The sequence below is a fragment of the Ochlerotatus camptorhynchus genome, unplaced genomic scaffold (assembly GCF_037179485.1).
Source record: "Ochlerotatus camptorhynchus isolate MF236.1 unplaced genomic scaffold, CSIRO-AGI_Acam_v1.1 ptg000503l, whole genome shotgun sequence".
In the NCBI taxonomy this organism is placed as follows: Eukaryota; Metazoa; Arthropoda; class Insecta; order Diptera; family Culicidae; genus Ochlerotatus; species Ochlerotatus camptorhynchus.
Window position 1 is genome coordinate 2,396,389 of NW_027040988.1, and position 1,007,427 is coordinate 3,403,815.

The 1,007,427-nt window shown below is 38.9% G+C and overlaps 8 protein-coding genes and 1 long non-coding RNA gene across 15 annotated transcripts in view; 3 read left to right on the forward strand and 6 right to left on the reverse strand.

The window, feature by feature from the left end:
* Positions 1-899, forward strand: part of LOC135712758 (zinc finger CCHC domain-containing protein 24-like) — a 17,708-nt gene extending 16,809 nt beyond the window's left edge. The window contains exons 4-5 of one of the 2 annotated variants that reach the window (XM_065235814.1): positions 1-157; positions 201-899. The exon at positions 1-157 is cut by the window's left edge and continues 8 nt beyond it. In XM_065235814.1, the coding sequence (XP_065091886.1) occupies positions 1-157; positions 201-332 (289 nt within the window). In that variant the 3' untranslated portion in view covers positions 333-899. The remainder of the gene's footprint in view (positions 158-200) is intronic. The other variant, XM_065235815.1, reaches the window with a different exon arrangement.
* Positions 900-7,950: 7,051 nt separating this feature from the next.
* Treh (Trehalase) lies at positions 7,951-93,205 on the reverse strand. Of its 3 annotated transcripts, XM_065235767.1 has the most exons (8): positions 68,187-68,601; positions 28,374-28,740; positions 17,157-17,508; positions 16,947-17,078; positions 15,911-16,882; positions 9,755-9,878; positions 8,210-8,308; positions 7,951-8,142 (listed from the first exon to the last, which is right to left on the reverse strand). In XM_065235767.1, exons 2-8 carry the CDS (start codon positions 28,532-28,534, stop codon positions 8,129-8,131), a joined length of 1,854 nt encoding a protein of 617 aa, XP_065091839.1. In that variant the 5' UTR covers positions 28,535-28,740; positions 68,187-68,601; the 3' UTR covers positions 7,951-8,128. The 3 variants fall into 3 exon arrangements, with proteins under 3 accessions (XP_065091839.1, XP_065091841.1, XP_065091840.1); XM_065235769.1 differs by lacking the exons at positions 28,374-28,740; positions 68,187-68,601 and adding an exon at positions 93,038-93,205; XM_065235768.1 differs by lacking the exons at positions 28,374-28,740; positions 68,187-68,601 and adding an exon at positions 53,751-53,996.
* Positions 93,206-143,897: 50,692 nt separating this feature from the next.
* LOC135712737 (heterogeneous nuclear ribonucleoprotein L-like) lies at positions 143,898-793,684 on the reverse strand. Of its 2 annotated transcripts, XM_065235779.1 has the most exons (15): positions 792,296-793,684; positions 564,037-564,153; positions 400,674-400,759; positions 373,778-373,874; positions 373,026-373,083; positions 335,080-335,166; positions 293,794-293,850; positions 259,679-259,696; positions 233,825-233,839; positions 207,136-207,314; positions 198,369-198,461; positions 169,324-169,451; positions 169,095-169,245; positions 168,801-169,005; positions 143,898-153,414 (listed from the first exon to the last, which is right to left on the reverse strand). In XM_065235779.1, exons 1-15 carry the CDS (start codon positions 792,404-792,406, stop codon positions 153,182-153,184), a joined length of 1,635 nt encoding a protein of 544 aa, XP_065091851.1. In that variant the 5' UTR covers positions 792,407-793,684; the 3' UTR covers positions 143,898-153,181. The 2 variants fall into 2 exon arrangements, with proteins under 2 accessions (XP_065091851.1, XP_065091852.1); XM_065235780.1 differs by lacking the exons at positions 373,026-373,083; positions 373,778-373,874; positions 400,674-400,759; positions 564,037-564,153; positions 792,296-793,684 and adding an exon at positions 335,986-336,089.
* Positions 793,685-806,172: 12,488 nt separating this feature from the next.
* LOC135712772 (uncharacterized) lies at positions 806,173-807,739 on the reverse strand. The gene is made up of 4 exons (XR_010518680.1): positions 807,254-807,739; positions 806,916-806,971; positions 806,668-806,721; positions 806,173-806,215 (listed from the first exon to the last, which is right to left on the reverse strand). It is a non-coding gene; the product is annotated as an uncharacterized LOC135712772 (long non-coding RNA).
* Positions 807,740-822,220: 14,481 nt separating this feature from the next.
* tsr (Cofilin/actin-depolymerizing factor homolog tsr) lies at positions 822,221-867,206 on the reverse strand. Of its 2 annotated transcripts, none has more exons than XM_065235826.1 (5): positions 867,188-867,206; positions 866,409-866,455; positions 828,687-828,877; positions 828,513-828,618; positions 822,221-822,577 (listed from the first exon to the last, which is right to left on the reverse strand). In XM_065235826.1, exons 2-5 carry the CDS (start codon positions 866,409-866,411, stop codon positions 822,431-822,433), a joined length of 447 nt encoding a protein of 148 aa, XP_065091898.1. In that variant the 5' UTR covers positions 866,412-866,455; positions 867,188-867,206; the 3' UTR covers positions 822,221-822,430. The 2 variants fall into 2 exon arrangements, with proteins under 2 accessions (XP_065091898.1, XP_065091897.1); XM_065235825.1 differs by lacking the exon at positions 867,188-867,206 and adding an exon at positions 866,735-866,816.
* An 8,065-nt stretch (positions 867,207-875,271) lies between these two features.
* Positions 875,272-900,452, reverse strand: LOC135712763 (deubiquitinase DESI2). Its single transcript, XM_065235820.1, has 6 exons — positions 900,056-900,452; positions 899,346-899,812; positions 877,186-877,352; positions 876,989-877,130; positions 876,829-876,917; positions 875,272-876,764 (listed from the first exon to the last, which is right to left on the reverse strand). The coding sequence occupies exons 2-6, from the start codon at positions 899,478-899,480 to the stop codon at positions 876,686-876,688; spliced, it is 612 nt and encodes a 203-aa protein (XP_065091892.1). The 5' UTR covers positions 899,481-899,812; positions 900,056-900,452; the 3' UTR covers positions 875,272-876,685.
* A 10,928-nt stretch (positions 900,453-911,380) lies between these two features.
* Positions 911,381-915,055, forward strand: Rtf1. Its single transcript, XM_065235866.1, has 5 exons — positions 911,381-911,572; positions 911,765-911,938; positions 912,005-913,750; positions 913,818-914,244; positions 914,312-915,055. The coding sequence occupies exons 2-5, from the start codon at positions 911,861-911,863 to the stop codon at positions 914,419-914,421; spliced, it is 2,361 nt and encodes a 786-aa protein (XP_065091938.1). The 5' UTR covers positions 911,381-911,572; positions 911,765-911,860; the 3' UTR covers positions 914,422-915,055.
* A 9,566-nt stretch (positions 915,056-924,621) lies between these two features.
* On the forward strand, positions 924,622-944,972 carry LOC135712796 (ell-associated factor Eaf-like). 2 transcript variants are annotated; one of them, XM_065235853.1, is made up of 6 exons: positions 924,622-925,418; positions 925,488-925,629; positions 942,620-942,817; positions 942,881-943,397; positions 943,464-943,575; positions 943,953-944,972. In XM_065235853.1, the coding sequence occupies exons 1-6, from the start codon at positions 925,217-925,219 to the stop codon at positions 944,048-944,050; spliced, it is 1,269 nt and encodes a 422-aa protein (XP_065091925.1). In that variant the 5' UTR covers positions 924,622-925,216; the 3' UTR covers positions 944,051-944,972. The 2 variants fall into 2 exon arrangements, with proteins under 2 accessions (XP_065091925.1, XP_065091924.1); XM_065235852.1 differs by having other exon boundaries at positions 924,623-925,418; positions 943,935-944,972.
* An 8,419-nt stretch (positions 944,973-953,391) lies between these two features.
* On the reverse strand, positions 953,392-975,347 carry wrapper. The gene is made up of 7 exons (XM_065235784.1): positions 974,674-975,347; positions 961,038-961,241; positions 954,772-954,981; positions 954,581-954,699; positions 954,378-954,522; positions 953,675-954,316; positions 953,392-953,616 (listed from the first exon to the last, which is right to left on the reverse strand). The coding sequence occupies exons 2-7, from the start codon at positions 961,210-961,212 to the stop codon at positions 953,399-953,401; spliced, it is 1,509 nt and encodes a 502-aa protein (XP_065091856.1). The 5' UTR covers positions 961,213-961,241; positions 974,674-975,347; the 3' UTR covers positions 953,392-953,398.
* Between the last annotated feature and the right edge of the window lie 32,080 nt (positions 975,348-1,007,427).

Sequence of the window (1,007,427 nt, forward strand, 5' to 3'; positions counted from 1 at the left end):
AAAAGCTGAGGGGAAGACACCGTACCAAGGAAAGAAGCGCTGCTTCGGCGAGTACAAATGTCCAAAGTGCAAACGAAAGTGGATGTCCGGTAATTCGTGGGCTAATCATGGTCAGGAGTGCATCAAATGCCACATCAACGTCTATCCACACAAGCAGGTTTGTAATTGCGGATTTATGCACAGCTTTTAATAGTCATTAGAATTCCCATTCTTTGCAGCGACCTCTCGAGAAACCCGACGGTCTGGACGTGTCCGACCAGTCCAAGGTCCATCCGCAGCTGTTGTGTGAAAAATGCAAGACACTTGGTTATTACTGCAGACGAATCCAATAGCACCAGGCAAATGTCATTGAAATATGCTTTCGTGTGAGAGAATGGGCCATTTTAGCAATGCCCGATATGCCAGTTTTGAAAGTGCCTAAGTGTTGTGTTACCCCTAGTCCTATTTGAAGCATCATTCTCATATCTTCCAACAAATTTAAACGAATCTAGTTTTATATTATTTTGTTTTGTTTGTGAACATTTCTTCATCACAATTTAGTGTGAGTCATTTACCGAAAGTAGTAGGGAGAAATATGTGCCATTTATTTTAATTTTTATATAACGATCGAATATATTTGAACTAAAAAAAAAACGCTCAGCTGCCAGTTGAAAGGAACTAATCTGTATATAGTACTGATCTATCATGTTTACTTTTTCGTACCGATCCAGTGATTCTATCGAAGCATTATATAAATATATTGGTAGAATGTGAATTTTATTGCAATACTGAGCGAAACGAGATTATAATGCCAAAAAATTGTTACCGTACTAAAAACATTAAAACCACAAAATCATGTGCCAAAAACCGAAACTGCGAACCAATAAAATGCGAATGTTTTTACCGAGTTTTTACTTAAATCCAGCGTGTACCTGTGTAAATTTCAACAACAAGAAGAATCCGAATTGAGTGACGGTGTCTTGAGCCTTAAGCTTTTGTTGGTTTTAGTATCAACTCATGTGAACTCGAACATACATTACACGAAGGCCTATATATCTGAGCTGACATGTCCTGTCCTAGGTTTTACCGTGACGCTGAAGCAGACAACAGCCGCTCAAAAGTCTCTCAAAGTCTCTTTCTTTCTTCATTCTTCATTCCTTTATTTAACGTCGGTCTCTGTTCCGCAATCTAGTGCCAATCACCGACGGACATCGATTGCCGTCAATAGAATGTGCAGGAAGGCAGCTTCTACACCTGCGTAGGATATCGCACCCATTCAACACACATGGGCCGGGACCAACGGCTTTACTTCCCTTCCGAAGGAAGACGTGACGAGAGATTTTTATGCCTCAGAAAAATCCCACCGACCTCGGCTGGGATGAACCCAGACCCATTGGGGTGTTAGAAAGCAGTCACGTTTACCACTACACCACCGGCGCCGGTTCTCAAAGTCTCAATGTCTCAAAGAAAACATAAAATTGCGTATTGCCAAATCTTGCAAATTAACTTATACCATGGAGGTAACTCTACACTGAGATTATTAATCAAACGAATTTCATAGAAATATCGTATGATTTTTTGCGACAAGATTTTATGTTGAATTTCATACGACCGAACTATGAAGAACTGTCAGTTTTTTGTCAATCAGCCATCGTATGATTTTTCATGCATATAACTATGAATCTCAATTTAAACGAACGATAGCTATCATAGGATATTACGAAAAATTTCATTTGTCATTTCGTATGAAACTCATAAAGGATATGAATGAAAAATATAGTTTGAGTTGATTAATTACTTTATTAGTGATGATGACGACTAGTACTTGAGTGATTTGCTTAGTTTAACGGCTTTCTAAGTCTTAATCTCACTCTAACGACAACGATTTAATCTGTCCGACGTTTCGGCCATAGAACATGAACTAAAACCTATGACTGAAACGTCGGGCAGATTAAATCGTAGTCTTTAGAGTGATATTAAGACTGAGAAAGCCGTTGAACCAAGCAATTATTTATTATATTTATTATATTATATATATTAAATTGAGACTCCGAGGCAGCTCGTGTTTTCTGTAACTGTAGTAACTGTCGTCGACCCTGATGCTATTGGGAAAGGTGGAGCTGCAGCAATAGATACAGTTTTGCTAGCTGGAGTAGAAGCTTTAAACGGTTTACCAGTTCGTCAATTTGTGGTAGCTGAGGATTGAAAATGAAACCGATTAGTTTTAATTTTTTAAGAAATTTTGTTGTTTGTTTTGCCCTACATTTTCTAAGGACTTCAGTGTCTTTCTTTTCTGCAGCACTTTAGCGTAATTTTCTGTCAACCCTGTTGCCTTGAACACAGCTGGAATAGAAGATCCCAGTTGAATTATTGAAGCTGTGGCAGGAAGAAAAGCTGATTTGGATATTGATGGTGGTTCCAATTTCTTTAAACAAAAATTGTAAAGTTAGGTTAGGTTTTCTTTATTAGGGAGGCTTTAAGCTCGGGGCTGGATTACCTTCGGTACTGTAAAAAATAACGAGCCAACTGAGAACTTTATACTTACGATTTTGCGAGTAGTTTTGTTTGTACTCGTGTCCGATTCCTGTTCAAAAAAATTTACTGTTGTATTAAATTATCAACACAAAAACAAAACATATATCTGACACTTACCCGTCCGCAGCAGCTTGCTTAACTGTCTACAAATGTAAATAAAGTTGTAAACTACAATGAAACAATACGAACTAAATTTACTTACAGGTTTACGGAGCCTTGCGCCACGTCTTGAAGCTGGATCCGCCATCTTGTGTTTTGTTGTTGTTTTGATTTGCACTGTTTAAATAAATTTCATACGATCATCGTATGATTTTTTGCCGTAAGCTGAACCAAAATAATTCATACGATGTGTTTATGAAATTTTAATGTTTTTCGTATACCTTTTGTTGTATCAAATTATGAATACTATAGATGGAGTATGAAAACATAAGATAATTATGAAATTTATTCAGGCTCGTATTTGCATACGTTCATACGATGTAGTTTATGAAATTTGTAGGAATAATTATCTCAGTGTAAGACCAGAAGGTCCCGAACTAACGTGCTCAACTTTTTGGCTCAGCTCTGGTACTATCTTCGGTCCCAAGCTAGTCGAATCACCCCTCGAAACATAGGAAAAACCAATAACCCCTCATTTTATCTGTCAAACTTTCATAGCGAATCAAAACAAACATTGCATAGTACTAGAATTTCGACTAGAATAGGGTACGTTAATCGTTTGCTTGGGACCAATAGCAACAATCAATACGAAACTAACGATTTTAAATTGGCTCACCACTTTAGTAGCCTATTGGTCCCAAGCAAACGATTAACGTACCCTATTCTAGTTGAAATTCTATTACTACACTATGTTTATTTTGATTCGCTATGAAAGTTTGACAGATAACATCAGGGGTGTGTGGATTCATGCAGAACATGCAGGGGTGAGTGAAATAGCTTGGGACTGCTTGGGACCGTTGTTCTGGTACTGAGTGAGCCAAAAATAATAATGATTTTCTTCGGGACCCAGTGGTCTTAGAGTTACCTCTGTGGTATTAGCACAAACGAAGTTACAGACGACATACTGGCGAAGAAATCCATTAAAATAATGTGGTTCACTGTAATAGAATTTTCTTGGAAGCTTGTGCCATCATCCACCAGATGGGTTAGTTTTTTTGTTTTGATTTGAACAAAGTTGATTTTGTGTACAATGATTCTTTGACAGTGTACAAAGAGTGCGTATCATTTTGTCATTTTTTTATGCATTTCAGTTTTGAGTAGAGTGAATGAGATAGAACCAAAACATTCTAGTACATTTGGTGAAAATGCTAGTTCAATCTAATAGTAGTGTTGCCATGTGGTACAATCCAGTAGTAGTGGTGTTGCCATGTGGTACACTGAAAAATTGAAATAGCAGGTTAGTCACCAAAGTTTTCGAGCCGCTCCGTCTGTCACTTCGTTTGTGGTATTAGCATAGAGGTAACTCTAAGACAAGTAGGTCCCGAAGAAACGTGCTCAACTTCTTGGCTCACCTCTGGTACTATCTTCGGTCCCAAGCTTGTCGAATCACCCCTCGAAACATATAGGTAAAACCAATAACCCCTCATTTTATATGTCAAACTTTCATAGCGAATCAAAACAAACAATGCGTAGTACTAGAATTTCGACTAGAATAGGGGACGTTAATCGTTTGCTTGGGACCAATAGGCTACTAAAGTGGTGAGCCAATTTAAAATCGTTAGTTTCGTATTGATTGTTGGTATTAGGCTGTGAACCATTTGCTGAGTCGAATTTAACTCGAGATTTAAAGTGACATTTCGAATGTTATTTTCTATGTTCGAAAATCCTCGTGCTGTCGATCGACCGGTTTTCAAGCCACCGCCAATCAGGCTAAGGCCTTGTTGTCCTCTGCTGTCCGAAGAAGTCGTCTCCACTCTACTCGATCAATGGCCACAGTTCGCCAGCCTCGTAGCCTGCGAAGGGTCCGCAGGTCACCTTCTACTTGGTCGATCCACCTTGACCGCTGCGCGCCTCTTCTTCTTGTTCCTGGTGGGTCGCTTTCTAGAACAATTTTCACTGGGTCGTCGTGCGGCATTCTTACGACGCGCCCAGCCCACCGTAGTCGCCCAATTTTTGCAATGTGTACGATGGATGGTTCTCCCAGCAGCTGGTGCAATTCGTGGTTCATTCGCCTCCTCCACGTTCCGTCATCCATCTGCACTCCACCGTAGATGGTACGCAACACCTTCCGTTCGAAAACACCAAGGGCGCGTTGGTCCTCCACGAGCATAGTCCAGGTCTCGTGGTCGTAAAGGACCACCGGTCTAATCAGCGTCTTGTAGACAGTCAACTTCGTGCGGCGGCGAATTTTATTCGACCGGAGCGAACTCCGGAGTCCAAAGTAGGCACGATTCCCTGCCATAATGCATCTTTGAATTTCTCTGCTGGTATCATTTTCGGCGGTCACCAGTGAGCCCAAATACACGAACTCATCGACCACCTCGATTTCGTCACCGTCAATCTGAACTCGGGGTGGGAGGCTAACATTGTCTTCCCTAGAACCTCTTCCTTTCATGTATTTTGTCTTTGATGCGTTGATGGCAAGTCCAATCCGTCTAGCTTCAGCCTTCAGTCTGATGTACGTTTCCGCCATCATCTCAAAGTTCCGTGTCATAATGTCAATGTCAGCGGCCAAGCCAAGGAGCTGGATGGACTTCCTGAATATCGTGCCACTCGTGTCTATCCCAGCTCTTCTGATCATACCTTCTAACGCGATGTTGAACAGCAGACACGAAAGTCCATCACCCTGCCGTAACCCCCTTCGAGATTCAAAGGGACTCGAGAGTGTCCCCGATACTCGAATAACGCACATCACTCGATCCATCGTCGCCTTGACCAATCGCGTCAGTTTATCCGGAAGTCCGTACTCGTGCATAATCTGCCATAGCTGATCTCGATCGATTGTGTCGTATGCGGATTTGAAATCGATGAACAAATGATGTGTGGGCACGTTGTATTCGCGGCATTTCTGCAGAACCTGCCGAATCGCGAAAATTTGGTCCGTGGTAGCGCGGGCACCCATGAATCCCGCCTGGTATTGCCCCACGAACTCTCTTGCATATGGTGACAGACGGCGGCGTAGAATTTGGGAGAGTACCTTGTAGGCGGCGCTCAGCAGTGTGATCGCGCGGTAGTTGCAGCAATCCAACTTGTCGCCCTTTTTGTAGATTGGGCATACTACACCTTCCATCCACTCCTCCGGTAATATTTCCCCCTCCCAAATCTTGGCAATTACCCAGTGCTGCGCTCTAGCCAGTGCTTCACCACTGTATTTTAATAGCTCACTTGGTAGTTGATCTACACCAGTTGCTTTGTTGTTCTTCAGCCGACCGATCTCCTCCTCAACTTCTTGAAGATCAGGGGCCGGTAGCCTGTCGTCTTCTGCGCGTGCTCCAAGGTCTATTGCCGTGCCACCTTCGTTTTCTGCTGCTTCACCGTTGAGGTGCTCGTCATATTACTGCTTCCACCTCTCAATCACCTCACACTCGTTCGTGAGAAGGTTACCGTCCAAGTCCTTGCACATATCGGCTTGCGGCACGTAGCCTTTGCGTGAACTATTTAGCTTCTCGTAGAACTTCCGTGTGTCGTTTACGCGGTACAGATTTTCCATCGCCTCGCGATCTCGGTCTTCCTGCTGACGCTTCTTCCTTCGAAAAACCGAGTTTTGTCTGTTCCGCGCTTGTCTGTATCGCTCCACATTCAATCTCGTGTGGTGTTGCAGCATTCTCGCCCGTGCTGCATTCTTCTCCTCTACTAACAGTTTGCATTCGCCGTCAAACCAGTCATTTCTTCGGTCCGGGATTGCAGTACCTAGTGCCGCTGCAGCAGTACTACCTATGGCTGAACGGATGTCCCTCCAGCCATCTTCAAGAGAAGCTGCGCCAAGCTGCTCTTCCGTGGGTAGTGCAACTTCCAGCTGCTGCGCGTAGTCCTGGACAACTCCGGCGTCCCGTAGTTGCTGAATGTTGGGTCGCGGCGTTCGACTTCGACGGGTGTTATGAACCGTCGAGAGTTTTGAGCGCATGCATACTGCAACTAGGTAGTGGTCCGAATCTATGTTCGCACTGCGGTACGTGCGGACGTTGATAATGTCGGAGAAGAATTTCCCGTCGATTAGAGCGTGATCGATTTGGTTTTCTGTGTGTCCTTGCGGGGGAAAAAGGTACTTCGAACTACCATACCCCGGGAGGCTGCAAAGTTCACGCATCGTTGGCCGTTGTCGTTCGATACGGCATGCAGGCTGTTTGGCCCGATTGCCGGTCTATACATTGCCTCTCGTCCTACCTGAGCGTTCATGTCGGCGATGACGATTTTGACGTCCCGCTGCGAACAGCCGTCGTACACCTGCTCCAGCTGCGCATAGAACGCTTCTTTCTCGTCGTCGGGTCTCCCTTCGTGTGGGCAGTGCACGTTGATGATGCTGTAGTTGAAGAAACGGCCCTTAATCCCCAACTTGCACATCCTCGCGTTGATCGGCTGCCAACCAATCACGCGTTGCCGCATCTTACCCAGCACTACAAAGCCGGTTCCCAGCTCGTTGGTGGTGCCACAGCTCTGGTAGAAAGTAGCCGCTCTATGCCCACTTTTCCATACCTTTTGTCCCGTCCAGCAAAGTTCCTGCAGTGCTACGACTTCGAAGTTGCGGTTTTCAAGCCACGATTGTTAAAATTTAACTTCTTGTCTGTCAGAAATAACCACGCTCGGATGGCAGCGATACCTTTTCATCCGTCAAATTTTAACCAGAAGTTTAAATAATCCACCATTTCAAAGCCTAAAAAATCCACCAAGTGGTTCACACGCTATTTCAAAACTACCCAAATTTGGGTAGAATCTACCCAGATCGGTCAAAACTGAATAATGGGTAAACTATGTTTGGATTGACAAGTTGACAAATGGTCAACATTGACATGAATCAGATCGACTTTGGGTAGTTTTGAAATAGCGTGCAGAGCCTTAGTCGTGCCACCAGATTTATTTTTATTCCCTCCGCGCGTCTCTGAAACGAAATTTTACCACCTCTTCAAAGAGCAAAGTTTACGAATCAAGGCTAGCTTCCGCGATTCTTACTGACATTTTCCCATGGTGGAAAACTATGAATAGGGCTTTTGAAATCAAGAATAAATCACTAATTTTTTTTTTCATACGAATTTATTATAAAAATAGTCTTTTGTTTGCGGAGATATACACTAAATGTGGTGTTATCAACCGAAAAATCGCCGGAATATGCTGTTTTCAGAGAATAAATAAAAAGGAAAGCAATTATTTTAGGAAATACTGACGATACAATTATGACGATATTTTGCAACGACACAAAATATTGATTATTGCTTGCGTTATCTCTTCTCAATTGTTAGAACATTGTGTGTATGTATGTACGTGCGATTTGGTGAATCCAAACTTGTTTCAACGATGAAACGAGGAATGTTCAACAGTTGGTGTTATCACGGATCTATCATGCTAGATAAAACATTTAGGTTTTAATATCACGCTTTCTTCTGGACACAAAAAGAATGCTTGCGAGTTACAGCTCATCGCTCTTAGTGGCACACTTATGTTTAGATTACGGAACAAATTTCTATCGAGTTGTTTCTGGAAAAGAAAAGGACGCAGCTACAGTATATCATCGGCAATTTGAAAATGTTGCGTTAATAGTTACCTAACCCAAATATTCCAACAACGAAAGCGACTATCGTTGCTATGATACCTGTGTTTACCGAATACGACACCAGAGCACCTCCATTGTTCTTGCTGTCATCTGTTGTTGTAGTAGGAAAAGGACAATTGTGATAAGTAAAAAGTTATTTCAATGCAAGTTTAGACTAAATGAACTGGAAAGCAGGAATTGATGATGATATTCTGAACACTTGACAGAGAAACATTTCCACAAGATTTGACAGAACACCCAGCGCCAAAGCAATTTTGTTCAGATAATCAAATATACTCCAAGCTGTAAGAAACTCATTTTCACACAAAAGTAGGAGATGTTCGAATTTTTAAGCGATCAGAATGAGAAATGACACCCGTCACCATAGAATGGAAAGTACACACGCAAATTCAATCGGTTTCATTTTTAATGGGATGCTGTTACGCATATTTATTGATTCATGCTTTGCTTGATACCCTAAACTGTAGGTTTAAAACTCTTACAGTAAACCTATGACACTATCCTACCGAGTAGAGAAATTGGTTCCTAAAAATACTTAGTCAATTCTGATCTATCACATGCTGGCTGATTTCACCGAATAACCACAATCATCTGTATTGTATAGCATTCAATGGTTGTTGCATTGTCCCTAACCTAAAACAAGACTAAACCCAAATTTAAAATGCAGAAAACAGAAGCTCTAATTTCACTTTTGCACTGAAAACCTGAACATCCTAAACCTAATAAAAAAAATCTACAAGATCTCATCGTTGATAAAAGCTGTTTAAAAGACATATGTTCACCTACTGCCAAGTTTGAATGCAGGGATGCAAAATGAGTTGGTAAGATGGAACACTTCCTGAGTGATGTCTTTTCAACAGTTGTGTATTTTTTGTTTGTTTATATCTTCGCCATTAGTTAAAACTTGGTAAAACAATCATTTCTGCGAAAGTTGACTACCGTTTCGATAAAATAATAGTGAAATAAATATACAGTATTAAAACAAGAGCTAAACAGAACTCTTTCCTTTTAAAATCCTCCCTTCCATTCCAAACGATCGTGCCTCCTTTAACTGTCATTTGTGTGATCGTTCTTGTGAAAGTCTCATGATTTATTTGTGTATGTGTGTGTGTGCCTCTTTCGAACTGTTGTATGTGGTAATTTTTACAGTTTAACTTCACGCTTTATCTATGTTAAATGCTTTCTTCTCTTATGATTACACATTTTAGCATACTGTCATGAGAAGGGAGCTCAATTGTAGGGAAATACATTTTCAGAATGGAGGAGGTGATTTCTGCCCGAACAATCAACAAAACAAACACAAACACGTAGAGGTATGATGAGCCACTGCAATGGTTTCCTGATTTTAAAACATCGGATTAAACTGCTGTATCTTCGTATAGAGCGAAGATTAAAAAACAATGTTGCTGAATGTTGAAGGATGCGGTGAGCAGACAGTTTGATGTTGTAGTAGCAGTATTGAAATATTCTTGCAGCACACCACGCGCTATACGTATTGACACCCATCTACAGAGGAGGTGGTTTATTCGATCGCACCTGTTGTTAGCTGGTCGCCATATTTGTTCATCAGATCCATGACTGCACCGTTGGACCAGCCAAATCCGGTTTGGACCTCGTACTCGCCACCACCTCCGTGGCCACCTAGCTCGGTTGCACTGTACTGTAAGTGGAAGAAAGGAAGGCGATTAGGTTGGGCTACGTTGGCAAGTAAGGAGAATTATGGGTATACAACTTATAAACAACAAAATATCGTTACCTTCGTGATGATAATATAAATGTACGGAAACGTTGGAAAATAAGGACAAATTCCTTTTCGTCGGTATTGAACAGACTATTCGCATGATAAATGACAGAGTGCAGATCAAGGTTAAGAATTTTAAAGCACTTTATATTTGCTAAATGTTGAACAACTAGTACTTCAGAAGAATATCTGAGAACAATTACAATTACAATACAATTCTATGAACTACTGTAAGGAACAGTTTGAATATATTCTGTTAGCTGTTTTGCTGAGTGTATTCACCTTTATACAGCAATATTGTAAAGCAATGCAATGACATCTAATAATGGAGTTAGAAAACATTTATAAGACGTTTAATAAAGCATTTTATTCAATAAATTGAAAACAGTCGAATTAAAGCGACAATGTATCTGCAAATTACACTTATTCAGTTTGTTATTAGATCAAACTTCTGGTTCTGAATAAGGAAGACAGTCAACGTTTATAAAGCTTTTAGTAAGGAAATTAATCATATCAGACCAAACGGTGGAATAAAGGCGCATCTATCTATCTCAATGACCTTTTTTCAGCACATAATTCGACATCCTGTTTTATTCAACATTGTACACTGTTATACAGCATTTATTCAATGTGTATGCTTATTTGTGACTTTGATTTGTTTGTTGGGTAGTGCCGAAATTGGCACCACAAAGCATCTCGGCATTTTATTTAGCTGGATATCAGTGAAAAACTTGCCAAGATCTCTGGATCTCAGCAATGATATCATTCTTGTCTAATTTTATTCTTCATTATGAATTTTAGCCCAGAATGATTGAGAAATAAACAAAATGGACGATCGAAGTAGGCCGCGCTGCTAAAAGGACGTGTTTTTGTTTTGCTGCGTCGTTTTCGTTCTAGTTATAATGTTATAAATTTACAGAAGTGATGTTGAGAAGTGCATTAAGTGAAATTTTTTAAATTCTTGTCCGTTGCATGTGGTAGCGACTGTTCTAACCTACGCTCAGCTAAGTTTATTTACTCTTTCGTTCCTCTGTCCTCGATAGGAAATATCAATGGTGTATATTTGCATCGATAATGTATTGGAGCAGGGCTTATCATGTGTGAAAATAGCTTCGAAATGCTTGCGTTCTTGAAATGGGCAATTGTAGCTGCGGTAGAGCTGTCACCTTCTAATTCCCGGGTTCAAGCTTCTTGTATTCATAAGAAATAATTGCAGGCAGATTTTATCCATAATGCCACTGCCAGACAGTGAGAGTTAGGCCAAGGGCGAACCGTCATTCTAATCTACGATTTCACATACTATTAATAACCTTTTACATATGAGAACCTCCTATCGATCAGAATGAATTGTGCATATGTTTAGGATCAACAAACATTTTCAGGTGCAAAGGAGCAAGAGGATCTAGCTGATAACGTTTCTTAATTCCAAAATCGGAAGACTGTTTTGAATAATATGTTTAGGTAATGGGCAGCAACACCGGACAGATAAACTACTTACAGCTTCTATTTATTAAATGCTTGATATAACGATTTCCAGCAACGCCGGCTGGGCGTATCCTATGGCTTACCCTCCCTACTAACAAAAATCCACCCTACCCGTGACACTTATGAGGGGTCGTAGAGCTCTCTGCATCTCTCTTAAGTAAGTGTCGGACTAACATTCCTCCTCTTTCCCCACCAGATGTAAGCACGTGGTCAGGACAGCTCTGGTCTGTTGGAAGGAGACACATCCTTTATATAAGAGGTAGTAATTAATCACAAATTACTATCTAACAGCAACGGATGAAGGTGGGTCTCTTTTTTAACAACAGTTTGGAGCTCGTACCACCTACGACACTGTGCAACCTGGTTTATGCTATGCTATGCTAGAATGACTGAGAAATAAACAAAATGTAGCTCGAAACATGTTCGTCGAACAAAGATACAACCATTTCAAAAAGCAAGTGTAGTGGTTGGGCAGGTCTGATATATCTTCTTCTTCTTATTCGCATTTCAAGCTTATTGCTTAGCGCATATTAGCTAATTGCGTGCTCTCAACTTAGTGTTATTAATGCACTTTCACAGTTATTAATTGTGAGCTTTCGATGCCAATACCTATGCATGAAATTCGTACATTGTGTGGCAAGCACAATGATACTCTATGCCCAGTGAAGTCGAGTAAATTTCCAACCCGAAAAATTCCCTCGAACTAAAGGGCGAACACGAAATTATTGCGACACATTCAACAGGGCATAACTTTTTTACCATTGGGTAAAAATCAACCGAATATTGCACACTTTCTCATTGATGTGTATTGTGTACATGCTGTCAAACTCGAAGTCGTGTTTTCCGATTCAACGAAAATGGAGGTGAACCAACGCGAGTTGAGAGAACAAATTCTTTCCAAACACCTGGAATTTCCTGACCTGTCGCACCGGCAGTTGGGAAAAATGTTGAACATTCACCATTCAACCGTCTCCAGAGTGTTGAAGCCGTTTTAAGGAGCGGTTGACGTTGGACCACGGCAAAGGAGCTGGAAGAAAACCGGGACCGGAGAACAAAAAGACGGAGGGAAAGGTGAAGCGGATGATTAAAGCAAATCCCAACGTCTCAAGCCGTGATTTGGCTAAAAAGATCGGCATGTCACAGAGCTACGTCCAGAATGCAAAGAAGAGAGCTGGACTACATACATACAAGGTACAGAACTTCCCAAACCGCGATGAGCGGCAACAATCGACGGCTAAAACTCGGGCACGGAAGCTCTACGAGAAGATGCTGACAAAATATGGCTGCTGTGTGATGGACGACGAAACGTATATAAAAGCCGATTTTAAGCAAATTCCGGGGTTGGAGTTTTTCACCGGCAAGAGCAAGTTCGATGTGGACGACAAATTTAAGAAGATAAAAATGTCGAAGTTCGCCTCCAAATATCTCATTTGGCAGGCCATCTGCTCTTGCGGACTGAGGAGTGAGCCTTTCGTGACAAAGGGCACAGTAAATGGCGAGATCTACAAATCTGAGTGCCTCGAGAAGCGCCTTTTGCCGTTCTTGCAGCAGCACGACGAAGCTCCGCTATTTTGGCCAGATTTGGCATCATGCCACTATTCTAAAAGTGTCCTGGAGTGGTATGAGGCCAATTCTGTCCATTTTGTTCCAAAGGACATGAATCCGCCAAACTGTCCGGAGCTGCGCCTGGTGGAGCAGTACTGGGCAATAATGAAGCGGGAACTTCGGAAGAGCAAGAAGACAGTCAAAGACGAGAAGGACATGTTATAAAAATGGAAAAAAAAAACTGAGAAACTGGTACCGGATGACACTGTAAAGACTTTGATGGAGGGCATCAAGCGAAAATGCGTTCAATTTTACACTCAAGGCTCCATTGATTAACTTTTCTTTTGATTTTTGAAGTAAATATATGTATAAAACTACCCTAAAATTTTGGTTTGATTCTAAACATTATAAGAAAATTGGCATGACATTTTCGGTGTCGCAATAATTTCGTGTTCGCCCTTTATAACTATAAATCCACCACATAACTTTGTTTCAAAAAATTATAACTGTGCTTGTTGTAAATTTCAGCTCCACTTCAGCTACAACTTTGTTGAAGACCACTTTTCGATAAAATGTAAAGAACAAGAGTTATGTATGGTTCAAGTATGATATGTATATTAGTTTTCTTCCGGGACGCGTATATAGAATTTTATAAAATACTATAAGGTACAAGTCAATTTAATACGCAACTTGCACCGAGTTCATTAAGAACTATCAGAAACAACTGCTTTTACCTTTCACTATACTGTCGCTCATCGCAAGTCGGTCCCATTTGCGTTTTTGTCAAAACTGAGTTTTTCTATGACAGTGTTAAGGAAAAGTTTGGAAAACCAGTCAAACGGGTACAACACAAACTTAAAACGCGTTTTTTCTCGGCTTGCTAATTGGTGCTATGGGACGGACTTGCCATGTGCGACAGTATACTAGATAAGCGTTGAGCAATTTACCCAGTGAAGCTTATCCAAAAGAATCTTAACTTTCAAGAATCTTTTATTTTAATTTTAAATTTGATTTAAATTAACTTCACAATTCAACAAGTATTGCGACTATTTTTCCGAGTGTTGTCATAATTAACAAGGCATAAAAAGTAACAAGAACTAAAATGTGTTCAATTAATTACTGAAAAATCTTGTTCCCCTGCCCATCAAAGCACACGTCCATCAAAATAGGTTGCTGCATCTTGATTATGACTGAAATAAGTTACATACAAGTAACCGAAACTGTTTAGTGACAAGTGTGTTGCTAGGGTAGTTTGAAGTTGTCAGGACTAAGGGTTCGGAGGAAGATCTTATACCAGTAATGCATAACGAAAAGGTGATCTACCAGCGTTACTGGTTTGTAGCTGAAATTTTTTTCCATAAGAATAGATTTAGAACTTTTAATCAATGCAATATGGAAAAAGGCAAGAAGATAATGAACAAAGAGTTTAGTTTTCCTAATTAAACTTCAAATCAAGAGCCCATTAGACTGGTGCTTAATTTGAAATCTTCGCTCCACGGTGCTCAAACGATTCCAAATTGCGTCCTGATTAGCCTCCCAAAATTTGAACTCATTTGGTAACAAACTGACTTGGCACAAACCATTTCAAGAACAAAATGTGAAAAGAGCATACAAGCTTTTTGTAAACAAACCTTTGTAGGCCTTTTTCTCGCCAACCGAGGGTCGCCCACGCAAACCAACAACATCATCGGGAAGGGAAAAGTTATCCCTACCGGATGATGTTGATGGTTTGCGTGGGTGTCATATGGGTAGCGAGAAAAGGGCATAAGAAGGTTTGTTTATAAAAAGCCTTTATGCCCTTTTCACATTTTGTTCTTGAAATGGTTTGTGCCAAGTCAGTTTGTTACCAAATGAGTTCAAATTTTGGGAGGCTAATCAAGACGCGATTTGGAATCGTTTGAGCACCGTGGAGCGAAGATTTCAAATTAAGCACCAGTCTAATGTGCAGTGTCTTGTACTAATACTCGACTATTAGTACAAGACGACTATTAGTACTATACGACTATTAGTACAAGACGACTATTAGTACTATACGACTATTAGTACAAGACGACTATTAGTACAAGACACTGAAGAATTCTGCACATTGTAGACGAAATACGCGTATCTGTCAAGGATAAGCCAAAAAGATAGTGGAATTAAATGGAAATTACTAATCCTTCTCTCCTTTCTTTACACAGGTATTCCTTTAAGACGCCCAGATTCATCATATTAATCACAAAAAGGGTTTTGAAATCCCTAAATGATAATGCAACGCCAAAATATATCAGAAAGTGTGATTCCGTTAAGTGATTTTAATTAGTAGATGAAAATTTTGAATTCATCGATCGATTTAGTTCAAAATGTCTTTAAATTATTGCAAATTTTTAATGTTTAAAAATGCAGCTAGCAAAACTAAACCTAAAGGTTGATTTAGTAGATCAATTTAAATGGTTGAATAAAGTAAAATTGAGATATTTTTTTCAGGAATTTTATGAACATTAATCACTCAATTTCTGCAACCCACCACTGAGAAATGCTGGTCTATAGGTATATGTTAAATGTTTTGCTCAGAAAATATCTTGAAAAATACCAAAATTAGCTTGTCCCATCCATAAGTGCCTACGGACGAGTAAATGTCCGGTGTTTTTCCAGATGGTACAGATATGTTTTTATGTGCAGTTCAGGTTACAGTCTCCCCAGTATTATGGGCCAGCTTGTCACTATTATAGGTCAGTCAGTTCTGCGTGTTAATCAAATGGAAGGGGACCTTAATTGTGGGTGACCCATAGTACTGGGGTGAATGTGCATAAATATTCACAAACCGCCTGCGATTCCTTGAATCATGTCTGGGAATTCTTCTGAAATTTTATCATGTGAAGGTCCATTTCTATATCACCTATTTTTGATCTTACTAGCCAATAATGTCAGCCTCCACTTACCTTCTCAAACATGGCGCGCGTATCCTTGTACGCCAGGTAGTTGCCACGCACCCACCGCTGGGCCCACTTGAATGCCAGCGCCTTCGTTTCGGCACTGTCCATTCCGTCGAGGCCCACGATCAGCATGTGCTGCATCGGTGGCCACACGTTCGGGAAGTCCCACTGTTCGTTCGTATCGGCCAGCGTGTTTGGAACACCTCCCGGGTACGTGTCCAGCTCCATCTTTTCAATGTACGCCAGGACCTTTTTCGGTAGGCTAGTGTCATTCTTATCATAACATCCCGTCCAGAGCGGCGACAGATTTGTCGGAACGAAGTAGTGCCGGTGTTTCTTGTTGATCAGATCGTAATCCAACCAGGCACCCTCTTCCTCGTTCCATAATACTGCATCAACGGCTTTCTTGATTTCATCCGCTTTCGCTTCGTACATCTGTGCCTTCCGGATGTCATTCTTGAGTGCATAGAACTCCGAGATGATTTTCGCATTCCAGTAAAGGATCGCATTTAATTCGACGGCAATGATCGATCGGCACTTCAGATCTGTTAGATTACCCTTGTTCGTTCCGTCCTTGATGAACCATCGGCTGGAGAAGTCCATACCACTTTCAGCCGCTGCTTTCAATTCGCAATAGTAATCCTGCTTGTCGTCTTCCTTATCGAATACACGAGCACTGATCACATCCTCGCGATAGGACTCGGGCCGTGGCCCGTTCGATTTGTATCCATAGGCCGCTAGTTGGTGTCCGTTCACTTCCACAATATAGTTGTTCATGAAAAACTCAAACTCTCGCTCCAGTGTCTCCACGGAATCCATGGCAAATTGAGTATCGTTGGTAGCATCCACGTAGGACTTGACCATTCCGCACAGTAGAGGAGGCTGCGATCGCATGCTGTAGTAGATGCGACCACCATTCGGGATGAAACCGTATCGCCGGACAATGGAAAGGAAATTTTCCAACATTCCACGGGTCGTCTGCAATCAAAGAGGAACACGCTAGAACCGTGCTATGAAGATTTTGTATCAATTTGGCAGTTACCTTATTCATTTCCGAATGGAGCAGTCCCAGTACAATCCAGTATGAATCCCAGTAATAGAATTCCCTAAATCTACCTCCTGGTACAATCACTGGATGGTCAACGGGAATAATGGAATACTGTTCGGGATTGATCTGTGGGAACACAGAAACGAAAAAAATATTTGTCAGTTAATCAAACCTGAATGGAAGCCCAACCAAGTTCCAACTTACACCAACATCCGCAATCATTTTGCGGCCCAGCTCGTGCCAGATGCCGTTCAGCTTCTTGGCAAAGCCCCGCAGATCGGAATCCTTGACGTTCTCCAGAAAACGCGGGCTCTCGATCCAGTCATCCGGGATCCAGTCCTCGAATTCGGCACCCGGCTTTTCGAACATCGACTCGACCCACTCCTGCAGTTCCTGCTTGTTGGGCTGTTCCTTCTTCTGCTCCATGAAATCGTTGAACGCGGCCAACGTTTCATTGGGCGTCTTCTTCATCTTCATGTCGACGAAGGTCTTCGAGTCCTCGTAGATGCTCGCCATCTGTACCGTATCGAGCAGCTTGCCATGGCAGTAGATTTCGCTGCAAATGAGATGAGACAAAGAGAAGTGATTAATATACTATTTTTCCGTGGAAAACGATGAACACTTTGCGATCAATCTGAGGTCACCTTTGAAGAACGGTGAAAGTCGTTCGACACATTTCTCTACGCTTACGGCTAAGTTCTAGTTGAAGGCATGCAACTTTACAGCACTTTCACTGCCCGTTGATAACTGAAAACTGAAGCGACGTCGACAAAAACTGACTGCGGTCATTTAAAAATTCATAGAACAAACAGTCACACATGTGCTTATGTTTTTAAACCACCCGTTGTAAATGTACACATACAAGTGTTAGATATATAATCGTGCGGATTAAAGTGGTCAAGTATTAAGTCTGGCACATTCACCCGAGAAAGACGAACTTGTCGAAAACTGCACGCATCAGCGGGTTTACCTGCCTATTTACGTTGACGACTGTGGTACGAAGTCTCGGTAATTATAGTATTCAAGTTTCGCACACGACCAATTCGCAGAACACATTCCTACTCAAGTCGGATACTCCAAGAAAACCTGCTGATTGTCAGACACGTGCTGATGGTTGTTGTTGTTTTTTTTTGCAAGTCAGTATAAGAGGTGATTTATTGTTTGTATCTATGTTCGTACATTTTGGGCAAGTACATACCGACGAAAGGAGGTGTGTTGATAATTCAGATCTATTTTTAGAAGTGGACGAGAATGGCACGAATGAATACAGATTGCTGGATGAAAAGTTTTCGAGGCCTTTTTGGTGCGGAAGAAAATGCGTCCATTGACCTGACGAAGGAATCATTACTGGCGGTTTATGAAATGAAAATGATTGGCCTGACTCTGAAAACTGACACGTAGTTAAATAGAGTCTCTAGATTTATTGAGTTTCTTGGTATTTTTTTCCTGGAAGTTCTTCCCAACTTTTCTGCCTAATAATTACGATGAACTGATTTAGAAAACCACTCACTAGCATCGAAGCATTGAAAAAACGATTGAACATCAAAACCATTAATGTCCAAACGGAATGTGGGCGGAAACGGAACGGAAACGGAAAGCTTCACAGTTGTCACAAATGACATCAAGTAGCCTTACAGACGTCGATTTGGTTCTAACTAGTTTTCAATTCGACAAGTAGGCTTACTCAGCTCGGGCAGATGACATATCTCAGTAAAGGTCAAGGCGCAATGACAGCGAAAGCGGAACGGAAGTGGCGCTTCCGCTGTCATTGCGCTTGGGTCTTTACTAAGATATGTCACAATCTAATTAGAGCAGTTCCACGCGAAATCTTCCTGAACAGTCTTAAATCTGACGCGAAGGTTTCCGATTCAAATGAAACTATGACTATGTTTGCGACAGTAAGGAATATAATCTAAATATTAATATATTTATGGCGGTAAGCTCCAACTCGGAAAAACTTTTAATACCGTCCCTGATTGGATGATCTGCAAAGTGTTTACTAAGAGTCATGTTGATTAACTCCGATGTCGACATCGAAGTAGCCAGAAATTCTTGATCGGGATCAGGGTTGCTTCCACTCACTTGCTATAAAAAAAATATTTCCTGAATTTTAAAATCATTAGATGTAATAATGTTGTTTTGTACTTGTTAGATACAAGAACAGGTTAAAAGGCAAGTGTTTGACTCATAAAACCTGTCAATTTCACTACCAGAGTGTAACAATCAGCGATCTTATGATTCGTGAGCGTTCACTCAGAGTGAGCGCTCGCGAGTCGTAAAATCGCTGATTATGACTATCTGAAAGCAAATTTGACAGGTTTCATGTGTCAAAAACTTGCCTTTCAACCTCTTCTTGTGTTTAACAAGTACAAAATATAATTAGAACATCTAATGATTTCAAAATTCAGAAAATCATGTTTTTATAGCAAGTGAGTGGAAGCAAGCCTGATCGGGATTCAATCCGAGGATAACACCGGTTGAAGCTTACCACCATTAGAGTATTTTAGCACAAGCGTCATATTTTAAATGGGCGATGTTTTGAAAATAGGTAAGAGCGCTACTTCGTAATCGCCCATTTCCGTTCTATCGAGCAGAAATCATCAATAATATCAATGATTTCACCATGCACAAACCAATAATATGTTTGTTCCGATCCGTTAATTCATAAGCCAAAACATGAAGCCTATTACAGCGTATTGTATGAATATTTACACTCATTGTTCTCAAAACAAAAGAAGCGCTCCTAGCACATCCCCTTTTTCTACCTTTATCCGTAGGACGAAGAAGGTCTAATGGCGTTTCATTGCGTTAGGACGGAATTGAAACTCTTAGGACGAATTTAGAATCAATAATCAGTGTTAAATTTTTAATAATATCTCAACATTGTTTGACTCTTTATCAAATCCAACGGTACGTACGGAAAGGTGAATACATTTAGAAGTTATCTTTGATGAAAACATTCCATGTTTTGTTCAAACCCTTTCAAAAAAGAGAGGTAAAGTGCAGGATGTGCTTAGTAGGACGGGAATTAGATCAAAAACCTTACGTACCTAAAAAACTATTTATTGTACCGAAATGTGATAAAGAATTCATTTTAAAACGTGAAAAAAATCTACACTGAAAAAACCAGTTGACCTATTTAAAAATTCATTACAAAAATTTCAATCCAAATTATTGAGAACATTTTTTTTCAGTTTTCTTGGAAAAATGGAAGTAGGTAAATTAGAGACTTCTAAAAATAATTATGAGATGGTGCAAAATGTATGAACAGATTTCACAGAAGACCGATCTTTCATGATTTTTTTAGAGCCCATGTTTTCAAATGTAAAGTATGAATTTTAAACACTTATAACGATTTATGATGTCAGATGTGGACTCAGCAGCCCTTGTTTCTCTCGGTGTCGATCGCCCTATCGACAGTTGTTTCCTCGATCACGGTATTTTTGGTGCGCTTTGTTCATTGCCTGCCGCTCGGTCTTTGCCGTCGCAGTTGGAAGCAAAAATTTCTACAATAATCGACCATATTCGAAATAATGCTGACTTTGTGTTTTGCTTATCCAAATGGAAGTGTGTAACCCATCATGAATGAGATTAAAAATTTCGTGAAATCATTGGACGCGAATCCTGTTGACATGGACGCCACATATCGGATTGCCGAGGAGAAGGCGATCTTGATCTAATTAAAATCTGAAGCAAGTTATGCCCTGATGCATAACCCGGAAGAATTAGTTTTCTATTATGCTGACTTTCGAATGTCGCTTGCAATACGTACGAGTGTACGATTTACCACCAGAAATAGATATTGGTGCTGGAAAAATACGAGATAATGAAACGTTACATCCCGGAGATATTCCTTGCGGAGTTGAGCCTCGACATGTACACGCTTAATTTTATCGATCGAAAGAGGAAAATATTCTATTCTGAGAATAAGAAGGACAAATTCTTCTTATGTAAGGCGGAGGGGTACCGGATGCATTGCTGTCCAAAGGGGTAGGCTCGAAAACATCAGCAGAAGCTTGAAAAATAATCGTATCAAAAAGCAGGACGATAAAAAGCAAGACAAGGACGAAAACCAGAGCGATGGCAGTAGTACAATCAACAATCAATACGAAACTAACGATTTTAAATTGGCTCACCACTTTAGTAGCCTATTGGTCCCAAGCAAAAGATTAACGTACCCTATTCTAGTTGAAATTCTATTACTACACTATGTTTGTTTTGATTCGCTATGAAAGTTTGACAGATAACATCAGGGGTGTGTGGATTCATGCAGAACATGCAGGGGTGAGTGAAATAGCTTGGGACTGCTTGGGACCGTTGTTCTGGTACTGAGTGAGCCAAAAATAATAATGATTTTCTTCGGGACCCAGTAGTCTTAGAGTTACCTCTATGGTACAATCGCTGATGTACAAGGTTTTTTCATATGTTTGTCATGTTATACCATCGGCAGCTTATGTTTATGAACAACGCCTAACCGGAGGATGTAAGATTTGCTTCCGAAACCGCATGAACGAAGGATGCGATATACCGAGATGCAATAAAATGGAGACCGAACAATGTGGAAAGTATTAGTGAGTGAAATGAATTAAGGAAAAAATTGGCTTCGGCAATACCTTAACCTATTATCGTCAGGGGAACAACGTCCTTGAGGGCTCAATTTTGGCATGTGGATACATTGTGTTTCAGAGCAACTATTGGCCAAATTTGAGTGCTCTAAGACTTTGTTTACCCCCCTGACGATAATAAGTTAAGGTATTGCCGAAGCCAACTTTTCCCTTATGTCGAAAAAAAAGAACGTTGCGATTATCAGACCTGTGCTTTCTCCACTTTTCTTTCTATGCTTTGGAACATGGATAGGCTAAAAGCGAATAAGAAGTGCTCATAGTACGATAACTGGAACTGCTGAACGGGAATTGGAGAGAATCGTGGCAAGTGTTTGTATTGTTCTACAATGTTTTAAATAAAATGCTTGCTTCAACTATACAATTGAAAGCGTAAACAGAACACAAAATAAAAAAGACATACATCGTCTGACATAAATGATATGAGAAATGCTCGCTGCATATCTCGGAATTTTAGTGTTAAAATTCATTGGTATTGATTCAAATGTTAAAATTTAGCGATTAGCGACTCTTTGCATATCTACAGTAAACTATGATCCTAATCTATCAATTACTTTAAAGAAAAATAAATTTCAACACCTGAGTGAAAAGTTATTAACAAATGAGCAGTTGGTGTGTACAACTGTGCATGCCAAGCATGCGTACAGCTGTCCGTACATTTTAGAATAAAAAAAACAGCTGTACAAGCACAACTTAAAAATATAGATTTCTTAATTTTTGGCTGCTGGCTCATCAACCATTCATTGGTTATCGGTATATTATTGGGCGTATTTGGAAGAGTGTGTAAGAAGTTTGAGATATTTAAAAAAACGCCATTTCTTTATTAAAAAACACATTGTCTTGAAATACAGTATGCCAAACATATTGAAATTTTGCTCATTTGTAGTCACAATAAAGATTTTTCAAATACCGCTAATTTTACTAAACAATGTCTACTATTAAAAATGTAGAAAATCGAACATTTTACTGAAATTACTCAAACTTCATACAGACTCTGCCAATAAAGTTCAAAACCAGTGTTGGCAAAATCATCAATAAAATGATATTTTTCCGCTCTCATACGCTCTCAATATCACGCGTGACATTGGAACCAAATATCATGCTTGATATTGATTTTACAAGCTCCTTTGATATTGCGAGACTGTTCACAACGTGCAAAAATCAAGCTGAGAGTTGACTCGACACAATCATGATTCCGTTGCACATTGTTTTCTTAGAAAGAGAAAGTATAGTTTGCTATCTCTTTTCACTCTTCACCGATGGCAGTAACAGAAGTGACTGCTGCCAGCCGTTATGAAAGTTTCGGTTGCGCTCGGGTGTAAAGCACAAATCGTGAAAGTCAATCTCACCACAGCTTGTTGAGATTTGCAGGTGGTGAGTTTTGTTAACTTGCTATTCCGAGCTGCAATATCACAGCTTGCAAAATCAGCCGCTGTTGTTTGCTTGTTGATTTTCGTCTACGAAAATTAAGCTTGATCTTGGGCATTGGTGAGATTTGATTTTTTGATATTTTCCCAACACAGTCCAAAACTAAAAACTAAATCAATAAATAGTTGTTCATCCACTAGTCGAAATTTCAAAAAATCTATCTTATCACAGTGTTTAGAAAAAGTTGTCCATTCAGGTGTACGCTCAATTTTGCGATGCACTGTACATAGCATTATGTTTAGGTTAAATCGTATAGAATGAACATTTCCGCCTTATATGCGATGAATAATTTCTTTCCATCGTTCTGTATCACAAATTTAAATCGGATTACATAGTAAAACTTTTCAAATTGAATTTTTTATTACAGATTAAATCGTTTATGATGTTAAATCAACCCGTTTAAAAATAAATTTAAATTTGCACGTGCATTCCAGCTAGTTATTCAATTCACAAAAATTAAATGACAATCGTGATTACTACCTATTACCTGCACCCTTAGAAAAAATCATGTGCTTTAGGTGCACTGAGAGTGACATATACGAGCGTCAATTTTGACATAAATTTGAGTCATAACAGACGCGAAATATAGCTCATTCAAACGTACTTTTCGCCGAGCAACGATCTTTTCAGTCTCGGAGCAATTAATATTACATGACATGTTTGTTTACGGCTCGTCACGTGTTAAATTAGTGATTTCTATGTGTGTGAGTATTATACCAAATATACAAAGCTGTTGAGATACAATTCTAGAAGTAACACGAGAAGAGCCTAATATATATTTCATGATGTGCATATCAGCATTTGAGCTTTACAGACTTATAAATTTTTTCAGAGGATTGTTCAAGGTATTAAAGAGTCTGTAGAACTATAAGATCTTACCTCCGGAATAGTTTGGAAATCATAACATATCTTCACTGACTCATAAAGGTTTGTAGAACACTATTCAACATTTCATTGAGCATGCAGAACTTCAAGGTCTTTTCCCCAGAGTAGTTCGTGAACCAATCTGTATTGAGGTTATCTTTGCAAGGGGATTTGGAAGCTAGTAATATTTACTGGTTAAAATTAAAAAAAAATGTCCATTTTTACAAAACATGGGACTTAGATCGGAAAGACTAATTGGGAAACAACGTAAATTGATTCGATTTCAGTGCAAAGTTGTTAACTTTTTACTTTAGGCTAAAATTAAAAACTTAGATTGAGAAGACTATGCAGAACAAGTTTGTCGAAAACTGCAAATCGATTCGACTTGCGTGAAAAAAGTTGCTATGTTTTTATTTGAGGCCTATTGCTTCGGACGTACCTACATGTCCGAAGCAATAGGCCTCAAATAAAAATATACCAACTTTTTCAGAGAGGTCGAATCGATTTTCAGTCTTAGATAAACTTGTTCTGCAGAGTCTTCTTAATCTAAGTGTTGAATTTTCGACTAGCTAATCGATAGTTTCTATCTGATTCCCATACATTTTTTTTAGACAAATTTTAAAGTTCTTTCGCAAATTTAGATCATTATAAAAATTTGTTAAAATTTGGCACACTTGTTGGGGACCTCAATACAGATCGAAAGAGCAGCGAGGAGCAGGGGTTGTGACCCACCATACAAACTTTACCCACCCTATTGTACATGTTATCAAGAGGCTCTCTTGAGTTTCACGGACACGTAAAAATTTTCAAGACATCATACAGATTGTACAGGGTAGCTGAATAAAACGGTCCCCTTGGTTTGAACTGTCAAAAATTGGTAAACAAACCCGAGCCCGTATCTGATTCTCAACGTTAGTGTAAATAGGTACGTTCCCCTGGGAAGTAATCAGCGTGATAACAGTGATATTACAGAAATATGGACTGGGAATCGAAGCGTCTCGCAGTTTTCAAGCTGCTGGAGACACAGAAGTCGGTCGGTGAGGGTGAGATAACCAAGCTGCTTGGTGTGAATCGAAAGTTTGTCTGGCGATGCAAAAAACGATAGGAGTGGAGCTTCAAGAAGACCTAGGACAGGGAGACCCCGTTCTGTTCGGAGTCGGGCGTTTATAAAGGCGGTGGCCACAAAATTCGTCGGAATCCGGTAAGGTCTATGAATCAAATGGCCAAGGACTATCAAGTGTGACGATGCAAACCGTGGTTAAAAAGGATCTTGGAAAACGTCAACTTCTCTCAGAAGCAGCAAAAAAGAAGCGGCTGGAAAGAAGCGTCTGGAAAGAAGCAAAATCCTGAAGAAGTGACTCGCGGATACCCCTGACGTTGCGACGTGGTGATTTTTTCGGATGAGATGCTATTTGACGTCGGCCGCAAATTTAACCGTCAAAAGGACAGGCATCGGAGTTCGGCTGATCCCAACAACAAATTCGTCTACAGAGCGCAAAAAACCAGATTCGGTGATTATTTGGGCAGCAGTTGCATCGAATGGGAAGAAATCTCCTGTTTTTCTCATTCCGGATGGGGTAAAAATAAACCAGGAGGTATATCTGGAATTTTTACAACAAAAAATTTTTCCCTAAGTCCAGTCGGAGTTTACAGGCACAGAAATTTGCTTCACTCAAGATTCTGCACCTGCTCACGCAGCCAAACGAGTTCAAGCGTGCTGTCAACAGAACTTCAATCATTTTTGGTCGAAGGAACTGTGGCCTCCTTTGTCTCTGAATAATAACCCGCTAGATTTCGCGATGTGGGGGCATCGTAGAAAGGGCGACTAATGCTAAACCAAGAAGCAATAAGGACGTTCTTATGGTAGCTATACAAAGAGCCTGCGACGATATTTCAGAAGAAATCATGCGAGCCAGATGCTCCAGTGTTTGACGAAGATTATTGGAGCAAAAGGCTCTCATTTTGAATAAGCTGATGCTGAATAAATCTACACTGACTCTCGAACATTTTGATCAATTTTCGTAAAACTTACTTTTGGAATAAATGAAATAGTGGGACTTTTAATGGGGACCGTTTTATTCAGTCACCCTGTATAACTTCATGATATTAACTCCAGCATAGGTTGGAAAGTATTAAATATCTTATAGATAACACTCCATGAGGCTCTCTTGAGTTTCGTGGAATCAAAGATTTTCAATATTGCCTTAAGACATATTTGAGTCTATAGAACTTACAGATTTTTGCACCAGAATAGTTTGGGGGAGCATTACATATCTTATTGATACCATGAGCATGTTTTCTAGAGGTTTTTGTTTCAGAACATTGCTTAAGACTTTATTGAGCCTTAATATCTTATTGCTACCATTCAATATGTGCATGTTGTCACTAGGCTCTCTTGAGCTTGACGGACTCAAAATATATAGTTCAAGTCATAATTTGAGCCTGTATATTTTCATGATAATAGCTCCAGTATAGTTTGGGGAACATTCAATATATTACTGATACTTTTCCATGATGTGTATTTTGCCAAGTGTCTCTCTTGAGTTTCACTGACTCATATACATTTCCTGGACATTGTTCAATACTTTATTGAGTATTTAGAAATTCAAGACCTTAGTTCCAGTATAGTTTGGGTTGATTTAACATCTTATTGATACCATTATATGATGTGTATTTTGGCTCTCTTGGGCATCACGGACAGATTTTCAGGATATTGCTCAAGACATCATTGAGCCTGTATAACTTCTAGCTCTTAGTTCCAGAATAGCTTGAAGAGCATTAAATATCTTATTGATACCATTCAATGATGTGCATGTTGTCATGAGTCTGTATTGAGCATATCGGACTCGTTAATATATTCAGGACATTGTTCAATACTTTTTTGAGCCAGTAGAACATCAAAATGTTAGCTCCAGAATATTTCGAAGAGCATAACATATCTTATTGATACCATATGCATGTTATCAAGAGGTTCATTCAAACAGTAGAACTTTTAGATCTTACTCCAGAATAATGTTGAAAGCAAAAAAAATCTTATATGATGTGCTTGTTTTCAAAAGGCTATCTTAAGTTTCGCGGATATTGTTCAAGACATCATATGGCCTATTCAAGATCTAAACTACAGAGGAGCATTTAATATATTATTGATACCAAAATGGGTTTTTTTTCTCAAGAGGCGTGAACCTCAACACGGACTTATTAAAATATTCACGGCAATATTCAAGACTTCATTGAGCCTAGAACTTCAAGATCTTAGCTCAAGAACAGTCCGTTGAGCATTAAACATCTTGTTGATTCCATGATATACATATGCACCTTGTAAAATTGCTCTCTTGAGCTACACTGACTCATAAAGATCATGAGGACATAGTTCAAGACTTCATTGAAACTGTAGAATTTCAAGATCTTAATTCCATATAACATTATATATTTAACTGAAATGTGTGTATCAAAACACTTCGAGCCAAAACATCGAGGCCTTCACTCTAGGATAATTTGGAGACACAAAAAATCAGCTGATTTAAATGGCACTACATCGCCGTATCTTCTGTCTTCCCTTCAATATCGAACATGAAGGGCTGACGGTAATTGTAAAATCAAAATAAAACTATGTAATTTCAATAAATTGTTGGTACTGATGTCAATGTTGGCTCCTTTTAGTGCTAAACGAAAATATTTAATATTTATATATTTTATAATATTTTGTTTCAAAGAACGACAAAGTGCAAATTTTATTTTCATAAACTCGTGCAATGAGCACGCCAAAGTAATTGTAAGCCAAAAATATACAACTCTACACGATACACCACGTAAATCCCACTAGAAGATCAAGGTTATAGAGATTTTAAAAAGTACCTACCATACTCTTCATAAATCTCTGCTAAATTATATGATATGAGACAGGGGGATGTAACCTACGAATACGATCAGTAACTAACTACCGTAACTGTTTTATACAGAAGAACAAATCGTAACCTTGTGATCTCGTGAATAGATCTAGAAAAACCACCTGCAACGAGAGGCCTGGCACCTGAGCAATCAAGTATAAATCTACACCTGTGAATACCCATCGTTGTCATTTGCTGCTCAATCCGGTACGTAGGTAACTGGAATGCAAATCCCGGAACATCCAACCATTTGCGGTTGCTCACAGCACAGCATAGAGAACAGTCTCGTGAGACTGGGATCTGTTGCTATCTATTTCTATTTCCAGAGTCACGATCTTGGTCTTCTCTCAAATCCCATCGCCCAACAGTCAACCACAAATGACGCAGTTTAACATTCATCCGCTTACAGCTTAAAAAATCCCACTCTCCAACTCAAGGAGAAAAAAGCCATTTCATTTCACTTGATTCATCGTCCCTCATCAATACACCTGTGCGCGTGTTTAACTGTGGTGGATTCGGTTTTTTGGGGGCTTGGCACTTTTCAATTCGAATGCGCATAAGAGCTGGTTGCACACATCAACAGCAATATTGGCGGCGGCGGTGGTGGAAAACTCGCTTACCTTGGACAGCTTGGTGGAAGTTCAGATTGCAGTCGGTTGTCTGCGGCGAACGGATACTTCTGTATTATGACGGCACCGTGCACCACGTGCGCCAAAGCACTCAGCACAAGGAAGACGCGCCAAAGCGCACCGTTCCGAACCGGTTCATTGACGGTAAGCATCGCGAATTCACGTTTTTTTTCTGTTTGTTGTGGTTTTGGTTTCGTTTTCGGTTACTTCTGATTTTAAGTCGCACTATTTTGGATGTGGCCTTATCACACAAACACCCACTGCCTGTTTGCACTAGTTTGATGACTATTTAAGTATTGTGTTTCTTATTCTAACACTTGCCCTATTATGATTGCTATAGAACAACGAATGGTTTCTGCTATATTTAAAGTTGAGAAATAATTAATAATAAAAAAAAAACACTCACAAGTATGACTAGACCGTTTTGTACTGTATGTTGTGGCGATGTAATGGATTGTACGTTTCGTCATGAGAGAGTGGTAGCTCTCACTACCGGACAGTGATTTCAGTCGTGGATTTCATCGGTGACTGCCGTGCTGAGTCGCACGGTAGAAGTTTATATTTATAATTGCAAGCCCCGTTTTGGTCGTCGCGGCTCTCCGCTTAAAGGGGGAAAAGTTTTCAATCAAACAGCAGTGGGCAAATCTTTCGGGAATTTCCGCCGAGACCTGATCTGCTATGCCTGCTCGGTTGCCGTTGTGATGACGCGTGCCAAAGTATTCCATAACGCAAGCTCCACGCCGGGACCAAAATCAAGTAAAAGCAATTTTAAAGGGAACTTGATCGTACTTTTACTGTGATATAAGGAGCTCGATGGCTTTGTGGCGACCAACTTTGCTTGCGAGCTGAGTTCAATCCCAAGCGCCTTTAAATTAAATTTTACTTTAAATCGGCTTTCTTTCATAATACGATGTAAAGCAGCATTTCTCAATCTATGGGTCGTGACCCACCGGTGGGTCACAGTCTGCCCTCAGGTGGGTCGTAGAAATTCAGATCGATGATAACTGGATTTTTTTTTTTAATTGCATGCAGAATGAACCTGATTATAAAACTATGCAGGGATAATCAATTTCAAGGCCATTTTGGCATTATACAGCCAGTTTGGAAAGTCTGGGCCATTTTGACTTATTTGGACTATTTTTGGGTATTTTAGGCCCATTTTAACGTGTCATGATTATTATAAGAGGTGTAATTTTCAGGGTGTTGATAAGATTTGTAGACCAATTTAGCATTTATAATGCAATTCTAGGCTGTTTTAATCTTGTTTAGCGATTTTTAATGGTCATTCTGGTGTTAAAAGAAGGTCTTGACTCGGTTTTTTAACAACGTTATGAGGTCGTTTTCAAATTACAGTGAACTCTCTGCAACTCGATATTCAAGGTACCATCGAGCTATAGAATAAAAATTCCATACAAAATCGCTATCAAAGTAGCCATGAAATTAATTTTTACTATGGTTCTATAACTTGATACCGAGTTAGTCAACATCGAGATGTGGAGAGATTGACTGTAGTTTTAATAGTAGATTTTTTATACCTTTCATGCGTTTAGATAGCTCTTGCAGAGTCTTCAGATAATTCTTAGACGGTTTTTTCGATTTATCACAATTTCGATTCTTGCTATTTTATCTTTCTACACACTTAATTTTTTTCACCGAGATTCCAACAGCCGAGTAGTTCTGTAATTTATTTTGCTGAGATTCAGTTAACACAATTGCCGAGACTCAGCTCACAAATAAAATTTTGCTGAGATATCAGCTATTAAATAGATATTTAGCAGAGATATCAGCAAAAGTAAATGCCGAGGTTATTGGCTGTAGGAGATTTTACTAAGCTAGATTAAGTGTGTATGCAGTATTTGGGTGTTTTGGTGTTTCAATCCGTTAAAATATCATTTTGGCTTAATAACATCTGCATTTAATATTCGCGAGCTTATACAATTCCTAAAAAAGGGTCGCAATCGAAAAAAGTTGGAGAACCGCTGATGTAAAGGGTAAAGAAATTCGGTTACGTAAAAAAAGTAATATTTGAGTTTTAGGAAAGACTTGTCAAATCCTCTTCCTTCTCAAGAGCAGTTGATGTCGTCGTCGTTGGTGAGGTCACCGCCGGGATAACAACAAGTTGAACGGAAACTTGATCGTAATTGTTTTGTGATATAAGGAGCTCGGTGGCCTAGTGGTGACCGATTTTGCTCACTGAACAGAAGACCGTGGGTTCAATCCCACGCTCTTTCGCGCTATTGAATCGTTAGGACAGAAATTTAGCAAATCGTTTACCAAAAGAAACCCTGCTGCAAGCACATCCCTTTTATCCAACATCCCAGTGATTTCTCGTGGAAGTGCAGAGGTGTTCTCGGCTTTCATTAAAGCGAGTATTGTGTTAACATATTCCTACGTATTCATTTCTTGATCAGCATTCGGACGTGGCCGGCGCTGATATTGCCTAGTTTTAGATCACCAGCATTTACACATTGAGAATGATTCCTTACAGCTGGCAATAACGGAGTTGCATCCATGGGCGGTCAATCATGCTCATGCTCATGCTCAAAAGGCTTGCTTATTCGCTTAAAGTTTTCAGCAAGTTTATGATCAGTTTCTTACCTCAATTTACTTCAAGATACGAAAAGAGGTCGTTGGAATGACCATTTTCTTACCCTTAGAAGTTCTTTTCTGACGTCTTGCATAAAAAAACACTTGTCCCATTAAATTTTAAATTAAACATTGTGCAAATTTTGAGACCCAGCTCCGCAAGAAAATTATTCCGGATCATACGCTAATCACGGTGGGAAATCTTAAAAACAGTGTCTTCACCTTTTTTCCAGTTTTTTTTTATTCTGAAAAAACAATCCACTTTTCTACGACTTTGTCTTAGGCGATATTTCGATTAGACGAACCATTTTCGTGCTATGGTTTATTGAAAATGTTCGAAAAAAACCATTTTGAAAAATTAGGCGCATGTAAAAATGACCAATTTTCAGCGCAAACTTGGTATATTACCTCTAGCGAACAATTATGCGAATTTTCATGGAATTTTGAGAGGTGAAATCTAAAATTTGTTGTTTTTTTTCGCTTTTGCCTGGCATTACTCAGATGTTAGCATTTGATAATAAGCTTTTAAAAATATTAAAAATAGCCAATTTTTGTGATTCAGATTTTAAACACTTTTTTTTATTTTGAACCCAACATTACTTGTATTTTTTTCAGTGTATATTTTTTTATGAAAAGAGATTATTGTTTCCTGCATCTTTGTCTCAGACGTCACTTCGATTGGAAATTACGTTTTCAAGTAACGATTTTTTTTAAATATGGGATTCATTACTTCGAATTTTTATTTGCAAGATTCAAAATGACCAAATCAGGCATAACATTTGATAACGGCACAAAAGCATTTGTAAACAAACTTTCTAAGGCCCTTTACGCGCGAACCAAAGTACTCCCACGCAAACCAACAACATCATCGAATAGGGGCAACTATCACCTTTCCGAAAGTAGTATCGGTTTGCGTGGGCGTACTTTGGTTCGCGTGTAAAGGGCCTTAGAAAGTTTGTTTACAAATGCTTTTGTGCCGTTATCAAATGTTATACCTGAAATGATGACAAATCTGAATGATTAAGCATAACAAACAATTATGCAAATTTTCACGCAAATCGGAGAAGGTTGAGTCTGTAATTAATTTGTTTTTGCTATTTTGTCTTTCTTAAATTCACTTTGAATGTTATAGATTTATTTAACCTGCCAGTGCCTGTCAATATCAAGGACAAGTTATTAAAAAAATATGTGTGGAGATTTGAATATAATTGCAAAAACATGTATTTTAGAAGCGAAACAGAAAAAAATTGTATTGGAGAAATGGATGTAATGTTGGCCTAAATGCTCCTAATTTGGCCCCATACATAAATTCAGCAATCGACTAAATTTTCAAAAGCGACCAAAACTATCCATTAGTACCGTCCCAATGACGCGTTAATCTAGATAAAATTGATAAATAGCAGATTTTTAGCGATGGGCCCAATCTTAGATCCATAGGCCAACATTAGAGCCATTTCCCCTATATAAATCTATCAGTTCGTTAAAAGTTAAAGCTACCACTTGACCAAATATTTTTTTTAAGAAGCTTCTAATTTCGTAATTTTTTTTTTTTAGATTTCTGCATTCAAATTAAATCACCGTACGTTTTTTCTACAAGCGATACCTTCCAAGCAACATTGCAAGTTTTATCGTGGTTTTATAGCAGTCTACAAGTTCAAATCATGGCTTACAGAACCTTCATTAAACAAAAATTGTTACTTGGGCTGTTGCGAAAATCAACCATACTATGTATCTATTGTTATAATTGTTGGATTACTGATCATTCTATTTGAAAATATTGGCAATACTATCAGCCCTTCTTGCATCATGAACCACGATGGTTACTCTTGGTTACTCCTTCTTATACTTCCTCGCATTTCAAGCTAATTACTTATCGCATATTAGCATATTGCGTGCTCTCAACTGCCCACGGAAGTCGAGAAATTTTCCAACCACTTCCTTACTTTGAAGCTGCGCCTTTACCGAATGAGCTAAGGGAGACTAAACTTCACGAGCAATCAATTCTGAAAATCGACTTGTTTTTACTTTATCAAAACTAACTGGGCGCAGAAATCCAGAGTGATTTGATATTAGGGCGTAATTGCTTTTGTAAACAAACACGTCAGTCGCGAATTTCTCGCGATTTAAAGCTAAATCTCGTAAACAAACTATACCAAATGATAGAGAAATCATTCCTCTACGTGATAGTGTTATTAGTTTTCGAGATTGCGCTTTTATTCACGATAAATCGGCGATTCACGTGTTTGTTTACAAATGCAATTACGCCCAAATCTCACATCACTCCGGAAATATCCATCTAGGGCGAACTTTAGAGATTATCCAAAATATTCAGAGAAGTTTCAAGGACTACAAGAGAATGTCAGGGCAGTTCTATAAACTTCAAGAATATTTCGTGAACTTGATGCAGATTGGAGAACTTCATGACAATTCCATTAACTTCAATAAAATTTCTGGAACTTTGAAAGATCTATACAAATGGTCAGAGACCTTCGGAAAATTTCTGAGTACTTAAGGGATGTTCCATGAACATACCAAAAATTGTGGAAACTTAAGATCGTAAAACTTCAAGATTTAAATTTAGAATTTTAGAGCATTCGATGTATTTAAAAAAAATGCAGGAGCTTAACAGATGTTCCGAGAAAATGCCCAGAAAACTTCAAGGAAGTTGGGAGTGCCATCAGGAAAATTTTGAATTAGTTCCATTGACAACAGAAAAATGCGGGAGCCCTCAAGAAGTTTGTTTTATATTCAAGAAGCATGAACAATGCGCATGATTGGTTTGTGAGTTTGTAAAATTTCTCGAAGTTGCAATCGCAATCAACGGAAGATTGGAACCATATTTTTCCGTTCAATAAATGTCACTATTGGTAACTTTTTTTTATTTTTTGAAAGTAACTGTTTTCGTTACTTTAGTCACTTAAGTCACTTCACAGCTTTATCCAAGAGGATGCACTTCAATCATTTCGAAAATCTCATGCAATTTTTATGGCCACAAAAATAAACAAATGCAGTAAAAGCAGCGTAATGTCAGTTCATGCACTGTACTAATGATAATTTTGTTCTCTTTGGCAAGTGATATTACACCATATTTTTGACACGATTGAAGTGCGTCCACTTTGATGTGATATCAAAATTAATTTTTTGCTGTGTTCTATTATATTGCATACCCACTACCAGCCCTGTTTTAGTGAAACAAAATAAACAGAATTCGAATTTGAGTGTGGTTCTACGGCCGTGAATCGTCACACTGGTCTCGCATTTCGCAAACTGCACGGAAATCCCCAGCCTCGTTGGACGGGTAGCTGTTTTGAACAACGCCGCACTACGGTGATGGATTTTATATTCTGCCAATTCAGGCAACGGGGCGCGGAATGGTCATTATCCAGTTTATACTTTAAGTACGTGATTTTGGGGTTTCCCTTCCATTCACTTACCAACTGGTGACTTTTGGTGGAGCATCGCTGGGAAGGCTGCTGTTATGATAAATACATTTTAAGAAGAAACAAGAGAAAGATGGAATCAATATGATTTTTTCACAGTCTTTCGAAGCCTCAAAAGGTTAGTTACATTTTCTGATTGCATTAGGATTGACGATGCAAAGTTCGATGAGATTATGAATGCTGAAAATTATATCCCTAAGTGGTCTTTCGATGGACGATGAATCATTGGTGAAGACTAAGAGAGGTTAGATTAGGAGATCTGTGTTCTCTATACATAGGGGAAACGTTTTTTTTTTGTCTTGTGTACTTATTATCGTCAGGGGGAAAATCGAGCATCGATCATAATCGACAAGCCAAATTGAAGAGTCATACAAGTTTAACGGAATTTGAGAGATAGTTATTAAGTAACAATGATAAGCAGATAAGGCTGACACTGAAATCGTGAATTAAGCGTTCAAAACCTTATCTTATCTTTAAATTTATACCGTAATAGATTATAGGTACTATGCTGGATTGCCTTGGTTTTGGATTGGATTGTCAGTTCTGTCGGTGATCTTTTATATTAATTGGAGCTTTTCTTGACCTATTTTAGTAATAGGTATCAATGTATTTTTACACAGAAGTAGGATTGAAAAGCCTATTGGGCCTCAGAGAGCCTGGTTAGTTAAGGCACGGTATTGCAAAGTCGGAAGTGGTGGGTTCGATTCCCGTTTCAGGTCTAGTAAACTTTTCGGGTTGGAAATTTTTTCATGTTGCCAGCAGTGCTTTTTTATGATGACTCCTATTTTTTATGTTACCACACAACATAAACATTCATGCAGCACTAGTGGGCAATCGAGCTAAAATACGGAACATATTTTTTCCACTGTCTGAGATCCTTTAAAACTAGCTATTCTTATGTAAAAAATCACGAAAAATCGATTGGAGTTGGTTTCATCGACGGCAGGATTACTTTCACTCACTTGGAATGGAAACTTGTTTTTCGGAGTTTTGAAATCATTGGAAGTTTTATAACTGCCAAGCGTCTTCGCGTTATGTGATCAATTCAACTTATCGTTTACCAAAATGAACCCTGCTGCAAACCCAACCCTCTTACCCAAGATCCCAGTGATTCCTCGTGGAAATGCAGAGGTGTTATCGACTTCCATCAAAGCGAGTGTCACGTCAACACATTCCTACCCATTTCTTTCTTGACGTGCGTTCGGTCGTGGCAAGCGCTGGTATTGCCTAGTTTGAGATTGCCATTTTTTACACATTGAGGATGATTTTTAGTCCCAAGCACCATCTAAAAGCTCAATCTCGTAAACAAACTATATCAAATGATAGAGGAATCGTTCCTCTACCTGATTATGTTATTAGCTTTTGAGATTGAGCTTTTATTTGCGAGAAATCAGCGATTGACGTGTTTGTTTACAAAAGCAGTTACGCCCAAATCTTACATCACTTCGGATGTATGGCCTTCACTTTTGTAGGTATAAGGCATTTTTTGCAATATGCTCTACTGGGTTGGCATGTACAATTTATCGCACAATTCGCTTATTTGCAAATAACTTTGCACTCATTTGACGAAACATGGTTTTTCTTGAAGCAGCCTTAAAAAACAAGTTTCATGAACTGAGTGAAAGTTATTAACAAATGAGGAATTGGTGTAAAAAATGAGCATACCAACCCTGATATACGATTTTTTTTATAGATCTATGTGCTTGTACATCATAATAAAAGGTTTGATATCCATACATTGTGGTTGTCTAGAACGAGATCGAGTGAAAAGAGATTGATCGATCGGAAAATTCTCTCAAAGCAGCATAAAAAACTCAAATTACATATTTTTTCCCCTCATGATTTTAAAACATTGAAGGGGGATGACAAAAGTAAAATTTATCAATTGTTTCAGCTAACACATAGACTATTTCCAACGTTATGAGACTTGTGGTTTTCATGTCTCCTCTTATTTCATTATTTACATACTAAATCTTTTCCTCCTTAAAAAATGAGTACTGTTAGATAAGTTAATATAGTTTTAATAACGTTAGATTGAGGTAAATTCTTTTAAAACGTAACATTGTCCATAATTCAAACAATGCCAACCCCATTTATTAAAGAACATACTAGTTGAAAATGTTTAGAATATTTGCAATACAAAAATCAAAATCGAATTCAAAACTGCTATTATTTCGAACAATTCAAACTAGTATCTGATTTTCCAGCAAGTGTTTCAAAAAATTTGGGAATTGATTATCGCAAAATGGCACATATTAATCTTGAAGGGCTTTGAGTGTGTTGGTTTATTTCCTTTAAATTCCATATTTATCGCTCTGTTGCGAAGATTTTAGCTCAATTGATCACAGGAGAACACAGTTTCAACATGTCAAAGTTGACCATTTTGTATTAAAATTGGCCTGCGATGCTATTATATCGATCAGCACTGTATATAGCTCCCAATTAGACACTTCCTTACCGATTACGATAAAATAGTTTTCAATCGATCAGGAATTGATTTCAGTAGTTGATCTTGTACAAATCCAGCACAATCCCGGTCTTATTTAAAAATAAAATCAAGAAAATCTAAGGTCATAAAGGATATTTAAAAAATGTGATGACTTTCCGTGTTCAACATTTTAAAATTTACACCAAATTAGAGCTAAACCAAATTAGGGTCAACACAAGATGAAATTCCTAAACAGGTTTTCCAGCATTATAAGGGGGAATTCGGACAAAATTGACGTTTTTCAGGAGTCTGGGAAAATGGATCAAAATAGGCCACTTCCCGTCATCTGCCATCGATGAAACAACCCACAATCAATGTTACGTGATTTTTTGCATAAGAATAGCTAGTTTTAAAGACCTCAGACAGCGGAAAAAATAATTTTAGTTTATTTTAATTTTAATTTTTGTTTCGATTTTTTCAACTGAGAATTGAGCTGGTTAGCATAGGAAGATTTCAATTATAATTCTGAAAATGCTTCAAAGAACACTCACTTTTCATCATTCAAGATGTAGCAACTTGATCACTGGCGTGCACAGGGTGGGGCAATTGCCCCACCTTTTATATATAAGATTTTTATTTCCACATTTACAAAATTATGATGTAAAATAACTTGATTTCTTGACAACTTGATTTGAATGGAAAAATAACTTCATTTCATAATATAAGGGCACTGAAAACCTTTTATTGTGTCAATTCCTTTGAGATGGTGCCTGAAAATTGCATCACAAAGGTGCTTGAAGGGACAAACTTCAATGGAATTTGTTGGTCTAAAAATTGCACCACAGTGGGGAGTGGTGAATACAAAAAAATTCTGGTGCAATTTTATTTTTCAAGGTGGTTCATGGAGGGTTAAAAGAAGAGATTAAATTTAAGATTGAAAAAATTCACCTTCGTGGTGGTAAATAAAAGAAATAGCTTATTATTGAATATTTCTGGTGTAAAAATATCATCAAGGTGGTACATGAAGGAACTAATCAAAATGAATAACTCTGGTGGAAAAATTGAATCACGCCAAAAATTTTGAGGTGCAAATTTAACTTAAAATTTCTGGTGGAAAGTTTGCATAACTGTGGTGAATGTAAAAGCAAGGTTTATTCATTTTTCTGGTGCATAATTTGCATCGTTCTGATGAATGCAAGCTTCATCGTTCTGATGAATGCAAGCTTCAATTTATGGTGGAAAATTTGCACCATTCTGGTGCATGAAGAGACAAAGCCTGAAAATTACTCCACAAAGAAGCATGGTAAGCAAACTTCACTGACAATCTTTGGTGCACCGTTCTGGTGAATGGAGGAGCATGCTTTTCTGAAAATTTATGATGGAAAATCTGAAAATAGGGGCAAGCTTTATTCAAGGGCATTGAATTCTGACAACAGTTCCAAAAGAAAAAAATCTGTGATTGATTTCATGAAAATTCTGCGAATAATTGCTAGTGAATCCTGCAGATAATTTCGAAAAGAATACCGTGAGAATCAAATTTTGAATGAAATTCCAAAGGGATGTTGAGGAAAATGTCAAGGGAATTCTGAGGATAATTTCAAGCTCATTCTGGGAAGAACTTCTGAAGAATACAGAAAAAAATCTTCTGAAACTTTAGGGGAATTTCAGTTTCAAGGTGTTCTGAGAAAAAAAAAGTCCAAAAATATTCCGAGAAGAACCTCAAGGATATTGAATTTTTAGGACAGTTCCAAAATATTTCTGGGGAGAATTCAAGATAAGTTCCAAGATAATTTCGAAAAATTTCTGAAACTCTAAAGGAATTTCAATTCCAAGGTGTTCTGAGAAAAAATCATGAAGAGCTCTAAGAATACTTCCAGTGGACTTCTGAGAAGAATTTCAAAAGAGTTCTAAAAAAAATCCGAGAAGAATCTCAAGGGTATTGAATTCTGAGGACAGTTCCAAAGGATTTCTGGGGAGTATTCCAAGAAAATTCTGCGAATAATTTCTAGTGAACCGGCAAATAGTTCCACGATAATTCCGAAAAAAATACCGAAAAAATTAAATATTGATTGAAATTCAAGGGAGTACCGATAGTTTCTAGCACATTCCGGGAATATCAAGGCCGGGATTGTCCTTTATATCATCTTTAAAACATGTTGAATGTTCGGCATCATTTCCTGTCCCCCTGACTGGTGGTACTTTGGGACGTCATTCCGTTAACAATCCTGTACTCGCTTGTCATAATAGTTTTGTGCGCTTTTGTTCCAATCGTTACATATTTTTTAAACCTTTTTAATGATCATATTAGCCTTGGCATTAAGGTCAAAATTCAAAAAAAAAAAATTAGAACCACAATTTTCGCTGAAACTGACCAAATTCAACGTACTCGCAACGGTAATTGTAAAGATACGACGACCATCTTCAATACCATTGCTGAGGTCCTGATAGCGATGCAGATTTCTTGGGAGCAGTTAAGGCTCAAGTGCAATTTGAGCGGAAGCGGAACGGCAACGGCAACGGCAGCGGAAAAACCCGATCTGAGTATGTCTACTTGTCGGATTGAAAACTAGTTAGAACCGAATCGACTTCGGTTACGCATCTTGATGTCATTTGTGACAACTGTCAAACTTTCCGTTTCCGTTCCGCTGCCGCCCACATTGCGTTTGGGCCTTTAATGGCAGTATGTTTTGACAGTGCCAGCACAATGGCTGGCAGCACTGCTGGAGTACAAACCAAGTGCAAGGATAAAACCAGCAATATACTTTTATGAAGAGCTTTGAGTGTGTTGGTTTATTTCCTTTTAATTCCGTTATAACTGTTTATCTTTTGACAGATACGCGTATTTCGTCTACTACTTGCAGACTTCATCAGTGTCAAGTACTCAACTATACTGATCAAGATTGGATTGATCAAGAGCAATATACTGTTTGTTCACTGCTATGCGCACTGTTTGAACCTTGTACTTGTCGACGCAGTGTGCATGCGAAAGGATAATGCGATTCTTATTGGTCATTCATGTCGGTTTGTCGGTGCTATCACCACCATCTGACGTGACTTCAGTAGAATCCAACCACCAAGGCAACAACATTGCAGCAAATGTATCATTTCGTTTGAAGCCCTACTATTGCAACCATTTGACGAACCGATCATCATTGACATCGTCGATGGGGTTAAATTGCCAGTTCCATTGGCTGTCTGAAAGCAGTTTGCATTGCATAAGATGAACCACCACCGGAGCAAAAAATAAATAAAATTAACTAAACTGAACAGTAGGGAAACAGTGGTGGGTGGACAGCAGTATCCACCACGCACTTTGGAATACTCCCCATACCCAGATTAAATGCACCATAGAAAAAACAATTGCCCCTCCTTAACAAGATCCCTGTGCACGCTAGTGAACTTGATTGCTTCAGTAAACATGTGCGCTATCAAAACTTCTAAATGTGTCTAGAATAAATCATTTGCAAAGAATCAATGTATAAAAAATTTGTTTAAAAAAGCTGGTTTTTAGAGTTCATCCTAAGCTACTTATTAAATCCAGTGTAAAACGTTCTGCAGCAAATTTTCTCCATATAAATAGTTCTACAACTTTTTTAAACATTGTGCTGATGAATCTGTACATTGATATTTTGTACTCAATAAGCATAGAGACCAATAAAATAACAAAAAATTGACCAAAACATAGGGGAAATGGCTCATGGATCTAAAATTGGGCCCATCGCTAAAAATATGCTGTTTTCAATTTTATCTCGATGAACGCGTCATTTTGACGGTACTAATGGATATTTTTGGTCGCTATTGAAAATTTAGTCGATTGCTGAAGTTATTTGTGGGCCCAAATTAGAGGCATTTAGGCCGGCATTATATCCATTTCCCCTATGTAAAAACATTCCCGAAGACACCATTTACCTAAAACTAACGATTTTAGCGCCAACATTTGTATCTCCCTATACACGACTTTGGGACCATTGTGCATTGAGCTTGGGTTTGAAAGTTGGGCGCTTCAAATATTCTGCAAAAATGTTGCACAGAATCCGATTTAATCGTGCGAAGCAGGAATTTCGCTAAACTAGCTAAATACATGACATTTTTGGACAAATGATCAGGTCTAGAGCATAAGTTAGAAGGAAAGGGCTGTAAATGACTTTGATCGATTCTCTTCATCGATTTTCTCTTTCGTTAATAATACAGCTGCAAACACATTCCTTGATTCGTGTGCCATTCTGGATGCTAGTTGAGAACCTCCTTTATCAAACTATGTGGCAGAAATAGCGCAAAATCTGTTTATAAAGCTGTGGCTATCAAAAGAGAAAGTCGATAAAGAGAATCGATCAAAGTCACTTACACGCCTTTCCTTCTAACCCCCTCAAATAAGATAGGTTATGTTAATAATCCTAGGAAACCACTGCACTCTCATTTGTTTATTTTTTAAATCTAAGTATTGCTTATTAAACATGCTGAAATGCTCAACCGCAAATGAGAATGCATTCTATAATGAGACTGTAAATGTTAGTTTGTTAGGAAATTTTTCTACAAAATACATTTCCGATACTTTCCATTTCATTCAGATTCCAGAAAAAACAACTCAGAAAAGGCAATTCCGTTGAACGGATCGGTAAATTAAATCAAACATCGTTCCACATCTAGCACTTCTTTCTGAATTACTCTGCCACGTATTAAAACACATAATTTCAACTGATGAAATCCTCGACTACGTATATCCATCTCACTACAACACCACATCATCAGCCGCCGAATCTTGTTGCGAATATTCGCCACTTCGTCAACAATTGCTTCAATTTAGTTCACAATAATCCCCAACAATCCAGTCGGTCGCGTAATGATACCCAGCCGTCCCAGTTAAGGCTATTCAAATGGCAAGCTCTGGTATCACAAAATCCGTAATGATAACACTGGTACTTCACACCAGAGCGTAAAAATAAAACACCCAAGTCATCTTCCAACAGGTTCAACTCACTATTGATACGTACGCAAAATATCAGTATTGCGTAAAAAACACCAACTGTTACAATATAATTGCAGATATCGAGCGAACGCGACGTCGCGACGGAATTACACGGTACACGGAACACGGGAAGACGACGACGTGCGCGATCCCACGACGATCCTTTCTGCCATACGTTTGGCAGGTGAATGATTTGGGCAAAAATTATACGCTCATCTTTTATAAACAGTACTGACTACTGACTATCCGAGAGCCCGGCGATCGGTGCTCAGCCCTTCCTGTTGACAGAAATTACGTTCGTCAGATAACGCACCGCTCGAGCGCAGATGATAACATCGTTCGAACTATTCTAACGGGCAGGAAAAAAGGGGGTGATTGTGTTTTTTGTCACAAGATGAGTGATATATGTACGAGAGTGAGCGCCACACCCCTATAATTTTGGCGAGCGTAAGGTTAGTCACCCGATGAGCTGCACATTTCGAGGTCATTTCATGCAACGGAATTAACGACTTCTGAAACGAAAACAGATCGCGTGTAGGATTCCGTTGATTAGTTGATTAATCCAGAGAAGTAGCTAATTATTGGCAAATTGGTTGATTGCGAAATCGATACCGAAAGATATTCGTGACATTAATCAATGGATTGCCAACATATACGATTGTATAGGTTCAAGCCCATGGAAAAATTTGATTGCGCTATCACTTGTGCCGCTTTATTTGTGTTACTAATTCAAGAATGCCTCAAGTACGTGATAGTACCGTTTATCGATGGGGGGCTTCGACAAAGTCGGTATGATTTACGATACATCAGTATCTGCCAATGAAAAACACACGTCTATTGCAATTGAGCACGTTGCCGTGTGAAAATTGATGAATTGCTTGTTGTTTTTAGATAGCCGGACGGCTATTGTTATCGTCTGGTCAATTATTTACGGTATTTTAACACTTGAAGGAGAGAAAATAATCGCTGAATTCAGAAATCGATAATAATTTTGGAGTTTGTTCGAAACACTCCACAGTTTATCCCAGATGGGAGCAATTTTATTACAATTCAAAGCTTAAGCTTAACAGTTGTTTACATCCATCGTGAGAAAATTTGTCACACACATTAGAAGAGCTGTGACATTTGCTTCCGCCTCTGGATTTTTAGTTCCGAGCAATTATTCTCATATCTCCTTTAATAACATTCGCAAAGCTACATTGCTTGAAAGACGATAAACTGCTATGTGACATTGAAAATTCATTCCACCTTGGACTTGAAACGTCCGCGATCGTGCATTATTTTATGATCCTGAGTGACATTGACTCTGTGACACCGAAAATGTTTTCTTATCAGCAGAGCTATTTAACAGCGACATGAGTACTTTCCTATTCTGTACGAACCGACTTACCGACAGTATTTAAAGCGCATCGTTTGATGCAGTGTGCTTTCAAATATTCAGATATGATACAGCAGTATTCATATTGTCATTGGAGGTATCTTTGTGAGGCATAGGACCAAATTTGTTCAAACTTGAATAAAAATATATAAGCCATGTTTGTCGTTATCCAGGTTATCAGTAAGCCATAGATAGCATATTTTATTGCATAATGCTGATCAAAAGCAAAAACACCCATGAAAAACCAATACCATAAATGAACGGTAACCTGGATTGTAGAACTATTCCACAAATGGTTTGGATGATACCCCGAACACGTCGTTAAGCTCTTTCTTAAAGTTATTTTTATTAGGGAGCTTGTCAGCTTTATCTTCGCCGTTTATGTCGATTGTTGGCAAATGTAACCAGCAAAGATAGATTTTACGCAAAATCCGTACATTTCCTCTAATGCCCATTTAGCTTACATTTAGAAGGCTTTGAACCATAGTGTGAACTTATATGTGTTCACTTAGTGTTAAAAGCTGATAAATTGTGCCACCTGTTTTTCGTTGATTACAAAATGCTGTAAATTTACCCCCACTTACAGTGAGTGTATATTGGGTTAATACTTTATGAATACGTTTATGGGATGTAATAACTACCCAATTTTAAGGTCAATAATAAAAAATACCTGCCAAAAGCACTTTAGCAGCTTTATCTGACGACGCTACATTGTACAATGGCACAAATTCAGATATATTCAAGAGTGAATTTTCAAATTATCGTAAATGATTTTGTAAACAATGATTCAAACGTCAATGTGTTGAAACTTTTAGCTCGTCCACACAAACTATCATCACCATCAGCCATCAGGTAGGGTAACGTTTCTCCAACATTATGGTGGTGTTAGTTTGCGTGGGCGAGCTAAAATATTCGGCAAATTGACGATTGAATCTTTGTTTACAAAAGCAAATACGGCTATTTGAAAATTCACTCTAGTATTTATGGTGATCATTAAAAGAGAGAATAAAATGCTGCCATAAAATTGCAGGTGATATCGACATAAAGCAATTTATGCTGTGTTCCATTTGGTGAGTTTTCCTCGGAGTTTTCAAATAAACCTGCTATTCAAGCAAACTTATTTCTGATCGACAAGGAATCAAATTTGACAAACACCTTCTCGAAAATCGATCCATCAACAACAGAGGGATTTTCGAACATGTTAATTTATTTTCGAAGTTTCAAATATAAGGGGAAATTCACCTAATGGAACATAGCCTTAGTGTGGCGAAATGCTTCCTGCATGAGCCTGAGCATGAATATTAGGGTGGCCCAAAATAATACTTTGGCTGGAAACCTTGCTTTCAGAAGGTCACAACTAGCGATTTTATGATCGCTGATTGCTCGCTCATCGCGTTGCTCATCGTTACAGCTAATCGCTATTGTGACCCTTTGAAAGCAAAATTGACATGTTTTATGTGTCATACGCAGACTTTACCATCTCTTCTTGCATCTTGTTAATAAGAATTATCATTAAAATATCTCATAGTTTCATAAATCCGAAAAATAGCATTTTAGCTGTAATTGTGGTGAGAAAGCAGTTACGCTTACCACTACACTACCGGCACCGGCATGTTCAAAATGATATCCCGCATCTTTTGGAATACAAAACCTGAATAATAATTAGGCTAGTATCGCACATCCACATTCTATCTTTTTGCAGTTAGGGGAAATGTTGGCTTCGGCAATACCTTAACCTATTATCGTCAGGGGATAAACAAATTCCTAGAGCACTAAAATTTGGCCAATAGATGCTCACAAACACAATGTATCCACATACCAGAATTGAGCTCTCAAGGACGTTGTTTACCCTCCTGACGATAATAGGTTAAGGTATTGCCGAAGCTGTGATAACGAGTCCATATTGTTAACAAAGTTGCAGAACTGTGAATTTTATGAATATTTGCCCTTAAATCTTATTCAAGCACATCACGCGTTTTTGCGACGACATTGGACACCGGTTGAACATGATAAAAATCGTATTTTTTTTTCAAAATTACACTGAATGAAGCTAAGAGTGTACACACTAATCCAGCATTTAGTTGTTCGGTATTTTTTTTTGTACTGGGCTTGCACGGTAAAACGAAAGATTTACTGAAAATTCAGTGTAAATCTGATGAATAACCGACGTTCTGTAAAACACAAACTAAACTTCGTTATCGTGTGATGCAAAATACTGTCCACAGAATATATATTTACTAAGAAAGTCGTTAATTTCCAAATTTTCTAGATTTCACGAAAAGTCAGTAAAAATAATTACTGTGCAAAAAGTAGTCAATTTTATTCCCGCCGCCATTTAGCTTCAGTAAAATCCGGGAGCAAGTGTTTTATCGGGCAGTTTTGTGAAAATTTGTAAGAAACCATGAATTATATCATGACGGAATTGTTGAATGGATTCAAGTACGTATAGTGCATGATTTGGCTATGGCTTATGACCAAATTATTTTCGATTCTATTAGATGACCCAATATTAAACCATGAAACTCGTACACTTTACGTCCGTGGAAAATTCCCTGAAGACAACACCGATGGAATTATCTCCTGGAAGAACGACATTATTCCTTTGAAAATGAATTTTAATGTAGATTGTCGATCGAGCGATTAGCAATTCTTTGTAATCTTTAAGTCAGTTTTTATGGAGGTTTGAAACAAAAAAAACTTCGGGCGCTAAGTTTCTCCGTAGTTTGTATTGATTTTATGGTTGTTGTTGTTTCCTATCAGTATCCTGAAAAATGAGAAACATAAAATGCATTTAACATTGAAATACATGATTTTCTTCCCGGACATCTTATTATTATTAAAATTAAATAGTTTTTTTTCTCCTGACAAATCTTTTAATATAAATGGGTAGCACGGTACAAGAATTAACAAAATAACTGTCTTGTCAGTTAAATTGCAGCAAAATGAACAAAAAAAAAATACTGGGCTTTCCAGTAAACGCAACTCGAACCAATAACTGAATGAACAGTTATTTTTGACAGACTGACTTTACGGACAGTTCGATAATGCAAAGTTTTGCTGTGATGATTACTGGGGGATCCGCAATTCAAAAACCCAGTAAAATTTTACTGACTCCAGCAATCTAAAGTTCGTGTGTATAGAATCACAGTAGGCATTGGTTGTTAGGATAAGTTCATTAGTTTACAGCATGGCTTCACCGGAGCAAGCACGTCGCCATTCGATCCTGCACGCTCGAAACGAAAATCCAGGTCCATCCGCTCCTGACAGTTTTCAATCAAATTCCTGGGCAGGCCAATTGAGGAACACTGGTCATTTGCACACACTGAAGAAGAAGGGTTTAACTGCAATTGACCTGAAGAATTTCAAGTGGAAATGGAATTTGGCTGCCAAACAAGGGGGAACAGGGCTCGTGCAAAAGATGATGAGCTGTGCACGAATAAAATTTTGAAAAATGCGCTATAGTATGAAGGAAGACTGAAGCAATGGTCTCACAATAAGCATAATACCTACTAATGTATAGCTGTTACGTTGAAATATAATAAATAAAACGCATTTTTAAAGCCCAACAAGAAATAGTTTGATAAACCCGAGCATGTTATTTGCTTTGCTATTGTAGTGAAGAGCAAATAACAACTTACAATCGAGAAAAACACCTAAGTATCTAACTTGATAACATATTTGATAACGTCAACTTCATGTTGGTTGCGGAATAGAGACCGACAAAAGAACTTCATGTTGGAATGTTTGAATGTCAGATACTTTGTTTATATCCATGAAAATTTTCATGTTGTCTGCATATATTGAAATATGAAGGAATTTCAAAATGTGTTTTACAGTGTATCTAAAAATTGAGCGTACAGATGTCATTAAATTTAATTTTAGAAAAACAGCTGTAAAAGCCAAATTGAAAGAGATACGTTTCTGAATTTTTGGCTGCTGAATCGTCATATATTTATCATTTGTTGGTACAATATTGCGCTTATTTCGTTGTGTTTATTAAAAGTAAGAGCTATTTGAGAAAAAACGCTTTTTTATTGAAATACCTTTATATCTTGAATGCAATAAACTAAACTATTTGAAATTTTGCTTTTTTTGTGGAATATGAATGATCTTTATTATGGCTTATAACCATAATAAAGATCATTCATATTCCACTATTTTTTTTTAAATTCGTCCACTAGGTAAAAAGTTTAAAATAGAGCGTTTTACTAAAATAAATCTTACTTCATACAGGTTCTTCCAATAAAGTCCAAAACTATAGCGAAAAATTAATAAATATCTGCTTAACCACCAAGATTTAAAAAAAATATTTCTATTTACAATGTTTCATTAAAAAAATCCATTTGGGTGTACGCTCAATGTTGCGATACACTGTATATCGTTGAAAAATAAAATAAACAGTAATGAATCAAGGTCGTAGCCAAATTTCCTTCAAATCTAACTCTGTGATAAATATGGCTCGATCCATTTCAGTCGCCTGAGGTTGAAGCCCAACTTGGATAAGTTAAAAAGCAAGAGCAGCTTGTCAACTCTGTCAAATGCTTTACTAAAGTCAGTATATAACGTTTGAACAAAGTTCCTTTATCCATTACGTTTAGAGAATAAGTTTCAAAATGTATCCAGTTAGTAGCTGTAGATCTTGCCCCATGTTGTTTGCTAGTAATTAAAAATTTAGTCTGTGAGAACACATTATCGTTAATGATGGATTCAAATAGTTTAGGAATGCATATTATCAGACCTTCTCCCACTTTTAAAAATTGGGATTCAAAATTAATCCTTCCAATTTGAAGAAAGAACACTGAGCTCCAGTGGGAATTAAATAGCCAAAAATAAGGTAAAACTTGCTCCTTTGAAAGTAATTTAAGAAAATTTATAGGTGGTAAACCATCTGGTACAGCACTCTTTGAAACATCCAAGGTTTTAAGAGCACGAATGATTTTATCGACGGATAAATTATCAACTGTAATGTCAATCATTGCCTCTAGGAGATATCATTAATATTGATAATCTTGCTCGTTCTCATCATGAGTTGCATAAAAGTTGTCTTGAAAAAATTCCGCAAATAAGTTAATGATCTCAACACAGCCATTAACACTGCATATGAAGAATATAATCGTAAAGTCGAAAATGAAGTCAAATCATGTGCTAAGAACTTTTTCAATTATGTAAAAACGAAAATTAAAAGTAATAATTTTTCGCCACGAATGCATTTTGATGGAAATGCAGGTGAAAATCCTTCTGAAATCTGCAATCTCTTTACAAATATCTTCCAGAAAGTATACACCACATTTTCTGAAAAAGTCCGCGACCGCGACTGCTTTGCATTCATTCTCTAACAACATATCTGTCAATCAAATATGTCAACATGAAGTCCTCAATGCACTAAAAAATGTGGATGCATCTAAAGGACCAGGACCTGACAGAATTGCACCTGTATTTTTGAAGAATCTTTCAGAACAACTCACCCTTCCTTTAGAACATTTGGAAATCGTCCATTTGGTGCCTATTTTCAAATCAGACAAGAAATCCGACATCCGTAATTATCGTGGAATTGCCATTATCTCTTGCATGCCAAAACTTTTTGAATTAATCGTAAACGACAAAATTTTTCAGGAAGTAAAAAATCAAATTACAAACAAACAGCACGACTTTTTTAAAGGTCGTTCAGCTACCTCTAATCTTCTTGAATTTGTAACCTTCATTCTTAACGCAATGGACAATGGCAAGCACGTGGAAGTTCTTTATACTGATTTCAGTAAAGCATTTGACCGAATCGACATACCATTATTACTCTTTAAATTGCAAAAAATAGGAATGGAATCTAAACTTCTGAATTGCCTCCAACGCATCGCAAACAAATAGTTCGTTTTCAGAATAAACTTTCAGAACCTATTTCGGTCACCTCTGGGGAGCCCCAGGGTTCTCATTTAGGCCCAATTCTTTTAATTTTGTACGTAAGCTACATTTCCTACATACTTAAAAAAATAAAAGTTCTTATAAATGCAAACGACATGAAGCTCTTCATGGAAATAAGTAATTCTAGCGACACAGAAGAATTCCAGAATGAAACCAACACTTGGTGTAGTAAAAGTCTTCTCCAACTCAATGTATAAAATACAACGCAATTGTTTTCTGCAGAAAAATAGAAACACCTCTTTTTGACATATTTTAAGGCAACCAAAAAGTAGACAAATATAAAATTGTAAGGGACCTAGGTGTGATCCTAGACTTCAAAGTCACTTTTGTAGAACATTATAATACAATCATAACGAAAGCAAATATTATGTTAGGCTTCATTAAGAGATTCAGCTATAATTTTCAAGACCCATACACTATTAAATTATTATATATTACATACGTAAGACATTGCCAAGGAACGCATAGAATCCGTCCAAAAACAATTCCTTTTATATGTCCTTCGCAAATTGAATTGGACCGCATTTTCACTTCCATTAGATGAAGCACGCTGCATGCTCATCAACTTACACTCAAAGAACGCCGCGAATTTGCAATGATTTTCTTCAATCGCATCATCAGAATTACTCTCCCAATTGAACTTTTACACACCCTGTCGGCATCTAAGAACACGAAAATTATTCTCAAAAAATCACACAGAACAAATTACGCAAAAAATGGCCCCTTCAATCGAATGATGCGACAGTATAATCTACACTGTGAAGTCATTAGCATCACTATGTCAAAAGAAGAAATTAAAACCCAACTGAAACATAATAGAAATAATGCATAGTAGGGTATACGTCCCTAACCTCGGTCTAATATGCAGCCATAGATTACGTTTTTAATCATAACTCATCAATTAATTTACCTGCAAACGATATTCTACTGCTAAATGGTATGCTTAGATATGCTTATCATGTCGTTTGCTATCAGGAACCGCAAAAAGTTGAAAAACTTACTTTTTTTAAGACAAAAACTCACCAGGGAAATGTATGTAATATCGGTCTATTGTCCCCAAATTGGGTCTATTTATGGATGCAACTTCGTCCTATCCTGTTTGATTCTCAAAAAAAACGCTCTTGGTAACGTTTTCTTATGTATTTTTTTTATCACTATCACTGTTAACTTAATACTCTTCATTCCTCAAAACATTTCTTAGAGAAAATTTTACGAAAACTACATTAAATCACTCAAGTTAAAAATTAAAAATTAAAAATTTCGCTTATCGTCTTTCGACCGCAGAATATCTAAATCAAAACATTGTGATGTTCATTATACAGATTTGGCAGAAAAAATCTCCCTTCCTGTTCGTTCCTTATCATCCAAATGCAAACCACATTGTTGACGTTACTCTTATTGCTATATGCTGTCAAATGAATTTCATGGGCCAAAGTTAGGAACATAGAAAAGAAATGTGTCCCTAAAGTTGGGTCCATGATTTACTTGTGAAAACGTTGTTAAACAATTAAAATAAACATAAAATATTCAAACAGTAACTGTGAGTTTTACGTCTAGTGTGTATTATCAGGTAATTCCATTCAATAAATGCCATAATCAGGCCATTTGATGATCGTCAGTGCAACCTTCCCATCTTAACCTTTGAAGTCATGGCGGCTAAAAACTCCGAACAGAGTGATATTCTCAACCAGTTTTATTACTTACGAGAGCTGAAAATGTATTGAAATGTTGTGATATAAATTGATTTGTGTGTGGTACACATTTATCAATCATCAGTGATCAATATTTTCCTTATTTTTTGTGTAATATTCCTTAATTAATTATTTATTTGCGTGATAGGCCGAATGAAAGGACTAGACCCACATTACATACCGTAACCCTATGTAAGTAAAACATTGTAACCATTGTATGTAGTCTACTTTGCTTGACGAAATAAATAAATAAATAAACTAGGCGTTTTGCTGTTGTTGAATTGCGTTTTTGATGGATAGCTCCTTGATTTCTGTTTCTCTTCAACAAACTTAAAAAGGATTTTAGGTCTGTTTTAATATTATTTTCTGTTCTTCATATGCAGCTTTCGTCTCTAGATTCAGCTGGTCACATATGGTCGTATAATATGTAGCATTTTCATGGATATTATTTCTGCTTTCTGCTTTCTATTTCTAAGTTTGAAAAGTTTATAGTCTTATTAAATACTTTCATGTAAAATTACTGTTTTATTACTGTATAAACATCAACAACGGCCAGAAAATGCATCAGTGTTTCGCAGGTAAATTTACAAAGTTTTCGGTGTATCGGATGAATTTATAATCAAGAAGCAGTGTTATATTTTTAACATAAAATAAGCAATTTGAGATTCTTTATCAAATATAACGGAACATATACAAATATTTTGAAATTTTCAACTACAATTGAATGGTGCAATATAAAATTACACGTTTTACGATCAGTAATTCAATTAATTTAAACTGAAATTTTCACGTTCATGTAAATTAACTTGTTAGATGAAAATTCAATTAATTTCCATTGAACTATTAACTGTTATGTAAAAACACAGATGCAAATTCAATGCAATTGATGCAATGTTAACGCATTATTAAATATTTTCACGTAAAATTAAAATTGAATTGCTGTATGTTTCAACTAAGGCCAGAAAAAACATCAATGTACCATATGTAAATTTACAAAAAAAAAAATGTCGGGGGGAAATAAATTTAGAAGTAATTTTTAGTGAAAACATTCAATTGTTCTGTTCAAATCCCTTCGAAAAATCACGGGCTGTTCTTAGTAGGGCGGGAGTTAGATCAAAAACCCTAAATTATATTTTGGTTTACTTTTGACTCCTAGGAAAATGGCGCCATGCTATCAGAAGTTGAGGGTTAAAGCATTGCTGAAACCAACGAAGTTCATTCCATAGCCTGGGCTGCTGATAATCTTATAAAGTGTGCCAGGAGAAAAGTTGATAATCTTCTTCTCATGAATCTTTTATGTTATGATCCCGAAGATTATGCAAAGTTTTAAATAATTAATAACTTATTATCTAGGCGTTCAATTAAAATGTGGTCGTCATCAAAGTTGTAGCTAAGAAAATTTCACAGATAGCAAACATTTCCATAACTCATTATGGTGAAGGCCTAGGACGATGAGGACAAAAAGTTGATTTTTTTTTCTCTAGTAATTCCCATAGAACCTTCAGAGGGCCAGTGCAGTATGAGACCGCATCCCAATGAGCTCAAATTTTGGGAAAATGATCAGCACCTGACATGAAATCGAAAGATCTTGGTGGAGCAAAATCTAAATTTTGTACGAGCCGTGTTGTGCACTTATCTTCACATAAATAAAGTAAGATACACAGCTAAACATTAAAGCGTAATATTTCCAGGACAGATCTGAGCCCCAATTGTACGGAACGATCAGCTAAACGAGTGCAATGAAACCTACCCTAACAGCTTTAGTAAACAAACGCGATCTACCTTCTTCAACGAGTTCGCAGTCTCTGACACGTTTTCGCGTTGTTCCACCCCCGACCCAATCCCCTCTTATCATTTACCTTAGCAAATTCAACTTTAGCGACTGCCCGTACAGCGTCCTTCGCTGCGGTTGTTGCAGAGGCGAACAGCCATCGACGACATTTCCATGCAAAACGTCGCCATTTCTGATGCTGGCGGAAGTGGAAGACCCATTGCTGTAGTAGCTACTACTAGTACAACAGGGGCGACATACCACGCGGATGCCTTCTGTTATCGATGACACATTGCCGACGCTGTTGCAAGCAATGCTCGTGGTTCCATTGAACTTGACCGCAAACTGACAAAACGTGTTCACCGCGACGACGATCGCCATCACCAGATTTATTGCCGTAGCGAAGCGAGTAAGGCATCACAAGGTGTGAACAGAACCATAGGTGATTTAGGGGAATGAGGAAAACACGCGGAAGCGCAAAATCTACAAATAATCGGAATCGCACGGAAGGCAGACTCGGACTGCCGATCTTTGAATTGATCCAACTGGTTTGATAAAGCCCGCGACGACAATTGCGACGCACCGATCGAAAACAAGTTCCGCAACGCTTGCTACCGGTTGGCGGGCTCCAAGCAAACTGGTGACCGGCGATCCCGAATCCCAAGACGGAGGCACGGGGTTGAGTTTTGTTGTTTTAGACAAGTGAAGCGGCGAAGGCAGCGTGAGCCAAGCTGATAGCAGCGCGTGAAAAAGTGACGTATATTTTGCGCTTTAGCAGCAGGACGACTGCTGATCGGTGGAATTAGAGTGATAATCATAAATCCAATCTTTGGTTGGCAGGAGATCACGTTTCGTTCACATACCGGACGGGACAGATGAGGGCCCATTCATGACATAGGCAAACGATAAGACTTTGTTTGCACGGTGCGAAAGCAACGTGAGATGCAGTAGTGCTTGGGGTCATTCAATAATTACGTAGGCACTTAGAGGGGAGGAGGGGTGTTAGAAATTTTCTTACGTTTTCTCACATGGGAGGACGGGGGTCTCAGAAAAATCTTACGCACGCATGAAAAAGTCATATACAGAGCATTCAAGGTCTTACAAAGGGGGATGGTTTTTTTTCGTAACCCCTTAACAATAAATCTTAATTGCTATATCTTTTAAACGAGTAAAAAATCTGAAGAATATTCACCGTAGTGGTTGAACGCAGACCATTCTGTTCTGTCCTGATGGCTGGGAAGCGTTGTCTTTGTGAAGGTTATCCTCGCTAGCCGCTCTGCAGCCAAAATGTGAACAAAATATCTCCGAAATAGAACGATTGGTTCTACAGCTATTCACCACATCACCGCGAAATCACCGCACTATTCTTTGGATTGGGTAAAAAATTATATCCAACCGAAAGTGTAACGGAACTAATAGCTGTTGTGGAGTGACAATCACGGCAAAGTTCTAACTATCCACTTTTCGTCACTTTTTTCCCTACCGATTCCATGAAAAAAAGGTTACTTCTATTGTCCTACGAACAAAAAGATTCACTGGAACGGGAACAATTCCATTATCTTGACTGTGGGTATTTTAACTCTTTTTGCTGGAAGGATCTCAGAGTCAGAGTTTTTCGTGTTAACCACGGCACGGGAACAAATTACTCAACGGTCAAAAAACCCAGTGCAAAATAATTTGCAAAATCGGGCTTTCATTTGTGAGACATCACGTTTTTGCACATCCGACCAATTGATGAGACTTAATTGGGACTGACAATGGGGTTATATCTATATTTACCGATCGGTAGTTACAGCGAGCAATTATGATTAGCACTCTTGAAATTAAATTACATTGCAAATAAGGATTTTTTTCTATCACCAAATAATGGGGGATTTTCTCTGTTACGCAAATGTGATTTGCAAATTGCAGGCGGAATATGCGTGGAGTAGTGAAAAACGTTTGATACATGTATTTGCCATCTAATGGGCAATTTTGTTTTTTATTTTGTGTTAAATTTATCTGAATCTAATATTACATTGGGATAATCCATATTGACCATCAATAATCAACTATTGGTTACATGTTTTTGCTACTTCAAATGGCTTGAATATCACATTATTATTTTTTTTTTGGAAATAAAAACAAACTATCAACTAAATTGGAAAAATATTTATATGTAATTTATTAAACCTCCTAACGAAAATTTACTCAGACATCGCGTCAATAAAATGCTAATAACTTTTCACGATCAACTCGGATCGTCTTCCGGTTTCTTGAACAAAGTTGTTGAGCATATAATTCCCTATTATGGTATTGAGTTTGGTGATGTTTAGGACGTATGAAACGCCACCTGGCGACAAAACTTCGAAAATGGTGTTTCTATGTACATTTAAAATTCAACTCGGAAAAAAAATGCTCCAAATATGTTGACCGATTTGGCTCAAAACTTGAACAAAGCTCCAGGATGGCAAAGAAAACAATTTCCAAATGTGATTCATGGTGTACTCGACTAGACTAACAACCTACAATAAGTCACTTGAAAATTTCATTCTATTTTTAATTTGTAACACTGTGTAATTGGCGCCCTTCAATCAGAGGTTGTAAAGACTGAATACTTAACACTAGACAATGGATAACAAATACCACCCATCGTTTTACATCGTTTTCGAGGATATGTTAAGGGACATTGCTAGTTCAATGTCTGACCTAGCAATGCTGGTAAATCTACAAAAATATATTGAAAATGTATTCAAAATTTATAAAAAAAAGTCATCTTCCTCGGGGCAGGAACGTATTTACCACCCTTGAGGCCCGTGGTCTATTTTTTTTTTATTGCGGGGCCCAATATCATTTGATATCAATTTTCAAATTCTAGCACACATGAAATAACAATGTGTCACTACCAGTCATAAGTAAGGAATCGCTTGGAAAAATAATGCAACAACTCACTCCGCACAGTGTGCCGAAAGTAGATCGCACAACTTCGGTACCATTTCGTAGCCATTGCCCACTGGGCCAGGAATGCAATCTAGCGGAGCAAAATTAATAACTCCGAAACGAAGCATTTCCGCGACTTGGTGTTTTGGGTAAAGTGTCTCATCACAATAAGGACCATCTATTGACATAAACAAAACTCTTCCGCAAAGATGGCGCCACAATCTTACTTCTTCCTCTGACGTTTTGGAGACTTGATGTCTTGAGCAAAGTTGTTTATACTGACAAAATACACAAATCTTTTGAAGACGTAAAATTTTCGCAGCCTACTGGTTCCGAGATATATGGAATTAAAGACAAAAATGTCGAAAATATGGTTTTTTCTTTCTGTTTCGGTTTTTTCAACAATATCTTTAAGATTTGAAGTTTAAACCAGTCTGTTTATTCACAAAAGTTATTTGTTTAATACATTTGCATAAGAGAAAAATATAACATTATATGGCTGTAAGCAAAAAATCGAAACAGAAGGAAAAAAATTAAGTCTCCAAAACGTCAGAGAAAGAAGTTATATTGTAGTGCCATCTTTGCGGAAGAGTTTTGAACTATTTGTTTATGTCAATAGATGGTCCTTATTATGATGAGAAACTTTGCGTAAGACACCAAGTCGCGGAAATGCTTCGTTTCGGAGTTATTAATTTTGCTCCGCTAGATTGCATTCCTGACCCAGTGTGCATTGTTCAAGCGTTACTATTCAAATCGACGTAACTGCTTTTGTTAACAATCACTTCGATCGACGATTTGTGACAACTGCTAGCTCTCTCACAGAAACTAACAACACCAGCTAGTAGGGGAAAGATTCCCCTACCTGATAATGGTGTTTGTTTTAAAGGGTGAGTTAGCTGTTAAGACAAATCGTCGATTGAAGTCATTGTTTACCAAAGCAGATACGTCGATTTGAATAGTTGCGCTTGTGTTCATTAAATAAAATGGAAGCACTACAGCTGACATTGAAGTTGTCCACAAAATGTATACTGTATATTTGAGGAACATCCTCTAATTGAATATACCAGAGCAATTCACTCCTCGGTTCTCATTTGAATCCGAAATGAAGGCTCTAGCGAGGGCACTAGAGTAAGTGACAGTTAATCAGACCCCACTAGTACCCGTAATTCAAATAATGGTGCAACTTACACAAAACAAAGTACAGAAGCCATACTCATCATCCTTTATATTCAGTCTGCAACAATGTTCCCCACCGGTTCCAACACTTTCCGGCCGCTGATAGACCCTTGCGTTTCACATCTCGAAAGGCTGGGTATCAAATCTGCCTTTGAGTTGATTAAAAAGTCATAATACACACGACTTTTACTATCTTATAAGCACAAGACATATTGCCCACACCAACCACTTTCCGCGTCATCCTCAAGGGGCTGGCGAACAAATATTACGAATTGAGAACTAGAATCAGGTCCGATCAGTTCCCATGAAGTAGTAACAACATTTATGAGAGAATTTTTCTTCTCTTACGTCCAACGGCGGTTGCTTCTTCTTCTTCTTCGCATTTCAAGCTTATTGCATATCGCATATTAGCTTATTGCGTGCTCTCAACTTAGTGTTCTAGATGCACTTTCACAGTTATTAATTGAGAGCTTTCGATGCCTGTACCATTTTTGCAGTGGTATAATTGTGTGGCAACCCGAGCAAAGTCGGTTAACAAAATGAAAGCAAATCGATATTAAAGTGTGCAGTTCCTATCATAATAAAAACTCATTTTGATTTCAAATGTTGCGACATAAGTCTGATATCATATCGTGCTTTCATTATGCAGTCAAGACGTTTTAAATGAAAGCAACTTAACTTGAAGTTCTGCTGTTTACGTCTTGTTTAAAATTTAATTGAAATTCATCTGTCGTAGAACTAATGATTATCGTTTATCTGATTTGTTAAACACATTTTAGTTTGTTTTTTTTTTTTTTTTTTTTAGAGAGATTTTTGGCCTAAGGCTAGTTCATCTCTTAAAAACACATTTTAGGTCATTCGTGACTTGTCCGCGGTGAGATTGGAGCCTAAGTCTTTCAGCTTGAGAAACATGAATGGTAACCATTTACTCTAGGCCCGTATTCAGTTAAACATTATGAATGCAAAATCAGTAATCAAATTGATTTCATTGAAAGCAGGATTAGTTTTCCGTTTGATTCAACAATATAAAATTTTGCTCTCATTTTTGCTGTGTTAACCGTTAAGTCAACCAAAATGAGATCAACTGGAGTATTCAAAATAAGTTACATCATAACAGCAAATTTTGATTTCAATTTGATCTTCAGCTTTGCTCGGGAAGTCCAATCATACTTCTATGCCCAGGGAAGTCGAGAAATCTGCCTACCCGGAAAATTCCTAGACCGGACCGGGAATCGAACCCAGCCACCTCCAGCATGGTCTTGCTTAGTAGCTACGCCTTTACCGACTGAGCTAATGAGGCCGGCGGTTGCTGCTTCCTAGTATTTTTCGATGTATTTTTCTGAGACCGCTCAAGGTCCATCTCGCCAGTATTCCTCCTTGGTTGTCGCTACACAGATGTTATCCTTGTGATTGCAAACCAAAACATCAAAGCTGTCAGAAATACCAGATTGCCAAATAAACCATAATATTCGTATTTAACAAAAATCGCAGCTTGCTCTATGACCGGCACTGACGGCACAATCGGCACACTTGCTGTTCACTGAGAAATAAGTTGATCCAGTATTGGTGTGCGGATTGCAACACACATTTGAATATTGCATCACCTTGTAAAAAGTTTAGCATCACCTATATCTCGAAATTCTGATTATCTGCAAAGGTGCTGCCATCAGCAAAGTTGTTCAGAAGGCCAAGGGCGTCCGGAAGGTAGATATTTTGGTTCGGAATTATGACAATTCTGGCACTAGACGAATTATGACACCACGTGGCGCTAGGCGCTATGATGTATGTAATATTGAGCATTTTTGGATTTATTTTATCTCGTAATCGCGACGACCTAGAAAGTTTGAGTCTTCAGCAAAGTTGTTCAGAAAATCAACGGCGTCTGGAAGATGGTAGGTATAGTTCGGAATAATCTCACTATGAGCATTTTTTAAATTGTTTTAGCTCGTGATCCGGACTACCTAGAAAGTTCCAGTCTTCAGCAAAGTCGTTTGCAAGACAGACAGCTTGATTCGGAATTCTATGACTACGTAGTGCTAGTGTGCATGGAAAATTGAGCATTTTTGTAATTATTTTATCTCGTGATTCCGATCTGATAGAAAGTTCGAGTCTTGAGCAAAGTTGTTCAGAAGGTCATGGCTGAGCGGATAGTGCTTAGTTAGTTTCGGACTTATGTCACTACATGGCGCTAGTGTGCATGCAAAAATGTGAAATGTATCGGATCTGAGAGGTTTTAAATCGCTTGTAAATCAGTCCTGAACATTTTGGAATCACTCGAATATTAAGTGAATCACAACAAAAAAGCTTAAAATCACTTGAATATGAAGTGGATCACACCTGAAAAGCTTGGAATCACTTGAATATGAAGTGAACCAGACTTGAAAACATAGCAAACATATAAGTATGGAATCACTTAGAAAAGTACTGCTACACACAGTAGCATGACCCTATTCAATACAGTTCAAAATCACTTTGGAAAGTATCAGAAAAGTTCTGAATCACTTCGGAATATATCTTCCGAAGTGTTCAGGACCATTTAAAATATACTGAATAACTCCAGGACAGTACTGAACTACTAAAGAAAAGTTCGGAACACTTAAGAAAGTACTGAATCACTTCTGGATAGTTTGGAATAACTTCATTAAGTACTGAATCACTTTAGAAAAGATTTCAATCATTTCGGAATGCACTGATTCATTTCAGAAAAGCTTTGAATCACTTGGGAAAATTGAATCGATTCAGCAAAGTTTAGAATCACTTTTGAAAATACTCAATAGCGGAAATGGCTCTAATGTTGGCCTATGGATCTAAGGTTGGGCCCACCGCTAAAAATCTGCTACTTATCAATTGTATCTTGATGAACGCGTCATTGGGACGGTACTAATGGATATTTTTGGTTGCTATTGAAAATGTAGTCGATTGCTGAATTTATGTATGGGCCCAAATTAAGGACACTTAGGCCGACATTACAAACAGTTCCCCTATATTTAGAAATGTTTGGAATCACTTTGGAAAGTATTGAATTTAAAAAAATATAAAAGGGTTGTGTCCTAGACACGACCGCAGTATGACGTAGAACCAGCTTTTCTATCTATTTTGCACCATATATGCATTTAGGTTAACATCCGACGTCCCTCCTTTTTACATATTCTGCACAATACATACTTTATAAGCCTCGCAACTGACAGGATTTCCCGCCGTTTTTTTTTGTGAATGCGCGGGACAGAAAGTTTATTTCGTGCAGAATATGTAAAAAAGGATGGACTTTGGATGTTAATCTAATTGCATATATAGAGGTACCAGATATGTTTTACAGTTAGTTGTGGTAATTTACCAACAGAATATCTGTCTTCTCTTAAGAAATTGTTTTGAAAATTTTAGCTTTTGTTTTTTACTTATAGTTTGCTTAAAATTTATTTCCCGGAAAAATAAGAGATCGTCGAATCCATGTATTTTTAAAGCTGCTTGCTGCAGGACCAAGTGCCACGACATCCGAAGCGGTAATGAGTAGAAGAACGACAGCAGCGCTGTTTTATATCTTTTCGGGTTCAAGCAGAATGATGTGCAACCAATTGGTATTCGTTTATGATGACTGAGTTTGGGGAAAACGTTTAGTTCATAAAAACAGTGATAAAATTAGCATTTGTACATTTTTGAAAAGTTTTTTGATTATTTGGATTTTAATTTCGTCTATAAATGACAAAGTTACAAGCGTTCAAAACCTAACACTACTTCACCACACATATTTTTTTGATTTGCACCCCAGTATAGTCGACAAAGACGTAGTTCTACGTCAAAAGTTTGTTGTCACTTCCGTCATTTAAGAAGAGTTTGGAATCACTTCAGAAAGAACTGAATAACTTCAGAAAAGTTTGGAATCACTTCGGATGGTACTGAATCACTTCATACAATCTCGTAATTACTCCGGAAAGTAAGTAATCAATTCATATAAGTTTGAAATCACTTTTGCAAGTACTGAATCACTTAAGAATTTTGGAATCATTTCTGAAAGGCCTGAATCTCTTCAGAAAAAACGGAAACAATTCGAAGTACTGAATCGTTTCAGAAAAGTACTGAATCACTTCGGAAAACACAGAATTGCTTTAGAAATTTTGGAATCACTTCGGAAAGCAGTGAATCAAAAGTGTGTTATTACTTTCGCAAGAACTGAATCATTGAAAAAAAAAGTTTGGAATCACTTCAGATAATATTGAATAATGAATAATTTTAGAAAAGATCGGAATCACTTCGGAAAATACTGAATCACTTCAGTCAAGTTTAGAACTGCTCTGTAAAGTGCTGATTCAGTCAATAAAACAGTGAAATCACTTTCGCAAGTACTGAATCACTTGTGAAAATACTAAATCACTTCAGACAGAAATCCGAACCAATGTCCACCTTCCGAACGCCTTTGGTTTTTTGAACTACTTTGGTGAAGACTCGAACTTCCTAGGTGGTCGGGGTCATGAAATAAAACAAATCCAAAAATGCTAAATTTTACATGTACACTAGCGCCATGCAGCGACTGAATTCGGAAATAAATTGTCTCCATTTCTGACGCCCTTGGCCTTTGATGGTTGGTGGTCATAATTGAAAGAAATATCCTGATGGTAAATAAATGTTACACAGTAGTCACATCGACTTGCGGTCTTCGATAAAGTTATTCCTTTTGGTTTGTCCAACTAAACAAACGTGAGATATGTACACAATGGAGCAATGTGTGAGTTTTTGGTAAGCAAATATTCTTTTTTTCGGTTTTCAATACATCTTCCTTATAGTTTCAAAATAAGCATATCGGTGGAGAAAACTATTGGACACTAATAATTGTATATGGCTTGAACAGCACAGTTTTTCTTTCGAATGCAATTAATTTGGTTTGCTCAATTTTGCCCGACTTTGGATTGTTGGTCTTAGAAAAAGTGCTCTTTTTGGGTCAAAACCACTTCTGCACAAGCAAATTGAGGAGTGTGTCGCTAGTTAGTAAAACAAAAAGGTTACTAAGAAGAGGATTGTAAAACAAATTCACGTTCCTACTTAAACGTATATTTAACTATCGTTCGCAGCATATTCACACTAATCTAGTTGAGAATAGAATTGCAACGAAAACAACAATTAATTTCTCATTACACTAGCGCGTACCTATGAATGAATCTATTTGCACCTGCTTGTGGGGTTTATACCCGTGCTTACGTTCTTCAAATTAGTTTACCACGCAAGCTGTCATGCTGATAATCACGTGGGAAAGCTTCAATTGGTATGTGACGGTAATCGGTGGTTAATTAAGATGAAATCATGTATGATTAGCAGAACACTGTTTGCCGCTCTTGGTGCGGTGCTTGATAATTGAAAATTTTGCAGAAATCCATTATCTTCCCGCCACAATCACAACAATATCACTTCGAAGCTTAACATGAAGTCGAATGATTTTCCGCTTAGCCAAGCAGTTTGCAATAATCAATGTAAACAACGGATGATCAACGTAGGCGGCGGCGTCGACGGGACTAGCGCGTGGACGCCATGTGGAGGCTTCCACATTCGTCTGACGTCCACATTCGTCTGACGTCTAGAGCTAAATTAATAAGTAGGCACGGGTACGAGATTTTGTAAGCTCGTGCCCTTTCTCTCCACCTCCAGTTCAGTCAGCAGTTGGGTAGATACAAATGAAATGCATCTGTAGCAGCTCAGTGCATTCTTCCGGCGATTCATCAGAATCGTCGGGTGCACGGTGCTAAACAATGGAGATTCGCACTAATAATTGGAGGCGTTTGTCGGACAAAGTGCTACAGAATGTAGTTGCATAAATGATGGTTATGATATGCTTAATACTAGGTTGTTGTTTTTCTAACAATGTATGTAGCGTGTGATGTGATGATGGATGCTTTGACGGTTTCCAAAGATTCAGACAAGAAGTATGACTGTGCTAGATGCAATAGATACTTTCGGATTTGCAAACTCTGATGTTGAGAATGATTATAATAATTACCTTTGTAGACACTAGATAATATATAAGGCCAAACGGGCATGAATATGCAATACACTGTTCTTGCAACACAGCTTATTAGCTATGTTAAGTAAATAGATTCCTAGCGTTGCATTCCTGCCATTCTATCCTCTTGTTGATAGGGAAAAGTACAACAATTACACGGCAATATTTGAATAGAACTTTCATCAATTTTGTAAAACTATGACTTCTGATTTAATATTACATAATACCAATACCAATTATACCCTTAAAGCTTTCTCGATTTAATCATTTCTATTATCCAAATGCCCTTTGTTAGTTGGTACTTTTTACCCACTATTAGACTTGAGTAGGTTCACCGTTAGGTGAATTGATCTTAGTGCCTAACTGACACCCAACCATTCACTTTCGTGGTCAACCGCAGAATTTCTATTATGCAGATTGCGGTTCGCTTTACAATCAGCACTAATTGACCGGCTTCCGTCACCACAATCGTTCGATAAGGCATTGTATCCAACTGAACGGCTTTAGTCAAAGTCAAGGGCAAAAGGCAGTCGTGACTGCATTTAGACGGTGTAAAAGTGCACACCCTTACGCCATCTGGGTAGCTATTTGGTTATGTTATTATCTATCGCGGATGTAACTCTATCGCGAAAAAAATGTCACTTGAAAAACTGAGCTGCTGCCGCCATTCTCGATGATGACGATGAGGGTTGGTGTTGGATTGCATAGGTGCCTGTGTGATTCCTAATTGAGATTTGATAGATCCGGTAACGGAAACCGCTAATTACTACTCGTACTCGCGTGTGGCAAGCTACTGCAAATCTATCGGCTATGATGTGCAGGAAATGATACTATTGTTTCCCTTTTTACACAGGTCTCGTGGTGAGGATCTAATGAACTATTCACGCACTTGATTTTAGTCTCACTGAAACTTACAGTCATACTAAGCACAACGCTCCTACCTCCTCTTTTTCGAACGGGTTTGAACAAAACATGGATTGTTTCTGTCGAAGATGAGTTCTTAATTTATTTTCCTTTCCATACGTACCGTTAGACTTGATAAAGAGTCCCAAATTGTTATTATTGTTAGATATTTAACGCAATTTTGCCCTTTTGAAATTTCGATGAAGATGCGTCTAATAACTTTTCTATGTCGTATGTCTGACAAGCGTGAAACCACGTGCGGTATTGTGACAATGACAAGCTCCAGCTGTATCACCTCGTGATTTGATTGCTGATGCACTTATGTCCTTCAAGTCTTTCAAGTCGCTCTTACGTGGAATAGTTATGATTAAAAACTGGCAAAATCGTGCAGTTGGGCACGTTGCGTCCGGGAATAATTTCCAGGGAGCCAAGAATGACGACTGAGAAAAGGATTATCGTAACTTCTTACACTTGCATCGTGGAGAATAAGTGCTGATTCATAATTGTTACCTTAATTGACAGACTATAGGTACATATCATATGTGGAACTTCGAACTAGATGCCTTTCAAAAAGTGAAGTCTATCACACTCCTTACTCTGTTGTAACTGAAATAACTGCACAAGGAAATTTCAAATTTGAAATAAAACAACTGTCCTAAAATCGAATTCCTTGAACTGAAATTTGAACACAGTTTGGTTGTCTGTCAGATCTTTATGCATAAAAGATCTTTATAAATAAAACAGCCAGTTAATAGTAGTTGTAGATTTGAAGTTTTTCACCCAATCACATCAGATGAACTTAGAATTATTTGTTTTTCATTAGGAAAATCGGCTGGAGTAGATAATGTTAATGCTAGAGTTATTCAAGATTGCTTTCATGTCATTGGCCACATCTTGCTGGACCTTATTAATGAATCATTACAAACTGGACATGTGCCACAAATTTGGAAGGAATCCTTAGTGGTCCCTATTGAAAAAGTTGCTGGAACGATTAAAGCCGAAGAGTTTCGTCCTATCAACATGTTGCACACAAGAGAGAAAATTTTAGAACTTGTTGTTAAAGGCCAGCTGTTGGAGTATTTAAATAGTAATAGTTTGCTGATAGCAGAACAATCGGGATATCGGGAAGGTCATTCTTGTGAAACCACGTTGAATTTGGTATTAGCGAAGTGGAAAAATAACTTGGAGTGTAAAGATACGATTGTTGCTGTTTTTTTGGATCTTAAACGCACTTTTGAAACAATTTCTAGGCCCTTTTTGTTAAGATCAATCAAGCGCTTTGGAATTACAAGTACTGCATATAAATGGTTTGAAAGCTATTTGTCTGACAGAACTCAACGGACTGTTTTTAATGATTCTTTTTCCAGTCCCGTGGGGAATAACCTTGGAGTGCCCCAGGGAAGTGTATTAGGGCCCCTGTTATTTATTATGTATATTAATGACGTGCGATGTGTTTTACGATTTTGTGACATTAATCTTTTTGCAGATGATACTGTGTTATTCATTGCAGCTAAGGATTTAGATGATGCCGTTTTACACTTGAATGAAGATTTGCGTTCTCTAAGTAGATGGTTGAAGTATAAGCAGTTAAAATTGAATACAAGTAAAACTAAATTTATGGTAATTTCGCGGAATCGAGTAAATGAGAACGTCTCTGTTGTAATTGATGATGAGACTATTGATCGCGTTCGGGAGATTAAATATCTTGGCGTGATTATTGATGACACACTTAAGTTCAACTCTCACATTGACAATGTCATCAAGAAAATTTCCAAGAAGTATGGAATTCTATGTCGACTGAAAAACGATTTAACTATTGCCAGTAAAATACAGCTGTACAAATCATTCATCTCTCCTCATCTTGACTTTTGCCCTTGCATTTTATTTCTGGCCAATGCAACACAAATATCGAGATTACAGCGCTTGCAGAATAAAATAATGCGTTTGATTTTGAGATGTAATAGATTCACTTCCTCAACTTTGATGTTAGACGCCTTACAATGGTTGTCGGTGAAGCAAAGAATTGTATATTTGACTATGGTGTTCATTTTTGAAGTAGTTAACGGTTTGCTGCCTCGATATTTGTGTGATCGAATTGAAAGAGGAAGTGACTTTCATAGATATAATACTAGAAACGCGGTTGAAATAAGAACACCACATTTCTTGACTTGTGCTTCACAAAATTCATTATATTATAAAGAAATAAATGTTTTCAATTCGATGCCTAGACATATCAAACGTTTAGCAACACTCACAGAATTTAAAAGACACTGCATTTCACACGTTAAAACTGTCTTTTGAACAGTTATCCAGTGATTTTTTTTATGAATTGACAAATTATGTATCTTGACGAAGTTATCTCTAACGGATTATTTTCTATGGATAGCTGTCATAACGACTTTTTTTTTAATAATTATTGTAGCACTGCAAAAACTATTTCTGTTCGTCACGAGGGTGATGATGGATTTTTAATATTTGATTTAATAGTAGATTAATTTAAAAAAAAAAGTAGTCTACAAAGGTTTGAGCCTCGCACGCGTATTACGGATATAGAGGACTGAATTTAACATTTGAAAAAAAAATGCAATTTTGAAGCTTATTTGAAAGATACCTTGAGTTAGTAGTAAGTTTTCTGGCAAATGTTAGGGGTTCGTGAGCATTCCTGACATGGGACATGAACCTTAATCTTAACTCTTGATCGAGAATCCATAACGGCGGATTAAAATGTGCAGCGATCCCATCTGTCAAACCCATAGATTTTTTTTTTATCTAGATAAAAATAATTAGACCGGAATAGATTAGACACGAACCAACTCATACATTTTGCATGCGTGTTCGTGGCTAGGATACACATTTTTCATGAACACAGCGGCAGATGTTAGTTTTGTGCTTTGATAAGAAATTTAAGGGTATGGTCATTCATGTCGGTTTGTCGGTGGTTTAAACACATAACTTAGATGAGTGGATGTTGAAATCTATCGCAGCAGTCTGAAAGTGATATAATTTTGTTTTTCCTTTATTAGAGAGACTTTCAGATGTGGGCTGCCGGGACATCAATTTGTCTTCGCCAGACGTAGGTTATACGTATTCATTACTATTCTAGATGTTTCTATATGTTCTGTGCCCATTCAGTATTTAGAGTTCAATAATGGTTGCCAAGTGTATTCTATTGAGTGCCCTTTTGACATTCTGGATGTTGAAAATATTTACATGTTTGTGTCTATGTAGGTTGATTTTCATAAAAAAGGTTAATTGTCAAATATTATTAAATCTACCTTGACTGAAACTAAAGCCCTAAAGTAAAAGTATGGACGCTTGTCAAAAGTTGTTCCAATCGAACCGTCGAAATGCACCGCTTTGCTCGATTGGAACAGCTTTTTTCCAATTTTGTACTTTAACTAGAGGGCTTTAACTGAAACATGTAAATAGTTTCTTCTTCTGAACGTCACATTCATGGACACTCACGGCGGACATTAACGATCGCAAAATACTGGATAGCAAAGACGTCAGTGAGTTGTTTTGATATGACAATCATCCTGTTGTCGTTCTAAATTAAAGCCGATTTCCGCCCTGACTCAGATTTGCATCCATCAAGCACTTGCGGCCATCCACAATTCTCACCAATCAGTGCCAACAAGCTGCTTTCTTGCGGTTTAGTCGGAATAACTAAATTGCTTCCAATTTGCGCGCCAAAAATAGCAACGAAACCGCTCATTACTGCGACACACTGACTGCTTCGGGTGGAGAATTGCCAGATTGAAACTGTTCTCCGGTTCTGTCACACTCTACTCAACATCGGCCGGTATATCCTACTAGCCATATAGCAATGCCGTACTATGTATCTATCCATGATACAGTAATGACTCGATTTTGTCAGCTCCCTTTTTGAAATTTTTTCGTAATGTTCTACGAAAATCAGTCGCTTTTTCAAAGTATACCAACATTCATTTCCAAGAAGAATGAGGAATTACGGTTATGAGAAATTCTTGAAAGATAAAAGTCTGATGGGCAAAGGGGCTGACAAAATCGGGTCATTGCTGTAGTACCTACTTCACCATGACACGAGCGTCCAAATGACCGTCGTTAAATAAATAAATATAATAAAAATGAAGCCATGAACCTCTACCGAGTTTACTTTTACCTGTTTCATCCCCTATGTATTTCAGGAGGAAAGCAAATGGGTTTTTCCTAATGCCTCGCAACTTGAAATTTATCGGGGATTGCAAATTTTGTATGTACATATGATCCAGTAAATAATTTGACGACTTCATTCCTACTTTCGAACAGCTGGACCTGAATGGGTCGAACAACGACAACTGCATCATATCGTGTTAATACAAGTTTGCAAGCTTGTTTGAAGGAGATGGCGAGAAGATTTATAAAACACAGTAATTACCGATTGCTTCATTGACCTTCAGGGTAGGCCAGGGAGGCTCGACAATCGGCAACTTGTCTGCCCTCCGTAAACGTGTATATGCTCTGTAACCTGATGGTAACTAATTACCCACTTTTGCGACAAAATATCGAGCCCAAGTTGAGCACGTTGCTAATCTTGTTGTTGTTGACAAACAGCTGATCACTCAGCAACTATGCACTTTCACGACAATTATCCACGACTGAAATCATTGCTTCTGCATACCGCACCTTCTTATTGAAAAAGAAATTATCTTCTGGTATGATCGAATTTCCTCATACACCTTCCTCTTTTCACTCAGAATTACACAGTACTTTGATCACAAGACTCTGTGTATTTTTTCTCTGTTTACATCACTGGTACAACTATATCTCTTCTATAGTTAGTTGCATAATTTCACCTCTCTTTTGCAAACGGGTAAACTCCGAAGGTATCAATCAGTTGAAGCGCAACTCAGTCACTGAAATCACCGAGTTGCACTTATATGATCCGTGCACCAAAGTCGATCCGTCGCAGAACACAACACTATATCTCCCTCTTATCAATCCTAGTTCCAACTAATAGCATAAAAACACACTGATAACAGCAATATACCGATTAGAAAGAACACTAAACGAAACAAACGCCCTCGTGAGTGACCCGAACATATATACAAAAGATGATGATAACCACTCTCTTTATCCGACACAGGACAGTTTCTGGTGGATGAGAGTATCTGTGCGAAGGAAACTCGACGCGGCGCCGCGATTGACGACGGATTTAAGACTGCAACTGTGTGTCTAGCTGATGCAGCGTCCGCGTCCACCGCCGACAACCAGTGGAGAGAATGAACCAAAACCCCTCCTTTCACACGAGTAGCAGCGCACGGATTTCTGACGCTGCTAAAGTTAGTGTAAACAAGACATGGAAGTAGCCGCACTACCTGCCTAGTGTACTAAAGTCAGTTCGGGGCTGCTCTCATACTATGATATCAGTTAGACGCTTCATAACTCGACGGTCAGTGGATTAAATCAATTGCACGAGCGCAATTTTGCTTTGTCCGACTAGACGTCGGTTGAGGCAGGCAGCGCCGTCAAGCAGCACTGAATTTGAGTGGGGTGGTGTGGTATTATCAAGCCGTGATCAGAAGGGAAGTGTGAGAACCGGGAGCTAAGTTTATTGTGTTGATATGGATCGGGGGACTGATGCTATGAAGCCCTGGTAAAAAGTGCTTTCAACGAACTCGCTGCTCGATCAACCAAAATATATAAATGTTGTACATTGGCCTATTTCGTTCAGAGAGGTTGTTTAGTAATTGAGATTCAACTTATGAGGTGGTTGCTGAACTGAACGATTTTTTATCAAAAATAAAAATAAAATAGCTATATATATATATATGTATAGGGGAAATGGATGTAATGTCGGCATAAATGCTCCTAATTTGGACCCATACATAAATTCAGCAATCGACTAAATTTGCAATGACGACCAAAAATATCGCCGGCGCCGGTGGTGTAGTGGTAAGCGTGACTGCTTTCTAACACCCCAATGGGTCTGGGTTCAATCCCCAGCCGAGGTCGGTGGGATTTTCTGAGGCATAAAAATCTCTGGTCACGTTTTCCTTCGGAAGGGAAGTAAAGCCGTTGGTCCCGGCCCATGTGTGTTGAATGGGTGCGATATCCTACGCAGGTGTGGAAGCTGCCTTCCTGCACATTCGGTTGCCGTCAATGGATGGCAATCGATGTCCGTCGGTGATTGGCACTAGATTGCGGAACAGAGACCGACGTTAAATAAAGGAAAATAAGAAGAAGAAGAAGAAGAAGAAGACCAAACATATCCATTAGGGCTGAATCGAGGAGGAATTTACCCCCCCTCCATTCGTGACGTTTTTTCTATACCTAATGCATTGCTTGTCACAAAAGCTAAGACCCTTGCTACTTCAAGAAATCAAAAATTCGTCCATCCAAGCAGGATTATAATTTTAAACTTTCATTGGATAGCTTAATGTCCGAATTTATCCGGCACTTTAGCATACAATGAAGAACTAGAACTACAAGTATTCAGAAATATATCTCTTAACCTTTTGCCATTCTTGCATTTACACAACGACGCTCCAACCCATTGTCAGAGGTTTAATTTTTGTTGGACCGAACTAAACACAGCGCCACCCAGAAACGCGCTAATCCACTTGGAGCATGAGTATTGTCACAACCAACAATGTATAGCCCTACGCAAAGATGTAAATGGATTTTTACCGTCCCTCTGGATCCCACTTCAACTCAGGGACGGTTCAAAATCATCAAAATTCAGTTCGCCAAACAGAATCTCATCTGTATATTCATAAGATTTTGACAGTTCTTACAGTGACGCATCTGTAATTTTTAAACTAGAGAAGACTATGTTCTTTGTTTAAGCAATTAAAATAGCGCACAATTATATTGAAGATTTTATTAATTTACAAACATTCTAAAAATACACCGAGTAATTAAATTGTATAAGACTAGCGAGATTAATATTACTTTTAAGAGAAGATTAAGAAATTTGTTCCTTGATTTTTAAAGAAATTCTGTCGAAACGTAGGATGAAAAGGTACCTAGCAGTTGTTCCGTTTCACTCCAAGACAGGGAAGGCCGATAAACCTAACCTAAATTACTAAACCGGTCAACCGACACATCAAATTAAAGGAAGATATGATTCTAGGGATTTTTTTTTCTTGTACATTTTGAGAAATTCTATGGCAAATAGACAATCCCCCAACTATATATTTTACACAGATCAAGAGACCATTTCGGCTCAAGATGATTTTTTTCACATAAAGGGTGTTACGACGCATTTCTTTTAATTGAGCATTTGAAAAATCTGAACACCTCTCATTTTGTAGGTGCAGAATGATGCCTCTATTTTGATTTTGACATTTGCTTTTCAGTTATCAAAATGGCGTCCAAGCAAGAGGAGCAACGCATCAAAATTTTGCACGCGCATCGCGAATCCGAACTACTTGCACGCCGAGTTAGCGAAATTGTTAAAAGTGGCCAAATCAACGGTCACCAACGTAATAAAAGTGTTCGGGGAAGGTTTGTTGACAGTCAGGAAACCTGAACTGGGGGGAAATCAATATCCGGAACGACGACAAAAAGAGTGGCCAGCGGTTTCAAGCGGAATCCCAACCTCTACGTCCGAGTTATCGCAAACAAGCTGGGAGTGTCGTCTACAATTGTGCATCGAGCTAAAAAAACGAGCTGGACTGTCGATTTATAACAAGATAGTGACTTTAAATCGCGACGATAAACAAAACAAGACGGCCAAAATACGATCCCGGAAGCTGTACATGACGATGCTGACGAAATTCGTTTGCATGGTAATGGACGGCGAAACCTACGTCAAGGCAGATTTCAAACAGCTTCCTGGGCAGGAGTTTTATACGGCAACCCGAAGGGGAAAGGCGCAGACATTTTCAAGCATATGGAACTGTCGAAGTTCACTAAGAAATATATGTGGCTTGAAAAGCGAGATTTTCATTGCAACCGGGACCTTCAACCAGGAAATTTAAGTGAACAAGTGTCTGAAAAAACGTCTGCTGCCTTTCCTGAAGCAACACGACTGTTCCGTGCTGTTGTGGCCGGATTACGGGAAAAGGCCATGAAGTGGTATGCCGTCAATAACATGCAGGTGGTGCTCAAGAACAAGAACCCTTTCAGCACGCCAGAGCTTTGGCCAATCGACAAATATTGGGCCATTATTGTCAAGCGGAACCTGAAGAAGACACAAACAACTGTTGGAAGTGTGAAGCAGTTTAAGACAAACTGGCGTTCTGCGGCGTACAAAGTGGACGAGGTGGCTGTACAGCATATGATGGCATCAGTTTAACGAAGGTTTGGAAATTCGAATTCAGTCAACTTAGCTGAATATTTTTTTTCTGTATTTTATACTAATTGAACTTAAAAAAGAAAAATAACTTAATTTTTGAAATAAATCAAATTTTGATCGTAACACCTTTTATGCTGTTTTTTTTTTAAATAACAACTCAAAAACTGTTGATTGTATAGAAATTGTAGTTAAAGAGACTAAATTGGGAATTGTAGAAAAGTATTTTGGTCAAAAAAATCTATAGATTCAAATTTTAATTTTAAAATTAGCTGAAAGTATTTATACAGTCTAATATAATCTTTAAAAAATTCACGTTCATATAAAGATAATAAGGCCCTGTAACATGGGTAGATCACCTTTTCGTGGTACGTTACGGGTATAAGATCTACCACCGATTTCTAGTCTTGACTACTTCAAACTAGGGGAACAGGATTTTTCAGTAATCAAAGGAACACATCTTAGTCCTTGTAACTTTTTATGCCTTGTTGATAGTGATAAGTCCTCGGGTTGCCTGGATCGAGGATGATCTTGAAACAAGGAGAAAATTAGTTAGTTAGTCTTTATCTACGGGAAATGACGGCTTCGGCATGACAGACTATTTTCGGCAACACAAATTGAAACACTATTTTCACTGGATTTTCTTACGAAAACACTTCGCTGAATGCATGCAAACGATTCTGTATGCTTTCAGCTTCAATTTGACTATATTTTTACCACTGAGAAAAAGCAATCTAGTAAGGTTTTCTTGAAATGCAACACACGCTCTACAAATTGTAGCTGATTTCGAGTTGCCGATAATAGAACAGCAGATTTACATGCAGTTCAAATGGAACGGTTGCCGAAGAAAAACTGGTTGCCGACAATACTCGCTCTCACTAGAGAAGATTAGAGCTTTGTAAAAGCGTTTCAAAACAGTTTTTGACAATTCTTTCGACTGAAATTGTTAGAGCAGCTGGCAGCAAAAGATTGTAAACAAACCAATACTGCATATGTGTGCGTTCCTTAGAGAAAAAGGCTATAGAAAGAAGGTCGCTGCTTAGGTTGCCGAGAATATGTAAATTCCCCTATGTGATTCCTAATCTTCTATTCGTTGTTCCATAGTTTGAAGTGGCTAGGGTTCTGATGCATGGTCACTATCGGTGTCATTGCTTTATTTTGTTATTAAGCAATCCAATTTTGACTGACAAAGGGGCGTGCCTTTGGAGGGTGTAAATAGCGGGACCTTTCAATTAGAATCGATTCCTTGCGATGAAGGCAAGTATGACAACTGTATCAAAACCGGATACTTCATCATTTTTCAATAGTGATGAAGTAATACGACATGCACTAAACTAAAGACACGGGATGTACTACAATAGATCAAATTACTGGTAGCAGTAGTTTTATGTCACGAACAGAGGAGAAAAAAAGATAATTAAGGAACCCTGGTATGTATCCTTATTCGATCACGGCAGTACCCCAGAGAGTGTTGAATTATCCCCGGATAGGTAACAGATATCGTGTTAACCACCTGCTGTAATTGTACTTTGCATTAATTAATGATCGTTTGGAGGTTGTTTCGCGACATTTAGTTCTACAGTGATGAAATGGATACATTTTGATTTAAGGCTCTCGTAGACGGGCTCCTAAAGGTTCAGAAAAAATAAATCCCGCGTGTGTCACCCCTCTGACCCCCATCAGGTAACGCCACTGGTGGTAACATCTGTGATAAGCTCAAAATTAAGTGGGTTTTCATTGAAAACCTCAAAAACGTAGGTTACTGGACTGAGTACAATGTGTCTTGATTTTCATCAAAAATCTGCTCGAATAAGAGGAAAATCGACGAAAAAAGTACTCAGTCTAAGAACATACTAGGGTAAACGCACCAATAGTGATAGTATGTTAGTGCAAACTAGTGAAGGATTGAATATTAATCCATCTAAAACAACTATTGTACCATTCACACGAAGAAAAAAATGTCCATAAATAGTATTAAACTCAAAGGAATAATTTTTAGAACTTTCAAACACAGTCAAGTATCTGGGAGTTACTCTTGACAGCAAACTAAATTGGAATTCACATCTAGAGCAAGTCATTAGTAAGGCAACAAATGCTCTTTGGAAAAGTAAAAAAAACTTTTGGTAGGAAATGGGGACATCCTAAAAATGTTCAATATTGATTCTATTGTGTTACAAAATGAAGATTTAATGAAGAAAAATATCCGAGGGGTGCGCCTTTCCAGATATAAGTGCGTGATAGTTAAAATACACCGTAGTAATTTAAATTCTTTGAAGACAGTATTAATTTGAATTTAAATACTTTAACCGGTATTTACAGTAATTAACAAATAATTAACGCTTATTTATGTAATGAAAATTATTTTAACTATATTGAAAATTATTTAAATAAAACAAAAAATGTGAGTAATTAAAGTATTTATGGAAATTAAGAGTGTCTTCTTTTTCTTATTCGCATTTCAAGATTATTGCTTAGCGCATACTAGCTTATAGCGTGCTCTCAACTTAGTGTTCTAAATGCACTTCCACAGTTATTAATTGAGAGCTTTCGATGCCAATACCAATGGATGAATTTGCATATTCATGGCAAGTACAATGATACTCTATGCCCAGGGAAGTCGTGAAAATTTCCAACCCGCCGCCTATGGCTTGGTAATACCGTGTCTTTACTGACTAGGCTATGAGGCCCCCTCGAGAGTTTATTTAAAGTATTTAATGCAGTTGATGGCAAGATTTTAAATATTTGTTCAGCAGGCTGTGTAGTATTGGAAGACTAGTGCATGCCCCTCGAAAATATCACTTCGATCGTCTTTGAAATGTAGGAGATGCGTATCGCGATTTGTGGGACAATGGGGGACCAAACATTCGTCCAGAATCAATTGACTTTTATACAGACGGCTCTAGATTGGATAATCGTGTAGGAGCAGGGGTAACAGGTCCAGGTATAAATATCTCAATATCTATGGGCTACTGCCCTTCCGTGTTCCAAGCAGAAGTCCAAGCAATTCTTGAATGTTCTAAAATTTGCTTGCGTAGAAATTATAGACATTCAAATATCTGCATTATGGTTGATAGACAAGCAGCACTAAATGCTTTGAAATCAGCAACATGTAATTCTAAACTTTTATGGGAATGTGAAATGTCACTTCAAACATTGGCCTGCCAAAACAAGTGAACCTATTTTGGGTTCCTGGTCACTGTGGAATTCAAGGGAATGAGAAAGCCGACACACTAGCTAGGCTTGGATCATCTCAACAATTTATAGGGCCAGAACCATTCTGTGGAGTTTCTGCTTGCTCTCTTAGAATGGAGTTCAAAAAAAAAAATGAAAGTGGAGACCAATTGGAACAAGTCTCTCATTGCTAGGCAGTTGAAACGGTTTATTAATCCGAGCATTTCAATGACTAGCAAAATTCTTGAACTATCAAAGAAAGATCTCAGTATGTACACTGGTTTAACAGGGCACTGTCCAAGTAAATATCACTTGAAGCTAATGGAAAACTACAAGATGACATGTGTAGATTATGTGGCATAGAAAAGGAAGACTTTGAACACCTCCTATGCTCTTGTACAGAAATCTTCAATAAGAGGCGTATTTTTCTGGATAAGGGGCTGACAGAACCCTTTGATATTTGGAATTCAGTTCCCAGCCAAGTAGTGCAATTCATTCGAAATGTAATACCTGACTGGGAAAATGCTCTCGATCAGTCTATGTCGGTCGCTCCATAAAATGGTGATACGACATGCTGATAAAGCAATATTAAAACGGGGAATATATCACAATAGATCTAAGTACTGGTCGCAGTGATCAAAATACCCAACACGGAAAAAAAATTGTTAGTGCAATGTGTTCCTATAGTGGCTTATGGAGACTCCATAAGCCACTATAGCAAAATATTGCTCTAACGTTCCTCCACTATTGGTGCGTTTACCCTAAAAGACTGAGTGAAACCTCGATTTGCCTCATATTCAAAAAGTTTATCCTTGAAAAACGTAATTCAGCAACCTACACGGTAAGAAAAAGTTTACTTGTTTGTCTCCTTTTCTCCTTCTAATGTTGTCAAAAACGGAGTACCAGGATAGTAAAGTGTATGAACCCAACGTTGAGTTTCATCATATTTACCTACTTTTGGGTACAACTAACCTACTTTTGGGTAGAAAGCGATTGGACAGTTCCATACTAATTGAACACAAATAAATAAAAACACTTACACCCGCTGCACCTAATTTTGGCTTCCTACACTATAGTGACGAGATGAGTGAAAAGAACTTACTTTTGTGAACTTTTTTCTTACCGTGTGCATTTTTGCGGATTTAAGTGAACTGATCTCAAATATGAGTTAGATTCAACGGCCGTGTGTAATTTTCCAATCCAATGACAAGACTCGCATATTTGAATAAGGATGTCATGGTGGCGCCACTGAAGCATTAAGCAAGCCACCACATTTAGAACTTATGAGTGATGCCAGTTCTTTTTCACGTCTAGTTAGTAGATGTCAGTTCTTGAAAATGATAAGTAATCAAGGCATCCCACTGGAGACACATACCACATCTGACGAATACAAAACAAAGTTGTTGAATATTACATCAAAACTGCTGCACAATAGTCATTCCGTTCCTAACATTACGCTGTACGATGTACACAAAATCGAGAACAAATCATGTTGATGACTGTAATATTCTATCAGCTTTTACCAGTTATTGATGTTCAATACTTCACCATGAATATCATTGATTGATACATATTACATTCACACATCTACATTTAGAAAAGGCACCAATAAGTGATGCATTACCTCGTATGAAAACTTGTTTCCAGCATTAGAAAAAGCACAATAAACAAACAAAAAAAATTTCCTACGGATCCGTACTTCTGCAGAATTCAATCAATTGATCTACGAAAAATTTCGTAGAACCGACATCATCGACTGCCATCGGTTTTCTTTTTATTCAATACAGCTGACGCGTTGACAGAACGAGGGAAGAGCAACTAGTGAAAAAATTGCATGAACGAGGGATGGTCCGGTTGCAAAACAATGCTTGGGAATGTGGATGATAGATGGTGCTAGTACGCATACAAAATACGCTTGACGATATTTTTTGAAGAATTTTCTTCTAAATGTTATGTCTGTTTGTCTGTAGTGAAAGTATCACCGAAAGTTCAGCTGTTCAAATTTCGGTAATAACCTGTCAACAACATATGTTCATGTTCAACCATTCTCTCAACTCGCTTCATGATTCCACTTCCTTGTGAGCATGCGCATCGCAACGGAATGACTGTTTCAAATGAACCGCAAAGTGAACAAATGCATCATCATTTGTTTATGTATTGGTTCAACGCAGAGTGCATAATCATACGGGATACCCAACGAATGAACAACCAGCACAACACCGTCAAATCTACCAGCTGTTCACCAACGGTAACAGGCGGTTGTGATTATTGTGTGCATCGGATACATTTCATGAGGGCACGATCGATACGCTTTGCCGGTGGTGGAATGGTATAGGTACAGCACCCAATCCAACCACGACGACGAATGGCGAATATAAAGGAAGTAGATACGACCATCTCAAGGGCGATTTTTGACACCAGACGTGCTGAAATTCGTAGTTTTGTTTTGGCTTTGACGTCTTTGGTAGGCGTGATTATGATGCGATGCGATGATGTTAAATAGTGTGGGTCAGCGGTAAACAAATCGCGGTGGATAACAAGATCCAGTTAGTCATTATTAGGCTGTTTTGGCGGCGCTATAGAAGCAAAATATTCGATAAATAGGCTCCACAAACAAGTGATAAACATATCATTATTGTTGAATTAGGATTCGTCAGTAAATATCATTCTACTTAAGAGCATTTCCACGCCAAATAGAGAATTGGTTAGACATGACTATTTTCTATTTGAATGAAACTTTGCAGATATGTTGGTTGTTACCCAAGATGGCATTTTCCATTAATTGTAATTTTTTCATTAGAGCCATTTCCCCTATGTAAAAAGTTAGAAAACATAACATATAAACTTTTAAACTTGATTTTACAGTGATTTTTCTCTCAGTGCATTTTTTTTCGGTAGACCATACGATAGATAGACATCATTTAAATGAATTATAGCGTTTTCAAGTTAATGAACTTTTGTAAATAAATAAAACCAATTTTGTACATAAGTCATTATACAATATTAGCTCGGAAAAGCTTACATTTTTTTATTGAAAATGTCACCTTGGGTAGCAACCTCAGAGGAAGAGGAGACACAATAGGGGGACTTTTATGAACCAATTTTCTGCCAAACGCGAACCAGCACCTTATTGGTCGGGCGAAAAACGTGAGCATTTTCACAACAGGGAACCTTTTTTTTGTATTTTGACATTTGACTGCGTCGCCCATAATGACATAGTTATTGCACGGTCGTTTCTACGAGAAAAAAAGAACACGTGTGTCACAAAACAAAAATAATCCAGTTGTCTCCTCTTCCTCTTAGGTAGCAACCAACATATCTGCCAAGTTTCATTCAAATCTGAAAGGGTTTTTGTAGTGGTAAGCGCTATTACCTCTCACCCCAGCAGGCCTGGGTTGAATCCCAGTCGGCGCCGCCGGGATGTTCTAAGGTATAACATCTCTGATCAACATTCCTTCGGAAGGGAAGTAAAGCCGTTGGTCCCCGGTTCATGAGTTGATGGGTCGATAGGTTGGGTGCAGGTGTGGGAGCCGCCTCCCTGGCATCGGTAGCATTGGTGTTCACCACGGAAAACAAATAAAGGAAAAATAAAAGAAAGGGTTTGTGACGTATTGGGGTGGAAATGCTCTCTTGGTATCAAGTTGATCGAAGAAATAAATGCGATGAAGAATCATCAACGGAAACAGTAATGCATTTTTCTCAAAACGTTCCATTGTCGGCAAGCAAGCATCGCTCATCGCATCACATTGACTCGCAGAAAAGTATGCAACACGCAAAGCACTAGCCGGCATGCTACAGATGCGATGTATCATTTCGAATGTTGCGTCACATCTTGAGGGTGATGAAGCATCTCCAATGCGTCGTACACTGTCGATCAGACAAAATCAACATTTAGTCGAGTTGACTCAATTTTGTCATGAGTGAATTTACTCAAATGTGAGTTTAATTTTCCGGGCTTTTCCTGGAAAAACTTCTCGAATACGAGGAAAATCGATAGAACTTCAACTCAACCGATTAGTATACTGCTAGACTGAGTAAATTTTTCATTGATTTTCCTCATATTCGAGATTTTTTTCCTGGGTTTCCATGACTTTTTCCGGAGATAACGGTATCAATTGAGAAAATGCTTAAAAGAATTAAATGGAAATTTTATGGAACTAGTATCACTTAACGACGCCATTCTAGAATGCTCATATGCTCAAGGGCCGTGAATTTTTGTTCTACGATGGAGGCAAAGACGACGAATCGCAACGTTTAGATCTTTGATAAGTCATGGCTGGTTGGTTGCCTTTTTTGCTATAGATTGGGGGCTTGTTCGTACCTGCTTATAATTATGAAAATACCGGTTTATTGACAACAAGTACCAACTACCGTGTTGCAATCTAGTAGCTACCCCCGTCATGCTGGATTTTCCATTTACTGAGCGTGATTCGTAAATGCCACGCCATCAACCGCTCGCTCACGACCAATGCAACAACGTAGGTGCTGTGTGCTTGCTGTTCGATGGTAACAGGTTTTGTTGATTTCGCGATGCTTTTTTTTTGCTCATATGCCGTTTGCTCACTCTGAGACGGCGAAACTCTCGGTGGTCAAGGGCATTGGAGGCCGAGCCTCAGGCTTGGTAATGTTCTAGACGGCGATACACGAGAACTGTATACGGATGTTTACGTTTAGAGATGCGAACCATTCCGACTAAATTGTACGTCACTCGTGTCATGTTTTGTAATTAATCTTACTAACCCCTCAATAAGAACTCGTGCCAAAAGATTGCCAACTGTGAATGGTCGTTTGTTATTTCCGCTTCGGCGTCGTAGGGTACTCGAAGCGTCACTATCATCGTCGCGATGTCGCTGCACATGTTAGTATCGATAGTATCGTAATGACGACGGTAGTTACACATATCTCTCACTGCGAGGTTGAGGTCGGTTGAATTCGTTGAACTTGTGTTGTAATTTGGTTGTTTTGATGTTGATGTAGGTACTTACATTCGAATGTGCGACTGCCTACGTAACGAATTCAGTTAAAAAATGCGCGCGCATTCTTCTGGAGTAAATGTGTGATCAAGCCTAAATTGTACTTCACGTGATGGCTTCCAGTCGGCCACTGGAACAACCGTTGGAAGTGGTACACAACTTAAGGGCAATATTTCAATTAGATTACATTAGATGATTGTTTTATGCAAAGACGGCGACAATTTATTATAATGTATTTCAATGAGACCATATTGAGGTAGTCTAAAAGGTTTGTTTACATTTCGTGGCTTATCTTTACAATTTAATGCAGTGCTTCTTGACCATTTCGTTATGTTTCGTTTACTGCTTGTCACTCAAATAAGATAGAATAATTACATTTACGATGATGTTTCTTGTTGGTGGAAAAGAGATTCACCTGGACAAAATTACGCGTTATTATGTTTTAAATTATTAACTCTCGGACGATTTCCGGTATATTACTTGTAAATTGTAGCAGTTAAATAAAGAAATATATATCAAAATAGTAATATCTAATTCCCACCCAAGATGTATTCTGATAGAGCTCGATACTTAATTACAGTACTGGCCTTAAAAGAATAATAAACCGTGATTATTTGTCTCTGCATGAAAGATCAAAAAGCTGATACTTTTCAGTAAGAGCATCAACATTTCCGAAGTTTCGGATGCTGGATGGCTAAGTATTAATTAACAGAAAAAAATTTGAAGGTCAATTTAAGTAAATGCATTTTAGCAAATTTGGATCATTGTACTTCAATTAATAACAGATTGAGAAATGATAGTCGAATAAGAAGTAAATTAATAAAATTTCTCTTTTAAAATGTGCACATTTTTTTAACATTTTTTGAGTTATTATTTTCAAAATTTTACTGAATCAAGCTAAGAGTGTATATAATCACAGTAGGCATTGGTTGTCAGGATAAGTTCATTTGTTTACATCGTGGCTTCACCGGTGTGATTTGATCCTGTGCGGTCGAAACGAAAGTCCCGGTCTATCCGCTTCTGGAAGTTTTCGATCAATACATACGGCAGGTAAGAATATAAAATAAAAAAAAAAATCGAAATTCCCCACAAAGTTCCTTGTCTGGCAAGCAATTTGCAGTTGTAGGCTAAAAAGCGAAACTTTCGTAGCTTCTGGGTAAATTTGCCGGGAGGATAGCCTACGGAGGAGACTACGGCCTTTTCTGGAGCAGCATGAGGACGAAAAAGTTCAGAAGAAGACTGAAACAATGGTCTTACAATAAGCATACTACCCACTAATGTATAGCTGTTACATTGAACTATGCAAAATAAAACGCAATTTTAAACCCCAAAATTTCAAAATTTAGTTGTCATACTGAAAAGTATCTGCTATTTGAACTTTAATGGAGGGACGAAAAAATCACGGTGTATTATTTGTTACGTCCAGTACTGTAAGTTATGTGAATAATATAAACCTTATATCCTATCTTGTTGTAGGCATCCATTTTTAGAAAGAATGACGACCATTTTCAATGAAATTGCTTGTTGGTTCTCCCGAATAGAATCAATTGAATACACACAACTAAAAGACGTGCCTCTCAATCTTCCGAACACATACTGCATCGATTCGATCAATATTGACATTTATCTCAATGGAATTACCCTTGCCGAAAAATTTCTAAAATAAATATTATGTCATCAGCAATTAGCCTTTTGAGACAACGCAATCAACTACAATTAGTCGATAACACATGCTTTCACCCACTTCTATTAGTCTAATAAAAATAACCTTCATATATGACCGCCAAAACCGAAAAGTCAAACGGTATTTCGCAAGAATACGAAAAACAAAACCAAATTCATCAAAACTGTTTACTCTTCTATTCCATCGATCGTCTGGGTGATATGGGCTGCCTTTTCTAGCCGTATTTATCGTCTTTCTTTAATAAATGTATGTACAACATTGTCGCGACAGTCCGACGCAGACGGCGGCATGGTACGTCATGCCGTACTCTCACTATATAACTTCAACAGATAGGATCAATGATTCAGCAGAACCCGCTTGGACGACGATGACGTCGTCGGAGCGGTGAAATGTAATAGCTCACTGAAGTGGTGAAACACGTGCGTTTCACCGGCCGATGGGTTGGGTTGTGAGAGCTGGAGAGAATTGACAGTACTATTCCGCCCTATGGATTATTCAACGAGTTTATATAAGGGTAAAAGCGTCGAGTTTCGTCTAATTAACCTTTATGGGAGACAAACCCGTATCGGACAATCAAACAAAAGGTTAATCAAAATGATCAAAATGTAAGAAGATTGATTAGAACATCAACGTTCCTTATTTCCGGCGAGAAATTGGCGTTTTTCCAAGCATGTTTCATTTATAGAAATTGCCGTGCATTGCTGTTATTAAATCACGCGATGACTATCACGTTTCCATCGTTTTCTTCGGTGCGAAAGTAAGGGAGGTGTAGTCAGTCAACAAACTGTGCAAATACTTTTAGCACACATGAGTGGTTGTATAGATAAGTATGGAGGTATAAATGTAATAGCTGTACAATGTGCTATCGTCAACGATAAACATACGGATGTTCTTGCGTATGTTATTTAGGTATTGAAAACATTGGGGTCCACTATGGAAGAACTCAATTTTAGGATTGCTTCCACTCACTTCGCTATAAAAAAATTGAATCATTGGATGATATCAAGAGCAAAGTTTAATTACGTTTAAAGTAACAAATGTAACCAAAATCGAGCTATCAGTGTCAATTGATGCTCCTAGAATAGGACGTGTTAGCTCAGAGATAGAGGCCTTCCTGTAAATTATGTTTGAGCTTACACTATCCAGCATTTTACGAGCGCTAATGGCAGCCACAATCTGGTTGAGTTTTTGGTAAGGAACATATCTCGATGAACATTTCAAATGGTCCTATCTGCTTTGATCGATTCTCTTCATCGACTTTCTCTTTTCATAACCACTGCTATGCAAACAAATTTCGCGCTAATTCTACTACATAGTTTGATTAAGGAGGTTCTTATCTAGCGTCCAAAACGTCAAATACAACAGGGAAAGATTTTGCAGCTGAGTTATTAACGAAAGAGAAAGTCAATGAAGAGAATCGATCAAAGCAGATACGACCATTTGAAATGTTCATCGAGATATGATTTGACGTTTGGGTTGTGTCGTTTTGTTACCCCATAAAAATACTCACACTTTTGCAGAACGTTTTCGTTTTACGAAACATAAACATGTTTTATCTGTGCAGTATCAATATCAATGTTCCCGTCATTGTCTCCGCCAGACTATGAATATAGTGACTATAGTTTACACTGGGGTCACTCCAGTGTTGCTAAATCTGTTGATAAAAATCTTCAAATCTTCACATCAATTTATTTCACTAATCGTTCAACGGAGCGACGTCAAGTGGAATGTTCCAGGTTCCATTACCATTATCAGTCAACCCAGTTGATACAGTCAACTATCCATATCTCGATATCGAAGGGACCATCGAGATATGGAGGAAAAGAGATATAGAGTATAAATAGCCTACTAGACCGTTTGAAGGAACCGGAAAAACCACCGACATATAGGAAAAAAAGTGGTCACATATCGAGATATACATCGAGATACGGAGAGTTTACTGTAACTGGAAGCTCCGTTAATTTCATTTACACAGCAAAAGTTTGTTTGAGTTCGAGAATAAAAATATCATAAATATGCAATAAAAATTAACGCTTCTCGCGGTGCCGGTGGTGCAGTGATAAGCGTGACAGCCTTTCATTCCAAAAGGTCCCAGTCGGCACCGCCTGGATTTTCTGAAGCATAAAATCCCTTCGGAAGGGAAGTAAATCCGTTGGTCCCCGGTCTATGAGTTGATTGGTCGATAGGTAGGGTCCAGGTGGTGGGAGCTGCCTTCCTGGCGTCGGAGGCATTGGTACTCAGTACGGAAAACGAGATCAACGGAAATCAAATCATGGAAAAACAAAAAAAACTTAACGTAGCGTTAAGCACTAACACTTTATTTTTTAAATAAACTTTGCAACAAACAACAACGCAGGTGACCAATCAAAAGTGACATTTTCAAACTTTTTGGCGTAGGATAACGTCTTTCGTCAACATATTGGGGGTGCAATTTCAAAAATTCAAAATCGACCGCGTTACGAAAAGTGGTCAGCGGATGGATTTTAATTCTTAACAAACCAATCGATTGGAAATTTTTCTAAAAATCTGCAAAAATGAACACTTTATCAATTTTCAATAGGCCACTATTGAAAATTACACAAATTTCCAACTGTTGCAATGGTGATCAAAATTATCACCGATTGCCTGCAAAATGCGCTTTCCCTAACACAAATTTCAAAATCGATATTCCATCCGGTCTCGCCGAACGTCATCATCATCAGCAGCAACAGTGCTTTCGGCGCGTGACGTTCAACATTTGTCTCCAGCACACAACGAAAGGCTGCCCGCAAGCAGCGAGCTACAGCCCACATGAGCATCCATTCACCGAAGAAGGAGGAAGAAACCACACCGGTACTGATCGGATTCAGTAGCTCTTGGTGAGTCGCTGTGTGCCATCTATGCCAAGCGCGTCACCCTCGTTCCAAAACATACAGCTCGTCAGCCTCGTCTGTGTTGTACACCCTTATAGCTCAGCATTACTCAACCATCACGACAAAACGGCCCTTTTAAATGTTTTACAGAGTATTTTCTGGACATTTGACAAGGTCATCAATTGGGTGTCTTTTTCCATAAGTTTAAATCTAACAAACCATGTATTTTTAAGGCATTATTGGGGGTGCAATTTCAAAAACCAAAGTCAGTCGCGGCCTCTCGCTGTAATTAAAGTTTGTGGAAAAGTTTGCTATCTGTAGTAATATAAAATCAGCTGCAACTTTGCTGAAGACCACATTTGGATTGAACGTCAGGATAATTTGTTATTTATTAATTAGGAAGATGATATTGTTCTGACATGCTCCATAAACCAATTAGTAGGCAACTTTGGTGTGCTTGGCGCGAAGAAAAGGGCAACAAAATCCAGTCTACTATGTCACAGTGTAAGATACAGTGTTGCTCTGTAGGCAGTCGATTAATCATATCAGAAATTTATTGGTTTCGAAATAAATTAATAATTAATTATCTTGAAGTTTATTAAAAAAATGATGATCAACAAAGCTGATAAAATTTTCACATACCAGAAAATAGCAATCTTTCCCGCAAATTATTATGACGAAGTGCTAGGAAGTTGAGAACATAAAGTTCACTTTTCCCATAGTTTTTCCCATATAAACTTCAAAGGGCAAGTGCAGTATGAGATCGCATCCAAATAAACTCAAATTTTGGGAGAATGATCAGGTCCTGGTAACCCAAGTAAAAGTGTAATATAATGCTGATATAAAGTTAATATAAAAATGTAAAGCCGAATATCAGCCTTATATCTAGATAGAGCTGGAATTACGGCGTAACAGCTTTTGTAAACAATGACTTCTTTCGATGATTTCTAGGTATTCAAGACACGCCCACGCAAACCAACATAACCATCGGGTAGGGGAAGTCTTCCCATATCCGACGGTAAAGTTGATTTGCGTGGGCGAGCCATAATTTTTTGACGTTGGATAACGTCTTTCGGCAACATACGGGGGTACAAAATTGAAAACAGTCATTTTGGATGCGTTACGAAAAATTAAAAGATTTTGAACGATAATAACTCAACCGTCTCTCGATAGATTTACGAGATAATGGCATCAATCGATTGGAAATATTTCTAGCAATTTCTGAATGTTTCAAAACTATTGATTTCATTCTTTAACTATTGAAAAATGGTTAAAAGTAAACCATTGTCTAAAGATGGTGAAAATCGATTGATTTTTTTATATTCTTATACTTTCTCCAACCGAGACATCAGATGCGAGTATCTGACACCTCTGATATTTTCTGTTCTACTATATAAGCGTCCAACAAGGTCGCCCGTTCCATCATTGTCTATCCGATCGTCGACCCAGCAGCAGAGCAGCAGAGCAGCAGTGCCAGAGCAGCGGAAGCAGAGCAACGGCAGCAGAGCAGCGGCAGCAGAGCCTGGGGGCGAAAGGGCAACTACGCCGAGTGCGTTGGTGCCAGTGCTCCGGTATACTGGGCCGCCGTCATGGAATGCCCAGCTGCTGCAGTTCTCAGTCGGGCGTATTCACCGTCTGCTCCGCAAGGGCAACTACGCCGAGCGTGTTGGAAAAATGGCCCTTTTCAGGGCCACAACATTATCAAGAAAGAGTTTAACGTACGTATGCGAGTATCTGACACCTCTGATATTTTCTGTTCTACTATATAAGCGTCCAACAAGATCGTCCGTTCCATCATTGTCAACAACATCAGCCCAACAAAACGGCCCTTTTCAGGGCCACCAAACTTTCGCAAAAGAGTTATTAAGGAATATTCCTAAAATATAATATACACAATTAAGTACAACACATAACAGACGTTATCCAACGCCAACCCTGCGGTCGTATCTAGTATACAACCCTCCCAACTTTTTTAAATAATCGGGAGAAGTCATTGTTTACAAAAATTGTTACGCCCTAATTCCAGCTCTATCGAGATATTGCAAAAAGGGCCCGCAGGGTATTCGCAGAAATAATAAACGCACCGAGCGAGGTACTCGTACCATGAATCTTGTGAACATCAGTCCTAGTCCTGCGTCTTGACCACTCGTCTTTTGTATTGCGCGGTTATGAAAAGGTTAAAGACATATGATAAGTGCTCGTAGTAGGTAAGGGAACTAATTTGGCTGCCTTTTATCAGAGAACAGAAGTGGAAGTGTGAACGAATCAGTGTATCATAATTTTTGTTCACCAAGCGATGCTTGTTGATGCGCTTCACACAAGTTTTCTATGGACACTAGACTCACAGACAAACAGACGTAAATTTTTGAATAAGTTTTTCTTGAAAACATTGTACCTCAATGAATAGGACATCAGTAACGACACCTATCGGGATTCCCCTAATTTTTTGCCATTAGGTGATCAGCATCACGATACAAGTTAGTATTATGGAGATATTTCTTAATTATGTGCATTCTGCTCGCATATTGCAACAAAGTACAGGCAGCTTATGCGACGTATCAACTAGATTACCACTAAAAGTTCATATTTTCCACAGGTTAACATCCAGGCTCGTGTCTTTTGGTGCGATAACCACTTTCGCGAATATCTCAATAAAATTAACTGATTTCATGATGCAATTTTCAGCAAAAATGTTACTCATTAATTAAACTACAAGTTTTGAAAATCTGAATCAAATCGAGAATAAGGGAACTTTGTTATGACCGATAGAATGTAAAATTCAAACTAAAAGCGCCAACTCATCTTAGAACCAAATGAGCTGAAAAATTCAGAGAATGGTTTTCGGTTGGCCCGTGAAAAAATAGAACTTTTATTTTTGTGGGCCAGTTTAATGGACACTAGAGTGATGCAAAATTAGAAATTTCGCCCCACAATACTTAAACGATTCCAAATCGGATCCTGACCAACCTCTCAAAATTTGAACCCATTTGGTGAGAAACTGAGATGGCACAAACCATTTGAAGTTTGTATGGGAATTACTATGGTAAAACCAAGATTTTTGTTCATGTCTATCTAATAATTCACAATATCGGTCTGCTTCAAAAACTTTCAATTGTACTTGTAGAAAATTTTCCCAGCTACAACTTTGCTGAAGGTCACTTTTTGATTCAATGCAAGGATCGAAAGTTATCAATGGTTCAATGCGCTGATGTCTTATGATCATGCTCAATCAACTGCTCAGCAGGCAACATTGGTGTTTCTGTGGCGTTGAATAGGACACAAAAATTATGGCTACTATGTCACACTGCAAAATACAGTGTTGCCTACAGAGCAGCTGCTTGATCATGTCATAAGTTTACCAATCTCTTAAATAATCAATAACTTTTTCCTGTCTCATTTTACATAGAAACGTTGTAGCTGTGAGCAAAGTTGTAGCTGAGAAAATTTTCTATAAGAATGGTTATCGAACTGTTTCGCAGCTCAATATGGAAAAAAGACTAGAAGGCAATGAACAAAAAGTTAAGATTCCCCATAGTAATTTACATGTAAACTTCAAATGGCTTGTGCGAAGTCTGTTTCTAACCAAATGAGTTGTAACTTTGGGAAGCTAATCAGGACCCGATTTGAAACCATTTGAGCACTGTGGAGCGAAAAAGTCAAATTTTGCATCAGTCTAATGGACACTCATGCCATCAAAGCATGCTGCCCATATAAACTGCAGGCAAACCTTGCCTTCTACCGCTAGGTGCGCTAGTGTTCACAACAATAATATGGAGCCACTTTTGGATCCGAAGTTCCACTTCTTTTCTGTGCCTTAATGCAAGCCGTCTCCCATAGACTTTTCTGACGTTTGTGAAATGCACAAGAATTAGTGCAGAACTTTGGGTAAATTATAAGTTTTAGTGCTAGAAAACCTTTGAATTTACCCAAAGTTTTGCACTAATACTTGTACAATTCACAAACGTCAGAGAAGTCTACATGAGTACAAGCGCATGAGTTTGTACATGGGTGTAAACTTGTTCACTGTACTTGAGTACAAACTTGTGTACAAATGGGCTTGTACATATTCAAACATAGCGAGCAGAGAACAAGTGAGTGCAAAACATTACGCACATGTTGTACCGTGAAGACTGCTTGGGATGAAACCAGAATAAATTTGGGAATTTCAGAATGAGTAAAGAAACTATTAAATTCGAGGGGCACGCACTAGTCTTTCAATACTACGCATCCTGCTGACCAAATATTTAAAATCTTGGCATTACTGCATTCATTACTTTAAATACACTCTTAATTTCATTAAATATTTTAATTACTAACAAAATGAGATATTTTAAATTTTTTTTCAAATCATTTTAATTATTTTGTATATCATTAGTTATTATCTTTAATTGTTTGTTGATTACTCTCCTTGCCGCTGAAATTATATAAATTCAAATTATTACTGTCTTCAAAGTATTTAAATGACTATGATGTATTTTAAATATCACGCACGGATACCTGGAAGTGCACGCCCTTCGATTAAATTAATTTAAAGTCGTCAAAAAAGCACAGACACATTTAAAAAGTCCCGCAAAGGTTGTTACAACCTTACACTGGAAACATCAATAAACCTCAGATAATTCGGCAAACATAGAATTAATGGATTTTCAAAAACATTCAAAGAACTTTAAGGTCGTTGAAGATGCATCGTGCAAGTTCAGAAAATTCCGGAGATGATCAAACAATAATCCAGAGAGGCATACAAGTATTTTAAAGAATTTATGAAATATTCAGGCAACATATGTAGATACAATTCAGTTGCATCTCTTTAATAATTTCTTGAAGGGGCTTATTAAGGATGTCACATCACGGTGAAAACTTGTCACCTGTCGTCACGGTGAAGTGATTCCCATTTGATTTGTACGGTAATCACGGCTCTTATTCGGAGTATCACTTGCTTATCACCGTGTAGTGACACCTGTAATAAGGCCCGAAATCTCTGCAAAGGTCATCCTTGTAGAGTATTTATTACAGAAAGAAAATTGCTACTGATGTATTTCAATGCACACATGCACAATCAGGTAGCATGTAGCATCATCGAAACTAGAGTATTGTTTATCCAGGATATGTATAAATTAGGATCCAAACAAAAATATGCATTTCTTGAATTAATTATAATCAAACGCATAACTTCAGAATGAACCATCAAAGCAAGTATTCTCAAAAAATGCATTAACAAAATACAATTTTTTTTTTTAATTTTTATCTTTTTGTCTTCTTGCGTAAAAACACAAGGGTTTTCTGTTAATTTGACGATGGAATCCTCTTCATACACTTAGGGGCTATTTATTAACTACGTAGACAGTTTTTGGGATTCTTCAACCCCTCCCCCCTCCCCCTGCGTAGACAATTGTCCATACAAAAAAAATTAAATTTGTATGAGCCGTGGATGATTGCCAACCCCCCCCTCTAATCTGTCTACGTAGTTTATGAACAGCCCCTTATATAGGAGCCCTTTAGTAAAAAATCTGATCCTTTAAGTTTTTCCGACCATTAAGTAAGAACAAAATCTGATAAAAAGTGTGACATAGTTTTTTGTAGATTAATTTATGAGTACAGGCTCAATAAAACAAACTTTACAGAGCCAAGTTATCATTTGCGTTACACATAATTAATGCCTTTGATATTTTTTATATATATTTATTAAACTTTAGCGAGATTTTTAACTCGTTGACTAGTTCATCTCGTAATAACTTTGTAGTTTTATCTGTAATTATTTTTTTTTATAAGTAATTGTATCTGATCGACATGACGTCTGGAACAAAGTTCTCAAGAAAGGTAAGGTATTTTTGAGAAAAATATGAACGGTTATTATTATTTTTTTTTTGTAATTTTGAATTAACATTCAAAAAAGTGTTAAAAACTGAAATATCGCAAAATATACATAATTATATTTTAGTTATAAACTAATAAAATTTCATCTTCGATCTCTAATTCAATTGGTTTAAAACATTTAATTGAGGAGCTCGGCTAGATTGATGGATGCTGCTTTTGCTTACTGATTAGAAGATCGTGGGTTTACTCCCAAGCTCCTCCTAAATAGAATCATTACAATGGTCGCATTGTCTGCTTAAGCGAATCCTGACTCATATCCAACTCCGTAGTGGGAGGCGTTGGTAAGTCGCTGGCCTCCCATTAAGTAGATGTCACATAAACAATATCCTTTCTTTCCCCGTAGCGGAGAAGATGGACGTGGTCGGCAATGACAATTGTCATGCTTTTCCTGTTCTGAACTCTGATTGGAAAGCTATTTACTCCCAAAAAGTTTTCCTTGAGCAATCAGAATAAGAGCGTTGAAATATAAACACCCAACCGGGGCATGTAAGATTCGGTTACAATTATGTGGGATTCATCATCAGAGGATGTTAGTGGAGACCGCATGAACCGAGAATGCGATATACCTAGCTGCGGTCCAATGCAAGAAAATTGGAGACCGAAAACTGTAGAGTGTATTAGTGAGTGAAATTAATTATGTCGAAAAAAATAGGAAACTGGTTGCCGACTGGACTCGAACCACTAACGTTACGATTATCAGACCTGTGCTTTCTCCACTGCTCTCTCCATGCTTCTGAATATGGATAGCCTAAAAGCAAACACGAAGCGCTCATTTTCTCGCATACTCGACTTCGTATGCTTTTTCTGCTGGAGAGATTCGAGGCAAGTGTGTGCGTCATTCTATAATATTCTACAATGTGCGTCGTTCTACAAGCTTACTGGTATAGTCGAAAGCGTAGGTAGAACACAAAATAAAAAAAGACAAAAAATCATTACATCGCCTGCAAGGTCAATTTCTAACATTGGTTGCAATGTTCATGAACAGAGAATGATAGGAAACGGAACTAACATTCATTGTAATAGATTTTTGGTTTGCGTGTAAAGTTGTGTTCCATATAATAGCAGCGCATGCCGATTTTCATACTAAATGGTCAACTTTGACATGATGAAACTTTGTTAACTTATAATGAATTGAAACATTCGCCACAGAACTACAAATATGTTCAATTTTACGATTACAAAATACCAAATTTTTGGAAGCACATGTTGGAAAATGAGATACTAGGTAAAATTACAAATGTAAATGCACACTTTATTACTATTTAAAACCATCGTCACTTGGAAATTGACAAAAATCATAGAACATTAACTTATATTCACATTTTAAAACTTCTTGTTGGCTAGCGATTTTAAGCTTTAAGCTTTAAGCTTGCCGAAGAAAGCATTAAGCAAAGTAGTAAAATAAAAAAAAAATTGGTACTGAAAGTGTGTGTCCGTTTTAAAACATGAACAGTCCTTAGTAAAGTCACTACCCAAGTAACACACTTCCATCATAATAAGTTGCTGCAACTTTTTTGTGATTGCAACAAGTTACATACAAGCAACGCCGCGGAGAATAGGCCTAAATAATGACGCCTATTCTGCACCCCGAGTGAGGTGATGTGACTCATTGACCTAATTCACGGCGCAGAATAATTCATTTTTTAACGGCAATGTACAACGACATGCTGAAGCAATGACATTTTAATTCCAAAGGAATTTATAGTTATTTATAAACCAAGTGCAATTATTGATTTAAAAAAAAATAATTTAGCGATAGTTTTGCCCAAAAGAACGGATTTTAAATATGGAATCTTCAATTGAAGTGAAGCATGCTAGATATAGCATCGTAATCAATTCTAATTCTGGTAGTTACTAAATCCAGTAATCCTGGTTAGCAGTACCAATTTAATATAATTTTCTTCAAACAATTCTGCCATTCAATTGAGTAATTTTATTTTTCAATCTTAATTTGTACTACCTCCGACATACCATAAATGGTTCTGACCTTTTCATGACTCCTTCACCCACGCAATATGTGACAACATCCTCTGAGAGTTGACCGTAACACCACGACGTAATTTTTATACTTCTAATAGTTTCTAAACAAAACCTTCATAACACAAAAATCCTTCAAGTGTTTTGGCAAGACGCAGTATTACACGATTTCGCATTTTGCTTCACACAATTTGCTGGTTTATCTCAAGTCTTCAAACAAAATACCCAGATTTCAGAAAGAGAGAGAAAAATCGCCAACGGTGTCGAACACATGCTAGATACATATATTTAGACGTAAACTAATTTGACATTCATCGTAGAATTGGAGGTCAACGGGCGTAGACGGTACCGACCGAGATGACTGATCTACAATACCTGGTCGGTTGTGCTATTTTTTTAAACTGGTCTCTCGTAATTGCGATATGAAATTACTACCCTAGAGTTGAACCATTTAATATCAAAATGCACGACCGCGATTGAAACTGCAATTGTCCGTCACGCTTGTCTCATGCGACATTCAAACGTGATCCGTCCGAGAAATATAGTGGTGCACAGTCTGGAGCCGCTTGGTCTGTTTAACCAATTCGCAAGATTTTTTCGTCAACGGTGATGTAATGCTTGGTGGGATTTTGGTGACTTTCGTAAAAGTTCTCTTCGGAATGTTATGTTTTTAGGATGCACATATAAATAATGAAACGGATTCCTACCTGGCGGAAGACATCCTGAAGTGGCGGATAGCACCGGATAATTGTTTGAATCGTCGCAGCAGCGTAGAGCTTTTCCTGATTATGACACTTGTTGGACTTTTTTTTCAAATTGAACAACTCACTTGTCGTACCTTGCACACTTAAATTCAAAAAGCAAACACTTCACTTTATGCTTTCTCTAGTAACCGGTTGGTTTATTTGGCACAGATACTGAATTACTTTTTCCAGTAATCTCACTCTTGAAGAAAGAAATTTCCTTCTTCCTGAGACTAACGTCCGAATGGTAAAAGATGTAAGGCACGACTATCTTGATAGCTAATTTTTATGTTAGTAGCTGCTCCACGAACGGACTACTTCAACGTTGCACGCTTGTAGTGGACGGTATGACGTATAACGTCTGCGATACACGCCACCTCCTCCACTGTCAAGACGGTTCTCGGGGGATACTTGCAACGTTTTTTTTTCGCGAACTGCTTCCTAATTGAAGTTTGTGATCAACTTTGATTGTGTCTGTGGTAGTTTCTACTGAGGTGCCGCCGACTTAAGTTGAGTTGAGTCACGTTATTTCTGATGGTGGCCTTCGCAAGCGACGTTCTTTCGTTATCGTACGTACGTTACACTGGGTGTTAAAAATGGCTCCTTCGCACTGACTCGTGGAAATTTCGCACTAGCTACACCACTTCGCTGGCCAACGGCAGCTATCAAACTGGGCTAGACGCGACTTACCAACGGTTGGGAACGATGATCCTTCAGTGCACACTTCGATCGAGAGCCACTTCGTACGGTTTATACGATATGACGTCGAAGATATACCTCGCTAATAGCGAGTCGCTATTGCCGAAAGGTGACCACCATAGACGTGAAGACTGTTGCAACTGAGTTGGAGAGTTCATCCGCCATTCAGAGGGAATGGGTAAATTTTTAGCTGAACAAAATTTCCTCATTCATGCGCGGTACACACACACATTGAAGCCAACGCAATAAAATTTATCACGCGCCGCGTGTTCATCAATTGGTAAACATATCGTATGTCAAAGCCATGCTGCTTCGATGTAAATCATACATCGATGCTGCTTGGGAGACGCGGTAGCGCTTGTATGGGTGATGGTGGTTTGGAGGCCAATTTTTCTCATACTGCCACGCTGGCGCTGGTAGAGTGTTTGAAAATACGATGACGCACATCAACCAACACCATCAAGAAACGCGTTTTCATCCAATCGGAGTCGTGCAGCAAGAAGGCTCGTCTTGATCGTTGAACACAGCATGCAACAGCACAGGTGAATGGCGATCTAATTTAAAGTTCAAAGCTTGGGTGTGTTCGTAAATTCATTCGATAAACAGATATTTGTTTTGCGTTCTACGCACTTGAGATTTGATTCATGCCCGAGTGTCGAGAACTATTTCACAACATGCAGTGACGATTGAATCAACCAATCGTAATATCGTAAATGAAGGTGTGTCTCGTCGGCTGTACGATGCCGTTTGCAGAAAATATACCAATAAAAAGTAACTGTTGTGCAAATTATAAGGTTATTACGACTACAAGTTGCACCACTGTGTCAATTTAGCACAAGACGATTACAGGGTACAATATAAGTATTATATAGTTCAGCTTGATTGAATAAAGTCGCGTATTGGGATAATTACAAAGCAACAATTGTTTGCCATCAGCTTAATTGAATAATCATTCGTTCCTTTACTTTTGAAATAATTCGAGAGCTCAACTGTTGTCTTTCCCCCAATATGTTTGTTTGAATGAACCAATGAATGAACTCAAAGAACATGAGATTCTTGTTTACCGAAAATGTAAGGAAAAAGGCAAAAAGGAACGCGACTTGTTGCACGTACCTACATATTTGTAGGAATTGGATGTAGTCATGAGGTACTCGAAAATCCTGTGCAAGAGGTTGCCCCAACAAACAATTTAGTGCCACAAATAAGCATATAAGTATATTCAATAATTGCTTTATTACAGTGTACAATGGTGAATAAAACGGGTTGTCGAATTATGTGCTGAAAAAGTTCGTTAAGATCGATAGATGCACCTTTATTCCGCTGTTTGCTATGATATGATTTTTTTTTTTTTATCTTTTTATTTGTTCCAAATTCAAAATAAATTACATTTCATTTTTAACCTAGGTGCTCCAGTTACTACAGTAACTTACCAGCCTTAATTGTTATGATATATATCTAAGTGTTTTTACATTGTTCCTGTCTTGGCAATTCAGTATTTTAAACAGGTTTTTTTAAACCTGCATGTCAGTATAACAATTGATAGCTTAAAACTAAAAAAAACTAAAAAAAAATCTTATCTAAGTATAAAGGGAATTAATCGTTGCAATTGAGGATTGTAACGATTTTTGCCGGAAATTATTAATTATTTTGTTGGACATTTGTGCTAAAGTCTCAACATTCGAAATTCTATGTACTTCGGTATTACTGTACCAGGGAGGCAACTTCAAAATCATCTTCAGAATTTTGTTCTGAATCCTTTGAAGTGCTTTTTTCCTGGTATTGCAACAGCTAGACCATATTGGCACAGCGTAAAGCATGGCCGGTCTAAAAACTTGTTTATATATTAGAAGTTTATTCGTCAGGCAAAGTGTGGATTTCCTGTTTATAAGAGGATACAAACATTTTATATATTTGTTACATTTGGCTTGAATGCCCTCAATGTGATCTTTAAAAGTTAATTTTTGGTCAAGTATTAATCCAAGATATTTCACTTGGTTTGACCAGGAAATTGGAACTCCGTTCATAGTGACTATGTGACTACTACTAGGTTTCAAAAAGGAAGCTCTGGGCTTATGTGGAAATATTATAAGTTGAGTTTTGGAAGCGTTGGGAGAAATCTTCCATTTTTGTAAATAAGAAGAGAAAATATCTAAACTTTTCTGCAGTCTGCTGCAAATAACACGAAGACTTCTTCCTTTAGCGGAAATGCCTGTGTCATCAGCGAACAAAGATTTGTGGCAACCCTGAGGCAAATCAGGGAGGTCCGAAGTGAAAATGTTATACAACATAGGCCAAAGAATGCTACCCTGAGGAACTCCTGCTCTAACAGGTAGTCGATTAGATTTGGAAGTTTGATAATTTACCTGTAGAGTTCTGTCAGTTAAATAATTTTGAACTAATTTCATAATATAAAGTGGAAAATTAAACTTTTTCAATTTAGCAATCAAACCTTCATGCCAAACACTGTCGAATGCTTTTTCTATGTCTAGAAGAGCAACTCCAGTTGAGTGGCCTTCCGATTTGTTTGAACGAATTAAATTGGTAACTCTTAAGAGTTGATGAGTAGTTGAATGCCCATGGCGAAATCCAAACTGCTAATCTGCAAAAATTGAGTTCGTATTGATGTGAAGCATCATTCTATTTAAAATTATCTTTTCAAAAAGTTTACTTATTGAAGAAAGCAAACTTATTGGACGGTAGCTAAAAGCTTCAGCTGGATTTTTATCCGGCTTCAAAATTGGAACAACTTTTGCATTTTTCCATTTATCAGGAAAGTATGCCAAATGGAAACATCTGTTAAATAATTTTATCAAGAAAGACAAGGTACTCTCTGGGAGTTTTTTGATGAGGATATAGAAAATTCCATCATCACCTGGAGCTTTCATATTTTGAATTTTTTTAGTTATAGACCTTACTTCGTCCAAATCAGTCCCCCAGGAATCATCAAAAATATTTTCCCGAGAGAGAATATTCAGAAAATCCCGAGCAACCTGATTCTCAATAGTAATACCCAAACTGAAATTATGGGAGCTCTCGAATTGCTTAGCAAGTTTCTGAGCTTTTTCCAAATTTGTGATCAAAATTTTACCACCTTCTTTAAGCGCTGGAATTGGCTTTTAAGGTTTTTTCAAAATTTTTGAGAGTTTCCAAAAGGGTTTGGAACTCGGGTCTAATTTAGAAACATTATTTTCAAAAGTTTTGTTCCTCAGGGCAGAGAATCGCTTTTTAATTTGTTTTTGCAAATCCCGCCAGATAACTTTCATGGCAGGATCGCGTGTTCTTTGAAATTGTCTCCTACGGACATTTTTAAGACGGATCAAGAGCTGAAGATCATCGTCTATTATAATTGAATCGAATTTAACCTCGCATTTTGGTACTGAGGCAGCTCTTGCTTCAACTATAGAAGTAGTCAGAGATTCAAGAGCATAATTAATTTCATCTTTGGTTTGCAAAGGAATGTTTGGATCGAAGTTATATTCCATAAATGTTCGATATTGCTCCCAATCAGCTCTATGGTAATTGAAAGTAGAGATTATTTCTTGGGATATTTCAAAAGTTACTGGAAGGTGATCAGAACCGAAGTCAGCATGGGTAACCAATTGGCTACAAAGTTGACATGAATCAGTTAAGACCAAATCAATAGTTGAGGGATTTCTTGCAGAAGAAAAGCATGTTGGGCTTTGGATATTGAATAGTGTAATAACCTGCAGAACAATCATCAAACAGAATATTACCATTGGAATTGCTTTGAGCATTATTCCATGAGCGGTGTTTTGCATTAAAATCACCAATAATGAAGAATTTAGACCTATGACGGGTAAGTTTCTGGAGGTCACCCTTGAGAAAATTCTTTTGCTGGCCTACGCATTGGAATGGCAAATAGGCAGCTATAAACGTAAGTTGTCCAAATTTTGTTTCAACAGAAACTCCCAAAATTTCGAAAACTTTGGTTTCAAATGAAGAAATAATGTTCAAGGGTCCATCAAGACGATCATTTCTATAAACCAAATAATTTGCGTCCTTCTTAACCTTATGGTCAGGTTTAAGGAACGTTTCAGTTATAATGGCAATATGCACGTTATGAACTCTCAAAAAGTTAAATAGCTCGTCTTCATTATCTTTAAGAGATCGAGCATTCCAATTTAAAATGTTTAATGCTTTAAAATCCATTACTGAATTTTAAAGTCATGACAATATTATTAGTAAATTTTACTCCAGTTTGAATAGAATCAAACATGGAGTTAGATTTAAACATATCAGAAATCATGTCAATTAATGAATTCTGTAAAAATTCCATTTTAGGAGCAGTAATGCTTCCTAAGTCAAAATTGTCAAAATTTCCGTTAGAACGTTGGTTAGTATTTTGATTTCTACCCGCTGCAATAGCAGCATAGGTAGCTCCATTAACTCGCTGAACATTGTTAGCAGCGAGGGGAGTAGGTAAAGATGAAAAATTTGAAGCAGGGGTGATATTTGTACCTTCGGGTACGAATGTAGAATTTGTTCCTCGCTGACCGTTGTTAACAGCAGAGGAATTTGTACCTGGTCGGAAACGTGGAGCGTTTCCTACCTGTCGGTTAGAACGAGATTGTAGGATCGCTTTGCGAGTCTTACATTCCCAAAAATCGGATTTGTGGTTTTCACCACAATTTGAACATTTAAATTTCTTAGGATCTTCCTTCACAGGACAGTCGTCCTTTGCGTGAGAGGAATCACCACAATTCATGCATTTAGCTGGCATGTAGCAATTTTTAGTTCCGTGACCCCATCCCTGGCACTTACGGCACTGAGTGAGGTTTTGGAAATTTCCTCCAGTCTTCCTGAAGTGTTCCCACTTCACTCGGACATGGAGCATAAGGCTAGCTTTTTCTAAGGCCTTAAGGTTGTTTAGTTCACTAGACTTGAAGTGAACTAAATAAAAATCATTAGAAATCCCGTTGCGCGAATCGCCAGGACGGGATTTCATTTTCATTTTGATTACTTGGAGTGGCACAACTCCAAGTAATTTTGCCAGTTCATCTTTGATCTGATCCAGAGATTCACCACTGGGCAGTCCTTTCATGACAACCTTGAACACACGTTCAGTTTTGGTGTCGTAAGTAAAAAATTTGTGCTTCTTCTCAGTAAGATACTTGAGAAGACATTTAAATCCGTCCAAGGTTTCAGCCAATACACGGCATTCACCCCGACGTCCAATTTGTAGTGAAAACTTAACTTTCACGAAATTCAAAAGTTCCATGCAAAGAGCATGGAAATCGGAAGTGGTTATCACAATAGGAGGAATCTTTTCCTTCTTGGCATTAAGCCGGGAAAGTTTACTAGAATTTTTCTTGGATGATAGATCATTCTCATCATCCGTGAGCAAATCAAATTGATTACTCAAATTAATTTCATCAGAAGGGGGGTCAAGAGTTTGTCCCTTTCTTTTGCGTTTAAAGGGTGATACGGTCAAAATTTGGTCAAGGGAAAACGCGTGTAAATCGGTGAAATCGTTTATTTAAAAAATCAAATTAAATTTCTTTTTCAAGTTCAATTAGTATAAAATTCAGGAAAAATATTCAGTTAGGCTTCCGCTTTTCCAAATCCGAATTGCCGGGCCTTACGCTTGACCCCTGCCATCAGATTTTGTACAGCCACCTTGTCCACCTTCTTCGCCGCAGAAAGCCAGTTTGCCTTGAACTGCTGCTCGCCCTTAGCAGTTTTTTTGGTCTTCTTTAGGTTCCGCTTGACAATAGCCCAGTATTTCTCAATTGGGCGGAGCTCTGGCGTGTTGGGAGGGTTCTTGTCCTTGGGTACCACCTGCACGTTGTTGGCGGCGTACCACTCCATGGCCTTTTTACCGTAATGGCAAGATGCCAAATCCGGCCAAAACAGTACGGAACAACCGTGTTTCTTCAGGAAAGGCAGCAGACGTTTATTCAAACACTCTTTCACGTAAATTTCTTGGTTGACAGTCCCGGAAGCTATGAAAATGCTGCTTTTCAAGCCACAGGTACAGATGGCTTGCCAAACCAGATATTTCTTTGCGAACTTTGACAGTTTCATGTGCTTGAAAACATCTGCTACCTTTCCCCTTCCTTTTGCCGTATAAAACTCCTGTCCCGGAAGCTGCTTGTAGTCGGCTTTGACGTAGGTTTCGTCGTCCATTACCACGCAGTCAAACTTCGTCAGCATCGTCGTGTACAGCCTCCGGGATCGCGCTTTGGCCGTCGTATTTTGTTTATCATCGCGATTTGGAGTCACTACCTTCTTGTAAGTCGATAGTCCGGCTCGTTTTTTGGCTCGATGCACGGTTGTAGACGATACACCCAGCTTATTTGCGGCATCTCGGAGAGAGAGGTTAGGGTTTCGCTTGAAACTACCGGCAACTCTCTTTGTCGTCTCAGCGGCTTCCGGTTTTCGATTTCCCCCAGATCCAGACTTCCTGGCTGTCGACAAACGTTCCCCAAACACTTTAATTACATTTGTAACGGTTGATTTGGCAACTTTTAGCGATTTTGCCAACTTTGCGTGCGAGTAGCTCGGATTTTCGCGATGCGCGAGCAAAATTTTGATACGCTGCTCTTCTTGATTGGACGGCATTTTGACAACTGAAGAGTGAATTCCAAAATCAAAATAGGAGCAACATTCTACACACACACACACCTTCAAAATGAGGGGTGTTCAGGTTTTTTAAATGCAAAATTGAAAGAAATACGTCAAGTTGATATTGACCAAATTTTGACCGTATCACCCTTTAGGTGCCATGGCGGCAGTAAATTTTTATCCAAATCGACTTCCAAGCAGATTACTATAAGAATCTAAAGGATCGAAGAGGAATTTTCCAAATCGATATCCAAGAAGGATTACCTCGGGTAGGGTCCAAACAAGGATCGAAGAGGAACAAGAGGAGTTGAACAAGGTAGAAAATTTTTTACAGGTTGAGCACTGAAAAGTGCTGTTTAAATTTGTTGTAGCTTTAGGTAGTAGTAACACTTCCTTCAGCAAAAAGCAAATAGATCCGCACGGCAAGAGAGCGATGCGGACTCGCTATGATATGATTAATTTACTTATTCAAAGCTTTATAACCGTTGACTGTCTTCCCGATTCAACACCATTAGTTTGATCTAATAAAAAACTGAATAAGTGTAATTTGCACATACCTACATTGATTTTTTTTCATTCGACTGTTTTCAATTGAATTGAAAACATGCTTTATTAAACAACTTATAAATGTTTCTAGTAATATTATTAGATTTCATTGCAATGCCTTACAATATTTCTGAATAAAGGTGAATACAGTCAGCATAAAAGAGCAAAATAAAGGTTTATGTAATATGTTTTTATGTATTTATTTATTTATTTATTTCATCAGCCTATGTAGACTTGTACAAATACATATATCAATTTGTTTTTCTTAAGAATATTTAAAAAAATTGTCTGCTCATCTATTTTTACTTCTTACGATGATTCCGTATGAAGTTAAAACATTGTTTAAGTTTATGCCGAGACATTGAAAAGTCAATAGTTTCGCAGTATTGATTGTAAGACGCCATCATGCGATTCAATGGCCCAAATTTTGATAAAAATTCTGCTGAATTAATGCGCTGCGAAAGGATAGAATTTACAAACAAAACCATTGAATATTCACGTCGCTCTTTTTATGTTTGTATGTTTATAAGCATGCAGCGTGCTTCATATGATGGAAGAGGAAATGATGTCCACCCTAATTTACGAAGGGCATATCATAGAAATTACATTTGTACTGATTCTAATCTTTCTTCGTGCGTGATTGAACATGGAGACCATACAATGCTGAAATATTTCAGTATTGACCTCACATAGGCAATATATAGTGTTTTAATTGTGTATGGGACCTGAAAGCTATTGCAAAAGCGCCTGATAAAGCCTAGCATGTTATTTTCCTTGTGAATAATTGTATTGTAATGGTCTATGAAAGTTAGTCTGGAGTCTAAGATAATCCCTAAATCCCTAACTATGTCACATTTTTCTAAATTCTAATTTCCTAATGCAGTTGAAATTTTTGATGGTGTTCTTTTTCTGCTAAATTATATTAAGTAGCATTCTTTTACATTCAGTTCTAATAGGCTTTTTTACACCATGTGTAGAATATGTGTATTTCACTCTGGAATATATTGATGTCTTCATCATTTTTTACTTCCAAAAAGAGCTTCATGTCGTCGGCATAGATTAGCAATTTTATTTTTTGAGAATGAAGGAAATGTTGTTTACATACAGAATAAAAAGAAGAGGTCCCAAATGAGAATCTTTGGGGACACCTGAGGTGACTTGAATTGGGGTCGATTTCTTTCCATTGAATTTAATTATTTGTTGGCGGTTAGTTAAATATGATTCAAGCCATTTCAGGAGTCCTGGTACAATTCCAATTTTTTTTTCAATTTGAAGAGTATGTCTATTCGGTCGAATGCCTTGCTAAAGTCCGTATAGAGGGCTTCTACGTGGTTTCCATTATCCATTGCATTTAATGTATAGTCTATAAATTCAAGTAAATTTGTCGAGGTTGAACGTCCTTTAAAGAAGCCGTGTTGTATGTCAGTAATTCTATTTTTTGTTTTGAAAACATTATATTTCAATTTTGTGACTATTGCATGACCAAACACTCCCGGGTAACTAGCTCAGTAGCATGAGACCTCTGAACTGTGTCGTAGGGCCGGCATGTTACTGGGTATGCGGAGGGGCTACGCGGACAAAGTATGAAAACAGGAATATTCACATTTTCTATAACATTTATTGCCCTATTCTGTGTCGTGTGGGTGTGGGTTTTCACAAATATGTGGCGTGTATGCGAGGGTTTAGAAAATTTAGTACTGTACTCACTGCTGCAGCGGGATCTCCTACGACGTCGCGACTCTGGCGTTGAACCACACGGCTGCTCCTACACTACCGTGTGGCCGGAAACTTGCGGCGCGGGCTGCAGACAGTGTTGTTGCAGCTTTGAGAGAATGGCGTTTCTGATGGCGTTCATCAGCCACATACGGCTCAGCAGGCGTTGCTGGCTCGTTTGGCTGGCAAGCATCTTCCGTCGTTGATGGCATCGGCTGCCATCTTGACTTCCGAGCCGAGCCGTGTAAGACCGTTTTATTTACAGTACGAGGTTTACAAGATGTACAAAAGCACAAGAAGTCCTGAACGGAAGCAGTCCAATATCCCAGAAACCCCACAAGGGGGGGGGGGGGGGGAGGTGAAGAGTTTCACTAAATGGCGCTGCACTTTAAAATACCGGTCTTTTGCACACGGACGCCTGATTGTTTTTGGTCAATCTTCCACTGGACGATGGCCTCTCCAATATTTGCCAATAATTATCATTATCCCTTTTTTCGCCCAACCATTTTTGTGCGAGATGTTGTACACAGCAAAAAAATAATTTTAATATCACATCAAAGTGGATGCACTTCGATCGTGTTGAAAATATGGTGTAATATTACTTGCGAAAAAAGGCAAAATTATCACGAATACAGTGCATGAACTGACATTACGTTGCTTTTACTGCATTTGTTTATTTGTGTGGCCATAAAAATTACATGAGATTTTCGACATGACTGAAGTGCATCCTCTTGGATGTAATATTAAAATTTATTTTTTGGTGTGTATAATAGTGTTGTGATTCACAACACGTTTGTTCTCGATTCCATGGAAATGTCATATGAAGGGCAAATCCTATGAAGCATCAAAATAGCCATGACGAAATGTAGCAGTGAAATATTTCACCACTTTGTTCCACTGAAAAGAATTGAATCTGTATTTTGTTTCCACTTTGTTTCAAATCACAAATGACGATGGTTTAATTATTATCTATTATATGAAACTGTATAAAAGGTCAAAGATTTTAAATAAAATATTCAGTAAATCAAAATACTCCGAGTAGGCACGCTGCCTCTCGGAGGCAAAAAAAATCATTAGTTTTGATTGGATTTGCAATTCGAGTTCACTGTACCACCGCCGAGCAATTGGAGTCATCCTCGTTAACCGAAATAAACACAACGTAGGGCCTCATCAATGGATGAATCAAATAGTTTTTTCCCTTCAGTAACGTTCTTGTTTTTGTTGCAGCACAAACACTCTCGCTCTTGTGTGTGTCTACTGTTTTAGGTTTAACAATACGTGAATTTTCCCAACCAACAATAACTCATACAGAAGAAAATCCACGAATTGTAACCAACTGGTTACAATTTCGTGCCTCGAAAAGCTTTGGAATTCAAGAGATAATGTCTATTCCACGATAATTACGTACGTCAGTTTTCCGGCCAGATTTTAAAATAGGCAGGTTTTAGGGAAGGTTCCGGATTCCAGTCACATATTAAAACACCAAAACAATGGAGCAGTAAGTTCCATTGCTAGATTTTTTAAATACTGATTCCGTCAGGCCCAGGACCTTTTGAGGCATCTAAATTCTTTAAAGCCTGCAAAATATCCTGAAGTTGGTTGGCGCCAATCCCAACTGACAATTTTAGCTGCAGATTAGCTTATACAGCCAAAAATTGGCTTATACAGCTAATATTTGCCTGTATAAGCTAGTCTGCAGCTAAAATTGTTTGTTGGGATGTCCCTTAAAAATTCTGGATAAAATGCAAAATAATCGCGGTTGCGATCTTCTTTGGAAAATGTCGTAAAGATGTCTTGAAAAAAAATTGCAAAAAGATTACATTTTTTCCGAGCTATCCCCGACACGTTCGTCAAGATGTATTATTGATGGAAAATTGTCAGATTTTAATTTGGTTTGTACGTAATTGAAGAAGTTCTTTGGTCCAGTTTTTGAATTAAATTCTTCAAATGCATTACTGATGGCTAAATTCAGTTGATCACATATGTCCAAATAGATAGCTAAATTTTAACTATTATTGTGTTTTTTGCAATGCTTATGTGCTTTCTGTTTCCTATTTTTCAAATTTTTTATTTGTCTGTTTTACCAGACTGAATTTTTAGTGCTTCCGAAGCGTCTGTATTTCTTCAAAGGTAGGAGAAATGGCTCTAATGTTGGCTTATGGATCTAACATTGGGCCCATCGTTAAAAATCTGTTATTTATCAATTTAATCTAGATGAACGCGTCATTGGGACGATACTTATGAATGTTTTTGGTCGTTATTGAAAATTTAGTCGATTACTGAATTTATGTATGGGCCCAAATTAGGAGCATTTAGGCCGATATTACATCCATTTTCCCTATATCTATATAGGAAAAATTATTATTATTATTTTATATAATTTCAACTGTACAATTATGTGATTCCTTTTTTTTTATTTATTTAACGTCGGTCTCTGTTCCGCAATCTTCTAGTGCCAATCACCGAGGGACATCGATTACCATCCATTGACGGCAATCTAATGTGCAGGAAGGAAGCTTTCACATCTGCGTTGGATATCGCACCCATTCAACACACATATGCAAGGACTAACGACTTTACTTCCCTTACGAAGGAAGAAGTGATCAGAGATTTGTATTCCTCAGAAAAATCCCACCGACCTCAGCTGGGATTGAACCCAGACCCATTGGGGTGAGAAAGCAGTCACACTTACCACTACATCACCGGTGCCGGAATTTATGTGATTCGTAATTAACTATTTTAATTTTCAACAAACATGGTTCCCAGAGATGAGTAAAAATTCCGGTTTGATTGGTGTTTTCGAACAAAAAATGTAAAGCCATGCTACAATGCAGTCATAGCCATGAAACATGTTAAAAGGTTATTTAAAACCGTTTCGGTTTAGCTCAAATAATAACTGTTATTGAAGAACGGTTAGGAATATTTTAGCATGCAAAAATGAATGTCGATTTTGAAGAATTTTTCATTAGGTTAGGTTTGCTGGAAAATATTAACACACAGTTAATACAACTCCCATATTGTTAATAATTGGTCAAATACCTTCAGAAGGTTGATGAAGGTTGACGATCTGACCTGATTGTTTGTTTGCTGCGTTGTTGTTTCGGACTAGTGGTAATAATTCGAGCTCAGAAAAATGTCGAGTGGTATTCCGGTTACAAACACGCTTGGTTTCCTTTTTCCGGACAATGTTGTGCAGCCAAAACTAGCTGAGAGGACTTGCGGGTAACCAGGGAACGATACAGCCTACAAAAATGCAGAGGAGAGGATGGTTTATATAAAATACAACTCTGAGGAGGGAAAAAATTTGATGTTTACATGTCGGTAGCCGGTAGTAACATTCAATATGTACGAGTGTTTGACCTACCGCCGGAGCTATCTGATTCAATCACGATTTGTCGCTGGTGCTTATCAAGTACGGAAAAATCAAACGATGTGTTCGAGAGAAGTATCCCACAGAATACCAGCTTGATTTATTTACTGGTGTCCGTGGAATCTACATGGATGTAGAAAATGAAATCCCATCGATGTTGTACTTCCACAATAGACCGAAGTACTTCTGACAAGCAGTTCGTAAGTAAGACACTGATCAAAGAACAACAAAAACTACAGAAGCACGAAAGTGAAAATTTTTCACCAATAAAAACTTTACGCCCAACTCTCCACGCTCCGTCCCTGAATCCGAATAGCTTTTAATTCTAATGAATTGTAAACTTATTCCCTAGACTATTGGCTCCGTAGAGTTCATTTCGACAGTTGAGACTTACAAATAAATGAAATGAATAAAAAAAAGGTTATTGATTAAAGGTCATATCAGGAAGCTCATCAAGTGTAGGCAAATCATCCACAGGATTGTTGAAACTAACTATCAAGTTGGAATCTGGCAGTGCTTGAGGTGAAAAATCGAGATTTTCCTTTTCTGTATGCATCGTCCATTTTTTTTTTGTTATGCTTTTACAGCAATCAGCTGTATTCTCCACTTTTTCGAATACGTGTCAGTTTATTTATCATCACAAAAGCTGTTACTTTTTTACGTAGACTACGTCTTACAAGAAGGTACTGGGGATAAATCTAAAATCTAAAATTGCGTCCGTCACGAAAAGGTGTAAAGTTTTGAACGCTTATAACTTTGTCATTTATAGATGAAATTAAAATCCAAATACACCAATCGATAGGAAATAACTCTCACAGTGTGTTATAATGAATGTTTTTCCAATTTTCTAAAAAAAATCATTGAAAAATGTGCAATTAAGAAGTGATAATTTTAACACTGTTTCAATGAAATAAACGTTCTCCCCAAAACAAGTCGTCATAATCGAGTACCATTTGCGCATCGTTTTGTTTGAACCTGGTAAACTATATAAGCGCTCTGCTGTCGTTCCTCCGCTAATTAAAGCTTCGGACGGCATGGCAAGCAGCAACAGGAGCAAATCGGGAAAAGGGGGAATTTTTCCCTCTCCCTAGAGCGCTGCTGTTGTGAAACCACTCATTTTTGCATCGGACGGACGGTGTGGTAAAATAGCAGTAGTCAGCGTGATCACCTCTTGATGACAACCAACGATGGGGTGGAGAGGATGTGGAAGACCATACATATTTTACAGAGAGAGTTATTGAGACTGTATTTTTTCACGTTCAAATAATATGAAACGCGACAGAGTCGCGCACGGAACCCCTTTGGATACGGTTGTGTTTGTTCTCTGTTTTGTGCGTGCGTTCGCTTTCATAGTTTTCGGCTGCATTTGCCGGATTAGCGTTGGCACTCTGCCTCCCGGACGGTTATACGTGTGTGAGTGGTGGTTTTCTCGCTTTCCGAGAAGTTTTAGAATCGAGAAAGAAACATGATTCATCATGTTTGCAAAATTGCAAGCATCAGAAGATTTGGCGCTGCGTGGTTTGATTGTTTCTCCCGGACCAGAAATTTGTGGCATCGCGAGTGTACCAAAAGTGCTTCTGAACGTGTTTCGCAGTTGGGTGTGGTGAAATTCGTGGTTGTTTTCAGTGAAAACTCCATATCACAAATTTGCTCACCGAGTTCCCTTTTTTTTGCCGTTCGACGACATCGGGAATGCGCTCCCGGATATATTGATTTGGTGAGTACGTTCCAGTTGAGGATTGTTCTTGTACATTTCTCGATTGCATTTTCGAGGGGACGTGTCTGCTTTTGTGGGCAGTGCGTTTGATGGTCGGTTTGGTAGTATCCTTTTAATGTCTCATGTCCAAATAACCTCGATTTTCGGTCTATTGATTCAATACTTAGTATTATATTTTCAAAACATACAATGATGAATTATGTCATTTCATGGCTCATAAAACAAAAAGTGTGTATATAGGACCCAACAATCTAGGTTATTTATATTTTGTAAAACATCTTTTTTTTATTATATTTTTCATTTTACTACATATTTTATATACATTATATATCACATGATTATATATAAATTCATAATGTAAATTACAATAAATACTGGGAGGGGAGGGAGCATCAGGGCATCATTGAAGTTGTAACTGGACAATGGAGTGGAGTGCCAACCGGAGTCTAGGAGGGAATGTGTACTGTCATTTTAGATAGTTACATTTCACTCCAACAGTTACAATGAATTTGACGCGCTCTTCTTAAACAAATCATCCCGTGGAAAGCTTAACATGTATTGCGAACTTCGTTATTCATTTTGTTGGATCATATTGTTGGAAGGAGATTCTCTTATTCCCGCGGGTTTCGCGTAAGTGCCTCTGCTTACGGGCCCGTCCAACCCTTTTTGGCCCTTCATACAGCAGTATGTTGAATTCAGAATGATAATGGAATTTGATCTTGCTGTTGAGTGGAGCCGCATGCAGGGCAAGACCCAAGCTAGGATGGTGGCTACTTACATACATACATACACAAATAATATGAAACGCGACAAATGTTATTTTTATATAACAAACCCCCCCCCCCCCATCCTTCTATAGCGACAACCTAAAAAGAATTGACCTGTACCTCTCACAGCTACAAATTAGTGTAAAACATGTCTGGTACCTCTTTATATGCAATAAGATTAACATCTGAAGACCATCCTTTTTTACATATTTTGTACAAAAGATACTTTCTGTCACGCCCCATTAATGAAAACGGCGGGAAATCTTGTCAGGGTCGGGCTTTGAAAGTAGTTTTTGTGCAGAATATGTAAAAAAGGAGAGACTTCGATGTTTTTTTTTTCTACAGAATATGTAAAAAAGGAGGGACTTCGGAAGTTGTACACAAATTACAGATGCATTACTGTAAGAACTGTCAAAATCCTATGAATTTAAACGCTAGTGTTCGTGAGATTCTGCTTGGCAAACTGAATTTTGATGATGTTGGGTCGTCCCTGTGTTGAAGTGGGATCCAGAGAAATGAAAAAAAAAATAATTTACATCTTTAAGTAGATTTTTACGTTGTTGTTTGTTACAAAATTTATGCACCAAGTATATTAGCGAGTTTCTGGGTGGTGCTGTGTTTAGTTCGGTTCAACAAAAATTAAACCTCTGAAAATGGGTAAATGCAAGAATGGTTAAGAGTTTTTTTTTGTATTAATTTATTTGTACAGGCTCTATCGAATAAACTTTACAGAGCCAAGTTATCATTTGCATTATACATAATTAATGTCTTCAATCTAGAGTTAAAGGAATCGGTTCATACTCGCGGTCGTCTCGAGGTTAGTAGAGATTTACAGTTTTATGGATGGGGAGAAGGAGAAGGAAGTTTGAGTTATGATTTACGATACAAATATTTCATTATTCCTAAAACATGAACTTATTCCTATTCAATTTGGTCTCGGCAGTGTAATTATATAATTATTACAGAAACAAACATTAAAAAAAACCCACATGAACATAACAAAAATTAAACACAAGGTTTTCAAAAGAGTTAAGAGATATATTTCTGAATACTTGTAATTCTAGTTCCTCATTATGTGCTTAAGAGGCGGATAAATTCGTATGTTAAGCAATTCAATGAACATTTAGAATTATGATCCTACTTGGATGGACGAATTCTTTATTGCTTGAAGTTGCAAATTATGATTAAATATTGAACATGAACCAAACTTTCTAATTTTGTGAAAGCACAACTCTGAATATCAAATTTTCGATTATGCTGATGGAAAGAGGAACGTGAGGGGAAATCCCAAGTAACCAACAAGTCTGGTCAGTAATAATCCGACTAATAATGCGCCAAAGCCCTGTATTACTCGTATGTAAGCTTTATATAACAAAATCAATCCAAATTTGCGGGTTTATTGGCTACCTCCCAAGTCAAAATTTGGGTTTTATGAGCGTAGTGTAGATCATGATTTAGACTTGTAGAGTGTTTTAAAACCTCAATAAAACTTACAATACTACTTTGGCTGGGATGTGCAATACATGCTTGTGAACAATTTCCCACCGGAGGTATCCCACTGCGATCAAGTGTTTGGTTAAACGTGTTATCCAAATGTTCAACGGAGATGGGATGGGCATTGAAGTGTGCACGGGGAATATATTTTTAAACGGAGGATTAAACACAAGTGTTTCATATGCGAAAATATCCCTAACGAAAAGTCCAGAAACAGTCAGAAAAATAACTAATAAGGGTGAGGAAATGGAGTAAATTGACGAAATAATTTACTTCTACTGTATATATCAATATAAAAAAAAAATGCACGAGAAGTTCACTAAACATCTCAATATTGTCAACGTCAACCATGCGGTCGTGTCTTGTACACAATCCCACCAATTTTTTTTTGTCCAATATATTGTTTTGACAACTAACTTTTATTTATTTATTCATTTATTTATTTCATTTCGTCAAGCCAGTGTAGACTACATACAATGATTATTACAATGTTTACTTACATACTATGCATTAATTCTATTCTGTTTTAGCTTAGTTTGTATTTGCTGCTTGGACATAGTGATGTCAATAGTTCCGCAATGCAAATTATATAGGCGCATCATTCGATTGATTGGGCTATTTTTTGCATAGTTTGTTCTGTACGATGTTTCTGAAAATAAATTCCGTGTTCTAAGATATCGACAAGGTGTGTAAAAATTTAATTGTGCGAGAATTTCTGCCGAATCTATGCGCATTGAAATAATGTCGTTGATGAAGAAAAGCATTGCAAATTGGCGGCGCTCCTTAAGTGTTTGTATATTGATGAGCATGCAGCGCGCTTCATAAGATGGTAATGGAAATGCAGTCCAATTCAATTTACGTAAAGCATATTAAAGGAATTGTTTTTGGACAGATTCTATGCGTTCTTCGTGTATGGAAATGTATGGATTCCATACTAGGTGGCAGTATTCCAGAATTGGCCTTACATATGTGGTATATAAAAGCTTAATAGTGTATGGGTCTTCGAAATTATGACTGAACCTTTTGATGAAGCCTAGCATTCTGTTTGCTTTACTAATTATAGTATTATAATGTTCTATAAAAGTTAGTTTGGAGTCTAGGATTACACCTAGATCTCTTACAATTTTGCTTTTTTCTACTATTTGGTTGCCTAATGATATTTCAATATGCGGTGTTTCAATTTTTCTGCTAAATGCTATTGCAGTACATTTTTTTACGTTCAGTTTAAGTAGACTTTTACTACACCAGGTGTGGAATATATTGATTTCATTCTGGAATTCTTCTGCATCGCTAGAATTACTTATTTCCATAAAGAGCTTCATGTCGTCTGCATATACAAGCAATTTTATTTTTTTAAGTATGTAGGAAATGTCGTTTATGTACAAAATAAAAAGAAGTGGGCCTAAATGAGAACCCTGGGGTACCCCAGAGGTGACTGAAATTGGTTCTGAAAGTTTATTTTGAAAGCGAACTATTCTAAAGTCCAGGCTCCATTCCTATTTTCTGCAATTTGAGGATTAATAATGGTATGTCGATGCGGTCAAATGCTTTACTGAAGTCGGTGTATAGCGCTTCAACGTGCTTGCCACTGTCCAACGCTTTAATAATGAAAGATACATATTCTAGAAGATTAGAGGTAGTTGAGCGACCTTTAAAAAAGCCGTGCTGTTTACTTGTAATTAGATTTTTCACCTGCTGAAAAATATTGCCGTTTACGATTGATTCAAAAAGTTTTGGAATGCAAGAAATAATAGCAATTCCACGATAATTTCGAATGTCTGATTTTGCACCTGATTTGAAAATAGGTACCAAATAAGATGATTTCCAAATTTCAGGGAATTTTCCATTTTTCAGAGACATGTTGAAAAGACGCTCTAGAGGAAATGCGAGTTCTTCAGAAAGGTTTTTCAAAAATATGGGTGCGATGCCGTCAGGTCCAGACCCTTTCGACGCGTTTAAGTTTTTTAGTGCATTGAGGACTTCATGTTGAGAAAGTTGGTTGACAGAGATGTTTTTAGAAATTTCAGGAATGAATGCAAAGAAATCGCGGTCACGATCTTCTTCGGAAAATGTGGTGTATACTTCTTGGAAGAAATTTGCAAAGAGACTGCAACGATATGACTGAAACTGATCTTATGTACATATATATATATATATATATATATATACAGCCATTTTAAAAATAGAACGTGTTAAATAATTCCTTATTGACATCAAACGAACTCATATATAATCTCGCAAAGAGGATTATAATTGAATCATAATTTTTCATCGTTAACAATTTCAACCAATTTGGAAATGCATCTCATGCAACTTCAACTTGATTTGGATATTTATACGATTTTAAACGAACATCCTTATACGATTTGTGGTTTGCTGGGATAAGGTAAGAAACAGGGATCAACTGTAGTGTATCTTTGCATACAATGAAGACCCAAACGTGGTTTCCCGTTCATGTTCATGTTATGTAAATAATTCACTTTTGGCACATGCGTACTTCTGCATACCCACACACACACACGCATATCCCAAAAATAACATCCACTCATGAACTTGCCGCCCGGCACTATTTGTCAACTCGTTCAATTCACAACGGAAGCATTTTTCCCTTTGTCGGTACCAACTGCAGCGTCAACATTCATAATCGTATGTAAATTCTCTCACATCAGAGTCGATAAGACTGTGCCCTGGCCGGATTGTATCATTCGCATCACAGTGTAGAAAAATCACGTCGCGTTGGTGGAATTTTCCGTTCCTGCATCTGCCCACCCCTCCAGAGAGCTTTTGTTTCTCTCCCATCGGGCTTCATGAAGCTATTTTTGCAATATAATTGGATCGCCACGACGACGCCAACATCGAGTGCTAATCAAGGAAGCCGCAAAACAGGTTCATTTTCCATGCTTCAACACCCGATTAACAGCTCAACATTGCCGATCGTTTAGATGAAGTGTGGCAATTTTCGCGCCGCTCGGACGATAAGTTGGGAAAAATGACTAATGCAAATATTTAGGTACATATGTTTCCTGTTGTTTTCTACTTTATAGCCGATAAATGTAAATCTGTATTCATTACAATACGGAATATTACTTATTGACAACGATTTCCTTTAATTGATTGATTTATTGATACCTTGTTCAATCGTAAATGTGTGCGGTTAATACACCATACAAGGGAGTGATAGATTAAAGTTGCCAACTATTTATAAATTCTAGTAAGACGTATATTTCAAACATTAGTGGTGTTCGCGCTAGTTTAAGGGGATACATATAAGTAAGTCGGTAAACAAATAATGGGTTGGTATAAGCACACATTTAAATTTGTTCCTGAACTTGTTTTCAGGGCATCAAAATATACATTTTCAACTGTAAACAAAATAAATATGAGATATTTTTTTTAAAGTAAGTGGTTTGAAAAAACGGGTCCCTCGATATCTCATCACTGATTGACCAAATAGGCTTATTTTTTAGGTGAAGGCTCGTTAAACAGATCCTGTGTGAAAAGTGGATTTAAAAAAATGAAAATATTCATATGTTTTTTCATATTAAAAATCGACAGTTTTTTATTTTTGTATTTACAAAAAATGAAATTTCAAAATCCGGCACGGGATACAACCAGAGTTGCGACCTATCACAATCACCATCATCAAACAGCTGATGGTAGTAACGCTTTGTACATTCCTATCAATGTGCTCGTCGAAGCTCTCTCCATGACCATCCATCAAGTTGACGAAAGAAGTAAAAAGCAACTGATGAATGTCGTCTTCTGTTGTGATCCATCGCCGATCTGGTCATTCCTGACAATCACGACACTCATCTGTGCTCGTTTTGAAACAGTCGCTGTGCTTATGTGAGTGTGTTGGTGAGTGAGCCCAACAGCTTCCGTTTAATGTTGCCTGCTTTGTTTGTAACTCACACACTCGCACCTGCCGGGACGAACTTGGAATGCGTTAGCATTGTTTTCATTTTCTTCTGTCGTTTCGCTTTTTCTCATGATCGTACTGCAGAAGTCTTCACTGTTTTCGTTGTGATTTTCATCATCAGCAGCGAGTGTAACGTTTTGCTTGTGAGCAGCGACCTTTACTGCTGATTGTTGTTTGCCATGGCTCTAACTCTCACTGCTTGACAAAACGTTCTGTCAGCGATAGTCGGTTGATGCGAAGGCGAGTGTCACGTGAATGTCATGATTTTTTGCATCACTGGATACATCTTGTGAGCCTTCACCCCAAATTTCAGCCAATTTGGTCCATCCAAGATTGTGTGTCGAGAAAAACGCTTTGCCAGTTTTCGAACATCAGTTACGAATACGTGTTTACTAATAGGGTTAAATACCCCATTTCCGGCCTATTAAGCACAACCCGCACTTTATCTTTCTTAATCTAGCGCAGTTTAGCACCAAACGGAATGTTTTTATTACTGATGGCTACCAAATTTATTTACCTTTCCGTATGTACCGTAATATTTGATAAAGATAAACCAATCGTTGAAATATTGTCAAAAGCCTAACACTGTTTCTTGACGGAAAACTCGGCCTAACGCATTGAAACGTCAATGAATTTACTTCGGCCTATCGGATGAAGATAAAAATTGATTCGGTCGGAGCGCTTCTTTTGTTTTTGGGAATAATGAGTGCAAACCATCATATCATACGTTCTCATTGACTTCGTTCCGTAGCTTTTTAACTAAAGTATCGTACCAAACGCATAATTGACTTGTTAACTCTGAAATCATGGATTTATTTGAAGTTTTCTGCTCGATAGGCCCAAAATGGGCGATTAGGTCGAAGTAGTTCTCTACCCTACTAATACTAACGCGTGTTTATTAATACGAATCGAATTCGACCATATGCAACCCTTAAATGATTTTTACTGGGGTGCAGGCTTCTTTGCGCAATTATGAAACTATGAGATATTATAATAATAATTTTTATATGTAAGATGCAATAAGAGAAGGTAACATACAGGACTGGTGGTCACCAACAGTAATATAGCGATCGGTGAGGTACGACAAAAACCATTGCAAAAGGCAGCCGTCGATACCAAGCCAGTTTTGCGATTGATATGCGGTGATTCAATTTATCGAAGGCAGCAGATAAGTCAGTATAAATGACATCCGTCTGAGCACGATCCGACATACTGTTTGAGATGTAGGAAGTAAGGCACTGCAAGTTAGCGGCAGTGGAGTGACTAGCCATGAAACCATGCTGGTTGATAATAAGGCCCATGCATTAATTATGTCACGCTAAATCGAGCAAAAAATTACAACGTTTTTCCTATACCTAATGCATTGCTTGTCACAAAATCTTAGACCCCCCCTCCCCCCTTAGAGCGTGACATAATATATGCATTAACCCTAATATACGGCTTACAGTGAGCGAGTAACGGTTCCATAACAACGAGTTCGTACCATTTAGCAACAGTGCTAAGCGAAGTGATGCCACAGTAGTTGCCAACAGTGATGCAAAATATCATGACTCTCACGTGACACTCGTCTACGCATCAACCGACTATCACTGACAGAACGTTTTGTCACGCAGTGAAAGGTAGAGCCATGGTAAACAGCAATCACCAGTAATGGTCGCCGCTCACAAGTGAAACGTTACACTCGCTGCTGATGATGAAAAGCACAACGAAAACAGTGAAGACTTCTGCAGTACGATCATGAGAAAAAGCGAAACGACAGAAGAAAATGAAAACAATGCCTACGCATTCCAAGTTCGTCTCGACGAGCACGACTGTGTGAGTTACAAACAAAGCAGGCAACATGAAACGGAAGCTGTTGGGCACACTCACCAACACACTCACATTAGCAAGCAAAGCAGCAACTGCTCCAAAACGAGCACAGATGAGTGTCGTGATTGTCGGGAATGACCAGATCGGTGATGGATCACAACCGAAGACGACATTCACCAGTTGCTTTTTACTTCTTTCGTCAACTTGTTGGATGGTCATGGAGAGAGCTTCGACGAGCACATCGATAGAAATATACAAAGCGTTACTACCATCAGCTGTTTGACGATCGTGATTGTGATAGGTCGCAACTCTGGTTGCCAACTTTCTTGTTCGTTGCCCTTCTTGTGTACTGGAAACATGTGCGCTAGTTTCCAACAGGATGGGAAAACGCCAACGTCCACGGACCGTTGAAAAACGGGCAGCAGTGGAGACAACAAACTGTCCAAGTGCGTTTTGAGGAACGCCGATGGAATTCCGTCATGACCTGGATTGTACGACGAATTGAGTTTCAAGGAAGCCCTGGAAAACATCTCGGGATTGATGTCAATTCTGCTCATTGTTTGGCCAGAGAGTGGTACGTAACTGGCAGCCAGTCGGGCATGGTCGTCACTCAGTCTCTCATCCGTGAAGACACTAGCAAATTTTTCAGAGAACAGCTGACAGATATCCTGCGTAGGTGAGGCCACGTTACCATTATGTATCATAGATGACGGCAGACCATCTTCATGACGTTGTTCGTTGACAAACTTCCAAAACTGCTTGGGTAAGCTTTCTCTGCAATCCACGTCGATACTGAAGAAAGCAGCGTTTCGCAACTCGTTTGTATTCGTGATTGATTCTGACAAAGTGACGTTGAAGGGATAGTGTGCGGTGCTTGGTGGATTTCTTAAAACTGGGTTTTGACAGGGCAAGTCAATTGATCAAGTCAGTTGAATTCAACTGACTTGAACGCGAATTGAACGTGTAAACCATGCCATTCAACTGACTTGATCAACTCACTTGAATTGAAAAAAGTTGAACCTGGCTTAACTTTTCAAGCCAATTGAATAACTGAGTTGATCGTTTGACTTGGCTAGTCTAAACCCAGCTTAAGAGCGGCTCTCTTCCTCGATTTAAGTCGACTAAATTCACTCGTATGCCGAGGTGGATGGGTCGTATGATGATGAATCTTTTTCGGAACGTGTCTGTCAATGACATATGTCAGGACATTTTTTTTCCCTGGATTTGTTTTCCGTCGATCTTATTTTCCGTGCTGAGCACCAATGCTACCGACGCCAGGACGGCAGCTCCCACACCTGGACCTACATATCGACCCATCAACTCATGAACCGGGGACCAACGGCAGAGATGTTATGCTTCAGAACATCCCGGCGGCGCCGACTGGGATTGAACCCAAGCCTGCTGGGGTGAGCGGTAATTACGCTTACCACTACACCACCGGCGACGCTATGCCAAGACATTGGAAATAGTTTGAGCGGCGGACTCAATGTCAACGGTGTCCAATAAGTCGTCCCAATCAAAACTGGAGAGTAACTCGGCGATACTACCATAGAGGTAACTCTATGGCCAGAAGGTTCCAAAAGAAACCAGCTCAACTTTTTGGCTCAGCTCTGGTACTATCTTCGGTCCCAAGCTAATTGATGCACCCCTCGAAACATAGGAAAATCCACGAACCCCTCCCCGCATAAACGCGAACCATAAATTGACCTTACCGATAATGGTTATAAATTGTTTATAATCCCTCCTTAACTTTAACTGAAATGGTTTTGGAACCTTACATGAACGTTTGTGTGATAAAGTTTTAACCTTATGTATTATGGTTTTTAGGAAGCGGACCCTACAAACAATGGGTTGTTAAGAACCATTACCATTTCAAATTCTTGTTTTCTCCATACATTTTCGGAAAGAGAACTATATTAGAACGTTTTTACTTATGGTTTGAGAACATTAATGGTTATGGTTATGGTAGTCAGTAAGGCCCATGAATGGTTTTGTAACATCGATCAACTTTATGTGGAATATATCGCGAATTGGTTGCCTGTAATTTACTGATTACCAATTCACGATATATTCCACGTAAAGTTGAGCGATAATACAAAACGATTAATGGACCTTACTGACTACCATAACCATAATCATTAATGTTCTCAAACCATAAGTAAAAACGTTCTAATATAGTTCTCTTTCCGAAAATGTATGGAGAAAACAAGAATTTGGAATGGTAATGGTTCTTAACGACCCATTATTTGTAAGGTCCGCTTCCTAAAAACCATAATACATAAGGTTAAAACATTATCACACAAACGTTCATGTAAGGTTCCAAAACCATTTCAGTTAAAGTTTAGGAGGGATTATAAACAATTTAAAACCATTATCGGTAAGGTCAAGTGATGGTTTGTGTTTATGCGGGTCATTCTATCTGTCAAACTTTCATAGCGAATCAATACAAACATTGTGTAGTACTAGAATTTCGACTACAATGGGGGACGTTAATCGATTTGCTTGGGACGAATAGGCTAGTCAAGTAGTGAGCCAATTTAAAATCGTTAGTTTCGAATTGATTGTTGATACTACCATGGTCGGCGTAGCGAAAATCGTAGGAAACGGTTACAGGTGAAATATTAAAATCATGCATCAGCTTAGTACTTAACGTAACCAGTAGCGGCGGGTGGTGCCGATCCAGTCTTATCAAAGGAGTGAACACCACACATAAGAAAGGAGCTATGTCCTGTGCGGTTACAAAACAAAGATTCAAACTGCGGTTGTTCTGGTTAATAACATGATTGATTTGAGAAAGAGTGGCTGAGCTGTAGTTGTTCAGAAGGAGCGAAGCGTTGGAATGGATGACAGAGTGATCCAAATCAGGATAGAGGAATCTGTTGCGATTTTTTTTTTCCATGAAATCCCCGGGAGATTGAAGTCACCAAACACAATAACTTCATCGGTTGCTTTAGCGGTATCCAGAACAGAGAAAACCGATTGGCAATGGGTTTCGATGAGGTCACGCTCGCGCATACGGTCGGGAGGAAAGTACATCGCACAGAGAAATAAGGTACGATCGCCCAGTTTGATCGACGTCCACACCTAAGCATATCAATACATTATTTTCGAGTAACCTAGAATTTACAGCCACTAAAACACCTCCACCTTTAACTCTCCGGCTATTAGCAGCATTCCTATCGCGACGGAAAACTTCGTAATCGTCGCCGAACACGTGACGAGAGAGCGTGCGTGAATCCAACAAGTGGTATAAGGATAATGATATATTGCTTGCCTGCTTTGTTGCAATAAACACGGAAATGGAAATAGCTTGATCTGAATCGAGCAAAGTCATAACAAACAAATTCCCATTGACTCACGTGTATCATCTTCGGCTTTACTTCGTGAAGCAGCTTGTTGAAAATTTGCTCGTTTCCCCGAGTGAGCTGTGTCGCACGGACACAAGAAGAAGATTATATCATTATTGCTTTCCACTTCTAACATAGCGTTATCATTTGGTTCGTTGATCGCTTGTCATTTTGTTTTTGACGTAGGACTTTTTTTTTTTGGCTTTAAATGATCTTTATTTCTTGTGTTTGTGTGGTTTACATGTATGAATTTTCAAGTGACACAGATGCGTCTTTTCAACTTTAGTACGTTTGAGATTTTAATTATTATTTACAGTTCCTAGTCCTATCAGGCCTGTTTTTAAAGTATGACCAACAATCAATACGAAACTAACGATTTTAAATTGGCTCACCACTGTAGTAGCCTATTGGTCCCAAGCAAACGATTAACGTACCCTATTCTAGTCGAAATTCTAGTACTACGCAATGATTGTTTTGATTCGGTATGAAAGTTTGACAGATAACATGAGGGGTTATTGGTTTTTCCTATGTTTCGAGGGGTGGATCGATTAGCTTGGGACCGAAGAGAGTACCAGAGCTGAGCCAAAAAGTTGAGCACGTTATTTCGGGACCTTCTAGTCTTAGAGTTACCTCTATGGTATGACCACCTTGGTGGGATTGGTTTGATTTGAATTGGAAAAAGGAGACTACTTATAACTACTATTTACAACTACAACTAACCTACAACTACTATATACACCTAATCTACTATATGCAAATTGCTTATCAAAGCATGTTCTGATAAATTACATTTTTGGGCAAATTTTAGCAATGCCTGCCTCTTCGTGTAAATTTGTTATTCTAGTGTCGAAAGGACGATCAAGAACCATCCTCAGCACTCTATTCTGAGCGACCTGAATTTTGTTCCTGTTAGTCTGTGTACATGATTCCCACACCGGAGCTGCGTAGTGGGACGCAGGTGCTATGATTTGTTTGTAGATAGCCAGTTTGTTCACCTTTGAGAGGCGGGATCTGCGGCAGATCAGCGGATACAGACACCTTCCCAAGGCGGAACACTTGATTACGGTTTTCTCCACATGCGAGCGGAATAGGAGCTTTTCGTCAAACAACATCCCGAGATAGGTTACTTCGGTGGACCACTCAACCCTTGTGCCATCCATGATTACAGTACAGGAGGGAGGCGGTTTTAGTTTGGGTGATTGTCGATGGAGGAACATGATTGTTTGTGTTTTGGAAACATTGATTTTGATTTTCCAAGTGGTGGCATAATCAGCAAAGGCGTCAAGACATCGTTGTAGCTTGTTTGTTATTTCGCGAGGCATCCTATCCTTGACGGTTATTGCGATATCATCTGCGAACAGGAAGAACACGCAACCGTCTCCGAGGGGAGGAATGTCGGAAGTGTAGATGCTGTAAAGCAAAGGGCCCAACAGACTGCCTTGCGGAACTCCTGCTGGGATCGAGAACGTGTTTGAAAGGCAGCCATTCAACGATACCTTAAACGACCTTTGCTGAAGGTAGTTACGGGTGATTTGAACAAGATGCAAAGGAAAGTTGAAGTTACAAAGCTTGTATACAAGCCCATTGTGCCAGACATTGTCAAACGCTTTCTCAACGTCTAACAATGCCATGGCTGTGAACTTGGATACAGCCTTGTTACTTCGGATGTTATTCATCACCCGTACTAGCTGATGATTTGTGGAGTGCCCCTTCCTGAATCCAAACTGTGCCGGTAGGAGAATGTTTTGCTCCTCGACAAACTTGAGCAAACGATTGAGAATAAGTTTCTCGAACAATTTGCTCAGCGCTGAAAGGAGGCTGATTGGTCTATAGCTTGAAGCTAGCGTTGGATCCTTCCCGTGTTTGCGGATAGGTATGATTTTCGCTGTCTTCCAGATACTTGGAAAGTAGTGCAGTTCCAAGCATCTGTTGAAGACAGTAGCCAGCAGAGAGTGAGCCTTCATGCTGAGATTTTTCAACACTAGGTTGAATATTCCGTCAAACCCGGAGGCCTTCATGTTTTTGGTGCATTTCAGCGCTGAGCAAATCTGTTCCACTGTGATTCTATCCTCCGGAGGGATGGCACAAGTGGAGGAATCAAGGTTGAGTACGCATTGCTCAACCTGAACTTCGAGCAAACTTTGGATGTTGGAGCAAGTGCGATTTGGCAATATGCTCACCAATCGCATTTGCTTTCTCATGAGGGGTGATTATGAGCCGATCGTCATCATTTTCATCTTTGAGTGGTGGAATCGGTTTAGGGTGCGTCTTTAAGACCTAGGCAACTTTCTAGAATGGTCTGGAGCGGTCGTCCAGATTCTGGACAAGCCGCCCGAAATTTTCGTTCCGGAGTAAGACCATTCTGGAAGCAATCTCCTTGTTCAGATCGGCCATTTCACGTTTCCTCGCTAGATTTCCAGTCCTCTGAAACTGGCGTCTACGAACATTTCTCAGGCGAATCAAAAGTTGGGTGTGGGAATCAATGGCAATAAACTAACCCCTCACAGGAACTCGTCGGACGCACGCCTCGTCAGCCACGGTTATGGCTTGGTGGAGTCCTTCCAACGCTCGGTCGATGTCCTCCACGTTGTCAAGCGGCGGGTTGTCGATGATGTGCCTGTCTACCACGCGTCCAAACTGGGCCCAGTTTACGCGATGGTAGTCCTTGCGCAGGCCAAATAATGTTGTGGTCAGGCAACCAGAACCTGTTGCCGGACTTTAGATGGGTCTCGGTTAGAAGGCCTACGTCGATGCTGTGCTTGCGGAGGAAGTCGGCAAGCTCAATCTATTTTGCTCTTACAGAGCAAGCATTCCAGGTGAGGATAGTTAGCGGTTTAGACGCCATACTGGATGATGAACTTACCGAGCACTTGGATCTGTTCGGGCTTATTGCGGCACTTACGAAGAGTTGTGCGCTATTGGTTGTCTCCAGAATCCAGGGGAGATGGAGAGCTTTGGCCAGCAGAATCACCGGAAGCTTCTTGAGGGGGGTGGGCGCGGGTTTGCACCCGCGAATTCACTTGCCTTTTCTGGGGAGCACGAAGAGGCAGGAAATCCTCCATCTTGAATGCTGGGGTTTTGTCCTTCTTGCGTCCTGGTTGATTGTTACTTGACGCCTGCTTTTGGATGCGTTTGAAGTCCTCGCGTTTGGAGCACTGTCTGTCGGAACCTTGATGTGCACCACCACAGTTAGCGCATTTTATCGCCACGGCTCCATCCGCAGGGCAGTTGGAAGTGGCGTGTTCTTGAGCGCAGTTGCTGCAGCGTGGCTTGATGTTGCAGTTGCGGGTACCGTGTCCAAAATTGAGGCACCTCTGACACTGCGTTACGTCACGATGGCCGCCACGGTATGGCTCCCACCGTACGATGATGGAGTAGATCGATCGGATGGCTTGTAGCGCATTGAGTGTCACCGTTTCTTTCTGGAAGTGCACCAGGAAAAGACAATCCGGGTACGTCTTCACGTTTTCGTCTCTCCTTGTCATTCGGAAGACAGCGATTGGGGCTAGCTTGTACCGGTTGATTTCAGCTTCGACCATCTTGGGGTCGAAGTTTGGTAGACCCCTGATGACTACCTTGAAGGGCTTCTCACCGGGGATGTCGTGCGTGAAGAATTCCGCCTTGGTATCCTTCAGATATTTCACGGCCACCTCGTACTCCGCTTTCGTACGGAGCATCACCTTGGTGCCGATCCTGCCGAGCTTAAACTCAGGTGCAACGCCCAGCGATGAGAGATCGCCAATCAGCGTGTTGAGTGGGACTTGCTTCACCACCAGTGGAGGAAGCTTCATTTTTGCTGCACTCGGGCTGGCAGCAGTTTCGTTGTCGACGGCGTCGCCGAAATCACCAATGACGCTGACGTTTGTTGCGGTGGCATCGTCCCGTCCACTCGCACCATCGGACTGGCCTTGATTTTTCTTCTTCTTCTTAGACCGCTTCACCGTGGCTGAGGTGGGATTCCCCACATCGGTGGGAAGAGTAGCGTACCTATTCGAAATAGGTACACTCAAGCTACCCTCACCCTGTTCTTCTTCTTCGTTTTCTCTCGGAGCCTGCTCCGGGAGCGCTGTCTTCCCATCACATGAAGCGACCGACACTACTGACGACGTGATTAAACTGCGAATGTTTGGAACAAACTAGAAACTTTAGAACAACTCTACAGAGCAAGCAAAGACCGAACTGTACTGCTTGACGTTCAAGCAGAGAATCATGACATCAATTTTTTGACGTAGGACTACGTCTATAATTTTTATACTGGGGGTCACATTAAAAAAAAATCAAAATTCAGACATGTAACGGAAAACCCCAAACACGGACGCAACGATAGAGCGCAAATCGAAAAAACGACACATTGCGCATGCTCTCATGAGCGAGCTCAATGCTCGGTTGATCTCTCACCATTTCACCAATGAAAGGAAGGGAGGAGAAAAGCAGCGATAATAAAAACGCTTGCCAAATTGTTTTCTTCGTCATTCGTTGCTAGACCGTCTAGCAGTTTAGTTCGTTCGTTCGTTCGTTCGTTCGCTTCGCTATCGAGTTTTTTCTAGTTCTTTTTATTGCTACGTTCGCGTCGTGGAAGTGCCGTCATCGACAGGCGCATTGGCAAGTCTATTTGCACTTGCCAATACACAAAGCATGGTACGCAAGCGTACTACCATAGAGGTAACTCTAAGACTAAAAGGTCCCGAAAAAACGTGCTCAACTTTTTGGCTCAGCTCTGGTACCCTCTTCGGTCCCAAGCTAATCAACTAGAATGGGGTACGTTAATCGTTTGCTTGGGACCAATAGGCTAGTCAAGTAGTGAGCCAATTTAAAATCGTTAGTTCCGTATTGATTGTTGGTACTACTGCTCCTGCATCGGAGGGCCCTAGCAAGAAGGCCCAATCGGATCCAAGTGCTGCTTCGGATGACGCAGCAAATCGGCTGCTACAGAGCAACCAATTCTCGGTGCTCAGAGCAGAAAATGGCGGTGGTGACGCCGCTGAAATTGTGAAAAAGGAGCGGATTCCCCCGCTGATTACCCCGATGAAGGACGTCGCCCAGCTTACGGATGAGCTGGCAAAACGCAAATTGTTCCCGCGATTCAAAATATGTAGCGTTGGAACAAAGATCATGTGCTCCAGTCTACAGCAGTACAAGTTGGTCGGTGACCTACTGAAGAACAGCACAGTGGAGTTTTACACTCACGATTTGCCTTCGATGAAACCATTAAAGGTTGTTTTACGAGGTCTGCCGTCGTACGAAGCGGCTACCGTAAAAGATGAACTGGAGAGGCTCAGATTGAAACCAGAGGCAATCCACCCAATGAATCGACGGCCTATGCCCAATACCAACTATCGTGACCAACTGTTTCTGGTCCACCTCACGAAGGGCTCCACCACCCTTGCTGCGCTCAAGAGCAACAAACGTGACCTGTTTCAGGTCATTATCGACTGGGAATACTACAAGCCGCAACACCGTGATGTGACCCAATGCACAAGTTGCCTCTCCTTCGGGCATGGCACGAAGAACTGTCATATGAAACCACGCTGCGACAAGTGTGCTATGGCCTACTCGACGGCGACCTGTGCTCAAGCTGATGACACCGACCCGAAGTGCGTGAATTGCGGCGGAACTCACCGTGCCACTACTTGGGACTGCCCCAAGCGAACGGAATTCATCACCATGAGGAAGAAGGTGGCTACTAGCAACCAGCCAGGCCGGCATCGAAATAAACGTGCACCACCAGCCATAACGGACGAACAATACCCGGAAATCCATCCTCGTCGTCTGGTCCCAAATCTTCCACCGCTACCTCTCAACAACAGTCAACAAGCCGCCCCCTCAGCTCAGCATCGCCTCACTGCTACTGCAGCTCTGCCAAATCAAGCTTCTGCTTCGACGCCTGGACTATCGTATGCCCGTGTTGCCTCAGTTGCCGAATCTCCGTTAACATCAGAGGAACTAGTAACGCTGGTTGCAGAGGTGATCGACATTCTGCGCACCTGCAAGACTCGATCTGAACAGCTTCATGCTGCCTTGTCACTCGTCACCAAGTATGGACCGAGAAGCTATAAAAATTGCAAATTGGAACGCTTGCTCACTGACGAACAAGCATAGAGAGCTACTCGATTTCCTCAACACCAAGAAGGTCGACATTGCTATCATCACCGAGACGCACTCGAAGTCCGAACTTAACGTATTCCTTCCGGACTTCCAGCTCGTCAGACTTGATCGCACCTGCTCTGGAGGTGGAGGAGTGGCCATCGCTGTCGGTCGGAGCAATCGAAACGGCACCATCCTGAATGAAGACCTGCAAGAGGGCCACTATACCATCTTGGCCCCGGATTCTTCCACCCGGTTGAGTCGGTCTGGGGTCCATGCGACCATCGACATCTTCGTAAGCAACATGGGACACAACATCTCGCAACCTGTGGCATTCCAGGAGCTGAGCTCGGACCACTACCCGGTGGTGGCCGAAGTTGGATCCTCGGTAAACCGATTCGGAGCTTCACGGCGCAACAAAAATCATTCAGGTCAGGATGGTGGATTTCAGAAATAACGATTTTGCTAGTAAGATCCGCTCTCTCCCAGATTGTGCTAAGCCCTTCTGAAAACTTACAAAAATTCTTAAAAACAAGCCTAGGCCCATTCCACCACTGACCCCACTGAATCGTTCCGGAGACCCAGTGGTTCATCTGATAACTCCTGAAGAGAAGGCTGCCGCGATAGGTCAACACTTCGTCAGCTCCCATAATCTCGGACAAAACATCGTCAGCCCTCATGAATCTGAGGTTGCAGAAAATGCAACCAATCTTCTAACATTTTTCCAGAGGAATCCGAGATTACGGCTGACGAACTGTTGGCCTATATCAAATCATCTAAAAACATGAAGGCCCCAGGTTTTGACAACATCCTGAATCTGGAACTCAAACACTTGAGTTCCAGATTCTAGGCACTGATTTTTAATCAGTGCCTCAAACTTGGCTACTTCCCCTCGTGTTGGAAGTCAGCTAAAGTCATACCCATCCGGAAACCTGGGAAGGATTCGTCCTCTCCTTCAAGTTATCGACCAATCAGCCTTCTCTCAGGGTTATCAAAACTGTTCGAAAGAGCAATATACCACCGGCTCCTAACATCTGCCGATGAAAACAACTTGTTACTCGAGGAACAGTTTGGTTTTCGGAAAGGTCGTTCGACCGTCCACCAGCTTACTCGAGTAACAAGAATTCTCAGACGGAACAAGTCTGTTTCGAAAACATCTGCCATGGCGTTGTTGGACGTTGAAAAAGCGTTCGACAATGTCTGGCATGATGGCCTGGTGTTCAAATTGCAGCAGTACGGTTTTCCAATCTTCCTAGTGAAGATAATAAACAACTATCTATCAGACAGGACGTTCCGAGTCTCTCTGAATGGTTCCACAAGGAAGCATCCTTGGCCCCATCCTATTCAACCTGTTCACCTCCGATATGCCGGCTCTCCCTGATGGTGAATCGTTGACTCTGTTCGCAGATGACACATCCATCGTCTACAAGGGTAGGGTCATCGGAGCTCTGACTGCCAAACTTCAGAGAGGCCTGGACGTCATGTCTGAATATTTCAACAGCTGGAAGATCCGTATCAACGCGGCAAAGACCCACACTCTAAATCTCGCGAACTAGAAATTCTGAGATCCACCTCCTGGCTTGAATTCAAACATTAGAAGAACGGAGAGTTTTCATCCTGGAAAGGTTAAGAGACACCTGTTTGAGATCAAGTCACCCGGTCATACGTGATCTAGCACGTTAGGTTAAGTTATGCTTGTAGTTAGGTAGGTTATCACTTTTTTTCCAATTCAAATAAAACACACCCCTTAAGGGGTATGCTGTAAACTAGTTGCAAAACAAAAATATTAAATTGGGATAACAAATTAAACAAAGATGAAGAGCCGGGTAGGCTTATCAATTAAAATGTAAAATCTAAGTCCAATCATAACCAAACAGAAATAAACATAATTTTAGTAGTAGTTTTCTTCGTCATTTGCTTTCGAGCAACGGACGGATAAGCGTCGGACACGACGTATGAGTGGAACAGCACGCATCGCACCAATACGAAGACGAACCCGACGACAACAGCACCCACATCGACCGGAGTAAAGGCTTCTCGCAATAGGCAGCATGACTAGGCCGCCGTCATCCGGTCGGCATCGACTTGCACTGGTGTGACCACCATTTGAAAAACAACCGGCCCTTTTCAGTGCCACCAATTTAAAAACGGAATGAGTTAGGAACTAAATGATCAACATATTTGTTCCGTCCACTAGCGCACCAAAGTTAAGCTTCCGTTTGTGCCCCTAGGCATAAAACCTTCTACTTTTTTGACGTAGGACTACGTCTTTGATTTCTATATGGGGGTACACTTTGTGAAAACCAAAAATGGAACATGTAACAAATTAAGAAAGATTTTGAACGTTAATAACTCTGCTTCCCCTGGTCCAATTTCAATAATTTCATCACCAATCGATCAGAAACAATGCTTCCAAATGATAACAATGCTTCCAAATGTTGATTTTCAACAAAAAACTATTAAAAAACTGGTAAATGTCCAGCATTGTCCAAAAGCGTCGAATTAACTAACAAATCCACCAATTACCTACATGCACATGCTGCTTCCCCAGCACATTCGTCAGAGAGTAGTAAGTAGACGAAACAAGTCGAAGTGGCATTCGCCTCCGATCCTCGGGCGCGTGCGAATAGGGAGGATGGAATTGCGTAATATTTTGCACACTCATCGCCATATTCAGAACCAAACGCAAATTCTTCGAGATAACCACCATCCGTCGTTCGGCTCGCCGTGGCAGTGTCTGACGTATCTCCGGTCTGATTTACGAGGTGTGCTGAAGGTGTTCCTGAAAAATGAGATCCGTGATGCTGTCACCTACACTAAACACGCCAAGCGTAAGCGGCCATGGATGTCATCTACGTTTTGAAGTGACAGAGACGCACGCTGTTAGGTTTCGGAGGTTAAATCATCACCAACTTTGGCAACAAAACGGCTCTTTTCAGGGCCACCCAGCTTATTACAGTAAAGAGTAGGAATAGAATTCATCTGCCTGTTTGTCCATATTCAGAACCAACGATCACACAAAATGCTCATGTCTTCAAACTGGAAGCAGGGGTACAAATTGTTTTGATCAACCTTGATCAACTTAGAATCGCCACGAATCGATGGAAGAAGCAACAATCTAGCATATAATTCGACGAAGACGGCAGGAAACATTTGTGAAGCCGAGTTATTTACGAAGGAGAGTGTCGACGAAGAGAATTGATCAATGAAGATAGGACCAAGCCACTTCACCACCGCCGCCGCTAACGTTCAAAGTGTTGCCATTGGCAAACCTACGCAAAATGAAAGGAACCAGTGTCGCTACTTGATAGCAAACTACTCATCATGGGAGGAGTCTTTGTAGCTTTTATACCACTTGGTTACACATCATTCTGCTTTAACCTGAAAAGTTATAAAACAACAATGTTGTCTAGTCTCAACTCATGGCTCATCATTCTCGGCTTGATCGTCAAGCAGTACAGTTCGGTCTTTGCTCGCTCTGTCGAGTTGTTCTAAAGTTTCTAGTTTGTTCCAAACATTCGCAGTTTAAGCACGTCGTCAGTAGTGTCGGTCGCTTCATGTGATGGGAAGACAGCGCTCCTGGAGCAGGCTCCGAGAGAAAACGGAGAAGAAGAACAGCGGTGAGGGTAGCTTGAGTGTACCTATTTCGAATAGGTACGCTACTCTTCCCACCGATGTAGGGAATCCTACCTCAGCCACGGTGAAGCGGTCTAAGAAGAGGAAGAAAAATCAAGGCCAGTCCGATGGTGCGAGTGGACAGGACGATGCCACCGCGACGAACGTCAGCGTCATTGGTGATTTCGGCGACGCCGTCGACAACGAAACTGCTGCCTGCCCGAGTGCAGCAAAAATCAAGCTTCCACCACTGGTGGTGAAGCAAGTACCACTCAACACGCTGATTGACGATCTCTCATCGCTGGGCGTTGCACCTGAGTTTAAGCTCGGCAGGATCGGCACCAAGGTGATGCTCCAAACGAAAGCGGAGTACGAAGTGGCCGTGAAATATCTGAATGATACCAAGGCGGAATTCTTCACGCACGACATCCCCGGTGAGAAGCCCTTCAAGGTAGTCATCAGGGGTCTACCAAACTTCAACCCCAAGATGGTCGAAGCTGAAATCAACCGGTACAAGCTAGCCCCAATCGCTGTCTTCCGAATGACAAGGAGAGACGAAAACGTGAAGACGTACCCGGATTGTCTTTTCCTGGTGCACTTCCAGAAAGGGACGGTGACTCTCAATGTGCTGCAAGCCATCCGATCGATCTACTCCATCATCGTACGTTGGGAGCCATACCGTGGCGGCCATCGTGACGTAACGCAATGCCAGCGGTGCCTCAATTTTGGACACGGTACCCGCAACTGCAACATCAAGCCACGCTGTAGTAACTGCGCTCAAGAACACGCCACTTCCAACTGCCCTGCGGATGGAGCCGTGGCGTTAAAATGCGCCAACTGTGGTGGTGCTCATCACAGTTTCGACAGACAGTGCTCCAAACGCGAGGACTTCAAACGCATCCGAAAACAAGTGGCAACTAACAATCAACCAGGACGCAAGAAGGACAAAGTCCCGGCATTTCGGACGGAGGATTTCCCGCCTGTTCGTGCTCCTCAGCAAAGGCAATCAAATTCGCGGGTGCATCCCACTCAAGCAACTTCTGGTGATTCTGCTGGCCAAAGCTCTCCATCTCCCCCTGGATTCTGGAGACAACCAATAGCGCAAAACAACAACCCCGATCTGTTCTCAGCGGATGAACTGATGGAAATTTTCGTCAACATGTCCGGTGCTCTTCGTAAGTGCCGCAATAAGCCAGAACAGATCCAAGTGCTCGGTAAGTTCATCATCCAGTATGGCGTCTAAACCGCTAACTATCCTCACCTGGAATACTTGCTCTGTAAGAGCAAAAGAGATTGAGCTTGCCGACTTCCTCCGCAAGCACAACATCGACGTGGGTCTTCTAACCGAGACCCATCTAAAGTCCGGCGACAGCTTCTGGTTGCCTGACCACAACATTATCCGGCTTGATCGCACCAGCTCCAGGGGGGGGTGGTGTTGCGGTCGTCGTCAAGAAAGGAATAAAATACCACTCTCTGTCCCATATCCGCACCTCTATCATCGAGGCCCTTGGTGTGGAGGTGGAGTCATCGACTGGATACGTCCAGTTCATCGCCGTCTACTGCCCTCGACAGTGTGCCACCAGCAGTGGACTAGCGGCTAAATTCAAGAAAGACCTGTCCATCATCACCCGTACCGGTTCCCGCTTCGTAGTTGGAGGAGATCTGAATGCTCGCCATGAGGCCTGGCGAAACTACCAGCAGAACCAGAACGGTCGTATCCTGTTCGACCACTCACAGCATGGGCTGTACTCCGTTTGGTTTTCGGATGAACCAACATTCATCTCACCGGCGGGCAACCCATCGACGCTAGACCTGTTCCTGACAGGTCCTCCTGCTTCAAGCCTGCGCAAGGACTACCATCGCGTAAACTGGGCCCAGTTTGGACGCGTGGTAGACAGGCACATCATCGACAACCCGCCGCTTGACACCGTGGAGGACATCGACCGAGCGTTGGAGGGACTCCACCAAGCCATAACCGTGGCTGACGAGGCGTGCGTCCGACGAGTTCCTGTGAGGGGTAAGTTTATTGTCATTGATTCCCACACCCAACTTTTGATTCGCCTGAGAAATGTTCGTAGACGCCAGTTTCAGAGGACTGGAGATCTGGGCAAAAAACGTGAAATGGCCGATCTGAACAGACAGATTGCTTCCAGAATGGACTAACTCCGAAATGAAAGTTTCAAGCGTGTTGTCCAGAATCTGGACGACCGCTCCAGACCATTCTGGAAGGTAGCCAAGCTCTTGAAAACTCATCCCAAACCCGTTCCACATCTCAGAGTCGAAAATGATGACGATCGGAGAAAGCAAATGCGATCGGCAAGCATGTCGCTTCATCGCATTTGCTTGGCTCAACTATTCAAAGTCCGGTCGATGATCAGGTTGCGCAATGCGTTCAAAACCTAGATACCACCCCTTGTGTCGTGCCTCCGGAGGATATGATTACAGTACAACAGATTTGATCAGCGCTGAAATGCACCAAGAACATGAAGGCTCCCGGGTTTGACAGCATGAAAGTGCAGTCTCTTCTACCCGCTATCTTCAACAGATGCTTGGAACTGCACTACTTTCCAAGCATCTGGAAAGTAGCAAAAATCATACCAATCCGCAAACCCGGTAAGGATCCAACATTGCCTTCAAGCTACAGACCAATCAGCCTCCTTTCAACGCTGAGCAAATTGTTCGAGAAACTCATTCTCAATCGTTTGCACAAGTTTGTCGATGAGCAAAACATTCTCCTTCCGGAACAGTTTGGATTCAGAAAGAGGCACTCCACCAATCATCAGCTAGTACGGGTGATGAATAACATCCGAAGTAACAAAGCTGTATCCAAGTCCACAGCCATGGCATTGTTAGACGTTGAAAAAGCGTTTGACAATGTCTGGCACAATGGGCTTGTATACAAGCTTTGGAACTTCAACTTTCCTTTGCATCTTGTTCAAATCACCCGTAACTACCTTCAGCAAAGGTCGTTTAAGGTATCGTTGAATGGCTGCCTTTCAAACACGTTCTCGATCCCAGCAGGAGTTCCGCAAGGAAGTCTGTTGGGCCCTTTGCTTTACAGCATCTACACTTCCGACATTCCTCCCCTCGGAGACGGTTGCGTGTTCTTCCTGTTCGCAGATGATATCGCAATAACCGTCAAGGATAGGATGCCTCGCGAAATAAAAAAAAAAGCTCCAACGATGTCTTGACGGCTTGCTGATTATGCCACCACTTGGAAAATCAAAATCAATGCTTCCAAAACACAAACAATCATGTTCCTCCATCGGCAATCACCCAAACTAAAACCGCCTCCCTCCTGTACTGTAATCATGGATGGCACAAGGGTTGAGTGGTCCACCGAAGTAACATATCTCGGGATGTTGTTTGACGAAAAGCTCCTATTCCGCTCGCATGTGGAGAAAACCGTAATCAAGTGTTCCGCCTTGGTTAGGTGTCTGTATCCGCTGATCTGCCGCAGATCCCGCCTCTCAAGGGTGAACAAACTGACTGTCTACAAACAAATAATAGCACCTGCGATCCTCTACGCAGCTCCGGTGTGGGAATCATGTGCACAGACTCACAGGAACAAAATTCAGGTCGCTCAGAATAAAGTGCTGAGGATGGTTCTTGATCGTCCTTTCGACACTAGAATAACAAATTTACACGAAGAGGCAGGAGTTGCCAAAATAGATTCCAGAATTAACGAAATTAAGACTAAATTTGTAGAAAAATGTAATTTATCAGAACATGCTTTGATAAGCAATTTGTATATCGTAGATTAGGTGTATATAGTAGTTGTAGGTTAGTTGTAGTTGTAAATAGTTATAAATAGTCTCCTTTTTTCCAATTCAAATCAAACCAATCCCACCAAGGTGGTCATTCTTAAAACAGGCCTGATAGGACTAGGAACTGTAATTAATAATAATTGAAATTTCAAAGGAACTAAAGTTGAAAACACGCGTCTGTTTCACTTGATAAGTAATACATGTAAACCACACAAATTCAAGAAATATAGAACATTTCTAGATAGAGCAGGAATTAGGGCGTAACAGCTTTTGTAAACAATGACTTCTATCGATGATTTTTAGGAACTCAAGGCACGCCCACGCAAACCAACACAACCGTCAGGTAGGGGAATTGTTGATTTGCATTGGCGAGCCTTAACTTTATAGAAATCATCGAAAGAAGTCATTGTTTACAAAAGCTGTTACGCCCTTATTCCAGCTCTATCTAGATTTAAAGTCAAAAAAAAATCTAGCCTCAACTCATTTTTGCTTTGAACGCCGTGGTGAGCAGACAGCAGAAGCAGCAACAGCAGTGGTCTGGCTCGCCGTGGCGGTGTCAAACGTGTCTCCGGTCTGATCAACGAGGTGTGCTGAAAGTGTTATTGGAAAATGAGATCCATGATGCTGCCACCTACACTGAACACGCCAAGCGTAAGCGGCCATGGATGTGTCGTCTACGCTTTGAAGCGCCAGACGCACTCTGTACGATTTCGGAGGTTAAATCATCGCCAACTTTGGCAACAAAACGGCCACCAAGCTTATTACAGTAAAGAGTAGAAATAGAATTTATCTGCCATATTCAACACCACACGCCCCCAACGACCGCACAAAATGCTCTTGTAACCAAATTTGAATGCAGGGGTGCAAATGATTTTGATCGATTCTCATCAACTTTTAATCGCCACGGCCGGATATTTTCTACACACAGTTCGATGGCAGAAGCAACAATCTAGCATCTAATTCGACCGGCTGGGGTGAGAGGTATCCACGCTTACCACTACACCACCGGCGCCGCTTACTTTCCAGGTGTTGACATTGGCAAACTGCGCAAAAAGAAAGGGGCCAGTGTCGCTACTTGATAGCAAACTACTCATGATGGGAGGAGTCTTTGTAGCCAGTGCCGTTTGTGAACTTTTTTTTCCTTGATTTGTTTTCCGTCGATCTTGTTTTCCGTGCTGAGCACCAATGCTACCGACGTCAGGGAGGTAGCTCCCACACCTGGACCATACCTATCGACCCATCAACTCATGAACCGGGGACCAACGGGTTTACTTCCCTAGGCGTGATCAGAGATGTTATACCTCAATACAGCCCAGCAGCGCCGACTGGGATTGAACCCAGGCCTGGCTGGGGTGAAAGGTAATCACGCTTAGCACTACACCACCGGCGCCGCTAACGTTATTGAACTTGAAAGCAATGATTTATCGGATTTTGCACACTGAGAATGGAGTGCTAATCCCAAGCTCCATTTACATTGGTTCTTTGTGCAAATTTCGTTTGATCTGGTCAATCGCGGAGTAGCAATTGTATGGTCGTCAATACTCATGATCATGCTCATGCGAAAAGTAAAATATTTGTCATCGGTTATGTCATAAGCATTAACTTCTCCAGAGGATCATCACCCATTGCTTCAAACATGTTCTGCACTCTAATTGGTGGAAAAATTACAGCACAGCAAACAAATAGCGAATTCGTTTATTATTCAGTTCCAACCTGGATTGGGTATCAAGATTGGGTCTGCTTGTTTTCTGACTAACGTCAGTTTGCTCGTTTGTTTTTAAAACCTAGCTCAGGTTGAGGTTCGCACTGACAAAAAGTGCGGTTTTGCGTTTCGCGGTTTTCTTACACTCATGAGCTATCCTTCAATCCTGTTCAATCCATCTTTTATAATCAATACATTGTTTTGAACAGATAAATCAATCCTAAATACGTTTCCTAAATTCACACTGTCGACCCAAAGACAACATGAAAAGTTTCTGAATTAAAATTTACAATTGCACCTTAAATAACTGAACTTCTACAGCAAAATCTTACCTGAACGTCCACGATCTCTTTAGCAGTGTACCCACCATGTTGTTAAATAAAACTTCATGCCTTTCGTATTGGATTACTTTATTTCCTATAATGTCATCATAAAAAAACAATGCAAACTAACGGCATCCAAGAAGGCGTTTTTGCGTTTTCAACCAAGTACCTACCATGCGTTTCCATCGAAAGAGGTAACAACGAAGGAGGAGATCGCTGCTTTGACTCATCAAAAAGTTTCCGAACCCTCAGAAACAAGCCTCCGACCAACGAATTCTGATTTTTGTACAAGATAAAATGTGTGACCCCTTGTTTATTTTGATACCGTAAGGATTTTCGCAACTAATTTTTTAGCTAACAAACTTACAGGGGGGTCCCAACTTATTTCGTGTACAAAAATCAGAATACATGCAGTCCCATTCTTCGTTGCACACAGTGTAGATATTTACGTTTTCTGACAAAACTCGGGTGTCTTTTTTCATTCGCGTTACTTTCGAAGAAGTATTGCTGATTGCAGCTGAAACTGGACTGCCCCAAAACAGCAAAAAGTGTGATAAAAGTGCACGTTTCCTTCAAATCGTGTTGGTGTCTTCGGAGCACTTATTGCTTGCATCATAATGAATAAGTGCCACGGATAACACCAAGAAAATTAGACGGAAACTGTCGATTTTATCACACTTTTTAATAAGTGGTTATTAGTCCAGCTTGGTGTGAAATGCGCAATAAATATTTACACCTCGTGTGTCGAGGAATTCTGCGAACTCTGCATTTAATTTGCACGCAGTGCTAGTGACAGAGAGTCGCACGACTCGCAAAATAGGCCGGAACCTGTTCGACGGTTGCTGTGATTTCCCTGACGCGGACCTTCTTCTGGTACACATTGGGAACCCTATTAAAGTAGATAGTGACTGATGATGACTTTCTCGTTGTGTATGCTCCTGTTGATGTTGATATTGTTGTTGCTGTTGTTGTTGGTGTTGTTGCTTGTATTGCGTATTCGTCGTGTAGTAGCAGATCGTGTTGTTAGAATGTAGCCGTATTATGGATTTGCGAGGAACAGTGGAGGGGGCGGTTTTTTTTTTATCCAAAACAGTAATATGTAGTTGTGGGGTGGGGGTGGCGAGGGTTGTTTAGGCTATAGCTCGCAGTTCAGCCGAGTGAACGACGAACAGAGATGAAGTGTGCTGAAGAATAATAATTTCGGGGGACCTGGTTGATTGATTTGGCGTGGTTTTTTTTTTTTGTTTGGGCTGACGTGTTGCAGAAACATGAAGACAGGCGAATGTGATTTAATTATTTTTTTCAAAATGGTCTTGGCTGGAAGATTGGTTGTTGGCAGTAGAGTTGTAGGTCATGAGAGGCGTTTTTTGAGGGTGATGAAAACAAGTTTTTTTTTGTGTTTTTCTTGTGTCTAAATGTATATATGTGTATTAATGTATTGTTTACATGTAGTAATTAATCCATATCTAGAATAGGTTGTATTTCTTCATTTGTTTCATCCATGTAGGTATTATATAGTTGTTTTCATAATTTAGTTCTGTATTTTGCTATATTTCGCGCCATTTAAAGAGAGAGAGATGTGATCATTTTTCATTTGCTTTCGTTTCTTTCTTTCTTTCTTTCTGTTGTTGATGTTGTTGTAGCTGCTGTTGTTGTTGCTGCTGTTGATGCTAAATGTTGATTTTTGCTTGATATTTGTTTACTGTTTTTTTTTTTCGTTTTAATTGATTTGATGCTAGGTGGAGGAGAAAAACTATTTTCACGAGTTGCTATGGATCGCTTCGCCAGAGCTTGCTCTGTTTTCTCGTGTTTCAAGTTGGTTGTGTTTGTGTATTTGTGTTTTGTGTAATGTAGAAGTGTCAATTGTTTAGTTTTTAATATGTTTTGTTTGTGTATATGTTGGTTGATACAGCTTACAAGTGTAGTTATTCATGTATTTAGTATTAATTTTTCTCAGTATATAGTGTATTGTGACATTTAATCTTACAACTGATAAGCATTTTTGCTTTGATTTTTTTTTTTGTTCTGACATATCCGTTTTACAAGTACGTTTTCTAGATGTATAGCAGTTGCTTATTACTGGGTAAGTATTGGATTTGCTCTAGTAGCAATGTTCCATAGCATCGTCCACAAAATTTGCCTACGCTTACTTTTCTCACACAAAGATGTATTGATTTTTATTTGTATTTGTGTGGCTTGCACGTTTTTCGTTTTCCTTTCTCTACTAATTATCAAGTTGTTTCATTTGTTGTTTATTTGTTTCAAACGATATGTTCTGGTTCTAATTACCTTACCTCTGATCTTTTTCTTATCCTTCTCACATTGTATGCAATTCAATGTCACGTAAGTGTTGTAGTGGTATGAGTGTGTTGTTCTGTAGTTTTGTATGCTTGTGTGAGTGTCCAGTGTCAATGTGTTTACGTTTCATATGTGTCTCAACTCTGATGTCGCCCTCGTTTATCTTTTCTGTTTTCGCTCATCCTGGGCTTCTGTTGTTGTTGTTGTTGTTATTGTAGTGTATATTGTTTTCCTCCATTTGTGTTGTGTGTGTGTTTGTCAGATCTTAGGACGTATCACTCGATAACAAAGAGCTTAAATCTCGAAACAAAACCGAAAACAACAACTTTGGTATCTGTTTCTTGCGACAGAAAATAGCATCCATTCATGTTCATCTAATAAAACAAGCAAAAAATTCGTTGTCGAATGCGTTTTTTTCTTTTAATTATTTTGATTTGTTCTTGTAGGCGTGTTTGTGACTTTGTTTGCGTTGGTTGGGTGGCGGGGAAGTGTGTTGGAAGCGGTTTTGAAATGTTTTGTAAATATTTTCGCTCTGGAATTTGATACGCACGCACACACAGACACACTAATCACCATGGAAACACGATTTGTTGTATGAGTGTGTGCGTGCGTGCGTGCGAAATGCGCATCAACGCCTACTTCGGTACTTCTCGGTAGGGAGTCAACAACAATGCGCTTGTGTTTTTTATTAGGTATTATTTTGTATTCTATTCAACCGGCGGCGGGGGAAACAGCAACTAACAAGCAAGATTTTGTTTTGAATTTTAAAAAAGCTTTTATTCAATACTTTGGTCGCTAGTAATTGTTTGTTAAAATTGTCTTGTTCTTTTGTCACTAGTTGTTGCATTATTCTTGGTTTCTTTCTTTTTTGTTAAGTTGTTCGTTCGGTTTTCTTTGTTTGTTTTTGGCACATAACCTCGAAAAAGGAACAACGGAAAATGCGCTGGCGAACAAACCAGCTTTCTTCACTTCTCTTCTTGGAAGGATGACGGTGGTACGCAAATAAGAGCAGATTTCAAGCGAAAGTAGAGATCGGGGGAAGTGATAGAGTTTTCTTTCTTTGTTTGCTTTTTTTAAAGGATATCCGGGAGAAAAGCGCAACATGGTTGGATGGAAAGCGTGATGGGGGGGAGCAAACGTAAAACATTTGGCGGGCATTTTGCTTGGATTCTCCCTTATCTTCTCTTTTATGGTTTGTGTTTGTGTGTTTGTTCTGGACTGACGTTTTGGCTTTTTGCTGGGCTTTTTCCACTTTGCTAACTTTTTTTTCTTGTTTCTTAAAATTTCACGGTTATCGTAAGTTGTTTTTGTGTTCTTCTCTATAGGCACATATTTATATAAATAATTGACACTTGCCTCTCTTTCTCTATACCATTGTTTTATTTTTTAATTTTCTCTGTTTGTTTTACACTTTAGTTTCGATCTCTTGTCCGCTCGGTTCGGCGAATTCGGTTGGTGGTTTCCGTCAAAATAGTTGGTTGCATACGTTTGTTTTGTTCTGTACTGTATTTTTATTTCGCGTTCGTCTAATGTCTTCAAAATTCCCATCATTCTCCGGTGTGTGTGGTTCAGTAAATCTGAGAAAACTGTAGTAAACTACGATGATTAAATTTTTCTTGTGGTTGCTGCTGTTGTTTTCGTTATTTGCCTTTCTAATACATTAAATATACTTTTGAAACATTTAGAATGAATACTTTTTTCATTATTTTCATGTTGATCTTTCTTGTTAAATTTCATTTAAGGGGGGGGGGGATTAGGATATAATTTGACTTTGCTCTAAAAAGATGCCTTCTTTGCCTCATGGAGATCTGTTCGTACTTGCATCGAAGCAGGCGCTGTTCCGCTTCCGACGGAAGACGAACCGCAAACAGATTTCAAACACGTCGCATCTTAGCTTGCTTAGATTATGTCATTCTTCTTGTTTGTTTGTTTGTTTTTTTCTGTGTCTGATTTCTTCGATATCAATCGCCTGACGCGATCCAATTTAGCTAAAATATCAACTACGCACTACTCACTTGTTTAAAGTACTATGTTCACTTTACCTTTCATTTATATTTACGATACTGCTAAATTTACGCTAGGGTTGTTCATCATTTCAGTAAATATTTTTTTGTATTTTTTTCACATTTTCAAAATTTAAAGTTCACAAGAAAGATTCTCTCGCTCCTGCCTTGTCAGACTATAACGCTAAACTCAGGACTAATGTGATTATCTTATACAACTGATCAATTACGATAAAGAGCACCTCTTGCCGGGTGTGCCGTTTTGTCATGTGTGTCACACAAATACAACCGAAAAACGTCCAAAAACAGATATGTTTGCATAACCTCAATATTGTCGTTTATTCCACGGTTCTTTCTGGTTCCTTTCGTTTAATTTTTTTTTGTCACTTGTTCGACAGAATCCATCTAATAATTTTTTGCTTGTTTAATCTAAATTTTGAAAAAAAATAAGTTTGAAACGTGGGAAAAATCAAGCACTAAATCTAAATAGCCTTCTTTGATCAAAAATGTCGATTCCTTCTTCTTCCTATTTGCTAGAATAATTTAATCCTTCTTAATAGTACTGTGATCATTTTCTGATTTTGTTTTGTTTTTATACACTTTTGTTTTCTTTTTATTTTATTTCAATATGGTTCTCTCCTTTAAGTAGAGTGTATAGTTAGGTGGGAAGTACAGTAGATTTTCTTGTTCATTTTTTTTTCTTGTTTCCGTTTTCGTTTAGGTGTTTGCTCTTGGGAGTTTTAGAGATTTAGTTTTGTTTCTTTGGGTCGTGGGGAAGAGGAAAGGGGGGCTATGTCTAACAATCATCACACTGCGTGGTTCATGAAAAACCGATTAAAATCGAACCGAAATTATCGTCCTTGAGCAAATGGGGGGGACTTTATTGCACTATATCCGCATTGGAACCGATTGTAGATGGGCGGGTTTTGATTTTACTTTACCTACTAATTATAATGAGGAAAAATAACGATTGTAAGCGTTGCTTTAGCGATTGGATAAGTACGTCTGTCTGCTGCCATGAAGCGATGTTTTTTTCTAAATTAATCAAAGGAAATTACTACTGACATTTACCATTTTAGGAGTTGCAAAATACTGGAGATTTTATTCTGGACAATTTACGCAACGCCAGGTAGATTCCGAAACATACTTTCACAAAGTCTCACGAATGGAAAGACTATCTTAGATAATTTTCAAAATGCAGTGATCATTCACTGGATGGGACGCAACCTAATTCCATCTACCGAATGCCATCCGATAATTTTATACGCTTTCGAAGCTGTCAAAGTGTAGTTGTTCATACAGAAAAGCTCTCTAGACAATTTCAAACTTTCAACAATGAAATGTCAAGGCTACATTAAAACAATTTTCTGACCAAGGGGTACTCAACTCTGCACTTATCAAACTGTGCCGAGTATTTTATCTGTGTCGAAAGCTGTTCCCAGCGTTGTACCGAATGTGCCGAAATGTGGCAATCAAGCTGTCGGTCTTAGTACCCCGGCTACCCGGCAGTTATGACTTTTGAGATTATTTGTTTACCTTTTGATTTGAATTCCTGAAATTGTGAACTTGGATCACATGCAAAGCTGCAGTTGCCATTTTCAAGTTATTGTCAAACTTATCCCTACTGAGTGCTCAGATTTATCGAGAATAGTGTATTGCTTATTAGTGCATTCAGTTGAGGCATATCATCAGATTGGTTGGTGGAGTTCATCAAGCTGGCCGAAATCCTTGAAGGAAAAGGTGAACCAGTGAACGTCCTGTTTCAAAGCAATAAAACGGTGCCAGTTGTGGAGACAATTTTGAAGATTTCCCCACCACGGGTATGTTTTCCGCTAGTTTGGACCCTTGAAATAGTATGAGACGGAAGGTATGCAAGCGTCTTCAGTCGTTTTCAGTTTCCTTCCACTTCCATGGACGAGTGCACCGATGACTTTGAGTTCATGCACTGACGAAAATTTGTCAGGAGAGCGGGGAAATGTTAACTAAAAATGAACACTAAATGTTCATTATACATTAACATTGCCCCGCGATCCTGTCAAATTTCCATCAGTGCATGAACTCAAATTCATCGGTGCAGTCGTCTATCCTGTACAATCATATCAAAACACTGAACATTATTTTAATGTTGACACATTATTTTAATGTTGACGTTTTATAGTCCATGAACCATGCTCCCATTTTCGACAACAGGTTCACGATACTAAGCATGAACTTTAAACACGTTTACCAGAACAAGATCATGATTTTCAGAACAGAGTTCACGTTTCTATGACTGTTTTGCCTTTGCTGGTGCCCGGTGCAACGCAGCGCAGGCGTTACGTTTATTTTGTGGAACAATATTCACGATTTCATGCTGTTTATTCATGATGTAGGCGAAATGACGGCTTTGGCATGACAGACTATTTTCGGTAATCCAAATTGAAATGCTAATTTCACTGGATTTTCTTAAGAAAACACTTCGCTGAATGCATTCAAACTATTCTTTAGGCTTTCAGCTTCAATTTGATTATATTTTTACCACTGAGAAAAAGCAATCTAGCAGGGTTTTCTTGAAATGAAACACACGCACTACAAAATGCTGTTTATTTCGAGTTGCCGATGAAAGCACAGCTGTTTAACACGCAGCTCAAATGGGAAGGTTGCCGAATAAAAAGATGTTGCCCACAATAGTCGCTCTCACTAGAGAAGATTGGAGCATTGCAAAAGCGTTTCAAAACAGATGTTGACAGTTTTTTCGACTGAAATCGTTAGATTGTGAACAAACCTATATTGCATATGTGTGCGTTCCTTAGAGAACAAGGCTATAGAAAGATGGTCGCTGCTTAGGTTGTCGAGAATACGTAAGTTTCTCGTACTTTCGTAAACGAAAAATGGACTTATTCCGAAAATCGTGACTTGAGGTTGACGAACTCCGGAACGGATTTTTTCCCGTGTGGTTATTCTGTTTATAAGTAAAACGAGCATCAAATAACACGCATGAGAGTCTTGTAAAACATTCATTCCTCTTGAAGAGAATGAGAAGATTGACAAGCGCTAGATCGTCGGCCACTGCTGGAACTGTTAGCCAGTATGCGCTGACTGTTGCCAACCTCAATGTTCTACTCCTCCTCGAGAAGGAGAATGGTGACTGATGGCAGAAGTCGTCCACCCATAAGAGTACCGGGTGTCATTCTGGTAGACGTTCGCCGAATCCTGTATCATAAATATTCAACCGGCAAGCGCAAGATGTACCTGTAGATCATCATCATGCTACTCGGGTAATCAGGAAGGATTTGACCTAAAATTCCCGTCGGCAATAGTAGAAACAGCAATAGACCTTCAGTAGCTTCCTGTTGGGTACTGCACTCGTCTAACTGAGCTATACAATTTTTGGAGAGATAGTTAAACGATTTTCCATGACTTTGAACTTTTGAACACCCTAATAAATAAATAGGAGGCCCAAACCGCTGAGATTGTTCAGTAACGAATTTAAAATTTACTAGTGTTGCTCTTCTTCGTCTTTCTCATGGCGCTCAACTTCTTACTTTCAATCTGTTCATCCACATCTTCATCGACTAATATCCAACAGCATCCAATTGCTGGTCCAGGATCTTGATACCGGTTGCCAACGTTTGATCCGCTTTGTCTCTGCTTGTGATTCATTCATATTTTTCATCCGTGCTTGGTCATGCCGAAATTGCATATTTATAGCCCTGAAACTACTGGCGGTTCCACTTGCGTTTATTAATACCGCGGTTCAGATTGGCTTCATTACCTCCGGTGTGGTTACCTTTTCAATTCTACAAGCAGAATACTTCTTAATGTTGCTAAAGATTCTGCTAGAAAAAAATACAACACTTTCTTTTGTGTATAACTGTTTATTGCCATACCATTTTTTATAGTTGATAAGGTTAACATCATTGGGGCTTCATCCAGCCTGTTGATGTAAAACAACACTAAAACAACAATTGCATGGGTAAAAATTGATGAAATTTTGAGTAAAACTAGTTTAGAGTGTAGTATTTACATGTGCCAAATCTCGTCCCAATCTGTCAAGTGGTTATCGAGATGGCGTCCAAGTAAGAAGTGCTTCGCCAAAAAATTATGAGAGCGGTCATCGAAAATCCAGACCAGCCCCATGGTGGATCGCGAAACAGTTTGAAATCGACGATTCCCACCGTGTCCCGTGTGGTAATATCGTTCAGACGACCCAGCGGCGACCTGGCAGCGGAGGAAAAGCGAAGACGACCGACCCCGTGAACGTAAGGAAGGTGAGGGATTACTTCAAGCGCAATCCGAACCTTTCGATTCGGGACGTTTGGTTCGTCCAGCAGACAATGAAACGCATAACCAAAACCGATAAACAGAATACGGTGGTCAAATCCCGCGCCAAGAAGCTGTACCGCAAGTGGTTGGTGCAGCCAAAATGTATCGTAATGGACGACGAGACGTACATTAAAGCGGCTGCCAAGCAGATCCCCGGCCTCAAGTTGTTTGTCGGCAAGTCCCGCCTGGATGTTCCAGAGAAGTTCTGGAAGAAGAAAGTCGATAAATTTTCCAAGATGTACTTAGTGTGGCAGGCGATCTGTGGGTGTGGTAAATTCAGCAGAAGAATACCTCCAGAAGCATCTGTCTTCATCCGATCCCACGAAGGTGACACTTTGTTTTGGCCAGATCTGGCATCGTGCCATTGCGCGAAATCGGTCATGGAGATATTGTTTTTGTGCCGAAGGAGGCAAATCCGCCAAACTCGCCAGAACTTCACCCAATAGAAAAATTGTGGGCGATTATGAAGGGCAAGCTCCGGAAAACAGGGAAGGTCTTCAAAAACGACAAGGTTTTGAAGAAAGAGTGTATGAAAGTGTGTAAGAAAGATGGCGGAAGCGTTGCACAGGATTTGATGGGTAGCGTTAAGTCGAATATGCGGGCATTAGCCTATGAGAGGAGCTTGAATAAACCAACTTTGCAAGAACATAGCTAATATGTGTTTATTTATTTCCTGAGAGTTTCAAAAATACTCGATCTAAAATCAATTTTTGGTGATCATTTTTGTCTGTTGCATTTTTTCATGTACAGTCATTAATACGGGATCCACAAACTCCACCAGCCTCCACAGTCGATCGAAACTCCGAGAGAATGAGAATGAGCTGTACGGCTGACTGATTGGTGGACCATCAATCGTGCCGAGTGGTTCTCGGGGAGAAACTGTGATTGCAGACGCATCTACAGTGCGGCAGGACAGTTCTGCGCAGTATGGGCTACTAGAGTGATGCAAAATTTGAAATTTTCGCTCCACAATACTTAAACGATTCCAAATCGGATCCTGACAAACCTCTCAAAATTTGAACCCATTTGGTGAGAAACTGAGATGGCACAAACCATTTGAAGTTTGTATGGGAATTACTATGGTAAACCAAGATTTTTGTTCATTTCTATCTAACAATTCACCATATCGGTCTGCTTCAAAAGCTTTCAACTTTGCTTATAGGAAATTTTCCCAGCTACAACTTTGCTGAAGACCATTTTTTGATTAAATGTAAGAATCAAAAGTTATCTATGGTTCAATGCGCTGATGTCTTATGATCATGCTCAATAAACTGCTCAGCAGGCAACATTGGTGTTTCTGGGGCGTTGAATAGGACACAAAAATCTTGGCTACTATGTCACACTGGGACGGGACTTGACAATCGGGTAGCGATTTCGAGCCAATTTTCTGTCAAATCCGAGCCAGTTTCTGATTGGTCGATTTGACAGTAGCAATCGTGGAATAAAAAGGATAGAGGGATCGCATCAATCTGGCTGGCAGTGATGCCGGAATCAATGTTGACGTCAATGGCGTTGTTATTTGTTTATATTTGCGAAAGGAGAGTTGAAAAATTGAGTGCACTGCGTGTTTTAAGCGATGGATATTGTTGTTTGTTTATGGTTATTTTTATTGTGTTGAGCAAAAATGATGTTCAAGCTGCTAGACTGCGGTAGAAACTCCGGATAAAATCCAAATTTAAAATAGAAAAATATTTTACATTCCTGGCATCATTGGTCTACTCCTTCAAACACCACGTGCAACTTTCCGAAGGGCATTCTTCAAAAACATTAAGAAGAGTGAGAAGCTCGATTGTCACGTCCCGTCCCGGATGTCACACTGCAAAATACAGTGTTGCCTACAGAGCAGCTGCTTGATCATGTCATAAGTTTACCAATCTCTTAAATAATTAATAACTTTTTCCTGTCTCGTTTTACATAGAAACGATCTTCAGCAAAGTTGTAGCTGAGAAAATTTTCTATAAGAATGGCTATCGAACTGTTTCGCAGCTCAATATGGAAAAAAAAACTAGAAGGCAATGAACAAAAAGTTGAGATTTCCCATAGTAATTTACATGTAAACTTCAAATGGCTTGTGCGAAGTCTGTTTCCAACCAAATGAGTTGTAACTTTGGGAGGCTACTCAGGACCCGATTTGAAACCATTTAAGCACTGTGGAGCAAAAAAGTCGAATTTTGCATCAGTCTAATGGGCTACTATCTATCGCACGGACTAGCGAAAGCACGCGAGCTTGTCGAAGCACAAAAACGGTCTGCTCCTTTGGCGTTGATGGCACCGTCGAAAAATTGTCTCTTCTAGAAAAGATTGACAGGATACTACAAAGTCCGCCAAAGTCTGACGTTTGCTTATGGATTTTACCATAGGAGTAAAGAGCTACAGAGTCGCCGTCAACGCCATTTGAGATTTTTTTTTCCTTTGTTTACTTTGTCGGTTTCAGCGGATAGATAATTCGCTCTATCGAGTCCTTCTTCAAGCGACGCACCCATGCAGCATATCATTTTTCGTTTGACACGGAAACTTTTCTATTTTGCCTACATGTACTATTCTTAACCATGAATATGTTTCATTCTAAAATAGACTAAACGTAACAAGGTTTGTTAGAAAAATAGTAGTTATTTTCAACAATACTCATTGTCTGGCTACTGCGAAGCCAATCGATTTTAATTTGCGAGCCAATGAAAACTGCTTGAAAATTTTCTTAAGTATAAAATGGCTTTGCTCTTAATCAGTTGATTCCTGACAAAAGCTTCAAGTCAGGAGTGCTCGAGCCCCCATGACTCTAATAATGTTTGTTTACATACTTATATGAGAAGTGTTAGGAAAAAGTATGAGATGACAATGCTTGACTATCGATAAGAAGAGTAACCACATTTGTGGCTTCTGAATGTTTGGCTTCCATTTGACAGTTCACACTAGCTCTCAGTTGACATGCATATTAAGTGAGTCCGCAGTACCAAGCTGTTTGTTACTCTAATGGTGTTAAACTCCAACCGGTATCATCCTCGGATTAAATCCTGATCAAAATTGTCCGACTGCTTTGATGTCGACATCAGAGTAAATCAACACGACTCTAAGTAAAAAAATTGCAGAACATCCAAACAGGCACGGTATTAAAAGTTAATCCGAGTTGGAGCATACCGCCCATAAGTGGAACATAATGCGCCCGTGAATTTTAGTGTGGAAAGCATATCCATCAGGCGTGAGCCACATGCTTGGCATGCTCGGTTGTACACACCAACCGCTCATTTGTTAATCACCCATGTTCTTGTTTTCGTTCGAACCATATTTTCCACACAAAAAAACTTTTTTTTTTTGTATGGAAAATACGGTTCGAACGAAAACAAGAATATGAGTGAATAAATTTTCACTCAGTTGATAAAATATGTTTTTCTTTAAAGTAATTGATAGATTAGGATCATAGTTTCCTATAATTTTCCTTACAATTGAATCAACACCAATGAATTTTTACACTTACAATCCGAGATGTGCAGCGAGCATTTCTCACTTCATTTTTGCAACGCAAAAACAAATACAGTTTATTACTTGAATTAAAATCTACTTTTTACGTATCTATAAAACGCTTTAACTGCTTAAAAAAGAACTATGTTTCGTCAACTGTGTGCACAGTTATTAAAAAATGAGCAGTTCGTTACTAAACCTTACTGATTGAGGCAGGGCCGATGATTTGCTTTGAATTTATTTGACGTTGCGAAAAGGCTTAGCAAAGGTCGTACTATTTCTTATTACAAGCACTACGGCTTAACAAAAACGCCTATCCATTGAAAGATTCACAAAAAGGCTTATTAATTTATGAAATTAAATTGTTACCAAATTATTAAATTGAAAGCTTTTCGCATATTTAGGATGTTGCATACTGAGATACAGTTACAATTGTTATTGTGAACAATATAAATGCCTTAAATACTTCAATTTTCTTAAATATGAAATGAATAGTGGCGGAAAAATTTAAAATTTATTTTCTGATATATTTACGTTTTGGACATAGGCCCCTTTCAAATGTTACTCTAGAAGTCTGCTCGGAAATAATGAGACTTATTCTGCGTCGCAAGTGAGGTAAGGTGACTCGCTGTCACTAGTGAGGTGATAACAGTCACCGTCTATTCGCTTTTTCGTTCGAAGCCGAGTTCCCACGCTTCCCATACTAAAGAAAAAAAAACTGTTTCGAACGAAATATAGAACAGGGATGAATATCTGCAAAGCAATTTCCCATTTAAGACGTTAACGCATAAGTAGTGGAATTTGGTCTAATGACCCATCACCAACAAACATCCTGTTCTGTTTCCAATCCTGGCTACGTCTTTGAGAAAGAACGTCTCACAACAAATTTAAATGGCTGAAACTCACCAGAATTTTGCTGATTTTAAACTTGATGAAAGATCAGCAAACTTTCTAGCAAAATAATGCTGCTGAATTTTCCAGTAAATCCAACTTCTGTCAAAATGTGAACATTTTACTGATAATCAGCAAAATTTTCAGCAATATTTCTTCACTGATTTTTCAGCATTAAAAAATTCTGACAGCTCACAGCATTTTGCTGAATAAACTCAGTAAATCGAATTTATTTTCACTTGGGGCTGGCAGCTTCTATTGAAGATTTTTGATACAAATACACAAATAATAAAGACAAAATCGCCAAGGTCTTTTCCATGCATAATTTATTAACATATATTATAAGCAGTGCTCTTACCAACATAAATTTATATATTTGTAGTTATGTTTATCTCCTCCTCCTCGGTGGTTTGTACGAATCGTACGAATTCAAATACTTGCGACTGTGACGCTAACTGATTGACAACTTTGCTGGGTGTCCAGCAAACCGTTTATGTTAGCTGAATTTTTCGGTAAAAATATCGTTTGCTGTTTTTCAGTAAAGCTTTTTTGTTGCCGATCATGATCCAGCAAACCGTTTTACTGATAATGAAAACTAAAATTTGGTGTGCTCCGAAAGTTCGCAAAAGCTCCTTTGTCTACCAAAGTAGCAAAGTACCATCAGGAAACTAACTCGTCTAACATAATGCAGCTTTCATACATGCATGCATATAGCAAGACAAACGGAAAATGTTGCCTTCAATTGCAGATAGCATATCAGCAGACTAGAATCCAAGGGACAACTGCTATAATGCTTGAGCAAAGTCGAAACTATCGGATCGAAAAAATTTGCTCGGAGCTTTAACCGTTCAGCGATAGATGGCGGGATTGTATGCGTCTTTTTTAGCTTTTATGTAAGAAAACCTTACACGGAATTGAAAAATTACCCAAAATTAAGTTCTTTTCACTCATCTTCCGTTCAATAAGCTAATGTTCAGTAAAGCGCTTGTAGTAGTTTACATTTGACTACGGCAAAGAAATTACTTACTCGTGAGTATTTTCTACCCAAAATTAAGTTCAATTGACTCAAATTTGAGAATGTCTTAAATACTCACTAGTAGCTAGTAGCTTATTGAACGATAGTCATGAGAAAATCGAATCTCTCGTTCCGTTTTTGACAACAGTAAGTTTGATGCAAAACTCAAAATTACGCAAAATTAAGTAAAAAGAACTTAAATTTAGGGTATTTTTTTTCTCTGTTTAGACATGCCAGTCTCAATTTCAAAGAGAAATGATTTTTAAATTCAATGATTTCAAATGATTTTTAAATTCAAATGGATATATTTTTGGTTTGGTATTGATTCAAATATATTACTCGGTTAGATCAAAGAAAAATATTTTTGAATCAACAAACCGGTTGTAGAGGCAATAATCTGTTATATTGTTGATTCTAAAAACCATTTTGTTGATTCAAAAATATGTTTCGTTGAAAAAGTGATACAATACAATATGTTTGAATCAATAACAAAATACATTAGGCCCTCAAACATAAATCCATTTTTCTGCGTGTAAGGTTAGTGATGTGACGATGTCGTATTTATCCGCTATCCGATATTGAATGGAAAATCGCACACTGATACGTTATACAGCCGACTACTTCCGAAACTACGTACTAGCGCAAAATCGATTGTCGCTAGAGGGTTATTCCGGATGGAAATTTACGCTTCTTACTTGTCCTCCAAGTACCAAAAAATAACATCTCTCGTATAAATAAATGTCCTTCCGTTCGGAGTTAGACGCTCACTTGGTTGTCCTTAGGCTATTCTGGCATTCAACCATTCCCTCGTGTTAATTGAATACCAAGTTAGAATTTCGATTATCTTTGATATCGGATTTTTAAATATCGGTTATCGTATCGATAATTTAGACCCGATATTTATCGATATCGTCACAGGACTACTTAAGGTTAGAATCCTTCTTCACATGCGTGTACAGAAGATTTGCATCTCACGAATATCACGAGACCCGTGCTTTCAAATTCGACAAATGAAGCCGAGGCTTAAGGATTCTCTCCAAGTACACCTTGATACGCGTATTGAATATTTTACAAACTCCCAAAACAGTATCGGTCGACTCATTTTAGTTGCTTCCATGGTAATTTTTTAAATAATTTTTCAAGCCAACAAGAAAACGATCTAACTCGTGCAAAAATTGCAAACAAAAACAAATTACACACACACATCAATATTACGACTTTGATTGAGCAACATGTTTCAAGATATTCGTGTTGGTTTTCTAATGTTACCTACTACCTTTTTTTCTGTGTCTCTTTACGTGTGTGCTCAGTTTTAATACTAGAATGTTGATTTCATGACATTTTTTCTCGATTTTTTTTTTGGTTTTCTTGTCAACTGATTGCTTTTCCGGTGTTTGATATTGTATTTGTAGTAGTTTTAGTAGTAGTAGTAGTAGTAGTTGCAGTAAGTAATAGTAGTGGTAGTTTTATCCAGCAGTACACAACACATACTAGTCGTAGTTTCCTCTTCTATATCGTCTAATTAGCGCCCTTATTTTTTTTGTTTTCACATATTGATTTGTGTTCATCAAATTTAATTACCTTAAACGTCTTACACAACACTGCGAATAAAACTAACAAAGAGAGTTTGCTTGCATTGGCTTGCCTTTTTTTTTTTTGACTAATATAAATACAAAGTGGCAATTTAAGAAACAAACGAAATCGATTAGGATAGATTTGCTTCGTCTTCTTTTTGCTAGTTTATGTTTTTTTTTTGTTTTCTCTCTTAAAACCTTACGCACATACATAACAAAACATTTACACATCCACAGCCTTTCGTTAATTGGTAATAGATAACGGAAAATAATTGCCTATCGGAGAGTTTGCGATATGATGTTCCTCTGATGTCCTACAATTGTATAACTTCTTTCACTAGACGGAGATGCGGTCTGTCGTTAATTCTGAATGTGTAGGTCGTGTGGGGGGGGACCCTTGGGGAGGTGGAAAGTGTCGGAGGATAACGGGGGATTCTGGCAGGAGAAGTAACAAACATCGACGACGACGGTTTGTTCTTCTACGATGCGCAGGGGTTTTGTTCTGATAAGAGTTCTGATTGCCGTTCTTTAAACTAATAATTGATTCGTTCGCCCTTTCCAACAAAGAGCCGCATTTGAGTTTGCTTTTAGTAGATGGATAAAATGATATTCTGCTTTTCCTTTGCTTCTACGATATTTTATCTCACTTGGTCGACGCGTGAAGTTGTATAGAACTTCCCGGCGACCTGAATGGAGTTTGTTTGTGTGTTTTTTTTTGCAATGCATTTACTAGAACTTTTCTTTAGTTATTATTGGTTATTTTTGTTTTGTGTTTATCGCAATATTTTTGTTTAATAATAATAATAAAATGATATTATTTCAACATTGGACCACCATACATTATTGATTATTTTTCTTCTCTTCTTTATACAATATGTTTTAAGACTTGTTCAATCTGACAAATTTGTTGTAAATATAAATATGCATCATCTTTTCCTCTTGGTAATATGCTTCTTAAGAATTAGAGTTCTTTTTCTTTCTCCTTACTCTGGTATGCATTTGAGTTATTCCTCGAAATATGTGTGTTCTTTTCTGTTGCTGTATCTGTATGTGTTTTTTTTTGTGTGGGATATGTTGCTTCTTAACTGAAAAAAATGTTAACCAATGAAAATCAAGGGAAGAATCGAACCAAAACACGGGAAAAGGGAATCAACTCAAGGGACCGCAAGTTTCACAATCAATTGGACAACATTCGGTATTTTACTGCTCGTGTGGCTTCTTTATTTTTACCTCTCAACAACAAATAGTAGTCTCTTTTTTTCATTTGTCCACTGCACCATGGCAGTCATCAGTATTGGCTTCTTTTTGGCTTTCGTTTCAGAAAAATTGATTGTGAAGTAAGAATCTCGCTTCGTATAGTCTTCCTAAAAGTAACTGAAAGTAGTAGATGGTAGAAGGGTTGAAACTTAATCGCTAGTAAATGAACAAATCGGTTATGGAAGGAAAACAAACTAACATTCTAAAAGGTGGAAGATTTGCAGTGTAACAAAAAAAGAAAACAAGTTTAAAAAAATCATAAAAAATATCCTAAAAAAAAATAACAATTTGTTTTCTTTGTCATACGCTGTAGCTTCTCGGGTAGCGTCTCATTCTCTCACTCTCGGTGTTCTATCGTCTAGCCTTAAAAATGAAAGTTTTTTTTTAATAATTTTATTTTGTATAAAAATGTACAAAAAATGAACTAACTTTCCTAACAACTAACATATCTGACGAAAGAAGTAGCATGGTTTCGCTTGGAAATTTTCCATTCTTGCAGTTTGAATTGTCATTTCGTTTCATTTCACTAACAAAACATTGTTTGTAATACCTAAGAGAAGAGCAACCAAAATGATAACCATAGTCGTTCCCCTCGCATACTTTTTTCTTATCGAAGACTTCCGATTCCGAGGGGAAACTACACTCTTTCTCATTTGATGCATTTGCTGTTTTGTTTCAGTGTAGTAGTAGTAGTAGTAGTAGAGTATAGATGTGGTGTCGCACAGTCGCGTGCCTTTGTTTTCGCTATACACGTGTGGTTGTTTACCATATGTTCATGTTTTGTATATGTATGTGTGTAAAGAGTGTTTGCTGTGTTAATTTAATTGTGATGATTGTTGTTGTTGTTTCTGTTGTTTTTTGGGACAGAAAATAGTAGAAATAAAAACGATTCTATACAGTTGTTTTTTGTTTGTTTACTACTAACTTAATCACTAGAACATAATTTTGCCAATTCACTTATTTGACGCTTTTTGTTTCTTCTTCGTTTTTATCCTCTTCACATCGCGATGTACAATTTGAAACTAATTAATTTCACTACGCAGATTGTTTGTTTTCTTTTGTTTTGTATATTATCTCAAATAGTTCAACAAATTATTTTTTACTCTCCTGCCTTTTTGCACTTCCAACTAACACAATAAGAAATTATAATTACGAATCATTACATTATCTATACAGAAAAAGGAAAATCCTTTCTCTTATCTCAGAAAAAGAAGTTTCCGCTCTTTCCAAGCTTACGTAAACTGTGAAAACAAAGGAGAATGAATCCTAACCTCTAAAGAGTGCCTTATCGAACTATGCAATAAATAATGTCTTTTTCTTTCAGTGTTCCTCACTGCTGTTCTCCCTTCTTCTCTAATGACGATTTCATTGCTCTCAGTTGTGTGAACGAAAAATTAACAAATGAATAATCCGGAAAAAATAGGAGCTTTTAGGATGTTGAGAATTGTGTTTTTTGGTTAAAAATTGATGACCTTGCCCTAAAATTCCGCCAATGTTTGTGGCGCGAAAAAGGTATCCTCTGTACATTTTGACGATGTCGAATTATGCTCTTCTTAAAGTTCCTCTAGCAATACACTATTTAGGTTATGTCTTGACGGACGTTGGACTGTGCCTTAAATTTAGCTTTGATATTGTTTCAATGTTTTCTCCCTTCAATAAGTGGATGTTATCAAGATAGATCTTCCGCCGTGTAGTCTCGAATCGAATTGGAAAGGACATTACATGGGGGGTGTGTATGTGTGGTCTTGGATGGTGCTGACGATGGCGATGATGATCGTTGATGGTGGGGTGAGAGCTGACGAACGAGTTACGTCGTTGCTTTTGCTTTCCTTCTAACGACATGGACTCCATCTTACATTGGTTCATCGTGTTCGGATTTGAGATGGCTGCCCGTCACCGAAATGGGCGTCACACCACCGGACGCTGCTGCCACGGCGGAGGCTGTCGCGACCGCTGCCGACATCGGGTTGCCAGGTGCCGGTGCCATGCCCATGCCCATGTTTTCGATGTTCTCGTTACTCCACGCACCGTTCATCGTCTTGGACGAGGAGAAGCACAGCTTCATAATAAACGGGAATTTTGTGCCTGCGGGATGAAAAGAAAACATGGAAAATTGTTGAATCATGAACTAGGTACGCCAAGGCAGCGATGGTTGCGACCGTCTTTGAGAAATTCTACTATAACTCCGAAATCCACCAATATTGTAGACAGACATTGTAAGGCCAACTGGGCGTTATAACCGGTTTGAAAACAACCCGAAATGATCTAAAAAACATTAGAATGCCCCTAACGCACGACGAATATGGCCTAACTAGAATCGTCAAACTAAATATAAAACTCAGTCAGAATAAGTCAATCCAAGTTTTCAGAATTCCTGCAATTCGCAACCTATAGATTGAGAAAATCTGCTGTACACTAAGGCAAATAATCCTAAGAATTCCATAAGGCATGACTTATGAACCTCGAAAATTTTGGTTTTATAAGACACTTATGAATTCCATAAACACAACTTATTATCGTAGCCAGTGGTGGAAAATATCATTGAAAATGAAAAATTCCACGCGATATTTACAGAGCAGACTCTGTCACTATCATAAGACGAAAATACAGTGACAGAGATTTTCGCTAAATTTTCATCGATTGTTTTGTCATGACGGCACGTGACAGTGTTGTAAAAAGTGTAATAACGAGCTCATTTATTAATAAATTGTAATTTTATTTTATTTTTTAATATTTTTACTCTCACGATAACATGCTATTGATTGTGGCAATTTATCTAATTTTACTAGTAATTTGGTTTCCAAAAAAATTAAAGGGTTGTTTCCTAGACACGACCGCAGTATGACGTAGAACTACGCAAATTTGATGTATGCCATGCATTACTATTATACTTTATCTTAACTTTTTTAAGTATTTCAATGTTTCGGTTATGGTTTAATGTTGGTTCAAGTATTTTTCCTGGAATGTTATAATCTATTAAAATTTAAATGTGGGGTCCTAAACAAGCCGTTATATATATATATTGGAGTAGCACCCCAGTAAAGTTCAAAAAGACGTAGTAATTAGATGTTTAGTAGGTGTTTAGTACAACATTAATTGAAATTAGGGGGAATCAGTTCTTGAATTTCAAAGTCAGAGCAAAAGCTTGTATACAGGTTCTCCACCTGTTCAATGTTTTGATAGTAAGCATCATAGTTAAGGTACACCGGGGTAAGTTGAAAGGTTACGTGCATCTCTTAAAAAACTGAATATTCACTGTTATTATTTTTGAGAGGCATTATGTGCTACCGCAAACTACTATATTAGAAATAATATCAGTGTTTACTCACTTCCGCTAAGAGATACATCTACCGTTTCAACTTCCCCACGCGTTTCAACTTGCCCTAGTGTAGGGTAATGGATTTTTCCTATGCATATATGGGCATGAAAATCGTGTGTTTGGTGAAAAAGTCTACCATTCTAGTTTCTTATAATTATCCATTATGTTCTCTAATAGGATTTTATTGAACGTTTTTATTCAGCAATGGTTGGACCTAAAAATGCATAATGATTGGACCTATTATACAAAGTACCATTTGTATGCTTAAGGGCCCGCAGGACCGAGTATCATAAACCAATCAACAGCCGCTAAATGAAAGGTATTATGGTCACATAGAGCACATATTTTTTTGGAATCGGTCAACCGGTGCCGGAAATTTGACCGGAACATGCTGCGGTTTATGTGAGGCATGAGGCTAATTGCGACCTCAAACGAATAAAACTTATCATGTGACACCATTACACCAATCACATTAGAATTCAAAAACTAGTTGAATGGTAGTCGGGGGCATCATTTGCACATTTTTCAAAAGTTTTTTATGGAAAATTTGAAAACTATTTATTTTAGCAGATCCGTAAAGTAATATCCTATCGATTGGTGTATTTGGATTTTAATTTCATCTATAAACGACACAGTTATAATCGTTCAAAACCTAACACTATTTCACCATACACTATAGTATAGTCGACAAAGACGTAGTTCTACGTCAAAATATGAGAATTAATCACATGAGAGCTTCGTTATTTGAAAATGACAGGAATGCTTCGTCTCTTGATAGTAAGTTGTTTAATTATTTATTTGATAAAGCTCAATCGAATTAACTTCACAGAGCCGAGGATTCTTGTTCTAGATAGTGAACATCTTAAAATTATAGTCAAAAGGTACAACACAATAAACCCTTTATCTTCCGCTATAAAATAAGCCTCCTTCATCAGAACGGGAGCCGCTTCCAGTGAATCCAGTCAATACTCACACACTCATCACGAAACGGTTGCTTTCCAAAGTCGACGACGCATCGACCGAAAGAACTGCTGATGGAGGACCACACAACGGTTGCTGCCGAGTAAACAGACGATCGCGTGACACACATCGAGAGTGGCCTGCTTCTGTCGACAGCCAAGTGAACACTTCTTGATAGTGAGGTTTCATAATACTTTTGGAATTGTGGATCTTATGGAATTCTTACGTTCATTTGCCTCAGTGTATGATATGAATAAAGCTGCACTCAAAAAATTCCACACGTCATCATCATGTGTCTCACACTTAATTTTGCGCTTATTGTGAAACACATCCATTTCATGTGTGAATCTTATGCTATGAATCATGCCTGAACATTATGGATTTGAATTGTGACACACTCGGATTCTATGTGCCTCATTTGGTGATATCAATAGCTTTGCACATCATAGTTCAATATTCTACAATATTCTACTTTATCGACTTCTACTTTACCGACTCTAAAATGAATCGACAAATATATAAACAAAACTGCCAGAGGCCAGAGCTTTCACATATCTTTTTAATGGATCTGATTTGGGATTCGATCATGGACTGTTGGGGTGTGCTACTGCCGGAGTCTTCGTTCGATCTCACTGTGCCACGGTTGTTCTCATATATGAGGCGGGTTGATACACTCAAAATAATCTACACGTTGAAGCTACGTGAAAAATCACGTAAGTTCTCACTTTTTCCTCTCCTCTCAGTTTTACGTGGCTCACGTAGAATGTACGTGATGTCCCTTGAATTTCACACCTTGTTTAACACCCCTACATAATCAATAAAAATGTACGTGATTTTCACATAGCACTGAGTCTATGTGCGTTTCACGTAAAGCTTATGAGATGTCCACATGTAAAAAAAAGAGTGGTACGTACACTCAGAGCGGTGCAAATCATGGCAGCATAATAATGGGCTTCGGTATTTTTTAAAGAATGTGGCAAGATGTAAGTAAATTATGGATTATTTGTTTCTCTTTGACAAAAACAAACAGACTGTTTCATCGTACTCAACAGAATGATGTCAAGCTGTCCAGCAGTTTCTTCATCAAGGGCAAAAAGCATTTAATCCCATCTTCATGATCGTCCAGATTTGTGCTGCGTTTCGAATATAAAAAATGCTTATGTGGTTTACTTAGTAAATTTTAATAAATTAAAGGAATATTAGGAACAGTGTCAAATATTGATACTAGAATCCTCCAATGAATGTCACCGACCAAATCACGTAACTTCTATGTGATTAGCCTATGGCGGTTAAGTTTCATAAAATGAGTGCCCCTACATGAGAATCACATAGCTCTTATGTGAAAAGTACGATGGAAAAAATCTACGTATGTTTTCACGTAGCATTGACGTGAAAATTATTCTGAGTGTAGGATAAAGTCACAACTCTTGTTTTCGATGTTTACCTTTCTGAGCAAGCAATTCACATCGCATGCAAAACACTTTAAATCCATCTGTTTTGAACAGTAGTGTGATTCAATGTGCAACTTGAATTTCAACATTTCAAAATTTGAAATACTATAAATTAACGTGTATAACACATTGAACCATGGTAAAATACACTTAAAGTAAATGTGATTGTGCATTTAAAAAATCAAGTATTTAAACACTTCGATCTTGTGGAATTTTTTGAGTGTAACTTACCACCTCCTGTTTGTAGCCATCACTGAAGCAAAAAAAAAACTTAAGAATTCCATAAGGCATGACTTATGAATCTGCACAATTTTGGTTTTATACACAGAAATTCATAAGACTCGATTTATGAACAACAAATATGAATTTCATAAGCGTGATTTTTGAATGATTTTCAGGTAACATGAAGTAGCTCTTATGTATGTGTGTATGTAAAGGAAACCACTCATTGTTGCAGGCACAACCATTAGACAGTGGACTGTCCACCTCGTACGACTTGATCAAGTACAACGCCTGATTGTATTCAATTTACCATTGTATGAAGGGCCAAAAACGGAGGGCGAAACTGTAAGCAGAGACACTCCGCTGGATCAAAGAGAATCTCCTTCCAACAATAAAATCCTACAACCCCCGGTAATGTACAAGCTATCGCACTAGGGGATGTCCCAAGGAGTGGGGACGAAGAGCCAGCCTTCAATTCACGATCTGTTAACGACAGGAAGTTGGCAATTCCACTCTCCCCATCCAAATTGCTTCAATTGGGTGCCCTGGTTGGACCGTCATCTGTGTCATATAATAATGGAATGAATGTTAAAAGAACAATAAACAAAAGATCTCATCCGATATGTTGCAAAGGAATCCATGAGTTCACGGCGATTTCGAAGAGCTCCCATAGATTAGAGGACAATTTATAACCTTCTGCAGTTAAACAAAAACTATCGTCTTTGAAAGACTCTCGATCAATTGACTTATTTTTTATATCTGAGTTCTAATGACTGACATCTAATGTCTGATGTATGGCTAATGACTGATTTTTTATGTTGATTTCGAATTTCGAATGTCTAGGCCCTACTTTCTGCTTTCTGTATTCTGCATTCTGCATTCTGCATTCTACATTCTGCAATCTACTTTACGCCATCTACTTTCTAAATTTCTGATATTTAGATGATATGATTTCGGTTCAAAAATATCTCCAATCAAAAATATCTCCAAATGACAAAATGACAAGCGATCAACGAACCGAATAATAACGCTATGTCAGAAGTGCAAAGCAATAGTGCAAAGCAATAGTGCAAAGCAATAGTGCAAAGCAATAATGATATAGAGCATTTCCAGCCCAAAACGCAAACCGGTTGGTCATGAGTGTTTCCGATTTGAATGAAACATTTCTCACGTGTTCGCTGCTACTAATGGTTGCATTTTTCATTTAAATATGATTTTTTCCTCCAGAGTAACTTTTGAAAAGGGCGTATAAGAAAATGGATTATTTTTTTTTCAAAAAATCATAACTTGAAAACTATTGATCTGATCAAAATAGCATATGAGAAGAAGTTTTAAGTAGTTAAATTATCTTTGCGGAAAAAAATACACTGAAAGAAAAACTTAGTAAATTAGTATTTAAAAAACGTAAAACGATGATTATCTCAAAACACCCCCCCTTCGATCTTTATAATTTTTTTTTTCAAGAAAATTGATGGAATACCCTTGAATTTCGTGAAAAGTGTATGCTGGTAACTTCCTTAAAAAGAAATCTATAATTTTTTAAATTTTTGTTGATTTTTACAAGTTGATGAAAATGCATATTTTCTTGAAAAATAACAATTTATTTGGATTCTACGCATAATTTTCGATAACATTGCATATGGAAACTTTTTTCCTAAGTCCAGCCGTTCTCAAGTTAATGCAATTTAAAAAAAATTATTATAATAATTTTCTACATTTTGGGCCATTTTCAAATGTTAGTCGTGATGTCCAGCAACGAGATGTTTTTCCATGAATATATATTAAAAAACAGACAATTCATTCTCAAATATGGTAGCTGTCAGACTTACCCGTTTCTATTTAGACGCAGCGGAAAAGAAACAAGTTTATAAGTAAATACTCTCAAATATACCCAAATAATCAACAAACCCACTCATGTGCCTTTTTTCTGTCCTCTATTAGTTGTATACCTGGATAGAATTGTGTATGTCATGACAGAGGCTCAAAACATAAACAGGTAAACAAATATGTTATTAAACCTGTAATTGAGATAAATTCTCTAGGTACTTCTCTGACGTATACCATATTGTGCCTTAAGAGCTCATCCCGCGATATCACAACTACATAAAAAGGCACCCCGTGGAGGCTTCTTACACTCACACTTAAAAAAGTTTGCTATAATCAATTGTACCTAATGAAGATATATATATATATATATATATATATATACATATATATATATATATATATATATATATATATATATATATATATTGGGACGATCTTCACCTGTTCCATTCAGTTCATCTCTCTTAGCGTTTCAAGTTAAAAAGCAAGTAGTTTTTTACGATGGATAACAATTTCAAGTGTTGTAAACCTCCACCTAAATCAATTTCAAAGCATGACACAGTAGCAGTTCAGTTGTTTATCTCAAAATTATTAGAATTTTCAAAGTTGCAAATAACAGTCCAAAAGTGTATTTTTATGTCAGATGGAGCAGCATCACAATACAAAAACATAAAAATTTTTGCTAGCATTTGTGGATTTAAAGATAAGCATAATGTAGAAATTGAATGGCATTTTTTTGCAACTTCACACGGCAAAGGTCATTGTGATGCGATTGGCGGTACCCTTAAGAGAATGGCAACCAGAGCAAGTTTAGCTAAGCAACACGAGCACCCTATAACGAACCCTTAACAACTGTACGACTGGGCAAATAGTCGTAAAGAAGATCTTCAAACAAAAATTTCATTTTGTTATGTTTCTACGGAAGAATACAAAAAGGCTGACACGGAATTTGATCCAATTTTTAAGAAAGTGAAACCAATTCCTGGAACTCGAAAATATCATTGCTATATTCCAGTTTCAAACAACCAAAAATATTCTCTAATTCAAACGATACACCCAAATTATTCAATGTATTCAAATAATATGAGTTGTCAAATAATATGAGTTGTAAAATAAAATAATAAATAGGGGAATTTACGTATTCTCGGCAACCTAAGCAGCGACCTTCTTTCTTTAGCTCTTTTCTCTAAGGAACGCACACATATGCAGTATTGGTTTGTTTACAATCTTTTGCTACCAGCTGCTCTAACACTTTCAGTCGAAAGAATTGTCAAACACTGTTTTGAAACGCTTTTACAAAGCTCCAATCTTCTCTAGTGAGAGCGAGTATTGTCGGCAACCAGTTTTTCTTCGGCAACCGTTCCATTTGAACTGCATGTAAATCTGCTGTTCTATTATCGGCAACTCGAAATCAGCTACAATTTGTAGTGCGTGTGTTGCATTTCAAGAAAACCTTGCTAGATTGCTTTTTCTAAGTGGTAAAAGTATAGTCAAATTGAAGCTGAAAGCATAAAGAATCGTTTGCATGCATTCAGCGAAGTTTTTTCGTAAGAAAATCCAGTGAAAATAGTGTTTCAATTTGTATTGCCGAAAATAGTCTGTCATGCCGAAGCCGTCATTTCCCCTATATACTGTTTTTAATCTCAACAAATCTTTCATTTGACCACATCAACGTGCTTCTCTTCCGCTGCCTCTAGATAGAAACGGGTAAGTCTGACAGCTACCATATCTGAGAATGAATTGTTTGTTTTTTAATATACAATCATGAAATAAAATCTCGTTGCTGGACATCTCGACGAACATTTTAAAATGGCCTAAAATGTTGAAAATTGTTATAATTATATTTTTTTAATTTGCATTAACTTGAGAACGGCTGGACTTAGGAAAAAAGTTTCCATATGCAATGTTATCGAAAATTATGCGCAGAATCCAAATAAATTGTTATTTTTCAAGAAAATATGCATTTTCATCAACTTGTAAAAATCAACAAAAATTTAAAAAATTATAGATTTCTTTTTAAGGAAGTTACCAGCATACACTTTTCACGAAATTCAAGGGTATTCCATCAATTTTCTTGAAAAAAAAAATTATAAAGATCGAAGGGGGGGTGTTTTGAGATAATCATCGTTTTACGTTTTTTAAATACTAATTTACGAAGTTTTTTCTTTCAGTGTATTTTTTCCGTAAAGATAATTTAATTACCTAAAACTTTTTTTCATATACCGTTTTGATCAGATCAATAGTTTTCAAGTTATGTTTTTTTTAATAAAAAATAATCAATTTTTTTATACGCCCTTTTCAAAAGTTACTCTGGAGGAAAAAATCATATTTAAATGAAAAATGCAACCATTAGTAGCAGCGAACACGTGAGCAATGTTTCATTCAAATCAGAAGGGGTCGAGACAAAATTGACATTTTTTTTAACGATTTGAGCTAGAAATGCTCTATAATCTTCTTCCTTCTTTTTCATGACAAGCAGCCCGTGCGACACAACTCACTCGGGGCGGTAGAAGAAGCAAATCGTTGGCAAGCTGCTTCACGAAGCAAAGCCGAAGATGATACACGTGTATTAATGGGAATTTTTTTGTTATGTCTTTTCACGATTCATATCAAGCTATGTCCTCATCCGTGCATATTGCAACAAAGCAGACAAGCAATATATCATTATCCTTCTACCACTCGGATCGTTCTATGTTACAGAGCGAGTTTGTCATGGTATTATTATTATTATTTATCTTTATTAGGGAGGCTTTCAGCCTTGGGCTGGTTCGCCTCCATACTTTGTCATGGTAGTCGTAGCAACCGTTTTGTCTGTATCGTTGGTTGCTTTATGTGTTTGGATTCGCTGCTCTCGATAGAACTACACGATGAAAGCGTGACATCCGAACACAGTGAACCGGCCTCCCAGGAGGCAAGCTGTTTCCGTGCTATGATTTAAAAAAAAAATATCGAAAACACATCGCGCCCGAAACCGGTCGACAGAAAGGTAATTTTTAATCCGTTTTAAATGTTGTAAGAACGATAAGTGTTGTGTCTTGTCTCGCGTCGCGTGTTATGTGTATCGAAAACACCATTTTGAAAAATTGGGCTCGGGTTGAAATGGCCGAATTGTTGCACAAACCACTCACAAAAGTATGATGAGAGGTAAAATCTGAATTTATTTTTTTTTTAATTCGCTATTTGGCGTGGATTTGCTCAGGAGAATTTCAATAAGATTAAAAAAATGAGATACCAAAACAAAATCGAACCCCAAGGAGAATTCTAAAAGATTTATGAGAGGAGAATTTCAACTAATTTCAAGGGCCATTCTTAGGGAATTCTGAGGAGAATATCAAGGTAAAATCTGAAAACAGTTCGAAAGAAATCCAGACAATATTTACAAAGCAACTCAGAGGACAAATTCAACAGAATTCCAAATATCCAAAGGAAAGGAGAACTCAAAAATAATTCTGAGCTAAGTTCTGTTAATTCTGAGGATACATGGAAGGCAATTACATTTTTTGTTTCTTTCTGATTTCTGATTTCTGAACGCTGCAATCTGCTTTCTACTTTATGAGTTATGATTTCTGTTCTCTGGATTTTGATGTTTGATTCCTGATGCCTGATGTCAGTTGTCTGATGTCTGATGACCAATTTCTGATTTCTGCTTTCACTAACTACTTTTAGCTTACTGCTTTCTGCTTCCGGATTTATGATTTCTGATTTCTGGGTTCTGCTATTTGATATCTGATTTCTATTTTCTGCTTTCTGCATTCTATTTTATGATTTGCCATTCTGATGTATTCTTTCTGTTTTCTGGATTCAGATCTCAGTTGTCTGATCACTAATTTCTAACTTTTGATTTTTTATTTATGATTTATGCTTTCAACTTTTTGCTTTCTGCTTCCTGATTTAGGATTTCTGTTTTTCGATTTCTGATTTGTTTTCTACTTTCTGCTATCTGCTTTATGATTTCTCCTTCTTATTTAATATTTCTGTTTTCTGGATTCAGAATTCTTTTTCCAGAACCTGATTTTTTTTACATCTGAGTTCTGATGACTGACATCTAACGTCTGATGTATGGCTAATGACTGATTTTTGTTTTGATCTCGAATTTCGAATTTCTACTCCCTACTTTAAGCTTTCTGTTTTCTGCATTCTGTAATCTGCTTTACGCTGTCTACTTTCTAAATTTATGATCTATGATTTCGGTTTTCTGGATTTAGTATTTTTTTTTCAGGATCTGATTATTTATATCTGATCTCTGATGCCATATATATTATGTGTGATGTTTGCCTGATGCATGTCAGATGACTGATTTGTGATTTTTTAGTTCTTATTTCTAATTTCAATTCTGCATTCTGCTTTTTGCTTTAAATCATGCTTTTAATTTTTGTATTCTGCTTTCTGCTTTATGATTTTTAATTTCTGATTTCTGTTTTTTGGATTCAGATATCTTTTTCCACAACCTGATTTTTGATACTTAATATTTGATGCCTGATATTTGATTTTTGAATTTTTATTTCTAATGTATAAGTTTTACCTGTTTTTTGCATTCTGCATTCTGCATCCCGATTTCTGCTTTCTGCGGTCTGCTTAATGATTTCTTTCTGATTTAAGATTTATGACTTCTGGATTCAGATTCCTATTTCCAGATTCTGATTTTTATAACTGATTTCTGATTACTGATGCCTGATACCTAATGTCAGTTGTCTGATGACGATTTTTGATTTCTCTTTTCTACTTTCTGCTTTCATTTTCTCATTCTGATTTACTATTTCTGTTTTTTTATTTAGATTCATTTTTTCAGAATCTGATTTTTATATCTGAATTCTGATGACTTACATCTGATGCCTGATGACTGATTTTTAATTTTAAATTCGAATTTCTAATTTCTAATCCCTGTTTCTGCTTTCCCCTATCTACTTTGTAAATTTTTGATGTATGATTTTAGTTTTCTGGATTAAGTATTTTTGTCTCCAGAATCTGATTTTTTAAAATCTGAATTCTGGTGCCTGATATATGATGTTAGATGTATGCCTGATGTATGTCAGATGACTGATTTTTGATTTTTTAGTTATAATTTCTAATTTCAACTCTGCATTCTGCTATATGGTTTCTGATTTCTGATTTCTGTTTTCTTGATTCAGCTTTCTTTTTCCAGAATTTGATTTCTGATTCCTGATATTTGATGTCTGATGATTGATTTTTGATTTTTCATTTCTAATTTCTACACCCTATTTTCTGCTTTCTGCATTCCCCTTTCTACTTTCTGCAGTCTGCTTATGATTTCTTTCTGATTTATGGTAAATGATTTCTGGATTCAGATTCCTATTTCCAGATTCTTATGTTTTGTATATGATTTCTGATGCCTGATATTTGATGTCTGATAACTGATGGCTGTTTTTTAATTTATAATTTCTACTTCCTGCTTTCTGCTTTCTGCTTTTTCCTTTATGATTCCTGCTTTCTGCTGTCTGCTTTTTGTTTTCAGCTTTATGATTTCTCATTTCAAATTTCAGATTTCTGTTTTCTAGATTCAGATTTCATTTTCCAGAATCTGATTTTTTATATCTGATTTCTGATGCCTGACATGTGAAGTGTCTGATGAGTGATGACTGATTTTAATTTTTTTGTTCTAATTTCGAAACTTCTGCTCCCTTTTTTCTGCATTCTGCTTTCTGCTTTAAGATATGCTTGCTGCTTTCAGCTATCTGATCCTACTTTTTACATTATAATTTTTGATTTCTGATTTCTGATTTCTGTTTTCTGGATTCAGATTTCTTTTTCCAGAATCTGATTTCTAATGCCTGATTTGATATTTTATTTCTAATTTATAATTTCTACTCCATGCTTTCTGCTTTATACATTCTGCATTTATTTATATATGTATTACGTCAACCGACGTAGACTAGCACCAATACTTTTACAGATTTTTTTTATCTTAAATAAATTAACATAAATTTATTTGAAAAAAAAGAGAAAAAAGTACAATTTTGTCTTAATAGTATGCGAAATAAAGAATAAAATAAAAATTAACCAGTGTCTGCTGTTCTATCATTCTTCTGCCTTTCGCTTTCTTCTGTCTGCTGTATATTTCTTTCTGATTTTGATTTCTTGATTCAGATTTCTATTTCTAGATTCTGATTTTTTTATATCTAATTTCTGATGCCTGACATCTGCTGTCTGCTGTCTGATTTTCTACTATTGAATTCTAATTTCTAATTTCCATTCCCTGCTTTCTGCATTTTGCTTTCTGCTTTCTGTTTTCTGCTATCAGCTTTCTGCTTTATGATTTTTCAATTCTGATTTATGATATCTGTTTTCTGGATTCAAATTGTTTTTTTTCACAGATTCTGATTGTTTTTTCCAAATTCCGATTTTTTATTCATAATTTCTGATGTCTGATATTTCATATTTCTAATGACTGATTTTTGGTTTAATATGTTTGCTTTCTAATTTGTAAACACTGCTTTCTGCTACCTGCATTCTGCATTCCGCATTCTCCTTTTTCTTTATGATTTCTGTTTTCTGGATTCAGATTTCTTTTTGCAAAATTGGATTTTTTATATTTAATTTCTGAAGTCTGATATTTGTTGTCTGATGATGTTAACTAGCTTTCGATTTTTTTATTTCAAATTTCTAACGTCTATTTCCTGCTTTTTGCTTTTTGCACTCTGGAATGTACTTTCTGCTTTATGATTTCTGCATTCCGCTTTCTGCTATCTGCTATTTATTTTATGATTTATGATTTCTGTTTTATGGCTTCAGACTTCTTTTTCCATAATCTGATGTTCTATGTCTGGTTTCTGATTTGATGTCTGATGTATGTTATTGCTGCTGACTGATTTTTTATTTTTTATTTCAAATTTCTAACGTCTACTCCCTGCTTTCTGCTTTCTGCACTCTGGATTCTGCTTTCTGCTTTCTCTTTTATACTGAATGATTTCTGCTTTTTGCTTTATGATTTCTCATTTCTGATATATGATTTCTGTTTTATGGATTCAGATTTCTATTTCTGGATTCTGATTTCTGATACCTGATGTCTGATATATGTCTGAAAACTGATTTCTGATTTCTGAGCAGAGTTGGTAACGGTCAGTTTGGTCAGTGACGTTTGACGAAAACCAAAAATAAATTGTCGTAGTACAAAAACCATCATTTCCATACATCCTTCGTCATTGACGAAGAGAAGCCGACAGTAATCCCTTTGAACAAATCCTATCGCATCTTTTACCTTCACTTCTCTTTTTTGTATCATGCATGGACAAAAAAAAGCAAATACCGTCGAACGTGCATGTGAGCAGACTAGTAACCACACTATGAGCGCTTCTTGTTTTCCTTTAGCCATTCCTTCCCCTAAGCGTTGATAGACCAGTGGTAAAGACACAAGCCTTTTGATCTCAACGTTGGTGGTTCGAATCCGTTTTGTACCCATTTTAAGTTTTTTGTGTTGCTTCCAACGATCATCATTTTTTGTCAAAAAATACGGAACGACTGACTAAAACGTGCAGTTTTTAATCCTCTCCGAGTTACCGACAGATCTAAGAGAGATAGAACGTACTGAGCTAGTTTTTTTTTCACGACGTTAATGAAAGAGGACTGTCTTCATACGGAATTTGTCATGCGCTGCTTGGAGTGCGACGAAGATAGTATAACAATATTTTTCATCACTGACTTTGCTCTCTCTACGTTGATGCAAGACAGCCCTGTTTCTGAGTGTCGGGTTCAATTCTAAAGTAGTTATTAAAAGTATTATAACGCGAATTTAGCGGGAAATTACTGGACAGTTTTGAAGATAGTTATTCAGAACGGATTATCAAGGGATTTGAGAAGGAAAATTTCAAACGAAAATTTTTATCTAGACGGAGAATTATTAAAAATAATTGAAGAGCGAATTCCTTGTATCCTGCCGAAAGTAAAGAAAATACGAAAAAGTGTTCAATATTTCCGAATCTCGGTAAACTACAGAGATCTACATCCTGGATATAGCTAATTTATCTCTAATAATCTGCAAGATTTCGAAACCAAGTCGAGTTTGAAGATTTCGAGCATATTATTTTTAACGATGCCAAAATTTAAAAAACAAACTACAGTGTGTTCAAGTCTACGGATTTTTAGATTTACTAAGGATCTACGGATGGACCATAAAATTCTACGAATTTTTCAGAATTACGATAATATTTCTCCATATCTACCATACCAAAAGCTCATGATTTTTAAAAAAAGATATGTTAATCTTAAAATTTAAGTGAGCTCACTGTGAATTTTGTGCAGGTTGTTTTTATTTTGGAAGGAGTTCATGGACGTCAATTGATTTTGTACATTTGATTATCAAACCAGTTGAAAATTTAGAATGTGTCCAAAGTAATCCATCTGTCCGACAATGGATCTTGGTCGTTCATTTACTTGATTACACACCATAAAGGTATCCCCATAGACAAACAGACATAACACTCGCAAATTGTTCATCGGACAAGCATTTAACGGTAAATTTAAAAGTATCGTAGTTGGTAGTACCGCCATCTCTGTGTTTGACGTTTATACACTACCGCCATCTGTTCAGCGTACTTCCCACCACAGTATACTCAACAGATGGCTCAAAATCTCAAAATCTGCTATTTATCAATTTTATCTAGATGAACGCGTCATTGGGACTGTACTAATGGATATTTTTGGTCGCTATTGAAAATTTTGGTTAATTTATGTATGGGCCCAAATTAGGGGCATTTAGGCCGACATCACGAGCAAAGTCCAGCATCAAAATGACAGCAAATTGAAATCAAGTTTTGATATTAACATCAAACTGAAATCATAATTTGATTTCAGTTTACGCAATTAACAAATTTGAAACCTAATTTTGTTTTCATTTTGCTGTACATTTGCTCTTCAAAAATATGTTGTTGCGGGTTTGTTTTTATTGCCTTAGCAATACCTCAAATTGAATACTTGTTATGTTATCAACAGGAAAAATGGATATCAAATTTGGTTTGATGATTGAGTAATGATTATCAGCGAAATCACAACATCAAATTTAGATTTCAATTTGATCTCAGATTTTGCTCGGGATTACATCCATTTCCCCTAAGTGGAAGTTTGCATTCACCTGAAAAATGTCCAAATAAGCCCGCCATGATTTCATATACATATTCACTGTCAAGCCATCTTGAATCCGCTATTTTATATTGAAATCCAACATCATGATAAATCACTATGCGGAAGAACTTGGTTACCTGAACAACTTTCCCTAAGACAGCTTTATCCTATATAGTAAGGCTCTCAAAAAATAACATGTTTAGGAAGTTCACACACATACTAGCGCCAGGTTTTGCGACAGTTATGAACTTATCTGACCACCATTCGGAAGGACTTGATCACTTGATCATCTTTGCCCAAGACAACAATATTCTATATGGCCTGATATATGTATGAATGTATAGGAAGTTTCCATGTACACTAGTAACACACGTGGGAGAATTTTTAACCTATCTGACAACCATCCGGACGGACGTTGTCAGCTGAAAACAGCAATACCGTATATGGTCAGGCTCTCGAGATATAACATGTATTTATAGGACGCACATAATCCCACTAGCGCCACGTAGAGGGACAATTATGTACTTATGAGACCGCCATCCAATAGGGAATTGCTGACTTGAACAAAAACGCGATATTCTATGTTGGGATGAAAGTAACTCCTACAGAAATCCTACCTTTGTGGTCGATCGCGCTGTGGTTGCACTTCATGATGGCGTTCACCGCCAGGGCTACGCTCGGGAACTCGACCAGTCCGGAGGAGGAACGTTCCGATTTTAGCGGGAACATTCGCACTTGCGACGGGTGGCAGTCCTTGGTGGTAAATGCAGTCAGCAGCAGATCCTCGGACATACCGGGTGGGGTATTGAAGAAGTGGAGAATCTACAAATCGAGCGCACGCACACACAATTGGTTATTACGTTATGCAAATTCAAATGCCCGCATTCAAGAAGGCGAGAAGCTAAAAGTACCTTGCTCGGTGGCTGAATGCGATTTTTGCTGGCCTGGGTCAACGAAAGGAAGCGATTGTTCTTGGAGGCGCTGTAGTCCTTGAAGCTGATCGAATTGTCCGGCAGGGTGTAGGGGTTGGTGGACTCTGACAAATAGTTCTGTTTGGAAAATCTGCAATGCGAAAAAAATGAGATTACAATCAAAACCGGCCTGATTGGGAAACGAAGAAAAGCAGGGACCGAAACTTACGCAATCTGGATTTTGCTACCATCATTTCCGATTGGAATGTTGTTCAGGTGCTGGATGCTGCGTTCAACTGCGATGGCGTCTCCCATCTGGACCATGGCGGTACCCTCTTTGGTCTTCAGGAACTTTATCTGGAAATCGAAAAAGGAAATCACAATTTTAATTCAACTTTCAAATGAAAAAACGGCAAATCAAGGTGAAACAGGCGGAAAAAATTGAAAGAAAGCAACCGAAACTATAGGAACAAGAGAGGAAATAAACTTTCTGGGCTAGATTGACGATATTATATTCCTGTTGCAAGTGGGTGGAAGGTTTCCCCTTCCTTCGCACACCGAACGACGTTTGCAACAAGTTTTCCTGCTTCCTGAGCGTAGTTTTGTAGAGATTTGCGCTTTCCATCGGAATCACATCTCACAACACAGGAAAATCTGAAAAACCGGAAGCAAGGCACAAAAACGTGCTACGCTGCTGGCAAACTTTTCACTTGAAGCATGAAATTACGATTGCAGAATACATTTCTTTATGCCAGTCTTCTGCCGTTCCCTCGCACCTCATCAAGACAGCCACTTCCGTTCTACTCAGAGGCTCATTGCAATCAGAAGCGGTTTCAGCTTATGGGAGAATAAAGAATAAGGTAATGAACCCAGCATCTAGCGACGCCCATGGGCTTCCAACTGCTCGTTTCTTTACTGAGTTGAAATTTCCCAGACCAAAGAAAAGTTTCTTTGCTTCATCTCATAATTTCTTGCCATGCTTTTCCGGCCAACCAATGCTTCTGCTAAGCTCGTTTCTGGCTTCTTCTTTTTTTCGACCGCGGTGAAATATGAAGGCAGTAGCCAATAATGTTGCTCGGAAAGTGCAGCCCAGCCTCCTTCTTGCGCCGTCGTCATCGCAGCACAATCGCGCGTCGTTCATCCGAACTCCATAACTAATAAATGTTAAAGTCACGCGCGTCGATAAATTCAATATATCGTTTACTTGGGCGAATATTGAAAAGCTATGTTTGTGGTGGAACGGTGGGAGGGGAATACACTTTGGTCCCAACAACAACGGCTGCTACGGAGAGGGAATTTTGCAATATCAATCCTTTTGAAAAAGTGTGACGTTTCCCGGCTGCTATTTATCCGTGGACGTGGGTTGTGGAATGCTTATGTAATGTATTCAAACTTGGCGCAAGCTGGAGTTTTCCAAAATGCAAAATGTATAATGCTGTCCCGAATGAGCGTGCTGTATCATTAATTGCGCGAAATGCTCTTTTCGGTACATTAGGGAAATTCAAGGGAGAGGTTGGTAAGTATATATAGTGTGTGGATCAATCGATTGGTGAACGTCTGGTTCTGTCTTCAATCTGAACCTTTAAACGCCATGAAAAGTAATTAGCCATTGCAATGCATTGCCTAGCATATTAGCTGTGATTAATGACGAAGCTTGCACTCGGTCGAAGTTGCCCAGATTTACTCACGATTTTCTGTAAAAAAATAACTGTCAAACCTACATCAAGCGAGTACATGACTACATGACTCGATGAACACTAGACTGATGCAAAAATTGAAATTTTCGCTCCACAGTGTTCAAACGGTTTCAAATCGGGTCCTGATTAGCCTCCGAAAGTTACTCATTTGATAAGAAACTGACTTGGCACAAACCATTTAAAGTTTATATGGAAATTACTATGAGAATACACAACTTTTTTTTCATTGTCTTCTAGCCTTTTTACATATTGTACTGTTAACAAATTCTAATGCTATTCTTATGGGAATTTTTATCAGCTTCAACTTTGCAGAAAATCGTTTTTCAGCCAAACGTCAACTTAAATAGTTATTAATTGTTTAAGAGATTGATAATCTTATGGCAAGATTAAGCAACTGTATTGTGGGCAACACTGTATTCCGCAGTGTGACATAGTAGCCATTCTACGCGCCATAAACACCAATGTTGCCAGCTGAACTGTTGATTGAGCATAATCATAAGACATCAGTGAGTTGAATCATTTATAATCTTTGTTCCTTACATTTGATCGAAAAGTGGTCTTCGACAAAGTTGTAGCTGAGAGAATTTTCAACTTGTGAATTTTGAGATTGATATGAACCGAAATTATGGTTTCTCCACAGAAATTCCCACATAAACTTCAAATGGTTTGTGCCAAGTAAGTTTCTCACTAAATGAGCTCAAATTTTGGGAGACTAATCAGGGCCCAATTTGGAACCGTTTGAGCACTGTGGAGCGAAAAGTTCAAATTTTGCACCAGTCTAATGAACACCTGTTTGATCCGATTTGCAATTTTCTTTATTTTTGCAGCAAAATGCCTATAATAAATTCCAATTGTAAATATAGTAATGACCCGATTTTGTCAGCCTCTCCATGCATCAGATTTTTATATTTTAATAATTTCACATAATAGTAATTTCAAACCTTTCTCATTAATCTTCAAGGTGGATGATTAAGGAATACTTTGATATTATTTGGTTTTGGTCATATTAGACCACTGAAAAAGCGCATGGGTTTCGTAGAACATTAGAAAAGATTTTAAAAATGTCTCACATATAAATGCGGAACAGGGTCGGCTACATTAACGTCAGAAAAGAGATCGCAAATTATTGCGATCTGTTTCAACTTCTCATTAAACAAAGCTTATGTTGCCTGGTAGCCATGGTGGGAAAGTAACAAAATGGATAGATTTTTTCGGCTTTGGAACTATACATTTTCTAACCACCTAGTTCGCTTTCATATTATGTGGTAACGAGCAGACATACTGAGTTGACTTTTGTTTGTGTGAAATTCGAAGTAAAAATGTATGGAAATTAGACCTGTGCGCCGATCAAAAAAATTTCGGCGGCGGCGTGATATGTTATTTTCTGCCGGCGGCGGCGGCGTGGCGGCGTCACGCCGTTTGCTTTCGGCGGCGGCGGCGTGGGTCGGCGTAAGTTTATTTTTAATGATTTAGAAAAAAAACTACAAGGGACAGCCCAATGGGGTTATTTGTTAACTGCAGCAGGAGCTTGTGTTTTGTGTAGGAATAGGAATTTTAACGTGGTTCTCTCTGTTTATACTCTTTAGTATGACTATGATTGCCCTGAAAAGAACCTTTTGATATGAATTTTAGTTGGGACATGTTCAGAAAATTAACTCTTTTGGAAAATGTTGGTGGCAGCTGCGTATTCAGTGACGGTATCACGGATCACATTTTCTCGGCACACCTTCAGCACACCTCGGGTTTCCTCGTAAATCAGACCGGATCAGAACGGGTGAATCGCAACTAATGCGAAGGTGCAGTTAGCTACCTGTTATATAGACAACCAGCTCTGCCGGTACCATATTTTCTCACTTCCTATTGGCTATACACAGTAACCAATGAGAAGTGAGAAAATATGGTACCGGCAGAGCTGGTTGTCTATGCAACAGGTAGCTAACTGCGCGTTCGTGTGGTTCTGAATATGGCGATGAGTGTGCAAAATATTACATTTATAATATCAACAATATCAACATTCGAACGCATTGTTATCGATGCGTAGCCATATTTCTGATCGATTGGTGATAAAATTATTGAAATTGGACCAGGGGCAGCTGAGTTATTAACGTTCAAAATCTTTCTTAATTTGTTACATGTTCCATTTTTGGTTTTCACAAAGTGTACTTAAGTGTCCTGAGCGCCATCCCTGGCGCAAAGGGCCAACGTGAAAGATCTCCATCCTGGGCGATTGTTTGCTTTCGCCTTGACCTGGGCCCAGGTCAAATTCCGGTCGACTTGCTTAATCTCCTTGTTTAGGCTTCGCCGCCATGAGCCCCTGGGTCTGCCTCTGCTGCGATGTCCGGCTGGATTCCAATCCAGCGCTTGTTTGCAGATTTCATTTCCGCTCTTCCGTAGAGTGTGGCCAACCCACCTCCACTTACGTTCCCGAATTTCTGTCGATATCGGCTTCTGGTGACACCGTCGATGGAGCTCGGCATTCGAAATCCAGTTGTGAGGCCACCAAGCACGAATTATATACCGCAGGCATCGGTTGATGAACACCTGCAGCTTCTGTGTGATCTCCGCTGATACGCACCATGTTTCGCTAGCGTACAGCAGTACAGATTTCACGTTAGAGTTGAAAATTCGGATCTTCGTGCGGAGACTAATCTGATTTGACTTCCAGATGTTTCGTAAACTCGCAAAAGCAGCCCTTGCCTTCTTGATCCGTGCACCTATGTCACTCTTGGTTCCGCCGTCCGACGCTATCTGGCTGCCAAGATATTGGAAACTTTCAACCTTCTCCACTTCCTGACCAGCTACCGTAAAATTGGATGGATTTCCCGTGTTGATATCCAACGATTTAGTCTTGCTGACGTTGATGTTGAGACCTGCCGCTGAGGAGCGTTCGGCGAGATCGTCGAGCTTACTCTGCATGTCAGAACGCCGTTGTGATACTAAAGCAACGTCATCCGCCAAATCTAGGTCGTTTAGATGCTCCATTGTAATAGGCTGCCAGAGCAACCCACGGTTCGGCACACGGTCGATCGCACCAACCATTATCTCGTCGATTACGATGAGGAACAGTAGCGGTGATAGAATACATCCTTGCCTCACTCCAGCGACTACCCGAATAGGGTCAGATAGGGCTCCGTTGTGCAGCACCCTGCACGTGAAAGCCTCATACTGAGCTTCGATGAGGTTGACGATTTTATCCGGAACTCCCTTGCGCCTTAGGGCGCCCCACAGGTTTTCGTGGTTGAGTCGGTCGAAAGCTTTTTCGTAGTCAATGAAAACCAAGTAAAGGGACTCTTGGAATTCGTTGACCTGCTCCAAGATTATGCGGAGCGAGACAATATGGTCCACACAGGATCTTCCAGCACGGAATCCCGCCTGCTGCCGTCGGAGAGTCGCGTCGATCTTCTCCTGTATCCGGTTGAGGATAACTTTGCATAGAACTTTGAGAACACAACACAGTAACATAATGCCACGCCAGTTATCGCATACAGTTGGGTCCCCCTTCTTTGGGACCTTCACTAAGACGCCCTGCATCCAGTCAGCCGGAAAAGTCGCGGTGTCCCAGATATTGCAGAATAGTTGATGCAACATTTGTGCAGATAGCATGGGGTCAGCTTTGAGCATCTCTGCTGATATGCGATCGACCCCGGGAGCCTTGTTGGATTTCATGGTTCGGATAGCAGCTTCGATCTCCGGTAGGGATGGCGCCTCAGAATTGACGCGAGTGATGCGTCGCACTCTTGGCGGTTCATGCCGAGATGTTGATGGCTGGTTGACCGACGAAACTTGTAGAAGCTGTTCGAAGTGTTCAAACCAGCGTTTCAGCTGATCAGTGGGGTCGGTGAGCAACTGACCAGTCGCGTCCTTCACTGGCATCCTAGGATTCATCCTTGCTCCACTCAGGCGTCGTGAGATATCGTAGAGGAGACGGATATCGCCTGTTGCTGCGGCTTTCTCACCTTCATCGGCTAGGGAGTCCACCCACGCTCGCTTATCCCGCCTACACGAGCGCTTCACTTCCTTCTCGAGAGCCGAATACAGTTGGCGGGCCTGGTTCTTCGCTCCTCTGGTTCTCGCCCGCTCTATCGCGGCTTTTGCATTTCTCCGCTCCTCTATCTTCCTCCAGGTGTCATCCGTGATCCACTCCTTTCTCTGAGCGCGCAGCTCGCCCAGGTTGTTTTCACTCGTTTCAGTAAAGGCATCCTTGATCGCCGTCCATTGCTCTTCTACGCTGCCACCATCAGGAATATCCGCAGCTCTGGTCTCCAGTTCGTCGACGAATGACCTTTTTACTGCTGGATCTTCCAATCGGCGTGTGTTGAATCGCCGTCCGAGCCGCTCCTCCCGCCGCTGGACCCGCGCGATACGAAGGCGGATCTCTCCAACGAGGAGATGGTGGTCAGACGCGATGTCGGCACTGCGTTTGTTCCGAACGTCAAGAAGGCTCCTTCTCCATTTTCGGCTGATGCAGATGTGGTCGATTTGATTTTCGGTATGTCCATCACGGGAAACCCACGTGACTTTGTGCACTGGTCGATGGGGGAAGAGCGAACCCCCGATCACCATGTCGTTATTGCCACAAAACTCTGCCAACAGCTCACCGTTTTCGCTCATTTCAAAGTGTACCCCCATATAGAAATCAAAGACGTAGTCCTACGTAAAAAAAACTTTTCAAGCCACTCACTATCGTTAAAACGCAGGTCACTCAGAGTGTGAATAAATGTTGCGACACTTTCCCGCGGAAAACTTCTTGAATATGGGAAACAGATTAGAAGTTTACTAGTGGACAGACTAAAACCATATTCACTTTTCCTCATATCCGAGAAGTTTTCCTCTGAAAAGCGTCGGAAAATTGACTCATTCTATGAGTGACCTACGTTTTCGCAAATTTGAGTAACCGGTACTCAAATATGAGTAACTCTTACTGGTCTAATTTTGAGTCGTTCTCAATTTGGAGACATTCTCAACGTATGTCAAGTGCTTATTAAAATTGCAGGGGGTGGAGTTGTATGGCAAAGTGTTACAACCCTTTTATTAAGTATAAGAAAAGGTAGAGGTGGGTAGTATTGAAAAGCAATCTGTTGCATTACGTAACAATTTAACGGGCCCTATGATTTTTTTTTTGCATTTATTGAGCATTACACGTTATTAATATGTTGATAGCGACAAATGATGTGCTTTTATTACTCTGATACATATTTGAATGTACGCGCATTGTAATCATATAACTTTTGGTTTATGTATTTGAAGATGGTGTCTTTCAGATATACGTAGAATTCCGCACAACTATAATGTAGCCAAAGGCAAAGTATAATGTAGCCAAACGAACTGTCAGTTAGTGTAGCCAAACGAGAATGACGTCATCATGGTGTTGTTTGAGGGATAAGTATTGTAATATTATGAGAACAAAACGCTTTCCACACTCCACATTCCGATTTATTTCGCGGACAGCGGAAGAATGAAAGATAAAGCAAACCATTCCTCGGTTCATTGTTGCAAAGATTTGCTTTACACTTCATTTTGAACTTTTGTGCACGAAACAAAACAAAACTGCACAACAAAGAGCTCTATGATGGCATGCACTGTTTGCACGGATGCCAGTAAGATCATTTATTTTTCATGGTTGCCAAAACAACTTTTTGTGCCTCCGCTTATCTATGGAATCTATAGTATCTATAGTTAATAATAGTCCCTTATTCACCTTTATGTAAATCCGTTCCTCGTCAGTAAGCCACTGTTTATTGCAAAACTCTATTTTGGCAAATGCTGTAATTGTCAATAATTAAGATTGTTGATTGCGGATTTCGGAATTTACGCGGTTACCTTCGATTCAGTTGCTCCTTCATCCCCAGCTTCATATGTGTGATGATAAGCAAGTCCTCATTTTTTTCAATGATACAAGCTCAGATCGCAAGAGCATGGCAACGTAAGCTGTTGCATTCTTTTCAACAGCCAACAGGGTTACTATAATCTATTAACCAAAACGAAATTTTACTACAATATGTTCACCACCACCATGTCACCATGTCTCAGAAACAGACTAGAATAAAATCACATTGGAACAAAAATGAAACTTTTCACGCTAGACGTTCGCTACGTGATCGACTGTTAACTGGCACGTTTTTAACTTGCCCACTAATTGAGACAATTTTTCAGTTAAAGTACATTTTCTGCCAAAATGATGCAATTTCAAAATTTCAAGATTAACTGGAAGAACACTGATGTTTTTTAAATGCATTGATATTAGTGAATTCCGTTCCTTAGGTGAAAATCTAACATTATTTTCTCAGCTATCGTCTAGTGTACCAGTAAACAAACATCTGATCTTCAATGCACTGGTTGGATATTGATTTTCAAACCCTATATGGTCACCAGTCGGTCAGATGGAACTTCTTAGTAGGCTTAGTTGCTCGAGATATAGCAACAATAGTTTACAATAATTATAATAGTTTCAGAACCACGACTTACGAAAAAAAAACTCACTTTAAACGGCTCAAGAAAGTTTCACAAGTCTTCAACTAGCGCCCACTTATGTGCTGTGAATATGAGATCGTGCTTATTAAGACGGTTCAATAAAGCATTCACGCCAGCTCTATTCAGTTCGAGACTTATCATCATCTTAAGTAATTAATGCCAACGTGTTACGCTGATTGTTTTAAATGTTGGGGCTTAATTAGATTCACCGTCAAATTGAACATTGATATTCGTTTCACACAAAGGAAAATTTTTTTCAAATGAATTTTATTTAAATTCAAATTCGACATCGTGGATGTTGTCATGAATGGGAAACAAAACGTCAAAAATAAAATGCGTAACTGCAGGATCTATAGGTGAGACAGAAGGAAACTTTAGTCGACAGTTTCATTCATCCAGGGTTCTCGGATCGATAGAAAGAAAGAGTCGGCTATTTTCCTTCTGTCTCACCTATAGATCTTGTCGGTCTTGCTCATCGAGACGAAACCAGTGAACTGAGATTTTTGACGTTTGATCAGCGCACCAAAACACTATCTCGAACAAGTACGAGCAGGAGGACAAATCTCGCACAACACGAGAAAAGGGCCTATCATTGTTGATCGATTCTCTTCATCGATTTTTTCATTCGCCAATAACCCAGCTGCAAATGATTTTCCCATTCAGTGAGATGCTTCAGGCGCAAGCTAACAGCATCTTCTGTCGAACTGTGCTGCGAGCTTAGCGAGAAATTCGTTTATGTTGCCGTGGTGAACCAAAATGAAAGTCGATGAAGAGAAGCGATCAACGAGGATAGGCCCTTTTCAAATGTTATGCAGAAATAATGATTTATCCAAGGGGTAGGTCACTCCACACACCAATCTTGGGTCATATTTTTTCAGTGTGCCACAAGTGTGCCGCAGGTGTGCCGATTGTGCCGGTCATAGAGCAAGCTGCGATTTTTTGTAAAATACTTATCCCGGCAACCCGATATTTCTGGCACCTGAAATGTTTTGGTTTGAAATCGCAAAGATAAATCGGTATAGCGGCATTTCGGATTTAAATCTATTAGTGAACTAAGAAGTGCACTGCTGGTCTGAGTTCCTCAGGTATATCTCATTAGAGGCTGTTCATAAACTACGTAGACAGTGTAGGGGGGGTTGACAATTATGCACGGCCCATACAAATTTTAAAAATTTTGTATGGACAATTGTCTACGCAGGGGGAGGGGGGGGGGGTCAATATAAAAAAAGTCTACGTAGTTTATGAACAGCCCCTTAGAGGATGTTCCTGAATATACAACCAAACAGCACGTAATGTTTTGAACAACTTGAGTGACCAGCAGTTCTTTCATTTTATTTACAACAATCAAATGCCTACGAGATTGTGCCAAAAGTGTGCCGATGGATGTGATCAAGTTGTGCCGAATCTAATTATGGCACAATGTGCTGAGTGACTTACCCCATGGATCATCCCTGTGTGCTAGGTAGAGAAAGTGCGAACAAACGTCAAAAAACTAAATGACGCTAAATTGCTGCCTCATACAGGCTGGTTAGAGCTTACTCAAACATGAGTCAGAGGTATTCATTTTCATAACTTCTTTTTAAACGTCAAAGCATGAGTAGTTGGGATTTTTGAATATGAGTAACATTGACGCAACAATATTTAAATAAACAAATAAAAGTGGATCTCAATTTTGAGTTTTCAGCCCATTTTTTGACTCAAAAAAAAAACAAAATGGAATTATGAGCATGCCTGAAAAATCTTATTGCAGCTAAACCGCTACTTTTCAAAATTATGCAACTATGAGATATTATAATAATATTTTTTTATGTAAGATGCAAGAAGAGGAGGTAATGTTTGTGTAGGACACATAAAACCTGTCAATTTTACATTCAGAGGATTACAAAAATTACAATATATCATATCTTCAAATTCATAAAAGTAGCATTTTAACTGTGATGAAATTTTTCAGTCCTGAAAAATACAAAGTGTGCCGTCGTAGAAAAAAATTGAAAATTTCGAAAGAAATCATTCGAAAATGGTGCAAATTGCAGCCGTTACTAAATTTTGAGTAGATTCGATTTCAATGAAATTTAGTGGTTTTTCACTCAATTTTTAGTAGCCATGAACGAGCGTTCTAATTTCAACGCGTTCAAGATGCATTTTACCGAAAAGGTATTGCGGATTTTTCATCGGCGTGACATAAATTTATTCGGCGGCGTGAACGATTTTGCTGCGGCGGCGCGCCGGCTCAATTTCATCGGCGGCGGCGGCGTATGAAAATCGTCGGCGGCGGCGGCGTGGCGCGGCGGCGCACAGGTCTAATGGAAATACCATTACATATTTATTTGATATTTGAGTGAAAAGCTGGTGGAAAAAATAGTGATAATGTGATATAAATTTGATAGAGAAGAAAGTTTTAAAAATCGCGTTAAAGCATGTTAAAAGGTAGACTGGAGTGGACGCCATTTTGATGGCTATGAATTTTCTGGTGGTGTCCAACCCAACAGCTACATTCATGTTAGTATGGAGGGGAAAAGTGTGTACCGTACGAAGTTAAGGTTGTCATGCCGACGCAGCGATGGTTTTGTCGGTTTTGGCTGACGGTGGACGCAGCAGCTTTGAATTTATTTGTTTTTTTTTTCATGGTTTGTAGACAGAGGACGCAATATGTTTTTATATTTTTCCTGGAAAATTTAGGCTTTTTTACACAAGATATTAAAAAAACAGCTACCTATGTGTTTATTTTTCGGTTTTTGAGTTATATTTTTATTGAAGTTATCAAGTCTAAGGTTTCCGGTCAATACTCCTATGCGACTAGACTACTGAAAAAATCGATTTTTTCGACCACACTAACATGGAAATGGGCACACTAATGACAAAATTAAAAAAAAACTGATCTACTATTTTACGATAAGGAACAAAAATACCAATTTTAACGAAATTTTGAGAGCCACTAAACCGTTTTGCTATGGAATGGCTGCTATGTTAAATGCAAATTATTCAAAGGGCACTAGGCTGAATTGATAGATTGAGCATAGGACATTCTTTTAGAAAACACTGAGATCCACGGAATAGCATTTCAATTCTTGGACAGATTTTTAAAAAAAGATAAGATAAGAATTTTTTCTATTATTTGAGGCTAGGCCAGTTTCTTACATTCTTGAACTTAGCGAGAATTCTGACATCAAATATGGTATATTTTAAAGATCTAAGTTTAAAAAAAACCTTTTGGACTTGAAATAGGATTCTGACGCTTCGAAGCCTTGGTTGAAAATTATGATGAGAATGCCAAACGAGTTTTGAGGAGAATTGTAGAGGAATTCTATAGAAAATTATACAGGAATTCTGGCCAGGCTTTCAATGGAATTTGAATAAAAAATTTCAGGAATTTAAAGAGAACTGTAAGGAGTACTACAGGTGAATTGTAAGGGAGTTCTCAAAAGACTATTATGTGGATTAAGAAACTTTACAGCACATTGGGAGGCATTTTAAGGAGCATTCCAATAGAATTCTGAAGGGGATTCCAAGTGAATTAAATAAGGCAAACTTAATGATGATATGACTACAATCCTGAAATTATACCTAATGATCACCGACGGCCGAAATTCTCTTAAATTTTGATCGATCAAAGATATATTCGTAGGAGAAATGCAAGGAAGTATGGATAATTCCAAAGGAAACTAATTCTAAATAAAGCTCCACATATTCTTTGCAGAATTTTAAGCTAGTTTGAAGATAATTACAACTGTATGCCTAAAAGAGTTCATACAATTTTTGAAGAAATATCCAAAGTTTGGGAGGGTTTGACAGGATTTTTTTTTGCATATTTCCAAAGAAACTCTGAGTAGTCATCCAGGAAATTAAGATTAAATTTTTCCAGGGGATTCTAAGGCGAGTTTCAAGAGAACTACAATAAAATGTCAAGGGATCCATCCCAAGAGCATTTTGAGAAGCATTTCAAGGAACGTCTGAGAAACATTTATATGGAATTCTCCATTTTCACTTTTGGATAATACTTTTCTAAATTCTAAATGGCATGCCAAGAGATTTCCAGGAATGTTTCAGGAATAATAAAGCACATGAAGTTAAAGCAAAATATCGTGAGAATTTTTAAAAATATTAGGATAACTGTAGAGTAAATTTCAAAAGTTTTCTGGAGGGAATTCCCAAACTGTTCTCCCAAGTAACAATTCAAGCTGAACAGTAAGAAGAGAAGCTGATTATTGGTTGATTTAAAATGTACAAAGCTGATTAACAGCAGGCTGAATATATAGTTGATTAGTAGTGCATGAAGCTAATTGTATCCCCATAAATAAACCTCAATAAGTTAGCTGATCTAAATATTGAACAAGCCTTATTTTAGCTTAACACTACTCCACAAATCAGCAATGCACTACAAATATTTTGATAGCCTGATTTGTTAAATGCAGTTAGTGTCACTCGTTGCATTTCCGGCATCTTAGTTCTTCTAAACTGCGTACCTTTCTAATCCCAAGCAGCGACAGCAGTAGAGACAAGGTAGATGAGCTTTTTAGGAATAGCTCCAGGTAGAAGTGGGCTGCGACGACGTTGGAAGCATTAACATTTGTTTTTCTGTGTTTACAATTCTGTATTGCTGTATAATACTCTTCCGGTTGCTGTTATTCAACTTAAATTTGACGTGTTTCAAGTTAATGATCATACCTTTTGCCACACATATGCTTAAGTGGTCCAGTAGGTATGATTGATGCCTGTGAGAGTGTGAATCAGCGACTGCCGGTTCGAATCCCGAAATGCAAAGGTAATTTTTAGACTTATAATAACAATCTAAATATGTAAATCCAATTAGTTAGTCAGCACCTTGTTGCAGTTCCATATAAATATAGAAGGTATGAAGCGGTCTTCGATTATTTTATTCTAAATAAAACTAGAAGGCTGAAAAAGGGCTGGAAAAAACTGTTATTTAATGCCTTATAAAGCTTATAATTTATATAACTGTTAAGCTTTTGGCTGATTAAAATCACCAGATTTAGATGTTCACAAGTTGAACAAAGGTTAGCGTGGTCTATGTACAACAATTATTCAAACTAAGGTAGAATTAAAATCGATTGAACAACACTTGTTAAGCATCAAATTGTTACCTGGGATGCAACAGAAATCCGATTTTTATTGAAAAAAAAATCTACGGAATACCGGAAAGATACATAAGATCATTAAGGGGAATACTGAAAGCAAAAGTAATTCTGAATATATTTTGCAATGATCCTAACGAAATCCATGAGAAATTTGAAAAAAAAATCCTGAGATAAATTTCAAAAAAATTATGCAGTTTTAGATTCCGTACACAGAAATCCAAGATCCAGGATTAACATAAATTGCCATGATTCTGAGACTTCAGTTGAGAACAAATTTCAAGATGCTGGTCTAAAAAACTGTTCAAGATTATGGGGCTAGATTAAAATTCGAAGAGAAATAATTGAGATGCCGGACTTCAAATATTTACTATCAAAAGTTATATGTAAATTTTCTAATCAAATTCCCGGTTATTTCCCGTTTTATTTTCAGTTGTTTTTGATACCTAGTTAATTTCGGGTTCTCCCGATTTTCCCGGTTCAGTTCGTAGAAACTTCGTAGAAATTCTGGGAACTTCGTAGAGCTTAACAGAGCTTTGAATTAAACAATTCAGGAAGCTTAATTAAAATAAATGAAAACTTTCTACAAATTTGGGGAACTTAAATTAAGATCATTGTTAGGGAACCCCATTGAAAATCGGTGACTTTCTTTCAATTTCAAGACACTTTATTGAAGTTTAATGGACATGAAATAGTTTGAGGTAATTCAGAAACCTTTGTGGAACGTAAGAGAACTCCGCAGAAAATCAATTGCAGCGAACTTTGTGGGAGTTTAGCGGTTTACGTGGCAATTCGAGGAACTTAATTAAACCTCATAGAAGTGCAAAATTTTATGTAAAAGTTCTGAGAGCTGCTTTAAAATCTGGCAAAGGTTAGGTTATAAACATCATTATAGACATCATATCAAGAAGATTGGCAACTTTGCCAGAATCCAAGCGACCGATACAATAGCGCTGCGCTTGAGTGAAGGTGGAAGCAACGCATAGAAAAATGAGCAAATACACAAACCTTTCTTCTGAGGATGTAATCTTTGCTATTTAATTCGTTCGAAGGATTTACATTTGAGCGGCAGATGACGCTATTGTACCTGTCTCATAGCATTCGTATGAGAAAATTGAAGAGTTGTCAGTCTTCTTGATTTGATGTCTTCGGTTATAGGTGATCCGGAGAAGTTCATAGATGTTCTGAGATATTGGTAGAATTAATGTAGCCTTAAGAGATGAACCAGCCTATGGCTGAAAGTCTCGTTAATAAAGATAACTTTGTGAAAGTTGATGAATTTTGAAGAAGTTCAGAAAATTTTGTATATTTTTAGGGAACATTGTACAACTTATGGGAAACTCGTACAAGTTCTTCAAACTTTGTAGAAATTCAGTGAACTTCCTAGAAGCTTAAGACACTTTGTGTGAGCTATGGAAAACCGTAAAAGTTGACGAAACTTCCCACAAGTTCAGCGATGCCTCCCTAATAAAGATAAATTAATTAATTAAGTTCAGCGATCTTCTTAAAAACCAAGAAAACTTTGGATAAGCTCAGTGCTTTGGAAAGAAGTTCGGGGAGCTTCGACTGAGTTGATGGAAAAGTTCCATGAATCTTTGAGGAAGTACAGGAACCTTAGTGAATGTTCAGAAAAGTCCGTAGAACTTTAGAGAAGTTCGATGATATTCACGGATATTCAATAGTATACAAAAAAATAGTATTTTCTGGCACATTTTAATTAAAAAAAAAATATAAATATATCCAAAATCTAAGAAAATCAATTCTTTACTAACATTCTTGAAACAATTTTTTTATCTTATCATGAAAAAATAATTGGATTCTGAAAAAAAAACCGAAAACTTATTTCCATAGAAGAAAATGATTTAACACTCAAATTTTCTTTAGGATTGGAGAAACACAAAATTTATATTTTTTTATATCTTCTCTATATTAAGAAGTATTATTTTTTCGAGGCAGTAAGATTATATATTACGAAGATCTGCAACTGTCATCATTGCGACTGGTCGTGGTAGAAAGCGAATCATCGATTTTTTGGTCGACAAATGAACATAGGACCTATTCAAAAATTAATCGAGACTACTATAAATTATACATCTGAATTGACCTCTAAGAAAACCGCCATTTTTCTTATATTTTTAGTTTTGTTTACCTTTAAATACTATCTATTCATAATTAATATAACAACTCTCCTGAACATTTCAGAGTGGCGTCTCTTGTCGTTTTTGAGATATGACCGAGAGTAGTTACATTTCAATGATATAAACCGGTCTCCCGCAGAAAGCCAAGGAGGGCAGCATTTCTGGTGGGATCGTCTCCCAGAGAAGTCTTTGTTATAGCCATAATTGGTACTATTACCATAACTAGTCTTCCCCTTCCTATAAGAGACGAACCAGCCAAAGGCAAAAAGTCTATCTGAAGCTAACTAACTTTCTCTTCCTTCACCCATCCGGGAAATGTAAGATTCTATTCCAGATTTGCATAAAAGTATACAGAATTTGTAATTCTTCCCTAGGGCCATCAACTGAAGCCGTAGTGCCAAAAAAATTGGCACACTTACCCAGGGAAGCCAAAGAAATTTCCAATCCGAAAGATTTTTACATTGCACCAGAAATCGAACCTGCCGCCACCGGCTTGTTAGTGCCGTGCCTTAACTGACGATAGCCTGGTCGCATAACTAGAACATTGAACATATTTTCCCAATCTCGCCCACCACTTTCATCTGCAAATCATCAATTACTGTTAAACGAATTTCGTTTACCCATACCCAATGAACTGTTGATTCGAATATGCTGCTCCCTAGTGAAACGACAGAAAGAATGCTCGCTATATTGGTTAGAAAATAGTTTCATCTTTTGTTGGTTGGTTGGTTGGTTATCCAAAGGAAAGCGTGTGCTACGACTCTGGATAGCCACACTTGTGCAGAGAATGCATCATGCATTACCAATTTTCTCTCCACTTTCAAGTTCAACATACGCTCGCTGTGAGCCCTTGTCGGTCCCTACACCGATCGACAGCCGAGAAAACCAAACGTAGCTGGGGCTTTGCACGGTCGATGAGAGTAATTCAGAATTGAGTCGAATCTTACTCAAAATTACCAAACAGAGAGTCTACTCGATTTTCCTTAAAAGTGGACTAGATTTTCTGGAAAATCAATGAATATTTTACTCAGTTACGATTTCCCTGAAATTCGAGCCGATTTTTAGGAGGAAAATTTTACTCATCCATTTAGTAACCATACTTTTTGCAAATTTCAGTCGAATTCGACCCAATTCCGAGTTACTGTCATCGGCCGTGTGCTGTGCGAGGACGACAACGAGAGGAATAAATTTTTCACACCATCAGAGCTTATCTACTTTCCACATGCCTCATTTCACACAATGATTTATCTGCCACTTGATATTTGTTTTTCTCGGTGGCTTCTTGGTTCGGTTCGCTCTTTCGTTCGAAGCAACACAAAAGCGTCCGTGTGTATTTAATCCACAAGTGCGAAATTCTTGTGCATCGGCGGGACGGAACGTCATCGTTGGCTTCGTCCTCGAGACGTCGTCGTCGCATAGCATAGCGTCGAAGCATCGTCGTCGTCGTCGTCGTCGTCAGCGTCGTCATTGTGGTGCTCTATCTAGAAGAATGGATAGCTGTCGCAATGTGGCCGAGCATTCTTCTTAGCCGCATCGTGCACTCTTGAACCGAGATGATTAGAAATGTACGTTACGTTGACAAATGTGTTGTTAGAATTCATCGCAACAATTGCTACAGAAAGCTTATTTTAGCGCTCATCAACTAAATTATTGCAATAGAGAAAGATGGCATTGGCCATTCGTTCGCGATGGAGACGCATGGTGAGTTGTTTTCGTCACGGTTTTTTTCAGTTGATTCAACAGTTAACCCTTCTATTTATTTACAAATAGCTATTGATTTTAAATATCTATACACTAATCCAGGCCTCTGCTGTTCGGTTTTTGAACTACGGAACTTTCCGGTTAAAGTTTAAAAATAATTGAATGTTCAATAATTAGAGAATGTATTCCGAACTTCTACAGAAGGTGGTAACGAGAAATTTTTTTCCAAAAGTAAATTCACTATTAAAACATATGGAGGAAAAATGTCGTGACCCCATCTATTTTATGTCATTTACTAGCTCTGGTACATACCCATTTAATGATGAAAAATGAAATTGGTCGATTTTATTGATTTCTTACGTGTACCGGTCACTTGAAATTTTACCAGCCATTTCAGCTATAATTACCGACTTCGGTGATCTGAATTCAGTGTGTACGTCACCAAAGAACAGTGTAGCAGTGGGATACGATTGTATGCACACTTAATAATTGACCGCAAACGCTGCGAATCTGCGCGACACCACATCGTCATAAATCAATTCCCCCGTTGACGACATCAAAGTTAGTTTGAACAGCCATTTATTGTGGATGGAGTGGGGATATTTATGACCGCCATAAGTAAACCGTACGAACATTTCTCACAAACCACCAACCATGCAGAGCCCTCAATCCAAGTCCAATTCTGTCCGAACCCACGAACAAATGCATGCATGCGTGCGTGACAGCACCGGCAGTGATTGAACATCATCCAAGTGTCGAGCAATATTTCACGAATCTATCACGCGACCACATTTACCGTCAATCAGTCAAAATGCACGCACATGAAGCGGAAGGAAGGATGGACGGACAACCGAATATCGGTCAATTGCGGCTTGGTACTGCGCCTGCCAACGACGATGCACGGAGGGGTATTTCTTCTAATCTAACTGGCCAAAAGTCGATTTTTAAAACTAATAAAAATTAATCTTTAATTGTTGCATTGCATAGCCGAAAGATAGGAGAACAATGTTTCATACCTTTTTATTTATTATTCAAGCTCACAACGTTTGGCTATTTTTACTTCGTGCAAAATCGCTCGAAATGATCGTTGTAGTTTTCTTACAATTGAATCTGTTTATAACAAATGTGCATTGATTTATTGAAATATTTATTCAACATGATATCAGTTGATTTGGCTAAATTTAGAATTCATTCAAACATTTCGTCCATTTAAATGTAGTATTTCAATATATCATGGTAAGAAAGATAACATATTCTGTGATGACACATATGTATGGAAGTGAAATGCTTTTACTGACATTTTATAAATCGCTTTTGTTTTGCTAGTCATGAAGATTTTTGTTTGAAATTTGATCAAAAAAGGGCAGGTCTTGTATTTAGAGGAGGAGGGGTACACGACGTTAGGCATACGGTCGTCAGGCATACGGACGTTAAGCATACGGACGTTAGGCATAATGCACGATAGGCATAATGGACGTTGGGCATAAAGGACGTTAGGCATAATGGACGTTAGGCATAATCCACCCGATGAATTCCAGAAGGATGATAATGGGGACTGTCTATTGATTGCTGACCTCGGTGACAATAATGCAATAGCCTTAATTTTTGGAACTCATGAAAACTTGCGACGTCTTGGACAGGCAAAGTATTGGGTTACAGATGGTACGTTTGCCACAGTTCCTTGTTTGTTTCGGTAACTCGTCACTGTTCATGGAAGTATCGCTCCCTCACATCAGCAGACGGTTCCGCTAGTTTTCATTCTGATGACAACAAAAACAGAATCGTTGTATCGAAAAGTATGGCAGGAAATCCTGGAAGCAGCAGGTATGTTTTTTTTTTTATTTTTGAATGAAAAACCACAGAATTTACCATTCTTCATTTCATGAGCTGTTCTTTGGCATCATATTTTATTCAACCTTAGCTGTTTTTTTTTGTTATTGAATAAAAAATCACAGAATTCACCATTCTTTATTTCATGAGCTGTTCTTTGAGGAAAACCTTTTCTTCTTTGACAATTGCAATATGTGTGTAAGAATATATTACAACAAATGTGTGGTTTTTTTTATTTCTAGATGCGATTGATTTCAAGATATAGTTCAAAACTATGCTGAGTTTTCATTGCCAGATTACTTAACCGCTATGGATCTAAATAAATATATAGCTACGTCACTTATGATATGATAAATAATGGATTCCAAACTGTGCTTATTAAATAAACTATGTTTGTTTAACTTGTATCATTGTTATTCAACGCTTAGCCTAATTTAAGCATTATTTACCATGCTCGAAACAGGTTTCTAGAGTTGCACAGCAGCAAGGTATTTTATGCCTAACGTCCATTATGCCTAACGTCCATTATGCCTAACGTCCGTATGCCTAACGTCCGTATGCCTAATGTATTTATGCCTAATGGGGTACACTCGAGGAGGAGGGGTTGCCTTCAACATTTTGTTTTAACTTGAATCACGTTAACAACTTTCTGTATTGATAAGCTGCTAAAGGTGAAAATGTTACTTATTAATTGAATTTTTTATCATTTATACTGAAAAATATAATATTTGTAAACATTATAAGGTTAGGTTAAGTTAGGTTAGGTTAGGTTAGATTAGGTTAGGTTAGGTTAGGTTAGGTTAGGTTAGGTTAGGTTAGGTTAGGTTAGGTTAGGTTAGGTTAGGTTAGGTTAGGTTAGGTTAGGTTAGGTTAGGTTAGGTTAGGTTAGGTTAGGTTAGGTTAGGTTAGGTTAGGTAAGGTAAGGTTAGGTTAGGTTAGGTTAGGTTTTTTTTTTATTAAGGAGGCTTTCAGCCTGAGGCTGGTTCGCCTCCAATAAACATTATTAGTAAAAGAGAGAAAATGAAAAATTTGGATAATAATTAAGATGAAAATATTTTGCTATGTAAAATGCCCGACTCTAGGTCAAACACAAAGTTGTAGGGAATATTGAAATGTTATCTTTAGTTAAAATCAAAAATACAGAAACAAACAGAGGTTTTTGGCGCAAAATTTAGCTTAAACCATTCATATAAAAATATTACAAATTTGTGTTTTTCTTTCAGTGTACATTGTTTTATTTTTGCTATTTATAGTATACACTTCTCAACACTTCGTCCTTTGCCGGCAACTTAATCAGAAATGTTACTCAATGTACAAATTTTCAAAAAAAAAACTTCTTCAGAAAGAGACCCTCCCTCGCAAAACATGACCCAGCCCTTCCTAAGTAACATTGCAAGTTTTATAGTGGTTTTAAAGCACTACAAGTTTAAATCATGGTCTACAGAACCCTCATAAAACCAAATTTTTTACTTGGGTTGTTTGACCTAACATCATTATAAGTCTATCATAAAAATGAGCTTTGGACAAGTTGGGGTGGTTTAATATTTTTGCCCAGCTAGAATGGAAAAATACCCCACTGTGCGAAAGTGCTTCTAGTAGCATGGTCCATGAATGCGTTTGATTTGTCATTTGGTCACTTGTTGGGTGTTACTTCTTGAACCAGTCTATTATGCTTACACCAGACGGAACCACTGCGACCAGTGCCAGTTATCAATCAAATTAATTAGCATGGCATATTTCACACGTTTAATCGAACTATGATGTTGATGTGGTGGTTTCAAAAAAGCCTGTTCATCCACCCGCCCCAGCATCCGAACAACAAATGGTCTTTGATGATTCAATTCCACAACATGACCAGCGCAATCCGACGTTCAACTAATCTATCAAGTAAATGGCATCCATCAAGCATCACTTATGGTCAGTCGGCTCTCTCCGTACCTTTCTAGGTTCAACCACTCAAGGTGGTGGTAAGGAAACGATTTACATTGCTGGCTGCAGTTTCGGTTGTTGATATGCATGCCCGTTCTCGAATATTAATTACTCCTCACCCCTCGTAGCGTATAATGCAGTACCTAATACATGGTCGGTCACAACTTCAGAAATACCCTCCTTCCTCCCTCAACTGCTACGTCATGTTAGCATAGGCCATTTTGTTCGTTGACGAATTTCACGTATCGTGTGAGTGAAGTTTTCTCATTTGATGCGGACTGTGTTGCTTTTGATGATACTCTATGAACATATACAACTACATATACAACTTGTGCTATACTGGTTTTCAAGAAGATGGAAGAGTCATTTGGTTGATTTATTCAAGTTATAAAGGGGTTAATTCAGGGTGGTAGAGCATTGTTATCTAAATTTTACTACGCGGGACTAGAAATGAGTAACACCGTTCTCAGCGTTGGACAGTTCAACATTTGGTGGAAATCAGGAAAAACCCGTGAATTTCGATGACACACCAGGAAAAAATATACTTCGATTTAAACATAAAAGTTATTGGACCTTGTAATGGAAGACCTTTGGACTATGTTTTTATGATGACTTTATCCTTAGAAACACTATTAAAAAATAGTAAATTTTGTTGAAATTTTAGATTTAATTCAAGGTATAACACTAAAGTAGTTGAGAGAGAATTTTCAAGGGAGTTTTCGGAAGAACTCTACAAGAATTCTGACTAGATCTTCAAGTCAAGTGTGAGAGTTCAGAGTATTTAAAAAAAAAAGCTTTGGTGGTGAAAATTTCATGAAGACAATGAAAAGGATTCCAAGACCCGCGAAACATACCACGGAAAATTGATTTTTTTTTCCTTGATTTGTTTTCCGTCGATCTTGTTTTCCGTGCTGAGCACCAATGCTACCGGCGCTAGGAAGGCAGCTCTCACACCTGGACCCTACCTATCGACCCATTAACTCATGAATCGGGGAACAACGACTTTACTTTCTTTCCGAAGGAAGGCGTGATCAGTGATGTTATGCCTCAGAACATCCCGGCGGCGCCGACTGGGATTGAACATAGGCCTGGGTGAGAGGTAATCACGCTTACCACTATACCACTGGCGCCGAAGGAAAATGGATTTGTTTATGTACAATTCCAATGCAATTCTACGAAAATATTTTTTAGATAATTGTGTGGAGAATTCCATGTGAATTGTCAGAAGGATTGAAAGGAGAAATCCAAGATTATGCTGAGCAAATTGTTGAGACAATTTTGAGGTAAATGTCATTGGAATTCAAGCGAATTAAAAAAAGTCAATTGAAGTGTCAAAATTCAAAAAGAATCGAAAAATGAATTTCTTGATTTAATTTTGGGTGCAGAGACTATGGAGTTTGTAGAAAAAAATCTTGAAAGTCGAACGCCCGAGTTCCATTTTCAAAAAAAAAAATGAAAAGTCTAGGAATTAAGCGTGATTTTGTCTATTGGATCATCAGAAGGTACCATGACACTTCCTCGTTGAATGACCGTAAGTGATCCGGCCGAGCACGTTCAGTGAGGACGGAACGAGTTATTAAAATAGCCAGAAAAAGGACTTGACGTAAAATCCCAGCGTTCGTACGTAAAATGGCTGATGATCTTAATATTTCGAAATCGTTCTTGCATAATGTCCTGAAACTTGACCCGACATTTCAAGAAACGGAAAGCTTCAAAGAAAATAAGACTCGCAAGGGCAATTCTTCAACTATCACGGCACGCTGGGAAATAGTTTGACCTATTACTCTGGAGCAGTGTAATAATGTTCAAAACGACAGATTGTGGGCTTCCACCTCGGAAAATGGGTCAGGGAGTGTCAGCAATATTTCACGGTTCCACAGTACCGTTCCAGTGATGGTTTCTGGAGGAATATGCAAGTGCGAAAAGTTAACGCTGTATATTATGAAACGGATTTTTTTGGAGAAAGTTGTCAAACCAAGTGTTTAAATAGGATGGAGCATCCTCTCGCACAGCAAGCTCGTTCAGAGCTGATGCAGAGATAATTTGACCAACATTTTAGCCAAAGGTAAATGGGCTATAAGTCGAAGGTAAACGAGCACAGGGTATCTAATTTGATCCAATTAAAAGCAATAATCCAAAGAATATGGGAAATGCCTATAAAAGTCGTGCTTGCCATCTGTAACGCATTTAAAAAACGATTCAAATGATTCAAAATCAGAAGATAATTTCAATGGAATTTCAAGGAGAATATCATTTGTTTGGCAACATTCCAAGGGAAGATTACAAGAGAAATACTTAGCAGAATTACAAGGTAGTTCTGACACAGATATTCCGAGGAGAATTCCATGGAGATAATGATAAGATTCATAGGACAATTCCAACGGAATATAGAAAAGAATTCAATGATGATAATGATGATAATTGTCTACCACTCATTGTAACACGAAAACTAAGTCCGATAGCAGTGGGCTCTCCTCACTATTTGATTTGATCAAGTTTAATAACCTCTGCTTATCCTCAATATGTCACTGTATAAAGGGCCAAAAACGGCTTGGGTGAATCGATAGGCAAAGTCACTTATACGCCTCCATGGGAAAGCAAAGAATCTCCATCCAGCAGCATGATCATACAATTGGTCAAAAAACAAGCCGTCAAACAGAAGGATGTCAGAATGGGTGTGGAGAAGAGCCCTCTCTTTATCCACTAAATGTTAACAATAGGGAGTTGACAATTGCACTCTCCCCATCCAAATCGCTTCAATTGGGTGCCCTGATGGTCACTCCCAATCCCCAACATAGGTATATATATAATACAGGTATACCTCGATATAACGTAACTGTCACTTTTGAGTTTCATCGTCGATTTCTCGTAAACAACAATACCAACAATACAATCACACAAATAAACATTACGATTAGATAGGGGATTGTCTCACCTAAAAAATTATAAAATAAGCACAGCAAAATAATATTGACAGGTTTCAGCAAATTCTGCTTCGATGGATTCTGTCTCAAGGCATTAAAGTCGTCATCGTCCTCCTCATTTTGCTCATACACGCTACTTCCCAAGTAACAATTTAACAGCCTTTTGGCTTTCACACTAATTATTGTGGTTTTATAACTCTAACACTTCCTGATAAACTGCTTCCAATGGAAGATAATCGCCCTTATCGAGGATGCCACGCAACGCTGGAGTAGAAGCTCGATGCAATGATCGAACAACAAAACTGTTGAAAGATAAAAAAATTTTGACGTTTAACTTTTTCCAGGCAACTTTGAAACCATTAATGCCGTAATAAAACTAAATGGAATAGGATCAAGCAAAATGGCCTCAGATAAAAACGATTCAGTCGCAAATTATCTTCATTAAAGCCGAATTAAAACGTTTTGCATTTGTTAGCGATTTCATGAAAGCAAAATAGCTTTTTCACATTTTGGTATTATTCCATTTGTTTTTAACTGTCTTCATTTATCAAGATGTTAGTCATTTACAAAAAAAAATCTCTCGGCTGGACACAATGATTAATATAAAAATAACTATAGGTACTTTCTCTCCTAAATTAAAAATAATAAGTAAAATCAACGATTTCCGAAGGCGGACTTATTTTTTGCGATCTTCCGAAGCAAATTCCACATTAGATTTAATCTATTACCTAAAAATAGACTACAAAATGAGAACTGTTTTGATAATTTTTGTATTTTTTTTTTTTAATTTTAATTATGAGGAAATTTATGTGGATTTTTTGACAGATTCATCTTTGAACAATGAATGTGACAAGATCAGATGATATTTATGTATCCCATTTTATCTTGATTGATGCTTTATTTTTAGTGCGGTTAGCGAGCGTCAAATGTAAATGGCACCAGTATTGGTGGCAAAAGGCTTTTATTGTAGTTTTAATAAGGATTCCAAATGGTTCTCACTGCATTCAAATCCTTCGTCGGGGCGGGCCAACTAGACAGATTCTAGTCTTAAGGAGGTTTTGGTGGATGTAATAAAGGCAAAGCTGTCTTGATCAGGGTTTTGTGAATTTTGTTTTATAGTAGCCTTATAGTACTTCATAAAACGTGAAATGTTACTTGGGTTGTACAGCAGAAATTAAAATTATGAAAGCATTCTTAATTGCTTTTATTTTGTGAAAATTAATAAGAATGTCCACATTAAAATGAATTCGAAGAGACAGACTCGGCGGCTTAGAGCCCCGACTCTTAAACATGATATATAGCAAACAAGAATTCAAATTGCATCCAATTGATGATTCAATGTTCCAAGTCTTGAAATTAATATTTTGTTCCATGCAATTTAATCGTCAATATTGTTTTATTTCTGAAGCTGGTTTTACTAAGATTTTGTAGTTTTATTCCCAAAATCCCAGGTTGTGTAAAAATCTTAATGTTTTACTTTGGATCTTCGAAACATTCTTAGTCTCTTAGGGACCTGCCTTAGCTAAGCCGGTAAAGGCGCAGCTTCAAATCAAGATCATGCTGGAGGTGGCTGGGTTCGATTTCCGGTCCCTGTGTAAGAATTCTTCGGAATGGAAATTTTTTCGACTTCCCTAGGCATAGAGTATGATTGTACTTTCAATTAATAACTGTGACAGTGCATCTAGAATACTAAATTGAGAGCACGCAATAAGCTTATATGCGATAAGCAATAAGCTTGAAATGCGACGAAGAAGAAGAAGAATAAGAAGAAGAAGAAGGCCCCATAACGTGGGTAGATCACCTCTTCGTGGTACGTTACGGACGGGATGTAAGATGTACCACCGATTCCTAGCCCTGACTACTTCAAACTAGGGGATCAGGATTTTGCAGTAATCAAAAGAACACATCTTAGTATTTGTTAATTTGTATACCTTCTTGATAGTGACAAGACTCGGTTTTGTCCACCGAGGACGATCTTGAAACAAGGAAAAAATGAGTTAGTTAGTCTTCATCTATGTGATTCCTTATCTTCTATTTGTTGTACCGTAAAACGGGGTATCTTTGATAATGCGGGTAACTTTGATAGTATAATAAAAAGAATAAATTTACTCGCTGTGTTTTTTTTTTTCAAATAAGAAACTTTGTTTCCATATTGAAGCTTAGGGTATTTCCGTTGATATCGTATATAGTTTTTATGTAGAATGTGTTACATATTTTATTAAAATATTAAAAAACCATTTTCGTGTTTTTCGCCTTTTTGAAAAACCACTCAAACCATCACTTATGAAATGTATTTCCGATACAGCCATCACAAATTCAATGTTGTATTCTTATTGCTTATAAAGTTTTCTGATTATATACTCATTTAAAGTTTCATATTTAAAGAACTAAATTGTTTGAGTTTCACTAATTTTTTTCTACATTCATCGAGCATTATCAAAGTAACCCCAAATCAAAATACTGAAGTTCGGTCACAAAACTAAAAAAATAGTGCAAATGCTTTAATTTTCGTTCAACATATTACTAACGAATTAACTCTTGAATCCTCAGTACTTGTTTTAAAAATATAAAATTTGAAAAACAGTCATTGCTGTAAAAAATATTTAGAATATACTTTAAAAAACTATCAATGTTACCCCGTTTTACGGTAGCCTAGTTTGAAGTGGTTAACTAGGGTTCTTATGCATGGTCATTATAATTGTCATTCCTTAATTTTGTTGCTAAGGAATCCAATTTTGACTGACAAAAGGGCGTGCTTTTGATCTTATATTAATATCTATACTGCCTATAATCCCATATCAGTCCCATATGGAAAAAGTAGGCATTGAGAAAATAGCAGTTGAAGTTACGGAGTGCAATTCCATGTAAATATTCTAAAAATCATAGTGATCTACTTGATATTTTTTCAAGTTAAAATCGGTAGCAATGAAGCCTGCACAATTAGTTATATCAGCGAAAAATATGGCGAAACAAAAAACAGAACTGTAACTTGACTTGTGGACGGTTCAGAATGGGACTGATATGCGATTACTTTGCTTGATGGGACTTGATGTTGTTTTCACATTTTTCATGTGTTATGAATGTAGATGCCAATTGATAGTGGATAGCATTATTATCTTAAAATTGACGAATATCAATATACGACTGATATACAATTATAGGCAGTATAGTATCCAGCACACAGCACAGTATTGCATTTCCCAGACTCTAACTATATCATTTGATCATCTCTCATTAACACCGTTGATCACATTATCACAAAAATGGTGCAAAAGGAGAAACCCTTTCGGTTACATTTGTCTCAATCTTCTTTCCCAGTAGAACAGGCTGTCTAGGTCAGCACTATACACGTCTCGCCTCTGACTGATTTGAGGTCTCAGCATCAAACGCAACCCCCCCCCCCCCCCCCAACGGTTGACCCGATCCAGTCATCGAGGGATACCCTTTTCATCAGATGTAGAATCCTCGCACACAGCAGAAAAAGACGGAGACGTTTCTCATCAATAACAATCACCATAGCAAAGGAGCTGTCGGTGTAGTCGAGTCGTTGCCACTCTATGGACGACGCAATTCATCGTTTCGTTGAGTCGTATCGCTTCTGTCTTTACTGAGTAACATGGTCTAGGATCAACACCCCATATTATCTTTCTCTCTAGCTGGAAGATGACCAGGATATAAGATAATAAAACCAAAGATTTTATTGCGATGGACACAACATTTTGGTCACAATCTTTATCACCACCGGCGATGATCCGCCTCCGCTCACTAAGGAGCGTCAGCTTCTCGGTATTGATCATAATAATCCTCCCCATCGGATGAAATCAAACTGTCGTCGTTGTCATGGAGCATAAATTGTATTAGTGAAGGCCCTCCTTGGCTGACACCGGGGACAATCTTCATTGCTTCATTTTGTATTTATAGCCAAATAATTCCACCCCGGTAGCCTCTCTTTGTGATGATTGTGGTCTCATTGGGGGACAATCCTGACCATTCGCTAGACGTCACTGACACGTGATGGAAATTTTGAATATACATAGTGAGGATTCAATGTCCCATGTGGCCCATGTAATTCACTGTTATCTGTCTGGTTGATGGGTTCAGAAAAATCGTAAAGCAAACGATGAACTTTTGACTAAGTAAGCAACACATAATACACACACACACACAGTCGAATGCATTTCGGATCAGACTCCGGTGGACGGACTTGGTTTTCTGCTTGGGACCTTCTTTGTAAAGTAAATTGCAAATTTGCCAGAAGGCGCGCGATAGGGGAAAGTTTTTCCTTTTTCCAGCGAGTGGTAGTTTGTCGGTTGATTCAGTTTGCGTTCATACAATTTGAAGTCAAAAAGGGCGAGTGGAGGGAATGAAATATTTTAGTGTATGTTTGATACAAGAACCAGATTCAATTTGTAGGAATACTACAACATGGTCATTTGTACATTCAATCGAAATGATTTGGAAGACTAGTTTTTGCTGGAACGTTTAATTTCCGTGACATACCTATTTTGATATAATGAATAATGAATCTATGACGAAAGGTCTAGCTCTAGTGAAGTGGGCTCAACATATAGTTGTTGTTAAATCCATGAACCGTTAAGCTGGACGTGGCGAAATTAACGTGATGTGCGAAAATTGTATGAAGCTTGCAATGCGATGAAATTGGGTCATCGCTCGCCTTGTAAAATACCGTTGAAATTAACTTACTGACTCATGGAGAAATGCGCGTAGAAAATGACATTTTCCGATTGTTATATCATACTTTTCAAAGATTGGCAACATGTATTGGGTGGAACCCAGAGAGCTTCGGGTCTGGTTATTTTTCACGCTAGATCATAGACAAGGACTAAGCCTGTTATCGAAATAGAAGGTGACAAAATCTCGAATCGGCATGTCAAGCAAATTCGTGTAATTGTAATTGTCAATGATCCACATTTTTGCTCAATTCGGCAATTTTGGATATAGCAAAATTTAAAAAATTGCGTCCTTGAAATTTTTCAAAAAATTGTAGCACGGAAACGGTATTTCGGATCGACTGGACTTTCCTCTTTCGTCAACTTTGTATAGATCCAGAGTTCTCTTTGCTTGTCATCAGAGTCGTCTAATCTTGACTTATGAGTTTGCTTTGTCATCCTTCGAGGTCCTCCGGGCTTACATTTGACATCTGAGTCAAGATAGCTGATGAAACATTAGATCTTATATTTACGAAAGACGTGAACTGACAATATTTCAAGGATGCACTTTTCAGATAGAAAACTCACGCCCGCGCAATTTAACACCATCTACCTTTGTCCTACCAGTAGATTTATCCATGATTTCATACAAGTTTAACTCAAAATCACACGAGGCATATTTTACGCGACGATTAGAATTCATTTTGTTTTTCTGTGTAGGATTTCGGAAGTTATCCTCGTATCTAACCATCCCGCAAAATGATACGACTTATTTAACATATTTAACCAAAACAATATTCTTATCGTTCCACGCTACTTACCCTGACAACATTTCCGTACAGGCAGAAGAGATTGAACAGCTTATCAGTGTTGGCCGTGTTGTTGTCGAGTCCGTAGACCATCATCACTGCGCCCTGGAATGAGAGAACCGGAAAACAAACAATCAAAATTTGCTCTTGAAAAGTCATGTTCAGTTGGTTATTTATACAAGCACGCGAAACGGAGGAAATCTTTTCCACTTGGGAAATCACCGCTGAAAAGCTGACCATTGATCATTTCGGCGTGATTCAATTAAAAGATAACAGTGAAAATCGAATGATTGCCACCGCTTTCGAGACCCCTTCGGAGAAAACAGAAAAACCGAACCGATTGGACCGTATTTTCCCGCTGAACAAATGCAATAAACTTGGCCGACATAAAAAGCGGAAATAAATCAGTTTTCGCTGTAACGCTGTTTTCGCACGATGCAGAAGACACGGTAAACGGCAGGACGACACTTGAGTTAGTGGAACGAAAAAAAAAATAACAAGGGTCTATTAAATTTAAATCATCAGTATCGCAACAAATGCCCAGGAAAAACATGAGAAATGGCCCGGATCATAAGAACCGAACAGCAAAAACCTGGCTGGTGACTGGCAAGCAAAAACAATAACAAACACAACCAGAGGAAAATCATTGAAATAAATAACTTGAGAAAGCATGCCCAAGTGCTCTCTATCTGTTTGTGCTGGGTGTTTGCTCATTGCTACTGATTTCAATTCAACAATCATTGCCAAGGAAAGGGGGAAAATTCCTTGCGCTGTCTTTTGCAGTCACCGGGCAGAAAGCATCACGACAGCGTGCAAATGTAAGTTAAGAATTATTTACCTATTTCATCAAAATATTTCAAATATGTATCCGCTAGCTGTGGGCGAACTCACCCCCAGTAGAAAGGGTTCCCCGCTGATGAAATGGGGAAAAGTAGTTACTTTGAGATGACGGTACGTGTGCTTTTTGTGCTGCCAACATCGCTGATGATGCCCCGTCAGCACTATTTCTTCTGCAGCCAAACGTCACGGACTAAATTAAATAAATTTGCAATTTGTTTCGTCCCACGTCAACGGTCCGACGAAACGGATGAAGGTGGAATGTGTCTGTTCATTGAGGAAGAAAGTTGGTTTGCTAGGAATGGACATGGAATACGTTTCTGGGCAATTAATTTCCTAGCCTATTAATTAACTTCTACGAGCCACCCTTAACAGGGGAGCGATTTCAACTTGTTTTTTTTTAACGTAGGACTACGTCTGTGATTTCTATATGGCGGTACACTTTGTGAAAACCAAAAATGGAACATGTAACAAAATTATGAAAGATTTTGAACGTTAATAACTCAGCTGCCCCTGAACCAATAACAATAAATTTATCACCAATTGATCAAAAATATTTCTACGCATCTGCTAAAATTAAGACTTTATCATTTTTCAAAATGTCACTATTGAAAATTGCACGAATGTGCAACTGTTGTTATGATAGTTAAAATTATCACCGATTGGCGGCGAAAAGCGAATTCTCTAACACAGATTTCAAAGTTGAAGTCCATCCGGTCTCACCAAAAGGTGTGTATTCAATCACCGCGTGGTGAGTGGTGGCGTTCTCCAGTACACAACGAAAGGCTCCCCACAAGCAGCTAGCTATCGAGGCTGCCCTCAACCGTTGATCGAATTCAGTTTCAATCACCGTGTGTGGTGGTGTACGGTCGAAGGGTATCAGCAGCAGCAGCAGTGCTTTCGGTGCATGGCGTTGAACATAGAAGGAAGAAGATGCCGCACCGCTATTGATCGATATAGCTCTTCGTGAGTCACTGTGGGCCATCTATGCCAAGCGCGTCATACTAAAGAGTATAAACAGAAAGAACCCCGCTCCTACATAAAACACAAGCTCCTGCTGCAGTTAACAAATAGCTTTTATTATATAAGACCAAGTAGTCCTACATCACCATTCCGTACAACCCCAAATGGCTGTCCTAATTTGCCAAACACTGGTCTCAATCGTTCACAAAAAGAGTGAAGATTTGAAATCTATGCAGACCAGGCCATGTGTGTACTTATTCGCCAGTTATTGAAAAATGTTGTTCTAGACTTTTTCTGAACTGTTTAACTGTTTAACTCTTTTATAAATTAAAAAAAAATCTGGTGTGGAGTACTTGGCACTGATGAAGTCTGCAAGTAGTAGACGAAATACGCGTATCTGTCAAAAAAATAAGCAATTATAACGGAATTTAAGGGGAATAAACAAACACACTCAAAGCTCTTGATAAAGGGATTCCGTTGAGAGGTTTGACAAATTTTAAAGATTAAACATTCTGGTCAATCTCCATGAATTATGTGTGACCGCTTGTAACCAGTTTCAGCAAATTTGGATGAAGTTTAACGAAAAAATAACAAAATGTAAAAACAATACTCGTTAAGGTTGATAGTCTAAGGCTTCAAAAACGCACAAATGTCAGCTTACACAAAACATACAATACTTAAATTGCTACTCTCTGTTTGTTGCAGCGCAGCAACCAACAAGTAGCAATTACAGACTTAATGCTTCGAATATTTACTTCTTCCTGCAGTAATGAAGCCTCGGAGTTGATGTGAGTGATGCGCCACACCCTTGGTGGATCATGGCAAGATGTCGATGGCTGGTTGGACGTCGAAACTTGATTCCAGCACCTTGCATGGTTAGTTGGAGTTGAAAAGAGATGTAGTGTCATTCAATATTGGTGTTATATAAAAATGTGTGTTCAATTTGTAGCTGGATTAGTTTCCTGCAATATTCTGATACCCCTTGTTTGGAAACCCAAGGGATCGGTCAATGTTGGGATCGCCATCAACAAAGAGTCTCACTCCATTGAATGATTCGGTCCATAAATAAATAAGCATAAGGAAATCTTATCAATATCGATTGATTATTTCGCTGAGTGAACATTATTTCGAATGTCGTTGTCGTTGAACAAAGTGCACCGAAACAAATGCTGCAATCGACAACTACAACTGTTGCCGTCGGTCTCGACAATAACAAAAAGCGAACTGATGTGAAGTGAGATGTGATAAGTGAGGTTTTTTGCAGCAAGATATGGAAAGTGAGAATTGAAAATGTATTTGATGAGATGTGAGAAGTGAGATATAATAAATGATAAATCAATGAGTAAGATGAAAATAAATAGGAGTGAGATTAATAATGGGATCCAGGAGTGAGATATTATGAGACAAGAGGAATGAGATGAAATGTAATTACTGGTATTGCGAAAAACTAATATGAGAAAATAATGCGTCAGCAGTGAATAGTGAGAAGTGTAGTTGTAAAAGATGTGTGATATGAATGACTGGGAAATATAGATATGCATCATGTGAGAGAAAAAGGGACAGTTTATCTAACGTTGGTCTTTAGATCTTAAGAATGGATCCAACGATAAAAATCTGGCTTTGTCTAGACAAATGGCTGTTAATTAAAATTTGATCGAAAATGCTTAATTTCGGAATTAATGCTTGGGCACAATATTACGGACTATTAGGGTGTTTAACACGAATGAGGCTGGCGAGCTGTATGTTGTTTGGAACAACGGTGACGCATTTTGGCATAGATGACCCACAGCGTCTCAAGACGAGCAACTGAATCCGATCAGTAGCGGTGCGGCTTCTTCCTACTTTTTCCGTGAATCGAGGGCTCTTGAGGGCAGTCTTGATAGGTAGCTGCTTGCGGGAAGCCTTTCGTTGTGTACTGGAGACAAATGTACAACGCCACGTGCTGAAAGCACTGCTGTTGCTGCTGCTGATGACGACCGGATACCACCACTCACCATACGCGGTGATTGAATACACACCGATCGGAGAGACCGGACGAAATTCGATATTGAAATCTGTGTTAGGGAAAGCGTTTTTCGCAGGCAATCAGTGATATTTTTAATTATCATAGCAACAGTTGCACATTCACGCAAATATCAATACTGACCTATTGAAAATTGATAAAGTCTTAATTTTAACAGATTCTTGAAAAAAATTCTTATCGATTGACGTATTAAGAAGTAAAATCCATCAGATCACGTTCATGCTGCGACCGACTTTGGTTTTTGAAATTGCACCCCCAATGTTGTCTTAAAAATACATGTTATTTTAGATTTAAACTTCTGGGAACTGGCATCCAATTGAAGACTTTCACAAATGTCCAGAAAATACTCTTTATTAAATTCATGGTGGTTCTGAAAAATGACCGTTTTGCCGTGATGGTTGCGTGATGCTAAGCTATTAGGGTGTTCAAAACAGATGAGGCTGGCGAGCTGCATGTTGTTTGGAACGAGGGTGACTCGTTTGGAATAGATAACCCACAGCGACTCACGAAGAGCTACTGAATCCGATCATTAAAAATTGATAAAGCAGATTCGTAGAAAAAAATTCAAATGGATTGGTTTGTTTAGAATTACAATCCATCCGCTATTGACAGAGTTATAAGTAGTCAAAACCTGACCACTTTTTGTAACGCGGTCGATTTTTTGAAATTGCACCTCCAATATGTTGCCGAAAGCGGTAATCCTACGTCAAAAACGTTCAATTATTCGTTAAAAAAATTGCTACTCAAATAAGCGTAAAAAATCGAAAAGTTTGAATATCCGAAAAATCCTATGTTAGATTTTTACATTGCGGACAGAAGAATCAGCTAAATTGATCGAATAGTCTCCGAGATCCCTGTCTTGTAAGGTAACAATATGTGGTTTCGAGAAAAGGATTGCCAACAGCGGAAACATTAATATTTTGGGCTGAACATGTTCGAAAATAAAGCTGAAAACCCAAAGTGTTGCATTCATTCTAATGTTCTAAAAAAAAAAAATAACAAAAATTACCCTTTTTTTTAGAGACTTCAACAGGTGTCTCACCTTAATTTTTAGATGTATAAATATACAGTAACGCAGTTTTGTGATCTTTGGTTTCTCATCGTTCAGTAGAATTTTTATACTATTGAGAATCATTTGAAAAAAAATGCTGTAAAATACACAGCTTTGCACAGAAAAATTTACGTTTTACGTTGAACCGCAATTTTAATAACACCTGAAAGAGTATCACTATTGATAGGAAAAACACGTGGAATAATTATCAATTTGAACAAGTTGATTAAGGGGGGAGTACACTTTGATTTTTCAAAAAAAATACATTTTTTTTGGCTTAAAATGTTCCTTGGGATGTATACTTTAATTTAGAAAAGATATTCCTTACCGCTTTACGAAGCGATTTCCTAAAATATGTACCGGCGCGCTGAGAGAGCAATTTTATCTTTAAACGCGTTTATCTCGAAACGGGGTTTTTCAAACTGGCGTGGGAAATAACTCTAACCAGTTATCATCAAATTTGAATATCGCCTAGGTTTTCATGTTCAGAATTAAATTCTGCTTAGAAATACGTATCCACATTTTCGATTCTGTCAAAAATGGATTTTTAATCCACGATTTTGTAAGCATTTTTAGGGTGAAAAAATGGACTTTTTTTTCCTAAGGCCACAACTTTTGAAAAAATTAATTTAAAAAAAATCGAAATACGTATTTCTAACCCAAATTTCATTACTAATCAGGATTTTTGTTCGATTTATGTTCCAGGATCACATGGAAAGGAGTATTTTCCCACGCCGTTTTCCGACTTCCGCGCGAGGACGCCCGCGCGACCTGGTGCACCGGCCACGGGGAGACACCAATCGAGTTCAAAAAAATACAAATTGTAGTTCGAAGGATGACTAATAAATGGGTTATAACATATTTGCCCTCCCTGAGTGTTTTATTGCTTAAAAAAATTAACGAAAATGCCTTACTTTTTGGACGTTCAAAGTGTACTACCCCCTTAATTTGATTACAGGGGCGACCCCGGTATAGTGGTTAACATCCACACCTCTCACGCCAAAGTCACGAGCTAAACGCTATATAACGCTTGATAAAAAAAACACGTCTACTGAGGATTCATATTTATGAAAAAATCATATATCAATGAAACAGTCATCGGTCGTCATTGAAAAGCAATGCAACTATGTTCTGTCAATCTAATTGACTTTTATTGGTTCTGTTGTCTTGTGAATTTTAGCTAAACGGCCTCTTTTCTGATTTTTATCTCTCAATCTATGAAATATACACGAAAACTATGTTGTAACGAAACTTCTAGAACAATATGAGGAACATTATGCCGTACACTACACATTTTTATATCATATGGGTGGAAAATTCGTAGAACAAATACTTTAAAATTCTTCACATTTTAAGATATCTTCGAGCATGAAACTAAGTGAAAATTCAATAAAATCACTTCGAATAGTCAACCTTTGGCCACAAAGTTGGTAGATAACACATTAAGCTTTGCTATGAAAGTTGTTACAGCAGCTTTCGTTGTTTCAGTCTCGAGATATAAATATTATAAGCCGTAAATTACCTTGAAAACATAAAATTAACTAGAAGCACCTCTAAATCAACACCGATTTTGCTGAAAACTTGCACAAAAGTTCAAATTAACATGACGAACAGTAATCACGGTTGACCCGTTACATTCCGAACATTTCGTTTAAAATGAACAGGTCTAACGCAGAGCCAAAATTTTCAACAAAAATTGCTTAAGAGGAGACATACATTCGATGAATTACCAACAACTGACTGTAAAACATATCTAGTATCTCTATATATGCAATTAGATTAACATCCAAAGTCCATCCTTTTTTACATATTCTGCACAAAAGAGACTTTCTGCCCCGCCCCATTCATAATAATAAGTATAATAGTCAAAAATGCATGACAAACATCAATTTTGCGTGGTTCTACGTCATACTGCGGTTGTGTCTAGGACACAACCCTTTATTTTATTTTTTTTCTTCTGTTTTGTCCCAATAATGTTGTCTGAATAAATTTCAGTACATTACCAGCCTTCTCCCTCAATAACCCTTTAGTAATTTCATAAATTGGAAAACAGGAAAATTATATTTTCCGAAAACCTAAAGATTTATGATACCGGAAAATTCCCATTGAAACGATTTTCAACAATCATAACAAAAGCAAATTGTGCTTTAATGGCAGAACAAGCTTTTTACTTGTTATAGCCCACAGGTTACCAATAACACAGTAAGATATTGATAATGAAATTTGATATTATTTTGCTCTGGTTTTGCTATTCCCTTCTCCCCGGGTTGTGAGTCACTTTTACTCATTCGTATGGAGAAATTTCTAAAAACGTAGATCACTCAACGCATGAGTTATCTCTCTGAGTAAGATTCGTTTTCAGTGTATTAATTGTAAATTAAAACCACTGATGCCAGTCAATTCCAACCACATTGATCGCATCGTAAATAGAACTCCTCACAGCTAGTATCACACCATGAACTATTCTCATGAAATTACCGGTATACCTGGCACAAAGTATACATTTTGGCGCATACCTTCACGTGGAGCTACATTCTACTGTTCTGCCGTTTGGTGTTTACTGATGCTGATTGGATGGTAGCGTAGCACATCGTTCACCATGGTGGCATTCTCATGCAACGCAGCAACCGGCGAACGAGCGAACGAGCAAGTCATCACGCGCTACTGTCACAAATGGAGAAATAAAAAACGAAACAAAAAGAAAGTAACATACCAAGCGTCTCCATCATCTCAAGATCCGCTACGCCCGCCGTGCCATCAATGTTGATACGCTAAGGAATTTCATCTCATTACATCCAAGCATCCGAGCAAATGCGGAAAAAGCGGAGGATATACAAGAAACTCATTTGTTCGGTTTCGTTCTACTACAACTGGTACCGTGAACCAGGGGCAGCTTGATCACGTATTAATATAAACATACAAATAAATGTCTACATTAAACGAAATTTACAAACTAATGGTAATACCATCAGTAGCAATTAGGTCGCTATCGTTCTGCATGATTACTTATCATATTGAGTAATTTTATTTTATTTAAAAAAAATTGAAATGGCAAATTTGAATATACCAATATGGGGTGAAATTGATCAACCACTCAAATTACTTTCAAGGAAATTTTTAGTAAAAGTTCTTCTTAAATTTGGGTTCCATGAATACAAATCAGATGAACCGTATGTCAGCAGAAATTACAAAAAAAATGTCTTAAGCATGGTTGCGCCTAAATGTAGGCAATTTATATAAAAATCACTGTAAATTTAACAGAAAACTACTGATCTCTCAGTATTGAAAACCTTTTTTCCATTATTTATGAAATAATTCAGATTCATTGACACTTAGTTTAATTGAAAATGCCACTTTCGAATTTATGATGACAACAATGGTTGCAACCCTGTGACGCCCGTTTGTTTGAATGTTTATATTGAATGCTATTAAACGTCAGTTAAATAAAATTTAAATTTATGCGATAAAATCTACATTTTTGTAATGAGAAACTCGCATTCAAAACCGTAATTTTTTTACGCGCCAACAAAAAAACGCAATCCATAATCACCTTTTTCAGCTCCGGTGATCAATTTGCCCCCGGATTACGGTACCTACTGTGGGCAAACCAATTCAATCGCCCATAAGAGCAAGAAAATAAAAACACATTGTAAATCTTCCGTTTAATTTATGTTTCGATTATACTTCCCGTAGAACTGCGCACCGCAATTACGAGTCGTTCCACTTTCCGTATCTGTGCCACATGAGAATGAACTACAGCAGCCGCAAGGAAGTATTGTAATCCCGCAGTAATTTCCGTTCTGATTAAATGGTGAATGATTTCGATTCGCTTAAGGGAATTCCCCCTCTCTCACACAAACTCGAAAACAGCTCGAATATAGAATACAGCTGATACTACTACTGACCTGTTGCTGTGCCGGTTGAATGAAGTTGGCTGGTCCGTTTCGGGTCAGCGGTGGGTCCTTCATCAGTCCGACGTGTGTTCCGGCCGGTGTGGGTTTCCAGTTTTCCGACGGATGAAATTCGGGCGGTGAAAAGTTCGGTGCAAATCCGTTTCCTCCGCCGGCTCCCAGAAGGGCTGGTTCTGCAAAAGGAAAAACGAAAAACAAAAGTTCAGTTGAGTGTTATTGAAGAGTCGTTGGATTTTATAGATAGCGGCGGGAAATTGTTGCAAAAACTTTATCGCTTTAAGACGTTGGTACGTATGTATGTCGGCAACCCCATCGTCGTCGGTTATAGTCGATCAAAACAGTCTCGTAGCCCATTAAAAGGGTTAATCTGCACTTGTGAGACGGTGCAAAGCAGCGCTTATCACACGTATTTCACGAGACGACTGTCGTTTATTGTCTCTCTAGTCCGCTGGCAAGAGGTTCGCCCCAGCCACCGTGCATACCTACATTTGCGTGCTGACAAGGGACGACAGACACAAAAACGGGAAGCCATTTTCCGGAAGAGATCGTAAGAGGAGTTTTCGAGTGCACTTTTCATCATCGCGATGACGGCGAAACAACAAGTGCCTAATGCCTGGTGCTGCTGGTAAACGGGTTTACGTGTGTCTGCATATGTTCACGCTGGCTGTCGGTCGCGGTAGAACTTTAGAAGGAATTGGGTTGTACGGGCTCGTACACCGAAGCACAGCACGGCAAGATGAGGGATTTTAATTGTATAGTCTCTTATCGACACTTATCAGCTCCGTCTTTTGGCTTGAAATGGGTAATGCTCGATATGATTGTGTTGATGGTCGTCGTCAATAGCATCATCGTTAAATCAATGCATCGAATCAGAATTTTAGAATCTTAACGGTGGATGTGAACTGCATTGACAAAGAATTGTGCTGTTAGCCATTTGGTAACACGGATACGCATTAACTTCATCACTAATAAAATTGTGCGGGTCCGTAACGAAAGGGTTGAAAAAATGAATCCAACGGGAAATCGCTGCAATTCACTTTCAAGCTGGAAATGTTTTTCTTTTATTTTATGGAAAATATTCTGAAGTTCCCAGAACGCCCCTAAGGTTTGCATCACTTTGCTGAAGTTTAGAATTTAGCTCAAGTTCAAAGAACTTGCCGAAAAAAAATGCGGAAAGTCTCCAAAGTTTGAAGCAGTTCCATAAAATTATCAGAACCTATTTGAAGTTCGCAGAACTTCATTAAAGTTCGTTGAGTGTTCCTATAGCTCGTAGAACTTTACGGATGTTTGCGAAATGTTCCTGAAGATCGCAGATTTTTCTTGAAATTTGCAATACTAATCTAATCAAATCTAATTTAATCTATCACCAACACAGCCAGTTCTTTAAAGCATCTTGGAAAATGATAGTCTTGTTTGATATATGTTTCACATCGAAGATGCGTCACACATACCAAAACGGCCAGGCGTACTATGCAGCATTTAACGGGCAAGATGACTCAGAAAACGTCGGGCGTGTTTAAATCGAAGATTTGAACACGATGCTGCAGAATCCAATAAATGGATGAACCGTGGACATCTTGTACTACCGTACGTTCCGTTTTTGATAATTACATATAGGGGAAATGTCGGTTTCGGCAATACCTTAACCTATTATCGTCAGGGGGTAAACAACGGCCTTGAGAGCCCAATTTTGGCATGTGGATACATTCAGATCATCTATTGGCTAAATTTGAGTGCTCTAGGACTTTGTTTAACCCCTGACGATAATAGGTTAAGGTATTGCCGAAGCCGACATTTCCCCTATGATTGGTTTTTTTTTAACTAATTTGTTTATTTACTAAGCTCAGTCGTGTGTGACACTTTGCGGAGCCAAAAATCAGTAATGTTTGAATTTACATTTTAAACAGCTGTAGTTCTAGGATAGTATTAGGTAGGTACCAATTACTCGTGGGGGGCTCGAGGTTAATGGGTAACAATTTCGATTGAAAGGAGCTAGGTAGGAAACTGGTTTCTGAAGCCTCCTTCAGATACTACGCTCAGACGGTTGACCAAATCCTGGCTGGGCAGGGGCAAGTAGCACAGAAATAGGAGGATAATAAGACTTGGACACAATGTCTGGAAATTGTTTGGAAAGGAGGAGATGGTCACATTAAACTCTAACATCAGACAAACAAAGGAATTCGTAGACCGCCTGCATGTAGGGAAGATCACAGGTTCTCAATACATCTCTTAATTCACGGAAGGGTTGTCTACCTCGGGCCACTAGGATATCCAACCGTCGTGCTCTGGAGGCTTCATTACTCGGGCAATTCCAAACTGCGTGATCGATGTCGTCATAACAAGTTGTGCACCTACATATATTGCTGTCAACGAGGTTTATTCTGAAGAGATGTGCGTCTAGCGACCATTTGATTGGTTGGTTGATGGAAGCATATGAGCTAGAGAGGTTCAGTGATACTCCATTTTCCTTTGACGGTTGGGATATTAGCACTAGCTCTTGTCCTAGCCTTTTATGTCTTAAAGTTCGAAAATCTTCACCGAAGTTCACAAAACTGCGCTGAAGTTCGCAGACATTTTTAACGGTTCACTGCATTTCCTTGAAGTTCACTAAACTTCTCTATAGTTTGCAGAATTTCCTTGAAAGTCGCAGAACTTTCCTGAAAGCTTCCTTAGAAAAAAATATGGGAAATGCGATACTCTGTAGTCACGCAAGGTGAGGGCTGCATAAACTCACTGGATAATAGTTGCTAACCTCATGTGAGTTAGAAAAGATTCATGCCTATATTATCGTCATTATCGATCACACGATTTACAAACAGAAAATCGTCATGGTTGCCGGAATTTATTTTCGATTTCGCGGTTAAGAAAAAAAAAATTCTATTTTGTAAAATCCAAGCAGATTAGATTAGATTTCTTTATTAAAGAGACTTTCAGCCGCAAAAAATTCAAACAACTTTTCCACCCTTCTGGATTTTTCTGGTGAAAAATACTACCTTCCCCAGCAGCTGAGTACGGTGCTAAGTTTCTGAAAGAGTTTCAAAGAGGAAAATTTCGAGCATATTTCCAAAGGAACAAGAAAAATCTTATGAAATTTTCAACGATATTCTAAAGAGAGTTTCATCTGGAGAACATTTAAAAAGCATTTTAAGGGAAATTTAAATGGAATTCTAAGGTGAAATTCTATACAACTTAGGGAGAATACTTTCCTAAGTTTTAAATGGCCTACCGAGAGATTTCTGCGAAATATTTCAAGGAAATTGTTAAGAATATTATAGAGAATTTTAAACAAATCCTCGAAATCCACGAAAATAAAAATAGTTAATGTAGAGTTAATTTTATTAGTTTTCTGAAGGGTTCCTAAGAGTTCTTCACAAAGTTAGGAATTGGGGATTTTTTCATTATCAGAAGATGGGCCGAAGATTCTCAGAATGCTATGAAATTTCGCTCACAGGTAGAGATTATGATCATATGACAAAACAAAAATTCAAAAAATTGGGGTGGGTAATTTTCCAGGAAAACCTTAGTTGAAGTTTTTGGATTTTTCTTTTAAAATTCATTACTCATAAATCAATCATTGTAGATATTTTATAATGAAATAATAATCCCTCAAATCCACAGGAAATACCTCAAATCCCCTCATACATCAAAGTATGAGTTAGGTAGAGGAGTGCAGATGAATGATTCCTTAATCATTTGGTATAATTTCTTATGCCCAAATCTCAAATCACTCCAGACTTAACGTATGAAGTAACAAACCACTTTGATTGAATGCCATATAAAATATAATCTGATATTTTTTTTTAGTTCTTTATTAAGGAGATTTTTAGCTTATGGCTAGTTCACCTTCGGAGAAAGGAGAGAGCTCAGAGTGAGTAACCCCTAAATGTATGGTATATTAACATTTTGTAAATAGCTTTGGTGGCTGGCTCTTCAACTTATATGGAAAAATAACAATATATAAAATAATGAAACAGAGGAACAACAGAAAACAAGCTACAAACGATTAATTCAAACAAAACAGAGCTCAGCTGGCATGGGTCCAATAGGGGAAATCCATCCAGCTGAGATGTCCCGACGGCCGAAAGAAATTCCTGCTATACCAAGTGGTAGATTTTGGCTTCTTTTAAGAAGGTTAGTAGTGCTGCCGAGGCCGAAGTATCATTCCCGAGCAGATCGCTGATGCTGGAAGTTAGGCAGAGTGACTCCCGAAGATTTTGGAACTCCGGGCAGTTGCACAGGATGTGTTCGACGGTGTAGGGTACCCCACAGATGATGCAGCTTCTGCGGAACGGCAGGCCACCTTAGTTATAGTAGAGTTTGGTGTGCCCGGTTCGAAGCCACGAAATCACGCGTTGATCCCTCAGGTTGTCCAGTTCGCTCTAAGGTTCAGTTGACCCTTTGACTTTGCGGATCAAGGCAGTTCTGTTGCGGAACCACTCGGCTTCCCATGCCGCTCGAATGGTCCGCATGATCCACCGTCTGACGTCCTGTAGGGGTACCTTGTTGGTGAGTCTGGGACCCGATGTCCCGGCTCCGGCAAGGTGATCAGCAGACTCGTTACCTGCCACTCTGCAGTGTCCGGGAATCCATGTGTACACGGTGTTCGGTGGGGCGTACTTGATAATCGCCTGGATCCATGGGTGTTTTGGTGCTTCCGAGGTGATCGCTTGAACGACGCTGTGTGAGTCGGTTTATATAAGTATCGGTTTGTTGGCGGCGTCGTAGCGGCACGGAAGATCGCTGCAGCCTCGGCCGAGAAGACCGAGCATTGTAGAGGAAGACTGCTGCTTTCAGCAATACCGTCTCCAAAAATCCCGATACCTACTCCGTTTATCGATCGGGAGCCGTCAGTGTACCGATGTACGTGGTCGGCATACTTGGACCCAAGTAACTCGGCGACCGATCTGCGCAAAATCATGGATGCATCCCCTGCTTTTAAGCGGTTCTTGATCCGATTGTCCAATTGGATTCGTGAAGAGTGCCAATTTTTCTCTCCATGCCAACGGACTTTGGCCACTGGGGGGAGGTCGATGTCGGCGGCCGTGCGGAGGACTCTGGAGAAGAAAGATCCTATTGTTTCCGGAGGTCTTGGCGGAAAAGGCGGCGGCTTTTGTGGCAATATTCGCGTTTAAGCAGAACCGGAAAGGAAGAAGACCCGCTTGGATGCATGCGGCGTCTGCTGGAGTGGATGGCAGGAGACCAGATATGATGCGGATGTGGCTTTGTAGACTGATGCTAGGGTTCTAACCAGTTTCTCGGAAGCGATGCAAGTAATTTTCGTCCCGTAAAGCAACCTACTGTCGATGATGGCTCGCGCCACCCGGGACCGAACATCGCGGTTGTTGGATCGGTGAGGCCGAGAGATCGGTTTAACGAGGTTGAGTCTACTGCGACAGTCCTTCTTGACCTGTTGGAAATGCTGGTCGAAGGAGAGCGTTCGGTCGATCAGTACGCCGAGGACGCGAACTGTTTTCCTGTTTGGAATGGCTTTGTCGTGGATCGTTATTGGGGTACTATTGACTCGGTGCTGAGACGGATGCTCTTCCTGGCGGAAAGCTGGAAACCCATCGAGCCGGTCCATTTGACCTGAATCTGAAAAATGTTTCCCAAGAAAATGTTCACGATAGAGGAAAATCACAAAGAAAAGCAGACAAAACTTTTTTTCTGAATGATGAAAACTGTTCCAACTGTTATGTAATGATAATATAAAAAAAAATCTTTTACTGATGAAACATTCAAAGTTGTTTCTCATGCCGCTTTTGAGTTATGAATCAAAAATTAACTGTAGGAAAATTTTATTTCAACTTACCTACCTTACCTACTTTAAAAATCCATAACCCAAAAATGGTAAGATAAGAAACTTCTAAGCAAAAGAATTTATTTTAGAAAAATTTGCGCTTCTCAGAAAATGGTTTTACCTGCTTTTTTCGAACCGTAAAATTTTTCAGATTATATATTTTATGGATTGTTGAAAAAATTTACGATTACGGTTTTACTGAAAAAAATTATTTCTACGACACATGGTTCATGAGATATGGATTTTTAAAATATTTGAAGTTCGGGAACATCGGAAAACTTAAAATAAAATTTCCTGGGAACTTAGTTGTCTGTTCATAACTCAAAAACTTTTAACACCATTTTACAATTTTTAACTGTGATTTTTTTTCAAATGTGAATAAAATAGGGTAAATGATGGCTTCGGCAGCCATCGACTGTTTTCGGCAACCACAATTTAAACGTTAATTTCGATGTATTTTCTCACTAAAACACTTCGCTGAATGTATTTAAACGATTCCTGAGTCTTTCAGCTTCAATCCTAATACATTTTTACGACTGAGCAAACCTGTTATGCTAGGTGTTTCTTCAAAAGAAACATAAGCACATCAAAATACGGCTGATTTCGAGTTGCCGATAATAGAACAGCTGGTTAACACGCAGTTTAAACGGAAAGGTTGCCGAAGTAAAAGAAGCTGCCGACAATAGTCACACCCACCTGAGAAGTTTGGAGCGCCTTAAAAACGTTTTCAAACCGTTTTGAATAGTTTTGTTGATTGGAATGGATAGAATAGCTAGCAGTAGATGAATGTAAACAAACAGACACGTCATATGTGTGCGTGACACTGAGAAAATGCTAATAGAAGTGCGGAAGCTGCTTAGATTGACGAGAATACGTAAATTCCCCTACCTAGTTGAAAACATTGTCATTACTCAGAAAATTGTTTTTTTTTCTATTCTTTGTGATTTTCCTCCATCGTGACAATTTTTGCGTGAAGCATTTTTAAGATTATATTTTATATTTAACTATCAAACTTTGTTCTACAATGCTTGGTTCTTGAGTTATGAATTTTCAAAGTACGGTAAATCCGAAAATTTCAACTAAAGTTTTCCCGGAAAATTGGCCACCCCATATGTTTTGAATTTTTGTTTCGTTCATATGATCATAAATTATACCTGGGTGCAAAATTTCGTAGCATTCGGAGAACCTTTAGCCTAAACCTGTCCGATAATAAAAACAAAACATCTCCGATTTTGAAACAATAATTGAACGTGGCATGAAAGCCTTAGCATTATTTTGGGTTTGCTTCGATGCAAGTGTTTGTATCCAATTTAGATTTAGAGGATACTAGCGTATGTTTAACAACTTTTGTTCAATGGCGTAAAATCTACCAAAAATCACACGCAACTGTATTTAAAGCACACACCAACCAGCATTAAGCAGAATTGTTTTTTTTTTGTTTAACCAAAGAAATATAATCAAGACTTGCAATTCCCAATGTACCAAATTTTCTCGACGTTCTTCTCGCATATTTCCACGACCTGCTGAAACCTTAAACAAAGGGTCGTTTTTTGCAAGAACACCATCCCCAGTTAATTGGCCAATAATAATGGCATGAAATTTAGAACAGCATCTCGCATTGTGGAAACCGGACAGATTCAACAGATACGGGCGAAGCACTATCAGCTGTAGCATAACACTTTACAAACAATTTTCCAGCTCGTCGTTTTTTCGTCATTTATCGTGGAATGAGGATGCACATCCTTTCGGTTCCGGTTTCCGGTTAGTTGTTCGCGCTCTAGCTCTATCGCAACAGAAAAGAAAACATAAACCCTCAGACAGAAGCGAGCTGAAAAGCGGGAAACGCTCTGGTGCATAATGCGCTTATGATGAAGTTTAAACGCTCAGCTCGTTGAGGACAAGGGCGACGACGACGACGATGAGACGACTCAAGAATGGTCGTTTTCTTTGGCTTCCTGCAAGAGCGTAAACTGCTTCAAGATGCCTGAAAGAATGACGGGACATTTTTCTTGAACTAGCACACAGGTGTGTGCACTTCTCCGGGGGAATAGCGATAAGAAGACATGCTTGAACCTGCTCTTCGTTCTACGCTATAAAACTACAACACAAGGTGCATGTGGATAGAATTGCATTTATCATCGCTTTGGTCACATGGAGTAGCTGAGCATCTAACTTAATAATATTGTTTAGTTTACGAAAATGACGTCATTAGCCGGAAAATCTATATGCATTTCGTTTCTGTTTTCCGTGTCATATGTCGCTTTCGTCCTGCGGGGCAAGTGGATAAAATGGAAACCAGCCTGGCACGCTGGTAGTGCAGCAGGAGCAAAGATTTGCAAATCGTTATCCTTTGTGCTCGGTGCTTTTTCATCGCGCTGATAGCCCACAGATGGCCGCCTGTGGTTTTCTCACAAGCACCCACCACCATGCAGCACAGACTACTGACTCTATGCGACTACAGCGCGGACGAGTTGTATGTGTTGGGCATCAGTGAAAGCATCGCTGTGGGGACAAATGATGCAAATAAATTCCACTTTATTACTATGGACTCAGTGTGCTATATCTGCCTGCTGCTATTGTATGTCCCAAGGATATGGAAGTGACCAGCAGCAGCAGCAGCAGCGCAGCAAAAATGGTCGAAAATGGAACCGTTAAAAATGATTTTTCCTCGCTACAGTGGTGGGCTGGATACAACTACAAGCTTTCCAGGGGAGCTTGTTCCAGCTTCCACCACCATCTACCGACAGCTGCCATTAATGCTTAGTGTCCTGTGCTTCCTTCTGCTGTTAAGGCGCTTTTGTTATTGCTATCTTACCAGGAATAAATCGGTGGTTTGGCAAATGTTCCATTACTAAAAACCTCAGCTGGAAGCGGGTCAGCAGAAGGACAGTCACAACGACCACAAACGTGCCCGGTTTACTTCCAATCGCTCTGTGTGGGTCATATTTCACTGTTGCCACAGAGGAAGAACATCGAAGGGCAGGTGTTTTGTTTATTTGATCAAATATGTATACGAAATGTGTTTCAAGGTTTACTGATGAAAGTCTTGATTAACACTGGTTGGGTTGTCATTTGTAATGCGTTAGTTTTAGCTCTAATGGTTTTCAAACAAATTTGAGGTGGGACTTTTGGACTAGCCAACCCTAAATTCCGGAATCCATAAATCAATCAGCATGCGGGCCTCTATGGTTGGTTATGAAGATCAACCGTTGATCCATGAGCATCTAGTACACTCAATTATGATCTAACACGTTTTTTTTAGACTCTTTATTTTGTTCCAAATGGTGAGTCGACAAACTGGAAGGAGTGTCGTTCCAACAGCTCTGGTCCTCACAAGTTCCTACCTCACGCTTCCACGGGTCAGCCGATGACAAAGACCGCCAGCAAAAGATGCTGGTAGCGTAGCCTGGGCAATGTCACCACGATAAAAACATGGATCCGGATCGTGGTGATAGCAAAGTGAGGAGGTGCGACCCTCGAGCGTCTGTTCACCATGGAGGTGCGGCTCAAACAGCGTCTGTCTCGGAGCGAGCGGCTGAATAAGAAATGCTGTATCACGTCAGCTACACCTAAGGTGGCAGCCCCACCAACATGATGTAGGTATCGCGACCCCGGTAAGGTAGCATACTGAAACCCCCAACATTACTCAGAAAAACGAAGAAAGAGAAAACAACGAACGGAATTTTCGGCAACCGACCCGGCAACGAAATAAGGACAATGAATGGAAACTTGGTACTTGGAATGTCAGAACCTTAAATGAACCTGGACGAGCGGGCCTTTTGGCTCGTGAACTGCAAAAAGTGAATGTGAGCGTAGCTGCTATTCAGGAAGTACGGTGGCCTAGATCCGAAGAACGTGAATTCCGGGCGGTGGATCCCATCGCCAACACTTCCTTCAAGTATCATATCTATCACAGCGGTGGCGATAGGGCAGAACATGGAGTAGGGTTCATAGTGATCGGGAAGCAGATGAAGCGTGTTATGCGGTGGAGACCGGTAAGCGACCGCATCTGTGTATTAAGGATTCGGGGCAAATTCTTCAACTACAGCCTGATCAACATCTATGCGCCAACCAACGATAAATCCGATGACGTGAAGGACGCGTTTTATGACAGTCTCGATAAAACTTATGATGAGTGCCCAAAACACGACGTGAAGATTGTAATCGGAGATGCAAATGCGCAGGTCGGGAGGGAAGATTTCTTTCGTCCAATCATTGGTACAGAGAGCCTACATACAGTAACCAATGATAACGGCCTGAAACTGATAAACTTCGCCGCTGCTAGAGGTATGGCCATCAGTAGCACCTACTTTGCACGCAAGAATATCCGAAAGCACACCTGGAGACACCCAAATGGCGAAACTTGCACCCAGATCGATCACATGTTGGTGGATGGCCGGCACTTCTCAGATGTCATTGATGTAAGGACTTTTAGGGGGCCTAACATTGACTCAGATCATTATCTTGTTGTCTGCAAAATTCGGGCGCGTCTATCGACCGTTACGAATTCAACGAACCGGAGATCGATGCGTTTCAATATCCATCGCTTGTCAGTAGAAGGTGTTGCTGCAGAGTACCGCCAGAAGCTTGATGAGCGGATTAGCGAAATCAACGTGAACGAGGACCTCAACAATCTGTGGAACACAATCCACGGAGCGGTGAACACAACAGCACAAGAAGTGATAGGTACAGCTCAAAGACGACCACGTAATGGCTGGTTTGATGAGGAGTGCCAGAGGTTGACGGATGAGAAGAACGTTGCCAGAAGCCGGATGTTAGTGTCTGGTACCCGGCTGAACAGGGAGCGGTACAAGGTAGCAAGGGCAGCTGAGAAACGAACCCACCGCAGAAAGAAAAGGCAATACGAAGAACGCGTGATTGCTGAGGCGCAAGAAAGTATGGAACAGAACGATATGCGAAGGTTCTACGCGACTGTCAATGGTGTCCGGAGTAAAACAGCGCCATCTCCCGCCATGTGCAATGACCTTGAGGGGAATTTGCTGACAGATAAAACAATGGTGGCTGCCAGGTGGAAAGAACATTTTGAGACATTGTTGAATGGAGAGAGTGAGGGAGTATCGAGGAACAGAGTAAACATCGCAGACGACGATCAAGCTGTGGAGCCTCCAACGCTAGACGAGGTTAAAAAGGCAATACGTGAGCTGAAAAACAATAAGGCTGCTGGGAAGGACGAGCTCCCGGCCGAACTTTTCAAACACGGAAGTGAGCAGCTGCATCAAGCAATCCGACGTATTCTAACGAAGATATGGGAGGACGAAGAACTGCCTGCTAGCTGGTTGGATGGCCTCATTTGCCCATTATTCAAAAAAGGGCACAGACTCGAGTGCGCCAATTATCGAGGAATAACTCTTCTGAATTCGGCGTACAAAATACTGTCACGCGTTCTGTTTAACAGATTGAGACCGCTTGAGGAGTCCTTCGCCGGTGAATACCAGGCTGGTTTTCGTGAGGGCCGATCAGCGACGGATCAAATGTTTACCCTGCGTCAAATCCTTGATAAATTCCGGTAGTACAACTTGCAGACTCACCATCTGTTTATTGATTTCAAAGCAGCATACGATTCAGTGAAGAGAAATGAGCTTTGGCAGATTATGCTAGAACATGGTTTTCCGGCGAAACTAATTAGACTGATTCGCGCAACGCTAGATGGATCGAAATCAAGTGTAAGGGTTGCAGATGAGATTTCGACCTCGTTCGTGACCTTAGATGGATTGAAGCAGGGTGATGCACTTTCAAACTTACTGTTCAACATTGCTCTTGAAGGAGCGATTAGGAGAGCTGGTGTGCAGAGGAACGGTACCATCATCACACGATCGTACATGCTCCTTGCCTTTGCGGACGACATCGATATCATCGGAATTGACCGTAGAGCAGTGGAAGAGGCGTTTGTGCCTTTTAAGAGGGAGACGGCGAGGATTGGGCTCACGATAAGTTCTACCAAAACGAAGTACATGGTAGCCGGTAGACAGCGTGGGAGCAATAGTGGTGTTGGTAGTGTAGTGTTGTTAGATGGTGAACAATTTGAGGTAGTGGAAGAATTTGTGTATCTTGGAACACTAGTGACATGCGATAATGATGTTACCCGCGAGGTGAAGAGACGTATTGCAGCTGCAAACAGGGCCTTTTACGGATTACGTAGCCAGCTGAAGTCCCGTAGCCTGCAAACGAAAACGAAATTCGCTCTGTATAAGACGCTGATACTTCCGGTAGCCCTCTACGGCCACGAATCGTGGATGTTAAAAAAAATTTTACCGGAGAGCATTTGGTGTCTTCGAGCGGAAGGTGCTGCGAACAATACTCGGCGGTAAACAGGAGAATGGCATCTGGCGGCGTCGCATGAATCACGAGTTGTACCAAGTGTATAACGGTACGGATATAGTGAAGCTTATAAAACACGGCAGACTACGGTGGGCTGGGCATGTAGTGCGGATGCCGGAAGAACGACAAGCAAATATTATATTCAGCAGAGAACCCGGTAGAGGTCGTCGACTCCGGGGTAGACCTCGGACACGTTGGCTATTTGCAGTTGAGGAGGACATCAGGTCGCTAAACGTTCATGGCGACTGGAAGCGATTGGCTCAGGACCGAGTCCAATGGAGAAGAGTACTTCGTTCGGCGTTGAATCAACCTGGCGATTCGTAGCCCATCAAGTATCAAGTAAGTATTTTGTTCCAAATTCAAAATATACAGGTTTCCCCCGAAGAACGCGTTACCCACTGAGTTACACCCACTGCTTTATCTCGGTGGGTTTTCAACCAAGCGCTCTGATTTTCTGCGAGTGACTGTATTACATTTCATTTTAACATAGATGCTCCAGCTACTACAGTATCTTAGCAGCATTTTTGTGTGTTTCCAAAAGGGTTTGGAACTCGGGTCTAATTTCAAAACATTATTTTTAAAAGTTTTGTTCCTCAGGGCAGAGAATCGCTTTTTAATTTGTTTTTCAAATTCCGCCAGATAACTTTCATGGCAGGATCACGTGTTCTTTGATATTGCCTTCTACGGACATTTGTCAGACGGATCAAGAGCTAAAGATCGTCGTCTATTATAATTGAATCGAATTTAACCTCGCATTTTGGTACTGAGGCAGCTCTTGCTTCAACTATAGAAGTAGTCAGAGATTCAAGAGCATAAATAACATCATCTTTGGTTTGCTCCCAATCAGCTCTATGGTAATAGAAAGTAGAGCTGTTGGGATTATAAATTATTTCTTGGGATATTTCAAAACCTACTGGAAGGATCAGAACCGAAGTCAGCATGGGTAACCAATTGGCTACAAAGTTTACGTAAATCAGTTAAGACCAAATCAATAGTTGAGAGATTTCTTGCTGAGGGAATGTTGGGCTGTTTTCCGAACAATCATTAAACAGAATATTACAATTGGAATTGGTTGCATTAAAATCACCAATAATGAAGAATTTAGACCTATGACGGGTAAGTTTCTGGAGGTCACCCTTGAGAAAATTCTTTTGCTGGCCTACGCATTGGAATGGCAAATAGGCAGCTATAAACGTAAGTTGTCTAAATTTTGTTTCAAAAGAAACTCCCAAAGTTTCAAAAACTTTGGTTTCAAATGAAGAAAGAATTTTATGTTTGATTCGTCTATGAACAATGATGGCAACGCCACCACAGGGTCCATATAGGCGATCATTTCTATAAATGAAATAATTTGCGTCCTTCTTAACCTTATTGTCAGGTTTAAAGAACGTTTCAGTTATAACGGCAATATGCACGTTATGAACTCTCAAAAAGTTAAATAGCTCGTCTTCATTATCTTTAAGAGATCGATTGAAGAGATTTAAAATATTTAATGATTTAAAATCCATTACTGAATTTCAAAGCCATGACAATATTGTTCGCAAATTTTGCTCCAGTTTGAATAGCATCAAACATGGAGGTTAGATTTAAGCATATCAGTAATCATGTCAATTCATGATTTATGTAAAAAAAAGAATCCATTTTAGGAGCAGTAATGCTTCCCAAGTCAAAATTTTCAAAATTCCCGTTACAATTACGGCGGCTAGTATATTGATTTCTACCCGGTGCAATAGCAGCATAGGTATTTACTCGCTGAATATTGGCATAGGCATTTACTCGCTGAATATTGTGGGTGATATTTGTACCTACGGGTACGAATGTAGAATTTGTTCCTCGCTGACCGTTGTTAACAGCACAGGAATTTGTACCTGGTCGGAAACGTGGAGCGTTTCCTACCTGTCGCTTAGAATGAGATTGTAGGATCGCTTTGCGAGTCTTACATTCCCAAAAAATGGATTTATGATTTTCACTACAATTTAAACATTTAAATTTCTTAGGATCTTCCTTCACAGGACAGTCGTTCTTTGCGTGAGAGGAATCACCATAATTCATGTATTTAGCTGGCATGTAGGAATTTTTAGTTCCGTGACCTCATCCCTGGCACTTACGGCACTGGGTGAGGTTTTGGAAATTTCCTCCAGTTTTCCTGAAGTTTTCCCACTTCACTCGGACATGGAGCATAAGGCTAACTTTTTTTAAAGCCTTAAGGTTGTTTAGTTAACTAGACTTGAAGTGAACTAAATAAAAACCATTTGTAATCCCGTTGCGTGAATCGTCAGGACGCGATTTCATTTTCATTTTGATTACTTGGAGTGGCACAACTCCAAGTAATTTTGCCAGTTCATCTTTGATCTGATCCAGGGATTCATCACTGGGCAGTCCTTTCATGATAACCTTGAACACACGTTCAGTTTTGGTATCGTAAGTAAACAATCTGTGCTGCTTCTCAGTAAGATACTTGAGAAGACATTTAAATCCATCCAAGGTTTCAGCCAATACACGGAATTAAGCCCGACGTCCAGTTTGTAGTGAAAACTTAACAAAAGTTCCATGCGAAGAGAATGGAAATCGGAAATCCCGGCAGCGCTGACTGAGATTGAACCCAGGCCTGCTGGGGTGAGAGGTAATCACGCTTACCAGTACACCACCGGCGCCGCTATAGCAGGGAGATGAAAACTTTACTTTTTTTGTTTGTTGATGGTGTCTGGAGCAAAGTTTTAGATAATATTAAAACAAACATTTTTGCTGAAGATGTCAACCGTCTATCGCTTATGTTTACAAATATATGTCATTTTTGGTAAGAGCCTTCAGAAAATCATTTTTTTTCAAATAACTTTTCAGGAAGTAATTTTTTGACATAAGTATGTTCTACACAAATGTTTGTGTCTGCTGATCTGCTTATTACCAAACTATCGTAAACCGTGTACAGATAATCGTTTTCTTGCATGTCTAAAACTTTGCTCAAGACACAATTTTGCTATCTCGGAAAACAAAAAAACAGTAAATTTTTCATCTCTCTACTAGATGGATTTATCATGACATGGATATGCTTAAAAGAAGGAACTTTTTAAGTGCACAAACTTCTCCGAAGACACTATATGGCTTAAATGGACCGTTTTCGCATTAACTGAAAAAACGCACGTTTTGGCACTTTTAGACCACTGTGCACTGCATCAAATTGGACGCAATAACCACCAAATGAAAAGGGTCATGGTCCCATAAAACTGGTTCCGGGGATATGGCCGGAACATGTTCCGGACTGTATGGGCCATGAGACTAAATTTGACTAGAAACGTATAAAACCTATAATGTAGAATTCAAAAACTAGTTCAATGGAAGTCATTTGAAGTACCCAGAACCAGTGGTTGAAACTGTTGAAGTGTGTTTGTATTCGTACTCTAATGCTCTACCGTCGTTTCTCTTACTCAACGCAAACAGTAGAACAACATTCGAGCAAAAATAAAATTATCAAATAACTATCATATGACATCAACGACGCCGGTGGTGTAGTGGTAAGCGTGATTGCCTCTCACCCCAGCAGGCCTGGGTTCAATCCCAGTCGGCGCCGCCGGGATGTTCTGAGGCATAACATCTCTGATCACGCCTTCCTTCGGATGGGAAGTAAAGCCGTTGGTCCCCGGTTCATGAGTTGATGGGTCGATAGGTAGGGTCCAGGTGTGGGAGCTGCCTTCCTGGCACGTCGGTAGCATTGGTGCTCAGCACGGAAAACAAGATCGACGGAAAAAACAAACCAAAGAAAAAAAAAAAAAAAAAATATCATATGACATGTGTGATTTCGTTCTAATTCCTCAATTTGGTGTACAATAAACCATTTTCGATCAGAAATTGTATTACTAGGACATCGTTGCTTGTTATTTTCAGAATTCACACAAGCACAACATCAGCAGCTCTTATTGTGAGAAAAACTAAAATACATACATTCGTGACGGTCTACGGCGACAGTGACGTATGCCAGCGCCAGGTTTTTAATTTAGTTTGGTACTGTAATTTGATAGCTTGTTTTGCAAGTGTCAGAAGCAAAGGCAGTCTATCCCAGAAAATGTGTCGGCTACGGTGACCGCTTACAAGACTGCTCAGGACCTCACTGGCCACATTCGGACATGTTTCGGGTATCCCCGGGGAAGTGGCCAGTTTCTGACTAAGCTCAAAATCCAGCATGCGATACCTCAAATCACAAGAAAATTCAAAAACCAGTTCAATTGAAGTTATGTTGAGTGCCCAGATCCACATTGGCCACATTCTGATATGTTCTGGATAACCCCCTGGGGAAGTGTCCTGTTTTTCACTAGCGTCATCATCCATCATGCGATACCTCAAATCACTTGAGAATTTATTTATTATAATACATCTTATGGGCACTTTGTCGGAATCTCTATTAGTAAGAAGGGTCATATCTCACCGTAGGTGGAGTAATTTAGGTGTTTAATCAGCAACTGATTGGGAAGAGTCATTTTTTCCGCATTCCACCAACAAATTCCATCGGTGTTTTCACACATCGGCAATATGAATAATGAAATTCGTTTCGTCGTTAGAACACGGAACGCACTAACCGCTTCGATTCACAAATTATTCTTCCAAGTAAAGTACTCCCATTCAGATTAATTAACAAGCTGCAATTAGCAATCATAAACGGCTCGAACCATGTTCATAACGTTACCAAATACCATGTGACTCCACCAAACACTGCTTACCAAACGTTCGTCCGTCCATGGGGTGAAAGGAAATGAAAATTAATATGCTGCCTTTGGGAGCTGATCGAACCGCACCATTTTTAGGGGGGGTTTTGCATTTGTCACATCTGGCTGTATCATAATAAGAAAAGAAATCACTGCAGATGGCATGTATGGTAGCGCGCTGGTGATTTCTGATGTTCGTTTCTGTTGAATCTTGCCGACCAGTGTCAATCAGGTTGGAATGACCACTGCTGCAGGCTGCCCAAAGGCGGCACTTTCGGTTGGGTACTAATTATCCTAATCTCCCCAACCCAACAACTTAATTATTCTAAGGAGGCAATTAGAATAACGCCGCGAAAAATGGCTGGCAGTCAAAATGCCTTACGCGCTTACTGAGCTAAGAATGGAAGGAGCGAAAAGTTAATTAAGCACAAAAGGTAATCCGAAACCGTTGCGCACAAGACCTGGGCATTAAAATGACAAAATGTTACGCACGGTAGCAGGTGTGTCATACATATTTGGCGTCCGCAGGGATCCCCCTAATTTCGGCATCGTTTCTCTTCGGGTCTCTCACTGATGTTCACCGTTTGAAACGCACTTCGCTGAAGGTCATCCAACAATCTAAAAATAGTCAGCAGTTTCCCACGAAACTTTTTAAACGCGTATTTCCTTGATGAATAGTTCTGCTTTCTATCACGATTTCTCGATTCATTATACCGTTAGAAGTGATAATGACGTTTAAAAAATGTATGTAACCAATTCCACGGTTTACGCTCCAACTTTCCAACTACAGTGGCCATACTACAAATCGCCCAACGCTTCCTGCTTTCTGTGCAAGAAGGTAGGTAGCTAAAGCTGAATGGACGAAGATAATCGAGAATAATTAATCTTCTTGATTTTCTGGATTTGTTTCGTCCGAGGTGAGCAGGGCGGGGTTTATGGAGTTTACGGTGGCGGAATGTATTCAAATCCTTTCGCAGAGAAGGGTTGCGGATTTCTTAGAAGTCGAGAGAGAACGAAGGCAAAGAAAAGGGATACAGGTGACAAAAGTAAGCTGGTGTTGACTTTGTTGTTAATGGTTTTATGCTGAATGGCAGTGGCGGAACCAGGAAGGGGGAGGGTCAGAGCCATTTCTGGTTGTGCTGCTGCTGGCTGATGGCGGGGGTGGCGGTGTGGAAACTTAAGCTTGTGGACGGTTGTGTTCTTGGTTGTATTGGTGTCAGACCGCGTCAAGGAGACGATAAATAACGTAGAAGGCATTCATTTTGGTTTTTCTTGAAGGTGCGAGGCAACTTTGGCGACACTGTGATCACCATTAATCAATGTTAGTCGGTTGATTCGGTATTCTTCTATCACTACTGAAGGGCTGTTTCGCAATAATGTGCGAAGGCTTTCTGGATTTCCATACAATTAGCTGAACATCTGGGATGTGTGAGTTGAACTAATTTATTATTTAAATGTTGAAGTTGGTTGTTTGCAAATCTCGAAAATTTAATTATAGCAGATAGACACAAAGAACTAAACTTGGGTGGAAAATTAGACGAAAATGTCGATTCCATAAGTCGCTCTCAGCCAGATGACTCGAAGCCGGGGAATCCTCTTATGGTAATCACGAAACACAGCTTCTGCAATCACCATTTTCAATTAGCCCAAATGTTCCAGGAGACTGGATTGCAGCATGCACTTCACAAAACTCACACAAACAACAGGCAGTTACATCCCAGGGCACTTCCCGAGCTAATTGTTGTTCTATATTGCTATCTCCTGTCTCGTGAATTTGCTCTATCTCTCTTTTGACACACATAGCCATCTCGCTTCGGTGTCACTTCTCTCTACATGCGGTCCATGTACTACCTACCACTATCTCCCAGCCATATGATGAAGCTCCAAGGATTCCGGTGCAAAATAAGCCAATAAAATATTCAATATCATTCTGGGTGACTCTCCATCTTCTTCTTTCAAAGCTCCTCCATCTTGTCTTGGAATGAAGCTCACATGTTCTACAATGTTCCATCCGCACAGCCATCATCAGATGTGACAAGGACACGGATGTGTTGAATTATTTGTAGCACAATTTCCACTTGCACTCGCTTTGTATCAGTTGGCATGTTGAAGAAATTGATTAGGGACTGTAGTGGTATCCAACCTACCGCCTCTGCTAGTACCAGAACATTGGAGGAAAGAAACTGCAAGCTGCTGCCAGAGGTCGTCCCAAGTAAACCAAGCTCACTTACCTCTTCCCACCGGCCGCTGCTGGTCCCAGGAATGCGAGCGGGTGCAAGTGTGTGCCTTTGGAATTCATATGCTTTGAAATGGCTCCTTGAGGGATGCCGGAGAGATGTCTTAATTGCAAATGAAGTAATTTTAAGCTGCAGGATCTCATAAAATTGGATTACGGTAAATTGAATAACTGGGATGGAAGAAGTACATGTGTTTCAATAATATTTTAGCACTGTTGACACTCTTGCATATGTCATCAGGCAAACTGCACCATTAATGATGAAAGGGATTATCTAATCAAATTTTGGACAATCTTTTTTCGTTTACATTAATGAATTTCCAGGCGGAGTTCCACGCGGATTCTTCCTGAAAAAAATGAAATCTGATGCAAACCTTTCCGATTCAAATGAAACGGTTTCTGTGTTTTCGACAGGAGAGCATATTAATCTTCCATAGATGATTAGACCATTTTGTCTCAAGCGTCATATTTTAAAAGGGTGAATGTCTTTTCATGGGCAATATGTTTAAAAAAAAACGTAATAAAAAACTATTGAGAGCATCGAAATGATATCTAAGGACGAGTTGTAGAGAATCGATTTTAAAACCTGAATAAAATAAACACTTGAGAAAATAATTGATCTGATTTTAAATCCATGAAAACTTCTATACAAATTAGTATAAATATTTGTTGTATTTTTCTTTTTAATGGTTTCTTGGAAAAATAGAAGTCAATTACAGACTTTTCAAAATAAGTCTGAGATTGTGCAAACTTTAATAACAGGTTTTAAACAGTCTATGTTTTCAAATATTAAGTATGAATTTCAAAGTGAATCGTTGTAGTAACGTTATTTCTGCTTTCTCTCATTATAACCTAGAATTTTCAAGAGCACAAATATCAGCTCGCACAAAACACGCAACAATTAAGCAGGAATTCATCTATAGTTGAAGATGCTAATTTCAAATAACAGACTAAAGTGTTAATTTTTATACGATAGATGAGGAGATGAAAGTATAGAGTTGATCGTTCCGTTAGAGTACGGCAGTGCGAAAATTGTATATAGAGAGTAGAAAGCGAGCAAGGACAACTTTTTAGGAAGACACAAATCGGTTTGATCATCTCTCTTTACCAAACTCCCCCGTTTGGAGAGGGATGGTGAGGGGTATTCCCTCCGCCACCACTGGCAAAAAGAGATGATCTCCGACTCGCTCATGTACCGACGATGGGCTTGAAACAGTTCTATGGATTTTACCGCACTCAAGTTGTTATCTGAAGGAAGGCATCCAGTCGTAGGTTTGGGAATTGCAGCTATTTTTACCTCAACCACGGGTTTACATACCACTACGTTGAGAGCTGGCACAAGCTCGCTTAAGAGCGCCTAAGACACGAAGAAGAGGAATATGACGATCATAGATAACAGAAGTAACTTTTTTTTAAATACTTTCCCAGGAAAACATCGTCTCGGAACTCAACTGCAGGGCTGGTAGCCATCACTGCTGTCAAAAATAGTGATTTTAGTGACCATGTTGAAAAAATAAGTGACTAAATAGTGACTTAAAGTTGTAAAAATAGTGACTAAAAAGTGACCCTGAATTGAATTAAAAGTAAATTTTATTGAACACTCTTAGGAATTTCTGAGGAGCACAACTACTGTGAACTTCAAAGGAAAATTCCAAGGGCATTCTGAGGTTAATTTCATAAAGTTTGTCGGAGAAAACAAATTCGAAGCATAAGTCCTTGGATTTTTTTAAATACTAAAAGAAGGATCAGAATTAAATCTGAGAATAACTCCATCTTCAAAGGAATTCGGAAAATAAATTCAGAAGAGTTTGCCAAACAAATTATGAGAAGGATCTAAGGAATTTGAGAGCAGAAATGCCAATGAATTCTTAGGAGACTTTCAATGTGAGTAGAGTTCCAAGGGAAAGAGTGAGATTCAAAAGGAAATCTGAAATGAATTCATTTAATATTCTGATAATCTTTCCAAAGGGTGTCTTATTGTGGAGAATTTCAAGGTTATTTCGAGGAAAACTTAAAAAAAATGAATTCGGAGGAAATTTCTATTGCATATGGAATGGACTATTCTGAGAATTTTCCAAATTTTTTATGAAGTTAATGAATTTGCCTTGAAGTTCTTTTGTAGTTTGAGAAACTAGCCTGATGCTCACAATACTACTCATCAAATTCTTAAACTTTCCTGGACTTTATAGGACTTCCTAGAGTTGCCTTAATTTTTTGAACGATCATGAATCTCTTCTAAAGGTTTAACAATTCGCTGAAGTTCTCTGAATTATCTAAACTTTATGTGACTTCTCTTATGTTAACGGAACTGCTCTGTGGTTCTCTGTTCTTTTCTGAAATTCTCAAAACTGCTCTAACGTTTTTGCAGTTTTCATGAAGCTTGTTGTACTGCGCTGAATTTAATTGTACCGTCCTTAAAATGTTTAAGCTTCAGTGAACTTCTGAACTTATGCAAAGACCTCAATTAAATTTTTAACGTCTCTGAAGTTATATGAAAATCTGGTAACTGTTTTAAATTTCCCACTAATTTTCTGACTACTGGCTGACCTCTCCCTGAAATTCCTCCAATTTTCGGAGCTTACAAAACTTCTTTCAAATGCTCCCGCATTTTGCTAATGTTCATAAAAATGTTTCTGAAGGTCACTGTCCTTCTGTGAAGTTTTCGAAGTTTTTCAAAATTTATGGAACTTTTGTGCTTCCGCAGTTTTCATGGAATTAGAACGAAATAGTTAATATAGTTTTATGATTTCCACTGAAGTTCTCATGATTTTTCTGGAGTTCATGAAACTTCCATTAAATTATCGACACTAATTTAAAACTTCTTCAATAATCTAGTTCTGGTGTTATTAAAACTACCTAAACGATTATTGAATTTCTTTAAAGTTCTCTAGACATCCCTGAATTATTCAGTATATTTTAAGAACCTGCAATTTTACTTAAATTAATTGATTTGTCTTGAAGTTTCTATAATTTTCCTTAAGTATTCTTACAATTAAAATCTCTCACTTATTTTCCCTGAACTATGCTTACCTGAAATTCTCTAAATTTGTTTAATAATCTGGCAAATTTTCTGATATATATATATTCAAAATTCCCTGACGTTTTTGGATGAATCATAGAATTCTTAGAATACCCCATAATTCCACGGAATTCCTTGTAAGTCGCTGTAAATTTGCTTAAGTTAATGGGATTATTCTGAAGCTATCTGTTCGGAACTTCACTGAAACTGAATGAAACTATCTAAATTCTAAGTTCTCTGGAGTTTCTTGAAGATATTTATCGCTGCTTACTAAAAGTTCTCACATTTTTTTAGATTTATGGAACTTCGTTGATATTTTCTAATCAACTAAGTTAAATTTTCGTATTTTTTAAAGTTCTTGATATCTCCATGATATAACACCCAATACTCTCACGTTTTTCGGATGTTCATACAATTTTTAATACGTTCTAGAAGTTCTATCGGAGCTTTGCTGAAGTTTCCGGAAATTCCTTAAGGTTTCTACAATTTTCTTAAAATTATTTGAATTGTCCTTTGATTATCTGATCTGTCTTGATGTTCTCGAAGCTTCCCTAAAGCTCTCATTTTTTTTGAAGATTAATTTCCCTGAAATTCTTTGGACTTCTGTGAAGTTCCTGAAATATTTCTGAAGGTTTCATAAATTCTTTGATGGTCTCTGTACTCTGTGGTTCCCATAGTAATTTCCATATAAACTTCAAATGGTTTGTGCCAAGTTAGTTTCTTATCGAATGAGTTCAAATTTTGAGAGGCTAGTCAGGACCCGATTTTGAACCGTATGAGCACTGTGGAGCGAAAATGTCAAAATTTGCATCAGTCTACTGTACATCCCTGAAATCCTCGGAACATCTTAAGGGTTCTCAATTTTTCTAAATTTACGATTATAGATATTTAAACTGCTCCAAAAGGTCTGAACTAAAGTCATGGGATCTGCTCTTAAGATCTGAAATTCCCCAAAAGTCTCTAGATATAGCTTTTCTGAGGTGCTTAGAACTGCGTAAAAAATATTACATCATATATTTCTATATTTCTCATGTTCGCTTAACACCTGTGATGTGCTCTGAAATTCTATGAGCTTCATAAAAGTTCCTAAAAATTTTCGGATGTTAAAAGAACCGATTTGAGGATCTTAGAGCTTCCAGTAATCTCCCAATAAGTTCAGTGTGTTAACTTCCCTTATGTTACCGTAGTTTGTTTATGGAGGTTTACTAACATTCTCAGCATTTCCTTTCATTTCTCAGAACTGCTTCAAAGTTCCTACAATTGTTGTAAAGTTGATGAAACTGCAATGAAGATCTCTAATCTTTCATAAAGTTAATTACGAATTTGAAATAAATCGTTTAAGGTTTTCCTTAATTCAGGCGCTTTGAAAATTTTCAATATATTGAACTTGTACATGGAATACGAACCAACAAGACATTGAATATTTTTAGATCTTGAACTTACTCTAATTAATTAGGTTTTTTTTAACTTTATTAAAGTGAGAAAGTAAGTAAGTGCTATACTTCAACATTCAATGAATTTGATTATAAAGTTATTTCTTTAAAACTGATTGCCATGTCTTAAAAACGTTTAGGTTAATTACTGTTGTTTTTGATCTTCCAGAAAAGCATATTTAGAACGCTTAGCTTTCTTATTATAAGCCTTGAATTTATCCGTTAAAGTTCTGGAAAAACCTGGAAAACTCAAGAAATTTGATTTTGAAAAACTAGTAGACACCCTGTAGATAGAGAAAGACGATTAAACGTCACAAAGCAAAGAATGATCAATCTTGAAATAAATTCACGCTAAGAAAGTTGAAAATAGTGACTGATTACAAGAAAAAGTGACTTTAGTGACTTGACCTTAAAAAAAGAGACTTTTTAGTGACTGGCTTGAAAAAAGTGACCAAGTCACTAAAAAGTGACTCACTACCAGCCCTGCAACTGTGGAACACACACGTCCGACGAGATAAGCTCGAAATGGAGTCGGATTTCACTCAAAATCGTAAAAAGTGGAATTACTCGCTAAGGGAGTAATATTTTTCACGATTAACCTAAAAAATCTGCTCAAATGAGGAAAATCGAGGAAAATTTTATTGATTACAATTTTCTTTGATTTTCCTCATATTTGAGCAGATTTTTGAGAGAAATCAAGGATAATTTTAGCAACCCCAGTTTATACGATTTTTAGTGAAATCCGAAACAATTTTGCAAGATTGCAAATGCTCATTTCTTATAAAAACATATTTTTCGGAATATTGAATTCAAAAGATGTTATGATCACATGATAAGTTACAAGAGGAGGTTGCAAGAGGCGCCGGTAGTGTAGTGGTAAGCGTGATTACTTCTCATCCCAGCAGGCCTGGGTTCAATCCCAGTCGGCACCGCCGGGATGTTCTGAGGCATAACATATCTGATCACGCGTTCCTTCTGAAGAGAAGTAAAGCCGTTGGTCCCCGGTTCATGAGTTGATGGCTCGATATGTAGGGTCCAGGTGTGGGAGCTGCCTCTCTGGCGTCGGTAGCATTGGTACTCAGCACGGAAAACAAGATTGACGAAAAACAAATCAAGGGAAAAAAGAGGAGGTTGCAAGGTATTTGTTTGACACATAATACCTGTCAATTTTGTTTTCTAAGACGAGAATTGCGAGAACTTCAGGATAGTTTCCAAATTATCAAGAAATATCTCAGGGCAGTTGAATTAACTTCACGGAAAGCTCAGAGATTCACAAGGAAATTTAGAGAGCTTCAGAGAAGTTTAAATACTTTTTCTGCTGTTTCAATACTCTGAATATTCGAGTATTTAGAGGACCATCAGAGAACTTCAGAGCAGTTGTATTAATTAATTGTAGGAACTTTTAAGATGTTATAGAAAATTTCAAGAGTTTAAGGCATGTTCCATAAATTTTAAGAAAATAACGGGGTCGTTAGAGAAGTTCCGTGCATATCATGAGAAATGAAGGAATGTTATAGAAGATCCGAGAACTTCTTTAAAATTGGGGATCGTCATGATTGAACGAACACATCAGAAAAGTCCACAGATGATCAGGGAAGTTTAAAGATTGTAAGAGAATTTCCACGAGCTTCAAAAAATTTTCGAAAACTTAATGAAAAAGGTGGGAGCTTCAGCTATCCTGAATCAACTCGTGAAAACTTTTAAAACGTTCTGATAAATTTAGGGAAGTCTAGATAGCTTTATTGAAGTTCAGAGATATTTAGGACAGTTCAAATAAGTCCAGGGTAGCACTGAAAACTTCAGAAAAGTCTGGTCTTTCGGGGAAGTACAATGATCTTTAAGAATTATAATTTTTTTCGTCTTTCAGTCTTCAAGAAACAAAACTGATTACAGTTTTAGCACGGCCAACGTTTCGATCCAGGGGTTTGGGATCTTTATCAGGGCTAGTTTTGGTTTAAAATAATAGAGCATATTGCTCTGCATGAAATATGGTACAACTTTATATCCACTGAAGAAGGCCAAGTCGAACACAAACATCGTAGCGTTTGGTGACGACAATGAAGACGTAGGTGGTGCAAGCTCTGGAATTATTATTTAACTTCATTCATTCAGAGTTGGTTGGAAATGCTATCTAACAGGAAGCTTTAGTGTGATAATTTAATACCTAGAGAATAGTCTTAGAAGATGGTAGGTAGGGGAAATGTCGGCTTCGGCAATACCTTAACCTGTTATCGTCAGAGGAGTCCTGGAGCATTCAAATTTGGCCAATAGATGCTCTGAAACACAATGTATCCACAAACTTTTGTCCGGGAACTTTTTCAACTTTTTCGCGATATTTCGAATTGACCACACCTTCCTCCTAGTACAACAATACTGCACTATTGAGACGAAACTTTCACCACTGAAACACGTGTACTTTCAAAACAAATCGCTGTCAAAACATTCCAAATCCGACAACTAGAGGCGCTGCTACAGAATAAATAAAGTGTCTGGATTCTAAGTGGACCAGACTTTAGGAACATTCGCCTGCTCTCAACTTAATGATGTCAAGACCGGTCTGGGAATCGAATCCGCCGCCTACGGCTTGGAAATACCGTACCTTAACTTACAAGGCCCAAATACCAAATTTCCAGTGGTCAAATTCACAGCTGCAATACGTCTTTTCACATCGTCTCATTCACTGTTCTGCGATCGATGCCAATGATAACGATGTTTCCTAAAAAGTATATTACTCCAGTAGTGCGTTGCTCGTGTCTTTACGAAGCATCCCACTACGGATATGTTATGTCTGGAGCGTACTATAGATGTGAATGTCATTATCTAATACCAAATTGAATACACAAATTCCAATGAATTTAAAATAGTTTTAGCCTGAATCTTAGTGTCTGTCCTGCTAAATGTCTTCAAACAAGTTTCTTTTGACTAGGTACCCCCAAATTTTTTTTTATCAACATAATTTTACCAGACATGTTAGAAGAGTAAGGTAGATTTTGCATTTGCAAACTCCCATTATTCTACTTGAAAAGTTTTGTGCTCATCCTATTCGTTGTCTGTAATGGAGTATATAGTTCAACTTATGGAATTCGTATTAATTATGTATCTAACCCTTTCGAATGCAGTTCTTCAAGAAAATTTACAATAATCTAATACGATAGTACTTACTAGGACCATGGCTGACTGAAAATATAGAAAAGAAGAAAAATGTGTCAATTCGGTAATGAAAATGCAAAATTTGCTAACAGCTAATACACAATATACAGCTAATATACAATTGAGAATACTATTTATAAGTGCTAACACTGCGCACAGACGCGTTTCTCGAAAAACTCTTGTTCATTTCAACACTGAAAAGCTGCAAAATCTTTAAATATTTCATATAGCTAATGATCCCCCTCTTCACCAATCTTCAACTTATCTCAGTTCAACCTTCTTGAGCAGAACATTAATTCCCCTCCACGGTGCCATTAAAATCCATTAACCTCCTCCGGTCGATTGTCACCTCCTCATCTTGTGACCCTCAATCAATTGTGATTAAATTTTCATTTCATCATTCAGAAAACCGAAAACCAGGGTGGCATCTTACTCCACAGACTCGTTTACGGTGTTGGTAATCAAACAATTCCGGTCGACGACGACGACGACGACGACGACAACCATAGAGGAACCGTTTAGCGAATAATGAACCTTTTGAAATTTTTACGACTCCCAGCAACGCCCGGCTAGATGACGGCAATGATTGCAAAAAACCTGTCGGCTCCACCACCATCATTCTTCTTCTTCCAGCCGCCTGTTGAAAAGTAGGATCAGTGCATGGAACAGTGGACGCGTTAATGGTTTCCTCTCGTTTCGAAAATAGATCACTTCCCTGATTGCCAAGTGCCAATGGCTACGCGACAACCAACCACTCACAATACAGTCGGCAACATTGTGCCATTCGTTCGCTTTTCCTACTATCGGGCTTCCTCCTCCTTTTTAATGGATAGAAAAACGGACATTTGCGAATTTTGCAACTGCAGAAACCGATGCAAATTCCCACCCGCCAGCCGGAGGGTGGGCATTCGGAGAAATGCTATTTCTGACCATTGATCTACTATTTTTCTACCTTGCTTACTGAATGCATAAAGTTGCATCCATTATGGAGCAGCCCCCTCACCACCACTTTTCTCCCGCCGCCCGTGTAGTTGTTAAAAGATAAATAAATAAAATTGTGCTTTCGATTAGTGCACTGTTTTCCCCCTCCGACAACTGAAAAGCTGTCAGAGTTGGGAGTGCACACGGTGGGTGGTGACTGTGCGAGAAATCGAATTTACTGATTCTTGCGGATGCTGCGATGCCGGGCAATAAAGGGAAAAATTGAATTCAATTTTGTTGAGTTAAGAAGTTTTTCCAACAAGTGCACTTGTTAGGAAAGTTGTCGCCGGCAAACGAATACAACAGCATTCAAATGTCGGTTGCAAGTCACTAGAATGGTGTTGGGTTTGAGATGATTAGCGGAGAGGGGAAGGGATTTGTTATAATGTTTAATATTTAAATGTGAAAAGTTGAGGAATGATTTGAGAGTTGACTGAGCGGGAAGAGTAATAAAAACAAGCCTTGAAGTAGAGTTTCTAGAACAGTTCGATGTGATTCAAAGATTCCCTGAAGGATGTTTCACGTCGACGTGAGCCATGGCTGGTGAAACAGGGTGGCAACTGAATTTCCATTCCAAAATACCAGACACCAAATGAAATGTGATGAAAGGCAATAAACGCATAACTATAGAAATGGCATGAGCATGAAAAACTAATAAAGTCATCATTTTTTTTTCCTACCTCTTCCGGAATGTCCTCTTTTGTTTCTCGGAAAATTTAACAGACTATCTTCCGGTTTTTTTTTCATTTCCCTCATAAATATTATTTAGTTTCCCCTGAAAAATTACCCTCGAAAGTTTTTCTGACTTCACCCCAAAGATTCTGCCGTGCTATCTACCTACCAAGAGCTGACTTTCCCCGGAATTCTCTTCTAACTTCCCCTAGAAGATTCTCCCGATTTCTCCACAAAGTTTCTCCCGCATTCCACCCGAATTCTTTCTTGCATAGCCCGCAGTATCTACCTACTGATTCGCAGTCGGAACATTTTTCCGGCTTTTCCTAGAAGTTTCTTCTGGCTTCTCTTGAAAATCCTTTTGGCTTACACAAGAAGATTCTTCTGACATTCTCCAGAAGTTTCTTCGAACCTAATCCAGGATGTTTCATCCAGCTTTCATTTTCTCTAGGATGCTTTTCTTACTGCCACAGTAATTTTCTTTTAAGCCATCCACGATTTGCTATGGAATCTCCAATATGTTTTATGTCACTACTACTCAAAGTTCCTTTTCCCAGGAAGTATATTTTCATTTCCCTCTGAAGATTCATTCGACTTCTGCTGAAACTGCAATCCGAATTCCGCCAGTAGTTGACCAGGCTTCTCTTGAAAGTTTCTACCGACTTCCCCCAAAAGAGCTTCTACCTTCCACTGGAGTTACCATATGTGTTATCCGTATTTCCAGGAAATTTATTCCAACTTCACTTCCTTCGAATTTTGATTGGATTTGTGTTCCGATTTCTACCGGAAGATTCTTCAATTTTTTTTATTATGGTAACTTAACTCTGGTGTTAACTCTTAGGTCATTCGTGATTTGTCCGGGGATGAGATTTGAACTCGTGACATTGGCGTGAAAGGTATGAATGCTATGCACTACGACGGGGCCATCCCCATTCTTTCAATTCGCTCACTTGATATTTCATCTTCCCGCAGAACCTTCTTAAAAAAGATCTTCCGACAACCTTCCGAAACATGAACAAATTGCACAGAAATGGTGTCCCATGTGGTGTATTACATTTTTTTATATAAAGCATGAATTAAAAAAAAATACATCCGTCTTACGAAAAACCAAACCACTTCTCATGATCTAATCTCCGAGGTTGTTTGAAGAACCTAGGACGTCTCATTGACATTGCTTTGTTTCCTAAATGATGTATCCTAGACCTGAACCGGACTGGATATTTTTCGAAAGTATAAGACTTCGCTGATCATGTAGATCTTCATATATATGAATTCCGGAATATATTGGATTGGCTTTGTTATGTTTTTTTTTTTATTAATTACTTTATTTGTACAGGCTCAATCGAATAAACTTTACAGAGCCGAGTTATCATTTTTGTTATACATTATTGATTTCTTATATTTAAAGTTAAAGGAGCTGGACCGGATACTCGCGGTTGTCTCGAGGTTAGTGGGGATTTACAATTTTTTTGGATGGGAAAAGGGAAAGGGAGGTTTGAAATGTGGTTTACGATACAAATATTTAATTAATCCTAAAACATGAACTAATTTCTATTCATCTTGAAAACAAACATAAAAAAACCCACACGTACAAAATACAAACTAAACACAAGGTTAATAAAACTTACAATCTACTGTTAATATTCTTAAAGTAAACATATATGAGTTTCATAAACTCCAGATCGCGTCTAGCCAAAATATCCCGAACTGGAACATTAGGTTGTCTACCTCGAGCCCGAAGGGAATCATAAAAATGTGATCTGACTCCACGATACTCCACACAAGACCAAAGGATGTGATCAGCGTCCTGGTAACCTTGTCCACATTCACAGAGATTGCTGTCCTTCAGCCCAACACGAAACAAGTGAGCGTTTAACGAGTAGTGATTGGACATGAGGCGAGACATCATACGAATGAAGTCTCGACCCACATCCAACCCCTTGAACCAAGAACTCTTCGACACCTTAGGGATGATCGAATATAGCCATCGTCCCAAACTCCCTTCACTCCACTTATTCTGCCAGCTGACGAGTGACTGTTGACGATAAATGAAGAAAAATTAATCGTAGGCGATTTGTCGATCGTAAATATCGCCTTCCATAGCGCCCACCTTAGCAAGTGAGTCAGCCATCTCATTGCCCGGAATCGAGCAATGAGATGGGACCCATGCAAAGGTGATGACAAAAGATCTTAAAGATAAAGCACTTAAAAGCTCTCGTATTTTCATGAGAAAATACGAGGAGTGCTTTACCGGCCTCATAGAGCGAATAGCCTCGACAGAGCTGAGACTATCCGTAAAAATAAAATAATGATCTGGTGCAAGTGAGGCGATCGTTTCTAGCGTATAATGTATTGCCGCCAGCTCAGCAACATATACGGAACAAGGAGCTTGAAGCATTCGAGAGGCGCTATGAAATTCGTTAAAAATACCAAAACCAGCGGACGACTCTATTAGTGATCCATCTGTGAAGAACGATCTTGCGGAATCAACTTGGCCAAACTTTGCAGCGAAAATTGACGGAGCAATCATGGAACGATGATGCTCTGGGATTCCGCGAATCTCTTGCGTCATTGATAAATCAAAACTAACTGAATTGCCGAAGTCGGAGAAGCATACACGATGAGGATTATGCTGTGAAGGGCTGACATCCTGTGTTATGTACACGTAGTACAATGACATAAAACGAGTTTGAGGGTTCAGCTCAAGAAGCTTTTCAAAGTTTTCGATTACCAGTGGGTTCATAACTTCGCAACGGGTGAGGAGCCTGAGGGACAATTCCGAGAACCGATCCGATAGTGGCAACATGCCCGCCAACACTTCTAGACTCATCGTATGAGTCGAGTGCATGCATCCTAACGCGATACGAAGACAACGATACTGGATACGTTCCAGTTTGATGATGTGAGTTTTAGCCGCCGACTGGAAACAAAAACTACCGTATTCTAAAACCGATAAAATCGTTGTCCGGTACAACGTTAGAAGATCTTGCGGATGGGCTCCCCACCACGTTCCGGTAATTGTTCGGAGAAAATTGATCCTTTGTTGGCATTTTCGTCTCAGATACTCAATGTGGGATCTCCAGGTGCATTTTGAATCGAACCAGACCCCAAGATATTTGAAGGACATAGAATGAGTGATCGGTTTACCCAAAAGTTGAAGCTTTGGTTGTGCTGGGCTATGCTTCCTAGAAAAAACGACCAACTCAGTTTTCTCCGTGGAGAATTCGATACCTAGCTGAATAGCCCAAGTAGACAAATTGTCTAAGGTATCCTGTAAGGGTCCTTGCAGGTCGACCCCTTTGGGCCCTGTCATAGACACTACGCCGTCATCTGCAAGTTGTCTCAACGTGCAGTTGTCACTTAGACAATTGTCAATTTCTCTGACGTAGAAATTATACAAAAGGGGGCTTAAACATGAGCCCTGGGGGAGACCCATGTAACTAAATCGAGAAGCTGTAGAGTTTCCATGAGAAAAGCTCATATGTTTCTCTGACAGCAAATTGTACAAAAAGTTATTTATTAATGGAGAAAGGCCACAAGCGTGGAGTTTGTCTGAAAGGACTTCAACGGATACTGAATCAAAAGCCCCCTTGATATCCAAGAATACAGAAGCCATTTGCTCTTTTTTAGCAAAAGCCAACTGAATTTCTGTGGAAAGCAACGCGAGACAGTCGTTCGTTCCCTTGCCCCTACGGAATCCAAATTGAGTATCTGAGAGTAGGTGGTTCGTCTCAACCCATTTGTCCAAGCGAAAAAGGATCATTTTCTCCAACAATTTTCGAATGCACGATAACATCGCGATGGGACGATACGAGTTATGATCTGAAGCGGGTTTTCCAGGCTTTTTAATGGCTATAACTATCACTTGCCTCCAATCATCCGGAACAATATTGAGCTCCAGGAACTGACAAAACAAGTTCAACATGCGCCTCTTAGCGACGTCTGGGAGGTTCTTCAACAAGTTGAACTTGATTCTATCAGCCCCCGGAGCCGAATTGCCGCACGAAAGGAGCGCGAGTGAGAGTTCCAGCATTGAAAAAGGCTGGCTGATCTCGTCTACAGAATTCGTCGTTTCGCGAGGAATCATCTGTGCCGGCACGGAATCAGGACATACTTTTCGCGCGAACTTGAGAATCCAACGATCTGAGTACTCCTCGCTCTCGTTGTTCGAAGACCGGTTACGCATCCTTCGCGCCGCGTTCCAAAGCGTATTCATCGACGTTTCGCGCGATAATCCGTCCACGAATTGCCGCCAGTATCCGCGTTTCTTGGCTTTGATGAGGCTCTTGAGTTCGCGTTCAAGAGCCGAGTACGCTTCGAAATACCCGGGTGTTCCACGTTTCCGGAAAAGCTTAAACGCGTCGGACTTTTTACGATAAACCTCAGTGCATTGGTGGTCCCACCAAGGGGAAGGAGGTTTCCTACGGAAAGACGTTCCAGGAACCGGCCGAGTTTGAGCTCGAAGCGCGCTGTCCAAGATCAGATTGGAGAGGAAGTTATATTCCTCCAACGGTGGAAGCCCTTCTACCGACGACACGGCTTCCTCTATCGCGGTCTTGAACGTTGTCCAATCGATATTACGGGTGAGGTCGTACGCGACGTTAACGGGTTCCGACGGATTGAACCCACTGGCAATCAAAATTTTGATCGGCAAGTGATCACTACCGTGGGGATCCTGGATCACATTCCACGTGCAATCCAACGATAATGAGTTAGAGCAAAGTGTGAGGTCTAATTTACTTCCATTCGAAGATGGTCCAGCCAAACGTGTTACTTCTCCGTTGTTAAGTATTGTCATATTGAAGTTATCACAGAGGTCATATATAAAAGTAGAACGGTTGTCATCATACAGTTCCCCCCAGCCTGTACCGTGGGAATTGAAATCTCCCATGATCAACCGTGGAGCAGGAAGTACCGAACATATATCTGAAAGTTGTTTTCGATTAACAACGGCTCTAGGAGGAATATAAACAGAAGCAATACAAAGGCTCTTACCTTTAAAAATAGCCTGACATGCGACAACTTCAATACCTGTAAATTGTGGAAGATTCACTCTATAGAAAGAATGGCACTTTTTGATCCCCAAAAGTACCCCTCCTCCACGCGAATCCTCACGATCCAGTCGAATAATGTTAAAATCATAAAAAGGAAGATCTATATCTGAAGAGAGCCAAGTTTCACAAAGAGCAAATGCATCACAATGATTATTGTGAACTAAAAACTTAAAAGAGTCTAATTTAGGAATAAGACTTCGACAATTCCACTGTAGAATTGTGATCAAATCCCCGACCTCGTTTGGAAAATTATCCATCGAAGGAAATGATTGCTGCAATGAGGGGCCACTTCAATGTCAATTGCTTCAAGAGGGTCTTCACAGTAGGAAGCATTGCCAGAACAATGCTTTTGAGAGGATCAGAAATATTCAGGTACTTGAGAATATCGTCCACAATTTTATCAAATGAGAACAACCCAGATGAAGAAGGGGCTTCTGTTCTTAAAAATGGGACATCAGGGGTTTTGGATGTCCCCGGGAGAGGTGGAAAATCCTGGGTATAGTCAGTTCTTCTGAATCCAGGAGGAGTAGAAACTTCCTTTTTTCCACCACTCCTTGATTTGGGCAAGCTGATTTGGGGTTCTTCATTCTCAACTTTCCGCGAACGGATGCGTTTTCGTTTCCGTGCTGAAAAACAGAAAGAAGTTCCCTCCTCAGCCAAGTCAGAGTCAGTCTCGTCATCTGACAAAAGAGAAAAGGGATTTTTGTCGTTGGTCGATGGCGTGGCCGTCTTCAGCATTTCTGCAAAAGACTGCCGGGAACGTTCCTTAAGTGAGCGTTGTAATTTCTCCCCGCGTTGTTTGTACACCGGGCATGACGAGATACCATGAGGAGTTCCCTTACAGTACACGCATTTTGGTGCGGTAGCTGCACAGGTGTCATCCCCATGCTTCTCTCCGCATTTGGAACAGCGTGCCTTGCTGCCACAGTGGGAGGCCGTATGTCCCAACTGCTTACAGTTTTGGCAGTTCATGACCCGGGGAACGAACAAACGCACAGGTAGTCGAAGTTTTCCCAGCTCGATGTAGTGAGGAAGGGCTGAACCAGAAAAGGTCACACGGAACGAGTCTGTGGGGGTAAAACTCTTTTTACCCTCGCTGACAGATACTGAGCCCAGTTTTTGGACATCCAGTATCTTCACCGGAGGAAGCAAACGGTTCTTGAAACGGCCAACCGCCTGCTTCTCCAAGATCTCGGGGGTCAGACTCGCTTCGGTGACCACACCTTCGATCTCCACATCACGAGCTGGGATGTAAACTCTGTACTCGAGCGTGAAGAGCTGGGAGGCAGCAATCTCGTTAGCCTGCTTCAGGTTAGAGACGGAGACACGAAGTTTATTGTGCCTTCGTGATTTCAGTCACGGCCGAGTATCGCTTCGTCAGATCATTAGTAATTTGCATTACATTCAAAGGTTTGTTTCTGGGCTGAAAGTAGACAACCCATGGGCCAGTCGAGTCATCTGGATAGGCTCGCGATCGGGGGTTTATCTGAGCCTGTCCTTTGCCAGACTGAGACGATGAACCAGGGAGAGATGACGTACGTTTTCGACCCTTCTTGCCATCGCGTGGCAAAGTGGTGTCATCTTCCGACAAAACGTCCATTTCGTCTTGCGACAAAATGTCCATTTTGCCGTACTAGTGGGAGCGAAAAACGCTCTACCACTGAAACGATAATCACTCGGACACAATACACAAAAAAAAAACTACAAACACAGAACACAAACTTAAAATTTAACTGTGGGCGAAAGAGAGAAACAAGAACAAAAACTTATCTGATAATCCTATACTACTACCACCGAGCGTATAAACGGCAGCAGCGGAGCGACGCGCAGCGTGGATGATCTTCGATCAGCGTGTGCGGGCGGTCTTCGTTGGTGTGTGCTTATGTGAGGGTCGGCACTCAGCTGAACACACGATGATAGATGAGCGGTGTAAATGCGGAGGCAGATGCTGACACTCGATGACGATGATCCGTGTGCAGGTATGCGTTACCACGCACCGATGGTGCGCAAAATGGTTGGCGAATTGGCAATCGTAAAAACAATTTTCCTTCCGATGATGCCGAAAACACACTTTCTTCTCAGAAAAAACTCACTTTTAGTTAATTATTTAGCTGGGAACTCTAAACGAGAAAAAACTGACAATTTAAATCAAGCGAATAGCGAGAAAACTTCCAAAATAGCGGAGCGCGAACTAAGTCGACCGTACTTCTTGCTAGGACGCAGTGGAATGGGCTTTGTTATGTGATTACAAGAAACACAGATCTCTTAAATCATAACTTTTTTGGAAGAAATATTAAGCTAATTGTTTACGAGTAGAATCAATCCCATCCCATCGAACTACAACCCTGTATCAGCTGTAGGTCCACTACAATAGGCTGCAGAAACTGATTCTTCCATCGTCATTGTTCCACACGATTAGATTGTGCAGATTAATCGAGAGTGGGATAACTCTGACGTCACTCGTATGGTTCTGCGGTGGTGAGTTTTGCGGACAACGGTTACGGTGATAAGAGAGTGGGAGATACTCTCATCCAGGACCCGAAGAAGAACATCGCAAGGGAGCGATCACGGTTGCATGACGACCTGTCTCACACAGTTGTAAAAGGGCAATCCAACCACCGAGTGCGATCGGAAACTGCGCGTGCGGGCACTTTTAATTCGTTTGTTTTGTATTTAGGCTTAAGTGAAAATTAATGTTAAAATAAGACAAATAAATGTAGTGTTAATTGTATGTTTCGTGTATTAAAATAAATGTAGTGTTTTCTATTCGCGTGTGTAATTTTATTGTGAATAAGAAGGGAGGACTAGGTTGGCCGCAGGACATGGATGGAAATTAATTGTTCGCCCAACTCGACCCATACATCACCCACCCTTCGAGTGTTGAGGAGCCAGACGTTGTCGAAGGCGGAAGAAGGTATTCGGTTCCCCAAGGTATTCGGTTCCCCAAGGTATTCGGTTCCCCAAGGTATTCGGTTCCCCAAGGTATTCGGTTCCCCAACACTAATAATCTTCAATGATTGTATACTGTCAATCATATGAAGAGGTTATACAGTAGGGTGGGTTACCGTTAAATGGAAAAACGCAAGCTTGAACTCAACAACCCTTTTTTGGTTCCATTTGGGGTCCCAGAAAACTGTGCTAAATTTGGGGAATATTGATTGTAGCATTTTTTACATTTTCATTAATAGAGACCCTAGATTATTTGAATCATGCAACTAACCATGCACAAATAGAGTCCAGAAAATGCTTTACAACTTTGCCCAAGGAGGTACGGTGCAAGAATGTATCTAAAAATAAGTTTTAATTGTTCAAATATGTACGGTTTGAATTAAATGCCAACAATCACTTTTTCTTCCAACACTGATACCAATGAAAGTATGATTCCAAACTGAAATAATTTCGAAGTATTTTATCTTATCGATTTAGCATGATCAGATGATTTATTCAAAAACCTAACTGTTTTTTCTTTCAGCAAACATGCACAATGTTAATTTTTAACAGAGCAGTTAAGGGAAAGGCTCTGCCCTTTCGAACTACGCCCTTTAAGATTTAGGAAATATTTTTGAATAACGTCCTGACATGGCAACTCGAGAAGATGGAGAACTTCGAAATTATTTCAGTCTGCAGCTTTACTTTAATTGATATAACAGTAAGCCCGTCGCCCCTTTCCAACTAGGCCTATTAACCTGAGCAAATATTTTTGAATAACACAGCTGAACATGTGTACCAACTTGACAAGATGAGAAACACCGAAGTTATTTCATTTTGAAGCTTTACTTCCATTGATATGAGTGAGGGGTGGGGGTTATAGTAAGACCTCATCTCTAACTACGCTTATGAGATTGAGCAATTGTTTTTCATATGAACATACCAAATTGATAAGACTAAACTTAACTTCTATTGATATGAGTGTGAGGGTGGGGGTGTAGTAAGCCCCCTTACCCTCTCTAGTTAAGCAAATTAGATAGAGTACTTGTTATTCAATAATTCATCTGAACATACCAAATCGATAAGATAAGAAACTCTGCAATTATTTAAAATTGGTATCTGACTTGCATTGATACACCGGCAGTGTTGGCAGGAAAAGTGATTTTTGGCATTTAATTCGAGACATCGATCTTTGAACAGCTATAACTTTTTTAAGATACATTAGTTGCAATGTTCAAGCAAAATTGTGGTCCCTAAGAATGAAAATGCATAAAAATAGATTTGCCCATACTCATTTCCATACAAATTTCAATCGCAATGCGGAAAGCCGGGTTAGCCGGCGTCGTCCTCAAATTTTGCACAGTTGTATGGGACCCCAAGTGGAAGCAAAAAAACATTATTCTGAAAAAAAAGATCACGATGGATCACCTTATTATACTTATTATATAATAAACATAATATATTATATTATATAAACCCCAGTATTAAGGGCCACCCACAATTATGGGCCGATTCCATTTTATTAACACGCAGAATTGACTGACCCATAATAATTACTAGCTGATCCATAATACTGGGGTGACTGCAAAGTGTAATGTGCCATTTTCGGCACGTAACATTTTTTGAAAACCCAAAAAAAAACATTCAGGATAACTTCAAAGGACTATATCGACAGGTTCGGGGGGCTTTGAAATGAATATTTGAAGAGTTCTTTTTCTTATTACATTTCGCAATTTCGCAATTTCACAAAATTTGTACCTAGCAGAAACTAGAATTGTGAATCTTGAGATACATTGTATGCTCTTGAAATTGTGAAGTGAAATAAGGATATCGACTCTGCAATGAAACACCTGAAAGCGAATCCGGTAGATTTTCCAGAAGAATCAACACTACTTTGAAGGTGGACTAAAATAATTTAAGGAAAGAGTCTTAAGATTTTGAGACGTATGAAGTGCACTTCTATTAGGCTCAGTGAAGTTTGAGACATATCGAGAATGAACTTCAAGAATAGATTCCGTACATTTCAGATTTCCATAGCAAAACGATATAGTGGTTCTCAGAATTTTATAAAAAATGGTGGAGTGGTTCCATATCGCAAAATATTAGACTCGTATTTTTAACGTAGGTCTACGTTTGTGATTTCTATATGGGGGTACACTTTGTGAAAACCGAAATGAAACATGTAACGAAATTATGAAAGATAATAAGTTAATAACTCAGCTGCCCCTGGTTCAATTTCAATAATTTTATCACCAATCGATCAGAAATATTTTTACGCGATAGTAATGCTTTCGATTGTTGATTTTCAACAAGAAACCATTGAAAAAGTGGTAAATGTCACTCATTGTCCAAAAGCGCCGAAATCAAACAGTTTCAGTCAACTTCAAATTAAATTCATAAGGATACTCTGATCCCGGTATGACATGAAAAAAGATGCACCAGTGAACCTCGTTTTTCATGGTTTTGACATTTCATTGTTTATATGCATCACAAAAGTCTTCTACAGAACTCTGAAGTTTACTTGTTGTGCTAAGATAGGCATTTTTGAAACAGCAAAAATGGGCGGAAAGAAAATGTCTCTGCAAATCTCATCGTGCGTGATTGCCAAAGAAACGAATCGCCATTGTGCAGTTCAGAAGATCTGTTTGAAGTATCAATTGCTTGGAAGTGTTGCTGATCAATCTGGAAGAGGACAAAAACGAAAAAGTTATTCTCGAACAGATAATCCTTGCAATTAAAAAAGATCCACGCATCACCATCCACGCAATGCAAGAAAGGCTGAATCTGACGATTTCTGATGGAACTATTCGACGCCGCAGTGCTGAACAAGGTTTGAAGAGCCATTTTGCTCGGAAACTACCATTTATCAGCAAGGCCAACAAGAAAACAAAGCTGATCTTCACAAGGAATCACATTAACAAGCCACTGGACTTCTGGAAACGTGATGTCTGGTGAGATGAATCAAAGTTCGAGCTGTTCAACAAGAAACGACCCCTAAGAATATGACGGATAAGCGACGAGGCACTACAGGACAGACATATCCAACCAACCATGAAACACGGCAGCGGAAATGTTATGGTTTGGGGCTGGTCCTTATGGTTTCCTGTAGGGAATCTGACCCAAATCCATGGCATAATTACTGCAGATGGGTATATCGATATTCTTTGTGAAAATTTGGAAGAGTATTTGCTGAAAATGGGACAGGAAGATAACTACACGTTTCAGCAGGAAAGCGATCCCAAGTACACGGGGTAGGCTGTGCGTGTGATCGAACCTGACGTTTGTTTTTTTCCGTGGAGTTTTTTAATCTATAAACGGTTGCTGATCTGGCCAAAACCAGGCCCAGGGCACAATTTCTAGTTCCTTAGTCCCTATTATTTGCCGTTGAGAAGCTGTTCCGAAGCCAAGTAGAACCTCCACGAGGCGTCCCATCATTCGTTAAATCGCAGCGTTGAACCTGACTATTGGCCACGAAAAGGCTTGCCAATGCACATCAAAAATCGACTACATACATCCGAACATTTGTATATCTCAAATCGACGGAAGACATTTTGCGCAACTACCATAAACCGGACTAGTTAATGTTGATTTTCGTCAAGCTTCGTCTACAATTTGGACTTCTACATCAACACATGTCAGGCAGCCTTCATGTTCAATTGGCTGAACTTGGTGAGTTCGTTCCATTATGTAAATTTTTATCTTTTTAAACTAGTAACGTTGAAAGATCATCTTTTTGTGGTGTGTTACTGGTATAAGATCTACCACCGAACCCTAGTCGTGACAACTTCAAACTAGGGAATCAGGATTTTCCAGTAATCCAAGGATTACATTTTAGTGCTGGTTACTTTTTATGACTTGATAATAGTGGCCAGACTCGGGTAGTGACCACCACCGTTATGCATTTCTATATTGTATATTTCAAATCAAAAATATTGTTTATGATCATAGAGTTTACATAATCCTTTTCCCTTTGTCCTTCTCCTTTTCCTTTCCCTCTTCTCTTTTCAGAAAGCGAGTAATGGCGCTATAGCCATAAGCCATAAAAGGCAAGGACAAGAGTTAATGCTCATGTCCCAACCGTCAGAAGAAAATGGAGCATCACTTAACCTTTCTAGCTTTGATGCTTCCAACAACCAACCAATCATATAATTACCAAAATCGGAGCGCACGGTACGAGATGTCCACGTTTCATCCATTTATTGGATTCTGAAGCATCGTGTTTAAATCTTCGATCTAAACAGGCCCGATGTTTTCTGAATCATCTTGCCCCTTAAATGCTGCACAGTAGGCCTGGCCGTTTTGATATGTGTGACGCATCTTCGAGATGAAACATATATCAAATAGACAAGAAAAATTATGGAGGTATATCCATCATTTTCCAGGATGCTTTCAAGAAATGGCTGTGTTGGTGTTAGATTAGATTAGATTAGAAAGCGATCCCAAGTACACGGCAAAGAAAACACTCACTTTTCCGTTCCTGTTGCATAAAGCCCATGGAATGACCACCCCAGAGCAATCAGAATAAGAGCTTTAAAGTAGATACAGAAGCTTTGTAGATGCGAATTGATGTACCGTTTCGACCGGTTTTGCCTTCGCAACTCTTCAGTGGAGTGAAAAGGTAAAAAAACACTTCACTATGTTTCTCGAAACTGACATTTTATTATAAGATTTTCTTACAGGAGTAAGGAGTTGCAGACTTGTCGTCTACCCAAATGGTTGCACCAATACCAATATAAAGTCATCATATAAATTTCGTAGACCATAACTAAAACACGTCTCAAAATGACGTCCCTAAAGTTCGGTCCATAGTTTTAAAGCGCAAATTGCGTTGAATCTTATTAATTAATAATATAAGTGAAAACTGTGATATTGATTTATTAGGCTACAATGTTACAAAAAGGTAAGTACTTTCAATTCATGAAATTATCAAGTTTTTTTTTATGACCACCGCAGTGTAGATTTTCGTTAGTGCAATAATACGACAAGATCATGGCGGCTAGAAATCGAAAAATATGAAAGTTTCACTCAACTTTTTCTTTAGAAAAGAGCAATAAATGTACTTTATTTGTCCCAAAAATAGGAAATTCATTTACATAATACAATTTTACAGCAGTTGTGATATTAGTTTTTCATTACTATTATGTATTATTGCTGAATAAATTAGTTATTTGCTTGATAGGCTTGAAATGAGGGGCTAGGCTGACATTACATCCCGTAGCCCTACCAATTAAAATACTTCTAAACATAAAACTTATTTATTTTAAATTCTGCAATAAAAATCATTAATACTATGAGGGCAAAATTAACCCCTGCTTTTTATTATACGGAATATAAATCAAAATCACGGTCTCTCTTGAAAAGTAGTAAGTTTTGTTTAAATGTTTATATTTATTGCGGGTGGAACATTTATTGTGCCGGTGACTATATAGTGGAAAATCAAAAAAAAGTTTTAGAGTACAGTTTTTCAAGTTTACATGTATGACAATTCACCCCATTCATTGAATCTTAAAAATCACCCAAGTGAGACTATCCACAACAACTCAATTTAATTCGAACATTCAAAGTGATGAAATGGCTTGACATTCGTTCTAGTTCATAAAACAAGCTTTCGATTCATATGGCAGTTGACCGTAACAGAATCATAAATCACTTTATGAAGTTATTCCATTCTGCATATTTGTCATGTTTTTTATTATTTTTTTTTATTCATCCTCAGCTCCTTCGACCAGGAATTGTCAAAACAAAAAAAGCACCATATCGCAAAACTACCCAACTGCCCTCCGGAGACCATTAAACAGAATTAATAAACATCAATACCCGAGTGCAGGGAGGGCAATAAATGTAGTATAACATCGTTCAAAACAAGTAATTATCATCGACACAGGCGGCGGCAGCATCCATCCCGATATGCTGATTGGTGCTGTGCTGTTGATGTTCTTGTAGTCGGTCGTAGTGTTATTTGTATTGTGGTGGCAATAAAATCCATACACCGTAACAGTAATGAAACGTGATAGGATCGGTTTTTTAACTCTATCTATTCTGGGGTGATGATCATTTATTATGTGGGTGGTGTGACGTATGAGTTATGCAAGCAATTTCGAACGGCATTAAATTACTGATACTTCTATTTCAATTTATATTTTGAACTTGGACGTAGATGTGGGAGGCAGTATAAATCACCTTCTCCCCAGGGCCCTGACTGGGGACAATGATGAAATCGATTTTCAATTATTTTCATTCTCAACAATGACCCAGATATCACTCGGTGCACACAAAAACCATTCATATGTTTGCATTTGTCCACATAAGCCATACTCACATCCCCATCACACCTGCGGTGATCAGGATTGATTTTTTTACTGCCCACATGTTGTAATGAAACCTCCTGGGATGTAAAATTTATAATTGGTGAAAAGGGTATTTAATTGCAGTCGGGTGGAATAATTCCGACCGGGAGCATAATTTGGCATGTGTGGCAGACGGATGGTGCACCGGATCCTACCAGCTGGGAATCGACTTATCATTTGCTAGCTGCTCCTGCCTAATGGATAGCTGGTAAACCACCCAGGTGTGAAATTGGAATTAATTTTTATCAAAGGAAGAGTTTTTAATTTATTTTCGAATGGGACTCAATGATGGGTCGAACGACCTTTGTGTTGTGGAAAATTGGATCATTTACGTTCATTCAGCTGAACCGGGGAATGTGTTCGATTATACAGAAGACACAATTTGCCATTTTGGGGAACATTTTGATCCTTTACTTGTTAATGTCTACCTACAGGTTCTGAGGTATCGCTGTGAAAACTGTTGGCCTTCAGATTTTGGCGATAGATCCGAAGAACTTTGACGGTAGGTTAAGGTAGTGAGCCTGTTAACCTTAGGGGACTGTGCTAAGGAAAGCCAAGGACAGGAACTTAGAGGACGAAAACAAGCAAGTTTAACCCTTTATAAGGCAGTGGCAACCATCATATTGCCGCCGTAAAACTTTTGTTTTATCTAGTGGAAATTTCTAATATTTTGCAACACTCCATATTTTCTAAGCCACAAACATCCATTTTGCCAGTTGTAACTTTGTTCGTACTAAACGTGTTTTAATAACATAGAAGCCAAATGAAAGATCTATGTTTTTTTATAAATAAGCAAAATTTTAGCCCCTTTGTTCTTAAAATATAACAGTTTTAAAAAAGGTTCTCATATAAGATGAGATTTACTGAAATTGCTCAAACTCCCGACAGACATAACCGATCAAACCCAAAATTGTACAGAACCTTGATTTTTTTTCAATCGGTAGTCAAAATTAAAGGAATTTTGATACATGCTGTTCTACTAGATCAAACTCGGAAACAAAGACAGCCTACTGTAGTATCGCAATATATCCAATCAGGTTCAAAGTGTCTATGTGGATTATGAATGACCTATTTCCTCTAAATCGTCCTGGAATTCATATAATTTTATCTACTAGAATAACCGAGATTGGTATAATGTCTATAGTATAGAAATACTTCTAGACATATTCACAGTGTCTATGTGGATCTTTGTGCATGTCATGCATACCAGATGCTCTAGGTTCTCCAAATCGTCCTGGAGTTCAGATGATTTATTCCACTAAATCAACCATGACTGGGATAATGTCTGTAGTATCGAAATATATCCAAGCAGCCACATAGTGTGTATGTGGATAATGTACGATTTATTTCCATGTATACCACATGCTCTAGGTTCTCCAAATTGTCCTGCAGTTCAGATGATTTGTTCTACTAGATCAACCAAGACTGGGATAATATCTGAAGTATCGAAATATAGATTTGTAAATCCTAGAACATCTGACATGCACGGAAATAGGTTGGCATGATCAACAAAGACACTGCAAACATATTTCGATATTACAGATATGGAAATAATCTTGGGGGATCTAGTAGAAAAATAATTTGATCTCCAGAATGATTTCAGAACCTTTAACATCTTGTATACGTAGCAATAGGTCGGACACGATCCACATAGACACTATGAATTTGTTTGGACATATTTCTATACTACAGACATTATTGCAGGCTTGGTTGATGTAGCAGAACAAATCAACTAGACAATTTGAAGCATCTAGAATATCCGGTATACATGGCAATGATACTTTTATGATGAAAATCGAAAAATGCTATGTTCATATTGGAAATTAAAAAAGATCATGAAAATGTCTCTCATTGAACAGCCTCCAGGGAATTTCCATGTAAATCCGGTATGACTTATGAAACTGTGATAACTCCTCAATTATTTTCAGGGTATTTGGTTTGAACCGGTAAAAAATTGAGAAAACTAGAGCCAAATGAAGAAAATAATTGATGACAGTATAATAATTCGGAACGCAAAGGTTAAAATGAATTCCACAATTATTGCGACAGCACATGAGTCTCTTCGCGATTTTCACGACATCATTTAATGTTTCCGCGAATTTCGCGACTGAAAGTTCAAATCCGCAACAAATCCGCAAAAACGCGAAATCCGCGAAGTCCGCGCCTGTTGTAACAGCTCTAAAAATATTATACAAAAACGATAATATCAGACAAATTTAAAAAAAAAAAAGTAGAAGGGTCTGTGCCTAGACTATTTCCGTTTTTGAATTGTAGGCGTACCAAGTTTGTAGTATTTTTTTTTTTCAAAGAGAAAGTTGATGAAGAGAATCAATCAAAATCACTTGCACTCCTGCTTTCAAGTTTGGTTACAAGATTACAACTCTGGAGAGCATTTTGTGTGGTAGTTGGAGGCGTGTGTTTATTAATATGGACAAACAGGCACAGATAAATTCTATTCCAAATCTTTACTGTAATAAGCTTGTTGGCCCTGAAAAGGGCCGTTTTGATGCCAGAGTTGGTGATTATTTATCCTCCGCAACCGTACAGAATGCGTCTCTGTCGCTTTAAAGCGTAGATGCCATCAATGGCCACTTACGCTTGGCGTATTCAGTGTAGGTGACAGCATCACGGATCTCATTTTCCAGGAACACCTTCAACACACCTCGTAGATCAGACCGGAGATACGTTTTACACAGTCACGGTGAACCAGACGACGTATGGCGGTTTTCATGAAGAACCTTGCAATGACGCTTAGCGCCTTCTTTACCAAGACCTTTTCCTCCTTTGCCACGACCAGTCATTTTTGCTTGATAGGTAGAAAAGTGGACTACTTAGCTATTGATACGTAGAAATATTGCTGATCGATTGGTGATAAAATTATGGAAATTGATCCAGGGGCAGCTGAGTTATTAATGTTCAAAATCTTTCATAATTTTGTTACATGTTCCTTTTTAGTTTTTCACAAAGTGTACCCCCATATAGAAATCAAAGACGTAGTCCTACGTCAAAAACTTCGTATATCTCAAACAGCTTTTATGTATTAAGCAATTTTTCATAAATAAATACGTTCTACAACTTTGCCGAAGACAGCAAAGCTCTAGGTTACGAAATAATATTTTTCATTTAATTCCTCTTTGCTGATTTATTTTAGCATTCCGCTAACAACCCAATCTTATTAATTCACGAAATAATAAAGTTTGTATCGCTGCGCTAACTAGGCGGCCAATGTTTGATCTATTTTTACCCACCAAATTTTAGTCCTAATACAACTGTAGCTGAGTACAAATTGGCCTGCTCGGATGCTTGTTACGATATGTACGCCTTCACCGAAACTTGGTTGAACAGCAACACACTTTCTAAGCGAATATTTAGTTCGGATTTTACAGTATATCGCACTGATCGTTCTCGAGCTACTTGCCCCAAAGCTTCAGGCGGTGGTGCCTTGCTAACAGTTCGTTATACTTTTAACTCTCGGTTACTTCATCCACCTAATAGCTCAGGTGTCGAACCGGTGTGGGTGGCTGTAACCCTACCGTTGAAAGTGGTCTTCATTTGCGTGTTGTATTTATCCCCGGATCGACTTGGCGATTCTGAGTTGATCGATTAACACATCACTTTTTTTAGGTTGTATCCAAGATGAATGCGACTGACGAAGTCGTTGTTGTTGGTGATTTCAATCTTGCTTCAGTCAACTGATCATCGAATGAAACAAGGTTCTTTCATCCTCGCTCTAATGGCTCATACATTACACCTCTAGAAGCATCTCTCCTAGATTGCTACAATACTGCTGATCTTCTGCAACGGAACGGGATCTCCTACGAAAATCATAGACTGCTTGATCTATGTTTCCTTAGCCGTGAACTCGCCTCTAATTGCTCAGTTCAAGAGACACCCGAACCACTAGTTAAACGTTGTAGACACCATTCACCTCTGCAGTTATCATTACATATCAGGCTTACACTTTTCGGGTTACCGTGGACAGCGTATCGTATGACTACCGTAGGACTGACTTCGAGGGAATGGCAACCTTTTTCGAAAACATCAGCTGGGACGATGAACTCCGAGATCGTGACGCGAATGCTGCATCTTCTATTTTCTCGAATATTGTCGTGTATGCGATCGACCAGTTTGTACCCATGACAACTCCACCCATATCTAGTAATCCTCCTTGGACCAACCACCGACTCAAGCGACTGAAGTCATCCAAACGAGCTGCCTTGAAGACATTTTGTAAACTTCGAACGGATGCATCGAAGAGGAAGTACAACCTCGTTAACAAACAGCATAAGCGGCTCAACAAATAGCTTTATCAAGCCCATCAGTGCCATCTTCAAACAAAACTCAAAGCAAATCCCAAGAGCAGGGTTGAACAAACCATGAAAAGATCACCAGCATTCACTATGAAATGAATTTTTCACCCATAGTGAACTTTGATGAATTTGAGTGATTTTTTCAGCCCTGCCCAAGAGCTTCTGGAATCAAGTGAACGATCAACCGAAGGAATCGGGCTTACCTTCTACCATGTACAATACGGATCGAGAAGAGTCAGATACGGAGGGAATCGCTGACCTGTTCATGTCACAATTCAGCAGTGTCTTTGTCAAAGAAAATTTACCTAACGAGAACATCGTAGCCGCCGTAAGTGATGTACTTTCTGCTGTTGGGTCGCATCTGCCTATCTGGACTAATGATGTTCGTAGAGCAGGTCTTCGTTTGAAAAATTCTTTCAGCACTGGCCCTGAACTGTATTGGAGTGCACCTTTAGCATCCATCTTCAACCTCTCTTTGGATTCTGGGATTTTTCCCGACTGCTGGAAGAATTCTTTTGTTTTACCTGTCTTCAGAAAATGATACCAACTACCGTGGTATCGCTGCTTTATGTGCAGTCTCAAAACTTTTTGAGCTATTGGTGCTAGATTATTTAAAACACACATGCTCTAGTTACATCGCGACTGAACAACACGGATTTATGCCGAAGAGATCGACCGCTACAAATCTCATCAATTATACGCGAGATGGAAAGAGGTCATCAAGTGGATGCTATCTATACCGATCTTTCTGCTTTCTTCTTTCCTTTATTTAACGTCGGTCTCTGTTCCGCAATCTAGTGCCAATCACCGACGTACATCGATTGCCATCCATTGACGGCAATCGAATGTGCAGGAAGGCAGCTTCCACACCTGCGTAGGATATCGCACCCATTCAACACACATGGGCCGGGACCAACGGCTTTACTTCCCTTCCGAAGGAAGACGTGACCAGAGATTTTTATGCCTCAGAAAAATCTCACCGACCTCGGCTGGGATTGAACCCAGACCCATCGGGGTGTTAGAAAGCAGTCACGCTTACCACTACACCACCGGCGCCGGCCGATCTTTCTGCTGTTTTTGATCAAATCAATCACGAGATTGCAGTGGCCAAAGTAGAGAGACTTGGTTTTCACGGTTCCCTTCTTGATTGCCTTCGCTCATATCTCACCGGTCGACATATGTCAGTGAAGATTGGAGGTCATTTTTCTCAACCGTTCGCAAATATTAAGCCGTAAATCCACCATTAAAGACTTAGGCGTCCTACTTGATTCACAACTCACCTCCAAGGACCATGTGGCTTATGTTTCCGCTAAGGCATCTTCTCAACTTGGTTTCATTTTTCGTTTCGCCAAAGACTTTAGGGACATTTTCTGTTTAAAAACACTCTAGTGTTCGTTGATGTCCCTACAACTACTTAGTGTTCGCCGAGACATCGCTAAGACTCATCACTGATCTCCTACGATCGGATATTCCGGCTTCTCGCACAAACTACGTCACTAATGAGCCGTTAACTAGCATGTGCAAGATTTTCAACAAATGTAATAATTGCTATGATTTTAATATCTCCCGTGTAAGGCTTAATAATCTGTTTTATAATGTACTTTTTACTTCCTGACGGTTTCTGTTTTCTGTATTTAAATTAAGTTAATTATGTTTTCATTAATATCTTTTTATATGATTAGGACTTAGTTCAAGCAAATGTATCCGTAGGATTCCATGTTATCTGTTGGTACTGAAATGATGAGGTTTTGCGCAGACTAGTATGGGCTTTTCCCTCCAAATAAATAAATAAAAAAATAAAGAAAAAAAAATCAGAAACTTTGTTCAAGACGTCAACTTACCTGGATGCAATCCCAGAGCGTTATTATTAATTTCCAGCTAGATTTCATTTTTGACCCACTGTGCATTGAGTTGAGTATTGGTGGAAAGTACGCAAAGGTTCGAGGGAGGTCTTAAGCATTAGAGGCAATCAATTTAGTACGTCATGCTCTAAAAGAGGAGGTGTGGTGTTAGAAATCTGTGACAAGCAATGCTTATCAAAAACGTGACGGAAGTGGGAGGGATAGAAATTTTTTCCTCAATTTTGAGTGACGTGTGGACATCAGTTTTTCGAGAGTGTTTGCTTCCAGAGCGTATCTTATTGTGGATGGAAATTCCTGATTGAACTAACGAAAATCAATCAAGCAAAAATTTGATTGCGAAGAAGATTCATCACTTCAAAGATCATTCTCTCATATATTCTATCGCCGCCCCCGGGTCGAAAGTCTCAATGCATCAATCCAAACACAGCTCAAGAACCATATCCCCAAGGCTTCAAAATTAGCCATTTGCTATTTTCCAACTTGTCAAACAAATACCAGATGCCGAGCTTTCCCGAGCGAGAAACAACAATATCGCTTTTCTTGGCCAATATTGCTAGTTTGTCTTTTCCCGATACAAGTGCCTAACCCCCCCCCCCCTTCCAACCAGAAATCCACCCAAACATCGTACCTCAATCCCGAAAGCCAATATTGACGATGTTATTCTTTTCTCTTGTGAACGAAAAAAAGCCACCATATCCCTCCAAGACTTGTCGCACACCTCCGACTACGAACTGAACTGACTTTAATCCCTACAAACCCTTAAGTTGTGATATGGATACAACCGAAAACCTACAATGTCGATATTGAGTTGGTTTCATATTTCCAGAACCGGCGATAAAGCCAAAAAAGCCGCTTTCTAACAGACATTCTTTCCGATATATATATGTATATATATTCGTTCGGAATGGAGCGGGGGAGGTCGGTTGGGGATGATCCCCAAAAGTGATGCCACGTGCGTTGTCTTCTTCTTCGCCTCCACCTATTGGAAAAAACGACGGGCAGTGAAGTGATTCATGATTCTCCTCTTGCCTTCTTGGGCTTGAGTTTCTTCTCGGTCAAAAGGAGCACTCGACTGGGAAAAAATCGTCCTTCCGCTATTCGGTTGGATGGATCAGCGACTGGCACAGAAGAAGCCAGTATCACTGGCAACCGGGCGTTTTGCAAACTAGGAGAATGATATACTGGAATCGTTCGTGTCTCCACGTGTGAGACCTGTGGTCTGATATTTGGCTGCTATCTCTTAACGAGGCACTAAGAAGAGTTGATAAATTGTTGTAACAAGTGATGGAAATTCATTAAAAATTTCTTCGATAGTTACGAACATACGAAAAGAAACCGTTTTTCTCGCAATCCAACACTTCAAAAAGCCTTGCAACGGGAGCTTCTATCATGCTAAATCCGCTAAGAATCAAGGAAATTCTGACAATGCACAGTGGTCCAGAATGCAGATTTAGGTGGAATGATATGTTTTGAGCATGAAATTGAAACTTTAGACTAAAAGTCTCTTCTACAAAGTTGTTCCTTATAGTTAGGTCCTCATTTTTATGACAATGAATTCTAGGGTGGTTCCTATTATCATTAAAATCAAAAATCTAACTTTTTTGTTTGAATAAATTAAGGTATACATTCTTCGGCAAAGTTATAGCTGAGCTAATTTCAAGCAACTTTATTGAAGATAACTTTTTTGTATCTCTTAAATTGGCCGATTTAGAGCTATTTTCTTGAATTGAGTTAGGGTGGCTCTTGAAAAAACAGTTTTTTTGCTTTAGTTTTCTTGTTTCAAATTTCTCAGCAAAGGTGTCTTCAGATAACTTTTAGATCTTAAGAAGGCGCAAGTTTGAAATTTCTCATGAAAGTTATCTTCTAGAGAATTTTAAAACTCTTTTAGACGAATGTTTTATACATGAATTTGTTGCCTGTATCTCTTCTAATAAAAAAGATATACCCAAATATAGTAAAAAATATGACTACATTCAAATTGATTTTATACGAGTTTAAAAAATAACATACCTCCAATTAATATTGAGAATTACATACGCCCTTTCAAATGCCGTAAAAAAACTTTTTTTTTTGTTTGCCCCAACCAGAGATATTAACATTTAAAAAGTGCATATTTTTAGCATAAAAACGTCAATAACTCTTGATCGGCGAAAGATATTGACAAGCTTTGTGTAGCAAAAACTTTCACCTTCTTAAGATCTAAAAGTTATCTGAAGACACCTTTGCTGAGAAATTTGAAATAAGAAAACTAGAGCAAAAAAAACTATTTTTTTCAAGAGCCACCCTAACTCAATTCAAGAAAATAGCTCTAAATCGGCCAATTTAAGAGATACAAAAAAGTTATCTTCAATAAAGTTGCTTGAAATTAGCTCAGCTATAACTTTGCCGAAGAATGTATACCTTAATTTATTCAAACAAAAAAGTTAGATTTTTGATTTTAATGATAATAGGAACCACCCTAGAATTCATTGTCATAAAAATGAGGGCCTAACTATAAGGAACAACTTTGTATAAGAGACTTTTAGTCTAAAGTTTCAGTTTCAGGCTCAAAATATATCATTCCACCTAAATCTGCATTCTGGACCACTGTGCAATGCAACGAAAATATGAAAGCTTCTTCCACTCAATTCGACATATTCGTTCCCAACAACTCTCGTCAGCGAAGAGGGTTTAATACGACGTGACTTTTACCAGCAGCCCAGGGGCTTTTGATAGCTCAAATTGTTCTATAGGAAAACGATCGCTCCAAGGCGTGTGTTCGTTCGGTTTGATTCGATGAATTTTACGATTCTGTAACAAAGATAATATTGCTGCTGAAATTGACTACAATATGGGGATTTACGATCATTTTACTATGTCATTTTGTTTATCAAGAGTCTTTAGGCATCAGGCGCCACCAGAGAGGGAGGAACTTGCACTGTTTACTGTTTTCGATTTAGTGATTTAATTACTTTGGAATCAAAGTATTAGCATTTCGTTTATGTGTGGGAACCGATATACTGGGGAAATGGAATGGTAAATGGTTCTGTTGGATGCTTCGCCAATACACTGTGGTCCGAAACAGCAATTTAACTGGGAAAAATCATTAACTCAGTTTCTGTTCATTTCAGGGTGTTGGCGTCTTCATAGAAGTTGTTTATAAATAATTTCCTTCTTTTTATGAAAAGGTTGATTAGGGTGGACCTCATTTAAATTTAAATCATGAAATTAATTTGTTTGTTTTATGTTATAGATAAAAAAATATTTTTTAAACAACTTTGATGAAGAAATCATCTTGACCATCCTAGAGCAATTTTGCTGCTTTTATTTAGTGTCTCACTAACAAAATATTTTTTATTCCATCTTTTCTCTATTAAATGTTTTGAAATTAAATTAAGAGTTATATGGTGACTTCAGCAAAGTTGCTTAAAATATTTGTTTCTACATCTTTGCTGAAGAATATAACCTCCTATAACTTAAAACAAAAATGTTTGATTCATGATTTCTATATAAATGAGGACCACCCTAATCAACATTTTCATAAAATGAAGGACTATTTAATTATAAACAACTTCTACGAAGACGCTAACCCCCTAAAATGAACAGAAACGGAGTCAATATTTCTTTTCTCCGTTATGTCGTTTCGGACCACCGTGCAATGATAGGAAAAATGTCATGACGGCATATATAAGATTGTATCGATTAAAACGGTCAAATAACAAGAAAAACTTACCTAATGATTGGCGGTCGTCTGAAATAGTAAAAAAAAAAATTGTCAGTTATTTTTATATATTTATATTTCCAGTTAGGGGAAATGGCGCTAATGTTGGCCTATGGATCTAATATTTGACCCATCGCATAAAATCTGCTATTTATCAATTTTATCTAGATGAACGCGTCCCAATGGTACTAATGGATATTTTGGTCGCTATTGAAAATTTAGTCGAATGCTGAATTTATGTATGGGCCCAAATTAGGGGAATTTAGGCCGACATTACATCCATTTCCCCTAACATACATTTATGAAACAAAACTATATATTTCTTCCTGTACTATAGGATAGAAATCAATTGCATGGATAAAAGTATAAACGTTGTAAAAATAAATAAATTTAACAAGAAATCACATCGAAAACAATAATCTGATACTTTAACTATTCATGTTTGTATTACTTCATGCGTGAAGTTAACGATTTACATAGTTGGTGATGCTTAACGTCAATATCAATATCTGAAAGTGAACATTTTTTACAATAGATGAGGAGATGAAAGCAGGCCCCAACAAAGTCACTTTCAATCGAAAATCGTTAAGCCAACCATCACTTTCAATTGAAATTCTCTTCGAGCAGATATCCTGCAACATCAACAGAACCACTTTCGATCAGTTTGTTTTGGCTTGACTCGTGTTTATTTCGGCTTTCATTGTCAAATGAACTTACTTTCGCATTGAGGCGAAGCTGTTCGGTTCATTTAAGCGCACTCACATAGATCTGTGCACGTGGATGTCAAATTTATCATTGTCGGGTTAGTTTGTTTTAGCTTCCATTCGTTTTTATCTTCTGCCGTCACTTTTACTCTGGTGTGAAATGGAAGGGACAGCAGGAAAACAATATGTGAGGTTCGGGACCATGCACTGATGAAAATTTATATGTGATGTTATTTTGAATTCCAAGATGACGGCTTCCGGTTTAAGAAAAAGTGGGAAATACTGTCAAATATCCATCAATAGGGTATTTTTTGTAATCGGAATGACATCTAGAGGCCGGAAATCGATGACTGCCACCATTTTTAAATCCAAGATGTCGGCTTAGGATTTCATAAAAAGTGCTAAATACTGTAAAAACCCATCATTAGGGTATTTTTGGAATCGGGATGCCGTCTTGAGAATGAAAATCGATATTCACCGCCATTTTGCAATAAAAAATGGTGGATTTTGGTTTAATAAAAAGTGGGAAATCTGTCAAATTCCCATCAATACTTTTTTTAATCGGGGTAATGTCGAGAAGCTGAAAATCGATATCCGACGCCATTTTGAAATCTAAGACGACGATTTCCAATTTCAGAAAAAGAGTCAAATACCAAATATTGGTATTTTCCGAACGGGGATGACACGTAGATGCCAAAAATCGATGTCAGACACCATTTTGAAATCCAAGATGACGGCTTCTGGCTTCAGAAACAGTGGGAAATACTGTCAAATACCCATAAATATTAATATTTTCAAAATCCCAGTAACGTCTAGAGGCCGGAAATCGTTGTCCGACGCCATATTGAAATTCAAGATGGTGGTTTCCGATATCAGATGAAGTGACAAATATCCTACAAATGGCGTTGAATATCGATTTTCAACATGTACGCGTCGTTCCCGTTCCGAAAATACCCAGATCTCAGGGTATTTGACACTTATCTTAATCCCGATGGCCGCCATATTCAATTCCAAAATGGCGTCGGATACCGATTTTCGGCCTCTAGATGTCACTTGATCCTGTAACAATCGATAGAACCGTTTCCGCACATCGGAAGTACAAGAGCGAATCGGCGATCGTTCTTTTAAAGGGTGTCCACGATGAAATTGCCACACTATGAAATTGCTCTAACTTTTTAACCGTTGGCTAGAATTTAATGAAAATTTGGGTGGATTTAGTTCATAGTGCATTATTTACATCCTGCAAGTTTTAAAGTCCTGTGATCAAAACTCGCGGAAATGGAATCTTGCGCATTCATCACGAGAACAAGGATCTCTCGCATCGTTCCATCGCTAAAACGTTGGAAATCGCGAATTCCACGGTGTCGCGAGTGATTAAGCGGTTCGAGGAACGGTTGACCACCGATCGGAAGCCCAGAAGTGAAGGAAAAAGTATTCCGTACAACACCAAAAATCACAACCGCGTAGTTGGGGCCTTCAACCGAAATCCGAACGCCTCCGTTAGGGATGTGGCTAAGAAGCTGCACCTAAGCCGAAGTTTTGTCCAGAAGGCCAAAACTAAGGCTGGGCTTCGAACGTTCAAGGTACAAAAGGCCCCTAATCGCGACGAGAAGCAGAACAAGTCCGCCAAAACCCGTGCCAGGAAGTTGTACCTCAACATGCTGACGGAAGTTGAATGCTGCATCATGGACGACGAAACATATGTGAAGGCCGACTTCAAACAGATCCCCGGCAACCTGTTTTTCACGGCCAAGGATAAGTTCAGCGTTCCGGAGCATGTCCGCACTCAGAAGATGTCCAAAGAAATTCCTGGTTTGGCAAGCCATCTGCACGTGCGAGAAGCGGAGTGCACCTTTCGTGACCCAGGACACGATGAACGGACAGGTGTACATAAAAGAGTGCCTCCAGAAGCGGCTGCTTCCTCTCCTGAAGGCCCACAACGTCCCAACAATCTTCTGGCCGGATTTGGCCTCATGCCACTACTCCAAGGACGTGCTGAAGTGGTATGCGGACAATAAGGTCAATTTCGTGCCGAAAATATTCAACCCTCCCAACACTTTTACCAGTAGTATCGGGAAGAAGAACCCCTCACCGCTCCTCATTAACTAATGAGTTTGGTAAAGGGAATGCTCGATCCGATTTGTAGCTTCCTCAGAATTGACCTTTTCTCGCTTTCAACTTTCTATACAAACAATTTTCACACTGCCGTACTTAACGGAACTATCAATTCTATTCGTTCATCTTCTTTAACTAAATAATATGATGTTCACAAAAAAAAAGTAGGACGTTGTGTACGAAATACGACCGCTTCATTGATTTTGAGTTATGTCCCCTCACCAAAATGAATTAGGTAGTTATTCGCTGTTCTCTAGTTTGAAGCGGTTAAAACTATGATTCTGATACATGGACATTATCGACGTTATTGCTTGATTTTGTTGCAAAGGAAATCGTTTTTGACTGACAAAGAGGCGCGCCTTTGTGAAGGGTGTCTACGATGAAATTGCCACACTATGAAATTGCTCTAACTTTTTAACCGTTGGGTAGAATTTAATGAAAATTTGGGTGGATTTAGTTCATAGTGCATTATTTACATCCTGCAAGTTTTTAAGTCCTGTGATCAAAACTCGCGGAAATGGAGTCGAAAGAACAGCTCGTGCGTGATAAAATCTTGCGCATTCATCACGAGAACAAGGATCTCTCGCATCGTTCCATCGCTAAAACGTTGGGAATCGCGAATGCCACGGTGTCGCGAGTGATTAAGCGGTTCGAGGAACGGTTGACCACCGATCGGAAGCCCAGAAGTGAAGGAAAAAGTATTCCGTACAACACCAAAAATCACAACCGCGTAGTTGGGGCCTTCAACCGAAATCCGAACGGCTAAGAAGCTGCACCTAAGCCGAAGTTTTGTCCAGAAGGCCAAAACTAAGGCTGGGCTTCGAACGTTCAAGGTACAAAAGGCCCCTAATCGCGACGAGAAGCAGAACAAGTCCGCCAAAACCCGTGCCAGGAAGTTGTACCTCAACATGCTGACGGAAGTTGAATGCTGCATCATGGACGACGAAACATATGTGAAGGCCGACTTCAAACAGATCCCCGGCAACCTGTATTTCACGGCCAAGGATAAGTTCAGCGTTCCGGAGCATGTCCGCACTCAGAAGATGTCCAAATTTGCGAAGAAATTCCTGGTTTGGCAAGCCATCTGCACGTGCGGGAAGCGGAGTGCACCTTTCGTAACCCAGGACACGATGAACGGACAGGTGTACATAAGAGTGCCTCCAGAAGCGGCTGCTTCCTCTCCTGAAGGCCCACAACGTCCCAACAATCTTCTGGCCGGATTTGGCCTCATGCCACTACTCCAAGGACGTGCTGAAGTGGTATGCGGACAATATGGTCAATTTCGTGCCGAAAATGTTCAACCCTCCCAACACTCCGGAGCTCCGCCCCATCGAGAAGTACTGGGCGATTATGAAGCAGCACCTTCTTAAACGACCTAAGGTAGTGAAGACAGTCGAGGAACTGAAGAAAGTATGGGTTTACATGCAAAAAACGGTTGATTCACAGGTTGTGCAGAATCTTATGGCCGGGGTTAAGGCCAAGGTGCGGGCATTTGCGTATGGACTGTAAATAAAATACGAGTAAAATGGTAAAATGAAGTTTAATAGTTATTTCTCAATCCCTGAAAATTTGATGGCAATCGGATAAAAACTCGAATTTTGCGAATCAATTTTGTGTGTGGCAATTTCATCGTGGACACCCTTTAGGGTGTTCCAACACTCCAAAGGGTATAAAGAACGGGACCTTACAATTAGAGTCGGATCCTTGCGATAAAGGCAAGAATGACAACTGTATCAAAACCGAATACTTCATCATTTCTCAATAGTGATGGAGTAATAAAACATGCACTAATCTAAGGACACGGGCTATACCACAATACTGAGCAGAAGATCATGGGTTGAACTCCGAGCTTTTTCGTAGTTCGAGTTTTAAGTGTCTCGATGTAATCAAACCATGTTTACCATGGTAAATCCAGATCTTATAGACCTTTCCTACAAACAAAAATCCTTCCCGTGACCTGGCCATTGCTTGGGCAATGTTTCCAGTCCGGCAATAGCAAAGTGAAGAGGTGCGACGCGAACACTGACGCGGTAACGGTGATAGAGAAAATGCTTCACCAGACCCGAGCGTTTGTTCACCATGGAGGTGCGGCTCGAAACGGCGTCTGTTCTCCATGTTAGGAGCGGCTGATCACCATCCTAGTCCCTCAACTCTAAACAGTGCTGTGCACGATGGTCCCCCGGCGAGAAAGGGGGTTGGGGCAGGCCCAACAAACCACCCTTGAAAAATATAAAGCTGCAAATACCGAAAAAAGAAATACGAATCGGAACACTCAGCACAGACCTTCGTGACGAAATAAGGACTACGATTGGAAACTCGGAACATGGAACTGCAAATCGCTCGACTTCCCGGGCTGCGATAGGTTAATCTATAACAAACTTCAACCACGCATCTTCGAAGTCGTAGCACTGCACGGACTTTGCTGGACGGGACAAAAAATATGGAAAAGCGGGCATCAAACGACTACTTTCTACCAGAGCTGTGGCACCACATATGAGCTGGGAACCGGCTTTGTAGTGCTGGGTAAGATGAGCAAACGCGTGATTGGTTGGCAGCCGATCAACGCGAGGATGTGCAAGCTGAGGATTAAGGGCCGTTTCTTCAACTACAGCATCATCATCGTGCACTACCCATACGAAGGGAAACCCGACGACGAGAGAGAAGCGTTCTATGCGCAGCTGGAGCAGGTGTACGATGGCTGTTCGCAACAGGACGTCAAAATCGCCATCTGCGACATGAACGCTCAGATAGGACGGGAGGCAATGTACAGACCGGGAATCGGGCCAAACATCCTGCATGCCGTATCAAACGACAACGGCCAACGATACAGTCTCCCGTGGTATGGTAGTCCGAAGTATCTTTCTCTACGCCACCTGGAGATCACCTAACCAACACACAGAAAACTAAATCTATCACGTTCTATTCGACGGAAAATTCTTCTCCGACATTATCAACGTCTGCACGTACCGCAGTGCGAACATAGATTCGGACAAGTGATGTGCTTGAACGCGTTCATACTTTGTTCAGCATCCATAAACCGAAATATGATAGTTGCACACCCTCCGTTGTTTCTCATGATGCGAATGAGACCGAACTATAGTTGAACGAGTGATGGACCGAGCGAATACAACTGCCGAGATTTTCGAAATCCCTATAGGGTAAAGAACTACTTCGGCCTAATCGTCCATTTTGGGCCTATCGAGCAGAAAACTTCAAATAAATCCATGATTTCAGAGTTACAAGTCAATTATGTCAATTAAAATCGTACCAAACGATACTTACGCGTGGTATGAAGGTTTGCACCCATTATTCCCAAAAACAAAAGAAGCGCTCCGACTGAATCCATTTTTATCTTCATCCGGTAAGCCGAAGTAAATTCAATGACGTTTCAATTGCGTTAGGCCGAGTTTAGAATCCGTAGGCCGAGTTTGGTGCCAAGAAGCAGTGTTAGACTTTTGACAATATCTCAACGATTGGTTTCTCGTTTTCAAATCTTACGGTACGTACGGAAAGGTAAATAAATTTGGAAGTCATCAGTAATAATAACATTCCGTTTGGTGCTAAACTGAACTAGATTAAGAAAGACTAAGTGCGGGTTATGCTTAATAGGCCGGAAATGGGGCAGTTAACCCTATCTAAAGCATATCCGCCCAACTGTTTTTCTCCTAATAGAAGGTCTGCTGAACGGACATTTCTCTTGATACCCTTAGGTTTCACCGCACGAAAAAGATTTTCCTGCAACTTTTCACCTAAGAGTTGTTGATCCAAGCTTCGCTTCTCCGTGGCATGATTTGTTTTCCATTTCAATCCAACTTTATCCCACCACACTTTTATGTTCTGGCCCACTGAATCCGATGGTGTGATACGAAAACCTGCTCCATTTCAATAAAAAAGAGCTCACAAATACTTCAAAACTTGTCCGAAAAATGCACTTCCGTGGCTTATCGATGTGTCGTAAAACAAATCGCGCTCGAGGGATGAATAGTGAATACCGCTATTCGAAACTGTATCCTCTTCTCGGAAACTCTCGGACTCCAATCTCGGACTTTTGCATCTTTTTTCCCCTCAGAATTTCCCTGTGTGAACTTTTTTCTTCCATTCAAGCACTGCAACTAGAACAATGGAAAACCCAGTCTGATAGATTTTTCCTGGTGTTGCAGCGTGGAGGAAATTCGAGTTTTTTTTTTGGTTGGAAGAATATTAAATGATAGCCATTTCAAACGACAGCGAGGTGGAAAATTCGTAATGCTAGTTTGGATTTTTTCGGTTTAGTTGAAAAAGTCATAAATCTTGCATTGTTTCTTCCCTTTTCGAATGGAAGAGATTCGGGTGATTCTATTGGTTAGGAATTGGAAGTGTTCCACATCTGATTGATGATGTCAGACTCGGCAAATTTCAGTTATGCTTGAATCAGCATTGCAGTTAGAAACTGACATATCAAATTAGTATATGACCTTGCTTGCCGCGATGCACTTTTCGGTTAACGTCAGTCCGTCAGACGTCAAAAAAGAACCAACGACCTGAATTGTATGCACGCCACGTAGAATCGGATTGGATTTGTTCATTTCTAGCAACTACAGCAGATGGATCTTTTCAACCTGCCTCCCAGAAGCATTTCTTCGCCAAAAGGCCATGCTTTGCATTTGACAGAATAATTTATGAACCTCATAAAACCATGCTCCGTGCTTCCGCCATTGATAGAAGCCCCGAACAAAAATGAACAGATTAATTCCTCCTAAAATCTTGAAGCTTCCTGTCTCATGGATGTTAAAAATAGTCCTAAGTCACATTTTTTCTACTATTTGACCACATTCCTCCCAGAGGAAGCGAGATAGAGAGAGCACGATTAATTTCCTTTTAATTTATTCCCCTCGGTAATAATTTCGTTTCAAATGAAAGTGATTTGAATTTGACTCTTCAGCAACGCTGACTTGCCTTGTTGAGGAATGAACCTTCAAGCAACACCACGCCGACCACCTCTCACGCTCCCCCGCCGTGTCCCGCCCCGTGTGAATGATTTTTCCGACTTTTCTCGTGTGTTTTCATTCGTTAACTTTTTTTTCTTTTGGCAACGGGAACACACACAAGTTTCCGAAGGGAAGGGGAAAAACTCCGCCTTTTGCGAAAATAGTTTCCTGGGTGACCGAAAAGCGCGCACGTTGACCATCTCGTTCGCACAGCCGCGCGCCATGCGGTCAAGTAACTGCCATTGGTTGGCTTGGCAGGCTAACGGTTAGTTGCACTTGGATGAAATTTAATTTGCAGCGGGAATATTAGTATCCTTCCCTCGGTTTTCCCATCATTAGGAACCAGTTGCTGGGTGGGGTGAGGGCAAGTCCTCCGGACAGCATCGTCATCATCATGGTGGCGGCGGCGGGTGAAGTCGTGAGTATGGCTCGCTGCCGCGGTTAGAATCGTCGTCATCGTCGGATGAAAAATGAATAGCAGTGATGGTTTCGTTATTGTGCTTTCAAAATTGTGAATGTTAATCTTCTGGTGATAAATGAATGCGCTTTGTTCTGACGGGTGAACGTTGCTGAAGCAACAGATGTTTGAGCTTCTTGTTGAAACTTATACGGATGCCTAAGGTTTCACTTTATTCTAAGTTGGAATTGGGGCCTTTGCAAATGAGTCCCTCCGATTTCATCAATTGGTGATGATTCAAAACAGTTGAAAATGATGATTGGGTTTTGTTCACTTGAATACGCATTCAACTGTTGTTTTTGTTATGAACCTTGATCAATCACTTAAGCAGGGCTGGTAGTGGGTATGTGACCTAATAAAAGTGACATTAGTGATTAAAATAACAAAAGTAGTGACCAATTTATTGATTGAAAAAATAGTGTTACAATTTGTCGTTGATTGTGACCCAATTTTTTAAACTCACACCAGGGCTCTCTTTCCATGTTGCTTGGATTATCGAAGTTTTAAATTTTCTTCAAGTTTAAATCATGGTCTACAGAACTCTTATAAACACAAAATTTTACTTGGAATCTTATCATGCAATGCGCGCAGTGCACTGATTTGCTGAAATACACAATGTTAAATAAAGTCAATGTCAAAATTTGCTAGCCTTTCTCCCTTTGTAATTGTATAGCAGCAGAGAAGCCACACACACAGGAATTACGAAAACGCAAAGTGTAGCTACCCTATTCCATTTGCTTCCTGCTTCTTTAAAAGCCGCTCGTTCTTTGAAATATGGCTTTCTAAAAAAAACAGTTTTAGGATTTTGACCTTTAGTCCTTTCGACATTTTTTCCTGTCGACCATTTGTTCTTTCGACCTTTTGTCTCCGTTATTGCCAGATCAGCTGTAATTACACAGAAAACCAATGGACGTTGTTTGGGACTAGCAATCATCCGAGGGGGCGACACATCTAAATCTCAATTCTGGATGCTACACAAATCTCACACTAGCGAATAAATCTTCGAAAAATCTCCTTTCATTTCTCGCATCTATTTGCACATCTACAACACACAGTGGCATCCCGTAACCTCACTTTTTACTTGTGCACCAACTTTCAAAACCATATTTAATGCCATATTCATGCTCAAATCGGTACACTGAAATACACTCAATCTTATAGTTTACTCGATATCTATTCATTGCAAGCAATATTTTGATAATTGTTTATGTTTTGAGAGTTGGTGCACAAGAAGATTGAGGCAATCATCATCATGTGTAAATACTGGTGATCTAAATTTAGGCAGTACCAGCGCTGGCCACGTCTGAATGCTAGTCAAGAAAGGAATGTTGACGTAATACTCGCTTTAGTGAAAGCCGAGAACACCTCTGCACTTTGACGAGAAATCACTGGGATGTTGGATAAAAGAGTTGGGATTGCAGCAGGATTCGTTTTGGTAAACGATATGCTGAATTGATGTTCTAACGATTCAATAACGCGAAGGAGCTTTGGTTTGAACCCACGGTCTTCTGCTCAGTAAGCAAAATCGGTCGCCACAAGGCCACCGAGTTCCTTATATCACAAAACAATTACAATCAAGTTACCGTTCAACTTGTTTTTACTAGGTTTCGATCAGGGCGGCGACCTGACCCACAACGACAACAACTGCTCTTTAGAAGGATTTGATATGGATTTCCGAACAACACGGTCCTAAAATTGAAATATTATTTCTTTTACGCACCTGGCTCTCCAACCGAATTTCTTCACGCTTTACATCGTATTATGAATGAAATCCGATTTAAAGTACAACTCTATAATGTGAAGGAGCATCTCAAACAGAATTTCAATACTCGTATTAAGAATAAATCCGATTCACACTGAAACTCTATAATGAGAAGGAGTCTAAGATTGAACCCATACTTTTCTATAAAATTGGTTGCTACTAGGCCACCGAGCCTGTTATATCACAAACAAATTACTCATTCAACTAGTTGTTTCTAGATTTCGGTCCCGACGACAACAGACGACGACGAAGACAACAACTGCTCTTGAGAAGGATTTGAGATTTCCGATCAACACGTCATAAACAGTAAGCAAAAGCTAGCCGAGCTCCTCAATTAATTTTTCAAGACGTTATTTGGTAAATATTACATTAAATTTAAACAAGGAAAGGATCTCATCCGTATGATCTGTAATTAGCCGTCCTTCATCAATCGCTCTTCCAAGTTTACCGCATAAAACATATATATACATATTTAAAATAGTTAACTTTATCGTAAAAATTGCAATTTAGCATATCATATATTCCTTTGTTAGAATAACTTTAGCATTCGAAAGAGGAGGCTTTCCCGTCATGTTGACACTATTACTTAAATTTTTCATCGGAGGAACATTTTCATACAAAATATGGGTTAATTTAAGCGTTTATCTCTATGTACAATTTTTTTTTTCTCAGTATTTTTGCATGGAAAAAATCGAATAAAAATAAGTAATAAAGGGTATCCCACTTCAAATCGCATCACGAAAAAAAACGCTGTAGAAAATTACCTAGTTGACCGATCCTTTTCAAACTTTCAAACAATAAAATATAGTCCATTAGCAAGCTTTTGGCATATTTATTTCATTCAACTTCAATACCAAGGTTGCAAATACTCATTTCAGCTAAAATAATATTTCTCGTAATAAGAAAATCAAAAGATGGTATGATGACATGTTTTTCTTGTAACTTACAAGAAGGGGCTACACAGTATGTATTTGAAACATAAAACCTGTAAATTTTGCTTTCTATGAATCACAATCAGCAAATCGCTGATCGCTGAGTCATTGAGTGAGTGAGTGAGTGAGTGTGTGAAAAATCGCTGATTGTGACTCTCATGCAGTGAAATAAACAGATTTAATATGTCAAACACATTCTTTGCAACCTCTTCTTGTATCTTACCAATTCAAAATATGATCATAGCAAGTGTAGTAAAAAACGTCAACAGTTTCAACCCCTGCTTGTAAACATCGATAAACCCGAGAAATGTACCTGGGTTCAGAATTGTGCGTAAGTTCAAGCTGAACATTTGGTTTGTTTTTTGAACACAAGCCCACGACAAAATATGTACTCCACAAAGGTGTTTTATCATTATCAATTCAATTATAAAACCATTCAGTTCCAAACGGGAACAAAAAGCATATATTGTTGCTTTTTGGTGTCCATAAAGTGTATCACATGACGAAGGATAGTCGAAGAAGGAGGAATAATTCTAGCAATGCTGACGACGGAATAAAAAAGAAATCTAATTCTAAAACTTCCTGGAAGGACCAGCAGCTCCGACTGAACCGAACAACAACAACAACAGAGCAGACGACTGATAACAGTTAAGTGAATGCGGTCCATGAAGCCGTCAAATTGTACTCTTAAAATTGATAGGAATACATAAAATATTGTCTGGTGTTTGCGTCGGAATAAAAAACAGACCAACTTTCTCCAGAAATTGCGTTTCAATGATGATCTGAATAACATGCATCAGTTCCAAACAAGGACTGCGGAAAATTGCCGACATGAAGCTACAGAACTGCCCATAAAACCAAAACAGTCTTGGTTTGGTTTTGACAAACAAAACAGTATGGTTTTGACAAAAATGAGTTATCAATTAGAATCGATAGTAAACTACCAGCATTTCACGTTGGTCATGACGTGCGAAACATAACAATAGATGGGTAAAGAATAATTTCGTTATAACAGACCATCGCCTGTAAATGCTTTCTGTAACGTGGGGCTTTAGGTACTGATAAACGTCGCTAGAACTATTCCACAGCCGCAGACAATATATGTATGAGCGCGCTCTTTTACCTGTGGATTTGAGAACATACCTCAAATCCCTTCATTCAACAATGTATGAGTTAGGTAAAGGAGTGTGCGTTTGGTTAGTATTGTCGTATTACTGGCCCTTCGCTCAATTTTAATTTCTTTTCAATGTTCACACTGCCGTACTCTAGCGGCACTATTAATCTATCCTCTTCAGAACTCTCTCCAACAAATAAATTATCGCACACTTCAGTATAGCATTTCCTCGCAACTCTGAAAATCGTAAACTTCGCGTACGAAGTAATAACACATTTTGATTGAATAAGTTTTAAGTTGGAATGATTTTTCGGCATTGTGAGTGCGTGAAAATTGGTAAAAATCTCATTCGTGAGATTTGTTTTCCACGGGAGTCAATTCTCTCAGGGAGTAACAATGAATGGGATTTCAGGAAAAAAATCCGAACGCTGAAAGACTTCCATGATAATTCTGAGATAATGTCTTAAGCAATTATGAGATGAATTCCAAAACACTTCTGGGAGAAGATAGGAAGCTTTGGATTGGATTTCTTGGTAATTCTTAGAATGATTCCATTCTTATTATTCTTCTTTTTCATCTCATTTCAAGTTTATTGCTTATCGCATATTAGCTTATTGCGTGCTCTCAACTTAGTGTTCTATATGCACTTCCACAGTTATTTTCTGAGAGCTTTCGATGCCTGTACCATTTTTGCATTGTATAATTGTGTGACAAGTACAGTCATACTCTATGCCCAGGGAGGCCGACAAATATTCCAACACGAAAAATTCCTAGACCTGACGGGGAATTGAACCCAGCCACCTCCAGCATGGTCTTGCTTTGTAGCTGCGCATTACCGACTGAGCTAAGGGAGGCTCCAATGATTCCTGAATGATTGTGAAAAGAATACTTCTTGGTGACTATAAGAAGAATTTTATGGGACCGTGAAGGGGAGAGCAAGTGAGTTTTTTAAGGATTGTTAAGGATAATTCCAAGAAAATTTTGACGGGAGTTCAAAGAGAATTATAAATTAGAATTTAAAGGGTGCTCTGAGTGTAACTTGAACACCCCTTGAGCTATTTGACAGCTCCAGTGTAATGTCAATGAACTCCGAAAATTCTGGTACTCTGGTTCTGTCAAAATGAATAATGGTGGAGTAAATTTACAATTGGTCTTGTTTATGATCAACTCTTTTTTTTCACTAACTTTTTATAAAATCATTGATATTTTTCAAATAGTCTTCCAATCGACTCACCTTATCCGGGATCGAAAAATGTCTATCTGAGTATGTGTGTGTGAGATTGCGCATAACAAGGAATCAAAAATATCTCCAAATGACAAAATGGCAAGCGATCAACGAACCGAATAATAACGCTATGTCAGAAGTGCAAAGCAATAATGATATAATCTTCTTCCTTCTTTTTCATGACAAGCAGCCCGTGCGACACAACTCACTCGGGGCGGTAAAAGGAAACGAGCAAATTGTTGGCAAGCTGCTTCACGAAGTAAAGCCGAACATCATACACGTGTGTTAGTGGGAATTTTTTTGTTATGTACTTTCTCGATTCATATCAAGTTATGTCCTCATCCGTGTATATTGCAACAAAGCAGGCAAGCAATATATCATTATCCTTCTACCACTAGGATCGAGCTATGTTACAGAGCGAGTTTGTCATGGTAGTCGTAGCAACCGTTTTGTCTGTATCGTTGGTTGCTTTATGTGTTTGGATTAGCTGCGCATAACACAATTTTCTTAAACGTATTTCTCGGCAACCACTCTACCGAATTGAACGCAACAACAACAAAATGAATGGTATCATGATTTTACAGAATTTTAATTAATAGATTTTCAATCGATTAACTGGTTCCGGAGATATGGACAGAATAACACCCGAAAATCGCGGAATTCGGATAAGTGGTGTTTGTCGGAAACCAAATGACCGAATTAAACGAAACAACCAACAAATAAAAGGTACTATGATCACACTGAATGCTGTTAAACAAATTTAAAATCGGTCAACTATTTCCGGAGACATGGGCGGGACAGTTCCGAAAAACATGGATTTTAGGAACTAAGTCATATTTCTCGGTAACCACTAATGCGAATTGCATGCAACAACCACCAAATAAAAAGCAGCATGATCCCATAGTGCTGGTGCTGAACATGTGGCAGGAACATGTTCTGGGGAATGTGAGCCATGATACTAAATTTGACCGGTGAGGAATAAAACCTATCATGTGACAAAACAAATTACTTCGAAATATGATAACTAAATCAATTGTGGCCATTTCAAGCGCCACGAACCACATTGGTCAGTTCCGGGCACGTCCCAGATGACCCCGGGGAATTAACCAGATCCGACGTGAATTAAAACCCATCATGCGATGCATCGAATTACTTCAAAATTTGATAACAATACCAATGATAGTAATATTGTGTGCCTTGGACCAAACAGCATCCTTTTAGTCGGGTTTCTGGGTGCTCTCGGGGTCATTTCTAAGGAGAATATCAGAATCTACAGAAATAACAATGGTCAGATCACACAACTGGTGAATTAAGTCAGGTACTTTTTATTGTGACGTTTGTTGATCTATACTTAAAGTTGTGCCACCAACGATGGCTGACCCTATTGCTTACGTACGGTGGAGACATCTACAATATGTTAGTGGGTACGTGAAGCTAAGGTTTTCTGTCTAGATACTCGGGGGGTGAACTTCAATGAATAGATTTTTTTTTTTCCTTTATTAGAGAGATTTTTAGCCTAAGGCTAGTTCATCTCTTAATTCAATTAATAGACTCAGAGGGATTCATGGGGAGAAATTTTAAAACTGAAGTTTCGAACTGAAAATTGCAGGACGGTCATTTGATCCCAAAATGCGCGCGGGGCGAACCACTATGTTAAAATCAAGCAAACACAAAGTGTAAAGTAGCGGAGAAAAGAAGAAAGACACACTCAGAAATAACAAAAACTCAATGTACAGTCATCGCTCCGACGCGAAGAGCGCCACAAAGTGCTGGATTGATAATGGGAAACCTAGCAAAAAGACAACATTCTTCATTGCATTGCATGTTATCGTGGTAAGCAAAGACGGCAAAGAACTCAAAGACGAAGTTTGCTGCTTGTTGTATTTTATTCGCTTCCTGCGCCGCACGGAGTGTACCGCTCATTGTGTCGATCGCTTTCTCAAAGAGAAGTTGGAAAAGAGTGTACGAAGAAATGGGAGAACCACACACTCTTTGTCGAGTGTTGTGCGATGTATGCACATAGTAGCATTGCGATTGCTCTGAGGCACTTTCCAGGCATGATTTTAAGGGTAGTTTTAAAGGAATTCTATGTTGGATTCTAAAGAAATTCTCCAGGGTAGTTTCAAGTGAATTTCGAAGAAAATTCCAAGGTACGAGAAAAATTCTAAGGTTTTTTTTTTCTCTTGAACCTGCTCTTCGGTTTTGTAAGGGTTAGGGTGCGTTTTGCCAGGTTGATCGAGTTAGATTTCATGTGTAAGTAAGTGATGACACTGGTCAATGTTACCTGCAATTCACTTTAAAAGGTGAATTTTATATTTCACCACATGTAGCCTGAATGAAATGTGGCGCTTGCGAAGATCACTTGAAGATACGATATAACGGAACATTGATACTATTTGTATAAAACACATGTAGATGCTTTGACTATATGTTTTTAGTATTACTTCTACGTGAAGTCAACGATTTACATAGTTGAAGATGCTGATTTCAAGTAACAGACTGTAGTGGTAATTTTTATACGATAGATGGAGTAGATGAAAGCATAGAGTTGATAGTTCCGTTAGAGTACGGCAGTGTGAAGATTGTACATAGATATTAGAGAAGCGAGCTAGGACAACTTTTAAGGAAGGTACAAATCGGTTTTTTCATCTCTCTTTACCAAACTCCCCCTTTGGAGAGGGATGGTGAGGGTTTAGACTGGAGAAATACGAAGCGTTAGAGAGAAAAAATACAAGGGATTCCAAAAGAAGCAATAAATGGTAACGGACGAGAGGAAAATGGGGAGACCTGTTAAAGGTAATTTGACAATTGTTGCTCACCACCTAATTGTAAAATAACTTATATCGTAAGTACACTATGTATACCAAATAGGTACGTTAAATCTAAAATAATCACTGAATGATTCTTCTAGCTGAAGGCATTCATTTTAAGATGCATTTAACCATATTTATGAGTGTGCAATAATTAGATACGATGTGTGCAATAATAGAATTTTAATGCAAATGATGCGTAAACAGTTAGGCTCTGAGACGCTTTCAAAAAAGATATTAAAAGGAAAATTTTTGTGAATATACACTTCTTAGCTCTGGAAATGCTCCATTAATCGCATTGCAAGGTTTATTGAAGGATTTCTACTTCAAAAACGCTGTCAACCTCGTAAAAACGCGAAATAGCAAAAAGCACGTGCTTTGCTGTGCAACAATTGGCAAATTACCCTAATTATTCTGTTAAAATTAGATACGTAAATTAAACTAAATACGTGCCAGGTTTGAAAAGAAAATTTTCGAACCTGGAAGTGTGTATGTAACACCAATATTCATTTGATAACGATGATGCTTACATGCAGGTTTATTGCGAGTGAAAATGACCTCGGAATGGGCATTACTCTCCAGACATTCTGAAATGGGTTGCTAGATCTGCAAAAGAGCTATCATCTTCTTACTCCCAGACTAAAGCTGTCTGCAATTACCGCGAACAAAAAATTTCCGATGGCTTTCTTCCATAATACCACTGCCGGCCAGTGGGGGTTAGATTGTAAAATTGCGTGATAGTTATGGGGGAAAATGCAGGGTCACTACGAGACAAAATCCGCGCCGATTGATCGAAATAAAATCCGCATCAGATCAGCGCGAGCTTTAAATCAAAATCGAGCCAAATCCGTGCGAACTTTAAATTAAAAACGCAACAAATTCGTGCCAGAACTAATCGGATAAGCAAATCCGCCGCGCCAGAACAAATGTAATGAGTAAATTCGCATCAAATCCACGCTATAGGAAGTCTGATAACAAATCCGCTCCAAATCCGCAAAAACCGTGAGATCCGCATAGTCGTAACAACCCTGAAAATGTTTTTGAGTTTAAATTAAACGAAATTATTTATTAAACGATTTGGAAAAGAAACATACATGATAAAGTTGAAATCTTCGTTGCTCAGAAATCGTGCCCATTCCAGAAGTTAAGTTTTTTCAAAATTTATAATAAGTTGGTGCAAAATAAAAACACATCGTCTGTTATAGTAAACTTATACATTCATAAAAACTAAAAATACAACTTATAATGTTGATGATCATATATTACAGATTATTGCTTGAGTTCCGCGTTTTACCCCGTTTACCCGGTTCGCTGGCCACCATGCTTAAAATTCACATGATTTTTTCGGTACTTTAGAATTTAGTTCTCAAATTTCCCGGTTCTTCTGTTTTACCCTAAGACCATCGGATTGCTCGAACTCTAAGCACTGTGCATTAACCAGGTGCGACAAGTGAGGCACTACTTAGCGCAAAACATCACACGAAACGGAGTCTACTGAGCAGTTTGTACTGCTGATAGAGACTTCAGCGCGTTGAACCTTGCGCTATAGAAATATAGCTATTTATATATAGAACTGCAATTTATCGAAAGTGAAGGAGAAGATTACAGCATGGAAGCAGAAAGCATTGCACGCATCTTACCTCCATCTCTCTCACCAGTAATTGAAGTCGATGTGATAGCACAAAAACGTTGAGGACCTGTGTCACCAACCACCGGAAACCATTTTTGGCACAGAGGTTATTGCGGTATATAAAAACTGAATTTTGGATGGGGAGCAAAAATCTGAGAACATTGCGAAAAAATGGGACAGCCTAATAATGATCATGGTGTACAGTTTCAAATGTTTGGGAGCAGCTAAATTATATATCAATCGAGTCTACAGTAAAGACTTTACCTAGAAATTAATCTTCGTTCCATCAAACGTTGATCAACAAACACTCATGTTAAGACAGCCATTGGTGTTCTCAAGAAATGCATTCCAAATGGATTTCCCATCGCTAAACAAACCACTGAACAACGCCACACGATTCGTGTCTGATGGATTCTCTCGCTGTGTGCCAAATTGCAAAACGCGGAAATCAACTGTGCTGCACATGATCTACAACGTCACGTCGACCGGAAAAAAGTCCCATAAACAAAAGCATTACTGAATGCATCCATCGGTTACATCACTAATGGCAAACCAGGGCGCACTAAGTCCAGCGGACATTGTTCGCAAGTAGTGCGACCGTCGTCGGTCGCGCCACGTTAGTTTGACAAGACTTTTCTCACCACCATCAAACCGGTGATCCGATCTATACTAAATCAGTCCGACTCCTTCAAGCTGCGTTCAAAATCGAGCGCGTTGGCAAACATCTGGAGCAGCCAGTCAGCCAGTCACAGTCCGTTCGTTCGTTCGTTCAATCGAGTGAACGCCTGCAGCGCCCTAATGGAGCAGGGTGTACCTACACGGTGCAGTATGCAGCAATTGCATAAGCCCTATGCCACGCTGCTGCAGGTTGTTCTTGCTGGTCGACTGCTGAGAAATTTTCGCCTAAACGGTGAGACGGCTGCGAGGAAACTGGGAAATTATTTTCCATTAACGTTGGACCAATGTTCGTACTTTTAAAGATACCATCTTACTGACATATGGCGCGCAAATCGGTAGAAATCTTTGATGGGTCGAACGGCGCAGATTTATTTTTTTCTAACTGGTTAAAGTTCAAAAAGATCAGAATATTACTACTACGGAACTACGAAACTGAAAGAGACTGATACTATCAAAGTTTATCTCTCGAATCGCAGGGGAAAAGTTTTCCCGCATTCTCTGGAACCCTCACTCAAATGAAGTTGAGTCCATTAAGGTACTGCCGCTTTTTTCATCCTTCCGAGTCTGGCAAAGTAAACAGAAAACTACAGTAAACGTTACATCTTTATCGTTACTCTTAGCCCGAAGCCCAACCCACTCCATTAAACAAACCCAAGAACAAGAACTACCCTCCCTGTTGTAATCACCCACACAAACTCAAACACGCACCATTCTCATACGTTGTTGTCATGGGTGGCTGGGAACAAATTCTTTTATCCTTGCGTGCATTCCGGAGCGAGCTTTTTTTCCCCGCTGTCACAGCTGCCATTCCACTTTGAAGATGGAGGATTTAAGCCCTACTATATCGTCATATGCCGTAGAAGGTTGAATCGCTTCAGTGCCAACAATAAACAAATACAGCAACAGCGATAGGTAGTAAACATTAGGCAATATTAGCGTTAATGCTGAACATTATGCTTCGACTTGAGTATGAAGGTATACTCTTGGGTACTGTATCTTCAGAGCATTCCAGCAACAAATTTAGGCACTTACGAAACGATCGTTCGTTCGTTCGTCGCCGGTTTGCAGTTTAGCCCACGGGGCGGAAAGTAATCGAATGACACGACGCCCATATGCGGCGGTGGTGTATTGATATCGATAACGTGATAATGAGGATCCAAATGGATTTTTGAGAGTCGTTGGCACGGCGGGGCCTGCTTTCGATTGATGAGATTAGTACCTACGATGGCGAACTCGATACTCAGCCAGTTAACGTATCGAGTTATAGAACCATAGTTTGATGTTCTATAACTCGATACTCGTATATGTCGACGACCTCTTTTAGGTACATGTTCGGTAATGTTGGTAAAAGCTGGAGCATCGATTTCATTCGGTCGATGATTGCCAACAATGCAAAATGGTTGCAATTGCTTGAGTTTGATTCATATGTATTTTTTTAAATACTGCATATTCTACTGAAGAGGAAAACACAGCTCCTCCATTAGTTGCTCTCCAAACGCCACTCTTCATAACCGCATAAATCGATGAGTTCATAGCCCCCTCTAATGGATTACCATAAAACTTCCTCAGTGTGTTCAGTATTATTCGTGCTATAAAATCTAACGGTTTTCGTTCGAACCTGAAAGCGTGAAAATGGACAAGAAATCAAATTAATGACGCATTATTATGGCTGTATTAGAATTTATTACACACAGTTCTTCGATTCGAACCTCGACCGAAATTCTCAATTATAAAATGCAAATCAACATGGAGTCAATAGTTTACCGACTCGAGAACGAGAATTCCCGATTATACATACTTAAAAATGTGAATGCGATCACCACAACATACACCACACCCGTTGCGAAATAACCAGTTTCATAATTTATAGGAATTTAATCTTCCCTTCATGGGGGGGGGGGGGGTAGTCTCTTTGATCGCAGCTCACGTTTCATGCCAATTTGAAACCGAGAGAAAACAAGGGACTCGAACAGGTCGCCAAGTTTTTCGCGTCTCACTACCCGCCGCACACTTCCTCGTGAAAACCGAAGAAGGATGCTAGCTAAGCTGCGATTTATAATTTTGTCCCAACTGAATGTGTTTATTTATATGCGTCACTTCATCTCGATGCTTATTGCTTGTAAAACTGACGCTGCTGTCCGTCCGATCATCCACCTCAATAATGCTATTAGGAAGCTTGATCGGTGATTTATGCAACCGTCAACATTCGGATTAAGACATCTTCCGTCACAACGGTGGAAAAGAGCGTGAGGAACGCAGATGTTTGCAGTCGTTCTGAAAGCCATACCCCATGGAGCACAAAATTAATTGCATGTATGGTACATCTTCGCTTTCGGTTTTGCGAGTCGAGAAGGGAAGGGGGGAGGAATTTCTCACGATTGATGCTCATAAAATGCAGTACATGATTAGATGGGTTTCGATACTTAAACCACATGGGATGCAATGTTCTTTTGGATTCTGACAGAAGCGTTAAGTAATGGTTGCATTTAATCATCGGTGGAATGTGCATTCCAGAGATCAGTGCTGCAAAATCTCGACAGTACACGGCGATATTGACAATTCTGCTTTGGTCACTCATTTGAGCTAACAGTCATAGTCAAGGCAAACCATGTCAATTGTCAATGACAATGGTGTCAGTGACGAACATGTGCAGATTTGTTTATTAGCTAAATTTGTAACGAAATTGAATGACTTGAGCAAATAATTACATGGATCCATTTTAGTGAACAAGTATCTACGTCCTGAGCTACTTGGATAACAATAATGTGACACAGAATGTACTAAATTACACTTTTTGTTACCAGGTGAATCTTTGTCATTGACGAAAAAATGAATGAGATTTTGACGAAGGTTTTTTTGAGGATCAAGTCTGTCAGTGACTATGTGACGAACAATTTTGTCAATATCGCGCGAAAGTCGGTCAATGACAATGACAAATCTCAGCACTGCCAGAGATAGCCGCAGCAAGTCAATAATTTTGGCACGGTTATGAAGCAGACCGTGCTGGAGGTGGCGGTTTGATTACATGTCCGAAATGAATGCTCATTACACACTAAGTTTATTATACCGAAATCTGTGAAATTTGTGAAAATCTCAACAGCTGATCGTTCGGTGAACAGTTCGGTGATTTTCACAGTTTTCCTGTAATTTTTCAACGAATATCTGTGAAAAATCACAGAAAATCGGTGAAAAATAACCAACTGTTTACCGAACGTTCAGCTGTTGAGATTTCGGTAAAATTTCACGCCAACCCTCTAGTTCGATTTATAACCCCAAGATATGAACCTTTGCAAACATTGGGAAAGATTGATGAAGGCTTAGATGTTGCGCCAATTATTTGACATGTATATGGGAACTCTAATTTTGCTTCTACTTGTTCTTGAAAAAAATGTGTTGTTATGGCAATGGCCAAAAAGCTGATCGTTGTTACGATCAGTTTAACAGCATATAGGGTGGGTGAGCCAGTAGTGGAGGTACTAAAGCCAATTTATCAATTAAAAATAAATAAACGATGTACACACAATTTTTATACGTCAATCTATAGCTTTCAACCTCTATTTTGATGGAAAAATATTACATTGCAATAAAATTGCATAACATTTTAGAAAGATCGTCCATAGGAACACTGTTCCAGTAGCTGTGGTAGTTGCTAAATTTGGTTCCTATAATAGTGGAAAGCGTTGGTTTCTTTCCACTATTATAGGAACACTACCACAACTCTAGGTGCAAAGGAGTGAAAATCTTAAGGAAAATTAATTATTTTCCGTCACTTCTGGGCATATTTTAAGTTTGAAATATGCAAATATGCTTTATTTTAGGAGAGCTACTGATGAAAAATAATCTTATCCGGATTCTACTCACTATTCCGCACAACCTCCATACCGCAACTATAGGTACACCACTATTACTGGAACACCTACCCTAAAGCAATATTGAAATACGGAAAAAAAAATACAAAATAGAGTAAATTGATAAATGAATATGTGCAGGCTTGTTGATCATTGTCATGACAACCACATATTAAATTTGTTGTATTTGCAAGGTAAGTGAAAATTAATAATTTCCCATACATACTCTATACAAAATTCAAATCATTGGCGCGACCTCTAAATCTTCATCAATCTGTACCATTTTTGCACATGCTCATATTATGGAATTATGAATCGAACTAGAGGGTGGCCTATCAGAAATTCATAACTTTTTTTTTAATGAAGCACCCTAATTCTCTCCAAATCCACAAAGAAATTGTGTAATACAAAATTTTAAACAGGCGCTCTTAAAGATAAACCAATCTTGATCCGCCCCACAGTGGCTCAAAAGTGAAAATTCATGACCTTAATTGATTTCTGATAAATGTGTACCTTTGGATGATTAAGTGAGTTCAAAAGATATTCATAATCTTATCCTTAGCATCTTTCGAAATATGCCCGTTAAGTTTTTCTTAAGGTGGAACTGTCCTTTAGAAATCTATCTTTTTTTGTTAGCAACAGATAGTGAGTAGGTTTTCTTGACACAGTTGTAGGAAATATAATTTAAAACAACTTTGATGAAGACATCAAGTTGCCATGACTTCAGTTGTTAGAAGATTTTCAAAATTTGATCCGCGAAATTACCGGGACAAATAAAAAACTTCAAAATACCATTTGTATTACACTGAGGCAAAAGATCGCAAGAATTCTATAAGAACCACTTATGAATTTTTGTGGTATGGATATCATTGATTTGCCTTAGGAAAAATAATATTGATAAAAAAATTTAAAAAATTGAGCAGACTGGAACCGAACCATCGACTTTGAGATAACGGGCCCGTCTTTCGTCCTTCAACGTTTGGAGAAAATTAAATGGTGAAAGGCGTATAAGAGTTACCTCATGTTAGACCAAAGTCATTCATAAGTCACACTTAAGAAATTCATATGTGTCGTTCATAAGTCGAGCCTTATGCAATTCTTAAGATTATTTACCTCAGTGTACTATTACATGGAATTTCAAGCTTATTGCTTATAGTATAAACGCTTTTTTTTCCTACTATCAGCTTAGAGTTCCTTGAAGTACTTCCACATTTTAATTGAGAGCTTTCTAAACCTGTAACACCCTACCCAAGGAAATCGAGAAATTTTCCAACCCGCAATATCAAAATTCTGGATGAGAATCGAACCCAGTCGCTTCCATGCAGCATGGACTTGCTTCGTAGCTACGTATTTAGCGACTGAGCTAAGGGAGTATCGTTGGTAGACTTTGAAAAAAAAAAATACCTTCAATTATTTATGTTCTTGGTTGTAAAAATTCTGAGTGTTCAGTGAACATGATAAGATAATCTTACATTTTGAGATTCTATTGAATAAATGCGACCTAGCTTCTGAAACATTCTTTCAAAACATTTATGCATTTTCAATTGGAACGCAAATTAACTTGAAAATGATTAACTTCCAAATCCCAATAAAAAAAACATGATGCATAGAACGAATTACCATGCAATACATTTAATTTGTGGATTTCATGTTTAAGAACAATAACATAAGTGTGCACAAGTGTTCTAGTTATGGCACAAGTGATCTAGTTTTTGGCCCATGGAATTACATTTGGTGAAGAATTAATGAAATTGAAATTTAAGATGGGGCCAATGAGAGAACCTCTTGAACCAAAAACTGGCACACTTACCCTAATATTGAAAATAACTCTTCTTAGGAGTACATCAAAAGGGTTTTAAGGGAAATTTCAAGGAAATTCCAAGGGATTTGAATTCTGATTCTCAGGATAGCTAGTTCCAACAACATTTAAAGGAAAATTTCTAGGAAATTCTGAGGAGTATTCTAAGGATATTCCGGTGATATTTTTTTGAAAATTCAAAAGAAAGTTCCTCCAATTATGAGGAGCATTTCAAAGAATTAATGAAAGTACTGAGCAGAATTAAAAATAAATTCCTGTGGAAATTCCATGGGAATTTCAGGAGAATACTTAGTGCATACTGAAGGATAATTCCAAGTGATTTTTTTTCAGGAGTATTTTTCGGGAATTGCTAGAATTATTAATAATATGCAGAGCATTGCAGAAAATTTGCAATAGTATTATGGAGGAAATTATAACAGAATTGAATTTTTCCATAAAAAATTCCAAGATCCTGGATACAGAAAAAGGATCAAGATTTAAGGATTGGAATAAATAAAATAAAATTTAATTAAATCTGAGACTTACATTTTTTAGCATTTTATGCTTAGAAAATTATATGATCCTTGATTTAGATAAATCTTCAAAGTTTAATATAAAACTAGCTGAGTGTGCTCGGTTTTGCTCGGGATTCAATATTAGCTTGAGTTTAATTATATTGTCTTATCTAAAGGGCTACCTCCTATGACCTCCACATGCCAAATTTAGTTCCATTTGCTTGATTAGTTCTCGAGTTATACAGAAATTTCTGTTTGTCAGATTTCAATTGCAATATTGCATTTCAATTAAACACTGCATTTTCAGATTTCAATTCCAATACAAAAGTGTAAAGTGTAAGCATCTTTGCCATACTGTACTGTTAATCATACTTCAAAATATTTTAACAACGAAAAAACAGAATAAAACTGAATGACTAACAACAAAACTGGAAAAATTTCAAACTTCAACTAATTGACTGGATGCATCCAAAAAACTGGAAGAATCCAGTTTAAACACTGGCATCACTGTTCTGTACAAAACGATAAAAAGAAAATCATGATATTCATCCTAAAAATTACCTTAAACAATTCGTTTCAAATCCTCACCTGTTGTAACAGCCCTAAGCCCTATAATTGAGGTAGTTTGACAGTTCAACTTTAAAAATGTTTTTTGAACTTTTCTGCATCTTGTTTTATCTTTTCGGTATGGTCTGCAATATTTTAGACAATAATACAACACACAGCTTTGCTGAAGACACCAAGCTTGTAAATCTTTAATTGAACATTCAAAGTGTTTTTATGTTACTTCATACGCGAAGTTAACGATTTTCAGAGTTGGTTGGAAATGCTAACATGAAGCTTTAGTGTGATGATTTATTAGCTAGAGAATGATCTTTAGAAGAGGGTAGGTGGATAGTTCCGTTAGAGTACGGCAGTATGAAAATTGAATAGAAGTTGAAAATGAGCGAAGGGCCATTAATGCGACAGTTTTAAGATAGACGCACATTTTTGCCTAACCCGTACGATGTACGCGGGGACTTGAAGTATGTCTCCAAGTCCACAGGCAAAAATGTGCGTCCCTCTTTTTGCTCATAAACTGACTGCGGCTGTGGAATAGTTCTAGCGACGTTTTCATCACTACCTAAAGCCCCACGTTGCGAGAGCATTTCCAGTCGATGGTGTGTTATAATGCAGTTCTTCTTTACCCAACTATTGTGTTGCTCCTCTCGTCATGACCAACGTGATCATCTCAGAGAGAAAGCCCCTTTAATTGAACTTTATATCAAAATCACAAACCGAAAGCAAATCTTAAAAATATTGTTGTTAATATTCCACAAAAAAACAAAATTGATTTTTTTCAAACATGACTTGCTGGAAATTTTCTGAAGTTATTTGTGTGAAAACTATATTCAGAATCAAAACATCTGGAAGTATGTTATAAAGCTGAACGTATAATTCAACTCTACGAGTAAATTAGTTTATTCGAAACATTCAAAGTCCAAGAATTTATTGAGTAACAGAGTTATGGATTAAGGTCACTACCCAAGTAACAATTCGGGTTTTATGAGGAAGGAGAAGTTCTAAGCAGAATTCAAAAATTATTCAGAGATGAAGCCCTATGAAATTGTGGGATGAAAGGAAGTTATAAATTAAATTCTAATGTTATTTTCGAGGATTTCAAAAGGCAGCAAATGTGTAGCAATCATCAAGCAAAATTCCAAGAAGAATTGTATGAGGATTTTGAGGAAAATGGATAATGAATTTAAGAAGAATGAGAATTCAACAAGGAACAGCATTTTAAGAATGTTCTGGGGATAATATCAAAGGAATAGTGGGGAAGATTCAACAGAGAACTCCAATAGAATTGAATCAAAACAAATGGCCGTGAATTCGAAAAAATGGTCCAAGGGTTTTCCGAAGAAAATTTCTACAGATTTCTGCTAAGAGTTTTGACTTAGAGCTAAGAGTTAAAATAAATTTTTTGGGAACATTTTCAAGGAATAGAATTTATTCTAAATAGTATTCCAATCAAATTCTTAGCAGGGATTTCAAGGAAATTTCAAAGAGAATTCGAAGATAATTACGAGGAAAGTTTTCTGGTTAGTTTAAGACGAATTTCATGATAATTCAGAGCAGTTAATTCTGGAATTCATATTATGGTTATTGTGAATAAAATTTCATTATTATTTTGATTTTGAGTTGGAAACAAAAAGTAAATGATGATGATAGTGATAATGGTCTTCCACTCATAGTAGCACGGCAACTAGTCCGAAAGCTGTGAACTCTCCCCACTGTTGAACTTGATCAAGCTTAATAACCTCTGATTATCATGAGCAAATCGTTGGCCAAAAACGAATGGATGGATTGATAGGCAGTTCGCCTATTCATTTCCTTGGGACAGTAAGAATCTCTTTCGAACAACTTCGAACTTCGAAGAAAACGAGCCTCCAACTGAAAGATGCCCTAATGAATGGGTAGAAGAGCCCACCCCTAATCCACGAAATGTTAGTAACGGGGAGTTGAATTCTTCACTCTCCCCATCCAAATCGGTTAAATTGGATTCCCTGATGGTTTCATATATGGTAATAGGGAAAATGGCGCCAATGTTGGTCAATGGATCCAAGATAGGGCCCATTGCTAAAAATCTGCTATTCATCAATTTTATCTAGATGAACACGTCATTGGGATGGTAATAATGGATATTTTTGGTCGCTATTGAAAATTTAGTCGATTGCTGAACTTATGTATGGGCCCACGTTAGGGGCATTTAGACCGACATTACATCCATTTCCCCTATGTAATATAATCAGATAATCAGAATCTTCAAAAATATGCGAGTCGATTGAAATCTGCCGAAAATAAATGAGGGCTAAGTTGATTCTTAACATAGAAGCGTAGATGCATAGGTGAAGGATAAGAGAATGGAAAGTCAAAGCTGTTAACATGCAGAGTTAGAAGTCGTCGAGATTGAATACGCATGCTTAAATATCGTTGATCCACAGTTACCTATTATATAAAGTTGAAAGCAAAAATAAAAGCCCCGAAAATGTTTAGTTCAGTTTCGTAATTTTTCAAATATTTTTTCCGAATTTCAGCATTTTCAATATTTTTATTTAAGGGCCACGCACTTTACATCTGATATTGGAATTGGACGAAAAATTAATTTAAAATATTGCTGAATGATTAAATCCAACAACAAAATGGGAGTATGATGGAAACTATGCAGCAATAGAATAAGTCATCCTTTTGGAAAAGACTCGCTCTGGTTGATTCTGAAATTCTGGCGTAAATATTTGTTCGTATGGCACGGTTCATTTATTTTTCCCCGTTCTCTCGTCGAATTCCCGGGATTTTCCAGGTTTCTTGGTTCCTTTTCAAATTCTCTGGCTATTTCCAGGTTTTCCCGGTTCACTGGCCAGCCTTTTTCTGTTAGCGAGAGACGTCAAAAATCTGTCAATGATATGACAAGTACTTATTTTATTGCATGTATTTATACATCAAAAACAATCATTGTCCTCACTAGCATCCATGTTAGCTCACTTTTCCCTTTCTGATTTTCCTCCGGCTCAATATTACCTTTATGCTTCAAAAGCTCGTTAAGGAATGCTGTTTCTGGATTATTGAACGTAATTATTCTGATGTATTTCATATAATCACTGAAAATTAACAGGCTTCTAAATATATGTATAACTCATTTTTGGTTTATCAATAGTTTGATCAAATCGAGTCTTATGAAAAATTGAAATTTATTTGAATTCAGAACGTTGAATATTGAACATATTGAACAAATCTGATAATCTAACTCGCACCAAATCCGCAAAATCGCGAAATTCACGTTGTCGTAACAACACTGAAATTGAGGAACTTTTAAGGAGAAGAACTTCAAGGACGTTCCGAAAACTTCAGGGTAGATCCAAGAACATAGAGAACGTCAAATTCAAATATGCATCTCAAAGGGTAAGTTCCGCTTCCATAGAGTTCACAAAAATTCACTTAATCGAATATCAAAGAAAATCAGGGCAATTCCATTAACTTCAGGAAGATTGCAATAGCTTTACAGGTGTTGCCAAAATTTCAATTATAAGTATAAAGATTTTAAGGAAGCAACATGAACTTCAGGGCAGTTCAGAAAATTTCAAGCCAGTTTCATGAATATCAGGAACATAATGAGAACTTCAAGGAAGTTCCGAGAACTTCAGGTAGATTTCTTGAACTTTAGGGCAGTAGAATTAGCAAAAGTGATCGAATAGTCTCCGAGATCCCTGTCTCGCAAGGAAAAAATGACGTTTCGAGAACGACACGTTTAAAGATTTGAGATATATTTAACTGCATTTAACACAAGACTAACAGCGACTTACATTCATTCTGCTATTTCAGTGAACTTCAAGAAAGATTACGATCTTCAGGGTAGTCCCATTAACATCATAACAATTGTTATTTTAGTTCGAAGGAACTAACCATGACTTTGGCTTGAGAGGTATGGATGCTAACACTACACTCGTCCCCTTAAAATTCTGATAATTTTAAGAAAGTTTCATAAACGCGTTTCATGCGAGAACATAAGGGAAGTTCCGAAAAATTCTGGAATAATTTGAAAACTTCAGGGGAGCTTAAAGAACTTCAAGGCGGTTCCATCTGCTTCAACTGAAAACTGCAGAAACTTTTAAGAAGTTCTGAGAACTGCAGGAATATCCAGAGATCTTCAGAGTGATTTAGAGAGAACTTAAAGAAAATTGTGGATTCCAAATAAGACGTTCGCTGTTGAGCGTTCAGAAAAAAAATTACCGGTAAAGGTAATAGTTTCTAAGTTTTTTGGTTTGGTAGAATGTACCAAAAGCAGAAGACCCATTCCAAGGGACGTGATACGCAGATTTTCAGTCCATGATTACTCTTTTCGTTTAAAATCTATAATAAACTTCATAATATGACAATGTAACGTGCACCAAAAGAAAGATGACATGATTTACTTTGTTTTCTAGTAGAAGTAAAACAATGCGTGACGCGACCTAAAAATAGTAGTTATCGACTTTAACTATATTCAAATAGAAACTTTCCGGTAGATAAAACTGTTTTCATATTCCAAAGATAATTCTTAAATTAATTAATAACAACACAGAATATAAGAAAAGTCGTTGACAAGTCACGGTGAAGCGCTTCATGGAATGGGTCAGAGCTGCTTCTCAAGCGAAATACATCGCAAAGCCAACGCATTCCTATGAATGTCCCTCTCCAATGGTACGGTCCTAGCCCCGACACGCATCTTCAGGGAATTGTTATGACTGGTATCGTTGGTGAAGATTATTCTTTTTGTAATCATAATTCTAGGCACAGTTATGGCATCATTCCATTACTGAGAATAGATTGGGATGTTTTATTTATCCATTGCGGATGAATTGAATCGAACAAGAAATAGAAACAAGTGACGAAGCAGTTTGGTAGGATGGTAGATTGAACAGCTGTGGTGTGATTAAAGGTAAGTGTCATGCATAAATTAATGATGTAGTGTTTCAGCTGGTTGATCGACTGTATATTGAGCATTGGCGTGGCAATAAAGGGTGTCCACGATGAAATTGCCACACTATGAAATTGCTCTAACTTTTTAACCGTTGGCTAGAATTTAATGAAAATTTGGGTGGATTTAGTTCATAGTGCATTATTTACATCCTGCAAGTTTTAAAGTCCTGTGATCAAAACTCGCGGAAATAGAGTCGAAAGAACAGCTCGTGCGTGATAAAATCTTGCGCATTCATCACGAGAACAAGGATCTCTCGCATCGTTTCATCGCTAAAACGTTGGGAATCGCGAATTCCACGGTGTCGCGAGTGATTAAGCGGTTCGAGGAACGGTTGACCACCGATCGGAAGCCCAGAAGTGAAGGAAAAAGTATTCCGTACAACACCAAAAATCACAACCGCGTAGTTGGGGCCTTCAACCGAAATCCGAACGCCTCCGTTAGGGATGTGGCTAAGAAGCTGCACCTAAGCCGAAGTTTTGTCCAGAAGGCCAAAACTAAGGCTGGGCTTCGAACGTTCAAGGTACAAAAGGCCCCTAATCGCGACGAGAAGCAGAACAAGTCCGCCAAAACCCGTGCCAGGAAGTTGTACCTCAACATGCTGACGGAAGTTGAATGCTGCATCATGGACGACGAAACATATGTGAAGGCCGACTTCAAACAGATCCCAGGCAACCTGTTTTTCAAGGCCAAGGATAAGTTCAGCGTTCCGGAGCATGTCCGCACTCAGAAGATGTCCAAATTTGCGAAGAAATTCCTGGTTTGGCAAGCCATCTGCACTTGCGGGAAGCGGAGTGCACCTTTCGTGACCCAGGACACGATGAACGGACAGGTGTACATAAAAGAGTGCCTCCAGAAGCGGCTGCTTCCTCTCCTGAAGGCCCACAACGTCCCAACAATCTTCTGGCCGGATTTGGCCTCATGCCACTACTCCAAGGACGTGCTGAAGTGGTATGCGGACAATAAGGTCAATTTCGCGCCGAAAATGTTCAACCCTCCCAACACTCCGGAGCTCCGCCCCATCGAGAAGTACTGGGCGATTATGAAGCAGCACCTTCTTAAACGACCTAAGGTAGTGAAGACAGTCGAGGAACTGAAGAAAGTATGGGTTTACATGCAAAAAACGGTTGATTCACAGGTTGTGCAGAATCTTATGGCCGGGGTTAAGGCCAAGGTGCGGGCATTTGCGTATGGACTGTAAATAAAATACGAGTAAAATGGTAAAATGAAGTTGAATAAATAGTTATTTCTCAATCCCTGAAAATTTGATGGCAATCGGATGAAAACTCGAATTTTGCGAATCAATTTTGTGTGTGGCAATTTCATCGTGGACACCCTTTAGGATTCTGTTCCGACGGCAACCTCACCGACGACGGCAACAACTGCTCCTGAGAAGGATTTGATATGGATTTCCGATCAACACGTCTTTTCTAAATCTCGAATATTACTTATTTTACATACCCGTTCCTCCAACTGAATTTAATTACGCTTTATATCATACCGTTCCGTATCAAACCTCGGACACAATCATATTTCGGACAGTGAAAAATTATATCTTGAAACACCTGTAATGTAGTGTAATATAATGATATAATGGACCATTTCCATCAGGTGTTGGATGTACTAACCGAACAGTTAATGGTTCGGAGATCTATCGTCATCGGAGGAGATTTTAATGCTTGGGCAGAGGTTTGGGGGTGTGCGGATGCAAGAGACTGAAAGCTCTGACAAAGCTGGAACTTAGTCTGACCAACGAAGGCACCATCAGCACTTTCCGTAGAGACGGTTAAGAATCCATTATCAACGTCACATTCTGCAGTCCGTCGCTGGTATCATACATGAACTGGAGAGTGTGCGAGGGGTACACCCATAGCGACCATCAGGCGATCCGGTACATCATCGGCCAACGGAAATCTATGACAATGTGGAGTGGAAGTGGAATACGAAGGTTTTCAACACAAATCTTTTGGCAGATACGAGGGAAATGTACCCTACGTTTTCGAAGTATGTGTTGAGACGTTTGTAATACTGTATCTCAATCAACCAATCCACTGAAACAAAGTACCTACATCCTTCCGTGAAAAAACGCTTTGCAGTAAATATTTATTAATATAGACAAATGCCTTCCATTCATTCTCCTTCAACCATCCGAAAATAGATACGTGCCTTTGAAAGATACCCATCTCTCCGAACTAAACTGAACCTAATCCCCCCCCCCCCCCCCCCCCCTTAAATCCCTCCATCCCTCGACCCACGTCAGCATCTCCGCCAATTTCTCTTGAGGAACAAGCGCCAAGAAAGAAAAACTCATCCTTCGCACTTCATCCTACGTTCAAGGATTAAACTTAAACTAAAATTTACATCGTTCCATCGCATCGCTCTCGTGTGCTTTGGAGGTGGAAAAGCTGCCAGTGTGAACGAGAAGAAAAATCTTTTGTTTTCCTCCTTCCATTCACTTGCGGTGGTGGCCTGGTGAAGTGTATTCGGTCAGTAGCCCGTTCAATTTCCGAGCATTGCAGCACGCTCCATTGACCGTTTCGGCTCCATTCTCATCTCTTGTCGTCATCGGAACAACTTGAAGAACCATGGGTTTTCTTTAAAATTTAATCGTACGTAAAAATAATTGACACTGGTGGTCTACGGGATCGATCTCGTCGCTTTATGGTGCACGGTGGATTTGCAACGGCAGGTCGAATGAGCAAAGGTCGAACGGTTGGGGAATGACACAGTAGAAATTGGAATGGATCTACGTTGCAAAGCGTAACCTGATGTCTTAGTCTGGACCATCGACATCAAAGTCAGAGCAGAAGTTCAACAATATATTGCAAATGTTTCACACTTTGCACCAGTTTGTCGATTGAGGTCCTTTATGAAAATGTATGCTATTGAAGTACAAATAGTAGATTTATTTAAGTAAAAGTAAACTATTCAACGTCATCTCGTATTTGCAATAACCGTCCAAAAAACAAATTTGTTGGAAAAGATGGAATTCACAAAAACTCGAAAATCAGAAGAGCCGACATGATTGTCAATAAATGCAAAACCACATTACATTTTCATAAACACACAAAGGAATGATCATTAAAAGTAGGAAAAAGGGACACCATTAAACAAAACGAATCGATCTTTTGCAATTCGACCTTTCAGCCGTCGAGATTTTGTAAACCACTGATCAGAGATAGCTGGCAACCGCAGGAACCATCTGCTTCTGTTTTTCCTTCATTCTCCCCTACTTTGGAACTTTTCATTTCTGCAAAAGCTACTTGGAAGCGCTCAGTACCATTTGGTTGGTTCGATCCGAAGACCCAAATACCGACCAGAAGATGAGACGCGGCGCGGCGATGAGAAAGTGTGGGTGGAAAAACTATTATCATTTTTCTTCTTGGACCAACAGTCAGAAAAAAAAAGGAAAAAAAAGGCGAAACCACACCACAGAGAACCCTCTCCATGAACCAAATCGATGAGCCGGAATCCGGGTTGAAGGGGGGAAAGGTCTCACACTTCATTTGTTCTGGTCGGTCGGATGTCGAAAGTTATCTTTCTTGAGAAGTGCACACCAACCGCACACGGTTGCGACCAGTTCGGTATTTATTCACATTAAACTTGTTGGGGAAGAAAGAGCGGAAAAGTGGGAAAAATTAAAAAGTCGAGGTTTTCACCTCTGACAGCGAACGGTTTAAGGTCTTTGCCCGGGGAGTGGCGTATGGTCACACTGCCAGCTCGTGAAAAAATAAGAAGAAATTCCTAAAGCAAAATCGGAACGTTTGATAAGCGACATTTGCTGAGGTTGTTTCGGGTGGAAACTGTCGCACGTGCAGTTGAGCCTTCGAGTGGGAAATGTTTTCCGCTCGTTACGTGAATCTTCTCTGTACGGTAACCACCGGGGATTTGTGGCTGCTGTGGTCTGAGAAACACAGGAGGTCATAAATTCAAGTTTTATTAACAGTTGTCAGTTGTACTGAGTACGAAATGCGTGATAGTCAAAACATGGTGAAAATTTTTGTTTTTCAAGTAAAAGTTGAACTTTGATAAGAAAAAGAAAAAAAAAAACAGTGGAAAACGTGATGAATGAACTTACTTATTGTTTCACAGATAGGAATAGAGAGAGGTTGAGGATAACTGTAAGATGACTCACCTGGAAAATAAAGAAACAAGTGTAAAATTAGCATGGGGAATGAGTTTAGTAATTAACAATAATAATCAGTAATGTTCGAAAATGTTAAAATTCGTTTTTTGTTTATAAATTGTGTGATAAAGTTGAAAAGAGTGAGAGATTGAATTAAGCAATTGTAATAGATATCTTGAACTTAATACAAAAGAGATCTAGGGACAATTGTTGGAGATATCGGAGTGAGAAAATGTTTGAACATTTGACAGTCTTGACTAAAAAAGAGGTCAACATTTGTGAGGAGCACCTGATTTTGCTTTTACGAGATTTGCATTTAACATTTGCGCCATTTGAAACTATAGACTTTAAAAATTCATAAGGTATCAATAGATTTAAAATCTATCTAGGGGAAATGACGGCTTCGGCATGACAGACTATTTTCGGCAACCCAAACTGAAACACTATTTTCACTGGATTTTCTTACGAAAACACTTCGCTGAATGCATGCAAACGATTCTTTATGCTTTCAGCTTCAATTTGACTATATTTTTACCATTGAGAAAAAGCAATCTAGCAGGGTTTTCTTGAAATGAAACATACGCACTACAAATTGTAGCTGATTTCGAGTTGCCGATAATAGAACAGCAGATTTACATGCAGTTCAAATGGAACGGTTGCCGAAGAAAAACTGGTTGCCGACAATACTCGCTCTCACTAGAGAAGATTGGAGCTTTGTAAAAGCGTTTCAAAACAGTTTTTGACAATTCTTTCGACTGAAATTGTTAGAGCAACTGACAGCAAAAGATTTTAAACAAACCAATACTGCATATGTGTGCGTTCCTTAGAGAAAAAGGCTATAGAAAGAAGGTCGCTGCTTAGGTTGCCGAGAATACGTAAATTCCCCTATAACTAGCTGAGCAATGATTTTTCATATATTGCAAATTTGCAGTTACACATTTTACCGGAGGCATCGTGTTCGGAGTGTTAATAAAATGTTTAGAGTTGTAGGTTTTGATTTTTGTTTGATATGGGATTCAGGAAAATACTCAAAATGAGCATTTTTTGGAATATTTACAAGATTCCAGATTACAAAAAATACAATATTTTGATAAAGAAGTGTTTTCAAGGCTCCACAACTTTGAAAAATGCTCAGGGATAACACAATTTAAAAAAGATCTATAGAATTCCGAGAAGAATACCTAGCAGAAATTTTAGGAGAATTACTACAATACATCCTATAGGAGTTTTGAACAGGATTCCAAAATAATTCTTAGATAATGCCATACGAAATTATGAGGTAATTTCCAATATACTTCTGGACAGAAGAAAGGAAGGTCTGGTTGTGAAAAAAAAACATCAAGGAGAACTCCAGGTAATTATGGAAAAAAAAGAATACGTTATACATAAGTTGATAAAGTTGAAATTTCTTGGTTAAGAGACCATGGCGATTTCAGAAGTTCAATTTCAACCATTTTAAAATAGGTTGGCCCAAAATAAAACACATCACCAGTCAGTGCAGGATAAAATCAAGATAAGAAAATAAAAATGAAATTCAAGTCAGCATTCCGGATGACATTAAAATTGTGGATTTCAACCAAAGATGGTTTCCACAAATCCAAGATGGCGGACCAAAATCCAATATGGCAGCCTCCGGACAGCGAATATGCATCTAAACCCACACAGCAAAAAAATAATTTTGATATCACATCAAAGTGGATGCACTACAATCATGTCGAAAATTTCATGTAATTTTTATGACCACATAAATAAACAAATGCAGTAAAAGCAGCGTAATGTTAGTTCATGCATTGTATTAATGATAATTTTGTCCTTTTTAGCAAGTAATATTACACCATATTTTCGACATGATTGTAGTGCATCCACTTTGACGTGATATCAAAATTATTTTTTTGCTGTGCATGCAATATGGATATCTACGACGGAATGGGCTCGATGAGTAGTTTAGTTTTTTAGTAGTATTGCTGATTGCATCTGAAACTGGACTGTCCCAAAAATGCAAAAAGTGTGATAAAAGTGCACGTTTCCGTCAAATCGTTTTGATGTCTTCGGAGAACTTATTGCTTGCATCATAAGGAAGACACCAAGACGATTAGACGTAAACTTGCAATTTTATCACACTTTTTAATAAGTGAAATGCGCAATATGATTCAGTTATAATAAACTTGTACATTTATGAAAGAAAAACAACTTATAGTTTAAGTGACCATACATTAAAGTGTATTGATTTTTCCCCGGGTTTTCCCGACGGATTCCCGAATATTTCCCGGATATTTCCCGGTTATTTTTCAAATTTCCGGTTTTGCCGCTTCGCTGCTCACCCTAAATAGTTGATTGGAGGGCGTATAAATTGCTTCCTTTTATCACAATTCAAAATACACTCAGGTCTTTTTTACACGGGGGATATGTACCGTGTAAAAAAACAGCTCCAGGTTTTTGATTTTTCAAATGCAAGTATTTAAAATAATAAATTATAATTTTTAATTTTGAAACAAGAGGACCACCCTACTTACCTACGCCAAATCTTTTATGTAGATAAGCTCTCTGGAAGATGTCCAATCTCTAGAGTGCATAGTTTTCGAGATGTCGATTTTTATCGTGAAGCTTTGCGTTTTCGACCATAGTGCATGGGCGAGATAGCTAGTTTCGTGAAATCACTAGAATTCCGCTGACATACATTTGATTAGAAATGTGTGGCTAAAAGCGAGAGGGGCCTCCCTTAGCTCAGTCGGTAAAGGCGCAGCTACAAAGCAAGACCATGCTGGAGGTGGCTGAGTTCGATTCTCAGTCCGGTCTATAAATTTTTCGGGTTGGAAAATGTCTTGACTTCCCTGGGCTTAGAATATGAATGTGCTTGCCACTTGATTGTACAATTATACTAATGCGAAATAGGTACATTCATCGAAAACTCTGAATTAATAACTGTGGAAATGCATCTAGAACCCTGAGTTGAGAGCACGCAATAAGCTAATATGCGATAAGCAATAAGCTTGAAATGCGAAAAAGAAGACAATAAGTGGCTAAAATCAGTATATTCCTTAGCAAAAATTTTGTGTCTAGTGTAGTGCGAAAATATGCAAATAGATTGGTAAAAACAGTTGGCTGTGGAGTTTTGAAGAGTTTTTTTTTTTTGGTTTTGATAAGATGAACAACTAGGGGAAATGACGGCTTCGGCATGACAGACTATTTTCGGCAACACAAATTGAAACACTATTTTCACTGGATTTTCTTACGAAAACACTTCGCTGAATGCATGCAAACGATTCTTTATGCTTTCAGCTTCAATTTGACTATATTTTTACCACTGAGAAAAAGTAATCTAGCAAGGTTTTCTTGAAATGCAACACACGCACTACAAATTGTAGCTGATTTCGAGTTGCCGATAATAGAACAGCAGATTTACATGCAGTTCAAATGGAACGGTTGCCGAAGAAAAACTGGTTGCCGACAATACTCGCTCTCACTAGAGAAGATTGGAGCTTTGTAAAAGCGTTTCAAAACAGTTTTTGACAATTCTTTCGACTGAAATTGTTAGAGCAGCTGGCAGCAAAAGATTGTAAACAAACCAATACTGCATATGTGTGCGAAAAAGGCTATAGAAAGAAGGTCGCTGCTTAGGTTGCCGAGAATACGTAAATTCCCCTAAGTCAAGAAGCTAATTTATTAATAAAAACAAAAAATAAATATACGATGTACACACAATCGTTATACGTCAATTCAAGAGCCACATGTGAAAAAGGCATGCAAGATTTTTGTTAACAAACCTTTGTAGGCCCTTTTCTCGCCAACCGAGGGTCGCCCACGCAAACCAGCAATATCATCGGGAAGAGGAAAGTTTCCCCTACCCGGCGATGTTAAAAAGGGCACAAGAAGGTTTGTTTACCAAAAGCTTGTATGCCCTTTTCACATGTTGTTCTTGAACTTATAGCTTTCAACCTCTATTTTGATAGAAAAATATTACTTAGTAATATAATTGCATACAATTTTAGAAAACTCGTCTTCCATTAATAGGAACACTGTTCCAGTAATTGTGGTAGTTGCTAACTTTGGTTCCTATAATAGTGGAATGCGTTGGTTTCTTATGGGTTCCACTGTTATAGGAACACTACCGCAACTGTGCAAGGGACTGAAAACCTGAAGGAAAATTAATTATTTTCCGTCACTTTTGGGCATATTTTAAGATTGAAATATGCAAATATGCAGGATATTAGGAGAGCTACCGATGAAAAATAATCAAATCCAGGTCCTTCTCACTATTCCGGCACAAACTCCATACCGCAACTATAGGTACGCCACTATTACTGGAGCACCTACCCTATATGCATTAACATACGATAAACAATGTGACATATCATAGTTCCAGACTGATTTAGACTATAGAAAAAAAATCATTCAGTCTGAAACCAATGCAGGTAGGAAGCCTGGACTCTACCCGAGCAAAGTCGGATATCAAAATAATATCAAAATGATATCAAATTATGTTTTTGAAATCATATTGATAACATATTTTGATAAACAATTTTTTAATTTCAGTTGACTTCATAATTTGATATTATTTTGATATTTCTAAAAAATATAATTAAAAAATAAATTTGATATTTTATGAAAAGAGCATCCACATTTATCACTGAAATCTACATTTTTTTTCATACGAGTAAAAACTGTAAAAATCATAATTGTCTTTGTGATGTTCATAAAGAATACAGCAAGCATGCTGATTTGTTTACTGTTTTCTTCGTGAACATCTCAAATACAATTATGATTTTTTACAGTTATATTTAACTATATTTATATAAGATAGATATCGATAGAACTGATTGAAATATAGGTTTGTTTTTATTTGGAATAAATCTTATTGATAACATTTTTCGATTTTGAATCTTGATATCAACCAATAGATTTCAAAACATTCAAATTACTAAATTTGATATCATGATATCAAAATAATAACTAATTTAATTTATTTTATTTTTTGTTTTGCTACCATGATTATAACATAATGATTACTTATTTTGTTTATTATTAACGAAATACTGATATCAAAACGCATACATAGATTTGTTATCAAGAAAACATGATTTGTTATCTTTTTAATATCCTTGATATACCATTTAGATCTTATTTTTGTTATGATTACTGTTAACTCAACCACACGGTAGGCAAAATATGTTATCACGGTTGCTTATATCAAAATATCAAATTTAGTTTTCATTTTGTTTTCATTCTTTGCTCGGGTATATTTCAATTAGGTGCCAATTTTTTCATTTTCTCAATGTTTTTTTGATAAATCCAGCTCAAACCTTATCAAAAGTTCTGTAATTTTTTTAATTTGCATGAAGGAAAAAATATAACCTGACATGAATGTTAACGAAATTATAGAAAATACAAGATCACACACATAGTTTTTTCACCAATTTACTTTTGATTTCCAAATAACTCAGAAACAGTAGAGTGTGAAGCTTTGGCGCTTTTAGACGAGTTGCTTATTTTTTCAAGATAAGCAAACTTTTTCCAAACCATCAAGTCTTCACAGTGTCAAATTAAAATAGATGGATTTTGATATAATGAGAAGCTACTTAATAGACAGTCTCGAAAATGCGTTTAAGAGTTATTGGTTTTTTGACAGAAACAGATCCTGGTCATTCCAACCATATAGTGGTTTCCCACATTCTGCAAAGTTGTTCAGTTAAGTGGGCCCTTCTAAATAAAAGATAGAGTGTGTTCAAAATTATCACACACTGTGACTAAATTGACGCGATGGCTTAAGACCTCATAATTTCAATCATAACGGAAGCAGGATTCACCTGCTTTGTGTGTACGTACATGCTAAATCATTTTTTTTTTTTTTTTTTTTTTTTATTTTTTTATTTTTTTTTTTTTTTAACTCCATTTGTTCCAAATTCAAAATAAATTACATTTCATTTTTAACCTAGGTGCTCCAGTTACTACAGTAACTTACCAGCCTTAATTGTTATGATATATATCTAAGTGTTTTTACATTGTTCCTGCCTTGGCAATTCAGTATTTTAAACAGGTTTTTTAAACCTGCATGTCAGTATAACAATTGATAGCTTAAAACTAAATAACTAAAACTAAATCTTATCTAAGTATAAAGGGAATTAATCGTTGCAATTGAGGATTGTAACGATTTTTGCCGGAAATTATTAATTATTTTGTTGGACATTTGTGCTAAAGTCTCAACATTCGAAATTCTATGTACTTCGGTAGTACTGTACCAGGGAGGCAACTTCAAAATCATCTTCAGAATTTTGTTCTGAATCCTTTGAAGTGCTTTTTTCCTGGTAGTGCAACAACTAGACCATATTGGCACAGCGTAAAGCATGGCCGGTCTAAAAACTTGTTTAAATATTAGAAGTTTATTCGTCAGGCAAAGTTTGGATTTCCTGTTAATAAGAGGATACAAACATTTTATATATTTGTTACATTTGGCTTGAATGCCCTCAATGTGATCTTTAAAAGTTAATTTATGGTCAAGTATTAATCCAAGATATTTCACTTGGTTTGACCAGGAAATTGGAACTCCGTTCATAGTGACTATGTGACTACTACTAGGTTTCAAAAACGAAGCTCTAGGCTTATGTGGAAATATTATAAGTTGAGTTTTGGAAGCGTTGGGAGAAATCTTCCATTTTTGTAAATAAGAAGAGAAAATATCTAAACTTTTCTGAAGTCTGCTGCAAATAACACGAAGACTTCTTCCTTTAGCGGAAATGCCTGTGTCATCAGCGAACAAAGATTTGTGGCAACCCTGAGGCAAATCAGGGAGGTCCGAAGTGAAAATGTTATACAATATAGGCCCAAGAATGCTACCCTGAGGAACTCCTGCTTTAACAGGTAGTCGATTAGATTTGGAATTTTGATAATTTACCTGCAGAGTTCTGTCAGTTAAATAATTTTGAACTAATTTCATAATGTAAAGTGGAAAATTAAACTTTTTCAATTTAGCAATCAAACCTTCATGCCAAACACTGTCGAATGCTTTTTCTATGTCTAGAAGAGCAACTCCAGTTGAGTGGCCTTCAGATTTGTTTGAACGAATTAAATTGGTAACTCTCAAGAGTTGATGAGTAGTTGAATGCCCATGGCGAAATCCAAACTGCTCATCTGCAAAAATTGAGTTCGTATTGATGTGAAGCATCATTCTATTCAAAATTATTTTTTCAAAAAGTTTACTTATTGAAGAAAGCAAACTTATTGAACGGTAGCTAGAAGCTTCAGCTGGATTTTTATCCGGCTTCAAAATTGGAACACCTTTTGCATTTTTCCATTTATCAGGAAAGTATGCCAAATGGAAACATCTGTTAAATAATTTTACCAGGAAAGACAAGGTACTCTCTGGGAGTTTTTTGATGAGGATATAGAAAATTCCATCATCACCTGGAGCTTTCATATTTTGAAAATTTTTAGTTATAGACCTTACTTCGTCCAAATCAGTCCCCCAGGAATCATCAAAAATATTTTCCCGAGAGAAAATATTCAGAAAATCCCGAGCAACCTGATTCTCAATAGGACTAGTAAGACCCAAACTGAAATTATGGGAACTCTCGAATTGCTTAGCAAGTTTCTGAGCTTTTTCCAAATTTGTGATCAAAATTTTACCACCTTCTTTAAGAGCTGGAATTGGCTTTTGAGGTTTTTTCAAAATTTTTGTGAGTTTCCAAAAGGGTTTGGAACTCGGGTCTAATTTAGAAACATTATTTTCAAAAGTTTTGTTCCTCAGGGCAGAGAATCGCTTTTTAATTTGTTTTTGCAAATCCCGCCAGATAACTTTCATGGCAGGATCGCGTGTTCTTTGAAATTGTCTCCTACGGACATTTTTAAGACGGATCAAGAGCTGAAGATCATCGTCTATTATAATTGAATCGAATTTAACCTCGCATTTTGGTACTGAGACAGCTCTTGCTTCAACTATAGAAGTAGTCAGAGATTCAAGAGCATAATTAATTTCATCTTTGGTTTGCAAAGGAATGTTTGGATCGAAGTTATATTCCATGAATGTTCGATATTGCTCCCAATCAGCCCTATGGTAATTGAAAGTAAAGCTGTTGGGATTAGAAATTATTTCTTGGGATATTTCAAAAGTTACTGGAAGGTGATCAGAACCGAAGTCAGCATGGGTAACCAATTGGCTACAAAGATGACATGAATCAGTTAAGACCAAATCAATAGTTGAGGGATTTCTTGCAGAAGAAAAGCATGTTGGGCTGTTTGGATATTGAATAGTGTAATAACCTGCAGAACAATCATCAAACAGAATGTTACCATTGGAATTGCTTTGAGCATTATTCCATGAGCGGTGTTTTGCATTAAAATCACCAATAATGAAGAATTTAGACCTATGACGGGTAAGTTTCTGGAGGTCACCCTTGAGAAAATTCTTTTGCTGGCCTACGCATTGGAATGGCAAATAGGCAGCTATAAACGTAAGTTGTCCAAATTTTGTTTCAACAGAAACTCCCAAAGTTTCAAAAACTTTGGTTTCAAATGAAGAAAGAATTTTATGCTTGATTCGTCTATGAATAATGATGGCAACGCCACCACAGGGTCCATCAAGACGATCATTTCTATAAATCAAGTAATTTGCGTCCTTCTTAACCTTATGGTCAGGTTTAAGGAACGTTTCAGTTATAACGGCAATATGCACGTTATGAACTCTCAAAAAATTAAATAGCTCGTCTTCATTATCTTTAAGAGATCGAGCATTCCAATTTAAAATGTTTAATGCTTTAAAATCCATTACTGAATTTTAAAGTCATGACAATATTATTTGCAAATTTTACTCCAGTTTGAATAGCATCAAACATGGAGTTAGATTTAAGCATATCAGAAATCATGTCAATTAATGAATTCTGTAAAAATTCCATTTTAGGGGCAGTAATGCTTCCTAAGTCAAAATTGTCAAAATTTCCGTTAGAACGTTGGTTAGTATTTTGATTTCTACCCGCTGCAATAGCAGCATAGGTAGCTCCATTGACTCGCTGAACATTGTTAGCAGCGAGGGGAGTAGGTACAGATGAAACATTTGAAGCAGGGGAGATATTTGTACCTACGGGTACGAATGTAGAATTTGTTCCTCGCTGACCGTTGTTAACAGCAGAGGAATTTGTACCTGGTCGGAAACGTGGAGCGTTTCCTACCTGACGGTTAGAACGAGATTGTAGGATCGCTTTGCGAGTCTTACATTCCCAAAAATTGGATTTGTGGTTTTCACCACAATTTGAACATTTAAATTTCTTAGGATCTTCCTTCACAGGACAGTCGTCCTTTTCGTGAGAGGAATCACCACAATTCATGCATTTAGCTGGCATGTAGCAATTTTTAGTTCCGTGACCCCATCCCTGGCACTTACGGCACTGAGTGAGGTTTTGGAAATTTCCTCCAGTCTTCCTGAAGTGTTCCCACTTCACTCGGACATGGAGCATAAGGCTAGCTTTTTCTAAGACCTTAAGGTTGTTTAGTTCACTAGACTTGAAGTGAACTAAATAAAAATCATTAGAAATCCCGTTGCGCGAATCGCCAGGACGGGATTTCATTTTCATTTTGATTACTTGGAGTGGCACAACTCCAAGTAATTTTGCCAGTTCATCTTTGATCTGATCCAGGGATTCACCACTGGGCAGTCCTTTCATGACAACCTTGAACACACGTTCAGTTTTGGTGTCGTAAGTAAAAAATTTGTGCTTCTTCTCAGTAAGATACTTGAGAAGACATTTAAATCCGTCCAAGGTTTCAGCCAATACACGGCATTCACCCCGACGTCCAATTTGTAGTGAAAACTTAACTTTCACGAAATTCAAAAGTTCCATGCGAAGAGCATGGAAATCGGTAGTGGTTATCACAATAGGGGGAATCTTTTCCTTCTTGGCATTAAGCCGGGAAAGTTTACTATAATTTTTCTTGGATGATGGATCATTCTCATCATCCGTGAGCAAATCAAATTGATTACTCAAATTAATTTCTTCAGAAGGGGGGTCAAGAGTTTGCCCCTTTCTTTTGCGTTTAGGCGCCATGGCGGCAGTAAATTTTTTATCCAAATCGACTTCCAAGCAGATTACTATAAGAATCTGAAGGATCGAAGAGGAATTTTCCAAATCGATATCCAAGAAGGATTACCTCGGGTAGGGTCCAAACAAGGATCGAAGAGGAATAAGAGGAGTTGAACAAGGTAGAAAATTTTTACAGGTTGAGCACTGAAAAGTGCTGTTTAAATTTGTTGTAGCTTTAGGTAGTAGTAACACTTCCTTAAGCAAAAAGCAAATAGATCCGCACGGCAAGAGAGCACGATGCGGACTGACATGCTAAATCATAATATTGTTAATCTAAGTCCGTCACTGCAACATTCAAGGATCATCTAAATCACATTACACATCTGTCGTATGTAATAAATGTCAAGACTGCCAATGTAGATAGATCCAACGCATAAGCTGAACCGGTTAGTGCAACTAACAAGCACCACTTTCCTCCCGTGAGAACAGCACCACCGCATAGGATGACGGTTCTCAAGAACCTGTACGTTCACTTGATGCTAGATTATTATTTATCTCCTTGTAGTTTGCCGGCATTTCACCTATAATCCTTCAAATCTTGTTTGGCAACAAAAACAACCGACAGATATAACTTGTTGACGCCCACCGCCCCACTTCACACACGAGGGGTAAAACGATCAGGCGGAGTAAAATGGACAGGTACTCGGTTCGCCGGGAAAACGTTAAATATCACGTTATTTCATGACAATCGGAACCAACCCGGGGGCAACTTGACAAGTCCAGTACATTTCCAGTGTACTCCGAAAATTTGGTGCTGGTGGTTCTGTCAAACTCACAAATTTCAGAAGTGTTATCTGAATAGGGCGAATGCAGATATGGAAATAAAGTAAATAAAATACTGAACATAAAAACAGATAGCCTCATCTGTTTCTTGAAACTTCAAGTTGGTGGGGAACAATGTTAATTAAACGGACGGGTGTAACAAAAGACAATCACTGAAATTTATTTGTTTTAGAAGCTCATTATGAATATCTTTTTTTTATTTTATTTATTTCTTCATGTTTGAATGAATATACGAAATGTTAGTGTTCACACAGCAAACCTGCTACTCACCGCGAATAAGAATCAATTTTGTATTATTTTTTTTCACCCCTCAATAGAAAGATGGGGAAGTAAACTGTTTTTAATAATACGGCTTTTTATTGCAAGTCTTCACCGCACAAGTATGCTCAGAAACATTATTCTCAAGACTGATAATATTCAAGAGCAAAATATAATAGAATCAACCAATGTGTTTTTATTTCTATTTGATTATATAAGAAAAACTTCCATCAAGCTGTTCCAATTTGTTTGGATTTATTTCATTTCACCACGAAAATCATAAATCGCTCTTTTCACATGGCATTCTTGCTTGTTGCTTGACATCCACACATGGTGAAACAAAAAGTTGCCTTCCCATAGAGAAATACCATTGCGGCGGTGAAGGGCAGTCCCTTTGTTTACGTTGTGTGGCGACATATTCTATTTGCAAGTGGGTACGTGAAACTAAGATTATCTGTCACCTTGCCGGGGAGTTGATCGGAACATTCAATCGGTGTTTACATGCAAAAGGTACACAACTGCTAAAACCGCTACCCCATTTCAAAAGCTTAGATCTTCACAATAACAATCAATTCCCAACAAATTCACAAGGAACGGTGTTAAGAATTGGATAAAATTGTTCAAATGTGAACATTCCTAAAATATATTGACCGGTGGGGTAAAATGGATAGGTATGGGAGAAAATTCTTATAAATGTGAAAATATTTATTGTTATTTCTATTTTGAGGATTTCATATGAGGATCATTCGTACATGAGAATTAAATAGTTTTAATAAAAATCAAGCTCAATAATACTGAAACTTTTATTTGTTTTTAGCTGAGGCCTTTTTCAAATGTATTGTGTGTATTTTAAACATGTTATTCAGCTCCTAAGACATTACCTTTAGCTACTTAAATACCAACTAATAATCGAAAATGCTTTTACGAACCAATACCCATTTTCCCCCAACGCTTGTCCGTTTTATCCCAACCCCTAAAAAAATTAACAAAAAAGTTTCTTTGGTTTTAAAATAAAAAATAATGCATATGACGTTTCTAGGATAATATCTGCATATGGTATCAAAGAACATAAGTAAAACGAGTAACATTATGTTGAACTTGGTATATACCCAATTGTCCCTTATTTTCAACATAAACAACATCAATCTCCTTACGGTACCCATTTTACCCCCACCACCCCGATGTCTAATGGCACGGGCGATTCCCTTCTGCACGTTTGGTAGGAGTGACTGAGAAAGAGAGAAAGAGAGAGAGAGAGCGAGTGTAGTAGAATCGTAATCCAGTTCTTGATCTCTATTTAAGCAAATCAACTCAACTCCCACGTTCACTCGTACTCGCCGTCGCGTCGGTCTGCTTGGTGCATATTCTGCGAACATCTGGCTTATACAGAATGTGCTTTACCGTGGCGGCATTCATAAGTGCATTGCCATCAAGATGCATCGTCCTCGCATCACCATCTCTCCATCACCACCATATGCATTGGGCGGACCAGCACCGGGTTGAAGTGAATGCATTTATAATTACTTTTCAATTGGATTAGATTTCCTGAACACGATGAAAGCAGTCTCTCGATTTCGCCTCGCCGACTTCAAGGCAGGCTTATTTGCATATGCCGATCGATGATGCATTCATTCAGTTAAATCATATTTGAATATTTCTCAATTTGCTGTTCGTGAGGATCGATGAAACACGAGAAGATGATGTCTAGATCGGCTTTTATAGCATCACGTGTCATGAAGCTCTCCGGGTTGGAATCACAGCAGAAAAAAAAAATGTGCGTCCATATTTAGAACACAACTCGGCCGACACGAATTTTTTAGGGTGGTTTTTGCGGAGATCAAATCCAACCGCACTCACAGCACCACACCATTTGAAGCGGCTGAATCAGCGGATGGAAGTAACTGGTAATTTACGGTTTGTAGTCTTTGCGAGATCGCGATGTTTATTTAGAAATTTACGGCTTGTTTTAGGCGTAAATGGGCAATAAATGATTGTATATTTGCTTATTCGTTTGGCTGCAGCTATGTATTATTGCTTTTTTGCGTGTTCTAAGCCGGGCGGGCGGTGTCTCACGGGTATTCTAACTAAAACTTCAAACCTTGCACCGTTCGTAGCATAAAATTTGTATTCCAATCGTCTGCTTATGACTTCCACTTTCCATCCTTTTATGAAGCCCGAGGGAGTTGGATCTGGGTGGAAGCACACTTTGAGCACTTAAATGTTTCTTCTAATGCTCGTTTCTTTGAATCTCACTTTTACCGCATTTTCCTGAAGAAAGGAAAACTTCTTCACTTGCCTTTTTTTTCGACGAACCATACTCGTCTACCCCCAGAAAAACGTTTTAATTTCGTTCGCTTTCCCCCCTAGAGGCAACTACGTGAAAAGGAGTGTTAATTTCCTTTGTGTGTTTTTTTTTGGTCTGAAATTCAATTTTTATCGCCCTTCCGGAAAATGACTGTTCGGGTAAAATTAGACTAGCATTGTTTTTCTTTCGGTTAATTAAATGAAAAAAAAATGGTTTGAACCATTTTTTCCCAGTGTGCTCTCACATACAACTGATACACTCATTGTAATAAAATTTGGCCCAATTTGACTGAGCCCGAGCTGAATAATTGCGTGTTGATTATTTTTATTGTTATTATCCGCAGAAACGTAGCGATTAATTCCGACTGTTGCCCGGTTCGCAATTATGTAGACAATGCTTGAGCGTTGCGGGCATCGAAGAAGTGCGATAACGTTCTTTATATTAATAGGTTGTCTAGCTGAGATTTTGCAATCTTGATTTTATCGTCATCACCGTACTGCATATATGCTGGGGTTTGGTTTATTCGATCCAACTTCCAGGTTTGAGAGAGAAATCTAATTGCTGCATTCACACATACAAAGATGCAGTCGGTCAGTCCGTCGGTGGTTCGGAATTAAGCTATTACTAGTTGGTACCGAATGATGATCGGGGGCTAGGTACCCTCGTCTGATGAGCAAGACAATTTATGGTTATTGCTATTGGCAACCTTCAGGGTGAAAGCGTGGCGGTCTCTATGGTGCACAGTGGTTTAAAAGCGTAAGACTGGGCGTTTTATTACACTAGTTTACAGCATTTTTGAACTCGGTAAGGTGATGATCATTTCCAATGCAAAATCCTACGCTGAATTCAATGCCGTGGTCAGAAAAAATTAAAGTAGAGCCATTTTTGAGATATACAAAAATTTTGATTTTTTGAATTTTGGGCAAAAGTACGATTACTAAAATGTCAATATCTTTGGAACTAGTGCACCAATTTTAAATCTTTTTTTATGAAAATGAACTAAATAAATTTGCTATTGTTCACTAGAATAGTATGTCTTAATTAAAAATTTAATTTTGAAGTCATTTAAAAATTTACGGCATTTTTTTTTATTTTTCCTGCGAATTTTCCATAAAAATCTTTTTTTAATCAACATTTTTAATGGGATAAAAAGATTCAAAAAATCATTCCATAATTTATTCTTAAAGTCCATTCAAAACCGGAGAAAATGAGCCTTTAATGGATGAAATCGGTTGGAAATTGTCGAAGTTATGAAATTTTTTGTAAAATCACGGAAATTGAATGTTCCAAGATTGGCCGTTGTCCCGCTCCTAGGTTCATGCACCACTTCCAGTAAGCCTTTCTGCGGACGTGTACGTATACGGTGCATTTCACTAACACTACCAGCTGTCACGCAAAATTAAATGGGATATTTTCAACAATATAATTTACGCTAGTGTTTGTGAGACCGCTCGGCGAGAACCTAACGCAACCAATTAAAATTGCGTGACAGCTGGTAGTGTTAGTGAAATGCACTGTATGCGTACACGTCCGCAGAAAGGCTTACTGGAAGTGGTGCATGAACCTAGGAGCGGGACAACGGCCAATCTTGGAACATTCAATTTCCATGATTTTACAAAAAAATTCATAACTTCGACAATTTCAAATCGATTTCATCCATTAAAGGCTCATTTTCTCCAGTTTTTAATGGACTTTAAGAATAAATTATGTAATGATTTTTTGAATCTTTTTATCCCATTAAAATGTTGATTAAAACAAGATTTTTATGGAAAATTCGCAGGAAAAATAAAAAAAAATGCTGTAAATTTTTAAATGACTTCAAAATTAAATTTTTAATTAAGACATAATATTCTAGTGAACGATAGCAAATTTATTTAGCTTCACTTTCATAAAAAAGATTTAAAATTGGTGCACTAGTTCCAAAGATATTGACATTTTAGTAATCGTAATTTTGTCCAAAATTCAAAAAATCAAAGTTTTTGTATATCTCAAAAATGGCTCTACTTTAATTTTTTCTGACCACGGCATTGAATTCAGCGTAGGATTTTGCATTAAAAACGTTGGTCAACCACTAAAGTTCACACTTTTTATGTTGTTTTGTAAACTATTTACTATTTATTTACGTGAATATGGATTATTTTAGTCATAGTTTCTTTGGAGAAGTTTGTGTAAATAATAAGCTCGATCTTTTGAACTTAACTTTTCATGAGTATTTCACCTAGCAGGGAGATAGAAAAACATTTAGCTATGTAAGTCAAGATAGCAAAATGGTGCCTTCTTAGATAACATAAAAAAAAAACAACATCTAACAGTTGTTGGGATATTTAAGGTTTATGTATGACTTCTAAAAATCAAAATTGTGTCAATAACTTTTCTGGTAGCATTTTACAAACTTTTTTTTTTTTTATAAGAAAGATACAAAATTTTGTCTTTCATGTTTAACAAACTTTTAGGCATCATAAAAATACGCCGTTTTGTATTTGGATGTATATTTCTATATTTTTTATTTTTATTTTTATTTTATGAGTAATTCATGGTTTTGACCGAAATTTTTGTTTTTTTTTCAAAGTCCAATATTACAAATTTAGGCGAAATTGGGCAAACCAAACTTTTTGTATTTGAAAAAAGAACTGCTGCCTAAAACTAATGATTTTGAATGACATTATTTTTTTTTCTTTCAAATGCAATTAGTTTGGTTTGCCCAATTTTGCCCAACTACGAGTTGTTGGTCTTAGAAAAAGTTGATATTTTTGAAAGCTATGAATAACTAATAAAAAAATATATAAAAACATGTCGATGACGGGAAATACCCACAAGAAAAGTTATTGACAAACCATAGACAAACAGACACAACTCATGGAATATTTCTGAAAACATTACCGTTATCTGTTGAGTAAACTGTGATGGGCAGTACGCTTAACAGATGGCGATAGTGTGTTTGACGTCCAACGCAAGGGAATTGACTAAGCGCGCTCCAGATGGCGGTACTATCAATTAAGAAACATTGAAATTGACCGTTAAATGCGTGTTCGATGCACAACTTGCGAGTGTTATATGTGTTTGTCTGTGAGCAACCCATTGATTTTTTTTAAATTCAACATACAAACGCCTTACATAGGGTAAATTATGGCTTCGGCACCCATTGACTGTTTTCGGCAACCGAAATTGAAACGTTAATTTCACTGTATTTTCCCATCAAAACTATTCGCTGAATGTATTAAGCCGATTCCTTTCCTTTTCAGCTTCAATCTGATTACATTTTTACGACTGTGCAATCCTGTTATGCCATATATTTCTTTAAATGAAATATACACACTACAAAATACGGCTGATTTCGAGTTACCGATAATAGAACAGCTGGTTAACACGCAGTTCAAATGGAAAGGGAGACGAAGAAAAAGAGACTGCCGACAATAGTCACACTCACCTGAGAAGTTTGGAGCGTTGTAAAAACATGTTCAACCCGTTTTGATCAATTCTGTCGATTGGAATTGGTAGAACAGCAAGCAGCAGATAAATGTCAACAAACAAACCTGTCATGTATGTGTGTGACGCTGAGAAATCGCTAATAGAAGTTCGGACGCTGCTTAGATTGACGAGAATACGTAAATTCCCCTATCTCAAAAACTGTACGAGATAGAGAGTTGACGTCTTCTACAAAAATGCTTGTTTAAATATTGTCTTAAACTTAACCCAAGACACCATTTGATATATCGATTTAAAGAGAATTGTTTTCTTACTGCCCTGCTAGGAGGATTAATCATAAAAAACAAATCTCTCCAAAAACACTGTATGTGTTAAATACTTCATTTTCGGGTAAATATTAAAACGCCCGTTTTAGTGCTTTTAAACCACTGTGCGGCGGCGCGGCGATTAGAAGTGCGCTGTGCATCGTCCGTAAACCTTTATGCTGCTGTTTACGATATTTATCGATGTCGTTCACTTGGGCACTGAATGCCGTGCTATTGTGAGTGGGTGTGAATAAGATAGCTGGGAACGTGAGTTTTTTTTTCGAATTGTTTTATTTCCATAGGATTTAATTGTTTAGTGCAATGCTCTTGTTATGGGATGAAAATAGTCAGTATTTTCAAAGAAAAGTCTATTCTGGGTGTCTACTTCTTTCTTCTTCTGCTTCACATTTCAAGCGTATTGCTTATCGCATATTAGATTATTGCGTGCTTGTTATTAGTGTTCTAGATGCACCGCCAAGGTTATTAATTGAGAGCTATCGATGCCTGTAGGGGAGAATCAGGGAAGTCGATTAATGTTCCAACCCGAAAAATCCCTAGATCGGACCGGGAATCGAGCCCAGCTACATTCAGCATGGTCTTGCTTTGTAGCTGCGTCTTTACCGACTGAGCTAAGGGATGCCCATAGGTGCTTGGGTGTCTTCTCGTATTGCTAAATAAAATTCTCTAAGTTTTTCAGGTTTTTCCAGGACATCAAAGGAATATTTGCAGGTTTTTAAGAAACTTAAAAGAATCGTTAAAAAAATGCTGTTTTGACTAAAACAATAACTCAAGTGCTACAAACTTTTTTACATGCACTATTTTTTATTGCTAACATTACATTGCTATATGTTTTATATGTTTTCTGTTACTGCTACTTTTGAATTCTATATTGCAACTTTTCAATTTATTGGCGAAAAAAATATATTGCTATCAGACCTGTCATTATTGGTTACTCATGGTTACTCCATACGCAACCAGCTCCGAAAACTGATTTTTTTCAAATCAAAACTTACTGGGCGCAGAAATTTCGATCGACATACATATGATCAATGCTGCGCACAAAAATGCATAAAGGAATTTTTCGGAAGCCCATATGGATTACTATGCGCTCATATGAACAAAAGAAGAAAACATAATGAGAAATGTTCTGTCTTCATCGAAATTTATAAAAAAATCCTTAAATTTGGAACGAAAATATTATGAATTCAGAAATCAAAACGTTTGAAACAATATCCGTCAGGGTACCATCATCAGCATTGTTGACGGTTACTTCCGCCTCGAGTTTACATTCGAAGTGTTTTTATGTTACTTCGTACGTGAAGTTTACGATTTTCAGAGTTGGTTGAAAAGGCTATCTAACATCTAACAAGCTTTAGAGTGATAATTTAACAGTAACCGTCAACAATGCTGATGATGGTACAGCACGCAACAACCACCCTACTGCTTTCTCTCTGAGATCACTATGTTGGTTATGACGAGAGGAGCAACATTAATTGGAAACAAAATTATATGATTTATTTGAAACATTCGATATTGCTATTGAATGTTATTAAAATATAATAATTAAAATTAGACTGAACACTCTACTAAAATTAGTCTACTTGTAAAGGGAAACTCGTCAAAGCCACCATTGAAATTTCAAATTTATTCTCCCTTTAACGGTTTTCTTTTTTATTGTTCTAAATATTTGTCAAAAAGTTAGTTTTTAGGTACCCATGTGACCTGATGTGGAATGGCAGATCTGATAATTGCAAAAATTTAATAAAATTGAAAAAATACAATAACCGGATAATCCGAGTCCCAGCACTACCATAACGGAATACTAGGATAAAGATTTTTCTCTACCGCCAGCCAACCAATTTTACCTTGGATCACAGTAGTTAAACTTATGCATTTTTTTTTTGCTATCGTGCATTTCAAATTCAAACTTTTCGGAAGCAGATAACATGCCACCCCTCCTTCCTAAGGATAGCAGCGCCCATTGTGTGAAAAATGTTGCAGCGCCCATCGTGATAAAAACAATCGTTAAAAAAAAACACAACATTTAAAGAAAAAATAGATATTGACCCAAGCATGCCACAATTAAAATTTTATGACTTATAACTCAAGTAATGTTCCGAGAATTTAAGAAGTACCGGGAAATTCAACGATGTCCAGGAAACTTTAGAAATATTTCAAGACGTGTATGGCATTTTCCGACAGTTTCCATTTATTGCAGAGCTTCAAAGAATAAAGTAGGGAGAATTGCAAGAATTTCAGGAAAACTCCGAGAACAGCATAAAAGATCCGAAAACATCAGAGCATTTCAATTCATTTCAGATATATTACAGACCTTCCAAAGAAGTTCTGAGAAACTCAGGGATTCCCGAAAACTTTTTCCATGAAGTTTCAGAAAAATTGCGGAATTTTCAGGGAAGTTCCACGACCATCGAGAAAATGTGGGAAAATTTTATGGGAAGATCCAATAACTTCGTGGCAGTTACGAGAACGTCAGAAAAATTGCGGGAGCTTCTGTTAAGTTCAGAAAACTTCAAGGCAGTCCCATTAATTTCAGAAAAACAATCAAGAGAACTTCAATAATTTCCGAGATCTTCAGGAAAATGCAAAAAAAAACGAAGTTTAGAGATTTTAAGCAGTTTTATTTTATCTTCAGCAAAGTACCGAGAACTTCAAGCAAGATCAAGGAACCTCAGAGCACTCCCATTAATTTCACGAAATTGCAAAAACTAGCAAAAAGTCTCAAGAAATTAAAGGAAATTTCAAAAAATTCAGAAATGTTCCTAAAATATCAGGAAATGGCAGGGTCATCAGGGAAGTTTCTATTAATACCGGAGCATTTTCCAAACCGTTCCCAAGTAACAAATCTAGAGCTGCTTGGCTATATTCAAAATTTATTAAGGTTTTATTGCAGCTGCAACCATTACTTACAGCTTTATGACGGTCATATACAATGCAAGTCATGAAACATTCTTATAGCTATCTATAAAACCCCTATAAAGCTAATGAAAAAACCAACTGATGCTTATGCTATTTTCACTTATGAAAGGTTTTATGGTTGCTTTGAAGTATAAAAAAAGTAATATGAATTGCTCTTATAAAACCAAAAAATAAATCCTTTTGTTGCTTTATAAGTAAGCGCAATAAAACTAGTTGGCCATGAAACAGTTATTTTAAAACAATTATAAGCATTCAGTTACAACTTGTCAGAAATGTAAATAGGCGGTTTATTTTTACAACATAGAAAAGAATCAAAACTTTCCGGTACTTCCAAGCGGAGCGCAAAGAAAATCAACAAAATTGTTAGCATGAGCAAGAAAACATTTCGTGTATACGTATACGCAACGTAGTGTGCGTAAGAAAAACGTCAGCAATCTCTATAATTCTTCCGTTCTCGCTCGCATATACATGGGGTGAAACTGTCGAATCTTGGTCGAAATACATGGAATGGTGACAGCTCTAGGACAAATAAGTTGAAATCACGCATAACTTTTCATAAAGGCTAATGTACCATTCAAAACTTTTCCAAATGTTTGTAAAATTCATCGGTTACACCCGTAGAATAGGAATATACATTTGCCCTCAAATAAAAAAATGAATTCAAGCTGAACATTGCATTAGGTCCTAAGTAACATTGACAGATTCTCTTCGTCGACTTTTTCTTTGTATCCCCACGGTCATGTAAAGACATTCCCAGGTATTTTAAGCACATAAATCGATATAAGAAGCTTTTATATAGCATCAAATACGACAAACACATCAAGAAACGGTTCTGTGAATAAGTTATTAACGAAAGAGAAAGTCGACGAAGAGAATCGATCAATGTTACTTAGGACCTAATGCAAAGTTCAGCTTGAATTGCTCTTGGAAAAAGAAAATAGTTCTCGTAATAAAATCGTGCATTATGCTTTTCTGTTCTGCTTTCATCCTATGCACACTGGGCCATTTTAAGAAATTGCGCTTGGTGTTTTTCTTGCCTGCTGTCCTCTGTAGCCATATTGTCTTTATGCCATTAGCATTGGAATAAAATCCAAGAAATTTCAATAAAATAATGGCTAAATTAGAGATCCGAAATGATTTCCAGTGTGCATTGGTATGAATTTATGTATTGAGATCTATTTTCTGTAAAATTAAGGTGATTCCATCAAATTCATTTGATTTCTGAAACAATCTGTTTTGTTAACTTGAATTATTTTGGAGGCGCATTTATTTAACGCTCATATTATCCCAATATACACGATAAAATTTCAAGCGCATATGTTTTGGAACTTCTAAAAAGTCATATATTTTCTTTTAAATTTTTCACTAATGTCACCATGAAACAAAATGTATTGCATGGTGATCTTGAAACCAACACTCAAACCTATTTTTACCGCTAAAGATTTCGATTTGGAAAAAAAAAGTTTCAGCAGAACAGAACAACAACAAGCTAATTTATGGCGGTTGCTTTAAAGCAAATAAAAATTAAATTGGATATATAACTGATTTTCACCAAAGCGTAATAAAACTGCTTGGATACAATATTGCTCTTAAAGAGGCTATGAGAACCTTTTGTACAAAAGTATACACACTTTTATGACAAAAGGTTTTAAGAAAGCTTTATTGTGATTCTCAAACATGCTCTATAAACCTTATCAAGAGTGGTCCACTAAGCTGGAAGACGATCTTATAGCGGTTATCAAGAGGTTGTGCTGGAGCTATTAATTTTATTGACGGTTTTATAAAATTGATCTCAATAACCACTAATAGAGTGCAATAAAACAAGAAATGCTACTTGGGTTGGTCCGCGGTACATGAATTGATGGATGGATAGGTAGGGCCCAGGTGTGGCTCCCTGGCATCGGTAGCATAGGTACTCAGTACGGAAAACAAGATCAACATATCCAGGAAAAAAAGAGAAACACCAAAAACTTCAGGGAAGCCCGTAAAAAAATGAACGATAGAGGTACCATGAAATCTCAAGCAACAATTCTGGTTTGATAATGCTCTTGGAGACCATGGTTTAGGCTTGAAGAGTTCTTTAAACCCTCGATAAAACTTGCAATGTTACTTGGAATGTATTGTAATCATACAATAGAATTTATTGTACTTAAAATAAATTGTATTGTCCACAATGATAAAAATAACCATATAATTTACGGTTTCCACAATAGAATCTATGGTAAAAGGGGAAATCAACAATACAACAAGGGGGTTGTTATGTATCTTAACCGTACAAAAAATAACTTTTTCCCGAATAAACTTGAGCCATTTACCATTAATTTTATTGTTTTTCTATTGCGGAAAATTCATATTATATGGGACGTATTGCAAATCTATTGTAATAACAATATTTTAAATTTACTTATATGATATACATACAATAAGATCGATTGTTGGCAACAGATTTTGTTGTGATTTTATATTATTTTAGGGTTATTGTATGGTTATTTTTTTCCGGGAGGCCTTAAGATTCCAATAAACAATTTTAGCTACAGATCAGCCTTATTCAGCTCTTAGCCTGCAAAATTGATTGTATGGACATTTTGGAAGGTTTAGAAATTTTAAAATATGGTCCGTGAGCCTCAAGGAGTTTTCGAAAATTTCAAGAAATTTTCGGTAACAAAAGGGAAGGTCAAAGAACTTCGAAATAGGCGGGAACGTTTGAAAAGCTCTTGGAAATTCAATGAATACAATAAAATATCAATAAAATACAATAGATTATCGTGTTGACAACTAACCCTATTGTAGTTGTATTGTATTGGTCAAATAATCATATAGGCACCACAATATATATACATATAATGAAATCAAGTTTGTTCGATTCTAATGTACACACTGAAACTTCTGAAACTTCACAGAAGTCCATAGAAATTCAGTAGAGCTTAGGAAAATTGCGAAAACTTCGGTTAAATTGCAAAAATTTAATTGATCACCAGGATGATGCAAACTAATTGGAAACTATACGACTGTTTCTAGTACTGCAGGAACTTCAGGTAGATCATCGCAGATCCATTAATTTCAGGAAAAAATGAATATATTTTAAGAAGCTCTCACTTTTTCAGGAAGTCCAGAGAACTTCAGATTAGTTTAAAAAACTTTAGAAAAAAAAATCAGTAATTTCACAGAACTTCAGAGAACTCCAAGAACGTACTGTTTTAAAAACTTCAGGAGAATCTCAAGGACTACAGACAAGTTCCAAGAACATCAAGAAGATAGAAAAACTTCAGAGCAATTCCATCAACTACAGAGAAATTATCAAATATTTTTCAGGGAAGTTCTGACAACTTCATGATGTTCCAAAAGATCCAGAAAAATTGTAGAAACTTTATGAAATATCCATGAACATTAGGAAAAGTGAGGAATCTTGAGAGAAGTTAAGTGCTGTTTAGGGAAGTTTAATCATTTTAACGGAGCTCCGCGAGCATCAAACTTTCGGAAACTTCAAGATAGTTCCATGAACTTAAAGAAAATTGTTGGAGCTTTACTGACTAAATACTGACAACTTAAGGGAAATCCAGAAAATTTCATGGAAGTCCAAAAAAAACTTTAAGAACCTTCAAAGTCTAGAGAAGTAATTTTCGAAAGTTCTGAAACCTATGAAATTTATGTCAGCTGGAAGTCTGTTCCGAGAACTTCGACGGAAAGTATGCTTTATGAACATCTGTGGAATCTATTGAAGAGTTTGGAGAACTTCAGGAAAACTGTGAGAACTTAAGAAATCTATCTTAATATTCTCCAGAATCTCTCTTAGGTCCTTTGCCCGCGAACCATCTTATTTCTGAAACCTCGTGTGATTTGATGCGTTTGATGAGAGTTTTGGTTGAAGAAAATCTAGCCGGTTATTTAAAAATGTAGAAAATGCATTTTTTTGCAGTTAGTGCTCTTTAGTAGACTGATATCTCATTTTCTGTATATCAAATGTTTTTGAGGTCTTGAGCAACATTTATCAGCACTACTGAATGAACAAATTTGTGCAAGAAACAATCCTTTTAGGACTCTCTGTTAAAAAGATAGACTAGAGCGCCACCTATGCGGCGTAAATGAGAGCTAATCAGAGACCGTCAAATGTTTACCCTTTCTAAATTTAGGAACATTGTCGAAGACCACAAATCTGTAGGAAGCATATCCACGGCGCTAGAGGTTTTGGCCACGCTGCCTCAGTATGTGAAGGAGGGAAATGTTGTAAGTTTAAAAGCAGTTGAAGTAGCCTGGATTACCATTGAACAATGGAGATGTCCAATATTGTTTTCCCGGTGTTGTGAAGCATCCTTAATGCGATTTAATGAAAATAATAACTTTACTGAATTTTTGAAATCCGATGATGGGGAAGGGAGTCTAAAATTGATCAAAATATACTACGTCATTATGGATCATGTGATTTAAATCCAAACTATAAATAAAAAACAAAAATATTGGATGCAATTATAAATTTTGCACTAATTTAACATAATGAGCAAATGAAGAAAATAAAAATTAAACAAAGACGTAACTACACGCTTTGAAATTCCTAATTTTACACGTGACGGAATCCATCTTTGACATAAAGGATGAGACTTAAAAAAACATGTCATGTAAAATTAAGTGCACCGAGACTGAAAAGTTCATTACTCGACTAAAAGTACGTTTGATTAAGCTGAATTTTGCGTCTATTATGACTCAATTTTATGTCAAAATTGACGCTCGTATATGTCAGTCTCAGAGCACCTAAATTTACATGAATTTTTCTAAGTGTGTATGCACGAGTTGAGTAGTCTTGTTACATATTGAAAACGCTATCGAAATAGGCAACTCTCCATGAACATTTCAAATGGTCCTATCTGCTTTGATCGATTCTCTCCATCGACTTTCTCTTTTCATAACCACTGCTATGCAAACAGATTTCGCGCTAATTCTACCACATAGTTTGATAAAGGAGGTTCTTATCTAGCGTCCAAATACAACAGGGAAAGGTTTTGCAGCTGAGTTATTGATGAAAGAGAAAGTCGATGAAGAGAATCGATCAATGCAGATAGGACCTTTTGAAATGTTCATCTAGAACTGTGTTGTGTTTGAAAATAAGTACAGTAAAACGGGGTATCTTTGATAATGCGGGTAACTTTGATAGTAGAATACAATTATTAAATTTACTCTCTGCGCCTTTTCCGAATTGGAAACATTGGTTCCATATTGTAGATCAGGACATTTCAGTTGATATGGTATATAGTTTTTGTATTGTATATGTTACATATTTTACAAACATATTAAAATTTAATTTTCTTGTTTATCGCCAGTTCGAAAAAGCACTCAAATCATCACTTATGAAATGTATTTCTAATACAGCCATCACAAATTAAATGTTCTATTCTTATTACTGATGATGTTTTCTGATTATATACTGATTCAAAGTTGCATATTTCAAGAACTAAATTATTTGAGTTTCACGCATTTTCTTCTACATTCAACGAGGATTATCAAAGTAGCCCCAAATCAAAATACTGATGTTCGGTCACAAGACTAAAAAAATAGTGCAAATGATTTAATTTTCGTCAAGCATATTACCAACGAACTGACTCAAGGATCATCAGTACTTGTTTAAAATAAATAAAATTTGAAAAAAAAATAATTTCTGTAAAAAATATTTAGAATATACTTCAAAAAACTATCAATGTTACCCCGTTTTACGGTACCTGTCTGAATTCATTAAATTTCTATACTTTTTTTGGCAAGCTGATGTTGCTGGTGAATTTATCAAATTCATCTTTCCAAATTTATCTTGCGAAAGTAAAATCCCATATATTTTTCTGGTTTGCGTGGTATTGATAACAACATTGTCGCGACGGATAAGCAAATAAACAACTCTTTCCAGCAAGCATTATTTTACCATGTGGAAGAACGATAACTTTCAATTCAAACCGGTAGGGAGTAACTACAATGTCAAACATTAGATAAGCAATTTCCATAGGAACAAAGGGTTGATCAAATTTCACGGGTTACGATAAGGTTCACAGCCAGAAAAAAAACACCAAAATCCAACGCAACAAACGATAACGACAGCATGCATGGGTGATGAAACGGTCCGTCACTTGTTCATGCGAACGAATTTCCCTTTGCGGGTCACTTGCTTCTAGTTCACCAATGTTCCATCTAAACCATGGCATATTTCGACTCAATGCCTTCCTCCCTCCTCCTTCAATTAAGCAAAATATGACCATCATTTCGAAACACTCATTAGCATCTGTAAAAAATCTCCCTTCCTAATCCTTTTCCGTTCGAGTAGATTTTAATATCTCTACTAACCAGAAAATCTCCCATGTTTACATACTCGGGCTCCGGATCCTCCGAGCCAAAAATCAAACTGGGAAGTTTCGAAATTGCAAATAGTTTCTTCTTCTGCAGTGTTTCCTTTTCCCCCTCACTTGGTAAGGACATTGAAAATTTATGAATATTCATTACACTGCCACAAGCTCATGTATCCAACCAAGGAAGAAGGGGATTATGCCGCCTGCTTCCGGGGTGCTCCAGAAATTCTGCTTTTCACCAACCGGAAAAGGACTTACAATTTCTAAATAAAAATTATAGCCTATCAGAAGTTAAACGTTTGCTTTTCGATGCCATATGCATGAGAAGGGCTAATCCAAGCGTGCCGTTTGAGTTTGGATTTCCGGTAGGAATTTCGATCTTTCCTCAAAACGTCGAATTCGAGCTTAGTGATGCGTAGATAAGTTGGAAAATTAATATCGGGCCCACCCACACGGGTTGGGTGGAGAAGCAGAAGAGCAGCGCCGTGAAGGCAACTGCTGCTGACTAATTAGCTGTCGGAGAGCAGAAACCGATAATGCTTCGATGGTTGTTGCTGCACATAAATCTGGCTACAGAATGTAGTACACTGCTGTTTGGGAATTCTGGGAGCAGTTCTTTTTCTACGGCTGACCAACCTCTCAGCCTCTAATTAGATTAGCGTGGTCAGAGTGCATTCGAGCTGTAAGAGCTGTGCTAGGGGCATTTGGAGCGTTCTGCACACGATGCCAATAATCGTTGATGAATAATTAAGCAACTCTAATGAATTGTGAATCGTGAAGTTTGCATGGATTTTTAGGATCGTAGGTGCATGTTATAATCTTCTTTGGATTAGTGTTTGACGGTCTTCACAATCTGGAATGTTAAAACAGTTCAGTGGTTTAAATTGAAAGAGAACACTAAATACGTAATTGATCGTTCAACAAATTCGGTAAATGTAAATTAGAATATTCATAATGTTTGGCAACAAATGAAACAAGAAGCTAAAGTGTTCCACAAAGCATTTGAGTCCAAATAGTTCCAAGACAAGTTCAAATGATCTCCAGAAAATATTCTGACGACTTCTGACGTCAAATCAATAAAATCAAAACCTTCATAGCGTGACTAGAGGGTCTCCAGAGTAAGGCTAGACGAACTTCAGAACATGTTCAGTGAACTCCAGGGGCCAACCCAGATAAATTCCGGGACAATACTAGAGAACTTTAAGAACAAACTCAACCGAATCCGGAAAGCAAGACTTGAGGATCTGCAGTATATTCTAAATTGCAGGGCTGTTACAAGATTTTTAAAATATGATCCGCGAAATCCGCGATTCCTCAAAAGAAATCCGCGACTTAAAATACTAATCCGCGACAGATCAAACTGTTTTCATTACTTCTAAATACCATTTGTATTACTACTACATGGTATTTCAAGCTTATTGCTTATAGCATATCAGTTGTTTGTTTGCTCTCGACATAGTATTTTTGAAGCGCTTCCACATTTTAATCGAGCTTTCTATGCTTGTGCAATCCTATGCCCAAGGAAGTCGAAAAATTTTCCATACCGAAAAATTAATAGACCGAACGGGAATCGAAGCCAGCTTCCTCCAGCATAGACTTGCTTCGTAGCAGTGGCTTTACCGACTGAGCTAAGGGAGTGTGTACCATTTTGAAAAAAAATAACAATGTATCATCTTCAGTTGATTCCGTCTCGCACGCTGAGCCGGTCAAGTCGCATCGGTCTCGTTGTACGACACTAGTTTTTGAGTTTTTGAGTTTTTCCCCACGCGAGGGTTTTTTCTCGCCAAAGTTAGTTGGCATAGTGTTAAGACAACTAGTGCGCGAGTGAGGAAGCCGTTAATCATACGCCGAGCGCTTTGATTACGGTCCAGCTTTAACATCAACATCTGTAAAATCATCACCACTATCGGCCCATTGATAGCAACAACGAAAGCACGTTAAATTGCCTACCGAGGCGAAAGAGGCATACCAGCTGCAAGGCTATCGACCCAACAGCCGTTGGGGAATACAATAGCATCGCACCAGTCATCTGCCGCCTCAGTGCAATAGGTATACCGTGTCGCTTTGTTTTCACCAGTATCGCATCTTCCCGCATGGTCCAGTATTAGATTAGGCTGGGTCATAATTAGGGTGATCCAAAATCTTGTAAATAGTATATATCTATAATTTTTTTTTTTTTCTTGATTTTTTTTTCTCGTACTATTTTTAAGTAGAGTATAGTTAGGGTGATCCAAATTTTTTTTTTCAGTATATATATATTTTTTTTTCTATTTTTTTTTTCTTGGTTTTTTTTTTTTGTTTCTTTCATATTACTCATACTAAAGAGTAGAGTAAAACTATATCATTTATTTTTTTTTATTTTTGCATTTTTGTTTTTCTATTTTTGATATTATTTGAAATTACTGTAATTATTTGTAAAATATTTACCAAAAACACCATTGCGGCGATATTTAACCGCAATGGATGAAAATGATAAAGGCGGGGGATGGTCGCTTGCCATCTCAGACGACGAAACTCTTAATTCCACCTCACACGAAAGTCTCGAGGAAGTTGTGGAAATGGAAACCCTTGACGTTCCAGTTGACTCGCTCTCCAGCAAAAATACTGGAGCATATCCCAAGAAAAGATATCGCCCACAACCCTCTCCCCCACCATCTCCTCCTCGTCCACCTGCACCCCCCACACCATTGCCCCCGAAAACCTCTGCGCTCCCCCGCCTAAAGGCTTACCCAGAAGCCTCGAAAGGCCCATGGGTTGTTTTTTTCCGGCCCAAACAAAAACCTTTGAACATTCCGAGGATCTCTAAGGATCTAACAACACATTTTTCGGCCGTTACCGATATTTTCAAGGTAACACCAATAAAACTGCGCGTTACCGTTGATGACCGGAAGCAGGCTAACCAAATTGTTGCGTGCGAGCTTTTTTCATTGGAATACCGAGTCTACATACCCAGTAGTGAGGTAGAAATTGAAGGAGTGGTCACCGAAGCGAGTTTGACTAGTGATGATTTCTTGGGTCCCGATTCCTTCGGAATCTTTAAAAACCGTGCCCTGCCGAAGGTGAAGATATTGGACTGCCTTCAAATGCAGTCAGTATCCGTAGTAGGCTCCAAAAAAACGTATTCCTTGTCAAACTCGTTTCGTGTGACCTTTTCGGGTTCAGCGTTACCTCACTACGTCGCTATTGGCAAGGTTCGGCTGCCTGTACGTCTGTTTGTACCTCGGGTAATGAACTGCTCGAAATGTAAACAACTTGGTCATACATCGGACTACTGCTCGAACAAACCACGCTGCGATCAGTGTGGCGAGCAACATCAAGAGGGCCCTTGCGGTGCTCCTCCAAAATGCGTGTACTGCAAGGAAAGCCTACATACCCTGACTGACTGCCCGAGGTATAAACAGCAGGGAGAAAAACTTAAGCGGTCTCTGCAAGCTCGCTCCAAGAGAACTCTAGCAGAACTCTTAAAGAATACCGCTTCATCTTCTCAGACCACACCAAAAAGCAGAAACACGTTCTCCATTTTGCCAGTTGATGATCTAGACTCTGACTCAGAGGTCGGTGAGGATAGTCCGTTTGTCTTTAAAGGCAATACGAGAAAACGAGCAAAAAAACACACCACCGAAAAGCCTCGTAAGGCCACTCGTACGGACCACCCTTCCACCTTGGAAAAATCAAGAAGTAACGGAAATTCACCGAAACCCATTCCACCGGGTTATAAACCTTGTAATTATGACAAGAACTTTCCGTCACTTCCAGGATCATCTAAAACCCCAGATGTTCCAGTTTTTCGGCCAGAAAATCAGCTGAATAATCAGCAAGAACATGCTCCCATGTTCACGTTTTCTGGTATTGTGGATAGCTTCTTCAGTATATTCAATGTCTCTGACTCAACGAGGAGCATTATTAATTTAGTGCTGCCAATGGTGAAAACTCTTTTGAAGCAACTAGCTTCTAGGTGGTCCTTCCTTGCATCGATCATATCCTTTGATGGATAATTCTCCGAATGAGGTCGGGGATATGATCTCTGTTCTTCAGTGGAACTGTAGAAGTCTTATGCCAAAACTTGACACATTTAAATTTTTAGTTAACAACTCACTTTCTGATGCATTTGCCCTTTGTGAAACATGGCTCTCTTCAGACAACGATCTTGCTTTCCACGATTTCAACATTATACGCCTTGACCGCGCAGATTCGTATGGAGGGGTGCTTCTGGGGATCAACAAGCTCCATTCCTTCTATAGAATCGATCTGCCTTCAGTGACAGGCATTGAAGTAGTTGCATGTCAGGTTAATATTCGAGGTAAATGCCTCAGTATTGCCTCAGTATATCTTCCACCGAAAACCGCGATCTCTCGTCAAAGTTTCGCGGATATCTGCACGGCTATGCCGGAGCCACGGTTGATCTTGGGAGATTTTAACTCTCACGGTACAGGCTGGGGGGAACTGTACGACGACAACCGCTCAACCTTGATATACGACATGTGCGACTTCTTCAAAATGACAATTCTAAACACCGGGGAAGCAACACGAGTAGCCAAACCTCCAGCAAAAATAAGCAGATTAGACCTCTCACTTTGTTCGAGTTCACTATCGTTGGATTGCTCGTGGAAAGTAATTCAAGATCCCTACGGTAGTGACCATTTGCCAATCAAAATTTCTATTACCAATGGTTCATCTTCTACTCGCTCGGTCGACATCGCGTACGATCTTACGAAAAACATTGACTGGCGAAAATTCGCGTCCGCGGTTCTTGATGCCAGTCAATCGGTTGACGTACTTCCTCCGCTGGACGAGTACTCCTTTCTCGCGCGTGTCATCATCGATTCTGCGCTGCGAGCACAGACGAAACGTGTTCCGGGTGTTTCCGTCCGCAAGCGACCTCCCACCCCGTGGTGGGATAAGGATTGCACCGACGCGAATAGCGAGAAGTCCGCCGCGTTTAAACGCTTCCGCAAACACGGTAAGGTCGGGGATTTCGAGCGGTACACCGACCTCGAGAAAACCTTTAAAGACTTAATTAAAGCAAAAAAACGCGGATACTGGCGTCGGTTCGTCGATGGTTTGTCGCGAGAGACTTCCATGAGAACACTCTGGAATGTCGGCAGGAGAATGCGAAACGCGTCATCACCGATTAATGAAGACAAGGAGTACTCGGACAGATGGATTTTCAGCTTCGCGCGGAAAGTTTGCCCGGATTCGGTACCGGTTCAAACCAACGTTCGTGATCGTCCGTCGGGTAATAACGAAATAGATTCCCCGTTTTCGATGGTGGAATTCTCACTTGCTCTCCTTTCATGTAACAACTCAGCTCCAGGAATGGATAGAATCAAGTTCAACTTGCTCAAAAATCTCCCAGACGTCACGAAGAGACGCTTGTTGAACTTATTCAATCAATTTCTGGAGCACAACATTGTTCCGGATGACTGGAGGCAAGTAAGAGTTATCGCCATTCGAAAACCCGGTAAACCCGCGTCGGATTATAACTCGTACCGTCCCATCGCGATGCTGTCCTGTATACGGAAATTGTTGGAGAAAATGATTCTTTTTCGTCTAGACAAATGGGTCGAGTCGAATGGTTTACTTTCAGATACGCAATTTGGATTTCGGAGAGGCAAAGGAACGAGCGACTGTCTTGCGTTGCTTTCAACTGAAATTCAACTGGCCTATGCGCAAAAACAGCAAATGGGTTCAGTTTTCTTGGACATTAAGGGGGCTTTTGATTCTGTTTGTATCGATGTCCTTTCGGATAAACTCCACGATTGTGGGCTTTCACCAATTATGAACAACTATTTGAGCAACTTGTTGTCTGAGAAATATATGAGCTTTTCTCATGGAAACTCGACAACTTCACGAATTAGTTATATGGGTCTCCCCCAGGGCTCATGTTTAAGCCCTCTTCTTTATAATTTTTACGTAAAAGACATTGATGGTTGTCTTGATGAAAATTGCTCGCTAAGGCAGCTTGCAGATGACGGCGTTGTGTCCGTTATAGGGCCAAGTGCACCGGACCTGCAAGGACCATTGCAAGATACCTTAGACAATTTGTCTACTTGGGCTATGAAGCTGGGTATCGAATTCTCTCCGGAGAAAACTGAGTTGGTTGTTTTTTCTAGGAAGCATCATCCTGCACAGTTACAGCTTCAACTAAAGGGTAGAACAATCACTCAAAGTATATCTTTCAAGTATTTAGGTGTCTGGTTCGATTCCAAAAGCACGTGGGGAAAACATATTGCGTATGTGAAACAAAAATGCCAACAAAGAATCAATTTTCTTCGTACAATTACCGGAACTTGGTGGGGAGCACACCCGGAAGATCTGATCAGGTTGTATCGAACAACCATCTTGTCGGTTCTAGAGTACGGTAGCTTCTGCTTTCAATCCGCGGCGAAAACACATATCTTGAAGCTGCAACGAGTTCAATACCGTTGCCTCCGAATCGCGCTTGGCTGTATGCACTCGACGCATACGATGAGCCTCGAAGTACTCGCGGGTGTTCTTCCACTGACAGATCGTTTCGCGGAGCTGTCCTTTCGGTTTCTTATCCGTTGTGAAGTAATGAACCCATTGGTAATAGAAAACTTTGAGAAGCTGCTCGACAGAAATCCTCAAACAAGATTCATGAGTCTCTATTACGATTACATGACGCTGGAGATTGGCCCTTCTTCATTCAATTCCTCTCGTGTTTGCCTCCAAGACTTTTATAGTTCCTCTGTAAATTTTGATCTGACCATGTTGCAAGAAATCCGTGGAATACCAGATCACCATCGGTCGATGGTTGTTCCCTTAATTTTTGCAAACAAGTACCACCATGTTAGTAACAATAAGAGTTTTTTCACAGATGGGTCAACTATAAACGCTTCCACTGGATTTGGAGTATTCAACGAATTTCATAGCGCCTCATATCAACTGCAAAAACCCTGTTCCGTATACGTTGCGGAACTAGCAGCCATATTTTACGCAGTAGAGCAAATTGCCTCACTACCATCTGATCACTATTTTATTTTTACTGATAGCCTTAGCTCGTTGGAGGCTATTCGATCAATGAGGCCGATGAAGCACTCCTCGTATTTCCTGACCGAAATCCGAGCTAAATTGAGTACTTTATCTAACTGCTCCTATACTATCACCTTAGTTTGGGTCCCATCTCATTGCTCAATTCCGGGCAATGAGAAAGCGGACTCGCTAGCTAAGGTGGGCGTTATGGAAGGCGATATTTTTGATCGACAAATCGCCTTTGCGGAATTTTTCTCAATTACCCGTCAGCACGTCCTCACCAACTGGCAACAAAAATGGAATGAGAGTGATCTGGGAAGATGGTTACATTCTATTCTCCCACAGGTATCGAACAAGCCATGGTTCAAAGGATTGGACATGAGCCGTGACTTTATACGTGTCATATCAAGGCTCATGTCCAATCACTACTCGTTAGACTCGCATTTCTTCCGAATCGGGCTCGCAGGCAGCAATTTGTGCGCTTGTGGTAGTGGCTATCACGATATCGACCACGTGCTTTGGTCATGCACCCTACATTGTGTTGCTAGATCCGAGTTATCCGCATCCCTCAGGGCCCGAGGAAAACAACCTATGCGGCCCGTTAGAGACATCTTGGCGAGCCGAGATCTCGATTATTTTAATTTAATTTATGTGTTTTTAAAACGGATCGATCTGAGGATTTAGTAGTTAGTGTCATCTTGTGTTCTCTCAAGTTGCTAGGTCTCCATCGGTGTACCCCCATGTTTGTCTTTTTCTCCAGTATGTCGCTTAGTTCTAGATCAAGAGCACATTGCTCTAAAAAACCTTGTGTTCTCAATCCCTACCCTGCCACCCGTTTGTTACAATTTGTTACCCCTAACCTCGAGATAGCCGCGAGTAATCGGCCCCCGCTTTACTAACGTTAGTTTTAAGTAATTTTGTACCCAAACGATGAATATCGGCTCCGCAAAGCTACGGCAAATGAGCCTGGAAAAATAAACGCATTATAAAAAAAAAAAAAATCATCTTCAGTTATTTGTGTTCCTGGTAGTATAAATTATGACTATTTAGTGAACATAATAAAACACATTATGAGATTCCAATGAATAAAAGCGGCATAGCTTTTCTGAAACATTATTTGAAATGAAAATTAACTTGAAAATCATCATGAATCAAAAATAGGGTGAATAGAACGAATTACCATGCAATAAATTTAATGCAAGGTTTTCATTTATAAGAAAATTAATACTGCTTAGGAGTATTCCAAAAGAGTTTTGATGGAATGTTAAAGGTAATTCCAACTAAAATTCCAACAAAAATATATTATGAATTCCGAGGATATCTCTAACAACATCTTGAGGATAATTTCTGAGGAATTCTGAGGATTATTCCAAGAATATTCCGGTGAAAATTGTTAGAAAATGTAAAAGAGGAGAATTTCAAGTGATTTTTTCAGGGAGCTGCTAGAATTATTAATAAAATTAGGAGCATTGCAGAGTGAATCCAGAGAGTGGACTGCAGAAGATTTTCAAGTGTATTGTGGAGGAAATTATAAAAGAACTCAATTTTTCCACAATTTTGACAGACATAAACCCAAAAACCAAAACGATCCCTAGGTTAATAAATGGGTCATTACCAAGACAGCAGCATTTTTCCTGAGACGAATTCGGAACTGTGTTCGAATTCTTCATAATTTGTCCATAGTTTAACTTCCCTGAAGCGCAAAAAGAAGCTCTACAGGATTTTATTAGAATATTCTCAAACATTTTCTTTTGAATCTTTTCTCAGCGGTTATTACAGAGTTCTTCTAAAAAAAGATTGAGATTTTCTCTGAGAGTCTAGAAATTATCTGCAGATTCATCCAAAGTAAATACCATGAAATTCTACCATAGATTTTCTTCAAATTTTCAGCTTTTCTAGGAATTCGCAGAAGATTCCTGCTGAAATTCTGCTCAAAATTCGCGTTAATTCTAATTTAAATTAATAAACAATTCACTTCACAATTGAATTGAAATTTTGTTCAGAATTATTTTGGACTTCTCCTCTAAATTCTTCTGCTATTTTGCTTGGAAGATTCCTTAAAATTCGCTAGAAATTCATTTCGTGATGCCCTTGAAATTATCTACGGAATTGTCTTTAAATTATTATCAGAATTTCTTTGGAGTTTTACGCTCAAAATTATATTTACTTGGTATTTTTCACAGATCCTGGGATACTTTTCACAATTGATTTGGACTTTTCCACTGAGCTATTTAAAATTTTACTATGCAATGACACAAGTGTACACAAGTGTCATGGAGTTGAAGTCAACAATCATTAAAAGTTCTTTCCAAGACTCCCATTAATCATCTCTTAAAAAAATCCTTGGAGTTATTCATTCAAAAATATTATCAATATTCCTTCCAAAAAAAATCTAGTTTAGTTCAAGAATTTTTGAAGGTCCAAAATCTTATTTTATGCAAAAAAAATATTAAGTAAATGGGGGTTATTCCAAGAGTCGAAGTGACTTTTCTCGTTTCACTAATGACGGATGTCACTTCGCCTTTTGGAAGAACCTCCAATTTTTTCCCGATTTGTCATCGAAACTCGTGGGTTTTTCGCGGTGACTTAGAATTCCTGGCTTTTCCAGTTTTTCCAGTTTTCCAAGTTCACTGCTTTGATAGTTTATGATATCTTAGACCTAAGGATTTTTTGTCTTCTTTATTATTGACATTTTTAGCCAGTTGGCAGTTCATCTCATACTTCAGTTTCAGTATTGTAATACTTAAGTTCAGTAAATGTTAAACTTCAACTTCCAATGGTTTTGATTGTATATTTGATCTCTTAAAACAGATCTCATGTCTTGAAATCGTTTGTGGAAATAAAGCTGTTGTTTTACCAGAAATAACATATTTTTTACGCAAAAATCTCAGGAAAAATAATATGGCAAAATAAGTAGATACCCTGCATAAGAACTAGCTAGAATGTTACTTCAATTTCAATAAATAAATTCACAAGAGAAGATGACGAAGGCATAAGAAGCCCAAATATTTTCAAATATTATTGGTAGATAAGAGATAAATAATTAATATTGACGGTAAGATTTTTGATGGTTCTGCAACTTATTGATTTGCTCCAAGTTCTCAACATCAGGTAGGGTAAGTTTGACATAAAGTTATTTTAACTGTCATAATACCGAACCTGCAAAATGCCTGTCGAAGCTGTGACACAGCCCACCCGTCTCGATACCGTGAAGTGAGCAATTGCAATTCCCTTGCAATATTGCATTTAAACTAAATACTGCATTTCCAGATTTCAATTCCAATATAAAAGTTTAAAATGCAAGCATCTGAGCCATACTGTACTGGTAGTCATACTTCATAATAGTTTGCAACTAATAAAACTGTATGAATTCTAAAAAAATGGAACATTTCAAACTTTAACTGGCATCACTGCTATGTACATCATAAAACACGATAAATAGAAAATCGTATTCCGTATTCGTAGCACATCAGTCCCTTCGTGATTTTCACGACATCTTTTAATATTTCCGCGATTTTCGCAACTGAAAGTTCAAATCCGCGGAAATCCGCGAAATCCGCGCCTGTTGTAACAGCCCTGCAATTGACTTACCATGAACCAGATAAGGCTACACAGAAAAAAAAAATCTGAATTTATCGCGTAAAGTCTCCCCTCGTCAAATTTTGCTCTAGCTATGTATAGTTGGCATAAACAACGAAATCGTTTACAAGCTTGCATACAATATTGTTAATTTATGCGATATTGCGTTTATATTTACACGAAATATTGTGTAATTTTACGCCAAATCTAGCGTTAACTTTGTGTGCGCTATATATAGCAGAAATTTACATGAATTTTTCAAACGGTGTAGAAGAGGCTAGAGATAGGCTTGCCCAGAAGCACAAAGAACTTCAATGCTAAATTTAAAGATTTCCAAGGCAAGACAAGAGTGCTTAAAAAACAAGTTCATCCGAATCCAGAATGACCCATGACCCATGAATGAAAAATTAAACGTGTTTATTCCGCTTCTCGTGTGACGTTTATGTCACCCAATTCCCGTACTCGAATAGAGTGACAAGTGTCGATACGAATGAACTCCGATGAACTTTCGGTGTATTCCCATAGTCGATGCATATCGACAAAACTCTGCTCAGAATGACGTTTTCATGCGAGTGTTGTCGATACGTCAGATGCAATCGAGAACATTTGAAAAGCGAGAAAATGGAAGTGAAACGGTTAGTTTTTATTTTTTTATGCTTTTGAAAAGCATAAAATTATATTATTGTAGAGTCCGTGTGACAAACCAAAGGGAGTTTGCTTTCCTGGTTGGTCGAATGGAAGCACATCCGTCGGATTTGTGGTATGACTTGCTGGTACAATAAACGGAATATTTAAAAAAAAGATCGTCAAAAATACCGGAGAATGCGCACGGTACGCCCGAAAAATAATTAAAACTACGAGAGGAAGAACGTGAATATGTCCTACAAAAAAACAAAAGATGAAAAAGCAGAATTGGAGTTCAAAATGGAATTGTTAAAGTACAAAAAGGAAAAACTTGAAATTTAGAAATACAAAGAGTGCCAGGAATAGAAATATGACTCAATATCGAACCAAACACACTTTTTAAATAAAAAAAATTGAATAACCTACTTGCTTAAATAACCAGTTCGTTTGAAAGGTTTTTTGTGCAATATTTCCGTCTTGTTTATTTGGTCAAATTCCGGTTAACTTGCATGGTTTCGTTATTCGACGGACATGAGTCTCCGAGTCTTCGGCTCAGTGTTATTCCATTTTGAAACATAACCTCACAATCCCAGATCTTATTTAGCTCATAACTCCACATACTGTGAATCAATATCAGATTTCCTCCGTAGGGTTCTTTGGCGGTGGTTTTTGTCATATTTGGTTAAGTGGTTGAGGAGATATGCCATTTTGAACCAATGGTCTGACATTCCCAGATTTTAATCAGGTCATAACTCCAGATATTGTGAATCAATCCCAGATATTCTTTCAAAGGGTACGTGGGACTCCAAAACCTTTCATTTCGCAGTTTTTTTTGTCAAGATTAGTTCAGTGTTTGCGGAGATACACACATAGTTTTTTCTACCGAGCTCGGCTGTGCAAATCTCGGCAAAAAAAAGTTTCACTGTGATCTCAGCAAAAGTGACATTTGATTGCTGAGTCTTGGATAATGCTTAGCTGAATCTCAGCAAACAAATAAAATATTTGCTGAGATCTCAGTGAAACTTTTTTGCCGAGATTTGCACAGCCGAGCTCGGTAGAAAAAACTAAGTGTGTAGATGAGATGATTATGATGGTCTCGCCCTTACCCCATATAAAGGTTTGAGATAGACGGTCCGGATTCTTCTACAGATACAAGTTCCCTCAAAAGTGCTCAAATCGCTTCACAGCGATACAAGTTTGAAGAAGCCATTGGAATCAACCACAAATATTCGTAAGCATTCCCAGCGATCGAGAAAATTCAATCCAGAACACAACATCCCGGTTAAGAACAATTATCAATCGAAAAGCCAATTTCCTGCCAGCCGAAACGGTCCTGACGAGGCCATTGCTAACCATTTGGCCTACCAAAGCAGAAGTTCAACCTCCAGCTAGATTAACAGGATATCCTCAACCAGGGAAAAAATCCTAGACCGGCTCGGGAATCGAACTTTTATATCCTTAGTACTTTTACTTTCAGCCGCGTCAGGAAGTTTAAATAAATGCTCGACATTCAGCCAGACAACTCACTACTAATTCATGACATCTTCCAAATAAACCTCAAAGTTTCAATTTTTGTTTTATTAAATTTCATAATCAGTCCTCTATATTTGTAGTACGCGCGTGAGGCTCAAACCCTTGTAGACTATTCGAATTTTTTAAAATACAATCAAAATCTAAACATCCATCATTATCCTCGTGGCGAACATAGTAGTTTTTTTTTCTTCAGTGCTATATCTATTATTAAAAAGTCGTGAAGTAATGAAATTGGGTTGTTAGCGGAATGCTTAAATAAAACAGGCAAAAATTGTATCTTCCATTTTTCCACTTAATTAATTTTGGTGCAGTCTTCATCAGTGTCAATCCCACTAAAGACTTATCTAGCTCAGACACAGATTTGGGAATTTTCCTTATTAGAGAGTTGTATAGATTTTTCTCCTTTAGTTTACTTAAATCTTAGGTTTTCATTAGTTAGGTAGGTTCCGATTCTACACATTGTAGTTTCATTTTCATAGCTGTGATCTTGATATTTTTACCTAGGGGATGAGTACTTAAAGGGGGTCAGATTTTGATAAGTCAAAATCAAATTACTGTTTTGTCAGTAAATACTGCATACGTCTTTATCATAGCTTCCGCGATGAACATTTTTAGTTTGACGTTTCTAGAAATGAACAGTAATTCGCTGTCGATTCATCCTTCCTCTCGATGCATAATGAACATCTCGCGTCGTGCGAGTCGACATTCGGAATAGAGTGAGAACTGTCAAGCGAGAAGGAAACGAGAATGGTCATCTACACTTAAAAAATTTATCACATATCTAATGGATGAAATCCATGTGAATTTCACATAGCTTTCCTGTGATCACATAGCTGCAAATCCCACCACAAAATCACATGAATATTATAAAGCCGATGAAATTCATATGAAAAATCATATAAAATTAATGTGATCGCATAAATGTTATGATGAATTCCATTAATTTTGATTATGGATGATAATCATGTGCGTTTACAATGGAAGCTACATGAAAACTATTTTCGGTGTAGATTCGCGCGGGAAGTGGAATAAACACAATTTTTTTTTACTATAGATTGTATTACAGTAATGACACGATGATTTTGTCAGCCCCTCCATGCATCAGACTTTTTTTTATATAATTTCACATACGAAAAGGATTTCGTACACACTTAGAAGAATTTTTGTAAATTTAGGTGCTCTGAGACTGACATATACGAGCGTCAATTTTGACATAAAATTGAGTCATAGTAGACGCGAAGTTCAGCACAATCAAACGTACTTCCGAACTTTTCAGTATCGGAGCACTTAATTTTACATGATATGTTTGTTTACATCTCATCCTTTATCTCAAAGATGGATTTCGTCACGTGTAAGATTAGGTATTTCTAACTGTGTAGAACATTGGAAAAGATTTTTTCAAAAAGTGGGCTCATAAAATCGGGTCATTAATGTATATGATCAATTAAATAATTATAGAACGTTAACAACCCGTGTCCCGACTTGTTAAACCTATTTTGGAGCGGTTTGTATATTTTTTCCAAGAAAACCCGGCATCGCTGATCGTATGAGAAAAAGCAATATAAAAATTTGCAATTAATTGACGTCGTAATATTTCAGATACGGATATATCCATCTGTAAACAAAACAACAATAAACCTCAACCAGCCTCGAACTCAGAACTTTTGCTTAGAGGTCAACCCGGATCCACGTCAATAGCTCTCGCGAATGAAAACAGCAGACCACACTATTAAGCAATTCGGGCACACGGACATTTATAAACGAACAGATTTATACACTCACACAGCTTCGCACGGCAACAGACAAACGATAATGATTTCAGATAGATTTTTTGCATGAACCACTGCAAAAGCCTACGGCGACGGCTCATTAAATTTTATGTAATGAATTTTAACTTTGCGCTTTACATTAGTCATTGTGGTAAGCACAAATGCTACTCTATGCTCTGGGAAGTCAGTAATGAAATGGGTATGGTTTTAATGGTGAAACGAGTTTTGCTTTCAACGTCATGAACTTCAGATCCGAAAATTCACCGGTTTTAACATTTTGGAGCCAAGCCTTAAGCTAAGCCTAAAGAGCTAGGTATATTCGCATCGGGAAATACTTACTGTACGGGGTCGGCCTTCCGCCGAAGATGGTAGGATCGTGTAGCAACGGGGCTCGTCCGTTGCAGGCATCCTTGGAGACGGCTGCTTCTTGAAGGCACAATCATGTTTGCAGCAGCACACGAAACGAATCAAAATTCGATTTCGGAATCGGTTGAGGAAAACAAAACGAAAAAAAAACGAAGAGAAAAAGGAAACGGTTAGTCGGTTCCGATCACGAGCAGCTTAAACTGTGTTTGAGATTCTGAATTCTGGGTTTGAAAATTACAAATAAGCAGGCAAGTTTCATACTCTAGTATGATTATTATTTACCTATTTGGTACTCAAACTTTTCTAATCATTGGCTAGTATTGTACTCTTTTTTTTTTGGCATAGGTTTTACTGTATACTGAGATTTCTAATACTAGGTAGGAAAAAGAAGTGGATTGTAGATCAAACACAAAAACAAACAAACCTATGATAGGGTGGGTTCTCAAATAGCCAAAAACATTTATGGAAAAGGGATTCTATTAGCTACAAAAATGATAATGCAAGGCAAAAAGAGAGGTCTTATCGTATTCATTTTCATTCCTACACGCAAGTGTATTTTAGCTGTAGGCTATTGCAAGATTCGTGCATGAATTGTAAATCGTTTCGTTCTGTTGCTGAGAGAGTGATGGAGAGAGAGAGAGACTTCGGTGACTATTTACATAGTTGTATTTTGTAGTGTTCGTTTATTGACACAAGTACTGTACCGTGTGACATTTTGGGTTAGCGTAGAGCATTACGTCCAAATTGTTAACATGTTGTAATGGCGTTCGTAAAGAGTGTACGTAACTTCAAAGTATAACACAAGAAACGAATAACTTGTCAAAGGGCACAACTATTCATCCGAATTTTTATTTCCGTCCGATACAGCAATACACTTACCCAATTCCGATCGTTCTGGCAACACTGAAATTGGTCGACGATGCTGTGGTGGTGGTAGTAGTAGTAGTAGAACTAGTGGTAGCAGTTGTTGTTGTTGTAGTAGTAGTAGTGGTAGTAGTAGTGGCGGTAGCAGATGTTACCCCCAGATGGCGCAATAACAGTTGCAGAAACAATTGATTAACACTTTTTCGTCAGTGTTTTGGTAATAATGTTTACTTTCTGTTTCCCATCTTGCTCTTCTTGTTGGTCGTCGACGTCGTTGTCGATGTGTCTCAGTTCATCTGTCAATCATCATCCGGCGGTATTCGAGCATCCAAGACAACATGAAGGCGAATATGGGGAAGATGATGAGCTCCAACGCGAAAATGTGACATTTCCTGCACACAGACAAACACAAGCACACTGAATGCAATTTTCTGCTTTTTTTTTTGGGGTTTGAATTTGATTTGGTTTTCTGACTAATCTTGATTTAGATAGGAAAAGTTGTGATTGTGTGTGTGACGGTTAGTATCCAGAACAGTTTTTTTTTATTATGAAGGGGGAAGAAAATTTAGCCACTCCTCTTGCAATTTGTGGAAATTATTCACTCATCACGTATGTTAAGGTAGACAGATTAATGTGTCGGTATATTTTCGTATGGGTTGCTTGAGCTGTTGTTGTTCTGGTAGCTGTTATTCTGACGTAGAATTATTTGTTCTGATATGTCAGTTGGTGCTCGGTTGACTTTTTTTTTCATTTTTATTTTGTTTAATTCAACTCCGTCGTCTCTGATTGACTGATGACTGCTTGTTTGATTTTCTGATTTTGTATTTTTGCTGTTGATGGTGTTTTTGTTGTTGTTATCGTTTCAGTCTGCCGTTTGTCGTGTTTCTGTTCCTGTATAACTGGGTGGAATGGATGTTTATTGTGTTTGGGTTTCGTTTGGCCGTTCTTTTTTTTTTGCAGTCGCTTCTTTAAGCCAGCTTCCCGCTTGCTCTCGGGGTGTGTGACGTAAACGAGGGAGCAATCCGTCTTCGATTCTGACATTTTGATTGGATATTTTTGTTGGACGCCGTTTTTTCTTGGTTTTTCACTCTGTGCACTTTGGTGCGAATTTACGGACAGTGCTTGTTTTTTTTTGCGCTCCCCAACAAGACAAAGTCATATGGGAGATGAGAGCGAGGAAAATGTGTCATTTGGTTATATTTTTTATGAAAGACCATACCGGAAAATGTTAAATTCTGAATTCTGTAACAGTTTTGCATAAAATACACATGCAAAATCTGCAATGATTCACTATATGTACAGATTCTTTTATGTTGTCATCCAAAAGTTTTGCAAGAATGTTGAGAAATTTATGCAAGTACATTTAAAGGATTGCGCTGATTTCAACCTATTGTATTGAATTTTGGTCATTATCTAGCAGAGGTTTTCAAAGAAACTATTGACTTTGGAAATATTAATTTATCAACTGTCGCTACATTTCAGTCATGGAACATATACAGAGATTGCAATAAATATATACTCACGTTTCATCGCTCGGTTTAGCTATTAATCTGACCTTAAAAGAAGAAAAGACTAAAATGCTACGCATGTCAAATTGCAACCACAACGAGCAAGAGGGCTCCCTATAACCTATTCGCCCAAGTAACAAATTTGGTTTTATGAGGGTTCTGTACTTGATTCCCGGTCCGGTCATGGAACATTTCTGGTTGGATACTTTGTCGATTATCCTGGGCACAGGGTGCTTGCCACACAGTATACGGATGCAAAAATGATACAGACTCGGAAAGCTCTCAACTAACAACTGTGGTGAAGAAAGTGCTCAAATAACACTAAGTTTAGGTCAGGCATAAATTCCTAATTAGGTCAGTTTTTGTTTATGGAAAGCGATTGCCGAGTTAGTAAACTTCTCTCGTTTCGGTTTTTCTTATCATCGCAGTGGTAGAAGTTTCTCTCTTTTGATGGTGCTTTTTTATCCATCAGTATTTTTTAGAGTGAAGAATGTCACTGATAAATGTCCCCAAGTAACCAACAAGCCCGCTAATCGCCTTTTTTACAATATAATGCTGATATACGGCTGATATAAACTTTTAAATCCCTATTACAACCTTATATTGCAAAAAGGGTGATTAGAAAGCTATTAACGGGCTTGGTGGTTACTTGGGTCATTCGCGGTGGTGACCTTCTTTGAAAAAATCCATAAACTCCAATATTGAAGGTTGATTTTTCAAGGTAAATTCTTCCCTTAATACATGAACTAAACATTCCAAATTATTTAAGTCTCAGAATTTTGATATTTTTGTAATGTCCGATTGCCATTAGGCAAAATTTTGAAAAGAATAAAGATTGGATTGCATCTTTTTTTTTATAAAAAAAATAACGAATTTTTAATTTTTCAAAACCATGCATGACAATACTTATTGGACACTGAAAATAATTTGGTTTGATTGTCCATATTTTGACCATATGATGATGATTTGTAAAGAATCTGAGATATAATGTAATTTATTTGAATTTTAATGGTTTAAAAAAAATCAAAACCAAACAAAATTTGTTTAGTAAACAAATTCTGGCTTGTATATATTTTTCAAAAACCATTGAAATTAGGGCAATTTACGTATTCTCGTCAATCTAAGCAGCGTCCGCACTTCTATTAGCATTTTCTCAGCGTCACGCACATATATGACGTGTCTGTTTGTTTACATTCATCTGCTGCTTGCTTCTCTATCCATTCTAATCGATAGAATTTTTCAAAACGGTTTTAAAGCGTTTTTACAACGCTCCAAACTTCTCAGGTGAGTGTGACTATTGTCGGCAGACTCTTTTTCTTCGGCAACCTTCCCATTAGAACTGCGTGTTAACCAGCTGTTCTATTATCGGCAACTAGAAATCAACCCCATTTTGAAGTGCGTATGCTTCATTTGAAGAAAAATCTGGCATTACAGGATTGCTCGGTCATACAAATATAATCAGATTGAAGCTGAAAGACTAAAGAATCGTTTGAATACATTCAGGGAAGTGTGTTGATGGGAAAACATAGTGAAATTAACGTTTAAATTTTGGTTGCCGAAAACAGTCAATGGGTGCCGAAGCCAACATTTACCCTATATCAAAATTTAATTAAGAATTTTGATTTAATTTCAATGGCTTTTGAAAAATAAAAACTAGGCAGAAGTTGATTAATAAACATATTCTGCCTAATTTTTGTTTTTATAAAACCATTGGAATTAAATCAAAATTCAAATAAATTACGTCTCAGTCTAAAAATTCGTTACATTCATCATCTATATTCCTGCAGACCAGCACTGCCTATAATCGCACATCAGTCTTATATGGATTTTCGTTAATTTTAGGATAATAATGCTATCCACTATCGTTTGGCATCTACTTTTATATTACGTGATAAAACTAAGAACTTTGATCATGAAAACTGTGAAAACAACATCAAGTCAGTTTGTCCCATTAAGAAAAGCAATGGCATATCAGTCTCATCCAGAACTTCGATTGGCCAGAGGTCAAGCTACAGTTCTGCTTTTTGGATCGGCATATTTTTCGCTGATTTAACAAATTATGCAAGCTTCATTGTAACTGATTTTAACTTGAAAAAAATATCATATTGTTGATTGCGACTCACTTTGAAAGAAAATCCATTAACTACAATATTGAAGACAGATTTTTAAACTTTTAATACAATTCTAGGCGTAGTTAAAACAATATTCACAGTTAAGGGCATAGCCAGTGGAAGAAAGCGAAAGATGAATTCTTCCCTAAATACAGTAAATATTCTTTTCTTAATTTTCAAATTTCACAACTTCAAGAATCTACGAATAAATACAAAGAGTTTCACAATAACAGAAATGTTTTGAAATCTGAAGTATCTAGGTTGTTTTAATTTAACTGAGTTACATAGAGCAATTCCCTACGAATTCGCAAATCTGTTTATTTTAGTATTTTTTCATTTGGTTGAAAATTTGCAGAAACGTTCCTTATGACTGACTATGCCATTTTGCATCTTCATATCGCCAATTTGAATCCAGCCTTATTTTTGAAAAGAGCCTATAGAAAAATATCAACCTTATCTTCAGAAAAAGTTTTCTCGAAAGCTGTGAAAACTGTGCCCGATCGGTTTGGTGTCTTGGGCAATATTGCAGATAATGGATGAGACTATTTGAAAAAATATGTACTCTAAAAAATTACCCAACTTTTTGTTAATTTCAAGTAAAATTTTATAAACAATTTTTCTCAAAAATGGATTTTTGATTTTTTTTATTTGTTGATATATTTTAGGGGACAAAAATGCCATCTATTGCACTATAGGTCAAGATGGAGAAATGATGAACAAAAAAGTTAAGATTTTTTAAAAAACTAAAGTTTTTTGGAAAAATATACAAAACTTGGTCCAATTACTGTTTTGACTTTATATAATGAAAGTACACCAAATTTACAATAAAAAAGCACTCAAATAAAATTTTGCTTAGTCGCACTGTTTTCGATGTAGTGGTTTGAAAATAGGATATTTTAAAATGTTGGTACTTTTTGGCCATTTTTAATGTACTTCGCGGTTCTCCAGTTCCGACATTATTTTTTTCGGAAACATAAGAAAATTTTACAACAAAAAAGGTGGGCAAATTTTTTTAAAGTGCATATTTTTTCCAAACAGTCTTATCTATTACCTGCAATATTGCCCATGACACCAAACCGATCGGATAAACAGTTTTCGAGTAAAAAATTTCTGAATATGAGCTTGATATTTTTCTATATGCCCTTTTTAAAAATAAGGCTGGATTCAAAATGGCGATATGAAGATGCAAAATGGCATTGTCGGTCATGGCATTTCGGCAAATTTTCAATCAAATCAAAAAATACAAAAAATAAACCGATTTGCGAATTTGTAGGGAATTGCTCCATAGCAATAGTTGTTGAAGTCCTGAGCACTACTAGGCTGAATATTGAATCAAAATCGTTTTAAAAATTTTGAACTTGAATAATAAAGAACAAATTTTTGATATGTTGGTTCTGGAAAGAACTTTCAGAACTGTGGTACTTTACCCTCTACTGTCCAATTTGTTATTCTGTCTGCTTTCTTTCGAAAGGCCACCAAGACAATATAAAAAATTGAATTATTTTATAGGATTTTTGATCTAATTTCCGTCTTTTTTGAACGGGTTTGATCAATCGATAGAATATTTCTTTCAAAGATGACTTCTAAATTTATTCACCTTTCCATATGTACCGTTGGATTTGATGAAAAGCCACAAATTGATGAGATAGGGTTACGGTATGTAATGTGGGTCTAGTCCTTTCATTCGGCCTATCACGCAAATAAATAATTAATTAAGGAATATTACACAAAAAATAAGGAAAATATTGATCACTGATGATTGATAAATGTGTACCACACACAAATCAATTTATATCACAACATTTCAATACATTTTCAGCTCTCGTAAGTAATAAAACTGGTTGAGAATATCACTCTGTTCGGAGTTTTTAGCCGCCATGACTTCTAAGGTTAAGATGGGAAGGTTGCACTGACGATCATCAAATGGCCTGATTATGGCATTTATTGAATGGAATTACCTGATAATACACACTAGACGTAAAACTCACAGTTACTGTTTGAATATTTTATGTTTATTTTAATTGTTTAACAACGTTTTCACAAGTAAATCATGGACCCAACTTTAGGGACACATTTCTTTTCTATGTTCCTAACTTTGGCCCATGAAATTCATTTGACAGCATATAGCAATAAGAGTAACGTCAACAATGTGGTTTGCATTTGGATGATAAGGAACGAACAGGAAGGGAGATTTTTTCTGCCAAATCTGTATAATGAACATCACAATGTTTTGATTTAGATATTCTGCGGTCGAAAGACGATAAGCGAAATTTTTAATTTTTAATTTTTAACTTGAGTGATTTAATGTAGTTTTCGTAAAATTTTCTCTAAGAAATGTTTTGAGGAATGAAGAGTATTAAGTTAACAGTGATAGTGATAAAAAAAAAATACATAAGAAAACGTTACCAAGAGCGTTTTTTTTGAGAATCAAACAGGATAGGACGAAGTTGCATCCATAAATAGACCCAATTTGGGGACAATAGACCGATATTACATACATTTCCCTGGTGAGTTTTTGTCTTAAAAAAAGTAAGTTTTTCAACTTTTTGCGGTTCCTGATAGCAAACGACATGATAAGCATATCTAAGCATACCATTTAGCAGTAGAATATCGTTTGCAGGTAAATTAATTGATGAGTTATGATTAAAAACGTAATCTATGGCTGCATATTAGACCGAGGTTAGGGACGTATACCCTATTGCTCAAAATCTAATACTGCTTCTTGATTCTAAATTCGTTTTACGAGTTTCAATTCCATTCTAACGCACTGAAACGCTATTAGATTTTCTTTGCGAAAAAGGGGATTCGCTAGGAGCGCTTCTTTTGTTTTGAGAACAATGAGCGTAAATATTCATACAATGCGGTCTAACAGGATTTATGTTGTAGCTAATGAACTAACGCATCGGAACAAACCTATTATTGATATGTTCACGGTGAAATCATTGATATTATTGATCTTTTCTGATCGATAGAGTAGCGCTCAGTTTTTGTAAAAAAAACATTTTTTTTTCAATTTTCTCCCGAACCATTGCACCAATTTTAATCAGCTGACCAGCTGAAACTAGAGCTTACGGGCAAATTCTAGTCCAAATTTCAGGAAAATCTTTTCAGTCTGTCATTACGATGGAATTTTCTATTTGAAGTTTAGAGCATTTTTTCAGTACCCTACCCTGGACCCTACCTATCAACCCATCAACTTATGGACCGGGGACCATCGGCCTGACTTCCCTTCCGAAGATTTTATGCCTCAGAAAATCCCGATGGCGCCGACTGGGATTGAACCCAGACCTTATAGAATATATTTGTGCAGCATAAAAATGATTTTGTAACCGATTTATTCCGAATTTGCATGTACATTCTAGATAAATACTGTATCCTTCCAACCATTATTGGCACACAATTTGTTAAAAAAATGTCAGTTCTTTTAAAGACCATTTAAAAATAAACCAAAATTTAAAAATGCATAGGTGTTATTTTTCGTCTTTCCAAATTATGGAACACGACGATGATTGCCAACTTGGAACATTTTTCAAAGCTCCAAATTTCAGAACTTTTGGATAACATTAATTACTTCACCACTAAGTGGCGTTGAAGGGAACTCCTAAAGAATTTTGAAGTAAACATTCCTCGGATAATTTTATAAGAGTTGTGTCTAGAATTTCATTTTAGTTTTAAGGAGGATTTATAGATAGTGGTGAGAAGTATTTCGAATAAATCTAAGGATTGCTTTAAAGGCACTTATGATGACCTCCTGATTCCGGATGAAACTTCAGCAAAATTCCAAAGGAGTTCGGCAAATTATTCCAAAGTAGCTCGGAGTAAAAGTCTAAACAAATGGTAAGAAGAGCTACAAATTCATTCTAAGAAATACTAGGAATTCTGTAAATTGTTCCAAGGAAATTTCAAGGGAATCCTAGAAGTAAGCCAAAAGCGGCGCCGGTGCTGTAGTGGTAAGCGTGATTACTTCTCACCCCAGCAGGCCTGGGTTCAATCCCAGTAAGCGCCGCCGGGATGTTCTGAGGCATAACATCACACGGAAGGGAAGTAAAGCCGTTGGTCCCCGGTTCATGAGTTGATGGGTCGATAGGTAGGGTCCAGGTGTGGAATCTGCCTCCCTGGCGTCGGTAGCATTAGTGCCCAGGACGGAAAACAAGATCGACGGAAAATAAATCAAGGAAAAAAAAGTAAGCCAAGAGAATTCCGAGCAGGAAAGCAAAGGGAGCTCAACAAGATTCCCATGGATTTTTTTTTTTTGAGAATACCTAGGTAATGCTAAGGAAAGTCCTTTGCTTAGCTCACTTGATGGGTGAGGGGAATTAAGGTATTTTCTCAAATCCACAGGCAAAAGAGTGCGCGTTTGACTTGTTCCTATACTGTCTGCGACTGTGGAATAGTTCTAGCAACGCTTATCAGTGCATAAAACCCCACGTTGCCGAAAGTATGAATTATCGCGCTAAAGCTTCATGTAGATATTAGTATTCGATTGATTTTTTTAAAAGAATACTTCGATAATTCATGTAGTTGCGCAATAAATCATCAATGTTGTATACTAACTTGTGACAATTTCACTGCTTGTATGCCGACTATAGTTCAAATTAGCTAGTGAAGATTTTACGCGAATAGTACTAAATATTGGTTTCACAAATAGGGTATCGGAGGTATTTTGGATCGCTTTTGTAAGTAACTATACAATTTCTCCAGAAAAAAAGTATGATTTATTACAATACATCTTTAATTCATCAGGTTATTAAAAACAATGTATAACAAATCGTTGTACAAAGCAAATTGACAAACAAATAAGCAGGAAATGTTACAGATACTGAAGACTTTATCTATTTTATTTGGACCACTAAATTTTATTTTGGACCACCAACAAAACATATTTTGGCCCATCTTTTTTACTTCAAACCGCGTGTGGAAACATATTTTGGACCACCTGGAACTTTCTCCAGATGATGACGAACAAAATTACTAAGATCACAATTTCAATACATTTTATCGCTTTTACGAGCTGAGAAATGGATTCAATCGGATTTAATTGCAGCAATAACCACATTCGTATGTTCAAAATGCATACATTTGAAAAATAATAACTCTTGAATGTTGGTATCAATTTTGCCACTTCCTATTGAATATGGACCGATTCAGCACGGGTGTGAAATTCCTGAGTATATTTTCAATTTACTACCACTAAATGAAATATTTTGCTGAAAACCAAATAGAAAGACGCTAAGTAGTGGAATAATTGTATTGTAACTGTCACAATATTCTAAACTTTTATTAATTTTATGTGATAAACTGTGCAACCTATAGCCAGGTTGGCCAAAATCCATTACCCTATAACTTGATATCTTCGACAAAATCTTCCATGACCCACCCCAATCTACATGTTATTCAAAACAAAGAAAAAAGGCCCACTTAACTCACTCCACTATACCGAAGTTTGGAGTTGAATCTTGTTTCCAAATTGGTCATGTTACCATAAGTTTAAAATTTTTGTTCGTGCTGCCTTCTAAATATATCTAAATATATATCTAATTTGGGTCCATCAATCGAGTAAATTTCCAATAGCGACCAAAAATATCCATTAGTACCGTCCCAATGACGCGTTCATCTAGATAAAATTGATAAATAGCAGATTTTTAACGATGGGCCAAATCTTATATCCATAGGCCAACATTAGAGCCATTTCCCCTGTATATATGTTTTTAATTCAAAAATCCTTCAAACTCCTCCCTAAAGCCTTATGAACAGTTTCCTTGAGAGTCTTCTGGAATTCATCCAAAAATTGTCTCCGTAACTTTTGAACAACTCTTACGGATATGTATTCTACGTTCTGAGTTGTTATCTTTCAAACCATTCGCCGAGCTGGTGGAACCGAGTTGACTTTCATCTGTTTCCACCCTCAACCGATACAGTCAACTCTCCAATCATTCCCAAGTGAATTCGTTCGCTTTTTCAATCACATCCGATTTCCCCAGTGTTTTCGTTTCTCGATTTATGCCCGGTTGGAAATCTAAAAGGCAAAGCACGTTGTTGACACGGCCAAGGAAAAGCTTGTCGCGACAAATTTCTCCCCCACGGTCACGGTCGATTGATTCCATTCGAGTGAATGTCAGATCAAATCAAAACATCGAGAAGAATTTGGATGATTAATCTTTAACGTGGGACGCACAAAACAGTGATTTCCAGGAACGAGGGTTTTCAATTTCCAGATGAAATTGTGCTCAAGGAGGAAACATCGACTGTTGTTACTCAAGGAGGGGTTGTTTGGCTGTTTACGACTCGAGGTTTGCGCCAGGACGAAGAGTGAATGTGATTCGAAAAATTTCCCAAGAATATCTTGATTGTGCGCTTTTCTACCAGTAGTTCAACTACTCACACTCACTCGGTTTATGGAGGTGTTGTTTTTTAATCAATCGATTTACCCCCACCCACCAATTTCCACCGCCACGAACGGCGGAAAGCTTTCCTCTTAGTCGACTCGATTCGGATGGGAAGCAGCATGAGAGTGCAAAAATTAATTTGTTCACATTTAAATGGTTTCCCAGAAGCAGTTTTTCACTGTTCTTCCACTTCCACTCATCCGATGGCTCTAAAAGAGAATGGATGGTTTAGAAACGCCGCGGCATACCTGCTGATTGTGCTTCGCCGAATGGGCAGGTGCTTTTCAGTGTTTGGTGTGGATTTTAGATTTTATCCTGCCTTTATATGCCGAATCATTTCCAGGGTGTTCCAAAAAGCTTCGATGATGAAATTTCCTAAATGTTTACTCAATTAACGTTGTTAACGGAGTTGATGCATTTTGTGTTTAATCGATTTTGGATTTTTTTCAGGACAGCCCTACTGCACCGTACGAATGCAATTCAAATGCGGCTTCACCCTGGTACTACAGAATCATCGTGTCCCATTTCTTGTTGGTCTTCAACTAACCGGCTAATTTATTCCGTCTGTTTTGACACCAACAAAGTGAACTCGAAATGAAAATTGATGGCTTAGTGAACAGAGAATTTCAAAAATTTGCATAGATGCATTTGCAGAAATCCTTATGCCATGCAGAACTAATTTCTATTCATAGTGCACTCGGCAACATTTGCAACATTATCCGGAACCAGCTGTACTTCGGCAAAAATCAAACACATCCAAAAATATCTCAATTTTGAACTCGTTGATCTAGTTGTCATTGAAAAATTTCGCTTTTACGAGTAAAAATGCTGAGTTACGTGTGTGCACATTCCATGACGCTCATCTCGCTGGCCGATGGATTGTTTTCCTCGAGAGCAAGTGGAAAGAATGTTGCCTTCTGCGCTATTTTGAAACCCTCCAAACCGACCGAGCGGCTGCGAAGGTACACGTAAATGTACGTAGATCGACTTGACTTGGGGAGGAAAGCTAGAACCACTCATTGCCATTCGCTCAACGAACGAGCGGGGCAAGTGAGTGGAATTTTGATTGACAGCTTCTGTTTTGGCTTTCTTTCAGCACAGCAGCAGCGGACAAAAGTGATTCTTTTTTTTTCCGGCGCTGTTCGTCATCCTGAAAGTTTGACGAAAGAATGTGTAACAATTTTATATGAGCTGGTTTTGTTTTATTATAATTTTTACGCTTCATATCTGCGGCGTAACTCGGAGTGTAATGACAAAAGGCTGTCATCGGGTAACGCGAGAAGGGCCGTAAATTACTGCAGAGTTGGCAATGGGTGGTCGTGTACAAAATTATCTCGTCCGTGTTGGTCTGCTATCTGTCAGGAATTGGGATCAAGGTTTGCCTTCGGAAGGATTGTGGTATGCATATTTGATGCATCAAATTGCATAACTGCGAGGGGCTATTTATATTTAATCTTGATACAATTGACACATGATGCGCTTCATTCCATTCAGGCAAAATGTGTGCTATAGTTAATTATGGTAAGCTGAAGTATATTCATGTCCAGGAGTGTCAAAAACATTTCCAACTGGTAAATTTCATCGTCCTGAGTACTCACTTTCAGCTTATACTGGAAATTTAAAAACGGGAAGCGATTCGTTTTGTGACTTCTGAATATCTAGGAGAATATTCTAATAAGTCCTATTTGCATTAATCGATTCTCTTAATAGAGCAAGTTTTCATTTTGGATGCCATCTTCACGGATTGCGGACCGTTGTTGAGATTTTTTTTAGTTCCAAGTCCCGTGCACGATAACTTAATCTGATTAAATTAGTTTCTGCAAACGTTTTGCTCTCGAATTGCTACCACAAAAGTGCATTGAACTTCCTTCTTCCCTTTTCCCATCCAAAACAATGTGAATCTCCACTAATCTCGAGATAACCGCGAGTACTCGGTCCAGTTCCTTTAACTTTATATATAAGACAGTAATAATGTATGACGAAAATGATAACTCGGCTCTGTAAAGTTTATTCGATTGAGCCTGTACAAATAAAGAAACACTTTAAAAAAAAAAAAGTGCATTGTAAGCTCACTCATTTCTTTTCGTTATCCGGTATGACTTCGATCACGTGGGATCTATTGTTCGGTTAGAGCGATGAGCCAGGATTTTGTTCACGCAAGGGTGGCGTGTTTGAAAAAGAATAGATCCCGAAATCGAACGAATGCAAAGGTGCAATTTAAATTCAAAGTGTATGAATCCACTCCATTTGACAATGATCTATTACTCGGTTGGTGAGATTGAGTACATTATACTTTTGTTCATATTGAAACATTTGTTTTAAGGGAGACTTAGCGCTTGACCAAATAAATAGATTTTGTTGTATTTGAAAAAAAATGACTATCCTAAGCACTTTTTCATATCTATAAAAAAAACTAACTTAGCATGCTCCGAATGAAATTGTGCGAAAAAAATGCTTTGATCTTTTTACCTAAATGAAATATTATAATCCTTTTTGTTCAAAAATTTGAATATCAGGCTACTCTCAGGTTGGTTGCAACAATTTAAACAGCATCAAATTATAAAAATAAATCAAAAATTTAAAGGCCAATTATGACTTTATGAATAGTCAAAACTCAAAACCATTACTGGAAGCGATCAATATTGTCAAACATATTTATTTTAGTGACCATATAGAAGAAATAAGTAACCAAAAAGTGACTTATGGTTTTAAAAAAAGTGACTAACAAGTTACCTAAGGGAAGAAAAATAGTCGTTCTGAGGGCACACCACATAAATGTTTGATGATTTAGACTTATTCAATTAATATCTCAAAACACTTATGTACGATATGAACCTTTAAAGCGTTATATCTAATAGAAAGTCAGGGTGTTTTTTACCTGGAAACCCTGGAATCCTCAGAGAATTTTATATTTCCTGAGAACACCTGAAAGTCTTAGGAAATCTCATCATTACGCAGGTAATTTGCTTACTAGGGGTAAGAATAAAATCCAAACATTCAATTTTCCTCATTATTTTCTATCACAAATTGAACTTTAGATTCAGATAGATTCAGAGTGGATTAATCTTCAGTAACCAATATATTTTAAAACTTCAGGGACTCTTAATCTTTTTATCTGGACATGCATATTTCCCACAAATTTTAAATTTGAACAAGTTCTTGAAATTCTGAAGATGTAATACTTACAATTTACAAGAATCTAGAGTCAAATTCCATGCACAGTTTTAAGAAATGAGGAATATTAGATTTCATGTAAAGCCTGACTTATTTTTCCGTATTATTTCTAGAAAACCCTGAATTGAAGTCAAAGTAAATTTTAATGAAAACTCATCATTTAGAGGACAATTCCAAGGGATTCTGAGTATAATTTCATGAAGTTTGTGGGAGAGTACGAGTCTGGAGCATAAGTCCTTGGAAGGGGTAAGCGGATGCTAAAAGGAGGATTACAATTAAATATGAGAATATCACCAGGAGATCTTCAAAGGAATTCGAACAAGAATTCCAGAAAAGTTTACCAAACAAATTATGAGGAGAAATCTAAGGAATTTTGGATGAATTCTTAGACGCAGAATGAAAATATATTGACTGCTGAGTGGGACGCCATTGCACTTTTCAATACATTGCTCTATCCAGACTGTTGGTAACCAACAGTAGAAGAAGAGGCAATGGAAGAACCAAATAAGCTATTCGGTCATTCACGAACGGGCGACTCACAACCGTTTGCTTTCGGGCACACAGCATGTAATTGAGACATTCTTCCATAGAAAATACACGCTCAGTCATTCAAAAAATGGATTGGGTATCACGGAAGAATAAACGTGCTGACTGAGCGCTTTGCTGCCAGTGACTTGTTTACTTCCCAATCATTCAGACTCTCACGAGACAGTGAAAGATGAGGCGGATGGCTGTTCATATTAATATGAAAATCACTTATTCAACCAGACTGCGCACTGCTAGAAGATTTGCAATGTGAACAGCATGAAATAAATTCAATTAAAATTCTGATTATCTTTCCAAAGGTTTCCACACTGAAAAAAAATTCAAGGTAATTCCGAGGAACATTCAAAGAAAAATTAATTCGGTTAGTTTTATCGAAATTTTGAGGAAATTTTAAATGGAATTGCAAGAAGTATTCTAAGTATATTCTGGTGATATTTTTTTGAGAATTCAAAGAAGCGTTCGAAGTGAATTTCTAGAAGAACTCCACTTCACTTCAAGTGAATTTTCATGAGAAAACGCCATTGAAAATGGAATGGACTGTTCTGAGGTTGTAAGAACTACTTTAAAGTTATCAAAATGATCCTGACCCAAGTAGCAATTTGAGTTTTATGAGGGTTCTACAGGCTATGATTTAGACTAGTAACATGCTTTAAAACCGCGATAAAACTGCTAATTTGCGTTGAAGTTGTTTTGTAGTTTGAGAAACTAGCCTGATGCTCACAATACTTCTAATCAAAATTAAGTTCTCGAAACTTCATTAAAATATATCTCATTTCTCCAATGTTAACGGAACTGCCCTGAGGTTCTCTGTTCTTTCCTGAAGTTCTCAAAACTTCTGTAAAGTTTTTGCAGTTCTCATGAAGCTTGTTGTACTGCCCTGAATATAATTGAACTGTTCTAAAAATGTTTAAGCTCCCGTGAACTTCTAAACTTAAGTGAAGACCTCAATAATTGTCTTAACATCTCTGAAGTTATCTAAACATTTGGAATCTTCTTTAAATTTTCCGCATATTTTCTGAATCTAATGAAACTGAACCCTGAACTAATGAAACTGAAGAGAGTAGAAAGTGAGCAATGGTACATTTTGATGAAGGCAGGAATCGGGTTAACCATCTCCTTTATCAATCTCACCTGTTGGGAAGGGATGGTGAGGGGTATCTCCCCGCGCCACCACTGGCAAAAGAGATGATCACCGATTTGCTCACGCGTTTTGCTATGGTTCTCGGATCTTCCTTTAAGTTTCAAAGACTTCTAAGAAGTTCTCGAAATGTTTCTGATGATATTTGCGCTTCTGTGAAGTTTTTCAGATTTACCGATATTTTCTAAGAATCAAAACGAAATACACCCAAGTCCTGTAAATATTTCAAAATCTAAATCTTGGTAGTTTTTTTTTACACGGTACATATCCCCCATGTTAAAAAAAAGACCTAAGTGTAATCAATATAGTTCTAGGATTTTCACTGAAGATATCAAGACATTTCTTACGGAACGAACTGCCCTTAAATTATCGACACTAATTCATAACTTTTTCAAAAATCCTGATGGTATTACAACTGCCCAAAAGAGTTCTGGATTTCCTTAAAATTCTCTAGACTGCCCTGAATTTCCCAGTATTTTTTTTTTGTTTATTTGAACCCGCAATTTTATTGAATCTAATTGAAGTGCCTTGCACTTACTTTCCACAATTTTCCTTAAGTTTGTTAAACTTCATAAACGCTCACGGAATAGTGTCTGCAGTTTTCTAAGCTTACCTGAAGTTCTCTAAATTTTTTTAATGTTCCGGAAAATTTTCTGATATGTATTCATGATTCCCTGAAGCTTCTAAACATTATGGATCAATCATAGACTTCTCGTAATATCCCATAATTCCACGAAACTGCTTGTAAGTCATTGCATGTTTCCTTAAGTTAATGGGATTGTTCTGAAGCTATCTGATCGTCCTCGAAGCACTCGGAACATCGTTGAATATCATGAAACTATCTAAATTTCTTAGAAGTTTATTGAAGATATCGGTGCTTGCTAAAAGTTCTCGCATTTTTCATAATAATGGAACTTCGTTGATGTTCTCTAATGAACTTAGCAAAATTTTCGCAATTTTTTGAAGTTCTTGTAATTTCCAAGATATAACACTCTTAAAATACTCTCACATTTTCCGGATACAGGAACTTAGATGTTCCTATAATTTTCATTGCGTTCTTGAAGATCATTCGGAACTTTGCGAGTTTCTCGAAACTTCTTTAAGCTTTCTGCAATCTCCTTCAATTAATTTGAACTGCCCTTTGATTCCCTGATCTGTCTTGATCAGTGGCGGCACGAGTACAGAATTTTAACATTTTTTCCTTAACGTTTGATACTTTTTGCTATGACCCTAGTGAAGACACACAAAATCAAACTGGCAGCAAAAAACTGTTTCTGTCACCTTCAGACATTGTTGAACCAACAAGCAAACAAGATCAGCAACGTGCGCCACATCGAATTTTGCTGATTTCCTGCTAATTACTGCATTTATTTGATGTTAATTGCATGGCAAAGAAAATAATGATTACAAGCCCCTCATAAGCATGAGTTGACAATTTACTGTCACACTAAAATTGAATTGCAATAGACTGTTTGAAAAAAATGGGCTCCTCATTTTTAATATTCTCTATCTCCGCCGTTGGATTATAATGTACACACACACACAACCGCCCGTGTGCTGACTGTTTTTGGCTCTGGACCAGTCTTGTAAGCGGTCACCGTACGCGACACATTTTCTGTGATAATCGACTGCCTTTGCTTCCGTCACTCTCAAAACAAGCTATCAAATTACAGTACCATACTAAAATGTCATATGACAGGCTCTGTCATACGACACTGTCGCCGAAGACCGTCACGAATGTATGCATTTTAGTTTTTCTCATAATAAGAGCTGCTAATGTTCTGCTTATGTGAATTCTGTAAATAGCAAGCAACGATGTCCTAGTAACTAATAACATTTCTGATCAGAAATGATTTAATTTTCACCAAATTGAGGGATTAGAACTAAATCACACATGTCATATGATAGTTATTTGATAATTTTCTTTTTGCTCGAATGTTGTTCTACCGTTTGTGTTGTGTAAGAGAGACGACGGTAGAGCATGAGAGTATGAATACAAACAAACTGCCGCGCACGACAACGAAAACGGCAACAGTTTCAACTCCTGCTCTGGACGATGGTTTGGCAAAACATCTATATTTGCCACCTCTGATATTGATTTTTTTTTTTTTTATTTATAGTCACTTGAACACTCTTGGGTTATTCGTGACTTGTGGTGAGATTTTAACTCGTGACTTTGTCGTGAGAGGTATGGAAGTTAACCACTACGCCGGGGTCGCCCCCAACTCTAGTCTTGATGTTCTCGGAGCTGAAATAAATGAATAAATAAATGAAATTCTCGCAAATACGTTTCTCTGAAATTCACTGGACTTCTGTGAAATTCCCGAAATATTCATGAAGCTTATCTGAAGGTCTATGTTAAGAGTTTTCGAATTTTGTTTAGCACATCATGGAACTATCCTGCATTAATTTTAAATAGACGCACGGTTATAGATCTTTAAACTGCTCCAAAACTCTGGACTAAAGATACGGGAAGTGCCTTTAAGATCTCTGATATTCACCAAGGATCTGCAGATCTAGTTTTTATGAGGTACTTAGAACTTTTCAATCCACAATTTTCCTCAAATTCTCTAAATGTTCTGAAGTGCGCATGACACCGATGAAGTTCTCTGAAATTCTAGGAACTTCTTAAAAGTTCCTGCGGTTTTTCGGAAGCTAATAGAACCGCTTCGATGTTCTTGAATCTTTCAGCATGTTCTTCATATGTTTAGTATGTTACCTCCCTTATGTTCCAGCAGTTTATTTGTGAAGCTTCATTGAAATTATTCGCGTTTCCTTTCATTTCTCAGAACTTCTGTAAAGCTTCTACAATTGTTGTGAAGTTAATGAGACTTCACGGATGATCTCTAACCTATCAAAAAGTAAGTTACAAACTTCCATAAATCTGGCACTTTGATCATTTTAAATATCTTGAACTTGCTCATGAAATACGAAACATCAACTTTTCACGGTTGCGCGATTCATTTAAATTAAGCATAAAACCGAATGCGATTGAGCCGAAGAAATAACTAGGTTAAATGAGTCATTCCTAACATTACTAAGACAGCATTTTTCCATGATCTTGAATTTGGTTATGCGTTCGAAGTCTTCAAAAGATGTCTATGTTTTAACTGCCATGAAAATTCGCTTAAAACTGTGTACAGGAATTTATTGGATTGATCTAAAGGATTTCCATCAGACTCATTTCCGTTCAAAGAGTTTTTCAAAAGTCTTCTAAAATAAAATGAGAACACTCATAAAAAATCATGAAATTAATCCGTCGATTATCTTTGAATTTCAAAGTTCTTTTTTTTCTAAGAATTCGCTAAAGGTTCTTTTCAATTTATTAACCTGAATTCCCATGCAATTCTCTCAGAATTGTCTTAAAATTTTGCTCAGAATTAAAATCACTTGTAATTTTTCGTAAAATTCTCTAAAATCTCTTTTCGAGATGCCCTTGGAATTTTCCTCTTCACATTCGACATAGAATGTTCCACAGAGCTACTAAAAAATTACTCTCACAATCAGTGTTGGAAAAGTTCGCGATATTTCACGAAGTTCACCAAGGGAAAAGTTCGCGAGTCATAGGGAACTTTGATGAACTTTTCCATCACTGCTCACAATTGACTTGCAGTTCCAGTCAAATCTCTCTTAGAGTTCTACCAAAAACTCCATTGGAAATTTTCTCTGAAATACCTTGATGATCCCTAAAATTCTAACATCCTTTCTTATCCTGACAATCTAGTCTTGATTTATGAGGAAAAGACGGACACAGCAGGAAAGAGGGACACTTGTTGCTTCCAATCGAAAAAAAAAATCGGAGTAACACCAACAAATTTGCTGTGTAAGGCTCTATTACAGATTTGCATGAAATGTATGCAGAATTTGCAATGTTTCACGACTCGAACAGATTCTGTAATGTGGGAGCCGGAAGGTTTCTAAAATAATTTACACCTTCTTCTATAAAAAAAAACTATAAGCATCCCTATCTATTATTCAAACGACAACTAAGCAAAGCGATCGATTGAACATAATGGACACCAATTCACATGTAAATTTCCATAACCGCAGCTTGTCCCAAACGACCGAATATCCAATTACAATCACACCCAACAAGCAATAACCTCATTAATTGCCAGCTTCTATCGACGACCGCCGGGGCGGGGCAAATCCCTTTACGAAACTAGATTCAACTATTACCGAGAGTCTGTGTGTCCGTCTATACGTTTCGTGTGTGCAGAGGAGCAACGTTCGAGATGAAAGGCGTTCGAGAATTTCAACTATTTAGAACTTTAACAAGCGTCGGATTCCAACGCCATGAGTGCCCGGCGAACGCGTGTTTTTCTGCACTCGCTCTGATACAGGGCAAAAATGCTGCAAATACACACGGGATGCTAAAAATACGCCAAAATCAACCACTTTCGATGGCACGGTAAACGCGAAAAACGACGATCGCTCAAAAGTCGGTTTAATCACTTTAACGAAACGTACGATAACCATCAGTGCTCCTACATTCAACCGAAATTGACGAGTCTTATCTCATCACATGAGTGAGTCGCCGCCTGAAGGGCGGGGGCGGACACGGTCGGAAATCAAATTTAACTCACTCGATAAAAAGAAAACTGAATAGAACAACTTTGGATGTTGGCTGCCAGCAGCGCCGAAGCTTATTTCCGGTAGGGCCGGAAGTATCGGCACCTGTGCGAGAAACTCCACGCTTACAAATACCATCGTGACGACGACGTTTTCTGAACGACAGAAAGGGCGAACCGTAGAAGTCGATTTAATTTAGCTTCGACTCGGATTCTCGGAAGTGGAGCTGTCGATTGTTGTTCACCAGAGGAGACGGGTGTTTGTTTGAAAATTGTTTGATAAATTACCCTGAAGGGATTGGAGATTTTCATTTGGCGATTTCGAAGGGAATCACACATGTGCCGTGGTTGTGTATTTCTGGAACGGGTGCTATTCGGAAAATTGGAAAAGTTTAGATGGAGGTTTTGCGAGTTCAGGATTGCTTCATTTGATGAAATAGAGCGATTTATTATTTCTTCAGAAACCGTAAGCCTCAATGTTCCAATTTGCGTGTACTTTACAGTATCTGGTGGTTTCAAAAACATTAGAACCAGAAATATAAACTATGAAAATTTCCCATACCTATATTTAAGAAACATTAAAGCGATTTTAATTGTGCATTTATGTTGTATCTTAATCCTAATGGATTCCTCCTCATCAGATAAATTCCGGTAAACTCATAGATATGAAAAGAAAACTTTTCCATTACAATCATCAATATAAACAAAAGTCAGTGACAAACTTTTCCTACACTATTTGCTCATCGCTGTGTCCAAATCTCTCTCTCCCATCAAATACCTGTTACCGTGGCCGTCGACGTCGTTGAACGCCCATCGACGGCGGACAGCACGGCCAAACTTTTAAATTAGAACCAACAAATGCTAATATACTTTCCCGGATCACCCTCTGGTACCAATTTCCTCAAATCGGTTTAGAGAAAAGTTCTAGCTAGTAGATTCAGAACTTGTTTGGCCATCACCGTTGTTAACTCTTGACGCTCAAATGCGAAAAGTTGTCACATAGCAGATCACTTCCCGAAAAGGTCTGTCCTTCTGTCTCCACAAACAAACTGCGCAGCAACTCCAAATTGATGTATTTATTTCGTTATTTTTCCCACCTCTCCCCATCACTGCTGCCTACCAACCCTCGGGGTTTAGAGCAGCGAAACGTGCCGGGCTTAGCGAACGGTGCGAGACGGCGCTGTGTTGACCTAGTAAACTACAAAGTTGTCCTTCCTGAAGACTCCAGAGAGCGAGTATGTTCGGGATATGAAATGTGTGTGTCATAAAATTGCAATCTTTTCCACATCTTGAGCTGTTATAAATGGGATAATCGAACAATTTCTTACTCACTGCCACTCACCACCCATGAGAGGCAAGGCTAAAGCTAGCCGCCATCGAACTTGGTCGGGCTGATCACGTTCGCCAGCGACGACGACGCTGCGACTCTTCCCGGTAAAAGTGGATGGATGATGGGTGGCTAATGGGTAATCTACTGCCGAAATGGTGTTTCGAAAAGTTTGGCGTGGATTTTTAGGAAATTTATTACCAAATCGATTCGACTAGTGGAATCGCCTGTTGTGAGAGTGCTGAAGACAGTTGACCAGATCAAAGGAAGATTGAAAATTACCTTTTTAATGGCCTTTTGTCCCCGCTTTATTGGCTACTGCGTAGGAGTGAATGCTTCTAAAGTGATGGGGGTTGATGGCTCCTGATGATTAAATTTCACACATTATTGACAGGGTAATAAACGCAAGGTGGGATCGGTCAGTGCATTGAGCAACAACGTCCCTGCTACGAATGGCAATTTTACGACCACTTAGAAAAATGGAACAATAGCGTTTCGTTAAAATTATGCAAGGTTACAGGGTGATAACAGTTCGGCAACGGTTAGCTACAAGCTCCGACTCAAACAAAGGGATTATTTTGATTTTTGCACTGTATATTACGGATCGGATAGGAAATCCAAATCGCTGCCGCTTGCATGGCCTATCGAAATACCCTATTTTAACTTATCTATACATATATCGCTCAGATATTCCACCCTATGAGAGCAGTAACAACGTGAAAATAACGCATTTTCATGAAATTATCCTCAGAGTTTCATTTGAATTCATCCCATAATTATTTTGAAATAAGAATAGAGATAGAGGATCAGCTATGACAGATTATGCACGAGTACGGATTTCCGGATAAACTGACGCGATTGATCAAGGCGACGATGGATCGAGTGATGTGAGTCCCTTTGAATCTCGAAGGGGGTTACGGCAAGGTGATGGACTTTCGTGTCTGCTATTTAACATCGCGTTAGAAGGTGTGATCAGAAGAGCTGGGATAGACACGAGCGGCACGATCTTCAGGAAGTCCATCCAGCTTCTTGGCTTCGCCGATGACATCGACATCATGGCACGGAACTTTGAGACGATGGCGGAAACGTACATCAGACTGAAGGCTGAAGCTAGGCGGATTGGACTTGCCATCAACGTATCAAATACAAAATACATGAAAGGAAGAGGTTCTAAGGAAGACATTGTTAGCCTCCCACCCGAGTTCAAATTGACGGTCGATGAGTTCGTGTAGTTGGGCTCACTGGTGACCGCCAAAAATGATACCAGGCAGGGAATCGTGCAATCCGGAGGACGCTCAGTTCGAATAAAATTCGCCGCCGCACGAAGTTGAAGGTCTACAAGACGCTGATTAGACCGGTGGTCCTCTACGGCCACGAGACCTGGACTATGCTCGTGGATGACCAACGCGCCCTTGGTGTGCCACCGTGCCATCTACGGTGGAGTGCAGATGGATGACAGAACGTGGAGGAGGCGAATGAAACACGAATTGCACCAGCTGCTGGGAGAACCATCCATCGTCCACATTGTGAAAATTGGGCTACTACGGTGGGCTGGGCACGTTGTAAGAATGCCGCACGACGATCCAGTGAAAATGATTTTCAAATGCGACCCAACATGAACAAGAAGAAGAGGCGCGCAGCGGGCAAGGTGGATCGACCAAGTTGAAGGCGACCTGCGGACCCTTCGCAGACTACGAGGCTGGCGGAGTGTGGCCATGGATCGAGTAGAGTGGAGACGACTTCTTCGGACTGCAGAGGACAACAAGGCCGTAGCTTGATTGGTAAAATAAATATAGATGATCGAGAGCTCAACACCACCACTTAGAATTCCCTTGATAAATTTCTTGAAATTCTTCTCAGAACTTCATGGGATTCATCTCATTTGGAATATTCATTGGTTTTGAACCTGTAATCTTCCTCATAATCGTCCTCAGTATTACCTAAAAAAAAGTCTACTCAGAAGAACTCTTCTTAACCTGAAGCGCTCCATATAATTCTTCCCACATTTGTTTCGGGGTTCCAGACAGAACTCGCTTATAGTTCTTCCCAGAAAACCCTTGGAATTATGCTAAGAATTCTCCTTTGGAGCCATTCCACGAAGGCTCGCGAATCGATCCTGACCAATCATTTCCAATTTAGTAGAAATTTTGCACAGTTGTTCCTTTTTAGTCATGATGTCATTTTATGTTATCAGTTCTTCATATTGGATAACGACTACTTTTCCAACAGGGCCTGTGTAATAACATTGTGTAAATGGTGAAAACTAGGGACCTCCCTTAGCTCAGTCGGTAAAGGCGCAGCTACAAAGCAAGACCATGCTGGAGGTTGCTGGGTTCGATTCCCGGTCCGGTCTAGGAATTTTTCGGATTGGAAAATGTCTCGACTTCCCTGGGCATAGAAGTACGATTGGACTTGCCACACAATTATACCAATGCAACAATGGTACAGGCATCGAAAGCTCTCAATTAATAACTGTGGAATGAGATAAGCTTGAAATGCGAAGAAGAAGAAGAAGAAGAAGAAGAAGAAGAAGAAGAAGAAATGGTGAAAACTAGTAATTGGCCACAAAAATTACTTACTACAGCACACATCTTGGAAGATATAACGATTTTAAAGAATTCCTTTTAATTTGAGTGGGGTTTCTCAAGAGAAAATTAATCAGAAATGTATCCAAACGACGCTCTATGGTGTGAAGCATTATAAGTTATTATTCACCCCATGCTTGGAATAGGGTCTCGAAGGGGGAGAGGGGTGTTGTGTAAAGCCCGACATTTTGGTTTATTTCTTTCATTCCTAAAATCTTCTTAATTTCTTCGAAATTTTATATTTCACCGTCCCAATTTTTCAAGTTCATAATTTGTCACTTGTCATTTGGAAGATCAATTTCTCACTAAACAAAATTCGGCCTGATTCACACTAGCGTTCAGCCTAGTAACCTTGAAAATATTTCATGATTGTGTAACACATCAAGGAAAAATATAGGAAACTTCGAAAATTTATTCTGTTGCTGAGTTAATTAATTTTACTGCTATAAAATTAAATTTTTGTTATTCAAATACTTGGAAATATTACTTATAGGAGGTGAAACACTAATATCTGGTAACCCTTTAAAAGTATGCAAAGTTTGCCTAAATATTTTCTGAGAGCTATTATCGCTGAAACCAGCCATTTTTGTTCGAGGTCCTTAAAAAACCTTTCTTTCCTTCATTGCGTCATTGGGACGGTACTTATGGATATTTTGGTCGCTATTGAAAATTTAGTCGATTTTTGAATTTATGTATGGGCCCAAATAAGGGGCATTTAGGCCGTCATTAAATCCATTTCCCTATATTTTATGCCTTTTTATCAGAACTCCAGGATATCAAAAGTTACACCATAAATGATTTAGTTTAAAATATTGAATATGTTTCTAAGTCTAGAAACTCTGTGATCATTATATTTGTTCGAAGTTCAGGAAAAAATAAAAATTCAGGATATTGAATGTTTTACAAGTTTGACTGCGACTTGATTTTTTTCATAGAGGAAATGTCTCTACTGTTGGCCTATGGATCTAAGATTGGGCCCATCGCTAAAAATCTGCTATTTATCAATTTTATCAAGATGAACGCATTATTGGGACGTTACTAATGGATATTTTTGGTTGCCATTGAAAATTTAGTCGATTGCTGAATTTAGGTATGGGCCCAAATTAGGGACACTTAGGCCGACGTTACCTGCATTTCCCCTATTTCATGATTTTAATTAAGCTGTCCGAGATCCGATAAATTTCAAATGACTCACAACCTTGGTTCTTGTTATAAAACTGGGATCTACAAAACTAAATTAATAATTTAAAAAAAATCGTTTGCACTAAACGATCTGGGTGCTCTAAGACTGACATATACGAGCGTCAATTTTGACATAAAATTGAGTCATAATAGACGCGAAATTCAGCTCAATCAAACGTACTTTCGAACTTTTCAGTCTTTGAGCACTTAATTTTACATGACATGTTTGTTTACGTCTCATCCTTTATGTCAAAGACGGATTCCGTCACGTGTAAGATTAAGTATTTCTAAGTGTGTAGCTTTATGAATCATGGAGTAGCAACTACGATATGGGTGGGCATTCCCGCTCAAAGCTTTAGTAATCAATGGAACACTTCTTATACCTTGTTACGTTTTGCGCCTTGTTGATAGGATGATCTTGTTGATCTTGAAACAAGACAAAAATGGGTAGGCCTTTTATCTGATCTCTAATCTTAAATTGATTGTTCTGTAGTATAAAGTGGCTAAGACTACACACTTAGAAAAATGGATGGTGCTCTGAGACTGACATATACAAGCGTCAATTTTGGCATAAAATTGAGTCATAATAGACGCGAAATTCAGCTCAATCAAACGTACTTTCGAACTTTTCAGTCTCGGTGTACTTAATTTTACATGACATGTTTGTTAACGTCTCATCCTTAATGTCAAAGATGGATTCCGTCACGTGTAAGATTAGCTATTTCTAAGTGTGTAGGATTCTGTTGCATGGTCAATATTGGTGTCATTACTTGATCATATCGCCAAGGAATCCGAATTTGAATGACAGAGGGGCTTGCCTTTGGAGGATGCCTTTACTCTTCGAAGGATGTAAATCTTACAATACGACAATACGATAGTAATACGACATGCACTACACTATATAGGGCATGTCTCAAAACACAACAAGATACACTTAGTATATCAGAAGTTGGGGGCCTCCCTTAACTCAGTCGGTAAAGGCGCAGCTACAAAGCAAGACCATGTTGGAGGCGGCTGGGTTCGCTTCCCGGTCCGGTTTAGGCATTTTTCGACTTCCCTTATCCCTGGAAAATTTCTCGACTTCCCTGGGCAAAGGGTATAATTGTACTTGCCACAAAATTATACTAATGCAATAATGGTACAGGCATCGAAAGCTCTCAATTAATAACTGTGGAAGTACATCCAGGACACTAAGTTGAGAGCACGCAATAAGTTAATATGCGATAAGCCATAAACTTGAATTGCGAAGAAGAAGAAGAAGAAGAAGAAGAAGAAGACAAAGAAGAAGAAGAAAATAAGTAAATCAAGAAGAAGAACATCAATACAGTAAACTTACAGCTAGAACACAATAGACATAATAGCTGTTTCTATGATCGGTCAAACAACTGACACACCGATTGCCGTGCGGCTAAAGATGACAAAGTCACAAATTAGTTGATCTATTTTGATTCTACTCGTGAACTATGTACGTGCCCAGACTGTTGATGCAGAGCTGCCTGCCTACTACTCACAAGACGGCCAATGACACCGAATGCCATTGCTGAGCGTACATCGGCTCTATCGATGACAGCATTTTAGAAAGTGAAATTTGTCATTCTTCACCATCAGAGTACAGTCGCAGAAATCAGGGTCGGTCAATCTAATACAAGTTGAGAGTGGTTAGTTATGTACCCCCACCCCCCGCGTCACCCAGGCTCTAAACATAGCGACGCCGAGAGCTCTATTGGCTCTATCTTTTTGGTCGATTTCGGTCACTGAAAATAACAACAGCAGCTCAGCAGCAACTGAGAACGACACAAGATTTCAATTACCCACGCCGAGAAAACCGGTTGAGTTTCTCCTGTGTCTAGTAGTAGCCAGCGCAAATCGCAAAGTCGAATTGAGGCGAATAAAAATAAATGAATTCTTGATAACACTTACAGCGCGCATTCGACGACGACAACGACAGACGTAGTAGAAACAGAAGTGAATCGAACGGCAATCGAATTGATATGCAAATTTGGCTCGGAAAGACACCTAGAGCGAGAGAGAGAGAGTGTCTGCAGCGGCTATACGACGACGACGACGACGACAACAACGACCTGATGCCATAGAGTTGACACTTTTCGGCAGAGTTCCGGATAACCCTTTATTGGAATTGTGAGTCGGTTGAGTTCGAATTGTTGAGAATGCATGAAATTCAATTTCGAGATGAGTGCTTGTCACCACACACCAACCGACCACCCGACCGTACGTGAGTATGTGGGGGGCCGAAAAGTAGAGTGCAAACTGCCGTTTATGTGGTTTACTGGGATGAGTCGATTAAGTGTGTGTATGTGTGCTTCTACTTTGCATCCTGATTGGGGTAGAATGGTTGATGGGGCGCAAATTGAATCGTGTTTTTTGTTCAGGGACTATTGGGATTGATCGAATGTATCGAAATTGGAGTGATGGCTTTGACTTTGATGTGCGACGGAATGGCCTGCGTCTCCAACGGAAACTCTTATATAGATCCTCGCATCTTGCAGTGCAAAAATATTAATGTCCAAAGTATCGGTCTATTCATCTCCAGATTGGGTTACTTTTATGTGATAAGCTGCACAGCAGAGTTTATGAAACTCAAAACAAACAGGTTCTTTTCATAAATTAAAATACATTAAAGCTTCAAAATTAAAATGTATTCTTCTTCTCCTTCTTCCTCTAGGCTATTACGCTTCTTTTCGAGCGTTTTGCCGCCTCTCAACGTAGTTTTCTTGATGCACTTCCACAGTTATTAATTGAGCGCTTTCTTTACGCCAATGCATGAATGTGTATATTGGTGGACAAGCACAATGATACTCTATGCCCAGGGATGTGGAGAAAATTGTCCAGTGTTGCCACTGGATTTAAGAAATTAAATTCCCGTTTATTCGGTTTTCAGGGTGCCCAACATATGTTTCCCGGTTTCATATAAATATTGAAACACATATGGTAAAACCATAAATAAATCCCGACATGCCTGATCTCAGCAATAGATGTCGCTGAAAACACAGTTACGTCTTTTGCGGTATTTTATGTTTAAGGAAAAAACCGCAAAATCAACTCAGTTTTAAAAAAATCAGAATTTTGAAATTTTGCGATTGAAGCCACAGATTGTCAAATTAAGTTTCATTATTTAGATAATTGTTTAAGGCCAAAATGTTTAACATTTGTAAAAGTCACAGCTACACGTATTTTTTTAGAAAAGCACTAGGCTGAACGCTACTGGGGACAGAGAGCAATTCCACGCCAACTGACCAATCGATTTTATTTTTCCTTCTCCGAAATCCATGAAACTTCGAATAACTCCCGCGTCAATTTTCAAATAGACCAATGTAACATGTCCGCCATTTTGAGAAAATCGAAGTTGAAGTTCGACAGATTATTATTTTAACTATTTTGAAACAACACATTTTGCAATACTATTTTTACTGCAGCCAGTGAAAAATAACGTTGAAAATTCAGTACAAACGGTAAAATCACAATTTTACTTTGAATGTCATGGTACACACGGTAACCAGCGTAAACACATAAATGAGTAAAAAAATACACATTTTTCATATTTATATGCAGCTGTCAAAAAATGTGTATATTTGGAGATCCTAAAATGTGTAAAAAAATACACATTTTAAGTATGCAGTACCAGTCAAAAAATGTGTATTTTTATACTCATTAATGGGTAAAAAAAAACTTCAAACTTTGCTGCATCTTGCTTTGTTTACGCATGCCATTTGCTAAATAGTGAAGAACAGCAGGAAAGTGGAGGAACTACGGTCCAAACTGGACAGTGCGCAACGATGGTCATGCTAGACGGTAGGTGATTTATACTTTTTTCATAATTTTTACTTTTAGTTTAGTTTATATACTTCATATACTGATTTTTGTTTTTCTTCCCTTGATTTGTTTTCCGTGCTGAGCACCAATGCTACCGACGCTAGGGAGGAAGCTCCCATACCTGGACCCTACCTATCGACCCGTCAACTCATGAACCGGGGCCCAATGGCTTCACTTCCCTTCCGAAGGAAGGCGTGATCCTCGGCGTGATCAGAGATGTTATGCCTCAGAACATCCCGGCAGCGTCGACTGGGATTGAACCCCTTTCCTGCTGGGGTGAGAGGTAATCACGTGCCGCTACTTATTTTTGTTGATGGCATTTCTTTTTTTAATAAAATATTATTATCGGCAGTCTTTATTTTACCATTGACACAAACAAGAAAATTCGGATGTTAATAAAAAAAACCTAGTAAAAAACCATAATCTAGAAATGATTACTTTTTACACATTTTGCTGTAAAAACCGTCCTTGAAAAATGTGTAAAAAATACACATCTTTTGACGTTTGCTGGGTTTACACATAAATGTGTAAACGCAGTTTACACATTTTATGAGTAGGCCCCTTTTTTCACGAAATGTGTGAAATTTTACACATTAATGTGTTTACGCTGGTTACCGTGCAATATAGAAAAAAAAAACCGCATAGGACGTTTTGACTAGTCAAGTTGTACATCGGACATGTTACATGGCACATGAGACATGATCACACTTAAACAATTGAAGAAAGGTTTATCTTTTTCAGTAAAAGTTTATGTACAACGAATTTGATCAATTTTAAAGTTTCGATTGTGTTGATTTAAGAAAAAATTGCATTTTCGATAAACTTTCAAATAAACTAGTTTAACAATGTTGAAGTTTTTAAACAATTTTTTTTTTTTTTTGAGAAAAACTTGAGATTTTTTACAGTGCGTACTTTTTTTCTGAAAAAAAAACAATCTAGTTTCCTACAACTTTGTCTCAAACATCATTAAGATTAGATATGCCGGGCTATGACTTCATTAAAAATATCGAATTCGCCATTTTGAAAAATTAAGCGTGAGTCAAAATGGCCGAATCCTAGCACAAACTTGGTTCATTGCACCTTGCGAACAATTATGCGATGTCTCATGGAATTATGAGAGTTTAAATTTGTTAACGTTTCCGCTATTTGCTCTAGAATGATAGAAGGAATTTTATGAAGATAACATTAGAAAATTTGTGGCAACACCAGTTTTTTACATTTTTGTAAAATTTTCTTCAAGGAAACTTAAATTTTTAATACAGCGTAATTTTAGGATTCTGAAACATTGACCATGCTGGAGGTGGCTGGGATCGATTCCCGGTCCGGTCTAGGAATTTTTCGGGAAGGAATATTTCTACCCTGGGCATAGATTGTACTTGCCACACTTGCCACACAATTATACTAATGCAAAAATTGTACAGGCATCGAAAACTCTCAATTAATAGCTGAGGAATTGCATCTAGAATACTAAGTTGAGACCCCGTCATAAGCTAATATGCCATAAGCAATAAGCTTTAAATGTGAAGAATAAGGATAGGAAGAATAAGCATAAGAAGACGCATTGAAGAATTGTCTGGAGGATTATGATGAGAATGCCAAATGAGTTTTAAAGATAATTCTAGTCCTCTATAACTCACTTTCCTTAGAAATTTTAAGGACAATTCTAAAGGAATTTAACTGGAAGTTCCAGTTAATTTTTAAAAGCATTTTAAGAAAATTTTCAGAAGAACTAAAGATGAATTCCAAAGTGATTCTGAATATATTTTTATCGGGAATATGAGTAGAAGTCCAGAAAATTCTAAAGCAACTCTGAAAGAATTTAGACAAACTTAATGATGATATGGATACAATTATTACACAACTCTGAGTGATCACATACGGTACAATATCTCTTCAACGACAATCAATCAATAAGAGAATTCTAAAGAGAGCTCCAATTGAATATCGATAATAATTCAAAAAGAAATTAATTCTGAACATAATTTAAAAAAATCTTTGCAGAATTTCAAGCTAGTTTGGAGACAGTTTCAAGAAACTTCCGAATGGGTGCCTAGAGGAAATTTTGAACATCATTTCATTAGCGTTCCAGGGAATTGTATAGAAATTTCCAATATAAAGGAGCGTTTCATGAAAATTCCAACGAGAATTTGCAAGAAAATTCAAAGAAATTCACACGCGCCATTGTGAAAAGAATGCTAAGACAATTCTGGGAAAAACATTCTGCAGTTCTGGACGAAATCCTAGAATTTTTTTAAAGAAGGCAATCGAAACTCTAAAGGGGGGCCAACAAATTTTCATTTTAAAATTCCCGATTTTTCCCCGATTTTCCCGGTTAAAATCTCTAAAAATTTCCGGTTGTTAATGCTTCGTAACCTGTACTCACAGAAATTAAAAAAAAAACTTGAGAAAATTTCTAAGATTCTGAGGCATTGTTATTTGTTTAGAGTCTAAGAATATGACATTTTTCGAAATTTGTAACTTATAAAAACCTATCCCAGATTTATAAGAAGAAGAACAGGTTTGTGTTTTTTTTTAACAATATGGGACCAGAAATATACTGAAAATGTGGGATGTTGAAAACTTGACTAGATCCCGGATTTTGAAAAATTGCCAAGATTCCAGATTTGCAAAAAAAATAAAGTCCCTGGAAAATTTAGAAGGCTTGGAAAAATGTTTAGGGTTCTAGTAATTTCAAGATTTGTTTATAGGATAATGAAAATTCCAAATTCTCAGAAGAACTCGGAGACAAATTAATCGAAGCTCTGACAAGATCCCCAAATTAATTCTGATATTAAGTCCAGGGAAGTTCTTAGAAGAACTGAAGGAGAATTTATAGGTGAATCTGAGAATTGTGAGGAGAATAGCTGAGGAATAAGGATAATTTCAAAAGAAATATAAACAGAATTTAAAGGGTTTTCTGAGGGCAATTTCCTAGGCATACTGAGGGAAGCTCATAAGAGAACTTAAAGCAAGTTCCGAGAAAAATTCAAAAGAAATCGTGTTTACCGGTTGATCGCGCACCGAACTTTGTTTCCCTACGTTGTGATATATTTAATAGATAAAAACAGACCGACTGTTGGGCCATCCTGCCATGGCGGAGGCATACGAACTATTGGCTTTTTATTTGTTATCGTCTATCATTCAATACAATATTAAACAGTACAGAACAATACTATCGACACTGTATATACAAGTAATGACATCTGTGTGTGGATGGATACATTTTAGTGTGTAGGGTAGTTGCATATATGTTCGACGTGTGCCCAAACACCGGTTAATTTAAAAGAAAACTGGATAATTTACATTACAGATACGAATGTCAAGGTATTCTGAGGAGAGTTCCAAAGGATTTCGGATGAGAGTTTTACGTAAGCTCAGATAGAACGTTTGAAAATAATTTCAAAGGTTTAAGATGTTTAAGAGCTGAATGAGCATTTTCTTTTATCTGAAGAAGCGTATGTTTGCTTGACTAAGCTCAAGCTCTTCTTCAACTTTCAATTTTAATTGGAATATTGGTTTTTCCCGAATCTACCGTTAAATTCCCGGCTTTTCACCGTTTTTCCCGGCTTCTTTTCGGATTCCCGGTTATTTCCTGGTTCGCTGACCTCCCTGGTCTAAAGGGCATATCAAGAGATACAGAGGAATATTCCAAGGGAATTTGAAGAAAAATTATGGAGAGAAATTAAAACAAATTCTCGTGAGAATGATAAAGAATACGAAGATAAATCTAGGGTGAAATTCTGGAGGGAATTCTTTAAGTGTTCTGCACAGATTTCAGAAACTGTCATGGATAATCGAAATATACTTAAATACCGAAGCGAATAATAAAATTATTGAGGGAAATTCTGAAAATAATTTTCACGCTAAAGGTCAAGAGTTCAAAGCTCAACCCCGGACAACTCACGAATCTATGAAGGTGACTATGATGAGCTGTACAATATGTGTTGTGCCCATCATTGTTTGTTGTGGGCATTCATTTACATTTTTTGCTAAAATTCGGCCAATTGGGATCATATAAAATTTTCAAAATGGCATCCTTGAAATTTTTCTAAAAAATGAAGCACGAAAACGGCATTTCTGAGCGAAATGAAGTCTGAGAAGTTGTAGAGATGAATAATGACATTCTGGGAAAAAAATGTTTTTATTTATTTAAAGTAAAAATTAAAAAAAAAATGTGACAAACTTTTTATATTGAAAAACACGAACACTTGAAAACTGATAAAAATCGTAGAACAAGAATTTTTGGAACAAAGGTTTGAACTTTTTTTTCTGTACGCTTTTTTTTTTTTTGCTTGCACTTAGAAAATGCATCAGGCAAAGACGAAGCTGCAAGCGACAAGGAGAAATTGAAGTAGACGATAAAAGAAAATTTTTTGAGTTTTGTTTTGATTTTTTTCCCTCAAATTTTAATTATTGATTTTTTTTATGTGAAATTAATTAAAACTGATCAAAGACGCTCTTACTAAGTTTGAGAAATTATTGAAAAAATGAATAAATATTTGATTTATTTTGATTTTTAATATACTGGCATATGCGTCTCATTTGCAATTGCGTATTAAGATTTGTCAAATATGCAAGCAACAACCCATATCATATCGAACATCATTTCAGAAAAGTAATCGTTTTTTTGTAATTAAATTAAACATGATGGCGCTTGGGACACTTTTGCGATTAAGTATATAACATACGTCTGTTATGCAAATAGTAGCTCTCATCATCTAGAGTACCTTTTTTCCATATTTGTTTAAATGCCTAAAATCTTCAGTTTTGATTTTTGTCCCGCATTCCCATACATTCAACGCACTCTGCGATGGTCTGAAAAGTGAAACAGTGAGATGTGTGAGATCCAAAGCTTGAAAAAAGTCATCTAAATCCAACCAATAAAAAATCACCTGTCTGAGACTAAGAAATTATTGAAGATTCCCACTGGAATCAGCAAGGATTTTTTTGACGTAGAACTACGTCTGTGATTTCCATATGGGGGGTACACTTTGTTTAATATGTAACGAAATTTTGAAAGATTTTGAATGTTAATAATTCAGCTGCCAGTGGATCAATTTTAATAATTTTATAACCAATCGATCATAAATATTTCTACGCATCGATCGTTGATTTTCAACAAGAAACTATTGAAAAGGTGGTAAATGTCATGCATTGTCCAAAAGCGTCGAAATAACTAACAAATCCACCAAATACGTACATACATTTGCTGCTTCCCCAACACTGTGCGTGTGCGAATAGGGAGGATGTACTTGCGTAAAATTTTGCACACTCATCGCCATATTCAGAACCACACTCCCCCAAAGACCACACAAAATGCTCTACAGAGTTGTAAACTTGTAACCAAACTTGGAAGCAGGGGTGCAAGTGATTTTGATCGATTCTCTGCATCGACTTTCTGTTTCGTTTATAAAACGACGGCAACACATTTGAGACCTCCCTTAGCTCAGTCGGTAAAGGCATAGCTACAAAGCAAGACCATGCTGGAGGTAGCTGGGTTCGATTCCCGGTCCGGTCTAGGAATTTTTTGGGTTGGAAAATTTCTCGACTTCCCTGGACATATAGAGTATGATTGTACTTGCCACACAATTATACTAATGCAAAAAATGGTACAGGCATCGAAAGCTCTCAATTAATAACTGTGGAAGTGCATCTAGAACACTAAGTTGAGAGCACGCAATAAGCTAATATGCCATAAGCAATAAGCTTGAAATGCGAGGAAGAAGAAGAAGAAACACATTCATTGATACGTTTGTTGTTCTGGATGATAGAAGAGCAAAACAGAAATAATGCGAAATAGGTTAGTGAAACCATGGTCATCAAAAGAGGAAATAGATGAAGAGAACTGACTTTCACCCCTCTGCTTCTAAGCCTCTTCATTCGGTCGTCGTCATAGCAATGAAAACAAGCATCGCACCGCATTTGGTTCTTGGGTTACACTAGCTGGTTGCAATTCTGCTGTTCGACATTTTCGAAGGACCACCAAAAAACATGAAATTACATTATTTTCTAGGGATGCCTAAAAGTCCAATTATTCGATTAACAATTAATCGTAAAGATTTTTCCAGCTATTCGATTAAATATTTATCGTATTTTCAATTTCATCCCTTCTTATTTCGACTCGTTTTATTTAGCGCAGTAGAGAAAATGAATACAAGTACTAATTTATCTGAACAGGCATAGAGAAGAACCATGAGGTGAAACAGGATAATAAATTCGCCGAAAAAGTGTTTAGCGTCTTTCTGCTAAAGGCTAAGATTTACCAACTTGTTGAGAGAAGGAGTTTAACGAGAAAAACTAAAAAGGGGAGGAGTTTTAGCTGGGTGGACACTGTGACTTCCAACCTGTCGCAGACACCAGTTCAACCCCTGTCCAGCAGCAGACGGACCGAGACTACGAGTGCCCAATTATTGAACCGAAGAATATGGGATTGTCCGGTCCGATTTGCTGATTCAGCTGCCTGCACGTCATCATCATCTTCCAAAGGCTTAAGCCTGTACTACCATCGACCCTTTTCAGGGCCACCAAGATTTTCCAAAAGAGTAAATTTCTGAACATGTCCCAACTAAAACTCATATCAAAAGGTTCTTTTCAGGACAATCATAGTCATACTAAAGAGTATAAACAGAGAGAATCCTGCTCAAATTCCTATTCCTTCACAACACACAAGCTCTTGCTGCAGATGACAAATAACATTTATTATATAAGACCACGTAGTCCTACGTCACCATTGCGTACAACCCCATAGCGCTGTCCCTTGTAGTTTTTTCTTCATAAGATAAACTGTCAGCTTTAGACAAGTTAGGAAAATTATCACGTTCCTTGATTTGACTATTTTTTAAAACAATACTATTTACTTTTATGACTTATGCTTTGGTATTCCGTACTAAGGAAAAGTTATAAAAGTTAAGGAAGAGCTTGAAGAATTATTGAAGATTCTAATAGATGCATTCGAAGTAGAGAATTTGTTACGGTTCCAATAAAATATACTCAAATACGTGCATTTTATGGACATTCTCTTATAGTTTGATAAAAAGGATATGTGAAATCTTAAATCAAGCTCTGCATGTACAGATTCTAAAATGTAATCGTAAGAATGAACGTCAACCGATTTGGAGAAATCTCGGTCAGCTGAATGAATTTATTTAATTGCTATAAATGCAAGAGACCCAGACAACCATTCTTGTTTTAAGATGCTGACATTCCATTTCACATAAAATACATATGCAGCGAATGTAAGCAATAGATACTTACATTTAATTATCTGTCACTCATTTTGAACGCATTCACTATTGGTAAAGGAGGCAATCAATTTACGAATGTGCCGACATTAACACATTTGGAATATATTTTAACCAAGAAAGACACAACACCAGGCAAAGTCAAATGTCAGTAACCGATAAAAGTAAACACATAAAAAACTGAACAACAACAATAACAGAAAATAAACCAAATCATTCAAAAAAAAATGCATTCCGTCGTAAATAAAGCTTTAATTATCCACCAGAAGAAATAAGAGAGCAGCAAAACAAACGTAACTACACCGAACCGAACAGAGCCGAAACGAGGAGATGCAGTGCTGGGTAAAAGCATATTTTACCCAGAAAAAGAGCGAGAAAAACGACCGACGTTAAAATAAAACACATCAAAATGCAATGGGGTAAAATCCGACAGCCGCTCGTAAAACCGACAAACTAATGAATGAATGAGACAGGATCGGTTGCAGAATCGTAAATCAATTTGCAATGCGCCCTCGCAGGCCCCCAAGCGCGCATGAAAAATGCTTCTCTCTCTCGCGCTCTTTCACACACACACACATCCACCGCATACCACCACAACGGGATGAAAAATTTGGCTACGCAGAAAATCAAAACGAAAAGTAACAAAGTTTGCATTTTTTTTGTTCAACGGCGAGGCGAGAAAATCATAAATCGGAACCGAGTCTTTCGGCACCTCATTTTTTATGAGCTCGCAAATTTTGAGCATCTCCATTCCTCTTATGCACTTTTCGTAACAGGCGCGCGTGCATTCCACCCTCCCCCCTCCTGCCAGCTGTTGACAGGCCACCGTTATTTATGATTAACTGTAGCCAAATGAAGAGATTACACTTTTGGCTTCTTCTTCCTCGTCTGTGGTCTTTTTGCTTTCCATATTCAACTACCTGCAGGAGAGCTGCAAATGCTGGGAATGCTCAATTTGTCGCTGTCGAAGCTGAACGGAAATAAATGATTCTCGTTTCATACGGGATTGCATCGGCGAGTAAGTTGTATGTGTTCACGTTTGTTTGTTTCTTTGTTTGTTTGTGCGTGTATGTGATATCAGGGGCAGTGAAAATGCTGTTTCCAGTAATTTTTTTTTTCACTTTTCTCTCTCCCATTTTGTTGTAATTGTTTGGAGTTCATAAGAATCAATGTTTGAATGAAAATGAATGCGATAAGAGTGAATTTGATCATTTCTTTTGAGGGAGAGTTATACAAAAATAGTAGTGATGAGATGTCAGTTACTAAAACTTTAAATTTGTAAAGAGGAAAAATTAACAAAACCAGGGCTAATCTCTCTTCTTTCGGAAAAGTAAAAAAGTGTGAGTTAGATAACATAAAAAAGAAGGTATAAAAAGATAGTATGCTTTGCTATTTTCTTTTCTTTTTTTTTGGAAAATGTATCTTTCTTAAGAGGAAAAAAACGTAAATCCTTACCCAATGTGTAGTCCCAACTGGAGTCCGTGTCGTTTTTGTAAACATTGAGTTTTTCTGGCTGTTGGTTGTTGATATTGGTTGAGGTGCATGATGACGGGTTGTTGTTGTTGTTGTTGTTGTAGTTGCGGGTTTTATTTATTTGATTTTCGATGAGATTGTAGTTGTTGTTGTTGTTGTTGTTGATGTTCGCGAGAGAGAGGCAGGAATTAGAGCGGGAGATTTTTTTTCATGGCGTGTTGTTGATGATGTGGTTGTTGTCGTGGTGTTGTTAGATTTTTTTTTGTAGTGGGAGAGATATATGGAAGAAAATAAAGAATAGAGACGGACGAAACAATGGAAATTAAGTATCGTTGTTTTGTTTATGTTGCTGTAAATGGGTATTTAGAAAATGGGGCATTTGCTTTTCTAATAAAATTTTCTTTGACTAATACCAAAACATAACAGGACTAAACGGGACTAGAAGAAACATTTAAAAATACTCAATCAAAAAGAAACATTTATTAGAAAAACAAAACCATTTCAAGTTTAATTATTTCTTTCTGTAAAAAATACGTGAATTTGTGAAATAGGAAAACTGAACTGGAATAGAAGAATGGTGGCGGCAACCCGAAAAGAGTAGTGAACCGTTTTCGCGCTTCCGTTGGCGATGTGTTACTTTTGAAATCTACATTGCTTAGTGAGGCCAACATTTCAAACAACATCCCAGGGGAACGGAAAACGATCACCCCCCTGGGCGAAATGTGCGAAATTACCTTGGCATAGTCGATCTTCAGTGTGCAGCAACCGGAGTAGATGTCACAGCCGTTCAATGCATCGCGGGCTCTGGTGGCGGATTCAATGCTGTCAAACGTGCGCACGGCGAACGAAGAATGTTTGGAGTTAAGGAAAACTGATTTTCGATATTTGTTTTTTGTTACATAAATAAAGGAATGCTGCAAAGAAATAAAAGGAATTTGGTACGAATCCCTACGTGCGATCAAGAGAGGAAAACTGCTGAGTTCAAATATCACTATCACAATAAAAAAGATTCAATAAATATACATCGCATTTACAACCCCCTGTTGAAACTCAGTACCTACCAATATTATTAAATTACAAATGTTAAAGAACAAATGTCAATCAATCACTTAGGTCTGCGCCTGTAGACATTTTCAGTCATTTCCAATGTGATTATCTTCATCAGTGTTTTTTACTTTGTCAAAATACCTGGATTTCAGTTTTAATCAAAAGCCACACTCCCCCAAAACAAGAGTCAGGGTTTGAACTTAATTTTTAACTGGATATTAAACTTAAATTGATTTATTTGAGAAGCGTACACGGAAAGTGAGTGTCATCGACAAAATTGGTGTCTTTATAATTATTTATGGTAAATTTACAGGAAGAAGCACTTGTTTTCGATTGCAACATGGGCACTTATGAGATATCTCTGGATATTTGATTATTTGATTTGATTTGGTCGAGGCAGAATGTATGTGTGAGTAAGTGATGACATTGATCATTGTTATGCGCAATTCATTTTAAAAGGTGCGTTTCTTGTTTCACGACATGTAGTTCCAAAGAGTTAAGTTAAATTTTCTTTATTATGGAGGCTTTCAGCCTGAGGCTGGTTCGCCTCCGGAAATAGTTCCAAATAGTCTGAATAAAATATGGCGCTTGGCGCTGGAAGTGGAAGTGAAAAAAGCTTCCGAGTTAGGTTGGAGGATACTTCCGGGAGAAATCATATGATCCTTTCCGGAGAAGCCGGAAAACTTCCGGGAAACCGGTAGAAACTGGGAGTAATCGGAAGATACTTCCGTGAAGGTTTGAAGAAACTTCAGGAAAATATTGGGGGAAAAAATCTGATAAGCTGGAAGAAATTTCCGGCGAAGGATGGAATAATCTTGCAGGTCACATTGGAAGAAACTTCCGGGAGATGGTCTAATTCTTATTAGTAACTATCAAATGAATCACTAGGTCCCCATTTTTCAGTGACGAACCAGCAATTTACTGAAAGTCACTCTAAAACCGATAAAAAAATAACTAGGTCAAAAATGTATCTGGCAACCGGATGAAAATATTTCTTGATTCCCGTAAATTTCCAGGAAGAGCCATCGCATATTTCCCAAAACCCGGATTTTTGTTTCTCCCTCTGTTCGGGTCATACGTGATACGTCCGTGGCCAAGTAGCAATTTGGGTTTTATGCGGGTTCTATAGACCATGACTTGTAGAAATCGCATTAGCATGATGAGCATGATTGACCACCCACGGCTGCTACTCTGATTTAGACTTGTAGAATGCTTAAAAACTTCGATAAAACTTGCAATGTTACTTGGGTGTCCTTTGTTTAGTGCATGTCGTCGTACCTCATTACTATGGCAAAGTAATGAGGTATTCGTTTTCGATACAGTTAAGTCATACATACTAGCTCTTCTCACAAGAAGCCTAATTCAATTGCGATGTTTCGCAATATTTGAAGCGTTCTAGGCCATTTCCAAAGACGCGCCATCTCATCAATCAAAATGAATCCTCATTCAATGGTGATGTTCCGTATCATTCTAAGGGTTCTAGGACCTCTCCAAATGCATCATTTGAAAAATTCTGGGATCTCTTCAAATATACACCTTCTCATTGAATGCTTCTGAAAGGTCTTCTTAGTGAGAAAAACAAGCGATGATACTGCTATTTGACGATGCATCGGAACCCTGGTCCGAACCTTTTCTTGTATCCAATCTCAAAACCGAGTTTCATAACCGTGAACAAGAAGAGCTTCGGGCCAGAATTCGATGTCGATAGTCATAAATGACATGGAAATGGAAACACTAGTGACAAAGTGCCAAAGTGAGGAATCGATTCCCACTGGAACTAATCGCAAACTGGGTGTTGTGTGTTTTCTGTTGTCTTGTGCTAAGTGTTTACTCTGTACAACCTCTGGTTGAAGCCGGTGTCACTTATTTTCTTCTCTCAGTAAGATCTTATAGACTTTAATAATATGGAAATCTTATGAGCATACTCAGGAAGATACTTGACTTCGGAGGCCTTGTGGGTTACTCCATGGCTTAAGATCGCTGAATGTTTCCTTTAAGTCTTCGGAATTTATTCCACAGATCCAGAGGTCTTATGTCACGAGTCTACTGAACATGTCTTAGAAGGCCGCTTTCTATCCTATGGAGTTAGGGTTTACAAAGGTGGCTGTTAGAAAATGTCTAAGATCCAAACAAATTTATAAAAAAATATATATGAGCTATTTTCTACGCATGAGGGGGTCTAAAAATCGGTCAACGAAGTTTATGAACTGACCCTTTAGGCATCCTAAAATGATCAAAGAAAAATATAAGACCTCTAGAATTTACTCATACGATCTTAAATGAAAACCTTCAAGATATTTGAAGTTAATCCATCAGATTCCCGGAATTGATCAATAAGTTAACCCATGAGACCTCTGAAGATGCCTTACAGTCCTCAAAGTCTTTGGATTCAACTTATTAGCACTCTGGAGTTAAACCAAGAGATATCTGGTGTTGACCTGAAAGCATCAAAAAAAGAAAAACTTAACCCGTAAAACGTATAGAGTTAACATTAAGACTTGTTTATTCTCTGATGTTGCAAACCATGAATGACCACGTGTATAGTCTAGAGTATCAATTGAAAATGGCCTGTATGTCAAATGAGCAGCTCAGAGCGTCACGCTAAATGACGAATCGGTCAGACTCGTCCTTCGAATCTTCATAACAAAACTGGATGTCGTACTATAGCAAAACGAAAAAGCGCACGGCGCCTAAACGTTTTCCATTTTCCATCAATGCGTAATACAGCTCGAATAACCCCTTATCCCTAAAGACACCCGTTACCTTAAATTTCGAGTTGAAATATTCAATAGCTTTTATCAGTCATAGAACAGCTCACGAAATAAAGAAGGAGTATACTCCTAGAGAGGGGCTGTCCATATACCACGTCGACAGTTTAGGGGGAGGGGATTGGCACAGTGACATTCATTTTGAATTGTTTACCCTAACTGAACCCGTGAACTAGATGAAAGGTTACCGTCTTGGGTAAAGTTATTCGGATGGACAAGACCTATTATAAGGTTAGCAGTTTTGCTCAGAATTCACTCCCTAGGCAGCGCTAGTGTGACATTCATTTTTAATTGTTTGCCCCCAGAGGGACTAGATAGAAGGTTTCCATCTTGCGTGCTTGCGTGACATTCATTTTGAATTGTTTACCCTAGCTTAACATCTTTACTAGATAGAAGGCTCCCGTCTTCGGCAAAGTTGTTCAGATAGATTAGACCAATTCTATGGTAAAGAATTTAGCTCAGAATTTACTCATCAGTTCGCACTGTTGCGTCACGTAGGTTTCGAGTGTTTTGGTTTCACTTGACAACTTGCCTAGAAAGATGGTTTCTGTTTTCGGCCAAGTTTTTAAGATCATCTAAAATATTTAAAATATGGTATATAGTTTAGAATTCACTCCTCAAAGATCGCTAGAGCGTCACTTTGTTTATATTTTTTTGCTTTAATTGACTTCTTTCTCACTATAGACTTCAAATAAATGCGGTAATTCGCCAGGAAACAGCAAAACAATTAAGAATGAATTTCAAACTAGCGCCGCCTGATTAGTGAATTCTGAACTGAAGTCTTTACCATAAAATACGTCCTGTTCATGAGAGACTCTCTTAGCTCTTAGCAGTCGGTTAAGGCACAGCTATAAAGCAAGATCATGCTAGAAGCGGCTTGGTTCAAATACCGGTCTGGTTGCAAAATTTTTCGACTTCCCTGGGCATAGAGTATGATTGTACTTGACACAAAATATACTAATGTAAATATGGGACAGGCTTAAAAAGTTATCAATAAACAACTGTGGATGCACACTACCGATCATAAGTTTAAGGACACCCACAAAAAAACATGCAAACATGTTTTGTTCAATGATCTCTCATTTTACGTTCAATTTTCAATCTCCAAAGGTTATTTGAATGGTATGAATGGTATAGCATAAGTGTTCTACTACTACTTTTATTTCAAAATTTGGCCAACCCAATTCTGAGAAAATTAGCCACGATTCTTCAGAGTAAATTTGAAAAGAATATTGTAACTTTAAGTGAACTTTTAGCACACAAAATTTGAAAATTATATTGAACAATTTGCCTACGAGGAAAGTTCCATTCAACACGAATATTGGACGTAACATGACAGAGATATGAACATAACAAATTTGTCATGTTTTTTTGGGGGTGTCCTTAAACTTATGATCGGGAGTGTACATCTAGACCAGTTGAGAGTCGGCATAAATTCCAAGCAGTAACGTAATAAAAACCCAAAGTAGAAGGATGTCTTGTTCTTCTGAACAAACTTGCCGAATACGTAAACCTTTTATCAAGGATAAACAATTCAAAATGAATGTCACACTAGCGCTGTCTGGTTAGTAAATTCTGAACTAAACTCTTCATTACAATATAAGTCTTGTTCATCTGAACAACTTTACCAAAGTCAGAAACCTTCTTTCTAGTCCATATGTTAAGTTAGAACAAACAATGCAAATTGAATGTCACACTATTGCCTGATGAGTTCATTCGGAGCTAAACTCTTTGCCATAAAATTGGTCTTGTTCAGCTGAAAAACTTTGCCAAAAACGGGAAGCTTCTATCTAGTCAAGAAAAATTAATGTCACACAAGCGCCACCTGATGTGTGAATTCTGAACTAAACTCATTACCTTTTCTATCTGAATAACTTTACCGAAGACGATAATCTTCTAATTAGTACATATGTTAGGTTAGGACAAACAATTCAAAATTAATGTCACACTAGCGCAGCCTTATGAGAGAATTCTGAACTGAACTCTTTACCATATAATAGATCTTGTTCATCTGCACAACTTTGCCGAAGTCGGGAACCTTCTACCTAATCAAGATGTTAAGTTAGGACAAACAATTCAAAATGAATTTCACACTAGCGCTGCTTAGTGAGTGAGTAAACTCTTTACCTCAGGCAGTGTTGGCAAAATCAGAAATCAATTGATATTTTTCCACTCTCATGCACTCGCAATATCACGCGTAATATTGGAACAAAATATCATGCTTGATATTGATTTTACAAGCTCTTTTGATATTGCGAAACTATTCACAACGTGCAAAAATCAAGCTGAGAGTTGACTCGTTACAAAAAAGATTCCATTACACATCGTTTTCTTAGAAAGAGAAAGCATAGTTTACTATCTCTTTTTTTTTAAATCTTCACCGATGGCAGACGCGAAGGGACTGCTGCAAGCCGTTATGGAAGTTTCGGTTGCATTCGGGAGGAAAGCAAAAACCATTAAACTCAATCTCACCACCGTTTGGTGAGATTTACAGTTGGTGAATTTTGTTAGCTTGATATTCTGAGCTGCGATATAACAGCTTGCAAAATCAACCACAGTTGTTTGCTTGTTGATTTTTGTCTACGAAAATCAAGCGTGATCTTGGGCGTTGGAGAGATTTGATTTTTTGATATTTTTCCAACACTGACCTCAGGATAGGTCTTGTCCATCTGAACAACTTTGTTCAAGACGAGAACCATCCATATAAGGAGGATCTGTAGATAGCGTTATAAAATGTGTATTGAAGAAGGCACAACTAGTTATGAAAACGTAATATTCCTGAACATCTTTGCAGAAGGAAGGAACATCCTATATGCTTGGAATCTCGTGATGAAAACGTCTCTAACATCAAAATATGTCACTTCATGGGTATATTTTTACAATGACCCCTCCCTCCGAGGGATCCGTTCCTCCAAAATAAGTTTGATAATTATTTACTTTACACAACATTTGAAATTTCAGAAATCCGTTTAACCTTCGCTGAGATATGACAATTCGAATTTAGGGTCAAATTGACCCCAAGGTACAGACAACGTAAGTGGCACAGAAGGAGGGTTAAAGATGACCCATAAGCCGTTGGAAGTTGACCCACGAACACTCTGAGAAGCTTGTCAATAGTTCCTCTTGACTAACATCTAAAGCCTTTGGACTTAACCCATAACAACACTGGAACTGATCCATGGGACATCTTGACACATAAAACCGTACACATTAAATCATAAGAACTATACCCTTAGCGAATATACAGCGGCGCCGGTGGCGTTGTGGAAAGGGTGATAACCCTGCAGGCCTGGGTTCAATCCCAGTCGGCGCCGCCGGGATGTTCTGAGGCAAAACTTCTATGGTCACGCCTTCCTTTGGAAGGGAAGCAAAACCGTTGGTCACCAGTTCATGAGTTGATGGGTCGATAGGTAGTGTCCAGGTGTGAGAGCTGCCTCCCTGGCGTCGGTAAAAAATCAAGAGAAAAAAAAAAATATACTTATGTAAATGATATAGCATTTTAGGGTGACCAACCAAGGCTGAGGGGGTTCAAAGTTAGTGCATCATCAAACGTAAACAAACGTTTAACGATTGTTGACGTGTTAAGAAGCATCAACTTTGGCCCCCTCCCCCTTGAAGCGTTAAGCCAGTTTTAGCGAACGTGAGGCCATTTGTGGTGTTTTAACATTTGTATGGTTATGTCAGCGTATTCAAGATTATTTTGAGAATTTTTAAAAGTGATTTCAGCGATTTGAAATAATTTTTGTTATATCAGGCAATTTTTTGTAGCGTTTTTAAGGCGTAGGAAGTTAGCCCGTAATCAGGATTTTTCGAAAGTATTTCATCGTTTTGATGTGATTTGCTATTTGCTTTTAACTACTTTGTCGTTTTGATACCTCTCATGCGATATTTTTTTTAGTTTTCAGATCATATTCACTCATTTGGCGGATTTTGGATTGATGTTGCGTTTTAAATTTGGCATTATTTTGGGGGCCTCCCTTAGCTCACTTTTTTTTACTTGTATTAAGATCATCCTCGGTGGAAAGTGACCCGAGTCTTGTCACTATCAACAAGGCGTTATAGCGTTACAAGAACTAAGATGTGTTCCTTGGATTACTGAAGAAAAATCTGTCACCCTAGTTTGAAGTAGGGTTCGATGGTGAATCTAAAACCGAAACGCATCACGAAGAGGGGATGTACCCGCGTTACAAAAATAAAAATACAATCGGAAAAGCTTTTATTTTCCTGGATAATTTTCCCGCAAGGTTTTAAGAAAAGCCAACAAACGCTAGTAAAAAAAATCTACTGGAATTGATGCGTCAAAGAAGTACTATTCACGGTACAAAAGGAAGTTGAGGCCGCCGCCGAAAAGTAGCAAACTCGACTGGGGACTCGATTGTTTGTATGATATAAGGGGCTCGGTGGCCTAGTGGCAACATTTTCTGCTTACTGATCAGAAGATCATGGATTATATTCCGAGCTTCTTGTAGTGTCTTGATGCAATTAAACAATCACATCACTTACCATGGTAAATCCAGATCTTATTTACCCTACTAAAAAAAATCCTTCCAGTGACAACCGTGGAGATGCAGAACTAATTTTGTTTTCTTTCACAATGACCGTTTACTCTACTCATTTTCGAATACGATGGTTCTTTATGGCCATTATTGCGAAATTCATCAAAAATATTGCCTAAAAAGGATCTCCGGAACATTCCGAACATAGGACCGTCACTCTGGTTATCATATTTAAACGATTCAGTTGCTTAATTTCTGAATAAAAAATACTTGATTAAAGCTACGAATGCAAAATTTTGAAATTGGCTCTCCAACTCCCCTTCGCCCAAGCACCGTGAACCGTAAAAAAGTTTTGCTAGATATCCACCGCAAGAGGATTTGCCTCATTTTCCGCGTCCTACACAACATCCATCAACCGCAAAATGAAAACACAAGCTAATCCTGAGAGTTTAAACCTTTCCCTCCCCCCGGAGCCTACCTCTCTGGCCCCTGCTGCACCGGAAGTACCTCCAAAATTGCGCACTAGCTAGATGAAATTAGCTTTCACTTTCTGACCCGACTGTTTTCTCACTTTATTGTTCCACAGGCAGCTTCTCGTTCTACACTTAGAGTCTACCAGGAATATGCTCCAACTCCAAATTTGATAAGCGTGAACTTGTCTGTTTGCCTCACTTTGTGCCTTTCTAGTTGGTGTTTATTAGGTAGATATCCTTGCCCCGCCCTTTCTATCCTCCACCCGCAACGGTAATGAAAAACCTAACGCTCGATTTAATTTTCTCGCAAAAGATAATTTGCGGCAACCGAGAAGACTATCTAGGAGACGGCCTAACGAAGCAACAATAATATCCACTCGGGGTGCGAAAATGGATCCACGTGCACGCGCTCGGATTCGCTGGGCGTGCTAGTGCGTTTCAAAGCGGAACAACGCTCTGAAAACAACAACTATTACCAACAGGACATAACCTCCTTCCGAGAAGTTCGTCCTTTGGTTGGTTTACGTGTACCGTCGAACACGCAAATATGCCGCTGCCAAAGCTGTGCAGAATTTAATGAAATTCCCTCACTCACACCACATAATTTAAGAGGGATGGGGAGCTGGTGAAGGAAGTAATCCCACCGCATAAAGTGACGCAATTTAGAGAATCCTCGCGCGTGGATGAAGTAGTTTTGTTGTAGCCTTCTTGGGCTCAACGTCACAAGAATAAGTACTTGAGATGGCCCAAATCGCCTCCGGAGCGGCAGCAAGAGACTCCGTGGAGACTAAGGGATGTGAATCTCAATTAACATGTCTTGGGCGATTATCGATAACGGTGCTGTTTTGAGAAACAGGGTCGCCTGTAAACCGAGAATAGCATACATTCAGGAGGTAGGGACTTTAATATGTTTCGTTTGACGGTGGAGGCTTCTTTGCTTGAGGCAGCAGCTGTCAAGTTAGCGGAGGTGATTATCACATAATTGCGGTTTGGAAGGATGTAAGGGAGGATCAAGGCTTTGCATTGTTATTGAAGTTAGAATTGCTGTGAAGCCGGTGGGATGTGAATTGATTTGATGGTTTCTTGTTTTGATAATATTAATTTAGTTTTGGATAACGACGAAATTTATGTTTTCCCATAAGCTTTTTGAAGAGAACTGGATGTATGGCGATTCAGTTCCGTTTTTTATAATCTCGAGTAAGATTTATACAAAATATTTGGATCGGTGACGGATCGTGCTTATAATAATTTAGTTATTTCAACATCGTAACTCACAGTTACTGCCGACGGAGAGCATCTCTTATTTACCATTACCAAGTACAAGCAAAATAAACACTGAGATTTACGAGTCAAATAAACGTCATTTCGCACTTCGTAAAGGTTCTTCTTCCCATGCGCAACTCATTCCCAAGCTCCAATGCAGCATACCTTCACGAACGGGCAGAAATTTATTTACAAATCTGTCACCGTCGAATTAATTCGCTGTCTTTTGAACCAGGCCCGATTTTGACTGGCTCCTTGGACGGTCACTTTACGACAGGACCATTCTAAATCCTACCCAAAACAATCCGATTAGTACCACATTGGCACTCAATTCGTGGGGCGAAAATAAAACACTACACGTCTTCAGCTCTGTTTATGTTTCTTAAGCATCAGGGAAACTAAAGAAAGCGAAAGCAAACGGGAAGCATCATCGTTTCTGTTTTGTGGTCCAGCTGTTCTGGTACTGTCAGCTCTTTTTTAACGACCCACTGACTCAAGCTCTTTTGGAGGACGACGGCCACAAAAACGAACCGATGCGAAGAGTGCACGCGCACATATGGAGGAGTCATAAAAGTCCAGACGTAAAAAGTCGAAACCTAATGACTTGAGAATAATAAAAATTCGGTCGTCGACTACACAGAGGATAAAAACTTCCAGAGAGGAGGAGGGGGTGTACGTATCGAAATTGCTACCACTTGAAAATTAATTCATTTTGGCAGCCAGTAGCAGTGCGGGGTTGCAAAGGTACACCGAGTCAGGAGATTTATGAGCGGTCTCAACCACCTTTTCTGGCAGACAACGGTGAGAAGAAGTTTCCTCCGGAGAGTAAGATTATGCATAGCAAGTTGAGTGAGTCGTGTTTTTGCGCTGCAGTAAGCGCCATTGAGCTCTGTCTGGAATGTTGTAAATTTAATTACGATCCAAATGAACCATAGGGACGGAGGAGTTCAATAGCCCTCGATTTATGGAAAACAACGCCAGCACGAATATTACTGCCGTAATGCCCCTTGAAATTGTTTCGCAAATTTCACGATTAAGATCTAGAAGAGGAAGTTTCATGGTTCGCAAAGAAAGCTTCAATCAACGAAAACAAGAAAATACTCTTTCATCAAGAAAGCACTTCGTTTGCAACAAGGAAAATTGAATTGTAGAAATTCAACCGACACAGCGAGGACGTCCAGCTCTTCCACGAAGCACAAAATTAGCTTATTTACACTGGATGCATTCGTTGATTTGTTGGAAACCAGAAACAGTTCTTTTCGGTTTTGCTTCCCTCGCAAGGAGCTCCTACTGAAAGCAAGTTACAACGGAATAATAAGTTCAAAACTGAATTGTTTCTCATGCAAATTTTTCCATTAATAAAAAGTTATTTTTAGTCCCAGTTTAATAAAATAGCATTTTCTGTGTGCAAACACTTGGATCAATACACCTCAAGGATGAATTGCGTCATGAGAATTGATGAATGAGGACGGGAGCCTGCGAGCCCACAGACGTTTTTTCATAGGCCCATATATGGCAATTTGAGTCCTAGAGGCCTAGTTCTAAATATATCAATGATTGCAACTCACTTCGGGAAATTTTCTAAACTCGCGATGTACCATTATACTGTTTAAATAACTATATTCGAGTCCTTCCTGGGACACCATTCCATTTGAATAACTTTATGCATGAACGATCCGCGATCGTAGCGGTTTGTTGTGATGTTAAGGGCACGGTGGCCTAGTGGCGACCGTTTTTGCTTACTGAGACCCCATTTCCATTACTGAGTTGATAGGGTCACATAATTTCGTTATCACGCCTTGAAAAGAGCAAATCTTACTTGTGTGACAATCAATCAAAACTGTGATCCAACAAACCCTACCTACTAACAGCATCTCTGTGACCTTTGTGGGGACGCAGAGATTAAGCAACAAAAAGGCCACTCTGATATTCCTTCCCCACTTCCACGTGACCAGCGCCATTATTTTTAATATATTCCCCTCGTAGTTCGTTTGGAATGCATCCCGAAATTCCATAGAAATTCCCTTGAAATCCTCTTGGAACTATTACCAGAAACCTCTTTCACAGAATTTGTTAGGAATAATCATCAACACGTTTTTATGTAACCCGTCAAAGATGGTTCTTAGCATGCGTCGTTCGAATACTATTTCAGGGCTGGTAGCGGTCAATACTATCAAAAATAGTTATTTTAGTGACCATGTTGAAGAAATAAGTGACCAAATAGTGACTTATAGTTGTAAAAAAAAAGTGCCTAAAAAGATTTCATATAAAGCCTGAGATAGTTTTGAGTACAATTTCATGAAAGTCTGTATTGAACTCGATGTAAATTTTAATGAAATTTCACAAGAATTTCTGAGGATACTTAACTTCGCAGTGTTTGCTTTGCGCTTTTGCCAGCCATTGCCGGTCAGATGTAGGTAGTTTGTTGGAGGAAACGGATCCGGAGCATAAGTCCTTGGACATTTTGGAGAATACTTAAGGGGTTGAGGGGATGTTAAAAGTAGGATTACAATAAAATCTTAGAATAACCCCAGGAGATCTTCAAAGGAATTCGGAAAATTATTCTCCCTGGAATTGCCGCACAAATTATGAGGAGAAATCTAAGTAATTTGTGAGGAGAAATGCTAATGAATGTTTAGAAGACTTTCAATGCAAGTAGAATTTCAAGGGAACGAGTGAGATTCAAAAGGAAATCTGAAATGAATTCAATGAAAATTCAGATAATCTTGCCAAAGGGTTTATTACTGTTCTCCTCAGGAAAATTAAAAGAAAATCGTGAATTTTCACGAGAAATCTTCGATGAATGTGGAATAATAGTCTTGTACTGAAATCTTTCAAAATTTTCTGGAGTTTACAAAACTTCTTTAAAGCTCTTTTGTAGTTTTAAAACTAGCCTGATACTCACAATACTTGTCATCATATTTTTAAACATCCCTGCACTTTTTCGGACTTCCCAAAGTTTGCTTAATTTTCCTAACGATTATAGATCTTCTCTTAAGCTTTAACAATTCGCTGAGGTTCTCGCAACTTCTTTAAAATTTATGCATTTTTTTAATGTTAACGGAACTGCTCTGAGGTTCTCTGCTCTATCCTGAAGTTCTCAAAACTTCTCTACAATTTTTGCAGTTCTCATGAAGCTTGTTTTACTGCCCTGAATTTAATTGGAGTATCCTAAAAATGTTTAAGCTTCCGTGAACTTCTGAACTTATTTGAAGATCTCAATAATTTTCTTAACATCTCTGAAGTCCTGAACTTCTTAAAATGTCCCGCTAAATTTTCTGAAACTAATGGAACTGAACTCCTCTTGAAATTCCCCCTATTTTTGGAACTTACTAAACTTCTTTTTTAATAATGTTCCATAAGTTCTCGGATCTTCCCTTAAGTTCCATAGACTTATATAAAGTTCTTGGAATGTTTCTGAAGATCTCTGCACTTCTGGTACTTCTTTAAGCTCCTGCAATTTTCTATGGCTTAGTTCTATGGATTATAGTTCTATGGCTTTCACTGTAGTTCTCAAGATTTTTCTGAAGATCATGAAACTGCCCTGAAATTATCGACACTAATTGATAACTTCATCAATTATCTGATGATTGTTTGCGTATCATGGATCTTCCTGAATTTCTCTAAACTTACGCTAATAGACCTTTAAACTGCTCCAAAAGTCTGAACAAAGATCTCTAGTTCTAGCTTTTCTGAGGTACCTAGAGCTTTTTTAAAGTTTCCACACTTTTCCTCAAATTCTGTATATTTCTGAAGTTCTCTTACCGGTGAAGTTCTCTAAAATTCTAGGCACTTATTTAAAGTTCCTGCATTTTTCCAAAAGCTAATAGAACCGCTTTGAAGTTCATAAAGCTCCCAGAAAGTTCGCTATTGAAAATTTAGTCGATTGCTGTATTTATGTATGGGCCCAAATGAGGGGCATAGGCCGACATTACATCTATTTCCCCTATATATTTGAGGTTGAGATTTTTTTTAAATGTATTACTTTCGAAAAATGTATATTGTCTCAATACTGCCATATTGAGAGGGTTTTGGAGCACTTTACGGCCAATTTTAGTAAACTATGTGACAATAGATATCCTTCCATCAGATATTCAACGATCTCCATAGGGAAGTCCAATGTGCAACAGAGACTTCATGAGAAAATCCAGTCCTTCATTTTACATTGACGTTTTTTAATACACTCGCTTCGTTGTCGTGCGCGATAGTCTGTTTGTATTCGAACTCTCATATTCGAGCAAAAATAAAATGATCAAATAACTATCATATGACATGTGTGATTTCGTTCTAATTCCTCAATTTGGTGAATATTAAACCATTTTTGATCAGAAATGTTATTACTAGGACATCGTTGCATGCTATTTTCAGAACTCACACAAGCACAACATCAGTAGCTCTTATTATGAGAAAAACTAAAATACATACATTCGCGACGGTCTTCGGCGACAGTGTCATATGACAGAGCCTGTCATATGACATTTTAGTGTGGTACTGTAATTTGATAGCTTGTTTTACAAATGTCGAAAGCAAAGGCAGTCGATTAGCACAGAAAATGCGTTAACTACAGTGGCCGCTTACAAGACTGTTCTAGACATTTAAAAAGCAAGTCCTCGTTTTTCTGCATGGCTTTTACCTCCCACGTGGAACTTTAAGACTACCCTTACTCAAGCATTGTTTTTTTAACCAAAAATTTCACGTTTCCCGTGTGTTCCTATTTCCCGGGAAACAAATTCAGAAGGATTTTTGGGTGAAAATTATAAGCAAATACCAAGAGGAGTAATAAGAAACTTCTGCGGAGAAAGTTTGAAGAATCTTTCAGAGGACGCCTGAAGATCTTCTAAGGCAGTGGTGCTCAGCTGAAGGCATATGGTGGGTCATATTGAAAGTATCTAAGTAAAATGCGGGCCACACTCAGCACCGTAGTAAGAGGATGGCGAGAACAGCCAAGGGAGACAAGCTAAAGGAGCAATTCAAAGATTTTTTATTAAGTAACTTTGCTGTTAACAATTTTGTTTCTATAAAACTGTAATAGATTTTATTAGCTCTAAAATTAAGTTAATATTTTGAACTTGGATATTTCGAAAGATTTCGAAGGCCTCCCTGAGACTTAAGAAGTTTCCCCCATGAATCATGAAAACTATCCGGAGACTGCTACGCCTTTTCTTGAGCTTGAAAAAAAAACTTGGGATCTGTCTTGAACTTGGATGAATTCACAGGAAAAAAATATAATGGAATTTCGATGAGAATTGGCATAACCCAAAGGTTATTCCAAAGAGAACTCTTACGGAATTCTGGAGAGTGTTCTTAAGGAATTCCGATGAGACTAGAAAGTAATTCTGAAAATAAATTGAAGGGCTTTGTTAGAAAAGCTTCTGGAAAATACTTGGGCAATTTAAAGGAAGTTATAAGTAGAATTACCTACATGGCAATTCTGAGGACATTTCGAAGGGATTGTGAGGAAATTTCCAGCAAAATTTCAAAGCTTTGAGAAGAACTCAAAGAGATTTCAGAGGATGATTACAAAAACTATCATAACTCCCCAACATTCTGCGCAATGCTGACAAATATTTCTTAGGAATTGACATTAATTTCAAAATAAGTTTGATAAGAATTCGAACGGAATCTGTATCTGAAGTTAATTCGATTCCGAAAGAATCTTAAAGAGAATTGAATATTTTCGACAGCGTCAAGAAGAGATTATTTGACAGTTTTCCATGGAAATTAGAACTCACAATATCTGAGGATAGTGTATGGAAGTTTTGAGGGGAATTTATTTATTTAACAACCATCTTTGACATTTTAGCCATACAGACTGTTTAAAGTGACTAAATTCTATTCTTAAAAACTGGTCTACTTATATTAAAATCAAAAACATCACACACATCATTAAACAGTCTACAACATCTATCGAGAGGATTGTTATAACCGTAAGCAGTATGATGTCCAGGAGTCCACAGAAAGTGATAGTTGCGGAGACGGCGAGCTGGAGTGTGGAAATTGATGTTCCCGAGCAAACAACTGCAGTCATATGATTACTAATCATGTCAAATATGAACATCCTCTGGAGAAAGACTCGGCGATTTGTTAGTGTTTGCAGTCCAATAAGCGCACATCTATGCTCGAATTGAACAGAATTTAAAAATATTTGTAACGGAACTTTAGGAAAATTTTAAAGACATTGTGATACAAATTATAATGGGAATTTAATGAAAAAGTCGAGAAAATTTTTGTAAAAATTTAGAAGGAATTCTGAAAATAATACCGAGGGTGAAAAGGAAGACGTTCCAAAAAGAGTTACAAAAGAACTCTGATATGACATCCAAGCGAATCTTAATTTGATGAAAGATTCATACATCCCACAATGGCCATTCGAATCTAAGGTAAATCGGACGAATGCTCCAGGAGAAACTAGACGAGTTTTTTTAGGGAAGCCAGAACTAATTTCCGGGGGAATCTAGGAAAAGCTTCTGGGGGAATCAGAAAACATTTTCATGCGAAGCCAAGAAGACTTATCTAGGAAGCTGGAAAAAAAACATCTGGGAAAATTAAAAACGGTTAATAAACCAATGACAGTTTTGAGGAGCTTGTAAAGAAGTTGGAGGAGGTTCATAGAAACTACTGTGGAAGCCAGAAGGCCTTCTAGAAGAATTTTCCGAAGAAATCTGAAGATAATTTCTAGGAAAGTTGGAAGAGAATTCTGGGAGAATTCGGTTAATAGAAACTCGCGAGAGTAGTCATAAAAAAATCCAGGATAAGTCGGAAGAAACATCGAGAGCAGCTCGGAAAAATTTTCGGTGGAAGTAAAAATTAATTATCACCTTTCTGGACTTTGATCAATCATCTGCTTCCCGTTTCCCGGGAAGCCAAAAATGGCCGGGAAATGAAAACACTACCCTCCAGTAATCGTTTATTGAAAACCTTTTCCATTTTTGTATTCGTATTTTGTGGTGGTAAGCACGATGCCCAAGTAACAATTTTGGTTTTATGAGGGTTCTGTAGACCACGATTTAGATTTGTAGAATGCTATAAAACCTCTATAAAGCTTGCAATGTTACTTGGGTGATGCTCTATAGATGCCTTTAAATTTTCCAACCCAAAAAATTCCTTGACCAAACCGGGAATTGAACATGCCGACTACAGCATGGTTTTGCTTTATAGCAGCGCCTTTGGTACTAAGGAAGACCCATAAATAAGGTCATACGCCTGACACTGTAAGCTCAGTGGACCACGATTGCAAGCACAGAATACAGTAGCACCAGGTCCATAGGTTTTTTTTTTCTGGTGAACTTCTAGTAAAAAATCAGGGAACTTCAAGGTTCAATTTACTTTGATGCTTTTTCGAAAAATTCAAGAGCAGTTTTTTCGACGCATTAGTTCAGATTGCAAAATGCTCGCACTATTCGATTCCTTTTGCTATTCTACACAAAATGACGCGAGCTTAAAGCAATCTGAAATAATGCGTCGAAAAAAACTGCTTTTGATTTTTTCGAAAATGCATCAAAGTAAATTGAACCTTGATCCTTTCCTTTCCAGAAAGTTTTCGCAAAACTTATTTTAAACCCCCATATCCCTGAAGTATATCAAGATATTGAACTGGATGTTTATACCCCACCACAAAGTAAGTGGTTCTTTTGTGAATCTGTTTTGTAAGTTCACGGAACATTCCACAAAATCAAACTTCACCGAACTCGTTACCGGGTTCAGCGTATAAATATTCTCCATAACTGGAATACACGTAATTTTGATCTGCTCCAGAGGTTCGCTAAAACCGTCTATGAAGCTTCCCAGATTCACCTCTGTACCCATTTGTTGTCTTCCAAGCAACACTTCCAAACGGCGCCGGTGGTGTAGTGGTAAGCGTGATTACCTCTCACCCCAGCAGGCCTGGGTTCAATCCCAGTCGGCGCCACCGGGATGTTCTGAGGCATAACATCTCTGATCACGCCTTCCTTCGGATGGGAAGTAAAGCCGTTGGTCCCCGGTTCATGAGTTGATGGGTCGATAGGTAGGGTCCAGGTGTGGGAGCTGCCTTCCTGGCACGTCGGTAGCATTCGTGCTCAGCACGGAAAACAAGATCGACGGAAAAAGCAAACCAAAGGAAAAAAAAAGCAACACTTCCCAGCTTCCATGAAATAGTTTTAGCGATAAGATAAGATAATATAAGATCCACAGATCAATACGTTAGGTTCACGGACCTGTATCCAAAGTTTATTAGATCAGTGTTCTTATTCTGACGTACTCACACTGATAAGATACGAGCCACGTCTCTAAAATAAAACTAAACTAAATTAAAACTAACGTACTCATGCACATCCTTTGAACCGAAATTTTAGTCAAACAAACTGAAATTTCAAAGTACGTTTGAGACATCTGTAGAACAATTTAGCCTTTTCCTCAATTTCTCTGGCCGTGTCTCTCCATTCGGAGCTGATTTAGATCCGTAATGCTTCCAAATGCTTATATTGCTAAAAGGAAAGTCACAATCAGCGGACACTGATTAGAATGATAATTTTTCTAGTCCAATATTCACGTAACAATTTCGCAGAACGTCGGACAGTGACGATCTAAAAAATAATGATAATTGGATCTCATTTTCCTCTTTCCTAAGTGTTTAAATTTATGCCCTTCCAGCGAGCCTTCTAACATCTAGCTGATCAGAATCCTAATCAGATAGCCGTTGCTCAAGAAAAGTGGGAGACACACTCTACGACCTTTTGTCAACTCTAAATAATGACCTTCCATTACGAAGGTTTGAACACGTTTCGCAAGAATGCTTCGGGCGTAGGTTTAAAAGTTTCACCTCGATCATTAACAACAAAAACCTTAATATAAATGTCAGCCGAAAATTGCAGTCACTGGATCAGAAACTAGCAAATGAGCTGCTAATAAAAAGCAATCAAGTCTCCGATTCACCATAAAATCGTTGCATCGATCAATTTCACCCACTCCAAAGGCGGTCATTAAATAAACAAACACCCCCGAAAAAGCAGCAAAGAAACAGACAGCGCAACTTTTACATGCAATTAATGCTTAATTGATAATTTAACGCTAGCAGTAAATCCATTTTTTATGGCCCGACCGGAACCACTTCGGTTGTTTTTCCGGGGTTTTCTCTCCGGATTCACTCTCGTATTGGTGAGCTATTTTTACGGAAACGCCACCAACGACGGCTCTCGCAAGTGAATAAATTGTGCCCGGTGTCATAAATCGGAGTGCGAGTGCGAATGTATATGATCAGCAGCAGCAGCAGCAACAGCACATGTAACTGCAAGAGGATGAAGAAGAATAAATATTAAATTAAAAATTATACATCATCAGGATCAGGGAAGCTGTGGCCGCGTGCTGCTTGTTGTGTGGGAAAATGTAACACCCAGTAGTGCGAAGCGGCCGGGTGGTGCTCAATGGGTGTCATTATTGTCACCTACGTTAATTTATGGCGGTGTGTGAGTGTTGGAGAAATTCAAGGTTCGCCTAATTGTTACGTAAGAGAAAGCGACAAGTGACACTTTTTTTACAGGTACGAGAATTAAGTTATAAATTGGATGTAAATGACAGCCAATAAAACGTTAAGTGGCATTAATTTATGTCCGGCAAATGAATCAGAGTGGGCGCTGAGAGAAGTATATTCGTTTGGAAACGATGTTTCCGGTAAACGCAGAACAGGTGAACAACCAAATGTTTCCCTGAAACTCAACATTTTCATTTAATGATTCGAAATTACACCTAATCCCATAAAACCTGATAATACCACAGAATGTTTCTGCATTTCTTTCGACAGCGCAATGCAATCCATTTTGAGTTGGTAAATGGATAAATTGGTTGTTCGTCCGTGCAACGGAATTTCCAGTGCAATTATGGGTAGTAGTGGTTGGCTGCAAAAGCAAAGCCACAAAGAATTTGGCGGTTGGTAATTTCGCTATTCGCCGAACTGCATTACCGGTGTACCTTTATTTGGTACAATAGCAACAGCTATTCGTTACATCCTTTCTATCTGAGTGCAAGGCCCGCAATGACCTCCAAAGATACAAGATTCCACTCTTAAAAGCACACCCCTGTAGCTTAACTTTAAACCAGCCCTAAAAAAAATTCGGATGAAAAGTGATCATAATTGACTACAGAAACTTTTCAAGAGCAGTTTTTCAGTCGAAATGCACTGAACTTGAGCTCGGAGTCGTCCGGAGTATTCCGGATCTGTTCTCGATGGCCAATGTAGTCGATGTTGAAGTTTTCCATACATCTCTCGGAGTTCACAAGACCTAACAGAAGTGCACTTTACTTGTCCCATAGTCGTTAGGCTCGTTCTCAAAGTCTCAAAGGCTCGTCATTGAAGCGTTACAAATTCTTCTTTAAGGAAATCTTCCAGATCCGCCTTATAGTCCCCTGAACCTATCCAGCATAATGATCTCCAGATTCTTCCTTAGGACTACACCGCTGGACCTATGGACACATTTTTCGATCCACTTGCCATAATCGAATCCATTAGCTTTTCCAGTTAATATTTGTTGAAAATATTTGAGCTGAAGTTATAGAATCTTTGATGGAATTTCTCAAATGTTCTTAAAATTTCCGTAACTTTTCTTAAGTTTTAAGAGCATTTCTGAAACTCTCTGAAGTTTAAATTTATCAGAAGTTTCCTGACCATCCCTTATGCCTTATGTCTAAACTACAAAATAATAATATGTTATAGCAATTATTGACAAGAAAAATTTCATCAAGGTAGCCTTATGACATGTTATAACCAGTTTTAGGACAAAAAGTCTTAAGAAAAAAAGGTCGAACGACAAAAGGTCGAACGACAAAAGGTCGAAAGACAAAAGGTCGAACGACAAAAGGTCTAACTACAAAAGGTCGAAGGACAAAAGTTCGAAGAGACAAAAGGTCTAATGGATAAAAGAACGAAGTGGACAAAAGGTCGAAATTTACAAAAGGCCGAATGGACAAAAGGTCGAAATGGATATACTGGTCAAATTTTTGTAGGATAAAATGGGTGGCTAACTCTCAAATATTTTTTCTTCTTTAAATCATGAGCAGTTCTTTGGAAAATTAAAATAACATATAGCTACTGCGCATGTCACGGCAATTTAAGAGACAAATAACTGCACTCGACTAATCAAGAACCGCACTACCGTTCATACTGGTGAATACGATCTGATGAGACAACGAAACCCCACCTTCTCTAACCTCGGGTAAGCTGCGAGTATTTGGCTCAACTCCTACTATACATAGAAATAAGTTAATTTCATGAGCAGTTCTTTGGGAGTAATTTTTAAGATCTTTTAAAATCTGAGCAAAAAATTTCTTAACAATAATTTGTCAATTTTGATGTTGGATTTTGAACTTTTGTTCACCTTGACATTTTATCTATTCTGACCTTTTGACCATTCGTCCATTTGTCCATTCGATATTCTGTCCCTCTAAGTTCAATTAGACTTTAGCCTTTTGTCCTTCGACCTTTTGTCATAAAATAATTATTACCATGAGCATAGCCTTAAGTACCCTAAACTCGTTCAGAATTTACTGAATACCTCTGAAGTCACCTGGATAAGTCTGAAGATCGCAGAATCTCTCTCAAAAGCATGCGTAAGATCTCACATGGTTCGATCGCTCTGTAGTTTGCCGAACCTTTACCGAGCATTACAACTGCTTCCGTTTCGCTGCTCGGTATCCGGTCATTAGGCCAAAGGCCATCAGGCCGAATGCCATTAAGCCGAAACGTCATTATTCCGAAGGTCATAAGTCCTAATAGTTTCCAGTTTATCCAAACATAAATAAATTTTGACGAGCTTCCAGGCGAAGTTACTCGGACTGGATTTTTTTTTTAATTGCCACGCCAAATGACGAATCAGAAAAACTTGACCTTCCCCGATTTGCATAATTGTTTGTTATGGACAACGATTCACATGTTAACTATAATTCAGCCATTTTGGATCTTGTAAAATTTCAAAATGGCATCTTTGAAACAAAAAAAATGTAGCACGGTAACGGCACTCCTGACCAAAATAACATCTTGTTTCATAAAAATTTTAATAAAATATCATAAATTGGGCAAGGACATTTCGAGTTATTTATTAATTTATTTGAAAATGCTCAATCGAATTAACTTAACAGAGCCGAGGATTCTTGGTCACTATACAATACATCTAAAAACTATAGTCAAAAGATACAAAACAATAAACACTTTATCTTCCGTTATCCAAAAAGCCTCCTCCATCAGAACGGGAGCCGCTTCCAGTGGTTTCATTGTATTAACGAATCGGAAGAACTCAACCATCTCCGATCTGCGTAATTGTTTGTTATGGGCAATGATTCACATGTTAACTATAATGCGGCCAGTTTGAATCTGGTAAAATTTCAAAAAGGCATCTTTGATACAAAAAATGTAGCACAGGAACGGCACACCTGATCAAAATGTCGTCTCAGATAAAGATGAAGAAAACATTTTATTTTCTGGTAAAAACTGAAAAAAATGAAAGTTTTACAAATTTTCAAATCAAAATTTAAAAAAAATAAAAACAACATGTTTTTGTCCGATGTTTTATTTTTTTTACTCGTTATTTAATTTAATTTTATTTATTTTTAACTGAGAAACGCAAATTTTAAAACTGTTCAAATTTATGGAGCCTCAAACATTGACATAACGAGAATTTTTGGTCAAATTTAGAACTTTTTGTTAATACCTTTTCTCATGAATTTAAACTCACAATTTTCGAGACAATTTGAATCATTTTCTGTTATAAAAATATACTAAAAAGCGTCATAATAAAATGTTCAAAAATTTTACCAAAAGTTCTTATTCTACGATGAATACGAAAAAACAAATTTCAAACATTTCAAGACACTTGGGTTTCTAAATTATGATTTTTTTAAGTATGTATGTAAGGTAGCCACCATCCCTTCGAAGATCTTGTCTTGTATGCAGCTCCACTTAATAGCAAGATCAATTTGAGCTACCGATCTGAATTCACAATATCGCTGTATGAAGGGCCAAAAACGGTGGGGTGGACCCGTAAGCAGAGGCACTTACGCGAAATCCACGGGAATTTAAGAATCTCCTTCCAACGATACGATCCAACAAATCGAATAACGCAATTCGCAATACTTATTAAGCTTCCTACAGGATGGTTTGTTAAGAAGGGCGCGTCAATCTCCATGAAACTGTTGGAGTAGAATTCACACCATCACAATCGAATCGGTAGGATAAAGAAAATGATAGTGTTTATTCCCTCCTAGACTCCGGTTGTCATACCACTCCAATCGTCCAGTTCCAGGTCAAATGATACCCTGATGCTCCCTCCCAATCCAGTATTTATTTATATATATAGTAAATATATGTAATGGAGAAATGAAATATATTCTAAATTATGATTTTTTTTTTTTTTTTTTTTTTTTTTTTTTTTTTTTTTTTTTTTTTTAAGTATACATAAAATAACTAACTGTTGAGACATTTTGAATCATTTTCTGTAAATTAAATAAACTAAAAAGCGGACTAGCTAAATGTTCAACAATTTAACCAATGGTTCTTGTAATGAGAGAGAGAAGGATTAGTAATTTCCATTTAATTCCACTACCTTATTTGCTTATCCTTGTCAGATACGCGTATTCAGTCTACAATGTGCAGACTTCTTCAGTGTCTTGTACTAATACTCGACAAGTACAAGACACTGAAGAAGTCTGCACATTGTAGACGAAATACGCGTATCTTTTAAGGATAAGCAAATAAGGTAGTGGAATTAAATGGAAATTACTAATCCTTCTCTCTCTCTCTCTCATTATACAGGTATTCCACTAAGACGCCCACATTCATCAGGATTCAAAGGTTCTTGTTCTACGTTTCTTTGCCAGCTTTCAAGTGTCCATGGATTCAGCATTCCAAAAGATTGCATTGTTCTTAATTTTTATTTAAAAGTCATCAATTGGGCACGGAAATTTTAAGATACTTGGGATTTTAAAATATTTAGTTTTGAGTGTATAGGGTAGATAACTACTTCGGGCTAATCGCCCATTTTGGGCCTATCCAGCTGAAAACTTCAAATAAATCAATGATTTCTGAGTTAAGAAGTCAATTATGCGTTGGGTACGATACTTTAGTTAATAAGCTACCAAACGAAGTCAATGAGAACGCGTGATATGAAGGTTTGCACCCATTATTCTCAAAAACAAAAGAAGCGCTCCGACCGAATCATGTTTTATCTTCATCCGATAGGCCGAAGTGAATTCATTGGCGTTTCAATGCGTTAGGCCGAGTTTGGCGTTAAAAAGCAGTGTTAGACTTTTGACAATATCTCAACGATTGGTTTTTTTTATCAAATCTTACGGTACATACGGAAACGTAAATAAATTTGGAAGCCATCAGTAAAAATAACATTCCGTTTGGTGCTAAACTGCGCTAGATTGAGAAAGACTAAGTGTGGGTTGTGCTTAATATGCCGGATATGGGGTAGTTTACCCTACTTCAAATAATTAAAAAAAAATTGTAGATTTATTTTTCACAGAAAGACATTGTTTTTCTCTACATAGGGGAAATGGCTCTAATGTTGGCCTATGGATCTAAGATTGGGCCCATCACTAAAAAGCTACTATTTATCAATTTTATCTAGATGAACGCGTCAATTGGACGGTACTAATGGATATTTTTGGTCACTATTGAAAATTTAGTAGATTGCTGAATTTATGTATGGGCCCAAATTAGGGGCATTTAGGCCGACATTACATCCATTTCCTCTATTTGTCTCAGAGTCATTTCGATCAGACATGCCGTTTCCAAGCTACATTTTTTTCTAAAATTTCAATGAACAGTTGCACGCTAAATGAGCATGAGCATGAGCATGAGCATGCATGAGCATGAGCATGATTGACCGCCCACGGTTGCTACTCTGTTATTGCCAGACCAGCTGTAATTACACAGAGAACCAATAGACGATGCTTGGGACTAGCAATCATCCTCAATGTGTAAACACTGGTGATCTCAAACTAGGCAATACCAGCGCCAGCCGCGCCCGAACACAGGTCAAGAAAGAAAGGGGTAGGAATGTGTTGACGTAAAACTCGCTTTGATGGAAGCCGAGAACACCTCTGCACTTCCACGAGGAATCACTAGGATATTGGGTAATAGGCTTGGGTTTGCAGCAGGGTTCGTTTTGGTAAACGATAAGCTGAATTAATGTCCTAACAATCATATAACGCAAAGGAGATTGAGATTGAACCCACGGTCTTCTGCTCAGTAAGCAAAAACGTTTGCCACTAGGCAGACGAGCTCCTTTTTAGTCATCGAGTTGCTGTTATTACCATGTAGTCATGTTAACAAATAAAACGATTGACGATTGAGATTAGACTCATGATGTTCTGCTCAGTAAGCAAAACCGGTTGCTCTACGGCCACCGAGCCCCTCATATCACATTATAGCGTTACTCAAGTTTTTATAACTATTCAAACCCGGCACCGACGACAACGAAAAGTTTTACAAAATACACGATAAACAAGCGATCTTACCATACATTTTTAATATGAAAGGACCTAGGACCGCGCTTTTCTGCTCAGTAAGCAAGCCACTGCAACCGACAATCTTTGAAATACTAAAACTAAAAACTACGAAAGAGTACTTAGGCCTTCATTAAGATTCCACAATCAACCGGGAATGCACGAAATTCACCACACCTAACTGCGAAACATGTTCAGAAGCAGTTTTGGTACACTTTCGTTCGAAAACACTTAATTTTTTCAAAAATAGTTGCGAGTGAACCAACATCATCACCGCGTAAATAAACTAAAATTCTGAACAGTTGCACGCTAAATGACCGAAAAACTCGAGCTTCTCAGATTTGCATAAAATTTTGCATAATTGTTTGTATGGGCAATGATTCACATTTCTGCTAGAATTCATCTATTTTGGATCTTGTAAAATTTTCAAAATGGCACAACCAATTTGGTAAGCAATTATTAGAAAAAGTTTAAAAATTAAATTTTTCTAAAAATTGTTGTACGGAAACGGAACTTCTGTTCGAAATGATATTCGAGACAAAGTTGTAGGGAAAAAATGTTTTTTTAAATATGTATACAAAAAAGTGTTAAGTAAACTAAAAATTCAAATAAAATTTGATTTTTGATTTTTTTTTTCAAAGTTAATGACAATTGCAATTGGTTTGTTAAAAATTATAGACACTTAAAAATTGACGGAAATCATAAAACAATAACTTTTAGTACAATTTATGAACTTTTTGTAAAAACTGTTTTCTTCACGTAAGTTATACTCGGCAAACAATGTTTGAGACATTTAAAATCAGTTTTTGTGCAAAAAATTTGATCAGAAATTCTTGTTCTACGATTTTTGTCAATTTTCATGTTTAAATATTTCAAAAGTTTGCATTTTTATAAGCTTTTATTTGAAGATAAATTTCAATACTCGTGCAAGGCCTTTTTCGATATTTGGGATTTTACTTGTTTTGTAAATTTTGACTTTAAATAAAAATTAACAATTTTTTCTTTATTTTTTCCAAACAGACCTTATTTTTCTCTACAATTTTGCATAAGACGTCATTTCGATCAGAAATGCCATTCCCGAGCTACATTTTATTGAAAAATTTCAAAGACACTATTTTCTTTTCCTTTATTTAACGTCGGTCTCTGTTCCGCAATCTAGTGCCAATCACCGACGGACATCGATTGCCATCCATTAGGCAGCTTCCACACCTGCGTAGGATATCGCACCCATTCAACACACATGGGCCGAGACCAACGGCTTTACTTCCCTTCCGAAGGAAGACGTGACCAGAGATTTTTATGCCTCAGAAAAATCCCACCGGGATTGAACCCAGACCCATTGGGGTGTTAGAAAGCAGTCACGCTTACCACTACACCACCGGCGCCGGCAAAGACACCATTTGTACAGTATGTTAGATCGGCTGGTGACGCTGACCAACCACAGAGCACAAACTTCATAAAACAAATAATGAGAAATGATGATTTAATATTCTTCGGAAATATGTCCTCCGGAGCAGTTATTTAGAATTCTAGTATGATACTACGAATGGCATTGGGAAATATTTGAGAATAAGCAAGGATATGTTGGGTTCTTTAAGTAAAAACGGTTGCTGCTATGCCACCGAGCTCCCGGGCATAACAATAAACCATTACGAACGACGATTTTTCAAGCCTGACGACAAAGCCTGGAATCGATTTTTTAAAGGACAAGGTTGATAGAATCAAAAAAAGACCGTTGCTTTGCCACTAAGAATCTCAGAAACTACAAAGATGTCGTGTACAAAATGATATAACACTTTTGCTGCCCGCAACAAGCAATTAAAAATGCCACACTTGTAAAGCTTAGAACTCTGGGACTAGGAAATTACTGTTCAATCCCTTCTTTGAAATTTTAACAATTCATGCAAGGCTTTACCCCCACTGTATATCGAAACCTAACTAGGCCATTGAACATTATAGACATGGATAAAACCCCAGGATACCTGGCCTAGAACATCACAAAAAAAGGCAAAACATCCACAAAAAATGAAAAATTCCCTCCCTATGCGTATAGACTCATAAATCAAACACCCTATAAATCTTCAACTCTCTTTTAGAAAAGGATATTCAACCATAGCTTGGACTCCATTCTTCTTGAATATCACGATACGTTGCACTTGTCCGTTGGGTGAGCAGATGGTGTGTAGAACGTCCTGCAAGAAAAGAAGAAATATACGAACCAATTAGAAAATCTGATACCTTTACGTGCTCCAAGATAAAAAAAAAACAAGACAAAAATACAAAGAAATTATTTTCACATCTCTCTTATCGCTCAGCAGCCATTCAACCGAAACAAGATTCCATTTCGAATTTTCCCCAAGTCACATGTCAACGATGTTGATCTTCTTCCATTCAACCAGTGTACCACCCCCCCATGTCGACCATCCTCCAGAAAGGAAATCCCATCGGAGCAGAACTTGCCAACATAATCGAAGAAGAACAGGTGACGATGACGATGATGTTGGCCGGCCGACCTGATGATGAAAGTTTCATTTCCGAAGGCGAGAAAGGTCAAGAGAAACCTTATCGGTCAAAAATTCAAAAGCGCACCTTTCCAACCCCCCGAGCTGGTCCTGAATACTTCTTTTATTCTTATTTTTGTCTTCTTGGGATTTTCTCTTCAGGGCGATAAAATATAAAACAGCTTTGTATCGTTTTTTCCATTTGTTGAAAGTGGGAATTTCCACATTCAGTAGATTATCGAGTGAAGCTGATCTTGGCACTAGTGAAAGGAATGATTATTAGAATTTCCCCGTAAAATATCGTTGAATAGCGGAAGAATGTTGAAATGGGTATGATTTATTAGATTCCTAGGAGCTGAATGGGAAGAAATGCTGCTCTAAAGCCATCATTTTTCAAATACATAACTCGATTAATATTGAAATTTTTCATCGAAAAAAAACGTGCTACTAAAAGACACCCCTCCACCAATCGATTCAACCCCTTCATAATGATAATGCGTTTTCACCGAAGCCATCGTCAGCGAAAAACAAAAAACGAAAACCGCCTTCAATAGCTCACACCAAGCTGTTGTTGCTATTACGTCACCGCAGATTCTTTTTGCGATCAAATGAGCGTTGATTTCCCGTCGACACTTGAATGGCTAATTGAACTTCCTACCGCTCCCAAAAGCCACCGCCCATTAAGGCTCCATCGCCGTCGAAAATTTCCCAGATCAATTAAATAAATGATCTGAACGAAGCAGTTTCCGCTCATATTTCAGCCGGATCCCGAACTCGAGTGGAGTATCCTTATTACGTCGGCGTAGTCGTTCGTTCACCATAAATGACCACCCATCCAACAAGTACGGGAAAAGGGTCAAATTTGTCGCTCTTTTTTGGAGTTGTTCGTTGGTGGAATTTGGTTTCATATCAGCTCCCCCCTGCCCCCTACTTTCTATGCCCACCCACTATCGAAAGCTATTAATGGAAAATTGCAAACTCCATCATTGGCCGTGCGCGGTCAATGGGAATCGACACCTGTGAGCTTGTTCACTTGTGGTCACTTTCAACCAATCACCAAATTACGAGCACGAGTGGTTCTTTACACACACACCCGTTTTCATGGGAGGCGGTTTTGAAATAGTAGAAAATGTAATCCGATAGCTTAATCGAGGGTTTTGAATTCAATCGGTCGTGGTTAGGTGGGATTTTTATGATTATGGGTGTAAATGGTTTTCAGGAAATTTGAAACGTTTAAGGAACCAATAAAACTGAGAGTTTTGGTTAGACGTATCTGATTGAAAGCAACAAAAGCGTAGATCATGATGCTGGGAATTTTTAGATATTTAGACGATTGAATATGAAGTTTATGCTTTATATGTGTACTGAACTGTTCTTAAAAGATCTCTGCAAGGCCTGTGAAGCTGACTTACATTAATCTTATTTTTAGTAAGTCCGCAAAACCTACAAAGTTAAATCATGAAAATCATAAAGCAATTGGCTTCTGGTGTTAACCCATAGAGCATGTGAATTTCATAGACCCTTCGTTGATTTGGCCCAAAAACCATACGAAGATGATTCATAATATCTCTAGACTTGAGCCTCTAGACCTCTGAAGTTGTCTCAGAAAGGCCGTCGGAATTGACCGAATGAGATTTCCATAAGGCTTCCGGAGTTGAACAAAAATATAACCAATGGATCTTTGAAGCCTACCCATAAACCTCCAGTGTTAAGTCGTACTATAATGACCTATCCCATGTAGTTTTCAGAGTTGACCTGAAAGGCCTCGGGATTTAATTCATATGATCTTTGGAGTTAATTCATCATATTTCCAAAATTGATGCCTATAAACTACTGTGCGTCAGGAAATACTCCTTTAGGCCTGTGAAGTTGACTCATGAAATCTTCAGAATTAACTCATTAGGCTTCTGGAGATGACTTCATTAAGCTTCCTTCTGAATTTGTACTATAAGGCTTATGATGTTTGGCCATAATATTTTCGAAATCTCTTCTTGAGAGCTACACTTATTGCCCTCTAGACGGAACTTATTAAGCCTTACAGGATAAGTCCCATAAGACATCCTTAGTTAGTTTATGAGTTCATCGAATTATGCCTATGAAATGAATGCATAAAACCTCTAAACTGAACTTTAAGCCCTAAGGACTTATGCCGTAAGCCTTCTCAACGAGCGTTGAACAAAAATATCATCAATGGATTTTTGTAGTTAACAGACAAGACCATTAAATTAATACACAAGATCTCTGAAGATGACCTATAAAGCCTGTGAAGCCATCCCGTTCAGTTTCAGGAGTTGGAACGGTAACTCTTCGGGATTTAACTCATAAGTTCCTCACCACTAGTCAAATGTATTTCCATAGTTGATCCACAGGGCGAACGCCATGAGCACAACTTATAGCCCCTTTGAAATTCCTCAAAATGAAATTTGAAGTTGCTTGTTGAACCTTGGGCCTCTGAAGCAAATTACTTACAGCTAATTCCATGGAACATAAAGCGTCTGAATATGAATTATAAAGCCTATGATCTTATACTATAAAATGTTTACAGCTGATCGTTGAGAGTTAAACATCTCTGACGTCTTCACTGAATCTATAAGGATAAGTCAGGGATCCTGGGAATAGGCAGGCTCCTGAAGTCTCTCAAATTTTCAACTAAACTACCCATGATTAGCACTGAAAGTTCGCTCGACTTGCTCTTGAAGTCCTTCTGACTTGCCCTGGAAATCAACAATCGGAACGTTTCAAATTTGATGCTATTTTTAGGGAGCTTTTTCTCGCACAAGCTAAGAGAACCTCGCACGAAACTTTTACCCCCCACCTCACGCTACCACTCCATTTGAAATTGATCAAAGCAACGAACTCCTAATGGTTGGATTTCCAAATACAAAATCCAATTTGCTACGATTATTTCCTGAGTGATCCACCGAAATTCATGCCTCAATCGATGCTGATTTCTGCTGCAAAATGGATGGCCGAAACAACGAAAATCAACTCGGACAGCTGTATAAATTAGATATCAAACCATTTTCGCACATCTACACTCGTTCACCACCCCCCACGTGCCTGCATCGGTCCGGTCCAGCTACTATCGCAGCAGTGGGTGGTGGAAAAATGAAAAAAAGCGCAAACACCCGAAATCAATTCCCATTGAACGACAATATCGGATTCCGGAAAGCCACCCCACTCATTCTATGGATGAGTGAGTGTGTGTGTGTATGTGTCGTCCACGGGGACCATGAAGAGTGGGCTGTGAACACATCGCACCGCCAGTTTCCAAATCTGCGCTCGAGCGGAGTATCACCCGCTATTTCCCGGCGAGTTTGAGTGAATGATTTTAGGATGGGGATGTCAATAGATTGAAAAGCTCGGCCACAACACGGCTCTGTCAGGGCGTTTCCTGATAGATCAATCCCTTCTCTCCTAGATATCTTCCACTGCGCGTCAAGTTAAGACTGGATTGAATCTGTCACATCGCGATAAACCATAGAGCTCGGATCATGAGAACGACAATGATGATGGCATATCCGATATCAAAGCACAACAGGTTGACGGAGCACTTTCGGAAACGAGCGGCCATTTATGCAGATGAACGTTGGCGTTGATTGGTTAAACTGTGAATCGAGCCCGAGCATAACTTTTAACACGCGGATTGTTATTGCCAGGAAAGCAAACTTTTAACTGCACTACGGAAGCTTTCCGACATCGAGATTGCAACAATTTAAATGTTGAAAGTTCAAATATTATTACAAAAGTTTCAACCGGCATTCGACACGCTCCATTGTTGGAGAGGATGGTATGACGAAATGGAGAACTATGAGAAAAGTCAAATGTAAATGTTAAATTACTTTCCTCCGAGTAGAATGCAACATTCATCAAATAAAGAACGAATAATGGCTTTCCAAATTTATAAAAAGTTAAATTTTAAATTAGTCCAGAAACGAATACCTGAATCAACTTTTCGACGTTCCTTTTGCATAAAAGCCCATATCTGTGCCTTTCCAATAAAACTGGTGAATCATTCCAAATTTCTACAACCTTCCATTTGAGACCAACCAACATCGCATCGAACGGTGACAGAGCCATCTGAAACAAACTGTGAATTCCATACGTTGGTCGTCGATGCGGCATGCCAAGCAAGGAATAATTGACTGAACATCTGAGAATCTCAATTTCCATTCCAACACAAGGGTAATAGTGTAGATCCTAGAGGTCTCCCCACCTGCCTCATTCTCAAGTGCAGCTGTATGTGTGCGGTGCAGCGCCAGGTATCAGTTGGAAAATGGAGCCATTTTAGTCGACCTTCGTCCGACTACTGGCACTGGTTGTTGCCATTCCATGATTGCGAGTAATGAAAAGAACTTTATGAAAAGACATATAATCATTGAGAGTGGAAACGATTGCCAAGGACTGTTGCTACCGCTAGTGGGCTATGAAAAGGATTCCCTCTGTTTTATGGCCGGGTGTGTTGGTCGGTTGGTTTGTATCAACTTCAGATTGCCAACACCGTTCTAGGAGTGGAGATTCATTTCACAAAAGGAAAAATTATTGCCACAGACGATCGCATTGTGCCAGCCACGGAGCACGGATGTAGGGCTTTTCGAAATCTACACGATAGGTACCTGATTGCAATGAAGGACGGACGGCGGTGACGGGGAGAGGGAACTATAAATCCAGGTTTATGTGCGTGAGCGGATAGACTTGTAGTGACTAGGATTTTACTATCGAAATATGAAGACCCAACCGGCAACAGGTGGTCATTGTTGTGGTTGGCACTGAAACGGCCTCAAATGGCTTGGAACAGTTAAACCATAATATTTTTAAATTAAAATTCGATATAGAACATTAATCTAATCAATAACTTTAACTATGATTTCCGATAACATAGACTAATGTCTTTGTAAATAATAACTGAAATCGGTTTTGGTTGTTCCAACAGCCGGAGAATCGGTTAACAAATTATTGCGATTATGGAGCAAACATTTATACCAAATTGATAATAAGTTTTGATACTCGCTGGTTTGATAACTGAATATGTTACCATTGTGGTCGAATAAACAGCCAACATAACAAAAAATTCTCATTGGATATCACAAAAGTAACTAATTTTGTTGTCATTGAAATCATCTTGATAACAAATTCTGCGACCTGTGGAAATGTATTCAACCAATTTCAAATTATGTTATAGATTTGATATTACTAACTATAACTGAAATATGATTAGCGATGTACAGCACTTTTCTTCTTGCCATGCGGATAAAATTTAGAGTTTAGAACAAACCTTGCATCCGTCGTAAGCAAATAGTTCTTTTTTGCATGATAACAACTGATAACAAAATTAGTCAAGGTTGATAACTAAATTAGTAACAACTGAAAACGAAATGATATCGGGAATTTGTTATTTAGATGTTATCAAACTGTTATTTTTCAACGGCGCCGGTGGCTTATTTACAATGCCTTGGTGTGATTTGAATTTGGGTGTGGTTCGAACGGATCAAATCAAGGGGCAAGACAACCAACTTGGATATATTTGAAAATATCATCAAATATGTCTTCCTTTTTTCCCTTGATTTGTTTTCCGTCGATCATGTCTTCCGTACTGAGTACCAATGCTACCGACGCCAGGAAGGCAGCTCCCACACCTGAACCCTGCCTATCGACCCATCAACTCATGGACTGGGGACCAACGGCTTTACTTCCATTCCGAAGGAAGGCGTGATCAGAGATGTTATGCCTCAGAAAATCCCGGCGGCGTCGACTGAGATTGAACCCAGGCCTTTTGGGGTGAGAGGTAATCACGCTTACCACTACACCACCGGCGCCGCTGTATAACATTTCTTAATATCAACGAAAATATTTAAGTATTTTCAAAAACTAATGCAATTAAAAGATCGAGCTTTTGTGTAGAACAATGTTTGTTCTTCGGATACTTTGATCAAGTCTAAGTCAAGAATATGAAAATATCACAAAATATTTGGATATATACAGCCGAGACACAATCCCTGAGTCAAAACCAACGAAACAGCATTAACTTTCACTTTAGAGAGCCTACTTAGGTCACCGATTTGTTTATCTAAAAGTACTCCTTCAATGAAAAGGCTTGAAAACCAGTGCTCTGAGATTTTGAATATTTTTAGAGCTGGTTATTCACAGATTATGCAAATGTGTGCCACAGCTCACCAACACGGTGTTTTCCTGGATCTCTGGGCACTGCGGTATCCCAGGCAACAGCGAAGCCGACAGCCTGGCAGGGTCTGGACCAGCTGGCCCCCGTTACACCGACGAAGTGCCATTACAGGACATAAAGCGATGGATAGTCAGCAAAATGTGGGAAGCCTGGGAAGCAGAGTGGTGCCAATCCCAATCCCTCTTCATCCGAAGAATCAAAGAAACGACAAGCAAGTGGACGGATATGTCGAAACTACGGGAAAAGAAGGTGGTTTCTCGTCTTAGGACAGGCCATACAAGGATCTCACATAGTTTTGGTGGGACGCAGTTCCACAGAATGTGCTACGTTTTCGGAACCACTGCATCGGTGGAACACATCCTATGCCTGTGTCCGCAATACCAACAACTAAGGGAGCAGTACGCACTTCCCAACAGCATTAGGGACATACTGGGCGACGAACCTTCCACTTTAGCGACAGTTATTTATTTCCTCAAGGACGCTGGGTTATACAACAACATTTAGGTCCTTTTAACTTTGTTTTGGCTGACGGTACATCTCTACCGGACGGGGGATTACCCCTCCAACGGTGGAGCTCCGATCTCTTTCAAAACCCTACCTAACTTTGATGTACCAGATTGTTTTTTTTTTTCTTCTCGTTGCCTGTATTGTTAGTCTTTTTACTGGAATCTGTTTTAATTGCTTCTATTTGAGTACATGTGAATTGTAAGCCAACTCCGTAACAAAATTTGCTGGCGGAACCCCCCTCTGGGGCCTCCCATTTTATAGAGATGAACTAGCCAACGGCTAAAAATCTCTCTAATAAAGTTAAAAAAAAAACACCTCAAATCCATGCGCCCCATTTAAGGAGGGCCCATGATTAAGAAAAGAACACATTAAACTAGAGCAGGCAATATTCCTTAAATTTTTTAAACATTTCTGAAATTCTTTGAATATTCATTGAATAGACATCGACATTTATAGTCATTATTTAAATTTGGCGCATAGGCCCATTTCACACATTGCTCTAGAGCTAATGGAACTACTCTGAAGTTCTCTGATCAGCCTTCAAGTAATCGAAACAATATGCAAATTCCGAAAATGCCTCAAAATCTTAAAACTGGACGACCCTGAAAATCTCAGAACTGAAGTTTTCGAAAACTCCCTGAGTTTCTAGTTACTTTAATGGAACTTAACAGAGGTTCATTGGCCATCTCTCGGGTTCTCGAACCTACCCGAAAGTTCATGAAATTCTCATGAAGCCCTTCACCTAAAGATTTACCCTGAAAATGTCTGAACTTCTGTAATATAAAATATGCAAAATAGGGGAAATGGATGTAATGTCGGCCTAAATGCCCCTAATTTGGGCCCATACATAAATTCAGCAATCGACTAAATGTTCAATAGCGACCAAAAATATCCTTTAGTACCGTCCCAATGACACGTTCATCTAGATAAAATTGATAAATAGCAGATTTTTAGCGATGGGCCCAATCTTAGATCCATAGGTTAACATTAGAGCCATTTCCACTATGTATGAAGTTTTCTAAATATCTCAGGAGTTGTCTGAAATTCCCTGAAATTCCTAGAAATCTTAAAGTTCTCCGATTTTTTTCTGGAATTTATGGGGCTGTCCAGAATATATCGAAGCTAATATTTTCAAATGTTGAAACTTCCTCTAAATTCTGAACTATCCAAAAGATATTGGGATTGCCTTTGAGCTTGTCTGAAGATCTCTAAACCTAGCTTGTCTGAGGTTCTTGGGATTTCTATAAAGTATTCCCAGTTTTCTTCAAGGTTTTTGGACTTCTCTGAAGTTTTCATGATTTCCCTCAATTTCTTAAAGCTTTTTCAAAGTTCCTGCAGGTTTCTAGAAGCTCATGAAACCCCCTTATAGTTCCCTCAAGTGCATGAAATGCTATAGAACATCCCAGATATTACCTTGTTATCCCACAGCCTGTTCATGAAACGTTCCCAAAATCCTCCCTATTTGCATTCTTTTTATGAATTTATAAAAAAAAGTGTGGACTACTCTCTAATCTTTCCTGAAGTTCTCGTTATTCTTCTGAAATTACTGAAACTGATCTGAAGATTTCTTTACATCTTGACGTTAATATTCTGGGAAGTTTCCGAAATGTTTCTTAATTTTTCTTAAATTCTCTGATTTTCTCTGGAACATCTTTAATTTGGAACTTCTCGCTATTTTCTTGAATTTAATGGAACTGCATTCTCGAAATTTATCTTACGCTTTCAGAACTTCCCTATAGTTCCCGAAATTTTCCTGATATTCAAGAAACTGCTTTGAAGTTCTAAGCCCAAATTTCACGTTACTTCCGTTAAAAAAAAATCAGATTGACCGCCCACGGTTGCTGCTCTGTTATTACCAGATCAGCTGCAATTACACAGAGAACCAACAGATGATGTTTGGGACTAACATTCATCCTCAATGTGTAAGAACTGGAGATCTAATATTTAGCAATACCAGCGCCGGCCGTGTCCGAATGCAGGTCAACTAGGAAATGGGAAGGAATGTGTTGACGTGGTACTCGCTGTGAAGGAAACCGAGAAATCCTCTGCGCTTCCACGAGAAATCACTGGGATGTTGGATGTGGGGAAAGGTTGCACGCACACGCAGGGATCGTTTTTTGGTAGAGCGATTATAATACACACACACACACGCGCGCGCACTCATCCAATTTCTATTTTTAGATCAGGATGCGATCGGTGTTAAAGAAGAATTTGTTTTCATTAAAATCTAGTGGGTATAGAATAAGGCAAAGTGAAAAATTGCCTGGGATTGAACTCCCGACCTTCTGCTCAGTAAGCAGAAACGGTAACTACTGAGCTACCGAGCCTCGTCCCAAAGTTCACGTTACTTCCGTTAAGGTCTTCAAACTCAAAAGAAGTTTGGACAACCTCTGTAAAGTTCCTGCAATTTCCCTGATTTTATTGAAACAGATCTTGAAATTTCCTGAATTCTATGGAACTGCCCTGAACCTACCGGAACTTGAAAAACAGCATAAAAGATTATCTTCCATCTAATTCCACTTTATTAATTTTGGTATCTATGACTGATCCTTCTGTCGACTACAATGAGCAGTCTTCATCAGTATCATTCCCACTAAAGATTTATCAAAATCTAACCCCGTTAAGTACTCATCCCCTACACACTCAAAAATTACTATTTTTAAACGTGACGAAATTCATATTTTACTTAAATCATGGAACGTAAACAAACTTGTCATGTAAAATACGATGTAGCGAAACCGAACCATACATAACTCAACGAAAAGTGCGTTTGATTGAATTGATTTTCTCGTTTCTGTCAACTCATTCTTAAGGGCCTTTAATAAAGGCCGCTTACATGTGTTGGTCTCACGACACCGAAACTTACACTTCGTAGTGTGTAGGTAAACATGTCAAGATCACAGGGATAAAAATGAAACTACAACGTGCATACCGGATCATACTATTAATGATCCTAAAACTTCCCTGTAATTCTGGACGTTTTTGAAGTTCTTAGAACTCCAGTCAACTCTCCATTTCTCGATGTTCTCAAATACAGTTTTTGAACCCGAAGTGCTTCTAGAATCGTACTACCGTATGCGTGATAATGTTTGCACCATTGAGCAATGTCAAAATTACAAAAATCTCAAAAAATTCGTTTTCGAGTTTTTTTTTTATTTATTCAAAGGGTAGATGTTTCTCAGAGTCTTAAACTATGTTAATCATCGATCGAGTTTTCACTTGCTGCAATTACGGTCTCCACACGCTTCCGGAATGCACGTCAGGTTCTAATAATGTAGTCTGGATCCATTTCTCTCCAGGAACGGGTCAATGTTTGTCTGAGGCTTGCTGTACTGGGGTGGCGTTTAGAACAGGCCTTGGCCTTCATGACGCCCCATATTGAGTAATCTAGCGGATTAAGATCGGGGCTGTATGGCGGCCACATATCCTTCGCCAAGAACGGAAGATGTTCCTGCAACCATTTCTGAGTGCGGTTCGAGGTGTGGCACGGAGCCCCATCTTGTTGAAATACAACATTTGGCTTCGGACCGTACTGTTCTTTGATCCACGGAAGAACATACTTACTTAAAATCCCGATGTAGACCTCCGTGTTGACCTTGTCGCCTTCTGGAATGAACACCGGGTCCATTTTTTTTGCCATCGGAAGCCACCAATCCAAACACCATAACGCTAGCAGAATGCTTGGTCAGATACACGTTTTTGTGCTCGTCGGCCACGTCTTTTACCGGAAGAGAACTAATATACCGGTCGGTTCTAGAATTTGATACGGGATCGACGGTAAACATGCTGAACAGGATTACCGGATTTTTTCGCTTAAGGAAGTTCAAGATTTTCTTGCATCGTTCGACTCGAAGCTCCCGGATGCGGTTGGTAATCATGTGAGTTTTTTTCCGTGCCTTCGACTTCGTCCCGCATTCTTCCTTTACGATCTTCCGTGCCGTAAAGTCACTGATCCCGTGTTCCTATGCCATTTTCCTTATTAAACGCACTGGATTCACCCGAATCTTCCTTTTGATAGCAGCGATAACCCTCGGAACCCGAGCTGACCTCGGACGACCTGCAGCCACCTTCGCCGATATTTCTTTTCTCGGTCTAAAACCCTTTTGACGGTCCACCGGGACACTCCCACGGCGATTGAAATGTCTTTTTGCGACATTTGCGCGTGGGACAAATCACGAATACGCTGCCACTTCGTCATGGTGCAACTGTCAAACTAAGTAAATCATTTTCTTTTATACACAGCCTACTACGGTATGAGCTATAGGTTACGTGCATGCAAAGAAAACCAAGGCATTGTATGCACAGGTGAAACGGGAACCTTATTTGTACGATGGTGCCGCCGGGATGTTCTGAGGCATAACATCTCTGATCATCCAGTCGTAGGTTTTGAAATTGCAGCTATTGTCACCTCTACCTCTAAGCCAAGGAGCGGATTTTTGATCTCACGCTACTCATTAGCTTCAGCACAGATGCCTTTCCAACCATTTTGGACACTTTTCCCCAGTCTTTCGCAAAATTTGTAACGGAATGCGCTGCCTTTACATGTGTCTGCAAATATGCTTTGGTCAGGCCCCAAAAACTTCGATTAGGGGCCTGGGGAAAGTTTGGCGGATTCATCTCCTTGGGTACGAATTGGACCTTGTTGGCTATATACCAGGCTACCGTGTCCTTGGAGTAATGAACCGACGCCAAATCCTGCCAAAACAGTACTGACGCGTCGTGTTTGCGGATCATGGGTAAGAGACGCTTGTTTAAACACTCACGCACGTAAACATCGGTTGTCATTGTCTCCGTTGTCACAAACGGAATTTTTCGGTAAAAATCGACTTCATCATTCATCGTCATCAACACTTCTGCCATCACGAACGGTGTATTATTGATCACCAGGAAAAGTTTTGTAATAAAATTTAACGTATGATTCATCGTCCATAATCACGCACAGCAATTGGTCGTATAACTTCCGAGCCCTCGGTTTGACGGATGCGACTTGTTTTTCACTCAAGCTTCTTCTGCTTATTATACGTCTATAGACCCATTCTTGCTATCCGCTGGACGTTACTATTCGAGGATCCCACTTTTTAGCCACATTTCGAACCGAAGCACTGTGACTGGAATAAGTTGCTAGGGATAATACCAAGTCCTATCAACTCAACGGAATTCTTCTGAAATATATTTTGCACTTATTTTCTACGCAAAAGGAATGAATCTCATGGCTCCAATTATAGCCCTTGACTGTATGCATTCAACACACAAACCCCTGCAGAACCGTTTTTGGGAGCTCTAATTAAGAGTATTGATCAAATTTAGTGTCAGTAACATCCTTGTGATTGAAAACTTTGAAGCAATGCTCGAATTGAGCACCCAGACTAGATTCGAACGATACCTTATTTATATGTCATCGGATATTAGCCTTCCGTGCTATAACCCCCCTCGTGTATGCTTTACTAACTACAGTTCCCCCATTGACTATGATCTCTCCATGAAACAGGCTATTCAAGGAGTTCCAGATCAACTTCGACCTATCTCAATTCCTCGTATTTTTGCTGAAAACTACCAATTGTCAATTGCTATAGAAGATTTTTCACTGATGGATCACGCATTTATGGATCAACTGGCTTCGGTGTCTTCAATGAATACTCAACCGTCTTCCGGAAATTTCAAGAATCTTGTTCCGTTTGTGTTGCTGAGCAGCAATCAACTTCGTATTGGGGATGATTTTCGACATGCCCATAGACCATTACTTCATCTTCTCGGATAGTCTCAGTTCGATTGAGGCTATTCGGTCGATGAAACAAGGTAGGCACTCATCTTATTTTATTTCAAAGGTAAGGGAGCAGATGAGTTTGCTGGTCGAAAGATCATATAGGATTACCTTTGTATGGGTCCCCTCACATTGCTCAATCCCAGGCAATGAGAAGGTAGACCCTCTCGCAAAGGTGGGCGAGATGTATGATAGAAGAATTTCACATGATGAGTTCTCTTCTAAGTTGGCAAAACGGTTGGACAAGTAATTCTCTTGGGCGGTGGTTACATACTATTACTCCAAATGTTTCTTCGAGAGCGTGGTTCAAAGGTCTGGATGTAAGTGGGGGATTCATTCGCGTTGTCCGGGTAATGACGCCTCCAGAGCACGACTGTTGGATACCCTAGTGGCCCGAGGTAGACAAACCTTCCGTGAAGTAAGAGATGTATTGGGAACCCGTGATCTTCCCTACATGCAGGCGATCTACGAATTCCTTTGTTTGTCTGATGTAAGAGTTTGATGTGACCATTCCCTCCTTTCCGCACTGCTGTTTAAAATGTTAATTAAAAAATTAAGGATTTTTGGCTCTGCAAAGTGTCACACACGACTGAGCCTAGTAAATAAACGAACTAGTTAAAAAATAGCTACAATTGCCTGAGCGAGTGTTTAAAACTTCTGCAAACTCATGCACATTCTCTGATTTCCCGATTTAAAGTAAAATGTCCCAGAGATCCCCATTAGCTACGCCAAAGCAAAAGACTTTGAAGGCAGAGTGGAGCCATAAAAAAATGCTAGAAATTATGCAAACCTTTAAACAAAAGAGCAATTAACATACATTAAAGAACAAAAAAGGAACGCAAAGCTCAGTCGGTGAAAGCGTTATAGCTGCGCTATGCATAGGATATACAAGACTATGCAAGACTATGCTGGTGACGGCTGGGTTCGATTCCCGATCCGGTCTGGACATTTTTCGGGTTGGAAAATTTCTCAACTTCCCTGGGCATAAGAGTATGATTGTGCTTGTCACGCAATAATATTAACGCAAAAATAGTACAGGAATACGGAAAGCCCTCAATTAACAACTGTGGAAGTGCTCAACGACCACAAAGTTGAGAGCCGGCGTAAAGTCCCAGTAGGGACGCAATAAAGCCAAAGAATAAGAAGAAAGAACACAAATCCAAAAGAGCAACGTGCCACTAAGAAAATATTCACGCATCCTTCTGTTCTGCTTCTGCGAATGGTTGGAAACGTTTTTCGTATGTATAATTAAGATTAATTACATTTTCCAAAGTAAACAGTTGTGAGAAAATCGAAGAAGGAACAGCACAGTCATGCAATTCTTCCCAATAGGTGGTATAATATTGGAGCGAAGCACAATTCGTTCCAAGCAGACTGCCAGGCTCCTCTCTCGAGATCAGTAGTGTGCGGGTGTTGCATGGGAATACTCGTTTGTACTAGGCCGAATAATAGGGTAAAGCGAGCTGCTATAGTTTTATGCAAATGGGTCGGAATAATTTACGCCACAGGGTGACCAACCACCCAGCCCAGCAGCTGTTATGATGAACTACATAAGCTTTATTAAGGCATTTCTAGCAAAAGGCATAAACCAACGTAACAGCACTCAAATAGCTAGAAAATTTCTCCGTACAAGCCGGTCCAGATGTTTTCCATAAAGTATAAAACTACCACCCCGCCCTCCACCCACCATCTGCCGTTGCCAGAAACATTGTAGCCCTAACTAGTTCGAACACGAACTTGAACTCTCAGGATAGTCTATGACACATATTTTCCATAACGGCCATCGTCGTGTGTTATGTAAAACGATTCCGAACGCGTCGCGAGACGGAGAGACGACGACAGAGAAGCTGCAATTTGACTCTTCCGAGTGCCATCATCTGCTTGCCACTACTGAGCAGAAGCGATTCGGAGAATGAGAATGGAGAGTTGACTGCCTGTTGTTTTTGTTGGGGGGGAACACATGTCTCACTTATGTTTTTATGACATCCAAACACCGACAACAACGGCACACTTTCCCACTTGAGGTGGGGGACCTGGCGCGTTAGTGCACCCTATGGGGTGGCTATACACATAAGTACGGTGCTGTTCGATGAAACTATCTTCCCTGATATCGTCGGATGAATACGGGAAAATGCACTGTTGAATTTTGAAATAACTTCATTGTAGAGTGAATCCGTATCGCTGCTGGCTGCAACACAATCCATCCAATCATGCCTAAAAATAGTCAACAACAGTCTTGATTGATGTCCGCTTCGCTGCAGCTTCTTCCATTCTTCTACGTTCTACCGTACCCCGAAAAAAACCGGTGATCAACGCTGAGTGGCTTGTGTTCTACAGTGCCATTAGCCTTCTTAACATTTCTAAATTTGTCACTCATTTCTCGGTGATTTTCGAGTGTGAACCACGACGACGACGATAACGTGTTCAAAAGGAGTCGCAGGGAAGGAAGGGGATCAAGAAGAAAAGTCGATCATCATAAAGCATAATGAGCTTGCGAGCGTACAACCAGCTAAAAATAACCATAGTTGGAGAAAAGCGTCGAAAAAATCCACTTTCTGATTCGCTTTTTCGGTTAGATTTTCAGCAGTAGTGTGTTTCTGGGACTTGAGTGCGTCAAATAGTACGAAGCCAAGGCATTGAAATGCGACTTTGCCATCATTGTAGTGGTACATACCGATGGATTCTAACAAGATTACCATGTCATCTATGTGCTGATTAGATTGGGGAGTTTGGGGTTCTATAGCGAGCGGAACGAAAGAAACAAACAAACAAAACCCAGCGAAAAGTTGCTTTTCCGCGTGGGTGGAAAATACCGTCAGCTGATCAGCACCAAAGACAGACAAGCGTCGGCATCGAAAGGAACAAAGGAGATACAAATGCGTATCCGTAAAGTTTTGATGAAAAGATGGGATGGTGGCGCGAGAACGCTAAGTTGCTAAGTGAATATGACAAAAAGGGAGCTTCACGTGAGAAGATTAATTAAATCGTGCTGATGACGGTTCGCAGCCCGCAGCAGATGGAACGATTAATTATTTAACCATTTTTACAGGCAATTTGTTATGTACACATGCGCCGGTTTGAATTAATGGCTGGGTAATGGTCCTGGTACCCGCTGAGAATAAATTCGTTAGGTTAATGGGCTGACGGTGGAATGCCTACAATATATTTTTTTGCATCCAACAATCTAATGATTCGAATTAAATTTTAAAATAGGCTCATTTTGACTTGATAATAACCTCTACATTAACGTAAATCCAATTAATCATTTTGTTCGACAATTTTCCACAGAGATGGCGCTGTTCCGCTGGTAGGAAGTGATAAAAATCCCCATATAGAAATTGAGAGAAGTGGGAATAATTCGCTTTCGGTGCATATTCAGGTGATAAAAAGTGAACGACGACCTAAAGAAATTAATCAGGGACTTTGTCGTTCAGTTTTTTCCCGGAAATTATTGTTAAACAAGCTACAATTAAATAAAAATGTTTTTTCCCCATACAATGTTACCTGCTTTACTACCAGTCCCCAGAGAACCAAAAAAAAACGAATTTGAGAGAGAAATTCTCTCCCACGAGCTCAATCTCTCAACATGCCATGTATTTTCTTGACACTCGATTTGTGATTTCCCTTTCACAGATTACAAAATAGAGTAACTGACACTACAAAACATGTCTGGTACCTCTATATATATGCATTAGCTTTAACATTTGAAGTCCCTCCTTTTTTACATATTCTGCGCAAAAGATACTTTATGCCCCGCCTCATACATAAAATTCGGCGGGAAATTCTGTGAGGGGTGAGCTATTTTGTGTGCAGAATGTGTAAAAAAGGAGGGACTTCGAATAATAATCTAAATGCATATATAGAGGTACCAGACATGTTTTGCACTGCAGTGTCCTCTGTGAACAATTATAGGAAAACAGATTGCGTGTAGTTTCCGATAGATGTCACCGCAAACAACAGCAGTGACATCTGATGGAACATGAATGCAGAAGCTTGACAAAATGATTAATTCAACAATTTATTTACCCTCGATCCAATTTATTTCCCTGATCTTCAGAGTGCTATTGTTCATTTAATAACAAAGAGAAACCATAAATTCTATCAAAATTAATATACTGCAGCCTTTCTAAAGTACATAAGAACATCCTGAAAAATATGGCACACCTGTAGCTCAGCAGCAATTTTACAGAATCACATGAAAAAGAAATTATTGTACGATTTGCCGATATTTTGCCGAAATTATGATTTCAATTTGCTCTTCAATAAGAGAGTTTCACTGTAAAAACCACATTCATATAAATAAAAAAATCTGAGTTCCCATTTGCTTAATGGAATTTCCGGCTTTTTCCCCCAATTGTTTTATTCCCGACATTTTCCCGCATTTTTTTCTTCATGAATCGCTTAATAAAAAAAACAAATTTTCTAACAAATTGAAGACGTTAAATGGCCCGTGCTGCGCTTTGTCATTGTCGTTGGCAGATTTTACGTCGATATTGACAAAATTATGTTGGCATTGTCACTGGAAGAATTGACCCTCACGGAAACCTTCGTCCAAAACTCGAATTCAGTTAATCTTGTAGAAGATTGGGGAATTCCGCTGATGTTCGGGGATTTTTATGTAATTTCAGGGAACTTTGAAGGACTTCAAAAGGCCAAGAAACGTCCTAGAATAGAAATTAGGCGAATCAGTTAATGGATAAAAGCATCTATAATATAGAAAATAAAATCGTAGAAATTTAAGAAACTTGATAGGTATTCTAAAAATTTCATCGAGCTTCAGAGAACTTCGAAAAAATTCAAAGAACTTTGTAAAAAAAAGCCTCACATTAATAAAAAAAACACAAAACTAATTTAAAACTTTGTACAAATTCAGTAGACGTAGATGTTGAATTATTGTACATGTCTAGGGATTTTTTTTTATTATAGTCACTTTAACACTCTTGAGTCATTCGTGACTTGTCCGGGGGTGAAATTTGAACACGTGACTTTGGCGTGAGAGGTATGGATGTTAAACACTACGCCGGGGTCGCCCCCGTCTAGGGAATTTCGTAGGAGTTCAGGGAACATTGTTTAATTTTTTGGAAACCTCACTAAAGTTTGGAGATCTTCTTTTGATTTTAGGGCACTGTAAGGGTTGAAGTTCAATGGACTAATTCAGGGAATTCCGTACAGGTTCAAAAACCTTCGTGGAACTTCAAAAAACTTCACATAAAATCAACGAAAACGTGGAAGTACAGTGGATTTTGTAGAAATGCAGCGAGTAGTTTATAATAGTTTAGCATATTAGCTACGTAAAACTTAGAAGTGTAGAGGATTGTATAACAATTCATCTAACTTTGTAGAACTTTGTAAAACTTTCCAGAAGCTCAGTTAACTTTGAAGAAGCAAAGGAAATTTCAGAATAGTCAGCATCGGTACTACTAAGAACTCAGGAATCTTCTTATCAGTTTAGGGACCATCATACCAGTTTCTCAGAGATCTTTCTTTCTGGAAGTTTTGAGAGCCCCGTTTAATTTCAGGAAACTTACCAGATGTTCAGATATATTCGTAGAAAAAGATTAATTCGAAGAAGTTCATATATGTTCAGAGATCTAGTTAGAATTAAGAGAGCTTGGAAAATAATTGGAAATTGAATGAAGTCTAGGGAGCTTTGTAAAAGTTGCTGAAATTTTCTGGAAGTTGAAGGAATTTTTAAGATGTTCAGGAAACATTCTAGAAGTTATAGAAAATCGTCAGAAAAATCAGTGAACTTCCAAGATATTAAGAAAACGTAGTATGAGTTAAGGAGAAATCGTAGAAGTTCAGGGAGCTTTTCACAAATTCAGGGGACTTCATAGAAGCTATGGCATCTTTTGATAAGCTCAAGGGAAGGGAAAAAAGGTGTTGGAACTTCGTATGAGTTCATGCAACTGATATGAATTTAATTTAATATGTGAAAGTACACGAACATTCGTATGAATTCTGGAAACTTCGAAGAATTTTATAGAACTTCGTTGATAATCACGGATTTTCGATAAAATGAAAGATAGGGGAAATGGATGTAATGTCGGCCTAAATGTCCCTAATTTGGGCCCATACATCTTCTTCTTCTTCTTCTTCGCATTTCAAGCTTATTGCATAACGCATATTAGCTTATTGCGTGCTCTCAACTTAGTGTTCTAGATGCACTTCCACAGTTATTAATTGAGAGCTTTCGATGCCTGTATCATTTTTGCATTGGTAGAATTGTGTGGCAAGTCCAATCATACTTCTATGCCCAGGGAAGTCGAGAAATTTTCCAACCCGAAAAGTTCCTAGACCGGACCGGGAATTGAACCCAGCCACCTCCAGCATGGTCTTGCTTTGTAGCTGCGCCTTTACCGACTGAGCTAAGGGAGGCCCCATATGGGACAATACTAATGGATATTTTTGGTCGCTATTGAAACTTTAGTCGATTGCTGAATTTATGTGTGGGTCCAAATTAGGGGCATTTAGGCCAACATTGCATCCATATCCCCTACTTAGGGTTTTTATCTGCCAAAAGTTAGTTTGAATGGTTAAATCGGTTGGTTTTAAAATATACCAGGGTTTTTGATCTAATTTCCGTCCTACTAAGAACAACCCACGCTTTACCTCTCTTTCTTGAACGGGTTTTAACAATAAATTAAATGTTTCTATCAAAGATGACTTCTAAATTTATTCCCCTTTCGATAAATACCGTTTAATTTGATAAAAAGGCACACATTGTTGAGATATTGTTAAAAATCTAACACTGCTTCTTGATTCCAAAATTGTCCTTCGAGTTTCAATTCCGTCCAAACGCATTGAAACGCCATTGGATTTTCTTCGTCCCACTGATGAAGGTAGAAAATGCGAGTTTGCTAGGAGCGCTTGAGGACAATGAGTTTAAATAATCACACAATACGCTCTAATAGGCTTTTTGATGTAGCTTGTGAACTAACACATCAGTACAAACGTATTAATGATTTTTACACGGTGAAATCACTGATTATACTGATATTTTTTGCTTGATAGAACGGAAATGGACGATTAGGACGATATAGCGCTCTACCCTATCGGAGAAAATTTTTGGTTCAGGGTGCAGGGGGGTTTTGACTATTCCGTCCCCAAATCTGAATATTGAAAAATATAATGACTTTCTAATTGTCAACCCCCGCGTTCCCCACGATTTACAAGAAAACGTAACGCGGAAAGTAATACCACCATATTAATTGCGTAATGCTCTTAAAGCCCGCCTCCTCCACACCCATTTCATAAAATTCTTAATATCTAGGTAATTTAACATATTCACAATAAAAACAAAATTTAAGCGTACCTCCTTATCAAAAATGTAACAAAAGCAAAGAAGCTCAAGATAAAAAAAAATTTAAACACACCCATTTTGCCATATTTAGTGATAACATGTTTGTACTTTGTAAATTATCATATTTTTTCTTTTTGTTACGTAACGCAAAGCTTTACACCCTCCTCCCCTTTGTAACCTTTTGTAACGATATAGGAGACCCCCGTATAAGGGTTAAGTAATTTACGTAATAATGTAAATTTCCCCCGATATAATATGTGGAAGGAGCTTGTGAACGTACCCACGATCTACTGCTCATTAAGCAAAAACGGTCACCACTAGGCAACCAAACCACCGATTGCAGATGCGGTTAGTATCGTTAAATCCAGTCTGCGGACTATGACTATGATTACAACGTACAAAGAAGTCATCCCGATTGAATGATCTCTCTGGAATGCTTGAATAATAACGAGCATCGCCTCTAAACCACATCTTTTGTCAATTAAAAGTGTAAAAATGTATGTAAAGCACTTCTTTAGTATTTTCTCATCTGTGTACAGCAAAACATATAGAAAAATACATAGCAATGAAACCCGCAATCTCCTGCTTAGCTAACAAAAACGGTCGCTACTAGGCCATCGAGCCCCTCGCATCACAACAAATCACTACAATTGACGAATTCGGCCGACGACTGTGACAGTCTCGCCAGGGTTCAATCAATCAGCTTAAAACAATGTGAAAAATAAAAGGCAAGATTTCACTATCTCAGAAAATGTCGTCTGGATGTCAATCAAAATATATTAGGTGACGAAATTAACTTTTGGTGGCGAAAAACCCAAGGTACATGAAATTGATTCATCCGCCACATCGGACACGGAATGAACCGAAAAAAACCTGTTAAGATAAAACTTAGCTCAGTCGGTCGGCACAGCTACAAAGCAAGACCATGCTGGAGGTGGCTGGGTTCGATTCCCGGTCCGGTTTAGGAATTTTTCGGGTTGGAAAATTTCTCGACTTCCCTGTAGAGAGTATGATTGTACTTGCCACACACAAAAATGGTACAGACATCGGAAGCGCTCAATCAATAACTGAGGAAGTGCATCTAGAACACTAAGTTAAGAGCACGCAATAAGCTAATATGCCATACGCAATAAGCTTGAAATGCGAGGAAGAAGAAGAAGAAGAAGACATAAAACGAAATTGGTCAGGTAATGATAATTATAGGTGAACGTTTTTAACTATAGTTTAAATGTTTTCCTATTTCTCAATTACCTAACAATGTTGTTGCAAGGGGGATTAATCAATATTTTGGGAATTGATTTTTTACTCAATATTTTGAAACTCAGAATTGTGAGATCTAAAACATGGAAAATTTTCGAAGCGCTTTACGTAGAAAACAATAATAATAAATAAAAATGAGAAGGATAAAATCGCGTGATTTTGAGACAAACGAAAATATTCAGAATCTCCAAAAAATTTCGAAAAATATTGGAGATTGCTAGTTGTGAGACTTTGAAAATTCTTCGGCCTAATCGCCCATTTTGGGCCTATCGAGCAGAAAACTTCAAATAAATCAATGATTTCAGAGTTAACTAGTCAATTATGCATTTGGTACGATACTTTAGTTAATAAGCTACCGAATGAAGTCAATGAGAACGCGTGATATGAAGGTTTGCACCCATTATTCTCAAAAACAAAAGAAGCGCTCCGACCGAATCAATTTTTATCTTCATCCGATATGCCGAAGTGAATTCATTGGCGTTTTAATGGCGTTTCAATGCGCTGGCCGAGTTTGGCGTCAAGAAACAGTGTTAGACTTTTGACAATATCTCAACGATTGGTTTCTCTTTATCAAATATTACGGTACATACGGAAAGGTAAATAAATTTGGAAGCTATCAGTAAAAATAACATTCCGTTTGGTGCTAAACTGCGCTAGGTTAAGAAAGACTAAGTGCGGGTTTTGCTTAATAGGCTGAAAATGGGGTAGTTAACCCTACTTGGCAGCTATTGTTTCCAACAGCCTAATTTACTATCCTAGGAGTGAGCAAGTAAACTTTTTGAAAAGAAACATTTGTTGGGCATCCTTTTTTACATACGATATACCATGGAAATACTCCTTTTTTGGCTGAGAAATGATGCGCATACCTGAAAAGATACAAAGAAATAAATAAGAAGTGCATTCGGGACATCATTGAATACAATGAATTCATAAAAGTTGACTAGATATGTAATATTAATTGTATGCTCGATGACTGACAACCCTCCCAAGTAACACATTTTTTTATTTTAGTAGATTTAAAACATAAAAATATATCACCTTAATTCAGATCAAACCACAACCTTCCCCACCGTCAATATTAAATACCTAAACATTACGCCCTAATTCACCGTCCCAAAAAAAAAATTCACCCCTTCAAACTAGCACAGAAAATTCAAACTAATAGCAAATGCCCTACTCAAGGATGCAAAAAAAACCTAGCACCGGGATCTCACAAATTTCCATAACACAACAGCACTGACCACCGACCACCGCTGATCGATTAAAAACGTGTCGAATTTGGAAAAACAACACACCTTCCTACAGCGGTTACCTCCTCAGCCAACTCAGCTCACCCATCTCGTTTCGATTTTCGGGTGGTTTTGCTGGCTGGAACGCGCAGCCGTTTTCCCTAATTAATATTCCTGTTTATTTCGATTGATTCCATCGATTATTATCACGTCCACATCGCACCCCCACACACACACACACACACGCACACACATGACCTGGATCGTTGTAGGAAGGTATGTTTTTTTTTTCAACGGACTTCGTCATGTTTGCGGTTTGGCCTCAACATTCTACAAATGACGCGAGGAGAGTTTTTCCAACGAATCAATCCTCATGTAAAATTCATCAAAATTTGTTTGTTTAAAAAAAAACAATTTTTCACTTTGCCGCTTTTGTGGGGTTTCCTTCTCTGGCTGCTGAGGTTGAATCAACGCTAGCGATCATGCATCACATCACGACGACGACGATGATGATGATGAGATTTGATTTTTATTTGAGCTTTGATGAAACTGGCAGCAGTAGAGCAGGTCTCGTGTTTCCTTCTTATGTCTGACCCGGATATCGTGGGACCACGACAACATCTTTTTCAATTCTCGTCATCAAGACACAAATTATTAGAGATGAAATGTTTACTTGTTGATCCAAACGCAAGCAAATCCTTGGCAACACTGCCACGGGCAGTAAATTAGTGGTAATTCACACTCCTCTGCCATCATCATAACCGCCGACATTGATTGCTGCCATCAGGAAGAAGGTGCCAATGCAAACCGAAATGGAATTAAGTCATAAAATGATTTTCCTTTGAAGCTCCTACGTAGAGAGTTTTCCGATTTTCGCAAGCAACGGCGACGTGATTTTTCTCATTTCGCCCCCTTTGAAGACCACCACTGTCGAGGGCCCCAGAAGCGACGCAGTCAACGACGACGGATGGCAGGGCAGGGCTAATGTTTATGCTGATAATTTTTCCCGTGAAATTGGAAATGGAAAAAGAAGCTTTCCAGGGCACTTTTTTCTTTCTTCTCCACTTGAAATAAAACGATCTCGCATTTGCTCGGGTGGTTCGGTGTATTTGTGCCTCACGTTTGTGTTCAATCAACACAGACGTTTTCTTCAAAAGGAATATTTTTAACTTGTCTGATACGCAACCGATCCAAACAATTCTCCAGCGAACGACGGCGACGACGACGATGAAGTCCGCGATGAAAACGGATTCTTTCCGATGCAAAGAGGTAGAGAAAATGTGTGAGAAGAGATGCTTTTTGGGGATGGAAATGCCATTACGGACGATTGACTTATGAATTTTGATCGATTATTTACTATGGGAAGACGATTGGAAGAGGAAAATTGAAAACAGGTTCTTATTGATATCATGATTATTTTTCGATTGAGACGATAGATCTTTGGCTTTAGTAACAATGCATGCTATTCATATAAATATATCAAACCAGGTGAATTGATTGAATGGTAAGTTTATGTAATACAGTGAATTTCCTACAACTCGATATTCGAGGGACCAAATACTACCAAATACTACCAAATACAAGGTGGCTGTACAAAATCTGATGGCAGGGGTCAAGCGTAAGGCCCGGCAATTCGGATTTGGAAAAGCGGAAGCCTAACTGAATATTTTTCCTGAATTTTATACTAATTGAACTTGAAAAAGAAATTTAATTTGATTTTTTAAATAAACGATTTCACCGATTTACACGCGTTTTCCCTTGACCAAATTTTGACCGTATCACCCTTTAATAATTAGATATCTTTAAATCGTCTTGATTTTTTTCTTAAATGTCTTGATTTTTTTTTCTGTGATTCCGATACCATTGGATCTCTACTCAGGATTTCTTTAGAATTTTCTCAAGAATTTCCTAAGAATTATCTCTTCATTTCCTCGGCGAGCGTCTCTTTGGCATTTCCTTGAAATTTATTCCATAATTATCCACAAATTCTCTAGAGAAGACTGTTTGATTCACTCTGCAACTGTCTGAAAATTCTTAATTGGGTTCGGGCTTTTACCTACGAACTTCCCAAATAATTCTGATATAAATTCTCCTGCTTCCCATGGAATTGACTTCACCATTTGCGCTTGAGTCCTCTTCTTTGAGTTTTTTTCCTTGATTTGTTTTCCGTGCTGAGCACCAATGCTACCGACGCCAGGGAGGCAGCTCCCACACCTGGACCCTACCTATCGACCCATCAACTCATGGACCGGGGATCAACGGCTTTACTTCCCTTCCTAAGGAAGGCGTGATCAGAGATGTTATACCTCAGATCATCCCGGCGGCGCCGACTGGGATTGAACCCAGGTCTGCTGGGGTGAGAGGTAATCACGCTTACCACTACACCACCGGCACCGCTGTCTTCTTTGAGTTCTGAACAATCATAACAGGGATAGCCTTGAAACTCTCCTAAATATTCCTTTGAAATTTACGTCAAAACTTCATTAGCCTCAGAATGTTTATACAATTCGTGTCAGAATTTTCTTTGGATTCTCCTTATTATTGGCATTCTTCTCATAAGCACCTTGGAGTTTTGATAGCAAATTTCTATGAACTCTCAGAACTCTCTTACAATTATCGTTGGAATCAACTTGGAATGCTCCTCAGAATTCTGCTAGAAATTTCCTTTGCATCCCACTAAGAATTCCCTTGGGGTTCTACGCAGAGCTACCGTGAAATTCACTGGTTCACTTGGAATCTGGAGTTCAACCAAAATAACTTGAAATGAACCCTTCATGTTTTCCTACAATATATTCTACTTTAATTTTGAAGAATCGCATTACATTAAATTCCCTGAAGATTCCCGGTTTTTCAGGATTTTTCAGGGTTTTCCTGGTAGTAGGCACCCTGTAGGCACGAAAATCAACAAGTTACACATTCCTTGATTTAGGGATATGTAAGTTCCTGTCCACATTAACTTGTTCTAAAGATGCAGATCTACCGGATAGTCGATAATTTAGTTTGGAATTTGCTCGATCCAGAATAACAGGGCTGGTAGTGAATATGTGGTATAATAGTAGTGACTTTAGTGACTAAAATAACGAAAATAGTGAAGAGCTTTTTGAGTGTGTTGATTTATTTCCTTTTAATTCCGTTATAATTGCTTATCTTTTGACAGATAAGCGTATTTCGTCATTACTTGCAGACTTCATCAGTGCTAAGCATTCAAAACCACAAATCTAAAAAATTGTGCGGCTTGAAACAACTTTCAAATTTTGAATATATTTAAAGTAAGTTAAGGGGGGAGTAGGGTAACCAACTGATTTTGGACCCCTAGAGGAAGTGAGATCACGTTTATGTCAAAATATTATTATTTGTTTATTATTATTGTGCAATTTACATGCGGTTGTGTTCGAAAGCTACTCATCTTGGATGTAAAATGTCACTAGATGTTTTATTTATTGATATATACTCGAAAAAATAATTATTTTCACATCATGATATTCACATATTTTGGACCCTTCCACTTGATTTTGGACAGTGTCCATAATATATTTTGGACACACTGAATGGGAACGAATATATTTTGGACATGCTGAAGTTCTTTCAACCTATGAGCCTAAAATTTATTACGACGGTCACTTCTTCCTATCTCGCATTTGTTAGGTCCGTCTAGGTGGGAAAATTTTCAAAGAAGGTGCCGTAAAACGGGGTGAAATTGATCAGCGCTGTGAATTTGATCGCTGAGTATACCCAATATTGTACTTATGCATAATATTTTTACAATGTATACAAAGATACATTCGTACGCTTAGTAACGAAAAACATGCTACACATGAAAAAATATCACGAGAAATTTCAGCGATCAATTTTGCCCCGCTGATCAATTACACCCCGTTTTACGGTATGCATAAAAGTTAACCCCCCGTTACTCGCGCTGTTGTACTTTGTACAACACATATGAGTTTTCCATTGCCATTTTGTTGCTGCCAATCGATCTGAAACCAACTTGTATTCCTCAAAAAACTTGTTTTGAACTAAAAAAGCTAAACTTTGATTATAATTAACCCCCAAAATGCGGATAATAGAGAAAATGTAAATGGAAACCGCGTAAACGGTGTCCATACTACGTGGGATTGACTTAATTGGTTACAACATGGAATATCTCGAGATCCTGACCAGATAGAAAGTTACTGTCTTGGGAAAAGTTGTTCAGGAGGTCAAAGCCTATTTCTTAGTGTACAATAGGTCAGAATTATCTCACTTCGTGGTGCTAGTATACATGTGAAATTCTCGTGTATAAAATATCTCTAGATCCTGACCAGATAGAAAGTAAATGCCTTCAGCAAAGTTGTTCAGGAAGTTAAGCTCTTTTCGTTGGTGGAGTAGTTCAGAAATTTCACACTACGAGGCGCTAGTATATACGTGTAATTCTCGCATATACAATAGCTCGAGTTCTTGACCAGCTAGAAAGTTACTGTACTGCGCAAACTTGTTCAGGGGGTCAAGACTTTTCGACTGGTAGACAGTAGTTCAGAATTTTCTCACCACGTGGCGTTTGTATACATATACACTTCTCGCATATGATATATCTCGATATCCTGACCAAATAGAAAGTTACTGTCTTTGAAAAAGTTGTTCAGGAGGTCAAAGCCTATTGCTTGGTGTAGAATAGTTCAGAATTTTCTTACTATGTAGTTCTAGTATACACGTTAAATTCTCTCATATAAAATATCTAGAGAGCATGACAAGATAGAATGTTACTGTCTTGGGCAAAGTTGTTCAGGGGATCAAGGCCTTTTGGCTAGTGGACGGTAGTTCAGAATATTTCACTTCATGGTACTAGTATATACGTGCAATTCTCGCATATGATATATCTCAAGACCTGCTAAAAATGTACTGCAATCGGCAAAGTTGTCCAGGAGATCAAACCCTATCGTTGGTGGAAAGTACATAATTTTCTCACTAGGTGACGTTGAAAGACACGTGAAATCCTTGTATATAAAATATCTCTGAATGACCCGCATACTAGTGCCACGTAAAGGGAAAATTCTGAATTACTGTACACCAACGAAAAGATCCTAACATCCTGAACAACTTTGCCGAAGACAGTAACTTTCTGTCTGGTCAGGATCTAGAGATATTTTATATGCGAGAATTCCTCATGTATACTAGCGTTGCAAAGTGAGAAAACTCTAAACTTAAGTCCACCAGCAAAAAGGCCTTGACTTCCTGAACAACTTTGCCGAAGACAGTAACTTTTTATATGATCAGGATTTCGAGATATTTTATATGATAATTTCACGTATATACTAGCACCATATAGTGACAAAATTCTGAACTATAGGCTTTGAACTCCTGAACAACTTTTTCGAAGACAGTAACTTTGGGGGTTAACTGTAATAAATATTTAGCTTGTTTAGTTAAAAGCAAGTTTTTTGAGGAATACTCGTTGATTTCAGATCGATTGGTAGCTCGGCTGCAAAATGGAAATGGAAAACTCACACTGTTGTACAAAGTACAACGCGTGAGTACTCTTGTTACAAAAGTTGGCGCGAGTAACGGAGGAAATATAACATAAGGAAACAACTGATCATACCATAAAAAAAATCATTCAGAAGTAAATCTTAATACGGAGACCTGACTCTATGCTTGCAGTCCATATTATTTTTGTATGGGCTGTTCATAAACTACGTAGACGGTTTTTGAGAGATTCAACCCCCCCCCCTTCCGTAGAAGACAGTCTCAAACACAAAATTTAAAAAATTGTATGGACCGTAGACATCTGCCAAGCGCTCCCACCCCCCTAAAGCGTCTACGTAGTTTATGAACAGCCCCTTAGTTAAATGCCTTTGGGAGATAGGAAAACTTTTGTGGAAAACTAGGAACTAGGAAAACTAGGAAAACTCAGAGTGGACCACTCTACGTGTTTTGCCGTTTTTCCCATTTTGAATCGCCTGATAAACAAGAAATATATTTAAAAACAATGAATTCATATAATTTTGATTGATTTACTTACCAATTTAATCAGAAATCTGATATAATAGCACGATCGACCAACCGGATTTTTTTTTTGTCGCTCTTTTGATGATTCTCATTTGATAAGTGTCCAAAATAAGTTGGTAACATTTTTTTACGATCTTTTTTGGACACTTTTTATTTAATATTTTTTAAGTAAAATCTTAAGGTGAAATCTTTATAAACACGTGAAATACATCTTCCAAAGTCAGATAAACTGATTTGATAAAAAAAATCATTGAATTGTATATTTTAGACCAAATTTAAAACAAGTACACTAACGCCGATTCCTCTAGACAAACGTCGAAACATGAAACTTTTTCGATAACATTTTCTAAAACTGCATAAATTGAGCAATTGTAAGCAATTTGAGGTGAATTAATGATCTTGAGACATAGCAAGTAATTGAAAGAATGTAATTACAACATCAACCCAGATGAATTTGAAGAAACTAGACAGTAAGCGAGGAAAATATATGAAAAGGGTCCAAAATATGTAGGGGTCCAATTCAAGTTGGTTACCCTACACTTTGATTTTGATTTGTACTTTTGATTTTTATTTTGCTTAAAATGTTCCTTGGGATGCATCCTTTAATTTAAAAAAGACTCCAAGTCCACCAGAATATTCCTTACCGCTTTACGAAGTGATTTCCTAAAACATGTACCGGCGCGCTGAGAGAGCATTTTTATCTTTAAACGCGTTTATCTCGAAACGGGGTTTTTCAAACTGACGTGGGAAATAACACTAACCAGTTATCATCAAATTTGGTTATCGCCTAGGTTTTCTTGTTCAGAATTATATTCTGCTTAGAAATACGTATCCACATTTTCGATTTTGTCAAAAATGGATATTTAATTCACGATTTTGTAAGCATTTTTAGGGTGAAAAATGGACTTTTTTTTTTCCTAAGGCCACAACTTTTGAAAAAATCAATTTAAAAAAAATCGGAATACGTATTTCTAACCCAAATTTCATTACTAATCAGGATTTTTGTTCTATTTATGTTCCAGGATCACATGGAAAAGAGTATTTTCCCACGCCGTTTTCCGACTTCCGCGCGACCTGGTGCACCGGCCACGGGGAGACGCCAATCGAGTTCAAAAAAATACAAATTTTAGTTCGAAGGATGACCAATAAATGGGTTATAACATATTTGCCCTCCCTGAGTGTTTTATTGCTTAAAAAAAACGAAAATACCTTAATTTTTTGACGTTCACAGTGTACTACCCCCTTAAGTAAGTTAAAGAAAGAAAAAATGTTAATGCTGCTGTAACAAAAATAACATTCCATATTACAAGTCCGATTATGATTACATGATTTTTGCTCGATGTTTGGAAGAATACAAAAGCTACCGAGCTTCAACAAAGATTTTTCAAAAGTATGGTCTTTGAAAAAAATCTAGACCATGAAATTTTCCCTAGACCATTTTTCTATCATTTTTAATCTAAGGCTTGGAAAACTTTCAAGATCACGAAGTAAAAAAGTCAGGATATTTGGACCAGATTTTTTTTTTAGAAACATCAGAAAATTTGTAATGAAATTATCTATGCTATTTCGAGATCACCGGCAAGGGAAAAAAGAAATTGTATAATCGGGTCCGGACAAATTTTTAAGATAACGGACTGTCTAGATCACGGAGTAAATCAAAATATTAGAGATTCCATCATCAGAAATCGGACAGTCCTGGTCTGTTCGTGACTCTTCTCGTGGGACTTTACACGCTGATTTAACACTATCCAAATCAAGCTGTGATTTCAGGTGATTTTTTAAAGGTTAATTCTATAATCTCAACATTATTGGTCATAAAAAAGTGACTTTAGTGACTAAATTTTAAGAAATAGTGGCTTGAGTGACTTTTGGCGAAAAAATTACTTTTTAGGGACTGACTATAAAATAGTCACTTGAAAAGCCCTGAGAATAGACAAGGTGATAACTGAATTTAAAAAAAATCAAACAAATCTCTTTAAAGAGAAAGGGGAAGTCATTATTTCATGGAAATACAAAAGCAGTTCTTGAGTTTAAAACCGTCTCCACGTCTTCTGAGGATTCATATTTCTAAAAAAAAGCATCTATCAATGAAACAGTCATCGGTCGTCATTGATAAGCAATGCAACTATGTTCTGTCATTCTAATTGAAACTTTTATTGGCTCTGTTGTAGCAATAGTTAAATCAACGCCTAGTGCGTACCAGAAAAATTACAGGTCGTAAAACAATATAACGAAGTATGTAGTAATAGTCAGGATCCACATCTAGGGTAACTTATGAACCTGTATTCTGCAATTTGATAATTCAATCGAAAAAATCAACGGGATGGGATACGATATAGAAACATCTTATATGATTTCATATAATATAGAAGCATTTAAAAACAACAAAATTCAAAAGAATAATATTAATTAGTGTAAGATCCCGAAATTTAGATAAAACACACTGAAAACGTGTTCCCAAAATCGATCCTATACTACAGAAGCATGAATTAAGATAGTGAGATAATACGATTAAGCGAAAGACTTGGCGCCGTCAAGCACCGTATCATCATTAAAAATAAATTAATATGAACGCATGAAAAAATACTGCTGTTTGTTTGCTCATCTGTTCAATAACTAGCTTTCAATGACTTGTAAAACTTAAAACTAAATTGCTCTTCAATCATTGTATGTGATACAAAAACACCCAACCAACTTTACCTTCATTTAATTATGATAATCATAGATCAAAAATTGTCCAATGTACAGTTTGAATTGAAGGGTGCTTGATTGTTACTTCGGATATTTGGGCTGCCTATCATGATTGGTGCTTATTTTCTAAAGGCGGGGCATGGAAAACCAATCTAAAGTTAGGTACCGTAAAACGGGGTAACATTGATAGTTTTTTATGTATATTCTAAATATTTTTTACAGCAATTATTTTTTTTTCAAATTTTATTTTTTTAAAACAAGTACTGATGATTCTTGAGTCAATTCGTTCGTAATATGCTTGACGGAAATTTAATAATTTGCACTATTTTTTAAGTCTTGTGACCTAACAACAGTATTTTGATTTGGAGTTACTTTAATAATCCTCGTTGAATGTAGAAGAACATGCGTGAAACTCAAAGAATTTAGTTCTTGAAATATGCAACTTTGAATGAGTATATAATCAGAAAACATCATCAGTAATAAGAATACAACATTTAATTTGTGTTGGCTATATTAGAAATACATTTCATAAGTGATGATTTGAGTGCTTTTTCAAACAGGCGATAAACAAGAAAATTGAATTTTAATATGTTTGTAAAATATGTAACACATACAATATAAAAATTACATACCATATCAACGGAAATGCCCTAAGCTACAATATGGAACCAATGTTACCAATTCGGAAAAGGCGCAAAGAGTAAATTTAATCATTGTATTCTACTATCAAAGTTACCCGCATTATCAAAGATACCCCGTTTTACGGTACTCTATTCTGAAATCTGTCTAATGTGAAATTCAGAAACTGTTGAAATCATTCAAACAAGAATATTTTCCTGGTAGCTTATTCAAATTCCCGTTTTTTCCAGGTTTTTCCTGTTCGAATTGCCACCCTGCTGGTAGAATTACCACTCTGAGTGCACTTCGCTCATTTTCGTATTAGCGTCATCTTCTTCCTGGCTGTACTCTTCAGTACTCGGAGCACCTCAGTACTACTTGCTCGCTGATGTAGTACATGCTTGTAAGGCGGTACAGCCTCATAAAGAAAGCTGTACTGTTGGAACAAAAGTATATTCTAGGCTTTAACTCAGGATAAGGAAGTCAAATATGGTTAAATTGGTATGTCCTAGAAATTCGTGATGTACGGTGTACTCTATGCTCTGGGAATCCGGACCAGAAATCGTACCCAACACATCCAGCTTGGCAATACCGTGCCTTTACTGACTAGACTGAGGACTGAGGCCCCAACCAACGTGAACCTTCCAAAACTTGATTATATTTCCGTCACGTTTCATGCATTACTCCAACTAATATTATCACCGCTTTGATTGTCCTTTCTGACGTCCATATGTGAACGCAGCCATGATTGGGTCACATTCTACATCGCAGTTTGTCATCCGTTTTCTTCCCTAATATGAACCAACGAATGGACCTTTCGGTGTCACCAGGGAGGTGGTAAAGCAAAAGTTGACATTAATCCTGTGTCCACACACACACAACCGAAATATGTGCAAAACAAAAACACAAAATCCCCCGCAAGTTGCTGCTGGTAAGCTGCTAATGAATGGCGAGCAAAGCCAAATCTCTGCAGTTGGCTATATCTCATAACAGCATAATTAGGTGCCAGTGAGTTGTTGGAACATTCATCGCACAGATGGAAAAAAACGTTGTTAAATTGTCCACTCCGTAATGTCTCAATCTAGTGACCAGAGGAGAAAAGTCCTACTGACACCGTCACAACACTGATTGTGGATGATAAAGGGAAAATGAGCTTCAGTAGCAGCCGTGCGGAAATGGTGATTCATTCCAATGGGGGTTGTTTTCGTCGTGGGTGTCGACAACGGCTAACGACGATGATGATAAAAAAGAAAATCGTAGCCACAAAAAATAAAATAACACTTGAGATCGTTAACTATTCACAGAACGGACGGATGGAAGGCCTTATTTATGTTCTGCGCATATTTTTCGCTTATCTCACCATGAGCTGTACGAAACATCGGTTCATGCTTCTAAATTGGATCTGTACCATGAGCGAACAAAAATTACAGAAATTCATAGAAATATCATGCGATGAATGCAAGGAACAAATTATTGTAATGAACTAAATCCGATTTATGTTGAATTATTGTAAGATATTATACAAGTCCAAAACATCTGAATTTTAACGTTACTATCGATTATTCTATGTCCAAAAATTTACGTTTTTATCAATTCTTTGTTATACGACTTCTGGTGTGTCCAAAAATGCTCTTGACCAGCATTGAAATGTTTTAATATGCAATGAAACAATTGCCCTCTAACATCATTTAATCCAAGCGACAATTCGAATCCTTTGAATGGCACTAAACACTGTTTGAAATGGAACCGATTATGCAACTAAAATCATCGTTGGTCGTTAGTCGATTCGTCGGTGAAAATTCAATTTCCTTCGTTGCCAACCGATCTCCATGAATGGCGGTGCTGCATCGCAATTTCTACCGCCGGTCTCCGTAATAATGTTTATCGACTTGCACAACATAACAATCAGCAGTAAATTTTCCGGGAGCACACATTTCCACTCTCACAGTAGCGCAAGCAACCGATCGCCTGTTGTTGTAATTAAACCACAGGCGCGCTTTTCCACCTCTGATGGTGCTCTGGGCGGGGTGGACTAATGTTTATCGTCTTCCTCCTCGGCAATCCGAAGAATGACAGAGGGTGGTTCAGGGTTCCGAGTAAGCAATTGCTTACCGATCTACTTAAGCTACATTTGCTACCAACCGTTTCCGTACGGATTCATTTTTGCCACATGCCCTTTGGGGGTGCCGTGGTTATTCGGTAGAATATCGAAAATGTTGAAGACATTGACGCTAGATTGGACGTCTTCTTGTCAAATAACTGAACTGCTAACTAATAGAATCTCTTCATGTACCATCCACAATTCCGCCACTTCATTCAAAATTGTACCTGATACGCTTCCGGTCCAGATTGCTGCGTTGGAATTTCAAGTATAGACTATCCTAGAAAGTATAAGCACAGTTTTTCAACACGTCGCTATTTGTGTCCGGATGACGTTGTCAACAAGTCTGCCGTCACAAATTGAAAGTTCTTCTTCGAAATCTTCAAAACAGAAATGGGGGAGCAGTCCAAATCACCATCGAAAAGATTAGTGCTGATGTCTTTTTTTTCGATTCATAATCATTGCGATTAACACATTGATCTTTTGTTATACGTCCTTGTCCTTTATTTAGTGCATGTCGTATTAGGTGAAATGTTGACCTCGGCAATACCTTAACCTATTATCGTCAGGGGGTAAACAAAGTCCTAGAGCACTCAAATTTGGCCAATAGATGCTCTGAAACACAATGTATCCACATGCCAAAATTGAGCTCTCAAGGACGTTGTTTACCCCCCTGACGATAATGGGTTAAGATATTGCCGAAGCCAACATTTCCCCTACCTCATTCCAATGGAAACGTAATGCGACATTAGTTTTTGATGCATTTATCATGCATACTTGCTCTTTTCACAAGAGTCTTCATTCAATTGTGATGTTCCGTATCATTCCAAGAGTTCCGATAACTCTCCAAAGACGCGCCTTTTCATCTATCTTAGTGGCAAAATCAAGTGAGGAACAGCAAAATCAAATATTTGAATTTCAAAGCTGGGTTCAAAGCTTTTCTTGTTTCCAATTTCAGTTCCTCGGAAACACTCAAAACCGAAATCTCGTAGCCATCAACAATAAGAGCTTAGGGCCTGAGTTCGAGGTGGCAGATCTTACACCGTAACCACGTACCACGAAAAGGTGATCTACCCGTGTAACGTGGACTGATTAGATTACCTTCCAAGATACACCAAAATCAGGCAGAGAACCACCCAAGTAACATTGCAAGTTTTATCGGGGTTTTAAAGAATGCTACAAGTCTAAATCGTGCTCTACAGAATCCTCATGAAATTTTTTTACTAAGGCGCAACGTTCTCAGATTGTAGTCAAGATTCAAATGTTTAAAATCAGTATTACTATTTTAAATAATTTAATATTTTTTCTTTTTGAATAAAGAACGGAGAATAAACTACTTTCATCCGGAGAAATGTCCGGGAAATGATTGAATTAGCTTCTGAAGGATGCCGAAAAAAACTGGCAGAGAGCGAATAAAGAAGCTTATCTGGGTGAAGTTTAAAGAAAGTCGGAAAAACATCCGAGGATCTTCCAAGAAAAATATAGATTAACTTCTAGCAATTAGCGGCGCCGGTGGTGTAGTGGTAAGCATGATTGCCTCTCCCCCCAAAAGGCCTGGGTTCAATCCCAGTCGGCGCCGCCGGGATTTTCTGAGGCATAAGATCTCTGATCACGCCTTCCTTCCGAAGGGACGTAAAGCTGCTGGTCCTCGGTCTATGAGTTGATGGGTCGATATGTTCGATTCAGGTGTGGGAGCTGGCTCACTGGCGTCGGCAGCACTAGTACTCAGTACGGAAAACAAGATCGACGGAAAACAAATCAAGGAAGAAAAAAACTTGTGGCGAAAATTGAAACAAACTTTCAGAAAAACTCCGAAGTAGCCAGAAATGTTTCGGAAACCGGAAGCAAATTCCAGGAGTAGTCATTTCCAAGGAAAGCCAAAAGAAGCTTGGAAAGATCCACCAATAGAAGTCCAAAAAAAACCCACTTATGGAAAAACTTCCAGAGGAAGACTTCTGGAAGAATTAGATAGATTCGTCCGGTAGAATATTAATGGAACTTCCTGAAGAAGATGAAATAAACTTCCTTTCAGAAGATGGAGAAAACTTTCTGGAAAAGATGGAAGAATCTTCCTAAAAAAGACAGAGGAAGCTTCCTGGATACGCTGGACGAAATTTCCTTAAGAGGATTGGAAGAAACTTCTGGAGAAGTCGGAAGCCAGAGGACTTACGGAACAGTTGACAGAAACTTCAAGGAGAAATTGAGAAAAAATCTGAAAGAATTAGATTTCTAGGGGATGTTAGCACAAAATTCCCTGAAGTTTCTTACATGCCTTAATGATCCAGAATCTATTCTGATACATAAAAAAAACATTCCTGAAGACCCTGCAATGTCCCTGAAGTTTTTGGAACATTCCTGAAATGCACTTCAGAATATCCCATAATTCCTCGGAACGCCTTGAAAGTTTTTGCAATTTTCCTGAAGTTAATAGGGCTTTTTTAAGTTCTCTGATCATCCTCGAAGTACTCAGAACTTCCCTGATTATAAAGAAACAATCGAAAATATCTAGTCTTCTTTGAAGGTCTCTGGACTTTCTTGAAGGTTCCGGAACTTCTTAAGTCTCTCACATATTTTTTGAAATGAATGTAACATCAGAATTGAAGTTCTCTGTTACTATCCAGTTTTAATATTTATTTTAAAGTTCTCGAAACTGCCATTAAAAATAACGGAACTTCCCTTAAAATGTCCTCACAATTTTCTGATGTTCATGTAACTTCCCTTACATTTCCAAAATTTTCCTGAACCACTCGGAATTTTACAGAAGATTTCGGAAATTCCATGAGTTATTCAAAAATTCTTTAGAGTTTCAGAAATTTCCTTGAATTGATTGATCTTTCCTGATGTTCTCAGAGCTTCCCTAAATTCTAAAAAATTTCCTAAATCTACAATATGTCTACTTTGTACAAAAATATTGACATGTTGATGATATAGATCTCCAAAATCTCATGGAATCATGAATTGGTATACAATCAATGAGTCTTCTGCGAAAAATGACCTATGGATCTAAGACTGGGCCCCGCTAAAAACCTGCTATTTATCAATTTTATCTAGATGAACGCGACATTGGGACGGTACTAATGGTTAATTTTGGTCGCTATTGAAAATTTAGTCGATTGCTGAATTTATGTATGGGCCCATGTTAGGGGCATTTCCCCTATCAATACCTAAGCAGAAGAAACGCAGTATTAAAATTTTTTCGAATAATCTTTGAGATTAGATCTTGAAGTTCTAAAAGCCAAACAACATATTGTGGGATACAAAGCTATGTTACCAAAATATTTGTCCTGGAAATTTTTTACAGGTTAATCGAAATCTTGATCGGTTTCCACTCAGAATTTTTGAGTATTTTCAGCTTCACCGAGACTCATAACATCATTTAAATTATCAATTGTGTTTAAAAATAACATTATCCAAATCATCGAAATCATCGAGTGAAATAAAAGAATAGAGTTTATGTAATTTTGAGGATTTTTGATACTTTACCACAGTGAAAGAAAGACATAATATGAAAGATGTAAACAGATGTGTTAACATGAGAATATAATTATATAGGGGAAATGGCTCTAATGTTGACGTACGGATCTAAGATTGGGCCCATCGCTAAAATCTGCTATTTATCAATTTTATCTAGCTGAAGGATATTTGATTAGATGAATTTATGTATGGGCCCAAATTAGGGGCATTTAAGGCGACATTACATCTATTTCCCCTATATTATATAAAATTGATTGGTTCCAAGTAACTTTGCAAGTTTTATAGCAGTTTAAAGGATTCTTCAAGACCAAATTATGACCTACAAGACTATGCTACTTGGGATGAGTATATATGCTCTTTCCCAGTGCGCTTTGGGTTTTCCCACATTTGGGATTTCCCGGTTGGATGGACACCCTGAAAGATGAAAGACCCCTTTGAGAAAATCCATAAGAAGCTTCCAAGAGAAGTGGGAATAACTTTCCGGCAGGAATCGGAAAATATCTTAAGGAGTAAGGTGAAAATAAATTCTAGGGCAAAAGTAGAAGAAACTTCCAAGAGAAGATTAAATTAACTTCAGGAAGGACAAAAATAAACATTTTTATGGACCTATTTGTTCACTGAATAAAAGTATTTCCCGATTTCCAGGAATTACCAGGATGGGCCATCAGCTGTTTCTCGAGTACTGGGTAGCATAAAAAAGCGAGGAAATGGAAACTTTAGTAGAATGAGTCAAGTATAAGAAATTAATAAAGATTAATAATTGTTTGAGCAATTTTGGCTCAACAAGTTTGAGATATTCAAAAAGAAAAAAGAAAAAAAAAAGAAAATCTCTCAATAGTTTCCTCTGACAGTTCAGCTTGGGCAGCCAATAATAATTTTGATTATTAAAAAATAAGTGTAAATCGGTATATCTGGCATTCGAAAATCGGTATATCTGGCAACACTGCCTGAGCAGGACCTGTGAAACGAAAACTGAACCTGAAGATCACCTACCTATCCTGATAAGACAAGATCATCATCTGACCGAGACTTGACCGAATAACTAATCGGTCTAAAGATGTTCAAGAAGCAGAAGAAACTAAACGGAATTGAAAACAGGTTGAATCTGTTAAACTAAAGGTTTGGAAGCAATAAGATAGTCTGTTCTGTGGAAAATCGGCTTATGCAGGATAATTTTTAAGTCAAATATTGCTCCAGACGCTACCGGAAGACCATTATTACACCGTTCGTTAAAGTCAGGGTGTTGATAGGTTAATTCGGTAAGACGATTATGGCAACTGATGTGTGGCTGTGAAATGTTGCCACATTGATAATTGGCAATTTTTGGTAATCCAGAAATCGTGAAACAGTTGATGGCTTCTCCCTCTGGAGTCGAGAAATATATTGTAGATTTAATCCCGAAAATTGTTGCTGATTTTTACACTTCCTCTGGAAGCAACGACGAACTGATTTAATGGAAACGATTTTAAGCGCAAAACAACGGGAAATACCTTTGAACTGGGCCCAGATTAAGGCAAATGCAAGCACAGGGTACAGGAATGAGTGAGTGTACTACTCAAAAAACACAGTAGCTTGGTTCAAATCAAACGCATTGCAATAAGTGCCCAAAGAGATGAATCCTCAGAACACTCCGGAAGCCCATCGAAGCATGTCTAAGGAAACACCAAAATGCGAAAACGCGAGAAATTTCTTCATCATAGCATACTGTGATGATGATGGTAGTGGTTTTCCACCCATTATAGCAAGGAAACTAAATTCGATAGCAGTTGGCTCTCTTCTCTGTTTGTCTTGATCAAGCTTAATAACCTCTGATTGTCCTCAACATGTCGCTGTATGAAGGGCCAAGAACGAATTGGGTAGATCGATCGGCAAAGTCGCCTATACGCATCTACGGGACAATAAAGAATCTCCGTCCAGCAACTTGATCAGTCAATTGGTCAAAAAGACGAGGAAGATGCCTCAATGAGTGGGGAGAGGAGCCCGCCCTTTACCCAAGAAATGTTATCGACAGGGAGTTGGCATTCCCACTCTCCCCGTCCAAATCGCTTCAATCGGGTGATTCTTGAACTAAAAATGAAAATTCCTTGAAAAAAGTGTGTTTATTTCGACATCAGCAAACCGTGTGTATGCTTCCTGAGACACCCTATAATGTATTTATCAACCCATTCAATTAAACCCATCGGAGCAAACGGGGGGCGATACAATGTGAACCAGATGAGGACGCAAACGACGAGAACTAATCGCATGCAATAGACCGTACTTGATCTCTCGTTTGGCAACAAAGCAGACCATTATCATCGGGTTAAATGGTTCGATAAGATGGAAAGGGAACCGGATACATACTGATAACTGTAATTTTGTGTAGCCAACAGGAATCTGCTGATCAGCTTTCGTAGAAATTTCGATGCTTGGATGCTATCGGTTAACTCACTCTTTTTGAGATGAACTAGCATACGGCTAAAAATCTCATAGGGCTAATAAAAGGTTAGAGTGAGTTACTATTCGAAATTGTGATAATTATTCCATAAACGACCGTAGAAACAATAACGTAGCGAAACTCTTACTCACTCAAGTATCAATGACAGGTATCCAGGCCGATTGGATATTCTCGTCTTGACCAGGACCGAGCCAACTTCGCCGGAAGACCCTCTGCTGCTAATCAAACTCCTCGATTTCTCCAGAATTATGTTTTGCAATTTTTCCTCGACTTCTTCTGACTTCCTCCAGGATTTGCTTCTGACTACCTCCGACAGTTTCCTCATATTTACTTTGAAAGATTCTTCAGACATCCATCAAAAATTTGTTTAAAATTTCTCCGGAAAGGTCTGACAACTTCTTCCGGAAATTTCTCTAGGGTTGTTTTTCCAATCGATTTAGAAAATATCCATCATCTTCCATTGATTTCCATGAGATTTCTTTCAATTTATAGATAGTTCTTCGAAGAGTAAAATTCCCGGGAACGGTATATTTAGCATCATCCCGAAAAAATATAAATTTAACATGATTTTTTATTGCTGTTTCCAACAAAATCGAACTAGCTTCCCTAAAATTGGGAAAAGCGATAATTTTTAAAATTAGCGGAAATTGATTCCCGGGATGTCACTGGTATTTGAATAAAATTGGGCCACTGCCTGGCGTTTTATTTTTATTTTTTTTATCTAATTCGTGGCTCAATCACGTTAACTTTACGGAGCAGATAATTCATTGTTCATTATCCCATTATCAGAGCGTTGTCGCCAGTATGAACGGTAGTGCGGTTCTAGATTCGTCTGGAGTTCGACCGGCTATGGTGACCAGTGGACGACGATGGGACTGTCTGGAGTTATTCTCAGATTTAATTTAATTTTGTTAATCTTGTTAGCTTCCACTTTACTTCCTCAGAACGCCCTCGAAGGTTTCCTCTTTTTTTCTGTTTGGGACATAACACCACAGCGACCAGTAACTTGATCTATTGTAGCATATCCCGTGTCCTTAGTTTAGTGCATGCCGTATTACTCCATCACTATTGAGAAATGATGAAGTATTCGGTTTTTATACAGTTGTCATTCTTATTGCCTTCGTCTCAAGGAATCGATTCTAATTGAAAGTTCCCGCTATTTATTTATTGCCCTCACTCACCCTCCAAAGGCACGCCCCTTTTTCAGTCAAAATTGGATTCCTTAGCTACAAAATTAAGCAATGACACCGATAATGACCATGCATCAGTCTAACCACTTCAAACTAGAGAACAACGAATGGAAGATGAGGAATCACATAGATGAAAACTAACTAACTCATTTTTTCTTTATTTCCTCGGTGGACAACGCCGAGTATTGTCACTATCAACAAGGCATAAAAAGTAACAAGAACTAAGATGCGTTCCATTGATTACTGAAAAATCCTGTTCCCTAGTTTGAAGCAGTCAGGACTAGAATTCGGTGGTAGATCTTACATCCCGTATCGTACCACGAAAAGATGATCTACCACGTTCAGGGGCAAGTTTTCCTCTTAAGTTCACAGGGGTCCTGCTCCTCAGAAATTCCTAAGAGTTTTAATTAAAAAATTATTTTGAATTCAATGCAGGGTTTTCTTAAAATTCTACTCAAACCTATCTCAGACTTCACATGAAATCTAAAATACCTCAGTACTACCTGGAAAGCAGATTGCACTTGATGATTTTTCGCAAAGATTGTTTTCCCAGAACCCCCTTGAAATAAGGTCCTTAGAAATCATAATAAAATCCCATGAGCCTTTAAAACTGTACAAGGTATTTGACTCCAGAATCTTGGACATTTCTTGAAGTATTATAACTTTTATAAGAACTTCAAAAACTTTAATTTTCATTTTCATTTTGCAGCGTGTGGTGGGGAAATGTTAGCACAAGTCAATACAAAGCCGAGAATTAGGGAAGAGAAATGGCTAAATACTCTCGCAACACGAGAAAAGGGCCTATCATTGTTGATCGATTCTTTTCATCGATTTTTTCTTTCGCGAATAGCCCGACTGCAAATGAATTTTGTCGAACTGTGCTGCGAGCTTAGTGGGAAATTCGTTTATGTTGCCGTGGTAAACCAAAGAGAAAATTGATTAAGAAAATCGATCAACAAGGATAGGCCCTTTTCAAATGTTACGCGAGAATAGTCTATGCGGACCGCTTGAACGCCATTGGGGAATTGAAGGGGTGGAAGGGAATTAAAGGGGTGGAAGGGAATTAAAGGGGTGGAAGGGAATTGGAGACAGTAAATGCTGCAAAATGTAGAAAATATACTTTTTTTCTATTTCAAATCCGCTAGCTGATCCTGACCCAGTTGAAAGATTATTCAATGAAATTGAAAGGCGTATATCTCATCGGCACTATAAAAAGTTTTCCGAGCTACAGAATCATAAAAATTATCCGAAGGCTACAATGCTAAACGTCATGGTTCAATTTTGGGAAGTGAAAGATTGTAATAAGAAATTCTTTTAGAAACCTTGAGCTTTAAAAAAAATTGGACTGTGTCTTGAACTTGGGTGAATTGACAGGAAAAAAATAAAATGGAATTTCGATGAAAATTGGCTTAATCGAAAGGTTATTCAGAAGAGAACTCCCTAGAGAATTCTGGAAAGTATTATTAAGGAATTCCGAGGAGACTAGAAAGTAATTCTGAAAAGAATTTGTTTTTTTTATATCTTTATTAAGGAACGAAAAGAAATTGAAAGGTTTTGAGGGAAAAGCTTCAGAAAAATACTTAAGTAATTTAAAGGTAGTTATAAGTAAGAGAATTCCAAGGACATTATGATTAAATGTCCGGGAGAATATCGATGAACCTCTGAGAAGAACTCGAAGAGAATTCAGAGGATAATTCCAAAAAAATCTACAAATCCAAATAAATTCTTACAAGAGTTCCAAAGCAATGCTGACTTGAACTTTTTAGCAATTCTGACATTCATTTCAAAAGAGAATTTTGATAAGAATTTGAACGGAATCTGTATCTGAAGTTGATTCGGTTCCAAATAAATCTTAAGGAAAATTTAATATTTCGAGTGCATCAAGGTTAGGTTATATAGCAGTAGTTTTGAATTAAATTCCAAGGAAATTCAAACTCACAACATTTGAGGATACACGGGAACAAATCAACAATCCGAAATGAGAAAAATGAATCATGATTTCATGTTTTGAAAATACACCATGAATAGTATTCATGATATCATGAGCTATGTTTGCGTAACGCACCCAATATTCCCGAAATCATGAATCATCCGAGTTAAATCATGAACTAAATTCATGGTTAAACTCAGTTTTTTATCCCAAACATAAAAATAATAAAGCAACAGACTGGATTTGAACCAAGAACCTTACGATCATTAAACCCATACTTTGACCACTAGATTATCAGTACTTGTATAAGTTGGAAGGCAAAAGGCGTATAAGAGATACCTATGTAGTGCGGTGAACACGATGTTCCAGGTAACGTTTGAAGCGGTCATGATTCCGCTGCATTATGAAATCATAAATTTCCATAACGAAATCATGAATCATTGTTATGATTTCATGGGATGGCAAGTTTTTTGATTTCGTGATTTTTTATTCATGAAAATGGAATCAGTTTTTTTTCCGTGTAGTGTATGGAAGTTTTGGGGAGAGTTCAACAGAATTAAAAAATATTTGCAATGCATTTTTTTTTTAATTTGAAAGAAATTGTGATACAAATTATAAAAGTAATTTAATGAAAAATTAAAGAGAAATTTTAAAAAAATAAATAAAAAGGAGTTCTGTAAATAATTTTAAGACTGAAAAAGAAGAAGTACCGAAAAGAAAGAACTCTGATATGAAGTCCAATTTGAAGAAAGTTTTATACATTCCACAGATTAAAAGCATTCTGCGTTAGCGTTGTTATGATAAACTTCGTAGATTGGACACTCACGATTCTTTTGAAACTCTCAGTCAGACTACTTTCAGGAATAATGCTGGGGAGTAAACATTGGTTCCAATCTAAACAAGAGTAACAGAAGCATGACTGTCGCTATTCCCGGCCACGCCCATCTTTACCATAACTAGGGATAGGGAAGGAAATGTTGATATAGTACTTACTTAACGAGAGGCCACCGACTTAGCAACACCCTCATAAGTGCTACGAAGCTGGAGGGTTGGGTAGGGTATTCGGTTAGGATTCGCCTCAAGTTGGCGATATATACAACCAAAAGTATATTTTGTTTATGTGTTGCTCATTTAATCTCTCGATAGCCGACTATCAAATGAAAATATTCATTATGTGACCTTGGGATTAAACTCATGATTTTCTGCTCAGTAAGCAAAAACGATCCCTCCAGGGTCATCGAGCATCACAGAACCATAACGTTTTGCGACTAAACGCGACTACGTTTTCGCTTGGTATATAACGAACAACTGAAATACGCGATAATTCAAATGGTATCCGTGGTTGATCTTCTTCTTCTTCTTCGCATTTCAAGCTTATTGCATATCTCATATTAGCTTATTGCGTGCTCTCAACTTAGTGTTCTAGATGCACTTCCACAGTTATTAATTGAAAGCTTTCGATGCCTGTACCATTTTTGCATTGATATGATTGTGTGGCAAGTCCAATCATACTTCTATGCCCAGGGAAGTCGAGAAATTTTCCAACCCGAAAAATTCCTAGACCGACCCGGGAATCGAACCCAGCCACCTCCAGCATGGTCTTGCTTTGTAGTTGCGCCTTTACCGACTGAGCTAAGGGAGGCCCCATCCGTGGTTGATGGTTAACCTTAAATATACAAATTACGATGGTGATTTATAAACCCATGATTTACTGCTCAGTAAGCAAAAATGATCCCTCCAGGGTCATCAGGCACACTGGCACACATATTGGCGAGTCGCATGTGAACGGCGGGCCATTGGAAGCGCTGGGAACAAGAACTAAACAGAAATCTCAACAAGTTGTTACTTTGCATACCGAGCAACGTTGTTGAAAACCGGAGAACTGTAGAAAATATACCCACGGCTCTAAGCCACAATACTGGTCTAACAACCCTATTGTTCTTTTGTAATCTGACAGTATATGTGAGAGTTTTACTTTTTATTTTCACAAATTCAGAACTAACCAACGATTAATTTCTTGAAACATATTATTGAGAAGGATATGATTGATGTCTCTGATTCGGAGACCCTCTCAAAATTGGGGGCTCTGGCTTTAGCCCACCATCGCCCAACCATTAATACGGCACTGAACATTAGTGTGCATCTTTCCAATGTGGTAAAGGTCCAGATCAGCCCTGGGACCTGGTAGGCTAATCAAACTACCTCGAGGTTTTGCCAAAGCCCATGAAATCCATAATTTCAAAAACTTGTTCGAATTTAAAATATGCGAATTCCAAAATAAAAAAAAACACATTTCTAGCCAATGTATTTTATATATTTATTTGTTACAGAAGATCAATCCACTCTGGAATCCAGGATTTTCCACGGTTTTACACTCACTTTTTTGCAACATTGATCGCTATTCCGTTCCCTGTATCACCTGCACCATCGTTGGAAACTTCTTGATAGCGTATTTGTTGTTCATCCGGGTTGGAAGCAGTTCCAACTAAGAGCGAAACCGACAGGTGACCCGAGGTAGGTTTTAAAACAAACGATCAAATTGACGTTCGTCTGAAAACAGGCAGACCCAATCTTTTTTATCTAGTTCGTTTATTTGGAAGGCTCAATCGCGTTAGCTTTACGGAGCCGATAATTCATTGTTCACTGTGTGTAACAAAATTCACTTAATTCTATGTCTAGTAGGAGTTGGGCCGATTACTCGCGGCTTACTCGAGGTTAGAAGGGTACATTTTCGAAGGATAGGATCAGGGGAGGAGCTTGGGGTAGGGTTTCGTTGTCTCATCAGAGCGTTGTCGCCAGTATGAACGGTAGTGCTGTTCTAGCTTCGTCCGGAGTTCGACCGGCTATGGTGGGTGGCCAGTGGGCGACGATGAGACTCATCGAGACGGGGGGACAAGACAAACAAAAACTAATAAAGAGAGACAAAAGACAAAAAGAATTAAATTCTTATACTAGACATTTGAAGAAAAACATAAACGAACTGCATATAGCAGAGATCACGGGTTGCTAACACGTCTCTGAGAGGAACATAGGGTTGTCTTCCTTGGGCCTCGAGGGTATTCAAAAGTCGCTCTCTGGCGGCGTCATTATCCGTACATTGCCAAACTGCGTGTTCGATGTCATCGTAACCGTTTCCACACCGACAGATGTTGCTGTCCACGAGGTTTATTCTATTGAGATGAGCATCTAGCGAGTAGTGGTTGGACATAAGTCTACTCATCACGCGAATGAAGTCACGACTTAAGCCCAAGCCTTTAAACCACGCTCTCGAAGAAACATTAGGAATAATTGAATGTAACCACCGTCCAAGATTTCCAGTGTCCCAATCGGTTTGCCAACTCGAAAAGGTACTCTGACGCACTAAATGGTAAAATTCATCGTGTGAAATTTGCCTGTCATACAATTCGCCTTCCTGCGCGCCCACCTTTGCGAGAGAGTCCGCCTTCTCATTGCCTGGGATTGAGCAATGTGAGGGGACCCATACAAAGGTAATCATATATGATCTTTCGACCAGCACACACATCTGCTCCCTTACCTTTGAAAGGAAATAAGATGAGTGCCTACCTTGTTTAGACCCAATCTTGATACCCGATCCACGTTGGAACCTAATCAAAAACAAATTCGATATGAAAACGTTCCAGTGATGGAGCATGGTTCTCGATATATGTATAGGAGTGGTTTCTCCATTGCACAAGTATGATCCGCTCTCCTCAATATAATGGAGTGGAATATTTAAAAAAAAAAACCACATTGTCACATTTCATTTAATATGTAATCAACGTAATGAATTCTGAAATTCAATTTACACACAGGAACAGGATCTTAAAGAAATATACACACGTCCATTAAAACCTTGACAACTGCAAACAAACAACGTGTATATCAGAAAATTAATTCCATCAGAGTAACGAACCGGGTGGAAGTGAAAAAGCACCGCCATCAGAGCATAATTGCTGTTACAATCCAATTAAACTCCGCTCAAACTACCGTGCGTCTCCTTCGTTTGTTCGATTTCCAGGTCTCATGTACCAACATTATCTTGTATACATCCAAAGAATCAACGGCAAGCACCTGAGCTCCCAGCTGAACTGCTTTGAAATCACCCTCTGAACCAGCGCACGGATCCAATAAATTTGCGAACACATAGCATTCCATAGTACATTGAAGACATGTTTACGGCAGCGAAGATCAATTAAACCGGGATTGATGAGAATCTAAACCCGTTCCCGTGAAAGGGTCGACCGACCGGTGCGCGATGAAATTTCATTCAATAATGTACTGTCTTGTACGATGGAGCGTGTACGCACAGTTTGCTCGTAAAAACCTCCGCTTCTCGACTCGCCCCAGACTGGAGACCCGAAGCCGCCGGTGTGGGTGAGATGCGGAATTAAGCGAACAAATAAAAGTTGATTCCATTTCACCAGAAGGAACAAGGCAAACCAGTTCCCCTCCCTCCCCCCGACGCCTCTTCTCCCACGTTGGGGTTTATAGCTATCCAAGGATCGCTCAAATCTTGCTCAAAGGTCGTTCGGAAAAACTCTTTGTGTAACCAGACAGATAGGCAGCCCCATATGATGATATTTGTTGAAGTTGATTTTATTGTCAGCCATAAATCAATCCGAAGAGTTAGGTCCGGCGGACTTTTTTTTCTATGTTAGCTTCGGGAGCAGCTAGCGCTCGTTGATGGAAGACACGCCACTAGTTATTCATTCAAACGGTCCATGAGGAAGCATTACGGTTCGTCGAGGCAAAGGGTTGCGCCACTTGGTGCAGAAGTCGAGTGAACTCGCTTTCTCTCCGAGCAAATAAAATTAGGTAAATTAATTGGATTCTTCTTTGCTTCTCATTATCCATTGATCCGTCCAACGCGCGCAAACTAAATAGACAACGATCTGAAGGCAAACAACTGAAGGAGCTACCAGGCCCAGATGGAAATTGACTTGATACCGCAATACCATGAACCAGTTCTGAGCAAACAAGGACACGATGGCTCAGGACACCTCGCTCGTTGATGGTAAACTAGCTGTCTCTCCATCAACTCCCCCCCCCCAACCGGGGATAGGTATAACAACGGCTCGTAATTGGCGTACATAAAATCAATTCACCTGACTGCCGTTCTGTGCCGTGTCCTCGTTGCTGGATGTCAGGCTAATGAATCTCAATAAGGTGTGGCCGTAGAAAAGGTTTATTTTATTCCGTCGTGTTCCGATGAACAGAAGCTGTCAATGTGATTTCCTACATCACCGTTTGTGGATGGGTGATGGAAAATTGATTACAACGTGTTCAGATTTTCGTATGAAATCAATTCGAAATTTATCGGAGAAACTTTTCATACCGTATGACATGAGCGGCGGCCAGGCGGTAGAATCTGAGCTTCGGCTACGTCTTTTTCTTTTTCTTTTTCTTTTTTTGTTCAGCCTGGACTGTTGCTTCGAAGAATTTTTGATAAAATGGGTTTGACAGGCGCTACTTCGTCAAACGATGATTTCAAAGAATTTTAATTTTCTAAAATTTCTGTTTTCCCTTTAAGGCATCCTTCTCATTTCTAACTTTCTGCTGGAACATGTAAGATACGTTTTCGAAACATTTCCTAGAATGTCTAGGCAACTTCATTATCATCTAAGAGATTAATCAGACTAGGGCTGAAAGTCTGTATAATAAAGTGAAAGAAGAAAAGTTCATTTTTGTTATAATCTGCAAGTAAAACTTCCCAAACTCTTCTATGGACGGACCTTATAAAAATCGATACAAGCTGTTGACATGGACTGGTAAACAGGAAAGATTTGATATGCGTACTGTGTTTGATGGGAAATTACTCGGCAGAACAATTGACGACCCCAACATTTAAGCTAAGTTGAATGTGAACGTGACTTCAAGAGTTTTTCGCTGGTAGTGGCGATGCGATATAATAGGGGAAATGGCTCTAATATTGGCCTATGGATCAAAGATTGGGCTAATCGCTACAAATCTGCCATTTATCATTTATGCCTAGATGAACGCGTATTGGGATGGTACTAATGGATATTTTGGTCGCTATTGAAAATTTAGTCGATTGCTGAATTTATGTATGGGCCCAAATTATGGGCATTCAGACCGAGATTACATTGTAGTGAGTTTAGTAACTAAAATTGCGGCAATAGTAATTAAATATTGTCAAAGAAGCTTGAATTCATACTTCATAAATTCCTCTAATTTTATTAAACCTCTCAACGGGTGTCCCCCAAAAAAAATGAGAATGATTCCAATACTTTTCTAACAGAACAAAAAAGGTTCGCAGAGAAATGTCACCTTAGGTGAATGAATCTTTACACCCTTCAGAAAATTGTCACACACTTTATTTCACACTAACATGTTCAGTCGTGTTCAGCATGCCGTCGAAACAGTAAGAATTGCTGGATGACCCGGCGGAAAGCCAAAAGATACCATATGTGCCAAAAGACGGAATCCGACAATTCCGATCGAGGATTTTTTCGGTCTATTGAGCTCCATGATATACAAGGATAATTGGAAAACCAAGGACACCAAGCAACTCACCAACAGGATCAAAAGTTGCATCCGGAAAATCGATTTGGCAGCCATCCAACGTTCATGTTCCATAACTAAGCTGCGCCGAACCGTGGACCACGGACCATATGCCGATATTAACTAAGCTCAGTTTGAAGACTTAAGTTAACCCTTTGTATGAAATAAATCAGTTTCAACTTAACTTCACTGGTGTTTTTTTCTCGATCCATTCTTTTCATTATCATTTTTCAATGGTTTTGGAGTGGGTTTAGTAAGTTCCATTTAATTATGTTATCTTGTGAGATTTGGAAATTTTGCTGGTTGCGCGATACGCATTAGAATAAAGTATTTTTAATCGATTATGGTTGAACTGAAGAAGCCACCACGTTACGTGGGTTATTACCATGACAAAAGTTTTGATTTCCTAAATCTTAAAATTGTTTCAGCGTCGGAAATCATCAGAATTTTCTGTCTTGATAACTGGCTCAGTACTTCTTACATGATTTCTTTGGAATGTCCTTAAGAAATTCCTTAGCATCATTCCCCTTTAGGGTTCAAACGCCCCAGAGCCTTGTCGCACATATAAAATTGCCATTTTATGCTAAATCGAAGTCAACTTCTGCACTTTTCATACAGTCAACTTTGTCTTACTCGATCTCTCCCTAACTCGATAATCACCCTTAGCTGGAAATCCAGGCTAGTTTGACCATTTTTCCCACACAAATTTCAAAAATTAACCTGCGTTGCTCGATGGTTCCTTGAATTCAATATCAAATACGAAAGAAAGGACTGCGCAAAATTTGAATCAATTTTTGAATCAAAAATTGCTGTAAAGTCTTAAGGTCTACTTATAATCCGGACACTTTATTTATTCTATAGCCGCACCTCTAGTGGCCGGATTTGGAATGTTTTGACAGCGATTTGTTTTAAAAGTACACGTGTTTCAGTGGCAAAAGTTAAGTCTCGATACGTGCAGTATATTAAAAAAGTTGTACCTACTAGATAGAAGACGGAAAAAATATTCTGCATACCGTTTTATTGTTGATAAATGCTTGGTTTTGAGTCCGCAGCTGTTGGATCATCAATTTTCGCACGAATTTATCTTAAATTTGCTGCCGACATCACCCTGTGCTGTGGCCAGATAAAACTTTTGTTCGAGAACCTGCCTGAAATCCATCTTGACATAGCTTTCGTCGTCTATGAGAAGGAATCCTCTGTAGTTCGTCACTACCAGGGCTGGTAGTGCTGATGCGATATAATAGTAGTGACTTTAGTGACTAAAATTACGGAAATAGTGACCAAATAGTGACTTGTAAGTACTAAATAAGAAACCATTTATATGGTTACTTAGAAATTCAAATACGGTTAGATATGTCATGGAACATAAAATCAAATTTCATAAATTCCTCTAATTTAATCGGATCTCACAACGGAATCTTCTGTGTGAAGAGCATTTGAAGTGATTTGAATAATTTACTTTTGCTTACGTTGTTCATGATGACTAGCAAATAGTAATTCCCATTTTTTATGATCTTGAATTTGATTCTGCGTTCGAAATCTTTAAATATTTTATATATCTAGGTAGATAACTTTGATAATTTGCTAAGAACTTTTCACAGAATTTATTCAGAATAATCTCAAGAACTTTTTAGAATAATTCCCTTTCCCTTAAACTTAGAGGCAAATAAGCTTTTACAAACATAATATTGCATTCTTGAAATTCTTTGCAGAACATTCAACCAAATTCTTGGAGATAGATTATTTTCGTAGTTGGGACTGCTTAACATCAAATATCAGAATTAAAGTGGACATTTTATACGATAGATGAGGATATGAAAGTAAAGAGCGTATAGTTCCGTTATAGTGTGGCAGTGTGAAATTTGTATATAGAAAGTAGAAAGCGAACAAAGGACAATTTTAAGGAAGGTACGAATAGGGTAGATCATCTCATTTACCAAGCTTATCCGTTAATGAGGTATGGTGAGGGGTGTTTCCCCCTGCCACCACTGGCAAAAGGGATGATCGGCGATTTGCTCATGTACCTCTGATCAGTGTTGGAAAAGTTCGCGATATTTCACGAAGTTCACCAAGGGAAAAGTTCGCGAGTCATAGTGAATTTTTGCGAACTTTTCCATCACTGCCTCTGATGTGCGGAAACAGTTCTATCGATTGTTTCACACTCAAGTCGCCATCTAACGTAAACAACTACCCGATTCGTACCTTCCTCAAAATTGTCCTTTGCTCGCATTCTTCTTTGTGTATACAATTTTCACACTGCCGTAGTATAACGGAACTATCAACTCTATAATTGAATCACCTTAAGTCTGATATTTGACGTTAAGCATCTCCGACTATGTAAATCGTTAAATTCACGCATGAAGTAATAACACATGATTGGTTAGCAGATTATTTTCGATTTTTAATTGATTCTTCTAGCAACTCCCTGAAGGTTCCTTCCACAACTCCATCCTTAGAATTCCCATGCAATTAACCTCAGAAATTTTATAAATTTCTGCCTAAAATAATCTTGGACTTCTCCCTTGCATTCAATTTGTATTCTCCTCAGAATCCCCATAGTATTCCTCAGAATTCTGAAAACAAAAATCCATCACAGAATAACTTTGAAACTCTTCTCAGAATTCCTTTGGGATTGAATCCTCAAAATTCGATTCCATTGGAATTTTTCTTGGAATTTATTTCGAACTCTTTAGACGCGACGCTCGTACCTGGTAAGCCAAGTTTAAGAAATCGGTCCTCAGAGCACTTAATTTTACATGAGACTTTCGTAGTATGTACTTTGGTATTCTTCTCTGATATTCCTTGGTGTCATCCCTAGAATCCTTTAAATTTCTGTTAAAATTTATTTTGGATTTTTTCTTAATTATCCTTGAAAGACTTTTGAAAATCTATCACAGATAAATACCTTTGGAAAGTTTCCAAGATTTACAATTTATTTTTTTGGGAAAAGAGGTATATTTTTCCGGATTTTTAATCGAAATTGTAGGCATTTCCCAATAGTTTTCCTTGGGTTCTAAAGTTTTGCGGTTCACTGGTCACCCTTGTTAAAATTTTCAATTTCTAAGTGCCAAGTACTCAATTTAAACATTTTGTTGATATTTTAAATTTCACTTTATTTTAGCAGTGAAAAAGTGACTTTAGTGACTATTTTTAGGGAAATAGTGACTTTAGTGACTTTTCGGTGTAAAAAGTGACTTTTTAGTGACTGGCTTCAAAATAGTGACCAAGTCACTAAAAAGCGACCTGCTACCAGCCCTGCACTACACAACACTTTTGATGCTCTGAGACTGACATATACGAGCGTCAATTTTGACATAAAATTGAGTCATAATAGACGCGAAATTGAGCTCAATCAAACGTACTTTTCGTTGAGTAACGAACTTTTCAGTCTCAGAGCACTTAATTTTACATGACATGTTTGTTTACGTCTCATTCTTTATGAGAAAGATGGATTCCGTCACGTGTAAAATTAGGTATTTCTAAGTGTGTAGATTCATCCCGTTAGGTTACTTGGAGGCACGTAATGAACGGTAACCTGCTCGCAAATAGATACTCCGGACGGTACTACGGCTGGCACCGTAGTTTTTGGCATCCGCGAGTCCTGGTTTTTTTTTAAATTATAGTCACTTTAACACTCTTGGGTCATTCGTGACTTGTCCGGGGGTGAGATTTGAACTCGTGACTTTGGCGTGAGAGGTATAGATGTTAACCATTACGCCGGGGTCGCCCCCCAGAGTCCTGGGTTTCTCTTGATCGACCTCAACACCTTCCAGTTCAACTGCCGATCCTAAGTTCCAGCACGAAGTTTGCTTCGAACCTTCCGGGACACACTTTTGCGATCAAGGAACCGCTTGAAAACATCTCCTACGGTAGAAACGACAAATTTTCAACATTTACGCGAAATTTCGAATTGATCATTTCACTGAAAAACGCATGCTTTTAAACAAACCGCTGTCAAAACATTCCAAATCCGACCACTAGAGGCGCTGCTATAGAATAAATAAAGTGTCCGGATTCTAAGTGGACCAGACTTAAGTAGTCTTAAAATGCAGGTGAAAGTCTTTTCTGACAAATCCCAAGTTCTTTTAGCTTTTAGCTAGTCTTTATTATTTTAGGATGGTTCCGACTTGTACGACTTTCCGCGGAAGCCAGTTCCAACTTTATTAGGATGTTTCTTATGACTTTCCCTGGAAGAGTTTTCAGAAATGTGTTGGTTCCCTCCAAAAGCTTCGTCCGACTGCATCTGTCAGTTTTTTTTTCCAATCCAAGTAACATTGCAAGTTTTATCGGAGTTTTTAAGCATTTTATAAGTCATGAGTCATGGTCTACAGAACCCTCATAGCACCAAAATTATTGCGTGGGACACTTTATTCAAAATTTATGCTTGCTGCTACCGAGAAAATCTTGCAATTTATCCTGGAAGCTCTTTCTGGCTACTCCATGAATCCTACTGACTTGTCCCGGAAGTCTGTTTTAACCTCTTAAATGAGTTGACATCAGCTTCCACTTGTAATTTCTCTTGATTTGTTGATTGATCCACATAGATAAAAACTCCTGAGAATGGTTTCCTTATTCGTGTACTCTATTTTTTTGTGAAAATTTATATTTAGCATACCTTTTTTAGTCGTTTGCCAAGAAATTAAACTAGCATTACACGAAATTTTTGGATAAATTCGCGAGAATCGTATCGCTGGATTTTTCTTATAATTTAACAAAAGCCCTTCCAGACAGAAATATTGGCTTGTGATTTTCTCTGAAATTTCATTGATAATTTCTATATAACTCCAGATATTATCTGCAGAACATTCCACAAAATTCAAGGAAATCAACCTATGATTGTTTTTCAATTTGAATTATTGTCCCCAAGAATTCACTGAAGATTTTTTTTCCATAATACTATTTTAAATTCACTTGATTTTTTCTTAGAATTTATTAGCATTAGCATTGACTGATTACTATCGCTCAGATTGATTTCCGCTTAGAATTTATATGCAATTATTTTGTTTTTCCTTGATTTTTTGCTACCGACTCCAGGGAGGCAGCTCCCACACCTGGACCCTACCTATCGAACCGTCAACTCATGGACCGAGGACCAACGGCTTTACTTCCCTTCCGAAGGAAGACGTGATCAGAAATTGTATGCGTCAGAAAATCCCGGCGGCGCCGACTAGCATTAAACCCACCCTTGCCACTACATCACTATATGCAATCAATCACAGAAATGTCTAAAAAATCTGCTCAGAATAATCTTCCATTTCACCTTTGAATTTTATTAAAAAGTCAACTGGGGTTCTCCTAAAAAATTCTCATGGGATTTATTCAGAATTCTCGAAAAATCATCTTGAAATGTTCTTGAAACTTTTCTCAGAATACTTTTTTTGAAATTGTTCCCTCAAAATACGAATCCATTGGAATTCGTCTCGAAATTTCCTACGAACTTTCTTAAGAATTCTCTTGGAATTATCCTCAGAAATCACCCCAGGATTCTTTAATAATCACCCTCAAAAGTTGAAGGGATGAAGTCCACGGGATTTACATGAAAATTTCATCAGAACAGAATTCTCTTAAAATTCTTATCAGATCATCTGATTGCCAAGGAATTATGCTTAGAACTCTTCTTAAAATACAACTACAGCTCCTTCTCCCAATTACCTTGGTATTCGTTGCTTAAACTGTTTCTGATTTATAGCCAGAACTCGCTTGAAGTTCTGCCCAGAGATTCATACACTGCATTCATCATAAGATTAATAGTGCCTAATGTTGACAGTTTGTTGTTAAGTAAATATTATCAAATTGTCAAATATCTTTATTTCAGCAGTAATCTATATGTCATACTTAGCCGTTTGCGGAAGATAATCATATTGGTAGTCGCTGATTCCATGAGAAAATTGAATGCAAACCAAGTTATCCTTAATTAGGCACTTAATGGTGCTTGCACGGTACTTAAAAATAACTAAATTGACACGTGATGAAATTTATATTTCACATAAAGGATGGAACTTAAGCATTCCAAGTAATATTGCAAGTTTTATCGAGGTTTGAAAGAATTCAAAAAGTCTAAATCATGGTCTACAGAGCTTGTAACTTGAAATTCATGTTATGTAAAAAAAAAAGTCATCGAATTTTACGGAAGATTTTCCTAGTGTGCACCTTGGAATTCTTCTCTGAAATATATTGGTGTTATCCATGTATAAAATTGATTAATATTTTTAAAAACACTTGATTTTTTTCCTTGATTTGATTTCCGTCAATTTTGTTTTCAGTGCTGAGCACCTATGCTACCGACGCCAGGGAGGCAGCTTCCACACCTGGACCCTACCTATCGACCCATCAACTCATGAAGCGGGGACCAACAGCTTTACTTCCCTTCCGAAGGAAGGCGAGATCAGAGATGTTATGCCTCAGAACATCCTGGCGGCGCCGACTGGGATTGAACCCAGGCCTGCTGGGGTGAGAGGCAGTCACGCATGCGACTACACCAACGGCGCCGCTAAAAAAAACATGAAAATCTTCTCCACACTAGCCTTGAAAAGTTTCCGCGGTCCAGAATCTTACTTTCATTTTTTTTTCGGAGACAAAGGGAGCTTTTTGCAGAGAACGACAATATCAAACTTTAGCGAAGTCCTCAAGACCTTCCTGTGGAATAATTTCCCTCCTCAGAGTTCTTTTTAGATTTGATCTTGTAGCTCGAGGTACTCTCTGGAAGTCACTAGAAAATTGATAACAGTCCAGAAATTCTCTGCAGAACACTTCAAAAATTCATGGAATTCATCCTTCGAATTTTTAAAATTTCACTGAGGCTTCCTAATTATTTATAACATTTGATTCAATTCTTCTGAGAAGTCAAATGAAATTCACCTCAGAATTGTCGTGAAATTCTGCTTAGAATTATCTCTTCTGGAGAGGACCCGACAACTAACCTCGGAAATCCTATATAACTCTTCTCAGAGTGCCTTTGGGATTCTCTCGTCAAAACTCGATATGATACCCTTGGAATTTTTCACGGAATTCTTTTGAAACTATCTCTAGAAATCACTTAAAATTACACAATGCAACACGCCTTTCTAGAGTTCGGAGTAAGAAAATATTTGAACACTACATAGTCTGTACAAACAGAAAAAATAATGGTTTTTAGAAAATTCTGAGGCCTCAACGTTTGTAAGGAGCATCAGACTATTATTTTTTAAAGAGATTTGTGTTTAGGAGAGATTAGGATAGGAGAAAAATTCTCAAAATGTTGAATTTTGTAAAATTTTCAAGATCCCAGCTTAAAAATAAAAACATAATGTTGGTGCTGGAAAGTTTCCCAGGCTACCCTATTTAAAAAAAATGCATACCCGAACGATAAACCAAATGATAGAAGTCCGGTGTGATTTGAGATTTGGGCGTAATTGCATTTGTAAACAAACACGTCAATCACCGATTTCTCGCGAATAAAAGCTCAATCTCGAAAACTAATAACGCTATGAGGTAGAGGAATGATTCCTCTATCATTTGGTAAAGTTTGTTTATGAGATTGAGCTTGAATTTAAGAGAAATCGGTAATCGACGTCTTTATTTACAAAATTAATTACGCCCAAATCTCAAATCACTCCGGAAGTATTCAACAAATGGTTTGGATGATACCTAGAACACGTTGTTAAGCAAAATAATCATACAAATTTATTAGGGATCTGAAACATAAAAATGTTCAGGGATGCCTTAATTTTACCAAAATAACTATGGAATTACGAGCAGAATATCTATGGAAGTTTTTGGAGGATTCAAAAGGAACTAAAATTATAATTCAAGTGAAAAGGCGAGGAAATAACGACAAAATTCTGGTAAATATCCTATGTGAGTTCTGACCAGTATTCCAAAATAATTCTGAGAAAATGTCCCAAGGAATTCTGCGAAAAATTCTTAGACATTTCTGGGCAGAATGAATTGAATTGAATTCATAGATAATTCTTATAATAATTCCATGACTTGGAAAAGAACTCCTAGGCAGGCTTGCTTCCACTATCTTGCTAAAAAACATTTTTTTTTTTTAATTAAGAAATGATTTGACGCATAAAACCGGTCAATATTGCTTTCAGAGCGTCACAATCAACGATTTTACGATTCGTGAGCGCTCACTCTGAGTGAACGCTCTTAAAGCGAAATTGACAGGTTTTATTAGTCAAACAGATACTTTACACACTTAATTTTTTTCGCCGAGATTCCAACAGCCGAGTAGTTCTGCAATTTATTTTGAGATTTGAGATTCAGTAAAACGATTGCCGAGACTCAGCTAACAAATATCATTTTGCTGAGATATCAGCTAACAAACAGATATTTTGCAGATAAATCAGCAAAAGTAAATGCCGAGGTAATCGGCTGTTACCGAGCTAGATTAAGTGTGTACAACCTCTTCTTGTAACTAACAAGTACAACAAATCAATATGAATACCAGTGATGAAATTATTCCGAAAAACAATGTTTTATAGCAAGTGCGTGGAAGCAACCCTGCTCCTAGGTGGTTTTGGGAAAAATTGAATGGGGATCAGGTGAAGGATAGCAAGTAAATTTTAAGGATAATTCCAAGAAGATTTTTACTAGAATGCTAAGAGAATTGTAAACAGAATTAAAATCATGTTCTGAGGATAATTTTAAAAGAAATATACTCAGGAGGATTCCTGAGGGGAGTGGATTCCTGAGGAGAGCTTTGATTAAAACTTTGAGAAAATTTCCAATGGAATTGAATCCTCAGGATAATATTAAAGAATTCTACGGAGGATTCCAAGGAAATTGTTTTTGGAGTTCCTTGAGAATTCCGGAGAGAAGTTCAGGGTACGAGAACCAATCAAATTCTTCTTATGAGGCTAAGGAGGATACCATGATAATTTTCAGCAGAATTGGAAGGTAATTATTGACTCGACCTTCTCAAATTTGCATGAAACTTTGCATATTTGTGTGTTATGGGCAATCATTCGCATTTCTTCAAAACTGCAACCATTTTGGATCTTATATTTTTTTAAATGGCTTAATTTAATTTATTTTTCAATAAATTGCAGCACGAAAACGTCGTTTGTGATCGAAATGATGTCTGAAACAAAGTTAGTTAGAAAAGAAAAGTCTTTCTGGGAAAATTTACAAGAATTTTTTTTTTTCGTAATTTTGAGTAAAAATTTAAAAAAAAAAGTGTGATAAACTGTAATAGTAATACTGTAATAGCTGTAACTGTATCTCAAAAAAATTATCTTCGATATTTTTCATATTTTTTTCAAATAAAGCTCATACAAATTGCAACATCCAAAGTGGCTGAATTTTTGTAAAAATATGAATGATTTCCCGTAACACACAAGTATACAAAGTTTCATGCAAACCGGAGAAGGTTGAGTTTTTCCAATTCGTCATTTGGCGTGGAACTGCAAAACTACGATACTTGGTCTCTAATACAGCTAAAGTCACTCTAGTATTCCTTTCCAACTGTCATTTGATTGCAAGGACAAGGCCGGCGCCATTATTGATAGTTAAAATATGGAGTTACTGAAACATGTACATTGAGAATGGATGGTCTCTTCCAGCCCCATTCAGTTGAATCATTGTGCATTTCAATCACGGAGTAGCCACCATTGATATATGCAGTCAGTCTAAGCTAAGCTAAGCTAACAAACATTTGTCTGTAGAAATGCTGCATCATCAAAATGTCAGTTGGAGTCAAATGGCCTTCGATGAATATTAAAAGCATTAACAACCAGTTTGATTCATAAAAAGCGTTTTAATTAACGAATGCCGTTCCGAAAAAAAATAATCAGTTATCGAACGAAACCGATTCATTACAATTTTCAAAAATTTTAATATCGCTTTGAAGCTTTTGTTTAAATGGAGTACTAATAGCAATCTCGGAGACCTACGCCAATAATGTGGTCGTGTCTTGGGCACAACCCTTATCTTTTTTCTTTAAAGAACATATTTTTCACATTAACGAATCAAGGAATTATGGAGAATTCAGAATCTCGTTCAAGAATTAAGAATAATGGAGTAAAAGATTCATCTATAACGAAGATAAAGATCCTTCTAGAAATTCAAGAAACTCAACTGCACTCTTTCGACTACATTATAATAATTGATCGAAATCGCCTATGAGTTTGCCTTGCTTTGGGTCACGTGCTGTTGTTTTAAATTAATGTTTCGACCTACGCTATACCCCCTCGCCAAGCGCCGCCTGGTGCATCCCAATCACATCTTTCTCGGCGCACTGCAAGCAAGATTCTCTCTAGCTTCGAGCAAAATACCTCTGGATTGAAAATTCAAATGAAATGATAACATCATTAAATTTTGTCTGTTTTAATAATCGAATAATGTGAAAATCCTTTCTCGCTTTCCCCACATTTCCGGTGCCTCTAATGCGTGGCCACGGCAGCCGAGCTTGTTGCTCGTGCTGATCCTACTGAAAATCCTGTGGGGGCTTACCAAACTGCTGCTCTGCTAGTGTTATGTCCGTATCCACTACCAGAGCTAGTCTAGCACCACATCGAACACCGGTGGTTTTCTATAACAATGCAATTCTACAAAAGTGTTCCCATGTTCGGGAAAATGTATGTAGGTTAGCAGCAAGAAGGATGATGACAGGATGAAACTATACCGAAACAATAGCACCGCTCAATGAAACGATGAATGCGTTCGTCGTTTCGATCCTGCTGTGGCTCATCACACCCGGACGACGGACGACGGACGTCCGGAAGAGGCCCACGGGTACCGGGCGGTGATGCAATGGGCGAAAAGTTCACCCGTTATGGCAGCCGACGACGATGGTCCGGTGTTGATGTAATTTGAATTTCAAATAGTGTACCACCGACCGTACCCCGACCGGCACCAGTCCGTTTTCGACCTTTACCGGTGGTTTAATTTATATTTATTTGTCGATTTTAATTGTTTGATCCGTGTTCAGTGCACCGGGATGAGGGGCGAAAGGTAACAACACGAATACATTCCGCATGCTACCCGTAATTTGCGTATCTGATCCTTTGGGTAAATATGTATCAAACTGCGATGCTAACATTTTGTCGGGATGCCATGACTTGAAAAACAATAGTGAAATCACTCTCTTTTCACCAATTATACCGGTTTATACAAGTTCTGGTATAATTAGATTTCCCATCCGTCGTCATGCCATCATCCGAATGTCTTAAAAACACCATATTAGTTCCACTCTCGCGAGGTTCAAACACGCTCAGCCTAGATCCCGACATGTATGATTTACTTCCTTTGGTGCGTATCGCGCGCACGTCGTCTTCAAGCGCCACAACACACATGCTCCCACATATCATCATCAACGATGAGGACGACGACGGCGACGGCGAAAAAAAAATGCCAACCCCATGACGGATGCTACGCGTGCAACACCACACTGCTGCTGCTCGTTCCGTTACTCACGACTGCCAAAATGTTGGCGCGGAATATTGAATCAACCACCAACCGTGAACCAGTCCGAACCAGGTGACGAGAGACCTGCTAAGTGGGGCGTTTCTCGCACCTAACCTATCCGAAATCAACGTCCAAACAACCAGTTTGTAAACATTCAGTGGCAATGCGGCTTGCGGTTCATTATAATAGTGTTAATTTGGTACGCTCCTCAACTCTTACCTATGAGTGTTTTTTTATGTCTCTAGTAGCTGATTCCCTCTCTTGCGCCTAGTTCCAACATTCACTTTAGTTTGTACAGATTTTGTTTGTCAAGTATTTTGGATTCAGGTGTGTTTGACCTAGCTCATTCATAGGTGATTGGGAGAGAAATTAGCTCTTGATTTCTCTCCCGTTTGAGGTGTCACTGCCGATTGATGTTGCCGCGCCCAGCCGCGTGAGCGAGTTTCACATGATCTCTCCAACTAGTCATTTTCGACAAAGCTGGCGGAAAATGCTAGCGGTGTTGGTTTCATTTTCAATTTGGGGTGTGTAGGTTTTTTTTTTAAGAATGCTACTTTGAATCATGTACAATGCAGACAGGTTGACTTTGCTACAGGTGTCTGGGAAGCAATTGAGATAATTAGCATTTGTTGAAAGTTAATTTGTTCGTATTTAAACTTGTAGGCATCCACTTGGCAGTACAAGTGTGTAAGGGAATATTGTTGTGTATCTCTGTATCCTGAACCCAGACAACTAGAATAAATGAAGTTCGAAGTTGTTTCTGCGATATATAAAGATATAAACCATCAAACAAATAGTATATAATGTACACAAATGGCATATGGGTCATTCCGCGCCAAGTTCAGATATATTGCAGATGTGAAATTGACCTATTCCGATTTTAATCAAATTAGGAAGAGGAACTTATTCAACCCTCCAACGCCCATTAGGTAACCGTGAAAGTAACCTTCTTTATATTAATGGGCAATTTTTGGTACCACTAAAAAATGTGTTTTTGTGAACCGGTTATTTTTACCGATTCGGTTTTTAACCGGTAAATGTAATTTTATATAAAAGTGTTTCACCCGAAAAAAGGTGAAAGTAGACCACATTTGCAGCAAAAAGTTGTATAGCAAGGTCGAAAAATCATTCCTTACCAAGTTATTGATCTATTTATTTTACATTGCCGAGCAACACTACCAATTTTTGCCCGGACACTCTCGCATTGCATTGCTTGGCTACTATGATCAATCTTTGTATACTAACCACTGACAACAATAACTAGTTCAAGTGAGAGGCTCAACTCAAAATGAAGTAGAAAGGACTCAAACTTTGGGTAGTGTTTTTTCTCCGAGCACGGTCGTGCAACATTTTTGATTGCTTCTGAATACCCGAGCAAAATGAGGCACTTTGCATCAGTAGAAAACTATTTGCTCAATAAATCGGTAAGGAATGATTCTTCGACCTAGCTGTCCATACTATTTTTTGCTGCAAATGTGGTCTACTTTCTCCTCCTTTCGAATTACCTGCATTCATTATGCCAATTTCACGTTATTTAATTTCTTAGAAAATACAGTTGAGCATGAGCATGATTGACCGCCCCCGGTTGCTACTCTGTTATTTCCAGATCAACTGTTATTACACAGAGAGCCAATAGACGATGCTTGGGACTAGCAATCATCCTCAATGTGTAAAAACTAGTGATGTCAAACTAGGCACTACCAGCGCCAGCCGCGCGCGAACGCAGGTCAAGAAAGGAAAGGGTAGAAATGTGTTGACGTGACACTCGCTTTGATGGAAGCCGAGAACACCTCTGCACTTCCACGAGGAATCACTGGAATGTTGGGTAAGAGGGTTAGGTTTGTTGCAGGGTTCGTTTTGGTAAACGATAAGCTGAATTGATGTTCTAACCATCATATAACATAAAGGAGCTTGGGATTGAACCCACGGTCTTCTGCTCAGTATGCAAAATCGTTTGCCACTAGGCAGACGAGGTCCTTTTAAATCATTGAGTTGCTGTTATTACCATGTAGTCATATTAACAAATAAAACGATTGACGAATCTTGAATGTGGATGGGCCTGAGATGATGTTCTGTTCAGTAAACAAAAACTGTCGCTCTAAGGCCTCCGAGCCCCTCAAAACAAATCATACCGTTACTCGCGTTGTTGTTATCATTCAAACCCGGCAACGACGACGACGACAAGTTTCGCAAAATACACGATAAATAAGCAATATGACCATAAATCGCTTTAATATGAAAGGACCTGAGATCGCGTTATTTCTGCTTAGTAAGCAAGCCACTGCAATCGACGATCTTTCAAATCCGAAAACTAAAAGATACGAAAAAGCACTTAGGCCTTCATTAAGTTTTTCTTAGATAATACAGTTGAGCTTCCATAAACCGATTTTTGTGTACCGATTCATTTTACCGATTAAAATCAGAACCGATAAAGTCTATTCCATATGTAATGTTTTTTTTTTTTGCAATTATGCTTAACCCTCAAACGCATATAACGGACCCGTTAAAGTAACCAATTTTATATTTATGGAAGGTTGTTGGTAACACTAAGGGTTGTTTTATAAAATCGGTTCATTTTACCGATTCGTTTTTGAATCGAAAAATGCATTGTTTGGGTTATGTAATGACTATGCTTATTTAACTATATGTAATTTCCCAGAAATTTCAGCTAAACATCTATAAACCGATGTTCGTGTATCGGTTCATTCTATTGATTCAATTCTGAACCGGTAAAGACCACTCTATATGTAATGGTTTTATTTTGCTTAACTTTTACGTACCCGACCTCGACAGCCCAAAATCAAATTATCACCTCACAATCAAACTTCTTGAAAAAACCTTTAAACGACCATAAAATCAGGGCTGTGTTAACCCCTGGGCTTTTATTTTTATTGGGAGGCCCCTTATGATTTGATATCAATTTTCATTTTGAAATTCCTAGTTTTTCCTGGTTTTCCTGGTCAATGATTTAATGCGGAATTTCACAAACCAAAATAGGTGAAGTTCATAGAAACTCCCTAAAGTTCGTAGAACTTCTCTGAAGCGTTAAGGTCTTTACTGAAAGGTTCATTGAAGTTTGTATTGGCTGAATTTCATGGGACTTCCCCGAAATTCGAAGGACTTTTTTAAGATCTTAAGACTTCCCTGAAGTTCGGAGTTTTTTGAAATTCATAGAAGTAAAGGGTGATACGGTCAAAATTTGGTCAAGGGAAAACGCGTGTAAATTGGTGAAATCGTTTATTTAAAAAATCAAATTAAATTTCTTTTTCAAGTTCAATTAGTATAAAATTCAGGAAAAATATTCAGTTAGGCTTCCGCTTTTCCAAATCCGAATTGCCGGGCCTTACGCTTGACCCCTGCCATCAGATTTTGTACAGCCATCTTGTCCACCTTCTTCGCCGCAGAAAGCCAGTTTGCCTTGAACTGCTGCTCGCCCTTAGCAGTTTTTTTGGTCTTCTTTAGGTTCCGCTTGACAATAGCCCAGTATTTCTCAATTGGGCGGAGCTCTGGCGTGTTGGGAGGGTTCTTGTCCTTGGGAACCACCTGCACGTTGTTGGCGGCGTACCACTCCATGGCCTTTTTACCGTAATGACAAGATGCCAAATCCGGCCAAAACAGTACGGAACAACCGTGTTTCTTCAGGAAAGGCAGCAGACGTTTATTCAAACACTCTTTCACGTAAATTTCTAGGTTGACAGTCCCGGAAGCTATGAAAATGCTGCTTTTCAAGCCACAAGTACAGATGGCTTGCCAAACCAGATATTTCTTTGCGAACTTTGACAGTTTCATGTGCTTGAAAACATCTGCTACCTTTCCCCTTCCTTTTGCCGTATAAAACTCCTGTCCCGGAAGCTGCTTGTAGTCGGCTTTGACGTAGGTTTCGTCGTCCATTACCACGCAGTCAAACTTCGTCAGCATCGTCGTGTACAGCCTCCGGGATCGCGCTTTGGCCGTCGTATTTTGTTTATCATCGCGATTTGGAGTCACTACCTTCTTGTAAGTCGATAGTCCGGCTCGTTTTTTGGCTCGATGCACGGTTGTAGACGATACACCCAGCTTATTTGCGGCATCTCGGAGAGAGAGGTTAGAGTTTCGCTTGAAACTACCGGCAACTCTCTTTGTCGTCTCAGCGGCTTCCGGTTTTCGATTTCCCCCCGATCCAGACTTCCTGGCTGTCGACAAACGTTCCCCAAACACTTTAATTACATTTGTAACGGTTGATTTGGCAACTTTTAGCGATTTTGCCAACTTTGCGTGCGAGTAGCTCGGATTTTCGCGATGCGCGAGCAAAATTTTGATACGCTGCTCTTCTTGCTTGGACGGCATTTTGACAACTGAAGAGTGAATTCCAAAATCAAAATAGGAGCAACATTCTACACACACACACACCTTCAAAATGAGGGGTGTTCAGGTTTTTTAAATGCAAAATTGAAAGAAATACGTCAAGTTGATATTGACCAAATTTTGACCGTATCACCCTTTACCACAAAGTTCGTATAAATTCTCAGACGTTCGTAAGGCTTCCTTCAAGTTCGAAGAACTTTCTCGAAGATCTGAGGACTTCCCTGAAGTTTGAAGGACTTAACTGAATATATGATAACCCTAAATTTAGAAGAGCTTCTGAAGTTCATAAAGCTTTAAATATCGAAGGGTTTTCCAAAAGTTTGTGGGTCTTTCCTTAATTTCTTGGAAATTCCCTGAAGTTTGGAGAACTCCCATGAATTTCGTAGGACAACCTGTAGTTCAACCGACTTCTCGGAAGTTCTAGGAATTTTTTTGAGGTTGGATAACTATGTTAAGTTCAAAGGACTTCCCAAGAATATTGAAGACTTCTCTGAAGCTTGGAAAAAATCCATAAATGTCATAGGATTATCCTTAAGTTTTAAGCAATGCCTAAATGTCGTAGAAGTTACATTAAATCTGTAGAAAATTCTGTAAAATTCGTAGTTATTCCCCAAAGATTAAAGGACTTCCCTGAAGTTCGTTAGACTTCTCTGAAATGTGTAGAACTTCTCTGAAGGTTCGGAGAGATTTCCTGACCGTCGTAGGTCATCACAGTAGTTCACAGGATTTTACTGAAACTTGTAAGACTTTCCCGAATTTTGTAGAACTTGCATGAAGTTCGAAGGCCTTAACTGAAGTTTTTAGAAATAGAACTTTTTTTTTTGAACATGTTGAACAGGTACTGCTTAAGTCTGCTATCAATTAAACACAAATCAGACATGCAATTGATTCGAGGAAAAAATTTAATTAAGAATAAATACAATATATTTTCTAAATTCTAAGGGTAAATTTTGTCCATCAATGTTTAGTTGTTTTAAGATTTAGCTTGAACAAAATGGTTAGTTTTGACCTGATTATAAAAAGAAACTTTGACATACATAAAATTGAAAACCTATTTAAGTTATACAAACAAGATTATTTTCCTGGTGGAAATGAAATTCCTGGTTTTTTCCCGGTTTTTCCTGGAGAAAATAAATTCCCGACTTTTTCCCGGTTTTCCTGGTTTTCCTGGTTCACTAACCACCCTGTCAACTTAGGGTATTTCCGTTGATATCGTATATATTTTTTTATATAGTATGTGTTACATATTTAACAAACATATTATAAAATTTCGTGTGTTCGCCTTTTTGAAAAAGCACTCAAACCATAACTTATGAAATGTATTTCCGATACTTCCATCACAAATTCAATGTTGTATTCTTATTGATTATGAAGTTTTTTGATTATATACTCATTCAAAGTTTCATATTTAAAGAACTAATTTTTTTTAAGTTTCATTAATTTTTTTCTACATTCATCGAGCATTATCAAAGTAATCCCAAATCAAAATACTGAAATTCGGTCACAAAACTAAAAAAATAGTGCAAATGCTTTAATTTTCAATCAACATATTACTAACGAATTAACTCTTGGATCCTCAGTACTTTGAAAAACATTCATTGCTGTAAAAAATATTTAAAATATACTTTAAAAACTATCAATGTTACCCCGTTTTACGGTACCTTGAAATTCTGAGTTACCTTCGCATTCTGAATTACTTTAGAGTTCTGAATTGCGTTAGAGTTTTAGAATTATATAGCAATTCTGAAAAGAGTTGATAGGTAAGTGTTAGGCGAGTTCCTTTTGAAATTAAAGGAGATTTCCAAATTAACTCTGAGTAGCGTTCCACTGTAACTCGGATGATTTTGGATATTGTGTGGAGAAAGCAAATATAATTCTAAAGATAAATTATAGAAAATTCTCAAGAAGAGTTTTAAGGATCGTAGACTACATATTCAAGGATTTGCTTGGAGCATTTGCAAGGAAATCAATGAGATTTCAATGAAGAAAATCCATAAGCGAATCGTGAGGTCGAGCGTCCAGTATCCCGCTGTCCCAGGGTACCGTTGGCAGGTGGAGCTAACAGGACCTAAGGACATGCATTTTAACTCCTCACTGCGTACCACTGGCTTAATCTGGCTTATTCTCGGAGATTTCGTAATTTTGACCAAAAATTTCTGAATTACAATGGGTATTAATATGTACTGTACGTGTACATCTAGCACATCATAGAAAAAAAAAATCCTCTATGTGTAGGGAAATTAAAAAATCAGAGCTTTTAAAAAAATCTTCAAAGATCACGAAACGTTTTCCAAACGATTTATCACAGAAATGTTTATATTTTTACATTTTAAATAGTCCACATCACGAATTGTTGACTCATCACTCATTATGACAGTGTCAAATTTCTACTCTCAATCCATATTCTATTATTTTGAATGGAATTATTCTCCTAAATAAACGTCGACTAGACGGACAAACGATTCGTCTTCGTCTCCGTCTGTCAAACCTTATGTTTGTCCCGGTTCAGTGAAACTTCCAACTTTTCTCGGTAGATATAACCCAATCTAGCCAAGGCCTAATGGTATCCATCAGAGCAAACCATTAGCCAAAGTGAATCTATCTTTCCAACCAGTTTGTCTTCAAAACTCTCCACCATCCACAGAGAGAAACCCAAAATTAATTTGTTAAATCATTTTCTCGAAACAATCCTTCTTCGTTCGCCTGACCGCCTTCTCCAAGGGATTTCTTTTACGCACGGTCAGTCATTTTACTAGGGAAAAATGCGGTCCGCACACAGACACTTCAGGCAGATGCGAGTGAGGGAGAGAACTTGAAAGATGGACTTCCCCAGAGTCTTAAATGTGTTCCTGCCGGAAGAGGATAACGACCGACTCGGGAAGTTTCTTCGGTCGTTTATGGGAGGAAAAATGAAATCAACTAACTTTGAACTTGTACAAGATGCGATGAAGTTGTTCGAAGTCGGATGCTATTGTGTTTAAGATTAGGAATTACATTTACGCAATTTACTTGGGATTTTAAAAATCATACAGTACTTGCAAACTCAAACCCGACTGAATGGAAAACCCCATTTGGTTGTCATTTACCATGTATGAAATGTGAATAAGTGATAAGCTGAGATGCGCTTCCATATGGGTACTGCCGAATATGGAACTTTGAAACGACTTTTGCAACCTTGTGGCCCCGATTTCCCAGGAGAAGTACACACCTGGTCCACCCCCGCACCCGCCCATTAAATACAGCATCACTCAGAATGGGGACTACCCTGACCGGAATCTACATCATTGTCGTCACCAGCGAGAGCGCACTAACATCGCTTCAGTTTTATTAGATTTTAAAAATGTAGCAAGTACGATGTAACAATAGCTAGGTATGTTGTTTTATGGCGGCGGCAGGCAATATGGGACGATATAGCTTGAATTCGATGAAATTCAGGTGCACATACACACACACACGTACAGGATTTTAAAGCGGTGGAGGAGGAAGTAAATGCGCAGATAATATTCCATTCAAAAGCATCGTTTTATCGGGTTTGGAACAGCCACTGACTGGCAGCATCCTGGAGGGGTGGGTATGGATGATTTCAGTGTTAGAAGAAATGGGTGGATTGGGGAAGAGTGCTGGATTTGGGACGATCGGTATGAGGGTGTGTGAATGTGTATTTTATAATATATATGTAGATAAGTGGATGGTATTTAATCTCATACCTAAAATTGAGCTCGGTGAAACTTCTCAGCACTCAATTCAGAGAAGAACTCCAATTTTGTCACAATTCTATGTGACTCTATGTAAATTTTAAAGAAAACTTTTCACGTTCAGATGAAACTGACCTAAAGGAAGTACCTGACTCGCTAATGTTTTTAACTTTTAGTTATTAAAATCTATCTAAAACATATGGAATTTGAAAAAATTTGCAGCCATACTGATGGACTTTTTTAAAATCTTAAATATTCTTAAATATTTTATGATTTCAACACCATTTACGGATGTCAATGCCAATTTAGCAATTATTTTTTTTTTTTTTTTTTTCATGACTGTTTCATCATTGAATTTGAGCAACTTTTTGAAGAGCCATTCTAGCAGCTCTAGACCGGTTTGGCAATATTATGGCCATTTTGGTGTTTATAAAGCCGTTTTGGAGGTTTTATGCCATTTCAACAGTTTAAAGGATATTTTTGACGTTATATGTGTTTCTAGAGGCAAGTCATGTTGATTGTTTAAGGATATATTTGGCGCTATTTATGAAGTAATTTTTAATTTGAGAGGATATTATCTCCATTGATGGCGTTTTAAAGCCAATGACAAGTAATTTTTGTAACGATTTCACCATTTACAAAGTAATTTTGGTTGTTGATAGCTACTAGAGTGTTTTAAAACCATTTTCGTACTTTCAAAGCGTATTTGGTCTGATTTCATTTGCTGTTATTTGACTATTCTAATTTTAAGCCTTTTTTGGAAGTTTCATGCAATACATTTTAAAGCCTTTTTTGGCAGCATTGAGTTCATAACATTTTTAAAGCTGGGTCATATTCAACAAAGGTTTGAGAACCACTGGTCTATGTTTGTTCTATGCAGTGAACTCTCTTCAGCTTGATATGAAAGTGATCATTGAGTTATAAAATTATCGAGTTGTAAAATAACAATCCATCTGTTCGCTTTTAGCTGTGAACACAGGAGACAGTTTGTTTAGTCGATCAGGTTATTGTTCGTTGCGAGCATATTGTACTTTGCCCACAACTCAGACATGTTGTGGTTGCTGAAAAATTTGATGATAAGTGGTGGAGTTTAAATTAAGAATACCATCAAACTCAGCTTTGTGAATGGAACTGCGAAACCCGCCATGGGCGAATAGATAATTTTGTTAAGTCTCAGGATGCAAATGCAGTTCAGATGGAAGCAACAGACAGGATATCTGAGGGAAATCCCTTTTCATAAAGCTTAAGTCCATGATCCGTACATTGCTGCTTAACCCTGAGCAATAAGTTGTCCATTATGATGATGGAAAGGCATTAGCGATAATCATGTCGACTACGGGAGATTATGACCAAGATGTGCAAATGTATGATCTACCACTGAAGTTCCCGACAAAGATCTAGGGTTGATGCTGGGGAAATACGCTAAAATTAAGCTTGTAATCTCGGAAAAAATCTCTGCAGGCTGTGTTTCGAAATGCACACTGGTGTATGTGGTGTATACATGGATGTGAAAAAAATAAATTCCTACACCGCTGCATTTCCTCAATCGGAAGGGGAATGTATTCTATCAAGAGAATAAAAACGTGTGTTTTCTATGCAAGATGGAGGGGCACAGGATGAGTTCTTGTCCAAAGCGACAACTGGACGAAGAAAGAAAGCAGGATAAAGAAAAGCGCAACCAGGACGAAGATCGAAGTGAGTGTTAGCAATTTGATTACTATTTCGTACCCATGTGTGGTAGCCGGAGATGGCACAGCGGAAGTATTTAAGGTTCTTGATGAATAAGTGACGGCAATTGACGTGATGACTCCGGAGACTGAAGAGAACGAAAAAGAAATACAAGCGAGCGGAAGTCAGATTCAGCAACGAGTTTTATAGTTGAAGATGCTAATTTCAAATAACAGACTAAAGTGGTAATTTTTATACGATAGATGAGGAGATGAAATTATAGAATTGATAGTTCCATTAGAGTACGGCAGTGTGAAAATTGCATATAGGGAGTAGATAGCGAGCTAGGACAACTTTAGGAAGGTACAAATCGGTTTTATTATCTCTCTTTACCAAGGGAGGGATGGTGAGGGGTGCCATACTATCACTGGGTGTACCATCACTGCTAGACTAGATCTTTGGTTTTCTCATGCAGTGGTTCATCAGAGAGGGGAAGCTCAGTAATCCCCATCACCTGCCCATAGCGTCATTCTTTCGCGGCATGAGCCAGCAACGCCGAACATAAACCTACCGTCTCCAACACTCCACTATAAAGCATGAAATTGAGCCCGCCCAGCAACAGCAAGGTGCAAAAACTAGCCAAGGGGAGGGTATTTGGTGTAAGTTAAATCATTTCTGATCAGAAATGTTATTGCTAGGACATGCTTGCTATCTTCAGAATTCACACAAGCACAACATCATCAGCTCTTATTATGAGAAAAACTAAAATACATACATTCGTGACGGTCTTCGGCGACAGTGTCGTATGACAGAGCCTGTCATGTGACATTTTAGTTTGTTGCTGTAATTTGATAGCAAGTGTCGGAAGAAAAGGCAGTCGATTATCACAGAAAAAGCGGGACCGCTTACAAGACTGCCCAAAACTGATTGGATTCCTTTGTAATATTCTTATGAATCTCATTAAGATGAAATAGTGGAACCGATTGGGATTGAACCCAGGCCTTTTGGGGTGAGAGTTAATCTCACTTATCACTACACCACCGACGCTGCTATCAGATTTTTCAATTATGTTTAATAATTTAGGAAATTTTTGAAGTTCAAAATTTGAATTATTTTCAAAAACCTAAGTTATACACTCAGGTCTTTTTTACACGGGGGATACGTACCGTGTAAAAAGAAACCTACGAGATTTTGATTTTTCACATGCTTATGTTTTTTTTTTTTAAATCTGATTTTGATGCCATTTGTAATTATAGCATGCTATGGTCCATATAGACATATTTAAAAAATTTCTGTATTTACACCAAAAATTGTGATTTTTTTTCTAAGTATGTCATTCGATTACCTATAGCTTGAAACGGATAATGTGATTGGAATCAACTCGATAGGTTGTATCGCGAAAAACCGTGTAAAAATAACCGTGTAAAAAAAACCGCGTAAAAAAAACCGTGTAAAAAAGACTTCAGTGTATTTAAATTTACGATAAGATACAAAGCCCAAAGCTACTAGGCACAGTGAGCCATTGGACCGAATGTTATAACGTGATAGATTGATAGTTATTTTTATTAAAATCCTTCTAAATAATTTTTTCAACATTACATGAGAAAATTTTAGACTGGGCTAGTTTTTTACATTCATCTAAACTTTTCGAGAATTTAGACTTAAAATTTTAAACCTGACCTTATTTTAAAGTACACTGGAGTCGCTTTTTACGCGGTTTTTTTACACGGTTTTCTTACGCGTTTTTTTTTTACGCGGTTTTTTTTACGCGGATTTCGGAATTTACGCGGTTTTTTTTACGCGGATTCCGGAATTTAGGCGGTTTTTTTTTACGCGGATTTTGGTTTTTTTTAAGCGTATATCAGAAATTACGCGGTTTATCATTATACACTAGAGTCGCTTTTTACGCGGTTTTTTTACACGGTCTTTTTTTACGCGGTTTTTTTTACGCGGATTTCGGAATTTACGCGGTTTTTTTACGCGGAAGCCGGAATTTAAGCGGTTTTTTTACGCGGTTTTTTTTTACGCGGGACGTATCACCCGCGTAAAAAGCGACTCCAGTGTACTCAGATTAAATAGAAACGTAAATCAAGAACTAAGACCCAATTTTAGAATTCAGACACATTAAAGAATTGTCTGGAGAATTATGATGAGAATGCCAAATGAGTTTTCAGGAGAATTGAAATCCTCTTCAACTCTCTCTTTTACACTCTGCGAAATAAACTATCGATATTCATAAGATTGCCTTATGCTTTTTAGCCACAAGAAATCGGTATGAGGATCGAAACATGTAACATGGACCATTCATAAGTCGTGCTTTATGAAATTCTTAAGATTAATTGCCTCAGTGTAGGAATTATGACGACAATTCTAAAGGAATTTGACTCGAAATTGCAGGTTTTTTAGAAGCATTTCAAGAACAAGCGAACTAAGGGTGAATTCCAAAGTAGTTCTGAAGATACCCTTATTGAGATTATATGCAAAATTCCAGAGAATTGTGAAAAAAAACTAAACTTAAGGGAAAAGGGTATGTCATTTATTTTTTTTTGAAAATTCAAAAGCAGTTTTTTTCATTTTAAACCGAAATTCTGTAGGTCAGTAGAATGCAATGAACACATTTTCATGAACGTTATTTTGGTTTTGAATGAATAAACTGCTATTGAATGTATGAACATTAATTACTCCTCCCTTTCATCATAATGAGTTTTTGTTTTCTTGATTTGTTTTCCGTACTGAGTATCAATGGCAGTTCCCACACCTGGACCCAACCTATCGACCCATCAACTCATGAACCGGGGACCAACGGTTTTATCTCCCTGCCGAAGGCAGGCGTGATTAGAGATTTTATGCCTTACCAAAATCCCGACGGCGCCAACTGGGATTGAACCGAGGCCGTTCACCATAATGATGATATGGATGGAATTCTGACACTGATGACGACTGTAAATTTCTTATCAGTTAATCAGTCAATCAATCAATCAATCAATCGGATAATTTAGGATGAACACCACTTGAATATCGATAATAAATCCAAAAGAACTAAATTATGAAGAAAAATAAAATAAAATTAAAAAAAAACTTTGCAGAATTTCAAGCTAGTTTGAAGGATTTTCCAGCGGGATATTTTGAAAATTATTTCCAAAAAATTCGGACTAGCATGAGATTCTAAAGGAATTTCCAATTCTAAGAAGAGTTTCATGATAGGGGAATTTACGTATTCTCGGCAACCTAAGCAGCGACCTTCTTTCTATAGCCTTTTTCTCTATGGAACGCACACATATGCTTTATTGATTTGTTTACCATCTTTTGCTGCCAGCTGCTCTACCAATTTCAGTCAAAAGAATTGTCAAAAACTGTTTTGAAACGCTTTTACAAAGCTCCAATCTTCTCTAGTGAGAGCGAGTATTGTCGGCAACCAGTTTTTCTTCGGCAACCGTTCCATTTGAACTGCATGTAAATCTGCTGGTCTATTATCGGCAACTCGAAATCAGCTACAATTTGTAGTGCGTGTGTTGCATTTCAAGAAAACACTGCTAGATTGCTTTTTCTCAGTGGTAAAAATATAGTCAAATTGAAGCTGAAAGCATAAAGAATCGTTTGCATGCATTCAGCAAAGTGTTTTCGTAAGAAAATCCAGTGCAAATAGTGTTTCAATTTGGGTTGCCGAAAATAGTCTGTCATGCCGAAGCCGTCATTTCCCCTAGTTCCAAAGAGAATTCCGAGAAAATTCCATTGTCAATGCCATTATGAGAAAAATTTGAAGGAAATTTATTAAGAAAATGTCAATCAAATTATAAAGTGAAATCGAAGGAAAAATCAGAAGAATATTATAAATGGCATACCAAAAGAACATTCACAAAAATTCAATGACAATGATCCTAGTATAATAAAACAATTCAAGGTTATGGAACCAGAAATTTCTGAAAAATGTAACAGTGAGAGGTGTGAGATCTCGAGATTTCAAAACTCGTAAAAATTGCCAATACAGCCAGACATGGATAAATTTTCTTGATTCTGTGACATGAAATTTTTTCAAGGTTATAAAATTAACAAAAATATTTAAAAGCTCGGACATCAGGCATCGAAGAACTTTTAAATATTGCAAAAATTAACAAGAACAAAAACTCTGGTCTGCTTAGGAATTGTTTAGGATTTTCATTGGAATCATTTAAGACAATTTTGGATGATCTTGGACGTGACAAATTTCTGGGAGGCCAATAAAATTTAAATTTTGAAATTCCCGGTTTTTATGGTTTAAATCTAAAAAATTAACGGTTTATAACGCGTGATCGACCGTTATTTTATCGGTAATAACTCAAATACGGTAAAGGTACCACTCAGAAATATTCACCAGTGAAAGATAGGAAAGTTTTACACACTTTTGTTTGGTGAAAATGTTCAGTTAGGTTCTTATTGATTTTCTTTGCAAAATTCGAGAAAAACATTTTCAGATTTTTTTTTATAGTTGAGATAATTTTCTTTCACAAAAAAAAGTTTTATTTATATACTTGATTCATGAGCAATATTTTTTTAAGTATGTGATGCCCAGGAAAATTTGACAACTTCAACTAAAAATTACGGAATTTTTTTTTTTTTCCTTTGCTTTGTTTTTTCGTCGATCTTGTTTTCCGTGCTGAGCACCAATGCTACCGACGTGCCAGGAAGGCAGCTCCCACACCTGGACCCTACCTATCGACCCATCAACTCATGAACCGGGGACCAACGGCTTTACTTCCCATCCGAAGGAAGGCGTGATCAGAGATGTTATGCCTCAGAACATCCCGGCGGCGCCGACTGGTATTGAACCCAGGCCTGCTGGGGTGAGAGGTAATCACGCTTACCACTATACCACCGGTGCCGTTTCCGAAAAAAATTACCACCTAAAATTATTTGATTTATGTTTTCTCAAATGTAAGGTAGAGTTTAACCAAAATTTCATAAAATGTTGAGCCCTTCAGATAGTTAAAAAAATATCCAGTTGATTTAGACATCTTGAACTTAATACAAATGAGGGCTAGGGAAAATTGTTGCAAATCTCGGAAAACGTTTAAACACTCCGTAGTTTTAAATTTTTGGGATTTAATCATCTTTCTATGATTCTGCAGAATTTCTAAAGAAAATTCCGAATGGTTTTGGAAAAGGATTTCAAAAGATTTCTCATGAGTATTTTGACTAGAGTTCAAAGAAAATGTTGAGAAGAATTCAAAACGATCGAATTCTCAGGATAGTTTCAAAAAAATTTTAAGTAGGAATCCGTGGAAATTCTTAGGAGAGTTTCAAGGAGACTCCAACGAGAATTCCAAGGTATTAAGAGAAGAATTTTCTGTTAGTTTTCAAGAATGCCATTGTAATTCTGTTTTGATTTAAAACCGTAAAAAAAAATAAAACCCGGGAAAATTTATATTGAGGTCAGCTGGATTCTAAGTGCATCCAATCTATCTTAATACGCTGGCAGAGTCGGAGATAGTGGTTTTCATGGTAAGGCCGAAATAGCTGAGACGATGTGGCGACTCAGGCTAGAAAATAGATACCATGTTCTGTTAAACTATGCTTCAGAATCCCCGGATGCTGACCTCTTCCCAGCGTAATATCTTCTATTACATAGGGGAAATGGATGTAATGTCGGCGTTAATGCCCCTAATTTGGGTCCATGCATAAGTTCAACAATCGACTAAATTTCCAATAGCGACCAAAAATATCCATTAGTACCGTCGCATCTAGATAAAATTGATAAATAGCAGATTTTTACCGATGGACCCAATCTTAGACCCATATGCCAACATTAGAGCCATTTCCCCTATATACGTGGGAAAGGTACCAAACCAGATAAGTTTACGCAACCAAAATCCGATTTTCAAACTCGAAAGTGAAATTGCTGTTACGTAATCTAGACATGGTGCGTATCAGTGGATAAACCCCAAAATCTGCAGGTATTTATCAACCGTTGTCTGAGGTATATAAGTCGAGCCTGATGGCCTCACAACTGAATCTTGAATGCTGAGATCTATCGTCGTTGTCATCAGAAATCAACTTAAATTTGAGAACGTAAGTGGAGCTTGGAACCCGGCAGGATATCGTAGGAAGGAAGTCTTTTACGTTGGCCCTTTGCACCATTTAAGGTTCCAGGATAAATAAGTAAGTAAACATTATTATTTTTACACGAGACGTAATTCAGCTTTGACGTAAATCATGGAACGTAAACAAACATGGCATGTAAAATTAAGTGTCCTGAAACTGGAATACATGCAACTCTACGAAAAGTGCGTTTGATTGAATTGATTTTCTCGTCCATTTCATCTGATTCTTATCTCAAAAGGGCCGCTTGCATGTGTCGGTCTCAGGGCACTGAAATTTACATGTCTTTTTTTACTCATTGGATGAATAACATTTTTATTGATTCGAGCAAATTTTTGAGGAAAATCTTGTACAATTTTACTCATCTACTGCGTCACTCCACTTTTTGCAATTTTGCGTGGAATTCGACTCAATTTTGAGGTATTCTCATCGGTCGTGAAAATGCATTAAGAAATATTTTCTCCCGCAATTCCCCTCGGATGTGACAACTATACACAACTATAAACAAAACCCACCAACCAGCTGACTTTGGTTAGATCGGTTAGATTGGTCAATTAATTGTGTAACAAAAATCAAATTGTAAACACAGTGCGCTACAACAGCAGTAGGATGCACCAGTGAGTCGCTTCCGGATGGCTGCACCAAAAACCGATGACAGAATTTTACCTCTCTTCCGGAAGGGATGCAAATGTTGATTATTGCATTATGGTAGAATACCGCACACGCAATTGTTTGGAATTTGATTCCTAGGGGACGGGGGGACTATATGCATGTCTATCAACTCCGAATGGCAGTCATCTAAAAGGAAAACTGTGTTGCGAAATATGGCCAATCAAATGTTGTCACTGAGAGCGACATTCAAAAGCGACAAAACTTTGCCCATCGTCTCAGAAACCGTAATCAAAATCGATATGGAAATCTTGACGTTCGACTGTGTGACATCTGCGGAGCGATGACTCGTTCAAAATGGACTTCTATCGCATTGAAAATTAAAATGCATCAACGAACGATTGCGAATCAAATTGACGACGGCTGCTGGAACTAATGCCATCACGTTCCGTCGTTTTTGTAGCCATTTGCCAGCTTCGACTTTGGAATATTTTAATCACCTTCAACAAGACAGCGCTTGACTGCTGTCCCTTGTTCGATGAGCAATCACTTCGCGACCGTGGAGCACACCAGAACGAAACGTGTGGAAGAAGCTTTCAATTTGGTGAATGAGGTCGTTTTATTTAAGTGTGCATTGTGTTAGACTGGAAGGAAGTGATGGGAACACAATGTCGTTGGGATGACGGAGAATGCTTATCAGAAAGTTGTCAAGAGAAGTGAGATTTATTTTTTGAATTGATATGGTTCAATGCCTATAGCATCAGCTAACTCTAGTTCCAAGAAGCAGATTTTTTTTTCTAAATGTAAATAGCATTTGCAAAAGACTGTTGTTACAGATTTAAGGAAACTTATCTAGCACACTCTGCCTCATATCTTATCTCAAACGATCTCCTAACGCTGCGAAGCAAAACTTTTCCAATTCAGGGTGCTTAGGACGTCAATCAAAATATCGACTATTCTGTCACCACGGTACGGAGCGTCATGGGCGAGAAGAGACAGGTTACACTTTAATCTCCAACGAAAAAACTCTGCTCCGTGATGTCCATTAACTTAGACGAAAAGGTGTCCGCCACGGGTAGAATTTTAAGCTCGTTGAACCTGACAGTTGCTCATTTATTTTTTGTCCTCATCATGCAGAGGTAAACAAGGAGAAGAAGGCCAAAAGCAGTTCAAGTTGGATTATGTTGGTCGTCCAAGCGGTGTACCGGGGACAGAAGGTCGCTTCACTGTACACTGTAACTGTGATGAGATGCGTGTGACGATGGGTGTTGAAAAGCGGATTACCTTGACTTTTACGCCCTTGGGGGAAGGGAGGCGGTGTGGATCAGAGAAAAGAATCTGTGACACAATGTTGACTCCATTTCACGCTAGCTACCAACGAAGACGAGCGACGTTGGCCCCGGAGCTACTTACCTAGAAAGAGAAGAAAGAAAAAGAAGAAATTAATCACTGACTTCAAGACGAACTTGAAAGAGTGGAGGTGCAGCATGCAAATAAGGGCGACGACTGCAATTATGAAGGTTTAAGGCGGAAGGTCTCCCGTTAGTCGAGACAATAAAGTTAAAAAGCAGATCATGTAGGAGGCGGTGGATTCGGTACTCAGACTAGTCGAGGATTTTTGCCGAGTAGGAACAGCAACTACCGAGGACAGGCATATAGCTCCAAATGGAACGTAATAACCAAGATGAAGAAGTAGCATGCAGCAATCGATTAACGACGCAATAACGGAAGCTATTAATCATGATTTTCTGTAGTGTTTTTACGGAGAAGTGCAGACACCACACGGTGGTATAGCAACTGGCAACAGACATCAAGAGTTGCGGTTTAGCCGAATGCAATTTGACTTAATTATGATAAACTTGTCCTAGCTGAACGTGGTTTTGTTTGATGTTAAACTTTCTAAGCCGAACATATATTATGTGGCTGTTGTTGTTCTATTTATAGAAACGTTAATTTATGTTTTTATACTTCAAACGGGTTTTCGATAAAAAATCATCTTGAAAATAAATGTCATCTAATGTGAAGATTAATGGCTGATTACTGAATATTTAAAATAAAGTTATATTTGTTGCCTTCACTTCTCAATCACTGAAGTGCGCGGTTAACTTTTTAATTGTGTACTTGTTAGCTGTCCAAGAAAGTTAACGAAAGCAATCGGTGTTAGTCGCCTCTCCGTGAGTAACCGAATGTGTTTCTTTGCTTTTTTCTTAGCTCTCGCTCTCTCTCTCTCTCTCTCTCTCATTCAGCGTGTTGTGTAATAGCGAATTCGTTTATTACCGGAGTTAACACCAGTTCCAACCCAGTGCGAAACCGAACTTTTTGTCAGTGTGAACCTCAACCTGAGCTAGGTTTTAAAAACAAACGAGCAAACTGACGTTTGTCAGAAAACAAGCAGACCCAATCTTGATACCCGATCCAGGTTGGAACTGAATAATAAACGAATTCGCTATAAGATATGTGGATAGGAAAACGAATTGTATGGTGCGGCGCTATCGGAACCTGTTCAGGCTGGTTTAGAAATTTAAATTTTGATTATAGCTATGTTGGTCGATTCTAATGCCAAACCTAGAGCTAATAACTATTCAATCAACTATTAAAAATTTAATCTCTCCACAATGACTCAGAAAACAGACACAGTTTTTCTCCTATGTTAACATGAATTGTATGACAAAATTCTAAATTACCCCAATTTTTGAGAAACTTTTATTGGTCCAATTTAAAAATTTGAGCACATTTTTATAAATTCATGACCCATCGTGCACATTTTAAATTTTTTTGAGAAAACTAGATTTGCTAGGATCTTATAAATTTTCTCTCAAAAAATTATATATAAATATATATATTTACGATTAAAAACATCCACTCATTTAAGTTATTGGTTTAACCTTCGTATTTGCATGTTTTAATAAACTTATATTCACTGCTAGAGACAATACATCTGGCAGCTTGTTCAATAAGTGCCTCCCTTAGCTCAGTCGGTAAAGGTGCAGCTACAAAGCAAGGCCATACTGAAGGTGGCTGGGTTCAATTCCCGGTCTGGTCTATGAATTTTTTGGTTGGAAACTTTCTCGACTTCCCTGGGCATAGGGGATTTTTACTTGCCACACAATTATACTAATTCAAAAATGGTACAGGCATCGAAAGCTCTCAATTAATAACTGTGGAAGTACATCTAGAACACTAAGTTGAGAGCACGCAATAAATTAATATGCGATTTGCAATAAGCTTGAAATACAAAGAAGAAGAAGGAGAAGAATGAGAAGAAGAAGAAGAAGAAGAAGAAGAAAAACGCTTGTTCAATGATTATTTTATGTTTGCTAGCAAAGAAGTGGAATCAAAGTGATTTTCTTGGTCTTTTATTTTGTTCACCAAGAGATTTGATCAGCAGCCTATATTAATTTTGTGTATTCGATTACCCGAATTTGTGGAATGCTACGAAAAACACAAGTAAGTAAATGCAGGGCAGGTGTTTACCCAGAAAATTAACGATGTAAAATCATGAAATACTTGCTTTAAATTTTCGGATGTTGTGCGTGTATGTGTATACTAATGATGATGATTGAAGAATATTTCAAATGGAGTGTTGCATTACTTGACACAAATCTCAAGTTTATTATTTATTTTATTATTATTATTATTCCACACCGACTTTATCTACCACACTGTGAAATAGACAATGAAGTTTTCGAACCTCTTTGGTGTTTTAAGTTTGTTCTCTGTTTTGTGCGTGCGTTCGCTTTCATAGTTTTTGGCTGCATTTGCCTGATCAGCGCTGGCACTCTGCCTCCCGGACGGTTATACGTGTGATTGGTGGTTTTCTCGCTTTCCGAGAAGTTTTAGAATCGAGAAAGAAAACGTGATTCATCATGTTTGCAAGCATCATAAGAGATGTCGCTATCTGCGGAGCAGAAATGAGTGGCATCGCGAGTGATAATTTTGAATTTCAGTTTATTTACGCGCTGTAAGGTGCCTGAAATAGCTCCGTACCGTACCGTACCGTTGATGTTGGTTCGTTCGCAATTATTTCTGCAAAAAATTAAGTGTTTTCGTCCAAAATTGATACCGAAAGTGTATCGAAAGTGCTTCTGAACGTGTTTCGCAGTTGGGAGTGGTGAAATTCGTGCATTCCCGGTTGATTTTCAGTGGAAATTCCGTATGCCAAAATTGCTCACCGAGTTCCTTTTTTTTCGCCGTTCGAAGACGACGGGTTTGCCTTTGCGAGAGTAACATGGGTGTGTTTTTTGTAACCAGCGGTGTGTAAGTGTGCTTGTGATTTTCATTGCCTACCGGGAGGCCGGTTCACCGTGTTCAGATGTTACGCTTTCGGCGTGTAGTTCTATCGAGAGTCTCGTCACACGGTTGGTGGTGATTTGGTGGCCGACGTTGCCGTGAATCAGCGAATTTACGGCTTGCAAAAGTGCTCGTCTGCTGGTCTCTCGCCATTGTCAGAGATTGTAAGCAAGCTGAAGGATGCCTCGCTGGATACGCCCAAGACTGGACGGGCGGTAGCTGGTGGCCGTGAACGGTTCCTGGGAAAAGCACTAGATGCGCACCTCCTCCCAGATAACCATGGCAATGCAGGAAGTATTACAACAAAGGTAATTGATATCAGATATTTTTGCAAATAGTGACAGATAGCAGACATGAAGCTCAAGTGGAGGTTCCGGGTAAAGGTGTTATATCCTACACAAATGGTAAGTTACAAATTCGCTGTGGTCGTTGTCGTAGGCGCCGTCAAAGTCGCTGTCGTAGTCGCCGTAGGCAGTACCGTTAGTATATTTAAAATTAACCATCAACCGCTGAAACTGAATTATCGCGTATTTCTGTTGTTCATTACATCCCGGATAAAAAATAACCATAAAATTTCAATAAAATATCAATAAAATACAATAGATTCTATTGTTGACAGTTAATCTTATAGTTATTCTATTGTTTTGGTCAAATAATCAAATAGTCACCACAATATGTTTACAACAAATTCTATGAAAACAAAATTATGCACAATAAAAAAAACAATAAAAAACAATAAAAAACAATAAAAATATTACAAAGATAAAATTTGTTCGAGAAAAAAATTATTTTTTTATGGTTACGGTAACTAACAACCCCCTTTTTCTATTGTAAATGTCTCATTAACAATAGATTATATTGTACATAACAATTAGTTCTATTGTATTTTTATTATTTTTGACAATAATATGTATTGTTTCTACAATAGGTTTTATTGTATTGTAACAAAAGGTTCTATTGTTTTTGTATGGTAATTTTTATTCGGGATACCAAGTGAAATTCGAGCACATAATTTCATTTGAATAGCTAGTTTAACCAGGGCTTAAGCAATCGTCACGTCGGTCATACCTTGTTGTGATTGCCTGAACCATGCGTAAAGAGCAAATCGAAACATTGAACGTCGCGTGAAAGTGGAACTTAATTAAGGCCTAAGTTCTCGTAGCTTTAAATTTTAGGATTTGAAAGATCATTGGTTGCAGTGACTTGCTTACTGAGCAGAAAAACGCGGTCTCATGTCCTTTCATATTAAAAATGTATGATAAGATCGCTTGTATATCGTGTATTTTGTAAAACTTTTCGTTGCCGTCGGTGCTGGGTTTGAATATTTATAACAACTTGAGTAACGGTATGATGTGATATGAGGGACTCGGTGGCCTTAGAGCAACCGTTTTTGCTTTCTGAGCAGAACATCATGAGTCTAATCTCAAGTCCAACCACATTCAAGATTCGTCAATCGTTTTATTTGTTAACATGACTACATGACTATAACATGATTAAAAAGGAGCTCGTCTGCCTAGTGGCAAACGTTTTTGCTTACTGAGCAGAAGACCGTGGGTTCAATCCCAAGCTCCTTTGCATTATATGATCGTTAAGACATCAATTCAGCTTATCGTTTACCAAAACGAACCCTGCTGCAAACCCAACCCTATTACCCAATATCCCAGTGTTTCCTCGTGGAATTGCAGAGGTGTTCTAGGCTTCCATCAAAGCGAGTGTTACGTCAACATATTCCTACCCCTTCCTTTCTTGACCCGTGTTCGGGTACGACCGGCACTGGTATTGCCTAGTTTGAGATCACCAGTTTTTACACACTGAGGATGATTGCTAGTCCCAAACATCGTCTATTGGTTCTCTGTGTAATTACAGCTGGTCTGGCAATAACAGAGTAGCAACCGTGGGCGGTCAATCATGCTCATGCTCATGTTTGAAGAATATTTCAAAAATAATAAGAATCCAAATCGAGTGACGGTGTCTTGAGCCTTAAGCTAAATGAATAAACAGAAGTACCAGACATTTTGTGCAGTGTGTGTTACTCAATGTTGATTTCTGTGAAAGGACTATTTAGATTTGTTGACTGCACTGTCACCTGTTAATAACTCCCGAAAAACAGGTTATGTGTATTTTACAATAGATATCAAACAGCCGTTGAGATATCTGATGGACAATAAGTGCAAAAGATTGACTAAGTGGTTCAGTTTGTAATAAAACAGAATAGGTCGAGAGGCGCATCCAAATTTCCTGAACTTTTCAACAAAGTCGTACTTTGCCTAGCTAAAAATATTTTAAGAAGTAAGTATTTAGCTCAGTCGGTAAAGGTGCAGCTACATAGCAAGACTATGCTGGAGGTGGTTGGGTTCGATTCCTGGTCCGGTCTAGGAATTTTTCTGGTAAGTCTTTTCTGAGTATAGAGTATGATTGTACTTGCCACACAATTATACTAATGCAAAAATGGTACAGACATCGAAAACTCTCAATTGACAACTACACATTTAGAAAAAAATGATGTAAATTTAGGTGCTCTGAGACTGACATAAACGAGCGTCAATCTTGACATAAAATGAAGTCATAATAGACGTGAAATTCAGCTCAATCAAACGTACTTTCGAACTTTTCAGTCTCGGAGCACTTAATTTACATTACATGTTTGTTTACGTCTCATCCTTTATGTCGAAGATGGATTCCGTCACGTGTAATATTAGGTATTTCTAAATGTGTTTGGGTGTACATATAGAACACTAGCATAAAACCAAAGCTGAATTCCAATTTTGGGAGCTCCTGATTGGAAAACCTTTTGTGCACTGTAAAGCGAAAATCCCACGTGCTGTTTGAAAGTTGCCCATTGCAACAGCATTCGATCGCACACTTCCTTGCTTCAAATAATAAGGAAAAACCTTGATAAACGCAGATACCTCTGCCATGGCAAAACCCAGAATGTGTCCACCATATCAGCAGTGGCGATAAAACTAAAATTAAAGTCACCCGACATCCTATGAAATTTCTACTCTTCCTCGACAATTGGATTCACGACCCGGCTTTGCCTTGTTTACATTTCATAATCAACAGAGCAAATACCGAAAATTATTCGTTTTATGATTATTTTTTGCACCGGGAGACTCATTCTACCATTTCACTCACTCGTCAGCTCGTGGATCCAAATTATTATCATCAAGCATCCCCATCACCCCGGTATCGTAAATTTTAAAACAGCCATATGAAATTAAGTGAGACACACAAACCTTCACACATTCAGGATTACGGGTCCGTAACCAACTGTGCCGCCGCAGCTTCTGGGAGAGAGGGGAACGGGGTGAAAAGTAAATAGAATAATTCCCTCCTGGTGTTCCTTTCAGTTGCTCTGCCAAAACCCAAAAATAATCCACCAAGAGTGGTGGGGGCTGGCAGGCGGAAAAACGTGGAAAGTCGGGTTGAAAATCGAGAAAAACAAACTAAATAACAACTCGAGCAAAGTGTTTTGAAAATTACTGCAATGCAAATGTAATGTGTACCATCGTATGTGCGACGTGATTGCCTTTAGACTGGTCCAGTGTGTGAGAAATCATGGCATTTATCAACATTAGTTCGTGAAATAACATGTTATTTTAGATATTGAAAGGTGATGAAATCTCAATACGGAATTGAGGCACTTCAATCGTTCCCCAACCGGTCTAATTAGAATGCAAGCATTTTGGCATGTTCGGTATGGTATCGAGGAAAACACACTTGCACAACACGACCCAAAACCTGTACTACACAGTAAAGGGATGGATATGAGACACGAAGGGATCACTCTCCCATCCTCCCGTGTAAGAGATGTGGACCATATTTAACTCAACGTCTCGAATTAATCATGACTGACATGACAAACTGTAATGAAGAATAATTAGTGCAGCATCAACTTCTACTTCACCACCACCAGAAGGCAAACGAACCGGCGCGGCCGGCTTTGGCCGCGGAATGGTATGCGATGAGATGATGCGACATCTCATCCCAAAAACATCAAACCCCTCAAAGTCCCGGGTAAAAGAAGTTAAATTACATTTAATCCCCTTGAGCATGGTCTGAATCACTTGAGATTTTTTCAACTGTTAAAATTTAAATAAGTCGTCATTTTCGGAAGTCCGTTTTGGACCAAGGTCAACATTTTCTTTGCAACGAAAACACGTGCTTCCCGAGGCATTTTGCCATGTGGGTCCGGCTGACTCAATGGGTGAATCATTTCTGACCCTCGCCTCGCCTCGGGCGAAATGAAAAGGGTAAAAGAGAAACAGCGAAATTGCGATTTTCCACGGGAAATGAGCCAAAGTGGACCGACCGGGCCCGGGCGCAATCGAAGAAATGCTAGACATGCTAACTCATCTCGGCTTCTGTGGAAAACACCCCCCTTCCGCCCATAGTATGTATGTGGAAGGTGTCAGTTTAAATGTTACTAATGATGAGTCAAATGAGTTCCTTCTCATCTTCTGGACGGTTGCTTCGAGCAGCATTAGGCCATTAGGCACGCAAGCTATGTACTAGGTCAAGTCAAGCCAAAATAAAATGGGTACGGTCAGCATCGTTCCAAGTTAATTTGTAATAATGGGATTCGGTGCCAGGTTGAGTGGAGCTGATATATGATCCATGCGAGCGCAGACGACGACGACGACAACGACGACGGTGGTGGTCGGTGATGAGTTGCAGTAGGTTACAAAGTGTTACATTGTTTTTTGGTAATGGGTTCGGAGTGATCGTGATTTTTTGCATACACATTTTTGCGTTACCCGAAATGAATTCGGGTTATGCAAACAAACGCGTCAGATGATTTGCGTATGTAGATTTTGTTTGCGAGGAATCTCGAAATGACTGCAAAACAAACAAATTAAATTGGTTGGATTAATTGGGAAACTTTCCGGTGGGGGAGCCGATTACAAAAAATTGTGTGGATTTCCCGGTGCAACGGAACTGTCTGAAATCATCCGAAACAGACTCGGTGCAGCTAGCGAAACAACGAAGAATGTACGAGTAACCGAAAAAATCCTGCAATTATGTGGGTCACTAAGTCGAATGGGGCATGAGACCGAAATGTTATTAATTCTCGGTTACTTTTTCGAAGAGACGTATCAGGTTTTGTAAACAATGCATTTGAACATCGGTTTGGCGTAACTGGTAGCTCGCCCACGAATACTAACACCACTATCAGGTAGATGATGGTTTCTCTTATCTGATGGTAGTGTCTGCATGGGTGGGTGAGCTATCAGTTACGCCAAATCGACGATCAAATGCATTGTTTACAAAAGCTGATACGCCACATCGAAAAAGTAATTGAGAATTGTTCACTTTTCATCACACGACTTAAGCGAAGAATGAGCAGTGAAAGAAAGCTATTGATCACATGATCGGCCAGTTCTGAGACGTCTTTCAACCAGAGATTTTTAGAAAATGAGGCCATAAAAAATGCAAATTTTTGTTTTGGTTTATCACAAAAAAAACCCCTCTTTTCGCGGAATTCAATTTTTTTTTTCCTAATTTGTTTTCCGTGCTGAGTACCAATGTTACCGACGCCAGGGAGGCAGCTCCCACACCTGGACCCTACCTATCGACCAAATCATGAACCGGGGACCAACGGCTCTACTTCCCTCTACTCTACTCAGAACATCCCGGCAGCGCCGACTGGAATTGAACCCAGGCCTGCTGGGGTGAGAGGTAATCACGCTTACCACTACACCACCGGCGCCGTTTTTTTTTATTTATATTTTATTATTTTTATAATTATCATAAAACTACCGGAGGCGAATCAGCCCCTAATAAAGAAAACTCAACTTAACTTACCATAAAATTATCCAACATTTCTTTAAAAAAATCTTAGAACACCCAAACAAAAGTAGCCCCAGCAATACTTATTTGAGTAACAATCTTCCACAGCGATGCCAATCGCAAACCTTCAATCAGATATTTCCGCATGAACAAACACCGCTTGACACCCTTTTCCCTCGGCATACGACCTGCTAACATGATGACAGTAAACCTCATCTCAGATTCATACCTTTCAGTCACGCCAAGATAGGCACAGAGATCTGCGAACATCCACAAACCAGACCACTGGAGCAGCAGAAGAATGAAAAGTGAAAATTTTCCCACCACTTAAAGTATGTTTACGTTGTATCGCACACACAAACCTTTGGATTTCTCAATCTGGTGCAAACGAAGTCATATGTGGCGTGGGTGCCGTATTCTTCCGAGTCGGGCCGATCCAATGTTTGACATAAACAATGTGAATAATAGGCGCATAAAAACGCAACCAACATAATGGGTTGCATGTTTGGTGGCTTGATCATCAAGCCCTTTATTTCTCACATTCATTCACTTACAATTTCCATTGCAACCTGCTGAGGCTGAGAGAGGCAGTTTTTCACAGTTTATGTTGGAAAAATGGGGCTCGAAAAGTGAGCCGACCGACGATGCCTCCTTCACTGTCAATCATCTCTTTGTGTTAGACCATATTGCACTTTGAAAAAGTTTGAAATGTTGACCTCGTCGTGGTGTTGCATTTACTGTTTGTAAACAATGAGAAATGGATGCATCTCGCGCTGGACACATGGTAGAGAACAACCACCGACTGCTGCACGGCCGTCGGAATCGGAGATACTCACGGTCAGCGGAGAATAAACATAAACATAACAAAAAGGTATTATAGCGGCCGAATCCCCGTTGCAGCGGCGCGGGGGTGATTCTATTTCAAAACATGACTTTCGTAATAATTAGATAAATTAGCATATATGTGCCGCTTACATACGGTCCCGTATGCGGTCCAGTGTGTTTGAATGAAATGGACCTTCAATGTACGGCACACGTTGGAGGTTATGTTTGCTGTCCACTTCGGAATGGATTAAAATTCAGAGTGCGTAATGTTCGCAGCGTCCCTTAATACGCACGCAGAATCTACACAACAAACTGTTTTTCAATGGTTTGGCACGTGAGGCTGTACGTGATACTCATGGGTGCTTAAATGGGATTGAATTTTAATCTCCATTTTATCAACAGGCGATTGGGAAAATCTAATGAATATTTTCCGCTACGTTAAATACTTGAGCAGTTTGTTTGAGTTTTTCCCGAAGAACTGAATCTTTAAGTATTTGATAACTTAAATTTCACATAATTTTTTTTTTCTATGCTATTTTTTATGTCGAATGAGGTATAAATAAATAGGATGTAGTAATGCATACTTATTTCAATTGAAGAAAAATATCAGTGATACACTCATTGATCTGGAAATCTGCTCTGGAAATAATTTCTAATTCATCACAGGCTATTCTTTCACCTACGCAATCCACCTTGGAATTCATCTGAAGTTCCCTTCGGAATTGTCTTAGAATTCTGCTCAACGTCATCTAGCAATTACCGAAGGGAAATTAGGTACAGTTTATAAGAAATCCAGAGTAAATTCAAGATTACTTTCCCAAGATAATTCCAAGGATTACTGAGAAAAAAAAGTTTGTTTCTTAATTCTTGTGCATTGTAAGCCGATACTATTTAGGGTTGGTAGTTATCAATGCTGTCAAAAATACTAATTTTAGTGACCATTTTGAAGAAATAAGGGACTAAATAATGACTCATAATTGCAAACAAGTGACTAAAAGTGACATAAGACAAGAAATGTATGAACGATATGAACCTTTAAAACGATAGATTCAATAGAAAGTTTATGACCAAACCCACGGTATAAGCCAGGGTGTCTACTAGCTGGGAAAACATGGAAACTTGGGAACTCTCCGAGAATCCTCAGAGATTTTTTTTGTTCTGAAAATGCCTGGAAGTCTGAGGAAATCTCATCATTTCTCAGAGAATTTAATAATTTTCTTACTAAGGATATTTTAAATAGAAGAATGAATTTTAAATACAACTATTAAATTTTCATCGTTATTTTCATTCATTCATTCAAGTTTATAGATCCAGAGTGGATTGACCTTCATTTACAAATAACATTTGAAAAATTCCCACAAATTATTAATTCGTAAAAAATAGAAATTCTAGACAAAAAATCACAATTCTTCAAGAAATTTTTAATAATCTGTAGTCTTATTCCTTGTATAGTTTTAAAGGCTCGTGGGATTTTATTATATTTGTAAGGATCTCATTCTATTGAAGATCTAGGTAAAAAAAATCTTAGAGAAAAACATCAAGTGCAATGAAGAGCTTTGAGTGTGTTGATTTATTTCCTTTTAATTCTGTTATAATTGCTTATCTTTTGACAGACACGCGTATTTCGTCTACTACTTGCATACTTGCAAGCGTGTTGAGTACTTGGCAATCTGGCGGAGCAAAATTAATAACTCTGAAACGAAGCATTTCCGCGACTTGGTGTCTTCGGTAAAGTTTCTCATCATAATAAGGTCCATCTATTGACATAAACAAATAGTTCAAAACTCTTCCGCGAAGATGGCACCACAATCTAACTTCTTTCACTGACGTTTTGGAGACTTGATGTCTTGAGCAAAGTTGTTTGCCTTGACAAAATAAACAACTCTTTTGAAGACGTAAAATTTCCACAGCCTACTGGTTTCGAGTTATATGGAGTTAAAAAAAATGTCGAAAATATGTTTTTTTCTTTCGGCTTCGGTTTTTTGCTGACAACCATATAATGTTATATTTTACTCTCATGCAAATGCATTAAATAAAGACATTGTTCAAAAACCGAAAATAAAACAACAATTTTGTAACTTTCCCAAAGTGCATTTTCAGCAAAAAATTAGCAATACTTGATAAACAAAATATCAAAATTTGAGACAGGTATATTTTGGTGTTTTTGAGATTTCATAATTCTAGTGGAGCATGTATTATTTCTATAACTTTTTTTAATGCATTGAAATTGCGTTTTGAAGACTTGACTTCTTGAGCAAAGTTGTTTATCTTGATAAAATAAACAACTATTTTCAAAAAGTCAAAACTCCACAACCTACTGTTTTCGAGTTAAAGCATTTCAAGATTATTGCTTACAGCAAATTAGATTTTTGCCTGCTCTCAACTTGCCCAAGGAAGTAGAGAAATTTTCCAACCCGAAAAATTAATAGACCGGACGAGAATCGAACGCAGTCGCCTCCAGAAGAGACTTGCTTTATTCAATTATTTATGTATAGTATAAATTCTGAGTAATAAGTGAACATAATAAAATACCCTTGCAGAAAAATAATCTGATCTCCAGAATGATTTCAAAACCTATAACATCTTGTATACGTGACAATAGGTCGGGAACAATCCACAAAGACACTTTGAATCTGTTTGGACATATTTCATTTTCATTTTGCAGCGTTTGGTGGGGCAATGGGAGCGCAAGTCAATCCAAAGCCGAGGATAAAGAACGGGTAATGGCTGAATAGTCTATGCGGACCACTTGAACGCCATGGGAAAAGGAAGGGATTGAAGAGGCCGGTTATTGGGGGGTTTTGAGGAAATGACATATAGTGATGCAAAATGTAAAGAAACCGAAAATCCATCTCCCACTGATTCATCCTTTCACATATATACCAAATTGATATTTTAAAGCAATAATCAAAATAAACAGACAATACATGAAAAGGCTAGTTGCCAGTTGCTTTAAAGGCTAGTTGCTTCCCTAAGCGGACCCTCCGCATCCTAACTCTTCTGTTAACCAACTAAATGCTACTAGGCTGTCTAAATTTTCTTATTTAAATTCGTTTGATGATTATGATATCTCTAGTCTAATTTAATAAATAATTGAAATCTCTAATCTACCTACCATGCTTTATTAAGTACCTGCACTTGCAAATGTAATCTAAAATTTAACGTGTTTCAAGTTGTTTTTGACTTTAACCTATATTTAATATATATTAGTTCGTCCCAGGTGACACCTTCAAGTGACTAAAATGCTTCACTTTGAAGTTAGTTTCCTAGCTGATTTTTAAATTACATAGGGTATATGCTTCAACTACGCTCACACGTTTCCACTATGTCGCACCACAAAAAAACGTATGGTTATGTCACAATAGAAGCACGCCACAGTGGAAATCCCGAGCCATAGTTCAAACACTTATCCCAAATCAAAATGAAGCACATTTAATAAGATTAGTTGCAATACCATGAACAAAAATGGTGTTTAACATTGTTCCCTGAGTAATACCTCAATGAAAACAACAACGAAAGCTTGTCACGCAAGTAGAAGGAGCACTGTTGGGCACTTTCTGAAATATTTTAATAGTATAATTCCCTTGCAAACCCAAATAAATCTATCTGCGTAAAAATAAATAAAATAAGAGTGATTTGCGGCAAAACCCGCCAGTATCGCACCCAACGTCAGTGCCTATACGTAAGCGTACTACAACGCGGCTTTCAAATAAAGGAGTAACAAGTGTGATACTATCACTTGAGGCTAGAACTTTGGTTCTCTTATGCAATGGTTCATCAGAGAGGGGAAGCTCAGTAATCCTCATCGCATGCTCATGACGCTATTCTGTTACGGCATGAGCCAACGATGCCGGACCTAAACCAACCTGAATCTGTTTGGACGTATTTCGATACTATTACTACAGACATTATTGCAGTCTTGGTTGATATAGTAGAACAAATAAACTGAAATCCAAGACGATTTGGAGAACCTAGAATATCCTGTATACATGGCAATTACTCGCATATATACGATTCGTTTATGATTTGACAACGAAAAATTCTATGTTGGACAGATCAGGGAATTTTCGTGTAAATCCGGTGTGACTGAAGGAATTGAGATCATTTCTCGATTATTTACAGGGTGTTTGGTTTGAACCGGTAAAAAATTGAGAACCAAATGAACAACAAAATTGATGACAGCAAAATAATCCGGGACGGAAAGGTTACAATGAATTCCACAATTTTTGTGACAGCATGTCACTCCCTTCGCGATTTTTGCGACATCATTTAATGTTTCCGCGATTTTCGCGACTGAAAGCTCAAATCCGCAACAAATCCGCGAAAATCACAAAATCCGCGAAATCCGCGCCTGTTGTAACAGCCCTGGAAATGAATTAAACGGAAATTCTGAGAATCTTTCCAAAGGGGTTCTTACTGAGGAAAAATTCAAAGAAATTTTTATTCGGAGGATAGCTCCAACGAAATTCTGAGAAATATTTCATTCTAATTTCGAGAAGTAGGGTAAATGGATGTAATGTCGGCCTAAATGCCTCTAATTTGGGCCCAAACATAAATTCAGGAATCGGCTTAATTTTCAAAAGCGACCAAAAATATCCATTAGTACCGTCCCAATGACACGTTCATCTAGATGATAAATAGCAGATTTTTAGCGATGGGCACAATTTTAGATCCATAGGCCAACATTAGCCATTTCCCCTATTCTAAGTATATTCTGGTAGTATTTTTTGGAGAATTCAGAGAAGCGTTCTAAGTGAATTTCTAGAATACTTCCATGAGAGGGTCGGGAGAATACAAAGTTGCTGCAAATTTTCTTAACCAATTCAGTGTAAATTTTTCCGAAAGCATATTTTAAGGAAATACTAACGATTTTGATAGAATACGGCTATTTAAGTACAAATAACTAAACTTAATCGGAATGAACATTTTTCGAGAAGCTCTAGGATGTCCAAATTATTCTGAATTCCAGATCAAATGATCTACTATGTAGATCAACCGTGACTTATACAAGGCCTTTAGTATCAAAACATTTGCAAACAAGTTCATATAGATAATGCATCTAATTTACGTTTCAATTCCATGTGTATGTTTTAGGTTCTCCAAATTATTCAGGAGTTCAGACAATTAGATATACTGGATCAACCAAGGCCTGCATGACATCTTCTGTGACAACACCTACTCAAACATGTCCATAGAGTTTTTGCGCATCACTTATAATCTATTTTGATGTAGGGTAAATAGCTCTAATGTTGGCCTATGGATCTAAGATTGGGCCCATCGCTGAAAATCTCCAATTTATCAATTTTATCTAGATGAACGCGTCATTGCGACGGTACTAATGGATATTTTTGGTCGCTATTGAAAATTTGGTCAATTGCTGAATTTATGTATGGGCCCAAATTAGAGGCATTTAGACCGACATTACATCCATTTCCCCTATATAAGACGCTCAAGGTTCTCCAAATGATGCTGAAGTTCAGATCAATTGATCTACCCGATAAACCATGACAAATACAAGGCCCTTAGTTACGAAACAACCCCAAACAGGTTCATTGAGATTGTGCGGAGGATGCGTGTGATCATCATTTACGCAGAACTAATGGGACGATTCGCATGTCCGAGGATTACATCGAAATGCTGGAGATAAGTTTGATTGGACACGGCCATTGATGGGTTCTGACTTTGTTTTTCCAACAAGATAATGCTGTAATCCACAACTCAAAACTGACTAAGGCGTTGTTTTCTGATAGTAACAGAGAGGTTCTCGAGTGGCCAGCTTGTTCTTTGGATCTAAGTCCCATTGAAAACATTTGGTTTATACTTGCTCGTCGCGTTTACGAAAATGGTAAACAATTCGATAGCGTAAACATGCTCCAACGTCGAGTTCGAGAATACTGGGAGTAGATTAAACCAGAAAACCCTCGAAAAACTGATTTTTTCCATAAAATCCCGACTAATTGACAAAACTAATTATCCAAAACAATGACTCATACACACATTACTTAGTACTCCACTTCAAGTTGTATTTTGAGAAATTTAATCTTACTTTGATTAAAAGCTAAGGTGGTGTTATTTTTATGTAGCGCTCTTTTTTTTTGTAATTTATATGGTCCCAAAATTCAAAATAATTTCATCCTGGTTTGATCCTTCACTTATCTCAGAACATTATTTTAGAAGTAATTTAGATGACGGTTAATCATTGTTCTAAAATAATAGGAAAAAAAAGTAATGGTGCTAATTTCGTTTCACTGATTGCATAACACCCTTATCCCAGACGGCGCCGCCGGGATGTTCTGAGGCAAAACATCTCTGATCACGCCTTCCTTCGGATGGGAAGTAAAGCCGTTGGTCCCCGGTTCATGAGTTGATGGGTCGATAGGTAGGGTCCAGGTGTGGGAGCTGCCTTCCTGGCACGTCGGTAGCATTGGTGCTCAGCACGGAAAACAAGATCGACGGAAAAAAACAAACCAAAGGAAAAAAAAAACATAACACCCTTAAAATAATCTCACATTGTCCGGATGCTCACAACATTTGTATTGCGTTGCAGAAATTCACTTAGCATATCTTAGCAAAGATCCGGCTGAAGTTTCCGAAAATTCCCTGAGTTTTGCGGTTCTGCTCTGAAATAAATGGAACACTCGTAAACACGTCCCTGAAATTCTCCAGACTTCTGTGAAGCTCCTGAAATATTTCTGAAGTTTTCATAAATTACCCGAAGGTCTCTGTACTTCCCTGAAATTTTCGGAACATCTTAAGGGTTCTCGATTTTTTCACCACATCATGCAACTATCCTTAATTTTCCAAAACTCACGATTATAGATCTTCTAAGTGCTCCAAAAGTATGAACTAAAAATTACGGAAAGTGCTCTTAAGATCTCTAAAATTCCTCAAATATTTATAGAGCTAGCTTTTCTGAGGTACTTAGATCTTCTTTACCGTTTTCACAATGGGGCTAAAGTTACGGAAACTGCTCTCAAGATCTCTAAAATTTCTCAAACATCTCTGCACACTAAGATTTTGTTTCCGTGTTCGGTAAATTTTACCGAAATCAGAACAGCTGGACGTTCGTTAAAACTTTGACCTTCATTTTAAAGGCTATTGAATTTGAAAATAATATCAAAACATGTTCAACCTTTTTTAAATAATCAAATAAAAGCCATTTTAGTGGAGATTTAGATTCAAAGTAACAGAAAAGCAATTGAATTGAATTGCATAAATTTTACCGAAAAGTTCAGCTGTTCAGATTTCGGCAACAATTATCAAAGTCGGCGATAATTTCTAAGTGTGTAGATCTAGCTTTTCTGAGGTACCGTAACAAAACGGGGTAACTTTGATAGTTTTTTGAAGTATATTTTAAATATTTTTTACAACAATGAATGTTTTACAAATTTTAATTTTTTAAACCAAGTACTGGGGATCCTAGAGTCAATTCGTTGGTAACATGTTTACCAGGAATTGTTGCATTTACACTATTTTTATTGTCTTGTGACCGAACATCAGATTTTTGTTTTGGGGTTACTTTGATAATAAACTCGATGAATGTAGAAAACCATGCAAGAATCGCAAACAATTTTGATCAAGAAATAAGAAATTTTGAATCAGTATATAATCAGAAACATCATAAGTAATAAAAATACAATATTGAATTTGTCGTGACTATATAGGAAATACATTTAATAAGTGATTGTTTGAGTGCCTTTTCAATCAGGTGAAATACAAGAAAAAATTGTTTTGCAGGTATTTGGAAAATATGTAAAACATACTGCAAAAAAAACTGTATACGAAATGAAAGGTAATACCCTAAGCTACAAAATAGAGCCACTATTTCCAATTCGCAAATAGTGCAGAGTGTAAATTTAATCATTATATTCAACTATCCAAGTTACCCGCATTATCAAAGATACCCCGTTTTACGGTACTTAGAACTTCTTAAACGTATCTCTATATTTTTGAACTTCACTTGACACCGGTGAAATTCTCTGAAATTCTAGAAACTTTTGAAAAGTACCTGCCCTTTTCGGAAGCTAATAGAAGAGGTTCTTAAAACTTCCAGTAAGTTCCACATATTTTCAGGATGTTAGCTTCCCTTATGTTCCCGCAGTTTGTTTTTGAAGCTTCACTGAAATTCTCAGCGTTTCCTTTAATTCTTCTATAAAGTTCCAAAAAATGGTTTGAAGTTAATGGGACTTCATTTTATTCTTTAATTTTTTCTCTAATTCAGGCACTTTGAAAAATTTTTATACTTTGAACTTCTACATGGAATACGAAATTCAATATTTTGTGATCTTACTAACTAAAATAAAGTAAGTGCTAAACTTCAAAATTCAATTAATTTGATTGTAAAGCTGTTTCTTTAAAACTGATTGTCATATCTTAAAAACGTTTGCGTTAATTGTGTTGTTGATGTTTTCCCAAAAAAAGGCATATTTAAACGCATTTCAAAAACAGATTCCTCAACATAAACCTGGAAATTATCCGTTAGGTCTGGAAAAATCTGAATAACTACGGAAATTTTATTTAGCCATCTATCAGATCGTACACAATGGTCAATCTTGAAATAAATTCCCGCTAAAAACAGTTTTAAAACAGTGACTGATCACAAAAATAGGACTTAAGTGACTTGGCCTTAAAAAGTTACTCACTACCAGCCCAACAAAAATTTACATATTGAGAAACAAAATTCAATCCCATTTAGCTACTAAACCGGGAATCGATCCAACCACTATCAGCATGCATAGATGATCTTTTTCACACACACAAAACACGTCTTTTTATTCGGATCATGAGCCTATCCTTAATTAAACCCTCATCTACGTTGGTACCCATTCCGATTTATAATCCCACCAGTCTGAATAATGAATGATTCACCCGCGCTTGCTTAGCAACCGACATAATTAACCCGCCAACCGAGTACCAAATATCACATCAATATCCATCAACCGAAATGGTCCCCATGCGATTTCACGCTCGCTTCCTCACTCAGTCGATCTGCGTCTGAGTAATGACCCCTTGCTCTTGATTATTTTGTCAAAATGTTGAAACACTCTTCCTCATTCGTCGTCTGATGATCCCCAAGCCTAGCAACAAATGGCGACTGTTGTTCGAAGATTAAACTTTTATTTGTCACCGCCGCCGTCAGGGGCAACGGCGGATTTGTTTTCCGGAATTGTGTTGAAACCTTTTTTTTCTTCCAGTACCGGTAACAGAAAAGATTTGTTTTTCCTACATGGTTGAAAATAACTCCCATTCGGAAGCCATGAGGTCTCACCAACGCACATATGCTCACTCATCAATCATGGATGGTGCCCGAGGAGACGTGTACGGTGTGGAGAGTCAAGAAAGATCTGATGGTCCGTATTGTCTCGGTCACGTTCGAGGGGTACGATTTCCCGGTGGATGGGTAAGTTTTGCTTGGTGAAAAATAGGAATGTGTACCATTAGTTAAAAATGGGGAAAATATAAACAAACCGATAATGGGAGGCCACGATTGCGAGTTTGGCTCAAATTACCGTCTTATTGGCATCAAGAGTCAACGACGATGACTGCGTGGCAAGATCGTTGCTAATTGGATCAGTTGTGCGTGGTCGACTAAGTGGATTATAGGAGGGTGGTTTTAGGTTGGCGATGAGCAAATTTTTTGGTTCGTTTGGAGTTTGACTTTTCTATGATGCTTATAAATTGGAATAAAAACAGAACATCATCTGTCTCTTACAGCAGTCAACTCGATGAATTTGATGACTATTTAATTTTACATTGAAGCCCCTTCACAGAAGATGAAATCTATCTAGTATTGGCCCATCGATGCTAATCAACACTTCATCGAACCAAGAATCAAGACGCGATGTGGGTGGTAATGACCTTTGTACGCACAAAATATTACTCGGTCCAATTTGTTACAGTTTAACATGAATGCTTCGACAAGTCATTTATCATCCGCGTGGAGAGTGGATGCACATAGGCATAGCTAGTGCCGGTTTCTAGGTGACCACGTTTCCTACAAAATTGTGTAGGCAATATTTGAACCTAGCTTGTAAAATTTTTACTCGAAATTGCGATTTGGTTTTTTTGTTGTTGTATCTTAGATTTAATAAATCCCAAGAGTCATCTTTAAAACAACAAAATAGCGTTACAGACACCAAAATTACTTTAATACCACCAAAATGGACTTTAACTATAGAAATCGTTATAATGATGCTAATGATGACGATCTTACCTCTTACCCCTACAAAGGTTTAAGGCGGACGATTTATCTTTGAGATAATTAAGTATGACATCTTAACACGATTAGTAAGCAAAACGAGCTGGATACAGTTATAAATTCCCTCAACAATTTTCAGTTGCTTCACAGCGATATAAATGTGAAAAACCTTAGCCGTTCATCTCCTTGTTCGCCCTTTTGTCCATCTTAAATATTCACATGAATTTCCAGTGATCACGAGTTCATGAATAATCAACAAAGCATTCAAATACACTAGCAACCCCGCATACTGATAGTTGTTTATTAATTTATTTGATAAGGCTCAAACGAACTAACTTTACAGAGCCGAGGATTCTTGATCACTACACAATACATCTTAAAACTATAGTCAAAAGGTACAATTATCTTCCGTTATCCAAAAAGCCTCCTCCATCAGAACTGGAGCCGCTTCCAGTGGTTTCATTGTATGGCAGTTACGCCAACAGGGGTCAGAGCGCTTCCATTGCAGCAATGGACGCAAAACGTGGTCAGCACTCACACACTCATCACGAAACGGTTGCTTTCCAAAGCCGACGACGCATCGACCGAAAGAACGGCTGACGAAGAACAATGAGGCGGACCACACAATGGTTGCTGCCGAGAAAATAGACGATCGCGTGGCACACATCGAGAGTGGCCTGCTTTTGTCGAGAGCCGAGTGAACACTGACCCGCATACTGATGCTATCATAATTTACAGCAATGTTAGGGATGTTCATGTTCGTTCAGCCAGAAAACCTACCACTTATTCGAAGCATCTTCCGAATCAGCTTCAAAACTCTGTTTCTTTTGTAACTACTTTAAAAATGAACACCATAATCAAATATACAATTATTTGCTTCACCTGCAAGCGCAGAACGCAAATCTTCATTCAAGTGTAAAACGGCATCATCTAAATCCTTAGCTTAACAGTATCAGCTGCAAAAAGATTAATGTCGCAAAATCGTAGAACACGTCGCAAGTCATTAATATACATAAATAGATAACAGGGGACCTAATACACTTCCCTGGGCCACTCCAAGGTTTTCCCCAAGGGACTGGAAACAAAATCATTAAAAACAGTCCGTTGAGCTCTGTCAGACAAATAGCTTTCAATCCATTTTAATGCAGTACTAGTAATTCCGGACGTATGGACCAAGAAATTGTTTCAAAAGCGCGTTTTAGATCCAAAAAAAACAGCAATAATCATATATTTACGTTCCAAGTCATGTTTCCACTTCGCTAATACCAAATTCAACGCGGTTTCACAAGAGTGACCTTCCCGCTATTGTTCTGGTATCAACTTATGATAGACTACCACCTATTGTAGCAAGGCACCTGCACATAGCAATGGACTGTTCCTAATACATGACTTGATCAAGGTTTGATTTCTTATCATACTTATCATACTCCTGTATGAAGGGCCAAAAACGGAGGTACGGATCCGTCAGCAGAGGCACTTACGCGAAACCCGCGGGAGTGATAGAGAATCTCCTTCCAGAAGTAAGTGCATACAACCAGAAACCAAATCAAGCCACATCATCAGTTTGACATCCAGTGGTGGTTTGCTTAACTTTGCTTGTTAGTCGATTCAAGTGAATTTGAGGTTTTAAATAAAAAGAATTAAAAGATATGATATCCGACTATGTTCGTTTGAAAAATGTTCGTCTCCAAAAAATCTAAAAAAACATCTAATTTTTTTTCTAGGCCCTTGTAAACAAACCACTGCTAGATGTAAGAAAAGTGAGGTTAACCCGACGGTGCAGCTCCCTCTTGCATAATCGATTGGCCTTTGCTCTTTTCAAACAGTGCTCATGGAAACCGTTCTTTCCGGTCTAGAGATGCTTTTTTTTGTCTGTCATGTTTGCCCAGTGGCATGCTTTTAAAAACGGTATAGCGAAGCGAAGTGAGGTGTTGATCTATAGGCCACCGCACGGAATGAAGACGAACGAACTTTCTTCATAGAAATGTATAAACAATAAGGCTAGTAACTGTCAAAATCACACACAGAATTAAAACAAAAATTACCTATTTTCCAGGACCACTAGAAGAAATATTATCCAGGACCACTAGAAGAAATAGCTTTGCTTGGCATATATTCACCACACAAAAAAACAGTTGTATTAAATTAATGCATGCATGCATGTAAAATGTCAAGAATAAAAAAATCCACTTTGAACTAAGAGTGACCATTGGCACTAATGAAAAAAAAAACGAATAAAGAAAAAGAAATAATAAACCTAGTTCTTTTCAGTGAACGGAACGACTCGGAACCGTTCAGCGAAAAGAACTAATACGAAAAAGTTTGTTAGTTACAGTAAAGAGAGAGTTTTTATAATTTTAAGGATTTTTTATTTTTACCACAGTGAAAGACAATATGAAAGTTGTGAACAGGCTTAAAGCATTCTTTAAGACCAAATTTAGGCCAGACTATGATAAAACCAAAATGTTTGCTTGGGATGAGTATATATGATGTTTCCCGGTGCAATTTGTGCTTTCCCGCATTTTCCCGGTTTTCCCGGTTAGATGGACATACTGGAATTTAATTTATAATTGCTCGACTAGATATATAAGGTCACTGTCTTGAGGAATGTTGATCAGGTGTACACGATATTTTGAACGATTGACAGCACAGTTAAGAATTTATTCACCTGGCACCACTGGTGTGCAACGCTATTTTTTACTGTTATATTTTGAACTGCAGCTCAGCTAGATATAAGGTTTCTATCTTTGGCAAATGAAGAATTGATTATAAACTGAAATGTTTACCAGATAATAGATCTACTCCATCTGAACAATGCACAGTGGTTTGAATGCTCAATATCACGAACTTTTTTATTTGCGCCTTCAATGTCGGTTTTTTCACTATGATGTCTTTGAGAGAGTTTTTGTATAAAATAAGGCGCAAAGACTAGTGATAATTTTTAGTTCGGAACTCCACCACAGGCGGCGGTGCAAAATCTAACTTTTTACATTTACAAGATAGGTATGTGGTGTCTTGAGCAAAGTTGTAGATAATTTTACTTCAAAAATCTTTGCTGAACACACTAATCCTCTACATTCCTTAGTTTTTGAGATACGTAGCGTTTTATATGACTGTTCAACAAAATTTAGTTTTTTTTTCAGTTTTTATAACATATTTCAAAAACTATAGGTTTTAGAAGACTATAATGTTCCACAAATATTTGTATTTTATCAAAATACGAAACTTTGTTGAAAACGTCCAAAAGGTATCGATTACACAGGCTGAGTTATTCACAAATTTAGTAAAAAAATTACATACTTTGTGCCCTCACAGACAAAAATCCGGCAAAATCCGGCAGGTGAATCTTGAATAGGATGAAAGCTTGTTCAAAAGTGATCTCAATTTCCATTGAAACATTTGTCCCTTTTAGTATCCTCGTTGATTGTTTTGTATTTTTAAAAGGTCGTTCCGTAGTTCAGTGACAGCGCGCATTTGTCAAAAACTGAATCAAAGTAGGTTCAGTGATAATATAGCAAAGTTTGATCACTCATTGAGCGGTTTTGCTGCATTAAACGCATATTACTTAGAAAATAATCCTTTTATAGTGAAGTGAAGGTTATTTTTTCAACATTTCTGTAGCAGATCCGAAAAGTGAGAAAAGCATGTCTTTCAACAATGAAGGTAAGTGCAACCATGTAGTTAATAATGTATTCAGTGTTTATTTCCAATTCATGATATAAATAAGTTATGGAAGCTATTCGTTTGTGACAATTCAAAAATAGTTTAAATTATAAATTATCAAATAAAATTTCAGTTGAAATCGACAGGCGAAAGCTTTTTAAACTGTGAAAAGAATTTAAGGGAAACGACATTGATAAATCAAACGTTGTGTCCAGAGAAGTTTTACGGCATTGATTATGTTTCAATGCCAGAAGTGACAGCTGGAGTCAATAATTTTGTGAAGGCGGCATGCAAATATTTAAAAAAAAACTGTGGGAAAACCACAACCGGACCATGTCATACATGCTTGAAAGCAGTCGTGGTTATTTCGATAGCCCCTTCAAACTACCACAGAAAGTTGTTGATCGTTTCCCTTGTACTTCTGGATCTTCCCGCCGTGGAAGAAAATCTTTGGCGTTCGAAGAAAGTAGCGAGGTTGTTAAGAGACGTAAGACATCTGCAATGCGGTCTAACTACCCAACAGATGAACTTGCATTTGCAACCCAAATGAAATTACGTGAAGATGGTAAAGAAGATGCAGCGTTCATTGTTAAACAGGCAACGCAAACAACTCCGACAAGAGCCGTGAAAATGGTTTCGGCTATGCAATCATCCAAAAATGGCTTTGTACCCTATTCGGAGTCGGAAGCTCTTGCGTTAATATTGGATCTTAATTTATCAAAAGACCAATACGAAAAGCTTCGTAATGGAGCTCTCGGAATGTGCCTTTGTATCCGTCCTACTACAAAGTGCTGCAAGCTAAAAAGTGCTGTTATCCCAATACAGGGTTAGTAGTTTCGGAAACATCTGCAGAAGTGAAACTAAAGGATCTCTTGGAGCACACGGCAATGAGGATTGTTGATGCGAATGAGTGTATGCTGGAAAAGTTTAGTGATGACGAATTGGACAAAATGTCTTTAACGATTAAGTGGGGATTTGATGGCACAACTGGATTAAGCGAACACAAGCAAGCATTTGGCGATGATGACGGAACTAAATCCGATGCAAATATTTTTGTTACATCCATTGTGCCGATCAAACTGGAATCAAATGGAAACATTTTTTTCCAGAACACACGTCCCTCCTCAACTCGGTACTGTCGACCGCTGCGAATACAGCATGTTTCTGAAACGACTGAAGTTACGTTGTTCGAAAAGAAGTACATCGATAACCAAATCGACAAGATGCAACCCATCGTCATTAAAAAAAAGGGCGGACGCTGAAAATTTCCTGCAACATGCTATTAACTATGCTCGACGGCAAAGTTATAAATTCCCTAACGGAAACAAAATCCTCACAAACTTGCTATCTGTGCGGTGCAACTCCCAAGCAAATGAACGAGATTGACCGTGTAAGAACAAGAGCTGTGGACAATGACCGGTGCCAATATGGTTTATGCACACTCCATGCTTGGATACGATTTTTCGAATACTTCTTACATCTATCGCACAAACTTGATTTTAAAAAATGGCAAGTTCGTGGAGATGCAGTAGCATCGGTAAAACAAAGAAAGAAACTTATTCAGCAGAAATTTAAAGTCGAAATAGGACTACTGGTTGATAAACCATGTTCTGGAGGAGCAAGTAAATCATGAAATTATTTAAATTATTTCTTTTTAACGTCTTATACGGCATTCATTTTTGACAGGTAACTCGAACGATGGCAACACGGCTAGAAGATTTTTCCAAAACTCTGAAAAAGCTGCTAAAATTACTGGACTCGACGAAGTTTTAATAAAACGATGTGGGGCAATACTGTCAGTAATGTCATCGGGGATGCAGGTGCATGTACATAAGTTTGAGAAGTACTGTTTAGAGACGGCTAGACTGCTCACATCAAAATATCCGAATAACATGCCAGTAACGGTCCACAAGGTGCTTATTCATGGATCGGGGTTATACAACATTTTCTTGTACCTATTGGACAGCTATCTGAGGAAGCACAAGAAAACCGTAACAAGGACCTCAAAAGGTACGATGAATTTGATAAAGAATATCAGTGTTAATAATTATTATTTTCATAGATATAGATCGGACCACACTAGAAAAAATTCAAGAAAAGCAGTAAACACAGATCTACTGCACCGTCTCCTGGAATCGTCTGATCCACTCATCAGCAGCCTTAGAGCATCTCGAGACAAGCCGATTAATGACATCTGTAGCGATGCGAAATACATGCTTGATGTGGGAGAGAAAGATGAAAATGTTTTTGATAACAATATTGTGTAACCTTTGTTTATATTTTTGAAATATTTATATATACATACATACAATAATGTATAAAGTAAAACGATAAATCATTTAATTATATTATAATAATAGCTAACTCAAAATTATATATTACTTTCAAGTAGACTACTGTGATGAGTAGTATGGCAATTACTCTGATGTCCGTGGTCAAGACCTTTTTGAAATGCAAAATAATCAACGAGGATACTAAAAGGGACAAATGTTTCAATGGAAATTGAGATCACTTTTGAACAAGCTTTCATCCTATTCAAGATTCACCTGCCGGATTTTGCCGGATTTTTGTCTGTGAGGGCACAAAGTATGTATTTTTTTTACTAAATTTGTGAATAACTCAGCCTGTGTATTCGTACCTTTTGGACGTTTTCAACAAAGTTTTGTATTTTGATAAAATACAAATATATGTGGAACATTATAGTCTTCTAAAACCTATAGTTTTTGAAATATGTTATAAAAACTGAAAAAAAAACTAAATTTTGTTGAACAGTCATATAAAACGCTACGTATCTCAAAAACTAAGGAATGTAGAGGATTAGTGTGTTCAGCAAAGATTTTTGAAGTAAAATTATCTACAACTTTGCTGAAGACACCACATACCTATCTCGTAAATATAAAAAGTTAGATTTTGCAGCGCCGCCTGTGGTGGAGTTCCGAACTAAAACTTAACATTAGTCTTTGCGCCTTATTTTATACAAAAACTCTCTTAAAGACATCATAGTGAAAAAACCGACATTGAAGGCGCAAATAAAAAAGTTCGTGATATTGAGCATTCAAACCACTGTGCAATGTTGCCAAACACTTTTATTGTTTCGGAATCTGGAAAATACACTGGAGTCGGATTTAGGGTTTTTTTTTATATGCTGATTCAATATTTTACGGGGTTTTTGTAATTTACGCGGCTGTCTTTATTCGCTTAGAACGTAGTGTTAAACATTTTTTCAGGTGTTGGATTTGGACATACACACTTAGAAATTCCTAATCTTACACGTGATGGAATCCATCTTTGACATAAATGATGAGACGTAAACAAACATGTCATGTAAAATTAAGTGCTCCGAGACTGAAAAGTTCGTTACTTGACGAAAAGTACGTTTGTTTAAGCTGAATTTTGCGTCTATTATGACTCAATTTTATGTCAAAATTGACGCTTGTATATGTCAGTCTCAGCGCACCTAAATTTACATTAATTTTTCTAAGTGTGTAGACTTTGTAATTTACCTGTGTACCCCGCGTAAAATCCAACCACAGTGTAGAAGCATGGAAAATATTGTAAATAGGTAACCATTTCTCGATAAATGAAAATTCGTCAAAGAAAAATTAAAATGTTTTAAAAATAAATACAAACCCTTCAGAATAACGTTCTCCTTCTCGGTCCTAAAAAAATCGGTTAACATCTAAAGTGAGGGTTACATACCTGGAAATATAAGAAATTAAAAAAAAAACTGTCAGTAACTTGTCAATCACCGAAAGTAAAACATCAGTTGTTTCAAAATGGGAAGTTTCTATTTATTAAAGTTCTACCAGCAAACCCCACCAATCTGCGAGAAAACCTGTAAAAAAGTGAAAAATTCGAACCCATTTCAAACCATGACAGGCATTGTTTTGTCATTATCGAAGTGATATCTACTGCGCTTGCATGCCCATAGGAACGGCATGTGATCCTAGTAGAGGGACATGCGAAACGAACCGGTCCATAAGCAAAAGCTAGAAAAAAGATGACCTTGTTTTTCACTCCCACTCGATTGACCCATCAGTCACTCACACGAGCTCCGGAGCAAAGGATTTATGGGTGAACGTTGACTCCCGAAATCAATCTCCACCGACCCCACCAGGGTAAACAATAACATCTAACGGACACAAAATCCAAAAACAAAACCTTCAACGCTCGGAACCAGCGAGCGGCCAAGCGAAAAATGGGGCCACTCTATCGTTGGTTGTACGAGTTGAATAATACTCGCTCATTAAAAGTGAATCCCAATATTCGATGGTGCGTGGATAGGTCACGTCTTCACGTCAATCACGTTCATGCTAATACCTTAATTAAATGACGCTTATGGGCTCACTTCTTCGGGATCTTGCTGGGAGGCGGCGTCGCAATACAGCAACGAAGCAACAGGTTGTCCCCCTTGAAGTACCCGTCGCGCAACTTTGATCGCGATTTTCAAGCATCTGTCAAACCTGTTGAAGTAAAGCCCTTCGTAGAATAAAGTTCCACAATAGGTGGTACGTACCCCAATTGAAGTCGCATTTCAACCAGGTATGGGACACGGGTGGCTGGGCCTATGTAAAAAATGTAAATGAATACTGATGAGCAGAAGCTGTGCACGCTCGTAAGCAACGACCGACCGACCAACCGACCGACCGGTATGTAATTGACTTAATTTATATCACATATAAAAGAGAAAAACCTTTTCTCTTTCAAAGCCTCCCACCTGGCACAGCTGGCTGCTGGCCGGAGAAAATTCCACCAAGCCACCCCAGTTAATCCATCACCATCGACCGTCGCACCTCTACCTAAGGTCTGGTGATCGTTATTGTGATTCATTACTCTCGCTCGGTCGTCGTCGTCGTCGTCGTCGTGGCACATGAGATGGAAAAAAAGGGAAAAAGTGCACACGCTCTCGTTGCATAAAATTGAATCACAATGGAACTGCGCACCCCCGTTCCAGAGTCTCTTCTGCCACTGCTAATGGTTTCATTCAACGCGTATTTTGTGGGTTGCACCACGAGAGAAGGAGCCAGAGAGCTTTGGATGCGAGCTGCGGCTGGAAGCGTATGATCTCTTGTATGGTCTTGTGCGAATCTGGTTACTATGGTTACTATAGGTAGTAGAGTCTGGCTGGTTGCTCCCAAGTAAGTGGATAATTTGCGGATAAGTGCGCGAAATTGAATAATTGATTACGAGAGGGTGTCTTTTCTTGGCATAAATAAATTCGATTCCGCTGCTCGTTAGGCAAATGCAACTTTGAAATAGGCGGATCTTGGTTTGGGGAACAAGCTCGAAATGGAAGATTGTCATACATGTCACGTTCGTGGGAGTTAGCCAAGTCGTAATGAATCAATTCAACGTTTCAAGACTTAGTAATATTTGCCTAAATGACTTCGGCAATACCTTAACCTATTATCGTCAGGGGGGTGGTAAACAACGTCCTTGAGAGCTCAATTTTGGCATGTGGATACATTGTGTTTCAGAGCAACTATTGGCCAAATTTGAATGCTCTAGGACTTTACCTGACGATAATAGGTTAAGGTATTGCCGAAGCCAACATTTCCCCTAGCTCATATTATCCAATAGCAATCAATGGGTTGCATCTGGCTTCAGGACTCCGACTGTTATGAAAAAAAGCTTTGATTTACGGTTTAGCGACTTTCCAGTCAATTTAATTCAGTTATGAAAAAATAATTTGAAGCTAGAATCTAAGTTGGTTCCTGTGCAAAGTTTTTGGCTCATGATTGATTCGATTGAATTCGAATTGCTACCTTTAAAACTAACACGAACCGTCTAAGCTATGTATAGGTAATGATGATTATGAGCTAACCAATCTTTTCATAGTACAGTTCAATACGTGACGAATCGGAAAAACTCGACCTTCTCCGATTTGCTTGAAACTTTCCATAATTGTTTGTTATGGGCAATCATTCATATAGGGGAAATGGATGTAATGTCGGCCTAAATGCCCCTAATTTGGGCCCATACATAAATTAAGCAATCGACTATATTTTAAATATCCATTAGTACGGTCCCAATGACGCGTTCATGTATATAAAATTGATAAATAACAGGTAATAGGATTAGGTATAGATCTCAGAACTGAAGTTTTCGAAAATTCCCTGTGTTTAAAGTTAAGTTAATTGAACTGAACTGAGGTTCATTGATCATCTCTGATATTCTTACAGCTACCCGAAAATTTGTGCAGTTCTCATGAAGTTCTTCACCCGAAGATTTTCCCTTAAAAATTTATTGACTTCTATAAAGTTACCAAATTATATATGAAGTTATCTAAATTTCTCAGGAGTTGAAAGGACTTCCCTGAAATTCCTAGAACTCTTAAAACTTCTCGAAGTTTTCCTGGAATGGAGCTGTCCAGAATTTATCGAAGCAATCTTTACAAATCTTTGAACTTCTCGCAATCCTGGACTTTTCTGAAGTTATTGGACCTGCTCTTAAGATCTCTGAGCTTGTTTTAAGATCTCTGGACCTAGCTTGTCTGAGGTTCTAGTAATTTATATAAAACTAGCTGAGTGTGCCCGGCCTTGCTCGGGATTCAATATTAGCTCTACGCACCAAAAAAAATGCTATATTGTACGAAGCCCCCCCCCCTCCTATTATCTAAGGGGCTATCCCCTATGACCTTCTTCTTCATCTTGTTCGCATTTCAAGCTTATTGCTTAGCGTATATTAGCTTATTGCGTGCTCTCAACTTAGTGTTCTAAATGCACTTCCACAGTTATTAATTGAGAGCTTTCGATGCCAATACCAATGCATGAATTTGTATATTTTGCCACAATGCCACAATAATACTCTATGCCCATGGAAGTTGAGAAAATATCCAACCCGAAAGATTCCCTCGACCGGACCGGGAATCGAACCCGCCGCCTCCGGCGTGGTAATATCGTTCCTTTACTGACTAGACTATGAGGCCCCTATCCCCTATGACCTCCACATGCTAAATTTAATTCCATTTGCTTGATTAGTTCTCGAATTATGCAGAAATTTCTGTTTCATTTGTATGAGAGCCCCCCTTACAGAAGGAGAGGAGTCTCAAACCATCATATAAAAAACATTCCCAGCACCAAAAACCCCTGCTTAAAATTTTTCACGCCGATCGGTTTAGTAGTAGACAGACAGACAGACAGACAGACATTAATTTTTATATGTATATATAAAGATAGATATCCCCAGCTTTCGTCAAGTTTTTTGAACCTAACTGAAGCTTTCATAATTTCCCATAATTTCTTAGAACTTCTTAAAAGTTTCCTTGAAGCTGATGGAACCCTTCTTAAAGTTACCTGAACTTCCCGAAACGTTATAAAAAAGTAGTCTGTTCATGAAACTTCGTCGAAATCCTCGGTGTTTGAATTCTTTTTTGGAACTTGTTTAAAGTTCCTCAAAAATGTGTGCACCACTCTGATATTCTATAATCTTTCCTAAAGTTATTGTTATTCTTCTGAGGATGTTTCTGGAATAAACCTGAAATTACTTAAACTAAAGTTCTCCAAATTTCATCAAGTTAACGAAATTTTCTAGAAGTTTATGGAACTGCCCTTAATTTCTCAGAACTTAAACTAAGTCCTTGAAACTTCCCTGAAGTTGTTAAAACTTCTCTGAATATTTTGGATATTCTCTAATGGCACAATCCAGTTAAATTTGATAAAACAACAAATCGGATTTCGGAGCTGGTTATTCATGGAGTAGCCATGAGTTATTCATGGAGTAGCCATGAGTAACCACCATGAGCAACCTGTATTGGTTTCAAGGCCGATAAAGTGTTCTAATATGTAATTTACTTTTACATGTTTTCTAGAAGTTCAACCCCAGCATTTTTTAAGTTGCAAGAAGATTAATATGATGACCATTTTTTCAATCTGAAATGACGCATTGAAAAATAAACTTAGTTTGAATATTTGAAAACTGAAGTAAACTGCACCTATTGGCAAAAATGTTATGTTAGTAAATCAAAATCATTGCCTACTTGGTATTGTTGCTCAAATGTCTTCCCACGATATAAAGTTCTATATAACGTTAAATAGACCACTGGAATTGTTTGCTCGAGCAAATACTTGTATCATCAGCAAACTCGAACCCCTTTGAATCTGTTTGCATTAAATTAAAAAAATCAATTAATACTCCGAAGACGTTGCCTCCGGTAAAATGTGTAGCGGCAAATTGGCAATGTTCGAAAAATCATTGCTCTGAAATTTATCGATAGATTTTAAATCTATCGATACCGGATATATCTTCAAAGTATGTAGTATCGAATGGTGCCTATAGGTTTGAAATTCGCTGAGCTATGATTTTTCAAATGTTGCAAGTTTGCCGTTACACATTTTACCGGAGGCATCGTCTTCGGAGTGTTAAAGTGATAAGTTTAATGGAATTGGACCACTGGTTCCCGAGATATGGACGGAACAAGATCAGCAAAATACACAGATTAAGGTAACTAAGTCGTATTTCTCAGTAACCAATGAACCGAATTGGATGCAATAACCACCACATGAAAGGTTTCATAGTCTCATTTATAAAATCGGTTAACTGAATCCGGAGATATGGACGGAAAAACATCTGAAAAACACGGATTTAGGTAACTAAGTCGTGTTTCTCGGCAACCACTCGAGCAAATTGGACGCAATGACTGTTAAATGAAAGGTTTCATCACAGACAAACAGACGTAACTCTTTGAAAAAAGTTTTTCTTGTTAACATAGTATCTCAAAACATAGGACCTCAGTAACGACATCTCTCGGGTTTCTCGCGGAAAACATGCTTGCTCGCTAACTCGCAAACAATACTGCATTAAAGTTCTATAGAATGTATAGAAACGTCAAAGTGATCCGATGCCAGCGCTGCGGCGAGTAGTTCGCGGAACTGATAATAATCAAATCAACCGTTAAATGCGTGAACGATGATATATAATGAAGAGTTACGTCTGTTTGTCTGTGATATCATGGTCCCATAAAATTTTGAATATCTTTGGAATCGGTCAACTGGTTCCGGAGATATGCACGGAATACCATCCGAAAAACATGGATAAAGGGAACTACCCGAGCAGAGAATGAAAAGAAAATGAAAACTAAGTTTGATATTTTGATATAAGCGTTCGTGATAACATATTTTGCCTACCGTGTGGTCGAGTTAACAGTAATCATAACAAAAATGAGATCCAAACGGTATATGAAGGACATTAAAAAGATAATAAATTATGTTTTCTTGATAACAAATTCATGGATGCATTTTGATATTAGTAATTTCGTTAATAATAAACAAAATAAGTAATCAATATGTTATTATAACTATGGTGGAAAAAAAATTAAAAACTAAATTAGTTATTATTTTGATGTCATGATATCAAATTTAGTAGTCTGCATCTTTTGAAATCAAGATTCAAAATCAAATAAGGTTGTCAATAAAGTGCGAATGGTGCCATATTAAAGTACAGAGCTGAAAATAATCATCCAGTGGTACACGTTACAAGAAAGTATATAATGAATCGCTTCCCGAGCAAAATCGGATATCAAAATACTATCAAAATGATATCTAATTTTGATTTGAAATCATGTTGACAACATATTTTGATATGCTATTTTTTAAACTTCAGTTCAATTCATATTTTGATATTGTTTTTATATTTCTGAAAATATTATTTAAAACAAAATTTGACATTTTATAAAAAACGCATTCACACTTATCACTGAAATCTACATTTATTTTCATTTTTTCTTCTTACGAGTCAATTAGGTTTCTTTATGAACATCAAAATGACAATGTGATTCTTACAGTGTTGTTTTACAACATTTATTGATTGTCGAATATTGCAATGTAACTTTCATAGACTTAGTCAGTCTCTGAGCTCATATTTAAATATGTTGTCATAAAGTTTATTAATTATCAGTTCTCTTCTAAATATCGTCATTGTCTGTTAAAATATGTTCGATGCGAAGGAACTTATAATTCATAATTATGAATGTTTTAAAATCTTTTCGTTGATATCAAGATTCAAAATTAAATGATGTTGTCAATAAAGTGCGAATGGTGCCATATTAAAATACAGAATTGGAAATAATCATCTAGTGGTACACATTACAAGAAAGTATATAATGAATAGCTTTTGTCATTATAGACAAATAACAAAAGTTAAAATATGACGAACGATTGAAGTTTATTAGATCCAATAGCATAGAAATAGACGATGTGAAGTTTTTAAGTTTAGAGTTTCGTTTGCATGACAAATTCTAGTGGAATTATATTCAATATATGAATAGGACACACGAATTGTGTAAAAAATTAGTCTACGATGACTCTTATATTATTATGAATTATAAATTCCTTCGCATCGAACATATTTTAACAGACAATGACGATATTTATTTTATAGGAAGAGAACTGATAATTAATAAACTTTATGACAACATATTTAAACATGAGCTAAGAAACCGACTAAGTCTATGAAAGGTACATTGCAATATTCGACAATGTAATAGTATAAGTATTACAGACGAACTGGACGCAATCAACTTTAAATCGATTTGTAAACTCAATTCACAGGCAGATTAATATCAATAAATGTCGTAAAACAACACTGTAAGAATCACATTGTCATTTTGATGTTCATAAAGAAACCTAATCGACTCGTAAGAAGAAAAAATGAAAATAAATGTAGATTTCAGTGATAAGTGTGAATGCGTTTTTTATAAAATGTCAAATTTTGTTTTAAATAATATTTTCAGAAATATCAAAACAATATCAAAATATGAATTCAACCGAAATTAAAAAAAATAGTTTATCAAAATATGTTGTCAACATGATTTCAAAAACAAAATTAGATATCATTTTGATAGTATTTTGATATCCGACTTTGCTCGGGTAAGTCGTGTTTCTCGACGGTTCAGATTTCACCATAGGTGGATTAATTCAGGTTTTCAATAAAGTTCCTACCGAGAAAGGCGGTTACCAAAACTCAAAAGTGCATATCAACTGTTTTCCTTTGATTCGCTTCATCGCAATCATCTTTAAAGCCGCTCATGGAATTGGAAAATCTCACGACTCCATTGTCATCCGCAGATACATCGATAAGCCCTGAATTCGCAGAACCATCTAATCTCGTTTCTCGCTCCGATTCTGCCAGCCAATTCCATCGGAATCCCCGTCCCTAATGAGGCGAAAATTTAAATACGAAAAAAAGTCAATTTCGAAATTCAAACCAAGCATGGCGGGGGGCATCTCCTAATCCTAATCTCATTTCTCGGGAAACGCCACCGAAGAAATAAGCCAAATTAAGCGTTCAATCGAGTTGGTTTCATCCCATCTCTATTCCCCGGCCACGTTTCTTCATTACTCCGATACCTGAGTGAGTGTCGCGTGGGTAAGCGAAATCCAATTTGCACAGTACCCCGTGCTCGTTGTGTGTCACATACAACTCGCCGGCAACACGGACTGACTAACCAAAGTCACTGGGGCACTCGATGCAATAAATTTCTGGCTTCTTCCCGGTTAATTAATTTACGACGCGGCCGGCGGAGGATCCCGATGAACGATGGATGGATGATCCATCGTGCCAAACTCTACTCTATAGCGCACTATGAACAAGTGTTTGCAAGAAATTGTTGGTGCACTCGCGGGTAATTAATGTCTACGCGCTCTTCGCGAGTCTTGGTGGAGATTAAGAAATGAACGTGAGATTAAGGTAGGAATGAAGGGGGGTGGGGTGGTGGAATCTTGTAAGTAATTACTTCGGCAACGCACCGTCATCGTGGTCCTCAACGCGCGTCACACAGGTGAAGTCAGATTGGCCGGTCAAGTGAAATAAGCGAATAAGGAATGAGAGGAAGAAAATCCCCATTGACGGTCGTGATTGATGACCTGGAAAGTCTTCCGATGGACTGACGGACGAAGGGAAACCATGAAGGTGGCGTCGGTGGTGTTGAACGTGACAGTTGTACTTAATTTGAAATTCACATAAATGCCCTACCCTGTGTCCCTGTGTGAGTTGCGGCGCTAGTCTCATTCCACAAACGCCATGAAGAGGAGCATGGGTTCAATTCCCGCTCCAGCTAAGTGAACTTTTCGAGCATTGTAAGCAAACCTCGACATCTGTAGAATGGAACACGGAAAGTAGCACTCTGCAATAAATTTCTACCAAATACTTGTGTTGTGTTTTTGGATTAAGACAAAAAGCAGGATCTTGGACCTTTCGACTCAGAGAGGATTTATTACTGCTGGTGTTGTGCTACTTTTATCCCTCTGCTACCGCCACAACAACAACAACAACTATTGCAGCACAGCTCTGGCAGTAATACACATTCCTGTTGAACATTGGTAAAAGGGTCTCTGGTCTCCCTTTCATCCCCCTATCATGCGCCCCGTAGCAGGTTGGTTGAAAAATATGGCCAACGGGGGATTAGTTTAAGAAAATTATTATGCTTCAACTACAACATATGGCAGATTTGACCGGCACGATTTATGACCACCGTAGTGTGAAGATTTCCGGCTCAGTGAAATGCTGTGAAAACTGAAAAGTCTCCGAGGCGAAAAAGGATGCAATTTTGGTAATGGTCGGCTTCCCCATTCATTAGGGAACATTTCTAACCCCCCCCCCCCCGATTCCCGTTGATATCCATGCATTTGGCATGCACAGCCAAGTGTGAATTATCCTAATTGGGTTTTCGGCCACGCCGACGCGTGTGTCAACGTAATCATTTATGTGACAGAACTAATTTTCTGCATCATTACGCAATTCTCATCCTGCTGTCGTCGGGTTGTGTGGTAGGGCAACTGGATTGTAGATATATCAGTCATTCCAATTCCATAGTCACGTGAAACTGTAAGGGTGTCGTTGTCATTTTGGAAGTTTGAAATTGATTAGCCTTTATTAAGGTGAAAGTGACCTAGTGAGTAAATGAAAGCTCTCGTCGATGTTTTCCTTTTATTATTTCGCACAAAACGACGAGAGCTTTGCCCAATCTGAAGTGACGACTCAGAAATTGCCTTTTTTTTTACGCTGTAACGGATAAAGTTTCATCGTAGCTTGGATAAAGCTGTCGGAGAAAATTGAAACGTTAGGCTTAAAAAATATTACCCGTATTAATCGCAAAAATTCCATTCCAAAAATTCTGCACTTTTAAAAAATCCATGATTGTGTGGGAAAATAGCAAATTCAAAAGTTGTAAGACATGGGTCTTGGCATAAACCTTTTCTCAGTTCAGAATTTTGAAAAACAAAATCTTAGTTTCAACTGTAAAATTTTCGCTAAAGAGTAGTTCCAGGCCAAATAGCAAAGCTAAAATTATTGTTTGACTCGGCCTTCTCCGATTTGCATGAAATTTTGCATAATTGTTTGCTATGGGCAATCATTGAGATTTGTGCTCAATTTTTGCATCACGCATTTTTTATTTTCAAAATAGAACCATTCTATGAGAATTATTCCTGAAAAAGTTAAAATCTGAAGCGAATCCATCTGATTTAAATGAAACTTTGTTTATGTTTTCAACAGGAGGGAATGTGAATCTTCCATAGCTATTCAACCATTCCATAGCAAAACGACATAGTGGTTCGCAGAATTTCGTAAAATTGGTAGGTTTGTTCCTTATCGCAAAATATTACACTCGTGTTTTTTTTTTTTGTCATTAGGGTGACCATTTCCATGTTAGAGTGGTCCAAAAAATCAGTTTTTTTTTCAAAAATTACTTTTTTCAAAAATTCATAGCTTTTGAACCACTTGGCCGATTTCAAAGATTAAAATATCAAATGAAAGGTAATTAAAAATACAATGTTAAATAAATTGGTTTTTGTTTTGAAAAACTTTAATTGATTTTAACCAATTGATTTTAATAGTGTTCATGGTTTGTAGACAGAAGGCGCAATATGTTTTTGTATTTTTTCTTGTAAATTTTGGCTTTTTCAAACAACATATCAACAAATCAGAGATCAGAGTTGGTTGGAAATGCTAACATGAAGCTTTAGTTTGATAATTTATTAGCTAGATAATGATCTTTGGAAGAGGGTAGGAGCAGTATGAAAATTGAATAGAAGTTGAAAATGAGCGAAGAGCCATTAATGCGACAGTACAAAGTCGAACGCACATCTTTTGCCTAACCCGTACGATGTACGCGGAGATTTGAAGTATGTCTTCAAATCTACAGGCAAAAGGTGTGCGTCCGCCCTTGCTGATTACTGTCTGCGGCGCACATTTTTAACTTCTATTCAATTTTCATACTGCCGTACTCTAACGGAACTATCCACCTACCCTCTTCTAAGATCATTCTCTAGCTAATAAATTATAACACTAAAGCTTCATGTTAGCATTTCCAACCAACTCTGAAAATCGCAAACATCGTGTATGAAGTAAGGTAAAAACACTTTGAATAAAATCAGAGATGTTTTTTTTTCCGTTTTTGAGTTATTTTTCTTTGAACTTATCAACTTTTGGGTTTTCGCTCAATACTCCTTTGCGACTAGACTATCATGCGTTGTGACCATGTTACAGTCGCTATAAATCAATGGAGACGCATGGTAGTACCAGTTTTAACGAAATTCTGAGAACCACTATATCGTTTTTCTATGGAATGGCTGATTAAGAGCAGTTTGAATCAAGCGTCACATTTTAAAAGGGCCTATGTATTTTAATGGGCACTATGTTTGAGAAAACTTATCTCCAAAACTATTGATGGTACTGAAATGGTGTCTGAGGGCGAGAATTGATTTTAAAATGAGAAAAAATATACACTGTGAAACATAATTGACCATTTTCTATAATTTATTGAAAAAAAATTCATTCCAACTCGTGTCATCCGAAGTGAACAAATAGATTTTTTTAATATTTTATATTTTGGTCTAGCAAAAAGAGAAGATTAACTAAGAGACCTTTAAAAAAAGAGTCACAAATAAATATAATAACTTTTCAAGTACGTTGTAAGTTTAATCGAGTACACCATGAAGTAAAGGAAATCAATCCATCAATCACTTTGAACAAATTGATCATTTGTGCTCTCTGTTATCCACCACCGTGCACCGTTTCGAACCAAATAATTCGCTATTGTAAAAATAGCCAACCAATTTCACAACTCCGGACCATCAGCCGAAAAGTCAGTCATCAAAAATTTAAACATACGACATGTTCGGCTAGCAGAAAGTTACTCTCTCAATTAGCCCTCCTAAATTGGCGACGATCTGACTTTTCCGACCCCACAGTTTGACCTCCTCGACAGGCCACATCAGCACGGTGCTGTAAAGGCTCGTGACCCAGTTTTTACCGTCCTCAGTACTTGCCAGAGCTTGAAGCTGTTCACCTTCAAAACAAACCTCTCCGGATCCGCAAACCCCTTCATCACTCTCGCATTTCCCGGCAATGGCAAAGTGCATCGTATGTTTTAATTTTCCATCATTTATTTATCTTCCTCAAACTTTTTCACTCCTCTCCGAGCGGTGGCGGCTTCGACGATGCTGGGCAAACAAGAGCGCAACGTCAGTCGTCGTGGATGCTTTGTTAAGACCTGCCCTTCTTTTCCTGCCACGCCACCGTCTCCCATAGTCACCTGTTCGTGTTCTGCCATTTTTTCGACTGGAATGGAACAGAACTCTTAAATACATAATCAAGCACCTTGCTGAGGTGGTCCTAGGGTGCCTCTCTGCTTTGCTTTATTGGTTTCTACAAATTTGATTTGAACTGGAAATTTTCTTATTTTTTTTTTTCAAATCTAAAGTTTTGAATGTTGCCTTGTTGACAAACGTCAGTCAACATCCCGAATATGGAACAACCCAGGATCATTACCCGTGTCATCCGTAATGTAACTTTTTTATTTATGCAGTAGCAAAGAATCGAGCAACAACCTGCCATAGTGCATTTTTCATATCGACATGCAAAAATAACGTGCTGTCAGTCACTGGCGGAACTGCACCGAGTCAACACGGGGACAGGAAGAGGTTCGTCGCTTTCAATTGTTCACACTGGGTTATAGATTGCTACCGTCATCATGACCATCATCATCATTCTCCTAGGAGCGAAGACGGCGGCACACGAACGGTGCACGGCATGTCATTATCTCTGTGATTGAAACAGTCTACCGAACCGCTCAGTGCCTTACCACCCACCGCCGCCATGAGCTTTGATTCGAATCTTTTTTTCCCCCCAGAGAACATCTCAAATTCCAGGGAAAGTGCAACCTGTTTCTGCACTGCTGTTGAATGCAAGTCAGCTCTGGAACACAAAGCACAGTCTAAGAGGAAACGATAGTCGTGAGCTTTTGTTGTCTCAGCTCGGCCGGGGAGCACAGTACAAATGAAGTCACCATCAGGCATGGACAGAGAGAGAGAGAAAGAGACCTCCTCGGAAACATGCATATCTTTGACACTGCATAAAATATAATGGCAATTAAAATCAAAAATGCATGCTCCCCTCATTCTGTCGCTTGATTGCGCTTTTCTACCTTGCTGCACGTAGCTTGTGCATCTGTTGAGCAGAAATTGTAAGGGAAATTTATGCGCCTGGAAATATGCATGTACAACAGGTTTCGTACGAAACAGGCTAATTATTTTTACACCTGTATTTGTTAATGCAATTTTCGTTGCCTGATAGTTAATTAATTTAAGGACAAAAATAGTGATTCTAGTAACAGTTCATGGTAAGAACGGAGGTACTCCTTATTATAGTAAAAGAGTCGAATGTCACTGGACTGAAGACCATTACGGCTGAAGGTTATTAAGTCGAATGGACCATTCGAAATTTGGATTGTCATACTTCATCGCGTGACGGACATCGGAATCTCGTTTTTTGCAGCAACGATCGTCACCATAGAACAAAATTAAAAAAATAATAAACGCGATTGTTCTTGCATGAGGATGTCCATTTAGGATTGTAATTACCAATTTCCTTATGCCTGAACAGAAAAAAAGCCTCTGCTAAATAATTTAAATTTTGGCGTTTACGTCACATGGCAGTGCTACTCTTTTATTGCAAAGATCAACAGTAATTGCACAGAGTCCCAATGTGCTAATCATGTGATCTCATATATGTTATGCAAAACCAATGCTGGCCACGTCCAAATGCAGCTCAATTAGGGAAAAGGAAGGAAATTGTTGGCGTGATACTCGCTTTTTTGGAAGTCCGCGAGCATCACAGGATTAAGGATTCGTCTCGGTAAACGATTTGATAAATCATATGGGTGTGCTTAAAGCAAAAAAAAAAAAACATTGATACGATCATATAATCTCAATAATATAAAGGGACCTGGGATAAAACCCATAAACTTCTACTCAGTAGGCAAAAATGGTCACCACTATGCCACCGAGCCCGTTACATCATAACAAAGCATTGCAATTGGCGATCGTTCGAGCCCGGCATAAAGCTATTCAAATATAATGACGGCTCCGGAAGAATCAAAACCAAAATAACGTTCATGAAAATGTGCTCATTGCATTCTACTTGCGCACCGAAATACAGTGAACACATTTTCATTTACAAAATTTCGGTTTTAAACGAAAAAACTGTCTTTGATTTTTTTTAAATTAATGACGACCCCTTTCACCTTAAAGGGTCCCGATGAATGATTTATTATTTTATAAATATTTTTTTTAATTCTTTGATCAATGAACCTATATTAACAATTATTATGATTAATGAATCACAAAAATATTTCTATGATTAATGAGAATGATTAATGATTAATGAATAAATGACTGATGAATATGATTAATGATTAAAAATTACTAAAGGACGTTGAATGCTTGTCACGTTTTTCACCCCCGCAGGTGTTCCGCAATTCCTCCCCTCGAAGCCGGTTGCGTGGTTTTCCTGTTTGCAGATGATACCGCCGTCAAAGCAACTATGCCTCGCGAAATAACAAACAAATTTCAACGATGCCTGGACGCCTTTGAGTTCCGATCTTCACCTAGAGGCGAACATTCCAAATTTAGATTTTAAAATTGATGACATTAAGACTAGGTTTGTGCAGAAATGCAACACATATAAACATGCTTTGATAAGCAATTTGTATATAGTAGGTTAGGTGTATATAGTAGTTGTAGTTTAGTTATAGTTGTAAATAGTAGTTATTAATGGCCAGGTGGAAAAATCTGTTTCGGAAACTAGTATTTAAGCGAATAAAAGTAATTTGATTCGGGGACAAAAAATTAGAAACGTTTGTTTATTTTGACTTCCACTTGTAGACGAACAAGCTTAATGCTCCTACAAGCAAACACAGCACACAATAGAAGATGCAGTGCATGCCCCAAGGTAATTTATATTCCTTCACTCCTCCTTGATTTGGCTCGGTCGATCCTTCTTCGTAGACTAGTCCCATCTTCTCCGCAAGCTTGTTGATCTTGACCGTTCCAAGGGACTTGGTTAAGTGTCCTCGGAACACAGATACTTTAGACTGATGACGTTCTTCTTGCAAAGATCCTGGACGAACATTTCTTTTGTCTCAATATGCTTGGAACGTTTCGTTGAGCGCTCCAACCTGACGAATGCGTTACACGACTGATTATCTTCGTATATGGTTGTTGCTTGCTTCTGTTCCACTCCGAAATCATCCAGAATCCGTCTAAGCCAAATCTAAGCAGCTTCGCACAAGGCGATATATTCAAACTCCAGCGACGATAGTGATACATAATTCTGCTTGGCACTCTCCTGGCACTGCAGCTCCTCCAAGAGGGATACATAGCCAGATGTTGATTTCCTGGTTTTACAATCGCTCGCCCAGTCGGCGTCTACAGATGATCCATTGAAACACAGTCTTTTGTCCAAGGTACCTAATAGGTAATGAACAACCCACTTGGCAGCTACCCAGTCGGCTTCTGTCGGTTGAATCACTTTGCGGCCGAGAATCAAGGTAGCATGCGATATATCGGACAGCAGTATAGAGTAGTGCACCTACTAGACTGCAGTGTTCACTCGGCTGTCGACAAAAGCAACCCGTAAAAAAAAAGAACCGTAGAGGTACAATGAAATGTATTGCAACCATACAATAGAGTTTATGGTATTTACAATAAATCGTATTATCCACAACGATAAAATAACAATAGAATGTATTGTTTCTACAATAGAATCTATGGTAAATTGGGGAATATACAATAGATTAAGGGGGTAGTTATGTATCTTAACCATACGAAAAATCACTTTTTCCCGAACAAACTTGAACCATTTACCATTAATTGTATTGTTGTTCTATTGTTGAAAACTCTTACTATATGGGACGTATTGTACATCTATTGTAATAACAATATGGGCTACAAAATGGTGAGTTGACAACCTGGAAGGAGCGGAATACCTAGCCCTGGTCCTCACAAGTTCCTACTTCACGCCTCCTCGAGTCATATGATAACAAAAGACTACCAGCTGAAACATGGACACAGCTGGTTGGCGTAGCCTGGGCAATGTTGCCAGTCCGGCAATAGCAAAGTGAAGAGGTGCGACGCGAACACTGGCGCGGTAACCATAGTACGGTGATAGAGGAAATGCTTCACCAAACCTGAGCGTCTGCTCACCATGGAGGTGCGGCTCAAAACGGCGTCTGTTCTCCATGTTAGGAGCGGCTGATCACCGTCCTAGTGCCAGCGTGGGACTCTAAACAGAGCTGTGCACGATGGTCCCCCGGCGAGACAGGGGGTTGGGGCAGGCCCAACAAGCCGCCCTGGAAAAAAACAAAGTTACAAATACCGAAGAAAGAAATACGGATCGGAACAATCGGCACAGACCTACGCGACGAAATAAGGACTACGATTGGAAACTCGGAACATGGAACTGCAAATCGCTCGGCTTCCCGGGTTGCGATAGGTTAATCTATGACGAACTTCAACCACGCAACTTCGAAGTCGTAGCACTGCAGGAACTTTGCTGGACGGGACAAAAGGTGTGGAAAAGCGGGCATCGAGCGGCTACTTTCTACCAGAGCTGTGGCACCACCAACGAGCTGGGAACCGGCTTTGTAGTGCTGGGTAAGATGCGCCAACGCGTGATTGGTTGGCAGCCGATCAACGCGAGGGTGTGCAAGTTGAGGATTAAGGGCCGTTTCTTCAACTACAGCATAATCAACGTGCACTGCCCACACGAAGGGAGACCCGACGACGAGAAAGAAGCGTTCTATGCGCAGCTGGAGCAGGTGTACGACGGCTGTTCGCAACGGGACGTCAAAATCGTCATCGGTGACATGAACGCTCAGGTAGGACGGGAGGCAATGTATAGACCGGCAATCGGGCCAAACAGCCTGCATGCCGTATCGAACGACAACGGCCAACGATGCGTGAACTTTGCAGCCTCCCGGGGTATGGTAGTTCGAAGTACCTTTTTCCCCCGCAAGGATATCCACAAAGCCACCTGGAGATCACCTGACCAAAACACAGAAAACCAAATCGATCACGTTTTAATCGACGGGAAATTCTTCTCCGACATTATCAACGTCCGCACGTACCGCAGTGCGAACATAGATTCGGACCACTACCTAGTTGCAGTATGCATGCGCTCAAAACTCTCGACGGTGCATAACACTCGTCGAAGTCGAACGCCACGACCCAACATTGAGCAACTACGGGACACCGGAGTTGCCCAGGACTACGCGCAGCAGCTGGAAGTTGCACTACCCACGGAAGAGCAGCTTGGCGCAGCTTCTCTTGAAGATGGCTGGAGGGACATCCGTTCAGCCATAGGTAGTACTGCTGTAGCGGCACTAGGTACTGCAATCCCGGACCGAAGAAATGACTGGTTTGACGGCGAATGCAAACTGTTAGTAGAGGAGAAGAATGCAGCACGGGCGAGAATGCTGCAACACCGCACGAGATTGAATGTGGAGCGATACAGACAAGCGCGGAACAGACAAAACTCGGTTTTCCGAAGGAAGAAGCGTCAGCAGGAAGATCGAGATCGCGAGGCGATGGAAAATCTGTACTGCGTAAACGACACACGGAAGTTCTACGAGAAGCTAAATAGTTCGCGCAAAGGCTACGTGCCGCAAGCCGATATGTGCAAGGACTTGGACGGTAACCTTCTCACGAACGAGTGTGAGGTGATTGAGAGGTGGAAGCAGTACTATGACGAGCACCTCAACGGTGAAGCAGCAGAAAACGAAGGTGGCACGGCAACAGACCTTGGAGCACGCGCAGAAGACGACAGGCTACCGGCCCCTGATCTTCAAGAAGTTGAGGAGGAGATCGGTCGGCTGAAGAACAACAAAGCAACTGGTGTAGATCAACTACCAAGTGAGCTATTGAAATACGGTGGTGAAGCACTGGCTAGAGCGCTGCACTGGGTAATTGCCAAGATTTGGGAGGAGGAGATATTACCGGAGGAGTGGATGGAAGGTGTCGTATGCCCAATCTACAAAAAGGGCGACAAGTTGGATTGCTGCAACTACCGCGCGATCACACTGCTGAGCGCCGCCTACAAGGTACTCTCCCAAATTCTATGCCGCCGTCTGTCACCATATGCAAGAGAGTTCGTGGGGCAATACCAGGCGGGATTCATGGGTGCCCGCGCTACCACGGACCAAATTTTCGCGATTCGGCAGGTTCTGCAGAAATGCCGCGAATACAACGTGCCCACACATCATTTGTTCATCGATTTCAAATCCGCATACGACACAATCGATCGAGATCAGCTATGGCAGATTATGCACGAGTACGGATTTCCGGATAAACTGACGCGATTGGTCAAGGCGACGATGGATCGAGTGACGTGCGTTGTTCGAGTATCGGGAACACTCTCGAGTCCCTTTGAATCTCGAAGGGGGTTACGGCAGGGTGATGGACTTTCGTGTCTGCTGTTCAACATCGCGTTAGAAGGTGTGATCAGAAGAGCTGGGATAGACACGAGTGGCACGATATTCAGGAAGTCCATCCAGCTCCTTGGTTTCGCCGATGACATTGACATTATGGCACGGAACCTTGAGATGATGGCGGAAACGTACATCAGACTGAAGGCTGAAGCTAGACGGATTGGACTTGCCATCAACGCATCAAAGACAAAATATATGAAAGCAAGAGGTTCTAGGGAAGACAATGTTAGCCTCCCACCCCGAGTTCAGATTGACGGTGACGAAATCGAGGTGGTCGATGAGTTCGTGTATTTGGGCTCACTGGTGACCGCCGAAAATGATACCAGCAGAGAAATTCAAAGACGCATTATGGCAGGGAATCGTGCCTACTTTGGACTCCGGAGGACGCTTCGGTCGAATAAAATTCGCCGCCGCACGAAGTTGACTGTCTACAAGACGCTGATTAGACCGGTGGTCCTTTACGGCCACGAGACCTGGACTATGCTCGTGGAGGACCAACGCGCCCTTGGTGTTTTCGAACGGAAGGTGTTGCGTACCATCTACGGTGGAGTGCAGATGGATGACGGAACGTGGAGGAGGCGAATGAACCACGAATTGCACCAGCTGCTGGGAGAACCATCCATCGTCCCCATTGCAAAAATTGGGCGACTACGGTGGGCTGGGCACGTCGTAAGAATGCCGCACGATGACCCAGTGAAAATGGTTCTAGAAAGCGACCCAACAGGAACAAGAAGAAGAGGCGCGCAGCGGGCAAGGTGGATCGACCAAGTAGAAGGTGACCTGCGGACCCTTCGCAGACTACGAGGCTGGCGAACTGTGGCCATGGATCGAGTAGAGTGGAGACGACTTCTTCGGACAGCAGAGGACAACAAGGCCTTAGCCTGATTGGTAAGGTAAGTAAGTTGTAATAACAATATGCTAAAACTTCGTGTACTATATACACACAATAAGATCGATTGTTGGCAATAGATTTACTTGTAACTGTATTTTATTTTATGGTAATTGTATGGTTATTTTTTCCGGGAAACCACTCTCAATGTGTGTCACGCGCAGGGGTTGAAACAGTTGACGTTTTTTACTACACTCGCTTCGTTGTCGTGCACGACAGTCTGTTTGTATTCGAACACTCATGCTCTACCGCCGTCTCTCTCACACAACACGAGTGGTAGAATAACATTCGAGCTAAAAGAAAATTATCAAAATAGCTATCATTTGACATGTGCGATTTCGTTGTAATTTCTCAATTTGGTGTAAATCAAACCATTTCTGATCAGAAATATTATTACTAGGACATCAATGCTTGCTATTTTCAGAATTCACACAAGCACAACATCAGCAGCTCTTATTATGAGAAAAACTAAAATACATACATTGGTGACGGTCTTCGGCGACAGTGTCGTATGACAGAGCCCGTCATATGACATTTTAGTTTGGTAGCTTGTTTTGCAAGTGTCGGAGGCAAAGGCAGTCAATTATCACAGAAAATGTGTCAACTACCGTGACCGCTTACAAGACTGGTCACGCGATCGTCTGTCAGCAACCATTGTGTGGTCCTCCTCATTGTTCTTCATCAGCAGATCTTTCAGTCGATGCGTCATCGACTTTGGAAAGCAACCGTTTTGTGATGAATGTGTGACTTTTGACCACGTTTTGCGTCCATTGCTGCGATGGAAGCGCTCTGACCCCCGTTGTGGAATCTGCCATACAATGAAACCACTGCCTGAAAGCGGCTCCTGGTGGAGGAGGCTCATTGGATAACGGAAGATAAAATGTTTATGGTGTTGTACCTTTTGACTATAGTTTTAAGATGAATTGTATAGTGAACAAGAAACCTCGGCTCTGTAAAGTTAATTCGGTTGCGCCTTATCAAATAAATTTTCTAAACCTACTGAATATCGCAGTTCAGCATTGTTAGCTAACGGTGAACTGTCGACTTCTCTTCGTGCATAGTTCTCTTCTATCGGCGTGCGTGCAGGCTTGCACTCTCCCAAACCGAACATCTGAATACGCTGATGTTAACCCTGACGATGTAATTACCGGATTCACGGTCCACCTCGAGTCCAAGAAAATACATCAACTCTCCCAGCTCAGTTATGTCGACATCCAAGCAGTCCACAACAATGTCGTCGACATAGATCAACACGTACACCTTTGTACCGCTCCACTCGCAGATGTACAGACAGGAGTCAGCAGTACTTTGCTTGAACCTAATTTTCTAGCGGATTGTCGGAGTTTATAAATAAAGGGCGAACACGAAATTATTGCGACACCGAAAATGTCATGCTAATTTTCTTATAATGTTTAGAATCAAACCAAAATTTTAGGGTAGTTTTATACATATATTTACTTAAAAAATTAAAAGAAAAGTTAATCGATGGAGCCTTGAGTGTAAAATTGAACGCATTTTCGCTTGATGCCCTCCATCAAAGTCTTTACAGTGTCATTCGGTACCAGTTTCTCAGTTTTTTTTTCCATTTTCTTAACATGTCCTTCTCGTCTTTGACTGTCTTCTTGCTCTTCCGAAGTTCCCGCTTCATTATTGCCCAGTACTGCTCCACCGGGCGCAGCTCCGGACAGTTTGGCGGATTCATGTCCTTTGGAACAAAATGGACAGAATTGGCCTCATACCACTCCAGGACACTTTTAGAATAGTGGCATGATGCCAAATCTGGCCAAAATAGCGGAGCTTCGTCGTGCTGCTGCAAGAACGGCAAAAGGCGCTTCTCGAGGCACTCAGATTTGTAGATCTCGCCATTTACTGTGCCCTTTGTCACGAAAGGCTCACTCCTCAGTCCGCAAGAGCAGATGGCCTGCCAAATGAGATATTTGGAGGCGAACTTCGACATTTTCTTCTTCTTAAATTTGTCGTCCACATCGAACTTGCTCTTGCCGGTGAAAAACTCCAACCCCGGAATTTGCTTAAAATCGGCTTTTATATACGTTTCGTCGTCCATCACACAGCAGCCATATTTTGTCAGCATCTTCTCGTAGAGCTTCCGTGCCCGAGTTTTAGCCGTCGATTGTTGCCGCTCATCGCGGTTTGGGAAGTTCTGTACCTTGTATGTATGTAGTCCAGCTCTCTTCTTTGCATTCTGGACGTAGCTCTACGACAAGCCGATCTTTTTAGCCAATCACGGCTTGAGACGTTGGGATTTGCTTTAATCATCCGCTTCACCTTTTTCTTCCAGCTCCTTTGCCGTGGTCCAACGTCAACCGCTCTTGGAATCGCTTCAACACTCTGGAGACGGTTGAATGGTGAATGTTAAACATTTTTCCCAACTGCCGGTTCGACAGGCCAGGAAATTCCAGGTGTTTGGAAAGAATTTGTTCTCTCAACTCGCGTTGGTTCACCTCCATTTTCGTTGAATCGAAAAACACGACTTCGAGTTTGACAGCATGTGCACAATACACATCAATGAGAAAGTGTGCAAAATTTGGTTGATTTTTACCCAATGGTAAAAAAGTTATGCCCTGTTGAATGTGTCGCAATAATTTCGTGTTCGCCCTTTACTCTTCTGAAGACGACAAACCATCCACCTCTCTGCCAGATTCCGAGAAACCCTGAGGTTCAACCATGCACACCTCCTCGTTGAGATCACCATGGAGATACGCAGTGCGCACATATAGATGTTTCAGGTGCTTTTTACTATGACTTGCTACAGCTAACAAAGCTCGCAGCGTCGCTTGCTTTGCTACGGGTGCGTAAACATCATCAAAATCGACGCCGAACTTTTGACCGAAGCCCTGCGCAACAAGACGTGCTGTGTCTTAAATGCATCTCCGTTCTCGTTGCGATTCACTTTATACACCCATCGGCTACCCAAGGGTTTTCGATCCGTTGGAAGTTCCGGCGTCCTTCCAGTGGCCGATGCCGGAACACGGTTCAGGATATAGTTTGCCGTGCATACAGCTTCTCCCCAATACTTCCGATGCAAGTCAGTTTCCTTTCTGCTTTCCCGTTCTACTGTGGGCAATATGGTGCTGTTTACTGTTGAATGATACCATTACGCTTCAACAAACTCCTCAGTGACTCGCTCGAGTACTTGCCGCCACCGTCACTTCTGATCACCTTCGGCACCTTGCCGAACTGTGTACGAACCAGATTGATGTATTCTTCGATCTTCTTCTCCTGTGATTTCCGTTGCAACAGATACACAATACAATAGCAGCTGTAATCATCAATCATAGTTATAATATAACGAGTCCAACTCGGCGTCGGAACTTCCAACAGTCCGCACAAAATGGTATAAATGATGTGCAGAACTTCCTTTGACTTTTCCTGTGACTTCTTGGGATAGGGCAAACACGACAACTTCCATTTACAGCACGTCGAACAAAAAGACCGGATACCGTAGTCGACCAGCGTCAAGTCCTTTCCAAGTTCCTGACGCACAATCTTGCTAATGTCCTCGGGGTCCGTCAACTCACCAATCCTGGCAGAAGTCGCCAATCTTTCCACTCGCAACCATCCATAGCAGCACGCCTGTCACAAATCGATCATAAACAAGTTGTTGCAAGTTCTTGTGATATAAATGTGCTACTCGGGAAAACACGTAGGGCCGACGATCGATGAGACTAACTCAAAATTGGATGGTGACCACGCGCAGCTACTTACTTGCTCTAACTTTATTTAATAAACAAATACCATAAACAAACGGTAACCCGGATGGTAGAACTACACAGTTCGAAAAGTAGTGTAAATTTCTGTTAAATATGATGCACACAAATGGAGCGTCATATATCATATAAGTTTACATTATATATCATGTAAAGTTCTAGCACAATTCATGCAATGTAGCAAATATTGTATACAAAAGCCCATCTTTGTAAACAACATTGTTTACAAGTTGCTCGGTTGTATGAAATTAAATTTAAGTTTACGTGAATGAATGTTTGCATCACAATTAAAATTCAGAATTTTTATCTGTGTATCCCACAAATGGTTCGAATGATATCCCGAACACGTCGTTAAGCTAATTTTTATTGTTATTTTTCTTAGGGTTGAAAGCTCAACCATGATTATTATTTTCATTGATTTGTTTTCTATCGATCTTGTTTTCCGTGCTGAGCACCAATGCTACCGACGCCAGGAAGGCAGCTCCCACACCTGGACCCTACCTATCGATCCATCAACTCATGGAACGTGGACCAACAGCTTTAGTTCCCTTCCGAAGGAAGACGTGATCAGAGATGTTATGCCTCAGAACATCCCGGCGGTGCCGACTGGGATTGAACCCAAGCCTGCTGGGGTGAAAGGTAATCACGCTTACCACTACACCATTGGCTTTTGGATGGTGCTCAGTATGGATCAGAATTCTGTCACCAGGGGTGTAAGTGAGCCTTTGAAATAATCATTCTGAGGTATGAAATTTTGATTAGCTTTTCTTATTCTTCATAGTTGCCTCTAACTTTCTTCATCAACAGAATTCCATGGAGTGATGTATGAAGCTTTTATAGGTTGTATGGTTAGCTTCAACTTTTCTCAACAATTCAAATCTGTATCTCTTATGCATGATGAACCAGAGCGAACAGAACCCACCATTGTTTTTAGTGAATGTAAATTACATTCACTGAAAAACAATAACAACTTCTGCCCGCTCTAGTTCGTCATGCATCAGAGATACAGATTTGAGTTATTCACAAAAGTAGTAGCTAATCATAAAACCTATAAAAGCTTCATAATTCTGTTGAAGAAAAAAAATAGAGGCAAATGAATGTAAATGAAAATACGAAATTAATGTAAGTGATTTTCCATGCCTGCATGTGTGGTTTCGTTCTAATTCCTCAATTTTTGGTAAATTAAACCATTTCTGATCAAAAATGTTAGACATCTTTGCTTGCTATTTTCAGAATTCACACCAGCAACATTAGAAGCTCTTATAATGATAAAAACTAGAATACATAAATACGTGACAGTCTTCGGCGACAGTGTCGTATGACACAGACTGTCATATGACATTTTAGTTTGGTACTGCACATTGATAGCTTGTTTTTCAAGTGTCGGAAGCAAAGGCAATCGATTATCACAGAAAATGTATCGACTACGGTGACCGCTAACCAGCACTGTCTGTTATAATTCTGCAACATCAAAATATCTAGATAGAGCTGGAATTAGGGCGTAACAGCTTTTGTAAACAATGACTTCTTTCGATGATTTCTAGAAAGCCAAGGCTTGACCACTCAAATCAACGTCACCATCGGATAGAGGAAGACTTCCTTTTCCCGTTGGTTATGTTGTTTGGCGTGGGCGTGCCTTGAGTTTCGAGAAATCATCGAGAGATTTCATTGTTTACAAAAGCTGTTACGCCCTAATTCCAGCTCTATCAAGATATAATGTGCTGTCCGACGCACTTCGTATTTTGTTCAACAGGTTTATTATATGAAATTGGTTTTAATAAGCGGTTAAAATAAACATTATTTAGTTACCGTAATAGAATCAACTAAACATGTTTGGAACAGAATTTTGAAAATTTAATTTTCAATATCAATATCGATATCGTATTGAATGTCGCCTAATTTGAAAACTTTGAAAATTTATTTGACTGTTTGTTGATTTTGGAACTTAATTTATAAATCAACATTTTTCTACTTCTTCTTTTGATGGTATCATACGTCTCTACTGAGATTTTACCCCGGCTCTCAACTTAAATGTTTTTTTTTAACTATCCACAGTTGTTAATTGAGAGCTTTCTATGCCTATACCATTTTTTTATTTGATATATTGTGTGATAAGTACGATCGTACTCTATACCCAGCGAAATCGAAGAATTTCCCAACCCAAAAAATTTCACGACCGGACCGGGAATCGAACCCATCCGCCTCCAGCATGATCTCTCTTTAAAACTGTGCGTTAACCGACTGAGCCCAACCGGAGAATGAAAGATTCTAGTAAAGATTTGCATGAAAAGTATGCAGAACTTGCAATGTTTCGCGACATGAACAGATTCTGTAATTTTGTAATTTTTCTGTTAGCATATGTTTCGACCAAAGTTTGTTTTCCCGAAAAGCATTGCGTCTAGAAAATCATCTCGTGAAGGTGCCCTAGTAGCACGCTTGTTGCAAACTGGTTGTGGCAACTTCTATACGACTTATTTCAGTCATAAATAAGTTGTTGCAACTTTCTGTGACTGAAGTGTGCTACTCGGTTGTTACGCAAAAATATGCATCCTGGAAAAACTTGCTTGTAGAGGATCTAATAAATTCAACCTTACATTGGAAGTTAGTTTTGTTTGCAGAAATTTTGTAATTATTATTGAAAAAAACTAGTAGTCCTACGTCAATAATCCGGTCGTGCTTCGGACATAACCTTTAATTTTTTGTTCTAAATAGGAGGATCTGTCATCGTAATGCAAGATTGCAATGCAGCGCATATTTCCTGATTTCATTTCCGCTTGGCTTGACTTTAAATGATCTATATTTCTTGAATTTGTGTGGTTTACATGTATAACTTATCAAGTGACACAGATGCGTCTTTTCAACTTTAGTTCCGCTTGGCTGAGGTTCCTTCTGTTTATATAGGCCTTTGATGACAACTACGATGGGGGCCTCAACATTCAATTATCCGCGGGTGAATAAAAGTCGGTAATGATAGCCTGCAACTTTTAAGTTATTTTATAAATGTCACGTTGAAATATGGTGGTGTTGACTTTTGAGTGTCACCCCTGAAAACTGCACACCTAGTGAAGACTGCACCCTCTGTCTGTCATAACTGTACGAAATCCTTTGAGACTCAAATCCTCCTCTGAAATTTTTCCAAAAACATTCTGCTACAAGGACCTTCCCACGAAGCGCCACCTGCTTACCGTGCAAATGCCCAAAGTTGGCGAAGGACCCCGATCAATTTCCGAAATACCATGGTATCCCATCAACATAAGGTACAACATTCGAGTCTCAATCCCACTCCGGAATGACATACCCTCTACTAATAGAAAAAAAAAATCATTTCGCCACCGGATTCCGGTCATCAAATGACCAAATCCACATTCAACGGGGCATTATATTCCTACACTCGATGGCCATTCTATTCCGGAATTTTTCGATTGAATGTACCCTCATTCCCCATCCCACTCTCCCACCTCTGAATATTACAACTACCGACCCGACTAAGCCATAAAGCCCACGTGTCCCTTTTCTATATTTAATCGCGCTACAGTCTTATCCACGTTGAAAACTTGAAATCCCTACGATGACATCATATCCCTACACGGTGGACGGTTCCCGTAGATGTGGCAGCAGCGGTAACGGCGGCGATTGCTTTCAAGTGCACACTTGAGCCCCTCTCATCTTGTCGTAAGGGGACGGTGGCGGACGGCGTATGTTGTAAGCTTGTCCTTTTCTCCGTTGTCATCCAAATGGGCATCGCAACAATGAGAAAATAGACAACAAAATATTCTTAACAGAATGTATGTTAGCAGTCGGTATTAGTGATGCGCCGCATGGGGGTGGTAGATGGCAGGAGAAAGGATCACTCGTCTGGAAAAATGGGAAGTAATTTCTGCCCAAGCTGTGTAGTAACGGCAGAAGCACCAGCAGGAGACTGCCATTAGGTTGTCATTTGCGCTTACTTGGTGCTGTCACCCAGTTTACAGCCAGAGCTCGTTGGGCCTTATTTTTTTTATTCGTTCGAAGGACAAATTTTCATTCGCGCATTCCGATGTATATCAAAGTCAGTGGGATGTCTTTTCGGAAATGTATGGCTGATAGGCAGTGACATTAGTCAGCCGGAATGTTCGTTCCTATCTCGTCGTCGGACGGAAAACGCTCTCAGGTGAATCTGAGTGACTGAGTGTTGTGTAGTAATGGATTTTCCTGTGCCATCGCTGTGAACGGTGCTACAGTAATAACGACAATGAGTTGTGACATTTGTTACTGTCATGGTTTCTCCATATTCCTCTTCAAGGTTATCATCATCCGGGAACGTGTGAGAGGCTAGGATGTTATGCTATTTTGGAGCTATTTGAACAAACTCGTGCTGCGATTTGAGGTGGGTCTATCATCATTCTTGGAACCGGTCCGGATCCTTTGGCATTTCGAGAATTGAGAAGGTATTAGTTAATGCGACGTTTCCTTTTAACGTGCTACTTTCACGGTTAGCAAACTCTGAGCAACTCTCTGATACGACAAAAAAGGATGTCTTCGCTCTTTGATGCATGCTTTATACCCCTCGAATCTAGGTCAACATAGAGAACATTCCTACACGCCCCATCGAAAATCTGCCATCGTTCATACTTCACGCAGCATACATGCGATCCTCCCACGTGTCCTTTTTCGCACACCCACATTTCGGAAGCGAAAACAAGAAAGCAAGCAAGCGGGAGCCGTAATTATGATACACGACCTGATTACGATAAATGAAGTTCGGTGGGTAATAAATTCAAGAAACAACCCCCCTTGGAGCTTCCTTTTACTCATCCCCCCTCCCACGGTGGTTAACCGCACTACAAGGAAAATATAGAACAACACGCCATTCGATTGCTGCCTCGGAGGTCGATAGTATAAATATGCATGGTGGGACATTTATTTTGACGTACCAACAACCGCACGATATTTTCGCACAACCACGTCACTCGGCTGCTGTTGGTGTTTTTGTTATTGTTGTTGGCAAAGGTTTTCGATAACGATGAAAAATCATGTCGTGTGTCTGTACTGCTGTTCGGATAAGGAATGACAGGATTATATCATCACGTGCAAGGTTCGAGGACATATGCTAGGATGATGTGCAGTCATGTATGTGACAAGTGGTGAATTGGTGTGGGATTGTGATTTTTTTTTTGGCTAGATGGAAATCGGATTGTTTTCATTTGCCATATGTCAGATTTGAGCTCCAGAGTCTATTAATCCTTCGAACTTACGGGATCAGTTATGGTTCCAAATAAGCTTTTTTAAAATTGTACATTCGCCTTTCGTGAGCATTTATGAGACTAGCGTAAAAACGTTTATTGGGCGAGGAAATGTAACATGAAACATACAAGCCATTCAGTAAAAATATAATATAGTTAGTAATGTTTAAAACAAGCATTTATGAAAAAAAAAATCATACGAACCGCAAGCTTCACAACCCATGACCAGTAAGAGAAAATGGAAGACCTAGAAGGACCATGCATAGAATGCTACCGATCAACAAGCTGCTTCTGCAATCGTTTGGAAAACTGTTGCTTCGGGGAGGAAAATTTATGCATTAAATTTTCCGCCTTCCTGGAGAACTGAAGAAGACCAAGCTCTGGTTTGCAGTGGAAAATGTGGTAATTAATCACCATTTGTATCTCGGGTTACCAACCCCTCCCCGCCTGCCACTATCAACCGTGTTCATTATTAAAAGCTGCACTTTTGCAGCTTGCAGCCTTAGTCTCACCAGGGCATGCATTCCGGATGGTGAGAGACTGTAGGAGATAACTTCATTTGTGCACTCTATTCGATTAAGATTCACTCTTTCTCTCTCTCTGGGCTCTTGTTGCTGCAACTGCCGACAGATATGCCAAACACGACTGCAGAGTCTGTGGAGCTGTGCGTGTGTCGTGCGTGACTTCTCTTTCCAAAGATGAAAGCAAGCTTTGCATAATGGCAAGCAATAACAAACGGGCTCGAATGATGCGTTGCTTCTGAATCGGGGTCGTTTGATCCAGATGCCTCTGAAGGGTGCAGACGTTTATCGATTCTGGAGCATCTCGCAGACGGACTTGGTCGCAAAACTGTTTCTAATCACCATCGCTATTAATTATTAATCAGGTCTCGAAATGGCAGTAGAACCGGATTGGCATGCTCCAGCAGCGTTGAGTGGATTGAGGTTCACAAGTATAGAGTGGAAGGGCCTAGCCCTAGGCGAATCCTTCCAACCAACGAAACGCACTAGTGGACGGGATGTTTATGCAAAGATGGTAATAAGGTAATTATAAACCACGATGCGTTGAACTGGGTTTCTAGAATCAACGGTACTTTTGATATGATCTTCGATCTTCACTGTGCAGGGTTTGGTCATAAAACTTTATGCAGTGATTTAGCATTTCATATTCATTCACGTTTGATACAACAACAAAAACCTACTTAAAACCTACCAGTCCACTTTCATCTTGTTAAACTTGCTAGCCTCGTAGATAAGGGGCTGTTCATTAACTACGTAGACGTTTTTTTACGTAGGACTACGTCTGTGATTTCTATATGGGGGTACACTTTGTGAAATCCGAAAATGGAACATGTAACAAAATTGTGAAAGATTTTGAACGTTAATAACTCAGCTGCCCCTGGACCAATTTTAATAATTTTATCACCAATCGATCAGAAATATTTCTACCCATCTGATGAATTTTAGACTTAATCATTTTTCAAAATGTCAGTATTGAAAAGTGCACGAATTTGCAACTGTTAAAATTATAACCGATTTCCTGCGAAAAGCGATGTCCCTAACACAGATTTCAAAGTTGAATTGCATCCGGTCTCACAAAACGTTGTTTATTCAATCGCCGCGTGGTGAGTGGTGATGCAAGCAGCTAGCTATCAAGGCTGCACTCAACCGCTCCAGTACACAACGAAAGGCTGCCTGCAAGCAGTGAGCTGCAGCCCACATCAGCATCCATAGAAGGAGGAAGAAGCCGCACCGCTATTGATCGGAATCAGTAGCTCTTCGTGAGTCACTGTGGTCCATCTAGGTCAAGTGCTAAAGAGTATAAACAGAGAGAGCTCCACTCAAATTCCTATTCCTACACAAAACACAAGCTCCAACTGCAGTTAACAAATAATATTTATTATATAAGACCACGTAGTCCTACGTCACCATTGCGTACAACCCCATAGGGCTGTCCTTTGTAGTTTTTTTTATTATTGACCCCCCTCCCCCTGCGTAGGCAATTGTCCATACAAATTACAAAATACAAAGCCAACCCCCCTTAAACTATCTTCGTAGTTTATGAATAGCCCCTAACCAAGAATTTCAGGGCTGGTGAAAATAGTGATTTTAGTGACTGTCAAAAATAGTGATTTTAGTGACTATGTAGAAGAAATAAGTGACCCAATAGTGACTTATATATGTAAAAAAAAAAGTAAAATAGAAGAAGAACAGTAGTCGAACTGATGTCACTCCATGATCCATGTCACTCCAAATAAAATTTAACTCAGGGAATCTCATCATTACTCAAAGAATTTAATAACTTTCTTATTAAGGATATGTTAAAGAACAAAATGCATTTTAAAATGCAAACATTTGATTTTCCTCGTTATTTTAATTAACACATTGAATTTTATAGATCCAGAGTGGATTAACCTTCAGTAAGAAATAAATTTTAAAATTTTTAGGGGTTTGAAATGTTTTTGTTTATCTAGAATATGCATATTTCCCACAAATTTTAATATTGAATTAGTTTTGAAATTCCTGTCTTAAAAGTTACACTAGACTTCCTTCAAGAAATTTTCAAGAATCTGGAGTCAAATTCCTTGCACAGTTTTAAAGGCCCATGAAATTGTATTATAATATAACATGAACACAATCTTCGAGAAAAGCATCAAGTGCAATTTGCTTTCAAAGTAGTTCTGAGGAATTTTAGATTTCGTGTGAAGCCTAAAATAGATTTGAGTATAATTTCTAGAAAGCCCTGTATGCAATTCAAAGTAAATTTTAAAGAAAACTCATAGAAATTTCTGAGGAACAGAACTCCTGTGAACTTCAAAGGAAATTCCAAGAGCATTCTGAGAATAATTTTATAATGTTTTTGGGAGAAAACGAATCCGGAGCAGAAGTTTTTGGAATTTTCTGGAGAGTAATAAAAGCGTTTTTTTTTTAACTTTGTTGTAGAGATTTTTAGCCGAAGGCTAGTTCATATCTTAAATAAGGGCGTAAGAGGGATTCTAAAAGGAGGATAACAAATAAATCTGAGAATTACTTCAGGAGATCTCCAAGGAATTCAGAAAGGCATTCAACGGCAGTTTGCTAAACAACTTAAGAGGAGAAATGCAAATGAATGCCTAGCAGACTTTCAGTGTGAGTAGAATTTCAAGGAAAGGAGGGATATTCAAAAGGAAATCTGAAATGAATTCAATGAGAATTTTGAGCATCTTCCTTCAGTTTCTTTCAGAGGAGAATTGCAATGTAATTCCGAGGAAAATTCAAAGAAAATTGAATTCGGAGGATAGTCCCAAAGAAATTTTGAGGAATATTTCAATGGAATTGCGAGGTATTCTAAGTATATTTTGGAAAAAAATTGAAGTCAATTCAGAAAAGCGTTCTAAGTGAATTTATAGAATAATTCCATGAGAGTTTCGAGAGAATACAAAGCCAATGCAGGGGAGAACTCCAAGTCAATTTTGAAGTTGAATACGGAATGAACGATTCTAAAGTCTTCTGAACTATTTGAATGTTCCCTGAAAAAACTAAAACTGCCTTGAAGTTCTTTTGTAGTTTGAGATACAAGCGTGATCCTCACAATTCTTCTCATCAAATATTTAAACCTCTCTGAACGGGACCTCGTACAGTTTACTCAATTTTCCTAAAAATCATGGATCTCATAATAATTCGCTGAAGTTCTCGATACTTCTTTAACATTTATGTAATTTCTCTAATGTTAACGGAACTGGTCTGAGGTTCTCCGTTCTTTCCTGAAGTTCTCGAAACTTCTATAATTTTTTTGCTTGTCGTACTGCCTTGAATTCAATTGAACTGTCTTAAAAAAAAATGTCTGAACTTATGTGAAGACCTCAATAATTTTCTTAGCATCTGTGAAGTTTTACTGAAAACATGGGAACTTTTTAAAATTTCCCGCTTATTTTCTGAAACTAATCGGACTGAACTCCCCGTGAAATTCCCCCTATTTATGGAGCATGATCTCTGCACTTCTATGAAATTTTCGAAGCTTTTCTGAATTTTTTAGAACTTCTTTAAGTTCCCGCAATTTTCTTGGAATCAAAACAAAATAATTAATATAGTTCTATGATATTCACTGTGTTTTTGAAATTCATGGAACTGCTATTAAATTATCCCTAAGCACTAATTAATAACATTTTAAATAGTTTAAACATTCCTGATGTTATTAACACTGCCCAAAAGATTTCTGAAGTTTTATAAATTGCCCTGAACTTCTCAGTATTTTTTATAAAAACCCGCAAATTTACTGAAATTAATTGGATTGCCTTGAAATATCCATAATTTTCGTTAAATTTTATAACCTTTATAAACGCTCATGAAACTTTCCCTTAAATCAGGGAAACCACATTTCCCTGAACTTAACTGGACATCCCACAAGTTTTCTAAGCTTACCTAAAGTTCTCAAAACTTGTTTAATGTTTCGGCAAATTTTCTGATATATAACTCCCTGACGTTTCTGAAGATTTCGGATCAATTACAGAACCCTCGGAATATCCCATAATTCCATGAGACTTCCTTTATTTCAGTTAATTAGATTGATCTGAAGTTAGCTGATCGTCCTAGAAGTACTCGGAACTTCGATGAATATCATGAAACTATCAAAAATATCTTAATTTCTTAGAAGTGCTCTGGAGTTTCTTGAAGATTTCGGTAATAATTATCCGAACTTCGTTGATATTCTCTAATTGACTTAACTGAGTTTCGGATTTTTTTAAGTTCTTGAAATTTCCACGTTATAGCTTTAAAATACTCTCACATTTTCCGGATGTACATATAATTTTTATTGCATTCCAGAAGTTTTCTCGGAGCATTGCTGAAGTTTCTTAAATTTCCCAGAGTTTCTCTAATTTTGTTAAGGGTTTCTGAAATTACCTTAAAATTATTTGAACTGCCCCTTCGATTCCCTGATCTGCATTGATGTTCTCGGAACTTCCCTAAAGCTCTCAATTCTATTCTCTCAGTTCTGCTCTGAAATAAATTGAATTCTCGTAAACACGTTTAAACTTACTTGTACTTCTGTGAAGTTCCTGAAATATTTCTGAAGTTTTCATAAATTTTTTGAAGGTCTCTGCACTTCCCTGAAATTCTCGGAACATCTTAAGGGTAATCGGTTTTTTTTAGAACATCATAGAACTATCCCGAATTTGTTTAAACTCACGCTTATAGATGCTTCAAATGTCTGGACAAAAGTTACGGAAACTGCCCTTAAGATTGTCCTCAAGTTCTCCATATTTCTGAAGTTCTCTTAACACCGGTGAAGTTCTCTTAAGTCGTAGGAGATTCTTAAAAGTTCAGGCATTTCATTTTTTTTTTTTTCGGAAACTAATAGAACCGCTTTGAGGTTCTTGAAACTTCCAGTAAGTTCCCCATATTTTCAGAATGTTAACTTTCCTTATGTTCCCTCAGTTTGTTCAAGAAGCTTCACGGAAATTCTCAGCATTTCCTTTCACTCCTCAGAACTTCTGTAAAGTTCCTACAATTGTTGTGGTTAATGAGACTTCACTGAAGATCTCTAATCATTCATAAAGTTAACTGCAAACTTTGAAAATTTTCAATATCTTGAACTTGTACATGGAATACGAAGCTTAAATACATTGAATATTTTGAGATCTTAGACTTACTAAAATTAAGTAAATGCTAATCTTCAACATTCAATAGATTTGATTATAAAGCTTTTTCTATAAAACTGATAGTAATATTTTAAAAACAATTGCGTTAGTTGCTATTGTTGATGTTCTAGAAGTTCTAGAAAAACCTGGAAAACTTAAGGAATTTTGTTAAGCAGTAGATAGAGAAAGACGATTAAACATCAAAATGTTCTATAGAAGCACAACAGCTTCGAATTGTTTGAAAATTAGAACAAAATGGCATTGATTGAACTATCAGATCCTACAAACTGTAAGAAGAATGATCAATCTTGAAATAAATTCACGCTAAAAAGTAGATAATACTGACATGAACAACAATCATGTCTGTCGATGGTAAAAGGGATATGCCGAGAGTTTTAGGAAAACTTTTGATAACCTATAACCTTTAAAAAGATCCGTTTATATTGGGGAAGTCCAGAAAACTACAGATAAGTTCAAAAAACTTTAGAAATATTTCATGACTTCATAGAAGTCTAGAGAACTTCCGAAATTCCGGCATTTTCCATTTTGATTTATCTCAGCGCTTCAAAGAAGCACTTGAGGAAAGCTCCAAGAACAGCAGAGAAGTTCAGAAAATCTCAGGACAGTTCAAATAACTTCAAATAAATTACAGAACCTTCAAAGTAGTTCTGATCAACTCAAAAATTTACGAAAACTTTATCAAAGTTCTGAGAATTTCAGAAAAATTGCGGAATCTTCAGGGACGGTTTATGACTATCGGGAAACACGACCACATTTTATGGGAACTTCCGAAAACTTTGTGACAGTCTCGAGAACTTTCAAGAATTTCCAAGATCTTCAGGGAATGTTGACTTGGCAACTGAAAATAACTTTTATAAACTTTCTAACGTGTTTATTCAGGACTATGTTAAAGTTTTCTACAAATTAGGGACCTTGTTAAGGTTATGCTATGTTGATTAAAATATTGCAACTTACGTTTTGTATGTTCTTATGCTTAAATTATCGTTTTAAATCGTCGTTAAATTCTGAGAAAATAATTAATATGCATTAGATAATAATGTTATTTCGTATTTCCCATTTCGATCAAGCTAGGTGGTCTCCATGTTGCTCAATATGGCGTTTCTTCAAACGCATCGTTGATTTTACGTCGATATCGTCTAACGAGGTATTCCTATTCGATGTGCGATGAAAACTGAAGTACAGATGGCGCAGATACTCCTTCGTACATCAAACACTTTATTTAACGTCGGTCTCTGTTCCGCAATCTAGTGCCAATCACCGACGGACATCGATTGCCATCCATTGACTGCAATCGAATGTGCAGGAAGACAGCTTCCATACCTACGTAGGATATCGCACCCATTCATCAACACACGTGGGTTGGGACCAACGGCTTTACTTCACTTCCGAAGGAATACGTGACCTGAGATCTTTATGCCTCAGAAAAATCCCACCGACCTCGGCTGGGGTTGAACCCAGACCCATAGGGATGAGAAAGCAGTCACGCTTACCACTACAATACCGGCGCCGGCCAGATAATAATGTTAAAGAAGCATTAATTTACATTCCCGTAGGTTATAAGACAATTTTCGGCCCCGGAACCGCTAGGACCTGGAGAAGGACCTGCCAAAGCCCCAAGCTGCCAGTCTAAGCCTACGACAGCTCCCGGGGTGGGCACTCACGACCTCTGATAGTTCCGGGTCTCAAGGCGTACGGGCGTGGGAGAGTTTTCGGACAAAGGATCCTATCAAACGCTACGGTCAACGGTTAAATTATTTATTTATTGATGGCAAACAAACCTGACTGGGCTTTGGTAGTGACGGGTAGCGATCGGGTGATGGTCGGGTGGCAGTAGGATGGCGTCCGGTAGGCGACCAGGTGGTGGCCGGGTGGTGTCCGGGTAGTGTCCGGGTAGTGTCCGGGTAGTGTCCGGGTAGTGACTGGATGGTCGCCGGTAGCAGCCGGATGACGCTCGTACGACGGCCGGGTATACTGCCGGATGAAGGCGAGTTCGGTCGGAGGAGGCGGCTGAGTGCGGCCGGATGAAGACCGAGTTGCGGCCGGATGAAGACCGAGTTGCGGCCGGATGAAGACCGAGTTGCGGCCGGGTTGGCGGCCGGATGAAGACCGAGTTACGGCCAGGTGGCCGGTTACTTAAAGCAGCTGGAAGACGTCCGGGCGGTGGCCGGGTGGCGACTGAGTGGCAGCCCGTCGGTGGACGGATTATGACCGGGGTTCGATCGTACGATAGGTGTGGTGATCCCGCAAAAGTACGGCTTATCACTATGCACGTGGTTACAGTTCGAGATTTCTCTCAAGCACTAGCCGTCTGCTCACTGGACGACACACGAGCGCACGTCTTGCGACTTCGGTGGTTGGCTCTAAACTTCCCCAGCCTCCGTTATCTGCTCACTCTCCTCCATCGTGGGCTCCGTCACTCTCTCCAGGGAGAGTTTCCGCCCACACTCTCTTCGAGTTCAGTGGATATCGCTACCACCCACCTGCACTCATCGTTTAGCTGTTCGATCGTCTGACCACTTATGCCACCCAACAACGAATTCAAATTGACCGTTGCCGATTAAATAATCTCCCTAATATAAATACAGCTATATCCCGTGTAATAAACAGATGAAAACAATGTTACCCGCCGGTAACAAGGTAATGAAAATCCTGGCAGGAGCATTCCGTGACTTAAATGATAAAAAATTGTCTGCTGGTAACCTCTTTTGCGTACTAATTCATATTAAATTTATGTTTTTTTTTTCAACCTGATTATACTATGCATAGTTGAATATGCTTAACGTCAAATAACGACATAACGTGGTCATTTTATACGATAGATGAGGAGATGAAAGTATAGAGTTGATAGTTTCGTTAGAGTACGGCATTGCGAAAACTGTATATAGAGAGTAGAAAGCGAGCAAAGGTCAATTTTGAGGAAGGCACGAATTGGGTTGATCATCCCTTTTACCAAACTCCTGAGCATCTAGTCGATAGGTTTGGAAATTACAGCTATTGTTGCCTCTTCCGCTGATTATACTACAAGAGAAAAACCAAAGAACTGTGCTTCTAACTTTGTTTGGGTTCATCAACCAATATTTTTAGTTTAATTAACTTCAGGAAATAGACGAAAGTTTAGAGAACTGTAGGGCAGTTTCAATAACTACAGGGAAGCTTCGAAAACGTTACGAATCTCTAAACTTTCGGAGAAGTTTAAAGCTTTTGAAGAATTAGCTCTGATGAATTGAGTGCATTTTATGAACTAAAAAACGAGATTCCCATGAAAAATCATAAAACTGCATTTATTATTACGTAAGTTCCGGCAATTCTAGGGAAGTCCATAGAAGCTTCCTAAACGTCACGGAAATCCAGCGAACTCCAGTTGATTTTGGGAAAATCAGATACCTTCGTGGAAATTGCAAAACACTCCAGAGAAGTTCAATTATCATCAGGATCATGCAGAAACATTTTAAGTTGCGTTTCGTAAACTTCACGGCAGTTTCCAGTATTGCGGGGAGGAGGGCGCCGGTGCTTTAGTGGGAAGCGTGATTGCCTCTCACCTCCAAAGGGCCTCGGTTCAATCCCAGTCGGCGCCGCCGGCATTTTCTGAGGCTTAAAATCTCTGATCACACCTAATCGGAAGAGAAGTAAAGCCGTTGGTCTCCGGTCCATGAGTTGATGGGTCGATAGGTAGGATCCAGGTGTGAGAGCTGCATCCCTGGTGGCGGTATCATTGGTACTCAGTACGGAAAACAAGATCGACGGAAAACAATTTAAGGAAACAACAAAAGTTTTTGCAGGAACTTCAGGTAAGATCATCGCAGTTCCATTAATTTCAGGAAAATGGAAAGAAATTTTGCGAAGCTACCAGCTACCAGGAATTCCAGAGAACTTCAACTTACAAAACTTTGGAAAAATAAGGAATTTCACAGAAGTTCTGAGAACTCCAAGGAAGTACAGTTCCAAAAACTTTAAACTTCAATCTCAAGGAGTACAGACATGTTCTGAGAAAATCAGGGAAGATCAAAGAACCTCAGACCTATTAGCTTGAGGGATATTGCACACACACTATGAAATAATTAGTTTTACACGTGACGTAATCCATCTTTGACATAAAAGATGAGACGTAAACAAACATGTCATGCAATATTAAGTGCTCCGAGACTGAAAAGTTCGTTGCTCGACGAAAAGTACGTTTGATTGAGCTGTATTTCGCGTCTGTTATGACTCAAATTTATGTCAAAATTGACGCTCGTATATGTCACTCTCAGAGCACCTAAATTTACTTGAGTTTTTCTAAGTGTTCATATTTTCTGGCTACTTCAGGATGTTCTGATAATTTCAGAACATGGCAAGAACCTTCAGGAAAGATTCATGAACATTAGCAAAATTGAGGAAACTTCAGGGAGGTTTAGTGCTGTTTAGGGAAGTTTAATGACTTAAAAAGGAAGTTCTGTGAGCATCAAACTTTCGAACGCATCAGGGAAATTGTAGGAGCTTCCGGCATGATCAAAGAACATCAAGACAGTTCCAGAACTTAAGAAAAATTGTAGGAGCTTTAAATAAATACTGAAAACTTCAGTGAAGTCCATAGAATTTTAGAGAATTCTGAAGAACTTCACTTCCATTGTCTAGAGAAATTGTCGAATGTTTAGAGATCTTTATGATAGTTACGTAAATTTCAAGCCAGTTCCAAGAACATCAAGGAAAATGAAGCGATCTCAAGGGCTGACTTATGAACATCTGGAAAATTGCGGAATCTCTAGAGAAGTTCTGAGGATTTAAGGAAATTTCGAAAACATCCGAATAACTGCGAGAACTTAAGAAATCTTCAATGTCGTTTGTCCTTTGCCCGCCAACCAATCTTATAAATGAATTCTCATGTGATTATCTTATGACCGTTTTGGCTTCAAAATGCAGTGCTCCACCAATCAATGGCTTGAATCTGCAGCCAAGAATTAAGATATTTTGATGCACGCAATGAAATGGTACACAACTCTTTAAACGTTTTTCGAGAGAGGGAGAAAATCGCAACATTACATGCTTACTTTTACCGGTACATACAAGTAATGCAAGTATCAAATAAGTCAGAAGATCTACTTTACAGTTGATCTTCACATACTCACTCCGCAGCTTTACACCCCTATCTGAGCTGTCGATTTCTCTGTATTCCTTGTAGCACTATGTGTTGGCTGACTGCGAACAATATTTGCTACCAAACACAGAAACATGTTCGTTCCCAAACGGATCACTCGTAAATGTCGGCTCCGGTGCTGAGCACAAAGTGCAAAATAATCCTAAAACTGATGCTGCTACCGTTCTGCTTTTGGCACACGTACACTTTTTCGGTCACCGCCGCCGTCATGGAAGTGGATTGGAAATTGGATTCCGGTGGGATTCGGAGACTGACATACGTGTCCGGTTGCCTTCAGACCAGACCTACAACGACACAACATCCAGCCAAGGGCGGTTGCAAGTTGAATTGGATCTTTTGGTCGGAAAGTTGCGCACTGATTGCGAGGTCAATTGAGGATGTTGGTCGGGAAAGTTAGTTAGATTGATTGCCGGCTCCTAGGACCGGTTCATGTGCTGTGGAAATTGTCCAAGTCATGAGTTCAATCGAGGTGCCACTCTCGACGACCGTCGCCGTCATCGTCGTCGTCGTCGTTGCGTTGACTTAAGTGTGGAGCACATAATTTTTGCTTGCTACCTACTGCATATATCCATGGAGAAGCATCCTATCGACAACCTGTCGATAGATAATTGAAATTGAGAACGTGCTACCACTCGAGTGCAACCTACCACAGACAGGTCGTTGTAGCTGCTTGAAGAAGAACCAGCTGCACCGGTACATAGATTCCCATTTAGGTCAGAAATCCCATGAAGAAGAACCTCACTGCACTGATCAGAACATAACATTTGCATTTACTTGACTACTTGTACGTAGAGCTACCATTGATAGAGTACAAGTTATGGCTTGTGCGCGAAGCCACACCGCACGTATAATGAAAATGAATTAGTTTTCACCATTTTCTGCAAACGCGGCTACCCGGTGATCCGAGAGCGAGGAAAAACCTGATTTGAATATTTCAAGAGACGCTCAAGTGGATCAACTTACTTTCGTCCCCTTGCCACACGTTTTCTCAATCGACGAGATCCGGTGAAAAGAGAGCAGTTCAATTATGTAATTATAGGCCACGTTTCCTACTTCTCACTCACGTACCTTATATCCCCTACGACGACGACGACGTCGATGATGACATGGATCACTTTTAGGTGGTGGAGGGAGGGAGAAGTCCCGCGCTACCTAATCGAAGTCGTTCGACCGACTGGCTGGCAGGGCTTTTATGCTTTCCCCCCTGCGCGCTGCTGGAGTGCACGGTTTGGCAGGTCGTTAGCATAATAGCGGGAAAACAAATAGCATCAGCCTGTTATTACGGATCGTTACATTGCAAAAATAAAAGTTGCAGCATATAAACAAATAAACAAACAAACCCACACGGGACGGCGTGAAAGCTAGCTAGCTCCAATCTTGTTTGCATCGAAAAAGGTTCGAAATTGCAACGGTTTTAGCTTTAACAGGTGTGAAATGAATTTCTAATGTAGGTTGATGCTAATGGTTCACTGACGACGACAACGACGACGACGACGAGAGTAAAAGAAACAAAGGACAATGCCAGTGTTTTGACAGTTAATCAACACAGCTGTGAGCGGTGACACACAAGTGGTACCGAACCGGGTGGCGGTGGTTTATGGAAAGCATCGAAGAAATGCATCGAGCCATAAAATTGAATGACACTGGAAACTGTCAACTTGTTGTTATGCTTCTGGTGAGCTTGCTCGGCACACGAGAAGAGGCACATCCATTAAAATCCAATTTCCAAATGCAAGTCTATTCTGCAGTGGGGCACGCTCGCAACTTGCAAGAAAACGATTGCGATTTATCACTTTTGCCTTTTCAACATGGACCGCTGGCTGCTGCCGTGATTCCGGGAGCAAATGGCTTTGCTTCGCTTGTTAGGACGAAAAAGTGGACTCGTTTGTTACGGGAGCTTAAGCTGGGTGCAATTTCGAGCTAGTGCGGTGCTTCTTCTTGATAACGAATTGGTCCCATTAGACTTAAAATGGTGGGCAATGAAGGAATTTTTAGAAAATATGCTAGGTTGAAGGTAGAATGGTAATAACCTTTGCCACCGAAACCATCAGAATCAACAGATTGGATGGGTTTTAATGTAATCTAACTTCATTTATGCTGCCACTCGGGTGTCATCGGATAAAAATTCCAGCGAAAACTGCGATTACTGAACCACACTGTCGGTATTCTTCAGAACTAATGCTGTGCGATTTTCATCTCAAGCAGCAGTTTGAATTTATTAAAATAGGTGTTATCGTCACTGAATTTAAGACATAAAATTCCGGTTTTTCTCGGGTCCCTGGTATATTTTTCTCGGCCTCATATAAATAGCTTAGTATGAAAAAGAAATGAAAGCTAATTTATTGGAGTTCTTTGGAAATCAATCATCAATCATCAGTTGTATAGCGGAATTTCCCTATTTTGTTCATATCTCAAAAACCAAGTGGACAATCGGGATTAAATTCAATAGGGTTTTAAGGGACTCCAAAACAAAACAAAAATGCAATTGGTTGCACTCAAATCGGTTTTGTAATCGCCAAGAAAAACCAGAGAGTAGCGGAGTTTTATTGGGAAATTTTTCAATTGAGTTTTTTGATCATATCTCTGGAACTAGACATCCAATCGAGATGAAATTCAATAGGGTTCTATGGAAGCCAGACACAAGGAAACTGGAAATCGTTCCACTCAAATCGGTTTAGTCATTGCCGAGAAAATGGGATGCCGGCTATACAAGTTATGGGCAGATACCCTATTCTACAGGGTGCGTGACGAATTTTTGCAGTAAATGGCATATTTGAGAAAAAAATACACAAGTTAGTTATTCTAGCAATGAATTTTGTGCGATTTATTTTCTGGAAGTTGTAAGTAAATTTATTCAAAAAAGCCTTCCCTTTCGACGACTGTAGTTAGACGCTTCCGGAAACTGCAGTATGCACGTTTTAAAATGTTTCGATCCATAGATGTCATCACTGCCTTGATTTTAGCTTTTAGCGACTTAAATGTGGTGTGAGGGGTTCTATTGGTATCCCGTTGGACGACTCCCTATACAAAATAATCCAACGGATTGATATCGGGACTGCTGGGGGGCCAAATTTCTTCCTCCCAAATTTACGAAATATTTTCCGTAAGCCAATCTGTGCTTTATTAGCAGTATGAGCAGGTGATCCGTCTTATCACTTTCCCAAGCCTTTTTTAATATTATACACTGTTCTTTCAGACACATTTACCGACCGAATTATTTCTTTCATGCATACTCCGGCGCGCAGCAAAGCGACAACGGCTGACAGATTGCTCTCTTGTTTCGACATCTTTCCGTTTACTCAACATTGTTTGTTTAAATCTTACACCTAACAGTATAAGCTATCCAGTGCTGCCAAATATATCTAAATCATGATGCACAAGCATGAGAAATTACTATTTGAAATTTACTGCAAAAATTCGTCACGCACCCTGTAGAAGTGGTTGCGAACTCATACGAAGGTTTTGTGATCGCCAAAATTAACGGAATCTTCATATGTAGTTGTTAACGCACTCCCCAGATGGACGATGGAGCAGTTCCATGAGATGCTGCATGGGCTTACCGAAGAGCTGATCGGACAATGAGACTTCAATGCTTGGGCAGTGGAGTGGGAAAGCAGGTGTTCCGATGCAAGAGGGCACAGTCTACTGGAATCTCTGGCAAAACTGGAAGTTATGCTCGCCAACGAAGGCATCAGCAACTCTTTTCGCAGAGATGGCCGGGAATCGATTATCGACGTTACTTTCTGCAGTCCGTCGTTGGTGGCAAATATGGATTGGAGAGTGTGCAAAAGATATACCCATAGCGACCATCAGGCGTCCGATATGGCATCGGCCAACGGAATTCTGTGACGAGAACTTGTGACCGGAAGTGGAAGACGAAGGCTTTCGACAAGGATCTTTTCGTTGAGGCACTCCGTGTGGAAAGGAGCCCCGTGGTTCTGAACGCGGACGGGCTGACAGAAATGTAAGTGAGAGCATGTGACACGACCATGCCGAGGAAACTGGAGCCAAATAACAGACGGTGTCCAGTTTACTTGTGACACGAGGCAATTAGCACCCTCCGCGCTAGTTGTCTCAGAGCCAGAAGACGTGTTCAGAGAGCAAGAACAGAAGTAGACAGAGCGCAACGAAGAGGAGTGTTTCGAGTGTTAAAGCATATCAAGTCAAACTGTTTTAAGGAGCTGTGTCGAGACGCTGATGCCAACCCCTGGTTCGACGCACACCGCGTCGTGATGGCGAAGATCAGAGGTCCTACGATGCCCGCTGAAATGTGCCCAGAGAAGCTGAAAGTCATCGTGGAAGGACTTTTCCCGAAGCACGACCCAACGACCTAGCCACCTACACCGTACAGAGAGGGAGAAGGAGATAACGTCGAAATCACGAACGAAGAACTCGTAGAATATTTTTTTTTTTTTTTTGATTTTTAGCCGTAGGCTAGTTCATCTCATATAGGAACCCGTAGCAGTGGTGAAAGGATTGAAGGTGAAGAAAGCTCCCGGTCCGGATGGACTCCCCAACGTAGCGTTGAAAGCGGCGATCCAGGCGACCCCGGACATGTTCAGGATGGCGCTGCAGAAATGCCTTGACGAGGGTCATTTCCCTGACAGGTGGAAGATACAGAAGCTAGTGTTGCTGCCGAAACCAGGAAAACCACCGGGGGAACCAACATCGTATAGGCTATAAGCCTGCTGGATATACTCGAAAAACTCTTGGAGAAGATCATCCTAAACAGGCTGACGAGTGAGCACGGATTGTCGGAGAGGTAGTTCGATTTCCGGAAGGGGAAATCGACGGTGGATGCAATTCGGATAGTGGTCGAGAGAGCCGAGAAGGCGTCCAAACAGAAGCGTCGTCTTGACGATAACAGGTGAGACGCTGGAAGAGGTGGAAGTGTTGTCAACCGAGGCCATCGACATGATTGGTAACTGGATGCAAGGAGCGAAGCCGGTGATAACCCATCACAAAACGGAAGTGTTATTGGTCAGTAACTGTAAACCGGTGCAGCGTTCAGAAATCATTTTCGGGGAGCACGTCATAGCTTCAAAGTGCGTGTTGAAATACTTGGGAGTGATTATCGATGACCGGCTAAATTTCAACAACCACGTCGAATATGCCTGTGAGAAGGCTTCGAAGGCCATCAGTAGTTGATGGATCTATAGGTTGGGTTCAGGTGTGGGAGCTGCCTTCCTGGCGTCGGTAGCATTGGTACTCAGCTAGGAAAACAAGATCGACGGAAAACAAATCAAGGAAAAAAAAAATAAACAGGGGAAATGTATGTAATGTCGGCCTAAGTGTCCCTAATTTGGGCCCATACACAAATTCAGCAATCGACTAAATTTTCAATAGCAACCAAAAATATCCATTAGTACAGTCCCAATGACGCATTCATCTAGATAAAATTGATAAATAGCTGATTTTTAGCGATGGGCCCAATCTTATAATCCTCAGCTTTGGAAAACTCATAGAATCTGTGAAATGCTACATTGTTGACTGTTCGTACATACCAGTAAACATGATTAGTTGGAAAGAGAATTGAAATCTAATTTAACGTTAACGAACCTTGGACTATGCGCTTGCAATTCTATAGATTGGCAGTTAGTATTTATATCAATGGTTCAATAGCGTTTTAAAAACATTCTTAGGAATCATTTTTCCAAGAAAATCCAATTGATTTCAAGTACCCAGCTTTCAAAAATATCATCATGTTCAGCATCATTGGATTATGCCACTCACTTTGGCCCCGAGAATGTGAATCATCACCTATACCTTTTTCTAAACCTACCGATTAGAATATTCCCTTTAACAACTTGCTCTTGTCGTTACTCTCAACTACCATCACACTGGTTCACAAGTCGTTTTAGACATGATTCAGGTCCTCATCATAGGCACAACCTTATCTTCCAGCGATGCTGTGACGTGTGAATCGTCCCCCGGTCCTGAAGGAAGAACTAGGACGAGAAAACGCTCACACAAATTTCTCCACCGTCGTTGTCGTAGTCTAGTCTCACGTAATAAAATATTTAAAATGATATTCTAACCGTCCCATTCCAGCAGCAGCGAACGAACAAACATCTACGACGGTACGCCTGCAAGGTAGACTGCTGACGGTACACCTCTTGTCACCGGTGGTGTGGCACATTCATTCATGGGACCACCATCGCGTAGCATGGCAATGGCAATAAATAATTTCAAAGCCTTCAGAGAAAATAGGGTGACAAGGTCTTCTTTTTTTCTGCATACGTGAGCCTTTCTGTCAAGTTTCCCTCGTAAAAGGAAGAGGTAAAGGTCTGTGCTATTGCAACTGCACACCTTGCAGGGATGCACCGAAGCAGTGTTTTTTACGAGTTTTGGTAATTCAGTTGCCAGTGAAAGTTGCGTTCGTTTGGAAGGATACGTGATTTGCACATCATATTTCACATTTTTACCGAATTTAGCATGTTTGTTTTTGCGGAGGGTAAAGGATAACAGTTGGGATCAACACAGCATTCCGATGGCATTCGCCTTGGATGTGTGAAGTTATGTATATCAGATAAATCTTGTTTACGTACACTTTTACCTCTTCCACAGCACGTTGCACTGGCTGGCTGGTTGGGCTGATTGTGGTACGTGTGAGTATATTCATCCAAAACGAGCCAACTGCGGAATAACGTTCTAGTCTGGTTTGTAAACTTCGGTAACAAGTAAATCACATCACAGAGAGATGCCTTACAACGACAGATGGTCGGAGAAGAGTTCGGTGCAGAGAATCTTCAAGTTTTGAATATTTGATTAAGCTATCGCATAATCCTCATTTTTGTTAAAGGAGTGTGTGGATGTCAAGCGTGTTAGCTAAAGTTGAAAGCATGACGAAGACGTGTTTGATGAACTTTTGCATTAACCAGAGCTTGCTGACATTTTTTTTGTATAAGCTTCGAAAAAAAAAGAATTATTCACAAACTCTCAAATAAGGCACAGCAATACCAAGCGTTTGCATTTTTAAGGATTTTAAAGAGAAACTTTATGTAAAGTTTAATTAGACTCAGGACTTGCCTACAGTATTTGATCCTTAACGAAGTACCCTAAATTTTCAAGCATTTCTCGGAACTTCTCATGCGTTCGAACAATTTCTTTGATGTTCATGAAACTTCCCTCAAGACCCCACAGTTTTTTTTTAGGAATGTTTGAAATAGTTCTCAAATTCTTGGAGTACTCTATAATTTCTCAGCAGTTCTTGAAAGTAGCTGCAATTAATTAACGGAACTGCTGGAAATACTCTAAAAATCTTTGGAGATAATGAAACTGCAGTTCTCCGAACTTCCCGAAATTCCCGGTACTTCTTATTTTTTTTCTTTGATTTGTTTTCCGTCGATCTTGTTTTCCGTGCTGAGCACCAATGCTACCGACGCCAGGAAGGCAGCTCCCACGCCTGGACCCTACCTATCGACCCATCAACTCATGAACCGGGGACCAACGGCTTTACTTCCCTGATTACGGCGTAATCAGAGATGTTATGCCTCAGAACATCCCGGCGGTGCCGACACGCTTACCACTACACCACCGGCACCGCTGGGTACTTCTTATAGTTTCTCAAAACATTTCTGAAATTCATGATGTTACCCTGAATTTATAGAATTCGTGATTTTAGGATCTTAGTACTCCTTAGTATCCTGTCTCAAAAACTACACATCTTTAAACATCCAAAGAAGTCTGAACTTCAGATCTAGAGATCTTTGAGCTTCTTTGGAGATCTCTAGAGCTATCAATCTTAAAAGTTTCTATAATTATTCTAAAGTTTGGCAGACATCTCCTTAGATGATACATGCTTGAAGTATTCTGGATATCCCTGAAGTCATAGAGCTTCATAAAAGTTACTTCAGTTCCGTTGAAGCTGATATGCTCAACATTTTACAGAAGGTCTCTTATTATCCCGCAGTCTGTCCATGAAATTTTCCCGAGATCCTCGGTGTTTTCTTTCATTCCTTGAAACTTCTTCCGATAATTGAAGTATTCTTATCTTATCTGAAGTTCTTGCTATTCTTCTGGTGATGTTCCTTCAATTGCCCTGAGATTAATAAAATTGCCCTAAACGTTTCTATTAAGTTCCCGATGTTTTTTTGAATCCCCGAGAATTTCTCGCAACTTCAGTAAAGTTTTCGAAAATGTTCTTAAATTCTCTAATCTCTGATGCACTCAGTAATTTTTGAAACATCTACGTTCCCAACAGTTTCGTGAATTCAATGGAACTACCCTAAGGTTTTTGAAATGTATCTGCAGAAAGTTCCCTAAAATTCCAGAAATTGTCCTAATAATCACGATCGGAGTTCTCACAGCTGCTCGACGCTACGTACCTCCCTTCAAAATCTTTTAACTCAACATATGTTTTGCATTAACTACCCTGAAGCTTTTTGATAGTCTTTAATTTTTACAAATTTGCTTAAAATCTATCGAATTGCCCTGAAGCTATCGGAACTTATTAGAAAGATCTTAAAACATGCGCGTAGTTCTGGACGTTCTTGATGTTTTTTAGACTACCCCCAAGTTTTCGAAACGTTTATTAAATTTATAGAAATTCCAAGAAATTATCCTTTTTGAAAGCTCCCGCATGTTTTCTGATGTTTTTTTTTTTTGTTTCCTTTGGTTTGTTTTTTTCCGTCGATCTTGTTTTCCGTGCTGAGCACCAATGCTACCGACGTGCCAGGAAGGCAGCTCCCACACCTGGACCCTACCTATCGACCCATCAACTCATGAACCGGGGACCAACGGCTTTACTTCCCTTCGAAGGAAGGCGTGATCAGAGATGTTATGCCTCAGAACATCCCAGCGGCGCCGACTGGGATTGAACCCAGGCCTGCTGGGGTGAGAAGTAATCACGCTTACCACTACACCACCGGCGCCGTTAGTTTTCTGATGTTAATGGAACTAACATAACGTTTTAGAAATTATCCTGAACGCGGAAATTCAATAAAAATCACGCTATTTTTCTGACCTTTATGGGTTATTTGAAGTTTTCTGGACTTAGCTCTTGGAAAACCTGCAATTTTTTTCTGTAGTTAAGGCCCTTTTGCTTTCAAATTGTTTTCAGGACTTCCCTTAAGTTTCCACAATTCCTAAGTTTCTGAAATTTTCATGAGGTTAATAAAACTGACGTAAAGTTCTCTGTTCTTCATCGTAGTTCACGATTTTTTCCTGAATTTCCTGAAGTTTTCGGAATTTACCCTTAAAGACTCCTTAAATTGGTGTAGTGGTAAACGTGATTACCTCTCACCCCAGCAGCAGGCCTGGGGCATGAAGTAGTTCGCCTCCTCGTGGTGTGCCCTGGAAACGTTAATTATCGAACCCAAGGGAGAGATATTGCGGTTAAACGAACTACCGCAGAGTAAGGACGCTGGAACCCCATCCAGCTCGTCCCAGGAGGTTGATAAGCCCTGCACAAACCCTCGTTGTGCAAAGGCAGGAGTGACACCGTGTTCTTAGAGTGCTTAGCACACGCAGCTGGTAAGCGGTCACATCTGTCCTGTTTGGCCCTGGACAGTTGGCTGGCTATCACGTCTGCTCTAGAACTCAGGCGAACAACTAACAGCGATCAACAAGAGGAAGGCCCTGCACAGCTGCTCACTGTGCAGTAGCGAGTGTCACGTCTGACACAACACTAGTGATGCGCCATAGCGCAACCGGCCCCCTCCCATGACGTTATGCTTTCGGGCGGTTCCGGGGAGGGCAAGGGCCTAGAGCACAGGGTAAGGTTTAGTGGGTCGGAAGTGCTACATCTCTCATCCCCACACCCCGAGTTATCTTCTCAGATGTCTGGGAGCAGATTCCCCCTGTATAAAAAAAAAAAAAAAAAAACCAGCAGGCCTGTGGTCGATAGGTAGGGTCCAGGTGTGGGTCGATAGGAAGGGTCCAGGTGTGGGAGCTGCCTCCCTGGCGTCGGTAGCATTAGTGCTCAGCACGGAAAACAAATCGAAAGCTTCGGTACTTTTCTGTATTTCTTGGAACTTACCAGAAGTTTTTATAATTTCTCTTAATTTTTCGGAATTCACTAAAGTTCTTCGATCTGATTTTTTCTAGACTTCCCTAAATTCGACACGGCTTCTACAAAATTCCTGTAATTCTTCTGAAAGTAGGTAAACTGTCTTGAAGTTCCACGTAAAAAGAAAACGTTTAAAATTCGAACAACTACGGATGATACATTCACATACCAAACGTATTTTTAAATGTTTGGATTATGTCTTCTTATGTAATTTCAGAATGCTGAAGGCAATATACATTTTGACTTTGTGGACTATACTGGGGTGCAAATCAAAAAAATGTGTAACGAAATAGTGTTAGGTTTTAAACACTTATAAGTTGGCAATTTATTAATGAATTCTCTTTATTCCTTCTTCTAAATGAGTAAACAGTTCCAAATTTACCATGACATCACTGGGTGGCTGTCTTCATCAAAGCTGTTCAAATGCATAAGGCCTATTGGAAGGTGAACAGTTGAGTTCAGAATTCGTCTTCCAGGTGACACTAATAAATTATTTGCTCAACTTGACATCTTGATGATGATGATGATGGTCCCACCTCTTACCCCTACAAAGGTTTGAGCTGGACGATTTATCTTTAAGATAATTATATATGACATTTTAACCAGGTTGGCAAACAAAATCGAACTGGTTTCAGTTGCAGATATAAATTCCCTCTAGAGTTTACAGTTGCTTCACAGCGATATAAATGTGGAAAAGCTCAGGCGTCTTGGTTCACCTTTTTGTCCACCTAAAATATTCATAAGTATTACAAGCAATCAAGAGTTAATGAACAATCAACAAAGCATCCTATTACACTAGCAACCCCGCAATCTGATGCTATCATAATTTTCAGCAATGTCAGGAATGCTCACGAACCCCCAACATTTGCCAGAAAACTTACTACTAACTCAAGGTATCTTTCAAATAAGCTTCAAAATTGCATTTTTTTTTATCAAATATTAAATTCAGTCCTCTATATCCGTAATACGCGCGCGAGGCTCAAACCTTTGTAGACTACTTTTTTTTTTAATTAACCTACTATTAAATCAAATATTAAAAATCCATCATCACCCTCGTGGCGAACAGAAACAGTTTTTGCAGTGCTACAATAATTATTAAAAAGTCGTTATGACAGCTATCCATATAAAATAATCCGTTAGAGATAACTTCGTCAAGATACATAATTTATCAATTAATAAAAAAAAATCACTGGATAACTGTTCAAAAGACAGTTTTAACGTGTGAAATGCAGTATCTTTTAAATTCTGTAAGTGTTGCTGAACGTTTGATATGTCTAGGCATCGAATTGAAAACATTTATTCCTTTATAATATAATGAATTTTGTGAAGCACAAGTCAAGAAATGTGGTGTTCTTATTTAAACCGCGTTTCTAGTATTATATCTATGAAAGTCACTTCCTCTTTCAATTCGATCACACAAATATCGAGGCAGCAAACCGTTAACTACTTTAAAAATGAACACCATAGTCAAATATACAATTCTTTGCTTCACCGACAACCATTTTAAAGCGTCAAGCATCAAAGTTGAGGAAGTGAATCTATGACATCTCAAAATCAAACGCATTATTTTATTCTGCAAGCGCTGTAATCTCGATATTTGTGTTGCATTGGCCAGAAATAAAATGGAAGGGCAAAAGTCAAGATGAGTAGAGATGATTGATTTGTATAGCTGTATTTTACTGGCAATAGTTAAATCGTTTTTCAGTCGACATAGAATTCCATACTTCTTGGCAATTTTCTTGATGACATTGTCAATGTGAGACTAAAACTCAGGTGTGTCATCAATAATCACGCCAAGATATTTAATCTCCCGAACGCGATCAATAGTCTCATCATCAATTACAACAGAGACGTTCTCATTTACTCGATTCCGCGAAATTACCATACATTTAGTTTTACTTGTATTCAATTTTAACTGCTTACACTTCAACCATCTACTTAGAGAACGCAAATCTTCATTCAAGTGTAAAACGGCATCATCTAAATCCTTAGCTGCAATGAATAACACAGTATCATCTGCAAAAAGATTAATGTCACAAAATCGTAAAACACGTCGCAAGTCATTAATATACATAATAAATAACAGGAGCCCTAATACACTTCCCTGGGGCACTCCCAGGTTATTCCCCACGGGACTGGAAACAGATCATTAAAAACAGACAAATAGCTTTCAAACCATTTATATGCAGTACTCGTAATTCCAAAGCGCTTGATTGATCTTAACAATAAGGGCCAGCAACAATCGTATCTTTACACTCCAAGTTATTTTTCCACTTCGCTAATGACGGATTTCACGCCAACTCGTCTTCGGAGTTGGCAGCACCCTCTCAGAACCTTATGAAACTTTGTGGGTGTGGAGACTTAGCAATTTTAAGCAACTTTGAGTACTTATTTTTTTCAAAATTTATCTCGCCTTACATTTGATAAGGGTCAAAGTTTTTTGTCGATTTTTTTTCAAATCGATATAGCTTAAAAATGACAAGCCCTACAAAATAGTGATGTATGGCGAACTTTTAGCAAATAATCTGAAATTTTATAAAAAAATTTAAATAAATTAAAAAATTGGTTTCTACACTCTAAAAAAATATATTTAAAAATTAAAAGTCATTTTCCCAAAAATGCTACCCCTCAGATTTGCTTGATATTTTTTCTCATGAAAGGCAATATAATTACCTAACTTTTCTTCATACATCGCAAAGTGGGCGCTTTTAAGGAAAAAAAGTTGTTCGAACAACAACTTTTTCATGTTAATTTTTTTTAGCGTGTTTCACTCAAAGTCGAATTGTAATACGCGCACAACCTTATTAAAATCCGTTGAAACTTAATGAGCATAAAGATTTTGACCTTTTGATAATCTGGGCGTGCTTAAAACAAAAATCTAGCCTAACATTTGAAAGGGCCTAATACAGAGGATTTTCCTGCATTTCGAATGGTGTTTTAATAAATGAAAACTCTAGTGTTTTTGTTTAGTGCATAATTTATTTTCCTATAATTCTCCATACATAATTTGAGTTTTTCATTGATTATTAGTCTATCGGAAACAGAGTGAAATTTTTCGGAGTTTCCTTTGAATGTGAAAATCGCTTAGTAGAAATTATGTTTTGAGAAATAGGTACAAAACAATGAAATTTTTGTGTACCAGGTATAGTTTTTACATGACTGAACAGCTCCTTGAGTTCATCGGACATCTTTGTGTATTGATCATTTGATATGAAGCAGAAGTTCAATTTTGTTATGCTTGTATCTGTTTGTTTAACTGCCCAGTCATACAGTTCTTGTGGAGTTGTGATTGTGTTTCCATAATCTCGAGCAAGACTTGCTCTCTTTGCCATTCGTTTGAGAGTTCCTCCAATTGCGTCACATGGGCCTTTCTCATGAGACGTTGCGAAGAAGTGCCATTCTGCTTCCAATCCATACTTGGACTTGAAGTTGCACAAACTGGCAAAATTCTTTTTATTTTTGTAATGAGCCGCTGCTAAGCTAAGCTAAGCTAAGCCAAAAATTTATGTCTTAAGGGGGTATTCCCAATCTTTTGCCTTTTTTCGGCCTGATTTTCAATTAATTTTTTTTCAAGGAAAATGAATAGTAATGCGCCTAACTCTTTGGGATTCTTGTTTATTGAACATTAAAGTTTACAAATAATTTTTTTTCGACATAAAAAAAGACATTATTGACGTCACAAAATGGCGACAAACAGACCCCTGTTCGCCGCAAACGCCTGGACGGGCGAAGACTTTTCTCTGGAACGGCTTCATCTGAAACAGATTTCGTGATGAAATAATAATCTGCATAAGATTCTCTGGAGCTTCTCCCGTTGGCAGCAAAAAATCTTGCAAATTAACAAAATGGCGGCCATATGAAAAAATAGGCGATTTTTAGCCCGCTTTTTTGCAGCTTTAAGGTGCTTCAAACAATGTTAAATGTTAATATTTTTGGCTGAAAGTGGGAGAAGCTCCAAAGAATTTAATAAGGAACAAAATGCGCAAAGATTCAAGTCAATATCTCTTATAGTTTCTGAGAAAAATCTTCGCCCGATAAAAAAAATGTGGTTTCGAGAAAAACGCGTTTAAAGTTTTGACTTTAGTTAAAACCATTTGGGGGTTCTTACCATTAGTCAGCTATGCCTGGACACCGAATTCGCTGATCGGAAAACGGCTTGGGGGGATGAAAGTATATAGTCTAAAGTACAAAAAAACGTGAAAAAAAAAATTTGATTTTTTGAAAAAAAAGATCGGGAATACCCCCTTAAGGCACATCGTACGCAATATTTTGGATAGGAAACCGATGTTCCCTTCCAAAATAATGAATACGAAGAGCATTAAGTCATAACTTTTTGGATTAGCTGCATTATCAAAGTTACCTCCATTATCAAAGACATCCCCGTTTACGGTACATCGAAGCCGCATCTGAATTTTCCCCATGTTTGTGGAGCACGAGCTGCATAAACCGCATATCGTACAGTCGTGAAAATTTGATAGATTGTTCACCGAGGTTGGCCTACCAATCGATCAAATTTGTACGATAAGCGGTTCATCCAGCTCGTGCTCTAAAAAAATGTTGAAAATCCTTAAACCACACAGTTGAAACAGTTAAAGTTATTATTATTTACCTAGTGTATCATCAAATTCCTGATGTTCTGATTGCTGATGACTTGTTGATGGTTGCGGCTCTTCAAACTTCCGAGCATGGCTTGATTCTTTTCCATCCGATCGCCTCTTTTTCGGGAGAGGTGTCCTATTGTGCACTAAAATTCCACGACACGATTCACAAATACGCATTGTTACATCCAATTGATGATCAAAGCCCCATGAATGTATTTTCTCTATGAGACTTGATGATAAATTACGTAAATTATTGCGGCTGCAATTGGGATTGTTTATGTTGGCACTACATTGCACCCTTTTAATAATCAATTCAGCAGATTTTTCCATTGTTGTATATATAAACACTTTTTCGTTTCAACAACTATGCAGCACTACACTTTCAACAACTATGCACTACAGCAACTATGAGCATTGTTGTGATATCACCAAACTTAAATATTAGATTATGTCGGTAGAAACAGACTGCGGTGCTTTAAGTTTATACCTTATATCTCTCATGTGACTACCTGCGTTGTTATATAACTGCTATATAGCAGGTAACTTAACGATTATTTTAGGCATGCCTTAAATAATCGTTAAGTTACCTGCGCTATTATATGTATTCACTTGAGAGATGAGGTATAAACATATATATGCATATTGCTTACTAATGGACACACCTAATACATAAAAATAAATGAATGATTATTTTTCTAATTAAATTAATCACAAATACATGAATTGAAATCTTTTCATGAATAAAACATACTAAGTGATTTTTACTTAGTTTACCTGTTGATTTGGAACAATTTGAGGGTGGTTTTATAGAAGTTGGATAGAGTGTATGCATATATTATAATACAATCCATCACAGGAAAGTGCAAACCATGCTGAGATGGCTGTTCCTCATTAGAACGTTTTGTTCTGAACTCTTATTGGACGATTTGCAGGTAACTTCTCTGTACCCTTTTCAAATGTTAGGCTAGATTTCGCCCAGATTATCGAAAAGTATACCCATAAAGTTTAATCGAATTTTAATAAGGTTGTGCGCGTTGTGCGGTTGTTCGACTTTGAGTGAAACACGCTAAAAAAAAATTAACATGAAAAAGTTGTTGTTCGAACAACTTTTTTTCCTTAAAAGCGCCCACTTTGCGATGTATGAAGAAAAGTTAGGTAATTATATTGCCTTTCATGAGAAAAAATATCAAGCAAATCTGAGGGGTAGCATTTTTGGGAAAATGACTTTTAATTTTTAAATATATTTTTTTAGAGTGTAGAAACCGATTTTTTATTTTATTTAAATTTTTTTATAAAATTTCAGATTATTTGCTAAAAGTTCGCCATACATCACTTTTTTGTAGGGCTTGTCATTTTTAAGCTACATCGATTTGAAAAAAAAAATCGACAAAAAACTTTGACCCTTATCAAATGTTAGGCGAGATAAATTTTGAAAAAAATAAGTACGCAAAGTTGCTTAAAATTGCTAAGTCTCCACACCCACAAAGTTCCATAAGGTTCTGAGAGGGTGCTGCCAACCACTGGATGAGTTGGCGTGAAATCCGTCTAATACCAAATTCAACGCGGTTTCACAAGAATGACCTTACCGATATCCGGATTGTTCTGGTATCAACAAACTATTACTATTTAAATACTCCAACAGCTGGCCTTTAACAACAAGTTCTAAAATTTTCTCTAATGTGTGCAACATGTTGATAGGACGAAACTCTTCGGCTTTAATCGTTCCAGCAACTTTTTGAATAGGGACCACTAAGGATTCCTTCCAAATTTGTGGCACATGTCCAGTTTGTAATGATTCATTAATAAGGTCCAGCAAGATGTGGCCAATGACATGAAAGCAATCTTGAATAACTCTAGCATTAACATGATCTACTCCAGCCGATTTTCCTAATGAAAAACAAATAACTCTAAGTTCATCTAATGTGATTGGGTGAAAAACTTCAAATCTACAACTACTATTAACTGGCTGTTTTATTTCGTCAGGTTCATCGACCAATTCAATGGATTGATTAATCAATGAAATCTACAAAATAATCATTAAACTTAGCTGAAATTACGTGTTCTGACTGTTCTAATGTGCCATTAAAAGTTATGGACCGCGGTTTGCATTTACTAGGTTTTCAAAATGTTCCATAACTCTTTGCTGTTGTTTTGATGCTGATCTATCTTCCTTTGAACATATTCACAACGAGTTTTCTTTATCGATTGTGACTACTCATTACGCGCGATTGTGTACCTATTCCAATGATTGTCATTATTTGATCTACAAAACTTTTTGTACCATTTGTCCCTTTTCCGTTTAAGACGTAAAAGATCCAAATTGTACCAGCTGTTCGAGTTCCTCAAAGAAACAAACTTTTGCTCAACTAGTTAATACACGTTTTCAAAGCGTTATTAAGAACAGCTGTAGATTCATCTAAGTTACCGGCCGCGAGTGGAAAATCCACGCTCCTCTCAACGAGATTCGAAACAGCTTGCTTCGAATATTTCCTCCAGCATCTTGACTAGAGAAGGGTTCTGTCTTTGGAGAAGTTTTTCAAGTGAAAAAATGTTTGTATCTGACGGGCGCATTTTCTAATTTTTTTTTATGAATTTTTAATACTTTAATATGGCATTTAAATGCACCGATTGAATCCACACAGTTCGAACAAGAAGTAAAAATTTCTATTTAATTAAATATGACATTTAATGAAATATGCCAAATGTTGAAATTTTGAGCAATATTCCTTGCATGTGAGTAATATTCCTTGCAAGTTGTTTACACGCATCGATGTTTACATCACCATTATCATCATGATGTATGCTGCTAAATTTTGCTCATATGAGCGCACAGTTATAAAAGGGCATCCATAATTTCGGTAATTCATTTTGGACCACGGCTTTTATACACGAAGCACATGTTGATCAAAATTTTTGCGCCAAGTTAGTTTGAATTAAAAAAAAATCGGCTATCGCTGCCAGAGTAACCATGAATAACCACCATGGCAGGACTGCAGAGGACGTTTTGATCGGAAATGACGTTTGATAGTTATTATTTGTTGAAATATATGAAATTCGTCATTTGGGTTTGTTTTATCTCAAATGTGAATGATTTACCATAACAAACAATTCTGGAGGAACAATAGAAAAGGGCCCATCAGCATATTTAAACAAAAACTTTCTAAGCTCTTTCCCACGCAAACGCAATCGGACACTAATAAGAAACTTTTTCGGTAATTCGCCACCCACAAAACATCAGAAGAACTCTTAAAGAGTCCCATCCGACACTGTCTGGAATTGTTTTTTAATTAATTGTAGAATTGTTTTAAAGACTTTCGGCTCCGTAAAGTTTTTTCAAGAGCTGGATTAGAGAAGAAAGAAGAAGAAATTACAAGAAATTAAATTAATGGAACTTTCCTGAGTCAACTATCAAAAAACCTACACATGCTGTAATAAAACAGCAAAAAAGGTTATCTTCCATTTAATTCCACTTAATTAATTTTGGTATCCATGACAGATACGTATTTCGACTACAATGTGCAGTCTTCATCAGTGTCATTCAGTGGGAATGACACTGATGAAGACTGCACATTGTAGTCGAAATACGTATCTGTCATGGATACCAAAATTAATTAAGTGGAATTAAATGGAAGATAACCTTTTTTGCTGTTTTATTAAAGCATTCCGCTAACAACCCAATTTCATTACTTCACTACACATGCTGATTTAAAAAACCTGTCAGAAAATAATTAAAAGAACGACCTCAAGGAGGATACTGATTGAATCCTCTGAGGAGTTTTAAATTTTTTTTAAAACTCACCCAAAAGGAATTCCGGACGCTGTAACTGATCTGGGATCCTTATCATACAAACTGAAATTCAAGCGAACTAACTTGAGCATCTACCTGAGCTAAATTTAGCCATCTGAGTAAATTCCAACAGTTATGATTCTTCAATCCACCATTATCTCCCACACCCCACTTTCCAACCGAGTGAACTCGGTCCCTCCCGTCATTTCGAAATCTCTGAACGCACAACAATCGACAGCCCTATTCGTAATTCGCGTGGGATAAAACTGGCTCAATCCAATAACCGTTTCCACAGACGACGACGACGACTTTCCCCTCTGAAAATCAAACGCGAGGCACAATCGTCACCGTTGCCGTCTCCCACGAGGAGGTTGTAATGTCTGTCAGCTCATCCTTACTGGAGAAATCTCAACCCGGACCAAAGAAAAAAAAAAGGAGAATTCCACGAATTACTACTCACCACTGTAATAGGATAGACTGGATTGATGATGGTGAACAGCAGGATATGGTTGGGCCGGGTTGCTACCTCGCGCTTTCGCCGAGGCTCATCTGTGACGTTGATGTTGTTGTTGTTGTTCTGAAAGTATACAAGGAAGGAAAAAAAAACAATACAATTAATACCTCGTTAGCTCGAGAGCAGTAACGCGTCTTGCTCCTTCGAAGCGAGATGAAGAATACCGCCACAGTAAATCGAAATTTTTCTTCCGGGGAAAACGGAAACCTGAGTTGAAATCCGAGAATATTGTGGGCATTAAAAAAAAAGTTCATTTATTTACACACAAATGCGATAGCGTGTGAATTGAAATAAAAATTGTAAATGTGTGTTATTTTATTTATAAACAGCATGTTCATCCGACAGCTGCCGGTTCCGCTCACCAACTCCCCTCCCATAGAGTCAACTCCCGCGCGGATTTATGAACCGGATTAGCATTCTCCGAAAAACGGGCTTACGTGCATTAAGGGCATTATTAATAATCCTAATTCGTCGGCTCTTCACCAGGAAAATTTGGAACATTAACCATTCTTGCGAGTTTTTCCACCGACACGCGAAGATAAACCACCTCGTCAGCTTTTCCACGTGAAAAAAAAATACGAAAGATTCATGTGCTCCGAAAATGAAAAATCTAAATTTATCACCCTGCATCAATATTTTATGTTTCAGTTACTTGCCTCCAGCGGTAGTGCTGCCGAGATGGTGGCGAGTGCTTCCCCCCCCCCCCCCCCTGGACCGCTGTGGGCCGGTGGTGGAAAGGTGTGAAAATTTCCAAACAGACATGATAAACAATGGAATCCACTCAGAACGAGCGGATCATCCAATATGTGTGGTGTTATCAACATTTTCCCACCGGAAAATCGTTGAGTGCCTGTTGTCTCTTAATGTCACAATGTTGTGCTTTCTCTTTCAAATTTACGAGCTTACGGGGGCTGCTATATGATATGGCGGGAAATGCGCTTCGGGTTTCAAAAAAATATGATAGGAACAGTGGGATTTGCAATCCATTTTCCGTGAAATATCTAGATTCAGGAGCTTCAATTTAATTGAAAAAAAAAATTACGTGCTTTCCATGTCACGTCGTGGTGGTTATTTTTGATATTCAGAGTACCGTGACCGTGTTCAAGGAAATTTGCAGGTAGATCCAGAGCGAATTTGGAGTAAATTCAGAAAACTTTGTACTCTAATCGATATGGGTGCCCGAATTAAAAAAGCTAGTACTGTCTTAGCGACTTAACGAAATATTTGGAGATGCAATCAGAATAGTTGGAATTTTCAATTTTAATGAGAAATCTGTGCTGTTCTAAACTCAAAAACTGCAAATTTTTATTCCCGAACACGTGTTGACCTCACAATTAGTGTTACCTACTTGTGACATCCCAGGAAAACATTACCGACAAATTTACTGAAAATCACGTTTTATTTTTCCATGTCCTTTTCGATCGGTAAAACCGCTCACGGTCAAATTTCCCAGGAAACAATTTTAGAAGGATTTTTGGGTGAAAATCACAAGACATTTTCCAGTGGAATCACAAGAAGAAACTTCTAAGGAGATAGTTTGAAGAAACTTCCAGAGGAAGTCTAAAGATTTTCTATTAAAAATCGTAAAAATGTTCAAGGAGAAGTTAGAACTATTTTCCAAAGGAGCCAGAAGAAATTTCCGGAAAAGTCAAGAAAAACTTCCTGGGAAATCAGAACACATTCAGGGGGCGACCCCGGCGTAGTGGGTTAGCATCCATACCTCTAACGCCAAAGTCACGAGTTCAAATCTCATCCCCGGACAAGTCACGAATGACACAAAAGCGTTAAAGTGACTATATAGGGAAAATGGATCTAATGTTGGCCTACACACTAATCGAGTCAGTACGGTTTTACCGAGTTTTTGAATTGCGGAACTGTTCGGTAAAAGTTTAAAAATCTGTGGAAAATTTATTAATGAGAAAATTTGTTCTGAACTTGTACATACTTAGTTCTGTTAACCCCATTTAATGATAGAAAATAAAATTGATCGATTTCATTGATTCCTTACGGATAACGGTCATTTGAATTTTTACCGACTTTTTCAGCAATTAAAAAACCCAGTAAAAAAATACTGACTCCTGTAAAAAAATCTTAGTGTGTATGGATCTAAGGTTGGGCTCATCGCTAAAAATCTACTATTTATCAATTTTATCTAGATGAACGCGTCATTGGGACGGTACTAATGGATATTTTTAGTCGCATAGTATTCCTCAATTGGCCTTAGTTCCGGAGAACCACTGTGACACCATTTTCGCTGTACCACTGAATTTGAGTAGTGGCAGCTTGCAAGATCCGGCCAGAATAGGCAATCCACCTCATGCTGCTCTAGAAAAGGCAGTATTTATTTCCGTAGGCACTCCTTCTGGTACATTTGCTAGTTCATGGTCCCAGTTTAGCTTTTCTGACCACAACGGGAGATTGCTTGCCAGGCAAGGAACTTTTTGCGGAATTTCAATTTCTTTTTGTTTTAATTCTTCCGGGTCACTCTTCCGGTCAACCGAGGTAGGAAATTCCTGAATAGACCGGGATTTTCGTTTTGAGCGCCATGATGTAAACAAATGACCTTATCCTGACAATCAATGCCTACTGTGATTCCATACGCTTTTAGCTTGATTAAGAAATTTTGAAAAAAATAACTCAAAAAATGCCTTCATGGCAACACTTTTAATGTGTCCGCGTTTTTTCGGGTTTAACCGTTAAGCTTGTAAATTGTTTTAAACTGGTAAAAAATAAGATATGATGAGTCAAATATCAAGTGATCGGAATTGTTTATGAAAGATCCCAGGAATTCATAAATTCTTGAACTTTAATTCGCAAGATCCCTGACGATATTTTGGATCATTTGACATTTGACAGACTGACAAACAATCTTAAAATTTTGAAAGAAGAAAGTTTTCAATACATTTTAACTTGAGAAATGTCAACAAGTATCTGAATGAACCATTTGTTTTAAGATCTCTTAGTCTTGTCTTTGGAGGTTTGTTAATATTCTTCGATTATTTTCAAGCTAGCAGTTTATGGAAATTTGATATATTTTGGATTCAGCTTTAATAAATTTATGTTTTAATAAATTTGTCTTTTTAATCTTTAAATTCTGTTATCAATTGCATTTTAAAATAATATATTGGGCTATGGTCTTCGATTTATTTGGGATACTTCTAACAACAATACATTAGGAAAATGATTCTACAAAAAGAACTGCATAGGACTTTTGAAGTTATCAAGCTCAATTTATAAGTTCCAAAGTGATAATCAAAATACAGTATTAGGGGAAATGGATGTAATGTCGGCCTAAATGCCCCTAATTGGGGCCCATACAAAAATTCAGCAATCGACTAAATTTTCAATAGCGACCGAAATATCCATATCCAATGACGCGTTCATCTAGATAAAATTGATAAATAGCAGATTTTTAGCGATGGGCCCAATCTTAGATCCACAGGCCAACATGAGAGCCATTTCCCCTATACCGTAGGAAAAAAAAACAATGGAAAAGAATTCCAGATACCCGACGATTTTTTATATTGTTGATAATTATTATAGCTTATTGCCAACTCATTTTTCTTAATAAAATTCCATGAGTTTCCAGGTTTTTCCGCATGTTTCTACCATAAATTACCATAGTTCCATTAACCTAATTTCCTAATTTCACGCATTTTTCAAAAATACAATCCAAATGTATAATGGCAATGACCGATTTTTTCATAACTTTGGTCAAATGCCTGTTAAAAATGCTCTCTATTTTGTATGAAATTCCGTTTGTTTTTCATTAGAAGCATTTGAATTTCATTGGACACTGTTAGAAAGATCTTACCCTATTTTTGATTAAAAAAACTTTCGCGAAATTCAAAATGTTGGAGTGTTCAAAACCATTGACACAAACTGACAAAAATCATAGAACAAGAACTTTTGGTAAATTTATGAATTTTTGATACGTCGTTTTTTTGGGTATTTTTGCAATAATTGAAATGTCTCAACAAACATTGTTTTTGAGCGAAAAAACGTTTTCGTTTTCAAAGCCTTCAAAAATATTACCAAAATGTGTTCTACGATTTTTGTCAATATTTAAGTGTCCACAATTTCAAACATCCCAAAAGATTTATTTCTTTAAATAGGACCAATAAATTCGATATTATAACGTAACTGTCACTTTTGACTTCTATCGCCGATTTCTCGCAAACGATAATTCAATCAAGCAAAGTAATGATTGCATCGGAAAGTCGAGACAAACCTCCATCTATTGGTAATGTTCATATATACGATTGAATTGTTATTTGAGAGATATCGACGATGACGGTCAAAAGTAACAGTTACGTTATATGGAGATATGCATGTATAATTTTTTATTTGTTTTAAATTTTTACTTGAAATTACTAAGAACATGTTCCTGGTGTATTTTCCCCAATAAAACATTATTCCCTACAATTTTTAGACTATAACTCGATACTTCTACAACTCTATGGTTCATTCAATATCGAGTTGCAGAGAGTTCACTGTAGTTCATGAACAACAGTCGGTCATAAAATTTGATAGCACTGACTTGGGCTTTCACGTCTCTGCAATTACCATTCACGACCTCTGGACCGGTCCCACTGAGTAAGTATCCTGATTCCTTTTAGATTTGTCTCGGAATTCTCTGAAAATACCACTCCTTTTGGAGGTCCTATGAATTTGTCTTTCGGAATCATTGAAATTGGCATATCAGCCAGCCCAAGGTGTGCGAATATATATCAACAAAATGAACTCTTGAGACATACTGGACTTACAAAAGATTCATTGAACATTCCCGGAAGGTCCTCAGGGCTTGAAAGCAATATGGAGTATATCTGAAAATTCAAAATCAATTCAAGCACTCTACCACTGATTAATTTCACAAAAAAATGCTCAATTAATTGACAACCCCCGGAAACTATGCCGGTATTGTTCTTCGTATTTAAAGGGTGTCCACGATGAAATTGCCACACTATGAAATTGCTCTAACTTTTTAACCGTTGCGTAGAATTTAATGAAAATTTGGGTAGATTTAGTTCATAGTGCATTATTTACATCCTGCAAGTTTTAAAGTCCTGTGATCAAAACGCGATTGTGATCGCGGAAATATAGTCGAAAGAACAGCTCGTGCGTGATAAAATCTTGCGCATTCATCACGAGAACAAGGATCTCTCGCATCGTTCCATCGCTAAAACGTTGGGAATCGCGAATTCCACGGTGTTGCGAGTGATTAAGCGGTTCGAGGAACGGTTGACCACCGATCGGAAGCCCAGAAGTGAAGGAAAAAGTATTCCTTACAACACCAAAAATCACAACCGCGTAGTTGGGGCCTTCAACCGAAATCCGAACGCCTCCGTTAGGGATGTGGCTAAGAAGCTGCACCTAAGCCGAAGTTTTGTCCAGAAGGCCAAAACTAAGGCTGGGCTTCGAACGTTCAAGGTACAAAAGGCCCCTAATCGCGACGAGAAGCAGAACAAGTCCGCCAAAACCCGTGCCAGGAAGTTGTACCTCAACATGCTGACGAAAGTTGAATGCTGCATCATGGACGACGAAACATATGTGAAGGCCGACTTCAAACAGATCCCCGGCAACCTGTTTTTCACGGCCAAGGATAAGTACAGCGTTCCGGAGCATGTCCGCACTCAGAAGATGTCCAAATTTGCGAAGAAATTCCTGGTTTGGCAAGCCATCTGCACGTGCGGGAAGCGGAGTGCACCTTTCGTGACCCAGGACACGATGAACGGACAGGTGTACATAAAAGAGTGCCTCCAGAAGCCTCCAGAAGTAGTTATTTCTCAATCCCTGAAAATTTGATGGCAATCGGATGAAAACTCGAATTTTGCGAATCAATTTTGTGTGTGGCAATTTCATCGTGGACACCCTTTATGTCTTAACGTCTCTTAAATGCCAAGATCATGACTGAATTATGTAATCACCATCATTACTGCCATTCACCTTCACTCGCGCATTTCCTCGAATACGTGCCATCTCATAGCTTTCAGCGTTTCAACCATCCCGCGCCCAATTCTCGTTTCAACTTTCCCTACTTTCCCACTCGATACGCACTCGAAAGTTCATTGTTATGCATCCCTCGTGAACTCCATGGAGGGATATATGTTTCACTTCTGAATGAAGGAAAAGTTTGGTCCTTTGACCCCTTTTCCCCTGCAATTCACAAGCCCTAAATTATTGAACCTGGAGAAAATTTGTAGCAAAAGAATCATCAAAATCGCGTGCTACCGGGATTCTTTGTCGCTTTGATTCAAATTTTAAGAGTTCCCCCCCCCCCCCCCCCCCAACCACAACACACACAAACAAACACACCCGCAAACGCACCACAGTGCGTATAACTTCCACCCGAAGTCGTGGGAGTCGCATTTGCATAAATTGCTGTCATATTTTCCCCGGCAGCTTTATTTCAATATGTATGGAATGGGAGGGTGAACGAGTTATGAAAAAGTAAAAGCATAAACAACAGTTGCGTGAAATTCGCAGCGCTCTGGATACCCTTCGTTTGCATTAACCCCCTAAAGGGTTCACTGAAAAGAATTCAAAAAAAAAAAAAAAAGTTGCGAATCAAAAGATTATGACAAGCTCTTCCGCGTTGCAAAAAAGCATTCCTCCCGGAGAATGGAGAAAAGGATCATTCGCCATACTGTTAGGAAACAAACAACGTAGGAGGAATATGAAATGAGCCCTCTTCAACTTCAGTCACCGCTTTTCGACGATTCGCAACGATGCGAAAGATTAGTGCCCCAGTGAAAATGTCACTTTATCATTATTTGTATTATTGCTTCCGGGAAAAAGCTCCTTTCCAAATTGGGTTCTTGATCCGGTCGATCGATAAGCAGTACCCACGGAACATTGTCCGTTCTTCTTGTTAAGTGTTCGGAATCCGTCCGACAGATGGTACGGTTCATAATTAATTACTTTCAGTCTCCTCGGTGCTTTTCTAAAACCAAGTTTTCCCCACGATACTGTACATAACTTCATAATCAAATCAAACTCAACTCAAACCATCTCTAGACATGTGTCACTCACTTGTGCGACCAACATTGTCATAACAAACCTCCTATTCGCAATTCCCTCGTTGATAGACAAACACAAACTGCATTGTGCGCTCAGCTCAGAGCAGAGTTTCAAGAAGATAGCAAAACTCGCATCGACTGACAACGTTTTGGCATTCTTCATGGTGAAACTACGACCGAACAGCACTATCCTGCAGAGCGGAGTGATGGTTTCATAGTAACTTCATAGTAGCGGTGCGACACACACTTCAACGCCAACTGTCACTAGGTTTGCTGAAAGCTTACACAAAACCACCTAACCTAACCTCAAAGTGAAGCCTGCAGAAAAAGGCAACCAAGATTTGCCGAAAAACATGCTCTCAACGCTTACGGTGGTGAAGGACGAAGACCGATGGGAACGATGCATGGAAAACCTCTGGGTATGTGTGAGTGTGTATGTAAATAATAAAATATAATTAAAATTCTTCTCTAAATTTAGTTTCCGCGAGCGGGGAGAGTGTTTTTCGGGAGATTAGAACAGCAAACAGAAGTGCAGTTGGTGAGTGTGGTGACATGTTTTGCTGCGGTAAGGGCTGCGTTGGCATGGCATGGGGGGGAGAGGGAGGGCAATGTGAGATGATTCAACTGTAATGAGCATCTAGGGTTACCAGATGGCGTTGCAGAAGGGATAGCTGAATGCCACTTTTTTCGAGTGAAATTTTAGCTAAGCCCGTAGGCAAAGACCGATTTTAACTCAGAATTACTTGACATTTTTCACCATCTATATTTTTCCTGGAAACTACAACTTTATTTCAGAAGTAATTTTGATTGGAAGTGAAGTTTTCGAGTTATGATTTGTCGAAAATATCGAATCACATTTTGAAGTTTTTTGCGAGATTCAAAATGACGAAATGTATTTATGAATAATTGACCATAAGAAACAATTATGCAAAACTTCCTGCAATCTGAGAAAGTTGCGTTAGATCGATTCGTCATTTGGCGTGGAATTGTTAATAATCTCCAGAACAGGGTAGGTTCAGCTGCCGTACAAAAAAAACTTCGTCTTCTTCTTTGACTACGTGCCAACTAGAAGTGTATGCCTCGCTCGACTATGTTCCTTGAGCACTTCCACGGTTGTTAATGGCGGGCTTTCTAAGTCTGTATCATTTTTGCATTTGTTTATTGTGTTGCAAGAACAATGACACAGTATGCCTAGGAAAGTTGAGAAATTTTCAAACCCGTAAAAATAGACCGATAAAAACTCGCCACCCAGCATGGTGTTGTTTTTCGGTTGAGTTTTTATGGCCCAAAAAATACCATAACCAAATTGAAAGTGGTCCAGTTGTTTGGTATCTAAATTCCCTTCTCCAAAAGCCTTCAGGGGAGGTCTCCAAACTAAGTAAACCTTGCAGTACAGACAACGATTGACCACTTGTGGTTGCTAATTATACAAAGGACCAGCAGATTATGCTTGGATTTCAATGTGTAAAAACTGCTGTCATACGTCAGAACTGATAATATCACCGCCGGTTGTATCCGAATGCAGGTCAGCTAGGGAATGGTAGGAAAGGTGTTGACATGATATTCGCTTCGTCGGAGGCCGAAAAATCCCCGCACTTCCACGAGAAATCACTTGGATAAAAGGTTAGGTTTGCTGCAGGGTTCGTTTCGAAAAATTATACGCTTGATTGAAGGTGCAGTGAGATCTCATCTCGTTTATTTGTCAACGCGACACTAAGCTCTTCAATCTAAAAATTCGGATTAATTCAACTCAATGTTTATTATTTTTAATGTTTTTGGAATGTCAAAACTTGCGGAAAACAACATGAAGATTGGGATAAAATAAGCCCTGTTGTACGCAAAAAAGGCAGACTTGGATTGAACCCACGATATTCTACTCAGTAAGCAAAAACGGTCGCCGGTAGCACACTTAACCGCTCATTTCACCAAAACAATTATGATCGAGTTGCTGTTATAACCTTTTTATCCCGGCGTCGGTTTAATCATCGACAACGGCTTAGAGATGAACTAGCCTAAGGCTAAAAATCTCTTAAATAAAGAATTAAAAAAAAAAAATCGACAACGGCTGACACGAGAAATAATACCGTAATACTCCGAATACCAGGTTAATCCGAACTTTTCATTTTGAATTAATTATTACGACTATTTTACACCATAATAACGTATGTGATGATTTTGAACGATGGCATAAAGTCATTTTAAAATATTTTGAGCGTGATAGCCATTGATAATCAATTCTAAAAAATTCCCGGATTTATGGATTAAGTGTCTGAATTTCGGTGCATTACGGTGCATAAGCAGGAAATCGAGAACAAAGAAGCCATTTCAGTTGGATAACCTTTCTAGGTAGAATCAATCATACTTTTTGAATAGCACACTTTCCTTTGTACCGTAAATCTACCAAAACCGATATAGATTCTGAGCCCATAAACTCAGACACACCCGAAGTTAAAATTTTACATTTTAACTTGATCCAGACAAAGACGTCAGCGACAATGGCAATGTGCAATATGACTAAACTAAAAACATCACTAAACCGACATTCACGACGCTTTCCCGACACTGGAAGCCACGTTCGTAACTACACCATAAGCACAGAGGAATTATATCTTTGAACACTTCCTTCGTCAATTGATCGTAGATTTTTTTTCTCCTTTCTCTTAATTTAACAGGTAAAAGGTGAAAGGGAATCACCATCCCGCGACACTCAACACACCGTCCCTATCAATACCGATTTCATCACCATAACTGTCCATAATACCGGTCTTCGAAGCCTCTCTATTAGTCTTTATCAGATCTGCTTTCCGAATCCACATCTAAATCTCAATCCGAAGAAGCTCGAAAAATCTTACGCTAACGGTTCAGTCTAAGAAAAATTCCCTCAGGGTGCACGTATCACACGAAAGCAAAAACAAAATCCTCGCTGCATCTCAGATAGACTTGCCCCCCTCGGGTGATGCTGAGGTGTAGCTCAATTCCAAAAATCATGCTGAGAGTAGCTCAATTCCAAAAATCATGCTGAGAGTAGCTCAATTCCAAAAATCAATTTTTGAACACCGACTCTTGATCTATTGGCCTCAAATGAAAGATAATGGTTCCTAGAATGGCACCCTGCCCATTGTGGTCAGATCCACCTGTTGGTTCATGGCATGATGTCTATTTACTTCTGGAAGAAAAATCATAAAATTTGAGTCGTCGGACGGCATCAGTACATGAGGTTTTCGAAGTATCCTTTCTGGAGCTCTGCCGGAACCGGTTTCAGGTATCCAGATGAGGCCAGATGCATCTGTTGGTCTATGGCATGATGTCTATTTTTTTTTTTTTTTTTTTTTTTATCTTTATTAAAGAGACTTTCAGCCCTGGGCTAGGATGTCTATTTACTTCCTGAGGAAAAATCATGAATTTGAAGTCGTTGGACGGTACCAGTACGTGAGGGTTTTGAAGTGTTTGTTTTTTGGGCAGTGCCGGAAACGGTTCCGGTATCCAGATGTGGTCAGATCCACCTTTCAGTCCATGGCATGATGTCTAGTTACTTCTGGATGAAAAATCATAAATTTTGAGCCTTCAGAGGGTATCAGTACATGTGGTTTTGGAAGTGTCCTTTTTGGGGCCCTGCCAGAATCGGATCTGGGTATCCGGGTGTGGCCATATCCACCTGTATGTTCGTGGCATGATGTCTATTTACTTATCGGGAAACCTCTGTTTTGAGGTTGGTTGGCTTCATTCTCCCATGTATCGTACGCTGCATATGTCGATATTTCTATCGATTCCTCCTTTCGTCGATGACCTTAGTGTTAGTAGTGTTATTTTGATTCTAGAACTCGATATGAAGCTTCTCAATTCTGTGAAGTTAATGTTGAAATCAAAGGAACTTTAAAAACATGATAACTGATAAGTACCCAGGACACATCGACCTCATCAAACTTTTTAGTGTTTCGGGAAAATGGTCCGTACCTTTGATTTTCACCAGGACCAATCATTAGATATATCAAACAGGTTATATTGAATGCCGGGTTATTAGGCCTGGCCAAAAGTCAGTAGGCCGAATTATCACTAGGCTAAACGGTTATTAGGCGGAATGGTCATTAGGCCAAATTCCAGAAAATTATTATTTAACACTTGCGAAGAAATTTTGCTGGATTGAACCAGAAAATAATAGATGGCAAAATAAGGCTATTCCATTTTGGATAGAAATCGCCAACAATTATTCCACCTCATGTCAGAGAAGAAGAAAAAAACTACTATAAAAATTCAGGATGTTTAACACTTGGGAAAAAAACTGAAAAACTGGAAAACTCCTCAGAGAATTTAAATTTTCCTGGAAAAACGTGGAATTCTCAGGGAATTTTGAAATCCTTTTTACTAAAGTTTTTTAAAGAATAAAATACATTTTATTATACAAATATTTAATTTTCCTCGATATTTGAGCGGACTGAGTGGATTCAAAATGCAGCGACTTGAATTTTTTTTTGTTTAGGTTTTGGTAGGTAAAGGGTGATACGGTCAAAATTTGGTCAATATCAACTTGACGTATTTCTTTCAATTTTGCATTTAAAAAACCTGAACACCCCTCATTTTGAAGGTGTGTGTGTGTAGAATGTTGCTCCTATTTTGATTTTGGAATTCACTCTTCAGTTGTCAAAATGCCGTCCAAGCAAGAAGAGCAGCGTATCAAAATTTTGCTCGCGCATCGCGAAAATCCGAGCTACTCGCACGCAAAGTTGGCAAAATCGCTAAAAGTTGCCAAATCAACCGTTACAAATGTAATTAAAGTGTTTGGGGAACGTTTGTCGACAGCCAGGAAGTCTGGATCGGGGGGAAATCGAAAACCGGAAGCCGCTGAGACGACAAAGAGAGTTACCGGTAGTTTCAAGCAAAACCCTAACCTCTCTCTCCGAGATGCCGCAAATAAGCTGGGTGTATCGTCTACAACCGTGCATCGAGCCGGACTATCGACTTACAAGAAGGTAGTGACTCCAAATCGCGATGATAAACAAAATACGACGGCCAAAGCGCGATCCCGGAGGCTGTACACGACGATGCTGACGAAGTTTGACTGCGTGGTAATGGACGACGAAACCTACGTCAAAGCCGACTACAAGCAGCTTCCGGGACAGGAGTTTTATACGGCAAAAAGAAGGGGAAAGGTAGCAGATGTTTTCAAGCACATGAAACTGTCAAAGTTCGCAAAGAAATATCTGGTTTGGCAAGCCATCTGTACCTGTGGCTTGAAAAGCAGCATTTTCATAGCTTCCGGGACTGTCAACCAAGAAATTTACGTGAAAGAGTGTTTGAATAAACGTCTGCTGCCTTTCCTGAAGAAACACGGTTGTTCCGTACTGTTTTGGCCGGATTTGGCATTTTGCCATTACGGTAAAAAGGCCATGGAGTGGTACGCCGCCAACAACGTGCAGGTGGTTCCCAAGGACAAGAACCCTCCCAACACGCCAGAGCTCCGCCCAATTGAGAAATACTGGGCTATTGTCAAGCGGAACCTAAAGAAGACCAAAAAAACTGCTAAGGGTGAGCAGCAGTTCAAGGCAAACTGGCTTTCTACGGCGAAGAAGGTGGACAAGGTGGCTGTACAAAATCTGATGGCAGGGGTCAAGCGTAAGGCCCGGCAATTCAGATTTGGAAAAGCGGAAGCCTAACTGAATATTTTTCCTGAATTTTATACTAAATGAACTTGAAAAAGAAATTTAATTTGATTTTTTAAATAAACGATTTCACCGATTTACACGCGTTTTCCCTTGACCAAATTTTGACCGTATCACCCTTTATATGAATACTTTTCATAAATTTAAAAAAAATTTTTTTTTTATTCTGGACTTAAAACAATCATGCTTGAAGAAATTTTCAAAAACCTTTATCCTAGGTATTTACCAAGATCACCGATTTGAAAAACATCAAGATTAAGGGCCTCGCATAATTTTCAAGGCTCATGATATTGGATGATCATTTCGAAGGTACTTATTCTGGGGAGTTCTGTGAAGAACTGTGAGGAAAACATCAAGTGCAATCTGCTTTCAATGTAGTCCTGAGGAACTCCAGACTTTTTTTCTCGCTTCGGTTGTTTCGCACGGCTTTCGGAATGCACGCGGTTTTCGTAACATACATAATTTAGATATTTCGTTTGAAACGGATTTACTTATTCAATCGGTTTACTACGCGGATGTATCTACGCGCACATGTCACAGAATTTTTCCCATAACTATCTTGAAACAATACACACGGAATCCAGTGTTCAAGCTGCGAACATAGGCTAGTCCTTCTGCTGTATTGTCAAAGATAGAAGCAAAATGTATTCACATGGGTCAAGTCTTCAAAACTAAGCTGTCACGCAGCTCCAGCTTGATACCCAATAAAAAAAATTGAAGAGCATTGCAGATTGAATTCAAAGAGCGTTCTGCAGATGATTTTCAAGAGCATGATCAACCGATGGAACTTGACAAGCCTATTGGTCCCAAGCACATCGATTAACGTACCCCATTCTAGTCGAAATTCTAGTACTACACTATGTTTGTTTTGATTCGTTATGAAAGTTAAAACGAGGGGTTCATGGATTTTCCTATGTCTCGAGGGGTGCATCGATTAGCTTGAGACCGAAGAGAGTACCAGACCTGAGCCAAAAAGTTGAGCACATTTCTTCGGGACCTTCTAGTCTTAGAGTTGCCTTTATGGTATCAAGATCCAGGATTTGGAAAAAAATAATAAATTCATAAATTTTGAGATTTCATGTTTAGGGAATTCTAAAGCTACTTTGAAGGACAAACCTAATGAATCTGAGAAGATTCTGACATCGAAAAACATTTAGAGATTGTTAACTTTAGGCACAAATCAAAGATATAATTTCTAAAAAAAAAAAAGGTCAAGGTTATAGCCCAGAGGGAACTAAGCACTGCAAAATCAAAAAAGGTGTTTTTTTTTAGAAAATTAAAAAAACATTGCTAATTTTAATTGGATAAAGATGAGAACTTCTAAACTATTCTAAACTGTCCAACACTTGCATTGGAACGAGATTCCCCACTTAAGCGGCGCCGGTGGTGTAGTGGTAAGCGTGATTACCTCTCACCCCAGCAGGCCTGGATTCAATCCCAGTTGGTCCCCGGTTCATGAGTTGATGGGTCGATAGGAGTAGGGTCCAGGTGTGGAAGCTACCTCCCTGACGTCGGTAGCATTGGTGCTCAGCACGGAAAACAAGATCGACGGAAAACATATCAAGGAAAAAAAAAAGAGATTTCCCACTTCTTGGCAAGATGTCTAGATCCCTCACACAAGTAATCCGCTTTGAATGCGATTCAGTAAACTTTTGGCAACGGTTAATTGTCAAATTGCATCCAAACTGGATCAATTGTGTATAAATTCTCGTACAGCGACATCAATCGAAATTAATGATGATTATTTCACATCATCGCACAGACCCACAATCTGGGAACCCTACGGCTAAGCACTATTAAGCATTTGATTTCGCTTCGAAACCGCATGCTCTATCACATTTCCTGGAGTTCATATAACGAATTACTAGCCGTATGAGAGCAGTGCCAAAAATATGTCAAACTTCTGTAACACGATACCGGCCGGCGCGAAACCTCGACGGATGGGAATACAAGTGATGGATCTCGGTTCTATGCTGGTTAATTAGATGATTTCCTCACACACCACACTGCGTCTCCATGTTGCTTCTACAAACGCTCTTTCGCATAAGCGCGCAAAAACGAGATCCCCACTGTTCAAAACTATTCATCTGAAATTCAAAGCACAGACAATGATGCAGCAGCATCCACTCAGACCTCATCTAGTAACGCCGTTCAAAAAACCAAACAAACTCATCCATGTAAATGATGATGAATCTTTGATAGAGACACTCTCATCTTTCTTTCCTAACTCTGACAACCATGATCTGTCGTGTGTGTATGCTCTTTTATTCCACACGTGAGCATTTCAGCCCCACCTGACGCCCGTTCGACCCCCCTGCGGGACCAATTTGGCGACCGACAACTACATCTCCGACGACGACGGCACTTTCACAGAGTAAGAAGAAGAAAGGGAAAATTTATAAAATTTGCTCCCTCTTATTTTGCTACAGTTGTTCATACAAACAGCGCAACAACGAGACCGCCTGCGAGCAAGTAGTGTTTGGAGCGGTTTTCCTCATTCGTGGGAAATTGTAGCATTTTTTTACCATCGCGCATGTGAGTTTGTTTCGATGGAGATAAAAGCCTCCCGGAGACGTCGTCTTCATCATGTTTTCCTTTTATCATAACGATTCTTCACATTCGTGTGCGTGGCGTCGGTCGGGGGAAAACTTTGCCATTTTGAGAATGCTCCTCAGGTTGTAGAGATGTTCAGGAATAGGGACGAATGTTCGGGTTTGGCACTCACCAACGTTATGTTACAAACCTGAGCATCGTTATACCACCCATCACAAAGTAGATAGACGGTGGGCGCAAATGAACCCTTTTAGCATTACTCCATGCATTGTTTTCCATCGTTCATCTTCCCAGGAAGCATGACAAGACAGACTTGTGCCGAATTTCTTTTGTTAGGCCCAAAGTTTGAGTAATTGCATGTATTATATGTAAATTTTGATGCTTTTGCTACTTTATCACTGAATGAGTAGACGGTAACACAAGTGCCATTTCTTTGTCCTCAGTCACGTAGAATAATTTAGCAAACGCTTGCAGAATTTCTCACGACATAATAAGAGCGGGATTCAATTCGGAATCATCCGAGGCAAACTCATTAAATTGCGGAACACAATTTGTGTCACAAAACAATAACCCAACTAGCCAGCCAACGGAATGCTTATCGTAGCCATTTCGGGTCATCAATTTCCAATTTCTGCCAACACCAGCCGCGGTATCTTGCTTCCGTACTTTGTGCTGATCCAGCTGTGCGTAGGTGGTCTCAAAAGGGCTTACGATTCTCTGAAAGCCGAATCCCGCAAGTGTAGTAATCCAATCATCAATTACGACGGCCCTTCCTTGACCCTTATCCTACCCCACTGCTAGCAGCTATTTCCCAATGCTCTCGACGCTCGCTTGAGAAGGTAAATGCTGATGGAGAGTAACTCAAATCTGCTGAACCCGAAATCGCTGAGTTTGCTTTCTTTTTACGCGTAATGCTTTCGGAACGCAGCGGGAGGTTTAATTCTCTGCATGTGGGTGGGTCTATGAACAATTACACGGGGGAACAAATTATCCATAAAGTGGACAAAAACGAGTGGCATTCAGTAACCATCGTATGCGTCATCCGAAGTCGGCCTTCGAGAAGGTTACCTTGCCACGTACTGCAGGAGGAAGATGCGTTACCTATATCCAAGCCTACGTCACCTATGAGAAGCACATAGATCCAGCAATTGCGAATTTACTACGTGCAAAGCCAAAATCGTAACGCAGTCTGTTTGTGAGGCAGCTGAACTGCGACAGAAAAACTGTCGAAACTAAAGTCGCATCGTGGAAGCTGAAGGAGCTACATGGAACGCATCCCCATCATCATCAGTTGGAACCAGTGTATGAACGTGGCTGATGCAAGATGATCTCTCCTCAGAGACTTAAGGTTTCGTGGTAGCCATCCAGGATCGAATCATACGACGAAGAACTACCCTAGGTACATGTTATACGTAGAAGTAGAAGACCGCTGTAGAAAGTGCAACGCAGTAGGCAAGACGAACCGAACATGACGATCGGTTAAGTTGAAGCAGTTGCCACTTGGAGGATGTGCGTATTATACTGCTGCCCTGTGCCGCATAACAGTTCTATTGGCATTTTTAGCGAAAATGAGTCAAGTACAATCACTTTACAATGTACACGAAAAATTTCCTACTTTGTTCAGCAAATGTCTATGTTGTCCCATCCATAAGAGCCCATGGAGAAAAAAAATCTTCAACAGCGTTTTTCGCAGCTTACTGTTTCAAAGAATTGGGCAACTATGCTGAAAAGGGCAGTATACTGCCTATAATCCCATATCAGTGCAATTCCCATGTAAATATTTGATTCATAATAATTTACTTGATATCTTTTTCTATAGTTGAAGATGCTAATTTCAAATAACAGACTAAAGTGTTAATTTTTATACGATAGATGAGGAGATGAAAGTATAGAGTTGATAGTTCCGTTAGAGTACGGCAGTGTGAAAATTGTATATAGAGACTAGAAAGCGAGCAAGGACAACTTTAGGAAGGTACAAATCATCTCTCTTTACCAAACTCTCCCGTTGAAGAGGAATGGTGAGGGGTATTCGCACTGCCGTACTCTAACGGAACTATCAACTCTATACTTTTATATCCTCATCTATCGTATAAAAATTACCACTTTAGTCTCTTATTTGTAATTAGCATCTTCAACTATTTAAGCCGTTGACTTCACGCAGAAGTATACTAAACTAAACTATACTAAACATATAGTCAAAGTATCTTTTTCTAGTTAAAATCAGTTGCAATGAAGCCTGCATGATTTGTTATATCAGCGAAAAATATTACAATTCAAAAAACAGAACTGTAACTTGACTTCTGGACGATTGAATTTCAGGATGGGACTGATATGCGATTACTTTGCTTGATGGGACAAACTGACTTGATGATGTTTTCACATTATTCATGATCAAAGTACGTAGTTTTATCACGTGATATGAAAGTAGATGCCAATTGATAGTGGACAGCGTTATTATCTTTAAATTAACGAATATCAGTATAGTACCGTAGTAATTTCAGCGACCGGAACTGTTCTCCGTACCCGTACGTTCCCTTAAAGAGTTGGAGCTTCGAAAAAATTGATCACCGATCAGAAAGCAGTGAATCTTGGAACCTTTAGTATTGACCGGCGGTTCCTAAATCATAACTAATCTAACCGAAGCAAACAACTTATGTTCTAGGCAAACAGGCTATCAAGATCCACAGAGCATGATGACAGCGCGGGATAGGTGAAATTTTCCAGCAATTTTGCTTCAGGAAGTCCTGAAATTTCAGCAACCCTTAAAACTAAACTAGGGCATCAACAACTCTTGTGATACTCAGAACTCCGAACTTTTTCGCACTCTGGACGATCATCGAGAAACTTCCATGACTGTCGGAACTGCCTTACCTCCAAGAGGTTTTGGAGCGCTCGAAAGTGAAAGAGTGGAGTTTCAACAACTACCGAAATTACAAAAACGTTTGGAGAACGTAACAATGTTTCGAAATCGTTCAAACTGTTTGTTCTCAATCTGTACAATGTACTGTGGCCCGAAAAAACAATTTCACATTTTTACAAAAATACGGCAATTTTAGATGTTGTATTTTTTTTAAATGGCGTCCTAGTATTTTTTAAATAAATTGTCCCACGAAAAATTTCACTTCTAATCGAAATGACGCCTGAGACAAAGTTGTAGAGAAAAATAAAGTCTTTCAGGGAAAAATATACATGGTATTTTTAGACGCAGACCTACGTCTTAGTGGACTATGCTGTGGTTTATATAAAAAAAAGTCTCACTAAACAGTGTCAGGTTTTGAACGCTTATAACATAGTCATTTATGAATGAAATTCAATTTGAAATAAACAATTTTATTCAGATTGAATGTAAGATTTGTTTGGTACAAAGATCATAATTGTTTGGCAATGGTTAACTATTGAAAATGGATCAATGTTTTCAGCCGTAATCAACCAATTACGTGCTCGAGAGCTCAGAGAACGAGCCGGTGCCACTCATTACTCAATTTCGTTTGTTCTTTGCTATTTTCTATTCTTCAGCAAAATACAGAAAAAGGTGAAGCAGTCACCGTTTGCGTTGTATACTAAATACGAAACTAACTCAGAGAGCTTTAACTCAATTGTGAGTCTCTTATACTCATTCGCATGGAGAAATTTCTAAAAGCGTAAGTCATGAGTAATCTATGCTTTTAATTTTTTTTTCCATACAAAGAAGTAAAAGTGACTCACTCACTTTCTGAGTAAGGTTCGTTTTCAGTGTAACTTACCATCTTGGCAGGATGACCAGTAAATTTTCATTTTAAAATTTCTGGTTTTCCCGGTTCAAATCTCAGAATATTCGCGGTTTTTCATCACGTTATTTTCGAGGTACTTAGAATCAATTTGAATAACTTTTTTTAAGACTCGAGTCCTCCTTGATTGTGAAGCGGCAGAATTAACCAAGTACAAGAATTATGGATTTTTTAAGGTCACATAACCGAACGGTATCAGGCTGAATGGGTCATTATCCCGAATATTAGAGAGAGAGATAAAATTAAGAAATTGTTTTAAAAATCTCGAACTTGATACGGCGCAAAACATTTTTTTCAAGTATCGTGATTCATACGAATATAAATCTTAAAAATAAATGTAATCTTAAGAACAATTTCAATTTCTTAGATTCTGAGGCATTGACATGTGTTTAGAGTCTAAAAATATGCCTTTTTTAGAAATTTGTGTTTTATGAAAATCTATCCTAGATTTGGAAGCAAAACAGGATTGGATTTTTATCCAACAATATGAATCTGAGAAAATGATTTTTTTTTTTGAAATTCCAGATTTGGAAAAATACAGTCCCTGGAAAATTTTGTTCGCTTGGAAAAATGTTCAGGATTCTAACAATTCAAAGAATTTTTAAGGAATTTTGAAAATTCCACGGAGTTCTGACAAGAATCCCAAACTATTTCTAGGATTAAGTTCTGACAAACTCTTAGAAGAACTACAATGGAGTTGTGAGGAGAATTCCTAGTTGATTCTGAATAGAATTATGTGCGGAGAATTAAAAAAGAAATATCGTGCTTTAGACTTTAAAGAGTTTTCTAATAATAATTCCAAATGAATAATGAGGAAGATTCACAAGAGAACTTTAAGCAAGATCCGAGAAAAATGCCGAAGGAATCTTTCAAAGTTTCAAGAAAATTCAGCACAGAACTCCAAGGTATTCTGAGGAGAATTCCAAAGGATTTCTGAGGAGAGTTTTGCGAAAGGTCAAATAATTTCAAAAGTTTGAATGATTCCAAAGGTTTTTGAGCTGAAGAAACATATGTTTGCTTGATTAAGCTCAGGCTGTTATTCAACTTTCTATTTTTGTTGCAATATGTTGAGGTTTATTGATTTTTTCCCGTTCTCCCGTCAAATTCCCGGTTATTTCCTGGTTTTCACGGTTTTCCCGGTTCGCTGGCCGTGGCTTGAAAAAAAGTGATTTGGAGTGCATATTTGTTTGTATGGTCCGAACGGTTAGAACGAAAACAACAATACTGTCACAAGTCCAAGCTTTTATTTTTTAGATTTTGATGGCCATTGACGACGAACAGTGTGAAGTTTCATCCCACAAAAACCCATTTTTAAATTCGTGAAAAATCAAAAGTGCATCAAACACTGGGCATATACTCCATGAATTAGCTTAAAATATTTTTCTGCTGAGAACATTGAATCAGTTATGTCTAAAGTATTGAATGGAATGATTGCGTAGATTTATAGCAAAATATATAGTCTAACGTTTTATGGAAATAAATTTGGTGAAGAATGGTAAAAATTTGAACTAAAGATAGGGCTAATTAGGGAAGCACTTTGGCCAAAAACTGGCACATTTACCCTATATGTAAATGATGCGCGTAGACTCTATGAATCTGTTAGCACATGATTTGATGCTAGAAGCGTTGTCTCAGTCGTGGTTGATTCAGTAGATAATTGGATGTCAGCTTCAAGGCGGTGCAGAACCTAGAACATCTTATATACATGGAAATGGTTCGCAAATGATACATAGCGGCATAGAAATACCGTACCTTTACCGACTAGGCTATCTGAGACCCCTAATGATACGAATAAATTCTATGAATCTGTTTGAATATGATTTGATGCTATTGACATTGCCTCAGCCGTAGTTGAACTTGTAGATCATTTAATAAACTCCATGACGATTTGGAGAACCTAGTACATCCTAATACATAGAAAGAGATCATAACTGATGGAGTATTGTTTCAATGAATCTACTTGAACATGTTTCGCAGCTGAGGACATTGTTCACCACTTGGTTGATTTAATAGATCGAATGATCAAATCTCCATGGCGATTCGAAGAACTTAGAACATCTTGTACACAATGGAATATGATCTTAATTGATGCACATAGGCTCCATGAATATGCTTGAATATGTCCTGTTAGCTTAGCATAGTGTGCAAGAACGGGTTGATCAAGTAGATCATATGATCTGAACTCTTGAACGATTTAGAAGACTTCAAATATTGTTTGGACATGAGAATGGATTGTAAATGATAAATCTAGGTTTCGTGAATATGACTAAGTACCATACCACAAAAATGACCCAGGTGTTTTCAGCAATACAACTACGAATAAGCACTCCAGGATAGTTGGGATAGCCTGAGACATAACAAAAATTCTGATATTTTCCCTTTTCTATGATTTTCGAAACTACTGAAAAAACTTTAATCCTTGTGTAAAAATAAGTCGTCGCAAAAGGGTTAACGAAAAATTATTATCAGTAGGTAAATGTGCCCCTTTCACACTTAGATTATTTTACCGAAATCTGTGAAATTTTACCGAAATATCAACAGTGACGTTTCACAGATTTCCTGTAATTTTTCACAGATATTCGGTGAAAAATTACAGGAAATCTGTGAAAAATCACCGAACTGTTTGCCGAACGTTCAGCTGTTGAGATTTCGGTGAAATTTCACAGATTTCGGTGAAATAATCTTAGTGTGTTGCTTTGTCGCCTTTGGCAATATCGCAACGAACAAAAATCACGACGAGCAGTGTTCGCTTCCTAGGAGCACCAATGTACAGATACATCATTCATCGAAACGAATCCCCCAAAGCTGACCAAGATCCGTTCAACTGTCCTTATCCCACCCCACCTCCTGCCCGTTGTCCATCCTTCAAATCACAGCCAAAACCAAACCGGATCGAAGAAATAGAAATGCGTTTTTCATTGTTCTCCGAACGCAGGATAAAGGACGACGGCAATAGCGCCTGGGCCTGTGCGTGGCACATGGTATCCCCGCCATCCCATTGCTTCTGGAGACGTTTCCTCGGTCGGGTGAAAGCAAATTAATAACGACAGATTGGGGAATTGTTTTGAACCGCTCACGTCTCGCTTCTTGGCTTGGCACTGACTGGGCTGGGTCCCATCGGCACAGCACGCCAATAGTGCCAGTAACCAGCCGTAGGGGGCCTGTGATGATTCGGAAGACACTAACTGCGGAACGATATTGGGGACAAATGGCGGACGAACGAAAGGTAGGATGGGAGATATCGTTGATGGGAAAATGAGGATTTTGGACGGAAAAGCGTTGTTCGATTGAAGTCGGTCAGCGAGTAATGGATGATTTCAGCAAATCTATCAATTTCCCATGATGGAGGATGACGGAGCACGACAGTGAGAAGGGCTAGGAATAATGCTGGTCTGATTACCGATTTAGAACAAATTGAATTACTGCCAGATGGTTACCTGGTAGCAGTAACTGAATTCGACAAAACCTGCTTTCATTAGTCAAACCCGCGCGGTGAAAAATTGAAAAACTTCTCGAAAAGTCAACAAACGTCAAAATTTCCACACCAACAGCTCCGTGCCGAATTCCATTTGCTGACTGCAGATAATAAATTTCTTATTTCTTGCTTGTCTGTCTCACCCTTTCCACAACCCTGTCCAATCTGTCAGTGAAAAATAGCGCTGTGTGTGTGTAAGTGTTTATCCCACTGGAAAATTTGAATGTGTCACGAAAATGGAAGTATTGTATTCTTCTGTCAGCATTTCTTCTCAACCACCGAACGCGAACCGAAAGCTGTTGCGTCCTACTACCTCATATAATATTCACGCGATTTCAAATCAAAACAAACACTGTCCTCATTCAAGTTTCGATGGTCGACGACAGGGACGACGACGACGCTAGTAAACACACAGGTGTGACCACGATTCGAACGAAAGGAGAGAAAAATCGCATTCCCCAGTAGAAACGTGGTCTAGATGTAGACCAGCAGTAGCGACAGTGTATTAGTAAACGACACGCGAGACATGACGGTCGTTAAAATTAATTAAGGTGGACTCGCCAAATCGGGGGTGGCGTGGAGCACATTTTCGGGTTGTTTGTCTATTCCCGGTGGTGCCGTGGGCCGTGGAGGTAGTGGAAATTCTCGGTCAGACGCGGTTAGCGATGTGAATGAATGAAATGCATACACCCGCAAGAGGGGAATGTCGATCGGACGAATACACTGCTAAATATTCGCATGCTTGCTTGGAGTCATCTTGGTCGTCTCGAGACGATGGCTGACGAGGAATGGAATTTTGCTGTGGTCGAATCGTTAAGCGCTACAAATCTGTTGAATTCTGATATTTTTTTGTCTTTCTTCTTGATTTTATCACCACTAATATTGGTTTTATCTTGGTTCCAAAAGGGTTTTGTGGACTTGTCCGTCTCTACTGGAAGTCTTCAGCTTAGAAGGAGAAGAAGTCAATGGCACCAACCGTGCGCGGCTACCACTGTATATATGTGCATTCCCTCATATTGAACCACATGGAATTTCTATTTTGCATGTGCACCACAACGATGACGACGACGCTAGGAGCTTGGGTTGAATGAAAGGTCAGTTTCTGTTTTTGGCTCGCCTAATTAATATACGCTTTTTTTTGTTGGTGCGCGTTTCAATAGTTGACGAATTGCGGAATTTTTCCGCCGAAGGAGGTGTGAGGGTGAGGAGCAGACTCATCAAGCAAAAAAAATCTATTTTTACATAAACACTCGAAAATCCGTGGGCCGTGCACATCATCAGCGGCGAGAGAAGAACAGATGAGTCGGCCGTAAATAACCATTCGTCTCCACTTGGCCGTATATACCTACAACATACACTGCGCAGCAGTCAGCCCGTCAGGCAGAAGGAGATGAAGTTTTGATGTTTTACCCCTCATCATCGGCACTGTCCTGTCCGGACTGAGTTTGTTTTCTTTTTTCGGCGTTGAGGTGAAGAGAGAATTAATTCATCAGATTTTCCACCACATTCTTTTACGTAGCCGTTTTTTTTTCACGTCCGGAATGCGCACGCGTTGGAACAAGATGGACTAATATGAAAATATTTGACGGTTGTTTCTTTCTTTCTTTGGCTTAGCAACTGAGGGGTAGGGAAAAAAATCATAAACAACACATTTTCTGTGTGCCGATACGATATTGCCTTTTTTTTCGGAAAAACGAAAAGAACGCACGTGCGTTTTTTTCTTGCTTACGTGTGCATAAAATAACAAAGACGCGAAGACGCTGGGAAAATCAAATCAAGATTTGTGACAGGAACCAAAACAAACGAGATTATCTTTGGGACGAACGAGGAAAGGGCAATTGAAAACTTTCGAAACTTGGAAACAGCTGAATAATGCAAACGCTGTTAGTTCTTGGAGGGGAATTGGGAATGAGAAAGTGAAGTGGAAAGAGTTGAAGAAGTGTTACTGATTGAAGCGATTTAGCTCTCGACAAGTTGCAAAATAACACCTGCCTAACGTAATGGTAAAATACGACTGAACGTTGTGAAAATAAAAAGGCCTGTGATTTACTCACTCAAGGATCGTAGATCCTTATGATTTTGGTTGATTTCCTGATCTTAGATTTGAAATAATGCAATTCGTTGAACGTTTCTTACCTGTAAATAGAAGAGAAAAAGAGCATAAGAAAATTATTCAGTATGATGTCCGGCGGAATTTAATATTTGCCCGAAATGTGTGCTTCAAAAGGAATTCTGTTATGATGTTTCATTTATATTTGAATTCTTATTAATTTGGACGATAACGAACGACACTCCATAGGAAGCATCCAATTGTCGATACACCGAGTAAGCGAATCAGAAACCAGTATGGATACTGGCGATGCGAAAAAATCAATCTCAAATAAATTCATATACCGTAAAATGGGGTAACATTGATAGCTTTTTAAGTATATTCTAAATATTCTCTACATCAAAGAATGTTTTTCAAATTTAATTATTTTAAAACAAGTACTGAGGATCCTAGAGTCAATTTGTTAGTAATATGTTTATCATAAATTATTGCATTTGTACTATGTTTTTAGTCTTGTGACCGAACATCAGTTTTTTAGTTGGGGTTACTTTAATAATGCTCGATGAATGTAGAAAAATATGACTGAAACTCAAACAATTAAGTTAATCAAATATGAAATTTTGAAGCTGTATACAATCAGAAAACATCATAAGCAATAAGAAAACAAGATTGACTTTGTGAAGGATATATCGGAAATACATTTCATAAGTGATGGGTTGAGTGCTTTATAAAGAGGCAAAAACAAGATAATTTTGTTCTTTAATATTTTTGGAAAAGGTTGTAACACTTTATAAAAACTATAGACAATATCAAAGGAAATACCCTACGCTACAATTTTTTACCAATGTTTCCAATTTGGAAAAGGGCAGAAAGGAAATTTAATCATTATATTCTACTTTCAAAGTTACCCGCATTATCAAAGATACCCCGTTTTACGGTACCTTAAACTGGGTGCGAATTGATCACCGGGGTCAAATTGATCGAATAAAACTGTTGAAAATCAACTTTTTTTTATCGAAAATTTATTGAAGCAGGATGAATCACGGCACGTTTTTATCAATATTGGCAGGGTGGCCAGTGAAGCTTTATTTTGAAATTGACAGTTTTTTCCTTTCCAAATCTGAAACATTTCCCGGTTTTTAATATTCAGCAAAAAACGGAAAATGTTCAATATCCCGTTATTTTGTACATAGTTGGTATCAATTTGAATAACTTATGTGACATAACTATCAAGTTATGTTTTAAAGCGCCAAAATTTACATGAAAGGTCAGTTTGCCGAACGCTATCGGACTGAATAGGTCATAATACCAAAATTTAATGTAAAGGATTAAGGTTAAATTTACTTTGATGCATTTACGAAAAATGTCAAAAGCAGTTTTTAACGACGCATCATTTCTGATTGCAAAAAGCTCGCGTCATTTTGTATAAAATAGCAAAAGAAACTGAATGAGGCGAGCTTTTGGCAATCTGAAACTATGCGTAATAAAATGCTTATGAATAATGGAATAATGGTAGAGGCAACAATAGCTGCAATATTCCAAACCCTTCAGATAGCGACTTGAGTGCGGTACAATCGATACACACATCGTAGGTACATGCAGAACTGGTAGCGATCACTGCGGTCAAAAATAGTGATTTTAGTGACCATGTTGAAGAAATAAGTGACTATATATTGACTTATTATAGTGGTTAAAAATAGTGACTAAATATTGACTTATTACAGTGGTAAAAATAGTGACTAAAAAGTGACCCTGAATTGAATTAAAAGTAAATTTTAATGAAAACTATTATTAATTTCTGAAGAGCACAACTCCTGTGAACTTCAAAGGAAATTCTGAGGATGATTTCATAAAGTTTGGGAGAGAATATCAGTATATTTTGAGAACCCGTAACTTTACTTTACTGATTTGCCTTGAAGTTTTGACAATTTTCCTCAACTATTCTAAGCATTATGAACGCTCAGTAATTTTCGCTAAACTTATCTACGCTTACCTTCAGTTCTCTTAATTTGTTTAATAATTCGGCAAATTTTCTGATACATAAATATTAAAAATTCCCTGACGTTTTTGAATCAATCATAGAATTCTTAGAATACCCCATAAATCCATGGAATTGCATGTAAGTCGTTCTTGAAGATATTTATCACTGCTTGCTAAAAGTTCTAGCATTTAATTTAATTTATGGAACTTCGTTGATATTCTCTAATCAACTTAGCTAAATTTTCGTATTTTTCAAAGTTCTTAAAAACTCCATGATATAACACCCTTAAAATACTCTCACGTTTTCGTTTGTTCATATAATGTTTATCACGTTCCAGAAATTCTATCGGAGCTTTGCTGAAGCTTCCGAAACTTCTTTAAGGTTTCTACAATTTCCTTGAAATTATTTGAACTGCCCTTTGATTCTCTGATCTGTCTTCCCTAAAGCTCTCAATTAAAATTTCCCTGAACTTCTTTGGACTTCTGTGAAGTTCCTGAAATATGTCTGAAGTTTTCATAAATTTTTTGATGGTCTCTGTACTCCCCTGAAATTCTCGGAACATCTTAAGAGTTCTCAATTTTTCTAATACGATTAAAGATATTTTAACTGCTCCAAAAAGTATGAACTAAAGTCATGGGAACTGCTCTTAAGATCTGAAATTCCCCAACGATCTCTAGATCTAGCTTTTATGAGGTGCTTAGAACTTATTAAAAAAAATGCGCAATACCCCTCAAGGTTTCTACATTTCTCAAGTTCGCTTAACACCTGTGATGTGCTCTGAAATTCTAGGAACTTCATAAAAGTCCTGAAAATTTTCGAATGTTAAAAGAACCGATCTGAGGATCCCGCAGTTTGTTTATGGAGCTTCACTGAAATTCTCAGCATTTCCTTTCATTCCTTAGAACTTCTTCAAAGTTCCTACAATTGTTGTGAAGTTAATGGGACTGCAATGAATATCTCTAATCTTTCATAAAGTTAATTACGAAATTGTAATTAATCATTTAATGTTTTCCTTAATTCAGGCACTTTGAAAATTTTCAATATCTTGAACTTGTACATGGAATACGAAACTTCAAGACATTGCATATTTTTAGATCTTGGACTTACTCAAGTTAGGAACGTTTTTTTTTAACTTTATTTAAGTGAGGAATTAAGTGAGTGCTAAACTTCAACATTCAATAGATTTGATTATAAAGTTGTTTCTTTAAAACTGATTACCATGTCTTAAAAACGTTTGGGTTAATTTACTGTTGTTTTTGATCTTCAAGAAAAAGCATATTTTGAACGCATTTTAAAAATGCTTTCTTTTATAAGCCTGGAATTTATCCGTTGAAGTTCTGGAAAAACCTGGAAAACTCAGCAAATATTATTTAGAAAAATGAGTAGACACCCTGTAGATAGAGAAAAACGATTTAACGTCACAAAGCAAAGAATGATCAATCTTGAACTAAATTCTGCTGAAAAAAGTTGAAAATAGTGACTGATCACAAGAAAAAGTGACTTTAGTGACTTGACCTTAAAAAAGGAGACTTTTTAGTGACTTTCTTGAAAAAAGTGACCAAGTCATCATCTCTTTTTGTCAGTGGTGGCGGGGGGATACCCCTCGACATCCCTCTCCAACTGGGGAGTTTGGTGAAGAGAGATGATCAACTCGATTCGTATCTTCCTCAAAGCTGTCCTTGATCGCTGTTTACTCTCTATTTACAATTTTCACACTACACACTAAGATTATTTTACCGAAATCTGTGCATTTTCACCGAAATCTCAACAGCTGAACGTTCGGTCAACAGTTCGGTGATTTTTCACAGATTTTCTGTGATTTTTCACAGATATTCGTCTAAAAATTAGAGGAAAACTGTGAAAAATCACCAAACTATTTACCGAACGATCAGCTGTTGAGTTTTCGGTAAAATAATCTTAGTGTGTACCGTACTCTAACGGAACTATCGACTCTATACTTTTATCTCCTCATCTATCGTATAACATGACCACTTTAAGCCTGTTATTTGACGCTTAGCATCTTCAACTACTAAAATTATTTATTTTTTTAAATCGTGAAATTGATACAAAAATATTGATGCAAGGAAATGGTTTAACACATCGTGAAGTATTTATAAATATAAGAAATTTTCCATTATCCTGAGTAGTGTTTCTTACCCGGGACATTCCTGCCCGGGTGCCCCTTGATCTTGCATATGAAACACTTGTCTTTAATCCCGTTATAAAATATATTCTACGTGCACATGTCGAGTAAAGTGGGATTTACAGATATGTGGTTTAAGATGAGAAAACCGGAGTGGTTCAAAAGGAATATCTACAACAATCTAACTTAAATCGTGATACATTCTTCAGCCAATATGTTCTTCGTAGTATAAGCTACAAGTGCTGATATTTTGAGCCTAATCGAGTATACAGAATCTGTTGCATGCATGGATGAGTGAAGGAGTGTCATACTCCATACATTTCAATCAAAATCCCCACATAAACTTTATTCCAAAAGTGCCAGCCAAATGAGCTAATACTTTCAGAGAGTGGTTTTCCATATTAAAACACAAATCTTGCGGGGTGGTCAGTTGAAATTATAAAGTTTAATCTCTTTGGGCCACTCTAATGTCGAGGACCAACTTCACAGGAAATTTCTTCCGAATAACATGCTTAACTAGACGCTAGATCGCGCAGATACCTGCAGTTTGAATTCATACACTCGCAGTGATTGAACGTCTCAAGTAACTACAGGTAAGCGAACTTATTCTAATTATTTCCGTTTAGTAATATAAGGTTAATGTTAATACATGACTAATACAGGGCTTAGGAAGATGTTATTAGCCATGTTTCTAATTAGTAGGCTTGTTTGGTTCAAATCAAATAAATCGTCCACTATAAAAACTCCCTTAAGGGGAAACATACCGCTCCGAAAAAAAATTGAGTTTCAATTTTTCTAAAATTATCAAATATTTAAAAAAAATCACATTTTTTCGTATTTTTTAAAGAAAATTCACGTTATTTTGGCATAAAGTTGGACTCAAAAAACCACAAAACATCAACTTTTCGGTTTTGCTGAGAGTCCAATATTTTTTCATGATGAGATAGAAAAACTATTTTCACATGTAAATTTTTTCAAGAATCTAAGGTAGAGACTGATTTTTTTGGATTTTTGATAATTTTTTCCAATATTTTTAGAGAAATAAAAACGTGCCGAAAATATTGTTTTTTTTTTGTGCGGTAATCTTCCTCTTAAGGGGAGGATCACCGCCCCGAAAAAAAATATTCGACACGTATTTATTTTTCTACAAAAAATTTGGAAAACTTATCAAAAATCCGAGATTCCTAAAAAAAACAATTTAATGTAAAAATATTTTTTCTATCACATCATGAAAAAATAAATTGGACTCTCAGCAAAACCGAAAAGTCAATGATAAGTGGTTTTTCGAGTCAAACTTTCTGCCATGATGACTTACAAAAAATATTTTTGCACGTGAAATTTTCTTTAAAAAATTAGAAAAAAAAATCTTCTGCATTTTTGATAACATTTTTCATTTTTCTTTTTAAATCAAAAGTTAATTATTGTTTTCGGAGGGGTGAACTTCCCCTTAAAGTGAAAGTTAATGTTTTTCCGTTGACATTGACTCCACACCCGTTCGAACCACACCCAAATTCAAAATGCATCAATTCCAACAAGCATTGCAAAATAAGCAAAATAGGAAGTATTGAAATTTTAACCATATTCGTAAATACTATATAGTTATATATAATTCTACTACTGTGTTGAAAACTTCAATTCCAAGATTCTAAGTTCAAGAAAAACCTGCCGAAGGACATGGAAGTCCTTTCAAAATTCAGGGACGGCGAAAATCAAGAAATTCCCTCTGAAGTTCAGGGAAGGCCTGCCGAAGTTCAGGGAAGTCCTGTCAAAGTTCAGGGAAATATTGCCCTGCGGAAGTTCAGAGAAGTTCTGCTGAAGTTCAGGGAAGTTCAGAGAAGTTTTTCCGAACTTCAGGGAAGTCCTGCCAATGTTCAGAGAAGGCCTGCCAAACTTCGGGAAAGTCCTGCCGAACTTCAGGTAAGACCAGCCGAAGCTCAGGAAAGTCTTGCCATTTCATTTCTTGGCAATCATGGAAGTCCTACCAATGTTCAGGAAAGTCCTGCCGAAGTTAAGAGAAGTCCTGCGGAAGTTCAGAGAAGTTCTGTTAGTTATCTAATTATCATTAAAAATACCAACATATATCAGAATAACTTCATCAAAAAGGCTGAAATTTTCACAGATAATCTTCAAATACTTGTGAAACAACTTGTGAAAATCGAGGATCAATTTGGTTTAAAGAATATTTTATTTTACAATGGCAAAGGTGGATAATTTCTAAAATAGTTGAAGACATAGTTCAATTTATCTTATTATCTTAGAGATAATAAGAAATACAATGTAAGAAATAAGAAAAACAAATTAAATTATCATTAAAAATATCCAGATATATCGGAATACCTTCATCAAATAGGCTGCAACTTTCACAGAGTATCCTCGAATAAGCTTACGCACACTTGAATTGTTTTTGTTATTTCACAAATACACACGTTTCCAACATAATTTAGGAATACTCTCAATTTAGCATCATTTTTACTTTTTTTAAGCGCTTCCATCAAGGAGTTCTTGCGATATCGCATAGATGAATGGCATTGCCGAATAATTCTTACATCCGTTTTCAATTATCGATAATTTTCGCAGAATATTTCGAATTGATATAGAGGAAATGGATGTAATGTCGGCCTAAATGCCCCTAATTTTGGCCCATACATAAATTCAGCAATCGTCTAAATTTTAAATAGTGACCGAAAATACCGTCCCAATGACGCGTTCATCTAGATAACATTGATAAATAGCAGATTTTAAGCGATGGGCCCAATCTTAGCTCCATAGGTCAACATTAAAGCCATTTCCCCTACCAAAAGATATCTTAGAATAGGGGAAATTCAAGAAATTTTAAAACCCCAAACATATCTAGACCGGACCAGGAATCGAACCCAACCACCTTCAGCATGGTCTTGCTTTGTAGAAGCGCCTTTACCGACTGAGCTAAGGAAGCCCCATAAAATTGCTAGAGATAGAAATTTTAGTCCTTTGCATGGAAGAGTTTTTTCTATTCTCGATCGATTTTTCGAGTTTCATTCTGAACCGATCCACTTTCACTTTAAATCCGAAAATTACCATTTTAGATAAACGAAAATACTAAAATTTCACTGATAAGCTAATTATCTGAGCTAACCTGGCTTTTAAGCATCCCATGAAGATCAAGAATAACTAATGCTACTTTAGACAGCCATTGCCTTACTAACTATTAGGGACATTGCCTCTAATTAGACCCATAGCAGAAAAATGTTGTCACACCACAAAATATTCACATCGTTTTCAGAAAAAGGTAGATTTACCAGTTATGGCTAAACGTTCCTATTATAGTGTGTTGGCTAGCATTCAAAGAAACCAAAAACTTGTCTGCACAAGCAAGACCGTAATTCTAAATTCTCATTGAATAGCTCAACATCTGAGATTTCAGGCTTTTAAGCTTGCAATGAGTAGCTAGAACTACCAAAAGTATTCAGAAATCATCCCCTCGTAACTCTTTAAGATTCTTGCATTTACGCAAAGACGCTTCAGCCAAGTTTTTAAATTACATTCATGTTAACACTCTTAAGTCATTTTTTTAACTGACCGGGGATGATATTTGAACTCGTGACTTTGGAGTAAGAGGTATGGAAGTTGGGTTTTTTTTGATCATCTAGGCCCATAACCATCAAAATACCCTTTTATTTGAGCAATTTGCGGAAGATAAAGTGTTTATTGTGTTGTACATTTTGACTATAGTTTTAAGATGTATTGTATAGTGACCAAGAATCCTCGGCTCTGTAAAGTTAATTCGGTTGAGCCTTATCAAATAAATTAATAAACAAACAAAAAAATTTGAACAATTTTCCGGCCAGCTGCTAAACTTGCAAAAATACTACATCAAGTATTTGAGCAACCAAAAGCTCGCATTTCTATTTCATATTTGATTAATTCAAAACTTTTTAAAATTACACCGGGCCATTAAATTGTATAAGACTCAACCGATTTTTTAATAAGATTATCTGATAATAAAGTATTTTCCTGAATTTGAAATAATTTCCCTGAGATTCTGTTCGAAATTGAATTCCTAGAAATTCCTCGATATTTTAGCATATTCAATACACACAAAATACTTGCTGAACCCCGCCCTTTACAGGATCTCCCGCATTTTCTCTTATTGGAGCGGACCACCTAACGAAGCATTTTTTTAGTTGAGAATGCTTAAAAGGACGAACTTCGGATGTGAATCTAAATGCATATATAGAAACCCCAGACATGTTTTGCAGTGACAGCTACTATATTTTGTAGTCTGTGAAAGGGAATTAAAGCAGGGTGTCCATTCAAATTCCATTTTTCAATTCCCGATTTTTTCCCGGTTATTTAAAAAACCTACCTTAAACAAAAAAGGCGTTCAAAAATAACCCTTTAGAGATAATGATAAAATTTTGTCAGCAGAATTCCTTTACAATATGCAGGGCAAGTAGTGGGTTATAAAATAGTGTTGACTACAATATCAAAAAAGTGACCAAATAGTGACTTTAAAACAAAAAAACAAGAGACCAATAGTGACATTTATTGATCGGAAAGATACTAAAGATATGAATCTAATCTTTCGTTGAATGCGATCCGCTTTGAAAAATATTATAAATTCCCAAACCTTGAAATTGAAAAAAATGAGGCGCAGAGAAAAATGTTCAACGTCTTGGACAAATTCGTCAATTTTAAGACAAGCAATTTTAAAGATCTCGAATATAGAAACTTTTGTAAAATTTCAAACATAGAAAAAAAAATCATATCTCTGGAACCTAGACAAGTGTGTATCAATAATTATCATTATTCTGGAACTAGGAAAATTTTCTCAAAAAATCTCGATCTTCAAAAAAGTTGTAAGATTCTGGTATACATTTAAAAGATATTGGACATTTTTTTTTTTTGATTAATGCTGGGACTTATTAATTCGTTATCTTTAATTCAAACAAATTAAGAAAGCGTAGAATAATTTACGATATGTTAGAATGTAAGTTCACAGTCCTAGAAACATTTAATGATTCTAAAATAAAGAAAATATTTCATGATTTTAAACATAGAATTTATCTAAAATCTGGGATTGGAAATTGGAAATCTGGGAAGATTGCTTAGCAAAATGTCAAGGAAAGTATTTTTTATTTATAGTAATTTTCACACTCTCGGATCATTCGTGCTTTATCCGGGTGAGATTTGAACTCATGATTTTGCAGTGAGAGGTATGGACACCGACAAACCGACATGAATGACCATACCAAAGACAATGCAATTCCTGACCAATGCACACTACTGACATCTGACTCCGTGTTAGCAGGAAATATTTAACTAAGTCATGAGCCCGCATGCAAAAGTTATGAATTGGTTCGTGTCTGGTCTATTCTGGACAAATTATTTTTATCTACATCAAAAAATCCTATGGTTTTGACAGTTCGGATCACTGCACAATTTAAAACGGCCGTTTACGATTTTCGGGCATAAGTCAGAATTAAGTGTCATGTCGGTTTGTCGGTGGTATGGATTCACAGTTAATCAGTATTTTCCGATAGATGTCACCACAAACATCAGCAGTGACAGCTGATGGAAAATGGATGCAGGAGCTTAACTAAATGGTTAATTAAATTAACATAGCATCGAACAAGTTTCACAAATTCTTAGATGGAATAAATCCTACAAATTGTATGACAGCAGAACCAACTCCATATTGACCGATATTTAAAATTCAGCTTGGTCTCTTAGATGGAAGTGCTTCTTTTTCCAACAATCGAGAACAGTCCTGGCAACCGCTGGGAATTGTAATAAAAAATCAAAATAACCCTTAAAATATTAAAGAAAAGTGACATATTTACCGCTCGTTTCATTTCCAAGTGCACTGCTCTGCCATCTGCGCTCATCGCAAGTAGGTCCCATTTGCGTTTTTGTCAAAACAGAGTTTTTCAATGGATGTGTTCGTGTTAGTCACCCATACATTCGTAATCAGGGTGTCGACTCAAAGTCGAAAACAAAATTCCCTGACTTTCCCTGACTTTCCAGTCGGTTTTCAGAAAAATTCCAGTCCACAAAACTACGTTATTTTAACCTAAGAAGCTACGACGTGATGAGCTTTATTATACCCAGTGCTGTGTTCCTAAACTTTGAGCTAAGTAGTCGCATCCAATATTGACCGGCGCCCTTAAAATATAAATCTGCCTAAAATAACGATGCATTCGCCCGCGACGTTGATGGCGTTGTTTCACATAGTGTTTTATCTAGTTTATATAGTACGTTGCAAAACATTTGCACTTTATCGAGCAGCACCGTACTCTACAGGTGGTTAAGTCCCTTTACCCTTTCTTCTTGAAATTATGATTAGTTCGATTATGAAAGTTCCGTCAACATTTTCCCAGTACTATCATTTGTGTTTTCTTATTTATCTCATATTTATCTTGCTTGACTTTCTCCTAATTTCAGGAAAAACCTTGAACAATTTCTAGAATTTTCCTAAACATTCGTGGGCAAAGCAAAATTTCCAAAACTATCAGTATGTTATCAAATCAAAACCTCCGCAGTAAGAAGCCCTTACTGCGCTAACTGCGCAAAGGCGCAACGAACTTTTGTTTCTCCGAGGCACTCGGTCCCCCTTCTTAAGTCACAAGTACTAGGCCAATTAAGGGGAAGATTATGGATATGATGATAGTTAAAATCAAAAAAAACAAAAAATAAAGATACATAAATATGGATTCGTTTAATGCGTTTTACAAATCATTACCATCAATCGTCGCTACGCAAATCTTTGAAATAAGAACCAGAGATGTTTGTGTTGTTACAACTGATGTTACCTTTGGAAACCTTATTAGGCAATACATTTACTGTTTCAGTGCCACGTTTTCACGTTTATAACAGGTTCTTGCTTTAATCGTTCCCAAGAGCTCGTGACATTACTGCCGAAAGTATTAAATCAGTCCAGAAAATTCAACATTTTCCGAAGTGAGTCTATCTTTAAGCGATTCAACATTTTCCCTACTGAACTCAAGCTTTTCTGAAGTTATTAAATATGCTATGAGCTGAATACACGAATCCAGTGCTTCCAATTTTTCCGAAGTGATTTAAAACTTTTGTAAAGTTCAGTACTGTTTGAAGTTATTCTGTTGGCTGCTATTTTTTCTGAAATGATCCAGTACTTGCCAAAGTGATTCTAATCTTTTCTCAAGTTATTCAGTACTTTCTGAAGGGATTCTTAACTTTCCAAAGTGATTCTAAACTTTCCTAATTGAATGTAATGTCAGTATAGACAGATCTCGTTTTTGGAAACGTAACTACAGTGCACTCTCTACGACTCGAGGTACGTATAGAATTATCGAGTTATAGAATAACAATCTCATACAAATTCGCTATCTCAGTAGCTCTCAGCACTCATAGAGCACTCATTTTTATGATGGTTATATAACTGGATATCGAGTAACTGGACATCGAGTTGTGGAGAGTTGGCTGTTCTTCATCTATGTTGCCAAAGTCGAGATCTTTTTCGATGTGTCACAATTGAGTAGCTTAGCGATAATAATCAATACTCCCTGAAGTAAATCCTGCTGAGAAACTGTTGAAAAATTTCTGGAAAGATTATGTTTTATCTAAAGGGATTCAGAAATTTTTTTAAGTCACTCAATACTATCCGAAGAATTTCAAATTTTTTTCTGAAGTGATTAATTATCCAAGTTACATTGTAAGTTTTATTGAGGTTTTAAAGCACTCTACAAGTCTAAATCATGGTCTACAGTACCCTCATAAAACCCAAATTGTTACTTGGGTACTTTCATAATTGATTTCAAACTGTTCAAAAGTGATTCAGTTCTTCCTGAAGCGATTCAGTACTTTCGGAAGTGATTACAAACTATCTGGAATTATTCAGTACTTTTCGGAGCGATTCCAAACAGTTCTGAAGTGATTCAGTACTTTCTGAAATCATTTAGTGCTTTGCGAAGTGATTATGAACATTCTGAAGCGATTCAGTATTTCCGACGTGAGGATGAACGTTTCTGAAATGATTCTGTGCATTCCTAGCTAATTTAATCATTTTCGAAGTTATTCGGTTCTTGCGGAAATGATTACAAACTTTCTGGGATGATTCAGTACTTTCCAATGTGAATCCGAAATTTTCTGAAGTGATTCAATACTATCCCAAGAGATTCCGAGCTTAAAGTGGTTCAACACTTTCCGAAGTGATTCAGTGCTTTCTGAAATAATTCAGTACTTTCCGAAGTGATCATGAACTTTTCCAAAGTGATTCCGAACATTACTGAAGATATTCGGTGTTTTCCGAAGTGATTCCGAACATTTCTCAAGTGATTCCGAACATTTCTCAAGTGATTTAATTATTTTCAAAGTGAACTTTTCGCAATGATTCAGTGCTTTCCAAAGTGATTTCGAATATTTATTAAGTGTTTTGGGTCTTTTCTGAAGTTATTCAGTACTTTGTGAAATGATTCTCAACATTTATGAGGTGATTCAAGACTTTCTGAAGTGATTCAAGACTCTCTGAAGTGATTCCACAATGTTCTAAATCGATACAGTACGTTCAGAAGTGATTTCGAACATTCCTAAATGATTCAGTAGTTTCCAAATTGATTGAAAACATTTCTGAAGTGATTTAGCACTTCCGAAGTGAGTCCAAACTTTTCTGAAATGATTCAGTACTTTCTGAAGTGATTTCGAACTTTTCATTAGTTATTCAGTGCGCTCTGAAATGATTCAGTACTTTCTGAAGAGATTCCGTATTTTTATGAAGTGATTCAATTATTTCCTTAAGTGATTCAGTATTTTTTAAGTGATTCCGAACTGTTCTCAAGTGATTCAGTACTTTCTGAAGTTATGTCGATCTTGTTTATATGATTTCAAACTATTCTCCTATTCTATTCTGTGAAAGAATTTTGAAAGCACCATCATGTCAAAATTTCTATCTTACGCCACTAAGTAGCGCCAACTTTTGCCCGCCAATCAGGATTTGCACCGTTAGTGGTTAACTTCAATTAGATGAACTTTTGAACAGTTCAGTGGTATTATTTAACTTTTTTCCCTCGATCATGGACACAGCCCGAGCAAAGTCTGAGATCAAATTGCAATCTAAATTTGATGTTGTGATTTCGCTGATAATGATAACTCAGGTTGCTGTCGTTTAAGTCGTTTTAACGGTTAAAATATCAAAATTGATAGCAAACATATCTTCCTGTGACATCACATTGAAAACTATTTCTGCTATCAGTGAGAGCAAACTGAATACACAATTTGATATCAATTTTTCATGTTGATAACAAAACAAGTATTCAATTTGATGTTATGCTAAGGCAATGAAATCAAACCCACAACAACATATTTTTGAAGAGCAAATGTACAGCAAAATGAAAACAAAATTTATCAATTGCATAAACTGAAATCAAATTAGGATTTCAGTTTGATGTTGATATCAAAACTTGATTTCAATATGCTTTCATTTTGATGCTGGACTGATGCTGATGCTATTTTTTTCAAAAAGATATTCTGCATTAATTTACCTAAAAACCTCTCTCTGCATTGGCGTTGCCATGCGATAAGGTACATCTTTGAAGATATTCTGGATACCACGCAAATATTTGAAAACATCCCAACTGATACTGCAAACACTATCCTTGAATGCATTATGCAAAATATACAGCCCACAGCTTCCCAGATCTATCAGCTTCTCGCCACCTTTTTGTATCTGTTGCTTCAATTCACATTTTGCCCATCCATGGACACTTGCAGCAACTTGTTCGAAGAGATACCGGCAAGGGCGTCCATAAACGCAGCGAGTAGATCTGATGCCCGGGATCTTCCCAAAAACGTTGACGTCATGCACTGATAAAATTTCAAAGATTGTTTTATGTGTCCCACACATAATTTTTAGCAATGTGATCAACATTATTTTTTTCCCTGACCTACACTAAAATTCCCTGACATTCCCTGACTTTCCAGATCATAAATAGAATTCCCTGACATTCCCTGACTTTCCAGGTTTTTCCAGGTAGTCGACACCCTGGTAATACTGCATGATCTCAACGACTTTGTTCCGGAAAAGTTTGGAGAAAAAAACAGCCAAACGGGTTGTCCCATTACATAAGAAGAAGCAGTGGTACGAAGCTATCTTAAAACGCGTTTTTTCTCGGCTTGCTGATTTGTGCTATAGGACGGACTTGCCATGAGCGGCAGTGCTATACAATAAGAAGATCCCTTAAATTGCCCATAATCATAACAAACAGATGATTCTCAACCGAACTATATTCTATAAACTGCAGCCCCCTGCCCATTTCAAACTGCTGGAACTTATTAAAACTTTTATGAGTACTTTCAATTGATGCACACCACAGTTTATCACATTAATTTGAAATCCACCACCATTCTGCCTCATACATCTCTCAAAAGCAACACTTACAGCTCTCTTAAAAAAAACGCCATGGTGTCAGATGACAAAGCAATTCCCAAATTTGATACCCACGCAGACCCAGTTTAATTTACTTTGTTTACAGCAGCAACATACTAGCAACCGACCAGTGTTGTTGATTACCTTTTTATTACTAGCTTGAAACCAGCAGCATCACCCGAAAATAAAGACTAGAAGCAAAAAATATACATGAAATTGAGGAGGTTCCCATTTCAATATAACCTTATTCATCTATTTGGTGAACCGACCAGGTTATAAGTCCGGTTACAATAAAGCCCGGTTCATACAACCGTCGCAGGCAGTGATGGCAAATGGCGGCAGCAGCAGCAGCGGCACCAACAATCAACATCAATCATTTAATTTTGATTCCGTGACGACCTGCGAACGATTCCAACATCCCTCCATCCGCCCCATCGCGGTTTGACTCTTTCCAGATAGCTCGATGTCATGTACCGCGGTCTGAGTGGTGCTGTCTTGCCTACGACGGTGGAATGTTGAAGCCGGGATGGTTTTTTGTTCCTATTTTTGGGGATTTTTTTTTTGTTTGTCACGCAAAAGTACGCACGATATCCGGAAGGGTGCGTGTCCTAGATACGAGCTTGTACATTTCTTTAAAATAGAGCTACTGGTGATTGAATCCAGTTCTAGGATTGTCAATTTTTGAGAAGTGCTTCTCCTAATCAGTGTCGTTTGATTAAGTTTCAAGTTTGGAAATCAAATCACGCTAAAGGTCATGAGTTCTACTCTCAACCCCGGACAAGTCACGAATGACCTTATGTTTGGAAGTATCTAAACAAGATCAATAGTGAGGGTGTTATATTGTTTACGCCTTCAAAAGTAATCGTTCTGAGAACTGGATTTCTGACAAATAATTCAAAATTAGTCTTCCTACTGACAAGCTTGATGTGATTATAGAAAGTTTGTAGAACAACTTTTTAAAGCGATGCCTTGTCGTGCTTCCTTGGGCAGCACAACCAGTCTTCTAGGAGATGGACCTGTGTAGAGTGAGAAAGAAGGTGGTGGGGGGGGGGGGGGGAGTTCACACCCACACCCAATTAAATCAGTTCGCGCGAGGTGCACAGATCCTCTGATGAATATTAATTGTCTTCTATAGTTAAGGAAGAGCCAGAAAAAAGGATTCGCCTTTGCCTCGAGGTGCGAGGAATGGAAAATGCCCATAATTTATAGACAGTCTAGATAGACGCTTTCGAAGACAGATTCCTGCCAGAAGAAGCATCGAAAGTGGCTGTTTGCTCTTTGCTAGCTTTCGCCGCCCCACTGCTGCTGGAAATCGGGGACAGGTTTCAACCGTTGAGAAAAGTGCTCTGAAAAATGGAGAGAAAATTCAATTCACTCTACGATTGACAGCTTTCCCTGTTTAATATAACTCTGGGCAGCGATCAGCGGCTGAAAGCTTTTTAATTAGTTTCATTTAAATTTAAAATTTGATGGATTTTGAAGCTATGATTGCAGTGACTCTGGTTCCAAAAAAAAAAAACGACGAACCGTATGCTTAACCAAAAAGCATTTTTTTTAATTGTTTTGGTATGATGTACAGCAAGTTGAAACGGTTTTTTCAAAGTTGAACTTTGAAGATCTCTGGAAAAATCGTAAATCGGATGTTTTGATCCAAGATACTTACTTTTTTATGAGGACACCAATATGGTGTGTGTTGTTTCACCTTGCCCCAAAATAGTGGGGTAAGTTGAAACACATATATTAGGTCTGTTTTACGATGTAAATTCTCATCTATTTTCTCCTAAAACATGTTTGCATCTATCATTCGTGGAAAATATCAACACCTGATGGGAATTAAGTATCCCCCAGTTAAGACCATGCAGACATTTTTTTTCCTTGATTTGTTTTCCGTCGATCTTGTTTTCCGTCGATCTTTTTTTTCCGTGCTGAGCACCAATGCTACCGACGCCAGGGAGGAAGCTCCCACACCTGGATCCTACCTATCGATCCATCAACTCATGAACCGGGGACCAACGGCTTTACTTCCCTTCTGAAAGAAGGCATGATCAGAGATGTTATGCCTCAGAACATCCCGGTGGCGCTGACTGGGATTGAACCCAGGCCTGCTGTGGTGAGATGTAATCACGCTTACCACTACACCACCGCTGAATGAATGGCCCTTCGCTCAATTTCAACTTCTATTTAATTTTCACTCTAGCGGAACTATCAACCCACCCTCTTCAGAACTTTCTCTAGTAAATAAATTATCACACTATAGCTTAATGGTGATACTAGTATAGCATTTCCAACCAACTCTACCTCAATTGCTTTACCACATACTATCTGTGGGTTTACAACACATTTGTGTATTATCGTACATTGCAATAGGAAAGTATTAGAATACATCGAACAGAGTCTCTAAACTATATTTTTTGTGGCAGATCAGCATATGCAGCCAAATATTACTGTATACAATGGAAACCAGCTTAATGTGCCTTTAAACAGTAGTGGATTTAGTTTGATGGTGAAAAATTGATTTTTTATACTATAATTAATTTAAGACTGTAGTTTTTCTAAAGGCACCCATCCTCAGATAATGTGAGTTTTAACTTCCATCAAAGTTAACTCAAAACTAAACTGCTAAAAAACCTCTCCTTGACGCTGTCGAAAATATTAAATTGTCTTTCCTTTGGAATCGAATCTATTTCAGATACGGATTACTTTCGATTTATTATCACAATTCTTTTGAAATTAATCTCGGAATTTTCTAAGAAGTATTTGCCTGCATTGCGCAGAATTTGTTTTGAGTTGTGTAGTTTTTTTTTTTTTATTTATTTGAATTATCCTATGAATTCTCTTTGAAATCTTCTCAGAATTCTCTTCAATGTAATTCTACTTACAAATACCTTTAAATTGCCAAGTATTTTCCTGAAGCTTTGCTAACAAAACCTTTTAGTTTAATTTCAAAATTGCTTTCTAGTCTCCTCGGAATTCCTTAAGAATACTAACGTTTGGATTATGCCAATTCTCATCGAAATACCATTTTAATTTTATTCTGTGTATTAATCCAAGTTCAAGACAGATCATAAGTTTTTTTTTCAAACTCAAGATTTCTAAAAAAATTTCCCATTGTGAACCTTGAGAAGGGCTGATGCGTATTTGTTTAGTTTATAACTTTGTATTAAATGATCCGTTCGATACAATGTTTGGTACACGTATGTGGGCTTTGCGCGAAAGGTGGCTACTTTCATATGCTATCGGGGCTGCTATGCTAAGCTATGAAATCCTTCTAGTGGGAGGAGCCAAAGCTTGCGGAAACATGCTCACTTTGGGTAGTGCGTGTGTTGAAGTGGAAAAGGGTTGAAGTTAGTGGCGTGACCGATCACCCGCTGTCGGCTCGGGGTTAATGGATGGGACTTTGACAAATAATATGAGGCGAAAAACTAGGATCAATCTTATCAGAACTAATAAGAATAAATACAAGAAAATCACATAAAACGCCTCGTTCGCGAACAATAATCGCACCAGAAATTTCCGGAAAGTTAGAGGCATGTGATATCGAGATCTCAAACTCGTAAAAATTCACTATACGTCTTATGCAAATTCAATATCTCAGATACGAATAAATTTCTTCTAAAATTGACAACAATATTCCAAATGTCGGACCATGGAAATACTTTTTAAGATAGAAAAAAAAATCCTACGTGTCTTAGGATTAGAGTAAGAAATTGGATTTTCACTGGAATCATTTAAGAGAATCTTGGCAGATTTTCGAAATTCTGGGACATCGCTATTTATTTTAGATTTTAAACTTAATTTTTGGGAATGTTCAAAATTCAGAGCTTCAAGAATGTTTAATATAACAGAATTTGATAAACACTTGCGAGACGAATTTACCTTTATATATTTTATGTAAGGATTGAAGATTTTTTGGTCGTTTTTATCGAAAATCTTACAAAGAAAGCAAAATATCGGCAAACAATTTTGTTGGGCTGTCCACAGCCATAGCAAAACGATATAATGGTTTTCAGAATTTCGTAAAAAAATGGTAGTTTTGTTCCTTGCCGCAAAACACTAGACCCCAATTTTTTTTTTATTAAGGTGACCATTTCCATGTTTGGGTGGTGCAACAAATAGTTTTTTTTCAAACATTTAAACTTTTGAACCAAAGATCAAAAATCAAATGAAAGGTAGTTAAAAATACTTTTTAGAAAAAATACAATCATATTAAAAAGGGATTCTGCATTGAAAAATATTGATTGTATTTGTTCCCTCCCCATGGACATGGAGGTTGACGATACTTCCTTGATGAAATCGGCTGCTTCATGCAGACTGAGCAATTTTGATTATAGTATCAGATTTGTTCTGTATTCTGTATACAGAGGAACTGGGAGGGCTTGTAAGAAACTTCTCACCAATAAAGTTATGATCTTCTAGTAAATTTTGCATATAATTTTATTAATATTTTATTTTATTTAAGCATATTATTTTTGTTACAGTCAATTAGCATTAGCATACGATACAAGAGATTTAATATTACTTGCTCGTTTTTGCGTAAAATAATCAATATTTATTTTACTTGTGATTACCTCTGAAAGTTTTTTTAATTTTTTTTTGTGATCTGAAAATTTTCCCAGTTTGGTTAGAAGTTTCGAAGCTAACGCATGTCCACAGGCCTAATAGAAAGATAGGCAGAAAAAGTGTATCATGAAGAATGGTTGCATGTAGAGTTGCTTCCACTCACTTGCTATAGATGAGTGATTTTCGGAGTTTTGAATTCGTTAGATCCGGAGTGATTTGAGATTTGGGCGTAATTGCTTTTGTAAACAAACACGTCAATTACTGATTTCTCTTGAATAAAAGCTCAATCTCACAAACAAACTATACCAAATGATGGAGGAATCATTCCTCTACCTTATAGTGTTTTTACTTTTCGAGATTGAGCTTTTATTCGCGAGAAATCGGTGATTGACGTGTTTGTTTACAAATGCAATTACTGCAATTTCGCTTTCAGAGTGTCACAGTCAGCGGTTTTATGATTCGTGAGCGTTCTCGATTCGTAGAATCATTGATTGTGACTGCAAGTGGATTTGGCGGGTTTTGTGTGTCGGACGCTTGCTTTTTGGCCTCTTCTTGTGTCTAACATGTGCAGAGTATCTTTATAGCGTCTAATGGTTTTGAGATTCCTGGTTGCGTGAAATATAGTTGTGAGAATATCTTTTTGAGATTTTAGTAGTCACGTTTTGTTTGTAGTTTATATTTTATTTCTTTCATGTAATTATCGTAAATAATAGTTATTCAATAATAGATAGTTCATCCATATATTCGTACTTTGACGCGAAGCAATGTTGAATATGAGATGCTCGATGACCCTGGAAGGATCGATTTAGCTTACTGAGCAGAAAATCATGGATTTAACCCCAAGCTCTTCTATAGCACAATAAATCGCCACCATCATTTGTATATTTGATATTGAACATTAAGCTCGGAAACTATTTGCATATCAAGCGAAAACGTAGTCCTGTATTGTCACGAAGCGTTATGGTTCTGAGATGCTCGATGACCCTGGAGGGATCGTTTTTGCTTAGTGAGCAGAAAATAATGGGTTTAATACCAAGCTCTCCGTCATGACTCTTAAAATTTAGGATCACTAAACAAAATGAATATGTTCTTTCGATAGCCGGCTATCGAGAGATTAAATAAACAACAAATAAACAATACATACTTTTGGTTGCATCGCCAACTTAAGGTGAATCCTAACCGAATACCCTACCCAACCCTCCAACTCCGTAGCACTTATGAGGGTGTCGCTAAGTCGGTGGCCTCCCGTTAAGCAAGTACTACATCAACATTTCTCTCCCTATCCCTAGTTATGGTAAAGATGGGCGTGGCCGGGAATAGCGACAGTCATGCTTCTGTTACTCTTGTTTAGATTGGAACCAATGTTTACTCCCCAGCATTATTCCTGAAAGTAGTCTAACTGAGAATTTCAGAAGAGACGTGAGTGTCGCTAGTATCCAATCTACGAAGAATATCATAACAACGCTAACGCTAAAGCTAAAATATTGATTGTATTTGTTTTTTTTTTTTTTTTTGAATTATTTTTTATTTAAGTTATCAAGTTTTGGGTTTTCCCTCAATACTCCTATGCGACTAGACTACCATGCGTCGTGACCATGTTACAGTCGCTATAAATCGATGGATCACGTTCCTAGCACCGAAGCCTATTCAAGTAGACGCATTAAGTCAATACGCCAACATTTACGATCCCTTTCTATGTATATCAGATGTTCTAGACAGGGCTGGCAAATGTCATTTTCAATAAAAGATCTCACACGATATTTACAGAGATACTTATGTCCCTATCATCAGATGAGAAAACGATGATAGAGATTTACTTTAAAATCTCATCGATTTTTTTGTCATGACAGAACGCGACAGTGTTGTTAACATTGCAATTATTATAATTGGTATTATTGTTACTTGTACCGCGGAAATCTTAAAAATATATTCACTCTACATTACATACTATTACTTGCCTAAATTTATCTAAAGCAGTTAGACATGTTGATGTCAAAGCCGTATGAAATTTTTTCTCATGAATATCAAGCATTGGAAAATGACAAGAAATTTCATGATAGGTAGTTTCGTCTCGTGATAGTGAGAGGACCTGTTTTCTTATTTTCACATGACGGGCCTGATATTTACCAGCTCTTGTTCTAGGTTCTCCAAATCGTCCTGGAATACACTTCAAATGATCTACAAGTTCAACTACGACTAAGACAATGTCAATAGCTATGAACTTGCCCAAGCAGATTCATAGAGCCTATACGCAGTGTTGTGAAAATATCAAACGATCCAATCTCACCAATGAACATAATGTCATTTGATTATCGAAAACAAAAATCAAGAATCAAACAACAGCGGATGATATTACAAGGCGTGATAAGATATACGTGATATCTTGCGAACAAAACTCAACAGCTATAATTCTCACCAAACTGTGGTGAGTTCGAGCATCAAGATTTTTGCTGTGCACCCGAGAGCGAACCAAAACTTCCATAACTGCTGGCAGCAGTAGCTTCGTGTTTGACATCATTTTCTCATAAAGAGATAGCAAACTATGCTTTCTCTTTCTAAGAAAAAGATGTGCAACGCAATCATTTTTGTTAACTTGTAGCTACAAATTTACATGTTTTGAATAGTCTCGTAATGGGCCTTTTTAATGCACCACCAACGTAGAATGCGCCCCGCGAGTTTGAGAGGAAACGTCAACTAAAACGTTTATTTACATCAGAATAAGATTTTTTCACAACGCAAATTTAAGCATTTTGCATACCCAACCGATTGAAATAAAAATGGGAATTTGCATTGTACACTATAACTTAATTTTTGTACTCGTAGAACTTCGTGGAACTTCAAATATCATGCGGGATTTATACTACCGCTCATCGCAAGTAGGCCTCATTTGCATATTCGACAAAACTGAGCATTTAACCCTCCGAACACGATTCATCCGGAAAAAAACGTATAACGGGAAATTGAAAGTGTTTGAAAAATCATTGCTCAGCAATTAAGCGATCAGTTTTAAATCGATTGATACCGAATAAATCTTTGAAGTATGTAATTAGAATGGCATCAAATCAATATTTTTACTAAACTATTTAGATCCAATAATTAAAATCATAACATACAAAGATTACTTTTTATAAATAATAAATTTAATGTTAATTAATAGGGTTAACTACCCCATTCCCGGCTTATTAAGCACAATCCGCACTTAGTCTTTCTTAATCTAGCGCAGTTTAGCACCAAACGGAATGTTATATTTCTGATGGCTTCCAAATTAATTTACCTTTCCGTACCTACCGTAAGAATTGATAAAGAGAAACTAATCGTCGAGATATCACTCATCATGATGTATGAGGTACTACGAGTTCCACAGATTCGTATAATAAATCAGGACATCGTGCGAGGCTTTAAAATAATTAGAATTATACTGCCACTCATCGCAAGTACAACAACACAAATTAGCAAACAAACAAAAAAAAAACGCGTTTTTAGTTTGCTTCGCACCATTCTTCTTATGTAATGGAACAACCCGTTCTACTGTTTTTCAAAAATTTTCCATAACGAAGTGGTTGAGCTCATCCAGTATGATGAAACTATGGGTGATCAGCTATAATTTCAATTAGCATTCCGAACACGATGCCTCCGGTAAAATGTATAACGACAAACTTGGAATGTTTGAAAAATCATAGCTCAGCCATTTATAAACGAATTTCAAATGTATTAGGGTAGAGAACTACTTCGGCCTAATCGCCCATTTTGGGCCTATAGAGCAGAAAACTTTAAATAAAACTTATAAAAACTTCAGAGTTAACAAGTCAATTATGCATTTGGTACGATACTTTAGTTAATAAGCTACCGAACGAAGTCAATGAGAACGCGTGATATGAAAGTTGGCACCCATTATTTCCAAAAACAAAAGAAGCGCTCCGACCGAATCAATTGTTATCTTCATCCAATAAGCCGAAGTGAATTCATTGGCCTTTCAATGGCTTTTCAATGCGTTGGGTCGAGTTTAGAATCCGTAGGCCGAGTTTTGCGTCAAGAAGCAGTGTTAGACTTTTGACAATAGAGTGACCAGTGAATTTTCATTTTAAAATTCCCGGGTTTTCTCCCGTTTCCCGGTTCAAGTCTCCAAATATTCCCGGTTTTTATATTTAGTAAAAATTATGATTGCAATATCACGTTATTTTCGAGGTACTTACTTAGAATCAATGTGAATAACTTTTTCATAGACTCGAGTCCTCTTATGATTGTAAAGTGTTAGAATTTATAAAGTACCAGAGTAGATTTGTTAAAGGTTGCATAGCCGAACGCTATCGGACTGAATGAGTCATTATACCGAATTGAAGAGGGAAAGATTATAATAAGAAATTATTTTAAAAATCTAGAATTTTATACGGAGCAAGATCTTTTTTGAAGTACCGTGATCTGTACTAACCTAAATCTAAAAAACAATTTAAATCTTAAAAATAATTTTAATTTCTATAATTCTGAGGCTCTGACAAGTGTTTAGAGTCCTAGAATATGCCATTTTTTGGAGATTTGTGACTTATGAAAATCTATTCTAGATTTAGAATAAAAAAACAGGATTGGATTTTTTTTTTTCAACACTATGAAACTGTAAAAAATAGTCAGAATGCGGCATTTTGAAAAAAATTCAAAATCCCTGAATTTAGAATTTATTTTTTTTTAAGATTCCAGATTTGGAAAAATACAGTCGCTGCAAAATTATGTGGTCTTCAAAAATGTATTAAGATGAGTTATTAGTAGAGCTTTTAAATTCAGAATTATGAGAAGAACTAGAAGAAAAATTCAACGGAGCTCTGAGAAGATTCCTAAATAAATTCTAGGATTAAGTCCTGACGAACTCTCAGAAGAATTTCGAGGGAATTGTGGGGAAAATTTCAAGGAGAATTCTTAGGTAATTTTGAAGAGAATTGTATGCGGATTGTGAGGAGAATAGCAGGTGAATTTTAAGGAAAATTCCAAAGGAATCGTATTCTGAGGTAAATGAAGAAAAATGCTGAAAAATTTAAATTAAATTCTTAAGAAAGATTAACGAAAATTCAGGTACCCCAAGGTATTCTGAGGAGAATTCCAAAGGGTTTCTGAGGAGAGTTTTGCGAAAGGTCAAATAATTTCAAAGGTTTTAAAATAATAAAGAGCCGAATAAACCATGAAGAAAGATATGTTTGCTTGATTAAGCTCTAGCATTTATTCAGCTTTTAGTTTTTGTTGGAATATGTTAAGGTCTATTGATTTTTCCCGGTTCTCCCGACTTCTTTTCAAATTCCCGGTTATTTCCCGGTTTTCGCGGTTTTCCCTGTTTGCTGGCCACCCTGACTGTATTAGCAAAATATTTTAAGTTGTCAAAAGAGCTTGGAAGCTAGGAAGCAGTTTGATCCCAATATTCAGGCATACCAGTACAATATTTCTCCAACCATCACTCCAAAGTGTTTGAAAACTATCAGAACGGTCTGAGCCGATTGAACCGCCGTTCTATCGTCGATTTCCTCACACTGAACAATGTCGAAACTACAATACCATGAACCCCAATATTGTTCCTCGTCAACACAAAAATAGACCAAAACGAACGACAGCGGTTAACTGCAGATCAATCAGTTGCTACAAATTAAACAATCAAACACAAATCAAACACGATTGGCCCGCGGCGAGGAGTCGCTCGAGCGCAGCAGGAGAAGGCGTCCAAACAAATACTCAACCATTAAACAAACATCAAACGGTTTACTCCCAATCAATCAATGAACTATACATGCACAGCCAGGTTTTAGGAGCGCTTGACATTAGCAATCGACGTCGACGTCGACGACGACGACGATGGCGATGATGATGAAGGGGTGACGAAAGGGAGGTGGTTGTGTTATTGTTATTGTTGAATATTTTTCCGCTTTCGTCGCTACATCATTCATTCATTCACTTGAGTTAATCCTCAGTCTTCTCTAAGTTCCGATTTACCCACTTCTGCCTATGCTGATGAACTGTTTGGAACAGCGGGAGACTTGCTCTCCGAGTGCAGCGGATTTACAAGACCGTCATCAGCCTTCCTACTAGCGACCACCAACGCTATAGAGGGAAGACGGGGTCGAGGGATCAGTGGAGTATTTAGCCATTGTTGAAAGATCTTGAATTTCGTCAGAGGGAAAACCTTTTAAGACGAATACCGTTTGACCCCACTTCCCCAGCTCGTACACGGCGCTCAAAACAGTAGTAGAAAAAGTCTTCGATTCGCTTCGGTTCCAGCAATTTGAGTTGAATAAAATACCTCTTTTATATCCACTGAACGTCTCAGATCATCATCGTAATAAAGCCGACTTAATATGCATACAGCGGAAACAACCGATGACGATGGCGATGGATGCGATTCTGCCGTAATAAAGAGACGAGATATGTGTGCACGCGCGCCCAAGCCACGACGTCGTCGTCGAACCCGACTTTACGTTGTGTGTAGTTTTACAAGCTCCACCGAGTGGGTTGGTAGATGTGAAATTAATAGGAGCTCGTTATAGGTTTTTTTATATTTCAACGGGTTTCTAGTTTGCAAAATAAGGCTTCGATCCAAGCGACAACTTTTTGAACGGTTTATTTTGGGTATGTGGCGCGTGAGGGTTTGTTGTGGGCGGGATTAAGGCTGGAGTACGCAGCTACGGTTTGATTTATGGACCTTTAAGTGGAATTCGATAAGTTTGAATCAGTCGCGAAATTTTGGGATTAGGTTCGTTAGGATCAGGTTCCACGCTAGCTTGATAAACGAGTTCGTCGGGGGACATCGTTTTCATGATTGCATAAGCTACGGCCCCCGAAAAGTTTATCGCGCTATTCGCTCTTCTTCGGATGGCGAGCTTATTATTTTTATAACCGAACATAAAAGGCAGCTCCACAAAAATATGAGGCTCAACTGTGACGTTATTCTTGTAACCAAGTCCTTTTCCCCATGCCAAGGCTGACGATGTGTTGGTTAGGTTTATTTTTTTACGAGCAGGATGAAAAATAAATGTCCTACTCATTACAACCCCAGTTTTTGATAGTTGATTCCTCCGGTGGCCCCTGTTTCAATGTTGAGCATCGCTTTTTCCGTGTGTTAAATTCCGGGACAAACACAAAACATCAACAACCTACGTCACCGTAAAAAAGTGGGAACTGTGAACCACGAGAAATTGCCATTAATATTTAAATTTACCATCAAAAATGTTATACAATCTTTCCCGCAAATGATGATCAACTGAACGACGCTATGTAAAACAAAAATTGAGTGGTTAAAAAAATATTTTTTTGCGTTGTTGTGAAATAACTTGTTTTTGGGTCGTCGAGATGAATAGCGAGGAAGAAAGGCCATTTCAAAAGAAAAAACCGAGGGGAACCCCGATTTATTACAGTCGAAATTATAATTCGCGAGCAGTCAAATGGCAAAAAATTAACCTAGTTGATAGCGCGAGGGATGGAAAACAAAAATAGAAGGAAGTGGCAAAAGCATAAACGGTGAACATTTAGTCCATTGTGTCCAAGCGTTTGTTTTGTTTTTTAATGGAGTTAGATGGAATATGAATCTATTGGCTGACGCGATCCTCACTTAGTTTCGAAAGATGTTTCACATTTCTTTCTCAATGAAAAATCAAAAATGTTCGAACATGCAATCACCGATAGAACTGAAGAAATCCAAAGAGCTCACATCCGAACGGGCTCAAAATTAGAAAATGAATCCTGTCTGATTTGAATTTCTCCGTGACATTTGCAATGCACTTTCTAACCCAAAGGAGAAAATTTCCTATTCACCCATGCTGTCAAGCGGAAGGATACCGTTTTAATGGAAAATCTCATATAGATATTGCAAAATAGCTCAACACACTCTCACACACCCCACCCCATCCGCTTCGTCAGCTGCTGCTATTGCTTCTGCTGGCTGCTAGGGGTGAGAGGCATATTGAAAGGAATGCATTTCCTCGCAGGACACATATCGATATGATGGCGAGTGGAAAAGAGAAGCATGGCAAATACCAGACAGCATTCTTGAGACGACCGCTGCTGCAAACTCAATGGGATAGTAGCTAAGCGTCAACCGTGTCACACACATTTGACGTCGTTTTTACGGCTCCGTTCACATGACTCGAATGCTTCCTTTTTTTCCTGCCGTCAATACCTTTTGCACATTTTGTATTTATTAAGAAAGAGGCGGAAAAAAAGCTTGCTGCCAAGAAAGCACGAAACTCGTTTTGCGAACGCGCTATCCGCCGTGAGCTGCTGCTACAGATCTCATTGATGGATTCCGAAGAAGGTAATAGCACACGTCCCAGAGGTTTTTGCTTTACTTTTCTGTACAAACGAAAGGGACAGCGTTTTCAGTAGTTGCTGGTTGCAGCAGCATGCAACGGGCTAGCTACCTGAGAGACGATCATCGTTGGTATGGCAAACGAGTTTTGAAGTGAAATTTAATGGAAAACACATCGGAGATGCGTTGTGTGCTGTTGCTTTCTTTTGCTAGTAGGAGGTGGCAGAATTGAGGCGAATATGTAGTATGTATGTGACAGTGACACTTACGACGGTGCAATTGTTACGTGCACCATGCACCAGTAGGATTATGCGAGAACAATGTTGTTGAGCTAGTTAAGATTATTAAGGGATGAATTTTCAAATGGACGTATCTGCTGTTGCAAACAAAGATTCGAACGTCAATTTGTCAAAACTCTTAGCTTACCCACGCAAACTAACAACCTCATCATGCTGGGGAAACTTTACCCAACCTAATGGGTGGTGTTAGTTTGCGAGGGCGACCTAAGAGTTTCGACAAATTAACGAGACCTTTTGAAAATTAATCCTTGATTTGTAAATTAATATAAAATACGAATTGTCACAGTTTTTACTCACACAATTGAGCGTCAGGGTCGAAATGAGGAGGTGTCAAAAATATGCACTACCAAGGGCAACAAACCAAAGGGACGAATGTTAAAAGTTCCAACGCAATAACTTTTCCACAACTCGTCCTAAGTAACCAAGCATATTTTCAGAATTTTGATTTGTTTTTTTCCTTGATTTGTTTTTCGTCGATCTTGCTTTCCGTACTGAGTACCAATACTACCGACGCCAAGGAGGTAACTTCCACACCTGGACCCTACCTGTCGACCCATCAACTCATGGACCGGGGACCAACGACTTCACGAAGGTGTGATCAGAGATGTTAGCCTCAGAAAATCCCGACGGTGCCGACTGGGATTGAACCCAAGCCCTTTGGAGTGAGTGGCAATCACGCTACCACTGGCACCGCTATTTTGAAATATTTTTTAAGTTCACGAATCTAAAAAATATATGTTCAGAATTTAGTTCATGTTTTGAATAGAATCACTTTCTAAAATTTCTGAATCAGTTGTGTATCAAAATTCAAAACAAGCTGGTCGCAGAAATATCGATCTAAGATCTACCAAGAACTTTAGAGAATATCCAAAATATTCAGAAGTTTCAAAAACTTGGGGAAAGTTCCAAGAACTACAAGAAAGTCCTGAACAATAGGGAAGTATAAAGATCTTTAAGGGTACATTCAGAGAATGTCCAGGCAGTTCCATAGCCTTGAAGAAAATTTCGTAAATTTGCTTAAGATTGGGGAATTTCATGCAGTTCCATTAACTTCGAAAACATTTCAGGAACTTTGCAGGAACTTCAAGAAAATTTCTGTTAAGTTTAAACATCTTAAAAAAAATATCAGAGAGCATCAGGAAAGTTCTGAGAACTTAAGAGGAGTTCCATGAACATTATAAAACTTGTGGGATCTTTTGGGTAGTTCCTAAAACTTCCGTTTGATTCACTTTAAAAAAATTGCAGAATGGACCAACGTCTAAATTAAAATTAAATTAGCTCTTAAAACATCATTCCTCAATCATTGTCTGAACAACAAATTGCATTTTGTTGGGAATCTATTCAAGTTTTTTAATCCATCAGGAAAAAATGATGAACTCGCAATTATTCCGGATTCCGTGAGGGTCACTCTGGGACAGAATTCGGCTTTAATGTTCTGTAATAATTATACACACGATGAACATAATATTTTCTCTCTCAAATAATGTAATTGGACCAATACCGGCTATACCGATGATCAATGATCATATTGTTCTTCCCGGAAAAGTTCCTGTGCCCGGGAAGTGGCCAATTCTCAACAAGAATCAAAAAACGTCGTACGACATATCAAACTTCATGATTTTACAAAAATTGGTCGGTAATGGCGTTATTGACAGTCCACGATCACACTAACCCCCCCGAGGAAGTGGTCAGTTCTCGATAAAAACCAAAACCACATCAAACTTCATAATTTTACAAAACATGACCTTTCATGGCTTTATTGACAGTCACACTAGCCCTCCAAAGTATGTTCCGGAGCCCCCGAAAATGTTTCGGTGCCCCCGGGGAAGTTTCAAATTCTTAACCAAAATTCGGTTTGCGACATATCACGACTGGTTTTGGTTCTTGTCGATAATTGACCACTTTCCCAGGGGCATCGGAACATACCCGGGAGGGATAGTGTGACCGTGGACTGTCAATAAAGCCATCTACCGCTCAATAATTGTAAAATCATGAAGTTTTATGTATCGCATGACGGGTTTTGGATACTGTTGAGAATTTGCCACTTCCCCGGGGGAACCGGAACATTTACAGGGGCACTAGACACCAGAACATGCCCAAGAGGGCTTGTGTGACCGTGAACTATCAATAAGGCAATTACCGGCCAAGTAATGTAAAATGATGAAGTTTGATAAGTCGCACGATGGGTTTTGGTTCTTGTAGAGAATTGACCATTTCCCCGGGAGAACCGGAACATGCCCGGGAGGGCTAGAGTGACCGTGGACTCTCAATATGGCCATTACAAGCTATGTTTTGTAAGATCATGAAGTTTGATATGTCGCACGACGTGTTCTAGTACTTGTTGAGAATTGGACACTTCCCCGGGGGCACCGGAACTTTTCTGGGATGCCCAATATGATTATGGTATACCGATGGTCCATTCATTTGGGGGTCTAATCATTTGGGTGAGAAAATATTATGTTCACCGTGTGTTACTTATTACAGAACAGTAAAGCCCAATGCCGTGACCCAAGCGGAAACCGAGTTCAATTTGTTGTTTTCTAGCAGCGCCGGTAGTGTAGTGGTAAGCACATTTGCCTCTTACCACAATGGACCTGGGTTCAATCTCAGTTCAGCGCCACCAGGATTTTTTTAGGCATAAAATCTCTGACCACGCCTTTCTTCGGGGACCGGAAGTAAAGCCGTTGGTCCCCGGTCCATAAGTTGATGGGTCGATAGGTACGGTCCAAGTGTGGAGCTGCCTCCTTGGCGTCGGTTGCATTGATACTCAGTACGGAAAACCAGATCCACGAAAAACAAATCAAGGGAAAAAAAAACAATTTGTGGTGCAGAAAAAGATTAAGAAATTATGTTTTTCGACCTAATTGAATATTGAAATCTATGCAAATTAAGGCGTTAGGCACGCCAAGGTCAATGAAGTTCCGAGAATTTCGGGAAACTTTGGAAAATTTAATGTTAGTTCGATTAACATCAGAAAAATTTCGGGAACCTTCAAGAAATTCTGAGAATTTCAAGAACGTTCCGAAAACTTCAGGATATAGTGAACTTTCTATTTCTTGATAGGGAAAGATGGACATTCAAAGCAGTAATTTATTAGCCTACTAGTACGATTCTAGAAGCATTTCGGGTTCAAAAAATGTATTTGTTAATCTCGTATCCAAAGCAAAATGCACTCACTTCAAACATAGAAAAAACTAGTAAACTACATTTTTCCATCGACACACGGAGAGTAATTTGTTCTCGAATTCAATCAAAGTGTTTTGTTACTTCATACGTGAAGTTTACATATTTTCAGGGTTGGAAAGAAATGCTATACTAACGGGTGTTCAATAAAAAATGAGAATTTTTTCAGTCATATAGCTAGTAAATTTTTTTTTTTCAGTGTTCGAATTCAGTATTTTTTTTTTTAAAAACATAATGTTTATTCTTCAAAAAAATGTCAATGAATATTGGAGAAGGGGCCCTGGTCAGCCGTACGACGCAACTTAGTCACGATGCTCTCACAAGAGCGCTGGAAGGCACTGAAATCATTCTCATTTTTTATTGAACACCCATTAATAGAGTACGGCAGTGTGAAAATTGAACAGAAGTTGAAATTGATCGAAGAGCCATTAATGCGACAATACTAATCAATATTTTGTAGGGACCATCGACATAAAGGGTGATACGGTCAAAATTTGGTCAATATCAACTTGACGTATTTCTTTCAATTTTGCTTTTAAAAAACCTGAACACCCCTCATTTTGAAGGTGTGTGTGTGTAGAATGTTGCTCCTATTTTGATTTTGGAATTCACTCTTCAGTTGTCAAAATGCCGTCCAAGCAAGAAGAGCAGCGTATCAAAATTTTGCTCGCGCATCGCGAAAATCCGAGCTACTCGCACGCAAAGTTGGCAAAATCGCTAAAAGTTGCCAAATCAACCGTTACAAATGTAACTAAAGTGTTTGGGGAACGTTTGTCGACAGCCAGGAAGTCTGGATCGGGGGGAAATCGAAAACCGGAAGCCGCTGAGACGACAAAGAGAGTTGCCGGTAGTTTCAAGCGAAACCCTAACCTCTCTCTCCGAGATGCCGCAAATAAGCTGGGTGTATCGTCTACAACCGTGCATCGAGCCAAAAAACGAGCCGGACTATCGACTTACAAGAAGGTAGTGACTCCAAATCGCGATGATAAACAAAATACGACGGCCAAAGCGCGATCCTGTTTGACTGCGTGGTAATGGACGACGAAACCTACGTCAAAGCCGACTACAAGCAGCTTCCGGGACAGGAGTTTTATACGGCAAAAGGAAGGGGAAAGGTAGCAGATGTTTTCAAGCACATGAAACTGTCAAAGTTCGCAAAGAAATATCTGGTTTGGCAAGCCATCTGTACCTGTGGCTTGAAAAGCAGCATTTTCATAGCTTCCGGGACTGTCAACCAAGAAATTTACGTGAAAGAGTGTTTGAATAAACGTCTGCTGCCTTTCCTGAAGAAACACGGTTGTTCCGTACTGTTTTGGCCGGATTTGGCATCTTGCCATTACGGTAAAAAGGCCATGGAGTGGTACGCCGCCAACAACGTGCAGGTGGTTCCCAAGGACAAGAACCCTCCCAACACGCCAGAGCTCCGCCCAATTGAGAAATACTGGGCTATTGTCAAGCGGAACCTAAAGAAGACCAAAAAAACTGCTAAGGGCGAGCAGCAGTTCAAGGCAAACTGGCTTTCTGCGGCGAAGAAGGTGGACAAGGTGGCTGTACAAAATCTGATGGCAGGGGTCAAGCGTAAGGCCCGGCAATTCGGATTTGGAAAAGCGGAAGCCTAACTGAATATTTTTCCTGAATTTTATACTAATTGAACTTGAAAAAGAAATTTAATTTGATTTTTTAAATAAACGATTTCACCGATTTACACGCGTTTTCCCTTGACCAAATTTTGACCGTATCACCCTTTAGACAACTGGATGTATGGGAATCTTAAGGAACTGCTCAAACCTTCAACATATAGAACATCTAGAAACGGTGAGTTGACTGGAGTTCTAAGAACTTCAAGAACGTCCAGTACCACGGAGAAGTTTTAAGATCATTAATAGTAGGCTCCGGTAGTTTCAGGGCAGTTTCATATATTTCTGAAACAAAAATCAACAATTGTTCCAAAACGTTCAGGAACTCTACAGATGTTGCCAAAACTTCATTTGAGTTTGAAGATCTTAACGGAAGTAACGTGAACTTTGGGACTGTTCTTAAAGCTTCAAAGCAGTTTCATGAATATCATGAAAATTTCGTGCACTTCAGGGAATTCTGAAAGCTTCAGATAAATTTCGATGCAATTCCATTAAATTCAGGAAAATAGTGACAAATATCAAGAAGTAACAGAAATTAAAGATATCCCAGAGAACATCAGAAAAAAATCATAAGACCTAATAGGGCCAGAAAGAATTTGGGTTCATGACATAAACATGGACCCGGATGGCCATCGGATCGTCCTCCGGAAGATCCGGAACATCCGTAAAAGTGTTCAATCAATGAAACTGATCCTAGAGCTCCACGGTTTGTTTCGAAAACACTTGTAAAACACATGTACCTAGAAGGCCATGGGACCGTTTTTTTTTCGAAAGATTAGGAACTGTGATATAAGAAAGAATTTGGTTTCATAACATAAACATGGACCCGGATGGCCATGGTGGTCGTGACATAAACATGGTCCCAGGGCCGTCCTCCGGAAAATCCAAAACATCCGTAAAAGTGGTCCATTCATGAAACTGATCCTAGAGCTCCGCGATTTTTTCGAAAACACGTGGAACTGTGATATAAGATAAAAATTTGGGTAGTGACATAAAAATGGACCCGGATGGCCATGGGATCATCATTCATGAAACTGATCCTAGAGCTCCGCAGTTTTAGAAAAAAACTAGGAGCTGTGATGATAGAATGAATTTGGGGCGTGACAAACATGGACCCTGATAGCTATGAGACTGTCCTCCGAAAGATCCGGAACATCCGTAAAAGTGGTCAATCCACGAAACTGATCCTAGAGTTCTACGTTTTTTCGAAAGCATTTGAAACTGTGATATAATAAAGAATTTGGGGTCATGACATGTGCCAATGGAACTGATCTTGAAACTGAACTTTTTTTTAAATAAACTGCGGAGCTCTAGGATTAGTTTCATTGATTTACCACTTTTTAGGATGTTGCAGATCTTCCAGAGGACGGTCTCATGCCCATCCAGGTCCATGTTTACGTCCCGACCTAATTTTTTTCTTATATCACAGTTCCAAGAGCTTAAAAAAAACTGGTGAGCTCTAGAATCGGCTTCATGGATAAACCAATTTTACCGATGCTCAGAATATTCCGAAGAACGGTTCCATAGCCATCCGGATCCATGTTTATGTCACGATCCCATATTCTTTCTTGTATCACAGTTCCTAATGTTTTTGAAAAAACCGCGGAGCTCTAGGATCAGTTTTATGGATGGCCCACTTTTAAGGATCTTTCAGATCTTCCGAAGGACGGTCTCATGGCCATCCGAGACAATGTTTATTTCACGACCCTAAATTATTTCTTATATCACAGTTACTAGTGTTTTCGAAAAAAAAACCGCGGAGCTCTAGAATCAGTTTCATGGATGAATCACTTTTACGGACGTTCCGGATCTTTCGGAGGATGATCCCATGACCATCCGGGTCCATTTTTATGTCACGACCCAATTTTTTTTCTTATATTACAGTTCCACGTGTTTTCGAAAAAAATCATGGAGCTCTAGGATCAGTTTCATGAATGGACCACTTTTACGGATGTTTTGGATTTTCCGGAGGACGGCCCTGGGACCATGTTTATGTCACGACCACAAAATCCTTTTTTATATCACATTTCCAAGTGTTTTCGAAAAAAAACCTCGGAGCTCTAGGATCAGTTTTATAGATTGACCACTTTTACAGATGCTTCGGATCTTCCTTAGCATGCTCCCATGGCCATCCGGGTCCGTGTTTATGTCTTGAACCCAAATTCTTTCTTATGTCACAGTTCCTAATGTTTTCGAAAAAACCGCGGAGCTCTAGGATCAGTTTCGTGGATTGACCAATCTTCCGGAGGACCGTTCCGTTATCTCCAGCATCTATAGATAGGAACCATAACTGTATCCTGGCTAATTATGAACATTTGTGCCCATTAATCTAATTTATGGACCTTAGGCCACTTGCAAAACCCATAAACACGTAACGACTCGTTTCGCTTTTCAATAAAGTAGCCTCTAGACTCTTTTTACACTCAAAATAATCTACAGACCCTAGGAATTCTAAAAGTATCAAAATTTTTTAAATTCATCAAGAAATGGTAGTCCATTAATCATATCAGAAAGTTATCGAGTTCGAAATCAATTAATAACTAATTACCTTGAAATCTTCAGCAAAGTTGAAGCTCATAAAATTTCACATATGAACTGATAGGAAGCTTTCCCGTAAACTGTTGTGGCGAAGTGCTAGGACGTTAAGAAAATAGAGGTAGTTTTTCCCATAGTAATTCCCATATAATCTTCAAAGGACTTGGTGGAGCAAAATCGATATTTTGAACCACTCTAATGTGCCATATACTCTGTCTATGTACCACACTGACAATAGATTGGAGCGCTCAACTAGGCGAGCATTTCAATTTGAATAAAGATTCGCAATCTAGCTCTCAAATTTCAATATCCATCAATCCAAATCAAACTTTCTCCATTTCATGCAGTGGATACCCGTCGCCGAACTCACCGTCACCATATATTGCATCGCGGCACTCGACTGTATCTGTAGCTGGCGTGCATAATGAGCCCGGAGAAAAACCCTTTCTCCCTTTCATCCGAAACTTTTCGAGCGTGTGCAACGACGACGATGAGCTTTCGGTTTCAATGTTATTCATTTATTAATGAGTTTATTCGCACCACCTTATCATCAACAAACCCATCAAAAGTTGCCACATACTTTTTTTCTCCCTCGTCGAGTCCAACAATGTGGAGAGCACAAATTTAATTGGGTGTAAAAAAGCAGCCCTTTTCTAAGCTTGACGGAAGTCCTTCTTGTCGCATGGTTGAGGATTATAAAATTTTGAACAAGGCGAAAAAAAGAAGAAGAACCAACATGCACGAGACAGTGTCAATATCCACGGACACGCGTTAGGTTTTCCACGCAGCTTTGAATAAATAATTCGATAAGAAGAAGATTGCGGGCCCAGCTTAGTGTAGGAATCAAAACAAACAACAAGCAGCAGCAAAAAATGAATAAAATAAACACCCGAAAAAAACTGGTGAATGAAAAGCTCATTGAGCACTTTTGTAGAGAGTCTTCATCAAATGGATCGCATCAAGCGCGGTTGGCCAGAGAGCCGATTTGAAATTCTGCTTTATTATCGCTAAGTGTCGATAAAGTGGGATTGAATTTGCATTCGGGATGAGAGATCTCCTGCGGTGAGCGTTCGGTCGGTTTCGAAGGTGCGAAATTTGCAACCAAAGGCGAATGAATAAGTGATTGTTTTCATCCAACTTGCTGAGATAATTAGATTGCTGTGGTGCTGGTAATTCAGGGATTCTCATTAGAGGGTCTCAACAAAAGACAAACAGCATGAATATTTCGGGGGATTTTTTTATGTAAAAAGTAGCGTTCTAAGCTGAACCGATATCTCATCCGGTGGTTCTGTTCGCACTGAAACTTATCGTTTCTCGAAATCCGGAGTTATTTTCAGTCTGAATAGATTTATCACTTGCTTGATTCCATTCTAGAGCGGATTCCCCGTTCGCAGTTCTAGCAAAAACAATCCTATTCAACGAAACTTAACTCCAGCCGGGTGATGAATGCGCGTCCCAATTCCCAAATCCACTACTGGGTATACATTCCATTGCAGCCATAGTCCATGTACTTACACACAGTTCACACATATCAGAGCAGAGCGATTTGGGCCTTGTACTTTCTCACAAAAGCCGAGTCCCTAAAGCGACTCTATTTTTAATGATGAATGGGAAAAATCGTCCTCCATCATCCTGCGACCCAATCCCCACTACTGATGTTACTGGTAAAAAATCACACACACACACACCAACGCATACCCATAGCAGCACCTCCTAAACAAACCAAGAAGACCATTAGAGGAAGTTGGGAAAAACCCATTCGCCCATTTCCACTTTTTAACTCGGTCGTTTTTATTTTTTGTTAGTGGTCAACCAAGGCCTACTGTTGCTGCTGCTGCTTGTTTACCCAACTCGTGTTGTAGGTGCAAGTTGTGTACCACCCACGCTTGTACAGCACTACAGGGGCGGAGATGTGAGGCAAGTAAGTCAGCTGCCTCGTCATGATGGAACGTTCATTTGCAACCCCTGCCTAGTAGGTACCTGACTGCGTTTGATTCTCCAGCTTTCTTCCGCTTCGAAGGTGGGTTTGTTGTGTTTGGGTAGGTGGTTGGCTGGTGAGTTGTAGCCTCAGCTGGACCTCACTGGTTGATTGTGTCGTTTTTCAGCCCCTTGTGTGTGGGTGATTATAGCCCGGTAGGAATATTGCACCTTGTTGGTGGTAGTAAAGTAACGGAAATGCCCTAGTAGTTGTTATGCTTCCTCGAGCGCCAAAGGCCGAAGGAAATAAATAAATTATTCCTGTACTCCGTGTATTCAGGTTTGGGTTTATGTTTCGTGTGAAACGTAAATTTGCTTAGAAGTGGGACAGACGCTTTCTTGTATTTTGATTTTGGCAAATCCGTTTAAATGTTGCAAATAGCGTTGTAAAAATCTTCACCAAGGAATCGAACCCACGTTCTTTGGCACGCTGAGGAAAACGACTGCTGCTGATACCCGCATGACCACATAAAAGTAAAGATGTTTACCCTCTATTCTCCATGCGCAGGCATTTTCGTACTAGTGGAACATGTAGATCAACAAGAGCATGTTTATATTTGATAAACCCAGCGGGATGGAAATTGAACCGGATGTTTTATTCTTGGGCAGGAAATATATAGTAAGTAAGAAAGAGTAAAATGGAAAACTATCCTGCTTTGCTTTTCCATGGGTAGGATGAGTAGCTGTATGTATTCTACTTCCGGAAGAATTCATACCGTGATGCGAACGGAAATTGTTTGTCCAAACTTAATATCATGGACGCTTGATAGCATCAGAAGACGGGACAGTCCACATTGTGCTTTCTTGGCGTGCGAACCGCTTTTGCTTTTTGCTGAAGAAAAAGTTACTGCTACTACTGCTACTTCTCAGTGCTAAATATTACCTGTAAATTTTCGACCTTGTTTAACTCTCCTTCGATCCTTGTTTGGACCCTACCCGAGGTAATCCTGCTTGGATATCGATTTGGAAAATTCCTTTTCGATCTTATAGTCGGATTCTTACACAGAGTGTCGAAGAAAACAAAATTCCCTGATATTCCCTGATTTTCCAGTAATTTTCAAAAAAAAAATTCCAGTTACAGTGCCTACCCGGTTCTGGCAACACAACCCCTCAGCTATAATTTTCCTCTATTTATTTATTTATTTCGTCAACCAACGTAGACTAGTACCATTAATTAATACAGTTTTGTTTTCTTAAATATATATTTATATAAAAAAGTAGTGTCAGCTTTCTTGTCTTTTCTTTTATGAGTTGTTATTTCTTATGGAATAAAAATATTGCTTTAGTTTATGCCGAGACATTGTAAAGTCAATGGTTTCGCAGTGTTTATTGTAAGAGGCCATCATGCGGTTTAATGGCCCATATTTTGCATAATTTGTGCGATGATGTTTTATGGCAAATAAATTTCGATTTCGGAGTTGCCGAGTGGGTGCATGGAAATTTAATTTTGATAAAAGTTCTGTTGAGTCAATTCGCTGCGAAACGATATCATTTACAAATGAAACCATTGCATATTCACGACGCTCTTTTAATGTTTGTATGTTTATAAGCATGCAGCGTGCTTCATATGATGGAAGAGGAAATGAAGTCCAACCTAATTTACGAAGAGCGTATAATAGAAATTGTTTTTGTACTGATTCTAATCTTTCTTCGTGCGTGATTGAAAATGGAGACCATACAATGCTGCAATATTCCAGTATTGACCTCACATAGGCAATATATAGTGTTTTAATTGTGTAAGGGTCCTGAAAGTTATAGCAAAAGCGCTTGATAAAGCCTAGCATGTTATTTGCCCTGTGAATAATTGTATTGTAATGGTCTATGAAAGTTAGCTTAGAGTCTAAGATAATTCCTAAATCCCTAACTCTTTCACATTTGTCTACAGTTTGATTTCCTAATGCAATTGAAATATTTGAAGTTGTTCTTTTTCTACTAAATGATATTAAGTTACATTTTTTAACATTCAATTCTAGTAGACTTTTTTTGCACCATATGTAGAATATGTGTATTTAATTCCGGAATATATTGATGTCTTCTTCATTTCTTATTTCCAAAAAGAGCTTCATGTCGTCTCTGAATATATTAGTACTTTATGGAATTGTTTTTCATGAAATACCACACGAACCTGTAACCCATGAAGAGTGGTCCAGTACAATTTCAAATTAAATAAAGCGTTCCATACATTTTAAAGAATGCAAATAAGACAGAAATCTCGTGTTGCCAAAAACGGGAAGTATCCGCATTCTACCCTAGGGGCATCTATTCATCAAAATCTCCTTGATCTTCATGGTGACCAGCAAATCTCGATTAGCAATTTTCCCGTTTTTCTCCCGGAATTTTGGAAATTATCACGGTTTAGGTATTTTAATTAAGCACAAAACTGAATCCGTTTAAGCCTAAGGTTAAATGGATAATTTCCAAAACAGCAGCACCTTTGCTGGATCTTGAATTTGGATCTGCGACAGGTTCGAAGCCTACACAAATTGGTATGAAAATTTCGCTCAAAACTTATCAGGCTTTTATTTGATTGTTCTCAAGCCTTTCCTTTAGATTAATGTCCTTTCACAGAGATCTTTCCAGAATGCTTCTAAAATAGATTTGAAATTCTCTCTGGAAATCGCTTGATTTTTTTAGAACAGCACAGAAATTATCTGTAGAACACTCCAAAAAATTCTTAAAATCATCCTTTCTTCGAATTTCAAACTCTTTCTAAGAATTCATTGGAGCTTAAATTTTGTTTTTGCATGAAACTCTCCGTAGAATTCACTTCAGACCAACAATTGAAAAAGGCCTATTTGCTTTTGTGAGCAAAACTTGTAATCCTCCTTTCCTGCCAACACCATCTGGCAGACAAAATTCTACCGCCGAATTGTCTCCTAATTTTGCTTAGAATTATCTTGGAGTTCTCCTCTAAATTCTTCTGAAAATTGCATGGAATTATCATAAACATTCTGTTGAAATTCCTTTCGAAATGCGCTTGGAATTATACTCGGACTATCCTTATAGATCTTCACATAATTATTTTGGAATTGTACCCTCAAAATTCGCGTTCCTTGGTATTTTTCAAGAATCCTGGAATCCTCTTCACTCTTGGGAATAATCTCTGAAATACCTTGGTGTTATCTCTAGAATTCATTCTCAAATCTGCTCAAATTTGTTTTGGAAAAAAATCTACAATTCTCTTAATAGTTCTTCAAAGTGACCGTAGTTATCCTGAAAATCTAGACCAGTCCAAGGGTCCTGACATCTTATTATTTTCGAAGAGAGGACGCGGTTTATTTTTCCAGATTTGTCAACTAAATTCGTGGGATTTTCCTGGTTCACTGGTCACTCTGAATTTCACATATGAAACACTTGTTTTTAATCCCATTATATTTGTTTTGCCTTGAGCACATTTTGAGATCCAGCTCCGTATGAAAATAATACCGGATAATATGCTTAACTGAAAGCTAATTTATGGGCGGATTCCTCCGGTGGGAAATAGTAAAAATTAAGACCTTCATCTCCGAAAATCTTTAAGTTAATTTCATCAAAATTCCATACTAAAACTTTACTGTGAAGTTAGTTTTACGAGCTAACCGGGTTTTCAATGAACACCTAGAATACTTAATACAGTCACTCTATGCTGTCGAAGCAATGCTTGTCTACGTACCTTTGAATCATTATTCAATCATAAAAGTTCTACTCCAAGCAATAATAAATTCAGCCTGACAAGGCATCTATGAGCGGTTTCGAGAAAACGTGGAGCACTAGGAACAGTTTCGTAAATTGACCATTTTTACGAATGTATCGGATCTTTCGGTGGACCATTACGTAGTCCCCTGGGTCCAAATGCCAATCACAACTCCAAATTTATTTTGATATGACATCTATGAGCGTTTTCAGAAAAAAAAAAATAAATGGAGCTCTAGGATCAGTTTCATCAATTGACCACTTTTAGCGATGTTCTAGATATTCCGGTGGCCCAACCCGTGGTCCCCAGGGTCTATATTCCGGTCACAATACATTCTGACAAGACGTCTATGAGTGGTTTAAAAAAACGTGGAGCTCTAGGATGAGTTTCTCGAATTTAACACTTTTACGTATGTTTCGGATCTTCCAGTGGGCCATTACGTAGTCGCCTGGGTCCAAAATCCGGTCAAAACTCTCAATGAATTCTGATAGGACTTCTATGAGCAGGCGGCGGGTTCGATTCCCAGTCTGGTCGAGGAAATTTTTTCGGGTTGGAAATTTTCTCGACCTCCCTGGGCATAGGGTATCATTGTGATTGCCACACAATATACAAATTCATGCATTGGTATTGGCATGGAAAGCTCTCAATTAATAACTGTGTGTGTGCATTTAGAACACTAAGTTGAGAGCACGCAATAATCTAATATGCACTAAGCAATAAGCTTGAAATGCGAGTGAGAAGAAGAAGATCACTTTTACGGATGTTCCAGATCTTCCGGAGGACCATTATGTGGTCCCCAGGGTTCAGATTCCAGTTACAACTCCGAATTCATTCTGAGAAGATGTTTATGAGTGGTTTCGGAAAAAAAAAACCACCGAGCATTGGGATCAGTTTCGTGAATTGACCACTTTTTCGGATGTTTCGAATCTTCTGGAGGACCGCTACATGGTACCCAGGGTCATATTCCGGTCACAACTATTGAGTGGATTCGAAAAAACCGCGGAGCTATACGATCAGTTTCAAGAATTGACCACTTTTACGGATGTCCCGGGTCTTCCGGAAGACCAAACTTGTGACTTTCCGGGTGCTAAATTTTCCCATAAGGTGGTCATCTATCTTGTTAATAACTTTTCAGAAGGCACCAGGAAGTTATATCTTCAAATAACCCTCCTATTGTGTGGTCCCTATTAACCGTACTATAGGAATCTTGACTGAAAATTGACAAAAACCGGAGAACAAAACCTTTTGATCAAATTTTTGAACCTTTTTAGCACGCTTACGGAAACTGTATTTGAGAAATTTTAAATCATGTTCTGTTGAAAAATTAGTTTAAAAAAGTGTACTAACAAGAAATTAAAAAGTTTTACCAAAAGTTCTTGTTCCACGATTTTTGTCAATTTTTTAAATGGCCATAGTTTGCAAGATACTAAAAGTTTGCATTTTTTATTAAATTTTCCTTGAAAAAAAAAATTGAACTAGGACATTTTGAGATATTTGAGTGTATAAAACTTTTTTTTACGCAAAATTACTTTTACTTTTTTACTTTTTTTTTTATTTTTCTCTGCGATTTTTTCTCAGACGTCATTTTTATCAGAAGTGACGTTTTCGTGCTACAGATTATTGAAAAATGTCGAAGATGCCATTTTACAGTTCACAAGGCCCAAAATGGCCGAACTTTAACAAAAATGTGAATTATTATTGAAACAGAACCCATCATGCGACACATCAAATCACATAATTCAAAAACAAGTGCAATGATGATTTAATATGTACCCAGAGCCACATTGGACACATCCGGACATGTTCCAGTTGCCCCGGGCCAGGGCTGAAAAAAAAATCACTAAAATTAATCAAAGTTCACTATGGATGAAACATTAATTTCATAATGAATGCTGGTGATTTTTTCAACCCTGCCCCAGGGCATGCTTGGCATAAACAGTTTTGGTCACGAACTGCTCATTTGCTAATAACTTTGCACACAGTTGACAAAACATAGTTCTTTTTGAAGCAGTAGATAGATAGAAGATTTTAATTCTACACACTTAGAAAAATTCATGTAAATTTAGGTGCTCTGAGACTGACATATACGAGCGTCAATTATGACACAAAATTGAGTCATAATAGACGCGAAATTCAGCTCAATCAAACGTACTTTTCGTCGAGTAACGAACTTTTCAGTCTCGGAGCACTTAATTTTACATGACATGTTTGTTTACGTCTCATCCTTTATGTCAAAGATGGATTCCGTCACGTGTAAAATTAGGTATTTCTAAGTGTGTAGTAATAAACTGCATTTGTTTTTGCGTTGTAAAAATAAAGTGAGAAATGCTCGCTGCACATTTTGGACTGTACGTGTAAAAAATCATTGGTGTTGATTCAAATGTTAAGATTTACCTACTCTTTGCATGTCTATAGTAAACTATGCTCCTAATCTATCAATTACTTTAAAGAAAAACAAATTTCAACAACTGAGTGAAAAGTTATTAACAAATAAACAGTTGGTGTGTACAACTGTGCATGCCTAGCATGCCCCAGGGGAAATGGTCACTTTCTGACTTGAACCAAAACCCATCATGCGACACCTCAAAATACATGAGAACTGAAAAACAAGTTCAATGGTGGATATATAAAGTGACAAGGACCAAAAACTATCATGCGGATCTCAAAGTTTTGATCTGTAGAAATCTAGAAAAACACGAAGTTTCAGAGCCTCGAATTTTCACCCAGTCCTACACAGCAAAAAATAAATTTTAATATTACATCCAAGAGGATGCACTTCAAAAATTTCGAAAATCTCATGTAATTTTTATGTTCACAAAAATAAATAAATGCAGTAAAAGCAGCGTAATGTCAGTTCATGCACTGTATTAATGATAATTTTGTCCTTTTATGGCAAGTAATATCACACCATGTTTTTGACACAGAGGATGGTCGATCCCATCTTCTCTGCAAACTTGTTGATCTTAACCGTTCCTAGAGACTTAGTTCGAGAATCAACAACTATGTCCTCGGAATGGCGTATTTCTTGCAAAGATCCTAGACGAACATTACCTTAGTGTTTTTATAAAGATTTTAGCCGTAGACTAGTTCATCTCTTACATTTCCTTAGTCTTACTGTGCTTGGAACGTTTAGTTGTACGCTCAGACCTGACAAAAGACGTACATGATCGTTTATTACTTCTCCAGAATTAGTCTCAACAGCGTCACACAGCGCAAAATATTCAGGCTTCTCGATTCCAGCGATACGAGATCCTTTCATCAAGAAAATGTAGCCAGATGTAGACTTTCTGAATGTACAGTCGCCCACTCAGTGGGCACCTGGATCGTAAGCACAGTCTGGAAGATGCAGTGTTGCTAAGCAATATTATAAATTATATTCTAACAAAAAGTACGTAAGTGTTAAATGAGACCGATCGGAGAGTTTGCTTAGTCTACAAATCGGTGGGCTGGGCATTTAACACGGACGCCGGAACAATGACAAACGAATTGACGTAAGATAAAAATCCTACGCCAATATATTTACATTATATAAAATAAATTTAAAAGTCATTCCGAAGATGGAAAGAGAACCCCGCATTCCCCAGTTCAGTGTACCACAGCACCTAATCGTTGTAAAAGCGTCTACTCCTTACAAAGGAAATTCGAGAAACATTCAACTCTGCAATTCCTTTATCTATATATACAACGAGTTGGAACATCACGTACGCCGGAATGGGATAGAGCAAGCAAGTAAACTTTTACAAATAACTGTTTATGCCTCGCAGCCCACCGTTTTTATTTAGCTTAGTTTTGCCCTGTGCGAGTGGTGGTGGCACCATCAGTAGTAAAGAAAGTAATTCCAGGACTACCTCTGTTGTGTACCTTTCCGGTACACCCGCGCTTTACATATTCATTGGAATAACTGGCTGCAGACCGGGACCACACCCACACACAAACACACACGCAGAACAGTAAACCGAATATGTGTTCCGGTGGACGCAGGAGGTTTCTTCGTCCCACACGTCTCTCGTGTGTCCCAGCTGCCACCGATTTCGGGGAGTTGTTGTGACTCGGTGTTTGACTGCTGGTTTAGTTCCAGCAGTGCAAATTTGGCACGGAAAGCTACCCGCTGCGAGATGCCCGGAATAAGGTTCATTAATGAGTGCTGTTTATTTTTTGAATAGAGTAGTAATTTCCGTGTGCTTCGGATCCTCATGTATGATGCATGATGTTTACTCTAGTCGGAAGCTCACTCGTGTTTTTCAGGATCAGTGTGGGAATATTGCATATTTGAAGGTGGGATTTGTAAAATATTATTACACACGGATCGGAGCACGATTTTCTGCTTATTCAACGTTCTTCTGTTCAGTGGGAACCCATTTCGGATTGCACTGTAATCCATAGCTAATAACGGACACAGTTCGTGCGTTTGCACCTGATTCAATAAATCTTACCTCGGACGGCTAACCTAACCTTTCAAGACGTGCCCACCGTAGAACGATGATTGATTGCAAATCAATTATTTACCTTTCAACGGAAACGATATCACGAACCTAATCACTTTATCATCGTTTCAGCCATGATACTTCAATAGCAGCGTGACGCTCTCTCAGACGCATCAAGGTCTATCTTTTCTGATCACCTGAATGGAAGCATCTTCCACAAAAAGAATCTACAATGGCCACACGAAAAGATCCAAGTATATCGTTCGCTCATACATCCTTAGGCCTATTTACGGTCGTTCCTTTTTTCACACACTTTTATCGCCACCATCATCATCGCCGTCGTCATCATCCAAAGAGATGAAAGGAACAATGAGTATGGTTTTATCTGGCGCTTCCCGTTCCGAGAAGGAAGCGCTCGTCAAACTTATCTGCGCCGCTACAGTGCAGAAGCAATGCAATTCTGGGGATATTCACCGAAATAAAAAAAAAAAAACAGCAGCAGAAGTAGGGTACCGCAATACTAAACCTTGAGAATCTTGATCTACTATAGTGCAGCTCCACCAACGAGTGGAAATCCTGTGTGCAGCGGGGATCCATTTGACGCAATGACAATCTATTTCCGGTTGAATGTGTACGTACCTGTAAAGGGGAGAAAATGAACGAAAGAAAATTCATTAATAAAGTGGAATGGAATGGTTTTGTTTCGTTTGAGTAGGGTAGAGAGATGGGAAATGATTTGAAATGTGCTTTTCTTCTGGTAAGTGGTGCGTTTTGATAAATCACAACGCTATTAGAACATTACGTGGGAGCTGCATTTGCAAAACCAGCCATTTCAGCCGGTTGACTAGAACTACGAATGCAGTTCAAAGAGGGGTTGGATCGCTACCCCATAGCAAATCTTTTAGGGCATAGATTTTTTATTTCTAAGAACCCACCACTATTTTTGATGACATTAGTAACTTAAGATTAGAATTACTCACTTCGCAGTAAGAGCTAATAGCACAGACCTGATACAATGCAGCTGAAAATATTTAACGAAGATGAGAAAAACAACGATCCACTATCACAGAGACCTCATTTGAATGTATGACCTATATCTACTTCGTCAACTGGTGGATCATCCCCAAGTAACATTGCGAGTTTTATCACGGTTTTAAAGCATGCTACAAATCTAAATCATAGTCTGCAGAACCCTCATAAACCCCCAATTGCTACTTGGGATCTTCAATTGAGAAACACTCCCAACCCGACATTGACCCGACACGAAACCAACAAACGAAAAATTGAGACACAGGCAAATTTTGAAAATTTAAGACGATCAGTTTTAAAGATCTAAGAAATAGATACTTCCGTAACATCTCGAACATAGAAAAATTTACATAACTCTGGGACCTAGACAACTTTTCTAGATCGCAGTCTAAGTAAAAATCTCATTATTCTTGAACGAGAAAACAAATTCCAAGATGGAAAGATCACGGGCATAGAAAATGTTACATGTGTGGACCTAAAATCTCGATCTTTAAAAAACGTGTACGATTCCGGGATACATTTTGAATCCGGATTGCAAGACCGGAAAAAATACATTGAAATTTTTAAGAATTAGAAAACAACTCAAGATTCCGTGATATTAATTTTCTCACGAAATTTGGACAAATGCTGAAGCTGCCGGACTTCACATATTTTTCAAATTTCTGGTCTTTGAACATGTGCGACTTTTTGCGACATCTTAGGCTTGGCAAACTTTCAAGATCACCAAATTGAAAAGCCAGAATATTGGAACAAGAGATTTTTTTTTCGAAAGCTCAGAAAATGTGTGATGTCTATGACAATTTAGGGATCTCAGGCAAGGTAAAACATTTGACAATGATGGACTTGAATGTCTAGATCACTGAGTTGAATAAAAAAAATCAGAATACTAGTGATTCCGTCAACAATAATTGGACAGTTAACGTTCGCATTTCTTCTTGCCTCACTTTACACGCTAATTATTAATTATTCTTTTTAACACATCTGTAAAAAAAATTAAGGAATCGACCGCCGCTGTTTCCCTTGGTTTTTTGGAACATTATAACATTGAAATGCTCCATAAACTAATCTATCTACTCAGATGTACTGTCCCGCCCAGGTTGCTTTAGTCAGGGGAGCGGAGCAAAAGGGTAAGCGTCTAGAAAAAGCTTTCAATCAAGATTCTAATAGCAGCTTCTAAAGAAAATTATAGAATAAGCTTCTAAATGAGATCCTAAAATAAGCTCATTCAAGACACTTGCATGTCCAGGATGTATTTTCTCCAATATTTTAGATTTTACTAATTTATTATTTTATAAATTTTATAAATGGAATTAACGGAGATCTGGAACCATTTTTTGAGATTTGAATTAAATGCAATCACTACGACTGTGGGACTACAGTAAAAATTTCTAAAGAATTTCGGGGGGAATATAAGGAGAATTCAGAGAGTCTACCTAGTTTACTAAATAAAATTCCTTTAGTTTTCCAGGATTTTCCCGGAGTTCAACATCAAATTAACAGGTTATCAATGAAGCCTTTATTTAAAATACGTTAAAAATATGCTTTTCTAATATTTCTGAGTTTATAATATTGTTAAAAATGGTCTAGATTCTTGAATTTTTTTTCCAAGCATGGACTATTGGTCTAAGGGCTCACATTTTATAATCCCTAAACGCCAGAGAAAAAAAACTCCCCTAATTCAGAATTAAGACAACTTTTCAAAGCATGAGATATCAAATAAAAAATGTCGAAGTCTCACAAATTTGAATTTTTTCAACTTCGATTTTTCTTCGGTGAAAATGTCTATGATTGAATCATCTTGTTACGCTCGGAGTTCTGCACAGCGTTCCTTTAAGATTTTCTCAAGAATTTCCTTAGCATCATATCAAAATTACAGCGGCGCCGGTGATGTAGTGGTAAGCGTGATTACCTCTCACTCCAGCAGGCCTGGGTTCAATCCCAGTCGGCGCCACATATCTTATCTTAGCAAAGCCGTTGGTCCCTGTTTCATGAGTTGATGTGTAGATAAGTAGGGTCCAGGTGTGGGAGCTGCCTCCCTGGCGTCGGTAGCATTGATGCTCAGCACGGAAAACAAGATCGACGGAAAACAAATCAAGGAAAAAAATATTAAAATTACCTCATGGATTGATTTAGAACTCTCTGGTATTCCCGTGCAATTCGCTCGCTCCATTACACTTTTAAAATGATCTCCAGGATGCTCATTTTTTCCTTGATTTGTTTTCCGTCGATCTTCTTTCCCGTACTGAATACCAATGCTACCGACACCAGAGAGGCAGCTCCCACACCTGGACCCTACCTATCGAACCATCAACTCATGAACCAATGGCTTTACTACCCTTTTTGACGTATGATTATGTCTTTCGGAAACCTATTGGGGCGCAATTTAAAAAAAAAACCAAAATCGACCGCGTTACAAAAAGTGGTCAGGTTTTGACCACTTATAACTCTATCAATAGCGGATGGATTTTAATTCTAAACAAGCCAATCGATTGGAATGTCATCTACGAATCTGCTTAAATTAACACTTTATCAATTTTTAAAAGGTCACTATTGAAAATTGCACGAATGTGCAACTGTTGCCATAATAATGAAAATTATCACCGATTGACTGCGAAAAGGGCCCTAACACAAATTTGAAAATCGAATCACCGTGTGTGGTGAGTGGTAATGTTCAGAGGTCATCATCAGCAGCAACAGCAGTGCTTTCGGCGCGTGGCGTTGTAGATTGTTCTCCAGTACACGACGAAGGGCTGCCCGTAAGGGCGAGCTGCAGCCCACTGAGCGGTCCATTCGCCGAAGAAGGAGGAAGAAGTTGCACCGCTACTGATCGGATTCAGTTGCTCGTCGTGAGCCGGTGTGGGCCGTTTATGCCATGCGCGTGTTGAACACTCAGATAATAGCTCAGCATTAGTCAACCATCACGACAAAACTGTCAATTTCAGGACCCCCATAAATGTGTTAAAGAGTATTATCTGAACACTTGTCTATGTTAGTTCCCATAAGTTTAAATCTAACATACCATGTATTTTTAAGGCAACATTGGGGGTGCAATTTCAAAACCAAAGTCGGTCGCAGCATAAAAGTGATCTGATTTTGATCCAGAGATGATGGATTTCAATTCATAATACGCCAAACGATAAGAAATTTTACTACGAATCTGTTAAAATTAAGACTATCAATTTTCAAAAAGTCTCTATTGAATATTGCAAGAATGTGCAGCTGTCGATGTGATAATTAAAATTATCACCGATTGACTGCGAAAAGTGGTTTCTCTAACACAGATTTCAAAATCGAATTCACTCCGGTCTAACCGAACGGTGTTTATTCAATGACGGGTTAAGAAATCAATTTAATATTTACTATAATTTTGCTGTGACATCAAAACTACATTTTGTAATCCTACGTCAAATCTACTGTTATGTCTTGCATACAACCTCTTACTTTTTTTTTCCTGTGTTCGGGACATAAATTCACAGCGACCAGTACTTTGATATATTGTTTATCCCGTGTCCTTAGTTTAGTGCATGTCAAATTACTCCTTCACTATTGAGAAATGATAAAGTATTCGGTTTTGATACAGTTGCCATTCTCGCCTTCATCACAAGGATTCGATTATAATTGAAAGGTACAGCTATTTATACCCTTCAAGTGTGCACCCCTTTGTCAGTCAAAATTTGATTCCTTAGCAATAAAATAAAACAATGACATCGATAATGACCGTGCATCAGAACCCTAGTCTTAAACACTTCAATCTTTGACTTTTTTCAAGATCATCCTCAGTTCAGGCTCATGACGACTTATCACTATTAATAAAGGTATAAAAAGTATCAAGGACTAAGACGTATTCCTCTCATTACTGACAAATACTATTCCCCTAGTTTGAAGTAGTCAGGACTAGGAATATATCCCGTGATCCGAGATTTTATGCCTCAGCGTCACCGACTGGGATTGAAGCCAGGCCCTTTGGGGTGCCAGGCAATCACGCTTACCATTACCCCACCGCTGAGAAGACTCTTGGATTTATTTAACACTTCCCTTAAAATTCTTCTTTAGGTTCGCTGTATGACCTAGCAATTCCCAAATAAACTCTCCACAGCATTCACTAAGTATCTCCCGAAATTCCCATGGAATTTTTAACGGAATTTTCTTTAAAATTACACTTGAAAATTTCTGGAAAATCCGGTGTCAAGGGTCAGGGACGTAAAGGTTAAGAAAAGTAGTCTACATATAGGACATTAATTTTTTTTAATTCTAATAAAAAAGGTAAATTTTCAAAACAAATTCAAACAAACAAAATTATGAAAATTATATGCCACGTAATAGGGGAAATGGCTCTAATGTTGACCTATGGATCTAAGATTGGGACCATCGCTAAAAATCTGCAATTTATCAATTTTATCTAGATGAACCGTCATTGGGACGGTACTAATGGATATTTTTGATCGCTATTGAAAATTTAGTAGATTGCTGAATTTATGTATGGGCCCAAATTAGGGGCATTTAGGTCGACATTACATCCATTTCCCCTATGTTACAAATGATAAAAATGGAGTATGTAATGAGATTATACTTGTACATTACAGCTTTTAGTATGTAACTGCTTAAGGCATGATGATCAAGTGGAACATGTAAACTTCTATGTTAAATGATGTTTTCTCCGGTTAATATACATGTTTTTACCTCGGCAAACAATTTTACATGAAAAAGATGGAATTTCATAACACTTTTTAGATGTGTACAGGAAATCCCAAGTAACATTGCAGGTTTTATCGCGGTTTTATAGCATTCTAAAAGTCTAAATCATGGTCTACAGAACCCTCATAAAACCAAAATTGTTACTTGGGATGGCTCTAATGTTGGTCTATGGATCTAAGATTGGGCCCATCGCTCAAAATCTGCTATTTATCAATTTTATGTAGATGAACGCGTCATTGGGACAGTACTAATGGATATGTTTGGTCGCTATTGAAAATTTAGTCGATTGCTGAATTTATGCATGGGCTTAAATTAGGGTCATTTAAGCCAACATAACATCCATTTTCCCTAGGTAAACAAATTATTTTATGGACGCGATCAAATTCTCGGTTTTCCCGTGCCCACCTAGGAAATTTCCGCTGGATACGATGGGATTAGTTTTTTTACATCAAAATACGGTTTCTTATGAGGAATTGAATGCCTATACGGTTGTTCAGTGCCACTGAAACTCCAACATACGTATTTTTTACCAGTACGTAACCACTTCCATTCGATTCCTCAGGGTTTTTCAGTGTAGAAATTGTTATTAACGTGTGTATCAAAAATGACACTTGTGTACCTGAAGAATTTAAAGCCTTATTTTCAATTCGTCTCTAGCTAGAATCGAATTCTTTACAACGGGCACCCATACCAGTGACCACTGAATCCTCTTTTTTAGAAAATGCTGTTTCTTGAAGTACAATGGATCAAATAAGCTGCAGTTTTGCCCGCATGCTGACAAATCTCAGGAATTTAATTATAGAATGTAAGATCTGATCTTTTCGAAGGATTTTTTTCTTAATCGGTTCACTAACATATATTTGCACTATACTTTTACAGCGTCTTAAAAATAAGAAAGTTTCATACTTTTCGCATTCGGAAAATTTCATTGTTGTTTATGCTTGGGACACAATTATCGTTACCAAAACTATGGCTTCGGATCCATTCTGTGCCGAACAGCATTGCTGGTACCAAGTGCAACTCCCAAAGAAAAGATTTAGAAACCAAAAAAAACAAACCTTTGCCAAAAGTAGTCCTCCATTCGTTGAAAAGGAGCGTTCCCATTCCAAGCATTGAAAAACCACATCACAGGCGACCGAAAGCCGTTAATGGTGAGTCTCCAAAGCACAGAGCTTCAAAGGAAGCCTTTGCAGCCCCCGAAGTTCGAGCGCTGACCGGCATCGGGTGGAAACCGAAAATGATTTTCCTTTTAATTTAAGAGCTTTTGTTGTGCTCTGGAATCGACGACGCTGCCATTGGGACTGTGCGCTCTAATTAAAATTGCAGGTGTATAAAATTTTGGAAATACGATTTTAAATTCTCGACGATTCGGATAATTTCAGCGCATTCATTCGGAAAGTTTATGCGCTCTGGTTCTGCTGGGAGGACCCTTTTGAGAATTCCCCTCCTGTTTGGATCGGAGAAAGCAATTACAGAAAAGCAAGGCTTTGCCGGTCTATCCTAAATCATACCTCTGAATCTGCTTTTTATCCTTGGCTACAGTAGTGGGTAGTTGGAATATGGAAAATGGAAGGGGGAAATTTGTAGGTGAATATACTGGCACAAAGCCTGCGTCCTCCGTAAATTAGCGACGGAAATCTCGGTGTATGAAGTTTTTCCACTTTCCGGGTTTTGTTTGTAAGTATCACTTGAAAGTGGGTTTTGTTCATATTTGATTCTGGTGAGGATTTCCGGTTTCATAATGTTGCTTTCTGCACAAGGGGCTTTACCTTCTGTTGACTGTTGTCTGAATAGCTGCATGAGGAAAAAAGGGGAGCTTTTTGCATATGAAACTTCAAAAGAATACAGGAGCGTAGAAATTGCGGGACCATTGAATACTTCTTTTTTACTAGGATGCTCAAAGGATTTGTATGTTTCCACCTTGACAGAGTTAATTTTAACGTGAAGTTTTTCCTTGTGAGTAATTGAGAGGTAAACTGTAGAATATATTAGCAATATGGCACATGTCGTCCCCTGCATAAACTTTTCCGAAAATCATCTAGTATATTAGAGATACATGTAATAAAAAATAGTAATAATATTTACTTTCAGTATTCAAATCACACAACCACAGACCCCAAATTGTCATCCCATCCGCACGGAATGACCGAAATTCAAAACAATTTTACCCGTGTCGTTACCATCCAATGAACGGTTATTGTTCACACAAATTGCTAGTCGTTTGTTGTGTATTTCGGGTAGGTTTCAGCCGATCGAAATCGAAATCCTAGAACCGAATTCAATCCCAAATTTACCCAGAAACGACTCAATCGTACAAAGTCGTCCAACAACACCAGAAACAGCTTGTTTTATTCAATTTCCCTCGATGGACCATTTTTACGGAGGTTTCAATCCAATACACTACCCGGTACCACCTCCCCCACCACGGCCGATGAACGTGAACCGGAAGGGAGCCTATCAAAAATTCTGCTCCCGTTTCTTTTCTCCGAACGCCATTTTCACACTTTTGCCATCCGGCGGCTAACCTGGATTCCTTTGCCTTCACACTAACTCAATAAAACCAATTCACAACCGAAAATGATACTGTTTCTCTCGGTGCTGGCGTTACCTTCTACGCGGTGAAGGTATTTTGTGAAGAGGAAGAGCTGCAGTGTTGCCAGCATTCATTGGTATTATTTTGGGGGTTGGACTATTTCTTTACCGAGGGTATAGGGTATCACTTCACCGCAGCGGCGTAGGCTTAAATCGCCTTAATCTTGACCATTTTTGGATGGATTCATTTGATTATGATATGTTTAAGATTTGTGTGGCATTAAAATCATAAGTTATCAAACTTCGGGGGCAAAATGTAGAGAGGCATGCAGCCGTACACATACAGTAATTCAGTGCTCTTAAAAAATCTACCACTACACCAGTTGCGGTATGACGTTGAGTGTTGAGTATACATTGTACTTAACAACACTGCGACCAGTAACACTTAACACCACTGCGACCAGTAATTTGATCCCGTGAGTATATCCCGTGTCCTTAGTTTAGTGCATGTCGTATTACTCCATCACTATTGAGAAATGATGAAGTATTCGATTTTTTAACAGTTGTTATTCTCGAATTTATCGCAAGGATCCAACTCTAATTGAAAGGTCTCGCTATTTATACCCTTCGGAGTGTTGAAGCACCCTCCAAAGGCCTTTGTCAGTCAAAATTGGATTCCTTAGCAATAAAATTAAGGAATGACACCGATAACGACCATGCATCAGAATCCTAGTCTTAACCACTTCAAACAAGGGAACAACGAATGGAAGATTAGAGATCACATATATGAAGACAACTAACTCATTTTTCCCTTGTTTCAAGATCATCTTCGGTGGACAAAGCAGAGTCTTGTCACTATCAACAAGGCATAAAAAGTAACAAGGACTAAGATGTGTTCCTTGGATTACTGAAAAATCCTGTTCCCCTAGTTTGAAGTAGTCAGGACTAGGAATCGGTGGTACATCTTACATCCCGTAACGTACCACGAAAAGGTGATCTACCCACGTTACGTTACTATTGTGAGTTGGTCGAAGCACAATCCCGAACACGGACATCAATTCCAGATACCAAAACTCTAGCCCTGATCCTGAACTTGAGGGGACCCGTTCAAAATTATTGGTCTTTGAAGAATATGCTAGGCGTAGCACAATGTCAAACGAATGTCTAAAGTGGGGTATTCCTAATTAACAAAAAAATACATATATAAATTCTCGTAGTTCAACGACGATGCAATCGGAAAATGTATGATTCCCTCACTGTTATGTATGAAAGGTATCCAACGGATGTAAATTCTCTTGGATTTGTTGCTTGTAATAAAACGTCATTTACATGCTTGTAAAACAAAGCCAAACTGGCCACACCGGTCCCACCGGGTGTGAATTTAATTTTTAATCCCGTCTCGATATTTCGTTTCCTTTTGACATTACCCGCGTTAGTCGGCAGGATCTGCGAACAATAATAAACCGGATAGGAACACCTCCCCGGCTGGAAGCAATGTAGTCCCCTGTTTGGCTTTTGTCTCTATATTAAACAACGAGCAGAGCGCCGAGTATCAGTTTCCATTCTGTCTCTCTCTCTCCCACTCCTTGCTCCCTGTATTATCCGCTGGTTTTATGCGTAACCAGCAGCTCCACGATTTCTTTTTATTCTATGCATGTCGGCGAAAGCAGTTTAGCTCCAGATTTTACTACTTTTCGTTTATTTTCGTTACGATTATGAGTCCGTTGGTGGTAGTGGGTCATTTGGCATAAAATTGTTAACTGGAAGGTACTTCCACGCAAAAAACGCAGTATTGTGTTTTACGAAGTCACAATTTTTATTATTTGCATTCATTTTGATCGAATGGTAAAAACTTGTACAGTTCCGATTCAAATTTCGGACGATTCAAATTTCGGACACTTTCATTTTTAATTAAATATTACATCCAGTTAGAAACAAAGTAATAATGTTAGATGATCGTGGAGGGCACTAATCAAAAAAATTTAAAATTTACAAGACATGTGGATCATATTCGACCGAGATAATCAACTTTTAAAAGTGTCCGAAATTCGAGTTTAAGTGTCCGAAATTTGAATCGGCACGGTATTTGCATTACCGCCTTTTTATAATTAAATTATTATCGTTTTGCTTTGTTTAATGACTTTCTTAGCCTTAAACACTCTAACGACTACGACTTTTCCAAGGGATCAATCATTATCTTTATATTTAGCCCCACAATCAAAGAGAACTCGCTACTCGTCATTTGTATTTCATTTTTATTCCTTTGTCCACTGCCATCAAAAACTCCAAAGAAAGCCCATTTCCCTTTAGGAAGAGTGAAATGATGTGCGTTCCTTTCAAAAATGGAGCAACGCCCATCTTGTCTCGAGTTCACTGCCAAAACGCAAGAACACCTAAGTACCTACACGTGCCGCTTAACGATGTTGTTGGCTATCCGTGTGTAGGATGAAACGAGTGCATCGCCACAGGTATTTGGCATAGCACGCCCTACTGCCACGTGGGGATTTTTTTGCGAGATTGAAAACATGATCGGAATGGGAAAAAAACACCAAAATTGGAATCAGACAGGGCTGCCAATGGAATGCGGTGGAATGCAAGCTAATTACGATGTTCCACCGTTTGATTCATAATTTGCTATCTTATTTTTTTTTTTATCCCCATAGGATTGCAATGATCGGGGTTGATGAGAAACATTTTCAAGTGACTACGATGCCGGACGGATTAGTCTATGGTGACCAATTAAACACCGGATTCACGATCTTGATTTTTTTTTTTTTTTTTTTTTTTTTTTTTTTTTTTTTTTTTTTTTTTTTTTTTTTTTTTTTTTTTTTTTGATGATGGTCCCACCTCTTACCCCTACAAAGGTTTGAGCTGGACGATTTATCTTTAAGATAATTAAATATGACATTTTAACCAGGTTGGCAAACAAAATCGAACTGGTTTCAGTTACAGATATAAATTCCCTCTAGAGTTTACAGTTGCTTCACAGCGATATAAATGTGGAAAAGCTCAGGCGTCCACCTCTTAGTTCGCCTTTTTGTCCACCTAAAATATTCATAAGTATTACAAGCAATCAAGAGTTAATGAACAATCAACAAAGCATCCTATTACACTAGTAACCCCGCAATCTGATGCTATCATAATTTTCAGCAATGTCAGGAATGCTCACGAACCCCCAACATTTGCCAGAAAACTTACTACTAACTCAAGGTATCTTCCAAATAAGCTTCAAAATTGCATTTTTTTTTATCAAATGTTAAATTCAGTCCTCTATATCCATAAAACGCGCGCGAGGCTCAAACCTTTGTAGACTACTATTTTTTTTTACTACTACTATTAAATCATATATCAAAAATCCATCATCACCATCGTGGCGAACAAAATAGTTTTTGCAGTGCTACAATAATTATTAAAAAGTCGTTATAACAGCTATCCATACAAAGTAATCCGTTAAAAATAACTTCGTCAAGATACATAATTTGTCAATTCATAAAAAAAAAAAATCACTGGATAACCGTTCAAAAGACAGTTTTAACGTGTGAAATGCAATGTCTCTTAAATTCTGCTAATGTTGTTGAACGTTTAATGTGTCTAGGCATCGAATTGAAAACATTTATTCCTTTAAAAAATAATGAATTCTGTGAAGCACAAGTCAAGAAATGTGGTGTTCTTATTTCATCCGCGTTTCTAGTATTATATCTATGATAGTCACTTCCTCTTTCAATTCGATCACACAAATATCGAGGCAGCAAACCGTTAACTACTTTAAAAATGAACACCATAGTCAAATATACAATTCTTTGCTTCACCGACAACCATTGTAAGGCGTCTAGCATCAAAGTTGAGGAAGTGAATCTATTACATCTCAAAATCAAACGCATTATTTTATTCTGCAAGCGCTGTAATCTCGATATTTGTGTTGCATTGGACAGAAATAAAATGGATAATCTTCTTGAAAATCTTTATGGTTCGGTAATCGCTGGTCTGTCTTTGTCTATGTCTTCTTCTCATTCGTACGTCATTTTTAATGTCTGGATGGTTTTCTTGTCTAAGGTCATGATGTGTTTGTGTATCAGTGTGTGGGTGTGTTTGTGTGTGTGTGTGTGTTTGTGTTTTTGCACCAAATGATTATATTTCTTCCTCATCTCCTAGTATTAACCGCACTCTAAGAAAAAAACAAAACAAAATTGCAAAAGTTAATACCATAGCATATCTAACTTACTATCCACATTTGTTGACTAATGCTTAAATGAAATTTTTAATTTTATGACGATAAGTTGCTCAAAACAGCAGCCTGTAATTCCGCACCAGAATCCGCCTCCAATTTAATGTCTTTCGATATTTTCGAAGGCGAACACTCCGCAACCTATTATTGCTAGTGATTCTGTCCAATTGTTAGGTATCCAAATTAAAGTCATTCGTAAATTTATTGTTGAATATATGGATTGTTAATTGTTAATTGAATAACTATTGTGAATAATACTGGGAACACGGTTTGGGCCAAATACCGGTCTAGCGAACATGCTACGTCGCTGTCAGGTAAACGTTAGAATTGAATTGGAGGAATGTAGGGTTACGGTATGTAATGTGGGTCTAGTCCTTTCATTCGGCCTATCACGCAAATAAATAATTAATTAAGGAATATTACACAAAAAATAAGGAAAATATTGATCACTGATGGTTGATAAATGTGTACCACACACAAATCAATTTATATCACAACATTTCAATACATTTTCAGCTCTCGTAAGTAATAAAACTGGTTGAGAATATCACAATGTTCGGAGTTTTTAGCCGCCATGACTTATAAGGTTAAGATGGGAAGGTTGACTGACGATCATCAAATGGCCTGATTATGGCATTTATTGATTGGAATTACCTGATAATACACACTAGACGTAAAACTTACAGTTGCTGTTTGAATATTTTATGTTTATTTTAATTGTTTAACAACGTTTTCACAAGTAAAACATGGACCCAACTTTAGGGACACATTTCTTTTCTATGTTCCTAACTATGGCCCATGAAATTCATTTGACAGCATATAGCAATAAGAGTAACGTCAACAATGTTGTTTTGCATTTGGATGATAAGGAACGAACAGGAAGGGAGATTTTTTCTGCCAAACCTGTATAATGAACATCACAATGTTCTGATTTAGATATTCTGCGGTCAAAAGACGATAAGCGAAATTTTTAATTTTTAATTTTTAAATTGAGTGATTTAATGTAGTTTTCGTAAAATTTTCTCTAAGAAATGTTTTGAGGAATGAAGAGCATTAAGTTAACAGTGATAGTGATAAAAAAAAATACATCAGAAAACGTTACCAAGAGCGTTTTTTTTGAGGATCAAACAAGATAGGACGAAGTTGCATCCATAAATAGACCCAATTTGGGGACAATAGACCCATATTACATACATTTCCCTCATGAGTTATTGTCTTAAAAAAAGTAAGTTTTTCAACTTTTCGTGGTTTCTGATAGCAAACGACATGATAAGCATATCTAAGCATACCATTTAGCAGTAGAATATCGTTTGCAGGTAAATTCATTGATGAGTTATGATTAAAAACGTAATCGATGGCTGCATATTAGACCGAGGTTAGGGACGTATACCCTATACAAAAACAAATCGTTGATTAGTGTGAAAAAATTCTGGATTGCGTTTAGCAAAATTAGCTCATTACGGTTGAAAAAATAATCATAACTAGTTTTAAGGTATTTTAAAGTGCATTTAATCGTATCAGAAAGTGTTTTCAATTGGATATACGGTAAATTTGATCATGCAACTAGTACAAATAATGAACTGAAAACAACATCTTATATCTAGGTTGGCAAGCACTAGTACACAAAACTAAATCTAATATTGTACAATTTCCTAGATCTAGTGACTAGAATTGTGGATAAAAGTCCAGACTAGTATCGTAAGTATCCTAAACCTAAATTGGAATTTATATGAAAATCTAATTATCCATGATTGAACTCAGATTAGTGAAGAAACGTTTGAGATCGATAAATCACCGCAAATCGCTCGTAGCAAGAGGTGTAGAGAAGAAACTATCTTTTGTAAGTAGAGTTTAAATTTGTACATTAAAACACTAATTTGAATATTAAATTTGCAGTTTGAGCTGCGTCAATCAGCTGCTACAAAACAGTGGTGTAATTCTTGAAAGTTTTCCGAACATTCTCAAAAAAAGATACTCGGATTACGATAACCTCAAATATGAGTGTTAATCTCACTACGACAGCCTGCGCTGCCTGTTCGACGACTTCCGAAGCAGATGAAGGGATGGTTGCCTGCGATAGCTGCAACAAATGGTTCCACTACCGGTGTGTAGGTGTACAGGAGGAAAACATCCACGATCAGGAGAAGTGGTTCTGCCCGACGGAGCAATGCCAGAAGGTGGAGGAAGAGCAGGTAAATCTGTTGGGAGATCCCAAGAAGAAAGGGAAATCTTCCAAAAAGACGCTCGTAACGGACGAAAACTCGGACTTGTCCAGCGTCAAGTCCGACCAGCAGTCCGGTTCCCGGCTCGAGAAAAAGCTTAAAGAGCTAGAGAGGGAGCAAAGAGCGAAGGAGAAGGAAATGGAGATAGAACGTCTGCTATGGAAGAAGAGGATGGAAATGGATCGGAAGCTGAAGGAGAAAAGGCTCCAAATGGAGAAGGAGATGCGAATGCAGGAAAGGGAGCAGGAAAAACAGCTGCTTGAAAAGGCCCTCAAGGACGAACAAGCGCATTTGGATAAAATGGAACGGATGCGAGAAAAGTACCAGGCAAAGATGGCAGGCGTGAAGGAGACGTTGAATGCTTCCGTAAAAGAACGGAAAAGGAATGAAATGGAAGTGGATCTTCAGGAAGGAAGCTCGAAAGACCAAAACCAAGCACAGGAGAAGAATAAGAGCGTAGCGAAGCTGAATAAAGGTACCGGAAGTGGAAAATTAGAAGAAAAGGAAATTTCGGAAGATAAATATAGCGAAGAAGATAGCGAACACGATAGCGAGGAGGGGAAAACTGATTCCGGAGAGGAAGAATCGGATGAAGAAGATGAAAACGAAGAAGCCGAAGAAACGTCCGACGAGTCTGAAGCGGAGTCGGAAGAAGAAGTGAAACCGGAAAAGAAATCGAAAAAGAAGAAGCAAGACAAAAAGAAGGTGGTGCCACACGGGCTGGGGCGGCAATCCGCTGGACCAACGAAGACGCAATTGGCTGCGCGAAATGGGATCTCTAGAAAACTTCCCATATTCACGGGGAAACCGGAGGAATGGCCTCTTTTCATAGGGAGTTACGAAGCGTCGAACGAAGCGTGTGGATACAACGATATCGAGAATCTTGTTCGTCTACAGGAGAGTCTCAAAGGACCAGCATTGGAGAGCGTTCGAGGACAGTTGTTGCTACCGAAATCCGTATCGAAGGTGATCTTCAAGCTGCGTCAACTCTACGGTCGTCCGGAACAGCTGTTACATTACCACCTGGAGAAGGTGAAGCAGTTGGATCCTCCGAAAGCCGAGAAGTTGGGGACGTTCATTCCTTTCGGAAACGCGGTAGAGCAACTGTGTGACCACCTTGAAGCGGCGGATCTGAAAGAGCATCTCGTCAATCCGTTGCTGGTACAGAATCTGGTAGACAAACTTCCTTCCTCCGATAAACGTGAATGGGTACGCTTCAAAAACAAGAAGAAGAAGGTCACGTTGCGGACGTTTTCCGATTTTCTGTCGAGAATCGTATCGGAGGCATGTGAAGCAAATGCCTGCGTCGAGGTGAAAGAAGTCAAGGACGTTCACTTCGTAAAAGCTGGTAAAGGAGGTGTGAAGGAAAAAGGAGCGGTGTATAACCACAGCGGGACCGGAAGTTCGATGGACAGCTTTCCAGTTAGCACCCCAGAATCCAGGAGTCTAAAGCCTTGCAAAGCGTGCTATCGCACAGATCATCGGCTGCGGTTTTGTCAAGATTTCAAGGCGATGTCATTTGCGGATCGCATGAAGGTTGTTGGCAAGGGTAAGCTGTGCCAAATCTGCCTGAACGACCATGGAAACGCACCGTGTCGGTTCAAGATTCGATGCAACGTTGGCGAGTGTCAGGAACGTCATCATCCTCTACTCCATCCTCTAGCATCGTCAGTTGTGATGAACACACACATTCATCTGCAAGGGACGATCCTCTTCCGGATGATTCCAGTCTCGCTACACTGCGGGAATCGAACAGTGAAGACGTTAGCTTTTCTGGACGAAGGAGCTTCAATCACGTTGGTGGAGCGATCGTTGACTGACCGACTAGGGGCAAAAGGAGCTCTCCATCCCCTTACGATCAAATGGACCGCTGATGTTACTCGAGTTGAAAAAGACTCAACGAAGATGAACCTTTGGATATCCGCCTCCGGAAGCGAAGAAAAGCTGATTTTGAGTTGCGTACAGACCGTGGAACAACTTCTTCAGCCGAGACAGTCACTGGACGGTGCTGAGATTTCTACTGCTTACCATTTCCTCCGCGATCTACCGATTTCTTCGTACCCTAGTCAAAGACCCGGTATGCTCATCGGTTTGAACAACCTTCACGCCATCGCACCAATGGAAGCTAAAGTCGGAAAGCAAGGAGAGCCAATCGCAGTACGGTGCAAACTCGGCTGGTCAATTTACGGTCCTATGGGAGGACAATCGAAACGTTGGCAGAACTTCTTAGGGTATCATCACGAAATCTCGAATGAAGACCTGCACAACCTGCTGAAGGAGCACTACGCGGTGGAAGAATCGGTAGTTGCTGTACCACAGGAGTCGAAGGATGAGAAACGAGCTCGGGAGATCCTAGACCGAACAACGGTGCGCGTTGGCGATCGCTTCGAAACCGGAATGCTGTGGAAAACCGACAATCCAAAGTTTCCGGACAGCTACCCCATGGCGGTGCGCAGATTAAGGCAGTTGGAGCAAAGGCTGCAGAGGACACCGGAGCTATACGAGAACGTGAGAAAGCAGATCGGTGAATACCAGCAGAAGGGCTACGCACATCTGGCGACGCCGGAAGAATTGGCTACGTTCGATCCCCAGGAGTCCTGGTTCCTTCCCATCAACGTAGTGCTAAATCCGAAGAAGCCTGCGAAGGTACGGCTGGTGTGGGACGCAGCAGGTGTCTCCCTGAATTCCTAGTTGCTCACAGGTCCAGACATGCTCACTCCACTTCCGGGTGTTCTAAATCGTTTTCGAGAACGACCCATCGGCTACGGCGGAGATATTCGCGAAATGTACCACCAGCTACTGATGCGAGCGGCAGATAAGAAGGTACAGATGTTCGTGTTCCGGAACTCACCAAACGAGTCTCCAAGCATATATATAATGGACGTAGCAACGTTCGGATCGAAATGCTCACCGTGTCAAGCGCAGTACGTGAAGAACAAAAATGCCATCGAGTTTTCCATGGAATTTCCAGAAGCAGCAGCGGCGATAATAGAAAAGCATTACGTCGATGACTACTTCGACAGCGTCGATACGATCGAAGAAGCAATCAACAGAGCGAAAGAAGTTAGATACGTTCATTCAAAAGGAGGTTTCGAGATTATGAACTGGGTGTCGAACTCTGGAGTGTTTCTCGAGGAACTGGGAGAGGTCAAGAAGGAACAGTCGGTACATTTCAACCGGGACAAGGAAAGCGTAATCGAGCGAGTTCTTGGTATTATCTGGAATTCTAGGCAGGACGAGTTTTCGTTTTCAACGGAGCATCGGCAAGACGTGAGACCGTATCTGATGGATGGTGAGCGTCCTACGAAGAGGATAGTTCTGAGCTGTGTAATGGGATTCTTCGACCCATTAGGCTTGCTCACACCGTTTACGATCCACGGGAAAATGGTGGTGCAAGATCTGTGGCGCACGGGCTGCGAATGGGACGACGCAGTAGATGACAAGAGCTTCGAAAAGTGGGAACGCTGGACGGGTCTGTTGCCGAAGGTGGAAGACATACGCATACCTCGCTGTTACTTCAAAGACGTCCGCTCATCTTCAATCAACTCCCTGGAACTGCATGTCTTCACGGATGCAAGCATTCACGCAAACGGTTGTGCAGCCTACTTCAGAGCAGTAATCGACGGAAACGTGAAGTGTTCGCTGGTGATGTCACGATCAAAGGTAGCTCCACTAAAACTACAATCGGTTCCACGTCTCGAACTGATGGCTGCTGTTCTCGGGGCCAGGATGCTGCATACGGTAAGATCCAATCATTCTTTTCCCATTACCAGAACCGTTCTGTGGAGTGATTCTCAAACGGTTCTAAGTTGGATCCGGTCGGATCAACATAAGTACAAGCAATTCGTTGCTTTTCGAATCGGCGAAATACTGGAGCTGACTTCCACAAACGATTGGAGGTACGTTCCGTCCGACATGAACATCGCCGACGTCGTAACGAAGTGGGGACAAGGACCGCCACTAAAATCAGATGGTCCATGGTTCAACGGACCGCAGTTTCTGTACGAATTTGAGTCAGAGTTGCCTGAGCAGAAGAAAACGGTGTTCGACGTCCCGGAAGAGATGAAAGCGTGCGTGTTATTCCACGAAGCGTCGAATTCCAGTCCTTTGATCAACGTCCACGTAACGTCACGTTGGTCAAGGCTGATACGTATCGCAGCCAGCGTAGTTCGATTCATTGCCAATTGTCGGAGAAAAATAGCTAGAAAGCCAATCCTAGCGTCGATAGCTGGACGCTACTTGGAGCGTTCGGTAATAGCCAAGCTGGAATCCATCCGGTGGCCGCTTCTTCAAGAAGAGCTTCAAGCAGGAGAAAGGATTCTTATGAGACAAGCCCAGCAGGACAGCTTTCCGGAGGAGGTGAAGATTCTGCAAATCAGCTGTGAACGCAACGCAAGTCAATCACCAGCACTCATTGACAAGTCGAGCTGGCTCTACAAGCTGAGTCCGATCATAGATGCTGACGGAATCGTTCGAATGGGAGGAAGATTGGCGCTGTCGGAAGTAGTTCCTTTCGACAAGAAATTCCCGATAATCCTTCCCAAGCGACACCAGATCACAAGTATGATTATACAACACTTCCATGAAAAGTATGGTCATGCCAACCGGGAAACAGTATTTAACGAGCTTCGACAACGCTTCTACATCCCAAAGCTTCGATCAACTATATCAATAGCCGTGAAAGACTGCATGTGGTGTCGAGTCAACCGATGTCAGCCACAAGTTCCGGTGATGGCGCCGCTACCAGTTCAACGGGTAACGCCACAGTTACGCCCCTTCAGCTCGGTCGGAGTTGATTACCTGGGTCCGGTAGAAGTGTTGGTCGGACGTCGAAAAGAAAAGAGATGGGTGGCTCTGTTCACTTGTCTTGCGGTACGAGCCATTCACCTCGAGGTGGTGCATAGCTTGACCACGCAAGCTTGTCTGATGGCGATAAGGAGATTCATCTGCAAGCGAGGGTCACCGGACGAATTATTTTCGGACAACGGAACCAATTTCAAGGGTGCAAGCAACGAGATGTCCAAAGCAAAGCAGAAGATCAGTGCGGAATGCGCTGAAAGCGTCTCAAGTCCGGCAATCAAGTGGCACTTCATCCCTCCCGGAACACCTCACATGGGCGGAAGCTGGGAAAGAATGGTGCGATCAGTGAAGGAGGCGATGAGGGCATTGGATGACGGCAGGAAGCTGACGGATGAAATACTCCTGACCACATTGTCCGAGGCGGAAGACATGGTAAATTCTCGTCCGTTGACTTATCTACCACAAGATTCAGAGGAGACTGAAGCTATTACACCAAATCATTTTTTGCGCGGGGCTACCAAGGATGCGGATCAGATGGTCGATGATGAAGTCGAGCTGGCAGAAGCACTGAGGGACGTCTATAAGCGGTCGCAGCACTTGGCCGATAAGATGTGGCAGAGGTGGAGTAAGGAATACCTGCCCAGTATCAATCGCAGATCGAAGTGGTTTGAAGAGCGAAGACCATTGCAAGTAGGAGATTTGGTATTCCTGGTAGATGGCGCACAGCGGAAGAACTGGGACCGCGGAATAGTAGAAGAGGTCATTGAGGCTGCAGATGGTAAGATCCGGCAAGCCAAGGTGAAGACGAACAGAGGCGTATTCAGGAGAGCAGTGGCAAACCTAGCAGTGATAGAGATTCCTGGTAAATCGGGGACTTCCGACGGAGCGGAACCAGAGTTACGGGCTGGGGTGTGAAGAAAACTGGGAACACGGTTTGGGCCAAATACCGGTCTAGCGAACATGCTACGTCGCTGTCAGGTAAACGTTAGAACTGAATTGGAGGAATGTATACAAAAACAAATCGTTGATTAGTGTGAAAAAATTCTGGATTGCGTTTAGCAAAATTAGCTCATTACGGTTGAAAAAATAATCATAACTAGTTTTAAGGTATTTAAAAGTGCATTTAATCGTATCAGAAAGTGTTTTCAATTGGATATACGGTAAATTTGATCATGCAACTAGTACAAATAATGAACTGAAAACAACATCCTATATCTAGGTTGGCAAGCACTAGTACACAAAACTAAATCTAATATTGTACAATTTCCTAGATCTAGTGACTAGAATTGTGGATAAAAGTCCAGACTAGTATCGTAAGTATCCTAAACCTAAATTGGAATTTATATGAAAATCTAATTATCCATGATTGAACTCAGATTAGTGAAGAAACGTTTGAGATCGATAAATCACCGCAAATCGCTCGTAGCAAGAGGTGTAGAGAAGAAACTATCTTTTGTAAGTAGAGTTTAAATTTGTACATTAAAACACTAATTTGAATATTAAATTTGCAGTTTGAGCTGCGTCAATCAGCTGCTACAAAACAGTGGTGTAATTCTTGAAAGTTTTCCGAACAACTATTATTTACGATAATTACATGAAATAAATAAAATATAAACTACAAAACTACTAAAATCTCAAAAAGATATTCTCACAAATGTATTTCACGCAACCAGGAATCTGAAAACCATAAGACGCTATAATGATACCTTGCACATGCTAGACAAAAGAAGAGGCCAAAAGGCAAGCGTCCGACACACAAAACCTGTCAAATCCACTTGCAGTCACAATCAACGATTCTACGAATCACGAGCGCTCACGAATCATAAAACCGCCGACTGCGACACTCTGAAAGCGAAATTGACGGCTCTATGCGTCAAACACTCGCCCTCTAATCTCCTCATGTATCCAACAAACACAAATCACCATTACAACATCTAACGAATTCCAAACTCCGTAAATCACTCATCTATAGCAAGTGAGTGGAAGCAACCCTGCATGCAACCATTCTTCATGATACACTTTTTCTTCTAACAAAACTAGGAAAATTTTCAGATGACAAAAACTTGAAAAATTTTTCAATGGTATTATTGATTATTTGACGCAAAAACGAGCAAGTAATATTAAATCTTTTGTATCGTATTCTAATGTGATTGTAACAAAAATAATATACTAAAATAAAATAAAATTATAATAAAGTGATATGCAAAATTTACTAGAAGATCATAATTTTATTGGTGAGAAGATTCTAATAAGCCCTCCCAGTTCCTCTGTATACAGAACAAATCTGATACTATAATCAGAATTGCTCAGTCTGCATGAAGCACCCGATTTCATCAAGGAAGTTCTATTAACAACCAAGAATTAATCGTTTGACGCATACTGAAGCATTAAGAAGGTGATATGTGTCACTATAGGAAATCATCATCGTTGCAAATATAAAGAAATTAAACATAACCCTTTGCTTCAGTACCGTCAACCTCCATGTCCATAGGGAGGGATTCATAATTTGCTTTCTTGTTGGACCAGAAATGTAATTTTCGAAAGCAATCATAATCTTGTAATAGCACTGCACTATGGTCCAGAAGCCGTATATACGTGAAATTTTGTTGTGCCCAAATCTTTAGTTTTCGAGAAGTTTTTTTTTTTCATTTATTTAAGTCAATCTTTTTATTTTCAAGACATTAGGGTGGTCCTTACGGTTGATGAGTTATAAATATCAACTAGTTAGTTATTCAAGATAGACTGGCATTATGTTTGACATAGTTGTAGAACAAGTTATTTGAAACAACTTTGCTCAAGGAAGTTTTTTTTTTTTATCTCCAAGGGTTAACAAAAACCATTCTATTTAAATAAGTAACTTAGGGTATACAACGGAACGTTCGGTACGAGATGTCTACGTATGAACCATTTATTGGATTCTGAAGCATCGTGTTTGAATCATTTATTTAAAAAAGACCCGATGTTTCTAAATCATCTTGACCCTTAAATGCTGCACAGTAGGCCTGGCCGTTTTGATATATTTTTCACATCTGTAACGAGCAGCGTTGCCAGCATTCTAGATTTATCTGGATTTTACAGATTTTCAGTCGTCTTGCCAGATACACAGACCGATCACGTTTATTTCCAGATTTTTTAAATATGTTCTAGATTTTCCCAGATTTTTAAAATGTGTTTCATTATAAATATCACTGCAATTAAAGGACCCTCTAATAAAAAATAAAAAAAAGCTAACTTACTACTTTAATTACTAAAGACCATCAACGTTGGACATTATTGCAACATCATACATGGAATTGTTACAACATGTTTGCAATGGATTGAGGAATCATGAAAATTTAGAAATTTTTCAAACATTGTTGGCTTACAAAAATCTTAATTTTTTTTTTAAATATCGAGTCAGTTTTTTTTTATTTTGAGTTTTTGTTTAGATTTTGGCTATAATTATTTTTTTTTAAATCCTGGATTTATAAAAATCAATATTTCAATATGAAGGAGTTTCCCTAATTTTTGAATTTAGAGAAATCAAAAACTGTTCAGGATTTAAAACAATAAATTGAGCTTTGGAAAAGTAGCAAGGCTTTTGAATTAGTTGAGGTTTCTAAATAGAGTATTAAAGTACCTGATAATATTGAGTTACCTAAGCAGTCTGCAATACTTTAGAATTCTGAGTTGCCCTAGATTTCAGAATTTTAAGGCAATTCTGATAATAGTTTACAGTAAAGTGTAAGTATGTAGTCTGTGCAACCTTTAATTGAAGTGAAGACGGTATATATTGTCTTTTGCAAACTCTGATGACAATTGCATTGCATTTTGTCAAGAAAAGAAATAGTTAGAATTCAGAAGAGAAATCATAGAAAATTCTTAAGATGAAACTTAAGGGGAATGCTGATATGCATCGTGATAATAATTTCAATGGAATTATTTCCAATGTTTCTATGGAGATTAATTTTTATCTTAAGAAATCTGGCAATTTATGGGAGACTTTCAAGGCCTTTTTGGCAAAGTACTTGAGTACTTAGGAAATACTGAAGAGGATTTCAAAACAATTCTGATCTTCCCTACAAAGCAGTTCAAAGAGTAAGTCTGAAAAGAATGTGACGGTCATTCTTAAGAGCATACCAAGGAAATCATTAAGAATATTCTAAGGGAATTTTATAGAGAAAAAAAGAGACAAAATTATGCCAATTCTTGGAAATTATTACCAGTTTGAGGGAATTCTGGAATCAGAGAGCGATTTATAAGAGATTACAAGAGATAATGCTAAGCACTCTTAGAATGTTATAAGTTTGGATATTATCAAGATTAGTTAGGGGAACCCATGAATAGAAGTATGATGAAATTCTAGGATGATTAAAATTGAACTCTGTAAATGAAGTAAATTCAGACTAACAAAAAATTTCATGATCTGGGACCCATGAAAAATATTAATTCCAGAATTTAGAATCATTTCATGATCCTGAGACTTTTAAAATTACGCTTTCAGACTTTCATTTTAGTTATTAGTTATAAAATAATATTATTCTTTGGCATAAAATTATTTGTAATTGTCACGTGGTGTTACCCGTAGTTTAGGTTTAGAAGTACCACGATGTTAGGCTTTGATTCTCACTTCAGTCAGGAGAATTTTAGTTAAAAAAAATTGCCTACTGGTCTACCGAGTGTTGTGAGTTGTATGATGTCAAGAATAAAATTGGAAGTCTGATAAATCGCAAAGTAATATTACAATTATTTAAAACTATTAAAAATTTTAAGACATATTCTGGCACTACATCAAATATTAAGGACTAAATCGACTATTAGTTTAAAAAAAAAATCATCCCAGTTGCTTGACTCTTTGCTGCTTCAGAATCATAAACATATTTTCTTTACCAAAAATTTAAATCAATTTTGAAATGCTGCGTAATTTATATTTGAACTTTTTGGGAACACTGTGTCAATACTTTTCTTAACTTTTGGATGGACTTTTCTTAACAAGTTGGCTTTATATATTTTTTAAACATGGATTATGGGTTCATGTACTTGGGGTACGAAAGTGACCCCGTTGGCTTCTTACCATTCCAGGATAACATTTGAATAGTGGCACGAAGCTAGATCCAGCCAGAAGATCGTAGGGCCCTCGTGTTGCGTGAAGCAGACGCTTCTGTAGACACTCCTTGAGGTAGATCTCCCCGTTTACAGTCCCGGTAGTCACGAACGGCGCACTCCGTTTGGCACATAAGCAGATCGCTTGCCAAATCATGTATTTCTTAGCAAACTTTCAAAGTGTCTGCCTCGTTACTTCCTCCGGAACATCAAACTTGTGGTGAGCGGTGAAGAACAGTAGCCCCGGAAGCTGCCGTAAGTCTCATCATCCATTATGAGACAATGAAGCTTCGTCAGCATCCACCGTATTTTGCCGTTCGTCACGATTTGGAGCCTTCTGCACTTTGTACGTATGCAGTTCCTCCCGGTCCATGACTCTCTGAACGAAATGCTTGCACAGATTCAACTTTTTGGCCACATTCCTGACCGAAGCATTGGGATTCCGCATAAACGCTTTCACGACACGCTTGTGATCCTGATCACTAATAGAACATCCATTCTGACCGCATTTCTCCTTCCGTTCGATGCTCAGAGTTTTGTAGTAACGTTTAATCACACGACTCACCGTTGACTGCACGATTCCGAGTTGTTTTCCAAGAGAGTTGAGGATTTTCCAGGTGCTTGCGCGAAATCTATTCGCGACGTTGCTTTTCGGGTGACGCCATTTTTTCAACTTTTGAAAAACTAACCGCGATAAAAATACAGTGTAAACAATACACTCTAAACTACTTCTACCCAAATTTTGAAGAGAAAATACCTAATCGATAATTTTCTACAGCGATTTTTCACGCACCCGCGTGGGACACCCTTTACACGCAAAATTCAGCATATTTGTAGTTCTGTGTCAAAATTTCAGCTCAATTGATCATAACAAAACATAGTTGCAACATGCCAACGTTGGCTAACTTGTATGAAAATCGGCCTATTGTGCTAATTTAAAGGCCACCACTAGCAATAATTACAGTCAAATCTCAATCGCATTCTAATTGCAAAATGCACAGAATCTTCTAGTTTTACTGATTGAGGTTAGGTCGACGGTAAACGTTCTAATTTTCAACCCAGGATTAGTTTTCGACCATTTCATACAAATTTAAAAATCACAAATTGTGTTCAAATCTTAAATCGAGTTTTTCGATATAAAACGTCCGGTGTCCATATTTTTTTTTGTTATGGGCAATGATTCACATTTTTGCTAAAATTCGGCCATTAAGGTTCTTGTTCTACGATATTTTACAGTTTTCAAGTGTCCATGCTTTTCAACGGCGCCGGTGGTGTAGTGGTAAGCGTGATTACCTCTCACCCCAGCAGGCCTGGGTTCAATCCCAGTCGGCGCCGCCAGGATGTTCTGAGGCATAACATCTCTGATGTCGCCTTCCTTCGGAAGGGAAGTAAAGCTGTTGGTCCCCGGTTCATGAGTTGATGGGTCGATAGGTAGGGTCCAGGTGTGGGAGCTGCCTTCCTGGCACGTCGGTAACATTGGTGCTCAGCACGGAAAACAAGATCGACGGAAAAAACAAACCAAAGGAAAAAAAAAAAGTGTCCATGCTTTCGAACATTCCAAAAGTTTAATAAGATTGATTTTGTCACGGACTGACATCGATCTGAAATCCCGTATCCATGCTACAATTTTATGAAAAATTTCAAAGGCGTATTTTTTTTTAAATTCACATGACCCACAGTAGTAATATTTTTGCAAAAAATTTCATTGCCCAAAACAAACAATCACGCAAAGTTTCATACAAATCGGAGGTCGATTATTATGCCTGGAACTGCTCAGTTGCATGTTTATTCTATAAAAAATGACCTTCCTATGGCCAAAAAAGGTAGAAAATTAGTACACTTACCCTATATTGTTTGGCTAAAACTTAATTCTCAAGGATTTTATCTATCCCACTCCCCTCTCCTGACAATACTAGGAAAAAGCTATTGACGCAGCCGGCATTTACTCTATGACAGCTCTAAAACTTTACAAAGTGCACCAGACGTCAAAGAATAGGTTAGAAATAGGATCTGCATGAACAAAACAGCACTGTTTAGCGTTTTTCTTGGCAAAACGAGTACCTGTCAATCTTACTCCACCTGGTCATATTACACCCAGTACCTTTCCAAAATTATGAGATCATGTTACGTTACGTTTTCGAATGATGGAGCTGGAGCATGCTCGCAGAGTGACAGCCAAAATAGATCGTCCAATGCCAAGCTTGGAACGTGCGGGAATCCAGAACTCCTCGAAATAAAAACCACCAACTTTCCGCTCATTTGGGAAAATTAACACAGAATTCAATTTTTCAAAGCATCCTGCCGGCACCAGCAAGTCAAGATTTGAATTAATGGTACCCCAGGTAATTGACACTGAAAACCATTCACGATGGATGCTCAAGTTTTTTTTTTCAGTTAACGCCGTCACAGTTGTGGGCTTGGCTGGTAGCGCAGAAGGTAGGACGGACAGTCGTCGCGTGCTTCAAGTTCAATTTCGTCGTGTCGAACGGTATATGTGTGTGGTGCGCTGCTGCAAGTGTGAGGAGAGGTATGGTTTTCTGTGTGACCCGAATTTGAAAATAATAATGGTAACTGTTATTTACCAGCTGAGCCGGGGCGCCACCGCTACCATGCCTAGCATACGACGAGAAGGTCGAAAGTTCAGACGCGGCAGGTGTGACAAGTTCAAGTGAACCGTGACAAGGTACAAACATTTGTTTTCTGAAATCGATTTTACCTGTCCGTCATTTGTCCGGAAAGCATCGGTTTGTCTAGGTAGGCAGAGACCAAGATAGTAGACATACTTTCCGGTTTCCATCTGGTTGGGAACGTAAATAATGTTTATTTAATTTGTGTTTGATTTATTATTCTTGAATTTTGATCCGATTAGCAGTGTGAGTGAGTGGAAAGGCCAGGGTGCCGCTCTGATAGATGAGTCAAGATTTAGATTTTGATTGCAACGTTTGCGCCTCGTGCCAATGGAAGCTACTTTTTAACGCCGGATTAATAATGTATTTCAGATTAGAATGTGAATCAATTGGAAAAGAATGAGTATCCGGTTAGATAGGCTTCCAGTTGCGTGTTTTGCGTTGACTGACAACCGGGTGTCAAAACCCGATTAATGGTGAGATAATAATTATCAGCATTATTCCAACACTGTTAGTGTTACTCCCAGTTTCGGGTTTCAACAGGGAAAAATACAACCATGAACTTATCGTCACATTTCACACTCGATAAATCGCTGATGGACGAATGTTTATAATGAAGGCATCCATATGCATTCGCTTTCGTCTCCCCCGTTCGTCATTGTCTGTTTGATTCGACTTTTGCTCGACTCCGTTCGATGACTTTTCTCAACACAAAATAGACGCTGGCTGAATTATGCAGATTTATGCAAAGCTTAACAGATACAGTATCAAACAACCGCAAGAAAATTGGTACTTTCATCTTACCTTTCCAGCGAACAACAAGAAAAGCAACAGCTAAAAGCAAATATCCTGGAAAAAGTATTGCAGCGTCCAACGGCGACCGGTGATCCTTTTTCTTGTTTGACTTTTGTGAGTGTATGTGTGTATGTGTGTGTGTGTGTGTGTATTTACTTAGTCAACGGAGAGTGGCTCGGATCATCGAATTATGATGATTCATGTTTATGGTCGGTCGGTGGAGGTTTCAATTTCCAAACGATTTCCTTTCCTTCCATTACTGCTGTGGGGCTCTTATCGGTAAAATTTGATGCGTCCGTAAGAGGTAAATGAATTATTGACTATTTAGACGATGATGGTCAGAATTTTATGCTTTCAGTTAGGAACTTCTAATAGAAAGGCGAAAGGTTTGAAGTGTCTAGTAGAAAGCCGGTAAGGATCAGCTCTGATTGAAGATGGCCATTACCGGTAATGGAAGGAAAGGATTCTCCAAACCGCAAAGGGATACAGCTTAATCATGTGGCGGGGTAGAAATCACTTGGTTGTAGGACATTGGTAAGAAATGGTTGGTCAATGGCATAAATTTATTAAGAACGCATTTGGGATTATGCAAAATGGAGATGTGGGAATTGAAATTCCATGAATCACTTTTAGACGTAGTTCAGGCACGCTGAGGACTAAAAATGTGTACGACTACCTATAAGAATCAACTCTCGAGTGTTGAACATGTAAAAATAGCCATTTTACATAATTGATAGCTATGGGCAATCATCCAAAGCAGAGAGCAGCTATTTTGCGGATCGCTTCATTTTTGAAAATGGCGCATTCGATATTTCTCAATAAATCACAGCACTCAAATGTGTCTTCCTGAGACATGCCTGAAATAAAACTGTAGGATAATAGATAACCTTCCCAAGAAAAAAATACTAGACTTAAAAATGACACCTTTTCAGAACGTTTCCAATTGGAAATGGATACATTTTAAACTTGGAAAACTACAACATTTGGGTTTTTTTTTATCCCCATAGGATTACAATGATCGGGGTTCGTGTTTGAAATTTTTCAAGTGGCTATGACGGACGGATTAGTCTATGGTGACCGATTAAACACCTGGCTATCGAAATCAGCTGACATAAACTTCTGTAAATTTTTTGAGAATCAGTGTCAGTCATTGTCTTTGTCGATGTATTAACGTTTGTCCTGAAGAAAACCCTACCTTAATTCGAAGTGTTTCTGGTTAATTGACAAGGTCATGTGGTATTCGGTCATTGCGAGAATTTGATAGGTGATGTGGCTGGCGCAAGGCGAATGAACGTTCAATTAAAATTAACTGTTAAGCAACAATAATTTATGGTGGTCCTGTTTGTCGTGATGGTTGAGTAATGCTGAGCTATTAGGGATGTGGATCAGACTGGCAAGCTGTATGTTGTTTGGAACGAGGGTGAATCGCTTGGCATAGATGGCCCACAGCGGCTCGCGACGAGCAACTGAATCCAATCAGTAGCGGTGCGGCTTCTTGCTCCTTCTTCGGTGAATAGAGGGCTCTTGAGGGCAGCATTGATAGCTAGTTGCTTGCGGGGAGCCTTTCGTTGTGTACTGGAGAAAAATGTACAACGCCACGCGCCGAAAGCACTGCTGTTGCTGCTGATGACGACCGGACACCACCACTCACCACGAGCAGTGAGCATGAGCATGAGCATTAGACTGATGCAAAATTTGACTTTTTCGCTCCACAGTGCTTAAATGGTTTCAAATCGGGTCCTGATTAGCCTCCAAAAGTTACAACTCATTTGGTTAGAAACAGTTCGATAGCCATTCTTATAGAAAATTTTCTCAGCTACAACTTTGCTGCAAATCATTTCTATGTAAAACGAGACAGGAAAAAGTTATTAATTATTTAAGAGATTGATAAACTTATGACATGATCAAGCAGCTGCTCTGTAGGCAACACTGTATTTTGCAGTGTGACATAGTAGTAGCCATGATTTTTGTGTCCTATTCAACGCCCCAGAAACACCAATGTAGCCTGCTGAGCAGTTGATTGAGCATGATCATAAGACATCAGCGCATTGAATCATTAATAACTTTCGATCCTTGCATTTAATGAAAAAATGGTCTTGAGCAAAGTTGTAGCTGGGAAAATTTCCTACAAGTACAGTTGAAAGTTTTTGAAGCAAACCGATATGGTGAATTATTAGATAGACATGAACAAAAATCTTGGTTTTCCCATCGTAATTCCCATACAAACTTCAAATGGTTTGTGCCATCTCAGTTTCTCATCAAATTGGTTCAAATTGTAAGAGGTTAGTCAAGATCAGATTTGGAATCGTTTAAGTATTGTGGAGCGAAAATTTCAAATTTTGCATCACTCTAATGAGCATTCAGCATTGACGACCATACATTTCAGTAGTTGCTACTCCGTGATTGACCAGATTTAGCGAAATTTGCACACGGAACTATATTAATGGGGCTTGGGACTAGCAATCCATTCTCAGTGTACGAAATCCGGAGAATCCATATTTTTGAGGTCAATAACGGCGCCGGCCACGTCCTTACGGTCATTGAGGAGGGAAATAAGCAAAAACGGTCGCTCTAAGACCACCGTGCCCCTTACATCGCAACAAGCTATGACCGACGATCGTTCATTATCGGCTACAAGAAGCTATTCCAATAAAATGAAATCATCAAAAGTAGTTAACAATGTCTTCCGACCCGATTCGGGCGTACGTCACATTTGTCTAAATATACTTATTACCTTTCTGAATCGTTCCTCCAATTTCTTTTATTAACGATTTTCTACAATAGAGGCCTGGAAATATTAACTTAGTAATGTAATGAGGCTTGGGTTTTAACCCATGATCTTCTACTCATTAAGCAAAAACAGTTGCTCTATAGCCACCGTGCCCTTTACATTACCACAATCTACGACCGACTCAACAAAAATGTTATTCAAATGAAGCGACGTCTCTGAAAGCAGCCAACAATGTCTTCCAAACTGGATCACGCATACACTCTTTTCGAAATTCATGGATTAAACTATTCAACTTTTGGTTATTAACTGCGCTTTATGCTCTCGGAACCCTGTTATGGGAGAGCTTGGGATTAAACCCATGATATTCTGCTCCTTAAGCAAAACCGATCTCTCCAGGGTTATCGAGCATCTCACAACCACAACACTCCACGACAAAATATGATTAAGTTTTCACTTGGTATGTAATGAACAACAGAGATACGCGATAAGTCGTATAGTTTCAGCGGCTGATGGTTAATTTTTAATATACAAACGGTACTGCCTACGGCGATTACGACCGCGACTACGACGGCGAATATGACGGTGGCCACCACTCACCACACGCAGTGATTGAATAAACAGCGTTCGGCGAGACCGGATGGCATTCGATTTTGAAATCTGTGTTAGGAAAAGCGCTTTTTCGGGCAATCGGTGGCCATTTGTGTAATTTTCTGTATGTCGACTGGGTGGCCAATGAATTTTCATTATGAAATTTTAGGTTTTTCCCGCTTAACCGGTGCAAATCTTTAAAATTTACCGTATTTTAATATTTAAAAAAAAAAAGAAACTGAACACAGTCGGTAAATATTTGAGGGAAAATTATATACAGAAATATTTATAAATTGATTCCAAAATAATTCAACTCTTTGTTTCACTTAATTTATTACACATACATCTTCTGTTTTCAAAGATCCAGAACTTACTGAGTAACAGAGTTATGCATAAAAGTCAGTAGACCAATTTCAATTTGGCTGAAATATATAAGACAATTAATAAAACAAAATTGTAAAGAACGCATTCAGTTTGAATAAAAAAAAATGTTTTAGAAAAAAATGAGATTTAGAGAAAATGGTTTGAGATCTCGGATCTAGAACATTTGTCTGCACTATGTTGCCCATACTAACGTAAATGTTAGAAAGTTTGCGATTTAAGAATATTCTTAAGATTCTGGGTCTTTTGGCATTTGTGTAGAGTCTTAGACTAGAACTTGTCTTCAAAATGTGTGACTTATAACAATATTCGTTATTAGCGGCGCCGGTGGTGTAGTGGTAAGCGTGATTGCTTTTCACTCCATAGGACCTGGGTTCAATACCATTCGGCGCCGTCTGGATTTTCTGAGGCATAAAATCTCTGATCACGCCTTCCTTCCGTTGGTCCCCGGTCCATGAGTTGATGAGTTGATGGGTAGGGCCAGGTGTGGCAACGCTGCAGGAGCTGCCTCTATGGCAACAGTAGCATACGGTAGGGGCCTCCCTTAGCTCAGTCGGTAAAGGCGCAGCTACAAAGCAAGACCATGCTGGAGGTGACTGGGTTCGATTCCCGGTCCGGTCTAGGAATTTTTCGGGTATGAAAATTTCTCGACTCCCTGCCACACAATAATACTAATGCAAAAATGGTAGCAGGCATCGAAAGCTCTCAATTAATAACTGTGGAAGTGCATCTAGAACACTAAGTTGAGAGCACGCAATAAGCTAATATGCCATAAGCAATAAGCTTGAAATGCGAAGAAGAAGAAGAAGCATACGGAAAACAAGATCGACGAAACACAAATCAAGGAAAACAAATCTTCGTGATCCTAGATTTAAAGAAAAAAAAAATAAAAAGATGATAGGGGAAATGCAGGTAATGTCGGTCTAAGTGTTCCTAATTTGGGCCCATACATAAAATCAGAAATCGACTAAATGTTCAATAGCAACCAAAAATATCCATTAGTAACGTCCCAATAACACGTTCATCTAGATAAAATTGATAAATAGCAGATTTTTAGCGATGGGCCCAATATTAGATCCATAGGCCAACATTAGAGACCATTCCCCTATTTTGAAAGATTTCCAAGTTCGCAGATTTAAAAAAATATAACTATGGGTACTAGAGTCCTAATAGTCCAGACTCTGAGACTTGGAGGAATTTTATGGGGTTTAATCACTTACAGATCTTTCTACAGAATCCTGAGGACAAATCGTGAAATTTTAAGAAAAATTTAAAAGGTATTGATTGATTTCAAAGAAATGTTGACGAGGATTCCTAGATTATTTTGAAAGGAGAAGTTCTTAGCCGAATTCCTGAATCATTCTGAGATGAAGTCCAATGAAATGGTTAGATGCATTTGGAGTAATTTCTGTGAAGAAAAAAGGAAGTTCTAAATTAAATTCTTAGGTTAGAAGACTTCAAAGGATAATAAAAAGAAGAAAACTTCAAGGGAAATTCCTAGGTGATTCTGAGAATGGCGAGAAAAATGACAGATGAATTTTAAGGAGAAATCCAAGAAAATGATGAGGGGATTCAACAAGAAATATAGTTTTATTTTCTTCCCCTAATAGTGTTCTGGGATAATTTTAAATGAATAGTTGATGACTCACAAGATAACTCCAATAGAATTTCGTTTTCGTTTTCAAGCACAGAAGGAGATCGTAGGGCTAGGTCTCCAGTGAAAAATCACTGTCCATTCTGCACCAGGGTAGAGATAGAGATTTGACATCACAAAATAATAACCACAGGGGTCAAATGAATCCTACTTTACAATGCCGAAAGTTGTTGAATATAGGGGATAGTAAAAGTAACAGTGATATTAGTTAAAAGGTTGGAAAATAAAGAGGTTGAGATGGACGATATTCTATACCTACCGACCCTGTTCCATAACCTACAGCAACTAGATTTAGTCACTACGTTTCGTTATTGTTATCTGTAGCCTCATCATTCCCATTTTTACGATTGCTGAAGAGAATACAATTAATCCCTGATTCTGGATTAAAGGAAATTAATGTTTACAACATTTTAGCTAGTAGCACAAAAGTTGGATAATGGCGAAGACAACAAATCAAGTTGCCAGCATCCAAGCGACAGATACAGTGACGCTGCGCTTGAGTGAAGGTGGAAGCAACGCATAGAAAAATGAGCAAATACACAAACCCTTCGTCTGAGGATGTAATCTTTGCTATCAAATTCGTTCGAAGCATTTACCTTTAAGAGGCAGATGGCGCGATTGTACCTGTCTCATAGATCAGTGCACGGTCCCTAACCTCACTTTTTGCTTCCTATCATTTTGTCTGTGAGTAAAAGAGATGGCAACGAATGGGAGCCAAAACAAACCACCCAAAACTGTCAAAATTTACGGGAGAGGGAAGAGTGCGGCAAATCTTCGTGCACTGATCTATAGCGTTCGTATGAGAAAATGGAAGAGTTGCCAATCTTCTGATTTGTTACCTTCGATAATGGTCAATGAATAAATTACCGAAAATTTATTGCAACTAAACCTATGATTGAATTTTGTGTGTTCAGTTAGGTAGGCATATGCATACTTTCCTACAACTTCCATTTATTTTGAATTTTTAATTTCGTTCTAGTAATTGTACGATATGTTAAACCAGTATCTTTTCCAAATTAAACAATACTTCACAGTCTCCTTTGTAAAGATATGTTCTGCAACCTTGGATTTAAATTCTTCATGAAGTTTTTTCAGGCGTACTTTGGCAACTCTTACACCAGTAACTGAGGGTTTAAAACGGGTAGCGGTGAATTTCGACAAAAACATTACCAAACCAGAAGTTTCGAAGTTTTGGCCTAGATTTAGTATTCAGCAGCAGGACAAATCAGCTGAAGTCACTGTAAGGATCAACAATAGATTAAATAAATGTGTTAGGAAAAGCCGGTGTCTACAAAATCTCTTGTCCAGATTGCAATAATATCTACATTGGTCAGTCGAAAAGGACTTTGGAAGGTTGCGTGATGAACTAGCCTACAGGTAAAAATCACGATAATAAAAAAAAAGGGGCTTTGGAAACAGGGTTTAAGGAACACATCGCAGAGGTAAAAAGGCTAACAAAGAGATGTATAAAGGTCTTCATTATGAATTTAGATCCAAGGTGGCAGAACATATCTTAACCAAGGGGCACCATTTGACAAAGGATAATATTAATATCCTGCGGAGTGTATCGCACCCTGACATGGTAAATGGTATTCCAAAATGCCATAACCGAACATATAACAGGACACACAGCCATAACATGGAAGTATTCACAATTTTCAATTCAGCAATACATAAATGATTTATGATACCAACTGCAATATAGGTATTTTTGGTTATTTATTCAATGATAATTAATGAATGAAAAACAATAAAAGTACGTCACGCAATTGAAAAGTTCACTTTTTAGTCGTTATCCCTAAACTGTTTGGAATAGAGATAGAATGTACATTATTTAATCCAACTAGTATCGTCCAATTTAAGAGTGAATTGCGGCCAAACCCACTGGTATCCCACCTGATGTCAGTGCCTTTATATAAACGTACTACGACGTGACTAAGAATATGTGATATTAGCACTTCGGGGCACTGTCTTGGTCTCCAATGCAGGCCTACAACATGAGATTAAGCTCTGCCCTTCGACAAGGTGCATTAGAATAGTTTAAATGAGGGCTTTAAAAATATGGCTTTGAATTCGAAAGAAATGCTTAAAACTGCTCCAAGGGGTTTTTTGGAGAACATTTCGAAAGATTTCCGCTATTTTCGAAAGAATTTGTACTATTTTTATTTTTTTCCTTGATTTGTTTTCCGTTGATCTTGTTTTCCGTGCTGAACACCAATGCTAACGACGCCAGGGAGGCAGCTCCCACACCTGGACCCTACCTATCGACCCATCAACTCATGAACCGGGGACCAACGGCGTGATCAGAGATGTTATGCCTCAGAACATCCCGGTGGCGCCGACTGAGATTGAACCCAGGCCAGCTGGGGTGAGAGGTAATCACGCTTACCACTACACCACCGGCGCAACTTGGAGTTTGTACTGGAGTTAAAATAAAAATTGTGAGAAGAATTGTCAGAATAGGTTTCCATTTAAGAAGAATTCCAATCAAATTTTTAGAAGAAGTTTCAAGTAAATTCCAAAGAGAATCAAAAGGTAAATACGAGGAGAGTTTACTGGTCCGTTTAGCAACAATTCCATGACAATTATAGCAGAATTCCAAGTTAATTCTGAAATTCATATCATGGGAATTGTGAATAACAATATGCATGATCAATTTGATTTTGATTTGAAAATAAAAATAAAAGACCCAAAAATTCATAGTTTAGTTTCGGGTTTAAAAATACTTTTTCCTAAATCCAATTTTCTATCCACTTTATTTTTGACATTGGAATAGAACGAACAATCAATTTGAATGAAATATTTCTGAGTGATTAAATCAAAAAATAAGACTATTAAAGCAAGTGTTTCTTTTTATCTCATCGAATTTCCGGTTTTCCCGGTTCGCTGACCACCCTGAAGTCGATATTCCGCCTGATTCGATGTTAATCCAGGCTACATTCATAATTTGCCCGGTACTAATTTCTCACATTTACTTCCGTAGCTCGATATCCTCATTAACTTGATGGTTCCCTACAGTTGGTGCCCACAATTCCAGGATAGAGTCTAAACATCCATTGAAGAATATGCATCATTCTAGAACTGATCGACAGGCAATAAGATCAAAGAATTCCTGAGCCGATTTCCAGCATTGATGGAGGAACTCATAGAAATCCAGCCCAGAATCCATGATCATGTTCAATTAATCAATCTCGTGCTTGACCTTAGGTTGAAACCCTCTTGAAATCAGAATCACCTATTCACATCGTCACGAATCAAAGGATGATTTTGATCAAACACAGCGTAACTGATGCCGTGAAAATGACCAAAGTCATTATTTCTTCCATCAACGGCGCACCTAACGAGCTCTTCTGAACAGCCCCATCAACTGATTAATAGTTATAAAGCGAAGGAGAAACCAGCCGAGATCTGGCGTTAAATCAGCGACAATTTCACACATCGCATCATAATTAATCTACCTCGTATCGTTTACAATTCGAACTCATCCATACTACGTCTATTTCGCACCGGGGCGGGCGGCCTACCTACGAACGACAGAGCAAGGTGTGCAATGCATCCAATGGGTAAGATCGAGTCGAGCAAACGCAATTTCAAATTAGCATTGGCATTCCTGAGCGAAGATCCGGTGGACGTGCGAGAGCCAGGTAGTAGTACAATCAATGTGGGTTCACTTCTGGGATAGGGGGGTGTCATTAGAGAAGAAGAATAAGAAGGGTCAGACGGGAAACCAAACTCTTTCAAGTACTGTGTTTGTGGTCTTTTCCAGAAGAAATTAGCGTAAACTCCTGTGAGCTTTGATGTGGTTTAGTTGTAAAACCAACCGGTGCGGAGCTACGGTGGTGAGTTCAAGTTCAAAGCATCCACTCGGGGTACGGGCATCGAATGGCAGTTTTAATGGCAGTACAGCCGCGCAGCAATTGCGACGATTAATCCAATTAAGACGAAAAGAGAGAGCGTCGTCCGGCGTCGAGTGTACGTGCGGTGACCGGGCGGGGGGGCAGTTGATTTTTGGCTGTGTGGAAGCCATGTCATGCGTGACATTTCGCGTGCCAATGGCAAACGGATGGAATGTTTTGGGGAAAATGAGATCATGACGTCTCGGAAACATACTTGAGTTGAAGAAAACCTAACCGTTCTGCCTGACAAGTGATTGTTAGGATTCCAGCTGATTATAGATTTCCTGCCTATCAATTGAAATGTGACTACAGGCAGGTTGTATCAATCCGCAATCAAACAAATTCCCAAACGCAACCTAGCATTTCACTCTGAGCATGTTCTTTCCTTTTTGTGTTTGTAGAACATAGCTGCCTAATAAAAACAAACACACACGTGTGAAATGTTGGGCTGAAACTCAACTCGTACATACCTTGGTTTTATACAATTCACATTCCAGTGTGTTGGAACGTTATGTAGGTATGGCAGATACTCATACTGATACTGACTTTCAAGCATGTGACTCGAGCTTCCACAGCTAATTAGTTGAAGAAAGACTTAATTTTCACCATTTAGGAAAGTGACAATCGGTCAGAGACTAGGGGACACCAAGCAAAATCCACCAGACCCTCGCTACCCGAGGACACATAGCCGGGTCGTCGACTTATCCAGCAAAGTACTGCACTGTGAAAGGGAAAACCACTTTCCCCGGTGCAGCATCAGCAAACGACTCACTCTGTGGTTAATATGTAACATCATGGGACCCCGTTTCCTACACATACAGAGCAATCACAATCTTGTTGTTGATGTTGATCGGTCTGAAAATGGATCTCATGCCCTAACGTCATAACGATTTTCTCCATTTTCGCGCATCCACGAGCACGCCATATCGCCTCGACTAGACCGACCGCCAAGTGTACGTCGTCTGCAAGTGTAGATATGCGCAATTAAAAAAGGTATCCCCCAGCTGACAATTATAAGGTAAATTTACCCATTATCATGCATGACCGGTAGTGCCAACCATCGTCGTTGGCCAACAGCAGATCTTTCCATAATTTAATCTAATCTAATCGGAGTAATGCTTTCCCCGTCGATGTAGGGAAAACAACCATTTTTTTCTACCTGCTTTACCGTGATAACCATGACGGTACTGAAACAAGCTAGTACGTAAAGGAGCATGGGTAAGCTTACAGTGTAAATGCGGAATGCCTATTTAAGTGGTTCTATTTTCCATGGCACTGGGAAAACTAATCGGACGGAATGAACGATGCGGAATTGCACTCGCATAAAAGAGCAGCGAGCTTAATTGTGGAAATGTGACTGCATTAGCTAAATTAAAACGGTAATCAGCGCTAAATGAGTCGATGAGCGTCAGCTGGATTAAGGATTACTGAGAGCAACTTGAAGTTCGTTTTCCATCAACATAGCATCAAGTATGCAAAAATCATCGTGATGCAATTAAAGTAACAGCCGCATCACATGTTCGTGCATTTAATCTCGTTTCTAAGCACTCTACCATCAGAAAAATCATTTTCCCCACAAACACCATAACTCACTTATGAACAAAGTGAAAACAGTTGGCACTTTGGTCCGCTGCCTCCGGTAGTTGTCCGTGTAGGTGCGACACGAGGAAAGCGTGAAACACAAATTAATCCCCTTGAAAACATCAAATTATGCACACTAATTGAATGCCGACTTACAAGCTGACATGATCAGTTCCTCCTCCCTACGGACTCCGTTACAAATTGTTATTTAAATTAAAATCGCTGAAAGAATAACTAACACGCTCCTACAATCACTCGCACACACACACACACACACCGGTTATATTTTAAATACAGAAAATCTGGACTGGGTGTGAAAATCCCTTCGGAAAAGAGCAACAACATGGCGTGCGTAGAGGCACTTTGAGACGGCCGTGGCCAGTGGCAGCAACATGTGTAGGTATGTACACCCAATGACCGAATGCTTTCAAATTACCGCAAGTGAATACTCGACGACGGCAACGACGACCGGGACATTTGTGACCAGTTTGTATATATTTATGTATCGCTTGTTGTAATAACGATAATCACACAGCTCGCAAACCACACACTTCTCCACCCTTTCAGGTTATGGGTTAGTCTCATCCTCTTGATGGCTCGCAGATTAGTTGCTTTTGAATCAGGATTTGTTACGAATGGAGTTGAATTGCTTATCTTTCCTCTTCTTGCATACCATTTTTTTTTTTCCAAGTCATCACCCTTATCAATGAACATTTTCGGTGCGTTTGATCCATGGTGTACCGATATGTTCTGGCATCGATACATTATTTCAAAATGGCTTCGAACCTTGACCATAGCGATAGGACAAAAATAAAATGGTTAAAAAAAAAAGGAATGGTCATCCTTTTCAAGCCATTCACAGGGCTGGTAGCGATTAACAGGGTGGCCAGGGAATTTTCATTTTTCTTGGTTTTCCCAGTTAAAATCATTCAAAAATCCCAGTTGTTAATATTCAAATAACAAATTACTTAACAATCTATAGAATCTAGCGAACAAACCCTGGAATTTTTAGTAAAATTTAAAAGAATTCAAAGTGTTGATTTCGAACAAATATTGAGAAGGATTCCCACACAGTTTTCGAAGGAAAAGTTCTGAGCAGATTTCCAGAATTATTCTGACATGAAAACCCTAGAAATTGTTAGATGAATTTGGAAGGATTTCTGTGGAGAATAATGCAAGTTCTAATTTATATTGTTATGTAATTTTAAAAATATTTAAAAAGGAGTTGTGAAAAACAAAACTCTTACGTGATTCTGAGGAGATTTATATGGGTATCGCGAGGAAAATGACAGATGAATTTTAATAAGAATTCCAAGAGAATTATGATCAGAATTCAACAAGAAACAGAGTTCTTAGAATGTTCTGGCAATAATTTCAACCTTAGTGTGAGAGATTCATCACTGAACTCCAACAAAATTGATTGTAAAAAAATGGCTGATAATTAGAAAGAAATTCTTTAAAATACTCCAAGGGGTTTCAAAATAGTATTTTGAAAGATTTCTGCTGTTTTGAATAGTTAAAATAAATTTTTGAAAAGATTTTTAAAAGGAATCAAAGTCTCCGGGGAAGGGAATTCTAAGAAGGATTCCAATTAATTTATTAGCAGGGGTTGCAAGGAAATTCCAAAAAGAATTCAACGGTAATTAATACGCGGGATGTTTTCTGGTTTATTTCAGAACAATTTCAAGATAATTCTGAGAGAGCAGAATACCAAGTTAATTCTGGAATTCATATCATGAGAATTTTGAACAACGAAAAATCAAAACCCCGGAGAAGAATAATTCAGTTCCGGTTTTTACAAATTTTGGTTTCCAAAGTCCAGCATCTTCAATATTTTCTTTTAAGGATCATGCACTTTACATCTGAAATTGAGACGACAAAAATCAATTTGCAATATTGCTGAGTGATTAAATTCTAAAAATAATAAGACGGGAAACTGAAGAAAATTATGCAGCAAATAGAGCAAGACATTCATTTGGCAAAGGATCTATCTGTTTAATGGTTTATTCTGAAATTCTAGTGTAAAAAATTGTTCTTTTGGCATGGTTAATTTAATTTTCCCGGTTCTCTCACAGCATTCCAGGGTTTTTCCCGGTTTTCCCGGTTGCTTTTCAAATTCCCGGATATTTCCCGGTATTCTCGGTTTGCTGGCCACCCTGCCGATTAATTCTGTCAAAAATAGTGATTTTAGTGACTATGTTGAAGAAATAAGTGACCAAATAGTGACTTATAAAGGGTGATACGGTCAAAATTTGGTCAATATCAACTTGACGTGTTTCTTTCAATTTTGCATTTAAAAAACCTGAACACCCCTCATTTTGAAGGTGTGTGTGTGTAGAATGTTGCTCCTATTTTGATTTTGGAATTCACTCTTCAGTTGTCAAAATGCCGTCCAAGCAAGAAGACCAGCGTATCAAAATTTTGCTCGCGCATCGCGAAAATCCGAGCTACTCGCACGCAAAGTTGGCAAAATCGCTAAAAGTTGCCAAATCAACCGTTACAAATGTAATTAAAGTGTTTGGGGAACGTTTGTCGACAGCCAGGAAGTCTGGATCGGGGGGAAATCAAAAACCGGAAGCCGCTGAGACGACAAAGAGAGTTGCCGGTAGTTTCAAGCGAAACCCTATCGTCTACAACCGTGCATCGAGCCAAAAAACGAGCCGGACTATCGACTTACAAGAAGGTAGTGACTCCAAATCGCGATGATAAACAAAATACGACGGCCAAAGCGCGATCCCGGAGGCTGTACACGACGATGCTGACGAAGTTTGACTGCGTGGTAATGGACGACGAAACCTACGTCAAAGCCGACTACAAGCAGCTTCCGGGACAGGAGTTTTATACGGCAAAAGGAAGGGGAAAGGTAGCAGATGTTTTCAAGCACATGAAACTGTCAAAGTTCGCAAATAAATATCTGGTTTGGCAAGCCATCTGTACTTGTGGCTTGAAAAGCAGCATTTTCATAGCTTCCGGGACTGTCAACCAAGAAATTTACGTGAAAGAGTGTTTGAATAAACGTCTGCTGCCTTTCCTGAAGAAACACGGTTGTTCCGTACTGTTTTGGCCGGATTTGGCATCTTGCCATTACGGTAAAAAGGCCATGGAGTGGTACGCCGCCAACAACGTGCAGGTGGTTCCCAAGGACAAGAACCCTCCCTACACGCCAGAGCTCCGCCCAATTGAGAAATACTGGGCTATTGTCAAGCGGAACCTAAAGAAGACCAAAAAACTGCTAAGGGCGAGCAGCAGTTCAAGGCAAACTGGCTTTCTGCGGCGAAGAAGGTGGACAAGGTGGCTGTACAAAATCTGATGGCAGGGGTCAAGCGTAAGGCCCGGCAATTCGGATTTGGAAAAGCGGAAGCCTAACTGAATATTTTTCCTGAATTTTATACTAATTGAACTTGAAAAAGAAATTTAATTTGATTTTTTAAATAAACGATTTCACCGATTTACACGCGTTTTCCCTTGACCAAATTTTGACCGTATCACCCTTTAGTTGTAAAAAAGTGACTAAAAAGTGACCTAAAGTAAGAAAATTAGTTGAAATAAACGTTTGATGTTTTAGAATTATTCAATTAGAATCTTATAAACACTTAAATATGTACGATAGAAACCTTCAAAACGAAATATTTAATAGAAAGTTTATGACTAAAACTCCAAGTGTCTACTGCCTGGAAAATCCTGAGAATCTTTCCATAGGATTTATCACTTTGTAGAATTTCAAGGCAATTTCTAGAGAAAATTTTAATTTGTTGGATAGTTGCGAGAAGTATTCTAACTATATTCTTATGATATTTTTAGAGAATTTCAGGGAATCTCTGAAATGATTCCATGAGAGTTTCGGGAGAATATAAGCGAATGATAAGAACTTCAAGCTAATTTTCATGCGAAATCTCCGTAATGGACTATTCTCTTCACAACAACTTGAAAGTTTCCAAAATATTCCTGAAGTTAATTAAACTGCATTGAAGTTCTTTTGTTGTTTGAGAACCTAGCCTGATGCTCACAATACTTCTCATCATTGTTTTAAACTTCTCTAAACATTTTCGGACTTCCTAAAGTTTAAACAATTTTCCTAACAGTCATGAATCTTCTCTTAAGTTTTAAAAATTCACGGAATTTCTCTAACTTCTTTAAAATTTATGTAATTTCGCTGCTCTGGAATATCTCTGCTCTGAGGATATCTGTTCTTTCTTGAAGATTTTTTTTTTTTTTTGATTTTAGCGAAATCAATATCTTTCTTGAACTTCTCGAAACTTCTCTAAAGTGTTTGCAGTTATCACGAAGCTTGTTGTAGGGTTAACTACCTCATTTCCGGCCTACTAAGCACAACCCGCACTTAGTCTTTTTTAATCTAGCGCAGTTTAGCACCAAACGGAATGTTATTATTACTGATGGCTTTCAAATTTATTTACCTTTCCGCATGTACCGCAAGATTTGAAAAAAAGAAACCAATTGTTGCGATGTTGTCAAAAGTCTAACGCTGCTTCTTGACACCAAACTCGTCCTACGGATTCTAAACTCGGCCTAACGCATTGAAACGCCATCGAAACGCCAATGAATTCACATCGGCCTATCGGAGGAAGATGAAAATTGATTCGGTCGGAGCGTTTCTTTTGTTTTGGAAATAATGGGTGCAAACCTTCATACCACGCGTTCTCATTGACTTCGTTCGGTAGCTTATTTACTCAAGTATCGTAACAAACGCATATTTGACTTGTTAACTCTGAAATCATGGATTAATTTGAAGTATTCTGCTCGATAGGCCCAAAATGGGCGATTAGGCCGAAGTAGTTCTCTACCCTACTACCCTGAATGTAATTGAACTAAATTCTAAAAATGTTTAAGCTTCCGTGAACTTCTGGACTTATGTGAAAGCCTCAAAAATTTTCTTAACATCTATAAAGTTCTCTGAAAATTTGGGAACTTCTTGAAATTTTCCGCTTATTTAGTGAAACTAATGGAACTGAACTCCCCTGGAGTTACCCTTTGTTTTTTTAGGTTTGCTAAACTTATTTGAAATGCTTTCGAAACGTCAATATAAGTTCCTGAAGTTCTCGGATCTTCCCTTAAGTTTCATAGACTTTTATGAAGTTCTCGAAATGTTTCTGAAGATCTCTGTACTTCTTTGAAGATTTCGAAGTTATTCTTAAATTTCAGGAACTTTTTTAAGCTCCTGCAATTCCAAGGAACTCCTTGTTAGTCACTGTAAATGTCCTTAAGTTAATAGGATTTTTGTGATGTTATCTGATCGTCCTTGAAGTATTCGGAACTGCACTATCTAAATTTCTTAGAAGTTCTCTGGAATTTCTTGAAAATATCGGTGCTTGCTCAAACTACTCGCATTTATTTTAATTAATGGAACTTCGTTGATGTTCTCTAATCAACTTAGCAAAATTTCCGAAAAATTAAGTCTTTAAATTTCCATGACATAACACCCTTGAAATACTCTCACATTTTCCGGATGTTCATATAATTTTTATTGCGTTCCAGAATTTTTCTGTAAGCAAACCGATGTTTCCCGATATTCCCGGAAATTTTCTTCAAACTTCCCTAAGGTTTCTGCAATTTCCTTGCATGTTTTTTAATTGCCCTTTAATTCTATGATCTGTCTTGATGCTTTTGGAGCTTTCCTAATGCTCTCAATTCAAATGAAGATCTCGGTTCTGCTTTAAAATAAATGAAATTCTCGTGAACACCTTTAAACTTCCCTGGAATTCTCGGGATTTCTGTGAAGTTCCTGAAATATTTCTGAAGTTTTCATAAATTTTCTGGTCTCTGTACTGAATCTCTCGGAACATTTTAAGGGTTCTCGATTTTATTTCAGCACATCATGGAATTATCTTGAATTTGTCTAAACTCACACTCATAGATTTTTTAGCCAATCCAATAGTCTGGGCTAAAATTTCGCGGACTTCCGCTTAAAATCTCTGGAATTTCCCATGATCTCTAAATCTAGTTTTTCTGAGATAAATAGAACTTCTTAAAAGTTTCCACAACTTTGCTAGTACGAAACTTCAAGACATTAAAAATGTTGTGATCTTAGACTTACTAAAATGTTAAGCGGTTTCTTTAAAACTGATTGTCATGTCTAAAAAACGTTTGTATTATTTGTTGTTGTTGCTTAAAAAAAGTAATATTTTTAACGCATTTCATAAATAGCTTTCTTATTAGAAATCTGGAAATTATCCGTCAAAGTTATGGAAAAATCTTGAAAACTCAGGGAACTATATTTAACCAAATGAGTCGATAGAGAAAGACGATTAAACGTAAAAAAAAAACTCTATACAAGGTCGTCAACTTCGAATTGTTCAAAAATTAGAACATTACACACTGCAAGAAGAATGATCAATATTGAAGTAAATTCACGTTAAAAAAAGTTTAAAATAGTGACTGATTACAAGAAAAAGTTACTTTAGTGACTTGGCCTTAAAAAATGAGACTTTTAAGTAACTTGCTTGACCAGTGACTACCAGCCTGCATTCACTAAAAAGTCTTCTTTTGTAAGGCCAAGTTACATTTTCAACTTTTTAACGTGAAGGTTTATGATTCTTCTTGCAGTGCGTAGGACCTGATAGTCCAATCGATCGTCTTTCTCTATCTACAGGACTTGAACGGATAATTTGAAGTTTTATACTAATTTTGGTAAAATAACAACAACAGCCATTAACGCAAACCTTATTTAATACATGACAAGTTCAACACTTTTGTTAGTAAGTCTAAGATGTCAACATATTCAATGTCTTGATGTTTCGTATTCCATGTTCTTGATATTGTGCCAGAACTAATTTTTAGTTTATTTTAAGTTTGTATTAACTTTATGAAAAATTAGAGATCTTCAGTAAAGTCCCATTAACTACATAATAATTGTAGGAACTTTACAGAAGTTCTGAGGAACTAAAGGAAGTGTTGAGAAATGCAAGGCAGTCTAGAGAACTTTAAGGAAATTCAGAAGCCTTTTGGGCAGTTTTAATATCAGCAGGAATGTCTAAACTATTGAAGAAGTTATGAATTAGTATCGATAATTTAAGGGCAGTGCCATGAACTTCAGACAAATCTTGAGAACTTCAGTGTAATTCATAGAACTATTTCAATTGGATTCTGTAGATCTTCAGAAACATTTCGCGAACTTCATAGAAAACTTAATGCCAGATCAGTGAACACGGGAACATTCATGAACATTAGCAAAACGCGGGAGCATTTCAAAGAAGTTTAGAGGGAGTTCAGTTCTATTAGATTCAAAAAAAAATAGTGGGAAATTTTACAAAGTTCCCAGAGTTTTAGAGAACTTCAGATATTTCCGTTTCAGGGAAAATAATTCGACACAACTGACAGCCCCAGCATGCTATTAAAGTTGATAATCTGATATTGAGGTCTACACATAACTGCATAAGTTCACGGAAGCCCAAATATTTTTAGGACAGTTTAATTAAATTCAGGGCAGTACAACAAGCTTCATGAGAACTGCAAAAACTTTAGAGAAGTTTCAAGAACTGCAGGAAAGAACAGAGAACCTCAGTGCAGTTCCATTAGCATTAAAGAAATCACAAAAATTTAAAAAAAGTTTCAAGAACTTCAGCGAATTGATAAAACTTTAGAAAACATCCATCGATCCGGAAACATTAGGAAATCCGAAAAAGTTCAGACCGGCCATGATTTATTTATTTATTTATGACTAAACATCAACAGGCGTCATTGGCCCAATGATGTAACCTAAATTAAACATGAAAAGTACTAAACCTAAACATCAATAAATCAATAGTCATCTCGTAAAAAAGGAACATTGTTAGACAAACTAAACTGATCTAGAAAAAAGAGTGGGTATTTATCGGTTGGGTAAAATCTGGGATTGGAAATTTGTTGATTCCGGACTTGTAGAAAATACAATTTGATGGGCTTGGAAAAGAACTTCTGAAAAAAGAAGATTCTACGACATGATTTTTCTATGTTTGTCGATGTTACCTTCAAAGATTTATCGAAATTCAGGAGTTTGAAAAAAATCACTTAACTGTTGACCCTAAACAATACAGTATGTAATATGTAGTAAGGTCAAAATATGTCATTCTCAATTGGAGATTGGAATTGAGAAGAGAAATGCAAGGAAATTGCAATGATGATTTTTGAAATAAGCTTAATAGAATCTTAACAGGATTCCAAGAGGATAATTTGGGAATGCTTAGCAAAATTACAAGGAAAGTATTTTTTTAATTTATAGTAATTTTCACACTCTCGGATCATTCGTGCTTTATCCGGGTGAGATTAGAACTCATGATTTTGGAGTGAGAGGAATGGATTCAGATCTTTATGTTTTCACAGACTAACCTCGGTATTCAAAGATGTCCTAATCTTGGTATCTGGTTAGCACAAAGTGCAGAAATTAATGTTTAATTTATCTCTATGTCCGGTGTTGAACATTTGCATGCTAAGCATGATCGGAGTTTGCAAGGAGTTTGAGACGACATGAATCTGCTTCTCTATCTTGAAGTAGCTTCGTAACAGGATAGTCTCGTTCAACCTTTATGCTGGGTTTAGACTAGGCAAGTCAAATGATCAACTCAGTTGAATTCAATTGACTTGAAAAGTTGAGCCTGGTTCAACTTTTTTCAATTCAAGTGAATTGATCATGTCAGTTGAATGGCATGGTTTACACGTTCAATTCGCGTTCAAGTCAGTTGAATTCAACTGACTTGATCAATTGACTTGCCCTGTCTAAACCCAGCTTTATACTAGAACTACTTCACTCGGAAAACTGTGGCAAAATAATTCAAGCAATGACATCATATGCATTCCAATCACATCATATGAAATTCTATAAATTTAGCTATCGTAGTAGGAACAACGACAAAATCACCGCTTGATCCGGGCGCGAACAGATTGCGAGTGAGAGAAAAGAATAATATCAAAGTTGTAAGCAAAAGAATATAATGATGTATGTGCTATAAAGTTGATTGATTTCAAGTAAAATTACAAGTTTAAAGGTTTAGAGGATTCTTCAAGACCAAATTATGGCCTACAAGACTAATATAAAATCAAAATTGTTACTTGGGATGAGTATATATGATCTTTCCCGGTGCAAATTGGGTTTTCACGCATTTTTCCCGGTTTTTCCCGGTAAATCCGAATTCCCGGTTTTTTCTCGGATTTCCCGGTTGTTCATGAAATGGTTGTTCATTTCGAAAATCAAAGACAGCATTATACTTTGCGCAAATACCATTTTGGGAAAAACCTAAAGGCCGCACACTGTATCAAATTCATTGATGTTACAATGACAGAAACATCAGCAATCAAAACATCCGTTCATTCCGATTTTGCAACGAGCAAAACCTGCCAACAGTGACAATGACATCCATCTGTCCAACCTAACGAATAAATGCACAGATTTTCCTACATCTGGTGGTTCCACCTGCACCACCACCCAGTGTCAGCCTATTTGTTTACATGTAATAACGAAATACGGAATTGACTGCTGCCACTACGCTGTTGACTGCCACCGAGCGATATTGGTCACGGGAAGGGAGAACATAAACAACCATCATAACAACATAACCACTCGCTCTCAGCGCGCACACATCAACAGCAGCAGCAGCTGATGGAAACAAGCAAACTAACATACGAAGCCACCTACCTACCTACCTACAATTGGCGGGTAATCACATGCCTTGTTTGTACATTCTCGTTTTTAATTTTAGCAATTAACATGACTTTTTCCACCAACTCCCAACATTGACTGCCTCGAAGCGACAGAGTTACTGGTTTGTAGTTAGTTTACGTAGTACGGTAGTAGTAGGAAACAACTTTGAAAAAAACACCAAAACGAGTAAAGCTCCAAGGCGGAGGTGTACAAATGGTTTACATTTCCTGACATTCGGTGCATTTACTGATACTTACTGGAGGGTTTATTTACCTACTCCCGGTACAACTGCACCCACGAGAGTTTAACTACCAGTGTAAACAAGCATCAACAACAGATTGTGTTGCATTTCAGAAATGAGCCGCACGCTGCATTCCAAGTGACAGTGCAAGTTTTATCGAGGTTTTAAAGCATTCTACAAATCTAAATCACGGTCTACAGACCCCTAAAAAACAAAAATTGTTACTTGGGATGTGCCGTTAGATTGGACAACTGAATCAAGGAACATAAAATCCCAAAAATATCAAATTGGTAACAGTTGAAGCTCAGGATGGTATTGTATTCTCTGACAAGTGACACCGAGCTATGATGGCCGTTTAACGATATTAAAACAAACTTTTCCAATGGCTAATCTAAAAAATCATCCACCGGGAAAAAGGGCTAAAAAATTACGAAAACTCTAAACCTCGTTGCACACTTCTACGCACCGCTAATCGTATTATGTAAAAAGTTTCTTTTTAAGACCCCTCCAGCTTGGGCTCCATCGCTAAAATGAGATTGTGAGTCGCTACTGCCGTTTTAATTAAATGTCGAGTTTTTTGTCAAAAATTAAATCACAATTTTTATTATTGTCGTCGTTGGACATGTGCTTTGAAAGACCAAATCAAATAGCGACAATGGTGCTAGGGCTCTGTGATGGATTAGATGGGATATTAGCTTTTAGGGTTAATGTCCATATTGGTCCCATACATAAATTTCGAAAGAAAGCATTCTTTTTACATTTTTTCACTAGCAACTAAAAACAACCAGATGACGGAATATTCTAAGAAAAATAAAAAAAAACTGAAGATTTTTTCGATAGACCCAATCTTTAGATCCATAGCTTAATATTAGAGACATTTCCCCTATATTGATAAATACTCTTATACTGGATGCTGTGTTGAGGATTATGGTTGTATCGCTAGGAATGCGTACGAATATTTGTGGTTGACACAAAGGGTGTGTTTCATTAAATTATCTTCTAGATAAATCATCTATAGTGATAGACACGCCAGGGCCACCATTCTTAGCTAAATATTTTAGATATACGAATATGCAAAAATACAATGACAGTAATGGTACTACAGAAGTCTCCGCCTTTAATCCATCCCAAAATGGCAACACTTTGCTCGACTAAAAAGGAAGCAAAATCCTCGTTACACTTACACTCATTCCAAATGAAACCATGTGCCTTGAGGTATCTGTAGTCTTCGTCGTCGGCGTCGGTGAACAACGTCATAGGCACAGCACAAATAAAAAACTGCCAAGAAACCACACCAAACAGCGAGGAAGAAGAACACAACTCCAAGCCGTGTGCGTGCCATCGTCGACATTCTGACGAGCGGAGCGGCTCTGTGAGCCTTCTAAATTTAATCCTCCCGGCTTTAATCAATCTAATTAAAAACAACGCGTCCGTGAATCTTAGAGCATACAGGGAAGCGCAGTGAGTAGGTACATGTAGGTACGCATCATACTCTGTACGAACACGTGGTGAACTTTCCCAGTCTTTGCGCGTTCGTGCGATCGTGGAATGTAATGAACTTTTAGTCTTCTTCCTTAGTTTCCTGGCTGTCAAGTGTTTTCCTGATATCACGAGAGAATGGGAGATTCGATGGGGCGGATAATCCTCAGCCGAGCACATCAAAATCCGTCACGATAATTTGTTTTATGTTTTAGAAACGTAGCTCATCGAGCGGTGAAAAGCAGGTGGTAAGTTGGCAGTTTGTCGTCTTGTTTCAATGATAATATTGAGAAAAGAGGAATTCAGGTTAGGTTAGGGTCACCATTACAATTAGTAAAAAAAAAAAATCAAGCGACTCAGGTTTTGTAGTGTCAGTGTTCTCCGTGGACTTCGGTTCAATGGTTATTGAGATGTCATAGAAACAAGATGAAAATCGTCGGAGAATTTTGCGCGCCGTCATGGAAAATCCGACTGCGACCATGAGATGGATCGGAAGACAACTGGGAATCACCCATACAACTGTGTCTCGGGTGCTAAAATCGTTTAAGGAGTCCCAGACGACCGAGCGGCGGGCTGGAAGTGGAAGAAAATCGAAGACAGCTGACCCTGTAAAGGCCCGGAAGGTGTTGAATTATTTCAAGCGTAATCCGAACCTTTCGATTCGTGACGCGGCTCTGAAGGCAAAGTGTTCCACCTGGTTCGTTCGGCAAACCATGAAACGAGCTGGGCTTCGTGTATTCAAGGTCCGGAAGACACCGAACCGGCGTGATCAACAAAACACGGCGGCCAAATCCCGCGCAAGGAAGCTGTATCGAGAGTGGTTAACGAAACCGATGTGTGTGGTTATGGATGACGAAACCTACATCAAGGCAGACGCAAAGCAGATACCGGGGCTGGAGTTCTACGTTGCCAAATCACGGTTTGATGTTCCGGAAGACATAAGGAAGAAGAAAGTAAACAAATTCACCAAAAAATACTTGCTCTGGCAGGCCATATGCCAATGCGGTAAACTGAGTAAACCGTACATCACAATGGGTACCATCAACAGCGAAATTTACCGCACCGACTTCCTCCAGAAGCGCCTGTTGCCCTTCCTGCGGTCCCACGGAGGCGAGACATTACTTTGGCCGGACCTGGCATCATGCCATTACGCGCGATCGACGTTGAATTGGTACAGAGACAATATGATGCTCTATAAATGATCTAGATGGAGCATTTATGCCAGGATCTTCAAGCTCTCCCGGACCATCAAAGTCCCGACATTTACCGTCTCCGAACAGGCTTGCATTATCAGGTGGCGTATCTCTTGGGTACTCTTCAACGAGTCCAAGCGATTTTACAACCAGTCCAAAACACTCACCCTTAAATCACTAACAGTCCTAAGTCAATCATTAATGCCGCGAGTACACTTGTATGACCAACTTTGAGCACATCCCTGGCCACACTTGTATAGTTTTTTGGATTTGCTCCTAATTTACTATACAAATAATGCACATGTTCATAGATTGTCATGCAAGTGTATCCGCGGCATAATAGTGATGTACGGAATACTGCTATTCGTCCAGGTATTCGGCGATTACACCAACATTTTATCTGATATTCGGCCTTTTCTCAGCTGGCCAACAAGGTGTTTGAGCGAAAGTTTGAGAGTGCAAAGCTTGATATTCGGCCTAAATACTTCTGATGAGAAGTTCTGGGAATTTTCGACGAGAAGCTCAGAGAACTTCCGACGAGAGATTCAGAGAACTTCCGATAAAAAGTTTACAGATTTTTTGACAATTTCAAATTTTTTTTTTTTTTTGAAGTTCAAAGAACTTTTGACGAACATTTCACAGAACTTTCCTGAATACCACAGAACTTAATTTAAATTCCCTTGAGTTCCGACGAGGAATTCAGAGTATTTCCGTCGAAAAGGTCAAAGATCTGCCGATGCCAAGTTCAACGAATTTTCTACGATATATTCATTGAACTTCCGACGAAAAGTTCACAGAACATCAGACGCGAAGTTCCGAGAACTTTTTAAGAAAAGTTCCCAGAACTTTCGGCGAAAAATTCACAGATTTTCATTAAATTTCCTCAAAATTCACAGAACATCATTAAAGTTCTCTGAAGTTAGAACCAGAAGTACAGCGAACTTCCATCGAGAAGTTTAGAAAACTTCCGACAAGAAGTTCACAAAACTTCCTGGAAGTTCCATCGAAAAGTTTAGAGAACTTCCGGCGACAAGTTCAGGGATTTTCTAAAGAGGTGTCCCAAGAAGTTGACAGAACTCCATTAAAATTCCCTGAAGTTCGGACGAAAAGTTCAGAGAAATGCCGTTGAGAAGTTCAAAGAACCGACAAGAGGTTCTGAGAACTTCCAATGATAAGTTCAGAGATCTTCTGACGAGAAGTCCATCGAATTTCCGAGGAGGAGTCCAGAGAACTTCCGAAGAGAACTTTGACGAGGAATTCAGAGAATTTCCAACAAGAAGTTCTTAGTAGTTCCGACAAGATGTTCATAGAGAACTTCTGAGGAGAAGTTCACAGAACTTCCGAGAAGAAGTCCAGAGAACTTGCGAGGAGAAAATCAGAGATCTTCCGAGGACAAGTTCAAAGATCTTTCGAGAAGTTCAAAGCTTCCGAGGAGACATTCAGCAAAAATCTAAGGAGAAGTTCTGAGAACATTCGAAGAAAAATTCAGAACTTCCGACGAAAAAATCCCAGAACTTCTGGCGAAAAATTCACAGAACATCCTTAAAATTCTCTGAAATTAGAACCAGAAGTACAGCGAACTTCCGTCGAGAAGTTTAGAGAACTTAAGGCGAAAAGTTCAAATATCTTCTAAAGAGAAGTTCCAAGAAGTTCACAGAACTCCATTAAAATTCCCTGAAGTTCGGACGGAAAGTTCAGAGAAATACCGTTGAGAAGTTCAAAGAACTGCCGACAAGAGGTTCTGAGAACTTCCAACGATAATTTCAGAGATCTTCTGACGGAAAGTCCATAGAATTTCCTAGGAAGAGTCCAGAGAACTTCCGAAGAGAAAATCTTAGATTTTCTGGCGAAAAGTTCTGAAAACTACTGACGAGGAATTCAGAGAATTTCCAAAAAGAAGCTCTTTGTAGTTCCGACAAGATGTTCATAGTACGTCCAACGAGAAGTCCAGAGAACTTTCGAGGAGAAGATCACAGAATTTCCGACAAGAAGTCACTAGAACTTGCGAGGAGAAGTTCAAAGATCTTCCGAGGAGAAGTTCAAAGCTTCCGAGGAAAAATTCAGCAAACATCCGAAGAGAAGTTCTGAGAACATTGAAAGAAAAAGTCAGAGAACCTCCGATGAAACCTTCACAAAATTTCCGACGAGAAATACAGAGAACTTCCGAGGAGAAATTCTGAGAATTACTGACGATAAATTCCGAGAACATCCTACTAAAAATTTACAGTTATTCCGACGAGAAATCCTCCAGAAGAGTAGCGTTATCAAAAGTATAATCCATCCCGAATAGGCAATAAGTTTCTTGGCAAACATGGAATAGGGGAAATATAATCCGCAATTTCATATTCATGCCGACACTTTCAATTATTTGCTGCTTCCTCTCGAATAAGATCCGTATAGATTCCGCGATTCGGAACAAGCCAGAGCAAACTTACTGGTAGCTGCAATCGGAACAGCCGCAGTGATAACCCTAATAAACAAATACCACAAACGAACTGTATCCCGGATAGGTCAACTATCCCACAAATTGTTGGGATGATACCCCGAACACGTCATTAAGCTCTCTTTTATGGTTATTTTTATTAGGGTAAGCGAATCGGATTCCGTAAACATACACGGCCATTGAGAATAACTCAGAGGAGAATAGGTTGGTTCTACTCACTTGTATAAGAAATTTCTAAAAACTGCAGAAACTCAGCGCTGAGATCCTGTCATTTTTAGAAATGTATCCATACCTCTGAGTGGAAGTGACTCTCTCTCTCTCTTTCTGAGTTATTCTCAGTGGCTGTGTAGTCAGAAAAATGACATTTGATGCTCGTGCATGTGAGTGGGTGAGAGCGGTTAGAGCAGATTTTGATTTGACTGAGTTATTTTTGAAAATCCGAGATTATATCCAACTTATATCCGAGATTAATATTGAGGATAATACGACATGGTGCTTAGCAAAATCGAGCACGATTCGAGATTGGCGTATTATCCTCGTTGGAGATTACCGCTATAAATGCTGCAGTAGTAAAACACCAGTAAACCCAGGACAACCTGTTGTCACAAACTCAATTTCGCTGCGACTTTTTTCGAGCAACTCGATAACGGCGCTGAAGTAGACGTCCAATTAACCATCGAATTATTGCTTGTGAAACTGTCAAACTCCGGACCGAAAGGAGTCTCAGTCTCAGAACAAATTCCTCAAATGTACCTCAAGACAGTAATTTTAGGACCACTGATTTGCCTTGTTCTCCAACGACGCGATGCTGTTAATTACTCGGACCTAACTCGAATGTTCATTTAAGTAGATAAACTGAAGATTGTCTGCAGTTTCTATCAGTCCTGAATCGTGTCGCTGACAGATGCAACCGTAATAAGCTAACTGTAAGCATCCCAAAGAGTGTCTATCAAACAACCGATGAATGGTATTATTCTTCAACATAACGTTTAACCCACAGCGTTCTGTATTGATCACTAATTGATCCGTATTAGCAGCTTAAACTATAGGAACACAGTAGAAGTGTTTTCTCGGTCCAGTTATTAACGAAAGAAACGGTCAATGTAGAATGCATCTTTTGCTATGTTCGTCTAGAACTGTGTCTGTCCATACTCCATACTGCTATATTTGGCCTAATTATAGACAGAGCACAGTTCAGCAGAATCCGACGGAATACATCCCAACCTATTCTCCATCTGTAAATAGTCCTGCTAGCTTTTAGTGGTAACCCTAGCCGGATCGTTTTGATCCGGCCGTTAGCATCGCGACACATCAAGAAATGCCGAATAATTTATAGAATCTCATTCGTCTGTTCTACCGGGTTCCTTCACTCCTCATCGACCATTCGCCGACCATCCAACCGACCAACCGCGGCAGCTGCTCCTGTCCTACAAACTGCCCTCAAGCTGATCACATTCTATTTTCTGCGATTTAACCATTAGACATACTTCGCCTTAAGTCTTCGTTCACACCACCAACCGGGATAGACACAATGGGACCCTCGGGAAGAGCAACGCAACGCTCCACCAGCTGCCCGTGTAGCAATATCAAACGTCAATCTGATTTACGACTGCATCCTCGCGAATGGTTAGCAATAGCTGCGTGTTGACTCTGTCTATAGCAGTAGTTTGGGCGGCGGTGGAGCATCAACCACATGATGGGTGAAGACCAATTTCTGCCTGAGAACTGGTCACCGCTTCTTCGATAGCTACCGGTTCTACCAAGTGCCACAGTTCGACATCGAGCTGACGAGTCTCGGTCGATTTTCGAAGAAAAATGTGAGGTTAATGTGGTGGCGATGCAAGTCGCAACGGGAATTGGATTCTAGAGAAGAAGCGGGTGATAGAAGCGTCTCAACTTTCACATTGTCGCTTACTTTTACGCGCGCCGTTGACGACGGTGATGGGAAATAAAATTAAATGAAATTCGAAACCCCGGGACGGACCGAGATTTTCGTTGTTGTTCTAACTCACGTAAACCGGGTGTGCATTGTCGGACCAGTGACTTTAACTAGTCGGCTCATTTTCATTTCGGTGACTGCGTTGTGGAAATAGTCGAACCGCTGCAGCACGTTGTCTTTGTGTCAGTTTCGTGGAATGGTGGATTTGACTCGGTGGCAACGTGTTCAATTAATTCCGATGATTGCGATGCATTTTAACGATGATACGCTGTGTTGATTCCGCGATCCGAGATACACAGATTGAGACGCACAAATTCACGCGATACATACCTGGAAAATAGAAATGAAAATTAGACATTAGTATTGTTATTAATGTGTATCGAGTGCGGAACGTAGTCGAATCGCAAAAACTAATCAAATATTCGATCGATTTCAAATTTGAAGCCACTCAACAGCGAATCGGAAAGCCACAATGTTTGAATAGAGCTTCAGTTTCGATAAGGTCACCGAAAATAAAACAAACATTGATCCTCGTAACTAAAGAACCGTCCCCAGCAACATCCAACTCCTTTCGTGGAAAACTATAGGCTTTTCTCGATCCCATTCGAACACTTTTTTTTTGCACACCTAAATTTTGTTGTTCTTACCCTCGTCTTCGATACGAGAAAAAATATACACACTCCGAAATACGCTCTTTCCGTCTCCAAATTTATTCAGTCTGACCGGTAAGTCTAGGTCTGAAATATATAACAGTTGACAAACACAGCCCCACTTCGCACCCTGCCCGGCTCAACACTCGACTGAGAGTGTTGAATGAAGAGCGTCTTGTTTGTCAACCCGAAAAACCGAACCACCGTACCGTACCGTTCTCCCCATTCAGTTTGTGTACTTAATTGAAGGTTGGTGTAGATATTTTCCAATTCGTTCTGGATGGCTCTGCTGGAGACGAACGGTACCATCAATGTTTGTGCAAAAATATTGTACTTCTGCCTACGTCGTCGTCGTCGTCGTCTTCGGTATCGACACTCAGCAGTCAGCACAAAAGTCAGATACCGTGAACATCGATGGACCGATAGAGATAGGAAAAGGTCGAACGCAGTTTGAAAATTGTAAATTGTTGGCAAAATAAGTTGGCAGGTCGAATTGGTGCGAGAAAATGGCTTTGAGATGTAAATTGTTAAGATGTAATTTGCATAGTCAAATTGGTGTCCCTTGTCATGGAAACTAGATTTCTGGTTGGTTGGTTGATTGCAAGAATGACGGCTTGGTGATGTTGATCCGAGGGACCGCACCAAAGTCACAGGGCCTGACAGTTCTAATTGGCGTGAGATTTGTAGCTGACCTGTCTGTCATAGTAGTTTGGGACACTCAACAATCGATCGAGATAAGCTATGTCAGAGTATGCACAAGTACGGATTTCCGGATAAACTACGGTAAAGTGATGAACTTTCGTATCTGCTATTTAACATCGCGTTAGAAGGTTTGATAAGAAGAGCTGGGATAGACACGAGTGGCACGATCTTCAGGAAGTTCATCAAGCTTCATGGCTTCGTCGATGACATCGACATCATGGCACGGAACTTTGAGACGATAGCGGAAACGTACTTCAGACTGAAGGCTGAAGCTAGGCGGATTGAACTTGCCATCAACGCATCGACGACGAAATCATGAGAGGAAGAGGTTCTAGGGAAGACAAGATTTAGATTGACGGTGAATAAATCGAGGTGGTCGACTAGTTCGTGTATTTGAGCTCACAGGTGACCGCCGAAAATGATACCAGCAGAGAAATTCAAAGACGCATTATGGCAGGTAATGCGTGTCTACTTTGGACTCCGCTGCGGACGAATAAAATTCACCGCCACACGAATTTGACTATCTACAAGACGCTGATTAGACCGGTGGTCCTCTACGGCCAATAGACCTGGGCTATGTTCGTGGAGGACCAACTTACTGTTTTAGAACAGAAGGTGTTCCGGACCATCTATGGTGGAGTGCAGATGGATGACGGAACGTGGAGGAGGCGAATGAACCACGAATCGCATCAGCTGCTGGGAGAAACATCCATCGTCCACATTGCAAAAATTGGGCGACTACGGTGGGCTAGGCACGTCGTAAGAATGCCGCACGACGACCCAGTGAAAATGGTTCTAGAAAGCGACCCAACAGGAACAAGGAGAAGAGGCGCGCAGCGGGCAAGGTGGATCGACCAAGTAGAAGGCGATCTGCGGACCCTTCGCAGACTACGAGGCTGGAATGGACCGAGAAGGGTGGAGACGACTTCTTCGGACAGCTGAGGACATCTAGGCCTTAGTCTGATTGGTAAGGTAAGTATATAGGGGAAATGGGTCTAATGTTGGCCTATGGATCTAAAGATTGGACCCATGAATAAAAATCTCATATTCTAAAATTTTTCTTAGAACAATGCGTCATCATATGGAATTCATATGGATATTTTTGGTTACTAGTGAAAAATTTCTTACAAATGCTTTCCTTCCTAATTTATGTATGGGTCCCATATTAGGGACATTTAGCTGTACATTAGGGACAATAACTCTACGGATTATATAATGCAGTCGTTCGATGATTTGTTAATGAACTGTATAAAATTAATGCTAGTTCGTTTTAGGAGCTCAGATGGTTTTTACTAACGCCCTAAACATCATCATGTGAAGCATTTATACGAAAATTTCCGGTATTGTCGAAACGTGCTACCTGCCTATTCTGCATTGTTTGACAATTGGTTTACAAGTACATATGTGTCTAAATTATGTATTAAATATATTTTTAAGATCGTGAAGATTTCCAGGTTTTCCAAATTGCAGGGTGGCAAGTAAATTTCCATTTTGAAATTCCTAGTTTTTCCTGGTTTTCCTGGTCAATGATTTAAAAATTTCCTGGTTTTAAAAACCATGTATTTAAAAAACAATTTTTAATAAAAAAAATAAAGTGAATCCTTGTAACATCATTCTTCGCGCAATGCGGAATTTCACAAACCAAAATAGGTATTAAGGTTCTTGTGAATGCCTGTGAAATCTTTATCTGATTGTTTGCTGTAAAGAAGCTAGTAAGGAGCCGCGCTACTTCGTCGTATCATGGCGCCTATTTCCGTTCTATATGCTAAAACTATAATAGCAAAGCGTTTTTACTCTTGTTTTTGCAAAAACATCTTTGCTTACAAGATTAATTACGATTGACACTGAAACATTTGCGATAACCCGTAAAATGAGCGATGTTAGGGGTGTATGACGAAGAAAAGCTGAGATACGGCGGAGCGTGGAGCCCTATCTAATGTCTGAAAATTAGATATCTATAAGCCCATAAATCTTGAGATTTCTGTTTTTGAAACTGCGATTTTTTAACTTTATTGTTGAGATTTTTAGTCAACGGGTGTGATATGAATGAGGACTCTTTAAACAAACATTTGCTTCTAAAAATTTTACGGATTTCCAGTTTGTTTAAATTTTCCGCAAATTGTCAAGGATTAAGGATCTTATTTAGCGGAATTGTGATTACAACTTGATTTCAAAATCATATGATTAAAAGTTTTCATAAACAACGCTGGTTTAATAACTCTTATTATTAAAAAGACTGACTGCTGAAGTTCATAGAAACTCCCTAGAGTTCGTAGAACTTCCCTGAAGCCTTAAGGTTTTTCCTTAACCTTTGGAATGGAAGGAACCCTTCCATTGAAGTTTGTATTGCCTGAATTTCATGGGACTTCCCGAAGTTTGAAGGACTTTTTTAAGATCTTAGGACTTCCCTGAAGTTCGGAGTTTTTTGAAATTCATATGAATTTCTTAAATATCGTAGAAGTACCACGAAGTTCGTAGAAATTCTCAGAAGTTCGTAAGACTTTCTTCAAGTTCGAAGAACTTTCTCGAAGATCTTAGGACTTCCCTGAAGTTTGAAGGACTTAACTGAATACATGAAGACCCTAAATTTAGAAGAGCTTCCCTGAAGTTCATAAGGCTTTAAATATCGAAGGGTTTTCCAAAAGTTTGTGGGTCTTTCCTTAATTTCTTGGAAATGCCCTGAAGTTTGGAGAGCTCCCATGAATTTCGTAGGACTACCTGTAGTTCAATCGACTTCTCGGAAGTTCTAGGGACTTTTTTTGAGGGTGGAGAACTATGTTCAGTTCAAAGGACTTCCCAAGAGTATTGGAGACTTCTCTGAAGCTCGAAAAAAATCCATAAGTGTCAAAGGATTATCCTTAAGTTTTAAGCAATGCCTAAATGTCGTAGAAGTTACATTAAATCTGTAGAAAATTCTGTAAAATTCGTAGTTATTCCCCAAAGATTAAAGGACTTCTCTGAAATGTGTAGTGATTAAAGGACTTCTCTGAAATGTGTAGAACTTCTCTGAAGGTTTGGAGAGATTTCCTGACCGTAGTCGTAGGTCATCACAGTAGTTCACAGGATTTTCCTGAAACTTGTAAGACTTTCCCGAATTTTGTAGAACTTGCATGAAGTTCGAAGGCCTTATCTAAAGTTTTAAGAAATAGAACATTTTTATTGAACATGTTGAACAGGTACTTCAAAGAAGTTACGCGTCGGCATTGCTTAAGTCTGCTATCAATTAAACAATTAATTAATTTATCTTTATTAGGGAGGCTTTTATCAATTAAACACAAATCATACATGCAATTGATTCGAGAAAAAAAATGAAATTAAAAATAAATACAAAATATATTTACTAAAGTCTCAGGGTAAATTTTGTTCATCAATGTTTAGTTGTGTGAAAGATTGAGCTTGAATAAAATGGTTAGTTTTGACCTGATTATAAAAAGAAACTTTGACATACATAAAATTTAAAACCTATTTAAATTATACAAACAAGATTATTTTCCTAGTGGACTTATAAAATTTCTGGTTCTTCCCGGTTTTTCCAGGTGAAAATAAATTCCCGACTTTTTCCCGGTTTTCCTGGTTTTCCTGATTCACTTGCCACCCTGAAATTGTCCTGGAGTAAAGATCTTGATGCTCTATAAGCTCATTTTGTATTGATACGCACTTTTCCAACATATTCAACACATCATCAAAGCTTTGTGAACCCTCCTGATGTACAACATGGAATGCGTTTAATGATTTCCAGACTATTCTGGAGTTGACATCTTGAAGCTCTACAATCTCAGTGAAGTCTTGAGCCATGCCCTGAAAATCTGATTAGGGTTCGCGGAGCTCAAATGAGCCTCTTGACAACATTTACATCATGGAATGGTATGATCTGCAACAGTCATGGCCTAAGTGCGGCCCGCGGGCCACACGTGGTTCTTCCTTTTCTATGATGTAACAACCTCAGCTTGAATTTATTTTTGCAATAACGAATGGTTGGCCCGAAATGATTGGAAAATACACACAATTCAACTTAAAATATGACCATCGAATAAAGATACAGCTATTGAAAAAATGAGCATGAGCACCACTGATTTACAGGTTCAACTAAGTCTTAAACAATGAGAATTTAAAAGCCAATAAGCAAAACAAAATTAATTTCAGACTCGACCTTCTCAAATGTGCATTAAATTTTGCAAAATTATCATCAAATAATTCACATTTGAGCTAATAGGGGAAATGGATCTAAGATTGGGCCTCCATCGCTAAAAATCTGCTATTTATGAATTTTATCTAGATGAACGCGTCATTGGAACGGCACTAATGGATATTTTTGGTCGCTATTGAAAATTTAGTCGATTGCTGAATTTATGTATGTGCCCAAATTAGGTGCATTTAGGCCGACATTACGTCCATTTCTCTTAACTATGCAAAATTTCATGCAAATCGGAGAAGGTCGAGCCATGAATTTTTATTGTTTATCCTATTTGGCCTGGAACTGGTCATATGGAATTCAATTCTGAACAATGACAATCTGATGAGTTAACCCTTTCTGGTGGAAAAAAAAAACTGCTGATTGTACTCTTTTTTTTTCCAACCTTTAAACCGGCTTTAGCTTTCGAGCGAAGCTTTTCCAAAGCCTACGAACTTCCAACCCTCCGATATTTAATTTCAAATAGGAAGGCATTCGCAAATAATTCTCTAAAATAGCGAGCAAGCTCTTCGTGACCCAAATTCGCCATAGTCATAAATCCGTGCTGAGCCGCCTTTGTTTATGTTTAGTCGCCGATATTTAGTCTATGGGATGTCTCGCATATCCGCAAGGAAACGGTCGACAGCAATCAACATGATACTCAAATAACAACACAAAAACAAACGCGATTCACGCGGAAAACAGTGATAACGAACCTGTATTCCAGCAGCGAAAATCAAGCGCGACACATTTACCAGCCAGCAGCCATCAGGCCATGCTCGAAAGATTCCATTTCGGTCCGTGTCAAGCCTATATAGATGTAGGTAGAGGGACACAGTTCTGCGGAAAGGATTCGCGCTTATTATGCTGTTCTCGGTGTGGCTGAATCGTTCCTATTATCCTTCGCTCGGTGCGATTCACCCGGATCACGATGAAAACTTTCAACCGAGGCGTGAATTTTTACACAACGACCGAAAAAACGGTTGACACTAATGGTGCTAATACGGTTCCCAGTTTAAAGTTCGTGAAGTTTGAGTTTTAAAAAGTATAGATTGCGGCGGATTCGTTTTTTTTTTCTTCTCTCCGTCGTTGGCGAATGAGCCACCAGGCGAATGAACGAGCTACTCGATGAAACCCATAAGTGTGTGTGTGTGAAGAAGCTCATTAAATATTTATTCGACTGTTACGAACAACGGGGGGAAATTTGAGAAGGATGAAACGAAGGTAGTGCTGTGAACTTCACATTACACCACGAGATGGTAAAAAGTCCTGGAAAATTTCGTCATAAAAACTGCAGCACTCAACCAAAGAGAAAGAAAGTCGAGCCACATATGGCATCTTTCAGCCTCTGGTTTTTCTTTCTTGTTGAAGCTGCTAACCGCAGCGGTGTGGTGCTCTATAGCTTTGTATAATAGCAGCGCTGGGAGACCGTCCTGCGCGCGTGATCTTTCCATAAGAAATACTTGCAGGAATCTACTTAGTGGTGCAACTTAAACTATCTCACGCATAAGACTACTTATACTTTTTGAATGAAGATGAAATTTGAAAGCACCGAGCCATTGAATAATCAAAATACTAACAAGTCCTAACCAAGCTCAAATGTGATTACAATACTACCCGATATTTGATAACCAGACTAAGGTGGCTGAACTAAGAAGGAGCTACAGATTATATGATGAATATTTTATGTAAAAGTCTTCTCTGCATTCTCCATCCCTCGTATCTGCAGCATAAGGATAAAAATTTATGTAGAAAATGAGGCTGCAGTCAGAGGAGCCATGCTGTTTGCCAAGCTTTCATAGACAAATAATAAAGAAGGAGAGCACTACTCACTCTTCTAGTAGGGTACTCTTTCAGCAGTGTATTTTGAAAGGCACAAAAGAATCAACGGTTGAGAGAATGTGAGGAATGGTAGCAATCCTGATTTTAATTGAGAAGGATTGAAGCTTTTTATGAGAACCATTAAAAGTGGATTAAGAAGCGCTTTTCGTGAGCATATATACCTATAGGTTAAATAGTGACAGTTAGTACAGCGAGGTACCGTTGTTTGAGGATGGAGTTTTAGGCGGTATTTTTTTCTGGATTCCTTGATATCTGGTTTTTGGTAATCAAGATACCATTTGCGGCCAGTACTATTACTCCCAAAGATCAGGCAGCTAGGAATTTGAGATTTGGTGAACATGTAAGTCGAGGTTGGGGTGATTCCACTGCGTCATGTAATAAATAGGTAGGGGAAATGGCCTATGGATCTAAGATTGGGCCCTTCGCTAAAAATCTGCTATTTAGCAATTTTATCTAGATGAAAGCGTCATTGGGACGGTACTAATGGATATTTTTGGTCGTTATTGAAAATTTAGTCGATTGCTGAATTTATGTATGGGCATAAATTAGGGGCATTTAGGCCGACATAACATCCTTTTTCTCCTATATAATTACCAGTATCTTAAAAAAAAAGCTATAATAAATAGCCGAAACGCCGGAGATTTAAACAAACTATTTTAAGCAATTAGAGACTGCCTATCAAAACAACAAATCACAATTATACAAAAAAAAACATCAGTAATATTCGATTCCATACCCAAATTTTGGCTCTAGAATTGACCTACGAGAGGATAATAGGAGGTCAGTTCTCTAAGTGATGAAAGCTTGAAAACTTCTTTCAATGCTTAACTTTTGTAGCTTGGTTTCCATTTCGTAAGCTATGTCTTTCAAGTATGACGTACCCTAATACAAGTACCGTGGACCCCCGCTAATCTGAACGACATTTCATTTCTATGAACGGGGTTCATTTTTGCCTCCCTTAGCTCAGTCGGTAAAGGCGCAGCTACAAAGCAAGACCATGCTGGAGGTGGCTGGGTTCGATTCCAGGTCCGGTCTAGGAATTTTTCGGGTTGGAAAATTTTTCGACTTTCCTGGGCATAGAGTATGATTGTACTTGCCACACAATTATATCAATGCAAAAATGGTACAGACATCGGAAGCGCTCAATTAATAACTGTGGAAGTGCATCTCTAGAACACTAAGTTGAGAGCACGCAATAAGCTAATGTGCGATATGCAATAAGCTTGAAATGCGAAGAAGAAGAAGGGGTTCATTTTTAATTTGAACTTCTAGTAACTCTATGAGCATCAGAAGAGCGTATTTCTGGTAGCCTTATTTGCTGGTTTGTTTTGATTCTGCGTTCCGTTTCACAAATTTTCCATTTTACTTTACTCCGTTCCATCATCTGAATGACATTTGGGCCATTTTTAGTTTGCACAGCGTGCGGATTAGCGTTTCAAACTAAAAAGTCTTCAGATTAAAAACGATCAGATTACCGGGGGTCCACTGCATAACGTACAGAAGTTGTAAATCCTGAAAGTTTTCGAAGCTCCCACAGAACCAAAACATTCCATGGTTCCTGACAGTTTATTTAGATTAAAGATCCCGAAATTCAGAACACCAAGTACTTTCAGAACTCTGAAATTTTCCAGAACTCGGCAAACAATCTTTTCAGTGTTCCTCGAGTTCCGAAAAATGTCAGAGTTAGTTCTAAAAGTACTTGGCGTTCTGAATATTCTTAGATTTAAAGGAGTTCCTAGTGAGCATTTCCAGACCAAATAAAGCAATGTTACAGAAATCTCTATTATGAATCCGCAAAAGCAATAGAATGCCAAATCCACGCCATATAGGGTGTCCCAAAAAGTATAAACACAGTTTATTATTGGAATTGGAATTTTTTTATGGTTTCAAGCTGGAGCTTCATGACAGCTTTGTTTTCAAGACTTGACCCATTTGAATAAATTTTGCTTCTATCTTACAGCAGAAGGACTGGCCTATGTTGAACACCGGATTCCGTGTGTATTGTTGATAGTTATAGAAAAAATGCTCGAACTCAGGAAACCATAGGAATTTCAGGGTCTTCTCGAAGGGCGGTGAACATGTCGGTACTTCGAAGCTTCGACAACTTCTGAAATTCAAACAAGCTTTCGGAAAATCTTGAAACTATCGAAACTTGGGGGACGTGCAGGGTTCTCGAAGTACCGGAAGCTATGGAAGCTTCAAATGGCTGGTTGAAAATGTTCTCGACTTCCCTGGTCATAGAGTATCGTTGCGATTGTCACAAAATAACCACCAATCAAAAACGGTGAAAGTGCCCAACGAACACTAAGTTAGCAAGCAAAAAGTTCAAGTTGGGCCACATTAGCCGTTCAGAACATGCTTGGGTTTTTACCCTTCTTAGATAGAAGGGCATGCATATCGCTTGGAAAACCGACTTTCACTCCGAGATCGAAAATGTTAGTATCCTGGGGAATGCGGTGGTTTTTAGTAAACAAAGAATTTTTATTTATGAATTTCAGTATTTTATGAAATAGAACTAACTACTCAATTACCGGCCTATCGAGCACAACCCGCACTTAGTCTTTCGTAATCAAGCGTAGTTTAGCACCAAACGGAATGTTATTATTACTGATGGCTTCCAAATGTATTTACATTTTCGATAAGGAGAAACAAATTGTTGAGATATTGTTAAAAGTCTAACACTGCTTCTTGACGCCAAACTCGCCGACGGATTCCTAACTCGGCCTAACGCATTGAAACGCCAATGAATTCACTTCGGCCAATCGGATGCAGATAATGATCGATTCGGTTCGTGCGCTTCATTTGTATTTGAGAATATTGGGTGCAAACGTTCATATCACGCGTTCTTATTGACTTCGTTCGGTAGCCTTTAAACTAAAGTATCGTACCAAACGCATAATTTACCAGTTAACGCCGAAATCATGGATTTATTTGATGTTTTCTGCTTGATAGGCCCAAAATTGGCACTTAGGCCGAAGTAGTTCTCTACCCTATTAAGATTAAGAAACCCAAAAGACTGAGGCAGACAAAGTTAAGAAGATGAGTCAGGAAGTGTATGCGGCGTACAACATTGACGAGTCTTGTTTGAATGGATTTGATGTCGAAAGGGCTCTGCTACCGATTTGCAAATACTTTACGCAACTTTATTGCAAGTTCCATCGAAGCGAGACAAAAATGATAAATTTCCACTTCCACTACTTCAGAAAATCCTTCAAACTCCCAAGTCTCCTACTTTCTAGCCTTCCTTCAGCAAGCCGAGGAAGAACACCGATTTGTTTTCGGTATAGTTCTGATGCGCTAAAGCGCCGAAAGACTGCTAACTTAAGACGAGGTCATTCCGTTAGCAAGTTGGCTTCCGCTACGCAAATGAAACTACGTGAAAATGGATCATTAGCTGCGGCAAAAGTGGTAAAGGAAGCAATAATGACAACTCCTACTCGAGCATGTAAAATGCTTGTTTCTTCGAGGAATTCCCAGGAGAAACAAACCGTTCAATATTGCGATCTGGAAGCTCTAGCACTAATCATTGATGCCAACTTAATCAAGTCGCAATACTTGAAAATCCAAGGAGACCCAAAAATTAGACATGTGATCCTTTATCCGTCCTACAACAAAATTGTCATTGCCAAAAAAGAGAGCTATCGGGAGGATCAGTTCATCGTGGTCGATGAACAAAAAACCGAAGTAAATCTTCAAAACTTTTGGACCATACCTCCAGTAGGATTGTCTTAGTGAACAAAGAGCGTCTTGATGATTTCTCAGATGATGAGCTTAAGAAGGTTGTACTTTTTTTTTCATTGAAGCGACTTTAAACAAAAGATTTATCTTCTTCAGGTTGAACTTTTGATAAAATGGGGATTCGGAGTACAAGCAAAAATTTGAAAACGATGGCGGAGAATCCAGTGATTCTAATATGTTTATAACTTCCTTAATTCCAATTAAGGCAGAAGCAAACGGAAAACTTCTGTTCCAAAATCCAAGACCATCATCAACACGATTCTGTAGGCCTGTGAGGATTCAGTTTTTCAGTGAAACGACGGAAGGGAAATATATAGAGAATCAAATTGACCAGCTCACTCCAGCATAGATCACGGTAGATGACAGATCCATTATTGTATGTTATAAAATGGTTTTGACGATGGTAGATGGAAAAGTTTACAATTCTGTTTCGGGTAATAAATCATCACAGACCTGCTACATTTGCAAGGCAACACCGAAACAAATGAATGATCTTGATTATGTGAAGCAACGAGAGGATAACAGTGAAACTTTTCAGTTTGGACTTTCTACATTGCATGCCACGTGTCATACCGTCTTGACATTAAAAAATGAAAGTTAGAGGAAAGGATGCTGAAGACATGAAGATTCGAAAGAAGCTAATTCAAAAACGGTTTAAGATCGAAATCGGGCTGATTGTTGACAAGCCATGTGGATAAAATCAACACAGAACGATTTTCCGATTATTGTTCTGAAACAGCGAGGTATCTGGTCCACTTATACCCGTGGTATTACATGCCAGCTTCGGTGCATAAAATCCTGATTCATGGCGCCCAGGTTATCAATCATTTCCATGTTCCAATTGGCCAGCTTTCCGAGGAGGCTCAGGAATCTAGAAATAAAGATCTCAAGCGATATCGTCGAGATCATACAAGAAAATGCTCACGAATGATCTTGAACCTTGACTTGATTCGTCGTTTGCTTGTATCATCGGACCCACTAATCTCCAGTATGTGACAAAACCCCAGGAGACAAAAACGTTTTCTCAAGATGCAAAGTTTTTGTTGAACATAGACAGTCGAGAAGAAAGTGATTCGGAGATTGTGAATGAAATTTTCGATGATGTTGAAATTTAGTTTATTTTGTAGGTTTTGTTTTGTTTGTTCCTTCATTTGCTTGCTTCCTGTTATTGTTCTTATAAATTAAGATAGAATTAACTAACTAGATATTTACTAAACAATAGAGCTTTGTAAAGAAGGATTTTCAATTTAACAAGCTTCTACATTTTCCTAGTTTAAAATCTCTTTAAGTATCAACGATAAAAAATGAATTGAATTGTGTGTTTTTTTTTAATAGTGCCATGAATAAATCAAAATATATCAAATCACTGCATTCCCTAGGATACTAACGGATACTTATGATATTTGCACAAAAATGAAGATCTGGTTTTAAACTTTCAAATGAAAGTTGTTGCAAGTGTAGAGGATTGCAGTTCGCTTAGTTATAGCGCATTGAAAAATGGTGATTTTTGGCTTATAAATTGCTATAGCTCTCACAAATGTAAACATAACACTTTAGTGTTTTCAACAAAGTTGCTTGTTACACTATTTTCTAAACCTTCGCAGAACATACCTAAGAGATACAACGTGATTAAAGTATATAAAAACTTAAAAAAAAAACTGGTTTTAAGGTACAACTGTCAAAGCTCTATTAGTTGAAATGAAAAAGTTAGGTTTCTGAAGTACAGTTGCACCTTAAGAAAAATTTAAGGTGAATACTCCAAAAGTTGCGGAAATGACAATTATGAAAATCATCAGGATCCAATTAAGTTCACGAATTTTCACTGTGCACTGGTGGATAAACTCAGAGTAACAAAAGTCCTAAAGTTCCAATAATTCTTCGAGGTTTTATCAAAGCTTCTGGTATTCCCAGAATACAGTAAATTTCTAAAGCTGTCGATATTTTCGAAGCTTCTATTGTTTGAATAGATATGAGATTCCTGAGAGTTCAATTAATTTTGCAAATTTCTAGAGCACTTGGAGTTGCGGAAGTTTCAAGAATTCCAAGTGTGGTAAGTAGTAGATAGTAGATTCCACTACTCACATTTCTATGGAGATATTGAGCTTGAGGCGCCTTTTGTGTTTTTTTTATTTTATCACGTTATAACTTTCCTATTCAAACTTCAAAATTTTCATTCCTCGGTTAGAATATTTTAAGGTCTTTGAATAATTTCAAACCTACGATCATTTCTTTGTTTAATATACATGATATCCTTTGAATCACCAAGTTCGTCTACTGAAAATACAGCTTTTACTAATTAATTGATCTAACGATTTCAACTCGCACTGTGATAACTTTCTCAATGACCAATTTAGACAAATTATTTACATACACAACACAAGGCTTCAACCACACATAATTATGGAGCATTTAGTTCAATGATGGATTAATCACTGTGGATATCATAAAGCATTCAGAAATCAAACACTAGTTACGGCCTCTAATGGCACTAGTCAATAAGACATCATAACAATTTATTGACTGACGCCATCGTACCCTCCCTAATGACTCCATAATAAGTCATACAACGTCGTCACTCGTCACACCCATTAGCAATAGTTGTTAATTATCATTTTTATTATTACATAAACAACTTCGTTAAACAATAGCCAGATGCGTAATCGTTCTAAGGTGGGGCTCGATTTCAAACGCGGAGCTAATCACTCCAAACATCTTGCCACATTTGCCCCGAGTCGATCAAGAGAAATCCACAGATTCCGGGAGGTCGCACCATCAACTGCTACCCGTGTAACGAAATGCCTCTTCAAAGAAAACATATCTCACTCGGTTTGTTACCAAATCCTGCCAACAAATAAGCATGATTTGTCAACAAACGCTTCCTGTCAACGCAACGAAGACGACGAGGTGGAGGAACCGCCTTCGCACCCGTACGCCGTTGAATTCCAAAATATTTCACTCTACACTAATTCGGACGTCAAGAACCACCGGGTGCTAAATCATCCGACAATAAAATGCTCACCTGTTCACGTCGCGATGTGCACTGCTCGGCTGACTGTTGGGTTTGGGAAAAAGCCGTCGTCGCATGGGTAAACAAACCAAACGTGAATCCTCGTGAGAAAATTAATTGACTCCGTGACGACGAGGTGCTTCTGCTGCTAGTGGCGAGATCGCGTCACTGTGGATTGACACAGTAGGTAAAGGGAGCAATCACACCTACGCATACGGGACAGATGTGTGCTCTCCGGTCGGTCCCGGGTGGAAGCAGCGATTCGGATCAACCAATCTTAAAGACAAATCGACCGTACAAGCCATTAGGTGGTGTAGTAATTTGCCAAAATTAATGTCTTCATCAGCGTGATCTGTAGCCGGTAAGCTGTACCTCCAGTATGAGTTAATTGAATCATGGGCAGGAGATAGACTAATCGTTTTGGATAACCTGGAGAGTGCCGCGTTGTCGATCATAAATTGACCATATCGTAGTGTAGTTCCTCAACGCTAGTTAACCTCTTGGAGCACCTTAAACCCCACCAAGAGAAAAACGTCATGAACCAACACCTTCCTACGGAATGTAGACATAACCCTAGAGAATTCTGTCAAGCAGAGAAACATCACGAAAAACCACCCGCCACTAATGAAACATGTGTAGTTTCGTCTTCTTTCGCGGGCAGTCTCTCCATCTGCTCAACTCTGCATATTTCGGCCGGTCGAGCTCATTTTCTCGAGGAATGACGCATCGCCATCAATCTCGATCAGCTCGCGGAACGAAACGGAACGGAAGAGACCGTGTCGCCCTGGTTGGGTGCGCGTGTTTCTCCACGCTCCATTCCCGTCACCACAACATCGTCTCGTCGCAGCACATCGCGATCGGTCGTCGTTTTCGGTGGCTAACCCGCCGGTATAGTTTAGTTGTTGTTCAAAAGCCGAAATACACGCGGTCCGAGGCACGTAAAAATAGATTATCACTCCACTTTGGGACTTGAAAACACACGCACTCACACACACGCACACACATACTTGTCCCCTTGGCCGTCACCGGATTCCATTTCCACCAACCTCCAATCCCTTTTGAACTATCGCTTCGCTACTGCTTCTTCTAGCTTTATTTCGTCCCTACTGGAACTTTACGCCGACTCTCAATCTAAGGTGTTTTGAGCAGTTCCACAGTTGTTAATTGAGAGCTTTTTAAGCCGGTACCATTTTTGCATTAGTATTATTGTGTGAGGGCAAGTACAATCATATTCCCAGTGAAGTCAATAAATTTTACAGCCCGAAAAAAATGCCTAGACCGGACAGGGAATCGAACCCAGCCGCCTCCTTACCGGCTGAGCAAAGGGAGGCCCACTGCCGATGATGATCCCCGATTGAGGGACGACATGAGTCCAGGTTCAGAGACTTGGCGTTGAAACTCCGGCTTCGGTCGGCGCGCAAAAAGAGGATTATCGAATTTAAATAGTTTTCGCGCGCACACTCGCGCTCTGCTGGTTTTTGTTCCATCACGAGTGTCGCGTCCTCGTACCCTCCGCCGGCGCGGTGGTAACAGACCGGGAACGCGAGGACAGAGTGATTGGCGTTTAAAGAGTTTTGAGTTTTGGCCGAGCTGCGATCGACAACCAACAACGAACACCTTGAGAAGGATGAAATGTGTTTCCGTATGCGGAAGTGGCTACAGGGCTGACCCTTGGTTGAGGTAATGAACTACGGTTTCGTCCATTCATGCCGTGACCTTGGGTTGCGGGCTGAGCGTTTGACTATATTCAAAAGGAAAGCATTGGAATTTAGTTGTAATTAGGCAAGGTGACAACACATTGGACATTTATGAACAACTATGATTCACTGTCTGAAAAAGTAATCCATTCCAGGGAAGTTGACCAAAATTCACATTTCCCGATTCCCAGGTGAACTGGTTCGACATCCCGGGAAACAGTTATTTTTGTATAGAATCCATGATCAACATAGATGCCTTCGTCGGAGGTGAAACGTTAACTACATTAATACATACAGATAAGATCGACCAGAAGGTATTGTTATGTAAGCTTTCCCGACTAGGAGTGCCTGAGCAGCTTAGGTCATGGTTACATTCGTACTTGACCGGACGAACTCTTCGAGTACGACCGTTTCGCTTCGTAGAGTAGAACGTATGACTGATCTTGGTGTTCTTTTGGACCCGAAGATGAACTTCAATCTGCACTATTCGTCCACCATCTCTAAGGCAAATCGTCAAATGGGATTTATTTCGAAGATTGCACGCGATTTCAAGGACCCTCACTGCATTTCGGCCTTGAGAATACATCTGTTGTCTAGTCTTCATACGAGCCATGTGCGGATTCTTCAAATAGAACGTGTTCAGAAAAAAAAATTGAGGTCGCCTACTACCTTGTAAATCTTGATGGTTTTGTGTTATCACATGGTAATATTTGTTTTAAAGTATCTAGAATTCAATCGGAGGATATCAAGCGTTTTATTAGATTCCCTTTTATTGTCGTAGCCAGCAGAACTCAAAAAGAAAAATCATTCCGCCAAAAACCAAGCTCAAGTCGGATCTCATCACCGGTATTGCGAGGAATCTTCTCCCCAGAAACCGTTTGCCGTCGAAGTTGGACATCATCGGCTACTTTCGATTCCAGCATGAAAACCAACTACTTTCAATCGGACAAAGCATTCAAATTGTGGCTACGGAGGTTGTGGAGATTTGGAATCAAGCCGGTCGGTCTTCCGCACCAGCGACAGTTATGAAATATACAATACAGTTCAAAGTTCGTATGTGTTGTTGAAGTTTGTTATGGGCCATACATTTATACTATATACCAGTTAAGAGGGCACTGTTAAATTTGTGACATTCCATAGTGGAAACAGTTCCGTGGTTAGGAGGGTTCCCAAGCTTGTTGTAACATGGAAAACGAGCTAGAAGAAAAAATTAGAACCATTGTCAGCGTTGACGATGTACAATATGCGGTTGAGTTATTCAACATAAGCGTGAACCACATCGAAGAAGAGCTACGAAACGATACTGTCCACGCAGTGTTCTGGATCCTACGAGAATATTGGCGATGAATTGAAACGGATGAGCGACCTGGATTTTGTTCCTGTGAGTTTGTGCACATGATTCCCACACTGAAGTTGCGTAGAGGATCGCAGGTGCTATGATTTGTTTGTAACCAGCCTTGAGAGGCGGGATCTGCAGCAAATCAGCGGATACAGCACCTAACCAAGGTGGAACACTTGACTACGGTTTTCTCCACATGGGAGCGGAATAGGAGCTTTTCGTCAAACAACATCCCGAGACAGGTTACTTCGGTGGACCACTTAACCCTTGTGCCATCCATGATTACAGTACAAGAGGGAGCCGGTTTTAGTTTAGGTGATTTCCGATGGAGGAACATGATTGTTTGTGTTTTGGAAGCATTGATTTTGATTTTCCACGTGGTGGCATAATCAGCAAAGGCGTCAAGACATCGTTGGAGCTTGTTTGTTATTTCGCGAGGCATCCTACCCTTGACGGTTATTGCGGTATCATCTGCGAACACGCAACCGTCTCCGAGGGGAGGAATGTCAGAAGTGTAGATGCTGTAAAGCAAAGGGCCCAACGGACTTCCTAGCGGAACACCTGCTGGGATGGCGAACGTGTTTGAAAGGCAGCCATTCAACGATACCCTGAACGACCTTTGCTGTAGTTGAAGTTACAAAGCTTGTATACAAGCCCATTGCACCAGACATGGTCAAACGCTTTCTCAACGTCTACCAATGCCATGGCTGTGGACTTGGATACAGCCTTGTTACTTCGGATGTTATTCATCACCCGTACTCTAGCTGATGATTTGTGGAGTGCCTCTTCCTGAACCCGAACTGTTCCGTTAGGAGAATGTTGTGTTCCTCCACAAACTTGAGCAAACGATTGAGAATAAGTTTCTCGAACAATTTACTCAGCGCTGAAAGGAGGCTGATCGATCTGTAGCTTAAAGCTAGTGGTGAGTCCTTCCCGGGTTTGGGGATAGGTATGATTTTCGCTGTCTTCCAGATACTTGGAAAGTAGTGCAGTTCCAAGCATCTGTTGAAGACAGCAGCCAGCAGAGAGTGAACCTTCATGCTGAGATTTTTCAATACTAGGTTGAATATTCCGTCAAACCCGGGGGCCTTCATGTTTTTGGTGCATTTCAGCGCTGAGCAAATCTGTTCCACTGTGATTCTATCCTCCGAAGGGATATCACAAGAGGAGGAATCAAGGTTGAGTACGCATTGCTCAACCTGAACTTCGAGCGGATTTTGGATGTTGAAGCCAAGCAAGTGCGATTTGCTTTGGTTCCCATAAACTCACGCAAACATAACATGCATGTAGAAGAGCAGTGCCTGAGATCGAAAGAGTGCGATGCTTTTTCTTCTTTTTATTCTATCCGTAAATTTGCTACCGAGAGAATACGGGCGCGTACGTTTCAGTTTCGATCACTTTTGACCGGTTTTTGTAGTGGTGTGCTGGTGCATTGTCTCCCGAACGATTTTTGCTTATTTTTGTCGGTGACGTCGAATTTGGTTCTTGTTGTTTTATTCCATGCTGCCGCTCAATTTCATATCCATTTTGTGAAAAAATCATCCGCGGAATGAAGAACGTCAAGCAGGGCCCCACAAAGTCACTTTCAATCGAAAATAGTCAAGTGACGATGAAGCTGTCAACCATCACTTTCAATCGTCTTCTCTTCGAGCAGATACCCGTCAACATCAACATAACCACTTTCGATCAATTTTCATGCTGTTTGTTTTGGCTTGACTCGTGTTCATTTCTTCTTTCATTGTCAAATGAACTTTATTTTGCATTGAAGCGAAACTGTTCGATCCAAATTCGCGCAGTTTTTATTACTTTTTTTGATTGTTCAATCGGTTCATTTAAGCGTATGCGCATAGATCTGCGCACGTGGATGTCAAATTTTTCATTGTCGTGTGTTTTGTTTACCCATCAATATGGATATGCGACGCCATTTTGAACTCCAAGATGGCGGCTTCCAGCTTAAGAAAAATTGGAAAATGCTGTCAAATACTTATCAATAAACGAATTTTTGGAATCGGGATGATGTCTAGAAGATGAAAATCGATATCCGACGCGATTTTGAAATCGAAGATGGCGGCTTCCGATTTACGAAAAAGTGGAAATAAAGTCAAATACGCATCAATATTGGTATTTTTGTAATCGGTATGAAGTCTACAGATAGAAAATTGATATGCGACGTCATTTCGAAATCCAAGATGGCGACTTCCGATTTCAGAACAAGTGGGATATATTGTCAAATACCCATCGTTGATCGTTTTTGGAATCGGGATGGCCTCTAGAGACCAGAAATCGCTATACGACGCCATTTTGAAATCCAATATGGCGGCTTCCTATTTCAGAAAAAAATGGGAAATGCTGATGCCGCCCCATCAATATGGGTATTTTTGGAATCGGGGTGACGTCTGGAGATTGGAAATCAATATCCGACGCCATTTTGAAATCCATGATGGCGGCTTCAGGTTTGAGAAAAAGTTGTAAATTCTATCAAATACCCATACAAACGTTTTTTTTTTAGCAGCAGTGTAACGTGTAGAAGCCGGAAAGCCATATCCGACGCCATTTTGTAATCCAAACGGCGGCATTCGATATGCGGAAAAGTGTCAAATACCCTAAAATATGGTTATTTTCAGAATGCGGATGAGACGTAGATGCCGAAAATTGATGTCACGCCGTTTTTAAATCCAAGATGGCGGCTTTGGTTCAGAAAAACCGTGAAATACTGTCAAATATCTATCAATGTGGGTTTTCTGGAATCGGGCTGACATCTAGAAGCCAGAAATCGATGTCCGACACCATCTTGAAATTCAAGATGGTGGCTTACGATTTCAGAAGAGGTGTCAAAAAGTCTACAAATGGCATCGAATATCGATTTTCAGCTTCTACGCGTCGTCCCCGTTCCGAAAATACTCAGATCTTAGGGTATTTGACACTTTTTGTGAAACCCAATGGCCGCCGCATTGGATTTCAAAATGGCATCTACACGTTGTCCCCATTCTGAAAATACCCATATAGTAGGGTATTTGACACTTTCTGAACCCTGTTTGACGCCATATTGGATTCCAAAGTATCTGATATCGATTTTCGGCATCTACGCGTTGTCTCTGTTCCGAAAATAACCATATTGTAGGGTATTTGACACTTTTTCTGAAACCCTATGGATATCGATTTTTGGCAGTCACGCGTTGTCTCCGTTCCGAAAATACCCATATTTTAGGGTATTTGACACGTTTTATGAAACATGATGGTAACCATCTTGGATTCCAAAATGGCGTCGAATATCGATTTTCAGCATCTACGCGTCGTCCCCGTTCCGAAAATGAAAAGAGGAATGATCATCGTGAACCGATAACAAGAAACATGATGACATACACGAAAATTATATTGCTCGAAATGAAGCGATTCTGCGGAGAGTTCATTTTCTTTTCTTTGTTTCGAAAATGCAGAACCCTGACGTCAAGTGAGTGTTTCATTGTAGTATTGATTGATTGATTTATCTTTATTAGGGAGGCTTTCAGCCTGGGGCTGGTTCGCCTCCAATTTCATTGTAGTAGTGTAGAAGAGAAAAAGCGATAGAGTGAACACCATCGGAAATGTTTTGTGTTGGTGCTGATGTTGATGCGGACAACATCGAAGCAATGAAACGTGTTTCTGTGGTGATGCAAATTATGATTTTGATGACGCATGGCTTCAAACATTTTGTATATCCAAATAAAACATATTACATACTAAATACGCACAGGGCATCGTCTGCAGACTATTTCCGCGGGTATATCGTGAGAGTCCCAGGTACTCGATTCAAGCTATTGTTGGCGGCGGTGGCTCTTCTTGACCTTCGACCTTCTGAGTAGTAAATGTGAATAAGGGCGTCTATGTGATGTTTTGCTGTACCTGTTGTGGATATCTAGTGCATCCTGTCCCCTTAACTTGTTGAGGACACCCTATCTTGCCTCAAAAGTTACTCTTCGTCTTCACAACTTTAAGGGCACCATTACGGAGCATGAGATTTGATCATATTATTCGCAGTTATAGAGGATGACACACACATTAAAATAGGGGTAAGCTGCCTTTGGCAAAGTTTTTCTCCATAACATTTCCCATCTTACTGTTGTACTTAGTCATGATTGATACCCGCTTTTGATGATAAAATAAATGCCATAACCACACCAACCAGCGAGGAAGGAGTCAACATCGAACCAGGAACGGAAATTAGTGTGGATTTATCTCCCTCGGAAAACAAGAAAAACCCGGAAATCATGTACGAACCGTCGAAGGACGACCTACGGAAGGAACTTGCCGGTGAAGCACGGAATGAAATACGAAGCGTTGGAGAAAAGTCCAAGGGATTCCAAAAAATAAATCAACGGCGGCAGACATGCGGAAGATGGTGAGACCGGGACAATTATTCTTTATAAATTAAATGTACATATGGTTAGTGGGCACTTAAGTAGAATCACAAAATATTACGACATTCATTCTTACCTTAAAGTATTATCTGTTCACTGTTTCTATCAAAATTGTGCAAATGATTGCAAAACATTGTGTTTTGGAAGAAAGAGCATTTAAGTGCAATTCACTCAAATGAGAAGAAAAATAGCCGTTGGAAGCTTGAACAAGTGTTGATACTACCAAGAAGATTACTGCACATATACTCAGAATTGACAGCAGAACAGTGAATCAGGTGATAAACCGAGTGTAAACTCGAAAATGATGGATTAAAGGCTGAACGACATAGATATAAAATCAGCGAGAAATTGTTTTTGGCTTAGATTATCTAAATTGGGATTAATTTTATCTGCTAAAACATAGCTAAAATAATGTAAGGCTAGGAAGAAAATGATTGATTCGCTCTAGTAAGCAACCGCTTAACTATTACAAAAAAATGTACTTGAACACGAAACAGCAATTAACCACGGTATGCTCAGCTGTCAATTTGAATTATCAATTGTCTTCGCCGAATCCAATTCGAGAAAAAAATTGAAATTATATCAATAAGAAATACCTCTACTGAACACTTTAGGTAAGCTTTGTTCAGCAATGTTTTAATCCCAAGCTCCTCCTACCTAAAATCATTACAATGGTCGCATCACCTGCTTAAGTGAATCCTGACCCATACCCTACCCTACCATCCAACTCCGTAGCATGTTACATCAACAACACTGGCGTGCACAGGGTGGGGCAATTGCCCCCCCCCCCCCCTTTATAAATAAGATTTTTATTTCCACATTTACAAAATTATAATATAAAATATCTTGATTTCTTGATAACTTGATTTGAAGGTAAAATAACTTTATTTCATAATATAAGGGCAGTGAAAACCTTTTATTGTTTCAAATCCTTTGAGTGCCTGAAAATTGCACCACAAAGGTGCATGAAGGGACAAACCTCAATGAACTTTGTTGGTCAAAAAATTTCTGGTGTGATTTTTTTTTCAAGGGTGTTAATGGAGGGTTAAAAGAAGAGTGTAAATTTAAGATTGAAAAAATTCACCTTCGTAAATCAATGAAAAAGTTTTTTTTTATTGAATATTTCTGGTGTAAACATATCATCAAGGTGCTTCCGTGCTTCCGTCTATTAACGTCTCTTTAAACTGTTCCCCTGGTAGAGGAGAATTAAGTTCATTCGAGACGGCTCAGCTATCATCAAGGTGGTGCATGGAGGGACTAATCAAAATGAATAACTCTGGGGAAAATATTGAATCACGCTAAAAATTTGGAGGTGCACATTTAACTGAAAATTTCTGATAAATGCAAGCTTAATTGAAAATTTATGATGGAAAATCTGCACCATTCTGGAACATGAAGAGGTAAAGCCTGAAGCCACAAAGGTGCATGGTAAAACAAACTTCACTTACAATTTTTGGTGCACCGTTCTGGTGAATGGAGGAGCATGCTTTATTGAAAATTTCTGGTGCAAAATTTGCATCGCTATGATAAATGAAATGAACAGAAAATTTCTGATACAAAACTTGCACTGGTCTGGTAAATGAAGGTACAAGCTCTATTTAAAATTAAGCCACATTGAAAATTTCTGGTGGAAAATCTGCACCGTTCTAGTGAACGGATGGGCAAGCTATACGGAAAATTTTTGGTCTTAAATTTGCATCCTTCTGCAAAGCAGAGAAAAAAAAATTAATTATAATTTTTGGTGTAAAATTCTGATGATTGGAGGGAAGTTGCTGTACTGAAAATTTATGATGAAAAATCTGAAAATAGGTGCAAGCTTTATTTGGTGAAAAACCTGCAACATTCTGATGATAGGAGAAGCCAACTATATTGAAAATTTCTGGTGGAAAATGAAAAAAAGGAAATCTGCACCAACATTAACGGTGAAAATTTTGCATCCCAGACCCAGAATCAACTGAAATTTTCAGTGTAAAATTACCAGGGGGCAAGTTTGTATTGAAAATTTCTCGTGTAAGATTTGCAACAATCTGCTGGATGGAGGAACAAGCTGAATTGAACATTTCTGGTAGAAAAACTACAACGTTTTGGTGAATGGACGGACAACTTAAACTTGACTTCCGAGAAGAACCTCAAGGGTATTGAATTCTGAGGACAGTTCCAAAAGAAAATATTTCTGGGGATGATTCCATAAAAATTCTGCGAATAATTTCTAGTGAATCCTGCAGATAGTTCCAAGAATCAAATTTTGAATGAAATTCCAAAGGGTTGTTGGAGAAAATTTCAAGGGAATTCCGAGGATAATTTCTAGCTCATTCTGGGAAGAATTTTTGGAGAATACAGAGTAAAATCTTCTGAAACTTTAGGGGAATTTCAGCTCCAAGGTGTTCTGAGAAAAAAAAAAGTTCTAAAATATTCCGAGAATAACCTCAAGGATATTGAACTCTTAGAGCAGTTCCAAAATATTTCTGGGGAGAGTTCGAAGAAAATTCTGTTGATAACTTTTAGTGCATCCTGCAGATAGTTCCAAGATAATTTCGAAAATAATACCGAGAAAATCAAATTTTGAGTAAAATTCCAAAGGGATTTTAAGCAAAATTTCAAGCAAATTTCAAGGATAATTTCTAGCTCATTCCGGGAAAAATTTCTGAATCTCTAAAGGAATTTCTGTTTCAAGGTGTTCTGAGAAAAAAATCATGAAGCATAATTCCAGTGGGCTTCTGAAATAAATTTCAAAAGAGCTCTTAGGAGAGTTCTTTAAAAAAATCTGAGAAAAACCTCAAGCATATTGAATTCTGAGGACAGTTCCAAAGAAAAGAATATAAAAAAAAAATTAATTTTGAGCAAAATTCCAAAGGGATTTTGAGGAAAATTTCAAGGGAGTACCGATAATTTTGTAGCTCATTCCGGGAATAATTTCTGGATAATACTGAGGTAATTCTTCTGAAACTCTAAGGGAATTTCAGTTCCAAGAGCAGTGTGCATTGAAGAAGATGAACCACCACCGGAGCAAAAAAATAGATAAAATTAGCTAAATTGAACAGTAGGGAAACAGTGGTGGGTGGACAGCACCATCCACCACGCACTTTGGAGTACTCCCTATCCCCAGACTAAATGCACCCTAGAACAAGGTTGCAAATACTCATTTCAGCTTAAACAATGTTTTTCTAAATTATGAAATAATTATATGCCATGATCAAATTTTGAATTGGTAGGATACAAGAAGAGGTTGCAAAAAATGTGTTTGACATATTAAACCTGTTTATTTCACTTCATGAGAGTCACAATCAGCGATTTTTCACAAACTCACTCACTCACTCACTCACTCACTCACTCAGCGATAAGAAAAGCTGATTGTGACTCATAGAAAGCAAAATTTACAGGTTTTATGTTTCAAACGCATACTTTGTAACCTCTTCTTGTAAGTTACAAGTTAAACATGCCATCATACCATCTTTTGGTTTTATTATTACGAAAAACATTATTTTAGCTGAAATGAGTATTTGCAACCTTGCCCTAGAAGAAAAAAATGCCCCTCCTTAACAAAATTCCTGTGCACGCTAGTCATCAACAATATGCTTCCTTTCCCCGTAATGGAGAAGATGGGTGTGGCCAGCAATGGTAATTGTCATGACGTTACTGTTCTGAATCGTGATTGAAGAGCTATTGACTCTCAAATAGTTGATTGAGTAAACATTATAAGCGTGTTCAATTACATATACATATACATGACAATTTCCAGTATGCAATCTACGAATTACTCCGTTACAAACGCAACACAACGCAACTCTTTGTTCAGCAATGTTTTAGCTGTGTGGAAGTTTTCAGCTTGAACGAAATTATTAGTTATGACCTGATTATAAAAATAAACCATGATATACGTTTAGTTAAAACTTTTACCATTATCACCAATGTGAAAGTTAGGAGCTATTTAAATCAGACAGACTGGTAGATTTATCAAATTCTCCACTTTTTTTTCGGTTTTCCCTGGAATAAAATCCTGACTTAGTCCTGGTGCACTTGCCACCCTAAACGTTTGAAATTGAAGCTCGATTTCATAACTATTGTTTTACTTTGTCTACAAAGGTTTGAGGTTCGCGCGCGTATTACGGATATAGAGGACTGAATTTAACATTTGATAAACAAAAAAATGAAACATTGAAGCTTATTTGAAAGATGCCTTGAATTAGTAGTAAATTTTCTAGTTGAATGTCGGGGGTTCGTGAGCATTTCTGACGTTGCTGAAAATTACGAAAGCATCAGATTGCGGGGTGTATTAGAATGCTTTGTTGATTGTTCATAAACACTTGATTGCTGGGAATGCTTGTGAATATTTGAGGTGGACAAAAAGGTGAACAAAGAGGTGAACGCCTAAGCTTTTTCACATTTACATATATCGATGGGAAGCAACTGAAAAGTGTCGAGGGAATTTATATCTGTAACTGTAGCCAGTTCGGTTTTGATTGCTAATCGGGTTAAATGTTATACTTAATTATCTTAAAGATAAATCGTCCGGGCAAACCTTGGTAGGGGTAAGTAGTGGGACCATCATCATCATCATCATTATCAACTTTTCAATCTATATTATATTTATTTTAGGGCAATGAATTTTTATTTATTTTTTTTTTTTTTTGAACGAGGATTACTAGGAATTTTTCTAATTTCAATTTTCTCTTTAATTAAAACTAATTAAAAACTGCATTGATACAAATAATAAAAAAAATCTAAATTCCCGATTACACAATTGAATTCCCGCATTTATCCAAATGTTTCCGCATTTCCCGAATGGACGGCAACCCTGAAACATTACACTTCAAATACTAAAATTACTTGGTAACGGAATCAAACGGTATCGGAAAAAGTCCGATTTTCCAGGACGTTAAGCATCCGGAATAACAAATTTACAATTTAATGGTATCTTCGTAGGATTTCTTCAACGAGCACAGCGAACCGAAACACCACCCGGACTTGTTCAATCTCCTAAAGGATAATGGCGTACATGACATTGCAATATTGCTCTTCTACCAACCATCGTTGGTAGCGTAGATTTTTAAAGCGTGAAAATAAATCGATATACAACGGCACAGTACATAAATCTTTCGTAAAACTTTTCAACCGCAACCCATTTACATTCGCAAACCGTCGTCGACGTGGTCGTTGCCCGGCGCCGCTCTCCACAAACCGACCCATGAAGAATGATTAAACTTTCGCGCCCTCTCAATTAGCTCAACTATGTCGAATATAGTTAATACCTCGTTGCTATATATGCCCCGGTGCAGCCAAGACAGTGCAACGGCTGCGGGCACACCGACTGGCAACACAATCCTTGTTTACATATTATTTGTTTAGCACATTTATATTTACTGTTGACTTGCACACGAACGCCGACGGATAGTTATGGTTTGAGCTCGACTCCGATTGCCGATATTGAAGGTAACGCCTTACTTTACTGCGTTGTTTGCACTCAAAAGAACAGTATTACAGTTGGCTACTCTGACGAGGGCACGATCGTGAAGACATCAAGAACTGCAAAAGTGAAGAATCCATCTGGTTAAGTGGGTTGATATTAAATTGGCCTTCATAGGAAAACGCATTCAACCACCGACCGCTCAACCACGTGGCGGCGCAATGGACTTGCATTTGTTTTTTTTTTTTGTGCTTTGCTTACATCCGAGAAAGTACGTAATCAAAGGCTATTACTAGTTTATATGTTTATTATTCGAAAGACTTGGAGAATGCGTTGGTTTCGTATGACGCCGCCGGTCGACACCTACTGGTGCACAAACATTTTTTTCATCTTTATAGTTTTAGACGCTCCACTACGCTGGCACCTCGCACATTCGGAATCGGTGATCGCGCGGTGAATCTTACGATACGTTTCGCGCAATTTACGAGCAATTCAAACGAATCGCAGAAATGCACCGTGGTACCTTTCCTGTGCCTTCGCCCATTTGAGTTCAAGTTTGTTCGCATTTTGTCGTTACTACAGTTATAATCCACGCGCCTTCCGGACAGTGTGGTCAGTTCTAGGGGTTCTAACATTCTACGGGTATTCAAGTTTTTTGTTTGTTTTTAAATCACTCACGTTTAATTGGTTTAATTTTTGAATGGCGGGTTTTTAGCAATAATTAACGCAGCTGAAACAAATTTACCTTTCTACGGATCGTACTCCATGGAAAGTTAGCAACACTGCTTCCGGATGGTTTTGAATTAGTTTCGCCCGGTCCTCCGATTGCCACGGCGAAGGTAGGTCCCTAGAGTGCTATCGATAATAAATAATGGCCATTTGAATGCGGCGTGATTTAGGAGTTAAGAATGTCTTCTCTGCTGCGTTACATACTTCGTGAAACCGGTTCCGGCAATTTGCGAACCAGTTGTACCACCTACACGCGCACAAGGTATCAATTTGGGACACACAAGTCGATTGCGAAATGACGACCAACCAACCAATGCGACCAGAAGTGTTCCCTTTTACGATCGGCCTAAGCTCCTAAACCTGCACTGGTGTGCGAATTCTAAATCACCTTCAGACGGTGAAATATTTACTGAGAATTGAAGTCATTGAATGCCGATCGCTGTGGTAAGGGTAAGGGTATGCGATATGAGTTTTTTAAGGTCGATTCAAAACGAAACGGAACTTTTTTCAGCAAACATATCCGCGAAATGCACGAAACGAGATTTCTGATAAAAAAAAATGCAACAAGAAAGCGAACCGTAACTTTGGTGGCTGAATTTCGCGAAATCAAACGAGTTTTTTGTAATATTTAGTGGAATTTTTTATACATTACTTTTATTGTTGATAAACAAATTTTGTATACAAACCGACGCACTCAAGCAGAGGTGAGAGAAAGTTATAGCAAGGTGGCCACTGAACCGGGAAAATCGACATAACTGCGAATCGAAAATAACTAGGAAAAAATTTGAAAATTACCAAGAATTGGATTGGAACTTTAACATATAATTTTTCTAAGAAAATATTCAATGTTTGGTATCTTGAATATTACTCTTCGAATTTTTAATCTATCCCCACAATCTTGAACAGTTGTCTAAGACCAAGACCTTGAAATAGGTTCTCAACTAAAGATTTAGAATCTGGACAATTTGTTTTAATCCTGAATCTTAAATTTGTGTGTACTAAATTTCTAAAACTTAAACTTGACTAATTCTCCATACAAAAATAGAAATATTCTCCATAAAAATCGTAATTCTATGCAGAACGCTTGAAAAATTCCTTCCAGAAAATTCTTGAAATTTTCTCTTTTCTTTTTTCCTTGATTTGTTTACCGTCGATCTTGTTTTCCGTGCTGAGCACCAATGCTACCGACGCCAGTGAAGCGGGCTCCTACACCTGGACCCTACCTATTGACCCATCAACTTATGAACCGGGGACCAACGGCTTTACGGCTTGATTAGAGATGTTATGTCTCAGAACATCCCAGCGACGCCGACTGGGATTGAACAAAGGTCTGCTGGGAAGTGAGGTAATCACGCTTACCACTACAACCGGACCCGCTAAAATTTTCTCTACGTTTGTCTTTGTATTCTTGAACATTCTAGCGAGATTTTGCTTCAAATAATGTCCATTATATTCTTTACAGTTTGCGTGGAATATAGTTGGAAATCTCTTGACATAGCATTTAAAATTTAGAATACTTTTATTCTTAAATTTCCTTGGATTTCATCACAGAATTCCTAAGAAATTTTCCTCAGAATTTCCTTGAATTGCATCTGAAAATGCTCCTGAGAAAGATCTCTTGGAATGTTCGTGGAATTCCCTTGAAACTCTCCTTAGAATTCCCTTAGAAATTTCTTCAAATCTCCTGGAACACACCACTCAGAGTTTCATTGAACAGTTACAAATTATCTTATGAATTCTTTTCAAACTATCTTCAAACTAGCTTAAAATTCCAGAAACGTAATCTTTCAGCTATTCCTCAAACGCAATTGACCTGACTGTGATGCATAGATTTTATTATTATATTTAGAAAGATAATGGTCATGCCGACGACACCATGATGGCGTAGACTGATGCAAAATTTGAAATGTTCACTGCGCGGAACTCAAACCTTAGCCTCCCAAAATATTAACTTATTAATCTAGTAACTGGCAGTGCACAAACCGTTTGAAGGTTGTATGGATGTTGCTATGGATAAAACCATACTTTTTGATTATTACCTTTTAGCGTTTCCTTTGAGAAAAAGTTTGATAACATTTCCTCGACTATAACTTTGCTGAAGATAGTCTTCCAGCTTCTTAGTAATCTTATGACATGATCAAGAAGCTGCTTTGCAGGCAACACTTTATTGTGCAAAATGACATAGTAGCTATGATATTTGGCCTCTATTCCGCACGCCAGAAACACCAATGTTGCCTGCTGAGCTGTTTATTGTGCATGATCAAAGACATTCAGCCTAGTTGTAGCTGATAAAATGTTATACAAGCACTGCTATCAAACTTTTTTTTGTATAACTATATAATAAATTGTTAGAAAGATATGAACACAAAATTAACATTTCCCATAATAATGTCAACATAAACTTCAAATGGTTTGTGCACAGTTAGTTTTTAACTATATGTGTTCTAATTTTGGGAGGATGATCAGGACCCGATTAAACTAGCTTAAAATTCTAGATAGCATTTCCAATCAACTCTTAAAATTCTGTTTGGGATTTTTGAGCAATAAGAAGTGTTAGATTACATTGAAATTATTATCCATATTTCCTTGCAACTCTCTTCATTATTTATCTGTTAATAGGCTGATGTAAAATGTATTTATATTTTCTGATTTCAGTTAGTTTTTTTTTAAAGTGATAGTGAAAGTAAACAGTGAAAGTGAATAGTGAATTAGTGAAAATGAAAATGATACAAACACAGTCGAATTAAAAGGAAAAACAACGTAATAAGGTTCAGTCCACATCGTGCTCTCGTGGCGTGAGGATCTACTTGTTTTTTGCTTAAGGAAGTGTTACTACCTTTTCAGTGCTAAATATTACATGCAAATTTTCTACATTGTTCGATCCTCATAATCCCTCTTCTGATGAAATTTATTTGAGCAATCAATTTGATATGCTCACGAATGAAATATTCCATTAAACATTCCCGGCATAATGCAATGTGATAACCAGTTCCGATTCCCATGCTCGTCGCACGGAACTTTTCATCTTCTTCTTGTTCGCATTTCAAGCTTATTGCTTAGCGCATATTAGCTTATTGCGAGCTTTCGATGCCAATACCAATGCATGAATTTGTATATTGTGTGGCAAGCACAATGATACTCTATGCCCAGGGAAGTCGAGAAAATTTCCAACCCGAAAGATTCCCTCGACTGGACCGGGAATCGAACCCGCCGCCTCCGGCTTGGTAATACCGTGCCTTTACTGACTAGGCTATGAGGCCCCAAATACGGAACGTTTCAACTTCGTTCAATTTAAGTTTTCACTTCAAATTGGTCGTCGGGGTGAATGCCGTGTATTAGCTGAAACCATGGACGGATTCAAACGTCTTCTCAAGTATAGTATCTTGCTGAAAAGCAACACATTTCTTTACTTACGACACCAAAACTGAACGTCTGTTCAAGGTTGTTTTGAAAGTACTGCCCAGTGGTGAATCCCTGGATCAGATCAAAGATGAATTGAAAAAAATACTTGCAGTTGAGCCTGTAATCAAAATGAAAATCCCGTCCTCTTTATTCGCCTAACGGAATTACAGATGATTTTTATTTAGCTCACTTCAAGTCTAGTGAACTAAACAACCAGAAGGCCTTAGCAAAAGCTAGTCTTATGCTCCATGTACGAATGAAGTGGAAACACTTCAGGAAGACTGGAGGAAATTTCCAAAACCTCACCCAGTGCCTTCACGATAACGGAACAAAAAATTGCTACATGCCACCTAAATGCATGACTTATGGTGATTCCTCTAATACAAAGGACGACTGTGCTGTGAAGGAAGATCCCAAGACATTTAAAGGTTCGCTCCCAAACAATTTTACAATCTTTTTCTAAGCGACAGATAGGAAACACTCTACGTTCCCGACCAGGTACTAATTCCTCTGCTGTTAACAGCGGTCAGCGAGGAACAAATTCTACATTCGTACCCGTAGGTACAAACAGTTCACAAGCTTCAAATTCTTCAAAAACACCGCCCCCTCTATTTATTTGAGTGATGTCGGACATAAAATGAAAATAATATTAGCACCGGCCAATATTCTTTGAATCCTCTTAGAATGGTCCTTGAAATTCCTTCCGATTTGCTTTAGAGTTCCCTAGAATATAACTCATAATTCCCATATAGTCTCTTAGAATTCACCTCCTTACAACTGAAGTGTTTGACTAGGCTGAAATTTCAAGGCAATTTCCATTGCAAATATGCCTAGAACTCCTTCATAAATTTGCCTAGAAATCATCTACGAGTCTCTTCAAAACTCATTTGGCATTCTCATTAAAATTATCTAGCCAATGTTTCGCAGATTCCTGTCCAAGTATAAGAACTATGATCTCATGTAATCTTCAATAAAATTTCTTAATACTTCTCGTTTGAATTTGTGCCAGAACTACCTAGGCATTTTTCTCAGAAGTCCCGTAGAAATCTTCTGAGCATTAACCAGGAATCAAAAGGTGCTCAAAATTACCTTGAAACCATTGCATAGATTTTGATAGAAGTTCTCCTCAAAACTAAAGTGGAATTTCAGTCAGAATTCTCTCAGAATACTCCTTAGAATTTCCTGTCAGTTCACCCCACAAATTTTCAGAAATTCTCAAGGTAACGACACGAAATTCCAGAATCATGAGTATTTTCTTCAAGCTTATGAACCTTAAAATGTTGTATATGTTTTCAAATCTGGGATGTTGGAAATCATTTCAAGACCCGACATCTGACTCATTATTTTGAAATTTGAATTAAATCTCACTGTCTTAAAGATTCTTCAATCAATCAAATCTTAAAAATTTGCCTCGGATCTCAATCAATTCAATTTCAAAATGCCTGAAACAATTTCAAATTAACAAGTATTTATCCCAGTAGCGTTACAGACTTCGAAAAATGTATATGAAATTGAAAATATCAGAGATTTTGAAAAGCTTTGGATATCGTGCAATTAAAAAAAATCTAGTAGGTACCTAAAATTATAAAATGCTTCAATATTCTTGAACTTTCGAAATTTAAAAGGATTCTGAAAATGTATTAAGTTACTGTATTAGGGGTAGCATTCTTCCTGTACCCCTATTCTCTGATTTTATTTTAGACTTCAAGTCATTCATTCGATCTCGTTGCCACACCCAGTTCTGCATGCTGCCAACAATGTCAATTGATGTAAGATATTGGTCCAGCACTGAATTTCACTTCCGACACTGATATTCGTAGTAAACATAATATCAGGCGTACGGCTTTGATATTACTATCGATATGAATATCACTAGGGAGAAGTTGAAAAGAAGGTTTATCTCAATAAATAAACTTTTTTGTACAACCGTTGCATTGTTTTAATATTACTGATGAGTTTACAAAGGATCGGTACTCGATTAGTTTGCATATACAAGAAAAATTTGCGGCACATCTTTGAATATCAGTGGTCCCTTCACGATGTCAATGTCATTTGCGCACTGACATTGAGGCGAATGATATAGATATTTTTACTGTAAGAACTGATACTGACATCAGGTGGCTACTGAAATTCAGTATTTTGTAGGTATTGATATTGATATTTTGCAGCACTGGCCACACCTGGAACGCCTGTCATGATTGTTTTTGGTATGAATTAAATATAAAGACCATTTTTCCAAGGACACCAGAAACATGTTCTGATGTGACCGATTGGTTCTAGGTCCAGTTATCATGTTTTTAAAGATTCTTTGTTTTAACATCAAAATAACAGAATGCACATATCGAGTTATAGAAACAAAATAACACTACATAGAACATCGACCAAAGGAAGCGTCCACTCAGGAAATATCGACTTATAGAGAGTACGGTACATGGAAAAATGAAGGAACCAACGACTTATAGAATATCGAGTTGTGAAGAGTTGACTGTATATATAAGAAATAAATTAAAAAAAAAATAGAATAAAATAAATTTCACTTGGTTGGCCATATCTCTACCAGGTTTAGACGACAACATTTTCGATGAACTTCTTCGTTAACAGAAAAAAAAACCGTAAATAGACGAAATTCCGTGGCATTCCGTTAACATTGAAAACTTCGATAATTTCGAGTTTACGAAATTTTCGGCTCTAAGCTAAGATCAGAATATTCCGCGAAATTCCATTTCAAAGCGATAAACGGAATAACTCGACATCTCACATACCCTTAGTGTCAACGCTAGTTAGCGAAAAAAGTGGAATATAATGGAATGACTCCATTAATTTGCAGACCAATGTTGTTATGATCATGTTCGATCAAAGAAATGTCAATACAAATTATAAGTATATTTCATTTGAATCCAACTTGTTTGGACAGCTCACACACAGCCGCAAACAAATTGCACAACCAAGCATAGCAATAATCATTATCCCATCAAGTGCTCCTTCAAGTTGGGCGGAACAAAACGGCTTACCCTTGTGGGGATGGCGCACAAGTGTCCTCTCGAAATGTCTCATTAGTGCTTGGCTTTTATCTGTTGTATGTGTGAATTGTTCCTGTTGAGCAGTTCCAAGCGAAGTAGCGAAAAAATAAACAAATTTTAAGTTAACTAAACAAACCTCTAAGAATTCCATGAAACTTCGCATAATTGTTCGTTAGGGGCAATGAACACCAAGTTTGTGATGGAATTCGGCAATTTTGACTACCGCCTAATTTTTCAAAATGGCGTAATAATTTTTTTTTCAATAAATCATAGCACGAAAACGGCTCATCTAAACGAAATGACATCTGAGGCAAAGTAGTAGGAAACTGGATTGCAGATAAAAATACACACTGAAAAAATCAAAAAAAAAAATCGTCATTAAATTTAAAAAAAAAATACGTAAAAACATCAATGCAGACATTTTTTAAATTTTTAAACTAATATTTATTTGAAAGCTTATAAAAATGCCTACTTTTCTATAATGGACACAACGGAAAATCTAAAATCGATAGTAATCGTAAAACATAAACTTCTTGCATGCATTTTTTTCCCACAAATCATTTTTATTGTTTTTATTGCAGAAAATCGTTTCCTATGCACAGTATAAAAATCAAAAAAATACTAAAAGTTGATGCTCTACTATAAATTGTCCGTTGTGTCCATTTCAACCCTGTTCTCTACAACTTTGCATCAAGTGTCATTTCGATTAGGTGAGCCGTTTGCGTGCTATGATTTATTAAAAAATATCAAACACGCCATTTTGAAAAAAAAAACAGGCGCGAATCAAAATGGCCGAATTCCAGCACAAACTTGGTTCATTACCCCTAGTGAACAATTATGCGAAGTATCATGGAATTCGAAGAGGGAAAAATAAAATCGATTCGTCCGTTGGCGTGGAACAACTGCCCAGTTGTCTTTTCTCCATCTAGCACCCCATTAGCAATAATACCGGCGTACAAACACCCCATACTCTTATCTGTTGGACGACAACTTCTAACTTTTCTACAACACCTACCGCGAACAGACCAATATTCGTGGGGTAGGGCAGGGTAAGGTAGGTCTAGCTGTGACCGTAAAAAATTTACATTCCTACACACCGACTGCAGTACCGACAGTCACCACCGGTACAAAGTTAAGCTCAAGTGCCATTAGCGCCACACAGGAGTTGTCTACCTGGCTAAACCTGCGGCACTAATAGCGTACACTATGTAGTTGGATACCTCACCGAGCATGCTATTGCTGTTGCTGCAACAGATAAAGAAAGTCGTTTGGAAAAATACATAGGAAAATAAAACTAGAACTGTCAGCAGCGTGTGGGGAGGGAACTAGTTGCGAACTAGGTAGAAGCATTGTAGGATTTAATTAAAATTAAAGTTAACAAAAAAAGAACCACTGTCCAAGCGACGTTGCATGTTGTGCGTGGAAGATATACGAATGAAATGCTAGGATTTGCTGCAACCCCGGCCGATGCGGCATTATTCAAAGGCGAACCTGTTGTAGTCAAGGGTATGTATTAGTATTTATGCAAAATGTGGCGCCGTTTTTGCACTGCATGGAGGTTGATTCGTGATTAAAATTGATCGTGAAAGGGATTTTTTAGCACACATATGGAAGCAAGGATTGACAAGGAGAGAGCGGTTCAATACGGGCGAATGTATTATCTCCCATCGGAGCTACTCGACCGCGATCTAGCTTTGATTTGATTTTTAAGACCGGACCGGGAATCTAACCCGCAAACTCTGCTGGGTATTATACTGTGCCTTAACTGACTAAGCTATCTGAGGCACCCTTTAAAACTTCAACGTATCATAACAAAATCAAACACATTCATGTGGATTCGGGTTTAAATATGTGCGAGGTGCATATTTGAACGAGCAAATGAAAATCTCACCGATCGTGGAAGAAGAAGAAATAAACAAATGTGACGGAATTAAAAACAAGTGTTTCCTATGCAACCAGATGAATTCCTGCACCAAGAGAAGGCCTAAAAAAAGAGTAGGACTTGGAATCTTGATCTCAGCAATGACAGCATTCTAGTTAAATTTTATTCATGATTAAGAACTTTAGTCCAGAATAAATGAGAAATAAACAAATTGCAGCTGAGCAGCTCCACGCCAAATGACGAATAGGAAAAACTCGACCTTCTCCGATTTACATAAAATTTTGCATAATTGTGTATTATGGGCAATCATTTTCATTTTTGCCAAAAAAAAATTCGGCCATTTTAGATGAAGTTTTGCTTTTTTTTTCAAAATGGCCCTTTTGCCATTTTTCAATCAATTGTAGCACGAAAACGTCACTTCTGATTGAAATTACGTCTGGGTTAAAGTAGGAAAATAAACTCTTTCTGGTAAATATAAAATTGTATTTTGACGTCTACGTCTTTAATTTCTATACTGGGGGGTCACATAAAAAAAATCAAAATTCAGACATGTAACGAAAAATCCCAAACACGGACGCAACGATAGAGCGCAAAATCGAACATACGACACATTGCGCATGCCTAATTGCTCACATGAGCGAGCTCAAACCTCGGTTAACCGCTCACAATTTCACCAATGAAAGGAAGGGAGGAGAAAAGCAGCGGTAATAAAAACGCTGCCATATCGTTTTCTTCGTCATTTGCTTTCGAGCAACGGACGGATAAGCATCGAACACGACGTGCGAGTGGAACAGCACGCATCGCACCAATACGAAGACGACGGCGACGAAAACATTCACATCGACCGTAGCAAAGACTTCTCGCAATAGGCAGCATGGCTAGGCCGCCGTCATTAGGTCGCATAGACTTCCCTAATCAAAAATTACCATGAACGAACGATAACCTAAATAATAGAACTATTCCACAAATTGTTTGGATGATACGCCGAACACGTCGTTAAGCAAAATAACCATAACAATTTGATTAGGGTTGCACTGGTGTGGCCACCATTTGAAAAACAACCGGCCATTTTCAGGGCCACCAATTCAAAAACGGAAAGAGTTAAGAACTAAATGATCAACATATTTGTTCCGTCCACTAGCGGTCCTATGTCAAGCTTCCGTTCGTGCTCCTAGGCCAGACCTTTCTACTTTTTTTTCTTATAATTTTGAGTAAAAATAGGAATGATTATTTAATAATCTCGATCGTGACAATTAAAATTACATCATATTTTCAACAAGAGTAAACTGCATCTTATTTGATGCGGTAGTAATTTTTGTTTTTTACAGTGAGGTTTTTTTTTTATATAATAAAAACATTTATTCATTCAATCTCGTACCTTATTCTGTATTATCCATCGTCTCCACATGCGAAAAATTGACCACTTTGTCAAGCAGTTTTGACGTGATTTTCTACCAGCGATTTCACAAAACTGGACCAAACAATTTATATTTTTTTTATGAAACGCACTAATGTTGGCTACTTTTCTCGAGGTTCTAGAAGAAAAAATCTCAAAATAATGTTTTATTTCAAAGTTCGAGTGGTAGTAAACGTCATTTTAAGTGCTCGAATAAAGTGGTTAATTGTCAATGCTTTTAGTGAGTTAGACTCTTTAGTAGCAGTATGGGCATTTTCTTTTAAATCTGTGAATTGATAGATTTCTGAAGATTTGACTGCCCCGTAACGTGGATAGATCACCTTTTCGTGATACATTACGGGATGTAAGATCTACCACCCATTCCTAGTCCTGACTACTTCAAATTAGGGGAACAGGATTTTTTAGTAATCAAAGGAACACATCTTAGTCCTTTTTACTTTTTATGCCTTGTTGATAGTGACAAAATTCGGCTTTGTCCACCGAGGATGATATTGAAGCAAGGAAAAAATGAGTTAGTTAGTCTTCATCTATGTGATTTCTAATCTTCTATTCGTTGTTCCCTAGTTTGAAGTGGTTAAGACTAGGGTTCTGATGCATGGTCATTATCAGTGTCATTGTTTAATTTTGTTGCTAAGGAATCCGATTTTGACTAACAAAGGGGCGCGCTTTTAGAGGATGTTTCAACACTCCGAAGAGTATACATAGCAGGACCTTTCAATTAAAATCGGATCCTTGCGATAAATGCAAGAATGACAACTGTAAAAAAAATCGAATACTTCATCATTTCTCAATAGTGATGGAGTAATACGACTAAGGACACCGGATATACTACAATAGATTAAATTACTGGTCGCAGTGGTGTTAGGTCCCGAACAGAGGAAACAAGTCTTAATGAGGCCTTGGAAATCTTTCGAGATATTCAAGTCAAACTATTAACTTAATTTTAGGACTCATACAATCAGTTGAAATTAAAAAAAAAAAACAATTCTTAATGAAGTAATGAAATCGGGTTGTTAGCGGAATGCTTAAATAAAACAGCAAAAAAAAGGTTATCTTCCATTTAATTCCACTTAATTAATTGTGGTGGAATTAAATGGAAGATAACCTTATTTTGCTGTTCTATTTTAATGATTCGTGATCTAAATGGTTTTTCAAGATCTAAAATAATAATTTGTTTAATGCAATGAATTATGAGGAAAGTCGCTGAATAAAAATCTTTTAATTGCTTTACTTCCGTTCTACGCATATCTGTCCCATGTTACTTTTGGACGTTTTTCATTTTTGTTTATAAAACAGTACTTTTTTAGGTAAACTTTGGAATGAAAATAGAAAACCATATAATTAGTTCTGGGTTTGTATAAAAACAACATCAAGTCTAATTGTCCCATGTTGAAATTCTACGTATAACTGTCCCACAAAGATTTTCTTGACTGAATCTATCATTAACGGATCGATTTGTGTACACAAATTATTGAAACAGGATTTATATAATCAAAAGAAACGGTATGAACCATTTTAGGAAGTGAAAGTTATATTTTATGTTGATAAATATGAAGAAAAACGGGATTTCATATTAAAACACCAGCATCTAATTTCAAACAATGCATTATTAGACACTTATGTAGACACTCGCCACCCACACACTCTCCTATAGTGTCTATGTGTTTCATGAAAAGCCGCTTTTATAATATGATAATACGTAGTATAAAGGTCAACTCCGTACGGCAGAAATTTGCATGTGCATGTCAACTCTTCCAAAGTATTTCTTGAAATCATCAAAGCCCACGGTCAACGATCGTGTAACGTATTGATCTTTTGTCCACAGCATGTCAGCCGCCATAAATCTATGGTCGGACTCAAAATGATTAAGCACAATCTCCTTTAGTCCTACGTTCATCTTGCTAAGGAGTAGAACAAGATGTTAAGAAGTTTATGTTCTAAATAGTACATTCATCTTTAATTTCTTGAAATGCCCATAACTTTAATGGTTTTATAGAAGTAGCAATGCCAACAAATTTATTGTTGGTATAATTGAATGATGGAAAGCTATACAAACTATCCAGGATCTTCCAAAACTTCGCGGAGAATGCAAGCACGGTCATGCAAGCACAAGAGTAAAGACGTCAAACGCAACGTGGCCATCAAAGCAACACTGAAAGTAACAGTTCCTAGTGGGACTAACATGCGTAGAATTTCCTACTTCATTGCAAATTTCTAGGCATAACAGTCCCATTAAATATTATTCGTATAAAAATAAGCTTAACTGATTTCATTGAAGGTAATTTCTTTAGTTTTCACTAAAACATATTGATTCTGTTGAAATGTGAACAATGCGGTAACTTATTTTAACGTATATTTCTTCCAATGAGCAGAAATGATTCGAAACATTATTCGCGATTTTCTCAGAAGCAACTTTTGAAACATGGGACTGAAATGCGTAGAACGGCAGTTCAGCTGTTGGCTGTTTTCGATATACCCTTACTACGGTACTGTGTGTGACCCTCAGTTTACGTAGAAACTTTCCTGCTATATGCCTTCAACTGACCAGTTATAGGAACATGGTAAAAATTGATTAACGGGTTTAAATGTAATCTAATCTAAGCTAATACAAACGCAGCCAGTACGAGAAAGCATCCTGGAAAATAATTAGGTTAGATGAGGTCTAATCATTTTTCTTGTCTAATTGATGTTTACAGCATATCTGAGATATGATATAAACATCAATACGGCCAGGCCAACTTCGTTGTATTTGCCGCAAAGATGATTCTTGGAAATGAATGGGAACATTTCTTGAATCTACAGGGATGGAAGGATGCGTGGACATCTTCGTGGATCTTTCGATGCTATTTTTATTTAAATAACCAAACACAGCACTAATAAACACACGCGAAATTATTGAAAAAGTTTTCAGGTGTCGAAAATGCACCAGCTAAAGGACTTATTGCACTAAATTTTCAATAAACATCTCGGAAAATAAAGCAGCAGCAAATTCAAAACACGTCAGTTTCAATGCACGGCCTACCTCGATCTTAAATGTCTAAATTGAATTAGATGCATTTAATCCAATTTATGATAATCTTAAACATATAATCTTTGCTATTTAATGAAAAATCATGATGTGCTGTGTTTAAAGACAAAGCGTTGCACTGTGGTCCAATATGGCAAAAAATGTAACTTTTTTCCTATAGCCTGACCTTATTATTTTAGCCATAGGTCACGAATCACAAAGTGTCTTCAGAAGATTTGTTTTTACTAACATCCTCTACAATTTGAATGTAACAAAAATTAGTCATGTCTTACTATGATTGAAATTGCAAAACAAACTATTTTATTTGAAGATATAGAGGGATTATGCGTGTGATCGAACCTGACGTTTGTTTTTCCGTGGAGTTTTTTTTTATCTACAATCGGTTGCTGATCTGGCCAAAATCAGGCCCAGGAGATAATTTCTAGTTCCTCAGTGAGTTCACTAAGACAGAAGAAGCCCCGCGAGAGCTGCATCTCATTGTATCTAGTTCTACGTCCCTGTTATTTCCTGCTGAGAAGCTGTTCCGAAGCCAAGTAGAACCTCCACGAGGCGTTCCATCATTCATCCCATCATTAGTTCTATCATTCGTTGAGTCGCAGCGTTGAACCTGACTTTTGGCCAGGAATCAAAAATCGACTACTTACATCCGAACATTTGTTTATCTCAAATCGAAGGAAGACATTCCGCGCAACTACCATAAACCGGACAAGTTCATGTTAATCTTCGTCAAACTTCGTCTACAATTTGGACTCCTACATCAACACATTTCAAGCAGCTTTCAGGTTCAATTGGCTAAACTTGGTGAGTTCGTTCCTTTTTGTAAATTTTGTAAATCTTAAAAACCCAGTAACGTTGGGAGATCACCTTTTTGTGGTGCGTTACTGGTATAAGATCTAAAACCGAACGCTAGTCGTGACAACTTCAAACTAGGGAATCAGGATTTTTCAGTAATCAAAGGATCACATTTTAGTCCTTGTGTGTGTGTGTTCAATCTAACCCCCACTGGCCGGCAGTGGTATTATGGAAGAAATTTGCTTACAACAATCCTTGATGTAATAATTTAAAGCAAGTTTAGTCCGGGAGTTAGAAAGCGATAGCTCTACTGCAGATTCAGCAACCCATTTCAGAATGCCTGGTAATTCACGTCCATTCCGAGGTTACTTTCACATACAATAAGCTCCGCATGTAAACACTACCGTTATCATATGAATAATGGTACTGCAAACACACTTCCTGATTTCGAAATGTGATATTTCGAAATCTGGCGCGTATTTAGTAATATATGGAAATATGCATTTATGATTGATTATAAATCAGAAGGATCTCACCAAATTCTGCCTCCGAAAAAGCACCGGTTTGTTCACTCGCGGTAATCGAAAAAATCTTCCGCGTTGTTTTTACAACCGAACACGACATTTTGAATCACACGCGTAGTTTTTCATTTGCACCGAATTTTTGCCTGACACCTCATTTGCGTGCATCCTCCGGAAGGCAGAACTCCAGCACCAAGAGAAGAAAAAAAACCCGGTAAAACTCTTCTTGGGAGGGAGGCAAAGCACCAAAAAGCAAGCGAAAAGAAAAACCGACCAACGCGACACCACAGCAACACAGCTACTCGAAACAAATTCTTGTCCCAGATTTTTCACGTTAATTACAATATCACTAAACAAACTTCTTAAAACGTGATAGATCTTAATTTACACTTGTCCATACGCGAAAACTAATATTTTTTTGATTTGGTACAGTTAAAAAATATGCGGAAAACAGATGATCACATTTTAGTCCTTGTTACTTTTTTTGACTTGATAATAGTGACAAGACTCGGGTAGTGACCACCGCGCCGTTATGCATTTCTATATTGTATATTTCAAATCAAAAATATTGTTTATGTTCATAGAGTTTACATAATCCTTTTCCCTTTGTCCTTCTCCTTTTCCTTTCCCTCTTCTCTTTTCAGAAAGCGAGTAATGGCGCTATAGCCATAAGCCATAAAAGGCTAGGGCAAGAGTTAGTGCTCATGTCCCAACCGTCAGAAGAAAATGGAGCATCATTAAGCCTTTCTAGCTTTGATGCTTCCAATAACCAACCAATCATATAATTACCAAAATCGGAACGTACGGTACGAGATGTCCACGTTTCATCCATTTATTGAATTCTGAAGCATCGTCTTTAAATCTTCGATTTAAACAGGCCCGATGTTTTCTGAATTATCTTGCCCCTTAAATGCTGCACAGTAGGCCTGGCCGTTTTGATATGTGTGATGCATATTCCATGTGAAACATATATCAAATAGACAAGAAAAATGATGGATCATTTTCCATGATGCTTTCAAGAACTGGCTGTGTTGGTGTTAGATTAGATTAGATAAGATTAGTTGTAGAAAATGTTAACGCAAGCAACTGATGAAAATGTTAGTACAAAAAATCTTGTGAACTTTTTGAATAAAATGCAAAGTTCAGACAATAAAATTAAAGTTCCAATTTTTGCAATTTCGGACCACACTGCATTGTGAAAAAGTCGATAATTCCTAAATTTATGTTCACCCCAAGAACGAACATTGTCAGTCTAGTAAAAAATGTCTAATCCTATTATGGGCTAGTTCTAAAAGTATCTGGGAAATTCTGAAGGCACTGTCACTTAAACTGCTTGGTATTGCATTGTAATTTGATGTTACTGGAGATGATGAACCGAGAGAGCTTCATGAAAATGGTTTAATTTCAGCATACGAATTACTAAATAAGAGGAGAAAATGAGTCCAGGAACATTGTTGTTTATAAGTTTTAAAACACTCTCTAAATTTCTGGTGAATTTCTAGAAACAAATCTACAATAATTCATTTTCAACAGCGCCGGAAATATTGCGATCTCAAATCACTTTTCCACCCCTGAACGTAACCTCTACAATCTTCTGAAACAGACTACCATAAATCGCGTACCCATTCCAAACGATGTATTACTACAACCTTTTCAACTACGCCAGCGAATGTTCCTGATGATGATGAACCCTACCGATACTGCTCTCACCCGACTATTGATGCACCGCGTGATTTCTACATCGGCAGTTCTCTCTCCATCACCATCACTGCACCAGTAGTGTACTTTATCTTATTTCCTCAGCATTTCCTCCCACCTCATTTTCCATCCAGAAATGCATCAACTTCACATGTTTACCGCCGTCATCGCACAAACAGCTGTTACGAGCCACTACTGCTACTGCTGATGTGCCATTAGTGATGAACGCCAAACTTCTATACGCCTCGTCACCTGGCCCCATCGACCCGCATCTTATAATTGGTAGATGTACCTAACCTTACATCATATGCATTGGAAAGACCAGAACCAGAATCTGAACCAAGACCAAGACCCAGGAGGAGCCGGTTCGATTTCCCGATCACATTTCTGTGCACGTTTTGCATACTCCTATACCATTCCCTGCTCCGAAGTAACAAATTCAGGAATTGCCCCGCACCGCCGGCCGTGCCGAGAGTGTTCAAAAAACATGACTCAAAGCGGCTGCTGCCGGGGCGGCGTTCTACATCGTTCGTATTTCTACTACACACGTCGAATGAAAATAAAATAATTTATAAATATTATCTAACCAATAAAAGTGAAATATATGTGCAACATTAAAATGATGTAGTGCCGTTCGGTGTTAGTCGTAGTTTTGGGATGCTTTCGAGGCAGAAGAGATGGGCGGTTCAATCGGAAACGAAATGTACGCTGCGCTTTCGTTCGAGTGATAGAATCTTCTAAACGAGCGATTCCGCTTTTGCTCTGTGACTGTATGTGTGTCTGGCTACTAAATGACGAAGATGACGACGACGACGAGCAGGAGCAGTCAAGTCAAGTAGTCAATTAAACGGACCACTAGTGTTTGCTTGGAGAATTCCTGATGCTGGCTGGTATGGAACGATATCTGCGTACTGGTACTGACAAGACTGGCAGACAGGCAACAACCGACAGATTGATCGGGCCAGATGCCAATGCAAGTTGATCGGTTCGATGAAGGGAGAAAATATAGAAATCGAAGTCGGAAAACTGATTGGAATTCGAGATTAGGGAGTATGGAATTCTTCGGAGAAAAATCGAAGGGCATCTTGGGCACCGTTTGCACCAACAAACGCAATGAGAATGGGCACCGAATTACCTTAAGTTGGAAAGATAAAATCGTGACCCAGTTAAGATTTTTTTTAAATAAACGAGCTTAGAAGGCCCGTACATTCATGAAAATCAGATAGCTTTTCAAAGTGCGACATCATAAATATTTCTCTTAGTTTTCGAATAGAAATATATACCTGCATAGTTTGTTCAATCTCACTCTCAGGTCAGGAAATATTGAGCAATGTGTGAGTAAGCAAATGCTTAGTTTCTTTCCGTTTCCCATACATTTCCTCAATCCAGATCACAACCAAATTTGACATCGAGATATAGAACAAGATTAGCTTAAAAGACCGGTCCTCCGGTCTCAGATTTTTTTGCAAAAACCTTTAGGTGCTCAAAGGTTTTCAAAATCTTATCAGGATATATTTCAATACTTCCGGATGATGAAGTATTATTTTGAACATCTTCAACTGTTCAACAATTCAAATACCGTCTCTCAGAGATTCACTCGTGATATCAGCTGCCTCAGAAGTTATTACAAAGACATTCAGGTGCTCATAGGTCTCCAATCACATCTCTGGATATTTTTTCCAAGACATCCTGGTTCAGTGACCACTCTGCATGTTTTGACAGCAGAATCGTCCGGGACCTTTTCTCGTTGTTCGAACTCGTTACCTGACACTGGATTACGTTGTTTGTTAAAACAGGAAACATTCTTGAATCAGCAAACAAACTATGTACACGCACACATATGTAGGGATAAATGTGCATTGCGCTGATCGTGTTGCAGTTTCATTTTTGACAGTTTTAAAATTTAGAACTGTCGAGTAGTTTGAAACAATTTTGAACCTCAGCATTGCAAACGGTCGTAGCATTGCGTTTTATTTGATTCATACTTCTTTGGGCAGCGTTTCTCAATCGGTGGATCAGACTGAGCTAGAGGGTCACGGGTAGTCCTTCGATGGGTCGCAGAAATTGAGTCAACTTGGCCATATGTTGTTAAAGATTCTGGAAAAAAACATCTACATTCAAATTAATGTTTGGATAATACAAATTGATCTACTACTACAACGTATTGGTTAAGTTTTGCTAGTTGAACTTTTAAGAATAAAATTTCGTGAAAATGAAATGAAATTATCAATTAAATTTATAGGGGAAAGGGATGTAATGCCGGCCTAAATGCCGCTAAATTGGGCCCATACAAATTCAGCAATCGACTAAATTTTTAATAGCGACCAAAAATATCCAATAGTACCGCCCCAATGACACGCTCATCTAGATAAAATTTATAAATAGCATTTTTTTAGCGATGGGCCCAATCTTAGATCCATAGGCCAACATTAGAGCCATTTCCCCTGCATGAATTTAAATTTGCATTAGCTAATCTAAACCTCTTTTTTTCCCTTGATTTGTTGTCCGAAGATCTTGTTTTCCGTACTGAGTACCAATGCTACCGACGCCAGGGAGACAGCTCCCACACCTGGACCCTACCTATCGACCCATCAACTCATGGACCGGGGACCAACGGCTTTACTTCAGACATTTTATGCCTTTGCCCTTTGAAGTGTGAGGCAGTCACGCTTACCACTACACCAGCAGCGCGCTCGATTTGAACCTCTTAACGTAATAAAACTTTCTGAAGTATTTTGGCGTTTCAGAATCATTTAGGGATTTCAATGCCTTTTTTGTAATTAATGGATTGTGTGGGCGTTTGCAGACCATTACGGCAATTTAAAAGACATTTAGGCAATTTGACAGTCTTGATCATTTTGGCGATTTAGGGTCATTTTTGGCGTTTTTAGAACCATTTTAACGTTTCACGATTATTATGAAACATGTCGGTTTAAAGAATATTATAAGAGTTATTAAATTGATTTAAAGGGGAGTTTGGCGTTTTTAAAACATTTCAAGGCCATGTTAGTGTTTAAAAGCGATTTTGAAAATTATAGGCTAGTTTAGCGGTTGTGAAGCCTTCTTTAGTGTACACTGGAGTCGCTTTTTACGCGGTTTTTTTTTACACGGTTTTTTTTACGCGGTTTTTTTTTACGCGGATTTCGGAATTTACGCGGTTTTTTTTTACGCGGATTCCGGAATTTACGCGGTTTTTTTTTACGCGGATTTTGGTTTTTTTTTACGCGGATTTCAGAATTTACGCGGTATATCGCTTTTTACGCGGTTTTTTCTTCCACGGTTTTTTTTTTACTCGGTTTTTTTTTACGCGGATTTCGGAATTTACGCGGTTTTTTTTTACGCGGATTCCGGAATTTACGCGGTTTTTTTTTACGCGGTTTTTTTTTACGCGGGACGTATCACCCGCGTAAAAAGCGACTCCAGTGTATTGGCATTTTAAAGGTTATGTCGATGTATTCAGGATTGGTTTGAAAGTTTACAGGACATTTTTAAAAGTGATTTCAGGGCTAAGAGGCTTTTTCTGTGATTTGGTTATTTTTGACTTTACAAACTAGCTCGGAGTCGGGATTTTTATTATTATATTATCGTTGTTAACAAGAAGTTCACAGCTCCGAAATAAATAAATAAGTTTTGATTTTTCTAAAAATATTGAAAAAAAGGTATCTAAAATAATCAATTTTTTTCTAATTTTTCATAGAAAATTCACGTGCAAAAACATTTTTTATACCTCATTATGGCATAAAGTTGGACTCAAACAACCACAAAACATCGACTTTTTGGTTTTGCTGAGAGTCCATTTTTTTTTTCATGATGAAATAGAAAAAAATATTTTTACATATAATTTTTGACAAAAATCTAAGAAAGAAACTTATTTTCTTGGATTTTTGATAATTTTTCCGAATTCTTTTAGAAAAATAAAAACGTACCGAATTTTTTTTTATCGGGCCGGTAAACTTCCCCTTAAGGAGAAGCTCACCGGCCCAAAAATAAAAAAAATATTTCCGGTATGTTTTTATTTTTCTAAAAATATTGTTAAAAATTACATGCAAAATTTTTTTTTCTATCCCATCATGAAAAAAAATTGGACTCTCAGAAAAACCGAAAAGTTGATGTTTTGTGGTTTTTTGAGTCCAACTTTATGCCATAATGACTTATAAAACATGTTTTTGCACGTGAATTTTCTTTAAAAAATTAGAAAAAATGTGATTTTTTTAGATTTTCGATGCTTTTTTTCAATATTTTTAGAAAAATCAAAACGTAATTATTTTTTTCGAAGCGGTGAACTTCCCCTTAAGTGCTTTGCTATTTACTTTTATTACTACCTTGCCGTTTTGATACTTCCCACGCGTTAGTTTTTCAGTGCATTCAGATCATATTCGCACAAATAAGGATGCTTTAAGATTGACTTCGCGTTTTAGCGCAATTTTATCGTGTACATCAGTTTAAATTTGTTTTGTATTTTGTTGTTTTTAGGGTAATTAAGACCATACAACTTATTAGTTTGTATTCAATATTAGTGTGTCGCGAACTTATGACTTATGGAATTTCCTAAAATGGGTCGCAATCAAAAATAAGTTTGAGAACCGCTGCTCACACTCAACAGTACACACTTGGAAATTACAATTTTTACACGTGACGTAATTCATGTTTGACGAATATCATAGAACTAAACAAACATGTCGTGTAAAATTAAGTGTCCTCAAACTGGAACATAGTGCGTTTGATTGAATTGATTTTCCACATCTATGACACAAATCTCGCGCAACACGAGAAAAGGGCCTATCATTGTTGATCGAGTTCTTCATCGATTTTCTCTGTCTCGAATAACCCGACTGCAAATGAATTTTCCATTGAGTGTGTTGTTTCAGGCGCAAGCTAACATCATCTTCTGTCGAACTGTGCTGCAAGCTTAGCGAGAAACTCGTTTATGTTGCCGCAGTGGTAAACCAAAGAGAAAATCAATGAAGAGAATCGATCAACGAGGATAGGCCCTTTTCAAATGTTACACGAGAAATTTAATTCCCATATAGGGGAAATGGATGTAATGTCAGCCTAAATGCCCCTAATTTGGGCCCATACATAAATTCAGCAATCGACTAAATTTTCAATAGCGACCAAAAATATTCATTAGTACCGTCCCAATGACGCGTTCATCTAGATAAAATTGATAAAAAGCAGATTTTTAGCAATGGGCCCAATCTTAGATCCATAGGCAAACATTAGAGCCTGAAGTCGAAAAATCCTGGTTCTCTGGTTCGATTTTACGTCACCATTTGACAGCTGCTGCAAATATTCGCAAGCAAGCTCTGTTCATGCGTGAAAGTTTGTCGCGAACGGCGGGAAGGATTTTTAAAAAATCTTTATTGTGCCATATGCGTTGTTTACAGTGTTTAACAGGAATTATCGCTGCCTAAAAACGAAGTGCATTATAAGTGGATGTGTATGTATCAATTTATCTTATAATAATCTTTTTTTTTTCATTAAAAACTTTTAACGCGATATAGCCATGCGGCACACATGAATGTAGCTTAAAAACGTTGTCAACACTAACAGGCAGCTTCAGCGAGTCTTGCCAGGGATGTGTGATTTTCTCGCCTCTTTCAACTAATTCTTATATCAAAAAGGTCGCTTGCATGTGTCGATCTCAGGGCACCGAAATTTACATTACTTTTTCGCAGGGTATGCGGTAGAAGGCGGAATTGTACGGAATTTCACGAAACTTTTAGGTTATGAAAACAGCAAATTATGGAAGTACAACATGCGGAATATTGTTTTGGAAACTAGATCTCTCAGTTGAATATATTATTTCTGATTGTTATTGCCAGAAATTGAAATCTTCGTTTCGTTTCGTATCTTTTAGACAAAAATTGGTCAGTGCTAAATATGTCATTACGGAAAATTTTGAAGTAAATTATTCATAATTTTGAATTCATATGGTCTTACAGAACCACACTTTTACAAGCTACCTACCATCCCTTGAGAGATCTGGTCTAGTATGTAGCTCCACTTAATAGCAAGATCAATTTTAGCTACCGATCTGAAATCACAATATCGCTGTATGAAGGGCCAAAAACGGAGGGGTGTACCCTTAAACAGAGGCACTTACGCTAAATCCACGGGAATTTAAGAATATCCTTCCTATACGATACGATCCAATAAATCGAATAACACAATTCGCAATACTTATTAAGCTTCTTACAGGGTGGTACAGAACCACACTGTTGCAATAAGGTAAAAATCGAAATTGTGAAAGTTTCTATAGTATATAAGCCAAAATTTCGTTTTTGTTTCGCTGTTGTAGGGATTTCCGTTTAACCCTACTGAACACACTCTATCTAGCTTGGTAAAATCTCCAACAGCCGTTTACCTCGGCATTTACTTTTGCTGATATCTCTGCAAAATATTTGTTGGTTAACATAGAGTCTCGGCAATTGTTGTACTGAATCTCAGCAAAATAAATTGCAGAACTACTCGGCTATTGGAATCTCGGTAAAAATAATTAAGTGTGTGGGGTGTTATCACTTCACCATACAGAATTTCAAAACAGTTTCAGAAAATGGAATTAACTGAGGATTTTGAAGAACTTTCTTTAGAACAACTTTGTTTGAATGATTTTTCGATGATTAACTCATAAAATTTCCTCAGTATTGCTTCCGATTTTTTGAGAAATTTCAAGAGGTCCAACTATCCATAAAAACAAAGTAACTTTGTATCATGGATTTTGTCCGGAGTTTTTCATAAAATGATTCTTTTTTGCCAACGGTTTCGCCGAAATAACTGAAAAAACGAAGAATTTTCAATGTTTTTCAGAATTGTAAAAACCTGATTTGTGAAAACTTAGAGGAGACATGTCGCAATATGGGGTTTGGATTCGAGTTGTGTCATTTCGCCGACGATCGGTCAGAGTGTTTCCATTTCCCGGCCGTTTCTGGCTGCCCGGGAATCGAGAAACAGCTGATGGCTCTTTCCGGGAATTCCCGGGAATCATGAAATATGTTTATCCAGTGATCGAATATAGTTTTCGGTAGTTTTTTATTAGCATTAGAACTTTTGCTGGTCTACACAGCTAAAAAAAAGTAGTGTAAATTTCCGTTACTATGATGCACATAAATGGAGCGTCATAAATCATACAAATTTACATTATAAATCGGTAAATTTATGAGACATGTCATGCAATATTCCATATATTGTATGCAACTTTCCACTTTTGTTTGCAACATTTCTTGCAAGCTGCTAGTTTACGTGAAAAGGAAGTTTACATGCATGAATGTTTGCATGCATGGATGTTTACATCACCAGTAAAATTCAGATTTTTTAAGTGTGTACGAATGAAGCGTAAAACATATTTCAATAGAAGCTTCACACGATGTTCCCTCAGATGTTAATTCTGATTCGCTCTGGTTTCCCCTGGAAGATTTATTCGTCATCTTCTTCTCCATGAAGATTTCGACCAGCTTCTTTGGAAGGATTCTAATGATCTCTCGGAAGCTTCATTCGACTTTGCACGGGTATTTTTTACAGAATCTCCCTGAAGTTTTTTCCAACTTTCTCCGGAAATTTCTTCCATAGGTCAACGGAAGTTTCTTCAAGCTTTCCATTCCAACAGTATCTTCTGACTTCCCTCAAAATTCTTACTGACTTCCTCTGGAAGAGGCAAATATTTTCCATTTCACCCGAAAGCTCCTTCTACCTTCCCATGGAAGACTCTACTGAATTATTCTAAAAGTTTGTTCCGGCCCGCCCCAGAAGTCCCTGTGACTGCCTTTGTTTGTGTCTTCTGACTCCCTGAAATTCCTTTCCTGGAAGACTCTTCCAACTTTCCTCGAAAAAATTTTACAGCTTGTCTCAGTTTCACATGGAAGTTTCTTCGAGCGGAAGCATTTCTGATTTCACACCAAAACTTCATGCTACTGCGCTTGGAAGATTCTTCCAACATTCCCAGGGAATTTAATTCAACTTTCCCAAAAGTTATCCAGCTTTTCCCTGGCAGTTTCTTCCAGCTTCCCATAGTGTATACTATTTCTACATCTCCGAATTCTGAGTTACTCTCATAGACCGTGTACATATACGTACAATTTGAAACACTTTTGAGAACTGGGATTCGAAAATTTGATGAGATTTTTTTTTTCATTCAAAAGCTGCTTAAATTTAAAACATTAAAATTTCAAAATTTCTGGAGATTTTTCCTTCATTTAAACATATTCAATTCTTTGAGTTGCATTATTCTGGTTTTTAATTGGTTTTAATCTCTATGGCATACGGTCTTCGGCGATATGACGCAGCCGTTTATAAATACATCCAAACTTCCAAATAAATTATACCGCCCAGATAATTTTCGCCACAAAGCCGTCAACCATAACCAGAATTTAACCCTGGATCCATTCCACCAGATTTCAATACACTCATCGCTCCGACTAATGTGCATCGCAATTGCATCACCTTCATCCCAATCAGTACCAGCCTCACGCAGCTCAGCCCAGCCCAGCCTGGCTACTACGAAATGTGATGTGAAGAGCAACCATGTTTTCCTGTGTAGATTTGCACATTTCTGTTTTGCTCAACGCCACCGACGTCGTTGTCGTATTCATCCGTCCGTCCGTTCATGCCATGCACTCCACTGACTCTTCATAATCACCCGACGAGGGACGAAGAAGAATGTTTTCCTTTTGCCTTCTATCTACTAGTACACAGGGCATACCAAACCAACACACCGCACCGCACCGTACTTTACCAGACCTCTGACTGTGCACGAGTAAGTGCAAAATAAATGGAGGCAGAAATTAGTAACTGTCAAAAAGGGGAGCCAAATCGACATGCAGCTGTCTCGCTCTAACGGGACCGAAAGTGATATGTACCTTTCCCCGAAAGTAGAGTTGATCCAGCAGGAGGGGAGGAGGTAGGGAAGGCAGATCGAAATAATTTAAATTGAATCTGTTTGCTATATTTATTTGTTCAGTGATGAGTAAATTTACTCGAAGCGTACCGGAACGTCATGAATTATTGTCAGGTTAGAACCAACGAAACCGAGAGGCGGGGAATCAAGCGTCCCGCGATGTGCACTGTCAACTTCGATAAGTGACACTTTATGGTGGCAAGACGAGTCATGAGCGATGGAAAGCCACAGCAGCAGCAACAGCAGAGTGCCTGGAAGTATTTCGTAGTCAAGCGAAGTGACTTTGAAAAGATTAATCAGCGAATCGACCGAGCGATGCTTCGAGCAATTGATTGTACACAATTGGATTATAAAAGACGACTAAGACCTGATAAGGGCGCGCACGAGAGAGAACGGTTAGATAAGATAGTGAATAGGTTAGGTTGCCACTAAGGGGATATACCTTCTTCTTCTAGCGGATAGCAGACAGGAGGAATCGATGCAATAGTACGGTAGGCCGAGTGGTTTGACGTGCTGTTACACGAGTAAATTGAACGATAATTGAAAGAAAACATGTTGATATTGGGTCCCGCTCTATAGTTGTTCAAAAGTAGTAATGCAATGTTTTTCAAGATTTTTTTTTATGATTGAGGGGTTCTTATCTAATTTCTGTCATATACTTAGCACAACTCACAATTTAAAAAATAAATGTTTCTTTCGACAATAACTTTGTACACAAAAATAAACCTTTCCATACGTACGTATAAAGAGTCACACATTGTTGAGAAATTGTTAAAAATCTAACACAGCTTCTTGATTACAATTCCGTTATACGAGTTTCAATTCTGTTTCAACATATTGAAACGTCATTGGATTCATTTCGGCATACGAATAAAGGCAGAAAACAGGGATTCGTTTGAAGCGCTTCTGTTTTTTTTTTAGAAGAATAAATGTAAATAATCATGTTATGAGTTCTTATTGACTTTGTTTTGTAGCTTTTAAACTAAACGATTGATTAGTTAAGTGATAAATTTGATATTTCTGCTCGATATGCCGGAAATGGGTGCTTATGATCTCAACCCTATGGATGTAAAATTGTTTGCGAATGTTCCGAATAAATACTGTACCGTGGATTCGAACCAAAAAAAGTTGAATTATTTGCGTGGATTCCGGTTCAGCCATCCGTAACGCCAAAACAAGATGCTTACCTGTAAAGAAACAAGAACGAAGAAAATAGATTAATAAAATTCTACCCAATGTCACCCGGAGCAAAGAACACAAATTAACCCGCGCAAAAACCGTACTCCCACATCTCATGAAAATCCCATTGCTCCCGATGCAACTTTTGCACCTCGTCGTTGCAACGAACAAAATATCAACCCGAACAAAAACAAAAACGCAACCAGCAACTTGGTGCACTTTGTGCCACTTTGTTCTTAGCAGCAGAAACTCTCCACCAAAAACTTAACCTTGTTTCAGGCACACCGCTGCCGCCACCCACCCTCTTAATGTGCCCCCCCCCCCCCCTAAAGCAACTGCTCTACCTTTTTTTTGCGAAAAACGAATTGCACTTGGAACACCGTCTGGGTATTCAAACATATGAAAATCTCATTTCCCCTTGTGCCGGAGAACAACTTTCATTTTGGTTCCAACTTCAGACCATTCCAGGGCAGGGGTTGCAAATTTTTGCTAATTTCATTTTCCTATATGTGCTCGCCATATTTTTATCTCCTCCTGCTGCTAGGTCCCACTTTAGAGATGAGAGGTAAAACTACACATCAAGCTTTCATCATGATGAGCCTTCACACGGAAGAGATTGCGCTGGGTTGAAACTGGAATGGGCGGAACTTTTTTAGTCCCAGATCTGCTCTGGGACGACTGGAACTAGAAATGGACAAGCGAACCAAAAAAAAAAGAAAACTATGAGCACTAATCTAATATTCCGGATGTTGCGAGCGAACGAAGCGAGATGGGCCCCTTCGTGAGCTTCCGGCGGTAATAATAATTTTTCGGCATGCAAGCTCCGTCTTGTGCTGCTGTCATCGTCGTCCTCTCTTCGTTAGAGGGTCTTCATTTGCAGGAGGGGGAAAAACTATCCTAACGAGGGTTCATAAAATTTGGATCAGGTGAGGGATTAAGAACATTTTAACATTGTGCTACGCTCCTCCGGTGGAGATATTCTTCTACGAGGTATGTTTAAATATGTAGGATGTATGTGTAAAATATGGCGATTGCCATGCAGCGATTTATCAGTGCTGGACAAGGTTTTTCAAAAAATCTCGTTGTTTAGTTCAATTAGTTTGGTTAAACCAAATAAGTCAGACACAGTCGAATACCTCAAAATTGAAAAACCCTTAGACATCATCAGAGGACGTTCACACGCGTAACAAACGGATAATACATCAAATGTAGGCGAAAGTGGGGCAGTTTGGGTACCTTAAGAAAATCATCAACAAGCATACAAAATTCAGTGGAAAATTCGAATGATGTTTAACCAAATGGATAGTTACATGAATACAAATTGAAATTAAAAGTAAACTTTAGTGTTTTGTAACCGAAATTTATCCGTTGCGTTGGGGTAAAATGAGCACCCTGTCGGGGTGGTATGAGCGACCTTGTAAACAACGGGTAAGTATATTATGTTCTCTTGAGACTTTATGAAGGGTCAACAATGAACAGTTTTAGAATAAAAATATTTAACAAAAACAATTATTTTCTGTAGAATAAATTAAATTTAAGGAGTACTGCCTATTTAAGACTATATATTTTCCAAGGGATAATTCACTTAGCACATTGTGCCGAAATAACATTCGCTTGGGCACATCCATCGGCACATCTTCGGCATAATCTAGTAGGTACTGAATTGTAGTAAAGTCTGTTCCAGTTAATATTTAGCCGCTTCTTTATAGCTACTGTAGCGCCTCTAGCTGTCGTAGCAAGAAACTATTGACAGCGTTTTAATCCGGAAGGATTGTTTATTTAGTAGTGAAAATTTCATCAGGATTCATACAGGGGAAATGCAGGTACTGTCGGCCTAAGTGCCCCTAATTTAGGCCCATACATAAATTCAGCAATCGATAGCAACCAAAAATATCCATTAGTAACGTCCCAATAACGCGTTCATCTAGATAAAATTGATAAATAGCAGATTTTTAGCGATGGGCCCAATCTTAGATCCATAGGCCAACATTAGAGACATTTCCCCTACTTGTTCAAAAGTGATCGAAGATGGAACGTGACAGACGTGAAAAAATTCTACACACTCACGTGCAAAATCCAACGTGGTCAGGAGGAATGATTGCAAAGGCTCTCAAATTTCCAAAATCGACTGTAAATACTGTGCTTAAACGTCACCGAGAAACACTAATGTTGGATCGTGCAAAACAAAACAAATGTAGACGTGGAACATATGACCGAAAACTACGGGCGAAGGTCATAAAGGCAGTCCAAAAGAATCCTGGGATCTCTGGTCGTGATTTAACGAAAAGGTTTAGTGCAGCACACAGTACAGTTCGGCGAATCTGTATGCGAGAAGGTTTCCGGTCGTACCATGCCAGCAAACATCCCAACAGGACGTTGAAACAAAACCTGGTTGCCAAAAACCGTGCAAGGAAGCAGTACGAGCAAGTTCTGACCAAGTATAACGGATGTATTTTTATAGACGATGAAACTTACGTTAAATGTACTTTGGACAAATCCCGGGCCAAAAATTTTACTTTACTAAACGTAAGGTTTTTTTTAATCTTTATTTAAGAGATTTTAGCCATAGGCGTAAACGTAAGGGGGATGCTCCGGATAAATTCAAAATTTGTCTTTCCAGATAAATTCGCTCGCAAGTTAATGATTTGACAAGGCATCTGCAGTTGCAGAAAGAAAACAAAGGTTTTCATCACTGGAGCGACTATGAATGGACAATTTTACAAGGAGGAATGTTTCCAGAACATAATTTTGCCGTTCATTCATTTACACGAAGGTCCCGTAAAGTTCTGGCCTGACTTAGCCAGCTGCCATTACAGCCGCGATGTCATATAATGGTATAAGCAGAATAATTTCGATTTTATTGAGAAAAGTATCAATCCACCACATTGTCCAGATTTTCGTGCCATTGACAAATTTTGGGTAATTATCAAGCGCAAATTGAAGAAATGTGGCAAAACAATCAAAACACCATCTGATTTGGAGAAGTGGTGGAAAAGGATGGTAGATGAGGTTGACAGTACTACTGTGCAAGACATGACGAATGATTTTTGTTGCATTCTTCCGTTAGAGCTAAATAAACATCCTACAAAATGATACCTTTAGCGTTTTTGTACTTGTACGTTTTTGTACTTGGAGAAATGACCTATTTTGTGCGTGCATATTCTAAATGAACAGACTTTAAATAAAATGCTAGCACTGCTGGACAACTGTCATTGAAGTATGTAATTCACAACATTACGTGCTGTTTGACTGTATATTCAGGAACATCCTCTAATTGAATATACCAGAGGAACTCAGACCAGCGGTTCACTTCTCGGTACACTTATAGATTCAAACCCGAAATGTAGGTTCTAGAGTGGGCTCAAGAGAAAGAGGCAGTTAATCAGTACCCTTAATTCAAATAATGCTGCAACTCACACAAAACATATTATAGAAGTCATATTTATCATCCTCTATAGTCGGTCTCGAACAATGTTCCCCACCGGTTCCAACTCTTTCCGGCCGCTGATAGACCGTTGCTTTTCACATCACGAAAGGTTAGGTTTCTGATCTGCTTTTGAGGGAATAATAAAATCCAAATACACAGGACTTTTATTATCATATGAATACGAAACATCAAAATTTCGCACACCCGCCACTTCCCGCGTCATCCTCAATCCGATTTATCCTGGCGATTTCAAACCAAAACATTCAAGGTGTCGGGTATTTTACAAAAAATCGTAGATTTCTCTATGATCGGCACATCAGCACACCTGCGGCACACTTGTGACACACTGACAAAAAAGATGACCCAAGATTGGTGTACGGGGTGACCTACCTTTTGATATTTTCAGTCTTGTGAATGACTGATTTTTTGCTTTGGTAACGATGACTGATTTTTTAATGTTTCAAAACCTGATTTCATATGATAAAGGGTGTCCACGATGAAATTGCCACACACAAAATTGATTCGCAAAATTCGAGTTTTCATCCGATTGCCATCAAATTTTCAGGGATTGAGAAATAACTATTAAACTTCATTTTACCATTTTACTCGTATTTTATTTACAGTCCATACGCAAATGCCCGCACCTTGGCCTTAACCCCGGCCATAAGATTCTGCACAACCTGTGAATCAACCGTTTTTTGCATGTAAACCCATACTTTCTTCAGTTCCTCGACTGTCTTCACTACCTTAGGTCGTTTAAGAAGGTGCTGCTTCATAATCGCCCAGTACTTCTCGATGGGGCGGAGCTCCGGAGTGTTGGGAGGGTTGAACATTTTCGGCACGAAATTGACCTTATTGTCCGCATACCACTTCAGCACGTCCTTGGAGTAGTGGCATGAGGCCAAATCCGGCCAGAAGATTGTTGGGACGTTGTGGGCCTTCAGGAGAGGAAGCAGCCGCTTCTGGAGGCACTCTTTTATGTACACCTGTCCGTTCATCGTGTCCTGGGTCACGAAAGGTGCACTCCGCTTCCCGCACGTGCAAGATGGCTTGCCAAACCAGGAATTTCTTCGCAAATTTGGACATCTTCTGAGTGCGGACATGCTCCGGAACGCTGAACTTATCCTTGGCCGTGAAAAACAGGTTGCCGGGGATCTGTTTGAAGTCGGCCTTCACATATGTTTCGTCGTCCATGATGCAGCATTCAACTTTCGTCAGCATGTTGAGGTACAACTTCCTGGCACGGGTTTTGGCGGACTTGTTCTGCTTCTCGTCGCGATTAGGGGCCTTTTGTACCTTGAACGTTCGAAGCCCAGCCTTAGTTTTGGCCTTCTGGACAAAACTTCGGCTTAGGTGCAGCTTCTTAGCCACATTTCTAACGGAGGCGTTCGGATTTCGGTTGAAGGTCCCAACTACGCGGTTGTGATTTTTGGTGTTGTACGGAATACTTTTTCCTTCACTTCTGGGCTTCCGATCGGTGGTCAACCGTTCCTCGAACCGCTTAATCACTCGCGACACCGTGGAATTCGCGATTCCCAACGTTTTAGCGATGGAACGATGCGAGAGATCCTTGTTCTCGTGATGAAGGCGCAAGATTTTATCACGCACGAGCTGTTCTTTCGACTCCATTTTCGCGAGTTTTGATCACAGGACTTTAAAACTTGCAGGATGTAAATAATGCACTATGAACTAAATCCACCCAAATTTTCATTAAATTCTACCCAACGGTTAAAAAGTTAGAGCAATTTCATAGTGTGGCAATTTCATCGTGGACACCCTTTACAGTCATATTTATGAAAAATTAAAGAATTTAAGTTGAAATATCAGTGGTGCTCATATTGCCTCGAATAGACATAGAGTAATATTTTGTTAAGAAAATCTTTCATGTTTATTAAAATCTAGAAAAAAACATCGTGTCATATAAGAAAACAATGACCATTTAAAAAGTTGCTGAAGGAATATCAACGATAGGGGAAATGGCTCTAATGTTCACCCAATGGGCCCATCGCTAAAAATCTGCTATTTTTATCAATTTTATCTAGATGAATGCGTCATTGGGACGGTACTAATGGATATTTTTGGTCGCTATTGGAAATTTAGTCGATTGCTGAATTTATGTATGGGCCCGTATTAGGGGCATTTAGGCCGACATTACATCCATTTCCACTATATTTCGGAATTTTTGGAAATTGGCAATATACACTTCGGAAATTTCAAATTATAAATGTGCTAATTAGTTGGCCATTTTCAACCAGCCCGTCAATTTCCGGCAAGCGCTTCCAATAATTTGATATTACGTACACGCAAAATTCAGCATATCTGTAGTTCCGTGTCAAACATGTCAAAGTTGGCTAGTTTGTATGAAAATCAGCCTATTGTGCTAATTTAAAGGCCACCACTTTAAATCTACAAACAGGCTTGCCTAATCGCTTAACGTTTCTTACCTCGATTGACTCACTGATACGAGAAGAGTTGCTTCGCATGGAAATTTTCTCAACCTTAGAAGTTCTTCTCTGACTACTTCCAAACTCAACCCTAGGGGTATAAATTCATCCAGATCTCCTCCATCTTCATGGAGACCAGCAAATCTCGATTAGCAATTTCCCGGTTTTTTTCCCGGAATTTTGGAAAACTACCCTAAAGCTCTCTAGAAAATATTCTCTGAAATACCTTGGTGTTATCTCTAGAATTATTTTAAATCTGCTCAAATTTATTTTTGGAAAAAATTCGAAAATTCTCTTAATAGTTTTTCAAAGTTTGTTGATACTAGAACAATCGGGATATCTGGTTGATACCGCGTTGAATTTGGTATTAGCGAAGTGGAAAAATAACTTGCGAGTGTAAATATACAATTATTGCTGTTTTTTTTTTGGCTCTAAAACGCGTTTTTGAAACAATTACTAGGCCCTTAATGTTACGATCAATCAAGCGCTTTGGAGTTACAAGTACTGCATATAAATGGTTTGAAAGCTATTTGTGTGAAAGGACTGTTTTTAATGATTTTATTTTCAGTCATTTGGGGAATAACTTTGGAGTACCCCAGGGAAGTGTATTAGGGCCCCTTTTATTTATTATATATTAATCATTTGCGACGTGTTTTACGATATTGCGACTTTAATCTTTTTGCAGATGATACTGTGTTATTCATTGCAGCTAAGGATTTAGATGATTCCGTTTCACAACTGAAAGAAGATTTGCATTCTTCATGTAGATGGTTGAAGTATAAGCAACTGAGATTGAATATAAGTTAAACTAAATTCATGGTAATTTCGCGGAATCGAGTAAATGAGAACGTCTCCGTTGTAATTGATGATAAGGCTATTGATCGCGTCCGGGATGACAAACTTAAGTTCAACTCTCACATTGACAATGTCATCAAGAAAATTGCCATGAAGTATGGAATTCTATGTCGACTGAAAAACGATTTAACTATTGCCAGGAAAATACAGCTATACAAATCAATCATCTCTCCTCATCTCGACTTTTGCCCTACCATTTTATTTTTGGCCAATGCAACACAAATATCGAGATTACAGCGCTTGCAGGATAAAATAATGCGTTTGATTTTGAAATGTAATAGATTCACTTCCTCAACTTTGATGCTTGACGCTTTAAAATGGTTGTCGGGGAAGCAAAGAATTGTATATTTGACTATGGTGTACATTTTTTAAGTAGTTAAAGGTTTGCTGCCTCGATATTTGTGTGATCGACTTGAAAGAGGAAGTGATTTTTTACTAGAAACGCGGATGAAATAAGAACACCACATTTCTTGACCTATGCTTCACAAAATTCATTATATTTTAAAGGAATAAATGTTTTCAATTCGATGCCCAGACACATTAAACGTGCAACTACACTTACAGAATTTAAGAGACATTGCATTTCACACGTTAAAGCTGTTTTTGAACAGTTTTCTAATGATTTTTTTTTATGGATTGACAAATTATGTATCTTGACGAAGTTTTAACGGACAATTTTATATGGATAGCTGTCATAACGACTTTTTAATAAATATTGTAGCACGGAAAAATAATATTGTGTTCGCCAATGATGGATTTTTAATATTTGATTTAATTATATTAGATTTTGAAAAAAAAAAACAAAAAAGTAGTCTACAAAGGTTTGAGCCTCGCGCGCGTATTGCTGATATAGAGGACTGAATTTAAAATTTGATAAAAAAAATGCAATTTTGAAGCTTATTTGGAAGATACCTTGAGAGAGAATTGCAAGGGTATTTTCATGAAAATTCCGTAAGATTTCTGCAAAGAGTTGTGGCTAGAGGGGGGCGACCACTGCATTGTGATGAACATCCATACCTCTCACGCCAAAGCAACAAGATCAAATCTCACTCCTGGACAAGTCACGAAAGACCCAAGAGTGTTAAAAGTTACTATAATAATAAAAAAAAAGTTGAGGATAACGTTCAATGAAAATTCTGAGAAAAAATTCAAAAGAATCGAATTGAATTCTCAAAATGATTTTAAAGGAATTCACATGAGGGTTCCAATGATGATCTTAGGAAAGTTTCAAAGGGATTTCTAAGAGAATTCCAACGTAATTACGAGGAAAATTTTCTGGTTACTTTGAGCATTTTTAAAGAAAAAAAAATCTGGGGTTGAAGCCATGGCAATTCTGAAAAAAAAATTGACATGGTTATTTTGATTGCTATCGGAATAAAAAAAAACTTTTAGATAAGATTCGGTTTAACACATATTATTTTTTCCATATCTGCGGTATATTCACATCTGGGACGAAAAATCAATTTGAAATATTGTTGAGTAGCTAATAAATTAAAAAAAAAAAAACAAATAAATTATGGAAAATAAGTAGGGAAATTTACGTATTCTCGGCAACCTAAGCAACGACCTTCTTTCTATAGCCTTTTTCTCTAAGGAACGCACACATATGCAGTATTGGTTTGTTTACAATCTTTTGCTGCCAGCTGCTCTAACAATTTCAGTCGAAAGAATTGCCAAAAACTGTTTTGAAACGCTTTTACAAAGCTCCAATCTTCTCTAGTGAGAGCGAGTATTGTCGGAAACCAGTTTTTCTTCGGCAACCGTTCCATTTGAACTGCATGTAAATCTGTTGTTCTATTATCGGCAACTCGAAATCAGCTATAATTTGTAGTGCGTGTGTTGCATTTCAAGAAAACCTTGCTAGATTGCTTTTTCTCAGTGTTAAAAATATAGTCAAAGTGAAGCTGAAAGCATAAAGAATCGTTTGCATGCATTCAGCGAAGTGTTTTCGTAAGAAAATCCAGTGAAAATAGTGTTGCAATTTGTGTTGCCGAAAATAGTCTGTCATGCCGAAGCCGTCATTTCCCCTACCAAAAAGAGCAAGAGTTTTTTTTTTGGCAAAGGCTCACTCTGTTTCATTAATTGACTCTGAAATTTGAATTTATTTATGTTGAGGTTTTTTTATTTTTCCAGTTGAATTTCCGGGTTTTCTTGCTAGAATATCAGATTCCAATAGTGTATGTGGTCAGAAACATTATTGATCAGTTTAAAAACCTGCAACACAAATAAATTGATACAGAGAAATCAGATCATTTTGTTAATCAGATGTATTTATGCATCGCATGTATCAACTGGGGCCTCCCTTAGCTCAGTCGGTAAAGGCGCAGCTACAAAGCAAGACTATGCTGGAGGTGGCTGGGTTCGATTCCCGGTCCAGCCTAGGAATTTTTCGGGTTGGAAAATTTCTCGACTTCCCTGGGCATAGAAGTATGATTGGACTTGCCACACAATTATACCAATGCAAAAATGGTAAAGGCATCGAAAGCTCTCGATTAATAACTGTGGAAGTGCATCTAGAACACTAAGTTGAGAGCACGCAATAAGCTAATATGCGATATGCAATAAGCTTGAAATGCGAAGAAGACGAAGAAGAAGAAGAAGATGTATCAACTAAACTCGCCGGGCATTAAAATAATCTATAAAATTGGTATCTAACCTTTCTGCTAGACCAGATTCACTGTTGCAGCGAATAAATCTTTCAGAAAACCTAATGTTTCATTTTTGATATGAAATGAAACATCACCATCTCGTGTTGAGTGTACCCCTAACAAGTTTGTAGAACGCATGCAACACGTCGCCCTTCTCCTAGATAGTACATAAAACTTTCTACACACAACAACCAGCACCAGGCGTAGTCGCTGGCGATTGGCTATAAATCATCAGAACACGCTGCTGCATGACCGCACGAAACCGGGTCTCGGACGATTGGGTAGAGCCATAAAAAAAAACAAACAGCGAAAATATGACAAATCCGAACTTGGTCAACAGCCCGTACCTAGCTAGACATATACCTAGTAGAAAGCACCAACTCCAACATTCTTCACCACTCGAAAGTCCCCGTTGCGCCGAATCTTGGTGGCCCGGCGACGAACAATCGATCATTTTAGGTTCGGGTCCCGCAAGTAATTAAAAGAACTTAAAGTCATCGAGACCTACATATCGAGCCAAGTCTGGACAGTCAGGTTGGAAGAATGTGCCACTTAATTGAATAGCAATTTGATTGAATTCGATTCGCGCGCAGCAGCACCACCAGCGTTCAATATTGAACGCTCATATACAGGAGTGTCAGAAATCAACGAGTTGAGAAGCAAGGCTGAACAAAAAAAAAGCCTCTTCATAACTTCTTAGAGCTTACACGCGTATGAACAACTGGACGATTGAATTGCGGGCGAGAGCAAAAATAAGAAAATAGAAGTAAAAGAAACTAGTCATCGTTGACCGGTTTTTGCCATGGTGGCGGCTTGGCAGCGTTGTTGGTGGTTAACCTTCGATTAGTACCGACATGAGAACAAGAACAGCATGCATTCCCGGTTTAACTCATCTAGGCTGCGATCTGGTTGTGCGATGAATCTAGTGCTTGTGCCTCGCTGTGGACATGTGTTCCAGAATTGTAAGATCCGAGATTGGGAAATTGCTTCGGCAAGTTGAGATTAACCGCAAATCCGGTTTGACATGGGTGCTGCCCGGGCGGTGAAGCCGTTCAGGAATTATGAAAGGGTATTTAGCTTGGATTAAGTACATTTTACAAACTCATCCCGAACTATTGCTCGAAGAACAAGTTTCTCCAGTAAATTCTAGATCAGATACCAACAGCGGCCATACTTTTCCGGGGATGCCACTGGCAATAGCTCTTGACGCTGGCTGCCTCAATCCACTCGACTATTTATACAGCACCTATCAGGTATTATGTCGTAGTCATCGTTCAGCTATCAATTGAACATTTATTGCTGTTATCTCGGGTACTGGCAGCTCTGAACGCACGATAAGCCGAACCCTTCCGTTTTTCTTCGCCTCTCTCTCCAGCGATGACGATACGAACGGTTGTTGTTAGGTATATACATAGCTAATGTAGGACAAGCAGCCTGCAAATTGATAAAACCGAAACAGCATTTTGAGTACATACACACACAGTGAACACTGTCTTCATAGACTCCGTTCACCCAACAGCAGCAACAAACACGACACGGACGAGACAGCAGCGGTGTTCAATCGGTGTGTAGAACAAGCATGTTATTCGGTAAGGTTGTGACACCGCCCCCATCGAGGCATTCCCTGATAAGCTTTAACCTCAGGGGAATTACACCTAGCTTGCTAGAGGAAGCGGAGGCTATCACGTGGCCAATCCATTCAGGATGGCAGACCCCAAAAACTTTATAGAAATTAGCCGTCATCCCTAAAGTTCCATCTCGGGCAATGTAAAACTGTATTCTTTAGCAATTAATTGCCGTTTAATGATGACAAATGGCGGCGCAGAAGAATTGCCGTGATAAATGATGCCGGAATGTGTGGCCGGCCGTTCGTTGGTCGTTGTCGCGATTGGATATTCAATTTGGAAACGAATACCTACTGTAAGTCCAAATGTATTGTTGGCGTGTGAATTTTCGCTCTGTGTCTCGTTGGTAATTGATGTACTTGATAGGTACAGAATGGTTGTAAGGCGATAAGTCACTTTAGGGAAAGACATTCCGTTAGAATGATAAAAAACTGAATTAGCAAAAATATAAATGACCGCTTCTTTTTCATTTCTCCGGAAAAGACACACCAACTAGAGAACTGTGGCGGCGCCGGTGGTGTAGTGGTAAGCTTGACTACCTCTCACCCCAAAGGGCCTGGGTTCAATCCCAGTCGGCACCACCGGTATTTTCTGAGGCATAAAATCTTTGATCACGCCAAAGAGGGAAGCAAAGTCGTAAAGTCAGTACGGAAAACAATATCGACGGAAAAAACAAATAAAGGAAAAAAAACTTAGAGGACTGCGGAAGTTTTGAAAGTTCTCATACTACAAGCTTAAGTTCCCAGAAGTTTTACACGTTGCTGAAGCTCCTGAAGTGTTGAGAATTCTGCAGTTCTCAATGTTCCAGGAGTTCTACAATTCATACAGTTGAAGTAAAATTTCTTTGAGTTCCCTAGAACTTGAGCTTGAGAGCTTGAGTTCAGAAGCTTAATGCTCCAGGAGTTGTTCAGCTCTTGTCATGGTGACCAGCTGATCTCGATTAGCAATTTCAATGTTTCTTCCCGATTATTCCCGGAATTTTGAAATTTTTCCCAGTTGTGCGATATTTATTTAAATTAAGCATAAAACCGAATGCGATTGAGTCACTAAGTTAAATGGCTTATTTTTTATTCTGTTCGGGAAATAAATCCACTGCGACTAGTTATTTGATCTATTTTAGTATAAATGGGTCATTACTGAGAAAGTAATTTCCTGGATCTTGAAATTGCGAATCTGCGTTCGAAGTCGTCGAAATTTGTAGATGTTTTAACTATCTTGAAAATCAGAACTCTTTACAGGATTTCTTCGGAAAGTTTTCAAGAATATTCTTTTTTAATCTGAATTCTTTTCAGAATTCCTCTAACATAGAATTGAGATTTTCTCTGGGAATCCTTTGGAAATATCTTCATAACAGTCCAGAAATTTTCAGCAGAAAACTCATCAAAAGAATCATGGAATTCATCCAAAGATTCTCTTCGATTTTTGATCATTTTTACAATAATTCACTGAAGCTTCCTTCCATAATTCTATTTTAAATTCGAATAAATTCTCCTTAGAATTCCTATGCAATTCAGAATCGCAAAATTGTGGAAATTCATCTCAACTTTCTTGAAATTCACGTCTAAATTCTTCTGAAAATTTACTTCGAATTCTCATGTATATTCTTTAGAAATTCTTCTCCAAATGCCTTTGGAATTATCATCAGCCTTAACTCTCGGAGACCCTTTTCTGAATTCCTTCTGGAATTTTGATAAATAGCAGATTTTTAGCAATGGGCCCAATCTTAGATCCATAGGCCAACATTAGAGCCATTTCCCCTATCAATTAGAAATGGACCTGGAATTCTGTTCAAATCGTCACAGAATTTTCATATTCAGGCCGTTTTTACGTTATTGTTGTAATTTTAAGTTATTTTGGCGCCATTTATGGTGCCAATATTTGACGGCATTAAGATCATATTGGCGTATTGAGGGTTTTCAGACGTTGTTTTTAAGCTATTTTTGCGATTAAGACTAATGTTACCAGCGGAATCGCTCTAATCTCAATCTACCTGTTCAACCACTCTCAAAACGTTATGTTTATGTGTGTGTGTGTGTGTGTGTGTGTGTGTGTGTGTGTGTGTGTGTGTGTGTGTGTGTGTGTGTGTGCGTGTGTGTGTGCGTGTGCGTGTGTGTGTGTGTGTGTGTGTGTGTGTGTGTGTGTGTGTGTGTGTGTGTGTGTGTGTGTGTGTGTGTGTGTGTGTGTGTGTGTGTGTGTGTGTGTGTGTGTGTCTATGTGTGTTCCACAATTTTGGGCAAGGTGTTTCTCAGCAACTAGTGGACCGAATTGGACGCAACAACCGCCAAACACAAGGTCCAATTGTCTATTGTGTTCTGATCGAATCGTCCAGCTGGCTCCAGAGATATGGCCGGAACATGTTCCGGTGAATACGGTTCGTAAGTCTAGAAACGGCCTGAAACGTGTTAAACCCAATCAGACTCATCAGAACCCAAAAAGAAGGTCATTAATGGTTATATCAACTGCCCTGGACCACATTGTACACATCCGGGCATATTTTGAGTCAGTTTCTGACTTGGACTAAACCCCATTAAGCGACACATCAAATCAATCACATGAGAATTTAAACAACAAGTGCAATGGTGGCTATATTTAAGATATCCAGGATCACATTAAACACATTCGGACAGTGATGGAAAAGTTCGCGAAAACTCACTATGACTCACGAACTTTTCCCTTGGTGAACTTCATGAAATATCGCGAACTTTTCCAACAATGCATCCGGATATGTTCCAGGTGTACCTTCGGTAGTTTCCAGTTCCTTTAAAGGGCCGAAACCTATCATACGACACATGAAATCAATACGTAAGAAGAGTCAGATCTCATCATAGGTAGATAATTTCAGATTTTTCAGGTTATTTTCGGTATCCTTAGCTTTTAAATTTTACGTAAGTGTATGTAAGTGTTATTTTCAGGGTGTTTTCGAAAAATACATCGAAATACTATTTTCCATAAGAAACTCGAATTGTAGAATAAGCTTTTAAATTGGCCACTTGAAAAGATGTTGCGAGTCTTCTGATGGTCCAGCTCATGAGCTGCGGGAACCTACGTATCATCAAAAAGTGGACAACTATCTGCTTGTCAACTTCCCTTATGACATTAGCATGCTATCTCTTCAAAATGTAAATACTAAACTGTCAGCCATCGGGACGTCAAAATTGAACTTCTATTCGTCCAAATACAGTACATGTTTCCATGCATCCGTCCAAGAAATGTATTTTTCTGATAAATTGAACCGATTCAATTTATTCCGCTCTGTTTAGTTAGGTTTTCCCAGTCTTTTGCGCCACTGCAAAAATATTTTATTTTCGCCGCAATTTAAATAAAATTGAACCTTCTACTCGAATCTATCGCAACTCACTCGACACCAAAACAAATACTCTCATCTAGACCTCCAAAAATCCTATGAATTCGTATAAAATTAAAGAGCCTCTTGCAAAAAATGAGCCTAAATGTAGTGTTGGTATGTCACAAACCATATATCAATATAAGGCACTTGAGCAGGAGAAACGCAGTATTGAAAGTTCTTCAAATCTTCCTGGAGTTAAGATCTAGAAGTTCTATAAGCCAAGCAAAATTTTGTGGGATACAAGTTACCAAAATAATTATCATTCTCCAAATTGTCCTGGAGATATTTTACAGGTTAATAAAAATCTTGTTCGATTTGGCGTGAGAGGTATGGATTAAGATCTTTATATTTTACAGATCAACCAAAATATTCTACGAAGTTCTGACTAATATTATGTAAGTGGTTAGCACAAAGTGTAGACGTTATTTTTTTTATTTATCTCTGTACCAATTATCTCATGATTTATTTAGTTCGTTGATTGCATCCGGTGTCAAACATTTGCATGCATGATCGGACATGCAAGGAAATTTGAGATCGGACATTTTTTTATTGGAATGAATCTGCTTATCTATGTTCAAGTCGATATTCAAGTAGCTTCGTAACAGGATATATCACGCTCAGGCTTTATATTAGAACTACTTCACTCGGAAAACTATAGCAAAATAATGCAAACCCGTTTCTTCAAAAAGTAATTCTAAAAATTTACTCTGTTAGCAATCCCGGTAGGAACATCGATAAAATCACCGTTTGCCCCGTGTCCCAGCAGATTGCGAGTGAAAGAAATTAATGGAGTTTTTTTTTAAGGATTCTTGATACAGAAGCAGCAAAAACCTATGTAGGAGAGAGTAGGCTGTGCGTTCGTACGGATGTGACGTTTGTTTTCTCTGTCGTGTTTGAAAATTTAAATAAAAATTAAAATTTATAATTTATGTGTGATAGGTTGTCTCGTAGTTTGAGCTCATTTTTCGCGATTCGAAGATCCTGTGATTGACTGTTCAAATGAAATGGCGTCGTTCGGTGTTGTATTTATACTTGGATGCCGATCCGGTCTACAACTACCATAGATGGACCTGGAGTCGATTGCCCGGTTCTTCAAGATGTTGGCCAATCAACAGCAACGGAAGATCATCGGATCTCAGCGAGTTCAGGAGCTACAAGCTCTACGACACTGCAATATCCTCAAGCTCGTTACTGGAACCGCTGTCAAACCACCAAACCCTCAACGTCCCATCGTTCGGTACGATCATGTTGCCGAGGAAGGTTCCAGAATTTGGTTAACATTGGAGGCATTTGGTGAGATCCTTCCATTATACTATATTTTATATACCATTCATTACATCACATATTACTGTTAACCTAACGCTCCGAGTTAGATTAAGAGTTGATGTAACAGTGTTACATCAACTCTTAACCTAACTCGGAGCGTTTGGTACGATATGTCCACGCATCCCTCCATCCCTGAAGATTCACGAAATGCATTACTGTTTAAATATATTTATTTAAACTCGAATCCTTTCACAGAATTACACTGATAGGCAAAATAAAGTGCCCACCCCATCATTTTTTGAATTTCTCTCATTTATTTGGTTCAAATTAAAGTAAATACACTGTAGTATTTTTTATATCTTATTCTTTATATTCTTTTTAAGTTTCACTTATAGAATACCAGATAAAAAGAAGAGACTGACTCGAAGAAAAAAAAATCAAAATGGGTGTAAAAAAGAACAGTGACAAAAAAAAGTGCCCACTGCATTTTAACTCCAGAAAACATAAAATAAAGTAAAAGAATACCAGCCTAATAGTTAATGTGTCCTCCTTTGGCCTTCAGGACCAGCTGCAGGCGCTTCGGCATGCTCTCCACTAGATTCTTCAGGTGCTGTGGATCTAGTTCTTCCCAGGCGCGCTCCAGGGCTTCAAAATAGTTATTTTTATTGGTAACACCAGTTTTGTCAACCCTGGCATCGAGAATCGCCCACAAATTCTCGATGGGGTTGAGGTCCGGGCTTTGTGGAGGCCATTCCAGTGGTTTAATTCGACATGACCGGAAGAAAGACTTAGTCTTCTTGGCAGTATGCTTCGGATCGTTGTCCTGCTGGAATACGAATTTCTCCTCAAGGCCCGTCTGGATCAGCGAAACTTCCAGATTTTCCCGCAGGATGTCGATGTAGGAATCTGCCGTCATTATCCCGTCGATTTTCACCAGGCTTCCCACTCCACCCCACGAAAAGCACCCCCAGACCATCACATTTCCTCCTCCATGCTTCACCGTGCCTTGTATGTGGCGCTCCTGAAGCTCCTCACCCGATCTACACCACACACGAACCCGTCGCTTCCGGTTGAACAGTTCGAATTTTGATTCGTCCGTCCAGAGAACCGTTTTCCAGAACTCTAGGGGCTTATCAGCATGCTCCTTAGCAAACTTAAGCCGTTTGACTTTGTTTGCCTTGCTGATAAATGGGCGCTTCCGAGCAACTTTGCTGTTCAACCCCTGTGCTACGAGACGGCGACGAACAGTTCGACTGGAAACTGTTAGCTGAAGAGCCTCCTGGATCTCGCGGACAGTTACCTTCGGGTTCTTCTTCACTTCACGCATGATCTTGGTGTCCGTTCTCGCATCCGTTTTGCGCATCCTGCCTCTGCCAGGGCGATCCACCACTGATCCGAACGATTTCATTTTCTGCAGAATTTTCCCGACCGCTGTTTTGCTGATATTGTACTTCCTAGCGACAGACCGGTGCGATTCACCGTTTTGCACATCACGAACAACCAATTTTCGGATACACACGGGAATTGCTTTCGAAATCACTACGTCCTCCATTTTTTTCAACTGATTCAAATGCGATCACGTGTACAAATGCACCAGTTCCACCCGTTTGCTTCAATACATGTCAAACTTTCAAAACAAAAACAATCGAGGGGTTTTCCGATGGAAACTTATCGAAAACATACCGATTTTTGAAGTGGGCACTTTTTTTTGTCACTGTTTTCTTTTTCAATCCAAATTGATTTTCTTTTACTTCAAGTAAAACTTTATATTTTCAGTATTCCATAGGTGTAACTTTAAAAGAATAATAAAGGTAAGACATCGAAACAGACTACGGTGTGTTTATTTGAATTTGAACCAAATAAATGAGAGAAATTTCAAAAATGATGGGGTGGGCACTTTATTTTGCCTATCAGTGTATCTTTGCGGCAAATGCAACGCAGTAGGCCTGGCCGTTTTGATGATTGTGTCATATCTCAGATATGCCGCAAACATCAATGTTGACAAGAAAAAAGATTATGTCTTATTTAACCTAATCATTTTCCAGGTTGCTTTTTCATTCTGGATGCGTTTGTATTAGATTAGATTAAGGATTCTTGATACTTAATATGAAATTTGTGAACAGATTTTTTTTTCAATCTTTATTTTAGAGATTTTTAACCGAAGGCTAGTTCATTTCTTCGTAAACAGATGTGTAAACAAGAGAATATAATTATGTAGGGGAAAATGGCTATATTTACTGTGGGCTATGGATCTAAGATTGTGCCCATCGCTAAAAATCTGCTATTTATCAACTTTATCTAGATGAATGCGTCATTGGGACGGTACTAATGGATATTTTTGGTCGCTATTGAAAATTTAGTCGATTGCTGAATTTATGTATGGGCCAAAATTAGGAGCATTTAGGCCGACATTACATCCATTTCCCCTATATTTTCATTTTCATTTTCATTTTGCAGCCTTTGGTGGGGCAATGGGAGCGCAAGTCAATCCAAAGCCGAGGATAAAGGACGGGTAATGGCTGAATAGTCTATGCGGACCACTTGAACGCCATGGGAAAAGGAAGGGATTGAAGAGGCTGGTTATTGGGGGGTTTTGAGGAAATGACACATAGTGATGCCAAATGTAAAGAAACCGAAAATCCATCTCCCATCCTTTCACATATATATCAAATTGATATTTTAAAGCAATAATCAAAATAAACAGACAATACATGAAAAGGCTAGTTGCCAGTTGCTTTAAAGGCTAGTTGTCTCCCTAAGCGGACCCTCCGCATCCTAACTCTTCTGTTAATCCACTTAATGCTACTAGGCTATCTAAATTTTCTTATTTAAGTTCGTTTGATGATTATGATATCTCTAGTCTAATTTAATAAATAATTGAAATCTCTAATCTACCTACCATGCTTTATTAAGTACCTGCACTTGTGAATGTAATCTAAAATTTAACGTGTTTCAAGTTCTTTTTAACTTTGACCTATATTTAATATATATTAGTTCGTCCCAGGTGACACCTACAAGTGACTAAAATGCTTCACTTTGAAGTTAGTTTCCTAGCTGATTTTTAAATTACATACACACAAAATCACGGCCTCCCTGTTCGGTAATTTTTTACAGGGTTTTTGAACAGCTGAAAAAGTCAGTAAACTTAAAAAAATTGTAAAAAATTGTATAAAAGTGATTTTTTCTTGATATTTATACAGACTGTGTTCTTATTACATTTATTTGATGATAAAAATAAAATATGTTAAAATTGTTCGTTGCATTACGTGTGACCGTTATTTTCAGTTTACTGACTTTTTCAGCTGTTTGAAAACCCAGTAAAAATTACTGACTCCAGTAAAATAATCTCTGTGTGTAGGGCATATGCTTCAACTACGCTCACATGTTTCCACTATGTCGCGTTTCCAAATGTTTAACATTGTTCCCTGAGTAATACCTCAATGAAAAAAACAACGAAAGCTTGTCACGCAAGTAGAAGGAGCACTGAACCCAAATAAATCTATCTGCGTAAAAATAAATAAATTAAAAGTGATTTGCGGCAAAACCCGCCAGTATCGCACCCAACGACAGTGCCTATACGTAGGCGTACTACAACGCGGCTTTCAAATAAAGGAGTAACAAGTGTGATACTATCACTTCAGGCTAGAACTTTGGTTCTCTTATGCAATGGTTCATCAGAGAGGAGAAACTCAGTAATCCTCATCGCATGCTCATGACGCTATTTTGTCACGGCATGAGCCAACGATGCCGGACCTAAACCAACCGTCTCTAACGCTCCACTATGAAGCATAAGATTAGGCCCGCCCACCAACGTCCAGGTAAAAAAACTAGCCAAGGGGAGGGCATTACATCCATTTCCCCTATATGAAATAAAATCGAATGATTTCAAATACCACTAACTTGGGATGAGTATATACGATCTTTCCCTGTGCGATTTGGAGTTTCCCGCATTTTTTCCGGTTTTTTCACGGCAAATCTGAATTCCTGGTTTTTCCCAGTTTTCCCGGTTGGATGGACACCCTGGGTAGGGTACCTTTATACAGGGTGGTGCTATTTTTATCCCTCATTTTTTTACGAATTTCCATGACTTAAATGTAAACGTTCCATAAAACTACCAACATAATGAACCAAAAAGATGTGAAACAAATTACTTTAACATTCAAAACTGAATTCAGCAAATATCGAAAATATTGTTATAAAATATAGTGGTGCTATTTATGTTTCGTTGAGTGTATACATGAAGCCAGTGCACCTTTTGCACTGCCTTTCCAAACCCAACGTTGTTAAGAGCAGGTTCAGAGATGTGATTTTGTCGTCTCCCGCTGCTATTATTCATCGTGGATTTTTACAGCACATTCCTAGACGGATAAGTACAACGGGACTGTGGTCTGCCATATTCGATCAGCTTCAGATTTTTCCCTCCATTATAATCTTGATATCTTCATAATTCCTCTTTTGACAACATCATTTAGCATCATTCAGTGTGTTGTGTAAGATGAATTATGCATCTTCATAATTAATAAAGGGTGTACCGTTTAAAATCCGCACACACTCAACTTGCTCTAACTTTTGATCCGTTGGGTAAAATTAATTGAAATTTTTCGTAGACATAGTTTAATGTGTATTGTTTACACTCTGTGACTTGATTTCATCAGGTGCGCAAAAGTTTTGCACGAGTACTTCGAGAATAATGATTTGTCGCATCGTGCCATCGAAAAAAAAAAAGTTGGGAATCGCGAATTCCACGGTATCTGGTATCATAAAACGTTTTGAAGAACGACTGACTGTTTATCGGAAGCGAAGATCCGGAAAAAAAAACCGTCAGGTCAACGAGAACGATTACAAACGCGTGGTTGGGGCCTTTAAACGGGAATCGAACGCCTCTGTTCGAGATGTGGCTAAAAGTTGCATGTAAGCAAGACTTTCGTGCAGAATACCAAAACTCGAGCTGGACTACGTACGTTTAAGGACCAAAAGCAGTGCTGTAAATTTTCATATCATTCGATTGAAGATGAACCACTACAACCATTCAATCAATTCTGTGTAAACGAATTCTCACATGACCATAATTTGAAGAGCCCCTTTCTCATTCGAAGCTCATTGTCACTGTCAATTGAGTCACTCAGTATCATTTGATATACGACAGTGGAGTATGGAAGAAATCCAGGAAAATGGTCCCGAACAGACAAGTCGACCCGATGTCGGATCAATGTAAGGTTAATTTAAGGTCGATGTCGACCCAATGTCGTGTTAATGTCGGGTCAATTTTGGGTTTATGTCGGGTCAATGTCGGGTCAACATCGGGTTGGGGTTTGATAGAAGTCAGGTTGGTGTCGGGTTGGCTTAGCTTTTTCGCCGGAATGTCGACCAGAGCTCCGTTTGTGTGTAGGTTACACTCAATCGAATGATATATAGCGTTTCTCAAATGAGAATGATCCATGCCTTCGTCAAATGACTAAGCAACTGATATCACCCATTCGGAGGAGGTCCCCTTTGATAGCGAATAGCTACTTTTATCATTTTCATCAAAAATGTTCAAATGATTTTGAGAATTTACAGCACTGACCAAAAGTCCCCAAACCGTGCGAGAAATAGAATACGGTCGCAAAAAGCCGGAAGTTGTACGACCAGAAGTTAACGAAATCACACTGCTGCGTAATGGATGACGAGACATATGTGAAGGCAGACTTCATCCAGATTCCAGGAAACCTGTATGTGACTACCAAGGATAAGTGTGATATTCCCGAGAACCTCCGGACACAGAAGATGTCGAAGTTCGCCAAGAAGTACTTAATTTGGCATGCGATTTGTACTTGCGGAAAGCGGAGTACACCTTTCGACGACGCAAGCACCATGAATGGACAGGTTTATTTGGAAGAGTGTTTTCAAAAGCGGCTTCTCCCTCTCCTGAAGGCTCACGACGGTCCGACGATCTTCTGGCCGGATTTGGCATCATGCCACTACACGAAGGACGTGCTAGAGTGGTATAAGGCGAATGATTTCGATTTTGTGCCGAAAGCTCTGAACCCCCCAAACACTCCGGAACTGCGCAAAATAGAAAAATACTGGGCCATTATGAAGGAACACTTTCTAAAACGACCTTAAGTGGTGAAAAATGTAGAAGAAATGAAAAAAAGCATGGGTTAGTATGCAAAAAAAAACTGTCGATTCTGAGGTCGTGCAGAACCTCATGGCTGGGGTTAAGGCCAAGGTTCGCGCATTCCGATATAAAGGCGAAATAAATTAAACGAATGATGCCAAAACTAACTTTAATTGTTTCTTTTGTGGATTTTAAACGGTACACTCTTTAGTGAAGGCAATATGTTTGCTTGTTATTATTCCTTTTTCTCTCAACTAAATGTTCTTTGAGGCTTATTAGTTGAGAGCTTTCTAAGCCAATTTGTGCATTGGTGAAATTTACAAAACGAATATATTAAGGTCCAGAAAAGTGACAAAATCAATTCTTTTGAAAGCTTGTACCATAAGCAAAGCAATACAATTTTTATTCAATGCTATCGATAATTAGCTGTGAATAGTATCGTTAGGGTACTGATTATTTCAGCTGTATTCTAAGTCAGAAATAATATGCAAGAGCCATTTGGTTCAATTGAGACATGAGCAACAGATGTATCAAATATATTACCATTGTTTTTTTTTCAAAAAAACAACCAGCGCTAACCAATCCTAACAGAAGTTCATAGCGGGACACAACCCATACGTAGGCTACTGTAATTTTCGAGGTCAACCGGGACGTATGTACACGCCTTCACCGTAGTAGCAACAACCACACTGTGAGTCAGTCAGTCAGTCAGTTAGTCGGGGTAATCATCAGTTTCCGAAGCCGAAACGGTTGACGTAACATCACGTTTAGTTGCTTTTCGTTGTTGGATTATAGTCTTCTAGTAGGTATGGCTACACTTCTTTTTGTTTTACTTCGCTTTTGTCTTAAATTGCACATACCCCCACATGGACCGGACACGGCGGACACAGAACCGACTTATTCGGTGCTGTGATCGGAGTGTGTGGTGTTGTGCTGCTTCGCACTTTTTGGTTCGTCCACTTGTGTACGTTCACAGGTACAGTTAATTATGATTATTAAATTTCGATTTCAAGCCGTTAACCACCGGGACAAGAAGAAGAGGAATAAGGGTGTTCTGCAAACAGAAGACGCACAAATTATGACTAAACTCATTTGTTTGGTCAGAATGGAGACCGATAAACCCGTCATGCTCCATTTCCGAAACAGCTTTACCCGAACACACAAATTTAATAAACATCACGGACAAACTTCGAATTCTAATCAATCCCCGAAGCAACAGCAGCAGTCGGTAGATTCGGTTTGGCGGCCGCGCGCACCCGGAGGGACCACAAGAGCCATATTTCGTTAATGAGAAAACTTTCGGGAGGATATTTCCCACTGGTGAGTGCCGTTTGAAAATGTTCGTCAAATGGTAGGTACCCGTCATCGTTATCATCATTCAGTATCACCGATTCGTTTGGTTGCAGCAACAGCTACCCTTTTCCGGGAAATGACACTTCAACCCATGTTCCCGGGGTTGGGAAATGAAAGGATGCACCATTCGCTTGATGAGGTTCCCATAGAGGAGGAGATAAAATCTGTCACTTTTGAAAATGAGCTTGAGCAAAATTTCAAAACATTTGGGAATGCAACTGGAAGAAAAGGTTGATTAAAAAAAACGCTTGATTATAAAATATTATATAAATCACACGATACACACAAAATTCAGTTGGTACCATGGTTCATAACAACTGTTGAAGTGCACAAAACAACACTTACTTGAGAACCGGCGTCAAATCCAAGTGGGGACGTAATAAAGCCAACATGAAATCCTCTAAGAAAATGTGTTATTGTGCACTATTTTATTTGATAGAATACTATTTGAGTACATTTTTTAATCCACTTTTGTAACGGCATGCGGCCCAATCACGTTCGAAGTTTCTAGATCTCAGAAGCTGCCATTAATCTGGATTTACTAAATATCTCCACTGTATATTTAGAATTTCCCAGAATACAACACCTCCTAAACCGCCCATTGATGGTCCATACTAAATGAACCGCAAATTCAGAACGAAAATCCAACAACCCAAACCGAGCACAGCAACATTCAGTCAAAGTCAATACAATTCAATAAAGAAACGCTAATTTATGTAACCAGCTTTACCAGAGTAGGATATTTCCGCTTGTTCTCGAGAGGCAGAAAACTTTTTTTTTTGCTTTTCTAACCCACGTTTGTTTTGCTGCTCTCTCTCTCTGTGTGTTGTTTTCTTCTTCCGATTTCCAATAACGATGGCGCGCTTCGAGCGATAATCGATGATTCCCTCCCCTGCCGTTGCCCGGAAAAAAATACCATCGCTTTCGCTACAAATCTTTGCCATATCTCAATACCCAGTGCGGTACGGTTCCCGGCAGACCTCTCGGAGGAAATTCCTTCACTTCGCATCTGTTCACTGAATGGGAGGCTGTTGAAGGTGTGCGTGCGAGCAACTCTCCAACGACACTCCAATCTGAACTCTTGGGGTTGGTTGATGGAGTTGGCTGAAATGTTAGGCTAGATCGGTAAACTTTGACAACACTAAGAGAAGCATGAATGTAGATGCGTTTGAAATAGTCTGAAAACACCTCCCCAAAAGACAACAAGCAGTGAAAACAATCAGTGGTTTGCGAGGGAACTCATCGAAGCGAGTTGAAAGAAGAGTGGCCAGCGCGCGCCTTGCGATAATGAATGTGAAATATTTACAGCCGGTATACTAATTACCCGAGCGAATCGTTTGTTCAACACACACCCACTGGTTGATCCTCCCGCGGGTTCAGACCCTGAAATGCTGACCAGATTTATGGAAAACCATCAGCGCTACCTGTATGCACGTGTACTGAACTGTATTGCCCAGTCATGTATGTGCACACAAGAGACCCCATTCCCCACCGTCAACGATTGCACATATCATGATGGGCACCTACCACTGACACTGACTGGACTGGATTGCGAATATGAAACCAACAGAGGCAACGGGATGGGTGGGTGTGTGGTTGGTAGCTACCAACCAGATGTACGTGTGCCTGTGGGCTCTATATTAATAACCGAGCATGGGTGACCTCCACTAGGGAACAGGCGAAAGTCAGTATGTCTGTTTGAGTTAAAGTGTGCGTTTGCTGACGGTATCCGGGCCGTCATGAGGGCAAAAACATCCAGCTGGAAAGTTCGGTTACTCGAGGTTCCAGGATTGAGCAAACATAATCACACCTACACACTCACGGCAGAATCGACGCTCGCACGCGTAGTGCGGGCTCCCAAGCCATATCAACTTAATTGATAACCAGAAATATGAAAGTGATAATAGCCGGCCAAGTGATAGGCGTACTGTAGTGTGCGAATTTATGCAAACCTGAACCGACTGGGGAGAGCAGATTGTGATATTGGATTTGGATCGAGAAACAAGAATTATGGTAATGACCATTTTTCTGGAATGGGCTGAGCTTTTATCTGACTTTTCCACGGTAAGCGCATGGGACTTGGGACGCCGAGGCTCAAAAAAGCATTTTATGTCTGTTTTGGGCCGTTGCTTCTTGTGTAAAATGGTGCGACCTGGACAATAGGATTATTTTACCGTAGATTATTTTTTACTGTCAGTGATACGTAAATAGCCGTTACACGCTGTGCAATAACAATATTTACCAAATCTCCTGTTTTATCATTATGTGCCGTAATGCTCCGAATACCGAAATCCTAACATTCATTTTTTGTTTAACTTACCTAGTGCATTGGGGTAATTTTGGGCGTAGAAACACTGTTCGAATTTTTCCTAATGCATTAGGAAGGTTAATCATTGCGTCTACTTTAACTCTTCGAACACGATGCCTCCGGCAAAATGTGTAACGACCAACTTGAAATGTTTGAAAAATGATAGCTCAGTCATGTATTAGCATAGTATTTGATAGATTTAAAATCTATCAATAAATTGCTGAGTAATGATTTTTCAAGTCAAACAGATCCAAGGTGTTTATGTATATCATGGAGATCATCTAGTATACATTAAAATATGTAGTGTATGATGCACATAGACACTATGAATCTGTTTGGGTACATTTAGATACTGCAGACATTGCCTCAGTCTTAATAAGATAAAGGCAGTTCATTGTCGTCACGCCGCCATAGTTGTCGCTCTTCATTAATTTACTAAATTGGCTTGTTGAAATGGTGCAATAATCGATCAACCTGATCATTGCCACCCATGTGTAACCATATTCGCTTTTTCGGGTAGAAGCTTGCGTGTTTCGTGTCGACAAAACGTGAAAATAGTTTTTCGGTGATCTTGTCTATTGAACAATCAATTGTTGGTTGTGGAAGCCTTTCCATTATTGCACAATGACTAGAGACAGAGTGGATCACAGATGAAACCTGGCGGAAGATTGAGGAGCGTAGAGAAGCAAAAGCCGCGATAGAGCGGGCGAGAACCAGAGGAGCCAAGAACGAAGCCCGTCAACAGTACTCGGCTCTAGAGAAGGAAGTCAAGCGCTCTTGCAGACGGGACAAACGAGCGTGGGTGAACTACCTGGCCGACGAAGGGGAGAAAGCCGCAAACACTGGCGATATATGCCTCCTCTACGATATCTCACGACGCCTGAGTGGAGCAAGGATGAACCCGAGGATGCCGGAAGATCTTGTGTGGACCATATTGTCACGCTCCGCATCATCCTGGAGCAGGTCAATGAATTCCAAGAGTCCCTTTATTTGGTATTCATTGACTACAAAAAAGCTTTCGACCGTCTCAATCACGAGAATCTGTGGGGCGCCCTGAGACGCAAGGGAGTCCCGGATAATATCGTCAACATCATCGAAGCGCAGTTTGAGGCTTTCACGTGCAGAGTTCTGCATAAAGGAGCCTTGTCCGACCCTATCCGGGTAGTCGCTGGTGTGAGACAAGGATGTATACTATCACCGCTACTGTTTCTCATCGTAATCGACGAGATCATGGTAGGTGCAATTGACCGTGTACCGAACCGTGGGCTGCTTTGGAAGCCTATCACCATGGAGCATCTCAACGACTTCGATTTGGCTGATGATGTTGCTCTACTAGCACAACGGCGCTCTGATATGCAGAGTAAGCTCAATGACCTAGCCGAACGCTCCTCTGCGCCGGGTTTCACCATCAACGTCAACAAGACCAAATCGTTGGATATCAACTCAGGCAAACCCTTCCAACTTTACGGTAGCGGGGAAAGCAGTGGAGAAGGTCGAAAGTTTCCAATATCTTGGCAGCCAAATAGCGTTGGACGGCGGGACCAAGAGCGACATAGGTGCACGAATCAAGAAGGCTAGGGCTGCCTTTGCGAGTTTACGAAACGTATGGAGATCCAACCAGATAAGTCAACGCACCAACATCCGAATTTTCAACTCGAACATGAAATCTGTGTTGTTATACGCCACCGAGACGTGGTGTGTATCAGCGGAGAACACTCAAAAGCTGCAGGTCTTCATCAACCGATACCTGCGGTATATAATTCGTGCCTGGTGGCCGCACAACTGGATCTCGAATGCCAAGCTCCATCGTCGATGTCATTCGAGAGCGAAAGTGGAGGTGGGTCGGCCACACACTTCGACGGGGCGCAAACGAAATCTGCAAGCAAGCGCTGGATTGGAATCCGGCAGGACATCGCAGCAGAGGTAGACCCAGGGGCTCATGGCGGCGGAGCGTCAATAAGGAAATTAAGCAAGTCTATAGGAATCTGACCTGGGCCCAGGTCAAGGCAAAAGCGAGCAGCCGCCCAGGATGGAAGTCTCTCACGTTGGCCCTTTGCACCGCTGGTGGTGCACAGGACCCTTAAATAAATCTAAAAACTAGAGACAGTGTGTGTAAGGAATGCTCTCTTAGTATCGATCAGAAAGTTGATTGATACTGACTGCGTTGGTTTGAGCGAAAGAGATGTGATCGTTCTCTCATTGAATATAATTTGGTTGTGCGACGAGTATATAGACAGATTCCGGAGAGTGAGAGACGGCAGGGATAACAGAGACGGCATAGGATCTGAGCGAACGAAAAATCAATTGAGGATGAAGTAAGTGAACTGAAGCCCCGTAACGTGGGTAGATCACCTTTTCGTGGTACGTTACGGGATGTAAGATCTACCATCGATTCCTAGTCTTGACTACTTCAAACTAGGGGAACAGGATTTTTCAGTAATCAAAGGAACACATCTTAGTCCTTGTTACTTTTTATGCCTTGTTGATAGTGACAAGACTCGGGGTTGGCCACCGAGGATGGTATTGGACAAGGAAAAAAATGAGTTAGTTAGTCTTCACCTATGTGATTCCTAATATTCTATTCTTTGTTCCCTAGTTTGAAGTGGTTAAGACTAGGGTTCTGATGCATGGTCATTATCGGTGTCATTGTTTAATTTTGTTGCTAAGGAATCCAATTTTGACTGACAAAGGGGTGTTCCAACACTCCGAAGGGTATAAATAGCAGGACTTTTCAATTAGAATCGATTCCTTGCGATGAAGGCAAGGATGACAACTGTATCAAAACCGAATACTTCATCATTTCTCAATAGTGGTAGAGTAATACGTCATGCACTAAACTAAGGACACGGGATATACTACAATAGATCAAATTACTGGTCGCAGTGGTGTTATGTCCCGAACAGAGGAAAAAAACTAAAAGTTGCAGTTGCTGAAACCATGGACACTCTGGCTAACTCTGGCATAACAACATGATTCTTCGGTTGATCCTCCTTTGCTACACTCAACTCCAGTCTCGTAATTCTTGCTTCATGATGGAACCAATGCGTGCAGTACTATTGTGAACAACGACGAAGGCTTACAACAGCAGTGTGCAACGGACGACAGAAATTTCTCCTTGTTGCTAGCGAACATTGATATAAGCGTTGCTGAGAGTGATATTCATCAAACCGTAGCTCAAGCGCTTGGTTCTGAAACTCTCCATTCCGAATACATCGTACAACTACAATGGACTACAACTCATTCAAAGTTGTTTTTGATAAACGTTGGAAATCTAAAGCGATGAATCTCTCGACATGGCCTAAAGGGTTTAAGTTAAGGGACAACGAGACTTGGAAGTCTGTATTTTAAAAGTGTTGTTTATACAAATGCATGTGTTCTGATTTGTTAATTTGTCACTGTGAAACGATTACTGTGTTGAGTACCTATAATATGTCGAAGTTAATGTTTGGTGTAAATATTTAATCTATTTTTTTTTTTTTTTTTGATGAATTGTTGTGTTCTTAGAATTAAGATCTTCAATAAGACTATACAAAAGTCAGCTGAATTAAGAAAATAAATAAAAAAGATAATAGATCAAATAATCTGAACTCCAGGACGATTTGGCATGATTCACATAAATTCCATGCATCTATTAGGGCATATTTCGATACTACAGATATTGTTCCGCTCTTCATTGATCTAGTTCATCATCTGACTCAAGCTCCAGGACGAACCTAGAACACCCGGTATATATGACTATGGGTCTTACGTGATGCATATAAACCCCTTGGATCTGTTTGGGCATATTTCGAACCTACAGACTATGTCTAAGTCTTGGTTGATCTAGTACAACGAATAATGTTAACTCCAGGGCGATTTGAAGAAACTAGAACATAAGGTATATATGCGAATATATCGCAAATGGTGTGTATTGTTTCCACTAATCTACTTGAATATATTTCGATACTACACACATTGTGCCAATCTTGGTTGATTTAGTTCATCATCTGATTTAAGGACCATTAGGAGATCCTAGAATATCTTATAAACATGAAAATAGGTCAGGTATTATTCACATAACTACCATGAATCCGTTTGGGCATAATTCGATGCTTCAGACATTGTGCCAGTCTTAGTTGATCTGGTTCATCATCTGACTTAAACTTCAGGATTATTTGGAGAACCTACACATTAACCCCTTGGATACGTTTGGGAATATTTTGATTCTGTAGACATTGTTCCAGTTGCATTTGTAGATTAAATAGAACAAATCATCTGAACTCCAGCCTCAGAGTTCGTTGAAACTGGCCTCTGTAGGGATATTTGACCAAAATTGGCCAGGAGAATCATAAAACTTAAGTTGTACTACGTAGACAAGTATTTTCTTATAGGTTTTCACCGCAAACATAAATGGATCTCACTAGGGAGCCCAGGACCTGACCCAGGAACCCACAGGAATAACTCTTACCACAAGGGGAAAACAGCCCTTTTGATATTTTTCCAAATTAGGAAAAATTTCCCATTTGCACTGAAAATTTCATGAGAATATCTTAAAAATTGAGGACCTAGTGATTTTTGAACTTCAATCTTTATGTCGGATCGAAACGGGTTTAATAACGTATTGCAAAATAGAATAGCTTCAAATATCTTTGCCAAGGTAATTTGGGTTAGTTTGATAAAAAACATTTAAAAAATCAAAGACAATTAGATCTTAATTCTGCAACTTCGTGTTTTTGAAGATTTACTATGTTAAAAAATGTCAATTTTTTTATCTGTTTTCTCAAAAAAATTAGGTTCTAGAACTTGAAAAACATTCTAAATTATTTTAATAAAATCGATATTACAGGGGTCACCCTATGTTACTTATTAACCAATATTAAAAGTCAAGGAAACTACCTGAAGATTCCCGTTACTGAACATTTCAGGCCTAGCAAAGAAAATTGAGTGTCAAACTCGACTCTCACCGATTTAGATAAACATTCGAGGAAAAAAGTACTGTAAAAATCAACAATCTTGAGAAAAAAAAAACAGCAGAAATTTTAATTTTAATTTGCTTTAAACCACCTCTTTTCGTAGGACTTAAATTAAAGTAAAATGAGCTTTCAACCATTAAAAAAATTTGCCTTTAAAATTAAAAAAAAATGACATTTAAAAGCAGTTAACTGACAGAACCCCAAGGATGCAAAGTGCGTGGAGATGCTGTGAACAAGAACGCTTCTCGGCAAGAGGACAGGCGTGCTGTGTCACAGCATCACCAGGTACTTTGCAACCTTGGGGTTCTGTCAGTTAAATAAGACGCATTCTTGATCCGGGCTCGAAAACATAGTTGGTCGCTGTGTTTCTATATGAATTAAGGGGCTCGATGGTCTAGAGGCGACCGTTTTTGCAACTCAGCAGAAAATTCCTAGGCACCTTTACATTACTGAACTGTTAGGGTCACATTGCGCTTTAAGGTGATTCGCTGTGGCATCCTTATTCTCGTAACCACTTCGAAACTTTAAGTGCACACATATCAGCTTCTAAGACACGTGCACCGTTAAAAATTGTTACTCTACGTTTACGGCACTGATACATGAAGTAGCAATTTCAAAGGAAATGGGGCACTGATTTCCGAGATTTGTTTTTATTTTCCTTTGGTTTGTTTTTTTCCGTCGATCTTGTTTTCCGTGCTGAGCACCAATGCTACCGACGTGCCAGGAAGGCAGCTCCCACACCTGGACCCTACCTATCGACCCACCAACTCATGAACCGGGGACCAACGGCTTTACTTCCCATCCGAAGGAAGGCGTGATCAGAGATGTTATGCCTCAGAACATCCCGACGGCGCCGACTGGGATTGAACCCAGGCCTGCTGGGGTGAGAGGTAATCACGCTTACCACTACACCACCGGCGCCGTTTTCCGAGATTTGTGTAATTAAAAATTCGAAGTGGAAGTGCATGTATAGCTTACGGGGCCAGCCAATTGTGGACACTACAAGGAATCACCTTAAATAAATTTCATTCCAAGTAACAATTTTGATTTTATGATGGTTCTGTACATAATTTAGACTTTAAAACCTGCATAAAACTGGCACTTTAACTTAGGATCACTTTTATTTGTATGTATGTGAAATTATTCAGTTTCTTGTCAATCACGAAATAGCAACTACGAAAGAATCTAAGCCCAAGCTTAAACTCAAAATGATTGATTTTGTTTGCAACGGTGTGCTTGATCCGGGTTGAAAAACATTATTGACTGCTTTCGGGGACGTCATTTTATATGAATAGCGTTTTATCCGGCCTTGAAATATCTTCCGTCGCTTGTTGTGATGTAAATGGCACGGTGAATTTAGAGCAACCGTTTTTACTTACTGACCAGAAGATCATGGGTTAGCACCCAAACCTCTTTACATTACTGAGTTGATCGATGCCAGCCCTCTATAGTAGAAAGCCGTTATTGATATAATTCTGGTGGGTTTCATGATATATCGAGTTGTAGAGAGTTCCTGTATATATATTTTGAAGTAGGACTACGTCTGTGATTTCTATATGGGGGTACACTTTGCGAAAACCAAAAATGGAACATGTAACAAAATTATGAAAGATTTTGAACATTAATAACTCAGCTGTCCCTTGTACCAATTTCAATAATTTTATCACCAATCGATCAGAAATATTTCTACACATCAAAAGCAATGCTTCCGACTGATGATTTTCAACAAGAAAATATTGAAAAAGTGGTAATGTCAAGCATTTTCCAGTGTACGAATAAAAAGTGATAATGTTATCACTGTTTTCATGAAATAAACGTTCTTCCCAAACCCAGTCATTATAATCGAGTACTACTTGGTTGCACATTATTCTGCTTTAACCTGAAAAGATATGAAAGAGCGCTGCTGTCTAGCCTCAACTCATTTTCGCTTCGGGTGGCGTGATGAGCAGGCATCAGAAACATCAATAGCAGCAGTAAGACGGTGGTGGCAGGTTAGGTAGTCCACTCTTCTACCCAACAAGCAACAATGACTGGTCGTGGCAAAGGAGGAAGAGGTCTTGGTAGAGGAGGCGCCAAGCGTCATCGCAAGGTTCTTCGTGATAACCGCCATCTGTCGTCCTCTGAAAACGCCAAGCGTAAGCAGCCATGGATGTCGTCTACGCTTTGAAACGACAGACGCACTCTCTACGATTTCCGAGGTTAAATCATCACCAACATTGACAACAAAACGGCCCTTTTCAGGGCCAACAAGCTTATTACAGTAAAGAGTTGGAATAGAGTTTATCTGCGCCTGTTTGTTCATATTCAGAACCAAACGCCCCCAACGACCACACAAAATGCTCTCCAGAGTTGTAAACCTGAGCTCAAATTGAAATCTAAATTTGATGTTGTGATTTCGCTGATAATGATTACTCAGGTTGATGTCGTTTTGGTCATTTTAACGGTTAAAATATCAAAATCGAGAGCAAAAAAATCTTCCTGTGACATCACATTGAAAACTGTTTCTGCTATCAGTGAGACCAAACTGAAAACTAAATTTGATGTCAATTTTTCCTGTTGATAACAAAACAAGTATTCAATTTGATTTTATGATAAGGCAATGAAAACAAACCCGTAACAACATATTTTTGAAGAGCAAATGTTCAGCAAAATAAAAACAAAGTTTGGTATCAAATTTGTCAATTGCGTAAACTGAAATCAAATTATGATTTCAGTTTGATGTTGATATCAAAACTAGATTTCAATTTGCTGTCATTTTGATGCTGGACTTTGCTCGGGAATCTTGTAACCAAACTTGGAAGTAGGGGTGCAAGTGATTTTGATCAATTCTCTTCATCTTTCGTTAAAAACTCGTTAATTGCCCTTTGCTTTCAAGGTATTGACATTGACAAACTACGCAAACGGAGAGTGTCGCTTCTTGATAGCAAACTACTCATGCCGGGAAGAGTCTGTGTAGCTTACCGGCGTGTGTAAAAAGAAAATTTCATTTTGTGATTATTTCCCAAACACAGACATCATATTGAAACACCATTGTGATTATGCATTGTAGCATTGTAGCAAGTAAGTGCTTGAGTGTTTACACTCCTCGTTGGATAGAGTCAATATTCGAAGTGAAACAAGTGTTTATTGAGAAATTCTGTAAAAATATTCAAAATGTGTCAACACATGGCTGCTAAATATTTCCGCGATTATCGGAAGCGCGTGAGAGACCAGGAGGCAGGGAAACCTGCGAACCGGACGCATTCGAATGTGTCGAGCCAACAAGAAAGCGGCCATAAGTAATACTTATTTTAGGATTTATTCAATAATCGCCCAATTTTAAAAATTTGAATAATAAATAGTTCATTTTGGAGTTAAGTTACGTCAACAATGCGGTCGTGCTTTGGACACAACCCTTAACATTTTTAAACAAAATTGCAATTTTGCACCCGACATCATTTCCATAAAGGGAATGAGACAGTGTTGTGCTATTATTAATGGCAAAACATCGAATACGGTATTTTGGAAAATGAGACGAGAGTGAAAATGACCGATTTTCTGCATAAATATGAAAGATTTCCCATATCGAACAATTATGCAAAATTTCATGGAAAACGGAGCAAGTCATGTCAGTTGGTGTGAAAATGCTCTACTCAAGTATTTTCCTGGTAGGCGACACCCTGTGTATTTAAAAATATTCCAATGCACCGATTTAAACTTGCGCCCAAAGCTCCCACAGAAATCGAACTTGCAGTAGCCCCAAAAGTAGTTCAACTTTGCGCATGGACACAACGACAAACCGCATCGCAAAACTCGTTTGATCCATAAGCCGGTTTGCACTTTACTTTGCTCTCCTGCTCCAATTCGTCCATGTCCACTCCACATTATTTAACGCTTTTCGGGTGAAAGGGAACAACTGCCCGTTGCAAACCCGTTTTCCCGCGTGGCGTCGGACATGCAAGTTTTCATCAAAATATCAACAGTTTATGCGTGAACCTACTGACCAGCAGACCACATTTTGACGAAACAGGGTCAATCGGTGAAACAGAGATACGGCAAAAGAAGCAAAAAATCAAAAGGAGTACGATTACTAAATATCCCGTTGCTCCTCCAGATGAGCCCCCTTGCCGGCTGGTGCGGTTGAGGAGGATCCTGAAAACAGAGCGCAAATATGATTTGCTCTCTCAACTGTCCAGATCAGATGTTACGATGCGGCGTGGTTCAAATTTTTTGACAGCTTTGTTCCACATATTTTACCGCACACAGCCAGTGGCATCTTTTTCCTTTCTGTCTCTTTTTTCTTGTATTTCTTTTTTTCTTGTTACAAAATGGTCTTCTTTGTAGAGAACTCTCTCCCTCTCCTTTCCTGTTCACTTTTCTGTTGTTGTCGCTTCGGTGGCTTTGGCCTTTCGTTATTGATTTATTGGGTTCCCCAACGGGTTTTAGTAGCCCGTCCACCAGCACCAGTCTCACACAGCATCCTTCTTCATCGTCGGACTTTTGTTATCTTCGATCCCCCACACGCGGCCAGCTATGGTGCAAGTTTTATCAGATTTGTATGCTCAATCAAGCTGTATGTTTGTGTGATGTTAACCCAAAACTCCGACAGTAGTATGTTTGCGTGCGTCCTTGGAACAGAGTCTAGCTAGCAGATCGGATAAGTGGTGATTTCCAGTTCCAGCTGAATCAGCGCATACAACACTAATATGACGCCGTCGAGCAAACATGCGTCCTCCTCTGGAGGAAAATGAGCACGGCGACGACGATGAAGTAGAGCTAGTTGGATCGGTGGGTTGGGGGTGGCTTTATAATGTATGCAACGACGAACAAACAGAGCGCATATCGGAGATATCACACACCAACTCCTCTTCTGGTTACTGCTGCTGAGCACAGGCTACAAGCTGACAGTCCTAAGTTCTGACAAACGTCATAGCGGTGGTGTGGTGGCCGAGGGAGAACAGGGAGACGCGCGGGGTCATTGATCCGGTTCTTGGATGCTCTCCAGTGCGTAGCATTTAAAAATGGCCGGACTGCGCTGGGCTGTTTTGCTTTGCTTTGTTTGTTTCACTGTCTCTTTTGCGCCACCGCCGTCTGACTGGTTCGCTCCAATATTGTCTCTACATACGGTGCATGAGAATCGTTTATGCTTCTTTTGTTTGCTGTTTTCGTCGTCGTCGGTCGTCGATTGAGTGAGAGTTGTTGTAGAACTTGTTGTCCGGTTTTATAGTCTTGTCTTGGTTCCAGTTGTTGATGGGTGCATTTCTTGTGCTTTTTATTGCTTTTGAGATCCGTTGCTAATGTGGGTCACCGGAGCTGGTAAAAGTGGACCCGATTTTTGTGATACTTTCATATTACAGCGTTTACTACTTTATGTGTTCAATATTATTCTGTTGTTATTCATTTCTAGCTTTCAGAATCATAAGAGCTCTCTTAATCGATTTTTTTTTTTGTTAATAGCTCGGTTGGAATAACATTTCTTGGTGCGTTTGTTTTTGACCTTACAAGCCAATACAGCCTTTTACAGCACAGCATTGGAAATATTTCGGAAAATTGGTTCACTGAACTGCAGTAAATTAAAGAGAAAATCGAGAATCGATCATCAAAGTTAGGACCTTATGATTCTGAACACTACACGCAAACCAAAAATCTATTACAATGAATGTTAGTTCCATTTCCTATCATCCTCTGTTCATGAACATCGCAGCGAATGTTAGAAGTTGACCTTGCAGGCGATGTAATGGTTTTTTGCCTTATTTTATTTCGTGTTCTGTCTGTGCTTTCACCTACACAAGCAAGCATTTGCCTTGTATAACATGGTAGAACGACGCACACACTTGCCTCGAATCTCTCCAGCAGAAAAAGCATACGAAGTCGAGTGTGAGAGGAAATGAGCGCTTCTTGTTTGCTTTTAGGCTATCCTTATTCAGAAGCATGGAGAGATCAGTGGAGAAAGCACAGGTCTGATAATCGCAACGTTCGTTGTTCGAGTCCAGTCCGGCAACCTTTTTCCTATTTTTTTCGACATAATTAATTTACCTCACTAATACACTCTACATTTTTCGGTCTCCAATTTTCTTGCATTGGACCGCAGCTAGGTATATCGCATCCTCGGTTCATGCGGTCTCCACTTACATCCTCTGATGATGAATCCCACATAATTGTAAGCGAATCTTACATCCACCGGTTGGGTGTAGATTTCGACTAATCACGCTGCAGATGTTTGAATGAATTTCATGCTGCTTTTGTCTGGTAAACAAATTGTACCGCCAAATATAGTTTGTTTACCGAATAGAGACTATTTACGAAATTCATTGACCGTTTCGGCTCATTAGGCGAAGTAATTAAAGATAATGAAGTTGAAAAACGAAGTGCCAGTGCTGGAGTTCGGTTTTCCAATTAAAGATTTCATAAGATTGTAGGTTTGTAGGTACCCACCAGTCTAGGTTAAGTCTTGCCTTGCATGCCATTCCATTTAACTCGTGTATCAGTAGCACATAAGGCCAACGTGATACCATCCTGAGCGGCTGCTTGCTTTTGCCTCGATCTTGGCACAGGTCGACTTTCTTTATTTATTTGTTGATACTTCGTCGCCATGTGACCCTAGATCTGCCTCTGCTGCGATGTCCTGCTGGGTTCCAATTCAACACTTACTTGCAGATTTGGCATCCACCACTTCGTTGTCGACTCACCTATCCGTTCTCGAATTTCTGTTGATATCGGCTTCTGATGACGTCGTGGATGGAGCGCGGCGCCCGAGATCGAATTTTATGGCTACCAAGCACGAATATACCGCAGATATCGGTTGCTGAAGACTTGCAGCTTTTGAGTGTTCAGAACAGATTTCACGTTGGAATTGTAAATCCCGATCTTGGCGCGTTGATTAATCTGATTTGATCTGCAGATATTTTGTAAGCTCATATAAATGTGTGTACATATGCAAGGACTCAAAAAAATCATAAATCTTCCGATGTTTTACCATAAGAAAAAAAAACCTGAATTTATCTACCTATGGTGAGATCTGACAGTCCGCTTTGAGAAGCGTCCGAGAACGGTTGTGTGTTTTTGCTCCGCTGCGTGCTTTTTTTAGAGCTCGGGCTATCTTTGTGCTGCCGTGTAGTTTTTCGGTGCTCGCATTTGAATAGTTTTATGTCCCGGACGCGATAATGCTATTTAGAATAATTTGTGCTGATGTTTTTCCCCTGTTGCTGGTGTGCTCTCGCTCCCTTTGTTGACGGTGTGAATCGACCGCGCTGATCTATTATTAGGTTTTTGCGGTGTGCATTGCTTTTGTGCACAGAGTGACATGAAGAAGAAAAGTGATATTTAGTTATTGTGTGGTTGGATTCGCTGGAGGAGGAATTGTTTAAAAATGACTAGAGAAAATTAAGCATCGAGAATGCGCTCCCGGATATATTGATTTGGTGAGTACGTTCCAGTTGAAGATTGTTCTCTCTAAATATCCCTATTTTGAATACGTTGCATTAATCAAACATTATTGTATGCTGGGTTTGGGGGGGGGGGCAGCCTAAGGGTTTCAATGGATTTGTAGACTGGACAAGGGTTCGTGGATTTGCCAGTCCCTTGTCACGTGTTGATAGACGTACATCTTGTCGTTTGTCTTCCAAAGGTCTTCAATGAAGTTGATTCACCCTGCTGCAACAAACCATCAGGCAGAACTTTACAACCAGTGAAGTATCTGCAGTCATAGGTAATCCTTGCACTGATGGTGGGTTCTATTCACATCACATCACATCACATCACCTACGGTGAGATCTGACCCCTCTTATGAATTGATTGAATGTGTCGTATGATGGGTTTCGATCCTTGTTTTCCTTCGATCTTATTTTCCGTGCTGAGTACCAATGCTACCGACGCCAGGGAGGCAGCTCCCACACCTGGACCCTACCTACCCTACACAAAAAAAAAAAAAAAAAAAAAAAAAAAGATGTTATGTCTCAGAACACCCCGGTGGTACCGACTGGGATTGAACCCAGGCCTGCCGGGGTGAGAGGTAATCACGCTTACCACTACACCACCAGTGCCGCTGGGCTTCGACTCTTGAAAGTAACTGGAAACTACCCAAGGTGCACCCGGAACATGTCCGGATGTGTCCAATGTGATTCTGTGCACTTTAAATAACCACAACTGCACCTGTCTTTGAACTCTCATGTGTCCAAGTCAAAAACTCCCCAGGGCTACAAGGAACATGTCCGAATGTGTACAATATGGTCCTGGACACTTGATATAAACACCATTCCAGTTGTTTTTGAATTCTCATGTGAGTTGAGGTATCGCATAACAAGTTTTGAATAAAGTCTGAAACTGGACACTTCTCTGGGGTACCCGGAACATGTCCGGATGTGGCCAATTTCATCCTGAACGCTCAACATAATAACCATTGATCTTCATGTGATTTCAGATGTCACATGATGGGTTTAACACGATTCAGGCCGTTTCTAGACTCACGACCCGTATGCATCAGAACATATTTCTCCGGAACCAGTAGACCGATTCCAAAAATATGCAATAGCGTTCTAAGGGTTCATAATAACATTCATTTGGCGGTTTTGCGTCCAATTCTGTCCAGTGGTTGCTTAAAAAAAACGTCATCAAAATTGTGTAACACACTTTCACATCATGGGGACCAGCAAATCCCGATTAGCACTTTTCCGGTATTTTCCCATTTTTTTCGGGAATTTAGGTAATTTTTTCCGGATGTGCGATATGCATTGACCTGCATTCGGACGCGGCCGGCGCTGGTATTGCCTTTTAAATGTATGGGGTCACCAGTTTTTACACATTGAGGATGAATGCTAGTCCCAAGCATCATCTGTTGGTTCTCTGTGAAATTACAGCTGATCTGACAGTAACGGAGTAGCGGACGCGGGCGGTTAATCATGCTCATACTCATATTTCATGCAGCTTCTACCAAAGCCCTGACAGCTTCGTGTTGATGTCAAGCAGACTGTCTTCAGATATTTTTTTTTTTGACATGATATTTTTGATAACAGTAATACAGTTATCACGTAAGGAGGAAGGAGATACCTGCGATGGGTCGAAGAAAGTTTACGAGGGGACCTGTTGCTGTTGGTGAAGCTCCACTTGGTTATTTGGGCGAGATCATTCATTTTTATTTATTTATACAGTAACATCTCGATATCGTTAGGACATCAATTCAGCTTATCGTTTACCAAAACGAGCCCTGCTGCAAACCCTACCCTCTTCCCAGTGATTCCTCGTGGAAGTGCAGAGGATTTCTCGGCATTCATCAAAGCGAGTGTCACGTCAACACATTCCTACCCATTCCTTTCTTGACCTGCGTTTGGGCGCGGCCGGCGCTGGTCTTGCCTAGTTTGAGATCACCAGTTTTTACGCATTGAAGATGATTGCTAGTCCCAATCGTCGTCTATTGGTTCTCTGGGTAATTACAGCTGATCTGGCAATAACAGAGTAGCAACCGTGGGCGGTCATTCATGCTCATGCTCATTTTTTCCGGATGTGCGATATACATTTACATTAAGCAAACATATAAACGAATGCAATTGAGCCGAAGAGATGACTACACACTTAGAAATATCATCTTTTACACGAGACGTAATCCATATTGGACGTAAATCATGGAACGTAAACAAACATTTCATGTAAAAATAAGTGTTATCAAACCGAAACACAAGCAAATCGACGAAGAGAACGTTTGATTGAATTGATTTTCTCGTTTCTTTCAACTGATTCTTATGTCAAATGGGCCGCTTACATGTGTCGGTCTCAGGGAACCTAAATTTACATGATTTTTTCGTAGTGTGTAGGTTAAATGGGTCATTACTAAATCAGGAGCATTTTTCCCGGATCTGGAATTTGTTTCTGCGTTTGCAGTCGTCAAAATTAGTCTATGTTTTAACTACCATGAAAATTCGCTTAAAACTCTTTACAGGATTTCTAATAAATGTCAAGAATTTCATTTACAATCATTTTCCTTCGCAGCAGTCTTTTCAGAGTTTCTCTAAAATAAATTTTAGATTCTCTCTGAGAGTCATTTGAAAATTGCTTTCAACATTTACTAACATTTAAGAAATTCCCTGTAGAACACTACAAAAATATTAAGGAATTCATTTGCTTAAAATGTTTGATGATTCTTCCAGTGGCGTTTCCTTAACCTTAATCTACCTGTGCACCAACTCTCAAAACATAAACAATTATCAAAATATTGCTTGCAATGGATAGATATCGAGTAAGCTAGAAGATCAAGTGTATTTTTTTGAAGAGCCACATGTGAAAAGGGCATACAAATTTTTTTTGTAAACAAACCTTTGTAGGCCCTTTTCTCGTCTACCAAGGGTCGCCCACGCTAACCAACAACATCATCGAGAAGGAGAAAGTTTCCCCTACCGAGTGATGTTGATGGTTTTGGTGAGTGTCATATAGGTCGCAAGACAAGAGCATAAGAAGGTTTGTTTACAAAAAGCTTGTATGCCATTTTCACATGTTGTTCTTGATTTTTCAACCGATTCGAGTATGAATATGGCATTAAATCTGATTTTGAAAGTTGATGCTCAGGTAAAAAGTGAGATTACGGGACGCCACTGGGTACTACCAAGAATTAGCTGAAGCTTCCTTCCATAATTTTTATTTCTCCTTAGAATTCTCATGAAATTCACCTCAGAATTGTCTTAAATTCTGCTCAGAATTAACTTGGAAATCTACTTTAAGTTCTTCTGAAAATTCTTTTCGAGATGCCCTTCGAACTATGCTCGGAATTCCCAAAAAAAAAAGAAAACACTTCTCAAAATTCTTTTGGAATTGTTCCCTCAACATCCGATCCCCCTTGGTATTTATCGCTGAAATCCCTTGTAACTGTCTTAAGAATTCACTTGAAATTATCTTTCGAATTGCATAAGAATTGAATACGCTTGGAATTTTCATGGAATTCTCCTCCCAACACTTTTAAAATTATTCTCAGAACTTATTTAGAAAATTCATTGCAAATTGACCTGGAATTCTCTTCACAATTGTCATGGAATTTCCCACAGAACGATTTAAAAATGCTACTCCGAACTCACACAATTTACTTGGAGTTCTGGTGGAGTGTTGAGCTCTTAGAGGGCTTCAAAATAATCCATTGGTATTTTTCTCAGAAATACCTTGCTGTTATCTCCAGAAGTCATTTTAAGATCTCTTCATGACGGAAATGGGATCCCTATGACAAACTAGTGGTGAACCTTCCAAGGCTGTAATTTTATGTTAATGCGTTCGTTCCTCGTGAATCTTCAATGTGCGTGTCAGCCATTGTCATCATTCAAACGGTAATGCCACCGCCGTTGAAGTAGCTTATAATGTTATGAGGGGCTCCGTTTTTGCTCACTGCGCCAAAGATCAGATCGTGGGACCAATCCAAGGCTCCTTCACATCAAAGAGGTGTTTTCTCTTCTGCTTCTAATCACTAACACATGATTTATCAAAGAGACCTCAGATAGCCTAGTCAGTAAAGACACGGTTTAACCAAGCCGGAGGTGACGGGTTCGATACTCTGTTCGATCCAAGAAACCTTTCGAGTTGGAGTTTATCTAAGCATAGAGCATTATTGCCACACAATATACAAATACATGCATTGGTTGGCAAAGCTAGCCTTTAATTAATACCTGTGCTGCAATCGTTAGAATCGATACCTCTCACGCTAAAGGTCACGAGTTCAAAGCTCACCCCGAATGACCTAAAATGGTGTTAAAATGACTGAGTTTGATGACCTAGTGGCGACCGTTTTTGCTTACTGAGCAGAAAGTCGAAATTTGTATACGATAGATGGAGTAGAACTGTTTCAAACACACAGTTGGTACTTGAACGGGTCGGTTTTCATCTCTTTTTGCCAGTGGTGGCGGGGGGGGGGGGACACCCCTCACCATCCCTCTCCAAAGGGGGAGTTTGGTAAAGAGAGATCAAAAAAACAGATTTGTACCTTCCTTAAAAGTTGTCGTAGTTCGCTATTCTAATATCTATATACAATCTGCACACTGCCGTACTCTAACGGAACTATCAACTCTATGCTTTCATCTACTCCATCTATCGTATAAAAATTATCACTACAGTTTGTTATTTGAAATTAGCATCTTCAACTATGTATGATTTTGTTTTATCAAAAGTATTGTCCGTGTTTGCAAAACTCGAAATTTTTCACAATTCTCTTAAACGCAATCCCTTTATCCAACTAATAGCACAAACAGATGTTAAAAAATAGCATTAACTTTTAAATAGCATTTAATAATCTCATATAGACATTGCTATCCAATGTTTCTAGTTTCCTATTGAATGTTACATACGTCCTTTTGAAAAGTTGTGCTTGAAATATGTTCGATTTTACGATTACAAAATTCCAAATTTTTGGAAGCACATACCGGAATGTGAGCTACTAGGTAAAATTGTTCGAAATAATAGCAGTTTTAATAATTTGAATTACAGCTCAATTTTGAGTTTTCAAATTTTAAATTTCTCAAAATTCAAACAATGCCTACAAAATTAACAAATGTACATAATAGTTAAAAATGTTTAAAATATTTGCAGAACATAAATTTTCAAAACAAAAACTGCTATTATTTCAAACAATTTTATTTAGTGTCTCACTTTTCGGCAGGTGCTTCCAAAATTTTTTCGTAAAATTGAACATATCAAGACCAACAATTGAAAAGGCCTTAACTCCATTTTGTAAACAAACCTTGAAAGGCTATTTTCTCGCGAACCGAAACCTTCATTCACAAACCTATAACAAATTCGGGTAGAGAAGAATTTCCCCTACCTATTCATTTTGTTGGTTTGCGTTGGCGAACTTCAGCTCGCGGTAAAATGGCCTTACAAGGTTTGTTTACAAAATGGTGTTGAGGCCTTTTCAATTGTTGGTCTTGATATGTGTAGTTCTATGGCGAACGTTTTAGCTCAGTTGATTTTAAGAGAACAAATTTACAACATGTCAAATTTTGTATGAAAATCGGCATGCGCTGCTATTATATCAAACAGCACTGGATTTGCAATGTCCTTTTGACCAAAGTCCTGTTAGCGCTTTCATCGTTTAATAAAGAAAACTAGACTATTGTGGCCTAATTCTAGCTATGAACTGAGGCAGTGCTCAAAAGTTGGAAAGAAGCATAAGATCAGCTTCAGTTTGACAATGTGGCATATGGCATCTAAATTTATTTTTATTTTCCTGAATCAAACCAAACCCCTTCGATAGCTTCATCGATTCCGGAGCTTGTGTTTACACCAAATATCGGATTCTTGTGTGGATTATGGCTTCCAGTCGTGTTATTTTCGTTTCATTTCCAGTAAATCCCATCATCCGATACCAGGCCATCGCACATAACCAGAAGTCAAACTCAATAGGTAGGACAGACAAGAGGTACCGGATAATTTTCACCTTCCAAATGGGAAACCGAAAACATTGCCAAACACACAAGACCCCCCACCCACCGAGAGGGGGGAGAGAGGGTTAGGTGAAGACAGTAGGACATTTGTGTCTCATTGTCTTGTGCTTGTTTGGGTCCACCAGAATAGAGGCAAGAAGACGATTGGGAAGACTATAAAATGTGGCAGCTCCGACGCTACTATGCTACCAACACATAGACGCCGCGTGCATGCTTATTGATTTTTGTTTTGCTTGCTTATACTATTCCAAGAGCTTCTTTTCCGCCTAAATATTTACCAGTCTACCATCAACAACGCTCTTATTACTTCGGTTGGACCTTTAGTTGCCGATTCGGAATGCTCCATGGTCATTGGCTCAATCTGTGCGGGTAGCTTTACAAAAAGAACTTTCTGTGACCGGACCTAACAACACGTTGGTGAACTTTTACTTTTGTTTATTTTCCCCTGTTAATAACCAAGGTAGGTTGACCAGGGGAAAACTGACACTGTACCCACTATTAGTTCTGAGGAAAATATGGCTGGCGGTGGGTGGGTAAGCACAGATTTTGGTTGACTTCTGTTTTTGGAAATCAGATTACCTGTTATTGATTTCAGGCCTGGAAAAAGGAGGGAGAAGAAGCATAGTGTGTGGGTGGGATTTGCTGACGGTCAATATTGACAGTATCGTTTTACCGCAGGAAGGTGCGAACAATTTGCCACAAATCGGACTCGGCTTGATTCTAGGGGGAAATGAAGAGATATCCCGTGTACAAAGATATCCACCGTCGATATTGCATCAAACACAACTCGCTCACTCACTTAAATCAATAGCACAAATTGAGTGCCATTCATTCCTTGTTCGACCCTTTGTCCGTGAACAATTCGGCTCGAACATATAAGCCAAAGCGTAGCTACGTGATGAACTTTGCCGACACTGAATCATGTATTTAATGAACAATAACTTCATCACATATTCAACGTAAAAAATTCATGCAAGTAGCCTCATGTTTCATTCCTTACAAAGCTTAACGCGAAACAGCTAACCATTCAACTAAATTCGTCTCTTACATGACAGTAGCGTGACAGATCTGTCAACACCTTTGTACCTTGCGTAGCCGAAAGCCAACCAGGGCTGGCTGCCTGCATGCCAACAGATAGGACATGATTGCGTGGGTGAACTAACGAATGCGTTCCGTTTGCCGTGTCTTGTCATCCTCGCTGCCTATTCTACTGCTTCGGAGTAAAACAGCAGGAGCTCGCCTGCCTACTCACTAAATGAAGGACCTGCTCGAGTGCCCACTTTAACTTCTCCCCGTATCGTCCTCATCCTCGTCCTCGTCGGGTATTGTATTTACATAATCGGCATTTCCACTACCCAGTAGCTATGGCAGGACGCCTACTCACACAGGCGGTCGTATAAAGGCGGAAGGCTCTCCGCATCAACAGAATGGAACCGTGTTGCCAAATTGTTGGGGGAATTCATGGAAACGGCGAAGATTTCCTTACCATAGTGTTTTTCAGGGTATGGGGTACTATTTCACCGACGCTGCGTCCTGAAATCATGTAAGGTTATATACGCTTATATCTTGACCATTTAATCTTCTTCTTCGGCTTTATTTCGTCCCTACTGGGACTTTGCGCTGGCCCTCATCTGTTTTTAGCACTTTCACATTTATTAATTAACACATTACCCGGTAGGATGTGTAACGGAAAATTGGCAATGTTTGAAAAATAATTTCTCAGCAATTTACCGATAGATTTTAAATCTTTTGATACCGAATAAAGTCTGTAGTTTTTCAAATGGTGTAAATAGATTAACGTCAATAAATGGCTGTGCTTTGATTTTTCAAACATTGCAAATTTTCCATTTTACCAGAGGCATCGTGTTCGGAGTGATAAGAGCTTTCTAAGCCAGTACCATTTTTGCATTAGTGTAGAGAAGAAGAGATAATCAAACCAATAGCAAATTTTGCTATTAAACAAAATTATCAGAACATCTCCATTTGTTATTTGTTCAAATATATCAAAAATAATAAATTACTATTATTATTTAATTGAATTATAATATTTGATACATTTGACACTCCTGGTAATAAGTTTGGGGTCACCTAAAAAAAACATTCAAATGTGTTTTGTTCATATCTTTGTCATTTTACGTCGTTCTCCTTAGGTCATTTGAAAGGTATTGCAGGGTGTCGACTCAATGAAGAAAACTAAATTCCCTGATATTCCAGTAATTTTCAAAAGAAAATCCAGGTACGGTGTCTACGTGGTTTTGTCAACACGACCTCATTAGCTATTACTTTCCTTAGATATGTACTACCCAACAAACAATTCTAGCTGCAGACCAGCCTATACAGGCACAAGTAAGCTGCATAAGGAATTTTTTGAATGTATGATCTAATCTGCAGCCAAAATTATTAGTTGAGTAGTGCTTTCTGGATATTTTTTCATGAAATACCACATGGACCTCTAACCCATGAAGAGTGGTCCAGTACAATCTCAAATTGAATAAAGCGTTCGTTTTTATAGGATGCAAAAAAGACAGAAATCGCGTGTTTCCAAAAACGGGAAGGCACCGCATTTTTCTAAATTCACAAATTGTAATCGTGGTAAGTGACAGGGAACAAGTTCAATTCATGATTACTAGTGTTGTGTGAAGGAAACTGCAACCATCTCGATATGAATCTACAAACAAGGCTTGCTTAACCGCTTAAAGTTTGCAGCAAATTTGCTCGACTTACTTCATGATATGAGAAGAGGCCCTTGGCATGGCGATTTTCTCACCCTTAGAAGCAGCGTTAAAATTATTCACCAAAATTCTTCGTGAAATATCGTGAACTTTTTCAATCAACGCTAGGGTCAAAAATTTACACAGTTCTCATACATTTTGCATATGAAACACTTATCTTTAATCCCTTTATATTTTTTTCCCTTGAGCACAATTATTTGAGACCCAGCTCTATAAGAAAATTATTCCGGATAATACGCTTAACAAAACGCTAATTCACGGTCAGATTCCTAGGGTGGGAAATCGTAAAAACAACGCTTTCACCTCCAAAGTTCAGTAGCTTAACTTCATCGCAATTGCAATACTAAAACTTCACTGAGAAGATAATTTTCTAAGGTAATCATATTTACAATAAGACTTAGAATACTGAATAACGCCACTCTATGCTGTCGAGGCAATGTTAGTCTACGATTCTTGAATCATGAATCAATCGTTAAAGTGCTGTTCCAAGGCCATTATCGTAAATACTATTTAGTTTATTCTCTGAGCTAGTCAAGCTGTTGAGAACACAATAAGGAACAAGAACAAGAAGTGATCAGAAAAAATAATCTTCTTCTCTTAACCCTTTATCAGTCTTGAATTTGTTCAAAAGCGCTCCAATGCACCCAAAGGATCTACGTCAGACGCAATTGGGCGTAACATCTATAAAGAGACGCACATACCCATTTGGAGGTTATATTTTGCAACAAATAACAACGTCTAGCGTCTAAGGAAATAGATTTTTTTTTTCAAACCGCAGGATCTCAGTTTAACCCAGGATTATGTCAACACCCAGTAGGAGCTGAATTTATAGTAGGCGCAAAATCATTAAAATACCCTTTTATTTTAGTAATTCTTGCTCAACTCGCAAAAATGCCACATCAAGCATTGAGCAACCACAAATTCGCAACTTTATTTAAAATTTTAAACCATCCTCAAACTACACCGAGTAATTAAGTTGTTTTAAACTAGCAAAGTTTGTCATTCTTCTGTGGTTAAGAAATATTTCCCTGCATTTCAATTAAATTCCCTGAGATTCCCTGATTTTCCAGGTCCAAAAATGAATTCCCTGATATTCCCTGACTTTCCAGGTTTTTTTTTTCCAGGTAGTCGACACCCTGTATTGAATGAAACTTACTTTGTACATAAATGATTAAATTTATTTTTCAGATTATGTATACTAATTTATTCGGGGTCACCCCACAGCATAGTGTTTCACGGCGAAACACTATGTTTTGGGGTGATCCCGAATAAATGTTCTTAAGAATTAAATATGTTAATAATCTTTCCTCCAAATTTTCACAAAAGTATAGAATATAATACTACTACTTTTATTTCAAAATTTGGCCTACCCAATTCAAGTCATGGTTCTTCAGAGTAAATTTTGAAAAATGTTGTAATTTTGGGTGAACTATTAGTATACAAAATTTGAAAATTATATTAAGTCATTTACCTACGAAGAAAGTTCCTACCTTTAAAATGACCTAAACTATTGAAAAAAAATGTATTTTGTTCAAGAAAAATGAAAAACAATACCAAGTCGGCATATTAAATCGATAATCCAACTGTAAAATCCATACTGTAAACTCTTTTTACGCGGGTACATTTTTACAATTTTCTTCTTCTTTGGTGAAGTTAGAAAATTTCTGTACATACCATTATTTCTTTGATTTAGATTCATTTCAATTTCACATTTTTGTTGTTGTCATTGTTGACACTCATAACTGTTCTTTTGCATTGCTGCTAGTCGCGTCGGAATTAAATTAATCAGCGACGTACAGATTTTTTTTTTATCTAAATGAACAATATGTGTCAAAATTTTAATTTTTTTACAAATTTCTAGATGGACTATTACTGAAACAGCGTCATTTGTGAGAAAAAATAGTCACGAATAATTGATTAATGGCTTGCTTTAACATGACAGCTCGATTAGATAGTAGGTTTCCGTCCTCGGCGAAGTTGTACAAATGGACAATACTTATTGAATGATGGGCAGCTGAGATCAGAAATCACTCAACAGGTGGCGCTAGTAAGCCATTCGACTTAATTTTTTTGCTTTAGTATAATTTAACTCGAAGTTGAGTTCCGTCTACTAAAGTAAAGTAAATTTCTCGACTTCCCAGGGCATAGAGTATGATTGCAATTGCCACACAATAATACTAATGCAAACATGGTACAGACATCGAAAGCTCTCAATTAATAACTGTGTAAGTGCATTTAGAACACGAAGTTGTGAGCACCCAATAATCTAATAAGCGATAAGCAATAAGCTTGAAATGCGAGGAAGAATTATCTAATTTAGCGCAGCCTAGTTTGATATGCTTTCCTTCTGGAATCTCATCAATAAAACCGAACTCAATCGATCCTGGCAACACTCTGCAATTGTCAACCACCCATTGCATCGCATTTTCGTCCTGTCGTTTTCCACACACATTTTCCTGTTTTTTTGCCACCCCAAAAAAGCAGCTCTCACAAACACTACTGAAAAAGGGCACTTCTACACCGACTGAATGCGATAACTACTGACTGACAGAAGTCCTTTGCTGGAGCGAAGGAAACCCATGTAGCTATTCTCCCATTTTCCACTCTTTCCAGCGCTGTCCTACACGACGGATTCGATGGGATGTGAACATTCACATGAAAATGACAGTACATTTTCAGGAAGGGAAAGCTCATCTTCCTTTATGAATGGGCCGATTGTCGAAATTCCTTCAGTGTCATTTCCCACCCGTTGCCCTTCCGAGAAAAACATCAATATTTGACAGATTCCACCATCTTCTTTTTCCCGGATCTCCTCCCTTTAAATAACCCTTCCCACCCCATCACTAGGAGCTAGGACTAGGAACATGGGAAACTCCTCGTTTAAAGACAACCCAAACACTTACCCGGCTATTGAGCGGAACCGTCTCGATCATCTCCTGGCCGGTACAAAGGCGCTTGTTATGCGGCCCGTCCTGGCCACCGCCGGCACCGTTTCCGTTGAACGCCATGATCATTGAAATTGAGCTTTGTTTACTAGCACACACGCAAGCAAAGAGGAGGGTAGGGTTGAGAAAATGTCGCGACACCTCACTATGCTTTACTTATCACTCGGGACAGCCTACGATAATAACCGCTGTTGAAAAACCTGGAACTTTTCCCTACAAGACACACGAAAAATAAGCTTTATTTTTTTTTCTGCTTCACTTTCCTGCACTCTGGAGGCTTGCTGTTTTCACTTATTATCTTCGTTTGCCTTCCTTTCTTTTTGCTATTTTACTATGCAAGCACACACCACTATTTTCTGCTTCTCACACGCGCGACTTTCCTCCGGTATACTTTGCGATTCGCTCTTTTGCCTTTTGTATATGATTATTATTTGCTTTATTATTTATTTTTAGTTTTTTTTTTTCTTTTCCTTCCGACGCACTGACTTTTCCCTTCAATAATTTATTATGCTTTTTCGACTAGCATTCGAAGGAAAATATACCGCAGAAAACAATGGGGTTTGCTTCACCGTTCACGCACACACGCGCACATGCACTTGACAGCTCTCGTCGTCGCCTACTCTGCTACTGCTGCTCGGCTGAACGCGTAGGAAACTACTTTATGCAAAGATTAGCACGGAGGGTCAAAACGGCGTTGCTATGACACCTAGGGGTACACTCTCCAGCGTCAGCGGAATGAAGTATTGAGAAAGATACAAGATTAAAAAACTGTAGCAGTGAAAGAACGTCCGTTCTAGTACGCGAGACCGCCCAAAAGGAACACCGGAACCGGAAGAGTCTGTGTGATCCTTTGTATGCTGGGCCTTTTCCTGTTGTGTCGATGTTTTTTTTTGCCAAAGGATGATTTTTCTGTCGTGTAGTGTCTGCGTGCGAAATCGAAACAAGAGTGGAGCTAGAATTCCTCTAGCTCAGCAGGCTGCTATATGTTTGAACGGAAGAACGCAATTTTCCGTCTCTGTCTTTCCTATGGCGATTGATATCTGCTTTTGTTTAGTGGATTATGATAGCGTGATTGCGCTTCGGGTGGACGATTGTATTTTCCTATCGCCGAATGGCCACCCTTTTCTGATTGTAGTAAAAGGAATGGCTATCCCTGTTGAAAACGCACTCACTCAACGTAGACTCGTACTATTCTATCAACCTTGCGGGTTAGCTATAGAACGACACACCACCAAACTGCGAATTTGGAGCGCTTCAGGAAAATTTTCACTTCTGACTCGATCTTCCGAGAATCGAACACTGAATGACTCTGACTAAAACTGTCCGCGGCCTAGGTGAAACTGAAAGTGCTAGTGTGCTGAGGTAGTACTCTTCGCGGCGAACGAAAACGGAACGATCCGCTTTTGCAAAACCAAGACGATTCGGCTTCGTCGGAGAGCAATCCGGAGAAACTCGCTCACGGCGTCATGAAAATGACAGCTAGCGATCATATGGTTATCCCACTTCCCCCTACGGGGCTCATATCGGACCGCGTGCTTTCATTTCGTTCGCACGTGCTCTCTCTCATGGCAAGCATGCTCCGTTTTGCGCAAACTCGTGGTCGCTCTCGCGTTTTTCGGAGCAGGTGAGAGCAGAGCGAGAAGACTTGGATTGCGTTGTTCGGCAACAAACGAGACAAGATAAGAAGACCCCTTGAGTTTGTTGTGCGCTCTCGCTCGGCCAGGTGATTCGAGAACAGACATGCGTTGATAAAAGAGACGTCAAAAAAGAGCTGTCAGATTGTGTTGATTTTCCAGCCACCCCACTCCGAACGGAGAGCACTAGCCACTAGCAGAGCGCTCTGGTGGGAAATGAATGAAAATCTCACGTAATGTGGCCTACACACTTGATGAATATCCGTCGGTAAGGATGGATTTTTGATAGTTACAAAATGATCAATTATTGACTGCTGCTTAACTAAATATCAATAAATTATAGAATAGATTTTACCAATAATTTTAATTTTAATATTTTGATGTATCCCGGAAGATGTTTTTGAATTTTTACCAGTATTTTCCGCCGATTTCAGCAGAGTTTTAAAATTTTCTAATCGAGTTTCTAATTTCAAGAGTTTTATCTAATTTTTTAACTTCCCCCGGATTCTTAAAAACTTATCCTGCATTTTTTTTCTGTATTCCCTTGAAAGATGGGATGGGCACTGTAGTGATACAGAAATCGTAGTTGAACTCTAAAATATATTGTAGATAAAACCAGGTACATATTTATTATACAGAATTGAATATTTAAATAAAAAAATAACAACACGGTTAAATGTAAGCACAACCCAAACGCTCACTGCATCATGTTTGGCAACCAGGCATGTAATTAACGCAAAGCCTATGCGTTTTGGCAACATTTCCGGAATGTTCGGTCACATAACTGAGATGCGAATTGGATTCATTCTGTGTGCTTATTTCATGAAATAAAAGATGTGTAACGAAACGATGAACCACCACTAGCGTAAGACTCCTTAGGTGTGTAACGGAACGATGGACCACCACTAGCGTAAGGTTGTCTGCCACGTAGAGTTCGACTGCCTCCTCTCATTGATCTGTTTACGTGATGCTGGAAACCTCTCTGCGATGTATAATGACTCGTGTTCCTCGGAAAAGATGCACTAACGGATGCTACCACTCCTTGCTCGACATTCCGGTACTTTTTACGGACGTATTCTTCGTTCAATTTAATGGTTTCAATTTCGCGTACTTTATCGATCAGGTCTGTGAAACACTTATTGCGACTCAGCATTTTTAGTGCAGTCGTTCGGACATCTCGGTTTATGGCATGCTCGGCGATTGTTGCGACGATCTGTTCGAATTCTTTTGAGCCATCGAACTCGCAGAGTCTAGCCATTGAGCCAACCCGATTTATGTATGATAAGTCGGACTCATCTGGCTTCTGCGTCAACAATGCTAATTTACGCCTTATTAGCATTACATCTGATCCCGATCCAAAGTAGGATTTGAGCCTGGACATTGCATTCGTGAATGGGAAATAGTCAACATTCGGATCTTCATTCGACGACCTAGTGTTCTTGAAGATTTCAAGAAGTTTTGCACCGGCCTTAACCTTAAAAATTGTGAACTTAGTGAGTTCATCCTCCACTCCAGCCAATGTCATTGAGTCCACAAGAAGATCTTTCCAAGCTTCAAAACACTGGCGATGAATCTCACCGTCATCCGCAGGTTTGCATTCGGGTATGTTCACCGAGGCAATGGAGAGCTGATTAATGGACGTGTAGAACCTGGACTCTTCCAAGTGTGGTACAGCTGTCATTCTCCGAGTGCTGGAAAACCGGGTTTCCCTGTCAAAATCGGATCCATCAGCCTCTTTATCAGCTTGGTTAGCTAAGAGTTCCTCGTTGATTCGCTGACTTTGTTCGAGTTCTTCCATGAGCTGTGTGTTTTTAGCCTTTTCAGCTGCCAGTTCACGGGACAGATCTTTCATTTTATATTTTTTCTTCTGTTTCTCTACCGGAGGGGCGTTAGCATTTTCAACCGGTGTTTCACGTGTCATATCCTTCATCCTATAACCTTGTTTCTGCTTATTCTGCGTCTGCATTCGTTTCGCTGTAATTCACAATAAAAAACATTTTTTTTTTGTTTAGTTTCCGCGCATTTTATTTAAGGGCTGAGGCCGCATCACTCAACCATTTTTTTTTTTTTTTTTTTTTTTTTTTTTTTTTTTTTTTTTTTTTTTTTTTAGGAATTACCAAATCAATGGTTCTTTATTTAGCCAGTCTTAAATTTTAGTTTGTAGTGTTATGAATAAGCTTTATAACAAAAAAAAATCCAAGTACTCGGGTACATCGAAGTGCTTTGCCGTTCCAGTTCTGGGAATGTTTGGTGTTAACGTTATGAGATCCTTGCATCGAGATTCAGTGGAATAGTTGGTAGATGTAATCCTCGTCAAATCTTGCTGGTCGACTTAGAGTGTTCCGTTGTCGAAGATTCCTGAAGTCCCGTTGAAGCGATGGTTGATCGTCAGTAGATGTGCTATGTGTAGGCTGTGTATCACTATCATGCGACTCTTGCCGATCAGAGTGATTTAAACCTGGTGCTATTTTAATATCTTGGACATTCCTAGTGTACTGAATTCCAGATCTACTCATCACTACAACTTTTGCACCGTCTCTAGCAATAACTTCAAACCGTTCTGAAGAGAAAGTAGGATCTGTCTTAGTTTTTCTGTGGTGTGCAAGTAAGACCGTGTCGCCGCTGACAATATTGCTTTCTTTAGCCCCACGTACGTGATCAGCATACTGCTTCGATATTAACTTCGTCTCAGTATCAAGCTCTCGAACTTCCGCGCGGTCAAGTTCACTGGAATTTCCGTTAAAATCGGAAGGCTTCCATAGACCGGGAAAGTTACCCCTGTACTTCCAACCAACCATTAGTTCGAAGGGGGTAACTTGCAGCCGTGAATGCGGGATTAACGTGTTATGTCTGTGGACCAGTGCTGCAAAATCTCGACAGTACACGGTGATATTGACAATTCTGCTTTGGTCACTCATTAGAGCCAGCAGTCATAGTCAAGGCAAACCATGTCAATTGTCAATGACAATGCTGTCAGTGACGAACATGTGCAGATTTATTTATTAGCTAAATTTGTAACGAAATTAAATGACTTGAGCAAAACAATTACATGGATCCATTTTAGTGAATAAGTATCTACGTCCTGAGCTACTTGAATAACAATAATGTGACACAGAATGTACTAAATTACACTTTTTGTTACCAGGTGAATCTTTGTCATTGACGAAAAAATGAATGAGATTTTGACGAAGGTTTTTTCGAGGATCAAGTCTGTCAGTGACTATGTGACGAACAATTTAGTCAATATCGCGCGAAAGTCTGTCAGTGACAATGACAAATCTCAGCACTGCTGTGGACATACTGCTGTAGTGCTTTACGCCAGTTAGATCCTTCTAATTTAGACGCTGATAGGGCTTTAATGATACCTGGATTTTGTCTTTCAACAGCCCCATTGCTCTGAGGACTTAGTGGTACAGATTTTCGTACTTTAACTCCTCTGTTTTCCCAATATGAGATGAATCCGGTACTCTGGAATGGAGGTCCATTGTCACTTTGTATGACAGAAGGGTATCCCCACATTTGAAAAACATCGTTTAAGGCTGAGTTTGTAGCAATTGCATCCATTGACTTCATCTCTACTACAAACAGGTAGCGCGAGTATGTGTCCGTTACTACCAGAAATTCCCCGGATCCACAGGAGGGTACTGCTAGAAAGTCTATTTGAAGCATTTGCCAAGGTCCTTCAGGCAATTCTCTTGAGCATAGGGGCAATGGTGGATTTCGTCTCGAGAGTTGAACACAGGTGTTGCAGGTCTTCATGAAGCGAGTTATTTCCGCAGACATCCTGGGCCACCAGAAAAACTCACGCATTACACGCTTCATCGCCACCTCTCCTATGTGGCCTCCATGTGCTGAATCAAGTGCCTTTAGTCGCAGAGAGTAGGGTAGGATTACTCTGTCATCTTTGAAGACCATAGAACCACGACAACGCAAATTATTTTTCTGTGCCTCATATGCTCGCAGTTCAGATGGCCATTTGTTCGACGACACCGATTTTCTTACTGATAGTAATTCGCTGTCATTTTCAGACATCGTTTCTATTTCATCCCACGTAATGATCATATTACCAGTATCCACCCGAATAGAAATTTACATTAGCCCAACGTTTGATTTTGATGTCTACATCAGCATCGAAATCAAATGTATGCCTGATGTCAAACATTAGAAAACATTATGATTTAGTTGTATTTAAGCAACGTAACATGGTGTATACATCAGAAATTTTGGAACAAAATTTTGCCATTCTAATGTCGGTCTGACGTCAAAAATTTCAATCTCTTGACATTAGAACCAAACGTTTTAAGGATGTTTTCTGATGTACATTACGTTAGAACTAAACGTTGTTCGGATGTTTTTATATGTAAACGTTTTCTGATGTTTTCTAATGTAGATGTTTCCCGATGTTAAAACCAAACGTTTTCGGATGTTCTCGGATGTAAAAAACGTTAAAACTAAACGTTGTTTAAATGTTTTTATATGTAAATGTTTTCTGATGTTTTTTAATGTAGAAGTTTCCTGATGTTAGAACCAAACGTTTTTGGATGTTTTCGGATGTAAAAAACGTTAGAACTAAACGTTGTTCGGATGTTTTTATATGTAAATGTATTCTAATGTTTTCTTATGTAGATGTTTCCCGATGCTAGAACCAAACGTTTTTTGGATGTTTTCGGATGTACACAACGTTAGAACTAAACGTTGTTCGGATGTTTTCAATTTTACTTCCTGTTTGTTGTTCTCTGATGTTTTCAGATGTACAAAACGTTTAAAGTAAACGTTGTTTGAATGTTTTAAAATGTAGATGTTTACTTATGTTTTAAGAAGTACAAACACTAGAATCTTACTTTTCAAATGCTTTCAATTATATTTACAACACATTAGAATTAGTAACATAATCGTGTAAACACTACACACCATTGTTGTTAGATAACATCATAAAAATGCGTACATAACTGTCAATGCTGAAGCTCCCGTTTCCCACCAGTCAGTTAACTGACCTTAGCTAACCTAATGTCATTGCGGCAACTCTCTATGCGGCAGGGGAACTATGCCATTAGCGCGCTAAGAGTTATTAGACCACTGACATAGGCGCCAATTTGTAGGTGACGAGGCACTTGGTGACATTACAGCGAGCTTGACGATTGTTGCAGCATTTTTCAATCAAACTAACAGTTAAGGTGTGTAGTGTTTACAAGATCATGTTTCTAGCACTAATGCTTTGTACAATTGAAAGCATTGGAAAAGTTAATTCTCATGTTTTGCACAATCAGAAAACATAAAATTGTACAAAAAAAATCATCCATTCTGGTAGACTATCTCTTAAATGCATACAGAATAGCCATTGCGTAAGCTCCCGTTTCCCACCAGTCAGTTAACTGACCTTAGCTAACCTAATGTCATTGTGGCAACTCTCTATGCGGCAGGGGAACTATGCCATTAGCGCGCTAAGAGTTTTTAGACCACTGACATAGGCGCCAATTTGTAGGTGACGAGGCACTAGGTGACGTTACAGCGAGCTTGACGATTGTTGTATCATTTTTGAACGAACTACCAGAAAAAGATGCCTAGTGTTTACATAATCAAGTTTCCAAATCTACAGGGCCACCCACATTAGATCCGGATCTGGCGCGATGCAGCAAAGTGACAGCTAAATATATTGTCTAACTATAAAATTTACGACAACGCAACGCAAGCAGATCTAATGTGGGTTACCCTTAAGGCCTGTGGAAGAGTGAAAACTGGTGGCCGCGTGAAAGTTTAGGGAAATTCCCCAATAATTTGCAAAATTTAGCAAAACACAAATGCTCCGTCCATGTGTCGAACCACAAACGAAACTCGTCAGTTGGTGGTGATTGATGACTTCCTTGGTTGCTTTGGTGGTGTCATGCCTTCTTTCGAAAAGAAGCACAGCCGTGGATCCTGGCCCTTGAGTTGATGAGTCCAGGTCTAGGTGTTCAATTGCCTCCCTGGCGTAAGTGGTTGCCACTCGGTTGCAGAACATAGAACGATAGAAAATAAACAAGAACACAAAGCCAAATTGAAGATTAATCCAGGGATTTTGCAGTAAATATTTAGATGAGCTAAGACTAGAGAATGCTAGAGAAACTGTGAAAGACTATCAAAGCAAACTATGCACCTAGATCCAAATCTTTTCAGAAAACTTATCAATACGCATAGTTTGAACCGATGTATAAACATCATGCAGACATTGTTGTCTTTGAAATGTCTACGAGCCAGGTAAAGGGCCGAACCCAATGACACCAGGACAGCGGCATAGCGGTATAGCGGTAAATGTACATTTTAAGGTTAGTTAGAAGAACTACTAGAACTTCAGGGTAGTTCTATAAACATCAGAAAAATACCAGATTTAATTTAATTTAAGTTAATAATTATTCTGAAGACCTACAACTGAACAGAAGTTCAAACGATGTCTTTTTGATATTCTTTGAATAGTTTAAATTGATCAGGTATTATTCTGAGAACCTACAACTGATCAATAAATCAATTGAAACTTTTCGGATATTACTACAAGAGATCAAAATAAGCAGGAATTGTTTTGAAGACCTACAACTGATCAGAAATTCAAATAAAGTAATTTAGAAAATATTCGAAGTGGTCAGGTTGATAAGGATTAGAAATTAAAATCTTGAGATATTTTTCGAAGAGGTCAAGTTGATCAGGAATTATTCTGAGGACCAACGTCTGATAAAAAATCGAATTGAAGTCGTTTGAAAATTTCTTCAGAACGTAGAATAATCGGAAATTGTTATGAAGATCTTACTACACCGAAGGTCGTAGATCTTCAGAGAAACTAGCAGAACTTTAGGGAAATTAAAAAAAAAACTTCAGAGAAGTTTTAAAAAACTGAAATCTTTAGAGAAATCAAAAGAAAATCAGGGAAGTTCGTAGATCTTCTGAGTAATTTACAGCACTACAGTAATGTTTGTCGTCGTTTCAAGAAATAATCACTACTTTATGGATGTTCACAGATCTTCAGGGAAGTTTGAAGATCTTCAGGGAAGTTTGAAGATCTTCAGAGAAATTAACAGAACTACAGTGATGTTCGTAAATTTAAAGATAATTTTTTAGTTCCTAAGGGAAATTTATAGAACAGAATTTCAGAGAAGTTCGCAGAACTTTAGATAAACTCACAGAACTTCAGGGAAGATCACATAAATTTAAAGATCCTCGTACATCTAAGAGTTATTTTCAATACTTCAGGGCAGTTCACAGAGATTTAGGCAAATTGGCAGAACGTCAGGGAAAAATACTGAATTTCAGGGAAGTTTGTTGATCCTCAGAGAAATTTGCAGAACTTAAAGGAGGTCTTCAGATAAATTTTTATTGCTTCAGAAAAAATTGCAGAAATTCAGGAAAGTTTTGTAGACTTTTAGAGAAATTTTTAATGCTTCAGGGTAGTTCGAAGATCTTCAGAGAAATTCACAGACCTTCTGGGAGTACACAGAACTTCAGGGAAGTTCGAAGATCGTCTAAGTAATTTGCAGATTTTTAGGAAAATTTAACATAACTTTTACTTAACTTTAACTAAACTTTAACATAATCTTAACTTAATTTTAACTGAAATTTATTATAATTTAAATTTTAACATAACTTTAACCTAACATCAACTTACCATATCTTTAACTTCACTTTAGCTTTAACATAAATTTAACTAAACTTTAACATAACCTTAACGTAATTTTAACTTAAATTTAACATAACTTTAATCTAACATTAACTGAACTTTAACTTAACTTAAGCATTAACATAACTCTAAATTAATTTTAACATAACTTTAACTTAATTTTAACTTAGCTTTCACATAACTTTACCTTGAACATTACTTCAACTTTAACTTAACTTGAGCATAACATAACATAACTTTAACTTATCTGTAACATAACTTTAAGATAACGTTAACGTTAACTTAACTTAACTTAGCATTAACTTTAACTTAACTTTAACTTAGCGTTAACTTAACTTTGACTTATCTTTAACTTAATCTTAACTTAACTTTAATTTAACTTTATCATAACTTAACCTTAACTTTAACTCATCTTTAACTTAACTTTAACTTCTCTTTAACTAAACTTAACCTTTTTTTTTACTTAACTTTAACATAACATTAATTTAATTTCAACTTAACTTTAACATAACTTTAACCTAACATTAACTTAACTTTAAATTAACTTTAGCATTAATATAACTCTCACATAATTTTGACATAACTTTAACTTAATTTTAACTTAGCTTTCGCATAGCTTAACCTTGAACATTACTTTAATTTTAAAATCATTTTAATTTTAACTTCACTCTAACGTAATTTTAACTTTACTTTAACTTAACTTTAACAAACTTTAACCTATTTTTAACTTTAACATAACTTTAACCAAATTTTAACTTAACTTTAACACAACCTTAACTAAATTTTAACTTAAATTTAACATAAATTTAATTTAACTTTAATGTAATATTAACTTAACACATCTTTAACTTGACTTTAACTTTATAATAACTTTAACTTAACTTTAACATAACTTTAACTTAACTTGAACTAAACTTTAACATAACCTTAAATTAATTTTAACTTAAATTTAACAGAACTTTAACCTAACATTAACTTAACTTTAAATAACTTTAAATTTTATCTTAAATTTAAAATAAGTTTACCATTAACATAACTTGAACTTAACTATAACCTAACATGAACTAAACAGATCTTTAACTTAACTTAAACTTTATAATAACTTTAACTTATCATTAACATAACTTTAACTTAACTTGAACTAAAGTTTAACAAAACCTTAAATTAATTTTGACTTAAATTTAACATGACTTTAACCTAACATTAACTGAACTATAACTTAACTTTAAATTTAATCTTAAATTTAAAATAACTTTAACATTAACATAACTTGAACTTAACCTAACATAAACTTAAAATATCTCTAACTTAACTTTAATTAAACTTTAACATAACCTTTACGTAATTTTAACTTAAATTCAACATATCTTTATCCTAACATTAACTGAACTTTAACTTAACTTAAGCATAAACATAACTCTAATTTAATTTTGACATAACTTTAACTTAATTTTAACTTAGCTTTCACCTAACTTTACCTTGAACATTACGTTAACTTCAAAATTATTTTAACTTTAACTTTAACTTAAACTTAACTTTAAGTTAACTTATACTTAACATAACATAACATAACGTTAACTTAACTTTAACGTAACTTTAACGTAACGTTAATTTAACTTCAACCTAACTTTAACTTACCTATCACAGAACTTTAACTTTAGTTTAACATAACTTTAACTTTAAAATAACTTAAACTTAACTTTAACAAAAAATTAACTTTAAAATAACTTAAACTTAACTTTAGCTTTAAAATAACTTTAACTTAACAATAACTTAAACTTAACTTTAACTTTACTTTAACATAATATTAGCAAAACTTTAACTTAAATTTAATCAAATATAACATAAATTTAATTTATTTTTTGCTTAACTTTACCTTACCTATAACATATAACATTAAATAAAGTTTAACATAACATTAACTAAGCTTTAACGTAACTTTAACTTTAAAATTACTTTAACTTAACTTTGACACAACTTTAACATAACTTTAACTTATCTTTAACATTAATTTAACTTAACTTTACTATAAAATAACTTGAACTTAACTTTAAATTTAAAATAACTAAAACTTAACTTTAACTTTAAAATAACTTTAACTTAACCTAAACTTTACTTGAACCTAACTTTAGCAAAACTTTAACCTAAATTTTACCAAATCTAACATAAATTTAATTTCTTTTTAGCATAACTTTAATTTTAAGATAGCTTTAACTTACCTATAACACAACTTTAACTTAATTTTAACATAACTTTAGCTTTAAAATTACTTTAACATACCTTTAACATAACTTCAACTTAACTTTAACTTACCTTCAGCATAACTTTAACTTAACTTAAACTTTAAAATAACTTAAACTTAACTTTAACTCTAAAATAATCTAAACTTAACTTTAACTTAAAAATAACTTAAACTTTACTTTAACTTTAAATTAACTTAAACTTAACGTTAACTTTACTTGAACATAATTTTAGCAAAACCTAAATTTTACCAAATTTAACATAAATTTAATTTATTTTTAGCATAACTTTAACTTTAAGATAGCATTAACTTACGTATAACACAACTTTAACTTAAGTTTAACATAACTTTAACTTCAAAATTACTTTAACTTACCTTTAACATAACTTTAACTTACCTCTAACAAAACTTTCACTTACCTTTAAATTACCTTTAAATTAACTTTAACATAACTTTAACTTAAGTTTAACATAACTTTATCTTTCCTTTAAAATAACTATAACATAACTTTTTCTCTTACATAACTTTAACTTAACTTTAAACTTACTTTAACATAAATTTCACAAAACTTTAACTTAACTTTAACTCTACCTTAACATAAGTTAAACTTAATTATAACTTAACTTTAACTTTAACATAACTTGAACTTTATTTTAACAAACTCTTATCTTAATTTTAGCTCTCATTTAATTTTAGCTTAACTTTAACATAACTTTTACTTTAACATAACTTTAACTTTACCATAACTTTAACTTTAAAATAACTTTAACTTTAACTTCAAAATAACTTTTACTTTAACATCACTTTTATACTTAATGAATGATTCAAAAAAACTTAACATTATCGTAAAATCAACTTAACTTTAACTTTATAATAACTTTAATTTTAACATAACTTATACTTTAGTTTGAATAAACCTTAACTTAACATAATTGAACTAAACATGAACTTAAATTGTGCTTAACTTTAACTCAATTTTAACTTAACTTGAACGTTACTTTAATTTTAAATTAATTATAACTTAACATTATCATAACTTTAAATTTAACATAACTTTAACCTAACTTTAACTTAACTTTAACTGAACTGCAACATAACCTTAACTTAATCTTTACTTAACTTGAAATTTTAACTTAAATTTAACATAAATTTAACTTAACTTTAACCTAACATATACTTAACATATCTTTAACTTAACTTTAGCTCTAACTAAACTTTAACATAACCTCAACGTAATTTTAACTTAAATTTAACATAACTTTAACCTAACATTAACTGAAGCTTAACTTAACTTAAGCATAAACATAACTCTAACTTAATTTTAACATAACTTAATTTTAACTTCGCATTCACATAGCTTAAACTTAACATTAACTTTAACATAACATAACTTTAAATTAACTTTAACTTATCTTTAAGATAACTTTAACATAACGTTAACATAACTTAACTTTAACTTAACTTTAACTTAACTTGAACATAACTTTAACACAACTTTAATTTTAAATTAATGATAACTTAACATTATCATAACTTTAACTTAACTTTAACATAAAATTAATTTAAATTTAACGTTAACATAACTTATACCTAAATTTGAATAAACTTCTACTTAACATAATTTTAACTTACCGTTAACTTAACATTAACTTAAATTTTACTTAACTTTAACTTAACGTTAACTTAACTTCAACATAACTTTAACTTAACTTTATCTTACACATAACTTTAACTTTACTTTATCTTAACTTAAACATAACTTTAACTTAACTTAAACATAACCTTAACTTAACTCTAACTTACCTTTAACGTAACTTTAACTAAATTTTAACTTTTACTTTAACATAAGTTTATCTTACCATCAACATAACTTTTATTTTAACATAATTTTAACTTAAATTTAGTTGTTACATACTTAATTTAACTTAACTTTAAATTTTACTTAACTATAATAAAACTTTAACTTAAACATAAACATCGGGATTCGGCATCGGAATGCGTTGCATCAGTAAGGATGCTTAACTCAGCCGGATTCCTCCTGCGGATCAATTTTGGAAAATAGTTACATCAAAATTGATCCGTTGGAGGAATCCGGATGAGTTAATCATCCTTGTTGATGCTTTGCATCAGTCAATTAAATCCGCCGGATTCCTCCAGCGGATCAATATTTGGAAAAAAAATACATCAAAATTGATCCGCTGGAGGAATCCGGATGAGTTAAACATCCTTACAATAAGGATGCTTAACTCAGCCAGATTCCTCCAGCGGATCAATTTAAAAAAAATAATTACACTCAATAACAAATTGTTCAATACTTACCTCTATTCCCGAACACCTCCGGAATTATTGGAAGCAGCCGGCTGAAAAAAAAAACAATTACAAAATAATCAAAATTTTGGATCTGTTTGTTAGAATTTGTAATTATTTTTCAAAATTGATCCGCTGGAGGAATCCGGATGAGTTAAACATCCTTGTTGATGCGTTGCATCAGCAAGGATGCTTAACTCAGCCGGATTCCTCCAGCGGATCAATTTTGAAAAATAGTAACATCAAAAATCCGTTGGAGGAATCCGGATGAGTTAATCATCCTTGTTGATGCTTTGCATCAGTTAATGAAATCCGTCGGATTCCTCCAGCGGATCAATTTTTGGAAAAAAAGTTACATCAAAATTGATCCGCTGGAGGAATCCGGATGAGTTAAACATCCTTATTGATGCGTTGCATCAGTAAGGATGCTTAACTAAGTCAGATTCCTCCAGCGGATCAATTTTTAAAAATAATTACACTTAATAACAAACTGTTTAACACCTACCTCTATTCAATTTCCGTACCCGTCCCTTAATCCGGAATTATTGGAAGCAGCCGGCTGAAAAAAAAAATACAAATTAATCAAAATTTTGGATGTTTGTTAGAATTTGTAATTATTTTTCAAAATTGATCCACTGGAGGAATCCTGATGAGTTAAACATCCTTACAATAAGGATGCTTAACTCAGTCAGATTCATCCAGCGGATCAATTAAAAAAAATTTACACTTAATAACAAACTGTTCAATACTTACCTCAGCTTACCTCTATTCAATTTCCGAACACCTCCGGAATTATTGGAAGCAGCCGGCTGAAAAAAAAAAAACAATTACAAAATAATCAAAATTTTGGAAACAGATCCAATTATTAGAATTTGTAATTATTTTTCAAAATTGATCCGCTGGAGGAATCCGGATGAGTTAAACATCCTTGTTGATGCGTTGCATCAGCAAGGATGCTTATCTCAACCGGATCAATTTTTGAAAATAATTACATCAAAATTGACCCGCTTGAGAAATCCGGATGAGATAACGCATCAATTTTTTAAATTACAAATAATAACACTAAATATAACAAATATTTGAATACTTACTGTTAAAGTTGCTAATTTCCTTCGCGGCTCGGGTGAAGGAATTTGCGGTGCGCTCCGTGCACTCAGCCATCTTGTCTAGTTTGTTTATAAACAAACCAGACAAGATGGCTGAGCGCACGACAAAAAAAAACACACCAATTTAAAAACGTCAGTCTTTAAGTCGCCCAATGTCAAATGACGTCACTTTGTCGCCGGCAATTCGTGTGTAAAGCCCTACAGTAAAAGTATGGACGTCTGTCAAAAGTTGTTCCAATCGAACCGTCAAAATGCACCGCTTTGCTCGATTGGAACAGCTTTTTTCAGTTTTGTGGTGTCAGTCGTCCATACTTTTACTGTAGGGCTTTATTCGTGTGGGGTGCTGTATTCGTACACGGTAAGAAAAAAGTACCCAACGGCCAGTTCACTTTTACCTACTTTTGACTAGTTTGTCTCCTTTTCTCCTTCTAATGTTGTCAAAAACGGAGGAGCAAAACCACCCAACAGGGGTAGTAACAACAATCAATACGAAACTAACGATTTTAAATTGGCTCACCACTTTAGTAGCCTATTGGTCCCAAGCAAACGATTAACGTACCCTATTCTAGTTGAAATTCTATTACTACACTATGTTTGTTTTGATTCGCTATGAAAGTTTGACAGATAACATCAGGGGTGTGTGGATTCATGCAGAACATGCAGGGGTGAGTGAAATAGCTTGGGACTGCTTGGGACCGTTGTTCTGGTACTGAGTGAGCCAAAAATAATAATGATTTTCTTCGGGACCCAGTGGTCTTAGAGTTACCTCTATGGTAGTAACGTGTGGGAACCCAACGTTGAGTATAATAATATTTACCTACTGTTGGGTACAACTAACTTACTTTTGCGTTGAAAGCTAGTGGAAAATTCCATACGAATTGCACACAAGTAAATGAAAACTACTTTGACCCTGAGTGGTGCGGAGAAACACGAAATGGTTGTCAAAAAGAATCCAACTGGTGCTGTCAAAAAGAATCCAACGATCTAGAGCTGCTAAAAATGATACTTTTCTCATACAATCCCCGTCGGCAGAGAAAGTATTGTGGTCAATGTTGAAAATATTGTCATTTCGGCATTTTTTTACTAATATTCTTCAACAAAAAACTTGCTCAAATACTCGGATGTAAACAATGTAACGAACGAACGAACCTGCACGAACTGCTGAAGGAAGAATGCAAACAAACTTTATAAGAGTCATGTGGGTAGGTGCACTCCCAACACCATGTACACGTTATTTATGGAGCAAAGGGTGAACTTTCGACAGCATGTATATGCAAATTGTGAGCAGTGCATTAGCAAAACAATTTGTGATATCGGAAAATTTTCAAGTTGTTTCCTGCTGACTTGCAAAACAAAAACGGCTGTGTTCGCAGTACCCAGCTTTGACCCACTTTACCTATTTTTGGGTTCCTGCACTATAGTGCCGAGATGAGTGAAAAGAACTTACTTTTGGGTACTTTTTTCTAACCGTGTACACGGATGCGGTATACACGCTAACTTGAAAGTACTCATTAATGAGTAAAAAAAAAGACCCATTTTGAAGAAAAGTGGTTTAACTCATTGATGATTAAATGATTTTACCCATTAATTAGTATCTGTTACCCATTAATGATTAACAATTACTCATTAATGGGTAACAGATACTCATTAATGGGTAAAAAATTTACTCATTTAATGAGTTAAGCCACTTTTCTTCAAAATGGGTCTTTTTCAACCATTAATGGGTACTTTCAAGTTAGCGTGTACAGAACAAGAGTAAAATCGGTTTTCAATTGAAACGATAATAATCAATTAAAACACTAATTAACTCTTGCACTGTAACGTCACCAGGGCATTGTTTTACATACAAATAAACATTGCCCACAGGGCATGCCAAAACTTCTTTCAGTGATTTGAGGCTATGTCAGTCGTGCAAGAGTTAATGGTGGTAAGCTCTACCTTGTAATCGCAATGTGCTATTTTATATGATTGCGTCGAGGATCGCGCATTGGGCACATTTATGAGATTATGAATGCGGAAACACTAATAAAAGTGCGGTTTTACGTTAAATTGTTGTTGTGTCTTCATCGCACATACCGTTCCGATTCAAATTTCGGACACTTTCATTTTTAATTAAATATTACATCCAGTTAGAAACAAAGTAATAATGTAAGATGATCGTGGAGGGCACTAGTCAAAAAAATTTAAAATTTACAAGACATGTGGATCATATTCGACCGAGATAATCAACTTTTAAAAGTGTCCGAAATTCGAGTTTAAGTGTCCGAAATTTGAATCGGCACGGTATTCCTTGGTGAATGAAGAATAAGTGCGCAGAAGGCGTCAAGACGATACAACGTCTAAGTGCACTTTTATTAGCGTTTCCACTCTTCTAAGGCTCTGAACCATTTGGTGGATTATTTTAACTTTTGGTTAAAATTTGACAGATGGAAAGTTATCGATTAACCCTGCTATCCGAGCATGCACTGAACTAACGAGAAACGTAAATTTCACCTGAAAAATCAGGTAACCTTTCAAAAATAGAAATCCAATAAGAATTACATGCTGCACATAAATATCAATGGCATGGTAATGAATTCCACTAGATTCACTGATGGAGTTCAAGTGTTATACAGATAAATGTTAAGTGAAGTTCACGTAAATTTTAAGTGACCTCATGATGTGAAAACTGTTTTTGTGTATTTGTTAGTTCAAAATGGCGCCGGTTGAAAATATGTGATTTTTGTTACTAGGAGATTGGGGATTTTTAATGTTTGTGAGCTTAAGTTTGATTAATATCAATATATGAATCCTGATTTTCAATACCCAAAATAAATTGAGAGCGTAAAATCGGATTGAGCAGTCCTCACAAGCTTAATCGCCAAACTACAGGAGTGCTTACAACAAAAAGACGTCTATTGGAGACATGATGTCCTTTTCGAAGTCATCAGTTGTTGGAGGAAAATAAATGTAAGGATTAAACTTAATGTTTTAAATAAACCAATAACCAACTTTAACTTTATTCAGAAGCAGCAATTATTATAGAGCATTGAGGAGCAAATTAATGTAGAACGATCAATTTAACAACAACCTGTTGCACTGGGTATAGGTTTAAGAATAGGTTTGTTACTAAAAAGAACAATTTTATGTTGATTATAATAAAGTAAAAATTCAACAAATAAGTTAAATTTTATTTAAAAAAATCCGGACGATATAATGCAATACCACTGCATCAAAACACATGAAACATACCACAAATTCACATAAATATTACTACAAAATCCAGTGACGATTACTAAAAAATTCACGTAACTTTTAAGTGAAGCTAATTTGACGATCATCGGAACGTCCGATAAAATTTACGTGAAAATCACTTGATTTTCATATGAATCACTTGAAACAACATTTCATTCCCAAAACACGTAATATTCACCTGAAAAGTACGATGGAAAATATTTACGTACCTTTTCAGGTGAATATTACGTGAATTTTATTTGCAGTGTGGTTATTTCTGACAGACAAGAAGTTAAATTTTGACAACTGTGGCTCAAAAACCGGTCGATCGACAGCACGGGGATTTTCGAACATAGAAAATAACTTTCGAAATGTCACTTTTAACCACGAGTTAAATTTAACTCGGCAAATGGTTCACACCCTAAAGAGTTCAATTTTATTTGCAATTGATAATGTCACAAAGCTATGCATACACAGCAAAAAAAATGTAATATCGATCAACGTAATTCAAGCTGATGCATGAAATAATCATGTAATAGCAAAACGCAGATACAATCCCGGAAAAAAATAACCATACAATTACCATAAAATAAAATACAGTTACAAGTAAATCTATTGCCAACAATCGATCTTATTGTGTGTATATAGTACACGAAGTTTTAACATATTGTTATTACAATAGATGTACAATACGTCCCATATAGTAAGAGTTTTCAACAATAGAACAACAATACAATTGATGGTAAATGGTTCAAGTTTGTTCGGGAAAAAGTGATTTTTCGTATGGTTAAGATACATAACAACCCCCTTAATCTATTGTATAATCCCCCATTTACCATAGATTCTATTGTAGAAACAATACATTCTATTGTTATTTTATCGTTGTGGAGAATACAATTTATTGTAAATACCATAAACTCTATTGTATGGTTACAATACATTTCATTGTACCTCTACGGTTCTTTTTTTTACGGGATATTACATCAATGGATGTAATTTTGTTCGCAAAATCGATGTACATCGTACAATGTGATTTTACACAACCGATGGATTGACCTGGTTGCAGCAGTTTCGATGTAATATTCAACAACTTTTTTTGCTGTGTAGGAGGCATCACTGCACTGCAAGCCACTTTTTATTGTTGTGTCATATGATGTATTCTAATGTTTTATGCGTGCAACAATTTACATCGTGATGAAGTTTGATTCTAATGTAACGTTTGGTTCTGTTGTCATTTGATGTATTCTGATGTTTTATGCGTGCAAAAAATTACATCGTAATGAAGTTTGATTCTAATGTAACGTTAGGTTCTGTTGTCATTGGATGTATTCTGATGTTTTATGCGTGCAACAAATTACATCGTGATGAAGTTTGATTCTGATGTAACGTTAGGTTCTGATGTCATTGGATGTATTCTGATGTTTTATGCGTGCAACAAATTACATCGTAATGAAGTTTGATTCTAATGTAACGTTAGGTTCTGTTGTCATTGGATGTATTCTGATGTTTTATGCGTGCAACAAATTACATCGTGATGAAGTTTGATTCTAATGTAACGTTAGGTTCTGTTGTCATTGGATGTATTCTGATGTTTTATGCGTGCAACAAATTACATCGTGATGAAGTTTGATTCTAATGTAACGTTAGGTTCTGTTGTCATTGGATGTATTCTGATGTTTTATGCGTGCAACATATTACATCGTGATGAAGTTTGATTCTAATGTAACGTTAGGTTCTGTTGTCGTTGGATGTATTCTGATGTCAAATTTTACATCGTCAAGACGTTTGATTCTGATGTAACGTTTGAGGCTAATGTATTTTTATGTACTTGGACGTCACACTGAAGTCTGAATACATTAAGGGTACAGCAATATACGTTAAAATTTAATGTATTGAAGATGTCTGCTGATGTTTCCTACATTACAATTTCTATTCGGGCAAAGAGTATAGGTAGTGAGTTTCTTCTTCTACTTCAAATGGGATAGCCTCTTGTGTAGCTGGTATGAGTCGAGACAACGCATCGGCTACATTTTGGATTCCGGGTACTCTTTGGATGTCATAGTCGTAAGGCTGCAATCTCAACGCCCAGCTCTCCGCACGTGAAATTGCTCGTTTTCCCAAACGGTGATTAACGTTGAAAATATATTGGATTGCTTCCGCGTCTGTCCGAATAGTGAACGGCCTAGTCAACAGATAGTAGGCAAATTTTTCTACACCCCAGACAACTGCAAGTGCTTCCTTCTGTGTTTGGGGGTAACGTTTTTCTGCAACGGATAACGCTTTAGACGCACAAGCTATAATCCGTGGAATGTTATTTCCGTCGATTTGAGTAAGTACCGCCCCCAAACCAACAGGTGAGGCATCCACAAATAATTCTATGCGGTCTGTCAGGTTGTAGTATCCAAGCCTCTTAATGGATTCCAAAGCTTCGTTTGTGATTGCAAGGGATGCAAAAATTATTTGGATGATGTGTTGGTGTTCGGGAAAACCAAGGAAGAACATGATGAACGGTTTATAGAGATTGCTGACGTTTATCGTACGCACACTACGTCACGTATACATATACGCAAAATGTTTTCATCGAAAAAAAAAAAAAAAAACTTCATAGCGGAAAATTTTCTTGATGAAAACAAATCACTGACACAACCATACTTTAGCGAACCCTTTAGCCTTTTGTAGACCTTTTGAAGTTTGGTGACGCAAGTCAATGACATTTATACACTGGAACAAAAAACTTCTTTTTTTGCTGGGATTCACATTCGACATAAATAATAAAATTTATTAGTATTAATAGTATTCACAATAAATCATAATGTCCACAACAATAAACTAACCATATAATTTAATGTTTTCACTATAGAATCTATGGTAAATGACGAAATCTACAATAGATTAAGGGGGTTGTTATGTATCTTAACCAAAAATCACTTTTTCCCGAACAAACTTGATCCATTTACCCGAGCATTTACCACTAATTGTATTGTTGTTCTATTTTTGTAAAATCCTTACAGTATGGGACATATTTTACATTTATTGTAATAACAATATGTTAAAATTTCTTGTACAATATATGCACAATAAGATCAATTGTTGGCAAGAGATTTAGTTGTAATTGTATTTTATTTTATGGTAACTATATGTTTTTTTTTCGGCAGGGCAAAAAAAAAACGCATTTATTTTCAGTAGTATTTATTAATAAATCATTGAATGAGAATTTTATTTTCCGATACTTATTTTTTTAATACACGTGATCTAAGTTAGAAAGCAAGTAAAACGCTGTCCAGACTGTTGAGGTATAACATGTTATAACGGTTGTCGAATAATTGCAACACAGAAACCACCATCAAGATAGCACTATAACATGTTATAATAACTCTGTAGTCTGAACGTACTATAAGAAGGAGTACTGTTGGGGGTAGATGTAGTGATACAGAAATCGTAGTTGAACTCTAAAATATATTGTAGATAAAACCAGGTACATATTTATTATACAGAATTGAATATTTAAATAAAAAAATAACAACACGGTTAAATGTAAGCACAACCCAAACGCTCACTGCATCATGTTTGGCAACCAGGCATGTAATTAACGCAAAGCCTATGCGTTTTGGCAACATTTCCGGAATGTTCGGTCACATAACTGAGATGCGAATTGGATTCATTCTGTGTGCTTATTTCATGAAAGCAGGACGTGCGTTTCAACGTGGGATACGACCTCGGATACGACAGGCACCACCGCTTGGTATTTTATTTTGCTGGATCTCAGTGAAAAAAACAACATCCAGCGAACAAACGGGAATTTTACCGAGATCTCAAGTAACACATATAAATTTTGTTGAATCTCGGCGAAGACAATCAAGAAGACTGGCAACTTTTCCAGAATCAAACTGACAGATACAATAGCCCTGCGCTTGAGTGAAGGTGAAAGCAACGCACAGAAAAATGAGCAAATGCACAAACCTTTTTCTGAGGATATGATCTTTGTTATCAAATTCGTTCGAAGCATTTACCTTTGAGCGGCAGATGACGCGATTGTACCTGTCTCATAGCGTTCGTATGAGAAAATGGAAGAGTTGCCAGTCTTCTTGATTTGTTGTCTTCGATCTCGGCAAGTTTTTCACTGAGATCTAGCAAAATAAAATGCTGATCTGCTCGGTAGTCCCCATCTCGGTAAAAAAAATCTGAGTGTGTACCTTCCGATCACCACTCGCTTGCCTTCCAGCTATCCTAGAATATATCATATTAGCATGCTTGGCATACACAGTTTTGATCGCAAACTGCTCATTTGTTAATAAGTTTGGAAAAAGTTGACGAAACATAGTTCTTTTTGAAGCAGTAGATAGAATAGAGTTTAAGCAAAGTTTAAGCTTGTTATATATACGTAAAAAAAATTGATTTTAATTCTAGTAATAAACTGTATTTGTTTTTGCGTTGTAAAAATTAAGTGAGAAATGCTCGCTGCACATCTCGGACTTAAAGAGTAAAAATTCATTGATGTTGATTCAAATGTTAAGATTTATCTTATGCATATCTATGCATATCAATAGCACAGAGAACAGACGTTGAAGCTCGGTCAGAAACTTGTGTAAAATAAGTGGAAACGTCGCCGTTACGTGGTGTTAGCATCTCCTGATTTTCTCTCTAAATTTTCCACTTTCGACCAATTTGGCGCTAGTATCGATAAATTTTCTGTTGAAAATTGCCACTTGGCGCTACTAGCACTTAGTGTCTAGTGTAATTTGTGCAACGCCAGCGCCATCATGTTGTCAAAGAGGGTTTTTAAGTGGGGAAGTCGCCGTTAGTGGTGCTTAAGTCAAATAGGAATCTTTACACAAGTTTTCATAGAAATTTTGTTCGAGCCTCCATGTCTGTTCTCTGTGATAACACTCACAAATTGTTCATCGCACAAGCATTTAACGGTCAATTTAAAAGTATCTCAGTTGGTAGTACTGCCACATGTGGCGCGCATAGTCAATTCCCTTGCGTTTGACGTTTACACACTACCGCCATCTGTTCAGCGTACTACCCACCACAGTGTATTCAACAGATGGCGGTAATGTTTTAGTGACGATGTTTTACAATGAGAAATATTCAATGTGTTATGTCTGTTTGTCTGTGGTGACAGTGTTGTGATTATCGTAATTACTAACTCATTTAATGCTATTTAAGTTACTTGTATCGAGGAAATCCTAATAATATTTTCACTAGACTGATGCAAAATTTGACTTTTTCGCTCCACAATGCTTAAATGGTTTCAAATCGGGTCCTGATTAGCCTCCCAAAGTTACAACTCATTTGGTTAGAAACAGACTTCGCACAAGCCATTTGAAGTTAACATGTAAATTACTATGGGAAATCTCAACTTTTTTTCATTGCCTTCTAGTCTTTTTTCCATATTGAGCTGCGAAACAGTTCGATAGCCATTCTTATAGAAAATTTTCTCAGCTACAACTTTGCGCAAGATCGTTTCTATGTAAACCGAGACAGGAAATAGTTATTAATTATTTAAGAGATTGGTAAACTTATGACATGATCAAGCAGCTGCTCTGTAGGCAACACTGTATTTTGCAGTGTGACATAGTAGCCATGATTTTTGTGTCCTAATCAACGCCCCAGAAACACCAATGTTGCCTGCTGAGCAGTTGATTGAGCATGATCATAAGACATCAGCGCATTGAACCATTGAACCATTGATAATCCTTGCATTTAATCAAAAAGTGGTATTGAGCAAAGTTGTAGCTGGGAAAATTTCCTACAAGTACAGTTGAAAGCTGTTGAAGCTTACCGATATGGTGAATTATTAAGGCCCACGCACATTAGATGCGGATCGGACACGTTGCGGCAAAGTGACAGCTAAATCTATTGTCTAACTGTCAAATTTACGTCAACGCAACGCAAACGGATCTAATGTGGGTGGCCCTTTAGATTGGCGTCTTGCAGTGAAACTTTTCCAAGCTTTCGCCACCTACATTTCGAAGTGAGAACTACTAGAAGGAGGATAGTTTCCAACTTTTCCAAGTAAAACAGACGCTTTTTGGGGCAAATCGGTCCATAAAGAGAAACTTATAATTTCCCGTGGAAACTTCTGCTTGAATAGTGTAAGAAAACGTGTTTGAAAACTATTTGTTATTATTTCGGTATGGATCGGAGATGTTTTCATGACAAATTATGCATAACAAGTTTGCACCCACAGCACAGAGAACAGACGTTGAAGCTCGGTCAGAAACTTGTGTAAAATAAGTGGAAACGTCGCCGTTACGTGGTGTTAGCATCTCCTGATTTTCTCTCTAAATTTTCCACTTTCGACCAATTTGGCGCTAGTATCGATAAATTTTCTGTTGAAAATTGCCACTTGGCGCTACTAGCACTTAGTGTCTAGTGTAATTTGTGCAACGCCAGCGCCATCATTTTGTCAAAGAGGGTTTTTAAGTGGGGAAGTCGCCATTAGTGGTGCTTAAGTCGAATAGGAATCTTTACACAAGTTTTCAGAGAAATTTTGTTCGAGCCTCCATGTCTGTTCTCTGTGCCCACAGGGAGAGGTTACCTCCTGCGCAGCTGCATTTTTCAGAAAATGGTAAATATGTGCGATTTTCACTAAGATGAAAGTGGAAATTAAGTGAATTTACTTAGGAAAGGTTGTATCATGCTGGTGGTAATAGAGAGTTGGTTGTATAAGGACGCCAATATTCAATAAATGTTCATTTAGGCCTTTTTTAAGCAAACATATTGATACACACAAAGAAAAGTCGTTTATAAAATTAAAAAAAACCATTGGTAGATTTAAAAGTTTGCATTGGTTCTTTTTGGTAGGAAGTGGTTAGCTTTCAAAATAAAAGTCAACCAACCGTCAATTCAGAAGTTGTCCGCTCGATACTGTTAAAAGTTCAAACTTTCAAAAGGAATTATAGAACTGTCAAATGAAAAAATGTATTAGTGTTGAAATTAATGGAGGATTATTTTTGACTTGAAAATGTGGCATAGTTAAAATTAAATGGGCCTTTTCAATTTAAATTAAAATAATTTTAAAAAAATGTTTTGGTTTTTATTTTAGTGGATAAGTATTAAATATTCTTTATTATTATTTTTCAATAAGATAATTTTTTTACATTGTTATTGTTATCTTTGTTGATGTTTACGTTATTGCGTCTTGGAGCTATTCTTGCTTTGAGTAAACCTGCTACAGTAACAGGTACATGGTGATGTCACAGATGCAGGGTTATGGACAGAAGACAACCTCCAGCATTGTTAGCAGCGTGATTGTATACCGGTGTAGATTTAACGGCAGCGGATAGCGGAAGGAAGGTGTCGATTAGATCGTTTTCGGTGAGGGTTTCTGTGGAATAAGGCATTTTACGAGACAGATCGAGTCAGCTGATTTTATTCTGTTTACTAATTTTGACATTTACTGGCGGGCCGAATATCTTCATTCGCAACTACACGGCCAGCAAAAGTGACTCACGGAGTGTGTTTAGCTTGCTTACTTTTGGGTAAATCCGTGGCAAGCCCATACACTCGTGAGTTACTTTTGTTGGCCGTGTAGAGAATCAAAACAAAAATATCAGACGTAAACAATAACAATGCCACGAGCGGACCGCCAGGAACTGTCATCAAAACGTCTCGTAAAATGGTTTATATTAAATATATTGTTATATACCTTTAACATCTACTGTTGTAGTAGTCGTCGAACACTCACTTGCATTCCGAGCCATCTTGTCCGCTCGCAGATTAATATTGTTTCGAAAATTTTCCTTCCCAAGTTTTCAACGCTCTTCGAGAAACTTCTGACGTCAAGCCAAATTAAGCGGCAAACCGAGGTCCAGTGCTGCCAAAAACTTTTCCTAGAAAATTAATTTTTGACAGTTGAACAACTTTCATTTTAAAAAAATGCACTTTTAAAATTACAAGTCGAACCTGAAAGAAACACTTTCAAACCAAAAAAATAATTTTTATTTTGAATATTTTCGTTGTTAAAATGACGAAATAAAAAAATTTGAAATGGACATAACACTCGCAAGTTGTTCATCGAACAAGCATTTAACGGTAAATTTAAAAGTATCGTAGTTGGTAGTACCGCCACCTGTGGCACGCATAGTCAATTCCCTTGCGTTTGACGTTTACACACTACCGCCATCTGTTCAGCGTACTAGCCACCACACTGTGCTCAACAGATGGCGGTAATGTTTTAGCGACGATGTTTTACATTGAGAAATATTCAATATGTTATGTCTGTTTGTCTGTGGCATTATTTTTATTACAACAATTTTTGTTTTTTGTGTGTACTCACAATTTTCGAAGGAAAACGCACCGGAACTTGATTTACTCAACACGCACCATACTATAAAATAAATGTTTACCATAATATTTACGATGCAGCATTGATGGAGCCGTGAAATGAAATGAATATATCTTATGAAAGCTCACCTGGAAAAGTCAAAGATACACATAAGTCTGATCGTAAAAAACGTTTTCTTCTTCAATTCGAATGTTATATTGGAAGGATTTCACGCAGGCTTGATGAAAATTATGATTTAATGCTAATTTTCACGAATTTTATATGCAGTCTGTCAATATTATCATCATGCAGTGGCGACATCTGCGTTGAGCTTTTGTGGCAATCTTGCAATAGACATGAACAAAAATCTTGGTTTTACGATAGTAATTCCCATACAAACTTCAAATGGTTTGTGCCATCTCAGTTTCTCACCAAATGGGTTCAAATTTTGAGAGGTTAGTCAGGATCCGATTTGGAATCGTTTAAGTACTGTGGAGCGAAAATTTCAAATTTTGCATCACTCTAATATTCACCCTACCGATGGCATACGGTTGTTTGCTTATATTCATCTAAATCGAAGAGGAAGAGGTGACAATTGGGTTCTTTAATTTTGAAAAATATATCCGTTTTTATATATAATCTGAAAGAGCTTCGTTTTCTGAGCACAGCGATATTTTTTATCGAACCCACACACTTTCATCTCGATTTTTAAATCAAGATTTAAAGCAATATAATAAATTCACTGTTTGACTAAGGTGAATAAGGTAATTTTTGCAAATGTAATCATACTTATTTAAAATACTTTCAGTGTACTAAAATTTATGAAATTTTGGGTATGGGCACGTATGGGTTCCATTTTTAATCCAGATTACGAATATGCATTTACCTCAATACCCTTAAGGAACCCAATTGGCTTCTTCCTCTTTTATTTCTATCTCTATCTCTATCTTACGCACATGAAATCGGCCAATCAGGAGCTGGTTCACGTTTGACAGAAAATTGGTTCATTTTCGCCCCCGTATTGTCGACAAACCGACATGAATGACCATAACAAAAACAATAAAATTTCTGACCAAAGCACACTACTGACATCTGACCACCGAAAAACCGACATGAATGACCTTACAAATTACCATGATCACCCTAATAAACAAATACCATAAACGAACTGTATCCCGGATGGGTAAACTATCCCACAAATCGTTTGGATGATACCCCGAACACGTCGTTAAGCTCTCTTTTATGGTTATTTGTATTAGGGCAAAGCACAAAACTGACATCTAACGCCGTGTTCGCGAAAAATGTTTATTCTAGCCATGAACACGCGTACAAACTATATGAGTTGGTTCGTGTCTATTCTATCGCGGACAAATTATTTTTATCTAGATAAAAAAGAATTCTATGGTTTTGACACATGCGATCGCTGCATATTTGAATCGGCCGTTACGAATTCTCGTTCAAGAGTTATGTTTCAGTTTCATGTCGGTTTGTCGGTGATCTGACTCCGTGTTCGCGGGAAATATTTAGCTAAACCACGAACCCGCATGCAAAAGTTATGAATTGGTTCGTGTCTGATCTATTCTGGACAAATTATTTTTATCTAGATCAAAAAATCCTATGGTTTTGACAGTTCGGATCACTGCACATTTAAATCGGCCTTTTACGATTTTCGGGCATAAGTCAAAATTAAGTGTCATGTCGGTTTGTCGGTGGTATAAGCATTATAAGAGCTGACTGTATTCACCTTTATTAATTTAGCAATATTGTAAAGCAATGTAATTAAATCTAATAATTGAGCTAAAAAAAACATTTATTAGGCGTCTTATAAATCATGTTATTAAATCAATTGTTAAGTGTTGAATTACATCGTCGATGTATGTACAAATTACACTTATTCAGTTTGTTATTAGATCAAACTTCTAGTGTTGAATCGAGGAAGACAGTAAACTTTTATGAAGCTTTTATACCCCGGACAGACTATGGCTTATATCATGTAATATAGGCTGGCTTGCAATGAGCACTCATATATAGGATTTCCAGTGAAAGCTAGATGTATGAGTGCTCATTGCAAGGTAGCCTATATTACATGATATAAGCCATAGTCTGTACGGGGTATAAAAACTTCATAAAAGTTGACTGTCTTCCTCGATTCAACACTAGAAGTTTGATCTAATAACAAACTATTTTTTTTATGGAAAATACGGTTCGAACGAAACCAAGAATAATGGGTGATTATATTAGTTATGAGTTAGGTAACACAGTAGGTTTCAAAACATAAGCTCTGGCCTTTGGGTTTATGTGGGAATATTAGTTGCGTTTTGGAAGCGTTGCCCACTGGGGAAAAACGTAAAAATGCATCAAAATTCAACAACTCCCTTTCGTGCTAAAGGAACTTGATCAAATATAGTGTATTATGTAAGTCGAGTCGAGCATCACTTCTTGTCACTGGTATTGCTTTCAGTTTTAAACGTCCGATTTTCATTAAATTCACTCTTTCACTGGACTGGACTGGAGCACCATGCCTTTTTTGACATTGTGAACTATGACCTTCTGAAATTACAACCGATGTTTGTAAAATTATTATAAAATTCTATTCTTCTATTATCTGAAGAAAATCCAGGCCAATATCTCAAAGGCACTCTAGAGATATTCCCCCTTATTCTGCGCCGCGAGTGAAGTGAGGCGACTCGCTGTCACTAGTGAGGTGACTCTCCGTGCAAATCAAATGGGGAGTTATCTCACTCGCGGTGACTATTGTCAACTCACCTCACTCAGCGCAGAATAAGGGGGACTGGTTTTTAAAATTGATTATGCCAAAACACTCTGGAAAGGAAAGGGTTATTACGAAAAAAAAAAATACCAACCAATCAGTGTCAATCACATGGACAGAGGTTTGTGATAGTTACTCCGGAAAAAATCATAACAACCCGTATTTTGTTATCTTTATTAGTATTTTATTGTTTTTAATTTAAATTAATCATAACTGTAATACGATTGTTCGTTTCTGCATTTTTTGCTGTATGTCAATATTCATTCTTTTGTATTTCCTGATGATGACCGCGCACACACACAAGGGAAAAGGAGCAGCGAATCGCGCAAGGAAGCCCGCGAAAGGACAATTTTATTAAACACACGCTTAAATAAATGCTTGCTAAGAAACGCTTCCTTTCGCCTTCCTCGCCACGCAAATGAAAAGAAAAACGGTTCGCATGCAATAGTGTTCATTGACTCGTACTTTCCCTGAACCCTTGCCAGATATTCTTAACTACTACACGCATCTGATCCTGACTGACTGCCGTGGCTGAATCCGATTTTCTTCTACTACTGGATGACGATACTGATTCACGCTCGAGACAACAAAGCAATCGTGCAAAAGGTGTTCTGATTTTGCTTATGAATTTCTGAACCATTGGTTTTTGATAATTCATTACAGTTGGTTTTATTGGTTGCATCAATTTACTGTTCAGTTAGTGGTTGTTTTTACTTTATTTTTCATTGTTCTTCACTACATTCGCTCCCATGTTTTTGTATGCTTCCTATACTGTTGTGTTTAATATTTCAGTGTTCGTGTATTTCTGTATGTGTGAGTCTGTCTGTATGCTGTCCGCTAATCTGTTGTAGATATTTTTCTGTTGTTGTTGTTGTTGTTGTGTGCGTAATCTTAAGTATGGATAATCTTATTGACGATCAGTGGCGCGCAGCTTCTCTTCGACAGCTTCTCGGGATGCTTCAGAGAGATCGGTAGCCTGAATGTACTTCTGGACGCCAACGAGCGACTTCTTCAGAGCGTCGAAAGAGCTGGAGTACAACATCTTCTTCTTGACCTGGAAGTAGAAAGATGAGAGGGATTGTTAATAATGAGCTGCATACACATTTTTATGACCCTCTTCTTCTCCAATAGTAAATATTATTTGAGAAAATATACTATACAGTACGCTAATGTATGATCCCATCTAAGCAATTTTCAAGATGTGAGAATTATCTTTTAAAAACAACCGAGAAAATTTAATTTCTTTCCCACTGTTTATGAAATTAAGAAATACATATTAGAATATTTCATCGCTTTAAACGATTTAAGGTCATTCAGAATTTGATTTCTGGTTAACAATATTTAGTTTATTCTGTTTGTATTAGAGGAAATGACGGCTTCGGCATGACAGACTATTTTCGGCAACCCAAATTGAACGCTAATTTCATTGGATTTTCTTACGAAAACACTTCGCTGAATACACTCTAACGATTATTTAGGCTTTCAGCTTCAATTTGATTATATTTTTACCACTGAGAAAAAGGGTTTTCTTGAAATGAAACACACGCACTACAAAATGCTGCTCATTTCGAATTGCCTATGAAAGCACAGAACTGTGCACGATGGTCCCCCGGCGAGACAGGGGGTTGGGGCAGGCCCAACGGCTTGCCCTGGAAAACATATAAAGTTGCGAATACCGAAGAAAGAAATACGGATCCGAACAATCGGCACAGACCTACACGACGAAATAAGGACTACGATTGGAAACTCGGAATATAGAACTGCAAATCGCTCGGCTTCCCGGGCTGCGATAGGTTAATCTATGACGAACTTCAACCACGCAACTTCGAAGTCGTAGCACTGCAGGAACTTTGCTGGATGGGACAAAAGGTATGGAAAAGCGGGCATCTAGCGGCAATTTTTTTAGCAGAGCTGTGGCACCACCAACGAGCTGGGAACCGGCTTTGTAGTGCTGGGTAAGATGCGCCAACGCGTGACTGGTTGGCAGCCGATCAACGCGAGGATGTGCAAGTTGAGGATTAAAGGTCGTTTCTTTAACTACACTGCCCACACGAAGGGAGACCCGACGACGAGAAATAAGCGGTCTATGCGCAGCTGGAGCAGGTCGAAGTCGAACGCCGCGACCCAACATTGAGCAATTACGGGACGCCGGAGTTGCTCAGGATTACGCGCAGCAGCTGGAAGTTGCACTACCCACGGAAGCGCAGCTTGTCGCAGCTACTCTTGAAGATGGCTGGAGGGACATCCGTTCCGCCATAGGTAGTACTGCAGCAGCGGCACTAGGTACTGTGATCCCGAACCGAAGGAATGACTAGTTTGACGGCGAATGCAACGGTGATGCAGCCGAAAACGAAGGTGACACGGTAACAGACCTTGGAGCACGCACAGAAGCCGACGGACTACCAGCCCTGATCTTCAAGAAGTTGAGGAGGAGATCGGTCGGTTGAAGACCAACAAAGCAACTGGTGTAGATCAACTACCAAGTGAGGTATTAACATACGGTGGTGAAGCACTGGCTAGAGCGTTGCACTGGGTAATCGCCAAGATTTGGGAGGAGGAGATATTACCGGAGGAGTGGATGGAAGGTGTCGTAGGCCCAATCTACAAAAAAAGGGCGACAAGTTGGATTGCTGCAACTACCGCGCGATAACACTACTGAGCTCAGTTGCTATCCATCTCTCAGACTGATTGGACGTTGTATCACCAGACAATCCCCCCTATTCTGCGAGTCACGTGACTCTCTCTCACCGGTGAGGTGACAATAGTCACCTCGTGTGAGGTGACTCTCCATTTGATTTGCATGGAGAGTCACCTCACACGAGGTGACAATTGTCACCTCACCGGTGAGAGAGAGTCACGTGACTCGCAGAATAAGGGGGAATACTTTCGAGCATCTTTTGTACGACGCGCGTGTGTGTTTTTTTGCCATGCGGGCTTTAAGAGCAAATTGTGTCGTGTTAGACACATCAATTCTTCCGAAGCGACCGTGTATCTCGGATATTAAAAATTTCTTGGACAATGAGCTGCAGCTCGACATGTCACTGGTGAAAAGTATCCAGCCACATAATGTCAAGAACGTTGTGTATTTGGGTATGAAAAGTGACGTAGTAGCAGAAAGAATCGCTTCAGCTCATCACCTGAAGCATTTCATGGAATACGAAAGGAAGAAAATCTTGATTCCAATTTACGTCGAGAGCAGTGCGGTCGACGTGCGCTTGCATGATCTTCCGGACGACATGGATAATGTGGCTATCATTGATCATATGCGTCAGTATGGTGAAGTGATAGCCATTAGAAGCGAAGTCTGGAAGAGTTATTTTCCAGGCTTTAGTAATGGAGTACGCGTTGTGAAAATTAAGCTTACTCTCCCCATCCCATCGTACATAACCGTCGACGACGAAATTACGATGGTATCCTACCATAATCAGGTAAAAACATGCCGTAATTGCGGGCGCAAATCCCATCCCAAACAACGTTGCTCTGAGGTGGCAACAGAAACTGCAAACGAGGACAATAACCCCCAAACTGATCAACAGAATAGAGGCATCAACAACAGTAACAGCGTGAACAGTCAAACAGTCAACAAACAACAATCAAACGCAGCCAACGGTAAGCAGTGGCCCTCTCTTTCCAAATCAACACCTATTGCAGAGCAACAGCACAACAATAAAACTGAAACAAAACGCCAAAGATCGATCGACTCGGACACTACGAACAATGTAACGAAAAAATTGAACGCAAACGACTCCACCGAAAGTGATAGCAGCTTGATCCCAGTGAGTGGTGATATTTGTCCCTATACGCAGCGCCCATATAGGATTCCAGATGTTTCACACATTGAAGATCCAGAAGAACGGTGTGCATTGATCGAGGAGAACAAGAGGAAAATTGATGCCGCCTATTTAGAGCAGCTAATGCACAAGAAAAAGAAAAAAAGTGCTTCATAATTAAAATAAATTGTCTGTTTGTTCATAGCATTCGGCTCCGTTGAGTCTTATTGACATTTGAGCCTAATAAAAAAAAAAAACGTAAGAAAAAAAAAAAAAAAAAAAAACACTACTGAGCGCCGCCTAGAAGGTACTCTCCCAAATTCTATACCGCCGCCTGTCACCATTTGCAAGAGAGTTCATGGGGCTATATCAGGCGGGATTCATGGGTGCCCACGCTACCACGGACCAAATTTTCGCGATTCGGCAGGTTCTGCAGAAATGCCGCGAATATAACGTGCCCACACATACGACACAATCGATCGAGATCAGCTATGACTGATTATGCACGAGTGCGGATTTCCGGATAAACTGAGGCGATTGTTCAAGGCGACGATGGATCGAGTGATGTGCGTTGTTCGAGTATCGGTGGCACTCTCGAGTCCCTTTGAATCTCGAAGGGGGTTACGGCAAGGTGATGGACTTTCGTGTCTGCTATTCAACATCGCGTTAGAAGGTGTGATCAGAAGAGCTAGGATAGACACGAGTGACACGATCTTCAGGAAATCCATCCAGCTTCTTGGCTTCGCCGATGACATCGACATCATGGCACGGAACTTTGAGACGAAGGATAAAGCTAGGCGGATTGAACTTGCCATCAACGCATCGAAGACGAAATACATGAAAGGAAGAAGTTCTAGGGAAGACAATGTTAGCCTCCCAACGGCGCCGGTGGTGTAGTGGTAAGCGTGATTACCTCTCACCCCAGCAGGCTTGGGTTCAATCCCAGTCGGCGCCGCGTTCTGAGGCATAACATCTCTGATCACGCCTTCCTTCGGATGGGTCGATAGGTAGGGTCCAGGTGTGGGAGCTGCCTTCCTGGCACGTCGGTAGCATTGGTGCTCAGCACGGAAAACAAGATCGACGGAAAAAACAAAACCAAAGGAAAAAAAAAATGTTAGCCTCCCACCCCGAGTTTAGATTGACGGTGACGAAATCGAAGTGGTCGATGAGTTTGTGTATTTGGGCTCACTGGTGACCGCCAAAAATGATACCAGCAGAAAATTCAAAGACGCCTTATCACAGGGAATCGTGCCTACTTTGGACTCCGGAGGACGCTCCGGTCGAATAAAATTCGCCGCCGCACGAAGTTGACTGTCTACAAGACGCTGATTGGACCGGTGGTCCCCTACGGCCACGAGACCTGGACTATGCTCGTGGAGGACCAACGCGCCCTTGGTTTTTTCGAACGGAAGGTGTTGCGTAGCATCTACGGTGGAGTGCAGATGGATGACGGAACGTGGAGGAGGCGAATGAACCACGAATTGCACCAGCTGCTGGGAGAACCATCCATCGTCCACATTGCAAAAATTGGGCGACTACGGTGGGCTGGGCACATCGTTAGAATGCCACACGACGAGCCAGTGAAAATGGTTCTTGAAAGCGACCCAACAGGAACAAGAAGAGGCGCGCAACCTGCGGACCCTTCGCAAACTACGAGGCTGGCAAAGTGTGGTCATGGATCGAGTAGAGTGGAGACGACTTCTTCGGACAGCAGAGGACAACAAGGCCTTAGCCTGATTTGTAAGGTAAGAAAGAGAAGTACCATAAAAAGTGCTGAACGACGTGTTCGAGATACTTAATCTAGGATTGCTGGATATTTCCTGATCATCGAAATGAGACCCAATCCGAAGACAACATATCAAGAAGACTGGCAACTCTTCCATGTTCTCGTACGACCGCTATGAGACAGGTACAATCGCGTCACCTGCCGCTCAAAGGTAAATGCTTCGAATGAATTTGATAGCAAAGATTACATCCTCAGAAGAAAGGTTTGGATATTTGCTCATTTTTCTATGCGCTGCTTCGCTCAAGTGCAGCGCTACTGTATCAGTCGCTTGGGTTCTGGCAAAGTTGCCAGTTTTCTTGATATGATGTCTTCGCCCAATCCTTAGCAAAGACATCAAGTTAAAGTATCTCAAATGACGATCGAGATGGACGGGTCGTGACGGTTTACTACCCAAATACAAACATAAAAATCAAAGCAGTAAATCTAGATTTTCCATCAAGAATTGTCCACATTCTTTCCAAATCCACCCATCGTAAATAGTAACATCACGTGCTACATTTGTCCGTCGAGTTGATACAAAATTACAAAACAGTTTTTTATGTACTATTGCACCAAGATTTTCTAATAATGATTGCCCACTAGACTGATGCAAAATTTGAAATTTTCGCTCTACTGTGCTCAAACGGTTCCAAATTGGGTTCTGCTTAGCCTCCCAAAATTTGAACTACTTTAGTAAGAAACTGACTTGACATAAACCATTTATACCAGTTTATATGGGAAAACTTATGTTTTTGTTTATATTTATCTAACAATTTACCACATCACTGTGCTTTTAAAAATGATAGCAGGGATTGTAGCAAATTTTCTCAGCTACAACTTTGTTGAAAACCACTTTTCAATCAAATGCACGGAACAAAAGTTAATAATGATTCAGCAGGCAACATTGGTGTTTCTGGTGAGAAGAATAGAGCACAAATAGCATGGCTACTATGTCACACTGCAGGATACAGTGTTGCTAACAGAACAGCTGCTTGATCATACCATAAGATTTTCAATCTCTTAAACAATTAATAACTATTAAATTTGACATTTAGCTGAAAAACGATATTCCGCAAAGTTGTAGCTTAGAAAAATTCCCGTAAGAATAGTTATAGAACTTTTCGAAAAAGCAATATGGAAAATGGGTAGAAGACAATGAACAAAAAGTTTGGTTTTCCCATAGTAATTTCCATACAAACTTTGAATGATTTGTGCCAAGTCAGTTTCTTACCAAATGATTTTAAATTTTGGGAGGCTAATCAGGACCTGATTTGAAGCCGTTTGAGCACTGTGGAGCGAAAATTTCAAATTTTGCTTCAGTCTATTGCCCACTTCTTTTCTAAATCCAGTTTTTCTGATCAATGTACAACTACACGACTTTCTTGACAATCGATGTAATGTTACAAAACATTTGCACTGTACATCTAATTTACCGAATCAATTGCTTTACTCACCTTAGCGGTATCTGGACACCAGGACATCAGGAACAGCTTCTGCTTCTTGGAACTTTCCGAGGTGCCTTGACACTGGTGCATGTACTCAAAGTCGAACAGTCCATATCTGAAAGGAGCAAACGCCGAGTGAAAAATGGGTGTAAACATGATCCAAACCTAAGAGCAATAACCTACCGGCACTCGCCTGGTCCACCCTTCTGGATATCCTCGAGGAATTGGTCATACTCGGCGTTGCGGTCACCGATCACCTCCACATCGATCTGTTTCTCGTCGCGGATGTAGAATATGACATAGCGATGCTTTTTGTCTTTTTTGATTTCCTCGTATGTCGTTTTGCAAACATCTGATACGGTCACTCCTGAGGCCTGTCCGGGGTAAAAAGGGGTTGAAACAATGGAAACACATTAGACAACATGATTACGTGAGCTGTGGGATTAGGTTGAGGATTTTTACGGTGTTTCTTCTTTCGCTACAATCTACATTAAAGTGCGCTTCTCCGGTCTAAAAATATCACCGTTGGTAACATACATGCAGTGTGGTGCAGCCCTCCACAACCATTCAAGTGTGTCGTACGGAAAATAAATGTCACCGTTAGAAGGGAATTGGTCTAGTTTTAGAATAAGAATTGAGAAATTGCGGTTTGGACGAACCATGTGAATCAACAAGAAGACAAAATTACACATGACACAAGAATTGTTTCCAACAATTACCAAATATGAAAATCAACAAGATCAAGATCGAGACCTTGCATCCAATCGATTGGTCTATGTCGAAAGGTTCGCAATGTATGTAAACATTGGTATACAATGAGATACAAAGTATTGCCTCCTCCTTCTCGTCGCAGACCACGTTGACCACGAAACAACAGAGATCATTCGGAAAATTTACGTGAGAAGCATCCGAAATGAACGAGCACCCATCGTCGTCATCATTAATCCACTTTTCATTGGCGTCATTACTGTTGTTGCATGTGGTATAATAAAAGGCGTACGGTTTTCTGGTTGCGTTTCGAGTCAGTCTGACTCGAAAGAGAAAGAGAGAGAGAGAGTGGGGGCGTCTTCAGCGCACTAACGAACGAAAGAGGAATGCACTCACGTTGCACTTGCGCGCTTTCCGTTGGCAGGCATGTTAGTGGCATAAGTGAACGAAACACGTGTTTCCGTCCGACGACGGGTTTAACCTCAAACTTGAAAATAAGACGATGAATTGAATGGAGAGCACAATCCACAATCGGTTCGGTGTTGTTCGGTCTGGTTCTGGTTTTCATCAACGTGTCTAGTTGGGAGCTCTAGGACTCGGAAACGTTGTTTTAATATGTGCGTTACGCTCAATTTGAGCTTAGCCATTTGGCCATTAAAAAATGGTTAATGAAAATGGGTTGTCTTTTCGGTGTAGTGCTATGTCTGGCTTTGCGTGTGCCATAACTAGCACCAGCAGGCATAGCATTGAATACGTTGGACCGATAACTGGTGAAATCCAAAATTGAGAAAAATGTTACACTGCCCATAAATGCATAACAGTCCCATGTGACTTTTTGGCATAAATTAGTTATTTTCTGAAATCGATTTTTGACAGCGGCGCCGGTGGTGTAGTGGTAAGCGTGATTACCTCTCACCGCAGCAGGCCTGGGTTCAATCCCAGTCAGCGCCGCCGGGATGTTCTGAGGCATAACATCTCTGATCACGCCCCGGGAAGTAAAGCCGTTGGTCCCCGGTTCATGAGTTGATGGGTCGATAGGTAGGGTCCAGGTGTGGGAGCTGCCTCCCTGGCGTCGGTAGCATTGCACAGTGGTCCAGAATGCAGATTTAGGTGGAATGATATGTTTTGAACCTGAAAACAAATCACATGAGAATTCGAAAACCATTTCAATGGAAATCATTTGGAGTGCCCATGATCACATCCGGACATCTTCCGAATATCCTCCCAGTGGCTAGTTTCTATTAGGAAGATGGGATAGATCTCACCAAAGGCGTATCAATTCGGGTTTTTTTTTATCATGATCGGTTCTTCAAAAAATATGTTCAAAAGAAGACGAAATACCCACCAAATGATAACTTTTCCTTCTTTTGATCATGATCTGTTCATTTCCGCATTTATGCCAAACGGGGTACTCCCGTCCCTCATAATAATAAACATTTGACATTTCGACTACAGTAGGTAGGGGAAAATGAGGCAAGATGGCCATCCTAACGAAACTCGAATAAAACTCCACAATTTTGACTAGATAATAATTCTTCTCTATAACCCTACAGAAGCTATGCTTGAAGAACAATCATTCCAAATTTTTTTTATTCGATTATAAGTCAAAAGAAAATTTAAAATTTTCAGACAATGTTCTTTTAAAAAATCTTCCGCTCTAAAACATAACTAAAATCGACCACGTTACGAAAAGTGGTTAGGTTTTGAACCACTTGTAACTCTGTCAATAGCGGATGTATCTTAATTCTAAACAAGCCAATCGATTGGATATATTTCTAAAATCTGCAAAAATGAACACTATCAATTGCATTCGCACAGCGAGCTGCAGCCCACACGAGCGTCCATTCACCGAAGAAGCCGCACCGCTACTGATCGGATTCAGTAGCTCTTCGTGAGTCACTGTGAACCATCTATTACAAGCGCGTCACCCTCGTCCCAAACAACATACAGCTCACCAAGCCTCATCCGTGTTGAACTCCCTAATAGCTCAGCATTACTCAACTATCACGACAAAACGGTTCTTTTCAGGACCACCATAAATTTGTTGAAGAGTATTTTCGGGACATTTGCCAAGGTCATCAATTGGATGCCAGTTCCGATAAGTTTAAATCTAACATACCATGTATTTTTAATGCAACCTTGGGGGTGCAATTTCAAAAAACAAGTCGGCCGCGGCTTGAAAGTGGTCTGATTTTGATCCAGAGATGATGGATTTTAATTCTTAATACGCTAATCGATAGGAAATTTTTCTACGAATCTGTTAAAATTAAGACTATTAATTTTCAAACGATCACTATGTGCAACTATTGCTATGATAATTAAAATTATCACCGATTGCATGCCAAAAGCGCTTTCCCTAACACAGATTTCTAAATCGAATTCCATCTGGTCTCGCCGAATGGTGTTTAGGGTAGGAACTACTTCGGCCTAATCGCTTATTTTGGGCCTATCGAGCAGAAAACTTCAAATAAATCCATGATTTCAGAGTTAACAAGTCAATTATGCGTTTGGTACGATACTTTAGTTAATAAGCTACGGAACGAAGTCAATGAGAACGCGTGATATGAAGGTTTGCACCCATTATTCCCAAAAACAAAAGAAGCGCTCCGACCGAATCAATTTTTATCTTCATTCGATGGGCCGAAGTGAATTCATTGGCGTTTCAATGGTGTTTCAATGCGTTAGGCCGAGTTTAGAAACCGTAGGCCGAGTTTGGCGTCAAGAAGCAGTGTTAGACTTTTGACAATATCTCAACGATTGGTTTCTCTTTATCAAATTTTACGGTACATACGGAAAGGTTTATAACATTTCGGTTGGTGCTAAACTGCGCTAGATTAAGAAAGACTAAGTGCGGGTTGTGCTTAATAGGCCGGACATGGGGTATTTAACCCTATTCAATCACCACGTGTAGTGAGTGGCGGTGTCCGGTCGTTATCAGCAGCAGCAGTGCTTTCAACGCGTGGCGTTGAACATTTTTCTCCACTACACAACGAAAGGCTCCCCGCAAGCAGCTAGCTATCAAGGATGTCCTCAAGAGCCCACGATTCACCGAAGAAGGAGGAAGAAGCCTCACCGCTACTGATCGGATTCAGTTGCTCGTCTTGAGCCGCTGTGGGCCATCTATGCTAAGCGCGTCACCCTCGTTCCAAACAAGATACAGCTCACCAGCCTCATCCGTGTTGAAAACCCTAATAGCTCAGCATTACTCAACCATCTCGACAAAACACAGTTCTTTTCAGGACCATCATAAATGATTGTTGTTTTAAGAGTTAATTTTCATTGAACGTTCGCTCGCCTTACTGCCAGCCACATCGTCCCCAAAGCTCTTTAATAATACAGACAGCAAACGTTTGTAGTCAAATGCGTAACAGTATTGAAGTGGTACATACAAATTCTCACAATGACCGCAATGAACACATGACCTTGTCAATTAACCAGAAACACTTCGAATTAAGGTAAGCAAAAAAATCTCGAATTTATATGATTGATCGCGAATACCTCGGGATTGGAAAATTTAGCAAGAAATTCCTCCTATAAATTTCCGCTGTTTTATTATCTATTGAATAAACCAAAAATTCCGTGCGTTTTATGCAGAATTGATGGGAAACAGTGGTTTCCCTAACACAGTCGCCGAATATTGATACCGAACACGTAATCATAAGTAAAATGTACGGTCATACATTTTTTTTTTTTTTTTTAACTCTTTATTTGTTCCAAATTCAAAATAAATTACATTTCATTTTTAACCTAGGTGCTCCAGTTACTACAGTAACTTACCAGCCTTAATTGTTATGATATATATCTAAGTGTTTTTACATTGTTCCTGTCTTGGCAATTCAGTATTTTAAACAGGTTTTTTAAACCTGCATGTCAGTATAACAATTGATAGCTTAAAACTAAATAACTAAAACTAAATCTTATCTAAGTATAAAGGGAATTAATCGTTGCAATTGAGGATTGTAACGATTTTTGCCGGAAATTATTAATTATTTTGTTGGACATTTGTGCTAAAGTCTCAACATTCGAAATTCTATGTACTTCGGTAGTACTGTACCAGGGAGGCAAGTTCAAAATCATCTTCAGAATTTTGTTCTGAATCCTTTGAAGTGCTTTTTTCCTGGTAGTGCAACAACTAGACCATATTGGCACAGCGTAAAGCATGGCCGGTCTAAAAACTTGTTTAAATATTAGAAGTTTATTCGTCAGGCAAAGTTTGGATTTCCTGTTTATAAGAGGATACAAACATTTAATATATTTGTTACATTTGGCTTGAATGCCCTCAATGTGATCTTTAAAAGTTAATTTTTGGTCAAGTATTAATCCAAGATATTTCACTTGGTTTGACCAGGAAATTGGAACTCCGTTCATAGTGACTATGTGACTACTACTAGGTTTCAAAAACGAAGCTCTAGGCTTGTGTGGAAATATTATAAGTTGAGTTTTGGAAGCGTTGGGAGAAATCTTCCATTTTTGTAAATAAGAAGAGAAAATATCTAAACTTTTCTGCAGTCTGCTGCAAATAACACGAAGACTTCTTCCTTTAGCGGAAATGCCTGTGTCATCAGCGAACAAAGATTTGTGGCAACCCTGAGGCAAATCAGGGAGGTCCGAAGTGAAAATGTTATACAATATAGGCCCTAGAATGCTACCCTGAGGAACTCCTGCTCTAACAGGTAGTCGATTAGATTTGGAATTTTGATAATTTACCTGCAGAGTTCTGTCAGTTAAATAATTTTGAACTAATTTCATAATGTAAAGTGGAAAATTAAACTTTTTCAATTTAGCAATCAAACCTTCATGCCAAACACTGTCGAATGCTTTTTCTATGTCTAGAAGAGCAACTCCAGTTGAGTGGCCTTCAGATTTGTTTGAACGAATTAAATTGGTAACTCTCAAGAGTTGATGAGTAGTTGAATGCCCATGGCGAAATCCAAACTGCTCATCTGCAAAAATTGAGTTCGTATTGATGTGAAGCATCATTCTATTCAAAATTATCTTTTCAAAAAGTTTACTTATTGAAGAAAGCAAACTTATTGGACGGTAGCTAGAAGCTTCAGCTGGATTTTTATCCGGTTTCAAAATTGGAACAACTTTTGCATTTTTCCATTTATCAGGAAAGTATGCCAAATGGAAACATCTGTTAAATAATTTTACCAGGAAAGACAAGGTACTCTCTGGGAGTTTTTTGATGAGGATATAGAAAATTCCATCATCACCTGGAGCTTTCATATTTTGAAATTTTTTAGTTATAGACCTTACTTCGTCCAAATCAGTCCCCCAGGAATCATCAAAAATATTTTCCCGAGAGAAAATATTCCGAAAATCCCGAGCAACCTGATTCTCAATAGGACTAGTAAGACCCAAACTGAAATTATGGGAACTCTCGAATTGCTTAGCAAGTTTCTGAGCTTTTTCCAAATTTGTGATCAAAATTTTACCACCTTCTTTAAGCGCTGGAATAGGCTTTTGAGGTTTTTTCAAAATTTTTGTGAGTTTCCAAAAGGGTTTGGAACTCGGGTCTAATTTAGAAACATTATTTTCAAAAGTTTTGTTTCTCAGGGCAGAGAATCGCTTTTTAATTTGTTTTTGCAAATCCCGCCAGATAACTTTCATGGCAGGATCGCGTGTTCTTTGAAATTGTCTCCTACGGACATTTTTAAGACGGATCAAGAGCTGAAGATCATCGTCTATTATAATTGAATCGAATTTAACCTCGCATTTTGGTACTGAGGCAGCTCTTGCTTCAACTATAGAAGTAGTCAGAGATTCAAGAGCATAATTAATTTCATCTTTGGTTTGCAAAGGAATGTTTGGATCGAAGTTATATTCCATAAATGTTCGATATTGCTCCCAATCAGCCCTATGGTAATTGAAAGTAAAGCTGTTGGGATTGGAAATTATTTCTTGGGATATTTCAAAAGTTACTGGAAGGTGATCAGAACCGAAGTCAGCATGGGTAACCAATTGGCTACAAAGATGACATGAATCAGTTAAGACCAAATCAATAGTTGAGGGATTTCTTGCAGAAGAAAAGCATGTTGGGCTGTTTGGATATTGAATAGTGTAATAACCTGCAGAACAATCATCAAACAGAATATTACCATTGGAATTGCTTTGAGCATTATTCCATGAGCGGTGTTTTGCATTAAAATCACCAATAATGAAGAATTTAGACCTATGACGGGTAAGTTTCTGGAGGTCACCCTTGAGAAAATTCTTTTGCTGGCCTACGCATTGGAATGGCAAATAGGCAGCTATAAACGTAAGTTGTCCAAATTTTGTTTCAACAGAAACTCCCAAAGTTTCAAAAACTTTGGTTTCAAATGAAGAAAGAATTGTATGCTTGATTCGTCTATGAATAATGATGGCAACGCCACCACAGGGTCCATCAAGACGATCATTTCTATAAATCAAGTAATTTGCGTCCTTCTTAACCTTATGGTCAGGTTTAAGGAACGTTTCAGTTATAACGGCAATATGCACGTTATGAACTGTCAAAAAATTAAATAGCTCGTCTTCATTATCTTTAAGAGATCGAGCATTCCAATTTAAAATGTTTAATGCTTTAAAATCCATTACTGAATTTTAAAGTCATAACAATATTATTAGCAAATTTTACTCCAGTTTGAATAGCATCAAACATGGAGTTAGATTTAAGCATATCAGAAATCATGTCAATTAATGAATTCTGTAAAAATTCCATTTTAGGGGCAGTAATGCTTCCTAAGTCAAAATTGTCAAAATTTCCGTTAGAACGTTGGTTAGTATTTTGATTTCTACCCGCTGCAATAGCAGCATAGGTAGCTCCATTAACTCGCTGAACATTGTTAGCAGCGAGGGGAGTAGGTACAGATGAAACATTTGAAGCAGGGGTGATATTTGTACCTACGGGTACGAATGTAGAATTTGTTCCTCGCTGACCGTTGTTAACAGCAGAGGAATTTGTACCTGGTCGGAAACGTGGAGCGTTTCCTACCTGTCGGTTAGAACGAGATTGTAGGATCGCTTTGCGAGTCTTACATTCCCAAAAATTGGATTTGTGGTTTTCACCACAATTTGAACATTTAAATTTCTTAGGATCTTCCTTCACAGGACAGTCGTCCTTTGCGTGAGAGGAATCACCACAATTCATGCATTTAGCTGGCATGTAGCAATTTTTAGTTCCGTGACCCCATCCCTGGCACTTACGGCATTGAGTGAGGTTTTGGAAATTTCCTCCAGTCTTCCTGAAGTGTTCCCACTTCACTCGGACATGGAGCATAAGGCTAGCTTTTTCTAAGGCCTTAAGGTTGTTTAGTTCACTAGACTTGAAGTGAACTAAATAAAAATCATTAGAAATCCCGTTGCGCGAATCGCCAGGACGGGATTTCATTTTCATTTTGATTACTTGGAGTGGCACAACTCCAAGTAATTTTGCCAGTTCATCTTTGATCTGATCCAGGGATTCACCACTGGGCAGTCCTTTCATGACAACCTTGAACACACGTTCAGTTTTGGTGTCGTAAGTAAAAAATTTGTGCTTCTTCTCAGTAAGATACTTGAGAAGACATTTAAATCCGTCCAAGGTTTCAGCCAATACACGGCATTCACCCCGGCGTCCAATTTGTAGTGAAAACTTAACTTTCACGAAATTCAAAAGTTCCATGCGAAGAGCATGGAAATCGGTAGTGGTTATCACAATAGGGGGAATCTTTTCCTTCTTGGCATTAAGCCGGGAAAGTTTACTAGAATTTTTCTTGTATGATGGATCATTCTCATCATCCGTGAGCAAATCAAATTGATTACTCAAATTAATTTCATCAGAAGGGGGGTCAAGAGTTTGCCCCTTTCTTTTGCGTTTAGGCGCCATGGCGGCAGTAAATTTTTTATCCAAATCGACTTCCAAGCAGATTACTATAAGAATCTGAAGGATCGAAGAGGAATTTTCCAAATCGATATCCAAGAAGGATTACCTCGGGTAGGGTCCAAACAAGGATCGAAGAGGAATAAGAGGAGTTGAACAAGGTAGAAAATTTTAACAGGTTGAGCACTGAAAAGTGCTGTTTAAATTTGTTGTAGCTTTAGGTAGTAGTAACACTTCCTTAAGCAAAAAGAAAATAGATCCGCACGGCAAGAGAGCACGATGCGGACTGAACGGTCATACATTAGTCTTAACTGTGCTTTTTGTAAAACTATCATGACCAACTTGATCAATATTATAGTATTGAATTGTTGTGTATGGGATGAATTGTAAGCATTGCGGGGGTGACCTCGGCGTAGTGGTTAGCATCCATACCTCTCACGCCAAAGTCACGTGTTCAAATCTCACCCCGGACAAGTCACGAATGACCCAAGAGCGTTGAAGTGACTATAATGAAAAAAAAAAAAAAAAAAAAAGTAAGCATTGTTACCCCCCTCCCCCCCCCCCCTTATCTTTCCGCATTACTATTTTTGAATCATCATATTTTCAGGGCTGTTACAAGATTTTCTAAATTTGATCCGCGAAATCCGCGATTTCTCAAAAGAAATCCGCGACTTCAAGTACTAATCCGCGACAACAAAAAAACTGTTTTCATTGCCGAAAAATAGCATTACAAGCTTAGTGCTTATAGCACACTAGATTTTTGCCTGCTCTCAACTTAGTGTTCTTTGAAGTACTTTCACATTTTAATTGAGAGCTTTCTATGCCTGTACCATCCTATGCCCAGGAAAGTAGAGAAATTTTCCAACCCGAAAAATTAATAGACCGGACGGGAATCGAACTCAGTCGTCTCTAGCATGGACTTGCTTTGTAGCTGCGCCTTTTGTAACTATTGAATTTTTTTAATAGCATTGTATCATCTTCAGTTATTTATGTAAAGTATAAATTCTGAGTAATTTGTGAACATAATAAAACACCCTTACATTATGAGATTCTATTGAATAATACCGGCCTAGATTTGATGAAACATTATTTAAAAATAATTAATGCATTTTCATTTGAAATGAAAATTTTCTTGAAAGATAACCTTTGCGTATCTTACGTATTTTGGTGTCCTAAATGTTGTAGTTGATTTGGCTCTAGTTTTCTCAATTTATTTCCGATTCAAACCAAACACCCTGCACACAATCGAAAAATTATCAGAGATTCGTAAGTCACACTTGTTGGTCACGTCGCGGTTGTGTATTTACACGGGTATTCCTTGGGTTCCTTGGTGAGACATTTTCATATTTTTTTTTATTTCTAATACGAACCTAGCACTTTTTGGTGTCAAATCATATTCGAATCGTATATATGTGACTTTGTGAATCATGTACGACTTATTACTATGTACCTATACCGGAAATTATAGGTTTTCCAAATCGTCCAGGACATCAGTTGATTTGTTCTACTAGATCAACCAAGACTGCAATAATGTCTGTAGTATCGAAAAATGTCCAATCAGATACAAAGCGTCTATGTGGATCATGCATGATCTATTTCCGAGTATTCCAGATGTTGTAGGTTCTTCAAATCGTCCTGGAGTTCAGATAATTTGATCTACTAGATCAACCGAGATTGGGACAATGTCTTTAGTATCGAAATATTTCCAAACAGATGCACAGTGTCTATGTGGATCATGCATGAACTATTGTCATGTATACCTGATGTTTTAGGTTCTCCAAATCGTTCTGGAGTTCAGATGATTTATTCTACTAGATCAACCATGACTGGGATAAAGTCTGTAGTATCGAAATATGTCCAAACAGATTCATAGTGTCTATATGGATAATGTTTAATTATTTCCACGTATACCAGATGAACTAGGTTCTCCAAATCGTCCTGCAGTTCAGATGATTTGTTTTATTAGATCAACAAAGACTAGGATAATATCTGTAGTATCGAAATATCGATTTGGAAATCCTAGAACATTTGGCATACACGGAAATAGGTTGGCATGATCCACATAGACACTGCTGATTTGTTTGGGCATATTTCGATACTACAGATATTGGATTAGTCTTGGGTGATCTAGTAGAAAGATAATCTGATCTCCAGAATGATTTCAGAACCTAAAACATCTTGTATACGTAGGAATAGGTCGGCTACAATCCACATAGACATTTCGAATCTGTTTGGACATATTTCGATACTACAGACATTATTGGAGTCTTGGTTGATATAGTGGAACAAATCAACTGAACTCCAGGACGATTTGGAGAACCTAGAATATCCGGTATACATGGCAATTACTCGCAATTATACGATTCGTTTATGATTTGACAACGAAAATTGCTATGTTCATATTGGATATAAGGAAAATGTGTCACATTTGACAGACCTCAGGGAACTATAATCCGGGACGGAACGGTTACAATGAATTCCACAATTTTTGTGACAGCACATCAGTCCCTTCGCGATTTTCGCGACATCATTAAATGTTTCCGCGATTTTCGCAACTGAAAGTTCAAATCCGCGACAAATCCGCGAAATTCGCGAAATCCGCGAAGTTCGCGAAATCCGCGCTTGTTGTAACAGCCCTGTATTTTATATAATTTATTAAAAGCAAATTTCAGTATGGCACCTCTAACACAACAACAACACAAGTGTGAACAAGGGTAACATTATCTTGGTGACCAGCAAATCGCAATTTTAAATATCCCATTTTTTCCCAGGATTTTGGAAATGTTCCCAGTTTTGCTATATACATTTAAATTAACTATAAAGCCTAACGCGATTGACACAGACATCAGCATTTTTGCTGGTTCTCCAAAAATTCTCTGCAGAACACTTAACAAAAATTTATGAAATTCGTCTTAGATTCTCTACGAATTTTAAACTTTTTTTTTTCCTGGATTTTGAATTTAGTTCTACGGTCGAAATCATCAAAATTTGTCTATGGAAATTCACTCAAAACTTTACAGGATTTTATTTGATTGTTCTCCTTAGAATTCTTATGTGATTCACCTCAGAATTGCTCAGGATTAACTTGTACCTATGCACTAAATTCTTCTAAAAATTCAAGTGAAATTCTCCTTAAAATTATCAAGAAATTCTTTTCGAGATGCCCTTGAAAGTATCCTCGGAATTTCCTTGATGCTTTTCGCACAATTACTTTGGAATTGTACCCTCAAAATTCGATTCCCTTGGTATTTTTAAAGGGTCCTGGAAGAGGATTCACAATCGCCATGGAATTTTTCACAGAGCTATTTAAAAAAAAATCTGAATTAATACAATTGACTTGGAGTTCTAGTCAAACCTCTCTTAGGCCGCTGCCATAGTGAGAGGAAAGAGACGCGCGAAACGTGAAATAGAATGTAAGGAATAATATCAATAATATGAATTATGTTGTATAGAACGCTAAGCGCGCCTCTTTGCTCCCACTATGGCAGCGGCCATAGACTACATCCAAAAGCGCCCATCTTCTCTGAAATACCGTGATGTCCAGAGGCGTCTCGTGACTAAAAGTTCTACTTGTTCCACAAGTTACACGTTTAAAACAATGCGCTAAATAAAGTAAGTACATACATTAAATTATACTGGTTACTTTTTTTTATTGTAGACCGAAAGCAAGGATTAATTAATTAACACAAATAAGTGTCAAGTTATGAAATTCTTTGATTTCCTATATAGATTCTTGGCCATGACCAATTCTGGAGAGCTAAGCCATTTCCTTGGTATGAAGATACAATGTACCGACAAAACGGAAAGATGATGGTGTCTCAAAAAGCTAGTCTAGAGAAGATCTTCCAGAAGTTTCTTCTTCTTCACATTTCAAGCTTATTGCATATCGCATATTAACTCATTGCGTGCTCTCAACTTAGTGTTCTAGATGCACTTTCACAGTTATTAATTGAGAGCTTTCGATGCCTGTACCATTTTTGCATTTTGAATAATTGTGTGGCAAGTCCAATCTTACTTCTATCTATGCCCAGGGAAGTCGAGACATTTTCCAACCCGAAAAATTCCTAGACCGGACCAGGAATCGAACCCAGCCACCTCCAGCATGGTCTTGCTTCGTAACTGCGCCTTTACCGACTGAGCTAAAGGAGATCCTCTTCCAGAAGTTTGGCATGTTGGAATGCAACCCTTCAAGGACTCCAATGGAGAAAGGATTGCATCTTGATCATCAAGTTTCCGAAGCTACTGAAGTACCGTATCGTGAACTACTGGGAAGCCTGAATTATGCGATGGTATCCATGTCGGATACCTGGGAAGATTCCAAGCATAACCCGGACAGCAGCACTGCATAGCGAGTAGTGCGTTACTTGAAAGGAACGGTGGTTCATTGCTTGGCTATAATCCAAGACGTTCAAGCAAAACCACTAGTTCGATTCGCAGATGCAGACTGGGTTACCAATGCTGAGGACAGGAAGTCAGTTAGCGGATTAGTCTTGGATGTTTGAATCGACTTTTGTCTAGTCCAGTAAAAACACGAACTATAGTGGCCACTTCATCAAGTGAAGCAGAGTATGTGGCATTCGCCTTGACACCAGTCCCGAAGTGACATTTCTTCACACACATTTTGACAGTTTCTTATGGGGTTTTGCGTTGGAGTAAGAGAATAAAAAAAGTCCGCCATGTTTCACACATAGACTGACAGTTACATATGAGATTTCTCCATAGGAGTAAAGAGTTACAGAGCTCTCGTCAACGCCAATTAAGCGCTGCAACATCGGAAGCCATATGGCTGACTAGGTGATTTTGGATGAAAAGAAGATCGAGCCGATAGCCATATATGAAGACAATCGTGTATGCATCTAAGAATGTGGAGAGCAAGAGAGTGAAGCATATTGATATCAAGCAAAATTTTTTTCGAGATCTTGTCACCGTTGCACTATGGGCAAAAATGGGTCCAAAATTACCCAAAATTCAATATCTCAACAGCACGCTGAATTCCGGCCATGAAAAACGACTTTTCCGAAGGGAAATCGTCCGGGGAATCGATTGCACGTCGTCCCATAGACCGGAGAGCCTTTTAGGTATGTGTTTTGGACCATTTTACCCCATTTTCCCCTACTTTTTGGAGGAAATGTTTTTTCACAGCTCTATTTTTCGTAAAACATAAGCACTTTATGCATGGTTTTAGAATACTATGCCTTTAAACAACAGTTCATGAGATATATGGGGAATACGGGGTACACTTTACAGGGGAGTAAGGGGTAAAATTGAACGCTCGCTAAATTTATTTCAATTCAATTCATTTTTGCCCATAGTGCGTTGGGAAACTGTTGGTAGAACCGACAAAGCCTTTGAACGCTGGCCGATTCGAGGAACTAAGGACGAAGCTAGGAGTATCCTAGCGTTTTTCCACATCAAGACATTGAAGAGAGCAGTCACATTTTTATCGTTAATAAAACTTGTTCATTGTTGCGGGCTGTCCTGATTGTTTCCTGTACATCCGCACCATATTCCTTCAATACCGTTATTTTAAAAGCATTATTCACGAGGATTTTGCTCGTCAATTCTAAAACAACTACCTTGCATTGCAGGAAATTACCGAAATTAAAAATGCTTTTGAGGGCATTAAATTTGGCATCTTGTCGCATTAAATCTAGATAGAGCTGGAATTAGGGCGGAACAGCTATTGTAAACAATGACTTCTCTTGATGATTTCTCGGAAGCCATGGTTCTCCCTGGCAAATCGACATCACCATCGAGTAGAGGACGACTTCTCCTAGCCGATGGATATGATGGTTTGTGTAGGCGTGCCTTGAATTCCGAGAAATCAACGAGAGAAGTCATTGTCAGACTCTCATTGCAGGGGGTTGTACTACAATTGTGCATGCAAAGTTTAGATAATAATCTGTACCGACTGTGTTTTAACATAAAACCAGATAAATCCTCGTAAAATACATAAACCAAGAACAGCCATTAGTCAGCAATTTCAACGATTATGGTCACGAAAAGTTATCAAAAAGGCATGCGTAAAACATATGGAATCACATACATGACCATTCTAGACACTCGTATAATATTGCTTGAAACAGCGGATGCAATGATGTGATGATGTGGGCCTTTACATTTTCGTTAAAAAAAAAACAATTAGAGTAAGTGGACCAGTTTTGGCAATACCTCAGAAAATCGATTAAATCACAATGTTCGTGCATTTTGTGGGCGATATATAGGGTAGTTTGCCAATTGTTGCTCAGCGAAGCACGTGATTTTTGTTAAGTTTTGATTTTACGAGATTGAAAACGTTTTTGAAATAGGAATTCTTCAAGAAACTTTTGAATGTGATTCATGAAGCATTTTCAGCGGCCATCATCAGCAATCAGCAAGAGTCCAAAGGTGATCCAATTATTGAACAATATTATTTTCTCTGTAAATTTTACATGGTTGATAGATTTATTGCAGTTGATCGTTAGATCAAAGAATAACCAACATTTTCCAGTAAAGATTACTGAAATTAATTTAATTTTGAGCTAGTAACAACTGAGGATTATTAGCTGAAAAATAATAAATCGCCTGGAATGATATGCACAATATTGAAAATATTTAAAACATGTTTTATCATTCAACAAATGATCACTAATCAGCATATCACCATGATCGGTCATGGATAAATGCTGTACAGTAAATAATGTGAAATGTGCAACAATTGGCAAATTACCCTGTATGTACCCCAAATGATTAAGATTTGAATAAACAATCCAAACACAACATAAGATCTCAAACATGTAAAAACCCCGAAATATCATTCAAACATGTCTAAAATAGGTGCGTTTCTCTTAGGCTCAAGATAAAGCAGACTTCTTCCCAGTACCAAATTAATTTTCCGTAATGGAATAATAGATCTGTAGGACAAACAATCGTAAAGTTTGCGAAAAACAACCCAACGATATCGATAATTTAGCGGGAAAAAAATAAACTTTCTTCCCATTTACAAGCTCGGTCCAACACGAATTCCGAACTGCTACCGGAGGATCGTGTTTTTCCCTCCGTTTGCTAAATTTTCCTCAATCAAACAGAACTCTCTTGCTTGTAAACCGTTGTGCGAGTTTTGTTCCAAAAATAAATTTTAAAATTAGAGAAGGCTAAGTTTTTGTGTGTTGGATCTCTTCTCCGCAAAAAGCACGCGCTCGCTCCGTCAACGAACGGCATCGCCACCGCCGGCTGTGGTCTATTTCTCTTGTTTTTTTTTTTTCATTTCCACAATAGCATGTGGGCGAAATTTTCTAAAACTCCGCAGTTTTGCATCACCGGGAAGAGAAGTGGGTTCCCGTCCCCGGTGGATCCATGAAAGAAATGGACATTGCCATAGTTGGTAATTGATTATCCATCTCTCATACGTCAACACGACCAGACAATCTGGCGTTTAACCGAGGTTGACATCTCAATCCCGATCGACCAACAAACCGTAGAATTTCGATCCAAAAACCCGTGCAAGAGTCAGCGAAAAGAAATAATCGAAGGTCAATACCATAAATAGTCATCCGAATCCAAACTGGTTTTTCACAACTCCATGCTCACCTATTCACTGCAGATAGCACAGAGGACGTTTTTCCAAACTTAGTCAACCATGCATGACTCTGTGGGTTAGTAATTTTCGAGGATCCTTTCAAAAAGCGACGATGAGTAACGGGGACACGACCAAAATAAGCAAGTCATGACTCAATTCGTTCATCGCTATCAATAGAGAAAGAAAAGGAAGCCCTCTCAAGTGAGTACCCACACTTCGATTCGTAATCAGACCCGCCTTGTGTAGGGGTGAATCACTGCCATATCGACAGCAGGTGAGTTGGTTTGGTGGCACAAAATAGCCGCATACTCATACACACTCGCATGCCGCGGGCAATATAACCATTACCGTAAAAGTAGCTACTCATTGAAAATACGGACAGCAGATCTACCGCCTTGTTTGCTTCGGTGATTTCAATAACAGCATAACAAGGAGCTGTAGTTGGTTCGTTTCGGCTTCGAAGGTTCATCTCCAAATTTGGGGCACCTCCTGCGATCAGCACTCACGCGATGTGCCTTTGTGGCAAACGCCAAAATAACAACCGTAGGAAAAATTCTCGCGTAGCATTTGAAAAGGACCTATCTACTTTTGTAAACAAAACTTGTTGGGCCCTTTTCGCGCGAAACGAAGTACGCCCACGCAAACGAACAACACCATCGGGTAGGGGAAATTCTCCCCTTCCCGATAGTGTTCTTGGTGCAAAAGCTTATTGGCCATTTTCAATTGTTGATTGAGTATTTGTTGACAATTATTAGCCGGTTTTCTTGTTTTTGCCAACTTGATTCTGTCGCAAACAAGCTTCAAACGCATTCATGAATGACGTTTTTGGCATAACCGTCCTATTGTCGGTATTCGCCTGTTCATTCATCGTTGTCCGCAGACTTGTGCGCATGTGGCAGCACTGTATTGGTGAGTTCTGCAATATGCAGGTTGTATGGGTAGTCGGCCAGTGGCAGAAGCAAGACAAGTTGACTGTATGAATCATATTTTTTTTTCTTGTCGGATAATTTCCCGTCACGGAAAACTTTCAATTGACTACCGGACACTGAGAGGTTGAAAGACAATTTACGATTGAAGAACTGAGATATAGAACCGCTCTTCCGGTAGATGTCTCCTCCATCTACAGTCCATGTGCATATGTCTAGTCAGTTTCCGTCGGTCAGAAACCATTCGACCGACCGACCGATCAACAAAGCCCATCACTCACAGCGAGCTTCAGTCGTGTGGAATGCGTTCTTTCCATTTAGCCGACAAGAATGCCAAATTTTGCCACAATCATCGTGTTTCATCGTACCGAGAGATGAGAGCGAGAGTGTTGTTCGACATCGAAATGAAAGATGAGACGGGAGAAGGTTCGTTGAACTTGACAGCCAACCGGCGTCGGAGACAATCATCCACTCCAATCCAACACAGTCAAGGGTGCGACGGATGTAGATTTGAAAAAAAATAATCGAACCCTCCTTCACTGCATTCATTGGTACGCAAAGGAGTCAAGAGGATGAGCAGTGATAGTCGAAAACATTGAGGGTGTGGCGAACTAGAGGAGCGAAATGACCTTGCTCCTGTGTCTGCCAGATGAGTCATGAGGACGATGAATTCAATGGAAATGATGAAAGGGTAACAACAACACTGCATGACTGTTCGAAATTGTATACTTTATGGCTACTTTTATAATTAGACCAAATATTTGTTTTATATATTTCAAGCACATCAACTATTGATAAGAACGAAACGTTCGTAGATTCGCTTTCGCGGGTGTACTCGAAATATATCTATTCAGTTCGATTACACACATTAAGGTGGGGCTTTCTTCAGGACGCTAATAAACATAACAAAATATATGGGGTGCTCAATTATGCACCTATTTTTAGCGAAATTTTGCAATAGATTTCGAATATCTTTAGAATCAGGACTTTTTAGCGAGAAATTTCATACATCAACAACAACAAAATTGACTATTATATTATATTACTTTAATTTGATTGGGTACGTTTTGTGGACGCACATCCATCATTTTGCACAAGAAAACAAGGCGTTTCTGTGGTGTGAAAAAACTGATTACTCTATCACAAATTTCAGATTTCAATACTTAGCACTGAAACAACCAGATGGTACTTATATTTATGCTATTAGATTCGAATGGTAAGTTCCTCCTTTTTTATATACTCGGAACAAAAATTATTTCTAAGCCCCACCCCATTCATAAAAACGGTGAGAAATCCACATTAGAACCGGATCGTTGCGGAAAAGTGACAGCTAAATCTATTGTCTAAATTAGTAATCCTATATACAGATATGCACGGAAATAAAGGGTGTCCACGATGAAATTGCTCTAACTTTTTAACCGTTGGGTAGAATTTAATGAAAATTTGGGTGGATTTAGTTCATAGTGCATTATTCACATCCTGCAAGTTTTAAAGTCCTGTGATCAAAACTCACGAGAACAAGGATCTCTCGCATCGTTCCATCGCTAAAACGTTGGGAATCGCGAATTCCACGGTGTCGCGAGTGATTAAGCGGTTCGAGGAACGGTTGACCACCGATCGGAAGCCCAGAAGTGAAGGAAAAAGTATTCCGTACAACACCAAAAATCACAACCGCGTAGTTGGGGCCTTCAACCGAAATCCGAACGCCTCCGTTAGGGATGTGGCTAAGAAGCTGCACCTAAGCCGAAGTTTTGTCCAGAAGGCCAAAACTAAGGCTGGGCTTCGAACGTTCAAGGTACAAAGGCCCCTTATCGCGACGAGAAGCAGAACAAGTCCGCCAAAACCCGTGCCAGGAAGTTGTACCTCAACATGCTGACGAAAGTTGAATGCTGCATCATGGACGACGAAACATATGTGAAGGCCGACTTCAAACAGATCCCCGGCAACCTGTTTTTCACGGCCAAGGATAAGTTCAGCGTTCCGGAGCATGTCCGCACTCAGAAGATGTCCAAATTTGCGAAGAAATTCCTGGTTTGGCAAGCCATCTGCACGTGCGGGAAGCGGAGTGCACCTTTCGTGACCCAGGACACGATGAACGGACAGGTGTACATAAAAGAGTGCCTACAGAAGCGGCTGCTTCCTCTCCTGAAGGCCCACAACGTCCCAACAATCTTCTGGCCGGATTTGGCCACATGCCACTACTCCAAGGACGTGCTGAAGTGGTATGCGGACAATAAGGTCAATTTCGTGCCGAAAATGTTCAACCCTCCCAACACTCTGGAGCTCCGCCCCATCGAGAAGTACTGGGCGATTATGAAGCAGCACCTTCTTAAACGACCTAAGGTAGTGAAGACAGTCGAGGAACTGAAGAAAGTATGGGTTTACATGCAAAAAACGGTTGATTCACAGGTTGTGCAGAATCTTATGGCCGGGGTTAAGGCCAAGGTGCGGGCATTTGCGTATGGACTGTAAATAAAATACGAGTAAAATGGTAAAATGAAGTTTAATAGTTATTTCTCAATCCCTGAAAATTTGATGGCAATCGGATGAAAACTCGAATTTTGCGAATCAATTTTGTGTGTGGCAATTTCATCGTGGACACCCTTTATCATCAGAGGATTTGACAACGTGATTTGTTTTGTTTACAAAAACTGCCAACACTTGCCGCGGAGCAAAATGTTCCAGCTTTGTGCGTGACTTTATCGTTTACGTTGTTTGAATTCTCAGTAAACTGGTGAAGTATGTTTGCCAAGTTTTGCCCTAACCGCGGTTGAAGTGTAACAATGTGAGTTTTCCGAAGCTCCGGTTTTCGAAAAACACTGAACTTTGCAACAAATGGTTGGAGTTTTTCGGACTACCGTCGGATGTTTCCCTAGTGTATTCTATGCGTTAATACATTTTATGTTACAATGATAACTATTTGGTCTAGTTAAAATTTAATCTAGTACCACTTAAACAGAGTGTCACCTCAACGAAGAAACGAAATTCCAGTTGTTTTTCAGAAAAACTCCAGGCACAGAAATTTACAGGTTTAAGACATGTTATGAGCCCGTAATCAGTTAAATCAGTAACGAGTGTGTTACTTTGATTGATAATGATGTGTGAATGAGACTGCAATTATTTTTATCTAAAACAGGTTGCTACGTTTTAATCTACAAGAACTTGAAGATAAAGTTCATTCATCATAAACGATCGGTTTAATCCCAACAGCATGCATTTTCATCACTAGACTAGCTTGTTCGCCAGAAAGTGTTCAACAAGTTCATGATCCCCTTATTTCCTCAATTTACTCCATTTCCTCTCCTTGACACCTCAATTTGTTTACCCTTATCGGTTTTTTTTTCTGACTGTTTCTGGAAATTCCGTTAGGAATATTTCCGCATATGAAACACTTGTCTTTAATCCCCGTTATAAAATATATTCCCCAGGCCAGGGCTGGCAAATGTCATTTTCAATTAAAGATCTCACGCGATATTTACAGAGATACTTCTGTCACTATCATCGGATGAGAAAACGATGATAGAGAATCTCTTCAAAATCTCATCGTAGTTTCGTCTCGTGATAGTGAGAGGACCTGTTTTCTCATTGTCACGTGACGGGCATGATAGTTACGAGCTCTGCCCCAGGCACACTTCAATGCCCATCCCATCTCCATTGAACATTTGTTACGGATAACACTTTTAACCAAACGCTTGATCGCAGCGGGATACCTCCGTTGGGAAATCGTTTACTAGAATATTGCATGTTTTATTGAGGTTTTAAAGCACTCTACAAGTCTAAATCATGGTCTACTGAACCCTAAGAAAACCTAAATTGCTAATTTGGATTGATTTTGCTATGTAAAGTTAACATACGACTAATACAGGGCTTCGGCAGATTATTAGTCGGATTATTATTAAGCAAGTTTGTCGGTTACTTGGGACTGCCCCCACTTTCTTTCCATTAGCATAATGATATTCAGGGTTGAGCATTCACAAAATTACAAATTTTATTCCATGTGACCCTGAGTTCAATATTTAGTCATAATCTGCTACTCTTCAATCAAAAAACTCGTCCATCCAAGCAGGATCATAGTTCTAATTTTTTATTGGATACCTTAACGTCTAAATTTATCCGGCACAAAATGAGGAACTAGAACTACAAGTATTCGGAAATATATCTCTTAACTCTTGAATTTACACAAAGACGCTCCAACCCATTACAGAAGTTTAATATTTGTTGAACCGAACTAAACACAGCGCCACCCAGAAACGAGCTCCACTTGGAGCATGAATTTTGTGCTTTACTCTAAGATGTAAATGGATTTTTACCGTCCTTCTGGATCCCACTTTAACTCAGGGGGACGGCCCAAAATAATCAAAATTCAGTTCGCCAAGTAGAATCTAACGAACATTCGCGTGTAAATTCATAGGATTTTGACAGTTCTTACAGTCATGCATCTGCAATTTTTAAACAATATATATGCAGCTGGAGAAGACTATGATTTTTGTTTAATCAATTAATAGAATTAATTTGAGCACCCACAAGCTCACAATTCTATTGAAGATTTTATTAACTTACAAACATCCCAAAGCTACACCGAGAGATTAGACTAACGAGATCAATAATACTTTTAGAAATTCCCTGATTTTCCAGGCCTGAAATGGAATTCCCTGATTTTCCAGGTAGTCGACACCCAATTGTATTTTGCTAAATAATCAAGAAATATGGCTAAAAATAAACAGAAATATTTCGTACAGTTTTATTGAGCACTTCACACCAAACTGGACAAATATGCGCGTTTTCAATCATTAAAAATGATGATAAAAGAGCGTCTAATCGTGTTGGTGTCTTCGGTGTACTCATTCCTTACGACACAAGTAATAAGTGCTCCGAAGACCCAAAACAATTTGACATCGAATCGTACATTTTTGGGACTGTCCAGTTTCAGGTGCAATCAGCAATATTAAATGAACTGAAAATCTATAAAAATTATCCATTCATAATTTATTATATAATTGAGTACTTCAATTTTGAAAAATATATCATCTGAACTGCCTATAATCCCATATCAGTCCCATATGGAAAAAGTAGGCATTGAGAAAATGGCACGAAGTGCGATTCTCTTGCAAATATTTGAAAAATCTTAGTGAATTTATTAATATTTTTTCAAGTTAAAATCAGTTGCATTGAAGCTTGCATGTTATGTTATTAAAGCGAAAAATATGACAACTCGCAAAGCAAAACTGTAAATTCACCTCTGGGCGATTTAATTTAAGAATGGGATTGATTGATGGGACAAACTGACTTGATGTTGTTTTCACATTTTCCATGATCAAAGTCCGTAGTTTTATCACATAATATGAAGGTAGATGCTAATTGATAGTGGATAACGTTGTTATATCAAAATAGACGAAAATCCATATGGGACTGATATGTGATTACAGGCAGTGAAAGAGCTTCGTTTTCTGAGCACTGTTTAACACTAACACTAAACTAACGAATTGACAGCTCGCTCCCATGCAAAGTAACACCGAGGGGCGCTATGATGGTTGGTAATAACCATTAAAAAACAAAATTCAAGTCTAAGAATCTGTATTGTTATTGAAGGTAAATCCACTCCACAATGGTGTATTCGATATTTTGTAATATATCATAGCCCGAAAATGGCTGCTCTAATCGAAATGACATCTTAGACAAAGTTTTAGGAAACTAGATACACTTTTCAGATAAAAAACACACGGAAAGTCAAAAATTAAAAACTGAAAAAACTAGCAAAACGCACATTTAAAAAAAAAATAAACCTATGTTTAATTGAAAGCTTAACCAAAATGCTAACTATTCTAATATTGGACACAATGGACATTTTTAAATTGATCAAAATCGAGAACATAAACTTTTAGTAAAAACATTAAACTTGATATTCGCAAATAATTTTCGTTAATTTTTTTTTTGGCGGTGAACAATTTAGTCCAAAAACTCGTTTTCTATGCACAAATTAAAAAAAATTTGCAGGAGAAAATAGGTCAAATATTTTACATAAAGTTCATTTGCGAACTTCTGTTTTCATTGGTGAATCGAACTTTTGCCAAAAATTCATTTTGAGCACTGTTAGATTTTACCTCTCCTAATTCCATGAAATTTCGCATAATAATTGTTCGCTGGAGGCAATGAACCAAGTTGGAATTCGGCCATTATGACTCATGCCTAATTTGTCAAAACGGCGTATTCTATTATTTTTAATAAATCATAGCACGAAAGCGGCTCATCTAATCGAAATGACAGCTGGGAAAAATATCTAGGAAACTGGATTGCTTTTCAGAAAAAAGAAATAGGGAAAATGCAGGTAATGTCGGTCTAAGTGTCCCTAATTTGGGCCCATACATAAATTCAGCAATCAACTAAATTTTCAATAGCAACCAAAAATATCCATTAGTAACGTCCCAATAACGCGTTCATCTAGATAAAGTTGATAAATAGCAGACTTTTAGCGTTGGGCCCAAATTAGGGACATGAAGGCCGACATTACCTACATTTCCCCTACATACTTAAAAGCTTCACCTAAGATTTAATTTCACTGTATTTTCTCATCAAAAACACTTCGGTGAATGTATTCACACGATTCCTTAGTCTTTCAACTCCAATCTGATTCCAGTTTTGCGACTGAGCAATCCCGTTATGCCACATTTCATAGGCGTCCCGTAACCTCACTTTTAACCCGTACAATTGTTTATGTTTTGAGAGTTGGTGCACAGGTAGATTAAGCACAGACAAACAGACATAACACATTGAATATCGCTCACTGTAAAACATCGTCGCTAAAACATTACCGCCATCTGTTGGGTACACTGTGGTGGGTAATACGCTGAACAGATGGCGGTAGTGTGTAAACGTCAAACGCAAGGTTATTGACTATGCGCGTCACAGGTGGCGGTACTACCAACTACGATACTTTTAAATTGACCGTTAAATTCTTGTTCGATGAAAAACTTGCGAGTGTTATGTCTGTTTGTCTGTGGATTAAGGTTAAAGAAACACCACTACATATTTTTCTGTAAATTTAATATGTGCAATACAAAATACGACTGATTTTGAATTGCCGATAGTAGAAAAGCTAGTTAACACGCAGTTCAAATGAGCCGAAGAAAAAGAGGCTGCCTAGGAAGTTTAGAGCGTTGTAAAAACGTTTACAAAGTTTTGGACAATTCTATCGATTGGAATTGATAGATAAGCAAGCAGTAGATAGTTGTAAACAAAGAAACACGTCATATGTGTGGAAATACTAATAGAAGCGCTGCTTAGAATGACGGGAATACGTAAATTCCACAGATTTTGTTTTTCATTTTTTGACGAATATTTAATTTTTTTTTCTAAAAAGGCAGTCGGGCCTCCTACAACTTTATCTGGAACGTCATTTCGATTAGATGAGTCGTTTTCATGTTATGATTTGTTCCAATACTCCATTTTGAAAAAATTAGGTATGAGTTAAAATGGTTGATTTCCGGCACAAAATTCTAGTGAATGTTCATGGACTTCGGCGAGGGAAAATAAATTAGATTCATCAGTTGGCGTCGAACTACTCTAAAGGCCCACGCACATTCGATCCGGATCGGTAGATCGGAAGTATGATTGTACTTGCCACACAATTATACTAATGCAAAACTAGTACAGGCTCTTAATTAATAACTGTTAAAATGTATCCAGAACACCTAAGACAAAGCGGATATGCGATAAGCATTAAGCTTGAAATACGAAGAAGAAAATGAAGATGTCTCTCAAACTGTATCAACAGCACCATCTGAAACTGAAGATATCCTCTCCCCTATCTCACCTGTTGAGAATCAGTTTCAACACAATAAATAAGAGCCGATCACGAACAACATAGTTTTAGGGGTGAGTGAATGCGTTCTCGAACACAGACATCAATTTGAAGTACCAACACATATAAATTAACATGTTTCTACCGGATGAGGGGAATCTGTCAAAACTGGTAGCTCACCCAAACAAACTAATCACTGCTAATAATCACTAATACGTGAGGATTACCCTAACAAAGCCATCAATTTCAAGTACCTAAACTGACGATCAAGAGCATATCGCAAGAACATATGCAGATCTGACAGTCACGAAAGCAAACTTCCCTAACACAGCAAAGTAGATTTTCGATATTTTACTATCAATATTGTTGACTTTATTTTCGAATCTATATCGGTGTTCAATTACACACCTTTTTCGACATTGATGAAGTGCACCGTCCTCGAAGCTGTTGTAACCGTACAAAGTGCGGTGACATACGACTTGCAAAACTAATTAGACCTTTTTTTGGCCAATATTTAGGGGAAATGACGGCTTCGGCATGACAGACTATTTTCGGCAGCACAAATTGAAACACTATTTTCACTGGATTTTCTTACGAAAACACTTCGCTGAATGCATGCAAACGATTCTTTATGCTTTCAGCTTCAATTTGACTATATTTTTACCACTGAGAAAAAGCAATATAGCAAGGTTTTCTTGAAATGCAACACACGCACTACAAATTATAGCTGATTTCGAGTTGCCGATAATAGAACAGCAGATTTACATGCAGTTCAAATGGAACGGTTGCCGAAGAAAAACTGGTTGCCGACAATACTCGCTCTCACTAGAGAAGATTGGAGCTTTGTAAAAGCGTTTCAAAACAGTTTTTGACAATTCTTTCGACTGAAATTGTTAGAGCAGCTGGCAGCAAAAGATTGTAAACAAACCAAACCTGCATATGTGTGCGTTCCATAGAGAAAAAGGCTATAGAAAGAAGGTCGCTGCTTAGGTTGCCGAGAATACGTAAATTCCTCTACATCTTAAAATAGACATAAACATCACGACACGAAAACTGTGCAATTGTCCATCTTGCTTGAACTGGACGGGCGATCGCTGCTTGTGCATGCGAAATCATTGCATTCAACCTAATTATCACTGAATAACCCAATGAGTGATGAGTGGCTAATGTTGGACCGGGTTGCCAGATTTTCAGTGGTCTCAACAGAAGCAATATTACAAAATATTTTTACTGTTTAAGATGATTCAGGAACCACAGCATCATACATTTCCGATTTAGTAGTATATGCTGAAATAACCACTGCTTCGAAATAATGAGTTTTGAAAAGGGCTGAAGTCATTGGGTGGTCAGTCATGAATTCTTAACTCTCGAGGATGTCATAGACTGCATGTCCTCTTAATGTCATTTTATTACGCTTCCTAGAGCAGGAAACGAGCAATTAGAAGATGAATAGTGTAAAAATATATAATAGCATGCTCTACCGCCGTCATCGATCCATCTCTGATCCCTAATCACTCATCGCATCACTGCAACAAAACGAACGCTGTAGACTCATTATGACAGGTTTTATCCGACGATTATTCCACCCTATTACTAATCGTGCGGAAACGTGAATGGGTTCAACAAACGCGAGCGCTGTGTCATAAAAATCGCTAAGGCCGACAACATAGTAGAAGCGATTCGAAGCGATTCGATTCGTTGGCAATAAGCGGAGCGCTTGCGTGAAAGCACCCTCTATGAGCGTTCTATGGGAATCGCCCAAACCAGCCATAGTGAAAGCGATGCGAAGAGGTGTAAAGCGTTCAGCAAAGCGACAGAGCTGTTCGTGTTGTGTTTTGACGCCTTCGAACGCAAGTGGACTGATTCTAGTGAGGAAAAATGGACACCGAAAATTTGAACAAATATTTTGCACTGCGCGCGCGACTGTAATGTTTTCAAAAACGCTTTCACTATGTCCTAGGTTGCTTCGCTTGCCGCTGCATTTCGCTTTGCCAATTGCTATCGCATCGAATCGCTTCGAATCGCTTCTACTATGTTGTCGGCCTAACAATCGCTGCACACCGGAACATAGGAACTGCGGTGAGCGTCTGGTGAGATGTGATTCCACGACCAGGCAGGCAAACTCTATAGCATCGATGAATCCGATGGATATAAATATACAACACGTGTTGTACACTAAGGAGAAGTGTAAAGAAAAACAGAAATAGCACTAGAATGTGCTTTCATTTCTGGTCTATGGTAGTCGCGCTAATAGAGCCACATTTTACACACAAAATGGAAGATAATGAATGGTGACAAGAGCATAGATATCGTCGGTCGTTTCTCGTTCGGTCGTTAAGGAAAGAAACGTTTTATTATCGCAACAGCTGTCACGATATTGAGCCAATAATGTATACAATTCGTACCCGGCCAGATTGTTTTTTGACAATTTGACGTCATGCGAAAGTGGTTCAAGTAAAAGCATGGAAGAATTTTCGACTTACTTCGAAGTTGACTTCAGGTGCACTTGTTGCCCTTGACAACATCCCACGGGTTTTTTTTTATTCGAGTGGACCGACAAATATGGATAACACGTACCAAGTGTGGAAATATGACTCGATTGAGTGTTTTCCTTTTCTTGTTTTGAGAGGCCGTTCCAATGTAAGACAGGTGGTGCCATAAATGCGAAACGCTTGTTGAAGAGTATCGAATTTACCCGCACCTGGAGGTGTAGTAGAGCAGCGAAAAACAAAATATTTCCTATATTGCTATGTTTATGCCATACGCAAATCTTGACCCAGTCGAGATGTGATAATTTGCTAATGAACGGGAACGTTTATTTTAAATGACAGTGATTGTCTTTTAACATTTCTTTAACGCACTGCTCTGACAGAATGAGGCCGTACTGAAAATAATATTCGAATTTTTATGGCATTCGGCCGCGTGTTCAGTTGTAGGCAGTAAAATCAATATTATCTATGCATGAGCAATTTAAATTGCATTTTGAATATACTAATTTATATTATGCGAAATTTGTATTCAATGCCTCCTAAGAAATGTAAATATGGGATACCATAAAAAAGATCACTGCAAAAATGAACCAACCCACAGAAATCCAAATTACTGTAGCAACATCCCCATCCCAATCTTGCAAATCACGATAAGGTCATTTCTTCGTATCGGATAATCCAACGTTTTCTTCCATTTTCGGTATTCATTCGTTCAATGCCTCACTGAGTGAGTGCCTGGAACAGAGAGAGAGATATTGAGTCAACGAGAAGAGATTGCCGGCTTTTCGCTGTATCAGCACAGAAGAGTCCCAATGCTTGCACCAATACATGCTCAACAGTCTGTCAGTTTTTAGGAATGTATTCGTGAGATTGCATAGAAAGCCCGCTTCGAAAGCACCAATACCCATAAATAGTCAATGCCGGTCACATCACTACGGCACCGAGAGCCAGAGTAGGTATGAGTAATTCAATTCACGAAAACGTATCTCTTTTTCTACTTTGACCATATATGGTAATTCCATACAGTGTTCCACACAGCACAAGCCGTGAGCTGTCTCGGATGATGCAGCAACACACAACACACAGATTGTGATTGATATTGGCAAAGGCCACAAAGGCGTTATTACATCTCGCCGCTTATGCCTTTGAGTTCGGTTCAAGAGTACCTTCAACTTTTATCATCCGGCATTATCGCACCAAGCGGTACTATATTTTACGCCATTTTTTGCGCTAGGTCCCTTGTATGCCAACGTATCATGGATTTTGTTTATCAGCAAATTTTGAAACCTTTCATACTGGCGAACTCAGTGCGGCGAACAATACGGGTTCGGTTTCGTTCAGAGCCGATCGACCATGTGGGAGAGATTTTCTATTTTTTCCTCCTCTGAACACAACACAGCAGTGTTGATGATCTTCGTCGCATCATCGTTTCAGGCACGGCAACGAGAAAAACCGGGTTGGCAAGAAAAATAAAAACGAGCACCTCCTCCAGTGCCATAGGATGATTTGTGCAAGTGGGTGGGATGCGGTCGTGGTTTCGGAAAGGGGAGAGAAAAATAGCAATGGCTGTACACGTCCCCGACCGAAAAACGGTAGGCGAAGGTTTTCCGTGCGAGACCTTCCATAGACGTAGTTCGAACACACGTCCCGCCTCCTTAACGTATCTTCCCTTGAGGTGCCGCCGTCTGGAGGAGCTCTTTGCTCTACAAGAAGCAGCGTCCCGTTTGTCCATCCCAGAGATTCAAGATTATCCACCACCTATCGGTACTCGGTACTCATGCAATGTAGTCACTGTTTTAGCTGTGTTGGTGCGCGTTGCTAGTGTACTACGATAATTTTTCAACAAATCGACCACCACTGAGGGGAGACACGGCTGTGGCTTATGAGCTACGGATATTTTGAATGTGTGATGTGTCATGCCGTGATGATCGGTTTCCAATTCTGACCATTTAAGGATATGAGTCACATTAAATTCACGATAACGTTTGGTGATAAGGATTGTTTTTCGTTTTCCTCAACATCATCTGAATCTGACTTAGCTCAGCTGCCAACTTTTGAACATTGCTAGGTAATAGTTTAGCATGATGTCGAACCATCGAGGTTTACTTTACATCAATTCCACGTCACTCGTTAAAGCAATTTGGAGCACTACGAGAAAGGTTTGGATCGACTCACAATCACGAGAATCTGTGATCACTGCACGAAAAGATCAGCAATACTTCAAATGATAATTGAATTGCTCGAGTTCTTTAACAATATGCTTTCGAATTTCGGATAATTGCCTTATAGTTGAATTCGTCGTCAGCTGATGAGGATATCCATATGCCGATGCTCATCAGCTAACGACGAATTCAACCATAAGGCAATCATCCAAAATTCGAAAGAATATTGTTAAAAGATGCGATGTTTATTTGAAAATGGACTGATGATATGACATAGCGATGACTATGTTTACTCCTCGCGTGCTCAGTTCAGATCAACAACTGACGTACGATTGAATTATTTGCATTCTTGTTTTGAATGGACCAATGAGGGGCTGAACCAATATCATATGCATTTAAATTTGAGATGTCAATCATTCTGCAGAAAGTATTACGTATTTCAACTGAAGTTCCGTTCGATTTTCGCGTATCAATTTTCATCCTGTATTCGAGATGATCATTATCTGATTTCAAAATAACCGTTATTCGGTTATATCTATTATTCGCAAAAGCAATTTCGATATGAATGGTTGGAGGATTCATACGAACAGAGGATGATGTTTTGGTACAGTGGAGACTTTCAAGTGCACATTTCTGCGTTCCCAATGTCGATCCTTACTCACACAGCATCATGTATATACACTAGGCTTCCGCTTCCTTTAACAAAGCACAATAAGGAAGACCAGCACCATGTCTTCAATTCAATCGGCAAGGTAGCAGAGCTTTCTCAATAGGGATTTTGACAGGATTGATTTTCGTTCCAACATCTTGGGCTTTACTTTAACCATACAATGACGTCTCCAACTTGAAGACTAGTTTTTGTCTGACCAACACCCGATCTGGAACCGGCAGGTATACGTCTTCTTACCAACTTTTTTTTCTCCAAGAGAATTGCTCTCTGGACTCCCTAAAAATGGGTGGCATGTTTCTTTTCGCTCGGGTGCTGTCAGTTCAATCGAAGATGGCGTCGAAACTGCAAGTACTCCGCGAGCGTGTTGTACGGTTTTACGAAACGCATGGTCATCGTGGAAAAAAGTTTACGGTAGACCACTTTAGCGTTAGCGTTGTTATGATATACTTCGTAGATTGGATACTAGCGGCACTCACGTCCCTTCTGAAATTCTCAGTTAGACTACTTTCAGGAATAATACTGGGGAGTAAACATTGAAAAGTTTACGGTAGACCACTTTCGAGACGAAAACGTGCCCAGATCATGGCATCCCTGAGCGTGGAGCGGAAGGCCGGTAGCGGCTGTCCGGTGAAGATAATGACGACGAAGAAGAAGGAAGCGTGAAAAAAGCTGTTCGACAACAAGGACGGAACGAGTTTGCGTGACGTCGGCCGAAAATATCACTGCTCCAATACCTTAATTCACCGAACCCTCAAGATGGAGGGCATCATCTGCCGGAAGAAGACTCGGTCCCCCGAGTACACGGACGAGGCGATAGCGACCGTGAAATCGCAGTGCCTGTGGATGACGAAGAACTACCGCGGGACGTCGTTCGTGCTGGATGACGAAAGTTACTTTCCGCTCTCGAAGACCCACATTCCAGGATATGACAGCTACTATTCCAGCGACAAGTCGGCCACACCCCCCGAGGTATAATATAAGTTTAAGCATAAATTTGAAAAAAAAGTTAAGCTGTACATCGCCATATCGGTCAGAGAGATTTCAAAGTCGTGGTTCAAGCCGAGCGGTCTGGCCATCAATCAACAAGTGTAACAGGAGGAGTGTCTTGAGAAAATTTTTCTGCCGTTTTTAAAGGAGCATCATGCGGATGGGAAGTACGTCCCGCATAGAAAAGAACCATTTCTAGAATAGTTCAAACTTCACTGAAACCTTACTAACTATATTAACTTTATACAAAATAGTTTTGTTATGGTTTATGGAATGTAATAAACAGAAAAGAAACATTAATTTACACTGTTACAGTTTCTGGTATGTTCCAGCTACATTTTGTTACGGTTGATCAACTTTACGAAACTATATTGAACTGTTTCAAAACATTACGAATAAAAGTTGTATACAACTTGTACAATGCTTACGTGTTTCGCTTATGGTTGCTTTATGTTTTTACAACTGGCACAAACAGAGGAAAATGCTTTTCTTTGGAACGGCGGCCATGAGTTCACGGTGTTTTTTATGCTTTATTATTTTATTTTTAAAACTTTACTCCAAATGGAAAACCTGTTTTATCGTAGAGAAAAATGAATAACGTAAGTAATACCAGCTTAAAGTATAAAGTATTTCTAAAAAAGCATGTATTTCCTATAAAAATATCTAGGGCCTTTGACAATCCCAGCCATCATGGATAAGAAACAGCGGTCTACATGGGTTGGAAATTTTGATTCTTCTGGCTCACATTAACCCAAACAGGAAATCGAAGCAGGTTCAAATAGAATGAAGGTTCGTATTTCAGGGTGTATTTCTTTTAGTGCTCTGTTTATATGAAGAACAATAAAAACAATTCCCAAGTGAAGGGAGAGGTATTCACAAAAAGCAATCTTGTAAACCACATTAAAATTAAAGAACAAACAATATCTGCTGAATTCCATATAAACTACGACAGTATTATAACGTCAATAAGTATGGTCGTTTCTACCCGTTCATAGTATATATTGAAGTTAACAACAATGGTTGGTTCTAAAACGTACTACCTTATTCGAACATTAATGGAAATAGGTTTCACATTTCCAACTTTAACCTTTTCTGATGTGGTTAGGCTATAGTTTCTCTGCAAAAAATGTATGGGAAAAAGTGAGATTTCGTATGGTGAACGTTCTTAACCACCCATTATTCGTATGGTTAGGTCTTCGAAAACCTTAATCAATATGGTCAAAACTTTATCTAGGTATGGTTCGATTAAAGTTGACTGAACCATTCTCATTATGGTTTTCACAGGAAGATAAACCATTTTCAATGTGGTAACCTTATGGTTGTGATTTATGCGGGGTCTTCTGGCCGGACAATGCGTCTTCCCATTACGCCAAGAAGACGCTGGAGTATCTTGAGCAGAAAAAGATACCGTACGTGCCGAAAGAAAGGAACCCGACCAACTTGCCCCAGTGCTGTCCCATTGAGGATTTTTTCAGCTCCCTCTCTTGGCGGGCCAAGGATACGAAGCCGTCCAGCGCTCTTGTGAGAGCATCGCGATTAAGTTGCGTTGTACGGCTGACCAGGGCCCCTCCAATATTCATTGACGTTTTTTTGAAAAAATAAACATTTTGTTTTTAATAAAAAATACTGAATCGTTGAAATTTTTTTTTCACTAGTCATTTTTTATCCTCATATTTTATTGAACACCCGTTAGAACGGTAAATTTTGACATTTCAGGGATTTTTTTACCATTTACCGAGTTTTCAGTTAAACCAAAAACTATTGAGTTGATTACTGAAAACTCAGCTGTTTAAAAACCCAGTAAAATTTTACCGACTTCGGTAATCTAAACTCTGTGTGTATAATTTTTTTAGATTCTGTACGAATAGTGCTTAAGTTTCTCTATAGTCTTCTCCTGCGTGCTGCAGAAATCCTTTGGAAAGTGTTATATTTCAGAGTACACGTCTTGTGACTGAAAAACTTAATGAACTGGTATATTCCAGTCGTTAGGAACAATCAATAGAAACTGGTATGCCGTGTCCCGCCAAGATCTTCCCCCTTTAGAAGATCATGTAAACCTTCAGGAAAACAAGAATACCTCGGAAACTGGTTTATTTCACTGGAGCGGTTGCAGCCGGTCGTCTTATATTGAGACGTCGTCTGATAATTCTTCTTGTGATTGATCTGGAGCAATTCGCATTGCGGTTGCTTGAGCATATCCAAAGTTGTTCGAGTCTTTCTTCCCAACATTGCTTCCACTGGCGACTATTATTATTATTATTTATCTTTATTAGGGAGGCTTTCAGCCTTGGGCTGGTTCGCCTCCATCCACTGGCGACTTACCATCGGGAATAAACTTGTTTGATGTGAAACTTTGAAGCGTTCCAAGTGCTTCTTCTACTATTTTTTTTTAGCCCTCCATCTTTTTTCAGACCGCATTTCAACTTGCCCACTAATCTCTTCACTTGACCATTAGATTGCAGATGATACAGCGGAATTAAGTGATTTCCTTAAAAAAAATATTGCCAAAGATCTTCATTCCTTTATTTAACGTCGGTCTCTGTTCCGCAATCTAGTGCCAATCACCGACGAACATCGATTGCCATCCAATGACGGGAATCGAATGTGCAGGAAGACAGCTTCCACACCTGCGTAGGATATCGCACCCATTCAACACACATGGGCCGGGACCAACGGCTTTACTTCCCTTCCGAAGGAAGACGTAATCAGAGATTTTTATGCCTCAGAAAAATCCCACCGACCTCGGCTGGGATTGAACCCAGACCCATTGGGGTGTTAGAAAGCAGTCACGCTTACCACTACACCACCGGCGCCGGCCTATTGCCAAAGATGACGCTGTATCTTTGGTAGACATCGTTGAAATTCAGTATGGGAGTAGAGAGAAAATCAATTATTTCCAATAATTCCAAGCACTAATCAAGAATTCACGTGATGGTAAATATCTACCTGCTCGGAACTTTAACTTTAACATTGACTCATTAATTTACTGTAAAATCAATAAAACAGTTGATCCCCATACACACTTAATCTAGCTCAGTAAAATTTCCAACAGCCGATTACCTCGGAATTTACTTTTACTGATAACTCAACAAAATATGTGTTTGTTAGCTGAGATCTCAGCAAAATTTTATGTGCTAGCTTATTCTCTGCAACTGTTTTACCGAATCTCAGCAAAATAAATTGCAGAACTACTCGGCTGTTGGAATCTCGGCGAAAAAAATTAAGTGTGTACCGTTTACTTTCAACCTTACTACCAAGAGAGTAAACTACTTTGTCTCTCACAAGCTCAATTTCTCTACATCTCATGTGTTTTCTCTCTCACAGACATCTTAATAAAGTACCTGGTACTGAAAAGGATGTTGGTACCGTTATTTATGCGGTAAGATTAACATCCCAAGTTCCTCGGAACAAAACATACTTTCTAAACCCCACCCCATTAAAGGACTTTCTAGGATTGTCGAAACCACTGTTCTCTGCAAACAACTTACGGAAAGCAGTTTATGCGTAATTTCGGACAATGTCGTTACAAACAACAGTAGTGACATCTGATGGCTAATAAGCGCAGACCATAGACTTCTCTGGTGTTTGTGAATTGCACAAGTATTAGTGCAGAACTTTTGGTAAATCCAAAGGTTTTCTTGCACTAATACTTATAATTTACCCAAAGTTCTGATGAGGTAGATAATTTGTTAACAAAACGCCGCAAACTGGCTTGACTCGAACGGGATATCGTCAGTCCAGAATGGTTTGCGAAAATTGGATATTCCGATTGCATGCTCTTGAAGCTGGCTTCCAAGTGAGTGTTTGCCTAACCTTGATAAAAAAAAATCCGCATAGAAAAACAAATTGGTTGACCCCTAACCAAGTTGTACAGTAACATCGCTAAGACCGAAGACAACAAATCAAGAAGACTGGCAACTCTTCCATTTTCTCATACGAACGCTATGAGACAGGTACAATCGCGTCATCTGCCGCTCAAAGGTAAATGCTTCGAACGAATTTGATAACAAAGATTACATCCTTAGAAAAAGGGTTTGTGTATTTGCTTCCACCTTCACTCAAGCGCAGTGCCATTGTATCTGTCGCTTGGCTTCTGGCTAAGTTGCCAATCTTCTTGATTTGTTGTTTTCGCTAAGACCCACAGTTGAAGTCGATTTGGAGTATGAACTGCAATACCCATCTTATCAAGACGTACTTGGGTCCAAAAATGGAGACTAGTGGTTTGTAGCAAATGTCAGTGACAATGCTTCTTTTTCTCCCTGGGTGAACCTCGTCTTTTACTTATTTCAAAATTATGGAAGCATGGCAAATTGCGTTCATTGCACCATCCGGAAATCGATGGAACAGAATCGTACCAACTCGACTGCTTGAAACGTTGAAAAAATTGCTACCACTCTGCTGACCTCTTCTTCAGTAGACCGTCCAACGGTCGTCTGAGATTGTGCATGCCTTGACAAAACTTGCTATAATAGTACTAGCTATAACACTCTAGACTTCTGAAAGCGAGCAGAAGGTCGTGGGTTCAATTCCAGACCCGTATCCTTGTGTTGTTTAACTTTGCTTAGTTCATATTCTTCTTCGCATTTCATGCTTATTGCGTGCTCTCAACTTAGTTGTTCTAGATGCACTTCCACAGTTATTAATTGAGAGCTTTCGATGCCTGTACCATTTTTGCATTAGTATATATGTGTGGGAAGTACAATCATACTCTATCTCCGAGTCGAGAAGTTTTCCAACCCGAAAAATTGCTAGGCCACACCGGGAATTGAATCCAGCCTCCTCCTAAGCTAAGGGAGGACCTCCTCTTACTAGTAGTATTCCCTTATGATTTGCTCCAGAATACTCTTGAAAATCTATTTGAATTCACTCTGTAGTGCTCTTCATACTATTAATATTTTTTGCAGTATTACCCAGTGATTTCCTCTGAAAATTTGCTTGGATTTCTCCCTAGCATTAAATTTGTATTTCTCATGGCATTCACTTGGAATGCTCCTCGAAATTTCCTTCAAATGATCCTGAGCATTTCATTAGAACTATCCTGAGTTCAATTCGCTCAGAATTAGCATGAAATTCTCATCAGTAAGAAATGCTTTGAAATTATTCTTAAGATTTTCATTGAATTCATTTCAGAATTCCCTTTGAATTTTACTCCTTTCCTTTGAATTTCAAGTCACAAGTATGAAAGTCTCTTAGGAATTCACTTGCAGTTATCCTCAAAATTTGTCTGGTATTCATGTAAGCAGAACTCTCCTGGAATTCCTTTGAAATTCTCCTGGTTTTAGTCTCAGATTTAATTATAACCCTCTTTATTAGCGAACATCTAAAGTTTTCTCCAAAATTTCGATGGAACTATACTCCAGATTCATTTTTTTTTTTTAAATAAATTTCATGAAATTATTCTCAGAATTCCCAATGGGTTCCTCATTCGAATTGTCTATATATTTTCAATAAAATTTCTTTTGAATTCCATTCAGGGTGTACTTGAAATTCTACTCAAGTCTCCTCAACTATCTTGGAAGCAAATTTCACTTGATAATTTCCTCTCCATCTCCAATTTGCTTATAAATTGTCATCAAATTCGATGAGCATTAAAAATTATTTTGATGTTTTTTTTCAAATCTGTGATCCTGGAAAATATTCTATGTCCCACACTGTTGGAAAATGTATCCAAATATTTTTTTTGGATCACAGAATTTCAAAAATATATATATATATATATATCAAATAGTTTAAAATTTTGTGAAAAATAACTTTGTTCTAGAACCTTTTATTTTATTTTTTTTTTATTTTTCAATTAGGGAAAAAAATCCCTGCGAACTCGAGGATTTCCAGGTAATAGACACCCTGATTCTCCGGTTTAGAAATGAATTCCATTAAAAATTTCATGTTGAAAACCTTAATTTTTCGTGAACAAACCACCCCAATCTAGCAAACACTCAAGATGCATTTTCGAAAAAATTAATTTTGTGATTTTTGCTTAAGTACCTATGATCAAATGTCTGCAAAGATAGTTGCCTGTAAAACTGTGCAGGCTTTCAAAAGTGACTGGCAAAATTGTATTTGTAAAACCGGACAAAACGGCAAGGCAAAAATAATTGATTAAATTTATTCCCTGTAATCCATTGTTGCACCCCCCCAACTAATATGCATCGCTCGTAAAACGATCCAGTCTCTTGGTGTTTGCGTGTGATTCATGCATTCTCGTGTACCACTACACCTGAAAGTTATCCACAGTTTTCCCCGATGATAGTATTTGTGTATGAGCAAAAGGGGCAGAAATAACGCTCGCACACATTCACCCGGTAGTGAGTGGGAAACAGCACACTGCACCCGGTCCGCGACAGCAACACTGACTGACTGACGAACGGAACCGAGAAGAAGAGAGAGTAGCAAAGAACACCAATATGGTGAGTGCTCGCCGTTTCTTTTTCTCATTTTCACTGGGTTGGTTTTTTTTCATTCGATAGGCCGGCACGGCATGCGGTTTTTCGCACGAAAATTTTGTCATGGTTAAATTTATCTTCCCGGCACACACATCCACGAGTACATGTAATTTTTCTCGGCTCAAACTAATCGCCGGAAAGCTCGAAAACCGGCTGTTCCCTATCGAGCTGATCGACCAACGCGGAAATCATATCATTTTCTAACGATGCATGAAGCAAAGTGTGTTTATTGAAGCGAAAGAGATAACTCCATGCAATCAGGAGCGAAGACACCCAATTTGCTAGTAACATTGAAAATACAGAAGAAAAACTTTCACCTACCATTTTTGCACGAACGGTTTCTGGTTCTCACTTATTTAAACAATAAACTGCAAAAAAAAAAGAGAACAGAATTTCCAATCAGAGACGTTGGGCTTCACTTGCTGAGACGGTTTTTTTTTTTTGCTTTGGATGAACAAAATTGAGCTTTTCGCTATTCTTAACACACGCGTATCGTGGAAGGGGGCGCTGTCTGTTCTTTTATTCAACGATGTACTGCTGTTTTATTCCAACGCTGAGGGAAGGAGGAAGATAAGCCCCTGTTTCTTTTTATTATCACCAGAAATTCTTCACGCCCTTATCGGCAACCGATAAAATCCTCACCGCACCTGATAAGCACAATTTAGTTCCACGATTTTTATTGAACGGTTGGGAAAAATATTGAAAATTAAAAATTACTGCCGCGTACACGAACGAAAAAGCGACTGCCAGTGAGTCGCCGCTGACTTCGCTAAAAACGTGTCAAAAAGAGATAGCGCAACCGCTTTTCCGCCTTTATGTGTGCGTTTTCCTTCCTCCTCCTTCAGCGCAGTGCTTTTATCCACTCGACTGTGACCAGGGAAGAAAAAAAAAAAAAACTAACCGACTGTGTAGATCAGAGGATATTCTTCTTGTTGTTTGTTTGACTTCTTTTCTGATCTTCCTGCTGCTCCTCAGGCGAGAAGAGACAGATAACTACTACGAGGCGAGAGAGAAAGAGAGACAGACACCGGATTCTTCTTTCTTCACGCGCACCACGGATTCGAACAGACTAGGGTTTGGATCAGAGAAACTGAACTTACTTCTTCGGCACACTGAAACGGACTGGCACTTTTGCCGACTCGGCTCGGTTGTTGAGTGAAGAACAGTCAGAGCGAGTGCTTTTTGAAAGTGCGCTTAGTGCCCGCCCACCGTCCGGTGTTGCCCTAATGCCCGCCTCCAAGAGGTGTATAAGTACGAAGGTGACTTGTTTTAGAAAAGTACAGTATCCCCTCGCTACTCCGGCTCATGTTAATATCTTATACGACAACTTTAGACCAATAATTGAAATAGGCGTAACAACCAAACGTAAAGAATGGCTTTAAACGCAAATTCCTCGATAATCAAAACACATCGGCGCAATCTAACACCACTATCTGATAGAGCAAACCGAGAGCAAACTTACACGAAGAGAAATGATTTTTTAATTCAAATGGATATAGTTTTGGCTCAGGGCCTAATATATTTTTGGTATTGATTCAAATATATTATGCGGTTAATTCAAAGAAAAATATTTTTGAATCAACAAACCGGTTGTAGAGTCAATAATCTGTTTGTTGATTCTAAAAACCATTTTGTTGATTCAAAAATATGTTTTGTTGAAATAGTGATACAATATATTTGAATCAATAACAAAATACATTATGCCTTGAAACAAAAATCAATTTTTCTGCGTGTAGTTGGCGTGGGAGTGGTTTGATTCTCGAGGAATTTGCGTTTAAAGCCATTGTTTACGGTTGGTTGTTCCACCTATTTCAATTGTTGGTCTAGAACTAACGGGTTCTTTCATGGAAACAAAGGAGGCCACATTAGTCACCTACGATAAGAAAAAAGGACCCAACGGCAAGTTCACTTTTACCTGCTTTTGACTAGTTTGTCTTCTTTTCTCCTTCTTAGGGGTCGTCCATTAATTATGTCACACATTTAGGGGGGAGGGAGGTTTTGAAAACTGTTACGAGCCATACAAAAAAAAATTAAGGTCCATACAAAAAATGTGACAAAGGGGGGAGGGGGGTTGAAAATGGGCCAAATTTGCGTGACATAATTAATGGACCATCGCTTATGTTATGTTGTCAAAAACGGAGGAGCAAAACCACCCAACAGGGGTAGTAAAGTGTGGGAACCCAACGCTGAGTATAATCATATTTACCTACTTTTGGGTAGAAATCTAGTGGAAAATTCCCTAAGAATTGCACATAAGTAAATGAAAACTACTTTGACCCGAGATTGCGAAATTAAAATATCGCAATAAAAATACTCAAAAATACATCGATATGATATTACCATAGAGGTAACTCTAAGACTAGTAGGTCCCGAAGAAACGTGCTCAACTTTTTGGCTCAGCTCTGGTACTATCTTCGGTCCCAAGCTAATCGATTCACCCCTCGAAACATAGGAAAATCAACTAACCCCTCATTTTATCTGTCAAACTTTCATAGTCAATCAAAATAAACATTGTGTAGTACTAGAATTTTGACTAGAATGGGGTCCGTTAATCGATTTGCTTGGGACCAATAGGCTAGTCAAGTCGAGGGGGGCGACTCTATCTAAGATGCAGGAATTTTTTTGCTTTGCTGTTGTAAGATGCACTCGCGCTTAATAGATAGAAATACAATTGATTATGATTTTGAAGATTTCTTGCAAAAAGGTGGAGAGCGATGCAAGTAGATGGGTTTTGATGCAAGAGATGAAAAAAGATTTTTCGTAAATTGATTCGCTAGTGAGAGATTGTTCGACCATTTAAAATCGAGATTTAGATGTGTCGCACCCCTCGAGTCAAGTAGTGAGCCAATTTAAAATTGTTAGTTTCGTATTGATTGTTGATATTACCAACAATCAATACGAAACTAACGATTTTAAATTGGCTCATTACTTGACTAGCCTATTGGTCCCAAGCAAACGATTAACGTAGCCCATTCTAGTCGAAATTCTACTACACAATGTCTGTTTTGATTTGTTATGAAAGTTTGATAGATAAAATGAGGGGTTAGTGGATTTTCCTATGTTTCGAGGGGTGAATCGATTAGCTTGGGACCGAAGAGAGTACCAGAGCTGAGCCAAAAAGTTGAGCACGTTATTTCGGGACCTTCTAGTCTTAGAGTCACCTCTATGCTATTACCAACCGGTGGAAACTAACGATTTTAAATTTGCCCACTACTTGACTAGCCTATTGGTTCCCTCGTTGGTCCCAAGCAAATCTATTAACGTACCCCATTCTAGTCGAAATTCTAGTACCACACTATACTTGTTTTGAGTCACTAAGAAAGTTTGACAGATAAAATGAGGGGTTCATGGATTTTCTTATGTTTCGAGGGCTTCATCGATTAGCTTGTGACCGAGGATAATATTAGAGCTGAGCCAAAAAATTGAGCACGTTTCTACGGGACCTTCTGGTCTAAGAGTTACCTCTATGTTATTACCCTCTTTTTTTTTCTTTATTAGAGTGACTTTCAGCCACTGGCTGGTTCGTCACTTATGTTATTACCCTATTACCACAGACAAACAGACATAAATCATTGAATATTTCTCACTGTAAAACATCGTCGCTAAAACATTACCGCCATCTGTTGCGGTAGTGTGTAAACGTCAAACGCAAGGGAATTGACTATGCGTGCCATAGGTGGCAATACTGCAAACTACAATACTTTTAAACTAACCGTTAAATGCTTGTTCTATGAACAACTTGCGAGTGTTATGTCTGTTTGTCTGTGCTATTACCAATTGTAGTGCTAATATTGACTCACTGTAAGAAAAGACCTGCCATATATCGAATGATTCGTCATACGGTGGGTTAACAAATGCCAATTTCTTGTTTTCGAATGAAACCAGCTACAAGTGAAAAGTATACCTAGCATAAAGTGAAAATCATTTTTAAAGTAGATGATAACGGACGTTAAACTTGTATGAATTAAATATTGTTTCCGGAATGTACCAAACCAAACGAACATAATCTCAAATCTGAGAGATAAATGTATCATCAAAGGCCCATAACGAAAATCATTCATTTTCCTAATGAACTGTTGGTGTATGAAAAATGTGATTGAAAATGCAAAAAATCAACAGCTATCTGACAGACATGTCGAAAAGTACGTAACTTTAATTTTTCAAATTGAATTTTGAGTTTCTGTAGGCTGTTATCTTGAACGATGGGTAAGTTTTAGATAAGTTTATACTTCGGTTTATATTACATTAATCAATATGGTTTCAATTTAAGATAATTACACCACAGTGCAGTGCAGATGATTGTTCGCCACATAATTGTGCACAGAAAGAAGTTTTCTGAACGTTCCCAGCAGGAGATGCAGGAACGGTAGCAACGAAAGCTGCTCTACAATGATGCCGTTCGGACGCGGGCGCGCGGGAAGGTATCATGGACAGTTTCCTAGAGACACTGCAGACGGGATCGGTGTTCGATAACCCGGATCAACGATAACGACGGGTATCACGACCTGCGAGAGCGGAGCGGAGGGCGCAACTGAATCGAAGCCGATCGCACTCAGGAATCACATTCAATGCTTACTCCAGTTGGAAGATGCTCTCGGAGCTGGTGGGACCTTCATATCGCACTTATAATTATAATAAAATAATGCATTGTACATAATACTTAAATATTATCTATTTTCAACAGAAAATATTGCTACAACTAGCAATCAATATAAATAAGAATAGCATTTATTTAACTTATTATATTCATTAGATTTACGTCCACCTATGCTTTCAAACATTGAACTAAAATCATCCCAGATTAGGATGATAAGCATCCAAGTTGTTGTGGTTTTAACAGATGATGAACTGAATGACAATCATCTCAAACTCATCTGATAATAGTAATAGGGCTTGGGTGAAGCAAAAATCATTCGATCAAAGGATGATGTTTTGGTTCAGTGTAGAATGGGGTACCCAGACCCAGACCAGGGAGTGGACGGTACAGCGCAAATCAAAACACGAAGTGGTGTCATCATTCAGGTTCGGTAGCTTCCGTTTGCATTTGTATTCGCCGGCATTGACAAATACTAGAGTCGGTGTATAATGAGCCACGCCAAGAGTGAAGCCAAGTCTACCTATCGAACTGTCAAACCAGCTACCTATCTTGCAAAGTAAACAAACATTACGATGCTATGAAAGGTCCACGAAAGGTATTGCAATAAAATATAAAATATAATCGAATGAAATAATAAACACGCAGTGAGCATTCAATAGAGTTCTCTATCACCGTTAGTATTAGCACAGACAAACAGACGTAACTCTTCATTGTGTATCTTCGTTCATGCATTTAACGGTTGATTTGAATATTATCAGTTCCGCGAACTACTCGCCGCAGCGCTGGCATCGGATCACTTTGACGTTTCTATCCATTCTATAGAACTTTTATGCAATATTGTTTACGAGTTAGCGAGCAAGCTTGTTTTCCGCGAGAAGCCAGAGAGATGTCGTTACTGAGGTTATATGTTTTGAGATACCATGTTTTCAAGAACAAGTTTTTCAAAGAGTTACGTCTGTTTGTCTGTGGTATTAGTGAGAAGTTTCACTAATACATGCATTTTACTGGTTGAAAATAAAAAACAAACCGCTGTCAAGTCGAACACTTTGACAGCTAATTTCGTGGTTGAAAATAATAAACAAATCGATTTTACACGGCTACGCTCGCTAGGTTGGATTAGTGAGATCTTGTGTCGAGAAGTCAATTGTCATGGGATACGTTTGGTAATGATCAGTAATGAGAATTTCTACTATTTTTTGCTAAGATAATTTGACAAACTCAATGATATAATGATTTACTACAGCCGCTATTATTTTTTTTCGCTAGAAGTCATTTGAAGTTGATGTAGAAATCCTCTGTTGCCTAGTTAAAAGAAATGGAATCTTTCGAAAACCGTGATGCGAGTTCAACTGTTTTTCTCTTGGCGTGACTCATTATACACCGACTCTAACAAATACCTTCCTAAAAATATGAAAGTAATCATTATTCCAATATGATTTTTAAATTGCGTGCGTGCTGCGTTGGCCAAGGAAGACGACATATTTTATAATGTTTGAATGATTTCAATACGTTACAGTTCCAGTGACTATAGGGTGTTGGAATAATAGAGATTGCTGGCGTTTATCGTACGCACACTACGTCACGTATACGTATACGCAAAATGTTTCCATCAGGAAAAAAAAAACTTCATAGCGGAAAATTTTCCTGATGAAAACAAATCACTGACACAATCACACTTTAGCAATCTCTATGCTTAATGGAGAGGGAATATTTTTTCATGTTTACTTCTTATAAAGATTATTTAGAACAACAGCTTCGCAAATCATCAATTACTATTAGAGATTTGCATCACCGGTATCAGCGGTGGTGATATTGAAAACTCTTTCATTCGAAAGCAAAACATATTACAAGCCCATCATGATTGTTTTCTAAAGTGTTTTTGTTGCGTATAAGGTGGCAATGATTGAAAATCGGAGCAATCACAAAAAAGCGAGAAACTTGTTATCGCAATATAATGATGATAACAACGAGGTTGATATCATCCTCTTCTCTCGATTGATCATCAACGTCCGCGCTGGCATCTGACACTTTACACTGACAGCCCTGGTGGTGAAGTTAGCTGGGGACTCCCAACAGTTTCAATGTGCACTCACCAGATGGAACTGCGATCACATAAAGGCCAACGCATAATAGATACATTTTCGGGTTTTTTGATAGATTGTGCGCCGGTATCTATTGTGCGCCGGCCTTAAGGGGTGGTGTATCCATTTTCTTGTTCGAGTAATTGATTGTTAATTAGATATCTTTGCTAACACGCTCACTAGAGTGATGCAAAATTTGAAATTTTCGCTCCACAATACTTACACGATTCCAAATCGGATCCTGACTAACCTCTCAAAATTAGAACCCATTTGGTGAGAAACTGAGATGGCACAAACCATTTGAAGTTTGTATGGGAATTATTATGGTAAAACCATGATTTTTGTTCATGTCTATCTAATAATTCACCATATCGGTCTGCTTCAAAAATTTTCAACTGTACTTGTAGGAAATTTTCCCAGCTACAACTTTGCTGAAGACTTTTTAATTAAATGCAAGGATCGAAAGTTATCAATGGTTCAATGCGCTGATGTCTTATGATTATGCTCAATCAACTGCTCAGCAGGCAACATTGGTGTTTCTGGGGTGTTGAATAGGACACACAAATCATGGCTACTATGTCACACTGCAAAATACAGTGCTGCCTACAGAGCAGCTGCATGATCATGTCATAAGTTTACCAATCTCTTAAATAATTAATAACATTTTCCTGTCTCGTTTTACATAGAAACAATCTTCGGCGAAGTTGTAGCTGAGAAAATTTTCTATAAGAATAGCTATCGAACTGCTTCGCAGCTCAATATGGAAAAAGACTAGAAGGCAATGAACAAAATGTTGAGATTTCTCATGGTAATTTACATGTAAACTTCAAATGGCTTGTGCGAAGTCTGTTTCTAACCAAATGAGTTGTAACTTTGAGAGGCTAATCAGGACCCGATTTGAAACCATTTAAGCACTGTGGAGCGAAAAAGTCAAATTTTGCATCAGTCTAACGCTCACACATGCATATCGCACCAATACAACCGGACTTGAAAATCTCTAGAGCACGATCAAACAGCAATTGTGTGCTGGGCAGCACGAAATATTGTGCAGTATGACGTATACGAGTGCACCGATTCCATCACTCGAGAAAAAGTGACACAGCTTGGCAATGTTCACTAAACATGCACACTACATCACAGACAAACAGACCTAACACTCACAATCACATTTATCCCAAATAAAATTTTCGTTGTCCCGTGGGTAGATCACCTTTTCGTGGTACGTTACGGGATGTAAGATCTACCACCGATTCCTAGTTCTGACTACTTCAAACTAGATGGAACAGGATTTTTCAGTAATCAAAGAAACACATATTAGTCCTTGTTACTTTTTAGCCTTGTTAATGGTGATAAGTCCTCGGGTTGTTTGAACCGAGCATAATCTATTCGTTGTTCCCTAGTTTGAAGCAGTTAAGACTAGGGTTCTGATGCATGGTCATTATCGGTGTCATTGCTTAATTTTGTTGCTATGGAATCCAATTCTGACTGACGAAGGGGCGCGCCTTTGGAGGGTGCTCTCACTCTTCGAAGGGTATAAATAGCGGGGCCTTACAATTAAGGTCTACCCACATTGTCCACCTAAATATATTGTCTAACTGTCAAATTCATGTGAACGCAACGCAAACGGATCTAATGTGGGAAGAGCAGTGAACTTTTTTTTTTTAAGTATAGCTATTTCCGTAGCGATTGGAGGAACTTCGTTAAACTTCATAGAAGTCGAGCAATTTTTTTAAAGTTCAAAAAGTGTGGAAAATTTTCTAAAAGCTTAGCAAAGCTCGTAGAAGTTCAGGAAATTTCATGAATGATTAGGACATTTCGTAAAAGTTCAGCAAACTTCTAAGAACATCAGTCAGGGTCCCTCAGGGATCTTCGTATCAGTTTTTCTGGGAGCTAAAAAAACCCAATGAAGTTTTTGGAACTCTTTTAATTTCTGGGAACTTCCCAGATGTTCAGTAATATCCTAAGATCTTGAAAAATAAATTGAACTTGGACGAAGTTCTGGGAACTTTGTGGAAATTGAGGAGATTTGTATAACTTATAATAGGTAATTCGTAAAACAGGGCACATTGTATAACGTATAGGAAATTCGTACAAGTTCAGCAACTTGTTAGAAATTCAGTGAACTTCCTAGAAGTTTAGGAAACTTTGTATGAGCTATGGAAAACCGTAAGTCACCTCACCTCCCTCGCGGCGCAACTGTTCGATACATTATAATAACGTTTACACCCCAAGGTCCCAAACGGACAATCTCAATTATCAGATGAGGTTCAATGTTTTTAGTTGTCAATAATATCTTTATTCACTGGTTTTATTCAGTAGTAAAAACAGAAGTTGGAGGAAAAATGGCATTGATTTGTTTTGTTCTCTCTGTTCGTATGGGATAATTTTTTATACAAAAACTGATGTACTCCTTTTCCGTTCTTTCTTGTCAACTCAACCTTTTCCCGTTTAACCACGTTTTAAGTCTTATTGAATACTATTGGATGTATTTTTTTTTGTTGCTCTGTTTTCTTCTGCTGCTGTCCACCTGTTTAACGGGTTAGAATTTTCGTTTGTAAATCGTGCGATTTAAAAAATAAATTGCTTATTCTGGATTTTATTTTATAGTAGGTCATTTATTTCTGTTTCGACAAAAAATCGGGCAAGTAGGTTTACGAAACGCTATACAAAAGGTTCTTGATTTCGAAAAAAAAAATCTACTAATAAAAAAAATGGAGCAAACAATTTGTTTGACCTTTCCTCTACTTTCTGCGTACGCCAAAATTCACAATCTACGAGATTTGTCTAAAATATTCACGTCTATCAATCGATCGGAACGACCCTACAAACATAACCTCACTTGCATTATTTTTAACCGTAAATACTCGTGTTTTGTTGTTCGCTTGGTGATGTTGTTGGTATTTTATTGTTCCATTCAGTGGAGCATTTTGGGTTTTAATGTCGACTTTTGTCATTCATTGTCATAATTAAACTTCAACTGTGTATGATCATTCGCAATCATCTCAAATAAACTCTCCAGAACTTATTATTTTGTTTTAGTTTAACATACACTAATGAGAGTTTCTTCTTGTTTTAATTAATTCCATCTACTCTAGTGCATCTCAGTATCTCTCTATTCAGTTAGTATTAGTTGCCGTTCAAACAGTGTTTAAATATTTCGCGTTTCAACTGATTTTTTTATGTTTACTTCAATATAGACTTTGTTCATTATGCTTTATTTTCTTTAATAAGTATTTATAATTACATACTTCTTTACTCTTGCTGTTGCTTACGTTCTATTTTCTTTATTTTTAAGTTCAATTTGAAACGAATACTTTCTTCTCCACTGTCGTCTAAGTTAAAGATATATATTACACGTTTTTTGTTTTTAATTTTCGCTTATTTTCATTGTTCTTTAGAAATCCAGTTGCTGTAATATCATTTCGTTAAAAAAAATAATGATGACAAAACGATATTTCTCTGCTTATTAAGGTAGGTTGAAAGAAAATGGAGCTTTGTGACAAGATGGGGAAAATTTTCAAGTAAGTTCTAAAAACACGTACCTAGCCTAGTGTTCACAATTGGACATTGATTTGCCTCAATAGTTGATTTGGTTTATTGACAAAGACAATAAGAGGAAACCGACACGTTACAAAAAACGAATATTATAAATATAATAACACCTACAACTTGGCGGGTTATCGAGAAACAAACCAAAAAAATGAGAAAATTCGTTCAGAATTCACGTTTCCAACTGTCACCGAGATATCCTTCCTATAACCATTCATTCGATACTGGAGTTTGGTTGAAATCTTTTAATATTATTTGTTGTCTCTAGCGTTGTTGTTGTTGTTGTTATTGTTTTTACTATTGTTCTTTCCCTCGGTGACAAAGTGTGGCGTGCCGCCGTCAGAAACATGAACACTATCTACTAGCTATTCTCAAAATGGACTGGAATCCGAGTCACGATCCTGTATGGCTGTTATCGATTGTTGTAAGGCATTAGGAGTCAACCATTCTCTGGAAGATAGTAATTCAATAAAAAAATCAATCAATTCCTATCCATCAGTAAAATATGACTTACTTTGGTAAACAGCGCTGCAGAAAAGGTACGCAGGAGCTGAAGTGAGCCAGTCGATTCACCCAACTTGGAATCTCTTGCCCGCAGAGAATCTGCGAAGAAAAGTGCACAAGTGTTTTATTTGATCAATGAAATTAAAAAAAAAATAAGTCCAAGTGCTTACCTGAGTGACTGCGCCGGTGAAATGGTTGCAATTGTTGTTCATCAGATGATACCGATCACCTCGAAACTGATTCCCTAGCTCTTCCACAATTCGACGGACATCTTCCTCGGTGAAATCTGTGCAGCCAATTTGTATACTTTGTCTGTAAAATAACACCGTTATATTTTTATGAATTTTTTAGTTAATAGCAATTTTACCTAAATCGAAACTGTTCACCAAGTTCGTCATGGTCCCGTGGGGATATCTCGAACACACCGGTGAACGGGAACGGATGACCTCCGTAGGCGAACTCGGTTCCGAATATTTCCACACCCGAGTGGAACACTCCTAGTCCGATCGAGGTTGTGTACTCGTTGATCCAGTACTGTAGGGAAGGATTGGAAGAAAATTAGATATAATCTGTAGGTTTTTCTCTAGTTCTTGTTTTACGTAACTGGATATGCCTATACCTATGGCTGGGCTCCCTACACATATTAAATTTGGATATAAAGAGAGCCAAAACAGAAGAAAAAAAAATCCTTCTTTCTTGCAAAATTTCGAATACAGATAACAGCGCTACCGCTCTCGGTGACGGCCTAACGTTGAACTGTACTGCCTATAATCGCATATCAGCCTGTTTTATCCATATGGGACTGATATGGGATTATAGACAGAATAATCAGTAGCAGTTTCATAATTCGTTTTATCCGCGATCGAATTTTTCCTCTTACCATCTTTATATGAAAAAAACAAATTGAAAAATAAGAAGAAAATCAAATAAATACCTAGGGGAAATGGATGTAATGTCGACTTAAATGCTCCTAATTTGGGCCCATACACAAAATTCAGCAATCGACTAAATTTTTAATAGCAATCAAAAATATCCATTAGTACCGTCCCAATAACGCGTTTATCTAGATAAAAAGGTAAATAGCAGATTTTTAGCGATGGGCCCAATCTTAGATCTATAGGCCAACATTAGAGCAATTTCCCCTATATGGAATCTGAAAAAGAAAGCTGAAGCAACTCGACTGAAGAGTCCAATCACAACAGTCTAGATAATAAATTGATATTAATAACATTACATTAGTTTACATTAGTCACTCGAAATACTACGGTTGTCTTTATTCATCCTTCCAAGGGCCTTTGCTTAATTGGAGCGATACCGTAGCAACCGAAAAACAAGAGTGAAAATTTTCAAGTTCATGTTTCAACGTCGCCGGTGGTGTAGTGGTAAGCGTGATTACCTCTCACCCCAGCAGGCCTGGGTTCAATCCCAGTCGGCGCCGCCGGGATGTTCTGAGGCATAACATCTCTGATCACGCCTTCCTTCGGATGGGAAGTAAAGCCGTTGGTCCCCGGTTCATGAGTTGATGGGTCGATAGGTAGGGTCCAGGTGTGGGAGCGCCTTCCTGGCACGTCGGTAGCATTGGTGCTCAGCACGGAAAACAAGATCAACGGAAAAAACAAACCAAAATAAAAAAAAAAAAGTTCATGTTTCAAGAATTTTTCCGTTTTCAAATAAGGTAAATGGCTCTAATGTTGGCCTATGGATCTAAGACTGGACTCATCGCTAAAAATCTGCTATTTACCAATTTTAACTAGATGAACGCGCTATTGGGACGGTACTAATGGATATTTTTGGTCACTATTGAAAATTTAGTCGATTGCTGAATTTATGTATGGGCCTAAATTAGGGGCATTTGAGCCGACTTTACATCCATTTCCCCTATCAAAGCGAAATAGAACTATTGGGCATTATCAAGCTTAATGGATCCAATTATTCAACCTGGAAAACCGAAAGTAGAATTCCTGCTGATCCGGGCGACCTCTGGAAATACGTAACCGAGAAACGACCAGAGCTCGGTGCACAACCTAGACCAGCCTATGTAGCAGCAGTTGAAGCGTGGGACAGCGGAGACCAGAAGGCGCGTGCGACAATTGGCCTTTGCTTGAGGACAGCCAGTTAAACCTTATCAAAGAGTCCAAAACGGCAAAGGAGACATGGGACTTGTTGAGAGGCACTATGAGAAGGCAAAACTAACCTCGAAGGTGTCGCTACTCAAGAGGATTTGCGATAAAAGATATTCTGATGGCGAGGAGCTTTTCGAGCGGCTGACGGTGGCGGGCCAGGAATTAAACCAAAGTCTCCAGGTGACCATGATACTCCGTAGCTTCGGAATCTTTCAACACTTTAACTACGGCGCTGGAGAGCAGAGCAAACGATGAGCTCACTCTACACGCAAACCAAAAATCTATTACAATGAATGTTAGTTCCAGTTCCTATCATCCTCTGTTCATGAACATCGCAACGAATGTTAGGAATTGACCATGCAGGCGATGTAATGGTTTTTTGTCTTTTTTTATTTCGTGTTCCATCTACGCTTTCGACTATACCAGTAAGCTTGTAGAACGACGCACATTGTAGAACATTGTAGAACGACGCACACACTTATCTCGAATCTCTCCAGCAGAAAAAGCATACGAAGTCGAGCATGCGAGAAAATGAGCGCTTCATGTTTGCTTTTAGGCTGACCATATTCACAAGCATGGAGAGAGCAGTGGAGAAAGCACAGGTCTGATAGTCGCAACGTCCGTGGTTCGAGTCCAGTCGCCAACCTTTTTTCTATTTTTTTCGACATAATTAATTTCATTCACTAATACAACTCCACATTTTTCGGTCTCCAATTTTCTTAAAGGGTGTCCACGATGAAATTGCCACACACAAAATTGATTCGCAAAATTCGAGTTTTCATCCGATTGCCATCAAATTTTCAGGGATTGAGAAATAACTATTAAACTTCATTTTACCATTTTACTCGTATTTTATTTACAGTCCATACGCAAATGCCCGCACCTTGGCCTTAACCCCGGCCATAAGATTCTGCACAACCTGTGAATCAACCGTTTTTTGCATGTAAACCCATACTTTCTACAGTTCCTCGACTGTCTTCACTACCTTAGGTCGTTTAAGAAGGTGCTGCTTCATAATCACCCAGTACTTCTCGATGGGGTGGAGCTCCGGAGTGTTAGGAGGGTTGAACATTTTCGGCACGAAATTGACCTTATTGTCCGCATACCACTTCAGCACGTCCTTGGAGTAGTGGCATGAGGCCAAATCCGGCCAGAAGATTGTTGGGACGTTGTGGGCCTTCAGGAGAGGAAGCAGCCGCTTCTGGAGGCACTCTTTTATGTACACCTGTCCGTTCATCGTGTCCTGGGTCACGAAAGGTGCACTCCGCTTCCCGCACGTGCAGATGGCTTGCCAAACCAGGAATTTCTTCGCAAATTTGGACATCTTCTGAGTGCGGACATGCTCCGGAACGCTGAACTTATCCTTGGCCGTGAAAAACAGGTTGCCGGGGATCTGTTTGAAGTCGGCCTTCACATATGTTTCGTCAGCATGTTGAGGTACAACTTCCTGGCACGGGTTTTGGCGGACTTGTTCTGCTTCTCGTCGCGATTAGGGGCCTTTTGTACCTTGAACGTTCGAAGCCCAGCCTTAGTTTTGGCCTTCTGGACAAAACTTCGGCTTAGGTGCAGCTTCTTAGCCACATCCCTAACGGAGGCGTTCGGATTTCGGTTGAAGGCCCCAACTACGCGGTTGTGATTTTTGGTGTCGTACGGAATACTTTTTCCTTCACTTCTGGGCTTCCGATCGGTGGTCAACCGTTCCTCGAACCGCTTAATCACTCGCGACACCGTGGAATTCGCGATTCCCAACGTTTTAGCGATGGAACGATGCGAGAGATCCTTGTTCTCGTGATGAATGCGCAAGATTTTATCACGCACGAGCTGTTCTTTCGACTCCATTTCCGCGAGTTTTGATCACAGGACTTTAAAACTTGCAGGATGTAAATAATGCACTATGAACTAAATCCACCCAAATTTTCATTAAATTCTACCCAACGGTTAAAAAGTTAGAGCAATTTCATCGTGGACACCCTTTACATCGGACCGCAGCTAGGTATATCGCATCCTCGGTTCATGCGGTCTCCACTTACATCCTCTGATGATGAATCCCACATAATTGTAAGCGAATCTTACATCCACCGGTTGGGTGTAGAATTGATTAAATTCAAGCTAGTGGACGAGGTGTCGAAGCGCTGTTCCGGAGCACGTGGTGAATCAGGATATTGCCATAAACAAAAAGATTATCGCGCAACGATGAAACAAGCAGAAAGCCAGAGCAAGTGTAGTGCTCAGGGTGAAAGCGGTTCGTCGAGCAATCCGGTGCAAATCGGAACTGGAATACTCGTTTGAGGCAAGGAGTAGGAACAATCTGAAAAAAGCATGGGTAAGCAACCTCCCATATGTGTGCGAATTTGGATTTGTTTGAGAATTTTGATGAGAGCGTGCAGAAGGAAGCCATTTTGGCGGACGGCAAAAAAGCGTCTGCAAAAGGAATCGGATTGTTTTATCTGACATTCCTTTCTCCCGAGGGTGAACACTTCAAAGTAGCCCTCACAGATGTGTTGTACGTGCCGGATTTGGAGTCGAACCCTTTGAGCCCTCTCGGTGCTACTATAGTCTTCGATGCCAATGGATGCCGTATTTTGAAAGGTGAGAAACTCGTCGGTCGTGCTACATCTTCTGGTGGGTTGTACTACTTGCCTATTGCTCACGAAGCGGTTAGCGTCAAGAGAGCACAAGCACACATCAAGTTGTCAACACACGTGGCACCGCATCTTAGGACACCGTGATCATGATGCCGTTCGAGAGCTCGAGACCAAGGAATTGGCAACTGGAAGAGACCAATCAATATTATAGACTGTAGCTACCGTGCCGTGTGCGAATGTTGTCTAGAAGCGAAGACAACATATCAAGAAGACTGGCAACTCTTCCATTTTCTCGTACGACCGCTATGAGGCAGGTTCAATCGCGTCATCTGCCGCTCAAAGGTAAATGCTTCGAACGAATTTGATAGCAAAGATTAGATCCGCAGAAGAAAGGTTTGTGTATTTGCTCATTTTTCTATGCGTTGCTTCCACCATCGCTCAAGTGCAGCGCTACTGTATCTGTCGCTTGGATTCTGGCAAAGTTGCCAGTCTTCTTGATATGATATTTTCGGTAAGCTCTGTTCCCAAAAAGGTCCAAACGCACGTCAAGCCAGGTGCTGGATCTTATTCACTCGAACGTATGCGGCCCTATGCGAACACCAACACCGAGGGGATGTCACTATGTTTAACTCTAATTGACGATTTCACCCGTGTATTGCCTGATAAACTAATCAGAAGTTAGTGACCGGATTAAGGAATATGTTCCTGCAGTTTTAAAACAAATTAACAATCAATACGAAACTAACGATTTTAAATTGGCTCACTATTTGACTAGCCTATTGGTCCCAAGCAAATCGATTAACATCCCCATTCTAGTCGAAATTCTAGTACTACACTATGTTTGTTTTGATTCTTCCTTTGGTTTGTTTTCCGTAAATTCCGTTTTTTTTTCCTTTGGTTTGTTTTCCGTCGATCTTGTTTTCCGTGCTGAGCACCAATGCTACCGACGCCAGGAAGGCAGCTCCCACACCTGGACCCTACCTATCGACCCATCAACTCATGAACCGGGGACCAACGGCTTTACTTCCCGGGGCGTGATCAGAGATGTTATGCCTCAGAACATCCCGGCGGCGCTGACTGGGATTGAACCCAGGCCTGCTGCGGTGAGAGGTAATCACGCTTACCACTACACCACCACTATCTCTATGAAAGTTGGCAGGTAAAATTAGGGGTTTGTGGATTTACCCATGTTTCAAGGGGTGCATCGATTAGCTTGGGACCGAAGATAATACCAGAGCTGAGCCAAAAAGTTGACCACGTTTCTTCGGAACCTTCTGGTCATAGCGTTACCTCTATGATAGAATTGCTTTGAGGTTCAAGTTTCCCATATTTTCTGGATGTTATTTGTCTTTATGTTCCCGCAGTTTGTTTATGAAGTTTCATTGAAATTCTCAGCATTTCAATTAAAGCTTCAGAACTTATGTAAAGTTCCTACAATTGTTGTGAAAATTTCTTATCTTTCATAAAGTTAATTACAAACTTGAAATAAATCTTTTTTTTTCCTTAGGGTTCTTCATTTTGACAATAAAAGAGATGAATTTTTGATAGGCTACCCCACAGTTCGCTTCATAACCCCGAAATATGAACCTATGAAAAAATTGGTAAAGATTGATGAAGGTTTAGAGGTTGCGCCAATGATTTGAAATTTGTATGGGAATTACTATGGAAGAATTTTTAAAAAAATCGCTCCAAATTTGCTTCTACTTGTTCCAATGTTGTTGCTATCGAAGTGAGCAGTAAGTCTATTGTTGTTACGATCAGTTTTACAGAAATCTGGTAGTTTGAACATTTTCAATATGTGTTCAATAAAAAATGAGAATGATTTCAGTGCCGTCCAGCGCTCTTGTGAGAGCATCGCGACTAAGTTGCGTCGTACGGCTGATCAGGGCCCCTTCTCCAATATTCATTGACATTTTTTTATAAGAATAAACATTATGTTTATAATAAAAGATACTTCATTCGTTGCAAAACATTTTTTTTACTAGCTATATGACTGAAAAAATTCTCATTTTTTATTGAACACCCGTTACATGGAATACGAAACTTCAAGACATTGCATATTTTGAGATCTTGAACTAACTAAAATTAAGTTAGTGTTAAACTTCAACATTTAATGGATTTGAATGTAAAGCTGTTTCTTTTTAAACTGATTATCATCTATTGTAAAAATGTTTGCGATAATTGCTGTTGTTGTTTACCAAAAAAAAACCTACAAAATTCAGGGAATTGTATTCAGTCAAATGAGTAGATGATTAAACGTCGAAAAGCTCTATAGATGTATAACACATTCGAATTGTTCGAAAATTGGAACCAAATGCAGTCATCGATTGAACTACACTGAGGCAAATAAACTTAAGAATTCCATAAGGCATGCTTATGAACCTAGACAATTTTGATTTCATAAGACACTAATGTATTCCATAAACACGACTTATAAATGATTATGGTAGTACATTATGTGGTTTTTATACGCCTTTAGCAAATCCGATTTTTCAAGCATTGATAAACGTGAGAGCTAATCACAGACTCAATAATCTGAACGCTCAATGTTCAAATCCTGTCTGCTCTATTTTATAATATTCAAGTTTGATAAGCTGTTTTATAAATTTCATTAATTTGATTTCATTAGTCAAACTTATGATTTCCATAAAAAATTCTTGTAGCGAAAAATCATAAGTGCCGCTTATGGAATCCTTAAGTGTATTTGCCTCAGTGTATCATACCCTACACACTCACTGAACCAATTTGACATATTCCTGTTATGTGGAAGTCTAATAAATTTGCGCTATAAGATAATCCATTGAAAATGATATGATTGAAAATGTGTCAGGTAAATTCTATATGAATATCCGATACATTTACAATGCTCATAATTTGGTAACATTTATATGATCATCATATGATAAATGAAAATCGGTCAAATTATAATAATTAACTGAAATGGATTTGAAACCCATAAGCATAAGCTTTACTTTTCACCACAATATAATATATGTGTCATAAATCAATCGAAGTAAAGTTTATGTGAAAATCACATGAAACTTACTGCTTCTTTTGACACATATATTTAATCGATTTCTAAAAATAAATCGAAAAATAAACATCAGGCAGTGGGAGCTTTAACAGTTGTGTCTTTTTTTTATTGTAGCTGATTTGGGATTCGATCCAGAACTGTTGAGGTGTGATGCTTTCGGTGTCTGTGCTCGATTCCATTGGGCCACGGCTGACTTTAAGATTGAGCTCGTTCAATTAGCATGAAGTAAGAACAGCTCTCCCGACATGGAATGTAGTGCAACGTTATGCTCACTTTGCTAGAGTGAAGGAAAATAACACTGTCAAATTTATGCTCCGTTTCGGTGGTGTCGTGTATTCAAATCTTTCTTAATGCTCCTGTGTGCAATAAAACAACGACTACATTATATGAGTTCATGGAACTCGTTTATGACACTCGAGTGTGAAGATTTACAATTAGAATCTTAGCTAATTAAATATTGCAGTAGAATCATTTTTTTTTCAATCTCAATACATTCTTTTCCGGAACCCCTTATCTTATGAAACAATAACAAACAAAGATTATTCAATACAGTCTCATTGTTGTTAGTAATATTTAGTTCCACTAATCATTTTAATGGGAGCGATATTCATCCCAGAAAACCATGCCAAAACAAATGTTTGCTGTTGGATTTATTAAAAGGCAAATCTATATGACTATCTAATGATTGGGATAGATCTGTTTACAATCTTTATACCTCAAAAATCAAAGGAAGCTGTTCCAATGAGATATATATGTTTTCCTGTACTGCAAAGTTAAATGACAATCCAATAGTTTCTACATGTCTGTTTACACGCGACATATCAACAAACGTCAAAAATCGTTAAAAGCAACTCCAATAAAATATACATGCCTATCTTATAAGATATATCTTTTAGTGAGCAATATTGTTCATGAAAACAGGTATATTTTACTGAGTTTTCTCATAGTGCAAATTTATATGATTTTCCATTAGTTTCTAGATATCTGTTCCCACCCATGACATATCAACAGTTTTTCACCATGAAATATATCAGACAATATTCATATACTTTTTACCTATCGCTAACCACGTTCGAAGCAAAGTATTATCAAGTACTAAGTATGTGAAATTATGATAGAAATCATTCCATATCGCAGTCATAGTTTTTAAGTGATAATCCAATGGAATCTATCAATCATCACATAGAATTAATAAATCTGCTGACATTGCTATGTTATCAGATGGATCCAATAAACGGTACATGTCGATTTGTTTCAGTGCTGCATGAAGAGTGATCAATATTGAAATAAATTCACGCTAAAAACGTTGAAAATAGTGACTTTAGTGACTGGCTGGAACAAAGTGACCAAGGTGCAGAACCGGTTATGATGACATCGATCACGCAGTTTGGTATTTCCCGGGTAATGACGCCTCCAGAGCACAACTGTTGGATACCCTAGTGGCCCGAGGTAGACAACCCTTCCGTGAAGTAAGAGATGTATTGGGAACCCGTGATCTTCCCTACATGCAGGCGATCTACGAATTCCTTTGTTTGTCTGAAGTTAAAGTTTGATGTGACCATCCCCTCCTTTCCAAACAATTTCCAGCCATTTTGTATCAGTCTTATTATCTGTGCTAATTGCCCCTGCCCAGCCAGGATTTGGTCAGCCGTCCGAGAGTAGTATCTGAAGGAGGCTTCAGAAACCAGTTTCCTACACGAAACGAAAATCAATTATTTTATTCATGTGTTTCACTTATACATTTTTGCCAAAACATCAGCCTTATACATTCCATAAGACAAACTACATAGGTCCTATAAGAATACAAAAAAGGTATGTGTGACCGCTTATACATTTCATTTAACACATGATCTTCATTAACTTTTTGCTTATTAGTTGACTTATACATTTTATGAATAATCAGCAATAGAAATTTTCCAAAAGGTATAAGGAGATTTCTATCCGTGTACCTAGCTCCTTCCAATCGAAATTGTTACCCATTAACCTCGAGCTCGCCACGAGTAATTGGTACCCAAAACTAACCTAAAACTACTGCTGTTTAAAATGAAAATTCAAACATTACTGATTTTTGGCTCCGCAAAGTGTCACACACGACTGAGCCTAATAAATAAACGAACTAGTTAAAAAACAAAGTGATCAAAAGTGACTTGCCACCAGCCCTACAAATATTAACAGATCAATAAATCCCTTCTTCTTCTGCTTCATTTCAAGCTTATTGTTTATCGTATATGAGCTTTTTAAGCTTAAGTAATATCATAGAGATAACTCTAAGACTAGAAGGTCCCGAAAAAATGTGCTCAACTTTTTGGCTCAGCTCTGGTACTCTCTTCGGTCCCAAGCTAATCGATTCACCCCTCGAAACATAGGAAAAACCAATTACCCCTCATTTTATCTGTCAAACTTTCATAGCGAATCAAAACAAACATTGCGTAGTACTAGAATTTTGACTAGAATGGGGTACGTTAATCGTTTGCTTGGGATCAATAGGCTAGTCAAGTGGTGAGCCAATTTAAAATCGTTAGTTTCGTATTGAAATGGCAGCACATCGAACAAAAATTAATCGATTAGTTGTTAATCGAGTAATTAAAAAATGGGACATCTCTGATTTTGGTGTGATTGTTTTGATAAAAAAAAAGTGCGCAAAATTGCATCCCTACCGAGGGGGCATCAAAACCACAAAATTACCTTGCATACGGGGGGTATTCGTTGGATGAAAGGGACCGTGAAAGAGGACACTAAAATAGAAAGTTTTTCTTCCGACAGTGTCATCTTAGTATTCATCTTTGGTAATACTGCGCAAAGACTTTTTGCGAATCCTGAGACTAGTTTCGAACTCACGAGTGAATTTGGAATTAATTAAAAGGCTCCGAGACTTTATCATTATGAGTTCATGTTAACAGCTTATATATCTTGAAAAAATTGAATCTACTGTATAGTATAGCTCGAACAGCTCAAGAAGCATGGAAGAAGCTGCTTTCCAGGATACTGATAAACATCGAAAAATCAATTTCCTGCGGAAGCTCTAGAGAATGGAGAAAATGTCGATGAAATCTTTACCACCAGCCAAAAATTACAAGATATTGGATTCCCTATAGACGATGAAGGGCTGCTGTTGCTTTTCTGATCCATCTGCTTCACTACCACTAGCTAGTCATCTGGTTCAACTGGCTCGGAAAAGCAACAGTAGCCGTTCGCGCTCCCGCCGCAATTTTCTCAAAACCTTCCAATAAGGCAGAGCGAGCGAGGGCGATGGATTCTGATTTTAAGATGACGTACAGTGTGGTTCCTCAGAAACTTGCCCTTCCGCAGATTTTTTTTCATTTCGTTTATTTGGAAGGCTCAAATGTTATAAAAATAACTTAGCGGAGCCGAGTTCATAAAATACCAATTTTGGTACTCAAAATACAAAAAAAAATATATAAAAATGCATTTTATCATAGGATTTTTCTGGGTGGCGATCGAAGCGGCGACAAAGCGATCTTCTCCCGTGCACGCAACTTCTTTCTTTCCCGAATTTGTTCCTCATTTTCATTGAACCCGAATCGTGATCGCTGCTGCTGCTTCTGAACGTCGTTTCCCGTTGCATGCTCTCCGCTACTCTCGTCGGTCGTCGGGGTCGTCACGTCCATTTCGTTATTTTCATTCAGCATCTCCAACCTCGTGTCCGTTTCCTGGTCGCTAATGACTAGCGACGCACCTTCCACCACTACACCAGCATACGTACTGCTGCTGTTTTGTTTTCTTTCACTTTGCTGCTTTCCTTTTTCCTTAGGTTGCCTCTCCGCTTCCTTCCCAGCCTTCCGCATGGGACAGGAAAGCTTCCGGTGTCCGTCTGCCTTGCACAGAAAACATTTATCTTTGTTGCCATCATAAAATATATTTCCTTTGCGATTGATGAAATGTAATGACGTGGGGATTTCCTTCTTCACATCCATATAAAGGGTGATACGGTCAAAATTTGGTCAATATCAACTTGACGTATTTCTTTCAATTTTGCATTTAAAAAACCTGAACACCCCTCATTTTGAAGGTGTGTGTGTGTAGAATGTTGCTCCTATTTTGATTTTGGAATTCACTCTTCAGTTGTCAAAATGCCGTCCAAGCAAGAAGAGCAGCGTATCAAAATTTTGCTCGCGCATCGCGAAAATCCGAGCTACTCGCACGCAAAGTTGGCAAAATCGCTCAAAGTTGCCAAATCAACCGTTACAAATGTAATTAAAGTGTTTGGGGAACGTTTGTCGACAGCCAGGAAGTCTGGATCGGGGGGAAATCGAAAACCGGAAGCCGCGGAGACGACAAAGAGAGTTGCCGGTAGTTTCAAGCGAAACCCTAACCTCTCTCTCCGAGATGCCGCAAATAAGCTGGGTGTATCGTCTACAACCGTGCATCGAGCCAAAAAACGAGCCGGACTATCGACTTACAAGAAGGTAGTGACTCCAAATCGCGATGATAAACAAAATACGACGGCCAAAGCGCGATCCCGGAGGCTGTACACGACGATGCTGACGAAGTTTGACTGCGTGGTAATGGACGACGAAACCTACGTCAAAGCCGACTACAAGCAGCTTCCGGGACAGGAGTTTTATACGGCAAAAGGAAGGGGAAAGGTAGCAGATGTTTTCAAGCACATGAAACTGTCAAAGTTCGCAAAGAAATATCTGGTTTGGCAAGCCATCTGTACCTGTGGCTTGAAAAGCAGCATTTTCATAGCTTCCGGGACTGTCAACCAAGAAATTTACGTGAAAGAGTGTTTGAATAAACGTCTGCTGCCTTTCCTGAAGAAACACGGTTGTTCCGTACTGTTTTGGCCGGATTTGGCATCTTGCCATTACGGTAAAAAGGCCATGGAGTGGTACGCCGCCAACAACGTGCAGGTTGATTCCGTCTCGCACGCTGAGCCGATCAAGTCGCATCGGTCTCGTTGTACGACACTATCATTTGAGTTTTGAGTTTTTCCCCACGCGAGGGTTTTTTCTCGCCAAAGTTAATTGGCATAGTGTTTAGACGACTAGTGCGCGAGTGAGGAAGCCGTTAATGATATGCCGAGTGCTTTCATTACGGTCCAGCTTTAACCCAGCATCATCGCAACATCATCAGCAAAATCATCACCACTATCGGTACATCACCCCATCGATAGCAACAACGAAAGAGCGTCATATTGCCTACCGAGTCGACCGAGGCACACCAGCATCGAGGTTATTGACTCTGCAGCCGTTGGATCAAACAATTATATCTCTCCAGTCTGCTGCCGCCTCAGTGCGTTAGGTATAAATCGTATCGTTTGTATTGTTCTCGCCAGTATAGCATCTTCCTTGTTTCCCTGGTCCAATATTAGATTGGTGTTTAATTAGGGTGATCCAAAAATCCAATTTTTTTTTTCGCTTGATTTTTTTTTCTTGATTTTTTTTTTCTTGATTTTTTTTTTTATTATTATTTTTGTATTACTTAGGGTGATCCAAAACTCTGTAAATAGTATATAATCATTTTTTTTTTTTTATTTTTTTTTTTTGATTTTTTTTTTCTTTGCATGTATTACTCGTTAGTAGAGTGAAACTTTATATATATATATTTTTTTTTCTATTTTTGATATTATTTGAAATTACTGCAATTATTTGTAAATTTTTTTACAAAAAACACCATTGCGGCGATATTTAACCGCAATGGATGAAAATGATAAAGGCGGGGGATGGTCGCTTTCCATCTCAGACGACGAAACTCTTGATTCCACCTCACACGAAAGTCTCGAGGAAGTTGTGGAAATGGAAACCCTTGACGTTCCAGTTGACTCGCTCTCCAGCAAAAATACTGGAGCATATCCCAAGAAAAGGTATCGCCCACAACCCTCTCCCCCACCATCTCCTCCTCGTCCACCTGCACCCCCCACACCATTGCCCCCAAAAACCTCTGCGCTCCCCCGCCTAAAGGCTTACCCAGAAGCCTCGAAAGGCCCATGGGTTGTTTTTTTCCGGCCCAAACAAAAACCTTTGAACATTCCGAGGATCTCTAAGGATCTAACAACACATTTTTCGGCCGTTACCGATATTTTCAAGGTAACACCAATAAAACTGCGCGTTACCGTTGATGACCGGAAGCAGGCTAACCAAATTGTTGCGTGCGAGCTTTTTTCACTGGAATACCGAGTCTACATACCCAGTAGTGAGGTAGAAATTGAAGGAGTGGTCACCGAAGCGAGTTTGACTAGTGATGATTTCTTGGGTCCCGATTCCTTCGGAATCTTTAAAAACCGTGCTCTGCCGAAGGTGAAGATATTGGACTGCCTTCAAATGCAGTCAGTATCCGTAGTAGGCTCCAAAAAAACTTATTCCTTGTCAAACTCGTTTCGTGTGACGTTTTCGGGTTCAGCGTTACCTCACTACGTCGCTATTGGCAAGGTTCGGCTGCCTGTACGCCTGTTTGTACCTCGGGTAATGAACTGCTCGAAATGTAAACAACTTGGTCATACATCGGACTACTGCTCGAACAAACCACGCTGCGATCAGTGTGGCGAGCAACATCAAGAGGGCCCTTGCGGTGCCCCACCAAAATGCGTGTACTGCAAGGAGAGCCTGCATACCCTGACTAACTGCCCGAGGTATAAACAGCAGGGAGAAAAACTTAAGCGGTCTCTGCAAGCTCGCTCCAAGAGAACACTAGCAGAACTCTTGAAGAATACCGCTTCATCTTCTCAGACCACACCAAAAAACAGTAACACGTTCTCCATTTTGCCAGTTGATGATCTAGACTCTGACTCAGAGGGCGGTGAGGGTAGTCCGTTTGTCTTTAAAGGCAATACGAGAAAACGAGCAAAACAACACACCACCGAAAAGCCTCGTAAGGCCACTGGTACGGACCACCCTTCCACCTTGGAAAATTCAAGAGGTAACGGAAATACACCGAAACCCATTCCACCGGGTTTTAAACCTTGTAATTATGACAAGAACTTTCCGTCACTTCCAGGATCATCTAAAACCCCAGATGTCCCAGTTTTTCGGCCAGAAAAGCAGCTGAATAATCAGCAAGAACATGCCCCCATGTTCACGTTTTCTGGTATTGTGGATAGCTTCTTCAGTATATTCAATGTCTCTGACTCAACGAGGAGCATTATTAATTTAGTGCTGCCAATGGTGAAAACTCTTTTGAAGCAACTAGCTTCTAGGTGGTCCTTCCTTGCATCGATCATATCTTTCGATGGATAATTCTCCGAATGAGGTCGGGGATATGATCTCTGTTCTTCAGTGGAACTGTAGAAGTCTTATGCCAAAACTTGACACATTTAAATTTTTAGTTAACAACTCACTCTCTGATGCATTTGCCCTTTGTGAAACATGGCTCTCTTCAGACAACGATCTTGCTTTCCACGATTTCAACATTATTCGCCTTGACCGCGCAGATTCGTATGGAGGGGTGCTTCTGGGGATCAACAAGCTCCATTCCTTCTACAGAATCGATCTGCCTTCGGTGACAGGCATTGAAGTTGTTGCATGTCAGGTTAATATTCGAGGTAAATGCCTCAGTATTGCCTCAGTATATCTTCCACCGCGAACTGCGATTTCTCGTCAAAGTTTCTCGGATATCTGCACGGCTATGCCGGAGCCACGGTTGATCTTGGGAGATTTTAACTCTCACGGTACAGGCTGGGGGGAACTGTACGACGACAACCGCTCAACCTTGATATACGACATGTGCGACTTCTTCAAAATGACAATTCTGAACACCGGGGAAGCAACACGAGTAGCCAAACCTCCAGCAAAAATAAGCAGATTAGACCTCTCACTTTGTTCGAGTTCACTATCGTTGGATTGCTCGTGGAAAGTAATTCAAGATCCCTACGGTAGTGACCATTTGCCAATCAAAATTTCTATTACCAATGGTTCATCTTCTACTCGTTCGGTCGACATCGCGTACGATCTTACAAAAAACATTGACTGGCGAAAATTCGCGACCGCGGTTCTTGATGCCAGCCAATCGGTTGACGTACTTCCTCCGCTGGACGAGTACTCCTTTCTCGCGCGTCTTATCATCGATTCTGCGCTGCGAGCACAGACGAAACGTGTTCCGGGTATTTCCGTCCGCAAGCGACCTCCCACCCCGTGGTGGGATAAGGATTGCACCGACGCGAACAGCGAGAAGTCCGCCGCGTTTAAACGGTTCCGCAAACACGGCAAGGTCGGGGATTTCGAGCGGTACACCGACCTCGAGAAAACTTTTAAGGACTTAATTAAAGCAAAAAAACGCGGTTACTGGCGTCGGTTCGTCGATGGTTTGTCGCGAGAGACTTCCATGAGAACACTCTGGAATGTCGGCAGGAGAATGCGAAACGCGTCATCACCGATTAATGAAGACAAGGAGTACTCGGACAGATGGATTTTCAGCTTCGCGCGGAAAGTTTGCCCGGATTCGGTACCGGTCCAATCCAACGTTCGTGATCGTCCGTCGGGTAATAACGAAATAGATTCCCCGTTTTCGATGGTGGAATTCTCACTTGCTCTCCTTTCATGTAACAATTCAGCTCCAGGAATGGATAGAATCAAGTTCAACTTGCTTAAAAATCTCCCAGATGTCGCGAAGAGACGCTTGTTGAACTTATTCAATCAATTTCTGGAGCACAACATTGTTCCGGATGACTGGAGGCAAGTAAGAGTTATCGCCATTCGAAAACCCGGTAAACCCGCGTCGGATTATAACTCGTACCGTCCCATCGCGATGCTGTCCTGTATACGGAAATTGTTGGAGAAAATGATTCTTTTTCGTCTAGACAAATGGGTCGAGTCGAATGGTTTACTTTCAGATACGCAATTTGGATTTCGGAGAGGCAAAGGAACGAGCGACTGTCTTGCGTTGCTTTCAACTGAAATTCAACTGGCCTATGCGCAAAAACAGCAAATGGGTTCAGTTTTCTTGGACATTAAGGGGGCTTTTGATTCTGTTTGTATCGATGTCCTTTCGGATAAACTCCACGATAGTGGGCTTTCACCAATTATGAACAACTATTTGAGCAACTTGTTGTCTGAGAAATATATGAGCTTTTCTCATGGAAACTCGACAACTTCACGAATTAGTTACATGGGTCTCCCCCAGGGTTCATGTTTAAGCCCCCTTCTTTATAATTTTTATGTAAAAGACATTGATGGTTGTCTTGATGAAAATTGCTCGCTAAGGCAGCTTGCAGATGACGGCGTTGTATCCGTTATAGGGCCAAGTGCACCGGACCTGCAAGGACCATTGCAAGATACCTTAGACAATTTGTCTACTTGGGCTATGAAGCTGGGTATCGAATTCTCTCCGGAGAAAACTGAGTTGGTTGTTTTTTTTAGGAAGCATCATCCTGCACAGTTACAGCTTCAACTAAAGGGTAGAACAATCACTCAAAGTATATCTTTCAAGTATTTAGGTGTCTGGTTCGATTCCAAAAGCACATGGGGAAAACATATTGCGTATGTGAAACAAAAATGCCAACAAAGAATCAATTTTCTTCGTACAATCACTGGAACTTGGTGGGGAGCACACCCGGAAGATCTGATCAGGTTGTACCGAACAACCATCTTGTCGGTTCTAGAGTACGGAAGCTTCTGCTTTCAATCCGCGGCGAAAACACATATCCTGAAGCTGCAACGGGTTCAATACCGTTGCCTCCGAATCGCGCTTGGCTGTATGCACTCGACGCATACGATGAGCCTCGAAGTACTCGCGGGTGTTCTCCCACTGACAGATCGTTTCGCGGAACTGTCCTTCCGGTTTCTTATCCGTTGTGAAGTAATGAACCCATTAGTAATAGAAAACTTTGAGAAGCTGCTCGACAGAAATCCTCAAACAAGATTCATGAGTCTCTATTACGAGTACATGACGCTGGAGATTGGCCCTTCTTCATTCAATTCCTCTCGTGTTTGCCTCCAAGACTTTTATAGTTCCTCTGTAAATTTTGATCTGACCATGTTGCAAGAAATCCGTGGAATACCAGATCACCATCGATCGATGGTTGTTCCCTTAATTTTTGCAAACAAGTACCACCATGTTAGTAACAATAAGAGTTTTTTCACAGATGGGTCAACTATAAACGCTTCCACTGGATTTGGAGTATTCAACGAATTTCATAGCGCCTCATATCAACTGCAAAAACCCTGTTCCGTATACGTTGCGGAACTAGCAGCCATATTTTACGCAGTAGAGCAAATTGCCTCACTACCATCTGATCACTATTTTATTTTTACTGATAGCCTTAGCTCGTTGGAGGCTATTCGATCAATTAGGCCGATGAAGCACTCCTCGTATTTCCTGACCGAAATCCGAGCAAAATTGAGTACTTTATCTAACTGCTCCTATACTATCACCTTAGCTTGGGTCCCATCTCATTGCTCAATTTCGGGTAATGAGAAAGCGGACTCGCTAGCTAAGGTGGGCGCTATGGAAGGCGATATTTTTGATCGACAAATCGCCTTTGCGGAATTTTTCTCAATTACCCGTCAGCACGTCCTCACCAACTGGCAACAAAAATGGAATGAGAGTGATCTGGGAAGATGGTTACATTCTATTCTCCCACAGGTGTCGAACAAGCCATGGTTCAAAGGATTGGACATGAGCCGTGACTTTATACGTGTCATATCAAGGCTCATGTCCAATCACTACTCGTTAGACTCGCATTTCTTCCGAATCGGGCTCGCAGGCAGCAATTTGTGCGCTTGTGGTAGTGGCTATCACGATATCGACCACGTGCTTTGGTCATGCACCCTACATTGTGTTGCTAGATCCGAGTTATCCGCATCCCTTAGGGCCCGAGGAAAACAACCTATGCGGCCCGTTAGAGACATCTTGGCGAGCCGAGATCTCGAATATTTTAATTTAATTTATGTGTTTTTAAAACGGATCGATCTGAGGATTTAGTAGTTAGTGTCATCTTGTGTTCCCCCAAGTTGTTAGCTGCCCATCGGTGTACCCCCATGTTTGTCTTTTTCGTCAGTTGGTCGCTTAGTTCGAGATAAAAAGCACATTGCTCTCCAAACCTTGTGTTCTCAATCCCTACCCTGCCATCCATTTGTTACAATTTGTTACCCCTAACCTCGAGATAGCCGCGAGTAATCGGCCCCCGCTTTACTAACGTTAGTTTTAAGAAATTTTGTCATCCAAACAATGAATATCGGCTCCGCAAAGCTACGGCAAATGAGCCTGGAAAAATAAACGCATTAAAAAAAAAAAAAAAAAAAAAAACAACGTGCAGGTGGTTCCCAAGGACAAGAACCCTCCCAACACGCCAGAGCTCCGCCCAATTGAGAAATACTGGGCTATTGTCAAGTGGAACCTAAAGAAGACCAAAAAAACTGCTAAGGGCGAGCAGCAGTTCAAGGCAAACTGGCTTTCTGCGGCGAAGAAAGTGGACAAGGTGGCTGTACAAAATCTGATGGCAGGGGTCAAGCGTAAGGCCGGGCAATTCGGATTTGGAAAAGCGGAAGCCTAACTGAATATTTTTCCTGAATTTTATACTAATTGAACTTGAAAAAGAAATTTAATTTGATTTTTTAAATCAACGATTTCACCGATTTACACGCGTTTTCCCTTGACCAAATTTTGACCGTATCACCCTTTATATACCGCGTATCCCTGTATATACCTCAAAACACAGATCAGATGGAAATTTCTCCCGGATGATGCGTTTAATTTTTCCATATTTCCCCAGCACTTTATCCAGCTCGTTGTCGGGTACCTCTGGTGGCAAGTCATACACACGCACATATTGAATGTATTCACCAGCATGCGACATGCGTACCTTTGCCGTCGTTCCATTCGCATAATGGAAGATTAAATCCTCCGAATTGAACGTCAGAGCATGGAGCATCGCTTCCTCTGATTTGAACTTGATGAATACTCCCCTTTCCTCACCAATGCGATAAACAGCTTCCATTTCACTTCAATCCGCGTCGAGTGCTTTGGCGAAATTTACAATCTCTCCGATGTTTGGTTTAGCATCATCGTGGCTGAAGCTAAACTTGATGGTGTTTTTTACTTCACACATCTTGCACCGTAGCAACAAAAGGCACCGAACTGCTAGCAACAAACAAAGAGCAACTATATAATAGCGAGTCTCGAAAACAGGCTATCGCGTGGTTCACACCGAAATAAAAAATCGACTGCTGCTGTAGACAGCTGTGGGACAACTGTTCCGCAGGTTAGTAGTTCTGATAAGCAACGTTCACCAACGCCTGAACCGGTCAGCACTGTACTCCCATCACACTTGAAAGATGAAGCTATTAATTTGCAACACGATTATGAGAAGTGGCTGGTAGCGCCCAGTCCTAGACAAGTGTAATGACGATTTCATTTGCAATAGCAATTCCCCGCAGGCTATGATTGATCCACAGAGAGTACAAGAGCCTCTGGATCGCACGGATCGCGATCAATGGATAGCAGCAATGCAGTCAGAGTACCACGCGTTATGCAACAATTAGACGTGGTGTCTCGTTGATCTCCCGGAAGGACGTAAGCCATTGAAGAACAAGTGGGTATTCAAGTTCAAAACAAATGCGGACAAAACTTGTGATAAAAGGTTTCTAGAATGTTAAGGGTGTGGATTCCAACGAGACTTATTCGCCTGTCGTCCGTGCAACAATTTGATATCTCTTGGCGCACAGTTGGATCTCCAAGTGCATCAAATGGACACTGTGACAGCTGAACGGCGAGGAGATATATATGGAACAACCAGGATTCCACGACGAGCATGTATCAAGCAAGGTTCACAGATTGAAGAAGGTCATTTATGGTCTGAAGCAGGCGAGCAGAGTGTGGAACTGGAAGCTGGACAAGAAACAGAAGCGTATATGATTGATCCTTTGAGGACACCTGTGTGTACTATCGCATCCTCGATAGCAAGCTAGTCATTATTTCAGTTTATGTCGACGATTTCCTCCTTTTCTCTAACGATGGACGGTTGGTTGATGACATCAAGCGGCAGCTCAGTGAAGAGTTTTAGTTGAAGGATTTGGGACAACCGAACCAGATTCTAAGTCTGCGCGTGACTAGAACCAGATGTGGAGTTTCCATGGAAAAAGAACGGTATATCGATGAGTTACTTGAGAAATTCAAGATGAAAGATTGCAACCCAGTATCAACTCCTTTTGACGTGAACCAACAGCTATCTAAGGAGAACGAGAAGGAAAAGATAAAAAAAGTTCCATTTCGTGAACTGATAGGAGGCCTTCAGTTCATTTCACAGTGCACAAGACCAGATATTCGTCACGCGCTCAGTGTAGTAAGCAGTTATTGCAGCGATCCAGGATTTGCTCACATGGACAGCAGCAAAACGGATACTTGGTTATCTCCACGGCACCAAAGCATGCAAGCTGTCGTACCGAAAAACTGGTGATTCCGGACTATCAAGCTATAGTGATGCGGATTGGGAAAGCGATCCTGAGACGAGGCAATCCTTCAACGGCTACGTCTTCGTTCAAAGCGGCGGTGCTGTATCGTGGAGTTCCCGAAAGCAATGGACTGTTCCTTTATCAACTACAGAAGCTGACTATGTGGAACTCTCAACGGCAACACAGGAAGTCATCTGGTGCAAAGTATTCTTGAAAGAACTACATGGCGCTAAGGATTCAATTACCATCAAGTGCGACAACAAGAGTACCCTCAGTCTTGCTGAAAAAGAAATTTGCTATTCAGCAAGAACCAAACACATTGACATCCGAGAACAAGTGGAACTGAAGTTAATCAAATTGGAACACGTCCCATTTAATCTTCAAGCTGCGGACATCCTCACTAAGGCACTACCTGGCTTGAAGCTAATTGAAACCCGAAAGCTATTGAGTGTTGAAGAAATTCCGCTTAAGGGGGAATGTTAACACAGTAAGCGTTGTATGATAATCAATTAATAAAAATCATTCTCTGCTACAACCCTCACTTGACTGCACACACTTTTCTATCATTAATCGCTTTCTAGTATCCACAGATTTAGTGGTTAATGTTTAATTTGTTTATCAAACACTTTTTGATTACAAAAAACTTCCTTGTATGACTTATTTGATGCCCACTCATGAGCATGAAACAGTTAAAAAATGACTGAAAATTCTACTAAAAAAAAACTTAACAATTTTATAAAAAATTACAACCTTGGATTTGGATTTAGCACACAAAAAAGTATTGAGTACATGTACATGTAACATGTGTTTGTATTGATTTAAAGACGATTTTATGTTTGACCTGCTTTTGTTTGGAATCACCCCACTGTGCAATGTTGTTGGTCACAGTGGTTTATGGCCCAAAAAAAAAAAACAAAAACTAAATACAGTTCAAATTCAATCAACCATTTTGGTGTAAACTATGACATGTTAAATGTTTCAGTTAGAACATAATGCCCAAGGAAAAAAAATGCTTACACGCAACGTTCCCGAAACACAAGATTGATAAGGAAGGAAATTCAAATAACCTCGGCCATGTGAGAAGTGTAAATTAACAACAAAAAAAAAGCTAAATATAGTTCTTTGTCTACGTCGTGCATATTCGGTTATCCGTTTTCCCCGTGTCCAAGACCATTTCTACAGCTATTCACTAATTTATTACAAACGAATTATGAATCATCAGCATCATTGTTTCTCTCACCACGCACGATATGAGAAAGCCAAACCAATTAAACTTAGCGAAATTCATCAAGCCCTTTCTCAGCCTTCAGGAGTCACTTAATTGGACGTAATGAAGAGTCATTACCCTTTCCTTAACATAGCTCTTCTGTGTTCTCTTCACCAGTTCATATGCGTAAGCACATAGCAAAACCCTCGAACTTAAACGGTATGTTACTTACCATATCGTACACGTTGAGTATGACCGGTTCGCGGCTTCCCATCGCTGTCGGCAGCAGTTCGTCGCTTCCACTATCCTTTGGCACCCCGAGACAGCTGGGAAAGGGCAGATTGCAGGGAAGCCCGTTAGAGAACATCACAACATCCAGCGGCAACGAGACAGAGCAGCAGAAGATTCCGCGGTGGCACCAACGGCACAGTAAGATAATTTATAAGATCTCCGTGTTTTGTTTTCTTTGTCTTATTGTTTGGTATGGTACATGTACAACCAAAATGGATCAAGCTAGATGGGTGACAACGGTGATCAATTTTGATACGATGGATCCGAAATATCACGCAATCTAGACCCGAAATGAGGGGTATGTTCCGAAATGATGATTTGTGCGGGGCGGGAAGATCTATCAGCTGGATGATTCTAGCTCTTTACTGTGTATAATGGTTTGGTGGGCTGGACAGAAGGAGGTTGTAACTAAAATAAAGAGGAGAGAAAACCAGAAAGATGAGGAAAATGAGAACGATTATCATGACTACGGGGATCTACACAGAATTTCGAGGGGAGTCTGGGGATGAACGGTTTCTCAGGCACTTACGCATTGCAACAATAACAAAATAATTAACATTTTTTGCCTTCCAAAGCTACAGAAAACCAATCACCCCCCACCCTCCACCCCTAGTAGTAGTTAGGAAAGAAAACAAAAGAAAAATTACTCACGATTGGCAGGGTCTTCGAATTAGATCTTTCCTCCCTTTAGCTAATTCTCCAGCCACCGATTAAGTAAGAATATTTCCCTCGGATCTCGCCGTTGATATCGGATAGGGTTGGCCTGTATTATTATGGTTGCTTCGATTTTGTCCTCGGGTTTTATTTGTCGTATGGAGATAATGAAGAACTGGATGTTGCATTAACTACTACTGATTTGTTGTTGCTGTCGCTGCTGGTTCATTACTCCACCACTTTCGTCCAGTTTTGCTATGTGATTCTGTGGAACGGGCGAGATTCTTAGGTACTGTGGACACGATTTAAAAGCTTAAAAATTAAAAATCTGTCGACATCGGATGGTAAAAATTTTCGACACAAAAATTTTATCTCCTTCGTCTCCGTTTTTCTCTTCTCCTTTGACCTTTTCTGACGGTTTTGAGATGCAATTTGACAGTTTTGACAGAAAGGGTTTTTTTTTTTATTTAAAAGGCATTTTCGACGTGCAGGGGTGAATCAGACTCAAGCTTATTAGTAAAGGTAGGAATAGAGGTGAGAAATTTTATTAATATCGAGTTTAGCATTTTTTGAGGCATTTCCCACCATTCAGGATGAATCTCGAGAAAACATTTAAACCAACGTAAGCGCAACCGTACCAGTAGTTGCCATTTGTTGCACTATGTGACTTACGCACAGTGTTTCCATTTTGGCTTAATCACTTCTCTCCACACCGGTCGTTGCAATCAAAGTCACAATTTAGACGAGACCTCGGGCGAAACTTTAAGTTACACTGATAAAATTTCAAAGATTGTTTTATGTTTCCCACACATGAATTTTTGCAATGTGATCAACAAATGATATCTTTTTTGTTTTTCTTTATTAAAGAGACTTTCAGCCTTGGGCTGGTTCGTCTCCAAATGATATCTTTATGTCGGACACTTACTTAATATGTGTACACATAAAAGCTATGTGTAACCACACATACTATTCATTTGACTCATAAAATTCATGTGTGCTTCTGGGTGGATTCTGTTTATGTGTGGTCACATGAAAATCATGTGGAATTTTACATGGAAATTCATCAGTAAAAATGTGTGGAATTCTATTACTGTATCGTTTTCCACACCGGCCGGAACGAAATACTTGAAATCTACAGGTTTACTTGGTGCTTGTGAACATCTCACCGAATCGAACATGGATCATTTTATGAAATTCTCGCTTCACTTTTCAAATAGACCAATAAATAGACCACCATTTTGAGAATATCGAAGTTGAAGTTTTTTTTAGAAACTGTTTAGAAACAATACTATTTTTAATGTAGCCAGTGAATAATAACGTGAATAGTTGTTCTCTGATTTACGTACATGCCACTGCAGAAATTGAAAATACGGGTAGATAAAATATAATTCGTATAGGGAAAAAACCGAGGAAAAAACAAACATCGAATGCCTGGCACATGAAGGAGCAGAACGTTTGGTCACTGACAAAAGTTTGGCGTCAGATTATTTTTCGGATTATTGTACCGTCAGAGTAAAGAGGCTGAATTTATAAAGAGACGACATGACAAAATTGGAACAATCGATTGTCTGTCAAAGTCATAGGAAAGGTCATTCCAATCAAGCAGAAGACCTGTCAAATGGATAAGATGTCGCCTCTTTATAAATTCAGGCTCTTTACGTCAGAGCCTAGGGGAAGTACAACTTGATATGAAGTAATATTTGGTGTAAAAATTGCTCAAATGGATAGTTATTATAGTTTTTAGTATAAATATTAATGATATTAACTGTCAAGCGGAATGCTACAAAGTACAAAAAAATAACAGTGTAACTTTAACGCATACACTCAATGACGTTTCACGGTTGTTGTTTATGTTTACAGCAACTTTCTGTTTGTATCATTTTTGCCAAGATTTTCTTTTTCGATAGCTCAGATCGTTTTCGGCTTCAACTTTTGATGCTAAAAACGGCACTGGGCGTTCCCCCAGCAGCAAATCTCTCCAAGTTGCAGGCTCATGACGAATCGAGCGTAATACGACCACGGAACCAACACTCTGAGACTCCGTTTACAGGGCCACCGTTGTCAGTAAATTCCCATTCCATAGAATTACAGCATATTGGTTCGCAGACGTTCAAGATTTCGTTTAAATTAATGACTATTTCCTGGGAAAGGAAATGTGGCCGGTTATGTGCACTGAGATCAGCTATGCCGAATTTATGAGAAAAAGAAGTGGATTTCGGTGGCGGTGGCCAGAAAGATCATCAAGGAATGATTTGCCTCTCGTGTGAAATCCATTTATGATAAAATGAATGTCAATTGTACACTTAAACCCAAAAATAGGCAAAAAGAAAATAAAAACAACCGTCAGACTAAGTATAAGATTCGCAAATATCACACATATTAAAATATATAATATTTCCACCATCGGTATTGATGCTGATATTTGAAGCTGTCCTTCCCCTAGGTCAGAGCATTTACCAATAATCAGTAAGCTGAGCTTCCTGTCTATTAAAATGACAGACACGCTATCTGACAACAAATTTCAACTTTGTCGCTCGCTGATTGATGCCGATACTTGCATCTTGCGATGTCTTCAGCCACGCAATACACAGCGCTTCCTCCTCTTGTGTGGTTCAGTTTGTTCCTCGTTTTAAAGCACACATCGGTTATATTTTACAGTTCACAAGAGTGCATTGACTATCGAGTACTCGTTATTTATTGTAATTACCGAAATGATCGCCGAGCGCTCTCCTGTTCTAATCTCGTCAAACAAAATACTGACGGTCGAACTCCAGACGAATCTAGAACCGAACTACCATTTATACTGGCGACAACGCTCTGATGAGACAATGAAAACACACCCTCGTTTTTTAAATCTATATTTTAGAGATTTTTAGCCGAAGGCTAGTTCATCTCTTACCGCGAGTATTCGGCCCAACTTCTGCTAGACATATAATTAAGTGAATTTTGTTACAAAAATTAAACATTTAATTATCAGCTCCGTAAAACTGACGCGATTGAGCCTTCCAAATAAACGAACTGGATAAAAACAAAGCAAAATACTGAGTTCGACAAAAAAAAAAAGTGAATGTATATTTCACGTCCGGATAAAGTAGTCATTCCCAACCGAGTTCCCAACTTTTCTCAATATCCACACGGAGATGAAAAACTACCCAAAATTAAGTACTTTTCCGTCAATTCCCGGGTTCAGTAAAATCCAGCTTTCCATGCTCGGTAATGGCGGCCTGTTTGTACGAATAAATGTATCATTCACTATGCTTTTTGACACTACATGGTAATCGGTAATCATAAAACCCTTTTATGACTATAAAGTACGCATGTTTGAAAGGAAACGGGATTGCCCATAAAATTACTACAATTTTACACATTAATGCGTAATAAATGGTGTAAAAAATACACACATTTTAGGTGTAGACCCGTTTTAGTCCAATATGCATAGACCTTTTTGACATTTAATTGCCTTTCTCTATCTAGCACACATGCATGAATGCACTGTTTGTTTTCCCACTAATCTGTTTCCCTCTTGCTCGCACTCGTTCGATTTAAATGGTGCAGTAGGATCCGCCGATTAAACGTCAAAAAGTTCTATACTTTATACTCGACTTTATAGTCCAAATTGAGTCCTTTATAGTCATTTTTGCGTATTTTGAGGTTTCCGTGTAACTGGAGGGCGTATGTTGTTCTATTTTCTTCTGTTTCTGGGAGAGGTAAAGGGAGGGATCAAAATCCGAACCTCCAGATAGTGTCAAAAAGCACAGTGAAGGATTCATTTCGACAGTGAGCATGCATAAGGGCCTATACGCGATGATCGATTCTCTTCGTCGATTTTCTCTTTTGTTAATAACTCGCTAGATTTAACGTTTTTCGGTGCGTTTGCTGTTGCTTTTGATAGCCAATACAACCTGTTACTACTCTGCATTGAACAAATTCTAGAAAATTGTTACGCTTAGCTGTAGCAATGCAAAGAGAAAATCGATGAAGAGAATCGATCATCGCGTATTCGCCCTTATACATGCTCACTGTCGATTTATTCATACTAACAGGCCGCCATTACCGAGCATAGAAAGCTGCCCACATAAACGCGAACCATATCGTGACCTTACCGAAAATGGTTAAAAATTGTTTATAATCCCTGCTAAACTTTAACTGAAATGGCTATGGAACTTTACATGAACGTTTGTGTGATAAAGTCGAGGATAAAGTTTTAAACTTATGTTTTATGGCTTTTTGGAAGTGAACCTTACAAATAATGGGTTGTTAACCCAACAAACAATTTGAGTTGATCAACAGCTGATTAAGCTATTTTTTAGCTGAAGAAGCTTGTTTTTGCCTGAATAAGCTTTTATTCAACATTCAATGTTTGTTGGGAAGAACCATTAAATACCATTCAAAATTCTTGTTTTTTTTCCATACATGTTCGGAAATAAAACTATATTAGAACCTTTTTACTTATGGTTTGAGAATTTTAATGGTAATAGTTATGGTAGTCAGTAAGGTTCATGGATGGTTTTGTACTGTTGGTCAACTTTACGTTGAATATATCGCGAATTGGTAATCATTAATTTAAAGGCAACCTATTCGCGATATATTTTACATAAAGTTGATCGATGTTACAAAACCATTCATGGATCTTACTGAATGCCATAACCATTGCCATTAATGTTCTAAAACCATTAGTGAAAAGGTTCTAATAAAGTATGGAGAAAACAAGAATTTGGAATGGTAATGGTTCTTAACAACCCATTATTTGTAAGGTTCATTTCCAAAAAAAAAAACATAATACATAAGGTAAAAACTTTATCACACAAACGTTCATATTGTAAAGTTCCATAATCATTTCAGTTAAAGTTTAGCAGGGATTATAAACAATTTTTAACCATTTCCGGTAAGGGCAAGTTATGGTTCGCGTTTATGCGGGTGGATAACGCAAATTCGAGTAAATCGCATATAGTAGTTTCCATTTAAGACCAGCAAAAAAAAAACTTACTCTTATCACAAAGAACAAATATTGTTTTAATAAAAATAATGCATTCTTAAATTGAAAGTTTCCCAAAATTCGTAATTTCAACTACGAAAAAATTAAAAACCAAAGTAATGCTTTTGATTTAAAAGTGTTTCTTTCACCTTCAACTTGTTAATGTTAAAAGTACACTTTTTAAAAGAAAACTTGTTAAACTGTTAAAAATACCTCTTCGTAGCGACTTACTGGCAGCATTGAACTGAGCCGGCTCATTTATAGTCTTTATGCCAATCTGACCGCTAGTGGAAATTAAATAATAAACCCCAAAAATCTCGCATTTTTGTTACCATTTCCAATGTTGGTCATGTTTCCATACAATAACTACAGATTGTTATTGTTCCTGTTTACCTTTAGGCAGGTAAGTAAAATTTTAATGAGATGTTTGTTATCCAAATTAATAAATTTTATTTAATTCTTGTTCTGCCCGATTTCAGGTTATGATTATACCTCTTCCATAAATTCCATTCACCACGCGTTAATCCGGATCTCCTATCTAAATGTCGAGTCGGTCGTCAGGTTGAAGGGAGTTCTCCTCCAGCCAGGATCGCGATCTACATAGTCCGCATAGTTGCTTTTTGGTGGTTTGGATGACTACACCGCAACGGAATTTGTTTTCTCCCTATGCTACTTCTAGCCACCATCGGATTTAGCAAGCCATTTGCATGACATAGAAAATGTAAAACCGCGAAGGCGAATCGAGTGTTAAATCAGCTATGAAAGGTTAGTATTTATGACTAGCAAATCCCGTACCAAATAGCTAAACGATGTTTTGACGTTGGATAACGTCTTTCGGCAACATACGGGGGTACAAAATTGAAAACAGTCATTTTGGATGCGTTACGAAAAATTAAAAGATTTTGAACGATAATAACTCAACCGTCTCTCGATAGATTTACGAGATAATGGCATCAATCGATTGGAAATATTTCTAGCAATTTGCTGAATGTTACAAAACTATTGATTTCATTCTGTAAACTATTGAAAAATGGTTAAAAATAAACCATTGTCTAAAGATGGTGAAAATCGATTGATTTTTTTATATTCTTATACTTTCTCCAACCAAGACATCAGATGCGAGTATCTGACACCTCTGATATTTTCTGTTCTACTATATAAGCGTCCAACAAGGTCGCCCGTTCCATCATTGTCTATCCGATCGTCGACCCAGCAGCAGAGCAGCAGAGCAGCAGTACCAGAGCAGCAGTACCAGAGCAGCAGTACCAGAGCAGCGGAAGCAGAGCAACGGCAGCAGAGCCTGGGGGCGAAAGGGCAACTACGCCGAGTGCGTTGGTGCCAGTATTCCGGTATACTGGGCCGCCGTCATGGAATGCCCAGCTGCTGCAGTTCTCAGTCGGTCGTATTCACCGTCTGCTCCGCAAGGGCAACTACGCCAAGCGCGTTGGAAAAATGGCCCTTTTCAGGGCCACAACATTATCAAGAAAGAGTTTAACGATTAATTTTCTAATGCCTTTCCGACACTTGAATATCGAAAGTTGAATCTTCGCAGAGCCGTAGATTCCATTTTTTTTTAATTCTTTATTTAAGAGATTTTTAGCCTTACCCAACAAACAATTGAGAGCTCTTATAAAACACCTGAGTTGATCAAACGTTGAATAATAGCTTCCAGAGTTGAACAAGAATGTAGTTGTATTGCCGTTTGATTAAAAGTTTTAAGAGCTGTTGGAGCACTCTTAAATGATTGTTTACATTCGGTTAAACTGTTTGACAGGAGCCATATAGGATGTGGAATAAACGCATCAAAACAAATCATTGGGAGCTCTTATAAAACACCTGAGTTGATGAAACGTTGAATAAGAGCTTCCAGAGTTGAACAAGAATGTAGTTGTATTGCCTTTTTGGTTAGAAGCTTCAAAAGCTGCTTGGAGCACTCTTAAATGATTGTTTACTTTCGGTTTAACTATATGCTTTATAAGACCTACGATAACTTTTATAGCACCTTTGTTAAACTGATTGACAAGAGCTATATAGAACGTGACATAAACACATCAAAACAAACCATTGGGAGCTCTTATACAACACCTGAGTCGATCAAACGTTGAATAATAGCTTCCAGAGTTGAACAAGAATGTAGTTGTATTGCCATTTGGTTAAAAGCTTGAAAACTGCTTGGAGCACTCTTAAATGATTGTTTACTTTCGGTTTAACTATATGCTTTATAAGACCTACGATAACTTTTATAGCACCTTTGTTAAACTGATTGACAAGAGCTATATAGAACGTGACATAAACGCATCAAAACAAACCATTGGGAGCTCTTATACAACACCTGAGTTGATCAAACGTTGAATAATAGCTTCCAGAGTTAAACAAGAATGTAATTGTATTGCCATTTGGTTAAAAGCTTCAAAAACTGCTTGGAGCACTCTTAAATGATTGTTTATGTTCGGTTAAACTGTTTGACAGGAGCCATATAGGATGTGGTATAAACGCATCAAAACAAACCATTGAGAGCTCTTATATAACACCTGAGTTGATCAAACGTTGAATAATAGCTTCCAGAGTTGTACAAGAATGTAGTTGTATTGCCTTTTTGGTTAAACGCTTCAAAAGCTGCTTGGAGCACTCTTTAATGATTGTTTACGTTCGACCAACCACCAACCACAATTTTGTTGCTAAAAATAGCACAAGTGATAGGCACGTTTATATGACCATAAGGCAATGATTATTAGACTGCAAGAGAAGTCACTCCAGATGAGCTTCATATACTTCTCTCATACACAGCAAAAAAAGTTGTTGAATATTACATCGAAACTGCTGCAACCAGGTCAATCCCTCGGTTGTGTAATATCACATTGTACGATGTACATCGATTTTGCGAACAAAATTACATCCATTGATGTAAAATTGTATCTGCTTTTTGCTATTACATCATTATTTCATACATCAGCTTGAATTACGTTGATCGATATTACATTTTTTTTTGCTGTGTATGATCAAAATATGTATTCAATAATAGAGCAGATGGAAACAGAAGCGGCTGGCAATCCGGGGATCATGAGTTCGAATCTTGCTTCGAGAAACCCCTCGGTGGAGTAGAGGTAAATTATATATAGGTGTTATTAATAAATGCAAACATTAATTTAAGACATATATCATATAATCAACGATAACATTTCTAGATCAATTCTCTCAATTAATGATTAGAGAGATTAATTGAAAGAATATCAATCAAAGATTAAACAGATGCTTGTTACTACTTCCTCCATGATCACAGAATGTGAATTATGGCATAATTACATATTTTTTCAATGTGCACAAATAAATTAAATTAATAAAAACTGTACAAGCAATTATTTTGGCGTACCACGACAATTGTTAAACTAATTTTAACCTGTGAATATTGTGAGTACTTACACATTGGTTATTAAGGATTCATTAAAAAGTGCTATAAACGCTTTTCACCGCTTGCTGTATAGTGATTATTTAGGAGTCATAAAAGAGTGTAACAAACGCCTCTCAGGTTCAATCTCTAATACATTTCGAAGCAGCTGTTAGGAGGTGTCTACACAGCAAAAAAAAAATGTAATATCGATCAACGTAATTCAAGCTGATGTATGAAATAGTGATGTAATAGCAAAAAGCAAATACAATATTACATCAATGGATGTAATTTTGTTCGCAAAATCGATGTACATCGTACAATGTGATATTACACAACCGATGGATTGACCTTGTTGCAGCAGTTTCGATGTAATATTCAACAACTTTTTTTGCTGTGTACAAACGTTGTATTAGAGCTTTCACCAAAACAATAAAGCTTGAGTTTTTAAATATGTATCTATAAACGTTGTATAAAAGTTTCTTCTATCCGGTTATTAAGGAGTCATTGAAAAGTGTTATAAACGCTTTTCATCGCTTGCTGTTAAATTAATATTTAGGAGTCATAAAAGAGTGTAACAAACGCCTCTCAGGTTTACTCTCTACTAAATTTCAAAGCAGCTGTAAAGAAGTGTCTACAAACGTTGTATAAGAGCTTTCACCAAAATAATAAAGCTTGAGTTTAAATATGCATCTATAAACGTTGTATAAAAGTTGCTTCTACTCCTATACCGCGTATACATATAATGCTGTAGTTGAACAGGTTCTCCAAACCAGTGTAAACAAGAGTTTTACAGAAGTTGTAATAAACAAATTGTGCAGTTATTATTCAGCATGCAGTTGAATAAAATCACAATGGAAGCGTTTCTTCAACAAGAAATTGATTTTGGGTAAACGTTTTACTGAATACGTTAGACAACACCTTTGTGTTGCAGTTGTATAGGTTCTCCAAACCAGTATAAACAAGGGTTTTATAAAAGTTGTGGTGAACACACTGTGCAATTATTATTCAACATGCAGCTCAACAAAATCAAAACGAAAGCGTTTCTTCAACTGGAAATTGTTACTTGGGTAGACTAATTCATCTCTAAGATTCCATTTTTATTGCATTTCTACAAAACTTATTTCAGAATCGAACTCGTCTTCACAGACTGTGTGAAGAAGAACGATGCATCATCGAGCACAACCCGTTCCGTTCCAAAATTGTCCTCATCACAACCTCCAAAACAACCATCTACCCTCTCGACATCTCGAGTGGATCTCCCGGTTCATCATACCACCTAGCACTGTTCTACTGATTGGTAATAATATTTACCCGGAGTTCACCGCACTCGTGGTTGAAGCAAAGTGCCCGGCATGCAAACCGCTCATCAAAATCGCCATCGCCATCCGGTACCCATGCTCGGCATAACCATCATTCCAAAACCACAACCAAAACGGCCCTTTTCAGGGCCACCAATAATTGGACAAAGAGTTAGTTTTGAAGACAATTTCTTTCCAGAATATTACAGTTACACTTAAATTTGGGGACTATACTGGGGTGTGGGAACGCTGGAAGGGGAGATGCTGTCTGTCTTCGAACTACCAACATCATTCCAAAGCTCCTCCAGGGCGACAGAGTAGAGCAAACCCAACAACATCAGCCCAACAAAACGGCCCTTTTCAGGGCCACCAAACTTTCGCAAAAGAGTTATTTAGGAATATTCCTAAAATATAATATACACAATTAAGTACAACACATAACAGACGTTATCCAACGCCAACCCTGCGGTCGTATCTAGTATACAACCCTTCCAACTTTTTCCTCCAGGTGAAATTATCCCTATAGACGAGATGAAAATCCCATCCGCGATCGCGTTTTCAGTGTCCGGATCAAAGGAAGGAGCTGTTTTAACAAGCGAACAGCCCGGATTTGCCTATAGTTAAACGTAATGTTTAAGCCGAACGGAAACCTTTCGCTATGTTCCAATAAAAATAAAAATAATATTGTTATGTTGAAAATGATTTTATTTGGATCGATAGTAGTAGCATAGAGGTAACTCTAAGACCACTGGGTCCCGAAGAAAATCATTATTATTTTTGGCTCACTCAGTACCAGAACAACGGTCCCAAGCAGTCCCAAGCTATTTCACTCACCCCTGCATGTTCTGCATGAATCCACACACCCCTGATGTTATCTGTCAAACTTTCATAGCGAATCAAAACAAACATAGTGTAGTAATAGAATTTCAACTAGAATAGGGTACGTTAATCGTTTGCTTGGGACCAATAGGCTACTAAAGTGGTGAGCCAATTTAAAATCGTTAGTTTCGTATTGATTGTTGGTAGTAGCTCATTTCATTTTAACTATATTAAAGTTTCTTTCGAAACAACAATAATCCAATTTTATTTCAACACTGTCATGCTTTTCATTTGACAGTAGTACAATTCATTTTGAAAGTTTAAACTTTTAAAAGTAGTGAGGTGACTACTTTTGGTTTGAAAGCTAACCGCTTTCTACCAAAAAGAACCAACGCAAACTTTTAATTCTACCAACGGATTTTTTAATTTTAGCAACGATTATTTTTTGTGTGTAAGTATGTTCTACCCAAAATTTAGTTTAGTTCACGTAAATTTGAGAATATGCAATTTACTTTTATGTTATTTATTGGGCTGAAATATATCGTTGAGTCGAATCTCTCGTTCCTTTTTTGACAACATTAACGAGTGCAAGTGAGAGGCCGAACTCAAAATTAAGTTAAAATGTCTCAAATTTTGGGTGGTATTTTTTCTCAGCATCCGCAAGCACCCGACCCTGCGGTGAATGCCGACGAAAAAGCCTTTCTAGAAAAATTTCGTTTTTCTCACCCCTGAAGAAACGATGGGAAAACGAAACACGGGTCCGCGAAAAAATTCACCGCGCTCGCCTTGCCTGGCAAGGAACGATGAGAGATTGTTGTTGTCATTCTCGTTTCAGCCAGGTAGGATCACGAACGATTTTTTGGTGGACCTTTTCTGCAATTTCCTCCGTCCGGAACCTATCCGATTGGTGTTGAAAGGCACACCGGAAGCAAACTTCATCCACTCGGATCGGATGAGGCAGTAGATTGTGGTTGGATTGCGATAAATTTGCTGGTTTTTCCTCCGCCTTCGACAGACCCAAGCCAGCATAAGAGGTAAGTAGCCTTTTTTTTCACTGCATCATGGGGGCCAAAAGCTGACGTTAACTGCGCTGTTTGATGCTGTTGGCGATTTTTTTAAATGTAAACTCTATTTTAAAAAAAATAGAACGTAAAAACTTTGTAAATTGTGTGGGAAATGCAATAAATGGAAGTTTGCGCTGTGTTTGTTTACGATTTATTGCACAGGAACGCATTCGGATTGCCGAGGGGGCTTTCTCTTGCACAGGACCAGGGAGTGGAGGGTTGTTATTGAGGAAAGAGGATAGAAAATCGCAATCCAAGATGGTGAAACGAAAGACTCAACCACTGATCGATTCGGAAAGCAGCAGTGATTCCGGGTCCGGATCCGATCTGGACTCAGTGAGTGGTTTTTGAATGTTATTGAGAGTTCATTGGAGGTAATTTTATTGCGTTTTGCTTTCATAGGAGCTGCTATCGTTGGCCAAGAAAAAGAAAACAACCAGACTGGCATCGAATTCTCCGGGAGGGAAGTCATCCGATTCGGACTCGGAGGATGATTCGGAGCCAGAAGCGGCATCGCAGCGAAAGAAGCATGGTGCAAAGCCAGCATCGTCTTCAGAGTCCGAAGAAGAGGAAGAGGAGGAAGATGAAGAAGAAGAGGAGGAAGAACCGGAACAGGAGGTGAAACCCGCGATCAAAGGTAGTGTGAAGCGGAAGCAACCAGAAGATGAAGAAGAAGCAGAGGTAGAGGAAGCTAAATCGGAACCAGAGGAGGGCCAGGTTTCGTCTGAGGAGGAATCTGGTTCCGGTTCCGGTGATGACAGCGACGATGAAAGTGGAAGCAGCAGTAGCAGCGATTCCGAATTTGATGACGGGTATGACGAGAATCTGATGGGCGATGAAGCGGATCGGGCTAGGCTGAATGCCTTGTCGGAGAAGGAACGAGAGACGGAAATTTTCAAACGTATCGAACGGCGCGATGTTATGAAGACGCGCTGGGAGATCGAGCGTAAGTTGAAGCTGGCCAAGAAGGCAGAGCGTGCAAAGGACAAGGAATCGCAGCCACCGAGGAAGAAAAAGAAGAAGGACAAGAAAAAGAAGTTGGCGCAACAGAAGGAGCAGGAAGACAAGAAAAAGAAAGTCAAGGAACCGACTCCGGAACCAAAAGAACCATCTCCGCCGCCTCCAGTGCAGCAGCTAGATGAACCTTCCGAGGGTGAGGCCAGTGATACCTCACTTTCTTCGCCGGATAAATCCAAAGAAGCTGAATCGGCTTCCGGAGCTTCGGACTTTTTCGATCCGAAAGAACGATCCAAGGAGCGCAAGAAGAATGTGGAAGCTAATCGAACCGATGACAAACGAAGCAATGCCATGGCCATGTTGAAAGCTAAACGAGAAGGTAAAGCCAAGCGAGAGGAGGAAGAAGCCAAACGGGAAGCTAAACGTAAGGCCGAAGCCGAAGGCAAGAACAACTTGGAAGACGTCCCCGGAGGCAAATCCTCACAGAAGCTGAAAGCATCGGATATCTATTCGGACGACTCTGGAAGTGATAGCGACGACGAGAAGAAGTCTGATCGTCGATCGAAATCTGGTTCCAGTAGTGGCAGCGGAAGTGACAGCCGTTCGTCGTCCGAGAGCGAAACGGAAGGTGAGCCAAAGGAAAAGAAAATATCTTCTAGTTCCAGTTCCACCTCTAGCAGGAAGCCAGTGGCCATCACTAACCGTGACGAGCTGAACAAGTTACGAATCTCGCGACACAAGATTGAACGCTTCATTGCACTTCCGATGTTCGATCAGATTGTGCTGAACTGCTTTGTGCGAATCAATATCGGAAACAACAACGGAAGACCAGTCTATCGGGTAGCGGAGATCGTGGGAGTCGTGGAAACGGCCAAGATCTATCAGTTCGGAAAGTGTCGTACGAACAAAGGATTCAAATTGAAGCACGGCAGCCAGGAGCGAGTATTTCGATTGGAGTTTGTTTCGAATCAGGACTTTACCGATAGCGAGTATCAAAAGTGGCTCAGCGTTTGCGAAGCCACAAGTACTCCGTTGCCCTGTGTGGACTTCATTGACAAGAAACAGGATGAAATCAAGGAAGCGATCCAGTACGAATTCAAGGATGCAGACATCGACAAGATCATCGAGGAGAAGAATCGATTCCGGGCATATCCGACCAACTACGCCATGAAGAAGACGCTGCTCATGAAGGTGAGATTGGTTGGATATTTTCCAGCAATGGCACTGGCTAAAGCATTGCGATTTATTTTTTTTTTAGGAACGAGACGCCGCCCAACTGCGTGGGGAGGACGCGTTGGCCCGTGAACTCAACACCCAGATACAGGAGCTTGAAGAACGCGCCAGCATTCTGGACAAGAAGCGTAGCAGCAGTATTAGTTTAATTTCCTACATTAACGACCGCAACCGGAAACGCAACGTTGAGGATGCCGAGAAAGCCATCAAGGAGGAGATCCGTGCCTCTCGCGGCTTGAAGATCGAGGATCCATTCACGCGACGACAGACTCAGCCACGGATGTCGTTCAAGGCATCAGATAAGAAGGATGAACTTCCTATGCTTATGATGCCGGCACCTCCACCACCGGGTCATAAGAAGAAAACGGACGACAAGAAACCCACGTCCAGCGCGGACAACAACCTGTACTCGTTGCATGATTTCGAGATCGATCTGGACGTTCCCCTACCTGGTAAGTGCTACATAAGTGCTGAGACCATTGGTGGTTTTAATTTAATCCCTTTGTCTTTCTTCTGCAGTCGGCTCGGTTAACGTACTTCCGAAACCAGTTGAGAAAGCGGTCAAAGAATCCGGTCCGAAACGCTCGCTCAATCTCGAAGACTACAAGAAGAAGCGAGGTCTAATCTAGACGATTACAAAACGTACCCCCTTACCGAACAAGTACTATCGGTATTCTCTTACTATTATTCTATAGAAACTACTGGTAACGAAATGAGTAGCATTGGATCTTGAAATGTGACGCTCATACACACACACACACAAAAACCCTCAAACTCACAAACAGACAGACAGGCTACAACTAAAGAAAACTCAAGGTAAATACCTAGCTGCTACTTATAATATCGAAACGTTACTATCTAGGGAGTTGGCATGGATACTTGTCCACTATTTCAGAGCAGTTACTACTGCAAGCTTTGTTCTTCGTTAAATCCTCGTTTAAAACAAGATAATAGCCATTGCAATAGAACCACCAGCAGGATTGAGTGAACCCGATGGAGGAAGTAAAACATCAACATTGATAAATAACTATACTTAGACTGTCTTCGATTTTAATTTATTTGTAACATCCTTTTTTACGAATATCGATTATGATGAAGGAACTTATTATTGTTTAGGATAATCAAATTAATACTGCTAAAAAGTAAAATCAGCAACAAAAAAAAAACAAGCAAAAATAAGGTCATTAGTGCATTGCAAGAAGGCAGGAATAATAATACCGAGTGATTAAGCGGAAAATATAACAAATGTATTGTTATGATTGAGGCAGAACATCTACGAACTTGATTGAAAGAAACGTCCGGAAATGTGTGATATTTGGCAGACAGTTGTGTAATGAACAAATTGCCCGTACCTTACATCTGCTTAGAAAAACAGTTCTCTGCTGTGCTTTTCATAAGGGCCAATGTCGTAAGCGTAATTTCTTCATCCGCGAATTTCTCGAGAATGAAAACTCACCCAAGTAAACCATCCCGATGATTTTGTAGAGGAAGTAACGCCCTATTCGATAGAATTGGTAACTTACATGGATGGCTAGACTTTGAATTACGAGAAATCTACGAAATAAGCCTTTGTTTACGTTTGCGACAGTGGTCCTTATCAATACGCAGTGTCGAGTTATACCGTCGTGCGGCCTTCTTAGGCTTGGGTGAGCTACTCACCCGTATTCTTGTTTTCGTTCGAACCGTATTTTCCATACAAAAAAAAAAGTTTTTTTTTGTATGGAAAATACGGTTTGAACGAAAACAAGAATATGGGTGACTGTCGACACGTTCATATTTTAAGGAATTAGCAGGCTCGCATAAAATAATCATCTAACTTTGTTGTTTAGTTCCCAGCATTAAGAAAAAAGTTCAACCTACGTGTTTAACAAAAATTTACCTATCCTCCACAACATACAATTCAAAATCGTCGATGTAGATGTATATAAAAAAAAACAAAAGAGTTATCTCTTTTATAGCTCTAGAGTACGCATTTTTGATGGGAAACGGGATCACCGACAAATCGTCGTGAATGACCATAACAAAAACAATAACATGTCTGACCAAAGCACACTACTGACACCGGCTCCGTGTTCGCGGGAAATATTTAGCTAAGCCATGAACCCGCATGCAAAAGTTATGAGTTGGTTTGTGTCTGATCTATTCTGGACAACTTATTTTTATCTAGATCAATAAATCCCATCGTTTTGACAGTTCGGATCACTGCACGTTTAAATCTGCCGTTTACGATTTTCGGGCATAAGTAAGAATTATGTGTCATGTCGGTTTGTCGGTGACGGGACCACCGACAAACCGACATGAATCATCATACAATTTACAAAGAAATTTCTGATCAAAGCACAAAACTGACATCTGCCGCCGTGTTCGCGGAAAATATTTATCCTAGACACGCGTATAAAATGTATGAGTTGGTTCGTGTCTAATCTATTTCGGACAAATTATTTTTTATCTAGATAAAACATTTCTATGGTTTTGACAGATGGGATCGCTGCACATATGAATCGGCCGTTATGGATTCTCGATCAAGAGTTAAGTTTCAGTTTCATGTCGGTTTGTCGGTGGTTCGCACGCCCACTAGGTTGAACAGCTGACAAGAAAGCCCACATAACATACCCGATATCTTCACACAACACTGTCGTGTCGCCTTGATCAGTCTGGTCAGTTTCCCGGGAAAATCGTTGTCGTCCATAATCTTCCATGGCTCTTCACGGTCAGCGACCTTGAATCCGACCAGTCCTTCCACCCTCGCTTGTCCCGTCTGCAATAGCGCTCGACTTTCTTCTCTAGAAGCGAATACCGTTGAGGGGCTTCGTTCTTAACTATTCTGATTCTCGCCCGCTCTATATCTTTGGCTTATCTTCGGTCCTCTACACGGAAACCACAAAATACGCAAACATTACTCAATTTAGGCTATAACACATTCGAGGGAAAACGGGACATCCCTAAAATGTATATATTTCTTTTTCCTTTTATGAGCATCTGTTACTCATAAATTAATAATTTTTATTCATTTTTGTTCTAGCAATTACTCATAAATGCGTAAAATTTTAGTCATTTTATGAGTAGTCCCGTCACCTTGACGGGACCGATATGACACTTAATTCTGACTTATACCCGAAAATCGTAAACGGCCGATTTAAATATTCAGTGATGCGAACTGTCAAAAGCATAGGATTTTTTGATCTAGATAAAAATAATTTGTCCAGAATAGATCAGACACGAACAAATTCATAACTATTGCATGCGTGTTCATGGCTTAGCTGAATATTTACCGCTAACACGGAGTCAGATGTCAGTAGTGTGCTTTGGTCAGAAATTGTATTGTGTTTGCTATGGTCATTCATGTCGGTTTGTCGGTGCTACCAGTTCGTCTTCACAGCCAGGTTCACACAAGATTGTGTCGAACAAGAGCAAATTTTCATTATGTCGTAAGTAACATTCGCACCAATCCGAGAAAAATAAAGTTTTGTTTTGATGACCGAAAAGTAATTCCTATTTCCAATTAAACACATATAATCCCATAGTGATAGCAATGTTTAACATATTTAGCAGCGTTTTAATCATACAAATGCAAATCGCTAGCTTTCATGCTAAAAAATACTGGTTTTTGAGTCAAAAGTTATTATACGTCGTTTGGTGGCCCCTATTGTTACTTAAGTCAAAGTGTATTTACCAGGATATTCGGGAGAATTATCAATTACGTCTCCTTACGTGCAGCCCATTCATCATTTTAGGACCACCGAAATCATCTTAGCAACAAACAGTTCGATTTATTCACTTTAATAATAAGAAAGCGAAACGACGAACGTACACTTTTCACGGGTTTCTCAGTGCTGTTACTTAAGTCAAACGGCATCTCCATAGAAATCGGGTGACTTAAGTAACATCGAAAAATATTCTGATCGGTAATAAATTTAAAAATGATATGTGATCCTATATTCGGACAGTATATAGTGTAATAGCAGGAGAATCGATTGACACTGATAGCTCGACTTTATTTACCTTTGTTACTTTCGACGTAATGAAAATTTGCTCTTGAATTTTCTTTGCTTTGGTTTAAGCAAAAATGATTTTTTTTAACTTTATTTTTGAGATTTTTAGCCGTAGGCTAGTTCATCTCGTCCATTAAAGGTGGGGCCTCAGAAGGTGGACCCCCAACAGAGCGAGCAACAGAGTATTTTTCTACAGTGTTTACTTCACCGAAAATTGGTTCCTGGCTCGATCGTACATTTACGCAACATATTAAAGACACAACACACAGAAAAAAAGTTGTTGAATATTACATCCAAACTGCTGCAACCAGGTCAATCCATCGGTTGTGTAATATAAGGTTGTACGATGTACATCGATTTTGCGAACAAAATTACAACCATTGATGTAATATTGTATCTGCTTTTTGCTATTACATCATTATTTCATACATCAGCTTGAATAACATTGATCGATATTACATTTTTTTTTGCTGTGCATTAAAATCCGAATAAGACAGAGCACCACACCAGGGGAACCGGGAGGGCCCCCACCAGGCAGAGATGTCCCAACAGCCGAAAGGATTTAAAAAAGGCTAATACCAACAATCAATACGAAACTAACGATTTTAAATTGGCTCACTACTTTAGTAGCCTATTGGTCCCAAGCAAACGATTAACGTACCCTATTCTAGTTGAAATTCTATTACTACACTATGTTTGTTTTGATTCGCTATGAAAGTTTGACAGATAACATCAGGGGTGTGTGGATTCATGCAGAACATGCAGGGGTGAGTGAAATAGCTTGGGACTGCTTGGGACCGTTGTTCTGGTACTGAGTGAGCCAAAAATAATAATGATTTTCTTCGGGACCCAGTGGTCTTAGAGTTACCTCTATGGAGTTACCTCTATGCTACTACTGGATTGAACTAGCATTTTCACCAAATGTACTGGAATGTTTTGGTTCTATCTCTTTCACTCTACTCAAAACTGAAATGCATAAAAAAATGACAAAATGATACGCACTCTTTGTACACTGTCAAAGAATCATTGTACACAAAATCAACTTTGTTCAAATCAAAACAAAAAAACTAACCCATCTGGTGGATGATGGCACAAGCTTCCAAGAAAATTCTATTACAGTGAACCACATTATTTTAATGGATTTCTTCGCCAGTTAGTCGTCTGTCACTTCGTTTGTGCTAATACCACCGGTTGGAAACACGATTTAAAATTGGCTCACTACTCGACTAGCCTATTGGTCCCAAGCAAACGATTAACGCACCCCATTCTAGTCGAAATTCTAGTACTACACCATGTTTGTTTTGATTCTCTATGAGAGTTTGACAGATAAAATGAGGGGTTCGTGGATTTTCCTATGTTCCGAGGGGTGCATCGATTAGCTTGGGACCGAAGATAGTACCAGAGCTGAGCCAAAAAGTTATGCACTTTTCTTCGGGACCTTCTGGTCTTCGAGTTACCTCTATGGAGTTATGTCATCAGCTACACGCAGAAAAAAATATTTTAAACGTAATAATATTTGACGTAAATGCAATAAGAATTTCATGTTGTTTTGGCTGCAAAAAGAAATCATTATTGTTTCAACAATCCAGTATTGTTGTCCCTTAAACCCATGAATTGTTAAATCAAAAAGAAAATCTTTTCGAATTTACAAGAGCTTTCATGGTTTTGACGTAAGCTGTCAAATTTGGCAGCTGGGTCAACAAGAAAATATGTTTGTTTTTAAAAGAGATTTCTTGTTGATTCAATCAAATTTATTTTATGAAGGCTGACAATTCACGCAGTAGAAATAACAATATGTTTATTTATTCAAAAATAATGTCGATTTTTTTTTGTGTTTTGTTTTCTTTTTGCAACAAACAGAATTGCAATTGAATTTTTGAGGCATAAAATTACTGATCACGCCTTCCTTCGGGAAGGGAAGTAAAACCGTTAGTCACCGGTTCATGAGTTGATGGGTCGATATGTAGGGTCCAGGTGTGGGAGGTGTATTCCTGGCGTCGGGAGCATTGGTACTCAGTACGGAAAACAAGATCGACGGAAAAAATCAAGGAAAAAAAACTGAAAAATTGATTATATTTAACAACTGCAGCTTGAACTGCAGCTTACTTGCTTACCTCAAGTCTCAAGATTTTCGGAAATCTCGTACTTATTTCCCGAAATTCACAATTAAAAACAATACTTAATCAAATGAGAAATTTTTTGTTATTGTTTACATTTTTGTCCGGGTGAAAACGAGGGAATGGTTGGTAGTTATTTTTGTATTCATGGCCCGTGGAATGGACACAGCAAATAAATGCTAAATTAAAATTAACTATTGTTGGCTTAATAATAGAATATTGTTATTTTTACAATAGTTGCAATTGAAAAGTGGCTTATTAAAACAAAAAGAATCTTATGTTGAATTTATTTGAATAAGTTTTATAGAAACAATAAAATGCAAGATAATTTCAACCGGAATTGTTTGTTTAAATACAACTAAAGTTTTGTTTGGTTCAATGCAAACAATTTTCTGTCCGTGTAGCATGTCGCGTATGCTATTTGGAAGCCCGTGGAATTCCCGCAGGTTCTGATACTGAGGGCATACGCATAGAATGTGCTCGATTGAGGCTGGAGTTCTACAACCGACGCAAGTCCTGTGGACGCTATCTTCTGATCCCGCTGGTTCAAATGTTCTGTCCATTTCCTCGTCGTATCTTTGATCCGTCTGATGAAGAGGGAGCGGTTTTGGGCCCACTCTGCGTCCCAAGCTTCCCGTACTTTGCTCACGATCCACCGCTGGACATCGTGTAACGGTACTTCGTTGGTATAGCGAGGGGCAGATGGTCCTGCCCCAGCCAGAAAGGCAGCTTAAGAGATGCCTGGTATTCCGCAATGCCCCGGAACCCAGTAGAATACCGTGTTTGGTGGTGTGGACTTAATCGTCGCCTGTACCCAGGGATGAGTCGGGGCCTCAGATGTTAGGGCTTGTATGACGCTGTGTGAATCCGTGAAGATCCTCGTTCCGGATGTCTTCGAGATGAAAGCAGCGGCTTTGGTTGCGATAGCTGCGGTTATACGGAAGCGGAAAGGCAGGATGCCAGCGTCGATGCATGCAGCGTCAGCGGGCGTGGATGGCAGCAGGCCAGAGACAATTCGGACTTAGGTGTTGTAGACTGGTGCTAACTTAGCTAAAAGCTTATCCGTTGCTATGCAGGTCATCTACAACCCGTATAGAAGGCGACTGTCGACAATTGCACTCGCCATGTGAAAACGGATGCTGCGGTTGTTCGATCTATTCTGTCGGGAAATGGTCCGGATGAGATTCACTCGGCTGCGGCAATTTATATTGACTGCACTGAAATGCTCAAAGTTGAGGAATCGGTCAACGAGAACACCCAGAACTCGAACGGTCTTCTTCAGCGGTATGGACTGGTCGTCGATTAAGATCGGTGGTCCGCTAATTCTGTGTCGAGAAGGGCAGACATGGCACCTGATGCTTTTAGAGGCTGAAAATTCAAAGCCTACTGAGTGGGCCCACCTGACGACGACGGAGACTGCCGCTTGGGCTCTCATCCTTGTACGTACTGGCGTGGGTCCGGTGCGAGGTCCGGTGGTGACGATGCGTATGTCGTCAGCGTAGACGAACACATATGTTTTTCGGTAGTTGACGGAAGACTCCGTTCATCGCCACGAGGAACAGGGTAACGGCGATAACCGATCCTTGTGAGACACCCGTTTCCTCGTGGAAAAGCCTGGATTTGGTGTTGCCGACTGCGACTCGGAATGAGCGGTTGGACAAGAAGCAAAAAAGACCAACAGCTCTGCATTTCATTATCAGTTTCTCAATTCATGTCAGAAATTCGAACACATCGTATGAATACGCTGATAGACTATGGCCTTAAACGAAGTGACAGATGACTAACTGGCGAAGAAATCCATTAAAATAATGTGGTTCACTACAATAGAATTTTCTTGGAAGCTTGTGCCATCATTCACCAGATGGGTTAGTTTTTTTGTTTTGATTTGAACAAAGTTGATTTAGTCACCAAAGTTTTCGAGCCGCTCCGTCTGTCACTTCGTTTGTGCTATGACTTTACAGCATACATACGCCAGGAGACGGCTTCAGTAAGTAACCATCTTCAAAGGCAAGTTGTGAGTGATGGCCAACTGATCACTGTGGAATACCCGGAGGATGTTTTCGACGATGCACTTTTTTTAAAAACTCTGAAAGAAATCAAATTTATCATATTGATGGATATATTCTACTGCATAAGCTGCCTGTATTTTGTGGTAATATACGAGCAGAATGCACATAATTAATTAATATCTCCATAATACTAACTTGAACCGTGATGCTGTCTTGAGTAAAGTTGTTCCTTATAGCTTGAACTGCGTGTGCTAAAATTCTGAGCTTAATCGAGTTTGCTGAATCAGTTATATGCACGAAAGAGTACCTTTAGGCTGAGAGAATCCATTGCCGTACAAAGTTCGATCAACTAAGTATGACCAACAATCAATACGAAACTAACGATTTTAAATTGGCTCACCACTTTAGTAGCCTATTGGTCCCAAGCAAACGATTAACGTACCCTATTCTAGTTGAAATTCTATTACTACACTATGTTTGTTTTGATTCGCTATGAAAGTTTGACAGATAACATCAGGGGTGTGTGGATTCATGCAGAACATGCAGGGGTGAGTGAAATAGCTTGGGACTGCTTGGGACCGTTGTTCTGGTACTGAGTGAGCCAAAAATAATAATGATTTTCTTCGGGACCCAGTGGTCTTAGAGTTACCTCTATGGTATGACAGTCGCTCCATGACAGTACCGAGGACAGTACAACCATAGAGGTAACTCTAAGACCACTGGGTCCCGAAGAAAATCATTATTATTTTTGGCTCACTCAGTACCAGAACAAAGCTATTTCACTCACCCCTGCATGAATCCACACACCCCTGATGTTATCTGTCAAACTTTCATAGCGAATCAAAACAAACATAGTGTAGTAATAGAATTTCAACTACAATAGGGTACGTTAATCGTTTGCTTGGGACCAATAGGCTACTAAAGTGGTGAGCCAATTTAAAATCGTTAGTTTCGTATTGATTGTTGGTACAACCAACCGGTCAGCACTCGTGTTTATTTCAGTTGCCGTGGGGACGTAATTTGTGATTAGCCCTGGTCCCTTTTAAATTGTATCATTATTTATGTACGGTCCTTATATTTGAAATGACGTTTCACATTCATCTAGTGGTGGCCAATTTTCATTCCAATAATCGATTAATCGAGTAAAATATTTGTAATCGGTTATATCATGCCGATATGAGCATTAACTTCTCTAGAGGATCATCACCCATCGTTTCAAACATATGCTGCATCTAGTGCTGCACTCTCATTGGTGGAAAAATTACAACACAACGAACAAAAAAATAATCGATTATTTGTTAATCGAGTAACTTAAAAAATCGAACATCCCTGATTTTGGTGATTGATTTGATGAAAAAACGTGCGCAACATTTCATCTCTACCGAGGGGGCAGCAAAACCACAAAATTACCTGGCATACGGGGGCATTCATTGGATGAAAGGAACCGTGAAAGAGGACACAAAAATAGAAAGTTTTTCTTCAGACAGTTTCGTCTTAGTATTCTTTTTTGGTTCCAGTGTACCAAAATAGATGCAACTTTGGATTTCGGTTCCATTTTTAATGCAGTTAACGAATAAGTTTTTACCTCAATACCCCTAAACAATCCAATTTGGGTTATTATCTCAACTTTATGTGTTATGGTCGTATCATCTATGATATCGTTAGTGTATGGTACCCGTTTATAAAAGAATCCTTTTCCTCCCCCGATGACCGTAAATACGTGGTTAGCAACGTTATTGACCTTGAAAGTAATGATTTACCGAATTTATCACATCGCGAATGGATTGCAAATTTAACGGCGCCGGTGGTGTAGTAGTAAGCGTGATTACCTCTCACCCCAGCAGGCCTGGGTTCAATCCCAGTCGGCGCCGCCGGGATGTTCTGAGGCATAACATCTCTGATCACGCCTTCCTTCGGATGGGAAGTAAAGCCGTTGGTCCCCGGTTCATGAGTTGATGGGTCGATAGGTAGGGTCCAGGTGTGGGAGCTGCCTTCCTGGCACGTCGGTAGCATTGGTGCTCAGCACGGAAAACAAGATCGACGGAAAAAAACAAACCAAAGGAAAAAAAATGGATTGCAAATCTCAAGCAGTATACAGTTTGAATAACAAATATATTTTTGAGAGTGGTTTTTATCTTTTCACTACCTTAAACATGTTTCAAACCACAGGGAAATGTTTAATAACTTTCAATATGCTGAACTAAAACGTAAACAATCCAATTGAGTCGACTCGATCCAATTTCGAGATTGTCTGATCGACCGTGTAAACTTAAAGCATTTTTGTTGAAACTGAAATCTCGGCACCCTATCGAAAGCTCCTATGAGCCTCGATGAGCTTTGCCACCCGAAAGCTTATGCAATGACATGTGCAGGCATGCGTTTGTGTGGGTTTACCGTCTGGCAGCTGCACACATCGCAACATAAATGTCAAATTCATGCCTTTCTCTTTCCTCTCCATCGCAAGCTGTTGTGCTTCTTTTGGATAGTTTCGGAAAAAAGTACTGCAAACATGAACCTGTTTGGAGCGTTCGCTTGGTATCTTTCCATGTGGAAATTTGGATTTAACGTTTCGATGCATCATTTAAATACAGTATTACGTGAATATATTGTCATCAACAGCTAAATATGGCATGATGATTCATGTTCGTTGCGAACTTTTAAACTGCCATCCACAAAAGTCACGCATTGGTTCGAGCAGTTCGAAATGTATCGATGTGTCATGTCAGCAATCTCGCTGTGCGAAAGGTTCCAAGGAACAAGAAGCAAAGTAGCAGACATCCCTTGGAGAACCAACAAAAAACGAAATACAGTGGCGAATAGTAAATAAATGGCAGCTGTTCCTGGCTGGCCAAGTGTAAATCCATCCGAATTTCCACCTGGTTGGATTCCTGTAGACCATTCGGCTACACCGTGTTCCGGAAGTGGTTGCGTGTTGTGGTAGTACTCGCGTGTAATCTTTTTTTTTTACCTCACCAGGAGTTTGTGTTGTTACCGTTCAATTTTCCCCCTCCTGTTGCTTCAAGTCCGAGTGAGCAGCACTAGAGTAGGAAAAAAATTGTACTTGGACCCCCAACGGAGATCCGGGTTCTCTGTTTCAAGGTCCTTATCGTTAAATCGTGCATTTTGTGGTATTTGAGAAGAATTAACGTAACGTAATCGCTAGCCGATTGCAACAGGTTCCGGAAATTATCGCGCAATTAAAATGCTCTGAGTGCGGTGTTCTTGGGTTCTAGAATATTTCGGTGTGTGTCCTAGAAATAGGATATTTTTATTCCACGGTGAAGAAGGTCCCTAGAAGTGGTCCCCATGAGGAAGATGGACAATCGATTGAACCTTGATTCCGAGGTTCGCGAGCTGAAGCTAGGGTCGACCTTTACGACTCCGTCGCCAAAAACCGTGTTCCACACGATAAAGTATGATTTCAAGCCGGCCAGTGTGGACGTCAATAAGCCAGCTTCCCTGGAGGTCGGGAGCAACAAACAGGTCACAGTGACGGTGCCACATTTGGGTATGTTTTGATATGAATGATGCGAGCGCAGTGCTTTGCAAATAATTCGGCTGATTTATCTCCTAACAGATGGATCCGGAGTACCCAATACAGTGTTCAAAGGAAACCAGAGGGACTATAGTAAGAAAGAATGTGTGCTCATTATTGATCGAGTAACAGGAGAAATCACACTTGAAAAGCTCAACAGTAATGTACAGGTCAAAAAGACCAGGTAAGTGACTTGACTAGCATCCTACTCTGCCGTTGTTTGAATATGTATAACCATGTTAAAGGGAAGTTTCATATAGAATATACTTAAATTGACCAGTCACGCGTATAGTGGATTTTACCCCTGTCTTGTGTGTAAATAATGCTTACAATTAAGGATTACATCCTACAACTTTACTGAGCGGTTGGATCTAAAAAAGGTCTTGAGTAACCGAAGTGGTTCGAATTAATCTGGTGCTGGATCAGAATTTTGTCGACTGCTTCTAGTTCTTTATTGACCTCAGGGTATACTTCTGCTGCGATAATTACTAGCTGGGTGACCCACCAGTACTTCAGTTCGACTATCGGAAATACGTAGACGATGACGATAATAACACAATATCGTTATCGCAGATATTGCTGATTGTATCTGAAACTGGACTGTTCCAAAAATGCAAAAAAAAGTGCATGTTTCTGTCAAATAGTGTTGGTGTCTTGGGAGCACTTATTGCTTGCATCATAAGGAATAAGTGCACCGAAGTCACCAAGACGATTAGACGGAAACTCGAACTTTTAATCAGTGAAAACGCACTTTTTTCTCCAGTTTGTTGTGAAATGGGCAATAATTTATCGATTTGGTAAATGTCCGAACATTCCCAACATCTGGGGTTCAACAAAAAGTGTCAAGAACCCAATGAACTTGGCCACTGCCTCCCCTTGGACATGGAGGTTGATGTTATGTAAAGGGTTATGTTTAGTCTCTTAATACATGTTTGCAACAATCATAATATTCTTTAATGGATCTTACGAGATAAACTACCCAAAGAGCTAAAAATTAGTGGAACATATCTCCTTCATAATGCTTCAGTAAGCCTCAAACGATTAATTCTTGGTTGTTTATTTAATAGAACTTTCTTGAGATTTTCTTGCAGACTGAGCAATTATGATCGTTGTATCAGATTTGTATCGTAAGCAGAGGAATTCGGTGGGCTTATTAGAAACTTCTCACCAACAAAGTAATAATTTTCTAGTAGGTAGTTAGCATTGAATTTCGATTTTATTTATATTATTTATGTTACAGTGCATTAGTATGTGATACAAGAGATTCAATATTAGGTTGGTTTTCTTTATTCAAAAGACTTTCAGCCGTAGGCTGGTTCATCTCTGGTTTATATTAGTTGCTCGTTTTTACGTAAAATAGTCTGTCATTCTACGTTTTCATTGATTGACTTTCAGTTGATTTTCAATTTCATTTGTGCCTTTTGTACGTTTTAAGCTTTTAGTAATATGATAGATTTTCCAGATTGGTTAGAAGTTTCGAAGCTAAGGCATGTCCGCATACTCAATAAAACGATAGGTAGAAAAAGAATGGGTGCTGCAGATACACTTGCAAGAATATAATTCGGATACATTTGTACTCACATTTTGCCTGTAGTCAATATTATATTTTTTTTCTGTATTTATCATGGTTTTATAACACTAGCCTGAATGACAATAGCCCGAACATAATAAATATTTATTTCAATAATGAGCAGTTCTTTATCCCCGACTTAAGAAAACTTATGAAAATCAGAACTCGAATGTTAATTGTACCTTAATATCATAATTTAATAATTCTAAGAGCAGCTCTTTCGGGTTGTGCCATGCCGCGAATAAAGTTTGCATTTGAAAATTTGATATTCCAAGAATGTGATAGTGCTAGGATTTGAATGATTGATGGGAAAACTAGGGTTGTTACAACCGACGTGGATTTGTCGCGGATTTGAGCTTTAAGTCGCTAAAATTGTGGAGGGACTGTTCTGCCCTTTCCAGCATACCGTATGCGTGATAATGTTTGCACCATCGTACACATAAGGTTCCCGTTTCACCTGTGCATACAATGCCTTGGTTTTCTTTGCATGCACGTAACCTATAGTTCAAGGTCTGTTCTAAACGCCACCCGAGTACAGCAAGCCTCAGACAAACATTGACCCGTATCTGGAGAGAAATGGATCCAGACTACATTATTAGAATCTGCCGTGCATTCCGGAAGCATGTGGAGGCCGTAATTGCAGCAAGTGGAAACTCGATCGATGATTAACATAGTTTAACTCTGAGAAACATACCCCCTTTGAATAAATAAAAAAAAACTACAAGGGACAGCCTTTGGGGTTGTGCGTAATGGTGACGTAGGACTACGTGGTCCTATATAATAAATTTTATTCGTTAACTGTAACTTGTGTTTTGTGTAAGAATAGGAATTTGAGCGTTTATACTCTTTAGTATGACGTGCATGACCCACAGTGACTCACGAAGCGCTACTGATTCCGATCAATAGCGGTGCGGCTTCTTCCTCCTATGGATGCTCATGTGGGCTGCAGCTCGCTGCTTGCAGGCAGCCTTTCTGTTGAAAATCGATTTCAACGGGAAGTTTCCAAAATTATGATTCTCACTACTTAGGCCGGAAACGAATAAAACGCACGATCCGATTGGTGTTACTTGATGTGAGAATATAATTTTCCTAGCAAATAACAATAATTTCAGATGTAATTAGTAATTATGTATATATATATATCTAAGTTTGCTAAATATTGGCAATAAATCGTTATAGATTTCAGTGTACTTCATGTGTAGAATGTAAATTTGGTTCATATCTGTAGTTTATATATATGGATGTATGTTTGTATAACATTGTTGATCGTTCTCAACTATTTTTGTTCGGCCTAGATGTAAGTTTAGATAAGAAGTACTCACGTTTAGTTCCCCTTGGAGTATTCCAGGATTTAGGTTTAGCCTAGCACGTAAGTTTTAGCTGTAAGTCCTAGGTAAGTTGCATTAGATTAAGTATTTGTAAGCTTCCATTAGCAATTGATCATTCTCACCGATTCTGTTGTCTGGTGAGACAGTTAATTAGCTGCGATTCAATTGCACAGAGTTGTGGATTACCTATTTACACGCAAAATATTCTTAATTTACAGTAATCTTAATGCAAAAAGAACTTACAAGTTTCTTCGGTGAGTAACACTAGATTTAGGTATTTAAACTATATTAGAATTTTAATTAAATAGCACTGAACTAATTAGGGATAGAATGGCTGTCGATTGTCCGGGTTTTATGTGTTTTCCTACTCACCCGGTGTGACAGATTGATACCTGTCACTCCGCTTGTCATTTCGCTGCTGAACCCGCTGCAGGGATGTGCTGATCCACGTAGGCACCAACGGTAGGTGCGCTGAGGCCAGTGTGGCCAACACTCCCCCCAGGGTACGACAACCCCTGGTTGGCTTACTCTCCGTCGCACCGGACGTCTAAAACAGCAAGCTTCGTCGCCGGGCGGTCGTAGATACCACTCACTGTTCTTACGGTTGCGGACCGAACCTGGTCGTCCTGGCTGACTTTAATGCCGATGACTTTCCCCTTCGGCCAACAGTTGCGGGGCATGTTGGAATCGGCGATGACCACTATATCGCCCACGGCAATCGGCTTTACCCGACGAAACCACTTGGTACGGCGGGTAATCTCTGGCAGGTAGTCCGATACCCAACGCTTCCAGTATTGGTTTGCAAGTATCTGCGATGTGCACCAGTTCTGCCTTAGGATCGCACCGGTATCATCAAAGTTAACAAGCGGTTTTGACCCGTTGGACGAGCCAAGCAGAAAGTGGTTCGGTGTCAGTGCTGGTGCCGAATCCTCGTCTATCGGCACGTGCGTTAGCGGTCGCGAGTTCACGGTGTTCTCCACTTCGATCAACAAGTTGCGGAGTACTTCGTCGGACGGCCTCTTCGACGAACATACAACCATCAAGTTGTTCTTGACGGTGCGAATCAATCGCTCCCAACTGCCACCCATATGTGGCGACAGAGGTGGGTTGAACACCCATTCAATTCCGGAGCTCGTGAACTCTCTCATCAGTTCGTGTTGGTGGACTGCTTCGTTGGCTTGCTTCAATTCCCGATTTGCACCGATGAAGTTCGTGCCACGGTCACTGTAAATCTTCTGAGGAGTACCACGCCGTGCAATGAAGTTGTGGATCGCCATGATGCAGGAGCTTGTGCAAAGCGAGTGCACGACTTCTATGTGGATTGCTCGCACGGTCAGGCAGGTGGCTAACATTCCCCACCGCTTCTCGACTCTCCTTCCGACGACGACTTCAATCGGCCCAAAGTAGTCCACTCCCACATGTGTAAATGGTCGCGAGAAAGCAGCGAGGCGGGCTGGCGGAAGATCTGCCATGTAAGGTGGGCTGGGTGCTGCGTGCTGGTTCTTACACCACTGGCAAGTTTTCCTCACTCGCTCGTAACAGGTGCGTAAATGAGGGATGCGAAATTTCTGCCGTATTTCGTTGATAACGGTCTCGTGGTTCTGATGGTGGTATTTGAGGTGGTAGTATGCTACGATCAGGGTGGTGGTGTGGTGATTTCGATGGAGAATAATTGGGTGCTTCGCGTCATCAGTAGCATATTGACAAGCAGCGATACGAGTTCGCATACGCATGATTCCATGGTCGTCCAACCATGGTGTTAACGGGTAGAGTGAGCTGGTTTTCGGGATAGTACTTGTGCAGGAGTCAGGGCATCGCGATGCCTTCTGAAGAACAGCAATTTCGTCAGGATATGTTTCCCGTTGCGCGAGCCGTATCAGCAAACACTCGGCGGAAAGCAGGTCGTTTGCTGTGAGTGTTCCCGTGAGAATCGGTCTCCTGGCGTGCTTCAGGCGACAATTACTCGCAAAACGATGAACGAGTGCTGCAACCTTGACGAGCCTCTTCCAGCTTGAGTAGTTGCTGACACTTATGACGGGTTCCAATAGTTCGTGATGAGCCAGGAAGGAAGGGCGAAGTTCGTTCTCTGTAGAACCACTAAGTGTTGGCGATGGAGGCCAATCTTCTTCAGCGCGCCAGAGAAAGTCTGCTCCTTTGTACCATCTATGATTAGATGACATATCTGGTAGCCTACTCCACTTGGTAGCGTCATCGGCGCAGTTCAGCTTGCTCGGGACCCACCGCCATTCATGTGTTTCCGAAATCTCTACAATCTCACTGATCCTGTGAGCAACATATTGGCTATAGCGGCGATGGTCCGAGTTGATCCAGCATAGGACGTCTCGAGAATCTGACCAGTACACCTTTCTGCAGATGTGGATGGACAGCGATCTTTCGACAGCGTGAGCCAACCGGGCGCCAAGGACTGCAGCTGCTAGTTCCATTCTTGGGATCGACGTGAACTTAAGCGGGGCGACTCTCGTTTTTGCGGCGACGATGGAACAGATGATCGTTCCGGTCTTGACGAAACGCAGATAGCAAACAGCGGCCATGCCGTTTTCACTGGCATCCACCATCGTATGGAGTTGGATATCATCAGCTTCCTCCGCGGGGTATTTGGAGTTGTAGCATCGAGGGATTTGAATCTGTTCAACCCTAGGTAGAACTTGCAACCATGTGTTCCATTTTTCGTATGCATTGTCGTCGATTTCTTCGTCCCACTGCACACCGGACCGCCAGATTTGCTGGAGCAGGATCTTCAGGAACGATAGAAAGTGGGAAATCAAGCCAAGTGGATCAAAAATGGTCATTAGGACACGCAGCACTTCCCGCTTCGTTGGACGTCGTTGGCCTCCTAGCAGAGCAGGGTCGTAGCGGCTCCATCCCACTTTGTAGGTGAAGACGTCGTAGCTCGTGTTCCACCACATGCCTAACACCTTCTCGGTGGCCAGCTCCGGAGATAAGTCGAGACATTTTTCGTCGGTGTCTGTCTCCTGTAGCGATTCAAGTACTTTTCTCGAGTTACTAACCCAATTTCGGATTTCGAAGCCGCCCTGCTCGTGTACATGCTTAACGTCCTTCGCCAACTGGATGGCTTGCTCTTCAGTATCCACACTAACGAGCATATCGTCTACGTAATGCGACTTCGTGATAGCTTCGCAGGCAGCTGGATATTTGCTCGCGAATCGTTCCGCATTGGTATTTTTCACGAACTGAGCAGTGCTGGGGGAGCAGCAGGCCCCGAATGTCATCACTCGCATCACGTACACCACTATAGCTCCATGCTCGTCTATCCAGAAGAAACACTGACATAACTGGTCTTCGGCTCGGATCAGTACCTGATGAAACATTTCACGGATATCACCGGTCAGTCCGATACGGCGTTCCCGAAACTGGAGTAGAATCGCGAGGAGAGAGCACAACAGATCCGGTCCTTTTAGCAGCGCTGAGTTCAGGGACGTTCCATAGGCGATGGCCGCTGCGTCCCACACAATTCGCACCTTCCCAGGTTTATTTGGGTTGGTTACGGGAAAGATTGGCAAATACCAGCGGCGCGGAACCTTCTGGTTGATTTCTTCGTCGGTGAGCTTCCGGATGTACTGCTTCTCCACATACTCGGCAATTTTCGCTTGCAGGGTATTAGACAGTTGTGGGTCCTTCTCCATCCGTTTCTTCAGGCACTGGAATCGCCGCAGCGCCATTGATCGACTGTCAGGCAAGCGGGCGTCATCGAACCGCCAGAGCAGCCCGGACTCGTATCGATCATCTTTACGACGGGTAAGCGACTGAAGCAGTGATACTGCACGTTCATCTTCAACGGACAAAAGCGCCTTCTCCGATTTAACCAACCCGAGACTGTCTATTGAGAAGTAGTCCTTCATAGCTTGGTGTAAATCCTCGTCTGACTTCACACTACAGGGGCAAACGTGGAAGGTGTAATGGTGTAGGCTCGCTTCGTTCTGGGAAGTCCATCCTCCACACACGGTCCATCCGAGCCGTGTCTTCACAGCAATTGGTTGACCGATTTCCCCTTCTCGATTTTTCAGGCCAAGACTGAGCAGGGCGTGCTTCATCCCTATTAGAATGCGTGGACGAGCGTCGCGATAAGAATCGATCGGCAGATTTCGAAGGTGTGGGTACAGCTGTGACAACTTAGCCATGTCCATCGTTTGCTGCGGCAACAGTAGCTCTTTAACCGTCCTAACATCGCTCAAGAGGAATTTCTTGCTTTCGTTCTTGCCACCAGCAATGTGAAGATTATAGATGTGAGAATCCGCCTCGTGTCGTTCGGTTCCTCCAGTCCATCGGAGACGCAAAGGGCTTACAGTGCCATCAAGCTGCAATTCGTTAGCTAGCTCTTGATCAAGCAACGTAAGCGCAGAACCCTCATCCAAGAATGCGTACGTGCGAATAGCTGTATTTTTTCCATACAACACTACTGGGAGATAACGGAACAGTACTGAGCTGACGGTTGTCTGGTGGGTGTTGCATCCGGACTTGCTAGTGCTGGATTGCGAAGATTGCTCACGTTCAGTGGTACTTCCGGTGTTTTTCGGATTTTCCTTCGAATTGTTGTGCAACAGCTCGTGGTGCCGGTAGGTGCATCCATCTTTACCACATGGTTTTGCTTTGCAGTATCCTTTATGGATGCGCAGACATGTGCGGCAGAATCCAAATTCCCTTATGACGGCCCAACGTGATTCCCTGGACAGTTCCAGAAAACGTTTGCACTTGTCGGCCGACTTGCAAGTTCCCTTGCAGATTTGGCAGGATTCCTTCCCCGAAGTTGATGCAACTGTAGTCTGTTCTTCCGAATCGCTACTGTAGTCTTTAGGACGAAACGTTTCAGAATGGGCGTTGAGGTACGCATTTCTTTTCTTAGTCCCCCGCGCTTCGTTTTCAGTTGGCTTCCCGTCATGTGTCGCCGGTAGGAATACGACGACACTCGCTGCTTCCGCCAAGGCATAAATCCACTCACTGAAGGTCGCCAGATTGACCAGTGACAGTGTTCGACGATGCTGTGCCCAGTTGAGTTTGAGCGATGGCGGTAGCTTGCCGACTAGCTGGTGTAGTAGAGTGACATTGTACATATACTCCTGCAGTCCACACGCGTCTACAGTGGCACAGAAGTTTTGGACATTCACCGCAAAGTCCACTAGCGTTTCCAGCTTGTCTTCTCGAATCGACGATAAAGAGCTCACCTTCCCAATTAGCGATTGTATGATCACCTCTGGTTGACCAAACAGCATCTTCAAAGTGGACAGAATGCCAGGAACGTTTCCGGAATGCATCAAGCGACTCTTGACAGCATCGTAAGCTCTGCCTTTTAGGCTTTTCTGCAGTCGAACTATGTTTTCATCCTCCGTAAATCCGCACATCGTGGTCGTTCGATTATACATGGATATGAAAACTGGCCACTCCTCTGGATTGCCCGAAAACGTAGGCAGATCTTTGGATACTGCTTGTCGTGCTGCAACTTGAGAGCGGGAAAGTTGAAACTGGTCATCATCATCCACAATCGACGAGTTTACTGAAGGCCCTCTATTTCTGTCGCCTGTATTCATAGAAGGTCTATGCGGATAATACGATTCTCTCGGATGAAGTTGCGTCGACTGCGGTAGAGCGTCTGGAAGGAATTGTCCAGGTTGCTCACGTATCGACTCTCTGCATGACTCTGCTTCGAGATTCACCGGTGGAGGGTTGAGTTGTGGTTCTGGCATCTGGTTGCATTGAATAAGATTTCCTGGTCGTCGCATGACCCCTTGACCATCCGCTAGCTGTTGTTGCTGGTCGCGTAGAATTCTCTCCTGTTCCAACTGCTGTTCCCACATCCGATTGATGGCATCCGCTTCCTTCCTCAAATCTTCCTGTTGCTGTCGCAGAAGACTCTCCTGACGTATTTGCTCTTGCCGCTGCTGCTGTTGATACTGCCGAAATTGCTGCTCTCTCTCCAACTGCTTCTGCTGCTGCTTCCGTAGCTGATCTGCGTGCAACCGTTGTTGCTGATGTTGTTCTTGCAGTGTCGCTTCCTGCTGCTGTTGTTTTTCTCGAAGCTGTTCTTGCCGCAACCGTTCCTGCTGCTGTTGCTCGACAAACTCTTGACGCCGATGTTCCTGCTGTTGTTGTTCTTGCAGGCCGTCTTGCTCCTGAGCGGCGGTTTTGGCTGTGTCTAAGGGTGTAGGGTTAGTTGCTTGCACCCATTCTTCAACCCGACGACGAGAGAAGTTAGAGCTCCGACTCGATCCTCGTTCGCTCGCTAAATCCTCCAGAATCTTATATTTGTTGTCCAGATATTCCTTATACTCCTGGGCTGCCTTTTCCTCAGCGATTCTTCTGCGCTCTTCTTGCTGCTGCTGAAATGCCCGTTCTTCCTGCAATCTCATTAGTTGAAGCTTGGCGCGGTTTCTTGCAGACTTTTGTGACGAGGAGATGGACATTTCAGAAATCGCTTCCTCTGCATCGATCACTGGCAACACTACAGCTGGTAACGACGACTTCTGCTTCTGCTGGCTGAACCCTAGATCTGGACACGTTTGGTGTTTACTGGCCAACGAAACTGGTAATGACTTCAAATATTTTTGCGACGCTGGATCTGAACGAATTCCAGAGCCAATCAAAGGTATATCTATGCTATGTGTCGAAGTCTGCTGCTTCTGATCGGGTACTGGAACCAGAGGTGCTGGATGATGGCTGGTCAACGGAACTGTCAGCGACTTAGCTGACTTTTGTGATGTTGTAGCTGAAGGAATTACTGGATTGCCACGGGTGCTTGTCACGATTTTTCCGATGCTTAGGTCTTGCAGCGATCTCCGATTCTGGATGACGTCTTCCTTTATTGGTGCTCCGTCCGAAGCTGCCTTAGTTCGCTGGACCCATTTCGCAGTCACGCAGTTAGTACAACTCCAGCTCTTGTCGGCAACTTCCTCCGATACGCCTACACAGGAAAAGTGGTGCCATCGATCACATACGTCGCACTGAACCATCTCTTCGGTGTCAGGACCTTGACAAGCTCTACAGGTATGTCCTTCCACGGTTTCCTCCAATATCACCACTTCCGTATTACCACCAGCATCACCACCAGCAGCATTATCTTCACTGTTCACACCATTTCTACGAGTGCTCTTCGAATCGGATTTACCATCACTTCGCGACATTTGACTTGCACCGACCGTACCGTTTCAATAAACGAAAATTATATTTTGTTGAAAATCGATTTCAACGGGAAGTTTCCAAAATTATGATTCTCACTACTTAGGCCGGAAACGAATAAAACGCACGATCCGATTGGTGTTACTTGATGTGAGAATATAATTTTCCTAGCAAATAACAATAATTTCAGATGTAATTAGTAATTATGTATATATATATATATCTAAGTTTGCTAAATATTGGCAATAAATCGTTATAGATTTCAGTGTACTTCATGTGTAGAATGTAAATTTGGTTCATATCTGTAGTTTATATATATGGATGTATGTTTGTATAACATTGTTGATCGTTCTCAACTATTTTTGTTCGGCCTAGATGTAAGTTTAGATAAGAAGTACTCACGTTTAGTTCCCCTTGGAGTATTCCAGGATTTAGGTTTAGCCTAGCACGTAAGTTTTAGCTGTAAGTCCTAGGTAAGTTGCATTAGATTAAGTATTTGTAAGCTTCCATTAGCAATTGATCATTCTCACCGATTCTGTTGTCTGGTGAGACAGTTAATTAGCTGCGATTCAATTGCACAGAGTTGTGGATTACCTATTTACACGCAAAATATTCTTAATTTACAGTAATCTTAATGCAAAAAGAACTTACAAGTTTCTTCGGTGAGTAACACTAGATTTAGGTATTTAAACTATATTAGAATTTTAATTAAATAGCACTGAACTAATTAGGGATAGAATGGCTGTCGATTGTCCGGGTTTTATGTGTTTTCCTACTCACCCGGTGTGACAGATTGATACCTGTCACTCCGCTTGTCATTTCGCTGCTGAACCCGCTGCAGGGATGTGCTGATCCACGTAGGCACCAACGGTAGGTGCGCTGAGGCCAGTGTGGCCAACACTTTCGTTGTGTACTGGAGAACACCACCACTAATCACGCGGTGATTGAATAAACACAGTTTGGTGAGACCGGATGGAATGCAACATTGAAATCTGTGTTAGGGAAATCGCTTTTCGCAAGCAATCGGTGGTAATTTTAATTATCATAGCAACAGTTGCAGTTTTTAATTTTGACTTTGTTCAATGGGGCAGACATTATCACGCATCCGGTACTACTATTTTTGACCTAAAATGGTAATAATTTGGGGTGATTGGAATTAGGCACACAAATGAACGGAATAAGGAACAAGGCCATTTTTGCTGATTGGAATTAGGATCAAAAACGGATTTAGTTTGTATGCATTATCAAATCAGCATGAGCATGATTGACCGACGGTTGCTACTCTGTTATTGCCAGATCAGCTGTAATTACACAGAGAACCAATAGACGATGCTTGGGACTAGCAATCATCCTCAATGTGTAAAAACTGGTGATCTCAAACTAGGCAATACCAGCGCCGGCCGCGCCCGAACACAGGTCAAGAAAGGAAGGGGTAGGAATGTGTTGACGTGACACTCGCTTTGATGGAAGCCGAGAACACCTCTGCACTTCCACGAGGAATCACTGGGATATTGGGTAATAGGGTTGGGTTTGCAGCAGGGTTCGTTTTGGTAAACGATGAGCTGAATTGATGTCCTAACAATCATATAACGCGAAGGAGCTTGGGATTGAACCCACGGTCTTCTGCTCAGTAAGCAAAAACGTTTGCCACTAGGCAGACGAACTCCTTTTTAATCATCGAGTTGCTGTTATTACCATATAGCCATATTAACAAATAAAACGATTGACGAATCTTGATGCGGATGGGCTTGAGATTAGACTCAGGATGTTCTGCTCAGTAAGCAAAAACGGTTTCTCTAAGGCCACCGAGCCCCTCATATCACATTATAGCGTTACTCAAGTTTTTATGACTATTCAGACCCGGCACCGACGACAACGAAAAGTTTTACAAAATACACGGTAAACAAGCGATCTAACCATACATTTTTAATATGAAAGGATCTGGGACCGCGTTTTTCTGCTTAGTAAGCAAGCCACTGCAACCGACGATTTTTGAAATCCTTAAAATAAAAGCTACGAAAGAGGCCTTTATTAAGATACATTTTCACGCGACATTAAATGTTTCGATTTTCTCTTTACGCATGGTTCAGGTAATCATAACAAGCTATGACCGACGTGACGATTGCTTAAGACCTAGTTGAACAAACTATTCAAATGAAATTACGTTCTCGAATTTTACTTGGCATGTAATGAACAACAGAAATACGCGATAATTCATATTTTCAGCGGTTGGTGGTTAATTTTAAATATACTAACGGTACTGCCTACGACTACGACGGCGATTACGACAGCGACTACGACGGCGCCTACGACAACGACAACAGCGAATTTGTAACTTACTATTTGTCTAGGATGAACAACTTTGCCCGGCACCTTCACTGGTTCTTCATGTCCGCTATCTGTCACTGTTTGCAAAATATCTAATAGCAATTTCCTTCCAATACCAATACTTCCTGTATTGCCATGGTCATCTGGGAGGAGGGTCGCATCTAGTGCTTTCCCCAGGAACCGTTCACGGCCGCCAGCTACTGCCCGTCCAGTCTTGGGCGTATCCAGCGAGGCATCCTTCAATGCACGGAATGCACGAATTTCACCACACCCAACTACGAAACACGTTTAGAAGCACTTTTGGTACACTTTCGTTCGAAAACACTTAATTTTTTTTCCAAAATAGTTGCGAGTCAACCAACATCATCACCGCGTAAATAAACTAAAATTAAAATTATCGCTCGCGATGTCACAAATTTCTGGACCGGTAGAAAAAATCAAACAACGCAGATAGCTTCAAATCTTCTGTTGCTTGCAAACATGATGAATCATGTTTTCTTTCTCGATTCTAAAACTTCTCGGAAAGCGAGAAAACCACCACTCACACACGTATAACCGTCCGGGAGGCAGAGTGCCAGCGCTAATCCGGCAAATGCAGCCGAAAACTATGAAAGCTAATGCACGCACCAAACAGAGAAGAAACTTAAGACACAACCGTATCCAAAGGCGTTCGAAACTCGATTCCATTATCAAATCAGAAGTACATTTACTATTGAATAAACAGAATGTGGCTTTCAAATACGAAAAGACTATTTTTTTAGAGCACTTAGACATAGTTTACTTAAAGAGCCTGAATTTATAAAGAGACGACATGTCAAAATTGGAACAATCGACTATCTGTCAAATTCATACGAAAAGTCATTCCAATCGAGCAGAAGACCTGCCAAATGGATAAGATGTCGTCTCTTTATAAATTCAGGCTCTTTAAGTTCACTGTCTTACGTGAACGGAATTAGGGCACAGCACGGTATATTAATTAAATTCGCCGTATAGGATCTGTTATTGGTTGCAATATTTATTTTCATATCTAATATCAAATTTTAAAGAATATTACGAACATAACTCCGTGAAGCGTGGTCTCGAAACCTTTCAGCAAATATTTCAAACTTATTTTCTAGAAAATTTTAATGGGCATTCTAATGCAGTATGGAACTTTTCCTCTAAAAATGGCTGTGATTACATGTGATTACAATGGATAAAAGGCATGGTTGATTTTTACAACAGATGTTGCTAGTATAAAAAAAGTAACAACGCTTTATTTTGCATACAGCATACCGGAAAATGTTGATTTTAACAAAATATGGACCGGTGATAGGTTCTTGTAATTTTTTACGCATCACCATCATTTTCTGTTTTCGCTTCCAAAATCGATATGAAAAATGTTCAAATCTTCATACATGATTTTTTCCCCTGTCCAAAGATGAGGGGCTTGATGATGATTTGTCAAGTGTCGCTATGATTTTTTTTTTTGCAATTTGATAAAATTGTAGTTTTTCTCCAGTTCATTGATTTGAAAGGTCAGTCCGCTTTGAGAAGCGTCCGAGAACGGTTGTGTGTTTTTGCTCCGCTGCGTGCTTTTTTTTTTAGAGCTCGGGCTATCTTTGTGCTGCCGTGTAGTTTTTCGGTGCTCGCATTTGAATAGTTTTATGTCCCGGACGCGATAATTCTATTTAGAATGATTTGTGCTGATGTTTTTCCCCTGTTGCTTTGGTGCCTGTTGTGCTCTCGCTCCCTTTGTTGACGGTGTGACTCGACCGCGCTGATATATTATTAGGTTTTTGCGGTGTGCATTGCTTTTGTGCACAGAGTGACATGAAGAAGAAAAGTGATATTTAGTTATTGTGTGGTTGGATTCGCTGGAGGAGGAATTGTGTAAAAATGACTAGAGAAAATTAAGCATCGAGAATGCACTCCCGGATATATTGATTTGGTGAGTACGTTCCAGTTGAAGATTGTTCTATCTAAATATCCCTTTTTTGAATACGTTGCATTAATCAAACATTATTATATGCTGGGTTTGGGGGGGCAGCCTAAGGGCTTCAATGGATTTGTATGCTGGACAAGGGTTCGTGGATTTGCCAGTCCCTTGTCACGTGTTGATAGACGTACATCTTGTCGTTTGTCTTCCAAAGGTCTTCAATGAAGTTGATTCACCCTGCTGCAACAAACCATCAGGCAGAACTTTACAACCAGTGAAGTATCTGCAGTCATAGGTAATCCTTGCACTGATGGTGGGTTCTATTCACATCATCACATCACAGTTCATTGATTTGAAAGGTTCATGCGAGTTAATTTCACGGAGCCGTAAATTGTAGTTTTATCATAATTTTAATATTAGCATAAAATAAAATAGTAATTTTAAATTCGCTTTTGTAATGCTAAGGTAAATAGTTTGCTTTGAGTGTAAAGTTAATTTATAAGAAAGTTCTAACGGTTTTTTTTTGCACTTCGAAACTTGACGGGTCATACCTCTAACATAGTAGCAGTGACAGTGTCGCATGTCCTAACAACAACTGCCTGCGACTAGTGTTCGAGGGGCCGACTGGGCTGAATAAGGGTCAATACTAACAAAACTCTAACACTAACATGACCCCGAAACTAATAGCGAATTCGTTTATTATTCAGTTCCAACCTGGATCGGGTATCAAGATTGGGTCTGCTTGTTTTCTGACAAACGTCAGTTTGCTCGTTTGTTTCAAAACCTAGCTCAGGTTGAGATTCGCACTGACAAAAAGTTCGGTTTCGCACTGGGTTGGAACTGGTGTTAACCCCGATAATAAACGAATTCGCTATAACGTTCATCCATTGCACTAATATTTATAATGTAGTTGTACTTTCCTAATAACCTATCTATCACAGACAAACAGACATAACACTCGGTTGGACAGGTTGTTCATCGAATACGCATTTGACGGTCAATTCGGGTGTTTTTGGTTGGTGGTGCCGCCACCTGTGGCGCGCACGGTCGGTTCCCTTGCGTTTGACGTCTGCACACTAGCGCCATCTATTCAGCGTACCATCCATCACGTGATACTCGACAGATGGCGGTAGTGTTTTAGTGACTATGTTTTCTGGAGAAAAATATTAAATGTGTTATTTCTGTTTGTCTGTGCATCTATGTTTCTTTTTCGTTGTGTGTGTGGGGGTGGTTAATGTAACCAATACTAATACCTTTCTTTCTGTTCTTTTATTCGTTTTCTATATCCCTTCACCATCACCCCATATCCCATGATTTTGACGAGAGATGAGTTACTTGCATGGTGCATGCCCAAGTCGTACTACAGCTACAGGATAATATGCTGAGCGTGGTTCTATCACAAATCGATAGAACTGAGGAATAATGAGGTAAATTCTACACAGTATTTTAAAGGAGCCAACTCTAAGCAGGTAATAATAGCAATTTATAATCAAACAACCATAAAAAGGTAAGAATGAATTTATTTATTTTAAATACAGTAATGACCCGATTTTGTCAGCCCCTCCGCGCTTCAGATTTTTTTTTCACTAATTTCACATAATAATAAATCTAAATTTTTCTCATTCGTCATTCGTTAAGAGGGATATTTAAAGTATACTTTGGTGCAATAGGTTCAAGAAGATTACTGAAAAAGGGCATGGGTTTTGTAGAACATTGGAAAACATTTTCAAAAAAGGGGGCTGACAAAATCGGGACATTACTGTATTCCATTGACATTTACATGATTTATCACATATTTCGGGAGAGCTTCGAGGTTGGAGCGTAGTTGCTTTTGTAGATGGGCACGTCGTTTGTCGGTTTCTCGCGGATTGGGGCTCAGTCTGGAAAAAACTATTAACACAAACAGGTAGAAGAATAGTTCCTCTATGATTTGTTATAGTTTGTTTGCAGGATTGTTCTTTTGTTCGCGGGAGGCCGACGATTGACGTGTTTGTTTGCAGGGGCGATTGCGCCCAGATCTCGGGGTTCTCCGGATTTATGGTCGTAATCTAATACACACAGTTGACCACAATACGAGCCTAAAAGCTGCAGTGACCTAGTGAGCACCATAGCTCGAGTCGTCTGAAAGTATTGTGTATCGCATGGAGAGCCCAACCGAGATTCTAGCCTATTAAAACTGCAGTTGGTCAACTCTCGAAAAAAAAAATCTTCATACATGATTTTTTCGGTTAACTTTTTGCCCATAGGAAGGTGGCGCTTTGCTGTCAGTAGTGGTGAAATCATAACTGACAGTATACAGTATTCCATTAAAAGTTTGATATTCGTTCGGAAACGAATGCATTTTTATCGCACATATAATTGCGATAGTACTACTTAAAATAGAAACAATGGTTTCCTCTTATTATAGGACCAACATTACAGAACCTTCCACAACTATAAAAAATGGTGCCTATTATTGGATGACGAGCTTAATAATTTGCTTTATAATTAAACCATTAAGTTATAACCGACTACGAACACTATGGATTATCTTAATCAGTAAGCGAAATTAATTTTTGGACTTCATTTATTTCTATCACTCCAACCATGCCTGGAATTTTTCAGAAACACGGTTGGAAAATCAGGGAATATCAATGAATTTATTTTTCATCATTGAGTCGACACCTTGCCTTGGAATTATACCAATAGTTAAAATTCCATGAAATATTCTTCCTGTTAGATCATCCAAAATACTTGATAATTTTCCAGCGCCCAAAATCTTGATTGGGATTTCAAATATGTTATGTTGTCTTCAAAATCCGGGACTTGGGAAATAGCATTCTTGCAAGTGATTGTCAATCAACTGCGCCACACTAATTATTATATATTTCCTTCTTCACAGAATCGAAAGTAAGGTTGTTCAGCCACCTCCGCCACCTCCTCAAATCAAGGTCGAGAACTCGACGGCGCGGCTAAGTTCCAAAACCAAAATCACGACCGGTTCCCGCAAGAGCACTCCCATCAGCTTCGTGCCAAAACATTCGCCATTGCAGAACTCGCCTTCCTACCACCCGAACAAGAGTCCCCTGGCGGCGCCAGTGTAAGTCTCTGCCTATTCCTGCTGGTTTGCCTAGATAACAAGTTTTATATTTTTATTTTGCAGATGGAACGCCAACAATACTCAACAGACCTTGCCAAGCATCCCGATCATTGGGCTGGACGATGGTAATGATTTCATGACGGTGCCTTCGTCCTCTTTGCCATCGGCTCAGCAGCATCAACAGCAGCAGCATCAACAGCATCAACAGCATCAACAGCAGCAGCAACAGCAGCAACAGCATCAACAGCAGCACCAACAACAGCAGCAACAGCAGCATCAACAGTCACAGTCAATGCATCATGGCAACAATGCTCACAACACCAGTGGTGGTAGCAGTAGCAGCAGCGGCAGTAGTAGTGGGGCACCCAACTACAACACCAACAACAATCATCATACCAGTAACAACAGCAACAGTAGCAGTAACCATAACAACCATCAGAGTGGCGGCGGTGGTATGCATGGTCTTGGGAGCAATAGCAATAGTCACCTCAACCCGTACAATAATCATCATGTCGATAGCAACGTGGAGATTAATCTACCGTCGCGGGCACAAGCTTCGCCTCGCAGAGATACGGAATTTGTGAGTCCCTAATTATATGCTAGGAGGGCATTGTTTGACTAAATTTGACTTACTTCTCGTTTCTAGTCTACTGCTTTGCTGACTTCTTCCAGCTCAGACTCAAGTGGTTCTAGTGACAGTGATAGTGGCTCCGAGTCGGACAGCACTACCGAAGACAACAATGATTCTCCGGCTAAAGGTAAGACCATTTTTGTAATTACTTTCCTACATTTGTTCTGCGTTGGGATTTTTTTCTTCTTCTTGGTTACCTACTTAACTTCTAGCGATTGACTATCCTCAAAGTTATAGTTTTTTTTCACTTACAAGCTCGAGCACCACAGAAGCTAAACGGAACTGTTTTCTATCTCTTCTTTTCCCCACTTTTAATTGCACTTGCGGCGTTGATCTTCGCCATGTTGGTATGCACATTACGCTACTAAATGGGATCGCACGGATATGGTTATGGTTGGCACATTGCACTTCTATCTTCGACCCCTGTACCATGTGAAATCGGTGGGAATCCGCTCGTCCTTTGGCAATCTACCTCCAAAATGATAGAATCGATTTTCGGTATAGGTGCAGCCCGGTCGGACACGCTCAACAACCGGTCGCTTCCTACGCATCTGCTGACGGAGGATCTGTGCCTGTCGGAGTCCAACTCCGATTCGGATTAGAAGCCAATCATCGGCACCTGTACGAATGCCGCGCATCAAACAATAGGAAAGAGCTGTGTCTTCGGACAGCAGAGAGCGGAAAGAAAGCTGGAACACTATTTTTGTAGGAAAACTATTTATATTGAGATGAAAATATACCAATCGCTAAGAAAGAGAGGAACTAATTCTACAATGGAGACAGACAGTGGGCGGGTTGTTATTATCGACTGATGAAGAAGTAAGGCTTAACAAGAAGATAAAGAGAGAGTCATTCTGGTTTTAAGTATGGCTGCCACTAATTGCTTGTTCCAATACGAACGAAGGCGCTGCCAAATACAAAGCGGAGGCACGGTGACAGTTGGATTATATTTTTCTTTTCGCAACTATTTCTCATTCTCTTGGGAGAGATATCCGTTCATTTGTATGTTATTTTATTTTGTTTTCTTTATCATCCCTTAGTTCGTTCATATTTTCGCGCTATTTACGGTTAGTTTTTTTTGTGACCTTAGGTACTAAATATTTAAATGAGAATATGGTAGTCAAAGAGATCCTCTGTCTGCTGACAAATAAGATACAGCTATTATTGGATGAGAAGAGGAGGTCTAGCTTTTGGGTGTAGTCATGTCCTAGATAAAGCTAATGAGAGATTGAGAAGAACCTCAACAGCACACTCCAACGCCACGAATCACATTTGTGTGTGTGTGGGGTGTGGGTATGCTTAGGGGAAAAGATTTATTCTCAATACAGTAACAGAAAGACAGAATGGATTTTTCTCGTCGTTTGTTTTTTAAAAAAAGCTTTAGAAATTCTCCACAAGGAAGAGGGGGCTGTTAGCTAATGTGTACAGCAGAAGACAGATGTGTATGCTAAATTAATAACTTACCATAATTATTACAGAAAACTACCATAAACCAGCAAATAAAAATATGTTAATTGATTTGAAGACAGGGAGTTTAGCCGTGATGTACGTAGAAGATGAAAGAAAGCCTTATACATAAGTCTGGTGGCAAGGACTCCTGGCCATTTCTGTTGAAAAAGATTTGCTTCGACACTTCACAGGGTTGTTGCAACTTCGCAGATTTCGTGGATTTACATATCCGAAGTGATTTGAGATTTGAGCGTAATTGATTTTGTAAACAAACGCTTCAATTGACGATTATTCGCGAATAAAAGCTCCGTCTAGAAAATTCACAACACAAACAGGTAGAGGAATAATTATTCATCTAGCATGTGGTATAAATTGATCCCGAGATTGAGCTTTTATTCGCGAGAAATCAGCAATTGACATGTTTGTTTAGAAAAGCAATTACGCCCAAATCTCGAAATTCTCCGGATATCTGATTGTAGTTTGATTCTGGCACCAATTTAGCGTGGACTAGAAAATGTACTATCAAGTTTACGATGTTTAGAGTTGGGAGGAAATGCTATACTAATATCAACATGAAGCTTTATTTTTATAATTTATTAGCTAGATAAATTTCTGAAGAGGATAGATTGATAGTTTCGTTAGAGTATGGCAGTGTGAAAATGGAACAGAAGATGAAATTGAGCGAAGGGTCATTAATGCGAAAATACTTATCAAATGCGCACTCCTTTACTTAGCTCACACTTGATTGGTGAGATGATTTGACTTTCCTACAAAAACATGTTCTAATCTAATCTTATCTAATACAAACGCAGCCAGTATGAGCAAGCATCCTGGAAAATGATTAGGCTAGATAACGCCTAATAATTTTTCTTTTTAACATTGATGTTTGCAGCATATCTTGAAGATGATTCTGTTAAATGATTCGAGTTTGAATAAAACTATTTAAACAGTGATTCATTCCATGAATCTACAGGGATGGAAGGATGCGTGGACATACCGTACCAAACGCTCGGAGCTATGTAAGAGTGAATGTAACAATAATATGTGATGTAATGAATGGTTTATATAATATAGTGTAATGGAAAAATCTCACCAACAGCCTCCAATGTTAGCCAAATTCCTAATGTAAAGATAAAATTGGAATGATCAAAATTGGTCAACTTTTCCGGGCTCTGGAAAACTGCTATGAAATGTCACAAATAGATACCTCCTTCGGTCACTTCTTCTTGATGTGGCTGCATCGGACGATTGGATGTTGGAGATTTAAGAGAGATTTCTATTTTTCCGGAACTGCCACTTGGTCGGGAATCCAGCGGTTATGCGAGGGGGTAACTCGTGGACTCTGATGGGGATATCTGAAGTTTAGCGTAATTTTGACGTAGGACTACGTCTGTGATTTCTACATGAGGGTACACTTTTTTTTAATGCGTTTATTTTTCCAGGCTCATTTGCCGTAGCTTTGCGGAGCCGATATTCATCGTTTGGGTTACAACATTACTTAAAACTAACGTTAGTAAAGCGGGGGCCGATTACTCGTGGCTATCTCGAGGTTAGGGGTTACAAATTGTAATTAACGGATGGCAGGGTAGGGATTGAGAACACAAGGATTTTTCGAGCAATGTGCTCTTGATCTAGAACTAAGCGACTTACTGGAGAAAAAGACGAACATGGGGGTACACCGATCGGGACCTAGCAACTTGAGAGAACACAAGATGACACTAACACAAAATAATCGAGATCTCGGCTCGCCAAGGTGTCTCTAACGGGCCGCAAAGGTTGTTTTCCTCGGGCCCTGAGGGATGCGGATAACTCGGATCTAGCAACACAATGTAGGGTGCATGACCAAAGACGTGGTCGATCTCGTGATAACCACTACCACAAGCGCACAAATTGCTGCCTGCGAGCCCGATTCGGAAGAAATGCGAATCTAACGAGCAGTGATTGGACATGAGCCTCGACATGACACGTATATAGACACGGCTCATGTCCAATCCTTTGAACCACGGCTTGATCGACACCTGTGGGAGAATAGAATGTAACCATCTTCCCAGATCACTCTCATTCCATTTTTTGTTGCCAGTTGGTGAGGACTTGCTGACGGGTAGTTGAGAAAAATTCCTCAAAGGCGATTTGTCGATCAAAAATATCGCCTTCTATAGCGCCCACTTTAGCCAACGAGTCCTATGTCAGCATTGCGTACAACCGCATAGGGTTGTCCCTTGTCGTTTTTCAAACTTTTTCCAGAATTTAACTATAACTAACGGAAACACCAGGACTCTATTTATCCATGAAAAATAAACGCGGAGCAAAAGCACAAACACGGTATTCTTCATAATAAATATAGATAGAATGATAAACTTTTAAAATTACATAAAACTAGCTGTAGCGAACTTCAAGTTTCTTCGAAGCTACACACTCCCGCACAAAATGTATCTTGACGTCGGTGTGCTTCAAACGCTTCGAATGTCCGGCTGATTCCATGATAGCAATGGTTGATTGATTATCTTCATATAAAAGTGGCGGCTGCGGTTCGAGCACCCCCAAATCCTTCAAGACCTTGCCGATCCAAATGGCCTCGCACGCTGCTTCTGCTAGAGCGAAACATGCCGCTTCGGTCGACGACAAGGATACGGTGCTCTGCTTCCTGGTACTCCAACAGACTGTGACTCCGTACAGCTTGAACAGGATTCCCGAAACCGAACGCCTGTCGTTGATATCCGTAGCCCAGTTCGCGTCCGCATAGCCAGTCACTTGCCGGATGGGACCGGTCGACTGGTCGTACACCAGTCCGTGGTCAGCTGTCCCCTGCAGATACCGCAAAATCCGCTTGGCGTGCACCCAGTGATCTTCGGATGGATTGCTCTGGAACTGACTGAAGTAATTCACCGCTGCGCTGAGATCTGGTCTGGACGTCACCATCAAATAGTTGAGGCAACCTATCAGCTCACGGTATGGCTTCTCCAGCTTCTCGTCCGTGTCGTTCTTCACAAGTTGTAGACCCGCTTCCATGGGAGTTGATACGGGCTTGCACTTCTCCATTTCGAATCGCTTCAGGATCGATTTCGTGTAGTGTTCCTGACTTAGTCGCATTCGTCCCGACAACACGTCCCGGTTAATCTTCAATCCCAGGAACATCTTCGCTTCGCCCATGTCCTGCATCGAGAACTCCGACTTCAGCAGCTTCTTGATGGTACCAATAACACCCAAGGAACGAGAGACGACGAGGATATCATCGACATACAGCAGCAGGAACACCTTCTCACCATCACGCTCACATACGTACAGGCAGCTGTCACTCTCGGACCTGCGAAAGCCGATCCGGGATGCAAACTCGTGAAAATAGTCGTTCCACGCCTTCGATGCCTGCTTCAAACCGTAGATGGATTTGTTTAGCTTACATACTCGATCCCCCTCCTCAAATCCTGGAGGTTGGCGCATGTAGATCTCCTCCGATAGATGACCGTTCAAGAACGCCGTCCGGACGTCCATCTGGTGGATCAGCAAATTCTCCTGGTTTGCCAATCCCAGCACCATTCGAACCGTCGACATCTTCACCACCGGAGCGTAGGTTTCAGAGTAATCATATCCATACCGCTGCGTGAATCCTTTGGCAACCAATCTCGCCTTGTGCTTGTCTACGTTGCCATCCGGCGTCATCTTTAGCTTGAACACCCATTTGCAATCCACCGGTTTTCGTCCCGACGGTAGATCCACCAGCTCCCAGGTATTGTTTTATGCTGGTGATTTCAGTTCGTCCTCAATGGCTTCACGCCACCGCGGCCAATCCTCTCGCGACTTCATCCCTTCAATGGTTTCCGGTAGGTTCTGCACGTAGTTCTCCGCATTCAACGCGTACACCAGGCATGAGTAGTCGCCCAACATTGCCGGGGCCTTCCGTACACGTACGCTTCTTCTCGGGTTAACCTCTTCTTCTTCATCATCATCTTCTTCCACCAGTGTTTCATCGTTGTCGTCATCCTGGTCGTCGTTTGGAGGATCAACTTGTTCATTTGCTGGCTCAATTGCAACTACTGATTCATCTGGGACCACCGCCTGCGATTCCGGTCGGGTCCAAACCGGTTGCGCTTTGTCGTCTTTGACATTTTTCACAGGTTCTTCGCTGGTCGACGTATACCTTGATTCATTCACGATGACGTCACGAGCAAGAAACACCTTCTGCTTGTTGCTGTTCCACAAACGATACCCGTTCGTACCGTAGCCCACGAAGTAACATACCTGGCTACGCGTCTCCTTGGGAATTAAGCTGTAGGCCTTGCTCCCCCAGTTGCGGAGTTTAGACACGTCTGGTTGGTGCCCGTACCACATCTCGTACGGCGTCTTCTTGTTCAACGCCATCGTCGGGCTCCGATTGACGATGTACACCGCCGCTTGAACTGCTTCGCCCCAAAGCTGCTTCGGTAGGCCAGAATCTTGAACCATCGCCCTCGCTTTGTCCAGGATCGTCCGGTTCAAACGCTCGCTTACGCCGTTTTGCTGTGGCGTGTATGGAACGGTGTACTCCACTAGCATTCCACGGTCTCGGCAGTATTGCTGGAACTCGTTGCCGACGTATTCTCCGCCGTTGTCGCACCTAAGGCGACGGATATTGCTGTCGAAATGCCCCTCAGCCATGCTCGCGTACTGCTTGAAGACCTCCAGTACCTCATTTTTCGCCGCAAGGATGTATACGGCGCTAAAATGGGTAAAATCGTCGGTGAATGTAACGAAATACCTTTTTCCGTTCCAGGCTGTCGGGGTCAGGAAACCGCACACGTCGCTGTGTACCAGCTCCAACGGCTTGTTGGATCTCGGAACTGGTACGTCTCCAAAAGGCTGTCTCGCATGCTTCCCAAGCACACAAGGTTCGCACACTTCGTTGTCTTGAAATGCGTCCTTCCTCAGCACCATGCCGTTGACCATCTCGTTGCGCACCAGAGTCTTCAGACCACTCTTGCCAATGTGGCCGAACCTCCGATGCCACAGCTCGTACTTGTTCACCGGCAAGACTACCAGCGCTCCATCCACTGGTCCACGCTTCACGGTGGCGTTCAGCACGTACAGATTTCCACAGCATGACCTTTAAACGTCACACGCATCCCAAGCTTGCCGATGCGCCGAATGGAAAACATGTTGTACTGCAGTTCCGGCACGTACAGGACGTCATTCACCACGCTGTTGATTTGACGCTTTCCGACCATCGAGACCATGCTTACCGTGCCAGAGTGATAGCTGTACACGACCTTCCCGGAGGCCACCACGATTGGTACCGGATTGTCCAGCTTCACCACGTCTCGAAGGCAATCCGCTGACTGCACCATGTGTTCGGAGGCGCCTGAATCGAGAATCCACCAGAACTGACTCAGATTCCCACGTTGGTGTTTTCCTTCCTCTTCGGCTTCCCGGACGACTTCCGTTGGTCCAAGTCCTTCTTCATGGGGCAGTTTGCGCGTTTGTGACCCACTTTGCCACAGGAAAAACACTTCATCTTGGGCCGCTCACTGAAAAACGCCGACTCACCATTCGGAGTGCCTTCCGGTTCGCGCTTCACGTTTTCATTCAGCAACCTGGCCTTCACAAATTCGAGTGTGCACTGCTTCGCCGGTAGGGTTTCGAGGACTGTCACCAGCTGCTGGAACGATTTCGGCATGGTTTGCAGCAAATTGAACACCACCAGCCGCTCGTGCATCACGATGTCTGCCGAGGCCAGCTCCCGGATGATCCTCTCGAACCGCAGCAGGTGCTCTTCCATCGGTTCCGCTTCGCTGTACTTCATTACGGCCAGTTGCTTCAGTAGGTAAAACTGGCCGGAAATTCCTTTCTTCGCGAACAAGTTCTGCAACGTTGCCCAGATCGACTTCGGAGTAGACTTGACCTTGATGTACTCCAGCTGCGAATCTGCAATCTTCTTCACCAGCAACGACTTGCAACGAGCTTCCAGAAGTTTCCGCTCCGCCAGCTTCGTCTCCTTCTGCGCCTTTACCTGTGACGTATCCGTTTCAACCGCTTGGATCTCCGGAATTTCGTCCGCTTCCCGCCGGATGCAATCGATCAGCTGCCGCTCCTCCAATAACGTCTCCATCCGGAAACTCCAGTTAGGGAAGTTCTTCCCGTCGAAAAGGTAGGGCTTCTGTTCCGCTTGCATTCTTCCGGTTCTTCGTGAAAAAAAAATTCTTCGACTAACAATCTTCCGTTTCCAAGGGTTACAGGATGGCTGGGCCCATAACCTGTCGTGATAGTAGAGAGTTATGGAAAGACGGCTACTTCTGTCAAAGGATAATTAGAAGAATGATTTATTCAACTTCAAACTCGAACTCATATCTACTACGATCTAACATATCTTAATAGAGCTACTACGATCGGTTTGCTCGTTCTTGACATTGTACGTATCCCCCCCCTTTATCTAAGGGGCTAACTTCAAACTCGAACTCATATCTACTACGATCTAACATATCTTAATAGAGCTACTACGATCGGTTTGCTCGTTCTTGACATTGTACGTATCCCCCCCCCCCCTTTATCTAAGGGGCTACCCCATCTGACCTCCACATGCAAAATTTGGTTCCATTTGCTTGAATAGTTCGACAGTGAGCATGCATAAGGGCCTACACGCGATGATCGATTCTCTTCGTTGATTTTCTCTTTTGTTAATAACTCGCTTGATTTAACGTTTCTCGGTGCGTTTGCTGTTGCTTTTGATAGCCAATACAACCTGTTACTACTCTGCATTGAACAAATTCTAGAAAATTGTTTCGCTTAGCTGTAGCAATGCAAAGAGAAAATCGATGAAGAGAATCGATCATCGCGTATTCGCCCTTATGCATGCTTACTGTCGCAGTTCTCGAGTTATGCAGAAATGTCTGTTTCATTTGTATAGGAGCCCCCCTTAAAGAGGGATGAGGGGTCTCGAATCATCATAAGAACCTTTCCCGACCCCAGTAGTTTCCGAGTCTATAACGGTAGACAGACAGACAGACAGAAATTCATTTTTATATGGGGGAAATGGCTCTAATGTTGGCCTATGGATCTAAGATTGGGTCCATCGCTAAAAATCTGCTATTCATCAATTTTATCTAGATGAACGCGTCATTGGGACGGTACTAATGGATATTTTTGGACGCTATTGAAAATTTAGACGATTGCTGAACTTATGTGTAGGCCCAAATTAAGGGCATTTAGGCCGATATTACATCCATTTCCTCTATATAGATAGATTAAACGGTCTCACCAAAACGGATGGTTTGCACGACTGTGATTGATCATCACAAACATTTTCATCTCCTCTCTTTTTGTTCTGTCAGCCGCTCACTTCCTTGATGATAAGATTCGTCCTGCTTCTATTCAAGTCACCCTTCAAGTTGGAAACGACCACATGTCCTTTTCCAGACCAATCTTTCACAGTTATATTGGTAGCGCGTTGCCACCTGGCAGACACTCTCAACTCTCAACCGGTCTTTTCTCAAATCGATAAAACACACGCGCATAAGATTCACTACAATACCCCTGACAATACCATGGGATTGAAACATTATTCCGCGGAAAAACAGATAAATTCGTGACAGCTCATTAAAACCCAATTGTCTGTGGGCTGCGCCGACTGCGATCAATCTGACTTTTCTGCAAAAAAGATGTTTTCCTTTTATTATTTCGCACAAAACGACGAAAGCTGATCTGAGACATCACCAACATCAACACCATTTTTGAAATTTTTATTTACTCACTAGGTCACTTTCGGCTTAAGGGGGGACGCTGTTGAGATCTCTGAAAAAAGGTATTTTTTGTTAATTTAGGGAACCCTTTCTTGTCGTGTTTGTTGTATTAGAAGGAAGTTATTTCGACAGTGAGCATTCATAAGGGCGTATACGCGATGATCGATTCTCTTCATCGATTTTCTCTTTCGTTAATAACTCGCTAGATTTAACGTTTGTCGGTGCGTTTGCTGTTGCTTTTGATGGCCAATGCAACCTGTTACAACTCTACATTGAATAAATTCTACAAAATTGTTTCGCTTAGCTGTAGCAATGCAAAGAGAAAATCGATGAAGAGAATCGATCATCGCGTATACGCCCTTATGAATGCTCACTGTCGATTTGCTTTTTCATCGATATGAGTGCTAACATTAGTTGGAAAAGACTCAACATAGCCGTGAGGATACCAATAGAAAGTCGACGAAGAGAATCTGTAAATGTTACTTAGGACCATTGTTCAGTTTGAAATGGTTTCTATCGCCGTCGCCAGTTCTACCAATGTTACGTAAACGGAATAAGTATTGTGAACCTCATAAAATCTGGTAAGCCACCGTAGCACAATACATATGTTGAAAAAGCGACAAGCGGATACTATTCAGCAGGGAACACGAACGAGAAAGACTGGGAAGACTTCGCATACGTTGACTTTTTTCAGTCATGGAGGACAACAAATTAACAACTTAAAGGGGTTGGTTCAAGGACTCTCCGTTCGGCTTATATTCAATGGATTTAATTATTTATTTTCCAACTCTAGTTCTATGTTACATACACATACACACTGTACAAAAACAATAGCACACAGAGAAGCTCAATGTTCTGACCGGAAACGATTCCACTGTTCAGGTTAGCGCCGTATAAACCTTTATAGTCAGTCACCTCATTGGTGATCTCATTATCCGTTATGCTGGGATATTCACTCTCGCTTGGATAGTCAATGGTTTCCGTTGTTTGGTATCCCACGTCCATCAGTTCAACTAAAATTGGAAAAATCATAGGTTCTCATCCACATGGTTGTAACAATACCATCCCTACCTTCACCGCCGGTAGCAAATCTTAATATGTTACTAACAACGCTCCACCCATAGCGATTCCTGGCCAACACCTCAACCTCGTACACGCTGGCAGGCTCGAGTCCCTGTAGCGTGTAGCCGGTACTGTACAACGGACCGGAAGATCCATCCGACGGTATAATCAGCTCACTCCAGGGAAGATTCGGATATCGCTTGTTTGGCGTAACGTTTCCCGATGGAATCTTGCGGAATTTTAACTTGTATTCGATTACGGTCGAGAAGCTCTCCACCTGCCATACGAGGTTGTGCGTCGAAGGTGAAGACATTTCAGCAGAAGGTTTGAATAAGGCCGGCATCGGCCGACCCGTCAGCTCGAGGTGAGCTCCCTTAATTCCGATCTTGTTTTCAGCTTTGCATTCGTATTGACCCAGGTCAACGTCTTTTACGTTCCGAATGACGAGAACGTGCCGGTAGATGGTGTGGTACTGCGGTGTGCTGACGATACTGTCCTGTTTCATGAATCGTCGATCAGATGGCAGGGGCAACCCGTTACGGAACCAATGGACGGCAGCAGTCGGGGCGGATGTAACGATGCACTCCAGTTGAGCATTTTGACCGATCTTTGTGTGGACGGGTGTCGTTTTGACGGTGACTTCCGGTATGACTGTTACGAGATAAGAATGTTACAGGTAATGGCCATAATTTTGAATAATGAAAATACTAACAATTAACAAACACTTCTAGGACTACACTGACTGGTTCGCCAACTCCGTTGGTCGCGGAGCATTCGATTGGACCGGCAAAGTCTTTGTCCTCGATCAGTACGCTCATTTTTCGACTATTGTCAAAGGTAGCACTAGCGTTATCATTCTAAAATCAATAGGAATAATGTTTAATTCGTTAGATTTCAGTGGTTCGTGGCCCTTACTCTGAAACTCCACGTGACGTATGGCTGTGGAATTCCTGTGACGTCGCAAATGATCTCCAGAATTTGACCAACTTTAACTTCGACTCGGTCCGACGGATACATCAGTATGTTTGGAGGATCTGTAATCGTTAGACAATAGGTAAGTGTGTTGATAGTTTGACATCCTGAATCGCTAAAAAAAAAAGACTTACACTGTACTTCGATGGCATGCTTCTGGACTGCCTTTCCGCTTCCGGTTATGATTTCACACTGGTAGTCTCCGGTGTCGTCCATCTGCACCTGGCTCACCTCCAGGCTTCCGTTGGTCCACATTTGAATCCGCGGCGGAGGTGTTAACTCTGGATATCTCGAATCGACCAGTAGCATATTGTCCCGTGACCATCGAACGTACCGGTACGGCGCTATATACAGTCATAACAGTTGGGATGGGAAGAACAAATTGTGAGAAAACATCGATGAACTCAGTGTGTTGAATGCACACAGCCATTTGTCGTTAATCAGAATTATCATCTTCAAACGGTTCAATGTGGCTGCCTATTGTCAAATATTTGGTCCATACATTATCATAATTCTACGCAGTGGCTGCTGTTAAATTGGTCCCATTCAGATGGTGATGTGATTTTCATAGAAACGGCAGAGCTTGCGAGACAGCAATTCATTCGCAAGGCTTAGAATGGACTACTAGCGCACTCTTGAAGATTATAAATACATGCGGTATGAAGGGTATGCAGTAATCCGCTGGGTTTTTTTTTTTTTTTTTTTTTTTTTGTTTTTTTTTTTTTTTAACTCTTTATTTGTTCCAAATTCAAAATAAATTACATTTCATTTTAACCTAGGTGCTCCAGTTACTGCAGTAACGTACCAGCCTTAATTTTTTTGATATATATCTAAGTGTTTTTACATTGTTCATGTCTTGGCAATTCAGTATTTAGGTTTTTTAACCTGCATGTCAGTATAACAATTGATATCTTAAAACTAAAAACTAAAACTAAATCTTATCTAAGTATAAAGGGAATTAATCGTTGCAATTGAGGATTGCAACGATTTTTGCCTGAAATTATTAATTATTTTGTTGGACATTTGTGCTAAAGTCTCAACATTCGAAATTCTATGTACTTCGGTAGTACTGTACCAGGGAGGCAACTTCAAAATCATTTTCAGAATTTTGTTCTGAATCCTTTGAAGTGCTTTTTTCCTGGTAGTGCAGCAACTAGACCATATTGGCACAGCGTAAAGCATGGCCGGTCTAAAAACTTGTTTAAATATTAGAAGTTTATTCGTCAGGCAAAGTTTGGATTTCCTGTTTATAAGAGGATACAAACATTTTATATATTTGTTACATTTGGCTTGAATGCCCTCAATGTGATCTTTAAAAGTTAATTTTTGGTCAAGTATTAATCCAAGATATTTCACTTGGTTTGACCAGGAAATTGGAACTCCGTTCATAGTGACTATGTGACTATTACTAGGTTTCAAAAACGAAGCTCTAGGCTTATGTGGAAATATTATAAGTTGAGTTTTGGAAGCGTTGGGAGAAATCTTCCATTTTTGTAAATAAGAAGAGAAAATATCTAAACTTTTCTGCAGTCTGCTGCAAATAACACGAAGACTTCTTCCTTTAGCGGAAATGCCTGTGTCATCAGCGAACAAAGATTTGTGGCAACCCTGAGGCAAATCAGGGAGGTCCGAAGTGAAAATGTTATACAATATAGGCCCAAGAATGCTACCCTGAGGAACTCCTGCTCTAACAGGTAGTCGATTAGATTTGGAATTTTGATAATTTACTTGAAGAGTTCTGTCAGTTAAATAATTTTGAACTAATTTCATAATATAAAGTGGAAAATTAAACTTTTTCAATTTAGCAATCAAACCTTCATGCCAAACACTGTCGAATGCTTTTTCTATGTCTAGAAGAGCAACTCCAGTTGAGTGGCCTTCAGATTTGTTTGAACGAATTAAATTGGTAACTCTTAAGAGTTGATGAGTAGTTGAATGCCCATGGCGAAATCCAAACTGCTCATCTGCAAAAATTGAGTTCGTATTGATGTGAAGCATCATTCTATTCAAAATTATCTTTTCAAAAAGTTTACTTATTGAAGAAAGCAAACTTATTGGGCGGTAGCTAGAAGCTTCAGCTGGATTTTTATCCGGCTTCAAAATTGGAACAACTTTTGCATTTTTCCATTTATCAGGAAAGTATGCCAAATGGAAACATCTGTTAAATAATTTTACCAAGAAAGACAAGGTACTCTCTGGGAGTTTTTTGATGAGGATATAGAAAATTCCATCATCACCTGGAGCTTTCATATTTTGAAATTTTTTAGTTATAGACCTTACTTCGTCCAAATCAGTCCCCCAGGAATCATCAAAAATATTTTCCCGAGAGAAAATATTCAGAAAATCCCGAGCAACCTGATTCTCAATAGGACTAGTAAGACCCAAACTGAAATTATGGGAACTCTCGAATTGCTTAGCAAGTTTCTGAGCTTTTTCCAAATTTGTGATCAAAATTTTACCACCTTCTTTAAGCGCTGGAATAGGCTTTTGAGGTTTTTTCAAAATTTTTGTGAGTTTCCAAAAGGGTTTGGAACTCGGGTCTAATTTAGAAATATTATTTTCAAAAGTTTTGTTCCTCAAGGCAGATAATCGCTTTTTAATTTGTTTTTGCAAATCCCGCCAGATAACTTTCATGGCAGGATCGCGTGTTCTTTGATATTGTCTCCTACGGACATTTTTAAGACGGATCAAGAGCTGAAGATCATCGTCTATTATAATTGAATCGAATTTAACCTCGCATTTTGGTACTGAGGCAGCTCTTGCTTCAACTATAGAAGTAGTCAGAGATTCAAGAGCATAATTTATTTCATCTTTGGTTTGCAAAGGAATGTTTGGATCGAAGTTATATTCCATAAATGTTCTATACTGCTCCCAATCAGCTCTATGGTAATTGAAAGTAGAGCTGTTGGGATTAGAAATTATTTCTTGGGATATTTCAAAAGTTACTGGAAGGTGATCAGAACCGAAGTCAGCATGGGTAACCAATTGGCTACAAAGTTGACATGAATCAGTTAAGACCAAATCAATAGTGGAGGGATTTCTTGCAGAAGAAAAGCATGTTGGGCTGTTTGGATATTGAATAGTGTAATAACCTGCAGAACAATCATCAAACAGAATATTACCATTGGAATTGCTTTGAGCATTATTCCATGAGCGGTGTTTTGCATTAAAATCACCAATAATGAAGAATTTAGACCTATGACGGGTAAGTTTCTGGAGGTCACCCTTGAGAAAATTCTTTTGCTGGCCCACGCATTGGAATGGCAAATAGGCAGCTATAAACGTAAGTTGTCCAAATTTTGTTTCAACAGAAACTCCCAAAGTTTCAAAAACTTTGGTTTCAAATGAAGAAAGAATTTTATGTTTGATTCGTCTATGAATAATGATGGCAACGCCACCACAGGGTCCATCAAGACGATCATTTCTATAAATCAAGTAGTTTGCGTCCTTCTTAACCTTATGGGCAGGTTTAAGGAACGTTTCAGTTATAACGGCAATATGCACGTTATGAACTCTTAAAAAGTTAAATAGCTCGTCTTCATTATCTTTAAGAGATCGAGCATTCCAATTTACAATATTTAATGCTTTAAAATCCATTACTGAATTTTAAAGTCATGACAATATTATTTGCAAATTTTACTCCAGTTTGAATAGCATCAAACATGGAGTTAGATTTAAGCATATCAGAAATCATGTCAATTAATGAATTCTGTAAAAATTCCATTTTGGGGGCAGTAATGCTTCCTAAGTCAAAATTGTCAAAGTTTCCGTTAGAACGTTGGTTAGTATTTTGTTTTCTACCCGCTGCAATAGCAGCATAGGTAGCTCCATTAACTCGCTGAACATTGTTAGCAGCGAGGGGAGTAGGTACAGATGAAACATTTGAAGCAGGGGAGATATTTGTACCTACGGGTACGAATGTAGAATTTGTTCCTCGCTGACCGTTGTTAACAGCAGAGGAATTTGTACCTGGTCGGAAACGTGGAGCGTTTCCTACCTGACGGTTAGAACGAGATTGTAGGATCGCTTTGCGAGTCTTACATTCCCAAAAATTGGATTTGTGGTTTTCACCACAATTTGAACATTTAAATTTCTTAGGATCTTCCTTCACAGGACAGTCGTCCTTTGCGTGAGAGGAATCACCACAATTCATGCATTTAGCTGGCATGTAGCAATTTTTAGTTCCGTGACCCCATCCCTGGCACTTACGGCACTGAGTGAGGTTTTGGAAATTTCCTCCAGTCTTCCTGAAGTGTTCCCACTTCACTCGGACATGGAGCATAAGGCTAGCTTTTTCTAAGGCCTTAAGGTTGTTTAGTTCACTAGACTTGAAGTGAACTAAATAAAAATCATTAGAAATCCCGTTGCGCGAATTGCCAGGACGGGATTTCATTTTCATTTTGATTACTTGGAGTGGCACAACTCCAAGTAATTTTGCCAGTTCATCTTTGATCTGATCCAGGGATTCACCACTGGGCAGTCCTTTCATGACAACCTTGAACACACGTTCAGTTTTGGTGTCGTAAGTAAAAAATTTGTGCTTCTTCTCAGTAAGATACTTGAGAAGACATTTAAATCCGTCCAAGGTTTCAGCCAATACACGGCATTCACCCCGACGTCCAATTTGTAGTGAAAACTTAACTTTCACGAAATTCAAAAGTTCCATGCGAAGAGCATGGAAATCGGTAGTGGTTATCACAATAGGGGGAATCTTTTCCTTCTTGGCATTAAGCCGGGAAAGTTTACTAGAATTTTTCTTGGATGATGGATCATTCTCATCATCCGTGAGCAAATCAAATTGATTACTCAAATTAATTTCATCAGAAGGGGGGTCAAGAGTTTGCCCCTTTCTTTTGCGTTTAGGCGCCATGGCGGCAGTAAATTTTTATCCAATTCGACTTCCAAGCAGATTACTATAAGAATCTGAAGGATCGAAGAGGAATTTTCCAAATCGATATCCAAGAAGGATTACCTCGGGTAGGGTCCAAACAAGGATCGAAGAGGAATAAGAGTTGGAACAAGGTAGAAAATTTTTACAGGTTGAGCACTGAAAAGTGCTGTTTAAATTTGTTGTAGCTTTAGGTAGTAGTAACACTTCCTTCAGCAAAAAGCAAATAGATCCGCACGGCAAGAGAGCACGATGCGGACTGGAATAATCCGCTGGGTGTTTTTGGACATGTTTTGATCACAAGCAGAAATTAAAATAGAATTAAAGTGTTTATGAGAGCTCTCGTTCGCGAATCAAAGTACTGCGCGCTTTGCAGGGAATAAGTATACAAGTGTATTCAGACCTGAGCGTGCATGAGAGAGATAACTTAGTGCTTTTCTCTCTCTATTACCAAACGAAAATTCCGCCCCGCGCGTGCCAATGTCGCTCAGATCTGAATACAGGTTAAAATAAAAAGTGAAACATTGGGATTTGGTAAGGTGCTCGTACCTACTCAAATGGAAGAAAGGATTATTTATGGATATATTAATAAATATAATCCAGAGTTAAACATATATTTCACATATTTGAAAATTTCTGCATATTAAAAAAAAAATCTCTAATCTGTATATTCAGATGTCTATATCAAAATGTTGAGACAAATCTGTATTATTACATATAAATCTGTATATGTGGCATCACTGAGACGACGAAGAAAGCACCCACATCGACCGGAGGAATGGCTTCCCGAAATAGGAAACATGACTAGGCCGCCGTCATCCGGTCGGCATTGACCGGACTGGCGTGGCCACCATTCGAAAAACAACCGGCCCTTTTCAGGGTACCAATTCAAAAACGGAATGAGTTATGAACTAAATGATCAACATATTTGTTCCGTCCACTAGCGGTCCTACGTCAAGCTTCCGTTCGCCCTAGGCACAGGCCCTTCTACTTTTTTATATTGTGCTTCATCCTTGTATTTCTAAAAGATATGGGGTTTTATGCATCCGGACAGTATATAGTGTAATAGCAGGAACATCGATTGACACTGATAACTCTATTGTGTTTACATACATTTGTTACTTTGGGGCTGTTCATAAACTACTTAGACCGGTTTTGAGAAGTTCTAGACACCTCCTCCAACATCACCTACCGAAAGAATTCCATTCCTTGTCTAGTAACTCTTCAATCACAGTAGGAGCATTTGCTTTTGCTTTACTTTGTATGCGGTACGAGCAATCACATCTGATCGGAGGAAAGAATTTGTGTACAGAGAGATTGACTTTTGACACTTTGACATAGAACATGTGACCCGCCAATGGACGATTTACTTTCGAATCATCTACGACACGAAGCCGTTATGCCTATAGGTAATTGACATTCCCCATTAATTCAGTCGGTCGTTTTGTTTAGTTCGTAAATAAGTGAATAAATTGATAGATGAATACAAATCTGGAATGGGATTTGCCTTACAATTGTGGTAGCATGGAAGCAGGACGGTTTCGTTCTCGTACGTTTTGACCGTCGTGGGTACGCTTCTGAACTGTTGACCGCAGAGGGCGAACGGTCGGAGGAGGGTGGCTACGAGCAGCGTCGCGGAGATCCAGTTGAATGAATGTTTGGCACTGATGCTAACGATCGAATCCATTGCGTTTTGTTGATGCGAAATTTTTTAATCTGCGAATCGAAAAGAACAAAAACACAAGCTGTAAATTAAAATGTATCAACTCACAGTCACACAGCATGGCGTTGAAACTGGATATGGGTCGTTGATGGCGATGACGTTTATTTTTCACACATTGCGTTCATTTAAATAATTCCACTTCAAGGTCTGGAGTTGAATTTCATTTTGCTCATCGCGCAACACGTCACCGGTATTAAAACTGTAAAACGGTGGATATTCAGTAATCCACTATTAGCATGCAATAAGGTTTTATGTTGGCGGCATGGATGCACTTTTATAGGAATTTGTTGGTCAACATCTCTCTGTGCTCTCAATATCCTATTACATTTTACATTCATATACTTAGGGGCAGTCCACAAACCACATGGATAGTTTTTGAGAGGTAGGGCTTTCATGACTATATGACGGAAAATAAAAATATATATTTAAAGCATTTCTCACGTGAAAACACTTGAAGATTACACGTTATATGTTGAATTTATCTTTTTTACACATATTTATCTAAAAAAATTAACGAAAACGGGACATAACGCATATTAACCAAATTGAAAAAGTGGTGAAGAGTGTTCGTGAGAGGAATTGAAAGCCATAAGGCCGGAACAAATCACAAGTTGTTCTTTTGTCACTCCATGCTCGACCAGTCGAGAGGGGGGGAGGGGGGGAAAAAAAATAAACCAAAAAAAAATAAACATTTAAAATTAGTTTTACATTATATCTAAACAATCATACAAAATCTAAGCATAACTTTCAAAGGACAGTATCAAAATCCAACTTAGCAGAAAAGGAAAACAAAAAAAAAACTTTTCGAATTACAAACCCGGATCAATCTTCACGTATGGATTCAGCAAGGTCCATTCTAAAAAATACAAGCCTATTTTTCAAAGATATGAGCCAAAATGCAATTTGGCAGAACCAAAAAACCAAATATCTATGAAAATACGGATGGATTCAGCAATTCGGTAAAATCCACTCCTATTTTTCAAAGGAAGGAGCCTAAATTCAACATGGCTGAACAAGAAACCCAAATTTCTATAAAAATACGTACTTTTGAGAATTAAAACCCAGTTTTCTAAAAAAATTGTGCATGCTTCAAAAAATTTACCATCAGGTATGGATTCGGCAAAGTCCATTCTATAAAATTCAAGTCTATTTTCAAAGATCGGAGCCGAAATTCAACTTGGCAGAACAGAAAATCGAAGTTTTATGAAAATATGTACTTTTGTGAATTTAAACTCGGTATTCTCAAAAATTGAAGAAATTCAACCCTCACGTATGGATTCAGCAACTTCTATTAAAATACAAGCCTATTTTTCAAAGATAGAAGCCAAAATTCAGTTCGGAAAAACAGAAAAATTAATTGTCTATGAAAATACCTTCTTTTGTGAATATTAACCAGGTTCGTCCTTCCGGTATTCAGCAAGTTCCATTCTACAAAATCCAAGCACAAATTTTAAAAAGATTGAACCGAAATCCAACCTGGCTTCAAAACGTATGAACTCACAAAGGTCTATTCCATAACATCCAAGCCTGTTTTTCAAAGGACGGAGCCAAAATCCAACTTGGCTGATCAAGAATCCCAAATTTCTATAAAAATACGTACTTTTGTGGATGTAAACCCAGATTTCTCAACAATTGTGCTCGCTTAAAAAAAAAATCTACCATCAGGCATAAACACACGAAGGTCCATTCTTTAAAATCTCAGCCTAATTTTCAAACGATGTGAATCTCACAAGAATGAGGAAGGGATCTAAGGGAGCGGAATCTACGTTAAAAGTTAGGTAAATCACTTCAGGAAAGCTCAGACTAACATCACTCAACAGAAAAGTTTGGACTCCCTAAGGAAGGTTTTGAACCACTTCAGAAAAGGTTGGACACCATTTGGAAAATTTAAGCTAAAAAAATTGTCGGTTCACTTCGGAAAACTTTCTACACTTTCACTAAGCAAGATTGTGTCCTTGCCAAATGCTAAAAATCTGGAGCTCACTTAGGAAAATATCAAACCCGTTTTGACTAATTTGGTTTCAGTTCGGAAAAAGTTGAATCAATGCAGGAAACCTTGGATTCATTTAGGAAAAGCATTAATCAGCTAATGTTGCCTCACTTCAGAAAATGCTAATCCAATTCTTTAAAGATTGGATTTGGAATATGTTGAATCATGTCAGGAAAGTTTTGACAACATTAAAAAGGATTGAATAACTTAACAGAAAAGTTTAGACTCAGTTAGAAAAATATTTATGACTTATTCGAAAGTTTGAACTCACTTAAAAAAAGTTCAGACTTAGTTTTGAATCTGCTTTGAAAAGTGTCACCTCAGTTAGGAATTTCCTGAATCGTTTCTGATTTGGTCTCACTTCTAAAAATGTTAAACCAATTTTGAAAAGATTGGATTTAGCTCGGAAATTGTTGAATCACTGTAGAAAAGAAGTGAATCATTAAGTATCATTGCAGAAGGTTTGTAAGTTAAGAAATGTAGATTGAATCCAAAAATCTGGCGACTACGGTGGGCTGGGCACATCGTAATAATGTCGGATAACGACCCACTGAAAATGGTTCTTTGTAGTGGTCCGATTGGGACAAGACGAAGATGTGCGCAACGAACAAGAGGGATCGATCAGATTGAAGGTGGCTTACCTAGTGAGTTGCCAAACAAGATTAGGAATGATGTTCGATAAAATCCGTTTTCAACAACTGAAACCGGCTGATCCGATTTTAAGGACCTGTCATGCCGTACTGGTCAAGTACCAATTTATGTGAAAATTATTTAAAACAACAACAACAACAACAATAACATAATAAAATCTAGCAAAGCGAGTATCGATACTCAAATGAATTTGCGAAAAATATATATACACTGAAAGTTTTATTTTATTTCCCCCTTGGTGATATTCCAAAATTTTGAAGGGGGGGGGGGGGGGCGGAGACAAAAGAAAAACTTGATATTTGTTCCGGCCTATGAGGTTTCGTTTAACTAGAAAATCGACGTTACTTGTGTCGTTTTCGTTTTTTGCGGTGTAGCTACACCGGTGCTACACCGCAGAACACCGAAAAAATTCAGGTGTAGCTATCGGTTTCACCTTTGTTTACAAACAAATGATGATGAGCTGTCAATGACTCGCGCTTATTGCTGCTTACACTACACCGGTGTAGTGTAACAAACACGAAAACGACATTACATTGAAAGCTTTGATCTAAGCAACGATGAGAAGATCCTCTTTGATGGTGGGCGTTATTTAATACTCTAGTAACCTCAAGTCCGTGCTCTGTCACAATGTTTCATTGTGATTAATCAACACTCAATGGGTAAAATATCAAATTTGGGGTAAATTTGAAAGAAATGGAACTTGGAGTGCAGAGCGCACTGCCTACTGGACGATTCTGAAACCTGGCCAAATAAGTGGGTTATGGGTTTAGTTGTTTGGACGTCATTTCCAATTTATATATTGATACATTCAAACCATGGGCATTTGGTATTTGAGATAAGACAGGGATAGGATGCGAGCCCTCCGCTTAGGGGGAGCATAGTTCAGATACGCTAGAAATAACAGGTTCATAGTGAGAGAATGTACCATATGGTGCCCGTGTACAGATCAAAATCAGATTCACATCGTCAGGCCCTGCCCACAAATAAGGGGATTGACGATGATTTGTCAAGTTTTATTTTGCATTTGCATATAATTGTAATTATAAGATAAATAGATTATTTCAATTGAAACATTGAGTTGTATAAATTTGACGAATCATACATCTAACATAGTAGTAGTTACAGCGTCGCATGATTTAACAACCACTACCTGCAACTAATGTTGGAGGGGCCGGCAGGGCTGATTGCGGATCGAAACTAACATAACTCCAACACTGAAATGATCTTGAAAAAAACGCTCATTCATTGCACTGTAAGTCATAAAGTAGTTTTGTTTATTTTCGGTGCACATTCGCCAAATTTGGATTTTTCATATATAATCCAAAAAAGGACCTAGATTATTTAATGGTCTAGTAACCTCAAGTCCGCGCTCGGTAACAATTTGTATTGTGATTAATCAACACTCAATGGGTAAAGTATGATATTTTAAATGTTTCAAAAGGGAACTTGGAGTGTAGAGCGAGGGGGCGACTCATCTAAATCTCAATTCTAGATTCTCAGAAAATCTCACACTAGCGGATCAGTCTTCAAAAAATCTTGCGTCGCGCATCATCTTTTTGCAGGAAATCTTCAGAATCGTGATCAATCTTCTTTCTATCTACTCAGCGTGCTCGCAGCTAGCCACAGAAAAACACAATCTTTTCTGCATCGTAGATAGAGTCGTCCCCCTCGGTGTAGAGTGCACTGCCCACCGGTTGAAGAGCTGAAGTCTGGCCAAGTAAGTGAGTTAGAGTCTAATGACGTCTATTTAAATGGACAAGTGCAGGTGAATATTTTATTTTACTCTCTCTATATTATAATCTTTGAATCAGTTTTAGGTTTTTGGGTTAACAGAGGCAGAACGCAGAGGGACCACTTAGGGAAAGCATAATGTTTACACTTGAAGGGTTCAGAGCGGCTGAGCTTTTCGATGGTAGTTTGACCACAGACAAACAGACATAACACATTGAATATTTCTCAATGTAAAACATCGTCGCTAAAACATTACCGCCATCTGTTGAGCACAGTGTGGTGGGTAGTACGCTGAACAGATGGCGGTAGTGTGTAAACGTCAAACGCAAGGGAATTGACTATGCGCGCCACAGGTGGCGGTACTACCAACTAAGTTACTATTAAATTGAGCGTTAAATGCTTGTTCGGTGAACAACTTGCGACTGTTATGTCTGTTTGTCTGTGGTTTGGCCTTCTTTTCAAAACCAATTTGACTCTAGAACAATTTAAAACTTGTTCTGCATTATTCACATGTTGCAATTCTAGAAAAGAGTTCGATAAAGTATTGTAAATTTCTGTCACTATGATGCACATAAATGAAGCGTCATGTATCATTCAAATTTACATTATAGATCGAGAAAAGTTATGAGACATTTCATTTAATATTTCAAAGATTGTATGCAACATCCTTGTTAGCAACATTTCTTGCAAGTTTCTAGTTTACGTGAAAAAGATGTTTTCAATGTTTTCATGCATGAATGTTCGCATGCACGGATATTTACATCACCAGTAAAATTCAGATTTTTTTTATGTGTAGCTTAAAACTTAAAGTAATTCCAAAATCTTACCGTTACCGTCTTAGTTCAGCTGTTCTGATTTCGGTAGAGTTTGTTGAGATCGGGTGTAGTTTTTGACAATTCGAAAAAGTAGTGTAAATTTGTAAATAATGGAGCGTCGCATATCATATAAGTTTACTAATACATCATGTAAAGTTCTGACACATTTCATGCAATGTAGCAAATATATATATATAAACCTTATCAACTATGGTAAAAAAAAATACATTCAAGCATGGTCATAACATAAAAAAAAACATTAAAAAACGTATATCTTATAGTCAATATCTTAACTCCTACCGGCGAAAAACAGAAGAAAACTTTCGACGAAGCGCATCACGGGAGAGATGAAAGTCGAAAACAGATGCAACTCTGTTGAATGTTCTCTGCAGTCCGCTAATCGCACCGTACGCTCCATAATTTGTGCGACGTAGAGGCAGTCTTAGCATAAGGTTATTACGAAGCGGTCGGGGTTGAACATTCAGGTCAATTTGCCTCAGGATAGCCTCACAATCTGTCCTTCCTTGTAGGATATCGGCCACGGTAAGGGCTCTGTTTGTGTCTCTTCTAGTCCGGAGAAGTTCTAGGTCGATAAGTTGACAACGGCTTTCGTAGCTTGGTAATCGAAACGGATCGTTCCAAGGCAATCTACGCAACGCAAAACGAAGAAAGCGACGTTGAACAGATTCAATTCTCTCGGCACCGTTGTTGTAGTTTGGGTTCCAAACCGCTGAACAATACTCAAGCGTCGATCGAACAAGCGAACAATAGAGAGATTTTAGACAGTAGATATCAGTGAAGTTTTTAGCTATCCTAAAAATGAACCCTAAAGTTCTTGACGCCTTATCAACAACATATGCAATGTGTTGCTTGAAAGAAAGCTGCGAATCCAAGATCACACCCAAGTCTTTCACCTGATTCACGCGTTCGATTGTCGAGCCAAGCAGGTCATAGCTAAATATTATCGGTTGTTGTTTTCGTGAGAACGTAATAGCGGAGCATTTGGCTGGGTTCACTACCATTCTGTTTAACCTGCACCAACTAGCGAATACATTCAGTTGACGTTGAAGAAAGTGACAGTCAGCAATGGAGCAGATTCGTAGGAAGATTTTGAGGTCATCTGCATATGATAACCGAGGAGCTTCGATGACCAGATGCACGTCGTTGAAGTACAGTATAAAAATTAACGGTCCCATGTGGCTTCCCTGAGGTATACCTGATGTGGCGAAGAAGCTAGCTGATCTGCAATCTCCTATGGCAACTTTTAGTTGCCGACCGGTAAGATATGATCGAAACCAACTCAGAAGATTACCGCATACACCGAGCCTGCCGAGTTTAGCAATCGCAATAGCATGGTTCAACTTGTCGAATGCTGCGGATAGGTCTGAATAAATAACGTCCGTTTGAACCCGATCCGACATGCTTTCGGTTATATACGATGTGGGACACAGCAGATTGGTAGTTGTAGAGCGGCCGACAGTAAACCCATGTTGATCAGCACTCAAATACTGCTTGCAATGGGACAGCAACGGTTCCATAATCACTAGCTCGAATAGCTTCGAAACGGCACTTAACGATGTAATTCCTCGATAGTTATCCACAGCTCGTTTCCTTCCTTTTTTGTGGACGGGAAACATGTGCGCAAATTTCCAGCAAGATGGAAATATGCCACCTGAGAGAGACATTCGGAACAGGCGAAGAAGCGGAATTAACAAGCTAGCAATATGTCTCTTCAAAAATACAGTTGGAACTTGTGACCGCTTATACATTTCATTTGACACATGATTTTCATTAACTTTTTGTAAGGTGTCTGCTTATTAGTTGACTTATACATTTTATGGATAATCAGTAATAGAAATTTACCAAAAGGTATAAGGAGATTTCTATCCGTGTAGTTCAGCTGTTCTGATTTCGGTAGAGTTTGTTGAGATCGGGTATAGTTTTTGACAATTCGAAAAAGTAGTGTAAATTTGTAAATAATGGAGCGTCACATATCATATAAGTTTACTAATACATCATGTAAAGTTCTGACACATTTCATGCAATGTAGCAAATATTGTATGGAAAATCTCATCTTTGTAAACAACATTGTTTACAAGTTGCTCGGTTGCGTGAAATGAAATACAAGTTTTCGTGAATGAATGTTTACATCACAATTAAAATTCAGAATTTTTATCTGTGGAGAGTAATAGTTTTATTGCTAGGGAACGTTCATCGGGATCGTCTTTTCTTCATACATTTCTCACTATTCATACTATATTGTATCGTGATCAGTCTTAGCAAATGTTATATGTTTGCGCCCGGTTCTAGATTAGTTTGTTATTAATATCTTTTGCATTTCAACTCGCGAAAGGTTACCAAATATGGATTCTCTTTTTCATGCACAATAGTTTGAGGAGAGGGGGCGAGTCAAACGTTGCGATCTGAGAGCGAAATAGAGGCAAATAAAATAGGGAACAAACCATGACCCAAATGACTAACCAACGCATGCGGCTCACACTCAACTTGTTCTATTTCTTTCTTCCTCTCATGTACCAATATTAACTACCTTAGAACATTTGGGAACACGGCCAGATTTTCAATAGGAGGAAACATAGCGAGAAATCATGAACAAGAAAAGAATAATCAAATAAGACCTGCACTGCCGTTCTACGCATATCTGTCCCATGTTTTAAAAGTAACATTTGAGAAAATCGCGAATAATGTTTCGAATCATTTCTGCTCATTGGAAGAAATATAAGTTAAAATAAGTTAGTGCATTGTTCACATTTCAACAAAATTAATTTGTTTTAGTGACAACTACAGAAAATACCTTCAATGAAATTAGTCAAGCAACAATTCAGTGGGACTGTTATGCCGAGAAATTTGCTATGAAGTAGGAAATTCTACGCATATCAGTCCCACTTTCCGTGTTGCTTTGATGGTCACGTTGCGTTTGACGTCTTTACTCTTGTGCACTATGAGGCATTTTCATACAACCAGGCGGTCAAAAATATTTCTATCATTTTTTCACAATTTCTGCTATTATTCTTCCTTTGTTTCATCACTTTTCAACATTTTCACGACCAACTTTTGAAAAGGGCCTAACTTTTGATTAATTAAAATTTAATTTTTACGATTTTATAACGGTTACAGTTTCAAGCTTGTTTTCATAGAATAAAATCTATTGAACAAAGACAACCTACCATGGTTTTATTGGGGGGAACACCGTAAAAAATTAAAAAAAAAAACTTTTTTTTGGAAATATGTTTATTTTTTTCAACAAATCTTCTGTAAAAAATATACAAAAAGCCATGATACAATAATCAAAATCAAATATGTTTCAACGAATTTCTTTTTATTCCTCTGTTACAATATCATCATGAACAAATTCTTCTTCAATTTCATCGACTGCTTTCATAAGTTCCTCCAAGGCATTGAAGTTATTAGTATCGACTACTGAATCACTTACAGAATTTTCAAATATCATGAAACTTTTCACGATGTCGGGATAATCCAGGGATACTTTTGTCTGTCGTCTTTTTGCCATCCAAATGGAACTGATCAGTGGGTCCGATTCATTAATGGCACGAATAAAGACATCATGTAAATGTTCTACTCTTGATCGTTTTCTTGCATGATTGGTTCGATGTTTTTTCAATTGTTTATGTTGACTTTCTGCTGCCTCTTCCGCTAATGAACCAAGTGGTGCTGGTGAATGTATGATTATTTCTCCGGCATGAGCGAGAACTTTATGCACGGTTGCCGGAATTTTGTACCAATCATACAATTTAAGATAGAGCCTATATGTTTCCTTGCAATATGCATAAAATTTTTCCGGGTTTATTGGCTCTTGACAGTTAATAGCAATTAATATATTCCGGAATCTGAAAATTAACTCTTCATCAATGTTCAGCACGGAGCTTAAAAGCTTGGGATTTCCAAATGCTCTTCGACAAACGTTTCCTGTAGTACTGGTACCTGCTCCACCCGATCGTGGTTGATCTACTCTTACTCCAAATTTTTCGTAAAGCTGTGTCGTCACATGTTTTTTTTCTTTGTTCATATAGTTCTTTCAACGGTTTCGTTACCTTCCATTTTTTGATATCCATTCTGTATGCAATATGCAAAAGGCATTCGAAAAATCTTATCCAAGCATGAAGTGGAGATATGCCATAATGCAAGGCTTCTTCGTTTGATATAAATCCTTCCTCGAATTTCTCTGCATCATTCATTACATTTGGTGTTGCCCCACATATTGTACAATTCTGCATCGACGAATTTCCAGTGATATAAGTTAAGACTTTTCCGTCTATCATACTGAGGACAAAATCAAAATCAAGTTCAATTTTCACTGGCGTTAGTTCACTCATTTCTTTTTCTACATCCTGTTTTGTAGCCAGAATAACTTCTTTACTCTCTTTAATGAATTCAAGGATGAATGGCCTACAAAATCGAATACTTTGAGGCATGGGATTAAACCACATAATTTCCTTTCGATCATTGTACATGAACAACTGAATTGGTGTTAAAGTGGACGAAAATACATCTGAATCGTCCTGACATCCTTCTGGTAGCACTTGATGATATTGCGAATATCCAGTTGATCCGTCCATACCCCAGCTACATAGAAGAACCAGTTCCGTAGAAACTAGATCGTTGCTATCCATATACTCGTTGAGCTCTGCATCAATTATTTGGACGATTCGTTTCACTGTATTTTCCATCAGCGCCTGGAGTTTCACTCTTATTTTCAATGCACTTTCTTCGATGAATTCACTAGGAGGGGCGCATATTTTTTTTCACTGCTCCGATCACATAGTAAGGTGGAAATCTTGAAGGTGGTTCACTATGTATTACTTCGTATTGAAATCTACTCAATCCAGCCTCGATAAGTACACTAAAAGCCTCTTCTGGTGACATCATTCCTCGTTGATCAGTTAGTTGAGTCTGGTTGATCCGTAAGGTCAGCATGGTTTTAGAGCTTTTTTGGTTTTTTTTTTTAAATATGCCCAATAACTTTAACTAAATTAAAATCCTTTCGATTATAAGCGGTCCGTCTTGCAAATAACAAAGCTTTCTCGATGGTATCGAATTTTTGATCAACTGCTTCTTTATCGATGACGCGGCGTTTTCCTCTTTCACTCAAATCCATGAAAGGTTTTGAAGGTCGTCCACGTTTTGTTCCCTAGGCCGAGGTTGAGGCAACACATTGCTCCTGTTCGATGAATTCCTCGATGCCAAATTCTCCATCAAGTCAATTCCGAAAATACGACTCAAATCGCTCTTTCGTGCGATTAGCTTCATGCCATTTGTTGATGTATTTAGTAACGATTTTATGGATCTTTTCATCGAGACGTTTACGTTTTTCCACCGAGATGTTATAATTTTCACAAATGAATTCAATGGCTCTGTGAACATTGTCACTATGGCTTAATTTTGCGTCTAATAGATTAATAATGGTTCTATTATCCATGCTCACACTTGGTCTCAACCGTATATTTGAATTACACTGTAGTAGTTTAAATAAAAGCTACACAAAATACACTATGGCTTCAAATTGATACTACAGTAGGTTAAGTACAGACTTAGGTATAAATTAAACCCATCCGCGCATATGCGTAGGTACATACTTACGCATATGCTTCTATAATCGTCATAACCCAGGTACTTACTTTAGAATAAAGCATAAACGAATGTAGTTTTACGTTCATCCAACAGTGAACTTTATGATAATGATGACTTCTTTTTGTACAAAAGCTTAGGCCCTTTTTAAAAGTTGGTCATGAAATATTAGAAAATGTTCTTTAACAATATATTTCGACTATACCAACCGAATATAACTCCAAAAGTTGCAAAATAATTGTTGAAAAAGTTTGTTTCCAAGCCGGCTCTTGTACAATTTGAAATCTCCCATAATAACCGAAAACTTTCAAATCGCTTATATTTCCAATGGGGCAGGTTGGGGCTGGCAAACTCTTCAGTACTTGTTAGAGTACACTCAAAACTTCATCCAGAGCTGAGAATTAGCCTGGGAATGTGCGAGACTCGAAAGTTTGTGATCAATAAAGTTAAATTTTCATTAATTTTCAATAATTTTTTTTCTATTTTAATTTTTAATTTATTTTGTCTCCATCAAATTTCCAAATGGATTTTATTTTCGGAAAGCTTATTAAATTACCTTTCCAACGATGTATAATGATGTGGTAGTTATATGATAAATAGTGGATGAAATTATATTTGAGTGGTAGTGTATTTTTGCGGCAAAATTTGTACTTTTCTTACTCTTTTTTGACTTCGACATCCGATATCTCAGAAACTAAAACTGCTAGAAGCTTGAAACTTTCAGATTCTCTTAGTTGAAATGTTTACTATCGACCAAAAATAACGAAATAAGGATTAGCGAAAGTCGATTTTTTGATTTTTGACCGCCTGATATCTGATAGTGCTGTGGTTGTGGTTGTGTTTACATGAGCGTGCTTGAGTTCTCAGTGAAGTTTTGAAAGTGGATAGTTTGCATAGGTGTGCATCATTAACTGAAACCAACAATAACTGAGTTGACATTGCTGCAATCGTCGTTCGCTACATATATAAAGCCTATAAGCGCAGTATGCTATAAGTATGGGCATCTTCAGAAACAAATGATGAATGCTCTGTGCAGAACACAGTAAAATTGTCGATCGATGATTTCAAGAAAGACTTTGGAAAAGTTAACATACACAGTAAGGATTTCATTATATTCAACCAAATGCAACATTCTATCAACTCAATTTACGGAAGGACGATACGACAACGGATTTTCTGAATCAGTCAACAGGAACCTTATTTTAACTACAAAAAAAGGTAGCAGCTATCAACTTGATGAATGAAGACATCACGTGACAGAAAGTGCCACCATTGTTATCTGCGTTGCGTCGAGTTGTTTTAGACAATAATACGTACTTTTTTAATCATACCAATATTGGAAGATGTTTATACATCGTTGCTACATACAATTGAATTTTAAATCATGTTATTTTGTCTTTGGTTTATTTTGAGACCATTATACTGCTGCTTATCAATTTATTATTATTACTGTAATAATGCGCAGTTTGAAATCTGAACTATAATCTGGTGTTTTAATATGAATTCCTGTTTCTCTTAATGTTTTTCATCATAAAATAAAGCTTCTACTTCTATTTTTCATCATAAAATAAAGCTTCTACTTCCCGAAATGACTCATTGAGTTTCTTTTGATCATATAAATCCTGTTTCAATCATTCGTGCACTCAAATCGATTCGTTAATAAAAGATTCAGTAAAAAATTCTTTGTGGGACAGTTATGCGTAGAATTTCAACATGGGACAATTAGACTTGATGTTGTTTTTAAATAAGCCCAAAACAAATAACATGTTTTTCTATTTTCATTCGAAAGTTTACCTAAAAAAGTACTATTTTATGAACAAAAGTGAAAAACGTCAAAAACTGGAAGGGAACTGGTAAGTAGGATAAGAATTGTAAAAGGTGTGTGCTTGCATGATTTACCTATTTTAGAATTACCTATAATCCACCTAAGAACCTCATTTCCTTCAATTACTACTCCATCGCAGCACACCCCTAATAATGATCACTAACCTTCATATAGTTTCAGCATTATCGATATTATAATCAAAAGGTGAGTTGTAAAGTATTGCATAGAGATAAGTTAATGTACCAGAACTTGGATGGACATACGATCCTACCCAGGAAAGGACCCGAATACGACCACCCATGTGTGTCTAGAGTATCGCACGGGCTGACGAGTGCAACGGGAAGGACAGTAGTTGTATAAATTAGGGGGGTAAACCCTAGATAAGCCAACTTAGCGGTTCGCACAGCCTATACATAAAACAAATACAATTACACTCTGAAAAAAAAAACAAATCTTTGGACATTTTTGAAGACAATTCGAAATTTTAACCAATTGTTTTTAGTTATCTTATTAAAAATAAAATTGTTTCTGATCATTACACCACTTAAATTTTACGCTTTATTGTAGTATGAGCTGGTTGCATAATAGAGGATTAAACCGCTGTGCAATGCAGGAATTGTGAACAGAGTTTTTTGAATAATCAAAAATCCTTATTTTGCTATGTTGAATTATTATAATAATTATAATAATTTAAGTTTCTAATGCTAAGTGGATGTTTTCAAATAACTCTAAATTGCAAGCTGGCATACCATTTAAGGATTATTACAACGGGCGAAGATTTTTGATTTAATGATGTAAAATGAGCTCACCTGTTTTAGCGGTAGTGATTCTAAATTGGCTGCGATCTCTATATTGTATTTTGGGTGATGAATATAAAATGCTATCACAGTATCTTAATAACTTAATTTATTTAGATTGATTTGGTCACTTTTTATGTCATGGGCCACCACATTATTTTCAGTTACAATTCTTCTGCTATCGTCGGAAGGAAGTGGATCTCCGTAATTAATCACCATTCAACAGTTTTCATTTACAATTATTCCCTTTCGACACGTTTTTTTTTTGTCACATTTCTCTCATTCTTTCCCTTCGTTGTCGTCGTCGTCGGTGACAAAAATTATACGGGTTCACTTAACCAAAATCACGCAACCATTTAATCCCTGCACTTCTCACGTATTTTTTTTTATTTGGTCACACACCACTGGTTGTCGTTGTTACTGTCATTCACGTTTTCTCGCTTCTAAAAAGGCACGTCCAGATCAGTTACCGAACAGAGAAAGGAACAAGAACGAGAACAACTGCGGTCTGTTGTCCTATGATGGTACCCGCGCTTTCTTCCCTTTCATCGACAAATAGGCTGCATGCTGTCCTCTTCGACCGATTGATCTGATTCCGACTAGCAGCATAAATCACACGGTTCTATTCTTTTCACTAAACAACCAAAAAAAAAAACGTTGTAGGCTGTTACACTTTCACGCGTGTGTTGACGGCTCGATCATCGAATGGATACTGACCGGCCGGAGCTTTCATTCATCATCGTCAACCCTCTACTCTGCTTGCTGGCCACCGAATTGCGCTCCATATTGACGTAGGTAACATAGGGAAGAGAGGGCACCATCAATGCCGGTCCGGGTCAGATGACCATCCGTCATCATCATCCGCCATCATTGCGCACTAAGTTGACTGGGCGTTCTTTTGAATCATATAGAACTCGGCCAACAATTGCTTCACAATGGAGAGAAGAGAATGCAATCATGGGTGAGAGTTTTGTTCACGCGGATGCACAATTCATGAACCGTGATCGAGTGATCTAACGGCTTTGGTCAATGGGTTTTGGGTGTTTAGTTTTTGCAGATTGTGAAATTTGTTTCATCCACAGAGTGTTAGGGTATGCTGAATTTGGTGCGTTTGGTTGATCCCCAATGACGAACCAATCAGACTGGACACATTCCGATTTAATGGAAATAGTTCAGTGTACTCAAATCCGGCCAATTTTGTTAGAAATGTAACTCAAGAATTACCGTAGATTGTGGTAAGCCATGAATCGCTGTTATAACCCAATTAAACCGCAGAATTAATCAATCGTTGCAGAAACCTTTCAACAAGCAGATCTTTTCCTTTTTAAACTCTTTATTGTTTCAAATTTAAATCAATTTACATTCATGTTTTAACCTAATGGTGCTCCTGCCAGTGAGCTAAAAAAACAATTTTTCATTCACTGCACAGTGGTCCAGAATGCACATTTAGCTGGAATGACATGTTTTGAGCCTGAAATTGAAACTTTAGACTAAAAGTCTCTTCTACAAAGTTGTTCCTTATAGTTAGGCCCTCATTTTTATGACATTGAATTCTAGGGTGGTTCCTATTATCATTAAAATCAAAAATCTAACTTTTTTGTTTGAATAAATTAAGGAATACATTTTTCGGCAAAGTTATAGCTGAGCTAATTTCAAGCAACTGTGGTGAAAATAACTTTTTTGTATCTCTTAAATTGGCCAATTTAGAGCTATTTTCTTGAATTGAGTTAGGGTGGCTCTCAAAAAAACAGTTTTTTTGCTCTATTTTTCTTATTTCGAATTTCTCAGCAAAGGTGTCTTCAGATAACTTTTAGATCTTAAGAAGGCGCAAATTTTTGCTGCACAAAGCTTGCCAATATCTTTCGCCGATCAAGAGTTATTGATTTTTTTTATACTAAAATTATGCACTTTTCAAATGTTAATATCTCTGGTTGGGGCAAACAAAAAAAAAGTTTTTTTGCAGCATTTGAAAGGGCGTATGTTATTCTCAATAATATGAAAAAACTGGAGGTATGTTATTTTTTAAACTCGTATAAAATCAATTTGAATTTATTCATATTTTTTACTATATTTGACTATATCTTTTTTATTAGAAGAGATACAGGCAACAAATTCAGCTATAAAACATTCGTCTTAAAGAGTTTTAAAAGTCTCTAGAAGATGACTTTCATGATAAATTTCAAATAAAAAAGTTATTGGCAAAAGATGGATTTCATAGGACCACTCTAATGACAAATTTATATAAAATGTGCTAGTACATTTGTTTCAATATTTGGACATTTAGTGTAGCTATAGCTTACTGCTGATGTGTCACAAACGGGAGTCTACGGATGAGAAGAATTTCTGCGTTTGCTCGAAACGTTTCAGCAGGGCTTGTAAGCTGTTAACGACGAACGGTGCCATTAATGCGAGGATTGCCACAGGAGTTTCCAGGACCGTGTGTCGCTAAGATAGCATCAGGAACGGTTCTATATGGGCTGGACTCCGGCGTTGAAGGTTGATCGCTGTTAAGGGCGCTGTTTGCATTGTGATGTAATCACTAATAAAATCGGTTTTATGTTAGGATAATATTGTGAAAAAAATTGATTGAATGAGAAAAAATAAGTCAATTTGGATAAGACAAATGCAGTTTTATTGAACAAATAGGAAATCACTATGGAACCTCCTCATCATCGGCTTCCTGAACATCCAGATCGTCTTCGAAATGGTATTCTTTGCCGGATTGCTTTTTTCATCCTCGCTTGGCAGGCACTAAGTTCTTCAAAAGCGTCTCATATTTAGTACGCCTTGTTGTTTATGTACGGTTGAAGGTTCTTTAAATCCTCTAGTTTTGCTTGTGGAAGAGGCAACGGTGTCGTAGTGATTGGTGTGAGGACTGGAAGGGGTGTTTGACGCAAATCATCTTCTGAAGCTATGACGAATTCCCGGAAACACTCATCATTTGGGTCAATCTTATAAAACACCCTTCCCATCGCTGTTGGTCGGTACTCGAATATCATAATTTGCTTAAACTGGAGTGGTTGTCCAGCCACGTTCGATTTTGGGCGTTTGTAGCGGTGCTCTAATTCTTTAACAGCCAGGAAATCAGATTGGCTAAACTCCTTTACAACGAAGGGAACTCGCCTGCGCACCTGCGATATAAAAACCGCCCAATCTCGGGGAGTCTCTATATCCATGCTGTTTTTGTCTTCTTAGCTCTTTCAATGGCAGCGTGCACGGAATCGACTTCCATGTGCGAGTGACCAGAGACCATAAATTTATGAGTGATGATTATATTATTGCCTTCTGCAGTCAACCATTTTTGCAGATGGCGAACATAATAACCATCACAAAATTTAGGTTCTGGCCACCACACCTGTCGGAAAATAAGATCACCTGGCGGATCGGAACTTCTCTGTTTGACTCAGCATCACTCACAAAGCATCGCACGTAGCTAAAAATGCACGAGGCGATTTCCTGTGCGCCACGACGTGCCTTTGACTCGTCCCACAAAAAGCAGTAAGCCAGATTCTTTCCCCGGTTCGTCTCGAATGCTGTTAAATTTAGCGTATACAACTGCCTGTTGTAATACGCTTGTCCACACGTCAAGTGAGGTGTCGGTATACACTTCTGCAAATCGAAAGAAATCGTTACAACTCCGTCGTCTTTCTTGGCATCCATTACATCCGCTTTTTTTATTTCGTAGACATGTTTAGCCTTCAACTGATGTTCCTCCTGTGATTGCTTCAGTGATTGCAGCTCGGTTTCGTTGGTGGCATGCTTGATTTTGACACTGAATTTGTCACATTCCCTGCACGTATCGGCCTTTGGTTTCCGGAAGCTGAGATTGAAGGAGCGGAATATTAATCTATATGTATTGTAGTGTACAGGTTTGATGGAGTCAGCCTTGCATTTTGTACAATGCATATCGTAAATTTTCGTAATATTGAGATCGGCGTTCAGATACAGTTTAGATGATTTGCCACAGCCGTAATGGGATGTGTACTCAGGGAAAGATTGGATGTGGCGGAAACAAAAAATTACACTTTGCACTTGTGTACTGTTGATATTCTACATCACTTACCTGTTGAATAGCGTATCTTTTTCGATTGATTTTCGATGATTTTCTCTGTTTCGTTTCCGGTTAACGAAATATTCGCGTAAAGATATAAACTAGTAATTAATTTTGTAATAACGAATATGTAAAGTGCTTAGCATTTGATTCAACATTTTCATCAGGTGCATATTCATTGAATCCAATTATGGATTCGTTGCGGTATGGTTCAAAATATTCGATAGAGAAGTCATTCATCATGGTGGCATCTCCAAACTTACTATCATCGCCGTTGTCTGATTCAGAGCTATCAGAAGAAGCAGGGTCACAATTTGAATTATTCGCCTGTCCTGTGCCTTGCTTAATGCCCATGATTTCACTACGAGTCAGATTAACTCTAGGACCACTTCCATGAGCTTCGCCGACCAGGCCACCTTCTGTGGCATCAGAAGCGACTGAGATTGCAGGAGTTCTGGTTTCATTGTTGATGACACCGACACGTTTTTCCACATTACACAAGGGTTGGACTAATTCTCTATAAGAGATGTTCAGAGGATCGCATCGACTGTCGAACTGATCCACATTGCATGATATTGCAACTGCCTCTGTATTCTCGGGGTCGAATTTGTTTTCCGGTACCACAAGATCTGGTATTTTTTTTAATTTATAGGGCAGCCAGGAGGAGTCTGATAGCGCTTTCAATTCAAGACCAACAATTGAAATGGCCTTAACTCCATTTTGTAAACAAACCTTGTAAGGCCGTTTTCTCGCGAACCGAATTCCGCAAAGGCAAACCAACATAATGAACATAAAGGGGAAATTCTCCTCTACCCGATTGTGGTTTAAGTTTGCGAATGAAGATTTCGGTTTGCGAGAAAATGTCTTTACAAGGTTTGTTTACAAAATGGAGTTAAGGCCATTTCAATTGTTGGTCTTGAATTGCTGTAGTAACCACAAGATCCAACGGTTCAGAGGACACATCCAAGTCACCGTCTCTCATCGAAAAATTTAAAAGTGACTCATTGTTGGTCATGGTACGAGATAAATCTAGAGCCACTGACCATCGTGGATCCAGAAAAGTTTTCATTGGCATTGAAGAACGAATGTTGGCAAAGGAAACGTTGAAGCTTTGAAATGAGATACTGCGATGGGATACCTCCTCGTATCGCGCAACTGACATATTTGCAGCGTCAAGCGTCTCCAAGTGCTCCCCATGTTCTTCCTTATCTAGTTCTTCAGCCGCAGCTTAAAAATAAATTGGAGAATGTCAATAGTTAAACGTGATACATTACTGACTATATTTTTGATTTACGGTTTAGCGACTTTGCAGTCAATTTAATTGTTTATAGGAAAGTTTGAACATACTGAGAGGTAAGCACATATCATCGGTAAGAGACGTGTGTGTGAGAAAATTTGCGAAAAAATCTAAGGGCACCGGTGGGATTCGAACCCACAATTCCCATTCAGTACACTAGGGTGGGGAACGGATTCGAAACTCAAATGTCATTAGCCAAAATTAATCCGTTACCATCATAAGGCCTTTTTCAACCAAGGCCTTATCATGATATATGAATATGCTTGTGGTAGGCCCTTTTTTAAATCAAGACCAACAATTGAAATGGCCTTGACTCCATTTTGCAAACAAACCTTGTAAGGCCATTTTCTCGCGAACCGAAACCTTCATTCACAAACCCAAACCACAATCGGGTAGAGGATAATTTCCCCTTTATGTTCATTATGTTGGTTTGCCTTTGCGGACTTCGGTTCGCGAGAAAATGGCCATACAATGTTTGTTTACAAAATATAGTTAAGGCCATTTCAATTGTTGGTCTTGAAATGTTAAATATTTTTTCAATCAAATTATTTTCATAAGTGATTTTATTTATGTAGCAAAAGCTATTCATGGTCCATCGAATAAAGCTATAAAACGATTTCAACGATTTACATTTAGGTCTTAGGTCCTTTTCAATTGTTGGTCTTGATTTTATTAAGGACAATGTGGTAAATGGGGGGTGGGGGTATATGTGAGTGATATTGGGCCAAAACATAAATTTTAATTAAAATATGATCAACCTTAGTGTGTTCAAACTTTTGTCTGCCAGAGGACTTTTTTTTAAAAAGCGTGTTTTTGCTGCTATTTATGACACTTAACTTGACTGCACTATTCAAATAAAACAACTGGTTAATGTTATCAACAGTTTAATTCAGAAGTTGAAAAACATTCAAGTAATCATTTTCTGCACATTCAGGATATTTGCGTTAAAAAACATTTGTCTAATTTGGCCCAATGTCACCCCCTATGCCCAATTTCACATTCGTCTTACGGTACTACTGTAATGATTAAGCACAATCACCTTTAGTCCTACGTTCATCTTGCTAAGGAGTAGAACAAGATGTTAATAAGTTTATGTTCTAAATAGTACATTCATTATTAGTTTCTTGAAATGCCCATAACTTTAATGGTTTTATAGAAGTAGCAATGCCAACAAATTGTTGGTATAATTGAATGATGGAAAGCTATACAAACTATCCAGGATCTTCCAAAACTTCGCGGAGAATGCAAGCACGCTCATGCAAGCACAAGAGTAAAGACGTCAAACGCAACGTGGCCATCAAAGCAACACTGAAAGTAACAGTTCCTAGTGGGACTAACATGCGTAGAATTTCCTACTTCACTGCAAATTTCTAGGCATAACAGTCCCATTAAATATTATTCGTATAAAAATAGGCTTAACTGATTTCATTGACGGTAATTTCTGTTGTTTTCACTAAAACATATTGATTCTGTTGAAATGTGAACAATGCGGTAACTTATTTTAACGTATATTTCTTCCAATGAGCAGAAATGATTCGAAACATTATTCGCGATTTTCTCAAAAGCTACTTTTGAAACATGGGACTGATATGCGTAGAACGGCAGTACAGTAGCTTACAGTAACTTCCGTCGATCTTGTTTTCCGTACTGAGTACACTGAAAAAAGTTAGAGGTTATATGCAAGACACCGCCGTAGATTTGACGTACATATTTTCGTGCACAAAATTTGCCCGGATTTTTTGGTTTACTCAATAGATAGTTAAAAAAGCGAAAATTGAATGAAGAAATTTCTTGCTAAAATATGCCAATCGCGAGATATTCGAGATCAATCATATAAATTCGAGATTTTTTGCTTTTTTCTAGGGTCTTGGTGAAAACCTTACCTTAACTAGAAGTGTTTCTGCTTAATTGACAAGATCATGTGGTATTCGGTCATTGCGAGAATGTGTATGTAACACTTCAATACTGTTACGCATTTGACCACAAACGTCTGATTGCTGGGTACATTATCATAGAGCTTTGGGAGTGATGTGGCTGGCAGCAAGGCGATCGAACGTTCACTGATAATTAACTCTTAAACAACAATAATGTATGGTGGTCCTGAAAAGAACCGTTTTTTTCGTGATGGTTGAGTAATGCTGAGCTATTAGGGTGATCAACACGGATGAGGCTGTCGAGCTCTATGTTGTTTGGAAGGAGGGTGCGATCAGTAGCGGTGCGGCTTCTTCCTCATTCTTCATCGAATCGAGGGCTCTTGAGGGCAGCCTTGATAGCTAGTTGCTTGCGGGAAACTACTGCTGCTGCTGATTAAATAAACACCGATCGGTGAGACAGGATGGAATTCGATTTTGAAATCTGTGTTAGGGAAAGCGCTGTTTGCAGGCAATCTGTGATAATTTTAATCACCATTGCAACAGTTTGACATTTGTGTAATTTTCAATAGTGACCTATTGAAAATTTATTAAGTGTTCATTTCAGCTGCTTTGTAGGAAAAATTCCAATCGATTGGCTTGTTTGGAACTAAAATCCATCCGCTATTGACAGAGTCGACAATTTTCGTAACGCGATCGATTTTGATTTTTTGAAATTGCACCCCAATATATTGCCGAAAGACATAATCCTACGTCAAAAGTCCACACGTCTGATCGAAGTGTTGAAATACTGCACCTTTCAAATTCACAATCACATTTATTTGAAGTGTATTTCACCTTAGTTCAATGTATTATACGCGTTGATGTCTAATGTTTCAAACTTTGAAATGTTGAAAATCTTTCACTATCAGTTCAAGTGTATTGCACATTGAATCACACTTCTGGTCAAAACAAATGGATTTCGAAAAGAAGAGTTGTGACCTCAACCAGCCAAATATATGAGAACAACCGTGGTCCAGTGAGATCGCACGAAGACAACTGTAGCAGCATACACCAACAGTTCTCAGGATTGACTCTCAAATTTGACGCTTTGAAAAAGGCATGTCCATAAGCTCTTGGCAGCTTTGTTTATATATTTTTCGAATCATGTTTAGCGTCGGTAAAGCAGAAGTCGATACAGAAGAATATTGTGTAACATTGAACTGTGATGTGTGAGGCACATAGATACCAAGTGCGTCACAATTCGAATCAATAGTATTCAGGCATGATTCATACCAACCAATGCTACCGCCCACACTCGGACCCTACCTATCGGACCCATCAACTCATAGATCGGGGACTAATGGTTTTACGTCCCTTCCAAAGGAATGCGTGATCAAAGATTTTATGCCTCAGAAAATCCCGACAGCGCCGACTGGGATTGAACCCAGGCCCTTCAGAGTGAGAGGCAGTCACGCTTACACCACCGGCTCCGCTAACTTACTAACCTTATTTGTTATGATATATCAAAGTGTGTTTGTTTACATTGTTTTTGCCTTAGCAGATCAGTATTTTAAAAAGGTGACTGGTAATTCGTGTTACACCCGAAAGCAGGTGAAAGTAGACCACATTTGCGGCAAAAAATTGTATGGCACTCCGAGCAAAGTCTGAGATCAAATTGAAATCTAAATTTGATGTTGTTATTTCGCTGATAATGATTACAAAGGTTGCTGTCGTTTTGGTCGTTTTAACGGTTAAAATATCAAATTTGAGAGCAAACAAATCTTCCTGTGACAGCACATTGAGGACTATTTCTGCTATCAGTGAGAGCAAACTGAAAACTCAATTTGATATCAATTTTCTTCTGTTGATAACAAAACAAGTATTCAATTTGATGTTATGCTAAGGCAATGAAAACAAACCCGCAACAACATATTTTTGAACAGCAAATGTACAGCAAAATGAAAACAAAATTAGGTATCAAATTTGTCAATTGCGTAAACTGACAAATCAAATTATGATTTCAGTTTGATGTTGATATCAAAACTTGATTTCAATTTGCTGTCATTTTGATGCTGGAATTTCCTCGGGAAGGGGGCAAGGTAGGTCGACTGGACTGTCTATATATACTGCCCATAAAAGCATAACTGTCCCATATAAATAAGAAATCAAGCAAAGATGGGACAATTATGCTTTCATGTGCAGTATAGACAGTCCAGCTCAAACAAGTAGTCGATCAGATTTGGATTTATGATTATTTTCCGGCAGAGTTTTGCCGGTTATGATTGAAATAGGGTAGAGAACTGCTTCGGCCTAATCGCCCATTTTGGGCCTATCGAGCAGAAAACTTCAAATAAATTCGTAATTTCAGAGCTAACAAGTCAATTATGCGTTTGGTACGATACTTTAGTTAATAAGCTACCGAACGAAGTCAATGAGAACGCGTGGTATGAAGGTTTGCACCCATTATTCCCAAAAACAAAAGAAGCGCTCCGACCGAATCAATTTTTATCTTCATTCGATAGGCCGAAGTGAATTCATTGGCGTTTCAATGACGGTTCAATGCGTTAGGCCGAGTTTAGAATCCGTAGGCCGAGTTTGGCGTCAAGAAGCAGTGTTGGACTTTTGACAATATCTCAACGATTGGTTTCTCTTTATCAAATCTTTTGTACGTGCGGAAAGGTAAATAAATTTGGAAGCCATCAGTAATAATGACATTCCGTTTGGTGCTAAACTGCGCTAGAATAAGAAAGACTAAGTGCGGGTTGTCCTTAATAGGCCGGAAATGGGGTAGTTAACCCTAATTTCATATTTCGTGATGCTGCCTCGCAAAGATCTGTAGTTTTTTTTAATGTTCTAGGTATTTTAACTGTGGTGTATTTAATGCTTTTATTTTAATTAACTTTCACCTAGTTTTAGATTGAGAAAGTTTGTTATTTTTAACTATCACGGAACTCTAGCGAAACGCGTTGGACTTGTGCTATCGGAACTATCACACACTACTTCTTTACTCCTCTGGACTGGTAATATAATAGAGAGACTCTATTGTTTAAGCCTCTATTTATATAATTCCTCGTATCGCATTCCGGAAAGATGCCGTTTCCCGCATTCAGCATCTCAGCAGTTGGTAGTTGACCATTCACTGTTGACAGTTGCTCGATGCTGGCAGTTTTATTGTTAGTACAAATTGATGGGCTTTGGTTGGTGATGTAAATAATGTTGAATTTGAATTTAGTTATAATTGACTTTTTGCTAATTGACTCGATTGCATGCATAATCGTAACAATATTTTATTCTAGGCACTTACCTTACCAATCAGGCTAAGGCCTTGTTGTCCTCTGCTGTCCGAAGAAGTCATCTCCACTCTACTCGATCCATGGCCACACTTCGCCAGCCTCGTAGTCTGCGAAGGGTGCGCAGGTCACCTTCTACTTGGTCGATCCACCTTGCCCGCTGCACGCCTCTTCTTCTTGTTCTTCTTAAGACGTGCCCAGCCCACCGTAGTAGCCCAATTTTTGCAATGTAGACGATGGATAGTTCTCACAGCAGCTGGTGCAATTCGTGGTTCATTCGCCTTCTCCACGTTCCGTCATCCATCTACACTCCACCGCAGATGGTATCAAAACCAGGGTGCCTTCCATTCATTTTGACTAGAAAAATGTTTTAAGAAATTATGGAATAATAAGATATTATGAAATTATTTTGATTGTGTAAACAACAAGAAGAGATAGTTAAGTTTGTGTTTGACACATAATATCTGCCAATTTTGCTACATGAGAGTCGCAATAAGCCATTTTGTAATTTATCTCACCCACTCTTCGCTCTTCACTCTTCGCGAAGAGGCGATCAGAAAAACGCTCATTGTGACTCTGTCAAAGCTAAATTTGCAGATTTGATGTATCAAACACAAACTTTACAATGTTTTCTTATTATTTACACATACAAAATAATTTCATAAAACATTTTTTTAGTCAAAATGAACGGAAGGCACCCTGATCAAAACCTTGCGTTCGAAAACACCAAGGGCGCGTTGGTCCTCCACGAGCATAGTCCAGATCTCGTGGCCGTAGAGGACCACCGGTCTAATCAGCGTTTTGTAGATAGTCAAGTTCGTGCGGCGGCAAATTTTATTTAACCGAAGCGTCCTCCGGAGTCCGAAGTAGGCACGATTCCCTGCCATTATGCGTCTTTGAATTTCTCTGCTGGTATCATTTTCAGCGGTCACCAGTGAGCCCAAATACACGAACTCGTTGATCATCTCGATTTCGTCACCGTCAATCTGAACTCGGAGTGGGAGGCTAACATTATCTTCCCTAGAACCTCTTCCTCTCATGTATTTCGTCTTCGATGCGTTGATGGAAAGCCCAATCCGGCTAGCTTTATTCTTCAGTCTGATGTACGTTTCCACCATCGCCTCAAAGTTCCGTGCCATGATGTCGATGTCATCGACGAAGCCAAGAAGCTGGATGGACTTCCTGAAGATCGTGCCACTCGTGTCTGTCCCAGCTCTTCTGATCACACCTTTTAACGCGATGTTGAATAGCAGACACGGAAGTTCATCACTTTGGCGTAACTCCCTTCGAGATTCAAAGGGACTCGAGAGTGTCCCCGATACTCGAACAACGCACATTACTTGATCCATCGTCGCCTTGACCAATCGCGTAAGTTTATCCGGAAACCGGAATCGTGCATAATCTGCCATAGCTGTTCTCGATCGATTGTGTCGTATTCGGATTTGAAATCGATGAACAAATAATGTTGTGACTGTGGCATGACCAGACACTCCCGGGTAAACTAGCTCAGTAGCATGAGACCCCTGAACTGTGTCGCAGGGCCGGCATGTTACTGGGTATTCGGAGGGGCTACGCGGACAAAGTATGAAACACACAGGAATATTCACATTTTCTAAAACATTTATTTGCCCTTTTCTGTGGCGTGTGGGTGTGGGTTTTCACATATATGTGGCGTGTATGCGAGAGTTTATGAACGGTACGGTACTCACTGTTGCAGCAGATTCTCCTTCGGCGTCGCGACGCTGGCGTTGGCCCACACGGCTGCTCCTGCACTACCGTGTGGCCGGAAACTTGCGGCGCGGGCTGCAGACAGTGTAGTTGCCGCTTTGGGAGAATGGCGGATCTGGTGGCGTTCATCAGCCACATACGGCTCAGCAGGCGTTGCTGGCTAGTTTGGCTGGCAGGCGTCTTCCGTCGTTGACGGCATCGGCTGACCGTGGCATGGCCACCTTGGTCGAGCCGAGACGGGACCCTCCTTGACAATTAAGGCCACCGGTCTGAGGGAATCGTCCCTGACGGACGATCGAGTGTCATTTACTATTAGGCTCGGAAGCCATCTTGACTTTCGAGCCGAGCCGTGTAAGACCGTTTTATTTCGGGTACGAGGTGTACAAAATGTACAAAAGCACAAGAGCTCCTGAGAATTATCAAATTCAGTCAGGGAAATTTCCGTCAGGATAATAAAAATCAATTACCTGAACGGAGGTAGGCTTCCCAACCCAAACCCCGCAAGGGGGGGGGGGGGTATTAAATATGCACTACACTTCACGATACCGGTCTACACGGACGCCTGATTACTTCTGCCTAATCTTTCAAATCTATGATGGCTAGCTATTCATCATCCAATTTGCGCATCCATTGTTATTTTAAAGCCAAGATTTTCCTTCCTTCAGTAACGTTACGTTGTTGTTTGCAGCGGCACAAACCCTCTCGCTCTTGTGTGTGTCTACTGTTTTAGGTTTAACAAAACGTGAATTTTCCAAACAACAACAACTCATACAAACGAAAATCCACGGATTGTAACCAACTGGTTACAATGTGTGGGCACGTTGTATTCGCGGCATATCTGCAGAACCTGCCGAATCGCGAAAATTTGGTCCGTGGTAGCGTGGACACCCATGAATCCCGCCTTGTATTGCCCCACGAACTGTCTTGCAAATGGTGACAGGCGGCGGCATAGAATTTGGGAGAGTACCTTGTAGGCGGCGCTAAGCAGTGTGATAGCGCGGTAGTTGCAGCAATCCAACTTGTCGCCATTTTAGTAGATTGGGCATACGACACCTTCCATCAACTCCTCCGGTAATATCTCCTCCTCCCAAATCTTGGCAATTAACCAGTGCAGCGCTCTACCCAGTGCTTCACCACCGTATTTTAATGCCCCCTTTGGTAGTTGATCCACACCAGTTGCTTTGTTGTTCTTCAGCCGACCGATCGCCTCCACAACTTCTTGAAGATCAGGGCCACGCGTGCTCCAAGGTCTGTTGCAGTGCCACCTTCGTTTTCTGCTGCATCACCGTTGAGATGCTTGTCATAGTACTGCTTCCACCTCTCAATCACCTCACACTAGTTCTTGGGAAGGTTACCCTCCAAGGCCTTGCACATATCAACTTGCAGCACGTAGCCTTTGCGCGAACTGTTTAGCTTCTCGTAGAACTTCCGTGTGTCGTTTACGCGGTACAGATTTTCCATTGTCTCGCGATCTCGGTCTTTCTGTTGACGCTTCTTCCTACGAAAAACCGAGTTTTGTCTGTTCCGCGCTTGCCTGTATCGTCCCACATTCAATCTCGCTCGTGCTGCATTATTCTCCTCTACTAACAGTTTGCATTCGCCATCAAACCAGTCGTTTCTTCGGTCCGGGAAGTACCATCGCAGTACGTAGTGCCGCTGCAGCAGTACTATCAACCGGTGGAATCTAACGATTTTAAATTGGCTCACTACTTGACTAGCCTATTGGTCTAAAGTACATCTATAAGAGTACTCCATTTTAGTCGAAATTCTAGTACTACACTATGTTTGTTGTGATTCGCTATGGAAGTTTTACAGATAAAATTAGGGGTTCGTGGATTTTCCTATGTTTCGAGTGGTGCATCGATTAGCTTGGGATCGAAGATAATACCAGAGCTGAGCCAAAAAGTTGAGCACGTTTCTTCGGGACTTTCTGGTCTTAGAGTTACCTCTATGGTACTACCTATGGCGGAACGGAATGTCCCTCCAGCCATCTTCAATAGTAGCTACTCTTCCGTGGGTAGTGCAGCTTCCAGCTGTTACGCGTAATCCTGGGCAACTCCGGCGTCCCGTAATTGTTCAATGCTCGATGAACATTTCAAATGGTCCTATCTGCTTTGATTGATTCTCTTCATCGACTTTCTCTTTTCATAACCACTGCTATGCAAACAGATTTCGCGCTAATTCTACCACATGGTTTGATAAAGGAGGTTCTTATCTAGCGTTCAAAACGTCAAATACAACAGGGAAAGGTTCTGCAGCTGAGTTATTGACGAAAGAGAAAGTTGATCAAGAGAATCGATCAATACAGATAGGACCTTTTGAAATGTTTATCTAGAATGTTGAGTCGCGGCGATCGACTTCGACGGGTGTTATGCACCGTCGAGTGTTTTGAGAGCATGCATACTGCAATTAATTAGTGGTCCGAATTTATGTTTGCACTGCTGTACGTTGATAATGTCGGAGAAGAAATTCCTGTCGATTATAACGTGATCGATTTGGTTTTCTGTGTGTTGGTCAGGTGATCTCCAGGTGGCTTTGTGGATATCCTTGCGGGGGAAAAAGGTACTTCGGATTACCATACCCCGGGAGGCTGCAAAGTTCACGCATCGTTGGCCGTTGTCGTTCCATACGGAATGCAGGCTGTTTGGCCCGATTGCCGGGCTGTACATTGCCTCCCGTCCTACCTGAGCGTTCATGTCGCCGATGACGATTTTGACGTCCCGTTGTGAACAGCCGTCGTACATCTGCTCCAGTTGATCATGCTGTAGTTGAAAAGACGGCCCTTAATCCTCAACTTGCACATCCTCGCGTTGATCGGCTGCCAACCAATCACGCGTTGGCGCATCTTACCCAGCACTACAAAGCCGGTTTCCAGCTCGTTGGTGGTGCTACAGATCAGGTAGAGAGTAGCCGCTCGATACCCGCTTTTCCATACCTTTTGTCCCGTCCAGCAAAGTTCCTGCAGTGCTACGACTTCGAAGTTGCGTGGTTGAAGTTCGTAATAGATTAACCTATCGCAGCCTGGAAAGCCAAGCGATTTGCAGCTCCATGTTCCGAGTTTCCAATCGTAGTCCTTATTTCGTCGCGTAGGTTTGTGCCTCCCTTAGCTCAGTCGGTAAAAGCGCAGCTATAAAGCAAGAACATGCTGGAGGTGGCTGGGTTCGATTCCCGGTCCGGTCTAGGAATTTTTCGGGTTGGAAAATTTCTCGACTTCACTGGGCATAGAGTATGATTGTTCTTGCCACACAGTTATACTTATGCAAAAATGGTACAGGCATTGAAAGCCCTCAATTAATAACTGTGGAAGTGCATCTAGAACACTAAATTGAGGGCACGCAATGAGCTAATATGCGATTTGCAATAAGCTTGAAATGCGAAAAAGAAGAAGAAGAAGGTATATGCAGATTGTTCCGATCCGTATTTCTTTCTTCAGTATTTGCAACTTTGTTTTTTTTTCAGGGTGGCAGGGAGTTGGGGCAGGCCCAACAACTGTCTCGCCGGGGGACCATCGTGCCCAGCTCTGTTTAGAGTCCCACGCTGGCACTAGGACGGTGATCAGTCGCTCCTGACATGGAGAACAGACGCCGTTTTGAGCCGCACCTCCATGGTGAACAGACGCTCGGGTTTTGGTGAAGCATTTCCTCTATCACCGTACTATGGTTACTGCGCCAGTGTTCGCGTCGCACCTTTTCACTTTGCTATTGCCGGACTGGTAACATTGCCACCCAACTGTGTCCATGTTTCAGCTGGTAGTCTTTTGTTATCATATGACTCGAGGAGGCGAGAAGTAGGAACTTCTGAGAACCTGAGCTAGGTTAGGTTAAATTAGGATAGTTACGTGGGTTATCAAATTTGTCAATTCAGTAAAATTACCGACCCTAAAGGGGGAACAATGGAAACTAGTTCTTGAACGAAACATTATTTTTAAACAGTTTAAATCCAAACCTATAGATGAAGAGCGCTCATTAGACTTAGGCAAAATTTTAAATTTTTGCTCAACAGTGTTCAAACGGTTTCAAATCGGGTCCTGATTAGCCTCCGAAAGTTTAAACTCATTTGATAAGAAACTGACATGGCACAAACCATTTGAAGTTTATATGGAAATTACTATGGGAAAACAACACTTCTTGTTCATTGCCTTCTAGCTTTTTTACATGTACATTTACAGTACACATTCTATTTCTATTCTTATGGGAATTTTTATCAGCTACAACTTTGCACAAAATAGTTTTTCAGTCAAACGTCAAATTAAATAGTTATTAAATGTTTAAGAGATTGATAATCTTATGGCAAGATTAAGCAACTGTATTGTGGGCAACACTGTATTCTGCAGTGTGACCTGGGTGGGGGGGGGGGACGTGCTGTCAAATCAGCCTACTGATCATCTTGTATGAAACTGGTTCCAAACGTAAACAAACGCTGTAGGTTTCTTATGGCTTGTTTACGTTTGGAACCAGTTATGCGAGGTAGGCGACGATTGTTCGAATTTGACAGCCACCTCCCCCCCCTTGAGTGTGACATAGTAGCCATGATTTTTGTTCTCTATTCTACGCGCCATAAACACCAATGTTGCCTACTGAACAGTTGATTGAGCATAATCATAAGACATCAGTGACTTGAATCATTAATAATTTTTGTTCCTTACATCGAGCCTTACATTTGATCGAAAAGTGGTCTTGAACAAAGTTTTAGCTGAGAAAATTTTCAACAAGCTCAGCTATCATTTTCTAAAGTAGAGTGAACTGGTGAATTTTGAGATCGATATGAACCAGAATTATGGTTTCTCCATAGTAATTCCCATATAAACTTCAAATGGTTGGTGCCAAGTCAGTTTCTTACTAAATGAGTTCAAATTTTGGGAGGCTAATCAGGGCCCAATTTGGAACCGTTTGAGCACTGTAGAGCGAAAATTTCAAATTTTGCATCAGTCTAGCGCTCATGCTACTTTCTCTTAAGATGTAACAACAAATGTACCGTCATTTTACTACTGCGCACGGTAGGCATTTATAATTGATGAAGTGTCCGGATTTGTGAAATAGGTGTTCGGATATCGATGTTTTATAGAATTGGATACAGATATCAAGGCATCAGATATACGTAAGTGGAAATCAATAAACATTTCCAACAGTAATGTATTTTTTTCGGAAAGAATTTAGACATGTTTTTATTCGTAAGCACTGAGCAGTAAGATTTCAAAAGCTTCAAATATTAAAGTTGGTTTTATTAGGTGGATTAATCCGTGTCGTTGTATCTCATTCGTCAAATTATGATGCCATCGCTAATTATTTAATTGTCACATACGATTCAGACTCACCGGACAGTGTGCCTCTTTTTCCGTATTTCTGTCTTTCACTTGATTTCCCAAGAAGAGAGCAATTTCATTACACTGTGTGACAAACTGGAGTTTCGTTTTCTATGATAGAGAAATCAAACCCTATTTGACTAATTTGTAATATTGAAAATGTATTCAAACTTCGCAAAAAGCAATCTTACCCTATGTCCTAAAACGTGAAAACCTTTAGGAACCACCCTCTTTATTAATTAGGATATTATTCCCGATATTGGCCATTTACTGCCAGCCTAAGCACGTGGTATTATTGTTGTTCAAGAACTATTTGTTGAACATAGCTCAAGTGACATTTATCTAGAACATGTTTGAAAACCCTACCTCTCATTTCGGTGATATTTTTAATACTTAGACGGTGTCTTTCAGAAGCATCTCCGAGTTGCAAGCTCGCTGATCTCATACACGCCTGTAGGGCGTTGCAACCTCATAATGATTGCTATTCTATACTGAAAATCAGAGGATCATAAGAAAGTCAAATATATGGTAACACAAATTCTGTTATACAGAAAGTCGTGTTGCACAGTGTCACTGCTAATTAAGCTCTAATTCCACATAAAACTGCCAAGCCCCGAATGGATCCGATAGTTCAACGAAGATCCAAACCGCGAAGGTCAGGTTCGCCAAAAGTGGGCATCGTAGTCGTTACTGAGATCATTTCCAGAATCCAGAACTGTCTTCCTGAAGAGATATTAATTCTTATTACAACTTGGGAAAAGAAACGATAACGAGATGGTATATATCTTGCTGCAGTTGTTTTTCTTTTTGCAATAATGGTTACGCTGTAGTGGCAAACTGCACAAAAAGCGGTCGAGAGTCAGCGGGAAGATGAGTATGAGACCTCCATTAAATCTAATTAAAATTGTATAATTTCATCGGATCTGTTGTGAAGTCGGTTCTTGGGATAGAGCAAACCCGCTGGCTGCGACTAATTGATCAATTAATTAATTTACGATACAATCGGCGCTGTAAGCCTTCTATGGGAAAGTGTGACGCGCATAATTGCAGTTCTACTAGTGTACAAAAAAGCAATACAGAACCAACGAACCAATGCGCGGGGTGCGATTCTCTTTTGCGAGGGTTGAAATTTCGGTGCGGTCTGCAAAAGGCAAAAGGGCCCACTAATTGTGTCGTTGGACGACGAAATGACCCTCATATTTTGTTACATTAGCTTTTTGTGTTCAAATTTGTGACATGACGCGAATACGGGTTCGTTGTCATTTATGAACTTAATTAGTAAAAAAAAAAACAAGTTTTCGCCTCATGAATTAGGTGGCGGACAATCTACATATGAGCCGTGCTATTGTAGGAAGTCGGATTAGAAACCTAAATTTTATAGCTATACACATAGTCATACCATATGGTAATGACTGTGGAATCGCTAAAAGCAGATTTTCAATCTGAGCGCAGTAAGTATGTTTTAGAAGCCAGGAAGACAGGAAACATAATTCTTTACTTATATATTTGGAGACACACAATGGAGTATGATTTGTTCAATTATTTTACTACATATTTTCGTAGTAAATTTATCATTTAATTAATTACCCAACTGTTCGATAAACTTACTACGAGTTAAGTCAGTATTTGCTCTTTCGGGAGGCACATTACGCATAAATCACAGCCATACGATTACTACATTGAAAATGGTTTCTCTTCCTGTAAAATCTATAATGAGAATGGTTTAGTCAACTTTAATCGAACTATACCTAGATATAGTTTTGACCCTATTGGTTAAGATTTTCGAAGACCTAACCATACGAACAATGGGTGGTTAATAACGTTCACCATACGAAATCTCACTTTTTCCCATACAGTTTTTCCTATGGAACTATAGCCTAACCACATCAGAAAAGGTTCAAGTTGGGTACGTGAAACCTTTAACGTTCGATAAGGTAGTACGGTTTAGAACCAACCATTGTTGTTAACTTCAACATATACTATGACCGGGTAGAAATGGCCGTTATAATCTGTCGTATCTTATGATGATGTACCTCCCACCACAGTCGAGCCATTCCAGCCAGCGTTCAGCAGTCGTCCCGGCCCTGCGTGTGGGAGTAGTGCAGGGGTCTTCCAACTCGACAGCATAGGCAAGTCAACTTCTGTTATCGATTCAACGACTCCTGATCCGCTCATTGCTTCCAGCCAATATTCGCCTGCACCATCAAGGCATCCTTCGCAAGTTGCTCAGACTCTAGGACGTATTGAAACTATACCTGCTCCTTCAGACTTGCTGCTGTATTATCAGAACGTCGGTGGTATCAACTGTGATGTCGACGATTTTCGCGTAGCTACCTCGGATCTTTGCTACGACATCATTATTCTCACGGAGACATGGTTGGATTCACGCACGCTCTCTCGTCAGGTGTTCGGCGACGATTATGAAGTTTTCCGTTGCGATAGGAATGCTGCTAAGAGTCTGAAAGTTAAAGGTGGAGGTGTTTTAGTGGCTATAAATTCTAGGTTTAGAGCGAGGTTACTAGAAAATAATGCTTGGACATGCTTAGAGCAGGTGTGGACGTCGATTAAACTGGGCGATCGTACCTTGTTTCTCTGTGCGGTTTACTTTCCTCCCGATCGTATACGGGAGCGTGACCTCATCGAAACCCATTGCCAATCGGTTTTCTCTGTTCTGGATACCGCCAAAGCAACCGATGAAGTTATTGTGTTTGGTGACTTCAATCTCCCGGGAATTTCATGGAAAAAAAACTAAAAACGGCTTCCTCTATCCTGACATGGATCACTCTGTCATCCATTCCTACACTTCGCTCCTTCTGGACAATTACAGCTCAGCCACTCTTTTTTTTTTTTTTTTTTTTCTTTGTTCGGGACATAACACTACTGCGACCAGTAATTTGATCTATTGTAGTATAGCCCGTGTCCTTAGTTTAGTGCATGTCGTATTACTCCATCACTATTGAGAAATGATGAAGTATTCGGTGTTGATACAGTTGTCATTCTTGCCTTCATCGCAAGGAATCGATTCTAAATGAAAGGTCCCGCTATTTATACCCTTCGGAGTGTTGGAATACCCTCCAAAGGCGCGCCCCTTTGTCAGTCAAAATGGGATTCCTTAGCAATAAAAACAAGCTATGACACCGATAATGACCATGCATCAGAACCCTAGTCTTAACCACTTCAAACTAGAGAACAATGAATAGAAGATTAGGAATCACATAGATGAAGACTAACTAACTCATTTTTTCCTTGTTTCAAGATCATCCTCGGTACAGGCAACCCGAGGACTTATCACTATCAACAAGGCATAAAAAGTAACAAGGACTAAGATATGTTCCTTTGATTACTGAAAAATCCTGTACCCCTAGTTTGAAGTAGTCAAGACTAAGATTCGGTGGTAGATCTTACATCCCGTAACGTACCACGAAAAGGTGATCTACCCACGTTACGGGGCCACTCTTACTCAAATCAACCATGTTATTAACCAGAACAACCGCAGTTTGGATCTTTGTTTTGTAAGCGCCCAGGGCTCCTTTCTTATGCGAGGCGCCCACTCTTCTGGTGAGACTGGATCGTCACCACCCGCCGCTACTGGTGACGTTAAGTACTAAGCTGATGCATGATTTTAATATTTCACCTGCCACCGTTTCCTACGATTTTCGCAACGCCGACCATGGTAGTATCGCCGAGTTACTCTCGACTTTAGATTGGGACGACTTATTGAACACCGTTTACATTGAGTCCGCCGCTCAAACTATTTCCAATGTCTTGACATATATCATTGACAGACACGTTCCGAAAAAGATTCATCATCATACGACCCATCCACCATGGCATACGAGCGAATTTCGTCGACTGAAATCCAGAAAAAGAGCCACTCTTAGGAAGTTCACCAAGCACCGCACACTATCCCTTCAACGTGACTATGTCAGGATCAATCACGCATACAAACGAGTTGCGAAACGGTGCTTTCTTCAGTATCGACGTGGATTGCAGAGAAAGCTTAAGCCACGTCCCAAGCAGTTTTGGAGGTTTGTCAACGAACAACGCCATGAAGCTGGTCTGCCGTCGTCTATGACACATAATGGTAACGTGGCCTCATCTACGCAAGATATCTGTCAGCTGTTCTCTGAAAAATTTTCTAGTGTCTTCACGGACGAGAGACTAAGTGACGACCATGTCCGACTGGCTGCCAGTTACGTACCACTCTCTGGCCAAACCATGAGCAGAATTGACATCAATCCCGAGATGCTTTTCAGGGCTTCCTCGAAACTCAAGTTGTCGTAAAATCCGGGTCCTGACGGAATTCCATCGGCGTTCCTCAAAACGCACTTGGACAGTTTGTTGTCTCCACTGCTGCACGTTTTTCAACGGTCTGTGGACTTTAGAGTTTTCCCATCCTGTTGGAAGCTAGCGCACATGTTTCCAGTACATAAAAAAGGCAACAAACAGGACGTTGGCAACTACCGTGGCATTACTTCGCTTAGCGCTGTTGCTAAATTGTTCGAACTCGTTGTTATGGAACCGTTACTCGCTGACTGTAAGCCGTATATTAGTATCGACCAGCATGGTTTCTTGGCTGGTCGCTCCACTGCCACTAACTTGCTGTGCCTTACTTCCTACATCTCTAACAGTTTGCCGGATCGTGCTCAGACGGATGTCATTTATACTGACTTATCTGCTGCCTTCGATAAATTGAATCACCGCATATCAATCGCTAAACTGGCTTGGTAACCACAGCTGCCTTTTGCAATGGTTTCAGTCGTACCTCATCGATCGCTATCTTACTGTTGTCATTGGTCATCACCAGTCCCGTACGTTCGCTGCCACATCCGGCATACCTCAGGGTAGTCACCTGGGACCGCTGATTTTCCTGATTTATTTCAACGACGTGAATCTGGTAATTGAAGGACCACGATTATCTTACGCAGATGACCTTAAACTCTACCTCCGAATTCACTCAATTGAAGACTGTTGCTTTCTTCAACGTCAGCTGAATGCTTTTGCTGATTGGTGTATTCTGAATCGTATGGAGGTTTACCCGTCCAAATGCTCGGTTATCTCTTTTTCGCGCAAGAAAGAGACTATTCTGTTCAAGTATGTTTTGTTAGACACTGAAATTGAGCGCGTCAGCCAAATTAAGGACCTAGGCGTGATTCTGGATACAAAACTCTCTTTCAAGCAGCATATCTCGCACGCCGTCGACAAAGCTTCCAGAATTCTAGGGTTTATCATCAGGATTGCCAAAGACTTCACGGATATCTACTGCCTTAAATCGTTTTACTGCTCTTTGTCTCGCTCCATATTAGAATACTGCTCGGTTGTCTGGACTCCTCACCAGTGCTGAGATTTGTCATTGTCATTGACAGACTTTTGCGCGATATTGACAAAATTGTTTTTCACGTAGTCAATGATAGACTTGATCCTCAAAAAAATCTTTGTCAAAATCTCATTCATTTTTTCGTCAATGACAAAGATTCACCTGGTAACAGAAAGTGTAATTTCTTGCATTCTGAGTCACATTATTGTTATCCAAGCAGTTCAGGACGTAGATGCTTATTCACTTTAATGGCTCCATGTAATTGTTTTGCTCTTGCCATTTAATTTCATTTCAAATTTAGCTTATAAACAAATCAGTACATGTTTGTCACTGACAAAAATGCTACTGACAATTGACATGGTTTGCCTTGACGATGACTGTTAGCTCAAACGAGTGTCCAAAGCAGAATTTTGAGTATCACCGTGTATTGTCGAAATTTTGCAGCACTGCTCCTCACTACAACAACGGTGTCGAAAGAGTTGTTCAGCGACGGTTCCTGAGATATGCGCTACGTAAACTGCCGTGGACGGATCCCTTCCGATTGCCTAGCTACGAAAGTCGTTTGCAACTGATCCATCTGGAGGGCCTGTCGGTCCGAAGAGATACAGCAAGGGCATTGCAAATTGCGGATATTTTGCAAGGATGCACCGATTGCCCTTTCCTCCTTGAGCAAATTGACATCAATGTTCAACCCCGAGCCCTACGGAATAATTCAATGCTGCACCTGCCCATACAGCGAACTAATTATAGCATGTTCGGTGCAATCGGTGGTTTACAGAGACTCTTAAATAGGGTCTCCGCACTGTTTGATTTTGACCTGACTCGTCAGCTGCTTCGCCGGAGGTTTAGTTCGTTTTTTTGCTCTTTGCTTCGGAATATGGATAGGCTTAAAACAAACAAGAAGTGCTCATTTCCTCGCATACTCGACTTCGTTTGCTTTTCTGCTGGAGAGAAGCGAGGCAAGTGTGTACGTCGTTCCACCATGTTATACATAAAAATCAAGGCAAATGCTTGCTTGTGTCGGTGAAAGCATATACAGAACACGGAATAAAAAAAGATTAAAACCCATTGCATCGTCTGCAAGGTCAACTTCTAACATCCGCTGCGATGTTCATAAACAGAGGATGATAGGAAATAAATTTTTGGTTTGCGTGTAGGACAGGCATTATGTGTTATTGAAAAAACATTACTATTTTTTAACATGCATATTTTGAGCTCGCTTTCAGCTGTGAACGGATGCATCAACAGTTGCATCTCTCGGTATCGATAGTGCTATCAACAGTTCTATTCTCCAACAGGTCATAGTTTGGTGTGGGGAAAGACAACCGCAACTCGGTCGTGTGTTTGCTGCTGGAGTAAAAACTGACGGCGTTGAAGTTAAGCTGGGTTTAGATAGGGCAAGTCAATTGATCAAGTCAGTTGAATTCAACTGACTTGAACGCGAATTGAACATGTAAACCATGCCATTCAACTGACTCGATCAACTCACTTGAATTGAAAAAATTTGAACCAGGCTCAACTTATCAACTGAATTCAAATGAGTTGATCATTTGACTTGCCTAGTCTAAACCCAGCATTAAGAATTCTATCAAATTCAGCTTTGGGAATGGTGCGGGAAAACCGTTGGGCGAAATAGTTGATTTCGCTAAGGCGCTGGACGCGTATTCTTTGCAGATGGAAGCTATATAGAGCTGAGGAGAAATCCTGTTTATCAAATTTAAGTCCAGTATCGATGCTGCACAACCCTGAGCAAAGAATTTTCTATTATGATGATGGAATGGCAGTCGAGCTACGTATTTCAAATGCGGGGAATATATCCAGTATGTGCGAGTGTATGATCTGCCACCTGGAATTCATGTGGTCACATTAATGTTATGTGAAATTCAAATGAACATCATTAATTTTGTTGAACTATTTTCGGGTGTATAGCTCAATCATCAAAAAAAAATGTTACCACGTTTTGTACCATCTCCGTTCCTTCCCATGGGTCATCGATGTTCATTGATCTTTTCGTATTTTTAAATGCGTATCCTTCCGGATAGAAGGGAACTCGAATGATATTTACTTGTATAGGGGAAACGCTCCTATACGCTCCGTTAGTACGGAGTCTTCATACACAACTATAGGAACCTAGCGCTTCTAAGTTCCCGTCTCGAATGAACTAAATTCTCCTCTTGTAGGGGAACAGTTTAAAGAGACGTTAATAGACTTATCCTTATCCTAACGCTTCTAAGCTGGGTAAAGCAGGTGCATAAGAACGCCTTTCAATGGTTGTTGGGTTCTGCCCTGACCGGCGATTTGCGACCTCTGTGCACCTGAACTCCGATTCTTATCTCCACGCGGTGCCCGGTGGGGTTGCTGGCGGTGATATTTGCCGTCAGTAATGCGAACAAGAACGGGGGATCATTGTTGTCACTAATGCACTATTGTTTATAAGTCGCTAGTGTCGGTGATGACGATGATAGAGCAAATAGGTTATAGCCAACTCTAAGTAGCCCGTTATTATCGCTACCTGGGGATGCTAATCGGCTGAGTGCTGGTTGCGACTTGGCCGTCCTGAACCTCTTTAAGGTGGTTCGTTTAAAAATACGTTAATAAATGGAAGCTAACGCTTCTAACGTACGTCAACTATAGGAGCGTTTACCCTAGGGTAGGTATACCAGCAATGGGAATTCCATATGCCATAATTAAAACACACCATAATAGGAACGTATAGCCATAACTGGTACACTTACCCTATGTATGTATCAAATGTTCAAAGTGTATTTACATTTCTAAGCTGACACGTGCTACCTACATCAACGATAAGCATTTGAGCATAAGCAGAACATAACAAGATGAACATTTCAAAAGGTCATGTCTGCTTTGATCGATTCTCTTCACCAACTTTCTCTTTCGTTGATAACTCAGCATTCATTCCCTGTTGTGTTTGCCGTTCTGGACACTATACATAGGAACCTCCTTTATGAAACTATGTAGCAAAAATGTTTGTAAAGCTGTGATTCTCAAAAGAGAAAGTCGAAGAAGAGAATCGATCAAAGCAGATAGGATCCTTTGAAATGATCATCTAGATTAGATTCAACCACTTTTAGTTTTCCTCTCTTTGACATTACATTCTCCAAACAATAATAAGACACCCATATGCAACAGCATGACGCATCATGTCTTCCCGGTACAACCACTGGCTGACACTTGAATTGCAAGCATTTTATACGGCACGCAGCTGTCTCTGTTTGTCTTCAAACAGTTCCAATGCAATGGGATGCGATTTAATACTAACAGGGTTGTTGAATTATTTTGTTTGATCTGGTCAGTTTAAGTTTATTTTGACTTTGATGGAGCGATCGAATATCATTGAACCCTTTTGCAGTTACCCATTTATAAGCCATGTGTGCCTTATGGAGAATTGCGTTTGGCGAATCATTAGGGGAAACGCTCCTACACGCTAACTTGAAAGTACTCATTAATGAGTAAAAAAAGACCCATTTTGAAGAAAAGTGGCTTAACTCATTAATGATTAAACAATTTTACCCATTAATGAGTATCTGTTACCCATTAATGATTAACAATTACTCATTAATGGGTAACAGATACTCATTAATGGGTAAACAATTTACTCATTTAATGAGTTAAGCCACTTTTCTTCAAAATGGGTCTTTTTCAACCATTAATGGGTACTTTCAAATTAGCGTGTATAGTTGCGGTACGTTTGAAGCGTTAGGTTCCTATAGTTGTGTATGGAGTCTCCATACACAACTATAAGAACCTAACGCTTCTAACGTACCGCAACTATAGGAGCGTTTACCCTATACAAAGAATAATTTGTGTGTTGCGCCCTTCGACCATTTGCCATGATGATGATTTGCCGACCAAAAAAACTAAGGTTGTGTTCCATTTGGAAAATTTTCACTTAGATTTGACACTTCGAAAATAAATTAAGATGTTCGAAAATTCCTCTGTTGTAGATCGGCCGATTTTCGAGAAAGCGTCCGTCAAATTGATTCCTTGTCTGTCAGAAATAAGTCTGTTGGAATAGCAGGTTTATTTGAAAATATTCCATCTGTCAACTTTACGTAAAATTTCACCAAATGGAACACAGCCTTAATAACTTGAGCACAGAATCGTTTCTTGTTGTGGTTGTCGTATTAGATGCTAGATAAAAACTTCTTTTATCGATTTGTGTGCTGAAAATACCTGGGCCTAGTGGATTCAAGGAGAAAGTCGACGAAGAGAATCTTGTCAGTGTTACTTAAGACCTAATGCAATGTTCAGCTTGAATTGTTTCGCTTAGCTGTAGCAATGTAAACAGAAAATCGATGAAGAGAATCGAACATTACAAGTAGGCCCTTTTGAAAGCTCACTGTCGAATTTCAGAACCTAGCACTGGAAAAAACTCGACGTTACCTCTATTTATGCTAAGAGAAGCATTGCAAGTCCCTCCTACTAGAAGAATTATGAAATCGAACGGCTTGCTATGCCTCGCCCCCATCAGCAAAAAAACTAGGGTTGTAAAAACCGTTCTATAGCATAATTTTCCAACTAGGAGGGACTTTCATAGTTAATCTAAAAGCATAAATAGAGGTACCGTCTTCAGTGCTTGGTACAGAAAACTGTAATCTGTGTAGGAAAATCCTTTTTATGACCACAGAAACACCCCGTTCTCGTTTACTTATGCAAAATAATGAATGTGCGTTCAAAAAACGCACGAAATCTAAAAAAAAAACATTTTAAGATTTTTTTTAATTCAATCAATAGATTAAAGATGTACCGAGAATTAAATGGAGGGATTTCCAGCTAAAATGTTCTGATCGCGAAATATTGATGATCATGTCGCATAAATATCCAACCCGTTTTGTGTGGTGTGTGCTGCTGATTTTCAGTTTTGCCCAATGATTAGGGAACTTTCATAAATAACGTAGTAGTTGAGGTAGGAGAGGGGTTTCAGAAGTTGGGACCGGCCATGTATTGCAAAACACGCTCCGAGGGGGGAAGGCGGGTTAATAGGTCAAAAATATACGTAATTTATGGATGGTTCTAATTTTACTTCCAAGGCTGTGCCGCAATGGGCGAGTTAAATATTAACGCGTGGTTAAAAGTAACAGATTAGTAATCGAATAACCCTGCTATACGAGCGTGGTTATTTCGGACCGACTAGAAGTTAAATTTTGGTAACCGCGGCTGAGTTCTGTTTGAAAACTGATCAATTTCCGGCATTGAAAATAACTTTCGAAATGTCACGTTTAACCACGAGTTAAATTTAACTCGGTAATTGGTACACAGCCCACGAAGTATTTCTCGATTACTTTTTCGTAGGGACGTATCCGCTTTTGTAAACAACGCATTTGATCGTCGATTTGGCGTAACTGGTAGGATAGAAGAAATTTTCCCCTACCTGATATAGTGGTGTTAGTATGTGGGGCGAGCTATCAGTTATGCCAAACCGACGATAAAATGCGTTGTTTACAAAAGCTGATATGTCCTTTTGAAAAAGTAATCGAGATTTGTAGTTATCATTCAGGCAAGGAGCGCTTGCGCCTTCGAGGTGACGCCGCTACCAGCAGCCAGAAATCTCGACGGGAACGACGCGCAAAGTTCGAGGTGCAAAACTCGAACGCTGCGCGCTTGACAGGAACCGCCTTCCTACTGCTGCTACTGCTACCTGATTACCCGCCGTCCGAAGCGGAAATGAGTTGATGCACTTGACTTAAAATGATCTTTATTTCTTGTGTTTGTGTGGTTTACATTTATGAATTTTTCAAGTGACACAGATGCGTCTTTCCAACTTTAGTTCATTTGAGATTTTAATTATTATTTACAGTTACTAGTCCTATCAGGCCCATTTTAAAGTATGACCACCTTGGTGGGATTGGTTTGATTTGAATTGGAAAAAGGAGACTACTTATAACTACTATTTACAACTACAACTAACCTACAACTACTATATACACCTAACCTATTATATACAAATTGCTTATCAAAGCATGTTCTGATAAATTACATTTTTCTGCAAATTTAGTCTTAATTTCGTTAATTCTTGAATCTATCACCCCTATTCTGTATTTCGTTTCGAACGAAATTCTCATACAAAAAAATATTTTTTTGTATGAGAATTTCGTTCGAAACGAAATACAGAATAGGGGTGTATATTGGCAATTCTTGCCTCTTCGTGTAAATTTGTTATTCTAGTGTCGAAAGGACGATCAAGAACCATCCTCAGCACTCTATTCTGTGCGACCTGAATTTTGTTCCTGTGAGTCTGTGAACATGATTCCCACACCGGAGCTGCGTAGAGGATCGCAGGTGCTACGATTTGTTTGTAGACGGCCAGTTTGTTCACCCTTAAGAGGCGAGATCTGCGGCAAATCAGCGGATACAGACACCTAACCAAGACAGAACACTTGATTACGGTTTTCTCTACATGCGAACGGAATAGAAGCTGTTCATCGAAAAACATCCCGAGATAGGTTACTTCGGCAGACTACTCAACCCTTGTGCCATCCATAATTACAGTACAAGATGGAGCCGGTTTCAGTTTGGGCGATTGCCGATGGAGGAACATGATCGCTTGTGTTTTGGAGGCATTGATTTTGATTTTCCACGTGGTGGCATAATCAGCAAAGGCGTTAAGGCATCGTTGAAGTTTGTTCGTTATTTCGCGAGGCATTCTTCCTTTGACGGCTATTGCGGTATCATCTGCGAACAGGAAGAACACGTAACCGTCTCCGAGGGGAGGAATGTCGGAAGTGTAAATGCTGTAAAGCAAGGGGCCCAGCAGACTGCCTTGCGGGACTCCTGCTGGGATGGAAAACGTGTCTGAAAGAAAACCATTCAACGATACCTTAAACGACCTTTGCTGGAGGTAGTTACGGGTGATTTTAATAAGATGTAAAGGAAAGTTGAAGTTACAAAGCTTGTACACAAGGCCATCATGCCAAACATTGTCAAACGACTTTTCAACGTCTAACAAGGCCATGGCTGTGGACTTGCATAAAGCTTTGTTACTTCGGATGTTATTCATCACCCGTACTAGCTGGTGATTGGTGGAGTGCCCCTTTCTGACTCCAAACTGTTCCGGAAAAAGAATGTTATTTTCCTCGACAAACTTGAGCAAATGATTGAGAATGAGTTTCTCGAACAATTTGCTCAGCGCTGAAAGGAGGCTGATTGGTCTGTAGCTTGAAGACAATGTTGGATCCTTACCGGGTTTGCGGATTGGTATGATTTTTGCTACTTTCCAGATGCTTGGAAAGTAGTGCAGTTCCAAACATCTGTTGAAGATAGCGGTTAGGAGAGACTGCACTTTCATGCTGAGTCTCTTCAAGATCAAGTTGAATATACCGTCAAACCCGGGGGCCTTCATGTTCTTGGTGCATTTCAGCGCTGAGCAAATTTGTTGTACTGTAATCATATCCGCCGGAGGCACGACACAAGGGGAGGCATCTAGGTTTTGAACGCATTGCGCAACCTGATCATCGAGCGGACTTTGGATAGTCGAGCCAAGCAAATGCGATGAAGCGACATGCTTGCCGATCGCATTTGCTTTCTCCTGTGGGGTGATTAAAAGCCGATCGTCATCATTTTCGACTTTGAGAGGTGGAACGGGTTTGGAATGATTTTTCAGGACCTTGGCTACCTTCCAGAATGGTCTGGAGCGGTCGTCCAGATTCTGGACAACACGCCCGAAACTTTCATTTCGGAGTGAGTCCATTCTAGAAGCAATCTGCCTGTTCAGATCGGCCATTTCACGTTTTTTGCCCAGATCTCCAGTCCTCTGAAACTGGCGTCTACGAACATTTCTCAGGCGAATCAAAAGTTGGGTGTGGAAATCAATGGCAATAAACTTACCCCTCACAGGAACTCGTCGGACGCACGCCTCGTCAGCCACGGTTATGGCTTGGTGGAGTCCCTCCAACGCTCGGTCGATGTCCTCCACGGTGTCGAGCAGTGGATTTTCATCGATGTTGCTGTCCACCATTCGTCTGTACTGCACCCAGTTGACATGGTGGTAGTCTTTACGCAGGCAGCTTCTAGCAGGAACCACGTTGACACCGACTTCAGTCACCACCGGTTGGTGGTCGGAGCTGAGATCGTTGTGCGCCTCCGGCTTGGATAGTACGATGTTTGACAGGAAAAAGTCCAGGGTGGACGGATTTCCCGCCGGAGAGATAAAAGTTGGTTCGTCTGGAAACTGCACAGTGTACAGTCCATGTTGTGCGTGGTCGAACAATAGACATCCATTCCGGTTCCGCTGGTAGTTCCGCCAAGCTTCAGGTCGGGCATTCAGGTCGCTCCCAGCGATTAATCGGGTGCTTGTACGGGTGATGGCGGTCAGGTCGTTCTTGAATTGGATGCCTAGGCCGTTGCTTGTGGTACACTGGCGTGGGCAGTAAACAGCGATAAACCGGACGTTTCCAGTTGGTGATTCCACCTCCACACTAATGGCCTCGATGATAGAAGTGCGGACGTGGGGCAGAGTGCAGAACTTGATTCCCTTTCTGACGATGACCGCTACACCACCCCCCCCCCCCCCCCCTGGAGCTGGTGCGATCAAGCCGGATAATGTTGTGGTCAGGCAACCAGAAGCTGTCGCCGGACTTTAGATGGGTCTCGGTTAGAAGGCCCACGTCGATGCTGTGCTTGCGGAGGAAGTCGGCAAGCTCAATCTGTTTTGCTTTTACAGAGCAAGCGTTACAGGTAGCGATGGTTAGCGGTTTAGACACCATACTGGATGATGAACTTACCGAGCACTTGGATCTGTTCGGGTTTATTGCGGCACTTACGAAGAGCACCGGACATGTTGACGAAAATTTCCATCAGTTCATCCGCTGAGAACAGATCGGGGTTGTTGTTTTGCGCTGGTGGTTGTCTCCAGAATCCAGGGGGGGATGGAGAGCTTTGGCCAGCAGAATCACCAGAAGTTGCTTGAGCGGAATGCACCCGCGAATTCTCTTGCCTTTGCTGAGGAGCACGAAGAGGCGGGAAATCCTCCGTCCGAAATGCCGGGACTTTGTCCTTCTTGCGTCCTGGTTGGTTGTTAGTTGCCGCCTGTTTTCGGATGCGTTTGAAGTCCTCGCGTTTGGAGCACTGTCTGTCGGAACCTTGGTGAGCACCACCACAGTTGGCGCATTTTAACGCCACGGCTCCATCCACAGGGCAGTCGGAAGTGGCGTGGTCTTGAGCGCAATTGGCTTAATGTTGCAGTTGCGGGTGCCGTGTCCAAAGTTCAGACACCGTTGGCACTGAGTCACATCACGATGGCCGCCACGGTATGGCTCCCAGCGGACGATGATGGAATTGATGGAGCGGATGGCCTTCAGCGCGTTGAGCGTCACCGTTCCCTTCTGGAAGTGTACCAGGAAAAGGCTATCCGGATACGCCTTCACATTTTCGTCCTTCCTTGTCATCCGATAGACGGCACTTGGGGCCAGCTTGTACCGGTCTCTGATTTTAGCTTCGATAAACTTCGGGTCGAAGTTTGGTAGGCCCCTTATGACGACCTTGAATGGCTTCTCACCGGGAATGTCGTGGGTGAAGAATTCCACCTTGGAAATCCTCAGGTGGGCGACGACCAAGTCATACTCCGCTTTCGTACGGAGCACCACCTTGGTGCCGACTCTGCCCAACTTGTATTCGGCTTTAACGCCCAGCATCGCTAGATCTGCGATGAGCTCATTAAGATGGGCATTTTTCACTACCAATGGAGGTAGCTTCACTTTTGCCGAACTCGGGCCGGCAGAATTTTCGTTGCCGATGGCGTCGCCGAAATCACCGATGTCGCTGGCGTTCGTCGCAGTGACATCGGACTGGCCTCGATTCTTCTTTCTCTTCTTGCTGCGTTTTTCCAACACAGCTGGCTGGATATTCCCAACCATGGGGAGAACAGCAAACCTGTTCGAGGTAGGCACACCGGAGCTTCCTTCACCGGGGT

Excerpts from the sequence above, each read along its gene's own strand:
- LOC135712763 (XM_065235820.1), bottom strand. The coding sequence starts at position 899,480 with ATGTTCTCTAACGGGCTTCCCTGCAATCTGCCCTTTCCCAGCTGTCTC. Across the intron at positions 877,353-899,345 it reads TACTCAACGTGTACGATATG|TACTGGATCAACGAGTACAC; the intron begins GTAAGTAACATA and ends CCTTCCCTACAG. Across the intron at positions 876,765-876,828 it reads CTGCAGCGCTGTTTACCAAA|AGAATGGTTGACTCCTAATG; the intron begins GTAAGTCATATT and ends ACTATCTTCCAG.
- LOC135712737 (XM_065235779.1), bottom strand. The coding sequence starts at position 792,406 with ATGATCATGGCGTTCAACGGAAACGGTGCCGGCGGTGGCCAGGACGGG. Across the intron at positions 564,154-792,295 it reads CGGTTCCGCTCAATAGCCGG|AACAACAACAACAACATCAA; the intron begins GTAAGTGTTTGG and ends GTATACTTTCAG. Across the intron at positions 198,462-207,135 it reads TTCAACCGGCACAGCAACAG|GGCGCAGTGATGATGGTCTA; the intron begins GTCAGTAGTAGT and ends CTCTCATTCCAG.
- Rtf1 (XM_065235866.1), top strand. The coding sequence starts at position 911,861 with ATGGTGAAACGAAAGACTCAACCACTGATCGATTCGGAAAGCAGCAGT. Across the intron at positions 911,939-912,004 it reads CCGGATCCGATCTGGACTCA|GAGCTGCTATCGTTGGCCAA; the intron begins GTGAGTGGTTTT and ends TTGCTTTCATAG. Across the intron at positions 914,245-914,311 it reads TCTGGACGTTCCCCTACCTG|TCGGCTCGGTTAACGTACTT; the intron begins GTAAGTGCTACA and ends TTTCTTCTGCAG.
- LOC135712796 (XM_065235852.1), top strand. The coding sequence starts at position 925,217 with ATGAGGAAGATGGACAATCGATTGAACCTTGATTCCGAGGTTCGCGAG. Across the intron at positions 942,818-942,880 it reads AGTCCCCTGGCGGCGCCAGT|ATGGAACGCCAACAATACTC; the intron begins GTAAGTCTCTGC and ends TTTATTTTGCAG. Across the intron at positions 943,398-943,463 it reads CTCGCAGAGATACGGAATTT|TCTACTGCTTTGCTGACTTC; the intron begins GTGAGTCCCTAA and ends TCTCGTTTCTAG.
- wrapper (XM_065235784.1), bottom strand. The coding sequence starts at position 961,212 with ATGGATTCGATCGTTAGCATCAGTGCCAAACATTCATTCAACTGGATC. Across the intron at positions 954,700-954,771 it reads GCATGCCATCGAAGTACAGT|ATCCTCCAAACATACTGATG; the intron begins GTAAGTCTTTTT and ends TAACGATTACAG. Across the intron at positions 953,617-953,674 it reads ATTTGCTACCGGCGGTGAAG|TTGAACTGATGGACGTGGGA; the intron begins GTAGGGATGGTA and ends TTCCAATTTTAG.
- tsr (XM_065235826.1), bottom strand. Across the intron at positions 828,619-828,686 it reads GGTGGACCAGGCGAGTGCCG|ATATGGACTGTTCGACTTTG; the intron begins GTAGGTTATTGC and ends TGCTCCTTTCAG. Across the intron at positions 822,578-828,512 it reads GGTGTCCAGATACCGCTAAG|GTCAAGAAGAAGATGTTGTA; the intron begins GTGAGTAAAGCA and ends TTCTACTTCCAG.
- Treh (XM_065235767.1), bottom strand. The coding sequence starts at position 28,534 with ATGCTTACCGTCAATGAACCGGTTCGGAACGGTGCGCTTTGGCGCGTC. Across the intron at positions 17,509-28,373 it reads CTTCCACCAAGCTGTCCAAG|CGAAATCTACTGCCATGGCA; the intron begins GTAAGCGAGTTT and ends TCTCATTTGCAG. Across the intron at positions 16,883-16,946 it reads TCCATTCGGAAATGAATAAG|ACGACCCGTGGAATGTTGGA; the intron begins GTAACTGCCAAA and ends CTTTGATTGCAG.